This window comes from Geotrypetes seraphini, chromosome 5 (genome assembly GCF_902459505.1).
Source record: "Geotrypetes seraphini chromosome 5, aGeoSer1.1, whole genome shotgun sequence".
In the NCBI taxonomy this organism is placed as follows: Eukaryota; Metazoa; Chordata; class Amphibia; order Gymnophiona; family Dermophiidae; genus Geotrypetes; species Geotrypetes seraphini.
In genome coordinates this window covers 240,686,949-241,840,381 of record NC_047088.1, presented here as the reverse complement: position 1 = coordinate 241,840,381, position 1,153,433 = coordinate 240,686,949, and the positions used below count along the sequence as shown (strand labels likewise).

Below are 1,153,433 nucleotides of genomic sequence, written 5' to 3'. Positions count from 1 at the left end.
AACTACTTTAAAGATTGGTTGTGTTTATGATTATATTAGCTCCTAATGTCTGACCCTCACAACACGGAGTTTGAAATGGCGACCACAGTCGCAAGGAGGCAGAGAACAAGCCGGCGACTCCCCCCTCCCACCCTCACTCACTCTAAGGCCCGCGGGATGTTCAAAATTGGCCCGCCATACAACAAACTGCTGCTGCCGCTGCTTGTCTTCATTCACGTCTGCCCTCCTCTTCAAAGCAGCCTGCTGAGGATCACCGGCCGGCTGTAGCGAACCTCACAGGCCGCTCTCCACCTCGGTAGCACGTTCCCTCTGACGCGATCCCTGAATAGAAAAATATTGATGATAATAAGAGTAATAATCTCACAATATATAGCTTTGAATATAAATGATTATTTTTCTATTGCAAGGCATCCAATTCTACACAGTATGAGGGCTTGCTAATTTAAGTAAAGGCTCCTTTTACTAAAGCGCGCTAAGGGTTTTAGTGCTCGCTAAATATTAGCAAGCGTTAACCACGTGCTAAATGCTAATGCATGCGTGTTAGTCTATGGACGCGTTAGCGGTTAGTGTGCGCTAAAACGCATAACGCACCTTAGTAAAACAGGGGGTAAATCAGTGTCTTTTTTTTTTTATTATTTGTAAAAATGCTTCTGGCAAGAACAAACTAATCAAAATTATGAATGTATTTTCATTATACTGGGACATCGTTAGTAAAAGTTCATCCGGATGCTGGCAGATTTACATCTGTTAAACCAAATTACATTACTGGAGTTTGGGGAAAGGGGGGGGGACGGTTTCCCACTTCTCGTTAAATTCAAATTCTGCTAAACAGGGAATGATAAGAAATCATTTGATGTAGGGGATGGGATTTTGTTCTGAGGAGTCCCTTGATTTATAATTCAAGGTTATTTTGTCCTTCAAAACCAATTTCCAGGGATTAGTATCTTAACAATATTATATTAGGCTAACCTGATTATTACTGCTTTTACCAATATCTGAAAGTACTTCAGATGTGGTAAGGATGCATGTGAGGTTAAGCAAAATGCAATGAAAATCATTGTTATGTATATATTTTTTCCCTTAACCTCACATGCCTCCTAACCAGATATTAGATGATATCCAGTTCCAGGCCTCATCAAGGTTCCAGCTGCATCCAAGGGAGTTGCCATGCCAACCGACAGTGCTGTGCCCTGCACTTCAGCTATTCTCTTCAGGGTCAGCAAACTGTACACTGTGGCAGTGTTCCGGCAGGTGGGCTGAGCAAAATGCTCTCCCCAAAACCTGTCTGTTCTCTCAACTCAGTATAGAAACATTGGGCAAATGCAGGGTTAGCATATGGCTCCAGAAAAAGGAGGACGGATTGAGATATCGGGGTTTTACTTCCACTTTCAATGGAAGTAAAACCTACATGTCTCAGTCTGTCCTCCTTTTTATTTATTAAATTTTCTATACTGTTCTCCCAGGGGAGCTCAGGACGATTTACATGCATTTATTCAGGTACTCAAGCAGTTTTCCCTCTTTGTTCCAGCAGTCTCACAATCTATCTAACATGCCTGGGGCAATGGGGGGGGGGGGGGTTAAGTGACTTGCCCAGGATCACAAGGAGCAGTGTGGGTTTGAACCCACAACCTCAGGGTGCTGAGGCTGTAGCTTTAACCACTGCATCACACTCTCCTCCTTTTACTGGAGCCATATGGTAACCCTAGTCATATACACCTTAACTTTTAACATACAACATGAATGCAATAAGGTTGCACATTTTAGAATTATTCCACCTCAAAATTGTATTATATGTAAATGCCACACTAATATTTTCAAAACTATCCCACATTTTTAATATAAAACTAGGAGGAGTGTATTGTGTGTATCATAGAGCTGGACAGGCTCAGATCATGAACATAAGAACATAAGCAGTGCCTCCGCCGGGTCAGACCATAGGTCCATCCTGCCCAGCAGTCCGCTCCCGCGGCGGCCCAAACAGGTCACGAACTGTCTGAATCACCAGAAGGGGCCCCCTTGCCACCTTGGTTTCCCATTGAGTCCTATCTTCCCATCGAAGTCCTAACCCTCCGGTCTTGCACATGCATGACCTGGTTGGGTTTCTATACTTATTACCTGGTTAGCTTTCTATACCTGTGTTACATCCCAGCACCTCTCTCAGTATCCCACGATCCCTTTATCCCTCAGGAATCCGTCCAATCCCTGTTTGAATCCTTGTACCGTACTCTGCCTGATCACTTCCTCCGGTAGCGCATTCCAAGGGTCCACGACCCTTTGTGTGAAAAAAACTTCCTTGCATTTGTTTTGAACCTATCTCCCTTCAGTTTCTCCGAATGCCCCCTCGTACCTGTTGTCCCCTTCAGCCTGAAGAATCTGTCCCTATCCACCCTTTCTATGCCCCTCATGATCTTGAAGGTCTCTATCATATCTCCCCTGAGCCTCCTTTTTTCCAGAGAGAAGAGCCCCAGCCTATCCAACCTCTCGGCGTATGGGCAGTGTTCCAGCCCTCTTATCAGTTTCGTTGCTCTCCTTTGGACTCTCTCAAGTACCATGTCCTTCTTGAGGTACGGCGACCAATATTGAACGCAGTATTCCAGATGTGGACGCACCATCGCTCTATACAATGGCATGATGACTTCCCGCGTCCTGGTTGTTATGCCCCTCTTTATGATGCCCAGCATCCTGTTGGCTTTTTTCGAGGCTGCTGCGCACTGTGCAGATGGCTTCAGTGATGCATCCACAAGCACACCCAAGTCTCTCTCAAGACTGCTGTCTCCCAACAATGCCCCCCCCCCCCAATTTGTAGTTGAACAACGGGTTCTTTTTCCCTATATGCATGACCTTGCATTTTTTCACGTTAAAGCGCATTTGCCATTTGTTTGCCCAGTCTTCCAGCTTGTCCAGGTCCCTTTGCAGGTCCTCACACTCCTCCCTGGACCTAACTCTGCCGCACAGTTTGGTATTGTCTGCAAATTTTATAACCTCGCACTTTGCCTCCTTTTCCAGGTCATTGATAAATATGTTGAAGAGTAACGGCCCCAGCACCGATCCCTGTGGCACACCGCTCGTGACTCCCCGCCAGTCAGAATATTGTCCCTTTACTCCGACCCTCTGCAGTCTACCCGACAACCAGTGCTCGATCCTCTTATAACCTATATGTTATTCCAGATCCCCATCCTGAAAATGTGGCTTTAATCATCTAAAAAACAAACAAAAAAATGGACCCTTTAGTCCCACAGGCAAATAACAGCGAAAACAAAAAGATATTTGGAGATGGTGATGTTCAAGATGTAGGCTTTATTCAAAAATGTACAATTGGATAATCCACATAAAATATATCTAGGACCTAAACCATAGAGAGCTGTGGACCCAACATGGTCCATGTTTCGACAATGATGTCTTCCTCAGGGGTCCCTAAAAGTCATAAGAACATAAGAATTGCCACTGCTGGGTCAGACCAGTGGTCCATCATGCCCAGCAGTCCGCTCACGCGGCAACCCTCTGGTCAAAGGCCAGCGCTCTAACTGAGACTAGCCCTATCAGTGTATGTTCTTGTTCAGCAGGAACTTGTCTAACTTTGTTTTGAATCCCTGGAGGATGTTTTCCCCTATAACAGCCTCTGGAAGAGTGTTCCAGTTTTCCACCACTCTCTGGGTGAAGAAGAACTTCCTTATGTTCGTACGGAATCAATCCCATTTAAACTTTAGAGAGTGCCCTATATTTCTCCCTACCTTGGAGAGGGTGAACAACCTGTCCTTATCTACTAAGTCTATCCCCTTCAGTATCTTGAATGTTTCGATCATGTCCCCTCTCAGTCTCCTCTTTTCAAGGGAGAAGAGGCCCAGTTTCTCTAATCTTTCGCTGTACGGCAGCTCCTCCAACCCCTTAACCATCTTAGCCACTCTTCTCTGGACCCTCTCGAGTAGTACCGTGTCCTTCTTCATGTACGGCGACCAGTGCTACACGCAATACTTCAGGTAAGGGCGCACCATGGCCCAGTACAGTAGCATGATAACCTTCTCCAATATTAAAGCACGTGGATTAAACACCGAAAACAATACATAGTGTATTCTTTATCTGGCCCCTGAGGAAGACATCATTGACGAAACACGGACCGTGTTGGGTCCACACCTCTCTATGGTTTAGGTCCTAGATATATTTTATGTGGATTATCCAATTTTTGAATAAAGCCTGCATCTTGGACATCACCATCTCCACAGATCTTTTTGTTTTCACTTTAATCATCTATATACACCTCCATCCTCCCCTTCCAATGTGAACGAATGGACCCTAATTTATATATTTACCTGTTAAACAATCGTATGTGGTTCTGATGAGTGATTTGTGGTTGCAGGAGAGGAAGAGGAGGGGGGAAAATTACACGCAGCGCCAGGAGGTTGTGTTGAAAAATGATAAATAATGACAAAATAATAAGTGGAAAGTTATAGCTGATAGACAAGCCAAGGTGGTAGCGTCCATTTTTCATCAGGATCAATCTTGCTTCATTCCTCAGAGATCCACTTCTATTAATAAACAGTATGGAGCCTTTTTCAAGAGCTCAGAATCATCACTTTTGCACCGAAAGCTTTCCGTTTCACTACTCTCATATGTAGGAAGGTCTTTTGATTTAGTGGTGTGGGGAATACTTACTAGAGAAATGAACTTTGGGGAGAACGCTTTTAAAGGGAGTTGCATGTATCGTAAACCATCCACCAGCTGCAACTTAAACAAAATTACCTTTAACCATGTTGGCTGGAGCAGAAGCTGAGAAAAAGACAGAATTTCCTGCTTTATTTTTCACGCTTCTCAGTGGTATCTGCTTGCTGGCAGATGGTGGGATACGCTTGCAGTCATCAGCTCACATGTAGCCCCCACTGCCCGCTTCCACAGGACTCCTCAGAGATCATAGATCTGTGTGTATCTCAACTCTGTTTTGGACGGAGCTACAGGGATTGGCTGGGGGGAATCCTCTGCAGAATGTGCATAGGTGTTTGTCGTCATTTGGTAGGAAAATGCAACTACCTCATGTTTCATAATTTATTAAAATTTTGATTAAATGCTTATCATTACATTCGAAGCGTTGTACAATAAAATGCTATAAAGATATTTGGGGGAACAAACAACAGATAATAGACAAAATCTTTATACAATAGACAAACTTGGGGCTCCTTTTATGAAGGTGCGTTAGGGCCTTAATGCGCGGAATAGCGCACGCTAAAATGCCGCATGCTCTAGCCGCTGCTGCCTCCCCTTGAGCAGGTGGTAGTTTTTCAGCTAGCACGCGCTAATCCGGTGCGTGCACTAAAAACGCTAGCGCACCTTTGTAAAAGGAGCCCTGGATTGGGAAAGGACATTGTCAACAAGAGGAAAAGAGAACGCAAAAGGATAAAACCAATGGGATATGAAAAGGTAGGGTTTGATTTCAGGAATAAAAGAAAGGATAACTCAATCGTAGGCATCTTTAAAAAGAAAACATTTTAAACTACTCTTGAATTTATCCAAGTTTTGTTCTGCTCTAATATATAGTGGGAGAGTTCCAGATTGAGGGAGCAGTAACCGAAAAGATGGTAGCCCGACGGGTGCCGATTATTTTAAGTGAGGGGACGTTGAGAGTATGTGGCGAGGCAGACCTTAAAGTTCTGGGGGGATCGTATGGTATTAAAAGTCTTGAACAAAAAAAAAAAAAAAAGTCTATCTATGAAAGCGGGGCCGTTAGTCTTTTGAGTTTTGAAAGTCAGTAAGGCGATTTTATATGTAATTCGGTGCGGAATGGGTAACCAGTGTGTGTTCTTTAATAATGGGATAACATGATCAAATCTGTTCGAGTTCGTAATAATTTTTATGGCCGTATTTTGAACGCGTTGGAGACGCCTAATATCTTTTTGACACAGCCCTTTGTAAACAATGGAAGCAAAATTGTCCGCCCGGTGCACAATTGGTAATCGATGGGGCAGATTTTAATAGAGGAGTGACGTGGCCATTTTTTGTGGCTCTTAGAATGATTTTCCACCACAGTATTCTGTATTAGGTGTAGCCAGCGAAGATCTTTCTGTTGGATTCCCTGGTACAAAAAATTGCAATAGCCTAAATAGATAGTGATAAGGGAATGAGTCAAAATGTTAAAGAGACAATCAGTGGCGTAGCAAGGGTGAGAGGTTCTGGGGCAGTGGCGCCTCTCCCCCCAGCTCCTTCACCAACCCCCCTGCCATGCATGCACCTCTTCCTTTCCTCTAGTTGTTTGCCGCCATGACCAACAATTTCCACGTGCTCCTCGCGACCGCATCCTCACCCTCTGATGTCACTTCCTGTGTGTGACATCCGGAAATGATGTCAGCGGAAGCCCACGCAGTCGCGAGGAGCATGTTGAAGTTTATTTTATTTATTTTAATTATTTCTATACTGTTTTAAACCAACACGGTTTACAGAACTGTTAACGTGCATAACATTTTAAAATAAATTAAGACATGGCGGTGAACACCTTGAGATACGTTGGAAGGGAAGAGGGAATGCATGAGGAGGTGGGGGAACGGGAAGAGGCGGGACAGAAAGGAGGAGGGACACCGGTGCCTCCACCGTGATGGCACCCGGGGTGGACCACCTCCCCTTGCTGCACCACTGGAGACAATGGTTCTAGAATGCTTTCTTTCCAGGCTGCCCAACTGAACACATGGCTAGCAAAACCAATACTCGAAGCCACATCATACGCGGACTTCAGAAAATCCCTGAAGACCCGCCTCTTCAACATCACCTAAACTCTCCCCTACCAGTTATAACACTCCTCGAAAGTCCTCCCCCTTCCTCTCCCTTCCCCTAATGCTTAATGCTGTACACCTCTCTTACGCACTTTACACTTATCCAGTTGTAAACAGCATTGATCTCTAGTGATTGTTCATACTGTACCAGCCTAGAACTTACTTTAACATCCTGTATCCTATCGTAATCATCCCGTAACTGCTCTCTGGTAAATATCTTGTACCTTTTGTAACACCCAATACCCGCTCACTTTGTTTTATCCTGTATCTCTTTGTAAACATCCTGTAACTGTTCTCGTGTTATTATCTTGTACCTTATTGTAAACATCCATTACCCTGTATCTTATTGTAAACACCCTGTAACTGCTTTCTTGTTATTACCTATTGTAATCACCCAATACCTGCTCACTTTGTATATCCTGTATCCTACTCTCTATAGACACGACTTTCACTGTAAACCGCTTCGAACTTAGGGTATAGCGGTATATAAGAAATAAAATTATTATTATTATTATTAGTATTAGTACTGATGAAATAGACCGTATCATCTGTAATTTGTAAAGGATGAGCCTTATTCAAACTTAACCCACTGTGAAGATTAGCCTAACCTGAAAAGTTGCCTCTAAATTTAACAGACATACTTTGTCAGGTTAGATTTAGGACCAATAGTTTTCTAACTTAACTGGCAAGCACTGAAAATTGGTGCCAACCAGTACCTATGGTTTCTACAACTTGTGTGTTAAGCGTTATTTAGGATTCCGCTCTCTCATATACTTCTCAAATGTCTTCTGTGACACGTAATTTCTTTTTTTTTTTTTCATACTCTGTCTTATATGCTCCATCCGGCCTTTTTTATAACCATCAGCAGTTAATGTTTTAACTCATTCTCTTGTAATTCTCATTTAGACTACTGCAATTCTTTATAAAAAAAGGTATTCAGATTAAGGATCTCAAAAGACTTCAACTTGTGCAAAACACTGCTATTAAACTAATAACTGGACTAAAAAATGCGATCATGTATAACAGTGGTTCCCAACCCTGTCCTGGAGGAACACCAGGCCAATTGGGTTTTCAGGCTAGCCCTAATGAATATGCATGAAGCAAATTTGCATGCCTATCACTTCCATCATATGCAAATCTCTCTCATGCATATTCATTAGGGCTAGCCTGAAAACCCGATTGGCCTGGTGTTCCTCCAGGACAGGGTTGGGAATCACTGATGTATACCACTTTTAAAATGAGCTTATTGGCTACTTATAAAATACTCTTACTTTATCTTTAAAATACGTACTGTAGATGTTCCTCTTTATCTCAGCAAACGTTTCACGCTCTATGTTCCTTCAAGAACTTTAAGGTTTATTAATCAAAACAATTTGATGATACCTACATTCAGAAAAATTTTTCATATACCATTCGCAGTGCTATTTTTTATGTACAAGGACCCGAATTATGGAATCACCTCCCTAACCATCTGAGATCTCATACCTCACTTAAGTGTCTTTTTACTAAGGAGCACTAACCGATTTAGCGTGCGCTAACTGATTTAGAACGCACTAATCGATTTAGCGCACGCTAACGACTAGCGCATGTTAAATGCAAATGCGTCCATAGAATATAATGGGAACGTTTAGCATTTAGCGCACGCTAAATCGATTAGCGCTCGCTAAATCGGCTAGTGGGCCTTAGTAAACGAGGGGGTTAATGTTTTCACAAAAGATCTTAAAACATTTCTGTTTGCTCATACTTATTTTAAAATATTTTCCTTTTTATTATTTTAACTTTATATCACTATAGCAGATTTCGGCTCTTCAGGTGCAGCACAAGAGACCCACCCTTTTGTGTTTTCCTTCCCTGCTTTTCTATATACCTTTCCCACACTTTCCTGTTACGTCCTACACAATTCTGATTTTCTTTCGTTTTATAGCTATTTTAATATTTTATGTATTAGACATCTTTTTGATAGGTGGAATATCAAATTTTAATACAACTTCAAAACTTGCATACATTTTCTTTCTTCTTATAGTCCAGGGGTGTCCAATGTCGGTCCTCGAGGGCCGCAATCCAGTCGGGTTTTCAGGATTTCCCCAATGAATATGCATTGAAAGCAGTGCATGCAAATAGATCTCATGCATATTCATTGGGGAAATCCTGAAAACCCGACTGGACTGCGGCCCTTGAGGACCGACATTGGACACCCCTGTTATAGTCATTCCTTTGTTCCACTGGCTAAATTCTTATACCTTGTGCATTCCAGGGCCTATTTACTAAATAATGTTGGATATAATTTTAAATATACAATAACTCAGGGGTAGGGAACTCCGGTTCTCGAGAACCATATTCCAGTCGGGTTTTCAGGATTTCCCCAATGAATATGCATGAGATCTATTTGCATGCACTGCTTTCAATGCATATTCATTGGGGAAATCCTGAAAACCCGACTGGAATAAGGCTCTTGAAGACCGGAGTTCCCTACCCCTGCAATAACTAATGATTAAAAACTTTAAAAAAAAAATTAAAATTACTGAGCTGCATAAATTGCACCTATTAACTTCTGCATTAAAACACCTACCGGCTGATCCTCAGTGCAAGCTAACTTGCTGGGATGTCTGCCAACAGGTTAACTCACATCTCGGTGGCTAACCAGGCATTTTCAGTGGCATTTAACCTGTTATCACCACTGAAAATGTTTGCTTAGTGCAAAAAAATAAGCTGGCGTTGGTTGGGGGCCTTCCGGGGACATAACCACTTAAGTCCTGATATTCGGAACTTAAGCAAACAGGTTGGAATGCGCTCTCGAGAGAGGTGGTGGAAAGGAAAACGGTGACGGAGTTCAAAGAAGCTTGGGATGATCGCAGAGGATCTAGAATCAGAAAATAATAGTAAATATTGAAGCACTAAGGCCAGGACTGGGCAGACTTGCACGGTCTGTGTCTGTATATGGCCGTTTGGTTGAGGATGGACTGGGGAGGGCTTCAATGGCTGGGAGGTTATAGATGGGCTGGGGTGAGCTTTGATGGAGATTTCAGTAGTTGGAACCTAAGAACAGTACCGGGCAGAGCTTTGGATTCTTGCCCAGAAACAGCTAAGAAGGAAAAAAAAAATTAAATTGAATCAGGTTGGGCAAACTGGATGGACCATTCGGGTCTTTATCTGCCGTCATCTACTATGTTACTATGACCTGAGCTGTTAAACAGCACAAGCTCATTACAGGTTGGGCATCTTCAGCATGCAGAGACCCCATGGCATGTGATCTGGACAATACTCTTGAGAATGTTTCTTTCATTGAATATTTGCCTATTCTTAACCCTTTCTGAGTTCAGTTCTAGCGTTGTTGTTTCATATGTTGATCCCTGTTTATTCTCTGAGAAGATTTTACCTCAGTCAAGCTCTAAAGGTTTTATTACACAGGACAGAATCACTGTGAAACCGGACTATAGCTCTGGGGAAAATGATAGCAAGGATCAGCACGACCTGGACTCTGAAGCGAGCAGGGCTAATGCTTTATTTTTTTCAACTGTGGCATCGCACTTAAATGATCTGTTGTCTTTTGGGACCAAAACCCCTACGTTGACGTTCAGTCTCAGCTTGCTGTTTATTATTTACAAGCCAGCTCTTCATACAGTATGAAATTCAGCCACCGAAATGATGGTGCCTTAAAATTAGCCTCACTGCTAGGTATTTAACTATCTTCTCATTTGCTCGGCAATTAGCTTTCATTAAAGCAATTTAATTGGTTTACAGAGTTTCTTCGGAGCCACAGAGGTAAACAGTATCTGAAATGAAGTTAAATCTCTTGAACCTTTGCTTCACATTAATTCGAAATGCCATCAGTGGGCCAACTGCTGTGAAAATTAAATGAATCAGCTACAGTAGTCAGTCTTTCATATCGTTTAAATAATTTTACACTCTGAAGGAATACTTGACAAACAGCATACATATATTCAAAAAGTGTGCATCGTTAGTGAATGGAAAAACACAGTAACTTGGCCTGTCTTAAAATTGTCCTCACTTAGAACAGAAAGAAATGGCAAGTGGAGGCGTGAATACTGTTCAAATTTGCTTGTATCTGCTTCAAACAAGTCTGGGGCCTAGCACCTTCCTACCTGCAAACACACTTCACTCTACACAACCCCACACTTACAACCAGAAACAAAAACATCTTTGCATACCCAAAGATCACAGGCTGCAAATACAAATCCTTCCTAGACAGAACCTTCATGTTCCAAGCAAACAGACAGCAATCCTGGCTGGGAAACCACATAAATAAAGCCAGACAGACCTACAACACATTCCGAAAATCAATTAAAACTGTTCTATTTGACAAATTCCTTGCTTAATCAGATGACCTCTCTCAGGTATTTCTCCCCCCCCCTCCCCCTTATAACCCCAATGAATTATGTAACATCTTTCTTCTCTCATGTATTCTTTCCCCATGCTCAGGGCCGGATTTAGATGAAAAGAGGCACTAGGCTATTCCACTTATGAGGCCCTTTCACCTCCCATTTTTAAGTTTGTAAATTACATGAGAGATAATAAAATACATCATTACTGTGATATATATCAATATGTTAAATGAAACATGTTGTTATTGGTACTAACCTTTATAAAAAATGTGACACGGATAATAAATAAAAAAAAGTCGGGAACACTTATTTGGACATTTATTCTCAGCACCATATATAGTACTTGTAACAATAACTAATCAAACATAACACACAACATTGCCTCTTCCTATGTCCATAGTGCCCCAAGTGCGTCCTTCCTCACCTCACCCCCCCTCCGATGACCGCCTGCCTCCCATCCCCCTTCCATTGAACACCCCCCATGCCATCCTGCCTGCCTGCCTTCCATTAAACCCCCCCACCCCCCTCCGATGCCAGCCTGCCTGCCTTACAACCCCCTTCCACTGAAACCCCCCCCCCCCCCGATGCCAGTCTGGGTCGCGCTGTCCTGACAGATCCACGTTTTGCCTCTCTCCCCGCAGGGCTGGGCTTTGCCCAGCTGTTTCCGGACTGACGTCTTTCCCTCCCCGATCCTCCTCCCAGGGCGAGCAAAAGAAAGGGAGAAGCCGAATCGGCGCCCCATTGCGGCCGGAGCCGGTTCCGATCCCGAAGCGTAGAATTTCTCCTTATTTTCGGTTCAGTGTTTTAGTGTTCACTGTTTTTAGAATAGTGTAATTTTAATTTTGCTAACAATTTGAATGTAGGCCCCTCTTGATCTTGAGGCCTAGGCTGAAGCCTAGTTAGCCTAAAGGAAAATCCGGCCCTGCCCATGCTTCTCCAATTCATGATGTAACTTCCTTCTTCTTGCATTTTGTAATTCGCTGATTGTCCAGCCTTCTTTCTATGTGAACCGCCTAGAAGTCAGTTTGACTATGGCAGTATAGAAAAATAAGTTATTATTATTATTATTATTAAGTAATTTTAGTTTTAGTTTTTATGCAGGAGTTATCCTAACTTGCGCACCAAAGCAATCAAGGCTTTGTTACCGTTTTGGATCTTCTTATCTTTGAGAACTTGGGGCTCCTTTTACTAAGGTGCGCTAGCATTTTTAGCGCACGCAGCAGATTAGTGCGCGCTAACCCCGCGCTATGCGGCTAGAACTAATGCCAGCTCAATGCTGGCGTTAGCGTCTAGCGCGTGCGGCATTGTAGTGTGCGCACTATTCTGCGCGTTAAAGCCGTAACGCAGCTTAGTAAAAGGAGCCCTTGGATTTTCAGCTCTGACAGAAATACATTTTTTTTTAAAGAAGAGAACTGAAGATGGTGGATGATGAAATGCGTGTTTGCTTGTTAACTATCGAGCCGTGTTTTGAGTTAATTTGCACTCAAAAACAAGCACATCCATCGCATTGACTAGCAATTCTATCTACAGTACTTTAATTTCACCATTGTTACAATTTCTCATACATAGCTTTTTTTTTAATTTTTTTAACTTTATTGAATTTTAAATAATGACAGTGCATTACAGAAATTATAATATGAAAAGCTTTCATAAAATGCACCTTAATACACAAAATATAATGAAACAACCTTTTCCCCCCTATCATTCTACTATTAATACCTTAAATCCTATTTTTATTACAAAAATATACTCATGTATTTAAACCTTCAAAATATCCCTCCCCTCCCCCTCACATGAACATGGAATGCTTAGGTTTGAGTAATACATTTAATAAAATATGGAGCCCATTGACTGCATTTGTTAACAAATAATAAGGATATTGTAATTGTTGCTTTTCTTTCTTAGATTTCCATACATAGCTTAAAGAACATCAAATAAATAACAATCAAATTTAATTTTTTGTTGGTTTTGCAATTTTAGAATTTCTATTATAATGTGCTGCGAGAAACATTTGCTCCTTTTAGGATGCCAGATCTAAAAAAAGTTTGAGACACACTGCTCTATAGATTAGTGCTGAGTACCCCTGTCCTGCCCATGTCCCCTTTTGGGTTATGTGTGATCCAATGTAGGCATCCATTGTTACAGCATACCATGTGGCCAGATCGGCACCCTCAACATAATTAGTGTCAAATAAGGGCTTGTTAGCTCAAAAAATGAAATCATTAATGACAATTGACTAATTATTTTGGGCAGTGAATTTGCGGTTCGCGATTTGGTGGCCTCAGCCATTCGCGGTATTTTCTGACCGCCTCTTCTGGCCATAAAATACCACGAATGACTGACCAATGGAAAAGCTCTCTCACCAGTTCCGCACAGCCAGCCTTCACTTTCCCAACCTGCGGTCTTCCCTCGCTTCAGCATTCTCCTGGGGACTCTTAAGGGGCTGGCGCGCACACTGCAGTGAGCGCTGGGACTGGAGGAGGGAGAGTGCCGATTACAGTACCCTTCCAATATTCACGGTTTTTCAACATTTGCGGTCACTCCGCAAACGTAACCCCCACAAATTTCGGGGGAGTGCTGTGTGTCACCAGACACGGGAAGCCACAGGAGACGAAAATTGTCTGGCTGCCTAATCACAGAAATGAGTTGGATTGGTCAGTGTCGTAGCGAGGGTGGGTGGTGCCCAGGGTAGGGGCACCCCCTCCCCTGCCCTCTTTTGCCCCTACTCCTTCCCAAACCCCCTGCCGCGTGCACACACCCCTTCCCTTCCCACGTACCCCTTTTTTAAATTTTCCAGGCACGAGAAACCTCATGAACTTGCTGCCCACATTGCGTCGGCTGTCCCGCTGATGTCACTTCCTAGACGGCAGGAGAGATGGGGAAGAGCAGGGCGGCAATCAAGGCAGAGGAGGGCGGCAGGCAGGAGACAGAGCAGGGTGGCATTTGGGGAGAGCAGGGCGGCATTCGGGGAGAGCAGGCAGGAAACAGATCAGGGTAGAGCAGGGCTTCTATGGAACTGGAGAGTCGGAAAGATGTTTTCAACTGGTCTCCATCAGTCGCTTCTTGGGTTGTTTGGCCAGCCCAGTCGGTTTTAAAATTTTAGTTAGTGAATTGCATCCCTGTCTACTTTGCAAACATTTCTCCTCATTTGCATGCATGGATTCGAAGCAGATCGCAGGAGAGGTAAGTGAATCAGGCCAAAGGGAAGTTTGCTCGTAAAGGGGTCACAAACTGATCGGTACATGATCGGTTTGCTTTGTAAATTTAGCTCTAATTAATGCGTAAATTACAAAAGGTACCTGCTAAGATGCTGAATTAGACTTTACTTCTGCATTAACAGCCAACACAGCTTAGAAAAGGAAGGCCTTCATTTACCAATCCCAGTGGTGGAGTAAGGGGGGGGCGGTCCACCCTGGGCACGGTCTTGGTAAGGGTATCAACACCCATCCTCTCCGCCCTTCCCCCACTGCGCACGTGCGCTCCGTCCCTTCCCTCCTACTTCTTTCATTTTTCCTGCGCAATTAGCATTATGAACTTGCTGCCCACGTCAGTGTCGCCTCTCTCTCTGACATCACTTCCTGGCCCCCCTGCTCCTGCCCTTCCCTGCACTGCAAGCCCATAGTTTTAACCCGTGGGTTTAAGTGGGTTAAAACCACGGGCTCGCTGGTCTACAAAAGTTTTTAAAAAGTTAAAATTTTTAAATTTAAAAAAACCTTGCGGCTCACAGGGGTCTTGACCCATGCACAGACTATCTACAGATGGTCTGAGCATGCGCGGGATCGCACAGTAGCGATCCATGTAGGCCAGATGAGGGCGTTCCTCCGAGCGCCCTCATTTGAATGTTTTCATGCTGTGAATTCATCGGGCCTGAGAGGATTGGCCACAGATCACCCAGGAAAAATGGGTTAGTGAATCTAGCTCTAACACAGAATGAAAGGGGGCTGCAGCTTACAGCTAATGCAACAGGAACAGAGGTGCAGTTAACCCCCACCTTATTAGATGGAGCCATCTGTATCACATTAGAGAGTTTAAATTACTTTTTTTCCCCTATATTAAATGAATGATGAAATCTTATGGACCCTTCCTCCCAAACAATTAAAGCAGAGGCTTTGTACTTATCCTTCATTAATTCCGACTATTGACCCTTGGAAACTGCTAAATTTTATTGCACTTTACTAAAGAAGCTTCTAAAGCAGGGGTAGGGAACTCTGGTCCTCGAGAGCCGTATTCCAGTTGGGTTTTCAGGATTTCCCCCAATGAATATACATGAGATCTATTTGCATGCACTGCTTTCAATGCATATTCATTGGAGAAATCCTGAAAACCCGACTGGAATATGGCTCTCAAGGACCGGAGTTCCCTACCCCTGTTCTAAAGTTTTGGTAAAATCTAGGTTAACTTGTTTTTCGTATTGAAAACATTATTCACTTTTATCTGAATATTGTTCAAGGATAGACAAGGTTATTTTATTTTATTCTTTCAGACAGCTAAAATCTTTGACCTATACACTGAAACACTTTTGGACATAATTTACAGAAGCAATTTTTATTTCAAATGTTTTGTCAGATTAGACATTTCAAGTGTCCATTTAAAAGTAAAAATAGATTAATTAGCATACTCAAGGCTGATTTTTGACACCTCTATTTGTATATTTGTCTATAGGTTTATGTACCTGATAGAGCAGTGGTGCAGTCATGGCTGGGCAGAGGTGGGTGGGGGGTCCACTCACTTTAGGCTCAGGCTCACCCAGCGGCAGCTTGTATCGTAAGTGTAGTTGGCAGGAATCACCAAGTCCAGGCAGCTGAAGTACTCCTTTGCTGGAAGCCCAAGGTTATCTAAACACTGTGGTCATCAGTGGCCAAGCTCCCAGCAGCCTTTGCTGGCACTCCCCATACATGTTCAATTCTTGTAGGACCTGTCATGGAAACAGTCATACATGTGGGAGACCCCATAAGCCCTTTAAAAACTTGGCATATATGAACAAGGGACAGAGAACCGAGGGTTCTGGTAGGTAAAGTGACACACTGAGGGCCAAATTCTGTATAGTATGACCAAAGTTGTGCCTGCAAATATGTGTGCATTGCTGATTTACACCTGCAACTTAATTGTTTACGAAGCCAATCAGTGCCGATGATTGGCTATTAACATTTAATAATTGACACTACTATATATACTTGAATATAAACAGATTTTTGGGACAAAAAATGACCCAAAAATGGGGGTCTCGGTTTATATTTGGGTCATCGCCATCTCACACCCCTCCCGGACTTCTTGCAGGCTTCCATCGGGCCTGCTATATGGCCCGGTGGGGTGGGCCGAGACAGGAGGGATCCCTCCCGAATACTTGCGTGCAGTTCTGGTCACTGTATCTCAAAAAAGATATAGCGGAAATAGAAAAGGTATAGAGAAGGGTGACAAAACTGTAAAAGGGTTGGGACGACTTCTCTATGAGGAAAGGCTAAAGTAGCTAGGTCTTGTCAGCCTGGAGAAGAGACAGCTCAGGAGGGCTATACAATAATGAGTGGAGTGGAGAGGGTAGATGTGAATCACTTGTTCACACTTTCCAAAAACACCAGGACTAGGGGGCATGTGATGAAGCTACTAAGTAGTAGATTTAAAGCAACCCAGATAAAACATTTCTTCACACAATGTGTAACTAAACTCTGGAATTTGTTGCCGGAGAATGTGGTGAAATCAGTTATCTTAGCCATAGGCTATTATTAGAAACATAGAAACATGACAGCAGACAAAGGCCAAATGGCCCAACTAGTCTGCCCATCCATAGTAACCATTATCACTTTTGATGGCTTGGGGGAAATGCACTGCTTATTCCTAGGATAAGTAGCAGGAAATTTGTTTTTCTACTTGGGACCTTGGTGCTGGGTACTTGGGACCTGGGTTGGTCACTGTTGGAAACAGGATACTGGGCTTGATGGACCTTCAGTCTGTCCCAGTATGGCAATTCTTATGTTCTTATGTGAGACAAGTATAGGACAATCAAGCCATTGTGACATCACCGATGAGGTTGGCTTTTAGGTATTGGTAGAATGAGGCATTATGACATCACAAGCTCAGCTCTGGAATATTGCTACTCTTTGGGTTTCTACCAGGTACTTGGGACCTGGGTTGGTCACTGTTGGAAACAGGATACTGGGCTTGATGGACCTTCAGTCTGTCCCAGTATGGCAATTCTTATGTTCTTATGTGAGACAAGTATAGGACAATCAAGCCATTGTGACATCACCGATGAGGTTGGCTTTTAGGTATTGGTAGAATGAGGCATTATGACATCACAAGCTCAGCTCTGGAATATTGCTACTCTTTGGGTTTCTACCAGGTACTTGGGACCTGGGTTGGCCACTGTTGGAAACCGGATACTGGGCTTGATGGACCTTCAGTCTGTCCCAGTATGGCAATTCTTATGTTCTTATGTGAGACAAGTATAGGACAATCAAGCCATTGTGACATCACCGATGAGGTTGGCTTTTAGGTATTGGTAGAATGAGGCATTATGACATCACAAGCTCAGCTCTGGAATATTGCTACTCTTTGGGTTTCTACCAGGTACTTGGGACCTGGGTTGGTCACTGTTGGAAACCGGATACTGTGCTTGATGGACCTTCAGTCTGTCCCAGTATGGCAATTCTTATGTTCTTATGTGAGACAAGTATAGGACAATCAAGCCATTGTGACATCACCGATGAGGTTGGCTTTTAGGTATTGGTAGAATGAGGCATTATGACATCACAAGCTCAGCTCTGGAATATTGCTACTCTTTGGGTTTCTACCAGGTACTTGGGACCTGGGTTGGCCACTGTTGGAAACCGGATACTGGGCTTGATGGACCTTCAGTCTGTCCCAGTATGGCAATTCTTATGTTCTTATGTGAGACAAGTATAGGACAATCAAGCCATTGTGACATCACCGATGAGGTTGGCTTTTAGGTATTGGTAGAATGAGGCATTATGACATCACAAGCTCAGCTCTGGAATGTTGCTACTCTTTGGATTTCTGCCAGGTACTTGGGACCTGGGTTGGCCACTGTTGGAAACAAGATACAGGGCTTGATGGACCTTCTGTCTCTCTCAGTATGGCAGTTCATATGTTCTTATGTTAACCTGCGTTAAGGGAAAAAAAACCCTCTAATGTTCTTTAGTAAACATGTCCCTTTATGAGGTGAAATGCAAGTGTGCAGAGTCCTAAATATAGGTCTGGGCTACCATAAAAACAATATCCATGAGTCGATGAAATGCAAATACAGTGGTGCCTCACACAACGAACTTAATTCGTTCCAGGAGCAAGTTTGTTATGCGAAAAGTTCGTTATGTGAAACGCGTTAAGCGCAGTGACTAACGACTGCCTGCAGTGCCTGCGCGGAAGGATGCAATACATCGGCAGCGATCGTGGAAGCTCGGGCGACTTCGTTGTGTGAAACGAAGTTCGTTGTATGAATCATGAAATGAAGTTCGTTGTGTGCAGCGTTCGCTGTGCGAGGCGTTCTTTATGCGAGGCACCACTGTATACATAAAAGTACTCGTTGTCAAATCACGCAACAGAGTGCAATGTTAACTTATACATTATTAATGATACAAAGAATATATATTTCCAGGCACAGAAGTTCTCAAACCTGTGATGGCATTATTTACCCCCTCCTTTTCAAAGCCGCACTAACGTTTTTTTTAGCGCTTTCCACCACGGTAACAACTGTGATGCTCATAGAGTTCCTAGGAGCATTTGAGCTGTTACCACTGGCGCCGGCGCTAAAAACACTAGCGTGGCTTTATAAAGGAGGGGGGCTTTATAAAGGAGGGGGCTTCTTAGCAATATGCTTACAGTACTTGTTTCTGCTCGAGTTCATTCTATTGTGGAAATGGTTTTTATCATTCACAAACTATAATAATAATAATAACTTTATTTTTTCTATACCACCACAATCGTATGACTTCTAGGCGGTTTACACTGAACAGAGCTGGACAATCAGCGAATTACAGAATACAAATAGTAAAAATACACATATTTCTCAAAGTTATCAGTATGGTGTTATTAGTTTTAAAATGGTATCTGATTAGGAGATAAATCTGAATATATATATATATATAAATGTCAGCACACAATTAGTACAGCAGTAATCACTAAGTAATTAATAAATATTGTAGCCCCACTGCAACACAGCATGATTGAATTTTGACTTGTATTTACATATTTTGTATGTGCACATTTAAAATCTTTTTGTATATATTTCAATGCCTAGCCCCTGAGAAGGAAACTCTATATACGTGGTGCCTAAAAATTCAGCACCGAAAAAAGCTTACAGAATAGCGCTTACACTTGGGAATCATGACTAACTTTACGCACAGCCCTTTACGCCTATGCAAATGTGGTTCAAATGCTTGCACCTAAAGTTGTATTTCAACTAAGGCCCTCTTTTACAAAGGTGCGCTAAGCATTTTAGCGTGCACTAAATCAACGCGTGCGTTAACCAATAATGCGTCCATGACCGGTAATGCTTGCGCTAACCGATAATGCGTCATTGTTTAGCTCATGTTTAGTGCGCACTAAAAAGCATAGCGCACCTTAGTAAAAGAGGGCTTAAATGCATTTATGCATTCTTCTGGACCAATCAAAAGTTTTCTTTATAATGACGCCTTCGAGACTTAAATTCAGAGGTAAACTACAGATCCTCAGCTTAGCACGTTTACAGTTACAAACCAGCCTTCCCTAGGCAGCTACTAAACCTTGCCTAAAGTTTTACCCATTTATGTTACTTCCCCATCACAATTGCAGTTCTACCCTCCTCACTTTATCCTCAAGTAAGTGATCGTCATGTATCAGTCTGGTTATGTGTTTTTGCCTTAACTTTTTTTTAAAACGTAAATCGCTTAGAAATTTTTATAAGCGTTTTATCAAATTTTAAATGAAACTTGGAAACCTATGGTCGACTATCACCTCAACACTGGTTCACAAATAATCCTTTTCAATGTAATTCATCCAATCTTTTTTTTTAAATACTTTATTCATTTCATATCTTAAATCAAGTACAATAAATACATATATCAATTTCACTTTCAAATACACTTGACATATTATAAATAACCCTTATAAAATATAATAATATCTCCCTTCCTTATATAATAATGAAAAATATATTCTTCTATTATAATCAAAATATACCCCCCCCCTTATTTTCTTAACTTTTTAATTCAGGGAAGAATAATTTTTAATCTTTACAAAAATCCATCAATGGCCTCCACACATCCTTAAATTTGTTATAATTCCCTTTTTGGACAGCTAACGCCCTTTCTATTTTATATATATGACAAACAGAATTCCACCAGAAACAATAATTAAGACCATTCCAATTTTTCCAATTGTAACTGATCTGTTGAATGGCAATCCCAGTTAAAATTAATAATAATTTGTTATTATTAGATGATATTTGTTTCTTCGCTCTCATTTCTACACCAAATAAAACTGTGTCACAAGATAATGCCACATGATTTTCTAACAGGGAATTAATTTGATTCCATATTGATTTCCAAAATTCTAATATATAAGGACAATAGAACAACAAATGATCTAAAGTCCCCGCTTCAAGATTACAATGCCAGCATCTATCAGACTTAGAGCCATCTAATTTTTTTAAACGAACAGAGGTCCAGAAATAAATTTCAATTTTACTTTGGAATGTTTTAAAATTTATCTCAAAATCTCATCTTCTTTAAAAAAAATAAAATAAATAAATTATCAAACTTATCTTGTGACCTATGCAGGAGAGCTCTTGCTGACATAGCCATGCTTCGATCTCTGCATCAGGGTAATGGACTCCTAATAAATATAAATATCACCATTGCTCTTTTTAATTTAGCATATACAACCTATGCAACCTATGGGATTAAATCTGGAGATCGAATGGATGTCTACCATTTGAATGTCTGAGAAGTGTCCTGATTGGCTGCAGTTCATCATGTGACGTATCCCTGCTGATTGAAAGGTAAGATCCAGTCACCATTTTGAATGTGATGTGTCGAGGAAAGTGAATATTTAGCAGGAATAACTAGTTAGCAGTTACAAGTTATCCGGCTATATTACACAATGAAAGGCAATATTCAGTGTTGACTGGCTAAGTTTAGCACATAAATCGAGCCATCTAAATAGGACTCCTATCTTGGCTAATTTTAACTTAACTGGTCAGCACTAAATATTGACTTAACCAGTTAATTTATAGCTGGTTCAGAAAACACCTTGAATATTCAAATGCCGGTCAATGGAAACAACCCAGCATTGAATATCCAGCTTCAATGCTGATCACAGCACTTAGGCGGACTGCCTCCCACGGTCCAAAGTTTAGGCCCATTATTTAAAGAAGTTTTACCATTTTTCACTAAAAAGAGATGATTTTTAACATACAGCAGAAGAGCAAATAATTAGGTCCTATTCTGAGGAAATAGGATAATGTAATCCCTGTTAACTGTTTGTGGCTGCATTTAATACTCTTGTGGCAGAATTCAGGTATTATAATAGACTGGCCATTATGTTTTTAAAATAGTAACATGCTTTTAAAAAAACAGTAAAAGCTTTGATTGTTCTTTTCTCTATGAATTCTCAAAATGTGATAAGAGAAAAAATATATCTGTGCATATATTGGCATACTGTGCAATCAACTATCGGGATACAAATGATTAGTGGTTTGTCTGAACACTCAGAAGGTTAATGCAGTTAATAGGCTAATAAATGTTCTGGTTAATTGTTTTGGAAACATCTCATCCTTTTTGGCATTATATGTAATTTACTGTTACTACTGTATATCAGTGAAAGAGAGAATGCAAAGCTCAACTGTACACACAATGTCCTTATCTCCATAGAACACCTGTTTTCCACTTTTATCTGATCCGAGGTCTAGGCCTCTAATACCATTTTTCCTCAGCGCTGATGTAAGATATTGCTAACATTAGTGAATTTAATCCCATACCTGTAAATTTAAGAGTTAATTTGGTCTCACCAATGACTCTTAAGTATAGACATTGAAGTCCCCAATAAATTGCTGAAAAATTAAGGGCCTGGTATACTGAGCTTTTGTCCCCAAGGACATAGGAATTGGGAGAAAACATTAGTAAATCAGGCCTTAAGAGAAATAAACCATGATTTACTTTTGCCAGTTGTTACTTCCTTTACTTAAATCTTTCCAACTGAGGTAGATTCTCCTTTTATTTATAATCTTACTGCTAGAAAAGCGTCTTCCAATTCTACTGTTGTGCAATGAACTGGTGGGAAGCTTTGTAACCTAGGCAGCTTTCAGTTCAGCTAGGCCAAAGTATGTCTTTAGTTTTTGACAATAACATTAATTGCCAAATTTCTTGTCGTGGATATTGTAACCAGCCAGACAAGGTTCCAGTCAAGACAGAAGCCAAGACACATAGAAAACCCAGGAAGGGAGTGTACAAAGTTTGTCCTAGTGCTGATCTGGATGATTTGCAGGCTGACCACCAGGGGGAGCCTGAAAGCACCAGAAACTTATCAGACAAGCTACATTCAGGTCACCACCGGAGGCACTCAAGAGCTCCACAGTATCCTGCTGAATCAGCTAGGTTAGGGTGTTCTCAGCTCCCAGCTGAGAACAGACAGGCAGGTAGGGTAGGGAGAAGGTTCTCACCTTTTCTCCCTAAGGATCTCCCTGGGTCAGATAGGTGCAATAGGCCTGCACCTATGGAAATAGAGGAGTCTGGACAAGAGAAGGAACTAACTTTGCTGGCTGCGGAAGTTCTGATGGAAATTCAAGAAAGCTTTCCTGAAGTTGGTGAAGACCTCATTGAGGACATGGAGGTTAGCCTATGCACCAGCTGCAGACCATAATTGCAAGCAGTAAGTTTTGCTTCTGGAAACTGTTTGCTTGTGAACTGTTTGATTTTGGAGCTAATAGTTTTAAGCTCAGTATTTTGTTTTCTCAAAGCTGGAAGTGTCTATATGTGGGGAGAGGTTTGCTGTCACTCCAGGGAGGGAATTTTGAAGGCTTGTGTAAAAGCTGTTTAAAGCAAACCTGAGACACTCTCCTGTACCCGGTAGTAGCTACCGGAGGCTTTATTTTTTTTGAAACCCAGTGAATGGTAAAACCAGTGCTAGAAACTTTATATTATGGACTGAGCAACCTGCTTGGGAGCAGGCTGTACAGGCTCTTTAGGAGAACCAAACTTATAAGGCAGTAGGAGACTGAACCAGAAAGGAGGAGAAAGTTTTGAACTACATTTTGAACTGTTTATTTTTTTTCCCTTTTTGAAGTTGGACTGTTTGAATTTGTGCCTTTTTGCCTCACTTTGCTTTATTCATATCATTCTGACCTTTATGTTTTGGACCAGTAAAATTGAAATATTTTCATTTATACTCCTTTTGTGTGTTTTGATTTTGGTTCCTGTTTTGGTGTCAGTCCAGTCCTGCAGGGTGACTCCAGGCCGGGTCACATGCTAGTGTTGTTTTTCGTTGTAACCACTGGGAGTGCTGTGGAGTCCCAGTCGGACCACAGTGTGGGTTACAATATTTGGTGAACAGTGTCTAGGCACTTTACTAGCAGTCATCAAAGCTTTCCTAGAGGGAACTTAGATGCCGGCAGTTAGACCTCTTTTAGTTGCATCTAAGCGCCCCAAAGCTGCCTATACAGACCAGATGACCACTGAAGAGATTAAGGTATGATCCCCCCTTACTCCTCCATTGGTCACTGACCCCATCCCACCTCCCAGAGATGGGGGGGAAAACAGCATAATGAGGGTTTGCCACCAGCTGATCAGGGCAGAGGAATCCCAATCAGCTGAGCCAGTTTTGAGGATTCCTGCCAGGATCAGCTGAACTGGCAGGGAGATTCCTCTCTCCCTCCCTCACAGGTACCAATCCCCCAGCCCCCTTCAAAGAGAGCCCCTGTACTACACCCCTCCCCCAACATCCTTCGACACCCCTGAAGCACTGGAAACAGCCCCCCACATCACCCAACATTCTGGACAGCGCTGGCCTCCCCCCCCTACACACACCACCCAACACTCCCGTATCTTGCACTGCAAAATCAGCAGGAGGGATGCCCACTCCCTCCTGCCTTCCCCCTCCCAATGCATCTTGGGATGCAGTGGAAGGGGCCTAAGGCCCTGATTGGCTCAACATTGTTAACCCTCCCCTTCCATGGTCTTCACAGACTAATCCCTCAAGACCACCAAAAGTTTTCACCAATCCCTAACACATCTCCTCCCACTACTTGTTTATTTAGCTCCACCAATCCATGATTCCGTTACATCTCTGCTTCCAGTCTTGCTATCTCTTCCATACCCATTGCCTACATAGCCTTCACCGGCATCATTTCCCTTTATCCCTCCCCCTCCCTCTAACCCATAGGTAGTCAAAGTCAGGCCTCGAGGGCCGCAATCCAGCCGGGTTTTCAGGATTTCCCTAATGAATATGCATGAGATCTATTAGCATACAATGAAAGCAGTGCATGCAAATAGATCTCCTGCATATTCACTGGGGAAATCCTGAAAACCCGGCTGGATTGCGGCCCTCGAGGACTAACATTGACACCCCTGCTACCATTTACACAAATCCCACCTGCAGATGCTCAGCTAATGTTAACACACCAGATTAGTCTGATTAGTTAACACACCAGATTAGTTTGCTCTCGCAACATGTTCAGCTGTGTTTGATCTGGGTTTTGCAACCCACATTTGTCTGCTGCAGTCTTTATGTGGTTCAAAATGTATGTGAAACAGGAAGATTAAGTTTCTTCCTGAGAATCTCCTGTTTGGTTCTCTACTCCTAAGGATGGTATTGAGAGAGAATTTGAGAGAGAAACATTCCATGGTTTTTGTTTTTAACTTTATTTAGTTTTTAATACCAACAATAAGTGCAATACAATTTATATACAAATAATGGTGTCAGGTCAAAAGCGCGCCGGGATAAAGGCGCGCGCAGACAATTGAGCGCAGCACGGAGGCGAGCGCCACAGAAAATTACTGTTTTTACGGCTCTGACGGGGGGCGTGGGGGGAACCTCCCTATTTTACTTAATAGAGATCGCGCCACGTTGTGGAGGCGTTGTGGGGGGTGTGGGGGGTTGTAACCCCCCACATTTTACTGAAAACTTCACTTTTTCCCTGTTTTTAGGGAAAAAGTTAAGTTTACAGTAAAATGTGGAGGGTTACAACCTCCCAAACCCTCCACAATGCCGGCGCGATATCTATTAAGTAAATTGGGGGGGCTCCCAAACAAAACCCCCCGTCGGAGCCCTAAAAACTGTAATTTTCTTCGGCGCGCGCCTCCGTCTTGCGCTCAGTTGTTGGCGCGCACCTTTGTCTTTCGCCGAGTTGTCTATGAACCCAAATAATGATAATCAACCAAGCACTTATAATCAATCAGTATCTATACAAAAGATAAAAATTCCCTCCCCCATCCATCATTACCATCAGAAATAATACCAAAACAAAAGATATACCCCTCTCCTGCTCCCACTCCCCCCTGGATGTGAATATTCCATGTTCTTGATTCTTGTGCAGACAGTTGATAGAACTGATTAACAGAAGAAGATGCTTTTTTTGTCATCAACATAACATCAGAGGATTAATAAGCAGCAGTCAAAACAATATCTTATGAACAGGAATTTAAGGCTGTGATCAACCACTTGTATTTGGGATACAGGGGTGTTCTCTGGACATTGAGTGTATGTATTTATGAGCAGCAACGATTGTAGCATGTTAATTATTTTATAAATATAAGAATATAAAATTTTCACTATAAAAACATTTTGTGAGTTTATGGTAGATTGTTATTGACAATTCACTGACGATTTTTTTGTGCGAATTCATGAATATGCATGAGGCATATTTACATACTGTATAATAGAGGTGACAGCCATGCAAATCTGCCTCATACATATTCATTAGGAATATCTTGAAAACCCGACTGACTGAGGGTCTCCCAGCACAGGCTTAAGAACCACTGCCTTAGTCTACATACAGTTTTTATATACTTTTATGAATGTTCCATTATCACATCACTGTATTTAGGATACAATTTTTAGACACTGGTCACATAACCTTTTGTTATTGTACATATGATTTTATATGTGTGATTATATATGATCTGTATGTTTGGATCATATCCTTGACCCCTGACGCAGCCTTAGGGTGAAATGTGACTACATCAGGTAACCCAATTGAATACGCCTTCGTCAGGGGTCCAAGGTAAACAAGGTATAAAATGTACCGCAAAAAATGAAGATAACAACAAATGCCTGTATGTAAAATCCACCGAAAGCACTGCCAAAAATGAAACCACTCAGGCATTTGTTGTTATCTTCATTTTTTGCGGTACATTTTATACCTTGTTTACCATGGACCCCTGACGAAGGCGTGTTGTCCGAAACACATTCCGTGTTGGGTCCCTTGATTGGTAAAAAGGTTTTTATATTACTGCATTTTAACTTTGGAATAATAAATTTTTGCCTGCATCGTGTACATTGTCTGCAGTTTTTGTTTGGTTTTCCTGCTTCGGTGTTTCTCCTGCAGATTTGGTTGGATTTCTTTTTGTTGCAACCCAATTGAATAAACTGCATTTTTCCACATCGTTTGGTCTGCTTCGTGTTCTGTGGCAAGTTAAAGGAAGGTCATGAATTTTGATGAGTGATAAGAGGTATAGGATCTTCAGGTCTTGCCTCTTTTTTCTCCTTTTCCCAGCTCCGTTCTCTCTTTCATAGCCTCTCTTGCCTGGTCGCGTCATTACAAATACCTACCACTCATTTCTTCCAGGTATATTCTAATAACAATATGAAGAACAATGCACAGTAGGCCCTGATTTGCTAAGCATTTATTTCCATAGACCAATGTCCTGCAAAAGTGTGTTTTTCCCCTGCTCCACAAGAACGTCATCTTGTTTCCCTTGAGTTCTGGGCCGTGTCTGGAGGGTCCGCGAGCATGCGCAGACATTGACACAGTGACATCTCGCGCATGCGCACATGTGACACGATGGCATCGCACGCGTGCGTGCATGCGCACCATGCCATCGCGTCACATGTGTCAATATCCGCGCATGCTCGTCGGCCCTCCAGACACAGCCCCGACCTCAGGGAAAATGAGACAAGGCTCATGTGGGGGCAGAGAGGAGAAGAAGATCCAGTGCCGGAAGAAACTCAGTTTGTGACTCACTACCATAGACACAGACTAATCCCTCAAGACCACCAAAAGTTTTCACCAATTCCTAACACATCTCCTCCCACTACTTGTTTATTTAGCTCCACCAATCCATGATTCCGTTGCATCTCTACTTCCACTCTTGCTAGCTCTTCCATTCCCACTGCCTACATAGCCTTCACCGGCACAGAATCGGAATCAAGTCTTACACATCCGGGCCATAGAGAAAATGTGCTCCATCTCTATCTTTGCTGGTTTTCAGAGATCATCAACCCTCCTTTGGCCCTAGTGTTATCACTAATCATATTGGAGAGGACAATGTCTTGCTATTCAAGATCACAGCTTTATTATTATGATTAACATAGAAACATGATGGCAGATAAAGGCCAAATGGCCCATCCAGTCTGCCAATCCGCAATAACCATTATCTCTTTCTCTCTCTAAGAGATTCCATGTGCCTATCCCAGGCTTTCTTAAATTCTGACACAGTCTCTTTCTCCAGCACCTCCTCCGGGAGACTGTTCCACACATCCACCACCCTTTCTGTAAAAAAGTATTTCCTTAGATTAATCCTGAGCCTATCACCTCTTAACTTCATCCTATGCCCTCTCATTCCAGAGCTTCCTTTCAAATGAAAGAGACTCGACTCATGCGCATTTACATCATATAGGTATTTAAATGTCTCTATCATATCTCCCCTCTCCCGCCTTTCCTCCAGATTGAGATCTTTACGTCTTATGATGAAGACCACCAACCATATTAGCAGCCTTCCTCTGGACTGACTCCATCCTTTTTATATCTTTTTGAAGGTACGGCCTCCAGAATTGTCCACAATATTCTAAATGAGGTCTCACTAGAGTCATCAATACCTCCTTTTCCCTACTGGCCATACCTCTCCCTAAACATCCTAGCATCCTTCTAGCTTTCGCCATCACCTTTTCAACCTTTTTGGGCCACCTTAAGATCATCACATACAATCACACCCAAGTCCCGTTCTTCTGTCGTGCACTTAAGTTCTTCACCCCCTAAATGGTACTATATGGAAGATATTAACAATATTGTGATTCTGAGCTTTAAATCTTTCGCTCGGTCCCTGTGCTGGTTTTTCTTTGCCTACTGCATCCAAAGGAAGTTACCCAATATAGTATATTTACATATTAAAAAATAAACTGCTCTCATATTTTATTGGCTGTGGCTGAATCTTATTTCCTTCATTGCTCTGCATATTTCCAATTTCACTGAAGGTTTGCTCTTAAGAATTGCCATGCATTTTTTTCTTCAAAAATGTGTCTTATCTTTATAAATATTCATGTATGATATGGTACTGAGAAACCTGCTGTCAAGATTCTCTTAGCTGCAATATGGTCAAGAATCTAATGAAAGCTGTGGGCATTTATAAGAACATAATATAACAATAGCCTTACTGGGCCAGACTAATGGTCCATCAAGCCCAGTAGCCCGTTCTCACGGTGGTCAATTCAGGTCACTAGAACCTGGCCAAAATCCAAGGAGTAGCAACATTCCAGAATCTCAAAGATAGCAAGATTCCGGAATCCCCAGAGTAGCAACATTCCATCCGATCTAGGACAAGCAGAGGCTTCCCCATGTCTTAATAACAGACGATGGACTTTTCCTCCAGGAATTTGTCCAAACCTTTCTTAAAACTAGTTGTGCTATCCGCTTTTAACACAACCTCTGGCAACGCGTTCCAGAGCTTAACTCTGAGGGAAAAAATATTTTCTCCTATTGGTTTTAAAAGTATTTCCCTATAACCTCATTGAGTGTCCCCTAGTCCTTGTAATTTTTGATGGAGTGAAAAATTGATCCACTTGTACCCATTCTGCTCTTCCCACTGGTTGCCAACTTTTTTTCTCTAGGCTTTCTTTTATCCTGTGCCTTGACCCCTTGAAAGCTGCTCTGTCAGTTCCTATCTCCAGCAGACTTGAAATATCGGCTAACACACTCACTGCAGATTCAGTCTGAATCGCTGGTACTAACTGCCTGTCTTTCTATAGTGGGAGGAAAAAAACATGATAACGTAATGAAAGCTTGATGTGAAGGCTAATGTAAATTTCAGCTATTCAATTTGGCTATTACTTGGTGGCCATAAAATAGGCTGGCTTCAATTTCTCTGATTTAGTACTTAGATAAACGGTCTGCTGTCAGATTTTCCTAGAACGGCATATTTGATAGTTGATTCTGAAATAAAAATGTTAAGGGGCCCTTTTATATTAAGTGCAAAAATTAACAGGCGGCAATTGCAAACCTCTGTGGTAACTATTGGGGTTATGCCCAGCCTCTTCCCATACACTTAACACAGAGAAACTCCCCCCCCCCAAAAAAAAAAAACAAACAACCACATTTACTGTAACTCAAGCACATGCCAGATAACGCAGATGATGTAATGCCATTAGCTGAGTTGGCACTAAGGGCTCCTTTTACAAAGCCGCGCTAGCGGTTTAATGCATGTAATAGCGTGCGCTAAACCGCCGGCCGCACTAGCCGATACCGCCTCCTCTTGAGCAGGCGGTAGTTTTTCGGCCAGCGCGGGGGTTAGCGCGTGATGAAAAGTCACGTGCGTTTAAACCCGCTCGCGTGGCTTTGTAAAAGGAGCCCTAAATGATCTGCTTTACCTGCTCCAGGAACAGTTCACAGGCGGACGCAATAGGTTATGTGACTGGCAAGAGCAGTCGCAGCTCTGGGACTGGTGGAAGATAAGGGCTAGCGCAAGAAAGAAGTCCAGCAGACTCCCTTTCCCCCCCCCCCCCCAGAAAAATGCAGAAAGACTTTCTTACCTTAAAGTTTTAGGGTGCAGAATCTGGGGAAAGTTGAATGGACAGGCTCTGCAAAAGCTTTGGGGAAGGAGAAAGAAGAATCTTATTTTTGTGGTTGCCTCAGTCGACAGCCTAAGGCAGAAATCTTAAGAACATGAGAATTGCCATACTGGGATAGACTGAAGGTCCATCAAGCCCAGTATCCTGTTTCCAACAGTGGCCAACACAGGTCCCCAGTACCTAGCTAGATCCCAAGTATTAAAACAGCTTTTATGCTACTTATCCTAGGAATAAGCAGTGGATTTCCCCAAGCTATCTCAACAACGCCTATGGACTTCTCTATTCTTATGCGACCCAAGTATAGGACAATTAAGCCATTGTAACATCACTGATGAGGTTGGCTCTGAAGCACTGTGGAATGAGGCATTATGACATCACAATCTCAGCTCTGGAATGTTGCTTTCATTGAGGTTCCGGAATCTTGCTACTCTTTGGGTTTTGGCCAGGTACTAGTTGTCCTGGATTGGCCACCGTGAAAACGGGATACTGGGCTTGATGGACCATTGGTCTGACCCAGTATGCCTATTCTTATGTTCTTCCATTAGCCAAGTAAAGGACAATTAATCCATTGTAACATCACTGATGAGGTTGGCTCTGAGGCACTGTGGAATGAGGCATTATGACATCACAATCTCAGCTCTGGAATGTTGCTCTCATTGGGGTTCTGAAATCTTGCTATTCTTTAAGATGCTAGAATGTTGCTACTCTTTGGGTTTTGGCCAGGTATTAGTTGACCTGGATTGGCCACCGTGAAAACGGGCTACTGAGCTTGATGGACCATTGGTCTGACCCAGTATGCCTATTCTTATGTTCTTCCATGAGCCAAGTATAGGACAATTAATCCATTGTAACATCACTGATGAGGTTGGCTCTGAAGCACTGTGGAATGAGGCATTATGACATCACAATCTCAGCTCTGGAATATTGCTCTCATTGGGGTTCCGGAATCTTGCTATTCTTTAAGATGCTAGAATGTTGCTACTCTTTGGGTTTTGGCCAGGTACTAGTTGACCTGGATTGGCCACCGTGAAAACGGGCTACTGGGCTTGATGGACCATTGGTCCGACCCAGTATGCCTATTCTTATGTTCTTCCATGAGCCAAGTAAAGGACAATTAATCCATTGTAACATCACTGATGAGGTTGGCTCTGAGGCACTGTGGAATGAGGCATTATGACATCACAATCTCAGCTCTGGAATATTGCTCTCATTGGGGTTCCGGAATCTTGCTATTCTTTAAGATGCTAGAATGTTGCTACTCTTTGGGTTTTGGCCAGGTATTAGTTGACCTGGATTGGCCACCGTGAAAACGGGCTACTGGGCTTGATGGACCATTGGTCTGACCCAGTATGCCTATTCTTATGTTCTTCCATGAGCCAAGTAAAGGACAATTAATCCATTGTAACATCACTGATGAGGTTGGCTCTGGGGCACTGTGGAATGAGGCATTATGACATCACAATCTCAGCTCTGGAATGTTGCTCTCATTGGGGTTCCGGAATCTTGCTATTCTTTAAGATGCTAGAATGTTGCTACTCTTTGGGTTTTGGCCAGGTACTAGTTGACCTGGATTGGCCACCGTGAAAACGGGCTACTGGGCTTGATGGACCATTGGTCTGACCCAGTATGCCTATTCTTATATTCTTCCATGAGCCAAGTATAGGACAATTAAGCCATTGTAACATCACTGATGAGGTTGGCTCTGAGGCACTGTGGAATGAGGCATTATGACATCACAATCTCAGCTCTGGAATGTTGCTCTCATTGGGGTTCCGGAATCTTGCCATTCTTTAAGATGCTAGAATGTTGCTACTCTTTGGGTTTTGGCCAGGTACTAGTTGACCTGGATTGGCCACCGTGAAAACGGGCTACTGGGCTTGATGGACCTTTGGTCTGACCCAGTAAGGCTATTCTTATGTTCTTATGTGCAGCAAGTAATAGCTGCAGTTTTAAGAGGCACATACCCTGGCTCAGGAGTGAAGTTCATTACTCTTATAGTATGTGCAAAGCCAATCTGTTTAGAAACATTGTCCCCCTAAGAGTGAAAACCAATAAGTACTTTAGACATTATTTTTCCCTGAGCAATATTTGGATCCCACATTGTAATCTTGGCTGGGCAGTATTTCATTTGATTACCAATTCCCTGCTCTGTACCTATGTTCTATGTGGGTAATTAACAAGCTGAGTAATCTATCAGTAGAGGGGAAAAAGAGAATGTTAGTTGTTACTGAATCTAGGCATTTATGCAATGGAAGATGTATAATTATACATGCTTCATATTTTTTTTTCCTTACTGCCTTCCTTATCTTTTCTAGATCCCTCACATTGCATTAGTGGATCTCCCCATTTACTGGACCTTTGCCAATACATTAAAACTTTTTTTTAATGTGAATAGCGCTATTATCCATGCCAGTGATGTGATTTAATAGAATAGTGGCAATACATTGACCCCCCTCCCCTTTTTACAAAACCATGCAAGAGCTTTTAAGCACTGGCCAGCGCACTGAATGCTTTGCGCTGCTCTGATGCTCATAGGAGACTGTGTCTGAATTCAAGAAAGCCTGGGATAGGCACGTGGGATCTCTTAGAGAGAGGAAGAGATAATGGTTACTACGGATGGGCAGACTGGATGGGCCATTTGGCCTTTATCTTCCCTCATATTACTATGTTTCTATAACCATAAAGTTCTATGACCTCACAATGCAGGTGCAAAGAGCCTTAGCCAATAGGGAGAAGAAGAGACAAAGGATGCTGCAGATGGGCAGACTGGATGGGCCATTTGGGCCTTTATCTGCCATCATGTTACTATGTTTCTATAACCATAAAGTTCTATGACCTCACAATGCAGGTGCAAAGAGCCTTAGCCAATAGGGAGAGGAGGAGACAATGGATGCTGCAGATGGGAAGACTGGATGGGCCATTTGGGCCTTTATCTGCCATCATGTTTCTATGTCTGTCAGAGCAGCACAAAGCATTCATCGCGCCAGCCGGAGCTAAAAACCTCTTGTGTGGTTTTGTAAAGGGTGTGTGTGTGGCATTATTGAAGTAGGTGACCTAAGAATTTAGAAGAAAAGTCAAATTGTCAGGCACATTGATTTTGGTAATTACCTACACCACTGAACAATGTGAAAAGCATTGTTTACATTCTCCAAAATTTCATAACATATCTCTTTTCACATTGCTTGAATCTAAAATAGCACCTTCTTACCCACCCACCCCTCCCTCTTCCTGTGAAACTTTCACTGAAATGCAATCATGTTTCCCTTATATATACCGCAGTGTCTCTCAAACTTTCTCAAGTCGGGGCACGCTAAAAGCCATAGCTTGAGGCACCCGGAAGTGCATGGATGGTGTCGTGATGTCATCATGTGCATGCGTGACATCATCACACAACGTCCGCGCATACACCCTGAGACGCCAGTAGGTGGTGCCAGCCGGGAAGAGGGCCGGAGAGAAGGAGAGGCACTGGCGCCAGCTGATTGCCTACAGCAGTGTTTCTCAACTACTTCAAGCTAAGTACCCCTTAAGTCTAACAAATATCAACTGAGTACCCCCAACCACAGACCTCCCTAGGCCCACCCAAACTCTGCCGAGATCCCACCCAGATCCATTCATTTTTCATATACACACACTATACACAGCAGATATAAATTCTCAAAACTGACACATTTCAATCACTATATTGAAAATAAAGTCATTTTCCCTACCTTTGTTGTCTGGTGACTTTATTGTTCTGTGCTTTTAAATATGTTTCCAGTGCCTTCTTATCCACTGACTGGTTTTTTCTTCTCCTTCTTCACTTTTTGCTTTGCACCCTTTTTTGGCATTAACTTAACATTCAATTTTTTTGCTTTCTTCTCTACTTTTCCATGTCTTACCTTCTCTTCCCTTCCTATCTCTCTCTCCTTCCCTCCCCATTTCCATGGACTACCATCTCTCTCCTTCCCTCCTTTCCCCCCAGTAGTCCAACATCTCTCTCCTTTTCTCCCAGTAGTCCAACATCTATCTCTTTCCTCCCATCTCCCAGTGGTCCAACATCTCTCTCCTTCCTTTCCCCCCTTCCCAGTCTGGCATCTCTCTCCTCTCCTTCCCATAATCTGGCATCTTTCTCTACTATTATTATTTCTATAGTGCTACCAGACTCATCTCCTTCCCTTGTATTCCATGGTGTGGTATCTTTCCCTTCCTTTAGTGATCTCTCCACCCCACCCCCCAAGTGTAACATTTTCCCTTCCTCCTTTCTGCCCCCTACAGTCCATCTCACTTTCCTTCCTCCTTTCTGGCCCTCCTACCAGTCCAATATTTCTCCCTCCTTTCCACCAGTCCAACATTTCTTTCTCTCTTCCTCCTGCATGCTGCTTCTCCTCTGGTCCTCCTTCCCTCCCCCAACCAACTTCTCTCCATGAGTCCAACTTTTCACTCTCTGCCCTCTCCCACTTCCCCCCAAGTGTGACATTTCTACTTCCCTCCTTTTTGTCCTCCCCATCCATCTTGCCCTCTCCATGAGTCCAACACTTTCTGCCTCCTGCATGCTTTCTCTCTCTCTCCTTGCCTCTTCCCTCAAGTGACATCTCTCCTTCCTACTCCCCAACCCAACATGCTCTCTCCCCATGCATCATTTCTCCCTCTCCTCCACACCATCCATTTCTCCTTCTCTCATCACTCTCACTCCTACTGCAACAATTTTCTTTCCTTCCCTCCTCCAACCCCACTCACAACTAATATGATCTCTCCCCATGCACCATCTCACCCTCCCCTCCAGTGTGCAGTGCCTTTCCTTTCCCTCCCCTTCTGCCAGGTCCAGCAGCACCTCTTCTCCCTTCCCTTTTCCCTTCCCCCTGACCAGCAGCACCTCTCCCTCTCCCCATGTCCATCAGTACCTCCCTTCCCTTCCCTTTCCCTCCTCTCCTCTCTAGCAGCAGCTCACTGTGTTTTTAACTTCCCCCCACAGCTGCCGCTAGCATTAGTTTAGAGGCGATTCCATAAGGCAGCCATGGGGCCTTTGCTTGGCCGGCCTGCCTCTGACAAAAGAGGAAGTTGCATCATCGAAGCAGACCGGCCTAGCAAAAGCCCCGAAGCTGCCTGATGGAACCGCGTTTACACTAATGCTAGCAGCAGCTGTGTGACAAAGTTAAACGCACACTGAGCTGCTGCTGCTGGTCCGGGGGTGGGGAGACAAGATGAAGAAGGCAGGAATCCCGGGAGATACGTGACGGTAGCAGGAAGTCACTAGACATGCAGCACTAGCGCCGTTAACGCATGTTGAGAACCTCTGGCCCTACAGGACGTGCCTCTCATGGCGAGAGGCACGTCCTGTAAGGCAAGTCAGCTGGCTGGCACCTCTCTTCCTCCTCGGTGTGCCACTGCACACTTGGAATCTCAGAAGGCACACTAGTATGACGTGGCGCACAGTTTACGATAAACTGATATACTGATATTTGTCAACATTTGCTTATTTCTGATCTGAAGAAGAAGGAGTTACCTTTGAAAGCTAATAATAACCCCCCCATCCCTAATTTTTCTAGAGTTAAAAAGTAATGTTTTTTCTAAATCATTCTCATATAAATTAGCAAGGTGGTAGAATTCGTTACCTGAATATACAGTATAAGATCTGTATCTGACTACAGAATGTTTTGAAAATTATTGAACACATTTTTTTCAGAAATTTGTAGACTGTTAAATGTTTGGTGAATCTGAAAATTCCCAGGCCTGCCCGGTTTCTTAGTATGTAAAACACACTGAACTTGTGACAACAGTGCCAGTTACGAGTACCCAGTGTAATGTAATTTAGGCCTTCCTTTACAAAGGCGCGCTAAGTGTGCACTAATTGCTAAAGCATCCATAGGATAACATGCACGCATTAGCGTTTAGCGAGCACTAATATTTAGTGCACGCTAAAAAGCTTAGCGCACCTTGGTAAAAGAGGGGGTTAATGTAATTATTGATTATTTGCCTTTACTTTCTTCCATTTTTTTTTTTTTTTTAAATGTTAGTTAGAGCTACAATTAAACAATATGTTGGTGACCCTGTTCACTTTTTGAAAAGGAATGACTTTCATTTTGGAATTCTTCTTCGTAGAATAGTTAATATTGTTTCACCGCTTTTTTTTTTTTTTTTTTTTTCCCATTTTATTTTATCGTGGTGTATTTTCGGGCACTTTCCTGTGTGACAGTTTCATCTGTCATAATTTGTGAACTACATTTCTCCACTAGTGGCTTTGCTCAAATTGCCACTAGTAGTTCAGTCGCAACTAAAAGTATTTTCTTAAGTGACTATGGGGTATCAGTATACCCTCAGAGCAACATAGCTCATAAAGGGTTAATTCTTCATTTTTCCCCCAGAAAGCACAATTATTATATTTTATATTTTTCCTTTTTATCCCTTATTTTTCTATAAATAATGTCTTTTCGATAATGTCTTTTCAATAAATAGTTTCATTCAATAAATAGACGCTGGGGTGTATTTCAGTTCAGAGCCCGAACGCCGCAGCCATCTTTGGTAAGCCGACGGCTTTAGGAGCAGTGTGAAATAAAACAAAATCTGTAAGAGAATGTTGTATTTACAATAGGAGGGTGGACTTATATGTTTTATTTTTTGATCTAACAACAGGTCACATGTGCTCAATATCACACAAAAGAAAAAAAGAAGGCTCCAAATAATACAAAATACGGCTGTTAAACTTATCCATAATGCCAAAAAATATGACCATGTCACGCCCTTAATGATTGATTCCCATTGGCCCCCAATCAGCCACCGCATCACCTTCAAGGTATTACTTTTGGTATATAAAACGTTAATTTTTAACGAACCTCAATTTATAACTAGAATGCTCGTCCCTCATAATACCCCCCCCCCCCCGGTCTCTTCGATCAACATCTCAAAACCTCCTAGTCATCCCTTCACTGAAAATTGTAGGCACTAGAAGACACGATATGTTTTCGGTAATGGCCCCTCAACTGTGGAACTCACTACCACAGTACATTAGAGAAGAAAAAGATCTTACCTCATTTAAAAACTCTTTAAAAACTTATCTTTTTAAAGACGCATTCAACATTTGAGCTTTAGACCTACGACCAGATGCTTTAGGTCTTTAACTTTTTATCCTCCCTCTCGTCTTTTTCCCTTTTGTTTATTCTCTCTAGCAAAGAATTGTAACTTTCCCCCCCTACCCTCCACGACTCATGTCTATTTAAAATTTGTAAGCTTGATGCTATTTTGTCTGTTCCCACAATTTATGTTTTTAGGAAGTTGTGCATCGCTTAGCAAATTGAATAAGCGATTCATCAAATATTAATAAAAACTTGAAACTTGCTTAATTTTCAGCTTCCCCACTGCCTTGAAAAAGTGAGCGAAACGCGTTGGTTTCAGAAATGGCTGGAAAGTTAAGTTAAGTGAATTATCAAACGTTTTGAATGAAACTATTTATTGAAAAGACATTATTTATAGAAAAACATAAGCGAATCAGGAAAAGCACTTTAAATATACAAACGTTCTGAAAACAATCATTTTTCCCCCCTTCCTCCCGTTCATCCATAAAAGTATAACCATATATAGAATTTCAATAAACTAAGGTGCGCTAAGCGTTTTAGCGCAAGCACTGGATTAGCGTGCGCTAGCCGAAAATCTACCGCCTGCTCAAAAGGAGGCAGTAGCGGCTGGCGCGCGGGTCAATTTAGTCCACGCTATTCCTCACGTTAAGGCCCTAATGTGCCTTCGTAAAAGGAGCCCTAAATATCGAGGCTTGATTAATGGCCCTGAGGATATAATTTTATCTTTCTTGGGCAAACTAAAAATATCTAGTCCGATTCAGTATAAGCCATCCTATATAATAAAAAGCTAGCCACGCATGCGCACTCATACTGCGTGCTTCCATGATCTCTGATCTGTGAGATGTAGTTCCGTGGCTGCAGGAGTGTGCAAGCGCGGGTCCCCAGCACTTATCTAGAAAGGAATGGCTGCCAGCGTTGGACTCCCTCGTGAGCCGCACCAGCGGTGTCGGCTCCTCTCATGAGCTGCACCAGCGTCAGAGAAGGCTTCCGACGCTGGTGGGGATCGTGAGGAGCCGAAGCGATACTTGCCCGGATTAGGCCAGACCGCGGGCCAGGCAGGGATGCGCCAAAGAGATTCCAGCCGCGAGCCATGCGAGGGAGGGAAACAGACTGAAAAAAAAAAAAGGTAAGAAGCTTGGCTTGCCTGCGGGAAACTCGATAAGGGAAGGGGGGGGGCCCTTTGAGCAGGCTAGACCGCGGGAGGGAAGGGGGAGGGACCAAAAGGAGCAGGCCACATCTGATAAGAGTAGGGAAGGGGGGTGGGTGAAAATGCTGCAACTGCTGCACAGGGACCTGGAGGGGAAAGGAGAGGGTCAGAAAGACAGAGAAAGGGGGCCAGGGAGAGAGAGAGAGATGGTGGGAGGGAGAGAGACACAAAGACAGACAGACAGACATAAATTCTAGCACCCGTTAATGTGACGGGCTTAATGACTAGTTATTGTATATTTGTTTGTATGAACACAGCTCTGAAGAGAGGCACAGAGAAGATAATTACTACAGTATTATCTTGAGTATAATACACACTATTTACTCACAGTCTGGGTGCATAATTGGAGATAGGAAAAAAAAAATGATAACACATGTCTATCTATGCATGGCGACGCTGATCAGTCTTGAAGACCTCCAAAATCATTCAGCAGCCACGGAACTGATAGGTTATAATAGTCCACAAAAGAATGTTTTTCATCAACGTATTTGCATTTCTGATGGCACGTCCATGGTATACTAAGGGCTCCTTTTACAAAGGTGCGTTAGGGCCTTAACGCACGGAATAGCACACGTTAAAATGCCACACGCACTAGCCACTACTGCCTCCTCTTGAGCAGACGGTAGTTTTTCGGGTAGCGCACGCTATAGCGTGTGCTAATCCGGTGCGTGCGCTAAAAACACTAGCGCACCTTAGTAAAAGGAGCCCTAAATATTTTTTTCAGATCTGATACTCTACTGTAAATATTTTCCAGTGTTTGTACGTACTTAATATAATGCTTCTGATCTCACATTTATATTACGGCAACGTAGTCTATTCAAGGCAATAAGAGTAAAAGCCATTTTGAAAGAAAAAAAAAAAAAAAGAATGCATGAAAACTTTCTATACTGATAAAAATGCTCACTGAGATTATACCAGCATGGTAAATGGTGGCAGAGAGCACAGCATGGCCCACCTGTAGGTCTTTTTTTTGAAGCGCGACAGCCATTTTAATTTTTGCTTTTAGCTGGAACACTCTACGCTTGTATTTTGTCTTCTCGCTGTATATGGATGCATGTGCTTACCCCACATAAGAGCCAGCTCTTCATAAGGAAACTAGATAGCGTACCCGATTGTTAACCTAGTACTAAATTTTTGAGCCTTCCTCCTGAGATTTAGCGGGGGTACTTGCAGAAATCAAATCTTTACCCATTCTAAACCTTGAAAGCTGTGATGACTCAAAGAAAATATATTTAACTCCTTGAAACTTAACATAACATGTACATGGAAACCTAAGTATAAAAGTACCCCCAAGTTTTAAGAACTGAGACCTCAAAAGGAGAAATTGTTTCCTCTTTTTTTGGGTAACTCAGGAAACTTCCGGATACATTCTAACTTTCTGATCTAGGAATAATTTATCTTTATACTTAAAGAAAATTTTCAAGAGCCAGTGTCTGTCCAAGTCCAGAGCTAACTGGACAAAAAGTGTAGCAACTCTCATCTGCTCAGAATCTGAAGTCTCCAAAATATTTGTTAAATCCAACATGTCCATTTCTGGTGCTTGTTGGTCTTCAGATATTTTCTTCTTCCCTTCCGGGAGATAGTAAATTTTTGAAACTGGGGGATATGCATTCTGATTTTCCGACTTTTTAAAGCTATCTCCCTCATATATTGTGGACTAACAAGGGAGCAATGTTAAATATTTTCTTAATTGGAATTTTTTTCCTTTTTTCTTTGTAAAGATTTAAGACATTGCTTATTTGAAATGATGTTGATGAACATATAAATAACTGAAATGAATAAAGATAAAGTTAAAAAAAAAAAGGAGCCAGCTCTGTGGGCACTGAGAAACTTCTTTATTGTGTCTAGGGAGGGGTAATTTACGTTGCATTTGGCACGCCCAATCAGTCTGAAATGTTGTCACCTATGTTCCATTTTTTTTTTTTTTTTTTTAATTCCTTGTTTTTTTATAGTCACCAGCTCCACCAGGAGGGAATTTTAGGTACTCGCCAACGTTGTAGCGAAAGTGTTTCCTGAGATTGCTTCAAAGGTTCTTCCTTTCAGACTCATTCCATGTCCTTTACCCCCTCTTTTACTAAGGTACGCTAACCAATTTAGCATGCGCTAATCAAGCTAGCATGCGCTAAACACTAACACGTCCACAGACTAACATGCACGCGTCAGTGTTTAGCGCCCGCTAAATTGGTTAGCGTGCACTAATCGGTTAGTGCACCTTAGTAAAAGAGGACCTTACCCCCTCTTTTACAAAGGTGCGCTATGCTTTTTAGGGCGCACTAAATATTACCACGCGCTAAGCACACACTAAACGCTAAGGTAGTGAGGGGATGAGGCACAAACTCGGGAGGAAGGAGGGAGGAAATAGAAAGGGACAATTGTTGGGCCTGAGTGAAGAAAGGAAGGAAGAAAGGAAGGAAGGAGACTCATGAAATCGCCAGACAACAAAGGTAGGAAAAATTATTTTATTTTCAATTTAGTGATCAAAATGTGTCAGTTTTGATAATTTATATTTGCTGTGTGTATTATGTGTATATGAAAAATAAAAGGAACAGCCTGGCAGAGAAGGGTGCAGAGCCTGGCAGGGAGTGAGGGGGGCTGGGAGCAGAGCATGGTATATATTAGTACAAAATTTGGTTCAGGATGGTTTTTTTTCTGGTTTTCCTACTCTAAATCTAGGGTGCGTCTTATGGTCTGGTGCGTCTTATGGAGCGAAAAATAAAGTGGGAGCCCACCAGGACAGACAGGGAAAAACGCTTGAGTACCTGAATAAATTCATGCAAACCATTCTGAGCTCCCCTGGGAGAACAGTATAGATAACTGAATAAATAAATATTGTGAAAATATTGTGAAAAGCTTCTGATAACCAGAGTTGGTATTATGATGTCATAATGCCTCATTCCACCAATGCCTAAGAGCCAACCTCATATATGATGTACATTAGATAGAGTGTAAGCTCACCAGGACAGATAGGGAAAAATGCTTGAGTACCTGAATAATTTGTAATCCACATAGAATTGTAGAATATGCAGAATATAAATTATTAAATAAAATAATATTACGCCATCACTAGATGCTCCTTATTTTTCCTTTATCAGTTTCTTTATTTAATCCCCTCCATTTTGGTTTTTCCTTAAATGTTTTCTAACCTCTAAAGTATGTATTTCTACCTCTTCTTTCCTTTTTATACCAGTTAATCCGTATAATTTGTATCTCATAAGTGTGCCCGTGTGTCTTAATTTCATGCTACCCAATTTTAATTTTTCTTTTGTGCCTCGGCTTAGAAGCCTTGTTAAGCGATTGAATCAAATTTTAACAAAAACTTGAAACTTGAAAACTGATTCTGTAACCTACCTTATACACTTTGCACTCAAACCTCTTTAGCAAGCGTGCTTTGGATTTCTCAAGTATCGGTTCAGCGACTTCTTTACGCTCTGTGACCTTTTCTTTCATCACCAGGCTGTCGGCATTGAATTTCTAGGTCTTAGCCTGAGACAACCAAAGTCTTTCACATGAGCTGTTTGAATGCCATTTGAAATGCAGCACAAGAGAGGGGAGGAATGATTATTTTTATCTTCAAAAGTTCACCCAATGTACTAAATGCACGATTACAACAAAAGTTTTTATACCGTATTTATAAATAAAGAATTAAAAAAAAAAAGTTTTTATACTGCACTATATGCTATATTGTTTGTAATATAAAAACAGTTACGCAACAGTTAATACGATGGTATCAAATGACCTTTATCGGCTGTCACGGAAATCTGAATTGTGTAATATTTACTGTTCTTTTATTTGTATGACACTGTTTTTGATTAAAAATCAATCAATTAAAAAAAAAAAAAGTACAGACTCGTATTTCCAAAGAGATATCTTTCAATATTTTTTTTTTTTTTTGCTCAGGGCCATCGAATGATCACTCTGTTTTCTATACAATATATTGCTATCAGTGGAAAGTAGCAAGTGCCTGTTAGCCATCTTTTTGAAATCAAGGGGACCTCCCGTTGTTGCCTTCAGGCTTACTTTTGACCTGCCAGAAATCTTCAAAAACATATAAATATATACTGTATATATATATTTTTTAGCACAAAACCTCTAACACTCATCTTTTTCTTTTTCACTGGTTCCCCACAAAGACTCATGTGAAGATTAAGTTTTATACTTTGATGTTTAGGATAGTACAGAGTGTAGCTCCTCCGCTTTTTATATCTATGGTCTTGCTCCTATCTGATTGTAAATATTTATGAAACCTCCCTCTGTGGGTGGGTTTCTGACAAGAAAGTGGGGAGAGAAGAAATCTTTGTTTACTGTGGATTTAAAAGCAGATGTTCTCATGTTTGTGCTGCATTAGGAGATAAGGAAGGTTTCTGACTGTCACATGACTGAGCAAGCAAAGAGGGAGATGGGCAGCACCTTATGCAAATTAATTCACTGAGGGACAAGCACATAGGCAGCTGGGAGGAATTTTACACATTTGAAGGGGTTAATTCATGGAAGTAAATAAATCTTGCAGATCCAATTAATGTGGGAACATGTAATGGGAAGAGCTGGATCAGGTTAAGGGATGTGGAATCCTGCTCCCTCCCCCCTCCCTCCCCCCCCATGAGTGTAGGGGAGAGAGAAATGATTGAGGCTTCCCAAAGAGGACAGGCTTTGAGTTTAGTTTACATTACAAAGTTATATCTGTATGCTGTGATCACTATGGATGAATAGTATGGGGCTCATAATCAAAACTGAAATATGTCTAAAAACCTGCCCAAGTCGACACTTGGACGATGTGAAAGACAGGTCTTTCAAGTGCCAATAATTGAAACAGCTTTTTAGATGTATCCAGGGACTTTGTTGGCCTCTGAAAGCTGTTGTGTGCCCAGAGCTGAAAGGGGCATTATTGGAGGAGTGGTTAGGATTGATGGGGAGGGGGAGGGGATGTGGGACAACCATAGAGTTATTTGTCCTGCAGGAATAATCAAAGGTTTGACGAGACTACCTAGATGGAACTTATATGTTGTGACTTAGATGATGTAAAGACACGTATAAGTGCCAAAAGGGTGTCCAATAATAATAATAATTTATTTCTTATATACCGCTATACCATGAAGTTCGAAGCGGTTTACAATAAAGATACGTTTAGTCAGTACATGGGATGCAAGTGGTTTACATTAAAGATTCATTTTGTCAGTACATGGGATACAAGTGGGTTACAGTAAAGATATATTTTGTCAGACATGGGATGCAAGTGGGTTACAATACAAGTGGTTTACTATCAAGGTGCATTTTGTCAGTGTAAGGGATACAGGTGGGTTACCATAAAGATACATTTAGTCAGTACATGGCTTACAATAAAGATACGTTTTGTCAGTACATGGGGTGCAGGTGGGTTACAATAAAGATACATTATGTCAGTAATGAGATTCAAGGTGGAAAGTATAATTAGTTTCGGGCCTTGGAATTAGGGGGCGAGGAAGAGTTGGGTATGGGAATTTAGAATTTGTTAAACAGTCAACTTTTCAGGGATTTTCTAAAGTCTGCGTATGTAGTGGTCTCAAGTATGGGCTTTCCAAGCCATGTGTTCAGCCTGGCTGCCTGGAATGATAACGTTCTATCTAGAAACTTTTTGTATTGGTAAGATTTCAAGGAGGGGTAATTAAATAGGTTTGTTCTGCGAGTGCTCTTGTTGGACTCGGGGGAGAACTGGGAGATTAGGTAAACTGGAAGAATCCCAAAGACAGCTTTGTAGCAAAAACAAGCAAACTTGAAGTGGACTCTGGATTCTGCGGGTAACCAGTGGAGTTTCTGATAATAAGGGGAAATGTGTTCCCATTTTTTTAAACCGTGGATTAGTCGGATCACGGTGTTCTGAATTAATCTCAGCTTGTTGAGGTTCTTTTTATAAGCTCCTAGGTATATGATGTTACAATAATCTAGGGTGCTTAAGATGGATGATTGTACTAGTAAATGGAAGGACTTTTCATAAAAAATTTTTTTAATAGTGCGAAGTTTCCAGAGGACCGAAATACATTTTTTAAACAGTAGGTTTGTGTGGTTTTCCAGAGTTAGGTGTTTGTCAAGTGTTACCCCCAGAATCTTTATGGTTTGGTCAATTTTGTATTCTCGGCTCTGTAGATGAATTGAATTTTCTTTTATCTTTTTTTGGATGATGCCAGGAAGAATTTGATTTTTTCTGTGTTGAGTTTCAGTTTGAAGGCCATCATCCAGCGCTCTATTTGATTTAGGATATTGGTTAAGGAGTTGGAGAATTGTGACGTTAGGGCGGTTAGCGGATGTGACTAGATAACCACTGCAGGGTCAAAATAAAGACCCCCACACCCCCCATGTTCACTGACCTCATCACACCCCCACAAAGTTAAGAATAAAAACGTACATACCTGCCTCCAGAACATCAGCACCTGGCATAGTAAAGCCTAGTAGAGCTGCACAGAGGTAGGTTAAGTAGTGTGTGGGGTGGGCTAGTGAACCATAGAGAGGAGGACCCAGGCCCATAAGCCACTCTAACTACTACATCAATGGTGAAAAATGTGAGCCCATCAAAACCTCCCCAAACCCTACTGTACTGCCATATAGGTGGCACCTGCAGAAGTAAGGGGTTGTAGACACGTGGGTTTTGGGGGGGGTTCACCATGACCTATAAGGGAGTTGTGGTGAGATGTTTATGTGGCTAAAATGGGGGATAGCCCTCTAGAAGGGAAACCCTGTTACTGGTTGCTGCAGAGCTCTTATTAGAGCTGGTAATAAGTTTCAAGTTTATTTCATTCTTGATATACCGCTCATCCCCCCCCCCAAAAAAAAAAAAAAAAGAAAGTCTGAGCGGTTTACAATACATAAAAAGACAATCACTGGGAAATGAAATAATCTATGAACAATATACAGAAGGGAGGAGAGGGGGGGGAATGCAATATATTAATAGAAAAAGAGATGATAGAGGGGCGACACAAAAGGAAGGAGGGAAATATTTTAATAGGGCCTATCATGATCTTTTTTCTTTTTTTTTTCTTTATTTATTTATCAATTTTACATTTTAACAAAATCAAACATTTTGTACAGAAAGACTGTATGATTATACAAAATTTAAAAAGAAATTTTCCCAATAACTTCTCTATTCAAACAATCTCAAGTCCTCATTTTGATCCAAGAGTTTATGAGTGAATATATTAAGGAAATTCAAAAGATAAATTCTATGCAAGAAAAAGGTATCCAGTGACTGGATCAAGGAGCTTATATTCTATTAGGCTAGTCTGTTGTTCCTTCCTTTTCCAGGCGTTTCAGCGTCAAGAAAGTTGTAAGTTGGGCCGGTTCAAAAAACACATGTTTACTATCACGATACCTTACTATACATTTACATGGAAAACGCAAGAAGAAAATGCCGCCCAACTGAACAACACCTGGTTTCAATAAAATAAATTGTCGTCTACGATTTTAAGTTTCTTTGCTAACATCTGGGAAAACTTGAATTTTCAAGCCTAGGAACTCTTTGTATTTATTTTTAAAAAACATTTTTACTATCCATTCTTTCTCTGGCAATTATGCCACAGATAATAGAAGAGTTGCTGGTTTAGCCAAATCTTTATCAGATACTTCCAAGATTGCTGATCTTTTTTCTTCATGTATGATATGCATCCTTAAATAGAAAGGATTCTAGGTTTGTTTTAAATCTGGATATGGAATTTTCATGTCTAACATGAGAGGACATAGTGTTCCATTATGTTGGTGCTGTGGCTGAAAAAAAAAATTGTGAGTGGTGTCACAGACAATGTGTCACAAGGAAGGAATGGATAGAAGATTATGGCAATTAGAATGTAGTGCCCTTGGTCAGAAGGTGTGAACTCCTAGTCTGAAGAAGAAAGAACAACATTTGGGAGCCTGGCTGTAGGCAAGTGGCCTTTGGAAGCAGCTTAGGGCTAAAAGAAGGAGTAGCCTTCTTTAGATAGATCTGAAAGCCGGCTCTTCTTGATTATGACCGGAATAGCCATCCAGATGATTACACGTAACTGGAAGAGTTACAACAGACTGAATTACACATTTTGGTGGGCAAATATTTGTTCCATGTATAAATATGAGAGAATGAATGCTGAGTGTTTGGGGTCTAGTATGATATTCAATAAGGTATGGAGCCCATTAACTGCATATGTTGAATTGCAAGGAATGTCAGGTATCTCCCTTTTTACAGATTCCTTACACATTCGGGGTGGGGGGGAGGGGAAGGTATTTGGGATTGTTAAAGGTATTTATCTATAATATTGCAAAAATATATGCATGTGCAGTGTAATAGTTATGTGAGGAAGGGAGGGAGAAAAGAATTGGTAATGGATTAATTTTGTCTATTTTAAGTGCGTTATGTATAATGCTCATGTTTAATATAGTTGTATTGCCCTGTCAAAATTTGAAAATCAATAAATAATTAAAGAAAAAAAGAAAAGAAAAGAAGGAGTAGGAGCAACAACAGCCCTTGGGAGCCTGGCTCAAGGTAAATGGCCTTTGGGAACAGCAAAGGGCAGAAGAAAAGAGCCTGTGAGGCACTATCAGTGCTCAGAGCCAGGAAGAATAGAGGCAGCCCTCTAGTGGGACCCTGTGGCTGCAGAGGATACAGGATATTAAATTATTAGGGAATAAAAGATTTAGGTAAAGGATCACTTATAGGTCATGGACCTGGGGGGGGGGGGGGCCGCCGCGGGAGCGGACTGCTGGGCACGATGGACCCCTGGTCTGACCCGGCAGAGGCAATGCTTATGTTCTTATGGACATGGTAGTGGAGGGAAGGGAGGAAGAGATGCAGCATGGTGTTGGATAGGGTTGATAGAAGGAGAAATGTTGGGCATGGGGCTGGTGAGGAGGGTCAAAAGATGCTGTAGAGGAGCCAAGGGATGAGAGAGGGAGAAATGTTGGCAGTAGAGGGGGTGGGAGAGATGTACCCTGGCCCTTCACCCTTTTCTCTTTTCCCACTCCCTTTGCTACAAGGGTGGGAATGAGAGAGAAAGATGGTGAACAGTGAAAGAGAGAGACTTGCACATGGGGGTGGAAGAGAGAGAGGAAGGAATGCAGAAGGCAGGAAAGCAGGAAAAGGAGAAACTGGAACCAACTTGATGGAAAAATAAATCTCCAGACAACAAAAGTAAAACAAAAAAGCATTTTATTTTGAGTTTATTGACTGAAATACAGTACGTTAGCTTTGGGAAATGTGTACAGCAGATGTGTTTGTATTGTGTTCAACAGAAAAGGAAATGCATATTTCTGATTTTCTCCCGTGTTACTCACTGAGTTTAACTTTTTGGGGTTCCCAGTTCAATTTTGTTTCTAATTTGTGACCCCTTGTTCTGCATTTGGTGAGGGTCTGGCTTAAAATGTTCATTTGAAATGCTTTATGCTCATAAAATTGTATAAAATCGTCTTTCTGCTTTGAGTGGGAAGATGTGGGGAAGAAAATTAAGACTGCGGGGATGAAAATTGCAGGGACGGTGAGCGGACAGGGAAGAAAAATGCACTTCACTGTGGTGATGGAGATGAATATTTGCCCCCACATCACTCTCTGGAAAGAGTTTCTATGTACCAGATGATATGAGCAAAACGATACAAATCAGCAAGGTTAACAATGGTGCCAAATGAGAGGCCAGAGTCTCAAAGAGCTATTAAGTGGAAAACATAGTGAAGGCCTCCCCTTTCATTCAGCTCACCCCAGCTTAGTGCTGAACTGCTCTGATGAGTGTGTTTATGTAATGGGTAAGATTTCTGAATGGAAAAGGGAGAAACATGCCTCATGATTTAGGAATTAACTAAGGACAGTAATTTTCCTCCCACTGCCTGTACAGACTAAAAAACAACAACCAAAAAACAGTCTCTTTCAATAAAATAATACATGGAAGTAAACTTTACAAAGGTTAATTAAAAAAGATAAGAACATAATAGCCCAGGGGTGGGCAATTCTGGACCTCGAGGGCCCTAATCCAGTTGGGTTTTCAGGATTTCAGGGAGTGTGTGGCGCAGTGGTTGGATCTACAGCCTCAGCACCCTGGAGTTGTGGGTTCAAATCCAGCGCTGCTCTTTGTGACCCTGGGCAAGTCACTTAATCCTCCATAGCCCCAGGTACGTTAGATAGATTGTGAGCCCACCAGGATAGATAGGGAAAAATGCTTGAGCACCTGATTGTATAAACCGCTTAGAGAACCTTGATAGGCGGTATATAAAATTCTAATAAAACTTGAAAACTTGATTTCCCCAATGAATATGCTTGAGATCTATTGGCATGCACTGCTTTCAATGTATATTCATTGGGGAAATTCTGAAAACCCGACTGGAATACGGCTCTCGAGGACCAGAGTGCCCTACCCCTGGACTAGTAAATAGCCTGTGGTCTTTTCTCCTCCTTGTTTTTTGTTAATAAAGTCAAAATAAAAAAGAAGATATTTTTCTTGGGCGTACTAGAAAATATAAATCGTTATTGACTGATATTTTGAATTCCATTTTTGTTTCTAATTTTGTATTATGGAATTCTCAGTATAGTTTGTTTTTGTTGTAAACATGGCCAATGGCTCGTGGAAGACTGGCCTCGGCTTTTCTTTTTTCTTTATAAATTTTCAAATTCCATACCAAGTATACACTTGTACAGAAAGTGGGTTAGTCAAGATATTGCTTTCTTGAAAGTATAAATCATATTACACCTTAACACACGTAAGAACAGAAGAAATATACATTTTTTTGGCTAACGCTACTCAAGTTCTCAATCTTCGAATCCAAGATTTCACGTAAGCAAGACAGAAAAAGATTATAAATCTATATATTTAGGATATGCTATACATAGACCTGAGATAGGAGTGACATATTAAGCCTAATGGAGCACTTGATTTTCCCTCATCCGATCGGGACAAGGCCAAAAAAGCAGTTAACTGTTGAGGATCAAAGAAAACATATTTAACTGAGTGTTGGCAAATAATACACTTATAAGGGTGTCTCAAATAGAATGTAGCCCCCAATGAAATGACCCCTGGTCTCAAAAGAAGAAATTCTCGATGACGCTTTTGAGTTTCTCTTGAGAGATCAGGAAACATTTGAATTATACATCCAAGAAACTCTTTCTGTTTATTTTTAAAGAAAAGCCTCAATAACCACACGGATTGAGAGAGCTTCAGTTAATATCATTGCGGAAGGTGTTACCATATCCATGGCCTCAGCTTTTCAGCTGATATGGTCAATGACCTTTTAAGCACACCTACTGATTTCCACCCTACCAAGAGCGATACAGAGGAGGTAATTGCGGAATCCACCATTCTAGGATTTAAGGGTAAGTTAGATGTACATCTCCTTATGAGTGGCATGAAGTGACATGGGTAGAGATAGGTCTAGATGCACTTCTCATTACGAGAAGCTTGGAGCGATATGGGGACCAAAACTATGCCAGGGTACACCTGGCGGGGCCTCCGCGTGTGCGGATCGCCGGACTTGATGGACCTAGGGTCTGTTCCGGAGATGGCGCTTCTTATGTTCTTATGTTCTTATTTCATCCTGACTGGGATACCTTGCAGACAAGATTTAGGGCTCCTTTTACGAAGGCGCATTAGCGGTTTAATGTGCGTAATAGCGCACGCTAAACTGCCGGCTGCGCCAGCTGCTACCGCCTCCTCTTGAGCAGGCGGTAGTTTTTCAGCTAGCGTGGGGGTTAGCGCGTGATTAAAAGTCACAGGCGCTAACGCAGCTTAGTAAAAGGAGCCTTTAAATCAATGATCAAGTTGGAAATGAACAGTGCAGCCCTTACTGAATGCCGCAAGCTCGAATATGTATAATATCCAATTCAACCATTTTGTGACTGGCAAACCGGTCTTAAAGTCTAGGTACCATAGAACTTGTGTCTGGGGCAATAACGATATTGTGAGAGAAGCCACAGCCAGGATGACCATCAACTAAAATAGAAAAACACCTCTCTCTTTTTTTCCCCCTTAATTTTAGTTTGATTAAATTTGTGAAATTATAATAATAACTACCGGTAGTCTTATAGCCCGTTACATTAACGGGTGCTAGAATATATGTGTGTGTGTCTGTCTTAATTTCTTTCTCTCTCTCTCCTTAGCCGCTTTCTTTCTTTCTGTCTTTCTTTTTCCTTGGCTGTCCATCACCACCCCTTGCCTGCTCCTCCTGTCCATTGTCCCTTCCTTTTACCTCCCCTGTGTCCACCACCACCCCTTCACTGCTCTCCTTATGCAGCAGCAGCCCTTCTCCCTTTGTTTTACTTCCCCCCTGTCCAACAGCACCTCTTTCCTTCTCCCCCTGTCCAACATTAGGCCTTCGTTCCTTTTTCTTCACCCCCCCTGTCCATCAGCACCTTTTTCCTTCTCCCCCTGTCCAGCAGTAGGCATCCCTTCCTTTTTCTCCCCTCCCCCTCCTCCTTCTTATCCCTATGATACACTTACCTTGCTCTGCCCCTGACCAGAGGTTCCCGACAGCCGCCCAGTTGCAGCCATTGGAAAAGTTCCCTCTGCCGCATCCCGCACCCCTCCTGACGCGACTCCCGCTGTCTCTTTCTGTCTGTCTCTGTCCCTGGCCCCCTTTGTCTTTCTGTGTATCTCCCTGCCCCTGTGTCTTTCTTCTTTTCTTTCTGTCTCCCTTCCTCCCTCAAAGCAGCATTCCCTCCCCCTCCATTTCCTTCCCCCCACACCAGTTCCCTGAAGCAGCATTAGCTTTTCCTCTACTCCCCTTTCCCTTCCCGCGGTACAGACTATGAACCTGGCGATTCCAGCGTGTGCAGCAGTCTTCACACGCTGCTTCAGGTCCTTCTACTGGCCTGATTTACTCTGGCACGTCACTGATGACATCATCAGAGACGCGGCAGAGCAAATCAGGGCAGTAGAAGGGCCTGAAGCAGCTTGTGAAGACTGCTGCACACACTGCTTGAATCACCAAGGTAGTCGGATCCACGGGAAGGGAAGGGAAGGGGGGGGGGCGGCAAAGGACTCAGGTCCCGATCCGGGGTGGAAAGTTGCTAGGCTCCTCAGTGGGGGCGCTGAGCGGCCGCGATCCCTCTCCTCCGAGACACCCCCCGCCTGGTCGCTGGCCCGCTGGAGGAACGGAGATCGGCGGCTGGCTGCGGTCCCGTCTTGAGGAGGCATCGGTGGCTGGTGATGTAAGCGCGCATGCGCACTCCTACCTAAGGTGCCCTACATCTCACGGAAAACGGACGCACGCAGAATGGAGTGCGCATGCGCGACCTAGCATTTTATTATATTAGATGTTTATTGATCTTTCTTTTTTTCTTCTCATTTACCTTTACACGTCCAGAGTGGGGGAAGGGGGGAGGGGAGGGGGAGGGAGGGAAATAAATCTTGATAGTTACACTTGGGTAATTTAATTTTATCATTACATATTATATCCTATATAATGTTACTAATAAAAGTAGGAAAATGAGAGAATTTTAAATGATATATTTGTTATCTGTATAGTTAATAGTGCAATGTATGTAGTAGTTATTGTTCTTTTGTTTGTATTGCACTGTTTTAGTTTGAAAATCAATAAAGATTTTTTTAAAAAGAAAAATGCCTCTCTCTTTTTCCCCCCCCTTAATTTTAGTTTAAGAAATAAAAGTGTTAAAAGATTAACCTATATATAAAGGAAGCCATCTGGGAAGACATGGTTAACATCCCCGAGACTTGCTTTGGATCGACTGATAAACTGTTTCTTATGTTCCATCAGCCTTGTAAGAACAAACTATATCCTGCTATCATCCGCTCCTGTAATAATGACGGAGCATTATCTGCTACTATACAGGATATTTTAACTGGATTACACACCCCTGTGCAGTAACTTCAGCCACAGTGATAGATCTGAAATCATTCTAGTTCTGAGAAAATGGAGCAATTCTTTCCTGCTGTTATCCTCACTTTCCGCATCAGCTCTTATGTGGTGTTGCTGAGACAGCTTCTAGTGCTGATCAGACATCAATTCAGTAGAATATCCTTTGTGGTTGGCGGGGGATTCATCGAACCTGTTATTACTGTTAGCTTTTTCTTTCACAGATCTGCCTGCAATTCAGTCTAGTATGAAATCTATCACCTCCCTTGATCTATGGTATATTTTCCCATTAGTTCCTTTTGTTATTTGCCACCCTTAGAAAAAGCTTAAGAAAACCACGTGGCTAGATAGTGACCTTATATGGCTTGACCCTAAAGTATGTTTTAATATATGAGTATAATTATATACCTCAAAAAATGTTAAATTTGCCAACTTAATCTTCCTTTTTCTTTAGTGGAATTTTTAACAAGGGTTCCAGAGGAGACCTGGAGAATTATAAGCCTGATGTTGGTGTCGGGCAAATGAAGGAGACTAGCTACAGCCCAAGCACCCTGAAGTTGCGGGTTCAAATCCACGCTGCTCCTTGTGACCCTGGGCAAGTCATTTAATCCCCCCATTGCCCCAGGAACATTAGATAGATTGTGAGCCTGCTGGGACAGACAGGGGAAAATGCTTGAGTACCTGAAAAAATTCATGTAAACCATTCGGAGATCCCCTGGGAGAATGAATAAATAAATAAATAGTGTGAAAAGCTTCAGCCTCTGATAACCAGAGCTGGTATTGTGACATCATAATGTCTCATTCCACCAATGCCTAAGAGCCAACCTCATCAGTGATGTCACAATAGCTCAATTGTCCTATACTTGGCTCACTTTTGCTACATTTTGATTTCTATAGTGGCACAGTGGTTAAAGCCACAGTCTCAGCACCCTGAGGTTGTGGGTTCAAACCCACACTGCTCCTTGTGACCTGAGCAAGTCAATTAATCCTCCCCATTGCCCCAGGTGCATTAGATAGATTGTGAGCTGACCAGGACAGACATGGAAAAATGCTTGAGTACCACAATAAATGCATGTAAACCGTTCTGAGCTCCCCTGGGAGAATGATATAGAAAATTGATTGAATAAAAAACTAGTGTGAAAAGCTTCAGCCTCTGATAACCAGAGCTGGTACTGTGACATCACAATGCCTCATTCCACCAATGCCTAAGAGCCAACTTCATCAGTGATGTCACAATAGCTCACCTTTACTACATTTTGATTTCTAGAGTGGTGCAGTGGTAAAAGCTACAACCTCAGCACCCTGAGGTTGTGGGTTCAAACTCACACTGCTCCTTGTGACCCTGGGGAAGTCACTTAGTCCCCCCATTGCCTCAGGTACATTAGATAGATTGTGAGATGACCAGGACAGACATGGAGAAATGCTTGAGTACCACAATAAATTCAAGTAAACCATTCTGAGCTCCCCTGGGAGAACAGTATAGAAAATTGAATAAATAAATATTATACAGAACAAATTTACTAAACATATACATACAAGGCATGTTTAAAGAAACATGGATTTAAGAAAGATAATCTTGTCTCACTAATATGCTACATTTGCAACATAAAAACATAACAGTTGTCAAACTAGGACAGACTGAAAGTCCATCAAGCCCTGTATCCTGTTTCCAACAGTGGCCAACCCAGGTTACAAGTGTCCAATAAGATTCCAAAGAGTAAAACAGATTTTATGCTGCTTATTCTAGGGATAAGCAGTGGATTTTCCCATGACCATCTCAATAATGGCTTATGGCTATTTGTTTTAGGAAATTATCCAAACCCTTTTTAAACTCTGCTGAGCTAACTGCTTTCACCACATTCTCTACACGCCCCTTGTTCCTAGTATTTTGGGAAAGTAAACAGGCAATTTAACATCTACAGTACCTGTTCTACTCCACTTAGTATTTAATAGCCTCCATCATATGTGCCCTGAGCAGTCTCTTCTCCAGGCTAAAGAGCCCGGGCCACTTTCACCTTTCCATCCCCTTTGTCATTTTTATCGCTCTTCTCTGTACCTTTTCTAATTCCACTTTATCTTTCTTGAGATGCAGTGAACAGAATTGCACACAGTATTCAAGGTGCATCCCTTAAATAGTGCTGGAATCACATATTGAATATACTGTTTGTTCCATGTTCTAGAGTCGGACAATAGGTCTCCAACATGTGGTACCCAGTCACTGCCTTCCCCACCCTGACACCACCTTTGAAGGGGTAAATATACATATGGATAAAGGTAAGTCGAGCGATATTGTGTATCTGGATTTTAAAAGGCATTTGACAAAGTACCTCATGAAAGACTCTGAGGAAATTAGGAAGTCATGGGATAGAAGGATTAAGAATCGGTTAAAAGATTTTTAAAAAACAGAGTAGGGTTAAACGGTATGTATTCTGAATGGAGAATGGTAGACAGTGGTCTGTGTTGGGACTGGTGCTTTTAAAAACATATTTAGCAATGATCTAGACCAGTGTTCTTCAACCAGTGCCGGTCCACAGAAATTTTCTGCCGGTCCACAGGGCCAGCACGTGCATCAGGCCCAAAACAGTGTTCTTCAACCGCCGGTCCACGGTGCGGTTGATGCGGCGTTATCTTCGAGCCAGCTCCCTCTTCCTCACTGATTCAGTGCACAAAGCCACAGGCAGTGGATCCTTCGCGCATCCTGCGCCTGAACTGGAAGCCTTCTTTCTGACGTTGCAATGTCAGAGGGAAGGCTTCCAGATGAGGCATGGGATGCGCAAGGAGCTGCTGCCCGCTGCTTTGTGCACTGCGTCAGGGAGGAAGAGGGAGCCAGCCTGAAGATAATACCGGGGACGGCATAAAATGGCCAGGCGGGAACAGGCCAGAAGGTAAGGCATAGCATGGAGGGAGGGAGATAACAAAGGTAGGGGGGAATGATTTTATTTTTTAATTTAGTGATTGAATTATGTCAATTTTGAGAATTTACATCTGCTGTCAGTGTGCTTTGTGTAGTTTAATTTTGTGGTTAACCATTATGTGTTGTTAATAAGATTATATTGTGTGTATCTATGAAAAATGAATGGAAAAAATAGTGTTACAGTAATATTATGGGGACAGGGTCTGGCCCAGTGTTCTTCAACCGCCGGTCCACGGACCGATGCCGGTCCACAGAATAATTCTTTTATTTCTACCGGTCCATAGGTGTAAAAAGGTTGAAAAACACTGATCTAGACCAGTGGTTCCCAACCCTGTCCCAGACAACCCCAGGGCCAGTCGGTTTTTCAGGATAGCCCTAATGAATATGCAAGAGAGATCTGCATATAACGGAGGTGCCAGGCATGCAAATCTGCTCCATGCATATTGATTAGGGCTATCCTGCAAACCCGACTGGCCTGGGGGTCCTCCGGGACAGGATTGGGAACCACTGATTAGACAGCGAAGTAACTAAATTTGCTGATGACACAAAGTTGTTAAATCACAAGAGGATTGTGAAAAATTGCAAAGGACCTTATGACACCGGATATTCAAAAGGCAGCTGACATTTAATGTAAACGAGTAAAAAGCGATGCATATAGGAAAGAGGAACCCAAGCTACTACTATTTATTATTTATATAGTACTAAAAAGTGTACGCAGCGCTGCAAGATTCAACATGCAACAGACAGTCCTTCCTCAGAAGAACTTACAATCTAGGCCCTCTTTTACTAAGGTGCACTAACCGATTGGTGTGCGCTAATAAAAGGTATGGAGAACTTGTAATATGAGGAACGACTTAAGAGAGGTTCATAGACAACCCCGCGAAAGACAAAGGCGCGCGCCGACAACTGAGCGCAAGACGGAGGCGCGCGCCAAAGAAAATTACAGTTTTTAGGGGATCCGACGGGGGTTTTTGTTAGGGAGCCCCCCCAGTTTACTTAATAGAGATCGCGCCAGTGTTATGGGGGGTTTGGGGGCTTGTAACCGTCCACATTTTACTGTAAACTTAACTTTTTCCCTAAAAACAGGGAAAAAGTGAAGTTTTCAGTAAAATGTGGGGGGTTACAACCCCCCAAACCCTCCACAATGCCCCCACAACGCGGCGCGATCTCTATTAAGTAAAGTGGGGGGGTTTCCCCCCTCATGCCCCCCCGTCGGAGCCCTAAAAACAGTAATTTTGTGTGGCGCGCACCCCCGCGCTGCGCTCAATTGCCTTTGTCCCGGCGCGCTTTTGACCTGACACCCTTAAGAGACTGGGATTGTTCTCCCTTGAGAAAAAGAGACTGCGAGGAGATATGATCGAGACTTTCAAAATACTGAAAGGAATCGGCAAAATAGAGCAGAAAAAAAAAATTATTTACAATGTCCAATGTGACACGGACAAGGGGACATGGACTGAAGCTAAGGGGGGATAAGTCCAGGACAGATATCAGGAAGTTCTGCTTCACGCAACGAGTGGTGGATACCTGGAATGCCCTCCCTGAGGAGGTTGTTACGGAATCGACCGTTCTAGGATTTAAAACCGAACTGGATGCACATCTCCTTACGAGAGGCATAGAGGGATATGGGTGACTAAAAATACGCCAGATGTACACCTGGTTGGGCCACCGCATGTGCGGATCGCCCGACTTGATGGACCGAAGGTCTGATCCGGAGATGGCAGTTCTTATGGTCTTATGGTCTAATTGAATTAGCGTGCGCTAAACGCTAACACGTGCATGTTAGTCTATGGACGCATTACGTTTAGCATGCACTTAATTCGATTAGCGTGTGCTAATTGGTTAGCGCACCTTAGGGGGGGTTGGGAAGTTTTTTGCAGAGAATGATAGGGTGGACATAGTAATTTTATGGTGAGTGGGAGTTAGGAATTGAAAGAGGCATCCCAAAATTAGGCTTTTAGCTTGGATTTGAATACTGCTAGAAACGGTGCCTGACGTAAAGACTCAGGCAGTTTGTTCCGTGCATATGGCGCACGAGAGAGAAGGGATAAAGTGGAGGAGAAGGATAGCAGGGACTTCACTGATGAACGGAGTTCACGGGCGGGAGCATAGGGGAGAAAAGTGTGGAGAGATAGTGAGGAGCTGCAGAATGAGTAGGCCATTAAGAAGAGTTTACTCAGTACGAGAACCCAACTATAGCTATGTGATGCAAGGTTCCATGCTAGGAGTCACAGCTCAGGAAAAGGATCTAGGTGTCATCAGTGATGATACATTGAAACCTTCTGCCCAGTGTGCAGCAGGGTTCATAGACAAAACTGCCAAAGACAAAGGCGCGCGCCGACAACTGAGCGCAAGATGGAAGCGTGCGCCGAAGAAAAAAAGAGTGTTTTTCGGGGCTCCGACAGGGGGTTTTGTTGGGGAACCCCGCCCCACTTTACTTAATACAGATTGTGGCGGCGTTGTGGGGGGTTCGGGGGGTTATAACTACCCTCATTATACTGGAAACTAAACTGTTTCCCTGTTTTTTAGGGAAAAAGTGAAGTTTTCAGTAAAATGTGGGGAGTTACAACCCCCCAAACCCCCCACAACGCCCCCCAGAACGCGGCGCGATCTGTATAAAGTAAAGTGTGGGGGGGTTCCCCCCACACCCCTCATCAGAGCCCTTTAAAACAGTCATTTTCTTCGGCACGCGCCTCCGTGTTGCGCTCAGTTTTCTGCGCGCGCCTTTGTCCCGGCGCGCTTTGACCTGACACTGTGCAGCAGTGCCTAAGAAAGCAAACAGAATGTTTGAAATTATTAGGAAAGGAAGGGAAAACAAAACTGAGAATATTATACAGTGCTCCCCCGGTCATTTGCGGTCGGCGATTCACGGTCCCGGTCATTCACGGCATTTTCCAACCGCGAATGACCGGGCAGGAGAGGGCAGTTGGAGAGGCAGGAGAGAGCAGCCGGTGCGCCAGCGAATGAAGGAAATCATTTGCGGTATGCTCCAACCGCCTCTTCCTGCACTAAAGTCGGGCCTCACCAATCAGGAGCTGCATGATCGCGGGGGGTGGGGGGGATGGCGGATCACGCGGGGGGGCCTTCGGGGGGGAGCAATGCTGGTTCTTGGGGGGGGGGGTAGAACAGCGCCGCTGGCCTCGGGGGGTGGGAACGTATCAAACAAGTTTCCCTTAGTTCCTATTGGGAAACTCGCTTTACTATATGACTATTTTGGTTTACGAGCATGCTTCTGGAACGAATTATGCTCGTAAACCAAGGTACCACTGTATTTCCTTTAATACTATAAGTCTTAACAAGGATTCAATGCAGTTTACAGTAAGATCTCCAATCAATTGAAGAGGTAGAATATCTTTGCGTTTCAAGCTATAGGCTAGAAGAGAAGAGTCTTTAGCATTTTCCTAAAGTTGTAATATGTGTCCAGTTGATGCAGGTACTGTGAAAGGCCATTTCAAATTTGGGGCCCTTGGAATGTGAAGGTTGATTCATGTAGTTCATTTTGGAATAGACACAAAGGTGAGTGAAAAACTAGCTTAAAGTGGTTTGTTGATCTTGAGTTGAGAAAAGAGATTGTAATAATGATGTCTAAGATTAGTCCTTTGGAATTCTCCCCATAAATGGCTTTTGCAGACCATGCATAAAATTTTGTATTGACTTTTTTCTTACAGGTAGCCAATGTAGTTTCCTTAAGAGCGGGATAACTCTCTCAAATTTGCTTAACTGGAAGATTAGTCTGGCAGCTGTATTTTGGAGTAGCTGCAATCTCCCACATTCTTTATCAGTAACACTGCAATACAAGGAATTGCAGTGGACTAAGGAAGCATCACTGCTTGTGCTATTGTCCTGAAGTTGGCCTGACTCAGAACAGATCTTATCACTCTCAATTGCTTCAATGTGAAGAAAAACTTCCTAACCAATGAATTAATCTGGTCAAAGGTAAGATCTGAGTCTATAACAACACCCGACACCTTTGATGTTCTCTCATTCTTGAGTTTTTCTCCAGTTACCAACACTAATTCTGTATAAGGCAAGGAGCTGTAGTTTCCAAACCAAAGGACCTTTGTCTTCAGTTTGTTGAGTTTGAGAAAGTTTCTATTTGTCCATATATTAAAGTCTTCAACCACCCTTCCTATATATTGGGTGGTGGCCTCAAAGGTATCTTTAATTGGACATAGTAGGAAGATATCATCTGTATAGGAGAATATGTGGATTTGTAGATGTGAGAATTTCCTTATAATCTAATCTTCTATTTGTGTGTCGCTCATACCTATACAAGCTCAAGGCGTCTTTAAGGAGAGGGGAGAGGGAGGGAGGAGAGGAGGGAAAGAGAGGAGGAGGATAGGTAGGAGGGAGAAGGAGGGGAGAGATAAGAGAGAGGAGGTGGAAGGGAAAGGGGAGGAGAAGAGGAGATTAAGGGCTCCTTTTACGAAGCCGCAGTAGCGGTTTAATGCACATAATAGCACGCGCTAAACCGCCGGACGCGCTAGCCGCTACCGCCTCCTCTTGAGCAGGCAGTAGTTTTTCGGCTAGCGCAGGGGTAGCGCGTGATTAAAAGTCGTGCGCGTTAAAGCCTCTACCGCGTCTTCGTAGAAGGAGCCCTAAGTGTCGAACAGATGGGTTTTCAGTTTTCTTCAGAAGACGATGTGGCAAGTCCTATGACTTTCCAAGTTGTGCGTGTAACTTCTAATTAGTGCCAATTGACATTAATATGAGCTGTTAATTGCCAATTATCAGCACCAATTAGTCTCATTCAATAATTATGTTGTGCATATTTTTGACCTATTTTTGACTTAGTGTGCACTTAAATCGGCCATGAGCACCGATTTACAATGTGTAACTTATGACTCTATATACGGAATTTGCAGGTTAATGTGTAATTGATCTGGTAAAAGCAGTTAGCTTAGCCAGGTTTTAAAAATGTTTGGATAATTTCCTACAAGAAAAGGCCAAAGCCATTATTGTTGGACTTGGAAAAATCTAGTGCATACAATTGTATGAAAAGCACAAATTTTGTGGATGCATTTGTTTTAGAACTGTTTTTCATACAATTGGATTTATTCACTTGCCCCCTCTTTTACAAAGGTGTGCTAAGCTTTTTAGCGCATGCTAAATATTAGTGCGCGTTAAACACACACTAAATGCTAATGCGTGCATGTTATCTTATGGACGTGTTAGCGGTTAGCACACGTGTTGATTTAGCGCACGCCAAATCTGCGCTAAAATGCTTAGCACGCCTTTGTAAAAGAGGGCATTGGTGGCTCATACATATTTGAATCGTACTGCCATCATGCATTGCACCCCCGAGGAAGGCTATCCATAAGCGAAACACGAACCGCGCCTTGATTGTTTTTATGATTGATTTATATTTTTATACCTTTCAAAAAAAAATTAAATTTTGTCATCAAGAACATTGGTGCCACAGTTCCTTTTTTCTTTTGGCTCTTCCTCTTCTCTGTGGAACTTTTGGTACCGTTTTATTTCAAACATTAATAACTGAGATTGGTATATAAGCAGGAATTCATTATATCTGGTTTACATTACATTACATTTGTGATTTCTATTCCGCCTGTGCCTTGCGGTTCTAAGCGGATTACAATTAAAAGAGATCAGGACATTACTGAGAGAATTACATTACAACGATTTAAGTAAATTACATGTTGTGGTAAAGAAATACAAGTATAAGATATCTGGATTTATCGATAGAATAACTTGACAGGGTTCAAGTAGTTACAAGGTTCAGTGGGGAAAACAATATAGGCAACTGAAGAAAGATACCTAACTTTGAAGGAATCAGTTAAGTGGATACCTAAGGGAGATGCTTATTTAGGAGTTTGGATATTTTTGGTAAATGAGGTTCAAGGGGATGACTAGTGTGTTATTTGCTGGGGAGAGTGCATGTGCGATTGGGGGGGGGGGAATATTAAGTAAGGACGTGTTTTTTTGAAAAGAAATGTTTTGATTTCTTTCCGAAACACTTTGATGTCTGTTGTTTTGATCATCAGTTTGGTGATGGTGGGGGTCAATTTTCGCTGCCTGAGTTGCTAGAAGGCTGTCGTAAAGTTTCTTACGTCGGGTACCATTGTGAGGGGGGGGAAGGTGAAAAGATTCTGAGTTCTTCTTGACCTGGGTAGTCGGTAGCGGCAAAGACGGTTGTTCAGGTAATTCATAAATAATAAAATACAAATTCTCCCATTTTTTAATTTTTCGTTTCAAGTATTTTAATACCTCCCTGATGTTCTTTCCTTAAATGTATTTCTTTTTTTTTATGATATGTAACTTTAACCTCCCTTTCCTCCCAATTGATGTTGGTCCTGTCTAAAATCTATCGTTTTTATTGTATGTTATTTTTATTATTTTAATGAACTGTATGTTTTTTTTTATCTTATCTGATTGTATTTTAATGTACATCGCTTTGTATAACGATATAGCGATCCATCAAATATTTAATAAACCTTGAAACCTTGAAACCTTGAATTGGGGGCCATTTGTATAGTTGAAGGCAAATAGATATCTTTTTCCGGAGTGTGACTAAAATGTGGGGGAAAATGGTGCTTATTACTGTGCATGAATAAATGCATTTCTTTAGTTTCTGTAGCATTTTAGTATGCATGTGCAGTGTATATACAATTAAACCCAGCAGTTCTTTGAGGTAGGACACCAAGTTCTATAATGATTCCTAATAAAGCATTCCGACTCGTTTTTTTCCTTCTGACTTTTAATTTTAGCAGTTTGAAACATTGCAGGTATAATTTTAATAATGCGCCAAATTGTATCCTCAAACTCCAGCGTAATTTATCTCCATTTTATCTTCCCTCAGTCTCTTGAAAGCATTACACATGTGACTCAGAATATTATAACAGCATCGGCTCGGCTAACAATACATAATTTACTGAGCACAGTCAGACAGATGTTGAATTACACGGAAAGCAAAATGGCTTGTTCTCTTTTATTTCAAACCTAAAATGCAGATGACATTTTCTTTGGTTTGGGCTATTATCGTTGTTGTTTGCGAACAAAATTTGTAAAGGAAGAGATGGGATTGTCTAGCCAGGAGGTTCTGTTAATGGTAACGATTACAAATTTATAGAAAAGCTATCTAGAAATTATTGGGAAGGGGGGATTAATACTGTATTTACAGTAGCTAATATGCTAGCAATATATAGACATATGTTCAAGGTAGAGAATGACACGGTGACAAAATTCATCACCGTTCCCGTCCCCGCGGATAACCGCGGGAAATAATCCCATGTCATTTTCTAGTGTCTATTTCAACCGCGGTCCTTCTACACCAGCATTCATCAAAGCAAAGCTTGCGGGTCAGTGTTTGTGGCCATTCATACTCTGATTCTTATGTGAGCCAAGGATAATGAAGCCATTGTGACATCACTGATGTGATTAGTTCTTAGGCACTGGTGGAATGAGGCATTATGACATCACAATATCTGCTCTGGATACCAGAGACTGTCATTCTGTAGTGTCTGTTTCAACCTCAGTCCTTCTACATCAGCATTCTTCAAAGCAAAGCTTGAGGGTCAGTGGTTGTGCCCAATTATACTCTGATTCTTCTCTCTCTCCTTAAAGAATGACATGAAGATGGTTTCCCGCGGTTATCTGCGGGGACGGGGACGGTGATGAATTTTGTCACCGTGTCATTCTCTAGTTCAAAGCACACTTATGCATTAATCATCTCTTGGGAAACACATTGTTTCCTTATCTGTACTATTGAGCCATTTAAGGAAGATAAGGGTCCTTTTATTAAGAAGCGCTAGCCGTTGTCACGCATGCTAAATATTATCACTCGCTATATTATATCCCATGGACACATTAGCATTTAGCATGAGCTAAAACGACTAGTGCACCTTTAGTAAAAGGACCCCACAGTAAGTTCCAATAAAATATCACATTTTACCTCAATGAATTTCACTGAGGGGGTCCTTTAACTGAACTGCGGTAAGTGCGAGCATGAACTTACTACGAGCTAACAACCCTTACCATAGGGTGCGCTCTGGTGTCCCATGGTAAATGGGCACTTTTATGAATGCACATTGAGTGGAAAAATATTTTTTTTATTTTTCTGCAAGGGGTGCGCCTGGGCAGAGAGCAGGCGTGACAATTCAAACCAGTTAGTGTGTGGGGCATCGTTGTGCGCTAATTGATTGTGCAAGATTAGCGCAGGGGTCCTTACTGCCTACAAAATAGGAGCTAGCAGAGGCTCACATGCTTATATTTTTTTTTAATGGCCATGCGCTAATGGAGAAATCAGTGCGTGGCCATTAATTTGGAACAGTGGCCATTTTCCGGCCACGGGAAAAGTGGACTTAGAGTGCATAATTTATTATTTAAATTATTTAAGGGGTCCTTTTACTAGTATTTATACACCGCTTATATCTGTGGAGGGGTATAATCAAAAGAAACGTCTGAGTCCTATTTGGGCATAGAGCGCTAGTCACCCAAAGTCGGCAGTGGCAAAATGTCCATTCTCGAAAAGTACGTACAAAATATTTTTTTGCCCAAAAATCGTCTACTTCTACGTCCAGACCACTAGTACGTCTATCTTTATACCACATTCTCATCCAAAAATTCGTCCAAGTCCCAAACGTCCAGAACAAGACCTTTTGGATGTGGGAGGGGCCAGCAAAGTGATGGACTGGCCACCCAGACATGTCAACACAGCAATGGGGCACCTTACAGGGTGCCACGTAAACATCTCACCACAACTCCCCTGTAGGTCATGTAGCCCCTCAAAACACTGCTAATAGCCCTATATGGCAGTACAGTAGGGTTTTGGGGGCTCACACTTTCCACCATTGATGTAGTGGTTAGAGTGGCTTATGGACCTGGGTTTTCCTCTCTATGGTTCACTAGCCCACCCCCAGACTACTTAAGCCACCTCTGTGCAGTTCCACTAAGCTTTCCTGTGCCAAGTGCTAATGTTCCAAAGGAAGGTATGTATGTTTTTATTCTGAACTTTCTGGGGGTGCTACGGGGTCAGTGAACATGGGGTGTGTGTGTATGGGTCTTTACTTTGTGTCTGCAGTGGTTATCTGGTCACTTTGGATACCTTTTGGGCACTTATACCTGGTTTTAGATTGCCTAAATCACAACATAAAATTTCTGTTTATGAAGCCTTGTCAAACTTTTGATTATCCCTGCGGTGCAATTAAGTCTCGGTCGGCCCGCATCTCACCCACATCCCACCCTAACCACTCCTCCAAAAATGCCCCTTTCAATTCTGGGCACACAGCAGGATTCAGAGGCCTAAAAAGCCTCTGGATACGTCTAAAAACCCGTTTCGATTATCGGCACTTGGATCTGTCTGTTAGGTTGTTCAAGTGCCGACTTGGGCGGGTTTTTAGATGCATTTTTGTTTCAATTATGAGCACCTAAGCAGTTTACATTGAGGTACTCAAGTATTTCTCTTTATCTGTCCTACTGAACTCACAATCTACATAACATATCTGGGCAATAGAGTGTTAAGTGACTTGCCCAGGGTCACAAAGAGCAGTGCTGGATTTGAACCTGCAACCTCAGGGTTCTGAGGCTGCAGCCCTAAACACTAGGTTACTCCTCCACTCCAGATGGCTGGTTATGCGCATTTTAAGCAGTCAGTGGCCATCGCCAATTAGTTACATCTCTCTGAATATTGAGCCCATAGGAGATAAAGTTATCAGAGGGCAACTATATGAGAAATCCAAAAAGGGTCCTATTTTATTTTTTATTTTTATTTATTTATTTTTTTATTTATTCAATTTTTCTTTTTTTTTTTTTTTGGGGGGGGGAATAATTTTTATTATAAGCAATTGCAACACATATATCCAGCAGTACAAATAGAGTTTGTATTCTCTGTATTCAATTTTTCTATACCGTTCTCCCAGGGGAGTTCAGAACGGTTTACATGAATTTATTCAGGTACTCAAGCATTTTTCCCTGTCTGTCCCGGCGGGCTCACAATCTATCTAATGTACCTATTTTAAGCCTATTTTATAAAGGCAACTTAGTTTCCTGTGGTCCTAATAAAATAAGCACCCAGAACTAGCCCCAATATCATACACCCCAAAAGATAAAAATGTGTACATTTACATTTGTGTCTGTGCATTTTATAAATTATACATACAGCCAAAAATGAGCAGAGAGGACCAAGGTATTCAGGCTGGCAAAAACTTGAATAGGTAGCTCGCATGGAACACACTTCAAATGAACCCGACACGGGCCGTGTTTCGGCAATGCCTGCTTGAGGGGTTCATAAATTATGCATAAACACATACGCTCCATCTTTGCTCTGCCCAAGCCATAACCCCAGGAACTCCAATGAGTACATGGCATTGAAGAAAGCACATGTCCTCTGCACCTACTTTTTACATGCATATACACTATTCTGAAAAAGACTTCTTTTGCATGTGAAGCATGCTTTCTGTGGGGAAGTCTTATATAAAATTATCCCCATGAAAGGACTGCTGCTGTTCCTCTTTGGTCCCAGTTGTAGAGGTGTTTAGAGGGAAGCCCAGTCTAGGTTTCTTTAGTTGCAGTGGCATGGGATGAAGATCTTCTCGCTGGCAGGTGACAACATTGCGTCTATTAGTACCGTTCAAATTTGGTATCCTCATGATGTGAATTTGAAAGACTACTACTGTTCCAACTTGGATCTGATTGCAGTGGCACGTAGAAGGGAGCCCAGTCTGAGTTTCAGTGGTGGCAGTGGAGTTGGAGGAAGTTCTGCCTCCTTGGTGAGTGACTTGCTCATAGACTGACACCGTTTAAATTTAATTTCCCCTTTCCGTGACTGAAGGTGTGAAACCAAAGAGGATCACTCTTCTTTGGTGCCACTTGGGGCCTTATACTTTGGTCCTCTTGGATTTGGAATTAAATATCTAGAAAAAGAAGATGAAATCAAGAGTGTCCTATGGCTGGTCATATGCCCTCTCTGGTGTCTGAGGCTTCTTCGAGTCCCACCACCTCGTCCTCTGTCTCAAGAGCCACCGTTTCTAGGATAGCTATGGAACTCTGTGGAGTTGTGAGCTGGAGAGTCTCTAGTTTAACAATTATCTGTTTCTACACTATTGCTGCTTTAGGGCAATTTGTTTGCTGAAGGAGGAAGGCAGTTTAGCAGCCGGGAATAATAGGAAGCCTCCCGATAAGATTTCATTGAATGGAATCTAGACTCTGGTAAATAAGACTATTTTCTTATTGCAGGATGCTGTGGAACAAACTGTGAATTTTTTTAAAAGTTATTATTAACAAAGTACAAGATCATTTTTATTTATTTATTTATTTATTCAATTTTTTTAGCTCGTCCTCCCAAAAGAGCCCAGAACGGATTACAAAGAATATATTAGTGCATTAAAATTATAAGTAAGATAGGTACTTAGAAATTCCCTTACTGTCCCGAAGGCTCACAATCTAACTAAAGTACCAGGAAAAATGACAATTAGAAGAGTAATAAAGAAAGAAAAGAGAGATAGAGGAGAAAAATAAGAAAATAAACATACTAATAAGATTACAATGATCTAAAGGAATTTGAAAGGGTAAAAAGAGGGGAGATAAGAATAGATGCAGAGGGAGAACCGTTGAAGCAATAGAATTCTGGGGAAATTTAAATGAAATTTGAATGATAAAATAAAACAAAACAAGTGGTAAAACAATAAGTGAGATTAAAAAATATATCATAAACTAAAAAGAAGTGAAAATAAAATCAAAACAGTTAAAACTAAAGTCCAGCTTGAACGGGCCCCTGAGCCAACCGTTGGTCCGATGGCCGGACTGCAGCCCTCCTCCGTCGGCTCTCCCCTGCTGGAATGGGGGAGGAGTGAAGACAGTGTCATGATAAGAGTACTAGATAAAATCACCTCATAGCAGATGTGGGGAACAGAGGCTGTCAGAGCCTTAAATATTACTATTCTGTCACTTCATAATCAGTTAGAACATTGTAGTGCAGGGCTGCCCAAGTCCAGTCCTCGAGATCTATTGACAAGCCAGGTTTTCAGGATCTCCACAATGAATATGCATGAGAGAGACTTGCCTGCACTTCCTTCTTGGTATGCAAATCTCTCTCATGCATGTTCATTGTGGCTATCCTGAAAACCTGGCCTGCCAGTAGATCTCGAGGACCGGACTTGGGCAGCCCTGTTGTAGTGGGTAGGATATGAGCAATACATAAGCAAAGGAACACATTCATTGTCCTATAGATCCATGGTGAGACCCCATCTGGAATACTGTGTACAATTCTGGAGGCCTCATTACCGCAAAGATGTGCTGAGACTGGAGTCGGTCCAGCGAATGGCCACCCGGATGGTCTCAGGACTCAAGGACCTCCCGTATGAGGAACGGCTGGATTAGTTGCGGCTATACTCACTCGAGGAACGCAGAGAGAGGGGAGACATGATCGAGACGTTCAAATATCTCACGGGCCGTATCAAGGTGGAAGAAGATATCTTCTTTTTCAAAGGTCCCACGGCTACAAGAGGGCATCCATGGAAAATCAGGGGAGGGAAGCTGCACGGTGACACCAGAAAGTACTTTTTCACCGAGAGAGTGGTTGATCGCTGGAATAGTCTTCCACTTCAGGTGATCGAGGCCAGCAGCGTGCCTGATTTTAAGACAAAATGGGATCGTTACGTGGGATCTCTTCACAGAGAAAGGTAGGGGAGGGTCATTAAGGTGGGCAGACTGGATGGGCCGTGGCCCTTATCTGCCGTCTATTTCTATGTTTCTATGCATGGAAGAGCAAAACATTTGTATGATTGAAAAAGAAGGATATTGATGGGGTGAAATGCAATACTGTAGTACAGAGAGAACGATATGGCAGGACCAAGAATTAGGAATTCTAAGAAATATGGCAAGATGCTCGGAAAATTATCTTCCTTTAATTTTGAGGTGTCATAGTTCCTTCCAATCTTTTCATAAATCCTTGAAAACTTTTCAATTTGCTAAACACTTTGAAAATTAATTTCCCTGTATTTTAGTATTTTTTAAATTAATTTATTGTTAACTGTGTCGAGCTTCCCATGGTTGAAGACCCAGTATATAAGGCTAAGTTTTAGTTTAGTTTTAATTTGGTTAAGGAGATAGTTTTCCTTGATACATTTTCTGATGATGGACTGATATTAAAAATGCTGCAAGGTAAGGTAGAGGCTCCAGGATCTCCTGTTGGCAGGGCTTCAGGATCCCTGTGAACCAGGGTAATACCAGAGGGCAATGGTTGGGCCAGGGGGCTATTAGACAGGCCTGAGTCAAAAGTGGAGAGGCCTGTGCTCATCTCGGCCCACCCATGCCAATGTTTAAAGTTAAAGTAATACAGCATATTTTATTTCTTGGCCATTTTTAGGGTATCAATTTACAAAGAATCCAATATGGTTGCTAGAACTATTCACCCTTTGGGTCGCAGAGCCATGTACCATAATTGAATGGTTAAGAGTTTCTAAACACCATGTTTGATTGCAATTGTATTGGTGTCTTATAGAATTAAGTGGCAGTTAAATGGTATATAAGCATTGATTTTTTTAAACAATATTTACCTGTCAGCTAGTAAATTAGGTACATTTTAACTTCTCCCCATTACGCTTTACAACCATTGATTCCACAACGGCCCTGGACAAGTAAATTACAGTGGGTGCCATACAAAGTCAACCGCCTTTATTGCAAATCGGAATACGTTTCCACTCACCCCACACTTTACAATGATTACAGAACTGCATTAGGTTTTATTGAGTTTCATGTAAACAGGACATATGCAAACTGCTGCTAATAGTTTTTGCCCAATGTAATTCACCAAAGAAATCGAAGAGGCAAAAATCAGACCGTAGTTATGCCCCGTTGCATCACTGCTGGCTCATAAAGTCCCCCTTTCCCTCCCCCCATTATCTGTAAAACACGAACCAAAATGTTTTCAATGGTTCCCTTCAGGTCTACGCATCTGACTGTAATGTGAAACAATGACAGGGCTTCCAAACTGTGAATAAAATACTGTGATATCTAGAAGCGTGGCTGCCACGTGTTGAAAATAAGCCAGCCATCATGAAATTAAAAAAAAATATATATATTCAGTACGGATTCAAAGTCTGCACATTTTTATAGGCCTCCAAATATGTTTCTAAACAGACTTATATTAAGGTTATTTTTCTCAGTCTCCTCACTTGGTACTTCCAGTTAAACTGGTGAGTCACTTTGGAAATTTTTCTATCTCGGTGATATTTCAGTGGTCAATAAGTACGGATATAAACTGTGCCTTAAAAGGTCATTTTCTAGCCACAGGCAACGAAAATAAAACTCTAAGGAAAATTTAGCTGAAAATTGCAGCGTCTCAGTAAGAATGCCTCGCTATACTGAAAGTTCAATTTTGAAACAGCTCAATGTTCCACAAATATGAATGCCATTTTACTTTTGGAAAGGTCAGAATGTCTTCAAAATGAAAAAAAGCATGAAACAGGATCAAAAGGGGAAAGAAGACCCACTGTAGCAAATATTCTGTACTTTTAATCCTTTTATAACCTTCTAGTCTTTAAGCCTGTTACATTAACGGGTGCTAGAATAGATATGTCTGTCTTTCTTTCTGTCTGTCTGTCTGTCTCTCTCCCTGGCCCCCTGCCTGCCTATCTCTCTCTGTTGCACCATGCCTGCTTGTCTCTCTGTGGCCCCCTTCTGTCTCTCCCCCCCCCCTGAGCAAACCAAGATTGCTGCCTGCTACCCAGCATACCCCTCCCCCCCAAAGTAGCCTCCTTTCCCTCTCCCCCTCCCCCTCCACTTCCCTGGTCCCCTGCCTGCCTATCTCTCTCTGTTGCGCTATGCCTGCCTGTCTCTCCATGGCCCCCTTCTGTCTCCCCCCCAAGCAAACCAAGATTGCTGCCTGGGGAAATCGAACTAGAGTAATCAAGAAAAACTTTTTGGGCCTCATACTGGCAAGAAGAAACATTAACCCCCCTGTTTTACATATGCATGCATTAGCGGTTAGCGCATGCTAATATTTAGCATTCGCTAAAACGCTTAGCGCACCTTTGTAAAAAGGAGCCCTAAACTTTCTTTAGGAATGATGATGATGATTAATCATTACTCAAAGAACTGGAATACAGTAGGACCCCCCTTTATCCACGGGTAATACGTTCCAAGACCTACTGTGATTACATGTATTGTATTGTAGTATTACATATTATTGTATTGTAGTATATTTAGACTCGTTGTATTATATTGTACTGTGTTGTATACACTCATTGTATTGTATTGTACTGTATTGTATTGTTTTGTCTTGTATTGTATGTTGACTTATTGTATTGTATTGTGACCTTGTTATTCGCTGAATGTCCAGCCTTCTTACAGTGTGAACCGCCTAGAAGTCACCTGACTATGGCGGTATAGAAAAATAAAGTTATTATTATTATTATTATGTAGATAATAGCAAATGTTATTATAACATGCCATTCTGAAGGGCTTGCTGAACATAAACACTGCGAACGCTGCTACCCCGCACTCTGCCCCACTGCGCCTGCAGCCTCCCCACTGCACCTCCTCAAAGCTTCTCCAGCAGCGAGCAGCATCTCCTGCCTGCTGCTGGCGCTGGCCTGAGCTGCTCCTCCCCTCTTCTGGCATCACAGTTCAGAGGACAAGAAAGTGGTGATGTCAGAGGAAGAGCTGATGCTGTCGTGTGAGAAGCAGGCTGATGCTGTCGTGTGAGAAGCAGGCAGGGGATGCTGCTCACTGCCGGGGAAGATTCGAGGAGGTACGCTGGAGGGGTTTTGGGCACAGTGAGGGAGCGTGCGCGGTGAGCGCTTGGTGCTCGGGCCAAGAGTAAACCACAGATAATTGAAACTGCGGAAACAAAATCAGCGGATATGGGAGGGGGGGGCAGGGGGCCTGCTGTATAATGTTCCTTAATAGTTGGGGAAATGGGTTAACTAAACTATTGGTACCAACCCAGCCTTTTAATTCTGTGGCAGTGTCTTGCACTATGATGTGCAAGGTCCCTCCTTCAATTCCAACATTGAGTTATCGGCTCCCTGGGTCATCTGAGGGCTGGGGATGTTCCAATGGCATTTGTCATTAGCCTCAAGGAGGACAGATCTGTGGCATCTAAAAATTAGATTCAGGGCCCCGTGATTAGATTGTTCCAGAAGGTCTGTTATAATGCTATGACCCTAAGTAGGCATATTGGGGGGTGGGGGGGAAGGGTAATCTCTGGGCAATTGCCAGAACTTCACCCTCCCAGTTCTTCCTGAGCTGGAAGCCAAAAGGAATCTATTGGGGGGTCAGAAATACATCTGTTGGTGTCAGCCCTTATGACCCACATGGAGGATATTAACGTCTGGCACATATGCATTGTTCAGAATTTAGTTCTTTAATGTTGCAAAAATGATAAGCTAGCTTCCTAGGCAAACAGTAGACAGTTCCTTACAGATAGGTTAAGCACCTCGGCTCGTGAGATGCTTGCAGAAGACATCAATCGTTTTCTTCTCTCCGCCCCCACTAATTGTAACTTATTTAGCAGGAGAGAAATGGCAGACAGGACACTGGTCCAATGCTACATCACTTTCATATGGTTTCGTTAACAGAATCTGCCAAATCATGAGATGGTTCCATATAACAAATGCATCACTGGCACCAAATGGTATACCACAGTGCAAGCCAGATGGTAGGACATTTAAGAGCAATGCAACAATGTGATCTGAATAGATTGTATGGGCAGGACCAGGCCAAAGAGTCAGGGTGTGCAATGGATTGTGGTGTTCGAAACTACAAAATGCAATTCATTTCAGGAGCCTGCTTTTTGCCCAGACTTCGTATATAATAAAGGCAATTAGTTAGAAAATGTTGCGCATGCCAAGCATTCAGGGCCCCTTTTATCGAGCAGCAGCAGCAGAGTGTTTTAGTGAGGGCCGGCGAGGTAAATGCTCCGACGCTCATTCATAGAAACATAGAAGATGATGGCAGAAAAGGGCTACAGCCCATCAAGTCTGCCCACTCTGCTTACCCACCCCCTGTGTATGCCCTAATGACCCAATTTTCTTATCTTGACCCTCGTAGGGATCCCACATGGGTATCCCATTTATTCTTAAAGTCTGCCACGCTGTCTGCCTCGATCACCTGCACTGGAAGCTTGTTCCAATGATCAACCACTCTCTCTGTGAAGAAATACTTTCTGGTGTCTGCAGCAGCCACTCTCTCCTCCTCTCCCTATTGGCTAAGGCTCTTAACATTTGCATCTCCTCTTCCTATAGGCTAAGGCTCTTTACACCTGCATTGTGATGTCATAGAACTTTCTGATTATAGAAACATAGAAACATGATGGCAGATAAAGGCCAAATGACCCATCATAGAAACATAGAAACATAGAAGATGACGGCAGAAAAGGGCTACAGCCCATCAAGTCTGCCCACTCTGCTTACCCACCCCCTGTCTATGCCCTAATGACCCAATTTTCTTATCTTGACCCTCGTAGGGATCCCACATGGGTATCCCATTTATTCTTAAAGTCTGCCACGCTGTCTGCCTCGATCACCTGCACTGGAAGCTTGTTCCAATGATCAACCACTCTCTCTGTGAAGAAATACTTTCTGGTGTCTGCAGCAGCCACTCTCTCCTCCTCTCCCTATTGGCTAAGGCTCTTAACATTTGCATCTCCTCTTCCTATAGGCTAAGGCTCTTTACACCTGCATTGTGATGTCATAGAACTTTCTGATTATAGAAACATAGAAACATGATGGCAGATAAAGGCCAAATGACCCATCATAGAAACATAGAAACATAGAAGATGACGGCAGAAAAGGGCTACAGCCCATCAAGTCTGCCCACTCTGCTTACCCACCCCCTGTCTATGCCCTAATGACCCAATTTTCTTATCTTGACCCTCGTAGGGATCCCACATGGGTATCCCATTTATTCTTAAAGTCTGGCACGCTGTCTGCCTCGATCACCTGCACTGGAAGCTTGTTCCAATGATCAACCACTCTCTCTGTGAAGAAATACTTTCTGGTGTCACCATGAAATTTTCCGCCCCTGAGTTTGAGCGGGTGCCCTCTTGTGGCCGAGGGTCCCTTGAGAAATAAAATATCATCTTCCACTTCGACACGTCCCGTGAGGTACTTAAATGTTTCGAACATGTCTCCCCTCTCCCTACGTTCCTCGAGAGTGTAGAGCTGCAATTTGTTCAGTCTCTCTTCATACGAGAGACCCTTGAGCCCCGAGATCATCCTGGTGGCCGTCCGCTGAACCGATTCAATTCTGCGCAAATCTTTACTGTAATGTGTCCTCTAAACGCCTCTAAACGTCAGAGAATTTACCTTACCGGACCACGCCACAATGCTTTACCGCTGCATGATAAAAAGGGGGCTTCAGACAGATCTAATCAGCAGTCAGTCAAAACAATGGAAGAAATAGATCCATTCTAAATCTTTCCGTGAATATTTTGCATCAAATATTCCAATTGCACATTTCTAATCTTGTACAAAGACCTTGGTCTAACTGACCTGTTAGATTCAGGGCGCCTTTTACTAAGGTACGCTAGCGTTTTTTTTAGCGCACGCACAAGATTAGAGCACGCTAGCTGAAAAATTACCGCCTGCTTAAAAGGAGGCGGTAGCTGCCAGCGCGCATGACATTTTAGCATGCGCTAAAACCGCTGGCACGCCTTTGTTAAAGGAACCCTCAGGTTCTTTTCGTATAACTATTCTTTTCTGATATAGAATATTTGGAAACTGGAAAATTTTATAGTAACAAAACAGATGTACATAAAAGTAAAGATAGTGGGAAAAAAATAACCTGTTTTTTCTTACATAACAGATTCAGAAGTATCTCTTGTTTTTAGCTTGATCTATTATCTAACGCTGGAATTACAATTATATGAAAGCCTGCTCCCATAATACAAAGGATCAAGAGGGGGGATGAATGCTTGTTTGGTTCTAATAGTCACAGACTTTTTTTTTTTTCCTAAATCTTCAATGAATATCTGCTTCAGAAAAAAATAATTGCAAAGCCATGAGAACATGGAGTTTCTATGTGGAGAGCTAATTGGACCACGAGCAGAGAATGAAGTATCTCTTCTCACTTTAACCCTCATAAAGGTCCATTTCTATAAAGCTCTAACCTGATTCTATAATAGGATCCGCTCCATGCAGTTGTCAATCAACCACACGGTGCCATTTATCGAAACATGTTTAGCATCATCTAAACATAGTAGCAAAAACACTTTCACCAGAATGGATTAAATACAGGTATAACAGTAATGAAACACAAGCAGGACCCAATCTTAACGGAGGAAAAAAGCCTCAGATAGGGGCCCGCCCACCTCCACAATGGTGGAATAGCGGTGTTCGGGCGATCACTTCACTGGCACAAAACCTCCTGTTTTGATGGTCCTAGCAATGTGTTTAAAAATTGCTTCCAGAGTTGAGTGAAGTAGAAGAAGATAATGACTTAATTTTCTCCTTTAAGGATCGACACACCAACGGTGGCCAGCGTTTCACTGTCAAGCTGCCTCAGGGTGTAACAAGTCCGATCACACTTTCATCCGGACCTCTCTCGCGTCTCAAAAGATCCAAAGCATCATCTAAACAGACATAATTGTCACTGGGCATCCTAGAGGCAGTCTCCGGTATGTCGAGACAGGTTTTACCTGGCCTAATTTACCAGCACCTACCTCAAAAGCCTTGTGATGCCTAAAGTCTATCATGCCTTATAATCTTGTAAAATCATGAAAGGCATAGAGAAGGTGGAAAGGGACATATTCTTTAGACTAGCGGGGACAATAAAAACAAGAGGTCATTCAGAAAAACTGAGAGAAGACAGATTTAAAACGAATGCAAGGAAGTTCTTCTTCACTCAACGGGTGGTGGACACCTGGAACTCGCTTCCAGGAGAGGTGATAAGACAGAGTACAATAATGGGGTTCAAAAAGGGACTGGATGACTTCCTGGAAGCAAAGGGGATAGCAGGGTACATATAGAGGGTTACTTCACTGGACATTAGGCGAACAGGGTATGGAAGTTGTAGGTTAGGAGCACTTACAGGTCATGGACCTGGGGGGCCGCCGCGGGAGCGGACTGCCGGGCACGATGGACCCCTGGTCTGACCCGGCAGGGGCAATGCTTATGTTCTTATGCCTATTCTCCGCCCCTAACCACGCCTACTTTTCAGGTAGGCATCATTAGGCGTCGGAGGGCCCCTCAACTTAGGCATTGCTGGGCGCAACCTAAATTAGGGGTCCTTTTACTAAGGCTCGCTTACCGATTTAGTGCGTGCTAAATGCTAATGCGCCCATTATATTCTATGGGCGCGTTAGCATTTAGCGCACACTCATTTTTAGCGTGCGCTAAATCAGTTAGAGCGCCTTAGTTAAAGGACCCCTTAGTAATTTAAAAAAGTTGTTTTTAATGAGTTTTTATGGAGTTGTCCATTACCAGGCAATTTAACCTATTAACAAGTCGCGTGCAAATTTTAGTTAGGCATCACTAGACATCCATGATTACGGCACCGTTTATAGAATCAGACCCTATGCGGTATATTTATAGCATGAAACATAGCAACAGTCACATATTTTACCATACCTTTGTTACATTTAGAAAACTTCAGAGTATAGATAAAATATATCAACAAATCACAGTGAACTGATGACTGTTTCCTGGTTGCTTTCTGACACAGAGCGATGAAATTGACCCTGGAGAATCCACAGAGAAAAAAAAATCCAAGACAAACCAAAGAGATTGTGAAGAGACGATGTTCCTGATATGGATTTTATTAAAAAATCAACATAGCAATCCACATAAAAACCATAAGGACCTAGTGAGAGCGTTGGACCCAACATGGTCTGTGTTTCGACAATAAGTCTTCCTCAGGGGTCCCTGTTTTCCCACCTATCTTCTACCCTAGGACTAGAAGGGCCGCCTGATCAAGACTTATTGTTGAAATACAGACCGTGTTGGGTCCAACGCTCTCAGTGGACTAGGTCCTCATGGTTTTTATGTGGATTGCTATCTTGATTTTTTAATAAAGTCCATATCAGGAACATCGTCTCTCCACCACAGGGCTGCCCAATACCGGTCCTTTAGATCTACAGGCAGGTCAGGATATCCACAATGAACATGCATGAGAGAGATTTGCCTGCACTGCCTTTTTGGTAATGCAAATCTCTCTCATGCATATTAGAAAAAGTTCAAAAAAGATCAACCAGAATAATTAAGGAGATGGAACTCCTCTTATATGACATATGCTAAGATATATTTCAGTTGATAATCGCCTTCTAGAATTTTTCTGATGTCAATGTATGATTTAAAGCTTGTTTGTACTTCTGAATTGATTGAATTTGTGCTCTATCCCTATTATAACAGGGACAATTAATGATATTGTCTTGACATGTCTATGTTATATGTGATAATCGGAGGGAAACAAGATTTTATGTATGTGATATGGAAACTGCATAGTTGTATGCGGTATATAAATTTTTAAATAAATAAATTAAAAATTAAAAAAGGCTAAAGAGGCTAGGGCTCACCTGCTTGGAATAGAGAAGGGATATGATTGGGGAAAGTCCTGAGTGATGTAGAGCAGGTAAAAGTGAACTGAATTTTCACTCTCATAAAGTACAGAGACCAGGGGGCACTCAGCGAAATTACTTGAAAATAATTTTAAAACAAATAGGAGGAAATATTTTTTTCACTTACAGAATAATTAAGCTCTGGAACTCGTTGCCAGAGCATATGGTAATATTGGCTAATGCAGCTAGGTTTAAAAAAGGTTTGGACAAATTCCTGGAGGAAAAGTCCCTGGTCTGCTATTGAGAGAGACATAGGGGAAGCCACTGCTTGCCCTTGGATCAGTAGCATGGAATGTTGCTACTATTTGGGGTTTCTGCCAGGTGAGGATGGCACAGTGGTTAAAGCTACAGCCTCAGCACCCTGAGGTTGTGGGTTCAAACCCACGCTGCTCCTTGTGACACTGGGCAAGTCACTTAATCCCCCCATTGCCCCAGGTACGTTAGATAGATTGTGAGCCCGCCAGGACAGAGAGGAAAAACTGCTTGAGTACCTGAATAAATACATGTAAACCGTTCTGAGCTCCCCTGGGAAAACGGTCTAGAAAATTGAATAAATAAATAAATATTTGTGATCTGGATTGGCCACTGTTGGAAGAAGGATACTGGACTAGATGGACCATTGGCCTGACCCAGTATGGCTAGTCCTATGTGTTCATTTTCTTAGCATTCTAAAACCCATGCATGTATCAAGGTGGAAGAAGATATCTTCTTTCTCAAAGGTCTAACGGCAACAAGAGGGCATCCGTGGAAAATCAGGGGCGGGAAACTGCACGGTGACACCAGGAAATACTTTTTCACCGAAAGAGTGGTTGATCACTGGAATAGTCTTCCACTTCAGGTGATCGAGGCAAGCGGCGTGCCTGATTTTAAGACAAAATGGGATTGTCACGTGGGATCTCTTCACAGAGAAAAGTAGGGTGGGCAGACAGAGGGGTTGTAGCCCTTATCTGCCGTCTATTTCTATGTTTCTATGTAAGTACTAGGCATCCAACCATGTATCTCACAGGTCCACCTCACCCTTGCCTGCTATAGATTTGGTGCGCACAGATTGTAAAATATGGACTATTAACAACAGTTAATGCTAATTAGCAGCAAGTTATTAAAAGTTAGACATGTAACTAGCACTATTCTATAAAGTGTGCACACAACTTTCACACTAAGCAAAACACAAGTTTATAGAATTAGGGGGATTGTGTCTACTGTCATGCCTATTGTTACATGAATCTAAGTCCTTTACTGATTGCAAATCTACTCAGCTAGTTTTTCTTTCTGCCCGTGTAAATTACTATGCATTGACCACACTACATGCATAGTCTCCATCGAGGGCTACACACTTAGACCAGCGATTTTTCCACTTTTTATGTTCCATATTTTTCCAACGGAACAACAACAAGAAAAGTGGAAAATCACTGGACTAAATTACATTACTTTACATTAGGGACTTCTATTCCGCCTATACCTTGCAGTTCAAGGCGGATTACAAAAAGAGCTAACTGGACATTTCCAGTGAAGTTACAACAGTTTTGGGGTTTTTGTTTTTGGTTACAAGGGAGGAGAGGTAGCTGGATTAATTCCGGAAGAACTTGCAAATTTATAGCCCTTGAAGGAAACTGCCCCAACTTTGTTGTTTGGGCTGAGAACTTTTCAGTGGCCCCTCGTAAGATTTGGTGTGGGCATGAAGCAGCTCCTCTGCATCGAAACAGAGAAAAATGAAGGCAGATAAGCTATCGATGCCATCTGGTGGTACCTTGGCAGCACACAGCCCATGCATTGCATGATATGCTTTGTCAGGTTACTGAATATGTATGTTCTATTAAAACTTGCTATACCATCTTAGCTGGAAAGCAAGTCAAGGAAATTTTGCAAATGAATTAGGATTGCCAATTAACTGAATATAAGAACATAAGCACTGCCTCTGCCGAGTCAGACCATAGGTCCATCATGCCCAGCAATCCGCTTCCGCGGCGGCCCCGTAGGTCAATGACCTATAAGTGATCTATTACTCTAAAGCGCTTTGTACTGTACAGTAACCCTCTAATTGTACCCCTCAATCCCCTTTTCCTTCAGGAATTCGTCCAATCCCATTTTGAAACCCAAAATCGTACTCTGCTCTACTACCTCCTCTGGAAGCGCATTCCAGGTGTCCACCACCCTCTGAGTGAAGAAGAACTTCCTAGCATTAGTTCTGAACCTATCCCCCTTCAATTTGTTTGAGTGTCCTCTAATTTTTGTTGCCCCCGACAGTCTGAAAAATCTGTCCCTCTCTACCTTCTCTCTACCCTTCATGATCTTGTAAGTTTCTATCATATCCCCTCTAAGTCTCCGCTTTTCCAGGGAAAAGAGCCCAGCTTCTCCAGCCTCTCAGCATATGAAAGGCTTTCCATGCCCTTTATAATTTTAGTTGCTCTTCTCTGGACCCTCTCGAGTATCGCCATATCCTTCTTGAGGTACGGCGACCAGAACTGAACACAGTACTCCAGATAGGATAGCAATGTGGTCTTTCAAACAAACTAAGAAAAACTAATCGAATTGTATTACAGAAATCCTAGTCCAGTAACCAAGCCCAGATAAACTAGTTTCTGAAAGCCATCTGGAAAAAGTGAGATTTTAGGGCTGACTTACATCTTTCCAATGACAATTCTGCATGTCTTGAAGACGGCAAATTGTTTCAGAGGCTCGGGCCCAGAAATTAAAACTGGAGAAAAGGAGAGAGAGAGAGGTGATATGAAACAGATATTTAAGTACTTGAAATGTAATGTACAAACTTTCAGAGATGTACAGGTGGTCGAACTAGAGGACATGAGTGGAAGTTGCAGGGAGGTAAACTTAGGAGAAATGTCAAAAAAATACTTTTCTTTTTTTTAGCAAATAACCACACAGAATGAGGGAACACACTTCAACCTAGCAATTATACATATAAAGAAACTAGTGTATATTTTATTCTTTCCCTTTCTGCTAAGGATGTGACATATAGACACCATCAACATAAAGAGTAAACTTGTACAAAGTAACCTGATGAAGGACCTCATACACCCGGGACATTACTCAAATTTCATTCATAGAAACATAGAAACATGACGACAGATAAAGGCCAAATGGCCCATCTGCAGTAAACATTATCTCTTTCTCTCTCTGAGAATATTCCTTGTGGCTATCCCAGGCCCTCTTGAATTCAGACACAGTCTCTGTTTCCACCCCTCTTCTGGGAGACTGTTCCATGCATCTACCACCCTTTCTGTAAAAAAATATTTCCTCAAATTACTCCTGAGCCTATCACCTCTTAACTTCATCCTATGCCCTCTCATTGCAGAGTTTCCTTTCAAATGAAAGAGACTCGACTCATGCGCATTTACGCCACGTACGTAGTTAAACGTCTCTAACATATCTCCCCTCTCCCGCCTTTCCTACAAAGTATAGAGATTTTTAAGTCTGTCCCCATATGCCTTATGATGAAGACCACGCACCATTTTAGTAGCCTTTATTGGTCCTATTCACATTTTCCAATTATTCTTATTAGGCTGAATTTTTTGATATGATGTGAAAATTAAAAAATAAATAAATAAATAATAGAAGAAGCACTTAACTTTAGACCGACGGTTACTCAACCGTTTCACGCCTTGGTCAGGGTCCCTGCTACTTCTTCAGTATATTAAATCCACAGCTCTTTATTAAAGTTCTTCTTGGAGCCGCAAAGGATCGATATAATTCAGCCTAATAAGAATAATTGGAACATGTGACTAAGACCAATGATGAATATACCACCCCAGGAAGGACATGAAAGAAATATGAGTAATGTCCCGGGTGTATGAGGTCCTTCATCAGGTTAACTTTGTACAAGTTTATTCTTTTTATGTTGGTATTTATTATTTGTTTTTTGAGTAACAATACAGTACTCCTCCGAAATTCGCAGGGGTTAGGTTCTCAGAGTGACCACGAAAAGAGAAAAACCGCGAAAAAATGGATGTGGTACAAGAATACCCTCCCCACTCCGTTTTTGGCTGTTGCCATTAGTTGCCATCGGCTGGAAGGCTGCATTGTGCGCTGCAACTGCCACTGATCTCCTCTCTCTCTCCCCTCCCCCCAATCTCCCTTACAGCGGCAGTGCTGGAAGTAGTAGGTGCCGCTGCAGCAGCTGGCGGGCCAGATTCCACGGCACGAGGGGTGATGGGGGAGCAGATGAGCACCAGCACCGGGCGCTGGGAACCATGACATCCGAGTCGCCTCCCACATGGACGCAAGCTGCTGCTTCTCCTCACGGGTCCTTAATCTGAGCACCAGCCCTTCTCAAAAGCAGCAGGAAGTAGAAGAAAAAACCCCCGCAAATGACTGAGGCCGCGAACGCTGAACTGTGAATTCGTGGGGGAGTACTGTATAAAAAAAACAGCCTTAAAGACTCAACAGGCATAGAGAGCAGGGCAAAGGCCCAAATTAGCATATGCTTTTCTGGAGCTCCGATAACTATCATTGGCTGGTGATGCAGGAAAAAAGAGTACAACTAAAAACCCACTTTCTTGTAGGAAAAAAATGGAGTGCTTTAAAAAAAACCCTGTTTTAAGGTTCTATTTGGTTTAGCTCCTAAATACATAACTGAGCTTTTCTCTTTTGTAATTAAGGGCTCCTTTTACAAAGCCGCACTAGGGCCTTAACATGCGGAATAGTTCGCGCTAAATTGCCGCACGTGCTAGCCACTACCGCCTCCTTTTGAGCAGGTGGTAGATTTCCAGCTAGCGCACGCTATAGCGCGCGCTAATCTGGTGCGTGCGTTAAAACTGCTAGCGCGGCCTTGTAAAATGAGCCCTAAGGGGTGCGGAGGTCAGGTGTGAGCTTTCCGCGTTCCCGCCTGGCCCCGTGCCATTTTCTGAACGGCTGCCGGCAATTCTCGTGAGTCCCGTGAGAACTGCCACTAGCCGTTCAGAAAGCAGCACGGGCCCAAGCGGGAACGCGTAAAGCTGGGTCCTGATCTCCGCACTCCCGACTCGTGCGCCTGCTGCCCGGAAATAGTACGGAGCAGTCGAGGGAGGGAAGGAAGAATTAATAAAGGTACGGGGTTAAAAAAAAAAAGTACAGGGAGGTTATGATTAAAAAGGTACAGGACCACCAGGCTGCTTGAAAAAGGGACAGTGGTGGTGGTGGCAGTCGGCGGGGTGTTTCTTTTAAAAAGGTGGTCCTGTGGCGGCAGGCAGGCAGTGTTTAAAAAGGTAGTGTGGCTGGGGGAGGGGGGTGTTGTGCAACTGTACCGGGGGAGGGGTACAAATTTTGTATCTTTGCTTCATAAGACGCACCGAGATTTCCACCCACTTTTGGGTGGAGAAAAAGTGTGTCTTATGGAGCGCAAAATGCGGTAAATAAATAAATTTAAATTTAAATACATGAGAAGGGATCTGCAAAAAAAATAATGAGAGTTTTGTTCATTGTTTAAACATTAAACTATCTTTAGTTTGGCAATATATTCTCTGCTCGTGCCAGATCTTTAAAAAAACAGTGTAGAGAGAACAGTGCCTTTATTCATTGCCTTTTATCAAGCAAATTAAAAAAAAAAAAATACAGCTCACATTTGCAAGTTAAATAGCACCTGGCTTTATTCTTTAGTGTTTGCTTTCTATGTTTCTGTCTGATTACATAAATTCAAATGTTAGCACTGCTCAGCACACATTGACAGTTCAATTCCAGGCTGTCTCTCTCTGCTCTACGCCGCTTCACTCATTGCATCAGCATTCGACTAACTGCAGGTAGAGAGGCAGGCAGTCTTCATGCTGAGATCATTTGTCAAGCCCAGGGAGGGTAAATTTATAAGAGAGCTCCTAGTGTAAGAATATTTTCAGGTCCATTATATAAAGGCAAGTTGGCGTCTACTTGTCTTGATAAAAGACTAGTGTAAATGGTAGAATTTGCACCTACGGAATTGCAGTGCACATTGAGATCTGTCCTGGGGCTTTTCTTGCAAAGTTTAATGGAAAAATAAAAACGTATTGCTTTCTGATCTGTTGCTTTTACAGATAAGATTGAGATAACTCTGGTTTTTATGTCACTCTGATGTCAACCTGAGATGACAGACTGGTTTGTTAGTCTGAGTACTCTAACCCCCCTCTTTTACCAAGGTGCGCTAACCGATCATTCAAGGAATCCTCCCTCCTCTTATCCCACTGTCTTTCAACTCCTCCAGTCCCGACTCCTCCAGAACTGCCCAAAGGCTTAAACTAGCCTTCCCCTCTCCACGCGGCATCCACTATGCAGGCAAACTGGGAAAATCCCTTCTCTTCAAAATCACAGGTCTTTGGAACGACCTCACCACCCCGCTGCGGAACCTGAGCTCCCTTCAGTTATTCCGCAAACAACTGAAAACCTGGCTTTTCAGCAAATTGTAGCTCTATCCTTCCCCCCTTTCTCTCCCCCCTTCTACACATAAGTTCATGCAATCCTTTTTCTTCTTCTCTACCCACTATTTTAAGTTCTTGTAAACCGTGTCGAGCTCCATACTCATGGAGATGATGCGGTATATAAACTTAAAGTTTAGATTAGATTAGATTAGCGCGCGCTAAATGCTAACGCATCCATAGACTAAATCTATTAGCGCACCTTAGTAAAAGAGAAATAATTAATAATAATAACTTTATTCTTCTATACCGCCATAGTCGTGAGACTTCTATGCGGTTCACACCGAAGAGAGCTGGACAATCGGCGAAGTTACAATGTGTTGAGATCCGGGATACAGTATACAGACACTTACAAAAGCATATAGAATCTTACAAAAAAAGTCCGGGATACAGCGTGAAGGGTCTTACAAAGAGCATATGGAGTCTTACAACAGGCAGTGAAAATACAGCAAACAGAGTTTTGAAAAGGCAGCCGAAAAAATGTTATACATCCATTTCAGATTTGAAAGCAGGAGTGGACATATGTAGTGTTGGGTGATGATACTTTTTTTAGGTGACAATTCTGTTGAATAAGGCAGTTTTTATGGCTTTTCTAAAGGCCTTATATGTCAGTCTTGCTCCATTTAAGGGAGCCACCCAGGTTTAGCTGGGGGGCTGATAACATTGGGCAAAGGACAGCTGGAGGAGGGACAGAAAGACTTGAAGCTGAGGTAGGAAAGGTTAGGATTGGGGAGGGATAAGAAGAGGGAGGAGATTAGAAATTTTAAGTTAGTTGATTGGATGAGGGTAGAATTAGGGCAGGATTAGAGAAGTTGGGTAGGGGAGGGGGTTTTGGTAGTGAATTGTTGGGCGGGAAGAAAGGGTTGTGAGGGAATAGGTAAAGAGGAGGTCGGGAACAGGGAGCGGAGTTTCCCTCCCGCCCTCCCTGGGGGGGGGGGGGCTGTTGTTATTAGGTTTTCAGTGGGGTGGTGGGTCTGAGGCGGTCGCAGTTTTAAGTGTTGGGGCCTAGATTTGAACATTTATTGCGGAAGGTGTGAAGTGAAGACTTGATATGGGAGTAATTGAAATATGGACTCGTGGGCGACACCGCCACGAGTTAAGGTGGCTTGACGGCACCGTAAGTCACATAAAATGTTATAAATTAATTTATTGTATATTGGAGCTAGTTTCGTTGCCGAATGGCTCCAGTGAGTATACAATAATTTCAAGTTTGTATTTGATATAGGCTGAAATCTGTTATCAGCTATTACAGTTTGTTACGGAATTAGTGGGTTAATATAAATAAAGCTGCGGCCAATGTTATGCCAACAATTTTATAGTTGTACTTGAGTTATTGAAGTGAAGTGGTAATTGAATGTATGGCTGTTATCTGAGTCTTAATGTTATGTAGCTGTCTAACCAGTGTTGTTGTTTGTTAGCTTGGTACTTAAAAGTTCTATCCAGGAAGGTTTTGTATTTGCAGCCGGTAATGCTCGGGTATGCAAATAGGTTGCTGTTTCTGGTTTGTCTCGTAGGACTGTATAGGGTGAAGTGAGGAAGCAGGTATGTAGGAGCTAGTCCCCAAACCAGCTTGAAACATATGCAAGAGAACTTGAATATTATTCATGCCTCCATTGGCCCTATTAGCATTCTTTGAGGTTCTTCACATAATTAAATAGCTTAAGTGTATCCTTCCTTTCCCAGCTGTGATTTTGTCATTTTCTGAAAGGAAGGTATAACCATATGTCCAGATGATTATCTGGTTAGCAGACTGAAAATCTCCACTAACCAGATGAGTTACAGGACTGCCCTGGTGCTATCCGGAGGGCTCCCTTCTATCCTTTCAACCCCCAAACACTTTCCCCTTTTCTCTCTGTCTTAAACCCAGCACTCTCCTTACCTTTGGAGAATTTATTACGGAGACGGCGTGACTATCTTTCAGATGATCATTTTCCAACCGTTGACGATGACACCTTTGCTCGACTGTTGCAATTCCATGTACTGAGGATTGCCTAAATGTGTCTTGCGGGCACTGCAGCTGGCACAAAATGCTGCTGCGCGCCTTACTGTTCGTGCCTCGAAATTCGATCACATTACACCGGTACTTTGAATGCGCTACCTTGGCTGCCAATTCGAATTCAAGGATCTCAGTGTGATGTTTAAGGTGCTTCAGCATAATTGTCCGTCGAGTGTCTGCTCTTTTCTGCAGTGGCGCTGTCCTTCGCGCGAGCTACGGTCTTCAGACAGTTCGAGTTTAGACGTTCCATCATTAGCAGCTGTGAGTCTTTCTGGGAACTATAAGTCCATGCGCTCTGTGCAGGGCCCGGTGCTGTGGAACGCCTTACCTCTCTGTCTTTGCGCCAATCTGACATACTCTGGCAATTTAGAAAAGAGGGTGAAAACTGTGCTGTTCGAGCGCTTCTCCGGTGTGAGCCCTGTGACAGATTGAGCGGTGCTGTTTTGTAATTGTATGTATTATTTAGGCCCTCTTTTACAAAGGCGCGCTAAACGTTTTAGCGCGGATTTAGCGCATACCAAATCAATGTGTGCGCTAACCGCCAACGTGTCCATTTAGCATGCGTTTAGCGCGTGCTAAAAAGCTTAGCTTACCTTTGTAAAAGAGGGGGGGGGTTAGTGTTATTTTGTACGTGATTTTTGTTTCCCGCTTAGATTTGTGGATAGGTGGGTTATAAATCATTTTAAATAAATAAATAAATCTTTACTTCTCAACCCTATATCTTTCCTTACTTCTCCCCTCTTTCCACCTGTTTAGCTGCAACTGCTTTTCTCCTCCTTTTGGCCCACAAGGACCAATAATATCTTTTCTCCTATGCAGGCAAAAGCACGCACCATACCCTTCTCCATTTGCCCATGGGGGCAATGGTGATTCCTTTTCCTTCGTGAGGACAAATTCATAGGACCAACTCTTCCACCATACATTATCTTTTTGCCAGTTCTTCTAACCCACTAGGGTCAATGGTGTCAGGTCAAAAGCGCGCCGGGACAAAGGCGCGCACAGACAATTTAGTGCAGCGTGGAGGTGCGCGCCGCTCTAAATTACTGTTTTTAGGGCTCCGACGGGGGGGGGGGGCGTGGGGGGTAACCCCCCCACACTTTACTTAATAGACATCGTGCCGTGTTGTGTGGGGGCGTTGTGGGGGTGTGGGGGGTTGCAACCCCCCACATTTTACTGAAAACTTCACTTTTTCCCTGTTTTTAGGGAAAAAGTTAAGTTTACAGTAAAATGTGGAGGGTTACAACCAAGTTTCCAAGTTTATTAAGTATTTTTGATTTATCGCCAATTCAAAATTCAAGGCGATGTACAGAGAAATAAAAAAATTTTTGGTAACACACTTACAATTATTAAATAAAACAGACGATTATCTAAAATACAAATATAACATTACACTTAAAGGGTATTTCAACAAATTAAAATGAAACAAAAGGAAAATTATTTAATGGTTACATTCAGTATTAAAATTATTAGTTCAATTTTAAGATATTTAATTCAGGGGAAAAACAATAGGGAGGGAGACAAAGACATTTGACCTTTTAAATTAAAAATGCGAAAAGAAAAATTAATCATTAAAGGCATCTATATATAGAAAACTTTTAAGTTCGGACTTAAATTTTGCTAAGTTTTTTTCCTGTCTTAGGTACAGTGGAAGATTGTTCCAAGATTGAGGGGCTGTTATGGAAAAAATTGTGTTACGCCTTGTGTTAATAACTTTTAGTGAAGGAATTACTAGTAGTTGCTGGTCTTGAGATCTAAGAGATCTAGAGGTAGTATAAGGTATTAAAAGTCTAAATATAAAGGCTGGAGTTTTATGTTCTAAGGCTTTAAAGATGAGTAAACATTGTTTAAATATTATTCGATGTGCTACTGGTAGCCAGTGGGCTTTCTTAAGTAGGGGTGAGACATGATCGAATTTTTTGGCTTTATAAATTAATTTAACAGCGGCGTTCTGGATTATTTGTAATCGCTTAAGTTCTTTCTGTGGTAAGCCCCCAAACCCCCAAACCCCCCATAACGCCGGCGTGATGTCTATTAAGTAAGGTGGTGGGGTTCCCCCCCACGCCCTCCCGTCGGAGCCCTAAAAAAAGTAATTTAGAGCGGCGCGCACCTCCGCGCTGTGCTCAATTGTCTGGGCGCGCCTTTGTCTTTTGCGCCGTTGTCTATGAACCAGGGTCAATTCTACTGCTCCAATGCCTTAATATTAATGGTGGTTTTCTAAAAAGCTGGCAACCTCTATAAACTATAGCATCTCTCAGTAAAACATAGGCCCACTTTTACTAATATGCGCTAAGTGTTTTAGTGCACGTTTAGCGCACGCTAAATTAACGTGTGAGCTAACCGCTAACACGTCCATAGGATAACATACACATGTTAGCATTTACCGCGCGCTAAAAAGCATAGCGCACCTTAGTAAAAGAGGGGGATAGTAACATAGTAGATGATGGCAGATAAAGACCTGCAGTACTACTACTATTAATTATTTCTATAGCGCTGCCAGACATACGCAGCGCTGTACAGAGTCACAAAGGAGAAAACAGTCTCTGCTTGAAAGAGCTTACAATCTAAACAGACAAGACAGACAAACAGGATGTCATGGAACAGTTAAGGGGAAAGGTTAATCAGCGGACTGGGTTGGAGGGCAGTGGAGTAGGGTTAAGGATTGAAGGCTATATCAAAAAGGTGGGTTTTCAGTCTGTTTTTAAACAAGGTAAGGTAAGGGGCTTGGCAAACAAACTCAGGTAATTTATTCCAGGCATAGGGGGCAGCTAGATGAAAGGAACGAAGTCTGGAATTGGCAGTGGAGGAGAAGGGTACAGTTAATAGTGGCTGATCTGAGGAACAGAGTCCTGTGGGAGGTGTATAAGGAGAGAGAAGAGAGGAGAGATATTGAGGGGCAGCAGAATGAATACACTTGTAGGTCAGCAATAGGAGCTTGAACTATATGCGATGGTGGATAGAGAGCCAGTGAAGTGACTTAAGGAGAGGGGTGACAGGAGTGTAGCGAGGTTGGTAGAAGATGAGTCATGCAGCAGAGTTTTGCACAGATTGCAGGGGGTAGATGCAGAACTGTGGGAGACCAGTTAGAAGAAGTAGATTGCAGTAATCTAAGCCTGAGGTTATGAGAGCGTGGACAAGGGTCTGGGTAGTGTGCTTAGAGAGAAAGGGGCAAATTTTGGTGATATTGAAGAGATAGAAGCGACAGGTCTTAGCAGCTTGTTGGATGTGCATAGAAAATGAGAGGTCTTAATCGAAGACAACTCCAAGGTTGCGAACAGAGGAGACTGGAACAATGACAGTATTAACCGAGATGGAGAAAGGAGGAGGAGGAGCAGAGGGTTTAGGAGGAAAGAGGAGCAGCTCAATCTTGGACATATTTAGTTTTAGATGATGACAGGATATCCAGGCAGCAATGTCAGCCAAACAGGCAGAGACTTTTTCTTGAACTTTAGGTAAAATTTTGGGTGAATAGAGGTAGATCTGGGAGTCTTCAGCATATAGGTGATATTGGAAGCCATGGGAGGTGATCAGGGCACCGAGGGAAGAGGTGTAGAGAGAGAAGGGAAGAAGTCCTAAGACAGAACCCTGGGGTACGCCAACCGCTAGTGGGGTAGCAGCAGAAGAGGACCCACCAACACATACAGTAAAGGTGTATTGGGAGAGGTAGGAAGCAAACCAGGAAAGGACAGATTCACAGAATCCAAGCGAGGACAGCGTATCAAGGAGTAAGCTGTGATTAACAGTATCAAAGGCAGCAGACAGGTCAAGAAGGATGAGGATCGAGTAAAGGCCCTTAGATCTGGCCATGAACAAGTCACTGCAGACTTTAGCGAGGGCAGTCTCTATGGAGTGTTGGGGGGGGGGCGAAAGCCAGATTGTAGAGGATCTAGAATCTGTTGAGTTGAAAGGAAGTCCAGGCAGTGACGGAGAATAGCACGCTCAAGTATCTTGGATAGGAACGGAAGAAGGGAGACAGGTGCTAGTTGGATGGGCAGGTGGGTTTCAGCGAGGGTTTTTTGAGAAGCGGCTTAACCACCGCATGTTTGAAGTTGCAGTGGAAACAGATAGATTGAGAATATGGCATATGGGAGGGATAACAGTGTGTGATAATGCTGCTTATGTATACTTGTTTTGTCCTTGCCATTTCCAGGGCACAGGCTGTAGAAGTCTGCCCAGCACTGGTTTTGATTCTCAGTTACTTGTGTTGCCATCTAAGCACCACTAAGTTTGTTTGGTTCCATTCTCTTTCCATACAGGACTCCTTTATGTATTAGTCTACGTATTTTTGAATTCCGTTACAGTACTATTTTCATCTCCACCACCACCACACATTGGAGGACATTTCAGGCATCTGCCACCCACTCTGTGAAAGAGTACTTCCCTACATTATTCTTGAGTCAGCCCCCCTGCAACCTGAACTCATGTCCTCTAGTTCTATCACCTTCCCTCCTCTAGTAAAAGTTTGTTTGTAGCTTAATACCTCTCAAATATTTAAATGTCAGTATCATATCACCCCTGTTTCCTCCTTTCCCCCCAGGTTATACATCTCAAACCTATATGTACAAGATACTCCAAATCAAGTGGCCAAGAGAAGTTTGCCTTTATCACCTTTTCCCCATCACAAAGTGTCTCTACTCCCTCTCCCACTGTGATTTGGAAAAGCATGGCTCTTGGTGTAGTCTAAGTCGTCAAATCCTGAAGTTCAGCATCAGTGTTCTCCCTAGCATGTTTTAGCTGGGTGCTCCGCCCGGCTTATATAGGTGAGCGCCCAGCTGTCATCTTGCATCCGCAGATCTACATCTCACCACCAGCATCGAAGCAGCACGACAATCCTCTTCCCCGCCCCTAATCCTTCACCGTGAGCAGGGAGGGGTCATTTGCATAGTGTTCCAGGCCATGCGCCAACCCTCTTCCCCACTCTTACTTCTTCACTATGAGCAGGGAGGGGTAATTTACATAGCGTTCTTGGCGCGCAACCTGGAACACTATGCAAATGACCCCTCCCTGCTCACGGTGAAGGAGTAGGGGCGGGGAAGAGGGTTGGCGCGTAGCCTGGAATGCTATGCAAATAACCCTTCCCTGCTGACAGTGAGGAAGTAGGGGTGGGGAAGCAGCGGAATTAAGGCCCCGCCTGTCGTGAGGACCCCGGTGGGAAGATGCTCTAATCTAGTACAAGTGGGAATTTTCGGCAGGCTGCAACATCAAAGTTACATCAGGAAGAGAGAATAGGTCCTGGATCAAAGCCAGGTTTACCATAAAGAGAAGAAGACCAGTAAAACAGATTTTCAAGTTTTCAGCAATATCATTAGGATTCAGCTTTCTGGGGGGCACAATTAGCCTCTGCGTTAACAGTTGTGAATCCCAGAGCCTATAAAAGTAGAGAACGGGAAATGTACCAGGAAGATAGATATGTAGGGAAGGTTCATCTTCAAACCATTAAACTGGATTTGACAAAAAAACACAATTCTTCCTGATAGATTGTAAAACGAGATTGGGGCAAGTAATTAACCCTTTTGCATTTATTGGTCTACAAGAGAGAGACTATCGTGATTGTGAGTATAGCACACACACACACCCCACGCTGGATCTGGATAGCGGGGGCGGGGACAGAAAAGGACCTTGAGAAGTGGCGGGAAAGCAAACTTGAACCAAAAGGGAGGGAGAAGACAGGGCAGATGCTGGACTAGAGGGGGTAGAGAAGGGGAACACGCTGAACTGAGAAGAGAGATGCCAGGCCCTGGGGAGGAGGAAGACAAAGAGAGTGAGAGAGACAAATAGACCTGGAGGACTCAAAATGTTAGCAGAAGGAAGGTAGAGAGAGGGAGAAACCAGAAACAAAGGGGAGGCAGAAGAGAGGGGGCAGATGTTGGACTTAGGGGGGTATAAAGGGAAGAGAGAGAGAGAGACTGTAGAGAGGTGAAAAGATTCTGGACCAGGGAAGGAGGAAGGGAGAGAGAGAGAGGTAGAGAAAGACCTGGAAGAAAGGAGAACAAATGCTGGACATGGGGTTGGGGGGTGTTGTTTCAAGAAGAAAGACAGAGAGAGGCCTGGACCAAAGGGGAAAGACAAGAGGCAGATGCTGGACTATGGGAGGTGCAGACTGAAGAGACAGGAGTGGGGGGGGGGGGGAGAGACCCTGAGGAAGAACAGAGAGATACAAGATCATAACAGAGGAGGGAGAGAGAGACATGTTGCCAATAGGGGTGGATGAGAGAGGAAGGAAAGTTGGACTCATGGAGGGACTGAGAGAGAGATGTTGGTTGTGGAAGGGAATAAGGTCTAGAGGAGAGGAAGCATGCAGGAGGCAGAAAGAAAAAAATGTTGGATGCACAGTCAGAAGAAAGTCCAAACAGATAACAAAAATAGGAAAAATGATTTTATTTTCAATTTACTGATCAAAATGTGTCAGTTTGAGAATTTATAATCTGCTGTATATATTTTGCACTATATTTGTCTACATTTCTATAGTTGTTACTGAGGTAACTGCATATTTTAAAGTCATCTGCCTTGATCTCTTTGAAAAATAAAACAAATATAAACGATAATTAACATTTTCTCTGCATACAGTGTGTTTTGTGTTGTTTTTCTTTAATTTTGTGGTTTTTATTTTTGAATTGTATTCTTCTTTTTGCCTCCCTTTTTCAAACGTATTATTTTATTAAAATTAATACTAATTGTCCTGTTTTTTTAAATTTTATTTTAATCTCATTTTTAACTAAATGTAAATCGCATTGGATTTGGATTTTGCGATCAAATCAAATATTTTAAATAAACTTTTAACTTGGCTACTATTATGAATTAATAAGATTATATTGTGTGTACATGAAAAATGAATGGAAGAAATTGCATTACAATTAGTACTATTATAATAGGGGTGGGGTCAGGGATGGAGCTTAGGCTGGGGTACTCAGATGGTATTTGTTAGACTTAGGGGGTACTTGGCTTGAAGAAGTTGAGAAACATTGGTCTCTAGGTGACTATGGAGTTCACTCAGTTAGGGTCCCTTTTACAAAGCCACAGTAGCGATTCTCCCATGGCAAATGCACCAAAGTCCATTCAATTCTTACGGGCTTCAGTGCATTTGCTGTGGCGGAATTGCTATCGCAGCTTTGTATAAGGAGCCTTAAGGCAGGAACTACTGTCTCTGTGCTATGTCTTAAACAAAAAAAGATTGCAAAGCATTAACTGATAAAACAAGCTCCGATCCACATAGGAAGGAGCGAAGACAAATCGGCCGAAGCCTTGGAGCCAATCAGCAAGGAGTAGGGGGAGGAGGGGGGGGGCAGGATAGATTAGGGGTGAGCGGATAGGAGATCGCCCCTCTCGATCCGGCATCACACGAGGCGGACGCGGCCTCCCTTCCGCCCACCTTTGATTTCCCCTCACCTACAGAGCGATCCCACGGAGCTGACCTGGCCAGCATCCTGGTGGCCGCTCCAGCGTCCACGCACAGAGGCACGCGGCCAGAGCCAGTAGCGGGTAGGTACGCCAGGGCCCGCTGAGAGACTCTGCTTCCAGCGCGGCCCGCAGCGTGAGAGCGGCGCAGCACCTTGTAGCCGGGGGGGGGGGGGGGAGGGAGGGGAGTATGGCCGAGTAAACAGATTGCCGGGGATGCAAAGCATTAACTGAGTCAACATGAGTTTCAAGTTGGTTGAATACCACTCTCTCAAGTACGGTAGTGTTGAAAGAAATGGAAGGTTTGATACTGGCCAGTAGTTATTCGGAATAAGAGGATCTGCATTACTTTTTTTCAAGAGTAAAAAAGAAAGTCATATTGAGCATTGGAAAATAATTAATAACAACTAGCTGATAACCCGGCGTTGCCCGGATATTTATTTATCCCAAAATGTCCAACCCCCTACATGTCCCACCCCCCTATGTCCCACATGTCCCACCCCCCACGTTACCCCCCCCCCACATGTCCCATATGCCCCACCCCCATGTCCCAACCCCCTACCCTCCACATGTCCCAAAGGAATGTCCCTCTCTATGGGGCTGAACTTAGACTTAAACGGCATCGGGAGTGTCGGTATTCATCTCTGCGAACCCGAAAACTATGGGTTGGACATTAATATCTGTCGCTTTTGATAATTTTAACATATCACCCCCTTCCCACCCCCACAGTATTTTACCCCGTCCCACCTGCACAATATTTTTCCCCAGATAGTAAGTCATATGTGTACCAAGTTTGGTTGAAATCTCTCCATGCGTTTCAGAGTTATGCTGAGTATTCATGTGTGAGCCCGAAAACACTATGGGGTAGATACTAAAATCTGTCATTTTCAATCATTTTTACATATCCCCCCCTTCCCACCCCCACAGTGTTTGTCCTCAGATAGTAAGTAATGTGTATGTCAAGTTTGGTTGAAACCTGTCCATGCATTGAAGAGTTATGCTGGAACATACATACATACATACACACACACACACACATATATTCAAATTATAATGTGAAATATTTGACAAAATGAATACAATACAACTAACGCAAAACTTGATTATAAACAACAATTTTAGTTTCACCTCCAGGAGCAAGAACATATAAAATCTTGGGTGAACCCACCCTTGAGCAAGCAACATAGAGTTGTGGGCCGCGAGACCCCCAGAACATATCATCCCAGGTAGTGAGGGATCTGCATACCAAGTTTCGTTCAAATCGGTCAAGCCGTTTTTGTGTGATCGCGGCACATACATACATACATCCGATTTTATATATATAGATTAAGTAATAAAAATAGTGCACATTTAGGGATCTTTTTTACCAAGGTGTGCTAACCATTTTAGCGCACGCTAAACGCTAATGCGTCCTTAGACTATAATGGACACATTAGTGTTTAGGTTGCGCTAAAATGGCTAGCACGCCTTAGGGCTCCTTTTACGAAGGTGCACTAGGGCCTTAACGCGCGGAACAGTGCGCACTACATTGCCCCGCGTGCTAGCCGCTACCGCCTCCTTTTAAGCAGGCGGTAATAATTTAGCTAGCGCGTGCTATAGCGTACGGTAATTTTGTGCGTGCGCTAAAACCGCTAGCGCACCTTCGTAAAAGGAGCCCTTCGTAAAAGGACCTTTTCATTTTCCCCACCACCAAATCTCCTCGTCCCGCCCTACCCGGCTGGAAAAAATTTCTGGGGAGAACACTGAGCGTAGCAGCACAAAGCACACCATTGGGCCATCTCTGAACTACTTCACATACATTGATCCAGTAGCAGTTATTAAAAACTAAAAAGGCTTACAGTATAGATATAAATCACTGGCGAGTGTTCCTGTCCATTTGAGTGTAAACTGAACTTGAATACTGAAAATATGCTGATGCTAATTAGCGACCCTATGGCCTTCATACCGCATTAAAAATGGTATAAGAATAGCTTTTTGCATTACTGAATCAAGAAATATAAACGTCAGCATGTTTTAGAAAATGTGTAAGGTTGAAGGCTATATCTGCTCAAAAATTGGAACCGCTCTGCGTCTTGTAATAACTGTATGTTCACTGATTTGCAATCATTGAGAAGAATGAACACGGGGGCATTTAATTATCAGAGGTTAATTTGCCATGACTCAGAAAAATGAGCATTTCCTTTTTCTCTGGGAAGAAAGTAAGATTATAAAAAAAAAAATGTTTAAAAATTCATATTTTCCATTGTTCCTAGAAGCATTTTCTTTTCTAGATTATTTCAAAAACGCATCCATCTTGCAGATTGTTTTTCTTCTGAAATGCTATACTAGTTTTTACTTGTCAAACACCATGCAAGATCATCAGCGCTTTGTCAGGACACTCTCAATGTTTGCACATATGCTTAAGATTGCCATCTGCATATCACTAATATAAAGTTGAATCCCAAAAGTTGATGAAACGCTGATATTCCTCCCCTCCCACACACCCTAAAGGCAGAAATTGGCATGCACACAGCCAAAATAAAAACTCAACTATATTTAAGAGATGTTTCATAACGTTTCTTCTGTAAACGTTTCTTTCTGTTAACGTTTCTTCTAAAAACAGGGAAAAAGTGAAGTTTTCAGTAAAATGTGGGGGTTACAACCCCCCAACGCCCCCACAATGCGGTGCAATCTCTATTAAGTAAAGTGGGGGGTTCTCCCCCACGCCCCCCCCCGTCGGAGCCCTAAAAACAGTAATTTTCTGTGGCGCGCACCTTCGTGCTGCGCTCAATTGTCTGCACGCGCCTTTGTCGCGGCGCGCTTTTGACCTGACACCCTTCTGTATATGGTTCCTACCTGGTCTCTCTGCAATAAGTGCAGACTTAAAGGCAATACTGAACGGGGAGTAGAAATGTGTTCTCAGGGAGCCACATGGACTGATTTATGAAGTTTAAAGGTCTTGGTTTTCACACGCACGAACGGTGTTTGGGATTTCTCTATCTTTGGACTTTTGAACTAGAAGAACCTCAGCTGTTTATATCTTAAGAACTTTGGCTACAGCCTGTGCATCAGTCACCATTTGCCATTGGCATACAGATAAGTGGTTTTGAATTTTGTATTTTGATCATTGATTTATTCAGTTGTTGGATTGATGCACAGTATGCTGCAAAAGTTTGTAGAGAATTAGATTTTGAATAATCAGCAGTTGGGATGTTTGAAGAACTGAGTGCAGCTATGATGGTTCTCCGTTCCATGGTGACAGGTCAAATGCGCTCAAGACAATAGCGCGCAGACCAAAACGCGAAGACAACTCAGCGCAAAGACAATAGTGCGCGAGACAATTGTGCGCAAGGATAACTCAGTGCAAGACAATTGAGCGCAACCATAACTCAGCGCAAGACAATTGATAGCAACCATAACAGCGCAATGACAATTCAGCGCGTCTCAAGATGGCGCCTGGCGAACGAAGGGCACGCGCACGTTAACATGTGATCATGTCACCAGTTATCAGTATTGTTCTCTTTGCCTCTTTGTGTTTTGGAATATAAGTCACATGAATGCATTTTCGTTACTTTGGTTACGTTTCCGATCACGTCACCAGTTATCAGTATGGTTCCCTTGCCTGTTACTATGGTAACGTTTCCTCTTTACATATGTGCGCTCAAATGTCTTGCGCTCAGTTGTCTTGGCGCTTAGTTGTCTTCCCGCTCACTTGTCTTTGCGCTCACTTGTCTTGCGCCCGTTTGTCCGCGCGCTGTTGTCTTGCGCGCATTTGACTCTGAACCCCGTTCCATTGGTCTTCATTTCAAGTGACGTGTGTGTGTGGGAGTGGGGGGGTATTAAGCACACTCAACGTGTTATCATATTTATATATTTATTTATTTATTTTTTTGTTTGAAGTAATTTTTATTAAACAGAAAATATGATGAACATACACAGCAAGCCAACATGGCTCCCATAGTTGATGGATATGCAAAGGCAGAATAAGAAGGATACAAAGACAACATAGAGATCCAATACAGGGGTCAAGGACAAATCCCCCAAAGAAAACCGTTCCCCATGACCCGTCCCTATCCATCAACCAGCAAACGAAAGGCAACATTCAGGTAGAAAATATCCCCCAGTTCACCATTTTCTGCAATTTTTTATAAACAGGAAAAGAGACCCAACCCAAAAACGCACCAGAACACATTCGAACACCAATCTACAAGCACACCCACACATACACACACACACTCACATACCCACACCCAACCCCCCATCCCCCGCCCAACCCAGGTGATTGGAAAGAGAAAAAAAAGAGAGAAGGAAAAGGAAAATAGTAGTAAGAAAGGGAAAAAAGGCAAAAGCCATCACACTGAAGAAGCCCCTCTAATGCTGCCTGCCAAAGAGAACGATACAGCCGCTGGGAAGTTGTCATCCCCCTCCCTACACCCCGGAGTTCCCAACGGGCCACCTCCACAAGAGACCTATGCCAACCCAGCACATCAGGTGTACCCTCATCCATCCATTGTCGGAACACCCCCCTCTTAGCCACCAACAGCGCAGTATAAAGAAAGCGCCAGTGTTCTGTCCCCAGGCCCTGGTCATGCACCACTCCCTTGCATCCCAAGACAAGGAGCAAGTAGGACCATCTTGACCAAAGCAACCCTACCCAGGAGAGACACCCCCCCACCCCACCCCCCCAGTCAAACAGCAAAATGTCCAAAACCAGTAAAACAGTGCACAGGTCAGCAATTCACAATAAAGGGCAATAACAAGAGAAAAAGAAAGAAAGAAACAGAACAAAAATGGGGTCCAGTCGCCCATGGTAAAGTCTAGGCACTGCACTAGTCCCATGCCACAAAAGGTGCAACATCAGGCGCAGTGTCCAGATCCAGACCCCCGTAGGGAACACCGTCCAGTTCTCAGTGTCGTGGCCACATGAACCAGAAATCAGAGGCCAAGGGGGTACCCCACCACATTAATCAGCAGCGGACAGCAGAGTAGACCTCCCCACAGGACAAGACAAAACAAAGAGGGCAGCCAATGAACCACGGCTGCTACGCCAATCCAGCCAGCACCCGGCCGCTCCCCTAGAAGGTCAAGGAGCCAGGGGAGGCAGGCTCTGTAGGTAGGCTTTAAGGTCCTCCACAGATTCACAAATCTTCGGGCCTCCTGTGCCCACAATGCGAACTCTCGCCGGAAACTGGACGATGAAACTCAGCCCCCGGTTCCGAAGCTCAGCGCAGTAGGGGCCTAGGGCACGTCGCCGGGCAGCAACTTCCGCAGAGTAGTCATGGAAAAGTAGCAACCTGTTCCCCATATAATCCAGCACTCCTTTTTTTCGATACAGGGACATCAGCTGGGCTTTATTCGCATAGTTAAGGTACCGAGCAATGACAGGTCTCGGTCGGTCGGCACCCTCCCGTCGCACTCCTAAACGGTGTACCCGTTCCACAGCCATCCTCGGGCCCTCAGGAGGGAGACCCAGAGCTTCAGGGAGCCAGCGTTCCACAAGTCGCCAAAGCTCCTCATCCTTAACAGATTCCGGGAGTCCCACTAGAGGCACATTGTTACGGCGACCCCGGTTCTCCTGGTCTTCAAGCCTGGCATGGAAAGTGGCACATCTGGTCTCCAGCGCGCGAACCTGCGCCTCCATGTTGGTCGCGCGATCCTCATGGTCCGCAATGCAAGACTCCACCGTGTGCAGCCGCTGTTCATGGTGCTCCATGCGGTCTCTAATGTCCTCCACGGTGGCCTGCAGCTTAGATCGTCGATCACCGTGGAAATGGTCCGCGTCATTTCTTTTACAGCGGCTTCCTGCAGGACCACCGTCGGGGAAGGGGGAGGCTCGGACACCATCTTGCCGGTACAGGAAGACTTAGGTGTTTTGGCCTGGCGCGCCGCTTTTATGGGCATAACTCGAGCCCAAGTCCACCGACAGGAACCGGAGTCACCTCCCAAGATGCCGCGAAGAAAGCTCTGCACGCCGCCACTGGCCACGAGCGCGGCAGTGAAAAAGGAACAGAAAAAAAAACAAAAATAGGCGGGTGAGGGTCGGAGCTCGAGCACGCGGTCACCGCTCAGCACAGCATCATCACATGACCTATATATTTATTTAGTCAATCAGTAGAGTCATGCACCAGTATTGAATATTAGTATAATACTCCAAGTATGAGACCAGGCTCTAGAACCTCAATACGAGTTCTCAGCCCAACCAACAAAGTTGGGGCAGTCTCCAACGAGGGCTATACACTTGGTCCAGCGATTTTCCACTTTTTTCACTCCATATGTTTCCGAAGGAAGGAAAAAAGTGGAAAATCACTGGACTGACCCCCCCTCTTTTACAAAGGTGCGCTAAGCTTTTTAGCGCACGCTAAGGATTAGCACGCGCTAAACATGCGCTAAACACTAACATGTGCATGTTATCCTATGGACACAGTAGTGGTTAGCGCATGTGTTAATTTAGCACATGCTAAATCCACACTAAAACGCTTAGCGCACCTTGGTTAAAGAGGGCCTAAGTGTATAGCCCTCCTGGGGCCTAGGAAGGGGAGAAAAGAGGGCCTGTGGAGGAGAGAGCTTTAATGAGCTTGAAAATGGGTGAAAGAGAAAAAGAGATCTTGTTGTCTTTCATAGGTCTTATTAATGTTCTATGGTTATAACCTTCCTTTCAGAAAATGACAACTAGGAAAGGACACTGACTCAGTAAAGGTGGTCCATAAATCGACGAACTCAGAGCCATTCAACTAGTGCTTCAGGCACTGGAGAAGTCTCTGGAAGGCAAGGCAGTTAGTCTTCTTGGATAATACAACAGTGGTAGTCTGTCAACAGGCAAGGAGGCACCAGATGTGCCCCATTACACCTAGAAGCTTAACTCCTCTTCAGGTGGGCAGAAACTCATTTGCAGGCCTTTTCAGCCAAGCATGTAGTGGGAGTGGAAAATGAACAGGCCAACTTTCTAATTCGATAGACTCTTAACCCGGGAGAATGGTCTCTGTCTCCACAGGCATTATCCTCTAGCTTGGCAGTGGGTGTGTCTACAGATGGATCTGATGGCCTCAACCGTAAATACAAAAATGGATCGTTTTTACAGCAGAAGATGTGAGCCTGGAAGCTTGGGGATGGATGTGTTAGTCCAACCTTGGCCAGAAAAATAGCTGTTATACATGTTTCTTCCTTCGCCAATGCAAGGGCGATTTGGATTGCTTTTACAGCACTTAAGCTATTTATATGAATCTCAAAGAATGCTAATAGGGCCTTGGTACTCAGGCTAACAAACCAGTCTGTCAACTCTGGGTTTTAAGTCACTCTGATGTCAACCTGCGATATCTCAATCTTATCTGGAAAAGCAACATATCAGAAATCAATACATTTTCATTTTTCCATTAAACTCTGCAAGATAGGAACATACGCTATGTAATCCGACTGTCTTTGATTTACTGTTTGTCAACTCTTTTCTCAACAAGAGTTAAGCCTTGTACGTAGATCAAATGTTTTGAAAATTCACTGCAAAAATGTTCTATATGTGAACTATAGAAGAAGTTATCAACTGATGAAGTCCAATCGTGTGCTCCAACCCCCCTCCCCCACCCCATTTGTGTCTACCAATTGTGTTATCAAATATCCTGTATACAAAAATATCAAATCAACCACTTCAGCGAAGGGGTCTATACCAACTATAAACAGTTGTGCTTTTCTTTATTTTTCTCTTATTTCTAAACATGCAATTATTGTATAATTACTAAAGAGTTAATATGCAGGAAAAGGCCTCAACGTCAAGGAGTACACTGTTTGGTTGTCACATTCAACTTGCGATATCAACGTAGATGCTATGGGGCTCATAATCGAAAGAGAAAAACGTCCAAAAACCGGCCTAAATCGGCACTTGGATGAACATTTCTCTAAAACGTCCAAGTACCGATAAACAAACCGGGTTTTGGACGTATTTCTAAACGACAAAAAAATAGGAGCCACACTAAAAGGGACAGGCATCTCTTCACAGGTTTGGAGGGCTATGTATGTTAACGCACACAGCTTGGGCAACAAAATCCTGGAACTAGAAACAGAGATAAGGAATGCTGACCTTGACGTAGTAGCGATATCCGAGACCTGGTTCACCGATTCGCATGGGTGGGATATGGTTATACCAGACTTCAATCTACTTCGTCGAGACAGAGAGGGCAAGTTAGGAGGGGGGGTAGCACTATACACTAAGGATAATATCAAAACTACCAGAATCACAGAGGTTAGATACACAGGGGAATCACTTTGGGTAAACCTGGCCAGAGGGAATGAAAAATGCCTTTACCTCGGTGTGGTATACAGACCTCCAAGACAACAGGAAGAAAAAGACAAGGAATTGATTGAAGACATAGAGAACATCACTTTGCGTGGTGACACAGTACTGTTAGGGGACTTCAATATGCCAGATGCAGATTGGAACACACTCTCCGCGACTACGAGTGGTAGCAGAAGAATATTAACCTCCATTAAGGGTGCACAACTCAAACAAATGGTATTAGAGCCCACAAGGGAACAGACAATACTGGACCTGGTACTCACCAATGGAGACAGTGTCTCAGAGGTATCAGTAGGAGACACGTTGGCCTCCAGTGACCACAACATGGTATGGCTCAACCTCAGGAAAGGCTTCTCTAAATCAAACACAGCAACGAGGGTCCTCAACTTTAGGGGCGCAGACTTCGACCACATGAGAGACTTTGTCCATCAAGAACTGCAAAACCATGCAGAAACTGACAATCCGGAAACTATGCAGTCAAATCTGAAATCCATCCTGAACGAAGCAACTAACCGCTACATTAATACAGTAAGCAAACGCCGGAGAAACAAAAGACCACAATGGTTCAGCAAGGAAATTTCGGACCTCATTAAAAAGAAAAAAGAAGCATTTATCACCTACAAACATCTTGGGAAGAGGGAGGCAAAGGAAGACTATCTGGTCAGATCGAAAGCTGTCAAAAAGGCAGTCAGGGAGGCCAAACTACGAACAGAAGAAGATCTAGCATGGAACATTAAAAAAGGGGATAAATCCTTCTTCAGGTACATTAGCGACAGGAAGAGAAACAAGGATGGGATAGAGCGCCTTAGGCAGTCAGATGGAAACTACGCGGAATCTGATTCTACCAAGGCAGAACTACTAAACGAATATTTCTGCTCAGTATTCACCTGTGAAGCACCGGGAGCTGGTCCGCAACTACAGACAAGAGACAGCCAAAAAGACCTGTTTCAAGATTTCGAGTTTACACCCAGTAGCGTCTACTATGAACTTTCAAGACTCAAAGTGTATTTAGGTGCTCTGTCAATCACTTTGCAGACCCCTCCCACATCCAACAGGGCTTGTTCTAGACGTTTTTGACTTGGACGGACATTTGTACGAAAATTGACTATAAAGATAAGACGTTTTAGATCAGATCTGCAAGACGTATAATTTGGACGATTTTTGAAAGTCAAAAGAAGTTGGACGTCTCTTTCGAAAATGTCACTTAGGCACTTTTTGACTTTGGACGACTTGCGAAATGGACGTAAACGGACTTAGACGTCCCTTTTGATTATGCCCCTCCACAGATATAGCTACTCTATATTTCAATCACTGGCCAAAAACCTGCTATTTTTTGTATTATTACTATTTATTTTTTTAGCATATCGTTTTAGTGCTTTTCTTGACTAATGACTATTAACTTAACTTAACTCATGCGTCATGGGCTATAGACCACTTCAAAATTTTGAAAAAACCAACAGAATATTACTTATCTTCATTATTCTGTTATTCTTTTTCTCTTCAGTCTTTCTTTTTCTCTTTTTCAACTGTGCTGTTTTGGATTATTGAGGCCAAGGCTGGGGTTCTTTCACGTCCCGAAGCCAAAGCCCAGGCCGATGCAGCCGACGTTTCACGGACCGCTGATCTGTCCGCTGTTTCAGGGCCAATTACAGGGCACAGGAATATCTGTCAATTAAAGCCAGTCAAATAGCTTAACAATACATTATAACAATTAGAGTTAACTGCTCGTTTATTCTAAAAGCTTTACTTACTTCCTTTCGATAATCTGTCGGAGAATTTCAAACACTGGCAAGATGGCGCCTGCATGTAATTTATACCCTCACAGTACTATCCTGCCATACCCCCCTCTTTTAATAAGGCGCACTAACCGATCGCGTGTGCTAATCGAATTAACGTGCGCTAACCACTAATGTGTCCATAGACTAACATGCAAGCGTTAGCATTTAGCACGCGCTAATTCGATTAATGCACCTTAGTAAAAGAGGGCATAATGTCTGTCTCTTCTACCCTCATACCTCCTCACACTCTTTTGCCCTATAAGCAAATTCTCTTTGTATTTATCCTACAAATGCTTTCGTTCTCTCACTATTTAGACTCCTACCATGTCTGTTAGAAATCTATTCAAAATGTGTGCCATTCTCAGTAACAAAATATTTTCTTTGGAATCAGCTTCAATAAATATCCTCGAATTCTTCATTCTATAGAACATGCTACCTGCTAATACCTTGTGGAAGGATACTATATATGTATCTATATATGTGGAAGGATAGTATATATGTGAAATGATACTATATATGTATTTGTATGGTTTTATCCTAATCTATTTACTTTCCTTTTCTATAAAAATAAGCTTTTTACTTCCATAGGAATAATTTTAAAAGACTTTTTCCATGTGTAAACCAAAGATAGGCGGTCAGCCGCGATTTTGTAACCAGCGCTGGTGACAAGGGTGCCAGTTAGAGAATCTATGTGTGTGGGGGGGGAGGGGGAGTTAAGATATCTGTTCTTTAAGACAGACATAACAGACTTAGGGCTCCTTTTACAAAGCTGTGCTAAGCAGTTTTAGCGCGCACTTAGCGTGCGCTAAAATGCCACGCACGCTAGCCGCTACCGCCTCCTTTTAAGCAGGCGGTAGTTTTTCGGCTAGCGCGTGCTATAGCGCGCGCTGATCTTGTGCGTGCGTTAAAAACGCTAGTGCACCTTCGTAAAAGGAGCCCTTAATCCTGTATAGGACGCGGGTATGTGATTGTCAGCCGCTTCTTAGGCGACTGCTGAGACCAACATCCTATACAGAATCAGCCCTTAAGAGTAGAAGAGAAAATATATTTTTCTTTTTTTTTTGTTCTTTTTTTTTTTTTTTTTTAGTTGTTGTTTTTTTCTTTTAGGAAATAAAATATTTCAGAGAAAACGGCAGAATAGTGAACATCTGATTATACCGGGCACCAGCGGCTATAATGCTGGTGAGAAAAATACATCGAGCCAGTAGCCCTGAACCAAGAGAGCAGTCCAGCAGTGACAGGACCTTGTGCAGAAAGAGAAGACGGAGAAGGTTTTTCTCTGTTTATTTTATTTGTTATATGTAGTGCCCTTTGGGGGGAAAAAAGACACTAGGCAGTATTTCATTACATTGCATTACCATTTGCGTTCCGCTAAAGCCGGTATGAGTTCATAGCGAATCACAATGGATTTAATTACTGGAAACAAAAATCCAGTTAAACATTATGCAATAATAAAATTATACACGAATAAGCGTATGTAATTGTCATTTTCAAGATAAAAAAAAATTATTTAATAGAAATGTTTTTAAGAGCTTCCTAAAAGCACTGCAACAAGCTTCTGATCTAATTGAAAAAGGAAGGGCATTCCGTATTAAAGGGTGGCAACTGGCAAAACCACAGCCAGACCCTGGAGGCAAAGATTGCAAGCGTCCGTTGCTTTAATGGATCTGTGTACCAACCCCCTAATTCTACAAGGTTAACCCCCTCTTTTACTAAGCCACGGCAGAGGTTTCTACTGCGGCCCGGAGCGCTAAATACTCCAACACTGCTCTGACGCTCATAGAATTCCGATGAGCGTTGGAGCAGTGTCGGAGCATGTAACATAACATAGTAACATAGTAGATGACAGCAGATAAAGACCCAAATGGTCCATCCAGTCTGCCCAACCTGATTCAATTTAAATTTTTAAATTTTTTCTTCTTAGCTATTTCTGGGCAAGAATCCAAAGCTTTACCCTGTACTGTGCTTGGGTTCCAACTGCCGAAATCTCTGTTAAGACTTACTCCAGCCCATCTACACCCTCCCAGCCATTGAAGCCCTCCCCTGCCCATCCTCCACCAAACGGCCATATATAGACACAGACCGTGCAAGTCTGCCCAGTACTGGCCTAGTTCAATATTTAATATTATTTTCTGATTCTAGATCCTCTGTGTTCAACCCACGCTTCTTTGAACTCAGTCACAGTTTTACTCTCCATCACCTTTCTCGGGAGCGCATTCCAGGCATCCACTACCCTCTCCGTAAAGTAGAATTTCCTTACATTACATTACATTACATTGCTCTTGAATCTACCACCCCTCAACCTCAAATTATGTCCTCTGGTTTTACCATTTTCCTTTTTCTGGAAAAGATTTTGTTCTACGTTAACACCCTTCAAGTATTTGAATGTCTGAATCATATCTCTCCTGTCTCTACTGCGGCTTAGTAAAAGAGGGCCTTAGAATGTAAATGTAAGTTCCATTTGCACACTAACCTCCTCTTTTACTAAGGTGGGCTAACCGATTAGTGCGCGCTAAACGCTAACAGTCCATAGACTAACATGCATGCGCTTCACCCTCACTAAATAGGGTTTCGTTCCAATCATTCCACTGAATTATCTTTACTCGGTCTTATCACTACTATACACTATTTCCTAGATCACCGAAAATCTGTTCTCCTTGTTTCTCTTGACTTATCCGCTGCCTTCGACACTATTGATCACGATCATTATCTTTACTCGGTCTTATCACTACTATACACTATATCCTAGACCACCGAAAATCTGTTCTCCTTGTTTCTCTTCACTTATCCGCTGCCTTCTACACTATTGATCACTATCATTATCTTTACTCGGTCTTATCACTACTATACACTATTTCCTAGACTACCGAAAATCCATTTTCCTTGTTTCTCTTGACTTATCCGCTGCCTTCGACACTATTGATCACTATCATTATCTTTACTCGGTCTTATCACTACTATACACTATTTCCTAGACCACCGAAAATCTGTTCTCCTTGTTTCTCTTGACTTATCCGCTGCCTTCGACACTATTGATCACTATCATTATCTTTACTCGGTCTTATCACTACTATACACTATTTCCTAGACTACCGAAAATCCATTTTCCTTGTTTCTCTTGACTTATCCGCTGCCTTCGACACTATTGATCACTATCATTATCTTTACTCGGTCTTATCACTACTATACACTATTTCCTAGACCACCGAAAATCTGTTCTCCTTGTTTCTCTTGACTTATCCGCTGCCTTCGACACTATTGATCACTATCATTATCTTTACTCGGTCTTATCATTACTATAAACTATTTTCTAGACTACCGAAAATCCATTTTCCTTGTTTCTCTTATCCGCTGCCTTCGACACTATTGATCACGATCATTATCTTTACTCGGACTTATCACTACTATACACTATTTTCTAGACCTCCGAAAATCTGTTCTCCTTGTTTCTCTTGACTTATCCGCTGCCTTCGACACTATTGATCACTATCATTATCTTTACTCGGACTTATCACTACTATACACTATTTTCTAGACTACCGAAAATCTGTTCTCCTTGTTTCTCTTGACTTATCCGCTGCCTTCGACACTATTGATCACTATCATTATCTGTACTCGGTCTTATCACTACTATACACTATTTCCTAGACTACCGAAAATCCATTTTCCTTGTTTCTCTTGACTTATCCGCTGCCTTCGACACTATTGATCGTCTCAGGAACTGCGGCATCACAAGTTCAGCGCTTTCATGGTTTATCTCTTACTTTAATGAGCGAAATTTTAAAGTTCACTCAAAAGAGAATAGCTCACCACCTATTTTTCAAGCTTACGGCGTTCCCCAAGGTTCTATTCTCTCCCCACTACTATTTAATATCTTCATTTCTCTTCTTACCCTAGCCCGATCTATCGGCTTTACAATTTTTGCATACGCAGACGACATTCAATTGCTTCACCCCGTCGATTCTACAATGTTCACTCCTCCTCACATATATACAATTATTACTTTACTTTTTATCTTATTTTTTTTTTTCTTCTTTTTTTTTTAGCATTGTAAACCGGCCAGGTACATGTTGATGGTCGGTATATTAAACACAATAAAACTTGAAACTTAGCAATTAGTGCACGCTAAACGTTAACACGTCCATAGACTATCACGCATGCGTAAGTGTTTAGCGCGCGCTAATCGGTTAGCACACCTTAGTAAAAGAGGGCCTAAGATTATAAAACACTATCATTTACATATATGAATGTTACATTCACGTACATATGTGCCAGTTGGATCCTAAGCGGGATTCTAGAAGCTTATCATGTGGTCAGTTAAGTTAGGCTCCTAAATACATGCCCAATTTTAAGCCAAACTTTAAAACCTAAGGGACAATTTTACTAAGCAGCTTTAAGTATCTAGGGTGGGTCTTCTAGTGCAGTGGTTCCCAACCCTGTCCTGGAGGACCACCAGGCCAATCGGGTTTTTTATGCTAGCCCTAGTGAATATGCATGAGAGAGATTTGCATATAATGGAAGTGACAGGCATGCAAATCTGCTTCATGCATATTCACTAGGGCTAGCATTGGCCTGGTGGTCCTCCAGGACAGGGTTGGGAACCATTGTTCTAGTGCACTGGCTGTTTAAATCAGGGGTGTTTAACCTTTTGGCTTCCCTGGGCTGCATTGGAAGAAAACAATTTGTCTGGGGCCGCACAAACACTAGCTGATGAGCCAAAAAAAACCAAAAGGTCAAGCAGGTCTCAAATTTGCAATCACTAATACGGATGATGTACATATCTAATAAACCATCATTAACCCTTTCAGGACCAAGGGACATATTTGTCCCATAACTTTAAAATCCTATAAATTTTGATTGGGATAGTCTACAGTTCTAAATTTGATATGTACGGATTCCATATGATACTGCCTTTATGTAAACAAACTGGTTCCGACATTCATTCATTAGCGTCGTTGCCAGATTGACGAGAAGATTCACTTGCCACACTGTCCATAAGCCAGAAGTTTGATTTATTTTTTAAAAAAAATAATGATATTTCACAAAAAAATCAATTTTTTGGCATCTGCAAGCCCTTTTTACCATAAAAATAATGATATTTCACAAAAAAAATCAATTTTTTGGCATCTGCAAGCCCTTTTTACCATAAAAATGTCGTCAAAACCACAAAAATTGGCCTACGATCCTTATGGTCCTGAAAGGGTTAAAGGGACACTGTGGAGAGGAACCCAAAAAAGCAGTAATACTTACCCTGACTGAGCGATCCTCCACGTGCGCCGCTGTCAGCGGAAACCTGGTTCTCCCATTCACTTCGGTGACGGCTACAGTGAGCCTCATCAGAGCGGAGATGCTGAAGCGGCTGTCAGCGGCGCACGTGGAGGATCACTCAGTCAGGGTAAGTATTACTGCTTTTTTGGGTTCCTCTCCATAGTGTTCCTTTACAATTGTTTTTGATAATTTTTTACTTATTTTTATTTTTTTTTAAAGTAATGTCTCCTTTAAAAAGAGATATAACATACATAACTGAGTTGCAAGACAGTTGGCGATTTCATGTTATTAAAAATTACCTTTCCTTCTCAGACTGCAGCCATCCAAAATGGGGAAAATCAACCACCCATCTTCCTGTCTCCGGTTAGAGCATCGCATTGCCGCTGAGCTGATCGCAAGGGAATCTCCCTGCCGCGATCAGTTTAGTGGCTGCGGGAGGGAACTTGCTCCCCCCCCCCCCCCTGCGAAGATGACTGGCAGGAGGGATGCCCAGTACTTCCTGCCAGAACCCACCCCCACCCCCGAGACATCCCCCGGAAGGAGGGATGCCCAGTCAATTCACTTAGGTCCAAGAGTCCTTTTTCTTTGTTTTTTTTTAACTCTCTTCCAAGGACCACCTATTTTACATTTTGTCCTCATCTGTCTAGCATCTGTCCCTGCCCCCTCCCATCTCTATCCTGAGCTTCTCTTCTGTGTTCCTCTCCATTCTCCTGCTTCTATCATATCCTCTGTCAGAATCACCCCTTTTCAAGCAATGGCCCTGTGTCTAGCTATCCTTTTATGCCCCCGTCTCAATTTTCTCACCCCATCAAGCATTCTTCTCCATGTCTGTCCCTCTATGTGCCCAGCATTTCTTCAGTGTCCCTCTATTTACACTCAGCCCCCATCTAGAATCTCTTCTCTATGTTATGTTCTTCTTGGTGGGATGGATCTTCCACCCTTGTGCCAGCCTCTCTCCCTTACCCCATCAATTCCGCATCTCATTCATTCCTTTCTCTCATGCCTGTATCCCTTCCCAGCTAGCATCTCTCTCATCCCTGTACCCCCCAGCCAGCTATATATGCCCCCAGCATCTTTCTCATCCCTGTGTGCCCCAGCAAGCTGTACCCTCCCCCCCCCAGTCAGCATCTCAACCCTATATCCCCAGCCAGCATCTCCTACCATCTCTCCGTGAAGCGATGCCGATTTCACTGGCAACTTGCCACTGAGACACCACAAAAGACCCTCAGGTAGGTTATGAGGGGAATAGATGGGCTGTGGAGAGGGAGCTGATTATACGAGGAGGGCAAGATTCTGGATCAGGGCCTGATTTTCCTATAGGCTAACTAGGCTTCAGCCTAGGGCCTCAAGATCCGTGTCACATTTTTTATAAAGGTTAGTACCAATAACAACATGTTTCATTTAACATATTGATATATATCAGAGTAATGATGTATTTTATTATCTCTCATGTAATTTACAAACTTAAAAATGGGAGGTGAAAGGGCCTCATAAGTGGAATAGCCTAGGGCCTCTTTTCATCTAAATCCGGCCCTGTTCTGGATGATTATGAAGTTTTAATCTGGGGGAAGGGATTTGGATGGGCAGCTGGGCTACTGAGGAGAATCGAATACAGGAGAGGTGTCGGGGGTGGGGTGGGGGTGGGGTAAGATACTGGGGTAAAGGCTTGTTGAAAGCAAAATCTTTCATAAAGATTTGGTATAGCAGTTCATATACATTAGGGGGTTCACACCAATAGTGTTTCAGGAATTAAGGGTTTTGGTTGTTTTGCTTCATTCAACTTTTCTTTCGTTACTTTCCTTTTACTAAATATTAATGCACGCTGAATGCTAACGTGCGGCAATGCATCCAAGGGATATAATGAGTGCATTAGCACGCGTTAGCATTTAGCGCACACCAAGACGCACTAGCGCGCCTTAGTAAAATTACCCCTTTGTTTTTAGTGCATATTATTTTCAGATCACTCAATAAACTGGCCAAAAAAAATCTTTATCAATTGTTATTAAGTGAAGTTAGTTGATGGACAAATATTAAAACTTAAATACTTCACATTCATGTACTTATGATATTCTATTACTTTTGTGATATTTCTTTTCTCCAACACATCTTCTCATCAAAATGTAGACAAATGCTTATAGAAACTTAGGCCCTCTTTTACTAAGGTGCGCTAAGCGTTTTAGCACGCATTTAGCGCACGCTAAATCAACACATGCGCTAACCGCTAACACGTCCATAGGATAACATGCACGCATTAGCGTTTAGCGCGCGCTAATATTTAACGCGCGCTGAAAAGCATAGTGCACCTTAGTAAAAGAGGGGGTTATTCATAACATAATTTATTAATAACTTTATTTTTGTATACCGCAGTACCAGAATAGTTCAGAGCGGTTTACATGACAAGAGACTGTACATCTACAGCGAAATTTACAAATAAGTCAATCAATCAATATAACTTAGCAAGTCGGGAGCAGGCAAGAAGGAGATAGCGAGGTTATAAACAAGTCAATCGGCGTGGCTTAGGAAGTCGGGTGCAGGTAGGTAGGAGTTGCAGGTAGGGAGGAGGCAGGGAGGTGGGAGGTGCAGGAAGGTGGGAGGTACAAGGCATAGTTAAAAGTAGAGTTACCAGGAGGGCGGGAGTCAGAGATATTTGTCAAAGAGATAAGTTTTGATTGACTTCCTGAAAGTTTGGTAGGAGGGAGAATTAGAGATGAGAGTGGATAGACATTTGTTCCATTTGCATGCCTGGAACGCCAGGGATCTGTCAAGGAATCTCTTGTAGATGCAGCACTTTAGGGACGGGAAGGCAAACAAGTGGGCGTTACGTGTGCGGGTGGGGCCAGGACGGACAAAGTGATCTGATAGGTAGATTGGAGATGAGCCTGTTAGGATTTTGAAGCAGAGGCAAGCAAATTTGAAGATAATCCTCGCCTCCATAGGCAGCCAGTGCAGTTTTTTGTAGAAGGGGCTTATATGGTCAGATTTTTTGAGATTATAGATGAGTCGAACGGCTGCATTCTGAACGAGTCTTAAGCGTTTGATGGTTTTTTTAAATGAACCTAGGTAGATGATATTACAGTAGTCTAGGATGCTCAGGATTAGTGATTGGACCAGTAATCGGAAGGAGAAGAAGTCAAAGTAGTGTTTGATGGTGCGGAGTTTCCAGAGGGTATCAAAACATTTTTTAATCTGAGCATTGGTGTGGACTTCGAAAGTAAGGCAGCGGTCTAGGATGACTCCAAGGAGAAATACCTCAGTGGCGACACCTGAACAACATATTTCATTTTAGTTCAGGTATCCCACAGCTAGCCTCCTCACTGGTCTGCCCTCCACTTATAACCATATCAAATAGTTTTATTCTTTTTTTTTTTTTTTTTTTTTTTTTCTTTAACTTATTATCAAAATAATCACTTATCTTTATATTCAAAACTGTTCGGTGCGCCACTCACCCTCAGTATGCCACTGCTGACACCTAAAGCCCTCTTTTACTAAGGTGCGCTATGCTTTTCAGCGCACGTTAAATATTAGCATGCGCTAATCACGCGCTAAACGCTAATGCGTGCATGTTATCCTATGGGCGCGTTAGCGGTTAGCGTGCGCTAATCCGATAAGCGCGCGCTAATCGGTTAGTGCACCTTAGTAAAAGAGGGGGGTAAGTTTTTTCTTAGGTACTGGCAGCTGTGATTATGTTAATGGCGCCTAAGCGTGATTGACACGCGGCCCGTGCCATTTATCTAGCCGCTGTTAACAGAATCTGGGCCATAATGCCAATTAAGGACACCTTAGCTACAGTATTGTACAAAATCCAGAATGCCTTGTGGACCTAGAGAGATGCACAAAGTCTAATTTTCCAGTGCGATATGAACCAAGTGTGGATAAAGCAGCTCTGTAGAACGCTGTAGGTGGAAAGCAATTGGAAAGTAAAATGAACAGTGGGATGCAAATTTTTCCTCGTTCTTTTGTAATACAAAAGCACATTTAGGCAGCAGCATTATCAAGTTTTGTACAAATATTATCCGAGAAGGTCACACGTATGTTTCACAAACTGCACTGTGCAAATTCATCCTCATAGATGCTTTATTGATTTAAGCACTCGCCTTTCCAAGCCTGAGCTCATGGCAAGATACAAATGAGGTGCAATAGGCATTTCCATGCCCTTGGAGTCCACTGTGCTAAATTGAAAATTTTCTGTCCTTTTTTTCCCCCACAAAGCACATGCGGAATACCTGGACACGGGCATAACCTCAACCTCTGTAGGTTTTCATGTGTTCTGGCTTTCTGCTGTCCAACCTTCGCCTTGTCGTGTCCTTCTTGAAATATCCTGTAGAAGACCAGGGTTTCTGCAGTCGTGAAGCTAATTTAGTCACACAGCATGTCTGCAGATCAGCTGCCACAGCCAAGCTGAAAGATCAAAGTACACTCTCGTTCTTAAAGCTTCTTTCCGTCATGTAGCATCATTCCTCCAGATTTATTCCATGCCTGAGTCACTTAGGGGTCCTTTAGGAAGCTGTAGTAAAAATTAGCCTTAGAATGCCTTTGTTCTTTCCAACATGCTAAGGCCATTTGTACCATGGATTTATAGCACGGATTTAGCGCATGATGAATCAACGTGTGCGCTAACCGCTAACACGTCCATAGGACATGTTAGTGTTTAGCGTGCGATAATATTTAGCATGCGCTAAAAATCATAGTGCACCTTTGTAAATGAGGGGGGTATAGTGTGTAGCTATTTTTTTTTTTTTTTAATAATTCTTTATTCATTTTCAAAAATTACATTAAGTGTTAATATTTTCATTCACAATAACAATAAATACATCACTTATAAACAGTCATTGGTATATTACATAGATTCTTATCCCTACCCCTCGCCCATCCCTCCTAACCATATACTCCATTATTGTATGATATATCTATATATATAAAATCGGAGGTATGTATGTGTGTATGTGTGTGTGTATGTGTGTATGTGCCGCGATCACGCAAAAACGGCTTGACCGATTTGAACGAAACTTGGTATGCAGATCCCTCACTACCTGGGATGATATGTTCTGGGGGTCTCGCGGCCCACCTGCACACGTGGGCGGAGCTACAAACAGAAAATCAGATTTCACCCATTCATGTCAATGGAAAAAATGTAAAAAGCTGCCAACGCAAAAATGGCTTGCCCGATTTGAACAAAACTTGGTATGCTGATCCCTCACTACCTGGGGTGATATGTTCTGGGGGTCTAGCAGCCCACCTGCACACGTGGGCGGAGCTACAAACAGAAAATCAGATTTCACCCATTCATGTCAATGGCTAAAATGTAAAAAGCTGCAAACGCAAAAACGGCTTGCCTGTTTTGAACGAAACTTGGTATGCAGATCCCTCACTACCTGGGGTGATATGTTCTGGGGGTCTCGCGGCCCACCTGCACACGTGAGAGGAGCTACAAACAGAAAATCATATTTCACCCATTCATGTCAATGGAAAAAATGTAAAAAGCTGCCATTCTCACAGTAATTCCAACTACCTGGGGTGATATGTTCTGGGGGTCTCGCGGCCCACCTGCACATGTGGGCGGAGCTACAAACATAACATCAGATTTCACCCATTCATGTCAATGGAAAAAAAGTAAAAAGCTGCCATTCTCACAGTACTTCAAAAACGGCTTGACCGATTTGAACGAAACTTGGTATGCAGATCCCTTACTACCTGGGGTGATATGTTCTGGGGGTCTCGCGGCCCACCTGCACACGTGGGCGGAGCTACAAACAGAAAATCAGATTTCACCCATTCATGTCAATGGAAAAAATGTAAACAGCTGCCATTCTCACAGTAAATCAAAACCGGCTTGACTGATTTGAACGAAACTTGGTATGCAGATCCCTCACTACCTGGGGTGATATGTTCTGGGGCTCTCGCGGCCCACCTGCACACATGGGTGGAGCTATAAACAGAACATCAGATTTCACCCATTCATGTCAATGGAAAAAATGTAAAAAGCTGCCATTCTCACAGTAAATCAAAAACGGCTTGACCAATTTGAATGAACCTTGGTATGCAGATCCCTCACTACCTGGGGTGATATGTTCTGGGGGTCTCATGGCCCACCTGCACACGTGGGCGGAGCTACAAACAGAAAATCATATTTCACCCATTCATGTCAATGCAAAAAATGTAAACAGCTGCCATTCTCACAGTAAATCAAAAACGGCTTGACCGATTTGAACGAAACTTGGTATGCAGATCCCTCACTACCTGGGGTGATATGTTCTGGGGGTCTACTGCTATGAATTATTTCTAGAGCACTACCAGACATACACGGTATGTATGTCTGGTACAGCACGGTACAGAGTCACAAAGGAGACAGTCCCTTCTTGAGTGAGCTTAAAATCTAAACAATCAAGACAGACAAACAGGATGCCAGGGCAGGGGTTACAGAGCTCAACGATTCATTCGGTAAAAAAATATTTCCTCCTATTTGTTTTGAAGGTATTTCCATGCAACTTCATTGAGTGTCCCCAAGACTTTGTGTAGCATGACATGATTCATTTTAAGAACATAATAATAGCCTCACTGAGTCAGACCAATGGTCCATCAAGCCCAGTAGCCCGTTCCCACGCTGGTCAATCCAGGTCTCTAGGACCTGGCCAAAACACAAAGAGTAGCAGCATTCCATACAGAATCTCAAAGAATAGCAAGATTACGGAATCCCAGAGAGTAACAAGATTCTAGAACCCTAAACAGTAGCAACATTCCATGCTACTGATCGAGGGCAAGCATTGGCTTCCCCAGTGTCTTTCTCAATGACTATGGACTTTTCCTCCAGGAACTCGTCCAAACCTTTCTTAAAACCAGCTACGCTATCCGCTCTTACCACATTCTCTGGCAGCGCGTTCCAGAGCTTAACTATCTGGATAAAAAGATTATTTCTTAGAACTCTACTTTGAATCTGGTTCCATCTGCAATCACAACACTGAAAACTTGAAAGAAAAGAAGTTACAGTCTGTGCCCAATCAATAGATAACAAAAGATGACAGGGTGGTGAAGCAATATCCCGTCAGACCTTTAGGGATAGATTCACTAAGCCCACCAATCAAGTCCTGACCACTTAGCGACCCGGACCCGATTCACTAACCTGCCTCTCGATCCGATTTCGATCCGTGCATGCAAACGAGGGGAGGGACATTCAAAAGTAGGGACGGCAGCGATTCGCAAACAAAAGTAAGGAACTCCGATTGGGCTGGCTGATCACAAAAGAAGCGACTGCTGGGGACCAGTCGCTCAAGTCCCTGCCGCAGTAGAGGAGGTAGACAGAACAGCACTGCTGACAGCTCACGGCCTGACTCTCCTGCTCGTACCACCCCGACTTCAGTGCGAGCCCGTGGTTTTAACCCGGGCTTGCACTGAAGTCGGGGTGGCAATTGCAGGAGAGTCAGGGTGAATCTCTAGGCCCAGGTGAGCCATGGTCCTCTTCACGATTCTTTTCGCTGGCTGCCATGGGGCGCGTGTTCCCATGCTGGGGGAGGGGGCGCCGGGCTGAACAGCAGGAAACACATGGGGAAGGTACCACGGCCTCCGAGACTCGAGGTATAGCGGCGTTGAAACAAAAAAAAGCACAAAAATAGAAGTTTTAAAAAGAAAAAAGTTGCTACGAAGGGCAAACGCATGAACAGTGTGATCTGAAGCTCTGCTGTCTTGTGTCCTGTCAGGACTCTCGCTGGTCTCGCTGGTCCAGCGCATGCGCAGACCATCTACAGATGGTCTGCGCGTGCGCTGGGATCGCTATACAGCGATCCGGCCAGGCAAATGGGGGTGTTCCTCCAATCGTCCCCATCTGCATATTGGGCTTTGGAGAATTCATTGGACCTGCCCAGATCAGGCCCAATTGGGCAGGTTCATGAATCTTACCCTTAGTTTCCAGGATATGCACAACAATGAGAGAGGCTGAATGTGCAGAAGTGTTAATGACCTCCAGCCTCCATGAACAATATCTAGCAATCAAAGAGATACCATCTACCTGAGACTCCCAGACAACAACTCTGTTAATCTATCAGGACTCTACCCAACCAGAAAACATATGACCAGATAAACTAGATCAAAGCAGCCCATCTCCAGGACCCCAAAAGAAACCAGTTTTCTTCCATTTGCATCTCTGCTTTTCTGACAGTTCTTCCCGCTTCTTGTCGCTTTTCAGATCTGAGTAAGTTCTCTCATTCTTCATTTTAATATTGACCCTCACCATTCTGTGGTCACTAGATGCCAAATGATCACCCACCAAAACCTTAGATGCATGTGTGGCACAGTGGTTAGGGCCCGTGCTGCTCCCTGTGATTCTGTGCAAGTCACTTAGGCCCAAATTCTGTAACTGGCGCCTAATATTAGGCACCTATTTTGGAGGTGCCCAACTAGATAAGTGCCTATCTAAATTGAATAACAAGCTCAATTAAGTTTTTTTAATCTGCAATAATTGAAACTTAGGCGCCTATCAAGAAAGAACGATTCTGTAACAAGGTGCCTCTAAAAATTTAGGCGGCCTTCAAAAAAAAAACTATGCATGTTAGGCGTGGGTGTGGCTTACCTTATTTACAGAATCGCTGCTCTTAAGCGTGCTTAAGCGTTCGCATGGCCGCCTAACTTTTAGTTGTGCCTAGAGCTGGCCTATTTAGGTGGCGCTCAGCGTGATTCACTAAACAGCACCCAATTTTACTTGAATCGCGCTGAACGGTGCCTATGTCGGCGCCTAACTTTTGGGCGCTTATAAAATTTGCCCCTTAATCTTCCACTGTCCCAGGTACATTAGATAGATTGTGTGACCACCGGGACAGAGGGAAAATGCTTGATGTACCTGTATGTAAACTGCTTTTGAGTGTGGTTGTATAATTACAAAAAAGTGGTATTCAAGTCCCAATCCCTATATACAGTACTAGTATTTTAGCCTGTTACATTAACGGGTGCTAGAATATATGTCTGTCTGTCTTTATTTCTGTCTCTCTCTCTGTCCCGCTGTCTTTCTTTCTGTCTGTCTGTCTCTCTCCCTGGCCCCCTTTGTCTGTCTGTCTTTCTATGTCTCTCCCTGTCCCTGTGTCTTTCTTCTTTTCTTTCTGTCTCCCTTTCTCCCGCTGGTGCTAGAATATATGTCTGTCTTTCTTTCTGTTTCTCTCCTTACCCCTGTCTTTTTCTTTCTGTCTCTTTTCCTCCCGCTGTCTTTCTTTTGGTTTCTCTCCCTCCCTGGCCCCCTTTGTCTGTCTGTCTTTCTGTCTCTCTCCCTGCCCCTGTCCCTGTGTCTTTCTTCCTATCTCCTTCCCTACTTCCCTGTGCAGCAGCCGCAGCATTCCCTCTCCCTCCATTTCCCTGTGCATCATCATTTTTCCCTCAGTCTAGCTTCTCCTGCCCCTCCTACACTCACTACTTTAAACTTCGGCTCGGCCTGTAGGTCAGGGGTTTCTTGGGCTGAGCGCCACCCACTGCTGGTGGCTCCGTGCTCCGTGCTCGGCCGCTGCGGCCTGCAGCCGCCACCAGCCTGCAGACATCCGTCTCGGGGGAAGAGAGAAAGAGAGAGAGATTTGTGCGCATGTGCACTCCTACCTGCGGTACCGTACAGCTCACATAAAACGGGAGCACGCAGGTGGGAGTGTGCATGCGCGGCTTAGGGTTTTATTATATTAGATATATATGAATATCAAACCTACGTTAGCACACATCTGTACCTTTTCCTGGAATGGTATTCTGCAAATAAATATTGGCTTTACAAAAATTTTATGCAAATAGTATTCCAGCACATGTCCAGATGTGCCCCGATATGTTTCCCTGCTCAAACACACATACAGCACTAGTTGCCCTTGGCATAGAAACTTGTGCACGTGACTAGGTCAGTCTCCATGATCAGTGCACAAGCTTTGCACAAGTCCTATTTGCATATAATTTGTTTTCTGCACTGGGTGTTACGTTTGTTTTCCAGTCTGACAGAAATTCAACCTTAAAGTAATTTCTTGTTCACCTCCCTGTTTTTGGTTTCTCTTTGTGGACTGTAGAGGCCATTTTTCGGTTGTGTTTCTGTAAAGTGGAAATTAGCATACATAACACTTTGCTCTCCTCCACCTGGCTCTTCACTCAGGAAATCATCGCTCAGTTTGCATCCAGACTGAACCTCCTTTTCCAAAGGTGTTTTTCCTCTGCAGCTAATTGCATATAGAGACGAGTTGCCAATTTGTCAATTCCTTTGAATAAAACATATCAATTTGTGGTCTGCTTATGCTACATGTTCATTTAACTTTGCATTAGAACGGCAAATGGAATTCATTTCAAACCCAATTGAACAAAAGTTGAATAAGGACTGTAATTTAGCAGGTATAGGTATAAATATTAATGGTAGAGGTGAGAAAAGCAGGTAAGTGCAATTTGTGTCTGTCATCAACAGAATAATTTCTACCAAACAGATCTGAAACACATTTTTTTGAAGATTCTAAAGTATCTTATAATGTCTGATATAAAGCATTTTAGTATCACTTATTATCATTGCTTAGGCCCTCTCTTACTAAGTCACGGTAGAGGTTTTTAACGTGGCCTGGAGCGCTAAAAGCTCCAACACTCATAGAATTCCTATGAGCATCAGAGCAGTATTGGAGTATTTAAAGCTTCAGGCTGTGGTGGAAACCTCTACTGCAGCTTCGTAAAAGGGAGGAGGGTTTTTTTTTAGATATTAGTGGGACATTGTTTAATATTTATCAAATTCTATGCAGTCTTTTCTGTGGACAACCCTCTCTCGTCAGCTCTCAATCTTGGGGTCATCTTTGACCCCTCTCTCTCCTTCTCCGCTCAGATCCAACAAACTGCTAAAGCCTGTCACTTCTTCCTCTATAATATTATCAAAATCCGACCTCTCCTTTCTGAGCACACTACCAAAACCCTTATTCCCGCTCTCATCACCTCTCACTTAAAGCACTGCAACTTGCTTCTCTCAGGTTTTCCGCTCAACCATCACTCTCCCTTCCAATTTCTGCAAAATTCTGCTGCAGGACTTATATTTCACAAGAGCCGCCATACTCACATTACCCTTCTCCTCAAGTCAATCCATTTCTAAATACACGTCAAAAACTCCTCTTACTGACCTACAGTTGCACTCACTCTGCAGTCCCTCACTTATCTCCCCCTATGCTCCCCTTCATGTGAACTCCATCGGACAAGTCCTTCCTATCCAGACTGCCACTATCCTATCCACTACCAGCTCCAGATTCCGTCCCTTCTACCTTGCTGCACCATATGCATGGAACGGCCTGCCGGAGTCATTATGTCAAGCTCCTTCTCTAGCAGTATTCAAATCCAAGATAAAAGCCCACTTTTGCGAGGCTGTTTTCAACTCCTAAATCCCACTCACTATAAAATTACATAAATCCATCCTATCATTCTCTCTGCAAGGAACTTCCCAACTCCCTATATGTCCTGTCTGTCTGTCCAAACTAGATTGTAAGCTCTTTAGAGAAGGGACTTTCAAGTTCACTCTAAAGGAATCTTTTCTGCCCCAATCTTTCAAGCTTATGGTATACCACAAGGCTCTATCCTCTCCCGTCTACTATTCAACATCTTCTTAGCCCCACTTCCTACATTAGCTCAATCTATTGGATTCACTCCATTTGCTTTTGCTGATGACATTCAACTCCTTCACCCACTCAACCCAGCCAATACCAATGATATCCAAGAAATCAATCTCAAACTCGACAAAATCAGCTCTTGACTCTGAAATAACAGACTATCATTAAACGTAGCTAAATCACGAGGGATTCTCTTCCCCTAAAAAAATAAAGACACTTTAACCGGACAAATATCTTTTGATATAATTCCCCTCCAAATAGAACCCAAATTAAAATTATTAGGAATTATCCTTGATAAAGATCTTACTTATCATGATCAAATCAGCTCCATGACCAAAAATTGCTTCTACAAACTTTGTCTAATTCACTCCATAACTTCTATTCTTGAACCCTCTTCAATCCAAATTCTAATTCACTCTCTAATCATTTCACACGTAAGGAGGAAGTTCTTCTTCACCCAGAGAGTGGTGGAGAACTGGAATGCTTTTCCGGAGTCTGTTATAAGGGAAAACATGCTCCAGGGATTCAAGACAAGGTTGGACAAGTTCCTGCTGAACCGGAACGAACACAGGTAGGGCTGGTTTCGGTTAGGGCACAGGTCTTTGACCTGGGGGCTGCTGGGCGCGATGGACCACTGGTCTGACCCAGCAGCGGCAATTCTTATGCTCTTACTGCAACTCTCTTTACCATGGTATAACTCAAAAAGAAATATGTAGACTACAACTGATCCAAAATACCACAATCAAACTCATTTATAAGGCCAAAAAATATGATCATGTTACCCCACTTTTTCGAGAATTACACTGGTTACCAGTCTCTCACCGAACTACATATAAAATTCTCCTTCTAACTTTTAAAATCATGATCTCTCATCTCCCTGGCTTCCTAGATAAATATCTCACCCCACATACCCCTTCTAGGGTTCTTAGATCTACGAATCAAAACCTATTGACAGTACCTTCAATTAAGGACCTATACTATACTAGAAATTCCATTTTCTCATTAGTTGCACCCTCGCTCTGGAATGCAATGCCATCTTATCTTCGCAATGAAAATTCCCTAAATAAATTTAAAGCAAATCTCAGCACTTTTACAAAACCTATATGCATCCAGAAGCAGCTGTAAATCCCAACCGTGATCTCTGTGAATATGGACATGCATTTATCTTCTGAAACATGAGTTTGATTCTGTGTTAATTCCACCCAAAGCACACCCCACTTGCATTGTACGCATTCCCCCTCTTTTATGTACGCATAGTGTGGGTTTTAGCACCGGCAATGGCGGTAACTACTCCAACACTCATAGAATTCCTATGAGCGTCGGAACAGTTACCGTCGCTGCCGGCGCTAAAACCCATGCTATGCGTTCATAAAAGAGGTGGATAATTAAGATTTACAAATGCAAATCCCAGCATTCTAAAACTGTGTTTTCTATGTTTACTTGAGATGTACTGTTAAATGCAAATATTTCTACAAGGAAATCTTGAAAAGGGTTATAGGGTTAAGTTGTATTGCTCCTGAAGAGAAACATAGGATATCCACACAAATTTATCGCATAGATGACCAATTTGCCAAATACCGGCTTGCTGCAAATTTTTCCAGTCAATCATGGTATTTTAAATCCTGATGAGGTCGTTCCGCCATATTGGAGTATGCAACGTGGATAACCAAGGGGTGTCCAGTAGACTCTCTATCTTTTTGAGCACTTTTTTCATGGACACAAGTATGTGATCCTTGTCAGCATCACATTTAGGTACTGTCATGAAGAGAAGACATTGGAGAGAAACCAATCCATTTCATTCTGCTTCAAAGTCAAGCCATATACTGTCTGATCATGAGTTAACATTGTGCAGTAGCCAGCGAGCACTTTGTTGTAGCAGAAATGTGCAATGATAGTCAAATAAATCAGGGAAATTTACATCACCATCTTTCTTGGCACACTTCAGCTTCTTCAAGGCAATCTGAGGGACACCCTTATTTCATAGATAGTGAGATAAAGCAGTATCTATTTTCTTGTATAGGGATGGATGCAGTAGAATTGGGAACATGCTCAACATGTAATTAATCTTAGGGGTTATTATCATTTTAATGGATTCCATCCTCCCCCACCACGATAGTTTCAACGGGAACCAGTGAAGGGTTAGATTGTTGATGATTTGCAGGATGTGATTTGTGCAGTATTCCATAGTCGAAGCAATGATGTTACCAAAGTTTTATACCCAAATATTTTAACTTGTTAGCAGATCATTGAAAATTGTGTTCATCAACATTTGATCTCTGGACGAGATTGTTCAGTGGCTTAAGCTCGGTCTTAGTAGTATTGAGCTTGTAGCCCAATACTTTGGAGTAATCATCTATTGTAGACATTAAGATTGGCAGTGACTCAGGGGTGGTGTATATGAGAGCATCATCGGCGTAGGCTGAAAGTTTCACTTCTGTGCATCCGCATTGCACCCCTTTGAAGTTAGGATTATTATGAATGGAGAGCAACAATGGTTCACGAGCAAGATTGAAGAGAAGCAGTGATAAAGGACACCCCTGTTTTGTGCCTCTACTGGGATGAAACGGAGTAGACGTCGAGCCATTGATTCTGACATTAGGAGTAGGTGCAGTATAGAGTACTTTAATCATGTTTATGAAGGTTTCATCAAATCCGAACCAGGTTATCGTTGAAATGATGTAACGCCACTCGACCCAGTCGAATGCTTTTTCTGCATCCGATGCTAGTGCCAACAGGGGGGGATTGAGATTGATTTGCATATCGTATCTGCGTTGCTTCCGACACTCATAGAGTTCCCGTGAACGTCGGGAACAGTGCAGAGCATTCAGTGTGCCAGTTTGTGCTAAAAACTGCTTCTGAGGTTTTGTAAATAAAAAGGGGGGTAATTTATGTACATAGTTACATAGTAAATGACGGCAGATAAATAACTGACCCTATCCAATAACTTGTATGTTTCTAATTAGGGGGATATTGAATAAAGAGTATAAGGTCATTTAGTGAGATTTTTGGTCCAGTACAATATGTTCTGAAAATATATATACAAAGGTATTAGGTAAAAAGTTGCTATTTTATGAATTCTAGATAAGTGAAACACATTGGCTAAAGCCGTAGAATTTTTCAGTTTTCAGTGACCTTATTTTAACCTTTTTAAACTTGTCTTCTATCAATTAAAATATTGCACATTTGGACTATGAGTTCACCATGCTGTGTGTCATTACTCTTATGACATATTGCAATGGTTCATCATGGGGGAAAGTACTTAGATGATATATTGCTATAATACATCATTTTGGAAGAAATAGTTATGAGCAGCAAATTATTAAATCTGAAGGACAGCAGCATCTTGAAAATTTTAACCCAAAATGTGCTCGATGATAAATATATAGCTAGGCTAACCTTATTTGATTGGTATAAAATCTTAGCACTAGGGGTCAGATTTTATAAACGGCGTTTAAGGGCGCCGTTCCACATGGTTGTCAATCAACCGCTAGGTGTCCTTTATGGAATCACGCCTAGCGGCATCTAAAGGGACATAGGGAATGCTATGTGTCCGGGAGGTAGGCATCAGTTTATCAATACCTATCTTGGACACCTAGTGATGCCTAAACCTACCATGCCTATTCTCCATCCCTAACCACGCCTAGTTTTCAAGTTAGGCATTGGAGGACGCCTCAACTTAGGCATGGCTAAGTGCCATGCGGAAATTCGACACACAACTTTTAATCGATTGTTTTATAAAATATTTTTAAATTAAATATCGATTATGTGGTCAATTTCCATGCCAATTAAGCTTGTTAAATCAATTTGGGTCACGCACAGAATTTAGTTAGGCATCGTTAGGGGTTTACAATTAGGGCACCTAGCAGCGCTTAACCTGGGTGCCATTTATAAAATCTGGCCCCTTATGCAAATTAGGACACTGAATCAGAAAGCTACCATAAGCATAACAATGGGTTTTAAACACAAATTTCTTGTTAAACAATCCAGAGAAGGGTTGAGCGCAGATGTTAACTTGCCCCTTCTAGCTTTGGACCAAACGTTATAAAACTTGTTCAATGAATGTTTCAAGTCTGTAATTGAACTCTCAGATGCCTGCTCTGGTGAATCATCAAAGATTTCTATCCAGAAATGCAGGAGGAGGTATCGTTCATTGAGTTCGTTCTAAATAAGCTAGTGCAAAAATATGTGCTAAACAAAACTTTCAATAAATAAATAAAAAAATCACACTTATCTTGTCATTATTAGTAGTTAGTAATTACAGGGACCCGTTTCACCATTGTGGCTTCTTCAGGGGTCAAAATGGTGCAGCTAGACTCTGTTGAAGAGGCAAAATGGTGCTGACCTTTTCAACCTGTTTGGCCACCTTAAGATCATCACATATCACACCCAAGTCTCGCTCTTACATCGTGCATATAAGTTTTTCATCCCCCAAACTGTACCGTTCCCTTGGGTTTTTGCAGCCCAAATGCATGACCTTGCATTTCTTAGCATTAAATTCTAGCTGCCAAATTTCAGACCGTTCTTCAAGCTTCGCCAGATCTTTCTTCATGTAATTCACACCATACAGCATGTCCACTCTATTGCAGATTTTGGTATCATCCGCAAAGAAGCAAATCTTACCCGACAACCCTTCAGCAATATCGTTTATAAAAATGCTAAAAAGAACAGGCCCAAGAACAGAACCTTGAGCCACACCACTGGTAACATCCCTTTCCTCAGAGCGATCTCCATTGATCACTACCCTCTGTCGCCTTCCACGCAACCAGTTCCTGACCCAGCCCCTCACTTTGGGACCCATCCCAAGAGCACTCAGTTTATATATTAGACGTCTGTGTGGAACACTGTCAAAAGCTTTGCTAAAATCTAAATACACCACATCTAGCGCACATCCTCTAGCCAATTCTCTGGTCACCCAGTCAAAGAAATTGATCAGATATGTCTGACAAGACCTACCTTTAGTGAATCCATGTTGCCTCTGGTTCTGTAATCCACAGGATTCCAGAAACTTGACCATTCTCTGTTTTGAAAACGTTTCCATTAATTTGCTTACCACAGAAGTCAGACTTACCGGCCTGTAATTCCCTACTTTTTCCTTACTTCCACTTTTGTGGAGAGGGACCATATCCGTCCTTCACCAGTCTTCCAATACCTCTTCCGAGTCTAGAGACTCATTGAAAAGGTCAGTCAGCGGAGCTACCAGAACTTCCCTAAGTTCCTTTAGCACCCTCGGATGTACACCATCTGGCCCCATCGCTTTGTCTACCTTTATTTTAGCTAGCTCCTCACAAACACAACCCTCTGAAAATCGATCAGGGTCTATTACTCCTCCAACCCTATTCACGTTTGTCTTCTGCGGTCCCGCTCTCGACGCTTCAGCCGTGAACACAGAACAGAAATATTTATTAAACAATTAGGCCTTTTCTTTATCAGCTTCTACATATCCTTCCCCTTCCCCTTTGAATCTCACAATGCCACTTTTGCACTTCTTCCTATCACTAATATATCAAAAAATGTCTTGTTTCCCCGTTTTATTGTGTCATCTATTTTTTTTCTTCCATTTGTATCTTTGCTTTCCTGACTACTTGACCAACCTCTCTTAACTTTTCCAGATATTTTTGTCTGTCTTCCTCATTCTGTGATCTTTTGTAGTTTATGAATGCTAACGTCATATTCCTTACCTTCTCCACTACTACTTTTGAGAACCAAAGTGGCCTTATTTTCCTCTTACTTTTACTTATTTGCCTAACAAAAAGGTTTGTTGCCCTTACAATCGCTTCTTTCAGTTTTACCCACTGCATTTCCACTCCTTCCAGATATTCCCACCCAGACAACAATTCCTTGATATAAACCTCCATATAAACAAAGTTAGTTTTTTTTTAAAGTCTAGAACCTTTGATTTTAAATGAGCCCTCTCTATACTCATCTTAATATTAAACTGTACCATGCAGTGATCACTGGATGCCAGATGATCACCCACTTAACATCAGAAACACTGTCCCCGTTTGTAAGCACTAAGTCCAGTATGACCCCCATCTCGCATGGTTCCATTACCAACTGCTGGAACAGTTCTCCTTGTAGAGAATCCAGGATCTCCCCGCAATAGGAATACCCCAGTCACCATCTGGCATGTTAAAATCACCTATTAGTAAGACTTCCCCTTTTTTAAAGATATTCTGAATGTCTACTATGAATCTCTATCTACTTCTTCCGTCTGTGAAGGAGGCCTGTATATCACACCAATGTAAATATATTCACCATTCCCTCTTTTCAAATCGATCCACAGTGCCTCTTCCTTGTCCTGCAGATCCTGCAATTGTGTGGCTTTAATGTGATATTTAACATATAATGCTACTCCCCCCTCCTTTTCTTCCTACCCTGCCTTTCCTGAACAGATTATAGCTCGGTATAACTACATCCCAGTCATGGTTCTCCGTGAACCACGTCTCCGTGATTGCCACTATCCAACTTCTCTTCTTCCAATCAGTTTCTAGATCCAGAATCTTGTTTCTCATACTTCGAGCATTAGTATATACTGCTTTCCAGATGTTGCCTCCTTTTCTCATCTGTGTAGAGGTATTCAGTGATTTACTTACCTGAGGGCTTATACTCACCCAGGAGCTTTGATCACCCTGCCCCATCACTTCTAGTTTAAAGCCCTCTTCAGTAGATTAGCCTGCCTGCCGGTAAAGACACTTCTTCTCTTCTTTGATAGATGCTCAGCAGCCCTTGGAAAATCATCCCATGGTCCAGGATGCCAAAACGCTCTTGACGACACCATCCATGTAGCCACCACGCATTCATCTCCAGGATGTGAGCTTCTCTGTCCTGGCCTTTACCCTTGACAGGGAGGACGGACGAGAATACCACTTGCACACCTGACTGCTTCACCTTCTCTCCCAGAGCCATAAAGTCACTTTTGACACGTTCGCAGGCGTTTAAAGCAGTAATTATACTTGTACATGCTGTTGCTGTGGCACATGAACTGTTGTTTGACCTCCATGTTTTAACTGTTTAACACATGTTGAAACCTTCATTAAACACTTTACACAGCTTAGAGTATAGCCCTTTAATAATAATAATAATAATAATAACTTTATTCTTATATACCGCCAACAATCTTGCGACTTCTAGGCAGTTTACAATAAAGAGAAACTGTACATACAGCGAATTACAGAGTATAGCAGTGTACTTCTGATAATGGGAACCTTAATGATAATAACAACAGTTCGTATGCTGCAGGGCCTTGAAGTGCCATGCGGCTTACAAAGAATTGGAAAAATTCCATAAATTGAATGGGGTATTCATAGTTTGTGATTGGGGGTTAACAGTTTACAAATTCAGTTTTGGGAATGATATTGCGAAGGGGGCTATTGTCCTGGTTCGTTGCCTAGGTGTTTCGAGAACAGGTACGTTTTTAGGTGTTTCCTAAATTCTCCATAGTCGTTTGTGTGAGTGATTAGTTTTTCTAAGTCTTTGCCCCATAAGGCTGCTTGATACGATAGAAGTTGTTGGTGGTATCTCTTATATTTGCATCCTCTAGCCGGTGGGGAGACGAACTTCAGGTGTGTACTTCTCTCATGTCTGTTGGATGGGAATGAGAAGAGGTCTGTTATGTATTTAGGGGCTAGACCATATAATACCTTGAAGCAGAGACATCCCAGCTTGAACTTCGTGCGTGCCTCCATTGTCTCTCGAGTGGTGTGCCCCTAAGAGATTCCAAGTGGGCCACGAAAGATTCCAGAATTTTACTTTATTTTTAAAAATTCCCTTCACAAGTATATTCTAGAATAAATGACATATACGTCATGTTTGAAAGTTTGTCAATATTATGAGAGTCTGTGTGCGTAAGGATACAACCTCCCAAACAAGCCACATTCTTTGACATGATTTGTTCTTGAAAACTAACGGCAAGTAATTTTATTTTTATTTTTTATGCAGTAGTTATCCTAACTTGAGCAACAAAGCAATCAAGCTTTTGTTACCATTTGGATCTTCTTATCTTTGAGAACCTGGATTTTCGGCTCTGACAGAAATTGAATCGAAAAAAAGAGAACGACTGCAGATGGTGGATGATGAAATTGTGTGTTTGCTTGTCGACTATCGAGCTGCATTTTGAGTCAATTTGCACTCAAAAACAAGCACAGCCATCACATTGATTAGCAATTTTATTCTGTCTACTTTAGTTTCACTGTTGTTATAATTACCGATACAAAGCTTAAAGAACTTTAAATAAATAAATAAATAACTCTCAAATTAAATTTTTTTTGTTGGTTTTGCAATTTTATAATCTCAATTACAATGTGCCACGATAAACATATGCTCGGGTTTAGTGTGCCAGAACTAAAAAAGTTTGAGAGATACTGCTTTAAGGTGATTCAATGCAATACAAGCTGAAATGTGCAAGTATTTAATTTAATGCATGTATCTTGGGGAAGGGGTAAAACGCGACCTCACGGACCTGACGGACCTTGCAGATCTAAACCCGTACAGCCTTAAAAATCTGAGGTCCGTGTCGGTCCATGTCCCTGCTGCTTGTAGTTTCTGTCGCTGACAGATCTTGATTGAGATTTGAGCGCTGACGGATCCGTCTCAGCATAGGGAGGGAAAAGTGTTAGGATCCGTCAGCGCTAAAAATCTCTTCGAGGTCTGTCAGAGCCAGAGACTAGTGCTGGAGCGGCAGAACAGAAGCCAAGAGAGCGGGGAAAAGAAGTCTCCAAACTCCAGCACTAGTCTCTGGCTCTGACAGACCTCGAAGAGATTTTTAGCGCTGACGGTTCCTAACACTTTTCCCTCTCTATGCTGAGACGGATCCGTCAGCAAACTACAAGCGGCAGGGACATGGACCGACACGGAACTCAGATTTTTAAGGCCGTACGGGTTTAGATCCGCGAGGTCCGTCAGGTCCGTGAGGTCCGCGTTTTACCCCTTCCCTGTATCTTGGCATATTCTCACATATGTTTGACTTACTTTGTTTACTATTCGCTTCCGGCGCCATTTTTTCAAAGTGTTTTCAGGACTGAACACAGTGAGTACGATTTCGTATAAATGTGCAGAGACAATTGGATGTTTTGCTATCGGAGTGCTGGCTAAGCACTTGTTTCATTGTTGTCTTGCAGCTGTCATAAAAATAGGATCCCTGACGAAGCCATAAGCTGGCGAAACGGGTCCCGTCGGGCCTTATTCTGCAATCAGATAAGTGCATGATATTTTCACACACCTAGTGCTATAGAAATTAATATTGACTGTGATAACAGAAAGCACTTGGGATTGGTGTGTGGAGGGTTTTGTGACCAATGATAGAAAATCTGTCCTGCTAAGCTATACCACCACAAGAATTGACTGTTCTGTGTTGGATGCAGGTTTCTGAGGTCTTTCCCTCGAGACACATGTAAAACCAATTGCATTTAGAACCTATTATTGGGTGTTGTGACTTACTTTGATGACAGAATGTACCGGAAATCCCCTGCTTACCTGGAAAGCAGATGTTCTACTCATTCTAAAAGAAGAACATCCCAAATGTAAACATGCTTATTTGGCTGCTGATTTAAATCTTTAAAAAAAATAACTTAAAAACAAAACAGGCTGAACCAGACTATTAACTCCACAATAAATTACTTTTATACAATGCCATTGAATGTAAGTTAATATCAATGTAAGATTTGCCCCAAATTTTACAAAGGTGCGCTATGCTTTTTAGTGCACAGCAAATATTAGCACGCGCTAATCACGTGCTAAATCTTAATGCATGCATGTTATCCTATGGATGCATTAGCGGTTAGCGCACATGTTGATTTAGCGTGCACTAAAATGCTTAGCACACCTTTGTAGAAGAGGGCCTTAGTATGCAATTTACATATGAAAACCAATTGGCCATAACATCTATTTTAGGATTTGTGTACATGCATTTGTGGGGTGCATTTCAGAGACTGGAAAGAACATTTTACCTGACATGATAATGCACCATTTTGCCTATTTTGAATAAAATGGAATTGCTATCGCTGTATTCCATAATAATAAAGTGACAAATGGAAGAAAGCTGCCACTGTTATATATTCATAGAGTTGAAATATGAGATGCGCTATTACTTTCCATTTATCTGGCTGGAGAATGAGAACATTCTTATTTCATTTTTTTTATAATAGTAATCCTGCAAGATGCCTTCATTTCCCATGTGTTTAAGGGCATGCAATCAGGTCTGCGCTGTAGCAATTTGCACAGAGTTTTAATTTTGCCTTTTTCCATCTGTGCCACTTATTCTAAGGGTTCTTCGAAAGATTGTATTGTGTGATAGTTAAGATGAAAATCACTGGATCAGGAGCATTCTTTTTTTTAATATGGCCATGGGTGAAAATTCAGTAATGCTATACTAGCAACTAGGTCTTATTCCTAATTTTGAAGGATTTGGACATAGCAGTATGGGTAAGACACTTAGGACATATTTGAAAAGACATCCAAGTCTGAAAATGTATGTCCAACATTGGATGTTCAAAAAAATCAAAGCAAAAATCTCCAGCATGGTAAAACAGATTGCCCCATGCAAAACCAACAAAGAAGCAAAGGAGTAGGGATGTGACCTAATGTCTTCCAGCCAATGTAAAGTTTAATAAAATCAAGTTGATTTCAATATAAAGTTTAATCAGGAAGAGGTATGGCCAGTAGGAAAAAGGAGGTATTGATGCCCCTGTATAAGACTCCGGTGAGACCTCATTTAGAATTTTGGGCTCCTTTTATCAAGGCACGGAAGGGGGTTTAACGCGCGGAATACCGCACGTTAAACCGCCTGCCGCGCTAGTCGCTAACGCCTCCAACGACGCGGGGGTTAGCGCGTGATGAAATGTCCGACGCGCTAACCCCGCTAGCACGGCTTGATAAAAGGAGCCCTTTGTGTACAATTCTGGAGGCTGCACCTTCAAAAAGATATAAACAGAATGGAGTCGGTCCAGAGGAAGGCAACTAAGATGGTGCGTGGTCTTCATCATAAGGCATATGGGGACAGACTTAAAGAGCTCAATATGTATACTTTGGAGGAAAGGCGGGAGAGAGGAGATAGGATAGAGACATTTAAATACTTACATGACATAAATACACGAGTTGAGTCTCTTTCATTTGAAAGGAAGTTCTGGAACGAGAAGGCATAGGATGAAGTTAAGAGCTGATAGGCTCAGGAGTAATCTAAAGAAATATTTTTTTGATAGAAAGGGTGGTAGATGTGTGGAACAGTCTCCCAGAAGAAGTAGTGGAGACAAAGACTGTGTCTGAATTTAAGAAGGCGTGGGATAGGCATGTGGGATCTCTTAGAGAGAGGAAGAGATAATGGTTACTGCGGATGGGCAACTCTATGACCTCACAATGTAGGTGCACAGAGCCTTAGCCTATAGGAAGAGGAGATGCAAATGTTAAGAACTTTAGCCAATAGGGAGAGGAGGAGATAATGGTTACTGCGGATGGGCAGACTAGATGGGCCATTTGGCCTTTATCTGCCATCATGTTTCTATATTTCTAAGACTTGACAAGGAGCCATGTTTCAGTGGACGTCCGCCTGCATCAGGAGTCACAAATTCTTATATCATGTAAAAACTAAATGACCCCCAATAAAAATAGGAAAACCAATTTGAACATCTCTCACTGTGCTGTGCTGTGCCACTGTCTCTTTGTTACAAAACATTTCTCGATAAAGGAAATGGAGGAATGAACATTTTCATGCATTCCAAAATCGTGTGTTTAGGCCGTGACAATATTCTCCCCAGCGTGTGCCCTCTATAGCTTGAGGGTCCCCCTCAGGACTTTTTATCCAATCTAGGCGACTGCTTAACAAGTGCAGGTACAAGTAAGTGAGGCAGTCTTTTCGAAAACAGACACCCAGTCAGAATGGCTTCAGAGCAAAATAAAGATTTATTCAGGCCAGATAAGCTTCAACTCTTGGGTTATGTTTCTTGCATACACCACAAGCAAGGCTCATGAAATGCATTCAACCGACGATAGCCCAGGGTTTATGCGCTGGAAATAGTCTTTGCATAAGAAAACATTTTTATAATTCCCAACCTCCAGTTTACTGCACGGGCATGGACAAAAAAATGGATAGTCAAAACAGCAAAAACCAAAATAAAGATGTCACAATAACCAATGACTCCTTGGCTATGCTTTCTAGCAGATTTTAATTGCTGTGCTGATAAGCTGGGTTTGATAAGGCAGTTTTTCTCAACTTTGCTCAGTAAATCTTTTAGCAAAATTATGTTGGTGAAATACAGCTTTAGGCAGTTCTTTAGGAGACAGAGAATATGTTATTGTGGTGTCAAAGTCGGTCCTCGAGGGCCAGAATCCAGTCAGGTTTTCAGGATTTCCCCAATGAATCTGCATAAGATCTATTTGCATGCACTGCTTTCAATGCATATTCATTGGGGAAATCCAGAAAACCCGACTGGATTCCGTCCCTCGAGGAGGGACTTTGACACCCCTGTAGAGCCACAGGAAGTTTAACAGCATGTAACACAACATGAGACAATTAGTATCAATAACGCAGAAATAGTGAATTTCCCCTAGTAATATTAATGATGAACACATTCACAAGGTCATGTGGAAGGTACAAAGAAACTGCAACACGAGTCAGGCAAGGCACTGCCGGGAGGAAAAGCCTCATACAAAGCCCTACCACCACCACGGCTGTGGCTTAAGGTGTTCAGGCGGAGAACTTCATTGGCATAAAAACCTCCCAGAGGGCCAAATGGCTCTGTGTTATGCAAATGTAGCAAAAAAAAAAATCAATAAATATATCAGCAGGTGGTCACACTTCTATAGGTAATTTGACTCAAAAATAACTTATCTTTTGTCATTAGCTCGGTTGGAACATCAACGATGGCCAGTGTTTCACATAATGCTGCCTCAGGGTGTAGATAGGATAACTTAAATTTAATTAGCCCTACGCATAGGTCGCAAACTTCTCTTCCTTCTTTTTAATGTTTATCTTTGCTCTTATATCTTTTTGCTACCCACCAGATTTGTTTTCCCTAAATGTTTCTTCATTTTCTTTAAAGATTGTAGTTTTTACTTTACCTTTTGTACTAGTTATTTATTTGTACGTATATATTATGAGGCTCATAATCGAAAGAGAAAAATGTCCAAAAAAACGGCCTAAGTTGGCACTTGGACGAACATTTCTCTAAAACGTCCAAGTTCCGATAATAAAAATGGGTTTTGGACGTATTTCTAAACAACCTAGGCCTTCACAGTGCCGCTGAACAACCAAAGCTAAATGGGGCGTTTCGGGAGGTGTGTCGAGGGCGAGAGTTGGGCGAGACGTGGGCCGGCTTAGACTTAGTCGTACAGCATGTATAACCGAAAGTTTTACAACAGAGCCTAGACAGAACTTGGACGTTGTGACTTAGACCATGTAAAACATGGTCTAAGTCACAAAAACCCACCTAAAGTTATCAAATAAGCACTGCAAACACATAAAACAGACCCCCCACACACTATCCCATTGATCACCAACCCCCCCCCACACCCATAAAAATTTTAATCATAACTTTAAATTTCAGTCTCCAGACCATCATCACCTGGCCGCCTGGCATAGGAAAGCCTAGTCATCCAGCACAGAGGCGGCTGAAGTCATCTTGGGGGTGGGTTAGGGACCCATAGAGAGGAGGACCCATGCCCATAAGCCCCTGTAATCACTGCATTGATACTTAAACATGTGCACTCCCCTATATACCCCCAAAACCCTTTTGTACTGGCATATAAGTGACTCCTGCAGCTATAAGGGCTATTGGGGTGATAGATAAGTAGGTCTAGGGGATTCTGGAGGTGGTTTGGGGGGCTCACCGTAATCTATAAGAGAGCTGTAGGGAGGAGAAGACATGGCACCCTTTTTGTGAAATTCACAGCAGTGCCCTGTAAGGTACCCCACTATTTAGGTGGCATGTCTGGGTGTGCAGTCCATTACTTTGCAGACCCCTCTCATGTCCAATAGGGCTTGTTCTAGGCGTTATGGACTTGGACGGAAAGTTGGACGAAAATGTGGTATAAAGATGGACGATTTAGTGACTTGGACAATCAGATCGGCAGGACGTATAATTAGACGATTTTTGAAATGAAAAAAAAGTTGGACATATCTTTCGAAAATGTGTCTTAAGCTGTTTTTGTACTTTGGACGACTTGTGAGATGGAAGTAAATGGACTTAGACATCCCTTTCGACTATGCTTCTCCATGTATTTAATGGTATAAAACTGTTTTGTTTTGTCCCTTATTTTTAAAATGTTTTACGCATTGAAGAATTTGACATTGCGTGTACAACAGACCTTAATAAACTTGAAACTTACCCTCCGATCATGAGCTCTCAAAACAGGACATACAGCTTGCAGCTCCAGCTCTGCTTGCAATAGCCGTGGAAACCTCACTGAGCTAATCCCAGCTGCACGCAGCACAATAATCAGCACCAATGTCGGAAAGAGAAACTGACTTCAGTGTAAAGCAAAATTCAAAACTTACTTTTCTGAATAACCCTCTTCAGAAGAATGGTGCTTTCACACACAGGTAACAAGAACCAAATATCAGCACACAGGAAAGTTAAATGCAACACCAAACTTACAGATTGAGTTGATTTGCATGGCTTCACTGACTCCTGAAGTACTGAGAAACCTGTACCAATCTCCATAGCTTCAGGCTGTGAGAGAAACTCTGTCCCTGAACAGAGAGGAACTTCTTCCTCTTCCTGCATAACCCAGTCAGAGGCGTAATCTTTAGAAGGAGGCTCACACTGTATTTCAGCTGGGCTTCTGATTTGTTTGCGCTCAGACCACTTCTCCTTGCCCTGCCTCCAGCTTCCTTCCTGGTCTCTGAGGTACTCGTAACTCTGCCTCCCCTGTTCCTGCCTCTCTCCCCCTCTCTGTAATCTGAGCTGGCTTTTCAGGAGCTCTAAGTCATGCCCCCTAAGCCAGGGCTGGAAAGCAGACTCAAGCATTTCTTTGGCAGGTTTCTTTCACTTGCTTCTAACAGCACTCTGCTTTAAAGGGACAGGACTCCTACCAGGTACTAACCCTAAAGGCAGACTCTGGCTCATCTTAGCCATGTCCATGCTATTCCAGGGCTAGTTAGTATTACCTGGAGACCCAGCAGTCACTTGATATGCCCTCTTACAACGGGGCATGGGTAAAACCCTGTCTTTCCTTGGGGCAAACCTTGACCTAGCACTAGGTTTGTCACAATATGGACTCCACAAAATAGTCGTTCATACTGTTTTAAAATAACCTAGTAAGAATGGCCAGATGTGGAAATGGATGTTTGCTGGATGGACTGTGTGGGCCATGATGAGGCAGTATGTCCAATTCCTGTTGATGTGGAACACCTCCTCTAGAATGCGAACATGTCAATTAGGAGGGAGTACAATTTAATTGAGGAGGAGAGCAACCTCCTAGCAGATCTGTATCTAATATACAGGAGGCAGCTGCTTAGATGTTACAGAAGGGTGCCACCCAATAATAATAATAAATTTATTTATATACCATAATACCTCACAGTTCAGAACGTTTCATGGTTATACAGCTAGGGCGTTACAGAATGTTTATGGATGTTTGGGAGCCATTGGCAAAATTTTGTAAGGAAGAATAATTGATTTTATTTTATAGGCTTGTAAACATACACATCCAGGGTGGGCTGGGGTAGGGGGGGAAGGGAGTTACATTGGAACTTGATTCAGGGTATATATGGATAGTTTCTTGTAGGTTTTATTTTATTTGAGTATTGGGTGAGAGGGTGGGGGAAAATTTAATTGTATGTTAATGTCTGAAAGTTTATTGTACTTGTCTTGCGATATTTTATGTATATGAATTACTTGTTGCACAATTGTAATTTGAAAATCTAATAAAGATTTATAAACAAGTAAGAATTCTACAACACAGCAAATGTACATCACAAAATTCAAGACATTTTCCCCCTCCTTTTACAAAATCATGAAAGTGTTATTTAGTGCAGGCAGGCACACTGAATGCTCTGCACGAGAGAGATTTGCATAGTGTTCCCGCTAAGCTGCGCTGGGGTGCGCAGGCGCACAAAATATTACCTCGCAGCGCACAAGTTTCTCGTCACAGCGCACACAGTGTAGAGCACAGTTCTTCAACCGCCGGTCCGCAAACAAAATCTTGCCGGTCCGCGAAGGATTCGGTCCCCGCCGCAACGAAAGGCCGGCGTCAGCTGACTTGCAACTTCCTGTTGCAGTCGCTGTGCCGGGACTCCTGCCTTCGCCGGGACTCCTGCCTTCCACCGCGTTTGCCTCCTGCCTTGTCTCCGCACCTCCAGACCAGCAGCGGCAGCTGTGTATGCTTTTAACTTCGGCACAGAGCTGCCCCTAATCAATAGTTTAGCGCGGTTTCATAAGGCAGCCTCGGGGCCTTTGCTAGGCCGGCCCACATCGCATCATCGAAGCGGGCCGGCTATCAAAGGCCCCGAGGCTGCCTCATGAAACCGCGCTAAACTATTGATTAGGGGCAGCTCTGTGCCGAAGTTAAAAGCATACAGAGCTGCCGCTGCTGGTCTGAACTCTTGGGCCGCTGAAGGAGGGCAAAAAGCAGCTGTCCTGGAGGTTTCCCTTCCTCTCGCCTTTACAGGTTCCTTTTTTCCACCTTTTTTTTTTTCCTTCAAACGGCAACGGGCCCCAGCATCGACATCAATCAAGTAAGTTCCACTGTCAATCAAGCGGTTCTGCTCGGCCAAAGCTTCCCCTGTGACATGAGCCACCCTCAGGGGAAAGAAAGTGACCCACAAAGGTGAGGGGAAGGGGGGCAGATGATGGAAGTTGGGGGGGGGAGAGAGAGAGAGAGAGAGAAGGGGCAGATGATGGAATGGAGGAGATGAGAGAGAGAGAGAGAAGGGGACAGATGATGGAAGTGAGAAGAAGGGAGAGAGAGCAGAAGGCAGATGGATGTCAGTTGATTTTTGGCAAAAGAACATTATAATGCAAAAAAATAACATTTTCGCTATATTTTCTAATGCTTGGAGTACATGTTATAACAATCTCTGAAAAATTAAAACAGTTTGCCTCAAATTAGATTTCCCCTCCCTCCCAGTCCCCCCTGATAATCTTGGTAGTGTTAGTGACAGCTGTTTTAAAATAAATTTGAGTTTTTCTGGTAAAAAAAAAAAATAAAGAATTTTGTACTTTCAAGAATTAATGCGTTGTTTTGTGTTCTTAAAAATATTATTTAACGTTATTTAATTTAGCGTGTAGGCCTAAAATTCCTTTGAATACCTCGTCCTCATGTATCAGCAACTTTGACAACATATTTATTTGGCTCATAACTTGCTGGCGCCCGATATTTTTAGCTCACAGTGAAAAAATTTTGCTCACAACACCCGCCCGCTTAGAGGGAACACTGTGCATGCAAATCTGCTCCATGCATATTCATTAGGGCTAGCCTGAAAATCCGATTGGCCTGGTGGTCCTCCAGGACAGGGTTGGGAACCACTGCTCTAGATCACTTTGAATTAGTGGAAAATAGACGTTCCCCACGCAATATAACTCTATTTTCCCTTCAATAAAAGGTTGTGTATATAAAAGGTTTTTTAATAGAACCTTATCATTCCAGGCAGGTATATGGAACAAAAATTTTAGTAGTGTGATTTTAAATTATTCTTCTTATCAGGCTTAGTAACATAGTAACATAGTAACATAGTAGATGACGGCAGATAAAGACCCGAATGGTCCATCCAGTCTGCCCAACCTGATTCAATTTAAATTTTTTTTTTTTTTTTCTTCTTAGCTATTTCTGGGCGAGAATTCAAAGCTTTACCCGGTACTGTGCTTGGGTTCCAACTGCCGAAATCTCTGTTAAGACTTACTCCAGCCCATCTACACCCTCCCAGCCATTGAAGCCCTCCCCTGCCCATCCTCCTCCAAACGGCCATGCACAGACACAGACCGTACAAGTCTGCCCAGTAACTGGCCTTTTATAAGATCATTAAAAACCTATCTATTTGATAAATATGTGTATGTTAGATAAAATCCTCTACACAGAAGATAACTTGGTATAAGAGCATGTAGTGTTTTATAATAAATACAAGCAAATTTAAAAATCACTCTCGCGTCGACCGGAAGCCAGTGCAGTTTTTGATAATATGGTGTTACGTGTTCGGATTTTTTCAAATTAAAAAAATTAGACACAGTGTTGTATTTTGAATGATTTACATCTTCCTGCTAATTTTTTGATAGGAACCTAAATAAATGATGTTACAATGGTCTAAAGTGCTCAGGACCGAAGACTGCACTGTCTTAAACACAGAAAATCAAAATAAGATTTAATTGTGCGAAGCTTCCACAATATAAAACAAAAACCTTTCTTTACCAAAGCATCAAGTGACAAATTTCGGTCTAAATGCACCCCTAAGATTTTAATAACTGGACTACGGGAATTGAATAAGTTATTCTATTCAACATCAGAGAACTCTCTTTAATCTTATTAGCTAGACTATCCAAGAAAAATTTAGGGGTCCTTTTACTAAGGCCCTCTAGCCGTTTTAGCTAAATGCTAATGTATCCATTATAGTCTATGGACGGCGTTAACGTTTAGTGCGCGCTAATATTTAGCGTGCGCTAAAACGGTTAATGCGCCATAGTAAAAGGACCCCCCTTAGTTTGTTAGAATTTAATTATAATCTAAATTCTTTTGCCCATTGCTCAATTAACATAATTATAGATGATTTTAAAAATGTTGAGCGTCAGATGTTAAAGAGGAAATTAGGACTACTAGATATTGTCCACATAACATAACTTCAAAATCAATGAGTTCTGGAACAACTTTACCTCCCCTCTTCGGAAGTTGAGCTCTCTCCAAGTTTTCCGCAAACATCTGAAAACCTGGCTTTTCTCAAAAAATGTAAGTCTCCCTCCAACTTAGGAATCAAGGAAACTCTTATATCTTGGCATCCCAAGTCCTCTAAATTTTCTTCACACTTCTACCTCTAACCTCTGTTGTAGTTCCTTCCAATTTCTCCTACTGTAAACCGCGTCGAGCTCTACGAACGTGGAGATGATGCGGTATACAAACCTAAGGGTTAGATTAGATTAGATAACATATCATATAGTTAAAAAACAAAATGTACTTGCAGCTTGTAAGATTTCGAATCATCTTTAAAATATTAGTTCTGGTGTTTCAAGTTAGTCATCAAAGCTTCCCTTGGTATCTGACACAGGTAATGACACTCTGTCGGCCGCTGAGAACTTTTAAGGTCTGAAGGGGCGATAAGACTGTCACTGACAGAATTTTCACAAGTACATTATGAAAGCACAAGGACATCTGCAATCTCTTTAGCTGGAGTGACATTTTGGAACAAAGGGCTCTTTATACTAAGCTTTGCTAGCTGTTTTAGCACGCGCTGCATTGCCGCGCACGCTAGACGCTAACGCCAGCATTGAGCTGGCGTTAGTTCTTGGCGCATAGCGCGGGGTTAACATGCGCGGCAATGCAGCGCGCGCTAAAAACGCTAGCGCACCTTAGTAAAAGGAGCCCACAGTAACAGGATAGCTCAGAGCACTTTTAGATTTATAAGAATTTAAGAACGCATTGAAAACCACGTTATTTGTGGAAGCATTTAAATGGCTGACTATTGGAAATACATGAGGATCTTGGCACCACCAAATGTAGATGCTCAAGAGAAGTTTTTTGTTCTTTGGAAGAAATTACTGTATGTGCTTACCTGTCCGTTTTAATATTATGATTGTATTTTGTAAACCACCTAGGACTAGGCAGGTACGAAATAACAATACAATTTTGGGCCTAAAGTTGACAGTTTATTGCCCAGAGATGCCAAATAAACATTAAATAATAGGAAGAAAGTGGAGAACAATACAACTTATATCTGCTGCTACCCACATTTCTGCCCATATTCATAATTAGAGTTCAAATAAAAGAACTGTCTTCTCATTCAAATTGGTAACCAAACTTCAGGATTGCAACCGTCACGTTTGAAAGTCACTCAGAGGTAAAGAAAAGATTTGTAAAGATAAGAAAAAACAAAGTATTTTCATACAAGTGTTTGAAAGACTGTAAAGACATTTATTTATTTATTTACTTTTGTAATCAAACTTGGAGCGTAACCAGAACTAATAAAGTTGCAACGACTGAAAAATATACTTTGGTTCATCACTAGAGGGCGCAACTCTCTTCTTGAAGAACTCTATACCTCTGAGTGACTTTCAAACGTGACGGTTGCAATCCTGAAGTTTGGTTACCAATTTGAATGAGAAGACAGTTCTTTTATTTGAACTCTAATATTTTTCTGACTTCCACTAATATTTAACTATTAGTACCCCAGTGACATTATAAAGAAATCATATTCATAATTATTCACATAATTCCATCAATAAACTATCTCCTCTAAATACTGAAGATATCACTGAGCTTACATAACTGCTGACCATGCACAACCCATTCACATAGACACGTCAACAAATAATTGTGTCTTCAAGAGTTTTTTTAAAGATATCTCTAGGCTTACCTATATAGATTAGTGTTTAGAATTCTATTGGGTTTAGCTACCAGTTATATGAATATTATTTATTTATATTCCACCTATTTATAATGTTCTCCCAGGGGAACTCAGAACAGTTTACATGAATTTATTCAGGTACTCAAGCATTTTTCCCTGTCTTTCCCAGTGGGCTCACATGTACCTGGCAATAGGGTGATTAAGTGACTTGCTCAGGGTCACAAGCAGCAGTGTGGGTTTTGTGACAATCCTGAAACCCCGAGGCTTGTCACAGAGAGAGTTGGTAAGAGTTACAAGTCCAGATGCAGGAGGGCGAACCAAGTCAGAGCCGGGGGGAGTAAGTCAGCTGACTATCCGGTGGACTCAGAGGGAGAAAGGGAAGAAGGTCCAGACAGCTGGGACTTCCCTGATAATGTACTGAGTTTAGACAGTAAGGATTGGCCTTATTGTTTTACAGAGTCTGTGAAGCAGAAGGCAGCACAGCAGGGTACCTTAAGAACAGTTCAAGCCAAGGGAAGAAAACTTTCTCCCCTGCAGCAAAAGGGGAGTGGTTTCTTCCCTCAGCTTAAACGGAGGCTCTGTAATGAGCTAAGGAGAGCAGGAGAAGCAGGCAGAGGCACAGAAACCAGATCGGGGAGGAGTCCCAGGACGGAGGAAGAAGCCCTGTGGGAATCTGTGCTGACTGGGAAGCAGTCAGAACCACTGGCAGGAAATGACTGGATCATGGAAGAGGACCAGGTTAGGAACCTTCCTATATATCCGTGTATGCCTGAACCTATGGTGATAGAGGACAGTTATAGTCTCCCTGAATCTCAACCTGAAGGAATGGAGATTTCTTAGCCTCGAGGATAAGAAGGTATCTTTTCCACTTACCTTTTCTACCTTATGTTAGGAACTGTGAAGGTTGAGGCAGAAGTTAATCCCTGGAAATATGCCTATGTGAAGCATAACAGTTTATGCATGTGGCTTCAGCCGTAGCTCAGCCCTTTCACGTCCGAGAGGGGAAGCAGCTGAGAGCCTCTGGTTTCATATTACAAACCCCCGTTCCTGCTTGTATCGGTTAACCAATTACCCGAAGCAATCTGTGAAGCACAACTAACTCCGTGAGCTTTGGGAAGCTGGGTAAAGTTAACTTAAGGACTGCTCTGTTTGCCATGCTGGTTACTGGCAAGGCTAGCTTAAAGAATTGGGGCATATGATTTTCCTTTTGTTTTCAAGTCTGTTTTGAATTGAAGCGTATGACTGGGAAAGCACATTGCCTGTTGAAACACAAGCTCTGGTGAAGAGAAACGCATGGACTGTGTGGCATGTAGTGAAGTCCAGAGCCATGGGATTTATGTTTTGATTTATGAAGAATCTTGGTTTTGTGCAAGTTTTTTTCACCACTGAAACAGTATTAATTTGTGTGGCTGAGGCTGTGCTCCTAAATAAAGTTCTCAGCTTCTATTTAAGCCATTCTGACTACTGGACTGTTTGTAATAACACACACTTCAGCTGTTCCAGGGATATCCAGCTTGCAAGGCAACCCTACTTTAAAGGGGCTCATGCCAGGTGTTGGAAGTGTCACTGCCTAGCGTTGGAAAACTGCTCGGCCAGAGACTAGGTGGTGACAGTTTGAACCCACAACCTCAGGGTGCTGAGGCTGTGGCTTTAACCACTGTGCCACTCTAGAAATCAAAATGGAGCAGAAGTGAGCCAAGTATAGGACAATGAAGCCATTGTGACATCACTGATGAGCCATTGGTGGAATGCAGCATTGTGATGTCACAATACCAACTCTGGTTATCATAGGCTGAAGCTTGTCACACTATTTATTTATTCATTCAATTTTCTTTACCATTCTCCCAGGGGAGCTCAGAATGGTTTACATGAATTTATTGTGGTACTCAAGCATTTTTCCATGTCTGTCCTGGTCAGCTCACAATCTATCTAATGTACCTGGGGCAATGGGGGGACTAAGTGACTTGCCCAGGGTCACCAAGGAGCAGCGTGGGTTTGAACCCACAACCTCAGGGTGCTGAGGCTGTAGCTTTAACCACTGTGCCATGCTCTCCTAGGCAGATCACACTAAGGGTTCTTTTTACTAAGGTGCGCTAGCATTTTTAGCGCGCACTAACCCCGCGCTATGCACCAAAAACTAATGCCAGCTCAATGGTGGCATTAGCGTCTAGCGTGCAAGGCTAGTTAGCGTGTGCAAAAACCGCTAGCGCAGCTTAGTAAAAGGAGCCCTGAAACATTCATAAGAAAGCTGTATACATATATAATCATAAAATTCAACAAAATAGACAAAAATGAACCGAATAAATAAATACATGCAATAAGTTTGCCTTTACCAGGTAAATACTTTGCCCAAATACCCTCTTTAGTTTATATTTTACATGGCTAAAAGGAATAAGATTACCTCCCCCCAAAAAATGTTTTATTCACTGTTTTCTTATATTGGAACTCTCTTCTTACAATAGTAAAGGAAAAAAAATATAGGATTTAGAAAAAGACTAAAAATATTTTTATTTCAAAAATACATGGGTAAATTTGGTTTAGGGCCTCTTCTATCAAACTGCGCTAGCAGTTTGTAGCGCGGTGAGCCGCGCTGAATGGCCCGCGCTGCTCCCGATGCTCATAGAGTTGGGTTTGAATGAAACTACAGACTGAATGGCCCAAGTTGATAGTTGATCAGACCTCCTCAGTAGATCATGTGATGCTATGACATCATAATTGGGGAGGGTATTTTAGTGCTGGTTTAGAAGGCTGCGGCCATCTTTGAATGGCTGATTATACTAGGAGAAGCTATGCTATAATGTCCAGGTAAAATAAAAAATATAAAGTATATAAAAAAGTTAAGGTAGTATTACAGTATTAGAATATGAGGAGAAGCTGTAATGTCCAGGTAAAATATAAAATATAAAGCATATGAAAAAGATAAGGTAGCATTAGATTATTAGAATAATAGTGGGATTTTAATGCTTGCAGAGTAACCCCCTCTTTTGCTAACCTTTATGTTTCAGTTCCCCCGACCTTGAGAAAGTTCAGCGAAACGCGTCGGGAAGGGGAATGGACTTTGAATAAGCTAAGTCTATTATTTATTATATTTATTCAAAATATTTGAAATAAGTAAATAGTTGGGAAATAGTACTTGGAATCATGAAGAATCCCACCACCTGTATCTATCGATAAGGGTGGATATCTGAATTCCTAAGATGTACTATTGTAAAGAAACTGGACTAAGAAATAATTTATAAAACATTGATCCTAATAGTGATCAGCTTCTTCTAATTGTAATCCAACTGAACCTTACAGGAAAATAGTGAAATAGAAATGTTTTATTTTATGGTATTATACTGTAATGATGATATTCTTGAGTTTGAAAGATCCTAAAGGATATGCAACTATGCAATCTCAACAGGTTAGGTGCAGAAATTTCATATGTTGTTACGTGACCTGTGAAGGACACTATGGGCTCCTTTTACGAAGCCACGTTAGCGGTTTAACGCGGGTAATAGCGTGTGCTAATTTGCCAGCTGTGCTAGCCACTACCTGAAATCATAATGCCACTATACAGAACCATGGTCAGATCTCATCTGGAATACTGTGTGCAATTCTGGAGACATTACCATAAAGACGTGCTTAGAGTTGAGTCGGTTCAACGGATGGCCACTAGGATGATCTCTGGGCTTAAAGGTCTCCCGTACGAAGAAAGACTAAACAAATTGCAGCTCTACACTCTAGAGGAACGCAGGGAAAGGGGGGACATGATTGAGACATTTAAATACATCACAGGACATGTCGAGGTGGAAGACGACATCTTCTTTCCCAAAGGACCCTCGGTCATAAGGGGGCATCCGCTCAAACTCAGAGGAGGGAAATTTAATGGTGACACCAGGAAGTATTTCTTCACAGAAAGGGTAGTAGATCACTGGAACAAGCTTCCAATGCAGGTGATCAAGGCCACCAGCGTGCTTGACTTTAAGAATAAATGGGACATACACGTGGGATCCCTACGAGGGTAGAGTTAAGGAACTAGGTCATTAGCACTCAGACTTAATGGGGTGGGTCAGAAGAGTGGGCAGACTTGATGGGCTATAGCCCTTTTCTGCCGTCATATTTCTATGTTTCTATGTTTACCACCTCCTCTTGAGCAGGCGGTAGTTTTTCAGCTACCGCAGGGGTTAGCACGCGCTAAAAAGGTACGTGCAATAAAGCCGCTAATGCGGCTTCGTAAAAGGAGCCCTATGAACCAAAGCCTTCCATCTCAAAGGTATTCACATTTAAAAAGAATACCTTCTATAAAGTCTGGTTTTATGCTCACAGTGAATCATTCACATAGAAAGAAAACCTGCATGATTTATATATTACCTGAAGAAGAATGGAAAGTAGTGCAGTCCTTAACTCTTTAAACATTACTGAAATGAAAATAATTGCTCCAAAAAACTTCTCGGTACAAAATATTGATATTTCATATTTTTCTAAATCCTTTCCTACGATGTGACTCCTACCCTATTTAACAGGAAAGATTTTTCTTCCTTCCTTGCCAGACTGAACATACTTGGCATATAATTTAGCATTTTTAGATGTAAAAAAAAGGCATGTGATCGATGAATAATAAAGACGGCCTGCTGTTAAAGACACATTATTACCCAGCTTGTTGGTATGATTAGTGAGATCATTTCTCAGTATGTTGTCAGAGGAACCTCATGAACAAAATTAGATATTGTGTAATGTATATGCTAAGATTGAATTTTTTATGCAGCATAAATTCTACAGATAGAAAGATGCTGATTTTCTGAACTGAAATTCATTCTGGCCAACTGACATGCATTAGAACAGATTATACAGTCTACATTAAAAGTAAGAGAAAATTCTAGACTAGCATGGAGTTTTAAAGAGATGTCTTAAAAACATAAGAATAGGGTTCATAGACAACACCGCGAAAGACAAAGGCGCGCGCCGACAACTGAGCGCAAGACGGAGGCGCGCGCCGAAGAAAATTACAGTTTTTAGGGGCTCCGATGGGGGTTTTTGTTGGGGAACCCCCCCACTTTACTTAATAGACATTGCGCCGGCGTTATGGGGGGTTTGGGAGGTTGTAACCCTCCACATTTTACTGTAAACTTAACTTTTTCCCTAAAAACAGGGAAAAAGTGAAGTTTTCAGTAAAATGTGGGGGGTTACAACCCCCCAAACCCCCCACAATGCCCCTTCGGAGCCCTAAAAACAGTAATTTTGAGCGGCGCGTGCCTCCGCGCTGCGCTCAATTGTCTGGGCGCGCCTTTGTCCCGGCGCGCTTTTGACCTGACACCTAAGAATAGCCTTACTGGGTCAGACCAATGATTCATCAAGCCCAGTAGCCCGTCCTCACGGTGGCCAACCCAGGTCACTAATACCTGGCAAAATCCCCAAAAGTAGCAACATTCCATACAGAATCTCAAAGAATAGCAAGATTCCGGAATCCCAGAGAGTAACAAGATTCTACAACCCCAAAGAGTAGCAACATTCCATACAGAATCTCAAAGAATAGCAAGATTCCGGAACCCCAGAGAGTAGCAAGATTCTAGAACCTCAAAGAGCAGCAACATTCCATGCTACCGATCAGAGCAAGCAGTGGCTTCCCCCATGTCTTTCTCAATAACAGACCGTGGACTTTTCCTCCAGGAAATAGTCCAAACCTTTCTTAAAACCAGCTACACTATCCGCTCTTACCACAACCCCTCTAGGACAAGGACGTTCATATGTTTGCAATAGTGGTCAACATGATTCATAATCTAAGAGGGGTAGTTTAGAAGTCCCTTGTACAATTTTCACATGAGACTACCAGCATTTACCTGGCAAATGTCATCCATGTAGAACTGGTGATTTTAGGATGGCTACAATCCACAAGTGGAAGAAACAGTAAAGTAGAGATTTCCATGTTTGCATGAAATGTGTTGAATGCATGGTAATGCATGAAATCTTAACTTCTAGGATGTATTCTGCTTAGGCAAAGTTGTATATCAACAGCTTTGCCTCCTATAAATCACTTGAAAACACCCACCCCACTTATCTTTTGTGTTGTTGGTGGCTATAGGAGATCTGATAGTGTTTGGATAATTATCAACTGTGTCTATAAAGGTATGTCTTTAGATGCCTTTCATTCCCCTGCTCTGTCAAATCGTGCACTCAGCACTGTTGCTCTTACCCCTCATGGTCTAGCGTGGAACAATGATGACACTCAGGCGTTTATCAACTCATGTGGAATTTATTTGGCCGCAGCCATAACAGCACAATTACATCAAACTATTATCAACTGAACATAATAATCAAGCATGAACGGTGATGAACTGTACACTGTAACCGCACTTCTGAAAATGGCATAACACGCAAGGTCCATCACCAGGCAACATATAACCAACCGAAGATCAGGCGCACAGCATATGCCTCTCTATCCCCGCACAATGTGGGGCGCCGTACAAGCTACCCCGGCTCACCCTCATCAGCAGTACGTTGCTGCAGTGGCGTACCTAGGGTATGTGGCACCCGGGGCCCATCATTTTTTGACACCCCTCCCCCCCCCATGTAAAAATTTTTTTTTTTTTTTTTTTTTTGCAATAACCATGAAATGGAATAAATGGTCAGAATAGAAACAGGCAGTGAAAATTTTCTTTTATTGAACCTCATATATGTAACCATTATTCCAAACATAACATAACATAAATTATGTCTAAATTGTCATGACATTAGAAGTACATATGGAGTAGTTGCAGGTGATGCTTGGGACAGTTCTGATTGTGTTAGTTCGGTTTTATGTGTTTTTTGAATAGAAGGGTTTTTATTTCTTTTTGAAGGTTTTGCAGTCTGTGGTTGATATCAATTGGTTGTAGAGTTGGGGGTCGAGTGTTGCAGCTCGAATGGCTAGGAGGTTGTCGAACAGTTTTTTTCTTTTGACGTTTTTGGTTGGAGGGTGTGTGAATGGTGCACAAGTTCTCCTATGTCTGTTTGAAGTGGATTGAATTATTTAGCTGAAGAAATTAGTTACCCCCCATTCCACACACATTAATTCTCTTCCATTTTTGTTCCCATTATAAAAAACACTGATAAGTTCCCAGAAAAAAAATACATTAAAATAAGAAGTGAAAACAAAGGCCCCTACAGATGAGAACATAACATAAGAATAGCCTAACTGGGTCAGACCAATGGTCCATCATGCCCAGTAGCCCATTCTCATGGTAGCCAATCCAGGACACTAATACCTGGTCAAAACCCAAAGAGTAGCAACATTCCATGCTACCGATCCAGGGCAAGCAGACACTTCCCCCATGTCTTAATAACAGATTATGGACTTTTCCTCCAGGAATTTGTCCAAATCTTTCTTAAAACCAGCTACACTATCTGCTTTTTCCATAACTTCTGGCCACTTCATTTTTAAGTTTAGATCTTTCCTTTCAAACAGAGACCTTGCTAGATGTCAAATACAGCACAAGGTAACTTCACATGGACTTAGCTGTGCAGGAAATGTGAATCTCCTCATACACCCACCATATAGTGCAAAAATGTGCAAAGGTCTGTTTTTTTCTTTCGATCACTACATAGCCTAATGCCATACAAGCAGCGCTGTTACAAACATATTCTGTAGGTCAATGCTAAGGATAACAAAGTTTCCTTCCTTGGACCAGAAGGAGATACTGATAAACCACTGGAAGAGATCCCAAAACAACACCCAAAGACCCACTCAGTGTGTGAATCAGTTGAGTGGAGTGGACTAACTGGGGGGTGGAAATGGGCCCGGAGTTTGCTCAGCAGAATTTCCCAGACCACCTCTTCCTCTCAACACATTGACACGCTGCCACCATCACCACTAGGAACACCTCACTGGGTAGGCCAGCTATGCTATAAACTTTATAAAACACATTATTATATTTTCTTATAAAGCACATATTTTAACTGACCTCTCTGACATCCTCAGCCTTTCCATTCACAAAAATAGAAGGAAGAAAAGTTCCCATTTCCTGCTGTCTCATGTCCCCGGCCTATACAATATTTTTTTTCTGCAGACCCTTCAAAAGTCTGACCAAATCCTCGTTTCACTTGCATTATAAAGTACTGAGGATACCATCTCTCCCCAATCCCAGGTCCTAAAGTCTAAGACAGTAGCGCAAACTAATGCTGCCAGATACAGGAAAAAAAAATTTTGATTCGATTCAGCCCTATTGAATTGGTTTTTCAATTCGATTTTCCTGCCCAGTTGGGTGATTTTTTTCAAAACTCCTGGTGGGTTTTATAACTTTTTCACCCCCTTTGGCTTCTCCTAACCACATTGGCGCTGTGGTGTAAATAAAATAAAGAAACAAAAAGGACTTTTCCTCTTTCTGTTAAATCCTAGCTCACGTTTGCAGTCCAACACCAGCTCTGGCAGGATACACATTTCAAATCTGACATGTTATAATCACAAAACAGAAAATAAAATTAATTTTTCTACCTTTTGTTGTCTGGTTATATTTCAAATCTTGTTGGTCCAAGGCTCTGATTTTCTTCTGATAACTTGCTTGCCAGGGTCTCCTTCTTTCTGCATGCTAACCATCCATCTGCCAACTCTGTCCTCCCTTTCCATTTCCCTTCCCTTCCCAGGAAGTCTGGTATCTTTCCTTTTTTTCATCTCCCTCCACAGATCCACCTTTTCTTAAATACCCTTTCATCCGGCATCTCTCCCTCCTTCCCCACCATCCCAGAGTCCACCATCTCTCCGTTTCTTTTCCTAATTACCCTCCTATCCAGTATCTCTATCCCTCCTCCACACCATCCCTTGTGTCCAATTTCTCTCCCTTTCTGTTCCTTCCCTCCCTAAATCCCATGGTCCATCATCACTCTCCCTCTCCTCTATTTTCAGACCCATTATTTCTTCCCCCCCCAAAGTTTGGCATATGCATGTCTCTTTGAACACCCCCTTCCCTCCGTGTACTTCTAAATCATGGTCCCCCCCCCCAAAGGCCTGTCCCCCCTTAAAGGTCTGCCTGTCCCACCTTGAAGGCCTGCACCCCCCTTGAAGGCCTGTCCCTTCCCCTTGTAGGCCTGTCCCCCCCTTGAAGGCCTGCCTGCCTGTCCCCCCCCTTGAAGGTCTGCACCCCCCGAAGGCCTGCACCCCCCCGAAGGCCTGTCCCCCACTTGAAGGCCTGTCCCACCCCCTTGTAGCTTCTCCCCCCCTTGTAGGCCTGTCCCCCCTTGAAGGCCTGCCTGCCTGCCTTTCCCCCCTTGCAGGCCTGTCCCCCCTTGAAGGCCTGCACCCCCTTGAAGGCCTGCACCACCCCCCTCGAAGGCCTGCACTCCCTTGAAGGTCTGCACCCCCCCCCGAAGGCCTGTCCCCCCACTTGAAGGCTTGTACCACCCCCTTGTAGCTTCTCCCCCCCTTGTAGGCCTGTCCCCCCCTTGAAGGCCTGCCTGCCTGCCTTTCCCCCCCTTGAAGGCCTGCACCCCCTTGAAGGACTGCACCCCCCCCCGAAGGCCTGCACTCCCTTGAAGGTCTGCACCCCCCCGAAGGCCTGTCCCCCCCTTGAAGGCCTGTCCCACCCCCTTGTAGGCCTGTCCCCCCCTTGTAGGCCTGTCCCCCCTTTAAGGCCTGCCTGCCTGCCTTTCCCCCCCTTGAAGGCCTGTCTCCCCCTTGAAGGCCTGCACCCCCCCTTGAAGGCCTGTCCCCCCCCCTTGTAGGCCTGTCCCCCCCCCCTTGTAGGCCTGTCCCCCCCCCTTGTAGGCCTGTCCCCCCCCCTTGTAGGCCTGTCCCCCCCTTGAAGGCCTGTCCCACCCCCTTGTAGGCCTGTCCCCCCCTTGTAGGCCTGTCCCCCCTTTAAGGCCTGCCTGCCTGCCTTTCCCCCCCTTGAAGGCCTGTCTCCCCCTTGAAGGCCTGCCCCCCCCTTGAAGGCCTGCACCCCCCCTTGAAGGCCTGTCCCCCCTCCTTGAAGGCCTGTCCCCCCTCCTTGAAGGCCTGTCCCCCCTCCTTGAAGGCCTGTCCCCCCCCTTGTAGGCCTGTCCCCCCCCTTGTAGGCCTGTCCCCCCCTTGAAGGCCTGCCTGCCTTTCCCCCCTTGAAGGCCTGCCCCCCCTTGAAGGTCTGCACCCCCCCAAAGGCCTACACCCCCCCGAAGGCCTGCCTGCCCCCCTTGAAGGCCTGCACCCCTTGAAGGTCTGCACCCCCCCCCCGAAGGCCTGTCCCCCCTTGAAGGCCTGCCTGCCTGCCTGTCACCCCCTCCCCCTTGAAAGCCTGCTTGCCTGCCCGCCCGCCCCACCCTGAAGGCCTGATGCCCCGACCCACCCCGAAGGACCGCTTGCCCCCCTGGCCTCCCCGCACCACCTATGAACAGCCGCAGCAGGATCGCGAAGTCAGCGTCAGCGATCCCTGCGCTGCTTCCTGTGCCACGGTCCCGCCCCTCCTCTGACGTCAGAGGAGGGGCGGGATCACGGCGCAGGAAGCAGCGCAGGGATGCTGACGCTGACTTCGCGATCCTGCTGCGGGCTGCTTCACAGGTGGTGCAGGAAGGTCAGTGGGGCGAGCGGTCCTTCGGGGGTGGCGGGGGACTGAACGGCAAGGCCGGGAACACCCCCTTAGGGCTGGTACCCGGGGCGGCCCGCCCCCCCCCGCCCCCCTCTAGGTACGCCACTGCGTTGCTGTGAAGATCATGGCCTGGCCTCCCTGCCTTCCAAGCAAGGCAACGTGCCCCATGTCTTAACTACTGTAAAGATGTATGCCTTCTACCCAGATGCTGTGCTTACCTGCCAGACTGGTTGCGACAGTAGTGAAGGGTGGGCGGGAGGGAATTGCCGCTCACCACTATCCCCCTAACCCACCCACCCCCCGCTTCTTCTGTTGATTGGCCCTTCCTTCTCCTCCCTTCCCCCTCCCCCCTCCCATCCTTTTTGCTCCGGCTTCAGTCGATTTGGCCGCGCTCCTCCCTATACGGGATCGGAGCTTGTTCTTTCCTGCTCCTCTTATCACCCTTGTAGCCTTCTCATTCAAAACCTTTTACTAAGCTGCAATAGCGTTTTTTTTAGCACGCGCAGGATTGCCGCTCATGCTTAACCCGCGCTAGGCGGCTAGAACTAACCCCAGCTCAATGCTGGCGTTAGCGTCTAGCACGCGTGGCAATTCTGCGTGCGCTAAGCGCGTGCTAAAACCGCTATTGCAGCTTAGTAAAAGGAGCCCCGTGTTTATCCCTTCTCACCTCAATCATCCCTGTGTTTGCCACTTTGCCATGGGGTGTGTCTGCCTTGGGCTGAGTGTGTGTGTGTGTCTGGGGTGAAAGGTATGTCCCCTATCTGTCTCATAATATTTATAGAGAGTGCATAGAATGTGTGGCCTGGCATTATATAGTGAGAAAAAAGTAGGGCTGAATAACCAACTTCCAATGGTGTCAGGTCAAAAGCGCGCCGGGACAAAGGCGCGGCCAGACAATTGAGCGCAGCGCGCGTCGCCGCACCACTCTAAATTACTGTTTTTAGCGCTCCGACGGGGGGCGTGGGGGGAACCCCCCACTTTACTTAATAGACATTGCGCCGCGTTGTGGGGGCATTGTGGGGGGTGTGGGGGGTTGTAACCCCCCACATTTTACTGAAAACTTCACTTTTTCCCTGTTTTTAGGGAAAAAGTTCAGTTTACAGTAAAATGTGGAGGGTTACAACCCCCCAAACCCCCCATAACGCCGGCGTGATGTCTATTAAGTAAACTGGGGGGGGTTCCCCAACAAAACCCCCAGTCGGAGCCCCTAAAAACTGTAATTTAGAGCGGCGCGGCAGCGCACGCTGCACTCAATTGTCGGCGCGCGCTTTTGTCTTTCGCGCCGTTGTCTATGAACCACTTCCAACAGCCAGGTGACAGGTAGCCAGGTGACAAGTTCAATGCGTAAATCCATAATAACAAACATATACCAGTGACACAACATTGCACCATGTTTTGACCCTCAGGGGTCAAAAAACTCTCCATAAGGACTCCTAAAAAAAAAAAAGCAACATAAACAGGGTTTTGAGGACAATGTCTTTCGTAAGTGAAGACAAATGTACTCCAGACCTGTGACACTCATGGATAATACCAAGCTCTGTAATAAGGTAGACACACTGGAGGGTTTGGATAACATAAGGTGGGATCTGGTAAAACTTGAAGAATGATCTGGTAAAAGGCAACTAAGATTTAATGCTAAGAAATGCAGGGTCATGCACTTGGGCTGCAAAAATCCATGAGAACAGTATAGGAGGCAAAGTACTTCTGTGTGCGGAAGAGCAGGACTTGGGGGTGATTGTGTCTGATGATCTCAGGGTGGCAAAACGGTGTCAGGTCAAAAGTGCGCCGGGACAAAGGCGCGCCCAGACAATTGAGCGCAGCACGGAGGCGCGCGCCGCTCAAAATTACTGTTTTTAGGGCTCTGATGGGGGGGCATGGGGGGAACCCCCCCAACTTTACTTAATAGACATCATGCCGCATTGTGGGGGCTTGTAACCCCCCACATTTTACTGAAAACTTCACTTTTTCCCTGTTTTTAGGGAAAAAGTTAAGTTTACAGTAAAATGTGGAGGGTTACAACCCCCCAAACCCCCCATAACGCCGGCACGATGTCTATTAAGTAAAGTGGGGGGGTTCCCCAACAAAACCCCCGTCGGAGCCCCTAAAAACTGTAATTTTCTTCAGTGCGCGCCTCCGTCTTGCACTCAGTTGTCGGCGCGCACCTTTGTCTTTTGCGCCGTTGTCTATGAACCGGCAAAACAGGTAGAAAAGGCAACGTTCAAAGCCAGGAGGATGCTTGGGTGTATAAGGAGAGAAATGGCCAGTATGAAAAGGGAGGTGATAATGCCGTTGTATAAGTCTATGGTGAGGCATCATTTGGAAGATTGTGTGCTGTTTTGAAGAAGCCACCTGCAAATAGATATAAATAGGATGGAGTTGGTCCAGAGGGCTGATACAAAATTGCTTTGCTTGAGTAATGCATTATTAAACATATTTTTCCATTATTATCAAAGAAGAGTCCTCTTTACCCCCCCAAAACAGAAGGTGTGGAGGGGCATAATCGAAAGGAACGTCTAAGTCTGTTTTCATCCAAGTCGCAAGTCGTCCAAAGTAAACAACAGCTTAGGACTCATTTTCAAAAAAATACGTCCAAAAAATAATTGTTTTCTAAAATCGTCTATCTATATGTCCAGCCGCCTGATCGTCCAGATCGCTAAATCGTCCATCTTTATACCACATTTTCGTCCAACTTTTCATCCAAGTCCAAAATGCCTAGAAACAGACCTTTTGGACGTGGGAAGGGTCTGCAAAGTGATAGACAGGACACCCACACAGGGCAACTAAGCAGTGGGCTACCTTACAGGGCACTGCTGTGAACTTCACAAAAAGGGTGCCACGTAATCATCTAACTACAACTCCCTTATAGGTCATGGTGAGCCCCCCAAACCACCTCCAGAATCTCCTAGACCCACCTATCTACCACCCCAATAGCCCTTATGGCTGCAGGAGTCACTTATAAGGCAGTACAAAAGGGTTTGGGTTTTTTTTAGGGGAGTGCACATGTTTCACCATCAATGCAGTCATTACAGTGGCTAATGGGCATGGGTACTACTCTTCATGGGTCCCTAACCCACCCCCAAGACCACTTAATACGCCTCTGTGCAGTGCGACTAGACTTTCCTATGCCAGCCTGCCAGGTTCTGATGTTCTGGAGGCAGAATTTAAAAGTTGTGATTATGATTTTTAGGGGGTTCAGTGATCACTGGGGTAGTGTGTGGGGGTCTGTACTATGTGTTTGTAGTGCTTATCTGGTCACTTTAGGTTGTTTTTTTGTGACTTAGACCATGTTTTAAATGGTCTAAGTCACAACGTCCAAGTTTCATCTATGCTGTGTTGTAAAACGTTCAGTTATACATGCAGTACGACTAAGTCTAAGCCGGCCCACGTCCCGCCCAATTCCCGCCCTCGACATTCCTCCTGAAACGCCCCGTTTAGCTCTGGTCATTCAGCGGCACTGTGAAGGCCTAGGTCGTTTAGAAATACGTCCAAAACCCGGTTTTATTATCGGCACTTGGACATATTTTGACAATGTTTGTCCAAGTGCCGACTTAGGCCGTTTTTTGGACGTTTTTCTCTTTCGATTATGAACCCCTTAGTAGGTAGTATATATATATACAGCAAAACATTGGATTGCAAGTAACTTGGTTTGCAAGTGTTTTGCAAGACAAGCAAAACATTTTATTAAATTTTAACTTCATACACAAGCAAAGTCTTGCAATACAAGAACATACCGTATACACGCGTCACGTCATCACAACTGAGCCAATGGTTCTTCTCTCTCTCTGACGCTGCAGGAGTGTAGTGATTGTTTTAAATGAGGGAGGTCTTGCAATACAAATACGTATAGTATTTTGTATTAAAGTTTTTGAGTTGTGGAATGAATTATCTGAGTTTCCATTATTTCTTATGGGTAAATTCACTTTGATATATGAGTGCTTTGGATTACAAGCATGTTTTTGGTGTGTTTTGAATTAAAGTTTTGGGTTATGGAACAAATTGTCTGAGTTTCCATTATTTCCTATGGGGAAATTCTCTTTGATATATGAGTGCTTTGGATTACAAGCATGCTTCTGGAACAAATTATGCTTGCAAACCAAGGTTTTACTGTATATATATTTCATGTGCTTTGATTGAGGAACACAGAGGCCAAAATAATTTTTTTGGAAAACAGAAAAGGAACTGGACAAGTGTTGAAGGTACATAATTGATATTTATCCTAGAGAAATGACTGCTTGTGAATCAAGAGGATATAAGCTTGGCTTGGTTTAATGCCTGGGCAAGGGGGAGGGGGAAATGGATCAGGTAACTGGCATCTAGAGAGCAAGCAGGTGAGGGATGGTTTAGTGTAAGAGCTAGAGGGAAGGAGGCATGCTTGTTGTAAGTCTGAGTGACTCTCTCCCAGGACTCTCTCCCAGTATATTCTTCTCTGGTTGGCAGTGTGTGGCGCAATGGTTAGCTCTACAGCCTCAGCACCCTGGGGTAATGGGTTCAAATCTCTCACTGCTTCTTGTGACCCTAGGCAAGTCACTTAATCTCCTCATTGCTCCTGAGACACTAAATAAGAGTTTGAGCCCACCGGGACAAAAGGGAAATATGATAAAGTAGCCAAATGTAAAAACCACTTAGGATATAAGTGGTATATAAATAATTAAAAGATAAATAAAATAGTGGTGCTTCTTGGGGAGGAACAGCCTAGCCAGCAGCTTGGAGTCCCCTTCTGTAAACTGGGTTGCCTCCTGCATGCCATCTTACTGCATACAATTTTAATGTAAAAAAACAGCATAAAATTGTCATTCTGACATCAAAATGCTAAAACATGATAACGTTATAGACGTCGTCAGCATGTTATGTGACGCCTAAAAGGCAATTCTACAAAGCATGCCCATAAGAACACTTGATTCTATATGGGACGCCTAACTATATAGACGCGCTTAAATTTGCTGGGTGTCGCTGAGCGCAATTCTCTATTGTGCGTCTATGCATAATAGAATTGTGCTGAGCATTGGGCTGCTGGATGTCTAACCGTTAGGCATTATGTTATATGTTATATGCCAGTCCAAAAGGGTTTTGGGGGTGTATAGGGGAGTGCACATGTTTCAATATCAATACAGTGATTACAGGGGCTTATGGGCATGGGTCCATCTCTCTATGGGTCCAAAACCCAACCCCAAAGTCTATAAAGGACGCCTAACGGTTAGACATCCAGCAGCCCAATGCTCAGCACAATTCTATTATGCATAGACGCACAATAGAGAATTGCGCTCAGCGACACCCAGCAAATTTAAGCGCGTCTATATAGTTAGGCGTCCCATATACATATATATATAAGTGGCTGCTGCATCCATAAGGGCTATAGGGATGGTAGATAAGTGGGTCTAGGGGATTCTGGAGGTGGTTTGGGGGGCTCACCATCACCTATAAGGGAGCTGTAGTGAGGGAAGCCATGGCACCCTGTTTGTGAAGTTCACAGCAGTGCCCTGTAAGGTACCCCACTATTTAGGTGCCCTGTCTAGGTGTTCTGTCACTCACTTTGCAGGCCCCTCCCACGTCCAACAGGGCTTGTCCTAGACGTTTTTGACTTGGTCGGACATTTGGACGAAAATGGACTAAAAAGATAGATGTTTTAGATCACATCTACAGGACGTATAATTTGGACGATTTTCGAAAGTCAAAAGACATTGGACTTCTCTTTCGAAAATGGTACTTAGGCTCTTTTTGACTTTGGACGACTTGCGAAATGGACGTAAACAGACTTAGATGTCCCTTTCGATTATGCCCCTCCACGCCTCTAAGTGTATGTAAGGTTGGCTTCTTCATCTCTCCCCTCAGGATCGCTGCTCACTCTTTCTCTCCCCTTTCCCCAGTGTCTTCATTGATAGCATTTCAACTCAGCAACGCATTTTCCCCCACTGTCATTCTCTTTTCTTTTCCTCACTTTCTTGCTGGTTTTCTGCTGCTTCTCTTTTTCACACCTTCCTTTCATGGGAACAATTTCTCAGCCCACCTTTACCCACTGAAAACTGATCTACAATGATGGAGGAGACTGGAGCAAGCATGCACCTGCCTGCTAAGAGCCTGAAATACCATGGGAATAACCAGAGTTAATTTATATAGTAGGTCAGTGCAAATCACACACATACACAAAAAGATCCGATCGACACCGGGGAGTTAAAGACAATTTATCTGGCAAGTCGCAACCAGTGGTTTCAAAATGTGTTTTTATTTCTAATAAATCTTGTGTATCTTTAATTAGAACCATAAATCAACTGTGCCTGATCTAAATTAATTCACTGACGGTAATAAAGTAACATAACTGAATTCGCAATTACACAGTAGAAGTTATGTCCTAGAATTTGCAGGAAAGTATTATCAGAAATCTGCTAACAGCTGAACTGGCAGATGTATTTTGCTTTTCGCCATAATTGCAATGCTCAGTAACTATGGTATGTAACCTCATTTCGTTTACTCTTTGTTGAATGGCATGGTTCAATCATTTATAAACTATTTTCAGCCGCTGAAAGACTTCTTTCTTATCAAGGATAAGTGATGAAAAATGATGGAAGATACATACTCCATTGCCTTATTATCCTTTAGAATACAGCACTCATTTCAAGGGTTATTTCCCCATGGTTGAAGAAAGCCTAAAGACTGATATGAATTTGGAAATCATATGAATTGTGTTGACCTGTTCAAAATTGCTTGAAAAGATCCCGTAAATAGCTAGAAGTGAAACGCATAGCCTCTATCAATTGCATGCATAGATGTTACATCTATTTTCTTATACTCAATCTCACCAGCCACTGTACTGGATCTGTGTGGGAAGTAAATCAACTAACTTGTAATGTATCTACGGTTCCTTTTGCCTTAGACAAATCATATATACGCCCACTTTCTTCCTTTCAGTATTCTTAGTTTGCATGCTATAAAAGATTAATCACACAACTCAAGCTGCTGTAACATTATTCCCATGAAGGAGTTTATATTCTAAAGCATTTTCCATATCTAAAGAAAGTTTTACACATAGAAATGTCTCTCTCTATAAAATGGCCAGTGACAACAGGAAGAACCAATCTCCTACAGATAAAACAGTGCACTTCTTCCTCCGTATCCGCGGTTTCCATATCTGCGGATTCGCGATTTTTCGGCTGCTGAGTCCGCCCCCTAATTTTCGCCACTGAACCCATTGTTTCACATTGGAAATCGCTGCTCCCGGTGGTTCACGGAGGAAATCGCTGCTTCCGGCGTTGTACGGAGCAAATCACAGGTCGGGTTATTCACGGTTTATTATCTTTTTTCAGGTCTATTTTACCAAAAAACCGCAAATAACATGCAAAAAGTTATTCCCGGTTTTTCGGTTATTCACAGCTATGTACTGCCCGCATCCCCCGCAAATACGGAGGGAGACGTGTACAGAAAAAAAAGAGTAGGAATGACCCAAGAAGCCTCAGAAGTAGAGGCATGGGCTCAAAAACAATGTCTGAAAACTCAAGCTTCAAAATTTATTATATATCCAAAGAAAAATACATATATATATATATATATATACACACTACATACAGACTCGATGGGCTATGGCCCTTTTCTGCCGTCAATTTCTATGTTTCTATTATTACTGGGCGTATAGAGGTGAAAGATGATATCTTCAGTCTTACAGGGCCCTCGGTAACCAGAGGACACTCGCTGAAGATCAGGGGAGGGAAATTTCGGGGTGATGCTAGGAAGTACTTCTTCACCGAAAGGGTGGTCGATCATTGGAACGAGCTGCCTCAGCGGGTGATTGAGGCCAGCAGCGTGTTAGATTTCAAGAGAAAATGGGATATTCATGTGGGATCTCTGGGAGAGTAAGAATCAGGGAGTGAATCATTGGTATGGGCAGACTCGATGGGCTATGGCCCTTTTCTGCCGTCAATTTCTATGTTTCTATGTTTCTATGTTTCTACATAGAGTAATGCTCTAAATAGTGAGACAAGCCGATCAAATCAAAGACTCAACAAGGGTCCATGTTATGGTGAAATTATCTGCATCAGGAGTCAGATAAACAGTTGAAGATCTGAAGGTGGCAATGCAAGATGTTTCTCTCAAATGAAAGCCCTGGCTATGAACATGTTTTGATATGACAATTTCTTTTTATTGAGGCTATTATGTCACAGTTTTCCAGATTATTTTACTCCTGATGAAGTCATAGGCCTGTGTCAAGCCTTTAATTTAATCTGCTTGACACAATACATAGAGCATTGTAGCTAGGATTTTTTTTTTTTTTTTTCCTTTGGCTATGCAGTAGGTTTTGAAGCTTGAGTTTTGTGACATTGCTTTTGAGACCAGGTCTCTATCCTGAGGATTCTTGGATTGTTCCTACTCATTTTTGATATCTTAGTAATCTTTAATGAACAAAAGACCAAAGTAGAAATGAGAATGGCAAGGAAGCCAGAGTGGAATAAACAGGCCAAGGCATTTAGGCCCTGATTCTATAAAAGGTGTCTACCCAATTAGGTGCCTAACTTAATTTTTTTTTCAAATTGGTTAATTGGTGATAATAATTGAAAACACCATTACAAACAATTAAAAACAATTTTAAAAAAATTATCCGGTAGACACCTACTACCTCATGGTAGGCATTTACACTGAGGTGCCTACAGATGCCTACTTGCATCTACTAGGCGTGATTCTACAAAGGGCGCCTATCTTTGATTGACATGTGGTAGGTGCCGCTTTGCTAGGCGCCTATCGAGTTTATAGAATTTGACCCTTAATGTTTCATCTTATCATGTTACAGCACAAGACACTAATGCTAAAGGAAGATGTTATATATTCTCTATTTTTTTTTCTTAATTTTCATCTTTATTACAACAACAGTAAATTATCACCTACTCATCAATATGCTGTCCTTGCTTGGATTTCAGGGCTCTGTTATCATATGGTTTTCTGCTGTGGTGGATCCTCCTCTATCGCCATCCAGCTGTTTGTTGGTGTATCTCAGGTCTCTGTCCTGGGTCCACTTCTTTTTTCCATTTACATTTTGGTTTTGGCTTTATAGCCCATACTCCCAGAAGAGCTCAGAATGAGTTACAGAATTACATACATAATATAGGATGGGATACAGAGTTACAAACATATTACAATACAGGTTATAGTTTTGTTATAGTTATATATACAGTCAAACCTTGGTTTGCGAGTAACACGGTTTGCGAGTGTTTTGCAAGACGAGCAAAACACTCGAGCAAACTTTAACTCGCAAAATGAGTGTTGACTCGATAAGCGAGCACGGCCCATCCCCAAACCCTTACCTCCAGCGACATCACCAACCCACGCCGGCACCACCGCCTTGTCCATGTTGCATCCAGCTCCGCCAGAAGCAGGAAGTGCAATCAAAAGGGGGTGGAGCTTAGATGACAGTATGGATGCAGTGGACTGGGCTCTCGATGAGGCCTGCTCAAGAAGGACAAGTACTTGCTGGCTGGTGGGCTGCTAACAGCTGGCGCCGGCAGAAGCCCCGGGGTCAGCATGGGAGTCGGGGTGAGTCCGGCAGGGGCTGCCAGCACCTGAGAGTCCCAGCAGGGGGGGGGGGCAGCAATGGCATCCAGGGGGGGGGGCAGCATCCGGGAGCAGCTATGCACATGAACGGCAGGGCCAAGGGTGCCTATCCGGGCTCAGTGGCGGTGGCAGCGGTGGTTTGATTACAGCCAGCATCCTGGAGTTGGGTCGCACCATCACCACCCGCACAACCTGCAGCGAAATGAGCGCCCTGCAGTACAGCCCCCTCTATGGTTCCCAGAGCTATGTGAGAAGCAGCGAACAGCGGCAGAGGCCTCCCCGAGAGAGCTGGAGGATCCGCGCGGATAGGTCCGTGGCAGAGGCAGCGGTGGAGGCGTCGCTAATGGTAATTTAAGTTTTTGGGATGTGGAACGAATTGTCCGAGCTTACATTAATTCTTATGGGGAACGTTGCTTTGATATACGAGCGCTTTGGATTACGAGCATGCTTCTGGAACGTATATAGTTATAGAGCTCTGTCTGCCTGGGTCTGATGCGCGTGTGAAAGTTCGGCTGAGTTAAAGAGTCCCCTCCTGAGGAAGCAACTTTGGCGAAACTCGAGTCGGGGGGGGTCCGACCAGACAGGGACAGCACACAGAAGCTATTAGCACTAAGTGGATGTGCACAGGTTGCCGTAGCAGATTACAAGGCCGTCAAGGAGACACAGATAAGATATATCGTGATTTATATTTATTACAAATGTGTTATGTTAAATTATAAGAACATAAGAACATAAGCAGTGCCTCCACCGGGTCAGACCATTGGTCCATCCCGCCCAGCAGTCCGCTCCCGCGGCGGCCCGAACAGGTCACGGCCTGTCTGAGTCACCAGAAGGGGCCCCCTTGCCACCTTGGTTTCCCATTGTGTCCTATCTTCCCATCGAAGTCCTAACCCTCCGGTCTTGCACATGCACGACCTGGTTGGATTTCTATAATTATTACCTGGTTAGCTTTCTATACCTGTGTTACATCTCAGCACCTCTCTCAGTATCCCACGATCCCCCTATCCCTCAGGAATCCGTCCAATCCCTGTTTGAATCCTTGTACCGTACTCTGCCTGATCACTTCCTCCGGTAGCGCATTCCAAGTGTCTACGACCCTTTGGGTGAAAAAAAACTTCCTTGCATTTGTTCTGAACCTATCTCCCTTCAATTTCTCCGAATGCCCCCTCGTGCCTGTTGACCCCTTCAGCCTGAGGAATCTGTCCCTATCCACCCTCTCTATGCCCCTCATGATCTTGAAGGTCTCCATCATTATGTTGGGGCGGTCAAGACTGTGAAGACTATGATGGTCTTATTGGCAGCCAGTGTAGTATTTTATCACCAAGCACTATTGGTTGCGGGTCTGAGCACGCCACGAATATTTTTAAATAAGCTGGTCTTTCTTAAAAATTCAAAAATGTTTTATAAAAATGTATGGTGACAATGTGAAATGAGATATATGGGATAAACATCTTGGTAATTTTATATAAAGCTCCAACACCTATCTGGCATTTAGAAAATTGTTAAAAACATACTTGTTTGGTAAAATTTTTTAACTAATGGATTGTAATTCACTGTGAATGTCATAGAAACATAGAAAGTGACGACAGATAACGGCCACGGCCCATCTAGTCTGCCCACCAATGACCCTCCCTTACCTTTCTCTGTGAAGAGATCCCACGTGTCGATCCCATTTAGTCTTAAAATCAGGCACGCTGCTGGCCTCAATTACCTGCAGTGGAAGACTATTCCATCGATCAACCACCCTCTCGGTGAAGAAGTACTTCCTGGTGTCGCTATGCAATTTCCCTCCCCTGATTTTCCACGGATGCCCTCTTGTTGCCGTGGGACCTTTGAAAAAGAAGATATCCTCCTCCACCTCAATACGGCCCGCGAGGTATTTGAATGTCTCGATCATGTCTCCCCTCTCTCTGCGTTCCTCGAGTGTGTAAAGCTGCAATTTATCCAGCCGTTCTTCATAAGGGAGATCCCTGAGTCCTGAGACCATCCTGGTGGCCATTCGCTGGACCGACTCAAGTCTCAGCACATCTTTGCGGTAATGTGGCCTCCAGAATTATACCCAGTATTCCAGCATCTTTATTCTGTAAACCGCATGGAACTGAGAGGTAGGTGTGGTTTTACAAGCTTATTTTTATGCTATGTTATGTTAATGTTGAGCACAACTGCTGAGGTCTTTTTTTTCCAATCTAAGTGATGAAGTTGGTATGATTCATTCACATGCTCCATACCAGTGGAAATGATGTGTTTGAATACTCTCCTTTTGAGTACTCTCCTTTTGAGTACTCTCCTCCCAGGCCCAGCAACAAAGGGCCATATGTCCATTCTATAGACTTGTGGCTTATTGTCTTCTCCCATAATGAACACAGAGGAGCACTTTTGGTAGATTGTCTATGTCTGAGTTTGGACATTTTCCAAAAATCCAGTAGAGAAAATGTCCATTTTCAAAACCATAAGACATCTATCTTTTTTTTTTTTTAATTAAATGACCTTTCCAGACATTTTGGTCCTTAGTGCAGCTACCTTTTTTGGCCATTTTCGAAAATGAAAATGTCAAAATGAAACATGCAGAAAAAAACAAACAAACCGTTGAGATGTACAAGCAGCCAGCATTCTTAGCAAACTGGCCACACAGCCATCTGAGCAGAGCAGAGGGGCACTCTAGGGGGTACTGCAGTGAATGTCACATTTAAAAGTCCCAGGTGCACATGTCACTATAACCTGCTTATATTGTATGGTGAGCCCTTCAAAGCCCACCCAAAACTTACTGTACTCACCTGTACACCACAACAGTAGCCCTTATGCCTGCAAGTGTCATCTTTATGTAGGTATAGTAGGTTTTGGGTAGATTTTGGAGGGTTCTCCATACAATATAAGCAGGTTATAGTGACATATGCACCTGGGGCTTTTTAATGTGATGTCCATTGCGGTACCCCTTAGAATGCCCCTCTGCTCCGCTGGTTTTTTTCCTTCACATCTTTGAGTGGTGGGAGGGGGGTCAGTGATCACTAGGGGAGTAAAGGGGTATCATGCCTTAATCTCTGCAGTGGTCATCTGGTCTAGCCCCAAACATTTAAATGGTTCATAGACAAAATCGCGCGAGACAACGGAGCGCAGACAACTGAGCGCAAGGTTGACGGTGCGCCAAAGAAAAGCACTATTTTAAAGGGTTTCGACGGGGGGTGTTGGTGGGGAACCCCTCTATTTTACTTAACAGACATGGCGCTGGCATTGTGGGGGGTTTGGGGGGTTGTAACCTCCCTCATTATACTTGAAACCAAACTTCTTGCCTGTTTTTTAGGGAAAAAGTTCAGTTTTAAGTATAATGTGGGGGATTACAACCCCCCAAACCCCCCACAACGCCAGCGCAATGTCTGTTAAGTAAAGTGGGGGGTTCCCCCCCCACACCCCCCATCAGAGCCCTTTAAAATAGTGCTTTTCTTCAGCACACCGTCAACCTTGCGCTCAGTTGTCGGCGCGCTGTCTCGCGTGATTTAGTCCCGTCACCCATTTAAATTGTACCCTAGACATTTTGTTAAATGTTTGATTATCCCTGCAAAACATCCAAGTCCTTAAGCCTGCCCTAAGGCTGCCCAAAACACACCTTCAATCCCCCCCCCCCTTGGAATTTAGACAAACATAGGATAACCAGCCTAGAAAGATATCTAAAATATGGGTTTTGAAAATAGTGATTTGGCCGTTTTAGCCAGAAAAACATCCAAATGACATTTAATGCCAATTTTTGGCCATTTTTCTTTTTTGAAAATGAGCCCCACAGTCTCTGACACTCCAGTATTTTTTTTTTTCCTTTTTTTGGTGGGCTGTTGGCAATTCCGATTCTGATACTTGTGGGCTCCTTTTATCAAGCAGCGATAGAGCTTCTTACAACAGGCCAGCAAGGTAAATGCTCCGACGCTCATAGGAAATGAGTGAGTGTCGGAGCATTTACCTCACCGGCCCGCAGTTAAAAGCTCTACCATTGCTTGATAAAAGGAGCCCTATACTTGGTTTCCATATGTTGATATTTATCCATCTTACTGGTTGTATAATGCTCTTCAATTTATTGTTGAATCATTAATAAAAATATTTAAATAAAGAGAAGAAGAAAAATTAATCCTAGTGTCTTTGGACACCTTTCGAGTAACATTAGCACTTATGGGAAAAGGTCCGTTGATAAGTCTTTTGACTCTTGTACAGCAGTGTTTCTCAACTCAGTCCTGAGTACCCTCTTGCCCATCAAGTTTTCGGGATATCCACAATGAATATGCATAAACTTGATTTACATACACTGCCTCCATTATATGCAAATTTCTTTCATGCATATTTGTTGTGGATAGCCTGAAAACCCAACCGGCAAGGGGGTATTCCAGGACCAAATTGAGAAACACTGCTGTACAGCAGAAACATCTTATGATTAATACAGAACAGGAGCTAGGAAAAAAGTGGTGCATTGGTCAGGAGGAGCTTAGGCTCTGCCTCCTGAAGATGCTGGGGTTGTTGCCAGAGACGGATTTGCAAGGCGAGACTGGAGCAATATGACAGGAGGAACCATAGTGCCATGGGCCAAGAAAGAGAGGGTCCAGCACTGCCACACTGAAGATTGCAATAAGGTATCAACAGGTACCAACTTCTGAGATAAAAGGCAAAGAGAAACCTGGAGAATGAGCGAGGAAGAAAGAGAGGGGGGTAGAGAGAGTGCAGTAAGGAGGGGAGCGGGTAAAGGGAATGAGTGGAGGACAGAGGGAGTGGATGTGAGTGAGTATCAATGATTGTTCACCAGAAAGATAGTATAAATTATGCATAATTAATATTGCCAATAAAACTGCAAGTTTTTAGGATTTATAATTAGCTCAGAAATTGTTCTTTAATAGATATTTCTCATGCTTTTATACCAGAGATGTCTGAGTATGCATATTCTTGTTTCTGTCATTTTTTATGTGTATTTTTTTTTTTTTGGTATGCCTTATGAGACAAAAATGACTTAAAAAATGTAAGGGAGGAAGATTCCAGGATCTGCCCGTGACATACTGGATCTACAGAGGTTAGGAAGAGGGGAACAGGAGAGAAAACAAAAATCGTGAGAAGAGGTTGGATTCCTGGGAAGAAGGGAGGAGAGACAGAGATACAGAAACCAGAGAAGGGGTCTGGAGGAAGAGAGAAGACATGCTGGTCCCAGGATTAGGGAAAGGGAAAGAAGAGGAAAGGTTGAGAGTGGAAGACAGGCTGGTCCCAGAACTGTGGAGAAGGAGACGGGAGGGAAGGAAGAGAGTGGAAGACACGCTGCTCCCAGGGTTAGGAGAAGGAAGAAGAACAAAAGAGGGAGACATACTGGTCCCAGGGGAGTAAAAGAAAAGTGAAAGAGACATGTTGCCTCAGGGGAGGGAGGAAGAGAGATACATACATGCTGATCGCAGAAGGGGGGCGGTGGTGTGGGAAAATTTGGGAAAGGTGAGAAGCATGTGTAATATGGGGAGGGTTAAGGGACACAGATAGGCAATGCTCAACATGAGGAGGGATAAGGAGCACAAAGGAGTGATGATATGGGGGAGAGGAGGGCATAGGGGTGATGCTGGCCAATTAAGGAGGACGGGAACACAGAATAGCAATGGTGGAAAGGACAAGAATAGGCACAGAATGGAAATACTGAACATGGTGGAGTCTGGGGACAGTGACAGGGGATATGCTGGACAGTTGCAGTGTACCAATTCCACATTTATCTACTCCTACCGTATTATATTCTAAACTCAACACAATTGAATGCTCTCTGGGTCAAAGTAATAGAGTTTGTTCAATATTGGGGGTGCTCAAGCACCCACAGAGCTGGCACCTATGATTACCATGACAGGTGAGATACCTCCAAATCTTACTGAAGAGGTTGAATAGACCCATCTCTTTCATGAGGTCTTCAGTTCATAGATTCTGGATAGGGTGTTTGGAGTATTATGAGGATAAATTTGCTTAGTATCTTCTCTCTCCTTCTCTTGACCTTCCCCTTTCTTTGTTTTTAGTATGAGTGTGTAACTATCCTATTGCAGAGTATAGTGTCCCCCCGCAAATTTGCGATTCAGTTATTCAGTTATTCACGGTATTTTCTGACTGCCTCTTCCAGTCAGAAAATACAGGGAATGAGTCCACAAATCAGTCTTCTGCACAGCCAATTCCTCCTCCTCTGCCCCCTTGGACAGCCAATCAGCCTTGTGCACAGCCGATTCCTCCTCCTCTCCCCCCCCCACCCCGGTCAGCCAATCAGCTTCTGGACAGCCGATTTCTCCTCCTCTCCCCCCCCCCCCCCCCAGAGCATACCGGGTATGATTTACTACATCCGCCTGCGCCCCAGCTGACCTCTCCTGCCTTTTTACAACTCAAGACCTCATTTGCAGTTTTTCAAAATTCGCGGGTGTTCCTGGAACGGAACCCCCATGAATTTCGGGGAAGTACTGTAGTTCCTTTCTGTTTGTTTATTTATGTATTTAGTCGGATTTCTAGTTCGTCCTCCCAGAAGAGCCCAGAATGGGTTACAAGTTTACATACACAGTAGAGGTTTGACAACCGGGTTACAACTTCACAAACAGCAGATATACAGAACAACAAATTTAAGGAGGAAAAGCAGGAGAAGAAATTCCTATGTACATGTTTTGGGTGCAGAGCATGGTAACATGGCAAATTATGGGCATCAAGGATGCAAATTCAATATAAGATGTAAAGAACAACAGATTAAAGGGAAGAACAGCAACAGGGGGGTGATTCTCACGAACTGTATGGACAGCAACAAAGGGGTAGTTCTTATGAACTGCAGGGAAGAATGAATACATGTTTTGGGGCAAGAGCCCAGTAGTTTGGCAAACAATAGGCCCTATAAGTATAGCAGCTAGAAATACAATGCAATTGAAGTAAAGGACAATTTTAGGCATTCTTGGTAGAGGTCCAAATAGTAGGGGCTAAGATCTTACCTATTTCATTATAGATTTTTCATCCTTATAAACCACTTCAATCTGTGTACCAGGTGAGGAAGTACCGGTATATCAAATCTCAATAAACTAAACTAAACTAATGTGCATTGAATTTTTCCTTTAATGAGCTCATTGTGAACTCGTAGTGCAGGTTAGTGAACAGGCTTCACGGTTTCTTGTTGCTAAGAGATATTGAACGTGCTAAAAAGCTAAGCTCAGATTTATATGTAAAAGAATCTTGGCGATGAGCAAAATAATATTGAAATTTTGCTTTAATGACTAGGACCCTCTATTTCAGTGCTAAGAACAAGAAATGCATGAAATATTAGCCTTTGAACGCTACTCTTGCAACACAAATCAAAGACTAGAATGGAAGCTGTACAAACACTTGTGGTTTTGAATAAATGCCTGCGGTTTCAGTTTGATGAAAGAACCCCCTAATGTTTAGGAGACTGAGGACTATCGCAGAACAAATAATTAGAAAGTCACTGGAAGAGTGAATGGAACAGACGAGAGTTGGAATGTCAGCATAAATGATTGCTTTGGTAATCAAACAGAAAGTAGGTCAATGAAAGTAGGAACCTTGGAAAATAAAGAAGAGGAGATAGGAAGGAAACATAGCATTGTTAACACGTTTGATTCATGTAAATCAATGCCACCAATAAAACAATTCACAGCCTGCATTAAAAAGCTAGTTGACGTTGAATGTAAAAAAAAAAAAAAAATGGACTGCTTCATCTATCTTTTAAAAAAATATCATCGTCTTCACCTTTATTATTATTGTTATTAAGAAAGGTTTGGACAATTTCCTGGAGGAAAAGTCCATAGTCTTTTATTGAGAAAGACATGGGGGAAGCCACTGCTTGGCCTGGATCGGTAGCATGGAATGTTGCTACTCTTTGGGATTCTAGAATCTTGTTACTCTCTGGGATTCCGGAATCTTGCTATTCTTTGAGATTCTGTATGGAATGTTGCTACTCTTTGGGTTTTGACCAGGTACTAGGGACCTGGATTGGCCACCGTGAGAATGGGCTACTGGGCTTGATGGACCATTGATCTGATCTCCAGTAAGGTTATTCTTATGTTCTTATATTAAAGTGTACCTGAATGTAACTCACCCTGAGCTACTACTGGAAAAGGTGTGAGCAAAATCTAAATAATAACACTGGCATTCGCACTATCCCTTCATATTAACTTCTCTAAAATACAAAACCATCACACCTCAAATAGTGGCAAAAAACAGGCCGCAGCTTTACTGAAATTTCTTAACAGAACACTAAAATTGCATGCAAAATTGACAACGTTACATCCAATTCAGTGAAGTTTTACAATATCAAAACCTGGAGCTATTCGGTGTTGAACTAGCTCCTCTCGCAAAATTTCTCACATTTCCCCAATCCCCATTCCCCACAAGACACGGCGGTGTCGCAGAATCCTGCCACCGCCCATGGTGGTGTCGTACATGAGTGGATTTAAAAAAAAAAACCAAACAAACCAGTTTCCAAATCTTTCCATAGCTACACTGATACCAAAAATTATCCCCCCAAATATAATTTTCCGCCAATAAAACTGCGACCAACCCCACACCACCCATACCAATAACCCAAACCCTCACCGAGCTAACAAAAAGGGAGAGAAGCGCAGGAACACTTTTTTCCTGCCAGGACACCTACACTCTCCCTCCCACTACCAAATGTCTCAGAACTTGCCATATCTTCACATAACCCTACCAATCACCAACTTCTTCATTCAGCCAATCCTAACTCACTTCCTGTCTTCCTACCTATCCCCTCCTTCCCTCCAACCACAATCCCCATCTCCTTTTCCCTCTAACCTAACAACAGTTCTGAACAACAGTTCACCCATACATTCTTTAACCCTTCTTCCTCCCTGCAACCTTCAGGTAGGCTCGTCCTGGGAGTGTGCTTAGATAGCTGTTTGACAATGGAAAACCAAATATTAAAAATAATCAGGGTGGGATACATGCAACTTTGAATGCTTTATATATTGAAGCCAAAATTACCAGCATACAATTTCTGTACTGTGGTTCAGACATCGATCCTGAGTATGGTGAATTATTGTAATTCAGTATATTTAGGAGTTGTGAAAGGGAAGTTGAGGGCTTTGCAAATGCTTACCAACTCCGCTGCAAGATTAATCACAGGAGCTCCTAGGAGTACAAATATAACTCCTGTGTTGAAGAAATTACACTGGTTACCTATGCAACAAAGAGTACAGTTTAAGATTGTTGTGATTATACATCCGACATTATCTAATCTAATCTAATCCTTAGGTTTGTATACCGCATCTTCTCCACGCTCGTAGAGCTCGACGCGGTTTACAGTAGGAGAAATAGGAAGGAACTACAACATACTTCCCCAAAGATCTCACAAGAATTCTTCCAGATCTATAAACCGAGAAGAGAGCTTAGAGATATATTGTAAATGGGATGAAATTAAGTGTTTGGAGGGTAGAATGTCGACTATGCATGCTAGGATCGGAGCATCAGTGATATTTGCAGCTGATGTAGAACTATGGAATGCCTTGCCTGGTATCCTGCGGTTTTGTATGGGGAGGATGAATTGTAAGAAAATGCTGAAAACTCAATTATTTGCCAACGCCTTTTTATGCTAAGGTATATGTCAGTTGATTATCGTCTTTTAGAATTTTGCTTGTATTTCTGAATTGATTGAATTTGTGCTCTATCCTTGTTTATAACAGGGATGATTAGCGATGTTGTTTAGACATGTCTATGTTATTTGTTATAATCGGAGGGAAACAAGATGTATGTGGTATGGAAACTGCATAGTTCTATGTGGTATATAATTTTTTTAAATAAATAAATATGTTCACAGTATTAAACTGTAAGCAACAAGCAAAAAACAAAAGGAATTGACCCCAAAATATCCACAAAGAAGAAAATCCAGAGTAAACCAAAAAAACTCTGTGGAGTGACGATGTTCCTAAATGGATTTTATTTGAAAGTATCAAAGTTCCAAAGGTACACTGAAATCATCCACATAAAATAATTCCATCCACATAAAAGTAAATCATCCACATAAGAGCCTTAAAGGACCTAGTCCACTAGGGATACAGGACCCAACACGATCTGCGTTTCGACAAAAAGTCTTCTTCAGGGGTCCCTGGGAGTCCTATAAAGGTGAGTACGTGGGAAACAATTGTGCAAATGCAAGCAGTGTCTCACTTCCGGCTCACCACACAATTGTTTCCCACGTACTCACCTTTATAGGACCCCCAGGGACCCCTGAAGAAGACTTTTTGTCGAAACGCGGACCGTGTTGGGTTTTCTGTATCCCTAGCGGACTAGGTCCTTTAAGGCTCTTATGTGGATGATTTATTTTTATGTGGATGGAATTATTTTATGTGGATGATTTTAGTGTACCTTTGGAACTTTCAAATAAAGTCCATTTGGGAACATCGTCACTGCACAGAGTTTTTTTGGTTTTCTTTAAACTGTAAGCAACCATATTGCAAAGTCAAAAATTATCAAAGCAGTTTACAACATTAGAACATTGTTAAAAATAAAAGAAAGAGATGTAAACTAACGGCTCCTTTTATCAAGCTGTGCTAGAGATTTTAAGCGCGGGCCAGCGTAGTAAATGCTCCGATGCTCATAGAATTCCTATCAGAATTGGAACACTTACCTCGCTGGTCTGTACTAAAAACCTCTAGCACAGTTTGATGAAAGGAGGGGTAAGTAAGCACAAAGGGTAAAAGTTACAAGATTATTCAAAAGGCTGTACTAGTAATACTCTATAGCAGTGGTTCCCAACCCTGTCCTGGAGGAACACCAGGCCAATCGGGTTTTCAGGCTAGCCCTAATGAATATGCATGAGAGAGATTTGCATATGATGGAAGTGATAGGCATGCAAATTTGCTTCATGCATATTCATTAGGGCTAGCCTGAAAACCCAATTGGCCTGGTGTTCCTCCAGGACAGGGTTGGGAATCACTGCTCTATAGTCTATATTCCATGTAAGTCTAATAACATCGTTCAAAGCACTAATCTGAACGAAGTTGCTTACCAGATTTAATAAAATCATCAAAATTCTAAAAGTTATCTTGGATCAAAATCTATCAATGACTGCTCACACTGATTCGGTAGTTCGAAAGTGTTTTTACACATTGTGGAAACTGAGAAGTATTAGATCAGAGCTGCCCAAATCCAGTCCTCGAGATCTACTGGCAGGCCAGGTTTTCTGGATATCCACAATGAACATGCATGAGAGAGATTTGCATACCAAAAAGGCAGTGCAGGCAAATCTCTCTCATGCATATTCATTGCGGATATCCAGAAAACCTGGCCTGCCAGTAGATCTCGAGGACCGGACTTGGGCAGCCCTGTATTAGATCATATTTTTATATGCTGTCTTTTACATTATTGGTTCAGTCCTTAATCCTAAACACTTTGGATTATTGCAACATTGTCTTATCTCGCCGGCTACCAAAAAAATATACACAGATTGCATATTATTCAGAATACTGCTGTTCATCTGATTTTTAAGTTGAATAAATCAGACCATATAACTTATTATTATCACAGGTTACAGTGGCTTCCTGTAGAGGCCAGAGTGGTTTTAAAATTTGAATGCATTTGTTATAAAGTGCTATACAGTCTGAATGCAAATTATCTTACTGACCATTATGCATTTGCCAATCCAAGACACTCTAGGGCCAAATTCTATAAACGATGTCCCGATTGTAGGCAGCCAACTGCTGCCTAACCAGCCAAACTGGGCTCATGTTTTCTTAAAAAAAAACACCAAAAACCTCCCGAGGCAGGCCACCTACATTGGAGGCATCTCCAGGAGCCTAAGGAGGCACGCAAGCCCATCTAAGGCTAGGTATGGGTGTGACTTGGCCCAGAAGTAGCCTTAAGTAGACATAGGTGGACGTACGCATCTCCATAGGCCCATGGTAGGCGCATATAATGTAGACCAGCAAAATGCTGGCCTACATTGTAAGCAGACACGGCCGCTGAGCTTATCGCAGCAAGGTATCTCCCGGCTACAATAAGTTTAGTGGCTACAGCCGCCCATCCCCCACCCGTACATTGCTGGCAGGAGAGATGCTCAGTACCTCCTGCCCCCGAACATCGCACAGCAGGAGGGATGCCCAGACATTCCTGCCCGGCACCCGCAAACCCTCTCCCAAACATCGTGTGGCAGGAGGAATGCCCAGTCCCTCCCGCTGGACCCCCCCACCTCCACCCCTCATACATCGCCAGAAGGAGGAATGCCCAGTCCCTCCTGCCGGAACCCTCCTACCTCTACCAAACAGTGTGCATCCCTCCAGCCGGACCCCCCAGCCCACCCTCCTGGACCCCCCTACCTTTGATTGTTGGCCGACTGGAGACATCCTTCCTGCCTCCAGTTGGCTGGCACGCCTTCTCAAGAATGTCGGGCCTGCCCCTTCCCGGTGGATTGTGGGATGCACCGGGGAGGGGCCTTAGGCCCTAATTGGCCCAGGCGCTTAAGGCACTTTCTATGTGAGGGGCTTTAGGCACCTGGACCAACTGGAATCTTAGGTCCAATTCTCAGTGCATTCTGGAATCTTAGGCCCAATTGTCAGTGTATTCTAGCCTAAGATTCAGATTGGCCTGATCCCTTAGGCCACTCTCATGGGGGGGGGGTCTGGTGGGGAGATGCCCGCTATATTCAGTAGGAGTGGGAGGGTTCCGGTAGGAGAGATTGGGCATTTCTCCTAACGCAATCATTTAGGGGGAGGTTCGGGGGTGTTGGGCAGGAGGGACAAGGCATCCCTCCTGCCGGCGATGTACAGGAGGGGGTGGCCATGGCCACTAAAGTTATCATGGCAGGGAGATCCCTTGCTGTGAAACTCAGTGGCGGTGTCTGCATACAATGGTGGGGGGGGGGGGGAGGTTCCTTAGGAGGGATTGGGCATCCCTACTGCCAGTAGTCTTCGTGGGGGTGGGAATAGGTTGCTATTAAACTTATCACAGCAGGGAAATCCCTTGCCGTGATAAGCTCAATGGCAACCCGATTCTCTAACCGGCACATGTAACATGGTCGTCAGTTAGAGAAGGGTTATTAAGTGGGCTTAGGCACGATTCTCTATAGCAGTGTTCTTCAACCACCGGTCCACGGACCAGTGCCGGTCCACAGAAATTTCCTGCCGGTCCACAGGGCCAGCACATGCATCAGGTCCACAATGTGAACGATGCGGCATTATCTTCGAGCCACCTCCCTCTTCCTAACTGATTCAGTGCACAAAGCTACGGGCAGTGGCTCCTATGGGCATCCTGCGCCTGAACTGGAAGCCTTCTCTCTGACGTTGCAACGTCAGAGGGAAGGCTTCCAGATGAGGCACGGGACATGCAAGGTGCAATTAGTACTATTATGGGACGGGGTCTAGGGTGGAGATTGGGTAGAGATGGGCGGGATTTGCAGTGTTCTTCAACCACCGGTCCATGGACCGATGCCGGTCCACAGAATAATTTTTTTTATTTCTGCCGGTCCATAGGTGTAAAAAGGTTGAAAAACACTGCTCTATAGGATGCCTGTGTGCGATTCTCATAAGCCGCTTAGGTGGCTTCTGAGATTGGGCGTCCTATACAGAATCCAGGCCTCTGTGCATATTTCTGCATTGTTTACATTTCCACCTGTTAAGGGTTGTACACACAAAATATATTCTCATATCAAGCGGCAATTAGGGACAAAGAGCTCAATCGTCTGATCCTTGATTTTTTTTCTTATTTACATTTTAGGAAATCTTTGAAAACTTATTTATTTGTTAAATTTTTGCAATATTACATTTATATTATATAGTGTTTGCTTAATTTTGTTGTAAACCACGATCTGTGAGGTATTGCGGCATGCAAATACATTTGTTATATTATATTTACCCCCCCCATCCTTTACAAAGCTACGCTAGTGTTTTTAGCACCGGCCGCCACGGTAATAGCTCCGACGCTCGTAGGACTTCTATGAGCTTCGGAGCTGTTACCGCAGCGTCCGGCGCTCAAAATGCTAGCACGGCTTGGTAAAAGGAGGGGTTTAGGAAAGGTTTACTATTTATGTCCTGAAGGACTCCTTTTACTAAACCGAGGAAGAGTTTCTTACCGCGGGCCTGCGAGGTAAACGCTCCGACGCTCATTCAGTTCCTGCGAGCATCAGAGCATTGACCTTGCCGGCCCGCGGTAAGAAGCTCTTCCTCGGTTTAGTAAAACCCAGAGGAAGATTCTAGTATTTCAAGACTGAGGTGGGTAGGCTTGCGTTCGCCGTACCTCAAGAAGGACATGTCTAAAATCGACTACTGCAATTCTTTATTTAAAGGAATTGCGTTACACGAAATAAAACGATTACAAATTATACAAAATGCATCAATTAAATTAATAACCAAGTCTAAAAAAATTTGATCATGTAACACCACTTCTCAAAAATGCTCATTGGCTACCAGTCATTCACAGAATTACTTATAAATTATGTATAATGATTTTTAAAACCCTATATAATAAGACCCCTGCATTTTTATTTAGGTTTTTAATTCCATATACTGCAAAGAGAATTTTATGATCTAGTGAACAAAATTTATTATCTATTCCCTCACTAAAAATTATTAATACGAGACGACAATTTATCTTTTCTTGTACTGCACCGCAGACTTGGAACGCCCTCCCTATTTTTTTACGGGAGGAGAAGGAGTTTGGGAAATTTAGAAATGAGTTAAAAACCTTCCTTTTCAGAGATGCCTTCGCAACTTAATTTTACTACTTTATTGTCTTATTTAACTTTGCTATACTTTTGTTAATTATTACCCCTTTGTATTTTCCCTTAATGTCTTCTCTTTACTTTAAGAATTGTATTTCTTCCCTCCTTACCCATTGTTTAGTAATGTTAATTTAATGTAAATTAGCTTTATTTAAGTATTTGTACGTATTGTATTGTCCCCTAAACAAATGTGAATTTTAAAGTGTACATCGCTTAGAAATCCTGATTAAGCGATTACCGTATTTTCGCGGATATAACGCGCACCTGTGTAAAACGCGCACAGGGGTATAGCGCGCAGAAATCACGATGATACGTACCAAAACTTTTCTATACCGCGCTCAGGCATATAACGCGCATGATGCCCGACGCTCCTTTCGCCCGCCCTGACTTTCCGTGCGCTGTCCCGACTCTCCGTTCACCCCCCCTGACTTCCGTGCACTGCCCTGACTTTCCGTGCGCTGTCCTGACTCTCCGTTCACCCCCCCGACTTTCCGTGCACTGTCCCCCCTTGAAGTCCTGTCCCCCCTTGAAGGTCTGTCCCCATCCTTAAAGCCTGATGCCCCCCCCCCCGACGTCCGATACATCCCCCCCCCGGCAGGACCACTCGCACCCTCACCCCGAAGGACCGCCGACTCCCCAACAATATCGGGCCAGGAGGGAGCCCAAACCCTCCTGGCCACGGCGACCCCCTAACCCCACCCCGCACTACATTACGGGCAGGAGGGATCCCCGGCCCTCCTGCCCTCGACGCAAACCCCCTCCCCCCAACGCCCGCCCCCCCCAAGAACCTCCGCCCGTCCCCCAGCCGACCCGCGACCCCCCTGGCCGACCCCCACGACACCCCCACCCGCCTTCCCGTACCTTTGTGTAGTTGGGCCAGAAGGGAGCCCAAACCCTCCTGGCCACGGCGACCCCCTAACCCCACCCCGCACTACATTACGGGCAGGAGGGATCCCAGGCCCTCCTGCCCTCGACGCAAACCCCCCTCCCCCCCCAACGACCGCCCCCCCCCCAAGAACCTCCGCCCGTCCCCCAGCCGACCCGCGACCCCCCTGGCCGACCCCCACGACCCCCCCACCCCCCTTCCCCGTACCTTTGGAAGTTGGCCGGACAGACGGGAGCCAAACCCGCCTGTCCGGCAGGCAGCCAACGAAGGAATGAGGCCGGATTGGCCCATCCGTCCTAAAGCTCCGCCTACTGGTGGGGCCTAAGGCGCGTGGGCCAATCAGAATAGGCCCTGGAGCCTTAGGTCCCACCTGGGGGCGCGGCCTGAGGCACATGGGCCAAACCCGACCATGTGTCTCAGGCCGCGCCCCCAGGTGGGACCTAAGGCTCCAGGGCCTATTCTGATTGGCCCACGCGCCTTAGGCCCCACCAGTAGGCGGAGCTTTAGGACGGATGGGCCAATCCGGCCTCATTCCTTCGTTGGCTGCCTGCCGGACAGGCGGGTTTGGCTCCCGTCTGTCCGGCCAACTTCCAAAGGTACGGGGAAGGGGGGTGGGGTGGTCGTGGGGGTCGGCCAGGGGGGTCGCGGGTCGGCTGGGGGGGGGCGGTCGGAGGGTCTTGGGGGGGGGCGGTCGTTGGGGGGGGGGGGGTTTGCGTCGAGGGCAGGAGGGCCTGGGATCCCTCCTGCCCGTAATGTAGTGCGGGGGGGGGGTAGGGGGTCGCCGTGGCCAGGAGGGTTTGGGCTCCCTCCTGGCCCGATATTGTCGGGAAGTCGGCGGTCCTTCGGGGGGGGGGATGTATCGGACGTCGGGGAGTCGGCCGGGCAAGAGGGCTTGGGCTCCCTCTTGCTCCGATCGTGGATGCGGGTGCGGGTGGGAGCGCGTGCGAGCGGTCGTTCGGGGTGGGGGTGCGAGCGGTCCTGCTGGGGGGGTGAATCGGGCGTCGGGCGGGGTGGGAACTATGTTTAAAAACTTTTCTATACCGCGCTCAGGCATATAACGCGCGAGGGGTATGCGCGGTAGGTAAAATCGCGTATAACGCGCGCGTTATATCCGCGAAAATACGGTAATCAAGTCTCCTAATAAACTTGAAACTTGAAACTTGACATGGCAGTACTTGAAGGGGGTCCAGAGGAGAGCAACTAAACTGATAAAAGGTATGGAAAACTTTTCATACGCTGACAGGTTGATAATGCTGGGGCTCTTCTCCCTGGAAAAGCGGAGACTTAGAGGAGACATGATAGAAACCTTCAAAATCCTGAGGGGCACAGAGAAAGTGGACAGGGACAGATTTTTCAGACTGTGGGGAGCCACAAATACAAGGGGTCACTCGGAGAAATTGAGAGGGGACAGGTTTAGAACAAATGCCAGGAAGTTCTTTTTTACCCAGAGGGTGGTGGACACATGGAACGCGCTTCCGGAGGTTGTGATAGCCCAGAGCACATTGCAGGGATTCAAGGAAGGTTTAGATAAGTTCCTAAAAGATAAGGGGATTGAGGGTTACAGATAAAAAGAAGAGGTAGGTTACAGAAATGGACAGGAACCACATCACAGGTCATAGACCTGATGGGCCGCTGCGGGAGCGGACTGCTGGGCGTGATGGACCTCTGGTCTGACCCAGTGGTGGCAACTTCTTATGTTCTTATTACGATCAGACATTTTCACAGATGATTTCTGAATTCCTTTCTGTTTATTCCCTTACGCCGGGCCTTTATTATCAGCAAGCTTTTTTTTTTTTTTTACATGCCATTGGCATTTGGAACCTTGAGCATACATTATGATCGCCTTTCAAACTGTCTTTGTTTTAAATGTAACACTGCAGGTTACACGATCAACATATCCATCTGGGGACTCAATGCGGAATAATCTCAGCAGAGTGAGCTGTCACGAGTACATGATTAATGAACAGTAAGGACTCATAACCACTGTGAATGACCTAGCAACAGCTGGCAAGTTAATGTATGTCTATAAACCTCAGAAAACCTGCTTAAAAATAAAGTCAGCTTTCGCCATTGTTTCGTCGCGTTCTCTCCTTTCATAAAGACAGAGCTATTCATTACGACTGTTCAGAATGAAGAGCTTCGAGTGCCATTTGTGAAAGGAGCACTCTAATTTATGACTTTTATTTAATTCCATTTTTCTAGGCCTGTCTAACGTAGTATGCCACGTAATTTATCATGCCATTCCTCGTGGATACATGCTACAGTAATTGCAAATTAATGAAGGTGATTTCTTATATATAGTTCCAAGTCTGATAGACATCACTGAGCATGTACAGGTAGCGTAGATCCATACATTTATGGCAAATGTCTCGGCGTTCCAAGAGAAGTGCACCGTGGTAGAATGTAACCTGTCATGCTCCAAAGTTATTGCTTTTTAATGGAATGCACTTTATAATATTATACTGCAAAATGCTATATCATAGTAACATAGCGAATGACGGTAAATAAAGATCCGAATGGTCCATCCAGTCTAGCCAACCATACACTCTCTATAAATTAAGTGATTTAATTTAAATGGTCCTTTTTCTTAGATATTTCTGGGCCAGAAACCCAGAGCTCTGCCCAGTGCTGTGCATAGGTTCTATCTACTGGAGACTGTGCCAAAGCTCACTCCAGCCCATCTAAACCATCCCAGCCCGCCCTCAGCTGAATGACCATATACGGGACACAGACAGTGCAAATCTGTCCAGTGTATTCAGTTTACACATGCTACTACTAACTTTATGTATGTTGACCCACTAGCTGTAGTGTGACCCTCGATCCTTTTCAACAGCATAAGCACTGAGCTGCAATACCCAAATTATGTTCATGTATACCTATTCATCTTAAGAACATAAGAATAGCCTTACTGGGTCAGACATCAATGGTCCATCAAGCCCAGTAGCCCGTTCTCACGGTGGCCAATCCAGGTCCCTAGTACCTGGCCAAAACCCAAGGCGTAGCAATATTCCATGCTACCGATCCAGGGCAAGCAGTGGCTTCCCCCGTGTCTTTCTCAATAACAGACTATGGACTTTTCCTCCAGGAACTTGTCCAAACCTATCTTAAAACCAGCTACGCTATCCGCTCTTACCACATCCTCTGGCAACGCGTTCCAGAGCTTCACTATTCTCTGAGTGAAAAAAAAATTTCCTCCAATTGGTTTTGAAAGTATTTCCCTCTAACTTCATCGAGTGTCCCCTAGTCATTGTAATCGATCCACTTGTACTCGTCAACATATTTAACCGTCTGTGACTGTTATTGTGTAAATGTTTTGTTATCAAAATAATTGGTGGCCACAGTTTAAGCTTAAAGACGAAGCTTTTAAATGTAAAGCCTTAGATCATCGCTGAATTTGGGAGGTGCACTTTAAATAACTAACACCCCCCCCCCCCCATTTTACAAAATCGTAGCACATTTTTTTAGCGCCAGCCACAGCGATAACAGCTATGATGCTCATAGGAATTCTATGAGTGTCGGAGCTGTTACTGCCATGGCCGGCGCTAAAAACAGCACTACATTTTTGTACAATGGGCGGTAAGTTTCAAATGCTATTTTGGCTTTGCAGCATTATTTATAGAGAAAAATAGATCAAGTTTCAAGTTTCTTAGGTTTTCATATGCCTATATGTGGGGGTGCGAGCGGTCCTTCGGGGTGGGGGTGCGAGTGCGGGTGCGTGTTCGAGCGCGAGCGGTCCTTCGGGGTTGGGGTGCGAGCGGTCCTTTGGGGTGGGGGTGCGAGTGGTCCTGCGGGGTGAATCGGATGTCGGGGGGGGGGGGGAACTATGTAAAAAAAAAAGGGGATAACGCACTCACGAATATAACGCGCATGGTTATACTCGGTTTGTAAAAATCATGTATAACGCGCGCGTTATATGCGTGAAAATACGGTACTCCTTTTTGTCCTTGTCGGACCAGTGGCTTCTTGCTGCACTAATTTACCTTCTTTTCATGAAAGTATGCTGAAGTTCTTGCTATATATATTCATTAGGAATTATGGCAGCTTATTACCTTCCTTTATCCATTCTACTTTTGCAATATGTATTTGCAAAATCATTTCAAAGCTGGATTATTGTAACTCTTTATATCAGGGCATAACACAAAAAGAAATAAGAAGATTACAGACAATACAAAACACAGCAATAAAAATTATCACTAACTCAAAAAAATACGATCACGTTACACCACTTCTACAAGCAGCTCATTGGCTACCAATCACACATAGAATAACCTTTAAAATTTTACTGTTAACTTTTTAAAATTCAACAAACTCGTGCTCCAACTTTTCTACATCGTTTCTTAATACCGTATTCTCCATCCAGGGCATTAAGATCAACACAACAACAGCTGTTGACTATCCCTTCATTAAAGACAATAGGAACCAGAAGATCCACCATTTTCTCAGTTATAGCACCTCAGCTTTGGAACAATTTACCAATTTATATTCATAATGAATTTTCTTTAGAAAAATTCAAGCGTTCCTTAAAAAGTTTTTTGTTCAAGGACGCTTTTGAAAAATAGACAACATAATTTTACAAATCGCCAAACTTCTTAGATCTAAATTAGATTTCTGTATAGATTATAGATTCACCTTTTTTTCTATTTTTTTTTTCCTTTCTTTGTTCTCTTTTTTTCCTTTTTGTGTTCCCCGCTAAATGTTTCCTTTCTCTTTTTTAAAAATTGTAGTTCATCCCTCTCACCTTCCGTACCGGTTATGTATTAGTATGGATAGAATTTGATTGTAATTATGTAAAAGAGTTTTGTTCTACCCCCCATTTTTAAAATGTTATACGCTTTGAAGCTTTTGATATTGCACACATAACAAAAATTTAATAAACTTGAGACTACGCTTACTTTTGTACCTTTTTCAGCTTGTTCACACTTGTTGCACTCCTCAATCTGTCCTCCTTTTTCTGGAGCTATATGGTAACCCTAGCAATAAGTGTGCTCCTAGGAAATATCCCAGTTCAAGTAAAAATTTATGGTATACATGGCAACAACAAATGAGCAAAGCTAGTCATATTTCTTTTATTAATAATTTTGGTCCTAACTCCTTAACAAACTTCATATAAGAACTAATACTTTTTTTTTTTAAGTTCAAAGATTTTTTTATTGAAAAGTTATCATAACAAAACATTTAGACAGAAGAATATATAGTGCAAAACATTTCTTATAATATTCTTAACACTAACTTTTTAACCCGTTTCATTAACGGGTGCTAGAATAGATATGTAGACTTAGGCATTTCTTTCTTTCTTTCTCCCTGGCCCCCTGTCTGTCTGTCCTTCTGTCTTTCTCCCTGCCCGCTATCTGTCTATCTTTCTGTGTCCCCCCTATCCAGCAGCACCCCTTCCCTGCTCCCCCTGTCCAGCAGTAGCCCTTCTCCCTTCCTTTTACCTCCCCCCCTTTCCAGCAGCACCCATTCCCTGCTCCCCCTGTCCAGCAGTAGCCTTTCTCCCTTACTTTTACCAACCCTCTGTCCAGTAGTACCCCTTCTCCTTTCCCTGTTCCCCCTATCCAAGATCGCTACTTGTTCCCAACCAATCACACCCTTCCCCCTAAAGCAAAATAAGATTGTTCCCTGTTCCCAACAAATCACACCCCTCCCTCCAAAGTAAAGCAAGATTGCTCCATGGGCACCTTCCCCAGCACACACCCCTTTACCTAAACCAATGGAAGATAGTTCACAGCTCCCCAGCACACACCCTTCCCACAAAACAAAGCAAAATAGCTCCCTTCCCCGAGCAGGTTTATCTGAGAAGTGTCGCTTGTTTTCTGAGGCAGCTGGGGGCAGGTCACGCTGTAGGCTCTTTTTTTTAAGCTGGGGAAACCGCCGTGCGAAAACCTCTACCTCCACAGCCGCAGGCTCCTTATTTCGTAAACCACAACCAAAACACAACTGTCACTGGGGAAACTGCTGTGCGGAAACTGACATAGGCTCTTTCTAATGCGCATGCGGGGACATAGCAGCATGGAAGCATGGAGCCACGAAGACTGAAGTGTGCATGCGCGCTAAGGGTTTATTATAGCGGCTAAGCAAGGGATACACTAGTATCCTAAACATGACCCATCTCCCCTTTCCCCATCATACATACCAATGCACACACATGCATACCCAATCATCCACGACATTCAGACCTTATTACTTGCCACATATTTTTTAATGGGCAATCATACTACATCAAATTTTGCTTTTTTACCCCTTTTTTTCATTATGGTTGCTTCAGACTTTCCAATGAAACAAACTGAGTTCCCCCAGAATTGAATTCCATGTTCTCAAAATAGACTAACCCCCTCTTTTACTAAGGTGCGCTATGCTTTTTAGCTAATGTGTGCAGGTTATCCTATGGACACATTTGCGGTTACCACACACTTAGCGCACCTTAGTAAAAGAGGGCCTAAATGGCCACAGCTGTCAATATCACTAATAATCTTATATTATTCTATCTGTCCTAACTCCTAGGCTAGGCCCACACATTGAAATAGCAAACGTCAGTACGAGTTCTAGCCTGCCATTATACAAAGTGCCACTAGTGGTACCTGTGCTTACAAGACTAGGAGATTGGGCATCCAAATGGCAGATGATGTTTAATGTGAACAAGTACAAAGTGGTACAAAGTGGGGAAGAGGAAGCTAGGAGTGACTGCCCAGTGGAAGTATCTAGGCATCATCGATATGTTGAAAACCCTCTGCTCAGTATGTGCAGTGGCATCTAAAAAAGCAAATAGTCAAATCTAAAATCCATCCTGAACGAAGCATCTAGCCGCTACGTAAAAACAGTAAGCAAACGCCGGAGAAACAAAAAACCACAATGGTTCAACAAGGAAATTTCGGACCTCATTAAAATGAAAAAAGAAACATTTATCAACTACAAACATCTTGGGAAAAGGGAGGCAAAAGAAGACTATCTGGCCAGATCTAAGGCTGTCAAAAAGGCAGTCAGGGAAGCCAAACTTCAAACAGAGGAAGATCTAGCACGGAACATTAAAAAAGGGGACAAATCCTTCTTTAGGTACATTAGCGACAGGAAGAGAAACAAAAATGGAATAGAACGCCTTAGGCAATCAGATGGAAACTACGCAGAATCTGATACTACCAAGGCAGAACTGCTAAACGAATACTTCTGCTCAGTATTCACCTGTGAAGCGCCAGGAGATGGTCCACAACTACAAATAAGAGACAGCCAAAATGACCTGTTTCGCGATTACGAATTTACACCTAGTAGCGTCTACCACGAACTTTCAAGACTCAAAGTTGACAAAGCCATGGGGCCAGACAATCTACACCCCAGGGTACTCAGAGAGCTGAGTGAAGTTCTGGCTGAACCACTATCTGTACTCTTCAATCTTTCCATGCGCACGGGAAAAGTACCCCTAGACTGGAAAACAGCTAACGTAATTCCACTCCACAAAAAGGGATGCAGAACAGAGACAGGAAATTACAGACCGGTGAGTCTTACATCCATAGTATGCAAACTCATGGAAACACTGATCAAACAGGAACTTGACAAAATTCTAGACGAAGAAAGTTTACGTGATCCACATCAACACGGATTTACCAGGGGAAGGTCCTGCCAATCTAATCTGATTGACTTCTTTGATTGGGTGACCAGACATCTGGATGCCGGTGAGTCCCTTGACGTGATATATTTGGACTTCAGCAAAGCTTTTGATAGCGTCCCACACCGCAGGCTGTTGAACAAACTAAAATCAATGGGATTAGGGGATACATTCACTACATGGGTAAAGGATTGGCTAGATGGTAGGCTTCAAAGGGTGATGGTAAACGGTACCCCCTCCAAAACGTCAGCAGTGATGAGTGGAGTACCTCAGGGCTCCGTCTTAGGGCCGATTCTATTTAATTTATTCATAGGAGATTTAACCCAAGGACTTAGAGGAAAAGTATCACTGTTTGCCGACGATGCCAAACTATGCAACATAGTTGGCAAAAGCAGTGTGCCTGACTTTATGACGCAGGACCTAAGACAGCTCGAGCAGTGGTCATCAACTTGGCAGCTAGGCTTCAATGCTAAAAAATGTAAAATAATGCATCTAGGCAAAAAAAATCCACACAGAACTTACACACTAAATGGTGAAACCTTGTCCAGGACCACGATGGAACGTGATTTAGGAGTGATCATTAGCGACGATATGAAGGCTGCCAATCAAGTAGAGAAGGCTTCGTCCAAGGCAAGACAAATGATGGGCTGTATCCGTAGGGGTTTTGTCAGCAGAAAACCTGAAGTAATAATGCCACTGTACAGATCCATGGTGAGACCTCATCTCGAGTATTGTGTTCAATTCTGGAGACCACACTACCGAAAAGATGTGTTGAGAATTGAGTCGGTTCAGCGAATGGCTACCAGGATGGTTTTGGGGCTCAGGGATCTCACGTATGAAGAAAGGTTAAAAAAACTGCGGATGTACTCATTGGAGGAGCGAAGACAGAGAGGAGACATGATTGAAACCTTCAAGTATATTACTGGGCGTATAGTGGTGAAAGATGATATCTTCAGTCTTACGGGGCCCTCGGTAACCAGAGGACATTCGCTGAAAATCAGAGGAGGGAAATTTCAGGGTGATGCTAGGAAGTACTTCTTCACCGAGAGGGTGGTCGATCATTGGAACGAGCTGCCTCAGCGGGTGATTGAGGCCAGCAGCGTGTTAGATTTCAAGAGGAAATGGGATATTCATGTGGGATCTCTAGGAGAGTAAGAATCAGGGAGAGGGTCACTGGTATGGGCAGACTCGATGGGCTATGGCCCTTTTCTGCCGTCAATTTCTATGTTTCTATGTTTAAAGGAATAGAAAAGAAAAACGAGAATGTTAGAATGGTTTTGTATTGCTCCTTGGTGCAACTGCACCTCAAATATTGCGTGCAATTCTGGCCACTGCATCTCCAAAACAGATCTAGAGGAATTAGAAAAGGTACTGAGAAAGGCAACAACAATGAGAAAGGGGTTAGGGCAGGGGTGCCCAAAAGGTCGATCGCGATCGACCGATAGATCGTGAAGGCAATGCGAGTCGATCACGTTGCCTTCGTGTTCTACTTGCTTTCCGACTCAGAAGCGCTGAGCCAACCAACTTCCCCCACCCAAAGTCAATTATGACGTCGGAGAGGAAGATCCAGGCCAGCCAATCACTGCCTGGCTGGCCCGGAACTTCCTCTCCGACTTCAGAAATGTCATCGGGGAGAGGAAATCAGGTCAGCCCGATGCTTCTGTGTGGGGAAGCAGGGAGAGCTTGGGACTGCAATGGTTTGGAGGCCTGTTCCCTGATGGCGGTGGTGATGGTTTGGAGGCCTGTTCCCCAATGGTGGTGTCAGTGACTTGGGAGCAGGCAGGGAGACAGAAAGAAGGGGGAGCAGGGAGACAGAAAGAAAGAGGGGAAAAAGAAAGTAAGGGGGGACAGGAAGACAGAAAGAAAGGGAGCACGGAGAAATAAAGACAGACAGAAAGAAAGGGGGGCAGGGAGGCAGAAAGAAAGGGGTAGGGGGACAGGGAGAGAGGAAGAAAAAGTTGGCGGAGGGAATGAGGTCTGGAAGCATACAGCAGGCTGAAAGAAGGGAAGAAATATTGGATGCACAGTCAGAAGAAGAAAGTGCAACCAGAGACTCATGAAATCAGACAACAAAGGTAGGAAAAATGATTTTATTTTGCACTATGGCCCCCTTTTACTAAACTGCAATAGTGTTTTTTAGCGCAGGGAGCCTATGAGCATCGAGAGTAGCGCAGGGCATTCAGCGCAGCTCCCTCACGGTTTAGTAAAAAGGGAGGGGGGTATATTTGTCTATTTTTGTGTAGTTGTTCCTGAGGTGACATTGCATAAAGTCATCTGCCTTGACCTCTTTGAAAACCCGCGGAATATAAATGATAATTAACATTTTCTCTGTGTACAGTGTGCTTTGTGTTTTTTTGTAATTTTATTGTTGGTAGATCATTGTTGGTAAATCATTTTGACTTGGTCATTTTAAAAGTAGCTCGCAAGCCCCTGGGTTAGGGCAACAGCTGCAAACCCAGTTGTTTGTTAAAGCATTTCTGTGATGTGTTTTGTTGATTTTATTATAGGAGGACTTAATTATGAGTGAATATTTTTTTAATTTTTGTAGTTTCATGTTGATCTTATGTAAGTTTTAACTTTGTTTTCATGTCTGGGATCTACAGGGTGGTCTGGGAGAATAGTCAAGGAAGAGGCAGCAGTTATGCGAGCATGGACCTTATTCTGTGCTGATGCAGCCAGATAGGACAGTATAAAAAGCAGCCCTAACATTGCCCGTTTAGCTATGTGGGTTATCAGCTGGCTTCTGCATAAGTTCTGGGTTGCTGCTGCTACTAATCTCACCCCCCCTGCAATGATGTCCCAACCCCCCTGATTCTGATCCCTTGATATCCCTTGTAAGCCCCTCTCCAATATGCCAACCCCCAAATCCAATCCGCCCATTTGATCCCCTCTTCCCTATTTCAGATCATCCCAGGTTCAGATCTCTTCCCTTGAGCCCATCTCTGTTCTGATCCCTCCCCAGTTCAAATCTCCCCTAATTCCCATTCTAAACTCCTTTCCTTTCACCCCTGGATTTCCCCAGAGTTCCTGACATCATCAGGACTTATTAGGAGGCGATCCCTGGTAGTCTAGAGGGATGGGGCAGAAAAAGACCCTCTTCATTCTTGCACTGTCCAGCTCTGGAACCATAAGATGACCCCTAGTGGTAGTTTCATTCAAGTATCTCATGGGCCGCATCGAGGTGGAAGAAGATATCTTCTTTTTCAAGGGTCCTGCGGCAACAAGGGGGCATCCGTGGAAAATCAGGGGCGGGAAACTGTACGGAGACACCAGGAAATTATTTTTCACTGAAAGGGTGGTTGATCGCTGGAATAGTCTTCCACTTCAGGTTATTGAGGCCAGTAGCGTGCCTGATTTTAAGGCCAAATGGGATAGACACGTGGGATCTATTCACAGAGAAAGGTAGGGGAGGGTCATTGGGGTGGGCAGACTAGATGGGCCGTGGCCCTTATCTGCCGTCTATTTCTATGTTTCTATGTACTGTTAGGAGACAGCGCAAACTGTATAGACAAGCCACCCAATATTCAGTTGTATTTAGGTGGTTGGGAACTGCTCCCAGCCGGCTAAGTACCGCTAAGCCGACTAACTGCCAGTATTCATTGGGAAATAACAAACTATCTCCCACTGAATATCCCGGTCAGTGGATTGACCGGTGACCAGTTATATCACATGACATAGCCAGTCATCACCAATATTCATTGGCTGAGCAGCTAAGCCTAGTGGTCAGATAGACCCACCTAGAAGCAGTTCAATCTTTGGCCACTATGCCTTAACTGACTAACCAATGAATATCATTTTGACCAGCTACGCCTTCAGTGGCTGCATTTAACCCAGAAATTCAAAGCGATACGGCCCCGACATTGACTATCCGGGCTTGCCACCGGCCACGGGAGGAAGCTGGGCTGCCTCCCGTGGTCTGAATATCAGCCATTCTCTACACTTCCATCAGCCATTATATACACTTCCAAAAGAGTGTGTCTCTTTGCAAAGAGCGCACACTGTTCATGAAGACTACACGCTCTTTTCCAAAACTGAATGCATGCATGCACTATTCACATATGTGCAATGTTGTGCACGTGCATGCACTACTGGAAAAAAGTATGCACTCATTTGCAAAAAGTGCACAGTCTACTAAAGGTGTGAACTGTGAATAGTATGCACATTATTAACGACTACATTTCACTGGTATGAAACATGGGAAACAACAATTTTATAACAAACCTTCTTTTTATTTCTTGTCGTCTCTCTTGCTCCATCTCTTCTCCAGCTCCACTTTTCCTTATCTATCCCCTGCCACATTCCCTTTTGGTTTGCTCCTTTTCCCTTCCATTTTATTTTAAGACTAGCTTTATAGCCCGTTACATTAACGGGTGTTAGAATGTATGTGTGTGTCTGTCTTTATTTTTTTCTCTCTCTGTCTCCTTAGCCGCTTTCTGTATTTCTGTCTTTCTTTGTTTTGGCTGTCCATCACCACCCCTTGTGTGCTCCCCCTGTCCATTCTCCCTTCCTTTTACCTCCCCTTATCCAGCAGCAGCCCTTCTCCCTTGTTTACCTCCCCCCTTTCCATCAGCACCTCTTCCTGCTCCCCCTGTCCAGCAGTACGCCTCTTTTTTTTTCCCCCCTATCCATCAGCACCTCTTCCTGCTCCCCCTACTCCCCCTGTCCAGCAGTAGGCCTCCCTTCCTTTTTCCCCCCTGTCTATCAGCACCTCTTCCTGATCCCCTTGTCCAGCAGTAGGCCTCACTTCCTTTCTTTCCCCCCCACCCCCTGTCCATCAACACCTCTTCCTGATCCCCCTGTCCAGCAGTAGGCTTTCCTTCCTTTCGCCCCCCCTGTCCATTAGCACCTCTTCCTGCTCCCCTTGTGCAGCAGTAGGCCTCCCTTCCTTTCCCCAACCCCCACCAAAGCAGAAACTCCCCTCTGTCTATCCCCCCCCAACAGTCCAGCATCTCCCATCAATCCATCCTCACCTCTGTCTGCCGTTCGCCATGTGGTCGATCCGCTGCTGACAGGTGGGGTCCAGCTCCGGCGCGTCGCTCGCGCACAGTAGCGGGAGCAGCGCCACCAGCAGCAGTGCCGCCATCGGGAGCCCTTCTCGAGGGAGCGGGACAGGCTGCTGAGGAGCTTCGGGGGCTGCTGAGACGGCAGAGACGGAGCGGCCGAGCTGAACTGGCGCATGATGAAATGTCCAACGCACTAACCCCCGTAGCGCGCCTTGATAAAAGGAGCCCTAAATCTGCGCTAAAACGCGTTAGCGCGCCTTTGTTAAAGAGGGTCTAAATGTTAATAAACTTGAACATGAACTTTTATGTCTGTCCTTTACTGTTGTTTTAAAATACAATGTACGTTCCCCTTATTTATCTTTTTTCCTCCTTTTTAATATTTTATAATTGTATATTATTCATAGGAAACCGCTTACCCCCTCTTTTACAAAGGCGCGCTAAGCTTTTTAGCACGCGCTAAACACGCGCTAAACGCTAACGTGTGCATGTCATCCTATGGACGCATTAGCGGTTAGCGCATGTGTTGATTTATCGTGCGCTAAATCCACGCTAAAATGCTTAGCGCGCCTTAGTACAAGAGGGCCTAAGGCTTTATAAACGGTATATCAAACAAAATAAAACTTGAAACTATCTGAGAGTGCAAAGTACTGCTTTACCCATGTAAATGCTTTTGATAGTTGTCCTAATATTGTATATTAACCGCAGAACAGAAATTGAATGTGGCCTTGAAATGTGTATATTATGTGATTCTTCTCTTACTACAACAAACCAAAACAAGGGGAAAAAACCCAGGGTCCAACGGTCTGCAGTGAAAAACAATCCAGAACAAACAAACCAAAAACTGCAGACTTTGTACACGATACAGGCAGACTTTATTATGACAAATGAATCTTTGATTAAAAACCTTTTGCCAGGTGAGGGACCCAACACGGTCCGTGTTTCGGACTAACCTTCATCAGGGTTTTTCAGCGTGTTACTCATCGTTATTTGCCCAAGGCTTTTTTCTCTTGATAAAATTTCCCCTTTATCAAAAGTGGACCCCTGACGAAGGTTAGTCCGAAACACGGACCGTGTTGGGTCCCTCACCTGGCAAAAGGTTTTTAATCAAAGATTCATTTGTCATAATAAAGTCTGCCTGTATCGTGTACAAAGTCTGCAGTTTTTGGTTTGTTTGTTCTGTATTCTTCTCTTACTATACACTTCTAATTTTGACTATGACTCTAGGACGGGCAAATGGAATGGAAAGCACCTGCTTGCACCTGCTGCAACAAAACAAAAAAAAAAGAAGAGAAATCTATAAAAGCACAATGAATTGTTATTGATTTCTTTCTCAGTCTACTTTGCATCATTTAAATGATTTATGGTTCATTAATTCAGGTTAGATAAAACTTTTGCCCTTCTATTGCTAGCCAAAGAATTCAGTCCTAGGAAAGAAAATATTCTGGTTCACAGATGCCTCTTTCCCCAAGCAGAAATTGCGCTAAAGGTACAATTCAAAGTAGAAGATTTGGGGTCTCTTTTACAAGCTGCGGTAGTGCGTCCTAGCGCCGCAAATCTGATGAAGCTCACAGGACTAGAGTGGGCTTTATCACATCTGCTGCGCAGAAATCGCTTCCGTAGATTTGTAAAAGGGGCTCTTTGTTTTTGAAAAAAATTATTCCACAAGCATATTTCTTGTCTAAGGTAAAATATTTTGAGGAAGGGCATCCTTAACTTGCCCCCGGTTGTCACCCCAAATTTTTCTGTTTGAAGATGCCACGGTTTGGAGTTAAGATATTATGGTGGAGTTTAAGGATGGCATTTGGGAGATTCCTCTCACATGTATATGTAATTTATATGTAAGAAAAAAACAATATTAAACATTCAAGTATAATCCTTAATAAGTAAAGAAGCCTATTCGTGTTTACATTTATTAAAAACTTGGGGGTCAAAATTCAAAGGGACCCTTTTGCCAAACAGCGGTATAAAGTGGCCTCAGTGAACCCTTACCACCACCCATGGTATAGGCAGTAAGGGTCAGATTCTGTAATTAGCACCTAAAAAAAGACAGGCACCTATTGCATGTCAAGCACACTTAGGTGCCCATTACAGAATGGCCTTAGCGGTGCCTAACTTAAAACATAGGCACCCCTGTAATGTAGGCCAGAGTTTTAAAGGCCTGCCTTATAGGCGCCTAAGGGCTAGATTCACTAACCAGACTCTTTGTGCTCGATCCGTGGCTGATCCGTGCAGGCCCAACCAATTCACGAAACAAAAAAAAATTAAAATGAGGGTGTTTGGAAGAATGCCCCCCTCTGACCGCTCAGACACATCTGCTTTCCCTATAGATGGTCTGCGCATGCGTTTGGTATCCGTTTTTGCTCCAGCTTAATCAAATCATGGAGGCACCAGTTCACTTTCATTGATCTGTGGGTTCCTTACAGGCTTTCGCCACAAGGAAACATCACCATCCTCCGTCGCTCACCTTAAAGGGGAATAGAACTTTGGTGCACTTCCTGCGAAAAGCCCTTTTACGCACAATAATCAGTATGCAAAGTATCCTAACGAATTACTGTGCTGGCCTTGACTCTCCTGCTCTCCCAGGGAAGGGCGGATTCCCTTCGCTGATGCAAGTTTAAAAGCAGGCAATTATTGACTCTCCTCTGCCTCCCTTCCCCGCAGTGCAGCCCCGCTTTAAAACTATGGGCTCACATTGCAGGGAAGGGCGGCAGAGAGCAGGAGAGTTGGGGTGGCAAGAGCAGGGCTCGGCTGGAGGGGGCAGGGAGCAGAGCGGCAGAGACGGGCTGCAGGGCTGGGATTTCAGGCCCAGGACAGTCGGAAAGGATATTTGCGACTGGTCCCTAGCAGTCGCTTCTTGTGTCGATCGGCCAATCCAGTTGGTTTCCAAGATTTCTTTAGTGAATCGCTTCCCTGCCTACTTTGCATGACGTTCCCCTCATTTGCATGCACAGATCGGAATCAGAATGGCACAGAGGTAACTGAATCGGGCCGGAGTAAAATCGGGTCGCAAAGGGGTCGTAAACCGATCGGTACACAATCGGTTTGCTTGGTGAATCTAGCCCTAAATCCTTAATAAAATTGCACCTAACGGAACCTAAGTCTATCTCCACTCCTAAACACACCTACATTTGTAGAATCACACCTAAGAAGATAGGCACCTATCTCTCAAATAAATTTGAATTATGAGCTTACTAAAGCTCATTATTGAAACCAATTTACTTATTAAGTTAAGCGCCTAACATTAGGCACCTATTTACTGCCTCCTTTCCAAAGCTGCGCTAGGTTTTTTTTTTAGTGCCAGACACTGGTAATAGCTCCAATGCTCATAGAATTCCCATGAGCTTCCGAGCTCTTATCGCCACAGCCGGTGCTAAAAATGCTAGCGTGGCTTTGTAAAGGAGGGGGTTATTTAGGTATCTAACTATAGGTACCTCTTATAGAATTTTCCCCTAGGGCTCTTTTGCTAATCAATGCGTGACAGTGTAACTGTGCTGATTAGTGCGGAACACGCCCACTCTCTGCTCCCCAGATAGACATGGGTAGGGCACATATGCGTCTAGAAATTACCATGGGATGCCTCAGTGCCCCATGATTAACGTGACCATTTATTTTTTTTCAAAACAGGACAGGACCCTCCCCCCCCCCACACCTTCCCCCCAGATCATCCTCCCCTCAGATTCTCCCAGGACCCCATTAAATATAGTGCAAAATATAGACAGCAGAATTAAACTCTCAAAACTGACACATTTTGATCACTAAATTGAAAATAAAATAATTTTTCTTACCTTTGTTATCTGGTGATTTCATGAGTCTCTAGTTGTACTTCCTTCTGACTGCATCCTTTCTTTCTTTCTGCCCCCTTTCTTTCTTTCTCTCTCCCTGCCCCCTTTCTTTCTGTCTTTCTCCCTGCTCCCTTTCTTTCTCTCTCCCTGCCCCCCAAGCCACCTCCACCGCCAATGCCGATTTCTCTAAGCTGACGCAGGAAGAGATGCGTGAGCTGCGACTACACAAGCCTCCCCCCACCTCCATCATCAATTCTGACGTCGGAGAGGAAGTTCCGGGCCAGCCAGGCAACAATTGGCTGGCCCGGAACTTCCTCTCCGATGTCAGAATTGACGATGGGGGTGGGGATGGGGGAGGCTTGTGCAGTCGCAGCTGCATGCACCTGATCTGTTGCTGTGTCAGTGAAATCCCGGGCTCCGCGATCGCCTGTCCCATTGTCTCCAAGCACAGCTTCAGGACACTCTCTCTGAAAACAGGACATTTCGGCGTCCCGAAGCTGTGTGTGGGCTAAAGTTCAATATATACAACAGATTTCTAAATTAACTGCTCTTCAGAGAAATCAGATACATAACTATAATACTATATGGAGTGCATATGAAAATTGGATTAACTCCCCAAATGATAATTTTATAGAATCCTAATACATAACTTTTCTCCCACATTTTATGAATCTTGTGCATACATCCTACCACCGGGGTTGGGTGGGGTGCGGGGAAGGGGAGGTTACTGGGTTAGGAAGGGTGCGATATATTTGATATAATACATATTCTGGAAATTTTCAGTATTTATTATGTAATCAGATATATAATGAATTAATGTATTGTTTTGTATGAGATATATAAACCAGATGTTTTTAATTGCATTAAATTTTCAAATAAAATTTAAAAAAAGCCTGTAAATAAATATCAACAGAAACAACACGCCTTAACTTTGGCTCTTAATAGGTGCTATGTGCAAATCCTTAGGGCTCCTTTTACGAAGGTGCGCTAGCGGTTTTATCGCACTCACCGGGTTAGCACATGCTATAGGGCGCGCTAGCTGAAAATCTACCGCCTGCTCAAAAGGAGGTGATAGCGGCTAGCGCACGTGGCAATTTAGCGTGCGCTATTCCGCGCGTTAAGGCCCTAGCATATCTTCGTAAAAGGAGCCCTTAGTGTAGCTCAGTAAATAGTCCCCAGAGTACTTTTGTATCTTTCCAAACCATGTAACTGTTACTTGAATCCTAGGAGAAATCCTAGATACCCAACATGTAATTAAACTCTGGAATTCATTACCAAAGAATGTGATGAAAGCAGTTACCTCAGCAGGGTTTAAAAAAGGCCTAGATAATTGTCTAAAAGAAAAGTCCATATTAAGCCATTATTAGGGTGGACTTGGGAAAATCCTTTGCTTATTTCTAGGTAAGCAGCATAAAATCTGTTTTATTCTTCTGGGACCTTGCCAGATACCTGTGACCTGGATTGGCCTGGATTGAATTATATATGTCGTCTGTTCCTCTTTTACTTGCTAAATTTTAAAATGAGCTGCTTTAAGGGCCATAAGCTCTTTAGAAATTAACCTATTACTTTACATCAAACCTCCCTTTTCTATCTCTTCCTAACACTTCGAAGTTGAAATCACGAGAAGCAAATATAGAAGCAAGCAGCTACTGTAAATAAAACAGCTGCAGCTCCCATAGGATGTCCCACTTTCCATAAGAAGTGTCACAAAATCTATCAGTGCTGACTGTGAAAAACACGTGATATCGAACGCTCTTCTGTACATTCAATCCTGTGAAAAATCAGGCTTCCCTGGTTATTATTTAGGAAAAGTCAGTAGATGGCTGGAAAAGGGCCAAAAGGCTCATCCAGTCTGACTAGTGATTCCTGTCCACACTGCTAGCGATATATCTCAGCTGCTAATACGATACAGTACTTATAGTCCATCATGAAACCTCTCAGCTCTGTGCGGATTGCAAATTTAATATACTGAGTAACAAGAAGCATCCAGGAATTACATAAAAATCATTCATATATTTCTACCTTATACTTCCCAAGTTCAAATCAGGATGCCTACAATATAGAACCGTCCTTGTTAGGACGACATGAAAATACCTTTCCCCGTGTTTTTTCCTGGTATGCTTCTTTCCTTTTTTGATATTGTTGTTCTTACCCTTCTCCTTCTGTATCTGTGAGTTTGTCTTTTACTAAGATGCGCTAACCGATTTAGCATGCGCTAAACGCTAACACATGCATGTTAGTCTATGGATGCATTAGCGTTTAGCACATGCTAATTCAATTAGCACATGCTAATCAGTTAGCACACCTTAGTAAAAGATAAAAGAGGGGGTAAATTATGGTCTAGAGCAGTGGTCTCAAACTCAAACCCTTTGCAGGGCCACATTTTCGATTTGTAGGTATTTGAAGGGCCGCAGAAAAAATAGTTAATGTCTTATTAAAGAAATTACAATTTTGGATGAGGTAAAACTCTTTATAGTTTATAAATCTTTCCTTTTGGCTAAGTCTTAATAATAATATTGTAATTTATAGCTAAAGAGATATGTGATCAAGAAACTGTTTTATTTTACTTTTGTGATTATCATAAACATACCGAGGGCGTCAAAATAGTACCTGGCAGGCCGCATGTGGCCCCCGAGCCGCAAGTTTGAGACCACTGGTCTAGAGCGTTTCGGTTTTTTTGTAAATACCCATCATATATATATTTTAAAATTGTACACCGCTTAGAAACTCTGTATAGGCGATTTAATAAATTTTAAATAAAACCTGGAAACTTGGATATTCTTCCAAAAATATTGCCTGGATTATCTTTCTAAAGTTGAGATAGTTCGTAATCTGTCTCACTTCCAATGGAATGCTATTTCATATAACAAGTGACTGATATTGGAAAGTTAAAGTAAACATTTTTTTAAATATTTCACTCATTTAACCGAGGGATAATTTAACTTTAGACAATTCCTGCAATTAAAAGATGATTTCTTAAAAGACGAAGCTACTAATTGAATAAAACAGGAAGGCACCCAGCCATGATATAAGAACATAAGAACAGCCTTACTGGGTCAGATCAATGGTCAATCAAGCCCAGTAGCCCGTTCACAAGGTGGCCAATCCAGGTCACTAGTACCTGGCTAAAACCAAAGGTGTAGCAACATTCCATGCTTCCGATACAGGGCAAGCAGTGGTTTCCTCCATGTCTTAAACATTCAAATACTCACTTTTAATCAAATTCTGGCATCTATTGGTGTAAAGATTTTTAACAACCGAATAACATCATCATATTTGCTAACATAAAAATAAGCTTTGCTGCAGTATTTTGAATAATTTGCATATTTCTAATCAGGACCTTATTACAGTCAACATGTACTATGTTACAATAATCCAACTTGGATAAAATCACTGCTTCTACTTTCAGTGCTAATTTTGCAAGTTCAATATATTTTCCTATTTGCCTCAGTTTTCTCAGTACTGAAAACAAGCTCTTAACCACATAATTAACCTGTAATTTGATTATCCAGTGAACTCCCAATACTTTTGCAGAAGATTCAAACTGGTGTAAGCTCTTCTCAAATAGGAATTTCTTATCTATCCATGGTAATATATATAGAAATAAAACAAAAACATAAAGGAAAAAAAAATTACTAATTTTATTGGACTAACTTACCCCTCCCTCCCCCTCCCCCCAATTTTTACAAAACCGTAGCATGATTTATAGCGCCGGCCGCGGTGGCAACAGCTCTGATGCTCATAGGAATTCTATAATAATCTAATATAATAAAATGCTAGGCCGCGCATGCGCACTCAAAAGTCGTGTTCCCTGATCTGTCGCAAAAACACGAGTGCGCATGCGCGGCCCCGGCTGCGGCGGCGGCTTTCAAATTTTAAAAAAAACTTACACAGCTGCGGCGGCCTTCCTCACCCCCGGCTCTCACTGTGCATTGTAACGGCTCCTCTCTCGAACTGCACCAGGATCAGGAGAGGAGCTGCGGCGGCGGCTTTCAAATTTAAAAAAAAAAATCCGGCCCGCTGAGAGGGAAAGCGGCGCTGGCACTGCCGCCAGCTCAGTGGTGACATGTAAACATCGAACCGATATCGGAAGACGTCTCTGCCAGGGCTAAAAGCAGCAGCCCCCAAAGCTCCTCAGCAGCCTGTCCCGCCCCCTTGAGAAGGGCTCCCGCAGTGTCCGGAAGCACTGCTGCTGGTGGCGCTGCTCCCGCTGCTCTGCCTTTGAGCAACGCGCCGGAGCTGAACACCATGGCAGCGGCTGACAGGAGAAGACAGAGGGGAGATGCTTGGTTGATGGGAGATACAGAGAAGGGAGATGCTGGACTGTTGGGGGGATAGAGAAAGGGGAAGAAAGGAAGGGAGGCCTACTGCTGGACAAGGTGAGCATGAAGAGGTGCTGTTGGAAAGGGGGAGGGGAAAAGAAAGGGAGGCCTACTGGTGGACAGGGAGAGTAGGAAGAGGTGCTGATGGACAGGGGAGGAAAAAGGAAGGGAGGCCTACTGCTGGACAGGGAGAGCAGGAAGAGGTGCTGATGGACAGGAGTGGAAAAAGGAAGGGAGGCCTACTGCTGGACGGGGGGGGGGGGGGGCAGGAAGAGGTGCTGATGGACAGGGGAGGAAAAAGGAAGGGAGGTCTACTGCTGGACAGGGAGAGCAGGAAGAGGTGCTGATGGACGGGGGGAGGAAAAGAAGGGAAGCCTACTGCTGGACAGGGGGGAGCAGGAAGAGGTGCTGATGGACAGGGAGGGAAAAAGGAAGGGAGGCCTACTGCTGAACAGGGGGAGCAGGAAGAGGTGCTGATGGACGGGGGGGGGGAAAGGAAGGGAGGCCTACTGCTGGACAGGGGGAGCAGAAAGAGGTGCTGATGGACAGGGGGTGGAAAAAGGAAGGGAGGCCTACTGCTGGACAGGGAGAGCAGGAAGAGGTCTGATGGACGGGGGGGGGGAAGGAAGGGAGGCCTACTGCTGGACAGGGGGAGCAGGAAGAAGTGCTGATGGACGGGGGGGGAAAGGAAAGGAGGCCTACTGCTGGACAGGGGGAGCAGGAAGAGGTGCTGATGGACAGGGGGGAAAAAAAGGAAGGGAGGCCTACTGCTGGACAGGGGAGCAGGAAGAGGTGCTGATGGACATGGGGGAGGTAAAACAAAGAGAGAAGGACTGCTGCTGGATAAGGGGAGCAGTGAAGGGGTGGTGGTGGACACAGGGGAGGTAAAAGGAAGGGAGAATGGATAGGGGGAACACGCAAGGGGTGGTGGTGGACAGCCAAAAGAAAGAAAGACAGAAATACAGAAAGTGGCTAAGGAGACAGAAAGAGAAAGAAATAAAGACAGACACACACACACATATTCTAGCACCCGTTAATGTAACGGGCTATAAAGCTAGTAATAATAATAATAGCTTTATTTATATCCCGTCATACCTTTTCTATGAGTGTCTGAGCTCACTAAAAACCACATTATGGGTTTGTAAAAGTGTGTGTATGGGGGGGGGGGGAATGCAAATTAAAATTAGCTGAGTTTCTTGAAATCTGAGTTTCTTGAAATGGGGCTGTACTTGCTTAGGAAGTGTTTTGATGGGGTTTTTTTTTTTTAAAGCTGTTTAGTATAATATTTTTACGGGGTCTTCAGTCACCCCCTCTTTTACTATGGTGCGCTAACTGATTAGCGCACTCTAATTGAATTAGCGCACGCTAACGTGTTCATAGACCCCTATGCACGTGTTAGCGTTTAGTGTGCGCTAATTGGTCAACGCACCTTAGTAAAAGATGGCCTCAGTTTCTTATAGTACGTGTTATCCGAGAGTTGTCTATGTCCTTCTCTAATGTAATTTTGTGTTCCCGTAATTACTATAGCACCTCCTTTGTTTGCAGGTTTGATGCCAATGTTTTGATTGTTTTGTAAGCTTTTTCTGGTGGGGAAAGATTGTACAGAATATTCTTTTCTTTGCTGGAAAGTTGTAATTTTATCCTATGTCTGAAACTTTCTATGTACTTGTCTAGTTTTGTGTTCTGTCCATCCTGTGGGGTACAATGTAATGTAATGTAATTTATTTCTTATATACCGCTACATCCGTTAGGTTCTAAGCGGTTTGAAGAAAATATACATTAAGAATATAAATGAGAAGTAAGAAGGTACTTAAAAGATTCCCTTACTGTCCCGAAGGCTCACAATCTAACTAAAGTACCGTATTTGCCGGCGTATAAGACGACTTTTTAGTACCTTAAAATCCTCCCCAAAGTCGGGGGTCGTCTTATACGCCGGGTACAGTTTACATGCCCTTACTTGCGGGGCTGGATGTACTCAGTCACGCGGCTCTTCTTCTCCCTACCTTCTCTGCTTGCAGCACAGAGCCGAACGGAAGTCTTCCCGACGTCAGCGCTGACGTCGGAGGGGAGGGAGGGCTTAAACAAAGCTTAAACAAAGCCATCCCTCCCTCCGACGTCAGCGCTGACGTCGGGAAGACTTCCGTTCGGCTCTGTGCTGCAGGCATGGCAGGTAAGGAGAAGGAGAGTAGCCTCGCGGTACCAAGAGAGAGGGGCGGCCGCCCCGCCCCGGTTGCAGCACAGCCGGCCAGGTCCCCTTACTTTTGTGGCACTTCCCCGACCGACCGATAACAGCCCGGGTCCGACAATCCTCCCTGCCCTGTAGCCGCGAATCTAAATTACCTTCTTACAGCAGCTGTAAGAAGGTAATTTAGATTCGCGGTTAAGGGCAGGGAAGTTTGTCGGACCCGGGCTGTTGTCGGTCGGTCGGGGAAGTGCCACAAAAGTAAGGGGACCTGGCTGGCTGTGCTGCACCCGGGGCGGTAGAGAAGGAGGGGGGGGGGGGAGAAGGACGCTGAAATGCCATGGTGAAGACAGGAGGGGGGGGGGAAGGACTCTGAAAGCACTTGAAGACAGAGGAGGGGGAAGAACGCTGAAAGCACATGGGGGAATACAAAGGGGTGGAGAAGGAAGAAGGGGTCGTCTTATACGGCGAGTATAACACAAAACTCTATTTTTTAACTAAAAGTTGGGGGGTCGTCATATACGCCCAGTCGTCCTATACGCCGGCAAATACGGTACCTGGAAATTAATAAAGAAGAGAAAATAAAGATGGTTGAAAAAAGAAAAATTCTATGTGAATTTATAGGATGGAAATTAAACTGACAGTGAAGAACTGTATGAAAAATACATATGGAATGCAGTTAGAGAGGGTAGGTTATAATCTATTTATGGTATTTGTTTAATTGGAAGGTGTTAAGGTGGGTAATTTGGGGGAAGGTTATCTGAAGGTAGGTGAATCTTCTGGAGGTAAAAGAGGAGGGGTTAAGATATTTGGATGAATTTTTTGAAAAGCAGGGTTTTGATTTCTTTTCTGAATGTTTTGAAGTTGTCTGATATTGTCATAAGATTGGAGATGGAATGGTTGATTTTTGCTGCTTGTGTTGCCAGAAGGTTGTCAAACATTTTCTTGCGTTGTGTGCCTTTGAGTGGGGGGAAGGCGAAAGGGTTCGAGGTTCTTCTGTGTCTTGAGGTGGAGATTTGGTTTAAGCGGTTGTTTAGATAGGAGGGGGAAGAGCCGTGTAATGCTTTGAATATCAGGCAGTGGAATTTGAATTGGATTCGTGCTTGTATGGGTAGCCAGTGAGAGTCTAAGAAGGCAGTTGTTATGTGATCATATTTTTTGAGTGAGTAGATCAATCTGAGGGCGGTGTTTTGTATGGTCTGGAGTTGTTTTATCATAGTGGCTGGACAAGGAAGATATAGGGAGTTGCAATAATCCAGCAGACCTAAGACTAGGGATTGGACGATTAGTATTCTTTTGTTTAAAATTATATTCCAGTCTTTTGGGAGTCTATTGTAGAAGTGTACTTTGAAGCAAAGTGTCCTGAAGAATTCAAGATCTAGGTATTGCTGGATTTTATCTATTTCGCTGGCAGGGCAGAAAGAGAGTCCTTTCAACAGTACAGAGTTTTCTTGTTGTGATGGTAGTTGGAGAGGTTTATAATCTCCATTTGATTTGCACTTCCAACGGTGTGGTCAGTGGGCGTTTGCCTATTTGGAGACTTTTAACTTTGTTAATTCTACTCAATTTGTAGCATCTTTTAATCATTGTAAATCGCAGAGAACTTCACGGTCCTGCAGTATACTGTTATTATTATTAGTTTGGTTTTCCTGGTCACCTTGACTGTTTGAATTTTGGCTTTCACATTTCTTAGGTGGGTTAAGATGTATGTCCAAGAACTTGCTGCCCACGTTGGCTTAAAGAGCTCTCTCTATTTATTTTATTTATTTATTCAATTTTCTATCCCATTCTCCCAGAGGAGCTCAGAATGATTTACATGGATTTATTCAGGTACTCAAGCATTTTTCCCTGTTTGTCCCGGAGGGCTCACAATCTATCTAATGTGCCTGTGGCAATGGGGGGATTAAGTGACTTGCCCAGGGTCACAAGGAGCAGTGTGGGTTTGAACCCACAACCTCAGGGTGCCAAGGCTGTAGCTTTAACCACTGCACCACTCTAGAAATCAAAACGTAGTGAAAGTGAGCCAAGTGTAGAACAATCAAGCCTTTGTGACATCACTGATGAGGTTGGCTCTTAGGCACTGGTGGAATGAGGCATTATGATGTCACAATACCAGCTCTGGTTATCAGAGGCTGAAGCTTTCCACACTATTTATTTATCCAGTTTTCTATACCATTCTCCCAGGAGAGCTCAGAATGGTTTACATTAATTTATTCAGGTATTCAAGCATTTTTCCCTGTCTGTCCTGGCGGGCTCACAATGGGGCAATGGGGGAATTAAGTGACTTGCTCAGGGTCACAAGGAGCAGTGTGGATCTGAACCCACAAACCCAGGGTGCTGAAGCTGGAGCTTTAATCACTGCGCCACTCTCCCCTGGATGTGATGTCAGAGAAAGCGCCGACACCGACGCAGGCAGCAAGTTCGGCACTGCTCACACAGAAGTTGAAAAGGTACGGGTAAGGGGTGGAGGTGCACGTGGGGGAGAGGTGGGAAGGGGGGGGCAGAGAGGAAGAGGGGTGCCAGCGTCCTGAGGAAGACCACGTCCGGGGTGGACTGCCCCCTCGCACCCCCCCCTTACTACGCCACTGGTGGAAGGGAGATGTAAATAGCGATTCCTCAGTAAACCAAATGAAACAGCAAAACTACAAACAGTATTTTTCTATAGCAAATCTTGTCAGGCAAATAGTGGATTATTTCAGCTTAAATTTTTGCTATTCAATGACTATAGCCTGTGTTTGAACTGATTAGATGAGTTGGGACACTGAAACGGGACGCAATTCTTGATGAACGGTATTGTAGTTGTGATACTTTTTACTCAAAAAGTATTATATTAGGCACTTAGGGGTCTTTTTACTAAGGCGCGCTAACCGATTTAGTCCACGCTAATGATTAGTGCGTGCTAAATGCTAAGGCGCCCATTATATTCTATGGGCGCCTTAGCATTTAGCGTGTGTTAATCGTTAGCATACACTAAATCGATTAGCATGCGCTAAATCGGTTAACACGCCTTAGTAAAAGGACCCCTTGAGTAAAGTTTTAATTTGTTTGTCATTATACTTTTTACGTATGTATCAAAACATGCATTTACTTTTAATTTTCCTTAAGCACTTTGACCTTAAGCACTTTGACCTTAAGTACTTTGACCAGTGTTCTTCAACCGCCGGTCCGTGGACCAGTGCCGGTCCGCAGAAATTTCCTGCCGGTCCACAGGGCCGGCATGTGCATCGAGCCCCAGACAGTTCTCTTCAGCCGTCGGTCCACGGTGCAATCGATGCGGAATTGTCTTCAGGCCGGCTCCCTCTTCCTCAGCGGTACAGTGCACAAAGCCGCGGGCAGAGGCTCCTACGTGCGTCCCGCGCCTGAACCAGAATCCTTCTCTCTGACGTCACAACATCAGAGGGAAGGCTTCCAGATGAGGTGCCGGACGCGTGAGGAGCCACTTCCCGTGTCTTTGTGCACTGCAGCACTGAGGGAGAGGGAGCAGACTCAAAGATAACACCGGGGGGCAGGCCAGAAGGCTAGGCACAGCATGGAGGGAGGGAGACAATGGTAGAGGGAGTGATTTTATTTTTTAATTTAGTGATTGATTTACATCTGTTGTCTGTTCAGGAAGAAATGCATTTGTTTCTTTTCCTCTGGGGTTGTACTGCATGCAGAATCTTGCATCTTAGGGTTTGTTTAGAACAAGCTCCGATCCCGTATAGGGAGGACCACGGCCAAATCGGCTGAAGCCAGAGCGAAAAGGATGGGAGGGGAGAGGGAAGGGAGGAGAAGGAAAGGCCAATCCACAGAGGAAGCAGGGGGGGGGGGGGGGGTAGGAAAATAGAGGTGAGCAGAAGGGAGATCGCCCTTTCCGATACGGCGATCGAGGGAGACAGACGCGGTGCACAGCATATGGGTAGAAGGCATACATCTTTACACTGGTTAAGACATGGGGCACGTCGCCTTGCTTGGACGGCAGGGAGGCCAGGCCATGGTCTTCACAGCAACGTACCGCTGACGAGGGGACACCTCCTTGAACGGGAAGGGTCCGGTGAGCCGGGGAAGCTTGTACGGCACCCCACATTGTGCGGGGATAGAGAGGCATATGCTGTGCGCCTGATCATCGGTTGGTTATATGTTGCCTGGTGATGTACCTTGCATGTTATGCCATTTTCTGAAGTTCGGTTACAGTGTACAGTTCATCACCGTTCATGATTGATTATTATGTTCAGTTGATAACAGTTTGATGTGATTGTGCTGTTATGGCTGCGGCCAAAATAAATTCCACATGAGTTGATAAACGCCTGAGTGTCATCATTGTTCCACGATAGACCATGAGGGGTAAGTGCTGAGTGCACGATTTGGTATATATTAGTACTTTTAGTTTTTGGTCCCGTATTTGCATGGGGTTATCTGTGCTCTGGTAGGAATGAATATTGAGAAGCATACAGTGTGCTTTGTGTAGATAACCATTATGTGTTGTTAATACGATTATATTGTGTTTGTGTATATGAAAATGAATGGGAAAAATGGTGTTGCAATTAGTACTATTATGAGGGCGGGGCCTGGGGTGGAGATTGGGTAGAGATGGTCAGGGTCTGGCCCACGACTTAGCCTAGTGTTCAACTGCCGGTCCACAAAATAATTCTTTTACTTCCACAGGTCCATAAGTGTCGAGAGATTGAAGAACACTGCTTTAAACAACATCAATTTTTAAGCCCTCTTTTACAAAGGTGCACTAAGCATTTTAGTGAGGATTTAGCGCACGTTAAATCAACGCGTGCACTATCTGCAAACACATCCATTGGATAGCATGCATGCATTAGCGTTTAGTGCATGTTTAGCACATGCTAAAAAGCGTAGCGCACCTTTGTAAAAGAGGAGGTTAGTCAACGTTTACACTTTTTAAATTTGGTAAAAAAATTGACCTCATATATTTGGCTCTTGGTTATATATTTATACGTAGACAATCTATCTAGTGAGCACCGACTGTAGATATTTTGACATTTCAGCATGAGGAGCTACCAGGATATAAACAGGTTTTTTGCTGTCGGCCATTTTCTGTTTTTGAAACAGATATTTTTTTTTTTCTTAAAGCTTTGATGACCCCCATGGATTTTATCATCCAGATGTGCTCACAAAGCCAGGGAAGTTTGAAGGCCAGAACTCTCCTGAGTCATACATATAAACATAAGAAACATTTTGAGAGCAGAGGTGCATGAAAGCCTACATTACAGTTTAGATTTAACTCATACCTTTTGTTTTGTTGGTCAAACTGAGCCTCATTCAGGTATGGTAGGTATTTCCCTGTCCTTACAAGGCTTATAATCTAAAGGTTTTATTTGCTAGCCTGCACTTAATTTGGAATTCAAGGTGTGTAACAATATATAAACCATGAAACCCATACATATAGTTCATAGCAGTAATCACTTCCTATGTCTGTGGCCCCTGGTCCTACTGGACTCTCTGGTCACTATAATACACTTGTCCTACTGGATTCTCACAAGGCCTTTACCAGCATGCATTCCCTAAGGGCTGCTCTCTGTTGCCAAGCACTCCCCTTGCCAGTCTTTAAGGTCTGATGCTCATGTAGGAAAGTCCATAAGAACTTTAGGGTGAGTAATTCTTCAAAGTTCTTTCTCCCATTTTGGAACTTGGCATAGAAGAGGGCTTTCCTATCTTAGACAGTTTCCTGGGCTGTAGCGGCTATCTCCTCCGCTTCTAGCCCAATTTCCTGTTAACTTTGAGTAGCATGTAAATAATATGCAAATGAGTTCTTTCACTTGGCCTCCTGGGTGTGGCTTAAATCTGGCTGGTTTTATCATACCGCTTCACCTGGTAGTCCTCTATTCAGGTAGCTCTCAGGGATGGGATGCATACCCCATCACAATCACCAAAGTTCAAGTCCATAAGCCAGTTCTAATCACTCCATTGAATGTGAGCATTTGGTCTGTTCAATGATAAAATCTATAGCCAGATGAAACAAAAGTAGTAAGGGTATTCAGCCTTGTTGCACACCACTGACAATATTGAAGAAGTTTATGGTGCCACTGTCTGCCTTTACACAGCAACTAGAGATCAGATAAATGTTCTTGAAAATATTGATATATCATGGAGGATGCCGTGGGAGTTATTTTAGAAGCTCTCTGCATGATTTCCATGGGGAAATGCTGGTACTTTGTATGCATGTGCAAGAACAGATTTCAGAAAGCTGCTATTTACATGTAAGGATCCATACTGCACAGAAATTTCAAGGAGGTGTGGTTCAGGCATCATTTGAGCATGGTTTGGATGGGACCCAAATGTACATGTGTAGTCCCCATTTCACAATCGGAATGCATGTACATGTGAATAAGAAAAATGTCCCAAGTCAGCTTTTTATCTGCTAAACGTCACACACAGGTTTAAACAAAGTGCTTGCTTCAGACAGGGCTTTAGAGGAGGGATTAAGGGGATCATTCTCCGCAATCCCATGTTGTTGAGTTTCCCCTTCAGAATGAAGCCATGTTAAAATTGTGGCCTCACAATTTAATTGGTGGCACATACATGTATAAGTTTGTACAAATGAAGCAGCTACATGCAGAAGTGTTGGAACTTCCATGTAGAAGCTGCCTGAGCAGCTGTTCCATGTGAAGGTGTCAACATCTCCAAGTACAATTTGCAGGGTCCATGCCATTCATTTTCTTTTCAGTGGCCCCAATATTCAAACTATGGGAGGCAGCTCAGCTGCTTCATGTGGTCAACCCAGATATTCAATGCCGGCCACCAGGTCTGAACCTCCAGGTCAAAGTTTGCTGTCTTGAACTAAGCTGGCCAAGCCAATATTCAACGACTGACTGGCTAAGGCAAAATGACAAAAGATAGACCTACTTTTTAGGCGGGTCTATCTAGCTGCTAGCCTTAGCAGTGACCAGCAATGGTGGCGACATAGCTGGTCACCAGCCAATTTGGCAAACTAGATATTCAGTGGGAGATAGCTGGCTTAGTGCTAAGCCATTCCTGGTCAACTAAGTACCGCTGAAGATCTGGGGGAATGTGTTTCCTTGTAAAATAGATGCTCCCACGTCACATGCTGGCAACTCCAGACTCCTTCCTTTCTGTCTTGCTGCGCCGTATGCCTGCAACAGACTGCCTGAGTCAATAGGTCAAGCTCCGTCTCTAGCAGTATTCAAATCCAAGCTAAAGGCCCCCTTTTTTGAGGCTGCGTTCAGCTCCTAACTCCCACTCACTATAAGATAACTATGTCCATCCTATGATTCTCTCTGCACCAAACTCCCCAGCCCTATATGCCCTGCCTGTCCAAATTAGATTGTAAGCTCTTCTGAGCAGGGACCATCTATTACCCATTAAATCTACAATACAATGCTACATATGCCTTTCAGCACTATAGAAATGATAAATAGTAGTAGTATGTTCCAACCTGGAAGTCTCAGTCCTGATCTCTACACGCTGTATAAAATGGGACTATACATATTCTTGCAGTTCTTCAGATTGGTTCCCTTTGCACACTCTCAGATGCCTTTCCAAAGTCAATTTAAATTTATAGGCAATGACTTTTGAAATGGAAGCTTTGTTCAGTGATATTCCACAATGTCAAATTTGCTCCATGCATGATCGCCCCCCCCTGCGAAAACACGCTTGCTCTTCACTCAGGATGACATGTTGCAACCATTTAAACAACCCAGCATAGAACTTGGCAGTTTCAGTTGAAATCAGACATGGCTTTGACTCATATATACAGTTCTAGCAACTATTTAGTGGAATCTTTCAAATTGTGCCTCACAGAAATTTCTACAGTCTGTTAGAACTTAATGCTGGAAAAAGTATCTAAAATACCAGATATTTGTGACCTGGGTTGGCCACTGTGGAAACAGGATTCTGTGCTAGACGGACCATTGGTCTGACCCACTATGGCTATTCTTATGTTAGCACCTTTCAGGGACAGATAAAATGGCAAAATAGAAGGAAATATTTTTTTTCACTCAGAGAATAATTAAGCTCTGGAATGTGTTGCCAGGGGATGTGGTAAAAGCGGTTAATGTAGCTGGTTTAAAAAAATGGATTGGACAAGCTCCTGGAGGAAAAGTCCATAAATTGCTGTTGAGACAGACATGGGAGAAGCCACTGCTTGCCCTGGATTGTGGCATGGAATGCTGCTACTATTTGGGGTTTTACACAATATAGTTACAAAGGACAGATACATCTCCAATCAATATTATCCAATCCCACTTTACTCAACATGAAAACACGAGAATTAACGCAAAATACCTCACAAAAACTTCCCAAACCTGTTCCGACGACCATCTGTAAAACAGCTACAGAACATGCTGGGTCAGTTGTTAGTTTGGCAACGCAGGCAGGGTTTCCCCCCCGAAGAAGATCGTTATGACTGAAACTCTCACACGAAGGAGAGCACCGGGAGTCTATTGAGTCTTGCCAGCACTGGATTTGGTTGTAACCATTTAAGATGAGTACAGTAAAACCTTGGATTGCAAGTATCTCGGTTTGCAAGTGTTTTGCAAGACAAGCAAAACATTTTAATAAATTTTAACTTGATATACAAGCAATGTCTTGCAATACAAGTACTTAGAGTATACACACATCACAACTGAGCCGATGGTTCTTCTCTCTCGGACTCTGCAGGAGCATAGTGACTGTTCTAAATGAGCAAAGTCTTGCAATATGAGTACATACCGTATACACGCGTCACATCATCACCACTGAGCCGATGGTTCTTCTCTCTCTGACGCTCCGAGAGTGTAGTGACTTTTCTAAATGAGCGAGGTCTTGCGATACGAGTACATACAGTATACACACATCACAACTGAGCCGATGGTTCTTCTCTCTCTGACGCTGTGGGAGTGTAGTGACTGTTCTATACGAGCGAGGTCTTGCAATACAAGCACGTATAGTATTTTGTATTAAATTTTTGGGTTGTGGAACGAATCTTCTGAATTTCCATTATTTCCTATGGGGAAATTCGCTTTGATATACAAGTGCTTTGGATTACAAGCATGTTTCTGGAACAAATTATGCTCACAAACCAAGGTTTGACTGTATTGCCAATACTGGATTTAGTGCTGCTGTTATAATCGACATTAGCAGTTATAGGGATTTAGTACAGCACTTGTTGATTGTTTTGAGGAAGGGAGGGTGGTGTATACATGATTAAAGCTAGGGTCCCAGGATGGGGATATGAAATAACATATATGTGTGGGAGTGTGTGGTGCAGTGGTTAGCGATACAGCCCCAACACCCTGGGGTTGTGGGTTCAAATCCCGCATTGCTCCTTGTGACTCTGGGCAAGCCACTTAGGCCCTCTTTTACAAGGTGCGCTAAGCATTTTAGCGTAGACATGTGCGCTAACCGCTAATGCGTCCATAGGATAACATGCACATGTTAGCGTTTAGCGTGTTTAGTGCGCAATAAAAAGCTTAGCGCACCTTTGTAAAAAGAGGGGGTTAATCCCCCAGTGCCCCAAGTACATGAGATAGAGTGTGAGCCTGCCGGGATAGACAGGGAATATCGCTTGAGTATCTGAATAATTTATAATCCGAATAGAATTGTAGGATATGCAGAATATAAATAAATAAGAGATCCTATGATCTGACTATCATAGGCATTATGATATACCTGCTTTGTTAGAGTTTATGATACCTAGTGAGGTTGTTGTTAAACTTATTGAGATATACACACAAAAAATTCTTTTGAAAACTTTCAGAAATTTATTGAGTTTTATTAACAGTTTTGGGAAGTTTTTGTGAGGACTTTTGAGTTAATTCTCATGTTTTCATATTGAGTAGAGTTAAGTGGGATTCGATAATTTTGTTTGGAGATTTATCTGCTCTTTGTATAGTGTTTCCTTCGATAGTGGGCATGATTATAATTAAAACCCCTTTTTGATGTCTACTGTTTGGGTTTTTGCCAGGTATTTGTGACTTTTATTGGCCTCTGTGAAAACGGGATACCGGGCTGGATGGACAATTGGTCTGATGTTCTTATATTTTGATTTCACATAACATTGTATAATTAAATTATACTGCAGCCTTGGTAACAACCAAAGATTGATTAATTTCCCAAGGGTTGCTATGGTGTCTCTTAGAGAAATGATTCAGAAGAATTGTTGCCACCGTTTACTCAGGTCTGTTATCTGCCCATACGAAGGATCGAAGGACAACAACATCGAAAACCAAAGATATTACAAGAGGATCAACAAAAATTAAATATTTCGTTGACGTTGGAACAGTCGGCTAGGGAAATGGCGACACCAGCAACTTTACTTTTAACAGTTGCTCTGGCACCAGATAAAAACTGGTTGCTAAGACTTTACTTCAAAAATAAGTTAAAAGAATACAAATGTTTCCGGACCTGGCACAAGATACCCAGAAGCGTCGTCGTGAATTCTTGATTTTAAAGCCGGGAGTTACCGTATTTTCACTCATATACCGCGCACCCGTGTAAAACGCGCACACGGGTATAGCGCGCGGGAAACTGTAATTTATGTAAATAAATTTTTATATACCGCGCACACCAGTATACCGCGCATGCCGCCCCGACTCTCCTTTCGCCCGCCCCGACTCTCCTCTCCCCCTTGAAGTCCTGTCCCCCCTTGAAGTCCTGTCCCCACCCTGAAAGCCTGATGCCCCCCCGACATCCGATTCACCCCCCCCACAGGACTGCTCGCACCCCCACCCCGAAGGACCGCTTGCACGCACTCGCACCCGCACCCCCACCCCGAAGGACCGCTCGCACCCCCACAGCCTCCCGCCCCCCCCCCCATCATATAGAAGCTCCTACCGTTGTCCTGCTGCTTCCTCCGCCGGCGGTCCCGGCCCTTTTGTGAGCCCTGTGTCTGCGCTGCTTCCTCTTCCGGCGGTCCCGCCCTTTCTCTGACGTCAACTGACAACCTTTTTGTTGGCTGCACCCCTGAAAGCTGGGATAATATGAGTGCTCAATATTAATTTGGTCACTTCCTTCAGTTGATTGTTTCCCTGTTTTCCTTTCTTTATATTTCTATGATTTATTTTAGTATGCTCACTCTTTATACTTCTTGGATCTTATGATTTGAGGACTTGAGCTGGAGTTAAGTTTATTTTGTCTTGATTGTAGTTACATTAATTGGAAAAAATTTTATGTTTTTCTAGCTCCATCTTTCTGTACAAGTGGATACTTGATATGTCTATGAAAATATGATAAATAAATAATTAAAAAAAAAAAAAAAAAAGAGAAATGATTAAACGATATCTACAGGAAATACTGGGAGTTTCGAAGGAATGTCTACCTCCACTCTCTCAGGTTTACTATTTGCCTACAAAAAGTCAAGTTCAACGTCAAATGATTAACAACCAGGAGGTATTAGATGTTTCAACTTTACTTGAGACATCAGATAAAGAAATGGCAATTCCAGCGACATTTATCTTAACGGTGGCTCTTCAGCCAGATAAAGCATGGATTATGAGACTCTTCTTTAAAAATAGACAAAAAGAATTTCATGGACTTAAAATTCAGATGTTTCCCGATCTCTCACGTGAGACGCAGAAGCGCCGACGTGAATTTCATCTTTTGAAGCCAGGTGTTTTAGCTTTAGGGGCTACATTTTACTTAAGGCACCCTTGCGAGTGTGTAGTGCATCACCGTGGAATTAAGTATGTTTTCTTTGAACCTTCTCAGCTAACTCATTTCTTGGCATTATCTCGTTTGAAGGAAGAACATCATTAACTCTTTAGATTAATTTTGGCATTAGCTCTTGAGAGAGTCCAGAGAAGAGCAACTAAGCTAATAAAGGGTATGGGGAACCTCTCATATACTGACAGACTGAAAAAGCTAGGGCTTTTCTCCCTGGAAAAGCGACAACTTAGAGGAGACATGATAGAAACCTTCAAGATCATGAAGGGCATAGAAAGAGTAGACAGGGACAGATTTTTCAAATTATGGGGAACCACAAGTACAAGGGGGCACTCAGAGAAATTGAAAGGGGGAAGGTTTAGAACAAACGCCAGGAAGTTCTTTTTCACCCAGAGGGTGGTGGATACAGGGAACGCTCTACAGGAGGATGTGATAAGCAGAAGCATGCTACAGGGCTTCAAAGAAGGTCTGGACAGGTACCTGGAGGACAAAGGGATTGAGGGGTACAGATAGGAATAGAGGTAAGGTTATAGGGATAGGATTAGAGGTAATTTATAAAATTTAGTCAGAGACCACTGTTCAGGCAGTGGGCCTGATGGGCCGCCGCGGGAGTGGACCGCTGGGCGAGATGGACCTCTGGTCTGCCTCAGCGGAGGCAACTTCTTATGTTCTTATGTTCTCTCAGCTCTACAGTTTTATATCCTTGACTATTTTCTTGATTTTCTCGCATTTTTTCGCATTTTGTTAATCTTGGATCCATTTGTAGGACTTGAGTAAAGTTAAACATATATATGTTCTTTTTCTCTTTTGATTGTTGCAATGTCAACTTTGATGGAATTTGTTCTCATGTTTAACTTCTTTCTGTACAAGTTAATATGCTTGATATAAGTTTGAAAATGATAAATAAATAAATAAAAATTATACTGCAGCCAAATTGTTGAGCAGACTGGATGTGCTTAGAATCGAGTAAAGATGTGCTTAGAATCGAGTCGGTTCAACGGATGGCCACCAGGAGGATCTCGGGGCTCAAAGGTCTCTCGTACGAGGAGAGACTAAACAAACTACAGCTCTACACTCTAGAAGAACGTAGGGAGAGGGGAGACATGATTGAGACATTTAAATACATCACAGGACGTATCGAGGTGGAAGATGATATCTTCTTTCTCAGGGGACCCTCTGTCACCAGAGGGCATCCGCTCAAACTCAGGGGCGGGAAATTTCATGGCGACATCAGGAAGTATTCTTCACAGAAAGAGTGGTTGACCGTTGGAATGAGCTTCCAGCGCAGGTGATCGAGGCCAGCAGCGTGCTGGACTTTAAGAATAAATGGGATACCTATGTGGGATCCCTACGAGGGTCGAACTAGAATATCGGTCGCCAGGTATAGACTTAAGAGGATAGGTCAGTAGGGTGGGCAGACTTGATGGGCTATAGCCCTTTTCTGCCGTCATCTTCTATGTTTCTATGACCATACAAGTCTTCATTTGCCATCATTTACCATGCAACTATGATACAGTAAAGCCCAATTAATGCCTTTCAAGCTGGAATAATTTTGGCTAGACACATAAACACACATTTCAAGGTTTCCTATGTTATAATCAATGCACTATTCTTCTCCCTTTTCTTCCACCCCAATCTCTTCTATTTGTTGCCCCTTAGCCAGTTTGCAATTCACCTTTTCATTGCCCCACTTATAAAGTCAGGATAACCTTCCCCAATGAAGCAATGCCGTCAATGCAGTATAGCTATTGTCGTTATTGATAAAATCTGAACTGCAGACAAAAAGGTCACACTTGTGCAGAGATATTATGAGCTAATTACACCTCGTCACCTCTGGTGACCTTCTGTAGTTACAAGAGAATAAAAATATTAAACGTCAGGATTACTTTCAGTGCACTTTTCAACTCCTGTGAAAATGACAGTCAGGATAGATCAACCTCGCTTGCCTGCCAAGAACAAAATCTGATAATGAATCTCAAATTGCTTTGTTATGTTTTTGGCATCAAAACCCCGTAGGCAAGTTTAACTGCACCGGTAGGGACATATTTTTTCTCTGCTCTATAATACTAGACAACAATGTACTAGAAGGAAACTTTAGATAAGAATAGCTGTTGTTGAGAGCAGGATATAACCAAAATCTATTATTTTGTAGATAATTACTACGGATAATTTGGAAAACAATACACATATGGTAAGACTTTTCACGCCATGGTATCACTAAGACCCTCCTTTACAAAGGCGCGCTAAGCGTTTTAGCGCGGATTGTGCGTGCGCTAAATCAACACGTGCGCTAACCACTAACGCGTCCATAGGATAACATGCACGGGTTTATCATTTAGTGCGTGTTTAGCGTGCTAAAACGCTTAGCGCACCTTTGTAAAAGAGGGGGTAAAGCTGTTTTATTGGACCAATGAATGGGGGAGTGGGGGAGCCAAATATGAGGCTCTTCTGCCTCTCTCTTTCTTATCTGGATTAATTTTAACAGGATTATTTTACCTTTGGTCAGTCCAGGTTGGGGCCAGTACCACTGATGAGACGGAGAAAGGCTGCGTTGGCAAACCAATCCACACTCTCCAATAGTATTTAACAAGTCAGCCTAGGCCAGAATTTTACTAAGGCGCGCTATGCTTTTTAGCACGCGCTAAATATTAGTGCACGCTAAACACACGCTAAACGCTAACTCATGCATATAATCCTATGGACACATTAGCAGTTAGCGCACGTGTCGATTTAGCGCATGCTAAATGCATGTTAATACGCTTAGCACACCTTAGTAAAAGAGGGCCTATGAGTGTCGGGAGCAGCGCAGAGCATTCCAGTGCGCCGGCCTGCGCTAAAAAACGCTTTCCCGGTTTTGTAAAAGGGGGATAGTCCTTCAGCTAATAGGACCAAAATCGGAAATCACAGGCAGAAAACAAAAATAATAGCACCAGTGACTCATATATTCAAACAATGAAGGGAAAAAAGCATAGTGATTGCTCCTGCCACCCTTCTCTCAGCGTCCCTTAAGGAGGATTAAATGCCATAGGGTAGTTGCATCCAACCATTTTCATGCATTGTGAATACGGGAATGCTCCGAGGGCCACCAAAAGATTTCACGCTACTAATTTTGTTAATTGCCTTGAGCTGATTGCTCAGACTGGGTATTAAACATAAAACATTAATACTAATATTTTTTTACAACACTTCAAGGATATATTTTAAAAAATTCACTTTATTTTGGATTGTCAGCAGTAAAAAAAATCCTATAAATGACACACCTGAGTAACATACTTAAGAGATTGCAATTACTATATCAAATGGGCAAGATTGAAATTAGTACATTTGCAGGATCTGAAGAGCATTTCAGTCCACCGTTTGAGGGCTGACATGGAGGACTTTGGGTGTCGCACGTTGGAGACCACTGCCATAGAGAAAAAAAAGGAGTTTTAAGATTGGCCTTACATTGCTTATAGGGCATTTCATTTTGATGAGGTGGGCCTGCTGGATGGAGGGAGTAGGCATCCGTCCTGCCAGCCATCGTAAACAAGGTAAGGGGGAGGAGGCAGGGGGTTATCGGAGGCACGGTGGGTTGGGAGGGTTGCATAGCAGACGGAGAAAGTGGGCATCTCTTCCTCTGCTGGGCAGGTGTCAGGGGTGTTGCTTGGAGGTGGGAGGGAGTGGGCATCTCTTCCTCTGCTGGGAGGGGGTGTCAGGTGGGGGTTTGCTATAGGGAGGGGGTAGGCATCTCTCCTGCTGCTGGTGGAGGGGTGTTGCTTTGTGATAGGAGGGAGTGGGTATCTCTCCCGCTGCCGTGGAGTGGGGAGGGGCTGCTTGACTTAAGTGGCAGGAGGGAGAGGGCACATTTCACATTGTCCTGTTGAGAGATTCCATTGGCCATAGGGAAGACCGTCAGCATATATGGTTGTACTTGATTAGCAAGGTTTAAAGATTACCATCACTGACCAAATTACCTCCACCACCTTTTTTTTTTGTGTAATCAATTTTTACTGTATCATAAATTCATTTAACTTTTTCTTTTTATACACAGCAAAACCAACACTTATCTTTAAAGTGTGCAGAGTATTGACCAAGCCCAACGGGGACCCGTTTTGCCGCTACGGTGGCTTTTTCAAGGGTTCTCAGGATACCTTTACTACAATCCCGCCACACTTAGGTACTGGATGGAATCTTTAAACCTTGAATAACTCGGTACTGGATGGAAATATCCTGGGATTGTATCATCCCTATCCAAGTGGGTTACTGAGACCATTATACCCCATGATCGTTTTCAAATACCCTTGAGTGGGATTTATTTTGTATTGAGGTTGTTCCTGAAGAATCCCATTTTCATCTTTGGTGCTTTATTGAGTGGTTCACCGGGGTTTGAGGACCCCCATCAGCTCAGGTATGTGGAGTGATGGAGAGTGGCAGGGAGCAGGGCAAAATTTTGTACCCTCCTTAAAAAAAACCCCAAATCTGGCTACATGCCTGGTCCATAGTGACTACTGCTGGTTTGGAAATCCCACAAAGACCAGATTGCAGATTTCTCAAACCTATATGGTCTTCTGTAACCAGCAAAATTGCTACTACTACTCATCCTTCCTGTTTTCTCTTCTCATAATCTCGGGGTCATCTTTGACTCCTCTCTCTCCTTCACCGCCCAGATACAACATATCGCTAAAACCTACTACTAATACTATTTAACACTTCTATAGCAGTGAAGGACATACACAGCACTGTACATTTTGACATTAGACAGTCCCTGCTTGAAAGAGCTTACATTCTAACGTAGACAGACAGACATGACATTGGCTGTTCCCTCCATCTTCCTGCCAGCTTGGTCAATCTCAACAAGAGAGGAAGTGGCCTCAGGTAGTCCCTAAATATAGAAATTCAACCTTGACGCTTCTTTGGACTTGCTGTCCTGTCATCCCAGATTCACATCTAGGCTGTGGAGAGTTTGGCTGCTCGAGCAAGCTTAATGAAGCTGCTTCCGTTCTCTTGCTCGCTGACGCGAAGCTAAAGCTGCCATTGCCAAAGGGCTCAACCAACAGTCTGTTGTTTCATTTCAGGAACCACTCCAGCATCTGAGAGGTGAACCCTGGCCTTCTGTTTCTCCATCTCTTGACGCAAAAGTGTTGAACAAGTTGAATAACACAGAGCTCTCACCCTGACATCCCCCCCCCCCAACATGATACAAACATTCAAATATCTCCAAAATATCTAATTAAATAGCACTTCTTAAAACGTATCATATTTCTGTGGGAAGCATTCCAAATAGTAGTAATCTGAATTTTGTTTCCCTAATTTTGTTGTCGCAAGACATATTATTTTCAGATTTGTCATAATATTTTGTGATGGGGTTACTGATTTAGGACACAATTTAAAATGTCCAGAAGTCATTATCCTTGAGAACAATATGCTCGTTTAACTCAAGCTGATATGATAAATGATTAAAAATGTGCCGCATTAGATTCAGTTTTGTTTCCAAGTTGGCGAATGTTTAGCACTGCTTCTAACAAAGGGAAACGTGAAATCTCGTTTCTTGCAATGAACTGAGGGGAAAGGAAAGGAAGACTCGTGAAAATATACATGGAAATTGGAGCTTTATATAATTAGGACTAGTTTTTTTTTTTTTTTTGTAATGACTTTTTATTGATTTTTCTATAATGCACATACAGAATAAACTGTAAACAATAAACAATACTGTCCTGAGTAATTATGGAGTAAGAAGTAAAGAACAAAAGTAAAGCAATTAACATCAACATATTGCTGATCAATCAACATTAAAAGTAACTGAAGATTACATCATACTATATTGAGTGTCTTAAGCAAAAGTTAGTTATTGATTTTTACGGTGTCAGGTCAAAAGCGCGCCGGGACAAAGGCACGCCCAGACAATTGAGCGCAGCGCGCGCCGCCACGTCGCTCTAAATGACTGTTTTTAGTGCTCCGATGGGGAGGTTGTGGGGGGGAACCCCCCCACTTTACTTAATAGACATTGCGCCGCGTTGTGGGGGCGTTGTGTGGGGGGTTGTAACATTTTACTGAAAACTTCACTTTTTCCCTGTTTTTAGGGAAAAAGTTAAGTTTACAGTAAAATGTGGAGGGTTACAACCCCCCAAACCCCCCATAATGCCGGCGCGATGTCTATTAAGTAAACTGGGGGGTTCCCCAACAAAAACCCCTGTCGGAGCCTCTAAAAACTCTAATTTAGAGCGGTGCGGCGGCGCGCGCTGTGCTCAATTGTCGGCGCGCGCTTTTGACTTTCGCGCCGTTGTCTATGAACCAATTTTTACAGTGGTCGTCAAGAGGTGAGCACATTTTTCTGATCTGTGAACAGTTATGAAAAACATAAAGCCGTGGCTGCTTCGTACTTGCAGATGGTACATCGCAGAGACCACCATTCAAGAAAGGATAGGGGTCCTTTTACTAAGGCACACTAACCGATTTAGCGCGCGCTAAAGATGAGCATGTGATGAATGATAAGGTATCCATAGACTATAATGGACATCTTGGCATTTAGCGTGCGCTAATCTTTAGCGTGTGTTAAATCAATTAGCATGCGCTAAATCGGTTAGTGCGCTTTAGGCCCTCTTTTACTAAGGCGCGCTAACCGATTTAATGCGCGCTAAAGATGAGCATGCACTGAATGATAAGGTATCCATAGAATATAATGCACGTCTTGGCATTTAGCGTGCGCTAATCTTTAGCGCGTGTTAAATCAATTAGCATGCACTAAATCAGTTAGTGCGCTTTAGGCCCTCTTTTACTAAGGTGCGCTAACCGATTTAATGCGCGCTAAAGATGAGCATGCGCTGAATGATAAGGTGTCCATAGAATATAATGGACGTCTTGGTATTTAACGTGCGCTAAATCGGTTAGTGTGCTTTAGGCCCTCTTTTACTAAAGTGCGCTAACCAATTAGAGCGCGCTAATTGATTTAGCGCGTGCTAAACGCTAACGCATGCTTGTTAGTCTATAGAAGCGTTAGCGGTTAGGGCACCTTAGTAAAAGAGGGGGTTAGTAAAAGGACCTATTGTCTTTCAAGCTTAGCACTATCAAACAAGTGGCCTTAGTCAACATAATGTTGTCTTTAGGTAACTAGATTTCTGGCAATAATGCTCTGATTACTATAGAGTAAGAAATGGGCTGGACAGAGGAATTACTGCAGTAGTTCTTTCTCAAATATAGCTCTAAGTGCAAAGGATGGTGCAGTAGAATAATAAGTGGGATAGAGTTCTGAGGACAAAACAACAAAATCCAAAAAGCACCAAAAGGTTCCACAAAGGTTGCGGACCATATACCCCCTCTTTTACTAAGATGCGCTAACCAATTAGCGCGTGCTAATTGATTTAGTGCACACTAAATACTAAAGCATCCAAAGACTAACATGCATGCGCTAAATCGATTATTGCGCACTAATCGGTTAGTGCACCTTAGTAAAAGAGGGCCTTAGTGTGCCAACCCAGTTTACTTCCACAGTGGTGTAGTATGGGTGAGTGGTGGCCGGGGCAGTAGTGCCCTTCCCCCACCCTCTTCTCCACCCCCTCCCCAGCCCCCCCTGCTGGGTGTGCACGCCACTTCCCATCCCCAGTACAAAATACTGCAGTTAGATTACTGCTCAAAATTCGATCATGTTACTCCACTTCTAAAAGCGGAACACATTCTTCCAATTGTTTATCGAATTCCGTTTAAATATAATATAATTTCCTTTTGAGTTGTGTCTTCTGGACTCCCTTCTTTTTTGTTCATTATACTGCACGGAGAACGCTGTGTTCCTCAAATCAACATCTATTGAGTGTTCCTTCATACAGGAAGTCATTTCTTGACGTACATAGAAACTCTTCATTTTCAGTTATGGCGCCTACACTTTGGAATTCTCTTCCTAGTTATCTTCATGAAGAAAAATCATTTTTCACATTCAAATTCACATTCACATTCACATTCACATTCAAATCATTTTTCACATTCACACAATTGAATAGGCCCTCCTAATTTCTAATGGGCGAAAGACTTCCAATGAAGCATTTTTTTTCTAGGAGGCCAAAGTAAATAGATGGTACAGAGATCAAAATTCACATTTTTTTTTATATTAATGCAAGTCATAGTTACTAACTGTTTCCATTTGTACATTCCAAAATGGTTTTCTCATGTTCTACATCCAAAAAAGTTCTCTTGCATCATTGAATTTAAATCGGAAAATCGTATGCATTCCTCTATATTTCTGTGAAGACTTGTCTACAGTTGATACATCATATAAATAACTAAAATGAAAATATCACCAAAAGTGAGCAGATGCTATTCTTTGGCAGACTTCCAGGTTTGACAGTGTTCTTTCTGAGCAATCTGAGTTATTCAGCCTCTGAGGGGAATATGATAACACTGTAGGAACACCTGGAATTTCTCAATAGTAATCTGGAATTTCAGTTTTCACAGTATGAAACAATCTGTTTGTGGTAACGTTCATTTCTGCCAAAGTGTTATCTCATTTATTTCATTATTTCAGGGATGTAGACAGAATAGGCACAGTCCAGAAAATGATTGGATAAATGGTCTAGAGAGTCAGCACACTACAAGACCTATGAAATGAGCTGTGTGGCGCAGTGGTTAAAGCTACAGCCTCAGCACTCTGAGGTTGTAGGTTCAAACCCACACTGCTCCTTGTGACCCTGGGCAAGTCACTTAATCCCCCCATTGCCCCAGGTACATTAGATAGATTGTAAGTCCACCCGGAAAGACAGGGAAAAATGCTTGCCTACCTGAATAAATTCATGTAAACCCTTCTGAGCTCCCCTGGGAGAACAGTATAGAAAATTGAATAAAAAACTAGTGTGAAAAGCTTCAGCCTCTGATAACCAGAGCTGGTACTGTGACATCCCAATGCCTCATTCCACCAATACCTAAGAGCCAGCCTCATCAGTGATGTCACAATAGCTCGATTGTCCTGTAATTGGCTCACTTTTACTACAGTTTGATTTCTAGAGTAGTGCAATGGATAAAGATACAGCCTCAGTACCCTGAGGTTGTGGGTTCACACCCACGCTGCTCCTGGTGACCCTGGGCAAGTCACTTAATTCCCCAATTGCCCCAGGTACATTAGAAAGATTGTGAGCCTGCTAGGACAGACAGGGTAAACTGCTTGAGTACTTGCATAAATGTTTTACATGGTCTAAGTCACAACATCCAAGTTCTGTCTAGGCTCCGAAAGTTTCATTGTATTGTCTACGATGACACCCAGATCCTTTTCTTGGGTGCTAATCCCCAAGGTGGACCTTAGCATCTGGTAACTGTGATTCAGGTTATTCTTCCCAATGTGCATCACTTTGCATTTGTCCACATTAAGGGCTCCTTTTACAAAGCCACACTAGGGCCTTAATATGCAGAATAGTGCACGCTAAATTGCTATGTGCTAGCCGCTACCGCCTCCTTTTGAGCAGGCAGTAGATTTTCAGCTAGTGCGTGCTATAGCACATGCTAATCTAGTGCGTGCACTAAAACGCTTAGCGCACCTTCGTAAAAGGAGCCCTAAATTTCATTTGCCATTTGGACGCCCAGTCTTCCAATTTCCTAAGGTTCACCTGCAATTTTTCACAATCCGCATGCGTTTTAACAGCTTTGAACAGTTTAACGTCATCTGCAAATTTAATCACCTCACTCGTCGTTCCAATTTCCAGATCATTTATAAATAAGTTAAATAGCACCGGTCCCAGTACAGACCCCTGCGGCACTCCACTGTTTTCTCTCTTCCATTGAGGAAAAATGAACTTCTGGAAGTCCTTAAAGAACTGGCTATTCAGTGCCAAGAGACAGAATAAGCCCTGCACTTAAAATCCAAATCTATTTCAATCTGCAGCAGTCAATGTTTTAAAAAACAGTGCCACAGGGCACAGACACAATATTTGCCAACAGTATACTATATCCTCAATTGTTTTCTAGTCCTCCTGAAAACAGTGATAACATATTTTAAATCTGCAAAAAAAAAACACACAAAAAACAATAATTCATTTTGATATTGAACCTTTTGCATTACGCTGTTTTCAGTCAGGAAGCTTCACAGAAAGAAATGTTTTCTCCCTTTTCATAAGGATCCACATTCACGACAGAAAATAGAAAAGATGCGAGAGCTTTTATATTAAAATGCCTTAATTAGAAAAACGTGGCTGTCTGATCTGAAAGAGCTGGCTTGAAAGCTGAGACTGCAGGCAGCAGCCCTATGTGTATCGACACAACAAAGAGCAGCTTGGAGGCCAGTCCATCGAGCAAACAAGTGGAAAGAGAACAGGCATGTGATCATAAATAATGGACAACTTGTCAGAAGAGGATTATGGAATTGAAATAGAGGGAATTAAACTCACACACACACAAAAGAATCACATACATATCACATGAAAATCAATAATAGCTTGCACATTACAGTTTCCAGAAAAAAACTAACCATCTCTTTTACTGAGGTGCGCTAACGCGTCTATAGGCTAACATGCACGCATTAGCGCAGGGGTGTCCAATGTCGGTCCTCGAGGGCCGCAATCCAGTCGGGTTTTCAGGATTTCCCCAATGAATATGCATGAGATCTATTTGCATGCACTGCTTTCATTATATCTCATACATATTCATTGGGGAAATCCTGAAAACCTGACTGGATTGCGGCCCTCGAGGACCGACATTGGGCACCCCTGCATTAGCGTTTAGCATGTGCTAATTTGATAGCGCACCTTAGGGCTCCTTTTACGAAGGTGCGCTAGCATTTTTAGCGCACGCACCGGATAAACAGGGGAGTGGGTAAAGTTGGGAAAATTGTGCTAATTGAAGTTTTTCCTATGAATTTAATTGTGCTTGATAAGAAAATAATTTTTTAAAAAATGTTAAGGCCATCCTGGGGTTGCTTAAAGCCACTGATTTCATAAAGCCACATTTTTCTTAACATTTGCTATTAATTTTGCTTAATGGAACACATTTCTTGGTATTATAGCTATAACTTTTATGTTTTCACACTCAGCAATATTACATCGATGAAAATACATTTTATGCAAACAATCTAATAGCATTTTATTAAATGAACCTTCAATATCTGCACTTTATTGTGGAAAATAACAGAAATGTAAACATACTTTCCCTATGAGGAAAGGCTAAAGCGGTTAGGGCTCTTCAGCTTGGAGAAGAGACGGCGCAGGGGTGATATGATAGAGGTCTATAAAATACTGAGTGGAGTGGAAAAGGTAGATGTGAATTGCTTGTTCACTCTTTCCAAAAATACTAGGACTAGGGGGTCATGCAAAGAAACTACTAAGTAGTAGATTTAAAACAAACCAGAGAAAATATTTCATCACAATGTGTAATTAAACTCTAGAATTTGATGCCGGAGAATGTGGTGAAATCAGTTTGCTTGGGGTGGGGGGGGGGGAATAAAAAAAGGCTTGAATAATTTCCTAAAAGAGAAGTCCATAGGCCATTATTAAGATGGCTTGGGAAAATCCATTGCTTATTCTTAGGATAAGTAGCATAAAATATGTTTTACTACTTGGAATCTAGCTAGGTACTTGGGACCTGGATTGGCCACTATTGGAAATAGGATATTGGGCTTAATGGACCTTTGGTCCATCCCAATATGGCAATTCTTATGTTCTTATGTGAGCCAAGTATAAGACAATCAAGCCATTGTGACATCACTGATGAGTTTGGCTCTTAGACACTGGTGGAATGATGAATTATGACATCACAATCTCAGCTCTGGAATGTTGCTACTCTATGGGTTTCTGCCAGGTACTTGGAACCTGGGTTGGCCACTGTTGAAAACAGGATACCGGACTTGATGGACCTTCAGTCTGCCCCAATATGGCAATTCTTATGTTCTTATGTGAGCCAAGTATAAGACAATCAAGCCATTGTGACATCACTGATGAGTTTGGCTCTTAGACACTGGTGGAATGATGAATTATGACATCACAATCTCAGCTCTGGAATGTTGCTACTCTATGGGTTTCTGCCAGGTACTTGGAACCTGGGTTGGCCACTGTTGTAAACAGGATACCGGACTTGATGGACCTTCAGTCTGCCCCAATATGGCAATTCTTATGTTATTATGTTCATAATAAACACATACTTTGGTGTGGTCATCTACCAATGGCACTCCAAACACTCAAGCATTCAATGTCTTCTTGAGATAGTCAAGATAAAGCCTTACTGCAAGGTTTTGAACAGCATCGCAGGTTTTATCCTGACTATCTCAAGAAAACATTGGATGCTCGAGTGTTTGGAACACCATTGGTGGATGACTACATCAAAGGGTACGTGTTTAGCTATAAGCGAAGAATGTTAAATTTCTGTTATTTTCCACAATGAAGTGCAGATATTGAAGGTTCATTTAATAAAATACTGCTAAATTGATTGTATAAAATATCTTCTTATCAATGTATCATTGTTGAGTGTGAAAACATAGCTATAACACCAATATATTTGCTTAATTAAGCAACAATAATAGCTAATTTTAAAGGAAAACACAGCTTTATATAATCAGTGGTTTTCAGCAACCCCAGAATGGGCTTTAAAAATATTTTAAAATTATTTTCTGATCAAGCACAATCTACATGGGAAAAACGCCAATTTGCACAGTTTTTCCAAATTTATATTTTTCTGGACCACCCTGTTGCACGTCTTAGTAATAGATCTAAAACAAATTGGATAAACTATTTCTTCACTCAATATGTAGTTAAACTCTGAAATTTGTTGCAAGAGAATATGGAGAAAATAGTTGGCTTTGCAGGGTTTAAAACTTTTTTGGATAATGTCCTAAAAGTCCATAAGTCATTATTAAAATGGATTTGAGAAAATCCACTGCTTATTCCTAGGATAAGCAGCATAAAATCTGTTTTCCTCTTTTGAGATCTTGCCAGATACATGTGACCTGAGTTGGCCACTGTTAGAAACATAATATTGAACTGTTTCAGTATGGCAATTTTTATGTTCTTAAATCCAGATCTAATTTTGATGCAGGACTATGGCATTAATATGAGGCCTGTTTACTAAATAAGACCCATGAGCTTCCTGAAAACTGTTTAAACAGGCCTGTTAATTTGTATTATAAGCATGCATTTGCAGGTCAATTTTATCACAGTTTAAGAAATTTGTCATTCAATAATTAACTGTGTTTAACTGCCAGGGCAACAGTAGATAGCTATTAATACTTGTAAATACCCGAGAAAGATAAAGCAACACTCATTATGTACATTTCACATGTATGTCTTCACCTTACAAGAAACCAGACACATTTATATTCACTCAGGGGACTTTGTCTTAATAAGAACATAAGAAGAGCCATATTGGGTCAGACAAATGGTCTGTCTAGCCCAGTATCCTGTATCCACAATGGCCAATCCAGGTCACAAGTACTTGGCAAAAAAACAAACAGTAGCAACATTTCATGCTACCAATCCCAGGGCAAGCAGCGGCTTCTCTTATGTCTGTCTTAATAGCAAACTATAGACTTTTCCTCCAGGAACTTGTCCAAACTTTTTTTAAACCTATCTATAGTAACCGTTCTTACCACATCCTCTGACAACACGTTCCAGAGCTTAACTATTCTCTGAATAAAATAAATATTTCCTCCAATTGGTTTTAAAAGTATTTCCCTGTATTTCTCCATATCCTCTAGTCCTTGTAATTTTTGATGGAGTAAAAAAATAATTCACTTGTTCCCGCTCTATACCACTCAGGATTTTGTAGACTTCAATCCTATCTCCCCCTCAGCTGTCTATTTTCCAAGCTGAAGAGCCCTAATCTCATTAGTCTTTCCTCATATGAGAGGAGTTCCATCTCCTTTATCAGCCCCAGAGCAGAACCTAGAAATGTGGGACAGTGGTAGGCGACCTACCATTCTCTAACCAGTCAATCGGGATGCATGTTTTTAGAAAAAAAACCTACCTGAGGCAGGCAGCCTACACTGTAGGCATTTTTGCAGCTCTAGGGAGACACATAGGAACAACACTCAGCACAAAAAAGTGACGGAGCCAGAAGCCAAAATGCACAACTTGCTCAATACAAAACAAGCTTCTGATGTAGTTGGAGTAAGCCACTATTTATTAAGAGAGGAGAAAGGATCTCAGAATCCTGCTCAGAGCAGAATGGAACAAAAGTAGCCTGAGACTTATCAGTTCCAAATTTCTATCATGGATCCTGAAAAAAACACTCTCAAAATTGCACATTGCCCACAGAAACCAGTGTAATAAGGGACAGATTAAAATGTATGGTCCCAAATTTGTAAATATGTCTTCAAATTATGTTTGGATTTTTCTTTTTTTCCTTATTTATCTTTTAACTTTAGTGGTGCTGCCTGGTACAAACAGTTATGAATTGGTTAAGCTCTGTAAATTAATTGCAGCCTAACAATCTTAGATATAATAATAATAATAACTTTATTTTTCTATACCGCCATACCCAGGTTCACAACAGTTAGATGAAGTACAGACAATGTGGTTGGAATTGAGGAACATAATAAAGCAATCATGCAGTCAAACTAGTTATACGATTACAATTTAAGTGAGGGAAAAGATTAAGTACATTACATACAGTGAGTATATACAATGAATTTAAGAGAAGGAGACAGATGCATACTAATTATACGTTTACAATTTAAGTGAGGGAAAAGATTATATATAGTACATACAGTAAGAATATACAATGCATTTAAGAGAAGATGCATAGAAGCTTTAAGGAGGTGGGGGGGAACATTTTAAAGGATATATGATCTTATGCAACTTAGCACTACATATATCAAAACACCAATGCCAGCTCATGTTTTTTGCATGCAACGCTTATCTCAAAAAGCCGCTTGTACCATTCCGATGGAACCCGTTTCGCTGATGAATGGCTTCTTCTGGGGTCTTGGAAATTATGGAACGGCAGCGGCTCATGTCTCTATCTACAAATAGAAACCATCGAGTTATTAAAATTAACGTGACTATCCTATATAATAAAAGGCTAACTCGAGCATGCGCAGTCCTATTTTCGTGTTCCGTGCGCTGTAGGTCTGTGGCCGAAGGAGTGCGCATGCGCGCGAATACGTCACCACCCGATCGCCTCCACAAGCCGGACCGCAGCCAGACGACGTTCTCCGTTTCTCCTGTCGCTGCCGCCGATCTCCGTTTCTCCTTTGCCGCCCACCCCCTTCTCTTCCCGCGGGTCCGAATGGCGATTCAAGCAGCGTGTACATCAGTCTCCACACGCTGCTTCGGGCCCTTCTACTGCCCTGATTTGCTCTGCCGCGTCTCTGATGATGTCATCAGGGACGTGCCAGAGTAAATCAGGGCAGAAGGGCCCGAAGCAGCGTGTGGAGACTGATGTACACGCTGCTTGAATCACCACCTTTGTAGTCCGGCCCGCGGGAAGGGGAAGGGGAAGGGACAGGGGCGGGTAGAGGAAACGCTAATGCTGCTGCACAGGGAACTGGTGGGGGGGGGGAGGGAAATGGAGGGGAAGGGAATGCTGCTTTGGACGGACAGACAGACAGAGAGAGGAAGGGAAACACAAAGAAAATAAGAAATACACAGGGGCAGGTGCTCAGGGAACTGGTGTGGGGGGAGGGAAATGGAGGGGGATGGAATGCTGCTTTGGACAGACAGAGAGAGGAAGGGAAACACAAAGAAAATAAGAAAGACACAGGGGTAGGTGCACAGGGAACTGGTGTGGGGGGAGGGGGATGGAATGCTGCTTTGGACAGACAGACAGAGGGAGGAAGGGAGACAGAAAGGAAAGAAGAAAGACACAGGGTCAGGGAGATACACAGAAAGACAGACAGGCAAAGGAGGCCAGGGACAGAGACAGACAGAAAGGACAGCGGGAGCCGCGTCAGGAGGGGTGCGGGATGCGGCAGTGGGAACTTTTCCAATGGGTGCAACTGGGCAGCTGTCGGGAACCTCTGATCAGGGGCAGAGCAAGGTAAGAGTATCATAGGGATAAGAAGGAGGAGGGAGGATAAAAAAGGAAGGGATGCCTACTGCTGGACAGGGGGAGAAGGAAAGAGATGCTGATGGACAGGGGAGGTGAAGAAAAAAGAACGGAGGACTAATGTTGGACAGGGGGAGAAGGAAAGAGGTGCTGCTGGACAGGGGGGGAGGTAAAACAAAGGGAGAAGGGCTGCTGCTGCATAAGGAGAGCAGTGAAGGGGTGGTGGTGGACACAGTGGAGGTAAAAGGAAGGGAAAATGGACAGGGGGAGCAGGCAAGGGGTGGTGATGGACAGCCAAGGAAAAAGAAAGGCAGAAAGAAAGAAAGCGGCTAAGGAGAGAGAGAGAAAAAAATACAGACACACACACATATGTTCTAGCACCCGTTAATCTAACGGGCTTAAAGACTAGTATCGAAATAAACTACTGTGTGGTTTATTAAAAAATAAACTGCTGTCAGTTATCACACTATTTAACCAATTAAAAAAAAATAAGTTGCATGGAGATTTAGCCCCACCCCCCTTTTTATAACACTTTAGCGTGGTTTTTAGCGCTGTCCATGGCAGTAACTGTTCCGATGCTCATAAAATTCCTATCAGCTGGTGCTAAAAACCATGGTTCAGTTTAGTAAAGGGTTAGGAGGAGTAGGTTAGGTTAGGTGGACAGGATGGATAGGGATGGAGAGGAAAGATGGACCTAGAGAAGAAATGTCAAAAGGGCAGGAGACCCTGAGACAAGAGTTAAGCCCTATATTAAGCTGCAGCTGCGCCTCCCTCCTGCCTGAGATCAAATGCTGCAAGCTAATACTATGAACCCCATTATTTCAGCAATTCAAAATTATCCCTGAAACACATTCCCTATCCCCCCTACCCCCCGAAAAGAGGCATGGAGGGAAGAAAAAGAATTCCTTAAAGAAACTACTCTCACTAACCTACACCCTTCTAACTGTCCTACCTACCCTAGAATAAACTCTAACTTGCTGACACCTCCAGCCAATCATTGCTAGTCAGGCAAACCACTAAAATATCTACCCTTACCCAATCACAGTTCCCCTTTCAGCACGCCTTCTATTCCTTTGCAATTGTTATCCACCTCGACCCTACCATTATGATGAAACTCTTCCTCCCCCACACCAACATTATCCTACATACAGACCCTCAGATATGCTTAGCCCAGGGGACGGCAACTCCAGTCCTTGAGGGCCGAAATCCAGTCGGGTTTTCAGGATTTCCCCAATGAATATGCTTTGAAAGCAGTGCAAGCACATAGATCTCATGCATATTCATTGGGGAAATCCTGAAAACCCGACTGGATTGCGGCCCTCCGAGGACCGGAGTTGCCCACCCCTGGGCTAAGCATATCTGAGGGTCTGTATGTAGGATAATGTTGGGGTGGGGGGGAGTACACTTATATGTAAAAATCCCTATGTAAAATTCCTCTGAGTAGGCACTTAATTTTAAGCTATTTTAGAAAGACAAACAAGGATCTAGGTCAAGGGTATCAAAATCCCTCCTCAAGGGACGCAATCCAGTCGGGTTTTCAGGATTTCCCCAATGAATTTGCATGAGATCTATTGGCATGCACTGCTTTCATTGTATGCTAATAGATCTCATGCATATTCATTGGGGGAAATCCTGAAAACCCAACTAGATTGCGGCCCTCGAGGAGGGACTTTGACACCCCTGATCTAGGTGTTATTATAAGATAGTTTTGCATAGTGTTGCCAGATTTCCTAATTGAAAAAGAGGACACCTGGTCCCGCCCCCCAGCCCCAACCTGCTTCCAGCTCCGCCCCCATCCTGCCTCCTCACAAAGCTCCTCAAGCTCAGGACCGTGTCTGCGCATGCATGGATTTCAGCGTAATGACAAAACATGCATGTGCGCATGCGTATGACGTTATGTGCAGATGCCCTCCAGACGCAGCCCTGAGGTGGGGGGACTTTCAAAACCCAGTCAAACTGCTGAGCTTTGGAAATCCCTCTGGGCACCCGGACAGTCCTCTAAAAAGAAGACATGCCCGGGGTTTCCCAGACGTCTGGTAAAATCTACACAATCATAAAACAAGATATAAAGAGAAATCCAGTAACTTAAAATAAATCAGACTGCAAATTGATGATGATATCTATAATTCAAGCAGCACAATTACTCTATGAATTTATTTATTTATATACTACTTATATTCTAAGTCGGGGTAGGTAATTCCAGTCCTCGAGAGCCAAAGGCAGGTCAGGTTTTCAGGATATCCACAATAAATATGCACAAGATAGATTTGCATCTCAAGGAGGCAGTGCATGCAAATTCATCTCATACATATTCATTGTGGATATCCTGAAAACCTGACCTAGCTCCGGCTCTCGAGGACCGGAATTGCCTATCCCTGTCCTAAGTGGTTTACATTCAGGTACTTTATCATAAACATAGAAACATAGAAAAATGACGACAGAAAAGGGCCAAAGCTCATCAAGTCTGCCCACTCTAGTGACCCTTCGCCTTGAATTTGTTCACCACCCCCTGCCTTTACATCATTAGAGATCCCACGTGAATATCCCATTTATTTTTAAAATCTGCCACGCTGTTTGCCTCAATCACCTGCAGTGGGAGTTCATTCCAATGATTGACCACCCTCTCGGTGAAGAAATACTTTCTGAAGTCACCATGAAATTTTCCTCCCCTAATTTTCAGCGGATGCCCTCTGGTGGACGAAGGTCCTATAAGACAGAAGATATCCTCTTCTACCTCGATACGGCCCGTGATATATTTAAATGTCTCAATCATGTCCCCTCTCTCTCTTCGTTCCTCAAGTGAGTACAGCTGCAATTTATTCAGCCTTACTTCATACGGGAGATCCTTGAGCCCCGAAACCATCCTGGTGGCCATCCGCTGAACTAACTCAATTCTCAGCACATCTTTCCGGTAATGTGGTCTCCAGAATTGAACACAATATTCCAAATGAGGTCTCTCTACGGATGCAACCCATCATTTGCCTTGCCTTGGAGGAAGCCTTTTCCACTTGATTGGCAGTTTTCATGTCATCACTAATGATTACTCCTAAATCCCGTTCTTCCATGGTCCTAGCTAAGGTCTCACCATTTAACGTGTAAGTCCTGCATAGATTTCTTTTACCCAGGTGCATCACTTTACATTTTTTAGCATTGAAGTTGAGCTGTCAAGTCGATGACCATTGTTCCAATAATAGTAGGTCCTGCGTCATACTGTCAGGCATAGTGCTTTTACCTACTATATTGCACAGTTTGTCGTCATACTTCCCTATCTGTCCTGGTGAGCTCAAACTCTATCTAGTGTACCTGTGGCAATGAGGGGATTAAGTGACTTGCCCAGGGTCACAAGGAGCAGCGAGGGATTTGAACCCACAGATGTAGCTCTAACCACTGTGCCACATACTCCCCTAAACTAGTTGGTCTATTCTACAAACAATTTGCACCAACAGATGTTATTTTGTGCAGAATTTCAGTTAAGTAAGTGAACTATCCAACTTTAAAATATCACAAATAGCTTTTTGTCTGAAATCTGGAAATTTTGAGAGCATCCATAAATCTACAATTGCTGATACAACTAACAACTACAGGAGGGTCTTTTAAAAGCCCATGCATTCTTGTCACCATGTGCAACCCACGGGTTGACTTAAATGAGAGGCCTTTTATGTGGGTATAACAGGGTTTTACTTGAAAAATACCATTTATAATATCCCATATGTTGCTTTTTCAGGCAGCCAGTGTACATATGCTTGGCACAGCTTTTAATGCTGGCATATTATTTCCCTTACATACTCTGCAAGAAATGAAAGCCATGAGCAAAAGATGTTCTATTTCAGTACAGTAATTGATATGCATTCCTCTTTCACTGCTTTGCCTTAAGTGTGGTCAGACCTTAGGCCATCCTGACTAATGAGTAAACATTTATGCTCTGAATTTTGTGCATTGTCCAAACAGAAAAGCAAATGAAAACCAAAGTAGCTGTAGGCTGCAATTCCAGCTTTCTTTCAATGCTGTCTTTCTTCCTCTGTTACATTTAGCATAAATTACTACTTTAGAGCATTACATTACATTACATTGGTGTCTTCTATCCCGCCAATACCTTTCAGTTCTAGGCGGTTTACAACAAGAGTTGGCCTGGGCATTTCCAGGGAGAATACATGGTTAACAGATTTAGTATGCATCGGGATCTGTGGAGGGTCGATCAGGTTTAGTTAGATCATTTGACAAATTTCTTGAATAGAAAAGTTTTAAGGTCTTTCCTGAATAGTAACATAGTAGATGACGGCAGATAAAGACCCGCATGGTCCATCCAGTCTGCCCAACATGATTCCATTTAAATTTTTTTAAATTTTTTCTTCTTAGCTATTTCTGGGCAAGAATCCAAAGCTCTACCCGGTACTGTGCTTGGGATCCAACTGCCGAAATCTCCATTAAAACCTACTCCAGCCCATCTATACCCTCCCGGCCATTGAAGCCCTCCCCAGCCCATCCTCCACCAAACGGCCATATACAAACACAGACTGTGCAAGTCTGTCCAATACTGGCCTTAGTTCAATTTTTAATATCATTTTCTGATTCTAGATCCTCTTTGTTCATATGTTGAATGTTGTCCCTTGTTGCATGAGATTCTTGAAAATGCTTTTATTGTCCCAGAAGACTGTAGCCATTTTCTGCACCAACAGTTTCTGATTGAATTATTTTCAGCTTTGGGGGCCAAATATGCCGCCACAGTAAAGATTGCTCCTCGCTTTCTGGTGTGATGTGGGTGATCCAGGTTTCATCACCAGTGACAATGTGATTGAGAAAATCACCACCTTCCTTACGATAACACTCCAAAAAGGTCAGTACAGCCCCCATGTGCTTCCTTTGTAATTGTCTGTCAACAGTTTTGGCACCATCTGGCATAAAGTTTTCTGTAACGAGGTAATCAAGAGACAAACGGGAATTTTGGGTGTAATTCTGTGATTGTGAAATCTCCTGTTTTCCTGAATTTTGGCATTCACTTTTTTCTTTAAAATCATCTGTGACCAAAGATGGGTGCCCACTTCGTTTGTTGTCAAGCACATTTTTCCTTCCTTCATGAAACAGCCAACACCATTTTCTCACATTCCCCTCATTTGTTGCACCTTCACCACACACTTTAACGATCTGCCTACGAATTTCTCCTGAATGAATATTTATAGCATTCAAAAATCTCATCATCAATCGCGCTTCAAAGGTAGCAGGATTTTCTATTTTCTTATCACTTATGACTACAGTAGACGGGAAATGTGCATGTCACCTGTGTATCTGCAACGTTTGATCAATTCTTAATTTTCTGGAGGCACCTCGATTCTTACTCTCTGGATGCGCTTCATAGTTATGTGACTGCTGAACAGTTTGTTTACGTTTTAATATACTTTCATATTTTGTTTTATTGTAAACCTTCTGAATCTTAGTAGGCTAGGCCAGTGGTTCCCAACCCTGCCCTGGAGGACCATCAGGCCAATCAGGTTTTCAGGATAGCCCTAATGAATATGCATGGAGCAGATTTGCATGCCTGTCACTTCTTTTTTATTCAGTATTTTTTAAAAAATACAAGGAGCAATTCAAATACATAAAAGTAGTATAACATTTTGCATTAATATATAGTTATTTATAAAGGCCCATATTATTAAGAAAAGCTCAGAGTATTGGATTTGTTTGTGGTGATGTATGACAATAGAAAGTGAAATAGGACAAAGTAAAAATTGAAAGAGAGAGGAAAAAAGAAGAGAAAGAAAAAAAAAAAAAAATTTTTAAAGAGAGGAGAACAGAAGACAGGAGTGTCTACATAGTAGAATGTACATATAAATCTAAAAATGACCAGGGTGATTTTTTGTTTTTCCAATTCATGGATTTACGGAGTGAAATTTTTTTTTCATATGCATATGATTCAAATCTGTGGTACATACATAGAGAGTTCCACCAAAAAGTATAATCTAATAACGAAGATGATTTCCAATTTTTCAGAATATGCATGAGAGCAGTCACAAACATGGTATCAATGAGTTTAGGAGGACAATTTGATTGCGCGAAACAGGGGTGTTGAGATCGAAGGATTATAATGTCCATAGAAATCTCTTCTGAGCAGTTGGTGATAGATTGTATGGTATTCCAGATTTTGGACCAAAAAGAACGGACCAGAGTACAATGGAAGAACATATGATCAAGAGTTCCTTCCTCTTTCAAACAGTTCCAGCAGATAGAATCTTGTTTTAATTTGGCTTTCCACATACGAAATGGGGTCCATATTGCATTCCACATTATAAAGAGCATTGATTGTGAAACTCTAGAAGATAAAAGTGGGCGGTTTGTTGAAGACCAAAAGAGTTCCCAGTCAATGTCAGAAAGTGGAATGGTTATTATATTATCCCAGTGTTTCATAGCATGATATGAGAAAGTGAAGGATTGGTCTCTTAGAATATTATAAAAAAAAGATATAGCTTTCCCTTTTGATAGAGACCATAAAGACCAATGGTAAATAGTATTTTTAGAAGATATGAAGTCATATTGTATCTGTACAGAAGACAGTATTTCACTGAGTATGATCCATTGTGAATAAGCAGAGGATGTTAGTAGGTATGTGGAGCAAAGTATATCAAAAGGGATTAGTTTATTAAGAGTATATAATTGATGAACAAACCATATACCTGTCCGTTGCCACCGTTTCCATGAAAGGGATTTGCCTTGGTTTTGGATATTGGGATTATTCCAAAGGGACATGAGTGGGCTAACACTAATTGAGATATCAGCTATTTTATCTAAATGATGGAGAGCATGCTGCGTTGAATTCAAAAGAGAGTATTTTCTCAAATGTCTGGGTATTGATATCGTTAATAGGCAAGAGATGTGTAAAGGTTTGCATAGAAAACATTCCATTTCATACCAATTAGGAGGGTCTTGAGAGAAGGAGTCATTGACCCAGTAAGCTCCATATTTAGTTAATGAAGCAATATAGTAGTGGTAGAAATCTGGAAAGTTTTAGAGGCCTTCAGCTTGGCTAGAGCAATTCGAGGTTTTTTCTTGTTCCATATAAATTCAGATAGCTTCTTATTTAGCCAATGGAAAAATGATTTCTGGCATAAAAGAGGAAGCATTGAGAGGATGTAATTAATTTGAGGTGCTAGGGTCATTTTGATGGATGCTATTCTACCCCACCAAGACAAATAAAGTGGAGACCACCTAGATGTAGTGTTAAGAACTAAGTTTTTGATTTTGGATATATTAAGATCTTGAGCAAAGACTGGATCTTTGTGTATTAAAATCCCTAAATATTTCACAGCTTCATTTGACCATGTGAATGGAAAATTAGCCAAGTCTGATTGAAGAATGTTATTGTTCAGAGGAAAGATTTCTGATTTCTCCCAATTTACAGAATATCCTGAGAAGCTAGAATATTGTTTGATGATATGTATAAGATGAGGGAGAGAAGATTGAGGGTTCCTTAGAAAAATTAATACATCATCAGCATATGCTGCTAGTTTGAAGTCTCGATCAGAGGAGGGAATACCATTAATTAGCGGGCATTGTCGAATAGCAGAGAGAAGAGGCTCCAACACTAAATTGAACAATAGTGGTGAGAGAGGACAGCCCTGTCTAGTGCCGCTGTGGAGGGGAAATTTATTGGATAAAGAGTTATTAATTAGAATACGAGCATTAGGACTATGATATAATGTTTTTATCCATTTCGTGAAAAATGATCCAAAGTTATACCATTTTAGGACACTGAAAAGAAAAGACCATTCCACTCGATCAAAGGCTTTTTCAGCGTCTATAGCTAGGCCTATTATTGGGTCTGTCAATGTTTTAGCATGAGCATTGATGTGGTGAAAAAGTCGTAGGTTATCTCCTATATATCTTTGTTTAATAAATCCCGTTTGGTCTTTGTGTATAAGATGTGGAATCACTTTGGTGAGTCTTAATGCAAGTAACTTTGCCATTATTTTATAATCTAAGTTAAGAAGAGAGATGGGACGGAAGTTTTTGACCAAGGTAGCGTCTCTGTCAGGTTTAGGGATTACAATGATGGTGGCTTCTGTGAAATTAAATTGTTTATCTGGAGAGGAGTGGAGGAAATCATAGTATGTAAGGAGATGAGGAGCTAAGATGTTTCGAAATAGTTTATAAAATTCGTTAGTAAAACCATCCGGACCTGGGGCTTTTCCAGTCGGTAGGGAAGATATAGCAGTTTCTATTTCTGTTATGGTTATCGGAGAATCTAGTTCCAATTTAACAGGCTCCGATATGGTCGGGTGAGATAAGGAGGAAAGAAAAGAGTCTATATCTGATTCAGGAGCCGCAACTTCAGATTTATATAATGAAGTATAAAAATTTTCAAATTGAGAAGAAATTGAAGATCTGGTTTTGACTAATTGTCCTAATGAATTTTGGATAGATGTGATATGTAATCTTTTGGATTTAATTTTAAAGTATCTGGCCAGTGGATGACCCATAAGATTATCCCCCATATAGTGACCAGAATTGGAAATGAAGATATCTCGTCTGGCTGTGCATGAAGCTAAAGTATTATATTCATATTTAAGTTTTTGGATATGTTGGAGAATAGTTGGGTCATATAAATGATTAGACATATGTTGTATTTCTAATGTTTTAATAGCGTTTTCTAATTCTTTTTCTTTTTTCATGGACTGTTTTTTTTTCCAAGAGGCAATTTTTATCAATTCACCTCTAAGGGTTGCTTTATAAGCTTCCCAGATTATAGAAGGACAAACTTCAGGATCTTTAGAGTTATTTTCGAAGAATTCTAATGTAAATAAGTTGATTTTTTCAACAGTTTCTTCATCCAAGAGTAAGGCGTTGTTTAGTCGCCAAGAAGAAGATTCATTACGTGGAGCCGAAATAGAAATATATAAAGAAATGGCAGCATGGTCCGTAAGGGAGATTGGATGTATACTAGTATTAGTAAGGTCATGAATGAGAGAGGAGGATATAAGAAAGAAATCAATTCTCGAGTATGTATTATGTGGTGGTGAAAAATGTGAATATTCTCTACCTTTCGGGTGAAGTAGTCGCCAAGGATCTACAAGGGAGAAAGCATCTTTTAGGGCCTGTAGAGCTGTGAAAGACTTGGTCTTGGATGGTTTACAGGAAGAAGATCTATCAATATACAAGTCTTGGATTTGGTTAAAATCTCCACCCAATATCAGAGAACAAGAACTGAATTCAATTAGCACTAGTTGAATGTCTCTCAAAAAATCCAGGTGATCTTTAACCGGGCCATAAATATTGAGAAGAACAAAGTCCATTGAGTGCAACGCAGCATGTACCAGACACCATCTTCCCTCCGTGTCTGTTTTAATTGAATGAATAATGGGAGAGAGTTTATCTTTAAGAAAGATTGAAACACCATTTTTCTTTTGATAAGTCGCAGGGGAGTATATATGAGCAGAGTATCCCTTTAGTTGAAATTTCATGGCGGCAGCAGATGGGAGGTGGGTTTCTTGTAATAAAATTACGTCTGGATGTTTATTGGACACATAATTGGATATCTTTTTTCTTTTAATGGGATGATTCAGGCCATTCACATTATAGGAAAAAACATGTAGGTCAGCCATAATATATGATTTGCGTTGGAGAGATATGCAGTATATCACATTTGTCGAGAGAAGATAACTGATATATTAGTGAGATAAGGTAGACACTCCTGTCTAATAAGAAAAGTAGAAAAGACATTAAAATAAGAAAGAAGAAAATAGTAATGACCTCATAATATGTGGTCAGAAAATAGATAAACCAAACTATCATGTACATATTAAAATATTTTAAGGGTGCTTCTATGAGCATATAAGAATGACGCATGTGAAGCATCTAACATCTAACAAGATCCACACCTAATCAGTAATATAAATGTGAAGATTAGTGTGCTTAATTTAACAGGTTATATAAAATTTGTATTTCATTACATAACATAACATGTTAAGATAAGAGCTTATTGGCTCAGACTAAAATATTAAATTTGGAATTGATTTAATCAGACAGATACCTCAAAGTAAACTATATGGCTGATAAAATTAGCCCGTTGGGGTAGTATTTGTCTCAGGCATAGAGTCTATAAATAGTTGTGCGGTTGCTTTGTCTGTGAATGAGTGTGATTTCCCTTCTCTCCATATGCGTAAAGTCGCTGGATACACAAGTGCAAACTTCACTCCTCGATGATGCAATGTAGAACATAGTGGCACCATCGTCTTGCGAAGGGTGGATACATGTAGGGAGTAGTCGTTGAACAAAAGTAATTTTTGACCTTCATATTCAAATCGACCATATTTTCGAAAGGCTTGTATGATAAGATCTTTATCTTTCCAGTTGATATATCTAGCAATAACTGCTCTCGGGCGATTGTTATTCTCTTTAAGTTGGCTCAAGCGGTGTGCCCGCTCGCATGGAAAACCAGAGTCAGGGGTCACTAGGCCAAGTTGTTTTGGGAGCCAAAGTGAAAAAAATAGTATAGATCCTGATCAGTACGGAGATCAGGTAGCCCCACTACTCGTAGATTGTTGCGGCGTTGACGATTCTCCTGGTCATCCAAACGTGTTGTCAGTGTTGCTATTTGATTTTGCAATGCAGTTACGTTTTCACGATCTTGCAAAGTTGCATCTTCATTATCAGACACCCTTTGCTCCACTGCTGCAATACGTCCAGCGTGTGATTCAAAACGATCATTAATACAGTCTACAGCCAGTTGTAATTTAAGAAATTTTTCTTCCAGGGCCTCGGTGACCATTTTTGAGATTTTTTGGGCCCAATCTCCCCATTGTGTCAAGGTTATAGATGGAGTCGGTGACGTCGCCATTTTAAGTTCTGAGCAGGATAATTTATGTTTAGGTGTTTTTGCCGGTCTTACCGGCATTTCTATTTGATGCACACTTTTAAATTGCTACGCATTTAAATGTAATGAAAATCAAATTGAAAAAGCACAGATTATATTAAATCAGGTGTGTATGTAAGAGGAGCTGTTAAGCCATCCATGTGTTCTTCGTGGCGATTAGGCCACGGACTTGAAATCGCCTTCCTCCTCGGCGGTTCACAATGGGCGGTGCCGAAGTGGCTGTTGGGGGGCGGGGCAAACCGTCGATCTCGGGCTCCTCCGGTGCAGTGAAGGGGGACGCCTCGATCTCCCTTCCCCTTCACTGTGCTGGATCTTGAAGGGGGGTCTTGTATTCAGAGCCCTCAAGAGGGCTGCAACGGCAGACTTGTGCCGAAGTGGCTGTTGGGGGCGGGGCAAACCGCCGATCTCGGGCTCCTCCGGTGCAGTGAAGGGGGATGCCTCGATCTCCCTTCCCTTTCACTGTGCTGGATCTTGAAGAGGGGTCCTATATTCAGAGCCCTCAAGAGGGCTGCAACGGCAGACTTGTGCCGAAGTGGCTGTTGGGGGTGGGGCAAACCGCCGATCTCGGGCTCCTCCGGTGCAGTGAAGGGGGACGCCTCAATCTCCCTTCCCCTTCACTGTGCTGGATCTTGAAGGGGGGTCTTGTATTCAGAGCCCTCAAAAGGGCTGCAACGGCAGACTTGTGCCGAAGTGGCTGTTGGGGGCGGGGCAAACCGCCGATCTCGGGCTCCTCCGGTGCAGTGAAGGGGGACGCCTCGATCTCCTTTCCCGTTCACTGTGCTGGATCTTGAAGAGGGGTCCTATATTCAGAGCCCTCAAGAGGGCTGCAACGGCAGACTTGTGCTGAAGTGGCTGTTGGGGGCGGGGCAAACCGCCGATCTCGGGCTCCTCCGGTGCAGTGAAGGGGGACGCCTCGATCTCCCTTCCCCTTCACTGTGCTGGATCTTGAAGGGGGGTCTTGTATTCAGAGCCTGTCACTTCTATTATATGCAAATCTCTCTCATGCATATTCATTAGGGCTATTGCTTGACTGAGGGTGAGGGCCCATACTGAAGATTGGTCCAGATGGTAATGTGAAGTAAGTATATTGAGTGAGGGACAAGTAGCTGCTTTGCAAAGGCTTTCTGGTGATACAGACTTCAGGAGGCCTATTATGTTGGCAGTGGCTCTGACTTGATTAGGTTTAACTCTGTTAAAGGAAAACTAACTTGATCTTGCAAAACTGAATGAATGAAGCTAGCCAATTAGCTGGTGCATGTTACAATTATAGGATCAGATGATGAAAGGGAAATTGTGTGGGACTGCGCACCTCACCCCCTTCACTCCAAGAGCAGGATGAAGGAGACCTAGGGGCAGAAGTCTCTTGGCAGAGCTACAGCAGCATTGAGCTCCACAAAAACGGGCCATGATAGTAAAAGACAGAGTGATGAGATATATCAAGATGAGGGTACAAGAAGCAGAGGTTATGAGAGGGCGCATAGAGGCCAAGTAAGACTGGATAAGTAGAGCAGGAGATCACAGTAAGCATTATGGACCACAGTACAAAATTTAAATTTGATGCAGGAAATAATTGGGAGCTAGTGGAAGAAGATACACATTGAATTAATTTGATCAAACATAGTAAGATAACATGTTTTGTAGTTGGGCGTCATAGTCAGCAGAATGGAGAGGTGGTGGTCTAGTTTTGCTCCTCTGATGGCTAATAGTCTGTCGTATATTATTTTGCTTTGTATACCTTTGATTGGGGGGTGGGTAAAGTGTGCATGAGTTCTCCTTGGTCTGGATGTGTTTTTCCTGATTAGGTGGTTGCTCAGATAGCTTGGTCTGTTTCTCATTCTTTTCTCCCCATGTTCACTTTTATGAAAAATAACTTCCTGCTCATCTCCAGTCTTCCAGGACCTCTCCCCGTTCTAAAGAAGCATTCATAAAATGCTTTGAAATGAATGAAACCTGAGACATAGAAACATGATGGCAGATAAAGGCCAAATGGCCCATCCAGTCTGCTCATCTGCAGTAACCATTCTCTCTTCCTCTCTCTAAGAGATCCCACGTGCCTATCCCAGGCTGTCTTGAATTCAGACATAGTCTCTGTCTCCACCACTTCTTCCAGGAGACTGTTCCACACATCTACCACCCTTTCTGTAAAAAAGTATTTCCTTAGATTACTCCTGAACCTATCACCTCTTAACTTCATCCTATGCCCTCCCATTCCAGAGCTTCCTTTTAAATGAAAGAGGCTCAACTCATGCACATTTATGCCACGTATGTATTTAAACGTCTCTATCATATCTCTCCTCTCCTGCTTTTCCTCTAAAGTATACATATTGAGATCTTTAAGTCTTTCCCCATAAGCATTATGATGAAGACCACACACCATTTTAGTGGTCTTCCTCTGGACCAACTCCATCCTATTATATCTTTTTGAAGGTGCGGTCTCCAGAATTGTATAGTACACAATATTATAAATGAGGTCTCACCAGTCTTATACATCAGCTGATGCCTACTGGCCATAGCTCTCCCTATGCAACCTAGCATCCTTCTAGCTTTCGCTGTCACCTTTTCAACCTGTTTGACTACCTTAAGATCATCACATACAGTCACATCCAAGTCCTGCTCTTCTGTTGTGCATATAAGTTCTTCACCCCCTAAACTGAACCATGTCTCTGTGATCGCCACTATATCCAACTCATCTTCTTCCATCACAGCTTCTAGATCCAGAATCTTGTTTCCCATACTTCAAGCATTAGTATATACTTTCCAGCATAGTTTCGAGCATTTGTATGGGCTTTCCAGACATTGCTCCCTTTTCCCATCCTGAGTGAATCCTAAATCTGCCATCATATCAAAAAAAGGCAGCATGAGTAGTGTCTGGAGTATTGATGTGTAGGTTAAAGTCTCCCATGATCGGTAACCTAGGGTAGCTCAGGGTTACCTCAGTCACCAGATTCAGAAGTTTTTGTACAGATGATGTGTTGTTGCGAGCAGTCACATTGGTTCCTTATCTCCCAGCTGGATTAGGAGGCATTCTGACTCGGGCAGGTGGGGGATGGAGACTAGATGCAGTTTAATTGTCTCTGAGATCTGGACTGCTACCCCTCCAATTTGCTTCCCTTGTCTTGGTTAATGCAAGATTGTGGATCCTATGGGGCACAGTTCAACCAATGGTGCTCCTCTGCTTTCATCCAGCCAAATCTCAGTTGTTCCAAGATGTCTAAGGCTAACGTGTGCATGTTAATCTATGGGCGTGTTAGCGTTTAGCGTGCGCTAATCGGTTAGCGCACCTTAGTAAAACAGGGAGTAAGTGGTAATCACTGATGACATCATGGATCATTGACTGATCTGGCATTTACTATACCCAAGTTTCCAAGTAGATAAGCAGAAGGATGGCAATCTGTGGGCCAAAGTTCAAGTTCAAGTTCACGTTTATTTGATTAATCGCCTATATAAGAAATTCTAAGCGATGTACAGTTAAAACAAATTAAGGGAAGACTAACTGTCTAATTATTAAAAAGTTAAAAAAAACATATAACAAATTGTTAACAGCTTATATAAAAGAAACAAGTTTAAATAAAAAACATATATCTCGTTAAAAGCACATAAAACAATAATAACCTGCAATTTAACGAAAACACTGTACTTTTAGTTTTATGACAAACATGACTAAGAGGGAAGGAGGGAAAAGTTACAAATTTTGCTCAGAAAGAAGTGAAAAACATGTAATGGAAAAAACAAAAGGATGGGGGTAAGAAGGAAGAAAAATCAAAGGACTAACTAATTAATCGGTAAATGCGTCCTTGAATAAAAAAGTCTTTAATTGTTTTTTAAAAGAAATAAGATCTTTGTCCTTTCTAATAAATAGAGGTAGAGAGTTCCAGAGTTGGGGGGCTAAAACAGAGAACATATCATTTCTCCTTGTTCCCACTATTTTTAGAGAGGGGATAGATAATAAATATTGTTGCGAAGATCGAAGGGGACGAGTTGAATGATAAGGAGTAATCATTCTTGATATGAATTGGGGCGTATTAAATAACAGTACCTTGAAGACTAAAAGCGCTATTTTGAATGTTATTCGGTGATTAATAGGTAACCAGTGTGACTTAATGAGTAATGGTGTTACGTGATCGTATTTTTTTGCTTTGTATATAAGTTTTATGGCAGTGTTTTGAATTATTTGTAGTCTTTTCTTTTCTTTTTGCGGTATATTATAGAGCAAAGAGTTACAGTAATCTAATTTGGTAATAATCATGGAATGAACAAGGATATTAACCGATTTTGGTTCTAGATAAGAAGAAATGGATCTTATCAAACGAAGTTTATAGAAGCAGGATTTAACAGTTTGATTTATGTGGTCATGAAATGATAAATTCGAGTCAATAATAACACCTAAAATTTTCACGGTTGATACAGATTCAATAGGGTTGTTGTTAAGTAGAAATGGAGATATTAATGTAATTTCTTTTTTCCAAGTAAATAGCATGGTTTGTGTTTTCTGGGTATTTAATGAGAGTTTATTGTGGGAAAGCCAGTTTTTTATTGTGTCCAATTTTGTATTAATAGCTTTAATTTCATCGATGTTTTCGGGATCAAGTGGGTGAAGGAGTTGTATATCATCAGCGTAAGAAAATGTTGTAAAGCCCAGTGATTGACAAATAGTAAGTAAAGGTGAGAGAAAGATATTGAATAAAAGAGGAGACAGAATAGAACCCTGGGGTATTCCAAAAGGAGAAGAGTAAGAGGTAGAGTAATCATCCCTCCCTTGCCCAACCCACAGGATCCTAGGATCTGATTGGCCCAGGTGTCTAAAGCCCCTCCTGCTATAGGAGGGGCCTTAGGCGCTTGGGCCAATCATCCCTTGCCGCGATTAAGTATAGCGGCCGTGTCTAAACAAACCGATTCTGTAACCGGCGTCTGCAACATGGACGTTGGTTACAGAATCGGATTAACTTTGGGCATGTTTTGTTCTGATTCTGTATAGGACGTCTAGGACGGGCATCCTATACAGAATCCGGGCCTTACTGCCTACAAAATAGAGTAGGTGGTGGTAAAGGCTCATGTACTAAATTTTGTCAATGGCTATCTGCTAATGGCAACATTAGTGTAAGACCATTAAATTGGAAAATGGAAACTCAGCCATTTTCTGGGCAAGGAAAAAAGTAGCGCACTAAAGCCACTTTTTGCCACAGCTTAGTAAAAGGACCCCTATGGTTGGCCTGGTGAAAATGTTTCAGAATTTAAAATCTACAATATGCTTTACATACCATAGGAAATTGCAAAGATGAAATCTAATGCCTGTTCGCCCCAAAATGTTTAAAAATCCATGTTATTTTCATGGAGTGCGCCTCTTACGTTGCATGTGTACTTTTAGGAATGCAAAAAAACCTGAGTTAGCAAACAGAATGTATCCACTTAGGCCCTCTTTTACTAAGGTGCGCTAAGCATATTAGCGCGCGTTTAGTGCCCGCTAAATCAATGCATGCACGTGTTAGCGTTTAGCACGTGTTTAGCGCGCGCTAAAAAGCAGAGCGCACCTTAGTAAAAGAGGGCCTTAGTTGTTGGTGGAAATATTTCTACAGTCTTCCATAGCCAATGAGATTTTAAATTCAGATTGATTGAGGGTCATTACCCAATTAATTCAGTACTCTGCTCCAAATCTGTTTTAGCTACTAACACAGTTCCTGCTAAGTGATTCCATCCATCTACTGATCTTTCACATCTCTTCTATCTCTCCTTACAACTGGATACCGTGACTCCTTACACTTGAAATATTTTACCCTTTGGAAAAGACTACCTGCCAGTAGATTATGGAGAAGATGCAAGGTACAGGGTGAAGTGTAACAAACAAAATGGAAACCAGAAAGAGGGTTGGATATAGTAAAACAAACTGGCTTCAATAGAAGAAAAGGAGTGATTGAGAAGTGACCCAATTAGGCTTGAAAAACTGCTCAGAAATATGAAACTCTGAAGGGAAGGCTGTTAAACCTCCCTTGGAGAAGAGTTCACCTTCCAGTCACTGCAAACTTAACAAGTTTATAGGCACACTCAAAAACTCCAAAGATGTTTGAAAAAACAGTTTCAAAGTCTTTCTGTTTTATGCAAGAAATGTCTTCATTTGGTAAAAGTTAAAACTGCCACCACTGAGTTACTTAGCTCCGTTTATTGTCTTTGGGGGTCCCAACGTGGCCCCGTTTCGAATCCTGCTTCAAGAGACCCGATGTAGATGAAAATCAGAGAGTAACAAATGTGGACATGTGTGAATCTACAGTTCTTCATTAGCTAAATACTTTTACTGGTTGTGATGTTCAGTTGTATCACGGCTCTGGAGACTGACATGTAACAAACTCAAATTGCCAGCCAGTAGATTATGGAGACCTGAATGTTTTTGAACATTTCTACTCCCCCCTCCCGCCCCCACTTCTTTCTACATTTTGAGTTGTTCATCTCTATGCCAAAGGGTTCTGTTGCAGGCTCTGCACCATTTTGGTAACTTTTTTGAACAGCTTCATCCTCATACTGTCCCTACATAGAAGTGTTGTTTACAAATGATTACAGTTTTTGAGGTGTGAATCTCACCTGTGACATAGTGGACCAAATCAACTCCATTTCCTACCAGTTGTCTATCCCCTTATGCACATATCATTAGTTGGGCACCCTCCTGCCATGAATATCGGGGGGTTGGGGAGACTAGTGGCCGTAGCCCCAGCTGCTATACTAATCACGGCAGGGAGATCCCTTGCCATGATTAAGTATAGCAGCCTCGTCTACTTACCATGAAGGCCAGCATTTTGCTAGCCTGCATTGTAAGTGTCTCCTGCTCTGCTAGGGAGACGCGTAGGGCTGCCTAGGTTCGCCTAAGGCTACCGCCTAGCCTTAGGCGAGCTTAGGCGGGCTTGTGGGCCTCCCTAGACTCCCAGAGGCGCCTTCAATATAGGCGGCCTGCCTGGGGAGCATTTTTTAAGAAAACGTGCCTCCCAATTGGCTGATTAGACAGCTATAGGACACCTACAGCTGCGTACAGTCAGGACACACTTTGCAAAATCAGGGCCTAAGGGCCAGATTCTATAAATGGCGCCTGAGCACATCTAAATTGTAGGCGTCACTTGGTACAGTTGTCAGTCAACTGCTAGGTCAGCGTCTCTCAAACTATCCGGAGCCACGGCACGCTAAACAGGGGCCATAGCTTGGGGGCACCTGGAAGTGCGTGGATGTCAACTTGATGATATCATGTGCATGTGTGATGTCATCACACCGTTGTCTGCGCAGGGCGAAGGCCCTGCAGAAAGGTACTGAGTCGCAAGTGGGTGGGGGTGTGCTCAACAGGAGGAGAGGCGCCGGCCCTGGCTGACTGTCTCCAGGATGTGCCTCTTTTCACGAGAGGCATGTTCTTTAGGCGACTGGCAGCACACCTGCAATCTTGCCACAGCACACAGTTTGCAATTCACTGCGCTAGGTGTTGCTTATATAATACCACCTAGCTGTGTCTAGGCATGCTTAGGCATCCTAGAGGTAGACACTGGTATATTAGGCCAGGTTTTACTTGGTCTAATTTATTCTTACTAATGTCACTTCCTGGCCCAGAGATCCGGAAATGATTTCAGAGGGGAACCAGGCCGGCACTAGCAGCAGGTCAGAGAATTTGCTCATGCTAATGAAGATTTAAATAGGTATGGGGGGGAGGGAGGGCACAAGCTTGGCATGAGGGGGGGGGGGCAGAGAGATGCCGGCGACCCCCCACCAAAATGATGCCACTGAATGCAGCCATTTTACAGCTATAGTGACCTCAGCCAAAGTAATAGCACTGGCCACTTCTTCGGAGACAAGATCTCTAAATCCAACAACCAGATCAGCGCACTGTTTAACATCTGGCGCTCCCTAACTACAAAAAAAGACCCACCCTTGCTCCCACCGTCCATATCAGCTGATGCCCTTGCATTCTTCTTTAATGAAAAGGTTACCACCCTAAGACGCTCCTTCCCACCCACAGTCTCCTACAACTCCCTGGTCTCTACTGACCCCAACCCTACCTTACCTGTCTCCACCCCCATTCCAGCCGACAGATCCTGGACCGTCTTCGAACTCGTTTCCGAATTGCAAGTCTCCAAAGTTTGCCTCAAACTAAAAACTTGCAAGTGCACCTTGGACCCTTTCCCCTCCTACCTATTCGAGAACACCTCTACACAGGCCATCGCCTCCCTCACCGAACTTATAAACTCAGCCCTAACATCGGGCCTCTTCTCCTCCGACATGGGACATATTTCATTGGCCCCTCTATTGAAAAAGGCCGACCTTGACCCCTCCATACCATCAAATTACCGCCCAATAGCAAATATCCCCCTCCTAACCAAGTTATTAGAATCCATCATATCCACTCAACTTTCATCCTACCTAGAAAGATTCTCTATCCTCCTACCCCACCAATTCGGCTTCAGACCCAACTTCAGCACCGAATCCCTTCTGGCCTCACTAATCTCTAAGGTGCAACAACTCCATTCTCACAACAAATTCGCTGTTCTCCTACAATTCGACCTCTCCGCAGCTTTCGACGTCGTCCATCACGATATCCTTATCTTCCAACTCTCCGAAATAGGCATAAGCTCCACAGTCCTAGATTGGTTCTCGAAATTCCTACGCTTCCGCTCCTACACCGTTAACTTAAACGGTACTTCATCCCCCCCCTGGAAACCGAAATGCGGAGTCCCGCAAGGCTCCCCCTTCTCTCCTATCCTTTTCAACATCTACATGTCCTCTCTGAAACTCCTTCATCTATCCCCCCTGGAAACTCTCTACACCTACGCCGATGACATCCTCATCCTCCTCGAGACCGACTCGAACCTCTCTAACCTCGCTGAGAACATATCCACTTGTATTACGAATCTCCAATCCTGGCCCAATCTGTCCAAATGAAACTGAACGAGTCCAAAACAAAACTACTTTGGCTCGGCCCAACATTAGATCATTTACCCACCTCCATCCCATTACCTTCTGGACCCACTCTTCAGCTTGAGTTTTCAAGCAAAGTCCTAGGCATCGTCATAGACTCCTCTCTCTCCTTCAACGATCACCTCAACTCTTTGATAAAAAAATGCTTCTTTTGCCTTCATATGTTGAGGAAGGTGAGATCCTGCTTTCATCATTCCCACTTTACCGTCCTCGTTCAATCTACTATCCTCTCTAGACTGGATTACTGCAATTCCATCTATATAAGCCTTACTAAGAAAAACCTCCATAGACTTCAGCTAATTCAGAACGCCGCGGCTAAGCTTATTTTCGCAAAAAGCAAGTTTGATCATGTCTCCCCACTCTTCTCCAAGCTTCACTGGCTCCCAGTATACTCCAGAGTCCTCTTTAAATGTGCCTGCTTAGCCTTCAAGATCCTACATGGCATCCTTCCTCCCGTTATCCCACTCTTTTGGAATTCCTCAAAACCACACTCCACCAGACCCTCCCAAAAACTGAAACTATCATTCCCCTCTATAAAAGGTATATCCCGCGCAGGAAAACTTGGAACATCTCTCCCCTTTAGAACCACAGAACTCTGGAACAACCTCTCATCCCCACTCAGAAACTCAAGCTCCTTCCAATCCTTCCGGAAACACTTGAAGACGTGGCTCTTTGCAAAAATCTAATCACCTCCCATTCTCCAGTATTCTGTCCCTCTCTTTCCTCTTAGTCCTTCTCCTTTATCCCTTATTGTAGTTCCTTTCCTCTTAACTCTGTAAACCGTGCCGAGCTTTGCGCTTGCGGAGATGGCGCGGTATACAAACCTAAGGTTTAGTTTAGTTTAGTTTTTCTTTTTCTCTTTTTTTGTGCTGCAAAGTATTTACAATGAAAAAAAGGATATGCATTTATCTTTTTAAAGAAGAACAACAAAAAAAAGTGAAATAATAAATATTTCCAATGTTCTTTACAAATATATCCTCTATATTCCCACTTCTCAAATCCCAAAGCAATTAAAACCCCCAGAAAAACAAATTCCTTTCAACTGACCTTTGTGATGAAATGCTTTTTGCTTCATGAAAAACGACTCGTTTGAACAATGATGTTCTCCAACTGCTTTCTTGCTACTTTGATCGCTGTGATACCCAAATTTTCATTTTTCTCTTAGAACATAAGAGTTACCGTACTGGGACAGACCAAAGGTCCATAAAGCCCAGTGTCTTGTCTCCAACAGCGGCCAACTCTGATCACAAGCACCTGGCAAGATCTAAGCGGTAAAACAGATTTTATGCTGCTTATCCTAGGAATAAGCAGTAGATTTCCCCAAGTCCATCTTTACAATGGCATATGGACTTCTCTTTTAGGAAATTTTCACACAGTGGGGCAGAAATAATGCCCATGAGTGCAGAAGCTTTGCACAGCCAGTGCACCGATCCAGGGCTGCCACCTCCTCTTGACCCCTGGTTTCATACAAAGAAGTAGACTCTGCCAGAGAAACTTCATCCTGGAACAAAAGTGGCCTGGGATCAGACTTTCCATCCTCCCAGTCTACAGTACTGTACATACCCAGTTTACACTGAAAATCTGCCTCACTAAAGCCTACATTCCCCTTTTGGAAGCTAAGGTATGAGGTCTATGCATTCAAAGAGTCTTGGGTATATAATAACTCTTGTTTCCCAGGCAGGTAAATTAAATGAATGGTTGGGTAATATTATGCATTCCTCATCCTACTTCAGTTTTAGAAAATTAGTAAAAACAAAATTATTTAATTGATTTGTAAGTTAAGGTTTTACTGTTTTTACTTTCACATTGTATGTAATGCAAGCGTGGCTGCTTTAACCTCTCAAACATCCAGCTACCTTCCTGACTTAGAATAGACAAAGATCCCTCTAATGATGATTTTATATTAAGAACATAAGAAGTTGCCTCCACTGGGATCAGACCAGAGGTCCATCGCGCCCAGCGGTCTGCACCCGCGGCGGCCCATCAGGTCCATGACCTGTCAAGTGTTCCCTGCCTCATCCTAAAAAACCTATCATTACTTCTCTCCGTATCCCTCAATCCCCTTATCCTTCAGGAATTTATCCAAACCTTCTTTGAATCCCTGTAGTATCTTCTGCCCTACCACAACCTCCGGGAGTGCGTTCCATGTGTCCACCACTCTCTGGGTGAAGAAGAACTTCCTGGCATTGGTTCTAAACCTATCCCCTTTCAGTTTCTCCGAGTGCCCCCTTGTACTTGTTGTTCCCCACAGTCTGAAGAATCTGTCCCTGTCTACCTTATCTATGCCTTTCAGGATCTTGAAAGTTTGTATCATGTCTCCTCTAAGTCTCTTCTTTTCCAGGGAGAACAGCCCCAGCTGTTCTAGCCTGTTGGCATACGAAAGGTTTTTCATACCTCTTATCATTTTCGTTGCTCTTCTCTGGACTCCCTCAAGCATTGCCATGTCCTTCTTGAGGTATGGCAACCAATACTGGACACAGTACTCCAGATGCGGGCGCACCATTGCACGATACAGTGGCATGATGACTTCCTTTGTCCTGGTCGTGATACGCTTCTTGATGATACCCAGCATTCTGTTTGCTTTCTTTGAGGCTGTCGCGCATTGTGCCGATGCTTTCATTGTTGTATCCACCAGCACACCCATATTGTGTTTTATTCCCTGATTGTCCAGCACTTCTTGTTGTAAGCCGCCTCGAACTATTATGGCTTTGGTGGTATATAAGAATAAAATTATTATAATTTAAAGAACCCAAGGATTCTGCATCCATGCAGAAAGTACAAGCATTTCTCCATGATTCAGGGAAGATGACTTTCTTACATATGCTGCCTCCTGTCTTCAGCTGCAGCAGAAATTTCACAAAACAATCTTATATTAGGATGCATTATTGCAAGAAGACTTCTTCCTTCTGCCTTATAGTCAATTTTTTTATTCTCAACTACGTCTCTCTCTCTCTCTTTCCCCCTTTAAATCAATACAATAAAGTACATTAATATTGGCCATTAACATTCATTGCTAATGTAAGCTCTATTAGATGGAGAGATAAAAATAACTAGTTTTGTTAACAACCTCAGTTAATGGTACATAAATGAGTATACATTAACATTCTAGGGTTAGTGTATTCAAACAAATGCTATTACTAAAATTTACACCTCTCAGATCAGCTAGCTACTGTAGAGAGCTCTGAAATTCTTGCTGAAGGCCTGGGGAAGTGATACCCTGTTTCCCCGAAAATAAGACCTATCCCGAAAATAAGCCCTAGCATGATTTTTAAAGATGCTCCTAATATAAGCCCTACCCCAAAAATAAGCCTTAGTTAAGATCAACCCCTGAAGCCCCTCCTCCCCCGAATGTCCCCAACACTCCCTGACTACATCCCTGACACTAATGCTGCCTGATTTGCTGAAAAAAATCAGACTCGTCAATTCAGCAATCCCCACCCCTGTTGCTTTAGGAGGCCATGTCAGTCTCACAGTGGGAGGGTTGGGGGGGGGGTTGCTGCACAAGGGGATGGGTGAGAGGGGAGGAATGATGCTGCACATGGGGGGCTGGAGAAAGGAAAGAGGAAGAATTGGGGTAGAGGAGAGAAAGGGAAAGATGATTGTTGTACATGAAAAATATAAGACATCCCCGAAAATAAGCCCTAGTGTGTTTTTTGGACCCAAAATTAATATGACACTGTCTTATTTCTGGGGAAATATAGAAAACATAGAAACATAGAAAATGACAGCAGATAAGGGCCATAGCCCATCAAGTCTGCCCACTCTACTGGCCAAACCCCCTTAGTCTGCTCTCTTAGAGATCCCGCTCCAAATGACTCACATCTAGCTCCACTCTCTTAGGGATCCCACATGGCATCCCATCTATTCTTAAAATCAGGCACGCTGTTGGCCTCGATTACCTGCACCGGAAGCTCATTCCAATGATCAACCACTCTTTCGGTGAAGAAATGCTTCCTGGTGTCACCATGAAATTTCCCGCCCCTGAGTTTGAGCGGATGCCCTCTTGTGGCTGAGGGTCCCTTGAGAAGGAAAATATCTTCTTCCACCTCGATATGTCCGGTAAAACATGGTATTATCACTAGGAAGAATGCTGAATTCGGTTGCTGGTTAGCTCACATCTGTCTAATGGTAGCTCAAGGTAAGTTACTTTTAGGTACTGTAGGTATTTTGCTGTCCTTTGAGGACTTATAAAGTTTGCATTTAAAGTACAACAAAACAGTTAGTTGGCATATCCAGGATTACAAGGAACATAGTGAGATTTGAACTAGAGAATGACACGGTGACAAAATTCATCACCGTTCCCGTCCCCGCGGATAACCGCGGTAAACCATCTTCATGTCATTCTTTAAGGAGAGAGGGAAGAATCGGAGTATGAATGGCCACAACCACTGACCCACAAGCTTTGCTTTGAAGAATTCTGGTGTAGAAGGATTGAAGTTGAGATAGACACTACAGAATGACAGTCTCTGGTATCCAGAGCAGATATTGCGATGTCATAATGCCTCATTCCACCAGTGCCTAAGATCCAATCACATCAGTGATATCACAATGGCTTCATTATCCTTGGTTCACATAAGAATCAGAGTATGAATGGCCACAACCACTGACCCTCAAGCTTTGCTTTGAAGAATGCTGGTGTAGAAGGACTGAGGTTGAAATAAACACTAGAAAATGACATGGGATTATTTCCCGCGGTTATCCGCGGGGATGGAAACGGTAATGAATTTTGTCACTGTGTCATTCTCTAATTTGAACCCTATTATCCCTGCATTCACAATCTGTTACTTCTCCAACAAGTCCAAAAACAGAACAAAGAAATGAGGGAGAAAAGAAAGGGTCTATAAGAACGCAGGGAGACATAGTCCAGGATGAAGAATAGAAAGCTGAAAGTATTAATGTTAGAGGGATCCTTGTCTATTCTAAGTCATGGAGGTAGCTGGATGTTTGAGAGGTTAAAGCAGCCACGCTTGCATTACTGTTCTGGGAGACAGGCAGCCTATGGTTATATGTGTGACTGTTTGTTTGAAATGTCTTCCTGTCGAGAAACTGACAAGTAGAGTTATAAATTGTGAAACATAGGCTTTTGAGTAAAAGTAAATCATGAAGAAAGAATTTGTAATTGTAAATAGTGCCAGATGGATCCTGGATGTCAAACCTCACCTCTGAGGGAGGGAGAGATGCTGAGTACCTTTTTCGAAGCCGAAGCCACAGCAGAATTGACCAAAGATCGACAAACTAAAATGACTGGGTGCAATAAACAAGGATAACATTTAATAGTAGAGAAGTGCACATAACATTGGGTTTAAAACTAAGATTTGACATGGGCTGTGTTTTGGCGGTTCATAGTCATTTGCGTGCGAGACTTCAGCGTGCCGACAATTCGGCGCAAGACACCAGCGCGCTGCTTAAAAAGTGACTTTTAAAGAGCTCCGACGCGGGGTGTGAGTGGGGAGCCCCCCCCAGTTTACTTCATACTCATCGCGCTGTCGTTGGGGGTGGTTGGGACCCTCCATTATAGAGTAAACTTAACTTTTTCCTGATTTTTTAGGAAATAGTGAAGTTTTCTCTATAATGTGAGGGGTTGCACCCCCCCACACCCCCAACAGCAGTGTGAACAGTGTGAAGTAAAGTGTGTGGGGGGGTTCTCTCCTACACCCCCCGTTGGAGCTCTTTAAAAGTCACTTTTTAGGCGGCGCGCTGGTGTCTTGCGCCGAATGTCCCGTCACCATTTTGGCATACGCACCTGCACCAGGAGTCCATAGATTATCTGGAAAAAAAAACCAAAACATAAGGCAATATAGATAAAGCTATGGGGCTCATTTTCAAAGCACTTAGACCAGGGGTAGGGAACTCCGGTCCTCGAGAGCCGTATGCCAGTCGAGTTTTCAGGATTTCCCCAATGAATATGCATGAGATCTATTTATATGCACTATATTCATTGGGGAAAACCTGAAAACCCGACTGGAATACGGCTCTCAAGGACCTATGGTAATGCGGTATACAAGAATAAAGTTATTATTATTACCCCTGACTTAGACACACAAAGTTCCATAGGTTTCTATAATACTTTGGCCCTCTTTTACAAAGGCGCGCTAAGCGTTTTAGCGCGGATTTAGCATGCGCTAAATCAATGCATGCGCTAACCGCTAATGCGTCCATAGGATAACATGCACTCATTAGCATTTAGCTAATATTTAGCACATGCTATAAAGCTTAGCGCACCTTTGTACAAGAGAGAGTTTGTGTGCCTAAGTGCTTTGAAAATGAGACTCGGATTCTCTATAGGGCGCCGATTTTGGAAGCTGCCTTGAAGCCACCGCCGACCGCATGTCAATCACGTGACGTTGCCCTATAAAGAATCGCACCTCCATGAAAGGCACCGGAAACATAGGCCAGGGTTTTCAAGGCCTACATTTCCGGGCACCTATCTTTGGCATGAATTGCGTCTATATAGGTGCTTCAGGCTGCCTAATATCGCTTCCATTTTTTGCCATTTTAAGTGGCATTTGTTAATTAATTTAGGCACCAGTAGGTGCCATTTCTGGAATGTTCCCTTACATTTCTAGTCATAGTATAAAGCTATAGCTGTATTACATAATGAGAAAATCGCTGTGAAGAGCTAGATAGCCCTATAAGCAGAAGTTGACTCTATCTGAATTTTGCTGTACCGGTGTGCTAATATCTTCTTTTTTTTATGCAATTAGTACACCGATTCATAAGGAAAGGGGTTATAGAAGGGTTTTGGCATTTGTAAAGGGTGTGAATTGAAGGGTCATTTGAGGGAAAGTAACATGAAGGGGTTTTAGGAGTATGTAATAGGAGTCTCTTAGGGGAAGGAAAGATGAGGATGAGGGGTCTTAATGAGTAGGGAGGCCAAACTAATGCCTGGCCCCTTTAAGATGTTTCCTAGCAGGATGAATAAATTGATGACATTGTATCTGAAATGGAAATGAAGATTAACCAAAAACAAAACAAAATGAACAATGCTGCAAACACGAGAAGTGGGAGCGGGACCGCAGAAGACAAACGTGAATAGGGATGGAGGAGTAATAGACACTGATCGATTTTCAGAGGATTGTGTTCGTGAGGAGATGGCTAAAATGAAGGTAATCAAAGCGATGGGGCTGGATGGTGTACCTCCGAGGGTGCTGAAAGAACTTAGGGAAGTTCTGGTAGCTCCGCTGACTGACCTTTTCAACGAGTCTCTAGAATCAAGAGTGGTACCGGAAGACTGGAGAAGGGCGGATGTGGTCCCTCTCCATAAAAGTGGAAGTAAGGAAGAAATAGGGAATTATAGGCCAGTAAGCAAATTAATGGAAAAACTTTTAAAAACAGAGAATGGTGAAGTTTCTGGAATCCTGTGGATTACAGGACCAGAAGCAACATGACGAAGCTGATGACAAAAGTAGCTTTATATTGAGACACATCACTTTCTGTTCGGCTGTTTCACAAGCTTTGAAAACTTTTGCACGTTGTTCTCCACATGGTTGATCGCAACACGGACTGTGTCGGGTCCTAGTTTCTAAACAAAGGTGGACCTCCATAAAACAACATTTTTCTGACTAAAATAAAGTTCCTGTATCAAGTATATCAGTCCTGCAGTCTCTTTTTTTGATTTTGTCACAGTAAATGCACCAAAGCCCATAGGAATTGAATGGGCTTCAGTGCATTTACCGTGCCAACATAGCTACTGTTGCTTTGTAAAAGGGGCCCCACAATAAGGACCTCTTTCACTAAATCACACTTGAGGTTTCTACTATGGTACGGGGCGCTAAATGCTCCAACGCTGCCCCAATGCTCATAGGAATTTCTACCATAGCTTAGTAAAAGGAGGGGAGGGGGGGTATTGATATAAATAATAATTGAAACTACAAATGGCCATAGTGTGGGAAAAGTTAAAAATAACAGTAATGTTAATAATATCATAGATATGATGTACTGAATCATAACATAGAGAAATATTTTATGCAAGCTATATTGACTAGGGCATGAAGGAATTTTATTAAAACTATATTGATCCAAGGCAGATAAGACACAATTAAATGAAAAAGATGTTTAAAGGGTGTACAACTGCTGAAAATAAATGTGTAATGGTAAAGATAAATGCCAAATGATCCAAAGCAAAAAGAAAACCAATAGTTTAACCATGAAAGGCCATAGTAATCTATTTACACTGCATAATGACCTTATATGAGGGATGATTGAAAAGTAATGAGACTGGTTTTCTTTTTATTCAGAATCAGATGACTCCACAGATTCTGAACATTTTTCTTTTTCAAAGTAACATCCTTTGCATTCAATACATTTTTTTGCAGCACTTCAAAAACAGTTCAAAGATGTGCAGTAGACTGCTCTGGGACATCAATTTTAGTTACTCGAGAGGGTTCAGAGGAGAGCGACGCGTCTGATAAAGGGGATGGAAAACCTTTCATATACTGAGAGATTGGAGAAACTGGGCCTCTTTTCTCTGGAGAAGAGGAGACTTAGAGGGGATATGATAGAGACTTACAAGATCATGAAGGGCATAGAGAGAGTAGAGAGGGACCGATTCTTCAAACTTTCGAAAAATAAAAGAACAAGAGGACACTCGGAAAAGTTGAAAGGGGACAGATTCAAAACGAATGCTAGGAAGTTCTTCTTTACCCAACGTGTGGTGGACACCTGGAATGCGCTTCCAGAGAGCGTAATAAGGCAGAGTATGGTACTGGGGTTCAAGAAACGATTGGACAATTTCCTGCTGGAAAAGGGGATAGAAGGGTATAGATAGAGGATTACTGCACAGGTCCTGGACCTGTTGGGCCACCGCGTGAGCGGACTGCTGGGCACGATTGACCTCAGGTCTGACCCAGTGGAGGCATTGCTTATGTTCTTATGTTAGAACCTCTTTCCATGCAGTTATTTTTTCATGGTTGAGACTGCCCAGAAATCGCAAGGCGCTAAGTCCGGGTAATATGGAGGGTGTCCCATTAATTTACAAAGAAAAATTGTGGCAGATAAAGGCCAAATGGCCCATCCAGTCTGCCCATCCGCAATTTCAGTCTTAATAGCAGCAACATTGTCTTGATTGCAGAGATGAAGCAGGAAACTATAGGCCAGTAAACCTCACTTCAGTTATTAGAAAAGTAATGGAAGCATTGCTGAAGGAAAGGATAGTGACATTCTTAGAATCTAATGGATTATAAGCTCTGAGGCAAACAAATCTGATTGAATTCTTTGATTGTGTGACCAGAGAATTGGATCAAGGATGTGCGCTAGATGTAATTAGATTTCAGCAAAGCCTTTGACACGGTTCCTCATAGGAGGCTCTTAAACAAACTCCATGAGCTGAAGTTAAGGCCCAAAGTGGTGAACTGGATTAGAAGCTGATTGATGGACAGACGTTAGAGGGTGGGGGTTAATGGAATTCGCTCGGAGGAAGGGAAGGTGAGTAGTGGAATGCCTCAGAAATCAGTGCTGGGACCAATTCTGTTCAATATGTTTGTGAGCGATATTGCCGAAGGGTTAGAAGGTAAGGTTAGCCTTTATGCAGATGATACCAAGATTTGTAATAGAGTGGACACCCTGAAGGGAGTGGAAAACATGAAAAAGGATCTGCAAGCGATTAGATTTCTGTTGAACTATGTTATGTAAACTGTTAAGCACATGTTGCAAATATTGCTGCAGAATTTTTCAATAAAATTCTCTTTTAGCAGAACAAAAACGAGAAATGGTATTCTTTGAAGGGGAACGGGGGTTCATTGGTGGGAGAGGGGATAGGGAAAAGGTGTAGGGTGAGTTGGGTCACCAGTGTGTAGTCGCTGCCTACCTGAATTTGTGGAATTTTCTACTGTTGACAATCCCCCAAAATGTGAGTTTTAAAAATCTATCCTTGTAGTGTTGTCGAATCAACATTAGTATTAATTTTTAATGTTTAATGCCCAGTCTGAACAATTAGTAGCCTGTGTAAGCTTGAAATCTTTTGGTGGCCCTCAGAACATTCTCGTATTCTTACTCTGGCCCTTTACATGAAAAAGGTTGAAGACCGCTGCCCTAAAATGTACTGCTCCCTTAGCTTTTTTGCAGCCTAAATGCATGACCTTGCATTTTATTTAATATTAAACCCTACTGCAGATTTTAATATCATCTGTAAAGAGGCAAACCTTACCAGACAGCCCATCAGCAATGTCACTTTTAAAAATATTAAAAAAGAACCAGCCCAAAAACTTAACCTTGCAGCCAACACTGGTAACCGGTTCATAGCCAACCTCGCGAAAGACAAAGGCGCGTGCCGACAACTGAGCGCAAGACGGAAGCGCGCGCCGAAGAAAATTACAGTTTTTAGGGGCTCTGACGGGGGGTTTTGTTGGGGAGCCCCCCCAGTTTACTTAATAGAGATCGCGCCGGCGTTGTGGGGGGTTTGGGGGGTTGTAACCCTCCACATTTTACTGTAAACTTAACTTTTTCCCTAAAAACAGGGAAAAAGTGAAGTTTTCAGTAAAATGTGGGGGGTTACAACTCCCCAAACCCCCCACAACGCTCCCACAACGCGGCGCGATCTCTATTAAGTAAAGTGGGGGGGGTTCCCCCCACGACCCCCCCTGTCGGAGCCCTGAAAACAGTAATTTTCTGCGGCGCGCACCTCCGTGCTGCGCTCAATTGTCTGCGCGCGCCTTTGTCCCGGCGCACTTTTGACCTGACACCCTGGTAACCAGTGGCAAGCCTGCCTTGGAGAAATCTCTCCTCCAGGTGCATTATCACCCCTCCTCAAAGCAAGGAGGTGTGTGGATCTGTCACAGGCTCACAGTCTGCAAACACATGGCTGTTGGCTTTGCCACTCCCCTGCCCTGGAACAGGAAGTTGACATCAGAGGGGGTAGGGGGCTGGTGGAGCCAATGGTCTTGCTTCTCCATGCATCTCTGTATAGCCTGCACTCAAGGCGGATCGCACCCACTACCTCACCCTCAGTGTGCCACTGCTGACAACATCTCATTCATCAGAGTGAGCACCTCTATCCTCTGTTGCTTCTCACTCAACCAGTTCCTCAACAGTCAATCACTTTATAGCCCATATTGAGAACAATCAGTTGTCTATAAGGAGCCATTTCAAAGGAGTAGCAAAAATCTAAGTAAAACATATCTAGCACTCTCCCTCAATCCAACCTTCTGATCACCCAGCCAATGAATAAATTAGATATGAATCAGAGATGTCTGATAAGTTCTGCCACTAGTGAAGCCATGTTGTAGAAGTGACAGATAAATAAACAAAAATAAGATGAGCAGGTAACAGGAAGCTTATTCTAAGAATTATAATTAATGGGGGTTATACATCTCTATCCCACCCCCTTTTATTAAGCTGTGCTAGAGATTTTTAGTGTGGACCGGAGAGGTAAGTGCTCCAAAGCTCATAGGAATTGTATGAGCGTCAAAACATTTACCGCATCATCTTGTGCTAAAAGGGACCCTATACTAATTATTTGTTTCTGGCTATGTATATAATTAAAACTTGGATTAGAAAAGAAAACATTCTTGTCGGTTTCCTTTCACTCGTAGTATGAAATATATATTGTAGAATCACATCTCTATGTTTTAACTTGCATTCTTACACAGCTGAAGAATTACCTCTTTATTATACAAAATAGATGAAATTCATTACCTTGTTTGCTTTATCTTTACGCTCTATGTAATACTTGTTGTTTGAAAATATAATACATAATTTTTATTCTATGTGCATTTTATAAGCCTAATAGTCTGTGATGCAAAGTTATAAGTCTTCAAGGGGAACAAAAGAATGAAATGTTGGTGTCAAAGGAACTAACTGGAATAGATCGCTATGATTTAAGACTTTCAGTGGGTTACATAAAAATCGCTCATTTCACTAGCTTGGCTGTTTAATGAAAAGAAAATGTATGTAGATAAGTGTTTGTAATAATTATGGCAGCCTGACTTTTAGCAGACAGATTACTGCCAGGAGTCAGGGTGGCCATTTTGAACACAGTGCCGGCATGGGCAAGAGCAATTAGGGATTACTATTGCCATGTAACATGTTAAGGGGCAAATATGTTTTATTGTTTTAACATAACTACTCCTTGAAATAAAGGAATCCATATATCAAGTTTCAAGTTTATTCAATATTTGATCAATCGCCTATCAATAATTACTAAGCGATGTACATAAAATATTAATATTGGGTAAACAAGAACAAAATTGATTAAAAAGAAAAAATCTTTAAACATAGACAAAATACAACATGATACATTAGGGTGGAGGGGAAAGAACTACATTGTCTGATAGAAAAGGAAGAACAATTAAGGGCAATATACAAAGGGTAAGGGAAAATTAGTTTATTAGGAATAAAATACATAATTAAGTAGAATGGATTGTTACTATAAAGAGCGATTGGCTTTTCAATTAAACATTGAAAGCGTCTTTAAAAAGAAAGCTCTTAAGTTGGCCTTTAAATTTATCAAGGTTTTTCTCCTGTCGTAAGTATAGCGGGAGGGAGTTCCACGTTTGCGGTGCTGTAACTGTAAAAATGAATTGCCTTTGTGTATTGATTATTTTAAGGGTAGGAATAACCAATAAAAGTTGTTCGTTTGATCTTAAAGTTTTTTGAGAGGAATATGGGATTAAAACTTTGTAAATAAATGAAGGGGTTTTATATTGCAATGATTTAAAGGTGAGTAAAGATATTTTATAGAGAATGCGGTGAGCCACAGGTAACCAATGTGCTTTTAGAAGTAACGGAGTGACATGATCAAACTTTTTTGCCCCCGTGATTAATTTGATAGAAGTGTTTTGGATAATTTGTAATCTTCTGATTTCTTTTTGGGCCATTCCTTTGAATAAAGCATTGCAATAGTCGATTTTTGAGATGATTAATGAATGAATAAGAATATTTAAAGATTTGGGACAGAGGAATTTTGAGATGGAGCGAATTTGACGTAATCTATAGAAAGTATTCTTGACCACATAACTAACGTGTTCGTGATAAGTAAGATTCTCGTCTAAAATGATACCTAGTATCTGGATTTTATTTACTTGTTTGAGCTTAACTCCTTGTATATCAATAGAAACGGCTATTTTGTGATTTTCTTTCCAAGGAAAGAGTAAAGTGTTGGTTTTATTAATGTTTAAGGATAATCTGTTTTGGTCCAACCATAAGTGAATCTTTTTAAGTTTATCATTAATAATGTCGATTTCTGATGCATTGTGAGGGTCAAGGGGATGTAAGAGTTGTACGTCATCCGCGTAAGCGAATACTGAGAAACCAATAGATTGACAAAGAGTCATAAGGGGAGAAAGGAAAATATTAAACAGCAGAGGAGATAGAATAGAACCTTGAGGTATGCCATAAGTGCTAGAAGAACTCGAAGAAACAGAATCATTAAAAGAGACTAGAGAGGTACGATTATCAAAGTAGGACCTAAACCAAAGAAGAACTTGCTCAGAAATACCAATAGATTGTAATCTGTTTAGTAAAAGATTATGATCAACTGTGTCGAATGCTGCTGAAAGATCTAGAGAAATCAAAAGGACAGAAGAATGGTGATCGAGGTGATATAGAATAGATGATGTCATACCTATTAGAGAATGTTCGGTGGAATGGTGTTGCCGAAAACCGGTTTGATTAGGATGAAGTGTATTTGTTTGTTCTATAAAGTTCGATATTTGATTAAAAACAATTTTCTCTGTTATCTTAGCGAGAAATGGGATATTGGCAATTGGCCTATAATTTGATTTCTCTGAACTGCCTATTTTTTGATCTTTAACAATAGGATGAATAGTAGAAGTTTTCCAGGCCGTTGGCATTGTACTGTGTTGTAGACTTTCGTTAATCAGGAAGAGAATTAGAGGTCCAAAGAAGTCAAAATGTTTTTTAAGGATAAAAGGCGGAATAGATTCATTTTGTGTACCTTTACAGTTAATTGTTTTGATTAGAGCCTTTAATTCTTCCAGAGAAGGAAGATGAAATTGAGAGCATTTTGCTGAAAGCCCTGATGAAGTTGCTGTATCTAATAGATCAGGGATAAGCTCAGTAGTAACTTCAAATTGTTCTCTAATATTTTTAATTTTATCTGCAAAATAGGTTGCAAGTTCCTGTGCAGTTGGTATCTGGCTAGAAGAGAAGTCTAATTTCTTTGAAGATGGGGTAATTGTTTTAAGGATTTTGAATAGAGTTGAAACATTTCTAGTTTTTAAAATTTGATCAGAGTAATATTTCTTTTTTGCTTGAGTTATTTTTTCTTTGTAAAGATTGGAGTGAATTTTAAATTTTTCTAAAGTTGAAAAAGTTTTGTTTTTTCTCCAACAGCGTTCAAGGGATCTCAGTTGTTTTTTAATTAATAAAAGTTCGGCAGTAAACCAAGGATTCGAGCATTTTCTAGCTGAAATGTATTTAGTATGAAGTGGAGCTACTTTGTCAAGGAAAGATTGAGTATTCTCGTCCCATAATAATAAGTAATCTTCTAGTGTGATTGATGTACTATGAGAAGGTGTAAAATGGAAATTTTCGATTAGTTGATTAACGGATAATGTTTTAAAATCTCTAATTTTGATAATTTTACTGACAGTCTCATTTTTGACTGTTGGAGAGAAATAGGTTAATGGAATTAAGAAATGGTCTGACCATGGAACGGGTATAAAAGAACTGAATGAAAAATGTTTTTTAGATGTCACTGGTATGAAGACCATGTCAATAGTATGTCCTGCTTGATGAGTGGGTTGAGAGAGCGTTGTACAAAAGTCGATTTGGGTCAAAATAGAAGAGATATCTTTGGTATAGTTATTGTTTAGGTCATCGAAATGTATGTTAAAATCTCCTAAAATTAGGGGGTTAATAGAAGATGAACCAAAATCAAAGAGCAAAGATTCTAATAATTGAAGGGTATTGCTGTTGATTGGTGGTGGTACATAAACTAGTAGTATATCTAATTTGGGATTAGTACTTAAAGAAAATTGTAACGTCTCGATAATAGAGTCGGTAGAAAGGTTAGTATTATGCAATACTAATGAGTTGCGTAAAAATACTGCCAGTCCTCCTCCGCGTTTATAAGAGCGATGGTTAAAAAAATATGAGTAGCCCGAGGGGCAGGCATATGAAAGATAAGCCTCTTCACCATCCATTAGCCATGTTTCTACCACACATAATACGTCAAAGGAATAATGACTAATGAGATCTTTGATAAGATGATATTTAGTTTTTATGGATCGAGTATTGATTAAACCTATTTTAAGAGAGGATTTATTAAGATTAATGCAAGTGGGGGTCTTGGATGAGAATGAATGGTGACCAATTGTAATATTATTAGTATGGTCCCTAATAGGTAAGTTATTGAGTTTGTGCAGTGATTTTGGTGGTCGATGGCCACATATTACTGGAATATTTACGGTAGATTGCTCCATTTTATAGATTATGTCAAAGTCGTGAACAGAAGCTAATGAGGCATCTAACCCAGAGTTATGAGATAAAACCAATGTAATTTTTTGATAAGGAATGGCTGAAATGTTTCTAGTGATAATGAGAAGATAAATCACCAATGTAATTAGTAAATGTAGGATATTTTTACTCACCAAAAAATGGATACCATTATATTTCGTTGTAAGGCAGCGTTGAACATTATTCTGGAATGGTCGCGCACAAAGGAGCGCAATAAGGAGCAGGACCTGCTCCTTAAGTGCGCTCCTTTGGCGCGCGCCGAAGGCGTGCGCCGCAAAGGTCCTGTTTAAATAAATCATGTACCGGGCAAATGGGGGTGGAGTCCACAGCGTGCCGCCGCTGTGCGGCGGCAATTAGGTCGTAAAGAAGTCAGCTGGAACAGAATTAAAAGCCAAGTAAGAATAACACCTAAGCAATGTTAAAACTGAGACAACAAATTTAAAATAACAATTTTAAAAACCAAGGCAGTGAAGATTTAAAGTGCTAAAAGTGCTTCAGGTGATGTTAGCGTGCGCCGCAAAGGTCCTGTTTAAATAAATCATGTACCGGGCAAATGGGGGTGGAGTCCACAGCGTGCCGCCGTAGGTACAGTATAGTAGGTAATGTATAGATATAGGTATAGTAGGTAATGGGTTAAAAACAGCCCAATCAACCTGTCCTGAAAATATGGAACAGGTTGGTTAGCCTATGGTATGCAAGAAGTCATTGGTGAGGCATCATCAGACTAACATGTCCAATTTTGGAAAGTGTAAGTTACGGAGAGGCTGAAGGCAGTTCAAAAATGTTACCAAAATGGTAAGATGAGACTTTAGGATCTAAATTTCTTTAGCCTAGAAAAGGAGAGATGGGAGAAAAGTGGGGATACGATAGGCATATTCAACTATAAGTCCCAAGTCATAGAGGTAGGGCAGAATTTAAAAGGGAAACAGTAGTGATCTGTAAACATATACAAAGGGGAGCTGAAATGTTCTCAGCCCAACTAAGAAGTGAATGACGTGGAGCCATGAAACTTACAAGTTACTCTATATATTCACCCCCTAAGTTCAACACATTTGGCACATGGGCCCGGATTCTATAAACGGCATCCCGATTGTAAGTGGCCAACTGCTACCTAACCAGCCAATTGGAACGCACATTTCCTAAAACAAACCTCTCGAGGCAGGCCACCTACATTGGAGGAACCTCTTAGAGCCTAGGGAGGCATGCAAGCCAGACTAAGCTCGCCTAAGGCTAGGCGTGAGCATGGTTTGGCTTGAATTAGTCTTAGGCAGAGACCTAGGCGGCTGTACACGTCTCCCTAGGCCAGCAGGAGACGCTTACAATGTAGGCCAGCAAAATCCCTCCTGCTGCGCGATCTATGGGGGGTTTCCAGCAGGAGGGATTGGGCATCCTTCCTGCCACGATTGTTCGGTGAGGTGGCAGTGGGGTTCCAGCAGGAGGGATTGGGCATCCATCCTGCCAGTAGTCTTTGTGTGGGGTAGGGATGGGTTGCCATTAAACTTATCATTTCTTTATAATGTCACTGGGGTACTAATAGTTAAATATTAGTGGAAGTCAGAAAAATATTAGAGTTCAAATAAAAGAACTGTCTTCTCATTCAAATTGGTAACCAAACTTCAGGATTGCAACCGTCACGTTTGAAAGTCACTCAGAGGTATAGAGTTCTTCAAGAAGAGAGTTGCGCCCTCTAGTGATGAACCAAAGTATATTTTTCAGTCGTTGCAACTTTATTAGTTCTGGTTACGCTCTAGAGGGCGCAACTCTCTTCTTGAAGAACTCTATACCTCTGAGTGACTTTCAAACGTGACGGTTGCAATCCTGAAGTTTGGTTACCAATTTTAATTAAACTTATCATGGCAGGGAGATCCATTGCCTTGATAAGCTGAGCGGCAACCCAATTCTCTAACCGGCATCTGTAACATGGATGTCAGTTAGAGAATCGGGTTCTTTTAGGCGGGCTTAGGCACGATTCTGTATAGGACCGTACATGTGCGATTCTCAAACGCTGCTTAGGAGGCTTCTGAGACTGGACATCCTATATAGCATCCGGGCCATGGTGACTGAAGTTTCTCTAGCCTCTCCAAAAATACTCTAATGTCTGGTCACTGAAATACTGCTCTGCTGCTGCAATCACCTCTGAATCACTTGAAAATTGTTACCCTTTCAAACTCGTTTTAGTTTTGCAAACAGAAAATAGCCAGATGGAGCAAGATCTGGTGAGTAGGGTGGATGGTCAATGTACTGAAACCCCAACTGCGTCACAATATCCATCATTTTGCAAGCCTTGTGAGCAGGTACAACATCTTGCAAAAAGAAAACTTTCTGTGGCTTCCCTTTCCATTTTTCTTTCAATGCTTCCTTTAATCAGCACAGCAAGTTACAGTAGTATTTTGCATTAACTGTTTAGCCCCTTGGAAGATATTCAATCATTGCAACACCTTACTGATCCCAAAACACTGTAGTTATGACCTTTCCTGCTGAATTTTAGGTCTTGGATTTCCTTGGCCTTGTAGAACTTGAGTGCTGCCATTGCATGGACTGTTGTTTTGTTTCATGATCATAGTGGTGTAACCATGATTCATCAACTGTAACTATTGTTCCAAAATGTTGGCACTGGCTTGCTGAAAATGCTGAAAAATCAACTTGGAAGTGTCCACTCGATGTCGTTTCTCATCAGCATTCAAACATTTGGGCACCCACTTGACTGACAGCTTCTGCATACCCAGCTACTTGTGGATTATACACCCAGCACGTTCCCTGGATATCTGTATTGGCTCAGCAATTGTTTTAGCCAATATTTTCCAAAATCAGGTAATTGACATTGTCAACAATTTCAGGAGCTGAAACTGTTTGAGGCTTCCCAGACCTTGCTGGTCTCAAAATCTCCACACTGAATGTTTGCACACCACTTTTTCACTGTGGAGTATGATGGGCATTTGTTACTCAATGTTTAAATCATACTTGTACAAACTTTTGATTTGGGGTATTTTTGTTGGGCAGGGGCTATAGCTTCCCTTGCTCAAATTAAAATTTTGTACAAGTATATGCATTTCCTATAGAAAATATTTATTATCTATCAAAAGTTAGCTAATTATAAATGCAGCCTTTTACGAAAGATCCAAATATATTTGTACAAAGGAGGAGTCTCACAGAGAGTGGGAATGCTATGAAGGTCCCCAAATCCACTTGGCTTCAACATATGGCCTCTAAGTTGGAACACTGAGCACACTCAGAACTTTGAGGAAAGTTGTCCTAGGGGTTAGGGTACCAACCCTTGGCCCAGAGGTTCAGGATTCAAATTCAAGGCCCCCATTAGAGAGTAAACACTTTTTTCTAAATTCCTAAAACCATTTTATTTAGGTTTCCATTTTGCTGTTTAAATGGTTTTTTTAAAATTGACTAGACACCAGTTTTGAGCAAATAATTTATAGAATGTCTAATATATAAATTAATTCCCAACTTTTTAAATTAATAGTACCTTGAGATTACCACTAGGAGTCATGAGTGCCATTTTTGTTCCTGGAACTAGACTGGACAGGAGCAGAGGGGGGTGGGGAGGGAGGGCCACCTTGCATGTGGATATGGGGCTTAGGGCTGCCCAGAGGTATGCAGGGAGGGTTTGGGATTGTTGGAAGGGGATTGCCATCAAGGAGTAGGAAGTATAAGAGAAGATTGTGAAGGTCTGTTCTAGGCGTGAACTGATGCCTGTGATGGATATGACCTTGCAAAGAGGTTCTCCTTAAGAATGTCATCTCGTTTCTGATATTTAGGGGGGGGGGAATGGCTGGGGGTTCTCACAGTGAGGTTCTCTGCCTCGCGTATTGAACGCACTAATTACATTAAAGTTTGAATCACTTTATATTTATGATATATTTATCACTTTTGATTTGTGCACCCTATGATGGTGTGCAGGTGAAGTGGGTCTCATTATTGCTCACTTGCCATTTGTGTTAAGCGCAGGAGTGATTCTCTCCTTATCGCTGACTCCTCACCACTGAGGGCACGCCATACTCACATTAGAAAAATTAGGTTGTGTAATTGATTATTTTAGTGCTTTCCAGCGTTCCTGCTGTGAGAACCCATTGACTATCACTGCTCTTTTTTGTATCTTTGAAAGTATCTTTAGCAGTTCTTTGGAGATTATTTTTTAATTTATTGGGGTGAACATGATGCAGGAGGAGGGTCATTATGGGTGGAGGAGGGTTGGTTCAGCTCACCTATATGTTGCTGCAAAATGCTTCTTTGAGCAGAAGGTAAAGAGCAGGTGTGAATCCCATCATTGAGGTTTTGGGGCATACACATATATTCTTCTTCTGAAATGGGGAGTATATAAGTAACATTCTGTATGCTGTGCCCTGTTCAGGCCTGGATTCTCTAAACAGCACCATTTCTTAAGGTACCAGTAGGCACCTAAACCTAGCTCAGCTCTCCCTATGACATCATTTCCAGGTTCAGCGACCAGAAAATGGCATTGGAAGGCGAGCTGAGGCCAGCATGGGCAGCAGTTAGGAGATGCTGCTTGTGAAAGCTTCAAGAGATGGGTGGGACAGGAGGAGAAGAGATGCCAGTGCTCCCGGCAAGACGGCGCCAGGGCAGTCTGCCCCCCCCCCAACCCCCTCACAATGCCACTGTATGGAGTTGCTCCACAGATCTTAACATCTTTGAAAATGCGCCTCTATATCATGAGCCTTGGTACAAAAGTAATTCATTAGAGGGGAGGTAATGGCTCTATTCTAAAGTAAAACCAGTGTTTTCAGTCAATGTAGAATATCTATTTTCACTTCCACTAGCACCATCTGCTGATTTCTATATCTAATATTTCCGAGAATATACACATTTCCCTGGAGTCCCACATGTTCAAATGCAATATTAAGTAACTCAGGCTGTCTGCTTAAAGCAGTGATTTCTTGTTGATGCTACCTCAATAGTATAATGTATAAACACGGTAAAAGAAAGATAAAATAGTTTGCCAACATATGCTCATAATAATTTACATAGAATATTGGCCCCTGAAGCATCTGCTTCTTTTCCTGCTTTCTATGTCGACGCCGAAACTGGAGTTGCTTACAAAGGAAATTAAAATTGAAATTAATTGCTCTTTCAAGGATTTCTGTTCTCAGTTATGTTGTTTTTATTCCTATCGTGTTTGTCCTGGTTAAGGGACCATACATTTATTAAATAAACCAAAATGAGAAATCTCATAAGAATATAAGGATTGCCGCTGCTGGGTCAGACCAGTGGTCCATTGTGCCCAGCAGTCCGCTCACGTGGCTGCCCTCTGGTCAAAGACCAGCACCCTAACTCAGATTAGCCCTACCTGCATATGTTCTGGTTCAGCAGGAACTTGTCTAACTTTGTCTTGAATCCCTGAAGGGTATTTTCTCCTATGACAGACTCCGGAAGAGCATTCCAGTTTTCTACCACTCTCTGGGTGAAGAAGAACTTCCTTACGTTCGTACGGAATCTATCCCCTTTCAATTTTAGAGAGTGCCCTCTCGTTCTCCCTACCTTGGAGAGGATGAACAACCTGTCTTTATCTACTAAGTCTATTCTCTTCAGTACCTTGAATGTTTCGATCATGTCCCCTCTCAATCTCCTCTGTTTGAGGGAGAAGAGGCCCAGTTTCTCTAATCTTTCACTGTACGGCAACTCCTCCAGCCCCTTAACCATTTTAGTCGCTCTTCTCTGGACCCTTTTGAGTAGTACCGTGTCCTTCTTCATGTACGGTGACCAGTGCTGGACGCAGTACTCTAGGTGAGGGCGTACCATAGCCCTGTACAGCGGCATGAGAACCTTCTCCAATCTGTTTGTGATCCCCTTCTTTATCATTCCTAGCATTCTGTTCGCCCTTTTGCGGCCACCGCACATTGCATGGATGGCTTCATTGACTTGTCGATCAGAACTCCCATGTCTCTTTCCTGGGGGGTCTCTCTGATTCCATTTTTTTTGCAGTAATGGTTTTCAACATAATCTTCTCCTCTAGTGAAACACATTCTGAATGGCTAACCAGTTTGGTAAAATGTTTTAGGTTGTTTTCATTATTTTTTTTAGATGATTTTGTGTTAGTTTCACTAACAGATTTTAATATGACGCTTGCAGATTATCCAAAATGCATCCATTAAACTTATTATCAATGCTAAGAAATTTGACCACGTTTTGCCGCTCTTAAAGAAAGCCCATTGGCTGCCGGTTGCTCACCGAATATCTTATAAAATATGTTTATTTACTTTCAAGATACATCTTTCCAAGGCTCCTGCATTTATTGACAGACTTCTTATCCTGTACACTTCCGTAAGAATACTCAGATCGAATGATCAACATTTATTGGCAGTCCCTTCCCTTAAAATGATTAATACCTGCTGGAAATACCTCTTTTCAGCCACAGCTCCACAAACATGGAACTCTCTTCCAAGCCACTTAAGAGAAGAACGCTTTCTGGACAGACTTAAAAGTAGCCTAAAATGCTTTTTATTTAGGGATGCCTTTGATCTTTAAGCTCTTTGAGTCAAGATCCCACGTTACATTCGATCTTTGTTTCTCCACAGAGTTACTCTTCCTCTCGTGTTTCTTGCTGTCTTTTATATTATTCCAATCTCTCTCTCTTACTTCTCTCTCTTCCTCTTTAATCTTCACTTTGTTTCTACTTACCCATCCTGTTGTCCTTCCCCTTCTTGTTCATCTTTCCTATCTGATATTGTATTTCTTACCCTCCTCTCCTTTTGGCTCAGTAAGTCCAGTACGTCTTTTATGTCATATAGTTCCCCTTGAATGTTGTCCTTCCCCTTCTTGTTTGTCTTTCCTATCTGATATTGTATTTCTTACCCTCCTCTCCTTTTGGCTCAGTAAGTCCAGTACGTCTTTTATGTCATTATAGTTCCCCTTGAATGTTGTAAAATTTTTTAAAACTATGTTAATCGCTTAGAATTATGATTAAGTGATTTATCAAATTTTAAATAAAACTTGAAACTTGGAAATGAGCATACTGTAAAAGAACCACACATTAAAGCCGCAAAGGAGGAAAAAAAATCCTAGAATTTAGCAAAGTGAAAAATTTGATATACTGCCCAAATAGGAAAACCTTCTAGGTGGTTCACAAAACTTTAAAAAAAAAAAAAATTAAAATCAGAGAAATAAGAATGCTATTGTTTAACATGACAGAGGGAAATAGAAAAGGAGGAAATTCTAGAGAGGAAAATAAAATAAAAAATTCTAAATGATACCCCACCTTTTATGAAGCCACAGTAGGGTTTGTTTGTTTTTAAATCACCGGCTGCGGTGATAGAATTCTTATGAGCATCGGAACTTTTACCGCCACAGCTGATAAAAAAAAAAAAAAACCCTAATGCGGCTTCATAAAAATGGGGATAGGGTAAATGTATTTAGAGCTTCTAATAGTGACAACATGAAAAAGGAAGAGGGTGCACTCTTTCTGATTAGCGTGCACTTCTTTTGAAAGTGTGGACATTACCCCCCCAACCCCCCAACATTTCATTATTTGGTTTTTTACTTGTTTTTGTTTCCCAGGGAAGCTATACAGGATGTTTTGTGGACATTTTGTATGATATTTCAAATGAATGCACATCTCTAGGAATTTTAGAACAAGTCACCTAGGATGGGAGGTCAAGCAGGTACTTGTTTCAAGCATATTAGAGGTGCTGATGTGTCTATAAATTGCCAACACAGAACCTACCAATGTACATGTGTGAATGAAGTGTTCTATGTGTGTATTTTCTAATCACAATTAAATTAAAAAAACTCTCCACTATCAAAGATAGAGCCCAAATGTATGACCTTACATTTCTTAGCATTGAATTTTAGCTGTCAAATTTCTGACCATTCTTCAAGCTTCGCCAGGTCTTTCTTCATGTTATTCATACCATCTGGGGTGTCTACTCTAGAGCAGATTTTGGTATTATCTTCAAAGAGGCAAATCTTACCTGACAGCCCTGCATCAATGTCACTTATAAGAATATTAAAAAGAACAGACCCTTGAGGCACACAACTGGTAACATCCCTTTCCTCAGAGCGATTTCCATTGACCACTACCCTCTGTCATCTTCCGCTCAACCAGTTCCTGACCCAGCCCATCACTTTGGGGTTCATCCCGTGGACACTCAGTTTATTTATTAGACATCTGTGTGGAACACTGTCAAAGGCTTTGCTAAAATAAAAATACACACATCTAGCACACTCCCTCTATCCAATTCTCTAGTCACCAAAGAAATTGATCAGATTTGTCTGACAAGCCCTACCTCTAGTGAATCCATGTTGCCTCTGGTCCTTCACCATTCTCTGTTATAAAACACTGGTTTCTACCTGACAAGACGCAGCAAGACCCAGAAACTTTCAACAAGCACAGTGCCAGCTGCAGAAACCCTGAGAGAATGAATTCCAAATCTTTAAAGAAAGTGAAAAGAAGAAACAAAAAGATAGCAGAGGATGAGAAGGGAAAAGGGCAGAGGCAGAGGCAGCCATTTTCCTTCACTTATGTTCAGCACCACTGGCTGCTGGACAGCGACACTAAATAGATTTAAACACTACAATCACCCTCTCTCATTCTATCTGGTATGATGTGTGCACCTTTTGGGGGTTTGGCATGCAAGCTTTTGTGTACAGGTTATAAAATAATGCCAGTTACGTGGACAATTTAATTGATAAATTAAGTGATAATTGACATTAACTTTTAAAAAATCTGGTGCAAATGGATTTAATTGGTGCTCATTGTCACAAATCTGAGTTGCTTGCATAACTGCACTTAGTTGGCATTCTATAACCACGTGAGTCCTTTAGCGCATAACCGCTAGGGGTGGGGATATGAGATGGATATAGGTGTGCCAAGGATTTGTCCAGCTCTTTATGTGCTAAAGGCATGGAACACTGTCGGATACAATATTCCATTAAGATAACCCTACCAATAGTAAGTATATAACACTCACATATAATTACAGAGGAATGTTTTAAAGGAAGGAAAATAAGATCTCAGTAATGCTTTAGCACGGATTATCAATTGAACCTCCATTCCATCCAGCGCGCAGTCATTGATCAAAAACCCTTCCTTGTATTAATATTAAACCAATATCTGTTAGTAAACTACAGGTTAAAATAGCAGTATAACTATGCACGGTGCTTGAAATAAACTAATATTAATACAAGAAAGGTATTTCTGATCAATGATTATGTGCTGGATGGCATGGAACTTTAATTGATAACCCATGCTAAAGCGTTACTGAGATATTTTCCTTTCTTTAAAACATTCCTCTGTAATAACATATGAGTTACACTTAACATTTAGATGCAAGCATTTACAGCATCCTTAGTTGCACCTAACGTGTGTAAGTAGAGATTTCACTGGCCAGAATTGACTTCTGGATGGTTAAGTAGTGATTGGTCAGCTATTTGCTAATATTCAGCAGGAAATAGCTTGCTAACTCTGCTGAATTTTATAGTTTATTATTTATATTCTGCCATTAAACAAGGCGGATTACAACCAAACAAACACAATAAAAAAATAAATAAAATATTAGTGCTTAGCAATCAAAATAGAGGAAGGAGTGGCCTAGTGGTTAGAGCTACAGCGTCAGCACCCTGAGGTTGTGGGTTCAAATCCCACACTGCTCCTTGTGACCCTGGGCAATTCACTCAATCCTCCATTGCCCCAGGTACATTAGATAGATTGTGAGCCCATTGGGACAGATAGGGAAATGCTTGAGTACCTAGATAACCTTGATAGGCGGTATGTAAATACCTAAATTAAAACAAAAAAAAAAAAATCAATTTTGCTCACTGGAAACAACCCAGAATTGAATATCAGGGCTCAATGCCAACCATGGGAGTTAGTCGATCTCCCTCCAGTGGCTCCTTCATATTTAGTGCAAATTTCCACACCAAGGCCCTGTTTTACTAAGGTGCGCTAACCGATTAATGCGCTAATTGATTTAGCGTGCACTAAACGCTAACACATGCATGTTAGTCTATGGATGCATTAGCGTTTAGCGTGCGCTAATTCGATTAATGCATGCTAATTGGTGGGCAACTCCGGTCCTCGAGGGCTGGAATCCAGTCGGGTTTTCATGATTTCCCCAATGAATATGCATTGAAAGCAATGCATGCACATAGATCTCATGTCTATTCATTGGGGAAATCCTGAAAACCCGACTGGATTCTGGCCCTCAAGGACCGGAGTTGCCCACCCCTGGACTATACCAAAAAGATCTGCATGTTGATAGTGGAATATGGTTTATTTTGCATATCTATACCATAATCTTGCCACAAGTCAATTTGATTATATCCCTTCCATCATAACAGAATAAAACAGTATTTTGCTTGTGAGATACAAGAAGTCTGGTTATTTAGCTTAAAGATTGGAAGTGTGTGGTGTGGTGGTTAGAGCTACAGTCCCAGCAGTCCCTGAGGGTGTGGATTCAAATTCCACACTGCTCCTTCTGACCCTGGGCAAGTCACTTATCTCCATTGCCCCAAGTACATTAGATAGAGTGCAAGCCCATCAGGACAGATAGGGAAAAGTGTTTGAGTGCCAGAATGTAAACCACTTAGATTATAAGCAGTATATAAATGCTAAAAAAAATAAATAATAATAATAATAATAATAAATTTTGGGTGGAGGGGAGCAGCTTATCAAACCGTGCCCTATTTTTGATTAGACAAAATGTTACTTTGAACATGGATAATTGGAGATCAGACTATGGTGTCAAACTGGAAGAAGACAACAATGTTTGTGTTTCTTTTTCTTCCTTTTTACTTTTTTTTCCATGAAATTTTATTGAAGTTTTTAGAAGATAAACAAAACAGAAAAGAAAATTATGCAAGCACATTGCAAATATCAGCAACCGAATGTAATATACAGTGGTACCTTGGATTACAAGCATAATCCGTTCCAGGAGCATGCTCGTAATCCAAAATGCTTGTTTATCAAAGCGAGTTTCCCCATAGAAAATAATGGAAACTTGCATTGATACGTTCCCACCCCCCGATAGCCGGCATCGCTCCCCCCCCCCGCTCGCAAAGGTCCCCTCGCTCCAACCGGCACCCCCCCCCCCCGTGCGAACCCCCCCCCGCCCGAACAACTTAAATTTACCCCCCCCCCTGTCTAGTGCAGGCACAGATCGTGTGCCTAGAAGATCTTCCGGCTTCCGCTTCTGCCTGCCTGCCTTGAGCATGCATCTGCGCATGTTCAAGGACTTCTAATTCTCCCTCTCGCCGAGATCCTCGTCGAGAGGGAGAATTAGAAGTCCTTGAGCATGCGCAGATGCATGCTCAAGGCAGGCAGGCAGAAGCGGAAGCTGGAAGATCTTCTAGGCACACGATCTGTGCCTGCACTAGACAGGGGGGGTAAATTTAAGTTGTTTGGGCGGGGGGGGCCGTTTGGAGCGAGGGGGCCTTTGCGAGCGGGGGGGCGATGCTAGTTATCAGGGGGGACTCGATTTGCGAGTCAAAAGTTTGCTGAGTGTTTTGCTCGTCTTGCAAAACACTCGCAAACCGGGTTACTTGCAAACCGAGGTTTGACTGTAATACATGTAATTGCAGCACAATATGCTAGGAATATATATAGAATATAATATGTCAGTTATGAAAGTGAAAATTTAGGGCCTCTTCTATCAAACTGCGCAAGCAGTTTGTAGCGTGGTGAGTCGCGCTGAATGACCAGCGCTGCTCCTGACGCTCATAGAGTTCCTACGGGCGTCAGGAACAGTGCGGGCCATTCAGCACGGCTCTCTGCACTAAAACATGCTAGCACAGTTTGATAGAAGAGGCCCTTAGGGCTCCTTTTACTAAGCTGCGCTAGCGTTTTTAGCATGTGTTTAGCGCGCGCTACAATGGCGCACACGCTAGACGCTAATGCCTCCATAGAGCTGGCGTTAGTTTTTCCGCATAGCGCGGGGTTTAGCGTGCACTAATCTTCAGCATGCGCTAAAAACACTACCGCAGTTTAGTAAAAGGAGCCCTTAGTCTATAGGGATTATAGATTGTAAATATATATATAAGGATGAACCAACATTTACTTTTTGAATGCGAATGACCTCTGCACTCAGCCAATGCTAGTTCACATTTATAATGTTGTAGTACTGGGTTCCACTAATTCTCTCCTTTTTTATTTTTAAAGAACTGCAAATAAATCCTCAAGGGCCAAACCTGTTGAAAGTTTTACACAACTTTGATTTTTCTGTGTGTCATATTAATAAAGCCTCCTCGTCACATCCTTTTGATTAATCTGCTAAGTATGAAGGCAAATCAATAAGTAAAATCATTCTCAAGAGTTTGCATACCTGATATCATAATGTAAAGCAGATTAAGACAATATATCTGTTTCTCAATGAAAGCCTTGTTGTCGTGTCTCTGTATGCTAGTTTGAGCAAATAAAACAAATTAAAATTACTGTTCATCAAAACCAAATATTACAGTATCATCGGACCAGCCTCTACAGTTTTCATTTATTGGTGAAGCTTGAATAGTCTGAAATTTGGCAGCTAAAATTTAATAATAAGAAATGCAAGGACATGCATTTGGGAACCCAAGGGAACGATACAGTTTAGGGGGTGAAGAACTTATGGGCATGACAGAAGAGCGGGACTTGGGTGTGATTTGTAATTGATGATCTCAAGGTGGCCAAACAGGTTGAAAAGGTGATGGCGAAAGCTAGAAGGATGGTAGGGTGTACAGGGAGAGGTATGGCCAGTATGAAAAAGGAGGTATTGATGATTCTAGTGAGACCTCATTTAGAATATTGTGTACAATTCTGGAGGCCGCACCTTCAAAAAAATATAAAAAGGATAGAGTCGGTCCAGAGGAAGACTACGGTACTAAAATGTTAGTGGTCTTCGTCATAAGGTGTATGGGGACAGACTTAAAGATCTCAATCTGTATACTTTGGAGGAAAGGCGGGAGAGGGGAGATATGATAGAGCAATTTAAATACCTACGTGATGTAAATGTGTATGATTCGAATCTCTTTCATTTGAAAGGAATCTCTGGAAGGGTAGTAGATGCATGGAACAGTCTCCCAGAAGAGGTTGTGGAGACAGAGACTGTGTCTGAATTCAACAAAGTCTTGGATAGGCACATGGGATCTCTTAGTAATGGTTACCCTGGATGAGCAGACTGGATGGATCATTTGGCCTTTATCTGCCATCATGTTTCATAGGATAGTATCGAACACAAAATTTAAAAAAAGACAAAAAAAACCCCACTCAAAAATAAAAAATGATAAACAACAAAAATGTGGGGGTGAAATAACTATTGCCAAAGATCATAAATAATTTCATTAATCAATACTGAAAAGAGTGATAAGGCTGAGCTTTCATTCAAAATATAAAACTCATTTGTGGTGAGACCTCAGAAATTCATTCCCCAACTTACTAAAGGGCAGCCTAAGCTGATCCATTCGGGGGATTGATTTATTACAATTGTTAAGTTTCATTGCTGTCTAAAGGTAAGTTCCACACATATAATGTTTACAGGATATTTATGATATTTATAATATTTATTGTTTTAACACGATAAGATTTTGTATTAAGGTTGGTGGTGGTGATTGACCGGTGACTGATAAATTAATCCCCCGAATGGATCAGCTTAGGTTGCCCTATAGTGAGTTGGGGAATGAATTTCTGAGGTCTCGCCACAAATGAGTTTTATATTTTGAATGAAAGCTCAGCCTTACCACTCTTTTCAGTATTGATTAATGAAATTATTTATGATCTTTGGCAATAGTTATTTCACCCCACATTTTTGTTGTTTACCAAAGGATAGTATCTCCAGATGGCTTTTGATTTTCTACATTCTGCAATGAATGAACCTCACATTTATTCTACCGTATCTTAAATATGATCAAAATCCCTCACATTTGTGTTTTCAAATCCTAGAGACAGGCAGATTCCCTGGAGTTCTGCAGAACATGCCTGTCCCTCACTATTGGAAACATGATAGTGAAACAGCACCAATATGCAATCCTAACTGACAGCCCTTCAGCAATATCGCTTATAAAAATGTTAAAAAGAATAGGGCCGAGAACAGAACCTTGTGGCACACCACTGGTAACATCCTTTTCCTCTGAGAGATCTCCATTGACCACTACCCTCTGTCACCTTCCACTCAACAAGTTCCTGACCCAGAGGGCACTTTCTTTATTTATTAGATGCCTGTGTGGAACACTGTCAAAGGCTTTGCTAAAATCTAAATACAACACATCTAGCACACTCCCTCTATCCAATTCTCTGGTCACCCAGGACTGTAGGGAGAGGACACCTTCTCAGCTTAGAGAAGGGGTTCCCAACATGGCATGCGAGATGGAATTTCAAGGGACATGACAAAGAATATCCCTTCTAGGGACTGAGAACGAAAGATAGGCATCGCTAGTGCTTTTCTCTTTTTATCACCTCCCTCTCCAACCGATGTTTTTTTTTATTTTCTTCTCTCCCTTCATCGCTCAGGTTGAAATTTAGGAATCTTTATTGGTATAACCACATTTCTATGTATGTATTACATGAGCCTGATTTTAAAAAGGTTATCAAGGCAGGAAAAGCAACATTCAAGTACATTGTGACAGGGAGTAGGGGCAGTGGGAAGCTAACCCTAGTTATTGGAAGCTAACTCTTACCCCTCTCTTGTACTAAGGTGCGCTAACCGATTAGAAACATATAGAAACATAGAAGATGACGGCAGATAAGGGCCATAGACCATCAGGTCTGCCCACTCTACTGACCCACCCCCAAGTCTACTATCCTAGGGATCCCACTCCTGGCGACAGGTTCCCTTGGCTTAACCCTCTAAGGGATCCCACATGGGCATCCCATTTGCTCTTAAATTCTCGCGCGCTGTTTGCCTCGATCACCTGCACCGGGAGCTCGTTCCAAGGATCAACCACTCTCTCGGTGAAGAAATATTTCCTGGTGTCGCCATGAAATTTCCCGCCCCTGAGTTTGAGCGGATGCCCTCTTGTGGCTGAGGGTCCTTTGAGAAAGAGAACCTCTTCTTCCATCTCGATACGCGTTCATAGACTAACATGCGCACGTTAGCATTTAGCGGCGCTAATTCGATTAGCGTGCGCTAATCAGTTAGCGCACCTTAGTATAAGAGGGCCTCAGTAATGGAAGTTATAAATGTGAAATAATAATAAAGAATGGCTTGTTTCCCTTCCTGATGAGTCACGAGTCATCACTCAGCTAGCTGCCAGTGTGCCTTAAGCAGTAGTAGTAGGTAGTTGTGATATTACTTTTGTAGGAGGTGTGAACATTAATCAAACATTTCCTATGGGAACCACTGGCTTAGAGGCAACAGTGGTCCTTGGTATCATAAATGTTTTGAGCTTTCCCGCAGACCTTCGCTAATCTACAGATATGGTCATTTGGGGGGTAATTCTCTAAACTTTTTTATGCATAAGACTAGGTTGTATTTGTGTGGAATGGCTTTTATAACATTATAAAAGTGCGTGCCGTTACAAAACAGTGTTTACTTTTATTCAACAGATGTGGTTGTGATCTCGGGGCAGACTTTGGATAGAGTGTGGAAAGATTCACATAGTATATGCAGTTTGTATAAAAAAATGCAGTCATGCTCCTAAACTGATATAAATATCTGTTGTTCAATCTATCCTCAATTTCTGCCAGTTTACGTCAAATATTTTCTAGAGATGTTATCACCTATAAGTCAAAATTAGATACCTTTGTGCGCTATTCATTTAGGCAACTCGTGAAATTTGCATAACAGCACTGGGCCCACTGAAAATTTGCTCACCGGTACCCGTATTTACTTAAGGAGGATCTAACACCAATAATATGCCTTGGCCCAGTAGACCAAAAGATTTCAGGGATCCCAGTGACATGTGGAGATGGAAACTCTAATCCCCACCAAACAAAAAGAAGATACATGCTGGAGATAAAATACCTGCTTAACTACCTAATGAATGACCTCAGTGCCATAATCAGTCTGCCTCTAGTCAGATCAGCTACTAAAAAGAATCCAATGGGAGATTACCATTGTCTAAGCAAGGCCCAACAGGTTTCAATATTGATAAACCAGACTAAGGAGACAATGTGGCTGTCCATAGTATACAGAACACCTCATAATAACACATCTTCTGAGCTGAATTCCTCAATATGATTGCAAAGGTGACCCTGAGTTTCCCTAAGCCGATGATCATGGGAGACATTAATGTACATTTATTTTATTTTTAGTACAGTGAAACCTTGGTTTGCGAGCATAAGGGGAAGGGAGATCGAGTCGTCCCCCTTCACTGCACCAGAGGAGCATCGCGTTCGGCGGTTTGCCCCGCCCCCAGCAGCCTCTTCGGCACCTGGCCTGCCTTCCTAGCCCTCTTAAGGGCTCAGCCGCCAAAGACCGACACCTAACTCAGTGTCACTAACTCGCGAGGGCCACGTACTGTATTCCTCGACTCTCACTTGCGTCCACCCTGATCTGATCATCACCTCTCAAGTTCATAGACTTATTCTTTGTATCTACCCACGACTCCTATTTCATACCTGTTACAGATTTTTACCCTAATTCCATCTTACGACCTGTTCATAGTCTCTCTATTATACCTACACATTGTTCTCACTTAGTACAGATCTGCTCATACTCCTTCTCATCTTACCTGCTACTAACCTCATTTTGAACTTTGGTTCATAGACCTATTCTCCGACCCTTTCCTCTCATCTGCCTTGAGTCTTTCGCATCTGCCCACCTCCCCTTAATCGACTTTCTCCCTTCCTCCCTAGCTTCTCCAGCCCGCCCCCCCCTCTCCCATCCCAGCCTCCCTCTTTTGTCACCCTGTCACCCCAACATGTCTATCCCCACTCACAAGCTCATTGCCCTCCTCCTCCTCTACTTGCTTAGCACAAGAGGCTGGATTACAAAATCTTTAGCCTTCGAACCTATACCAACCTACATTGCATGGACTAGAATCCCAGGACCGGATAAATTCATCCGCCCCCACCGGCTCATTCATGATGTCACAGAAACAGGTCCTTTCCCCATCCCTGTGATCAACACTACCCGCAACCCACCCAGACCAACACACAAAAGAAAACGATCCCTAAAAAATCTACATAGTACGGAACCTTCTCTCATCCCAGAACAATCCACACTTCCTGGCGCCTACCTGAACATTCGCTCAATTAGAAATAAGGCCCAACTCTTCAAAGATTGGCTGGAAGAAATCCAACTAGAAATCGTACTTCTAACCGAAACTTGGCTCATTTCCGACCAGGATGTAATCATAGCGGATATTCTACCACCACATTACAAAATCATCCCCCTCTCAAGAAACTCTAAAAGGGGAGGTGGTCTGGCCATCATTCTCCGTGACCACTTTCACTTCCAAATCTTAGATTCCAAATAAACTAATAACCTGGAAATCCTCACCTGCAAAATCTCCTAAACTGACTACATTGACAACCTTATCATCACACTATTCTACATACCCCCCAATAAATGGAACCTAGCAAAAGAAGACTACTATGAATACCTTCTCACGAACTCGGCAGCTGGTACCCACAACCTCTTAGCAGGAGACATCAACCTACACTTCGAGCAAGAAGAAAACCCCAATGTTGCAGACTTATTCTCCTTCCTTACATCGATTGGCTTTACTAAGCCTCCCCAAACCACAACACACAATAAAGGTCACCAATTAGACCTGATCACTTTCCTTTCTAAAACCCCCACCAATCCTAACATAAGCCTCACTGAACAAAATTGGTCTAACACCCCTTGGTCAGACCACCTCCTGTGTCAGTTCAAACTAGCCTGGCTCAAAAAACCACCAGACAGGAAACCCAAACCTAACCATACAAAGACAATAACCTGGACAAGAGAAAAAATTAATCCAGCAGATTTCTGGTCACATTACACCCGCATTTCTAACTCCGACCCAGACCCCAACTTCTACCTAGACTGGAAAAACTTCAGCAACCAAGTCCTAAATACCATCGCACCCCTGAGACTTTGCAAGAAAACCCCTTGGCCCTCAAACAACTGGTTTGACGCGGATCTCTTAGCCATAAAACGCGAAGTACGGAAACTTGAAAGAACATGGCGTAAATCAGGGACTGACAACGATAGACTCAACTGGCGACTGAAAGTCAACGAATACAAAAGACTGATCAACGAAAAACGCAGTAAACATTACTCCCAACTAATTAATTCCCCTACTCTAAATAGTAAAGCGCTCTTTAGAATAGTTAACTCCATCCTAGACATAGATTCACACAAACGCTCCTGCTCTGACCTCCCACCCCCTGCTACAACCCTAGCAGACCATTTTGCCAACAAAATTCACGCCTTAAAATCGTCTCTTGTAGCCCCCAGTCCTGAGCCAATATTCAACCTTCCTGCAACAGACACAATAGGTTCAATTACAGACATGACCTGGAGCTCCTTCGAAAACCCAGACTGGAACCTCTTTCTCAATCTCTACTCAAAATACGCCAACTCCAATTGCCTATTAGACAACTGCCCACCCACTATCATGAAATAAGCTACCCCCTCATTCAAAGCTGACCTCTTCAATTGGATCTCACTATGCCTGACAACAGGTCACTTCCCGACTGAACTTGGCCACATCCTTGTCTCCCCCCTCCTCAAAAACAACAAGGAACCTATCTCCTCCACCACCAACTACAGACCCATCGCCAACATCCCACTTTTCCAAAAACTCATGGAAGGCCTTATTAACCACGACCTCATGAACTACTTAGAAAAGTTCCATATTCTTCACGACTCCCAATCTGGCTTCCGCACAAACCACAGCACAGAAACTGTCCTAGCTGCTCTGACCAACTACCTCCTCCACCTGTTCTCACTGGGCAAAAGCGCCCTAGTACTCCAATTCGACTTAAGCAGCGCCTTCGATCTGGTCGACCACAATATCCTGCTCAACTGCCTTGATTCGATCGGCATTACTGGCCAAGTACTAAACTGGTTCTCAAGCTTCCTAACCAACCGTACTTACCAGGTCCACAGCAATGGAACCTTCTCCCATCACTGGCGCAACCCCTGCAGAGTCCCACAAGGCTCCCCTCTATCCCCCTCCCTTTTTAACATTTACTTGGCCCCCCTGGCACGGACACTCGCTGACTTAAACCTAAAATCATTCATATACGCAGATGACATCACCATTATCATTCCCCTTACTTCACTCACACAACAGACGGAACAACTCACCTCCTCCGTCCTCACCAAACTAGAACTATGGACCTCACAATTCAAATTAAAACTGAACACCGAAAAAAACAAAATTTTCCTGGCAAGTCCTAACCATAAACTTACAAACACCTCCCTGAAATTGAACGGCCTAGACTATCCTATCAACCCCACCATAAAAATCCTTGGAGTCCTCCTAGACAGATGCTTGACCTTCGAAGATCATACCAACGCCCAGGTCAAAAAATGTTTCTATTCCCTCTGGAAACTTTGCACCATTAAACGCTATTTCGACCACCTCTCCTTCCGTCTTCTGGTCCAGTCACTAATCTTAAGTATACTGGACTATTGTAACATCATATACCTGGGATCCTATATAAACACCATCAAACGCTTAAGAATAGTTCAAAACGCTGCTGTCCGCCTCATCTATGGCCTCAAAAAAATATGACCACGTTAGCCCCTATTACGCTAAACTCCACTGGCTGCCGGTGGAGGCAAGGATCATCTTCAAATTCGCCTGCCTCTGCTTCAAAACCCTAGCAGGCTCTTCCCCAATCTACCTATCCGAGCACCTTGAAATCGCTGGCCCCTCTCGTACACGAAACACCTACCTGTTCTCCTTTCCTTCCCTGAAAGGCTGCCTCTACAAGAAATTTCTCGACAGATCCCTCGCATTCCAAGCGGGCAAATGGAACAAATGCCTCACAGCACTCATCTCCAACTCCCCCCCCTACCAAATGTTCAGGAAGACAATCAAAACCTACCTTTTTGATAAATTCCTCTAACTTCTCCCCCCCTCTTCCTTGCCTCCCCCTCGGACCTTGACTTACCTCAGTCTCTCGACTCTTCCAATTCTGTCTGCCACCTAACAGCTTAACAAAATGGATCACCCTATCCAACTAATCACCCCTTCTTCTTTACCCCCCTTACTTAACGCCTCTGCTCGGCTTTATCGAACGCCGCAATATACATCACCGCTGTATGTAACACTACTGTATGAACTCCGCTATATATATGCAACTTACAACAATTGTAACTTCTCTGCAATAGTAACCGACCTGAAAATAACTTCACCGCAAATGTAACGTCGCCGAAAATGTAAATGTAGCTATGCCAAAAAAAAAAAAATGTGTAACTTTGCTGCAATGTACAGTCTCTTCATCTGTTAACCGCATAGAACTTCCATGGTAATGCGGTATACAAAAATAAAGTTATTATTATTATTATTATAATTCATTCCAGAATCATGCTCGTAAACCAAAGTGCTCTTATATCAAAGCAACTTTCCCCATAGGATTTAATGGAAATGCGGGCGATTCGTTTCACATGCCAAAAAGACCCTCCCCCACTCCCCCCCCCCGAGGCCACTGGTGCGCTTCCATCCCACCACACCACTCCACATGCCAAAAAGACCCCCATACCCCCGAGGCCACTGGTGCACTTACACCCCACCTCCGGGAACCAGCTTTGTCCACCCCCACCCCTGAAAACAGCCATCGCCCCCGAGAACTGGCATCGCTGCCCGCCCAAACCCTGATCGCGATCGGGCACTGGCACGCAGCATCAACCCACAGGATGTGCCAGTGCCAAAAGAGCCTGCCACCTGCCACCTACCGGTGGTCTATGCTGGGCCTTAAGCATCTGCGCATGTTTGATTGTATTTATATACTACTTATAGCCTAAGGGGCTCATAATCAAAATGGAAATACACCTAAAATCCCGCCTAAACTGGCACTTGGACGATCAAAAAGACAAGTCGTCCAAGTGCCAATAATCGAAACGGGTTTTAGACGTATCTAAAAACAGCTTAGCCTTAGGCCTTTCCAGTGATGCTGTACAACCAGAGCTGAAAGGGGCATTTTAGGAGGAGTGGTGAGGGTGGGATTTGGGCGGGACATGGGCTGACCTATTCTTAGTCGTACTGCAAGTATAACCAAAAGTGTAACGAGACTGCCTAGATGGAACTTGTACGTTGTGACTTAGGGGATCTAGAAACAGGTCTAAGTGGCAGAAAGGTATCCAAAGTGGCTAGATAAGCACTGCAGACACAATGTTCAGACCCTAACCTCACACTGCCCCAGTGATCACTGAACCCCCCCTCCCCCCCCAATACTATACAAATCATAATAAAAATGTACATATCTGCCTGCAGAACATCAGCACCTGGCATAGGAAAGCCTAGTAGAGCAGCACAGAGGTGGCTTAAGTAGTCTGCGGGGTGGGCTAGTGAACAATAGAGAGGAGGACCCAGGCCCATAAGCCACTCTAACCACTGCATTCATGGTGAAAATGTGCACCCACAACCACCCACCCACCCTACTGTAATGCCATATAGGTTTCACCTGCAGCAATAAGGGCTATTAGGGTGATAGACAGGTGGGTCTAGCAAGTTTTGGGGGCTCACCATGGCCTATAAGTATGATGAGAAGTTTATGTGGCACCCTTTTTGTGAAGTTTGCAGCAGTTCCCTGTAAGGTGCCCCACTACTCTGGGTGGCCAGTCCATCACTTTGCTGGCCCCTCCCACATTCAAAAGGTCTTGTTCTAGGCGTTTTTGACTTGGATTAATTTTTGGATGAAAATGGGGTATAAAGATAAACAACTTAGTGGCCTGGATGATCAAACGGCTGGACATACAGGTAGACAATTCTCAGGAAAAAAATATTTTGGACGTATTTTTCGAGAAATGGACTTTAGACACTGCCGACTTTGGGTGACTAGCCAGGTAGGCCCAAAACTGACTTAGACATATTTTTTTATTAGGCCCCTCCACGTGTTTTACATTCAGGCACTCAAGCATTTTTCCCTATCTGAATGTGATGGGCTCACATTCTATCTAATGTACCTGGGGCAATGGGGGATCAAATGACTTGCCCAGAGTCACAAGGAGCAGAGTGGGATTTAATCCCACAACTTCAGGGTGCTGAGGCTGTGGCTATAACCACTGTGCCACACGCTCCCCACATGTTGAAATCCCAGGCACCACCACAGCTATCTTCTTAGACTTGATAACAGCACTTAGATTCAAACAGGTAATCAATTCTGTAACTCACAAAAAGGGTCACTGTTAGGGGGGAACACTAGGACGCTTTCTAGTCACATTTCAACTAACTACTTGATGTTGTGACAGGGAAGCCCCTGTCACAGGTAAAAAGACTGGGGGTCCAGTCAGAAATACTGCCCTTAAGGCTGTAAGCTCTAAAATAAAGCCTATTTCTCCTGGTAAAAGCAGCAGGGTAGCACAACCAAATAACATGGCGGAAAAGCAGGAGTGGAGTCAGCCCAGGATTCTGGAAGGGAGGGCACTGAAACCACAGGCCAGTCCCTATTACTCCTTTCCCCAGGTTAGAGGAATCCAGGTAGAAGGGGGTGGAGCTGGTCACCGAGCCCTGCAACCATGCAAACCTCAAATAGGCAGAAGGCAGAGTAATCAGGAAGGAGGAGGAGGCTCACCTGTTCCTGATTGTAGGAGCCCAGCAGCAAACCAAGATAGCTGCTATCTCCCTTCTTCCACCAGCCAGCCAAGAAAGCTTTCAGGACACCAGCCCACCAGGGGAGAGAGATTACCTCCAGGGAAGTACCATAACTTTCCTAGCACGTTTTGGGGTGAGGAGCTAGAGGGTGTTCCTGAAGGGGAGAATGATTTGAGAGGGCTGGCAGGTATTCAGAGAGGGGGATGGGAAGAACCAGCAGAAGTGCAGGACTTCATAGAGAGCCCTAATCCCCTGGAGCCAGCCTGGGAAATGCTCAGTGAGGAAGGCTCTGGAGAATACATGTTTGAGGAAGACATGGACATGGAGTCTTGAGCTAGAAAAGGCATGGCAGCAGTGCCTAATTAAGTAATGCCAAAATAATTCCTTGAACCTCAGTTCTCTTAAGTGCCCTTTGAAGTAAAATTCTGGATGTTAGAGGCATGCTCGGGTGGGCGATTAAGACCTTTAGCATAAGGGAGGTTTGCCCGCACAACCTGGGTTCAGGTTGTGAACGTCCTTCAAAGGAAGGGACTAGGAGAGAAAGAGGAAAATAATAAAAGCCAAAAACGTTTTTTTTTTCTACTGAAAGTATAGTGGAAAGCTTGCTGACACCTGTTGTGCTCAGCTGTAAAGTAACAAGCCAACTCTGGCTAGGAGAAGTCTTAGTCCTGAGAGGGGACGCTACGGAGGCAGTGAAGAAACTGCAGAAGCAATTTTTTTTTCTGTTTTTTTTAATGATGATTTCAATGCACTGAGGAAGATTGACAGTCACAGGCAGAGGCACATCCGGTGTGCCTGGGACTTATGTAAAATACTGTGAACTCAATGACTGTGCCCTGTGACAAATGTGCATGCAGTGATGTTTTGGGCTTGCATGTTAATAAACCCAAAGAAGTTTTGCTAGAAGTCCAGTCTCCGGGGTTTTCCTTTGACCAACCATATAAAAGGCGATCCTCAAAATCTTACCTGTGATCCGAGCCGGGGTTTCCCACCTACTTGGGGTCTGGCCCGGCCACAATGTGAATGTCATCTTCCAGAATTTGGAAGGAGATGAAAGACAAGAAAAATCGGACTGCTGAGAATTCCTTAGAGCATGTAGATGAAAAGCCAGCTACTTAGACCCTACATCTAATATAATAAAACGCTAGGCCGCGCATGCGCACTTCCTATGCGTGCGCTGGTTTTCCGTGAGCTGTAGCGACCCATAGGAAGTGTGCATGTGCGGCTTACGGTCTGGCCTGCTCCCTGTTGAAAGATGCAGCGGTGGCTACTCTCACGAACCCCGCCTGCGTTCCCTCCCTTCCTGTAAGTTGGCCGTCCCCGCTGCCGTCGTTCCCTTGCGCACCAGTGCTCCATTATTGCTCTTGGCGTCTCCCTCGCCGCGATGTAGGGACCCGCAGGTAGGAGTGTGCATGCCCCTACAGTACTCTCTCCGCTCTCTCTTTTCCGCCCCCCCCCCCGAGGTGGATGTCGACCGCGGCGGCCCGAGTCGGATGTCGGCCGCCGCAGCCCGAGTCGGATGTCGGCCGCGGCAGCTGCTGGCCGCGGCGGCTGTCGGCGACTGCAGGCCGCGGCAGTCATACCCGAAAGCATTTTTACATAAGTAGGGCATGGAGTTCAGGAGGAAGGTATGGGGGGGGGAGGAAAATACTGCACAGGGAAGTGGGGTGGGAGGGAAATGCTGCAACACACGGAAATGGAGGGGCAGAAAAGGGGTTGTTGGACAGGGGAAGAGGTGCTGATGAACAGGGAGGGGGGCAGAAAAATGAAGACAGGCCTACTGCTGGACAGGGGGAGCAGGAAGGAGGTGATGATGGACAGGGGGAGGTAAAACAAAGGGAGAAGGGCTTCTGCTGGATAAGGTGAGCAGTGATGGGGTGGTGGAGGACACAGGGGAGGTAAAAGGAAGGGAGAATGGACAGGGGGAGCAGGCAAGGGGTGGTAGTGGACAGCCAAGGAAAAAAAAAAAAAAAAAAAAAGACAGACAGAAATACAGAAAGCGGCTAAGGAGAGAGAAAAAAAAATAAAGACAGACACACACACATATATTCTAGCACCCGTTAATGTAACGGGCTATAAGACTAGTACTGTACAAGCACTCATGTTGGTTTGTTCCAGAACTTTTCACCCTTACATGCTAAAGACAAAATCTGGAAGGAGATGGCATATATCTCACCTGGATGAGAGCAGTCTAAGCTGTAGGAAGCACACGACAAGGCAACAGTCTGCCAATTCAACCAAAGCACCTATTCAGCAGCATAAATGGCCAAGTCCACAATAGAACCAGCTTGCCCATTCAAAAATGAACAATGATTTTTCTGCTTACTTTGCCAACAATAAAAATTCTCAGTTAATCGGGAGTAACAAACTTGCCCTCTCATTACACAAACATATAGAACTATTGTAAGCCAGTAAAAGAAGAGGGTTTTAACAAAATTATGAGAAGCCTTTGACCAACTACTTGGTTTCTTGACCTCTGCCCATAAAAAAAGAGTGTATCAAGCAAGCAAGGGCCTTATAGAAAGGGCTCAAAAATAATGAGCTCCTTTATCTAATGGGCATCTCCCAAAAACATTAAAAAGTAGGGCTGCACTTCTGAAGTAGACTCTGAGAACTGTGGGGCTATTTATAGTTAACGTACTGTGTATATACTATATAAACTGAGATTATTGGGCCAAATCAATGGTACAAAATGGGGTCTCAGTTTATATTCAGGTCAGCGCCCATCTGCCCCCCTCCCAGACCTGTTGCTAGTCTCTACTGGGTCTGCTGTAAGACCTGGTGATCTAGGGGTGGGCCAGTACAGGAGGCATCCCTCCTGTCCTGGCCAGCTCTAACAATTACATTAGTGATTTCTATTCTGCCATTACCTTGCGGTTCAAGGCGGATTGCATAAGAGTTGTCATGAAGTTACAAGAGATATAGGTGGATTACATAAGAATTGTTGTGAAATTAGGTAATACATGTTGGGTAATTTGAACATTTTAGATTTGATAAGGAGTAGATAGTATAGTAGGTGGAGCTTGGGATGGATCTGGTCGTGTTAAATAGGTTTTATGCATTTTTTGAAGAGTAGAGTTTTTGTTTCTTTTTTGAAGGTTTTGTAATCTGTGATCGAAGACAGCAGATTGGTGAGTTGTCTATCTAGTTTTGCTGCTCTGGTGGCCATTAGGTTGTAATATAGTTTTCTTCGTTTGACATTTTTGGTTGGCAGGTGTGTGAATAGTGAATGGGTTCTTCTGTGTCTGGTTGAGGTGGATTGAGTTAGTCGGTTGTTCCAGTAGGTTGGGCTGTCTCCCTTTATAGTTTTGAATAGTAGGCAATAGAATTTGAAGTGTACTCTTGCTTGTATTGGGAGCCAGTATAAGTCGTGGTATTCCTCTGTGATGTAGTCGTATTTCTCACCGCCTGTCCCAGACTAACAATGGACCACCAAGGATTTTAAAAGATACAATATTTACTAAGAAGGGAGGCGGGAAGGAGGTGAGAATTGTTAGTCAACTTGGACAGGAGGCAAAAGGGATCACTCATGCCTTGACCCACTGCTGGAACATTGGAAGGGAAGGGAGACAGGGTGCAGAGCCTGGCAGGGCAGGAAGGGAGGGGGGGGCAGGATGCAGAGCCAAACAGGGTAGGGAGGGAGCGAGGGAAGGGGCTGGGTGCAGAGCCTGGTAAGGCAGGGAGGGGTTTATATTCAAGTCAACCTATTTTCCTTCTTTTTGGTAGAAAAATGTTACCTCGGTTTATATTCAAGTATACAGTATATGGTATTTTGCATGCTGTTTTAAATTCTTTAATCTGTAATTTGCCATTTTGTATTTCCCACCTTTATAATTTTTTTTTTATTCTTTATTTAGGGCTGCATTCTGATTAAAATGTGCAATAATGATTAATCATATTATTAATCACACAATTAAAGGCATATTATTTTTGTTCCTATTGCAGCTTCTTGCAATTCTGAGCAATGAAGGGTTAAATAACTTGCCTAGAATCACAAGGAGTTGTAATATGGGAAAAATAGTATACCTTTAATCGTATAATTAATTGCAATTAAAATTCCAATTGTAATGCAATCCTATTTAAAAGGGCAATGGTGTGTCCAGTCTGCATTCAGCTCAGTAACTGGCTAGAAGAGAAATCTAAAATGATTACAAAAATGTGGGGTGGAATAACTATTGCCAAATATCATAAATAATTTCATTAATAAATACTGAAAAGAGTGGTAAGGCTGAGCATTCATTCAAAAAATAAAACTCATTTGATCCATTCGGGGATTCATTTATCAATCATCACTCACCAACCTTAATAAATTATTTATGATCATTGGCAATCATTATTCCACCACACATTTTTGTTATCATTTTTGATTTTAGAGTGGGGTTTTTTTTGGTCTCACATGGCGGCCCTTTGGTCAAAGACCAGTGACCTAACTGAGTCTAGCCTTACCTGCGTACATTCTGGTTCAGCAGGAACTTGTCTAACTTTATCTTGAATCCCTGGAGGATGTTTTCCCTTATAACAGCCTCCGGAAAAGCGTTCCAGTTTTCTACCATTCTCTGGGTGAAGAAGAACTTCCTTACATTTGTACGGAATCTATCCCCTTTTAACTTTATAATAATAATAAATAATAATAAACAGTTTATATACCGCAGGACCGTGAAGTTCTATGCGGTTTACAATGATTAAAAATGCTACAAATTTAGTAGAACTGGTAGGTTAAAACTAGTGAATAGCGACTCTAGAGATCAGTTATTTTGGGAAAGATTCTACAAATCAACTGCCTAAGTACTTCAAGAACAGATATGTTTTTAGGTGTCTCCTGAATTCCCCATAAGTATTAGCAAGCATAAGTAATTCTTCCAGGTCTTTACCCCATAATGCTGCTTGATATGAGAGAAGATGTTGATGTTGACTTTTGAATTTACATCCTCTAGCCGGTGGAGATTCAAAGTTCAGGTGTGAGCTTCTCTTATGTCTGTTGGTTGGGAAGGAGAAAAGGTCGGTTATATATTTAGGGGTTAAACCGAACAGTACCTTAAAGCAGAAACATCCGAACTTAAACTTCACACGTGCCTCCATTGGCAGCCAATGTAGGAGTTGGATTGAAGAAGTCATATGGTCAAACTTCTTCAACCCGAAGAACAGTTTGACCGCTGCATTTTGCACTGTTGTAATCGCTGCATATTCTTTTGGGTAATTGCCAGATAGGCGATATTACAGTAGTCAAGTTGGCTCAGTATAAGGGATTGAACTAGAATTCTGAATGATGAAGCATCAAAATATGCTCTGATGGACCGAAGCTTCCAGAGAGTAAAGAAGCCCTTTCTAACCAAAGGGTCCACCTGGTCTTTCATGATTAGGCCCTGGTCCAGTATTGCACCCAAAACCTTCATAGTAGGTTGAATAGGGTAGCTAAGATTATTGATGCACAGTGATGTTTTTGTAACAAGCAGGTGAGATGAAGCTACAAAGAATTTTGTTTTTCCTGAGTTAAACTTCAATTTAAATTCAGTCATCCATTGTTCCATCAAGTCTAGTACTTCTGTTGCCATGGGAGTAACTTCAGAGAGAGAGGTAGTGAATGCGATAATGATCGTAAAGTCGTCTGCATAGCTAAATACTTTTATCCCCAGCTGGGTCAGCTGCGCACCTAATGATGACATGTAAACGTTGAAAAGCAATGGGGATAGTGGTGACCCCTGTGGAATGCCAGATGAATTACTCCAAGTGTTGGAGAGATTGTAGTTAAAATGTACTTGATATGTGCGGGACATAAGGAAACCTCTGAACCAGTCTAGCACCTCTTCTCTGATACCAATTGCATCTAAGCATTGTAACAATTTCCCATGGTCCACTAGATCAAAGGCAGAGCTCATATCAAATTGCATAATCAGGGCATTAAGGCTCCTACTAATCAAGAAATGTAAATTATCTAAGATGGCTGCAAATATTTTAGAGAGTGCCCTCTCATTCTCTCTACCTTGGAGAGGGTGAACAACCTGACTCTATCTACTAAGTCTATTCCCTTCATTATCTTGAATGTTTCTATCATGTCCCCTCTCAGTCTCCTCTTTTCAAGGGAGAAGAGGCCCAGTTTCTCTAATCTCTCACTGCCCCTTAACCATTTTAGTTACTTTTCGCTGGACCTTTTCGAGTAGTACCGTGTCCTTCTTTTTGTACGGTGACAAGGGCTGGATGCAGTATTCCAGGTGAGGGCGTACCATGGCCCGGTACAGCGGCATGATAACCTTCTCCGATCTGTTCGTGATCCCCTTCTCAATCATTCCCAGCATTCTGTTTGCCCTTTTCGCCACTGCCGCCACACATTGTGCGGACAGCTTCATTGACTTGTCAACCAGTACTCCCAAGTCTCTTTCCTGGGGGTCTCTCCAAGTACTGCAATGGACATCCTGTATTCGTGTATAAGGGATCATGCTTGCTCTAGCGTTTTTACAGTGCTTATCCTCTTCTTAATCTTCTTCCCCACCATGAGTCTCATCCCTTTGTAATTCCCTTTTCAGAAGTTCAGTGCCGTGGCAGATATTCTGGATCAATGTTTTGCCCCTATGTCCAGGTCGAAGCCAATCATATTGTATGTAGTCACTGCTTCCCAGTGTCCCTTCTACTTCTATACCTTGTGCCAGTACTCATAGTCCATTTGGAATTAAGTCCAGAATTGCATTTCCTCTTGTATAGTCCTTGACAAGTTGTTCCAGGAAGCAATCGCCTATAGCATCCAGGAACTTGGTCTCCCTACCGCAGCCAGAGGTGCTTAGGTTCCAGTCTATCCCCGGATAATTGAAGTCACCCATGATAAATGCGTTGCCTCCCTTGCAGTTGCGTTTAATCTCATCCGTCATCTCTCCATCAATTTCTTCAGACTGCCCTGGGGGTCGGTAGTAGATGCCGATCTTCGCTTCTGTTTCCTTCAGAAATAAGTATCAAAATTGTAAGCTATATGTTTTATTTATTTATTAAATTATGTAGCCTGTTCTCCCACAGGAGCCCAGAATGGGTTACAAAGGTACATTCACAATATAGAAGGACAAAATTATTGAAAGACATTTTTGTCAGACATAGCTTAGAAGAAGTTGCGGCATTCATAGAAGATATTACATGGCATAGTATAGATTTAGTTGAATAAATATACCCAAAAAACCCATTAAAGTTTATTTTGAATTTTTGTTGGATTACAATAGTATAGATTTAGGACAGCATTCACTGTACTAACATAACATAACATAACATAATTGTACTAAAATTTTAGTGTTGTAAATGAGTACATGATTGGTGGTTGGCAGTTTAGGTCCCGTGAGTTGCGTCGGTCATTAAGGAGCTGGATTTGTCAAGTTGTACCTACTGTACTGCTTGGCTAAATCCCATCTATAAGATAAGAAACAGGCCATACCATGGGCAATGAGGTGTGGGTACCACATGGATCAATTTGGTCACCTCTTTGTTTTAATATTTACTTCAAGCCACTAGCCGAGCAATTCAATTGATGGATACATCTATACAGATGATTTGCAGCTACTCATACCATTGAACCAGACTTGCCTATAGCCCTGAATAACAGCAAATCAAGAATGGACTAGAAAAGCAAACCTTATATTACATTATATTGCATTACATGTAACATTCATAACTTACCATTACCTCAAGAGTTCACAGCAATTTCCATTAAGAACAACTGAAGATTCTCAGAATAAATTATAAAGTGAATATAATTTAGAGCAATCACCAGTTCTACAATCTATCACTATCAATTGGAAAGTACACATTTCTGAAACACTGAGGTCTTCAATGACATGAAATTGCTTGTAATCAGTTAAACTTCTCAAAGCTTGTGGTGAGGAATTCCACCATCTAGCAATTTGGCAGGTGAACAGTAAAAAGAACAGTTTTATACCCAATTTTACAATAGATAGTGGAGGAGTAAAATAACTTTGCCTGAACTCAAGTAAAACAGTTCCTGTAGGTTTTTAATTTCCCCTTGATAGATATTATATGGGAATCTGTTATCTGGTCAGACATAAGAACATAAGAAATGCCTACACCGGATCAGACCTGGGGTCCATCCAGTCCGGTGATCCGCACACGCGGAGGCTCAGCCAGGCGTACCATGGTGCATACATTAGTCACTCGTATCCCTCAATGTGTCCTGCAAGAAGATGTGCGTCCAGACCACTAACTACAAAACTTCTTTTTGAAAAGGCTTATAATATGTATACCAGCAACTATATTAGACGTGTCTAAGGTAATGTGTGGCAAGATCCCAACATACAAATTCTGGAGCACAATTATGACACACCTAGAACCTGTGAGCATAGAAAAAGAAGGTATTGATGCCCCTGTATAAGACTCTGGTGAGACCTCATTTAGAATATTGTGTACAATTCTGGAGGCCGCACCTTCAAAAAGATATAAAAAGGATAGAGTTGGTCTAGAGCAAGGCTACTAAAATGGTGTGTGGTCTTCGTGATAAGGCGTATGGGGACAGACTTAAAGATCTCAATCTGTATACTTTGCAGGAAAGGCGGGAGAGGGGAGAAATGATAGAGATGTTTAAATACCTATGTGGCATAAATGCTCATGAGTCAAATCTCTTTCATTTGAAAGGAAGCTCTTGAATGAGAGGGCATAGGATGAAGTTAAGAAGTGATAGGCTCAGGAGTAATCTAAGGAAATACGTTTTACGGAAAGTGTGGTAGATGCGTGGTGTCACCGGCAGCCTCAGGGCAATGAGTCCTGGGACATCGGGACAAGGAAAAACTCTTGTGAGCCGCTGCGGGCAGCACAAGGAAAGAAGAAAAAAGGTTCACAGAAGAAAACACCACCACACCAGGTAGGTAATCATCAGGAAATAACTGGGTTTATTCTTCAGATCAACATAAATCAAATCAGCTTGCTTGTTTCCATATTAATCAGTTTCAAAAAAAAACAACAACACAAACTTGTCAGGATGTTCAGTTATTAAGAATAGTCTCCCCAAACAACCAAAATATACAATTAAGCAGTCTCTGGATGAATGGAGGCTAAATACAGTTCCAAACAACTACTGCAAGCCTTCTCCAGAGCTGCGGCTGGCTCTCCAGCTGATTAATAGTCCAACTTGGAAATCTTCACAGAGAAAAAAAACCCAATCTCTTGTGCTGATACCTTCAGCCTGCGCCAGTGCTACGGCACTAGCCCTCCCAGCAGCTAACGTGCTGGCCAGGCAGTGTGCTCTGCGTGATGGTAACTTTGCCAATCATAGGCCCTCAATCCCACCACAGAAAACGCGGAGCAAACCCCCACTGCCTGGGACTGGATCAACCCTTCCCCTGCCCAGGGGAAACAGTAAAAATCAAAAATCAAAACAAGTCTTTCACAGTTCTCACAGGTGCCCTCACAGCTCTCCAGCTCTCCAGTTACAAAAAAAACAACTTGGAAGCAGCTTAGGTAAGCAAGGTTTCAGTTACTCACTTAGGTAGTTTCAACTACTTGCTTCTGAAACAGCAAACCTCCATGGTCAGGACTTCATTCTGTAGCTCAGCATATGGCTCTGGGTCCAGCTCCATGTCCTGAGGAAATTCAGGCATGCAGAGAGGCGGTTCCACTCCAGCCTCAGTCAGATCCATGCTTTCCAGATGGTTGCTGCCATTCAGAGCTCTCTCAACCCTGAGCGCCGCTACCTGTCCTCTAGCTGCTTCTTCTCCTTCTGCTTCTACCTCTGCCTCTCTAGCAGCTCAGCTTTCTGGGTTAACACGCCCCAAACCCTCAGGTGAAAAGGATTTCCTGGGAACTAACCTAGGACTGTGTGGGGGATGGGAAACCTGCATTTCTGCTTTCCTGCTCTCTCTATAGGTCAAAGAAGAAAGTCATCCAATTTCTCAGTTTGGGGTTTAAATGGAGCTGCTTGTGGAGTGTCTACTCTTGAACTGTGCACTGCTCTGGGGATACTCCTAGCAGGCATAGGGTGCATACCACAGAGGAACAGTTTCTCGGTAGAGATGGTAGAGACAGAGACTGTGTCTGATTTCAAGAAAGCCTGGGAAAAGCACGTGGGATCTCTTAGAAAGAGGAAGAGATCTTGGTTACTGCAGATGGGCAGACTGGATGGGCCATTTGGCCTTTATCTGCTATCATGTTTCTATGTATGGTATGGTTACACTGCTGTAATTTTTGTTGCCTTTTTCAGCTTACTCTTGCTGTTAAGGTTAATAGGTTACCCATTCCAGAAGGGAGAAATTTTGGCCAGTCCTGGTTTTAAAATTACATCCCAAAGCAGTAATTCTATCAATTGAAATCAGTGCTGCTGATCACATAATGCACCAGGATGAGGTTGGCAGAAATCCAGGTCTTGCCAAAAAGTCTCCCTTCTGGAATGGGTAACCTGGTTAGTCTACACCACCTTAGGTAAACCTCTTCAAATTAGAAAACCTATCCTCTTTATAAGTTGAATGAATATGTTCAATAGTCCTTTTGTTCATGCGCTTATAATTAACCCATCCCAAAGGCTGACCATTCTCATCATCCATATTTTTTTCTGTTCTATTACAAATGTTTCTCACAGCTATGACCTTGGTTGCTAAGGTATGAGATTGTTATTCAGTAAAGCATATGATAAGGCTTAGAAACAAGACTGCTAAAGAATAAGGTGGATTTGTGAGTAATCAGAAGTACATGGAGGTACAAGTTGCCAGTTCACATTAGCTGATGGTTTCAAGCAATGAAATTGGAATTATTCCAAGTCTCTTACTTTTCAAACTTTTAAATCATGAGAGGTTAAGCAAAAAGCCTAATAAGAAACCTGATAAATTATTGTAAACGTAAAATATGTGCAGAATGCCAAAATGCATTCTCAATCATGTCCACCGAAGTCATTTTCAACTGAGATATTTCTCTTTTGGTGTGGTAACTTATGGTACCTCTGTATGTTTTGTGATAAATACTTGATAAAGGACATTATTTAGGGTCGCATTCTGCAGCCTAGAATATTAAAAAATGCATAGGGCTAAGTAGATATAAGTCTTTCAAAAATTCTTCCTGTCCCATGAAGAGCCAACATTTAAAAAAAAAATGGCAATTAGAAAATTTGATAAAAGGAGATTTTTCTGAGATGTTCAAGTCAGAAAAAGTTGCCATATCATGCAAAAAGATTGTCCATGCAAACAAAAGACACCATAAATGTTCTGTTAATACTCTTAATTTTGTCCCCAGACATGACCTGCAATGACCATTCACCCAAATGCATACACAATCCACCTTAGATTAGTCTTTGGCTGTCCAATAAATAAGTTCTATATCTGGAGAAAACTAACGGCGTCTTTACAAAGCCACGCTAATGGCCCAGAAGCCCATAGAGATTTAAAGGGCTTCGGGGCTGTTGCCGCACGGCAGCTGCTAGCGCAGTTTTGTAAAAGAGGCCGTAAAGTGTTCCATGTTGGGAATACTTGACACTTACCCCCTCTTTTACAAAGGTGCACTAACCGATTAGCGCATGCTAATAGAATTAGCATGTGCTAAATGCGTTTAACGCGAGCTAATTCAATTAGAATGCGCTAATCAGTTAGCACACCTTAGTAAAAGAGGGCCTTAATTCCGTTTATCTCACTGAGGTACCTCTGTGGTTACACCGATAGTCTGAAATACTTAGGAGTAACTTTTGATCCCATGCATGATCTTGATATTCATATCAGTACTCTGTTAAGAACAGTTTTGCTAACGTTTAAGTCATTAGACCTAATTCATCCTTTCCTGAACCTCCTGTAATCATGTATGTGTAATGTAATGTAATGTAATTTATTTCTTATATACCGCTACATCCGTTAGGTTCTAAGCGGTTTACAGAAAATATACATTAAGATTAGAAATAAGAAAGGTACTTGAAAAATTCCCTTACTGTCCCGAAGGCTCACAATCTAACTAAAGTACCTGGAGGGTAATAGAGAAGTGAAAAGTAGAGTTAGAGGAAAAATAAAAATAAAATAAACATTTTAACAAGACAGCATTGATCTAAATACTTTGGAAGGTAGAAGAGAGGAGAGAAAAGAATAGAAGCATGATGAAGTGATGAAGTGGAGCAAGTAAGTTTAGGAGGAGCGATTGACGTTTCCAGAAAGGGCTTCTTCCAGTGGATGCAGATGCAGGATTTTCAACTATTCAAACCTGTTTTCTCTACGGCTCTTTTGCTTTGAAATCTGCATTGACTCTACTAGATTGCATATTTAGTTTAAGATTCTTCAGTGGCCAAGGCATCTACAAAAGAAACTGAATTAGTATGTACATACCTGGATGCCAGTCAAGCTGAAAGTTACTTTATATTCTTTCCAATGAATCTGCAAAACATACCCAACTACTCCCCCCTCCCTTTTTACTAAGCCGCAATAGAGATTTCTAAAGCTCTGATCCTGCCCTCATAGAATTCCTATGAGCGTCAGAAACCTGTATTGTGGCTTAGTAAAAGGCGGGGGCTAGGAACATAATAATAATAATAACATTATTCTTCTATACCAGAACATAAGAACTGCCATCTCCGGATCAGACCTTCAGTCCATCAACTCTGGCGATCCGCACACGAGAAGGCCCAGCCAGGTGTACACCTGGCATAATTTTAGTCACCCATATCCCTCTATGCCTCTCGTAAGGAGATGTGCATCTAGTTTGCTTTTAATTCCTAGAATGCTGGATTCCGCAATAACCTCCTCCGGGAGAGCATTCGAGGTGTCCACCACTCGTTGCGTGAAGCAGAACTTCCTGATATGTGTCCTGGACTTGTCCCCCCTTAGCTTCAGTCCATGTCCTCTTGTCTGTGCCACATTGGACATTGTAAATATTTTTTTTTTCCTGCTCTATTTTGTCGATTCCTTTCAGTATCTTGAAAGTCTCGATCATATCCCCTCGCAGTCTCCTTTTCTCTAGGGAGAACAATCCCAGTCTCCTCAATTGTTCCTCATATTCCAAGTTCTCCATACCTTTTACCAGCTTCGTCACTCGGTCTCTGCACCCTCTCCAGCAGTTTTATATCCTTCTTTAGGTTGGGAGACCAATGTTGGACACAGTATTCCATGTGTGGTCTGACCATGGCTCTATAGAGCGGCATTATAACTCTCTCCGATCTACTCAAGATTCCCTTCTTTATGATGCCTAACATTCTCTGTGATAGTTCCTGTCTGACTGAATAACTTGTCTGTTGAGCTCAGAATGGAAAAAAAAAGTAAATTTTGGAGAGAAGTTAAAAGCATGGCAATTTCAATAGTTTGGGAGTTGAGAGATACGGGCAAACTACTTTTATCATCTTCTCCCAAATTCCATAAAGTGCACCTAAGGTTAGGTGCCTACATTGGCACGCCTAGCCAACGTAGGCGCCTAACTTAACTGAGTAATAGGCTACAACTGTGCCGACAATCGTCATGCAACATCTCTTAATTGGAACTAACTGGAGTTCATTGAAAGTTATGTGCATAACTTGGTAGGTGTGAGTCGACAACAGTTGTGCACCTAGCGCAAAGTGCATAGTTAAAAGTGGGCATGGTTGGGGCAAATTGTGGGGGAGTGTAGGGGGGGTGGCTTTTTAAAGTTAGGAGCCATTAGGTGCCTAACTTATGTGCAGGCATTTAGGCCAAAGAAATCCTGGCATAAATAAAGTGTATCTAAGTGTCTGAATGCTTAGGCGGTGCTAAGCATGATTCTATAACGGGTGCCTAACTTTTATAGAATTATGCGTAGCACCTTCAATTAGGCGCCCTGAGGGAAAGCTGTAGGAGTCTATTGAACAACAGAACCTAGGCACCCAGGTTCCGTTTTGGAATACTAGCCTAATCCACTATCAATATGTCTAACATTTGAGTGTCCACAATTACCATAGCCATAGAGCTGGTTTTAAGTGCAGACACCTACAGTGAATGCAGCAAAGATGTATACAAGTTACATAAGAACATGAGACTTGCCGCTGCTGGGTCTGGCCAGTGGTCCATCGTGCCCAGCAGTCCGCTCCCGCGGTGGCCCTAATTGAGTCTAGCCTTACCTGCATACGTTCTGGTTCAGCAGGAACTTGGCTAACTTTGTCTTGAATCCCTGGAGGGTGTTTTCCCCTATAACAGCCTCCAGAAGAGCGTTCCAGCTTTCTACCACTCTCTGGGTGAAGAAGAACTTCCTTACATTTGTACGGAATCTATCCCCTTTCAACTTTAGAGAGTGCCCTCTCGTTCTCCCTACCTTGGAGAGGGTGAACAACCTGTCCTTATCTACTTTGTCTTGAATCCTTGGAGGGTGTTTTCACCTATAACAGCCTCCAGAAGAGCGTTCCAGATTTCTACCACTCTCTGGGTGAAGAAGAACTTCCTTACGTTTGTACGGAATCAATCCCCTTTCAACTTTAGAGAGTGCCCTCTCGTTCTCCCTACCTTGGAGAGGGCGAACAACCTGTCTTTATCTACTAAGTCTATTCCCTTCATTATCTTGAATGTTTCGATCATGTCCCCTCTCAGTCTCCTCTTTTCAAGGGAGAAGAGGCACAGTTTCTCTAATCTCTTGAGCATGTGTATGTCACGTTGCAGGTCTTCGCAATCCTTCTGCGTCTTCACTACTCTGAATAACTTCGTATCATCTGCAAATTTAATCACCTCACTCGTCGTACCAATTTCCAGGTCGTTTATGAATATGTTGAAGAGCACGGGTCCAAGCACCAAACCCTGCGGCACTCCACTCGTGATGCTTTTCCAGTCCGAGTATTGTCCATTTACCCCCACTCTCTGTTTCCCATTCGCCAACCAGTTTGTAATCCACGTGAGTGACACTAATGTGACCTGAAACAAAACATGGCCTAGAAAAAAAAAATAGCATTACATTATTAAGTTACTGTCTTTTTAAGCTACATCTTTCTACTCTGGCACGTGGAGCTCTCAGCCTAGCAAATTTCTGATCTTTAGGTAGTGAACATTTGTCACAGGCACAAAAAGAGGGAGAAAAAAACCCTTTGAACAAGCCAGTGCTGTGCACATGAGAGGGATTGCACAAACGGAGGTCCAAGTAACTGGAGAGGGGATCTCGCAGATTTAGAGAATGATTTTCTATTGGAAAACAAGAAATTCAGTTAGACAGTAATAATGTGAACACAGAACATGCTTTCAGACCTATAACACAACGTAAAGCTAAGAGTCTCTTGATAAGGGATTTCACACACAATGGGGAGTAAATGTTGGATATAAACAGTTCAGACAGAGAGCTGAGGAATGAACTCTCAAATAGCTGGGGGCTGACCAGTGATGTAGTGAGGGTGAGAGGTGCCCGGGGTGGTGGCACCCCTCCCCTGCCCTCTTCTCTGTCCCCCCACCCCTATCTGCTCATTCCCTGCCCCCTCCTGTCACATGCAGGCACCCCCTTCCCTCATACCTCTTTAGCGCTCCCGGCAATCCCAATGCACTAGTGTCAGCTCTCCCTCTGATGCCACTTCCTGGGTGCGGGTCCAGGAAATGACATCAGAGAAAGAGCCGATGCTGGCGCGAGCAGCAGGTTGGGGAAGCTGCTTGCGCCGGGAACATTCCAAGAGGTTCGGGGAAAGGGGTCCACACTTGGGGTAGGCGGGGTGGAGAGGAGGACGGATGCTGGTGCCCTCACCTAGATGACACCCGGGGTGGACCTCTCTTCCCTTCCTGCTCCCCCTTTACTACGCTACATTTAGGATCTCTTGATTGTCACCCCACACTGAGATAAAGACTAAATGGCAAATTTGATATAGTTCGCCTAAAGTTAGGTGCTTACATTGGCACACCGAGCTAGGCGCCTCACTTAATAGGTTGATAAGCTTAATTGGCACCAATAATTGGCACTTAATGCCTCAGAATTGCTGTTAATTGGTGCCAATTTTTTTAGATGACCTATATAGAATCAGGTCCTAAAAGTGCACAGTCCTTGATAAAGTCTTTTGTGGGTGTTGCATCGCATGATTGGGTGGATCTTAGGGACACTGACAAAGAGAACAAATCGTGGAGAACAAACGCAGAAGGAACTCAACAGCTAAGAGAAATGGGGATGCAAGCAGCCATATATAGTACCACCCTGGCCAAAGTCCAGACATGGACCCATTTAGTTGAAGTACGACTAGGCTTCCATTAGAAGTTGTGGCAAAGGACAAAGTGACGTACATAAGGAAGAATAATCCAAATCTTAATTATTGGGTGCTAGGGTCCACCTTAGAAGTCAGCACCAAAGAGAAAGATCTATGTATCATTGTAGACGATACGCTGAAATATTCCACCCAGTGTGCAGCAGCAGCAGCCAAAAAAAAGCAAACAGGATGATAGGAATTATTTGGACACGAAAGGTAAGCAAGACAAGGGATATTATAATGCTTTTGTATCGCTGCATGGTGTGTTCAATTCTGGTCCTTGTATCTCAAAAAATATATAGGCCTCCTTTTACGAAGCCACGTTAGCGGTTTAACGCGTGTAATAGCGTGCGCTAAACAGCTGGCCATGCTAGCCGCTACCTATTGAGCAGGCGGTAGTTTTTCAGCTAGCGCGGGGGTTAGCGCGTGATTAAAAGTCGTGTGCGCTAAAGCCGCTAACACGGCTTCGTAAAGGGAGCCCATAGTGGAATAGAAAAGGTTCAAAGATGAGTGACCAAAATGATAAAGAGGAGGAAACTCCTCTCAAATAAGGAAAAGCTAAAGAGATTATGGCACTTCAGCTTAGAAAAGAGGGGGCTGAGGGGATATGATTGGGGTTTACAAAATCCTGAGTGGTATAGAATGGGTAAAAGTGCATCAATTCTTTACGCTTTCAAAAATTATGAAGACTAGGGAACACACAATGAAGTTACAAGGAAATACCTTTTAAAGAAATAAGAGGAAATATTTTTAACTCAATGAATAGTTAACCTCTGGACTCATTGCCAGAAGATGTTATAACAGTGGTTAGCATAGCTGGGTTTAAAAAAGGTTCGGACAAGTTCCTGGTGCAAAAATCCATAGTCTGCTATTGAGACAGACCTGTGGCAAGTCACTGCTTGCCCTGTAATCAGTAGCATAGAATTTTGCTATCATTTGGGTTTCTGCCAGGTACTTATGATCTGGAATGAACACTGTTGGAAACAGGAAACTTTGCACTAGATGGATTAGTGGACTAGCCCAGTATAGCTGGCTACTCTTATTTCTTTATATTCTTATGGCTGCCATTTTCAAGAGCAGCCCAAACTGAGCAGGAGCAAATGAGCATCACTTCTTCCCATTTTCCTCTAAACTATCAGGGACCAGCAAAGATAGGCCAGGGGCCTACAAATATGGCCAGGCTTAGTATTTTCTTTGGGGGGGGGGGGCTAGAAAGAAGATCAGAATTGGGATAGCCAAGTTCTGGGATAGGAGAGAGATATTAAGAGGGGTATGCTGCTCTGGGGGTGAATATTGGGAAGGGAATAGCATGTGACATGGGTAGATAAGACTAAGAATGTTATAATGCCCCTGTATCGCTCCATGGTGCAACCTCATTTGGAGTATTGAGTTCAATTCTGGTCTCCTTATCTCAAGAAAGATATAGTGGCACTAGAAAAGGTTCAAAGAAGAGTGACTAAGATGATAAAAGGGATGGAACTCCTCTAGTATGAGGAAAGACTAAAAAGGTTAGGGCTCTTCAGCTTGGAAAAGAGACGGCTGGGGGGAGATATGACTGAAGTCTACAAAATCCTGAGTGGAGTAGAACGGGTACAAGTGGATCGATTTTACACTCCGTCGAAAATTACAAAGACTAGGGGACACTTGATGAAATTGCAGGGAAATATTTTTAAAACCAATAGGAGGAAATATTTATTTTACTCAGAGAATAGTTAAGCTCTGGAATGCATTGTCAGAGGTTGTGGTAAGAGTGGATAGCGTATCTGGTTTTAAGAAAGGTTTGGACAATTTCCTGGAGGAAAAGTTCATAGGCTGTTATTGAGAAAGACATGGGGGAAGCCACTGCTTGCCCTGGATCGGTAGCATGAAATGTTGCTACTCCTTGGGTTTTGGCCAGATACTAGTGACCTGGATTGGCCACCGTGAGAATGGGCTTCTGGGCTTGACGGACCATTGGTCTGACCCAGTAAGGCTATTCTTATGTTCTAACTACCACTGAAATGTTTTCATGTTTCCCTTATACACAGGCAGTCCCCGGGTTAAGAATGAGTTCTATTTTTTAAACCGTTCTCAAGTTGAACGTGTATGTAACTTGGATCCTATACAGTACACAGTCTATAAAAACATTAAAAAAAACATTCCTCAAAATAAAGAACTTTAGTTTAAATGGAAAGAAAAGATAGGCAGTTTGCACTTATTTTCATTTTTCTTTCGTCCCACTGTTGAAATCTAATCTAATCTTTGGTTTATATACCTGGTCATCTCCCAGCAGAGCATGACTGGGTTCACATATAATTGAGACTAGAATACAAAGAAGAGGATCATGAGAGAAAAGAGCTATAATGGGATTATTTTGTTGATATTGTGGTTAATCCATTTAAATATTGTGAGAACAACAAAGTTTTAAGGCTTTACGAAATAGATGTAGTTGGCCTCTCCACCACCACCACCACATCCAACATTTATCCCTCTCATCTATCTCTTCTTCATGCATCTGTACCTAATGCCTCTCCCACCACCATGTCCAATATTTATCTCTCCCTATGTCCAACAATTTACCACTTTCTTCATTTCCCCATGTGCACCATCTCTTTCCCTCTCACTCAGATATCCATGCCCAATAATTCTCCCTTTCTATTCCCTCACCCATTTCAGCATATCTTTCCCTCACTCCTTCAATTCTTCCATCCTATGTCTCAAGTTCATACACTCCCTCCCTCCATTCTGTGTCCCAAGTTCATGCTCCCTCCCTCCTTCCTTCCATCCTTTGTCTGAAGTTTGTGCTCACTCCCTTCCTTCTTTGTCCCAACACAACCCTGCTTCTCTCTTCTTATGCCAATGTTCCCCTCTTTCTCCCTTCCTGTCTCAATGCGATCCTCTTCCTCCCTTCCTTTTCTCAACGTGCCCCTCATTGTCCTTCCCTCCCTCTGTGCTGTGTCCCAAATTTGTGCATGCCTCCCTTCCGCAGGTGTTCGCCTCCTCTGACCAGCTCCCTCCTCCCTGCTATAGTTGTCTTCACAAAGTCTTTGCCGATGTTCATACATGCTGTTCCCATGGCTACCCCATGGGTTTGAGACAAAGAGATGACAAAATAGTTTGAATTTCTTTGTAGTGGGTAACAAAGCCACAGTCTTTGTTAAATAGGAGGCAGGGAGGTGTCAAAGCAGTTTAAGTTTATAGTGGGACAGAAAGCCAAGGCTCTTGTTGAATCCTGTCTGGTGGATATCAAAATATTTTATCATTTTGATTTCAAAAGTCTTACATTCAAGAAAGGGATAATTCTATCCTTTTCTCAAACTTCTTGAACTGAAATTATGAAGTTGACAGAGAAAGGAAACAAGAACTTTCAGGGATGCATGTAAATAGATTATACTTATTTGAAATAGCCAACCTCCTTAAGAAGTGTGTAAAAAACTAAAATAGTGTATAGAATATTTAACTGCAATAGTAAACCTAAGGTGTGTTTTACAAAGCCGCACGGCAACAGCCCCAAAGCCCTTTAAATTGCTATGTGCTTCGGGGCCGTTACTGCAGCGGCCCATGCTAAACGGCTTCATAAAAGAGGCCCCTAGTATTACATGTGTATACAGTATACATAGGACAATTGATTTGCAAATATTTCTATAATACCACCACAGAGCTCAGTGCATTTCAGTATAGAGCCCATGTATTGTAACACCTCACAACTCCTTATGGTAAAATCTCTACAGAAGCTCATGCATTGTAGCGCCTATGCAGAGGCTCAAGTAGACCGCTCTGAATTGACTCCCCAGTCATTAGAAGTGGTATAGAAGCTCTCAATAAACAATAAACATTCTTGGATTGTCTTGAAATTTCCTTTCAGTATTCTCACCATAAAATCATTGAGACAGTATTCAGTTTTTCCAAAGTGATGTCCGACTGAGGTAACATCCTGATTGGCATTGTAATTTTTAATATGATATCTTTGCACTTTTTACATTGAATGATATAATACCACATTGGAAACTGAGCATGTGAAGGATCCTCTTATGTTGAATATTTTTCCCACTTGAGTGATCATGGGATCATTTGAGCTATGCTTGCAAAGTATGCAGCTTGCCACATTGCCGGGGTGTGTGCCATTCTCTTGTTTGTGGGTTTGTGTAGGGAGTGTACTTCTTACCAGTTTCTGTTTTTGGATCAGGTGGCTGACAGAAGGCTGGGAATATATCTTTTAGTAAGTCATCTTCTTGGAGTAGTGGTTGAACAATGACATCTGTCCGCATGACCCTGAAATTCTTGTATTGCAGTTATATTCAGACTGCTGAAAAGGAGGCCCAAAATAAAGCACAAGCTATCAGTAGTACCAGTGGTCGGCATTGAGCATGGATCAACTGTGCTGACTATTTATGTGGAGGGACATTTTCAAATATGATGCCCAAGTCCAGGTTTGGACGTTTTGTGACATGCGTCCAAAAATCAGATTTATAAAATGGCCACTTTCAAAACTGTAAAAAGTCTATCTTCCCCCCTCTCCCCCCAAAAAAACCCACCTTTCTAGACATATTCAACCTTAGTGCAGCTATCTTTTTTGACCATTTGTGAGAAAAAAAATGGCCACAAAAACAAGCTATTGGGATGTAGGAAGAGCCAGCATTTTTAGTAGACTGGCCACTTAGACATCCCTGCAGAGTAGGGGGCACGGCAGTGAACTTCCTATAAAGGGTCTCTGGTACACATATCACCATAACCCCCTTACAGTGTAATGGGAGTCCTCCAAAATTCATCCAGAACCTACTGTACCTAGTTGTACACTACCCCAATAGCACTTATGCCTGCAGTTGTCACCTATATGTCAGTACAGTAGGTTATTAGCGGCCTTAGGTGAGCTCACACTTTCCACCACAGCACTTTCCACCACAGCAGTTAGAGTAGAATATGGGCCTGAGTATGTACTGTTTAAATCACATCTTTGGGGGTGGGAGGGGATCGGTGACTACTGGTTATACACTACTGCCTATAGTGGTCATCTGGTCGGTTTGGACACCTTCTAGGCACTTATTCTATATTACAACAGATCTAGCCTCAAACGTCCAAATTGTGGACGTTTTGTAAAATGTTTATTAGTGCAAAACGTCCAGATCCTAAGCCTCCCCTAGTCCTTCCCAAAACATGCCTCCAACACACACCCTTGAAATTTAGACAAACGCCATAGAAAACCTTCTAAAAAATAGGTTTTGAAAATGATGATTTGGACGTCCAAATGCCACTTTATGCCATTTTTTGGACATGTTTGTCTTTTGAAAATAGGCCTGATAGCGATGCTAAACATAAGAACATAAGACCGAAGGTCTATCAAGCCCAGTATCCTGTTTCCAACAATGGCCAACCCAAGTCCCAAGTTTTGGCAGAAACCGAAAGAGTAGCAACATTCCAGAGCTGAGCTTGTGATGCCATAATGCCTTACTTTACCAGTGCCTATGAGCCAAACTCATCAGTGATGTCATAATGGCTTGATTGTCCTATACTTGGCTCACATAAGAACATAGGGGACCTAACGAGACTGGAGGAATGGGCAAGAAAGTGGCAAATGAGCTTTAACATAGAGAAATGCAAGGTCATGCATGTAGGGAAAAAGAACCCGATGTTCAGCTACAAAATGGGCGGGATCATTGCTAGGGGTGAGCAACCTTGAAAAAGATCTGGGGGGGATGGTGGACTCAACATTGAAAGCATCGGCACAGTGTGCGACAGCATCAAAAAAAGCGAACAGAATGTTGGGTATCATTAAAAAGGGTATCACGACCAGGACGAAGGAAGTCATCATACCGCTGTATCGTGCAATGGTGCGGCCACATCTGGAGTATTGTGTCCAGTACTGGTCGCCGCACCTCAGGAAGGACATGGCAGTATTTGAGGGGGTCCAGAGAAGAGCGACTAAACTGTTAAAAGGTATGGAAAACTTTTCATACGCTAACAGGTTGAAAAATCTGGGGCTGTTCTCCCTGGAAAAGCGGAGACTTAGAGGAGACATGATAGAAACCTTCAAGATCCTAAAGGGCATAGAGAAGGTAGACAGGGACAGATTCTTCAGACTGTGGGGAACTACAGGTACTAGGGGTCACTCAGAGAAACTGAAAGGGGACAAGTTTAAAACAAATGCTAGGAAGTTCTTTTTTACCCAGAGGGTGGTGGACACATGGAACGCGCTTCCGGAAGTTGTGATAGGCCAGAACACAGTACCGGGGTTCAAGGAAGGTTTGGATAGGTTCCTAAAGGTTAAGGGGATTGAGGGGTACAGATAGAAGTAGAGGTAGGTTATAAAAATGGTCAGGAACTACTTCACAGGTCATGGACCTGATGGGCCGCCGCAGGAGCGGACCGCTGGGCGCGATGGACCTCTGGTCTGACACAGTGGAGGCAACTTCTTATGTTCTTATAAGAATTGCCCTACTGGGACAGAATGAAGGTCCAGAATGAAGTATCCTGTTTCCAACAGTGGCCAACCCAGGTTCCAAGTACCTAGCTGGATCCCAAGTACTTAAACAGATTTTATGCTGCTTATCCTAGGAATAAGCAGTGGATTTTCCCAATCCGGTATTTTCAACTGTTGCTCTATCTATCCTGACCCATTGAAGTATGTTTCCCTAGGAGACAAATTCATGTTATGAGACTTAATATTAATGGTTTTTTTTATTCTGATTAGATTAGAGAATTTCTGAATAATATATTAGTTTTATATACCCTAAATATGATTGATTTGTTATCTGAATCTGACTTAGAATAATTAAATTTCTAAGATTTATTATCAAAAGCTGTTTAATGTAAATTTATAGACTCTATCTTAGTTCAAATAGATTTGAAGAAATCGATTTGTTAAAGTTGATTGAATATAATTGGATCTGTAAAAGGTTTTTGGAGCATTACTATATGTCTCAGGTATTTTTTCTGTCTGACGATGCTAATATTTCCATTCTGAGATGTTCTTTGAAAGTGTGAGTAATTAATCTTTTCTCTTCCAGGCTATACCCATTTATTTGTATTTTGATTAGTATGATCTGGGGCAGGATTCAGATTTGATTGCTTGCCTGATCTTCTCTCCCTCCCAAACTTATGGACTATGATACCTGTAAAAATTTTTGGAAAGGAAGGTTTCTTTCCTATAAATATTGCAATAATTGTTTCTTGGGTTTTAAAAAAAAATTATAATTGTTTTCTTACATAGGTAGTTTTTGTAAAATGCTTTATTTAAATATGGGAGAATGAATAAATAAAAACAAATGAACATTTCAACACTATTATTTATTCTCTCTCAAGAATCCAGATGAACAGGAAAAGGGATTTTACTTGAAGAGAGTATGGAGAAAGTAATGTAGTAGATAACAGAAACTGATCCATCTGTCCATCCTTTCTACCCAAATTTCCTGTCCATAGATGTGACGACTTACAGAACATCACTTCTTATTTTAAACAGTTTTACTATAAAATACTGAGTGGAATGGAGTGGGGTGATGTGAATTGCTTGTTTACTCTTTCTAAAAAATACCTGATTGAGTATTGAAGCTACTAAGCAGTAGCTTTAAAACAAATAGGAGAAAATATTTATTAACTCTGTGTGTAATTAAACTATGGAATTTGTTGCTGGAGAATGTGGTGAAAGCAGTTAGCTTAGTAGGGTTTAAAAAAAATGTGTGGATAACATCCTAAAAGAGAAGTCCATAAGCCATTATTAAGATGGATGTGTAGATATCCACTGTTTATTCCTAGGATAAGCAACATAAAATATGATTGTTGCAGATGTCTGGATCTCGCCGTGTCTGGGTAGGTAGAACTGATGTTTCAGTCATCATTCTCTGGCTTTCTTCAGGGATAACAGCAACAATCACGATGCCAGCCACGGAAGCCTAAGAGAACAAAAACATAAAATATGTTTTACTCTTTGGAATCTTGCCAGGTACTTGTGGCCATGGGAGTGACTTTAGATATCTGGCCAATCATAATCTTAGGCAACTCCCAGTATATCCCAGAATGCACTGGGAAGGAGGCCTAAGACTCCAGTTTGTCCAGGTGCCTAAAGCCCCTCCTATGGGAGAGGTCTTAGGCACCTGGGCCAATCAGGGCCTTAGGCCCTTCCCCAGTACATCCAAGGATGCACCGGGAAGGGGAAAGCTTGCCATTCTGAAGAGGCATGCCTACCAGCCAGAGGAAGTTGGCATCCCTCCAGCCAGTCTTGCAGATAAAGGTGCAGGGGAGTCCGGTTGGGCTTCAGGGGGTGTTCGGGGGAGGGAGGGCTTGTGTTTGTGGGTGATGCCGACAGGAGGGAGTGAGCATCCCTCCTGCTGGGGATGTTGCAAGGGGTGGTAGCAGGAAGGATTGAGCATCCTTCCTGACAAGTGTTGTTTTGGGGGTTCCGGCAGGAGGAGAGGGTATCCCTCCTGCTGGCCAATTTGCAGTGGGTTCACTGCCCCTCAGTTGATCGCGGCAGGGATATTCCCTTGCCGCAATCATCTCAGCAGCAACACAGTTCTCTAAACTGCGTCTGTGACATGGACACCAGTTAAAAAATCGGGGTGGTTAGGCAAGGTTAGGTGTCTTTCCGTTAGGACAGATGCGATTCTGTATAGTATGCCCGTGTGCAATTCTCAAAAGCCGCTTAGGCGGCTGCTAAGACTGGGTATCCTATACAGCATCAGGCCCCAAGTATCCAGTGACAACAGTGCAGGTGTTAACTAGAGAATGACACGGTGACAAAATTCATCACCGTTCCCATCCCCGCGGATAACCGCGGGAAACCATCTTCATGTCATTCTTTAAGGAGAGAGGGAAGAATCAGAGTATGAATGGCCACAACCACTGACCCGCAAGCTTTGCTTTGAAGAATACTGGTGTAGAAGGATTGAAGTTGAGATAGACACTACAGAATGACAGTCTCTGGTATCCGGAGCAGAGAATGTGATGTCATAATGCCTAAGAGCCAATCACATCAGTGATGTCACAATGGCTTCATTATCCTTGGCTCCCATAAGAATCGGAGTATGAATGGCCACAACCACTGACCCACAAGCTTTGCTTTGAAGAATGCTGGTGTAGAAGGACTGAGGTTGAAACAGACACTACAGAATGACAGTCTCTGGTATCCAGAGCAGATATTGTGATGTCATAATGCCTCATTCCACCAGTGCCTAAGAACCAATCACATCAGTGATGTCACAATGGCTTCATTATCCTTGGCTCACAGCCATTGACCTCAAGCTTTGCTTTGAAGAATGCTGGTGTAGAAGGACTGAGATTGAGATAGACACTAGAAAATGACATGGGTTTATTTCCCGTGGTTATCCGCGGGGACGGGAACAGTGATGAATTTTTTCACCGTGTCATTCTCTAGTGTTAACAACCAAGCATAGAACGTCCTAAGTATCCATGGTTTCCTCCATCACTACTAATCCACCACATTGATCTCGTTGATGAAAGGAGCATACTTGTAGCATTAGTACCTACTCTGCTACTGCCTGCCATTCTGCTAGAATAACTCATTTATACTGCGTTTGCAATCTGCCAAATTCAACCACTATCATTAGGATCCCCATAAATTTCTTAGTAAGATTGGTACCAGTATGGATCTCTAAGGAGGAAGAAAAATATATAGGCAAGATCATGAGAACGAAAGAAGCAGAGAGAACAGAGAAACAAAGGCTGAAACCGAGGATACAAATTAATCAGGAAAAGGAGGCAATAAAACCATTTTTAGATATAAAAGTAAGAGAATAAAAACCAAAGTGGAAATAGGTGCAATAAAAAGAGAAATCAGGATTTGGGAAGAGAAGGATAAATGGAAAGCATAAGCCATAAATAACTTCTTTTGTTCATTATTTATAAAAGGAAGCAAAGTTGAATGTCCTAAGGCAGAAAAATAGTATGAATAAATGTAAAATGATTACAAACACATTTACAGAGAAGGTGGAATCTGAATTTGAATTTCATATTCAAATGAGAGTAAAGAAAGCTCTGGTATAAATCCCAGGTTAATAAAAGATCTCAAAAATACGAGTTGCTGAGAAAGGATAGGCAGCTAGAAATAAATAATAATTTCATAATATCTCCTGTGCGATTTAAGGGAATTTTTGTATTCAATTTTTTTTTTTCCATTTTGTTACTTTGTCCATTTCCGGTAATAATGTGCACTATGGGGTTCATAATCAAAAGTTAAATACATTTATAAACCCGCCCAAGTCGGCACTTGGACGATCTAAAAGACAGGTCATCCAAGTGGTTTTTTGGCTGTATCCAGGGGCATTTTAGGTCTCTGAATCCCACTGTGCACCCAGAGATGAAAGGGCATTTTTGGAGGAGTAGTTAGGGCGGGATGTGGGCCGACCTAGACTTAGTCGTCCTGCAGGAATAATGAAATGTTTGACGAGACTGCCTAGGCAAAACTTATACATTGTGAGATAGACCAAGGTTCTTCAACCTTGTGATACCTATGGACCGGCGGAAATAAAATAATTATTTTTTGGCAGGCACTGGTCCGCAGACCGGCAGTTGAAGTACACTGGGCTAAGTCATGCCCATCTCCACTCAATCTCCGCCCCAGACCCCGCCCCCATAATAGTACTAATTGTAACACCATTTTTCCATTCATTTTTCTTATATACACACACACACACACAATATAATCATATTGACAACACATAATGGTTAACCACAAAATTAAAATACACAAAACACACTGTATGCTTTTCAACATTCATTCTAACAGAAAACAGATAACCCCATGCAAATGCAGGACCAAAAACTAAAAGTACTAATATTTGCAGACAAATCCTAAGATGCAAGACTCTGCAAGCAGTACAACCCCAGAGGAAAAGAAACAAATGCATTTCTTCCTGAACAGACAGCAGATGTAAATCAATCACTAAATACAAAAATAAAAGCATTCCCCCTAATGTTGTTGTCTCTCTCTCTCCATGTTGTGGCTTGCCTTCTGGCTTGCCCCTTGGTGTTATCAGGCTAGTCCATGGTGCGATCAACGCAACATCTTCGGATCGGCTCCCTGAGTGCTGCATTGAACAAAGCTGTGGGCAGCGGCTCCTCGCGTGCGTCCCACGCCTCATCTGGAAGCCTTCCCTCTGACATTGCAATATCAAAAAGAAGGCTTCCAGTTCAGGTGCAGGAGCCTTTTCCCACTGCTTTGTGCACTGCAGCACTCAGTGAGCCTGCCCGAAGACACCACATTGATCACACTATGGACCGGTGGCTGAAGAACACTGTCTTCTGCCCGATGGACGTGCCAGCCAGATGGACCGCCAGAAAATTTCTGTGGACCAGCACCGGTTCATGGCCCGGTGGTTGAAGAACACTGAGTTAGATGATGTAAAGACAGATATAAGTGCCCAAAAGGTATCGAAAGTGACCAGAAAACCATTGCAGAGGCAAAGTATAGACCCCCCCACATACTTCCCCCATGTTCACTTACCCCATTGAACTCCCACAAAGTTCAGAATAAAAACGTACATACCTGCCTCCCGAACATTAGCACCTGGCATAGGAAAGCCTAGTATAGCTGCACAGAGATGGCTTAAGTAGTCTAGGGGGGTGGGCTAGTGAATCATAGAGAAAAGGCCCCAGGCCCATAAGACACTCTAACCACTACAATCATGGTGGAAATGTAAGCCCACAAAAATCACACAAAAATCCACTCTACTGCCATGTAGGTGGCACCTGCAGCCATAACAGCTATTGGGGTTGTAGACAGGTGGGTATAGTGGGTTTTGGGGGCTCACCATGACCTTTAAGGGAGTTCTGGTGAGTTGTTCATGTGGCACCCTTTTAGTGAAGTTCACAGCAGTACCCTGTAAGGTACCCCACTACTCTCTTGCCATGTCTGAGAGGCCAGTCCATCACAATGCTGACCTCTCCTACGTCCAAAATATCTTGTTCTGGGCATTTGGGACTTGGACAAAATTTTGGTCAAGAATGTGGTATAAAGATAGATGTAGTGGTGGTTTAGACGATCAAATGCCTGGATGTACAGATAGACAATTAAAAAAAAAAAGAAGTAGACGTACTTTTCAAGAATGGACATTTTGCCGCTGCTGACTTTGGGTGACTAGCGCCCTATGTCCATATCAGACTTAGATGTGTTTTAAAAAAAATATTATTATGCCCTCCACGTGAAAACAGGGCACAGTACTCCAGAAAGAGGGTATATTCTTTTCCTGAGTTTCTGCATATACCTCACCTTGAGTATTGTGTTCAATTTTGGTCACCTTATCTCAAGAAAGATATAGCAGAACTTGAAAAGGTTTTATAAAGAGTGACCAAGGTGAATGAACTCCTCTTGTGTATGCTTTTGAGTCAACCACTGACCCATGGCTGCATGCACAGTGAGGAATCCTCCCTGTGATGTTTCAAGGCAGAGTACAGGTGTGGTTTGCTATTGCCTTCTCCTGTGTAGTGTCTGGCTCCACCATGTTGCTGCCTAACATAGGGCCCTGCATCCTATACCACCTGATGTTCCCTAGTGGTCTTCTATCCAGGTACTAGCCAGGACTGACCCTGCTTAGCTTCTGATAGCAAGAGTGGGCCTACCAAGGGCAGCCAGGCCATAGATGCCTCATACATGAGGACAGACTAAAAAGATTAGGGATCTTCAACTTGGAAAAGAGATGGTTGGGGGAGATATGATTGAAGTCTACAAAATTCTGAGTGCTGTCAGTTTAGGTCTGCCGCTTCCTCCACTTCATTGCTCCCTGATAAGAACAAATTTCTCTTGGAATCTAGGTAATAGATTGGATACAATTCCTTTCTAATTATGTTGTTTAACTTGAGATAGTCAACAATGCACATTCCTGTCTGACTGATTCCATGGATGAAGCACAAAAGCTGCAAAAGAGCATAAGGGCTAAAGGACCAGCATATTGGAATTATTGGCTGGGCAGCTTCCATTTTGATTGCTCCTACTTTGTCTTCAAGGAGTTAGTTAAAAGATATACCAAAGAACAAATAAACAAAAACCCTAAGAAAGAACAAAGTTCAAAAATTGGGGATGGAACAGTACCCAAACAGCAGGGATATATTTATGGAATCAAGTTTCAACTATGAAGAATTTTTCCAAATATCCTTTATTGATATAAAGTTGCTTGACCTGACAAGGTCCATGTTTCAGCTCTAAGAGCTTTCCTCGGGAGTATACATGAAGTTGAGTAAGTTATGTTCTTAAAACCGAGGGCTATACACTTACTCCAGTGATTTTCTACTTTTTGTGTTCCATCGGAAAAATATGGTATGAAAAAAGTGGAAAATCACTGGATTAGGTGTATATCCCTCAATGGAAACTGCCCCAACTTTGTTGGTTGGGCTGAGAACTTTCAGCAGCCCCTCATGTATCTACTGGTTACCTTTTAGCTAATATTTCTATGATCAACAACTTGATGCTATGATCAGACACATTTCTCAATAGTAGAACAGTCTTTATTTGCAAATTTGCGCCTGTGCGGATGAGTCTTGGCTGGATCAGTTGGCTTTGGGGAGTGGATATTATAAAGGTTCAAGCAGCTCATGCAAACCCTTGGTGCGTTTAGGAGCCCTCAAGGTACCCTCCACTTATCTGGATTTTGGGAAAACTTACAGTCCTGGTACTGGTTGACCAAGTTATCATCAGCCTAAGGATAAGCCTCTCTTAATTGCTGCAATTTTGTGAATGTACTCGCTGAATTCAACGCTTTTGGTACATTTACAATGGATATTGCACGGCTAATATAAGAACATAAGAATTGCCGCTGCTGGGTCAGACCAGTGGTCCATCGCGCCCAGCAATCCGCTCACGTGGCGGCCCCCGGGTCAAAGACCAGTGCCCTAACCGAGATCAGCCTTACCTGCATTCGTTCTGGTTCAGCAGGAACTTATCCAACCTTGTCTTGAATCCCTGGAGGATATTTTCCCTTATAACAGACTTCGGAAGAGCATTCCAGTTCTCTACCACTCTCTGGGTGAAGAAGAACTTCCTTATGTTTGTACAGAATCTATCTCCTTTTAACTTTAGAGAGTGTCCTCTCGTTCTCTCTACCTTGGAGAGGGTCAACAACCTGTCTTTATCTACTAAGTCTATTCCTTTCATTATCTTGAATGTTTCGATCATGTCCCCTCTCAGTCTCCTCTTTTCAAGGGAGAATAGGCTCAGCTTCTCTAATCTCTCACTGTACGGCAACTCCTCCAACCCCTTAACCATTTTAGTTGCTCTTCTCTGGATCCTTACGAGTAGTACTGTGTCCTTCTTCATATACAGTGACCTGTGCTGGATGCAGTATTCCAGGTGAGGGCGTACCATGGCCCGGTACAGCGGCATAACCTTTTCCGATCTGTTCGTGATCCCCTTCTTAATCATTCCTAGCATTCTGTTCACCCTTTTCGCTGCCGCCGCACACTGCACAGACGGCTTCATCGACCTGTTGACCAGTACTCCCAAGTCTCTTTCCTGGGGGGTCTCTCCAAGTACCGCCTGGGCATCTTGTATTTGTGTATGGCATTTTTGATATTGACATGCATTACCTTGCACCTCATTTGCCATGTCGCTGCCCATTTCTCGAGCGTGGTTATGTCGCGTTTCAGATCTTCACAATCCCCATAATGACATATCTTTCAATCCCATGTGCAAGACTGCATTTTAAACTATTACAAAAATTTCAGTTCCTTACTGACTCTGAATTAGCACTCACCAACGAGGGAGCTACAGCCCCACATTCAGGGCATCATTTTCCTTTGTACCCTTTGCAGTCTATAATTGTTTGCAACCCGAAAAGCAAATATAGCAAAAATATAAATAAATCTGATTTTATACTGTTTGAGACTGTAGCCTTTTCTCTCTCATTTTTCTTTTCTATTTTAGGCTCAGTAATAAAGCACAACTCAATAGCATGTGAAAACATTCAATTTTTACTAAAAAATGGCATTTGTAGCAATTTGTTCACAGTAACATATGAGAAAATAATTCTGCAGCTGACTTCACTTGCGCTCAGAAAGATGTGCTGAGAGGCATGGCTATTAGTATACTCTAACACAGTGTTCTTCAATGCAAGGCCGCAGGACAATGGCGGCCCCTGGGAACCTCTTTGCTGATCTCTGCCATCATTCTAGGATTTTTTTTTTTGTTTGCCTGGTTTTTTTTTTAGTAGCTGTCTGTCTCTCACCTTCCCACTCTTCATGGGTCTGGCAGTTCCTCCTACTCTTCAAGTCTTTGACGGAGATTGATTCAGGCTGTCATCGGACAACCCAGGGGCCTTTTCTCTGTCATCTTCCACTTCATCTGACAGCAAAGTCCTGCTGCCAAATAGGCAGGACACAATGAAGAGAAGGATTCAGGACTGGTTGATAGCAGCCTGCATTATTTACTGGTGAAGACTTGCAAATTTGCAGGACTGTGTGTGTGTGGGGGGGGAGGGGGATAAGATGAACAGTCAGATCCATGGAGAGTGGTGATTGGGTGGGTGGGAGAGAGAGAGGGAGGCAGGTGAAGAAAAAGAGAAATGCTGGACTCTCTGTAAGTGAAGAAAGGGTTCGCCTACAATAGATACCAGACATGTGGTGGAGGTTGGAGAGATAGGACTACTTGGGAAGGGGGAGAGGAAAAAGTGTGAGATGCTGACTCAGGAGGGTGAGGGAGAGAGTGTGAGATGCCTGCTCAAGGAGTGGAAAGGGGAGAGAAAGTCTTCCTTTCTCTGCACTTATGCACACAAAGGGGTACATACTCATAGCACTTAGTTATAGAACTAGCCTTTACATATGCTGCCCTGGACTAAGGACTTCTCATTTATTTTGAAATAAATGCAGATCCCTTTAAACTAGTTTTTGCTATGGGCATTTCTGGAATATTTCTCTGATATTTTCTTAAGAAAATGTGTTGAAGATACATCACCGCAATATTGTTTTGAATAGGATCATCATCTGTATGTAGGACCTAAACTTCATATTTAAGATAAATCTACCAACCTAGGGAACCCTTTTACAAAGGTGCAGTAGCAATGCTGCCACGGTATCCATTCAAGTCCTTTGGGCTTCAGTGCATTTGCTGTGGTAGTATTGTGACTGTGGCTTTGTAAATGGGACTCCAGGCACACTAGTACACTGGGCCCCCTGCAACTAGTGAGAATGGCTGCCGCATCAGGGCCCCTCAGAGAGAAAACTGGTTTGGAAAAGCGCCGCAAAGGTGAGGGGAAGGGAGGGAGATGGCCCGACAAGGGGAAGAGCTGTCTTGTTTAGAAACATAGAAACATAGAAACATGACGGCAGAAAAGGGCTATAGCCCATCAAGTCTGCCCACTCTACTGACCCACCCCATTAAGTCTGAATACTAATGACCTAGTTCCTTAACTCGACTCTCGTAAGGATCCTACTAGGGCATCCCATTTATTCTTAAAGTCAATAACGCTGGTGGCCTTGATCACCTGCTCTGGAAGCTTGTTCCAGTGATCTACAACCCTTTCTGTGAAGAAATACTTCCTTATGTCACTATTGAATTTCCCTCCTCTGAGTTTGAACGGATGCCCCCTTGTGACCGAGGGTCCCTTGAGAAAGAAGATGTCTTCTTCCACTTCGACACGTCCCATGATGTATTTAAATGTCTCAATCATGTCCCCCCTCTCCCTGCGCTCCTCTAGAGTGTAGAGCTGCAATTTGTTTAGTCTTTCTTCGTACGAGAGACCCTTGAGCCCCGAGATCATCCTAGTGGCCATTCGCTGAACCGACTCAACTCTAAGCACGTCTTTACGGTAATGTGGCCTCCAGAATTGTACACAGTACTCCAGATGAGGTCTCACCATGGTTCTGTACAGTGGCATTATGACTTCAGATTTGCGGCTAACGAAGCTTCTGTTGATACATCCCATAAGTTGCCTTGCTTTGGATGAGGCCTTCTCTACTTGTTTGGCGGCCTTCATGTCTGCGCTGATGATTACTCCCAAGTCCCTTTCTTCTGAAGTCCTAGCTAGTGTTTCTCCATTTAAGGTGTAAGGTTTGCATGGATTTCTGCTACCGAGATGCATAACCTTACATTTCTTAGCGTTGAAGCCCAGCTGCCATGTCGAGGACCAGTTTTCCAACGTAATCAGATCCTGCGTCATACTATCCTGCAGATTGCTTTCACTTACTATATTACATAGTTTGGCGTCATCAGCGAATAGAGTTACTTTACCCTGAAGCCCTTGGGTCAAGTCCCTTATGAATATGTTAAAAAGGAGTGGACCCAGGACCGAGCCCTGTGGCACTCCGCTGGTCACCTCCGATGTCTCAGAGAGGGTGCCGTTGACCACCACCCTCTGACGTCTTCCACTTAGCCAATCATTGATCCATGCAATTAGTGTCTCACCTAACCCCATCGATTTCATCTTGTTTAATAGTCTACGGTGTGGGACGCTGTCGAAAGCCTTACTGAAATCCAAGTACACTATGTCTAGAGACTCTCCCGAGTCTAGCTTTCCTGTTACCCAATCAAAGAAGCTGATAAGATTGGATTGGCATGACCTACCCTTAGTGAATCCACACCACACCGAGGCGCGTGGCCTACTGGACCTACCCTTTCATCCGGCCCTGGCTCCAGGTGTCACATATTACAAAAACATGGTGCTTAGGTATTGTAATATCATTTTAAAACCATCTGATTTCTTATATGTTTGCAAAATCTTTCCGTAATGAAATATTTCTATTTAGAGAAGCTGTTCTTCAATTACTCTCTTGTCTTGACCCGCAATATTTAAGTTATCTTTTCACTGAAGAGTGATGGGGTGTGTACTCTGAGACCCTGAGCTTGGCAAGCGGCGATGTGTGTCAAACTTGACACTGAAAGCTGACGTTTTGAAGTACAAAAAAATATCTGACCATGATTCGGTGTCAAACAATTCCCTTTTTGAGATCAGCCTCGGCTATTTTCTTGACACGAGGAATCAGCGGGGAGCTGTAAGGTTAATCTGTCCCTTTTTTACCCTCTGAAAGAATCCTGTTAGCCAGCCACCTATGTTTCAGTTAGACAATAAAGGATACACATAAAAACTGTGGGCGAATTGTCTTTCCTATTATATTCTAGTTGGACCTCCGAGGGCCTCGCCACTAAGTTTCCTATGTCCTCTCACCCTATCGATTATACAGCTTTCATCAACTCAGAATGGAGCTCTCAATGTATGGGTTCCAGTGTGTGGAATGATTTGTCACAGATGCCGAAGGAAAAAAAGCAATTACTTGCAGTTTCATATGAAACTGAAAACCTGTTTCTTTGTCTTTTAATACAGTATTATGTTTCTAATGAACAGAGAGGAAGAGCTCATAGTCAATTGGGCCGATTATGTGGCCAGTGATTTTTAAGCCCCTGACAGCCATGGGCAGAATTAAGCCAAGAAATGCAATGCTGGGCCATGTCTCAGTAGAAGCAATGATTATCCAGATTAGCTGCCAACTTGGATGTTTAGGGGGGGGATGTGCTGGCACCCACATAGTTAAGCAAGCAAAAATAGGATTTCCTTTTGTGAAATCCTGTCTGCCTACTTAGCTATGCAGTCACCAATGCTGAATATGGCCCCTGTACGCTTAACATGGGGTTCCTCCTTGACTCCGCCCATAGGCCATTGTGAGAGATTCAGGGATTTTCGTTCACCAGTGCTACAGTTGTACCACTGAGCAACAGGGGGCACTAGAAGAATATGGGGAAACTACCAGTCCCAAAATGTACGTAAATTTAAGATGAACAAAGAACACGATACAGGTATTATGTGTGCAAATAAGAAAGATATAGTATGAACAAAGAAAATTCTACTAGTACAGGATAGGCCACGGAAAAGTAGCCCACCTCCGGCGATAGTACGACAAGATGAACGAGCAAGTGGATTGTTTTTATTCACTTACTCACAAGTTACAACAGATGGCGAAAGTGGTCCTCATTCACACCTATGCGCCTTTGACAACATTGAATCACGTTGGCTGATACTGCTTGCACCTCTTCAACAGTGATACTGCGAATAGTGTTGTGATGTTTTCCTCGAGTTCATCCAAGGTATGTGGATTGTTGGCATACATTTTCTGCTTTAAATTTCCCCACAGATAAAAATTGCATGTGGACAAGTCCGGGGATCGTGGTGGCCATAATCCCTTGCTCACAGTTCGCTCCTCTGTAAACAGTTCATGAACCCATGCCAGTGAGTCACGTCAGGGGTGGCACGTTGCCCCATCTTGTTGGAAAAAAGCAATACGTTTTTTTCTTCTGGTGTTAGCTGGTCATAAAATTGTTCATAAGAACATAAGAAGTTGCCTCCACTGGGTCAGACCAGAGGTCCATCGCGCCCACCGGTCCGCTCCCGCGGCGGCCCATCAGGTCTGTGACCTGTGAAGTGGTTTCTGACCATTTCTATAACCTACCTCTAGTTCTATCTGTACCCCTCAATCCCCTTATCCTTTAGGAACCTATCCAAACCTTCCTTGAACCCCTGTAATGTGCTCTGGCCTATCACATCCTCTGGAAGCGCGTTCCATGTGTCCACCACCCTCTGGGTAAAAAAGAACTTCCTAGCGTTTGTTCTAAACCTGTCCCCTTTCAATTTCTCCGAGTGACCCCTAGTACTTGTGGTTCCCCACAGTCAAAGATGTCCAGGTAAACCGCGGTATTCACAGTTGATTTGAAGAAAATTGGGCCCACTCTTTATGTTCCTGACAGTACCTCATATTCAGGGAATTTATGTGACCTGATAAATGAAACCAAGCTTCGTCCATCATGAAGTATGAATGCCCCTCAGCAATCATAGTCAGCAACCATGTACAATAATTTTTGCCATTCCTGAATGCAATGTTTAGCTGGTGGCTTTGTTCCTGGGTACTTGTTGGCAAAGGCCTCTTGCATTTCCTTAATCGATCCGATTCGCACATAGCCTTCCACAATCACTATTTGCAGTTCCAGGGAAAATACCACCAGTATTGGAGGCGGGCTACTGTTCCATGGTCCACCCTGTATTATATGGGTATATACGTAGGATGAATTATCTGAGAGTTTGTTTTGACCATTTTTTTCTGATATGGGTTCCAATAACTGTTTTTTGATAGAGAAGTTTAATAAGTGGAGTTTTTTTGACCTATGATTAAGGTGTGCTTGTTTGACTACTTCAAGCTTGCTTGAATTGAGCATTGCACTGTTGGCACTGAGGTCTTTTTCTCCAGTATTTACTGATTTAGGACAGGGATTGGAACCCTTCAGAAGAGAGTATAGTTTACATTTGAGGATTGACATTATAGGACCCCCAGGGAAGACCCAGAAATCTAAGGAAGAAAGGAAGGAGGAAGAGGGCTCTTAATAAGAAACAGGTAACGGGGGAGGAAGGTATGCCCTGGATACCAGTAGAAATAATGAAAAAGTTTCCATCCTTCCCAAGGGAGCAACAACTGGATCCTGCCTTGAAGCAAGCATATGAGCAAATTGAGAAAGAGTCCTCCTCAGGGTTCCCTCACTTTATCTTAGACCAGAGAATCATATACAGAGAAATAGAAGATAGGAAAGAAGGCAGTACAAAAAGACAATTAGTGATACTCCATGCTTTCTGAACAGTGGTTCAGAAAGCAAAAAGGGTTGCATAACACCCTGCAACAAATATTGGAAAGATTTTATTGGCCAAGAGTGCATAATGAGGTACAAAGGTACTATGGCCACAGTGTCAAAAGATATCAGAGACACGTTTGGCTCCAGTATCTTTGTTACTGCTCCCTATAATGTTAGAACCAATATCCAAGATCATTATGGACATTATAGGGTCCTTAATAAGAACCCCAAGTGGCTATAAATATATATTAGTTATTATGAACCAAGCTACTAGGTTCCCCTGGGCTGTACCCTTATGACATACGTCAGGTACTGTGATTGCAGGGGAACTTATTAGACTTTTCTATGAAGTAGGTTTCCCCAAGGGAGTCCATACAGACCAAGGATGCATTTTTAAGTCAGGGATGCTGAAGCAATTCTGGGAAGCATTTGGGGTTAAACATATCACTACTTCAGCTTACCATCCACAAGCCAATGGTTTAGTGGAACGTTTTAACCAGACCCTTAAGAACATGCTAAGGAAAAGTTTACAAGGGAAATATAAGGAATGCCATAGTATACTTCCCTTTGCTTTGTACACTTGTAGAGAAAGTGTATAATTGTCTCTGGGAGTATCTCCTTCTGAAATGATTTTGGATGGATGTCCCTCGTCATCCTGAACATTCTAAAAGGGTAGAGAGGCAGGATGAGGGTCAGATGGTACCTGCTTACTTGCAAGGATAAAAAAATAGATTAAGAAGACTGACCTGGCTGGCCCAAAACAATCAGAAAAAGAGATACGAGGTTCTGTGTGTTTGTGTGTGGGGAGGGGGGAGGGGGGAGGGTGCTAGTATTCTATAATAGTATCAGGGTGTCCTAATGCTGTTATAACATTGGTGCTGTCTGCATTGCATCAAAGTGCCAAAAAATGATGCATCAACTTGTAGCTTATTTTTGTCTCAGTTTTTATGATCCCAATATGCAGCATTCATAAAGAAAAGAAAATATAGTACTAAGGATATCATTTTGATGAATGGATTTAAATAGTTCAAGAAAAAACATTGCAAATATGTGAGTGAAACATAGTACATCAAGAAAGAAATTCTAATAATGCACTCAAATTTGGGCCCGAATGCCGAACAAAACCATGCTCAGCAGTATTCCATATATGGTGCTCCAAGGTGGGCACTATTTATAGACCAGATCATGCCTCCGGGGTCCACGTTTAAGTGCAAGCATTTATACTAAATGAAAGCTGGGGGTCAATCCTGGCAAGTAAATTAGGCATGGATCCACCAAATTCCATAATACTGCGTGCATCTTTAGTGAATGCCCCTATCGTGCCCATGCCCTCCCATGGCCACAGCCCTTTTCAGTTATGTGCTAAAGGATTTACATGTGCATCTTTAAAGAACAGCGAGATATACGAGAAAATTTTGCCAACAATAATTAGTTGTTAATACCTAATTATTTGTGCTAATTAGCTTGTTAACCAATTAAATTGCATGCACAAACTGGGCGTGTGCCCAAATTTGCACACACAATTTTGAGAGCCATCAGTGGCGTAGTAATGGGGTTGCGGGATGTGCGGTCCACTCAAGGTGCGATCTTTGTAAGAGGCGCAGGTACCCGTCCTCCTCTCGCCACGTCCCCTACGCATATGCCCCTTCACTTCTCTCGTACCTCTTGAATTTTCCCTATGCGAGCAGCATTATGAACTTGCTGCCCCCGTCAGTGTCACCTCTCTCTGACATCACTTTCGGGCCTCGCGCCTAGGAAGTGATGTCGGAAGGATAGCCGACGTGACGCGAGCAACAAATTTGTGCTGTTGCTCATGACCTGGAAAATTAAAAAGGTACAGGGGAAGGGGGCAAGCGTGCAGCATGGGGGATCAGGGGGGCAGAGAAGAGTGCAGGGGAGGGGTGCCACTCACCCTCACTACGTCACATATATAGAATCTGGGCCAAAATGGCTTATAAAAGAACATGTCACTATGACAGAATATGAATAGCAAAAATATATGTTGCTAAGCATGATGGGATATGCCAAACAAGAAGCAATAGATATCCACTCTGCCTTCACTAATTAGATAAAGGCTTCCACGACACTTTTCCATCCAGGTCTGCAGAAGAAAATATTGTCAAATTATAAGAGCCTAAGGAACGTAATACAAACGATGCAGTCATCCATGATGGAATGCCTGGTCACATCAACGGAGACAGGCCATTTCTATTCCAGCATATACAACACACAGGGAGACTTATCACACATTGTTAATAGGTTGTTAAGAGCAGTTAACCTCTACGGATTTGAACTGAGAGAACTGAGCCCACATATCAACTTGCTCAAGGCAAATAGTAGATTAAACCATCAAAACTGGAAAAACAAAGCTACAGGGAGTTCATGCACCATGGCAATATGCCATATGACAATGCAATTATTGAAACTAAACTAAACTAAACCTTAAGTTTGTATACCACATCATCTCCATAAAGATAGAGCTCAGCACGGTTTACAGGTAATTCAATAATTGAGGGAAGGACATAATGAGAAATTAGAGGTTGTGAAGAGGATAGCTAACTTTACATTTTAAATAGATAGCTTTACGTTTTGGAGAAAAGCCAGGTTTTCAGATGCTTTCGGAATAATTGGAATGAGCCTAGGTTCCGCAGCGGGGCAGGGAGGTTATTCCAAAGCTCAGTGAATTTGAAGAAAAGGGATTTCCCTAATTTACCTGCATACATGACGCCTTTTAACGAGGGGAAAGATAGTTTGAGTATGTGGGCGGATCTGGTTTGAAAATAGTTTGCTTTTTGATGCTCACACTTACTTAGAAGACATTGGCCATGTCTATATACAATTTAAAACTAAGCAGAAAGTTCATTTGATTTAATGGGGGGAGGGGTTATTTCAATTCTTTTTAATATGGCTTGCTGGCTCCCAGTACTTTCCAGAATTCATTTCAAATGCTCCTGCCTGGCTTTCAAGATCATTCACGGCATCCTTCCGCCCCTAATCCCTCTATCCTTCCTCGCCCCGACACCAACTACCACCAGATCTGCCCACAGACATAAACTATCCTTCCCCTCTCTACACGGCATCCTCTACGCAGGTAAACTGGGTAGAACCCTCCTCTCCAAAATCACCGGCCTCTGGAATGACCTCACTGTCCCGCTGCAGAACCTGGCTGGACTCCCTCCAACTATTCCGAAAACAACTGAAAACCTGGCTTTTCTCTAGCATATAATAATCTCTTCTCCTGATTACATCCCCTCTTTTTATGCTTTGTAAACTCTTTCTCTTCTCTCTTCCCATATTTTTTAAACTCTGTAAACCGTGTCGAGCTCCACTTCAGTGGAGAAGATGCGGTATATAAACCTAAGGCTTAGTTTAGTTTAGTTGTGTATCGCAAACTGTGTGCCTTCCGGGATTTTCGGTGTGCCTCGAGGCGCCGGGGAGGATGGGAGGCAGGACATGCCTCTCACGGCGAGAGGCATATTTATTTTTAAAATTTCTATACCGTTTAAAACTAAACGGTTTACATAATTTTATAAAAACATGACAAAGCAGACACACAAACAATCATTAGGAATCATATCTACAAACTAATACCATAGCTTATATAATGAGGCAATCAGCAGGTGCCAGCTCCCCTCCTCTCCACGTTTCTTCCCTTCCGGCAAACCCCACCACCCACTAGCGGCTCAGCGCTCATCTATAGGGCCTTCGCGCATGCGCGGAAGTCAATGTGATGACATCATGCATGCATGTGATGTCATCACATTGACATCCGCGCACTTTATTTAGTGTGCCGCGGCTTGACAAAGTTTGCGAGACACTGCTGTATTCCCTCAGGGATGCAGGTCTATGATCCAAGGGTAATTTCTTACAGTACGCTGGGTGTGCAATGAATGGGGATTTCAAAGTGAAGGCTCTGCGTACAGTTCACTCAGACCATCCTAACCCTGATCGGTTCATAGACAACAACGCGGAAGACAAAGGCGCGCGCTGACAACTGAGCGCAAGATGGAGGCGTGCGCCGAAGAAAATTACTGTTTTTAGGGGCTCCGACGGGGGGTTTTGTTGGGGAGCACCCCCAGTTTACTTAATACAAATCGCGCCGGCGTTGTGGGGGGGTTTGGGGGGTTGTAACCCCCCATATTTTACTGTAAACTTAACTTTTTCCCTAAAAACAGGGAAAAAGTGAAGTTTTCAGTAAAATGTGGGTGGTTACAACCCCCCAAACCCCCCAAAACGCCCCCACAACGCGGCGCAATCTGTATTAAGTAAAGTGGGGGGGTTCCCCCCCACGCCTCCCCCGTCGGAGCCCTAAAAACAGTAATTTTCTTCGGTGCGCGCCTCCGCCCTGCGCTCAATTGTCTGCTCGTGCCTTTGTCCCAGCGCGCTTTTGACCTGACACCACCCTGATCCCAATATCTCCCTGTTCAGTCATTATGAAAAGTGCTCATACTATAAGTAGCATGTATGGGATGGGATAAATTTTAAAGGATTCTTTTTGTGTATACGCACTCCAGTTTAAAAATGACCCTCAGAATGAAAAAGAGTTACTAAAAATGAGAAACAACGCTAAGGGAAGTAGCTATCAAGGAATGTCATGGCCATAACTTGTGTTATTAGCCACTAAAGGGCACTAATGCATGTTTTATAACTACAGTGCACATTGGTTTAAGTTACCATAGGTTATGTAGTAACAAGATGCAAAGTATGAAAATGCATGCAAAACAGTCCATTCAAATGGGAATTTATAACATGTTTTATGGTGAACACTGCAAGCTGCTTCTTAAAGGAGCTGGTGTTCACAATGAGGTGCTGCCCCTCCTTCTTCCTTTCCATTAAAGACATTACTCCCAACCCCCAAAGCTAACCCTGCCAGGCAGTTTACCTGGGACTCAAAGATCCCTCCCCAAATAGCGCAGTAAGATTGATCTATGGTCTGAAGAAGTATGATCAGGTGACCCCCTTTCTATCATGAGTTGCACTGGCTCCCTGTGGAGGCACGTGTTATTTTTAAATTGGGTTGCATTTGCTATAAAGACATCTTTGGTCAAGCCCCACTCTACCTAACTGACAGATTTTCCATTGCATTCCACACGAATAACAGAAAAACACGTGCCCTCTTTGTATTTCCCACTATTAAAGGTTGTAAAAGCAAGAAATACCATGACCATCTGCTTTCTTTTCAAGCAGCCTCTCACGATAAGGTTTTTCGTTCACCTCTACTTACATGTTACTCTTATGAACACATCAGAAAACAACTGAAGTCCTATCTTCTCTAAATATCTGGCCGAGCAATTATTTATTAATATTTTCCTTGTTAATTATGTAAATTTTGTAAACCACATTGAACTCATGGTTATGCGGTATAGAAATACCGTTGTTATGTTATGTTGCCTCTAGCCACCTCAAAAACCCCTCCTCTAACTGCAGCCACCATAGCCCTTAGGCCATTATATGGCAGCTTGACCCAGAATAGTAACACCACAAGACTGATGGGGCTCACAGCTGCCATTTTGAACCCAGCACCAAAAGGGGCAGGGCCAAGTGGGGCTCGCTTCTGTTCCAAATTTACTAGAAGGCAGGTATTAAAAAGGTAGACATGGAGGTCCTAAGAGACGTAGGGGATCTTCATGTTAAGGGAGTACTTGAGGGTGTTCAGAACCTGGAGGAATTTGAGGTTAGGAAAGAGTTCTTGGAATTTTCATGGTGGGTGATGTCATTTGGGAGAAGGACAAAGGGGCAGTTCCTCATTGCAAGCACCAGCCCCTTTAAGAATCAGCCTGACATTGAGGCCTGGTGCTCTTGGGATGCAATAACACTGCTGTTTGAGAGATTGATCTCAAGTTCTGCAATAGTTGTAGAGTCGTAGGAGTTAGTTACCTGCAGTAGCACTAATTGGTGACTTGATTGGTAAAGTTAGGAGCTGATTCTAATAAATAGAAAATAAAACAGTGGATATGGCAGGTACAAAAGCCCGGAAAGCCTTTTATTTGATTCATTACTGCTTTTTTTTAAAAATTGTGATTATGTTCCAAATTGTTCAATAACTCATTGAGCTTCCAATTAAGTCATCTGAAACAATTCTATGATTGAACAAATGCTGACCCTTCTTATCTCTCAATTTGTGATATTTATTCTATCTGTCTTTAGCAACCATGGGCTCCTCTAAGAATCTGAATATATTTGTAAATAAGATAATTTGCTCCTTCAAAGCAGGAGGCAAAAAAATCATCAAATATTTCTAGCTAGGAATTCCAACAGTCACAAAGATTGTCCATAAAGAGAAACTGTATGGAAAATAGCCATACCGGGTCAAACCAATGATCCATCTAGTTCAGTATCCTGTTTCCACAATGGCCAATCTAGGTCACAAGTATCTGGCAGAAACCCAGAGATTAGCAATATTGCTTGCTACCAGTCCAAGGGCAAGCAGTAGCTTCTTCTATGTCTGTTTCAATAGCAGACTGTGGACCTTTCCTCCAGGAACCCAGGTATGCTAACTGCTGTTACCACATCCTTTGGTAACGAGCTCCATAGCTTAACTATTCTTTGAGTGGAAAAATATTCATCCTATTTGTTGAAGTCAAGGAATTCTTGCAAGCTCTGCCTTAACCGTGCAAGCTCTGCCTTAACCGCGCAAGCTCTGCCTTAACTGCACAAGCCTTTAAAGTGTTTGAGGCTTCTGCAGGTGAAGACAGAACTTGCAGGAATGGGGCAGGGACAGGGACAGAGCTTGCAGGGACGGGATGGGACAGGACGGGAAATTGAGATCCCGCAGTGATGGAGACAAATTTGTCCCCGTGTCATTCTCTATGTAAATGAGAACCAAAGCCCATCAATTCAGCCTTGCCAGTACCTCCTTGGTGCTAATTAGTTTGTTATTCAATTGCATGCACAAATTGGGTACACACCCAAATTTGTGTACATGCTTTTCATTGCTTTTTATAGAATTATGGGCATAGCGTACACTCCTTTGCAAAAAGTTTGCACTTTTTACAACATTTGCTCAAAATGGAAAAAAACAAAACCCAACCCTGGATAAACCAACAGGAAAGTTTTTGGCTGCCCATTGTTACGTACACATATACAATTCTTTGTTGCGTCTTCACCTAGAATTTTACATGAACCATCAATTACTATAGGCTCAACACTCTATAAGATCAATCCAATGATTAAAATATTGGGAGTTGTTATAGATCAACACTTGACCATGAAAAAGCAAGTAGATGCTGTGGTGCAAAAGGGTTATTACACATTGCGGAAGCTGCGTACCATAAAATCATATTTTGAGTTTCCGGCCTTTATACTTTTAGTTTAGTCGTTACTTCTAAGTCTTCTCGACTATTGTAACAGTGTCTATCTGATATGTACCAAGAAAGAGATGGCTAGGCTTAGACTGTTTCAAAATATGAGGGTCAAATTAATTTATGGTCTAAAGAAATATGATCATGTGACTCCTTTCTACCGTGAGTTGCATTGGCTTCCAGTGGAGGCGCGTGTTTTGTTTAAGCTGGGTTGTCTTTGTTACAAAGTTGCGTATGGTATTGCTCCAAACTATATGACCAATAGATTTCTCATAGCATTCCATAAACATAGGAGAGAATCACATGCATTGTTTAATTTTCCATCTGCTCAAGGTTGTAAGAGCAAGAAATCTTTGGAACATACACTAGCATTTCAGGCTGCTTTCTATGACAGGGAACTTAGGCACTGTTGCTTAATCCTTGCTCTTACAAGCACTTTAAAACTCAATTGAAAACTTATCTTTTTTCAAAATATTTAGCGAACTAATTTAAATCATCCTTAGGTTAGGTTATTTATAATCTTTTGTTCACTGGACTGAACTTATGGTTATGTGGTTTATAAGTACAATGTTATGTTATTTTATAAAAGACTCCACATTCAAGAAGTCTTTTATAAAACATAGGGGCTTCTTAAATAAATAAATCTAAATGAATGTTGATAATCTGTACAAAACTGGTCCACGTCTGTCTGTATGAATCATAGTATTCCCGTGGCAGTTTGGCAATCTTGAAATCACACGTGATCTTGATCACATTTCCACTTCTGTTTGACGTGGATCATTGGGTCTTCTTTCTGTTTGGTTGTGGTGCAGAGCAGAACCATTTAGTGCTGCTCCGTTGAATTTCTATGTTTCAAATACAGTGGTACCTTGGTTTACAATCATAATTCGTTCCAGAAGCATGCTCGTAATCCAAAGTACTCGTATATCAAAGCAACTTTCCCCATAGGCCATAATGGCAACGCTGACAATTCGTTCCAGAATCCAAAGGTGCTGAGGAAGTGGCGAGGGGTGGCCCAGGGGTCTGTACCTATCGGGTGCCAGGTGTCGGGTCTCTAGTTAATGCCTCCTTTGTCCACCAGCTGCTGGAAAACCCCGCAGTGCCGCTTCTGGGAAATGGCTCGTCTGTCTGCCAGCCGCTGAAGAACCCCTGAGCCCACACATCGTCGCTTCAGGGGGATTCCTCTTCCATCCACCAGCCAGCCTTCCACACCGGGTGCCTTCCGCATAGAGCCTATGAGAGCCCACGCAGCTGAGGGCCATCCAACCTGCACATTGCGTATGATCACACAAAACGTTGATGATTGACGTTGTGCGTGATCATACACAACGTGCAGGTGGGACGGCACTCAGCTGCGTAGGCTCAGATAGAGGCTCTCCAACATGCGGAAGGCACCCGATGTAGAAGGCTGGTCGGCGAACGGAAGAGGAATCTCCCTGTAAGCGGCGCTTCCTGCAGCTGTTAGTGCTTGTTTATCGGGGCAGTGCTCGGTTTGCGAGACAAAAGTTTGATGAGTGTTTTGCTCGCCATGCAAAACACTCGCAAACCGCGTTACTTGCAAACTGAGGTTCTACTGTATATGAATCTGTATTTTTGTTAGATTGAAACTTACCGGTATGTGATGAATCAAAATACAAAGCAAAGCATGTTTTCCCTTTGTGTTCCCTGTGCAATTGGTTACTGTGGATGGGCAGACAGGATCTGGACTATCTGCCATCATGTTTCTATGTTCTATGCTTCACATCATATTTCTGTTTAGTCAAATCTATTATTTTATGTACATTCTAAAGACAAAAGAACCATTTGGAGATTAATTCAAGCAATTTTCCCTAGCATTGTGCCACAATTTCAGTTGTCTCAATGGATTAAATTATCTTTAGTACAAAGAAAGAAGAAAGAGACATTTTCAGAATTTCAATTCAGAAGATACGTTTATCACGTTACTTTGGCTCATAAGAACATAAGAACTGCCGCTGCTGGGTCAGACCAGTGATCCATCATGCCCAGCAGTCTACTCGCGCGGCGGCCCTCTGGTCAAAGACCAGCGCCCTAACTGAGACTAGCCCTATCAGCTTATGTTCCTGTTCAGCGGGCTTTCGGGGCAAGCGCGATCTTCCCACGCTCCTGACCCGTGCAGATTGTTCTCAGGAAATGGCTCGAGAGACTATGGGAGCTCAAAGCAGCTATTTCCTGTGAGCGATCTGCACGGGGCAGGAGCGTGGGAAGATCGCTCCTGCCTGAAAACCCGCTAGACCACCAGGTAAGGCTTCGGGGGGGAGGGGGGGGGCTTTCAGGGCTTAAAATAGCCGGGGGAAGCGGGGGTTATGGGCAGAACCGGCCCAAATATTATTTGCAGTTTTTTAATATTTGTAGGCCGGCTCTGCCCCTAACCCCCACGAATACAGAGGGGGCAGTGTAACAAGCTGGAAACTGTGCCAACACTTTTCATAGTCACCTACATGGGAAGAGCATTCAGCACAAGGGGATCCTTCACATGCTCATCCTCTAGATCAATGGTCTCAAACTCAAACCCTTTGCAGGGCCACATTTGGGATTTGTAGGTACTTGGAGGGCCTCAGAAAAATAGTTAATGTCTTATTAAAGAAATGACAATTTTGCAAGAGGTAAAATTCTTTATACACTTCTCCCTCCGTATTCGCGGGGAGATACGTTATAGCTATAGTCACGAATATGGAAAAACCGCGAATATGAATTGCATTTGTTAATCGCGGTTTTTTGTAAAAGATAGTGGTTTTGTTACTAAAACCGTGATTAACAAATACAATTCATATTCGCGGTTTATGGAAAGGACTACAACTACAGTAAATATTCACAATGTTGGTGGAATAATGATACAGTACTGTATATACTAACTGTATGTATTGAATACTGTAACAATATTTATTGAATACAAGTACTGTAATAATCTCAGGGTAAACAAAAAAGTTCAGTACAGTATAGTACTGCTTTTCCAACAAGGAAAAAAAAGAAATGTTCAATACTGTACTTAAAGTGCAATACTGGAATGGATGCTGGGAAGCAGCGTTTTTCCCTGTCCACGATGTGAACCAGCGATTTTCAGGGTGAAAGTTTTGAAACTTCAATTTTGTAGGAGAAATCATGGAAGCAGAGTGATTATTGGTAAAAGTTTAACTTTTTTACATTACAGCAAAAGGAAAGGAACTCTAATCATGATGTAATTTTGGGGGGCGGAGTCACCCAACGAAAAATCCTGATTATGTGAAACCGCGAGTGCAGAAACCACGAATACGGAAGGAGAAGTGTAGTTTATAAATCTTTCCTTTTGACTATGTCTTAATAATAATATTGCAATTTATAGCTAAAGAGACATATGACCAAGAAACTGTTTTATTTTACTTTTGCGATTATGATAAACATACTGAAGGCCTCAAAATAGTACTTGGCGGGCCATATGTGGCCCCCCCCCAGGCCGCGAGTTTGAGACCACTGCTCTAAAGTGATATATATCATTCAATGCAAAAAGTATAAAGAAGGATGCTACATTGGAGAAACAAGCCAGGTACTAAAGACTAGGATCAATTTACACAGATAGGTCATTAAAAATTGCAATGTCAATCAAGATATCATCTCTGTCAGACCACACTTCATAAAACTAAAATGCTGCAACAATGATTTTATAGTAAGAATAACCCCCCCCCAAAAAAAAAAAAAAAAATTTAGAGCAATCCAGGACTGTAGGACCTTTGAAATCAAAATGATAAAACATTTTGACATCCATCCACTTAACAAAGACCTTCGCTTTCTGTCGCATTACAAACCATGAATTTATAATGTTTATCACTTCATTATCATTCATCCATATCTCTGTGTCTCTCACCCATCCAGCCCTCCTTGTTTCATTCCTGGCCCGCCCCTGCCTCTTCCTGTGACACTGCCATTGGAACGCTTTGTTTCACTTATATAGACATGGTACCTGTCAACATTTGCTTATTTCTGATCTGATGAAGGATTTTCACCTTTGAAAGCTAATCAAAACATGCATTATGTTAGTCCAATAAAAAAAGTTATCACCTTATTTCCTTCATATTTTATGTTTTATTTTTATATATTAGCTAACATCTGATAAATAAAAGGGTACGCTTATTATCTCAGCTTCTATGGTTCCTATAAATATTTCCACATTCAAAGCAGTGAGCGCAATTCATACTTTTTAATCCATTAACGTCCAGAAAACATTCCTCTACAGCAAGACTATATACGAAATCAAGAAATAAATAAAACTTATTACATAGAGTTTTCTTATTACATAGAGTTTACATAAATTAGATAGTTCCAAGTCAAATAAATGTTGACATTGTCATCTTGATGCTAGAACTTTGGATCATTTATTTTACTATTGTCCCTTGATTCTGCAGTTTAGAGAATCCAGTGGCTTTATCTTATGATACTATTTTATTTGGTACTCTTATGAGAGCTAAAAGCCAATTATTACATTACATTACAGATTTCTATTCTGCCATTACCTTTCGGTTCAAAGCGGATTACAAAAATAATTATTCTAGAAGGGTTACAACGTTAGATCAGAGAAGGTTTCCAAGAGAGGGAAAAGTAGGATCTGGGTTTAGGGAGGGGATGGTAAGAGGGGGGTTAAGCTTTATCATGGTATTGAGCTTTATTAAGGGATTTCTTGAAGAGTATAGTTTTTATATCCTTTCTGAACATCTTGTAGTCTGGGGTTGTTGTCAATAGGTTGGAGACTTGGTTGTCTATCTTCGCTGCCTGAGTGGTCAGTAGTCCATTGTATAGTTTTTTCCGTTTTACTTCTTTGATTGGGGGGTAAGTGAATGGGGTGTGTGTTTTTCTATGCCTGGTAGAGGTGGTTTGGATGAGGCGGTTGTTTAGGTAGGTTGGGCTGTCTCCATTTATAGTTTTAAATAGTATACAATAGAATTTAAATTGTATTCTTTCCTGGATTGGAAGCCAATGAGAATTGATGAATGCCTCATTAATATGATCATGTTTTTTCAATGAATAGACGAGTCTCAGAGCTGTATTCTGAATTGTCTGTAGTTGTTTAATCATTATTGCAGGGCAGGGGAGGTAGAGGATGTTGCAATAGTCTAGGATACTTAGGATTAGAGATTGTACTAGGAGCTGAAATTGTGTTTTTTTGAAGAATTTTCGGACTTGTCTAAGGTTTCTCATAACTGCGAAAGATTTCTGTATTGTTTTGTTAATTTGTGGTTGCACGGTGCAGCCTCTGTCAATAGTCATACCTAGAAGTTTTAGGGTGGTTTGCAAAGGGTAGTTGATAGAGTTGATTTCTAAGTTGGTTATGGTTGGGATTTTGTTAATTTCTAGGAGGATGAATTTAGTTTTGTCTGAGTTTCAGTTTGTGGGCTTCCATCCAAGTTGTAACTGTAGCTAGAGTTCTCTGTAGTGTGTCTGACATTAAGAGCATTGGTTGGTCGAAAGGAATGAGGATGGTGATGTCATCAGCATAGCTATAAGAGGATAGACCTTGTTTGTTCAGGTAAACGCCAAGAGAGGCCGTATATAGGTTGAAAAGAGTAAGGGACAGTGGGGACCCTTGTGGAACGCCACAGGGGTTGGACCAAGGTTTGGATTTTTCTTTGTCTGATTTTACTTTGTATGTTCTGGATTTTAAGAAACCTTCAAACCATGAGTATACTTTATTTGAGATGCCTATTGAATCCAAGATTTGCAGTAGGATGTTATCGTCTTCCAGGTCAAATGCCGCCGTCAGGTCCAACTGTATGAGCAGCATTTTTTTTCCAATGCTGAGGTGTTGTCTTGCTGTGTCGATAAGGGAGCCTAGTAGTGTCTCTGTGCTGAAGTTAGTTCTGAAGCCGGATTGCGTGGGATGGAGTAAGTTATGGTCCTCGAGATAGTCGATGAGGAATTTGGCTACTAATCCTTCTGTTAGTTTGATATATAGAGGTATTGAGGCTATTGGTCTGTAGTTGGATGAGAGGTCTGTTGGTCCTTTTGGGTCTTTTAAGATTGGGGTGATGATGATTTCGCTGAGGTCATTCGGGAAAATGCCATCTGTGAGCATGGTTTGTATCCAGTGTAGGAGTAAGGTACGGAACTTAGTGCTCGCTGAAGACAGGAGATATGGCGGGCAGTGGTTGAGTTCACATGATGCGTGGCTGTACTTATTGTAGAGTTTGTTGAATTCGGTCCAATGTATCTTAGGGAATTGGGACCAAGATCTGTCTGCAGCACAAGATTCATTTTCTGTGGGGAGTATTGTGACTTCGAATAGGTGGGTTGGGTTACTAATGAGAGTAGCTCTGGTGTTTGTAATTTTATTCTTGAAAGTGTTCAGCTAGGAGGGAGGCTGAAGGGGAGGAGTTATTGTTAGTTGTCAAATAGGGTATGGTGTTAGTTAGATCTTTTAATATTTGGAATAGTTTTTTGGTGTCTTGGGTTTCCGTGCCTATTAGGTTGATGTAATGTTTTTTTCTCTTTTCTTTTAATAGAAGTTTGTATTGTTTGTTAATTTTTTTCCAGGCGGTTTTCGTGTGATCTTGGTTGGTTTTTCTCCATTTCCTTTCTAGACGTCTACATTGTCTCTTGAGTAGGAGTAATTCTTCGTCGAACCATTGGTCTGATCGTCTGCATGTTCTGGTTTTGGTTCGAAGTGGGGCCTGTTCATCAAGGATGTTGTTGCTCAAATAGCCCCAGTGTGAAATGAAGTCTTTGGGATTATCTTCTTGGATTGTTTCGTCTACTTTTGACCAGAAAATGGTGGGCTCGATGCGTTTGCATGATGTGTAGGTTACTATTTTGGATATTGGTTTGGATTTGTTTTTGGTCCAGATGATGTTGAAGGTGTAAGTGTAGTGGTCTGACCAGAGGGATGGGGACCAGGTTCCATTAGACGTTTGAATTTCTGAAGTAGATGTTTGATGGGTCATGAAGGCTGCAATGTCCAGTTGGTGTCCTTTCTCATGAGTAGTTTGTGGGTTTAAAATTTGGAAGGATAGGGCATTGAGGAAAGAAAGTAGATTGTCTACTGGCTTGGATGAATGGTCTTCAAGATGAAGGTTTAGGTCTCCTAGGATAAAATTGTGTACTGCTGTAAGTGAGTTTTGGTATATGAAGTTTTCAAATTCGGATCTAACCATGGCCCAGTTTCTTGGTGTTATATAACAGAGCATGCAGTTTAGTGAGTTTTTCAGTGAGGTGGAAGAGATAATGAGAAATAAGAAATCAATGAGAAAGAACAAGCTCCGATACCGCCTAGGGAGGAGCGCGGCCAAATCGGCCGAAGCCGGAGCGAAAGGATGGGAGGGGGGAGGGGGAAGGGAGGAAAAGGAAGGGCCAATCAACAAAGACGCAAGGGGGGGGGTTTAGGGGACAGGAGGGAGTGGAAGGGAGGTCGCCCTTTTGATACGGCGATGACAGGGGTTGCCATGCAGCTTATTTTAAGAAATTGGAAAAACTGGGATAGGTTGAACTATACATTATCCCAGGACAAGCAGGCAGCATATTCTTTACGCATGGGTGACGTCACCAACGGAGCCCACGGTACGGACCTTTTTACTAGAAAGTTCTAGTTGGCTGCACCGCGCGTGCGCGAGTGCCTTCCCGCCCGACGGAGGAGTGCGTGGTCCCCAGTTTCTTCGTTTCCGCGGAGCGAAGAAGACGTGTGTTTTTCAACGTCGTTGAAATCCTCCTTTTGCCTTCCCGCTCGCGTTCTTTTTTCGGTTTTTTCACCTTCGGGTGCTTTTTTCTTTCAATTCAAAAAAAAAAAAAAAAATTCCTTTCTTTTTGCTTTATTTTTCGTTTCTGCCCCGGCGGGGCCTGTTGGCACGATCCAGGCCTCGGGGTTTGATTTTGCGGAGGCCGTGTTCCCATTCATGCCCCCGCAGCCCGGTTTTAAGAAGTGCCAGCGGTGTGCACGCCCGATCTCCCTCACTGACCCACACAACTGGTGCTTACAGTGCTTGGGACCGGAACATCGGGCGGATTCCTGCACCCGCTGTGCCACTCTTAAAAAACGCACTTTGAAGAATCGTCAAATCCAACAAAATCTACTTTTCGGCACCGGCCCGACTATGGATTCGACCTCTTCATCTGCGGCACCGTCGAAATCGACACCGACCACTTCGACACCACCTGAGTCGACATCGGCGCCTCCGGCGCCAGGTAAGCCGGCTAAGAAGCCTTCCACCCTTGAGCGCCCTCCCACCTCTGGGACGACACCAGTCCTTTCGGCTCCACGCCGAGCCAAAAAACGCTCCACTCCGATTTCGGTGAGTGCCTCGTCATCGGCCCCCTCATCGCCGGAGTGTAGAGCGGCACCCATGGAACCAAAGAAGAAAAAAGTGGTTCCGGTGCCTTCCCTGGATGACCGCATTGCGGCCATCCTCCAGGACAAGTTGCAGGAACAACTCCACAAGCAACTTAAGCAGCTCTTACCCTCTATCTTGGCACCGCTGCTCTCGGTACCAGACCGGCCCGAGCCCCGCACCGTCCAACCGGTATCCACTCCATCGGTACCTATGGACTCCTCCATGCCCATTCTCTCGGCACCACATCTCCATTCCCATGCCGAGGCTATGGCCTTGACGACGACCGATCCTCCTCGGGACCGGGCAGGGCACCGGTCTCCCCACGACTCTGACCGGCACCGTACTTCCCGGGACCGAGACAGACACAGGTCTGCATCACCCGGTAACGTCTCGGTACGCTCAGGCAAGTCTTTGTCTAAAACGCACCATACCGAGCCTTCCACTCCAGTCTCTCGACACGCACATACCGATGTCAGAGACCCGGACCTATGGGAACAATCCCCTACCGGTACCGAGGAGGATGCATCGTCGTCGGACGAAGAGCCTTCGGCACCCGATACCACATCTAAACCTGAACAATCTTCCTTCTCAAAATTCCTCAGGGAGTTGTCGGGTGCTTTGTCTTTGCCACTGGAATCTGACTCTAAGAAGTCACAAGCTTTCCTGGAGGCATTAGATTTCGATCAACCTCCCAAAGAGTTCCTAAAGTTGCCCGTGCATGATATCTTACGGGAAACTTTTTATAAAAATTGGGAGAACCCGCTGACTGTTCCTGGGGCCCCCCGTAAATTGGACAGCCTCTATAGGGTTATACCAATCCCAGGATTTGATAAACCCCAACTACCTCATGAGTCTCTCCTGGTGGAGTCCACTTTAAAAAAGACTCAAGGCTCCAGTGTCTATGCCTCCACCCCTCCTGGCAGAGAGGGCAAAACTATGGACAAGTTTGGCAAGCGGCTCTATCAGAATGCCATGCTTGCCAACAGGGCAAACAACTACTCGTTCCATTTCTCATTCTACCTCAAACATCTGGTAATGCAACTCTCCGCCATGCAAAAGTACATGCCAGAACATAAGGTTCCACTTTTCCAACAGCACGTCTCCAGCCTGCTTCAACTAAGAAAATTTATGGTGCGCTCTATCTATGACTCTTTTGAGCTCACCTCCCGTGCATCTGCCATTGCCGTGGCCATGCGCCGCCTGGCCTGGCTCAGGGTCTCTGATCTGGACGTCAACCATCAAGACCGATTAGCCAACGCCCCATGTCTTGGTGATGAATTATTCAGAGAGTCCCTGGATACCACCACGCAAAAACTCTCCGCCCATGAGACCAGATGGGACACTCTCATAAAACCTAAGAAAAAGGCTCCACCTACTCGTCCTTACAGACCTCAGACCTCTTATCAGCGCAGGTTCTCCGCTAGGCCGCTCAATCCACCTCCACAGCAACCTAGGCGGGCCCGCCAACACCAGCACGCCCAGGCTCGTGCCCAGTCTAATCAACCTGCCAAGACTCTTCCTCCTGCCAAACCATCTCAGCCCTTTTGACTCCTCTCTCCAGGGCTTAGCCAGTCTTCCACCCTCATTGCCTCTTCCTCAGCCAATCGGAGGCAGGCTCCACATCTTCATCAGCCGTTGGGAGGTCATCACATCGGACCAGTGGGTCCTAAACATCATCCGCCACGGCTACTCTCTCAATTTCCAGACTCTTCCACCAGACAATCCTCCCGTAGAGTCTGCTTCTCTTTCAACTCAAACCCCCCCTCCTCCTGAGGGAGGTCCAATCCCTCCTTCTCCTCAATGCCATCGAAGAAGTACCTCTGGAACAAAGGGGCCGGGGATTCTACTCCCGTTACTTTCTAGTTCCAAAGAAGACAGGAGACCTACGTCCCATTCTCGATCTTCGGGACCTCAACAAGTGTCTAGTCAAGGAGAAGTTCAGAATGCTCTCCCTTGCCACGCTGTACCCTCATCTCTCTCAGAACGACTGGCTATGTTCCCTGGACCTCAAGGAGGCCTACACTCACATCCCAATCAATCCATCCTCACGTCGCTACCTACGATTCCAGGTGCACCATCGCCATTATCAGTACAAAGTGCTACCTTTTGGCCTGGCTTCATCACCCAGAGTGTTCACCAAATGCCTCATTGTGGCGGCGGCCTTCCTCAGGTCTCACAACCTCCAGGTGTTTCCCTACTTGGACGATTGGTTGGTGAAAGCACCTACGTCTCCACTTGTGCTACAAGCCACTCATCATACCATCTCTCTCCTCCATCTTCTGGGGTTCGAGATCAACTACCCCAAGTCGCATCTGCTTCCCACACAGCGACTTCAGTTCATCGGAGTGGTTCTCGACACCACACTAATGAGGGCGTTTCTCCCCTCCGATCGTCAGCGAACTCTGCTCCGCCTGTGTCGTCAGGTGCTCCTTCATCACTCCATTTCTGCCAGACAAATGATGGTCCTCCTGGGCCACATGGCCTCGACGGTGCATGTGCTTCCCCTGGCACGACTCCACCTCAGGACACCTCAATGGACTCTGGCCAACCAGTGGTCACAGACCTCGAATCTTCTTTCTCATCCCATCTCTGTAACATCGTCTCTTCAGCGATCTCTACAATGGTGGTTGAACTCCTCAAATCTTTCCAGGGGCCTTCTTTTTCATCTGCCCCCGCATTCCATGATCATCACCACGGATGCCTCCCCTTATGCATGGGGAGCTCACCTGGGAGACCTACGCACCCAAGGTCTTTGGACCCCGCAGGAGCGTCTACATCACATCAATTTCCTGGAACTACGAGCCATGTTCTATGCTCTCAAGGCCTTCCAGCACCTTCTTTGTCCTCAGGTTCTACTTCTGTGCACGGACAACCAAGTTGCCATGTACTACATAAACAAACAAGGCGGCACCGGATCTCGCCTCCTTTGTCAGGAGGCTCTTCGCATTTGGACCTGGGCCACGGCCCGCAGTCTCTTCCTCAAGGCTGTCTACATCCAGGGCGAACAGAACTCCCTGGCCGACAATCTCAGCCGCATCCTTCAACCTCACGAGTGGACTTTGGATCCTCCCACGCTCCACTCCATCTTTGCTCGCTGGGGCACTCCACAGGTGGACCTATTCGCAGCTCCTCACAACCATCAGCTGCCCCAGTTCTGCTCCAGACTCTTCTCTCCTCACCGTCTGGCCCCGGATGCATTCCTTCTCGACTGGACGGATCGGTTCCTCTATGCCTTTCCTCCTCTACCTCTGATGTTGCGGACTTTATCCAAACTCCGCAGGGACGGAGCCACCATGATCCTCATAGCTCCCCGGTGGCCTCGTCAACACTGGTTCTCCCTCCTGCTTCAGCTCAGCTCCAGGGAGCCCATTCCTCTACCTGTGTTTCCTACTCTACTTACACAGCAACATCAGTCTCTACTACATCCCAATCTGTCTTCGCTCCACCTGACAGCTTGGTTTCTCTCGGGCTGACCTCTCCAGGAAATCTGTCTCAGCCTGTCCGCCTCATTTTGGACGCCTCCAGGAAACCGGCCACCCTTCAATGTTACCATCAGAAGTGGACCAGGTTCTCCTCTTGGTGCCTCCGTCATCATCACAATCCCACCTCTTTAGCGGTGGAAACTGTTCTGGACTACTTACTCTCCCTGTCCAACGCAGGCCTCAAGTCTACCTCAATCAGAGTCCATCTCAGTGCCATCACGGCATTTCATGAACCTGTCCTAGGAAAACCTCTCACGGCTCACCCTCTGGTTTCCCGATTCATGAGGGGCCTCTTCAACATCAAACCACCTCTGAAGCCTCCTCCGGTCGTCTGGGACCTGAATGTGGTTTTGTCTGCCCTCATGAAACCTCCCTTTGAGCCACTTGCCACAACTTCGCTCAAATTCCTGACATGGAAGGTGCTTTTCCTCATTGCCATCACCTCTGCCAGGAGGGTTAGTGAGCTTCATGCACTGGTTGCCGATCCACCGTTCACTATTTTTCACCATGACAAGGTGGTTCTGCGCACCCATCCAAAGTTCCTTCCAAAGGTGGTCTCAGCTTTTCACCTCAACCAGTCCATTGTGTTGCCTGTTTTCTTCCCGAAGCCTCATTCACATCCCGGAGAACAGGCATTGCACAGTCTTGATTGCAAGCGTGCCCTGGCTTACTATCTTGATCGTACCCGGGTTCACCGCTTGTCCCCTCAGCTCTTCCTGACCTTCGACCCGAATCGTTTGGGTCGACCGGTCTCTAAACGGACGCTATCCAACTGGCTTGCAGCTTGTATCGCGTTCTGTTATGCTCGGGCCGGTCTGTCGCTGGACGGTGCTGTCACGGCCCACAGGGTTAGAGCTATGGCCGCTTCTGTTGCTTTCCTCCGTTCCACACCCATTGAGGAAATCTGCAAGGCGGCCACCTGGTCCTCGGTTCACACATTCACTACTCACTACTGTCTGGATGCTTTCTCCAGACGGGATGGGCACTTCGGCCAATCTGTACTTCAGAATTTATTTTCCTAATGGCCAACCATCCCTCCTCCCTCTTTGTTAGCTTGGAGGTCACCCATGCGTAAAGAATATGCTGCCTGCTTGTCCTGGGATAAAGCACAGTTACTTACCGTAACAGGTGTTATCCAGGGACAGCAGGCAGATATTCTTACGTCCCACCCTCCTCCCCGGGTTGGCTTCTTAGCTGGCTTATACTAACTGGGGACCACGCACTCCTCCGTCGGGCGGGAAGGCACTCGCGCACGCGCGGTGCGGCCAACTAGAACTTTCTAGTAAAAAGGTCCGTACCGTGGGCTCCGTCGGTGACGTCACCCATGCGTAAAGAATATCTGCCTGCTGTCCCTGGATAACACCTGTTACGGTAAGTAACTGTGCTTTCTGGTGGGAATCCCTGTGTTATACATATAAAATGGAGCATTGTATGGCTATACAACAGGGAAGATTGAATAATTTTATGGAGGTGTGGGAGCCATTGACTAAATATTGTAAAGAGGAATAATTTAATTTATAAACAAGTAAATGTACACATCCTGGGGGGGAGGTAAGGGGAGGGAATGGAATTTTATGATTTTATGAATGGTTTCATGAAGGTTTGATTTATTTGTTTGTATATTAACTGGGAGGCGGGGGAAATTTCTTTGTTGCAGTAATATTTGAAAGTTTGCTGCACTTATACAATGTACATATATGTGATTCATTTATGGTGCATTTGTAGTTTGAAAATCAATAAAGAATTTTTTTATAAAAAGAAATAAAACTTAAGCTATTGTAAAACATTGACTATAAAAAATATTAGCCTATTGTTGTTTTTTGCATTCAAATGCATAGTTAGCTATTTACTATATGAGCAGAATGGAGAAAGGAGTTTTCATCACAGATGTATCATCAAGGGAATTGCTTAGTATTATAAATGCTTGTCGGCATCTAGCACACAGCTTGTTGCACTCTGCTAGATTAGGTTCTGTCATAAGGACTGTATTCGGTTCAGCCTCATCTTACATCCTCTTAATTTTTCAGAACATGTTTTTTACTACATGCTAATAAAATATACTGACAACATACTGTATATGGAATTATTGTTACTAGACAGTTTCAATATTATGTACATACCGTATAAGACGACTTTTCAGTACCTTAAAATCCTCCCCAAAGTCGGGGGTCGTCTTATACGCCGGGTACTGTTTACATGCCCTTACTTTACATTAGAGAGCTGCACGGGGACGCCCCTAGGGTCGCGGGGATCCCGTGGGGACGCCCCCTAGGGTCGTGGGGATCCCATGGGGACGCCTCCGAGGGTCGCGGGGCTCCTGCGGGGCTGGATGCTCAGTCTTCTGGATGTACGCGGCTCTTCTTCTCCCTACCTTCTCTGCTTGCAGCACAGAGCTGAACGGAAGTCTTCCCGACGTCAGCGCTGACGTCGGAGGGGAGGGAGGGCTTAAACAAAGCTTAAACAAAGCCCTCCCTCCCTCCGACGTCAGCGCTGACGTCGGGAAGACTTCCGTTCGGCTCTGTGCTGCAGGCAGGGCAGATAAGCAGAAGGAGAGTAGCCTCGTGGTTCGAGTGGCTACCAAGAGAGAGGGGCGGCCGCCCCGCCCCGGTTGCAGCACAGCCGGCCAAGTTCCCTTACTTTTGTGGCACTTCCCCGACCGACCGATAACAGCCCGGGTCCGACAATCCTCCCTGCCCTGTAGCCGCGAATCTAAATTACCTTCTTACAGCAGCTGTAAGAAGGTAATTTAGATTTGCGGTTAAGGGCAGGGAGGTTTGTCGGACCGGGGCTGTTGTCGGTCGGTCGGGGAAGTGCCACAAAAGTAAGGGAACCTGGCCGGCTGTGCTGCACCCGGGGCGGTAGAGAAGGTGTGCGGAAGAAGGGGTAGTCTTATACGGTGAGTATATAACAAAACTCTATATTTTAACTAAAAGTTGGGGGGTTGTCTTATACGCCCAGTCGTCTTATACGCCGGCAAATACGGTATATATATATGCATGCCAGCAATAGATATAGGGCTCCTTTTACAACGGTGCACTAGCGGTTTTAGCGCGCGCTCAGCACACACTATGATGCCACACGCACTGGCCGCTACAGCCTCCTTTTAAGGTGGCGGTAATTTTTTGGCTAGCGCACGCTATAGTGCGCGCTAATCTTGTGCGTGCGCTAAAAATGCTAGTGCACCTTAGTAAAAGGAGTCCATAGTTTGGAAGATGAACCCTCTTTGGAGCTAATACAGGAAATGAGATCTCATTGAGCTGGTATCTTGCAAGAAGGTGTCATTAATTAAATCTGAAGTTATCTTTCTTCTGTCTAGCAGTAACTAGGCTGAAAATTGTAGTGATTGGGGGAGGGTATGAATAGACTCCATTATGAGTACTTAGAAATGAAGGTTATGTTAACTCTTTTATTATTTTGTAAGATAGCAAAACAGAAAAAAATGGATAGCAAAATATGACCACCAAAAATATTGTAAAATAACAGGAACCATGAAAATGTATTTGTTCTTCACTAAACCTGTCAGCTCTCAATTGGTCCTCTCCATTATCACATCAGAAAGCTGCATGAGCACATTTCCCAATGGAGCTCAGAATGGTTTCCCTGTCTGTCCTGGTAGGCTCATATTCTATCTAATGCACCTGGGGCAATGGGGGGATTAAGTGACTTGCCCAGGGTCACAAGGAGCTGCGTGGGTTTGAACCCACAACCGACGAGTGCTGAGGCTGTAGCTTTAACCACTGCACCACTCTAGAAATCAAAATGTAGCAAAAGTAGCCAAATGTAGGACAATCAAACCACTGTGACATCACTGATGAGGTTGGCTCTCAGACACTGGGTGGAATGAGGCATTATGATGTCACAATACCAGCTCTGGTTACCAAAGGCTGAAGCTTTCACATTATTTAATTATTTGAGTTTCAATACTGTTCTCCCAAGGGGGCTCAGAATGGTTTACATGAATTTATTCAGGTACTCAAGCATTTTTCCCTGTCTGTCCTGGTGGGCTCACAATCTTTCAAGTATTTACCAAAAACACTGATTAAACAAAAAAGCACATAACTATACACAAGAAAACCAAATGTGCAACATGAAGGGAGAAAAAGACCTCAGAGACCTTTATTGTCAACAATGCTGCTTAAAGTTAGTGACTATGGCAGGTCATGTCTCGATCATTGGTCAAAAAACTCCCAAGTGCATTTCTTTGTGTGATAAATTCCTAAACAACAATAGTATTTAAAGAAAGTGCCAATATTTAATAAGCAAAAACCCCACACTTAGATGCCAGCACTGATACTTCATGTCTTTTGGGGCCTCCATTCTTTCCATTTCAATGAGGCTTCATCAGGGGAAGTGCTGCAATACCTTCAAAACAAAAAAAAATATGTGACAAACAAAATATATAATATTTTAAATTCTAAATTGTAAAGTGCTTCTGAAGGAACAACTTGCTATAGTCACTAACTATAAGCAACATTGTTGACAATAAAGGTCTCTGAGGCCTTTTTTCCCTTCATGTTGCTTATTTAATTTTCTTGTGTATAAGAAATTTTGTTTAATGGATGTTTTTGGTACATACTTGTTGGATAGAAACACCTGAAGTTGCACTTTATATTGGGCTCGTAATCTATCTAATGTACCTGGGGCAATGGGGGGATTCAATAACGTGCCAAAGGTCACAAGGAGCAGTGTGGGTTTGAACCCATAATCACATCATCTCCCTTCTCTCATCTGAAATCAAGGGCATAGCCTAATGGAACACACACAGGAATAGAAACACCATTAAAAACAGAATTACAATACTCTTGTGCTCAAATAACAAGACATATCAAGCATTTAATAACAATGTGACAGTAGGGTAGTCCAAAAAAGTTAATTAACGCATTTTGTTTGTCCACAAGGGTAATTTTATTCCTTTATATTAAAAAAATGAAAAAAGCGCAAAATTGTACTTAAAACAAACACAGTTAAGGGGAGTCAATCTACCTCATTGCTTTTTAACAGTATATTGTAATTCTTGTGCACTCAACAAATAGGTCTATGACATAAGAGCCACTATTGATGAAGGAAATTTCTTTCGATGACTGGCCACTAGCCAAAGAACAAATTGCTTCTGTTCTTCTTCTTTTGTCAAAGTATCCTTGCATTTTTCAATGAGGCTTAACCCTCATTTTGCTGTCCGATTCCAAAGCTCCTTGAAAACTGGATGGTCAGTCCACTTTGTGAGATGTTTCTTCAGGAATATTTTTACCTCTGATGATCCTCCTTCAAACAAGAGATAAAAAAAACAACTGTGTTACATGACTTTCAAAGGTCATAGGTTTCATTTCATCTGTACACATGAGACATTGTGGAATGTCTGGCAATGCTGGATGCTTTAAGTTTTCCACCATTTGTAGTTTTGTTTCTGGTGTGATTCTGTCATCAAAGTTTGGCAAGTGCTGCTAGGTGCTTGGACAAAAACCATAGATGTCTGGAAATAATAATAATAATAATAATTTTATTCTTATAGACCGCCAAAGCCATGATAGTTCGAGGCGGTTTACAACAAGAGGTGCTGGACAATCAGCGAAATGGTCACAATACAAAGTCATTGAATACAAGCTTACAGAATGGAAGAAGTGAAAAACTATAAAATTCTTAGGTTACAAATCGATTAAACAAATTCGTTTTTACTGATTTTCTATAACTCAAGTAGGATAAGGAATGCATGATCATGTTACCCAGTCAATCATTCCATTTACCTGCCTGGAAGGCAAGAGTTCTGTCCAGGAATCTATTGTAGCGGCAGGCCTTTATTGTCGGCTAAGTGAACATATGAATTCTACATGTGAGCCTAATAGAACTATCCAGATTAAATTGAGAAACCAAGTACACAGGGGACAGACCAAATATTGATTTATAACAATGACAAAATTTTTTTTTTTTTTATTTATAAAATTTACACATTTATTATCAAGCATATCATCTTGTACAGAAAGTGAGATCAAGAAAACATAATAATATTATTTACTCTCAAACCTGAAAGCAATTCAAAATAATATAGAAAATATACATCCTAACTTAATCACACACTAGTCCTCAAATTAGGATCCAAGATTAACGATAAGAGTAGAAATTAAATTAAAGTAAAACATTTTAACAAGAAAAATCACTTAAACTACTACTGAGAGGTGAGCTAATTATTATCACAATGGTACAGATGGTTCTACAGACTCAAGACGTTTCGCAGAAAGGAAAGTAGTCAAGTGAGCTGGATCTAGAAATACATATTTCAAGGAACAGTATCTTATGACACATTTACAAGGATACCTAAGAAAAAATAAACCCCCTATTTGAGTCACTCCTGGTTTTAACATTAAGAATTCCCTTCTTCTCTTCTGAGTCTCTCTCGAGACATCAGGAAATATCTGGATATGAAACCCCAAAAAGTCCTTGGCCCTATTTTTAAAGAAAAGTTTAAGAATCCAATCCTTGTCTGGGGCCAAAGCCACAGTCAATAAGAGAGTGGCTGGAATAGCCAATTCTCTATCTGATTGCTCTAACAAAGTGGAAACGTCCAAGGGTTCTTTCTGTGGTATTCCTTCATCTTCTTTCTTTTGAGGATCCTGATTTCTTATAGGTAAATAGTAAACCTTTGTAAGAGGTGGTAAGGCATTTTCAGGTATTTTAAGAATTTCCAGAAAGTATCGCTTTATCATATCTCGTGGAGAAATTGATAATACTTTAGGAAAATTAATTAAACGCAAATTATTAATCCGAATATTGTTATCTAAAGCTTCCAATTTTCTCTGCATAATCGTATTATCTTTAACAAATAAATCTTGGTTACTCTTAATTGTTTTTAAGTTCTTCTTTTCTTCTTGGATATCTAATTTCAGTGATACAGTCTCTTCCTTTAAAGTTTTTATCTCTTCTTTCTGGATTTGCATTTCTTTGTCCAAATTTTTTACCTGTAAGTTAAGGGCATTTCCAAAATTGGACACTAAGTCCCAGAGAGAGTCTAGAGTGACTTCAGAAGGTCTAACAGGAGAAACAAAAATTGGTTGTGTCATTAATAAGTGTTCACTCGGCTGTTTTACCTCTCCGGAGCCTTGATCCCCTTTAGCTGGAGTTGTTCCTACCGCCGGTTTTTCTAAAAGGAGTAATTCACTTTCAGCTGTCTTCAATTGCAAGCCCTCCGACATGCTGGCCTCTTGAGAGGAAAACACTTCCTCCTCCGGCGTGCTCTCCTCTCGCGGTGAGCTTGCTCCCAGCGGCAACGGCTGCAGGGGCGGTGACCTTACGTCGGGGCTCAGAGAGACTTCTAGCCCAAGGGAGTTCGCCGCGGCACTACTCTCTGCCGGCGCTCCCAGCGGGCGATTCCCCGACGAAACCTGCTCACTCAAAAGACGCCTAAAAATGGCATCCACTGCAGGCAGAGGGGTCTCCGAGCGTCGGGAGGCACCACCGACGCTTCTTCCCCTTCTCTTAGGCATTTTTTCCGAAGGTAAGCGAGACACTCGTAAGCGTCTACTCAGCAGCAGCAAGCGGCAGCCATCTTGGATCCATAAATAGGCTCATGACAAAAAAATTTTAACAAAATTCGTGCTTCCAGGGGCAGCCAGTGAAGTTTTGATAATAGTGACTTATGTGTTACCATTTTTTCAGCCCAAAAATTAGTTGAACTGCTGAATTTTGAATAACTCGGAGTCTTTGAAGGTTTTTTTTGAAGGTTCCCAAATAAATGATGTTGCAATAATCAAGCATGCTTAAGATGGAAGATTGAACCAATAAGTGGAATGCTACTGCGTCAAAATATTTTCTGATGGTTCAGAGCTTCCATAATATCAAGAAGCATTTTCTAACCAATAAATCCGTGTGACTGTGAATGCCTTGTCTGCAACAGTTTTATTCGTGTAGTTTCTTCAATTTCCTAATGCAGAGTCCATGCATTATGTTGGTATCCTGGCTCAATCCCATCCCGCCATCGTTGACTCATACATCGACTTATAGCTTTCTAGTAAAGGTTTTCCTTCATCATAATGATGATAATTGACTAGTCGAAGAATATCTAGTCCATGTGGCAGTCTAGCAGTTGACAGCTAACAGACTGACTTCCCAAAGAGCCAGTTTTCGGGTGCAGATCGCAAACTAGACGACACCATACAAACTAATCATGTGCAATCGCCTACATGCACAATACACAAGGAAACAGTGCATGCTGGGGTGACCTCTAAATATTGTCTAATCAAGCTGAAATTTGGCACATGAGTAAGACATATGAAGAAGACAAAAATAAGCCTTGTGGAGACAAGATTTGGCAAGGTTGATTTTTTTGCCTACCATCGTGGACCACCCCAATGTGACATCTACGAGCATGGATTTTAAAGCGATCTTAATGTAGCATTCGTTGGCAGACCATTTGTATGTGCTTGCCAAATCTTAAACAGTGTGGCACACAGTTCTCCCTCATTAAGGGAGTCTAAGACGTGTTCCATACTCATTAAATGATGTAATTGTATTTTCCACAACATAATTCAAGCAGGGTCAGTTTCTAGTCAACATAGCATAATGCAATTTTTTCTACTGAAAAAAAATGTTTTATGAAGAAAGAGTAGAATAGATTTATCCATACCTAACTTTTTTCTTCAAATATATCCAAAATAACAAATCTAGGGGCCCTTTTACTAAAGCTTAGTGTGTTCTAACAGACATTAGTGCACACTACATGCTGCACACAATATACACAGTGAGATTGTGTGTGTGTGTGTGGTGGTGGGAGGCCAACACCCAGCAGCAGTACAGCATCTCTCTTCTCCAGTGATGGTGGGGGTCCCTTAACTGCACTCCTCCCTCCCCTGAACCACTTAAATGCATCTCTTGTTCACTAGCAATGAGCTTGGACTCCTACCTGCTACTCACACCAGTCCTGAGCCCTCCCTCTGATGTACTTCCTTTGTTTTTGCAGGACCAGGAAATTACATCAGAGAGAAGACTCAAGCTGGTACAAACATTAGGTAGGAGACCCTACTCACTGCATTTAAGTGGTACGGAGGGAGTGCATTTAAGAGGTACAGGGGAGTACAGTTAAGAGACCACCCTCCATTGCAATGGGGAGGTACTGGGCATCATTTTTCTTCCATTCAGGGCACCATCTTCCCATGCTACACCACTGTTTATATCTATGGGTCACATAGCACTTAGGCCCAGATTCTCAAAACAACGCCGTTTGGAAGGTGCTAGTAGGTGCCCGAATGGGAGTGTGTGGCGCAGGGGTTAGAGCTACAGCCTCAGCACCCTGAGGTTGTAGGTTCAAATCCCTTGCTGCTCCCTGTGATTGGGCAAGTCACTTAATCCCCCCATTGCCCCAGATACACTAGATAGAGTTTGAGCCCACCGGGACAGATAGGGAAATATAACCACTTAGGATATAAGTGGTATATAAATAATACAATTAATTACGTTAAGTGTTTTAATAGGTCATTAATGATACGGTAATTGATTGCGCTTGTATAAAACAAAAACTCATTAAGAAAAAAAAAGGAGGCACCTGAATCGTGTCTATGCAGATGTTGACCGGCACTGAATGTCAAAGGAAGCATGGTTATGGGTGGGTTGATCTTTGGCGCTGCTAAGCATGATTCTACGTCAAAGATAGGCACGGGAAATGTAGGCCTGTAAAACCCTACATTTCTGGCCCTTATCTTCAACACAGACTGTGATTCTCAAAACGGCGCTGTAGTTTGATGCGTGACTGGCACTGTTTTTTTCAGACACTGGCCAATTTCAGCACTCTTTTGAAAATCTGGACCTTAACGCACACTAACATTTGGTAGTCCCTTTGCACAATATTTTTTTTTTTTAAATGCTCAGTTCACAATTTGAAATCTTAAGGCAGGACTATATACACAATGAAAAAATGAACTTTGGCCTTTCTACTAATTATGAATGATGTGCAGCTACTCATACCCACTGGTCCTGATTTAGCCGTAGCTCTGAATAAACTGACTACCTGTCCAACACCAGTTCAAGAAGAGTTGCCTGAACCTGAGCTTCTATAGGTTCCTTTCAACAAAAGGAACGGAGGAAGAAAACTCAGCTTTTATGAAAAACTACTCCACTTGAATAGCTGCTCTGGCCTAGAACAGAAAATCAAACTTTAATGGAGGAAAGAGCCTCAGACACGAAGAGAGCAATCACAACAGCTCTACTCCTTAGACATCAAGGGCTCAAAAATCCTCCAGGCTAGGGAGATATGACCAAACAGACATCAATTAGTAGCCCCCCTTCTATGGGTTCCTAACAGAAGTAGGCATACCTGATATCAAAATAAGAACTCCCCCTGAAACTACATCAGTAACATTGGAATACAGCTAGATGTAATACTCTAATCCCTCAAATCCAAGCAAGCTCAAGAGCTGTTTCTATCATTTGCAACAACTGTGCTGCTTCTCTGCTTACATTGAGAAGGCAAGTCTTGTCTCAGTTCTGTATGCCTTGATAACATCAAGACTGGATTCTTGTAATGCACTCTACAGTGGTCTGAGTGCAAAGCATCTGCACCAGCTCCAATTCATTCAGAATGCTACAGATAGAAAGTTTGTAAATAATGTGACCGCATCACACCAGTTTTGCAAAAACTTCACGGGCTACCAATACAATATAGGGTGAAATTAAAACTGTCTGATCTTCAAGGAAATGGGCCAGAGCACTTGAAGAATAGGATCTCTCACTATACACCTCCAAGGTCACTAAGTTCTTCCCACACTCTCTCCAAAGGTCATCACATGATGTGATTCCCGCCAGTGTGCCTTCTCCAGAGTAGCCCACACACTCTGGAATAAACTCCCTCAAAGGCTTCACTTAACATAAGGCTATCTATACTTCAGAAAACAAGTGAAATCTTAGCTCTTCAACCAGGCCTTTAATGAATGAACTAACTTGCTAGCCACACATACACACAAGGAGTGAAACATGCATACTATAGCAGGGCATGTTTATCCACTCCTGTCCTAGCTGAGAATTCTCAAGCACCATTCTGACCTCATGTGCATCTTCTTTAAATTAGTTCCCTTAATTTCTTGTTCCTGCTACTCTGTCTTATCTATCTATATGCTCCATCTTTGCTTAACACCCTATGCTGTCTATTAAAATGTGTTACCATACTATGCCATGTGTATGTGTGCCTTTGACCCATAGCTGCATGCAAGTTTCAAGTTTCAAGTTTTATTAGTTTTGATATACCAACCATCAAGTTAATATCTGGCTGGTTAACAATATGTTTAAAAGAAAGAGAAACTAAAAAAGAACTAAAAAAAAAAGAGGTATTGTGTATGTACAAATAACATTTCAGGACGAACTAGACCGTGAGGATAGAAGGGAAGGGCGGGTGAAGTTACATATTTAAGAAGAAAATGGAGATAGTGGGGTTAGGATAAAACATAATGGAGAGGGATGCTTTAAAGAAAGCAGTTATTGTTGATGAATAGAATAATAAAGAAGAGAAAAAAAAAAAGAGAGATGATGGGTTTAAGTGTTAGCGAAGGCATCGCGAAATAAAAAAGTCTTTAAATCTGTCTTAAATTTATTCGTCGCGGAGTTGCTGTGGCAGGGAATTCCAGAGGGTAGGGGCAGTTACTGCGAAGTTTACTTTACGTGTATTGTAGAAGTCTTTAATAGAGGGGATAAAGAGAAGTTTTTGATCGGTTGATCTTAGAACGCGTGAGGAGCAGTAGGGAATGAGAAGTTTGTCAAGGAATGAGGGCAAATGAGAGAGTTTTATTTTAAAAGATAGTAAGATAATTTTAAAGGTGATGCGGTGAGTAATAGGGAGCCAATGTGCTTCTTTTAAGCACATTGCACACTGTGATGTGTCAAGGCAGAGTACAGGAGTGGTTTGCCTTTACTTTGGTCCTGGGCCACTGCCCAACACAGGGCCCTGCAGCCTACAGCACCTGGTGGATCCCCATCCAGGTACTAGCCAAGCCTAATGCTGCTTGGTTTCTGGGCCTACCCAGTGCAGCCAGGCCACACTATGCCATGCTTTTTTTACTTCTGTAGTTGTATATTGCTTTTGTTTGACTTATTCCTGCTGTACTTCGCTTTGCATGAATTCCTTCAAAAAGGCAGTACATAAATCCTGATAAATAAATATAGCTGAAATACATAGAAAACTTGCAATTTTATAAAGAGACAGAACACATTAAAGGCTTTTGTAAAATGACCTCCATAATATCATAATCATTGGCTTAGTTACATGGAGGGCCATTTTCAACATGACGTCTAAATCCAAGTTCAGCCATTTTGAGGAAGACACACACACAAAAATCTTGTACCAAACATGCCCATTTTCAAAACTGTAAAAGGCTATCTTTGTGGTGGTGGTGGGTGGGTGTTAGATAATGGATGTGTTTGTGTTCAGCACATTTATCTTTTTTGAACCATTTAAAAATAAAAAAATAAAAAAATCATGTCCAAGTGAAAAATGCATAGAATAAGTCATTGGGATGTAGGAGGGACTGGTCACACAGACATTCCAATAGAACAGTGGGACACCTTAGGGGGCACTGCCGTGAACTTCACATAAAAAGGATGGTGAACCCTTCATAAATCTATCCCAAACCCATTGGACCCAACTGTACACCATAACAATAGCCCTTATTACTGCAGGTGGCACTTATCTACAGGTACAGTGGTATTTGGGTAGATTTTAGAAGGCTCACAGATTAGTGGCTAAAGTTCCCGTCTTTATGGTTGACTACACCACCCACTAGGCGACTCCGGGAAGCTGCTTGCTGCTCTGCTAGAACTTGCCATAACATATGAAGTTCTGTACTGTTTCATTCACAACTTTTGGGGGGAAGGAAGGTGGTCAGTGACCACTGGAGGAGTGACGGGCTTGTCATAGTTTAAAAAAAAGTAAGTGTAATTGTCAATATTTTCCCTATGTTACTCAAAAGCAAGCACATTGTCTTGCCAATATAACCAATGCAGCACTATGGAGCACTATGCAGCACTATGGAGAAATTAGGTCTTAACTGCTAATTTGCTTTTCTTTAGTCCCAGACTGGCCCAGAAAAGAATGATAGGTTGAGCACACCTACCGCTAGAAGACTTGGCAGCCATTTTCAGCACCAAGAAAGCATGGTCAGTTGGAGCACCTTTTTTGCCACTTATTCATTATTAAAACAGGCCTGGCCCCAGACAGCCAAACTGTGCCCTGGCCATAGTCTTAAATGTTTGATTACAGCAGATAACCATCTAAATCATAAACCTGTTCTAGTCCCGCCTATGCCACGCCTCTAACACACCCTCTTGAAATTTAGATGAACTACTGATCAACAGCATGGATCCATCTAGAATATTGTGATATGCAAGAGGTGCCTGCTAAGACTGGCCCTAGTATAAGGCCCATTTCTAGAGCAGATAGTTCCCAATCTGCTCAGTTAAAACCCCAGTTTAGCCTTTTGCCTGCCGTTCCTACTGTGTCCTGTAGAGGGAACTCAGAGGCTGAGCTGCAGTCTTCCCCTCCCCCACACCTTCCTAAGATTAATAACCGGATATCCTCTGCACCTGGGAGTGTGGGGTGGGGCAGTAGGTTCCTTAATCTTAGGACTGAGCAGTTGGAGAGGGAGAGAGAGAAGTGGAGAGACGGGGAACAGCTGCAGGCGAAGTACTGGCAGCCTAGCTCAGGGCTGGGAGCTCTTCAGGGCCACCAAACGCCTGAATGTATGGAGTTTTCAGAAGCTGGTGCTGTGTTAACTCTTGATCCCTGTGAAGTTCCACAAGCCATGGAGTTGGAGCCAGAACCGAGTGCTGAAGTCCAGAATGAAATCCAACCCATGGAAGTGTGCTGTTTCAAGGCGAGTAAAGAAACTGCCTAAGGGGATTATAAAAGCTAATGTTTTGTTTGAACTGGTTTTTTTTCTTTTTTGAAGTTGTGCTTTAATTACCCTGATGAGGCTTAAGCAGGGAAGCACAGGAATTAAGACTGTAAAGAACTTACGCTTTATTGTTTGCTGTGTTTTCCTCCCTTTTTGGAGAAAGTGAACTTTACCCTGCCAGTGTGGTGGGGGATTTTGCCCCACGTTATTGAGATGGAATAGTGGGCTCATTTGTGTAGCATTTATCAACACGTAGAGCACACCACCTGGTCAGCACTTTCCATTGCTGAAGGGGTACAGTGCTGTTGCATTGACATTAGTCCAAGTTTTACTACCAAAAGGAAGAGACTGTTTCTTTTTGTTAGTTTTCTTTTTGAAATAACTTTGAAGCTGAGGCTCACTGATAAATACAGAGCCCTTTTGCTACTTGAGTTTAAACTTTTTTGTTTATGAGATTGAAGCTCAAGGTTTTGAGACGGTGCTGTTTTGAATGAAAATCCTGCCAAAGTTTGTTTTTCATTTTTTATGTTCAAATCTATTTTATTAAGCAACAGTAAATACAACAGCAATAACAAACACCCGCGGAGGACTGGACTCTTATGTCCTCCCCGGACCCACCATATCCCCACCCCCCTACAAAGAAGCCCCTACCCCCCACCCACCCCACCCCAACCCCCCACAGTTTTGACTGGTATGTGAACTGACAAGTAAAGCTTCCTAGTTACTTGTATGAAACAAAATAAATCCAGTCCTGGTTTTCTGAAATACTTACCTAGCTTGTGGGTGAATCCTTGCTCTAAACTTTTATTTTTCCTTTCCTTGTGGTGCCCTCCGTGGCCCACAAGAGTATTTTCCTTGTCCCCGCAGCCCTGGACACATTGCCCTGAGGTTGTGAGTGACAATATATAAGTTTCAAATATAGGGGTCCTTTTACTAAGGTGCACTAGCCGATTTAGCGTGTGCTAAATATTAATGCACGCTAAATGCTAACGCGTCCAATATATCCAATGGATGCTTTAGCATTTAGCATGCGCTAAATCGGCTTACGCGCCTTGGTAAAAGAGGGGGATAGCGAATTGGAAGGGTTTGACAAGAGAAAAAGTCTATCTGCTCCTTTGGGCTCCTGTTACTAAGCTGCGTTAGGGCTTCAACGCGCGGAATAGCGTGCGCTACAATGCCGCGCGCTAGATGCTAACACCGCTAAACGTATCCAGTTAGGCGCATGTAGCGTGGGGTTAGCGTGCGCTAATCTGATGCGTGCGCTAAAAACGCTGACGCACCTTAGTAAAAGGAGCCCTTTATGTCACTTTTTCGATGTTTTCCTTTTTTGGAAAAAGAGCCACATTTGTAGTGTCATATCGAACGTGTTGCATGTTTACTTAGCAAAATTATGTAAAAGACTCGTCAGCCAAGTTTAACATTTATATATTAATTAACTGAACTGCAAACAGCCCCCCAGCTGCTTAACGAATGAAAAAAAAATATATATATGGCTGTCACATACTTATGTAGATAGTTTCTGTAAAATTAAAGTTTAATCATAATATGCAGCTGACTTCTGCAAGTAATTCAAAAACGAATATTAAGTTACAAATGAAATGCATGTAATGGAAAACTTATTACAGACCAAGAGATAAAAGAACTGAAGAAATTCTTTCTATTAAACACATAAAGTAGAAAATATATGTCACAGTTACAGAGATTATTCTACCTTGCCAATTTAAAACTTACTTTAATACTCAGCATTAATTTTTTTTTAAAAAGAAAGTCTCTATTTTCCTACACAAAGCCAGGATAGCTAGGAAAAGTCCTGTACAATATAGCAAGAAAGATATAGCGGCACTAGAAAAGGTTCAAAGAAGAGTGACCAAGATGATAAAGGGGATGGAACTCCTCTCGCATGAGGAAAGACTAAAACGGTTAGGGCTCTTCAGCTTGGAAAAGAGACGGCTGAGGGGAGACATGATTAATTGATTTATTCAAGCTCAGAACGGTTTACATGGGTTTATTTAGGCACTCAAGCATTTTTCCCTGTCTGTCCCAGTGGACTCACAATCTATCTAATGTACCCGGGGCAACGGGGGGATTAAGTGACTTGCCCAGGGTCACAAGGAGCAGCGTGGGTTTGAACCCACAACCCCCAGGGTGCTGAGGCTGTAGCTTTAACCACTGCGCCACACTCTCCCTACAAAATCCCGAGTGGAGTAGAACGGGTACAAGTGGATCGATTTTTCACTCTGTCAAAAATGACAAAGACTAGGGGACACTCGATGAAATTACAGGGAAATACTTTTAAAACCAGTAGGAGGAAATATTTTTTTCACTCAGAGAATAGTTAAACTCTGGAAAGCGTTGCCAGAGGTTGTGGTATAAGCAGATAGCGTAGCTGGTTTTAAGAAAGGTTTGGACAAATTGCTGGAGGAAAAGTCCATAGTCTGTTTAAGACATGGGGGAAGCTTCTGCTTGTCCTGGATCGGTAGCATGGAATGTTGCTACTGTTTAGGGTTCTAGAATCTTGTTACTCTCTGGGATTCCGGAATCTTGCTATTCTTTGAAATTCTGTATGGAATGTTGCTACACTTTGGGTTTTGGCCAGGTACTAGTGACCTGGATTGGCCACCATGAGAATAGGCTACTGGGCTTGATGGACCATTGGTCTGACCCAGTACGGCTATTCTTATGCTCTCATTTTCTTATTTAGGGCACTGCTTTTTCAGCAATAGAATCCTTGTTTTATATTTTCTATAAGTACAATAACTCCTATAAGATATATACATTATTATATGAAATAGTTTGAGAAACTATGTCAAGGAAGAGTTTTTCTCTATTTCATAGTCAGACTTACTGCTTTATCTAATATATTTGTATAAGCTTAAAAAAAACTGTTAACTAAGTTTCAAAGTTATCGTACATAACAACGATGCCAATTATATAGAAAAACTAAGCTATTAAAATTCATATCCCTGAGTTAGTTAATTGCTGCCTTGATTAATGTTCTTTTTTTGTATATCTCTAAGGAGAGTGTAAACCTGGCCACAAAAGGGTAATTTAGAAGAAGCATGATATCCAAATATAAATCAGAATTAATTTTTATCTAATGTCTATGTATCTCTCCCAAAATACAGGTACAGAATTTAAACAAGGAGGTGATGCAATAGTTCTACTATATCTACAAGGGGGTGCTGAAAAGTTCTCAGCTCAACCAAGACGAGAATGACGTGGATATGGTTCAATCAATGATCTGAAACAATGTCAAAACACAGAATTTTGTTTCTTCAAATTGGTACGTAATGAAATAAGATAACACTCTTTTCAGCTACAGTGGCAAAATATATTTAAGGAAGCTGGTTGATGGGGCTGAGAACTTTTCAGCACCCTGTCATATATAATAAAAGTGAGCCAAGTGTAGGACAATCAAGCCATTGTGACATCACCGATGAGGTTGGCTCTTATTGGTGGAATGAGGCATTATGACATCACAATCTGAGCTTTGGTTACCAGATACTGAAACTCTTCGCACTACAAGGGGCGCTGAAACGTTCTCAGCCCAACCAAGTAGAGAATGGCGTGGATATGGTTCAATCAATGATCTGAAACATTGTCAAAGCAGAGAATTTTGTTTCTGCAAATTGGCACTTAATGAAATAAGATACTCACTCTTAAATTGAGCACTTGGCACTCTTTTGCTCCTTGGTGACACAAATAACAGTCAATATCAACCCATAATTCTTCAACAAGTGTGGATTTAATAAGGCCAGAACTATAATTGCCAATCACAAAACATCTTTGCAAGTAATAATAACACATATATTCCCTGCCATTAACAATGCATATGTCACGCATCAATCTGATAACCATTAACTCCTTCAACTTCTTACAGGGTTACACAGCATATCCGGTCTCCCAATCCTTTCTCTCTTGAGGGGTGCCAACTAAGTGGCCCTCCCCCCCTACCATTACTTCAAAGCCCATGATCAGCTTTTACCCATCCCGTGTAAGGATGAGCCCATTCAATGTCAGACGTTAAAATCCACCAATGCCGCAAGGCCTCCCCACCATCCAAGCTGGGAGACATGCCTCTTTTGCTGTTGAGGACATATCCGGGGGTCCGGATGGCTTTTAGAAACTTGGTACTTTGTCCAGGTTTTGAAAAGCTTCCCATCAAAATCACGTCGGGAAGGGACATCCGCGCACGCACGCATGTGACATCATCACATCACATCTGCGCATGTGTGGATGCCATCTGGGGCGTGGCTGGGGGGGCAGAATGGGGCATGACACAGGTGGGCCTGGGCTGGCCCAGGGGGCAGAGCCACGGTGTCAGGTCAAAAGCACGCCGGGACAAAGGCGCGCCGGGACAAAGGCGTGCCCAGACAATTGAGCGCAGCGCACGCCGCCGCGCCACTCTAAATTACTGTTTTTAGTGCTCCGATGGGGGGGCGTGGGGGGAACCCCCCACTTTACTTGATAGACATCACATCGCGTTGTGGGGGTGTTGTGGGGGTTGTGGGGGGTTGTAACCCCCCACATTTTACTGAAAACTTCACTTTTTCCCTGTTTTTAGGGAAAAAGTTCAGTTTACAGTAAAATGTGGAGGGTTACAACTCCCCAAACCCCTCATAACGCCGGCGCGATGTCTATTAAGTAAACTGGGGGGGGGTTCCCCAACAAAACCCCCTGTCGGAGCCCCTAAAAACTATAATTTAGAGCGGTGTGGCGGTGCGCGCTGCGCTCAATTGTCAGCGCGCGCTTTTGTCTTTCGCGCTGTTGTCTATGAACCCAGAGCCACAGGTCCGGATTTTCCTTCGCGAAAATCTGGTAACCCTATGCAATGCACATTACAAAATCCATGATGAACCTATGAGATTTGTTCATAACTGGACTGCTGGGTACCCAACCCAATTATGAAGTTTTCAATCACTTCCTACAAGAAACAACAGAGTCCATCATTCTCACATCAAGCAACAAAGCATTCCATTCAAATGGCCCACATAAAATAAACGATTCTTTGCGTGATTCAACTTACTGATACTGTTGACTAATAGCCAACTGTAATTTCCTCGAGTTGTCATTTCTTAGCGATCTTGAAGCGGTATAAAATATCAGTGATGACAGAAAATATGATGGCTCGTCACCTGTCAAGATCTTATATATCAAAGGTTTTTTTTTAATGTACAGTAATTCACCAAAATACAGGAAGCCAATACAAAGAACAATGTGTCGGAATAATACTTTCATAATACATGTATATGTAACCCCCGTTAACACAAGGATGGGGAGGCCTCACCGTGGTCCCCGATGTCTACCCTTCCTGTCTCCCCGGCGCGCCACTAAAAGATGGCTGCGCCGGGAGAGGCTCTTAGTTAAAACTCCCGCCTCCTCCCCGCCTATCCCCTTCTGGTGCAGAACTATACATCTGTGGTTCCCAACCCCATCCTGGAGGACCACCAACCATCAGGTTTTCAGGATTGCCCTAATGACTATGCATGGGGACAGATTTGCATGCCTGCCACCTTCATGATATGCAACTCTCTCTTATGCATATTCATTAGGGCTATTCCAAAAACCTCTAGGATAGGGTTGGGAACCTGCTATACATCACTGATAGTAGATTGGTACGAGAACACAAAGCTTTCAATGATGCAATAGGACTTCAGCAATGTTTGCAGTGCCCTGAGCCTCAGGGTGACCCATTTGCTGCACAACTACTGCGTGTGGGGTAAATTCTGTGGGCAGCAGTGTAAGGGGAGGGGCGGGGGGGGGGGAATGCTGTATCTGGCTCTCCCTATGGCCCCAGAGATATGGTGCTAGAACTTGTCTTTTACTCTCCTGTCCCCACTCTATACCCTTCTCTAGGGAACTGTGATAGTGTGTGCAAGGTTGGAGTGTGGCCCTTCACAATTACAGCGAATGATAAATGAAAAACCAGAAATTCTTTATCAACTCAAATGCTGAAGCCTCTTCCTTCATAGGTAGGGTTACCAGATTTTACAATCATGAAATCTGGACGTATGTCCCCACTCCCAGGCCTGCTCAGTTCTACCCCAGCCCCACCCTGTTCTGCTCAAGTCATGCCTCGTTCCACCTCAGCCCCACCCCCAACCTCTTCTCATGCTCAGAGCTGCATCGGGAAGGCATCTGTGCATGTGCGGATGAGACGCAATGATGTCACATGCATGCATGCGATGTCACAGCACTGCACCGCACAGATGCCCTCTCGATGTGGTCCTGAACTGGAAGCTTTTCAAAGTGCTGGGTTTTGAAAAGCCATCCGGATGCCTGGACAATCCTCTAAAAAGAGGACATGTCCAGGTAAATCTGGACTTCTGGTAACCCCAGTTCATAAGGACAAAAAAAAATGAGGAATAAAGTCTCTGGAAACTCAGATGCAATCTTTATGTGGGCCTGTTGCTGACCCCAAGTCATGCTTTATGCAGCCTTTATTCGGATTTGCCGAATGACACGGTGACAAAATTCATCACCGTTCCCGTCCCCGCAGATAACCGCAGGAAATAATCCCATGTCATTTTCTAGTGTCTATTTCAACCTCGGTCCTTCTACACCAGCATTCTTCAAAGCAAAGCTAGCGGATCAGTGGTTGTGCCCAATTATACTCTGATTCTTATGTGAGCAAGGATAATGAAGCCATTGTGACATCACTGATGTGATTGGCTCTTAGGCACTGGTGGAATGAGGCATTATGACATCACAATATCTGCTCTGGATACCAGAGACTGTCATTCTGTAGTGTCTATCTCAACCTCAGTCCTTCTACACCAGCATTCTTCAAAGCAAAGCTTGCAGGTCAGTGGTTGTGGCCATTCATACTCTGATTCTTCCCTCTCTCCTTAAAGAATGACATGAAGATGGTTTCCCGCGGTTATCCGCGGGGACGGGAACAGTGATGAATTTTGTCACCTTGTCATTCTCTATTGCACACCCACTGATCTAGCTCCCACCTAGGCCTCGAGCATAGCTTTCTTAGGGTTACCAGATGTCTGGTAAATCCCAGACATGTCCTCTTTTTAGAGAACTGTCTAGGTTCCCATATGTACTTTCCAAAACCCTGCAGTATGTCTGGGTTTTGGAAAGCTCAGAGCTCCGGCTGCATCTGGAGGGCCTTCAACAAGCAAGTGCAGATGATGTCACAAGAATCTGCACAGGTTGGAAGCCCTCCAGATATGGCCTGGAGGTTGGCAAAAAAAGAGATGAGGCTTTTGGGGGGCTGGGCTGGAAGTGGAATGGGGAGGGTTGGAGGCGGGACAAGGCGGGGCTGTGGGCATAATGGGGAGAGGCCATGGTATGATATGATATATTCAATGACAGCAACTGGATATAGCCCAATATTGAATATCCAGGTTTAATGCCAGTGTCAAACATCAAAAGCACTGGACCCAAGGTTATTTGAGGAGAAGTCCCTCAATATCTTCATAAACATCTAAACATTTATGTTCCATTATGCTCCTTAAGATCGGAAGATTGTATAGAGTTGAAGCTTCCATCAAAAATTATGAGTATGAGTAAAAAAACCCAAACATTGATGGGATAGGTCTCAGGGAAAGGGGCCACCAAAAATTTTTTAAATGGAATGAAATCGTAGCTCCCTCACTCTTTTTACAAAGCCACCTGCTGTGATGGTAGTAGCTTCGACACGCATAGAGTTTCTTTGAGCGTCGGAGCTTTTATTACAGTGACCCAAGGCTGGCTATATGAAAGACTAACGTGGCTTTGTAAAAGGGGGAGAAAATATTTCAGAAAAATTTAAAACATGTTTTTTTTCTCACAGTGGGCATTTGATCAATTGTATAGATCACGAGTTATGGATTAAGTTAGGTTTTTTATATTCTATGGACGCGTTAGAATTTAGTGCACGCTAAATCGGCTAGTGTGCCTTAGTAAAACACCCCCCTTAATGACTTTAATAGAAGTAACTGCGAGCAATTGAACATATCACTTTTCCACATAGTCTCCATGGAAGATGATGCATTTGTTGTATTGTTCAACTAGCTTCTGCATTCCTGCAGAGGAGAAGCTTTTCGGCTTGTGCTCTCCATGACTTGTCGCCGGTGGCAATTCTCTCCAGAATCCTCAGATATTCTTCATATCGTCTCTGAAACTGGGTCGCAACCTCCACACGCTGTTGCTTGTGCAGATCAGTAGGCTGGTCGGGAACCCATCGTGCGCAGACTTTCCTGTATCCCAAGGCATCATGCATCGTGGCAAATGCAGATCCATAGCTGATATCCAAATTTGAAGTCAATTGAGTCATCGTTATCCGTCGGTCTTCTCTAATCAAGGCATCTGCCTTGTCAATCTACTCTTGTGTGTGCGATGTTGATAGGTGACCAGAATGACCTTCATCGGTTACACCGGTTCTTTCCACTTTAAACCTTTTTACCCACTCATAAACCTTTCTTTGATTCGTGGTGCTATGTCCATACTGAGTCAATATCTGGCAGTGAATTTCCCCAGGTTTCACTCCCTCTGCCCAAAGAAACCTCACCACTGCGCGTTGTTCTTCGAAGGTGCAATCTTGTAATGGAGCGTCCACGTTTCTGACCTCGTGGCTGCCACATGACTAAAGGCCAAGCACTGCACTGGCATGGACAAACTATCCAATAGGCAATGTACAAGTACATATGTTGAATTTTGCTAGCTCTGTTCCAGTTATCACATAACTTAACAATTGCCTTTAATTTTTGATTCACCCTTGTATATTTGCACAGACACATTGCCACTAAGGGGGGTAGTATAATGGTAACATGCAAAAAAGCAGTTAAATAATAACCATTTTGGTGTATATTTAGAGAAAATAATGTTGGCTTTGGGGATTTTGTAGCATATGGTGATATTCAGCCTGGGAACTAGACAGTTTTTTGAAAGTAGGCAGCAGAGAGTCAGTCTGGCCATAAGCCATTTTGCTATAAATTGTCTTGAGTTTATGGCATATGGAATGGTGGCATATGGAGTCATGCTTTCATGCTGAGCATGGGAATTTGAAATTTTTCAAAGGCTGTATTAGACAGTATTTCTGCAAAACCGCTCATCGCTAACGTTTAATTACACTATCACAATATCATTGTGTTAAGCGATGAGAGGGAAAAAAAATAGTTCTTGGATACAGTTCTTTTTCAGTTCTGCCATTCAATGAACCGTTGCTTTGAAAGTCATTAAAGTAAAGCATCATTTATTCAAATGTCTATTATCTGTAAAACGGATCTCTGGCTGGGCTCTTCTCTTACCTGCTCCGTTACCACTATTGCTTGCCATTCAGTGCTTTCACAGCTCATATCAGCTGCATGAACACTGGATTGCTCTATAATCTAGGGAACACCCTGCGTATCGAAAAGCTGATCTAAGCTATGAATCACAGGGAAGAAAGGACAGAGGAGGCAGAAGTGGACAAGTTTGATAAGACTGAGATACAGGGTAACAGAGTGAGTCTGGTCTTAGGGGGTTCAGAACAGGCCATGGGGGAGAAGGTAGGTTGCAGCAAGAAGTGGTACCCTCTAACTTATCTGAAAACCATTAGTATATCAGAGCCTAAACCTTCATAAGAACATTAGAAAAGCCTTACTGAGTCAGATCAATGGTCCATTAAGCCCAGTAGCCCATTCTCATGGTGGCCAATCCAGGTCACTAGTACCTGGCCAAAACCCAAGGTATAGCAATATTCCATGCTACCAATACAGGGCAAGCAGTGGCTTCCCCATGTCTTTCTCAATAACAGACTATGGACTTTTCCTCTAGGAACTTGTCCAAACCTTTTTTAAAACCAGCTACGCTATCCGCTCTTACCACACCCTCTGGCAATGCGTCCCAGAGCTTAACTATTCTCTGAGTGAAAAAAATTTAACTCATATTGGTTTTAAGAGTATTTCCCTGTAACTTCATTGAGTGTCCCCTAGTCTTTGTAATTTTTGATGGAGTGAAAAATTAATCCACTTGTACCCGCTCTACTCCACTCAGGATTTTGTAGACTTCAATCATATCAGAGACATACCAGGGATGAGCATTTCTTTTGTTTTGTAAGTCGTTTATTGTATTACATATTGTAAGAAAAAAAGTAGACAAACAGGCTCATAATCAAAAAACATAGACATCCAAAGAGCATCCTAAATCGGCACTTGGACGCCCTAGTTGCAGGACATCCAAGTGCCGATAATCAAAAACGTCTTTCTGTACATCTAGAGAGGTGTTCCAGCCTCTATGCATCCAAAGCACAAGATGGGTATGGTGGAGGCGTGTTATGGATGGGCTTTGGGCAATCTCAATGGTGGGTTACACATGGACGTCTTGCAGTGATAATCAAACATTTTGCAAGACATCCTGGACGGAATGTATACGTTTGGAGCTAGACCTGTTATAGAAGAGTCTAAGGGCTACAAAGGTGCCCAAACTGACCAGATGAGCACTGCATGCATCAATGTAAGACTCCCCCACACTACCCCTGTGCTCACTGACTCTCTTTCACCACACAAAAATGAGAACAAAAAGGTACATACTGTATCTGTCTCTAAAACAGCAGCATCTGGTATAGAGAAGCCTAGCAGAGCTGCACACAAGTGTCTTAAGTAGCCTGGTGGGTGGGCTAGTGAACCATAGAGAGGAGGATCCAAGCCTATAAGCCACTCTAACCATTACATTTATGGTGGGAAATGTGCACCCACCAACCGCCCAAACCCTACTCTACTGCCATATAGGTGCCACCTGCAGGCATAAATTCTATTGGAGTGGTACACAGGAGGGTATGATAGGTTTTGAAGGGGGGGGGGCTGCCATGATAGGATCCTGAACAGTGGTATACCAAATTATCTTAACCCCTTATAGGATATGCATGCATTTTATGCATTTAACCCTCTACATCACAGTTTACCCTGGATTTCATGTATGATGCCCAAATTTGTGCATGAACCTGAGATATGCAAGCAACTTAATTGAATAACAAGTTCCGAATAATTGGGTGCTCATAATGGGCGGTGACAGTCAAGAAAGCAAACAAGATGCTAGGAATTATTAGAAAAGAGATGGCATATTTATAATGCCTCTGTATCGTTCAATGGTGCAACCTCACCTTGAGTATTACGTTCAGTTCTGGTCTCCTTATCTCGGGACTAGAAAAGGTTCAAAGAACAGTGACCAAGATGATAAAGGGGATGGAATTCCTCTCGTATGAGGAAAAACTAAAGAGGTTAGGGCTCTTCAGCTTGGAAAAGAGACGGCTGAGGGGAAATATGATTGAAGTCTACAAAATCCTGAGTGGAGTAGAACGGGTACAAGTGGATCAATTTTTCACTCCGTCAAAAATTACAAAAACTAGGGGACACTCAATGAAGTTACAGAGCAATACTTTTAAAATCATAGGAGGAAATATTTTTTTATTCAGAGAATATGTAATCTCTGGAATGTGTTGCCAGAGGATGTGGTAAGAACGGTCAATGTAGCTGGTTTAAAAAAAAAAAAGGTTTGGTCAAGTTCCTGAAGGAAAAGTTTCAAGTTCCAAGTTTATTATGGCTTGATATGCCACTTTACCTTCCAAAGCAGTTTATAACATACAGATTCTAAATATTATTTAAAAAGGGTAGAGACATACATCATTAATATTATAATGAACTAGACATGATACAAAAGGGAAATGGGTGGGGTTACATTACTTAAAATAAAAATGAAATGGTAGAGGAAAGAAACATAAGGGTGATGGGGGAAGTATACTGTAGGTTAGGCCCTTGCTCCAGATCTCGTACGCATCTTTAAAAAGAGAGGTTGTAAGGTTTGACTTAAAATCATTAAAGTTGGTTTCCTGCCTCAAAGTTATTAGGAGAGAGTTCCATAGCGTAGGTGCTAGCACTGAATAAATTGTCTTACGTGTTGTGTCGGAAAATAAACTGACAAACAGAAGGAATTGTGAGAAGATATTGTTGGGATGAACAAAATGTTCTCGAGGTTTTGTATGGAATCAGAATCAATAAACGCCAGGTCCATAAACCATTGTTGAGGCGGACATGGGAGAATCCACTGCTTGCCCTGAATCAGTGGCACGGAATGCTGCTACTATCTGGGTTTTGGCCAGGTACTTGCGACTTGGATTGTGAAGACAAGATACTGGGCTACATGGACCATTGGTCTGATCCAGTGATGCTATGCTTATATTCTTAATTACTGATGTTAATGGATACCCACTAATATTTGCATGCTCGTGTTAAAAAGCAGTGATTCCAGCACAGTCACCTGTGGAACCCCACTATTCATATTGTATAATAAATCTCTCACTGCATGATCACTTTATAACGATGACCTCCTAGAAAATCCTACCCAGTGAGGAAATCACTGCTTTCTTGTTTAAGGAGGAAATTTGCCTCCAATCCCAGTATGCTGCCAAGGGTGACTTTGCAGGCAATACTAGACAAAAAACAACAACAACCAACTGCTGTAAAGTTCCCACGGTAGATCAATTCTTCAATCAGTTATTCATTACATGCTTAAACGTAATGATTCTGTTGAAACTTATTAATATTAGCAGATTTAAGGAACATTACTTATCTCAATGTAGTCTTCTGTTTAAAAGAACCTCGTCTTCAAAGCTCTTGACTCTATCTCCGCCTTGTCAATGGTCGCCACTGATGAAGGCAAGCCAATTTTGCTCCAAGCTATGTCAGGGTAAGGGAACCAGGACACTCTGCATATAACTTCTGTGCTCGGCATTGCTGCTGTTGAGCCCAGAGGTTGTGTCCTGACTAGATGGGCCATTTGGCCTTTATCTGCCATCATGTTTCTATCTCCATTTAAAACGTTTGTGCCAGCAGCCTGGTTCTATCCTGGAGAAGGTGAAATCCATCCTTTCGGAGCAAGCTCCCCCTTTCCCAGAAGGTTGCCCAGTTTCAGAACAAGCTCCTATCCCGTTTAGGGAGGAGTGTGGCCAAATCGGCCGAAGCCGTTGCACGGGGGGGGGGGGGGGGGGGGGGGGGGAGAAGGGCTAGGGTAGAGAGGGCCGATATAGGGATAGGGGAGGGCCGACAAAAGACGGCCAATCAGGGAGGAATAGGGGCAGGGAAGGGGAGATAGTTTAGCTGGGCAGAAAGGAGGTCGCCCCCCTTTTGAATCGGAGAGCCGAGGAGGCAGGCGCGACTTCCCTTCCGCCCACCCTCGACTACTGTCGCAGCCAAGTTGTCAGGGTAAGCACAGCATATGAGTAACAGATACATCTTCACTGTGGTTAAGTAAAGGGGCCTGGTCTCCTTGCTTGGACGGCGGGGAGGCCAGGCCATGGTTTCACAGCAAAGTACTGCTGATGAAAGGACCCATCCTTGAACGGGCTGGGTCTGGTGAGCCGTGGGAAGCTTGTACGGCACCCCACACATTGAGTCAATGGAGAGGCATATACTGTGCACTGGATCATGTAATGGTTATATGTTGTATACTACTAACACGTGATGTATACAGATTGGTATGTCATGGTTCATATATTCAGTTGTGATGTACAGTTGATTGATGTTCATGATTGGTTATTCTGCTCAGTTGATTATGATTCATGCTTTGTTGTATTGTGCAGTTATGGCTGTGGCCAGAATAAATTCCACAATGGTTGACGAACACTTGAGTATTGCCATTGCCTCGTGATTGACGGTAAGGGGGGTAGAGCAGCAAGTGCTGAGTGCACGATTTGTAACAAATCGAAATCCCCCATTCCTGCACCATCGTCTCAACCCCATGTGGAGACTTCGTAGATCTGCCTGCCTCTTGAGTCCTGCGCTCAAAGAGGCATAGACAGCTCCAGAAGCAGTATATATTGGACAGCAACACAAAATTGAGAGTACACTGAGCCTCTCTCTTTAAACAAACAAAAAAAAATCTTCTTTTCTCTGGTCTGATAAGGAAGGAGCTCCTCTCAACTAGTATCCTTGTGAAATCCTTAACACATGGCTGATTTCACAATTTATTTTTAGACAAGCTGGGACTAGCTAGCGATATCTGCTTGCAAGGGATTGGTCCTTCGCCTTTCCCCGTTGGTCTCCACGGTTCTCTTTCCCTGGACTTTTATGAGGTGAAAGACTGCAATATCAAATGAAAGAAACAAAAAAGTGAAATGAAAATAATATTTTGTTGGTGCTTTTAGTTCATATCATTTGAAAAATGACCCAAAATGACAAATCGTGCACTCAGCACTTGGTGCTCTACCCCTTGGTCCGGAAAACAAAGACACTACACAAGCGTTTTCAACTAGTGTGGAATTTATTAGGCCGCAGCCATAACAGCACTATTACATCACAACTGTCATCCATTGAGCAGAATAACCAATCAGGTATGACCACCACATGATCAGGTGCACAGCATATGCCTCTTCATCCTCTCCGAATCTGAGTTGCCGTAACAGCTTCCCCTGCTCGCTGGACCTATCCCGTTCAAGGATGTGTCCTCTCATCAGCAGTACGTTGCTGTGAAGATCAGGGCCTGGCCTCCCTGCCGTCCAAGCAAGGTGACATGCCCAATTTCCTAAGCAATGTAAAGGTGTATGTCGTTGACTCATATGCTGTGCTTACCCTCCTTTCCAGTCTGGCTGCGACAGAAGTAGAGGGTGGGCGGGAGGGAAGCCGCGTCCGCCTCATGTGAAGCCGGATCGAAAGGGGCGACCTCCCCTCCGCTCACCCTAATCTATCCTACCCCCCTTCCCCCCCCCCCCCTGCGCCTAGCCGATTGGCCCCCAAGGCTTCGGCCGATTTGTCATCGCTCCTCCCTAGGTGGTTCGGAGCTTGTTCTCAAATCGTGCACTCAGCACTTGGTGCTCTACCCCTTGGTCCGGAAAACAAAGACACTACACAAGCGTTTTCAACTAGTGTGGAATTTATTAGGCCGCAGCCATAACAGCACTATTACATCACAACTGTCATCCATTGAGCAGAATAACCAATCAGGTATGACCACCACATGATCAGGTGCACAGCATATGCCTCTTCATCCTCTCCGAATCTGAGTTGCCGTAACAGCTTCCCCTGCTCGCTGGACCTATCCCGTTCAAGGATGTGTCCTCTCATCAGCAGTACGTTGCTGTGAAGATCAGGGCCTGGCCTCCCTGCCGTCCAAGCAAGGTGACATGCCCAATTTCCTAAGCAATGTAAAGGTGTATGTCGTTGACTCATATGCTGTGCTTACCCTCCACTACCCGGGATAGCGAAACCTCGCTTATCGCGGGTTCCCCCCAAGTGCTGTAGCTGCGGCCTATATGCTACCCACTGCATGGGTATGCAAAGGTACTGATAACTTTTCGTACTGAATCGCCTCAGTGTAATGAAATATACTCAACCCACTGCACGGGTTTCATCAACTGATATTTGCAAAACTTCATCAACTGATATAACTTCATTGTCTCCGCTTACTCAAGTTATGTATGCAACCCACCATATATATATGGCCCTGTACTGATGAGCCTAGCCAATGTAGGAGCCTAGCAAATGTACCGAGGAGGACATGCTATGTACTGATAAGCCTAGCCAATGTAGAGCACATGCGATGTGCTGATAAGCGTTGCCAATGTACCGAGGAGCACATGCAATGTGCTGATAAGCATTGCCAATGTACCGAGGAGCACATGCAATGTGCTGATAAGCGTTGCCAATGTACCGGTGGCCGTGGAAGCCCCTGCTGTTAGAGCCGCTGATGTTGTATATTGCTGATATTGTGCTGCCGTAGAAGCTGCCGCTGCAGTTGAGGCCGTGGAAGCCTCTGCTGTAATAAGCCAATGTAGAGCATTTGCGATATGCTGATAAGCGTTGATAAGCGTTGCCACTGTACAGCGGAGCACATGCAATGTGCTGATGTACCGAGCATGCAATGTGCTGATAAGCGTTGCTGATGTACCAAGGAGCACATGCAATGTGCTGATAAGCGTTGCCAATGTACCGGTGGCCGTGGAAGCCCCTGCTGTTAGAGCCGCTGATGTTGTATTGCTGATATTGTGCTGCCGTAGAAGCTGGCGCTGCAGTTGCTGATATTGTGCTGCCGTAGAAGCTGCCGCTGCAGTTGAGGCCGTGGAAGCCTCTGCTGTAATAAGCCAATGTAGAGCATTTGCGATATGCTGATAAGCGTTGATAAGCGTTGCCACTGTACAGCGGAGCACATGCAATGTGCTGATGTACCGAGCATGCAATGTGCTGATAAGCGTTGCTGATGTACCAAGGAGCACATGCAATGTGCTGATAAGCGTTGCCAATGTACCGGTGGCCGTGGAAGCCCCTGCTGTTAGAGCCGCTGATGTTGTATTGCTGATATTGTGCTGCCGTAGAAGCTGGCGCTGCAGTTGAGGCCGTGGAAGCCTCTGCTGTTGTATATTGCTGATATTGTGCTGCCGTAGAAGCTGCCGCTGCAGTTGAGGCCGTGGAAGCCTCTGCTGTTGTATATTGCTGATATTGTGCTGCCGTAGAAGCTGCCGCTGCAGTTGAGGCCGTGGAAGCCTCTGCTGTTGTATATTGCTGATATTGTGCGTAGAAGCTGCCGCTGCAGTTGAGGCCGTGGAAGCCTCTGCTGTTGTATATTGCTGATATTGTGCTGCCGTAGAAGCTGCCGCTGCAGTTGAGGCCGTGGAAGCCTCTGCTGTAATAAGCCAATGTAGAGCATTTGCGATGTGCTGATAAGCGTTGCCAATGTACCGAGGAGCACATGCCATGTGCTGATAAGCGTTGCCACTGTACAGCGGAGCACATGCAATGTGCTGATGTACCGAGGAGCACGTGCAATGTGCTGATAAGCGTTGCCAATGTACCAAGGAGCACATGCCATGTGCTGATAAGCATTGCTACTGTACAGAGGAGCACATGCAATGTGCTGATGTACCGAGGAGCACATGCAATGTGCTGATAAGCGTTGCCGATGTACCGCGGAGCACATGCAATGTGCTGATAAGCGTTGCCAATGTACCGAGGAGCACATGCCATGTGCTGATAAATGTGCTGATGTACCGAGGAGCACATGCAATGTGCTGATAAGCGTTGCCAATGTACCGAGGAGCACATGCAATGTGCTGATAAGCCTAGCCAATGTACCGAGGAGCACATGCAATGTGCTGATAAGCCTAGCCAATGTACAGAGGAGCGTATCCAATGCACAGAGGAGCCTATTCGATGTACTGATAAGCCTAGCACATGCAATGCGCTGATAAGCCTAGCCAATGTACAGAGGAGCGTATCCAATGTACTGATAAGCCTAGCCAATGTACAGAGGAGTATATCTAGTGTACCGATACAGAGGAGCACATCCCATGTACTGATAAGCTTAGCCAATGTACAGAGGAGCACCTGCAATGCGCTGATAAGCCTAGGCAATGTACAGAGGAGCATATCCAATGTACCGATACAGAGGAGCACCTCCAATGTACTGATAAGCTTAGCCAATGTACAGAGGAGCATATCCAATGTACTGATAGAGGAGCATATACCGAGGAGTATATCCAATGTACTGATACCGAGGAGCACATGCAATGTGGCCTAGCCAATGTACAGAGGAGGATATCCAATGTACTGATAGAGGAGCATATCCAATGTACTGATAAGCCTAGCCAATGTACGGGGGAGCGTATCCAATGTGCTGCCTACCTAATGTACAGGGGAGCCTAGCAAATGTACAGAGGAGTATATCTAATGTACTGATGAGCCTAGCGATGTACAGAGGATCCAGAGTACAATGTACTGATAAGCCTAGCCAATGTACCGAGGAGCATATCCCCTGTACTGATAAGCCTAGCCAATGTACCGAGGAGCATATCCCATGTACTGATGAGCCTAGCCAATGTACAGAGGAGCATACCCGATGTCCTGATACAGAGGAGCATATCCAATGTACTGACGAACCTAGCCAATGTACAGAGGAGCATATCCAATGTACTGATGAACCTAGAGGAGCATATCCCATATACTGATGAACTTAGACGATGTATAGAGGAGCATTCAATGTACGGATAAGTCTAGCAGCCTATCCAATGTACTGATAAGCCTAGGCAATGTACCGATGAGCATGTACTGATATCCCCTGTACTGATAAGCTTCGCCAATGCACAAGGGAGCATAACCAATGTACTGATGAGCCTAGCGATGTACAGGGGAGCATATCAGAGGAGCATATCCAATGTACTGATGAGCCTAGCTATGCACAGAGAATTACCGAGGAGCGTATCCAATGTACTGATGAGCCTAGCAATGCACAGAGGCTCCAATGTAAAATATCTGGATCAGTGTGTAGATATCAAACTATGCTGTTGAGGTAACGTAAACCTTCTTAATGAAGGTCTTATGTAAGTCGTTAAATGGATAAAGCGATAGTAGGCCCTTTAAGGTAAATTAAAATGATTTGTGAATTTATATTAATTTATTGTTGTGTTGTACACCCCAATGTAAGGGCCGATAAAGCCATGTCCCTTCATGTATCGGACTTACCTCCCAGATGCTGATTATCGCATTGCCGCTGCTTGTACAGGATTCCAGAGGTCAGCTGATGTGGTCTCTGTGCTCTCGAATGAAGCCAGTGTTGTACAGTAGTATACATCGGATCCATGAATCGAAGTCTAAGGGCAGGACCTGTGAATCGAAGTTCCCGCCGAGTGGATGCTGCCCCAATCTCGGGAGATCCTATCCTAGGCTAAGCAATTGGACTATCTCATTTGCCCTCTAGCTTAGTGGGGTTAAAATTGCGGGCGGTGCTGAGCTCCAGCTGAGATGTGCGGCCGTAGAAGCCGCGGTGGTAGCGCCTCTTTGGTGCTGGTGGCTTCTTCGGCACGGCGGCATGGATCGTGACTTGTGCTGTCGAGAAATACTTATAGAATGATACAGTAAGTACCGGCATAAGGAGAGTGGAACATGATTGTATATCAGCATGTCATGTCAAAGGAAAACAGAGCGGCCTCCAACTAGTGTCTTCCTTGTTTTATGAGGTAAAGTTATATAGCAGAAATTAATAAGGAAAAAACAGTACATTTGTAGGTTGTCGGCAGTCAAATCCAGTTGCCACAGCTATTCCCTATTGCAAGTTCTAGTTAAATTCTCGGAAATAAGAAATTTATCACTAAAGATAATTCCCGGAAATAAGAAATTTATAGTTAAAGAAAATTCATTGAATGAAGAAATGTGATGAGTCCAGTGTCATCGCTGTCTCATTAATTGGAATAACTGGAAAGATAAATGCTTTTAATATTTCTCATCCCAAGGATAAGAATTATCGGATCATTAAAATTAGCTGATTGGATAGATGGGAAGACTCGAAATAACCCGTGAAGCATAACTTCCTCATCTAGCACAGCCCTGAAGGCAAGGTCTTATATTTTGCCCAGCACATTGCAGCCGAGAAGTAGACTCAGGTAGCAATAAGGAAAGCACAGAATGCAGAGAATTACACTCAGATAGCAATAGGGGAATCCGAATGCAGGGAATTGTCAAGATAATTAAATTTGTCGATCCCTCCCTGCAGAAACCGCAGCGATGGCCGTGCCGAGACATGTGGCCGTGGCTGGCAGCCTCCCGGGTGCCCGGAGCGGTCACCCGCCATCTGCCTCGTCGGACCCAGGTAGAAATGCAAATGCACTTTTCTATAGTTAAAAGAAAATTAGGACAAGTTCCTGGAGGAACAGCTCATGGCTGCCACTGAGACCCTGGGCGGGTGCCCAAAGCGGTCAACCGTCATCTGCCTCGTCGGACACAGGTAGATTCCTGGTGTTACGTCCAGACTGAGTCAATATCCAATGGTGCATTTCCACAGGTTTTACTCCCTCTGTCCAAAGAAAAGCGCACTACTGTACGCTGTTCTTCGATGGTGTAATCTTGCAAAGGAGCGCCTATGTTTCTGACCTCGCGGCTGCCACATGACTAAACTCCGAGTGCTACACCGAGCGTGGATAAACAATCCGACAGGCAACGTGCGAGTACATATGTTCCGGTTCTTGCGTAATTTAACAATTGCCTTTAATTTTTGATTCGCCCTCGTATTAGTTTGTAGGAAGTAATCAGGGTAAGGATGAACTGAAATTAGTTCAATTGAAGCTCTGTCCCTTTCTGAGGAAGTTTCAAGCCACACGGTGGCTGTAACAGTTTCAGTTTAATAACATTAGTCATGTTTGGGTTAATTAGCATTTTTGTTAAATCTGATTAATGATTAGATTATACGTTCTTTATTTGGGGTAATTAAGACACTGGAGCTCTGTTAAGAAGTATGATTCCTGCATAGTTTATACTGAAGAAGAGAACACAGAAAGAGAAATGAAGAAAATTAAACATTTGAACATAGAAACATTATTTTTCTCCTAATTCTGTTCAGTTCATCATGGAGAAAATTTTTTTTTTTGAAAATGGTACTATGCTATAATCAGCACGAGTAACTAAGAAATACTGATGCACCAAATAAAAGGACCCCTCTTCCAATTGCTTTTAAGCTCCGAACCACACCCGATCCGCAATGGGCCCCCGTCGGGCCATACCGCCGCGTACAACGCCCCAGCCATGGGCCCAGGGCACGGACAGCAACCGTTAGCGGCCGGCCGTAGTCGGGATGCCACGCGGCCCAGTGCGGCCGCAGGCTGCCATGATGCCTGGTTCGGGGTGGGAGCATGGCAGCTGGGAGGCAGCGACCCCAATCCCCTTCCCCCACCGCCGGAGTGCTTAGGGAGGGGAAGGACGCTGCTGCAATGGGCCCCGCGTGGCAGGAGACCCCTATCCCCCCTTTCCCCACCGCCGGATTGTTCAGGGAGGGGAAGGAAGATAGCCACGCATCGCGGGAGGGATGGCGCCAGGGACCGCCGCCTCGCCGCAGCAGGAGATGGGCCGCGCAGCTAAAACCGGCCGCGTCGGGACGAGCAGTTGGCTGCCGCTCCCGGCGCCCCCGGCAACAGAGGCAAATCCCCCCCTCGCGGCACAGACGGGCCCGCAACGCTGCCCGTGCAGCAGCCCCCAGCGCTCACACCCGCAGGTCCCCTCACAGCGCCCGGGCCGCTGGGACCCCGAAGCCGCGGCCGTCCCCCCGCCCACCGCAAGGCACAGAGCCAGAGAGGGCAACAAACGAGGTGAGGAACCCAATGCCTTATTTTTTTTTTTTTTTTTTTTTTTTTTTTTTTTTTTGAGAGTGAGCGGGAAGGAAGTCGCGTCCGCCCCGTGCGCGCACCCGGACGGAGAGAGCGCACGCAGCAAGAGAGGACACTCGGCGAAAAGGAGCCGCAGACGGGAGCTCCCGGCCACGCGCCCAGGCCGCCCGTGCAGCGGCCCATCCCCGCCGAGGCCCCCAGCGCCCCCACCCGCCGGTCCACTGGCAACGCCTGGGCCGTCGGGGCCACCAAGACACGGCCGCACTCCGCCCACTCCAATGCACAGAGCCAGAGAGAGAACCTCCCTCCGTGGCGACCAGCCACCCAAATCCCTGCAAGCGAAGACGACGGCAAAGCCCGTTGCTGCCGGCCTGTGCAGTCGAGGGTGAGCGGGAGGGAAGCCGCGTCCGCCTCATGTGAAGCCGGATCGAAAGGGGCGACCTCCCCTCCGCTCACCCTAATCTATCCTACCCCCCTTCCCCCCCCCCCCTGCGCCTAGCCGATTGGCCCCCAAGGCTTCGGCCGATTTGTCATCGCTCCTCCCTAGGTGGTTCGGAGCTTGTTCTAACTGCCTGTTTTCATTGCATTTTCCGTATCACTTAGATATGAATGCATAGCTCTAAAATTTGATTGCATCATGAACACTATTGTCAATTGGCCCACCACTATTATCGATTGTATCCGATCTTATGATCCAGAGAAAATAAGGCTTAACATAGGTTAAGAACATAAGAATAGCCTTACTGGGTCAGACCAATGGTCCATCAAGCCCAGTAGCCCGTTCTCACGGTGGCCAATCCAGGCCAAAACCCAAGGTGTAGCAATATTCCATGCTACCAATACAGGGCAAGCAGTGGCTTCCGCCATGTCTTTCTCAATAACAGACTATGGACTTGTCCAAACCTTTCTTAAAACCAGCTACGCTATCCGCTCTTACCCCATCCTTTGGCAACGCGTTCCAGAGCTTAACTATTCTCTGAGTGAAAAAAAATTTGCTCCTATTGGTTTTAAAAGTATTTCCCTGTAACTTCATCAAGTGTCTCCTAGTCTTTGTAATTTTTGACGGAGTGAAAAATCGATCCACTTGTACCCGTTGTACTCCACTCAGGATTTTGTAGACTTCAATCATATCTCCCCTCCGCCGTCTCTTTTCCAAGTTTGCAAATTATTTCTAAATTGCAAATAGTATGATCACACGTTTTGACTTAAAGCATTTTCATCCATAAGCACGGATAAATTTGCCACATTTTTTTTTCTTATCAAACATGTTTATTAAACAAAATCTTTTTTTCCCCTTACTCTTAATAGCCTGCTGTTAACCTTCATATGGAACAATCAAGCCATTTTCTTCTCCTTTTTACACCATTGAACAAAAAGAAAAAGCTATTTCAAAAGGTGTTTGTAGTTATTACTGATAATTTTTTTTTAAAGTTAGAATAAAGATCATTTGACTTTCTCCATCACATATGTTGTATCTGTAGCTACAGCCTGGAATTGGGGGGGAAAAAACCCAGCATTCAAACGTCCATAGATTCAGGGCTCCTTTTACTAAGGTGCGCTTGTGTTTTTAGTGCACGCTAAAGATTAGCGCGTGCAAATCCCCTAAATGAAAAGTGCTAATGCAAGCTCTATGGAGGCGTTAGCACTTAGCGTGCGTGGCATTGTAGCGCGCGCATAGGGTGCGCCAAAACCGCGAGCGCACCTTAGTAAAAGGAGCCCTCAGTGTAAGGGAAACATCAAAAGCATAGCCATTCTGAATGTTTGCTTTAATGAATTATTTATGGTCCTTAAGAACCTTCAAGTTGTTAGCTCCCCAGTTACAAGAAAAATGATAATATGTTACCTTCCTCCATTTACCCATCTGATTTTTAATAGGCAAGTAACTTCCTGATTCATATATAGTTTTGAAATATCTAACACTTCCTCTGAAGTGATCCCCTCCTATTGTTCTTACCACTCCCCATTTAGGGGTCCTTTTATCAAGCCGGAAATTTCATCACGCGCAAACTCCCACGGCCGGCTAAAAAACTAATGCCTGCTCAAAGCAGGCGTTAGCGGCTAGAGCGGCAGGCGGTTTAATGTACGGCATTACGCACATTAAACCCCTACCGCAGCATGATAAAAAGACCCCTTACCGTCCTTTTTCATTAATTTTACTTCAATATATTTTAAACAGCCTCTCCCTCCCCTACTATCCTTTTGTCTTATGTTAATTTAAATTTGTCCAGTATTTTTAACATTTGATAAACTACCATTTTTATTTGCTTCCTTTAATTTTTTTATAATTTTTTTTATAATGTACACCGTCTAGACATGTATTTGTATAGACGGTATATCAAAAATAAAGAATCTTGAATCAAGTAAGTTCTAAGCAATTTCTTCTCCAGACCTCTTTCATCTCATCTGGTCATATAAACTATGAGTACGTCCATGTTTTATTATTTCCTCTTGTGCAAAAAAGTATTTGGGAAGAAATTAATTCATGCAAGACTAGCAGGCATACTGTGGTTGATTCAGCGGTAGAGATGACAGATACATTAATTAGACTAAAAATTTTAATTAAGCAAAAGAGAAACAGCAAAATCAAGGCAACAAAATATTGTCTTGGACTTTGATGGGCTTGATTTAATGTTATTGATTTGTGCAGTATGATCTGTATGATATCAAATGTTTGCCATGGTTTCACATCATAAATCAAAATTGGGCAAGCAAACTGGAACTTAATCTAACTCTCAATAATTAGAAACCCTGCCAGTTTTATAATTAACAGAGAAAACTGCTGAAGCCACCTACAGTACAACCCCCGTATTAGTTTGACAGTGACTGGTGCTGAATGTTCTAACGTATTAATTCTTTATTTTTGTCAATTTTCATCCAGGGTGAGAGATTTCATTTAGGGGAAGATAGTGGGTGGGGGATGGAATTAAGGGGGGGGTGTAGATAAGATTGAATTAATTCATATGGAAATTAAATTTGAAAGAATGATTTAAATTTGTATGAAATATTATTGTAATTCTTATTGTATTGAATGTATTTTTGTATTATCCTATTGTACTGATTATTTGATTCTTTCAATAAAATTTGTTATACATAAATACCCGCTGCGGTGGTCGTTTTGCTAGTATTTGTTCTGATATATAAAGAGAAGAGTTTAGGCAATATTTTTACAAAAGAGAAACCATTTAGAATTTGGCATTTTCTATGGCTACGACAAAAAAGAAGATCCAACAGAACTGCAGTGAAGAGCGATAAGCCAAGGACAAAGGAAAGGACGGCAGACGGGTATACAAGATGCAGGCAAAATTGAGGGCTCCATTTACTAAGCCGCATTAGGGCTTTAACGCGCGGAATAGCACGCCCTACCTTGCCTCGCGCCAGTATTGAGCTGGCGTTAGTTCTAGAAGCGTAGCAGGCGGTAATTTCCCGCGTGCACTTAGTAAAAGGAGCCCTTAGTATGAACAAATAAACAAACTGTTGCGTACAAATAAACCACTTATAGCAATATGGGACCTGACACGGTCCGTGTTTCGATCAACACTGTCTTCCTCAGGGGTCCTAATGAAGAAAATGTAAACTCAATCATTATATGAGCTGAAGACATTGAATGGTTAATTGGTGTATGAAAAAGGAATGATGGTGAAAGTGTGTGAGTAAGTGTTCATTAGTGCACAATTGGAATTAATAAAAACTTTGAAAACAATAAATGTGTTTTGTGTTTTGAAAGAGGAAAAATGAAGAGTGTTTTACTATACAAAGAATCCTCTATAGCTACAAATATTTGGAAACTTACCTCTGCAATTTATTTTGTCAAAATACAGGGAGCCAATGCAGTTTGACAAAGTTTAACATGATTAACGCGGGCCTTGATGCTCGAAGCTCCTACACCACAGGTAAAAAAATACCATGGGGTAAGCGATTTTTTTTTCTTTTTTACTAGCAATGTTCAGCACAAAAGCATGCAAATTATATGCACACTATTGTGCAGAGAACTGCCGGTAAAAGGGAGGAAGAACTGTGCCGCCCATTACAAAAAAAAATGCCTGGCATCCGCTGCTCTCCCTGCCAGCTCATCTGATTGGGGATTCCCCTGTTGGATCAACTCAGTCAGCAGGGAGAGCCCCTGATTCCTCTCCTAACCCTGAACCCTCCGGATAACCCTCCCACCGTGCCCAGCCGCCAACATCCCCCCACTGGACCATGCCGCCCCGAACCTCCTGACAACCTCCCCTCCCCCACCTTTAAATTGAATGGGCAGAAGGGATTCCCATTCCTTCCTGCCTCAAGACTCCCCCCAGTCTGGCCGCATGACCTCCCAACCCATCCCCACATACATTTTTTAGAAGATTCAACAGACCCATCTCTTGAAAATGGTGGCCAGGGATGCATGGGATGCACTAGGAGGGGCCTAAGGCCCTGATTGGCTCAGGTGCCTAAGGTCTCTCCCCTGGGAGGGTACTTAGACACCCAAGCCAATCAGGACATTAAGTCCATGCCCGGTGAATTTTGAGATGCACTTGGAGGGATTTTAGGTGCCTGAGCCAATCAGGGCCTTAGGCCCCTCTCAATGCATCCCAGGATGCACTGGGAAGGGGAAGTCCTGCCATTTTGAAGAGGCGGGCCTGCCAGCAGGAGGAACTGAGCATTGAGCATCCCTCCTTCCAGGTCTTCTAAAAAAGATATGGGGAATTGGGGGACTGTATGACCAGGTTGGGGGCCTTTAGGAGGAGGGGGATCAATGGGATGGAGGTCTTTTTTTACCACCAGCTTTTTTGTGTGTATTGTGTGAGCAACAGGGGAGCTTCAGGCTGAGTGTGGGGGGGGGGAAGAGGAGAAGGATATCCTGCCCACAACCCCCCCCGCAAGCTGCCTTGCTTGAACCCCCTAACATTCCTGGAAGGAGGAGGAGGAAGAAAGGAGAGATGCAGGATGGGAGGGTATTTGGGATGAGGAAGGCAGAAATGATGGCCCTGGGGTGTGGTGGGGAGGGAGGGAAGGAGGAGGAACTGAGATATGCTGGATGGGAGGACATTTGGGAAGAAAAAGGGAAAGATGTTGGACCCAGGGGTTATGGGGAAGGAGAGAGTGATACGGGATTGGAAAGGCTTTGGTTGGTGGGGAAATTGGGGAGGGCCAGGAGAAGAATTTGGGGGTCTCCCTCCTTAATTTTTACCCTGGTCTCCAGGAGGCCTAAAACCAGCCCTACTTAATGGTCATGCTCCACCTGACCACCTTCAACTTTGAAATAACTGGTCTCCCTCCACACAGAGAGCTACTAGTACTGCTGCTGCCCACCATCCCCCCCCCTCCAGCGAGCTGCTGGTACCTCTGCCCCCATCCCCCGGCGATATGCTAGTGCCACACAGAATTGTGCTGAGAGTCAGGAAATGAGAAGATTGGAAAGAAAGTCACAAGACAACAAAGGTAAGATACATTATTTTATTGAAATATGTCAATTTTGAGAATTTACATCTGCTATCTCTATATTGCACTGTACAGGGGGCCAATTAATCAAGTGATTAAAATTTTGAATTGTGATTAATTATGCAATTAAAAATTCTAATCAATATACAGCCCTAATAAAAAAAAAAAAAAGGCAATCTTCCTGCAGTATTCTGTAACAATTAAAATTTTTTCATAAAATTACGAGAAATTCCTGAGAATAAGAAACTACAATAGTCCAATGAGGACAAAATAATCGATTGAAGAAATTTTATTAACTCAGTGAGGCTAAAATTGAGGATGCCATGGTCTGCAATGTGTGAAACCGTTATGGGTGGAGATAGGACCCTGCGACATCACAGGTCCTGCTGGGAAATCGGGATTGTTGACATCATGGATAATTTGTACAGAAGGGGAGCTAGTTTGACACTGAATAGCTCCAAGTGGAGGGGGGGGGGGGTATGATGTTAAGCTATACCGAGCTGTTGATTTGTGTTATGAATTTATATGAAATTGTTGGATTTAATTCTAAAGTTTTGCAACAAAGCTTCAGCCCTTGTTTTGTCACTTAAACCCCCCCCCCTTCCCTTGTACAAAACTGTAGCACATTTTTTAGCGCCGGCTGTGGTGGTAACAGCTCCGACGCTCATAGGGATTCTATGGGCGTTGGAGCTGCTACCTCATTGGCCGGTGCTAAAAACCATGCTAGTCTTGTAAGGGGGGAGGGTTAGTTTATGTTTATTATTGGTTGATACGAATGTGGTTCAACACAAAGATTATGCATGTGCCAGTGTGGTGGTTGTTTTTAAGAAATAAAGAAAATGATTAAAACAATATCAAGAGACGGAGAGGGAAAGGAACCTCTCAATGATCAGGTCTGTTGAGCAGAATGGAAAAAAACAAAACTGAGTTGCCGAGGAGTCTACTACTGTCGGGAAGGGCTATACCTGTTCTGAATTTTTACTGAACTGATCCTTTCTGTCTATGTCTGGGGACAACACTTCTGTGCCTGACTTAATCCTGCTTGTCAACTGAACAGCGTAATGAATCACGCCCTTTGACAGTCAATATTATCGATGAAAAGATTATTTCTAGGGTGGAATACATAACTTGGTGGAACACTGCTTGTATAAGTTCCAAGTATGAGCGTGTTGCTGCAGAGAGATTCAGGGCTCCTTTTACGAAGGCGCGTTAGGGCCTTAACGCGCAGAAAAGCGCAAGCTAAAATGCCACACGCGTTAGCCACTACCGCCTCCTCTTGAGCAGGCGGTAGTTTTTCGGCTAGCGCGCGCTATAGCATGCGCTAAAAACACTAGCGCGCCTTCGTAAAAGGAGCCGTCAAAGCTCAAAAAAATGTTACTACAATATGGGACTATTTTTCAATTTAGCCACAGATTACTAAGGAACTTATCTCTCTATTGAGTAATCAAACTACAATATGGGAGCCATTGGAATCTTATAGCCACGCGCCTGTTAAACCATAATGATTTGTCTGATAAAGGTGTACATCCATACTGTCCTTTCTGATGTATTTATGAAAGTATCAATTATCATTAACAATTTTAATCGCTAATTTGATGTTAATGTTTGTTTGTTTAGTGGGGGGGGGGGTTGGTTTTGGGGTTGTTTATTGTTTATTTTTTTTCCATACATATGACCTATGTTGTATTGTATTGTATTGTGATTACATATGTATGACTTTTCTTTAAATACCAATAAAAATTATTGAACAAAAAATAAAGATTATTTTATATGCATATATATTGAGAGTATAATTTTCAATAAATGAGAGCCTGAGTGGTAATTTAAAGGAATGTTTCCTACTGCATTTTATTATTTATTCAATTTTCTATACCGTTCTCTCAGGAGAGTTCAGAATGGTTTACTTTAATTTATTCAGGTACTCAAGCATTTTTCCCTGTCTGTCCCAGTGGGCTCACAATCTATCTAACGTACCTGGGGCAATGAGGGGATTAAGTGACTTGCCCAGGGTCACAAGGAGCAGCGTGGGTTTGAACCCACAACCTCAGGGTGCTGAGGCTGTAGCTTTAACCACTGCACCACTTTAGAAATCAAAATGTAGTAAAAGTGATCCAAGTGTAGGGCAATCAAGCCATTGTGACATCACTGATGAGGTTGGATCTTAGGCATTGGTGGAATGAGGCATTATGACATCACAATACCTGCTCTGGTTATCAGAGGCTGAAGCTTTTCACACTATTTACTTGTATTTATTCAACTTTCTATGCCATTCTCCCAGGGGAGCTCAGAACAGTTTACATGAATTTATCCAGGTACTCAAGCATTTTACCCTGTCTGTCCCAGTGGGCTCACAATCTATCTATGTACCTGAGGCAATGGGGGGGGGGGGATTAAGTGACTTGGCCAGGGCTTGAACCCACAACCTCAGGGTGCTGAGGCTGTAGCTTTAACCACTGCGCCACACTCTCCCCTTATACTGACACTTTCAAACTTACTATTTACATTTAATATAGGGTCCTTTCACTTAAAGAACACAGATTTGTTGATATAATTTCTGTAGTGCACAGCAGTTCACCAACCTGATTGATGAAAACTACTGTGAATAATTAGACAAAATTACTCTAATTCTTCACAGAAATACACGAGTTCTTGGTTATGCTGGAATACATAAATAAATGTTAGCTTCTTAACGGTAGGCATAATAAAAATATTTTGAGTATGAAGGTCAATATTTATTAAATTAAAAACCTGAAATGAATCCAAAAGTAATAGCTCACAAAAATATATTCTTTCAGGCATAACCATTTACCCAAGGCTCTCTTAATGTATTTTCTCTGACTTATAAAGTAATGAAAGCAGATTTAGGTGACAAGTCCTATTGGCAATCTCCGTTTTATTCACCAAGAACATTTATTTGAATTCTCAATCTTTAAAAGTATTTTTTTTTCCCATGGTCATCTTATTTAATCCTCTCACCGAGGCTTTCATTATTTATGATCTGCTACAGAACATTGCAATTTTATGGTGAGAGCATTTTGAACTGATTTTATATTGCAAATATCACTCCTAGGAGGAAAGCCCATAAATTAGATTGTCTACCTTTCTTTAGCACTTGATGATAATAACATTTTTCCTCTTTGTGATATCTTGTTTCCGTCCCCATCAAATCTGTCCAGGATCAGTTTATTTGCTTGTTCATGTCAACGTATGTAGATAATGTCACTAAAACATATCTTCTTTTTTTTTTTTTGCAGAACTTAGAAATTATATATGAATTCTAGTCTCCTTATCTCAAGAAAGATATAGAAGCACTAGAAAAGGTTCAAAGAAGAGCGACCAAGATGATAAAAGGGATGGAACTCCTCTCGTATGAGGAAATACTAAAAAGATTAGAGCTCTCAAGCTTGGAAAAGAGATGGCTGAGGGGAGATATGATTGAAGTCTACAAAATCCTGAGTGGAGTAGAACGGGTACAAGAGGATCGATTTTTCACTCTGTCAAAAATTACAAAGACAAGGGGACACTCGATGAAATTACAGGGAAATACATTTTTTTTCACTCGGAAAATAGTTAACTCTGGAACGTGTTGCCAGAGGTTGTGGTAAAAGTGGATAGCATAGCTGGTTTTAAGCAAGGTTTGGACCAATTCCTGGAGGAAAAGAACATAGTCTGTTATTAAGACACGGGGAAGCCTCTGCTTGCCCTGGATCAGTAGCATGGAATGTTGCTACTCTTTGGGTTTTGGCCAGGTACTAGTGACATGGATTGGCCACCATGAGAATGGGCTACTGGGCTTGATGGGCCAGTATGGCTATTCTTATGTTCTTACGTGAGCCAAGTATAGGACAATTAAGCCATTGTAACATCATTGTTGAGGTTGTCTCTGAGGCACTGTGGAATGAGGCATCACAATCTCAGCTCTGGAATCTTGCTATTCTTTGAGATGCTGGAATGTTGCTACTCATTGGGTTTTGGCCAGGTACTAGTGACCTGGATTGGCCACCATGAAAATGGCTACTTGGCTTGATGGACCATTGATCTGACCCAGTAAGGCTATTTTTATGTTCTTATGAAGAACTGTTGCACATGGGAATATCGAAAAACATCTGCCCAAAATACAGTCGATCCAGAGAATGGCTACTAGGATGGTCTCAGGACTTAAAGATCTCCCATATGAAGAACGTCTGACAAGACTGCGCTTATATTCTCTCGAAGAGCGCAGAGAAAGGGGAGACATGATAGAAACATTCAAATACGTCACGGGCCGCATTGGAGTGGAGGAAGAAATCTTTTCTCTTAAGGGTCCCACGGCAAGAAGAGGGCATCCGCTAAAACTTAAAGGGGGAAGATTTCATGGAGACACCAGGAGATTCTTCTTCACCGAAAGGGTGATTGATCGATGCAATGGTCTACCACGCCAGGTGGTCGAGGCCAGTAGTGTGCTCGACTTCAAGAGACGATGGGATAAACAAGTGTGGATGCTACAGTTATGCTTATAAGATGGATTCTCATGGGAGGGAGGACTCTTGAGTGGGAGGACTCTTGAGTGGGCAGAATTATTGTGGGAGGACTTGGAGAGGGAGGGTTCTTGAGTCGGCAGACTTGTTAGGCCGCCGGCCCTTTTCTGTCGTCATACTCCACGTTTCTATGTTTCTAATATTTCATAAAGATTGAATGACATTTTTATAGCCACAATGGGTCCCTTTAACTACAGCCTGCTGGGCAATTAACATACAAATTAATGTATAAAATATGCTAGTGACATAGTAAGGGTGTTGGGGTGGGGTGGGGGAGGGGGTTGGTGGACCACCCCGGGCACCAGCACCTCTCTTTCTCTTTGTCCCCTCACATACCTCGTTAAATGTTTGTTGGCATGAGCAGCATCTTCCACTTGCTGCTCACGCCAGCCTTGTCTCCCTTCTGACATTACTTCCTGGTCTCGGGACCAGGATGTGATGTCAGAAGGGAGCCAAGGCCAGTGTTAGTGATGATTGGTTCAGTAGTGTTACAAGTGAAAAATTGTATGAGCGTGTTAGGGGTGATGTTGGATTATAGGCTCGGTATGCAGGAGCAAGTATCAGTGGTAGCGGTCTGCATTTTTCATCTTCATTTGTTAGGTTGTTTGAAACCAATGCTGTCTGCTTATGATGTTAGACAGGTGGTCCAATCTATGGTGTTGGTGAAACTTGATTATTGCCGGTATCATCCTGAACTGAGCATAAGGTTTTGATGCTTCATTGAATAGTGTATAGGTGGTTACCAGAGTAGCTGTCCAGGGTGATTCAGCATTATCAACCTAGCTGATCGTTAAAGTCAGGAACCATTGGTATCCATTATGCAGATAAGAGGGCAACGGCCTTCTCAGTAGTGGGTCCTACTTTCTGCAAATAAATTATCAGGGGACTTAAGTCTGTGTAGCATTCTAAGCTAGTTCAAGAAACCTTAGATTGCTTCAGAGTCTATCTCCTTTTAACTTAACATAAGAACATAAGAAATGCCTCTGCTGGGTCAGACCCGAGGTCCATCGTGCCCAGCAGTCCGCTCACGCGGCGGCCCAACAGGTCCAGGACCTGTGCAGTAATCTTCTATCTATACCCCTCTATCCCCATTTCCAGTAGGAATTTGTCCAATCCTTTCTTGAACCCCAGTACCGTATTCTGCCTTATAACGTCCTCTGGAAGCGCATTCCAGTGTCCACCACACGTTGGGTAAAGAAGAACTTCCTAGCATTTGTTTTGAATCTGTCCCCTTTCAACTTTTCCGAATGCCCTCTTGTTCTCTTATTTTTTGAAAGTTCGAAGAATCTGTCCCTCTCTACTCTCTCTATGCCCTTCATGATCTTGTAAGTCTCTATTATATCCCCTCTAAGTCTCCTCTTTTCCAGGGAAAAGAGACCCAGCTTCTCCAATCTCTCAGAATATGACAGGTTTTCCATACCTATTATCAGACGTGTTGCTCTCCTTTGAACCCTCTCGACTAACGCCATATCCTTCTTAAGATACGGCGACCAATATTGGACGCAGTACTCCAAATGCGGGCGCACCATCGCCCGATACAACGGCAGGATAACTTCTTTCGTTCTGGCTGTAATACCCTTTTTGATTATACCAAGCATTCTATTCGCTCTCTTAGTGGCCGCTGCACACTGTGCCGACGGCTTCATTGTCATGTCCACCATTACCCCCAAGTCCCTTTCCAAGACCCTTATGCCTTCTCATTCCAGTTTTGTTTTGTTTTTTTTCAGTTGAAGGTCACCTCCTATTATTTATGCCATTGAGATATTTAAATGTGTCTATCATATCGCCTCTCTATTCATATGATCTATGAGTCTGTCACTATAATTTTTGTGATGGAGACTATTGATCACTTTACTAAAGGTGGCTACTAGACTCCATCATGTTTATATCTTTTTGAAGGTACAGTCTCCAGCTTTATATACGGTACAGTAACCCCACCCTCCACAGAGCGAGCACTACCTTACTTTACCTGTTTATTCAAAGTATCTTACTAGGCCGCTATCTCAGGCAGTACTCCCCTATGGAGGATGAGGCACAATAAAATGTTCTAGTTATCGTCCGATTTCTGTGGTGCCCTTCATTGGGAAGGTTTTACAGCAGTTGGAAGTGCATGTTCAGTTGGTAGGATATTTGGACCCATTTTAATTTGGATTTTGGAAGGCTCACAGCATCTGTTGTTGATAGACTAAGAGAGGGCCTGGATCAAAAGATCTCAAATTACATGATTTCATTAGATGCTTCTGGGGCTTTCGATACTGTAAACTTGGATGGATTGTTGTTGAAATGATCAAACCTTAAGCTGCGTGCACACAAATAAAAAAACGTATCTCTTGTGCGTTGGCCGGCTTGCTTCTGGTTGCAGGGTCTACTGGAACCCTTGACTCCTCCGTCTGAATTCTGGATCTTGGTGTTCTGAAGGCTGTGGAAGAAACTTATAATTCAACTCTAACATTAAGGCTCTTACTCCCCTCAGCTAATAAGCCTCCTTAGCTCAAGACTCAGCCCTACCTTCCCTGCCTGCTCTAACTTTAGCTTTAAACAATGCTGCTGTTCAACTCCTTACAGAAAAAGGGCAAAAAGAAAAAGAAGCCTTTCTTAAATTCCTGGCTTTTCCTCAAAGTCCACTCACAGACACAGGCTATCCTCTAGCTTAGCCTGTACAACTGCTATTAATACAGCCACTATTTCTTCCTCTTTATTCTTCAAAACTTTGATAGATTCTTCCTCATGTGATCCATACCATAAGGGGGTATCCGTACCACACCATCCATACCATAAGGGGTGTCTATCCTATTATAGAGTTTGTAGAACATTTTGAAGTATTTAACAGCATCTAGCTAACCCCCCCTTTTAAGAAGTTTAGTTAGTCTTTTTAAATCACCGGTTGCATTAGCTCTGACGCTTATAGGAATTCTAATACCACCTAATGTGGCTTCATAAAAGGGAGGAGGGTAAATTAGCAGATAATTTTCAAAAAACCCATATTTTTCTTAGCCTTCCAAAGCTCCAAATTTCCTTAAAAACAAGCCCCTACAGTTTCAAATAATAAAACCCTATGATTCAAGTTTTAAGTTTCTAAGTTTATCCAAAAAGTTTATCCAAGGTGGTTATACACTAAAAACTAGAGTAAAACAAATAGTATACTAAAAACAATTAACGTAAAGGGACAACACACAGGACACCAAGACAGATTATATTAAGACTGGATCAACAGGTACAAAAGGGAATAGGGAGAACTACAATATAATTTTAAGGAAAGAGAAGAAACCGAGAAAGAACAAGAGGGCGGGGTAATAAACATGTAAGTCCAAAAGAAATGGACTAAGAAAAGTTTAAAAATCCTTATGACAGTTAAACTTGGAAAACATCTTTAAAGAGCAACGTCTTAGGAGAGGACTTGAATTTCTCAAGGGTGGTTGTCTCTCTTAATGAGTTCGGGACTGAGTTCCAAAGGGAGGGAGCAACCACGAAGAAGAAAATATTTCTATGACTCAGTGACGGAATAGCTAATATGTTTTGCTCAGAGGATTGAAGGGTATGTGATGAAGTGTATGGAATCAAAAGTCTATTGATAAATTCTGGCTGACCTGTTTTTCTAGTCTAAAAAGTCAACAATAGTGTTTTATATGTAACTCGATGATTAATAGAGAGCCAATGAGCTTTAATTAGAAGAGGAGTTACATGGTCAAATTTCTTGGCCTTATAAATGATTTTAACGGTAGTATTCTGGATTATCTGTAGACGTCTTAACTTTTTCCTGGTGATTCCGTGGTATAAAGTGTTTCCCTAGACCAAACAGGAAATGACCAGAGAATAAGAGTATTTAAAGCAGAGTGGTCGAGAAGTTTAGCTAAGGAACGGATCATTCTTAGATGGCAGAAGCATTTTCGAACTGAGCTTATATGTTCGTGAAAGATGAGATTGTCATTAAAAGTGATTCCTAAGAACTTAATTGTATGAACTGTCTGTACCGGGATAGATTTGAGTTTAATGGGAGAGAGTAGACAACAGCCTTTCTTAATTGGGAAAATCATTGATTTGGTTTTATTGACATTGACTGACAACATGTTAAAATTCAAACAATCATGTATTTTATCATGTATTTTATAGATCTAAAGTTCCATCTATATCGGTAAGCCATTGATAATCCATCTGCATATAGCCCTTCTGCTGAAAAAAGAATTGGGGTTTATTAATGTAAACATAGAAGTGATTTGAAAATATAATTACGAACATACACCCTTGACCATTCTTCACAATATTCCACTTTTGTCATTATGTAGGAATCCTTAAGAAAGGGCAGTTAATAATAGTTAATTTAGAGGGTTCCAAACCTAACATATTGATCACACAGTGATTTGGGCTTTCATGATAACTGCGGTATTAGCGCACACTTAGCGTGCGTTGAATTACAGCTGGCATTAGTTCTAACTGCGTAGTGCGGTTTTAGCCCACGCTAACATGCTGCGTGCGCTAAAAACACTATCGCAGCTTAGTAAAAGCAGCCTATAGTGTATACTTGCATATAGTGGGTTGCCTATAGAAATTATAAGCAGTCATAGTAGTTTTCAATACATGGAAATTTATTTCATGCATATTTATTGTGGCTGTTTTGAGAACCTGATTAACTGAGAGGTCACCAGAAGAGGTTAGGGGAGGTTTGTTTTAAACACTGTTTTGCAACAACCAGTAATTTTATCTAGCACAAAGAGCTTGATGAACTCCTAAAGTTTACATTATGCAACTGAATCACTTAATTGACTGTCTGATATACCATGCATTACTTTTTTGTTTTAATGAGTTTGTAGAATTCAAAGCACTTTGCAGTAAATTCCTGTTATTTTCCTCCCAGGGCTCCACATTTATTCCATGTCAGCTGAAGAAGAAAGTAAGATTGATGCATTCTTCATAGAGGCCAAGTATCAATTAGCATTTTGTTTAATTTAGCTGTTCAGTTGGAACAGATACAAAATTTGGATGCACAGCCTCTAAGACAGATAGTCAAAAGATTGAGTCTGACAAATTACTTGATTTTTGTTTATCAAAGACTTTTCAGACTTTAAAGCCATGAATAATGAATCCCATGCTAAGGTTTTAGCATGATTCCTTCTCCCGTTTTATAGTTGTTAGGTGGCACAATTTGGGGTCTGTAGACATAAAAAAAACATGGGGATTCTCTGCACAACATAGGATGTAAGAGCCATTCACTCTTTATTTCTGATACTAAAGTGTAAAGATCCTAAATTGGGTTAAAGATTAATTAACGGACGCCAAAAGATAAGGGGAGATAAGTGGAGAGAGATAGTGAGTGGCAACTGAGTGATTGTAAGCTCTTCTGAGAAGGGACTGTCTATTCAATGTCAAAACATACAGTGCCGTGTATTCCTTTCAGCACTATAAAAGTAGTAGTGGAGTGTATCTCAGAGGGGAGGAGGATGAATAAAATGTCAGTTTTCAACATTGTTGGCAAATTGGTTTAATTGAGTATTTATAATGAATGTGACTATCATACAGTCAAAATTATAAAACCACTCTTCCTAGATTAAATCATATATCACTGCTTATCTGCAGCCGGCATTATGGCAAATTGCCAACCCTTCTATTTGTAATGCCATTTTGCGATCATGAAGGAGTGTAACCAGCACGGAGTGGCAAGTGTGGCTCTGGTTGCCTTGTTGGACAGTGCAGGTCTTTATCTGCATCATGTACTATGCTAAACATTTTAGTATCTCAAGGCAATACAGATGATTATTCCTCAAGATCTGTCCATTGAGATATAGTGGACAGGTCAGAATTCTACCTGGCATCAGTTTCCCAAGGTACTTGGTACCTGAATTTTTTTTTTTTTTAGCCTAGGACAGGGGTAGGCAATTCCGGTCCTCGAGAGCCAGAGCCAGGTCAGGTTTTCAGGATCTCCACAATAAATATGCCTGAGATAGATTTGCCTCTCAAGGAGGCAGTGCATGCAAATTCATTTCATACCTATTCATTGTGGAGATACTGAAAACCTGACCTGGCTCCGGCTCTCGAGGACTGGAATTGGCTACCTCTGGCCTAGGAACTATTATCCTGGAAGCACTTCTGTAATCAGTGGGAAAGAAATGCAGCAATCATTTCCTGTGTGTACTGTAGAGGGATGAATTGCCCAAAGCACTGCAGAAGTAGCAAGAAAGAGGAGGAGAAAGGTTGATTTCTATGAAGAAAAAAACTGAGCACAAGGGATTTCGGCCTACAGCATGACCGGATTAGGATGGCAGTTAACACAGTAATGTGCAAGCAGTGTTCTAAAGAGGCAGTGATGACAGAGAATATACGAGGCACAGCAAAATTCTTATGTCGGTAATTTCCCCAGAAACATAATTTAGAGGCATCTTATTCCAAGTTTTCCAAGTATAAGCTAAAGCAAAACCAGGTTTGAATGTTTATTTAATGTATTTAGTTGGCTAAACACGATATTCAACGGGAGATAGTTGACTCGTATCTCCTGCTGAATATCCCAGTCAACAGATTGGTCAGCGACCAGGTATGTCACGTGACATAGCCAGTCACCACTAATATTCATTAGGTTGCTGGCTAAGTCTATCTTTGGCCACTATGTCTTAGGGGCCTCGTTCTGTATAGGATGCGTCTTGGCGGCTGTATAAGAAGCGGCCACTGATCGTGTGTCAATCACACATCGGCGTCCAATACAGAATCGCGTCTAAGTTGACACTCAAATGCCTTATCCCCCCATTCTCTAGCCGGCGCTGGTTAGAGAATCGCGCCTGATCGTAAAGATAGATGGCCAAAATGTAGGCTGGAAAACCCTGATCTTCATTTCAGCTGCTTATCTTTGCTGAGGGGGATCCTGAAGCTAGACTGCTACTTGCCATCAGCTGATCACGGCATGGCCAGAAAAACATACTACAGATTAATATTAAGGGAAAGCATAATAATATTCTTTTTATGTACTTTGCTATTAAACTAGATCATGGAGGAAATCAGGATATACATGGACTCCATTTTGTTCTCTGTCTTTCTGTATTCTTCTGTTTGATTACTCCATTTTGTGTTTAGCCTGTGTCCTTTTGTTCAGAGTTTCCCACTTCTAAGCCTTGTGGTTTTAATTGGTACCAGATGTGCCTTAGGCTGGCTAGGAAGAACATATTAGATTATGTATCCCAAAGTGAGATATAACATGCATTAAATATGAATGAAAATACATGGTCTGAATGAATGAAGGGGCCCCGAAAGTGAGTGATTAGGTGTATGGATATGTATTGAACAAAAGAATTGGTTTTGAAAAACATATTATATATATATTTGCAACCTAAAGAAATTCAAAGGAAGCCTGAGCGCAGCATCTGGAAATAACTAGAGTCAGACACTGTGTGTGAAGCTGTCAGCTCAGGGAGAGGGGGAGACAGCCCCTCCTTTCCTCCAAAGCTGACCAGTTTCCAAAATTTTTTAGGTGTAACATGAAACTTAGTTGTTCAAAGTAGGCTGAGAACATTTCAGCATCTTGCCTGACACATAGACAAATTGTCTGAAATAAGTTTTAAGAATGACAAAAAAATATTGGATATGGTATAAAATGTTAATGTATATTCAGAAATGAATGTAAACAAAACAAATATGATTTCTGAAACTTTTAAACATATAAGAGGAATTTTCTTTGTCTAACTTTAAAGACCACCTCTGTTTTTGGTTGGCCCACGGGCCAATGGTGTCACACTAGACTAAAGGTATATATTGAGGAGCTTCGAAGTATCAAGCTGAGTTCGTTATCAGAAGGCCAGCATTTTGGCAACTATAACGACCTCCCGTTAACGCAACTAGCCTTTTGATGTCCATGATAGGAAAAAATAGAAATAATAAAATTAAATATTTTGGTGAACCTTGTGTTAGCGTCATTTTTCATGTTTTTGTTATTTTTCACACCTTGAGTGAAAGCTAGCAGCTTAATTGGCAGCTGCAGCTTTATGAGTGTGCTGGTGTCTCATGGTCCATTCTCAAGTGGCTAGCGTGCATGGCGCGCAATTCCGCGCGTTAAGGCCCTAACGCACCTTTGTAAAAGGAACCCTTAGGGGTCCTTTTACTAAGGTGCGCTAGCCATTTTAGCATACACTATTAGTGTGCGCTAAAAACACTAATGTGTTCATTATAGTCTATGGACACGTTAGCATTTAGCTTACACTAATATTTAGCACCTGCTAAAATAGCTAACGCGCCTCTTAGTAAAAGGAACCCTTAAACTGATACTTAAGAAAACAAATCTCCCCCCCCTTTAACAAAGCTATGTTAGCAGCTTCCGTGTGGCAAAAGCCCCGAAGCCCTTTAAATCCCTATGGGCTTCAGGGCAGTTACCGCAGCGGCCCACGCTATCGGGCTTTGTAAATGAGGGGGAAAGTTTTTAATTGCGTCCAGTCCCTTTAGTTCTGTCTTTTATAATAGTTTCAACGAAGAAAATATTGTCTATCCACTGGAAACTAAGTTGAAAATACTAAGGGCTCCTTTTACTAAGGCGCACTAGCGTTTTTAGTGTGCGCAGGATTTTAGCGCATGCTAAACCCACGCTATGCTTCTAGAACTAATGCCAGTTCAATGCTGGCGTTAAGGTCTAGCGCGCGCTCTTCCGCGCATTAAAGCCCTAACGCACCTTTGTAAAAGGAGACCTAAGGGTCATTTTTCGATCAATATTTAACATTTGAACAAGAAGTATCAGCTTAACAACTAACATTTTTTGAACTCTATGAAAACTGAAGAGAATCAGAGGGTTTTATCATTATTATTATTATTTTTTTACCATCGAGACATTTTGATTACAGCCAATATCAATCAGATAAATGAATAATAAAAATCTTATGCATGTTCCTTTATCACAATTATGTATCTGTCTTGTTTTATGATGTTAATTAAATCTTTTTTTTTTTTATTAAGGCGCGCTAATCGATTTAGGATGCGCTAAAGATTAGCACGCGCTAAATGCTAAGACATCCATTATATTCTATTGGCACCTTAGCATTTAGCACACGCCAAGTCGGTTAGCACGCCTTAATAAAAGGACTCCTTTACCTAATTCATTATCATTATTCATTTATTTGATTGATATTGACTGTGCATGCTTGAAGTTCTATTGTATTTATTGTTCTGGTATTCTTTCATAATTTATACAGTTTTAATGTCTATACTGCATCTCAAACCCCTGATGCAGCCTTAGGGCAAAATATGGCCATGGCGGGTACTGGATTTAAATAAACCGCATATATCCTATTGCTCTCGGTCTATTTGCACATTGTGTTTTCTGTGGCCATTCACATTTTAGGGATTTACAATTCTAAAATGGATGTTCCTGTTACATGTAACTAGGCATAAATGTCCATTTCACTATGAACAGACTATATCCCAACCTAGACATCTCAATTCCAGTTTCTACAAACTGGTACTTTCTAAAATACTGCTCTATTTGGTTAGATTTTATCTGTAATGTGGGACTAGTTATCTGTTTAGTGGCGATATTCAGTCTCTAGATTAGGGTTATCTAACCTATTGTCTTCAGGCCAGAATCTGTTCCACCAGGTGGTTTATTATGGCTATTCCTGTGATGCTTACAGTGGGATTCCTGCATTCCCACCACGACTCAGCTCTCTGGAAGCTTGAGCCATGTAGTACTGGACGTTCAGGTTTGTCTTGCAGTGTCGTGTCTTACACAACTTGAAACCAAAGATGAACCTGAACTTCATCACCATGTGCCTCAAGCTTGCAGAGAGCTGTGTTGCTGTGGTGGAGGCGGGAATCCTGCGGTTTCTTCTGCAGCTGAAGCCAGGTGTGGGGAAAGAGACTGGATGAAGCCCCATGTTATATGTTCCTAAACATAAAGTTTGGGGTTTTAATTTCTTTATACTCCTTTGGCCCTCTTTTACAAAAATGCGCTAAGTGTTTTAGCGCATGCTAAATCATCGTGCGCGCTAACCGCTAACGCGTCCACAGGATAACAAGCACGCATTAGCGTTTAGCACGCGATAATATTTATCGCGCACTAAAAAGCATAGCGCACCTTTGCAAAAGAGGGGGTTTGATATGTATTTAAGTGTGCTTATCATGTATTCAAGTGTGCTTTTGAGGATCCAAGATGGCGTCAGGTACCTGCTGACTGGAGAAACGCTGTAAGAATCATCGATCGTTTGTGTTGATTCCTCTGTCTGCTTTTCCACGATGCCGAAGAGACGGAGTAGGAGCTCTGTTGCAGCCTCGCAACGTTCCGAAAATCCCCCTCTCGCCATTATCGAGCAATTTTTGCAGCGTCTTCAGAGGGAGCCTGCAATTTCGCCCGCTGGACCCTGCGGCGCCGAGTGATGCCGACCTGGAAGTCCAAGGGCTAGAAACTACTCTGAGCCCCGACCAAAGGAATCCACCTCCCCCGCCGCTGAGTGCTAGCTCACCACACGAAGGGAGTGAGCCAGAAGCAGCAGCATTCCCCGACCGAGAGGCTGAGTCATCTGGGAGCCAGCTAGGAGAGGTCTCGATGGATTTTTTAAGTCCAGAGACAGTACCAGCGGATAGAAAACCAGTAGGAGGAGAAAGCCAGGATCGGCAGACAGAAGGCAGTCAAGGTGAGCCAACTTCAATTTTACATGAACTTTCCTTTCAACCTGAAAAACCAGCTGAAGTGACTCTTGATTCAATATGGGACTTTCCAAACTGGGAAACTCATTAACTAAACAGATTAAAGAAGGTGAAAAGAATTTAAAAACTCAGAAACAAATAATAGAAGAAAATAAACAAGAAATTTCCAATGTGAAAGTAAAAGTAGGATAAATTGAAAAAAAAAAGTGACAACAATTAAGCAAGTTCAATCCACAATAATAAAAGACAATCAGATTATTAGAAGAAAATTGGAGACAATGGAAAATAGCTATCGAGCCAATAACCTGCGCTTGCTGAACATTCCAAAAGTCCCGTCTATAAGTCTAAGGGAAATGATAAAAAGGTACTTCATGGAAATTTTGAATATCTCCGAGGATTCAATACCTCCCTTTACTCGGGTGTACTATTTGCCTTCTAAAAAATTGGAACAGCAAGCGGAGGATCAGAAACAGGTCGAACAGGAACCTTAATTCGATTTAACAGCAATTTTGGAAGTATCCGATAAAGATTTGGCTAAACCAGCAACTCTTCTATTATCTGTGGCATTATTGCCAGAGAAAGAATGGATATTAAAAGTGTTTTTTAAAAATAAATACGTGGAGTTCCTAGGCTTGAAAATTCAAGTTTTCCCAGATGTTAGCAAAGAAACTCAAAATCGTAGATGACAATTTCTTCTATTGAAACCAGGTGTTGCTCAGTTGGGTGGTATTTTCTTCTTGTGTTTTCCATGTAAATGTATAGTAAGATATCATGATAATAAATATGTGTTTTTTGAACCGGCCCAACTTACAACTTTCTTGATGCTGAAACGTCTGGAAAAGGAAGGAACAACGGACTAGCCTAATAGAATATAAGCTCCTTGATCCAGTCACTAGATACCTTTTTCATCCATATATCTTGTTTTATTTTTTTGAATTTCCTTAATATTCACTCATAAATTCTTGGATCAAAATGAGGACTTGAGATTGTTTGAATAGAGAAGTTATTGGGGATAAACTTTCTTTTCTTTTTTTAAATCTTGTGTTATCATACAATCTTTATGTACAAAATGTTTTATTTTGTTAAAATGTAAAATTGATAAATAAATAAAGAAAAAAAATATATATATATATTCAAGTGTGGTCTCTTCTTTTCTGGTGTACTAATTTTGTAAAGGCTTATGGGCAGTGGCGTACCTAGTATATGTGACACCCGGGGCCCATCATTTTTTGACACCCCCCCATCTATATGAAAAATATGATTTTTAGTAACAATCTACATATTGCACAAGAGGAAAAGGCAGCATCTTAAATACTGCAGTGAGCACTACAACACCAACACATACATTGTAAAACTAAACAAACCAGATCCTGCACAGTCAATTGATCCAGTACAGTCGATGCTATCAGAAAGCCATGTCCCTTTCATACACACAGATACACCTTTGCCCAATATGGAATAATCACATACTAAAAATAGAAATATGTAGACAAAAGTTAAACTGAACTGCCAAGAAACCAGACTCTGCATACAATGCAACACCACAACACCACAAAAACAGTAATACATGTCCTCTAATACTGTGCAAAATATAAAGACAGTAGATGTAAATTTGAAAAACTGATACATAACAATCACCACTTTACAAATTAACAAATAAAAATAAAACAAATAATGAGAAATATGAAAATACCATTTTATTGGACTAATCCCCGTAAGCTCGGTCCTCATCCCCACAAACCACCTGATTCCATCCACACAAGCCTTGAATTGTTTTATATTGAACTTATTATATTAAAGTAAAAAGAAACAATATTCTGTACAATTGTCAATTTATAAATCAGCATCTTCTCCCCACTCTCTCTTCCTCATTTCCCTTCAGCGTTCTCAGCCCACTCTCTCTCCACTTTCCTTCAGTGCACGCACATAAAAACAAGCAAGTAATTTTATATCATTTTCATTCTATTCATTCATAGAAATTAAAGTCTAAATAATGCCAGTCACATAACAAAACATGATTTTACTAAAATAATTCCCTGCAGTCAAGCCTGCAAGGATTACTAGATGTCTTTCAGCAGCTCCCCTCCCTCCCCGTTACCTTCGTGGCCAAGTCAAAATGATCTACCAACAATAAAATGTTAAAAACACAAAGCACATTGTACGCAGAGAAAATGTTAATTATCATTTATATTCCGCGGGTTTTCAAAGAGGTCAAGGCAGATGACTTTATGCAATGTCACCTCAGTAACAACTATACAAAAATAGACAAATATACCCCCTCCCTTTTTATTAAACCACGATAGTGTTTTTTAGCGCAGGGAGCTGCGCTGAATGCCCCACGCTGCTCTCGACGCTCCCTGCACTAAAAACTGCTATTGCAGTTTAGTAAAAGGGGCCCATAGTGCAAAATATAGACAGCATATATAAATTCTCAAAATGGACAGATTTTGATCACTAAATTGAAAATAAAATCATTTTTCCTACCTTTGTTTGGTAATTTCATCAGTCTCTGGTTGCACTTTATTCTTCTGACTATGCATCCAATATTTCTTCCCTTCTTTCAGCCTCCTGTATGCTTCCTCTCCTCCCATTCCCTCCCCCAACTTTTTCTTTGTTTCATCCTGTCCCCTTCATTCTTTCTCTCTCCATGCCCCCTTTCTTTCTGTATGTCTGTCTTTCTCTCTCTCTCCATGCCCCATTTCTCTCTTTCACCCTACCCCCTTCTTTCTTTCTCTCTCCATGCCCTCTTTCTTTCTCTTTTCCCATGCCCCATTTTTTTTCTTTCTTTCACCCTGCCCCCTTTCTTTCTTTCTGGCTCCCTGGCTCCCCCCCCTTTCTTTCTTTCTTTCTCCCTGGCTCCCCCCTTTCTTTCTTTCTCCCTTTCCTCCCCCATGCCATCGCCGCTACCACCACCATGCTGCCACCACCGCCAGGGAAAGGCTGCCACTGGCCATCGGAAACAGGCCGGCGCCAAATTTGCCCTACTTGTTTCCCGCGGGCCGACCAACTTTGGCTGTCCGACGTCAATTCTAACGTCGGGGAGGACGTTCCGGGCCAGCCAGGCAGCGATTGGCTGGCCCAGAATGTCCTCTCCGACGTCAGAATTGACGTCGGACGGGTAGAGTTGCTCGGCTCGGGGAAGAGAAGCAGCAGGGAGGGAGAATTCGGCGCCGGCTTCTTTCTGATGACGGCAATGGCAGCCTTTCCCCGGTGGCAGCCTATTCCCCGGTAAGTGGCCAGCTGAACACCCCCTCGGGCCTTGCACCCGGGGCGGACCGCCCCCCCCCCCCACCCACCCTTGGTATGCCACTGCTTATGGGGCTAATTTTCTAAAGACTTATGGGAATTTTGAATGCCATTTTTTACACTTGCAAGTGAGCTATGTAGAAATAAAAGTGTGTGAAATATTGCTACAGCAAATGTGAAATTATGGCTGCAAAGCCTAGTTTATTTATATCTGAATAGTTAATAAGCTGCTTTGCATGATTTAGTATCATAACAGCACATTAACTACTGTAGTTCAATAAAAGGTTTTCACACAGGAAACAGTTCACATAATTGTACTGTTTGCTTGTTAAGAAGTAAATTTTCACATATGCAGCTTTGTCTGCTAAAATGTGAGACATTGTGCTCCGTATGCAGTTTTTAGCAGGCCAAACCTCTAGACCCTCGACCTCTTAAATTAACCCATCTATTTAATTTTTATCAGTACTAAGGAAGCTCTTTGGAGGTCAGGTTAAATAAAATGATGAATTTTGGATCATTACTGGGTGTACTTAAGGACTATAGATTAAAGGCCTGATTTTTACATTAATTCCAATATGGATGGAAACTGAATAATAACTGGATTAGGAAGAAATTCTATAAACCTAAAATTAGGTACCATTTGCACCCGTCATTGCCATCAGTAACTGACAGTGACACATATATTTGCATCAGGTGCTATTCTTTAAGGACACCCATAACTGTAAGGCGGCCATATTTGTGGGCGGAGCTTGGGTGGGCCATGGGTGTGTCATTAAACAGCTGGCACAACTTATAGAATACTATCAGTTGCATGCATTGATTGGTGCACCAAGGTAAGCCCACTTTCTCTAACCATTGATCTGGCACAAGTGGTGATGTCTAACTTTGGCATGCTAAAGCAAGTTTGCACAAGAATTCTATAACGACTTAAAGTGTGCCTAGAAATCATTACAGAACTGGTACCCAGCACGCCCCCTTGTGGCACGTAAATCCAGGTGCCAAAGTTGTAGAATTGCCTCCTTAATGGGCAAATGAGGAAACCCTAGAAATCTGACAGACTGCTCTGGGTGTACAATGCCAAAATGGAAATCAGAATTGAATTTTAACTGAACTAGAAGGAGAACGTGTGCTAAAAGAGTGAGATAATACTCAGTGGCATGACATTATTAATATGTTCTTTATAAGAAACTATAATTTAATATGTATATATCTAATTTACATGTGATATACTGACATTTTAAAATTAAAGTCTAACCAGAGAGCTATTAACCATTAGAAACAAGTTCCAAACACAATCCAAGCATTCTGTATAGAAACAATGCAGTTCTTACAGAGAAATATCTCACTATAGACATAGTTTAAACAATGCTTCCATATAGTTTGAAAAATAGATTATCTTTAAACACACAAAAGGGTTAATATATATCTGTTAATATCTATCCATGGACATAGACATCAGCATATATATATTAACTTTCATATATGTATACACACACACACACGCACGCACACACACACAGTATGAAGAGTCGCAGAAAACTACCAAAACTGTTATTTACTCCCTAGCTCATAATGTTAGAAATTTGAATAAATTTAGCCATCCTTATTCCTGTATGCATCGTTGGAAAACTGCTTAGCAATATTTACCTTTTAAACAGAAGCTATAGAAAATACTATGTCCTTTATTAACTGATTAAAGTTGAGCGACAGTGAAGGGAATTGCACTTATTGTAAAAGTTACAGTAGAGTAATAAGACTGCAGCTTAACCTTGACGAATGATAAGTCCTGTATTACGCAAATCGAAAGGCGAATGTTCGTTTAAATAAAAAAAAAATTAGCGCAGCTAGTCATATAACCAACAGTGAGGCTGAACAGAATAAAACATGCACCACCCTACGAGTAGGCAAAACTAAGTTCTTCATTGAATTCGTATCCAACAATTAACTCTCTACAAGGCAAAAAAATAGTGTTCCTTTTAATACGATAGTCTTCCGTGGTCAAGTGACAATTTATTAGATCATTGTCTCTAAGTGTGCTGATCCACCGATATGTCCTTAGCTGCTCTTTAGCTTCTAGTGAGTCACCTTATATTTCGGCTTGATTGAGCCACAGAGTCTCATCATACACGTTATCCTGACAAGTTCTCTTTTCTTATTCATCCTCTTCTGGTTCTTGCGGTAAGACTGGCGTTTCCTCTTTTAAGCAATTACTGAAAAACCTGAGGAGTGTGCTGTAAAGATGAGGCTTGCTTTTCTCGGATATAATATGACCTTCATCTGGATAGACCTATAACAGGTAAGATGGGGGAAATGAAATAATCAGACAAATCACTTTGGATTAGATTGCAGTTTTCTGTTCTCTTTTTCTCAACCTTTGCGCAGCAAGAGGGAAACAACTATCAATTATATTTTTTAAATATGGAAACAGAACCTGAGATTAATTAGCAAACCTAGGATACAACTGAGAAATAATTACAGAAAATGTTAACTAATCAAACGTACACCAAAGGTTGAATTCCTAAATATGCCAATCTGGATGACACGATGAAAACATATGCTATAGTAAATAAGTTACTGAAAATACAGAAATAAAGAATATGATTCATCATTTTCTACATAAACAGCATAATTATCAAGGATTCAGATTTGAACTAGGGGCCTCCTTTATTTTCCTTGCTAAATGTGCTTGTCCAATTAAGCCCAAAAGTTATATTTATCAGACTGTTTTTAATAAGCTTTGTTTGTAATTTATTTGCGGGGGTTAGGGAAAGAGCCGGCCCACGAATATTAAAAAACTGTGAATAATATTCGGGCCAGTTCTGACCCACCCCCCGCCTTCCCCAGGAATCCCGAACCTTACCTCAAGCCCTCTAAGACTCCCCGGAACCGTACCTGGTGGTCTAGTGGGCTTTCGGGGCAGGAGCGATCTTCCTACACTCCTGCCCCGTGCAGATCACTCATAGGAAATGGCTGCCGTGAGCTCTCGTCATAGTCTCGAGAGACTATGGGAGCTCATGGCAGCCATTTCCTATGAGAGATCTGCATGGGGCAGGAGCATAAGACAATCGCTCCTGCCCCGAAAGCCCGCTAGACCACCAGGTAAGGTTCCAGGGAGTCTCAGAGGGCTTAAAAATAGCCCCCAAAATTAAAAACGATAAAAAAAAAAAATTGTGAATAATCGAATCTGCAGATACTGAAACCGTGGATTCAGAGGGAGAAGTGTATTGTAACTCATGAATATATAGCAAGTCAGGAAGCAAACAACATGTCCTGTGACAAGAAAATTCCACCTTTGAAAATGCATGATTTGGAAAACCATTCTAGGTTATCATCAACACTAGGCCTGCTGCACCGAGAAAAATAATTTTACACTAGAAATGGTATTGCTGATATTGCGGTATTTAATTGCCATTCCCACTTCTGGCATGAATCAGGAATCCTTCAAAAACAAGGTCGAAAACCAAAGAAGTCCCAAAAGGCCAGTAGCAAAATACAGTGGGAAGTACCTGGCAAATGAATATGGGATTCAAGATAAACATCTCTTTATTAGAAAGGTACACAGTTGGGACCCAACACAAGCTGTGTTTTGGCTGAAGCCTTCATTGGGAGGCCACAAAACACAACACATATTTGTTTGTTTAGATAAAATTAGAGCTTATATAATCTCAATATAATGCGAATCCTTCAAAGACAGCATAGTGAACCCCTCCCCAACTATCTTTGAAGAATTCACAGTATATTGAGATTCATACAGCTTTAATTTTATCTAAACAAACAAAATGGATGTTGGTGTTTTGTGGACTCCCGATGACTTTAACTAAAACTTGGCATATGTTAGTCCCATCTGGCACAATTTGGTTTATATATTTTGATTTAACCAACACAAATTTAGAAGTCCTATCACTAAAGTGCGATAAGTATAAGTTTATATCTTCAAAAAGTTATAAACAGGATGGAATCAGTCCAGAGGAAGGCTACTAAAATGGTCAATGGTCCACATCATAAGGCGTATGGGGACAAACTCAAAGATCTCAATACTTTGGATGAATGGTGGGAGAGGGGAGATATTATAGAGATGTTTAAATAACTACATGGCATAAGGCCACATGAGGTGAGTCTCATTAGAAAGGAAGCTCTGGAATGAGAGGGCATAGGATGAAGTTGAGGTGATGGGCTCAGGAGTAATCTAAGGAAATGCTTTTTTACTGAAAGGGAGGCAGATGCTGGTTAAGTTTCATTGCTCCAACTTTTAGAATTTAGATTTAACTGATGTACTTTTAACTATTATTGTATTACAGATTGATTGTTTTATCTTGTATCTCAAACACTGTCTGTATGTACTTCTGTTGTAAACTGCTTTGAACTTCTGGTATAGCGGTATATAAGAAATACAATTATTATTATTATTATATTCCACTCAAAGGTCTATGTTTAACTGGTTGTATATGAATGGATATACAATGCTGGTGCCTGGACAGAGTCTGGCACCGAAGATCTGTGAATAATTAAGGACCCGTTTTACTAAACTGCGCTAGTGGTTTTTAGCACCAGGAGCCATGCTGAATGCTACGTGCTGCTGCCGACGCTCATAGGAACTCTATGAGCATCGGGAACAGCGCAGGGCATTCAGCAGGGCTAAAGCAAAGAAGGTGAAGATGGAGAGCGAGGTAATAACAACTCTTGCAACAAAAGAAATCCTCACTTTGTAGGGAAATACTTCCAGAATTGAAACTCTTCTTTATCACACATCCAGAAATCCAGACAGAATACACGATGATTCTTAATCTTTATCTTTATTTTTCTTTGAAATTGCTTGCCCCAACATTATGGCCCGACGGGACCCGTTTCGCCTCACAAGACGCTTTCTCACGGGTTCCAGGGGGAGCACTATACAATATAAAAAATTTATTTAATCAATTTCATTTTTTTAAAAACATTTTTCATATTTTACCCATAAAACTGTGTATTAGCTTCAAAAAAAATATATATAAACAATAAATAAGAATAGAATTTATATGTTTAATTGGTGTCATTGGTATGGACTGTTAGAGAGAAATATTAAGGAATGTTATATTTATCAATAAGAGAAAGATGAATGTATTCTATATTGAATTGGTGTTATAAAATTGATAAATTGAGCAATATGTAATTCTATTCTTATTTATTGTTTATATATATATATTTTTTGAAGCTAATACACAGTTTTATGGGTAAAATATGAAAAATGTTTTAAAAAAAAATGAAATTGATTAAATAAATTTTTTATATTGTATAGTGCTCCCCCTGGAACCCTTGAGAAAGCCTCTTGTGAGGCGAAACGGGTCCCATCGGGCCATAGAAACAGAAGATGACGGCAGAAAAGGGCTCCAGCCCATCAAGTCTGCCCACTCTGCTTACCCACCCCCTGTCTATGCCCTAATGACCCAATTTCCTTATCTTGACCCTCGTAGGGATCCCACATGGGTATCCCATTTATTCTTAAAGTCTGGGGCAAGCAATTTCAAAGAAAAATAAAGATAAAGATTAAGAATTGTGTATTCTGTCTGGATTTCTGGATGTGTGATAAAGAAGAGTTTCAATTCTGGAAGTATTTCCCTACAAAGTGAGCATTCAGCAGGGCTCCCTGCGCTAAAAAACGCTAGTGCGGCTTAATAAAAGGGGGCCTAAATGTAATTTAATGTGCTATCTTAAACAGTATACCACTAATTTTCCCAAAGATTTGAAGTGATTTACAAAACAATTAAATTAATATAAAGTAATGGCCAAAATTCTAATCAGATACTTTGAATTTCCCTCTGTGTTCCAATGGGCTCACAATCTAACTATGCTACCTAAGAAAGAAATAATTACTTACATTTACCTATATAAAGAGAAGGAAAAGGGAAATATAATACCACAAATTCAATACTATAGGTGCATAAAAGGCATAAAAGAAGGGAAAACTTCAAAATCAAAGAACCCCAAAGAAAAATCCGAAAAATAAAAGTGGGGAACAAAAAAGCAAAATTAAACAAACCCAACAAAAATAAAGCCAAATGAAAATTAAAAATACAATAAAAATAAACAGGAATAAAGCAGAAGGTGGTCAAGAAAATGCTGACCACTGCCAGCTGAATGTCAACCCCATCGCAACATAGCACCTTCTCCTCCTTTTTATTAAAAGTCTTTCCTATTCTGTGGAAAATAATTTTTGATCAATTACAGTAAAATAACGGTAATAACCACTTTAGTAGTTCTAAATCAGGGGTGGGCAACTCCGGTCCTCGAGGGCCAGAATCCAGTCGGGTTTTCAGGATTTCCCCAATGATATGCATGAGATCTATTTGCATTCACTGCTTTCAATGCATATTCATTGGGGAAATCCTGAAAACCCGACTGGATTCCGGCCCTCGAAGACCGGAGTTGCCCACCCCTGCTCTAAATTCTATACTTGAATAGAAAATACAATATTGATTTTGGCCCAACTTTTGTATTTGTGGGCAGAAAGGCATTTTTCTAGAACGATGGATAATGAAGTTTGAAAACTTGTATCTTAGACATAACACCCTTTTTTTAAAAAAAAAACAACAACAACAACATAACTTTATTTAGTTTTTAATGCCAACAAAAAGTGCAATACAATTATATACAAATAATAATAATCAATCAAGCACTTATAATCAATCAGTATCTATACAAAAATAAAATTCCCTCTCCCATCTAGCATTACCATCAGGAATAATATCAAAACAAAAAGATATACCCCCATCTCCCCCCCCCCCCCCCCAGATGTGTGGGTGTAAAACAACGGAAAACAAAATAAAGATAGAGGACAACTATAACAAATCTACAAAAGACGTCAAAGGACCACAAACCAATTTGAATATCTTATTATGCCCCAGCAAGTCAGCACTAATTTTCTCATACTTATAAGTTGAGCATAAGCTCGCCCACCAGAGAGGAAAACTAAGGCGACCCCAATTCTTCCAATTGCGAGACATAACACACTTTAAAAAAATGCCCACAGTCAATTTGCAGAAATTGAACAATGAGAGCTTCTATGCTACTCACCTGCATGGTATAATTCACTCCAGCTTTTATTAGATGCTTAATGAGTTCTGCTGAATGCTGAAAATGAACTTTAGCTGGAAAGAGTAGAAAGAAGAAAAAAATGGTTATTTCAGCTACAATAATGACTGTACTGTTGTTTTAACTTTTGAAGAAAACAAAACACGTTTTGACACTGTCAGAAAATGCTGTCATTTTCAGTACTCGACAGCATATTAACTTAATAGAATATCCCAGATAGACTGAAATATCTTACTTAACCTGCAAGGTGAGTAGATGACAACTGTTGCCTCATGCCCCCTTGTTTGCTCCCCCCCCCCCCACCACCACCATTGATTTTGCTTTGGCTTGTAATTGCCATTTTACCCCAAACCCTCAGTTAGGGCTGTAACTGTCACTCCATGCAAGTTAGCAAATTTAATGTAATATTTTTGTTCATTACTGAATTACAAAGTGGTCACAGTGAAACAACCAAAAAACAAATGGAAGACATGAGGAACAGATCGGAGAAGGTTATCATGCCACTGTACTGGGCCCAGATTGACATGTGGGATCTCTTCATGGAGATAGTTAGGGGGTGTTCCCTCTAAGCTGAGCAGGTGTCCTCCAGCTGCATTGCTACCACTAGGGGGTGGAATATTTTCAGTCGCTAAGGACAGGTATGTTCCCTGGAGTCCTGCAGAACTTGCATGTCCCTCACAATTGAAAAATGTGACAGTAAAACAGCACCCTCTATTGGTGAGACTGTGGGTGGAGGACTCCTGCTCAGCTTAGAGGGAACAGTGGCCCCGGGCCGGTGGCCCTTTTCTGCCGTCATATTCTATGTTTCTATGTTTCACCTTGAATACTGCGTCCAGCACTGGTCGCCGTACGTGAAGAAGGAAACAGTACTACTCGAAAGGGTCCAGAGAAGAGCGACTAAAATGGTTTAGGGACTGGAGGAATTGCCTTACAGTGAGAGATTAAAGAAACTAAGCCTCTTCTCCCTTGAAAAGAGGAGACTGAGGGGACATGATCGAAACATTCAAGATAATGATGGGAATAGACTTAGTAGAGAGAGACAGGTTGTTCACCCTCTCTAAGGTAGAGAGAACGAGAGGGCATGCCCTAAAGTTAAAAAGAGATAGATTCCATAGAAACGTAAGGAAGTTCTTCTTCACCCAGAGAGTGGTAGAAAACGGGAATGCTCTTCCGGAGGCTGTTATAGGCGAAAACACCCTCTAGGGATTCAAGACAAAGTTAGACAAGTTCCTGCTGAACTAGAACGTATGCAGGTAAGGCTAGTCTCAGTTAGGGCACTGGTCTTTGACCTAAGGGCCACCACGTGAGCGGACTGCTGGGCACAATGGACCACTGGCCTGACCCAGCAGCGGAAATTCTTATGTTCTAATGTTGGTGCTGCATTATTAAATATATGCAAGATATTAAGAATAAATTATATATACAGAAGATGTCTTTTTCAAGTTAAGGAAAATTCCGGAAGGAGAGGGCTTAGGATAAAGTTAAGAGGCTCAGGAGTAATGTAAGAAAATACTTCTTTACAGGCAGGCTGGTAGATAAGTGGAATGGTCTTCTGGTGGAGGTGGTACAGATAAAGACTGTATCTGAATTAAACATAGCCTGGGGCAGGCATATGGGATCACTTAGGGAGAAGAGAAAAGAATGGATGGTAGGGAAAGGGCAGACTGGATGGGCCATTAGACCTTTATCTGCCATCATGTTTCTAACAGTCTACTAATGGTAAACCAAATGGGGAGGAGGAAAACTCTCAGGAAACACTGGAGTTACATAATAGTCCATGTCGAGTACCCTTCAATCTGTCCCAGTAAGGCAATTATTATGTTCTTTATGTTATGTTCTTATTTTTCATTTAAAAATTAAGGTCACCAAAGTCAGGATTTCATCCATGCCTGAAATGTGACAGGAAGATTCAGAATTTTGACATATATAAGTACATAAGTAGTCGCCTCCGCCGGGGCAGACCAGAGGTCCATCCTGCCCAGCGGTCCGCTCACGCGGCGGCCCATCAGGCATATTGCCTGAGCAGCGGTCCCTGACTAATTTTATACCTACCTCTACACTTATCTCTACACTTATCTATATCACACATTTGGAATACTAGGAAGAACTGTAATCTATAAAAGCTTCAAAGAAGAACGGCCAAGATGATAAAGGGGATGAAACTCCTCTCGTATGAGGAAAGACTAAAAATGTTAGGGCTCTTCAGCTTGGATAAGAGACGGCTGAGGGGAGATTGAAGTCTACAAAATCCTGAGAGGTGTAGAACGGGTAGGAGTGGATCATTTTTTTTTTTTATGCCATCAAAAATTACAAAGACTAGGAGACACTCGATGAAGTTACAGCGAGATAATTTTAAAACTAACTGAGGAAATCATTTTTTACTCAGAAAATAATTAAGCTCAGGAACACATTACCAGAGGATATGGTAAGAGTAGTTAACATAGCTGGTTTAAAAAAAAAGATTTGGACAAGCTCCTGGAGGAAAAGTCCATAGTCTACTATTGAGAAAGACATGGGGGAATCCACTGCTTGCCCTGGATTGGTAGCATGGAATGTTGCTAGTCTTTCGGTTTTGCCAGGTATTTGTGACCTGGACTGGCCATTGTGAAGACAGGATATTGGGCTAGATGGACTTTTGGTCTGACCCAGTAGGGCTATTCTTATGTTCTTAAGTAATGATGAGCTGAGGAGAACTTTGGCGAACTTCTGTGCAACTTAGATGAAAATTCAGATCCCTTTTGTAATCCAGAATATAAAAAGATTTTTTCTGGTCTCAGCATGTGATTTTAGATTGATGAGGGCTGAGAGTTTCTTAAAATGTAATCTTTGCTTTACCTATGAACCCCTCACAGAAGAGCTCTACTACTACTAATCATTTCTATAATGCTACTAGACATATGCAGCGCTATCAATCAAAATATAGAAGAGACAGTCCCTTCTCAAAAGAGCTTACAATCTGAGTTATGACACACAGGACATAGGGTGGATTAATATTTGATGCTCATGAAGGGACAAACAAGGGAAGAAGAGGTAGTGAGGGCAGGGGCTACAGAAGGAATGAGAACAGATAGTAGTTAATACCGTCAAGATCCTAGGGGTCACATTTGATCAGAAGTTAACATACCATGAACACATCAGTAGCATAGTTAAGTCCACCTTCTTCAGATTACGACAAATATGCTCTGTCTCAAAATTATTGGAGCCTAAATCAATGAACATTCTAATACACTCTTATGCACTGGTTATTTCAAAAATTGATTATTGCAATGCCCTATTCAAGGGCATTACTCAACAAGAAATAAGACACTTACAAATCATCCAAAATGCCTCTATTAAGCTCATCATGAATGCTAAGAAATATGACCATGTCTCGCCTATTCTCAAAAAAGCACATTGGCTTCCGGTAGCTCATCACATTACTTATAAAATATGTCTGTTAACTTTGAAATCTCTTCTTTTTAAAGCTCCAGCATTTATCGATAGACTCTTGGTTCCCTATGCTTCTGCCAGAATGCTCAGATCTAATGATCAACACTTATTGATAGCTCCTTAAGAACATAAGAATTGCCGCTGATGTGTCAGACCAGTGGTCCATCATACCCAGCATTCCGCTCACGCGGCGGCCCCCAGGTCAAAGACCAGTGCTCTAAATGAGTCCAACCTCACCTGCGTACATTCCAGTTTAGCAGGAACTTGTCCAACTTTGTCTTGAATCCCTGGAGGGTGTTTTCCCCTATAATAGACTCTGGAAGAGTGTTCCAGTTTTCTACCACTCTCTGGGTGAAGAAGAACTTCCTTACATTTGTATGGAATCTATCCCCTTTCAACTTTAGAGAGTGCCCTCTCGTTCTTCCTACCTTGGAGAGGGTGAACAGTCTGTCTTTCTCTACTAAGTCTATTGCCTTCAGTATTTTGAATGGTTTCGATCATGTCCCCTCTCAGTTTCAACGGATGCCCTCTTGTTGCCGTAGGTCCTTCTACCTCAATATGGCCAGTTACATATTTGAACGTCTCTATCATATCTCCCCTCTGTCTGCGTTCCTTGAGAGAGTATAGCTGCAACTTACCTAGATGTTCCTCATATGGGAGATCCTTGGGCCCAAAATTAAGATGTCTTTCAGTGATAATGGAATGGGAAGAAACATCCAAGTCCTATAAAGAATATCATCTATACCCAGATAACATTCAGCCACTATAAAAATCCCTGGATAACCAGTATCATGCCCAGATTGGGACTAGCACTCAGGCCCCAATTCTGTAACCAGCGCCTAAAGTTAGGCTCCTATTTCGGAGGCGCCTATCTAAATTGAACAACAAGCTCAGTTAAGCTTTTTAAACAGCGCTGATTGAAACCTAGGCGCCTATCAAGAAAGCGCGATTCTGTAACAAGGCGCCTCTAAAAATTTAGGCAGCCTTAAAAAAAAAATAGGCGCTTATACATGGTGGGCGTGGCTACATGTTAGGCGCCTTGTTGCAGAATCACTGCTCTTAAGCGTGCTCAGGCGCTCAACTAGGCGTCTCACTTTTAGTTGTGCCTAGAGCTGGCCTGTTTCCTGGGCGCCTCCAAAATAGGTTCCGCTCAGTGTGATTCATTAAACAGCACCCGATTCTGCTTGAATCACGCTGAACAGTGCCTAATTAAGCGCATATCTTTTGGGCGCTTCTTATAGAATTTGCCCTTAAATGTTTAACTAATTCTGCCCGTGATGGTCAGCCATTAAGAAAACACTGACTGGCAGTGGCCGAATATTGACTGGAAGATAATTACAAAGTGCCAAGTTCTTAGAAGTGAATATTGAACACAAGTAGCAAAGTTAAATGAAAAAGTGTATGTATCGGGTTAGTCAAAAGCTTGAATATCCTATTTGTCTTTGTAGCAGCGTAGCCAAAAGAAAATAATGCCATTGTTTAATTTTAACAAATAGATAAGCTTTCGTTGGTATTTTTCATTCTTTGCAAGGTAAAAATGCACCATTGTTCTCACCCCAGCCTTCAAGATGAAAATGTGGATTGTTGAAATTGAACACATCAAAGAGGGAACGTTATTTAAAATGTAGTAGAGCCTTGTATTCCGCCAGGGTCGTTAGGCTCATGTTATCCCTCTTCTCAAGCCACTTCATTGGCTCCCTGTTTGCGTCCACATAAAGTTCAAACTCATCTTACTTACCTACAAGTGTACCGTATTTTCACGCATATAACACGCGCGTTATACACGGTTTTTACAAACCGTGCATAACCTTTCGTGTTATACGCGTGAGCGCGTTTTACAAATTTTTTTTTACATAGTTCCCGCCCCCGACATACGATTCACCCCCCCTGCAGGACCGCTCGCATGCACCCGTACCCGCACCCCCACCCCGAAGGACCGCTCGCACGCACTCCCATCCGCACCACCACCCTGAAGGACCGCTCGCACCCCCACAGGGTCCCAGAGGGGGGGTCGGGAGGCTGTGATGAGACTGCTTCTACGTGATGAGGGTGGGGGTGCGAGTGGTCCTTCAGGGTGGGGGTGCGGGTGGGAGTGCGTGCGAGCGGTCCTTCGGTGTGGGGGTGCGGGCGAGCAGTCCTTCGGGGTGGGGGTGCGAGCGGTCCTGCGGGGGGGTGAATCGGACATCGGGGGGGGGCATCAGGCTTTCAGGGTGGGGACAGGACTTCAAGGGGGAGAGGAGAGTCGGGGTGGCCAGAGGAGAGTCGGGGCGGGCGAAAGGAGAGTCGGGCGGCGACGGGAGAATCGGGGCAGCATGCGCGGTATACGGGTGCGCGCGGTATATAAATTTTTTTTTACATATATGTGGGTTTCCCGCGCGCTATACCCGTGTGCGCGTTTTACACGGTGCGCGTTATCTTCGTGAAAATATGGTACTCGCTCTACGGCTCCTCAATATTTCTCCTCTCGTATCTATCCCAACCCCCCCTCCACAGGAACTTCATTCTTTGGGTAACTCTCTTGTCTGTGCCTGTCTCCTCTACTGCCAACTCCTGAATCAGCCCCTTCTGTATTGCTGAGCCATGTGCCTGGAACAACCTGCCTGGATCAATATGCCAGGCTCCATCCCTGGCAGTATTCAAATTCAGGCTCAAAATCTACTTTATTAAAGCTGCGTTTACGTCCTAACTCTTGCAGCTTGTAATATAGATTCAAGATTTCAAAATGTATTTAAAATTTGATTAATCGCTTAATCATACTTCAAAGCGATTAACATAATAAAAACACTTTACAGTTTTCAGGGGGAACAAACACATAAACAGTACTCAATGAACAAGACATACATTACAAAAATGGAAAAAGGGTAAGAAATACAATATTTAATAGAAAAGAAGCAAATGGGTTTAACATCAAGGGGGTATATAAAAACAACGGAGTATAAAATTCAAAAGGGCAGACTAAATTTTAAAAAATAAAACTAAATCAGTCAAAGGCATGTTTAAAAAGAAAGCACTTTAACTTGCTTTTAAATCAGTTTATAAGATGTTCTTCTCTTAGATAAATGGGCAAGGAATTCCAGGTTTGTGGGGCTGTGGCAGAAAAAAATATACTGTCAATGTGTACTAATGATTTTAAGAGAATGCGGCGGTGAAAAGGGCGAACAAAATGCTAGGAATGATAAAGAAGGGGTTCACAAACAGATCGGAGAAGGTTCTCATGCCGTTGTATCGGGCCATAGTGCGCCCTCACCTGGAGTACTGCATCCAGCACTGGTCACCGTACATGTAGAAGGACAAGGTACTACTCGAAAGGGTCCAGAGAAGAGCGACTAAAATTGTTAAGGGGCTGGAGGAGTTGTCGTACAGTGAGAGATTAGAGAAGCTGAGCCTCTTCTTCCTTGAAAAGAGGAGACTGAGAGGGGACATGATTGAAACCATTCAAAATACTGAAGGCAATAGACTTAGTAGAGAAAGACAGACTGTTCACCCTCTCCAAGGTAGGAAGAACGAGAGGGCACTCTCTAAAGTTGAAAGGGGATAGATTCCATACAAATGTAAAGAAGTTCTTCTTCACCCAGAGAGTGGTAGAAAACTGGAACACTCTTCCAGAGTCTATTATAGGGGAAAACACCCTCCAGGGATTCAAGACAAAGTTGGACAAGTTCCTGCTAAACTGGAATGTACGCAGGTGAGGTTGGACTCATTTAGAGCACTGGTCTTTGACCTGGGGGCCGCCGCGTGAGCGGAATGCTGGGCATGATGGACCACTGGTCTCCCACATCAGTGGGAGATTTCGTAGCAACACTAGGAAGTATTTCTTCAATGAAAGGGTGGTTGATCGTTGGAATGATCTTCCACTTCAGGTAATTAAGGCAAGCAACGTGCTCGATTTTAAGAAAAAATGGGATAAGCAAGTGGGTTCACTTCGTGGAAGTGCTTAGGGGGGGAGGGTCCTTAGAGTGGGCAGACTTGTTGGGCCAGTGGTCCTTTTCTGCCATCATATTCTATGTTTCTATTTTTCACCTTAGTCCCATACAAAACACACCTCCTCCAACATGCCCTCTTGCTATTTGGTTGAACTCAGTGGAAAATGCCCAAATTCTGCCTTTTCAAAAATCACTATCCCCTCCCCCCGCCCATTTTTATAAAGCTGTGCTAGCAGCTGTCGCGCGGTAAATGCCCTGAAGCCCTTTAAATCTCTGTGGTCTTCAGGGCAGTTACCGCAGCAGCAGCCTGCACGATTGTGCTTTGTGAAAGAAATGGGTATACAGATGTACATTTTCGTCAGAAGGTTGGTTTTTTGGGGGCTATTTTGAGCTTTCCATGTGCTTCGATAATAACCCCCTCTTGTACTAAACTGCACTAGCAGGGTGCCACGCTGAATAGCCCACGCTGCTCCTGACGTTCATATAGTTTTTATGAGCGTCAGGAGCAGCGCGGGCCATTCAGCGTGGCTCTCTGCACTAAAACCGCTAGCGCGGTTAAGTAGAAGAGGGGGTAAGTGTCACTATGCAGTATTCTAAAAGGTACGCTTATAATTGCTAAATCTCCCAGGGCAGCATTCCTTCCTAGGACTTCTGTACTTTAACCATTTTTAGCAACTTCACTACAATTTTTTATATGTCGTGCTATTCCTCTATTTCTTTTTTCTCTCTTTCTCTCTTTTTGTTTTTTTTTTTTCTTCTTTCTCTGATGTACAGCAGTGATTCCCAACCCTGTCCTGGAGGAACACCAGGCCAATCGGGTTTTCAGGCTAGCCCTAATGAATATGCATGAGAGAGATTTGCATATGATGGAAGTGATAGGCATGCAAATTCGCTTCATGCATATTCATTAGGGTAGCCTGAAAACCCGATTGGCCTGGTGTTCCTCCAGGACAGGGTTGGGAACCACTGATGTACAGTACTCCCCCGAAATTCGCAGGTGTTCCGTTCCAGGAACCCCCGTGAATTTGGAGCATGTAAAAAGGCAGGGGAGGCAGCCGAAGAGGCAGGAGATGGCAGCTGGAGTGTCGGCGGGTGAAGAAAATCACTCGCCACGCAGCTCCTGATTGGTGTACCCCGACTTTACTACAGGAAAAGGTGGTCAGAGCAGACCGCGAATGAGTGAGTCCGCGATTCGCGAACACTGTACTTACCTTATCTGTTTCTTTTCTAACAAAGATTGTATTTCTTCCCCTTTTTTGCCTTATGTACCGGTTTGTCATGTACCCCTGTTAGTTTTAAATGTTTAATTCATGTTTTAATTTGTATAATTATTGCATTGTTAATCACCTAGTAATTCCAGATAAGCAATTTTATTAAACTTGAAACTTAAAGTTAGGCCAGTGGCATTGCAGGGGTGAGCGACGTCCGGGGCAGTGGCACTCCTCTCCTACCCTGCGTAAGAAAAGTGGAGTTTTTTTCTAACTTATGATGGTGGTTTTTATGCCTTATGACTGAGGTCTTTTTTTTTTTTTCTCCACTTACTAGAATATCAGCATTTCCAGTTGCAGAACAGCCATTGTCCATAAGATAGTGACCTTCTACGAAAGGCCATGATTTGTTAAAAACATTCTTAGCACATCAAGCCCTTAACTCTGGAAAACATCCTGTTTGCAATTATCGTTACCTTTCTCTATTGACACAGGGCCAACGGCATTTTCCACAGTAAGGGCTCCTTTTACAAAGGTGCGCTAGCGTTTTTTAGCGCGCGCACCGGATTAGCACGCGCTACCCCGAAAAACTAACGCCTGCTCAAGAGGAGACGGTAGCGGCTAGCGCGCGCTATTCCGCGCGTAAAGGCCCTAACGCACCTTTGTAAAAGGAGCCCACAGGGTTATGAGATGACGCGAGTGGTCAATATGAATGGAATTACCTACAAAAAAAGGCTACGTACTTCTCTTACCAGTCATTAGATTTCTAATTGTGCCAAACATACATTTTGTGCAAAGCATCATTAATGACATTTTATTTTCATCTGTGCTGTTAAGAGAGTCTGAAAAGGCACACTTTCTTTCTGGCGCTAGTAGATTATTTCCTTCAAGGTCTATTTAGCTTTAATGACACCTAATTTTAGTGCAATAAGTAAACCAAAAAAAATCCGTTAAGAGTCTGGCCATTATCTTCAAGTACGGGAAGCAGTGATTTTTATTGCTCGACACCACACTCCTGTGTTATATTGGTCCATCGCCTTAAGATACAGGCAGCGTGGCCGTTAGATGCTAAACCAGCATAGTTTGGCTGAATACAGAAGAGAGAGGCCAGATAATGAATTAAGGCAGTTAACTCTGGTAGGTGGAGGGGGGGGGGCAGTGACTACTGGGGGGTCATGCCTCAACCCCTCCAGTGGTCAGATGGTCATTTAGGGCAGTGGTATTCAACCCAGTCCTCAGGGACCACCTGGCCAGTCGGGTTTTCAAAGTCTCTCTCATCCATATTAATCGTGGATATCCTGAAAACTTGACTGGCCAGGTGGTCCCTGAGGACTGGATTGAATACAACTGATTTAGGGAACCTTTTTGTGACTTAGTCATGATTGAAACGGGTTTAGGAAAGCTTCCTACTTTATGCACTAGTCGTTTTTATCTTGTCCAATTATCCTTGAAAATGTCCAATTTCTGGGCCTACCTAAATCCTGCCCAACACCTCCCCCCACCTTAAGATGCCCCCTTACGATTTAGACAAACTGCAGAGAAAAACCCTCTGAAATCTGAGTTTCAAAAATAGTGACTTGGATGTTTTCCCGTGAAAAACATCCAGCTGCTGCTTTTGACACTTTTTTTTTTCTTTTTTGAAAATGAGCACCATATCTTCTTTTGAATATTGGCCCCTATAAATACAAAAATTGTATTCCTTACCATCAGCAGTCCCATGGATTATTAACAGGTTTTCTTCTTTTAAGCCATGGTAATTGTGCAGGACACTAGATACCTGTAGAGAATCAAAGACAGCTATGATGTTTACCGTACGCAAATGCGCATGTACACACACACACACGATAAAAACCGAAGTCTTGCCTGATATATGCTGTCGTCTTTTGTGGGAAGCCCAAGGTATCTTTCTGAAAAAGCTGAAGCTACAGTAAATAAAGAAATCTGATGTTAAAATTAAAGTGTAGCAAAAGATTTCAGGTGCATAGGACACAAAAGGGGGATCAAAACATGATACGAGGGTCATTTCATAAATAATGCACACTATTTTTTTTTTTTTTTTAACATGTTTATTTTTTTTTTCAAGTATTTCTTTACAATCCTTCAATATAGTCTCCCTGCTTTGCAATGGCCGAGTCCCAACATCCGGGAAGCTTCATTAGTCCATCCAAGACAGCATTTTCGTTCAGTTGCCGAATGGCTCGCGTACCAGCAGAAGAAAGCTCTTCCAGAGATGCAAAACAATGTCCACGCATAGGTTGTTTCAACTTTGGAAAAAGGTTGAAGTCTGGTGGACTCAGGTCTGGACTGTAGGGAGCAGGAGGTAACACCTCCCAGCCGTATTCGTGTAGATTTTCAATGACGAGTGGAGAGCTCCATCTTCCCCATGCCCAAAAAAATTTTGACGAGCTCAATCAAAAGTCAAACAAATGATGATTTTTGCTTATGATCATGAAGGCATCATCATCACAGACAAAGTTCCATGTGGAAGAAGTGTCACAGCAGTGTATTATTGTGATTTTTTGCAAAAAATGCACAGAAAAATGCACAAACCTGACCTCAGTTGCTCTTGGCTGGGTCACTCATTCTTCACGACAACGCTTGACCGCACATAGGGGAATGTCATTGAAAAACTGCACGAATACAGCTGGGAGGTGTTACCTCCTGCTCCCTACAGTCCAGACATAAGTCCACCCGACTTCAACCTTTTTCCAAAGTTGAAACAACCTATGCGTGGACATCATTTTGCATCTCTGGAAGAGCTTTCTTCCGCCGTTACCCGAGCCATTCTGCAACTCAACAAAAACGGTGTCTTGGATGGAATAATGAAGCTTCCCAGACGTTGGAACTCGGTCATTGCAAAGCAGGGAGACTATATTGACTTAGTAAAAGAGGGCTTAAGTGAACTGTATTAAAAATAATATGTGAATTCATTTGCAATCAATGTTGCTTTAATGGGCTCTGCATTATTCCAGCAGAAATGAGATAGCAATTTTATGGAAATTAGGAGAGGGGGCATTCTGAAAAGCTAATGATGGGGTTAAAGGCCCAAGCACAATGCAATGAAAAATGCAGCATGTATTAATGGCAACATTGCAGGCTAGTTTGGCCATACTTTTAGGCCCGGGTTCAGTATATGACACCCGTTCTCAGAAGCCGCCTCAGCGGTTTTTGAGAATCGCTCACAGGTGCCCTATACAGAATCGCCCTAAGCCACCTAACCACCACTCTAACCGGCGACCATGTTACAGGCGCCGGTTTGAGAACTGCGTTGCTGCTGAACTGATGGTGGCAAGGGATCTCCCTGCCGCGATCAATTTAGCAGCCGCAGCCCATCCTCCCCACCCCCGCGCAAAGACTTTCCGGCAGGGGGGATGCCCAGTCTCTCCTGCCGGAACCTCCAAAACCAGCCCCCCACCCCCAAATGTCCACGGCAGAAGGAGTGCACAATTCTTCCTGCTGCCAACCAGCTGACACATCCTCCAGCAGGAGGGATGCCCAGTCCCTCCTGCTGGACACTCTCCCCCTCGTAATGACCGCAGCCGGTAGATGAAGGCGGGCTTACCGGCCAGACAGAGGAAGCATCCGTCCTATCGTCCAACTACTAAAGATACAGGGGTTCAGGTGGGCTGGGGGGCTAGGTGGGGGGGGGTGTCCAGCTGGGCTGGGGGGGGTTCCTGCTAGGCCTACTTCACGGAGGGGTGGGGAGGTGTCCATCCTGGGCACGGTCATTATGAGGGGGATGCCTGCCTCGGGAGTTTTTTTCAAAAATGTGTTTCCCGATTGGCTTTTAGGCAGTGGTAGGCTGCCTAAAATCAGGACAGCTGTTTACAGAATTTGCTCCTTTGAGTTGTAATTTAATTACTGTAGGCTTTGAGCTTTTCCTAACCAAAATGTGAACTATGAGTGAGGCCACACCCTGATACATCCAATGCCGTATAAAGGTTGTGTTTCCAAACGATGTGTTTTCAGCCTAAGGACTAGATTCACTAAGCAAACCGATTGTGTACCGATCAGTTTGCGACCCCTGTGCGACCCAATTTTACTCCAGCCTGATTCACTTACCTCTCTGCCAATCCGATTCCGATCTGTGCATGCAAATGAGGGGAACTGCATGCAAAGTAGGCAGGGACGCGATTCACAACACAAATTTTGTGATCCAACTGGGCTGGCCGATCAACCCAAGAAGCGACTGCTGGGGACCAATTGCAAACGTCCTTTCCGACTCTCCAGCTCCATTGCCGCCCTGCTCTCCCCCGAATTTCTCCTGCTCTTCCCCGCACAGCGAGCCCGTGGTTTTAAACCGTGTGTTTAAAGTGGGTTAAAACCACGGGCTCGCTGGGTTAAAAAGTAAAGTAAAAAAAAAAAAAAAGTCTAAAGATGGTCTGTGCATGCGTCGGGATCATGCACTAACAATCTGTGCCGGCATATGGGGGCGTTTTTCTGATCGCCCCCATTTGAATATTACTGGTTGAAGAATCCATCGGACCTGCCCGGATTGGACACAATTGAATCTAGCCCTAAGTGGTTTACATTCAGGTACTCAAGAATTTCTCTCTGTCACGGTGAGCTCACAATTTGACTAACGTACATGGGGCAATAAAGGGTTAAGTGACTTGCTCAGGGTCACAAGGAGGAGCACTGGATTTGAACCTGCAACCTCAGAGTACTGAGGCTGCAGCCCTAACCCCTACGCCACTCCTCCACTCAAAATAGCATCGTGCTGTATTGCAAATTTAATGTACTCACCGTATAATTTCATGTCTATGATTGGTGCAATCACTGCTCCACATTTAAAAAGCCTTTCACTGGATTTCAGGATCATTGATGCAACATAACCACCATATCCCTAAGAAAGGGCAAAATCAGTTCAGTTGTAGTGAGTCCACTGGCAAATTTAGTTCTTCACAGGTAGGTGAGCATTTAGAAGGTGCTGCTGAAAAGTTCTCAGCCCAATCAAGAAGAGAATGATGTGGAGCCATGAAACTTATAAGTTATTCCACACGTTCCTTGACACTTTTCGTTTCAATGAGGCAAATGCTTCTAGTAAATGAGCACAAGCATAGGGAAACCAAGCCATTGTGACATCACCGATGAGGTTGACTCTTTTGCACTAGTGGAATGAGGCATTATGACATCACAGTACAAGGGGCTGCTGAAATGTTCTCAGCCCACCCATGAAGAGAATGATGTGGAGCTACGAAACTTACAAGTTATTCCACGCTTTTCTTGACACTTTTCATCTCATTTCATATAATAGAACAGTGTGGAATAACTTGTAAGTTTCATGGCTCCATATCATCCTATATAATAAAGAGCTAGCCGCGCATGCGCACTCCTTTTTGCGTGTTCTGTGCGCTGTAGGTCTGTGGCTGCAGGAGTGCGCATGCGCGAGTCCCCAGCCTTGACCGCGGCTTGAGGCGGCCGACAGGAGCGGCGGATGGCGGGAGGAGGGCTCATGGTCCTGCCGCCGCTGCCGCTCCTGTTCACAGCGGCCTGCACGTCGCCGACTCCCCCGCTCCCGCAACAACCGCTACCGCTCCTGTTCTTCCCCTCCCTCCAGTCACCGTTGCCATTCCTATTTAAAACGGCCTGCTGAGGTTCGCGGCCGGCTGTAGCGAACCTCGCAGGCCACTCTCCACATGGTAGCACGTTCCCTCTGACGCGATCGCGTCAGAGGGAACATGCTACTGAGGTGGACAGCGGCCTGCGAGGTTCACTACAGCCGGCCGCGAACCTCAGCAGGCCGTTTTAAATAGGAATGGCAACGGTGACAGGAACCATGGATGGAGGGAGGGGAAGAGGAAAAAGAAGGGCCATGGAGCAGGCAGGAAAGGGGGCTGCTTTGGGGGAGGGGTGTGCTGGAGGGGAAGAGGAAAAAGAAGGGCCATGGAACAGGCAGGAAAGGAGGCTGCTTTGGGGGGAGGGGTGTGCTGGAGGGGAAGAACTGGAGGGGAAGAGGAAAAAGAAGGGCCATGGAGCAGGCAGGAAAGGGGGCTGCTTTGGGGGGAGGGGTGTGCTGGAGGGGAAGAACTGGAGGGGAAGAGGAAAAAGAAGGGCCATGGAGCAGGCAGGAAAGGGGGCTGTTTTGGTGGGAGGGTTATGCTGAGTGCAGACAGCAATCATGGGGGGGGGGAGGAACAAAATGGGGCCATGGAGCAGGTAGGCATTGCAGAACAGGGGGAGAGGGAAAGGGAGCTGCTTTGGCAAGCAGGGGGGCCAGGGAGACAGACAGAAAGAAAGACGGACAGACAGGGGACCAGGGAGAGACACAGACACAAAGAATGACAGACAGACAGCGTCCAAAGAGAGAGAGATAAATTTAAAAAAACCTAGACGTACAGACATCTACTCTGGGCAGCGGAAGGAAGGCAGTACGGAGTGCTGCTGGAAGTGGCTACTGGGAGGAGGGCTTCGAGACGCAGAAGACTGTCCCCAAAGCCCCTGCGGAGAGTTGGGCCAACCTCTCCTTCCTCACCGACGCCGAAGAAGCTGCAGGCTCCGCTCCCTCTCGCGCTCTGAGCACTCACAATTGGCTGAAGGGTGTCGTGCCAGTGCTGCAGGTACAGGGGGATGCTTTTGTTGGAGAGGTGTGCTGGGGGGTAAATGGCTTTGCTGGGGGGAAGGGGGAAGACACAAGGGGGTCAGGGAGAGGGAAAGGGGGCTGCTTTGGGGGAAGGGGTATGTTGGGGCCAGACAGCTTTGCTCTGGAGGGGGGGGGGAATGACACAAGGACACAGACACAAACAATGACACATAGGGGGCCAGTGAGACAGACAGAAAGGAAGACATTCAGGCAGCGTCCAAGGAGAGACAGCCAGCGTCTAAGGAGAGACAGCCAGTGTCCAAGGAGAGAAAAACAAATAAACATAGACAGACAGACAGCGGCCAAGGGGAGAGAGAGAAAGAAAGAAAGACAGACACATACATCTATTCTAGCACCCGTTAATGTAACGGGCTTAAAGACTAGTTCTCTTAATAATTGGGATGAGAACTTTCCAGCAGCTCCACATACACATGTAAAATATAACATAGTAACACAGTAAATGACGGCAGATAAAGACCCAAATGGTCCATCCAGTCTGCCCAAACATACACTCTCTATAATTTAATGATTTGATTTAAATTGTTCTTTTTCTTAGATATTTCTGGGCCAAAAACCCAATGCTCTGCCCGGTACTGTGCATCTACTGGAGTCTCCGGCAAAGCTCACTCCAGCTCATCTAAACCATCCCAGTCCATCCTCAACTGAATGGCCATATACGGGACACAGACTGTGCAAGTCTGTCCAGTACTGGCCTTAGTTCTTCAATATATATACCATTATATTCTGATTAGAGACCCTCTGTGTTCATCCCACCCTTTTTTGAACTCTGCCACAGTTGTCCTCTTCACCACCTCCCTCGGGAGCGCTTTCCAGGCATTCAGGCATCAACCGTAAATAAGAATTTCCTAACATTACTCTTGAGTCTACCATCCCTCAACCTCAGATTATGCCCTCTGGTTTTACCATTTTCCTTTGTCTGGAAAAGATTTTGTTCTACATTAATACCTTTCAAGTATTTGATCATCTGAATCATATCTCCCCTGTCCCTCCTTTCCTCTTGGGCAGGGGGGTTAAATGTCAGTCCTCGAGGGCCGCAATCCAGTCAGGTTTTCAGGATTTCCTCAATGAATATGAATGAGATCTATTTGCATGCACTGCTTTCATTGTATGCTAATAGATCTCATGCATATTCATTGGGAAAATCCTGAAAACCCGACTGGATTGCAGCCCTCGAGGACCGCCGTTGGACACCCCTGCTCTAGGGTATACATATTCAGCCTCTCCTCATACTTCTTTTGGCACAAACCTCCTACCATTTTCGTCGCCTTTCTCTGGACCACTTCAAGTCTTCTAATATCCTTTGAAACACAATACTCCAAGTGGGGCCTCATCAACGACCTGTAGAGGGGCATCAACACCTTCTTTCTTCTACTGGTTATGCCTCTTTCTATACAGCGGAGCATCCTTCTGGCAACAGCCACCGCCTTGTCACACTGTTTCTTTGCCTTTAGATCTTCGGACACTATCACCCCAAGGTCCCTCTCCCCATCCGTGTATATCAGCCTCTTACCTTCCAGCACATATGGCTATTTACAGAAAGAGTGGTAGATAAGTGGAACAGTCTCCCGAAGAGGTGGTGGAGACAGAGGCTGTGTTTCAAGAAAGCCTGGGAGAGGCACGTGGGATCTCTTAAAGAGAGGAAGAGATAACGGTTACTGCGGATGGGCAGACTGGATGGGCCATTTGGTCTTTATCTGCCATCTGACTTCAAGGGACGATGGGATAAACATGTAGGTTTGCTCCGGGGAAATCCTTAAAAAAGAAGGTTCTTGTTGAGGAAGGGTTCTTGGAGTGGGTTCACTCCGGGAAATTCTTAGAGGGAGGGTTCTTCGAGTGGGCAGACTTGTTGGGCCGACGGCCCTTTTCTGCCATCATACTCTATGCTTCTAACATGTTTCTATGTTAAAATATTTACTCATGAAATATAGAGCTAAATGTAGGCTCCTAGGTTATAGAAATACCCTTCAATGGGCTAAAAACAAAAACAAAAAACATACTAGAATTTACATTTACAAAAAGATCTACATTACTGTTTTTACTAATTACCTTTCCAAATATGCTCAGTCTTTTAGGATCAATAAAGGGCTGCTTCAATAGCCATCTGTAATAAAGAGAGAACTATATGCGTAAGTATTGTTTTAGGCTATTACGTCTTACACCATCATTTGGGAAACCTAGCTAGTTTTGAGTTGCCATTCACATACTCTTATCTTACCAAATATGTTATCTAGATGGGATGCATCACAATGAGGTGTAGCAGGTCAGAGCTGTTAATGAAGAAGAATACTGCATATATAAAGACACTTTCCATCCTAGAAATGACATTCTTCCAGTTAGAAGATAACTTACAGAACTGAGAAAAAAATTTATGAACCCCAAGTATAATAATGACAGTTGCATGTTATTACCTATTCTGAGCTCTTTGGGGAGGATGGGACAGACAGACGGAGGCTTTATAAAATAGGCATAAACAGATGTTTTTTTTAGACATTTCACAAAGATTCCTTGTTATGAAATTAACTTCAAAAGGCATTATGCACATACTTTTACTGACATCATAGGGACCAGTGGCCTTCGCGAATTTATAAGACAGGGCCACTTTGAATCCAAACAAACTAAAAAGAGCCACCAAATATCTACCCATGGGGGGGGGGGGCATGGCACTGCTAACTAGTTTAAATCAATGACATCTACCCCCAAGAGTCTACCTTCAAATATTTTATTGGGTATATCCTCAAGGAGGTGGGCATTTCTATATGCATTCTCTTCATTTACTGAGAAATGCCTTGACCTTCAAGCATGGTTCTCTTTCGCCCATCCACTTCCTCCTTTCTGTCCTGAGCTTTAGAGAATGACATGGTGGCTGTTACCTGTGGCTAGCCGCAGGTATCCCGCCGAAACGGTGACAAAAAAAGGTCACCGCGAGTATGGGGACAAGGCCATTCACCACCCCGTGGAGCGGTGAATGGTCTTGTCTCCGCAATTAAAGAGTGAGCACGCATGGTGAACAAGCGTGCGGTCCGGCAGCCCATCTCTCCCGCCGGCCGTGCATCTCCCTCCCTCTCTTCCCCTTATCTTCTCTTCATGGCGAACTGGTAATTTCTATAAAGCTATGCCTTGTATTGCAGCCGGAGCCTTGAAGTCGCGTCGCATGTGGCTGTTGGAAAAGTCTCCTCTGACGCAACTTCCTGTTTCCAATTGCATTGGAGGAGACTTTTCTAGCAGCCAACGCGACATGACTTCAAAGCTCCGGCTGCAATACAAGGCATAGCCTTATAGAAATCGCCAGTTCGCCACGAAGAGAAGATAAGGGGAAGAGAGGGAGGGAGATGTACGGCTGGCCAGCGGGAGGGAGCTGCTGGACCACTTGAAGGGTGCTGGGGGAGGGGGAATGGAGAGGAGAAGACGCTGAAGCATCCTGAAAGGAACTGGGGAAGAAAGAGAAGGGAGAAGATGCTGGGAAATGGGGAAGAGAGTGTGGGGAGAAGAGACTGGGAAATGGGGAAGAGAGAGTGGGAAGAAGACGTTGAAGGGAAATGGGGAACAGAGAGTGGGGAGAAGACACTGAAGGGAATGGGGAAGAAAGAGTGGGGAGAGGACGCTGGAAGGAAAGAAGACAGAGATTCCAGACTATGGGGGAGCAAAGGGAAGAAGATGGGTGCCAGACCAATTGGCGGGGGTGAAGGGAGAGGCACAGTAACAAAGCAAATGGAAGGCGCAGAGAGAAGACAGACAGTGGATAGAAGAAATTGAATGAGAAGATGAGGAAAGCAGAAACCAGACAACAAAGGTAGAAAAAAAATTATATTTATTATTTTCTTTGCTTTAGGATAAAGTAGTATATTAGTTGTGTTGATAAAAATTTATACCTAAAGCCCTGCCAGCTGAACATCTCTTTCTCTAGTTCAGCAGCCAGAACTTTGATTTATAAGGAAGGAATAAGCTAAATATTGCAGTACTGAGGCTTGTATGGATGCTGCGGGGACGGGGGGGGGGGGGGGGGGAAGGGGAAGGCGGGGACAGGGATGGGACGGTGAAGGGGACAGCAGGGTGGAAACGGGGCGGTGAAGGGGATGGCGGGACAGGGAGGTGAAAGGGACGGTAGTCTGGGGACGGGGAAGTGACAGGGACAGTCATTCTCTAATGAGCTTAAAGAGGCAGAGCATGGCAGAAAAGAGCCAAACAATGAGAGTTGCCTCAGAGGCCACCATTGAAGAACACTGATCTGATCGGTTTCATACAAACCATTCTCCCACATAAATTGGTCTTTTTTTTCACAGCTGAGGTTTGGAAAATTATTGACATTCAGAATAGTACGAAGAAATAGGTATGATTCTCTAAGAAAAAGTAAATCATTATATAAAAAAAAACTAAAAGCAACATTATCATGTGTATAATCGAAGACAAAGATGTAATTTTAAAAAAATCAAATATGAAAAGGAGAGTAGAAATATTCAAAGAATGAAGAGAGAATATTTTCAAATACTCACTCAACAGCGGTTATTTGATCTTTGACATCTTTTGATCCTACGAATCGGTGGACTTCTTGCAGGATTTTAAGCCCCTGAAATCCACTCCCTCGGCCATCAAATCGAGCAACAATGACATTATCAGAGTCGACAAGCACTGAATCCCAGTCGATGTGAAACTTATCGGTGACCAACTGGCTGCCTGGAGCGTCATCGCTGCAAATGCCAACACAGCGGACACAAATGAGGTCTACTGGCAAAGTAATGCAACGAGAAAACCCAAAATGTAACAGGCTTTAATTATAGCAGCAGTGATTTAGGTTCGATATTGGAAAGACCTTTCTACCTGTTAAAAACAAGTTGTTTATGGAGGTGGAAAGATGTGAATCATGGAAGTTTATAAAACCAGGTCAGAAACTTTTACAGTGATACCAGGGTTGGCCTATGCTTAGGCGAATGCTTAGGCGAATCCTCAGCTCTTTGTCTGATCTCATGCTCAAGGCAACCTGATGTTTGAGGCAAAGGATCAGGTTTCAGGTTTATTTAAAAATTTGATATAATGCCTTATTAAAATTCAAAGCGGTTTTACATAATATAAAAACAAAGTATAATAAGAACGTACATTAGAAACAAATAACAAACAATGCTACAAACAATCAAACGCCCTGACAAACATTAACTTACCAATACAGGATGGAAATGGGCAGAAATACAATTTATATAAAAAGAAAGAGAGGGGAAGAGGGACCAAAACAAAAGGAAGGGGGAAAAATATAAATAGTCTAGAACAGGGATCTCAAAGTCCCTCCTTTTTGGCCGCAATCCAGTCAGGTTTTCAGGATTTCCCCAATGAATATGCATTGAAAGCAGTGCATGCACATAGATCTCATGCATATTCATTGGGGAAATCCTGAAAACCCAACTGGATTGCGGCCCTCAAGGAGGGCCTTTGAGACCCCTGGTCTAGAATAATGTAAAATAAGATAAAGTGATTAAAAAAATGGCAAGGAACAGATTTCCATTGCCATCCTTAGAAGGACTATTATACAACATATGCGTCTTTAAAAAGAAAAGCCTTCAAGTTACTTTTAAATTTGTCAAGGGATGCAATTTCTCTTCTATAATTTGGTGCTGAATTCCAGATGGTAGGGGCCGTAACAGAAAAGATGCTAGTGCACATAGTGTTAATGTATTAAAGAGGGGATGGATAGCAAGTTTTGATTAGATGAACGCAATGTACGATGGGGAGTATGGGGGATTAGTAGCCTGTTAATAAAATCAGGTTGGCCTGAAGTTTTGGCCTTGTAAGTCAGCAACATTATTTTATAGGTAATTCGATGATCTCTAGGAAGCCAGTGAGCTTTGATCAAAAGAGGTGTGACATGATTGTATTTAAGTTAGAGGTCTGCATGGGAATGGGGATTGCGGGAATCCCGCGGGTCCCTCGGGGTTCCCGCAGGAATCCCCCCCTAACCCACGGGACTCCCACGGGGATGGAAGGCTTTGGAAGCAGGGTTCGTCCATATAATATAATGGACACGTCAGCCTTAGTAAAAGAGGGGGTTTATAAGTTAATTACCTGAACAGAAAACAAAAAAAGGGTTCCACCAAACAGATTCCACAAGGAAAACAGCAGCGCAAACGCAAAAGAAACTGTAAAATTGATGATCCTGTCAGAAGCAATTGCTGCTTTTTATGGGGGACGGGCGGGGATGGAGGTAATTCCTTGCAGGGATGGGTGGGGACGGAGAGGATCCTGACGGGGACGGGTGGGGACGAAGAGGATCCTGGTGGGGACGGGCGGGGATGGGTGGGATTTCTGTCCCCGTGCAACTCTCTAATTTACGTGCTTTAGAAATAATTTTAATGGCAGTATTTTGAATAATTTGAGATGTCTCTTCCCTTAAAAGAAAGGACCTAAGCTCTAGTGAGGCAGTGAGGAGGAAGGAAGGGTCTTCTAACTCAAAACACTGGTTAGGCGGTTACCCCAAGATATAAGAATGCAACTTATATTACCAGCCTATATAATAAATAAATGAAAACTTTGTTGTTGCTGGGTATACTTTGTAAAAATTGTAGCAGATGTAGCTTAGGATTCTAATATGAAAAATATTGATCCCTGACACTGCACATCAGATAGCCATAAGGCTCCTTTTACAAAGGTGCGTTAGGGCCTTCGCTACATTGCCGCGTGCGCTAGCCGCTACCGCCTCCTTTTAAGCAGGCGGTAATTTTTCGGCTGGGCGCACGCTAATCTTGTGCGGGCGCTAAAAACGCTAGGGCACCTTAGTAAAAGGAGCCCATAGTGTTAATTGTAAACATGTATTCTGTTTTGCTTAAATTTGGTTGGCAGATGCTGATCATGTGACTATGATTCAGTTATGGTCCCTAATTATGCTTACGAGTATCAACCTCAGATGGCCAAGGGTAAGGGAGGAGGGAGAATTATGGCAATTTTAAAATAGACTTTGTCTTTTATACAAATGATGCTTTAGCTGGAAGGATGTGAATTTCTTGCACTGAAATTTAAGGATTGGGATATTTGTTTCCTTCATCACCATCCACGAGGCATGGTGAGCCAATGGTATTATTTAAAACTGCGCAAAAAGTTTTTCACACCAAGCGGGATGCTGAATGCTCTGCGCTGCTCCAGCGCTCATAGGAGCTCTACGAGCATCAGAGCAGTGCGGTTTTGTAAAAAGGGGTAAATTTTTAAACTAATTTTTAGAAATTTTAGAGCAAATTATGATTTTAGGCGGTTGTAATATACATATTCATACAAGAGCAGAGATCATAAGAACATAATAGCTTTACTGGGTCAGACCAATAGTCCATCAAGCCCAGTAGCCCATTCTCATGGTGGCAAGTCCAGGTCACTAGTACCTGGTCAAAACCCAAAGAGTAGCAACATTCCATACAGAATCTCAAAGAATAGCAAGATTCCGGAATCCCAGAGAGTAACAAGATTCTAGAACCCCATAGAGTAGCAACATTCCATGCTACCTATCCAGGGCAAGCAGTTGCTTCCCCCGTATCTTTCTCAATAACAGACTATGGACTTTTCCTCCAGGAACTTGTCCAAACCATTCTTAAAACCAGCTACGCTATCCTAGAAACTAAAGATTTTTTTTAGAAGCAATAGCTACATTAGGTTTGGTTTAAGTAAAGAACCTTATTTCATTTTTTATTACATTTATAGCGTAATCCCCCAAAAACAAGAAAAACAACCCCATGGTAAGTATACAGAGAAAGAGAAGTGGCGAGGGAACTGTACACATCAACGTAGATGGAATTGAGTTGAATCATTTATTGAATACAACATACTGTATATAAATAATCATCAGTCCCTATTGTACAGACCCACAGTCCCTTTGCAGACCCACAGTCCGTCTTTCATATCCTTTCAGACCGTGACTGACCATCTGCAGCATCCACTATCTCCTCCTCTCCCTAAGAGCTCCCACTTGCCTGTCCCACGCTTTCTTGAATTCAGACACAGGCTTTGTCTCCACCACCTCTACAGAGAGACTATTCCATGCATCTACCACCCTTTCTGTAATAAAGTATTTCCTTAGATTACTGCCGAGCCTATAACCTCTTAACTTCTTCCTATACTCTCTCATTCCAGAGCTTCCTTTCAAATGAAAGAGACTTGCCTCAAGCACATTTGTGTCATGTAGGTATTTAAACATCTCTATCATATCTTCCCTCTCCTGCCTTTCCTCCAAAGTATAAATATTGAGATCTTTAAGTCTGTCCCCATATGCCTTAGGATGAAGACCAGCCTTCCCTCCATTCTGTTTACGATCTTTTTGAAGGTGCAGTCTCCATAATTTTACGCAATATTCTAAATGAGGTTTTGCCACAGGTTTCACACAGGAGCATCAATACCTTGAGTACCTGTACTTGAGTACCTGATTGTAAAAACCGCTTAGATAACCTTGATAGGCGGTATATAAAATCCTAAGAAACTTGAAACTTTTCCCTACTAGCCATAACTCTCCCTATGCACCCTAGCATCATTCCATCTTTCGTTGTTATCAGGTTTGTTAGTGGCCCCCACAATATTATGTGGTAGGGGTTAAGTGAGAGGCGCCCTGACAAACGCCAGGTCCCAGGTTCAGTTCCCTCACAGATGACTCACTAGGAAGTAGAATCAAAGAGGCACAGCCAGAGGTGATTGCATAAAGAATATATTATAGAAATAGTCTTACAGGAAAGCAATATTCATAGGCATTACAATAATTAAGCATTACAATTCAGTAGAGAGCAAAGCAGTTTCCCTGCCTTACAGAGTTCAGAGACAAAGAGACAGAGAGTCTGAAGTTCTAGGGAGAGCCAGAGAGAGAGAGCCAAGACCCCTCTCCTCCAGAGATAGATAGATTGATAGATAGATTGATAGATAAATTGATAGATCAGAGAGGAGGCTTTTATACCTTGGAATCTTATTCTGAATATAGAAACTATTGTATGTCCCAGTATCTTTCTGTTTAGAATTTGTAAACTGTTTGAAACAATGGTTAATTTAATTGCTAAGGAGGGTGTGATACTTGCAGGCATGGCTTTTGATACTTAGCTAGCCAGTTTTCTATCTGATTTTAACTCTACTGTATAACCTCATTGTAGCATTTTGACTTCCCCTACCTTCATGTATTCTCCTTGAATGTCTTGCTTACTTTCAAATAACATGTAGTTCTTTTTTCCTTCCCTCCCTAGTGTTTTATAGGTTTGTCAAGTTTGTCAATAGTCCTCCAAGACTTAGCTCTTGTGATGCGTTGTATTGTTCCCTAAATTTTGTAATTTTAGTACTGTGTACATCGCTTAGAATTACGATTAAGCGATTGATCAAAATTTTATGAAACTTGTATTCAGGCCACCTTCAAATCAGCATATATTATCAAGCTTCTTTTGTGTACTAAAGTTCTTCACTCCCTAAACTGTAACGTTCCCTCAGGTTTTTGCAGCCCAAATGCAGGCATTGGCTATATTTGAAACATCTGTCGCAGAGAGAATGTTGTACCAGCCGCAGTGATTGTGGCCTTCACACTTGCTGAAGACAGAGATTGACGCCTTTGATTATACTTTACGCATTGCACAGTTTCTTTTATGAACTGTTTGATTAAAATTGTTCTAGATGTCTCTAGGGAAACTCAAAGGAATTTTTGCAACTGAGACCCGGTGTGCTTCAGTTAGACACACTCTTTCTTCTAAAGATCCTGTGCAAGAGTATTATTAAATTTCAATCTGTTAAATATATTTTCTTTGATGGATAATTCATTGTACCGACCCCAGCTTGATTAGACACTCAACATTTTTGTGAGTCTAGGATCAAAGGGTTCACCTGTTCTTTTTCCCTAAATGTGCCTGTATTATTTTCCTTCATTTTTATAACATCTTAAAATCACTGATTTGTGGATTCTGCATAAACAATGGTATGGCAATTTGCTTTTATCTTCCCTTTACTTAATTTTATTAATGTGGTTATAGCTCTTTGTTGTTATAAATAGTAATAATGTCCATAGACACCCCCCCCAAAAAAAAACAAAAAAAAAACAAACTTGAATTTAAAATAATGCTCAACCAACTGAATTTAAACCTTTGCTGGACACCAATGTAAAGAACATAAACTAAGGGTAACGAGGTCAATATTCAAACACAAGCTCTGCACTTTGGGCCAGATTCAGTAAATGGCTCCCAGCTCTGTTCTATAAAGGACAGTCCAGGTTGAGCACTCTTTATTCAATAACGTTGGGCAGAGAATGACATGCCCATCTTTGAGTGCGAGAACTAACACCACCTGAACCCAGGTGTAAATACTGGTGTGCTTATTGGGCACGCATCCACAGAATTCAGCAATGCTGCATGCAGTTTTCTAGAACACTCCTGACTTGCCCATGACCTTCCCCTGGGAACACTTCCTTTCCAATTAGAACATAAGAACATAAGAACATAAGAAGTTGCCTCCACTGGGTCAGACCAGAGGTCCATCCTGCCCAGCGGTCCGCTCCCGCGGCGGCCCATCAGTCCGCAACCTGTGAAGAGGTTACTGACCACTTCTATAACCTACCTCAAGTTCTATCTGTACCCCTCTATCCCCTTATCCTCCAGGAACCTATCCAAACCTTCCTTGAACCCCTGTACAGAGTTCTGGCTTATCACCTCCTCCGGAAGCTTGTTCCATGTGTCCACCACCCTCTGGGTAAAAAAGAACTTCCTAGCATTTGTTTTAAACCTGTCCCCTTTCAATTTCTCCGAGTGACCCCTAGTGCTTGTGGCTCCCCACAGTCTGAAGAATCTGTCCCTGTCAACCTTCTCTATGCCCTTTAGGATTTTGAAGGTTTCTATCATGTCCCCTCTAAGTCTCCTCTTCTCCAGAGAGAATAGCCCCAGCGTTTTTAACCTGTCAGCGTAAGAAAAATTTTCCATACCTTTTATCAGTTTAGTCGCCCTCCTCTGCACTCCCTCGAGCACCGCCATGTCCTTTTTGAGGTACTGCGACCAGTATTGAACACAGTACTCCAGGTGCGGGCGCACCATTGCGCGATACAGCGGCATGATGACTTCCTTCGTCCTGGTTGTGATACCCTTTTTGATGATGCCCAGCATTCTGTTTGCTTTCTTTGAGGCTGTCGCACATTGCGCCGATGGTTTCAGTGATGTGTCAACCATCACCCCCAGATCCCTTTCAAGGTTACTCACCCCTAGCCGTGTTCCCCCCATTTTGTAGCTGAACATCGGGTTCTTTTTCCCTACATGCATGACTTTGCATTTCTCTACGTTAAAACTCATTTGCCACTTATTTGCCCAGTCTTCCAGTCTCGTTAGGTCCCTTTGCAGGTTTTCACAGTCTTCCGTGTTCCTAACCCTGCTGCAGAGTTTGGTGTCATCAGCAAATTTGATAACCTCACATTTTGTCCCCGTCTCCAGATCATCAATAAATATATTGAACAATAGAGGTCCTAGCACCGACCCCTGTGGAACTCCGCTCGTGACCCATTGCCAGTCTGAGTATTTGCCCTTTACTCCAACCCTCTGTTTCCTGCCTGCCAACCAGTGTTTGATCCATCGGTAGATATCCCCTTGCACCCCGTGGTTCCACAGCTTTTTTAGTAGCCGTTCGTGAGGTACCTTGTCGAAGGCTTTTTGGAAGTCAAGGTAAATGATGTCTATGGATTCCCCCTTATCCATCTGGCTGTTTATTCCCTCGAAGAAGTACAGCAAGTTTGTGAGGCACGACCTTCCCTTGCAGAAGCCATGTTGGCTCGCCTTCAGTTGTCCATTTTTTTCTATGTGTTCGCAGATTGTGTCCTTTACCATTGCTTCCATCATCTTTCCCGGAACCGAGGTCAAGCTCACAGGCCTGTAGTTTCCCGGGTCACCCCTTGATCCCTTCTTAAAGATGGGCGTGACATTTGCTATTTTCCAGTCCTCTGGGATCTCCCCAGTTTTTAGGGAGAGGTTACATATTTGGCGAAGTGTCTCTGCTATTTCGTTTCTCAGTTCTTTTAGTACCCTTGGGTGGATGCCGTCCGGGCCTGGTGATTTGTCGCTCTTCAGTCTATCTATCTGTCTGAGGACATCCTCTTTGCTTACCTCTAGTTGTACCAGCTTTTCGTCGTGTTCCCCGTTTATAATCACCTCGGGTTCTGGGATATTGGATGTGTCCTCTCTGGTGAAGACTGACGAGAAGAATTTGTTTAACCTGTCAGCTATCTCTTTTTCCTCCTTTATCGCTCCTTTCCTGTCTCCGTCGTCCAGTGGTCCCACTTCCTCTCTGGCTGGTTGTTTCCCTTTCACATACCTGAAGAAGGGTTTGAAGTTTCTTGCTTCTCCTGCCAGTCTTTCCTCATATTCTCTCTTTGCTTTCCTGACCTCTCGATGGCATTCTTTCTGGTGCCTTTTGTGCTCTTCCTGGTTCTCCTTTGTTGGTTCCTTTTTCCATTTCTTGAAGGATGATTTCTTGTCGCTTATCGCCTTATTAACTGCAGTTGTTATCCATGCTGGGTTTCTAGTTCGATTTTTTTTGCACCCTTTCCTGAACCTTGGGACGCACAGGTCTTGTGCCTCGAGCACTGTGCCTTTAAGCAGTGTCCAGGCTTCCTTTACGGTCTTTATCTTCCCTGAGCTGTTGCTGAGCTTTTTTCCTACCAGTTTCCTCATGTCTTTGTAGTTTCCTTTTCTGAAGTTGAGTGCTGTCGTTGTGGTTCTTTTCACCTTTGATGTTCCCATGTTTAATTTGTACTGGATCATGTTGTGATCGCTGTTCCCTAATGGTGCTAGTACCACCACTTCCTTTGCGGGTCCTTCTAGCCCGTTGAGGATTAGGTCTAGAGTGGCATCCCCTCGCGTTGGTTCTGTGACCAGCTGCTCCATGAAACAGTCTCTTATCACCTCTATGAATTTAGTTTCTCTCGTGCAATTTGAGTGCCCAATGCCCCAATCTATTCCCGGATAGTTGAAATCCCCCATAACCACCACCCTTCCACTTTTGCACACCTGCCTCAGTTCGGCCTCCAGGTCCAGGTCGTTTGCTTCTGGCTGTCCTGGTGGGCGATAGTAAAGTCCCAATTTGATGTCAGCTCCTTCCCCTCCTGTTAGCTTAACCCATAGTGACTCCAGACTGTCTGCCCTTATTGTTGTTTCTGATCTGGATGAAGGAATGTAGTCCTTTATATACAGTGCTATTCCTCCCCCCTTCTTGTGCGCCCTGTCCCTCCTGTAGAGTTTGTACCCTGGCAGGGCCACATCCCATTTGTTGTCCTCTGACCACCATGTCTCTGTGATTCCTATTATGTCTAGGTCCTTATTTCTGGCTATAACTTCTAGCTCCCCCATTTTAGTCCTTAGGCTCCTAGCGTTTGTATATAGGCAATTTAAGTCCCGGTTTGTTACCTTTTCTTTTGGGTCTACTCTTGATTTGATGCTCCTGCTGGTCTCCTCTTGGGCTGCCTCCTGTGGTGTGTCTATCCCGTCCTCCGCCCGCTTCTTTGATCTTTGATAGCCATCTGGTTCCGGCTGTGTCCTCCTTGTCTTGCTGTTTAGCTCTACTTGCCTCTCGGGTCCCTGTACTGTATCCTTGGGTTTATGTCCATAAAGTGTCCATTTTGCCTCTAGTCCACTATCTTCCTTTCCTGTTTCAGTATCCTTGCTCGATACTGTGGTCCGATGTGTCGAGGTCAGATCGACTCTCGGCTTTCCCCTTGTTTTCATAGATATCCAGTACCTAGCCATGTAAGTGTATTTCTACACTGATCTGCTGCTGGTGGGGGTCCGGGTAGGGGTGGAAGGGGATCCGGGGTCTGGGGGTGGGCTGGGCAGTTCGGCAGGGGGGTGGGAGGTATCCAGCAGGAGGGACTGGGCATCCTTCCTGCCAGTAATCTATAAGGGCGGGAGGGGGGGGGAAGGCAGGAGGGACTGGGCTTCCCTCCTGCCAGTGATCTACGGGGGTGCCGGGCAGGAAGGTCTGGGCATCCCTCCTTCTGCGATCGTTATGGGGGTAGTGGGCAGAAGGGACTGGGCATCCTTTCTGCACCGATCATTGGGGGGGGGTACCAGGCAGAAGGGACTGGGCATCTCTCCTGCTGCGATCGTTCGTGGGGGATGGGTGGCAGCGGCCAATAAATTTATTGCGGTAATAAGCCGCAATAAGCTCAGCAGCCGTGTCTACTTACATTGTAGGCCAGCATTTTGCTGGCCTACATTGTACGCGTCTCCCGCTGGCCTAGTGAGATGCATATGGTCACCTAAGTTCGACTAAGGCTATTTCCGGTTCAAACCAAGCCTAGCGTTAGGCGACTTTTGGTGGGCTTGCGCACCTCCTTAGGCTTCTGGAAGCGCCTCCAATGTAGGTGGCCTATTTTGGGAGGTTTTTTTTAAAAACGTGCATCCCGATTGGCTGGTTAGACAGCGGTAGGACACCTACAGCCGACTACAATCGGGACGCCATTTATAAAATTTGCCCCTAAGTATACATACAAAATAAATATTAAATAATACCATGCACAAACCTACTAAAATTCTAAGAATGTTAATTTATAAATAATGTTAAATTATAAATAATTATAGCCCCAGAGAAAAACTATACTGGAAAACCAAGATAAAAAAAGGAAAACGGGGGAGGGGGGAGGGGAGATTAAAATGAGGGGGAAGGGAAGGGAAGGAGATTATAAATTCTCAGAGAGGAACTACTGTTGCAGGTCTTACGGCCAAAACACAAATCTTGTTGAGTCATTTTTTATTCAATAAAGTCATCCACTTGAACGTTATAGACTGCCTTGTCTCTTCATCTCCTCCAATTTGCAAACATAACCCATTTGAAGACATTTCTCTCCAGACAAACAACTTTCCAAGAGCCTAATTCACCACCCCTCTCTTTTACAAAACCGTGCAAGCAGTTTTTAGCACTGGATGGAGCGTGGGATTCTCTGCAATGCTCCAACACTCACGGCAATTCTACGAGCGTCGGAGCAGTGCAGAGCATTCAGCGCGCCGGCCGGCACTAAAAACCGCTTTCACGGTATTATAAAATGGGGTGTCAATGCTTTATTTCTGGAAATGCTACTGAAGAGGGTAATTTTCAAAAACGGTTTCCCTCAGTACAGAGAATAGGATGCCTGAAAATTTTCAACTCAGAACACACGTAAGAACAGTTGATAAAATTTTCAATAAATTTTCAAGAGAAAAAAAAAAAGAACAGTTTTGAAAGGGAGCAGGAATACATACTTTCCCTTTGAGAAATGGTACAACATTTATGGGTACACTTCTCCCTCCGTATTCGCAGTTTCAGCATTCGCGGTTTCGATTATTCACGGTTTTTAGCTTGCTGGCTCCTTCCTCCAAATTACATCAGCTTGCATAGAGCAATCGCTAATTCCAAGCATTTTACAGAGAAAATTGCCGATTCCCAGCTCTTCACCGTGTTTTGCCTCTCCTTCAGATCAGGAATCCCAGCGTGTTATTCGCGGTTTCACTATATTCACGATGGTTTTTAATAGAAAACAGTAAATAACATATAAAAAATTTATTCGCGCTTTTTCAGTATTTGCGGTTCTGTTAATCCCCGATCACAGCGAATACGGAGGAAGAAGTGTAGAAGAATGTGAAGACAATCAACTACCCATATAATTGTCTGTCTTGCCTGTTTAGATTGTAAGCTCTTTCGAGCAGGGACTGCTTTCTTACTCTTTGTGACTCTGTTCAGCGCTGCGTCTGGTAGCGCTATAGAAATAATTAATAGTAGTAGTAGTAGTAGTAGTAATAATGACTGAAATTATTCTGCTGAATGCAAGCGAGAACAGTCTCATTTTTTCAGATACATTTATTACACTGACACACTATTAGACCTGGGTCCCCTTCTCTGCAGTCCACTGCACCAACTACTAGGATACTCCGGGGACCTGCTTTGCTGTTTGAATAGTTGAAACATAGAAACATAGAAGATGACGGCAGAAAAGGGTTACAGCCCATCAAGTCTGCCCACTCTGCTTACCCACCCCCTGTCTATGCCCTAATGACCCAATTTCCTTATCTTGACCCTCGTAGGGATCCCACATGGGTATCCCATTTATTCTTAAAGTCTGGCACGCTGTCTGCCTCGATCACCTGCACTGGAAGCTTGTTCCAATGATCAACCACTCTCTCTGTGAAGAAATACTTTCTGGTGTCTGCAGCAGCCACTTTCTCCTCCTCTCCCTATTGGCTAAGGCTCTTAACATTTGCATCTCCTCTTCCTATAGGCTAAGGCTCTTTATACCTGCATTGTGATGTCATAGAACTTTCTGATTATAGAAACATAGAAACATGATGGCAGATAAAGGCCAAATGACCCATCATAGAAACATAGAAGATGACGGCAGAAAAGGGCTACAGCCCATCAAGTCTGCCCACTCTGCTTACCCACCCCCTGTCTATGCCCTAATGACCCAATTTCCTTATCTTGACCCTCGTAGGGATCCCACATGGGTATCCCATTTATTCTTAAAGTCTGGCACGCTGTCTGCCTCGATCACCTGCACTGGAAGCTTGTTCCAATGATCAACCACTCTCTCTGTGAAGAAATACTTTCTGGTGTCTGCAACAGCCACTCTCTCCTCCTCTCCCTATTGGCTAAGGCTCTTAACATTTGCATCTCCTCATCCTATAGGCTAAGGCTCTTTACACCTGCATTGTGATGTCATGGAACTTTCTGATTATAGAAACATAGAAACATGATGGCAGATAAAGGCCAAATGACTCATCATAGAAACATAGAAACATAGAAGATGACGGCAGAAAAGGGCTACAGCCCATCAAGTCTGCCCACTCTGCTTACCCACCCCCCTGTCTATGCCCTAATGACCCAATTTCCTCATCTTGACCCTCGTAGGGATCCCACATGGGTATCCCATTTATTCTTAAAGTCTGGCACGCTGTCTGCCTCGATCACCTGCACTGGAAGCTTGTTCCAATGATCAACCACTCTCTCTGTGAAGAAATACTTTCTGGTGTCGCCATGAAATTTTCCGCCCCTGAGTTTGAGCGGGTGCCCTCTTGTGGCCGAGGGTCCCTTGAGAAAGAAAATATCATCTTCCACTTCGACACGTCCCTTGAGGTACTTAAATGTTTCGGCCATATCATCTCCAGCTGTCATACATGATGGTTTGTACTATTTCTTTCACATCTTTAGGTGGTGGGCGAGGGTTGTGACCACTGGGGAAGTAAAGGGGGGGGGGGCATACCATAATCTTTCCAGTGGTCATCTGGTCAGTTTGGTCTAGCCGCAAACATTCTCATTTTTTTGCCCTAAATGTTTATTATTGCAGGAATGGTCCAAATCATAAGCCTACCCTAGTCCCATCCAAAACAAGCCCTCTTGAGATTTAAATGCACTGCAGTGGACCTGCATAGAAAAAACGTCTTAAAATGCATTTTGAAAATAGTGATTTGGACGTTTGGGCCAGAAAAAAAGTCCATCGGCCACTTTGTGCCACTTTTCAGACATTTGGAAAATGAGTCTCAAGATCTCAAATCCAAATTCTGTGTCAAGCTGGCTTGAATACTTGTGAGCCTATCACTGGATTATAATCGATAGGGTCGATATTCAGCTGGTGGCATTAAGCATTCTCTTTTTAGCAATGCCAGGCCATGTCCATGGACTGGCGTTGAATATCCAGGTTTTTGGAGCCGGCAATCTTCTATTTGGTGGTTAAGACCAATATTCAGCACTTAACTGCCTAAGTGACTCTGCATAAAGATGTTTTATGCATTCCAATATGGCTGCTTAACTTACCACCCCACCTCCCTTTTTCAAAACCGTGGTTAGCGGTTTTTAGCGCGGGCCAGCGCGCTGAATGCTCTACGCTGCTCCCGATGTGTGTGTGTGTGGGGGGGGGGGGGAAGGGGGTTAAGTGGTTAAGTGCTGACTGCCCACCAAAACAGCTGGCTTTCAGTTTAGTATCGGCAGTTAGCCCCGCACAGGTGATTTAAGTGGCCAGAAGCCTTTCTCGGCCACTTAAATCACTTTGAATATCGATCCTTGATTTTGATTTGAATTAGTCAAACTTAAATAAAACTACATCAGAGGAGACTAGGGTTTAATCGGATGTGGTTTCATGGTTTGTACGATGCCCTAGACCAGTGTTTTTCAACCTTTTTATACCTATGGACCGGCAGAAATAAAATAATTATTCTGTGGAGCGGCATCTGTCCGTGGACCGGTGATTGAAGAGCACTGGGCTAAGTCATGGGCCAGACCCCGCCCCCCATAATAGTACTAATTCACCTTGCACGTCCCGTGCCTCATCTGGAAGCCTTCCTTCTGATGTTGCAACGTCAGAGAGAAGGCTTCCGGTTCAGGCACAGGATGCCTGTAGGAGCCACTGCCCGTGGCTTTGTGCACTGAATCAGTTAGGAAGAGGGAGCTGGCTCGAAGATAATGCCGCATCGATCGCACCGTGGACCGGCGGTTGAATAACACTGTTTTGGGCCTGATGCACGTGCTGGCCCTGTGGACCGGCAGGAAATTTCTGTTGACCGGCACTGGTCCATGGACCGGTGGTTGAAGAACACTGCCCTAGACTACCACAGATGATTTCCCAATAAGGCACTTGAGGAATTGAACATGTAGCTTTCAGGCTCCATACCAGCTGCTTCTCAAATAGATGAAGGAGAATGATATCAACTGGTCTGACTGCTTTCATATCTCTGACATGTATTAAAATATAAATGTACAACACCAAAAAAGAAAAACTTTTTTTTCCAGTGCAGAACGCCCCCAGATTGTAACAGCAGTGATCGTCACTGTAGCCACAAAAATTGTGCCTAGCTGTGTCTTCTATGTTATGGACTCTCAATTTGCACTATATGACTGCACAATCACCATAAGATTACGACTTCTGATGCAAGCTTTAAAGTGCCGAAACACAGCCCCATGTGCGTCATATCTTCTTGGTGGATATAGACAGCTCTTTGCATTTCAAAAAATTTTCCAAAACATTTTATAAATAGTAACAACCAAATAAATAATCCAGTCAGCGGTGGGATAGCTTCAGGAGACCAACATTAAATATCAAAAATGGAGAAAAAGCCTCAAATGTACACACAATTTGGCAGCAATCCGCATGGATTTCAAGCTGCTCATTAACTTGTCATTGGCATAATAAAAAAAAACTCCACGTAACAAAAATGTACATCTCACATCGGACCAAAGCCCACCACTGTGCACAGGGTATGTAAAAAGAGAAAGCTTTCACTTAGCTACTGGAACATGGGGTGCGCCATCTACCAGCGTCATTGTTATACACCTCGAGCAAAAAATGCTCGCGGTCAGCCCTCCATGCTCAATACACCTCTCTTTACATTCCTCTGTAGCTCTTTGCATTTGCCACTCAATAAAATCAATGGACCTTCTCCTGTCTCCTTTTTTTTTTTTTTTTTTTTAAGGGGGGGGGAAGACCGTCTTCTTTGTGACTGTACAGCACTGCGTACTTCTGGTAACGTTATAGAAATAATTAATAGTAGTAGTAGTAGTAGACTGTTAAAATATAAATGACAATACTTACATGATCAATAGAAGAGAATATTGGTTCTGTTCAGTGAATTCCTTTGGAAACGACAGCTTCAAAGGAAGTTCTTCAAAAAGAAAAACAATATTTAATGATAGCTTGTTGCACCGATTTACTATAATATTTATTAGTGTAAATCAGGGGTAGGGAACTCCGGTCCTCGAGAGCTGTATTCCAGTCAGGTTTTCCCCAATGAATATGCACTGAAAACCTGACTGGAATTCGGCTCTCGAGGACCGGAGTTCCCTACCCCTGGGTATATGATGTATAAGGTAACATTTTATCTGACTTACCATAGTCCTCAATGTGAATCATTTTAATGTCTGATTTGGAAAACATTTTTCTAAAAATTGCTTCTTTTAGCTCTGTATTGCTTTCCAATATATATATTTCTGTAGGAAAATGATATGAGGAGAAATACATGTATACTGTTAGAGCTACCAGAAATATAATACAAAATGTACTATTTAGAGTCCAGGGGTGGGGAATGAGGGCTGAAATCCAGTCAGGTTTTCAGGATTTCCCCAACAAATATGCATGAAATCTATTTGCATGCACTAAGGCTTCATTGTACGCAAATAGATCTCATGCATAGTCACTGGGGAAATTCTGAACACTTGAATGGGTTGTGACCCTCGTTCCCCACCCCTGATTTAGACCCGTGAATCTTCACTCCCAGTCCTTGAGGGCAGGGCAGGATTAATTAGTCGAGGGCCCCTAGGCACACAAGTATACTGGGCCCCCTGCCCCGCCCCACCCCACCATGCGCCCAGGCGGAAACAGGAAGCTGCGTCAGAGGGAAGCTTTGGGCAAGTAGCACCACTTGCACAATTACAGTTCCCGTTGCCTTTCTTACCCGCGTTGCTTGCTTGTCTTACTTTCCGACGATTGTGGGGGGGGGAGGGGGCGCGTTGCAAATCGATGCTGGAGGGGCCCATCGCCGTTTGGAAAAAAACCAATGTTGATGCCCTCCTTCATCGGGCCCCCCCTGACCATTTCGGACCCTAGGCACGTGCCTACTTGGCCTACTGGTTAATCTTGCCCTGCCTGCAGTTCAGGTTTTCAAGATACCCTTAATAAAAATGCCAACTTGAACCACGCTTACAGCAATTCTACATGGTGCACGCGCTTTTTACAGAATCACGCTAAGCGCTAGTGTGTCACGTACATTTCAGGTATACCCCTTTAGGCCGGCTAAAACCAGGCCTAAATGCTTGCACCTAAGCCATGCGCAGATTGGGCATATTCCATAACAATGGGCCTAACTTTTACGAACTCCCACGCCCCTCCCCTGGCTATGCCCCCCCCCTCCTTTTTAAATTCACGCACTAGAACTGGGACATTCTTTTTTTATGGAATTGCGCTAAGTTGAGCATGTAACTTTTAATGAGTATCTTTATCAAAAGTGTTTTAAAGGCTTGAACACTGAATTCAGAATGCTGTTTGTGCGGAACAGCAGCGGCCAAATTGTATATAAACCATATTTTTGGAGAACCTCTATTTTGGGGACATTATTGCACATTAGGGGCTCCTTTTATGAAGCCGCGTTAGCAGCTTTATCGCACGCACATTTTAAGCGCGCGCTACTCCCCGCGCTAGCTGAAAAACTACCGCCTGCTCAAGAGGAGGCGGTAGCGGCTTGCGCAGCCGGCAAATTAGCGCACGTTATTTTTTTATTTCTTTTTTTCTAGGGAAGAGGGAAGGGGGAATGTGAAACTGGTGTACTGGCGGAGAAAGCCGGGCCCGGCGTAGATTTATTTATTTATTTTTTTAATTGAGCCCATGATTTTAACCCACTTAAAGCCTGTGGGTTAAAACCACGGGCTCGCAGTGCAGGGCGGCATTCGGGGTGAAGATCGGGACAGAGCAGGGCGGCATTCGGGGCGAAGATCGGGACACAGCAGGGCGGCATTCGGGGCAAGCAGGCAGGAGACAAGAGATCTGGGCAGTGCAGGGCGGCATTCGGGGTGACGATCAGGACAGAGCAGGGCGGCATTCGGGGCGAAGATCGGGACACAGCAGGGCGGCATTCGGGGCAAGCAGGCAGGAGACAAGAGATCTGGGCAGTGCAGGGCGGCATTCGGGGTGACGATCAGGACAGAGCAGGGCGGCATTCGGGGCGAAGATCGGGACACAGCAGGGCGGCATTCGGGGCAAGCAGGCAGGAGACAAGAGATCTGGGCAGAGCAGGGCGGCGATTCGGGGCAGAGCAGGGCGGCAAGCAGGGTTTCCAGAGTTGGAAAGATGTTTTCGACTTGTCCCCAGCAGTCGCTTCTTCAGTTGAACAGCCAGCCCAATCAGATGTGAAATTTTGTGTTGTGAATCGTGTCCCTGCCTACTTTGCATGCGTTTCACCTCATTTGCATGTACGGATTTTCAAAGCGGATCGCAGGAGGGAAATCTGGTCGCAAAGGGGTTCGCAAACCGATTGGTACGCGATCGGTTTGCTTTGTAAATCTAGCCCTGGGTTTTTGTGATTGGAAATTAACTTTTAATTTGTGTCAATTAGCACCAATAACGAGGTGTTAATTGCCAGGTGTTCTCTGCACCAATCAGGTCAATCAATAAATTATGTTGTGTGTGAAAATCAGCTTTACACATCGATTTGCATGCACAACTTAAGGCACCATATACAGAATTTGGGGGTATGTACGTGGTATATATGAAAATCTTTTGCATGCATATTTACCAGTGATTTCTTGAAAAACGAACCTGCTGGTGGCTCTTGAGTACTGGGAGTGAAGACAAAGGCTTTAAACTCTATAATTTTCCTGGTTATTTTTTTTGTGTCCATTTGTTTCAACAGAGAAATAAGTACATGTACATTTGAGAATATACAAGCCCAAAAGCTCAGTGACAGTACTGTGCTGCACCATATGGAAAACCTGAGCTTGATTACCAGACTTGGCTTTAGCTCCCTGGGCCAGCCAGGTATGGTGATTTTACAGAAACAGAGGCCAGGCGATGTGCAGTGGGAACTGTTTCTTTTTTGTTCTGCGTTTCCCATATTTTTTCCAGGGATTTTTGTTTTATTCATTACAGGAGCAATGTTGTTAAGAGTGTGTCCTCTTTAAAAAGCAGGCACATTCTTTTGAAAACAGTAAACGATGGTTTGTAAAGTGTGTACATTATTATCAGCCAATGAACCCCCTCACCAAAAAAAACTCACAAAGGTCCATATTCTATAAACGGTGCCTTAATTTAAGCCCGGTAGGCCCCTTGCCACATCTAAGTTAAGTGGAAACGCCGTTTAAAATAATTTTTAAAATGATTTTCCAGTCACCTACCAGCACCTAAAAAATGGTGCCGGAATCACGCCTACCACCACTGCAGGTATGGCTAACTCCAGATGTGGCATTAGCCACCAGTAGGCACCTCTGGAGACACAATTCAAGTCAAAGGTAGGCACTGAGAATGTAAGCCTTGAAAACTCTGGCCTACATTTCAGGCACCTGCTTTTGCCGGAGGTGTGATTCTCTAAACAGTGTCGTCGCATGATTTACATGCGATTGGTGGCTGCTTTTAAGGTGGCTTCCGATAACAGCGCCATTTAGAGAATCTGGGACAAAATCCCTAGTCTTTAACGTGCTACCTGCCTTTGCCATTTTTGTTACAACCCTTAAGGCTCCAATAAGCACTAGTGCCTCCTTATCACAGCTTAAAAGGGTTTACCATTGGACACGATGAGGCACTCTGTGATAAGTTTCGAATGTGCACTTGCGAGCCACGCAATACAAAGTTTTACATTTTTCTGTCAGGAGGCATGTCTGGGTTGCAGAGTGCGTATTTCTGTGCTAATCAACACATCTACATTGCCATGTGCTAACTGATTAGCAGAAGATTAACGCATCATCCCTTAGGGCCTCATTCTATAAACAACACGTCATTTGGCATGGTTGTCAATCAACTGCTAGGTGCTGTTTATGGAATTGCACCTAGAGGTGCCTACACATTCTTTAGTTGAAATACAAAAATCACTCTATTGTTGTGCTTATAAGGAAGCTGTGCAGATGATATAAATGAGTCTACACAAATTATTATGCTCAGAATCATGGAGGGGGGGGGGTACTGGGGATCGCCCCAGAACCAACCACCTCACTGCCCAATCATCGCATGTAAAGAGTAGACAGCGTGTTATATCATGTAAAAATTTTTGTTATGAACGTCTAATAACTCATAAAGAGACTCAGCAAACTTATCTGTTAGCTTGCAGGTCCCGGCGCGCACATTTCGCCCCTGCTTCAGGGGACCAACAATGATATATAGAAAAAACAATCATACGGTGGGCTCAAGGATTCTGGAAGATACAAAGGGTTAAACAAGTTAATATTTTATTAATCAAAGAACGTTTAAAACCTAAATAATAAATACAAATAAAGTCTAAATGTCTTGGCTATACGGAACGGGACTTACCAAAAACAGCACTTGTCTCACGCAACAAAGCGGAAGACAAATGTCACAGCTTGTTTCTTAAGTGTGATCGTTTTTTCTATATATCATTGTTGGTCCCCTGAGGCAGGGGCGAAATGTGCGCGCCGGGACCTGCAAGCTAACAGATAAATTTGCTGAGTCTCTTTATGAGTTATTAGACGTTCATAACAAAAATTTTTACATGATATAACACGCTGTCTACTCTTTACGTGCGATGATTGGGCAGTGAGGTGGTTGGTTCTGGGGCGATCCCCAGTACCCCCCCTCCATGATTCTGAGCATAATAATTTGTGTAGACTCATTTATTTCATCTGCACAGCTTCCTTATAAGCACAATAATAGAGTGATTTTTGTATTTCAACTAAAGAATGTGTAGGCACCTCTAGGTGCAATTCCATAAACAGCACCTAGCAGTTGATTGACAACCATGCCAAATGACGTGTTGTTTATAGAATGAGTGATTTTTGTATTTCAACATATGTCTTTTTATCGCTCATTTTTGTGAATTGCTTTAAGCTCTACCCCTTTCTTTACACATTCTTTAGGCCAGGTTTTTCTTGGACTAAATGAGGGCACCTGACTCAATCCATTACCCTGAATCTACACCAAATCTGCCCATAACCATGCCTACTTACTGGTACCTAAGTGTAGACGCCTACCTTGAAGTGGCAGGTGCCTACCAAGTTAGGCCTACCGGCAAATTATTTTTACAATTCTTTTTTAAAATTGGTTTTAATGGCACTTTAAATTATTAACACTGATTTATTAAAAAAAAAATTACGCTAGGCCCCTAGATCATCTAGGTCTGTCAATCTAGGCACTTAACTGTAGGCGTCTTATAGGATCAGGGCCTTACTGCCTATAAAATAGGTGATAGTAATGGTTCACATGGGTAGGGTTACCATATTAAAAAAAAAGAAAACCCCGGACACATAACCCACCCTTTTTCGCCTCCAGCCCCGCCCTGTTCTCACCCAGCCCCACACGGTTCCGCCTTCAGCCTCGCCCAGTTCTGCCTCCAGACCCGCCTCCAGAAAGCTTCCTTTCTTTGTGACGAGCTCCGGCCACGTCTGTAGGGCCTGGAGTATGCTAGAGTGAAGCGATTTTCCATAGAAGTAATTCTGGGAGCTGTGGAAAGACTGGTTCTAGGCTTTGAAGCCCTGATTTTATAAAAGAAGCCTAAAGTTAGGCGTTTAAATCGGTGTGCCCAGCTGATCGACGCGCCTAACTTAATTTTTTTTAAATTGGCTTAATTGGCACCGATAATTGGAAGCAGCATTAAAAACCAATTTAAAAAATTTATCTGCTGGTAGGCGCCTAACTTGGAAGGCGCTTATCGCTTTGAGGTAGGCATCTACACCTAGGAGTCTACTGGTGCCTAAATGACAAGGCATGGTTAAGGGGCAGTTTTGGGGCAGAATTTGGGCATACGTTGAGTTAGGAAAACCCTGGCCAAAATAGAGCGTGCCTAAGGATTTTAATGCCTGCTTAAGACCACTTAGGTACTGCTAGGTACAATTCTTTAAATGGTGCCTAGTGGTTGATTGACAACCATGCCGAATGGCATCTAGGAGTTAGACGTCACTTATAGAATCAAGACCTACGTGGATAAAAGGAAGCACTTGGAAACTACGGCCCAGTTACTCAAGGGGTGGCTAAATTAATGAGGTCACTGCTAAAAACAATGAAGTACCTTGAATTCTGCAGGCTGCAGGATTCTAGCCTTATAAAGGTGATCGAAGCAAACAAACTTGATACGTTTCTTTGATTAGGTGACCAGCGAATTAGATCAGGGGCTTGCATGAGGATATTGAACAATTGGATCCCTGTAGAGCTACTGACAATTTCTGAAAGTGGACAGCAGCCTAAGGGTGGGCTAAAGGTGGTTGATTGGGTTAGAAACTTGCTGACTCAGAGAAAACAGAGGACAGTAGTAAAGTGATCTCAATCCAAGGAATGAGAGGCTATCTACAAAGTGTCACAGCAATCAGACCAGAGTCACATCTTTTCGATATTTTTTGTAAGTAAAATTGTCTTTTTGCCAATGATGCTAAAATCTGAAATGGAGTGTAAGCTATGAGTCAATGAAAAAGAAGTACAGAGGGTGCAGAAATCCTAGGGAGTAACACATAGGGATGAAATAAAAATATGGTATCAATCAGAAGGGATCTTGGGTAGGCGTCTGGATTTCCCCGGACATGTCTTCCTTTTCAGGGACATGTCCGGGGGTCAGGACGGCTTTTCAAAACCCGGTACTTTGTCCAAGGTTTGGAAAAGCTTCCTTGAAATTGTATCGGGCGGGAGAGCCTCTGCGCATGCATGCATGCATGTGACATCACCACGTCGAATCAAGAGCAGGCAGCAGGAGGGAGGGACTGGGGTGGGGCTAGGGTGGGATTGGAGGCGGGGCTGGGGCGTAACGAGGTGGGGATGGGTGGAATTGGATGGGCCTGGAGGGCGGATCTAGGGGTCTGGATTTTATTAAAGTAAAAATCTGGTAACCCTAATCTTGAGTGATCATATCTGATGATCTCATGGTAATAAAACAGTGAACAAGACCATTGCTACTGCTAGAGTATTGATAAAGTAAATATAAACGGACATGTATAACCAGTAGAAAAATTGAAATGATAATGCTTTCGTGCATCCATCCTAGGGTCATTAAGGAACTGAAAGGGACAATAGCTGAACTACTTCAACTAAAAGCCAACCTGTCGATCAAATCGGGAAAGATTCCGGAAGACTAGAAGGTGGCGAATGTTATGCCAATCTTCAAAAAAGGTACAAGGGGAGATCCAGGAAACTACAGACCGGTGAGTCTGACCTTGGTATCGGGAAAGATGGTAGAGGCGCTGATAAAAGACCGCATCATTGATCACCTAGACGGACACAATCTGTTGAGGACCAGTCAGCACGGCTTCAGCAAAGGACGATCTTGCTTGACGAACCTGCTGCACTTCTTCGAGGGAGCCAACAGGCAGATAGACAAGGGTGACCCAGTCGACTTTATATATCTGGATTTTCAGAAGGCGTTCGACAAGGTTCCGCATGAACGACTTCTTCGGAAAATTGAGAGCCATGGAATAGAGGGTGAACTACTCACGTGGATTAGAAACTGGCTAACGGATAGGAAACAGAGAGTGGGGGGTAAATGGACAATACTCGGACTGGAAGAACGTCACCAGTGGGGTGCCGCAGGGCTCGGTGCTTGGACCCGTGCTCTTCAACATATTCATAAATGATCTGGAAATAGGTACGATGAGTGAGGTGATTAAATTTGCAGACGATACGAAGTTATTCAGAGTAGTGAAGATGCAGGGGGACTGTGAAAATCTGCAACACAACATAACCATGCTCGAGAAATGGGCAACAACATGGCAAATGAGGTTCAACGTGGATAAGTGTAAAGTAATGCATGTTGGTATCAAAAATCCCGTGCACGAATACAGGATATCCGGGGCGGTACTTGGAGAGACCCCCCAGGAAAGGGACTTGGGAGTACTGGTTGACAAGTCGATGAAAACGTCTGCACAATGTGCGGCGGTGGCGAAAAGGGCGAACAGAATGCTAGGAATGATTAAGAAGGGAATCACGAATAGATCGGAGAAGGTTATCATGCCGCTGTACCGGGCCATGGTACGCCCTCACCTGGAATACTGCATCCAGCACTGGTCGCCGTACATGAAGAAGGACATGGCACTACTTGAAAGGGTCCAGAGAAGAGCAACTAAAATGGTTAAGGGGTTGGAGGAGCTGCCGTAAAATGAGAGATTAGAGAAGCTGGGCCTATTCTTCCTTGAAAAGAGGAGATTGAGAGGGGACATGATCGAAACATTCAAGATAATGAAGGGATTAGATTCAGTAGATAAAGACAGATTGTTCACCCTCTCCAAGGTAGAGAGGACGAGAGGGCACTCTCTAAAGTTAAAAGGGGATAGATTCCGTACAAACGTAAGGAAGTTCTTCTTCACCCAGAGAGTGGTGGAGAGCTGGAATGCTCTTCCAGAGGCTGTTATAGGGGAAAACACCCTCCAGGGATTCAAGACAAGGTTGGACAAGTTCTTGCTGAACCAGAACAAACACAGGTAGGGCTGGTCTCGGTTAGGGCACAGGTCTTTGATCTGGGGGCCGCCGCGTGAGCGGACTGCTGGGCGCGATGGACCGCTGGTCTGACCCAGCAGCGGCAATTCTTATGTTCTTATGTCATCTTTGTCCACTTCTGGAAGGTGCATTTTGAAATGGGATCTAAGAACCTAAAACATGTGTACCCTAGAGAAAGGAAGAAAGAGAATACCTGAGGTTTCTTTAATGCACAGGAAGAAAACATTTTTCCTTGGAACAGAATTTCTAGAGCAAGACAAGGTGTCAGAAGGCTCAAAAATAGTAGATTCAGCAATAATCGCCGGAGAAACGAGACTTTTACTGGCCGCGTGTGCTGTGGCTAAACCCAGGCCGCGTGCCACCTCGGGCCCTAGCGCACTTACCCGTTGCCCTACTCAGGCCGTGCGTGGCTCCTTGTGTGTACCCTGGGGTGGCTTGGGATGGTGTCTCGTCGGGCCTGGCCACACTACGGAATCTCCGGTAGCTCAGTGAGAGTCCGACGCGTTTGATGCTACTCACGCTGTGCGTGCCTCCTTAAGAGAGAGTACTCGCTGGTAGCCGGGTCAGTGCCGATTCGCGCAGGGGAGACTAAACGGCGAAGTCGCTGCAGATGGGCCGTTGAAGGAAAAATTCTTGCAGGTGAGGAAGCCGCGTCCGTCTCCCTCGATCGCCGTATCAGAAAGGGCGACTTCTCTTCGGCTCACCGCTATTCTATCCTAACTCCCCCCCCACCCTCGCTTCCTCTGTTGATTGGCCTTCCCTTTCTCCTCCCTTCCCCTCCCCATCCTTTTTGCACCGGCTTCGGCCAATTTGGCCGCGCTCCTCCCTATACGGAATCGGAGCTTGTTTTTACCTGAGGTTTCTATAATGCACAGGAAGCAAACATTTTTCCTTGGAACAAAATTTCTGGAGCAAGACAAGGTGTCAGAAGGCTCAAAAGTAGTAGATTCAGCAATAATCACCAAAATATTCCTTCAGGAAAAGGGGTGGCGGATTCTTGGAACTGTTTACTAGCGGCAGCAGAATTCAATAAAGCAAGGGAGAGGCACACTGGATCCGAGGTAACTAAGAAGTAAACGAGGCTGAGATCCCCAAGAACCACTTTCCAATGTTGCTATTAGGATCTCCTCAATGAATATGCATAAAATATATCTGCATACACTGGCAGTAGTAAATGCCAATACATCCCATGTATATTCATTTTGGATTTCTCGACGATGGCCTTGAAAAGCACGTTTTATAGAACTTTGAGCAGACTATATAGGCCTTATGGTCTTTTTTCCGACATCACTTCTAAATTTCACAAAGGCATTCATTAAAAATTTGACACCTCTAATACACAAGCTAAATGCATATGCATACGTGTACAACAAACCCATTATTATTTTACAAATAGCAAAAGAAATATATGCTTTTTAAGGGGAAAATTCTATGAGGGGGTGCTGAAACGTTCTCAGCCCAACCAACCAACTTCCTAAATTCTGAGCGTTATCTTGTCTCTGTAGCTGAAGAGTGTTATCTTATTTCATTAAGGGCCAGTCTGCAGAAACAAAATTCTACGTTTTGACATCATTTCAGATCATCGATTGAACCATATCCACGTCATTTTTTTCTTGGTTGGACTGAGAACTTTTCAGTACCACAAATTTCGGTGTCAGGTCAAAAGCACGCTGGGACAAAGGCGCGCGCAGACAATTGAGCGCAGCGCGGAGGCGCGCACCGAAGAAAATTACTGTTTTTAGGGGCTCCGACGGGGGGGGGCGTGGGGGGAACCCCCCACTTTACTTAATACAGATCGCCCCGTGTTGTGGGGGCGTTGTGGGGGGTTGTAACCCCCCACATTTTACTGAAAACTTCACTTTTTCCCTGTTTTTAGGGAAAATGTTAAGTTTCCAGTAAAATGTGGGGGATTACAATCCCCCAAACCCCCCACAACGCCGCCGCGATCTGTATTAAGTAAAGTGGGGGGGCTCCCCAACAAAACCCCCCGTCGGAGCCCCTAAAAACAGTAATTTTCTTTGGCGCGCGCCTCCGTCTTGCGCTCAGTTGTCGGCGCACGCCTTTGTCTTCCGCGATTATGTCTATGAACCCAAATTTCGGTGCACACCTAATTTGCATGTGTTTCAAATTTCTTTAAGTTTCAAGTTTCTTTATTTTTGATATACCGTTTATCATATAGGTATCTAAACGGTTTACAATAAAATGTAATATATATATATTTTTTAAATTTTTTTTTTAATAGTTTCAAGTTTCAAGTTTTATTGATTTTGATATACCAACCATCAAATTAATATCTAGCTGGTTAACAATCGAATTAAAAAGATAGAGAAATCTGAGAAAAATAAAAATGTGTGAACATATAATAAAGCAAACAAACAAACGAACAAACAATTACCAGACGTACTGGAATGTGAGGGTGGAATAATGGGATGGGTAAAGTTACATATTAAAGAAGTAGAAAGGAGATAGTAGGGGTTGGGTAGTACATAAAGGGAGGGGTTGCTTTGTCAAAGAGATTGTTGTGAAAAGGAAGAAGAAGAAGAATAATAGTTCTAATGATTATTAAATGCATCACCGAATAGGAGAGTTTTAAGACCAGTCTTAAATTTGTCAAGTCGAAGTTCATCACGGAGATGCTGTGGTAGGGAGTTCCAGAGAGTAGGTGCAGTTACTGCGAAGTTTACTTTCCGTGTATAGTAGAAATCTTTTAAGGAGGGGATGAAAAGAAGTTTTTGGTCGATTGATCTTAGTGTGCGTGGAGAACTTTGAGGAATAAGAAGTTTATCTAGGAACGAGGGCAGACGATAGAGTTTTATTTTAAAGGAAAGTAAGATGATTTTATAGGTGATGCGATGAGTGACAGGGAGCCAATGTTCTTTTTTTAAAAGAGGAGTGACATGGTCATATTTACCTATTTTATATATAAGTTTTATTGCAGTATTTTGTATTAGTTGTAGGCGTCTGATTTCTTTTTGAGGGAGACCATTAAGGAGTGAATTGCAGTAATCTAAATGGGAAATTACTAATGAATGAACCAGAATAATGATTGAACTGGTTTCCAGTACAGAAGTTAGAGATCGAATAATACGTAATTTAAAAAAGCAGGTTTTAACAATTGAACTTATATGGTCATGAAAAGAAAGTTCCCTGTCAATAGTGACGCCTAAAAGTTTTATTTTGGTATCCATATGAATAGATGTTGATTTGATTGATATTTATATTTAAAAAAAAAACTTATCTAAACTAAGAAAATGTGGAACATTTATGCATAGACATACATGATACATTAGGAGAGGATGGGAAGGAGAGATTAATAAATACATCGAGATAAAAATAAAAAGAGGAGAATGGGAAAGGGAAGTACAACTTAAATGAATAATTAACTGATAATTGTCATCCTAATGAACAATTATTAGCGCTAATTAGATTTAATTAAAAGCTACAAGTGTAAATTTAGGCACAGGGTCCGTGCCTAAATATTATACACGAGTCCAGAAAGGGAAATGGGAGGCTCATGGGCGGATTGGAGTCGTTCCTAGAATTTATGCACATAGTACAATAAGGGGTTCCATGCCTAATTTAGGCTCTCTTTTACTAAGGTGCGCTAACCAATTAGCGTGCGCTAAACGCTTACGCGTGCATGTTAGTCTAGGAACACATTAGCGTTTAGCGCTCGCTATTTTGATTAGCACATGCTAATCGGTTAGCGCACCTTAGTAAAAGAGGGGGTTAGGCATGTTTGAGCTGCTGCAAAAGTAAGGCATGATTACTGGGTGTAGGCGCTATTCTATAATAACGCCTAGTTCTAAGCACCATTTATAGAATAGCATCGAGCGGTTTTGTTTTGTGTTTTTTTTTAGTGCTGATTTCTTAGGCACCTTGTATAGAATTTACTCCTAGATGTAAATTAATATTTTGGCCTCATTAATAGCTCAGATTTTAGTGTTTTCGCCTTCTCGTAAGTCACTGACGGCTTACTTTTTTTCAGGAAGTTTTTGGAAATTATGATGGGAGGAAATTGTGATTTGCGTAGCTTTCTTTTAATTTTAAGACATATTGTTTTTTAATGATTTTGTCTGAAGAATGATGTCTTTTTCTTGTTTGTTTACTAATTTATGCATGCATATTATAACCCGCGTAGATTTTTGTGAAATGTGAGAAATAAGGGCCTCGTCTATCAAACTGCGCTAGCAGTTTTTAGCGCAGAGAGCCACGCTGAATGGCCCGTGCTGCTCCCGACGCTCATAGGAACTCTGAGCTTTGGGAGCATCGCGGGCCATTCAGCGCGGCTCACTGCGCTACAAATTGCTAAGCCCTAAGTGTTTTTAAAATAATAAATAAATAAAAATAAGGCAGATTATAGAAAGAACATACAAATGAGGGGGGTCCTTGTGCTAACTGATTTAGCATGTGCTAACCAATTTAGCGCTTGCTATATGCTAAGGCGTCCATTATATTCTATGGGCTGTTTTAGCATTTAGCGCATGCTAATTTTTGGTGCACGCTAAATTGGTTATCGCGCCTTAGTAAAAGGACCCCCTAGATTTGAGATGTCTGGATCAGAACATGTATAATTCTGGTAGTATTGTAGAAAAGGTTCTTCTGACGTAGAGCCTTTCTAAAATAATGCAGGAATGGATGTGTTTGTATCAAACACAGACAACAGGAAGCATCCATTTACAGTTGTCAACATTATTATTAGTTGTTATTTGCTGTTTGACAAATCGTGCACTCAGCACTTGTTGCTCTACCTCATGGTCTGATAGGATACAAAGACGACACTCAGGCGTTTAACAACTCAGTGCGGTATTTATTAGGCCGCAGCCATAACAGCTGAATTACATTAACTTGTCAGCAAATGAACAGAGTAACAATTATGAACGTTGATGAACTGTACACTGCAAATGAACACGTGAACATGACATAACAACAGCCGCACAGCATATGCCTCTCTATCACCCGCACAATGTGGGGCGCTGTACAAGCTTCCCCGGCTCGCCGGACCCGTCCCGTTCAAGGAGGTGTCCTCTCATCAGCGGTCCGTTGCTGTGAAGCTCATGGCCGAGCGACCTCCCTTCCGCTCCTCGCTATTCTATCCCTCCCCCCCCCTCTCGGGTTGGCCCTCCTCTCCTCCCCCCTCCCCCCTTTCCTCTTTGCAACGGCTTTCGGCTGATTTGTCTTCGCTCCTCCCTACCTAGGATCGGAGCTTATTCATACTTGCTATTTACTTGTTTTGTAATGTTTTTAATTCCCCTTTTATCAAGCCGCGTTAGGTTTTTTTTTTTTTTTTAATCACCGGCCACTGTGATAAAAGCTCCGACGCTCATAGGAATTCTATGAGCATCGGAGCTTTCACCGCAGCATCCAGCGATAAAAACCCAACCTGAACTCTGACAATCTCCGCCTGTTCTGATGGTTAGTTGTTTCGTGCTCTGTATAATGAAAATGCTGTATCAGCTGCTCTGTTTGTTTGTACTTTGACGTTCAATAAACTGTTTTGAAAAGAAAAAAAAAAAACCCCTAACACGGCTTGATAAACGGGGGCCTTAGTGTGTGAGAACTTCTGTGAATGCATTTTCTTTTTAATTAACTGTAGTTCTTTTTTTTTTTTTCCTAAATATTAACCAGGCAATATTCAGCAGGTTGCAGGCAGTGTGGTGATCGCTTGCCAATGACGTTGACCCTGAATAATCAAAGCTGGGCCATTTCCGGCGAGTCGCATTGAATATGCAGGTTTTCACTTGGCCAGTCAGTCCTGAATATAACATAACATAACATTTTATATTCCGCAAAACCTTTCAGATCCTTGTGGTTAACAATTAAAGAGAAGCTGATACATTAACAGCGAACTACAGATAATCTTAACAAATTAGTCTTTACAAGGCTTTGTTTACATGAGTTGTCATAGAAACTTACTGAACAAACGAGACTTTAATAATTTTCTAAAATTCATATAAGATGTTGAAGTAATGAAAGCTGGCGGAAAATCGAATCCCAAAGAGATGATTGATAAGATAGCAATCGATTATGATGTCTTTTATAGTGATAACCCCTAACAGAGGGGAATTCAAATAAAACTGAGATACATGCAGTGGATTTTCAATTAGGAAAATTAAAATGTTCTACTAAATAGCTAGGAGCCAAACCATGTAAAACTTTAAAATATAAACAACCTAGCTTAAAAAGCACTCTGGCCTCAACAGGGAGCCAATGCAAAATTCTGTACAGTCGACTCCGTTTACGTGCAAGGCCTATGGACCGGACCGCTTCGTGCACTTAATCGGAGTACCACTTTTTAGTTATGAAAAATCACAGTCCGCGCAGAATTAAATTTAAAGTAAAGAAAGTCAGCACATATGTGAGATTTGAGCCAAAGGTGCTTAGCACAGCAGGTATGAGCTCAACAACGGGACTTATCTATGAAAGCTTTGCTTGACAGAAACCTCCTCCTCCAGAACCTTGGGAAGAAATAATCTTTGGTTCACTCCAGAACTCTTTCTTATCAGATGCCATCTTCACTGAGCTGAGTGACACTGGTGCTTTCGCCGCACACTATCATCCTCTAAAACAGGGGTGCCCGCACTTTTTTGGCTTGCAAACTACTTTTAAAATGACCAAGTCAAAATGATCTACCAACAATAAAATTTAAAAAAAAACACAAAGCACACTGGTCAAGGCAGATGACTTTAAAATATGCAATGTCACCTCAGTAACAACTATAGAAAAATATACAAATATACCCCCTCCTTTTTTACTAAACCACGATAGCGGTTTTTAGTGCAGGGAGCTGCGCTGAATGCCCTGCACTGCTCTTGATGCTCATAGGCTCCCTGCGCTAAAAAACGCTATTGCGGTTTAGTAAAAGGGGGCCATAGTGCAAAATATAGACAGCAGATATAAATTCTCAAAACTGACACATTTTGATCACTCAATTGAAAATAAAATCATTTTTCCTACCTTTGTTGTCTGGTGATTTCATGAGTCTCTGGTTGCACTTTCTTCTGACTGCGCATCTAATATTTCTTCCCTTCTTTCTGTCTCCTGCATGCTTCTTCTCCTCCAGACCTCATTCCATTCCCCAACCAACATCTCTGTCCTTCCATGAGTCCAACTTTTCTTCCTCTCTCTCTCTCTCCCTGCCTGCCCCACTCCATTCCCTCTCCAAACTTTTTCTACCTCTCTCCTTGCCCCCTCTCCTTTCTTTCTTTCTCTCTCCCTGCCCCCATTTCTTTCTTTCTGTCTCCCTGTGTCTTTCTGTGTCCCTGTTCTGGCTCCCTTTCTGTCTCCCATTTATTTCTCTCTGTCTGTCCTTTCTTTCTCCCAAGCCACCGCCAGGGCCGTTGTCTGGGAACAGGCCCCCAAGCCACCATCACCATCTTGGAACAGGTCCCCAAGCTGCCTTTGATGCCGAGTTCTCCCTGTTCCCCGACGCCACAACAGGCCAGTAGCGACTGTAAAAGCGCTGGGCCTACCAACCTTCCCCCTGACGTCAATTCTGAAATCGGAGAGGAAGTTCCGGGCCAGCCAGGCAGCGATTGGCTGGCCCAGAACTTCCTCTATGATGTCAGAATTGACGTCAGAGGAAGGGGGGAAGGCTGGTGTGCCCGGTACTTCTGCAGTCACTTCTGGCCTGTTACAGCATCGGGGAAGCAGAGAGAACGCGAAGGCAATGCGAGTCTATCGCGGAGCCTGGGCTGGGCTCCGCGATTGACTCGCATTGCCTTTGCGATCTACGGGTCGATCGCTATCGACCTTTTGAGCACCCCTGCTCTAAAATTTATAAGGAACAAGCTACACTCTTTAAGTCCAAAATCCAAAGGCCAAAAATAGCAATATCTCTCTAAGTGCATGGCCAAAGCCTGCAATTCCTCAACATTATACTCTATTCTTAAGAAAGGAGATTTACTGACTATAATAACTGGAGAGGGATTGTTCTGTTATCTGTACCTGAAAAAGTTTACAGTTGAATGATTCTTAATCGGCTTAAGGTTCAAGTGGACGATTTACTCTGAGAAGAACAAGCAGGGTTCAGGTGCAGATTAAATTTTCACATTAGAAATATTTTTTGAGTTAAAAAAAAATCCCCATATCTATAAATTCTATGCATTTTGAAAAAGCATTCAATAATCTCAAGAGAGATGCTATGTTCATCAATTATTGAAAACCTGTTTGAGAGACACCTCAGAGTGTGGCAGAGTGGAAGACGGTTGCTAAAAGCAGAGTTAGTTGACAATTATAAGGAGATTATGGACGATATCCCTATGATAAATGCTCCAAAACTATCACATGCATTGCTCTTACTCTTCTCCTCACTAGCACTGGCTCCTTCCCTGTAATTTAACCTGACATTTAGGCCAGTCATTCTGAAATCTTTCCTGGGGGACCGCTAGTCAGTCGGGGTTTTAATATATTCCTAATGAATATGCATGAGAGGGATTTGCATATTACGAAGGTTACAGGCATGCAAATCTGTCATGCATATTCATTAGGAATATACTGAAAACCCAACTGACTGGTGGTCCATCAGGACAGGATTGAAAAACAGCAATCTAGGCCATTTCTTTAGCTTTTTACCCCCTACCAAAATTACCATGTTTCCTCTTCAACTTTTCTCTAGTCCTGTTTCAGCATTACCTTGGCCCTTCATCGTCCCATCGTCCCACCATTGCTTCCTAAGTTCTCAGCCCCCTGATCTTTCACACTGTCTCCACACCCCCTCCAGACACAATTTACCATTTGTCCCTTTCCCTCCATTTCATTACAGACTTTTCTCTCTTTGTCTCGTTCTCCCACCCACTCAGTTATATGTTGAGCTATCCACTCTTTCATTTAATACAGTCTTGCCCCTTCCTTCTAATCTAATCTAATCCTTAGGTTTGTATACCGCATCATCTCCACGTTCGTAGAGCTCGACGCGGTTTACAGTAGGAGAAATAGGAAGGAACTACAACAGAGGGTTAGAGGTAGAAGTGTGAAGAAAATTTAGAGGATTTGAGATGCCAAGATATAAGAGTTTCTTTGATTCCTAAGTTGGAGGGAGACTTACATTTTTTGAGAAAAGCCAGGTTTTCAGATGTTTGCGGAAAACTTGGAGAGAGCTCAAGTTCCAAAGAGGGGAGGTAAGGTTGTTCCAGAGCTCAGTGATTTTGAAGTGAAGGGAGGTCCCTAGCTTTCCTGTGTGGGAAATGCCTTTTAGCGAGAGGAATGATAGTTTTAATTTGTGGGAGGATCTGGTGGTATTAGGGTTTGAGGAATTCCAAGAAAGAGGGATAAATGGAGGGAGGATACCATATAGGATTTTGAAAGTTAAACAGGCGCATTTATAGTGGACCCTGGCAATTATCCCTTACCCCTTCCCTCTCTCTCTTTAGAAATTCTTCTTATCATCTGTTCTCCCTCTCCCTCATTAACTTATAATATTGTGAACAATGAGTAGTGATTAAATTTGCAGATGACACAAAACTAGTGAAAGTTGTTAAATTGCATGCAAACTGCATAGAATTACAGGAGAACTGTGAGAGAATAGAAGTCTGGCTATCCAAATCACAGAAGTACTTCATTGTAGAAAGTGCAAAGTGATGCACATTTGGAAGAGTAACCCAAATTATAGCTATATAATGCTAGATTCCACATTAGGGGTCACTACCAAGGAGAAGGAGTTAGGTGTAATTGTGAAGAATAAGTTGGCATCTTCTACTCAGTCTGTTGAGGCAGACAAAAAGCAAGTAGAACGTTAGGAATTATTTGGACAATGTTAAAATGCCTCCGTATTGCTGCATGGTGATACCAAATCTTGAGAACTGTTTTTCTAAGCTGAGTAAGAGTCTTCAACCTACAGTTCAGCCAGTGGGGGAGTGCCGTGATAGTGATACCACCAAGTGCCGCCAAACGTGGCACTTGGGATCGCTATTGTGGCAGGAGAAAGCCAATCACGCCTGCTGCGATCCAGCCCTCCCCTCCCCCCCACGATCGGATCGGGCAGGAGGGAGCCCAAGCCCTCCTGCCCCATCGAAACCCCACCCGCCCAACACAATCAGGGCAGGAGGGAGCCCATGTCCTCCTTCCCTGCCAAAACCCCCTACCCTCCACCCCCACTAAGATACGGGCAGGAGGGATCCCAGGCCCTCCTGCCCTCGACGCCCCCCACGATCGCCCCCCTAAGTCCCCGATCGGCCCGCCAAACCCCCCCCCACTCCGACCCCAAGACACCCCCCTTAACCTTAAGAAAAGTTGGCCGACGGACGGGTCCAAGCCCGTCCATCCAGCGGGCCCGCCATCCTCAGAATGGCGGATCTTATGGCCTGATTGGCCCAGGCGCCTCAAGCCCTGCCCATAGGTAGGGCCTTAGGCACATGGGCCAACTGGAATTGGCCCAGTTGCCTTAGGCTCCTCCTGTGGGTGGGGTCTTAGGCACATGGGCTGGAGGGCTTGGGCTCCCTCCTGTCCCAATTGTGTCAGGAGGGTGGGGTTTTAGTGGGGCGGGAGGGCTTGGGCTTGGGGGGGGGGTTGGATCACAGCAGGAGAGATTGGCTATCTCTCCTGCCATGATAGCGATCCCAAGTGCTGCCTTTGGAGGTACTTGGTGGTATCGCTGTCATGGCAGGGGAGATGAGCTATATCTCCTACCACGATCATTGCTGGGGGGGGGGGGGGGGTGGATTCTGTAACCGGTGTTGTTTTTGACAGACACCGGCTACAAAATCCAGCTTTTAGGCGAAGGCTGGCTTTGGGCGTTTGGGACTTACGCTTTTTTTGGTTTATTATATATCTTAAGTGTAGATGTAGTGGTTTAAACAGCTGAACGTAGAGGCAGGCCATTATAAAAAAAACAAACCTCCTTTTGGATGTTTTTTTTTTGAGAATGGACATTTTCCCTGCTTCTACTTTCAACGTTTAGGGCCTTAGGCAAAAAGGGGACTTAGATTTTTTTTGATTATGCCCTTCCACGCATTTAACAATTAAAATGGGGAACAATTAACATACTTGTTAATGACAAGACGTAACATACATTGTTTTGAGCTTAGCACTGATTTTGAACCCTGGCTCATAAATTAAGCTCATAATACCACTTTTTTACAAAGCTGCGCTAGTGGCTGCCGCGTGGCAAAAGCCCCAAAGCCCTTTAAATGTCTGTGGACTTCAGGGCAGTTACTACAGTGGCCCAGAGAACTAGGCAAATACAGTAAAACCTTGGATTTCGAGTAATTTGGTGTGTGAGTGTTTTGCAAGACGAGCAAAACATTTTATTAAATTTTAACTTGATAAACGAGCACGGTCTTGCAGTCTCAGTACCTCCTATACGTGCGTCATGTCATCACAACTGAGCCAATGGTTCTTCTCTGTTTGATGCTGCGATGTCTTGCAATACAAGTACGCACTGTATACGCGCATCACGTCATTACAACTGAGCCATTGATTCTGCTTTCTCTCTGACGCTGCAGGAGTGTAATAACTGTTCTATAGTATTTTGTATTAAAGTTTTTGGGTTGTGGAACGAATCGTCTAAGTTTCCATTATTTCTTGTGGGGAAATTCACTTTGATATACGAGTGCTTTGGATTACAAGCATGCTTCTGGAATGAATTATGCTAGCAAACCAAGGTTTTACTGTATATGGCAGGACTAACTTTATAAGTACATTGGTTAAGATCTTAAATTACCCCGGAGAAACTGTTTTGGTTAAGTATGGGGATGGGCCCTGTTGGGACTTTGTGGGGGGCAAAGGACCTTTGGGCATGTATGGTGGGATTGTCCCAAGATTATGATTTTTTTGGAAGATGGTACATACATTGGTATCTACCATTTTGCGTTCTCCTGTTTCATTTAAAATGGATGTTGTTCTGCTTAATAAGCCTGCCCTGGGATTGGAGCGCAACCAAGCTCACTGAATAGCACTGGTTACTACGGCAGCCAGGCTCTGTGTGGCATCTTTCTGGAAACAGTCTCATCATCTTCCTACACAATCTGATCTACTCCTCAAGCTTGATCACATTTATTTGATGTCTAATTTGACTGCATCACGCACAGACACTTGTGGTTCCTTTCACTATATTTGGCTTCCTTATGGTCGTTGGAGAGGTATTCCATAACGGCTCTGGGACATTGCTTGTTGGCTGTTTTTCCTACTCTTGGACCACTTGTTCAAGTTTCAAGTTTAATCATGGCTTGATATACCGACCATCACATGTACCTGGACGGTTTACAATATTAAAAATTAGAAAGATCTAATATAATTTGTGATTTAGGTGCGATAAAATAAAAAGAGACTGATTGGAAATGAGAGGTTTTGGGGGATAGGGAAGTTTTAATTACAATGATAAATAAAAATAAAAGGGAGGGGAGAGGGATGGGGAGTAACGAGAGAGAAACAGGGATATCGCTTCTTAAAAGCTTTTTTTTCACCTCCCCACCCCACACTTATTTCTCACTTATTGGTCGGCATCTTTAAAGAGAAATGTTTTGAGATTTGTTTTAAATTTATTTAGGGAATTTTTCATTGCGAAGATAAAATGCCATTGCATTCCAGAGCGAGGGGTCCACTTAGTGGGTGGGGATGTTGCATTACTATGTTTGGGGAGGCATATTGTTTGTTGGCATTCAGCCTGTGTATATTTTCGTGCTTTCTTGAATAAAAGTGTTTAAAACCTAAAAAAAAAAAGATCTTAAATTGGAAAAAAAAAAACCTCAAAACAACCTACGTTTGGCTGAAAATAGATCATGAATTCAAGAGCCTAACCTAGGAGCCCAGCTATTTTTTTTTTTTTTTTTTGATGCGGTACCAGGACCCACTATGTTAATTTCATGAAAGCATCTACTAACAGGCTCTGAAACCAACTCCCGTTTGCCTCTATTATTCAGTAGAGAGTGCTGCATATGGGCTCCAAGTTCACAGCCGTGTATCATCCCCATCATGCCAGATCAAATTAGCTCCCATCACTTTGACAGCATGATGACATTTATTTTCATGTTAAATATCTGTGTTGATGGTCTTCTGTTGTTCGAAAACCTGAATTTGTTTTCCAATATGCTACCGTGTGCATATGCTATAATTACTAGACATCATTTTGCTAGGAATTCAATTTTTCACTCCTAGGCCTATAAAAAATATAGCAAACGGTATTTTTTCAGTAATAACATAGTAAAAGATAGTAGATGAAGACCAAAATGAGGACACTTTAGGAAGATGCATGCATAAATTATCATATGGAACCAACATAAAATTATAATATGGAACCACTTTCTTCTGAACAGTAAAGCAATATCAAATTTAATAAAATATAAAACATTAGCAATGTCCTCTTTTATTTTCCTTGAAAACTAAAGTGTGTGTGTGTGTGTCGGGGGAGGGGGGTATACTAAGATGCACCTAGTCCCCACACTAATAATAATAATAATAATTTTAGTTTTCTATACCGCCATAGTCTTGCGACTTCTAGGCGATTCACAATGAAGAATAGCTGTAGTCAGCGAATTACAGTGTATAAATAGATAAGAGGTCACTGAGCGGTCAGTGATTACAAGGGCAAATTGGTTAGAAGAAAAATATACATAGGTTACAGTATAAGAATTAACTTTTTACATATTACATTGAAAATGATCGGAAACCAGCGAATAGCTGGTTACAATTCTGAAGAGGACATTATAGCAGTCAGAGAATATAGGGTACCTATAATGAGGAAAATAAGAATTCAGGGTGATGTGTGATAGCTTTGATCGGGGGGAGAAAGTCTGGCTAGGACATGAATTTTTTAAACAGAGTGGTCTTTAATTCTTTCCGGAAGACGCTGTAGGTCAACCTAGCGACATCAATGAAGTAGCCTAGCCAAGATTGCTGTCTACCAGCTTGAAACTTGAATGTTCTGTCCAGGAAGGTTCGATATCTGCAGCCTGCGATTTTCGGGTATGCAAAGAGGTTACGGTTTCTGGTAGACCTAGTGGAGGAGTAGAATTCGAAATAAGGTAGAAGATAATTGGGGGCCATTCCCCAGATTAGTCTGTAGCAAAAGCAGGAGAATTTGAATAGAATTTGTGCCTCAATTGGTAACCAGTGTAGCATTCTCCACCATCCCCCCACCTTTAGTTTTCAAGCAATTGGCTGAGTTGCGAGCTTGCTCAGTGAAGTAATGTGAATGATGGTAGATGCAGATCCTGAATAAAACGGACTCCCATAGTAGGTGACTCTGGACAGTACAGACTTTAGTGATTAGCGTAGGCTGGCCTGCATCAAGCTGGGTCAAAGACAGAAGTCAGCGAGGTCCCAAGTTAAACTTGTCCTACCTGACTGTCATGGCTGCAGTTCACAGATACATGGTGGAGGCATATGCAGTTCACTGTTGCTGGGCCCCGAGGTTTTATACCTCCTGGATCATGCCCTCCTAGCTCCATGGCCCGCATAAATAGCAGGTCTATCTTTGGCTGTTATAACTTATAACCTGATCAATATTGACTGAGCTGGTTATATCAAAAGTAGCTATCTTTTGTACAACGCTTTGTAATTTGGAAAAGCGTTCAATCAAATAATATGAATAAACTTGAAACTAGAGAAAATGGAAATTCAGTGCTGGTCACCTGATACAGCTCGACATTAAATTTCTGGGTGCTTCGCCAACCACAGAAGTCAGTCCGGCTAACTCCCGCAGTCAGAATATCAACCCCTTTATGCATTGTAGACAGTAAATTTGTAGTATTGTACTTAGAAAAGTATGTTTTTTACAGGCATCAACTCTTGCATAAATAGTGAAAAGAGAATCCAAACCATGGACCTGCCACTATGCAGCTCATGCTGGGCTCCAGACAGAATAGCTGTTAAAACTCAAAACAGCAGTGGTATGACTTCAATGTGCTTCTAATCAAGCATCACAAAAATGACTCAAAAATGGGGGTCTCAGTTATTTTTGAGTCATCCCCAGATGTGTACCCATGCCCCTCTCCCGGACCTATTGCAGGCCTCCCCCAGGCCTGCAGTGAACCCTGGTGGTCCAGCAGTGAGCCAGGGCAGGACCGACCCCTCCTGTGTCCTGTCCAAGCCAGCTCCACACCAAACCACCTCCCCCCAACACCTTGCAAAGGCCTAACTTGCATACCCTGGTGGTCCAGCAATGAATTGGGGGCAGGAACAAGTCTCCTACAGTCCTGCCCTTTGCAACAATCCTCCTACAGTCCTGCCCTTTGCAGAGTTGCTAATGAAAATGGCTGTTGTGAGTTTCCACAGTCTCATGAGGTTGCCATGAGAACTTTGTCTTGAATCCCCGGAGGTTGCTTTCCCCTATAACAGCCTCTGGAAGAGCATTCCAGATTTCTACCACTCTCTGAGTGAAGAAGAACTTCCTTTTGTTTGTACGGAATCGATCCCTTTTTAACTTTAGAGAGACAACTGAAAACCTTTTTATTTCATGATTATGTATTTGCAGTCAATCTTTTGTAAACCGCAAAGAACTCATTGGCATTTGAGGTCTAGAAATGGATTTTGCTAAATTACATGTGTAAATAAGTAATCGCATGCAGATTCAGAATAATAAATTTTTTCAGGTGACGTTATTAACCAATTTGTTAGATATTCGTTGAAATAAACTGCACCACAACACTGAACAAGTACCTTAGCATAAACAAAGAAAAAGAATATGATGGTAAATGTCTGCCATAAGGCCCATCTAGTCTGTACAAATTTCTACTGGTTGTGATATTTCAAATAGTTTTAGCACTTCACCCTTTCATTATTAAGGATCCGCTGTACTTACCCTATGCTTTCTTCAATTCTGACACTCTGGTACAGATTCTAGACAACTGCCTGATGTTAGCTGCCCATACTAAGCTGTATAAAAAGAATAAGGACTTCAGGGAATGGTCGCATACTCACTTCCTGGACTACTCACACTATGCACACTGGTGACTGGAACACCTGGCCCTGGGAAAAAAAAGAGAGCAAAGGGCAGAATGAATCGTGGGTTAGTCGCTTCAGGTTTTATAAGCTCCAAGGAGGTACAGTCCAGTCTTGATTAGCCTAACCTTCTCTAATCTGACCATCTAGGATATGCAGTGGAGCTCAGAATGGTTTACATGAATTAATTCAGGTATTCAAGCATAGTAATATATTGGAGATTTTACTACAGAAAGAACAGAGGTTTATTTTTCAATGGGGAACTACAGAACCAATGGGACTGAATAACGAGATAAGAGCAAGTTAGGTTGTCAAGTCTTGTAGTTCGGTTTATTCCTTCCAGAGGGGAGTCGTGGTTTTTGAGCCTAAGCTGCAGTTGTTGTATGATTAACAAATGTGATTACAGGTATGTGTTATACTGATATAATTTTGAAAAGAAAGAGTGGTATTTGATATATAAGTTAAGGTCAGCAAGATAGTGGAATGATGTTTATCTCGTAGAGAGAAAATACAGTGAAAATCCAAAGTGGCTTCAGCTCCTGAGGACGCCTGTGTGGCGAAACGCAAGATTGTGTTGGGCTGGCTTGAACATTGTGTCAGTTGTTATTCAAGAGAGAACAAGATCTTATCACGAAAGCAGGAGTTTAATCCATGAAGCACCAATTTGGCAAGGACATTTTAAATAAAACACTAGACAATGTGGAACTGATTATCCAGGTTTTCGGGGCAACAGGGGCATTTGCCTGGGTTGTCTGTTGAAATAGGTGTTTGTTATAAGTCAGAGGGTGGTATATTTAATATATTTATAATATTTGTGAAAAAAATAAGGTTGATTAATAAATTATTAATGTGTGAATATATGTATTAGTTTTTCTCTTCTTCTAAATGTAAGTTATGTGGTTAAACTAAAAATAGGGGAAGATTTGTATTTGAATACATCCGTTAGCAGTATTGATTGGGATTCCAAGCAATAAATATGCATGAGATAGATTTGCATCTCAAGGAGGTAGTGCATGAAAATCCATCTCATGCATATTCATGGTGGATATCCTGAAAACCTGACCTGACTCAGGCTCTCGAGGACCACAATTGCCTACCTCTATGCTAGGCTATGTGCTAGAAGGCTAAAAAAAAAAAAAAAAAAAATTAAAAAAGGCTATTCAATTCAATTCAAGAGCCTGGACAGGGCCTGGCACTGGATATTTGAAAATAACACTGGGAGCAGGCAGCAAAATGCTCACCACCGGTGGCTGAATATCAGAGGTATGGTAGGGGAGATTTTTTTTTCAAGAAACAACAAACACTATTTTAAAAATAGTGTGCACTCTTTGTAATTAGTACACTGTTTCAACAAAGTATGCACTATTTACAACATGGCCTCTAAAACAAAGAATTATTTTATAAAACCTGAATTAAATGAAAATTCCCACAAATGACATGGAAAAAGGAAACAAGACAATCATTTGGGGGGCGGGATAATGCTATAATCAGGCACCACTTCTTATCACTCTGATGTTCACCTTTCCCTCTGAATGGGATTCTGCCACCTACAGTTCTGCCAGTAGGGGGTGCTGTTTCACTAGCAAATTTCCAATAGTGCCTCGGCAGGACTCTAGGGAACCTGCCGGTCTCTAGTGGCTGAAAACACCATCCTCTACTGGCAGCAGCAGTGCAGTTAGAGGATTCTCACTCAGCTTGAGGGAACCTTGCCAATGCTGCTTGGTGACAGCCCAGTCTAGAACAGCATCTGGGCATCCAGATACCATTATAGAATACTAGCACAACCTGGCATTTGAAGCACCTTACACTTAGGTATATATAGTTACACCAGTCATAGACCTGCTGTAACAGTGAGCACCTAAATATGAGTAACTTACAGTATTTGGTAAGTTAGGTGTGAGCTCCACACATGTCCTGTCCAGGCTCCACCCATCTGTACACCCCCTTTTACTTATGCAGGTAAGTGCTAATTTTCTCTGCATTTAATGCATGCAAAGAGGTATGCACCTGTGAACCACTAACTATAGAATTACACTTCACAAGCATTAATACATGTTGACTTGAGAGCTGTGTAATGTATTTTAGTAATATCTAAGAACATGGAGAGTATTTCAGAGCTAACAGCCATTTAAACCACAAGTTCTCCATATTACTACTACTACTACTGCTATTATTTCTATAGCGCTACCAGATGTACGCAGCACTGTACAGAGTCACAAAGAGAATAGTTCCTGCTCGAAGGAGCTTACAATCTAAAAAGACAAGACAGACAAACAGGATGTCATGGATATAGTTAAAGGGAACGGTTATTCTGCTGGCTGGGTTGGAGGGCAGAGGGGAGTACAGGACAATCAAGCCATTTTGACATCACCGATGAGGTTGGCTCTTATTGGTGGAATGAGGCATTATGACATCACAGTCTTGGCTCTGCTTCCCAAAGACTGAAACTATTCACACTACTACAACTACTACTAAGAATTATTTCTATAGCGCTACCAGCCACACGCAGTGCTTTACAGAATCACAAAGAAGACAGTCCCTGCTTAAAGAGCTTACAGTCTAAACAGACAAACAGGATGTCATGGATACAGTTAAGGGAAATGGTTAATCTGTTTGCTAGGTTGATGGGCAATGGGGATTAGGGTTATGAATTGAAGGCTATATCAAAAAGGTGGGTTTACAGTCTGCCTTTAAACAAGGTAAGGGAAGGGGCTTGGCGGACAAACTCAGGTAATTTATTCCAGACTTAGGGGGCAGCTAGATGAAAGGAACTACCGTATTTTCACGCATATAACGCGCGCGTTATACGTGTTTTTACAAACCGTGCATAACCTTGCGCGGTATACGCGTGAGCACGTTGTACAAAATTTTTTTTACATAGTTCCCCTCCGACGTCCGATTCACCCCCCCCCCCGCAGGACCGCTCGCACCCCCACCCCGAAGGACCGCTCGCACGCACCCGCACCCCCACCCCGAAGGACTGCTTGCACGCGCTCCCACCCGCACCCGCATCCCCACCCTGAAGGACCGCTCGCACGCACTCCCACCCGCACCCGCACCCCCACCCTGAAGGACCGCTCGCACGCACTCCCGTCCTCTTGCCCCAGCCAACCGCGGCACCCCCAACACGATCGGGGCAAAAGGGAGCCCAAGCCCTCTTGCCCCGCCGACTCCCCAACTCCCCGACAATATCGGGCCAGGAGGGAGCCCAAACCCTCCTGGCCACGGCGACCCCCTACCCCATCCCGCACTGCATTACGGGCAGGAGGGATCCCAGGCCCTCCTGCCCTCGACGCATACCCCCACCCCCCAATGACCGCCCTCCCCCAAGAACCTCCGACCGCCCCCCCCAGCCGACCCGCGACCCCCCTGGCCAACCCCCACCCCCCTTCCCCGTACCTTTATGTAGTTGGCCGGACAGACGGGAGCCAAACCCGCCTGTCCGGCAGGCAGCCAACGATGGAATGAGGCCGGATTGGCCCATCCGACCCAAAGCTCCGCCTACTGGTGGGGCCTAAGGCGCCTGAGCCAATCAGAATAGGCACGGGAGCCTTAGGTCCCTCCTGGGGGCGGGGCCTTGGGCACATGGTCGGGTTGGGCCCATGTGCCTCAGGCCCCGCGCCCAGGAGGGACCTAAGGCTCCCGAGCCTATTCTGATTGGCCCAGGCGCCTTAGGCCCCCACCAGTAGGCGGAGCTTTGGGACGGATGGGCCAATCCGGCCTCATTCCATCGTTGGCTGCCTGCCGGACAGGCGGGTTTGGCTCCCGTCTGTCCGGCCAACTACACAAAGGTACGGGGAAGACGGGTGGGGGTGTCGTGGGGGTCGGCCAGGGGGGTCGCGGGTCGGCTGGGGGGGGCGGTCGGAGGGTCTTGGGGGGGCGGTCTTTGGGGGGAGGGGGGTTTGCGTCGAGGGCAGGAGGGCCTGGGATCCCTCCTGCCCGTAATGTAGTGCGGGGTGGGGGTAGGGGGTCGCCGTGGCCAGGAGGGTTTGGGCTCCCTCCTTGCCCGATATTGTCGGGGAGTTGGGGAGTCGGCGGGGCAAGAGGGCTTGGGCTCTCTTTTGCCGCGATCGTGTCGGGGGGGGCAAGAGGGCTTGAGCTCCCTCTTGCCCCGATCGTGTCGGGGGTGCCGCGGTTGGCTGGGGCAAGAGGGCTTGAGCTCCCTCTTGCCCCGATCGTGTCGGGGGTGCCGCGGTTGGCTGGGGCAAGAGGACGGGAGTGCGTGCGAGCGGTCCTTCGGGGTGGGGGTGCGAGCGGTCCTGCGTTGGGGTGAATCGGACGTTGGGGGGGATCAGGTTTTCAGGGTGGGGACAGGACTTCAAGGGGGAGAGGAGAGTCGGGGCGGGCGAAAGGAGAGTCGGGGTGGCCAGAGGAGAGTCGGGGCGGGCGAAAGGAGAGTCGGGCGGCGACGGGAGAGTCGGGCAGCATGCGCTGTATACGGGTGTGCGCGGTATATAAAAATTTCTGTACATAGATTTGTGTTTTTCGCGCGCTATACCCGTGTGCGCGTTTTACACGGGTGCGCGTTATCTATGTGAAAATACGGTAAGTCTGGAATTGGCAGTGGAGGAGAAGGGTACAGCTAAGAGCAGCTGATCTGAGGAACACACAGTCTTCATTAACTTGCTCAAAGAACCAATACAATTTAATTTGCAATCTGATTTACAAAAAGAATGTGTATTTTTCCTATGATAAGTATAATCCAAAAAGCCTGGGCCATTAAAACCTCAGTAACACTATTACGCCTTCTGTTCCTGTATATAATGTATCTCTGTATGTAATAAGCTGCTGTTCTGGGCTCAGTCCTATGTGGCTTGTATTTAAGGAAATGTTTGCAAAGCAATATATTGGTACAGATAATCACTCCGCAGAATGAAACCCAGTCCACTATTCATTTATTTTATCATATCCCACATGTAAAATATATAATCCTCTAAGTTCTTTAAATGATGTTTAAAACTAAAAAGAGGAAATTTGAAAATTAGCCCTATGTTTACATGAGAGTCTGCTTGTAATAATGTACGTTTAAGATGATCCACTTAAAAAAATAAAGAATTATCTCCTTTTACAAAGCCACGGTAGCGGCAGCCACGCAGCAAAAGCCTTTGGGGCTCATAATAAAAAAATTAATTCGTCTAAAAATCCGCCTAAATCGGTACTTGGACGATCTAAAAGGCAAGTCGTCCAAGTGCCGATAATCGAAACGGGTTTTAGACGTACCTAAAAATGACTTAGACCTTGTCAGTGCTGCTGTACGACCAGAGCTAAAAGGGCTATTTTAGGAGGAGTGGTGAGGGCGGGATTTGGGCTGCAAGTATAACAGAAACTTTAACGAGGCTGCCTGGACGGAAGTTGTACATTGTGACTTAGCCCATTTAACAACAAGTCTAAGTGGCAAAAAGGTATCCAAAGTGATCAGATAAGCACTGCAGACACAAAGTACAGACCCCCACACACTGCCCCAGTGATCACTGGCCCCCCAACAACACCATAAAAATCATAATAAAAACATACACATCTGCCTTCAGAACATTAGCACCTGACAGCCTTGCATAGGAAAGCCTAAGTGGTCTTGGAGGTGGGTTAGTGAACTATGGAGAGGCAGACCCAGGCCCATAAGCCACTGTAATCACTGCATTCATGGTGAAACATGTGCACCCCTCAAAACCTCCCAAAACCCTTTTGTACTGCCATATAAGTGGCACCTGCAGCCATAAGGGTTATTGGGGTGGTAGACAGTTGGGTCTAGTAGGTTCTGGGGGTGTTTTGACCTATAAGGGAGTTGTGGTGAGATGTTTATGTGGCACCCTTTCTGTGAAGTTCACAGCAGTGCCCTGTAAGGTACCCTACTACTCTGGTGCAATGTTTGGGTGGCCAGTCCATCACTTTGCTGACCCTGCCCACGTCCAAAAGGCCTTGTTCTGGGTGTTTTTGATTTGGACACATTTTTGGACGAGAATGGAGTATAACGATAGACGACTTAGCGGTCTGGACGATCAAATGGCTGGTCGTCTAACTAGACGATTTTCGGGAGGGTGTGTGTGAAATATTTTGGACGTATTTTTCAGGAATGGGCATTTTACTTAGCCGACTTTGGGCGACTAGCGACTTAGGCCCAAAATAGACTTAGACGTTTCTTTTGATTATGCCCCTCCATGGGTTTTGGGGCAGTTACTACAGCAGCCTGCACTATCTGGCTTTGTAAAAGAGAGGGTATATAATATAAATATGGCATGTAGGAGAAAGGCCTCTGATGTAAGCTCTTTTGAGCAGGGACTGTCTCCTTTGTGTTTTGATATGCAGTACTCCATATGTCTAGTAGCACTATAGAATCCAAAATGAAAATTAATACGAACATTCAAATTCTAGGAGGAAAAGATTTCAGTGGGTACCCACACGGGTTATCTATGTAACTCTCCATAGGAATTGTAGTTCCCCATCACCAATCAGAAAAACCTCTTCTAAAAATGTCCATTGACTTATTTGCTATTTACTTTTTCAGACATATTCATAATCTTCTTTCATAATTCATTAAAGCAAAAATCAATATAAACTTATCTTAAATTTCAGCAGTGACTCAGGCAGCTAGCAACGCTCAACGGAGCGTCCGTTTCACAACTGCTTCATCAGGAGCTACTCACTACCCGGATGCTTTCCACTCTATAGAAAAAAAAAATTTATAGAACATTGTTGTGATTTCTTACTAAGATCTGGCATTAAAGTCTATAACCTTCACAGCATTCCCTGCCCATGTAGCATTATTAAAGCTATTAGTCTCAAAAACACTTTACTGTGCTGCTTATCCCAGTTCAAGCACGCACCCTGCTTCACCGCTCATGCTTCACATGATCTTAATGGTAGCTTTTGAAGGGGGGGGGGAACCCCTTTCTACTATGGAGGCCTAAACTAATGCAGCTTCTCAAAGCTCTAGGATTTCCAAACCTCAGAATTTTTAGAGCTTCAGGATTTTTTTTTAAACGTCAGAATTTTTAAACTGTAGCACCTAATAGTTCAGAATAAAACATCTTAATAGAAAGGTGGTTTTTTTTTTTTTTGGGGGGGGGGGGGGAGTTCAAAAGCTGCCATTAAGATCGTGTGAACTGCAAGCCCAAGAATAGCTAGAGCGGTGAACTGGGATAAACAGCACAGTCAGGTATTTTGGAGACTAATATTTTTAATAATGCTGCATGGGCATGGAAAGCCATGAAGTTTTTATGCTTTAATGCCAGATCTTAGTAAGAACACACAACAATGTGCACAACAATATTTTTTCTATAGAGTGGAAAGCATTTGGGATCATGAAAGAAGATTATGAAAAAGTAAATAGCAAATAAGTCAACTTGGCTATTTTCAAAAATGTAATTTTCCGCTTCCCCCCTACCACCAACTTCCACTGTACTTCCCTTTTAAATTTTGTAAAGTGTGTCGAGCTCTATATTTATAGAGAAGATGCGGTATAGAAGCTTGGAGGGGCATAATAATAAAAAAAAATCTAAGTCCCCTTTCTGCCTAAGGCCTTAAACGTTGAAAGTAGAAGCAGGGAAAATGTCCATTATCAAAAAAAACATCCAAAAGGAGGTTTCTTTTTTATAATGGCATATAAACATAGAAGATGACGGCAGATAAGGGCCATAGCCCAACAGGTCTGCCCACTCTACTGACCCACCCCCAAGTCTACTATCCTAGGGATCCCACTCCTGGTGACAGGTTCCCTTGGCTTAACCCTCTAAGGGATCCCACTTGGGCATCCCATTTGCCTCTACGTTCAGCTGTTTAAACCCCAGACCACCACTACGTCTAAACTTATACCATATAATCAACCTACAAAAAGCAAAGCTCCAAACATCCAAAACAAGGGCTTTTAGGCACATGGACCCAACCCGGCCCATGTGCTTAAGGCCCCGCCCACAGGAGAAGCCTAAGGCTCCCGGGCCTATTCTGGTTGGCTCAGGCACCTCAGGCCCCACCTGTGGGCGGAGTTTGAGCCGTCTGGGCCAATCCGGCCCCATTCCTGTGCTGGCTGGCCTGCCGGATGGGCGGGCTTGGCACCCGTCTGTCCGTCCAACATTTTTTGAGGTACGTGGAAGGTGGGTGGGGGTGGGGGGGTTCTTGGGGTCGGCGGGGGGGGTGGTCAGGGGTTCAGGGGGGTGGTCGTTGGGGGAGTTGCGTGAGGGCAGGAAGGCCTGGGATCCCTCCTGCCCATATTTTAGTGTGGGGGGGTGGGGGTTAGAGGGGGTCGCGGGCCAGGAGGGCTTGGGCTCCCTACTGGCCGGATTCGTGTGGTGGGGGGAGTGGGGAGATCGCCAGGCTAGGAGGGCTTGGGCTCCCTCCTGGCCGGATTGTGTGGTGGGGGGAGGGGGGAGTTCGCCGGGCCAGGAGGATTTGGGCTCCCTCCTGGCCCCAACGGATTCGGCCTGGGGGGTGGTTTGGGGATTGACATTAAAACATTGGGGAAAAGAGCAACTTAAATTACAATATTAAAAAATATAAAACAAGAAATAAAATCGGGTATAGGTTTAGTACACATGGATGGGAGACACATACCCACATATTTCAGTAACCTCCTCATCCTACCCTAAAATATAGTGAGACTGATCTATTAAAAGGCGTCTTTAAAAAGCCAGCTCTTTAGGAGACTTTTAAATTTGTTCAATAGTTTTTCTTCTCTTAAATTAAGTGGAAGTAAGTTCCAGATTTGGGGGGCCGAAACAGAAAAAATCATGTCTCTCCTAGAGTATATAACTCGATGCCGGTGAAAATTTCAAGAGGTATGGGATGGGGTAGGGGGGAGCGCAACAATGCCGGGGTGGCAGGAAAAAGCGCATTGAGGGTATACACCGTGCAGTGACACCGGGCGCTTCTACCCTGGGTTCCAGCTTCCCTCTCTGTGCCACTGTGAGCATTCTCTGCATCTATTTCATCTGTGCATAACCCCAGGGATAGAGTTATAAAAGCAGCTGAAACAGGGTTTATACACAAAGAAAAACGTTTTTTTGTTTTTTTTTAATACTTCCTAAAGTACAAATGCAGCTTTATGAATGAGCTTCATAACTTAGTCATTGCAAAGAGAAGGAAATTCAAGCCTTAGGATCTGAGCAACTAACTTCAAAAGTTAACTGTTCAAAGCCCTTTGAACACCGATTCCCAGAAGACTGACGAACTGCTAACACAGTTTTGAGAGCGGGAAGTGGGTTATCTAAATAGCAGCTGAAATTTAATGAGGACAACGTGAAAGTGATTCTCACAGGGATAAATAATCGTAAGAGTAATTTTCAAACTGCTCACCGTGCCGCAGTATCAAAGCATATATTTTATCCATCACCTTTGCACTTAGTTTTCAAAGAGAAAGAATATATGTGTTTTTACTTGGAATATTGCCAAAGGAAAAGCACTCCACAGAGATCCACATCTGCCCATCCCCCTTTTTTTAAGTCAGAATGTGCATAAGTTTTGAAAATGTAAAACTATACATGCTTGTAATCCCCACGTCATACGTCCTTTTTCCTATATATAAAGTGGGCAAATTTTTTACAGCCATTTTAGATTAAAACACTTTTTTACCCACAAAAATTGCAATCCCTATCTGAAATGATATTTGCTGCCTTAACACAAGGTCTCTTATTGGTTTCCTGTTGTGTCTCTTGTCTAAGTAGATTATAAATTACATGGAATCAGGACTGTCAGCTTGCTGGGTAACATTTAACCCCCCCCCCCCTCCACCACCACCAGTTGCAGAACTGCCAAGGGGGCCGGCAAACTCAGCAAGAGATTTAGGGTCTGCTCCTAGGCCGCCTCATTCCATCTAGTCCCAGCCACTGCCCTTTGTTGTAGCTTGATGGCCAGAGGCAAAATTAGTAGGCTGTCCATCCAGCAGCAGCAGGAAATGCCTTCATGAAATGCCATCTCCTGCTGCTGCGGGATGGGGAGGCCACTCAGGAGGAGATTGTGCCTGCCCGGCGGGAAACTTGGCAGGTTTGCAGTTGGTGCATAAAGATATGCCTAGGGGTTACCAGATGTCCGGATATGCCCGGACATGTCCTCCTTTTGAGGACTTGTCCAGGGGTCATAAGAACATAAGAAGTTGCCTCCACTGGGTCAGACCAGAGGTCCATCGCGCCCAGCAGTCCGCTCCCGTGGCGGCCCATCAGGTCCATGACCTGTGAAGTGGTTTCTGTCTAATCCTATAACCTACTTCTACTTCTATCTGTACCCCTCAATCCCCTTTTCTTTTAGGAACCTATCTAGACCCTCCTTGAACCCCTGTAGCGTGCTCTGGCCTATCACAGCCTCCGGGAGCGCGTTCCATGTGTCCACCACCCTCTGAGTGAAAAAGAACTTCCTAGCATTTGTTCTAAACCTGTCCTTTTTCAATTTCTCCGAGTGTCCCCCTTGTACTTGTGGCTCCCCACAGCCTGAAGAATTTGTCCCTGTCTACCTTCTCTATGCCCTTCATGATTTTGAAGGTTTCTATCATGTCTCCTCTAAGTCTCCGCTTTTCCAGGGAGAATAGCCCCAGCATTTCCAATCTGTCAGCATATGAGAAGTTTTCCATACCTTTTATCAGCTTTATCGCTCTTCTCTGGACTCCCTCAAGTACCGCCATGTCCTTTTTGAGGTACGGCGACCAGTACTGGACACAGTACTCCAGATGTGGGCGCACCATCGCCCGATATAGCGGCAAAATGACTTCCTTCGTCCTGGTCGTGATACCCTTTTTGATGATACCCAACATTCTGTTCGCTTTCTTTGAGGCTGTCGCACACTGTGCTGATGCTTTCAATGTTGTGTCCACCATCACCCCCAGATCTCTTTCAAGTTTTCTCACCCCCAGCAACGATCCCCCCATTTTATAGTTGAACATCAGGTTCTTTTTCCCTACATGCATGACTTTGCATTTCTCAGTGTTAACTCATTTGCCATTTTCTTGCCCAGTCTTCCAATCTCATTAAGTCCCTTTGCAGATCTTCACAGTCTTCCTTGGTTCTAACCCGGCTGTAGAGTTTGGTGTTGTCCGCAAATTTAATGACCTCACAGTTCGTCCCTGTCTCCAAGTCGTTAATAAATATATTGAACAGGAGCGGTCCCAGCACCGACCCCTGTGGGACTCCACTCGTGACCCATTGCCATTCTGAGTAATGGCCCTTTACTCCAACCCTTTGTTTCCTGCCTGCCAGCCAGTATTTGATCCATCGGTGGATATCCCCTTGCACCCTGTGGTTCCACAGCTTCTTAAGCAGCCGTTCGTGGGGTACCTTGTCGAAGGATTTTTGGAAGTCAAGGTAAATGATGTCAATGAATTCCCCTTTATCCATCTGTCTTTTTATTCCCTCAAGGAAGTACAGCAAGTTCATGAGGCATGACCTTCCCTTGCAGAAGCCATGCTGGCTTGCCTTCAGTTTCCCATTGTTTTCTATGTGGTCGCAGATGGTGTCCTTAATCAGTGCTTCCATCATCTTTCCCGGAACCGAGGTCAAACTCACCGTCCTGTAGTTTCCTGGGTTACCCCTTAATCCTTTGTTGCTATTTTCCAGTCCTCTGGGATCTCCCCTGTTTCTAAGGAAAGGTTACATATTTTGCGAAAAGTTTCTGCTATTTCGTTTCTCAGCTCTTTTAGTACCCTTGGGTGGATGCCGTACGGACCTGGTGATTTGTCGCTCTTTAGTCTGTCTATCTGACGGAGGACTTCCTCCCGGCTTACCTCTAGTTTGACCAGTTTCCCATCCTGGTCTCCATGTAAGATCTCCTCGGGTTCTGGAATATTGGATGTGTCCTCTCTCGTGAAGACTGACGAGAAGAACTTGTTTAACCTTTCAGCTATCTCTGTTTCCTCCTTTACCACTCCCTTCCTGTCTCCATCATCCAAGGGTCCCACTTCCTCCCTGGCCGGTTGTCTCCCCTTTACATACTTGAAGAATGGTTTGAAGTTTCCTGCTTTCTCTGCTAGTCTCTCCTCATATTCTCTTTTTGCTTTCCTTACCACTCGGTGACATTCCTTTTGGTGCCTTTTGTGTTCATCTTGTTTGTCCTGACGACTTTTCAAAACCCGGCACTTTGTCCGGGTTTTGAAAAGCTTTCCTTATGCACGAAAGAAAGCTTTTCAAAACCCGGACAAAGTGCATGTGACATCATTGCGTCTCATCCGCACATGCACGGATTTGCTGCCCGACGAAAACAGGCCGCGGGGGCGCGGGGCTAGGACAAGTTTGGAGGCGTGATGGAGCGGGGATGGGCAGGCATGGGGGCGGTTCTAGGTGCCCAGATTTTCCAGACAGAAAATCTGGTAACCCTAGATATGCCCAAATATTCAGCACTAGCTGGAACATAGATATCAGTGTTGAATATCCTGATACGGTGGCATTGCCGATGTTACCCAGACCTTTGGGCGCTGTTGTTATCATACTGTGGGATGTAACGTAGTTATGTGATAGAATCAAACATAGCGGCATTCAAAATCTTTTATTTTTAATCCAAATAAAAATATATTGCTTACCTTTACAATGCAATAAAAAATGACGATCAGATGAGCTAAACTTTGCACTGAAGTAGGAACAATGATCTTTCATGAAACTGCAGGAAACACACTGGCGAGTCAATGATCCTGCTATCGACACACTAAAAAATAAAAAATTGAACGGTTACATAAAAATTTTCCTTAAAAAACTGTCTTCTTTTCCTATACTATCGGTTACTGTGCACTTCACACTGGAGATTTATATCAGAAAGGAAGGTACAGTGGTACCTTGGATTACGAGCATAATCCGTTCCAGGAGCATGCTCGTAATCCAAAATGCTCGTTTATCAAAGCGAGTTTCCCCATAGGAAATAATGGAAACTCGCTTTGATGCGTTCCCCCCCCCCCCCGAGAACCGGTATTGCTCCCCTTGAAGGCCCCCCCCCACGATCAGGCCCCCCCCCCTGCCTCGAACCGGCACCTCCCCGCCACGATCCGACGTGAACTCGCAGGCCTTGAGCATGCTTAGATGCTCAAGGCCCAGCAGAGGAGAAGGCCGATTTTCAAGAGTGCCCAGATGAGGGTAAGAAGCGGCGGGGGGGGGGGGGTGCCCAATTATGTCGGGGGGGGATGTCAGATCGCAGGGGGGGCCGGATTACAGGGGGGGTGCTCGTAAATCGAGCCATGCTCAGTTTCCGAGGCACCGATTTTGCAAATGTTTTGCTCGTCTTGCAAAACACTCGCAAACCGGTGCACTCGTAAACCGAGGTACCACTGTATTCCATTTTTAAATATAAATGCATGCAGTTGGAATACTATTTTGCTTGGCTGGTTTTCAACAGCCTGCTTTCTTGTTAAAATGTATTCCAAACCTACTCATTGGCGATTAGGGCACTGGGCACTCCCTGTGGATTGGTCTGGATTCATAATCACTATTTATTTAATTCATTTTTCTATCCAATTCTCCCCCAAAGAGCTCAGAACGGGTTACAGGTTAATATACATAATATACAGTTAACAGGTTACAATTTGCCACAGATACAGTACAAGGGTTTTTTTTAATACAAGTTTTTTTTATCCTAACTTGATACATACTAGGGATCTAATACCTATGGGGCTCATAATCAAAAGAGAAAAACGTCTAAAAACAGGCCTAAGTCGGCACTTGGACGAACATTGTCCAAATACGTCCAAGTGCCGATAATAAAAACGGGTTTTGGACGTATTTCTAAACGACCTAGGCCTTCATAGTGCCGTTGAACGACCAAAGCTAAACGGGGCGTTTCAGGAGAAGTATCGAGGGCAAGAGTTGGGCGGGATGTGGGCCGGCTTAGACTTAGTCGTACAGCATGTATAACCGAAAGTTATACAGCACAGGATCGACAGAACTTGGACGTTGTGACTTAGACCATGTAAAACATGGTCTAAGTCACAAAAAACTACCTAAAGTCACCAGATAAGCACTGCAAACACATAAAACAAACCCCCCACACACTACCCCAGTGATCACTGACTCCCCCCATCCCCATAAAAATATTAATCACACCTTTAAAATTCAGCCTCCAGACCATCATCACCTGGCAGCCTGGCATAGGAAAGCCTAGGCGTCCAGCACAGAGGCTTAAGCCATCTTGAAGGTGGGTTAGGAACTCATGGAGAGGAGGACCCATGCCCATAAGTCCTTGTAATCACTGCATCAATACTTAAACATGTGCACTCCCCTATACACCCCCCAAAACCCTTTTTTACTGGCATATATGTGGCTCCTGAAGTCATAAGGGCTATTAGGGTGGTAGATAAGTGGGTCTAGGGGATTCTGGAGGTGGTTTGGGTGGCTCACCATGACCTATAAGGGAGCTGTATTGAGGAGAAGACATGGCACCCTTTTTGTGAAGTTCACAGCAATGCCCTGTAAGGTACCCCACTATTTAGGTGCCATGTCTGGTGGTTAGTCCATCACTTTGCAGACCCCTCCCATGTCCAACAGGGCTTGTTCTAGGTGTTTTTTAATTAGACGAAAAGTTGGACGAAAATGTTGTATAAAGATGGATGATTTAATGACTTGGACTATCAGATCTGCAGGATGTATAATTAGACGATTTTCGAAACAAAAAAAAATTTGGATGTATTTTTCGAAAATGTGTCCTAGGCTGTTTTTCTACTTTGGACGACTTGTGAGTTAGACGAAAACGGACTTAGACATTCCTTTCGATTATGCCCCTCCACATACATAGAGGGGTATTTTCGATAGGACATGTAAATCTATGGTTGGACGTTTTGGGCAGGACGTCCACAAACCCTGGAGAAAAAAAATGTCAATTTTCAAAGCTGCCAGAAGTCTATCTTTTATTTTTGAAAATGACCTAGGTATAAGTTTTGGTCTTTAGGACATCTACCTTTTTGGCCATTTTCAAAAATAAAATCGGCCACATGAAAAATACACAAAAGCAAGTTTTGTAGAATGTACACAACTACTTTGTCTGATCGCAACAGAGAAAACCCCATCAGCTGAGCCGGTTTCGGGGATTCCAACCACTAAGCTGAAGGAGATTCCCATTTTCAGGATGTTGAGCCAATCCAGCCAAGATGCATTGGAAGGGGGAAGACCCATCATTCGTAGCATGCGGCCCTATAGACAGGAGGGAGTGAGTTTCCCTCCTGCCGATTTTCAACGCAAGGCACGGTGTTGTGGGGGGCGCTGTTGGGTGTTGTCCGGTGATATGGGGGGGGGGGGTGTTGCCTGATGTCAGGGGTGTCAGGGGCCCATTGGCATCTTTTATTGCTTCTATTTAGTTGTCATTTCTCTTTTATTTTTGTCTGATTTCCTTACACATCCAGGGTGGGAATAGGGTATTATTTTAAATAAGAATGGGTTATTGGAAGAATAATTGCATTTTATTATTGATTAAGTAAAGGAGTGGGGGGAAAATATTACTTTCAATTATTTGTAAGTTCAAAGTGCTTTTCTTGATTTGTTATATGTTCAGATTCATATGTAATGCACTGTTACTACTTGAAAATCAATAAAGATTTATATTTTTAAAAAAAACCTAAAACAAAACCCCACAACCCTCTTTGGCCAAGTCCTGGGCAGGACTGGGAAGACCTGTTTATTATCACTGAATTTTTCAACACCAGAGACCTTTGTTCTCTTCTGCTATCTTGTGCTAATAATGTCCCCTCTCTTTTGTTTGCTTCTTACCTATAGAGCTGTCTTCCTCTCGGGGAATCTTCAGTGCTTAAAAAATAACTGTCCACAAAATAAAACACAAAAGCTTAGATGAGAATAACTTTTGTAATAATGCAGAACTGCAGTACAGTGAAGATGGCAGGATTTGTCAATCGAACAGCAACAGGTAGACCACAGCCTAGAACTGAAACCCTGTCATCCAAATAAGAAAGCCTCTTTGTTCCACAGAGGGCTCTTAAACAATTTTCATAGGATGTTTGTATTAAACACTCAAACTCGTTAAACAGCATGTTAAAAAAAAACATTTAGCATCAAGCTAAAACAGTCATTAGAGATCAGTTGCCTAAATCAGGGGTAGGCAATTCCGGTCCTCGAGAGCCGGAGCCAGGTCAGGTTTTCAGGATATCCACCATGAATATGTACGAGATGGATTTGCATGCACTGCCTCCTTGAGAGGCAAATCGATCTCATGCATATTTATTGTGGATATCCTGAAAACCTGACCTGCCTATGGCTCTCAAGGACTGGACTTACTTACTCTTGCTCTAGGTCAGAGGTAGGCAATTCCAGTCCTCGAGAGCCGGAGCCAGGTCAGGTTTTCAGGATATCCACAATGAATATGTATGAGATGGATTTTCATGCACTGCCTCCTTGAGATGCAAATCTATCTCATGCATATTTATTGTAGATATCCTGAAAACCTGACCTGGCTCCAGCTTTCGAGGACCGGAATTGCCTACCCCTGCTCTAGGTTAATACAGGTGAGTGCAGGGTTAAGTAATTTTGGTCCTCGAGAGCCACAGACAGGTCAGGTTTTCAGGATATCCACCATGAATATGTATGAGATGGATTTGCATGCACTGCCTCCTTGAGAGGCAAATCGATCTCATGCATATTTATTGTGGATATCCTGAAAACCTGACCTGCCTATGGCTCTCAAGGACTGGACTTACTTACTCTTGCTCTAGGTCAGGGGTAGGCAATTCCAGTCCTCGAGAGCCGGAGCCAGGTCAGGTTTTCAGGATATCCACAATGAATATGTATGAGATGGATTTTCATGCACTGCCTCCTTGAGATGCAAATCTATCTCATGCATATTTATTATAGATATCCTGAAAACCTGACCTGGCTCCAGCTTTCGAGGACCGGAATTGCCTACCCCTGCTCTAGGTTAATACAGGTGAGTGCAGGGTTAAGTAATTTTGGTCCTCGAGAGCCACAGACAGGTCAGGTTTTCAGGATATCCACCATGAATATGTACGAGATGGATTTGCATGCACTGCCTCCTTGAGATGCAAATCGATCTCATGCATATTCATGGTGGATATCCTGAAAACCTGACCTGGCTCCGGCTCTCGAGGACCGGAATTGCCTACCCCTGGCCTAAATGAATGATATGCAATACACGTGTTAAAATTCTTTATGTTAAAACTGGTTCCCTCTTTATATCAAGCCAAGTCCCCTGAATGCACCTAAACTCCGCCAAGGCCAAAAGGATTTTTTTTTTACTATGCCCAGCCCATTGAATAAAGAATGGAGTGGTGATCTAGTTCACGTTTCCCATTTTATTACTTAAGCCAGTGTATCATAATGGGTGTGGCACGAGACGCTGGTGAGAGGCACGTCCTATAGGCAGTACCTCTCCTCCTCTCTGCACCCATTCCCCCACCCCACTGGCGTACTAATTTCAGGTTGAGCAAGCTCAGGGCCCCGTCTGAAAGGCCTCCGCACATGCGTGGATCTTGATGCGATGACGCCGCACATGCACGTGATGCCATCATGTAGACGTCCACACTTGCCCAGTGGCCCTCCATCTGCGGCACTGAGTTTAATGTGCCGCGGCTTGAAAAAGTTTGCGACACACTGACTTAAGCTTAACTTTTCTATTCCACCCTCATTTTAGTTCAGAGGACGAGCCTCCTTATTTTTATGCTCCGTACTGTGGAATAAATTTGGATTTAGCTCACACCTTTTCTGGTACTACTTCAAGGTGAGTTGCATTCAGGTGCACAGGGTATTTTCCTGTCCCTGGAGGGATTATAGTCTGAGTTTGTATCTGATGTAATGGAGGGTTTAGTGACCCACCCAAGATCACAAGGAGCAGTGGCAAGATTTGAACCAGGCTTTTCTGGTTGACAGCCTTGTGCTCTAACAACTCTTCCAGGCCACTGAATGAAATTAGGGCAGGTGGTTGCTTCAGAACATAAAAGTTGAGATATTTTGGAGGAAAAAAAAATTGGATAGATTTCTATAGACGGAATTTTGCTGTATTTTAAAACAGGAAGAAAGAAATTCTAATTTGCTGGGAATTTTTACGTATTTCAAATGAGGGCGTGAGGAGATGCATTTTGTTGCAGGGGTATTTTAACGTACATGCGAGTATTATTGCCAGAATGTAATTTATTCTGACTCAGAAGTAATTAATATATTATGGTAAATAAATATATAAATATAACTGTTCACATACAATCCAAAGATCTAAGCCCCTTTTCAATGTCTTTTCTGTCCAATTATATTCAAGAGCTGTGGGGTCTTGTCCAATGTATCCCACAGTGGAATCATTTGGTGTTTCCAGCAAAGATTTGGGGATCCTACGCAGGGACGAGACGATTAACAATTAAAGGGAGTTTGGTGCGACTTTCACAACACTTCAGGACAGGCAAAAATGGCATCAAAGCCCTCTACTTTATTCTCAAGGTGTATGTGGAAGATCATAATGGGAACTGGAGTTCAGAACAAGCTCCTATCCCGTTTAGGGAGGAGCGTGGCCAAATCGGCCGAAGCCGTTGCGCGGGAGGGAGGGGGGTGGGGGGGGCACAGAAGGGCTAGGGCAGAGAGGGCTGAGATAGGGATAGGGGAGGGCCAACAAAGACGGCCAATCAGGGAGGAGTAGGGACAGGGAAGGGGAGATAGCTTAGCTGGTTGGCGGAAGGGAGGTCGCCCCCCTTTTGAATCGGAGAGCTGAGGAGGTAGGTAGTGGAGGGTAAGCACAGCATATGAGTAACAGATACACCTTCACAGTGGTTAAGTAAAGGGGCACGTCTCCTTGCTTGGACGTTGGGGAGGCCAGGCCATGGTTTCACAGCAAAGTACTGCTGATGAAAGGACCCATGCTTGAACGGGCTGGGTCAGGTGAGCCGTGGGAAGCTTGTATGGCACCCCACAAATTGAGTCAATGGCGAGGCATATGCTGTGCACTGGATCATGTGATGTATACAGAGTGGTATGTCATGGTTCATATGTTCAGTTGTAATGTACAGTTGATTGATGTTCATGATTGGTTATTCTGCTCAGTTGATTACGATTCATGCTTTGTTGTATTGTGCAATCATGGCTGCGGCCAGAATAAATTCCACAGTGGTTGACGAACACCTAAGTATTGTCATTGTCTCATGATTGACGGTAAGGGGGGTAGAGCAACAAGTGCTGAGTGCACGATTTGTACACTTTATCCATGGAAGTGGAGAAAAATCGAGTTTAGGCAGTTACTTACAACTGGGGTAGATTCAATTGGGAACTAGACCCTAGGAAAAGATCAGACAAGTAGCCAGAGGAACATATTTTTTTTGTGAATGGGGGTTCTGAAGGTGCTTTATTTTGGAAAGTTGCCAAGGGCAGGACATTTTCATTTGTGTTAAATATCAACAGACATATACATTCATTTTTAGAATACTAGCATGACAATGAAAAAAAAAGTGTCTGTAATTTAGGAGTAAACATGCTAACCACAGAGTTGTGCATATATCTATCTTTATGTGAGTCCCATCCATGCTCTGCCTAGACTCCGCCTAAGTATATGCACACCTATAAACTGTGTGCTATATAAGATATGCATGCATTTAGGGCCAGATTCTATAAGTGGTGCCCTATGAGAGGGTGTTGAAAGTTCTCAGGCCAACCAAGAAGGGAATGACATGGAGCACTGAAACTTACAAGTTATTCCACATAATCACCCCTAAGTTCAACACACTTGGCACATCATAGAAACATAGAAACATAGAAGATGACGGCAGATAAGGGCCATAGCCCATCAGGTCTGCCCACCCTACTGACCCACCCCCAAGTCTACTATCCTAGGGATCTGACGTTTCTGTAACCCTTCTGAAAAATACTCTGATATCTGGTCACTGAAATACTGCTCCGCTGCTGCAATCATCTGCCAATCACTCAAACTGTCACCTTTCCAAACTCTTTGTAGGGTATGGAAACAGAAAACAGTCAGATGGAGCAAGATCTGGTAAGCAGGGTGGATGGTCTATACCAGGGGTAGGGAACTCCGGTCCCCGAGGGCCGTAATCCAGTCAGGTTTTCATGATTTCCCCAATGAATATGCACTGAAAGCAGTGCGTGCAAATAGATCTCATGCATATTCATTGGGGAAATCCTGAAAACTTGACTGGATTACGGCCCTCGAGGACCGGAGTTCCCTACCCCTGGTCTATACACTGAATCCTCAACTGCACCAAAGCATCTATCATTTTGCTAGCCTTGTGAGCAGGTGCATTGTCTTGCAAAAAGAGAACTCCTTCCCGCAGTTTCCTTCTTTATTTTTTTTTCCTGTCAATGCCTCATTTAATTGGCACAGCAAGTTACTGCATTAACTGTTGGCCCCTTGGAAAATAGTCATTACAACACCTTCCTGATCCTAAAACAGGCCATGACCTTTCCTGCTGACTTTTGGGTCTTGAATTTCCTTGGCCTTGGAGAACCTGAGTGCCACCATTGCATGGACTGTTGTTTTGTCTCAGGTTCATAATAGTATAACCATGTTTCATCAACAGTAACTAGTCATTCCAAAAAGTTGGGACCGGCTCACTAATATTGCTGCAAAATCAACTTGTAAGTGTTCAGTTGACGTTCTTTCTCGTCAGCATCCAAACATTTGGCAATTTACTTGGCTGACAGCTTCTGCATACCCAGCTGCTCTTGGATTATATACCCAACACCTGGATATCTACAGTGTCTCAGCAATTTTTTTAGCTGATATTCGCCAATCTGCCAAAATCAAGTCATGGACGTGGTCAACAATTTCAGGAGTTGACACCGTTTGAGGTCTTTCAGACCCTGCTGCAGCTTTCATCTCGAAATCTCTATAGTGAAAGACTGCACACCACTTCTTCACTGTGGAGTATGGTGGACACTTGTCATTCAATGTTTGCATTGTACATTCATTGATTTCCTTTGGAATTTTCTTCTGCAATTATAGGCACTTCATGATGTCTCGGAGTTCCACACTTGAAAATTCCATGCTTTTCGTCGACATGGTTCAAAGCATAGCATTACAATTCTGCAAACTGATTCTTTGCAAAATAAAATAACACTTTTTCAGTTCACAGTCATTTGCATGTGGGACAAAGCCGCACCGACATTTGAGCCCAGACAATTGCGCGTAAGACTCCAGCGTGCCGCCAGAAAAGTTAATTTTAAAGAGCTATGACCGGGGGGGGAGTGAGGGGGAAACCCCCAGTTTACTTAATAGTGTTCGCGCTGCCGTTGGTGGGGGATTTGGGGAGTTGGAACCCCCCATTATAGAGGAAACTTAATTTTTTAGGAAAAAGTAAGTTTTCTGTATAATGTGGGGGGGTTGCACCCTCCCACACCCCCCAATGGCAGCCAATGGCAATGCGAACAGTATTAAGTAAAGTGGGGGTGTTCCCCCCACACCCTCCCGTCGGAGCTCTTTAAAATTAACTTTTACAGCGGTGCACTGGAGTCTTGCACGCAATTGTCTGGGCTGAAATTGTGGCGCGGCTTTGTCCGGCGCACTTTTGTCCCGTCACCCTTTTTTCAGCTACAGCGGCAGAATAACACTCAGAATTTAGGAAGTTGGTTGGGCTGAGAACTTTTCAGCACCCTCTCGTAGATTCTAGGAGCCTAGAAAAAATGGTGCCTAGCGCATGACAATCAAATTTAGATGCCACAAGTAGAAGTGCGCTTAGCAGCGCCTAAAATTGAGTGATGCGCTGCTAAGGCACTTGCAATGTAAGCCAGGGTTCTTCTAGCCTACATTGCCAGGTGCCTAGCAACACCTAACGTAGGCGCCTAGTGGTGCCTCATACCATTACATTACATTAGTGATTTCTATTCCGCCAGTACCTTGCGGTTCAAGGCGGATTACATAAGAATTGTCGTGAAATTAGTTGTTGAGAAGAAAATTGATATATGATACTTTCAGCCAAAGAACATGAAAGCTAAGTAATTTCTATTAAAAGGGAAGAGCAATATATTAGTATTTCAGCTGTGCTAAATATGGAAAATAGCACAAAAAAGCATAAAAAAATAATATATATAAAAACATAAAAATATAAAAACAACTACAAATTACTGGTATAGAGAGCATAAACGGGACCGATGATAGCTCCCCGAACAAGCCACTAGCTTTGTAATACACATTGGGCTTTTGGCTGGGAGCACTTGAGACCCCTGGTTTCTCTCTGAAATACCTGTTCATGTGATTATATATTTATATATTTGTGTGATAGCCTATTCTTATAAGATTTTAGTGCGATTCACAAATTTTGGAAAGTGGGTGAAATTAGGTAATACATGTTGGGTAATTTGAACATTTTAGATTTGATAAGGAGTAGATAGTATAGTAGGTGGAGCTTGGGATGGATCTGGTCGTGTTAAATAGGTTTTATGTATTTTTTGAAGAGTAGAGTTTTTGTTTCTTTTTTGAAGGTTTTGTAATCTGTGATCGAAGACAGTAGATTGGTGAGTTGTCTATCTAGTTTTGCTTCCCTGGTGGCCATTAGGTTATCATATGATTTTCTTTGTTTGACATTTTTGGTTGGCTTGGCTGGGCGCCTGGGTTTAGGCATTACCAAGCGTCTAGTGACACCTAATTCAAATTCACGCAAAACTAATCAATAGTTTTGATGGACCATCGGTCTGACCCAGTAAGGCTATTCTTATATTCTTATGTCAGCCATTACGAATTACTGCCTACAAAACAGGGACTCGCGTACTAATGGCCACATGTTAATGGGAAAATTAGCACATGGCCATTAATACTGCAACTAGAAAAAAATCGCCCCAAAATATTCGAGAATAAATAATTGATTACCCCAGGTGCATTAAACTAGAAACAGATAAGTGAAAGTGCACACACTGGTATATAATTAGCACCATAATCTTTATAACATTACTTAAACATAGAAACATAGAAGATGACGGCAGAAAAGGGCTCCAGCCCATCGTCTGCCCACTCTGCTTACCCACCCCCTGTCTATGCCCTAATGACCCAATTTCCTCATCTTGACCCTCGTAGGGATCCCACATGGGTATCCCATTTATTCTTAAAGTCTGGCACGCTGTCTGCCTCGATCACCTGCACTGGAAGCTTGTTCCAATGATCAACCACTCTCTCTGTGAAGAAATACTTTCTGGTGTCGCCATGAAATTTTCCGCCCCTGAGTTTGAGAGTGCTCAGAGAACCGTTTGTTGCTTATGAGACTGATGGGTAAGCATAATTTAGCCCACTACTGACACGGCTCAAATTTTCAATCCCTTCACCCCTTCACTTAAAGCTAAGTCTGTTTACTTAACTAGTTGAAGATTTAAAGTCATTCAAAAATAAGTGATTTAAAGTTGGAAATTTATTAAAAGGTTTAGTAGGCAAACTGTAGTGCAATGATTGAGAATTTGAGCCATGTCAGTAGTGGGCTAAATTATGCGTACCCATCAGTCTCATAAGCAACAAACGGTTCTTGATTTTAGAAAATGGTTAAAGGGTAAATTTATGTTACATATTATATAAGGTATTGATTATATGATTTATTTATTTATTTAGATTTTTATCCCGTCCTCCCAGTAGCTCAGAACGGTCTACAAGTGAACATACACAATGGAGAGTAATTAGACAAATAAGATATACAATAGGTTTAAATGTTTGGACATACAAAACTGTGCAGTAGTTTAAATACAGGGAGTATACAGCAAATTAAGAGTAGAGTTTAAGTATAAGTAGTTTAGTTTAAGTACAAGTTATTTGAGTTTAGATACAATTTATCAGAGTACAGACTAAGAGAGGACTATACTGAAATTTAGGGAGAAGATAGACAGAGGAGAGAAGAGAGAGGTGGGGCTTAAGGGGGGGTGTAGACTGAGGGTGACCTTTAGTTGATAAGAAAGGGTGGGAAGGATGGGAGTTAAGAACATATCATTTGTACCATTGATGATTATTAAGTGATATAATTATTGTTAATTTGTTTGAATATATTGTTACACTTATTGTAAATTTGAAAATGAATAAAGAATTGAAAAAAAAAAAAAAAAAGAAAATTGTTAAAGACTCAACTCTTTGATAGGCTGGTATCTTAATGCATTCTGCTTCATTTTTTTCAATCAAGTTCCTTATATTCAACTTGATGTATTTTATAATAATAATAATTTATTTATTGCATACTGCTATACCAAAAGTTCGAAGCGGTTCACAACAAAAACTACATACAATCAATATATAAAATACAGAATAAACAGTCGATATCTGAATACAATAAAAACAGTCAGTAAAGGAATGCATCTGATAAAAATCAATAAAAGTTAAGACAATAGAGGAGTTAAGATATAAAAAATTAATAAGAATTCATGGTAGATTATGCAGTAACGAAACTAAGAGGAAAACATGTCAAACTAGCGTGTTTTTAGTGATTTTCTAAAATCAAAGTAAGACGTGGCCTCTAGAATTGATTTTACAAGCCGTGTATTCAGTTTGGTGGCCCTGGAATGATAAAATTCTATCACAAAACTTCTTGTATTGGCATGATTTAAAAGAAGGGTAATTGAATAGGTTTATTCTGCGAGTACTCTTATTAGAACTATTCAGGGAAAACTGAGAGGCAAAGTAATCAGGTAGCATCCCAAAAACTGCTTTGCAACTGATGCAGAAAAACTTAAACAGAACTCTAGACTCCACTGGCAACCAATGACGTTTTTGATAGTAAGAGGTAACGTGCTCCCATTTTTTTGACCATAGATAAGGCGAACCGCGGTATTCTTTTCTATATATTACTTCTTTCCCTGCCATGCCGGTATTTTCTGCAAGTAGCTAGAGAACAGAAGGCAGAGGGTTAGCATAAATGGGCAATTTTCGGACTGGGAGAGAGTGACTAGCGGCATGCCCCAGGGTTCGGTTCTTGGGCCTATCTTGTTTAATATTTTTATAAATGACCTTGAAGAGGAAACAACATGCAATATAACAAAGTTTGCAGATGATACAAAACTATGTCGGGTGGTTGGCTCTATAGGGGACTGCGAGGATCTCCAGAAAGATCTAAACCAGCTGGAAACTTGGGCGAAAAAGTGGCAGATGAATTTTAACATAGACAAATGCAAGGTGATGCATCTGGGAAAGAAAAACAAAGAACACAAGTATAAGATGATGGGGGTGACATTAGCCAAATGCGAACAAGAAAGGGATTTTGGGGTACTGATAGACAGAACCCTAAAGCCTTCGGCTCAATGTGTGGCGGCGGCGAAGAAAGCAAACAGGATGTTGGGCATGATTAAGAAGGGGATCACGAGTTGATCGGAAGAGGTCATAATGCCACTTTACAGAGCAATGGTCAGACCTCACTTGGAATACTGTGTCCAACACTGGTCTCCATACCTTAAGAAGGATATAACTCTGCTGGAGAAGGTGCAGAGACGAGCCACGAAACTAGTCAAGGGTATGGAGAATTTGAGCTACAAATAACGCCTCAGAAAACTGGGACTATTCACCCTCGAAAAGAGAAGATTGAGAGGGGATTTGATAGAGACCTTTAAAATATTAAAAGGATTTGATAAAATAGATCAGGAAACAGCATTACTAACATTTTCGGAGGTGACACGCACACGGGGTCATAGCCTGAAACTGAGTGGCAGCAGGTTTAGGACAAATGTTAGGAAGTTCTGCTTCACACAGCGAGTGGTTGGCGCTTGGAATGCTCTCCCGGAGGAAGTCGTGGCAGAAACTACTGTTCCGAATTTCAAGCACAAGTTGGATGCACACCTTCTGGCAAATTGTATTGAGGGATACGGGGAATCCCGGTCTTCAAAAAGGAGTACCTAAATGGGCCGCCGCGTGCGCGGATCGCCGGACAGGATGGACCTCGGTCTGATCCGGTGAAGGCATTTCTTATGTTCTTATATTGTAAATGCTTTCTGTCTTTATCTGTTTTTAAGTCCATTATTCTAATTTGTATTTTATTTGTATCCCATGTATTAGCTCACTTTGTTGTGAACCGCCTAGAACTTTTTCGGTATGGCGGTATATAAGAATAAAATTATTATTATTATTATTATAAAGATTATGGTGCTAAATATATCAGTGTGTGCAGTTTCACTTATCTGTTACTAGAAAAAAATCAGCCATTTTACCCCTGCGGAAAAATGGCCTCAGCATGTTCTTACATGGGTCATTCCTATGTGCTAAGGCCAGTCCTCTGCAGTTTGGTAAAAGGGTCCCTCAGATTGTAAGCCCTCTGGGGACAAGAAAATACCTATTGTATCTGAATGTAACTCACCTTGAACCACTGAGATAGCTGTAAGCTAAATTCAGATCCTAAAATATTATACATTATCTCCAGTTCCATATCTCCCCTGTCCTAATAGTAGGTACCCTGTGAAATGATGGGAGAAAGGACTTTGGCTAGTAAGTTGCTTTGGGGAAATCTACTTTCATAGGAGGCCTCTATTTTTGTGGCCTCCAGACTATGTTTTTCCAAATAAAAGATAGTGTTATCAGCTAGTCAAATGCCATCAAGTAAAAACAAGCACTAAGCATGAGAAAAAAAAAAAATCAAGAGAGAAAAAAAAAAAATCTACCAAAGCCTCATACAAGTAAAAACAAGCACTAAGCAAGAGAAAAAAAAAAAATCAAGAGAGAAAAAAAAAAATCTACCAAAGCCTCATACAAGTAAAAACAAGCACTAAGCAAGTTCGAAGCGGTTCACAACAAAAAATACATACAATCAATATATAAAATACAGAATAAACAGTCAATATCTGAATACAATAAAAACAGTCAGTAAAGGAATGCATCTGATAAAAATCAATAAAAGTTAAGACAATAGAGGAGTTAAAATATTAAAAATTAATAAGAATTCATGGTAGATTATGCAGTAACAAAACTAAGAGGAAAACATGTCAAACAAGCGTGTTTTTAGTAATTTTCTAAAATCAAAGTATCAAAGCACAAAAGAATCATAACACACATTAGATAGGCCCCTTAGCACTTGCTTTCACCTACTCTAAATCATTAGGAATTGGGCCGCTATTTAGCATGCCTGCGAAACGTTATCTGCTCTTTGCAACTACAGGGAAACCAAAATAGCCATCTCTGTTTTAGCTGACAAAAGTAAGTTTATTTTAATCATAGACCTAACCGGCTAGGTTACAGCTAAAATTAGGCTTATGAGGGGATGCTGAAAAGTTCTTAGCTCAACCAAGTAGAGAATGATGTGGCGCCTTGAAACTTACAAGTTATTCCACACTTTTTGTTTCAATGATATGAAATGAAACAAAGAGTATCAAGAAAAGTGTGGAATATTTAATGAGGTATGGGGTCCATTGACTAATTTTATTACGTTATAATTATGATTTTTTTTTTTCCTCGTTAGATTCCTTTACACATCCAGGGAGGGTGGGAAGTGGAATATTTATTTGGAAGAGTAAAATTAATTTTTTTTAAATTATTATATTGATAGTATAATATATAATATTATTGTTTATAATTAAGATAAGAAGGGGATAAAAAATTGTTCAATGTAATAATGTGATGATAACAATGTATTTTCATACAGGTTTTTTTCTGATTCTTCAATTGTATACATTATAAAGTTTGAAATATCAATAAAGATTTACAGAAAAAAAAAGAAAAGAAAAGTGTGGAATAACATAAGTTTCACGGCTCCACATCATTCTCCTCTTGGTTGGGCTGAGAACTTTCCAGTGGCCCCTCATAACTTTTCTCAGTCATAGTTACGGTAAACGTGCAACAGTTTTGCCATGGTTCAGTCACCTCACCTATCTAACTAGATGGCTAACATTCATTGTCCCAAACCAAGTGCCCCCTTTTTATAAGTTGTTAAATCTAGTTTCCTAATTTAATTGACTTATATGATTACTGGTTACTTTGTCATTATTTTGATAAGACTTTGTCATTATTTTGATAAGACTTTGTCAATACTTTTTTTTGTCATTATTTTGATAAGAGTTCTTTCTCAAGAGACAAAAAGAACAATACTTACATCTTTTGTGAGCTTTCATCATAGGCTAATATTTTGATGACTTCCCAGTTTCCAGATGTTAAATGTCGTACATTGATTTGCTCACTCTTGGGCTGAAATAAAACAAATATTATCTTGTAATTTTAAATTGTACAACAATTTCCATTCATATATACAGTGGTACCTTGGATTACGAGCATAATCCGTTCCAGGAGCATGCTCGTAATCCAAAATGCTCATTTATCAAAGCGAGTTTCCCCATAGGAAATAATGGAAACTCGCTTTGATACATTCCCCCCCCCCCAAGAACCGGCATTGCTCCCCCCGAAGGCCCCCCCTGTGATCCGGCACCTTCCCCCCATAATCCGGCACCCCCCCGTGATTGGGCACCCCCCCACCACAATCCGGCACCCCCCCCCGACGCGATTGGGCACCCCCCGCCACTTCTTATCATCATCTGGGCACCAGCAACAGCATGTCCTGTGCACTGGTGCCGGTGCCCGAAGATTGGCCTCCTTTTCTGCTGGGCCTGCAAGTTCACGCTCTCTCCTGTGCGTGCGCTAAAAATGCTAGCGCACCTTCGTAAAAGGAGCCCCTAATTTTAGGTGTGACAATTTACACCAACTAAAACCAGGTGTAAATTCGTCTGCCTAACCTCTGCCCCCCCACCCTTTTACAAAACCATAGTACATTTTTTAGCGCTGGCTGTGGCTCCAATGCTCATATATACTCGAATATAAACCGGGATTTTGGGGCCAAAATATTGGCCCCAAAATGGGGGTTCCGGTTTATATTCGGGTCAATGCCCCCTCCCAGAATTTTTTAAGACCGCTGCCACCAGGCTCTGCCCTCCTCCTCCTCCCTGCCTTATCATACCTCTGCCGATCGCTGGTGGAGGTGCAGTGGGCAGGAGCTTCCTTACTGGCTCCCGCTCAGTGCCGAGAAGCAGCGCCAAATTGTGCTGCTACTCGTGCCGCTCAGATGGAGAAATTGGATGGGGCAGGAATTTGGAATGCTTGCTCCTGCCCGCTGCATCTCCACCTGCAATCGGCAGAGGACCCGCTGCACCTTCATCAGGGATCGGCAGAGGTATGAAGATAGGGCGGGGGGGGGGGGGGGAGACAGAGGACAGAGCCAGGGAGGGAGAGTGCAGAGTCTGACAGGGGAATGAAGGAAGGGTGTTGGGTGAAGAGCCCTACAGGGGAAGGAAGGAAGGGTGCTGGGTACAGAGCTTGACAGGGTAGGGGAGGAAGGAAGGGTGCTGGGTGCAGAGCCTAACCTATCCAAAGCTTCTTTGAACCCCTGTAGCGTGCTCCTGTTTATCACATCCTCTGGTAGCGCGTTCCATGTATCCACCACCCTCTGTGTGAAAAAGAACTTCCTGGCGTTTGTTCTAAACCTCTCCCCTTTCAATTTCTCTGAGTGCCCCCTTGTACTTATTGATCCCCTTAATTTGAAAAATCTGTCCCTGTCTATTTTTTCTATGCCCTTCATGATCTTGAAGGTTTCTATCATGTCTCCTCTAAGTCTCCGCTTTTCCAGGGAGAAAAGCCCTAGCTTTTTCAGTCTGTCAGTTTATGAGAGGTCCTCCATGCCCTTTATTAGCTTAGTTGCTCTTCTCTGGACCCTCTCAAGTACCTCCATGTCCTTCTTGAGGTACGGTGACCAGAACTGAACACAGTACTCCAGGTGCGGGCGCACCATAGCACGATACAGTGGCAGGATGACTTCCTTTGTCCTGGTCGTGATACCCTTCTTAATGATAGCCAACATTCTGTTTGCTTTCCTTGAGGCCGTGGCACACTGCGCCGACGCCTTCAATGTTGTGTCTACCATCACTCCCAGGTCTCTTTCAAGGTCGCTCACCCCTTGCTCTGATCCCCCCATTTTGTAAGTGAACATCGGGGTTTTTTTCCCTATATGCATGACCTTGCATTTCCCTATGTTGAAACTCATTTGCCACTTTTTGGCCCATTTTTCCAGTGTTGTCAGATCTTTTTGGAGATCTTCGCAGTCCTCCATGTTATTGACCTTGCGATATAGTTTGGTGTCATCCGCAAATTTAATAACCTCACATTTTGTTCCTGCTTCCAGGTCGTTAATGAATATATTGAATAGGAGCGGTCCCAGCACCGACCCCTGTGGAACTCCGCTCGTGACCCATTGCCAGTCTGAGTAATGTCCCTTTACTCCAACCCTCTGTTTCCTGTCCACCAGCCAGTTTTTGATCCATCGGTGGACCTCCCCTTGCACCCCATGGTTCCATAGCTTCCTTAGTAGTCTTTCGTGTGGCACCTTGTCGAAGGCTTTTTGGAAGTCAAGGTAAATGATATCTATGGATTCCCCTTTATCCACCTGGCTGGTTACCCCCTCAAAGAAGTATAATAAGTTTGTGAGGCATGACCTGCCCTTGCAGAAGCCATGCTGGCTCAACTTTAGCTGCCCATAGTTGTCGATGTGTTCCCAGATGCTGTCTTTAATCAGTGCTTCCATCATCTTTCCCGGGACCGAGGTCAAGCTCACCGGTCTGTAGTTTCCTGGGTCTCCCCTTGAGCCTTTCTTGAAGATGGGCGTGACATTTGCTATTTTCCAGTCTTCCGGAATCTCTCCAGTTTTTAGGGATAGGTTGCATATTTGTCGAAGTGGCTCAGCTATTTCGTTCCTTAGTTCCTTGAGTACCCTTGGGTGAATGCCATCCGGACCTGGCGATTTGTCGCTCTTTAGCTTGTCTATCTGCCTGAGGACATCCACCTTGCTCACCTCTAGCTGGACCAGATTTTCATCCTGCTCTCCTTTTACGATCTCCTCGGGCTCCGGAATGTTGGTTGTGTCCTCCCTCGTGAAAACTGACGTGAAGAACTTATTTAGCCTGTCAGCTATCTCCTTTTCCTCTTTTACCACTTCCTTTCTGTCCCCATCATCCAAGGGTCCCACTTCCTCCCTTGCTGGTTGCTTCCCCTTAACGTACCTGAAGAATGATTTGAAGTTTGTTGCTTCCCCTGCCAGTCTCTCTTCATATTCTTTTTTTGCTTTCCTAACCACTCGATGGAGGGAAGGGGACTGGTTGCAGAACTTGGCAGGGAGGGGTTTGGGTGCAGAGCCTGACAGGGCAGGACGCTTGAATATTAAGCCAGCCGACTTATAGTTGAGTCAACCATTTTTCCTCCTTATGGGGGGAAAAAGGGGGTCTTGACTTATATTCAGATTGACTTATATTCGAGTATATACGGTATATATCAAGTCATCTCCTAGAATTATTGTGTTTGGAATGGGGTTTGTTTGTTTTTTTGAGGGGTAGAAGGGATTGGGCATCCTTCCTTCAGCAGACATTCAGGGGGTTGTTTCAGGCATCCCTCCTGCCACAGACAGTCTCGGTGGGGGGGGGGGGGGTGTTCCCTGCCACAGCCAGTGCCACTCAGCTGATTGCAGCAGCTGATTCCCTTGACGCAATCAGCTGATGGCAACCCGATTCTCTAACTGGCACCTGTGACATGGGCACTGGTTAGAGAATCAAGGTGGTTAGGTGGGGCTAGGCAGACAGGCGCAATTCTGTATAGGACACCAGTGTGCGATGAGACTGGCGTCCTATACAGAATCTGCATGTTAGTGTCAGACCTTTACTGTGCTGGATGTTTTAATGTGCACTAAATGTTAGCGGACTCTAATTGTTAGCGCATGCTAAAACCCAAGGCCCTCTTTTACTAAGGTGCTCTAATTGATTAGCGCACGCTAATCGATTTAACGTGCGTTAAACACTAATGCGTGCATGTTAATCTATGGATGCGTTAACGTTTAGCGCGTGCTAATTCGATTAGTAAAAGCACCTTAGTAAAAGACGGGGGGGGGGGGGTAAGCTAACTTCTTAGTACATCTTAGTAAACATCTCCCATACTTTTCTTTTAAAACTGGTATAACATAGACACATCTGCATCAATTTAATGCAAATTCAATGGTTCAAATTATAGATCTTCAATTTTTTTTTCTAGATTCTCTTGTTTCCTTTGACATAGAAGAAGAGATGAATACATTTAGCAATATAAAAATTCAATATAATAATTCAACAGAATATAAATCATGTGCCTGTTCTATCCCAGGGAGTAAAGAACACAGACTAGTATAGAGGTACTCCTTTACCCGTTACTTCATGCTTGGGCACTAACGTGACTGACTTCCCACAGCTGCGTTCAACGCCTGGATCTCTTTTGTCCTTTAGGAGGCCCCGTAGCCTCCGCCCGCACTAGAATGTTTCATTTCTATGTCTCACCCCGTAATTACAAAGGTGCAGATGAATTTTACTTTAATGATGGCTGTGAAGTCATCTGCTAGAATTGATGCTGTAATGAGCATCCATAGTGGACTATTGGCAAGGAGAGATTTAAAATGTGCCAAACAAATGTTCCAAACCCAGGTCTGTGCATGCTGCAAGGAGTCACAGCTGTCTTCCATTAAGAACACCAAGAGGGAAGAGTGGGTGGAGGGTCTGAATGCCAGCTGCCAAAGGTGGATGGCACAGGGACTTGGAGGCATGCTACTGGTGTCAGCTGTTGAAGTGTATGCACTGATTTCTTTCCTGTTTAATTTTTGTTCTATTACAACCTGCAAGCATTGGTTTTCTAGCCGAAAGCGGTAGTTAAAAGCTGAGCCCTGGGGACAAAAGGATTGATTGACTTCTGCTTTGCTAAGGACTGGGGAATTGTGCATGAAAGCAGAAAACAAGGACAAAGAAGGACTTTTCGAGAAGAACTTTGCACCCAAGCGTAGCTGTGTGTTAAGGACCGGATTTGATGGTCTTTACAAGCTGCAAACCTGCAAAGGGAAAGCGAAGAACACTGACTTTCATGATAACTGGGGTCTTTTTAGGGAAGATTTAGCAAATGGCACCCAAATTTAGACACTGGGATGATCCGCACTCAGCTGATATTTACAGAATACTTAACATGCATCTCGCGCCTCATTTTGGATGCAAACGATTATGCCTACCAAAAGCTGGTGTAAATGCCGGTACCTAATTAATGGAAGTTGGATGCAAAAATAACATCACACCTAAATCCTGGGACTGCCCCTGACCCGCCCGCTCCCATGACCACGCCCCTTTGGAGTTGTACACAAAAAGTTAGGCACTGATGTTACAGAATAGGTGTGTACGCCAGCTACACACATAGCTGCAAAGTATTGTCAATTAATGCTTGGTAAGCCCAATTATTGGTACCTCAAATTGATGCCAATTTATAGTCAATTAGCTAACCGTATTCTATATTGGGGAGCGCAAATTTATGCGCCATTTATAGACTTTGGGCTGGATTCACTAACCTGCCCGATCGGACCCGATCCGGGCAGGTCTGACAAATTCACTAAAATAAAATATGCAGATGGGGGCGATCAGAGGAACGCCCCCATCTGCCTGCGCGGAACGTGTATGCGCAGACCATAGGAGCAGCGATCTTTTTTTTTTTAAACTTTGTACAGTGAAGGGCGGTAGGACTTCGGGGAGATTTTTAACTAGTAAATTCACGCCGACTCTCCTGCTTCTCCTGCTCTATCAAGCCCTTATTTCTCCTCCCTCGCCACAGACTGAATCAAACGCCGCCACCTCCACTGACCCCCAACCAGCGTGGCTCCCAGAACAGTTGGTCCTGCTCTTGCCAGCTACCGCTCTTGCCAGCTGCCGCCCTCACCTTGCCGCTGTAATAATAATAAAAAGATAAATGGAGCCCGTGGTTTTAACCCGCTTAGAGCCCGTGGGTTATAACCACGGGCTGGCACTGCGAGGAAGGGTGGGAGAGTCGAGGCAAGCAGGAAATCATTGAAGTTCGGTGCACGCAGCAGTTTGGGCAGGCAGGAGAAGAGCGTCGGAAAGACGAGCAGCAGGAGATAAGAAGCAGGGCAGCATTCGGGGCGAGCAGGCCAGAGAGATTGCAGGGCAGAGATCAGGGCTTCCAGTCGGAAAGACGTTTTCGACTGGTCCCCAGCAGTCGCTTCTTCAGGTGACTGGCCAGCCCAATCGGATCGGAAATTTGGTGTTGTGAATCGCGTCCCAGCCTACCGTGCATGCGTTTCACCTCATTTGCATGCACGGATTCGAAGCGGATCGCAGGAGAAGTAAGTGAATCAGGCTGGATGGAAATTTGATAGAAAAAGGGGTCGCAAACTGATCGGTACACGATCGGTTTGCTTTGTGAATCTAGCCCTTTGTGGGTTTCTTCTACTTTTACAATAATGCACTTTGACACCCTTTTACAAAGCCGATTACCGTGGTTGCCTGCACTAATGTCCACTGGGAATTAATGGGCTTCGGTGCCGTTGTCTTGCAGCTTTGTAAAAGGAAAAGATTTATACACAGCAGATCCTCTCTACTTTATGCTTAACAGAGTCCTGGTCAGCTTACCGCAAGTCCAAACCATGCAGCAACACAGCAGGGGAGAAGAAAGACCAAATGGGTCAATGGCGTTAAAACTGATGGCTTGATTTCACAAGGAAATGCAACATGTGGGGGTGTGTCAGTCACTAGGCCTGCATCAGAAGTTTGATGTATTGTGAACCGAACAAAGTCTGTACTGAAGATCTCAACATAACATGGACTATGCCAACATTTTCAGTTTGAGTGCATGAAAGAAGCCATAGTCAACAGAACCGTGCAATCTAAAACTAAAGGACATGCTATTACCACTTGCATGGATCCTTCCAGAATACTGATTAGCTATACTACTGGCACTTATATACATTAAGGGGCTCATAATCGAAATGAAAATACGTCTAAAAACCTGCCTAAATCGGCATTTGGATGATCAAAAGCTCAGGTCGTCCAAGAGCTGATAATCAAAATGGGTTTTAGACATATCTAAAAGCAGCTTGGGCCTTTTCACTGCTGCTGTGCGCCCAGAGTGAAAAGGGGTATTTTTGAAGGAATGGTTAGAGCGGGAGGTAGGCGGGATATGGGCCGACCTAGACTTAGTCATCCCGTAGCGACAATCGAAAGTTTAACGAGACTTTGGCAATTTAAAAACAGGTCTAAGTACCCAAATGTTATCCAAAGTGACCAGATAACCACTGCAGGGACAAAGTACAGACCCCCACACACTCCCCCATTGATCACTAACCTTCCCCCCCCAACCGTGCCATAAAAATCAGAATAAAAAAAGTGCATATCTGCCTCTAGAACATCAGCACCTAGCATAGGAAAACCTAGTAGAGCTGCACGGAGGTGGCTTAAGTAGTCTTGGGGGAGAGGGGGGTAGTCTAGTGAACCATAGAGAAGAGGAACCAGGTCAATAAGTCACTCTTAACTACTGCATTCATGGTGAAAAATGTGCACTAACCCAAACCTCCCAAAAGCCTACTGTACTGGCATATAGGTGCCATCTGTAGCCATAAGGGCTATTGGGGTGGTAGACAGGTGGGTATTGTAGGTTTTGGGGGGCTCACCATGACCTATAAGGGAGTTGTGGTGAGATGTTTATGCGGCACCCTTTTGTGAAGTTCACAGCAGTGCCCTGTAAGGTGCCCCACTACTCTGTTGCCAGACCATCACTTTGCTGACCCCTCCCCTGTCCTAAAGATTTTTTTCTAGGTGTTTTGGGCTTGGATGATTTTTTGGACAAGAATGGGGTATAAAGATAGATGACTTCGTGGTCTGGATGATCAAACGGCTGGACGTAGAGGTAGATGATTCTCGGGGAAAAAATTTTTTGGATGTATTTTTCGAAAATGGACTTTGGACGCTGCCGACTTTGGAGAACTAGCGCCTTAGGCCCAAAATGGGTTTAGACCTTTTTTTTTCATTATGCCACTCCACGTGTACAGTGACTCACAAATTTGCAGGTATGCTATATATTCACGGTTGCAAGTGGTGCTTACATGTTAATGCCCAATTATCGAATTTCTCCTTTAATGCTTACCACTAAAGGTAAACATGGTCATAAATGTCACTGAATACAGGTTTTTTTTTTTTTAAATATAAGCAAGCATGCGTGGTATTTATAAACCAAGTAATAGATTTACATATAACTCCAGCATACATTCCTTTTAACACAGCTGTTAAGGTGTGAATTGGTAAAATAATAATAATATTACACATAATAATACCAATCTATGTAGCTGTAATTTGCATGTTTCATTTTTTCCAGCTTAGCAAATTTTTATATATTCTTCTACAGTAAATAGGTCTATTATAACAATCATAAAGCATTTTAAAGTGAAAAAAAAAATAATAACAATAATAAAAAATACTCATTGTTCTTTTGAAGATTTCTGTAATTCAAATAATGTTTATAGATCATAAAACAGTACATTTCCTACTAGGATTCAAGAATAATATTTAACCCTTTTAGCTCAGGTTGTGATTCTCAACACAGCAAACTTTGAGTAGGATAATATAGACACACCTATCTCTTTATTGATATCTAATTATCTATATCTATATTGATAAGGATCTAGATAAACACATAAATATACGAGGGGGTGCTAAAAAGTTCTCAGTCCAACAAACATTATTTTCCCACTGTAGCTGAAGAGTGTTATCTTATGTCATTAAGTGCCAATTTACAGAAACAAAATTCTATGCTTTGACCTTGTTTCAGATCATTGATTAAACCATTTTCATGTCATTCTCTTCTTGGTTGGGATGAGAACTTTTCAGCATATAGATCAGTGGTTTCCAAATCTGTCCTGGCGGACCCCCAAGCCAGTCGGGTTTTCAAGATAGCCCTAATGAATATGCATGGAGCAGATCTGCATTCCTGACATCTCCATTATATGACTCAAAAATTATCACCCAAAGTGGCTCAAGAAATATTCTACCAGAAATATATGATAATACCACTTTTAAAGAAAGGTGCAACCACCACAACTTTTTTTCATTGTTATAAGAAGAAGTTATCTTAAATATTTAAAACTATTTATAAAAACTATTTAAAAAGTATATAAAAATATTTATTATAAAAACTATTTGAATGATTAAAATCTACTCTCAGGTTTTTCTGGCCAATGACTGGAGCTACGAAGCAAAGAAAAACTACGCTGAAAGTTCAGTCTGTGACAGGACTGTGATAGGCTCCTATTCTGAGGCCTTTTCCTGAGTGAATTTTTTGAAAAAAAGTTGTGGTGGTTACACCTTTCTTTAAAAGTGGCATTATCATATATTTCTGGTAGAATATCTCTGTTATATGCAAATCTTTGTCATGCATATTCATTAGGGCTATCTTGAAAACCCGACTAGCCTGGGGGTCCTCCAGGACAGGTTTGGGAACCACTGATATAGATAGAAACATGACTGCAGATAAAGGTCGAAAGGCCCATCTAGACTGCCCTTCAATACCATCCTTTATCTCCTCTTCTCCCTAAGAGATCCCACATGCCTGTCCCACACTATCTTGAATTGAGATACAGTCTTCATCTCCACCGCCTCCAGCAGGAGATTAGTCCACACATTTACCACCCTTTCTGTAAAGAAGTATTTTCTTATATTACTCCCGAGCCTATCACCTCTTAACTTCATCCTATGTCCTTTCCTTCTGGAGTTTTCCTTCATTTGAAAAAGACTCAACTTCCTTCTGGAGTTTTCCTTCATTTGAAAAAGACTCACCTCCTGTACATTAATCACATCCATTAATCACAAATTAGAAATAATTCATTCTTGGCTTAACACAAATAAATTGGCACTTAACATAAAGAAGACGAAAGCCGTATTATTTACTTGGAGGAACGATATAACTTTGTCAATCCCATTCATTCTTAATAACATCACACTTAATTTAGTTCCATCAGTTAAGATTCTTGGTGTACTAATTGATGAAAAATTCACTTACCACGAGCATATTTCTCTTACGGTTAAAAACTGTTTTTATAAATTACGCCGTATTAGATCAATATCCAAATTTCTGACCCCTAAATCTATCACAATACTAATTCATTCATTAGTAATATCGAAACTCGATTATTGCAATTCTCTCTTTCTCAACATATCATTAAAAGAAAAAAGGAGATTATAATTGATTCAAAATACTGCAATAAAATTAATATACAATGCAAAGAAATATGATCATGTTTCTCCGTTGTTTATAGACTCTCATTGGTTACCTATTAGCCATAGAATCACATTTAAAATAATTATACTCATCTTTAAAACTTTAGCATGCGGCGAACCCCAATTCATTTCTAGACTCTTGATACCTTATAATACACAACGCTCACTTCGCTCTTCCAACCAGAATCTTCTTTCAGTACCTTCCCTAAAAATCATCGGTACAAGAAGGGCCGACATTTTTTCGGTGACAGGTCCCTTATGGTGGAACGCCCTTCCCCAATACATTCGTAATGAAACAGATATTTTAATATTTAAGAAACTTTTAAAATCTTATTTATTCAGAGATGCTTTTAATGTTTAAAGTATAATAAATTTAAAATTGCTGAGGTTACTACTCCCCTTTACCTATTGTTATTTCCTTATTCTACCCCAAACAAAAATTGTAACTTTTATCTTTTTCTTCCCAACTGTATGTTTGTTCAAGTTAAATGTTCTTTTGTTAAAATGTTAACCCCTTTTTACTTGATATATTTTTACTATGTACATCGCCTAGTGATTATAATAGGCGATTAATCAAATTGTGTTAATAAACTTGATAAACTTGATAATGCCATGGAGATATTTAAACATCCCTACCATTTCCCCTCTCTCTTGTCTTTCTTCCAGAGTATTCATATTAAGTTCTCGAGGTCTGTCTCCATACTATTTATGACAAAAGGCCACTAACCAATTTTGTAGCAGTCCTCTGGACTGACTCCATCCTATTTATATGTTTTTGAAGGTGCGATCTCCAAAATTGCACACAATATTCCAAATGGGGCCTCACCAGAGACTTATACAACGGCATTATCACTTCCCTTTCCTATTGGCCATTCCTCACCTTATGCACCAAAGAATCTTCCTGGCTTTGACCGTCAACTTTTCTACCTGTTTTGCCACACTTGGATCATCGGCCCCAATCACACCCAAGTCCCAAGACCCTGCATTTTTTAGCATTAAATCTTAGGGCCTCTTTTACAAAGGCGCGCTATGCATTTTAGCACGGATTTAGCATGTGCTGAATCAACAGGTGCGCTAACCGCTAATACGTCCATAGGATAACATGAACGCGTTAGCATTTAGCGCGCGATAATATTTACCGCTCGCTAAAAAGTTTAGCGCACCTTTGTAAAAGAGGGGGTTAGTTGCCTACTGCTTGACCATTCTTCAAGCTTTGCCAGATCCCTTTTCATGTTATCCATACCCCCCGGGGTGTCTACCCTATTACAGAGCTTGGTATCGGCAAAAAGACAAACTTTGCCAGACAGTCTTTCCACAATATCACTCACAAAGATGTTAAATAGAGCCGGCCCAAGGATAGACCCCACGGCACTTGACTAACAACATCCTTTTTCTCCGAGCAAACTCCATTTACCACTACCCTTTGTCTCCTTCCACTTAACCAGCTTTTAATCCAGTTTGTCACTTTAGGGTCCATACCGTATGCATTCAGTTTATTTATCAGTCTCCAATGCGGCACCATGTCGAAAGCTTTGCTAAAGTCCAAGTACACTACATCCAACGCCCCTCCCATATCCAACTGTTTAGTCACCCAGTAAAATCAATCAATCAGATTTGTCTGACAATACCTGCTTCTCATAAAACCATGCTGCCTCGGGTCCTGCAGTCTGTTTAGTTCTAGAAATCTTACTATCCTCCGCTTAAGTGTTTCCATTAGTTTACTCGCTACTGAGATCAGACTAACCAGCCTATAATTCCCAACCACCTACTTACTTCTACTCTTGTGCAGAGGAACCACATCTGCCCTTCTCCAGTCCTCTGGGACCACACCAGACTCTAAAGAAGCATTGAAAAGATGAGACAAAGGAACCACCAGACCTTCTCTGAGCTCCTTGGATATCCTGGGATGTATTCCGTGAGGCCCCATCACTTTGTCTATTTTTAATTTTGCTAGCTCACACTTTTGAGCTCATAATCTGAAATATGATGGGTCAAACATTGTTCTTGATTTTTGGATCCCATCACTGGCAATGGCAAGACCAGCAGAGGCTCACCCCTTCACAGTCCCCCTAGAGCTCAAAGAATCATGAAGATTGGGGGAGGGGCTTACAGGGATGGGGGGGCATTAAAAGTTATTTCTGGGTGGTCCACAATGGAAAAAAACTCCACTTGTAAATTTTTACTAGCAGACCTCCAGTGTTTTGGTCCATATCTCACCTGCATCAAGTTAAGCCAAGAGTCTCTAAAATGTGCAATAACAATGGAAGGCAAGTCCACACTTACACCAAAAAAGTAGAAAAAATAGCAAAAAAATGGCCTGCCAAATAGGAGTCGCAAGCTTTATCCTCAGGGGAAAAAACACAGCTCCCTTGTGTTGGCATTTGTATAAATGGCCATAAGAAACCAATGATCATTGTGGATCGACTGCATTTGTTGGCTGGCTGGCTACAGCAGCAGTAACGTAGCTATAATTAGCTTTAACAGAGGTCATTTTTCCTACTTTTTTATGAGATGCATCCCAGGCTTGGTTCTGTTTTTCTCTCTTTGCACTGGAAGGGAGTAGAATTTATAATATTATTAATGACTTTATCTACTTCAACCCTTTGTGAATTTTTCTTGTGAAATTAGTGGATGGCTATTAATAGGAATTATAGAAAATCGTCCATTTTACTGCCATGTTAAGTGTCCTTAGTGCGCAGGAGAGACTTGCACTGGGTATAGCGCTGGCCACTTTTTTGCGCATCTTAGTAAAAGGAACCCTTAGTTTTCTAAAGAGCCATGGACTCCTTTTACAAAGCCGCAGTAGTGGCTGCTACTAGGGTAATCGCTCCGATGCCCATAGGAATTTAGAAACATAGAAACATGATGGCAGATAAAAGCCAAATGGCCCATCCAGTCTACCCATTCACAGCATCCACTATCTCCTCCTCTCCCTATTGGCTAAGGCTTTTTACACCTGCATTGTGATGTCATAGAACTTTATGGTCATAGAAACATGATGGCAGACAAAGGCCAAATGGCCCATCTACATTACATTATATTACATTAGGGATTCCTATTCCGCCATTACCTTGCCATCTAGTCTTCCCATCCGCAGTAACCATTATCTCTTTCTCTCTCCGAGAAATCCCATGTGCCTATCCCAGGCCCTTTTGAATTCAGATTTAATAGACGTCGGAGTGTTTGCCACATGGCAGTCGCTACCACAGCTTTTGTAAAAGAGGTGTATGTGATATAATTCATTCACATAAATCTACAATAATTTGAACGTCCAAATGACCTCTGTTGCTAATATTCAAAGAAAATAATATAAATTAGCATATCATAAATGCAGGCAAAGATACTGCAAGCAATCGGCAATCAGAATTCAGGTGTTGATATAGAACTGCAACCTTACCTGAACTGTAAACATAGCAATATGGTGGAATTCACCTCGGCCACCCTGTTTTACTGCAACTGTCATGAAGAATGTGCTGCCATCTTTGGAAAAAATAGGCTCCTCATTCTAAAACACATAATTTTACAATATAATCACTCATTAATATCTCTGGTGTATCAACAATCACAGACAAAACTCATTTCAATTAGTCCGGGACAATTTCCTGGAGGAAAAGTCCATAGTCTGTTATTGAGACAGACATGGGGCAAGCCATTGCTTGCCCCGGATCGGTAGCATGGAATGTTGCTACTCCTTGGGATTCTAGAATCTTGCTTCTCTTTGTGGATTCTGCATGAAATGTTGCTGCTATTTGGGCTCAGGAATCTTGCTAACTCTGAGATAATGGAATGTTGCTACTCCTTGGGTTTTGGCCAAGTACTAGTGACTTGGATTGGCCTTTATGAGAACGGGCTACTGGGCTTGATGGACCTTTGGTCTGACCCAGTAAGACTATTCTTAGGTTCTTATGACTTCAGAAACTGCAGGAATCTAAGTTGGGGGGTGAATATTTCCTAGTGCAGATTTGGGGACCTTTTTATGAAGCCATGTTAGGCAGCTAAGACAGGGTTTACAATGTGGTAGACCTGTGTTTCTCAAACTGTGTGCCATGGCACAGTGGTGTGCCCCAAAGAGATTCCGGGTGTGCCTTGAGAGATTCCAGAATTTTACTTTATTTTTAAAAATTCCCTTCATAAGTATACACTAGAATAGATGACATGTACGTCATGTGTGCAAGAGTCTGTCAATGTTATGAGCACCTGTATGCATAACCTGTATGCTCCTCCTAAACTTACTTGCTCCACTTCATCACTGACGCTGAAACCGTGGATTGAAGACAAAGTTTTATTTTATTTTTCTTTCCAGCTTATGATTTATCTTTAATCTTATCTATTGTTTTGCCTTTTGTCATTGTTTTGTTCTATTTCTATCATTTAAATTTCTCCAGAATTCTACTGTTCAACGGCTCCCCCTTCTGCTTCTATTCCTTTCTCTCCTCTCTTCTACCTTCCAAAGTATTTAGATCAATGCTGTCTTGTTAAAATGTTTATTTTATTTTTATTTTTCCTCTAACTCTACTTTTCACTTCTCTATTACCCTCCAGGTACTTTAGTTAGATTGTGAGCCTTCGGGACAGTAAGGGAATTTTTCAAGTACCTTTCTTATTTCTAATCTTAATGTATATTTTCTGTAAACCGCTTAGAACCTAACGGATGTAGCGGTATATAAGAAATAAATTACATTACATTACATTACATAAGGATACAACCACCCAGAGAAGCAACATTCTTTGACGTGATTGGTCCTTGACAACGAAAGGCAAGTAATTTTATTTATTTATTTATTTATTTTGCAGTAGTTATCCTAACTTGCGCAACAAAGCAATCAAGGCTTTGTTAGAGTTTGGATCTTCTTACCTATGTGAACTTGGATTTTCAGCTCTGACAGAAATTAAATTAAGAAAAAAGAGAACAATGCAGATGATGGATAATAAAATGTGTGTTTGTTTGTCGACTATCGAGCCACATTTTGAGTTAATTTGCACTCAAATACAAACACATCCATTGCAATTCTATTCTATCTACTTTCGTTTCACTGTTACAATTACCCATATATAGCTTAAATAAATAACTCTGAAATTTTAATTTTGTTGTTGGTTTGGCAATTTTGTCACTTCAATTATGATGTGCCGTGAAAAAAATTTGCTCCGTTTAGTGTGCCAAAGCTACAAAAAAGTTTGAGAGGCACGTTGATAGACAATAGAACTGACCCACACTACTGCGCCCTGCTCCGAAAAGGCAGCTGTTGAGTAAACTGCCAGCCTGACGGCCTCTTTCAGAAAAAATCATTGAAAACTTGTCCCTGGATAGCTGGTATGAAATGCATCGCTTGACAGCCTATCGGAGGCACAGGGATTGGTGCCTTTGATCGATTGTGGAAAAAATTTTGGGACTGGTGAAAATATTACTCTTATTCCTAGTTGGGGATGTCTTATGCTTTGGGTGGGTGGGTGAGGAGGGTGTTTTATGTTGGGGTGCGGGAGGGGGGAGGGATAAGCATTCTGTTTGAAAAGTGTTGTTTCCAGTGCACTACAAAATCCACTGTGTACTGGGTCTATGTTTGTAAGCGTTGGGTTGTTTTATGCTTCAATAAAATGTGAGCTTAAAAAAATGCATATTTTCAGCCTTGTCTCAATAAACCATGAAGTTACTATCATAGGACAATACATTCACTCATTAATGTGTTATCTCAAATAAATGTATAGGCCTCACCGGTAGGCAATGATTGCCACCTCTTTTCGGGCATGTGCTTATGGGGGAATAAGACCTGTGTGTCATTCCTAAAAGAAACCTTAATCTTTATCATTTTTATTGGTGACTTTTGTTGACCTTGCAGATTGTGGTAGATTAGGACTACCTGGTCCACTCAGTTTGCTGTGCTATCACAAGTGGTCATCCTACGTTCTCCCCCACTACTAAGTTCCTTTTGTATCTGCCCCCCAACTAGCAGTGGGTACGATATAGACACCTGCTAGAGGTTCTGAATATTATGCTTCCTCTTTCCTTTCTTTCTTCTAAGTAGTACAACGGATATCACAAACATGAAAACAAGTAAGAATAAAACAATCCTTTTTTTCGGAACAATACCTGCTTTGAGAGCCACATATCTGAAGCTATTTCATATTTCTGAAAGAGAAAAGAAGAGCTATTTCATAAATACTTTCATATCAAAGACAGCTGCGTTCCCGTCATAATCTGGCCCCCCAAAAAAGGAAAGTTAATTCTGCCTAATCTTCTCATTCCTAGTATGAGTATTTTTTTCAAAATGCCTTAACAATAAGAACATGATGAGTGTATCATAAATTAGCAAAAAAAAAAGCATCTTTTTAAATATATGAACAGTTTCAGAATTCTCAGTAGCCCATACTCAAGGTAAAGTGTCTTAAACAGCTTTAATTATTTATTGTGGCATCAGGCAGCCTTGAACAGACAGTCATGGCTTATTTTATCCACTTTAAAGATAGAAAATGTTTTACCAGAGGGCCATCCTCATTGAATAAATGCACAATTTAATAATAAAATCTATCCAAAATATTTTAAATATAATGTGGATCCTCAGTGTGAAATAGTAAGCTCTAAGGAGCAACATCCCAGAAGGGAGAAAGCCCCAGTGCTTCACTAGGCCCGGAATAAATTGAGGTAAGATTATTTCTTACCCTTTAGGCCACACACCATCATAAGAGTTCACTTGTGTGCATGTGCAAAACTGTGTATAACAAAACTGTGAAATAAGTGAGTCAATCACTTATTTCACACTTGAGGAAAGAAGAGAACGGGGAGATATGATTGAAACGTATAAGTACATCATGAGACGCATCGAGTCAGAAGATGATATCTTCTGGCTCATGGGACCCTCGACCACCAGAGGGCATCCGCTGAAAATCAGGGGAGGGAAGTTTCATGGCGACCCCAGGAAGTACTTCTTCACCGAAAGAGTAGTGGATCATTGGAACAGACACCCACTCCAGGTGATAAAGGCCAGCAGTGTAACGGATTTTAAGAAAAAATGGGATACTCACGTGGGATCTTTAAGGGAGTAAATTCAGGGGGGGGGGATACTTGGAATGGGCAGACTTGGTGGGCTATAGCCCTTTTCTGCCGCTTTTTCTATGTTTCTATGTTTAATCAAATATTCAACATCAATAAATAGCATTCCTGAGAAAAGCCCCCCACCCCAGAAATGTCAGCCAAAGTTCTAGGGAACGTCAAAATGAATGTCAAAAAGAGCGCTAAACACTTAGCTTTGTAATAATGTGCGTCCTCCATTCCACAAGAAGATCAGCAGTTTAAATGGTGATTTGTGTCTTCTTTAATAAATGAAATGTTTTTGGTTCAACCCAGCTTGGTTTCAGGGAAGGAAACCTCTTCTTCAGGAACCTTGAAAGGCATTAATTTGTCTAAAGTGGACACGCAGAGATTGAAATGCTGCCGCTCTACATAAAAGACTCTCGTTTCCATCTGAGAGGAGGACCACTGTCAGCTGATACCTTAAATTTGCGAAGTATCTTATTTTTTATACATATACCCCCGGATTCTATATGTGGTGCCCAGAACTGGGTGCTGATCCAACTAAATTGCCCGACATGCCAATTAGTAATGATACTTGAGTGCTAATTGGTATTCATTGGTACCACTTTGAATTTGCGCGCACATCCTGTTATGTGTTAGTCTATAGCAATTAGGGCTCCATGTTAATGCTGCAATTAATGCATTAACTTCTTTGATTGTTTTGTGTCTTTTATGGGATTTAAGAAAATATTTGAGACAGCTAAGGGCCCTATAAGACCCCTGAGGAAGGCATTTTTATTTTGCCGAAACAAGGTCCATGTTGGGTCATTTTTATTGTATACATTATATGATTTCTAGCCTGTGGGTCACTTGTGACTAAAAACACTCTTTGTGGATTGTTTTTAAGATTATTTTTTTAAGTTATTTGGACACATCTTAAACTACAAACTAGTATATCCAAACTTGTGTTCCACAATCTTTTTGTTGTTTTGCTATATAAATGAGGATGCCAAGAAAATAGAATTGCGCTTTATTCCCCGGATTACTACTTTGATTGCACATGGAAATTTGGTAGCCCGGATTCGTTTATGTTTTATTACAAAGTTTTAACCGCACTTTGATTTTTCAACAGCACGGTGTACATAATATATGAAAACAAAGAAGCAAAAAGAACGCCATTTAAAGTTGGAAAGCAAAGAAAAGAGAAAGCAAAAAAAAAAAAAAAAGAAAAATTTAAATAGTTGCCGAAAAGAAACAGGATCCTGTGGTCCTCTTTTACAAAAATTGCGCTGTGTTTAAGCGTGCGCTAAATCAACGTGTACGCTAACCTCTAACGCGTCCATAGGATAATATGCACATGCTAGTGTTTAGCGCGTGATTAGCCCACGCTTATATTTACCTTTGTAAAAGAGGGGGTAAGTCACCGATCATCTCATAAAAATGCTAAAGCAAAAAGATGTGTCTTAACCATTGATCATGCAGCTTAATTGAATAAAGAGCCAATCAGCACCAATAATCAGGCAATAAGAAGCAATTATCAGCATTAATTGACACAATTAGAATTTACTTGCACATCCTTTTAGGTGTATTCTATAAAGAGGTACATGTAGATTCTAGAGTGTGGCTCCAAAAAGAGGGTGTGGCCATGGGTGGAGCAGGGACACGCCTACAATTTACGCACATTATTACAGAAGTAAGCGGATCCACACCTATGTGCAGGGATTTATTCCAGGTTTTCATTGGTGTAAACTGTTGCAACTAAGGGCTCCTTTTACGAAGCTGCGTTAGCAGTTTAACGCGCATAATAGCGCGCGCTAATTTGCTGGCCGCATTGGCTGCTACCACCTCCTCTTGAGCAGGCGGTAGTTTTTCGGCTAGCGCGAGGGTTAGCGCGTGCTAAAAATGTGCATGCGATAAAGCCACTAACGCGGCTTCGTAAAAGGAGCCCTAAATGTAATCGTGGTTCCCGATGCTAGATTTTTTTAAAAAACGTTTTTTACAAGCTTTGCTGAAATATATCCTGTGCTTCTGATTTAGCTGTTTAAGGCCCCGCGTTAGGAAGCAGGCCCGTAACAGGATATCGAGCGTATTCCTTTTTGGTTTTATTATCTGTATTCTGGCGCCATCTACTGGGCTTCATTCATACACCCCTGAGGAAGACTTTTTTTTTAGCCGAAACATGGACCTTGTTTTTTTTTTTTAAATTTATATACACATTTAATAATTACAATATCAGATGATACCAGGAAAAAAAGGATTCCTACACATAATTAACAGTAATTAAACATATAAACAAAATTCCTTTCCAAGCCCACAAACATAACACGGACCTTGTTGGGGTCCAGCACGAAAACGGATTGAAAGATTTCTTGTTATTATGCCTGCATTGTTTTATGTACATGTTATATATGCATCAGTTATTTATATGGGCCCTCTTTTACAAAGGTGCGCTAAGTGTTTCAGTGCACGTTTAGCGCGCTCTACATCAACACGTGCACTAACCGCTAACGCGTCCACAGGATAATATGCACGCGTTAGCATTTAGCACATATAACAACCTAGGAACAGACGATTTTTTGGTAACATAAGATTAAGCTTTGTAATATTATGTAATGTAACATAAGGTTATACGTTGTAATATAACATAAGGTTATGCTTTGTAATATCATGTAATGTAAGTTATGCAATGCACTGGAATAATAAGGTAAAATAACATAAAATAACTCTACGTAAAGTCTTGTAAAGTTATGTAAGATAAATTATGTAAGATAAATTATGTAAACTTAATGCAAGTTATGCAAGCACGGTAAGGATAATGTAAAGTAACACAAAGTAACTCCACGTAAAGTTATGTAAAGTTATGTACGAAAAGTTATGTAAAGTTAGGTATGCAAAGTTTGTAAAGTTATACAAATAATTGTATTGTCATCGCCTGGAAATGACCAGCCATCTTCTAATGTAATCCGCTTAGAACCGCAAGGCACAAGCGGAATAGAAATCACTAATGTAATGTAATGTAATGTAATGTTTAGCGTGCGCTAATATTTAGCGCATGATAAAAAAGAATAGCATACCTTTGATTGTCCCTGAAGTTGATTGACTATGTCCCTTCCCCCCTTCTTTTTTGGTTTACATTTTCACATGTGGGGTTGTGTGTTTCCTTTTGTGGGATACATTTATCTTGATGCTAAGAGCCATTCTATAAACAGCACCTATCTGTAAGTGTGGTTTATAGAATAGTGTGCTAAGTGCTATTTTTTTCAGCAACAATTTTTTAGGTGCTATATATAGAGAATTCCCCACAATGTGTATAAATGCCGCTCCCACTCCAATCCCACCATAGGAACTCCTCCCCTCTATATGCATAAACATATACGTGTAATGGTGACCTCGTGAGCCTTTCGTAAAATACATGGGAACTGTGCACATCCTAACCTGGATTCCTCAAATTCTTCCTAGACACCATAAGCAAAACTGTGCTTAAAATTTGCATATCATACTGGGTATAACTTTGAAAATTAACAAAATCTGAAAGGGTTATAAGAGTGTGGCACAGTGCTTAGAGCAACAGCCTTAGCACCCTGAGGTTGTGGGTTCAAATCCCATGATGCTCCTTGTGACCCTGGGCAAGTCACTTAGGGGCAAATTCTATAAGAAGCAGCCAAAAGTTAGGCGCCAATATAGGCACCGTTCACCGCGATTCAAGCACAATTGCTGAGCGGCACCTATTTTGGAGGCGCCCATTAAATAGGCCAGCTCTAGGCACAAACAAATTTAGGCGACCATGCGAGTGCTTAAGCACGCTTAAGAGCAGTGATTCTGTAAAAAGGCGCCTAACAGGTAGCCACGCCCACGCCTAACATGCATAACGCCTATTTTTTTGAAGGCCGTCTAAATTTTTAGAGGCGCCTTATTACAGAATCGCACTTTCTTGATAGGCGCCTATGTTTCAATCAGTGCTGATTAAAAAGCTTAATTGAGCTTATTGTTCAATTTAGATGGGCGTCTATCTAGATGGGCGCCTCCGAAATAGGTGCCTACCTTTAGGCGCTAGTTACAGAATTTGGGCCTTAATCCCTCATTGCCCCAGGTACATCAGATAGAGCAGTGGTTCCCAAACCATAGAAACATAGAAGATGACGGCAGAAAAGGGCTACATCCCATCAAGTCTGCCCACTCTGCTTACCCACCCCCTGTCTATGCCCTAATGACCCAATTTTCTTATCTTGACCCTCGTAGGGATCCCACATGGGTATCCCATTTATTCTTAAAGTCTGGCACGCTGTCTGCCTCAATCACCTGCACTGGAAGCTTGTTCCAATGATCAACCACTCTCTCTGTGAAGAAATACTTTCTGGTGTCGCCATGAAATTTTCCGCCCCTGAGTTTGAGCGGGTGCCCTCTCGTGGCCAAGGGTCCCTTGAGAAAGAAAACACCATCTTCCACTTCGACACGTCCCATGAGGTACTTAAATGTTTCGATCATGTCTCCCCTCTCCCTACGTTCCTCGAGAGTGTAGAGCTGCAATTTGTTCAGTCTCTCTTCGTACGAGAGACCCTTGAGCCCCGAGATCATCCCAGTGGCCGTCCGCTGAACCGATTCAATTCTGCGCACATCTTTACTGTAATGTGGCCTCCAGAATTGCACACAGTACTCCAGATGAGGTCTCACCATGGCCCTGTACAACGGCATTATGACTTCAGGCTTTCGGCTGACGAAACTTCTATTGATACAACCCAATATCTTCCTTGCCTTAGATGAAGCCTTCTCCACTTGATTGGCAGTTTTCATGTCTGCACTGAAATGCAGGAGAGAGATTTGCATACCTATCACTTCCATTATATGCAAATCTCTCTCATGCAAATTCATTAGGGATATCTTGAAAACCTGACTGGCTGGGGGTCCCCCAGGACAGGTTTGGGAACCACTAAGATAGAGTGTGAGCCTGCCAGGACAGATAAGGAAAAATGCTTGAGTACCTGAATGTACATCACTTAGGTTGTAAGTGGTATATAAAGAAATAATACTTACTTTACTGCATGCACCAGTAGTTGTTTCACAGACAGTAAGGATGGAAACATTTTGAGGTCTGTTTAACCACTTTACCACTGTTTTGGTATTGCTTATCCACTTTACCATAGTAATATAATATTCCCTGGTATAAAACAAAATGTAAAAAACATTTGGCATTCATGTGTTTTTTTTGTAATATAGCATTTAGGCATATGCTAATTTATAATTTAGTAAGAAATAAAATAACGAAACTGTATGTCTTCTATATATAGACAGATTTATTGATCATGCATTTGCAAATGAATAAAAGCTCTACAATGCCAGTGATATAGCAGAGTTTTGAAGATAATTGTATTACAAATCACATGGGTTGATCCAGTAATTAGGGAAAATCTTAAATGGCAAACGAGTAATTCAATCAAGGGGGAGCCGTGACCTCCAAAGCTAACTTCATCTTCTTTCAAATTATCTGTTGAAAAGAAAGTGCTAAACTAAAGCCCTGCAGTGATTCATAACGATGAAGAGGTTTGGCATACTAATACAGCGTGAACTCTTAAGCAATGGCGCAGCGTCTTCCACAGTTTAATTGGTCGACTTCCCACTACCAATTATGCAATACTAAACTCTGACCTAGTAAGACTATGATCTTGGAGTTTGACAGGGTTGGCTTCAAGAGAATGTTTGATATTGTTGAGGAGCCTCTGCTGGGATCCCGAGAGCTTAAGGGTATAGAGGAATTTGGTTCTTACCAAGTGAGTATTGAGAAAGCAATAGCATCTTCTATTTCAGGCAAGTTAGCAAAGGGAAGCAATAACATCTGTATTTCAGGCAACATAAAAGTACCTGGCAGAGTAGCAACATTTCAGAGCTGAGATTGTGATGTCATAATGCCTCATTCCACCAATGCCCAAGAGCCAAACTCATCAGTGATGTCACAATGGCTTGACTGTCCTATACTTGGCTCACATAAGAGAATAAAAATTGCCATACTGGGTCAGACCGAAGGTCCATCAAGTCCAGTATCCTGTTTCCAGCAGTCCCAACCCAGGTCACAAGTACTGACAAGATCTCAAGGAGTGAAACATATTTTATGCTGCTTATCCTAGGAATAAGCAGTGGATTTCCCCAAGCCATCTCAATAATGGCCTATGAACTTCTCTTTTAGGAGATTATCCAAGATTTTTTAAACCCCGCTGAGCTAACTGAGTTCACCACATTGTCCAGTAATGAATTCCAGAGATTAATTATACATTGTGTGAAGAAATATTTTCTCTGGTTTGTTTTAAATCTACTACTTAGTAGCTTCATCGCATGCACCCCATTCCTAGCATTTTTTGAAAAAGTGAACAAGCGATTCACATCGATTCTTTCCACTCCACTCAGTATTTTATAGACCTCTATCATATCACCTCTTAGCTATCTCTTCTCCAAGCTGAAGAGCCCTAGCCGCTTTAGCCTTTCCTCATAGGGAAGTCGTCCCAAACGTTTTATTATTTCCGTTGCCCTGCTCTGGGAAGAGCTGCACAAATGATGTATCATTTCACTTTTCTTATTTAGGCAAAAATAAAAAAATGCCTAGGTGAACTGATCACATTCATACATTTTGTACTGTGTGGCTTGCAGTTTTTACAATACGTGAACCACATTTGAATAGTGCATTTCAGAGATAGTGAATCTACATACCTGGATTTGAAGCCATCAGGTGGCATGAGTTCCAGTGTATGTGTTGGCCCATACAGATTTACAACATAGAGTTTTATCACAGGATTCATCTGGCCTGCCTTGGAAAACAATAGACAAACTGTAACATGTGAAGGACTGGAAACATCTTTTATAAAGCTGGAACATCAAAAGCATGTACGTGAGCTGATTTGTCTGTCACATTGCAATAAAGGTGTTGGAACAACTGCATTTCTACATCCTATAGCAAATCTGTCGCTCCATCCTAGGGAGGATAATCTTAGAGCTCACATTTGCATTTTGTCTTCCTGCCTGTTAGAGGATGTAAACTTAAGAAACATCACCAACATATTTTCTCATATCAGGCAGCAACATGGGACAAGGATTGAGAACAACTGCTTCTGCTTACTGATATTTACAGGGAATTTAGAAAACATCTCAAAACATCTGTTCTCGAAATATTTAGGTAGCTGATTTATAAGAATTTTATTATGTATTATTTAGATTTTTTAGGGTATTAGCTATTGGTTTATAACATATTAGTTTCTTTTACTTTATCGAATTATTTTTAATTATTGTAAACCGCATAGAACTTTAAGGCTTTGTGGTATATAAGTTGTTATTATTATTATTATTAGAGACTGGCATATAAATAGGATGATCAATGTGCCGGTAGCATAAGTAGGATGATTGATTGTGGCATAATCATGCCGGCACTAATAACTCTGTATTGTAACACTACCACAGAGCTCCGTGCATTTTTATATTGTAACACCTCGTAGAAGCTTTTTGTAACTCTGTATGGTGACATCTCTACAGAAGCTAATGTAGCATAACACCTTTACAAAGCTCATGTAAATTGCTCTGAATTGACTCCCCAGTCATTAGGAGCGGTATAGAAGCTCTCAATAAACATAGATGCAACATAGTAGGCATTAGCAATAAGGAAGAATCGTACAAAGAGGGTGCTAACATTTATACAGCAAATATGAGTTTACACGACTAGAATACTGGAATTACGGGCCCAATTCTATAAATGATGCCTAATTTCAGGGCATTCGAAGTTAGGCACCGTTTGTAGAATTGTGCCTAGCTTCATCTAAGTCAAGTTAAGCGCTGGTAGGGAGGGGGTTGGACCATCCAGGGCGCCATCTCGATGGGGGGGGCGTGGTGCGGCACCTTTCCACCCCGCCCTATTGCGCTTGTGCCATCCCTTCCCCCACCACATAGATTTTTGCCGGCACGAGCAACTTTTCCTGCCTATTGTCCAGCCTGGTTCTACTCTGAATCACTTCCATGTCATGGGGCCAGGAAGTGACATCGGAGGGAAACCTAATGCTAGCACAAGTGGCATGCTGGAGAAGCCACATGCTGAAGAGCATAAGAACTGCCATCTCTGGATCAGACCTTCGGTCCATCAAGTCCGGCATGTGTGGAGGCCCAGCCTGGCGTAATTTTAGTCACCCATATCCCTCTATGCCTCTCGTAAGGAGATGTGCATCTAATTTGCTTTTAAATCCTAGAACGGTGCATTCCGCAATAACCTCTTCTGGGAGAACATTCCAGATGTCCACCACTCGTTGCGTCAAGCAGAACTTCCTGATATTTGTCCTGCACTTGTCCCCCCTTAGCTTCAGTCCATGTCCTCTTGTCCGTGTCACAATCTCAGCTCTGGAATGTTGCTACTCTTTGGGGTTCTGGAATGTTGCTACTCCATTGTAACATCACTGATGAGGTTGGCTCTAAGGTACTGTGGAATGAGGCATCATAAGAACATAAGAACTGCCATCTCCGGATCAGACCTTCAGTCCATCAATTCCGGCGATCCGCACATGTGGAGGCCCAGCCTGGCGTAATTTTAGTCACCCATATCCCTCTATGCCTCTCGTAAGGAGATGTGCATCTAGTTTGCTTTTAAATCCTAGAACGGTGGATTCCGCAATAATCTCCTCTGGGAGAGCATTCCAGGTGTCCACCACTCATTGCGTGAAGCAGAACTTCCTGATATTTGTCCTGGACTTGTCCCCCCTTAGCTTCAGTCCATGTTCTCTTGTCCGTGTCACATTGGACATTGTAAATAATTGTTTTTCCTGCTCTATTCTAGAGAGTTGCGCGGGGACAGAAATCCCACCCGTCCCCACCCGTCCCCGCCAAAGTCCCACCCGTCCCCACCCGTCCCCGTGAGGAATCCCACCCGTCCCCACCCGTCCCCGTGAGGAATCCCTCCGTCCCCACCCGTCCCCGTGAGGAATCCCCTCCGTCCCCACCCGTCCCCGCGAGGAATCCCCTCCGTCCCCGCCCGTCCATATAAACTTCAGAAATAGTTATTTCATTTAATTATGCTACTGAATTAAAGGCTCTGGTAGAAACCATTTACAAATAAGCAAAAAGACTTTATTAATTTGAAAATATTAATTGGGAAGAATACATACTTTGCAAATGGGTTTCTACCAGAGCCTCTAATGTTTATAAATTTTTATCAACACAACTAATATACTACTTTATCCTGAAGCAAAATAAAAAAAAAGAAATATAATTCTTTTCCTACCTTTGTTGCCTGGTTTCTGCTTTCCTCATGTTCTCATTCAATTCCTTCCATCCACTGTCTCTCTTCCTTCTGCATCTTCCATTTGCTCTGTTACTGTGCCTCTCCCTTTCTTCCCCCTTCCAAATTGGTCTGGCACCCATCTTCTTCTCTCCGCTCCCCCCATAGTCTGGCATCTGTCTTCTTCCCTGCCAGCGTCTTCTCCCTACTCTCTCTTCCCCATTTCCTTTCAGCGTCCTTCTCCCCCCATCTTCCCCATGTCCTGTCAGCGTCCTTCTCCCCCCTCTGTCTTCCACATGTGCTTTCAGTGTCCTTCTCCCCCCTCTGCTTCCCCATGTCCTTTCAGCGTCCTTCTCCCTCTCTGTCTTCCCCATGGCCTTTCAGCGTCCTTCTCCACCCCTTTGTCTTCCCCATGTGCTTTCAGCATCCTTCTCCCCCCTCTGTCTTCCACAAGTGCTTTCAGAGTCCTTCCCCCCCCCGCCCTTCCCATGGCCTTTCAGCGTCCTTCTCCACCCCTTTGTATTCCCCCATGTGCTTTCAGCGTCCTTCTCCCTCCTCTGTCTTCAAGTGCTTTCAGAGTCCTTCCCCCCTCCTCCTGTCTTCACCATGGCCTTTCAGCGTCCTTCTCCCCCCCCTCCTTCTCTACCGCCCCGGGTGCAGCACAGCCGGCCAGGTCCCCTTACTTTTGTGGCACTTCCCCGACCGACTGACAACAGCCCCGGTCCGACAAACCTCCCTGCCCTTAACTGCGAATCTAAATTACCTTATTACAGCTGCTGTAAGAAGATAATTTAGATTCGCGGCTACAGGGCAGGGAGGATTGTCGGACCGGGGCTGTTGTCGGTCGGTCGGGGAAGTGCCACAAAAGTAAGGGGACCTGGCCGGCTGTGCTGCAACCGGGGCGGGGTGTGCCGGGGCGGACCGCCCCGTCCCTTGGTAGCCACTCGAACCGCGAGGCTACTCTCCTCCTTACCTGCACTGCCTGCAGCACAGAGCCAAACGGAAGTCTTCCCGACTCAGTCGCGTGGCTCTTCTCTCTACCTTCTCTGCTTGCAGCACAGAGCCGAACGGAAGTCTTCCCGACGTCAGCGCTGACGTCGGAGGGAGGGAGGGCTTTGTTTAAGCCCTCCCTCCCCTCCGACGTCAGCGCTGACGTCGGGAAGACTTCCGTTCGGCTCTGTGCTGCAAGCAGAGAAGGTAGAGAGAAGAGCCGCGCGACTGAATACATCCAGCCCGCAGTAACCCCGCGACCCTCGGAGGCGTCCCCACGGGATCCCCGCGACCCTAGGGGGCGTCCCCATGGGATCCCCGTGACCCTAGGGGCGTCCCCACGGGATCCCCGTGACCCAAAGGGGGAACCCGCGGGATGCCCACGGGTCCCGCGGGATTCCCGTCGTCCCCGTTCCCGTGCAGCTCTCTACTCTATTCCTTTCAGTATTTTGAAGGTCTCGATTATATCCCCTCACAGTCTCCTTTTCTCAAGGGAGAACAATCCCAGTCTCTTAAGAATTTGCAGGATAGTGCGGTTTATATTTAAAGCCCTTGTGGTCTAGGGGTGAAGCGATCTTCCTACACTCCTGGCCCATGCAGAGCCGCTATCAAAAATGGCTGCCTTAAGTTCCCGCAGCTGTCTCATGAGACTGTAGAAACTCGCAAAACCAACACAGGAACTTGTGTCAGTCATATTTTTACATAAGAACGTATGACTAACCTTACTGGGTCAGACAACAGGCCCATCTAGCCCATTATCCCGTCTTCACGGAGGCCAATCCAAGTCACAAGTACCTGGCAAAAACCCAAATAGTAGCAGCAATCTATGCCACCGATTTAGGGCAAGCAGTGGCTTCCTCCGTATCTGTCTCAACAGCAGACTTTTCCTCCAGGAACTTGTCCAAACCTTTTTTTAAAACCAACTACATTCACTGCTCTTACCACATCCTCTGGCAACAGATTCCAGAGCTTAACTATTCTCTGGGTGAAAAAAATATTTCCTCCTCTTGGTTTTAAAAGTATTATTCTGTAACTTCATCGAGTGTACCCTAGTCTTTGTAAATCTTGATGCACGAATCTGCACCGGGCAGGAGCGTAGGAAAATCGCTCCTGTCCCACTTCACCACCAGGGCTTCAAAGGTAAGCTGTGGAGGTGGGAGGGAGGCTGCTTGTTTGGCGACTCGCGAATAACTGAATTTGCAAATCCCAAAACCGTGAATATGGAGGGGAAACTGTATATCGAATCAATGACCATTTACCCCATATAGCTTCACTATCTGAGCATGTGTAACTGCTTATGCATGTAGGCGCCTTTAGGCATTTATACTAAGGTGCCTACCTGAAAAGTAGGTGTGGTTATGGTCAGAGTTTGGGCATTGATAGAGCCTGATATTCATCTGGCAGTGGGCAGCACTCAGACTGCCAGCCGCCATCCCACCCAGGTATTACTGAGGGGGTTGATCTACTTCTGTTCAAAACCACCATAATTGGAGGTGAGATCTTGATGACACCAGAAAAGAGTCTAAAGCAGGGGTAGGGAACTCCGGTCCTCGAGAGCCGTATTCCAGTTGGGTTTTCAGGATTTCCCCAATGAATATGCATTGAAAGCAGTGCATGCAAATAGATCTCATGCATATTCACTGGGGAAATCCTGAAAACCCGACTGGAATACGGCTCTCGAGGACCAGAGTTCCCTACTCCTGGTCTAAAGTATTAGTGTGTTGATGAAATGGACATGAATAGCTAAGTCGTTATTGGCTAGATCAGGGGTGGGCAACTCCGGGGGCCGGAATCTAGTTGGGTTTTCAGGATTTCCCCAATGAATAGGCATGAGATCTATTTGCATGCACTGCTTTCAATGCCTATTCATTGGGGAAATCCTGAAAACCCGACTGGATTCCGGCCCTTGAGGACCGGAGTTGCCCACCCCTGGGCTAGACACACAAAAAGGGAATTAAACAGGCGAAGGTCATTTGAAAACAGTAATGAACATTTTAAAGTAACATTCCTCTTATTATTATTTTTTTTATTATTATCCTCTTATTATTAATGTTAAATTTTATTTAATGAATCTAAAGCCAAGTTTGTCCACTTTAAGTTGTCGTGGTTTTTATTTATTTATGTTGTCAGTGAGTACAGAAGCTGATGCCAGTGCCAATGTTAAGATACTGTTGAAATCAAAGCCCCCTGCTGTGTCCTTCCAAATACGGTGGTACCTTGGTTTACGAGCATAATCCATGCTCGTAATCCAAAATGCTCGTTTATCAAAGCAAAGTTCCCCATAGGCCTTAATGCAAATTCAGAAGATTCGTTCCACAACCAAAGTTTGCAATGGTGGCCCAGGGGTGAGTACCTGCAGCGATTTCAAAGTGGTGCCTTCCTTCCCTCGGGGTCCCCGTGCGGCTGCTCTCCTGCTTCAGCCGATGCCTCTGCCGTCGGACAGCGCCTCCTGGTTTCCATCTAAGCCTGCCGCCATCCTGAATAAGCATGCACGCAGCTTCACTTCTCCTGACAACACGCTCACCACGTCCTGCAGGTACTCACCCCTGGGCCACCATTGCCGAGTGCTCGTTTATCGGGGCAGTGCTCGGTTTACGAGACAAAAGTTTGCTGAGTGTTTTGCTCGTCTTGCATAACACTCGCAAACCGGTGCACTCGTAAACTGAGGTACCATTGTATTGTTTTTCCCATATATGTGTTCAATTTTAGTTATTGTAGATAATATTTTCAATACAGACTGTATCAGCATAAACCATAAAATAAAGATAGCGGCCCCTGTTTTGAATTAGTAGCATGAATATGAGTAGGATTGTATCATGGCAAGTATACGTGTGCAATGGACAAATGTGATTTGGGAGACACCAACTTATATATGCACAACACAAATTCAAATTGGCCCTATTTTATTAAGCATTTTAGCGTGTGTTTATCACACGCTAAATCAATGCACGCGCTAAACGCTAATGCATGCATAGGATAACATGCACACCTTAGCATTTCGCGCAAGCCAATATTTATGGCATGCTAAAAAGCATAGCACGCCTTAGTAAAAGTTTTTCCAATGACATTCCCTATGTGCGAGCGAGCGTTGTCGTGAAGAATGGCCCAGCCAAGAGCAACTGAGGTCAGGTTTTGTGCATTTTTCTGCACATTTTTTGCAAAAAATCATGACAATACACTGCTGTGACACTTCTTCCACGTGGAACTTTGTCTGTGATGATGACGCCTTCATGAACATAAGTAAAAGTCATCATTTGTTTGACTTTTGATTGAGCTCGTCAAAATTTTTTTGGTCGTGGGGAAGATGGAACTCTCCACTCATCATTCAAAAACTACGCGAATACGGCTGGGAGGTGTTACCTCCTGCTCCCTACAGTCCAGACATGAATCCACCAGACTTCGACCTTTTTCCAAGGTTGAAACAACCTATGCGTGGACATCATTTTGCATCTCTGGAAGAGCTTTCTTCCGCCGGCACCCAAGCCATTCGGCAACTGAACAAAACAGTGTCTTGGATGGAACAATGAAACTTCCCGCATGTTGAGACTTGGTCATTGCAAAGCAGGGAGACTTTTTTGAAGGATTGTAAAGAAATACTTGAAAAAAAAAATTGCTTCCACCTTTAACTCAGGTCTATTACCTGCCTATACGGAAAATTGAAGGACAACATCAACAACATCAAGAATCACAATTACCTACAGAGGTCCAACAGAATTTGAATGTTTCATTGATATTAGAACAGTCGGATAAGGAAATTGCGACACCTGCGACTTTATTTCTTACTGTTGCCTTAGCACCGGATAAAAACTGGTTGCTGAGACTTTACTTCAAAAATAAGTTAAAATAATTTTTGGGATTTAATTAACAAATATTTCCGGATCTGGCTCGAGATACCCAGAGGCGTCGTCGTGAATTTTTGATTTTGAAGCCGGGAGTTATCGCTCTTGGAGCCTCCTTCTTCTTAAGACACCCATGTAAATGTGTGATAATATATCAAAAGCAAAAATATGTTTTCTTTGACCCTATACAACTGACAACCTTTCTGTCAGCTACACACCTGAAAGCTGGGATAAATATAACATGAGTGTTCATTGTTTGATTTGGTCACTTCCTTCAGCTAACTGTGTCCCTGTTTTCTTTGTTCGATATATTACTAAGATTTCTTGTTAGGCTCACTGTTTTACATCTTGGATCCATTAATTTGAGGACTTGAGGAGGAGATTATGATTATTTTTGCTATGATTATAATTATTGTTTTGCTTGGAATGTGTCTTTTTTCTTTAATGCCTCTCCTTTCTGTACAAGTGTATACTTGATTGTTTATTTGAAAATTGATAAATAAATAAAAAAATTTAAAAAATAGTGTGCATTATTTAGGAAATTACCCTCGTAGTACTGTATTTTTATTCTTCCCCTTCAGATCTGTAGAAGATCACGTCTAAAATTGCCAGTCCAAGAGGGAAAAAAAGTTGTTTTGTCTATAGATCGGAAACTTGACTCTTTACGAAGAATTGACAATAGGGTGGGGAGTCAGGAGAGTAAGTTATTGGCGGGAAAGGCAACGCAGTGAGCTAGAGAAATGTGGTTCAAATCATTGAGCACCAGTAAAACTATGAAAAAATTTGAATACGAGGTAAGCGAGGCCTTTTTCCTGTGGTTCACACACCAAAGACAGGGGCATACCTATAACAGGGTCTATATTGTAAGAGAAAACCCATGCTTTTCTAAAGGAATTCAATGAAGGTGACCCTATTTCACTGCTAGTTTCAGGTGGCTTCAATCGTGCAGTAGATAAAAGTGTAAAAGCCAGTCACAGTGAAGGGGTCAAGGCGACTGCTCCCCCAGTTCCCCACTTAAATGGATTCTTGGCTACGTCCAACCACTTTTTTTTATTCACAAAGTATTAACAACTAGAAATCTTGAGTTGTGAGGTAGAGACCAGTTTATTTCACCCCCCACCAAATAAATCAATCAATCTATAAACAAGTGACCCACTGCACTTGATATGGACTGGATTCACCAAGGATCCCTCTCATTCATAATTTATAACTTTCTCTTCTTAATAGGAGACACAGATCTTTTGATAGGTATTTGTTGAGGGACATTTCCTGAGTAAGGTACAACGCTGTCAGTAAGTTGAAAATTGTATATACTTACCTTAGGATATGGATACTGTTTTGCTTTGGGATACAGACTTCCAGTAAACCGTGGAATGACCATGTTTGGTACCAGAGAGTCATTGATCATTAAAAACGCCAACTGTTCTCCATCTGGTGACCACCAATGGGCAATATGTGAATGCAGGATTTCTTCTGCAAGACATTAAGGTGCAATACATACTTGGAATCAGCACAAATAACATTGCCATTTGGATATCAAAATTATGCAGCATGCATACAACAAGGACATGCATTTTTTTAAAAATGAAAAATGTTAAAGAAAATCTCTCAAAACCCTACACAGTGTAAATTTTCTGACAACTGAATTAAACTTTGATCATTAGTAATGTTTCCAAATGAACAGAAACCACAAAAAAACACAACAGTTCCCTTGACTGGAAACAAGATAATTTATTGGGATATTTTATTAAGCGTCTTACCAACAGAAATGTCCCCCTTGTGTATTGTTGGGACATTTTTATGCTCAGCTTAAGTCATTTGACATGAATCTGGAAAATTATGAACTTTAACAACTGCACACATCTTTGTAACAAAAAATGCTTTTCAGAGCCCTTTTCAGGCTCTAAAAGGGTAAAGGTCAGGGTAATGAGATTTGGGGTTCATTTTCAAAAAAGAAAAATGTCCAAAAAATGACACAAAGGGACAGATACCAAACCCTTCCAATTCACTATTTTTGAAATCTATATTCTAGACCAGTGATTCCCAACCCTGCCGTGGGGGATCCCCAGCTAGTCGGATTTTCAAAATATCCCTAATGAATATGCATGAGAGAGATTTGCATACCTGTCACTTCCACCGTATATACTTGAATATAAACTGATCTGAATATAAACTGATGTAACCTTTTTCCCTCCAAAAAGAAGGAAAAAAGGTTGACTCAAATATAAACCAATGGTTTATATTCAAGTACCGGAACATGGCAGAAGCGACCCCTCCTCCCTTCCCTGGTGTCCTCATGCCAGCTCTACAGCCAGCAATCTGTCCCCCTTCCTGGAATGCCCCCCCCTCCCAGACCCACACAGGACTGCAGTACTGCCCTGGTGGTCCAGTGGTGCAGACAGTCAATCAGTCTGCCCCCTTTCTTGGACCCAATGCGGGCAGAAAACTTTGCAAGACTCGTAGTCTCGCGAAGTTTGCCTAGGATCTCACTGCAGTCATTTTTTTACTATGGAGACTGCCGGGCAGGAGCGTAAAGGGATTGCTCCTGCTCCACCTCCACTGGACCACTGGGGACCTAAGGTAGATCTGCAAAGGGGACTGGGAGAGGAGGGATGGGTTAGTTGCACAAAGTCACCGGGAGGGAGGGAATGATGGCAGCTCTGGTTCCCCACACCACTGGACTACCAGGGCAGTACTGGAAGCCCACGGTGGGTGCGAGATGGGGTTAGCTCTTATATAAACTGAGATAATAAGCACTGAATATTGGTTATAATGGAGGTTCTTTTGATAATGAAAGAGAATTAGTCCTTTTAAAAGGTGGCAATATTTACTGTAGTACACCTATGGACATCTGAGGCTTTTTTTCCCTCCATTGATACCTATCTTTTGCTAATATTGCTGGTGCAATTTTGAGATCTCTTCTGTTTTGAATTAAATGGTTTTAAACATCATATTGAAAATGACCCTCTTGATCTACCTCCTTTTCTTCCTGGTTGGTTTTTTCACTGCAGACAAGGTTGGACTCCCCTCTTTTTGGTTTCTGTTGCTTCGTCCTTTTCTGTGGTGCCATCAATCACCACCAACCAGGTTAAGGTTCAAAGGTCCAAATTCTATAAATGGCCACAAATCTCGCTCAACAGAGATAAATCGCTCTCTACACTGAGCCAAGATATATGAATATCATTCAACCAAGTGAGTGATGACGCCCGCATTGTACTGGTGTTTTTACTGGGGGTAATGAACATCATCATCGGTTCATATTCACTCACTAAAGCTGCTTTTTATCATTTTAATTTTCATAATAAAGAGACTTTCCAAAAGTTATTGGCCTTTAGCTCTTAACTTACTTCCTCCGGATGGCTACTTTTTTCGGTGTGGGCAGCATTTTGGGGGTAAAGATCTAGATCAACTGCTTTCGTCCACTATTTATGAGGAATTCAGAAAACATCTAAAAACTCAACTGTTCCTAAAGTATGTAGACAACTGACCCACTCATCTACGGTCCAGTACATAGCATGAAAAAGCAAAAAAAATTAGAAGAAAACCACTTAGCTACTACTGGCTGCTTCAATAAAGCCAGGCAGCCACTGCACCCAACGGGGAACCCTCCGTTTCGCGTCGTGTCGCTACTTCAGGGGTGATGGTTCCATTGCTCCAAATGCACATTTTCTAGACCTACTATGCTTTTCAAGCTCTCACACCACTCCACCGGGCAATATTGACCCCATCAGACAGGCATATTTTCTAACTTTTCACAAACCTGCCAAGTGACTAACTGGCCAATTGTAGGTGTGGGGGTTCCTCCTGTGCTAGACAAGTTATGGTGCTTGGTAAGGAGGATACACACACACACACAAAATTCAGAAAGGACAATAAGCAATGGAGGATCGAGGGAAAAAACTCCCTTAAAGCCTCCAGAAAAGGGCTGTTCAAAAAACAAAAACAAAAAACAACCCACCATAGATAATCAAAGGAGCAGCTATAAATCTCATTTAAACGTTGAGACGTACACATACCGTTCCTTTTTGAACTGGGGAATACACAAGTAGATGTTGGTTCTGTCCAAGGCCTAAGAGCCCCCGTGCAATCTGTACATAGGGCTCCTTTTACGAAGCCGCGTTAGCGGCTTTATCGCACGCAACTTTTTAGAGCGCGCTAACCCCTGCGATAGCCGAAAAACTACCGCCTGCTCAAGAGGAGGCGGTAGCGGCTAGCGCAGCCGGAAAATTAGCGCGCGCTATTACGCCCGTTATACCGCTAACGCGGCTTCGTAAAAGGAGCCCATAGTGCAATAAATCAGGTTTTACCTATGTACATAACATCTGCTTTATTGTAATCCGCCTGGAACTCATAAGGGCTAGGGTGGAATATAAAAAGCTTTGTAATGTAATAGCATAGCATAAATCTTCATTTGTATCCCGCAATACCTTCCAGTTCGATGCAGGTAACAAGAGAAACGCACAATAACAGTGAATTACAATTATACAATAAACACGTGCAAATGCCAATAGTTAACCGTGCAGATCGTGAACAGGACTTCTAAATTAAGGCCTGTAAAATACTCAAGAGATTATCAGGATAAATAACATAAAGGGTACACTAACATGGCATGACATATGGCTGAAATCTATCTATAATAGACAGATCAGACATGTTTTCCAGACGAAAAATGCCAGCAATGTAACCATCTGCCACGACAGCAATTAAAAGCCAACTTACAAAAGTAAACCTGAGTGTGAAAACCGCTACCTCAATTATTACTTATTAAGGCTCCCTTTTTCAAAACCACGTGGGAAATGCTCTGAAGACTACTCAGTTCCTATGGGCATCGGAGCATTTGCCGCTCCAGCCCGCGCTGCCGGCTTTAGTAAAAGAGGGGGCAAGTTGTGCAAACTTTAGTTTGGCATAGCAATTAAGAGTGCAAGATTGGATACATAAGAACATAAAAACTGCTGCTGCTGGGTCAGACCAGTGGTCCATCATGCCTAGCAGTCCGCTCACGCGGCGGCCCTTAGGTCAAAAACCAGCACCCTAACCGAGACTGAGACTAGCCCTCCCAGCACACGTCCTTGTTCAGCAGGAACTTGTCTAACTTTGTTTTGAATCCCTGAAGGGTGTTTTCCCCTACGACAGACTCCGAAAGAGCGTTCCAGTTTTCCACCACTCTCTGGGTGAAGAAGAACTTCCTTACGTTCGTACGGAATCTATCCCCTTTCAGCTTTAGAGAGTGCCCTCTCGTTCTCCCTACCTTGGAGAGGGTGAACAACCTGTCATCTGCTAAGTCTATCCCCTTCAATACTTTGAATGTTTTGAACATGTCCCCTATCAATCTCCTCTGTTGGAGGGAGAAGAGGCCCGGTTTCTCTAATCTTTCGCTGTACGGTAGCTCCTCCAACCCCTTAACCATCTTAGTCGCTCTTCTCTGGACCCTTTCGAGTAGTACCATATCCTTCTTCATGTACGGCGACCAGTGCTGTATGCAGTACTCCAGGTGAAGGCGCACCATGGCCCGGTTCAGCGGCATGATAACCTTCTCCGATCTGTTCGTGATCCCCTTCTTCATCATTTCTAGCATTCTGTTCACCCTTTTTGCTGTCGCCGCACATTGCGCAGACGGCTTCATCAACTTGTCGATCAGCACTCCCAAATCCCTTTCCTGGGAGTTCTCTCCAAGTACCGCCCCGAACATCCTGTATTCGTGCATGAGATTTTTGTTACCGACATGCATCACTTTACACTTGCCCATGTGTGTTAAGTGTTTTACTGTATATGATGTAGGATTGTGATATGCATATTACAGTGCAGTTGTACTGTATACAGGGTGGGCCAAAAGTAGGCAGACAGTATTTATTCATTATTCCTTTTTATTTTCCATGTGCCACAAATAACATATGTGCGAAGTATTTTTGTATCAGTTACATCATTTCACTTTTATTTGATTATTGGTCAGTAGTGTATTATACCTATTCAATAACTATACAATAAATATATATATACACACTCACACATTGTGAACCCCAAAAAAACAAAAACACACCAAAATGTTTTATGTTGTATCCTCCCACAGAACTCGGGCAATTCTTATGATATATACCCCTTCTTTTACAAAGGTGTGCTAAGCTTTTTAACGCTTGCTAAATATTAGCATGCGCTAAACACATGCTAAACGCTAACGTGTGCATGTTATCCTATGGACGTGTTAGCGGTTAGTGCACGCGTTGATTTAGCGTGTGCTAAATCCGCGCTAAAACGCTTAGTGCGCCTTTGTAAAAGAGGACCATAGTGTGTCGTGCCCTGAATGAAGTTGATGCAAAATGTCGCAAATATTTCCTACCGCACCACAACACTACCTTGTGAAAATGAATTGTTGCTATGGGATACGCGCAGAAGCAGACGACAGTTTGTAAACAGTCTCTGTATCAAAATGGTTTTCACTACAGAAGACCAAATTCTGCTAAACAACTTGGTACAGCTAAAAGGTTACAGTAGTTGATTGTTGAAAGAGTTCCTACAGACGAGTTGGAACAAAAATGGCCTTGATGTGCTGCTATGCAAGATCTGAGCAAAGGGCACCGTGGATCGTAAGCCGGGCAGTGGATGACCAAGTTCGATTCGCACACAAGAACACATTGACGTTGTACGTGATCTTGTACTGAGCCAGGAGGACACGCCACAAACACACCAAACAACTCGCCAAATAGCAAGAGAAGCAGGAATAAGCCAGACAACTGTGGTGTCTAAGTGTTGTGCCCACACATTAACTTTATACAACAAAGACACATCTGAAATAGTGCAAACAGCTTTTGACCAAGTACTTGGAACACAGCATCAGCTTCATCTGTTTCACAGGCGAAAATATATTTATAGTAGCTCCGCGGATTAACACACAGAATGATCGCCTGTACATGCCTTCAACAATACTGAAGCATGAGGTTAATGCCAAATGCTTACTACAGACTCGCCTGACCTTCAGCTAATCAGTCACGGTCTTGGTTGCAATCTCGAAACTTGGATTCACAGATCTGTTCTTCAACAATCCTGTGGTTAAGATCAATGGCACATACTACCGGGACATCCTCTTGATACAGAAGCTGTTCCCAGTGATCCGTTGCATGTCAGGAGACTACTTTATCTTCCAATAGGACAATGCCCCAGCACATCGGGCAAAGGACACCATAGATCTGCTACATAGGGAGACCCCAGACTTCATTGTTCCAGACCTCTGGCCTGTGAATTCACCAGACTTAAACCACGTTTATGACCGGATCTGTGGGCTGATATAGGAACGTGCCTACCAGATAGCGATATCTGACGTTGAAGATCTTAAACAGCGTCTCATCTCTGTTTGGGCTGAGCTAAAGCAGAGCGTCGTTGACGAGTCCATAGAACAGTGGCAGCCAAGACTGAAGGCATGCCTTCAATGCAAAGGGAGCACACGTCAAACATCTACTTTAATTGAAACATTACTTTATTGACTTTACTTTTTTCTGCAAGATACGCCATAAAAATTTTTTAATGTGTTTTTATTCAGTTCACAATTCATTTTCACAAGGTAGTGTTGTGGTGCGGTGGGAAATTTTACAACATTTTACATCAACTTCATTCAGGACTCAACACACTACCTTGTGCATTTGGGCCTTAAACATGCGGAATAGCTCGCGCTAGCCGTTACCGCCTCCTCTTGAGCAGGCGGTAGTTTTTCAGCTAGCGCGCGCTATAGCACGCGCTAATTTGGTGCTTGCGCTAAAAACGCTAGCGCACCTTTGTAAAAGGAGCCCTAAATTTCATAAGAATCGGCTGAGTTCTGTGGAAGATACAACAAAAATCAGTTTGGTGTGGGGTTGGTTTTTTGGTTTTTTTTCAGTTCACAGTGTATACACACACACATACAATCTTTCACTTCCCAGACAGACCAGCAAAGGCTGCTCAATCGAACATCTTTAGTCATCTTTCATTTTATAGACACAATAAACATATATATTCTGTTACTTAGGTGAACCTCCAAGCTTTTGGTCACGTATTTACTGTAGTAATTGTTGTAATCCACTGCCGGTAATAAAAAAAACGCCAAAGAGGATGAAGTACAAATGACAAAGGATCAGCAGAGACATACGAGTGACCTGAGTTATGCACTGCCTTCAACCAGTGTTCTCAAAGATAATCTTGAAAGAACAATAAACACGGGTAGTGTTGTTGTGAAATGAATGGGTTTCATGGCTTAAGTCTCTGAAAGTCTCAGCAGTCATAAACTTGAATGAGATTTTATAAACCTACCTTCATAGAGCCAGTCCGTGATTCCATTGAAAATAATCCCTTCTTTCCCCGATGAGGTCAGTCGCAATGAACTGCTCTTCACATCAGGCTGATAATAAATGTTGTTTTCAAAAATATAGACCTAGATTGGGCAAAAAGATAAAGGTAAAAACAGTCAAACATTAAGCCATAGATGTTTTCACGGGGTCAACAAGTGGACATCATAAAGCATTGTGCATAAACTGTTGACGTTTCTTTACTGAAGTGCACTAAGAAGTTGATATGTGGATTTAGGCCCTTTTACATAGGCGCGCTAAGCATTTTAACGCAGATTTAGCGCGTGCTATATTAACGCGTATATCCATAGGATAACATGCACACGTTAGTGTTTAGCGCGTGTTTAGCATGCGCTAAAAAGCTTAGCGCACCTTTGTAACCTGTAGCCATTGTAACCTGCAAGCTTAGCGCACCTGTTAGCACTAGCCTGCATCAATAGCTACTACATGTTAAATGCAGACAATAATAACCCCCTAATTCAATAACCCTAGTGCCTAAACGCAAATGTCATTTACGTGCTATGGTTTTTTAATGCTAGCACTTGCATGAGTGCCAGTAACATTCATGAACGTGATGGCTAGGTGCACAGTCTGCGGACATTGAATGGCGGAATTATCACGTGGATCCACGTACAGCTTAACAATGAAATTGGTACTGTTTGGTCTATGAATTGGTACTCATTTGATGTTATTTCATTTATTTTTTAAATTTATATACCTTCTTCATCTAGATGGTCTCCATATTTTTTTTTTTATAAACACATAGCATAAAATTAACATTACAAAAGACGTCCCTGCGCGCTGTTCCATAAATTGGTGCCTAACATTTTCCATAACCGAAAAGGGCATGAGAGGGGCTGGGTTGATCATAGGCCTTCCCAAAAGTGCCAAGTTAGGGAGTAGTACATAAGTACATAAGTAGTCACCTCCGCCGGGGCAGACCAGAGGTCCATCCCGCCCAGCGGTCTGCTCACGCGGCGGCCCATCAGGCATATTGCCTGAGCAGCGGTCCCTGACTAATTTTATACCTACCTCTACACTTATCTCTAAACCTTCCACTGCTCTTATCTATACCCCTCAATCCCTTTTTCCTCCAGGAACCTATCCAGGTCTTCCTTGAAACCATGTGCTGAAGATCAATTGGCCTTTGGTTTTCCTGGTACACAATTTTTAAATAGTTCCGACTTGTCAGCTTTAACCATAGGGCCTCCTAGGGACCAGGTGGTCAACTGCAGACAATGTTTGGCCTTTGATCGTTCTGCCTCTAGGATTTACAAATTGCTAAAAAAATTTCAGACCGTCTAGAATAGAAGGTCAGAGGAAACTATGGAAACAGGATCTTTAGTTGGCAAAATATATCCCACATTTCTTGCTCGCTGGTCTAATTTATTGTTTTGAGTTTTATCTCATCTAATCTGAGATTTGTGGTTTGCTCTATACCTATAAAGGTTCTAGGTGATTTACAATTAGATAAGAAACCATACAACATGGGAATTTACAAGCCATTATAACATTTTACAAACTAAGAGACCAGACAAGTGAGAGGCTAGATTTCTGAATGGCCCGCTTTCTGAATGGCTGCGTCAGTTCTTGCGGGACTCGCGAGAACTGACTGCAGCCATTCAGAAAGCGGGGCGGGCCCAGGCAGCAGCGCAGAGCAGACAAATCTAGCCCTAAATGAGTGAGGTCGCTTTAAAATAGCTCCTTTCGAACCCTTGATAAAGCCCTTATGTGGCGAAACGGGTCCCGTCGGGCTGGCTAGTAATTTTGCATATTAAAGATAAGTTAAAAACTTACTGTGATATTGTTTTATTAAAATTTTGTTTATTGAGCAAATTAGCAACAGTAAGATCTTGGCAACACATCAAGGAGGAGGTGATGATAAGGGTCAATGATTAAGATGCTAACCCTTCTGGTTTTAATATCACACATGTATGTGTCAAATCAAGTGGGTTTCTGAGACCTTTTATCCTCTGAAATGGGATGATTTGTATGTGTGGAAGATTCCGTTTAATCTCACTTCATCATCTTCATTATTCTGTTAGTGCCTCCCTCAGCACCTCCAGACCAGCAAACCTTCACCAGCAGCAGCCGTGGTAGCATACTGCCTAAGTCGAGCTGGCTGCTCTGTAACATCCTGTCCCTCTGATGTAATTTCCTGGGACACTGCAGAGGGAAGGGGCCGGCTTGACTCAGCGTGTTACCACTGCTGCTGCTCGTGATAAACAGGTTTGCTGGTCTAATGGTATTGAGGGAGGTTGAGGAAGATGCATTGGCAAAGGAAGATTTGCTGGATTGGAAAGGTAAGGGAAATCAAGGAAGAGGTGCTAGATGTGCAAGATGGGGGGAGGTTATGGACCTATTGTAGGGTCATGAAATGGTTAACTGTTGTTTAAAATATTGCTCTGGCCTACATAGCTGAAAACAGTGTACAATCTATTGACCTCATCTGCCTGAAATGTATGTCCCTGCCTTACCACATTGTAAGCTAAATAGATAAGAGTTTGAGCCATGATGTACCCTGCCCTTCTGTACATGTAACATTTAGACCTGTAAGATTTAGAAAAGCAGAGAAATGAGCTAGTTTCCTATAGGACTATAAGGCTTAGGACCAATAATAATTGTAGAAAGTTATAGAAGTAACAAATGAAAATTGTAGTTTTTGCATATATTAGTTTGCGAAAAGGGCATAAAAGTCCGTGTATTTCCTGTTTCTGACACTCTAGTAGGCAGGCTGTTAACTGCACTAAAGTCCGGTATGCTGTAATAAACCTCTTATACTTTCTTCACGCCTCTGACTTTGTGTGTCCATGTGACCTTTCACTATGTGAGGGAGAGGGACAGCAGAGGTGCCAGCCCTTGGGTGAGGGAAAAGGGGAGGGAGAATGTCAAACCATGGGAGATGAAGAGAGAAGGATATGTTAGACTGTGGGGGATGGGGAGAGGACAGGTCAGACAGCAAGGGGAGGAGAGATGCTGGACTACAAGGCAAGGGACCTGCAGGGGAGGCATGGCAGGGGGGGTCACACAAAACAAAAAAATTGGTTCGGGGCACCACAGACTCTTGAGCCGGCCCTGCATACACTATCTGGAAAGAGGGTGCACTCTTTTCAAAAGAGCACACCATGGACTAGATTTTATATAGCACCTTAAAAAAAATGTGGAGTGTTATTCTATAAATGGTGCTGAAAGTTAGGTGGCATTTACAGACTAGCGCTTAGCACCGGGAATAGTGCCTCACTTTACACGCAGTCATTTACACCAGTGAAACGTGGTAGAAATCCTCATGTCTAAATTAGGGGTACATCCAGCTCCTGACGCAGGAGCAGTGCAGAACATTCAACGTGCCAGCCTGCGCTAAAACCCGCTATTACAGTTTTGTAAAAGGTGTTGGGGGGAGGGGTAAGTGGTCAGCTTTTGTCCCAATGAAGATTGATTCCACAGGGTAAGCTCCCACTGTCTCCTTTTGCTTCCCCATATAAAAACAAGAGGAAAAACAGCCGAGGAGCCCCCAGAACTGTGGATATCTTGTCCTCTTGGAGCCCCTCCCCTTCCAGACTTTATCCATATCTTTTCAGAGATCTGAGTGAGGGAAGCAGATAGTGCAGATGAATTCTGTTGCTTCTTTGCAGATGCAGAACACACATTATAGGAGTTGTGTATTTTTCCAAGTTGTCTTTTCAATACTAACATCATTAATTTGGTACCTCAAGTGATAGGCACCAAATGTTGATCGAACTGTCAGGGGTACACACTATTCTGTAGTTAGGGCAATAGCCTCACCACCCTGAGGTTGTGGGTTCAAATCCCACCTGCTCCTTGTGACCCTTGGCAAGTCACTTACCCCCTCTTTTACTAAGGTGCTCTAACTGATTAGCGCTTGCTAAAAGTTAACACGTCCATAGACTAACTTGTGCGCGTTAGCGTTTAGCGTGTGCTAATCGGTTAGCGCACCTTAGTAAAAGAGGGTCTTAATTTATTCATTTATTCAATTTTCTATACCGTTCTCCCAGGGGAGCTCAGAATGGTTTTTATGAATTTATTCAGGTACTCAAGCATTTTTCCCTGTTTGTCCCGGTGATCTCACACTCTATCTAATGTACCTGGGGCAATGGGGGGATTAAGTGACTTGCCCAGGGTCACAAGGAGCAGCTTGGGTTTGAACCCACAAACTCAGGGTGCTGAGGTTGTAGCTTTTACCACTACACCACTCTAGAAATCAAAATGTAGTAAAGGTGAGCTATTGTGACATCACTGATGAAGTTGAGTCTTAGGCATTGGTGGAATGAGGCATTATGATGTCACAATACCAGCTCTGGTTATCAGAGGCTGAAGCTTTTCACACTATTTATTCATTCAATTTTCTATACCACCATTCTCCCAGGGGAGTTCAGAATGGTTTACATGAATTTATTCAGATACTCAAGCATTTTTCCCTGTCTGTCCTGGTGATCTCACAATCTATCTATCTGGAGCAATGAGGGAATTAAGTGACTTGACCAGGGTTACAAGGAGCAGTGTAGATTTGAACCCACAACCTCAGGGTGCTGAGGCTGTAGCTTTAACCACTGTGCCCCCCCCCAATTGCCCCAGATATATTAGGTAGATTGTGAGCCCCCCAGGACAGATAGGGAAAATGCTTGAGCACCTGATTGAAAACCACTTAGATAACTTTGATAGGCGGTATAGAAATACCTAAAATAAATAAATAAATAAATATTCTATTTTGCCACTGTTTAGTACATAGACCTCTAATATCCAGCACACCTGGATACTATTTTTTTATTTCAAGAGGAAGAATGTGCTCCCCAAGTTGTAAAATGTTGATTTAAACTAAATTGAAAATGTTACGGTATTTTACCCCCTCTTTTACTAAGGTGCGCTAATCAATTAGCGCACACTAAACGCTAACACGTCCATAGACTGACATGCACGCGTTAGCGTTTACAGCACGGTAAATTGATTAGCGCGCGCTATTTGGTTAGTGCACCTTAGTAAAAGAGGGCCTTACCCCCTCGTCTATTAAACTGCACTAGAAGTTTTTAGCGCAGAGCTGCGCTGAATGGCTCGCACTGCTCCCAATGCTCATAGGAACTCTATGAGCGTTGGGAGCAGCGCGGGACATTCAGGCCCTGATTCTCCAAAGTGCATCCCGATTTTAGGCGTCCTACAGCTGTCTAATCAGCCAATCGGGATGCACATTTAAAAAAAAAAAATGTTCCCCAGGCAAGCCTGAAGGCACCTCCGGGAGCCTAGGGAGACCCGCAAGATGCCTAAGCTCGTCTAAGGGCCTTAGTCGGGCCTTAGGCTGAACCTAGGCGGCCCTACGCGTCTCCCTAGTAGAGAAGAAGCTTAAAATGTAGGCCAGCAAAATGCTGGCCTACACTGTAAGTAGACGCGGCCGCTATACTTATCGCGGCAAGGGATCTCTCTGCCGCTATAAGTATAGCAGGCCGCGACCCCCTGACCAGGAGGGTGCCCAAACCCTCTGCCCGAAGACGCACCCCCCCCCCGACACTACCGACCGCCCCCCCGACACTATCGACCACCCCCCCCCCGACATTACCGATCTCCCCCCCCCCCAACAATATCGATAGCTGGCAGGAGGGTGCCCAATCCCTCCTGCCCGAAGACGCACCCCCCCGGCGCTAACCCCCTCCAAACCTCCACTCCACCAAACCTGTTCTTAGATGGGTCTTGCACGTCTTGAGCCGGCAGGCACGCCTCGTCGAAATGAAGCGGGCCCGCCCCTTCCCGGCCCATCCCGCCGAAGCCTAAGGCCTTAGATTAAGTGGGGATGGGCGGACCCGCTATGCCTAAGGCCTGATTGGTCCAGGCTTCTAGAGCCTGGGCCAATCAGGCCTTAGGCTTCGGCGGGATGGGCCGGGAAGGGGCGGGCCCACTTCATTTCGACGAGGCGTGCCTGCCGGCTCAAGACGTGCAAGACCCATCTAAGAACAGGTTTGGTGGAGTGGAGGTTTGGGGTGGGTTAGCGCCGGGGGGGGTGCGTCTTCGGGCAGGAGGGATTGGGCACCCTCTTGGTCAGGGGGCGGCGGCCCGCTATACTTATAGCGGCAGAGAGATCCCTTGCCGCGATAAGTGTAGTGGGCCGTGTCTAATCTAACCCTTTTCTCTAACCCGCGTCTGTAACATGGACGCCGGTTACAGAATCGGGGTTTAGTTTAGGCCGATTCTGAATAGGACGCCTCTCCCGGGCGTCCTATTCAGAATCAGGGCCTAGGTGTCTTGCGGGCCTCGCCTTCAATATAGGCGGCCTGCCTGGGGAGCATTTTTTTTTTTAAACGTGCATCCCGATTGGCTGATTAGACAGCTGTAGGACGCCTACAGCTGCCTAAAATCGGGACGCACTTTTAGAGAATCAGGCCCTCAGTGCGGCTCCTCGAGCTAGAAACTGCTAGCGCAGTTTAACAGAAGAGGCCCTGAGTGTTTTTGATGGATACTGATCAGAACTGGAAATCTGGAGTTCTTGTGAGAGTCGATGTTGATCTAGCTTTGTATTTTTACCCTGTACGATTAAGTTACTCCTCATTTTCCCATTGCTGCTCTCACTACAATCTCTACTACCTACAACTCAATGGAGAAAATCTGAAATAAGAACTAAAACAATGCAACGTCATTCCTGTAATATGTTATGATAGATGCCATTGGCTCGTGTTCGAGTCCTAGCGACTTCATGAACAGCATCAAGTTTTCGTGGCAGAAAACAGAACTAGATTGCCGGGCCTTTCTTTGGCACAGCAAAATGAGTGGTGTATTGTTAGTCTAACATTTCCGATGAAACCTGTCTGCCTTGGGAGACCCTGCTGGTCGTGAAACTCCCAACAGCATAGCTTTCAGCTTCTCAGAAGTGTGCAAGCCCATGTACTATGACTGGAATTCATATAAGAACATAACAACATAAGAATGGCCATATTGGGACAGACTGAAGGTCCATCAAGCTCAGCATCCTGTTTCCAACAGTGGCCAACCCAGGTCCCAAGTACTTGGCAGAAACCCAAAGAGTAGCAACATTCTAGAGCTGAGATTGTGATGTCATAATGCCTCATTCCACCAGGGCTTAAGAGCAAACCTCATCGGTGATGTCACAATGGCTTGATTGTCCTATACTTGGCTCACATTAGAACGTAAGAACTGCCATACTGGGACAGGCTGAAGGTCTATCAAGCCTAGTATCCTGTTTCCAACAGTGACCAACCCAGATCCCAAGAACCTAGTTAGATCCCAAGTAGTAAAACATATTTTATTCTGCTTATCCTAGGAATAAGCAGTGGATTTCCCCAAGCCATCTCAACACTGGCCCATGTTAAACATGGATATTTCTGACATTGCTTGCTAGGTATCTGAAAAATGATTTTAATATTTTCCTTTGCAGAAGAAAGAAACATTTTTGAATTTCTCTCTGAAGAAGACTTCCAGAGGGGTAGCTGTGTAATTATGTAGAAGCAAAAACAGCAAATCCATGGGTGGCATCTTTTAGAATAAGCAGCCTCTATCATTTTCTCTGAAGAAGGAAAGCAAAAGAACTAGGCTGGTATATTATAATGCTTTTGTATTCTCTCACTAATTCAAGCTTCCGTGGTTTTACCTGCATCTGTTTTATTCTGTTAGTCTTTGATGAGTCCTTCCAACGATTTACAGAAAAGGCTCCCATATTTCTCCTGGAGGATTTTTTTTTTTTTTTAAATTTTAAAACACTTATATCCCGCATATCTCAAAATCTATGTGGGATATACATACATATATTAATTAATTTATGTATACATACAGAAATTAATAGAGAAAAACTTAAAAAAAAAAAAAGAAAAAAATATTTTGATCTTCAAATTAAAACAGTTGTTAAAATAAATCATTTACAAGTTTAAAACCAAACCAAACTATGGGGGTCCTTTTACTAGCCTTTTTAGCGTGCACTAAATATTAGTGCATGCTAAATGCTAATGCGTCCATAGACTTATAATGGGTGCGTTAGCATTTAGCGCGCACTAAAATGTCTAACGCACCTTAGGGCTTTTACTAAGGTGCGCTAGCATTTTTAGCGCACGCACAAAATTACCGCGCGGTACGCTTCAAGAATGACGCCAGCTCAATGCTGCCGTTAAGGTCTAGCACGCACGGCAATTTAGCGCACGCTGTTCTGCACGTTAAGGCCCTAACGCACCTTAGTAAAAGGATCCCATGTAACATCTACCACATAAATATCTCATTATACATTTCCAAAAGTCTCTAAAAAAAAAAAAATAAAAAAGCCTTCGATGACTTACGAAAAGATAAAAACAGTTGGAATTTGGTGAATGCTGTCAGGTAGTGTATTCCACATTACAACAGGCACACAAATTCATTCAAACAGATTGTGCTAACATAAAAATCTATATGATGTGTGGTTAGAGCTACAGCCTCAGCACCCTGAGGTTGCGAGTTCAAATCCCACACTGCTTCTTGTGACCCTGGGCAAGTCACTTAACCCCTGTTTTACTAAGGTGCGCTATGCTTTTTAGCACACGCTAAATATACCACTAACGCGTCCATAGACTAACATGCACGTGTTAGCGTTTAGCACATGGTTAGGGCACGATAATATTTAGCGAGCACTAAAACACTCAGCGCACCTCTGTAAAAGGAGCCCTTAATTCCCTATTGCCCCAGGTACATTAGATAGAGTGTAAGCCCCCAGGACAGATAGCTGATCGTATAAATGCTTTAAATAAATAAACAAATCCCATTCAAATTCCACCAGCACTCAAATAAATAAAATAGCGCATACTACAATCGAATAAAAACTCTCTCTTCAGATTGCAACAGCCATCCAAATGAACACATGATCATACTTAAATTGAGATATCTATAACTCCAATTAACATCAATGACGGTTTGTTAGCATCTAATTGACTAATTAGTTTGTGCTCCATGCCCAAATATAGGCATCTAACTTTCGGCAACCTACATACTGTATATAGAGTCTGCTAGTTAGTCTATTTAGCTCCAGCCTTTCTGGTGGTAGATCTAGGCACTGTTCAGAGGTCTACTTAGTACATACCCTAAAATTAGTGCACCCATCACTATAAAAAATATTCCTTTACAATTAGTTAACAGTATTAAAATTCTAGGAGTTATATTTGACAGCAAATTAACCTTTCATGAGCATATAGGCAGTATTGTCAAAGCATCATTCTATAGACTCCGTCAAATTCGTTCCCTGTCACAATATCTTTGTTCTAAATCATTAAATATTCTTACACATTCTTTAATAATTTCCAAAATCGATTATTGCAATGCCCTTTTTAAGGGAATTGCACAAAATGAAATAAGACGTTTACAAATAATACAAAATACTGCCATTAAACTAATAACAAAAAAAAAAAATTTGATCACGTGACGCCACTTCTTAAGAACGCTCACTGGCTTCCAGTAACTCATAGAATAACATATAAAATATGTCTACTTACCTTTAAAGCAATGTTTTTTAAAACTCCTGCTTTTATTTATAAAACACTGATTCCCTATTCCACAAATAGAATATTGCGGTCTAACGAACAGCATTTACTGACAATTCCATCTCTTAAAATTATAAATACTAGAAGACAATTTATCTTTTCTGTTACTGCTCCACAAATGTGGAATTCCTTGCCAATCTACCTAAGAAAAGAGCACGATATTGATAAATTTAAGATTAATTTAAAAACATTCCTTTTTAAAGACGCCTTTGATTAATAACTTATAATCTGGATCACAATAATTCAATAATTAAAAAAAAAAAATTCCTACCTTATGTTTTTCCCCAACCTTCTTTTTATTATATTTTGTAGTTCTTATCCCCTTTTCCCTTTACTCATGTTTTGTTAAATATGTATTTAGGGTTTTTTTTTTTCCTCTTTTAAAATTAATTTTTAAGGTCATGAATAATTAATGTTTTAATTTCTATTTTTATATTGTAATATTAACTATTTCTATTTATATATATGTATGTTCATCGCTTTGAAAAAAAGACAAAGCGATTAATCAAAAATTTTAATAAACTTGAAACTTGAAACCTGAAACCCAATTGTCTTTTAGATCTTTCTTTTTACAGGATGACAACTGTATAATATACACAATGCATATACAGTGGTACCTTGGATTACGAGCATAATCCGTTCCAGGAGCATGCTCGTAATCCAAAATGCTCGTTTATCAAAGCGAATTTCCCAATAGAAAATAATGGAAACTCGCTTTGATGCATTCCCCCCTCCCCCACGAAAACCGGCATTGCTCCCCCCGAAAGCCCCCCCTGCGATCCGGCACCCCCCGCCGCGATTGGGCACCCCCACGCCGCGATCCGGCACCTACCCCCCCCGACGTTCTGAACGTGAACTCGCAGGCCTTGAGCATGCTGACATGCTCAAGGCCCAGCAGAAGAGGAGGCCGATCTTCGGTTACCGGCACCAAACACAGGACATGCCGGTGCCCAGATGAGGGTAAGAAGCGACGGGTGGGTGCCCAATCATGGTGGAGGGCTGTCCAATCACAGGGGGGGTGCCCGATCATGGCGGGGGGTGCCGGATCGCGTCGGGGGGGGGGGCCGGATCGCGGGGGGAGGGTGCCGGATTGTGGGGGGGCCCTCGTAAATTGAGCCATGCTCGGTTTCTGAGGCACCGATTTTGCAAATGTTTTGCTCGTCTTGCAAAACATTCGCAAACCAGTGCATTTGTAAACCGAGGTACCACTGTACTAGCAATTATAGGGCTCCTTTTATGAAGGTGCGCTAGTGATTTTAGTGCGCGCTTAGCATGCGCTACATTGCCACGCTCGCTACACGCTTATGCCTCCATAGAGCTTGCGTTAGCATTTTTTGTGTAGCGCGGGGTTAGCGTGCGCTAAAAACGCTAGGGCACCTTAGTAAAACGAGCCCATAGTTTATGGCATGTAAATAGAAAAGATGCAATACAAACGAACCTGTTTTTACCCCCCTCTTTTACTTACTCCCTCTTTTACAAAGACGCGCTAAGCGTTTTAGCGTGGATTTAGCGCACGCTGAATCAATGCGTGCGCGAACCGCTAACGTGGCCATAGGATAACATGCACACGTTAGCGTTTAGCGCGTGTTTCGTGCGTGATAATATTTAGTGTGTGCTAAAAAGCATAGCGCACCTTTGTAAAAGAGGGGGGCAAGGTATGCTAACTGATTAGCATGCACTAATAGAATTAGTGCGTACTAAACGCTAACGCGTCCATAGACTAACATGCACACGTTAGCATTTATTGCACGCTAATCGGTTAGTGCACCTTAGTAAAAGAAGGCCTTAGTATCATATAAGGAAATTGAGATGAGAGTGAGGTATTTCCGTAAGCTGTCTAGTGTGGTAGATAGTGTGAGGGTATAAGTATTTTTAAAAGATGCTTGAAAATATTATTACTATACACCCAGAAGTGTAATCTTTGTCTTCCAACTGAAACTATGGCCTGGATTCTTTACAGGACACCAATATAGGCAGCTGCCTAAAAAGCAACCGCTGATCACATGTCAGTCGTGCCAAGGTTTTCTGGGCCTACATTTCTGGCACCTATCTTTGTCGTGAATTGCACCTAAGTACATTACATTACATTAGTGTTTTCTATCCCGCCAATACCTTTCCAGTTCTAGGCGGTTTACAAAAAGAATTGGTCTGGACATTCCCAGGGAGCTTACAAAGTTAATAGAATGAGCTTGCAAGAATTTGATGATTAGCATGAGCGATGGGATCTGGGGAAGGGTTTATAAGGTTTCAGTTAGACCATTTGACAAATTTTTTGACAAGTATAGATTTCAGTTCTTTCCTACAGCTACAGATCGCCATTAGGAAATAGCTGTAGGGAGTTCCCGTCGTAGTCTCGAGAGACTACGGGAACTCACAGCAGCCATTTCCTAATGGCGATCTGCACGGGGCAGGAGCGTAGGAAGATCGCTCCTGCCCAGAAAGCCCGCTAGACCACCAGGTAAGGCCGGGAAGGCGGGGGTGGATCAGAGCCGGATATTCGCGGTTTATCACCATTCGCGGTCCGGCTCTGCCCCTATCCCCCGCGAATCCGGAGGGAGAAGTGTAGTAATGTTTCTGTATTGTGTTGGCCTCTGAAGCCTGATTGTGAGGGGTGGAGTATGTTGCGGTTTTCTAAGTATTCAGAGAAGAGTTTTGCTACGAGGCTTTCCATTATCTTGGCGTATAGTGGTATCGAGGCTATGGGTCTGTAATTGGATGACTGATGCTGTGGCTCCCTTAGGGCCTTTCAGGATGGGGGTTATGATGATCTTGTGGGAATTAGCCCTTTGTGAGCATGGAATTAGTCCATTGCAAGAGGTGGGTGCGGAATCTGGTGCTGGCAGTAACTAAAGCCGTTGACTGTACATTGTTCTTTGGAAGTTATTCTTTTGTTATCAATAAAAAATGTTGAAACATAAAATGGCAAAAACTGGCACCATTAAAGTGCCCGCAAGCGCTTAAATACACGCTGGAATCACACCTACGTAGGTGATTTAGGCTGCTTAATGCCACTTCTAGTGTTAGTCACACCCAGAGTGGCATTCGGCGTCCTAAAGCGCCTATGTAGGTGCGATTCCAGTGCGTATTATTTAGGCGCTGGTAGGCGCTTTAACGGTTCCATTTTTTTTGCCATTTTAAACAGTGTTTGTTACTTAACTTAGACACCAGTAGACCCGCCTATTAGTACTAAATTTAGGGGGTCTTGTACTAACGCGCACTAGCCGATTTAGCGCGTGCTAAAATGCTAACATGCCCATTATATTCTAAGGATGCATTAGCATTTAGCGTGTGCTAAATCGGCTAGCGCACCTTACCCCCTCTTTTACAAAGGTGCGCTAAGCTTTTTAGCACATGCTAAACGTTAGCGCGCTTTTAAACACGCGCCAAATGCTAATGCGCGTATGCTATCCTATGGACACATTAGCGGTTAGCGCATGCGTTGATTTAGCGTGCGCTAAATCCACGCTAAAACGCTTAGCGCGCCTTCGTAAAAGCGGGCCTCAGTAAAAGACCCCCTTTAAACAAGTGAAGAGAAGCAACAGGCCACGAGACCGGCACGAATAAAGTCAGCGTTGGGTTTTCTGAGGCAGCTGGACGCGAAACGCGTCAAGACCTTTGCACCGCTCCAGCGCAGATACATTAAAAAAAAAAAAGAAAAAGATTTAACTGGCAAGATGTTGAAAACTTAGCACATGCAAAACCATGCTATGCGCTGTGATTGAGGAAAAGGAGAGCTTTCCTGCTGCTGGAGCTCTGCTCCCAGTCCGGTCTCAAGTCCGCTCCAAAAACCCCCAACCTGCAGCATTGTATTTGAATTAAGAAACGCTGAGGACTTTCTTTGGCTTGTTGCACTGTCTTTGGCGCCACGTCTGGTTATTAAGTATCCCCGGTGTGTTGGGTAGCCTAAATTTAGGGCCCCTTCATTAAGGCGCCCTAGCGTTTTTAATGCGCGCTTAAGATTATTGTGGAAAAACCGTGCGCTCTATGGAGGCGTTAGCGTTTAGCGCGCACGGTATTGTAGCGCGCACGCGCTAAAACCGCCAACGCGCCTTAGTAAAAGGAGCCCTTAGACACCATTTCTATGCATTTCCTGCAATTTGGCTTCAATATCACGACCATTAAACCAACACAATTGAGCTTCATTGAAGGTCTTATAATGTTCTACGACAGCTGCTGGCATAGATGCTTCAGAAACAGTTGACTAAACCAACACTTTCAAGCTGAACCCCTACATACTGGTTAAACCAATATTTACTATAATCACAGTTTTCTTTATATTATATAATTCTTAATTAAATATTGTGAATATCTCAGAACCAACACCCGTGACTGGTAATATCACCAAACTGGGGTTCATTGGGGGACCATCATTGAAATTCACTGTCCCCTCACCATCCGATTGTTATTAAAAGTTTCAAAATGTGATTACTTATCTGCAAGTCGGATGGTTAGATCTTGTTGTAGTTCCCCAGCGGTGAAGAAATTAACTTGTGTTAATAACGTGTTAAAAACCACTGGGGGGACATGGACAATTTTTGGAGGAGTTATAACAGTGGTTTTTAACACGTTATTAACACAAGTTAATTTCTTCACCGCTGGGGAACTACAACAAGATCTAACCATCCAACTTGCAGATAAGTAATCACATTTTGAAACTTTTAATAACAATCGGATGGTGAGGGGACAGTGAATTTCAATGATGGTCCCCCAATGAACCCCAGTTTGGTGATATTACCAGTCACGGGTGTTGGTTCTGAGATATTCACAATATTTAATTAAAAATTATATAATATAAAGAAAACTGTGATTATAGTAAATATTGGTTTAACAATTAACATCACAGTATAAGAATCACATCTCTCCATATAAAAGCCCCTACATACTGGAACAAGTTTAATTTGAATTCTATAACTTTTCCCTTTCATACCACAGTTTAATTCCTTGGTGGCCTAGTTTCTAACCTTCTAATCTATTGTTATTATGATTGAAAGATAACATGCTATAGAAATGTAAGTAATTTTAGCTTTAGTGCTCTTTGTTATCGCTAGAATAACATTTGTTCTTATCCACAGCAATCTGTTCTGTGCTTGCTAGAGTAATTTGCATAATAGGCTTGCATGACTGATAGAAGGTTGCAAGTGGGGTGACCACATCACACTCTTCCTGCAAAAGTTGCAGTGGTTACCAGTGCATTACAGGAATCAATTTAAAACTTGGTTTGATTTTCAAAGTCCTTAGAAAAAAAAAAAAAAAAAGAGCCCGAGTACTTACAGAATATGTTAGCCTTCTGCACACCTTCTCTCAAGGAGCTTCACTACCTGTACCCTCATGAAAAGAAATTGTATGGTGTGATATTCCCTAGCAAGCCTTCTCAGGAGTAGCTCCCCCATGCACTGGAACTTGCTCCCAGAGGGGCTACCTCTACTTCAGAAAGCAAGTGAAAGCCTGGCTCTTTTGCCAAGCCTTTAATACATGTCCGGATGTGGACATTCAGTTGAGGACGGGCTGGGGAGGGCTTTGACGGCTGGGATGGTACTGCAGTGAGCTTTGATGGAGACTCCAGTAGATGGAACTTAAGCACACTACTGGGCGGGGCTCTGGGTTTCTGGCCCAGAGATACCTAAAAAAAAGGACCATTTAAATCAGTGGTCTCAAACTCAAACCCTTAGTGGGGCCACATTTTGGATTTGTAGGTACTTGGAGGACCGCAGAAAAAATAGTTAATGTCTTATTAAAGAAATGACAACTTTGCACGAGATAAAACTCTTTATAGTTTATAAATCTTTCCTTTAACATTTAAAGGAAAGATTTATAAACTATAAAGAGTTTTTACCTTATGCAAAATTGTCATTATTTTTTCTGCGGCCCTCCAAGTACCCTATTTTTTCTGCATCCCTCACATTTAAAGTTTAATATCTTTCCTTTCTCAAAACTGACACATTTCAATCACTATATTGAAAATAAAATCATTTTCCCTACCTTTGTTGACTGGTGACTTTATTTTTCTGTGCTTTTAACTATGTTTCCAGGGTCTTTTTGTCCTTTGTCTGTTTTTCTCCCCGTCTTCTCTTTCTGCCTTACATCCATCTTTGGCATTAACTTAATATTCAATTTTTCTGCTTTATTTTCAAAATCTACATTTCCATGTCTTACCTTCCCTTCTATCTCTTTCTTTTTCCGTCCCTATTTCCATGGTATGACATCTCTTTATTTCCTTTCTCTCCCTCCCTCCTTCCTTCCTTTCCCCTGGTCAGGCATCTGTCTCCTTCCCTCCCCCAACTTTTTATTTCTTTCACCCTGTCCCCTTCTTTCTTTCTCTCTCTCTCCATGCCCCATTTCTTTCTATATGTCTGTCTTTCTCTCTCTGTCCGTCCCCCTTTCTGTCTTTTTTTCTTTTCCATGCCCTTTCTTTCTTTCTGTCTTTCTCTCTCCATGCCCCTTTCTGTCTGTGTCCCGTCTCCCTTCCTTCTTTCTGTCTCCCTGCCCCCCCCTCTCTTTCTTTCTCCCTTCCCTCCCCCAAGCCACCACCTTTGGGGAACAGGCCGCCACCGCCGCAATAGGGGAACAGGTCTTAGCTCTCCCTGCTTATCTTTTCCAGCGCGGGGCCGACCAATTCTCACCACCCGACGTCATTTCTTAATCTATCTTCATTGTAAACCGCTTTGAACCTCACGGTATAGCGGTATATAAGAAATCAAATCAAATCAAATTTCTGCCATCCGAGAGGAAGTTCCGGGACAGCCAGGCAGCGATTGGCTGGACTGGAACTTCCTCTCCGACATTAGAATTGACGTCGGGTGGCGAGAATTGGTCGGCTCCGCGCTGGGGAAGATAAGCAGGGAGAGCTCAGACCTCGGTGCTGGCCTGTTCCCCGACTGCGGTGGCTTGGGGGAGGGCAGTGAGAAGGGGAGTGAAGCAGGTAGGGGACCCCTGCTTTAGGCGAGCTGCGAGCCGTTTGCCGACATTCCCTCCAGAGAGACGCAAGTCAGTTACAGCAGTCGCGGTCTGTACGCGATTGTCCTCTCCACAATCGGAAAACTTGTAAAGTGGAGAGGGCAGACGCGGGCCGCAAAATAGTCCCTGGAGGGCCGCAAGTTTGACACCGCTGATTTAAATGAAACGGTTAATTTATGGAGCATGTACGGTTGGGCAGACTGGATGGACCACTTGGGTCTTTATCTGCCGTCATTTGCTATGTTACTATCCCCCTCTTTAAGTAAGGCGCGCTAGCCGATTTAGTACATACTAAATATTAGCATGCGCTAAATGATAATGCGTCCATAGAATATAATGGATGCTACTATGACGGACTATACACTCTGCATCTGGACTAGCTTGCTGCAACCATACAACTTATACCAGTCCCTCATATCTTGTTTAACTGTACATAGAACTTGCCTTGGTTTAGCCACCCATCTATTTAATCCCACTTGACTCTGTACTTCCCATTTTGTTTTTGCGTGAACTAAGCGCGCACAAGAAGTCCTGAAGGTGGCCGGGGAGCACACCGATGGCTTTCTTTGTACTGCAGAAGCACCAGGATGCAGGCTATGACTTTCTTTAGCTAGTGAGGCTTCAGCATCCCTACCAGCAAAGATCATTATTTCAATGAGTGAGGAGGAAATGCATTGCTAACCCCCCCCCCCCCCTCAATCATCTCTGGGCCCCTCTAAAAAAAATGGAGGTCTAGCTATACCCCTGGGAGATGTACTTGAAGAGTTGAGCACATCCAGGCTTTTATCATTCATGCACGTGTGTGTTCACATGCACACATGACTAGAATGCTGGCAGTTATGTACCTGTTATGAAAATCTATGGAACTCCTTAGAGAACAATATCCTTAGCATGGTACAGTTAGCAAGTGATAGCAAGCAGATATTGCTTGATTATAACTGTAAAAAACAAAAGGAATTGACCCCAAAATATCCACAAAGAAGAAAATCCAGAGAAAACCAAAAAAACTCTGTGGAGTGACAATGTTCCTAAATGGACTACCGTTTATTACCACTTATCCCCTCTTTTATTGAGGTGCGATAACCGATTAGTGCGCTAATCGAATTAGCATGCGCTAAATGCTAACGCGTCCCTAGATTAGCATGCACGCATTAGCGTATAGTGTACTCTAAATCAATTAGCGCACCTTAGTAAAAGAGGGCCTTATTTTTTTTATTTATTGAATGTTACAATTATAATCAAGAGAAAACCAAAAAAAATGCTGTGGAATGATGATGTTCCTAAATGGACTTTATTTGAAAGTGTCAAAGTTCCAAAGGTACACTGAAATCACCCACATAAAATAATTTCATCCACATAAAAATGAATCATCCACATAAAAGCCTTAAAGGACCTAGTCCGCTAGGGATATAGGACCCAACACGGTCCTGTATCCCTAGCCCCCCTGAAGAAGACTTTTTGTCGAAACGCGGACTGTGTTGGGTCCTGTATCCCTAGCATCTCACTTCTGGCTCACCATACAATTGTTTCCCACAAATTCACCTTTATAGGACCCCCAGGGACCCTGAAGAAGACTTTTTGTCGAACGCGGACCGTGTTGGGTCCTGTATCCCTAGCGGACTAGGTCCTTTAAGGCTCTTATGTGGATGATTTATTTTTATGTGGATGGAATTATTTTATGTGGGTGATTTCAGTGTACCTTTGGAACTTTGACACTTTCAAATAAAGTCCATTTAGGAACATCATCATTCCACAGCATTTTTTTTGGTTTTCTCTTGATTATAATTGTAACATTCAATAAATAAAAAAAATAAGGCCCTCTTTTACTAAGGTGCGCTAATTGATTTAGAGTACACTATACGCTAATGCGTGCATGCTAGTCTAGGGACGCGTTAGAATTTAGCGCATGCTAATTCTATTAGCGCACACTAATCGGTTATCGCACCTTAATAAAAGAGGGGATAAGTGGTAATAAACGGTTGTATCTTAATCATATGGTAGTCTTCCCCCAAATACTCAGAATGCCCCAGCAAGTACCACAGACAGTGGCCTAGCTAGGGTGAGAGGCACTGGGGCGGTGGCACCCATCCCCCACCCTCTTCTCCACCCCTGCCCCCATCCGCTCCTTCCCTGCCCCTTCCTGCTGTGCATACCCCTTCCCTTCCCCCATACCTTTTTAATGTTCCCAGTGCAAGCAGCAACTCAGACCTGCTGATCGCACCAGTGTTGGCTCTTCCTCCGACATCACTTCCTAGGTGTGAGTCCAGGAAGTGACATCAGAGGAACAGCTGACACTGGTGCGAGCAGCAGGTAGGGGTTGTTGATCATGCCATGAACATTACAGGGGAAGGGGGGGTGGGGAAGGAGCAGGGGGTGGAAAGGAGGACAGGTGCTGGTACCCCCACCAAGATGTTGCCCAGGGCAGATCACCCCCCCGCCCCCTTACAATGACCACAGAGTTTTGTATTTAAAACACTTTTACTAACCCCCTGTTTTACTAAGGTGCGCTAACCAATTAGCGCGCACTAAACGCTAACACGTCCATAGACTAACATGCACGCGTTAGCATTTAGTGCGCGCTAAATCGATTAGAGTGCACTAATCGGTTAGCACACATTATTAAAACAGGGCCTAAGGTGCGCTATGCTTTTTAGTGCGCGCTAAACACGCACTAAACGCTAACATGTGTATGTTATCCTATGGACGCATTAGCAGTTAGTGCACATGTTGATTTAGCGTGCGCTAAACCGCATAGCGCACCTTAGTAAAAGAGGGCCTTAATGAGCATATTCAAAAGAAAATCTTAGTTTACTTTAGCACCTAAGGGCTTAAATGCTCAATGGCAAGGCACTAGAACAGTGGTCATGAAAAATAATGATCGAGGAGGCGATGAAGAAAGATCGTCCTATGAGCCTGCAGAATATCTCGAAGGACGTATTTTCAGAAATACCAACCAGCCTCATTTAGAGGGAGGGAGGGAGAGAGAACGAAGCAGATCAGAAAAATGAATACATCATGCACATTTTATGAAGGCCTTGCAATCCTTTCATATATTGGGACAAATACAGAATGTGCAGGGCCAACGAATACATTTCAGAAGATGGGCGATACAGTCTGAAGGAAATAACTTCACTGGATATCTAGTTAAAATAGCATGGAAGACATGGCAAATAAGATTGGGATAGGATGACATTTTTACAGCACCATTTCCAAGCACATTATTTGCAAAAGTGGCTGAAAGATTCTGGGGAGGAACCCATGAAGAAAGGCACAAATCTATTAACCACAGGCGTAATTACTTCAAAAGGAGGGCTGCACACTGCTTTCCTAAGTCACACAGTTTTATTTATTTCTCTAAAGTGCTTAAAAAAAATAAAATCATCCAGGAAATTTGTATGGGGCTGATATATGGCATTTCTCATCAGTTTATCAACAGTTTTGTGTCTAATGTTTCCCCAGCTTCTAGGCAGGATGATAAAAAAAAATAAATTGAAAAAGGCAGCAGGTGGAACAAGCCACCGCATGCTCTCTCGCATGAAATTGTCACGGTGTTTAGTGGAAACCTCTGCTCATCATTTTGGCTTCCAAAATTCAGAATTCAATTGTGCTTTGCCTATTAGTGAGCAAAACTGTTCAGGAATGTGGATTTTGAGAATTACATTTCTGAAACTTGTCGATCACTTTGACGAGTAATAAAATAAACATGCATTATTCTTTTTGATTAGAGATTTTACTTTATTTTTTTTTCACATAATTCCTTGACTTTTAAAAAGCACTTATGCTGTCAGCAGTAGGTTCCAACTGCGCAACTGCTTTCAAGTTTATTAAAAACTTGATATACTGCCTAATCAGGCTTTTAGGCTACATACTGTGTTTCCCCGAAAATAAGCCCTAGTTGAAGCACTGGATTCACAGGTAGCAGCGCTCCCCCCCCCCACGCTGACCCTTCCATCTCTCTTTTCCCCCACCGACCACTAGACCGACATACCATTACCTTCTTCCAAACGGCAGCAATCTAAACATGCTGCTTCGTGCCTTCTCCTGCCAGGGCATTTCTCTGCCGCATCATTGATGATGTCATCAGCAACGCGGCACAGCAACACCCCAGTGGTAGAAGGCCTGAAGCAGCCCGTTTAGATTGCTGCCGCAACGCTGCCATTTGGAAGAAGGTAATGGCATGTCGGTCTCGCGGTCGGCGGGGGTAGGGAGAGATGGAAGGGGAGGGAGAGCAGGAAGGGGTTGCGGGGGTTCGGCTGCGTGGTGGGGTGGGGGGGATAGAAAGATGCTGTGGGTTTGTGATTGGGCATTGTTTCCCAGATAATAAGACCTAGTGGGTTTCTTGGGCCCAAAATTAATATAAGACAGTGTCTTATTTTCAGGGACACACGGTAGTTAAAATAAAAAGGGAAACATAAAAATATAAAGGAAAGACACTTGGGAGTTCTGGTCGACAAGCTGATGAAGCTGTCTGCGCAATGTGCGGAGGCGGCGAAAAGGGTGAACGGAATGCTTGGAATGATTAAGAAGGGGATCACAAACAGATCGGAGAAGACTCAGCGGATCATGGACAGGACAGAAATCCGGATGGATCGAAAGGGACGCAAGAGGGAAGAAAGTGAAAGAAAGTAACATGCCGCAAACTCAAGTGTATATACACGAACGCAAGGAGTCTATTTGAATAAGATGGGTGAATTAGAAACTATGGCACAAAAAGATAACCTTGACATCATCGGCATCATGGAAACATGGTGAAACGAGGAAAACGTCTGGGACACTGTGCTACCGGGATATAAGCTATACCACAAAGACAAAGTGGGTCAAAAAGGTGTGGAAATTGCCCTGTACGTCAAAGAGGGAATAGAGTCTGCCAGAGAGAACACGCCGGAAACAAAGAATAAGTTAGAATCTCTGTGGGTGAAAATTTCAGGAACAAATAGAACAGAATTGAAGATCGGCATCTACTACCGTCCCCCAGGGCAGTCCAAAGAAATTGATGAAGAAATAACGGCAGAGATTACACACAACTGCAAGGGAGGCAATGCAGTTATCATGGGATAGACTGGAACATAGGCACCTCTGGCTGCAGTAGGGAAACCAAGTTCCTGGATGCAGTGGGCAATTGCTACCTGGAACAACTTGTCAAAGAAAACACGAGAGGATATCAATTCTGGACTAATTCAAAATGGACTATGAGGACCGGCGCAAGATGTAGAAGGAGAAGGGATGCTGGGAAGCAGTGATCACAATATGATCTGCTTCAACATGGTCACGGGGGGCGAAAAAAAATCCAGAACGACGGCCATGGCGCCGAATTCCTGAAAAGGGAATTATGAAGGGATGAGACTCATGGTGGGGAAGAAGATTATGAAGAGGTACGTTAGATAGATTGTGAGCCCACCGGGACAGAGAGGGAAAATGCTTGAGTACCTGATTGTAAAACCGCTTAGATAACCTTGATAGGCGGTATATAAAAACCTAATAAACTTGAAACTTGAATAAGTGCTGTAAAAACGATAGAGCAAGCGTGGTCCCTTTTTTAAGGACATAGTCACTGAGGCGCAAAATCTATATATACCACATATCAACAAGGGATCCAAGAGGAAAAAGAGCAAGGAAAAAGCGTGGCTCACTGTAGCAGTGAAAGAAGCGATCAGAGACAAGAAGGCTTCGTTTAAAAATGGAAAAGGTCAGAAATGGACAAAAACTGGAAAAAGCAGAAGCAACATCAAAGCAGGTGCCATAAAGTGGTAAGAGGGGCCAAAAGGGACTACGAGGAAAAAAATTTCCAAGGAGGTGAAAAACTTCAAGCCGTTCTTTCGATACATTAAGGGGAAATGACCTGCGAAGGAAGTGGTGGGGCCGTTGGACAACCATGGAATAAAGGGAGTGCTGAAAGAGGACAAAGCCATCACCGACAAACTGAACACATTTTTTGCGTCTGTGTTTATAGAAGAGGATATTGTGACAATCCTGCAACCCCGAGGCTTGTCACAGAGAGATTTGGGAGGAATTACAAGCCCAGATGCAGGAGGGCGAACCAAGTCAGAGCCCGGGGGAGTAAGTCAGCTGACTATCCTGTGGACTCAGAGGGAGAAAGGGAAGCAGGTCCAGAAAGCTGGGACTGCTCTGATAATGTCCTGAGGTCAAACGGTAAAGATTGGCCTTATGGGTTTGCAGAGTCTGTGAAGCAGAAGGCAGCACAGCAGGGCGCCTTAAGAATAGTTCAAGCCAAGGGAAGAAAACTTTCTCCCCTGCAACAAAAGGGAAGTGGTTTCTTCCCTCAGCTTAAACGGAGAATCTGTAATGAGCTTAGGGGAGCAGCAGGGAAAGCAGGCAGAGGAACGGAAGCCAGAACGAGGAGGAGCCTCAGACCAGAGGAAGGAGCTCTATGGGAGTCTATGCTGATTGAGGAGCAGTCAGAACCACTGGCAGTGAATGACTGGATCATGGAGGAGGACCAGGTTAGAAACCTTCCTGTAGATCCATGTTTGCCTGAGCCTATGATAATAGAAGCCAGTGATACTCCCTCTGAAACCCAGCCTGAATTGATGGAGATTTCATAGAGCCTGTGAGTCTTGAGATAAGGTGGTTTTCACTCCCAGTGTCTACCTCCTGTTGGGGAAGGTGAATTAATAGGACAGAAGTTGGTCCCTGATTGTATGCCTAGGTAAACCAGAACAGTTATGAATGTTGCTTCAGCTGTAGCCCTGCTCCTGCAAACCGGGAGTGAAGAAACAGCTGAAAGACTCTGGTGTCATATTACCAACCTCTATGCCTGCTTGTATCAATTAACTAATTACCCTAAGCAACCTGTGAAGCACAACTAACTCCGTGAGCTTTGGGAAGCTGGGTAAAGGTAATTTAAGGACTGCTCTGTTTGCCATGCTAGTTACTGACAAGGCTAGCTTAAAGAATTGTGGCATCTGATTTTTCTTTTGATTTCAAGTCTGTTTTGAATTGAAAGTGGTTTGGACTGGGAGAGCCAATTGTCTGTTTAAACCATGCTCTGGTGAAGAGAAACGCATGGACTGTGTGGCATATAGTGAAGTCCAGAGCTATGGGACTTATGTTTTGATTTATGAAGAATCTTTGTTTTGTGCAACCTTCTACCACCACTGAAGCAGTGTTATTTTGTGTTGCTGAGGCTGGGTGCCTAAATAAAGTTCTCAGGTTTTGATTTCAACCATTCTGACTACTGGACTGTTTGTACTAAAGCACACTTCAGTTCCAGGGATATCCAGCTTGCAAGGTAACCCTACTACAAAGGGGCTCACGCCGGGTTGTCAGTTATAAGTCACTGCCTAGCTACTAAAACCGCTCGGCCAGATCATAGGTGGTGCCAATATATACAACATACCAGAAGCTGACAGACTATACCTAGGAAAGAAGACGGGAAACTGACTGGGTTGACGGTCAGTCTAGAAGAGATATGCAGGCAGATTGACAGGCTTAAAAATGATAAATCTCTTAGACCGGATGGCATCCATCCGAAGGTAATCAAGGAACTGAAAGGGGTTATAGCTTAACTGCTTCAACTAATAACCAATCTGTTGATCAAATCGGGAAGGATTCCGGAAGACAGGAAAGTGGCAAATGTTGCGCCGATCTTCAAGAAAGGTTCGAGGGGAGATCCAGGAAACTACAGGCTGGTGAGTCTGACCTCGGTACCGGGAAAGATGGTAGAGGCGCTGATAAAGGACCACATCATTGACCACCTTGACGGACACAATCTGATGAGGACCAGCCAGCACAACTTCAGCAAAGGAAGATCTTCCTTGACAAACTTGCTGCACTTCTTCGAGGGAGTTAACAGGCAAGATAGACAAAGGTGACCAGGTTGACATTGTATATCCGGATTTTCAGAAGGTGTTTGACAAAGTCCCGCATGAACGACTATTTCGAAAAATTGCGAGCCATAGGACTGAAGGTGAAATACTCACGTGGATCAAAAACTGGTTGGCGGATAGAAAACAGAGTGGAGGTAAATGGACAATACTCAGACTGGAAAAGCGTCACCAGTAGAGTGCCGCAGGGTTCGATGCTTGGACCCGTGCCCTTCAACATATTTATAAATGACCTGGAAATTGGAACAACGAGCGAGGTGATTAAATTTGTAGACAATACGAAGTTATTCAGAGTAGTGAAGACGCAGGAGAATTGCGATGACCTGCAACAGGACATAAACACGCTCGAGAAATGGACTGTGACATGGCAAATGAAGTTTAACGTGGATAAGTGTAAGGTGATGCATGTCGGTAACAAAAATCTTGTACACGAATACAGGATGTCTGGTACGGTACTCAGAGAGACCGCCCAGGAAAGAGACTTGGGAGTTCTGGTCAACAAGTCGATGAAGCCATCCGCACAATGCGCAGCGGTGGTGAAAAGGGCGAACAGAATGCTTGGAATGATTAAGAAGGGGATCACGAACAGATCGGAGAAGGTTATCATGCTGCTGTACCGGACCATGGACCGACCTCGCCTGGAATACTGCATCCAGCGCTGGTCGCCGTACTTGAAGAAGGATATGGTACTACTCGAAAGGGTCCAGAGAAGAGCGACTAAAATGGTTAAGGGGCTGGAGAAGTTGCCATATAGCGAGAGATTAGAGAAACTGTGCCTCTTCTTCCTTTAAAAGAGGAGACTGAGAGGGGACATGATTGAAACGCTCAAGATAATGAAGGGAATAGACTTAGTAGATAAAGACAGGTTGTTCATCCTCTCCAAGGTAGGGAGAACGAGAGGGCACTCTCTAAAGTTAAAAGGGGATAGATTCTGTACAAACGTAAGGAAGTTCTTTTTCACCCAGACAGTGGTGGAAAATTGGAACGCTCTTCCGGAGGCTGTCAAAGGGGAAAACACCCTCCAGGGATTCAAGACAAAAGTTAGAAAAGTTCCTGCTAGACCAGAACGTATGCAGGTAAGGCTATACTCAGTTAGGGCTCTGGTCCTTTACCTAAGGGAGCGGATTGCTGGGCAATATGGACCACTGGTCTGACTCAGCAGCATGCTAATCAATTAGCACACCTTAGTAAAAAGGGCCTAAGGTGCGCTAACGGATTAGTGTGTGCTAATTGAATTAGCACACGGTAAACGTTAACGTGTCCATAGACTATCATGCATGTGTTAGCGTTTAGCATGCGCTAAATCAATTAAAGGGCTTTAAACTAGGTAAGTCGGGGGAGGGTACAGGCACAAACAACATACCTGGCGAAAGTACACACACTTTTGAGTCGGGGGTAGGTTCACATTATAATTATGGGTCACATTGTAATTCCGGGTCTAGGGTGAATACACATTGTAATTTTGGGTATATGGGGAGTACACACTGTAGTTCTGAGTCTAGGGGGAACATAAATAACGCAAATAACGCTAAAGATGTTCAAGTAGCTCAAACAGGAATATCCCCACTGGGACGTAACATAAATACAACATGGAGGGCTATGTACGTCAACGCACACAGTTTGGGGAACAAGATCCTGGAATTGGAAACAGAAATAAGGAATGCCGACCTGGATGTGGTGGCGATATCTGAGACCTGGCTCACCTGCTCCCACGGGTGGGACATGGCCATACCAAGTTACAACTTGCTTCGTCGGGACAGGGAGGGCAGAATGGGAGGAGGTGTAGCATTATATACTAAAGAAGACATTAGGGTCACAAGAATCTCAGATATCCAGTACACTGGGGAATCCCTTTGGGTTAATTTGGACAGAGGGAAGGACAAATGCTTGTATCTTGGCGTGATTTACAGACCCCCAAGACAACAGGATGACCTGGATATGGAAATAATCGGAGATATAGAAAATATCACCTTGCGTGGGGACACGGTATTGTTAGGTGACTTTAACATGCCAGATGTGGATTGGGATACACTTACCTCTGCTTCCGGCAGCAGTAGGAGGCTATTAAACTCTATGAAGGGAGCTGGTCTCAAGCAACTGGTGTTGGACCCTACGAGGGATCAGGCAATACTGGACCTATTACTTACCAATGGGGAAAGTGTAACAGAGGTCTCGGTGGGGGACACATTGGCCTCCAGCGACCACAACATGGTATGGTTCGATCTTAGGAAAGGTTTCACTAAGTCCACCACACTAACCAAGATCCTCAAATTCAAAGACACAAACTTCCTAGACATGGGTTCCTTTGTTCACCAGGAGCTTCAAAGGCAAACAGAAACCGATAGCGTGGAAGAAATGTGGTCGACTTTGAAAGCCACCATACAGGAAGCGACAAACCGCTATGTTAAATTAGTAAGCAAACAGCGAAGGAACAACAAGCCGCAGTGGTTTACTGCGGAGATCTCAGACCTCATCAAGGAGAAGAAAAAAGCATTCATCTCTTACAAACAATCGGGGAAACAGGACTCTAGAGCAGACTACTTGACCAAATCAAAAGCCATCAAAACAGCAGTTAGGGAGGCTAAATTCCACATGGAGGAGTCTCTAGCAAAGAACATCCGGAAGGGAGATAAATCCTTCTTCAGGTATATCAGTGACAGAAGTAGGAACTCAGGTGGGATCGTACGTCTTAAGAAACCAGACTGAGACTATGTGGAAAAGGATTTGGAAAAAGCCCAACTATTAAATGAATACTTTTTCTCAGTCTTCACCTGTGAAGCGCCGGGGCTAGGCCCTCAGCTACAGACAAGGGCCGACTCAGTTGACCCGTTTAGTAACTTCGAGTTTACGCCCAGCAGTGTCTACGGTGAGCTGTCAAAGCTCAAGGTTAACAAGGCAATGGGGCCTGACAACCTACACCCCAGGGTGCTTAGGGAGTTGAGTGATGTCTTGGCAGAGCCACTGTCAGCATTCTTCAACCTCTCCCTTAGTACAGGCAGCGTCCCGTTGGACTGGAGGACGGCCAACGTCATTCCACTCCACAAAAAAGGCTCAAAAACGGAGACGGCAAACTACAGACCAGTGAGTCTAACATCGATAGTGAGTAAACTAATGGAAACTCTAATCAAACACCAGTTGGATAAGATCCTGGATGAGGAGAATCTGTGTGCAATTCTGGAGGCCGCATTATCGCAAGGATGTGCTGAGACTGGAGTCGGTTCAGAGAATGGCCACCCGAATGGTCTCGGGACTCAAGGATCTCCCGTACGAGGAACGGCTAGACAAATTGCGGCTGTACTCGCTCGAGGAGCGCAGGGAGAGGGGGGACATGATCGAGACATTCAAGTATCTCACAGGCCGCATCGAGACTGAGGAAGATATCTTCTTTTTAAGGGGTCCCGCGACAACAAGAGGGCATCCGTGGAAAATCAGAGGCGGAAAACTACGAGGCGACACCAGGAAATTCTTTTTCACTGAAAGGGTGGTTGATTGCTGGAATAGTCTTCCACTGCAGGTGATTGAGGCTAGTAGCGTGCCTGATTTTAAGGCCAAATGGGATCGACACATCTATTCACAGGGCAAAGGGAGGGGAGGGACAGTAATAATAATAATAATAATAACAGCTTATATACCGCAATACCGTGAAGTTCTATGCGGTTTACAAAGATTAAGCAAAGGTACAAATTGATTGACTTTAAGAGGGGAGGAAGAAAGAGGGTTAATAGGACAGGAAATCCATTTTTGAGGAGAGAGTGATCAATAGAACAAGTTAATCGCTATAGAGGGTAGGGTGGGCAGACTTGATGGGCCATGGCCCTTATCTGCCGTCTATTTCTATGTTTCTATGTTAATCGGTTAGCACACCTTAGTAAAAGAGGGCCTAAGTAACCAGCAAAAAATTGAATGAAAAAAAAAAAGGTTACTTATCTGCTCAAGTTGTACTTATAGTCCCACTATACTAGGCACTATTGTTTTGAGACATATTTAAGTACGGTTGAAATGCAGGTTTTTCTGAAATTGGACTGTTTCCTTTGAGGGTTTTTTGGTTTTTTTTTTTAAACTGCATTCTTCCCAGTCTAGTGGAGGAGCCTGTGATTTCTAACTTCTTGAGCCGTTTCTGGCTTTGTGAACCAGCAGTGACTTTGCAGCCCTGCTTTCAGCTCTGAGGCTCATTTATTTAACATTAGCCCCCTGTTTTACTAAGGTGTGCTAACTGATTATCGCGCACTAATCGAATTAGCGCACGCTAAATGCTAACACATCCATAGACTAACATGCATGCGTTAGAATTTAGCGTGCGCTAATCGATTAGCGCACCTTAGTAAAACAGGGGCTATATTTTGTTCAGCTTCCTTGTGACTACACTGTTAAAGGTTTTGATTCGCCAAGTGTTTGTGTATTTCAAAGTACAGTAAAACCTTGGATTGCAAGTAACTTGGTGTGCAAGTGTTTTGCAAAACAAGCAAAACATTTGATTAAATTTTAACTTGATATACAAGCAATGTCTTGCAATACAAGTACAAACAGTAAACATACATCACAACTGAGCCGATGGTTCTTCTCTCTCTGACGCTGCAGGAGTGTAGTGACTGTTCTAAACGAGCGAGGTCTTGCAAAACAAGTACGTATAGTATTTTATATTAAAGTTTTTGGGTTGTGGAACGAATCGTCTGAGTTTCCATTATTTTCTATGGAGAAATTTGCTTTGATATACATAAGAACATAAGAGTTGCCTCCGCTGGGTCAGACCAAAGGTCCATCGCACCCAGAAGTCCGCACCCACGGCGGCCCATCAGGTCCACAAACTGTTAAGTGGTTCCTGCCTTTTCCTATAAACTATCTCTAAATCTATCTGTACCCTTAATTCTATCTGTACCCCTCAATCCCCTTATCCTTCAAGAATTTATCTAAACCTTCCTTGAACCCCCGTAGCGTGCCCTGCCCTATCACAATCTCCGGGAGCGCATTCCATGTGTCCACCACCCTCTGGGAAAAGAAGAACTTCCTAGCATTTGTTCTAAACCTCTCCCCTTTCAATTTCTCTGAGTGCCCCCTTGTACTTGCGGTTCCCCACAGTCTGAAGAATCTGTCTCTGTCTACCTTCTCTATGCCTTTCAGGATTTTGAAGGTTTCTATCATGTCTCCTCTAAGTCTCCGTTGGATTACAAGCATGCTTCTGGAATGAATTATGCTAGCAAACCAAGGTTTTACTGTATTTGTTTTTGGCAAAGTTATCAGTTGTTCCAAAGTAGATAATCAGGATAGTGGTCAATAGAGATTGTTCTGAGGAAAGGGATGTTGCCAGTGGTGTGCCTCAAGGTTCGTTCTTGGACCTGCTCTTTTTAACATTTTTGTAAGGCATACTGGATTTACATAAGCAATCAGGGGGTGTCAGGGTAGGGGGTTCGGAAATATCGGCAGTTGGGGAGACATGAGTTCGGTGGGGGTTTGGAGAGATCAGGGCTGGGGGGTTTAGGGGTATCAGTGGTTCAGGTGGATCATGGGTTCATGGGGACCTGCAGGCAGGAGGGAGTGGGCATCCCTCCTGCTTACTGCAGTTGGGGGAGAGGTTCTTCAGGGGTTCCGATAGGAGGGAGTGTGTATCCCTTCTGCCGATGTCTGAGAGGGTCCCATACTGCAGCTACTCAGCTGATCATGGCATGGGTATTTCTCCCTCCCCTGATCAGCTGAGCCAGCAGGATTCCCCGAAGCTGCAGCCACGATCAGCTTATGGCTCCTGCAGCCTGACTTTAGGATCCCGCAGCTGAAATGTGGGCCAGGGTTTTCCGGGCCTACATTTCAGCTGCCAATCTTGCCAAGAGTTGCAGCTAGGTAGCCGCTTTAGCCCCTGCCTAATGCCACTTCCGGCATTCACCATGCCTACTTTGGCATTCCACGGCCTAAAGTGGCTACCTAGCCGCAATGCCAGCCATCTTTTATTTAGGTATCGGTAGGCACTTCAACACTGATGTTTTTTGCTTTTTCTGATGGCGCTTTTCAATTAACTTAGGCATCGGAAGGGCACCTACCGACACCTACGTTTTGGCGTTGGTTAAGGAATTTCCCTGTTAGTGTGCACTGGTCTGACCCAGCAGCGGCAACTCTTATGTTCGTATGTGTTTTGTCCAACCTATAAAAATATTTTTGTTTAACAGATAACTTAGGGGTCTTTTCACAAAGCCACAGTACCGATTCTCCCATAGCAAATGCACCTAGCCCCCAAGGAAATGAATGGGCTTTGATGCATTTGACGCGGGGGAATTGTTGCCCTTCTGCACTAATAGAGATACTGATTGACTGACAATGACATCATAATAACCTCCTTTTGCCTGCTGCAACAAATATCATCCTTAAGAGAAGTACTTTTTGATTGTTTGTTAGATTACACAGGCCAAAAAAAAAAAAAATCTTGGTGCCTTGGTCTTTTTGACCTGTTCCTGGGGTTATTTGGGGAATTTGATTCAGAAAATTGCATTGGATAGAATACATCAGCTCTAGTTTCTTATATATGGTCGAATTTATTATTATTTTTTTACCCCTATTGAATATAGACAGTTCGTGCATTGAATTGAGAGGGTCCAGAGGAGAGCGATACGAATGATTAAGAGCATGGAAAACCTTTCATACACTGAAAGATTGGGGCTCTTCTCCCTGGAAAAGCGGAGACTCAGAGGAGACATGATAGAGACCTACAAGATCATGAAGGGCATAGAGAGAGTAGAGAGGGACAGATTTTTCAAACTTTCAAAACATAAGAGAACAAGAGGGCATTCGGAAAAGTTGGAAGGAGACAGATTCAGAACGAATGCTAGGAAGTTTTTCTTTACCCAGCATGTGGTGGACACCTGGAATGCGCTTCCAGAGGACGTAATAGGACAGAGTACGGTACTAGAGTTCAAGAAAGGATTGGACAATTTCCTGCTGGAAAAAGGGATAGAGGGGTATAGATAGGGGGCTACTGCACAGGTCCTGGACCTGTTGGGCCTCCGCGTGAGCGGACTGCTGGGCACGATGGACTTCAGGTCTGACCCAGTGGAGGCATTGCTTATGTTCTTATGTTATGTTCTTATGTATTGTATTTCCCTTTGATATATGCAATGAAAATGTATGTTCAGAATTTGTTTTTTTGCTGAAAAATGTATCTGTTTTTTTTTTTTTTCTTTGTCTTCCCAACTACCCCACAATCAAAGAAAGGAACAGGTATTTTCAAATTAAGTCCTCACTTCAATTCCCCCCCCCCTCTTCCTTTTGCTGGCAACTCTTTCACTTTGAGACTATTTTCCGCTTTGAGTCTTAGACCTTTGTCCGATTCTGCCGCACGGAGTGACTCACACACAGTCAACTTTCCAAATTCAATAAGACTATTTATAAAACTTCAGTGGATTCTTTTTCAGCATTACTCAGACATTCATTCACTCGACATCAAAAGTTCCCCTCCTCCCTTTTGGATAAATGAACAGGAATCTGCCAAGCAGGTGCACATCAGAGACGTATTCTCCACTTTGATTACTCGGTGCTAATAAGTGTGAGGTGAAGCCATGCTCTTCATTTAGACATCTCAACTTCCACTTCTGAAAAATTTCAAAGCATTCAGCTTGCTCCCGAAGAAAAATGAATCTTTTACGCTCTGACATGTTCCTTTCAGTTTCTATCGAACAGGTTGTGTTCACACATACTCTCTTTCATGCACACATTTTAAGTGATTTTCCATTAGCGAAATAATCAAACGGGCAAACAATCAAAACAGTTGCTGGCCATCTTAGAGCCCATTTAACTGAAGCACCCACTTCCCTCTGAACTTTCACCCGAGACCACCCAATTCATACAGAAACCCTTTTTTGAAGTTTTCTTCCCCAACACTCCGTCTCAACTGGGGTTATCGGACATTCGGAAAAGCCCAGACATGTCCTCTTTTTAGAGGACTGTCCAGGCTCCCAGATGGACATTCCAAAATCCAGCATTTGTCCGGGTTTTGGAAAGCCCCCTCCCCCCTAACGAGCTCCAGTCAAATCTGGAGGGCCTCTGAGCATGTGTAGATGACTTTACACACATCCACACATGTTCCAGGCTCTCCAAAGGTGGCTGGAGCACATCTGAAAGAAGAGAGGGGCCGGGTCTTTCAACGCACTTGGGAACCCTTCTGGACAACTATGACCCCGCTGGCCCGAAGCCGCTTGCTAAATTGTTGAATTTCTGTATTTTGTTTTCCTTTGTTTCACCTGCTTTTTGAGAAATTTTCTCTGGCTGAGATGTACTTGGAAGGAGCACCCTGGGAGGGAGGGGGGTTATTTATTTTGGGGTGGGTTGTGTTGGGTTAGGGGGGGGGTTCTTATTTATAGGTACGGGTTTTGTTATTCAAAATGCTGAGCTTGCTTGTTATTGCTTGGTTTCTTGTTACCTAGTTTTGTTGAGCTCAATAAATATATTTGAATATACTGGGGAGGTTCTAAGCGGCTCACAGCATGAGAAAAAAAACAATACATACATATTCAATGAAAATCACAATAAAATTCAATAAAAAGGCAATTCATACATTTCAATAAAATTGATCGGAATAAAAATTACAAAATTACAAAAAAATTGATCAAGATAAAAAGGCAAACCATGCAAGTAAGAAACATGAAAATCAAATGGAAACATAGTTAGAATAAGGGAAAAGGAGGCTTTGTGTGAGCATGGCTTGGGTGGAATGGGGAGGAGCTGGATGTGGAAGTGGGCGGGGCAGGGGCAGAATTGGGTGGGGTCATGTGTTGGAGAAATTGGCCACTCAGCCTGCATCAGGATGGATGGATAGATTAGGCCACTGAGTTGGCTACTGCCCCCTGGCAACAAACAGGCCCTCTTTTACGAAGGTGCGCTAACCGATTAGTGTGTGCTAAACGCTAATGCGTGCGTGTTAGTCTATGGACACTTTAGCGTTTAGCGCGCGCTAATTTGGTTAGCACACCTTAGCAAAAGGTGGGGGAGGGGGGTACAGTGCAGAATCTACCCTGTGATGTTTTATGGCAAAGTAGAGGAGTGGTTTGCCATTGCCTTCTCCTGTGTAGTGTGTGTCTCTACTATGTCACTGCAGTCCAACATAGGGACCCTCAGCCTATAACACCTGGTATTTGCAGGTGGTTTCCCATCCAGGTACTAGATAGATCTGACCCTGCTTAGTTTCTGAGAAGAGTGGGCCTACCCAGGGCAGCCAGGCCATAGGTTCCTGCATCAGGAGTCTACACAAAACAAATTAAAATAATATAAATACTAACCCCCTCTTTTACTAAGGTGCGCTATGCTTTTTAGCGTGCGATAAATATTAGCATATGTTAATCATGCGCTAACGTGTGCATGTTATCCTATGGACACATTAGCGGTTAGAGCACGCATTGATTTAGCGCATGCTACATGTGCGCTAAAGAATGACACGGTGACAAAATTCATCACCGTTCCCGTCCCCGTGGATAACCGTGGGAAATAATCCCATGTCATTTTCTAGTGTCTATTTCAACCTCAGTCCTTCTACACCAGCATTCTTCAAAGCAAAGCTTGCGGGTCAGTGGTAGTGGCAATTCATACTTTGATTCTTCCCTCTCTTCTTAAAGAATGACATGAAGATGGTTTCCCACGGTTATCCGCGGGGATGGGAAAGGTGATGAATTTTGTGTCATTCTCTAGCAGCTAAAACGCTTAGTGCACCTTAGTAAAAGAGGGCCTAATAAATACAATCATAACATTTAATTAACACATACTGTTTACTTAAATAAGAAACAAAGAAAGCCTACTAAAATATAGAATGCATACCTATCAAAAGTTGTTAATATTGGTATGTTCGCTGAGTATAGAGCAATCAAGCCATTGTGACTTCACTGATCAGTTTGGCTCTTAAGCATTGTTGGAATGAGCCATTATGACATCACAATCTCAGCTCTGGAAACACGATACGGGGCTTGATGAAAGGGTAAGGGAATGGGGACTTGTATACCACCTGTTTGTGGCTTTGGCATTTCAGAGCAGACATTCAAAGCGGTGGGCACTGGAGGATTAAGTGGTTTGCCCCGGGGGTCACAAGGAGCAGCACCTGGATTTGATCTCACAACCTTGGCTAGGACTACAGCAGAGAGGGATCTAGGGGTGATCATTAGTGGAGACATGAAAACTGTCATTCAAGTGGAAAAGGCTTCAACCAAGGCTAGACCAAATGGTGGGTTGTATTTGTAGCAGCTTTGGTAGCCGGAAGCCGGAGGTCATAATGCCATTGTACAGATCCATGGTGAGACCTCATCTGGAGTACTGTGTGCAATTCTGGAGGCCACACTACCGTAAAGATGTGCTGAGAGTTGAGTCGATTCAGCGCACGGCCACCAGGATGATCTTGGGGCTCAAAGATTACTCATACGAGGACAGGCTGCATAAATTGCGACTAAACTCTCTCGAAGAGCGCAGGGAGAGGGGAGACATAATTGAGACATGTAAGTACATCACTGGTCGCATAGAGGTGGAAAATGACATTTTCTTTCTCAAAGGTCCTTCGGCCACAAGAGGACATCCGCTGAAAATCAGGGGCGGGAAATTTAATGGGGATACCAGGAAGTACTTCTTCATAGAAAGAGTGGTAGACCACTGGAACGAACTCCCGGAGCAGGTGATCGTGGCCAGCAGCACACAAGATTTTAAGAAAAAATGGGATGCCCGTGTCGGATCTCTACGAGGGTAGTGTAGAGGTGATGCCACCTGTGCGTGACTCCTTGGAGGGTAGTTGGGGGAGGGATAATAGAGTGGGCAGACTTGATGGGCTATGGCCCCTTTCTGCCGTCATCTTTCTATGTTTCTAACCTCTGAGTGCAGAGGCAGCCGCTCAACCAGTGGAAGCATCAGGTCATGCACTGGCAGCCCAGAGAGCAGAGTAAAAGCAGCTTGTGAGTTTGTAAGCAAGTCGCATTATTCGTATACTGCAGGAGTAAACTACTTGTAACCTGCATTACTGAATTAGAACAGGTTATTGATGCCTGCGGAAAAATAAGCTACGGTAAAAATGCAGTATCTTACTGCTGCTCACTGTGCACCATATCTGCAGCCCCAACAGGGGCTGAGACTCTACCTGGCCGCAGGGCCGTGTGTAGCTCTACACACCCTTTCTGTCGCATGGGCGCCATATCCCTGCCTGGGACCTCAGCGGACATGTGTCCTCTCCCTCCAGGTGTCCTTAGTGCCCTCAGTGCCTCCTTCCTATGTTCTTAGTACCCCTTCCTACGTCCTTAGTGCCCCCAGTACCTCCTTCCTGTGTCCATAATGCCCACAGTGCCCCAGTGCCTCCGTACTGTGTCCTTAGTGCCCCCAGTGTCTCCTTTCTATGTAATTAGTGACCCTAGTGCTTCCTTCCCGTGTCCTGGTTCTCAGCCTGTTTGCTCTATTGGGCTACTCTTACCTTAAGTTTAATGCTTTGAACATTAACCATTAAGCTAAAAGTAGCTACAGTTCCAAGATGAGTGAGATAAATAGTGTAAACCATTTCCAGGAGCTGACAACAAACCGTGACTTATTTCTCCCTTCAGCTCCTTCAATTAGCAGCTCTGGGGCTACTCAGCTGAGCACAGTCTTCACCTCATAAATCAAGGGGGCAGAAGATTCAAAGCTCTCCTTCTCACCCAGGCTAAAAGCTTAGTCTAGAAATCCTACATCTGGGCCTCACTTAGTTTACGCAAGTTGGCGATTCTTTCATAGAATAAGTTCATTTATAAGCAGATCCGATTATTGCATTCTTAAACAAAAGCACAGCTCAGTACTCAGGGTAGGAATGGTCTGGCCAACTCCCTTGCCGGAGTTATTTTTCAGTTTAAAGGTGCCGCCGTGGCTCCTCTAACGATCCCCGCCTGTATCGGAAGTCTTCTCTGAAGCAGGTGCGGCTCGTGATAGGAGCCGTGGCGGCACCTGTAAACTGAAAAATAACTCCGGCAAGGGAGTCGGCCAACTGGCAGTTAAATTTGGAGCTTCGGTCTGGCCTGCTCCTTGCTCGCCTTGCCGTATTGTATTTTTTAGTTGAAAGACGCGGCGGCAGCTCCTCTCATGATCCCCACCTGCGTCGGAAGTCCGACGCAGGCGGGGATCGTGAGAGGAGCCACCGCCGCGTCTTTCATCTAAAAAATACAATACCGCAAGGCGAGCAGGGAGCAGGCCAGACCGAAAAACAGGAGGAAAAACAGAACCCTAAGCGCGCATGCGCACTCCTACCTGCAGGGCCCTACATCTCACGGAAAACGGATGCACGCAGGTGGGAGTGCGCATGCGCGGCTTAGGGTTTTATTATATTAGATGACGGACAAAACAAAACATATGATACAAAAGGAAAGGAATAGGAAAAGAAATACAAATTAAAAATAGTAAAGAAAACAAGTAAGGGAAAAAACAATAGGAAAGGGGCCCTCTTTCACAAAGGTGCGCTAAGCGTTTTAGCGCACGCTAAATCAATGTGTGCGCTAACCCCTAACATGTCCATAGGCTAACATGCACGCATTAGCGTTTAGCGTGTGTTTAGTGCACGCTAATATTTATTGCGCGCTAATAAGCATAGCGTACCTTTGTAAAAGAGGGGCTAAGTGCCAATTTGTAGAAACATAATTCTATCTCCCTCTTTTACAAAGGTGCGCTATGCTTTTTAGCACACGATAAATATCACGCGCTAAACGCTAATGTATGCATGTTATCCTATGGATGTTTAGCGCACGTGTTGATTTAGTGCACGCTAAATGCTTAGCGCACCTTTGCAAACGAGGGCCAATGTTTTGACATTGTTTCAGACCATTGACTGAACCATATCCACACCATTCTCTTTTTGGACGGGCTTAGAACTTTTCAGCACTACCCTCATATAAATTGGTGCTTCTCCTTGGTAAGGTTTAAACAGTGTGCAAAAAAAACTTAAACCATATTCTGGCTTCTGCTATTAAATAAGATGTAATTCTATCTCTTTTTTTTCAATTCAAAAATCAAACAAATCACAGTATTTTGAAGAGTTTGCAATTTATGTAATATTGATTTTGGGCAACTCAAATAGACGTTACAATAATCTATCATTGATAAAAACAAAGATTGAACGAACAATCAAAAATGATGTTTTTTAAAATACTTCCTAACTTTTCTCAACTTCTAACTCTTCTCAACTTTTATCAATAAATTGACATGAGATTCCAAATATAAATTACTATCAAAATGCACCCATAAAATCTTAAACTGGTAAATTGTCCAAATAATTAAATCTACAGGAACATCTTCGTTCCTATCTCTAAATATACCCAAATCATTCAAGTTGCTCAAAAATTGAGATGCAATTATCTACACTTTTGCTTAAAAATAATTATCCAATTGGTTCACTGTTGGAGGTTGTTCATTAGAAGTGTTAGTGGCATTGATGCATGATACCGTGCTATTTGGCATGTTATGAGGGCCAAAAGCCAAATATCTTCCCATAATAAGAAACTTCTCTTTATTGTGAAAGGGGTTGCCATACAACTTATTTTGAGGAATTGGAAAAACTGGGATTGGTTAAATTATACTTTCTGGTGGGAATCTCTATGCCACATTTTTAAAATGGAACGTATGATGGCCATACAGCAGGGCCATTATAGGAAATTTATGAATGTTTGAGAGCCATTGACAAAATTCTGTAAGGAGTGATTGTTGATTTTGCCCTTTGACCATACATGTCCAGGGTGGGTGGATGTGGAGAGGTGTGTGGAGATACTTTTGAGTGCAATTGTTGGATATTTAGAAAGGGGGGAATGATATATGTATTTGTCACAAAATATAACTTTATAGAATTTAAGTGCTGTTGGAGTGTAAAATGTCTATATAATATATTGTACTCATATATTCTCTATATGAGTAAAAGATATTTTGACCACTTGGGTTGATTATATTTAGTTTATATACTGTATAATATGTTGCACATTTTTGGCTTTAAAATGAATACAGTGCCCCCCGCATATTCGCGGTCTGCGGTTCGTAGTACCGGTCATTTGCGATATTTTCCGACCGAGAATGACCGGGCAGGAGAGGGCAGCCGGAGCGCCGGCAACTGAAGGAAATCACTCGCAGTATGCTCCGACCGACTCTTCCTGTACTAAAGTCGGGCCTTACCAATTAGGAGCTGCGTGTCAAAGCAGCTCCTGATTGGTGAGGCCCGACTTTAGTACAGGAAGAGGCGGTCAGAGCATATAGCGAGTGATTTCCTTCACTCGCAGGCGCTCCGGCTGCCCTCTCCTGTCTCTCCAGCCGCCCTCTCCTGTCTCCCCGGCCTAAAAACCGTATTTGCGGTTTTTCAAAATTCACGGGGGTTCCTGGAACATAACTCTCATGAATTTTGGAGGAGTACTGTAAAGATATTTAAAAAAAAAAAGAAGTGTTAGTAATTTTATCTGTTTTTACCAAACAGTTAACTAAATTAAATAATCTACTAATAAAAAAAACCCATCTAATACAATTAAATTAGAATAATAATTATTTCTTGTTTCTATCAGTTTCTGTTTATATTAAGAAATAGCATTTCTCGAATTGGTTATGAATACATCATTTGGGTATTTTTTTCAACTTCCTTTCAAGTTTCCTGCATGATTGCTTAAGATCTAACAATTTTGCTGAAAAGAAACAGCTCCGATCCCCATAGGGAGGAGCAATGGCAAATCGGCCGAAAGCCGTTGCCAAGAGTAGCCAGGGGGAGGGGTGGGGCGGAGAAAGGGGGGGGTAGATAAAAGAGGAGTGGGAGGGAGGCCGCCCCCTTTTCAGGGAGGCCGCCCCCTTTTCAGCACGGCAATGCACTTATCTTTGCACAAGTATTGTTACAGAAGTTCAAGAAATTTTTTTTTGTAAGGCAAGACAGCCGGGTCCTCACGGCATCATTTTCATGGCGACTTCCAGGAAGGGATTAAGTAGTAGCGGGCATTAGATGATTCCCCTGAGGCAGCATAAGTGAAACAGGGGCCCTTGGGAATCAGTTTTGTGCAGATTATCAAACTATGGGGGTCCTTTTACTAAGGCGAGGGAACCGATTTAGCGCACGCTAAATGCTAAGGCACTCATTATATTCTATGGGCGCCATAGCCATTTAGCGTGCACTAATCTTTAGCGTGCACTAAATCGATTAGCACGTGCTAAATCAGTTTGCACGCCTTAGTAAAAGGACCTCTATATTTATTTTGGTGAAAGAATATTTAGCACATTCCCAATTTGAGTTTTTGATTCAATATGTATGAGAACAGTTCATCCAATATTTAGGATCCAAAATTATTTATATCCTGTATAAATGAAGCATATTTTAGTATAAAGACAGCAGCTGGAATGAAATGAGGGTTCCGATATATAGTTAATCTAATAATCAACATTGTTTATGTCTGAGTTTGGCAACTCTGTTGTTTGAAAGGTACAAATAGGGCTTTTAGACCAAATGCCTGTAAGCATAGCAGATTTCTTGAATAAAGAGACCTGGTTATGTCCTTAGAGGAGCTGCCTTTCCTGGGATTAACCCTTTCAGGACCATAAGGATCGTAGGCCAATTTTTGTGGTTTTGACGACATTTTTATGGTAAAAAGGGCTTGCAGATGCCAAAAAATTGATTTTTTTTGTGAAATATCATTATTTTTTTTTTTTAAAAATCAAACTTCTGGCTTATGGACAGTGTGGCAAGTGAATCTTCTCGTCAATCTGGCAACGACGCTAATGAATGAATGTCGGAACCAGTTTGTTTACATAAAGGCAGTATCATATGGAATCCGTACATATCAAATTTAGAACTGTAGACTATCCCAATCAAAATTTATAGGATTTTAAAGTTATGGGACAAATATGTCCCTTGGTCCTGAAAGGGTTAAGTCAAAATAGATAAAGGGGAACCAAAAACTTTGGTGCTGTATCTCTATGAGTGATTAAAGAGAATATAGCAAAAATGATATAAAATCAGTCCTCTAGTGCATTAAACAAACTTCTTTTGCAAATAGAGCTATAACAACTTTAGATGAAAGATATGCTCAGAGACACGGAGGCAAAAACAAGGGGCGAACCCCAAGAATATCGCCTCACCACCCAGTCATTGCATATAATTGGATTGTAATTAAATGATATAAAGAGATTTTTCCTTTGCTGCAAAAACACAGTCTAACTTATTCTTGTGCTACTGGAGATTCAAAAACAAAGAATTTATCTTGAATCACAGGTTCCGATGTGGCCCGTTTCGATCCTGCGTCAGGGAACCGAATAGTGCACTATTGAATGCACTATTCGGTTCCCTGATGCAGGATCGAAACGGGCCACGTCGGAACCTGTGATTCAAGATAACTTCTGCCCCTATCCCACTTCCCTGTGCAGCAGCATTTCCCTTCCCCCCCCCCAACTTTCCTGTGCAGCTACAGCAGCGGTATTTTGCATGCATTCTAGAGGAGGAAAAGAATCAAAAGTGCCTTTCAGGCGATGCCTGGTCGGGACCTGGCGAGCAAAAAGCCCCTTCCCCTCCGCTTGGGTGTCCTGTTGGATCGCCGCCAGCAGGTGGCGCCGCCGTCCCTTCCCCAGAGGTGCCCCGCGCCCCTGAGCCCAGCTCCTGTCACTCTGCTCCTCGCCCGCCGGTGATCATGATGCTGGAGGGGGCCCCTGCCGCCTCCCCCCCGCGGGGACCCTGTCCATGCTCCTGCTCGGGTCCTGCCTGTCTACCCGGGGCGCTTTGGAAGAGCAGCGGTTGCTGCCGTGGAGCGGCTTGCGCTGCTCAGCACCTCATTCGTGCTTGGGGGGATGCGTCGCACAACCAATTGATGGTACACTGGACCAGTGAGAACAGCAGCGTAAGTGCAGCCCCGGCATGCCTGGGAAGCTAAAGATACCTAGGCGCACGCTCGTGCATACTTTAGGCCAGTGGCAGGGTGACAGGTCAAAAGCGCGTGCCGACAAAGGCGCGCCGAGACATCTGAGCGCAAGGCGGAAGCCGCGCCGAAGAAAAACAGTGTTTTAAGGGGCTCCGATGGGGGATATGTGGGGCAACCCCCCCCCCCCCCACTTTGCTGAATACAGATCGCACCGGCGTTGTGGGGGTTTGGGGGGATGTAACCCCCCACATTATAATGAAAACTTCACTTTTTCCCTAAAAAACAGGGAAAATATTTTTCTTCGGCGCGGGCTTCCACCTTGCGCTCAGTTGTCTTGGCAAGCGGCAGTGTTCTGGCCTGCCTCCGTGTTCGAAAATCGAATTCGGCACGGAGGCACATCTCATGGAGCCAGGAATCACAAAACTCTAAGTGCGCATGAGCGCTTAGAGTTTTATTATTATTGATATCATTTCATTACAATCCAATTATATGCAATGACTGGGTGGTGAGGCGATATTCTTGGGGTTCGCCCCTTGTTTTTGCCTCCGTGTTTCTGAGCATATCTTTCATCTAAAGTTGTTATAGCTCTATTTGCAAAAGAAGTTTGTTTAATGTACTAGAGGAGTGATTTTATATCATTTTTCCTGGGATTAAGGGCTCCTTTTACAAAGGTGAGTTAGGGCTTTAACACGTGGAATAGCGTGCGTTAAATGGCCGTGCGCGCTTGATCTTAACGCCAGCATTGAGCTGGCGTTAGTTCTAGAAGCATAACGCGGGTTTAGCGCGCGCTAAAATCCTGAATGTGCTAAAAACGCTAGCACACCTTAGTAAAAGCAGCCTTAAGTCATAGATGCAATACTTAAATCACTTTTCATGACTTCCTAACATAAAGATCATACTTACCAGTTGCTGTCCGTGTGCTCCCCACGCTGCATACTGCAAAACTGAATCTTCTACTTCTGGAGGATTTAGCTCCCAAACTTCCCTTAAAAAATGCATTTATTTTACTTCAAAATGCATACAATATTAATTGAAATCATCTTCAATGAATTAAATATTTACAGCAGACTGAGCAAGCATAATTACTTACCTTGTATGTATGTTGTAAATTACATATGATGCTGTGTAAGAAAAATGGTAAACCTGCAATGACAAACCAGAATTACTATTAAAAGTTGAAATCCAAGAGAGGTAAATATTCAAAAACTCCTAAACTAATTTCTTGAGCATTCCCAGACTTCTAGATCTTTTTTTCATTCAGGACACAGTACAGAATTATCTTTTTTGGTTCTCATATGCGGTCATCATTGGAACTGGACAAGGACAATGTCTAAACCTAAACTTGCCCTGGGTCGTAGCTCTAACCACTTTGCCACACAAAAGTACAGTTATACATTTAAGTGCACAACATACACTTTGATTTAGTCAACCTGTTATAGGAGCGGGTTAGTGATTTTTATCATTAACTCCAATTTTGACTGGCTAGATTTAGGAAAATATTCAGCTGAATATTTTCCTAGATATAATCAATTATGATTAGTGGCTGCCTTGCTTGCTCACTATATTTTTGAGCATAGAATGCAGTGAATTTGAAAAAACAAAAGGAATTGACCCCAAAATATCCACAAAGAAGAAAATCCAGAGAAAACCAAAAAAACTCTGTGGAGTGACGATGTTCCCAAATGGACTTTATTTGAAAGTATCAAAGTTCCAAAGGTACACTAAAATCATCCACATAAAAGTAAATCATCCACATAAGAGCCTTAAAGGACCTAGTCCGCTAGGGATACAGGACCCAACATGGTCCGCGTTTCGACAAAAAGTCTTCTTTTCCATTGCAAATGCAAACAGAGTCTCACTTCCAGCTCACCACACAATTGTTTCCCACGTATTCACCTTTATAGGACCCTCAGGGACCCCTGAAGAAGACTTTTTGTCAAAACGCGGACCGTGTTGGGTCCTGTATCCCTAGCGGACTGGGTCCTTTATGGCTCTTATGTGGATGATTTACTTTTATGTGGATGGAATTATTTTATGTGGATGATTTCAGTGTACCTTTGGAACTTTGACACTTTCAAATAAAGTCCATGCAGTGGATTTGAACATCCATTCTCGAAGTGAAATACTGGAAAGGGCCTCTCAAGGTCAACACCCTTTTATTTCGAGTGACAGCGTTGCACAAGTAAAATGGCCTTTTCAAGGAAAGAAAGCAGAAACTTTTTAGCTAGAATTAAATTAACCCAAAGATGTTCTTTGCCCCTAATTACTTTATATGCATTCCACTGCCCTAAGTGATGTGCTTGTTGCCGACATCAAAAGAGTAATTTGGATTCCTGTCATGCTAAAAGAAATAGAAGCACAGAGGCATTTGCTCTCTCTGCCTCACTATTAGCATTTGAAAGGCTTCTATCATATGCAGGTTCTATTGGATCATAGCTGCCAAAGTCAAAGAAAAATGAGAACCAAACCTCCTTCTTGGTTTAGCAGAATGAGATTTTCTAAACATGAATTGGAAACAGATCAAGTTAGTGAGGTGGTTATGAAACAGTTCTGTCACTCAGATATTCACTGCAGTAGCTTATATGACTGATCATAAATGCGATCTTTATAGTGAACAGATACAACCACTAAGCAGAACATTTGCTAAATTCACGCTTTATTTATCCATTTGTACTATATATTCAAACATTATATACTGTATACTAAAATTCTGAGAAGGGACTTTGATCCTTGTCACTTTTTTTACCAGAAGATTTTTTAAATAAAATAAAAATTAGCTTTGATCTATTAAGAAACTACGGAGCTCATTTTCAAAAATGATAGATGTCCAAAATACTTGGGCGTCTTACTAGTCAAAACGTCCAAGTGGGGCATTCTCAAAACACACTTTCTAGACATCTTTCTGGTTGTTTAGTCTTCAGTGTCTCTAAAATTTAAAAGACATCATCAACATCTTTTCTCATATCAGGCAGCATTATGGGGTAAAGATCTGAAACAATTACTCATGCTTGCTAATACTTATGGGGAATTTAGGAGACACCTAAAAACATATCTATTCTTGAAGTACTTAGGTAGCTGATTTGCACAATCTTTCCCAAAATAACTGATCTCTAGACTTTAACTCTGTTAGTTCTACTCAATCTGTAACATTTTTAATCAATGGAAACCGCATAGAACTTCACGGTCCTGCGGTATATAAACTGTTATTATTATTATTAAATCTTAAGGGGGCATGTTAGAGTTGTGTTTTGGGTGGGCTTAGAACATGACCACTGGAGGGATTAAAGCACGACACCCCACCCCTACCACCACCTTACTCCTCCAGTGGTTACTAACCCCATCCCACCACCCAAAGATGAGGAAAAAACAGTACTGTCCATCCTGTATGACATTCCAATGGCTCACATAGATCAGCAGAGCAGGAGGACATTTTAAGGATTACTGCAGTGAATGTCATATTAAATGTCCCAGGTACAGATGTCAATATAACTTGCTTATATTGTATGCTGAGCCCTCCAAAACCTACTGTACCTACATAAAGATGACGGGCATAAGGGCCATTGTTGTACTGTACAGGTGTACAGAGGTTAAACCGGAAGAGGAAGCGCTATCAAAAGAACTAGAGGGAGAAGTCAACCACTTGATTATTGCACGGGAGAGTGGGTTCTCTGAGGAAGCCGTTCTGGCGAAACGCGTCAGAATCCACTGCAATGGGACAACTTCGCATCAGTTACTCAAGTTATTTCAAGCAAAGTACTCTTTGAAATATTTAAGAATCACCACTACACAAAATCATAATTCGAACATTATATAAAATGGTCGTCTACATTACATGAGACTGTATGCAGTGCCATGACTGACCCCTGATTGTGGTTCTTCTATCGATAAAGGTTCTGAGCACATTCAGTCATTATGAGAGGAGCTAAAAGGGTGCCCTATACTGTATGTTATTTTCAGCACGGAGTAATTTGGAATTCACCCGTTTACACTTATGCTTTACCCTGTAGTGTTGGGAGGGGGGTTTCCTTGGATTCCATTTATAGAATTCCACTCCCCATATCCCCACATACAGTGGATAATCAGTTTTCAAAAAGCTCACATCAGAAAGTCAAATTGATTTCTCAGTGGATATTGTTTTGAATGTTATTGACAGATGCCATTCATTTCGAGTAAGTGATGTGGGTTTGATTCTCAAGAAAGCTTCTACATTTTCAGATGCCTAGAAATGGGGGGGGGGGGGGGGAGATACATGGGATCCCGGGAGCCACAACCAGTCAAACAGCAACAGCCATACAGCATATGAATATGAGGCATATAGGAGGCAATTCTATAATGGGGTGCTTGTATTTATGAGCATATGTAAATGTACATGCAAATAGACGTGTGCACACATGCATGTAAATGTCCGTATCCATATTTATATTTTGAATACTCTGAGCTCGTCACGACTTCTAAATATTCAATTTTAAACTATTTTATGAGCCTCAGCCCCACCATTCACCGCCTCAAAAACACTTTCATTGCGGCAAGCTTTACGTGGTTATTTCCTCATTGGCTCCTTTTAATTTCTATTTTTTTTTTTCTTTTCAACTGTTTTAAAAGTGCATATGTGCCTTATATTATTGCACTTCTCCCAACATTTATATATCAAAGTGCTTAGTGCTTACTTATTTCATCAGCCTCTTCTATATATACTTCTTTTATCTAATATAATAAAATGCTAGGCCGCGCATGCGCACTCAAAAGTCGTGTTCCCTGATCTGTCGCGGAAACACGAGTGCGCATGCGCGCGTTTTACGTCACCACAGCCTCCCTGCTCTCCACCTCGCACCGCTGCTTTGGGAGTGGGAGCTACTGGAGGGCCCGGTAGAGGAGGGAGCCGGCTGTCGGCGGAGGGCAGACGTGGGCCCAGGACGGACTTGCTCCAGTTCGCGCCACCTTTCTTTTCTTTTTCTCCGTCCCCTTCAATCCCTCTAAGCTGTACAATCTGCCGCTGTCGCTGCGACTCCTCTCTCATCTTCCGACATAATATAAGTGCAGCTCATGAGAGTAGACGCGGCGGCGGCTTTGAAAACGGCTCCCTTATTTCTTTGCTGGATTTTTATTTTAAGTTTAAAGCTGCCGCCGTGGCTCCTCTCACGATCCCGGCCTGTGTCGGAGAAGACTTCCGACGCAGGCGGGATCGTGAGAGGAGCCGCATCGGCATCTTTAAACTTAAAATAAAAATCCAGCAAAGAAGTAAGGGAACCATTTTATCTGCATGCTGCTATGAAGGAACAGGTGAGGGGGAGGGAAATGCTGATGTAGATGCACAGGGAGCAGGCAGGCATGGCAGGCAGGCAGGGGGAGAGGGAAAGGGGCTGCTTTGGGGGTAGGGGTGTGCTGGGGGCACACAGCAATCATGGGCAGGGGATCACAGAGCAGGCAGGCATGGCTCAACAAGGGGAGAGGGAAAGGGGGCTGCTTTGGGGTGAGGGGTTTGCTGGGCCAGACAGCAATCATAGGGGGGAAACAGAAGGGGGCCAAGGAGCAGGCAGGCATGGTACAAAAAGGGGCAGGGGCATTGGGAAACGGGGCTGCTTTGGGGGGAAGGGTGTGCTGGGGGCACACACCAATCATGGCGGGGAAGAGAAGGGGGACCACAGAGAGATAGGCAGGCATGGCACAATGGAGAAATACAGGCAGGCAGGGGGCAAGGGAGAGACACAGACAGAAAGAATGACAGACAGACAGCATCCAAGCACAGAGAGAGAAAGGAAAAAAAAAACAGTCATTGGACAGGGGGAGAAGGAAAGAGATGTTGATGGACAGGGGGGGTGAAGAAAAAGGAACGGAGGACTAATGTTGGACAGGGGGAGAAGGAAAGAGGTGCTGCTGGACAGGGGGGAGGTAAAACAAAGGGAGAAGGGCTGCTGCTCCATAAGGAGAGCAGTGAAGGGGTGGTGGTGGACACAGGGGAGGTAAAAGGAAGGGACAATGGACAGGGGGAGCAGGCAAGGGGTGGTGATGGACAGCCAAGGAAAAAGAAAGGCAGAAAGAAAAAAAGCAGCTAAGGAGAGAGAGAGAAATAAATAAATACAGACACCCACACATATGTTCTAGCACCCTTTAATGTAACGGGCTTAAAGACTAGTAAATAAATAAATAGATATAAATAAAGCAATAACTTAGCTTGGTACTATTCAATTCATTCACATCTACTTTCATAAACCTTCGGTTTAGTTTGTTCGGCTTGGGAGGGTTAGAACTGAGATTTGAGAAAGGTGGATCAATTCCGGCGGTTGTGGGAGGACCCTTGAAACAGCAGTGGGCGAAGCATGTCGGGTCTAACCCTCCCAAGCCAAACAAACTAAACCGAAGGTTTATGAAAGTAGATGTGAATGAATTGAATAGTACCAAGCTAAGTTATTGCTTTATTTATATCTATTTATTTATTTATAAAAGAAGTATATATAGAAGAGGCTGATGAAATAAGTAAGCACTAAGCACTTTGACATATAAATGTTGGGAGAAGTGCAATAATATAAGGCACATATGCACTTTTAAAACAGTTGAAAAGAAAAAGAAGAAAAAATAGAAATTAGAAGGAGCCAATGAGGAAATAACCACGTAAAGCTTGCCACAATGAAAGTGTTTTTAAGGCGGTGAGTGGTGGGGCTGAGACTCATAAAATAGTTTAAAATTGAATATTTAGAAGTCGTGACGAGCTCAGAGTATTCAAAATATAAATATAGACTCTATTCTTTGTGCAAAGATTAGTATTATATTAAGGCCCTCTTTTACTAAGGTGCGCTAACCGATTAGCGCACACTAATCGAATTAACACATGCATATTAGTCTATGGATGTGCACTAATCAGTAAAAGAGGGGGGTAAGTACCCTTGACTACTGTAATATAATTTATCTGGGTGCCTATAAGAAAACTTTTAAAAGATTATGAGTGGTACAAAATTCAGCTGTACAATTGATTTTCGGTTTGAAAAAATGGGAGCACATCAGTCCCTATTACCAAAAATTACATTGGTTGCCGTTGGAGGCAAGAGTCCTGTTCAATTTTGCCTGTATCTGTTTTAAATCAATCTTTGGTATGTCTCCAGTCCACCTTGTTTCCCCATTTCTTCCTGGATTGTTCCTGCAAGCCCACATGTAGAGTTCATTTATTTGCATATCCTACTATAAAATCCTGTCGTTTTAAGAGATTTCTTGATAGAACTCTTGCTTTTCAGGCAGCCACAATGAACGACTGGCTCGGTAAAATTATTCCATATGTTTCATCTTACTACTCTTTTAGAAAATTAGTAAACACGCAAATATTTGATAGATTTGTAACCTAACCCCCTTTTCTCTTAAACTGCGCTAGCAGTTTTTAGCGCAGCGAGCCACGCTGAATGGCCCACACTGCTCCCGACGCTCATAGAGTTTCTCCCAGCCGTATTTGTGTAATTTTTCAATGACGAGTGGAGTGCTCCATCTTCCCCATGGCCAAAAAAATTTTGACGAGCTCAATATAAAGTCATACAAATGATGATGTTTGCTTATGATCATGAAGGCATCATCATTACAGCCAAAGTTCCATGTGGAAGAACTGTCACAGCAGTGTATTATCGTGATTTTTTTTTTCCAAAAAATGCACAAATCCCGACCTCAGTTGCTCTTGGCTGGGCCACTCATTCTTTTTGTCAATGCTCGACCACAAATCGGGAATGTCATTGAAAAACTGTACAAATACGGCTGTGAAGTGTTACCTCATGCTCCCTACAGTCCAGACATGAGTCTACCAGACTTTGACCTTTTTCCAAAGTTGAAACAACCTATGTGTGGACATCATTTTGCATCTCTGGAAGAGCTTTCTTCCGCCGGTCCGCGAGCCAACTGAACAAAAACATTAGTGACCCTGACACAGCTTGTGGGCGAAATGGCAGCTAGTTTGACGTCAGTGAAAGGACTGGTGGGAATGCAGTAACATTTAATGATCATTAACAATTTACCCTGCCCTGCAGTCAAAGCTAAGTTTTTTAATTTTTTTAATTTTCTTGTTTTTTACTTTTGTGAACCAAAGAACACTTTAGTTAATGTAGGGCAGGAGCCGGTGAGGATTCATTCCCTTTCTCGTGCAGTCATTAAAGATTTGCAACGCATGGGGATCTGAGGCTCTCCCTTTATGAGACTATTAATGTGGTTTAAAGTATTGACTGCAGATTGACGTTTTTCAATGATTATGTATAAACTTTAATTACTTTAAAACTTTTCTGAGAAAGAGAGATGCCTATCGCCGAATTAATTCCCCCTCCCCCTAATTATTAAGGCTATAAAGAGTATTTTTGCATTAAGTTAGGTGCCTAAGCCCTAGCATGATTTTTGGGGTAGGTCTTAAAATAAGCCCTACCCCCCAAAATAAGCCCTAGTCATAGGCAGCCATGCTTCCCCCACCCCACCTCACCCCCACCGCTGTGGCATGCAGACTATGCCTGCTAGGAATGTCCCAAGAGCAGTGCACAAGTCAAGTTCAGGCTCTACTTAAATACCCCCTTTTAAAGCACAATGTCAGTCATTGAATGAATTTCCTTCTGTGTCCTGTAGAGGGAGTGGGAGAGCAGAACTACAGGATTCCCATCCCCCACAGAAGCCTAGAGTGATTAACAGGAAATCACTTTCTCCTGAGGGTTTGGGGCGGGGCTGCAGACTCCTTAATCTGAGAACCCAGTTCCTTGAGAGTCAGAAGCAGCAGGAACTTGGAGAGGACAGGTCACAGCGCTCAGGGCTGAGAGCTCTGAATGTCAGTTCAATTCCAGAGTCCATGGAGTGGATAGAGGCTGGTGAAGACAGGCCTCGTGGTTTGCTGGAAGAACCACAGGACATAGAGCTGGAAGTAAACCATGAGATGAATGCTGAGTTGCCTTGTGAAATCCAACCTATGGAGGTATGCTGCATGAAAGCAAAGTGACTGACTCTGTTGCTGTGAGTAATTAAAGTTTATTTTTCTAATTGCTTGCAAGTGCTGGATATCTCAAAGCCAGCTGAAGAGTAAAGAGGTTTTGTTTTGAACCGTGCAAGTACTTTGTTTTTTTGATATTTGTTTTTCCTTTTTTGGAAGTTTGTTGTTTTCCCTGTTGGGGGAAAGAGAACTGTTTTTCAGTCCCAGACAGTGGGGTTAGCCCCGTGTTCATAGTGGTAGGATAGAGGGCCAATTTTATGGCAGATTAACACCACACGGAGCACACTGTCTGACCAGCATGCTGCTGCTGATGAAGCCAGTGCGGGTGCACTGACTTATGCTGAAGTAGTGCAGCCCTGAAGTTTATCTTGTTTTTTGAAAGTTTTACTTTCTTTTGCTGTTGATACATTTTGAACTGTGAATTAATGTGGACTACTCTGTTGGGGAAATTTACTGTTGAATGTTTTTGAACTATTTGCATTTTGATACACCCACAGAGACTGGTGGCTTATTCAGCTTTGCTATATGAACATTTAGCCTATGTTAATAAGCAGAATCATCCTGACAAGCTTTCTGGTTATTTTTACTTATTTTGGAAAAGAACTTACCTGGTGCGGTGGCCCAAGACCCATTGCCCTAAGGCTGCCGGTTACACCGCGCAGCCGAACCGCCAAACCCCTGCTGACCATCCATCCTTCCGTCCCAACCAATCCCTGCCGACTGCGACCATAAATACCTTATTGCAGAGGAGCGTCGGGCCAGCAGCACTCACAGGCATCTTTGTGGCCTTCTCGCTGGGGCAGTCTGTGAACCGATGCTGTATATGGCTGGTATAATCCAAAAACACTAAGGCCTAGTTTCACTAAGCCCACTGATCTTACCTGATCCACGGGTGATCTGAGGCAGGACGACCTATTCACCAACCCTCTTCATGCAAATGGGGCGATCGGAGGCACGCCCCTCACCAGCGACACAGATCGCTGCAGAGCGATCTTGATGCATGTGCAGACCATCTTCTTTGCCTGTAGATGGTCTGCGCACGCACATGCTCTCCATGAATTCTGCGCTGTCTCGGCATCAAAATGTATTTAAGCCATGGAAAATAAGGGGCGTGAGCAGATGGAGGAGAGAGAAGGAGGCGGCGGTGGTGGCGAAATTTTAAACAGGCAACCACCGGCTTCCTCCTCTGAAAACAAGCAAATTACGACCCTCCCAACCCCGGTGCCGTTTAAAATCCTCGCGGCTTCAGTTTTCCTCATGTATCTTCCACTTCACGGAGCAGTCACGGATTGGGAACCGAAAGCGGCACAGCTAGGTAACAGTGGCTGGCACAGCTATCCATCTGCCGCCGAATGAAGGGGAAAACAACAACGACCTGCACTTGAAGAAGTCCGTGCCACCCCTACTCTCCTGCTCTCTGCTGCCCTTCCCCGAAATGCAGCCCCACTTTAAACCCACGGGTTTACAACCTCGGACTCGCACTGCGGGGAAGGGCTGCAGAGAGCAGGAGAGATTGCAATGCTTTGCATTTTCTATTCGAATGAATGAAGTGGCCTGGGCTTTCACGTTCTAGCTGGCAAATGAAGCCTAGATCTGCAAAGGGACAGGTTGGAAGTGATCTTAAGAAAAGAGCAGGATGGCATGGTGGAATAGAGCACAAGACAGTGGAAGGGATGTGAGCCGACTGGTCCCCAGCAGCCGCTTCTTTCTTGGTCGGCCAGCCCAGTTGGTGTGCCTGAATTCTGTTAGTGAATCGCATCCTTCCTGCTTTGCATGCCGTTTCCCCTCATTTGCATGCTTGGATCGGATTGGGTGCGGATACGCTCGGAAGGAAGGTTAGTGAATCAGGTCGGGGTCGCTAAATGGCCAGGACACGATCGGTGAGCTTAGCGAATCTAGCCCTAGAGGTAGAACACTAGCTTCCAGAAACACAGGAAATTATAAAACAGTGTATTTATTTATTAATTCTATAATAAAAGTGAAAACATGTCGGGTACAAATTTTGCCGAAACATGGCCCGTGTAGGGTCCGGGTCTCACTCAGAGAATACTGGATGCAATTACTGTAATACTTTTGACACAGACAATTTGTGCATGACATGTTTTCACTTTTATTATAGAATTAATAAATAAATATATAAACTGTAACTTCCTGTGTTTCGGGAAGCTAGAGTTCCACCTTTTGTGTTTTCAAATTCTTTGTTTTGTGGAACATCTGTCCTTCTTGTAGACTTTGTGTTTGCTGCTAAGGCTGGTATAGTGTCAGGCCCCTAGATTTTGGTGTCAGGTCAAAAGAGCGCCGGGACAAAGGCGCGCCCAGACAATTGAGCGCAGTGCGCGCCGCCGCGCCGCTCTAAATTACTGTTTTTAGCGCTCCGATGGGGGGGCACCCCCCACTTTACTTAATAAAGATTGCGCCGCGTTGTGGGGGCGTGGGGGGTTGTAACCCCCCACATTTTACTGAAAACTTCACTTTTTCCCTGTTTTTAGGGAAAAAGTTCAGTTTACAGTAAAATGTGGGGGGTTACAACCTCCCAAACCCCCCATAACGCTGGCGCAATGTCTATTAAGTAAACTGGGGGGGTTCCCCAACAAAAACCCCCGTCGGAGCCCCTAAAAACTGTAATTTAGAGCGGCGCTGCGGTGCGCGCTGCGCTCAATTGTCGGCATGCGCTTTTGTCTTTCGCGCCGTTGTCTAGATTTTAGGTGTCCCAATACCGGGTTACACTTGTATTCTATACCAGCATGTAGCATGCAGATGCCATTATAGAATAGGATCTCATCTCATGGCACTGGGACGCCATAATGAGCAGGCTAGATGTGGAGGGGGGAGGGGCTTTCACACACCCACAAAAATTATGAATGCTAAATTTATATGTATGATCAAAAACAGCGTTCCCTTCCTCACGGTTCTTTTCGTGTTCCCAAATCTTGTACAATCTATATGCAAATGTTTCTGAGGCTTAAAGATAACCAATTCCTTCATAGTCTGCAGATTAGTTGAAGACGTCCAGAGGATATTAAAGAAAGCTACACAGATCGAAGGATTTCCTGGCATTTGTCTTGAGCCTTTCTTTGAGTTTTAGTTGAATGAAGAGCACTGGCGAAGTAAAACAACTTCACAGCTGGTTGCTCTTGGCTTAAGTGACTTAGCATCATGCTTAAAAAGCTAAAGCGAAAGTATCTGCGAGCCCTCACACATTATTTTGGCTAGAATTACCCTAAGCTTGGCTTCCAAGGATGCATTTTAATTCCACCCATTTAAAATGCTACCTTAGAGCCAGTAAACTGATTTGGCCGCATCGTAGACTGTGTAAGCATAAAAATTAATCACTCTTGGATAATTGCAGAGATGATCTTGAATGCATGCTAAAAAGGTTTCTTTGTGAGTATGATAAATGACCAATTAAGTTTCCGTGTTGATCTTATTTTCTCAACTGTTATGCAGAAATCCGTTTTATAATTGGTACATTAACAATATTATTGCAATAGCATTTGCCATGAAAATATATATGTATGCACACACGCACACTTTAACACTGAGGAATACTAAAATAAATGGTCTGTTATAATAAGATAAACCCCCCTTGTCTACGAAACTGCGATAGCGGTTTTTAGCGCAGGGAGCCGCACCGCTCCCAATGCTCATTGACCCCTTCTTTTACAAAGGTTTATAGTGCGCGTTAAATATTAACACGTGCTAAACACGCGATAAACGGCAACACGTGCGTGTTATCTTATGGATGCGTTAGTGGTTAGTGCACATGTTGATTCAGCGCACACTAAATCCACGCTAAACGCTTAGCGCATCTTTGGAAAAGAGGGCCTGAGCTCCTATGAGCGTCAGGAGCAGCGCGGGCCATTCATTGCGGCTCTCTGCGCTAAAAAAACGCTAGCGCGGTTTCGTAGAAGAGGGGGAATGGGTCCTTTTACTACTACTATTACTGCAGCTTATATTTTTAGTGCTGTACATTAAACACGTAAAAGACAAACCTTGCTCGATAGAGATTACCTGTGTATCGCAAACTGTGTGCCGCGGCACACCAGTGTGCCTCCTGAGATTTCAGGTGTGCCGCGGTACACTGGAGAAGAGGAGAGATGTCGGCGCCAGCTGACTGTCTACAGGACGTGCCTCTTGCGTAGAGAGGCACGTCTTGTAAGCAATCTCCCGACGCCGGCACCTCTTTTCTCTGCCGGCCCTTCTCTCCTGCTCTTCTCGCCAGCTCTTGTCTGGTTCTCCCTGCCAGCCCTTCTCTCCTCTTGGCGCAAGGCCCGTTTGAAGGGCCTCTGTGCATGCACTGATGTCGGTGCGCTGATGTCATGCATGCGTGCGATGTCATCATGCTGACACCAGCGCACTTCCGGGTGTCTCGAGCTGGGGACACTGGCCACCTTTTTTACTAAGGTGCGCTAACCGATCAGCGCGTGCTAATTGAATTAGCGCACGCTAAACGCTAATGCGTCCATCGACTAGCATGCATGCGTTAGCGTTTATTGTGCGCTTAATCGTTTAGCGCACCTTAGTAAAAGAGGGCCTAGGTTTAGTGTGCCCCGGCTCGAAAAAGTTTGCGAGACACTGGTGTAATCAAAACAGACAAACAGGACAAATGAGTGGTTGGGGATTTTGCAGAGGAATGATAAAACAGACATGGTACATTACAAGGGAGTTTTACTAAAGGATGTTAAGCCCCAATGCGTGCTAACCCCCCCTCCCCCAATTCTAAATATGGAGCCTTAACCTTTTCCTGTCATGTGTCCCGGATGATGGAACATTCCAAAAATGTCGTTGCCATCGTATATCCCATACTAATAAAGAGCCAGGAACACAAAATATTTGAATTTACAGACTTATAACTTATTTAATTATGTTTAAATTAGCCGTAAATGATAACGCTGAATAATACAAAACTTTGCTAAAATAATTACAATTGGAACCAGCGTAACGTAAAATTTATTACGATAGGAAAAGGTTAAGCTGTGTGCGAGCAAACCAGTGCGCACAGCTAATTGCACTAATTAACGTTAATTGGCAGTAATTGAAAGTTACACGCACCACTTGGAAAGCACGATCGTATAAAAAGTATGCGCCAGTTGCAGTGTGTGAATCTGAAAAGGGGTCGAGGCCTGGGGCAGGTCATGGGTGTTCCTAAAGGTTACACACGTTATTATAGAGTACGCCTGATCCATGCACAACTTAGGTGCAGGCATTTAGGCTTGGTTTTAGCCGGCCCATTTGGATATGCTTAAAAGCGCGATTCTGTAAAAGGTACTCTCGCAACTTATAGAAGGAAATGACATTAACAGTAATTATTGGATGAATAACATTGACAGATTTAAACAATCCTAAATTTTAGATGGGGAATAGGAGGCACTAGCTCTAGACAGCTTTGTACCATGCACATTAATTTTTTTCTCTCCTATATTTTCATCCTCAACACATCATTTAGTTAATTCATTTTTTATCTCGTCCTCCCCAAAGAGCTCAGAACGGGTTACAGGCTAACATACATAATATACAGTGAATAGGTTACAATTTGCCATAGTTATAGTACAAACAAGTAGAGAAGGCCTCATCCAAGGCAAGACAAATGATGGGATGTATCAATAGAAGCTTCGTCAGCCGCAAACCTGAAGTCATAATGCCACTCTACAGAACCATGGTGAGACCTCATCTGGAATACTGTGTGCAATTCTGGAGGCCACATTACCGGAAAGATGTGCTTCGAGCTGAGTCGGTCCAGCGGATGGCCACTAGGATGGTCGCTGGACTCAAGGGTCTCTCATACGAAGAGAGACTGGGCAAGCTGCAGCTCTATATCCTAGAGGAGCGCAGGGAAAGGGGTGACATGATCGAGACATTCAAGTACGTCACAGGTCGTGTAGAGGTGGAAAACGATATATTCTTTCCCAAGGGACCCTCGGTCACAAGGGGGCACCGGCTCAAACTCAGAGGAGGGAAATTTAGTGGTGACATCAGGAAGTATTTCTTCACAGAAAGGGTGATAGATCACTGGAACAAACTTCCGATGCAGGTGATCAAGGTCACCAGTGTGCTCGACTTTAAGAATAAATGGGACATCCATGTGGGATCCCTACGACGGTCGAGTTAAGGAACTAAGTCATTAGCACTCAGACTTAATAGGGTGGGTAAATGGAGTGGGCAGACTTGATGGGCTGTGGCCCTTTTCTGCCGTCATCTTTCTATGTTTCTAAGATTACATGTAGTATTAAGATTATACCAGCAAAAATGAGTCTTTCTGTTGAAAACCATGATTTAAATCGAGTCTTTCTGACTAGTGATTTAAAATGGTATTGATTTAAATCAAATCCACCCTGAGATATCCCCCATCGCCTCCTTTTTTTCCAGCTGTGCTACAGGTTTATAGCACAGGACGATGAGCTAAGAGTTTCAACGCTCATGGCCCGTGCGCAGCTTGCTAAAAGGGGCCAATTTAAACATCATTTAAAGATAGGACTGAATGGTCTATAGCAGCGGTTCTTAAACCTGCTCTATATGGTTTATGCAAAAATCAGTGCCAAAAACTTCTCCACTGAGCGCTATTCTAGAACAGCACTTAGGGCTCCTTTTACTAAGCTGCGGTAGCGTTTTTAGCGCGCGCTGCGAATTAGCTCGTGCTAACCCCCGCGCCAGTGCAAGGGAGGCGTTAGCGTCTAGCGCGCACAGTATTTTAGTGCGCGTTGAGCATGCGCTAAAACTGCTAGCGCAGCTTAGTAAAAGGAGCCCTTAGGCATGGTTTACACAATAACGCTTACACCTGGGAATCACGCCAATCTTTGGGCATCTTCAGGTGTACCATTTGAAATGTGGGGCAATTCCTGACACCTTAATTTGGTGCAGATCTTCCTTATTTTATAATTAAAGAGAAAGGGATGGGACTTGATTAGGGTTACAGGACGTCCGGATTTCCTCGGATATGTCCTCCTTTTGTGGACATGTCTGGGGGTCCGGGTGGCTTTTCAAAACATAGAAATAGATGGCAGATAAGGGCCACGGCCCATCTAGTCTGCCCACCGCAATGACCCTCCCCCACATAACTCAGTGAATAGATCCCACGTGTCTATCCCATTTGGCCTTAAAATCAGGCACGCTGCTAGCCTCAGTGACCTGAAGTGGAAGACTATTCCAGCGGTCAACCACTTTTTCAGTGAAAAATAATTTCCTGGTGTCACCGTGCAGTTTCCCTCCTCTGATTTTCCATGGGTGCCCCCTGGTTGCCGTGGGACTCTTGAGAAGGAAGATATCTTCTTCCACTTCGATGCGGCCCGTGAGATACTTGAACGTCTCGATCATGTCTCCCCTCTCTCTGCGTTCCTCAAGTGAGTAGAGCTGTAATTTATCCAGCCTTTCCTCGTACAGGAGATCCTTGAGACCCGCGATCATCCGGGTGGCCATTCTCTGGACCGACTCTAGTCTCAGCACATCCTTTCGGTAATGCGGACTCCAGAATTGCACACTCCTCTCAATCGTGTCAGGCAGGAGGCAATCCGCGCAGTCCAAAGCAGGCAGCGGGGGTGGAGCTAGAGCACGACTGGGGCAGAGATGACAGGCCTGGGGGCGGGTCTAGGGTGTCTGGATTTTACAATCGTAAAATCTGGCAATCCTAGTCATATTTCTATGCTTCTATTATAGAATACTAGCATAACTCAGTATTGGTGCGACTCTCATTCTCTCTGGCTCTGGTTTCAAAATGAGACCTTTGACCCCCTAAAAGTAGTCTTGCTGTACGACCGCTAGAAGTCATCGTTCTTAAAAAGAACAATTTTCCTTGAGGTGACATTAAGGCCCTCTTTTGCTAAGGTGCGCTAAGCATTTTAGCGCGCATTTAACGCACACTAAATCAACGCATGCGCTAACCGCTAATACATCCATAGGATAACATGCATGTGTTAATGTTTAGCGCGTGATTAGCACGTGCTAGTATTTATCGTACACTAAAAAGCATAGCGCACCTTAGTAAAGGAGGGGGGAAATGCAGTTTTGCTATCAGCAGCTGTGATAGACAATGTGCAGCTCCAACCTAGATGCCAGCTGTCATGGCTGCCCTTGCCCTACTAACACCACTTTTCCACCTACGACCTTTCCTTATCTACACCAAGGCCCTCTTTTACAAAGGCGCGCTAAGTGTTTTAGTGTGGATTTAGCGCACGCTAAATCAATGCATGTGCTAACCGCTAGCATGTCCATAGGATAATATGCACGCATTAGCATTTAGCGCATGATTAGCGTGCGTTAATATTTAGCGCGTGCTAAAAAGCTTAGCGCGCCTTTGAAAAAGAGGGGGTTAGGCCCTCTTTTACTAAGGTGCGCTAACCGATTAGCACACGCTAATCGATTTAGCGTGCGCTAAATTCTAACGTGTGCATGTTAGTCTATGGATGCGTTAGCATTTAGCGCACGCTAATTCGATTATTACACGCTAATCGGTTAGCGCACCATAGTAAAAGAGGGGGGAAGTAGCTAGCCTGGGATTTTTATCATGCAGTATGGCTTTGGTGGGTTCTCGCTAATGGCTACTTTGTCGTAAAACCCATACTCGCTGGTTTGGATAGTTTATTAAAAAGTCCTTTTAAGTCTCTCTGTTTTCTTCGTCCAAGTGCTGCTTTTGGGCGAGTTTTAGTTGTATTTCTGTTTCGATTATGAGCCCCATACCCTCCATATCCCAGATCTACCATGCTTGAGATAATAATAATAATAATAATAACAGTTTATATACCGCAATACCGTTAAGTTCTATGTGGTTTACAAAAGATTAGTGAGGTACAAGTTGAGTTGACGTACAAGTTGAATTAACTTAAGGGATGTGGGGAACAATTGGGGGAAAGGGCAAGAGAGGGGAAAGAGGGAAGTGGGTCAGCTGTCAAGGTCTTTCGGGAATAGGTGGGTTTTGAGGCGTTTCCTGAATATCTCATAAGTGGTGGGCAATAGGAGTTGTTCTAGGTCTTTACCCCATAGAGCAGCCTGATGTGAGAGAAGATGCTCATGGTGTTTTTGTAGTTTGCATCCTCTAACCGGGGGAGAAACGAAGTGCGAGTGGGAGCTTCTCTTGTGTTTGTTGGCTGAGAAGGAGAATAGGTCAGTGATGTATTTAGGGGTTAGACCGTAGAAAACTTTAAAACAGAGGCAGGCGAACTTAAACTTTACAGGAGCTTCAATCGGCAACCAGTGTAGCTGTTTGAAGTATGGCGTCACGTGATCCAACTTCTTTAGACTGAAGATTAGTCTGACCGCAGTGTTTTGCACTAGTTGCAATCGTCGCATATTCTTTTGGGGGATTGATAAGTAGACGATGTTACAGTAGTCGAGTTGACTTAATATGAGGGATTGTACCAAGATTCTGAGATATGCTTTAAAATCAAAATTTATGTTTCCTAGGTTTAATTTGAATAGGAATCTTTTATTCAAAATGCACTTCAAACAATTCTTTGAAGTTTTCACACACATCTCAAACACTTTTCCTTAGTGAATAATTATGCAGTTAAAGTTCAAACATAAATTGAAAGAAAACTTTCAAAATGTCCAGACAATCGTCAATCAGCTCTTTAATTAGCAAGATTTCCAAAAATGTGTTAGGTAACAGCAGCTTTTCTCTGCAGCCTTCTCTCCTGCTGCTCAGCCCCAAACAGACTAACAGTTTTCCAGCAAGTATTTTTTATTTTTTTGCACAGCGAAGCAAATCCTTGTTCAGCTGTTTATGATTTTGTTGTTGTTGTTAATTGTGAGCCCTCCAAGAACAGAATAAATACCTAATCTACCTGAATGCACTCCAATTCAATAGCCTTCAGGATTCCAGATGTCTTATAGATTCAGGTACAGTAGATAGTTTTCTGTCTCTGGAGGGCTCAGAATTAAATTTTTTTTTTTAAAAGCCTGATGTAGTATTTGAACCTAGGGGCTCCTTTTACTAAGGTGTGTTAGCGGTTTTAGTGCGCGCTTAGCGTGCGCTACAATGCCACGTGCGCTAAACGCTAACACCTCCATAGAGCCTGCGTTAGTATTTTTTCATTTAGCGTGGGGGTTTGCGTGCGCTAATCTTCAGGGCGTGCTAAAAACGCTAGCGCACCTCAGTAAAAGGCGCCCTAGGTCTCTCGGCTCTTAGTCCACTGTACTAAGGACTCCTTTTACCAAGGTAGGTTTACTGAGCCGTTCCCACTTAATTTAAGAAGGTATTGAAAACTAAGGCCCTCTTTTACAAAGGTGCGCTAAGCATTTTAGCGCGCGTTTAGCGTGCGCTGTCAACACGTGCACTAACCGCTAACTCGTCCATAGGATAACATGCATACATTAGCGTTTAGCGCATGATTAGCGCACGTTAATATTTACCGCGCGCTAAAATGCATAGCGCACCTTAGTAAAAAAGGGAGTAAGTTGGTGGTGGAGACAGAGACTGTGTCTGAATTCAAGAAAGTGTGGGATAGGCACGTGGGATCGCTTAAACAGAGGAAGAGATAATGATTACTGCGGATGGGCCATTTGGCCTTTATCTGCCATCATGTTACTATGTTTCTATACACACACTACAACGGGAGTATTACTTCATAATACCTAATTCTTTCAAAAACTTTCTACAAAAAAAGAATTAATATTTTTCAAACAATGCTTTAATTTAAATATTGATTAAAAAACATCACAATCAATATAGCATACAAACTCATAAACACAGGATGCCTAGAATTCTCCAGCAGTGCTCCTAAGTTGAAATAAGCAGTCATCTAAAAGTTCTAACAGTCCATCACAATGAAGGAGTACTTATCTCTAAAAAGTTCTTATCCAAAATTCTTGTTTTCTGACGTCATCAGATCATCCTGGGCTCAGCTGCATCTTCCAAAGTGCCCAGTGCTCTCTCACACAATTGCAAATGAAAAAAAAACCACAAGTGAAAAAAGTTCATTCAAAAAAGCTCAATTTTAAAACAGTCATAATCCAAAATCATCAATCCAACGCCTCTTATTCATAAATCCAGGAAGTCAATACAATTCAGAAACCTCAAAACTTCCTCAACACAGTATGCAGTCTCCGGTAGTTCTTTGACATCATACGTGTTTCCCTTCCAGCTTTTTCAAGAGGAAGATATATGTAACACTTTAGTAAACAGCAGACAGCCTCACATTGGGACAGAACTCCACGGCGGCACAGCCATCTCGAAACACTCTCAAAGCTTTCCTGGATTTATGAATAAGAGGCGTTGGATTGATGATTTTGGATTATGACTGTTTTAAAATTGAGCTTTTTGAATGAACTTTTTTCACTTGTGGGTTTTTTTTTTCATTTGCAATTTTGTGAGAGAGCACTGGGCACTTTGGAAGATGCAGCTGAGCCCAGGATGATCTGATTGTAAGGTTTGATAGTGGCCCCAAAATGTAAGGTTTGAAGGGGTCCCCACAATATTAGGTGGTAGGGGTTACGTGAGAGGTGCCCTTACAAACGCCAGGTCCCAGGTTCAGTTCCCCAAAGAAGATTCACCAGGAGTAGAATCAAATAAGAGACACAGCCAGAGGTGATTGCATAAAGAATATATTATAGAAATAGTCTTACAGAAAAGCAATATTTATAAGCATTACAATTAAGGAGAGAGCAAAGTAGTTTCCCTGCCTTACAGAGTTCAGAGGAAAAGAGAGACATAGAAGCCTGAAGTTCCAGGGAGATCCAGAGAAAGATTGAGAAAGGGTGATGGGGTGATGGTCTAAGCTTCGGGTTCCATAGATCAGTGGTTCCCAACCCTGTCCTGGAGGACCACCAGGCCAATCGGATTTTCAGGCTAGCCCTAATGAATATGCATGAGAGAGATTTGCATATAATGGAAGTGACAGACATGCAAATCTGCTCCATGCATATTCATTCGGGCTATCCTGAAAACCCGATTGGCCTGGTGGTCCTTCAGGACAGGGTTGGGAACCACTGCCGTAGATAAAGAGAAGGATAGACAGAAAGATAGATAGAAAAAGATAGACCCCTGTGTGTTGCAGAGAGGAGGCTTTTATAGCTTGGAATCTTATTCTGAATATAGAAACTATTGTATTTCCCAGTATCTTTCTGTTTAGAATTTGTAAACTGTTTGAAACAATGGTTAGTTTAATTGATAAGGAGGGTGTGATACTTGCAAGAAGCATGGTAGATGGGATTAGTCTCTGGCTTCTTTGTCTCATTCAAGCAGCCTATCTTCTTGATAAACAATCCAGTCTGACTGGATGCTTAATGTATGTGAATTCTGTGCAGGAGCACAGAAGACTTCAGGAAACAAGAATTTTGGATAAGAACTTTTTAGAGATAAGTACTCCTTCATTGTGATGGACTGTTAGAACTTTTAGATGACTGCTTATTTCAACTTAGGAGCACTGCTGGAGAATTCTAGGCATCCTGTGTTTATGAGTTTGTATGGTATATTGATTGTGATGTTTTTTTAATCAATATTTAAATTAAAGCATTGTTTGAAAAATATTAATTCTTTTTTTGTAGAAAGTTTACTATGTTTCTATAACCTTAGCATTCTATGACATCACAATGCAGGTGTAAAGAGCCTTAGCCAATAGGGAGAGGAGGAGATTGTGGATGCTGTGGATAGAAAGATTGGATGGGCCATTACGCCTTTATCCCAGGACAAGCAGGCAGCATATTCTTTACGCATGGGTGACGTCACCGACGGAGCCCACGGTACGGACCTTTTTACTAGAAAGTTCTAGTTGGCCGCACCGCGCGTGCGCGAGTGCCTTCCCGCCCGACGGAGGAGAGCGTGGTCCCCAGTTTCTTCGTTTCCGCGGAGCGAAGAAGACGTGCGTTTTTCAACTCCGATTGAAATCCTCTTTTGCCTTCCCGCTCGCGTTCTTTTTTCGTTTTATTTACCTTCGGGTTCTTTTTTATTTCATTTCCAAAAAAAAAAAAAAAAAAATTATTTTCTTTTTGTTTCGTTTTTTGTTTTTGCCCCGGCGGGGCCTGTTGTCACGATCCAGGCCTCGGGGTTTGATTTTGCGGAGGCCGTGTTCACATTCATGCCCCCGCAGCCCGGTTTTAAGAAGTGCCAGCGGTGTGCACGCCCGATCTCCCTCACTGACCCACACAATTGGTGTTTACAGTGTTTGGGACCGGAGCATCGGGCGGACTCGTGCACCCGCTGTGCCACTCTTAAAAAACGCACTTTGAAGAATCGCCAAATCCAGCAAAGTCTGCTGTTCGGCACCGGCCCGACTATGGACTCGACTTCTTCAACTGCGGCACCATCGAAGTCGGCACCGACCACCTCGACACCGCCTGACATTACATCGGCGCCACCGGCACCAGGTAAGCCGGCTAAGAAGCCTTCCACCCTTGAGCGCCCTCCCACCTCGGTGGCGACACCGGCTCTTTCGGCTCCACGCCGAACTAAAAAGCGCTCCGCTCCGATATCGGTGAGTGCCTCGTCATCGGCCGCCTCATCGCCGGAGCGTAGAGCGGCACCCATGGAACCAAAGCAGAAAAAAGTGGTTCCGGTGCCAACCCTGGATGACCGCATTGCGGCCATCCTCCAGGATAAGTTGCAGGAACAACTCCAAAAGCAACTTAAACAGCTCTTGCCCTCTATCCTGGCACCGCTGCTTTCGGTACCAGACCGGCCCGAGCCCCACACCGTCCAACCGGTATCCACGCCATCGGTACCTATGGACCCCTCCATGCCCATTCTCTCGGCACCGCATATCCATGCCCATGCCGAGACCGTAGCTCTGACGACATCCGATCCTCCTCGGGACCGAGCGGAACACCGGTCTTCCCGCGAACCTGACCGGCACCGTTCTTCCCGGGACCGAGACAGACACAGGTCTTCATCCCCCGGTACCGTCTCGGTACGCTCAGGCAAGTCTCGGTCTAAAGCTCATCATACCGAACCTTCCACTCCAGTCTCTCGGCACGCACACACCGATGTCAGAGACCCGGACCTCTGGGAGGAATCTCCCCTCGGTACCGAGGAGGATGCATCGTCGTCGGACGAAGAGCCCTCGGCCCCCGATACCACATCTAAACCTGAGCAATCTTCTTTTTCAAAATTCCTCAGGGAGTTATCAGGAGCCTTATCTTTGCCTCTGGAATCCGATTCCAAGAAGTCACAAGCTTTCCTGGAGGCATTAGATTTCGATCAACCTCCTAAGGAGTTCCTGAAGTTACCCGTGCATGACATCCTGTGGGAAACTTTTTATAAAAATTGGGAAAATCCATTAACTGTCCCTGGGGCACCCCGTAAACTGGATAGCCTTTACAGGGTTATCCCAATCCCGGGATTTGATAAACCCCAGCTGCCCCATGAATCTCTCCTGGTTGAGTCCACTTTAAAAAAGACTCAAGGCTCCAGTGTATATGCCTCTACCCCTCCTGGCAGGGAGGGCAAAACTATGGACAAGTTTGGCAAGCGGCTCTACCAGAATGCCATGCTTGCCAACAGGGCAAACAATTACTCTTTCCACTTTTCATTCTACCTGAAACATCTGGTAATGCAACTCTCCGCCATGCAAAAGTACATGCCGGAGCACAAGGTTCCACTATTCCAGCAGCACATCTCCAGCCTGCTTCAACTTAGAAAATTTATGGTGCGCTCCATCTATGACTCCTTTGAGCTCACCTCTCGTGCATCTGCCATCGCTGTGGCCATGCGCCGCCTGGCCTGGCTCAGGGTCTCTGATCTGGATGTCAACCATCAGGACCGACTAGCCAACGCCCCATGTATGGGAGACGAATTGTTCGGAGAGTCTCTGGATACCACCACACAAAAACTCTCCGCCCATGAGACCAGATGGGATACTCTCATTAAACCAAAGAAGAAGGCCCCTCCTGCTCGGCCTTACAAACCACAGTCTTCATACCAGCGCAGGTTCTCCGCTAGGCCGCTTAACCCGCCTTCACAGCAACCTAGGCGGGCTCGCCAACAACACCACAACCAGGCTCGTGCACAGTCTAATCAACCTGCCAAGCCTCTTCCTCCTGCCAAACCTTCTCAGCCCTTTTGACTCCTCTCTCCAGGGCTTAGCCAGTCTTCCACCCTCATTGCCTCTCCCTCAACCAATCGGAGGCAGGCTCCACATTTTTCTCAGCCGTTGGGAGGTCATCACATCGGACCAGTGGGTCCTCAACATCATCCGCCACGGCTACTCTCTCAACTTCCAGACTCTTCCACCAGACAATCCTCCCGTAGAGTCTGCTTCTCTTTCAACTCAAACCCCCCTCCTCCTGAGGGAGGTCCAATCCCTCCTTCTCCTCAATGCCATCGAAGAAGTACCTCTGGAACAAAGGGGCCGGGGATTCTACTCCCGTTACTTTCTGGTTCCAAAAAAGACAGGAGACCTACGTCCCATTCTCGATCTCAGGGACCTCAACAAATGTCTTGTCAAGGAGAGGTTCAGAATGCTCTCCCTTGCCACGCTTTACCCTCATCTCTCTCAGAACGACTGGCTATGTTCCCTGGACCTCAAAGAGGCCTACACTCACATACCAATCAATCCAGCTTCACGTCGCTACCTAAGATTCCAGGTGCACCATCGCCATTATCAGTACAAAGTGCTACCTTTTGGCCTCGCTTCATCACCCAGGGTGTTCACCAAATGCCTCATTGTGGCGGCGGCCTTCCTCAGGTCTCACAACCTCCAGGTGTTTCCCTACTTGGACGATTGGTTGGTGAAAGCACCTACGTCTCCGCTTGTGCTACAAGCCACTCATCATACCATCTCTCTCCTCCACCTCCTGGGGTTCGAGATCAACTACCCCAAGTCGCATCTGCTTCCCACGCAGCGCCTTCAGTTCATTGGAGCAGTTCTCGACACCACACTGATGAGGGCGTTTCTCCCCTCCGACCGTCAGCGGAACCTGCTCCGCCTGTGTCGTCAGGTGCTCCTTCATCACTCCATCTCTGCCAGACAGATGATGGTCCTCCTGGGCCACATGGCCTCGACGGTGCATGTGCTTCCCCTGGCACGACTCCACCTCAGAACACCTCAATGGACTCTGGCCAACCAATGGTCGCAGACCTCGAATCTTCTTTCTCATCCCATCTCTGTGACATCGTCTCTTCAGCAATCTCTACAATGGTGGTTGAACTCCTCCAATCTTTCCAGGGGCCTTCTTTTTCATCTGCCCCCGCATTCCATGATCATCACCACGGATGCCTCCCCTTATGCATGGGGTGCTCACCTGGGAGACCTACGCACCCAAGGTCTTTGGACCCCGCAGGAGCGTCTTCATCACATCAATCTCCTGGAACTACGAGCCATGTTCTATGCTCTCAAGGCCTTCCAGCACCTTCTTTGCCCTCAGGTTCTGCTCCTGTGCACGGACAACCAAGTTGCCATGTACTACATCAACAAACAGGGCGGCACCGGATCTCGCCTCCTTTGTCAGGAGGCTCTTCGCATTTGGACCTGGGCCACGGCCCGCAGTCTCTTCCTCAAGGCTGTCTACATCCAGGGCGAACAGAACTCCCTGGCCGACAATCTCAGCCGCATCCTTCAACCTCACGAGTGGACCTTGGACCCTCCCACGCTCCACTCCATCTTTGCTCGCTGGGGCACTCCGCAGGTGGACCTATTCGCAGCTCCTCACAACCATCAGCTGCCCCAGTTCTGCTCCAGACTCTTCTCTCCTCATCGTCTGGCCCCGGATGCATTCCTTCTCGACTGGACGGATCGGTTCCTCTATGCCTTTCCTCCTCTACCTCTGATGTTGCGGACTTTATCCAAACTCCGCAGGGACGGAGCCACCATGATCCTCATAGCTCCCCGGTGGCCTCGTCAACACTGGTTCTCCCTCCTGCTTCAGCTCAGCTCCAGGGATCCCATTCCTCTGCCTGTGTTTCCTACTCTACTTACACAGCAACATCAGTCTCTACTACATCCCAATCTGTCTTCGCTCCACCTGACAGCTTGGTTTCTCTCGGGCTGACCTCTTCAGGAAATCTGTCTCAGCCTGTCCGTCTCATTTTGGACGCCTCCAGGAAACCGACCACCCTCCAATGTTACCATCAGAAGTGGACCAGGTTCTCCTCTTGGTGCCTCCGTCATCATCACGATCCCACCTCTTTAGCGGTGGAAACTGTTCTGGACTACTTGCGCTCCCTGTCCAATGAAGGCCTCAAGTCTAACTCTATCAGAGTCCATCTCAGTGCCATCACGGCATTCCATGAACCTGTCTTAGGAAAACCTCTCACGGCTCACCCTCTGGTTTCCCGATTCATGAGGGGCCTCTTCAACATCAAACCACCTCTGAAGCCTCCTCCGGTCGTCTGGGACCTGAATGTGGTTTTATCTGCCCTCATGAAACCTCCCTTTGAGCCGCTTGCCACAACTTCGCTCAAATTTCTGACATGGAAGGTTCTTTTCCTCATTGCCATCACCTCTGCCAGGAGGGTTAGTGAGCTTCATGCACTGGTTGCCGATCCACCGTTCACTATTTTTCACCATGACAAGGTGGTTCTGCGCACCCATCCAAAGTTCCTTCCAAAGGTGGTCTCAGCTTTTCACCTCAACCAGTCCATTGTGTTGCCTGTTTTCTTCCCGAAACCTCATTCACATCCCGGAGAACAGGCATTGCACAGTCTTGACTGCAAGCGTGCCCTGGCTTACTATCTTGATCGTACAAGGGCTCACCGCTTGTCCCCTCAGCTCTTCCTGACCTTCGACCCAAATCGTTTGGGTCGACCGGTCTCTAAACGGACGCTATCCAACTGGCTTGCAGCTTGCATCGCGTTCTGTTACGCTCGGGCCGGTCTGTCACTAGACGGCGCTGTCACGGCCCACAGGGTAAGAGCTATGGCCGCTTCTGTTGCTTTCCTCCGTTCCACACCCATTGAGGAAATCTGCAAGGCGGCCACCTGGTCCTCAGTTCACACATTCACTACTCACTACTGTCTGGATGCTTTCTCCAGACGGGATGGGCACTTCGGCCAATCTGTACTTCAGAATTTATTTTCCTAATGGCCAACCATCCCTCCTCCCTCTTTGTTAGCTTGGAGGTCACCCATGCGTAAAGAATATGCTGCCTGCTTGTCCTGGGATAAAGCACAGTTACTTACCGTAACAGGTGTTATCCAGGGACAGCAGGCAGATATTCTTACGTCCCACCCTCCTCCCCGGGTTGGCTTCTTAGCTGGCTTATACTAACTGGGGACCACGCTCTCCTCCGTCGGGCGGGAAGGCACTCGCGCACGCGCGGTGCGGCCAACTAGAACTTTCTAGTAAAAAGGTCCGTACCGTGGGCTCCGTCGGTGACGTCACCCATGCGTAAAGAATATCTGCCTGCTGTCCCTGGATAACACCTGTTACGGTAAGTAACTGTGCTTTATCTGCTATCATGTTTCTATGTTTCTGTGTTATTTGGGTGTGTTTATATGAATATGTGAAGACTGGATACTGGGCTAGATAGACACTTGTTTTTTCCTTACATCTCATTCTCTGACTGTATGTATCTTGTTGTAAACCGCTTTGAACTTATGGTATAGCGGTATATAAGAAATAAAATTATTATTATTATTATTATAGACCACTGGTCTGATCCAGTAAGGCTATACTTATGTTCTTATGTGTTATCTGTTGATGTACTGACATATTGATGATTATGTTTGCACTTTGTAAACTGCTTAGGTTTAAGCGGGTTAGAATTTTTTAAAAAATAAATAAATAAACTAAAGTCCTATTGTGTTGATGAGTCATCTTTTCTATATTTGCTATAACCTAAAGTTTAATAATGGGAAGTGGGGGGGGGGGGGAGGGAGTGGGACTTGTATACTGCTTTTTTTGTGGTTACACATTTAAAGTGGTTTACAGATATATGGGTACTTATTTTGTACCTGGAGCAATGGAGGATTAAGTGACTTGCCCAGGATCACAAGGAGCAGTGCTGGGATTTGGTCCCACAACCTCAGGGTGCCGAGGCAGCGGCTCTACCGCTAGGCCACGCCTCACCTCCCGTTTGCCAACGTGTGACGCCAGGCTCATTTGAGCTGCATTAAGGCAGTGGATTTCAGGACCGGAGGCAGCATGGATTTCCTAGAGGTAGGTCTTGTCAGACAAATCTGATCAATTTCTTTGACTGGGTGACCAGAGAATTGGATGGAGGATGTGCGCTAGTTGTGGTGCGTTTTCGATTTTAGCAAAGCCTTTAAGCTACTGTGCTTGATCAACAGAGTTGCTCCTGAGGGTCTGAAATAATTTCAGGACACGCCAGTCGTAGCAAGCATTCAAATATAGGCTAAAAGTCCACCTTGTGATGCTGCTTTTAATCCTTAATCCACTATTCAACTGCTCAGTAGAGAATGACATGGTGGCGGTTTACCCGCGGCCACAGCATTTTAGCCGCGGGTCACCCGCCGAAAACGGGGAAGAAAACTAGCAGTCGCTGCGGCGACGGGGACAAGGCCATTCACCGCCCGCGGGGCGGTGAATGGTCTTGTCCCCCGCAGTGAGGCATGAAGGATCGCGCGGTCCCCGCAGCTCACACCCGCCCGCCCAATAGATTCCAGTGTCCAGCCAGCTCTCTCCCCTCTCCTCATCCCAGTCCGCAGATCCTCCTCCTCGGCGACCCGCACGCTACCAGAGAGCCGCGCACACCCGCCGCTGCTCAGCCTCGATCTTCTGCTCTGACGCAACCAGAAACAGGAAGTTGCAGCAGAGCAGAAGATCGAACACTGAGCAGCCGCGCGTGTGCGGCTCCCTGGGAAAGCGCGCAGGTTGCCGAAAAAGAAAACCCACAAACCAAGGTGAGGAGAAGGGAGAGAGCCGGCCAAACACCAGGATCGACCGGGCAGGCAGGTAGTGGCCGCGGGGACCGTGCGATCGCTAGTGTTCCCGGCTCAAATTGGAAGGAGGGAGTGAAAGGAAAAAGGCTTATATGGATGCAGCGGGGACGGTGACGGGGCGGTGAATGGGATGGCACTGGCGGTGACGGGGCGGTGAAAGGGATGGCGGTGACGGTGAAGGGATCGGCGGTGACGGGGCGGTGCAGAGGATGGTGGGCTGGTGACGGGGACAGATTTTTTCCCCGTGTCATTCTCTACTGCTCAGCACCCATGTCTGTTTTAATCAGTCCCTCAATAAATAACTCCCTAATTCCTTATTTAATCGTACCATGTGGGTCTGTCTTGAATAGATTGTAAACTCTGTTGAGCTGTCCTTTTTCCTGTTTTGTTTAAAGCGCTACATAAGTCCAGCAATGCTGTAAAAATGATAAGCAGAAATAATAAATTAGAGCCTACCAAATAACTTAGGGGTACTTTTACTAAGGCGCGCTAATTGATTTAGCACATGCTAAAGATTAGCTTGCACTAAATGCTAAGGCGCCCAAAGAATATAATGGGTGTCTTAGCATTTAGCGCGTGATAATCTTTAGTGCGTGCTAAATTGATTAGCATAGTAAAAGGTCCCCTATATTATTTGGTAGGGCTCTAATTTACTATTACCGTATTTTCATGCATATAACGCGTGCGTTATACATGATTTTACAAACCGTGCATAACCATGCGCGTTATACATGTGAGTGCATTTTACAACTTTTTTTTTTAAATAGTTCCCCCCCGACGTCCGATTCACCCTGCAGAACCACTCGCACCCCCACCCCGAAGGACCGCTCGCACACACTCTCTGAGAAAGGGTGGGACCGCCGGAAGAGGAAGCAGCGCAGATGCAGGGCTCACAGAAGGGCCGGGACCGCCGGCAGAGGAAGCAGCGGGACAACGGTAGGAGCTTCTACATTATGGGGGGGGGTCGGGAGGCTATGGGGGCGCGAGCGGTCCTTCGGGGTGGGGGTGCGGGTGCGAGTGCGTGCGAGCGGTCCTTCAGGGTGGGGGTGTGAGCGGTCCTGCGGGGGGTGAATCGGACGTCAGGGGGGGGCATCAGGCTTTCAGGGTGGGGACAGGACTTCAAGGGGGAGAGGAGAGTCGGGGCGGGCTAAAGGAGAGTCGGGGTGGCCAGAGGAGAGTCGGGGCGGGCGAAAGGAGAGTTGGGCGGCGACAGGAGAGTCGGGGTGGCATGCGCGGTATACGGGTGTGCACGGTATATAAAAATTTATTTACATAAATTACAGTTTCCCGCGCGCTATACCCGTGTGCGCGTTTTACAGGGATGTGCGGTATATGAGTGAAAATACGGTACTACTTATCATTTTTACAGCATTGCTGGACTTATGTAGCGCTGTAAACAAAACAAGAAAAAGGACAGCGCAACAGAGTTTACAGTCTATTCAAAACAAACCCACATGGTACGAGTAAATAAGGAATTCTAGCCACACAAGCAACAAAACTGGACCCCCAACTCTCCAATTTGCTGATAATGACCCCAGACTACAAATCGTTCAGAAAAGAAATAAAAACCATGCTATTCAAGAAATCCTTGAAGACAAACTAACACCGGCAAGAGATATGTTATAGAAAGAGTATAGACAGAAGATAGGAGGGATTAAAGGGCCTAGGAAAGGATCACCGTACAGGTCATGGGCCTGATGGGCCGCGGCGGGTGCGGACTGCTGGGTGCGATGGACCTCTGGTATGACCCAGCGGAGGCAATTTCTTATGTTCTTATGTTCTAATTCTCTGAAGCAACCCGCTCTACTCTTCAGTTCCTCTGGAAATGGCCAGATAACTCCTTTTGTAATCCACCTTGAACCGCAAGGTAATGGCGGATTAGAAATCACTAATGTAATGTAATATTTCACTATTCAGCTGAATACGGATAATGAAAAATAAAATTTGGCTGAATATGAATAATGAATATTAATAATTAAACTAGCTGATGGCCCGGCGTTGCACGGGTATTTAATTATAGCAATAACACTGTAAATGGATTCAAATAAAGATACTTTATAGTGGTGAATGAAAATATTTTTTTACTTTATAAAAAGTACAATATTCAAATTATAATGTGAAATATTTGACAAAATGAATACAATACAACTAACACAAAACTTGATTATAAACAACATTTTTAGTTTCACCTCCAGGAGCAAGAACATATACATTATTGGGTGAACCCCGTATAAGACTTTGGTGAGACCTCATTTAGAATATTGTGTGGAATTCTAGAGGTTGCACCTTCAAAAAGATATAAAAAGGATAGAGTTGGTCCAGAGGAAGGCTACTAAAATGGTGTGTGGTCTTCATGATAAGGCATATGGGGACAGACTTAAAGATCTCAATCTGTATACTTTGGAGGAAAGGCGGGAGAGTGGCGGAGGGGGCGGAGCCAACGGCGCCCAGCACACGCTGACCTGAACACCGGCTGAAAAGCAGGCAGAAGGCAGAGAGGAGGTAGGAAGACCTTAGGAGAGAGACAGGAGGCAAAAGGCAGGGAATAAAGGCGATCCACAGCAGGGGCAGCGGCGAGAGTTAGCTCCGCCCACCCCCAAGCGTCAGCGAGGTCAGAGCCCGAACTCCCCCTTGAAAGGGGGCGGAGCCAACGGCGCCCAGCACACGCTGACCTGAACACCGGCTGAAAAGCAGGCAGAAGGCAGAGAGGAGGTAGGAAGACCTTAGGAGAGAGACAGGAGGCAAAAGGCAGGGAATAAAGGCGATCCACAGCAGGGGCAGCGGCGAGAGTTAGCTCCGCCCACCCCCAAGTGTCAGCGAGGTCAGAGCCCGAACTCCCCCTTGAAAGGGGGCGGAGCCAACGGCGCCCAGCCGTTCGGCGCGCGGCGAAGGCGAGCGGTAAAGGCGCTCGCCTTAGCGAGAGCGCCTTTGCGAAGGGACTTGCAAGGGACGAGTATCTACTATCAAGTATCTACTATCAAGAACACCGAGGAGGACTGAACGGTAAAGAAGCGACAAACACAGAAGGTAAGGAAGAGACAGACGCCAAGGGAACAAACCCACACATACAATCAAGGTGAGGTAGAGCGGAGACAGCACACACAAAAGACACAGCAAGGCAAGCAACATAAGGAAGCAGCAGGCAAGGAACACAAGCACACACGAGGGAAGCAAGAAATGGAAGCCCAAGGAAGTCAGAAGGTGAGCTTTCCGGTCTTCTGTATCGGCTGCAATATGTATGACTACCTCCCTTCGGGGATCCAGGCATACATTTGCAATCGATGCATGGAGATGGATAGCTTGAAATGTCAGGTAAGACTATTGGAAGGAACAGTGATGGAACTCGAAGACAGAATCCGAGCACAGGAGAAGATTCTAGTGGAGTACAGCCCAAACGACGAGGTCAAGGAACTAGAAATGTTCATAGAGGAAGCTCATCAGCACCACGTAGAGATCCCAGGGCTGGAAAACTGTACTCAAGAAACCCATGTGAGGAGAGAAGACACCCATGCAAACACAGAAGAAACCGAAGACGAGGTAGGAGACAACCGCACACCAGAAGGAATAGTGAGAGCACAGGAAGACATCCCCCCACCCAAAGAACAGGAAACAATTTCAAGAGTATCAGTGGAGGAAGAAGACTGGCCCTACTCCAAGGACGTGGACCTACGCCCCCCAAGGAACTCCCGAATAAAGAAGATGGGGATCATCGTAGGCGACTCCATTATACGACATGTGGACAGCCACACCGCAGGAGGAAGAGAGGACAGAGTCGTCACCTGTCTGCCTGGAGCAAGAGTGAAGGATGTGACCAACAGGATCTCCAGGATCATAGATGGCGCAGGGGGAGAGGACACCGCTGTGCTTATCCACGTGGGAACAAATGATGTGAGCGGGCGGAAGTATGACAGGGAAGAGCTGAAGGGCCAGCTCCGCTCACTCGGAAGACAACTGAAGATCAGGGAGGTGAGGGTGGCCTTCTCTGAGATCCTCCCAGTACCAAGAGCGGATGGAAAGAGACAAGGGGAATTGCAAGTAATCAACGCCTGGATGAGACGATGGTGCGAAGAAGAAGGCTTCGACTTCGTGCGCAACTGGACGGCGTTCTGGGGAAAAAGCAAGTACTACAGAAGGGACGGACTACACCTCAACAAGGAAGGAGCACGAGTTTTGGCAGGCAACATGAAGAAGGCAATCGAGAAGGCTTTAAACTGAAAGATAGGGGAAAGCCGACAGTCGACCACCGGTCGATAGCACGGATAGCAGGATGCCCCGACGAAGAAGCCAAGGACTACTACTCCTACACAAGAGAAGACGACCCCACAGCCAATAAGGGAGAAAAAGCAGAAAGGGACAACTCAGACACAGGAGAGGACGACCACACAGCAAACAAGGGTGATAACACAGGAGCAGTAAAGGATACCGTATTTGAAACTATAGGGACGGCCAAGAGTAGAAGGTCCAAAAAGGTAACACAAAGGGAATTTAGATGTATGTATACGAATGCTAGAAGTCTAGGTAACAAAATAGGGGAACTAGAGACAATAGCGAGACATGACATATTGGATATCATTGGCATAACAGAAACATGGTGGAATGAAGAAAACAAATGGGACACAGTACTACAGGGATACAAACTGTATAGAAGAGATCGAGTAGGGCAGAAAGGTGGAGGTATTGCTCTATATGTTAAGGAGGGAATAGATTCTGTTGAAATGGTTACAACAGAAATGAAAGAGAAGCTTGAGTCACTCTGGATCAAAATTCCTGGTCAATATGGTGCAGATACGAAAATTGGCCTTTACTATCGTCCCCCAGGACAGGCGGAGGAAACTGACTCAGAAATGATGGAGGAAATCAAACAAGAATGCAAGACGGGCAATGTAATTATATTGGGAGACTTCAATTTCCCAGGGATAGACTGGAAACTAGCAACCTCCAACTGCGGCAAGGAGGCCAAGTTCCTGGAGGTGCTAGGGGATTGCTTCCTGGAACAAATGGTAAAAGAGCCGACAAGAGGCAACGCCACCTTGGACTTGGTCCTAAATGGCCTCACGGGACCGATAACAGAAGTGGAAGTCGTGGTTCCACTGGGAACGAGTGATCACAATGTAATCAACTTTAAACTTGACATCGGGAAAGGGAAACATGCCAAAACCTTAACCACCACCTTAAACTTTAAAAAGGGTAAATACGATCGCATGAGGGCCATGGTAGAAAAACGACTAGAGAAGATGGTGGACAAACTTGAAACGGTAGATCAGGCATGGTCCCTACTGAAAAATACTATCACAGAAGCACAAGATCTCTACATTCCGAGGATTTCCAAAGATCGGAGAACAAAGAGCAAAAGAGAACCGGCATGGCTTACCATACAGGTGAAGGAAGCCATAAAAGAAAAGAAGGACTCTTTCAAAAAATGGAAATGCATAAAGACAACCGAAGCCTGGAACAAACATAAAGATGATCAGAAGAAATGTCACAAGGCGGTGAGGGATGCCAAACAGGATTATGAGGAAAAAATAGCCCAGGAGGCCAAAAACTTCAAGCCCTTCTTTAGATACGTGAAAGGGAAAAAACCTGCAAAAGAGGCAGTGGGACCCCTGGACGACCAGGGAAGAAAAGGGTACATCAAGGAAGATAAACAAATCGCAGACAAACTAAATTCCTTCTTTGCGTCTGTCTTTACGAAGGAAGACACCTCAACAATACCTGAAGCGGAGAAAGTGTTTCCAGGAGAAATAGAGAACAGCCTCACCACAGTTGAAGTGGACTTAGACCAGATATACTATCAGATCGACAAACTTAAAAGTGACAAATCCCCTGGACCGGATGGAATTCACCCGAGAGTCTTAAAGGAATTGAAGGTTGAAATCGGAGAGTTATTGCACAAACTTGCAAACCTGACAATCAGAACTGGACAGATACCGGACGACTGGAGGATAGCGAACGTCACGCCAATTTTCAAAAAAGGATCGAGAGGGGAACCGGGCAACTATAGGCCTGTGAGTCTTACGTCGGTCCCCGGCAAGATGGTCGAAGCACTGATCAAGGATAGCATAGTCCGGCACTTGGACGCACACGACTTGATGAAACCCAGTCAACATGGATTCAGGAAAGGGAAATCATGTTTGACGAATTTACTCCAATTTTTTGAGACCGTAAACGAGCAAATTGATAGTGGGAAGCCTGTGGACATAATATACTTGGACTTCCAGAAAGCGTTCGACAAAGTTCCACACGAAAGACTTCTCAGGAAACTACAAAGCCATGGCATAGAGGGAGATATACAAAGATGGATAGGCAAATGGCTGGAAAACCGAAAGCAGAGAGTGGGCATAAATGGGAAGTTCTCCGACTGGGAGAAAGTGACTAGTGGTGTACCCCAGGGCTCGGTACTTGGGCCGATCCTTTTTAATATTTATATCAATGACCTGGAGGAAGGAACATCCAGTGAGATCATCAAGTTTGCAGACGATACAAAACTATGCCGGGCAATCAGATCGCAGGAGGATAGAGAGAAACTCCAGAGCGACTTGTGTCGGTTAGAAACATGGGCGGAGAAATGGCAGATGAAGTTCAATGTGGAGAAATGCAAGGTAATGCATTTAGGCAATAAAAATAAGGAATACGAGTATACAATGTCAGGTGCAACTCTGGGGAAGAGTGAACAAGAAAGGGACCTGGGTGTACTGATAGATAGGACCCTGAAGCCGTCGGCACAATGCGCGGCAGCGGCAAAGAAGGCAAATAAAATGTTGGGCATGATAAAGAAAGGAATCTCGAGTAGATCGGAGAAAGTTATAATGCCGCTTTATAGGGCAATGGTCAGACCACACTTGGAATACTGCGTCCAACATTGGTCTCCCTACCTAAAGAAGGATATAAAACTGCTGGAGAGGGTGCAGAGACGAGCAACAAAACTGGTGAAGGGTATGAAGAGACTGGAATATGAGGATAGACTTATAACACTAGGATTGTTCTCCCTTGAGAAAAGGAGAATGCGTGGGGATATGATCGAGACCTTCAAAATACTGAAAGGAATCGACAAAATAGAGCAGAGAAGATTATTTACACTGTCCAATTTGACACGGACTAGAGGACATGTAATGAAGCTAAGGGGGGACAGGTTCAGGACTAATGTCAGGAAGTTCTGCTTCACTCAGAGAGTGGTTGACACCTGGAATGCCCTCCCAGAGGAGATTATTGCGGAATCGACCGTCCTAGGCTTCAAGAGCAAACTAGATGCATATCTCCTTAAGAGAGGCATATAAAGATATGGTGGACTATAAATTACGCCAGGTGTACACCTGGCAGGGCCTCCGCGTGTGCGGATCGCCGGACTTGATGGACCGAAGGTCTGATCCGGAGATGGCAGTTCTTATGTTCTTATGTAAATGCACATGAGTCGAGTCTTTTGAAAGGATTCTGCAATGAGAGTCATAGGATGAAGTTAAGAGGTGATAGGCTCCGGAGTAATCTAAGGAAATACTTTTTTTTACAAGAAAAGGTGGTAGATGCATGGAACAGTATCCCGGAAGAGTTGATGGAGACAAGAGTCTGTGTCTGAATTCAAGAGGGCCTGGGATAGGCACTTGGGATCTCTTAGGAAGAGGAAGAGATAATGGTTACTGCGGATGAGCAGACTGGATGGGCCATTTGGCCTTTATCCGCCATCATGTTTCTATGCACCCAAGCATCTTCTTGGCTTTTATCAGTTAAAACCTAAAATCAGAAACCCTAATTATACTGATGTTAAATGGGTCATATCTCTCTAAAGCTTGACGTTGGATCCAATGAACATGAATTGCTTGTCAGCACTGACAAAAGCTGTTACATATTTGGTTATATACGATTTATGCTTATATGTGGGGGGTATGAATTATTGTCATTGAAAACATATGTATACTGCCAAAGAAAAATAAGTGCTGGGCAAAGATGATTCACAGGTCTTAATTCATTTACGAGAAAAGAAGTTGTCAAAATCAGTCTGAAATAAAGCATGTCTAAAAATTCTGTCAAAGCAAAGATTAAGAGGCAGGAATTATAAGTTATTTACTAAAGTTAAAAAAAAAAGAGTCAGAATCAATTAAATTGAGCTGAAAAGTAGCATTTCCAAAATATGACACATCACTGGAAACAAAGTTATTGCAACTCGGATGTTAACTTGAAACTTATGAGAGGTTTATGCACATGGAAAGTTTATGTACTCACTCTTCCTCGGGAACAGTACACAGCCATTCAAGAAAAAAAAAAAAAAAGATTAATTTGCACAAATGAATGAGTGAAGCAGTTTAATCATATTACTAGCTCTGCCGTTAGTGATTTTGCAAACTGCTCGGCCTGATGGGAGTTGCAACTAATAAATGCTTTCAGATTTATGTAAAAGGCTAAACCACTGCCATTTATCACAGAAATAGCAAGAGTAGAAACAGCGATATAAGAACATAAGCATGACCTCTGCCGAGTCAGACCATGGGTCCATCATGCCCAGCAGTACGCTCCCGTGGCACCCCCCCCCCCCCCCAGGTCCATGACCTGTAAGTGATCTTATACCTAAAACATTATATTCCTTAATCCTTTAATATCCTGTATGGTAACCCTCTAACTATACCCTTCAATCCCCTTTTCCTTCAGGAAATCATCTAATCCCATTTTGAAACCCAAAATCGTACTCTGCCCTTCCACCTCCTCTGGTAGCACATTCCAGGAATCCACCACCCTCTGAGTGAAGAAGAACTTCCTAGCATTTGTTTTGAATCTGTCTCCTTTCAATTTTTGCGAATGCCCTCTTGTTTTTGTTGCCCCCGCTAGTCTGAAGAATCTGTCCCTCTCTACCTTCTCTCCATACCCTTCATGATCTTATAAAGTCTCTATCATGTCCCCTCTAAGTCTCCGCTTTTCCAGGGAAAAGAGCCCCAGCTTCTCTAGCCTTTCAGCATATGAAAGGTTTTCCATGCCTTTTATCATCCTTGTTGCTCTTCTCTGGACCCTCTCGAGCATCACCATATCCTTCTTAAGGTAGGGCAAACAGTATTGAACGCAGTATTCCAGATGCGGGCGCACCATCGCCCGATACAGTGGTAGGATAACGTCCTTCATTTTGGTAGTGATACCTTTTTTGATAATGCCCAACATTCTATTCGCCCTCTTTGAGGCTGCTGCGCATTGTGCCGCCGGCTTCATTGTCCTATCCACCAAAACCCCCAAGTCCTTTTCCAGTTTGCCTTCTCCCAGTACCATCCCCCCCCCCCATCGTGTAGTTATACATCAGGTTTCCTTTCCCTATGTGCAAGACTTTTTATATTTCTCCACATTGAAGCTCATCTGCCACTTGTCTGCCCACTCACTCAGTTTGTTCAGGTCCCTTTGTAGTTCTTTGCATTCCTCCACAGTTTTAACCCTACTGGAGAGTTTTGTGTCGTCCGTGAATTTTATAAACATACCGGTTGATATTCAAAGTGCTGGCTAGCCCCAAACCAGGTATTCAGCTGCACTTAGATAGGCAGCACTCTGACCACAGCAGTAGGGTTACCAGATGTCCGGGAAAATCCAGACATGTCCTCTTTTTTTAGAGGACCATTTGGGTGCCCGGATGGACTTTCCAAAACCCAGCAGTTGGTCCGGGTTTTTGGAAAGCTGCAGCCACTTCTGGAGGGCGTCTGCGCATGCACGGATGGCATCACATGCATCTGTGCATGCTCGGAGGCCCTCAGATGCGACCTGGGGGTCAGGAATGAAAACGCAAAGCTTTCTGGGGCGGGGTAGAGGTGGAACGGGGCGGGGATGGGGACAGAATGGGGCATGGCCATGCATCTGGGATTTTACAAATCAAAATATGGTAGCTATAGTGGCACTTTCCGCATATCATTCAAAGTTAGGAGCTGTTTATAGAATCATGCCTAGCAGTAACTAATTCAAGTTACTGGTAGATTAAGCCAGAGTTATTTTGGCCTAAAATACTGATGCCTGAGGTTGGCGTCTAACTCAATCGATGGCCTATCTCCGCTTCTAAGCATGCCTACTTTTCTGGAAGGTAACAACCAAAGTAGGCGCCTACCAAAAAATTATAATTTTTTTAAAATTGTTTTTTTTAATTGGTTAATAATGGCACTGTTCAATTAATAGCACTGACTGAACCAATTTTTTTTTTTAAAAAAATAGCTCCCCCTTTTATGAAGCTGTGTTAGCATTTTTTTTATCGCTGGCTGCAATGGTAAAAGCTCCGATGCTCACAAAATTCCTATGAGCGTCGGAAATTTTACCGCCATGGCCAGCAATAAAAAATGCCAATGCGGCTTCTTATAAGGGGGGGGGGGGTGGGAGGGTGCTAGGTGCCTCAATCTAGGTGCCTAATAGGCACTTTCTATATCTTCGGGGTCTTAGTGCCAGGAATGGAAGCAGGGAAGATCCAAGAATTATCTGTGCTCTACCAATAATGAATGCCATACTCGGATAGTGGACTAGATATTTTGGGCTGCATTAAATACAGCCCTATGCTCAGTTAGCTACGTGGGTGCAGCACCAGATATCAGACAGGTTCATCTGGGTTTTTAGCGACACTGTAATTATATTGTATTGGCCAAGAAGGGAATTAATATCTGCACAAGATATGAGATTAAAATGGATGAAAGAGAGGAAAGTGATACCTACCAGGGTCGGGAATTCTATGTTTTCAATAGTAGGGGTGAAATTCTGGAACTCATTGATAGGTCAGTTACAATTATGTTAACCCAGGGATACTTTTAAGAAACTTTTGAAGACACAGTTATTAGTCAATGTATTTATGTACAAAATACTTTTAAAAACTCATATTTCCCCCTGCTCCTTTAACCGTCCCTGTAAGTCACCAAGAGCCTGAATAGGTATGAACAACACACAAATGGAAGATTAGATTAGTTATAGGACAATGCATTTATGTGAGCAAAATGAGTACGTTCGCGGTGGAGGATGCAGGAGAGTCTATGTTATATTGTTATAATTTACTAGTCTTTAAGCCCGTTACATTAACGGGTGCTAGAATAGATGTGTGTGTCTTTCTTTCTTTTTCTCTCTCTCCTCTTGGCCGCTTTCTGTCTCTCTCTTTCCTCGGCTGTCAACCATCACCCCTTGCCTGTTCCACCTGTCCAGCAGTAGGTCTTCTCCCTTCCTTTTACCTCCCCCTGTCCAGCAGCACTCCTTACCTGCTTCCCCTGTCCCTCTTCCCTGCTCCCCCTGTCTAGCAGCACTTCTTCCCTGCTCCGCAGTCATTCTTCCCTTCTCCCCCTGTCCAGCAGCACTTCTTACCTGCTCCCCTGTTCCTCTTCCCTGCTCCCCTGTTCCTCTTCCCTGCTCCCCTGTTCCTCTTCCCTGCTCTGCCTGTCCAGCAGCACTCCTTCTTTTCTCCCCCTGACCCTCTTCCCTGCTCCCCCTGCCCAGCAGCACTCCTTACCTGTGTCTCTCTTTCTCCTTAGTGTTTTGTTATTTTTTTCAATCTGTCTTTTTAGCCCCCTGTCCTTCTGTGAGTGTCTATGTGTCTCTGTCCTTGTGCACTGTTGTTTGTTTTTTTTTTTTAAATCTCTGTTTAGCTCCTGATCCCCTCTGTTTCCATGGCAACCCTGTTCGCGGATGTGAGGGCCGTTTTGTGGTGCCGGGTCTGGCGGCGGCGTGTAGGTCGGAAGTGGAAGACAGGCCTCAGCGTTTTGTAGGGCCGGGTCTGGCGTCGCCGTGTAGGGCGGAAGCGGGAGGCGGGGCCTCAGCACCAGCCGGGCGGCGTCTGGCGTCGCCGTGTAGGGCGGAAGCGGGAGGCGTGGCCTCAGCAGCGGTCGGGCGGCTCGCGCCGCCGGCCCCCAGGAGCTCGAGGCCGGCGGCAGACATGGCTGGCGTGTAGGGCGGAAGCGGGAGGCGGGGCCTCAGCAGCGGGCGGGCGGCTCACACCACCAGCCCCCAGGAGCTCGAGGCCGGCGGCGGACATGGCTGGCGTGGCATGGTGGAGGAGGAACAGAGTTCGGTGATGTAAAACTCGCGCATGCGCAATCGTGTTTCCGTGACAGATCAGGGAACACGATTTTTTAGTGCGCATGCGCGTCCTACCATTTTATTATATTAGATATGTATGTTGTTTTGTAAACTTTCTAGACTTTAGGCCGTATACAAATTTGTTAAATCAATAAATACCCTGAGCATCCATTAAAGCTACGCCCACAGCTGCTCCTTGAGTGAAGAGCTAAGGATTCATTTTATTTGGAAGCTGACGAACTCTAGAGGGCACCCTTGAGGCAGACAGATTTTTGCCAAAATCCAGGTGTTAGGTTTTACATGAAAACCACACTAGAAGAGTTTGTACACCTATGTGTTTCTCAAACCTTTTTTTTTTTTTTTTTGTAATTATCAAAGAAATCATCAGCTATAGAGTTGTGGCAAATGATTATATTATAAGGTTTAACACTTGCGAAAGGTCATGCTGATATGTATGTCTAGGTACTGTAAATCTTACTAACCTCCCACCCCTTTTATGAAGCCACAGTAGCATGAGTGTCAGAGCTTTTAACGCTGCAGGTTGTGATAAAAAATGCTAAAGAGGCTTCATTTAATGGAGGGGGGGAGTTAGTAAGGTTTACAGTATCTAGACATACATATTAGCATGATCTTTCAGACGTCACTAAAAGGGAGTGTGTGGTGCATTGGTTACAGCGACAGCCTCAGCACCCTGGGGTTTTGGGTTCAAACCCCCCACTGCTCCTTGTGACCCTGGGCAAGTCACTTAATCCCCCCATTGCCCCAGGTGCATTAGGTAGATTGTGAGCCTGCCAAGACAGGGAAAAATGCTTGAGTAGCTGAATAAATTCATGTAAACCCTTTTGAGCTCCCCTGGGAGAACAGTATAGAAAATTGGATAAATAAATAGTGTGAAAAGCTTCAGCCTCTGATAACCAGAGCTGGTATTGTGACATCATAATGCCTCATTTCACCAATGCCTAAGAGCCAACCTCATCAGTGATGTCACAATGGCTTGATTGTCCTGTACTTGATTCACTTTTACTGCATTTTGAGTTCTAGAGTGGTGCAGTGGTTAAAGCTACAGCTTCAGCACCCTGGGGTTGTGGGTTCAAACCCCCCGCTGCTCCTTGTGACCCTGGGCAAGTCACTTAATCCCCCCATTGCCCCAGGTACATTAGATAGATTGTGAGCCTGCCGGGACAGAGAAAAATGCTTGAGTAGCTGAATAAATTCTGAGCTCCCCTGGGAGAACAGTATAGAAAATTGAATGAATAAATAAAAGAGGGAGTAAATGTGCTAAAACACATTGAAATACCATGCATCTATTTATTTATTTTTTTTTTTTACTTGAACTCTGCATGCTTCAGTTTATGTTTTATAAATCTTTATTTTCCTTTTCACTTTCTTGGTATATCACCAGCTGAAATTTTAGCCTTGCGCTCTCTGACAACATAAACAGCTCAGTCTTCATTTACCACAGCACATGACAAACCAGACACGTTCATTTGCACAAATGAATGGCCGAGGCAGTTCCGTATTATTGCTAGTAATTTAGAACTTTGGCAAGCTGCTCTGCCTGATGGGAGTTTTGACCAATAACCGTTTGCAGACTTATGCAGTAAACACGCTGCCTTTCATCTTATAATAGACTTCACATAGTCATAACCGTACAAAAATATTTAACAACAGATTACAGGACCGGGGCTAGGTTTTTCCTCCGAGCAGATGCCAATCTGGGCTGCTGCCTCAAAAGTCATCATGCCCTCGAGTCAATCATAGCGTCCAGGGAGTTGAGAGTTAACAAGCAGACTACGCCGTAGTGGCAAAGGGCCAGATTCTATAAATGGCATCTAACTGAGGCCCCCTAGTGACGCCTAACTAACGGGGTCTTTTACTAAGGTGCGCTAGCTGATTTAGCGCTTGCTAAATGTTAACGCGCCCATTATATTCCAAGGACACGTTAGCATTTAGCATGCACTAATATTCAGTGCGTGCTAAATTGGCTAGCACGCCTTAGTAAAAGACCCCCCCTTAAAATCCATGTGTAGCCTAAATTCAATTAGCCTAAATGGCAGGGAAATGGACCGCAGCACTGAAATTAATTGACAAATTGATTTAAAAAAATAAAATTAAAAGTGGGGCGCGGAATTCCATGCGACGCCTAAGTTGAGGCACCTTCTCATGCCTAATGATGCCTACCTGGAAAACAGGCATGGTTGGGGCAGAGAATAGGCATGGTAGACTTAGGCGCTGGCAAATTAGGGCAGGATGCCTAGCAATGCCTAAGGGCTAGATTCACTAACCCGCGAATCCGTGCCCGATCCGTGCCCGATTGCATGCAGGCCAACGAATTCACAAAAGGCCTGAATGCAAATGGGGACAATCGTTGACACCCCCCCCCCCACACACACACACACTGACATGCCCCCCCCCCCCCCACACACACACCCAGGGCATGGAGCGATCCTTGAGCATGCGCAGACCATCTTCCTTGCCTGTAGATGGTCTGCGCATGCTCTCATTAGGAACTTTTTTTTTTTTTTTTTTTTGCAAGCCCGTGGTTTTAACACGCTTTAAGCCTGTGGGTTAAAACCATGGGCTTGTACTGCGGGGAAGGGTGGGAGAGTCGGGGCTGCAGGAGTTCGGGGCAGGCAGGAGATCAGACACCCTGAAGTAGCCAACCTTGGGCTCAAAGAGAGCAAGGCTAAACCAGACTGCTCAGTTCATTTTCCAGCTCAGTAGCTGTAGTAATCCAGCCTAGCCAGCTGCTAACAAGATTATGTCTGAAGTTTACCTCCGCTGTGCTGGAGATCGGGGCAGGCGGGAGAGTCGGGGCAGTCGGGGCTGCAGGAGTTCGGGGCAGGCAGGAGATCGGGGCAGGCGGGCAGAGAGCAGGGCAGCAGAAGGTAGGGCAGTCGGAAAGGACCTGAGGTCACTTGTTTGTGATCAGCCAGCCTAGCCGGTGTGGCAGGTTTTTTATTTTGTTAGTGAATCGCTGCCTACCATCATTTGAATGCCGTTCCCCCTCATTTGCATGTGCGGATCGGAGGATGATCGGGACACAGGTTAGTGAAATCGGGTCACAAAGGGCTCGCATACTGATCGGTACACGTGTGTGATTCTCAAAAGCCACTTAGACAGCTTCTGAGACTGCACGTCCTATACAGAATCCAGGCCAAAAAGTGTAACTGAGTTCAAGAAAGCTTGGGACAAGTATGCTGGGTCTCTAAGGGAGAGGAAGGGATAGCAAATGGCATGCTTAGGCAGACTAGGTAGGCCCATATACTCTTTATCTGCCTTCGCTTTCTGTTTCTAATCTTTTGGAAAATCCTGCTCCTAGTCACACCCCCTTATGAGTTGCAAGCTAATGGATTTGAGCATCCAGTGTTACAGAACAGATTTCAGGAAGATGTCAATTGACTGTAATAATTGATTGATAACATTCATTTATTTCAAGTTAATGGCTTATTAGCTAATTAATTTGTGGGTGCCTCTGACCTATGAGCACATTTTTGTGAATTTTCAGCACCATATATAGAACTTGGAGGAGTTTGTTTATAATGTAAGCAGAACTGCTCATGCGTCTGAAGGCATATAAACAATTATGCTTGAAGTCAGCTAAACAACAAATGTCATGTTTTCTAGAAAAAGATCAGGTGTATATATGTGTTTAACTACTTGCAGATATATCACGCCTATTGATTTACAATGTAAACAAGACTGATTATGAATGTTAGGGTAATGTGGAAAGATGTTTCACTGATAATAATACCAGTGAAATGGTAAAGAGATGTTTGCTAGCTTAGCGAAAATTGTGCAATTACAGTACTCCCCCGATATTCGTGGGGGTTCCGTTCCAGGAACCCCCACGAATCTTGAAAAACCGTGAAATATGGTTTCATGGGGAAGACTGAAGAGGGCAGCGGGAGAGCAACCAGAGCGCTGGCGAGTGCAGGAAATCGCTCACGGTATGCTCCGACCGCCTCTTCATGCACGAAGTTGGGCCTTATCCAATCAGGAGCTGCGTGTCAAAGCAGCTCCTGATTGGATAAGTCCCGACTTCGTGCAGGAAGAGGTGGTCGGAGCGAACCGCGAGTGATTTCCTGCACTCGCAGCGCTCTGGCTGCTCTCTCCTGCTTCTCCCGCTGCCCTCTCCTTGTCGGCGGTTCACAGTTGGAAAATACAGCGAATGACCGGGACCGCGAATGACCGGGAGAATACTGTGTAGTATTTTGGAAAACTAAAGCCCAAATATGCCCCTGTGAGGGAGTGGGTAGTACATGGCTAAGTTTTCCGAGGCTCACTGAGGCTGAATTTGAACCATCTTCTGGCAGGTGGTGCTAACCTGAAGAGTCGGAGGGAAGCCACTGGAAGAGGCCCCGAGTCAAGAGGTCACTAAATGAGTGGCAGCTGAGGCTACAGTACGCAGTGGCATAGCGAGGTGAGTGGTGCCCAGGGCGGTGGCGCCCCTCTTCCCTGCCTCCCCTTCTGTGCACGCCCCCCTTCCTCATACCTTTTTAAGTTTGGCGCAAGAAGCCAGCATCTTGCTGCCTGTGTCGGCTCCGGCACTCTCTCTGACGTCAATTCCTAGGTGCGGATCCTTGAAGTGTCATCAGAGACAGTGGCTACTGGTGCCAGTAGCCACCAAAGTTAAAAAGGTACGGGGGAAGGGAAGGGGGTGCGCATGTGTCAGGGGGAGGAGTGGAAAAGGGGGCAGAGAGAAGGAGGGGTGCCGGCACCCCGAGGAAGACCACGCCTGGGGTGGACGGCCCCTTCCCTTTACTACGCCAGGGAAGAGAGATAACCAGAGCAAAGTGTTTCCCTGGGGTGGGAAACTATGAACAGTGATCCTTTAGGAGTTGATACATGGACAGAAGTCTGCCAAGGTAGCTTTGCAGATGATTTCTAAAGTGTATAAATGTGATGTGTGTCCAGAAGAAACCTGAGGTAGCATTAGTTGCCAGAGTGTTTGGGCCTGGCATGTAGCCAGCCCCTTGAAGAGTAATGACTGTGATTGTACTGTGAGAGAAAGAGAGGAAGAGAGAGAGAGGGATAGAAGTAGAGAGAGAGAGAGATGAAGAGAGAGAGGGAAAGAGAGAGGGAGAGAGATATAAATAGAGAGAGAGAGAGAGAGAGAAGAAAAAGAAGAGTGAGAGAGAGGAAGAGTGAGAGAGAGAGGATAGAGAGAAAGAGAGAGAGAGAGAGGAAGAGAGAGAGAGAAGAAGAAAGAGAGAGGAAGAAAGAGAAGAAGAGAGAGAGGTAAAGAAGGGGAGAGAGGGAGAGAGAGAGAGAGAGAAGAAAAAGAAGAGTGAGAGAGAGGAAGAGTGAGAGAGAGGGAGAGGTAGAGAGATAGAGTGAGAGGAAGAGAGATAGAGTGAGAGGAAGAGAGAGAAGAAGAGAGAGAAAAAGAGAAGAAGAGAGAGAGAGAGAGAGAGAAGAGTGAGGAAGGAAGAGAGAGGAAGAAAAAGAAGAGTGAAAGAGAGGAAGAGTGAGAGAGAGAGGAGAGAGAGTGAGAGGAAGAGAGATAAGAAGAGAGAGAGAAGGAGAGAGAAGAAGAGAGAGAGAAGAAGAAGAGAGAGAGATAGAGGAAGAAGAGAGAGAGAAAGAAAGAGAGAGAGAGAGAGAGAGAAAGAGAGAGAGAGAGAGAGAGAGAGAGAGAGAGAGAGAGAAGTACCTCACTTCCATGGGAACTCCAGTAATTTGGAAAATGAGGACCGTGCTGGGCAGACATTTACAGTCTGTATCCTTCAAATGACAAGATGGTTTGGGTAGGCTGGAATGATGACGGCTCAAGTATTTGGAACCGAAGGACAGTACCAGGTGGACCCCTACAGTCTATGGCCCAGAAATATCAAAGAAAAAAGTCAATTTAGTTTAATCATGAATTTATAATGCGTGCAACTCTTGGGAAAACTGGATGGACCGTTTAGGTCTTTTATCTGCTGTCACTGACTATGTTACTACATTAAAAAGGACCAGTCTGTGAAGCAACAGAGCTTACTACAGCCTTTCTGCTGTGGGTTGATTAAATCATTCTCACTTTAGATTATACATAGAAGGGATGCAAAAATTTTGATACAGCTAGAATGAAAACAGAAAACTGGATGGCAACATAAAAAAAAAATGTAATGATATTTTGTGATATAACACTCTGTCATATTGTGGCATCATATTCCGCTATGGATCTTTTGTAATGCAATATGCACACTTTAAAATGATACATTATCATCTACTGTGGCTTTTTATGGCTACTCATTGTACTAATATGCTGCAAAGCTAGGACAGAGGGAAATATTTTGAAGCTGGGAACATTACAGTAATTGCCGTAACATTCTCCAACAGCTTAGCAGAATCCTCTGGACAAGCATACGCAAGGTGTGCGGAAGACCGGCATTTGTCATCTACGCAAAACAAAATATTTGTTCTGAAAATTGCAATATGTAGGCAGGATTTATTGAACTACTGCTTGTTTTTAGCGGTGTGGCAAGACTACTAAGAGCCGTCTGTGTGTTCAGAATAAGAATTACAATGAAGGGTTGGAGGAAAAGAAACATTTTAATTCGTAGGCTGAATGGGGGAAAACAATGTTCATTTGAACCCTACGGTCAAGCGTCTCCTTCCCTCTCCCTCATTCCATTCGCATTTGTCACTTATTTTCTCTTTTTTTTTTTTTTTCTGTTAACTATTTGATGCGCCCTTACCTCTCCTTTCCTCGTCTCACCTTCCGCTTCTCTCCCGCTGCATCTCCACTTTCCTCTTCTTCCCAATAAGAGGTCAGGGAGAAGTGCCAGGAAAGCTTTTCCGCGTTTAACTCTACATATTTTAAATATTCTCCGCAAATGGTATGTACAACATTTAGGGATCGATGCTCAAAAATCCTCATTAAATACCGCATGCATGTGTAGCCCCCAGCTGAATTTGCCAATCTTGATCGATGCTCAAAGAAAATCACAAGTTCACAATACTCCCAGTATGAGAGACCTGGAAATCCTATGCTATCAAAAATTCTCTACAATCAGGAATTGGAAAAACTGGGATCGGTTAAATTACACTTTCTGGTGGGAATCTCTGTGTCAAACTTTTAAAATGGAACATATGATGGCCATACAACAGGGACAGTATAGGAAATTTCCTGATGTTTGGGAACCATTGACAAAATTCTGTAAGGACTAATAACTGATTTTATTTTATGGCCCTTTTAACATACACATACACATCCAGGATAGGGGGGGGGTTGCATTGCAAACTTAAAATGGGAAAGTTATTGATTGATTCTATGTATTTGTTTTTCTTGATTATTGAGTGGGAGGGAGGGTTAAAATAATTGCTTATTCTATGGCTGTAGGATCAATGTGCTCTTCTTGTACTATTATATATATATATATATTTGTTTTGCACAGTTGTAGTTTGGAAAATCAATAAAGATTAAAAAAAAATTCTCTACAATCAAAGTAAAAATTGTTTACACTCAACTTCAATTATAATATTAACTGGATATATAATGTATAATAAATAATAATAATATGTAGAGTGCCCTCAGTTATTAGTACTGATTTTACAACACTACTGGGTTAAGATGCTGAAGTGGCAATACACTTATTAAACTACCCAGTAATTATCCAGGGCTTGAAATCTTCTGCCTAATAATAGCCCTGATCTGCTTTTCTACAGTATATATGAAGTGTAACAATGAAAAATACACACAACATATACGTGCTTGAATTATAACACAAAAAAATGATAAGATCTCCAGTTTTCTGCTGGTTACCGAAAACAAAAATAAAAACTAGCTAACCCCTCAGCTTTGGAGCATCCAGTAAGCTCCTGATGCACATGCTCAGTTCAATGCATTAACTGAGCATGCCCAGAAGTGACAGCACCAACAGCTGCAACACCCTGCTGGCTTCCTTGCCGCTTCCGCAGTACACGTGCAGCTCCAGCAGAGAATCTATTTGGCTGATGGGGCTTTGGCACACCTGCCACACATCCAGTGCCACCATTTTGAAGGGGCATCTGAGGAACCTCCCACCCGCCATACACAGGTTCCCAAGATAAGTTGGCTTTGGTTCTACAAAGGCCGCCTAAAGTTAGGTGCCAATCAGCCTCGATTCTATAAAACTTAGGTGCCCATTATAGAATTGTGCTCAGCATCCTAACATTTGTCGTTGCTAGGTGCCATCTACTCATGTTCAAGACCTAGCGACTTGATCAATTGTCGATCTAAAAAGAAATCGGTTTTGTGCTAGCCCAGAAAGGTCCTCCAGCGTCATCCCCATGTTGTTTTCAACGTGTCCAGCCATCTGATTGCAGGTCGCCCTCTTCGCCTGGTTCCTTTGATCTTCCCAAACATGATGTCCTTCTCCAGTGATCTCCCTTCTGATGGTGTGATCAAAATAAGACACTCGTAACTTCATCATTTGGGCTTCGAGTGACATAGCCGGTTTGATCTCTTCCAGAATCGATTTGTTAGTTTTTCTGACGGTCCACAGCATGCCTAAAATCCTTCTCCAGCACCAAAGCTCATTTTCAGAGATCCTACCGGTACCAAGGGCAGATGTGAAAAGGCAGGAAGAACTACAATCAATAAATGCATGGATGAGGAGATGGTGTGAGGAAGAAGGGTTCCACTTCGTGAGGAACTGGACAACGTTCTGGGGCAAGAGCAAGCTCTACAGGAGAGATGGACTGCACCTGAGCATGGCGGGAACAAGACTTCTAGCAAACAACGTCAAGAGAGGAATAGAACAGGCTTTAAACTAAGAGAAAGGGGAAAGCCGACAGTCGACCTAGCGTTGATGATTCGGAAGAAGGTATCCCATGAAGATACTAAGGGGAAAAAAGGCAGGGAAGAAACAAGAGACAAATTACAGGAGTCAACTAACCCAGAAGAGGAGGTTAGAAAGATTGTAGCAAAAGAGAAGACACCAAAGACTGAAGCACAGGGAAAAGAAATGAAGACGACAAAATGCCAGGATCTAAACTGTATATATACTAATGCAAGGAGTTTAAGAAACAAAATGGGGGAGCTAGAAGCCATGGCCAATGCAGAGGACATAGACATCATTGGAATCTCTGAAACATGGTGGAATGAGGAAAACAAATGGGATACAGCACTGCCGGGGTACAAGCTCTATCGCCGGGATAGGTCAGGTCAGAAAGGAGGAGGAATAGCCCTATACATAAAAGAAAGCATACAATCGACAAGAATGGACACAGCGGAGATGATCAACAAACTGGAATCGCTATGGGTTAAAATACCGGGTAGGAAAGGGTATGAAATAAAGATGGGCCTATACTATCGTCCACCCGGGCAAACCGGAGATAGCGATAAAGAAATGGATGCCGAGATGAAGCGAGAATGCAAAAGTGGTTACACAGTTGTTATGGGAGACTTCAACTATCCTGGGATAGACTGGAGTCTTGGAAGCTCAAGATGCGCTAGGGAGACAGAATTCCTGGAGGCTATACAAGATTGCTTCATGGAGCAGCTTGTTAGAGAACCGACGAGAGGAAATGCCACTCTGGATTTAATCCTAAATGGACTAAGGGGACCTGCAAAGGAAGTGGAAGTAGTGGGACCGTTGGGAAACAGTGATCATAATATGATCAAGTTCAAGGTTGAAGTAGGCATACCGAACGGAAAGAGAACCATAGCGACATCTTTCAACTTCAGGAAAGGAAACTATGAAGCAATGAGGGAAATGGTAAGGAAGAAACTTAGGAACACTTCCAAAAAATGGCAAACAGTAGAACATGCCTGGTCTTTTTTCAAAGACACAGTGAGCGAGGCACAAAATCTGCACATCCCCAGATTCAGAAAGGGGTGCAAAAAGGGTCGAACAAAAGACCCAGTATGGATGACTAAAATAGTGAAGGAAGCGATAGGCAATAAGAAAAATTCATTCAGGGAATGGAAAAAGGACAAAACTGAAGGGAACCAGAAGGAGCACAGGAAGTATCAAAAAGAATGTCACCGTGTGGTTCGAAAAGCCAAAAGAGAGTATGAAGAGAGGCTAGCCAGGGAGGCACGAAATTTCAAACCGTTCTTCAGATATGTTAAAGGGAAACAGCCAGCTAGGGAGGAGGTAGGACCGCTGGACGAAGGAGACAGGAAGGGAGCGGTGAAGGAGGAGAAAGAAGTCGCAGAAAGACTCAACATGTTCTTCTCGTCTGTATTTACAAACGAAGACACAACCAACATACCGGAACCTGAACAAATATTCAATGGAAATCAAGCAGAAAAATTAACATCCATGGAAGTGAGCCTTGATGATGTACACAGGCAGATAGAAAAACTTAAAACTGACAAATCCCCGGGTCCGGACGGAATCCATCCCAGAGTTCTGAAGGAATTAAAGGAGGAGATAGCGGAACTACTGCAGCAAATTTGCAACCTATCCTTGAAAACAGGCATGATCCCGGAGGATTGGAAGATAGCCAATGTCATGCCCATCTTTAAAAAGGGATCAAGAGGTGACCCGGGAAACTACAGACCAGTGAGTTTGACCTCGGTTCCGGGGAAACTGACGGAAGCACTGATTAAAGAACACATCGATGAACATCTGGAAAGAAACGAACTTTTGAAAACAACCCAACATGGTTTCTGCAGGGGGAGATCGTGCCTAACGAACTTATTGCACTTCTTCGAAGGAATTAACAAACGGATGGACAGAGGAGACCCCATAGACATCATATACCTTGATTTCCAAAAAGCCTTTGACAAGGTGCCTCACGAACGTCTACTCCGGAAACTGAAGAACCATGGAGTGGACGGAGACGTACATAGATGGATCAGAAATTGGTTGGCGGGTAGGAAACAGAGGGTAGGGGTGAAGGGCCACTACTCGGACTGGATGGGGGTCACGAGTGGTGTTCCGCAGGGCTCAGTGCTCGGGCCGCTGCTATTTAATATATTCATAAATGATCTAGAAACAGGCACGAAGTGTGAGATAATAAAATTTGCGGATGATACAAAACTATTTAGTGGAGCTGGGACTAAAGAGGAATGCGAAGAATTGCAAAGGGACTTGAACAAATTGGGGGAATGGGCGGCGAGATGGCAGATGAAGTTCAACGTTGAGAAATGTAAAGTATTGCATGTTGGAAACAGAAACCCGAGGTACAACTATACGATGGGAGGGATATTATTGAATGAGAGCAACCAAGAAAGGGACTTGGGGGTAATGGTGGACATGACAATGAAGCCGACGGCACAGTGCGCAACAGCCGCTAAGAAAGCAAATAGAATGCTAGGCATAATCAAGAAGGGTATTACAACAAGGACAAAAGAAGTTATCCTGCCATTGTATCGGGCGATGGTGCGCCCGCATCTGGAATACTGCGTCCAATATTGGTCTCCGTACCTTAGGAAGGATATGGCGTTACTCGAGAGGGTTCAGAGGAGAGCGACACGCTTGATAAAAGGGATGGAAAACCTCTCATACGCTGAGAGATTGGAGAAACTGGGTCTCTTTTCCCTGGAGAAGAGGAGACTTAGAGGGGATATGATAGAGACTTATAAGATCATGAAGGGAATAGAGAGAGTAGAGAAGGACAGATTCTTCAAACTTTCGAAAAATAAAAGAACAAGAGGACACTTGGAAAAGTTGAAAGGGGACAGATTTAAAACGAATGCTAGGAAGTTCTTCTTTACCCAACGAGTGGTGGACACCTGGAATGCGCTTCCAGAGGGAGTAATAGGGCAGAGTACAGTACAGGGGTTTAAGAAAGGATTGGACAATTTCCTGCTGGAAAAGGGGATAGAGGGGTATAAATAGAGGATTACTGCACAGGTCCTGGACCTGTTGGGCCGCCGCGTGAGCGGACTGCTGGGCATGATGGACCTCAGGTCTGACCCAGCAGAGGCATTGCTTATGTTCTTATGTTCTTATGAGTCAATCTTCTTTCTGTCTTGTTTCTGTAGGGTCCAGCTTAAGCATCCATAACTGACCACTGAGAAAATGAGTGCGTGGACACGTCTAATCTTCATTTGGAGAGTTGCCTCCTTGCCTTTGAATACTTTGTCGACAGCCTTCATCGAAGAGCGACCAAGTGATATCCTGCGGAGTATTTCCTCCCTGCTCGTTGCTTCTTTGTTGACAAAATCGAGAAGCTGCAGTGAATATCCTAACATTTAGGCATCCCAAATTGATTCCAGGGTTTTCTATGCCTAAAATTAGGCCACAGTGTCAGAGCCTAACAGCACCTGCTTCACCAAGAGGCTCCCAAGTGAAAAACACACCCTTAACCACGTCTACCTTTAGTGTAGGTGCTCCGGGATAGGCGCCTCATTTTTATAGCATCAAGATTTTGGAGTTCGGTGCCTAACTTTCAGTTAAGTCCAATTAAGGTCGATTGTGAGGCGTTGAGTGCCAGTATCAGTACTGATTAAGCCTATTGCTCAATACATTGGATACATTTGTTACCTCGCAATAAGGGTCATATATCTTTCCTTTTCTTAGATTTCCTTACACATCCAGGGTGGGTGGGTGGGGGGAGCGGAATGTATTTTGAGGATTTAAATTATTTAATTATAATATTGTAATCACATCATATGTCTTATTGTATTAATAATTGGGAGGAGGGTGGGAGAAAATGATTGTTTATGTATTACTAGTTTTTACTCTCCTATTTTAAAATTTTTTATTGTTAACCGGTCAGATATTTGTTTTATGATCGGGATATTAAAAATCAATAAACTTGAAACTTGAAACTAGTTAACAGTGCGTTTTATGCAGTATTTTATGTTCAATGAATTGTATTGCATTGTCAAAGTTTGAAAATCAATAAAGATTAAAAAAAAGCCCATTGCTCAATTAAAATAGGTGCCGATAATAGCTGTCGTATAGTAATTTTAAGCAATTCAACATACTTTTTCCATCCATCTAATCTAACCAATTTCTGTTTTTGTCCCCGCAGTTTTTACTTCTTATGTTTCAGTTTTTTACCGCACTGTAAACCGAGTCGAGCTCCTTAGGGAGTAGATTCGGTATATAAAATGAAGATTAGATTAGATTAGATAGTGGCGCCTGACTTTAGGCAGACTTTATGGAATCAGGGCCCCTGTGGCTATGCTACTGACACGCACTCACACGCCCACGGTGGATGTTGTGCTGAGAGGCGGAGCTAGGGGGGCCGAAAGGAGTGAGAGCCAGCGGTTTGGAGAGAGTTGTTTGATAGGAAGGGACAAAATGAAGCAGACTGGGTATTCGTGGGGCTGTACGTGGTTAAATAAGAGCAGAGAGGTGGCTAGTTAGAGGAAGAGCAAGGCTTAATCGTGCACTGAATCACCAACCAGTGACACTACACCAACAAAAACAGCTCAAAAGAGATAGCTTTTCTGTCATGTAATCAATATTTATAGCTGAGGTACATTTAGATGGGTCTTTTGTTCGCCACCCATAGAAAATGTCCTGCATGCTTGGTTGCTGGCCCCACCCATTTTCCAACTCAGACATGTACTCTTTCTGGGCACATACGTACATATACTAGAGAGTTGCGCGGGGACAGAAATCCCACCCATCCCCACCCGTCCCCATCAGGATCCTCTCCGTCCCCACCCATCCCCGCAAGGAATTACCTCCATCCCCGCCCGTCCCCATAAAAAGCAGCAATTACTTCTGACAGGATCATCAATTCCACAGTTTCTTTTACTGTTTTCCTTGTGGAATCTCTTTGGTGGAACCCTTTTTTTGTTTTCTGTTCAGGTAATTAACTTATAAACCCCCTCTTTTACTAAGGCTGACGTGTCCATTATATTATATGGACGAACCCTGCTTCCAAAGCCTTCCATCCCCATGGGAGTCCCGTGGGCCAGAGGGGGGTCCCGGTGGGAGTCCCGTGGGATATGGGGGATTCCCACGGGACCCTCACGGGACCCGCGGGATTCCCGCGATCCCTGTTCCCGTGCAGACCTCTAACATACACATAACATTTTGCTACTACTCCTTACCTAAAGCACTGGGAGACGTACGCAGCACTGTACATTAAAACATTCAAAAGATAGACCCCGCTCAGTAGAGCTTACACTCTAGTCAACACACAAACAGGACAAGTTAGGGTGTTTCTCAGGCAGATGTGGGTGTTTTACAAGCGAGTGGGGTTAGGAGTTAAAATCAACCTCGAAGAAGTGGACTTTTAGCCTGCCGGGGGACGGAGCTTGATGTCATGGCTGAGACAGTTTGTCCCATGATGCGCATGTGCGTAACTGGTCTTCCGTTATAAAATAACTGGCATGAATACTGAGCATGCTTGTGGCTGGCTTGATGTTGATTATGTGTTCAAATGGTACCTAACTTTTACAAAACTTCCATGTTGGTGAAATGAGAAAAATGGCTCCAGACCAATTATTACCATGTTGATAGCCAGATAATAAAAATATAATTTTTTTTCCCCTAATTACCCTTCTTTTTGCACAGGGAATACTAAGGACTACATTTATATTTCCTCTGCAAAGGTAGAGTTTGCCAAATGAGCACATGTTACGGGCACAGTATTGGCTTTCCTGCAGGTGGCGTATTCATTGGCTATTTGGAGCATTTCATTCTTCGGTGTTATCAACCTGGTACCCTTCTTTTGTGCTAAAATGCAGAGACATTAGAAAAGGTTAAAAAAAAAAAAAAAGAAGTCACAGCTGTCACAGGAATGTAATTAGTAGTAGAGAAGAGATATCAACTCATGCAAGAGATTATCACCTACCGTTCTATTTTAAGTGGAGTTTGCAGTGAGCGGGATGAGTAGGAAAATTATGACAATGAAGGTAGGGCTCACTGGGTCACAGCAGGAAGAGACGCGAATAACCCAAAGACAAGGAAAGTTCAAGAACCTGGTGTGTGTCCCTGATTAGCTCATAGAGGAAGAGCAAAGCAAAAGTCTAAGAGGAGAGAAAACATTCATAACGAGAAAAAATGATGAGAAGGATAACATGGGAACGGGGCCACTTTTACTACTGAGCAAAAGGGGAAGCTGTCCCAGATGCAGGACTCACCTGAAAAGAAAGAGAGAGACAGGCCTAAATTTACCAATGGGCAGTTCTGTGACTCTCTCTCTCTCTCTCTCTCTCTCTTTTCAAGTGAGTTCTGCATCTGGTTCTCCACCTTCTTTCTGAGAGGTTTTGGTGACTTAGCAGAGGCAACGATGAAGACAGGCTGCCAGCATTGAGCCCTTTCCTCTGTGAGTCCCATCTACATGGAAACAGGAAGTTGAAACAAAGTATGCAGAACTTACAGAGGGAAGGCCCCAATATTAGCAGCTTGTCTTAACTGCTTTCACTCCTGAGTTACTAAATAACCTAAAAAAAAGCACACAGTTCTGCAGGGAAGATGAGGGACCAGAGTGGAGAAAAGAAAGAGAAAAAACAGACGCCATACAACTGAAGAAGTGGTGCAGGGGGAGATGCCATACTGCAGGACTGGAGAAGGGAGGGAAAGATGCCATAATACGGTGGGGGAGGGGGGGGACAAGGGAAAGATGCCTTACTGGGGTGGGGTATGTGTGGAAAGATGCTGGCTATAGGGTGTGGTAACAAGGGAAGTTGAACATGAAGATAAACACTGACATAGAGAAGAGGTAGGCAGGAATTATAAGGATAGGGATGTAGAGGGAAAATACTGAAAGGGAGGTAGATAGAGACAAGGAGGGAAAATTCTGAAAAGAGGCACACAGAAGGGGACAATGTTAAAATGGAGGGGCAATAGGGACCCATATGAGGTAAATCAGCACACAGAGAGGGGCAATGCTAAAAAGGCAAGGGAAGATTGGGGACATGGGGGGCAATGCTGAAGAGGGACAGACATAGTGTGACCATATGGCTCCAGAAAAAAAGGGGACGGATTGAGACATCTGGGTTTTACTTCCATTGAAAGCAACCAAGATGTCTCAATCTGTTCTCCTTACTTCCATTGCTTTCAATGGAAGTAAAACCCGGATGTCTCAATCCGTCCCCTTTTTTCTGGAGCCATATGGTCACACTAGGCAGACCACACAATACTGATATGAAACTCCCCAGTAATAAATTTGGTGTGGTGACCAAGATGACTAACCACTTCAAAATTTATATATATATATATAGAGAGAGAGAGAGAGAGAGAGAGAGAGAGAGGGAAAGAGAGAGGAAGAGAGAGGGAAAGAGAGAGGAAGAGAGAGGGAAAGAGAGAGAGAAAGAGAGAGAGAGAAAGGGAGAGAGAGAGAGAGAGAAAGGGAGAGAGGGAAAGAGAGAGAGAGGGAAAGAGAGAGAGATGGAAAGAAAGAGAGAGGGAAAGAAAGAGAGAAAGAGAGGAAGAGAGAGAGAGAAAGGGAGAGAGGGAAAGAGAGAAAGGGAGAGGGAGAGAGGGAAAGAGAGAGAGAAAGGGAAAGAGAGAGAGAGAGAGAAGGAAAGAGAGAGAGAGAAAGGGAGAGAGAGGGATAGAGAGAGAGAGAGAGAGAGAGAGGTATTGGTGAATAATAGTACATTCCAAGTACTTTCACATGAACAAATCAATGCTGGAAACCAGCTTTACTGTCACTACTAATTCACATCATTTTGCTCCTCTTTATTTGAATTTTTCTTTTCTTAATATTTGTAATGCTTCTTATAATGAATACAAAAATAAATGGTGAACATGTAAAAACTATAAATTTATCATTCCACTCAGACACCACACCGATGTAATAATGTCCGTAGCTGCCTCCTTCTAAAATAAATACATGCATGCGAAAACCAGATTTTTAAACTTATCTGGGAAGTCACAAGCGAGTGGCCGACATTTTTTGACCAAGCTTGCTTGAACTTAAATCAGCGATGCCAGCCCCTACGGTCGGCGCCGATTATTATCGCCGCAATAATTATAGCGCGTTCTCAGATCCAAATGCCAGAATGATAGTCTTTGCCTCGATAGAGACTGATGATGTTTACTAAACAACAACAACAAACACAAAAAACTGCGGATACAGATGTTCTGGAGATAATTTATTAAACACTGACATATAAAACCATGAAAATTCAATTAAAAAAGTACAATGATAAAAAATACTGTGATAAAAATCCAACCAGACCCTACACGGTCCGTGTTTCGGCGAACATGCCTTCCTCAGGGGTCCAATGGTTTGCAAACTCACATATAAAGAATTGGACTGAAAACAGTCTATTGTCTTTTAACATGTGAGCAAAGAACACCGCAGACAAGCTGAAGTAATTTGATAGTCGGTATATTAAAACTAATAAAACTTGAAACTTAAAAACTTGAAGTAGCAAAAAAATGCTATGGACCCCTGAGGAAGGCGTGTTTGCTGAAACACAGACCGTGTAGGGTCCGGTTGGATTTTTACCACTGCATTTTTTATCATTGTACTTTTTAAATTGAATTTTCATGTTTTTATATGTCAGTGTTTAATAAATTATCTCCAGAACATCTGTATTCACAGTTTTTTGTTTTGGTTTTCATCAGTGGATTCTTTTCAGTGTGGATTATTGGGTCTCCCCATTTTTCTTTGTTGTATTGCGTTTATTAAACAACGTCATACCCGACTCTTAAGTAGAAAGCATCTGCATTGTCGGAAGAATGGTTTGACAGAAAATCGTGTATTCTGTAAAAGGACAAAATACATCTTCAGCGTTTTATGCGTTTTACCTTCGGCAAGGACAAATAAAATCTTGATGAACACCCTTGAAATTATTTTCAGGAGAAAAAAACGGTACAAAAAGTATTTGTATGGGAAGGAAAACTAGCCTTTACTGTTTGTGAAAATATTGGATAATGTCAACTTATTAACCCTCTCTTAAAAAAAAAAAAAATATAGCACGTTATTTAATGCTGGCCGCAGCGGTGACAGCTTCGATACTCATAGGAATTCTGTGAGCATCAGAGCTTTTACCGCCATGCGCTAAATCTACACTAAAACGCTTAGTGCGCCTTTGTAAAAGAAACCAAAAATCATTTGGGCAATTATTAAATCTTTTTGAACAATGAGATTATGATACTTCCATAATCATCCTATTATCCCTTTTTTTCTCTAGGAATCTTCTGTAATGGATGGGATGTCAATCTCAGAGCCTATATCTTATATGAAGAATAAGATATAGGCTCTGAGATTGACATCCCACCCATTTCAGAAGATTGCTAGAGAAAAAAAGGGATAATAGGATGATTATGGAAGTATCATAATCTCATTAAATAACGTGCTATGTTTGTTTGTTTTTTTAAAGAGAGGGTTAATAAGTTGACATTATGCAATATTTTCACAAACAGTAAAGGCTAGTTTTCCTTCCCATACAAATTGTTTTTGTACCGTTTTTGTCTCCTGAAAATAATTTCAAGGGTGTTCATCAAGATTTTAATTGTCCTTGCCGAAGGTAAAACACATAAAACGTTGAAGATGTATTTTGTCCTTTTACAGAATACACGATTTTCTGTCAAACCATTCTTCTGACAATGCAGATGTTTTCTACTTATGAGTTGGGTATGACGTTGTTTAATAAACGCAGCACAACAAAGAAAAATGGGGAGACCCAATAATCCACACTGAAAACAATCCACTGATGAAAACCAAAACAAAAAACTGTGAATACAGATGTTCTGGAGATAATTTATTAAACACTGACATATAAAAACATGAAAATTCAATTAAAAAAGTACAATGATAAAAAATGCAGTGGTAAAAATAAGATATAGGCTCTCAGATTGACATCTTTAAGACAAGCAGAGGCAGTGCACAGATGGAGTCGCCAGAAGTGACGGCTAGCCTGCAACTGGTACCACAGGCTAGCTGTCATGACTACCAATAATGCAGCTGCACCCCTGAGGTTGCATTAAATGGAGCCTCATTCTCAGCAGCCCCATATAGGCTTCACTTTCTAGTGCTGTCTGCAGGGCATTCCTTGGTACATATGTGGCACAGCTAGCCTGGCCGTGGAGTTCTGATATGGCAACAGGCGCTTCCAAATCCATCTCAATCCATGTGTTGTTCTCGTTAAGTAAGCACTTTGTGCACTACTTTCGTTACTGGGGAGGCAGAGAGCATTGTGTTGTGAGACAGAGGGACGCGGGCAGGTCCTATAATCAGGGTGCCGCAAACTTTTAAAGCTGCGGCACACTAATCTCGGAGTAGCGGCTGGAGGGCACCCAGAAATGTGCGGACGTCGGCGTGATGATGTCACATGCATGATGTCATCACATCAATGTCCACGCCTGCACGGATAGCCAGCCATGGCCCTGAACCTCCTGTTACCGTTGGTGGAGGGGTGCTGCAGAAGGAGAGGTAAGGAGAAGGAGCAGAGGTGTTGGCGAGGAGGAGAGACAAGGGGGCCGGCTGACTATAGGGTGTGCCTCTTGCTGCAGTGACGGTGCCTCTCCTCCTCACTGGCATCTCGTGGCACACCTGGAATCTGCCGGGGCACACAGTTTGCGCTTTACGGTCCTACATTTTATTTATTTATAAATCACTTATAGCCTAAGTGGCTTACATTCACGTACTCAAGCATTTTTCCTTGTCTGTCCCGGTGGGCTCACACGCTATCTAATGTTCCTGGGGCAGTGGAGAATTAAAGAACTTGCCCAGGGTTTGAACCCACAACCTCAGGATGCTGAGGCTGTAGCTCTAACCACTGCGCCACCCTCTCCTCCAATACAATGTCAGAAGTGAGACGAGTATAGAGCAATGAAGCCATTGTGACATCACTGATGAGGTTGGCTTTTATTGGTGGAATGAGGCATTGTGACATCGGGGAAAGGGACTGGGACTTGTATACTATCTTTTTCTAGTTACACAACCACACTCAAAGTGGTTTTTATACAGGTACTTCAAGCATTTTCCCTCTCTGTCCTGGTGGGCTCACACTTTATCTAATGTACCTGGGGCAATGGGGGATTGAGTGACTTGGCCCAGGGTCACAAGGAGCAGCGTAGGATTTGAACCCACAACTTCAGGGTGCTGAGGCTGTGGCTCTAACCCAGTGGTTCCCAAACCTGTCCTGGGGGACCCCCCAGCCAGTCAGGTTTTCAAGATATCCCTAATGAATATGCATGAGAGAGATTTGCATATAATGGAAGTGACAGGTATGCAAATCTCTCTCATGCATATTCATTAGGGATATCTTGAAAACCTGACTGGCTGGGGGTCCCCCAGGACAGGTTTGGGAACCACTGCTCTAACCCCTGTGCTACATAGCCCCTATATGCTGTGCAGCTGAAGCCTATGTGATCATCCTCCACCTATCTTCCCCTTCATCTCAAGGGCACTGACAGCTCCCTTCCCTCACTCCATGTTTACCTGTGAGTTACTGACTTTCCCCCCCCCCCCACACACCAGCTTTCCACCCTCCTTTGTTACTCTTTGCTCTCCACCTTCATGGAGTGAGTGCAAGTGGGGATTTGTGTTTGGGCAGATGAAGTCAGATGTGCCCTGTTCACATGAGAGAGAGAGAGGATAGAGTCACTTTTTTTTTTTTTTTTTAAATCTTTATTCATTTTAACATATACATCAAGTGTACATTAAAATATGAACACAACATATTACATTATCACTTGATAATTCCATAACAATATATAACTAAAAGATTTATATCCCACCCCCATCTCATATCTATACATAAATAATATAATTCCTATGTATATTAATCAATTAAATTATGCACATATATATTGAATTATCATAACCCACCCATCCCCCATCCCCCCACTTTCAATTATCATATGAGGAAAAAGAGTCACTTTTATAAAGGTGCACACATGTCTTTATAAAAAGAATGGAAAGAGCAGGTTTTATTTCACTTGTTTCCATGGGTCCTGTTATATTGTAAAAGTACCATTCGAATGACATTTTATTGCACATATTAAAAATGTTTGCGATGCCACAGTAACCTTTTATGACACAAATCTTACTGCATAGGCCCCATAAGGACTTTGTTGTAATGTGTTGTATTTCATCAATACAACGGTGAATGCACAAAGATCAATAGTCCTTGGCCTTTAGTATTTCATTACCTTGAGGACGTAGGTCTAATGCTTCTCTTGGCACTTGATTAAGTCTTTCAAAGTAAATAATGGGGAGGGATCTTTTCAAAGCAATTACTGAAGATAAAATTAAATTTACCCACCTAAATCTGCCCCCCCCCCTGATCTCCTACCTTGGAAGAAACGCATTTACAAATCAAATCACAAGTTATACCTGTTACTGTTGCAACATTTTCACCTATAGAAGTGTGCTTCTCATGAAAAAATAATATTCTATTGCAACATTTTCAACGAGGTGATTTTTAACTGAACATCTTTAAGTTTAAGCCTGAAGCATCCATACCTATGACTTTTTTCAAAATGTCTGTCGTTAACGAATGTAACCCGTGTTGTTTGTAGTATGAAATGTTGAAAAATTATGGCCCACTTTTACTAAGCCACAGTAGAGGTTTCTATCAGGGCCCGGGACACACCACCAAACTATTCTGCACCTGAGAGCGAATTAGGGGCCAAGTTGTAAAATGGGCTTCTGGGCTGCTGAGCGCATCGCATGGCAGGACTGAGGAAGAGCATCTTTGTTCCAGATCGCCTAGTGAAGGACATCCACCACAACTACATGGTGCTGTATGGGGCTGCTGTGCCAGAATCATTGCAAATCAAACCATTGTACTGTGGGGTAGCATCTGTCAAAGTCTGAATGGGATCTTCTACCAAAACAGTGATGAAGAAGAAGAAATGAGATATCTAAACTAAACTAAACCTTAATTATAGAGCTCGGCACGGTTTACAAGAGCTTAATAAAGGAAAAAATAACACATTGGGTTTGGAGGATGAGTAAAGGGGGAAGGAGGGCATTACATTTTTATGTAAAGTCTAGTTTTCAGGTGCTTACGGAATAGTTGGAAGGAGCCCTGATTCCGTAGTGGGGCAGTAAAATTGTTCCAAAGCCCTGTGATTCTGTGGAAGAGAGATTTACCCAATTTTCCCGCATAGAGGATACCTTTTAGTTAGGGGAAGGATAGTTTGAGTTTTGGGGTGACAATTGCACCCCAAAAATGTGCACCTTCAAATGCGCACACCAACAAGTACGCGCACAACAATGGCGCCCCAATGAATGCACTCCATACAGTGGATACTATTTTGTCTTTTTGAGGGTTACAAAGTAACCCTCTTTTTTGAGGGGGGGATCCCCCACTACACTTACAATATTCACTTGGTATCTAGTGTTAGGGTAAGGTTTAGATGAGGATTATGGGAACCCTAACACTAGCGCAATTGATGGTGCGCCATTGTCGTGCACGCACTTGTCGGTGCACACCTTTGACGGAGCGCGATTGATGGCGCACCATTGTTGTGCGCATATTTGTCGGTGTACTGATTTTGCTACAGTTCATTGTACAGGTATATAACTGACTCCTTATTAAATCTCAAATCTTGCAATGCAATAGCCTCCGTCTCCACAATAATGTAAGCAGCATGCATAGCGCTTACTTAAAGAGAACAACCCATAGATTGAGATGGATTTGGAAGCGCCTGTAGCAAAACTCCATGTTCCTCAGCCAAGACCGTGAACAATGCCCTGAACCTGTACACCCTCTGCACATGGCCTCCCCCTTCTCCTCCATTGCCCCTGTTTCCTATGGGCTAATAATAACAGCAGCGATGTCTCGCTTCCACCCACGCTTCTGTGCGTACACTATTGCACCCGGTAAACACCAGCGGTAGAGGCTGGTGGCTAAGAGTAACTATGACACAGGACCATACACACACTTCTAGGCAGACACATGGGGGCTGATTCTATAAACGGCAGAATTTAACAATCCCCAAGAAAGACATGGTTCGACTCATACTGATTCAGAATACAGTGGTTAGAATGATCTACGGTCTTAAAAAAATATGATCATGTGACTCCATTCTATTGTGAGTTGCATTGGCCGCCAACGGAGGCTCGTGTTTTCTTTAAGTTGGGTTGCTTTTGCTATAAGGTCATGTATGGTACCGCTCCGTTTTATATGATTAATAGATTCTCTCTAGCATCGTATAAAAATGGTAGAAAATCTCATGCCCTGTTTACCTTCCCATCAGTACAGGGCTGCAAAAGCAAGAAATTTCTGGACCCTACTTTAGCATCCCAAGCGGCTTCACACGACAGAAGATTTCGATTGTTACTGCTTGGAGCCGGTTCTTATAAACATTTCAGAACTCAACTGAAATCTTATCCCTTTTCAAAATACTTGGTCAAATAATTTATTTCTGTCATTCTTAAATTATCTTTATAAGAACATAAGAATTGCCACTGCTGGGTCAGACCAGAAGTCCATCATGCCCAGCAGTCCGCTCACGCGGCAGCCCTCTGGTCAAAGACCAGCGCCCTAACTGAGACCAGCCCTACCTGCGTACGTTCTGGTTCAGCAGGAACTTGTCTAACTTTGTCTTGAATCTCTGGAGGGTGTTTTACCCCTACGACAAACTCCGGAAGAGCGTTCCAGTTTTCTACCACTCTCTGGGTGAAGAAGAACTTCCTTACGTTCGTACGGAATCTATATATAATATAATCTAATATAATCTTTTGTAAACCGCATAGAACTTATGGTTATGGAGTTAAGAAGCACGGTGTTCTGTAAAAATAGTGCCGACTGCGTGTCAATCACACTTAGGCACCGTTTACAGAATCGCGGCTAGCGGCGCCCGTGTAAAAACTTAAGTAGGCCAGGGTTTTAAAGGCCTACATTTCAGGCACCTAAGTTTTTGGAGAATCACAGTTAGCGATGCCTAATTCACGCTCCACCCATAGAAACACTTACTTAGGCATTAGGTGCTGCTTAGCACCATGGGATAGGTGCTGATCGCCCAATTATTTTTTTTAACCAATCATTGAGGCTATTAAGGGTATAAGGACGCATTTGGAACATAGACAACATAACTTACCAATCACTAAACCTTTTAGACCTTAATCAGACCTACAAGTAGGTCGCAAACTTATCCTTTATTTTTTCTTTGATTATTTCTGCCTTTATATCTCCTCTTTTTTTTTTTCTTATGTGTTCCCACCATATGTGTTCTTCCCTAAATGTTTCTTCTCTTCCTTTAAAGATTGTAGTTCATCCCCCTTGCTTTCTGTACCAGTTATGTATTAGAACGTATATAATTTGTATTCAATTGTATAAAAACATTTTGTTTTGTCCTCCTTTTTTAAAAAATGTTACACGCATTGAAGTATATGATATTGCGTAGATAACAAACGTTAATAAAACTTGAAACTATTTTGTCAGTTAACTTCCCCCTTTTACAAAACCACGCAAGATGCTTTTAGCCCCGGCTGGCACGCAAAATGCTCTGCACTGCTCTGACGGTCAAAGAGTTCCTTTGAGCGTTGGAGCAGCACAAAGAATTCGGTGTGTCAGCCAGCACTAAAAATTTCCTGTGGTTTTGTAAAAGTGGGTAAGTTAGGTGTCTAACTTTAGGACCCTTTAAAGAATCAGCCTCGTAGTTACAAAGATACAGGCAAATACATAAGAACACTTCTGGTTTCCCTACTAGACATAGCCCGTCAGCACCTCAGCAAAGGAAATAAGTTACTAATCATCCAACTCGATCTTTCAGCAGCATTCGACTTAGTTGACCATTCCATACTACTCCAGATACTAGATGCCATAGGAATATCTGGTAATGTTCTCAACTGGTTCCAAGGATTCCTCAAAACAAGATCATACAGAGTCAAGTCAAATGATCTTCTATCCGACTCATGGTCAAACCCCTGCGGAGTTCCACAAGGATCCCCTCTATCGCCCATACTTTTCAACCTCTTCATAGCATCCCTAGGCACGGCCCTAGAAGCCCTAAACATTACATCCTTCAGCTACGCAGATGATATAATCATCCTCCTCCCCTTCGACATCCAAGACCCCACCTCCAACGGACGCCTGAAAACAACATTGGAAACTGTAGAAAAATGGATGACGAACCACAAGTTAAAACTGAATGCGGAGAAAACCAAATTCCTACTACTAGAGAAGGAACAAAAACCATCCCTAACAGAACTAGATGTAAACACAATCAAATATCCAATACAGAATACTCTCAAAATTCTGGGAACACACCTAGACAGAGGCTTCACAATGCAAACACAAATGCACAAAACCATAAAAAAAGCATTCTTCACCATGCTAAACCTAAGAAAAATAAGAATTTTTTTTTCCAAAGAACACTTCAAGATCATTGTACAATCCCTCATACTCAGCTCCTTAGATTACTGCAACAGCCTCTACCTACCTTGCCCAAATACTATGATAAAACAACTACAGACCGTTCAGAACACAGCTATCAGACTCATCTACTCGCTCAGCAAATTCGACCACGTCACACCCGCCTATGTAGACTCTCACTGGCTTCCGATAAAAGCAAGAACTCAATTCAAACTCTACTGCTTACTTTTCAAAGTAACCCATGGTATGGCTCCCAATTACCTGAACAACCGTCTTTGCCGCTACCGACTACCCAGATCAAGAAGAACTCAGAATCTTTTCACCTTCCCCCCTCATAATGGTACCCGACGTAAGAAACTTTACGACAGCCTTCTAGCAACTCAGGCAGCGAAAATTGACCCCACCATCACCAAACTGATGATCAAAACAACAGACATCAAAGTGTTTCGGAAAGAAATCAAAACATTTCTTTTCAAAAAACACGTCCTTACTTAATATTCCCCTCCCCAATCGCACATGCACTCTCCCCAGCAAATAACACACTAGTCATCCCCTTGAACCTCATTTACCAAAAATATCCAAACTCCTAAATAAGCATCTCCCTTAGGTATCCATTTAACCTTCTCCTAAATAAGCATCTCCCTTAGGTATCCACTTAACTGATTCCTTCAAAGTTAGGTATCTTTCTTCAGTTGCCTATATTGTTTTCCCCACTGAACCTTGTAACTACTTGAACCCTGTCAAGTTATTCTATCGATAAATCCAGATATCTTATACTTGTATTTCTATACCACAACATGTAATTTACTTAAATCGTTGTAATGTAATTCTCTCGGTAATGTCCTGATCTCTTTTAACTGTAATCCGCTTAGAACCGCAAGGCACAGGCGGAATAGAAATCACAAATGTAATATAATGTAATGTAATAAGCCGTGCCTCTGCTGGGTCAGACCTGAGGTCCATCATGCCCAGCAGTCCACTCAAGCGGCGGCCCATCAGGTTCAGGACCTGTATACTAGCCCTCTATCTATACCTTTCTATCCCCTTCTCCTTCAGAAAATTGTCCAATCCCTTCTTGAAATCCAATACCGTCCGCTCACGCAGAAGTCCATCAGGTCCAGGACCTGTATACTAGCCCTCTATCTACACCCTTCACAGGTAAACAGTAGGTGGACACACACATACATAGGGCTCCTTTTACGAAGCTGCGTTAGCGGCTTTATCACACCGTGACTTTCTCTCACGTGCTAACCTCCGCGCTAGCCGAAAAACTACCACCTGCTCAAGAGGAGGTGGTAGCGGCTAACGCGGCCGGCAGTTTAGCATGTGCTATTACGCGCATTAAACCGCTAATGTGGCTTAGTAAAAGGAGCCCATAGACTCATACCCTTGCACAGAAGAATGGGATAAAGGGACAGAGAGGGCACCAAGGAGAGGGGAAAGGAGTTCAGCTGTTGAGGGGGAGACAGAAGATGTTAGGATGGAGAAGAGCTATGTGAAAGCGAGTAGGGGAATGTGGAGCTCCTCAAGGCAAAGTGAAGACAAAGGTCTCCAACTGGAGACCCATACGTGGGATCTGAGCGTACAGCAAAACAACAATGCACCCCAACTAATGTTCCAGGTCATCAAAGACAAGTTTCTTGCCAAATAGTTGCTACAAATAGCAGTTGTACAGCTGGGTGCGCCATCCACCTGCGAGCCATTTGTAGGACATAAACCAGGGGTGTCAAAGTCCCTCCTCGAGGGCCGCAATCCAGTCGGGTTTTCAGGATTTCCCCAATGAATATGCACGAGGTCTATCTGCATGCACTGCTTTCATTGTATGCTAATAGATCTCATGCATATTCATTGGGGAAATCCTGAAAACCTGACTGGATTGCGGCCCTCGAGGAGGGACTTTGACACCCCGACATAAACTGTGTCCAAGGATGCTGGGCACACCCTGGGCTCTCCCGCTCTCTGTCCTTTCAAACTCCCTTTCATGACACATAAACCTGTGTGGTGTGAACCACACGCAAGCCAACGTATGACATTGCGGTTTTAGAATAGAGAATGACACGGTGACAAAATTCATCACTGTTCCCGTCCCGTTCCCGTCCCCGCGGATAACCGCGGGAAACCATCTTCATGTCATTCTTTAAGGAGAGAGGGAAGAATCAGAGTATGAATGACCACAAGCACTGACCTGCAAGCTTTGCTTTGAAGAATGCTGGTGTAGAAGGACTGAGGTTGAAATAGACACTAGAAAATGACATGGGATTATTTCCCGCGGTTATCCGCGGGGACGGGAACGGTGATTAATTTTGTCACCGTGTCATTCTGTAGTTTAGAATTAAGGGGTATATGTATGCATTCTATTGGAAAACCAGTGCACGGTTTCTGGGAAAAATACCCTTGGACTTCACGTCAAAACACAATTCAGAAAATTATCTGTTTAAATCATTAATTACAATCATTAAATGGCAAATAAGCCAGATGTTTTGTTTTATAGATTCTTACTAGAATAGATTGAAGATCACTAATGGGTTGATGAAATAACCCAAAAAAATAAAACAAATGGTGTTCATTTCTCCTTAGCAGGGCTATAATAATAAAAATAAAAATCCCCTTCAAATTATACATTCTGTGTCACTCAGCTGCTAATGATGAGAAAATATCAAGAAAATTCCCTCGTGGCTTTACCTGCATATTAATAAAAGTATCAGTTTGTATTATGCTTTATACTGCAGGATAAAAAGTCCTTGAAAAGTCATTTGCCAAAATCAAATTTATGCATACATTAAAAAAAAAAAGGTCAGGTTTAAAAACAGGTTTCTATAGATGAAAGAAAAATAATTGAATTATCAGAGGTATGTCACCCAGCTTTTACTGATATTTGCAATGACCAGTATACAATTAGCTTCTGCTACATATATAGATGACTATTTAATAAGCTGTGATAATGCAGTGATTCAAGTTTGAGGACGGATTCAATATTTAACACCAATTAACACTGCTACTGAGGAGACAGCATTACTGTGACATTTGGCAATGAGTTTGCTACATTCAATGCTGAACAAAGTTCTGAGATTCGAGGCACAACATGACTATTTTTACAATGGACTATAGGGTGAGATGGGATGGAGGGAAGGGAAGGGGAAGAGATGGGATTTTAAATGCTTTAAAATGTTCAGAAGTTGGGATGAAATGTTTGTTTGAAGCATGCTTCCCTTCATTGCTACAATGTGTTCAATGAAACTTAGGGCTCCTTTTACGAAGTGAGCAAGGGACATCGACGCCTCTTGAAAGCTCAAGGTTTGAAAAATAATAAAACATGCAAAATGACACCAGCGCAAGGTTTTAAAATTAAAATTAAGATTTATTGAATTATTGTTTCTATTTTTCCATTATGAAATTCAAAAGAATAAAGCATAATTGCTTGCATTAACAGTTGCGCTAATGGGAGATTGTTATAGTTGCCAAATGCTGGCCTTCTGATAATAAGCTCACCTCAGGATCTCATGACTCTCTATTATATACTTTTGGCTCAATGACATCATCAGTTTGACAACCAATAACAATTAACAAAGGAGGTGTTTAAAAGTTAAACAAAGACAAAAGTTTCAGAAAAGTACATTTGTTTGCTTATAGTCTTTTCTGAATATAAATCATAATTTTCACAAAAGTATATTAAGATAAATTATTTGTTAAAAAGATGCTGAAATGTTCTCAACCCTATGAACCATGCTGAAAATTGGTCAGCTTGCTTGTCAGCTAAGTTTCATCCACACACAGTGCTGAAAAGTTGTCAGCCTTAGAGGAAAAGAGAACTCTCCCTAAATTGACAGGTTCAAATTACATAGCCTTACACAGAAGCCTTAGTCTGGAGGAGGAGGGGCTGGTTCCCCCTCTCTATGCTAGAGACTGTTAATTATGTCCAGATGTTGTGCCCTTTAAATTTCTTTAGGTTGCAAATATATATATATATTATGTTCTTCTACCAATTCTTTTGTTCAATACACAGCCATACACATACTTCAGTCATATTTGCTTCATTCATACTTGCTTGGCCAAGCCTTCATTCATAATTTTCATTCATAACTATATTTAATTCCTGTTATATCTTAGTTTGGGACACATTATCTTCCTAACTAGTCTAAAGCAAGCACATGTGGTATTAATTAACACAACGCTTCTGGGAGCGGGAAAACTAAACAAAGAAAAACAGAGAGGACAAAAAAGACAGAAACTAGTCACTGGCACAAAATGGTGGCCAAAGACAGAGCAGATATAGCAAAACAAAGAATCCAAAATGGATTCCATGTATCCTTTATGATTTCCTCCATGATCTAGCCTAACAGCAAAGTACATAAACAGATATTATTATGCTTTCCCTTATATTAATCTGTAGTGTGTTTTTCTGGCTTTAGCTACATTTATATTTAGATTTTTATTCACCTTTTTTCGTACGCTTCTATTGGGCATGGCCTTAACTAACACATATGCTTGTATCTAACTAGAATTACCCAGAATCATACGAAAAACAGGCACTTTTGTAGAAAAACTCCACAAAAATACTGCACTATCATGCTCCGACATCCATTCCATTACCGTCCCATAAACATCACCCCCTACTGGCCACGAGCCACTACTCCTCAGAAGGTGTGCTAGCGTTTTTAGCGCACGCACAGGATTAGCGTGCTCTATAGCACGTGCTAGCTGAAAAACTACCGCCTGCTCAAGAGGAGGCGGTAGCGGCTAGCGCACGTGGCATTTTAGCATGCACTATTCTGCATGTTAAGGCCCTAACGCACCTTCTTAAAAGGAGCCCTATGTTTTTGAGTCTGTGTTTTTGTGACTGGCTTTTGGAATCAATAAAGATATTACAAAAAAAAAAAAAAAATTCCAAACAAACAAAAAACAGCTACTACTGCATATTAGCAGCCATGATTGCATGATTTTATTTATTATTTATCAATTTTAAACATACAGTATCAAGAATTAATCTTGAACAGAAAAGAAAGTATTAGCTAAGGACAAATAACGCAATGCATATTTAGAAAGAAAATACATAAGCTAATCCATCTGAAGTCCACATAATAATTGAAATCCTTGATTGCTAGAACGAAGAAAAGCAAAAACTTGCAAAAATCTTAGGAAAACTAACCTCCTCTATTACAAAACTGCGATAGCAGTTTCTAGCGCTGAATGACCCGCGCTGCTCCCAATGCTCATAGGAACTCAATGAGCATCGGGAGCAGTGCGGGCCATTCAGCGTGGCTCCCCACGCCAGAAACTGCTATCGCAGTTTCGTAAAAGGAGGCCCAAGTTGTAATTTATTTGCATACCTGAAGATATTAAGCTGTAAAGTTAGATCTTTTTTAGACAGGATGCTCACATTTCAAGCAAGTAAAGAACAGTCCTGGTTTGGTAAATATATTAGCGTAGCCATGTTATTTTACGTCGCCTTCCGAAAAGAAATTAAGACAGTATTATTTGATAAATTTATCTCTTTGTTGTAGTCTCGTGAGACCACAGGAACTCACAGCATGGCTCTGCACAGGGCAGGAGTGTAGGAAGATTGCTCCTGCCCCACATCACCGCTAGACCACTAGGTAAAGTCCGTGCTCCTGGGGTGGCTGCTCACCTCCTCCGCCTCCGAACGCCTCGTCCTCCTCCGATCGCCGCCTCCTCCTCCTCCGATTGCTTCCCTCCTCCTCCGATCGCTTCCCTCCTTGCCCCGATCCAAGTCCCGGGGCCATCTTTTTTCAATGCGGGCTGCCAACGTATGGCTGCCAACGTATGGCTTTAGCGCGTGCTAAAATTCTGCGTGCACTATAAACGCTATCGCAGCCCAGAAATATCTAAGAAAAAGGACCATTTAAACTAAATTAATTTATGGAGCATGTACGGTTGGGCAGACTGGATGGACCACTTGGGTCTTTATCTGTCGTCAAATACTATGTTACTAAATAGTTTCTTTAACCCTTTAATTGGCAGATGATGATACGGTTGCTTTACGCAATTTGATGTTGAACGAAAGCAACAGTGCCACATAAAGAGGCATTTGGAGATGCAGATCTCCTATAGGAGCCATAGAAAGCACACGTTGCTTCTGAGCAACAATGCCAAATGAAAGGTCAAATGGCACTCTCACCTTGCTGTCCAAGCTTTTCCCATTTCATGCCCTCTCTTCTGAAGCCATAGCTGCAGGTTCAGGTCTAATACCAATTTCTTTAAGCTTGGGGTCTGAGAGGGTCTCTGAGGTAGCCTTCTCTATCATTGCTTTTTAATACCTTGTTATAAAGAATGCTCTCCCTGAAAGAGTTCTCATCTCAGTCCTCACCCCTGGTGCCCAAGTAGCTGGTGAGGCTCTCTGCTTACATACAGGAGCCCCAAAATCTGGTGCATCTCTCACTGTTGCTTTGTCTAGTTTTGCTTTCCTTCAAGGAGAAGACCTGTTCTGCCGATAGGGAATTTCCCACACACTTGTCTGTGTCTCCTCCAGGAAAGAGTCAATGTCTGCGTTTTCTCTGTCATCTTCAACTAGGCTCTGGAAGCTTCTTGAAACTTAGGTCCCATTTCTACCCTTCCAGTTCTTTACCAGCTAGGTAGGTTTTAATATGTTGTATACTTTTTTTTTTTTAAAATGTGCATTATTTTTCTATTGGCTTGACATTTCTCATTGTATTTAATAGTTTTTTTTAAGTTCAAAAAATTTTATTGACATTTCTCATTGTATTTAATCGTTTTTTTTTTTTAAGTACAAAAAATTTTATTGAGTTTTAGAAGATGAAGTACAATAAATGTTAAGGCAAGAAGCATGCGTGCTGTACCAATGCAAAGATTCACAAAATATTATCTACATAATGTATTTAATAGTTTTGAGGAAAGGTTGCCTCAAGATTTTTCCATATAAATCCTAAGGGCTCCTTTAACGAAGGTGCGCTAGGGCCCTAACGCGCGCAATAGCGCGCATTGAATTCCCAAGCGCGCTAGCCGCTACCGCCTCCTTTTCAGCAGCCGGTAGATTTTTGGCTACCGCGTACTATAGCGCGTGGTAATTTTGTGTGCGCGCTAAAAACCCTAACGCACCTTCGTAAAATGAGCCCTAAGAGTCGTTTCTACATAAGTATCCGTTGCGTTACAACTGAGCATCTGAGATTGTGCACGGAATGGGCAGCTTTAAGAAATTATTAAAAACTCAATTATTTGTCGATGCCTATATGTAAGAGATATACTGTACTGTAATTGATTGCACACTGCTTTGGACATGTGCTTGACAATGGACTGTGAATGATGATCGCGTTTAGGTGCTTATTGGGATGTAGATAATGTGTGATGTCATGTTTGTCTATTTTATGGAATTTTATGACTGTTTTGATTCTGGAAACCGCCTAGACTTAAGGCAGTATATAAATGCATTAAATAAATAGATGACATGATTTCACTGCACTATATATCTAATTTACTGGGAAGGTTCTGAAATAAAGATTAGTGGGATCTAATGACTTTTAGGTGTTTACATTTTTATTTGCTCAAACTAATTTTTAGATTCTTTGGACACTGATACCTTCAACCAACATGAGCTCTATTAATGTCTCCTGATAATGCAGTGCTAATTAAAAAATTACCCCAAGTATGATAATATTAATGACCATATTCTATAATCGAAAAATATATGATGGAAAATTCAATTTTAAGTGACCAAATAAATTTGAAACCAACAAAAATTTGTAGGAACACTTGTAATATATATAATGTGTATTAATAATCAAAGGAAAAAAGACCTCAAAATACCCCTAATATGTGATCAATGCAGCCACAATATGTTCGGGGTGGGTATCATCACTGGTCAAAAACCTTTGAAATTTATTTTATATTTTTGAAATTACAACTTTTTATTATATTTTAATCATTTATTTTTATTTAAGAAAAGTTCTTCTCAATTATTTTCTCCTTAATTTGAAAATTTTTCTTTTCTTTCACTTTCTTTCCTTTTACTTATTGAAATGAGCATAAATATAACCAGCATCTTTTGAAAAAGTATTCACATCAAAAATTTCAATAAGTAAAAGGAAAGAAAGTGAAAGAAAAGAAAAATTTTCAAATTAAGGAGAAAATAATTGAGAAGAACTTTTCTTAAATAAAAATAAATGATTAAAATATAATAAAAAGTTGTAATTTCAAAAATATAAAATAAATTTCAAAGGTTTTTGACCAGTGATGATACCCACCCCGAACATATTGTGGCTGCATTGATCACATATTAGGGGTATTTTGAGGTCTTTTTTCCTTTGATTATTAATACACATTATATATATTACAAGTGTTCCTACAAATTTTTGTTCATATTCTATAATCGGCAACCTTTTTAGGCACCGCAAGATACTCTAATCATTGCAGCTTGGCGACACCTAAGTTTGGGATCCTTTTACTAACCCCCCTCTTTTACAAAGGTGCGCTAAGCATTTTAGGGCACGCTAAACACGCGCTAAACACTAACACGTGCATGTTATCCTAGGGATATGTTAGCGGTTGGCATATGCGTTGATTTAGCACATGCTAAATCCACGCTAAAACGCTTAGCGTGCCTTTGTAAAAGAGGGCCTAAGCTGCAGTAGAGATTTCTAATAAGGGCCGGTGAAGTAAATGCTCCGATGATCGAATTTACCTCACCAGCCTGCAGTAGAAACCTCTAAAAGCCAACATTAATTTTTTTTAATTGGCTTAATTGTCATGGTAATTGACCATAAACAGCAAAGGTGACCTGTGGTGCTCAATTTCTTTATTACATCGACTAATTATGGCCCTCTTTGATTAAGGTGCGCTAACCGATTAGCACGTGCCAATTGAATTAGCGTGCACTAAACGCCCACGCATCTATAGACTAACATGCACACGTTAGCGTTTAGCGCGCGCTAAATCTATTAGCGTGCACTAATCGGTTAGCGCATCTTAGTAAAAGAGGGCCTCAGACTCCTGAAGCAGGCCATAGTGGCTGAAACGTATACGTGTCGAGTCCTACCTCCTCTTTTACTAAGGTGCACTAACCGATTAGCGTGCATTAGTCTATAGAGAGCCTTAGTAAAACAGGGAGTAAGTATGCAGTTGGCCTCTTAACCTAGGCACAGTTTTAAACAGTACCCTTTCGATATATTTCGACACAAAAAAATACTTTTTAAGGATCTGAGAGAAAAATATTTTATTAGCATATCTATGTTGGAATACAAAGAACTGTCCCTCTGTTATATATACTTGCACGGTAATTTTCTGTTCAATTTGTGACAGTCATCAAAAATCTAATTTTTCCAAACCAACTAAAATTAAAATCAATAAAGCAATCTCTGCTGGAGAAGGAGAAAAAAAAAAGTAAAATATAGGAATGTATCTGTCTGCTTAATAGACATTTTAGCTCCATTACAAATTTTAGCCCCCACCCTCAGCTATTCCAGATCATACACATGCTCACTTTTCATGCAGGGACTCTTCCCTGAGGGCACAGAATTCCCTGCTGAGCTTCTTGTGTTTCGGCTGATTCTCAAAATCAATAACCCTTCAAGCAGTGCAAATGTTCTTTGTTTCGCCGAGTAGAAATCCAACTTTACTTGAGGTTTCAAACAGATAAACACAGCTTCCAAATGATATTTCCCCCATATAAATCCAAAGCATAACTAAACATTAACATTGCCTTCATATTTGCTTAGAAATAAACATCGTAAAACAGTACATGAAACTTAAAAACAAGTTTGTCTCTTCCCAAGGGAATCCAGCAGGTTGATAACTCTCAACGCCAGAAAGCAATTAAATTCTTTGATCCCTCCAGCCCTTCTAAGCTTCCTCCTCTTTATTCATAACGGCAATTTTGAACCAGTCTGCATCCCAAGATGCACTGGGAGGGAGAAGTCCCATCATTTGTAGCATGTGGCCCTGTAGGTAGGAGTGAGCTTCCCTCCTGCTGTTTTTTCATCCAAAGGTATGGGGGGATCCATGGATGTGGGGGGGGGGGCTGGAATGTTGGGGGGATGTGGTTGAGTGGGTGGAGATATCAAGAGATGTCGGGGGAGGTTCAGGATGACAGGGGGATGTCGGGGATGTGGGGGATATTAAGTGGATGTCAGCGGGATGTAGGGGATGTCAGGGAGATGTCGGGGATGTGACAGGGATGTGGGGGATGTCAAGGGGATATAGGGGATGTCAGGGAATGTTGGGGGACATCAGGGAGAGGGGTGTAGGGCTCGGTGGCTCAGCTGATCCTGGCAGGGGTATCCCCATCAGCTGAGCTGCCAGAAATCCCTGAAACCAGCTCAACTGATGGGGATTCCACTGTCACGATCAGACAAGGTAGTTGGTGGGTGCATCTGCAAAACTTGCTTTTGTACATTTTTCACGTAGATGTTTTTATTTTTGCAAATGGACAAAAAAGGTAGATGTCCTAAGGACCAAAACTTATACCTTGCTCATTTTCAAAAATAAAAGATAGACATTTGGCAGCTTTGAAAAGGGACATTTTTCCTACTGGGGTTGTGGACATTTTGCACAAAGGCCCTGATTCTGCAAAGCGTGCCTAAAGTTAGGCAGAGTTTGGATGCCCTTAATGCGATCTGCTAAATAGCTCTTTGAGTTTTTTTATTTTTTGCTTTATTAAGCTCAAAATACATATAATAAGGCACCACATAAACAGGGCACATCAGAACAGTTATATTGCATGCAAAACCTTCTATTTTTATGGACAAACAGCAAAGTTATTTGCTAATTATAGGAAAAGATCCATTAACTGAAGCACAGCACATGAAGAACACAGCTTTATATTTCTTGCTAAAACGCTACCCTTTTTTTCTGACTAAACAGTTCTCCAATTAGCTCATTGCTGAAAGCAAGGAAAGCACGTGAAAAAAATATATATAGATTGCATACATAACTTCATTTGTAAAAGCTTAAAAACTGGAAAAAAAAAAAAACCCCAAAACAAAACCCAGATATAGATACAGATCTTAGCATGGTTTCTACTTCATTGCAAATGGAGGTGTGCAGCTGCACAATGCTGACCTCATTGTGAGATCATCAAGGTGCGCCTGAAAGGTAGAATGCCACAATTAAAATATGTGCTAGGATTTGAACCCATGACCTCTGGAAGATGAGCACAGAGCTTTTACCTGGTGAGCCACAGCTGCTTCTTTTCAGCCATGCCGGTTCCTACCATGAGAGCTTAGTGAAGGAGAAAATACCTGACAAGATCATAACTTAGCAGATCCCTAAGCTATCATATCTGATGTGAGGAAGAAAGACATTAGTGGAAGCTGCTGTGGCTCAATGGGTAAAAGCTCTGTTCCCATCTTTCAGAGGTCATAGGTTCAAATCCCAGCACATATTTTAATTGTGGCATTCTACCTTGCAGGTGCACCTTGATGATCTCACAATGAGGTCAGCATTTTGCAGCTGCACACCTCCATTTGCAATGAAGTAGAAGCCTTGCTAAGGTCTGTATCTGTTTTTTTTCAGTTTTTCCTAGGATCTTGTTTGCTATTTTGTCCGCTGCTGCACATTGTGTGGAAGGTTTTATTATATTGTCTACAAGACACCCAGATCCTTTTCTTGGGCGCTAACCCCCAAGGTGGACCATAGCATCCAGTAACTGTGATTTGGGTTATTCGTCCCAATGTGCATCACTTTACATTTGTCCACATTAAATTTCATCTGCCACTTGGACACCCAGTCTTCCAATTTCCTAAGGCCTGCCTACAATTTTTCAGAATCTGCATGCATTTTAACAACTTTGAACAATTAAGTGTCATATGCAAATTTATTCAATGAGGTGAGGACACCCAAGAAAGGTATATAACGCAGCTGAGTAAGTTTCTCTTTCTTCCCACACTATTAGAAACTTCCTTAGATTCTGGGATCCTTTTATTAAGACATGCTAACCGATTTAGTAGGCGCTAAAGATTAGCAAACGCTAAATGCTAAGGCACCCATAAAATATAATAGGTGTCTTAGCATTTAGCACATGCTAATCTTTAGCGCGCACTAAATTGGTTAGCACGCGCTAAATCAGTTAGTACGCCTTAGTAAAAGGACCCCTCTAGAATCTTTTTTTTCACAGACAAATTTCAACCTTATTGATTCAAACTCAGTCTTCTACAGCTAAACCTCTTGATATGAAGCACAAAGTTCAACACTGGAAAACTCAAATGGGAAGTGATTTTAAAATTAAAGGATAGGCAGAGTGTTACGATTAAAGGAAACTTAGGGCTCCTTTTACGAAGCCGCGTTAGCGGTTTAACGCGCATAATAGCGTGCACTAATTTTCCGGCCGCGCTAGCCGCTACCGCCTCCTCTTGAGCAGGCGGTAGTTTTTCGGCTAGCGCGGGGGTTAGCGCGCGCTAAAAAGTTCCGTGCGATAAAGCCGCTAACGCGGCTTCGTAAAAGAAGCTCCTTAGTTCTACAGAGGAAAGTTGAGAACTTAGTAAATAAACAACGGAAACGTTCCGTTTAACTAATTTTCCAAAGCTTCCTTCTGTTGCTCAGCTTACATTTAAAAGATATTACCAGGACAGTTTTTTTTTCTACCGGTATCCAAAATATATTACCTTTTGGCATATGTTAAGAAACCTTCATATCAACCGATTGTAAATGGAGCAGAAACGTTATTTGATAATTTAATTCCGATTCAGTTCATTGAGGATGAAAATTTGGGATTGCAAACTGCCACATTAATGATACATCCTGTACTGAAGCACGATCATAAATGGATGTTAAAATTGTTTTCCAGACATCATGAGGAACTCTTTTTGAATCACAAGATTAGAGTTTGTTTTTCTTGACCTTTCAAGGCCAACCCAAAGGAGATTTCTGTCTTTTTTAAAAAAAACTGTATCCAAGAGTTTTGCAGTTAGGAGGATTATTTTGGCTTAATTTATGATTATATGAGTATTTGGTCATTTTACTTTTGATATGCTGTTAAGTTTTATATTGAACTGCACCTTGTGCGCACTGCCTTGGGGTGAATCTCTTCATAAAGGTAGTTAATAAACCACAATAAGTATATAACCATCCTCCCCCCTTTTACAAAACCGTGGAAGCATTTTTTAGCGCAGGCCAGTGCACTGAATGCTCTACGCTGCTCCCGACACTCATAGAGTTCTAATGAGCATCGGGAGCAGCGCAGAGCATTCAGCACGCTGGCCTGCGCTAAAAACCACTTCCGCGGTTTTGAAAAAGGGGGAGCTAAATAAATAACACGGGGAAAACCTGCACGGTGGCAGTTGCACTCCAAATACAGGTATGTGGTACCCTACACAGAAAAGCAGATACAACACTATTATATAGGGTTGCCAGATTTTCCAAATGGAAAATCCGGATCCATGGCCCCGCCCTCATGCCCACCCCGTTCCGGCCAGTCATGCCCTCATTTCTTCCCCAGGCCCGCCCCCCATCCCTGCCCTGCCCCCTTCGACCTGCCCGAGCAACGAGCGACGTCGGACAACATTTGCGCATGCGCTGGTGTGATGTGATGAGATTGCACACATGCACGCGAAGTCACCGCGTTGCATCCGCGCATCTGCAAATGGCGTCCCGACGTCGCTCATTGCCAGAAGATTTTCAAAATCTGGACAAAGTGCCAGGTTTTGAAAATCCGTCCAGATCCCCAGACATGTCCTCAGAAATACGGATATCTGATAACCCTACTATTATAGGCCATTCATTTGGGAACGATGGGAGGTATTGACTGAGCTGGCAGAGGGAGTAAAACTCTGCAATTCAAAGGATCTATATTTTAACAAGGGTAAGAAAGTCAATTCTGGAGTCTTTTAGGCACCAGCCAAATGTCAATCATGCTTAGGAGCCATTAACGGAATCACAGATAGTGGCACCTCAGAAAAAAAAACTTACCTCCTCTTTTACTAAGGTGTGCTATGCTTTTTAGTGCACGGTAAATATTAGCGCGCGCTAATCACGCGCTAAACGCTAACGCGTGCATGTTATCCTATGGACGCATTAGTGGTTAGCACGTGCATTGATTTAGCATGCGCTTAACGCATGCTAAAATGCTTAGCGCACCTTTGTAAAAGAGGGCCTTAGGTGCCGATAACATAGGCCAGGGTTTTACAGGCTTACATTCCTGGCACCTAACCATGACTAATTTAACCTTATGTGGCACTAGTCAGTGTGCTCTAGGCATGATTCCGGAGCCTACCCCGACAAACGCCTAGCAGCACCTACTTTTTAAAAAAATGAGATTATCATTGGTTTTAAACAACATGATCAATTACCGTGCCAATTAAAACAATTAAGTTAGGCACGATCAAGACGCCTACCTGCACCTAACTTACAGTGTGGTTTATAGAATATGGGCCTCAGCATGTTTCCAAATTTCATTCTTCACAGAAGCATGATGGCAGATAAAGGCCAAATGGCCCATCCAGAGCATCTACTATCTCCTCCTCTCCCAATTGGCTAAGGCTCTTAACATTTGCATCTCTTCTTCCTATTGGCTAAGACTCTTTGCACCTGCATTGTGATGTCATAGAGCTTTATGGTTATAGAAACAGAAACATGATGGCAGATAAAGGCCAAATGGCCCATCCAGTTGCCTATCCACAGTAACCATTATCTCTTTCTCTCTCTAAGAGATCCCACATTACTTTCTTGAAATCAGACACAGTCTCTGTCTCCACCACCTCTTCCGGGAGACTGTTCCATGCATCCACCACCCTTTCTGTAAAAAAGTATTTCCTTAGATTACTCCGGAGCCTATCACCTCTTAACTTCATCCTATGCCCTCTCATTGCAGAGTTGCCTTTCAAATGAAAGAGACTCGACTCATACGCATTTACGTCACGTCGGTATTTAAACGTCTCTATCACATCTCCCCTCTCCCGCCTTTCCTCCAAAGTATACAGTTTGTGATCTTTAAGTCTGTCCCCATACGCCTTATGATGAAGACCACACACCATTTTAGTAGCCTTCCTCTTGACTGACTCCATTCTTTTTATATCTTTTTGAAAGTGCAGCCTCCAGAATTGTACACAATATTTTAAATGAGGTCTCACCAGAGTCTTACACAGGGACATCAGTACCTCCTTTTTCCTACTAGCCATACCTCTCCCTATGCACCCTAGCATCCTTCTAGCTTTCGCCATCACCTTTTCAACCTGTTTGGCCATCTTAAAATTATCACACAATCACACCCAAGTTCCCCTCTTCTGTCATGCACCTAAGTTCTTCACCTCATAAATTGTACCATTCCCTTGGGGTTTTGCAGTCCAAATGCATGACCTTGCATTTCTTAGTATTTTAATTTCAAATGCTTTACATTTGTGTGCTTTTCTAAAGTTACTTTACAAAAAACCCTATTTTTGCAATTACAGTTGCAAGATTTCATTATTGGAGTTAACCTACATGGATAAAGTGGCATATTAACCGGTGTTTAAATGCTTATTATTTAATCCTTAATTTTGCAACAGTAATCTCCCTATTGCGGACATAAGATGATCTTTATTAACTAGGATAATTTCTTTATTATAGTTTTTTTGCCTTTCTTTTTTGTAACATATGTACACATGAATATAATTGGAAAAAAATAAACACTGGCTTTTACAAATCTATAGTAGAGGTTTTTACTGCGAACCAGTGAGGTAAATGCTCTGACGCTCATTGAATTTCTATGAGAATTGGAGCATTTACCTCACTGGCTCGCAGTAGAAACCTCTATTGTGGCTTTGTTTAAGGAGCTCAAAGCTATTCTTAAATATTCTAATTGTGAAGTCATTGAAAAAAGCCTTTATTAATTTGTGAAGTGACGCTAAAGCGGGTTCCATATGGAAAATTTTGGGAAATGTGATGCAAAAACATGACAAGAGATCATTAATGAGAAACTTTGATAAGACAGGCATGTGCAAAAAGTAGGCAGGAAATGAAAGTCGCTAACTTACCAGGGATTTGAGCCCCTCCGGCAGAGCCTCTGACATGGGGACAGCTGTCCTTTTGACCAGCTTCCACTGTAGTGAAAAGGGAGCTACATTTTGGAAAGAGTTTTATGCAATGCCACTGCTGAAAATGCATAAAGTTTTTCATAAGAATTAGCAATACATGCAATGAAGCCAAGAGCTCATCTGTATCCATATATTATTTTGATAGAAAACAGCTGCTAACCTCGTATTTTATGGGTTAGTTTATTTGCTCCTAAGGAAGTGATCATCCCTTGAGAAATGTTTAACTACTGAGCAAGCTGTCAGATCAGTCTTTATTTTGTTTTATTGTATCTAGCTTTGTTTCATCAGTATACCATTCTTTACATTTTTGCATTTCATCACACATGCTAAATCCATAGAGTAGCATGGATATGATTTTTTTTTTTTTTAATATGAATAGTTGTGATATATTCTGGCAAAACTTGTCTTAAGGTGCCTTGAATGGTTTTAATCCATTTTCTTCTCCTAAGAAAGATACACAGGACACTTACTACTATTGTACAGATCCATGGTGAGACCCCATCTGGAATACTGTGTACAATTCTGGAGGCCACATTATCAAAAAGAAGTGCTGAGAGTTGAGTCGGTTCAGCGAATGGCCAACCAGGAAGGTCTCAGAACTCAAGGATCTCCCGTATGAGGAACGGCTGGGTAAGTTGCAGCTATACTCACTCGAGGAACGCAGAGAGAGGGGAGACATGATCGAGACGTTCAAATATGTCACGGGCCGTATCGAGGTGGAATAAGATCTCTTTTTTCTTAAAGGACCCAAGGCAATAAGAGGGCAGCATCCGTTGAAAATCAGGGGAGGGAAATTTCATGGCGACACCAGAAAATATTTCTTCACCGAAAGGGTGGTTGATCGCTGGAATAATCTTCCACTACAGGTAATTGAGGTCAGCAGCGTGCCAGATTTTAAGAAAAGATGGGATTGGCATGTGGGATCTCTTCATGGAGGTAGTTAGGGGTTGGGTCATTAGTGTGGGTAGACTAGATGAGCCATGGTCCTTTTCTGCCGTCATTTTCTATGTTTCTATGTTAATAATACTATAATACACTTCTTATCATTTCTATATTGCTGCCAGACGAACGCAGTGCTTAAGAGACAATCTCTGCTCAATAGAGCTTACAATCTAATTAAAACAGACAAACAGGACAAATAAGGGTTAGGGAATTTCACAAAGAAGGAATAATAAAACAGACATGGGTACTTTACAAGTTAGTGAGAATTAGGAGTTAAAAGTAGCTTCAAAAAAGTGGACTTTTAGCCTAGATTGCAATACTGCCAGAGACTGAGCTTGACGCACTGACTCAGGCAGTCTGTCCCAGGCATACGGTGTAGCAAGGCAGAAGGGACGGAGTCTGGAACTGGCTGTAGAGGAGAAGGGTAAAGATGATGAATTGAGTTTCCAGGGAGGATTATAAGGAGAGGTAAGGGAGGAGAGATACTGAGGAGCTGCAGAGTGAGCGCAATATCGATAAGAGGAGTTTAAACTGCATGCAGAAATGGAAGGGGAACCAATGAAGTGACTTCAGGAGAGGACTAATGTGAGTATAGCAAAACCGGCAGAATATAAGTCATGCAGCAGAATGTTGAGAAAATGATCATTTAAACTGCTTGTGCACTTGAAACAAGGAAAAAGGAAAGTCACATGCCAACTAGCATATGCAGAAAAACGGTGACGGGACAAAAGCACGTGAGACTTGGCGCCGACATTGCAGCAGCGACAATTCAGCGCAAAACCCCAGCGCGCCGCCTAAAAAGTTACTTTTAAAGAGCTCCGACGGAAAAAGTTACGTTTACTCTATAATGCAGGGTTCCAACCCCCCCAACAGCAGCGCGAAGAGTATGAAGTAAACTGGGGGGGTTTCTCCACTCACACCCCGCGTCGGAGCTCTTTAAAAGTAACTTTTTAGGTGGCGCGCTGGGGTCTTGCGCCAATTTGTCTGCGCTGCAATGTCAGCGCGCCGAAGTCCCGCGCGCGAATGACTATGAACCAGAAAAACAGACTGTGGAAAACACTACGTTCTTGACTTTCCTTTTATTTCTTCCAAACGTTTTCAAACAGGACAAAAACCTGTCCACATAGATCATATAGAGGTCTAATGCACTTGACACGGGCCGTGTTTTGGCTAACAAGCCTTCCTCAAGGGTCCGATCGTAAATGATGTATTTGTGAATTGTGGAGGTAAACATCCAAATCTCAAAAACACAAATGTGGAGAATTGAAACATAGAAACATGACGGCAGATAAAGGCCAAATGGCCCATCTAGTCTGCCCATCCACAGGAACCATTATCTGTTTCTCTCTCCGAGAGACCCCACGTGCCTATCCCAGGCCCTCTTGAATTCAGACACAGTCTCTATTTCTACCACCTCTTCCGGGAGATTGTTCCATGCATCTACCACCCTTTCCGTAAAAATCGATAGCTGGGTGCCAAAGCACAGTAAAACTGTTGTATATGAAAAAAAAAGCATATGAAAACACAAGAAGTTAAAAGGTTTGGGTAAGAACTAGCTAGAAGTGGGAAATTCAGTAGGACTGCTGCACAAATTGACCGCAGTCAACATCTTTGGCAGAGAGCAACATATTCAAATGGATTCATTTTGTACGATTTGCAGACTACACTCGGAGTGTACAGTACACATTTTGTTGTGTTGCTTTGCTTTGTTGCATTTTTAAGCTTGTAGCTCATAGCAAGACTAGACCCCGGAAGAAGGTCATTGTCACGACCGAAACACGGCCCATGTCGGGTCTATGTCACATTTTTATTGTGTCTTTTGTTTTATTGTATATACTTCTGCACCATTTTCAAATAAATTGTATATCAAGATCATCAGTTCCACATTTTTTTTTGCTTTCTGCTTTGCGGTTGTTTTTGTGGGAACCACTTTGGTGGACTTTTTTTGTACAATTTGGAACTGCGTAAATATTGGAGATATCCAGAAGACGTTTAATTTTCAGGGTTAATTGTCCTCCGAGATCATTTTTCCTCCAAAATATATGATGTTTCATTACACATTTATTTATTTAAAAAATTTATATACCATTTAAACCTAAACGGTTTACATATCGTTACATACATAATTCAATAAGACAAATATATAGTTATACCATCATTAAAATCAATAAATACTTTACGCACCAACAACTTTGCTGTTACTGCCCCTTCACTTTGGAATTTACTGCCTATATATCTCCGTAACGAATTAGATATAAAACAATTTAAAATAGAACTAAAAACATTTCTATTCCGAGACGCTTTTTGTTAAATGGCCTCTTTCTTTTTTTTTTTTTTCCTTTTTGACAATCTTTTACCCAACCTACTGTTTTAGCCTTTATGACTTATCTATCCTATATTTATTGTAGTTCTTCCCCATCTGTCCTTTTGTTGCCGTATGTTTGTGTAAGTCATTTGTCTTCCCTGTTTTAATATGTTTAATCTGTTTTGTGTAATTTTATTATGTTAACCGCTTAGAAATTGGATTAAGCGGTCAAACAAATTTTTAGTAAACTTGAAACTTGAAATAAAATCACATATTAGCATATAATCATCAGAAAATCACGTAAAGGGCCCATCAAAAGAACAATCACAATTCTTGATTCTTGATTAGGTTGTTTATCTAGTATTCCAATCCAAAACTTAACGGCATACAATATAACTTCAAACATCTTTCAATAGCTTAAAGGGAAAAATAAAGAAAAACAAACAAACATGCAAGCAGTCTATTAATTCCAACTTCAGCAGATCACATTGCATTTTCCATACAATGAGTCGTTAGTACAATACTACTGGGAAATCAAGTCTCTCCATGTGAAAAATAACAATTTGAGACTTTAGTCAGCCTCGGAGCATAATGTATTCACAGAATGTGGAACTTAAATAGTTCAGCTGTGCAATAAGTGATGTAGATTGTGTAAAACAATGTAAAGCAATCCCCTGTTCATACATCAGTTCCTCCTCTAGCCCCTGTATTTACTTTCGATCCCTTCTACTAAACTATGTTAAAACCTTTGCGGTTATCAATATGTTAATGGCAAATATTGACTGCAGGGCCTCTGTGCTGGAATATTACATGGAAATACCTTTAAAACAAATAGGAGGAAATATATATATATTCTTTTTCACTCACTGAATAGTTAAGCTCTGGAACTCATTGCTGGTGGATGTGGTAACAGCAGTTAATATACCTGGGTTTAAAAAAGGTTTGGACAAGTTCCTTGATCCATAGTCTGCTATTGAGATAGATATGGGAGGGAGACAGAGGAGGGAGACAGAGGAGAGCAGGAGGCTAGGGGCTGGGCGAGAGTTAGCTCCGCCCACCCCCACTGCGTCAGAGGAGTCAGCACCCGAACCCCCCATAAAAGGGGGCGGAGCCAACGACGAACGTGGTGCACAGCATCAGGCAAGAGGAGTAGAAGCAGCAAGGGAGAAAAGCAGTTTTAGAAGCAAAAACGAGCAGAGGAGGGAGACAGAGGAGAGCAGGAGGCTAGGGGCTGGGCGAGAGTTAGCTCCGCCCACCCCCACCGCGTCAGAGGAGTCAGCACCCGAACCCCCCATAAAAGGGGGCGGAGCCAACGGCGCACAGCCGTTAGGCGCGAAGGGCCTCAAGAAGGGCCAAGTCACTACACCCAAGAGCACAGGGAAGGACTGAAAGGTGAGGAAGTGGCAAGCAGCGCAGAAGAGACGAACACACAAGCAGCAGTAAGGTAAGGAAGAGAAAAGACAACACACACAAGAAAGCAGCAAGGCAAGAAGCAGATACAGAAGGAACAACCACACACAAGCAAAAGTTAGGCAAGGTTGTGCAAAGGCACCAGACACAGAAAGAACAATCACACAAACAAAAGTAAGGAAAGGTAGAGCGTAGGCAGTCCATACAAAGGCAGAAGGCAGTAAAGCAAGAAGCAGGTGCAGAAGGAAGCAGGCACCGAAGGAACACGTAAACTTATCTGTTTTCTTAAAGTAGTAACCCCGATGGAAGCAGAAGGTAACCAGAAGATGAGCTTTCCAGTGTTCTGCGCGGACTGTCATATGTATGACTACCTCCCCTCGGGGAGACAGTCATACGTATGCAGTCGGTGTCAGGAGCTGAAAAGCTTGAAGAAAGAAGTCAAGCGACTTGAGGACAAGATACAGGAGCTAGAAGGACTTTACACCACGGAGGACCCTACCAGGGCATTTGAAGACTTCAGGAGTGAGAAACACATTGAGAAGGAAGTCAGGGAACTCGAGGAATTCATTGAGGAAGCATACAGGAGGAGGGTGGAAGAGAACGAACTCCAGATGAGAGATGATGCAACACCAACTTGGAAGGGGGAGCAAGAAGCAGATGACCTCAAAGAAGACACCCACAGAAGAATACCACACGAGGGGGAAGAATTGGCTAGTCGATGCCCAGAAGAAGAGAGAGCTAAGCACACCGAGGACATTGACCTGAGACCGATAAGAAAATTGAAGAAGGGAAAGTCAGCGATCCTGGTGGGAGACTCGATATTGAGGCATGTGGACAGCCACATAGCAGGAGGAAGAGAGGATCGACTGGTGACCTGCCTCCCAGGAGCGAGAACCAAGGACATCGTGGACAAAATTGGGAAGGTCCTGGAAGGAGCGGAGACGGAAGAGACCGCAGTAATGATCCACATCGGGACGAATGATGTCAGCAGGAGAGACTACAGAAGAGGCACGCTGATAGAACAGTTCAAGATTCTAGGAAGGAAACTGAAGATGAGGACCCAGAAGATAGCATTCTCAGAGATCCTACCGGTACCGAGGGCAGATGTGAAAAGGCAGGAAGAACTACAATCAATAAATGCATGGATGAGGAGATGGTGTGAGGAAGAAGGGTTCCACTTCGTGAGGAACTGGACAACGTTCTGGGGCAAGAGCAAGCTCTACAGGAGAGATGGACTGCACCTGAGCGTGGCGGGAACAAGACTTCTAGCAAACAACGTCAAGAGAGGAATAGAACAGGCTTTAAACTAAGAGAAAGGGGAAAGCCGACAGTCGACCTAGCGTCGATGATTCGGAAGAAGGTATCCCGTGAAGATACTAAGGGGAAAAAAGGCAGGGAAGAGACAAGAGACAAATTACAGGAGTCAACTAACCCAGAAGAGGAGGTTAGAAAGATTGTAGCAAAAGAGAAGACACCAAAGACTGAAGCACAGGGAAAAGAAATGAAGACGACAAAATGCCAGGATCTAAACTGCATATATACTAATGCAAGGAGTTTAAGAAACAAAATGGGGGAGCTAGAAGCCATGGCCAATGCAGAGGACATAGACATCATTGGAATCTCTGAAACGTGGTGGAATGAGGAAAACAAATGGGATACAGCACTGCCGGGGTACAAGCTCTATCGCCGGGATAGGTCAGGTCAGAAAGGAGGAGGAATAGCCCTATACGTAAAAGAAAGCATACAATCGACAAGAATGGACACAGCGGAGATGATCAACAAACTGGAATTGCTATGGGTTAAAATACCGGGTAGGAAAGGGCATGAAATAAAGATGGGCCTATACTATCGTCCACCCGGGCAAACCGGAGATAGCGATAAAGAAATGGATGCCGAGATGAAGCGAGAATGCAAAAGTGGTTACACAGTTGTTATGGGAGACTTCAACTATCCTGGGATAGACTGGAGTCTTGGAAGCTCAAGATGCGCTAGGGAGACAGAATTCCTGGAGGCTATACAAGATTGCTTCATGGAGCAGCTTGTTAGAGAACCGACGAGAGGAAATGCCACTCTGGATTTAATCCTAAATGGACTAAGGGGACCTGCAAAGGAAGTGGAAGTAGTGGGACCGTTGGGAAACAGTGATCATAATATGATCAAGTTCAAGGTTGAAGTAGGCATACCGAACGGAAAGAGAACCATAGCGACATCTTTCAACTTCAGGAAAGGAAACTATGAAGCAATGAGGGAAATGGTAAGGAAGAAACTTAGGAACACTTCCAAAAAATGGCAAACAGCAGAACATGCCTGGTCTTTTTTCAAAGACACAGTGAGCGAGGCACAAAATCTGCACATCCCCAGATTCAGAAAGGGGTGCAAAAAGGGTCGAACAAAAGACCCAGTATGGATGACTAAAATAGTGAAGGAAGCGATAGGCAATAAGAAAAATTCATTCAGGGAATGGAAAAAGGACAAAACTGAAGGGAACCAGAAGGAGCACAGGAAGTATCAAAAAGAATGTCACCGTGTGGTTCGAAAAGCCAAAAGAGAGTATGAAGAGAGGCTAGCCAGGGAGGCACGAAATTTCAAACCGTTCTTCAGATATGTTAAAGGGAAACAGCCAGCTAGGGAGGAGGTAGGACCGCTGGACGAAGGAGACAGGAAGGGAGCGGTGAAGGAGGAGAAAGAAGTCGCAGAAAGACTCAACATGTTCTTCTCGTCTGTATTTACAAACGAAGACACAACCAACATACCGGAACCTGAACAAATATTCAATGGAAATCAAGCAGAAAAATTAACATCCATGGAAGTGAGCCTTGATGATGTACACAGGCAGATAGAAAAACTTAAAACTGACAAATCCCCGGGTCCGGACGGAATCCATCCCAGGGTTCTGAAGGAATTAAAGGAGGAGATAGCGGAACTACTGCAGCAAATTTGCAACCTATCCTTGAAAACAGGCATGATCCCGGAGGATTGGAAGATAGCCAATGTCACGCCCATCTTTAAAAAGGGATCAAGAGGTGACCCGGGAAACTACAGACCAGTGAGTTTGACTTCGGTTCCGGGGAAACTGACGGAAGCACTGATTAAAGAACACATCGATGAACATCTGGAAAGAAACGAACTTTTGAAAACAACCCAACATGGTTTCTGCAGGGGGAGATCGTGCCTAACGAACTTATTGCACTTCTTCGAAGGAATTAACAAACGGATGGACAGAGGAGACCCCATAGACATCATATACCTTGATTTCCAAAAAGCCTTTGACAAGGTGCCTCACGAACGTCTACTCCGGAAACTGAAGAACCATGGAGTGGACGGAGACGTACATAGATGGATCAGAAACTGGTTGGCGGGTAGGAAACAGAGGGTAGGGGTGAAGGGCCACTACTCGGACTGGATGGGGGTCACGAGTGGTGTTCCGCAGGGCTCAGTGCTCGGGCCGCTGCTATTTAATATATTCATAAATGATCTAGAAACAGGCACGAAGTGTGAGATAATAAAATTTGCGGACGATACAAAACTATTTAGTGGAGCTGGGACTAAAGAGGAATGCGAAGAATTGCAAAGGGACTTGAACAAATTGGGGGAATGGGCGGCGAGATGGCAGATGAAGTTCAACGTTGAGAAATGTAAAGTATTGCATGTTGGAAACAGAAACCCGAGGTACAACTATACGATGGGAGGGATATTATTGAATGAGAGCAACCAAGAAAGGGACTTGGGGGTAATGGTGGACATGACAATGAAGCCGACGGCACAGTGCGCAACAGCCGCTAAGAAAGCAAATAGAATGCTAGGCATAATCAAGAAGGGTATTACAACAAGGACAAAAGAAGTTATCCTGCCATTGTATCGGGCGATGGTGCGCCCGCATCTGGAATACTGCGTCCAATATTGGTCTCCGTACCTTAGGAAGGATATGGCGTTACTCGAGAGGGTTCAGAGGAGAGCGACACGCTTGATAAAAGGGATGGAAAACCTCTCATACGCTGAGAGATTGGAGAAACTGGGTCTCTTTTCCCTGGAGAAGAGGAGACTTAGAGGGGATATGATAGAGACTTATAAGATCATGAAGGGCATAGAGAGAGTAGAGAAGGACAGATTCTTCAAACTTTCGAAAAATAAAAGAACAAGAGGACACTTGGAAAAGTTGAAAGGGGACAGATTTAAAACGAATGCTAGGAAGTTCTTCTTTACCCAACGAGTGGTGGACACCTGGAATGCGCTTCCAGAGGGAGTAATAGGGCAGAGTACAGTACAGGGGTTTAAGAAAGGATTGGACAATTTCCTGCTGGAAAAGGGGATAGAGGGGTATAAATAGAGGATTACTGCACAGGTCCTGGACCTGTTGGGCCGCCGCGTGAGCGGACTGCTGGGCATGATGGACCTCAGGTCTGACCCAGCAGAGGCATTGCTTATGTTCTTATGTTCTTAATGTTGCTACTATTTGGGAGCCACCCAAGTTTGGTTGGCTGGCAGATAACATTGGGTGATAGCCAGCCAGAAGGAGGATAGAAAAAAAAGAGCTGAGGTAGGGAAATATAGGATTGGAGGAGGGATAGAGAGGGGAGGAGATTGGAGAAACAAGGACTACGGGATTGGTAGGATGGGGAAGGTAAGGAGGAGTCAAGAAGAATAGGAAAGGGGGGGCTGAAGGATGAAAATTTTGGGGGAGGAGGGAGGTGGTAGCAGGGAGCAGAGTTTCCCTCCCTTCTGCTGCTGTATTAGTTTATAGAGGGGGGGGGGGGGCTGCAGGAGGTTGGTCGCAGCTTTGTGGGCCTAGACAAGAACATTTATATTGGAAGGGGTAAAGTTGAGACTTGATATCTGAGTCATTAAAATATGAATTTGTGGGCGGCACCACTGAGAGCTAAGGTGGCTTGACGACACTGTAAGTCGCAAAATGTTATAAAGTAATATGGTGGATATCTGGAGCTAGTTTTGTAAGCAAATGGCTCCAGTGAGTATTCAGCATATTGATAGTTTGTATTTTGGTGTATGATTTAAATTTGTTCTCAACTATTGAAATTGGTTATGGAATTTAATGTGTTATAAATAAAGCTTCGGCCAATATTATGCCAATAATCCTAGGTTGGTTGGAATTAGGTGATATAAATTGGGGTTCAAAGGTTATGGCTGATGTCTGAGTTCCAATGTTAGGGTTTCTGACAGGTACTTGTGATCTGTTTTGCCACTGTGGAAGCAAGATTCTGGGCCAGGTGGACCACTGGCCTAACCTAGTATGGTTTTTCTTATTCTGAAAAAAATTAAAAGGGGTCAAAGGTTGGGGGTGTAAAATATCACTGATTTAGAGAATCCCAACGCCAAATCTGATTGAAATTTTCATTCATAGCAAACATAATTAATTTTTTTCAGTATATTGGAAGGAAGCTGCATGTAGTACTTTATTACATTTTAATTAATTTTACCTGTATCGTTTGAGAACTAATCTCCCTATTAGTCAGTTTTTGCAAATTCAACATATTTGTTCAACACTAGATGAAACTGAGATTCATGCTGTCAAATTGCTCAGTGGGATTTTTTATTACAATATAAAGCAGTTGTAGAGGAGGAGAGAGTAGTTGTGGTGTTACCATATGACGCTATTAGGTCCTTTTACTAAGGTGAGCTAACTGATTTAGTGCGAGCAAACCGATTTAGCACACACTAATTGAATTAGCGCATGCTAGATGCTAACGCGTGCATATTAGTCTATGGATGTGTTAGGGTTTAGCATGCGCTAATTCAGTTAGTGCACCTTAGTAAAAGAGGGGGTATGAGTAAGCGGGTGACTAATTTATTATCTAAGCATTCGCTAAATCGGTTAGTGCACTTTAGTAAAAGAGGGGGTATGAGTAAGCGGGTGACTAATTTATTATCTAAGCATTGGTCGGCATTATTATTACATACTTGTTTCTCATACCCCTTTTTGATAGCTTATCATAGAGGGGTCGTACTACCAGGCAGATGTTATCTTATAAATGACTATACTGAGAGTTCCTCGCCACTATTGAGCCATCATAGAAACAGAAGAGTTTGACGGCAGAAAAGAGCCGGCGGCCCAACAAGTCTGCCCACACAATAACCCTCCCTCCCACAAGTCTACTCAAGACAAACCCCCCACCTGAAGTATCCATCTTTTAAGCAAAACTCTACTGGCCTCGACCACCTGGCGAGGAAGACTATCCCATCGATCGATCACCCGTTCGGTGAAGAAGTATTTCCTGGTGTTGCCATGGAATCTTCCCCCCTTAAGTTTTAATGGATGCCCTCGGTGTCGATGTGGAACCCTTCAGAAAAAATATTTCTTCATCCACTTCAATGCGACCCGTGATGTATTTGAATATTTTAATCATGTCCCCCCCTTTCTCTACGCTCCTCAAGAGAATATAAGCGCAGTCTGGTTAAGCGTTCTTTGTATGGGATGTCTTTAAATCCTGAAACCATCCTAGTGGCCATTCTTTGGATCGACTCCATTCTCTTCACATCCTTTTGGGAATGAGGCCTCCAAAACTGGACACAGTACTCCAGGTGAGGTCTCACCAGGGATCTGTATAATGTGTCCTTTGCCAATGGTGTGCTCTCACTTTTGAGGGCGCCTTTATTGACATTCTGGGTAAGAATTGGGTGATAGAATTGAGAGCTGATACCACCTGCCTCTCTAATAATGTGATTTATATGATCAAGTGCCCCTGTACCTTACCCCCTCTTTTACTAAGGTGCACTAACCTATTAGCGCGCTATAATCAAATTAGCGTTTGCTAAATGCTAACGCACCTTAGTAAAAGAAGGTCTTAATCTATAAAGGGTGCACATCACGGCAGGTTAAAATGAGACTTACTGAACATAAATCCTGTATTTTAAACGAGTACCTTTCTGCCCTTTTAGTGCAACACTTGTGCGACAAACATCATACGACTAGGGATATGCAGTGGACAGTCATTGATACGGCTGAGATGGGCTGAGAGGGAGGTGATTTAGAAAGACTTTTGAATTATAAGGAACAACAGTGGATATTCACCTTATGCACCATGTGGCTGGGTGAGTTGAATCTCGAAGTGGATTGGGCTTCTTTAGAGTAACTGATCTCTTAATGGTTGGTACATTGAAGGGATTGTTTAAAGGAAGGTGTCCTAGATGATGGGCGCCATTTTTATACATACATATGAACTGAAAAACACGGTGAAGTTTGGTCAGTGAACATTACGAAGGTGGGATTTTATAAAATTTGTAAATTTTAGATTGCAATTAATATTAGTTATCTGCTTGTGTTTATTACTCAGGTCCAAGCCCTGATGCAGCGTTGGATGGATGTGAAATGTGGCCACTGTTGGCATTTGGACAGAATGAACTTGTCTAATGATATTGGGACCAAATGAATGTATTTCATGCTTCACAGATACGTGAATTCATTTTCAATTTATTGGACAATTTATATTTTTACAAGGATGATAAAATAAAGGATGACATATTAAGTAAAGACCGATGACAAGATCAGTGAGCAATATACTTCACGTAAAATGAGTCACTGTCAAGGTCTTATGTTTCAGTCAGGTTTGGCGTTGGGATCTCTTTAAATCTTATGTTAAGGCATTCCCAGCAACTTGCCATAAAGTTAACACAGAGACAGTCCATTTACCACATGTTAAATCTACTGCAGAGAACACAGATACAATTAATGCCACCTACTGAGATGGTATTAACTGCTCCGTATTATCACTACAGTAAATGGCTCTATGTGCTTTTGTCATGTCATCAACGGGTTCTTCAGCAGTTTGTCACAAGTGCATTGTCCGGATGAATGTTGTCTCTTCATTGATTCTTCACAGAGAAGCTAGTGTTATTGCACAACGGAAATTCCAAACCAAGCAGACCAATTGCCCATTCTGCTCCCTTTTAGGTCAATGAAAACCAGGCATAAAGTTGTGCGCATATCAGGCATATTTAATAACTGTGCGCCTATCTTTTAGAAACATCCATGATCCGCCCCTGGCCATGTCCCCTTTTGAGACTTGCGTACCAGAATTTACACACATTGCTTAATCAAATGCACTTAGAAAGTTGTGCCAACTATTGGCACTGGTTAACTTGTTAAACAATTAAGTTGCAAGCACAAATCGGCAGTGCGCATTGATTTGTGCGTGCATCTTTGGTTACACTTTACAGAATCTGGCCCATAACCCTCCATCACCACAAGTATAAACTTTAGATTGTGCACTGTCTTGGGACACAAAAATACATACTGGACTAAATTCTATAAATGGTGCTCAAATTAGGGTGCCAAACAATAAACGCTAAGCAGATCTGGGTGTCATTGTAGACAATACGATGAAACTTTCCGCTCAATGTGCAGTGGTGTCCAATACAGCAAACAAGATGCTAGGAATTATTAAAAAAGGGATGGTTAACAAGACTAAGAATGTTATAATGCATCAGTATCGCTCTATGGTGCGACCTCACCTGGAGTATTGAGTTCAATTCTGGTTGCCTTAACTCAAGAAAAATATAGATGAACTAGAAAAGATTCAAAGAGTGATCAAGATGATAAAGGGGATGGAACTCCTCTCGTATGAGGAAAGACTGAAAAGGTTAGGGCTCTTCAGCTTGGAAAAGAGACAACTGAAGGGAGATATGATTGAAGTCTACAAAATCCTGAGTGGAGTAGAATGTGTACGAGTGGATCGATTTTTTTTTTTTTTTTCTCCAGCAAAAATTACAAAGACTGGGGGACACTCGATGAAGTTACAGGGAAATACTTTTAAAACCAATAGGAGGAAATATTTTTTCACTCAGAGAATAGTTAAGCTCTGGAACACATTGCCAGAGGTTGTGGTAAGAGTGGATAACGTAGCTGGTTTTAAGGAAGCATTGGAAAATTTCCTGGAGGAAAAGTCCACAGTCTGTTATTAAGACATACAAGGGGGAAGCCACTGATTGCCCTGGATTGGTAGCATGGAATGTTGCTACTCTTTGGATTTTTGCCAGGTGGTAGTGACCTGGATTAGCCACTGGACTAGATGGATCATTGGGCTGACCCAGTAAGGCTATTCTTATGTTCTTATACTATAAATGGCACTCAGAGTTGGGCACTGTTTATAGAATAGCACATAGGAATGAGGATTTAAACCAACTGAAACCTGGTATAAATCCTTGTGCGTAAATTTGGCACAGATCCCCTGAATTCTAAAATAGTGTGTGCATCTTTAGTGAATACACCTGACCTGCCCATTCTCCTAAGGCCACACCCATTTTAAGTTACACACTAAGAGGGAAATTCTATTAAGAGGCGCCTAAAGTTAGGCAGGGCTTTTACCCATTAAGCTACAGCAGCTTCCATTCAGGTGGCTCTTTGTGACCTGTGATTTGATACCTGAGGGATCTCCTAAGGTATGGTCTCCTCAAGTATCATATCACAGCCCCCAGGAAAAAAAGCAGCTCTAGCTCAGTGCTTTAGAGCGTTGCATTCATTCTTCAAAGGTCATGGGTTTAAATCCCAAGTATGGTCAGCTCCCCCATCACATATTCCTATTTTATTAGTGGCATCCTAACTTCCAGGTGCACCTTGATGATCTCACAATGAGGTCACCATTGTGCAGCTGGAGACCTCCATTTGCAATGAACTACAAGACATGCTGAGGTCTATATCTCTTTTTTTTTGTTCTTAACCTTTTGGAAATGAAGTTATCTATGCATGCAATATATATTTTTCATGAGCCTTGCTTGCTTAATACAACTCTTTTAAGAATTAGCTCATTGCAGCACTCTTTACTCTGAAAAAAAGGGTAGCTTTGAGCAAGAAATATATAAAGCTATCTTTTTTATGTGCTCTGATTCAGTGAATGGAGCTTTTCCTCTAATTAGCAAATAACATTGCCGTTTTCCCACAAAATAAAAGGTTTTCTATGCAATATCTTTGTATTCACGTGCCCTGTTTAAGTGGTGCATTATTTAAATATATTTTGAGCTTAATAAAAAGTATACAACAGTTCTAGAGTGGAATTTTAAAAAGGGGAAATGGCCATGGGAGGGGAATGGGCAGATTGTGAGTGTTCTTAAAAGTTATGCACATTGTCATAGAATATGCCCGATCGGCGCACAACTTTGGCGCAGGCATTTAGGCCTGGTTTTAGCTGGCCTACATGGGTGCGTCTAGAAGTTATACAATATTCAGGTGCTTAGCGCAATTCTATAAAGGACACATGCACCTTGTAGAATCACGTTAAGCATTGTTCTATTTGGTACTGATTTTTTGCGGTGCTATATATAGAATATAGTGTATAATAGAATGAGTCAGAGAAGACTAGAGTTATAAAAGCTTCTTTTTTTTTTTTTTTTTTTTTTTCTTCTTCATAGGAAGGATATTTATCCCCTGATGTGTAGAGGACCAATAAGCTCAAAGAAGATTATTTCTTCAATTGAAGTCAAAGTTTTTGCCTGGGAGGGTTTTTTGTTCCCTTAAGGTTTTCATGTAAGTCCTTGATGACCCACCAGGAGAATAATTACATTTTCTTTGAACCACTTCAATTGGAAAATTTTCTTAGGGGCAAGACTAACCTGTAAAATATCATGATTTTTTTTTTTCTTCTCCTATATGTGGATTAGGGATTTTTAAGTGGTTTTGAAGTTATGTAAGTTAGAATTCAGGTCCTCCCCTCCTCTTAATGTAATCTAATTTATTTTTCCTTGAATTTTACCATAGTTTTGGCTGTTTGATATATTTCTGATTGTTTTCTTGAAATTTATACAGATAGCACTTTGGAAAAACTGCCCACTGCCCACATGATTTTATGGCGAGAATGCAGAAAGGAAATTTTAAGACCATCCAAGAGAGTAAGACTTTTGAAATCAAAATGATAAAATATTATGATACCCACCGGACAGGGGTCAACAAGGACCTTGGGCTTTCTTTCCCACTACAAAGGACTTGAAACTGCTTTGACACCTCTCTTTCTCCTACTTAACAAAGACCCTGGCTTTCTTTCCCACTACAAAGAAATTCAAACTGTTTTGCCACCTCTTAGTCTCCAACTACCACCGAAATGCTTTCATATTTCCCTTAAATAATACTGATTTTGCCAACATTTCCTTATTTCTGATCTGAGGAATAAGGGGTTACCGTTAAAAGATAATTAAAAACTACATTAAGGGAAAGTCTGCTTGAGAGAGGTTCTGCTGTTTCTTACCTGCTGGGAGTTCAGTGCTCTGTGTAGCGACATCGGAGGAGGCGTTTCCCTGCGGGCACCTGCGGAGACAGACGCCCCTACGTCATCGGGGCCTTTCACCTGCGAGTGAAAAGTGAGCCGCCACTGCCTAACAGAGGAGAGTCTGCTTGAGAGAGGTGCTGCTGAGAAGGGCTGTTTCTTACCTGCTGGGAGTTCAGTGCTCTGTGTAGCAACATCAGAGGAGGCAATTTCGGGTGCCATTTTCCTGCGGGCACCCGCGGAGACAGATGCCCCTATGTCATCGGGGCCTTTCACCTGCGAGTGAAAATGAGCCGCCACTGCCTAACAGAAGAGAGTCTGCTTGAGAGAGGTGCTGCTGAGAAGGGCTGTTTCTTACCTGCTGGAAGTTCAGTGCTCTGTGTAATAACATCAGAGGAGGCGATTTTGGGTGCTGTTTCCCTGCGGGCACCCGCGGAGACAGACTACAAAAATTAAACTTAAAACACTACATATACGCAGACGATATATCCATCCTAATCCCCTTAAATGACATCGCAACTGAAATTATAGACATCCTTTCACACACAATGAGAGAAATCAAAAAATGGACCACCAACTTCAAACTGAAACTAAACACAGAGAAAACAAAAATCTTCTTGGCAAGCCCCCAACGACAAAATAATGAGATCATCTTTAAAAATAAACAGCCATGAATATCCGATTTCCAAAACCATAAAAATTCTGGGTATCACACTAGACACGCACTTGACTATGGCTGACCACACAAACTTAACAGTGAAGAAATGCTTTTATACACTATGGAAGCTAAGGACTATTAAAAAATACTTTGACACAACATCCTTCAGGTTACTGGTGTAATCGCTGATCCTATCCACCCTGGACTACTGTAACATTGTCTACCTGGGTATCCCACAAAAAACAATAAAAAACTGATTAGTACAAAACACTGCAGTTCACTTAATCTTCGGACTGAGAAAACAAGACCACATTAGCCCATACTACAAAAAACTGCACTGGCTACCAATGGAAGCACAAATACAGTTCAAATTTGTATGCATCTGCTTCAAACAAATCTGGGGCCTAGCACCTTCCTACCTGCAAACACACTTTACTCTACACAACCCTACACAAACAACCAGAAACAAAAACATCTTCGCCTATCCTAAAATTACTGGCTGCAAATACAAATTCTTCCTTGACAGAACCTTCATGTTCCAAGCTAACAGACAACAATCCTGGCTGGAAAACTACATAAACAAAACTAGACAGACCTACAACGCATTCTGAAAATCTATCAAAACCGCTCTGTTTGACAAATTCATCACTACGCTTTTTCCCCCTACAAACCCGAAGCAATCTTCAGGCAATTCCTACGCCTCTCACTTTCCCTTCCCCTTCCAACCCCTCTTTCATTTCCTCCCCTACAACCCTTTTCTTATGTAACATTCCCCTCATGCATTTGTAATTCGCTGAATGTCCAGCCTTCTTTCGATGTGACCGCCTAGAAGTTATCTGACTATGGCAGTATAGAAAAATAAAAAGTTATTAGTATTATTATTAACAACATCGGAGGAGGCGATTTCAGGTGCCGTTTCCCTGCGGGCGCCCAAAGTAGGCAGCAGGGAAATGTCCATTGTTAGCAGATGTCTGGATTTCCCCGGACATGTCTGGGGGTCTGGATGGCTTTTCAAAATCTGGCAGCTAAATAGCGCAAAGCTGGTTAACCGCTAATATTCAGTGGCTAGTCCGGTCATCGGCCATGTCACTTGTCATAGCCAGTCAGCGTCAAGATTCATTGGCTGATTGGCTAAGTTTACTAACTTCCTAAATAACAGGTCTATCTTTGTCCAGTATGGCTTTGTTGGTCAGGGGATAATTATCAGCTTGGCTAGCTATGTCAAAAGTGGCTGGAAATAGGCCAGAAATTGAATGCTGGTCACCGCAGAAAAAATAGCACCAAAACAAACAAACAAAATCCTCACACAGTTCAGTTTATAGAATAGAGCGCATAGAGGTAATTTCTGCACCAAACTTTGAGCACAAGGATTTACACCTGGTGTAAATCCTGGCATGTAAGTTAGAGGTGGATCCCTGGCAATCGGAAATACTGCGCATGCGCACCTCCTTAGTGAATGCTCGTGATCGGCCTATGCCCTTAACATGGCCACACCCATTTTTGAGTTGTATGCTATGATATGTACACACGGTTCTTTATAAACTAGTGCATAGCAAAAAATGAGGGTGGTTTGAAAAGTTTGGTAAAAAGGCAAGTTACATATAGTCTCCATCAAGGGCTATAAACGTGGAGGCAAAAAACAAACAAAAAACCAAAGGAATTGACCCCCAGATATCCACAGAGAAGAAAATCCAGAGAAAACCAAAAGAAACTCTGTGGAGTGACGATGTTCCTAAATGGACTTTATTTGAAAGAGTCAAAGTTCCAAAGTTGCACCAAAATCATCCACATAAAAATAAATTCATCCACATAAAACGCAAGCAGTGTCTCATTTCCGGTTCACCACATTATTGTTTCCCACGTTTTCACCTTTATAGGACCCCCAAGACCCCTGAAGAGACTACGGGAACTCCCTACAGCTATTTCCTAATGGCTATCTGCACGGGGCAGGAGCGTAGGAAGATCGCTCCTGCCCCGAAAACCAGCTAGACCACCAGGTAAGGCCAGGATGCCGGGGGGAAGACAAAAATATGGGGGGGGGGTTCCCTCCTCCCCCCCAAAAAAAAATTGCGATTATGTGAAATCGTGAGTAGGGAAACTGCAAATGGGGAGGGGGCAGTGTACCACTTAAATCCTAAGTGGTTTACATTCAGGTACTTTATCATATTTCCCTATATGTCCTGTTGGGCTCCAACTCTATCTAGTGTACCTGGGGCATTGAGGAGATTAAGTGACTTGCCCAGGGTCACAAGGAGCAGCGCAGGATTTGAATCCACAACCTCAGGGTGCTGAGGCTGTAGCTCTAACCATTGCGCCACACTCTCCACGATTCTCTAACTAACATCTGTCATAAGCGTCGGTTACAGAATTGTGGAACCATTCCACCCACCTGCAACGATCGGGGCAGAAGGGATGCCCAATCCCTCCTGCCAGAACCTGCTGTGATCCCCTGTAATGATCGTGGCAAGAGGGATGCCCAGTCTCTCCTGCCTGCACCCGCTGCGACTCCCCCACAATGATCATGCATAATATTTCCTGCCGGACACCCCCTGAACACCCGAAAGTTCATTGGCAGGAAAGATGCCCAATCTCTCCTGCTGTACACGCCCCGCCCCCCCAAACCCCTGAAAGTTCACCAGCAGGACAGATGCCCAATTTCTCCTCTCTCCTACTGGACTCCCTCCACCCCCCAAAGGTAGCCCACCAACACTCTCCAAGCCCACCCCCAGGCAACCTGTCAAACTTTCGATTATCACTGCAGGACGACTAGATGTATACTGCTATATTCTTTAATTCATTGTATGTAAAGTTTCCCTTTATTGTATTGAGATATACACTGCTATACTCTTTAATTCATTGTACGTAAAGTTTCTCTTTATTGTATTTACATTTTCCTTCATTGTATTTACAGTTTCTTTTATTGTAAACCGCCTAGAAGTCGCAAGATAGCTGGCGGTATATAAAAATAAAGTTATTATTATTATTATTATTATTAAGTCTAAGTCAGCCTACATCCCACCCAACTCCTGCCCTAACCAATCCTCAAAAAACACCCCTTTTCACTCTGCGTGCACAGCGGCAGTGAGAACACCTAAGCTGCTTTTAGAAACATCTAAAATCCGTTTCGATGATCGTCCAAGTGCTGATTTAGGTGGGTTTTTATTTGTATTTTTGTTTCAATTATGAGCCCCTTAGTCCAGCAAGTTTCCAGTTTTCTTCATAAGGCATTTTTCCTACGATACAAAAAAAAAAAAACAACCCTGGAAACTCACTGGACTACGGCCCTCTTTTACAAAGGTATGCTAAGCATTTTAGCACGCATTTAGTGCACTCTAAATCAATGTGTGCGCTAACTGCTAACGCATCCATAGCGTTTAGTGTGTGATTAGTGTGCGTTAATATTTACCGTGCACTAAAAAGCATAGTGCACCTTAGTAAAAGAAGGGATAAGTGTATAGCCCTTGATGGAGACTATGTTGTTTTACTTAGGTCTCCTTTTATCAAGGTGTGCTACGGGGGTTAGCGCGTCGGACATTTCATCACGTGCTAACCCCCGCGACAGCCTAAAATCCTAACACCTCATCAATGGAGGCGTTAGGTACTAGCGCGGCAGGTAGTTTAACGCGCGGTATTCCGCGCGTTAAACCGCTACCACGGCCTTTGTAAAAAGACCCCCCCTTTTTTTTTTGACCAACCCCCTCATATGTACACAAATTCATTTGCATACAAATTTTTTTACCTCATATAAACACAAATTCAAAATGTTGCCATTTAATGCCAATAATTAATTATTAACACACAATTATTGGTACTAATTGGCTCAGTGGCCAATTCAGTTGCATTTACATGTCAGGATACTGTGCAATTTTGCACACATAAATATGTGCGTCATTTATAGAATCTGAGGGTCATAAGAACATAAGAGTTTCCATACTGGGATAAACCAAAGGTCCATCAAGCCCAGGTCCCAACAGATTTTTATTTTTTTTGGGGTGGGGGGAACTATGAAGAAGGTTGAGTTGGTTGGGGAATGAATCATAAGAATTGCCATACTGAGACAGACCATAGGTCCATCAAGTCCAGTATTCTGTTCCAACAGTGGCCAACCCAGGTCCCAACTACTTGGAAGAAACCCAGAGAAGCAACATTCCAGAGCTGAGATTGTGATGTCATAATGCCTCATTCCACCAGTGTCTAAGTGCCAAACTCATCAGTGATGTCACAATGGCTTAATTGTCTTATACTTATTTCACATAAGAACATAAGAATTGCCAAACTGGGACAGACCGAAGGTCCATCAAGCCCAGTATCCTGTTTCCAACAGTAGCCAGCCCAGGTCCCAAGTACTTAGCTAAATCTCAAGTAATAAAACAGATTTTATGCTGCCTGTTCTAAGAATAAGCAGTGGATTTTCCCAAGCCATCTCAATAATGGCCTATGGACTTCTATTTTAGGAAATTATCCAGACCCTTTTAAAACCCCACTAAGTTTCACTACATTCTCTGACAACATTTTCTCTGGTTTGTTTTAAATATACTACTTCGTAGCTTCATCGCTTGCCCCTTAGTCCTAGTATTTTTGGAAAGAATGGAGTGAACACGTAATTCACATCTACCTTTTCCACTCTACTCATTATTTTATAGACCTTCATCATATGACTCCTGAGCCGTCTCTTCTCCAAGCTGAAGAACTCTAGCCACCTTAGCCTTTCCTCATAGGGAATTTGTCTCATCTAGTTTATCATTTTCACTGCCCAGATTCTCAAAATTGTGGAGAATTGGCCGGCACCTAAAAAAATGTCTCTGGTCACAGGTCACTCAAACTACGGAGCTGTTTTGAGAATCACAGACTGCGTCGAAGATAGGCGCCGGGGGAATGTTGGTCAGGTTGTTAGAGACCTACATTTCCAGCACCTATCTTCAATGTAAAATCACGCTTAGTGGTGCAAAATGTCAACCCCACCCATAACCAAGCCTCCTTTGATATTCGGAGCCAGTAAGTGTCTGCGTAGATGTGAGGTGCCTTGCGGTGTCAACTTTTTTTTTTAATTAGTTTTTAATGGCATGGTCAATTACCGCACCATTAATGGCCAATCAAAACACTTAACTTAGGCACTGTTCAAGCACCTAAAGGTGCCTTCCGAAAGGCACTGTTTTGAGAATCTGAGCCACAATCTTTAAAAACGTACGGCAAAAATAATACAGCATATTCAACCTACAATACATCTTTGTGCTACGCTATTCTCTTATCTAATAAAAAACACATGTTCCCTTGAATAAAAACTCTGCACTTGCTTTACATAAATACAGATCCAACTCGAGTAAAATGCCTTTGAAAAGAGATAACCATTCAATCTCTTTTTTAACTCTGAATCTGACATTGACCTCAAGTAAGGAAGATGATTATATTCAGTGGGCCCAAACACTAAAACGTACTTTGCCCGTGTTGCCATATAATGAATTCCATTCAAAGCAATACTCAAAAGATACAATGCTCTCATTAATCTTAAAGGTCTTGCTGACTCATAAACATGCAGAACTTTTAAAAGTAAGAAACTGCTTCCTCTTCGGTACCTTATGAATCAACAATAAACTTTAAAAAGAATCCTCGATTTAAGAGGTAGAGAATGTAGCTGCATTATCTTCCCTTTTTTCTTGAGGTCAACGACAGATAATGTTACTTTTAAAAAAGAGATTGAAGGATTGTCTGTTTTTAAAGACATTTTACTCGAGTTGGATCTGTATTTATGTAAAGCAAGTGTAGAGTTTCTATTCAAGGGAATACTTGTTTTTTATGAGATAAGAGAATAGCTTAGCAGAAAGACGGCAGCAGATGTATTTTGTGATAAATATGCTGTATTATTTTTTTCGCTGTTCCTTGTGGCTACACTTTTTTTGAAATTAAGTAAACCAGAGACAGAAAAGCAACACAAAAGTCCACAATCCAGTGACAGTGTAGAAGGTCGCAGATGCAACAAGGTGGAGTCATATTGCACATGCTCAAAGAAAAGAGTTCAAAAATTAAAAATAGTGCAAAACACTCTCAAAGGACTTCAATCAAACAAGCACATACAGAAAACCAAATACTGGATTGATACAAAAGCAAAAAGATATACTTAAATATACATAATGCACAATACAAATTCATATATAAAACATATAGAAGAATACTAATGGGTATGTTCAGTATGTTTTTTTACTGATTTATTCATTTTTGATCATTTATTATTATATTTTTCTCATTTTTAAATTGATCATGAGGCTCATTTTCAAAGTACATAGACATGTGGAGGGCCTTTTATGAAAAGGACGTGCAAGTCTGATTTGGATGTTTCTCACTAAACTTCCAAAGTCAGAAGCACAGAAGCACCCATTTTTGAAAGCTGAAGTACTGGATGTCCAAAAATGGGTCGTTGTTATATTTAATCATCTACTTGGATGTCTAGGTCAGGATGCTTAACAGAACCTCATCTGTTCATCTAATATAATAAAGCCCTAAGCGCGCATGCGCACTCCCACCTGCATTCTCCCCTTTTCTGTGCGCTGTAGGGACCCGCAGGTAGGAGTGCGCGGCTCTTGCTGTCTGAAGGATGTGAACTGGCCAGGGCGACGTCAGCAGGGGCCGGAACAGACTTTAATTCCTGACTCCCAGGCTTCTCCTCCTGCTCCGGCTGGGCCCGCGTAAAAAAAACAAAAACTCCCAGAGCTCGCTTCGGGTCCAGCAAGGGCTGTGGGTCCTGAAACCTTCTGATTCAAGCAGCGTCTGCAGCATTCTACACACGCTGCTTCGGGGCCTTCTACTGCCCTGATTTGCTGGGCAGTAGAAGGCTCCGAAGCAGCAGTGTGTAGAGTGCTGCAGACGCTGCTGGAATCGGAAGGTTTGTCGGGACCGTGGGAAGGGAAGGGGGGAGGCGGTAAGGGACTAAGGGAGATGGCCAGACCACGGGAAGAGAAAGGGGGGTAGGGGAAACGCTGCTGCTGCACAGGGAAGTGGTGTGGGGGGAGGGAAATGGAGGGGGAGGGAATGCTGCTGTGGCTGCTGCACAGGGAAGTGGTGGGAGAGAAATGCTGCTGCATAGGAGGCAGGGAGAGAGACAGATAGATAGAAAGAAAAGAAGAAAGACACAGGGGCAGGGAGAGACACAGATAGACAGACAGACAAAGGGGGCCAGGGAGAGAGATAGAGAGCAGGAGGGAGAGAGAGACAGAAATAAAGACACACAGACATATATTCTAGCACCTGTTAATGTAACGGGCTAAAATACTAGTAATAATTATATCTTAGACAAAAGCAATCAAAATGTAAAAATTCACAGGTAGAAAAAGTAGCACAATCACTTTTTAGTATAAACTTTCAAATTACTGGTATATGTGATCGATGAGCTGTCCTAAAATGCAATATTGTGTTACAGAAACAGTAAAATACCGATGCTTCACAGTAGCGTTATTGACGAAAATGATATAAACATAAATTGAAGCATAACTTAAAAAAAGGATATGATAGACAAAACCTGTTTTTAGATTTTGAGTCAGCATGTGGCCCTTGTTAAGGTACAGGTGACAGAACTTCAGTAGCAAAATGCTTGTTGACCAGTGATCATGTTCTTCTATTATGTTGATGCCATCAAAAATGTATATACAGTAGAACCTTGGTTTACGAGCATAATTCGTTCCAGAAGCATGCTCGTAAACCAAATTGCTCGTATATCAAAGCAAATTTCCCCATAGGAAGTAAGGGAAACTTGCTTTGATTTGTTCCACCTCCTCCCCCCCCCCCCCCCCCGAGGCTACCGGTGCTGCTCCATTCCCCCCCCTTGAGGCCACCGACGCTGCTCCATACCCCTCCCCGCGATCCGGCATCCCCCCTGCAAACCGGCATCCTCCCACCGCTCGTGTTGCCCCCCCCTCCACCGCGATCCTACATCCCCCCCAAGCACGGCAATGACATCCCTTACCCCGACTAGGCACCAGTGCCGGTGCCCAAAGACCCTCCCTCTTCTGGCACGGCCTGGGCTGGGTGGTGCGTAGGAGATCCTCCCTCTTCTGGCCTGGGCTGGGCTGGACTGGCTTTGAGCATTTGCGCATGCTCAAAGCCTTCTGGTCTCGCTCTCTCCAAGATTCTGAATCTGAGAATCTCGGAGAGAGCGAGACCAGAAGGCTTTGAGCATGCGCAAATGCTCAAAGCAAGTCTAGCCCAGCCCAAACCAGAAGAGGGAGGTCTCAGACGCACCGCCCAGCCCAGGTCGTGCCAGAAGAGGGAGGATCTTCGGGCACCGGCACTAGTGCCCAGTCGGGGTAAGGGATGTCATTGCCGTGCTTGGGGGATGTAGGATCGCGGGGGGGGGGGGCAGATGCGAGCAGGGGGAGTGGTGCCGGATCGCAGGGTGGGGGGAGTGCTCGTACAGCGAGGCAAGCTCGGTTTACGAGGCACCAAGTTTGCAAATGTTTTGCTCGTCTTGCAAAACACTCGCAAACCGGTGCACTCGTAAACCGAGGTACCACTGTATAGGGGAAAAAAGTACCAATCAATAAGGTGTTGTGAATGTGAAGAGATCAAAAGAAGACTATATGAAAGACAAAATGATCTCTGAAAAAACAAAGCCTGTATAATAATACCCTTAGTGCGCATGCGCACTTCAATCTTCGTGTCTCCGTGCGTCTGTAGCTCCGTGGCCGGCAGAGAAATTGTAAAGCGTGCAGCGCATGCGCGTTTGGCGTGTGCACATGTTCAGCGCGTGCACGCATGATGATTTGCGGTTACTGTGTGCTGGTTGCCCTTCCCAACACAATGCGTGATAAAAAAAAAGGTAGGATGGGGTACGATAATTGACAGGGAGAGAGACTGAAGGAAAAAAAAAACCAGACGGGACATTGACAGACTGACACACTGAAAGACAGGTAGGTGGGAGTGAAAGACACACACAGGACTGGGAGCCTGGGAAAGAAATTGAAAGAAAAAAAAAAAAAAACAGACAGCGAACAAGGAGAGAGACACACAGAAAAAAGAAGACAGACAGACAGCGGCCATAGAGACAGACAGCAAAAAAAGACAGACAGCGGCCAAGGAGAGAGACAGCAAAAAAAGAAAGACAGGCAGAAAGCGGTCAAGGAGAGAGAGAGAAAGAAAGACAGACACACACATTTATTCTAGCACCCGTTAATGTAACGGGCTTAAAGACTAGTTACAATATAATGTTCAAAACCAAGGTAAAGTGTCCCTAAACTATCCCCCTCTTTTACGATAGCAGTTTCTAGCCCAGGGTTCCGCATTGAATGGCCCGTGCTGCTCCCGACACTCATAGGAACTCAATGAGCATCGGGAATAGTGTGGGCCATGCAGCTTGGCTCCCCATACTAGAAACTGCTATCGCAATTTCATATACGAGGGGGTATGTTTCACATACACTCACAAATGTGTAATCTTGCCAGGGACCGAAGTATCAATAGCCAGACCCACCGTCCGGTCATTGTGTATAAAATGAAGGTTAGTGCTGCGCTCAAAATTGTTGTAGAGTTCTTCTATATCAATTTTAGACTTGTTAAACTGAATCGGATAAGCAAAACCAAAGATGACTTAGCTCTTGAGGTGGTTTAAGGGTTCCAGCGCGGAGCACTTTTCGTTAGCCTGCCTCAAGGAGGCCGCAGAGGGAAACTGATTTGGATTGATAATCAGTGAAGGCGGTGAAGGGCTTCAAAACATGTTTAAATCCGTCATGTTGAAGACTTTCTGAAAAGTGATTCATGTTGCTCCTTGTTCAGCTTGAGGTAACGGACAAAAAAATTTCGAGCACAGCACTAACCTTTATTTCCTACACAATGACCGGATGGTGGGTCTGCAAGGTTACACATTTCTGAGTGTATGTGAAACATAGGGCTCATTTTTCTAAGGTGCGCTAGCGTTTTTAGCGCACGCTAAATGAAAAATACTAATGCAAGCTCTAAGGAGGCATTAGCATTTAGCGTGCGTGGCATTGTAGCGTGCGCTAGCGCACCTTAGTAAAAGGAGCCCATAGTTTTTTGGACACTTTACCTTGTTTTTGAACATTATATTGTAACTAGTCTTATAGTCCATTACATTAATGGATGCTAGAATATATGTCTGTCTGTCTTTCTTTCTGTCTCTCTCCCTCCCGCTCTCTGTCTTTCTTTCTGTCTCTCTCGCTCTCTCTTTCCTCAGCTGTCCATCACCACCCCTTGCCTGCTCCCCCTGTCCATCAGTAGCCCTTCTCCCTTCGTTTTACCTCCCCCCTGTCCAGCAGCACCTCTTCCCTGCTCCCCCTGTCCAGCAGTAGGCCTCCCTTCCTGTTTCCTTCCCCCCTGTCTAGCTGCACCTCTTTCATGCACCCCCTGTCCAGCATCCGACTTCGCCACAGCTCAACTGCCTGCATGTGCCGACAGCTGCAGCGTGCGCCTCAATCCGACAGCCGTCTCAAGTCACCCTGGTACTGGCCCGCTCCCGGCCTCGCTGCCACCGCTGCCATCCATGCTAGGCGGGAAGGTGGGCTCCATGAGAGGCCCGCAGGGCCAAAGCCGGTCAGCATGGCTGGTGCTTGGGAAGAGGAGTCCTGGTGACTTCTAGCGCGCATGCACACTCTTGCCGGACAAGGACCTACAGATCAGGGATCACGAAACATGCCAGTAAGAGTGTGCATGCGTGCTTAGGGTTTTATTATAGTAGATTTGTTTTTTCAGAGATCATTTTGTCTTAGATATACTTGTATTATGTCGAACATGTCTACTGAATCATTTATGTTAACTCACTGTGCTACTGACATACTGTCCTTGTTGTCTAAAGGTTTGTATATTACTCGTGTGGCATCTCAGATATGTAAGTACTTACTAATGCCACCCAAACATCTGGCAGTGGCTATACAATCCATCTGGAAACATGAACTTTGTACACAACTTTCACCCCCACAAATGGTCTTATTTCTCTGCACTCTGCCGCATCACTTCAATCCATGTTTTTATCTAATGAATAAAGTTATATGGACTCCCAATCAAGAGTTGGAAGTGTCATCCTGCTAATTCCTCATTTTGTCGGTCCTGTCAACAGTCTCCAGGAGGTTTACAGCCTTTGTTCTACGATTATCCATCTGTTGTCTCTTCTTGGACTGATGTCTGAGATATTATTACTGCTATCATATCTTGGCCTGCACAACTGACTTTCCCGCTGCTCATCCTGAGATCCACCATAGTTCCTGTGGATTTCCCACAAGTTCATGCCAAATTACTGGATATTCCACTCATTCTAACTATCCAAATAGTATTGGAAAAACATCTCTAAAGCCACAGTACGACAATGGTGGAATTTTGTACATCTGATTGCTACTTATGAATCCTATAAAGCTGAACCTCATGACACCAAACATCATTATCTTTCAGTCTGGAATGCCCTTCTTCATTGTTGTGACTTAACCTCTGCAATTAGCTCATAATTCTCTTACAGTCTGCTATTGCGACTTTTTCTCATTTTTTATTTGCACTTTTTATCTGGGCTATTATTAGCCATCCATTGCTCCACTCGGTTTGCTTTTGTTGTTGTCATTATTGTTCATATTGTTCTCATGTGAACTGTATTTTTCTTTTATAGAACTCAATGAAACTTACCCCCTTTTACAAACTCTATGGGCATTGGGAGCAGTGCAGAGCATTCAGCGCACCAGCCTGCGTTAAAAAAAAACACCACTTTCGCTGTAAAAGGGGGGGGGGGTTATTGAACAACAACAAAAAAACCCTGTTGGTGTTGACTGGGCGTGGCTAAAAGGAGGGTAAGTAATTGTGAAGGTTATCAGATGATGATCAGAAATGGGGAACAGTGAAGCAGAGAAGTTAGAGAGAGAGCAGTTGGAGAAGACGACAAGATCAAGGCAGTGTCCATACCGGTGAGTGGGGGGTAGTGGAGCACAACTGGAATCCACAGATGAATACATGCACAGCTGAATTCCTGGTGTCACCGCGCAGTTTCCCGCCCCTGATTTTCCACGGATGCCCCCTTGTTGCCACAGGACCCTTGAAAAAGAAGATATATTCCTCCGCCTCGATGCAGCCCATGAGATACTTGAACGTCTCGATCATGTCTCCCCTCTCTCTGCGCTCCTCGAGCGAGTAGAGCTGTAGTTTATCTAGCCGTTCTTCGTACGGGAGATCCTTAAGTCCCGAGACCATCCGGGTGGCCATTCTCTGGACCGACTCCAGTCTCAGTATATCCTTGCGATAATGCGGCCTCCAGAATTGCACACAGTATTCCAGGTGGGGGCCTTACCATGGATCTATACAGTGGCATAATGCCTACTTGCCGGAATGTGCCTCAGCGTAGATGCCTACATCAAAGTGGTAGGCACCTACTGAATTAACGCCTGCTAGCAAATTCATTTCTTAAATTGGTTTTTAATGGTGATTTAGCCAATTAAAAATAAGTTAGACATCTACTGTAGCTCTAGGTGCATAGCTGTAGGTATCTTTTATGGAATCAGCACCATATGTTCTAGTATTTGTTTCAACAAGTATTTGTTTTAGCATAGCTTTTTTTTTTTTTTTCTTTAACAACAGAGGGTGATGATGATGGCTTTTGCAAGGTCTATGAGGAAATGAAACCTATTCAATTTGAGAAACCTTTGTTATGTTTAGTTTATTCGTTATTTTTTTAATTGTGTCAAAATGTATTTTTTAAATGTCAAAATGTACAGCGCTGCGTATGCCTTTCAGTGCTTTATAAGTGATAAATAGTAATAGTAGTAACATAGAAACATGACGGCCCATCTAGTCTGCCCATTCGCAGCAGCCACTATCTCCTCCTCTCCCTATTGGCTAAGGCTCTTAACTTTTGCATCTCCTCTTCTTATAGGCTAAGGCTCTTAACACCTGCATTATGATGTCATAGAAACATTCTAACATGATGGCAGATATAGGCCAAATGGCTCATCTAGTCTGCCTATCCGAGGTAGCCATTATCTCTTTCTTTCTCAGAGAGATCCCACGTGCCTATCCCAGGCCCTTTTGAATCAGACACAGTAGTAGTAGTAGTTGGTTGTAATCTACCTTGTTTAAAGGTGGAATATAAATAATAAACTATAAACTACTGTTTCTAATTTTTAATTACGATTACTAATAATTTGCATAAATCCCTGAATTCTATAAAAAGAACAAAAAATTGTGCACACAAATGTAGGTGCATGCTCAATTTACTTGAGTGATGGGGCCCAATTACCAATGAGAATTGAAATCTTAACACACAATTATTGGTGCTAACTGAATTAAATTAATATGTAGATACATAAATTTAGGTATGGGATTTTAGCCTAAATTTTAAGCTAAAGTCAAAAAAGGGGATGCAGAAATGGGAGGGTTTCGGGCTTAATTGGGTTTAATTAATATGCATATCGGTGCCCAATTAACTTTGGCGTATAAAGTTAAGACAGCCTTTTTGTTGTCCTGACTTTAGGGGGTCATTTAGTTAGTGGACCGAAAATCACCACTAGCCAGCTAAGGTGCTCTGCCCCTGGCCTGCACCTAACCTAACTAGTTAGGAGATGGCTAGTTAGCAACAATATTCAGCGGTTAACCAGTTAAGGGCTTCTTTTATCAAGCTAAATGATCCGACATTCATAGGAATTCTATGAACATTGGAGCATTTAGCACCTCAACTGCGGCTTAGTAAAAGAGCGCCTACATGCTGCTGAATATTTTGTGCCTTGTTAAATGTCTTTTGAATATTGGGTGAACATTTTTTTTAATGGCACTTACACACCTGGATCTTCAAACTAATTTAATTTAATTTGGTGTTTTATATACCGCTAAATCTCCCAAAGGATTTGAAGTGGTAGACACACCGGATGGTGTGAGTAACATGAAAAAGACCTGGTGAAGTTTGAAGAAAGGTCTGAAATTTGGCAGCTAAAATTTAATGCTTAGAAATGCAAGGTCTTGCATTTGGGTTGCAAAAATCCAAAGGAACAGTACAGCTTAGTGGGGTGAAGAACTTATATGCACGACAGAAGAGCGGACTTGGGTGTGATTGTATGTGATGATCTTAAGGTGGCCAAACAGGCTGAAAAGGTGATGGTAAAAGCTAGAAGGATGTTAGGGTGCATAGGGAGAAGTATGGCCAGTAGGAAAAAGGAAGTATTGATGCCCCTGTAAAAGACTCTGGTGAGACCTAATTTAGAATATTGTGTGCAATTCTGGAGACCACACCTTCAAAAAGATATAAAAAGGATGGAGTCAGTCCAGAGGAAGGCTACTAAAATAGTGTGTGGTCTTTGTCATAAGGCGTATGAGGACAGAATTAAAGATCTCAAACTGTATACTTTGGAGGAAAGACGGGAGAGGGGAGATATGATAGAGTCGTTTAAATACCTACGCAATGTAAATGCGCATGAGTGGAGTCTCTTTCATTTGAAAGGAAGCTCCAGAATGAGAGGACATAGGATGAAGTTAAGAGGTGATAGGCTCAGGAATATTCTAAGGAAATACTTTTGTACAGAAAGGGTGGTAGATGCGTGGAACAGTCTCCCGGAAGAGGTGGTGGAGTCAGAGACTGTGTCTGAATTCAGGAGGGCCTGGGATAGGCATGTTGGATCTCTTAGAGAGAGATAGAGATAATGGTTACTGCGGATGGGCAGACTAGATGGGCCATTTGGCCTTTATCTGCCATCATGTTTCTATTCTATGTAAAACAATTAAACTGACTTAAGTAATGACCAAAAATCTAATCAGATACTTTGAATTTCCCTCTCTGTCCCAATGGGCTCACAATCTAACTATAGTAACTATGAAAGAAGTAATTAATTACTTTTACCTATATAAAGAGAAGGAATAGATAATACAATAAATTCAATACTAAAGGTGTGTAAAAGGCACAACAGAAGGGAAAACCTCAATATCAAAGACCCCCCTCAAAAAAACCTCTAAAAATAAAAGCAAGGGAAAATAGCAAAATTAAACAAATCCAACAAAAATAAAGCCCCAGTCATTCTCATTTCCCTCAGTCTTAGTAGCTTCTAATTCCATGTCCCTAGTTGATGTTGATCCAGAGAGCCAAAAAAAAAAATAAAGAAGAGACAAGGCCTCAAAATACTATGGAACAGTAGCAAGAAGAGGCACTGGAGACGTCTCAACCAACGTGGAGACTCAAGTCTTTATTGAAATCAAATAAAAAAATATGTAAAATCCCAATCGTATAATATGCAGAATTCCAACTAGGACCCAGTTTCGGCGACTATGCCACGAGGAAGGCGACATAGTCACCAAAACTGAGTCCTAGTTGGGATTTTGCATATTTTACGATTGGGATTTAACATATTTTATGATTTTATTTCAATAAAGACTTGAGTCCACATGTTGGTTGTGATGTCGCCAGTGCCCAGTTAATCCAGGCCAGCCTGTGCCGGTACCACAAATGCGACTCCCTCACTTTAATTTCCCTGCTCCTGAAAGGCCAAAATCATGTTTTTTCTTGTTACATAGAGCAATTTGGACCCCAGTTCGTTTACAAAAGTTGGATAGTTCCAAGTCTAATAGATGCTGGGACATTAAATCATCTTTTATTCTTTTGTCCTTTAATACCCAATATTTGGAAATCTATATGGAACTAAGTTAATAATCTATTAGAAAATCCAGTGGCATTGTCAAATGAAACTATTTTATTTGGGATGTCAATGAGAGTTAAGAGTCAAATATCATCTAATGATAATAAACTCTTACTCATCATGACAGGGGTTGCCATTCAACATATTACAAAAAATTGTGATCGTTTAAATGAATACCTTTTGGTGGAATTCTTTATGTCACATTTACAAAATGGAACGTATTTTGGCCATACGGCAGGGGCATTTAAAGAAAATTAGGTTGGTTTGGGGACCATTAGAAAAATACTTTTCCTATGCTGATTGTACACATCCAGGGGGAGGGTGGGATATTTAAGGTCTTTGAATGAGGAAATGATGGTAGGGGAGGGAGGGTAATTGTTTTTTGAAATAATTTTGTAAGAGTTTAAGTTATATTAAATGAATTTGATTGCATATTGTATCAAACTTATTGAAAATTTTAAAATGAATAAAGATTAAAAAGAAAGAAAGGCTGGAATCAAACGCTGCAGCTCCAACAGCCCGCTCCGAGATGGCAGAACGAAGAGAGGTGGCCCCTCTTCCCATCTATGCAAATTTAACTTGTGAATTTTAATTGTAGTGATCTTGAAAGCCCAACTGGCTCGGCATCCTTCCAGGAGGTATACTTCTGTATCTAAAACAGAAGATGAGGACTATTCAGAAAAAAAAAAAAAAAATACAAAGCATGTGTCAGTATGAGGTATTGGTGAGATATTGTATGGGGAAGTGGAAGGATGCCAGGACTGTAAAACGAGTGATTCTCTGGTTTGTCTTAGATTTAACCCTGTTTATCCCATATCCGAACATGTTATTGCTTTCCTCTTTCAAAGTGCTTGAACATTCACTGCATTTCAAGTTGCTCTACATACTGCTGTAGGGTTGCTTCTTGTTTTGATTTATCTGGCATTTGCTCTACAACTAAATAACTCAGAAATAGCAGGGTTCAGAATAACCGATGTTATATAAAATGTCTCAGTGAATTTAGAAGTAATAGAAAGAGACAGCTGCTGAGAACAGAAAGCGTAAAGAGAAGTAATAACCATGGAAACAAAATAAAAATAGATGTGCAAGACTAACAGTTTTAGCACATGTATAAAAATTGAGAGGTCTCGTCGTGAAATCGGTTTTCTCGCTTGCCTACAGTACTCACTAACCGGGTTCTAATGTCACCCTCAGTACCGGGCCTTAGTTACTACTAGTATTAATTATTTCTATAGCGCTACCAGACGCACGCAGCGCTGCACAAAGTCACAAAGAGTAAGAAAATAGTCCCTGCTCAAAAGAGCTTACAATCTAAACAGGCAAGACAGACAAACAGGGTGTCATGAATACAGTTAAGGGGAACGGTTAATCTGCTGGCTTGTACAGGACAATCAAGCCATTGCGACATCACTGATGAGGTAGGTTCTTATTGGTGGAATGAGGCATTATGACATCACAAGCTCAGCTCTGCTTCCCAAAGACAAACAGGATGTCATGGATACAGTTAAGTGGAACGGTTAATCAGTGGGCTGGGTTGGAGGGCAGAGGAGTAGGGTTAAGGATTGAAAGCTATATCAGAAAGGTGGGTTTTCAGTCAGCTTTTAAACAAGGGAAGGGGCTTGATGGACAAACTTGGGTAATTTATTCCAGGTATAGGGGGCAGGTAGATGAAAGGAGCGAAGTCTGGAATTGGCAATGGAGGAGAAGGGTAATGCTAAGAGTGACTTATCTGAGGAATGGAGTTCTCTGGGAGGTGTATAAGGAGAGAGAAGCGAGGAGAGATATTGAGGGCAGCAGCTGCATTGCTGGTACAGGCATTGGTACTGTCTATATTGAACTACTGTAATATTGTTTACTTGGGCACACCAAAGAAAGTTGTGAGAAAATTGAGAATAGTGTAGAATACAGCTGTTCGCCTGATATTTGGGCTGAAGAAAAGCAAACATATCAGCCCCTATTATCGATTATTACACTGGTTGCCAGTGGAAGCACGAGTAATGTTCAAATTTGCATGTCTTTGTTTTAAGTTGGTTTGGGGATTGGCCCCTACCTACCTGTTATTTCATTTTGTGCTATATAATCCCGTGTGGGTAACCAGGAATTGTAACTTATTTGCATACCCAAAGATTTTAGGCTGTAAGGTTAGGTCTTTTTTAGACAGGATGCTTGCATTTCAAGTAAGGAAACGGTTCATAGACTAAATCGCGCGAGACAACGGCGCGCCGACAACTGAGCGCAGACAACTGAGCGCAAGGTTGACGGCGCACCGAAGAAAAGCACTATTTTAAAGGGTTCCAACGGGGGGTGTTGGTGGGAAACCCCCCTATTTTACTTAAGACATCGCGCTGGCGTTGTGGGGGGTTGTAACCCCCTCATTATACTTGAAACCAAACTTTTTGCCTGTTTTTTAGGGAAAAAGTTCAGTTTTAAGTATAATGTGGGGGGTTACAACCCCCCAAACCTCCCACAACGCCATCGCAATGTCTGTTAAGTAAAGTGGGGGTGTTCCCCCCCACACACCCCCGTCGGAGCCCTTTAAAATAGTGCTTTTCTTTGGCGTGCTGTCAACCTTGCACTCAGTTGTCTGCGCTCAGTTGTCGGCGCGCCGTTGTCTCGCACGATTTAGCCCCGTCACCAAGGAAACAACAGTCCTGGTTTGGTAACTATATTAGCGGAGCTATGTTATCTTATGGCGCCTTCCGATAAGAAATTAAGACAGTATTATTTGATAAATTTATCTCTTAATTCGATGTTTTTATTCCTAATATATTAATTTTACCGCTTTTACTTAAATTTTTATTGTCTTTTTAGTTAATATGCTGTATTCTCATCTTAATATTGTACTTCGCTGATTGTCCAGTTTTTCTCTCTTGTGAAAACTGCCTAGAATTCTTTTGATTGTGGCGGTAAACAAAAATAAGGTTATGTTATATTATGAAGAAGATAATGGCAAACTACCCTAAACTAAACTAAACTAAACTAAACTAAATCTTGGATTTATATACCGCATCATCTCCGCAGATGGAGCTCGACACGGTTTACAAGGTTAGGGAAGGAACGGAACTCCAGTGGAATTATATAAGTAAGGGAGGAGAGAGGTTAGGTGTAAGAGTGCCAGGAACGGGACGGGGTTACGTTTTGGAGAAGAGCCAGGTCTTCAGATGCTTACGGAATGGTAGAAGTGGGCTCAAATTGCGGAGAGGGGAAGGGAGACTGTTCCAGAGCTGAGCGATTCTGAAAGGGAGGGAAGAGCCAAGTTTACCAACAAGGGAGATGCCTTTTAAGGAGGGGTAGGATAGTTTTAATTTTTGCGTGGATCTAGTGGAGGTTGGATTTGAGGAGTTCCAGGATAGAGGGATAAAAGGAGGGAGGATACCATGGAGGATCTTGAAGGTTTGACAGGCACATTTAAAGTGGACCCTGGAAATAACGGGAAGCCAGTGGAGTTTGGATAGGAGCGGTGAGACATGATCAAACTTACTTTTTGAGAAGATAAGTTTGGCCGCGGTGTTCTGTATTAGTTGGAGTCTGTGAAGGCTTTTCTTTGTTACGCTTAGGTAAATGGAATTGCAATAGTCCAATCTGGAAAGGATAATGGATTGTACGAGGACGGCAAAGTGTTTTTGGTGGAAGCAGGACCTCACTTTCCTCAGCATGTGAAGGCTGCAAAAGCATTTTTTTATCAGGGAGTTGAGGTGGTCATTGAAGGATAATGATGAATCTATGGTGATGCCCAGAACTTTGCTAGAGAACTCCAGCTGTAGAGAGGAACCTGTGGGCAGTGGGATTGAAGTGGGTAATTGATCAAGTTTGGGGCCGAGCCATAGTAGTTTGGTTTTGGACTCATTCAATTTCATTTGTACAGTGTGAGCCCAGGATTGAAGGTTGGTTATGCAAGAAGAAATGTTAGCTGCGAGATTGGTGAGGTTTGCGTCGGTCTCGATGAGGACCAGGATATCGTCGGCATAGGTGTAGAGTGTTTCTAGGGGGGATAGGTGGAGAAGGTTCAGGGAGGACATATAAATGTTGAAGAGGATGGGAGATAGGGGGGAGCCTTGTGGGACTCCACAAGTCGGTTTCCATGGGGAGGAGGAGGAACCATGTTTGGTGACGGTGTAAGAGCGAGAACGTAAGAAGTTCGAAAACCAGTCGAGGACTGTAGAACTGATGCCTATCTCAGAGAGTAGGAAGATTAGAATGTCATGGTGGACAACGTCAAAGGCAGCAGAGAGGTCGAATTGAAGGAGAACGGCAAATTTTTTATGAGAGTGAAATTGTTGGATCTTCGAGATAAGGGAGGCCAGGAGGGTTTCGGTACTGAAGTTGGGTCTGAAGCCGTATTGATAGGGTAGGAGGATAGAGAATCTTTCCAGGTAGGCTGAAAGTTGGGAGGAGACGATGGACTCTAGCAATTTGGTTAGGAGCGGAATGTTTGCTATTGGGCGATAATTGGATGGGGAGGAGGGGTCTAGGTCAGCTTTCTTCAGTAGGGGGGTCAGTGCAATGCGTCCCATTTCAGGGGAGAAGAGGCCCGATAATAGGGCAGAATTTATGAGTATAGTGAGAGAAGAGATGGCCTGTGCGGGTATTTTCTCAAATAGATAGGATGGGAATGGGTCCAAGGTGCAGTTGCAGGATTTCAGTTTCAGGCAGAGTTTGAGGACCTGAGAATCGGATACTTGCTCAAAGGTGGTCCAGGATCTATTGACTGGGATGGGGGTGGGGACCTTTGTAGTAGGATCGGGGGAGGCGGGCACCAGAGGATTGTAGGAGACTGCAGGAGGGAAGGAGCTTCTCAAGGCGGTGACCTTTCCGTTGAAGAAGTTTGCTAGTTGATCCACTGATGGGGAGGAGGGAAGAATAGAAGGGTTGGTGTTGGGGGTTAAGGAGCGCCAGATATTGAACAGCATACTATTCTGGTTTTTCGATCTGGAGATCTTGTCACCATAGAAGTCTTTCCTAGCTCTTTTGAGTGTATTGTTGTAAGATTTAATGTTGACTCTCCAGATTTGTTTATCTGCGGGGGATTTCGATTTTTTCCAGATGCGTTCCAGGGATCGACATTTTTGTTTTAGCGCCCTGTGTTGTGGGAGGAACCAGGGGGCTTTACGGGAGTAGGAGATGGTTTTGGTGGAAAGCGGGGCGAGAGATTGGTAGGTGGATTCTGAGAGAGTGGTCCAAGTGTGCCAGTTGGTTGCAGAATCTGATGGCTTAGGCTTGGATGGGAGATTGTCAAGAAATTTGGACCAGAACTGGTCACTTGAAATTTTCTTGCGGAAAGTAATGGACTTAGAGGACTGCGGAGAGGTTCCAAGGGGAGACATGAAGATGGGGAGACAGAAGGTTCCTAGGAAGTGGTCGGACCAGGGAACGTGGTCCCAGCGGATGTCATCGGTTGAGGTTTTGTAATCCGTGAGATCGAGTAAGCTTATGAGATCTAGTGAGTGGCCTTTTTCATGGGTTGGAGAGGAGGCGGGGGGGGGGGAGAAGCCGAGAGAGATGAGGAAATTATTGAAATCGGATGCATCTTTGCTAGAGGTGTCATCAAGGTGGAGATTGATATCTCCGATGATCAGTAGTCTTTGGAATTTAAGGAATGCGTTAGATATGGTCTCATAAACAAGTTCGGAGGAATTGCTCCAGGGGGTGGGCGGGCGATAAAGTAATAAGATACCTAGTGGGTGAAGATGGAGCTCATCATTGATAGAGGCTAACATATATTCTAGTGAATGGTGGCTGCCTTTTTCGAGGAGTTCAACATTAAAGAAAGATTTGTAGAGGAGTGCCAGTCCGCCTCCTTTACGGTTTAATCTAGGAGAAAAGAGGCCTTGGTAGCCCTGGGGGCAAATCTCGTTTTGAGTATAATAATCATCTTTTTTGATCCAGGACTCTGTGATACAGAAGAGTCCAGGATCAAAATCTGTGAGGAGGTCTTTCATAATTTGGGTCTTGTTGCATACGGATCTGGCGTTGCAGTAAAGTATCGGGACTGGGGTTAGAGAGTCAGGGGCATGGTTGGGAAGGTTGGCAGGGGGCACAGGCTTTAAATAGACGAGGTTGGCTTTGCGGGATTTATGTTTGTGAGAGTGACTTCTAGTGCGTAACAGCGTGGGGATTTTGAGGCTGGGGCAGGTATTAGTGACATTTGGGGAGTCTGGTAGATTGGGGGAAGAGGGTTTTAAGCAGAGGGTGATTTTAAGAGAAGAGCAGAGAAGGAGAAATAAGAGCCAAAAGGGAGGCTTCATGTTTGACTTGGGGAGCCTTTTAAGCTGGGAGGCAGGGCTTGTTTGGATCGTGTGTGAAACAATTTGCTAAGTGGAGGGATTTTTTTTTTTTTTTTTTTTTGGACAACACAGGAGGGAAAGAGTGGTTGAACCAGAATCCCAGCAGTGGGAGCGGATTTACCTCTGAAACTATTTATCTTTTGGAACCTGAGCAATAGGGTGTTCCACGCGGAATCGTATGCAGAGGTGGCTTAATCGGAGGGATTTAGCAAGGAGAGGCTATACTGTCGGGAAGCCAGGACCGGGAGGGGACTTAAATGAGCTAGTGGGAGGAAGGGTGAACAGGGAGGGGGTTCAGGTACTGATCACGACAGGAGTACAGTTTAGCATCTAACAGTTTCCAATAAAATATAGTACAGTTTGGCATCTAACAATTTCCAGTAAAATACAGTACAGTTTAGCATCTAACAGTTTCCAGTTTGGCATCTGACAATTTCCAGTGAAATACAATGAGGTCCAATGAAATACAACTTTGGTGCTTGAACGGTATAGCGCTCAGGAACAAAGTCTGTTAGAAACAAAGTCTGTTAGAAACAAAGTCTGTTAGAAACTGTCACATACTGCAAGTGGTGACCCCTGTAAGTTGCTCATAAGTTGCTTCTTGCATAAAGGAGACTATCTTCACCTTTTTTTTTTCTTTACCTTTATAAAACTGTAGTACAAGAAGATAATTATATAACAGGATATCCAACTTCTGCAGCAGGTAAGTGCATAACTTACACCAGTCTTCAAAGGGAAAATTTGTTCACATTTCTCTGGGAAAATAACCACATGGAATAGAGATTAAAATGATGTGACATGAGACTAGTTCTCCCCTTGAGAGAAAGAAAAAAGATGGCGGACGGACGCTGACAGCGTTTCTGAGTGCTCTGTGATTTTACCTACAAGTTTCTTCTAATTTGTTTTCTCCTACAGCATTTTTTGGGATGCCACATTCTAAAAGGAAGCCGCGATGTCGCCGGCACTCTCATCCACCCCAATTCAACTTACTTTGCCTCAGTTATTGGAACAGCAGTCTGCCGTTGGACCTCGGCTCAAAAATTGGCAGGCAGGATCCGCGGCAGAGTCGAGCGTGGGAGCGAACGACTCACCAGATCAGATGTCACCCTCGCCCCCGATGTTGGCCACGCCTCCTTGCCCTTCAGGGTCGAGGAGTGTGGAGTCGAGCCCCGGATGTGAGGTGGAAGGAACCCCGGAGCATGAGTCGGCCGGACTTTCATCTGAGGAGAAGTACTAGCGGGGAAGAACTTAGACAAGGCTGGGAAGCCTGATTCAAAGCCAGAAATCACACTGGAAATGCTTTCTGAGGCCATTTTTTCTTTTTTTGAAAATGTAACAATCAAAAAGCCACTTAAAGGCTTATCTGGATCACAGCGAGGCTGATTCAACTTTGTTTGCAGCACGAGTTCTTACTCTTGCTTGAGGGGTTTATTGGACTCCAGCTTGAAAAGTCTTATTTTGTATGTTTTCCAATTGGGACTTTAATTAACCATCTCAGCTCGTGAGGAAGATCCGAAATGGCGTTCTGTCGAGCTGTGGCGCGCTATGTCCCACGGTGACAAGAGGACATCCGCTAAAACTTAGGGGAGGAAGATTTCATGGGAACACCAGGAAATACTTCTTTACCGAGAGGGTAATCGATAGATGGAATGGTCTTCCACGTCATGTAGTCGAGGCTAGAAGCACGCTCGACTTCAAGAGACGATGGGACAAACATGTGGGGTCGTTACAGAGGTATGATAGGGGATAATTTCTCGAGGGTGGAAGGGATCATGATTGGGCAGACTTGTTGGGCCGCCGGCCCTTTTCTGCTGTCGTATTCTATGTTTCTATGACAACATACCTGCTGTGATCTAGATAAATCTTTAAATGACTTTTTGATTATTACATTTTCCAAAAAAGAAAAAAAATGTTTCAAACAGTTTTGCATTCACTGCAAGGGGATGGGTTTTGCGAAACGTCTTTGGTCCCTTCAAGTACTTTCACGGAGGGCTCCTTTTACGAAGCCGCATTAGCAGCTTTATCACACGCACCCTTTTTAGGGTGCGCTAACCCCCGCGCTAGCTGAAAAACTATCGCCTGCTCAAGAGGAGGCGGTAGTGGCTAGTGCAGCCGGCAAAATAGAGCGCGCTATTATGTGCGTTAAACCGCTAATGTGGCTTCTTAAAGGAGTCTTGAGTGTTTACTTATCCCTTTATTGATATTGGATTAAAGGACCACATGATGTACGGGGCAGGACTTATTAAATTTTGATAACCTGATGCTGGTCACCTATACATTTCCTGCCGGGGGCTTAAATTATTCAATTACAGTGGAACCTCGGTTTGCGAGTAACCCGGTTTGCTGAGTGTTTTGCAAGACGAGCAAAACCCTCAGCAAACTTTTGACTCGCAAACCGAGCACTGCCACGATAAACGAGCACTTACAGTCCAGGAAGCGCCGCTTCGGGGGATTCCTCTTCCGTCTTCCGGCCAGCCTTCCACGTCGGGTGCCTTCTGCAGGTTGGAGGACCTCAGTCTGGGCCTGCGCGGCCAGGTGCTGTCCCCCCTACGCATTGCGTGTGACGCGCACAGCGTCAATCATCGGTGTTGTGCATGTCGCGCGCGGCGTTCGGGTGGGGCAGCGCTCGGCTGCGTGGACTCGGGTGGGGGCTCTCCAGCATGCAAGGGGCATCCGACGTGGAGGGCTGGCTGGCGGATGAAGGAGGCATCCCTCTGAAGTGGCACTGCAGGTTCTCCAGCAGCTGGCACATTAAAAGCATCCCCCCTTCCCCCCCCCCCCCGAAGCAGCACTGTGGGGTTGATCTTCATGACGGACGGAGGAGACGACGCTGCAGCACCCGGCCCCGACAGGTACATACCCCGGCTTATGAAACCAATCGTTGCTGTTGCCACTATTGTCTATGGGGAACTTTGCTTTGATTAACGAGCATTTTGGATTACGAGCATGCTCCTGGAACGGATTATGCTCGTAATCCAAGGTACCACTGTATTATAAATATAGTTTCATAATTCAATACTTTGGCCCATACTGATGTGTCTCTTTATTTAAGCTTTAATTAGTTATCCCTCAGTGTTGGTCCTCTGAGTGTATTTGAAGGGTCTGCCAATTAATGTATTTAATGTATTCATAAATGATCTGGAAACAGGGACGAAGTGTGAGATAATAAAATTTGCAGATGACACTAAACTATTTAGTAGAGCTCGGACTAAAGAAGACTGTGAAAAACTGCAAAGGGACTTGAACAAACTAGGGGAATGGGCAACGAGATGGCAGATGAAGTTCAATGTTGAGAAATGTAAAGTATTACATGTGGGAAACAGAAACCCGAGGTACAACTATACGATGGGAGGGATGTTTTTAAATGAGAGTACCCAAGAAAGAGACCTGGGGGTGATGGTGGACTTGACAATGAAGCCGTCGGCACAGTGTGCAGCGGCTGCTAAGAAGGCAAATAGAATGCTAGGCATCATCAAAAAGGGTATTACAACCAGAACGAAAGAAGTTATCTTGCCATTGTATCGAGCAATGGTGCGTCCGCATCTGGAGTACTGCATCCAATATTGGTCGCCGTACCTTAAGAAGGATATGGCGATACTCGAGAGGGTTCAGAGGAGAGCGACACGTCTGATAAAAGGGATGGAAAACCTTTCATACGCTGAGAGATTGGAAAAGCTGGGACTTTTTTCCCTGGAGAAGAGAAGACTTAGAGGAGATATGATAGAGACTTACAAGATCATGAAGGGCATAGAGAGAGTAGAGAGGGACAGATTCTTCACACTTTCAAAAAATAAAAGAACAAGAGGGCATTCGGAAAAGTTGAAAGGGGACAGATTCAGAACGAATGCTAGGAAGTTCTTCTTTACCCAGCGTGTGGTGGACACCTGGAATGCGCTTCCAGAGGGCGTGATAGGGCAGAGTACGGTACTGGGGTTCAAGAGGGAATTGGACAACTTTCTGCTGGAAAAGGGAATAGAGGGGTATAGATAGAGGATTACTGCACAGGTCCTGGACCTGTTGGGCCGCCGCGTGAGCGGACTGCTGGGCACGATGGACCTCATGGTCTGACCCAGTAGAGGCATTTCTTATGTTCTTATGTTCTTATGTTCTTATGGTATCGTGTACACTGCCATGTGCATCTGATGGCACCATAGAAATAATAAATAGTAGTAGTAATGGTAAGAAAGTACTCAGCAGACTCCCACACAGCTTAGAAAAATGTAATACGAACACACGATTTTTGCAACCTATCGTGTAAGTTAGGAGGGTGTCTTCATATCACCCTCCTTATTAGTATCTACACTTAAGACAATAAACTCTGTGAAGAAAGAATCTGGAAAAGCAGAACGGAGACCGAATTAAATCTTATGGATTTATGTTCAATGACACTTAGATTACAGCTAGGACATTATCTTGTGATAAATCACTAAAAAAGAAGTGACTATAAATTTTTGAAGATAAAATGTACAATTGCCAAAAGCAGTAATTCTAAATTAATCCAGTAAATCACGCTGTCACCGCACCATAATGTGAAACAGGTGACATTTCTCAATTTGACCAAAAACTTACTGCCATCTGATTGCAAGTTACACATCTTGCTCCTCCATGATCCAAACCTTCTCTATTAAAGATGCATGCCTACACAAAAGCCTCACTGTTAAGTTACTAGGAGCTGCAACATTGAAAGGAGATAAAATAATCAAACTGCCTCGGTTTGGTGTTTACTTGCATGTGGTTTGCCTCTATCATCCATGATAATCAAGTTTTGCTTTGATTATTCTTCCCAGAAATACCCCCACAGGATATTCTGGAAATTCTTTCTCTGTAGAAATTACATATGTTGCTGCCTAACCCATTCTCTCTCTGTCACGGAACATCTCCCCAAAATGCACACAAAATTACATTTATTGTATAATGAGATTAAACTTGCTCGTATTAGTACTACTTGTGTTTCAGCAAGGTTTTAATGGTGCAGCAATTACTCCATTCCACATTTGGTTAGCAAGGCTATTCCATTACATCAAGGCTGCTCAAGTCCGGTCCTCAAGATCTACTGGCAGGCCAGGTTTTCAGGATATCCACAATGAACATGCATGAGAGAATTTTGCATACCAAGAAGGCAGTGCAGGCAAATCTCTCTCGTGCATATTCATTGTGGATATCCTGAAAACCTGGCTTGTCAGTAGATCTCGAGGACCGGACTTGGGCAGCCCTGCATTACATCTTATCTTCTTGGACCCCTGAAGAAGGTGTTTCACCGAAACAAGGCCCGTGTTGGGTCCGTGGAACACAAACTGTGGATAGTGTTTTAAAGGCCTTTCAGAAGAAATATAAAGAAGGTTTTTAACACTGTTGGTTTCCACATTTTTTGTTTGGTTTGATTTTTCTACCATAGTCAGCCAATGATTTTGATGCACAATTCGACAAATTTTTGCAATGTTTTCATCAGTTCTGCTCATTACTGGCGGCCCTGACCTCTCTTCGTCAATGACGCTTTCTCTCCTCTCAGAAAAACGTTAAATCCATTTGTACACTGCTGTTTTCTTCATGGCATTATTCTCATAAATTTGGACTAACAAGTCCTTGATTTCACTTCCACTCTTGCCAAGTTTGACAAGAAACTTAATGTTTGTTCATTGCTCTAATTCAAGCTCCGATATTCTCGCAACATAACACAAAATCATGCAACAACAATAATAATGAATGCCACGCAGCAAGACACTGCTACACGTAAACACGAATGCAGCTGTGAGACACTGATATACCAAGGTTATGAAACTTTACCAAACTGTTTGTACAGTGCCGCCAACGTAAGTGCACAGTGGCAAGTTCATGAACTTATCAGACCTCATGAATGTATGTGTATATATATACTAGTCTTATAGCCCATTACATTAATGGGTGCTAGAATATATGTGTGTGTGTCTGTCTTTATTTCTTTCTCTCTCTCTCTCTCCTTCTTCTCCTCTCCTTCTGTATTTCTGTCTTTCTTTTTCCTCAGCTGTTCACCCATTCTCCCTTCCTTTTACCTTCCCTGTGTCCACAACCACCCCTTCACTGCTCCCCTTATCCAGCAGCAGCCCTTCTCACCTTTTTTTAATCTCTCCCCTGTCCAGCAGCACCTCTTTCCTGTCCCCCTGTCCAGAAGTAGGTCTCCCTTCCTTTTTCTCCCCCCCCCGTCTCTTCCCCTGTCCATCAGCACCTTTTTCCTGCTCCCCTTTCCAGCAGTAGGCCTCCCTTCCTTTTTCTTCCCCCCAGCACTTCTTTCCTGCTCCCCCATCCAGCAGTAGGCCTCTCTTTTTCTACCCCCCCATCTCTTCCCCTGTCCAGCAGCACCCCTTACCTTGCGTCTGCCCTCCGCCGACAGCCGCCTCAAGCCGCCGCAGCCTGCAGCCGCGGCGGCCTGCAGGCGCCGACAGCCGCCGCAGCAGACAGCCTCCGCGCCACTCGAAGCCGACATCCGCCTTGGGAGAGAGAGATGCGTGGAAACGCGCATACGCACTCCTACCTGCGGGGACCTACAGCGCACGGAAAACGGGAGCACGCAGGTAAGAGTGCACATGCGCGGCTTAGGCGTTTATTATATTAGATATATAAAATGGTAATATCTGGGTTGTGACTGCCAATCTGGAGCTAGCACTGACTGAATGCACTTTCAGATGGTGATATTCAAACCATGAAATGGATAGCTATCTAGATAAAGTGTCCTTACATTATCTGGATAGCTATACGGGTAGCAGTTTAAATTATCGTGAATCAGATAACCTCCAGCTTCATCCAAGCTCCACCCGTAGACCACTCCACACTATCCAGATAACGACAAAGTAGACAGAAGAAATTCTTAGTTAGCACTGTCCAGTTAGTATCACTGAATGTCCCTTTCACCAGCTCTTATCTGGATAGAAGTCTCTCCTGCTCTAAGTGCCTTTGAATATCAGACCCATTACTTATAAACAGTCACACTTCTGAAAATATCATTCAGTTTCCATGACAGTTTTGAAATAAGAGGTGCAAATAATTGCATAATCCATCATCACACAATGGCATTCATGGCTGGGAGGGTATATAATCCAAGTGTAAGTATAACAGAACCGGTTAGGTTTATTTCATGCAGAACTACATAGTAGCTATTGATAGAGTATAAGAAGCCATGGAATAAGTTCAGTTATTCTTTAGTTGCAAAAAAAAAAAAAAAAAAGGTGTAGATAAAGGGCTCCTTTTACGAAGGTGCGCTAGAGGCTTTAGCGCATGCTAGACGCTAACGCCTCCCTAGAGCTGGCGTAATTTCTGTGTAGCATGGGGTTAGCGCGCGGGGCATTGTAGCGCGCGCTAATAACGCTGGTACACCTTTGTAAAAGGAGCCCAACGTGAAGGAGCTAATTGGTATATCTGACTGGCAGACTTCTACTACGTCAATAACTAGAACTAGAGGCCTAGCAACTTGGTTTTCTTTCCCAATCCTCAGGAGAATATGCATGAGAAGGATTTGCATAGGACGGAGGCATACAAGCTTTTTCTTGTGCAGATTGTGGTGAAGAGGCAAGAGTAGAAGTAGGAAAAAAAAAAAAAAAAAAACCCTCCCCAACAGGCACAAAAAAAAGGAAGGGGGGGGAGAGGGGCAATGTGAAGTAAAAGGATTCTGGTAAAACCAAGGAAGTGAAAGATCCAAAAATATGCAACAGGCATCTGAGTGACCTAGAACACTCCCTTCAATGAAAAGGGATCCAATCACCTTAAAGGGGGAAGAGGAGGAACTTCAGCTTTCTTGGAGCCATATAAGACTGCCTCTCAGCACTAGGTGGGGTGGAGATGTTCCACCACCAAAACCTATTGTGATTGTGGCTGCTGAGAAGGCTGAACCGGAAGCTATGAAGTTGGAGCCCATTGAAAATACCTTAGTAGAGGAGGAAATGGAGCAGCTGGAGCATGGGCAGACTGCTGCATAGAGCCTGAAATGATACTGTAAGTAGCCCAGGTAATAGATACCTAAATTATTCTGAATAAGAAGCTATCCTGTAGATGGGGTTGTGACAGACTGAGCTAGTGAAGAGGGGAAACTGCTGGTTTAAACGAGCCAGTCTGAAAACCAGGGACTGGAAAAAATGAGGAGAAATAATAATAATTTTATTCTTATATACTGCCAAAGCCATGGAAGTTCTAGGCGGTTTACAACAAGAAGCGCTGGACAATCAGCGAAGAGGTCACAATCAGGTCATCAATACAATCTTACATAATGAAAGAAGTGGAAAGCTATATAGTTCTTAAGGTTACTGGTTGAATTAGCAGAGCTGTAAAGATTCTTAGTTTACAAAATGATTGAACAAACTCGTTTTTACCAATTTTCTAAAACTTAAGTAGGATGAGGAGAGCATGATAACGTTACTAAGCCAATCGTTCCATTTGCCTGCCTGGAAGGCAAGAGTTCTGCCCAAGAATCTTTTGTCGTGACAGGCCTTTATTGTCGGATAGGTGAACAGATGTATTCTTCGTGTGGGCCTAATAGGACTTGCCAGATTAAATTGGGAAACTAAGTAAGTGGGGGACAGACCAAATATTGATTTATAACACAGACAAGAGAACTTAAACAGGATTCGCACCTCCTGGGGCAGCCAATGGAGTTTTTGATAGTAGGGGCTTATGTGTTCCCATTTCTTCAGCCCAAAAAACAGTCGAACTGCCGAATTTTGAATGACTCTGAGTCTTAGAATGTTTTTTTTGAAGGATCTCAAGTAAATGATGTTGCAATAATCGAGCAAGTTTAAGATGGAAGATTGAACCAGTAAGCGGAAGGATGCTGCATCAAAGTATTTTCTGATGGTTCCGAGTTTCCATAGTACTGAGAAACATTTTTTAACCAATAAATCTGTGTGAGCATTTAGAGTGAGGTGGCGGTCCAGGGTCACTCCCAGAATTTTAATAGAGTGGTCAATAGGGAAGTCCCGACCATTCAAGGAAATCGATGAGTCTTTGATTTTGTCATTAGGGCTTGCAAGGAAAAATTTAGTTTTGTCTGTGTTGAGCTTCAATATTCCAAAACTGATATATTACGTGATCCATTCTGACTATTGCCTAGATAGAACTATTGATATTGAAAAACATTTGGGGAAATAAGTTGGGACATGAGTAGCTTGGTCAAAGAAATTAAAGAGAAACCATTGAGGGACTTCTGTGAAGTCTGTTCCATAAAGAAATTTGCATATTGGAGATTTTCTTCTTGAACTAAAAGTGAGGATACGCATTTTAAAACACTTATGTATCTTGGAGAATCTGCTGCTGTGCTGGTTTTGGAAAAGACTTTAATTCAGCCATTATTTAGAAATTTCACCTTAAGTGAACTACTGAAAGCCAAAAATGACTTTTGCTGATTTGGAGTTGTGATGCCTCTGGAGTCTTCTGGAATACTCAAGCACAACTGAACAGGAGAATCATGCCACACTATTCATTCTAGATATCCTGAAAATCTACTTTTACTAGTTAAGGGGGAGATGGGGGAGAAAATGAGTGTTTTTAGAATTATTTGCATATTTAAAGTGCGTCTCTTGATTTGTTTATGTTTAAATTCATTGTATTGCACTATTTATATTTTAAAATTAATAAAGATTTACAAAAAAAAAAATTTCATTATTGAATGAATTTGTGTTATGAAATGGATGGGAACTGATAAGGTGGAACTTTCAAGATCTACTAACCAGTTGGATGTGTTTAAAACGAAGAAAGGTAACAAAAACTGATTTGGATTAAGAAGTGAATTTCTGCTGGTGGTAATGCAATCTGGCTGGCAGCGAGGATTATTCCTGATAGAATAAAATGGGCAGAGAGGATGTACCAATGGCCCTTGTCTAAGGTCACGTCATAAACTTCTATATAACCTCAACCTCTATGTATGCTGAACCGTTTGAGCTGTGTTTAAACACATGTGTAATTAAAAAGGGTTGGAATTTTAAGACTGGACAATGTCAGCAGTGACATCTAGCGGATATAAAATTTAAGACTCACAGGTTGTCTTTTTGTTCCCGTTTTTTGTTTTGTTTTGATTTTGTAGACCTACCACTTCCTGAAGCAGAAACAGAAACTACCTTTTATGCATAGTTCTTGTGGAAGGAGTGACAGAAGATGTTATTCCTAGCCCAGAGGCCTTTTTCTTCAGAAAGAAGGATATGCCACTAGCAGAAATTATAAAGTTGGAGAAAAGAACACTCCTTTTTCCTTTAGGAAATTTAATCAGTAATCTAGCTTCTAAACTGTGTAAGTGACAGAACTGAGCTGGGTATTGCCAGAACTCATCCATTTACGTCAAAGAGTGTCTCTGCTGCTATAAATTACTGTTGGCCTGAACTCTGGAATCCTGCAGTGACTGCATTTGTTGGAAGCACTCCAAGTTTTCTGTTAGATTAATTTCGCATTTACGGAACCACCATTCCCTTATTTAGGCTAAATTTTCTACCCTAGGGTTGGGTTCAACTGATGTGAGGTAGCCAATCAATGTGAGGTAGCAGCTGTCAGGACAATCAATTAATTTGCGGGTAGGTGAAATTTTGCAACAACTTCAGAGTGAAGGGTATCTCTGTCCACTGTCTACTTAATTGCATTAAAAGAACCCAATAAGCATGGATGGTATTAGAATCGTCTCACCAGGAAAAGTGGTAATGAAAATCAGGATTGAGTATAAACATTTTATAGCACATTCCTTGTTGGTCTAATCATGAATTGATCACGATTATGATTGTTGGGCAGACTGGATGGATCATTCAGGCCACTATCTGCCATCATCTACTGTTATATTTGCTTCAATTTGGGAGTTACAAAAATTTGGCATCTAAGGTGGGCTCTGAGGTGTTTTTGAAGTGAAATTAATGAAGCAGTAAAATTAGCTGCATTGTTCGTTATGGAACGGTTCTAAAAAAAAAAATTGCATATGACAAAAATATTAGTGTATTGACTTATGAAGCCACTTGTAGGTCAGAACACAGGCAAATTATAAAAAGTGTGTCGATTAGAGAATGACACGGTGGCGGTTTACCCGCGGCCACCACATTTTAGCCGCGGGTCACCCGCCGAAAACGGGGAAGAAAGCTAGCAGTCGCTGCAGCGACGGGGACAAGGCCATTGAATGGTCTTGTCCCCGCAGTGAGGCATGAAGGATCGTGCGGTCCCCGCAGCTCACACCGGCCTGCCCAATCGATTCTAGTGTTTAGCCAGCTCTCTCCCTTCTCCTCACCTTAGTTTGTAGATTTTCTTTTTCGGCGACCCGCACGCTATCAGAGAGCCGCGCACCCGCTGCTGCTCAGTTTCGATCTTCTGCTCTGACGCAACCGGAAACAGGAAGTTGCAGCAGAGCAGAAGATTGAACACTGAGCAGCCGCGTGTGCGCGACTCTTTGGGAAAGCGTGCAGGTCGCCGAAAAAGAAAACCTATAAACTAAGGTGAGGAGAAGGGAGAGAGCTGGCTAAACACTAGGATCGATTGGGCAGGCAGATAGTGGCTGCGGGGACCGTGCAATCGCTAGTGTTCCCGGCTCAAATTGGAAGGAGGGAGTGAAAGGGAAAAGGATTCTGGGCCAAGGGGATGAAGTCGGAAAGAAAAACCCACAGCAGGAAAGAAAGGGAAGGACTGGCAGGTGAGCCAGATGCTAGAAGCAGGGGGGGGGGGGGAAGAAAGAGGGAAAAAAGCTAGATGGGGTTGAAAAGAAGAGACACACTGGTATGGAAGAGGAAGATAGGGGAAATCTGGACACAGGAAGGTAACAGAAAGAGGGGAAATTATGTGCATGGGGCATAGGGACAGAGACATAAAGGGGACATGCCATGGGGATGGTATATGGACACAGGGGGGCAATGACAGATACATAGGAGAGACATTAGAAATGGAGAAAATAGGAGCACAGAAGCGAGATGGTTTGTGGGGATGGGACAGGGACCGAGCTTGCAGGCTCCAGTGGCTTGCACAAATTACATTGTAACGTGCCATGAAAATAAGAGGAAGGAAGGTAGATAGGCCACGCGAGAGGAGCTGAAGGGTAGTAGAAAGGAACAGATGGTAAAGGAGGGAGGGAAGGGTGGTGGTGGAAAGGAATAGAACAGACATTGAAGGAGGGTGGAGAGGAACAGACCCCCAAGGGAAATGTGGAAGACAGAGTGGGAAGAAGACAGATGCCAGACTATGCGGGAGCGGAGGGAAGAAGATGGGTGCTAGACCAATTGGGGGGGGGGGGTTTAAGGGAGAGGCACAGTAACAGCAAATGGAAGACGCAGAGAGAAGACACACAGTGGATGGAAGGAATTCAATGAGAAGATGTGGAAAGCAGAAACCAGACAACAAAGGTAGAAAAAAAAATTATATTTATTTATTTATTTTTTGCTTTAGGATAAAATAGTATATTAGTTGTGTTGATAAAAATTTATAAACAAAGCCCTGCCAGCTGAACATCTCTTTCTCTAGTTCAGCAGCAGGAACTTTGATTTATAAGAAAGGAATAAGCTAAATATTACAGTACTAAGGCTTATATGGATGCAGCGGGGACGGTGACGGGGCGGTGAATGGGATGGCAGTGGCGGTGACGGGGCGGTGAAAGGGATGGCGGTGACGGTGACGGGGCGGTGAAGGGAACGGCGGTGACGGGGCGGTGCAGAGGATGGTGGGACGGTGACGGGGCGGTGACGGGGACAGATTTTTTCCCCGTGTCATTCTCTAGTGTCGATCCAAAATCCATGAAAGCAAACCAAAAGGGAATTTACTTGTTGAAGGCTGAAGATAGCAGAGAATCGGAGTCGTACGAGGGGCCGCTGAAAAGTTCTCAGCCAAACCAAGAAGAGAATGATGTAGAACCATGAAACTTACATGTTATTCCACACTGTTCTCGACACTTTGTTTCAAGTGTCAATGATATGAAATGAAATGAAAAGTGACAAGAGCAGTGTGGAATAACGTGTAAGTTTCATGGTTCTACATCATTCTCTTCTTGGTTGGACTGAGAACTTTTCAGCAGCCCCTTGCAAATATCAACAGTCAATCCCATAAACTAAGTAAAGATAGCCCTTATGAAAAGCATAATCTTGCCCTTTTGTAATTTGGTCAGCATGCAGGAGAAATTGTCCATGAGCAGGTTCGTCAATTTATTTTTTTTCTGTAAATGGACCTACACATTGGAACTCACTTCCCATTCATATATGCCTTCACACCTGCTTAGAATCATTCAAAGTTAGGAACATAAGAATGGCCTAACTGGGTCAGACCAAAGGTCCATCAAGCCCAGTAGCCCTCACAGTGGCCAATCCAGGTCTCTAGTACCTGGCCAAAACCCAATCAGTAGCAACATTATATGCAGATTCTCAAAGAATAACAAGATTCCGGAATCCCAGAGAGTAACAAGATTCTAGAACCCAAAGAGTAACAACATCCCATGCTACCAATTCAGAGCAAGCAGTGGCTTCCTCCATGTCTTTCTCAATAACAGACTATGGACTTTTCCTCCAGGAAATTGTCCAAACCCTTCTTAAAACCAGCTACGCTATCCACTCTTATCACAACCTCTGGCAATGTGTTCCAGACCTAAAAACTTTTCTATGATGCATACTCCTAAATAAAACATTTCTCATTCCTAGAATCTCCATCCTGTCAGACCTTATGAGATAAAATCAAGATCTGACAAAGCAGCACTCCCTGTTGTTTTACACCCCCCGCCCCTCAATTCCCTATATTTTACTGTAGTTCCACCCTCCTTCCCCTAAACAATCATGTCTGTTTAACCCCGTCCTTTTTGTGTTTAATTAAGATTGTAAGCCGCCTAGAAGGATCCCTGATGGGCAGGTTAGCAAATAAATAAAAACTTTAAATTTGAACTTGTAGGGGAGCCTGAGAGTTGCCTTTCTTCCTAAGGTATTCAGCCTTTCAGAATCAGAACAAAATTACTGTATGAAAATATATTTGACATGTGCAAACGTGAAGGCTATTGAAGTACATTCTGATACAGTAGGTATTTTTCAGGTCCTGGAAGGATCATATTTACCACAAAAAGAGTTATAGTGGGGATAGAACCTGTGTCCCTTGTTACATAGAAACATAGAAAATGACGGCAGAAAAGGGCCACGGCCCATCTAGTCTGCCCACACTTGTGACCCACCCCCTAACTTCCTCCATGAAGAGATCCCACATGCCAATCCCATCTTTTCTTAAAATCTGGCACGCTGCTGGCCTCGATTACCTGTAGTGGAAGATTATTCCAGCGGTCAACCACCCTTTCGGTGAAGAAATATTTTCTGGTGTCGCCATGAAATTTCCCACCCCTGATTTTCAGTGGATGCCCTCGTGTTGCCGTGGGTCCTTTAAGAAAGAAGATGTCTTCTTCCACCTCGATACGGCCCGTAATATATTTGAACGTCTCGATCATGTCTCCCCTTTCTCTGCGTTCCTCGAGTGAGTAAATCTGTAACTTACCCAGCCGTTCCTCATACGGGAGTTTAAGGGCTCCTTTTACTAAGCTACGCTAGCATTTTTAGCGCATGCGGGATTTTAGCGTGCGCTAAACCCGCACTACGCGGCTAGAACTAATGCCAGCTCAATGCTGGCGTTAGCGTCTAGCACGCGCGGCATTGTACTGCATGCTATTCTGCGCGTTAATGCTTTAAAGCAGCTTAGTAAAAGGGACCCTAAGTTTATTAGTTTTTTTAATATACCGCTTATCAAGGTTATCTAAGCGGTTTTTATAATCAGGTACTCAATTATTTCCTCTGCACTAGCCAATAGGCTATTTTTCTATTTTTTAAGGAAACGTGCCTGGTCCTATTTTTGAAAATTATGCCCGAGTTCATGTTCCTGGTTTTATGTCATTCAAAAGACAGATGTTTAACTTTGGAAAATGGCTATTCATTTTGGACATTTTCAGTGCAAAATCTTCCATCTCATAGTCATAATTGAACAGGAAATTTAGACATTTTACCTATTTGATTATAGCTGTGAGATGAGCGGGATTTTTTGGACATTATGAACAGGGTAGGTTTTTTTTGACTTAGACAGTTTTTAACGCTCATCTTTATTCATTTCACCTCCAGAAATTTTGTACAAACTTTTATTTATTTATTTTTTATATATATAAACATATCTGCATTAATTGCTTATACCACAATCTCTGGCAACAAATTTCAGAGTTCAAGTATACAGTACAATGAGTGAACAAATATTTTCTTCTATTTATTTCAAATGTATAGCTACACTTTAACTTAATGGAGTGTTCCTAATCTATACTTTTTGAAAAAGTAAATAAATAATTTATCTTTACAAATTCCACTTCATCCAGAATTTCGAAGACCTCTGTCATGTCTCCCCTCAGCTGTCTCTTCTCCAAGCTGAAGATTATTGCTGGGTTTTACTAAACTGTGGAAGAGCTTCTTACCGAAGGCTGGCGAGGTAAATGCTCCGACACTCATAGGAATTGAATGAGTGTCAGAGTATTTACTTCGCTGGCCCGCAGTAAGAAGCTCTTAAGCAGTTTAATAAAAGGAGTCCCATGATTACCGTATTTTCGCGGATATAACGCGCACCTGTGTAAAACGCGCACAGGGGTATAGCGCGCAGAAATCACGATGATATGTACCAAAACTTTTCTATACCGCGCTCAGGCATATAACGCGCATGATGCCCGACGCTCCTTTCGCCCGCCCTGACTTTCCGTGCGCTGTCCCGACTCTCCGTTCACCCCCCCTGACTTCCGTGCACTGTCCCCCCTTGAAGTCCTGTCCCCCCTTGAAGGTCTGTCCCCATCCTGAAAGCCTGATGCCCCCCCCCGACGTCCGATACATCCCCCCCCCCCCGGCAGGACCACTCGCACCCTCACCCCGAAGGACCGCCGACTCCCCAACAATATCGGGCCAGGAGGGAGCCCAAACCCTCCTGGCCACGGCGACCCCCTAACCCCACCCCGCACTACATTACGGGCAGGAGGGATCCCAGGCCCTCCTGCCCTCGACGCAAACCCCCCCCCCCCCCCCAACGACCGCCCCCCCCCAAGAACCCCCGCCCGCCCCCCAGCCGACCCGCGACCCCCCTGGCCGACCCCCACGACCCCCCCACCCCCCTTCCCCGTACCTTTGGAAGTTGGCCGGACAGACGGGAGCCAAACCCGCCTGTCCGGCAGGCAGCCAACGAAGGAATGAGGCCGGATTGGCCCATCCGTCCTAAAGCTCCGCCTACTGGTGGGGCCTAAGGCGCGTGGGCCAATCAGAATAGGCCCTGGAGCCTTAGGTCCCACCTGGGGGCGCGGCCTGAGGCACATGGGCCAAACCCGACCATGTGTCTCAGGCCGCGCCCCCAGGTGGGACCTAAGGCTCCAGGGCCTATTCTGATTGGCCCACGCGCCTTAGGCCCCACCAGTAGGCGGAGCTTTAGGACGGATGGGCCAATCCGGCCTCATTCCTTCGTTGGCTGCCTGCCGGACAGGCGGGTTTGGCTCCCGTCTGTCCCGCCAACTTCCAAAGGTACGGGGAAGGGGGGTGGGGGGGTCGTGGGGGTCGGCCAGGGGGGTCGCGGGTCGGCTGGGGGGGCGGTCGGAGGTTCTGGGGGGGGGGCGGGCGTTGGAGGGAGGGGGGTTTGCGTCGAGGGCAGGAGGGCCTGGGATCCCTCCTGCCCGTAATGTAGTGCGGGGTGGGGGTAGGGGGTCGCCGTGGCCAGGAGGGTTTGGGCTCCCTCCTGGCCCGATATTGTCGGGAAGTCGGCGGTCCTTCGGGGGGGGGGGATGTATCGGACGTCGGGGAGTCGGCCGGGCAAGAGGGCTTGGGCTCCCTCTTGCTCCGATCGTGGATGCGGGTGCGGGTGGGAGCGCGTGCGAGCGGTCGTTCGGGGTGGGGGTGCGAGCGGTCCTGCTGGGGGGTGAATCGGGCGTCGGGCGGGGTGGGAACTATGTTTAAAAACTTTTCTATACCGCGCTCAGGCATATAACGCGCGAGGGGTATGCGCGGTAGGTAAAATCGCGTATAACGCGCGCGTTATATCCGCGAAAATACGGTACTCTTTTTTATACCTTGTTTAATTCCATCATATCTTTTTTGAAAGGTAAAAACTCCATTAATGGATTTAAATCCACAAAAAATGCACGCTGATATTATGTTAGGTATTGAACTTTCTAAAAAGAACATTTAACTAATTAGGCAGTCCAGCGTACAAGACATCTTACTTTCAGACAAATTTATGCCCATCTATGCCCAAAATGCAAACGTAATTGTGTTGAGAGAAAACAAGCAAATTTAATTAAACCTTACAATTATGGAACACAAAAAGATTAAGTAAATGCTGACAGTAATACAATAAACGTTAACTCATCCCATTTACTTCAACATTTGTTAATAATGCAAGCATTCATATGACCTAAACCATAATTAGATTTTCCTGATCTATCTTCAAAAAATTTGTTGCCATTATTCCACCTTCTATAATGACTTATTGAACAAAAAAACAATTAGGGGTCCTTTTACTAGCTACTGTAAGTGCAAACGCATGTTCACCACTGCTTAAATATATTTTTTTTCTGGGATGGGGGCATGTCTGGTGTTGAGAGTGGGAGTGGCAGCACAAATCAGCACAAGGGGCATTGCTGCATGCCAAATGATTAGCATGGGGTTAGCACATAAGCCCTTACCATCTACATACACTGTAATCTATTATCCTTATAATATCATTATTTTTCGTTGTTATTTTCTAAAACATGCGGCCTATTCCAAACAGGTCCGCTCAGACATTACCTACCAAAATGTACATCTTATACTCTTGCTAAGCAAATTGTATTTCAATATTCTTGATTTCTTACAGTCTATGCTATCTGTACTTCATATGTATATCTGCATATTGTGTTTCGCTGAATGTCCAGCTCTCTTGATTGTAAACCGCCTAGAAGTCGCAAGATTGTGGCAGTATAGAAGAATAAAGTTATTATTATTATTACTAGTCTTTAAGCCCGTTACATTAACGGGTGCTAGAATACTGTTCACCCTCTATGTTGCCCCTTCCATTCACCGCCCTCTCTTCTCTTTCCATCTCTCTCTCTCTCTCCCATATGGCCTCTCTCCATCTCCTCCTTCCTTTTGCCTTGGTCTGGCATACCTTCCTCCTTCCCTCCAAGCCATTCTCTCCCAACTCTGCTCCCTTTCCTCATTTAACTACTTAATTGGTCAGCAGCAGCATTCACAATTTATTGCTGTTGCTGGCTTCAGGTCTTCCTCTTTGGCGGGTCCTGTCTTCATGAAAACAGGAATTAGGCAGGACCGGCCAGAGAGGAAGGCCTGAAGCCGGCAACAGCAGTGAATTGTAAACGCTGCTGCTACCTGAAGCACCCGAGGCAGACGCTTCTCTCTGCGACCCTCCCAGCAAGATGACTTTAAGATCAAACCTCCCTCCAGCGTTGGCAACCGCAGCACGCTAAACAGGTTGCTTTGGCTTTCATCTGCCGTTGAGTCTATCTGTTGCGTCATTGATGACATCATCGGTGACGCGGCAGAGGGACTCAACTGCAGGAGAAAGCACGAAGCAGCCGTTTAACGTGCAGCGAATGCCAACGCTGGAGGGATGTTTGTACCGGTGCAGAAGCGATATGTCTCTCCCCCTCCAGTACCTGAGCAGCACTTTGCTGCGGCACATCCTCCCATGGGGGGGGGGTTTGCACAGTGGGAGCCGGGTGAGAGCGGCGATCTCCAGTTGGGGGGGGGTTTGCACAGTGGGAGCCGGGTGAGAGCGGCGATCTCCAGTTGGGGGGGGTTTGCACAGTGGGAGCCGGGTGAGAGCGGCGAGCTCCAGTTGGGGGGGGGGGAGGTTTGCACAGTGGGAGCCGGGTGAGAGCGGCGATCTCCAGTTGGTTTTTTTTTGTTTGTTTGTTTTAAGTTGAAAGCCAGCACTGCAGCTCCTCTCTCGATCCTGGTGCAGTTCGAGAGAGGAGCCGGTACCATTCACAGTGAGAGGCGGAGTTGAGGAAGGCCGCCGCAGCTGTGTAATTTTTTTTTTATTTGAAAGCCGCCGCGAGCAAGTGGTGATGTAAAACCCGCGCATGCGCAGTCGTGTTTCCACGACGGGATCAGGGAACACGTTTTTTTTAGTGCGCATGCGCGGCCTATCATTTTATTATATTAGATAAGGGCTCATGCTGCAACATTTTTAATGGCTACACACTAATTGCACAATTACCGTATTTTTACGCATATAACGCGCGTGTTATACAAGATTTTACAAACCGCGCAATAACCATGCGCGTAATACCCGTGAGCGCGTTATACAATTGTTTTCTGTCTTGCTGGCGCCCTCCTCCATCTTCCTGCAGCGTTTGCTGAAAGCCACGGCAGCGGCTTCCATGCGCCTCCTGCGGCTGGGAAGCGTTCCCTCTGACGTCGTGACATCAGAGGAACACTTCTGGGTCAGCCGCAAGAGGCACATAGGATCCGCTGCCCGCGGCTTTCAGCGAACGATGCAGGAAGATGGAGGAGGGCGCCAGCTTTAGAGCTTCAAATGAAAAGCAATGAAGCTGTGAGCTGAAACTGAAAATAAGGCATTACAATAGAAAACCTGGGAAACAAAATTACTTCATTGGTAATTTCCCTGCTGGCGGCATTTGCTGATAGTTAAAATAGCTCAGCTAATATTTCTTATGAAGTCATTTTACATACGAAGCAACAGTTAGATAAATAGGACTTAAACGCTGGCATGGAGCATGCGCGGTATACGCGTGGGCGCACTATAAGGAAATTTTTTTACATAAATGCATTGTTCCCGCGCGCTATATGCATGTGCGCATTATACACGTATGCGCGTTATATGCGTGAAAATACAGTAATGCATGGCCATTAATTCCAGAAATAGGAAAGCCGGCCTGTTTCTGACTGCAGCACAAGTTGCCTCGGCATGTGTGAAAGACCCATGATAAAAGTGTACTGAGGCCACTTTTGCTGTGGCTGTAGTAAAAGGGCCCCTAAGAATATTGTTGATCTGCAGTGTCCAAATTCTCTAAATACAACACTAGAAAATATAGGGCTCTTTTTGCAAAGGTGCGGTAGCGTTTTTAGCGTGCGCTACAATGCCACATGCGCTAACCTCGCACTACATGGAAGATACTAACGCTAGCTCTATGGAGGTGTTAGCGTCTAGCACGCTTGGCATTGTAGAGCGTGCTAGCGAGCGCTAAAACCGCTAGCGCACCTTTGTAAAAGGAGCCCCATAATGGTCAATATTCAGTGGCAACTTACCATTTAAGAGTGACTTCTACCAGAATAAGTAGCACTTTGGCAAGGACCCTCGAATGACCCACGCTATACTCCACGAATTACAATAGACAACAAAGACTTTTCACTAGAATCTTAGGAGTAGAAATTGATAACCATGTATTCATGAAAAGCCTCATACAATCAATAATAAAACCATTTTTCCTTGTGATGAGAAAACTAAGATCCATCAGAAAATACTTTGAAATGGAGGTCTTCTAAATCTTAGTGCAACCCCTAATCCTACCTCAACTAGACTACTGTAATGTAACGCTAGTTATCTGCTGTAAAACATTACTATCACGTCTTCAACTAGCTCAAAATTCAGCAGTAAGACTCATATATGGATTATGGAAACTGGAATACCTACAGCCCTATTATATGAAACTACATTGGTTGCCCATAACTGCAAGGATCACGTTTATATTAGGCATCACTGCCTTTAAGATCCTAAGAGGGAATGCCCACTAACAGAGTTGGCCAACCTACTCAAGGATGCTTCCAACAGATATTCCACCAGAAATCTTTTCCACTTAAAATTCCCAGCATGCAACAATATAAAGTCAACCAGGCAAATTACCTTATCCATCCAATATCAATTAGCAAAATGCTGGCAACAACTACCTCTTGCAACAACTACCTCTTAATCTTGTGACTACTATCTCAGGTACAGATAACATTTAAAAGCATTTCTCAATCCTGAAGTAATCGAATGGCCAATTGTAAAAGCCCATTTCTAAATTGTCTAATGCAAGTCTTGGGTCAACACGAAAAGCCAACGATGAAGTACTTGTAACTATATATTTATAACTACAACCTAATTGTATTAATAGTTGTACTGATCTACCTCAACCAGCAACCATATTGAAGGTCCTTGTCAAACTGTCCATTGTAACTTCCTGGGTAATTGAGCCAATTTCTTGTAATGTAATCTGACATTGAACTGATTAGGTAAAGGCAGAATAGAAAACCTGATCAACATAACATAACACTTACTATAGCCAGCCACTGATTTTCAGCACCATTACTAACTAACTAACTAAAGCTTAGTTTTATAGACCGAGTCATCAACCTAAAGGAGCTCGACTCGGTTAACAGTAATGTAATACATAATACATAAACTTGACAAGAAAAAGTAGACTAGAATAATGTTGACCACCCTGGTATCACCTTGATAGTATCAAGGTAGTCCATGGGCAGAGCCCTTGGTAGAGTTAGATCTTATTTGTGTACCCAGGTTAAGGCAGCTATTGTGTTGTCCTACCTGATCCTGATAATTATCAGGGTACTCTGATAATTCTGGCAGCCCACCTCATTTAGATATTTAGGGCTCCTTTTACTAAGGTGCACTAGCGTTTTTAGCGCACGCAGGATATTACCGCGCACTACGCGGCTAGAACTAACGCCAGCTCAATGCTGGCGTTAAGGTCTAGCGCGCGCAGCAATTCAGCGCGCGCTATTCCGAGCGTTAATGCCCTAACGCAGCTTAGTAAAAAGAGCCCTTACTTTTGGTATATCCTGGCACTGAATATCTGAGCATACATTTAAATACAGTAATATTTAAGGCAACATTGATCTTCTTTAAATACATTCTGCAAAGTTTGGCTTTTTTTTTTTTAATACTTTGTCTTTATATTACATTCTGTTGATATTTGCATTGTTCACATTCTTATATTTTAAACAGCAACATTAACAAATGATTGTGAGAGGTCCTGGCAGCCATTTTCTCTAGCCTGACACAAGGGGTAGGTTGAGGGGGCTTTGCTCATGTCCCCAGTTTTCCACTGGAGTTCCAGGGAACAGAAGTATTTATTTAATTGTTTATATACCACTTATATCCTAAGTGGTTTACATTCAGGTACTTTATCATATTTTCCTATCTGTCCCAGCAGGCTCAAACTCTATCTAGTGTACCTGGGGCAATGAGGGGATTAAGTGACTTGCTCAGGGTCACAAGGAGCAGCGAGGGATTTGAATCCACAGCCTCAAGGTGCTGAGGCTATAATAATAATAATAATAACTTTATTTTTGTATACCGCAATACCATAAAACAGTTCTGAGCGGTTTACAGGAGAAGAGACTGTACATATGCAGCGAAGATACAGAGTAATACAAGACAGTTCCTAGCAGTTTACAGGAGAAGAGACTGTACATATGCAGCAAGATACAGCAAGTTAGATTTCAGGTGTATAATATAACCAGTAGTAATTACAAAATAATCCGATAACAGTTGCAAGAGAGAGCAGAAAGAGGAGAGAAAAAACCGGGGGAGAAGAGGTAGGGCAATTAGAAGGGAGAGGAAGGGAAGGAAGGGAGGTGGGGTAGAGATTAGTGAATTGGGGGGGGGGAGGGAGTTAGAGAAATTTATCAAAGAGGTATGATTTGAGAGATTTCCTGAAGGATAGGTAAGATGGGGCAAGAAAGATGAGGGTGGTCAGGCAGTCAGTCCATTTGCCAGCTTGGAAAGAGAGGGTTTTGTCCAGGAATCTTTTGTAGATACATCCTTTTGGGGAGGGGTAGGCAAACAGGTGGGCATTGCATGTATGGTTGGAGCCTGGGAACACAAAGTGGCGTGACAGGTATATCGGGGATGAGCCGGTTAAGGTTTTGAAGCAGAGGCAGGCGAATTTGAAGATGACCCTTGCTTCAATGGGAAGCCAATGAAGTTTTCTGTAGAAAGGGCTAATATGGTCTGACTTTTTGAGGCCATAGATGAGGTGGATGGCGGTGTTCTGAATGAATCTAAGACGTTTAATGGTTTTCTTGAAGGAACTCAAGTAAATGATGTTACAGTAATCCAGGCTGCTTAAGATTAGGGATTGGACCAGCAATCTGAAGGTGGGGAAATCAAAATAGTGTTTGATAGAACGGAGTTTCCAAAGGGTGGAAAAGCATTTTTTGACCTGGGCATTGGTATGGTCTTCAAAGGTGAGGCAGCGGTCCAGGATGACTCCGAGAATTTTAATGGTGGGATTGATTGGATATGTTAGCCCGTTAAATTGCAGGGTGGTGGTTGTTAGTTTGTGGTTGGGACTTGCAAGGAAAAATTTGGTTTTTTCTGGGTTTAGTTTCAGTTTGAAGCATGTGGTCCAGTGTTCAACCATGGTGAGGACAGTTGAGATGTATAGTTCTGTCTCTTGTGACAGTGAGGTAATAGGGATGATGATAGTAATGTCATCTGCGTAAATGTAGGATTTCAGGTTTCGGTTTGATAACATGTGTCCCAGTGAAGCTAGATAGATATTGAACAGGGAAGGAGATAGGGGGGAGTCTTGGGAAACTCCACAGGGGTTGCACCAGGTATGAGAGAAGGTTCCGTCGTTGTGGACTTGGTAGGAGCGGTTTTTTAGGAAGCCTGTGAGCCAGGTTAGTACCTGTCCGGAAATGTCAATGGAGTCGAGGCAACTAAAGAGTATGTCATGGTCTACTAGGTCGAATGCACTGCTGAGGTCAAACTGGAGTAGCAGTGCGCTGTTTCCTAGTGAGAAAAGTTGGTGGAGGTGGTAGTTGGTGCGGAATCCTGACTGTGAGTCGTGAAGGATGTTGAATTTCTCTAGGTAAGACATGAGGTTATGGTTGACTAGACCTTCCATGATTTTGAGGCAGAGAGGGATATTGGCAATAGGTCTGTAGTTGGCGGCTGCTGAGGGTGGTTCTTTGGGGTTTTTGATTATTGGAGACACAAGGATGTGGCCGAGTTCCAGCGGGCAGTAGCCGGTAGACAAGCAGAGGGTGACCCAGTTGAAGAGTTCGGCTTTGAAGGGGAGGGGGCAGTTTTCATGATGGGTGGAGGGCAGTTATCTAGTAGGCAGTTGGATTTGGAATATTTTGAGTATAGCTTGAGAAATAGGTTCCATTCTGGGTTTTTGTAGCTCTAACCCCTGCGCCACATACTCCCACAAGGTAGGCCTGGGGGATCTACCTAGACTGCAGGGAGAGTCAGGGGGCAAAGTTCTTGGGGGCCTTTTATAAAGGTATGGGCTGGGGGAGGGAAGGACTAGGGCTTTCTAGGGATTGGGAGAGGGATCGCTGCTCTGAAAAAAAATGTTATACGGGTCCTGGCTGTTATTCAGCCTGGGTCTGCACAAGTGTCTGAGTATCAGTCAGGACCAATACAACCTCCGGGGGCCAGGGGTCTTTGTTAGCACTGAATATTCAGTAATGGTGTCTGGGGGTCTCATCTAACCAGGGACAATAAGGGCTCCTTTTACTAAGCTGTGTTAGGGCATTCACGCGCGGAATAGCGCGCGCTGCAATGCCCCGCGCGCTAGACACTAACGCCAGCATTGAGCTGGCATTAGTTCTAGACGCGTAGCGCGGGGTTAGCGTGCGCTAATCTGCCTGCGCTAAAAACGCTAGCGCACCTTAGTAAAAGGAGCCCCCAAGTGTTTTAAAAAACACTAACTGCCACCGGCTAAATATCATTTTATGGCTGCTGTTTTTTTTTCCATGTTAAAAATTAATCACTTTATGAATACAGATTACAATCCCAAACTCAATTATTCAATTTGAGAAAGCCAATTGAAAAATAAAAATATTGCTTATAATGTGCATGGAGTTGTCCTCCCAGTCTAGGTGACTATTACAAAATTGTTCTCTATAAGACCCTATTCATTGCCTGCTGACAGAATAAGAATGGATGTAACACTACTTAGCACTTCTGCAGTCCCCAGTTGGTGCCCGGCCACATTTCTTCAGCTTTTCTGACTGAACCACTGTTGACTTGTCGCCTATTCTTTTGTTATATCAAAAAAGAAAGAGTTCACACACATTGCTCCTCCTAAACTTACTTGCTCCACTTCATCACTGACGCTGAAACCGTGGATTGAAGACAAAGTTTTATTTTATTTTCCTTTCCAGCTTATGATTTATCTTTAATCTTATCTATTGTTTTGCCTTTTGTCTTTGTTTTGTTCTATTTCTATCATTTAAATTTCTCCAGAATTCTACTGTTCAATGACTCCCCCTTCTGCTTCTATTCCTTTCTCTCCTCTCTTCTACCTTCCAAAGTATTTAGATCAATGCTGTCTTGTTAAAATGTTTATTTTATTTTTATTTTTCCTCTAACTCTACTTTTCACTTCTCTATTACCCTCCAGGTACTTTAGTTAGATTGTGAGCCTTCGGGACAGTAAGGGAATTTTTCAAGTACCTTTCTTATTTCTAATCTTAATGTATATTTTCTGTAAACCGCTTAGAACCTAACGGATGTAGCGGTATATAAGAAATAAATTACATTACATTACATTACATTGCTAATGGATCAAACTCTTACAAATGAGGTTTTTTTTTCTTGATAATATTTTATTTAACAGTTAGTTACTATTGGTTAATGCGTAGTATTCAGAATGGGGGAGATCACAGGGGCCATTGCCTCCCCCCAAAATTTTCAGTCGTCTCCTGGTGTTATGGTTTCAAATCTTTGGCCAGCCGCCATGCAGCGTCAAACACCAGGGCTGCCCCGGAACCCTTCATTCTGCTTCCAGGGCCAGGCCTGCTCGTGGATGCTGCCTGGCGGCTGCTGAAAAATTTAAAACTATAGCGCTGGGAGGAGGTGGGTGTGGGACTCGGCAGCTGCTGAGAGGTCATGCCCTAGGGCGGAGCTCCTGGGTCCCCCCCCCCAAACAAAGCAGCGTTGTTGCTGCCTATGATCTAATGATTGTCTTTTTTGAATGTTTTCTCAATGTACCCAGACCCTGTGACTGCTGCTGGTTCAAGGCAAGCGTGAAACAAGCTGGTATAAGTGAAGGGGGTGTCCTGATGACTTAGGGAGAACGCTTAAGAGGACATGAGCCAGGAGAATCAGCTGTGGTTGATCTGCTGAATATTTCTATGTAGATTTCATTCTGTGCTCTGTTGTACATGTGTGTGTCTATTTCTTACTCTCTCTCTGCAGGTCTTTTCATGTGCTATTTATATGTAACCTAAGGTTAAAATATTATTACAGTTTTTATCTTGTCAGGTTGGAAAATAAAGCAAATTGGGATGGGGCTCAGAGACCAGGTACGTAGATAGAAAGTAGCAAAAAGAGATGAAGTGTTATCTTTAAAAACAGTATTTAAAGTTGTGACCGTGTTAAGCCAAGTGCAAAGGCTAATATGCAGGGTAAGAATGTTGAGAAAAATGCATGCGGGTGATTGGCTGCACTTGTCGCAGTGGTAACTCTGTTCAGACAACACTGTTTAAAGTAAAAAAAAAACATTTCACTGTCGGGAAGGAACTGCACAAGCCTAAAGACCTGTGTGAAATAAGCTTCTATGAAGAGGATGAAATGGAAATTTAGGGGAAAACATATCGATACTGGCCACGAGAGAGCCTTAAAGGGCAAATTCTATAAGAAGCGTCCAAAACGTTGGGCACCGATATAGGCACCATTCAGCGCAATTCAAGTAAAATTGGGTGCTGTTTGGTGAACCGCGCTGAGCAGCACCTATTTTGGAGGCGCCCATTAAATAGGCCAGCTCTAGGCACAACTAAAAGTTAGGCGCCCATGGCGAGCGCTTAAGCGCGCTTAAGAGCAGTGATTTTGTAAGAAGGCGCCTAACACGTAGCCACGCCCACGCCTAGCATGCATAGCACCTATTTTTTTGAAGGCTGCCTAAATTTTTAGAGGCGCCTCGTTACAGAATCTCGCTTTCTTGATAGGCGCCTACGTTTCAATCAATGCTAATTAAAAAGCTTAATTGAGCTTGTTCTTCGATTTAGATAGGCGCCTATCTAGTTGGGCGCCTCCGAAATAGGTGTCCAACTTTAGGCGCTGGTTACAGAATTTAGGCCTAAGTGGCTTGACAAATTAAACATCCCCCCCTTTTATAAAACATCCCCCCCCCCTTTTTTTTGGAAAACCATAATCCAGAAGTAAGTGCCTACTTTCCTTTATAAAACTTACTCCAAATAGGCAGCTTCAAGTCATCTAAATTAGGTGCCCCTTGGTAGATTTGCCTCCCCCTCCCCCAATGACCTGCAACTGACCAATAGCTGAAGCATTTCAGTTGGCATCAGGTACAGTTTGGTCTGGGCTGTTTACACACTGGTTTGCTTCTCGCAAACAGCTAACATTTCATTGTGTAAAAAAAGGTGCTTTATCATTGTTTGCAGATGATATTTGCTCATGGTGTGGTTAAAATTAGAAGCACAGCAGGAAAATTAAAAACCTTACATTAATCAAATGCAATTTACTAGGGCAGCGTTCACATGGTCTTCAAAGTAATCCTTTTTTTTTTTTAACTTCTACCTTCTCCAAGAAAATATTAACTAGATTCTGCTCGACTGTCCATTTAATTAGAAGGTAATCGGGAAGCTGTTTAGCGAGCTAGTGGGTGTGAGGAGCAGCCTGGATCGCAAGGAATTGCCGATTTCTGTCTCCAACTGTTACAATTGGGGCCTCTGGAGACATGACTCCCTTAGTTGTGGCGGAAGTTATTTTTATGTTCAAAGCCGCCTCGGCAGCTCATCTCACGATCCCCGCCTGAGTCGGAAGCCTTCTCCGACGCAGGTGACACTCGTGAGAGGAGCCGCGGCAGCGGCTTTGAACTTAAAAATAACTTTGGACAGAACATTACCTTTGGGTCCGATGAACAAATAACTTCTATGTGCCGTTTTTCCTTCCAAGCTAATAGAACCCTAAGCGCGCATGCGCTCTCCTGCCTGCCACGGACATACGGATCACGGAACATGCAGATAGGAGTGCGCATGTGCGCTTTAGCGTTTTATTATAGTAGATTGTAACTATAGTGTATGCATACCCATCTTGTGCATAGTGATTACTGACAATTTAAAACTAGACTGGTCAGGAATGCCACTGAGACAAGATTGGGGAAATACTATTTAGTTTATATGTGAAATTCCTCATGGGGGTGGGTTTCTGACAGAGCTTGAAAAGAAGACAATTTTTGTATACTGTATAGTTGGTTTAAAATCGGGCATTTATCTGTTTGCATTGAAACTGAATGGGAACAGTTGTGACTGCCATCTGTTTGTGATGCAGGAGAATTACATCAAGTTCACTTAGATTACATAGCAGAGGGGGGTTGGATAACACCTTATGCAAATCATGCACAGAGGGATGAACTGAACAGACATTTAGGAAGAATGTTATACCTTTTAAGAGATTATTTCACGAATGTGAATAAAGCTTGTGAACCAACATGAATGTAGGGATATAAACTGAGAAGAACTGAATCAGAGTAAAATTTTGCTATGATTTATCATAACTATAAGACAGAGTTTTTGGATCTAATGATTATGAAATCAGGGAAGAAATTATATACAACCTTATATATAAAATCAGTGGAAAAGAATAATTTATTACTTTTTTGAGCTATCATTCATATTATTTCAAATTTATTATTCCTATAAGTCAATTCCCGAGAGTAAGAAAGATATGTTCTAATTTAGAAGATTTGAATATCTGAAGCAAAGACTAAAGCAGGGATCTCAAAGTCCCTCCTTGAGGGCCGCAATCCAGTCGGGTTTTCAGGATTCCCCCAATGAATATGCATTGAAAGCAGTGCATGCACATAGATCTCATGCATATTCATTGTGGAAATCCAGAAAACCCGACTGGATTGCGGCCCTCAAAGAGGGACTTTGAGATCCCTGGACTAAAGCTACTGGTTAACTACACAAGTAATGGTTTAAGTGTGTGTGTATTGAAACTGGTGAAAGTTGTTTATGATAAATGGCTTTGTGATTAGGCCTATGTACATAGTTCAAATAGACTTGTTTAATTTATTAGCCAACCTTGATCGCAGTGAGGGACTGACAGAGACTAACCGAGTGAGGGACTGACAGAGATGGCCTTCGGAGTACTTCTGCCAAGTCAGGCCCCAGATCCAGAGCCATCCTGAAGGGAGCATTACATATGTATCACGCATCAACATAGATAGCAGTGCCATCATATGGGGGTATGGGTTGCAAGAAATATGTCACAGCAACATTTTTCATGTCTGATTTCTATTTTCAGACATTAAGGTAATATTATGAACCTATACACAAACAAGCTTGGTTTTTAGGATATTTTCAATGAATATTCATTGATGTATTTGCATATGCAGGGACAGTGATCATGGCTCATTTGCATACCTTGGCTACCCTGGAACTCAAACATTTGCAGCCCCTAAGAAATGAGAAGCCCAGTGAAATATGTTATAACAGGGAGGAATTATTCAGCAGTTCAATTCTACTGTGTTCATCTGTTTTCTGTTTCCCTCATATTGGCAGACTCAGCTTATTCCTTCTATATTCCTTCAATCATTTAGACATACTGGAACATACATTGCTATATCTTTGTGCTTCTGGTCTCAAAGTCTTGAAGTAAACTGGGTTGTTGGCATCAATACACCATGCATTTTATTTTCTTTTTTTTCAAGCGAGAAACAATCTTCCAAAATGAAAAATGTTTACCTGTTTGACATCATATGCAAGAAGAACAAATTTTAAATCTGGTGAGACTGAATGTCTTGATGCTTTGAAAGTCACCTGTAAAAAAAATGACACAATGCTGTAAAATAGATATGGTAACCATATTGGCCAATTTGTAAAAATGTCACTTTTATGTCCACCAACCCACTCTAAACAGAGATTCTCTCTCTCTTTCTCTCTCCATAAATATATAGGAGATTATTTTAGAAGAGTTACAAGTCTTACTTACAGGTATCGGATGCATGCACGCATAAGGTGAAATTTTTTTTTTTTTTTTAAAAAGGCTTATAATTGAATTCTATAAAAAGCGCTATAAACTGCATGCACAAATCTGAGTGCGCTCCCAATTTGTGCATGCAATTTAATTGCATAATGAGTCAATTAGAGCTGATAATTGGGATCTTAAGCAATAATTGGTGCTAATTGGGATCAAAATGTATAGGCCTACTTTTAGTCCCAGAATCTGCATGTAAAATGTATGCACAGTTCCCAAAAAAGGGCATGGCCATGGGCGGGTCAGGGGAATTCTTACAATTTACACATACAGTTTTTGAATAAGATCTGTATTCTTTAAACAGCGGTGTCTTTTTAGGTGCTGCAGTTCAAAATACCGTTTAAATGACGTTTTTCCCACTTATTTTCAAGGCACCTACCGTGCCTAAAACATCGGCGCCAGATTTGCGCCTCTGCAGGCGCTTTACGGCGCCCAATGCCACTGGAGGCGTGGCTAATGCCAGAAGTGGCTTTAGGTGCCCTAAAGTGTCTACAGAGGCACGATTCACATCAAAGGTAGGCACCGTAAATGTAAGCCTAGAAAAGTCTGGCCTACATTTTCGGCATAGGGCATGGCTAGATGAAAGTTTCAAGTTCAAGTTTTATTTCGCATTTGATGAATCGCCTATTTCGAAATTCTAGGCGATGTACATAATAATATAATATAGAAACTTTAACCTAATTACAATAAAATCAATTATGACTCACATGAAAGATAGGGAAGGAGGGTAAAGTTACAATGGGGAAGAAGAAAAAAAACAAAAAACCAGGAAAGAACGAAAGGTAGGGTAAAATTTTAAAGCTTTTCTTGCATAAAAATTGATTAAAGGCGTCCTTAAGTTAAGTTATAAATCGAAGGAACAAAGTCTGAAACTGGCAGCGCAGGAGAAGGGTAACGCTAAAAGCGACTTATCTGAGGAGCGGAGTTCTCTGGGAGGTGTATAAGGAGAGAGAAGTGAGGAGAGATATTGAAGGGCAGTAGTACGATCTTGAACTGTATGCGATGGCAGATAGGGAGCCAGTGAAGTGACTTAAGGAGAGGGGTCACTAAAACAGGTGAAACAAATCCACAGATATCAAACAAGCAAGAGCAAAAGTGGAAATGTCCAGTCAGAATGGTGCACAAAAAGTGTCAAATGGTGCACAAAAAGCGTTGCTCCGAATCTTGTGACGCTACAAACCAACATGGCCTTGCAGTGAAAAAAAAGGCCGTGTTGGTTTGTAGCGTCACAAGATTCGGAGCAACGGTTTGATCGTTGTGCTTTAGATCATATTTATCCAATTGATACCCAAAGACTCCTAAGACTCCTGATGCAGGCCGGGTGGCCGAAACATGATCATGTCGAGTCATTGAGTTACTTTGGATGAATGAGTTATTTTGGATGAATAAAGACATTTGGATTTATCAGATGAGTTGAAAGACACTTTTTGTGCACCATTCTGACTGGACATTTCCACTTTTGCTCTTGCTTAAGGAGAGGGGTGACATGAGTGTAGCGAGGTTGGTAGAAGATTTGAGCCGCTCAGCATAGTTTTGCACAGATGGCCAGGGGGAGAGGCGACACTGCGGGAGACCAGTTAGAAGTAGATTGCATAAGCATAAATAAAAAGCAACCAAGCATATAACACATTAACAAAAAAAAACCAAAACATTCTCTTATGACTCCTCTAAAAGAATAATAACTGTAAAACTGTAATATCTCTCCTATCCACTACCAAATAATAAGCCTTCAAGCACTTCTGAAAAGATAACAGCACAGGAATTTGACGAATCTGCTCAGGACGTGCATTCCACAATCGTGGACCTGTAACACTAAATATTCGTGCACAGACCTTCACCTTTACAATATCTTGAACAGCTGTGGTAAAAAAAAAAGCCTTAGTGTGCCCCAACACTGTCTTTCCTCATGCTAAGGTCATATAGCACAGCAGCAAAACGGCCAACTTTCCATTATATGAACTAGTTGACCATGTGCTAATTTTGTCATTAGTGTGCAACTATTTAAAAAATAAATAAATAAATTAGTGCATGAGGATTTACTGCTATTTATTTTGTAGGTAGTAAGGGCCTGATGCTGGAAACGGCACCTGCCGCGATAGGCACCGGAAAAACAAGCACCCATCCCGTGTCAATCACCGGTAGACGCCACATCCAGAATCACATCTGTTTTTTGTGCAGCGATTTACAGGCCTACATTTAAGGTGTTTGACTCGCAACTACATAATCACGTAAGCACGCCTATAGACGCTTAAGGCCACTTCCGGCATAAGCCATGTCTACACCAACCTTTTGCGTCTGTAGGAGTGCCCAGGCGCTTCTGTAGGTGCGAATCAGATGCCTACATTGTAGGCGTCATTCGCCACATTTATTTTTTTTTTTTTTAAACGTGCATCCTGACTGGTCCATTAGAAGACAGTAGGATACCTGCTGCCACCTACAATCAGGACACCATTTTGTGAACCAGACCCTAAGAGCTTACGTGATAATACTGTACTAATCAGTAAGCAGATGGTAATCTAGATACATTGATTAATGCAGGAATACCCAGTGGCATAGCAAGGGTGAGAGGCATCCCCTGCCCTTGTCTCTGCCACCCGCTCTCCCCCTGCCACGCGTGTGCCCCCTTCCTATTTTCCATACCTATAGTTGTCCACTGCCACATGCTACTTATGACCCTGTTAACTCTCCATATAACTTCCTATGCATGGAACCCGGAAATGACATCAACAAGAGAGCCGACTCAGTCGCGAAGAGCACTGTGGCGGTGAACAACTAGAGTTATGGGGAAGGGAAGGGGGGGCATGCATGTGGTGAGGGGATAGAGGCGGGGGCGGATAGGAGAAGGGATGCCAGAGCCCCGAGAACATGGCACCCGGGGCGGACTGCCCCTCCCCCTTACTACGCCACTAGGAGCATTCACTCTCTTTCCGCCCCCGCCCCTCCCCCTGATATGCCCTTTTCCCAAAAACTAAAAAATATTTTTAGCACATGGTTCACTTGCAAAAATTGGGATCTTCCACTAGATGCCTGAATGCATTCTGCGGTGAGTCATTTTTAAGCACACACTAGTGCAGACATGGGCAACTCTGGTCCTCAGGGGCCGGAATGAAATTGGATTTTCAGGATTTCCCCAATGAATATGCATGAGATCTATTTGCATGTACTGCTTTCAATGCATATTCATTGGGGACATTCTGAAAACCCGATTGGATTCCGGCCCTCGAGGACCAGAGCTGCCCATGTCTGCACTAGTGCCTACTGTAGCTTAGGAAACCCTGTGCACATTTGCTTTAAAAATCCAGTAAATTTGCACAACCCCCTCCCCGCCAAGCATAGCTTTTACCCCTACGTGTAGTTGTAAAATTACTACCTTTGTGACCACTTCTTTCCATGTTCACTGTTGTTCCTTCATTTGCACTTGACATTCCAGAGATAGTTAAATATAGCCTGTGTCTTCTTTCACATTTGTCAGGATATTCATAGAAAAAAAAATTTGACTAGCAGAGTATAGTTCATATTTAATTGATCAAAAGGGGAAACTGAATTCTCTTCATATGAATTATTCTTTTAATCTCCTTTTCTTCTTAAAATGCCTTTGGGGAAAAATAGGACATTCCTACTAGACTGTAAATGCCACAGAGCAGGGACTGTCTCTAATGTACAGTAGAGCATTCTTCGCATGTCTTCCATGTTTAACCATACGTGTTTCTGCTCCAATCTTTATAACAGTCTGCATGAGTGAGATAGCAATCAGTGGCGTACCTAGCATATGTAAAATGGTAAACACTTTCAGTAATGGTTGATGCTGTAATGTCCTATAGTATGATATAGGTTATTAAATAACTCAAAATGAAGGAAAAAGCCTCAGAAAAGGGCCCTCCCACCTCCACCGAAGTGGTTTGTTAAAGGTGGTTGAGCAGTAACCTCATTGGCAAAAAATCTTCAATGTAATTATAGCCTTATGCTATACTTTGCTTCATGAAAAATCAAAAGATAGAAGAAAAATATTTCAACTTATCTTCAGCTGATCGGTACACCAATGGTGGCCAGCATTCCACAAAATTGCTGCCTCAGGGTGTATCCCAACCGATCAGTCTTCTTTCAAACGGGACGCCGATAGTCGTCTCATGCATCGTCTCATGTAACTATCATATGTGATACCCGGGGCCCATCATTTTTTGATACCCCCCCCATCTGTACGAAAAACATGATTTTTAGTAACAATCCACACATCACACATGAGTACCTAGGAAAAGGCAGCATCTTACATAATACAGTGAGCAGTACAACATCAATACACCCATTGTAAAACTAAACAAGTCAGACTAGTACAGATCAATCCTACACTGTCAATCCTAACAGAAAACCATGTCTTTCGAACACACAGAAAACACCTTCGCCTAGTATGGAATATGTCATCACAAACTAACCCCTACCCCTTTTACAAAACTGTAGTGTGGATTTTAGCCACGGTGGTAACAGCTCTGACACTCATAGAATTCTGAGCATCAGAGCTGCTACCACCATGGCTGGCACTAAAAAACGCTCCACAGTTTTGTAAAAGGGGAGATAAAATAGAAATACATAAGGTTATATTGAACCAGCAAGAAGCTGGACTCTGCATACAATGCAACATCACAGAAACAGTGCCACATGTCTCCTAAAGCAATAAATAAATAGAAAATTTTTGTTCGACCTTTGTCTTCTCTGGTTTCTGCTTTCCTCATCTTCTTGTTACTCTCTTCCTTCCATCCACTGTCTGCCGTCTCTCTGCCCCTATATGGCATCTTCTGTCCTTTTATGCCCCTTCCAGAAACTATATGCCTCCCCCTTCCATCTCTCCTTTCACACCCATTGGTCTGGCATCTCTCTCCTCTCCTTCCCTCTCCCACACCTCTCTTCTGCAATCCCTTTCTTCCCTCATTTTTCTTTTCAATTTATTTTCTGCATCCATCTAGATTACGTTCTTACTACCCTCTCATCAATTTCCTTTTTTACTGTCTACCTACAGCTCGCCACCTCTTTCCCTCACCCCCTCCAGTATTTCCCTAACTCAATCTTTTTACCCCCATCATGTGCCCTCCTTTTATTTATCCCCTCCTTCCATCATGTGCCCTCTTTCTCTACCCCTTCCATCTAGTACTTTCTCCTCTCTCTGTCCACTTCCATCGTCTGCTCCCCTCTTCTCCCATTTCCTTCCTGCATTTGCTCCCTTATCTCTCTCATCCACACTTCCATCCAGCATAAGCTCCCCCTCTACCTGCCACACTACCATCCAATGTCTGCCCTTTCTCTCTCCATCCACACCTCTTCAATCAGCATCTGCCCCCTTTCTTTCCCTCCAATCCAATTCCATCCAGTATCCTTCCTCCTTATGTCTCTCTCCCCTTTCCCTATACATCAATTCCATCAGCACCATCCTTCCATACCACCCTGCCCCTTTTCTCTCCCTGGACCACTCTTTCATTCCAGCAGTCCTGCTACTTTCCTGCGATGACTGTAGCTGCCGGTCCACCTCACTCCGACTTACTAGCTCTGGAGCAGAGTCGGCAGCCACGTGTGAAGGTCCCACGATGACTCCTCTGCCGGGTCCACCCCCTCCAACGTAACTTACTTCTTCCTGAGCAAAGCTGGCAGACGAGTCATCGAGGGACCTTCCTGTACCTCAGCGCAGCTGCCGACTCTGCTCTAGAGTGTTTTTCAACCTTTTTACACTCTTGGACCAGCAGAAATAAAATAATTATTTTGTAGATCAGCAAACTACTAAGACTGAAATTAAAAAAACACATTTCCACCCCGTCTCCACAAGCTTGGTCCCCGCAAACCATCTGATCCCATCCGCACAAGCCTCAGTTATGATTTTATATTGAACGTATTTTATTAAAGTATAAAAAGAAACAATATTCTGTACAATTGTCATTTCATAAATATAAATATACAGAGCAAGGACCAACAAAACCCCTGTCTCCCCTCCCCTTCACATAAATTCCCTCTACTATCAAGAAAACTGAACAAGCCAAATTATTACAGAATGCTACACAGAAATATCATGCTAACAGACTAGTTCAGTCACACATGACAAGAATAGTGTTAGGGGAATGCCCCTTGGTCCGAGAGAGCCCTAAGCCAACTGGAAGCTAAAGAAGCACTGCCTGGGCTTTGCAGTCCCCAGTTATGTCTTTAGCAGGATATATATTTCAAATCTGATATATTCTAATGACAAAATAGAAATAAAATGATTTTTTTCTACCTTTTGTTGTCTCTGGTTTCTGCTTTTATCTTCTTTTCATTCTTTTCCTTCCAGCGTCTGCCTATCTCTTCAATCCAGCATTTGCCCGTTCCATCTACTGTCTGCCCCTACCAGAAACTGTCTGTCTCCCCCTGCCATCTCTCCTCTAGACCCCCCCCCTTTGGTCTGGCATCCATCATCTTCCCTCTGTTCCCTCCTGGTCTGGCATCTTTCTCCTTTCATCTCTCTTTCCCTCCCCCTGTGGTTTTTAGCATCTCTCTCTTTTCATTTCCTCTGTTCAGATCTGATTTCTCTGTCTCCTTCCCCATTCTTTGGCATATCTCTCTCCTCTTTCTCTTCCCTTTCCTTCTCTGGTCTTCCTTCTTTATTTCTGCCTCCGTTTAAATTAAATTCTTTCTTACTTTGCAGTCCTCAGTTTCCCTCTTTTCGCTGTGTCTACCCACAGTATGCCACCCCTTTCCTTCACCCCTCTACTATCTCACTAACTTTATCTTCTTCCCCCATCCAGCATATGTCCTTTTTCTTTATCCCTCCTTCCATCCAATATGTGTTCTCTTTCTCCATTTCCATTCAACATTTACTCTCCCTTCTCCCCACTTCCATCATCTGCTCTCTTCTCTCTCCCCACTTCCATCATCTGCCCTCTTCTCTCTCCCCCTTCTCCCCACTTCCATCATCTTCCCCTTCTCTCACTTTCCCCCCACTTCCATCATCTGCCCCTTCTCTCTCTTTCCCTCCACTTGCATCATCTGCCCCCTTCTCTCAAACTCTCCATCCACCACAGGCCCATCTCTCTCCCTTCCTCTCACCTTTCTGTCCGATTTTGGCAACAAGATCGGCAACGTCCCCCCCTTGTGATGACACTCAAGTTCGGCAACGGGCCTCCTTCTTCCCCCCCCCCCCCCCCGCATCAACAGTATTTCAGATTGGCAACTGCGGTGCTCAGGCCAAAGCTCCCCTCTGACTCGAACTGCCTGGGCAGAAACAGGAAGCTGAGTCTGAGGGAAGCTTTGGGCTGAGCACCACGGTTGCTGATCTGAAGTACTGTTGATGCGGGGGGGGGGGGATAAGGAGGCCCGTTGCCGATCTTGAGTGCCGGGGGGCCCGTTGCCGATCTTAAATTGTGTCAAGGGGAGGGGGCGCCGATGCAGCCCAGACGCTGCTGATGGTCCCAATCCGATGTTACCGGCCTTGCGCGGACCGGCAGGAATTTTCTGCGGACCGGCACCGGATGACCCAGACCTGGCCAGCTGTGCACCCCCCTAAGGCGTGCACCTGGGGCGGATCTCCCCCCCCCCATCCCTCTTTGGTACGCCACTGATTGAATATTAATTTATGTTTGATTCACATATCTTAGATCTGTACTATATATTACAAATGTTAATAAGGATTGTAATATGGGAAGAGAACATTTTGTTTTGTTCAAACATTCTTTATTGAAAATATTTTAGTACGTAATGGAAGAAAAGCAAGAATACAATAAAAACTGTAGTACCATATGTAAGGGGAAGAATCGAGTTGGAAGTGCGGGTACAATAATCCAATACTCTCTGCCAGGTTACCGCTAATCTCACTCTTTTTTAATCATATACCTTTTCTGTATATCTTATATATACCTTCAAGAATTTATTGTACAGTCCTACAAGACTGTAAAATGCTATTCATGTTATTCACTGTTTGTTTAGTTTTTCTGTATTTTGTTCATGAAAACTGTAATAAAAATTATTAAAGAAAAAAACAAACAAACTGTAGTACCTAGAAAGGAGAAGAACATAAGAATAGCCTTACTGGGACAGATCAATGGTCCATCAAGCCCAGTAGCCTGTTCTCACGGTGTCCAATCCAGGTCACTAGTACCTGGCCAAAACCCAAGGTGTAGCAATATTCCATGCTACCGATCCAGGGAAAGAAGTGGCTTCCCCCATGTCTTTCTCAATAACAGACTATGGACTTTTCCTCCACGAACTTGTCCAAATTTTTCTTAAAACCAGCTATACTATCCGCTCTTACCACAACCTCTGGCAATGCAGTCCAGAGCTTAACTATTCTCTGAGTGAAAAAATTTTTCCTCCTATTGGTTTTAAAAGTATTTCCATGTAACTTTATTGAGTGTCTCCTAGTCTTTGTAATATATCAAAAATCATGTTTCCCAGTTGTAAATATTATCTACAGCTAGACCAGGTAGGCACAATAGTTTGAAAACAAAGAGGAACGAGATGCACTTTCCATTTCAAATTTATGTGTAAGACAGATTGAAATATACCAAACAGATAAATGTATAGGATGGCAAATTTTCCCATTTTTAAGGATCACCTTGATAGCTAAGGCCAACAATATATCTAGTAGATTTGACCGATCCATAGACAGAAGAACATCCAGAACAGTGCTTCTCCAAATGGCAATTGCCAAAGAACCGTCTGTTGAGATGGAGAATTTAAAAAAAAAATAAGATTCCAGACTGAAGTCTAAAATGGACAAAGTAAATCGCAAAGACAGAGCATTTGAATGAGTATCCCTTGTTCTGTATGACAATGCCAACAATGATTTGAGGGTAGATGTCTGAGTCAAAAGAGCTTACACAGAGTCCAGCAGCACAATGATGAACAAAAAATAAAGTTGGAATAAGAGAAGCAAACCTAGTAAGTTTTGATGTCTTGATCCAAAAATCTCTCCATTGATCACATGTTAAGTGAACACCAATATCTTGCTCCCATATCTCATTGAAATTAGTAGAGGGGAAAATCATCAAACTTTTTAAGACCTTTATAAATTTTGGTGGACATACGATTCTCCTCTACCAAAATACTCACATATCGATAAAGACTTGGGAGAGTTTTGGAAAACTGAAGCTTAAGTTTGGTCAGATATTGTTGAAGTTATAACCAACAACAAAATTCAAGAGGAGATGATAATGTGTTTGAATATCCACAAAAGAGACTAAGGCCCATATTCTATAAACGGAGTGCAAAACACCATTAAAAAAAAAATAATAACAAAAGTGTTTAAAAAAATGTGCAGTAGGTGCCTACCAGTGGCTACGGAGGTGCTTTACAATGCCTAACACTACTGTAGGTGTGGCTAACGTCGGAAGTGGCATTAGGCATCGTAAAGTACCTCCATAGCCGCAATTCAAGTGAAAATTAGGCAACAGAAACACAGGCCTTTAAACCCCTGGCCCACATTTCTGGTGCCTACCTTTCACAAAATCACAATTCTACAAACAGCACTGTTACATGATTGACACACAATCGGCAGCCATTTTTGTAGAATCTGGCCCTAAATGATTTACCACAAATCTGATCCAAAGTGTAGATAACATTATGCAGCCAAGAGGACCAATAAAGCAATCGTGTCCAATTTGTATATGTGGATTAGCCTAAATCAATTGATGATATGCATCTCACTTTAATTTGAAATACGGAATCTAAAAGCAATAATGCCCTAAGAGTTCCAGCCAAATAGGATATTGTTTGAAATGTAAAGGAGTCTTACAGCTGAACTAGAGAATGACCCAGGGATAAATTTTTCCCCATCCCCGCAGGAACTCAATTTCCCCGTCCCCACGAGTTTTGTCGCTGTCCCTGCCCCGTTTCCGTAGGCTATGCTTTTAACGGCACAAGCCTTGAACAATTGTGATTTTAAAGTGTTTGAGGCTTATGCAGATGAGGACAGAGCTTGCAGGAATGGGGCAGGGACAGGAAAAGAACTCTCTGGGACGGGAAAATGAGTTCTTGCGGGGACGGGGAAAAAATTTATTCCCGTGTCATTCTCTAAGAAACAAGAAGTCATTCTACTTTGACCCATCATGTCACAAAAGAAGAATTAATGTTAGAACGAATGCCGTTCTTGTTAAAGTAAAGTGATATTAGGATAGAAAAATTAGGATAGTTTACTCCACCATGTAATTTAATATGCTACAGATCTGTTGAGAAATCTTAGCAGCTTTGTTCATCCAGAGAAATTTAAGAAGTTTAGAGTCCAACAATTTGTAATAAGAATAATCAAATAAGCATGGTATTATCGTGGAGGTATAATTCATGAGTGGATTCACCAGCATTCTAATTGTCTTGAGGCGACCCTATCAGGAAAGAAATAAAGGTGACCATTTTTTTAACATGTCATTGACAGTAGTAATCACTCAAGCATAATTAATAGAGAGTATCCTCAGAATCTGTACAAAACTGAATCCCAATATAGTTAACTCTGAATGGGGCCCACTGAAAAGGAAATTGTAAAACGTCCTGCTTTAAAGAGTAAACATTTAGAGAGAAGATATCAGACTTTTCTCAGTTCAACTTGTATCCAGAGATCTTAGAAAATGTATTAATTCCTTTAATGAGGGGATCAAATGAGAGAGATCATTAAGATACACAACCATGTCATCAGCGTACAAGGAAATGTTAACTTCCTGTGATTTTAATACCTTGTACAACAGAAAAATGATCTTTAGAAGCACCTTGCAGGCGCTGGGAATCAGGGCGATTGTTCTATAGTTGGTACAGTCCCTGGGATCGCTCTTCTTCAGCAGTGGGATAAAAACTGATCTTTTCCAGTCCTTTGGCCATGTGTAGGTCTGTCACATCTTCTGGCATAGTGCTGTCAGTGTGGCTCTTGGAACTGGTTTGAGCAGCTCTACAGGGATTCCATCAATGCCAGGTGCTTTGTTGGGCAAGAGAAACCCGCGTAGAACTTATGTACTAAATGGTGAGACCTTGGTTAGGACCACGGAGGAATGCAATCTAGGAGTGATCATTAGCGAAGACATGAAAGTTGCCAATCAAGTGGAGAAGGCTTCCTCCAGGGCAAGACAAATATTGGGGTGTATCCGCAGAAGTTTTGTCAGCAGGAGACCTGAAGTTATGATGCCGTTGTACAGAGCCATGGTGAGGCCACACTTGGAGTACTGTGTTCAGTTTTGGAGACCACACTACCGAAAGGACGTGCTGAGGATCGAGTCGGTTCAGCGAACGGCCACCAGGATGGTCATGGGGCTCAAGGATCTCCCGTATGAAGAAAGACTAAAGAAGTTGCGACTGTACTCACTCGAGGAAAGAAGAGAACGGGGAGATATGATTGAAATGTATAAATACATCACGGGACACATCGAGTCAGAAGATGATATCTTCTGGCTCATGGGACCCTCGACCACCAGAGGGCATCCGCTGAAAATCAGAGGAGGGAAGTTTCATGGCGACTCCAGGAAGTACTTCTTCACCGAAAGAGTGGTGGATCATTGGAACAGACTCCCACTCCAGGTGATAAAGGCCAGCAGCGTGACGGATTTTAAGAAAAAATGGGATACTCTTGTGGGATCTCTAAGGGAGTAAATTCAGGGGGGGGATATTGGAATGGGCAGACTTGGTGGGCTATAGCCCTTTTCTGCCGCTTTTTCTATATTTCTATGTTTGTTGTTTGGCAGCTGCCTTAGTGCCCAATCCACTTCACTTTCCAATAGGTCTGGTTCTGCTTCCTGTTGACCCCAAAGTTCTTCAGGGTAGTCAGTACTGATGCTGATGTATAATTCCTCTGTGTATTCTTTCCATCTCTGCTTGATGTCCTACTGGTTGCTAATTTCATTCTCATCACAGTCTTTGATGGTTGATTAGTATGCTGAGTGAGGATTTTTCACTTGTTTCACCATAACAAATAATTTTCTGGTGTGGCTCTTCTTATTTGTTTGTAGATTTACTGCATTTACTGAATAATAGAAAAAGAACAAATTGCTATTGCTAGGGGATCCAAAGCCAGCTTGAAAAGGAGAAGGGACAGAGGATATATTTGTCTAGTTACTCTGGATAAACCAAAGGGTGTAGAAAGGTGAGAGATAATCCATAACTAGGCTGTAGGTTGAGCATATAGAACAAAAATCATATTAATGAAATGTGTATCAAAGCCAAACCAACATAAAATGTGAAAAAGATACGAGAACCACTCAACCCTATCAAAGATCTTTTCTGTGTAGAAAAAAAATAACTGCCATAGGTTCAAATCTAGTCTTGTCAGCAAGCAGCATATGGCATAACAAACAGGTGTTGGGGTACAACAGCAACTGGGACTGATCCCTCTTTGATTAGGGTGGATTAAAGAATGTAAAAAGACTTTGGTTAATCTAGTAGCTAACATTTTAGCATAAATCTTTGCTTCCACATTGATTAGGGAGATAGGATGATAAGTTTTGGTTTCTAAAGGATCTTAATCTGGCTTTGGAATCACAATCATAGCTTCAACGAATGTACAAGGAATATTAGGATTGTTAGAAATAGCTTGGAAAAGTTGAAGTAATCTAGGTTTCAATCGGGTATGAAATGTGCATTACAATTCAACTAGAAATCCATCATTTCCAGGGGATTTCTGTGATTTCATGGTTTTAAGCACAGAGTCAATCCCCTCACTGGTGATGAGTTTAAAATCATTAGATGATAAGTGGGATGAGGTAAATCCTAGAGAAAGTCATCAATCTTAGCCTCAGAATAAGCAGTTTGAGAAGTATATAAATAATGAAAGAAATCAGCAAACATTTCACATATACAAGAAGTATCAGTAATAACTTCTCCATATTATGATCTTATACCTGATAGCCTTTGTTTTGCTTTCTAGTTTTTAAAAAATCTTCTAAGAGGTGACCTGCTTTATGCCCTCTCGTACTTTGCAGATCTTTTTAAATTCTTCAATACAAATAGTATTATATACTGATATTTAAATCACAATAAATCAGGTGGTTCGTCCTGGCATGCTGTAATTCTAGAGCTTTCATTTGCAAATCTAGTTGAGATTTGACCTTCAAATCAGATTTACGTTTTCTAGCAACTTAATTAATGATGAAACCTCTAAGAGAAGCTTTCATTGCATCCCATTGTATATTTTCGTAGAAGTAGAAATGTGATCATTAAAATGAAAATATTCTGATGTAAAATGCTCAGCAGCAGTAATAAATGTTGGATCTGTGAGTAATGAGGTATTAAATCTCCATCTGGATTGTAGATTATGAGATAAATCGCCCTCAAGTACAATACTAATGGCTTCCTGATCTCAACCCAATATACTATGGAGTTTAATAGATAATAATTTAGAAGTTATTTTATTTGGAAAGTAGAAAATAATCAATGCGTGAGTAGGAAGAATGGAGAGCAAAAACAAGTATAGTCATGTCCAGTAGGATTCATCAGTCTCCATGGATCCCCTAATCAGTGCATATATCGATAGTATGTTTAACTTATTACCATTATATAGCAACTACACTAGAACCCATTTTCCATTTGGGTCAGATTTGTGGCATAATAAAGACATATTTGATTGTTTATGTAGAGTACTCCCCTGATATTCGCGGGGGTTCCGTTCCAGGAACCCCGCGAATCTTGAAAAATTGCGAATACAGTTTTTCATGGGGGAGACGCGGGGATAGGCAGTAACATAGCAGCGGCAGCCACTGCTCGGCCCATCAGCGAGTCTGAAGAACACTGAACAGAAAAAACGCAAATACGCTGAACAAAAAAGCACGCGATTTGGGCACCTCACAGGAGGCATGTGCTCCGGCGAGGAATCTCGGACCAGCTGTGTGTGGTTGAAGTCACTTCTGTAGGTGTTTTTAGTGGGGGAGACAGGAGAGGGCAGCCGGAGAGGCAGGAGAGAGCAGCCAGAGCACCTGCGAGTGAAGGAAAACACTCGGGATATGCTCTGATCGCCTCTTCCTGCACTAAAGTCGGGCCTCACCAATCAGGAGCTGCGTGTCAAAGCAGCTCCTGATTGGTGAGGCAGTCAGAGCATACTGCAAGTGATTTCCTTCACTCACAGGTGCTCAGGCTGCTCTCTCCTGCCTCTCTGGCTGCCCTCTCCTGCCCGGTCATTCGCGGTCGCAGACTCTTGCAGTTCTGGTCATTCGTGGTCAGCATATACTGCAAATGACCGGGACCACGAATGACCGTGGAGGCACTGTATTAGGATTACCACACCATTATGCTTACCCGAGGCAGGGGTAAATATATACTGACAAAAGTGGGCTTCAGTGAACCTAAATAAACAGTATCTTCTTCCTTTTAGTCACATTATTTAGTCTGTTGACATTTAGAGAAACACAGTGAAATTTCGGAGCTATCCTGCTCCTTTGTAATATGGACTACACATTGATACTATTGAAAAACAAATATAGGAGACACAGAAGTTGATAACGCTACTACCAGAAGAGGTGGTGGAGACAGAGATTGTGTCTGAATTCAAAAGGGCCTGGGATAGGCACACGGGATTTCTTGGAGAGAGAATGAGATAATGGTTACTATAGATGGGCAGACTAGATGGGCCATTTAGCCTTTATCTGCCATCATTTTTCCATGTTTCCTATCCATTCAGTCATGGCCAACCTTTGGATACTCTGTAGGCCAGTCCTCTCCATGCTTCTCTGTTTTCCAGTTTCTTTCAATTGCTTGATGTTTATTCCTGTGCCATTCTTAATGGTATCCAATCAATGGGCCTTTGGTCTCCCCTGCTTCCTTTTACCACTGACCATTTTGAGTAGCACCTCCTTTTCTAGTGAATTTGTCCTCATCACAGGTCCAAAATAGGTCAGTTTCTGACTGGTAATCTTGCCTTCTATGATCAAGAACATCTTTGTTGGTGATCCTAGCTATCCATGGTATTCTAGCTGTCCATTGGATTCATAGAAGTCTTCTCCACCACCACACTTGAAGGTGTCAATTTTTCTGCTATCTGCTCTCGTGAGCCATATGTTGCGATTGGAAACATAATGGCAGTGATCAGTCTTTGTTTGATGGTGACTGAGACATCCTTGTACTTCCATATTTGGTCCATGCTCACAATAGCTTCATGCCCCAGTGCTAATCGATGCTTGATCTATGCCAGGGGTGGGCAACTCCAGTCCTCAAGGGCCAGAATCCAGTCGGGTTTTCAGGATTTCCCCAATGAATATGCATTGAAAACAGTACATGCAAATACATCTCATGCATATTCATTGAGGAAATCCTGAAAACCCGACTGGATTCCAGCCCCGAGGACCGAAATTGCCCACCCCCGATCTATGCTGTCAAACCGCCACTGTGATCAATGAGGGACCAAGGAATACAAAGCTGACAACCACTTCTATTTCTTCATTGTTGATCTTTATATAGACTTCCCCATTGGTGATAGTCATGACTTTGGTCTTCTTGATGTTCAGGTGAAGTCCCATCTTCTCACTTTCTTTAATCTTCAGGATCAACTTCTTGAAGTCCTTCTCACTCTCTGCCAGCATGGTACTATCATCTGCATAGCTCAGATTGCGTATCTCAAATAATCTAAGACCAGCCTCCTCATGATTACTTCTGCATAGAGGTTGAAAATGTTGTCTTATACCCTTTTTGATCTTGAACCATTCTGTAACTCCATACCTGGTTCACACTGTAGCTTCTTAATTGTAGTAGAATGATCTGACTAACCTGACCAGGTGCGCTGGCATTCCTACCTCACTCAGTGCTTCCCAAAGTGGATAACGACAGCATTAAATCTTTAAAAACTTGTGACAAAAATAGAGAAGAATCTGACCTATATAACAAGATGTATGATTCCCATTCAGTTCTCATGGGTCAAAGATCAAGTATTCAAGGATTCCTGTGTCCACTGATATGTATCCTTTCTGGTGAAGATATTCCAACAGCTCATCCGGGCAATAAAAAGTTTTGGTGACATTATTGAGAGTAATTTGCATACGAGCTGGATAGAGCAAGCTATATTAAGTCTTAAATTTTTCTCAGCTCAGTTTTAATTACTTTGGTAGGAAGTTCCACCATATTGGAGCCACCACCGAGAACATTCTTTTTCTGACACGTTTGTATTTGATGGGGGTGTACACTTGCCAACATTTCTGAACAAGCTCCACAAGGACAACTTCCTAGAATGAGGTTAATAATCCAATGAGCAGGATCCTAGGCAAACCATGCGTGTTGGACCCTGAACTGCAAACATTATTTATAATAGCTATAGATTTTCCAGGCCAATTTGATGAATGTTTGGTTGCATGACACCAGTTGGGAAGAAATATATAACTGCAAATTAGATAGAGAAGCCCTTTCAATATCATTGTAATGGGCTAGAATGAATGTGGTAAACAGCATGAAAAAGATAATAGTGTACAATGTTTTAAGAAGACATGTGCATATAACAGATGGCCGAAAAGTTGGAACTTTGGGACTTTTTTTAGTGTTAGAGGCTTAATATGTGGAAATTAGTTAGAGAAGCCAATAGTTTAATTAGAAAATGTAACAAATCTGAACAAAAATGTGAGTAAATCAATTTATTATTGTTTATAATGTTTGCTAAGTGACTTTTAATTTGATTACAGCTGTTGTATTAATACTTTGTGAAGAGCACCACACATTAATGTAGATAATGTAAGATTAATGCACTATCATTTAACAAAAACTTGTTTTTACATCAAATAGCAAAACTTCTTAAATATGAAAATTCTTGAAGCTGGCTTTTATCACATTTATTGATGTGGAGGGGCATTTAAAAAAAAAAAATCTAAGTCCAACTTGAATGTTTTCAGCTGAACACCCAAAGTTGTTGGTACAAAAGTGGCCATTTTCAAATGGCAAACTGCTGGACGTCCAAATATATACCCATTTTTCCCCCAAAATAAGCCCTATCCCGAAAATAGGCCCCACCCCTGAAGCCCCACCCGAATATCCCCAACTCCATCCCTGACACTAGTGCTGCCCAATTTGCTGAAAAAAATCAGACTCATCAATTCAGCAACCCCCACCCCTGCTGCTTTAGGAGTTCTCAGAGCAGAAGTATGTCAGTCTCACAGTGGGAGGGTCGGTAGGGTTCTGCTGCACAAGGGGATGGATGAGAGGGGAGGAATGATGCTGCACATGGGGGGTGGGGGAAGGAAAGAAGAAGAATTGGGGTAGAGGAGAGGAAGGGAGAGATGATTGTTGCACATGAAAAAAATAAGACATCCCTGAAAATAAGCCCTAGTATATTTTGTGGACCCAAAATTAATACAGTACTCCCCCGAAATTCATAGGGGTTCCGTTCTAGGAACCCCCGCAAATTTTGAAAAACCGCAAATACGGTTTTTAGGCAGGGGAGACAGGAGAGGGCAGCTGGAGAGGCAGGAGAGGGCAGCCAGAGCGCTGGCGAGTGAAGGAAATCACTCGGTGTATGCTCCGACTGCCTCTTCCTGTACTAAAGTCAGGCCTCACCAATCAGGAGCTGCTTTGACACGCAGCTCCTGATTGGTAAGGCCCGACTTTGGTACAAGAATAGGTGGTCGGAGCATACAGCAAGTGATTTCCTTCACTCACTGGGGCTCCCAGTGATTTCCTTCACTCCCTGTCCTGCCTCCCCTGCCTGGTCATTCACAATCAGAAAATACCGCGAATGACCGGGACTGCGAACCGCAAATTTGCAGGGGAGCACTGTATAAGACACTGTATTATTTGGGGGGGGGGGAGAACACAATATATATATAAGCATCCTAATCCTATTTGTACATGGGTGAAGTCAGAATAGCAATGGACTGGTCATACAGACATCCTGACAGAGAATGGACACCTTAGAAGGCACTGCTGTTAACATCATATAAAGGGTGCCAGATGTATATCTCAACATAACCCCCTTATAATTTAGGATGAGCCCCCCTCCCCCCAAAAAAGCCCTTCTATACCCTCCTGTGTACCACTCCAATAGCACTTATAGCTGCATGTGGCACCTTAGAGAGCAGTATAGTAGGGTTTGGGTGGGCTCACACATTCTACCATAAATGTAGTAGTCAGAGTGGCTTATGGACCTGGGTCTTCCTTTCTATGGTTCACTAACCCACCCACCAGGCTACTTGAGACACCTGTGTGCAGCTCTACTAGGCCTCCACATTCCAAATGCTGCTGTTTTAGAGATAGGTATGTACATTTTTGTTCTCATTTTTGTGTGGTGGAAGGGGGGTCAGTGAGTACTAAAAGAGTTTGGAGGTGTCTTACCTTGATGCATGCAGTGGTCATCTGTTTAGTTTTGGCACCTTTGTGGCACTTAGATCCTTCTAAAACAGGTCTAGTTCTAAACGTATTAGTTCCGTCCAGGATGTCTTGCAAAATGTTTATCGCTGCAAGACGTCCATGTCTAACCCTGCCCTTGAAACCACCCAAAGCCCGCCCATAACATGCCTCCACCACACCTATCTTGCTAGACGTACAGAAAGACGGCTTTGATTATTGGCACTTGGATATCCTAGCGACTAGGATGCTTTTTGGATGTCTGTTTTTCGATTATGAGCCTGATAGTCTCCATCATTAGTCACATTTCTGCTGATACGGTCCACTATAGAATCCACAGGGGGACAGAAAACAGCAAACCCCCCCCCTCTTTTACAAAGGTGCGCTATGCTTTTCAGCGCACGCTAAACGCTAACGCGTGCATGTCATCCTATGGACGTGTTAGCATTTAGTGCACGCTAATCGCGCGCTAAAACGCTTAGCGCACCTTTGTAAAAGAGGGCCAAACCGACCATATGGAGATAAAAGCAAGATTTTGTCAAGGTGCTCCCAGGAACAGTGTCCAATACGTTCTGCCTGAAAGGCTGCTTCAGGGGCATGTAATGTAACAAGCTGAAGTTAAAAATAGCTTCTCCCAAAGATAAAAACTAGTTGGTGTCCAAAAACAGCCTATTTCTTTTTTTTTTAATTATAGATTTATTGAATTTTTCAATATAATCAAGCATAAACTTGTACAGAAAGGAAATTCAGCAACAAATTAATATAAAAGTAAACAATATAAAAAGATATCAAATATAAGCATAAATTTCAACTCAAGTCCTCAAAAGGGATCCAAGGTGGATAATAGGCGATTAAAGAAAATTACATTTACAAAAGTAGTAACTAGTTGAATGAGGTTAGTGCACCCTTTCTTAAGCTGAGCACTCATATTCCATCTTTCTCCAGACATGAAGTTGAGAGAAAGGTTGTCAGTTGAGATGGCTCGAAGAAAACAAATTTATGTGAACAATAATTAATTACACATTTACATGGATGTCGCAAGTAAAAGGTCACCCCCAGGGCTATAACACCAGGTTTTCTTAGCAAGAATTCATTTCTCCTTCTCTGCGTATCCCTAGCCAAATCTGGGAACATCTGAATTCTACAACCTAAAAATTATTTTTGTTTATTTTTAAAGAAAAGTCTCAACAACCAGTTTTTATCTGGTGCGAGAGCTTCTGTCAAAAGTAAAGTTGCTGGGGTCACTAATTCTTTATCAGATATTTCCAAAATATTAGATATATTCATTAAATCATGTCCCAATTTCCCTTGCTGTTGTTGATCCTGGGTCTTGTTTGGAAGATAATAGACCTGTGTAAATGGTGGTAATGACTCTTCAGAAAGCTCCAATACTTCCATCATATAGCGTTTCAACATTTCCCTAGGGGCTATCATAGAAACCCTGGGGAAATTAATCAATCTAAGGTTATTACGAGAAAAATTTTCCATTGCCTCCATCTTCCTTCTTAAGTTGGTATTGTCTTTAATTAATGTCTCAGTAATTTGCTTGGAGACTTTTAATTCCTGGTGGACATTCTGTACTAAAGTCTTAGAGTCCTTAATTCCAGTCTTTAAATTTTTAATCTCAGTTTCATGATCATTAAGTTTCCTTTCCAGTTGTTGTAATTGCGGATTTATAGATCTTGCCAAATTGGCCACAAGATCCCACAGAGAATCCAATGTTACCTCCCGGGGCTTCTCAATTTGAAAAGAATGTAAATTTAATTTGATTAGCTCACCCTCTGGCAACATGTCTTGTCCAACAGTCTGTTGGGCTCATTCATCCCCCACCGTTTCCTCCTCAGTCTCCACACTCAGATTCCTCTGCTCCAGCAAGGAATCCGGCAACACAGTCCCCCTCTCGTACTCCTTAGCCTCCAGGAGGAGGTGAATTCCGACCTCCGGAAGTACCTCAGCTCGCGGGGAACTGGTGGACTGAGGGCGTGTGGGAGGTGCTCTCACATCGGGGCTCAGCGATGTCTCCAACCCTATGGAGAACGGCACAGATGCGCCTCCACCGTGCGTCTCCTGAAGGGGACTCCCCGATGATATCGGCGTACCCTGCATTCTCCTCACCAGCTCCTTGATGTTGCCGAAGACGGCCGTTCTGGAGCGCTGCAAGGCTCCAGTAGCGCTTCGTCCTCTCCTCTTCGGCATTGCTCAGAGCAGGTAAAAAATGTAGTGAACTAAATAAATTCGAAGGAGTTTCAGGGAGAGTGTAGCTCAGACAACCTTACGTGTGGCCATCTTGGATCAAAACAGCTTAATTCAACACTAAAACAGGAGTCCAGGGTCCACTGGAGTGAGCTGTTTATGGACACCTGATATACAGGAACCTAGAAGCCAATTAAAACCGGTAAAACCAAATTTATGGCTGAAATCTGCGGCTTGGTTTTGGCCAGAACTGGAAATGTTGTGCCTGCCCTCTGTGCCCCCCCCTCCCCCCGGCAGAAGATGTGAAGAATCCCATTCAATTCCCATGGGTGTTTTCACATTCAGAGCACGCTAATTATTAGCGCCAATAATTATTAGAAAGAATTTGAATTTGCACACACATCCTTTGGTCGCTATTTTATATAGATATTTATGTAAAGTTTTATATGTGGATCCAAAAAGAGGAATATGGTCATGGGAGGAGCACAGGCAGGTCAGGGGCATTTCTGGAACTTACACTCAATGTTACAGAATTAGGTAGATCTGCGTCTAATTTAGGTGCAAAGAGTTACACTAGGTTTCAGTTGGGCTCAGATTCTGGTGCTATGCTCTGTTTATATTTATTTATTTGGATTCAGCTCACACCTTTTCAGAAGTAGCTCAAGGTGAGTTACATTCAGGTTCACAATCAAAATGAGTACCTGAGACTATGGCCTAGATTCACTAAACTCACCTTTCCGATTCGATCCGTGGGTGATCTGTAGCCAAGTCTTGCCAGGTGACCGATTCACTAAACAGTCCTCATGCAAATTATTTGATCAGAGGCACACCGCACACCGACCGCACGGATCGCTGCAGAGCAATCCAGACACATGCGCAGACCGCACAAGCGAGGTCAAAACAAAGGGGAGGGGAGGTGGCTGCAGTTTTGAGTGGCCAGAACACGCTGCAGCCAGATGGAACAGAACACACTGTTAACCTGCAGGTTAAAACTGTGGGTTAAAACTACAGGCTTGCACTGCAGGGAAAGGCGGCAGAGAGCAAGAGAGTCGGCAGGGACAAGGCGGCAGAGAGCAGGAGAGTCAGCAGAGCTTGCTTTCTTGTGCTTTTTGCACAAGGGAGATGTGTTTAAAATGTTTTATTTTTGTTTTGATACTAGGATTTCGGAGCGGCAGGGCTGGGATTTCAGGGCGGCAAAGAACAGGATAGTCGTCAAGGACGTGAGCGACAGGTTCTCAGCACTCGCTTATTTTTGGATCAGCCAGCCCAATCGGTGTTCCTTCTTCTGTTTAGTGAATCGATGCCTTCCTACTTTGCATGCCATTTCCCCTCATTTGCATGTGTGGATCGGATCGGGTGGGAGGTTGATCAGCCAGGAGGTTAGTGAATTGGGTCAGGGTCGCAAACTGGTCGGAGAAGGCTCACAAAGCTTTGTGAATCTAGCCCTATGTGAAAATAAGTGACTTGCACAAGATCACAAAAAGAAGCCATGAGATCCAATCCAATTGCACAGGGTTAGCTCAGATTTAGTGCACAATTTTGTGGGTGCTTGATGTTTTAAAAAAAATGTTTTGTGCACAAGCTACTCCTGTGCAAAGCCTTGGGTAGGTGGTACCAGTGCATAGCATATTTCAAATAATAGTAATAAGGCTATTCAGTGCAGAGAAATGCACCAAAAAGTTAATAGCTGAGCCAACACCAGAACTTTAACATCAGGTCAAAGGAAGTCTTCAAGATACACTTCAAAGAAGAGGGCGATCTGAGATGAAATGTGGCCCCCATTCCCACAAGATCCTCAGACTCCCCTGGAACTCCCATCTCTCCAACCCCAAAACAAAGATGACCTCCCCTCGTTTGCCACACCCCTGACATCCTAAACAAAAATCCTTGGTGGTCTAGTGGACTCCAACCTCCCCACCCCAGCCCTCTTGAATCCCCTCATGCACCTTGAAGGTGGGAAGGAAGAGCGATACCCACTCGCTCACGTCTACGTGTCACCATCTTGCAAAATGGTGGTCCCTTAACTCATCCAGTACATGCTTTTAAGTATATGGTGAGCTTTCATTTAGAGTACTATATACAATCTAGACTAGAGAATGACACAGGGTCAGAATTTGTCCCCTCGGATAATCATGGGAAACCATCCCGTGTCATTCTTTAGTCTCTATCTCAACCTCAGTCCTTCTACACCAGCGTTCTTCAATGCAAGGCTTGAGGGTCAGTGGCTGAGCCCATTCATTCTCTGATTCTTATGTGAGCCAAGTATAGGATAATGAAGCCATTGTGATATCACTGATGAGGCTGGCTCTTAGCCATTGGTGGAATGAGGCAATATGACATCACAATATCTGCTCTGGATACCAGAGACTGTCATTTTTTAGTGTCTATCTCAGCCTCAGTCCTTCTACACCAGCATTCTTTAATGCAAGGCTTGAGGGTTAGTATATGTGCCCATTCATACTCTGATTCTTCCCTCTCTCCCTTAAAGAATGACATGGGGATGGTTTCCCGCGGTTAACTGCAGGAACGGGGACAAATTCTGTCCCTGTGTCATTCTCAGGATGGAGCTGGTCCAGAGGCCTTCCACTATAATGCCCCCTGGGCCAACTCGGAGAAAAGCGTTAAAAAAGGTATGAAGAGAGTCTTGATGACCTGATGTCCACTCTGGAGGAAAGGAGAAACAGGGATGACATGATACAGACCTTGAAATATTTGAAAGGTATTGATTTATACTATATAAAAAAACAGTATAGACATAAACTAACTTAAATTCATCCAAAGAAATCTTTATATACACATATGTATTTATTTATTAATTTGAATTTTACCATCCATGTCCTAGTATTGAGTTTTTCTCTTTTTTTTTTTTCTATCTGCCCTTACTTTGCGTGCAAGTTTCACATGATTACAAAGAAAGCCAGGCAGAAATATCTTCACATGTGGCTGAATGCAGCAACGTCAACAAAGAATATGATAATAAAAGTGCTAATCAAATCTATATCTATTAAAAGAAAGTAATTCACTTTCCTGTTCCCATCATAATAATCCAGCTGTTTGTTATTAGTTAAAACTCCATGAGTCTATAGCTATGCTGTTAACCTATATATATATATATATATATATATATATATATATACTGGAATAAGTTGTCAAGATCACATGGCATACTTGTATTTTTTTCATTAGTCTGGCTAGGATAAGGACTCTTACTAATTTTAATTGATTCTGAAGAGCTTAATTGAGGTACTGCTAGACATGCAATTAGGCTCGTTGCACAGCAGTCGATGATTTGATTACCACATTAATACAGCAAGAAGCTAGGCATATTGTTTTGTATTTGGTTCATTTGAATAAGTGCGACAAAAATACTTCCATTATAGGCAAGTTTAGTTACCTTCAGTGAAATGTGCCAAAATCAAAACTCTCTCTCTTTTTTTTTTTTTAAACTCCTACACAAGAGGCACCTAATCTCATCGGAGAGACCGTCAGAAAGCAAAATGTTATGCACTATGGGCTCCTTTTACTGAGCTGCGATAGTGGTTTTAGCGCGCGCTGAATTGCCGTGCGCGCTAGATACTAACCAGGAGAAACAAACAAAACTGCAGACTGCAGGCAAAAATTTATTGTACCAAAATTAAAATGTAAATAAGTAAAATAAAACCCTTTTACCAATCAAGGGACCCGACACGGTCCGTGTTTCGGACAAACCTTCGTCAGGGGTCCATGGTGAAAAAGGTTGGGACATACCATAAAAAATGAAGATAAGTAACAAAGTGCCTGTATATTTTGTTCGCCGAGGATTGCTGCAGAAAGTAAAGCGTCTCAAGGAAGCAGTAAAAAGAGGCTGGTATGTCCCAACCTTTTTCACCATGGACCCCTGACGAAGGTTTGTCCGAAACACGGACCCTGTCGGGTCCCTTGATTGGTAAAAGGGTTTTATTTTACTTATTTGCATTTTAATTTCGGTACAATATATTTTTGCCTGCATCTTGTACACAGTCTGCAGTTTTGTTTGTTTCTCCTGCTTGGTTTTTTCTGCAGACAAAGTTGGACTTTCTCCTTTGTTTTGTTGCCCTGCGCTAGATACTAACGCCAGCAATGAACTGGCGTTAGTTCTAGCCGCGTAGCATGGGTTTAGTGCACGCGGCAATTCAGCACGTCCTAAAAACTCTATCGCAGCTTAGTAAAAGGAGCCCTATATGATGCATCACACAAGCATCTGTAATGTAAAGGATGACCGAGGATTCAAAATATAAGGGAACGTATAAAAACAATTTATATAGGATTCTCTACATACTGAAGCCTACAACGCGCGAGTCAGTTGACATTCGCAGGCATACAAACAGTAACTCATGTTCAACAGCCTCTACAGACAAATCTACTAGAAGGAAAGATATTATTAAATCCTCCAAAGGATTTTCTTACAGAGCTGTATGCCATATGGAGTTCAATAATATCAGCGTAGAGGAATTTGTCTCTTGTAGAATTTTTGCCTTACAGTAACTGTAGAAATATTAGCTTATGCCTTTCCATAATGGGTTCATATATTGTGACATGAAAAATGAAAAGTGCCATCATTATGGGGAAGAAGGAAGCTTTGTTCAGTTTTATGAAGGATTGTGTAGTGCAGGAAACTCTGGCCTCCTTTTATTAAGCTGTGTTAGAGGTTTTTTTAACGCCGTCCGCTGTGATAAAAGCTCCAATGCTCATAGAATTTCTAAATAGAGCACATCATACTATTCCTAACATGTATTTCTTACCAAAAATCCATAAAGATTTGAGAAATTCACCTGTGTGTCCTATTATTACCACCAGGGGCGCAATGTTAGAACCACTGTCAACCTTCGTGGATGTTTTTGAAAAGGTGGAAGTTCCTAAATGTAGTTTGTACATTAAAGGTTCTAAACATTTACCCCCCTCTTTTACTAAAGTGCGCTAACCGATTAGCACGCACTAATTGATTTAGCGCACGCTAAATGTTAACGTGTCCATAGACTAACATGCAGGCGTTAATGTTAAGTGCGCGCTAAACGCTAACATGTCCACAGACTAACATGCATGCGTTAATGTTTAGCACGCGCTAATCAATTTAGCGCACCTTACCCCTCTTTTACTAAGGTGCGCTAACTGATTAGCGCGCACTAAATGTTAACGTGTCCATAGACTAACATGCATGCGTTAATGTTAAGCGTGCGCTAAACGCTAACTTGTCCATAGACTAACATGCATGCGTTAATGTTTAGCGCACGCTAATCGATTTAGCGCACCTTACCCCCCTCTTTTACAAAGGTGCACTAAGCGTTTTTGCGCGTACTAACTGATTTAGCGCACGCTAAATGCTAACACGCCCATTATAGTCTATGGACGCGTTAGCATTTAGCGTGCGCTAAATTGATTAGCACACGCTAAATCGGCTACCGTACCTTAGTAAAAGGACCCGTTAGTAAAAGAGGGCCTTACTGACTAAATTAAACATGATTGACAGCAGCTCGGGTCCTTTCATTGTAACAACGCTAGATGTGTCAGCGTTCTATACATCTATACTGCAATCTGAAACAGTAGATGTCATTTTCACTGTACTTGAAGCACATCCTAAACCTTATGCTGTTCCATCAGATTTTTTTGGTACAGTTATCGCGTTTGGCAGTGTGTGAAAACTTTTTTTTACATTTGATGGGAATTTGTTTAAGCAAGTGACTGGGGTTGCAATGGGTGCAACATTTGCCCCCTCGGTTGCAAATCTTTTCATGACCCAATTTGAGATGACTTGGGTGTATCATTCTCCATGTTTTTTAAAAAATGTACACGTTGATGACGTCTTTGTGCTCTGGATGGGTTCGCAAACTCAGCTAAACAGTTTTGTCTGTTGGCTCAACACATGTGACCCCCGCAAACAGTTTACAGCTAATTTCTCTGCACAATCAGTGAATTTTCTGGATATTTTGATTATTAATAACAACCATGGATTCATTACAAAATAATTTGAAAAACCCACAACGAAAAACAATTTTTTAGAATTTTCAAATTGTCATCCTCAACATTTAAAGAAAAGTCTGCCCTTTTCACAGATGTTAAGATTGCGTAGAAATTGCACTGATTGGGAGACTTTAAATCCCAGACAAATCAAATGAAAAAGAAACTGCAGAGAAGGGAATATCCGAAAATTACTTTGAGACAGGCTTATACCAGAGCAAAATTCAATGATAGGGAACAACTATTAGTTGACAAGTCTCAGGATGTTGATCAAGAATCTGATCAGGTGTCCCTAAACATTCAACCAAAAGCGCTGCAATTGCGGACCTGATCAGACAGCACTGGGACATTGTTCAATCTCTGGTTAGTCTCAGGTTTGCTTTTTCTAGAGGAAAAAAAAATCTGAAGGAGTTTTTATGTCCTTCCACGTTACCGCCTAAAATCTCCCATGAATGTTTTGCCTGCAGGACATTACAAATGTGGTTCTTGTTCTACCTGTGCAGTGAATGTTCAAACAAAGGATTTCATTCATCCCATTACCAAGCGAATGTTTTTGCTGAAATAGTTCAGCAACTAAGGGCTCCTTTTACGAAGGTAGCAGTTTAACGCAGGCGGTAGTTTTTTGGCCAGCGCGGGGGTTAGCGCTTGATGAAAAGTCACACGCAGCTTTGCAAAAGGAGCCCTAAGTCTAATCACGCTGTTTACGTGATTACATGTCCATGTGCGATGTACGTAGGGATGACCTCTAGAGCAGTGGTTCCCAACCCTGTCCTGGAGGACCACCAGGCCAATCGGGGTTTCAGACTAGCCCTAATGAATATGCATGAAGCAGATTTGCATGCCTGTCACTTCCATTATATGCAAATCTCTCTCATGCATATTCATTAGGGCTAGCCTGAAAACCCGACTGGCCTGGTGGTCCTCCAGGACAGGGTTGGGAACCACTGCTCTAGAGAGTTGAAAGTCCGTCTCATAGAACACAAGTCAAATATTAAAAGGCAGAATGTGAAGGGACCTCTTTCTTACAAACATAACTTCCAGGAGTTAAAAGCATTGTAATCGAAGTGGTTAAGAAACATCCACGGGGTGGAGATTAGAACTTTGCCCTGAGAAGAAGAGAATCTTTTGGGATTTTTACTCTGCAGACTTTGCATCCGCAAGGTTTAAATCAGGGGTGTCAAAGTCCCTCCTCGAGGGCCGCAATCCAATTGGGTTTTCAGGAATTTCCCCAATGAATATGCATGAGATCTATTAGCATACAATGAAAGCAGTGCATGCAAATAGATCTCATGCATATTCATTGGGGAAATCCTGAAAACCCGATTGGATTGCGGCCCTCGAGGGGAGACTTTGACACCCCTGGTTTAAATGATAAAATTGATTGGGGAGCTTTCTATTGAGTTCAGTTTTTTATTATTGCATGTGTTTAGCGCATGGTTAGTGCGCGCTAAAACGCATAGCGCAACTTAGTAAAATGAGCCCCTAGTATTTTGATCTTTTATACTGAATTGCAAGACCTTCTAGTGAGCAGACTTATTTATTTATTTATTATATAGTAACATAGTAGATGACGGCAGATAAAGACCCAAATGGTCCATCCAGCCTGTCCAATTTGACTCAATTTAAATTTTTACATTTTTTCTTCTTAGCTATTTCTGGGCAACAATCCAAAGCTCTACCCGGTACTGTGCTTGGGTTCCAACTGCCGAAATCTCCGTCATAACCGACTCCAGCCCATCTACACCCTCCCAGCCATTGAAGCCATCCCCAGCCCATCCTCCCCCAAATGGCCATATACAGTCACAGACCATGCAAGTCTGCCCAGTACTGGCCTTAGTTCAATATTTAATATTATTTTCTGATTCTAGATCCTCTGTGTTCATCCCACGCTTCTTTGAACTCAAGTCACAGTTTTACTCTCCACCACCTCTCTCGGGAGCGCATTCCAGGCATCCACCACCCTCTCCGTAAAGTAGAATTTCCTAACATTGCCCTTGAATCTACCACCCCTCAACCTCAAATTATGTCCTCTGGTTTTTACCATTTTCCTTTCTCTGGAAAAGATTTTGTTCTACGTTAATACCCTTCAAGTATTTGAACGTCTGAATTATATCTCCCCTGTCCCTCCTTTCCTCTAGGGCAGGGGTAGACAATTCCGGTCCTCGAGAGCCCGAGCCAGGTCAGGTTTTCAGGATATCCACAATCAATATGCATCTCAAGGAGGCAGTGCATGCAAATCCATCTCATACATATTCATTGTGGCTATCCTGAAAACCTGACCTGGCTCTGGCTCTCGAGGACTGGAATTGCCTACCCCTGCTCTAGGGTATACATAGTCAGGGCTTCCACTCTCTCCTCATACGTCTTCTGGCGCAAGCCTCCTATCATTTTCCAGTACTATCACTTTTATACTCGCATAAGGCACACAATTTCATATATATCACTTTCGTCACGTTTATTTATTTCAGGAAATTTGACATAACACCTTTCAAAACAATTGCATTTTTAAATAAGCTCAAACTCATTTGTCATAGTTGCCACATTATAGCTCTTTAATAAATGTCTTTTAGATGCTTTTTAACAAATGATTTTTTAGATGCCTTTTTCATTTTTTGTCATGTTGCATGCTTTATATATTCCTGTCAATTATACATGTTGTAATTTTTATGCATATCAACCATGCATGTATAATCTGTTTGTTTAATCATCTTATGTACGAGTATAATTATTATTTTCATTTGAAATTTGTATATGTGATCTTTGTACAGACCCCTGATACAGGCGGAGATGCCAGAGCACAGCCCGTGTCAGGTCTATCATTAAAGCAGGATTACTCGGAACTTGAAAGGGGGCAGGGACTCCAGAGGGATGTTGCCGCTTGGAGGGGGGGGGTGTCGACAGGAGGGAATGGGCATCTCTCCTGCCAATCATGATGGGGGGCATCGGCAGCAGGAGGGAGTGTGCGTCCCTACTGCCACATTTTGTTTGGGAGGTGTTAGCAGCAGGAGGGTGTGGGTATCCCTCCTGCCGATTTTGCTGCAGCCAGTTCAGCTTATCATGGCAGGTGTATTTCCCCTGATCAACTGAGCCGGCAAAGCTCCCCGCTTCAGGGAGGCCTGCTGGCTCAGCTGATTGGGTATTTCCTTGCCGTGATCAACTGATCGCAAGGGTGTCAGGTCAAAAGCGCGCCGGGACAAAGGCGCGCGCCGCAGAAAATTACAGTTTTTACGGCTCCGACGGGGGGGGGGCATGGGGGAACCCCCCCACTTTACTTAATAGAGATCGCGCCGCATTGTGGGGGCGTTGTGGGGGGTGTGGGGGGTTGTAACCCCCCACATTTTACTGAAAACTTCACTTTTTCCCTGTTTTTAGGGAAAAAGTTAAGTTTACAGTAAAATGTGGAGGGTTACAACCCCCCAAACCCCCACAACGCCGGCGCGATCTCTATTAAGTAAACTGGGGTGACTCCCCAACAAAACCCCCCGTCGGAGCCCCTAAAAACTGTAATTTTCTTCGGCGCGCGCCTCCGTCTTGCGCTCAGTTGTTGGCGCGCGCCTTTGTCTTTCGCGGGGTTGTCTATGAACCATGGCAAGGGATCACTCGATCAGGCATTCATGTAACTGGCGCCGGTGACATGGATGTCAATTACAGAATCAGGGGGTAAGGAATCTATTTTTAAAGACAGACGCAATTCTGTGTAGGATGCCGGTGTGCGATTCTCAGCCGCTTCTTAGGCGACTGCTGAGACAGTTACATTTTATTTGATATACCGCCAATATTAACAAAAAAACAAAAGTCAAATCAAAGCGGTTAACAATAGATAAAAACCAAAGGGAAATAATAAAAAAAAACAACAACACAACAGGGAAATGAATACGGTACAATTAACAATACTAGACACAAAGGCCCGGATTCTGTAAACCGTGTCCTGATTGTAGGCAGCTGTAGGCATCCTACAACTGTATAATCAGCCAATCGGGATACACGTTTTAAAAAAAATGCTCCCTAGGCAGGCCGCCTATTTTCAAAGTGCCTCCAGAAGCCTAGCAAGCCCGCCGAAGCTCACCTAAGCGTCTCCCTAGTAGAGCGGGAGAGGCTTACAATGTAGGCCAGCAAAATGCCTCCCTGCCGCGATTAGTATAGCGGCCATGGCCACCAGTCCCCCCCTCCCACTAAATGAATGAGGCAGGAGGGATGCCCAATCTCTCCTGCCAAAAGACCCCCCACCCACCCCTGACAATCGCCGGTAGGAGGGTGCCCATCCTCTCCTGCCGGTAAGCCCCCCACCCCCCAACGATCGCAGCAAGAGGATGACCAACCCCTCCTGCCCTATGACCGTCCGCCCTTTCTAGAAGATTGCCAGCAGGAGGGTTCCCAATCCCTCCTCCCAGGACCCCCCCATGAATCCCCTGTCCACAACCCCCCCAATGAAATGCCCCAACCCCCCCGCCCAGACCCCCCCAACAACCCCCCACCCCCTCCTTGGCACTCTCCCCACTGGGCTTCACCTAGTAAGTTGGCCGGACGGACAGGTCCTTATACCATCTGGCCGGCAGGCCCACATCCATCCAAATGAGGTGGGCCTGCCCCTCCCCTGCCCCAACCCACAGGAATCTAGGACCTGACTGGCTCAGGCGCTTAAGGCCCACCCTTCCTGGGCATCATATACAGAATCCGGGCCAAAATGACAATCAAGGGCAGGAAAGGTTTACAATATCAAGAGGTAAGAACAAATAAGGTAAAATCAGGAGGATGGGGGGGAAGGATGCGAGAAGAAGAAAGCAAAAGAAGACCTAAACTGAAGTGTTTAGAACTAGGGTCAAATGCCAGTTTGAAATAATAGGCTTTCAAACGTGATTTAAATGATTTGAGATTTTTCTGTGGGCAGATATAGCGGAAGGGAGGTCCCGAGCTTTGGGGCCATTACAGAGAAACTAGAATCTCTGTAAATGTCTAGAAAAGGCAATTGATGGGATGGACAGTAAGGACTGATTGGAGGAACGCAGCGCCCTTCTAGGAGAGACCGGCGTCCTATAGAGAATCAATCCCTATGGGTCTAAGTGACTTTTCTCGAATTGGCATGTGGCGTGGATCTTACTGGCACCATTTATAGATTCCCTCCTAAACACTTTAATGCACTTTAGTCAAAGGGCCCTATACATTTTTTTGTTTCTTTTAGGTAAAGAAAAGCAAATTCAACTTTTAATTACTTACAAACGTCGTATTTTCCAACAATGTTGTAGTTTCATTTGCTTCTACGTTCAGCTTAAGCACGTGTCCATCCCTGCTTTTATACACAACTTCAACATCTGTAACAGCAAAGACATCTACAATTAACATCTTTACTCTACCTTGCGATTCGATAACATACCTCTCCAATACGCTTGAGGTAAGTTACAGAAACATATCAATATACAAAACTACAATATCGAAAAGCTACAATAAAGGAAACATACCAAATTTAAAAAAAGAAAAGAAAATCATGACATCTTTCCCATTCTCAAAATGAAGTTGGAAATAATTACAGTGGAACCTTGGTTTACGAGCATAATTCGTTCCAGAAGCATGCTCGTAAACCAAATTACTCGTATATCGAAGCGAATTTCCCCATAGGAAATAAGGGAAACGTGAAAGAAGTTCCTGCCTCTTGCCTGGGTCTTGAGCATCTGCGCATGCTCAAGGCTTTCTGGTTCTCGCTCTCTTCGAGATTGAGAATCTCAGAGTGAGAACCAGAAGGCCTTGAGCATACGCAGATGCTCAAGGCCCAGGCAAGAGGCAGGAACTTCTTTCACTGGCACCGGCACGTCCTGTGGGGCTGCGTGCCGGTGCTAGATGGAGTAAGGCTCAATGCTGTTCAGGTGGGGGGTGCCGGTTTGCAGGGGGTGGGGGGGGGGGGGGCGATGCCATTTCTCAGGGGTGGGGTGCTCGCAAATCGAGTCAACGCTTGATTTGCGAGACAAGATTTGCGAGAATGTTTTGCTCATCTTGCAAACCGCATTACTCGCAAACCGAGGTTTGACTGTATTCTTAACACACAGGAACAATAACAATTCTGAAAGCAGCAGTCTTAACATTGCTGCCACTATCATAAATCTTTCAGTCTTCTCATACTCACCCTCGCATTGATTATAATAATAATAATAACTTTATTCTTATATACCGCCAACAATCTTGCGACTTCTAGGCGGTTTACAATGAAGAGAAACTGTACAGACAGCGAATTACAGAGTATAGCATTGAACATCTAGTGATAGTAACAGGAGAGTTACAGGGTCTGTGTATTACACGGTTTCACAATGAGTAGCATTATACAGTCGACGATATTTAGAGCATAAGTAGGAGAAGAGAAAGGAGATTGCGCTTTGAGTTACAAAGGTGCAAGACTGCGAAGGTGAAAAAGATAACATAAGATGTTGATGAGAAGTAAGTTTTTTTTTTTTTTTTTTTTGTGTTCAAATATTTTTATTAAAGTTAAAGCGAAAAGAAAACAGTAGTAGAGAAAGAATAACATTATGACATTTCGTTCATGAGATAAAACGGCATAGATATGTTACAAGTATGACAGGTAAATGAACATTAATGAACAAATTCCAGGAAATAGGAATAAGACATCGTTACATACAGAATGGCAGGAAACTGTTCACCAACACCAGCACTTATGGTGCGATGTTGGACTCCGAGCAATATGCTATTAGGGGAGACCAGATTCTATTATACTTGCAAAGAGAGGTATTCTTTTCAGCCAGAGCTTTTTCATATCTACTAGTTAAACAGAGATTATTCCACCAGGTGTGATGATCTATCTGTGACAAATCTTTCCAGCAACAAAGAACGTTTTGAATAGCAAGAGACATCATTATTGACAGCAATGTGCATTCGAAGGAGTCAAGGGGAGAGGAAACACCAGAGGAGTTCAGGATGACAATGTTGAATGTAAGAGGTTCATGAATGTGCAACACTGAACATATTACACGCCATACTTCCTCCCAGTATAGTGTCAGGTGTTTGCATGTAAACATGAGGTGTTTCAGGGAACCAGTATGCGTCAGGCAAGACCAGCAACTGTTAGATTTAGTCGAGTCGATTTTGTTGGCCAATATAGGGGTCCAAAGAGCTCTATGAAGTACAAAATACATTGATTGTAGAAGGGAGGCAGATTTAATGGATTTAAATAGATGAAGCCAAACAGTGGCCCAATCGATGGCATCTGAGGGAAGGTTTAGATCCTCATTCCATTTAAGGGTGGAATATTTGGGGATGCCAAAGTAGGATTTTTGCAGCCATTTGTACCAGAGCGAGGCTCTATATTGCCATGCTGAGAATTTGGATAGTAGAGATTCCATACTCGGACGAGAAATTAGTGCATGGGGATCCGGTATCGCTTTACTTATGCAGTGTGTCAGTTGGATCCATTGAAAATGTTGATTGTTAGGCAGGTTCCACTTTCGGGAGAGGTCTTGGAAGGACATCAGTTTGTCCCCTTGATACAGGTCTAGGATAGTATGAATACCACATTGTTGCCATTGCCGCCAGGAGACAGGGGAGCCTTGTATACGAAATCTATCATTATTCCAGATGGGGATGAGTTTAGATTTGTCCCAGCTAACCTCGAGCTGAGAGTCGACCTTACGTAAGGCAGCCATGTAAGAAGTAAGGATTCGATCCGATTTGTCTGTTCGAGATAATTGAGAACCCATTAGCATCCTCATACGCGACTTGCCGTATTTTAGACATTCCAAAAGATACCAGCATGGAGATTCAGTTGAGAGCGGAGTTGAATAGTGATGAGTCCAGTGACGAATCAGAAAAGCACCGTGGTAGTGGAAAAAATCAGGAAAATTGACTCCCCCACAAGATCTATCTGCCTTCAGTTTGATCAATGCAATTCGTGGTTGCTTATTGTTCCATAAGAAATTAGATAAAGTGGCTTCAATGGTTTTGTAAAACGAGGAAGGTAGAAGAAATGGAAGCATGCTCAACACGTAAGTAAGCTTAGGTGAGATCATCATGCGAATGGTCTCCATTCTGCCCCACCATGATAAGTGTAGAGGTGACCATTTGCTCGTGGTGGATTTAACAATGTTGAAGAGATATTCAATGTTGAGTTGAGCAGTCTCCTCCAGAGAGGGGCCAAACATGACTCCCAGATATTTCATTTTTGATTTCGTCCAGGTGACACCTAGTGATTTCACCTCAGTTTCCATAGAAGGGCAGTTCAGCGGCATCACCTCCGTCTTGCCAGTATTAAGTTTGTATCCTGATTCCAAGGAGTAGTCACTGATTAGTTGAAAAAGAGAGGGTAGTGAGGGAGGCGTCATGTATAGTAGGATGTCATCGGCGTATGCTGATGTTCTGATCTCCAGGCCTTGATGTTTAAACCCCTCAATTACAGATGAAGAGCGAATGGCTATAAGTAATGGTTCAAGGGCTAAGTCAAAGAGCAGAGGGGATAGGGGGCATCCCTGTCTGGTTCCCCTAGATGGGTGGAAGGGAGATGACAGCAGACCATTGATGAGAGTCCTAGTCGAAGGGGAGGAGTAGAGAATGTGAACTTTATCAATGAAGGACTGGGATATTCCAAACCATCTCAAAACAGAAAACATAAAAGGCCACTCCACACGATCAAATGCCTTCTCAGCATCTAGGCCCACAGCCAGAAGATCTTGTTTACCATGTTGAGCCTGGTTGATGATATGTGAGAATACACGAGTGTTATCATTGGAGTAGCGGCCTGTGATGAAGCCGCATTGATCGGGAGAGATTAATTTAGTCATAACAGATTGTAGACGATTGGCTAGTAATTTAGCATAAATTTTTGCGTCAACATTTATCAATGATAAAGGCCTATAATTAGAGATGCGTTTGGGATCTTTGTCTTGTTTGAGGAGTACGATGATGTGAGCTTCGGTAAAGGTACCTGAGGCACTTCCTGAAGTGATAAGATGTTCGATAAAATGAAGATAATGCGGTATGATTACATCTTGAAATTCTTTATAAAATTCTACGGTCAGTCCATCAGGACCTGGAGCCTTCCGTGGGGACATGGAGTTGATAATCATAGATATCTCAGAGGGAGAGTCAAGCGATGAGTTGTCATCTTTACCCAGATAAGGATGGTTCAAGGTATCTAAAAATTTAAATGAAGGGGAAGAACCAGCGTGAGGCAAGTCAGAGGTGTATAAGGTTTCATAAAAATCCCTGAAGGCTTGAGAGATCGCCACAGTGTCCGTTAGCGAGGTACCATCATCTAGTACGATGTTAGTAATATTTGACTTGTCAGCCCGTTTCTTCAGATACGTAGCCAAAAGGTGGCCCCCTTTATTATATTCAGAGAAGTATGTAGTAGATTGTTTAAACACTTCATGGGCGGCTTGCTTACGTAGAGTCAAGTTATAAAGAAATCTGAGTCTGTTCAATTGAAGAAGATTATCAATATTAGATGGGTCTTGTTGATGTTTAGACTCCATGAAGCTGATTTCGGATTCATAATCAAGTAACTTTTCTCTTCGTTGTTTGTGTTGATAGGCAGCGTAAGAAATTATTGTGCCTCTGATTGAGGCCTTAAATGCATCCCAACAGATGGGCCAGGAGGTATGCTCCGGAGAGTTGAGTTCAAAATATTCTCTGATAGCTCCTCTGATAGAATCTTTAAACCTGGAGTCTTGCAGCATAGTGGAGTTAAAACGCCAGTGTTTTTGAAGAGCTGGTTGATGTGGGAAAGTGAGTTTTATTGTTATCGAAGCATGATCTGAGACCGTAATAGGGGAGATGGAGGAATGAGTGACCAGAGTGCAGAGTGAGTCACTCAGCAAAAAGAAGTCGATGCGAGAATAGGTAAGGTGTGGGTTGGAGAAAAAAGTAAATGCTTCTTCAGTGTTGTGCATACAGCGCCAGATGTCAGATAGATGTAATATTCGGATGAGATCATGTAATGCGAACCAAGATCTGGATTTCTTGTAGGTGCAGTTTGACTTTCTGTCAATTTTGGGGTCTAGAATCATGTTAAAATCCCCACCCAATATGATCTGTGTGTTGGGATCCGAGAGGATGGAGGCAGCCAGGGATTGAAAGAAGTCAGGGCAGTCAGAGTTAGGTCCATATAAGTTGATTATGGTAATAGATTGACCAGCATACTGTATCAGGACCTTTACCCACCTACCATTGAGATCAGACGTGGAAGATGATATCGTCAGACCTGATTTTTTTCTTATCAAGGTGAGTACCCCCCCTTTTTTATCTATAGCAGCAGAGAAGTAAGCAGGCAATGACCAAGGTAAACGTACCTTGCTGGAGGAAGACTGGTTTAAATGAGTTTCTTGTATCATGATGACATCCGGATTGTTCTGGTCGAGATGAGTCAGGATCTTCTTCAATTTGATCGGATTGTTAAGTCCCTTTGCATTCAATGAAATGATATTAAGTGCCATGTAGATGCAAGGTAGAGACTACATTGAGTGCATGTCTGAGATTTAGATACCACCTGTATAAGAAGGAAAAAAGTGAATTCCTAGAAATTTTCATACGAGAGTAAACACATGTCATAGGATACATTATTATGAAGAAAAACACATCTGGAAACTCATGAACAATTACAGAAAAATCAGGCAAGAGAGCCATGAAAAAGCCTGTGGGAGTAGCAGAGAGGCTAAAACAGCAGCAGAGGAAAACAGAAGCCCCTTAACAAACAGTACTAAGTGGACGTAGTCCAGATAAGGTGGTAGCCACCAATCTATCATAACAGAATTCTATGAACAAACAGCAGCTCACAGTCAGTGTAAGGCATGGTTATCAGGATCCGCCAAGCAAGTAAAAGCAGGATGACCCAGTCGAAGAGGTATAAAGGCAGTGGGTGTCTGGTCAAACTTGGTGTATCGGGGTAGGTGATTTCTGCTCAATGAAAGCTGCAAGGTCCTCAGGCTGGGTGAAGTCCTTAGTTTGATTGTGCAGTGTGACTCTCATACGGGCAGGATACATCATGCCGAACTTAGCTGACAGCTGTTTAAGTTGTGGTCTGTATGAGAGCAGTTGCTTGCGGCGAAGAGCAGTGGATTTGTTCAAATCAGGGACAAACAACAGCGTGGCATCCTCATGCTTCACTGGCGAGCGAGTCTTAGCCCGCTGCATGATTTCCAGCACATGCTGGTACCGGAGCGATTTGAATACTACGGGCCTGGGATAGCGATCATTTGTGTTGCGATAGGAGGGAACTCGGTGGGCCCTTTCAATTTCAAAGTCTCGTGTAAACTTGAGATCAAGCAGCTTAGGGATCAGATCTTCTAGATATTTAGCTAGGTCACGTTCATTCTGACCTTCCTTCAGACCTAAAATGCGTATGTTGCACCTACGTGAACGATTCCCGCTGTCCTCCAGGTCCCTCTCTAGTGCCGAGATTCTAGCCGTTTGTTTATGCAGTTCAGCCACTGAGACGGAGGTCGCGGCCATTTTTTCTTCGAGCGTGGTGACACGTGTTTGCAACACGGAGAAGTCCGCTGATAAAGATGTAAGTTTATCATTGATTTCATCGGTAGTAGTTTTTGTATCTGTGACTATTTCTTTGAGTACCTTTAGTTCCGCCAGGATTTCTTTCGCGCTGTTGTCTCCCTCTGATGTAGGAAGTGGAACCTTCGAGGGCGATGGCGGGTCGGGCTTGTGCCGTTTACTAATTTTTTTTTCAGCCATGAGGATTGAGCAGTGCGATCACCCGATAAGTGAGACCGGAGGTTGTTGGTGAGCCAAATTTGATCGATTTGACAGTTGTATGCGGGCTGATTGATACGCGGTGGCTTTGATTCAGGAAGCTGGAGCAGGAGCTCTGTGATCAGGCTGCCATTTCGCTCGGGCTCAGCCACGCCCCCCTCCGAGAAGTAAGTTGTTAACTTGGTACATTTGAATGAAGGACGGGCACCAGTGGGAAAAACTGGTAACAATCAAAGATAGAAATTTTGGCAGAAGAGGGTAGACGGACTCCTTGGGATGGGAGGAGGCTCCGATATTAGGGGAGAAGTCTGGTTAGGTTATAAATTTCTTAAACAAGGTGGTTTTTAGTTCTTTCCTAAAGATACTATGTGATTCTCTGGCGGCATCAGTGATAGATTAGATAAGATTTTTGACAGTGCTGGGATGCAGCCAGTTGTATGGGTACTAAAAACATAAGAAAGTATAAGGAACGTTCTAGAAGCAAAATGAAGAATCTCCAATGTAGCATTTTCAGAAGTGTTCTCCATTTCACACACAGGACCCAAGAGACAGACAAGAAGGATTTAGAGTTCTTAAGAACTGTGAAAAATTCTGTAGAATGCACGGGATAATGCCACTGTCCACGTTACAGAACTGCCCCCTTTGTGATGCAAATTTATTTAGGGAGCATAAGCTTCATCTAGCTGCCTTGTTTTGGTTTCAAAGAAACTTTATGCTCAGATCTGATCAATAATTTACTTATTTATTTATTTAGCAAGCTTCTAGACTGACTTTCCCTTGAGGCTACACGGCCATTTATGGCAAAAAAATAACATAAAATCAATTCAAAAGAGTTTAAAAATAATAAATGACATGAAAGTGCACAAAAAGGGGAATTAAAATGCATAACAGTCAGTCTTAAGCAACACAAAACAAGCAAGCCTTCCATAATTTCTCAGAACAACTCAACGCTTTAAACTGACATTTCCTGCCTCCAACAAGTCCATCGGAGAAAACTATTTGAAACTACCTTTGAGTTTCAGGGCCCCAAAACCGGGAACAGTCTACCACCATATCTACGACAGACCTCAACCTACTGCCACTTCAGGAAAACATTTGACATTCTCTTGATTACCACCCAATTGTAGATCCAGAATCTTACTTTAATTGCTCTGGATTTTCTGGAACATCTTATTATAAGCCGCATTGAATCTTTATAGAAATTCTGCGGGAGGTTAAATATTTATTGTATGCTTTTTATTATTATTATTTTTTTTTTACTTTTAGGCAAGCTAAGCAGATTATGGGGGAAAAGTTATTAGCATTAAGCTATGTTACTTCAATGTTAATCCCTGTTATTAGTAACTAGGGAACCTTTAGAATAAAATGTATGTTAAACGTTTAATACATACCCCCTCACCCCCACCCCTTTTACAAAGCCCGACAGCACAGACCAGTGCGTTAAATGTTCCGACACCCATAGGAATTGAATGGGTGTCACAGCATATGCCGCATGACACTCACCTCCACAGCTTTGTAAAAGGGAGGCCATAGTTAGTGCCTGCAAACACAGCGCTCTGAGGTATTTTGCCTGTTTTGTGCACGCTAAGTTACAGATTTTCCAACAGTATTTTTCAGAGTGGATAAGTCATGGGTATAAAGTCAGAAGACTCTCCTTATTCAAAAGCAGGCTGAAAAAAAAACACCTCTTTGAAGCATCTCTGCCCTCTGCTCACCACCCTAGCCAACGATTTAACCATCCCCTCTGACTGCAACCCCTACCCTGGCATCCTGTTTGTCTCGTTTGATTGTTTAGATTGTAAGCTCACTAAAGCAGGGACTGTCTCCTTGGTGACTCTGTACAGTGCTGTGTACATCTGCTAGCACTCTAGAAATAATTATTATTAGTAGTAGCAGTAGTAGTCGAAGTAGCACATTATGATCAGCTTGTGCTAACCGGATAACACAGAGTTGATGCGGGAGTTAGCACTTTCTCAAGAAAGATATTGCGGCACTAGAAAAGTTTCAAAGAAGAGCGACCAAGATGATAAAAGGGGATGGAACTCCTCTGGTATAACGAAAGACTGAAAAGGTTAGGGCTCTTCAGCTTGGAAAAGAGATGGCTGAGGGGAGATATGATTGAAGTCCACTAAATCCTGGGAGTAGAACGGGTACAAGTGGATCGATTTTTCAATCCGTCAAAAATTACAACGACTAGGGGACACTCGATGAAACTGCAGAGAAATACTTTTATGTAATGTAATGTAATGTAATTTATTTCTTATATACCGCTACATCCGTTAGGTTCTAAGCGGTTTACAGAAAATATACATTAAGATTAGAAATAAGAAAGGTACTTGAAAAATTCCCTTACTGTCCCGAAGGCTCACAATCTAACTAAAGTACCTGGAGGGTAATAGAGAAGTGAAAAGTAGAGTTAGAGGAAAAATAAAAATAAAATAAACATTTTAACAAGACAGCATTGATCTAAATACTTTGGAAGGTAGAAGAGAGGAGAGAAAGGAATAGAAGCAGAAGGGGGAGTCATTGAACAGTAGAATTCTGGAGAAATTTAAATGATAGAAATAGAACAAAACAAAGACAAAAGGCAAAACAATAGATAAGATTAAAGATAAATCATAAGCTGGAAAGGAAAATAAAATAAAACTTTGTCTTCAATCCACGGTTTCAGCGTCAGTGATGAAGTGGAGCAAGTAAGTTTAGGAGGAGCGATTGACGTTTCCAGAAAGGGCTTCTTCAGGGAAGAGACTTGTCAGACAGTCCCAGGATGCCTATGTCTCCTCCCCTGCGATGTTCTCCCATCCATGCATTCCCTCCCAGACACACTGCCCGTGCCCCAGCCGCTCCAAGGAGGCTGCCCCAGATGAGGCCCACGGTGAATGCAGGATTCTCTCCTCTGCGGGAAAGCCGCCCGGAGCCGACAATCGATCTTCTTAGCGGATTGCATAAAACCAATAGGAGGAAAAAAATTTCACTCAGAGAATAGTTAAGCTCTGGAACGCGTTGCCAGAGGTTATGGTAAGAGCAGATAGCATAGCTGGTTTTAAGAAAGGTTTGGACAAAATCCTGAAGGAAAAATCCATAGTCTGTTATTAAGACATAGGGGCAGCCCCTTCTCTCCTTGTCCCGCCTGGAGAAAGGGAAAGAATGAGGGCTTCAAGAATTTAGACGCCTGAATATCAGTTAACCACGTACTAATTATCTTTAATAAATATTTCTTTGTTAGTAATCCGTTTATTCTACATCATGGATCATATGGTGGACTTGAGAGATTACAAAATACTCAGTTTCTATGTAAAATTATGAGGTTTTTTTTTTCCTGGTTCTTTTGTTGTAATCACTTTCTGTACAAGATTTATCTTGATTTGTTAATTTGAAATTTATAAATAAAAAAAAAAAAAAAAAAAAAAAAGACATAGGGGCAGCCACTGCTTGTCCTGGATCGGTAGCATGGAATGTTGCTACTCTATGGGGTTCTAGAGTCTTATTACTCTCTGGGATTACGGAATCTTGCTATTCTTTGAGATTCTGTATGGAATGTTGTTACTCCTTGGGGTTTGGCCAGGTACTAGTGACCTGGATTGGTTACTGTGAGAACGGGCGACTGGGCTTGATGGACCATTGGTCTGACCCAGTAAGGTTATTCTTATGTTCTTATCAGTCAACTGTCACAGACAACCAACATATGTCGTTTTATATCTTGCCAGCCATGCAAATAAATTATAAATGGTTTTTATCTTCTTAACAAACAAAACATGCTCAGTGCAAAAATATATAAATAAATAAATGCTGCCAAATTGCAATGATATCGGAAGGGTCGGCAATGCAAAGAGTTTTATCTTCATTAGAAAGTTCCTATGTATTCTACTTATGTAGGTGTATTGTTGCTAGCTGGATGCGTTGATATGGAAGTGTGTGGATATCTTTCATGGTTCATAGACAACCCCGCGAAAGACAAAGGCGCGCGCCGACAACTGAGCACAAGACAGAGGCGCGCGCCGAAGAAAATTACAGTTTTTAGGGGCTCCGATGGGGGGTTTTGTTGGGGAGCCCCCCCCCCAGTTTACTTAATAGAGATCGCGCCGGCGTTGTGGGGGGTTTGGGGGGTTGTAACCCTCCATATTTTACTGTAAACTTAACTTTTTCCCTAAAAACAGGGAAAAAGTGAAGTTTTCAGTAAAATGTGGGGGGTTACAACCCCCCAAACCCCCCACAACGCCTCCACAACGTGGCGCGATCTCTATTAAGTAAAGTGGGGGGGGTTCCCCCCCACGCCACCCCCGTCGGAGCCCTAAAAACAGTAATTTTCTGCGGCGCGCTCCTCCGCGCTGCGCTCAATTGTCTGCGCGCGCCTTTGTCCCGGCGCGCTTTTGTCCTGACACCATCTTTCATGCTTGTATTATGTTCTATGGTGTTTGCATTTTTCTTCCCTTTTCTATAAGTGCTTTCTACTGTATTGTTGTTTCTGTTCTCCGTTGACTCCTTAATAAAGATGATATTAAGAAAAAAAAAGGAACGTTCCTATGGTCCTTCATCATTAGGCACTATTCGGGAAAATGCCAGTCAAATCAATGTTAAACTTGCTGATAGCAGTAATGAGCACTTTTCAAAGTGAGTAATGACATCGCACCTAGGCAATCAACGATGTAATGATTTGTTTGACTAGGAGCACGAATGCAAGCAGCATTGATTTGCCAAAAATAACAATATGTATTCTTAAATTAGTGAAAGGGTAGAAGTGAGGAAAGTAAAGTCCTCTTCTGCGTATGTGCTTTGTTTTATATATGTATTTTTTTTTATGTTTGGTATGGATTCCCCAATTTTCTAATTAGCTTTCCTTGCTCTTCACTTGCCAACCTGATAAACGTGTGCCAATAAAAGTTGCATCATTAGAGGAATAAACAAAGACTTGAAATAATTACTTTTTCCATAGTTCAGCGCTTTCAAGCTCCTGTGTGAACAGAGAAATTTCTCAGGTGGAAAACTAGAAATTAACAGAGGAAACAATCCATGCTATCTTTGTGACTCACAAAGTACAGCTTTTAAGAAGGATGTGCATTGGGTAAGAGAAGAATAAAGAGAAAATACTAAAGTTAAACAAGTTTAAATTTTCATTTGGGCATTTTAAAGGGATTCTATCACATGTCAGAAATCACTTTAAATTGGATTGTTTTCATGTGGATTAGTTTTAGAGGGTGGATGGGATTTAATGTACCAAATTTTTGTGGTTATAATTAGAAACATGACGGCAGATAAAGGCCAACTGGCCCATCTAGTCTGCCCGTCTCTTCCTCTCCCTATTGGCTAAGGCTTTCACCTGCATTGTGATGTCATAGACCTAGGATGTTTTTTCCTATGCAGCTATAAAGTTGAATACGGCTGGCATAGAGGACCTCCAGGTGAAATTTTCCCTGGAAGAAACTGAGGTCTTTTCTTCATTTTTCTTTAAAAAAAATTTTGTGCCAGAACTTACCTCTTTTTTTCCTCTAAGGCAATAGGATATTTTGGAATACGTTTATGTGGTGAACTATAGAAACATAGTAACATGATGACAGATAAAGGCCAAATGTCCCATCTAATCTGCCCATCTGCAGTAACCATTATCTCCTCCTCTCCCTATTGGCTAAGGTTCTTAACATTTGCATCTCCTCTTCCTATAGGCTAAGGCTCTGTGCACCTGCATTGTGAGGTCATAGAACTGCCCATCCACAGTAACCATTATCTCTTTCTCTCTCCAGGAGACCCAAGTGCCTATCCCAGGCCCTTTTGAATTCAGACACAGTCTCTGTCTCCACCACCTCTTCTGGGAGACTGATCCACACATCTACCACCCTTTCTGTAAAAAAGTATGTCCTCAGACTACTCCAGAACCTATCACATCTTAACTTCATCCTATGCCCTATCATTGCAGAATTTCCTTTCAAATGAAAGAGACTCGACTCATGCGCATTTATATTACGTAGGTATTTAAACGACTCTAAAGTATACAGATTGAGATAATGGAAGCAGTTTACACATTATCAACCTAATTCAATATATGGCGGTCAAAATTGTACATGGATATTTGTGAGAAGCAAGTTACAGAAATCTAGATGAGAGGTGATAAGTGTGGATAAGGGTTTGGTAGTGTGCTCAAATTTTGGTGAGTTTTTTTTTTTTAATCTGAGGGCATCTTACAAAACGTATGCTTACTGACTGATTTTTTTTTTTAATGCAGTATTAGTAGCTTCTAGTTTCTGGTTTTGTTTAGCATTTGTGGATTACATAACGATAATGTTCACAAACCTTACTAGATAGCTGTCAAAGGTCTTACAAACTTTTACGGACTTTGGGACCATTTCCGTATTGCCGTTAAATGCCTCCAAGTCTGAGGCTCTGCAATGAAATATCCATATTACTAAGGAATGTTCATCTTTCCCTTTACAAGAAGCACAGAGCCATATATGGTATCCAAGGGTCAATGTACAGGGCGCTTATATGTAGATAATATTAGACCTCTCTTGAAGAGCATTGTGAAGTGGCTGAAGATCTGGAAAATATTACCAGTTACTTTAGCAGGGAAGATATTTCTTTGAAGCCACTGCTTGCCCTGGATCGGTAGCGTGGACTATTGCTACTCCTTGGGTTTTGGCCAGGTACTAGTGACCTGGATTGGCCACCGTGAGAACGGGCTACTGGGCTTCATGGTCTGACCCAGTAAGCTATTCTTATGCTCTTAAGTGTGCCAAGTATAGGACAATTAATCCATTGTAACATCACTGATGAGGTTGGCTCTGTGGAATGAGGCATTATGACATCACAATCTCAGCTCTGGAATTTTGCTTTCATTGAGGTTCTGGAACCTTGCTATTCTTTGAGATGCTGGAATGTTGCTACTCTTTGGTTTTTGGCCAGGTACTAGTGATCTGGATTAGCTACCATGAGAACAAGCTACTGGGCTTGATGGACCATTGGTCTGTCCCAGTATGCTTATAGTGCCTCGCTGACTCTTTATTTTTCAGTCTTTACTAATATATATTTGCTACAGGGAATATTTGCAGTTCCATGGTGCTCTTCATTGGTTTTTAGGGGGGGAGTGACCTAGAATCCACATTACACATCTTGATATTGTCCAGGGACAAGGGAGGATGGGGGTTGACAGATTTGAAATTATATAATCTTGCTTGCGATTTACATTGTGCGCAGGATTGGTTTAAATGTTTCAACTATTATACCACTGTGGAACTAGAAGTCTCTTTGTTGGCTCATTTATCTGGACCTTTTGCACTTCATAGAAAGGCTTTTTAGGTGGAGGTTTTGCTCCTCATATTGTCTGGTTTTATATCAGAAGTTGCTGGAGAAAGTTATGCCATAGAATAAGAAATAATCCCACAGTGGATTCCCTTGTTGCCTGTTGTGGATAACTTGAGTTTTACACTTGGATTAGGAGGGGGAACCTTTATGAAATGGCTTGTTAAGGGTTTGCAATGGGTAGGAGACTTTTTCAATAGTACATGTTCTCTATATTATCTTATGATACACTTTGTACCCTGTTTGATCTTTCACCTTGGAACTGTTTTGCTTACATGCAAGCTAGACATTATTGGGGTTCATTTTCAAAAGAGAAAAACGTCCAAAAATGGCATAAAGTGGTATTTGGACATTTTTCTTGCTATAGCATTAAACTCATTATTTTCAAAACCCATATTTTAGATGTCTTTCTAGTCTGGCTGTCCACTGTTTGTCTAAATTCCAAGGAAGCGTGATGAAGGTATGTTTTTGGTGGGCTTAGGACTTGGGACATTTTGCAGGGCTAATTGAACATTTAACAAAATGTCCAGGGCACCATTTAGATGTTTGGGGTTAGACCTTTTTTTAAAACAAATAAGAGCCAAAAAAGGTTTTCCTCATAATTTCCTTCAGAACCATATGGTTAATAAAGAGAATCTTGAACCATATGAACGTCGGAGCTTTTACTGCCCTGGCCTGCAATAAACAAACTCTAACACAGCTTCATAAATGGGGGGGAGGGTTGTTAATTTGTAAAGTGATGATTGCTATTTCTCTGAGTTGTTGTTTTTTTAAAAAAATTTACATCTGCCATTTTTATATTTTGCACAATATTAGGGGACATGCATCACTGTTTCTGTAGTGTTGCATTGTATGCAGAGTCGAACTTCTTGGTGGTTCAGTTTAACTTTTGTCTACATATTTCTATGAGTGTCAAAGCTGTTATGCTGTGACTAGTGCTAAAAACCACGCTACAATTTTGTAAAAGGTGGTTGGGGAGGAGGGTAGTTTATAATTACATATTCCATACTGGGCGAAGGTGTTTTCTGTGTTTTGTGTGTGCGAAAGACATGGTTCTCTGTTAGCATTGACTGTGCAGGATCAATCTGTACTAGTCTGGTGCATTGATGTTCTACTGCTCACTGCAGTATGTAAGATATAGCCTTTTCTTAGGTACAATCTTGTGTGATATGTGGATTGTTATTAACAATCATGTTTTTCATATACTGTAGATGACGGGGGTGTCAAAAAATGATAGGCTCCAGGTGTCACATACTGTATGCTAGGTATGCCACTGCCCTGGGCAAGTCACTTAATCCCCCCATTGCTCCTGGTAGATTGTGAGCTCACTGGGAAAGACAAGGAAAAATGCTCGAGTACCTGAATAAATCCATGTAAACTGTTCTGAGCTCCCCTGGGAGAACAGTATAGAAAATTGAATAAATAAATAATCAGTGCCAATTGGCTGGTTATTCAATTAAATTGTGCACACAAATTGGGCAAATGTCCAAATTTAAGTGCATAATTCAAAGCACCAAATATAGATTTTGGGGAGGAATGTAAATGAGAGAAATGTGGAAAACGTGGGACCCAGCCGGTCAGGTTTTTAGAATATCTGCAATGAATCTTTCTGAGATTCACTTCACTGCTTTCATGCATGCAAATTTCTCTCACGCCTATTCAGTGTGGAAATCCAGAAAACAATAAACTGGTTAGGTTTCCCGCTAGGACAGGTTTGGCAACCACTGATCTAATCTATAACTATGCAGGTAATCTGGTGAAAATAAAAACACATGAAAAGGGAACTCCGTGGAAAATACAAATTTTTCAAAGATATTCGTTACTTCCAGCATTTCGACCCAGATTCTATAAACGGTGTCTGGAGTTAGACGCCTAGATTGGCGCACCTAGCAGATCTAGGTAGCTAACTGGGGGATTATTTTTTTACTAAACTGCGGTAGAGGTTTTTACCGTGGGCCGGAGAGCTAAATGCTCCAACACTCATGGGAATTCTATGAGCGTTGGAGCATTTACCTCGCTGGCTCATAGTAGAAACTTCTTCCCAGCTTTGTAAAAGCCAGCGTTAATTGTTCAGTTAGGCTTAATTTGTGCCATTAATTGAAAAGCTCCATTAAAAAGCAATTATAAAACAATTAATTAGCTGATAGGCACCTAACTTGGTAGGCGTCTACCATTTTGATGTAGGCATCTAGTCCAAGGTGCCTACCAGAAAGTAGGTGTGGTTAAGGGTGGATTTGGGGAGTGGTTTGATAAGAAAGCCCTGGCATAAATGGAGTGCACCTAAGGTTTCAATGCCTACTGGCGCTTAAGACTGCTTATAGGTGCGAGTCAATGAACAGTGCCTAGCAGATGATTGATAATAGCACTCCTCAGTGCCTACAAGTTAGGTGCCATTTACAGAATCAGGGCCTTATTAATCAGGAATGAAATCATGTCACCTGCACTTCCATGGACCAGCCCCCTGTCCCACTATTTCTTCTAAGGATGAAGCCTGAAGCACATTCTGAGAGAGCTCATCAAACATGAGGAGTGAGTGGCGCAATGGTTGGATCTACAGCCTCAGCACCCTGGGCTTGAGGGTTCAAACCCCACGCTGCTACCCGGGCAAGTCACTCAGTCCTCCATAGCCCCAGGTACGTTAGATAGATTGTGAGGCCACTGGGACAGAGAGGGAAAATACTTGAGTACCTGATTGTAAAAACCGCTTAGATAATCTGCATAAGCGGTATATAAAAACCTAATAAACTTGAATTTACATGGGGTAAGAGTGGGAAAAATATCTATCACCTTAAACACTGTAACATTCACTCACAAGAGGACAGTTGTAACATGAAAAAGTCGAGAAAAAGACCTCAGTACAGGCTGTGCTCTGATAATGCCAGCATAAGCTCCAAATTACCCAGGCACAGCTTAATCACAGGTCATTAAAAAAAAAAAAAAAACAACTACTCCACAAAAACATGTCCAAGAACAAGGCTCAGTTTTAAATATCAAAGTGCTCAAGACATTTCTGGGAAATTGCAAACAATAATTGCAGAACAATTCTTCTCTCACATAAACAAAGCAGGGACTAAACACGGTATGTAGCATGCCGAGAAATCTTCATCTTCATCCACATAGCTCGAGTCTCTCAAATCAAATTTTTTTTAAAAGACCCAAATGCGACAGGAGTATACCCTGTTCGCAAAAAAATGCATCATCAGGGGAAATGAAGAGAGAATCAAAACTCTCGGCTACTCCAAAATGGCGTCTCACCTGATAGACGCTGAAATTTAAAGCATCTAGTATGGTTCTTTCCTATAGGATCACTATACAGGTCCTGGACCTGATTGGCCGTTACGTGAGCGGACTGCTGGACATGATGGACCTCTGGTCTGACCCAGCAGAGGCACTGCTTGTGTTCTTATGTTTTTCTACTCCACGCTTTTCTCACCACACTTTCCTTTACCAGTCCCCCTTACCCAATTCACCACCATTACTCCCTCATCAAACTCTCCTCCTTCCCCCTCATTATTATCTTCCCCTCACCTAGATTGCTTTGATTATCCTTTATAAATATTATAATTTTTCCTCTGAGGTGGACAAACACTTACACAAAGTGGATTTATTCAGTTTTACCAAAATATGCAGTCTCTGAACTGCAGCTGCCGCTGCTGCTGTTGTGTGAGGGTTTATTCTTTTTTTTTTTTTTTTTTACATAATATGTAATTACTTTTAATCGTCAAAGACAACAAGCTGCTTTTTCTAGAAATTGTTCTACATACCTTTCATTTTTTTCTTCTTAATTTAAAATAAAACAAATAGAATGAAATGAGTACAGTTCTCTTTATTATACTAAAATCGTATGACCTTTAAAATTAAGTTGTGAAAGAGTTCTAAAGAATACTTCATGTAATTATTTCTTTTGACATTTGAGATAATGGCTCTGGAGCAATTTTTCATGAACATTAGAATGACTGGATATTATTACGTTATGAATCTGAAGTTTATATTGCTGAGTATTTATGGGGGTAATTCTATTTTTTAAAAATGCACCAACATTATCGGGCCTTTTACAGAACTGTGATAAGCACTAATATGTGCTTACTGCAGCTTAAAATGGCGCGCCGGAAGGCACTGAGGCCTCCCAAGGTAATTGTTGCATGTGCGCGCACAAGGGCCCTGATTTAAATGAATGGCACTTAGTGGCTAGGTGCCGTTTAGCGCGGTCATCCAATATCCACTAGGTGCCATTTATAGAATCGTGCCTGGTGGCGACTAAGCATTCTTAGGCGCCAGTAGCCATTAAAACTTTAGGCACACTCCTCCTCCTCTACTAATGCGTAGCACGGGTTTTAGCGCCGGCAGCGGCGGTAACTCCTCCGACGCTCATGGGAATTCTGTGGCGCAGTTACCGCCGCTGCCAGTGCTAAACCCACGCTACGTGTTAGTAAAGGCAGGGGACTGTAATTTAGGCCGGGGTGTTCTTGGCTGGAATTAGCGTGCATAAGATAGGCACGTGGCAGCACCCAAGTCAATCCATGCCTAAACTCCGCCTCAAATCTGACCCTAACTGCGCCTGCTTGCCAGTAGGCACCTCGCTGTAGACACCTACCTAGAAGGCAACTACCAGCAAATTAATTTTTGAATCACTTTATAATGGGGCTTTCAATTATCAGCACTGATTAGGTCAATTTTTAAAAAATAACACACACCACTTTTATGAAGCCATATTAGCGTTTTTTATCGCTGGCCACGGCGGTAAAAGCTCTGATGCTCATAGAATTTCTATGAGTGTCGGAACTTTTACCGCCGTGGACGGCAATAAAAAACGCTAACACGGCTTAATAAAAAGGGGGGCGGGGGGTGCTAAGTTAGGTGTCTAGATTGGCTAGGCCGATCTAGGTGCTTAACTGTAGGTGCCTTTTACAGAATCAGGCCCAAACTGTACACTAAAATGCTTTTTTCAATTGTTTCATGGATGGGGCATGTTTGGGTGCAGAGAATGGGTGTGTCTATGCAAATTAGCATGTCAGCATTGCCATATGCTAACAGATTTGCACAGCATAGGTTGCGAGTCCCTACTGCCTACAAAATAGGTGATGGTAGGAGCAAATGCACTAACGGGACAATCAGGGCATGGCCATTAACAGAAAATCTGACAGAGTGGGCTGACCACACGTGGACTTCGCCTTTGTGGAAAAGCCTGTGAAAAGCGTGTAGGTACTGCGTGCTTATAGCACAAACATCACCTTCATTTTCAGTGGGGGTTTCCCTTTAAAAATACAGATCACAGTCTTACTGCATACAATGAACCACTGGACTGCAAAATTCCTTCCGGGGTATCAAATTTTACCCATAAATGCTTGAATCAATTCAATGTTGGAATGCAATGACTTCACCTCTGGACTAGCACTAACCAGCACTTGAGCCAGTCTCTCCTGCCCACTTACAATACTGAATATCAACCCCCAGCTGAGAGAGGGGTGGGATTTAGAAAGAGCTAGAACTGCAGTTGGAGTGAGAGAGGAAACTGAGGAGGCCGGAACCTGAGAAAGGAAAAGACAGGAAGGAATTTCAGGCCTCAGGATACAAGAATTCTATGCAAAACGCTACAAATAAACTTGGCAGAATTCTGAAATATTGTGCACGGAATTTTCAAATTTTTTTCTGTAGAAATCGACCAGGAGTATTGCAACTTTATTTCTCCGTTATGAAAGTGTCCCATCTCTTTTGGAAGACAGAACTATGTAGGGTTGTACCGAACATTCATATTTGATTTAATTTGTCCCCTAAGAGTGCCTCAAATTCTATATTGGTCCTGAGTTTATAAATGGTGCCTAGATTAGGTTCGGGTAGGCGCCTAGTGGATTTCCATGTGAAATTCAAAATTGTTTAATTGGCTTAAATGGCATAATAATTGACAATGCCATTAAAAGCCAATTCAAAACAAATAATTTAAGTTATGTGTGGCACATACCCATGCCTACACCAAGGCACCTACTGGCACCTATCTGAAAAGTGGGCATGGTGAGGGTCAGAGTTTGGGCATGGAATGATTTAGGCATTGGTTAGGCGTTGGCAAATTAGGCCAGGAATACCTAACATTGGGGGTCTTTTACTAAGGTGCCCTAGCCGATTTAGCACGCACTAAAAGCTAACGCACCTATGACATTCTACGGACGCATTAGCATTTAGCGAGTGCTAATATTTAGCATGCGCTAAATCAGCTCGTGCGCCTTAGAAAAAGACCCCCCCCCCCATTATGACGTCTACCGATATCTGAATCAGGCGCTGGTAGGCGTGATTGTATAAATGGTACCTGCCTTTGATTGACATTTGGTAGGTGCTGATTTCAATGGCACCTACAGATTTAGGCACTGTTTACAGAATCATGCATGAGCCCTTTTGACTTTTTATTTATTTAAATATTGTATTTTTCCCCTCCCCCCTCACCTTTTGTGTCTCTAGTTAATAGGTTCTCCTGGGGAGTGTGTGGCGCAGTGGTTAAAGCTACAGCCTCAGCACCCTGGGGCTGTGGGTTCCAAACCCATGCTGTTCCTTGTGATCCTGGGCAAGTCACTTAATCCCCCCGTTGCCCCAGGTATATTAGATAGATTATGAGCCCGCCGGGACAGAGAGGGAAAACTGCTTGAGTACCTAAATAAATTAATGTAAACCGTTCTGAGCTCCCGTGGGAGAACGGTATATAAAATTGAATAAATAAATAAATACCCTAGTGTGATGGGGTTTTTTTTTTCTTATTTTTATCCCTTTATTTTTAACCATGTGTTAACCTGTTGTAAACTGCCTAGATGCAATGATAGGCGGGATATCACATGCTTAATAGACTTGAAACTTAGGCCCTCTTTTACAAAGTGTTTTAGCGCAGATTTAGCACATGCTAAATCAATGCATGCGCTAACCGCTAACGCATCCATAGGATAACATGCAAGTATTAGCGTGCTTAGTATGCGTTAATATTTAGCGCAAGCTAAAAAGCTAAAAAGAGAGGGTTAATAATAATAGTCCATTCAGCTGAATAGTGATTTAAATTCAAATGCATAGTAATATAGTAAATGGCAGTAGATAAAGACCTGACTGGTCCATCTAGTCTACCCAATATTCACACTCATTATACATTCATGGTAAAATTGTCTTTTCTTTAATATTTCTGGGCAAAAGACCATAGGAGGTCCGCCCGGCACTGTGCTTAGGTTCCCACTGCTGAATTTGCCATTAAAGCCTACTCCAGTCTATCCTAACCATCCTGTCACTGGAGCTTCTATCAAAGCTCTCCCCAGCTCATCTTAAACCAAATCACCAGCCTTAGTTTGTTTATACCATTTATTTTCCAATTAGAGAACCTCTGTATTCGCTCCCACGCTCTCTTGAACTCCATCACCATTTTCATCTCCACCATCTTCCTCAGGAGGGCGTTCCAGGCATCCACCACCGTGAAAAAAGATTTTCCTAACATTACTCCTAAGTCAGCCACTCGCAACCTCTATTCATGCCCTCTAGTTTTACCATTTTCCTTTCTCTGGAAAAAAAATTGTTTCTATATTAATATCTTTTAAGCATGTAAATGTCTGTATCATATCTCCCCTGTCCCTCTTTTCCTCTAAAGTATACATATTCAGGTCTTCCAATCTCTTCATGTGCGCCATACTATTTTCGTCACTTCTCTCTGGATCGCTTCAAGTCTTTTTACATCCTTAGCCAGATACGGCATCCAAAACTGAACATCCAGATGGGGCCTCACCAATGACCTGTACAGGGGCATCAACACTTCATTTCTTCTGCTGGTTATGCCTCTTTACATAGAACACAGAAACATGATGGCAGATAAAGGTCAAATGGCCCTTCCAGTATGCTCATCCACAGTAACCATTATCTTTTCCTCTCTCTAAGAGATCACACGTGCCTATCCCAGGCTTTCTTGAAATCAGACACAGCCTCTATCTCCACCACCTCTACCGGGAGACTGTTCCACACATCTACCATCCTTAGATTACTCATCTCTTAACTTCATCCTATGCTCTCTCATTCCAGAGATTCCTTTCAAATGAAAGACTCAACTTGTGCATTTATATCATGTAAGTATTTAAACGTCTCTATCATATCTCCCCTCTCCCGCATTTCCTCCAAAGTATACAGATTGAGATCTTTAAGTCTGTCTCCACACGTCTCATGATGAAAACCACACACCATTTTAATAGCCTTCCTCTAGACCAACTCCATTCTTTTTATATCTTTTTGAAGATGCAGCCTCTAGAATTGTACACAATATTCTAAATGAGGTCTCACCAAAGTCTTATGCAAGGGCATCAATACCTCCTTTCACCTACTGGCCATACCTCTCTATACAGCCCAGCATCCTTCTGGCTACAGCCGCTGCTTTGTTGCACTGCTTTGTTGCCTTCAAATCCTCAGACACCATCACCCCATGGTCCCTCTCCCCATCCGTGCATATCAGCCTCTCACCTCTCAGCAAACAGAGTTCCCTTGGATTTCTGCTCCCCAAGTGCATCACTCTATTGGTTCTGCTGTGCTAAATCCTACTGAAATAAATACTTGATCTCTGATTTCATGTTGCTTCTTGTTTTATTCTTGTATTAAAGCTCAATGTCCCACCAGCAGCCAGGGACTCTCTTGCAACTCCTTTAAACATGTCCTAACCTACAAATTTACTGGTCGAGTATTTGTTCCAGAATTTGCTCCATAATACAAATGAATAATAAGTTACCTATGTCTTATAAATCCACCGTACCGCGTTCCTCAAACCCAGATATCTCATTATCATCATCATTCAAAAAATATTTTGATATTATGATTGCATTAGCTATTCAACAATACACTGAAGAAACTTGTGGTTACCCAATTGTTAAATCAAACATTCACAACCACTGGTAAAGAGAGAAATGACACTGAAGGTGTTTCTTCTATAAGGGTTACAAGTCTCAGATTGTGGAGCTATTTACCCACTTCGGGTTTTCTTGTGAAAGAATTCCTTTTCACCTGCTCCTGTTCACATCACTGGCTTGAACCCAACCTACCTACGTCTCAATTTATATTGTATCATCTTTACTAGCTATTCACCAAATTATACGTAACTGGAAGGATAACGCTAAGCTTAATTTTCATGAATGGTGGAATCACCTTTGCATCATCAGGAAATAAGAAGAAATAATAGCATTCAAACAACATAATATAACTAGTTTCACTAAGATTTGGGCTCCTCTAGATGAGTTTTGTAAGGATTTAAATGTTAATCTCATATGACTCCATTATATTTGACTTAAGAGTATGCAGCTTATTGTATTGTATTATTTGTACATTTTTGTATTTGAAAAATTTCAATAAAATATTGTTACAAAAAAAATTAAAAAAAAGTTCAATGTCCACTATTCCCATTTGGTATCCTTATTTGGTCAAATATTTTTGTTATCCATATTGAATAGTAAAATATGCTATTCAAAACAGCTCTAATGCTGTTTTAACTTTTCTTGAATTCATACTTGAGTATTTCAATTTAATGTACTTTATTCAAGTTAATTACCTCACATTCAAGAAAAAGAACTGACATGGAGCTCATGTTCATTAAATCACAAAGCATTCTCTATTTTAATTAAAGTGACATTTTCCATGATCTGTTTTATGCAATACCATCTGTGATTTTTGCAGAGAAAAAAAGAAATCTGCCAGGAGCTCTAAGTCTAATAAATATGGAAAAAATATATATATCAACTATAAAGATCACATATCTCATTACACTCTTAACAAATGTGTTTGTGTTTTATTCACCAATTAGTTATCTTCTGATCAACTGTACATATATCATTAATGTTTTATAGACTACATGTCACTAATACTGATATTTGGGTTCCAAGCTGAGTAGCTATTCTTAAATGTCTATATATTGTAAATGTAGGTGTCCATTTTCCAGCTAATTAAGGTTTCTTTAAGGGGACAAGGAACCAAACATGACTTATAATACTTTCCACAAATCGATCAAAACCACCTTATTCGCTAAATTCATTGGCTAAAACGGTCCCTCCCCCACTAAGACCCCTCTCACGGATGTTCTAAATCTTTCAGACACTCATTACCCTTAGATCTCCAATTAGTATGTAAGTTTACCATTTAGACTATTGTACTGCATCTAGACTCTTTATTCGGTACTGTATTTAAACTTATTGTATGGTATTGAATTTGGACTCACTCTACTGTATTATATGTGGATTTATTGTATTGTATTAGTATTGTACTGTACTTGTTATTCGCTGAATGTCCAGCCTTCTTACAATGTAAACCGCCTAGAAGTCGCCTGACTATGGCGGTATAGAAAAATAAAGTTATTATTATTATTATTATTATTATTATTAAAACAAATGTATTTATCAGTGTTTCTGTGCATAAGGCACTATTGTCGGGATATAATCAGATGGGTTGCATAGGAGTTATTTTTGCAGAAAAAGTGGGTGGTGGATATTAGACAAACCAGGGAAGGGATGAGAGAGTACTAGGGAAATGATGTTTATCAACCTGAACAGAAAGACTGAGTAGAAAATCAGAAACCCAGAAAAAGAACTACTTACCCCCTCTTTTACAAAGGTGCGCTAAGCTTTTTAGCGTGCTTTAAACACGCTAAAAACTAATGCATGCATGTCATCCTATGTATGCATTAGCAGTTAGCACACGCGTTGATTTAGCGTGCACTAAATCTGTGCTAAAACGCTTAGCGCACCTTTGTAAAAGAGGGCCTTAGTTCCCCCCCTTCTTTTATCAAAGTGCGCAAGCTAAATGCCGAGTCACCCTTAGGAATAAAATGGGTGGCTCAGCATTTATCTCACACTGTTTGGCAGCACAGGGTGTAAATTAAGGAAGAGTAGAGGAATCCTTTCCTAATCTGAGAAATGATGTTTCTCTCATGATGTTCCTGAGATGGACTTTTTTCACTTGGCGTTTTGAGCCCCCTGTCCTGCACACAGCTTTTACGGACCAGTTTATTTCCGATTGGCATTTTTATCCACGTATCTTTACCATAGGACTTCATAGGGACCTCTGAAGAAGACATTCTGTCGAAACACGGACCATGTTGGGTCCAGGGTAAAAGCAAACTGTGTCCTAGAGCTTTTTATGTGGTTTGCCAAGTTTTAATATCCTCTATAATAAAACCCTAGGCGCGCATGCATACCTATGATGCCTTGATCCCTGTGATGTGTGCCTCTGCGGCCGTATTCTATTTGCGGCGCATGCGGTGGCTTGAGGCACGTGCACTGGCTTGCGGCAAGTGCAGTGATTTGAGCGGTGGTGGAGGTTTGTCTCCTAATAGCTGGTGCCTAGAGCAATAACAGGAGGGTGTCGTGCGGGCTGTGAGGTGCCTCAAAATTATGCTACTGCTCAGGAAGTAGAGGGGGAGAGGGAAAGGGGGCTGCTTTGGGGGGGAGGGGTGTGCTGGGGGGCACACAGCAATCATGCTTTGCTCCGGGGTGGCGGGGGGAAGACAGAAGGGGACCACAAAAAGACAGGCAGGCATGGCACAACAGAGAAATACAGACAGGCAGGGGGCCAGGGAGAGAGACAGAGAGACAGAAAGAAAGACATACAGACAGGGGGCCAGAGAGACAGACAGAAAGAAAGACAGACAGCCAGCAGCCAAGGAGAGAGAGAGACAAAGAAAAAAAGACAGACAGCGGCCAAGGAGAAAGAGACAAAGAAAAAAAAAATCAGACAGACAGACAGCGGCCAAGGAGACAGAGAGAAAGAAAGAATGACAGACAGACAGGGGGCCAGAGAGACAGACAGCGTCCAAGGAGAGAGAGAGAGAAAGAAAAAAAAAAAAAGACATACAGACAGACAGCGGCCAAAGAGAGAGAGAGACAAAGAAAAAAAACACAGACAGCGGCCAAGGAGAGAGAGAGAGTCAGAAAGAAAGAAAGACAGACACATCTATTCTAGCACCTGTTAATGTAACGGGCTTAAAGACTAGTTATTTTAATATTAATAAAGTCCATCTCAGGAACATCATTTCTCCACATTGTTTTTTGTTTCTTCTTGGATTGGTTTGTGGAGATCATTGGGTCAATTCTCTTGTTTTCGGTTGTGAATTATCAACATCTATTTGTTAAAACCTAAAATGGTTCCACCTTTAATGGGAAAATATTCTACACAGAGTGAAGGCGCACAATGGTTAGTGCAGTAGGTAAAAAAACAGGGCAACTGGTTTCAAAAACCTAGGGGTGCTTAATGAGGGATTAAAGGCTTACCATTTTGTGATAATTTGCCTATCAGCTAACACTAATTTTGCTAATTGCATGTTATTTATAATTTATTGTAATTTTTTAAGGAGGGGACATGTCCTGGGCAGAGAATGGGCATAGAAGCGTTATCCAGCTAGCATAATCACATTACTGCATGTTAACTAGATAGCTCAGCATAATGGCAGGCGCACTTACTACCTCCTATTTAGGAGGTACTAAGAGGTGCATAATCAAAACATCCAGACCTAATTCGGTACAAGTGCCAATAATCAAAACAGTCTTTCTGTGGTCTAGCAAGGTGTTCCAGCCTCTGTATGTTCAGAGTACGAGAGGGGTATGGTGGAGGTGTGTTATAGGCAGGCTTTGCGCAGTGGTATCTCCTTGAAGTCGTTTTGATGTTGCAGAGTGAGATCCTATTTTATATCAGCATCTGGGTACCCAGATTCCATTATGGAATACTAATAAAAAAACTGGTATCAGTGCACCTATCGTTTAGGTGGCCACAGTTATACGGGCCATAAATCTGGCATAACTGTAGACACCTAAATATTGCTAGACTGCATAACATAAGTATTTTGTATGTGTATGTGAAAGCAGTCCCATGCCTAGGATTACCCCAGACATGTCCTCTTTTTTGAGGACATGTCCGGGGGGCCGGATAGCTTTTCAAAACCCAGGACTTTGTCCAGATTTTGAAAAGCTTTCTTGGAAAAAAAAAAAAAAAATTAGCACCCAGTTAGAACACGTAGCAAAACTAACATGGAATGCTTTAGCACAGTGTTCTTCAACCTTTTGACACCTATGAACCGGTGGAAATAAAATAATTATTTTGTGGACCGGCACCAGTCCATGGATCGGCAGTTGAAGAACACTGGGCTAAGTCGTGGGCCAGACCCCGCCCATCTCCACACAATCTCCGCCCCAGAGCCCGCCCCATAATAGTACTAAATGTAACACTATTTTTTCCATTCATTTTTCATATACACATACACACACAATATAATCGTATTAACACAATGGTTAACAACAAAATTAAACTACACAAAGCACACTGTATGCTTCTCAATATTCATTCCTACCAGAACACCGATAATCCCTATGCAAATATGGGACCAAAAACTAAAAGTACTAATATATACAAACAAACCCTAAGATGCAAGACTCTGCAAGCAGTACAACCCCAGAGGAAAAGAAACTAATGCATTTCTTCCTGAACAGACAGCAAATGTAAATCAATCACTAAATAAAAAATAAAATAATTTCCCTACCGTTTTTTGTTCCCTCCCTCCATGCTGTGCCTTGCCTTCTGGCCTGCCTCCCCCCGGGTGTTATCTTCAGGCCGGCTCCCTCTTCCTGAGTGCTGCAGTGCACAAAGCTGTGGGAAGAGGCTTCTACGCACGTCCCGCGCCTCATCTGAAAGCCTTCCCTCTGACATTGCAATGTCACAGAGAAGGCTTCAGATTCAGGCGCAGGACACACGTAGGAGCCTCTTCCCACAGCTTTGTGCACTGCAGCACTCAGGAAGAGGGAGCCGGCCTGAAGACAATGCCACGTTGATCGCACCATGGACCGGCGGCTGAAGAGCACTGAATGGGGCCCAATGCACGTGCTGGCCCTGTGGACCGGCAGGAAATTTCTGCGTGAGAAAACTATTTAAAGAAAAAAAAAGAAATTCAAATTTCAAATTAGGCGGTTAATTGAGAGTGAAAAAGAGTAAATTTATACATTAAGTTTTTCTTTCTCCCCTTCAAGGCGCTTCCTAGAGAGAAATCCTGTCAACTGAGAGGGTTCAAAGAAAATATAGTTGCAAGACTTATACTTTACAATACATTTGCAAGGATATCGTAAAAGAAATAATGCCCCCATTGCAGTGACCCCGGGCTTAAGAAGCAAGAATTATTTCCTTCGTTTCTGAGATTCCCTTGTCACATCTGGAAATATTTGAACTTTGTGTCCAAGAAATTCTTTATGTCTATTCTTAAAATAAAGTTGTAATATCCAATTTTTGTCCGGTGATAAAACCACCATAGCTAATAGGGTAGCTGGAATAGCTACCTCCCTCATTGAAGATTCCAATAATGTTGTTAGATCCATCTGTTCACCTTGGCCTTGTTGTTCTAATGGATGTTGTTCTTCCAGATTTTTTGGTGTTGGCAAATAGTATATTTTAGAAAAAGGGGGAAAGGCATCATTTGAAACATTAAGAACTTCACAAAAGTATTTTTTCAAAACTTCTTTTGCTGATAAAGAAGGAATCTTTGGGAAGTTCAAAAATCTAAGATTATTCAACCGCATGTTATTTTCCACCATTTCCACCTTTCTTCTAAGGTTAAGGTTATCTTTAATCAGTGTCGTTTGCACCTGATTTATTTCACTTATCTTTTTATCTATTTTTTCCACATTGTTTTTCATCAATATATTTTCCTGTTTAAGTCCATTTAGTTCATTTCTTTGTTCTGAGAATTTCTCTTCTAATACTTTAATTTGTGGTGACAATGTTTGTCCCAGAGTGATTACTAAATCCCATATAGAGTCTAGGGTAACATTCATGGGTTTAGGAACAGAAAATATACTTGCAGGTATTGTCCCAGTTTCCACTGAGATGGCAGTCTTCTCTCGCTGCATGCCTTGCTCCAATTTTAATACCTTCGTTGTTCCCACCGCAGTTACGTTCTCCTCAAGTGCTTTGCCCATTTCAGCCTCCCGGGAAACGGAGTCTGCCTCTTCGGACTGGCTGCTTTCCCATGGAGAGCTAGCACACTGCGGTTGAGGGGGTGGGGTCCTGGCTTCGGGGCTCAGGGTCGATTCTAGCCCAAGGAAACTCGCCGCGGCCTCACTCCTTCCTGGCGGTTCCAGCGGGTGACTCCCCGACGCAACTACCTCTTGATTTAGTCGCCGCAAAAAATCCTCCATGGTTGTCTGGAGAGGAGTCTCCGGGCGCCTTGAGGCTCCAGAGGCGCCTTTTCCTCTCCTCTTCGGCATCAATAAAGCAGGAGGTAATATTTTGTCCGGATCTCTGCTAGCGTCTTACTCGCTCTCAACAGCTCGCAGCCATCTTGGATCATCATCATGTTTAATGTTTATAATCTTTTGTAAACTGCGTAGAACTTTTTGATAACGCGGTCCATAAGTATAATGTAATGTAATGTTATGTAGACCCATTTTAAAAGCATCTAAGTGCTTAAAAGGAACTCAGACCAACCCCCCTATGCTCTGCCAGTGGTCACTGACTCCCTCTACCAAAAAAAAGTCTGAATAAATCAGTATATACCTGTCTGCAGAACAGCAGCGCCTGGAATGGGAAAGCCCAGTACAGCATGATACAGGTGTCTTAAGTAACTTAGTGGGTGGACTAGTGAACCATAAAGAGGAGGACCCAGGCCCATAAGCCACTCGAACCACTACATTTATGGCAGAAAGTGTAAGGCCACCAAAACCCTAATATACTGCCATAGAGGTGCCACCTGCATCCATAAGGGTTATTGAGGTGATAGGTGGGTATAGTAGATTTTGAGGGAATTTTGGAGGGCTCACCATATATTATAATGGGGTTATGGTGAGATGTACACCTGGCACCCTTTATGTGAAGTTCACAGCAGTGCCCTCAAAGGTGCACCACAGTTCTGATGGCATGTTTGTATGACCAGTCCATTACAATGCTGGCCCCTCCCACGTCCTAAAGGTCTGGATTTGGACATTTTGAACGTGGATGTTTTAGTGGTCAAAAATGGCCCCAAAGGTTAAGGGCTCCTTAAGGTTAAAGGCTCCTAGCGTTTTTAGCGCGTGCTAACCACGTGCTAAATGAAAAATACTAACGCAAGCTCTATGGAGGCGTTAGCGTTTAGCGTGCGCTAAAACCGCTAGCGCACCTTAGTAAAAGGAGCCCTAAGTGTCCTAAGGTTGGACGTCCTGATGGCCAAGACGTTCAACTAGGCGATTCCCCACCCCCCAAAAAAATATGTGGATGTCTTGCAATTTCAAAAATGGATTGTTTCTCTGCCCCGACGTTTAGACATCTTGCAGGAATTGTCCAAAGTTTTGGATGCTCTATCGAAAATACCCCCTCTACTTTCAGCAGAGCCTTTATGAAATACCTCTAGAACCGAGCATATCCTAATTTAGACATCTCAATACAATGACGTACAATACAATGAACTTCTAGTCTGCTAAATTACCAGACGGTTTAGTGCAGATTGCAAAAGAATTAATTCCAGTCTCAGTGTTCTATGTAAAACGGTCCATCACTTAACCTTATAAAAACATCATCTCTACCAAATTAACTTCTTCATTCTCCTTTATCTATTAACCTTATTCGTGTACGCTTTCTGTTCACTAAACTGATACTCAACGCCAGTGATGCTGGCTTTCCTTGCTGGCTATTTCTCAGCAATGCTTTGTCCTTAGCTAATCTGATGTGGTATCTGTACAATATTATCGGCTCTTTTTTTTTTTTTTTGCAAAGTACAACTATTAAATTCTATGGTGAATTGAGTGGCTGAGATGTGAAGATATAGAAAACAGGCAGTAATGCTTGCAACAGACAACTGAAACTGGCATTTGTCTGCACATATTCAGGGAAGGAAATAAGCCTTTCCTAGGCTTCCAAATTTCATTTTTTTAAGAAAAGTACTACCGTATTTTCGCGGATATAACGCGCGCGTTATACGTGATTTTACGTACCGCGCATACCCCTCGCGCGTTATATGCCTGAGCGCGGTATACAAAAGTTTTTAAACATAGTTCCCACCCCGCCCGACGCCCAATTCACCCCCCCAGCAGGACCGCTCGCACCCCCACCCCGAACGACCGCTCGCACGCGCTCCCACCCGCACCCGCATCCACGATCGGAGCAAGAGGGAGCCCAAGCCCTCTTGCCCGGCCGACTCCCCGACGTCCGATACATCCCCCCCCCCCCCGGCAGGACCACTCGCACCCTCACCCCGAAGGACCGCCGACTCCCCAACAATATCGGGCCAGGAGGGAGCCCAAACCCTCCTGGCCACGGCGACCCCCTAACCCCACCCCGCACTACATTACGGGCAGGAGGGATCCCAGGCCCTCCTGCCCTCGACGCAAACCCCCTCCCCCCAACGACCGCCCCCCCCCAAGAACCTCCGCCCGTCCCCCAGCCGACCCGTGACCCCCCTGGCCAACCCCCACGACACCCCCACCCGCCTTCCCCGTACTTTGTGTAGTTGGGCCAGAAGGGAGCCCAAACCCTCCTGGCCACGGCGACCCCCTAACCCCACCCCGCACTACATTATGGGCAGGAGGGATCCCAGGCCCTCCTGCCCTCGACGCAAACCCCCCTCCCTCCAACGACCGCCCCCCCCCCCAAGAACCTCCGACCGCCCCCCCAGCCGACCCGCGACCCCCCTGGCCGACCCCCACGACCCCCCCACCCCCCTTCCCCGTACCTTTGGAAGTTGGCCGGACAGACGGGAGCCAAACCCGCCTGTCCGGCAGGCAGCCAACGAAGGAATGAGGCCGGATTGGCCCATCCGTCCTAAAGCTCCGCCTACTGGTGGGGCCTAAGGCGCGTGGGCCAATCAGAATAGGTCCTGGAGCCTTAGGTCCCACCTGGGGGCGCGGCCTGAGGCACATGGGCCAAACCCGACCATGTGTCTCAGGCCGCGCCCCCAGGTGGGACCTAAGGCTCCAGGGCCTATTCTGATTGGCCCACGCGCCTTAGGCCCCACCAGTAGGCGGAGCTTTAGGACGGATGGGCCAATCCGGCCTCATTCCTTCGTTGGCTGCCTGCCGGACAGGCGGGTTTGGCTCCCGTCTGTCTGGCCAACTTCCAAAGGTACGGGGAAGGAAGGTGGGGGGGTCGTGGGGGTCGGCCAGGGGGGTCGCGGGTCGGCTGGGGGGGAGGGGGGTTTGCGTCGAGGGCAGGAGGGCCTGGGATCCCTCCTGCCCGTAATGTAGTGCGGGGTGGGGTTAGGGGGTCGCCGTGGCCAGGAGGATTTGGGCTCCCTCCTGGCCCAATATTGTCGGGGAGTCGGCGGTCCTTCGGGGTGGGGGTGCGAGTGGTCCTGCCGAGGGGGGAGAAGAATCGGACGTCGAGGGGGGGCATCAGGCTTTCAGGATGGGGACAGGACTTCAAGGGGGGACAGGCAGATCTTCAAGGGGGACAGGCAGACCTTCAAGGGGGACAGGACTTCAAGGGGGGACAGGCAGACCTTCAAGGGGGGACAGGCAGACCTTCAAGGGGGGACAGGACTTCAAGGGGGACAGGCACGGAGAGGCGGGGCAGTGCACCGAAAGTCAGGGCGGGTGAACGGTGAGTCGGGGCAACCAGAGGAGAGTCGGGGCAGTGCACCGAAAGTCAGGGTGAGTCGGGGCAACCAGATGAGAGTCGGGGAGGGCGAAAGGAGAGTCGGGGTGGCCAGAGGAGAGTCGGGGAGAGCGAAAGGAGAGTCAGGGTGGCCAGAGGAGAGTCGGGCAGTATGCGCGTTATATGCCTGAGCGCGGTATAGAAAAGTTTTTGTACATATCATCGTGATTTCTGCGCGCTATACCCCTGTGCGCGTTTTACAATGGTGCGCGTTATATCCGCGAAAATACGGTAATGCAGAATTACATTAGCAGTTTTCTAAAAGAATGACAAGTACTTTCACCGTATGGATACATAGAGCTAATATTCAGTTGACAGTTCACCACATAAAGGTAGGTGGATAATTTATTACTTATCTTTATGCCTAATTTAAAGCAACTCTATCCTTAGGTAGAACTGGAGGGAGTAGAGGAAGGGTGTCCAGATTCTAGCCCTCCTCTCCCTACTGGCCCTGAGTACCACCTATTGCAACGTCCTATTCAACGGTCTCAAATGAAGAATATATAATGTCTCCAGCATGTACAAAACGTGGCAATCAGACTTCTAAAAAGCCTCCGTGCCGAACAGGTCCCTCCGCTGTCACGATGAAATACTCCTTCAACTGCAAACCGCCAAATGACGCTCCACTTTATACTGAGCCACTGGAATCTACTGCCCCCAAAGATCAGATCCCTTAACCCTTTCAGGACCAAGGGACATATTTGTCCCATAACTTTAAAATCCTATAAATTTTGATTGGGATAGTCTACAGTTCTAAATTTGATATGTACGGATTCCATAGGATACTGCCTTTATGTAAACAAACTGGTTCCGACATTCATTCATTAGCGTCGTTGCCAGATTGACGAGAAGATTCACTTGCCACACTGTCCATAAGCCAGAAGTGTGATTTTTTTAAATAAAAATAATGATATTTCACAAAAAAAAATCAATTTTTTGGCATCTGCAAGCCCTTTTTACCATAAAAATGTCGTCAAAACCACAAAAATTGGCCTACGATCCTTATGGTCCTGAAAGGGTTAAAGGACTCCTCAACTTTAGAAAGGCAATAAAAAACATAACCCTGCACCTAATTTCCCTGACTATGGCCGATAGATCACAAAGAAATATCGATACGTGTCACATTAGGATAAAAACTTATATTAATAAATTTATCCTGTAAACACAATACAGTCAAACCTCAGTTTGCGAGCAACACGGTTTGCGAGTGTTTCGCAAGACGAGCAAAACACTCAAGCAAACTTTAACTCGTAAACCGAGCACTGACTCGCATCAACGAGCTACCTGGCCTGCCGGAGAGGGAGGTATGGGGCTGGGGGCTGACTCTGCGGGTCTCCTTCCGCTTCCGAAAAGCGTGCACATGCAGAGGATAGAGAGAGAAAAAAACCCAGGCAAAGCCGGATAATCCCCAAAGCTCCCCTCTCTCTCAAGAAACTCCTACAAGCAGCCGAACTCGTCAAATGTGACTTTTCCCAGCCGAGAATGCGCACCTGTGCTCCTGATGCGGCTTTTCCTCTGTGGTGTTGTGCTCTGAGAGTGCACGTCGGGCACTCACTCTCGTTCGGGTGCGAGGGGGGGGGGGAATGTGCCACACCTCCTCGTCCATGCCATCTGCCACTAATTAAAAAGCCATAGCAAGAGGGGAGGGGTGGAGCCGCAGCAGACCCAGATCGGAATGGCCACAGACCGCAAGCGCCAGGATACGCCACCGGAGAAAAACAGCTCGCTGCTGCCTGCCGCCCCGCCCTGACCCACACCTCCCCCTCCGCCGCCCACTCGCCCCCACCGCTGCTCGACTTTGACGGCCACATGCTACCCGCACTGAGGGGACTCAGCGGGACCTGGAAGCAGCGCCCGCTTCTGCTCACCTGGCTGCCGGCACTCATTGGCTTAACCCAGTTCTCGGACAATTTCCTGCTCGACTTGCCCCATTATACGTGCCGGGGAGACAACGGCAGTTACCTTCGGCACTCCATACGGAGGTGAAGGTGAAAAAGAAAAAAGGGAGGGATAGGGGAAAGCAAAGAGAGAAAGATGATGGATGGGGAACAAGTAAAGGGAAAGATGGTCTGTGGTGATGGAAAAAGAGGGGATTAGAGGGGAGGGGAGACGAGGGAGAAATGCCGAAACATGGAGTGCGAGAAGTGCTGGACCACAAGAAGACATAGGCCTGTTTTTGAGATGTGGAGCGAATCATCCGAGTTTCTACTACTTCCTATGGGGAAACTCACTTTGATATACGAGCATTTTGGTTTACGAGCATGCTTCTGGAGCAAATTATGCTCGCAAACCAAGGTTCCATTGTATTATGTATATTGGTATTAGATCTCTAATATGTGTTAAGTAAGGATTACACTTGTATTAAAATACCTTGAACTGGAACTAAGGCAAATTGTAACCTGTTAACTGCATATTATGTATGTCAACCTGTAACCCGCTCTGAGCTCTTTGGGGGAGAACGGGATAGAAAACTAATGTAATAAATAAATACATAAATCAGTGCAGAGTCTAGACACGGGAGTTTTCACCAGGTTTTCATTGGCGTAAATGGTCATGCCTAAATTGACATCATGGGGTTGGCCATTAGACATCTATAATAATAAAACACTAAGCGCGCATGCGCACTCTTATTCCGTGTTCCCTGAGTCCTGATCTGTCGGGATGTGGCCACAAGAGCGTGCATGCGCGCTTACTACGTCACCAGGACTCCATCCAGGACCGCAGCCAGCCGCCGATCGCCTCCACGAGTGAAGTACGAGAAAGCGAGGGTCCGTCCATCCGTCAGAGCTGCTAAGAAGATCACGCACCGCAACCCCAACCCCCTCCCCCCATTCCACTCTCGCGTGCGTGCGCTCGGTGCCACCACAGCTCTGGCTCTTTTCCGCCCTCCAGACTTGCCGTGGGGGCCGCAACGATGAACACCTCCAGCCGGCCCCGGGGCTTTCCTTCAGTCCCGTCAGGGCCCGCCTTCGCCGACGCAACTTCCTATTTTCGCGCGGGCTGGGCGCCACCGACTCGCACCCGGCACGGGTGGACGGAAACAATGTAAGCGATGCAGGAGCGTGAGGGAAGAGGAAGCTGGTGAGATAACGGGCCCGTGGGGGAAGGGCTAGAGAGGTGATACAGCAGCTACGGAAGGGAAGGGAGACTTTGCCATTTGGAAGGAGAATAACGGGCCTGAAGGGAAGGGGCTAGATAAATACAGGACCCATGAACGGAAAGAGAGATAATGGGCGACAGTGGACCGGAGTGACCAGACTGACCAGGCCGGATCATAACTGGCAACCATATTCTATCAAATTTTGCTTGGCTACTGCACAGGGAAGTGGGGGGGATAGAAATGCTGCTGCATAGGGGGCAGGGAGAGACACAGATAGAAAGACAGACAGCGGGAGGGAGAGAGACAGAAAGAAAGACAGACAGACATATTCTAGAACCCGTTAATGTAACGGGCTTAAAGACTAGTATTCTATAAAGGCACGGTTTATAGAATAGCACTACGTGTGTTTTTATTCCGCACCAATTGTTCCAGCACCCTATACAGAATTTAGTCCTTAATATACAGTGATCAAAAACACAGCAGACCTTCATTTTATTGGGTCCTTGGGAGTTTAAAAAGTTGCATTAGAAACATAGAGACATAGAACATGACGGCAGAAAAGGGCCACGGCCCATCCAGTCTGCCCACACTAATGGCCCACCCCCTAACTACCTCCATGAAGAGATCCCACATGCCAATTCCATCTTTTCTTAAAATCTGGCACGCTGCTGGCCTCAATTACCTGTTGTGGAAGATTATTCCAGCGGTCAACCACCCTTTCGGTGAAGAAATATTTTCTGGTGTCGCCATGAAATTTCCCACCCCTGATTTTCAACGGATGCCCTCTTGTTGCCGTGGGTCCTTTAAGGAAAAAGAGATCCTCTTCCACCTTGATACGGCCTGTGACATATTTGAACGTCTCGATCATGTCTCCCCTCTCTCTGCATTCCTCGAGTGAGTACAGCTACAACTTACCCAGTCGTTCCGTTGGTTACCGATGCAGCAAAGAGCGCATTTCAAAGTCTTGGCCATAATACATCAGATTTTGTATCACGTATCTCCTGCTCTTTTGAAAGGATTCTTTGAAATCCATCAGCCAAGGAGGAGTTTGAGGTCGGAAAATAACATGAGCGTATTCTTAGGAGGGAGGATGGTAATTTCTCATTCCAGGATTGGTAGATTGGTGGGAGGTACAAAATTCTGGAGTGATCTGCCAGGTGTTTTGCGATTTAGCACTGTCAGAATGGATTTTAAGAAGAGGTTGAAGCCACAATTGTTTGTTGGTGCCCTTCTGAGATGAGATTTTACATAATGTAAATAGCTGCTAATGTATTATCTCATTAATGATCACATTTTATGGTACGGTTCTTAGAGGGGTCCTTTTACTAAGGCGCGTTAACCGATTTAGCACGTGCTAAAGATTAGCGCATGCTAAATGCTAAGGAACCTCTTACATTCTATGGGCGCCTTAGCATTTAGCGCGCCCTAAATTGATTAGCGCACGCTAAATCGGTTAGCGCAATTATAGGTCCTTTTACTAAGAGGCGGTAGCCATTTTAGCATTCGCTAAAAATTAGCGCGCGCTAAACACTAACACGTGCTAACGCGTCCATGATATCCTATGGACGTGTTGGCGGATGTTAGCATTTAGCGCGCGCTAAAATCGGCTACCGCACCTTAGTAAAAGGACCCTCATAATTAATTAAAATGTTTGTTTGTCTAACATTTATGACTGTGATTATGTAAACTGTATAGATAACGTACGGGATATAATTTTTTTTTTTTTTTAAGTTATACAGATTTACACTGTTTAAATGAAATGTTTTGTTTTCTCTCACTTTCCAGCCTGGTGACTTGTCTTTCTGCTTGCTACTGTCTCTCACATACTCTGAGGTCATTAAAATGAAACCAGTGCCACTGTTTTGCCAAGACCCTTATGTCTAATCCTTCCTTTTTCTTCATCCTCCCGGGTTTCCAACTAGCGCCGCTCTCCACCCCTGACTGACAGCTTTCGCATGTTGAGCCAGAAAGATGACAACCAATTATGCTGTGATAAGCTACGAATGATACACTACAACAACTGCAACAGCTCAGCATACATAAAAGAACAGACACTCAAAATGTGATTTTTTTTTTTTTTTTCCAGACCGCTGCTTTTTGAAATTATTTACATAGAAAACGTGTGGCAAGTGGCACTAACTAGAAAACTTTAACATCTAACGTGTTTACTGTTGAAAATTGGTTAGAACACGGCACTCGCTCTCTGTTAAAACAATCCCCGGGGAATGTATTTTCAGCTTAGCTTTCGCACTGTAAATAGACTCGGATGCAAGCATTTCATCAGACGCAAAGGTGTGAGTTTTCTTTCGCTTTCAAATTTTTATCCAAATTACAGTGCCAGGCTCCTGCTTTGAAATTTCATAACAACAAATTGCTCCCTAAAAATAAGGCAAGAGAAGTTTTATATACCTACGGGCCCTGTTTTTTCAACTGCATTAAAGCGAATGGTAACTTCCATCATTGCCATATATGCAGGGCAGGATTAATCAGTCGAGGGCACCTAGGCACACAAGTACACTGGGCCCCCCTGTCCCGCCCCACCCCACCATGCGCCCAGGCGGAAACAGGAAACTGCATCAGATGGAAGCTTTGGGCAAGCAGCACCACTTGCATAATTACAGTTCCCGTTGCCTTTCTTACCCATGTTACTTGCTTGTCTTACTTTCCGTCAAGGGGGAGGGGGCGCATTGCCGATTGGGGGGAGCTCGTATTGCCGATCGATACTGGAGGGACTCATCGTTTTTGGAAAAAACAATGTTGATGCCCTCCTTCATCGGGCCCCCCTGACCATTTCGGGCCCTAGGCACGTGCCTACTTGGCCTATTGGTTAATCCCGCCCTGCATATACGGGGATCACAATCATTACTCGTAGGGCTTCTACATTTGCAACTATTGCCCTCACAATTTGGAACTCTTTGGGCTCCTTTTACAAAGGTGCGTTAGGGCCTTGCCGCTACCACCTCCTCTTGAGCAGGCGGTAGTTTTTCGGGTAGCGCACGCTAATCCGGTGCGTGCGCTAAAAACGCTAGCGCATCTTTGTAAAAGGAGCCCTTTACATTTAAGGTCTGAGAAAAATTTAGATAAATTTAGGGGAAACCTTAAAAGTTTCCTTTTTAAAGACACATATGAATGCTAATGATCTCTGGGTCCACGCTACCATTTTCTGTAATATTCTCATTGATCATTGATCTGATTTCTCCCATTATCCTTTTGTGTTTAACCTTAATTGTACTCTTTTCTTTTTAAATTGCATTTCCCCCTACTACCCTTTTGTTTTTGTTTTTTTGTAATTGTTTATTTAGAACAAAGAATCGCACATCAACACAGCAGTACAGTACCAAAACAGTACAATCAATCAATCAACAGAATAGCAAACCCCCCCGACACCCCCCCATCCTACCCGCCCCCCCCACCCAGCATACAACACCCATCATCTCCTGTAAGCCAGAAATCCCCCCCAACGGGCAGCTAAGCACCCGAGGAAAGGGAGGAGAAAAAGGAGAAAAAGAATACATAATTAACAAAGAAAAACTCAAAACCAGAACAAAACAGACCCCCAAAACCCGAATCCATATCAGATCCAGCAGGTCAACTGACAGCAGAGTTCTCTACATCCAATTCCTCCACTGCCAGGTATCTTCCCCAAAGATCATAATATTGCTGCCAACGTCTAGTCAGCAGGGCTGAAAGCCTATAGCGTTCGCAAACCCAGCCCAATTTAGCTCTCATAAGAGGTATCGTGGGTATAATCGTACTTCGCCAATGGCGAGCCACAGTCAGCCTAGCTGCCGTGAACGCCAACTGTACCAGACTATCCTGAGAAGCATCAACCCCACCCGCAGGAAACCCCAATAAGGCCACCTCCGCTCTTTCAGGGAGGGGCACCTGAAGGAAAGCCCCCACATAGTGAAACACCTGTCTCCAGAAATCTTGAAGTGACTGGCAGCTCCACCACATATGAAAAAAGGTTCCCCGCTGCCCACATCCCCTCCAGCACAAGGCTGAGCCCCGAGTAGACATCTTGCTCATATGAACCGAGGTCATGTACCAGCAGACCAGCATCTTAAGTACCGGAGCCACCGCTAAATGGTGTATCCGAAGCGATATAGTTTCCCACAAGGCCTCATCGAACTCCTGCCCCAAATCCCGTTCCCAGGCCTCAAGATACGTAGGTTTCCGGGCCCCATCCTTATGCACCCATTTATGCATGCATTTATGCACCCATGAAATGCAGCCTCTGCTCACTGGGGAGCCCAACAACTGCTCAAAGGCCGAACAGGAATAAACCGCAGCATCAGCCCGTTTAGCCCTTTGCAAATAACTTTTCACCTGGAGATATGGGAACAGGTCCCTAGATTCTAGCTGATAAAGGGCCTGGAGCACAGGAAAAGCCCAGATAGTCCCACCCTCCAAGAATTGGCCAAAGTACTGCAACCCGTTCCTTGCCCACCTCACAAATATCCCCCCCCATCTCTCCCCGGCACAAAATCAGAGGCAAAGCACAATGGAAGAAAGTGCACCCCCTTACTCTTACCTAACAGTTTGCGAGCTGCTGCTTTCCAAACCCGCAAAGTCCAGGAAGTGAATGGATTAGAAACGGTCCCAAGCTCCCTCGCCCCCAAATCCCCCCACAGCAGCGACCCCAGGGTCCGAGCTCCCCCCCCCGAATCATCCAGCAATCCCTGTTCCACCTGCACCCATAACTTCACAGAGGGTGCATGCCACTCCACACCCGCTCTTAACTGAGCCGCTCGATAATAATGCTCCAGATGAGGGATCCCCAGACCCCCCTCTGCCTTAAACTTAAACATGGCCCACTGAGCCACCCGGGGACGTCTGCCTCCCCACACAAACCGTAAGAGGCTGCGCTGCCAACGGATAAAATACTTCATAGGAATTTCAATAGGCAAAACTTGAAAAAAATATAAGAACCTAGGTAACACCAACATCCGAGATACCTCCATGCGTCCCATCCAAGACACATATAATTTATCCCACCGATCCATATCCCGAGCCAGGGACGCCACCAGGGGAATATAATTAAGTTGAAATAAGGACGTCCAATCCACCCCCAGCTGGATACCCAAATATTTGATAGGGCCCTTAACCCAACGAAAGGGCACCACCCGCTTGATACCAGGGATATCAGATTCCGGGACTGATATATTAAGGATCTCCATTTTAGCCATGTTAGCCTTAAAACCCGATAAAGCCCCATAGGTTGCCATAAGTTCCTGAAGGGAACGAAGAGACTCCACGGAACCCTCTACAATTGCTAAGATATCATCAGCGAATAAAGACAACTTGTGTTCCCTCCCCTGAACCGTTACACCCCGCACCCTACTTGTCAGTCGAATCTTTTGTGCAAGAGGTTCAATCACCAAAGCAAATAACAAGGGCGATAAGGGACAGCCTTGCCTCGTCCCCCGCTGTAATTCAAAGGGAGAGGAGTAGACCCCATTGATTTTCACACACGTCATGGGTCCATTATACAAAGATAGAATCCAGAACATATAGCGGGGCCCCAGGCCAACATGGCGTAGGACCGCCTCCATAAATCGCCAATCCACCCGGTCAAACGCCTTTTCGGCATCCACCGCTACCGCCACCCAGGAACCGCCCGAACGGCGGGCCTGCCAAGTTCAGAACTTTACGTATCCCATCCGCCGCCTGCCGACCCTCTATGAACCCCACCTGATCGGGGTGAATAAGTGTCGGCAGATGAGACGCCAACCTATCAGCAAGCACCCGAGCAAAAATTTTTGTGTCAATACCCACACTGGGTAGCATCCTTCCCCGGCTTTGGCAAAATCGTGATCCCCGCCAACCGCATGAAGAAAGGTAATTGAGCCCCGTCTCTCAGATCATTATATAAGCGCGCCAATAACGGCACCACCAAGGAAGACAACTTCTTATAAAACAACCCCGTGAACCCATCTAAGCCCGGGGATTTCCCCGGTTTCAACTGTCGGATCACATTATGCACTTCCTCCAAAGAAATATCAGCCTCCAGCCCTTGCATCACCAAAGCCGGAAGGGATGCCAAGCCCAAATCCTGAAGATAAGTCTTAATCTCCTCCTCCGACCCTTGACTCTCTGGCGTATACAGCTGCTGATAAAATTCACAGAAGCGAGCATGTATAGCTCCTTCAGCCGTCAATGTCTGACCCGAACCATCCTTAATAGCCATGATATTAGATTGCGTCTGCTTAAGGCGGAGACGATGAGCCAACAATTTCCCCGCTCTATTACCAGATTCAAAAAACCGTAGACGAAGACGTTCAAGATTGAATTGGACCTCCTCATCCTCCAACTTCCCCAAGTCCGCCCGAACCTCACGAATCCGAAGCCCCAGGGCTGCCCCTCCCTGACCCCGCTTATGTTAATCAACTAGCTGCCTTAAAGTCTCTCTCAGGCTCCGTTCCTTCTGCAAGGTAAGCCGCTTTTTATACGAAGCCATCGATATAAGCTCCCCCCATAGCACCGCTTTCAAACTTTCCCAGATCGTCATCGGAGAGTATTGGTTAACAGCATTATGCTCCAAAAAATCCAAAATAACCTGCTCCACCTTACGGAGCAGCAACGGATCCTTTAATAAACTATCATTCAATTTCCAGTATCGGTCTCCCACACGTGACGCCCCCCAGCGGACATCCATCCAAATGGGAGCATGATCCGACCACCCAATGTCCTCGATGCGCGTGTCAAGTAATCTACCCCCCCCCCCCACCCCTTATCCAAATACAACATATCTATTCTGGTATAAACCGCATGCACGGGGGAGTAATAAGAATAGTCCTTACCCATCCAGTGCTGAGAATGCCAGCCATCTACCACATTTAGAACATCAACAAAATGCTTAAGACACTTCCTATCGGCCTTAAGCCTGTCTCCCCCAGCCCCGGTAGAGTCCCAACGGGGGTCAACCACCAGATTAAAGTCCCCGCCTACCAGCAACGATCCCTTTTTAACCAACAGTACTTTGGCCAATACCTCATCAAAGAAGGAACCCTGTTGAGCATTCGGGGCATACAGATTCACCAACGTAACCACTTCCCCATTGATTTGACCCATCCAAATAACCCAACGCCCCCCCTCATCCCTCCATTCCTGTTCAGGGACCAATTTAAGATGTCTAGCAAATAAAATACCCACCCCCGCCTTCTTCCTCTCCTTCCTATTAGAGGCCCAAACCCTGTCCGGATATTCTTTATATTGTATCAACTTTTCCCCAGTTTTCAAAAAATGGGTTTCTTGCACAAAACTAATATCAATCCTCAACCACTTTAATTCTTTTAACAATAACTGGCGTTTACGGGGCATGTTGAGTCCCTTGACATTAAAGCTGCCCACTCTCAATTTAGCAACTGCCATAACCCCAAATATCAAAACCACACAAGTCTCCCCTCATTCTCCTCCCCCCGCACCATCCCCCAAATCCCATGCTGTTACCCCCCAACCCCCCTCCACCCCACCCCCCTCCCCACCAAACCCACACCCACCACCTCTGTCTCCCTTCCATTACTTCGGGTGACCCCACCAAAGCCCATGTCCCCATCATGCACCCCCCTCCCAAAAGTACCGCCCAACACACACACACTGCAACCACTCCCCCCTACAAGATGCCCCTCACACACACCCCCAGGCATGCCTCCAAACACAGGATACAGTCCATGTTTTCCAAAAGTCTCAAGTCTCCAGGAGTCCTCCATAGGGTAAAACCGCCACAGTCTCAGCTTCGCCTCAAGTCGCTGGCCCTGCTCCACGTCCCGCTGAGGCCCCTATGCCTTCTCCACCATCTGGCCGTCGTTTGAGGGACCACGGTGATCTAGCTTGCCACTGGAATCGCTCCGCCGGCTGGCCCAAGGATTTCCCCAGAGGGGGATCCTCCGCGCTCATGAGACCTTCCCTCCGCAGCAGCGCCCCAGCGTCGGACAGGGTTATGACTCTCTTGTGTGCCTCATTGATGGTAATCAGGAGCCCAAATGGAAAGAGCCAGCGGTATTTCAAATTATGCTTTCTCAGAATCTGCACCACAGGATGAAATTCCCGCCTCCTCTGCAGTGTAATTGCTGAAAGATCTTGAAAAACTTCCACTTTATGCCCCTTTCAATCAAACGTGCCCAGCTCTCTGGCCTTCCGCACCATCCGATCCTTGTCCACAAAAGCATGGAGGCAGGCGATGATATCTCGAGGACTATCATCCTTTTTGGGTCCCAGAGCCCGGTGGGCCCTGTCCACCTTCACCGCCCTTGCACCAACCTCTTCCCCCTCCTGCGGGCAAAGAGTCCCAAAGATCTCCTGGACCACATGTACAGCATCCTGATACTCAGCCAGCTCAGGCACCCCTCTAATGCGCACATTATTTCTGCGGGACCAGTTCTCCAGGTCCTCAAGGCGAGTAAAACAGTCCTGCCAGTCCTTCCGGGCTGCTGTGAAAGCCCCACTCAGATCTTGCACCACCACCTCTTGGTCCCCAATACGCTCTCGGTCTCCTCCACTCTCCCCAGGAGGTCAGCAAAGTCCTTCCGGATTTCTTTTACTGCGTCCTTAATCTTACCCTTCACGGCTGCCACCTCTTGTTTAATATCTAAAGCCCACTGCTGAAGATCTGCTTTGGTGACAGCCGCGGCGCATTCCTGCCGTCTCAATCTCGGAGAGGCGCCCCTCTCCGACTCGTCCTCCGATGCGCTCTCCCCTGACTCACGCTCGGGCGCTCTGGAGGCCCCGCGCACATGACACAGGCCGCACTGCTCACCGCCCGTGTCGGGCCGACGCCCCTCTGCAGACTGTTTTTTTGACGGCATTGTTCACATGCAATCTGCTCCAGACTTATAATAACTGGGTTCCGGGCCAGGAGGAAGCGCCAAAGCACCTTTGGGAAGGAGGTAAATGCTCACGGAGGTCAGAGCTCTTACTCTAACCGTCCACCATGCTTCGTGACGTCACCGGAAGCCCCTATCCTTTTGTTTTCATGTAAGTTACATTTTGTCTTTAACAAGTATGTTAATTGTGCCCCATTTTAATTTTTTAATTGTTAAACGCTTAGAATTTTTGATTAGCATTTCATCAAATTTTAATACACTTGAAACTTGATTAAAGCCATTATTTGAATAATGCCGTTTCACCAGCAAAAAATGGCCTTGTGGAGTATTGTCCACCGTTCCAAAATGTGTATGTTTCTAGAACAGGATGCTAGAACAGTGTCATTTGGACATAGGGACACTGGATCATCTATTATTCTATTGTCCTTTGATACTTAACTTCTGGAGATCTATTTGGGGACATATTAATTTGATTCTAGAGACTGTGATTCCGTTATCTTATGAAACGGTATTATGCTGGACATTGTTACTCCTTAAGGCTCTAATTGATAGACATAAAAACAGACTGCTGGGAATTATGACTGGGGTAGCCATCCATATGGTCACAAAAAATTGGAAAAACTTTGATCGATTGAATTTTAGTGGCATTCATTATGTTTGTATTATAGGTTTGAGAAAATGATTTCTGATCAAAGGGGTAATACTAAGATATTTCAACAGACGTGGGGTCCGTTAACTAATTTTCTTAATAATAATTGAATGGTTTCTTACTATACTTCTGATTATTAATATACTTCTGGTTATAACCTACACATCCAGGGGGGATAGGAGGGGAATATCTTATACATTTTAAGATATTATAATGGAAATGGTTATTGAAGGATTGTATATATTTATGTTCTTGCTTGAGTTAATTGAATTGGGTGGAAGTGGGTAAAAATGATTTTTCATGTAATCCTGTTTCTTGTATTATCTTATATACTATTTGCTGCACTGTTGCCAGCTTGGAAAATCAATAAAGATATACAAAAAAAAAAAGGATGCTACAGCAGTGGTTCCCAAACTTGGTCTTGGAAGCAGCCACAGCCAGTCAGGTTTTTAGGATAGCAACAGTGAATATTCATAAGAAAGATTTGCATGCAGTGAAGAGAGATAGGCATGCATAAGAGAGATTTGCACACAATGAATATTCATAAGAGAGATTTGCATGCAGTGCAGAATGCACTGGGAAGGAGGCCTAAGACTCTGGTTGGCCTAGGTGCCTAAGGCCCCTCCTTTGGGAGGAGTCTTAAGTGCCTGGGCCAATCGGAAAATTGGTAAACCTACCTATATATTGTTTATTGTTTGCTGAAAGCTTCTATACTGCTACTAATGACTAATGAGTAGTTTACTTTAGCTTCAATTATGATGTTACAATGGTGTTACGATAGATTATCTTCACCCTATATGCGTGTCTTTTAGAGCAGTGTTTCTCAACTCGGTCCTGGAGTACCCCTTTGCCAGTCAGGTTTGCTTGATAGGCACAATAAATATGCATAAACTTGATTTCTATACAGTACACTACCTCTATTACATGCAAATTTATTTCATGCAAATTCATTATGGCTATCCTGAAAACCTGACTGGCAAGGCGGTACTACAAGACCAGGTTGAGAAACATTGTTTTAGATTTATTTATTTATTTAAAAAATTTCTATACTGTTTACAACTAAACAGTTTACATAATTTACATACATAATTTTAAACAAAAACATGATAAAATAAACATACAAACAATCCTCAGAAATCATGTCTACAAAATAATACCATAGCTTGCATAGTAAAGATCATCTAATATAATAAAATGGTAGGACGCGCATGCGCACTAAAAAAATTGTGTTCCCTGAGCTGTCGCGTTTTTTTTAGTGCGCATGCGCGGGTTGTACGTCACCAATGTTCCTCTTCCACCATGCAACGCAAGCCATGTCTGCCGCCGGCCTCGAGCTACTGGGGGCCGGCGGCGCGAGCCGCCCGGCTGGTGCTGAGGCCCCGCCTCCTGCTTTCGCCCTACACGGCGATGCCAGACCTGGACCTACAAAACACTGAGGCCCGTCTTCCGACCTACACGACGCCGCCAGATCCGACACCACAAAACGGCCCTCACATCCGCGAACATGCTTGCCATGGAAACAGAGGGGATCAGGAGCTAAACATCGATTTTAAAAAACAAACAAACAACAGTGCACAACGACAGAGACACACAGACACTCACAGAAGGACAGGGGGCTAAAGAGACAGATTTAAAAAAATAACAAAACACTAAGGAGAAAGAGAGACACAGGTAAGGAATGCTGCTGGGCAGGGGGAGCAGGGAAGAGGGTCAGGGGAGAAAAGAAGGAGTGCTGCTGGACAGACAGAGCAGGGAAGAGGAACAGGGGAGCAGGGAAGAGGAACGGGGAGCAGGTAAGAAGTGCTGCTGGACAGGGGGAGCAGGGAATAATGACTGCGGAGCAGGGAAGAAGCTGGACAGAGGGAGCAAGGAAGAGGGACAGGGGGAGCAGGTAAGGAGTGCTGCTGGACAGGGGTAGGTAAAAGGAAGGGAGAAGGCCTACTGCTGGACAGGTGGAACAGGCAAGGGGTGATGGTTGACAGCCGAGGAAAGAGAGAGACAGAAAGCGGTCAAGAGGAGAGAGAGAAAAAGAAATAAAGACACACACATCTATTCTAGCACCCGTTAATGTAACGGGCTTAAATACTAGTGAATATATATTTATCTTATATCTACATTTATCTTATATATTTATACCCAGTTCAATGTATTTTATATTACTATGGCCCTCTTTTACTAAGGTGCGCTAACCGATTAGCGCGCGCTAATTGATTTAGCGCGCGCTAAATGCTAACACGTGCATGTTAGTCTATGGACGCATTAGCGTTTAGCACGTGCTAATCGGTTAGCGCACCTTAATAAAAAAGGGGTTATACCTACCCAATATCTACTTTAAGCAGTGAAGAAATTTTTAAAATACATAAATAAATATTTATTTTGTCAGTGTTTTAATTATCAGACAAAACAAAATTTATACTTCTCGAAAAAACAAAAAACAAAACCCAACCATAACAAACTTAGTAATAAACTCAATCACATACCCCATTCAACCCACTCTAAGACTTCTGGGAGTGATGATAGACAGATGCAGTACCATGCAACCACAAATCAACAAAACAATACAGAAATCATTTGCAGTCATGCGAAACTTACTGCAAATCCGAAATTTCCAGCTCATGGTCCAATCCCTAGTCTTTGGACTTCTAGAATACTGCAATATCCTCTTATCTCCCCTGTCCTGCAGTCATGATAAAACAACTACAAACAGTACAAAACACAGCTCTGAGACTGATCTATTTGCTGAAAAAATACGACCATATCACTGCCGCATACCTCAACTCACACTGGCTCCCAATACAAGCAAGAATACTATTCAAATTCTACTGTCTACTATTTAAAGCCATGAATGGAGACAGCCCGGCCTACTTGAACAACCGCCTTATCCGAACTACCATAACCAGGCAAAGGAAAACCCAGACACCATTTACGCCCCTGCAATCAGAGGCATCAAACGCAATAAAATGTACAATGGCCTACTGGCCACACAGGCAGTGAAACTAGACCACAAACTATCCAATCTACTGATCACGACACCAGGCTACAAAACTTTCAGGAAAGAAATAAAAACCCTGCTATTCAAGAAATCCATCAAGACAAACTAACACCGCAGGAAGCATTTCAATCCCCCGAAGTAACCCACTCAACTCTGTAACACTTCTGGTAATGTCCAGATAACCTCTAATGTAATCCACCTTGAACCACAAGGTAATGGCGAAATAAAAGTCACTAATGTAATGCAATCTTCTATTTGTGCGTAGCGCACACCTATGCAGGCTCCAAGCGACTAATAGAGGGAAGAAGGTGGAGGTAGGGGAAGAGAAGAAATAAGGGAAATTGACAGACCAGCTTGAGGGGAGTACTAGGAGAATCAAGTGAAATTCAGGTGTCAAAGAGAAGAGTTTTCCGGTTTTTTCCGGGATTCGGTGTGGTTAGGCGCCATTCTAGTAGTTTCTGTGAGGTCATTCCAAGTTTTCATCCTGTCATGTTCCAAGTGAGGTTTTGGCCATTATTTCCTCCTCGTTGCTAGTCCCCCCTGAATGTTTATTTGATAAAGTGGTCTATGAAAAGGATAGTCTTTATTCCTTTCTTGAACTTTGTGATGTCCCTTTCTAGTTTAAATTCCTTCGGAAGGGAATTCCACAGTAGACCAACACATCCGATATTTAGTGATATTTAGCTGGCCTGGAATGGCTCTTGGCTAGCTAAATAGCACATATTCGGCATGAGAGGGCTACTGAATATTAGCCATTAAACTAAACTAAACTAAACTAAATCTTGGGTTTATATACCGCACCATCTCCACATTTGTAGAGCTCGGCACGGTTTACAAGAATTGTAATGAGAAAGGAACTCCAGGGAGGGATGGGTGAAGATCAGAGGGGGAGAATGTTAGCGGGCTGGGATATCAGAAGAGGAGGGAGTGTTAGGTTTTTGAGAAAAGCCAGGTTTTCAGATGTTTACGGAAGGGTTCGAGGGCATTCAGGTTCCGAAGAGGGGAGGCAAGGCTATTCCAGAGCTCGATGAATCTGAAGAGGAGGGAGGTCCCCAGTTTTCCTGGGTGGGAGATGTCTTTTAGTGAGGGGAAGGATAATTTTAGTTTTTGGGTGGGTCTGATGGTATTGAGTTTTGAGGAATTCCAGGTGAGTGGAATTAATGGAGGAAGGATGCCGTGGAGGATCTTGAAAGTTAGGCAGATGCATTTGAAGTGAACTCTGGAAATTATCGGGAGCCAATGAAGCTTGGAAAGAAGCGGTGAGACGTGATTGAATTTACTTTTTGCAAAGATAAGCTTGGCCGCGGCATTTTGAATCCGTTGGAGTTTGTGAAGGTTTTTCTTCGTTAGGCTTATGAAAATAGAATTGCAGTAGTCCAATCTGGAGAGGATGATGGATTGGACAAGAACAGCGAAATGTTTTTGATGGAAACAGGATCTTACTTTCCTCAGCATGTGTAGGCTGAAGTAGCATTTTTTTACCAGGGAGTTGAGGTGGTCATTGAAAGACAATGTGGAGTCAATGATGACACCCAGGACCTTGCTGGAGAATTCAAGCTGCAGAGTGGAGCCAGAGGACAGTGGGATTGAGGCGGGTAGGTGAGCTAATTTTGGGCCAAGCCAAAGGAGTTTTGTCTTGGTTTCATTCAATTTCATTTGGACGGTGTGGGCCCAAGATTGGAGGTTCGAGATACAAGAAGATATGTTCTCTGAGAGATTGGTGAGGTTCGAGTCGGCCTCGAGAAGGACAAGGATGTCATCAGCGTAGGTGTAAATTGTTTCAAGGGGGGATAGATGGAGGAGTTTTAGAAAGGTCATATAAATGTTGAAAAGGATAGGAGATAAAGGTGAGCCTTGCGGGACTCCGCAGGTTGGTGTCCAGGAGGGGGATGAGGTGCCGTTCCTATTGACAATGTAGGAACGGGAACGGAGGAATTTTGAGAACCAATCAATGACTGTAGAGGTGATGCCGATCTCGGAGAGTTGGTAGATCAGTATATCGTGGTGGACAACGTCGAAGGCGGCGGAAAGATCGAATTGTAGGAGGACAGCGAACTTGTTACGGGAGTGAAGTTGTTGGACCTTGGAGATTAGGGAGGTCAGTAGGGATTTGGTGCTAAAATTGGGGCGAAAGCCATATTGGTAAGGTAGGAGAATGGAAAATTTCTCTAGATAGGATGAGAGTTGGGTCGATATGATGGTCTCGAGCTTCTTGGTTAAAAGAGGAATATTTGCTATTGGGCGATAGCTGGATGGTGAGGAAGGGTCGAGGTCGGGTTTTTTCAATAGAGGGGTTAAGGCGATATGGCCCATTAGCTAGCTATGTCACATGACTTAGTCAGCTATTCACAAAATTCAGACTGCTGGCTAGTTAGGTAAAGTGGCCAGATCAGGCTGCTTAAACAGCTGGTCTATCTTTGGTCGCTATATACTTGCCCCCTCTTTTACAAAGGTGCGCTAAGCTTTTTAGCGCGCGCTAAGCTTTTTAGTGCATGCTAAATGCGCACTAAATGCTAATGTGTGCATGTTATCCTATGGACGTGTTAGCGGTTAGCGCACGTGTTGATTTAGCGTGCGCTAAATCCATGCTAAATTGCTTAGCGCGCCTTTGTAAAAGAGGGCCTTAGCCAGCCAGCGCTGAATATGAACATGGCCAGTTATGTTTTTAGCGGCCAAAAAATAGACTGGATATTCAATGCTGGTCGCCGGAAATAGCCCAGCATTGACTATTCAGGCTCAGAACCGACACGGGAGTCAGCCTGGCTACCTCTCACAGTCTGACTATCAGACCCATAATGGTAATCTCAGATTTGTTCTCCGTTGCTTTCCAAATAATTCCTTCCATTTTATTTGCCTTTTAGCAGCAAGAGCACACTAAGCTGAACATTCGGGTCTTTATCTGCCATCATCTACTATGTTACTATGTTCCTATGTATGATGCACAAAGCCTCCAACATATTTTTCTTGTGTGTTTACTCCCAGCTAAGGACTCACCATTTGGGTTTCCAAATCTGAGTTCTAGGTAAGGTACATGAGCTTTTTTGACATATCTTATGTACAGAATAAAATATATATATTTCAAGTACTACCGTACATATACTCAAATATAAACCTAGCATTTTGGTCCAAAAAAAAAAAAGAAAAAAAGTTAAAAAATGGGGGTCTCAGTTTATATTTGAGTCTTTCCCCATATCAGAAACTTCACAGGCCTCTCCCTGGGCCTACCTTAAGCCCCGCCAGTATAGTAGTGAGCCAGGGCAAGAATGATCCTCTTATGCTCCAGCCCCGTGGAGTCTCACTACTCAAAATGGCTGACACGAGCTATTACTTGCAAAACTGCCGCAAGTTTTGTTTCTATTCAATTCAATCTTTTTCTCCTTTATTTGAGTATATGTGGTATTCTGGTTTCCCCTCTGTCTTAATTTATAACATTTTTATTGAAGAAATCAGTAAATATACAATATAATACAATAAAATAGTCATTAAATTAAAATTCATCATATTAATTTCCATCAAATATCTTTCATTTTTTCAAAATATATTTCTAAAATACCCATTACATCTCTCAATACCCCCCCTAATTCCTACCTCCTTTCCTTTTCCCTATTGATCTCTTCCCCATATCCTCCCCCCCAAATTTAGTTTATAACTTTTTATTGAAAGAATCATACTAAACCCCCCAAACCCAATGAAAGTTGACAAAAATAAAGAATAATAAAAGTAAAGAACTGGAATTTTAGATAAATAATCATAGCTTCAATGTAAATCATTAACCTTTTCCTATCGTGTGTCCCGGATGACGGGACATTCCAAAAATGTCATTGCCATCGTGGATAAACAGTCTGTATGGACTAATAAAAAGCCAGGAACACAAAATATTTAAATTTACAGACTTATGACTTATTTCTATTATGTTTACAATAGCCGTAAATGATAACGGTGAATAATACAAAACTTTGCTAAAATAATTACGATTGGAACCAGTGTAACGTAAAATTTATTACGATAGGAAAAGATTGTCCTGCGTGCTTGTACATGGTGAGCATGTTGTCGGGGCAGCGGCTGATTTAGGAGAGGAGAGGTGAGGCCGCGCGCATGCTCGTTCAGGATGGCGGCCGGCTTGGATCGGGAGCTGGGAGGCGCTGACGGATGGCAGAGGCATCGGCCGAAGCGGGAGGGCAGCCGCACGGGGACCCCTAGGGAAGGAAGGCACCACTTTGGAATCGCTGCAGCACCCTCAGGCAGGTACTCACCCCTGGGCCACCATTGCAAACTTTGGTTGTGGAACGAATCTTCTGAGTTTGCATTAGGGCCTATGGGGAACTTTGCTTTGATAAACGAGCATTTTGGATTACGAGCATGATCCTGGAACGGATTATGCTCGTAAACCAAGGTACCACTGTACACAGATTGAAGAAGGCCATAGATATATTTGGCATAGCAGCTGAAGACAATTTCATATAAACCGATTTTCCCAGGTAAAAGACTTTGAAAATTGTGCTAATAAGCCTTAGTTTAAATACCAGATCATCTATTATTGGTCCCAGATAAATGGGGATCAGAGCTCTCAAGTGCTCTTTCATATGTCCACTGGCAGAACAAAGGCAACCTAATGAAGGTCTCATGAATAACAAAACAGAAGTCTAGAGATTCCCTTCTCCACTGTGACATGTTTCAAGAAGACTTTAATTCAACCAATGAATAATTTATGTATTTTTTCTCTGTACGGATAATGTAATCAGATCCAAGTGTGGCATGGCGAGACTGTGTCTTGCAAAAAGTTCCTTTCTCAAATGCACATTTCACGGAGTCCTGGAAACTACAACTTATTTCTTCAAACAGAATTAATCACCTGGCCTATGATTGTGGAGAAGAAACCCCAACTTCTGCTTTTCTCAGCAATGCGTTGTTTTGTTTTGGGTCTTTTGTTGGTTTTTATTGGCTTCTTTGCACTTCTTTCTTCAGTTGGCTCATAAAGCACTGTAGGAATCTTGCTCCAATATATACAGTACTTTGGAGGAAAGGCGGGAGGGGAGATATGAAAGACATTTTAATGCCTGTGTGATGTAAATGCGCATGAGTCAAGTCTCTTTCATTTGAAAGGAAGCTCTGGAGTGAGAGGGCATAGGATGAAGTTAAGAGGTGATAGGCTCAGGAGTAATCTAAGGAAATACTTTTTTTTACAGAAAGGATGGTAGATGCGTGAAACAGTCTCCCATGAAGAGGTGATGGAGACAGAGACTGTCTGAATTCAATAAAGCCTGTGATAGGTACGTGGGATCTCTTAGAGCAGGGGTAGGGAACTCCGGTCCTCGAGAGCCGTATTCCAGTCGGGTTTTCAGGATTTCCCCAATGAATATGCATTGAAAGCAGTGCATGCAAATAGATCTCATGCATATTCATTGGGGAAATCCTGAAAACCCGACTGGAATACAGCTCTCGAGGGCCGGAGTTCCTACCCCTGCCTTAGAGAGAGGAAGAGATAATGGATACTGCGGATGAGCAGACTAGATGGGCCATTTGGCCTTTATTTGTCATCATGTTTCTATAACCATAAAGTTCCATGACATCACAATGCAGGTGTAAAGAGCCTTAGCCAATAGGGAGAGGAGGAGATAGTGGATGTTGCAGATGGGCAGACTGGATGGGACTTTTGGCTTTTATCTGCCATCATGTTTCTAAGTCTTTACAATTTCTTCTCTCTGGGTTTTTAGACTTCACTGTAAACAAAACTAACACCAAATGAGCAGATTCAAGCACAGCATCAGAACATTTTTTTTTTTTCACAGAAAAGATGGTGGATACATAGAATGTTTCCCTGGAGGTGAGGCAGACAAACAGGATAATGAAATTCAAAAAAGCCTGGGGCTAATACAAGTGACCCTAAGTTGTGAAGAAGAAAAGGAAATGCCAAACATAACCCGGGGCCTATGGCCCGGCATTCAGAATAAAACTGTCAATAAACAGGCCACATAGTCCATGTTTGCAGTCAAATGCTGCACATCTAACACATGATCCCAAGGTTAATCACCCTGAACCTTACCGATGTGATCCTTTCCAGGCTTGATAATAGCTAGCTTCAACTTTCAGCCTCACCTTTCACGGAAACATTTCTTCAGGTCACTCGGATATTAATGAGCGTGTTCTTGATGCACAGTGGAGTGAGAAATGATGACGGAAAGTAGCTAACACTGCTCTGACCTCTGTGGGCGATTGAGCTCAACTTCCTAATGCTAATGGCATTGGAAACTGGAATCTTTATTGTCATTTTAACTTCACAAGACATCTCAAATGGGTATACGAGATAGCATGGAAAGATTAGTGCATTGCTTATAGAGCACTTTTGTGACAGTGTTCCTGTATATTTGGATACACTTTACCTATCTGCCCCCTCATTTTCAGACAGCGATAGACAGCTTTTTTATAAATGCTTGCCATTACTAGCTAAATTAGTTCCCAATATTCAGTGTTGCATCATAACTGGACACCAGTAATGAATAGTGGGAGCTAAATGTGGGCAGGATGGATGCCAGAACTTACGTGAGCATGACAGATATTAAGCTGATGCCGCATAATAAAGTTATGTGGGCCCCAGATGAATATCAGGCTGGCAACCTACATAACTACCGTATTTTCACGCATATAACGCGCGCGTTATACACGATTTTACAAACCGAGCATAACCATGCACGTTATATGTGTGAGCACGTTGTACAATTTGTTTTTTACAGTTTCCCCCCCCGACGTCCGATTCATCCCCCAGCCCTGAAAGCCTGATGCCCCACCCTGAATCACCGCTCGCACCCCCACCCCGAAGGACCGCTCATACCCCCACCCTGAAGGATCGCTCGCACCCCTCCCGATGTCCAATTCATCCCCCAGCCCCCCCCCCCCGGCACGGAGAAGCAGCCTACCGTTGGTTCCCGATGCCAGTGAGCCCTGCTGCTTCCTCTGCCGGCGGTCCCGCCCCTTCTCAGCCCTGCGCTGCTTCCTCTGCCGCGGTCCCGCCCCTTCTCTGACATCAGAGAAAGGGCGGGACCGCCGGCAGAGGAAGCAGCGCAGGGCTCAGAGAATGGGCGGGACCGCCGGCAGAGGAAGCAGCAGGGCTCACTGGCATCGGGAACCAACGGTAGGCTGCTTCTCCGTGTGGGGGGGCTAGGGGATGAATCGGACGTCGGGGGTGTGTGCGAGCGGTCCTTCGGGGTGGGGGTGCAAGCGGTCTTTCAGGGTGGGGGGGCCAGCAGTCCTTCAGGGTGGGGGGGCCAGAGGAGAGTCGGGACGAGAGGAGAGTCGGGGCAGAGGGCAGGGCAGCGAGAGAGAGTCGGGACGGCACAAGGAGGTTTTAATTCATGGAGCAGCATGCGCGGTATACGGGTGTGCACGCTATATATTAATTTCTTTACATAAATTTTGGTTTCCCGCGCGCTATACCCGTGTGCGCATTTTACACGGGTGCGCGGTGTATTCGTGAAAATACGGTATTTTTAGTTGGTAAAATCTTCCTGGTCCCCCTCTTCCTCCTACCCCACTGTCTTCTTTGTGACTCTGTACAGTGCTGTGTATATCTGGTAGCACTGTAGAAATAGTTAATAGTAGTACTAGTAGTAAACGATGTTTTCAACTTAAGTTAGGCGATGGTAGGGCACCTACTGGTGATTAACTTAAGGCACCGTTTATATAATATGGGCCTTAGTGTGTGTTAAATTTAACACACTAGCTGGTTAACATATCCATACCCATTCTCTATCTATGGCAGACATGGGCAACTCCGGTCCTCGAGGGCCGGAATCCAGTCGGGTTTTCAGGATTTCTCCAATGAATATGCATTGAAAGCAGCGCACGCAAACAGATCTCATGCATATTCATTGGGGAAATCCTGAAAACCCGACTGGATTCCGGCCCTTGAGGACCGGAGTTGCCCATGTCTGATCTATGACATGTCCCTTCCCTAAAATATATATATATTTTTAACAGTATACATAGCACAGATTAGCGCAGGCAAAATAAAAACATATGCCTTACTGTACTGGGATAGATCACAGATCCATCAAATCCAGTATCATGTTTCCAATAGTGGCCAATAGTGGTCTTAAGCGCCTGGCAAGATTCCAAAAAAGTAAAACAGATTCCCCCCCACCTCTTTTACGGAGCCGCATTAGGCTTTTATTTTGCAGGCCACGTTGGTATTAGCTCCGAATTTCTATGAGCGTCGGAGCTAATACTGCCATGGCTGGTGATAAAAAAGTCTAACGTGGCTTCATAAAAGGAGTCCTTTATGTTTATCCTAGAAAAAAATGTCTTGGATTTTCCCAAGTCCATTTTATTAGTGGCTTTTGGATTTTTCTTTTAGGAAATTATCTAAACCTTTTTAAAATCCTGCTAAGATAACCGCATTTTATGGCATTAATGGCTTAACACCCTTTAGGAAAAGGGCCCCTGAGGCCCTCTTTTACTAAGGTGCGCTAACCGATTAGCGCGCACTAATCGGTTTAACGCGTGTTAAACGCTAATGCATGCATGTTAGTCTATGGACACATTAGCGTTTAGCGCACGCTAATTCGATTAGCGCTCGCTAATTGGTTAGCGCACCTTAGGGCTCCTTTTACTAAGGTGCGCTAACCGATTAGCGCACACTAATCGGATTAACGCGTGTTAAACGCTAATGCATGCATGTTAGTCTATGGACACATTAGCGTTTAGCGCACGCTAATTCGATTAGCGCTCGCTAATTGGTTAGCGCACCTTAGGGCTCCTTTTACTAAGGTGCGCTAACCGATTAGCGCGCACTAATCGGTTTAACGCATGTTAAACGCTAATGCATGCATGTTAGTCTATGGACACATTAGCGTTTAGCGCACGCTAATTCGATTAGCGCTCGCTAATTGGTTAGCGCACCTTAGGGCTCCTTTTACTAAGGTGCGCTAACTGATTAGCGCGCACTAATCGGTTTAACGCGTGTTAAACGCTAATGCATGCATGTTAGTCTATGGACACATTAGCGTTTAGCGCACGCTAATTCGATTAGCGCTCGCTAATTGGTTAGTGCACCTTAGGGCTCCTTTTACTAAGGTGCGCTAACCGATTAGCGCGCCCTAATCGGTTTAACGCGTGTTAAACGCTAATGCGTGCATGTTAGTCTATGGACACATTAGCGTTTAGCGCACGCTAATTCGATTAGCGCTCGCTAATTGGTTAGCACACCTTAGGGCTCCTTTTACTAAGGTGCACTAACCGATTAGCGCGCACTAATCGGTTTAACGCGTGTTAAACGCTAATGCATGCATGTTAGTCTATGGACACATTAGCGTTTAGCGCACACTAATTCGATTAGCGCTCGCTAATTGGTTAGCGCACCTTAGGGTTCCTTTTACAAAGGTGTGCTAGAGGTTTTAGCGCGCGCTTAGTTACAATGCCCCGTGCACTAAACGCTAACGCATGCATGCTAAGCGCTTAGCTAAAATTCTGTGCGCTACTGCCTCCTCATGAGCAGATGATAGTTTTTCGGGTAGCACGCGTTAATCCGGTGCGTGCGCTAAAAACGCTAGCGCACCTTTGTAAAAAGAGCCCTTAGTAAAAGAGGGGGTAAGTATCTCTTGTTCTTATCCTGCGCTACTTTTTAATCTCCATCATGTCCCCTGGAATGACATTGCATGCAACCAACAAAATACCCAGTGAATAATAACTCTTGCAAAACAAGATGATTTATAAACATAGTCCTCGGATAAAGTCAAAGAATTTAAAACGCTGTGATAAAGAGAGGCTCCGTTTCCTATTAATATATACACCATCTACTGTATATTCTGATGTGAATAATCTGATCAAGCAAATTGGATTTCATAGGGTATTATGGCACCTGATATGACATTTTGTATAACAAGGCTGGATAATTAACTGATTTATGAAAAGGTTTATTCAAAGCTTATAATATTCTATCATATGGGAAAGGGAAAACATTTCTCATATTTGAAGAAAAATTTTCCAATACTCACTCAGTCCAATTTTTTTCAGTTTTAGATTGTGCGATTAATTTAGTTCATTAAAGGGTCCTTTTATTAAGGTGTGCTAATCGATTTTGCGAGCGCTAAAGTTTAGAACGCACTAAATGCTACGATGCCCATAGGAATATAATGGATGTCTTAGCATTTAGTGTGCACTAATCTTTAGCGTGCGCTAAATTGGTTAACGCACCTTAACAAAAGGACCCTTAAGGCAAGAATTACTCATTGTGGCTTATTCCTGTGCCAAAATTTGAGTCCATGTTTCCAACACAAGACAGGGACAATGTATCCTATAATAGGAGTCAGTAAAGTCGTTTTGCTGCAATCAAGAAACTGACTAGATAAAGCTCCAACTCCAGAGAGTAAGACCCACTTTCCAAAAATTTTGCTCAGAGAATTGAAACTCTGAAGAGGGGGAGGTAACTCCCTCTTGGGACAAGAGTTTACCATCCAGTCATTGCGCCATTAATATAAAAAAAACAGGTCACTCTCTGAGGTTTAAAAGGCTTATAAATTTGTATATATTTTAATTGTATAAAAAATTTTTGCATTCAGGTTGTCACTGAATGTTAGGTAAACCTCACTTAGCTTTTAAGGAGGGGTTCAACAGGGTCCCAACGCGAAATTTTTGGAAAGTGGGTCTTACTCTCTGGAGTTGTAGCTTTATCTAGTCAGTTTCTTGATTGCAGCAAAATTTGAGTCCATGGCATCTTTTTTTTTTTAAGTTCAAAATATTTTATTAGTTTTTTACAACAACAATACAGCTGTACGGTGCAGTACAAGGTGCCAGACACAGCATATACCAACATTTACAACATGATAAATGACATTTGTAGAACATATGAATATTGATATGCATACATGTGATAGTTGAAAACTTTCTGCATCTATGAGGTCAGAAATTTAGTATATCCTTTTTGAAATTAATATATAACACAAAATAATGAACAAAAACATAGAAAGGTCATGAATTAGTATAATCATGTACAGATTTCCAGATGGCATAATATTGGGGCAATGTATTCATCTTTTCCGCATAAACCTTTTCATATTTGTTTGTAATGCACAATGAATTCCACCATGTGTGCCATTCTGCTTTGGAGAGATCTTTCCAATTATGGAGAGTGACTTGTATAGCTATGGATAGCATTATCGTAAGGAGTCTTATTTCAGCTTTAGATAATATCCTAGACAGGGCTTGATCTCTTATAATAATCACCTTAAGCGAGAGTGTGTCAGTGATATTCAAGATGTCACAAATAGTTTTCCATATTTTATCCCAATATATTCGAACAAGTGGACATTCAAAAAGGAGATGTTCTAATGTGCCGACCTGTTTCATGCACGACCAGCACACTTTGGAGGATTGTTTATCTATCTTATTGATCAGCACCGGTGTCCATGTAACTCTATGCATAATGAAAAACATAGATTGTAACAATGATGCCGATTTGATAGATTTCGATAAAGAGGTCCATACCTCAATCCAATCAATAGCATCAGAGGGTAGACTCAGTTGATGTTGCCATCGAAGCTCTGTCTCAGTAGGACCCTTGAATGTAAATCCCTGCATTAGTTTGTACCAAAAGGAAGCTTTAAGATGGTTATCTGGCATGTTATTTAAGGTAGTTTGTAATCCTGGAGAATCAAAAATCACCATATCTAGTGACATGGAATTTTTAATGCAATGATGTAACTGCATCCATTGGAATTGTTGTGTCAGAGGAAGTCCTGTTTTGGTTGTCAGGTCATGAAAAGGAATCCAATCCTTCTTTGAAATTATATCTTTTATTGACCATATGTTGCATTGTTGCCACAGTTTCCAATTAATAGTTTCGTTCTGTATCTTGAATTTATCATTATTCCATATGGGAATGGCAGAAGAATTATTCCACGTCACTTCATGGATAGAATCGACCTCTTCTATAGCCTTTTTATATGATGCCAGAATGATATCGGACTTATCTCTTTTGGTCAGTATAATACCAGCCAAGTATTTTAATTTGTAAGTACCATATATTTCGCTTTCTAAAGACAGCCAAGCAGGTGGGTCGAGATGTCTAAGACCATAATATCCATCAGCCCAATGCCTCATGATGAATGCATGATGGTAATGTATAAAGCTCGGGAAATTCACTCCGCCGTGTGATTTTGGAGCTTTCAATTTATGTAGTGCTATTCTCGGCTGTTTGTTATGCCAAAGAAATTTGGAAAGAACAGAGTCAATAGATTTGTAAAAAGTTGACGATAGGTGAAAGGGCAACATACTTAGAACATAATTGATTTTGGGAGACAGCATCATTCTAATTGTTTCAAGTCGTCCCCACCATGTTAGTGTCAAGGGGGACCATCGACTTATAGTGTTCTTAATAGATTCTATGATGTATTCTTCGTTTAAACGGATGGTGTCTCCTATCGTGGGTCCAAAAAAAATCCCCAAATATTTCATGGAAGAAGATATCTATTTTAGACCAAATGCAGTAACATCAAACTGTGCAGCAGGGCAATTAATAGGCATGGCTTCAGTTTTATTTGTGTTGAGTTTGTACCCCGACACCGTGGCATATTCTTTTATCGTGGATAGTAAATGAGGAATTGACTTGGGCGTGGTGTAGAGTAAAATATCATCTGCGTAAGCTGAGATTTTTATTTCACTCCCAATACTTCGAAATCCATTTATATCCGAGTTGTGTTTTATCCGCAAGATCAGTGGTTCCAGAGCTAAGTTGAATAGCAAGGGTGATAATGGGCATCCCTGTCTGGTTCCTCTAGTAGGTTGGAATGGAAGAGATAGCGAGCCATTAATAAACACTCTAGTGGTGGGTTCAGTATATAATACTCAAATTTTATTTATGAATTCATCTGATATACCGAACCATCTCATCGTTTGAAATAGAAAAGGCCATTCTATTCTATTCTTTTCCGCATCAAGGCCTACCGCAATTATTTCTTGCTCCCTTTGTTGTTGTACACAGGAAATGACATTTGCAAATGTACGTGTATTGTCATTTGAGTGACGACCTGTGATAAAGCCACACTGATCAGAAGATATCAGTTTAGTGATGATGGCTTGGAGTCTAGTTGAAAGTAATTTTGCGTATATCTTTGCGTCCACGTTAATTAAGGACAATGGTCGGTAGTTAGCCACTAATTTGCTATCTTTCCCAGGTTTCGGTAGTACAATTATAGTTGCTTCCGTGAAAGACCCTGTTGCTCTTCCATTATCTATAAGATGATCTATATATTGTAGATAATATGGTGCAATGTCCACCTGAAACGCTCTGTAGAACTCTACAGTCAATCCATCCGGTCCAGGAGTCTTTTTTAAGGCCATTGAATTAAGCGTTATCTCAAATTCTGACAAGGTTATCGGAGTATTCAGCATATCATTATCCAACGACTCTAGTTGTGGAAGAGGTATATCTTCCAGGAATTCCAAAGTCTTTTGCATAACACAAGATTCAGAAGTGTATAATTTTTTATAGAAGTCCATAAACGTCTGGGAAATTGCCGAGTCGTCAGTAACTTCCGTACCAGCGTCCGACTGAATGGATGATATATTTGATCTTTCTTTGCGGATCTTAAGGAAATTCGCCAATAGGTGTCCACATTTATTATTTCCTGCATAATATGATGCCGATTGCTGGAAGACTGTGTGAGCTGCTTTCTGGCTTAAGGAATTATTGTATTTGAATTTTGCCTTGTTCAAGCGAATCAGAATTGAGACATCAGCAGGAGTAGTTTGGTGTTGCCTCTCTGAGTCTTTAATATTATCCTCCAGCAATTTCTGTTCCTCTTTCAATTTTTTAGTTTTGTGGGACGAATATGTAATAACCAGACCTCTCACATAAGCTTTAAAAGCATCCCAGCAACAAGGCCATGACGTGTGTTCTGGTTTATTGAATTGGAAGTATTCCGCAATTTGTGTTTTCATTTGTGTACAGAATGTTGTATCCAAAAGCAGAGCATTATTAAACCTCCATTGAGAAGTTTTTGTCTTAAGATGTGTCTGCTTTATCTGTAAGGAGATGGCAGCGTGGTCCGAAACTAGGATAGGAAAAATTTCCGCTTTCAATATTGTATTAGTCAAAGCTTCACTTATCAGGAAAAAATCTATCCGTGAATATGATGAATGAGGAGGGGAAAAATAAGTGTATGAATTCTCGTCCGTGTGTAAATGACGCCAAATATCCAATAGGTTAATATCCTCCATCATATTTTGTAAAGCGTACCAAGCTTTAGTTTTTTTGTATGCACAGGAGGATTTCCTATCATTGATGGGGTTCAAAATAAGGTTAAAATCTCCTGCTATTATCAGTTGAGAACCAACATCCTCCAATATTGACTCCTGTAATGAATGAAAAAACTCGGGAGAATCTACATTCGGCCCGTATATATTTAGGAGACAATAATCTGTATCTGAGTGTTTAAAGCGGATCTTAACCCATCTGCCATTTAAGTCTGTAGTTGTAGATATAATAGAGATCTCTCGTTTTTTCCTAATCAATGTGATTACTCCACCTTTTTTGTCAATAGCGGGTGAGTAAAACGGGGGTAATGCCCATGAGACATGGACTTTTGCGGAGGCATTCGAATCCAAGTGGGTCTCCTGTAACAAGATAACATCTGGCTGTTGACCTTCTAAATATGTTATGATTTTTTTCAATTTAATTTGATTATTGAGACCTTTCGTGTTCAAAGAGACAATATTAAGTGTCATTAGACTGGGATATAAGTATGAGGCATATGTTCACAGCAGAAAGTTCAAAGAGCATCAAAGAGTGAGAAAGTAAACATAATAAGACAATATGGAAAATAAAACAATACAGGTTGGCACAGCTGAAGCAAAGCACCTCAATACCGCTATGGCGAAAGCTACTTCGCCTGCAACAAACAATGTGAGTGTGTCTGAGTAACGACAAGACAGCAACCTGCACCAGGCCACCCCACACCCACTTTCAGAAGGAAAATATAAAATGATAAAGGATCAGAAATTTCAACACATGCCAAAACCCCCCATCACAAAATTATTAACAGAGCCATAAACCATAGGACCTAGCAACCTTAGTAAAACACATTGAAATATATGCACTAAGTTTAGTCACTTATGCCTATGTACATGTAAACTATACTTTATATGCTCAGACATTCTCTTAAACCTGGTTAATCGGGGTGGGTGAATGCTGTTCAATGAAGGTAGCCAAATCCTCAGGGCTGGTGAAGTCTTTAGTGTTATTATGTAAGGTGACCCTCATTCGAGCTGGATACATCAAACCGAATCTAGCATTTAGAGCTTTTAGCTGCGGTCTGTATGCCAACAGGGACTTGCGTCGGTGTGCAGTGGCTTTGCTCAAATCTGGTACAAACAGCAAAGTGTTTCCTTCGTGTTGAATTGGAGATTTAATTTTTGCTTTCTGCATGACTTGTAAAACATGTTGGTAGCGTAGCACTTTCATTACCACTGGTCTGGGTCTTCGATCAGCAGGGAGGCGATTAGAAGGCACACGATGGGCACGCTCTATCTCGAAGGCACGTGTGAAAGTGATATCCAGCACTTTAGGTATGAGGTCTTCTAGTACTGTAATAAGCTCAGAATCTCTACCATTTTCTGGCAGACCTAATAATCTTATATTACAGCGTCGAGACCTGTTACCTTGATCTTCCATTTCTTGTTCCAGCGTGGCAATTCGGGTGTGTTGACGGCGCAGCTCAGATACTTGCAACGTGGTCGCCTCCATTTTGTTTTCGAGGGTGTCTACCCTCGACTGCATATGTGTAAATTCTTCAGTGAGGGTGGTGATTTTATCATTTATTTCTTCAGTGCTTTGCTTGGTATCCGTAACCAGCTCTTTTAATTCCCTGAGTTCGGCGAGAATTTTGCGGGTGGAATCGGCCGCCGAAACCGGAAGTGGCGTTTTCGAAGGGGAGGCCGGGTCGGGCTTGTGGCGTTTGTTTATTTTTTTTTCCGACATCTCGCCAGCCTCGATTGTTTTCCCCGACAGATAATGCTGCTCCCCTGTGTAAATGGCGATTTCGGGAGGGCTGTAGCAGCGCCGAAAAAGAAAGTTTATAAGTATATTTTAGCTGATTCTGGTAAACGGGTGCGGGAGCACAACGCTCAAGCTGCCATCTCGATCGGGCTCAAGCCACGCCCCCCCGAGTCCATGGCATCTTAATAACTATTTTTGTATTGAATACTCTATACAAAACTCACAAAGCTTGTTTGTACTTCTGAATTGATTGAATTTGTGCTCTATCAATCATGAACGATTATAACATGAACGATTAATGATGCTGTTTTCACATATCTATGTTATTTGTGATAATCGCAGGGAAAAAAGATTTTATGTATGTGATGTGGAAACCGCATAGTTATACACAGTATATACATTTTTTAAATAAATAAATAAATATAGCCCAGATTCTGTAAGAACATAAGAATTGCCGCTGCTGGATCAGACCAGTGGTCCACGCGGCGGCCCTTAGCTCAAAGACCAGTGTCCTATTTGAATATAGCCTTACCTGCATATGTTCTGCTTCAGCAGGAACTTATCTAACCCTTTCTTGAATCACTGGAGGGTGCTTTCCCCTATATCAGCCTCTGGAAGAGCATTCCAGATTTCTACCACTCTCTTGGTGAAGAAGAACTTCCTTACGTTTGTTTGGAATCTATCCCCTTTTAACTTTAGAGAGTGCCTTCTCATTCTCTTCACCTCGGAGAGGGTGAACAGTCTCTCTTTCTCTACTAAGTCAATTCCCTTCAATATCTTGAATGTTTCGATCATGTCTCCTCTCCGTCTCCTCTTTTCAAGGGAGAAGAGGCCCAGTTTCTCTAGCCTCTCATTGTACGGCAACTCCTCCAGTCTCTTAACCATTTTTTGTCGCTCTCCTCTGGACCCTTTCGAGTAGTGCTATGTCCTTTTTCATGTACGAGGACCAGTGTTGGATGCGGTATTCCAGGTGGGGGTGCACCATGGCCTGGTACAGCGGCATGATAACCTTCTCAGATCTGTTTGTAATCTCCTTCTTAATCATTCTTAGAATTCTGTTCTCCCTTTTCGCCACCGCCGCTCATTGTGCGGATAGCTTCATTGACTTGTCTACAAGCACTCCCAAGTCTCTTTCCTGGGGACTCTCTCACCGGACATCCTGTATTCGTGCATATGATTTTTGTTACCGACATGCATCACCTTGCACTTATCCACGTTGAGCTTCATTTGCCACTTTTTGCGGCCCATTCCTCAGCGCCATTGTCATCAACGGTCTTAAAAGCAGCCACTGATCATGTGTCAACTGCACGAAGGCACCAGGTACAGAATCATGCCTCCGGCAAAGATAGGCACTGCAAATGTAGGCTAGGGTTTTCCAGGCCTAAATTTCCATGAATCAAACCTCCATAGGCACTTTAGACTGCCTAATTCCACTTCCGGCGTTAGCCACGCCTACATTGGCTTTAGGTGATCTAAAGCGCCAACGGAGGCGTAATTCCAACACTGATTTTTTTTTTAGGTGCCAGTAGGCGACTTGAAACTCACTTACTGAGTTTGGGCGCCTACCAGTTCCTAAAAAATTGGAGTCGGTTAGAGAATCCGTGCTTATGTGCATACATGCGTGCGTATATATCACTATTGTAAGCACTTATACACATATCTACTCTGTAAATGCTAGAGCCTTATTTACAGAATTACCTTCTTAGGGCCCGATTATATATATGGAGCCTAAAAATCAGGCGCCGACTAGTGTAGCGCTAAGCGCAATTCAATAAAAGTTAGGCACACTTTATAGAATCATACTTAGTGCAGCCTAAGCACACTTAGGCTTTGCTGGGTGTCCTAACTTTAGGCGCACCCTATTTATGCCAGGATTTTCTTGGCCTAAATACCTGTAACTAAGCTAGGGGCCTACTGGTGCCTAAGTCCAAAACAGGAGTCTACATACAAAACGCACCCATGATTCACTCCCTAACCATTCCTACTTTGTGGTAGGTACCTTGGACTAGGCACCTACCTAGTTAGCCAGCTAACATCCAATTAAGTCCAATAAAAAACAATTATGAGTTGTTAAGTGCCAATTGGAGCTGATTTAGCCTATTAATCAATTAAGTTAGTCACCTACATCAGCTAGGTGTGTCAATGTATAATCAGGACCTTTGTGGGATATTCTATAACTGGTGCCTTCCCCCTCCCAAGATGCACTGGGAGGGCCACCATTTTGACGAGGCTGCCCTATCGGCAGGACGGAGTGGGCATCCCTCCTGCCGATGTTTCATCCAAAGGTACAGGGGTGTGTGGAGAGGTGTGTGGGGTGTTAGGAGGGAGGTGGGGGGATTGATGGGTGGGAAAAAGAAAATGGGAATCTCCCTGCTTGTTCAGCTGATCGCAGCAGGGAAACTTAGATCAGCTGAGCCAACAGGACTCCCCGAAGCCACGGTTTCAGGGAGTCCTGCTGGCCCAACTGATCAGTGATTCCCCGGCCGCAATCAGCTGATAGAGAATCACACCTAAAAAATCTAAATAGTCCAGGGTTTGCTAACAGGCACGGTCACATGATTGACATGCGACTGGCAGCCGCTTTTAATGCAGCCGCCAACTTTGACGCTGGTTAGAGAATCGCGTGTGTTAATGCCCACAAATAAGATGATGAACTAAAGGCGTCTCTCACAGCACAGCACAAGAGAATATTACATTGAAAGTTTGGTTCAGGACCGCTTTGGAAGACCATGAGTGAGTGAGTGTGGATTGCACATATTATAGGAAATATATTTTTTTGTAAAATGAGACGCTGTAAAAATGTCACTATCCTTAAAATATGAAAAACAAGAATTTTTATTTACAATTTCAGGTGAACAATTGAAGAGCGAAGTATGATACTTTATTGAAAAATCTATGAAATAAAGTGCTAAATCAGATTTACATCACTGCCAGTTTTGTGTCAGAGTACTGTGATATTAATATATTTCAGTAGCAGGAATTATATTTGTTTCACTAAATCATATTAGCAACGTAGCAGTTTTATTTGATTAATGAACGGCTGAAACAGCACAACATTGAAGATGTGGTTATTAAAATGACAAAGCTGTGTTTGACACCTGGGCACTCTGCAATCAAAAAGCTTTATACAGTACTCGTATCTTTACGCAACTTAGCATGACCTAAAAATGTGCCATTTGTAAATCAGATGCTGCCACCAAAGTTTCAATCTGTTACTGTTCAGTCATATAGGGCTCCTTTTATCAAGCCGCGCTAGCGGTTTAACGCACGTAATAGCGCATTAAACCGCCGGACGCGCTAGCCACTACCGCCTCCTCTTGAGCAGGCGGTAGTTTTCGGCCAGCGCAGGGGTTATTGCTTGCGTTAACCCCTCTAGCGTGGCTTGATAAAAGGAGCCCATAGACTGAGATACCCAAAGGGTTCCATAGGCCTGTCAGGTTTTCAAGATATCGCTAATGAATCTGCAAGAGAGACATTTGCATATAATGAAGATGGCAAATATGCAAATCTCTCTCATGCAGATTCATTAGGGATACCCTGAAAATCCATCTTGTCTTTGGACCCCTAGGACAGGTTTCAGTAATCCTGGTATAGGTCTTCTAGAGAGGAAAGCAGAGTTTTAGGTTCATGCATATAAAACAATGTTAGTATTTTATAAAAGGCTCAGCAAACAATCTTTTGGAAAATATGTATAGTACTATCAAAAAAGTTTCCACGGTTGGTGCCACACACAATAGGGAAAGCCATTTTATAAACGAAAACAATACAAAATTATAGTTTTTACTACACTATGAAAATGACGACAGTCCTGCACTCCCCCCCTCACCCCCACCATAGCACCCAATAGAGTAGTAGCCTAGTAGATAGAGCAGTAGACTGAAAACCAGAGAAGCCAGGGTTCAAGTCCTGCCACCAAACTGTGAATTTGGTTAACTCACTCAGAGGAAGGTTCTCAAACTCGCCGGTCAAATCCGTTTTATGCGATTCTCAGCATAATAGTATGCAAATTGTATGCACGCTATTTGTGCGGAGAATCACCGGTAAAGAGCAGGAGGAACTGTGCCTAGCGAGTGCTCACAAGAGCAATCACTAACACATCTCCCTCCTGTCAAAGCTGCTCTCCTTGCCCCAATCAACTGAGCCACAGGTCTCCCCAAGTCCTGCTGCTTCAGCTGATTAACTGACAAGGAGAGCAGCAGATAGAAGAGACCTCCCCCTCACCTGCTACTGCCCCTTCCCCTCCAACACACTGACCCGAGATTGGCAGGTGGGATTACCTTTAATTTTTTCATTAAAGGCTGTATAAAAAGCTGTTTATTTGTTAAGCTGCTTGCACTTACAGGATGCCACTCCCTCCTGCCACTGTCACCGCCACTGGACCTCGACAACCCCTCATCTGCTTTGTAGGATTACTATAAAAGGCATAAACTAAATACATTCCCTTTCATTTCTGTCCTATGTATTGCAATTTGTTCTCTGATTTTATTGGTCACTCACTCTGTTTAAATATTCTGCCTTTTTCTCCTGCTGCCCTGCTTTGCCCCGAATCTCATCTCCTGTTCCTTGCCCCGACTCTCTGCCTTTTTCACCTGCTGCCCTGATCTGCTCCGAATCTCTTGCGCGGCTCTCTGCCCCTGACTCTCCTAATCTCTGTCCCAAGCGCTGCCCTGGCCTTCCCCTGTAGTGCGAGCCCGTAGTTTTAACCCATCTACAGATGGTCTGCACATGCGTCGGGATTGCTACAGATCGATCCGGGCGGTCGGTTGGGGAGCTTGATTCCAATCGCCCTCATTTGCATGACGGTGATTCATGAATCAGCCCCCCGGACACGGATCGGATCGGATCCCTCATAGATTGGATCCCATCCGTGCCCTCAGTGAATCTAGCCCTAAATGAACATCAGAGCATTTACCTCGCTGGTCCACGATAAAAAGCTCTACCGCAGTTTGATAAAAGAGGGCCTAAATGAAGGGTAAAAATTACAAATTTAAAAAAAAAAAAGGTAAAAAGAAAAGTTTTCAATTGCCAAATAAAAATTAAGTAGGATGGTTGGGAGCAAAGCATACTTGTTAGACCAATTCAACTCAAAGATCTTTGACATCCAAGGGCTTTCTATTGCACTGTTGGAACATGTAAAAATATGGGAGGGGGGTGTCTTTGCAGCTTTTGATGTCCTAGGGAAAAGCAAACGACAAATAAGACTTTCAGCCCTCACATCTTCAAAAATCTTGCATACGAGACAGGCAAATTTGAACATAACTTGCACTTGAAGACACTTGATAGGCTGTCATCAACGTAAGCACTGTCGCACTTTGCAAATAATTTGGTATTTTTCTACGTTGAAAAGTCCAGTGCTGAACTGGCTTTAAAGCTGGCTGATAAGTTACCATTGACAACAATGGATGAAAACCTCAGAAATTTCAAATGAACAAGAGCAGACAAGGTTTTATAACGCATATATCAGTGCAGGCATTCTGAGATCTCTTCCTATGATATAAATAAGTACAGCTCATGAAGGTAAGTTACCGGGCCAATTTTTTTAAACTATGGTAAATACATATAATCCTTATTCAGTTTTTAATACAAAATACATAGGGCTCCTTTTACGAAGCCGCGTTAGCGGCTTTAGCGCGCGTGACTTTTAATCACACGCTAACCCCGCGCAGGCTGAAAAACTACCGCCTGCTCAAGAGGAGGCAGTAGTGGCTAGCGCGGCTGGTGGGCGGTTTAGCACGCGTTAAACCGCTAGCGTGGCTTTGTAAAAGGAGTATATTAGAATAATCCAAAATTGGCTAATACACCTAATCCCTGGGGAAAAAAAGTCTAAAGGAATGGGGCAAAACTACAAATAAATAGAATGAATGAATAAATAATGGACATCAGTATGAGCCCTTCATAATTGAATGAACGTAGACCTCTGGCTCAGGCAATATCTCAAAAGGTGACCAGCACCAGACCAAAGTCTAAATGAGAATAGCCTCATACATCATGTAGTCCATATATACCAAAAAGATATGTGCAAAATTTCACACCCTCCCAAAACCAAATAGACTTTTTTAACGCCAGGGAGAAGGGGTTAAGAGGACATAACATATACACTATGCCTGTAAGCACACCATGTGGACAAAAACTTTACTAATACATACAACCATAAATATAATAAATACTATAAATATACATATAAAATATAATATATAATAGTGTCTGTGTGTGAGCCCATAGATAAGCAAATGCTTAAAAAAAGGATTATATTTTGTATTGCATGCACAGCACCGAAGAAAGCAGCTGTTATATTTATTATGTAGATTGTCCAATTGCAGGGCTGCTATTTTAGACAAGCGATACCTTGAATCATAAAAATCATCCTCGGAACAATTTTTGTTTTTTAATTTTAGTCATCAGTCGCAAAATCGGATAATGTTCCCAGCTGGAAACGATATAGAGAATTTAGAGAGATGCACTGCGTTGGATCCAGCTACACTGGATCAGCATTTGTTTTAAAAAGGTTTTGCAGCGGTTAGTTATACATAATGATAGAAAAGTTCCTCTTCACTGGCTACTCTGAAGAGTAGGAACTGCTCAGTTATTCCTGAAGGAAACTCAAGAATTTGGGAAGTGCAATGACAAATGAGCAGCTTGAGTACAGGCAAGCGCCATACACATGAATTTGCCTAAAGCAGTGTTCTTCAACCACCGGTCCATGGACCAGTGCCGGTCCACATAAATTTCCTGCCGGTCCACAGGGCCAGCACGTGCATCAGGCTCAAAACAGTGTTCTTCAACTGCTGGTCCACAGTGCGATTGATGCGGCGTTATCTTCGAGCCAGCTCCCTCTTCCTAGCTGATTCAGTGCACAAAGCCACCGGCAGTGGCTCTTATGGGCATCCTGCGCCTGAACCGGAAGCCTTCTCTCTGACGTCGCAACGTCAGAGGGAAGGCTTCCAGATGAGGCAAGGGACGTGCAAGGTATAATTAGTACTATTATGGGGGCGGGGTCTGGGGTGGAGATTGGGTAGAGATGGGCGGAGTCTGGCCCACGACTTAGCCCAGTGTTCTTCAACTGCCGGTCCACGGTGCGATTGATGCGGCGTTATCTTCGAGCCAGCTCCCTCTTCCTAGCTGATTCAGTGCACAAAGCCACGGGCAGTGGCTCTTATGGGCATCCTGCGCCTGAACCGGAAGCCTTCTCTCTGACGTTGCAACGTCAGAGGGAAGGCTTCCAGATGAGGCAAGGGACGTGCAAGGTACAATTAGTACTATTATGGGGGCGGGGTCTGGGGTGGAGATTGGGTAGAGATGGGCGGAGTCTGGCCCACGACTTAGCCCAGTGTTCTTCAACCGCCAGTCCACAGACCGATGCCGGTCCACAGAATAATTTTTTTAAATTTCTGCCGGTCCATAGGTGTAAAAAGGTTGAAAAACACTGGCCTAAAGTATGTTTCTGAACCCAAATGACCTCTTATATTTTAGAAAAAGGCAGATGAAGTTCCAAGAATGGCCCAAACAGGGCAATTCAATAATAATAAAAGAACTGTATATTTTCTAGCTTTCCGTGGGACTTAGGAATATAACAAAAAGCCTTGCTGAGTCACACCAAGGTCCATAAAGCCCTGCCAGAAAACCAGTTATAATGGTGAAAGAAAAAAAACAACAACACAAGAATGACATTGATTATAGAGGTTTTGGTCCCAAGAGATTACTCATGAATCACAAGGAGAGAGAGAAAATCTTCAAGTACCAAGAAATGTAGGCTACGACCAAGAAAATAAACAGAAAGATACATAATTTATTTCCCCATCATTCCAAATGCACTTGGATAAGTTACCTATAGTACATTTTACATCTAATGAAATCTAGAAAGAGGCTTTCTTTGGCACAACGCAAGTAATATGATGAGCGTTAGCAGTAAATTTGATACGCCCATGGTTATGCCTCCTTTTGAGATATGCACCATGGGAGTTAGTTGCTGCGCCTTACAGAATAGTGCAAATCCAGATGCACACACAAAGTTAATGAGTGCCAATTAATACTGATAATTGTTAGCACCCAATTATTGATGGTTTGGAGCCCATTATCCAATTTATTTGCACGTGCACCTCTCCTTATACACCTCCCAGAGATCTCCGTTCCTCAGATAAGCCGCTCTTAGCAGTACCCTTCTCCTCCACTGCCAATTCCAGACTTCATTCCTTTCATCTAGCTGCCCTCTATGCTTGGAATAAATTATCCGAGGTTGTCCGTCAAGACCCTTCTCTTCCCTTGTTTAAAAGCTGACTGAAAACCCATCTTTTTGATATAGCCTTCAATCCATAACCCTACTCCCCACTTCCCACCAACCCAGCCAGCAGATTAACCGTTCCCCTTAACTGTTTCCATGACATCCTGTTTGTCTGTCTAGATTGTAAGCTCTTTTGAGCAGGGACTGTCTTCTTCTTTATGACTCTGTACAGAGCTGTATGTGTCTAGTAGCACTATAGAAATAATTCACAGTAGTAGTAGTAGTAGTAGTAGTGTGAAGAGTTTGAGTCTTAGGGAAGCAGAGCTGAGACTGTGATTTCATAATGTCTCAGTCCACCAATAAGAGCCAACCTCCTCAGTGATGTCACAATGGCTTGATTGTCCTGTAATCTGCCCTCCAACCCAGCCAGCAGATTAACTGTTCCCCTCAACTGTATCCACGACATCATGTTTGTCTGTCTTGGCTGTTTAGATTTTAAGCTCTTTCAAGCAGGGACTGTATTCTTTGTTACTCTGTACAGTGCTGTGTACATCTAGTAACACTATAGAAATAATTAATAGTAGTAGAAACGCATTCAAACTTGGACATGCAACTTTGGGTGCCATATATAGAATCCAGAGGATAACTTCTAGGTACTGTTAATGACCTGGCTATTCAATGTCAGTGCCTAGATATGGCCCCGCACTCACTATCCGAGTCTAAATTAGCCAATGGCATTCAGCATCTAAAAAACAATGACCACCATCACTTCAGTAATGTCCTGAGCAACTTGCAGATACTAAGGGTACATATTCATTCAGTAGAGGTCGGCGATTTTTCTGGCCAACACTGATATTATGCCCAAATATGCAGTGTGCCGATTGTCCGGGCATTGGCATTGAATATATGGATTTATGTTGCCAACTATCTCTTATCTGGTAAAGCAAGATATTCAGAACCTAACTGCCTAACTGAATCCAGTTGCAAAACCGGAAGTTACCTCGAAGCAAGGACTCTGGTGGCAGAGGGGAAGCCCGAACGGATCTCTGGTGCAGATCGGGGCAGCACGGCTCTCTCCTTCCCGCCAGCAAGGCTTTCTCCTCTCCTCCCTGGCCAGGCAAAAGCGGTGGTAGCAAATTCAATTCACTATCCTGCTGCTACTCTGGGCGTCTTCTCTCCATTCGGCCGCCCAAGCGGAAACAGGAAGTTTTCACTGAGGGCAGGCCGCAGTAGAGAGAAGATGCTAGGAGTAGTGGCAGGAGTGGATTGCTACCGCCACCAGCAGACCTCTTCAGGACTCTCTTTGAGAAAGGTGCGGGGGTGTGGTGGTGGGGGAGTGGGGACTTAGGAGTGCCATAAAAAAATAAAAAAGGTAGATGGAGGGAGAGGTGAGATGGGGAGTTGGTGGACTGGAGGAGAGATGGGGAGAAGATAGATGGGAGAAATTAACTTGGTGGAGGGGGGAGACATGGAGAGGGGAGATTGGGGGAAGGATAGAAGAAATAAGGATCTAAAAACAGGAGAGGGAGATAGATGGTGGACAATGGGATTTAGGGAGGAAAGAAACAAAAAGGGAAAGAAGTTGGACACAAGGGAAGGTATGGAGGGGGGATAGAGATATTGGATAGGAGGGTAGTTGGGAAGAGAAAGGGAGAGATGGTGGACCCTGGGGTGGTGGGAAAGGAGAGAGAGATGAAGGATGAAAGGGTAATTCAGAAAAGGTGGATCTGTGGATGGAGACAAAAAAAAGGAAAGATACCAGACCTCCGGGGAAGGGAAGGGAAACGGAAGGGGAGGACAGAGATAGAAGATAGATGGTTAGCATGGAGAAACAAGAAAGAAGGAGACCCTGGCAAGCAAGTTATCAGAAGACAACCGGAGCCTGGGACCGATAAGATCTGAATAATTATGAGACAACAAAAGGTAGAAAAAATAATTTTATTTTCTATTTTATGGTGTTAATCCACGAACGTGAGCTAGGATTTAAGAGAGAGAAGAAAAGTGTTTTTTGTTATTTTGTTTACACCACAGCGCCAGGAGAGGGCAAAGTAGGTGAAGAGGCTATAAAAGGGGTGAAGGGGCTATAAAATAAACCCACCAGGATATTTGAAAAAAACAACCACTTGAGCAGGAAAATCGAATCGAATCGAAAAATTGATTCAATAGGCTGAATCAAATCAAATTTTTTTTTTCTGAATCGGGCATCACTACTTTGAATATTGACCCCCTAATTTATTTTCTATGTTGTACTGCCTATTGTTGCTGCCCAATTAACTGCCAATTATTATTAGGCTAAACCAAAGACATGGCACTGCGCACAAGTTCTCAAGACCACGTGTGGCTCTTCAGATTTCTACGAGACTGGTGGTAAAAAGGTCAAGACAAGTATGGCTACCAAAACCATTTGCTATCTATATGAGAGAAGCACAGAGGCCTGTTTTTTAATTCCTGAAAGCGCACGTAAGAGTTTAAACTCAGGTAGTTTCAATGATTTGTATAGCCTTGGCATGTGCTTAATCTCAGATTTAAAGTAGACTATGACCCTCTTTTTCAAAGGCGCACTAGGCGTTTTAGTGCAGATTTAGCGCGCATTAAATCAATGCGTGCGCTAACCGCTAACACGTCCATAGGTTAACATGCACGTGTTAGCATTTATCGCGCTCTAAAAAAGCTTAGCACACCTTTGTAAAAGAGGGAGTATAATTTGATAAAATATCTTGGAAAAATCTTTACAGATCCTTTTTGAAGGATTCTGCTTTGTTTGCTTCAGATGGCTTTCAATATGTTCAAGGTTTTGTGTTTGTTCTTCCAAAATCATACACATGCCTTGTTCAACAAAAGAAATATGATGATGAAATATGTAATTTGACATTGTAAGTTTTCTCTTCTGATCTTTTAAAAAGAGATCCAACTTTTGAAAGCACACTGATTTATCGCTATGCTTTCCTTTTGTTTAGATGGGTTTGTATCTGGTTTAACCTTCATTTCTCTTGCGCTTCATTTACTCTGTTTTCATTTTGATTGATATTTAGCTAGAAAAAGAGAAGACACTAAGCGGCCCTTTCTGTTCCAGAACATTCTCTGCCTTTTCAAGCAAAGCTCAGCTTTTCAATTATACCTTCTTGACAAGCTGCTTTGTGTTTTGTTGCTGTGATATTAGGAAAAGGGACTTTGAACTTTCTCACATTTTTCCGATACACATTTTTATAAATTCTTTTGCTCGGACTTGGGACACCAGGAGAGAGAAAACCTTTCCACAAGATTTTGGCAATTTGTATTTGAGACCGTTTGCACATCGACTTCTGCTTTCAATTATTTTTCCACTTGGTGAGCAAATACAAGGCTTGCTCGTTTTCATGTATCTTATTTTTCTTTTTTGCAAATGGCAGTAAGAAATGTGCCAAAACACAAGTTCAAAAACATAAGAGTGAGCGAGAAGTGAAAGAAATATAAAGTAAACCCTGCCTTCTTGATTTTTATCTACTTTACTATCTTTTTTGGGGGGCATAGCCACCCAGAATTCATCCAGAGGATATCTCACATTGGTCAAGCCACCATCTTACCTTTCTAAAGCTGGTCACAGTGATGGTGGAGGGGTGAAAAGCTAGGTCATGTTAGAAACAGTGGGCAAAGTAACCAAGGGTGAGAGCTCCAAGAATATTGATGATTGCAGTACCATGCAGTCAATCATTTCAGAGCAGAAATTGCAGAAATTTGGGAAAAGGTGTCATGGGGGCCAGTTTTTGATTTTTTTTTTTTTTCTCAGGGTCTCAGATATGAAGGAGATCTTGAATCTTTCTTTCTTCTGGGCTCTGATTGAAGATGAAGATGGGCTTTGGAGCAAGCTGCAATGAGAAGGCAGGTTGTCTGGGCTGTGTTGTTTTGAGGCTTCAGGCTCCAGACAAGAACTATGGCTCTGAGGGTAGATGCCAGCAGGGCCGCCATCAGGGCAGTACTACCAGTCCTGCATTCAGGGGCCCGGAGCTGACAGGGGGCCCGGGCTCCCCAGTGTTCTCCCCAGCGCTTTTCAGCTGGGCGCAACGCACAGCAAATTTAGATGCCCACCCGGCTGTCGTTTGCCGAATCCTGCTGCCATCACCGCTTAATGCGCAGCCTGAAGAGCCGCCGAAAAACCCGCCGGACTTTAAACAAAAAAACCCCCAGCAAGCGACTCAAACCCGGCTTCCCTCCGAAACCGGAAGTTACGTTGGGGGGGTAGAGAAGAGAAGCCGGCACGGACCATTAGAGCCCCGGAGCATGCAGGAGATAGGCCAGCCACGGAGGGAAGCTTACTTGCTCTTGCTTACTTCGGGCTTTTCTTGCTGCCGGGTCCTGCCTACTTTCTGTTTCCGTGAAGGCAGGACCCGGCAACGAGAAAGGCCTGAAGTAAGCAAGAGCAGCAAGTTGTAAACTTCCCTCTGTCGCTGCCCTTTGGGAGATAGGTCAGCGACCAAGGGAAACTTGCAACTTGCCTTTGTCTGTAGCGAATCTGCCAGGTGTATGAGACGGGGGGGAATGGGAGGAATAATGCTGCTGCACCCAATTAGGGGGGAGGGGGAAGAGAAATGCTGATGATACTGCTGTACCCAGTGGGGGGAGGGGGAAGAAAAATACTGCTGCACCCAATTGGGGAGAGAGAGGGAAGGAGGGAGAAGGAAGATCAGGAAAAGGAGGAAAGAGATGCAAAGACCATGGGAGGGAGGGAAAGGAGATACCATACCATGAAGTGGAAGAGAGAGATGTCAGGGCATATGGGGGGGGGGGAAGCAGGGCCAGATTAAAGGATAGGCCCAGTAGGCACAGGCCTAGGGCCCGAAATAGTCAGGGGGGGCCTGCCAGTGCTGTGCTTTGGGGCCTCACCCTTGCTGGATTCGCTGGCAGCAGCAGCAGCCTCATCACCAACCCGATCCGACCCTCCTATCTCTCCCTCCTTCCCTCATCAGTGACGTGCCAGAGGGAATCACGGCAGGAGAAAGCCCTGAAGCAGCCTGCTTAGAGTAGAGCAGTGCTGTTTAGAGTCTCGTGATGGGAGGGAGGGAGGGAGAGATAGGAGGGTCGTGGGTTGGGGGAGAGTAGCAGTCTGCCCCGGGTGTTCGACCTGGCATCATGAACTTCTTTGGCTAGCATCAGCATTTACAATTCACTGCTGTTGCCAGCTTCAGGCCTTCCTCTCTGCCAGGTCCTGCCTACTTCTGTTTCCATGAAGGCAGGACCCGACAGAGAAAAAGGCCCGAAGCTGGCAACAGCAGTGAATTGTGAATGCTGCTGCCTGAAGACGTTCATGACGCCAGGTCATGGGTGACAGAAAGAGGAAAGGGAGCAGAGGGGGACAGACTTGCTGCACCCAACTGGAGGGAGAAAGAAGATGAGGGAGGGAATGAAACGAGATGCCAGGGATTGGAGGGAAGGGAGGGAGGAAGAGATGCCAGGGCATGGAGGGAAGGAGGAAAATATGCCAGACCAAGGGAAAAGGAAGGGGGAAAGGAAGGAGGAGATGTCAGAGCATGGAGGGGGAGGGAGAGATGGAAGAAAAGGAAAGGAGTGAGATGCTAGAGAATCAGGGAAGGGAAGATACCAGACTGTGGGGTGCAAAGGAATGAAAGGAGAAGAGAGAGATGCCAGAGCATAGGGGATGGGGTGGTGACAGAGAGAGAAAAATGGAGAGCTGAAATCAATCATGTACAAAGGAGAAGAGAAGGGGCACAGGATAGACAGTTCATTGAAGGAGCATAAAAAGAGGGAAGATGCCATATGGAATGGGGAGAGGGCGGACAGTGGATGGAAGGGGCTGATGCTGTATGGAAGACAGAGCGGACAGATGCTGGCTAGAAAGAAGAGTGAAGACAAGATGATTAAAGCAAAAACGACAAAAGGTAGAAAAAATTGTTTTGTTGCTTTACGTAGAATCAAGTAGTATTGTATCTATTGATTAAAGTTTATAAATAGGAAATGGAAATAAGGCAGTTTTGGGGGGACTAAACCCCTTTCCTCAGGTCAGGACGGGATACCATAACAGCAGGGGTGCCCAAATGGTCGAGCGCGATCGACCAGTAGATCGCAAAGGCAATGTGAGTCGATCGCGTTGCCTTGGCAATCTTTTTCTTCCTGTCTCTCTGAGCCAGGCCAGGCGCATAGAAGCGCCGGACTCACAAGAGTTCACTTCCGACGTCAATTCTGACATCAGAGAGGAAGTTCTGGGCCAGCCAATCGCTGCTTGGCTGGCCTGGAACTTCCTCTCCGTCGTTAGAATTGACATCAGAGGTGAAGTCTTGTGAGTCCGGCGCTTGTACATTCCTGGCCTGGCTCGTGGAAGCAGGGAGAAATCGGCATGGTGGCTTAGGGGGTAGGGAAAGAATCGGGGAAGTGGAGAAATTAGCGCAATGGCTTGGGGGGGCAGGGGGGAGAAAGAAAGAGAGACAGAAAGAAAAGGGGAGGGGCAGAAATTACAAAATATTGGATTTATAGTCAGAAGAAGGAAGTGCAAACAGAGACTCATGAAATCACCAGACAAAAAGGTAGGAAAAATGATTTTATTTTCAGTTTAGTGATCAAAATGTGTCTGTTTAGAGAATTTATATCTGCAATAGCGTTTTTTAGTGCAGGGAGCCTATGAGCATCGAGAGCAGCACAGAGCATTCAGTGCATCTCCCTGCTCTAAAAACCGCTATTGCGATTTAGTAAAAAGGGAGGGGGTATATTTGTCTTTCTTCTAATGTAATCCGCTTAGAACCGCAAGGCACAAGCAGAATAGAAATCACTAATGTAATGTAATGTAATGTAATAGTTGTTCCTGAGGTGACATTGCATAGAATCGTCTGACTTGACCTCTTTGAAAACCCGCAGAATATAAATGATAATTAACATTTTCTCTGCATACAGTGTGCTTTGTGTTTTTTTTATTTAATTTTATTGTTGGTAGATCATTTTGACTTGGTCATTTTAAAAGTAGCTCGCAAGCCGAAAAAGTGTGGGCACCCCTGCTGTAGAGCCATTTCTTGTATGACTGGATGAGCTATATTTATCTTTTTTTTTAGTTGTTTAAATTCATGCAGAAATAAATGGCTAGATTGAACCTAATGACTTCATTAACGCCTGTCCCTTTTTTTAACTTCTATACCATTTGATAGAAGGCAAATACTTCTTAAATTTAGTAAAAATATTCTGGCACAATTGTCAAACCTTAAAAAAGGAAGTCATATTGAGCACTGGAAAATAATAATAATAATTAATAAAAATAGGGCTCCTTTTACTAAGTTACGATAGTGGCTTTAGCGTACGCCACGCGCGCTAAATGCTAACGCCAGCATTGAGCTGGTGTTATTTTTCCCACGTAGAGCAGGGGTTTGAGCGCGCTAGACATATGTTAGTTTAGAATAGAGGTTAGGTTAGGGCCCTGCTGAAAGAGTCTACCTTGACGTGGTTGCAGGCTTACAAATCTTTTGGTCAAAGAGTGCGGTGACAGAGAAAAGTATGTGTGTATTCGGCCCATGGAAGAAGGGGGGGTCGGGGGGAAGGGGTGCATGGGGGGCCCAATAGGATTGCTCAGTATGGGGCCCAGAAATTTTTCATGGCGGCCCTGGATGCCAGCAATTCTTAGGGTCAGAGATTTGCTGGCTAGAATCCATGCATGCCCCTGATGAATTTCACTGAATCTTCTTCAGAGGCTGGTGTGTTGGGCTTTGCGGCTGTATTCCCACAGTAATGCTTTTAATTTCATAGTTGGACTGGATGTCTTCGTACCTGCCTTTTTTAAATGCAATTTGTGTTTTTTTATTTCAGCTGCCTTTAGGGTTGGTTGGTGGTAGGACAGTTTTTTTGGGTGGGAGTGTATGGACATTTTAAAAGGGTGCTCGATGCTTAGTAATGTTTGAATGTATGTGTGTGGGGAGAGGGGACTTCAATAGTGTTGGGTTTCATTGGCATTATTGAATTTGACACATTCTAAAATACTAGAGGAAAGGGGGAAGATGGTCAGTGTTGAGGACAGGGCAGATAGTTAAAAGGGTATCCAGGTTATCTGTGCATTGTGTTGAGCAGACTGGGGTATCAGCAGGGCATTCTTCTAGTCAGCTGAAGACTAGAAAGAGACAGGGAACTAGAAAGGGTTGCAAGCAGGTCTGGAAGCATGAAGGATGCAATCTATTTCGGTAAGTGGGAGGGCTCATAGTGGTTTTTGCCCTTACTGAACTGGATTCACATCTTACTAAACAGGATCACATCTCTTCTATTATGCTGATGCAGCTGGTAAAAAAAAAAAAAAAAAAAAAACTTGGACCATGTCCATGGGCCATGAAAAAGGAAGGTCTCTTGGAGGATGAGTCTGAAGGAGAAGGTCTTGTGGGGAAGTTGAAGGATCATGGTTCAAAGAGTACTTCTGGGGAAAAATGAGGGGGCGAGATTAATTAAAAAGTTACAAGATGAGAAGTTTTTGAGAAACTTGCATTGAGTGGTAAAAAGGTTGGATAGGGGAAAGCATTTGCATAGGAGTAATGGAATTATTTCTTTGCAAGTTTGGGAATCTTTATTTCATCACACTCAGAGTGGGAAATAGGTATGAGTGGTGGGTCTAGGGATCCAGTGCATTTTGTTTGGCTTGGTGCTTTGGAAGAGGGTTGGTTTTCTCGGCAAGGGCATATATTGTATTTTATTGCACCATTGAATCATCAGGTTTCCCAGAAGCTGAAATGCAGAATTATGCAAGGGAAATATGTAGACCTCTTCCTGTTGGCCAGTGATCCTGAAACTAGTGAGCTCAAACACAGGGATGATGGGAAAGAAGAAATTAAGAAAGTTAAGGCTAAAGTACCTAAGATCATTGTTAATTAAGTCTAACTTTTCACATTTTTTTCAGTATTTGGGGGAAGGTGAAACCAGCATTGTTTCTTAGACAATTGCATTATGCAGACTTGATTTTGAGAGCATATAGAAACATGATGGCAGATAAAGGCCAAATGGCCCATCCAGTCTACCCTTCTGCAGTAACCATTGTCTCTTCCTCTCTCTAAGAGATCCCATGTGCTTATCCCAGGCTTTCTTGAATTCAAACACAGTCTCTGTCTCCACCACTACTTCCGGAAGACTGTTCCATGCATCTACCACCCTTTCTGTAAAAAAGTATTTCCTCAGATTACTCCGGAGCCTATCACCTCTTAACTTCATCTTTACCTCCTGCTCCCTACAGTCCAGACGCGAGTCCACCAGACTTCAACCTTTTTGCAAAGTTGAAACAGCCTATGCGTGGACCTCATTTTGCATCTCTGGAAGAGCTTTCTTCTGCCGGTACCCGAGCCATTCGGCAACTGAACAAAAACAGTGTCTTGGATGGAATAATGAAGCTTCCCGGATGTTGGGACTCTGTCATTGCAAAGCAGGAGACTATATTGAAGGATTGTAAAGAAATACTTGGGGAAAAAAAAATAAAACATGTAAATTAAAAAAAAAAAAATAGTGTGCATTATTTATGAAATGACCCTCGTATAATGGGCGTTAGCATTTAGCGCACACTAAATTGGCTAGCTCGCCTTAAGACCCCCTATATTAACTCAACTTAAATCCTGTATGCTTGTGGCACAGGGAGACTCAAGTGGGGAACAACCTGTTTTTTTAAAAAAATTCTGTGTTTCAGGGTAGCTACTGATTTGGTATACACGCCTCCCTTGTTATTCACGGGGGATAGGGGCGGAGCCGGACCATGAATAGGGAAATACCACGAATATCCGGCTCTGACCCACCCCCACCTCCTTCCCACCTTCCCCCGGCATCCCGGCCTTACCTGGTGGTCTAGCGGGCTTTTTGGGGCAGGAGTGATCTTCCTACGCTCCTGCCCCGTGCAGATCGCCACCACTGTGCACTCGACGGCAGCGGAGGCCCGCCCGGAAGACCGGATACCTGCGTGCACTCTCTGACTTAGCCACGCACAGCCGAGTTGACTCCCACCCCAAGGCAGGTAGGCCGCGGGAGCGCCACAGCCACAGGTAGCCGGGAGTCAAGTTAGCACACGCGGCCAAGTCCCCAGCATGGCTGGTGTGGAGAAAGTGGGGATAGGCCACTGGGAGGTGGGTTGAGCCGCTGTACACGCGGCCAAGTAAACCCTACGGCGCTAAGCGCCAGCCCCAATGGAGCCGGGAGGTGGGGTTGGGCTCCAGTACATGCCGCTAAGGCAGCGAGCCCTAGCCGCGGAAATGGGGGTTGGGACGCTGCTCACGTGCCTGAGTGCCGTTTCCAGCCTAGAGGGGGGGACCCGCGATAAGCGAGGTTTCGCTATCCCGGGTAGTGGAGGGTAAGCACAGCATATGAGAAACGATATACACCTTTACAGTGCTTAGGAAATGGGGCATGTCACCTTGCTTCGACGGCGGGGAGGCCAGGCCATGATCTTCAAAGCAACGTACTGCCGATGAGGACACATCCTTGAACGGGATGAGTCTAGTGAGCAGGGGAAGCTTGAACGGCACCCCATATTAGGAGAGGATGGAGAGGCATATGCTGTGCACCTGATCATGTGGTGGTTATATCTAATAAGTGTTATACATGGAGTGTTACGTCATCTTCAGATGTTCAGTTTCGATGTACAGTTGATCACAGTTCATGATTTGTTATTCTGCTCATTTGATGGCAGTTGTGATGTAATAGTGCTGTTATGGCTGCGGCCAAAATAAAATTCCACACTAGTTGAAAAGGCCCGAGTATCATCATTGTTTCACGACGGGTCGTGGGGGTAGAGCAACAAATGCTGGGTGCACGATTTGTTTTGCTGGAGAAAAAAAAAAAAATCGATCCACTTGTACCCATTCAACACCACTCAGGATTTTGTAGACTTCAATCATATCTCCCCTCAGCTGTCTCTTTTCCAAGATGGAGAGCCCTAACCTTTTAACGGAGTGAAAAATCAATCCACTTGTGCCATGTTCGCAGAATTGAAGGAATGGAAGGTTGATTGTGGAACTGTCGCTGGAAGTCGGGTTATCTTATTTTTGGTTGGAGGGGGTTTTGCATGGGTTAGGGTTTAAAAGAAATTGTTGTTGCATGCTTTATCCAAGCGGTTTGCAGACCAGAAATGTTTTCAGTTTTCTTCTGAATTTTAAGTATTAGGATTCTTTTCTTGTATGTATTGGTAGACTGTTCCAGGTTTTGATAGTGATGTAGCATAACATAAAAACTTATTTGTACACCGCAAAACCTTACAGTTCTATGCAGTTTACAAGATAAAGAGGACTGAATAATCACAGTGAAGTACAAAGCACCAGTTTTCCAGGAATTTTACATATAAATAAGTTTTTGATAATTTCCTAAAATGTTGGTAGGAAATAAAACTAGCTATCATTCGATGAAAATCAATATCCAAGCTTGTAGCCTGGATTGACCATAATCATTGAAAATATCTTTTGCATAAGCAACCTTTTACAAATGGAAAAATAAAGCAGACGTTCGCAGCAGACGTCTTGGATTAGCAAACGTAAAATGGTCCACAAGATAACTAGGTGCAAGACCATGTGATACCTCATAACAAATATATCCAAATTGAAAGAACCCTCTTGTCTTAACAGAATTTGATAGTTCCAGGCATGTGATCTTTTTCTCAACTGCTTGAATTGGACATTTGTTTTGAGGTGATTTAGGACACAGGAACAACTTATTACTGCAAAACAGAAGCTGTTGGGACGCAGCCAGGAGCAAGAACTGCAGCAATATTTTTAAAAGATAGCACCTAACTCTCAAGTGCCAGAAAAATTAAAAACCACAACAGAATGACTCCCAATCTTTTTTCTAGCACAGAGAGGACTGCAACAGCAGCAAATGAGCATGTAAATATGCCAGTTTATACTAAAAGGTTTGCAGAACAGAACTCTGCGAGAATATTTCTTATGGTGTTTCAAAAGAGCCTCAATAAATCAACCCCTCGATACTGCAAAATATACTGCATCAAAGATTCTTGGACAAGTTATTATATAGAGCAGGGGTGTCAAAGTCCCTCCTCGAGGGCCGCAATCCAGTCGGGTTTTCAGGATTTCCCCAATGAATATGCATGCAAATAGATCTCATGCATATTCATTGGGGAAATCCTGAAAACCCGACTGGATTGCGGCCCTCGAGGAGGGACTTTGACACCCATGATATAGAGAGATCTAATTCTTGAAGGATAGAAATAAACCAACAAACCTTTTCCAGAATTATAATCTAGAGTTGTTAAATTGCAAGAGAATTGTGAAAAGTTGCAAGAGGACCCTGTGAGACTGGAAGACTGGGCGTCAAATTGGCAGGTGACGTATAATGTGAGCAAGTGCAAAGTGATGCATGTGAGAAAGTGGAACTCGAACTATAGCTACATGGTGCTATGTTAGGAATCAGTGCCTAGGAAATGGATCTAGGTATCATTGTGGAGGATATGTTAAAACCCTCAGCTCAAAGTGTGGCGGTGACTAAAAAAGCAAATAGAATGTTAGGAATTATCAGGAAAAGAATGAAAACAAAGATGAAAAAGTTATAATGCCCTTGTATCGCTCTATGGTATGGCCGCACCTTGAATACTGTGTGCAATTCTGGTCACTGTATCTCACAAAAAGATATAGTGGAATTAGAAAAGGTACAGAGAAGGGTGACGAAAATGTTAAAAGGTTTGGGATAACTACCCTATGAGGACAGGCTAAAATGGCTCACTAAGGAAGTCCCTGATTGGATCAGGCGTCTCATGCCTCTCCCAAGGGAGGAGCCCGAGGCACCCGAGCCAATCAGGGCTTTAGGCCCCTCCCTGTGCATCACATGATGACCCAGGGCATGGCCTAAGGCCCAGATGCATCGCAGGAGGCTACGGAACAGGAGGGACTGAGCACCCCTCCTGCTCCCAACTTTTACAGGTACCAGCAGAGGGGGGAGGGGAACGGGGAGAGGGCGTCCGGTGGCAGGAGTCTAACTGCTAAGTTTGAAAGAGTACATCTGTGTTGTTAGCTTCTTCTGTCAATATAGGTTGGCCTTTAGAGTCAACACTGTAAGTATGTTGATTTGTATATATCAAATTGTTTTGTGAATTGTTATTGTAATCTGTTTATTCATCATTTGTTGTTATTTATCATCTGTTGTTATTTGGATATTCTACTAAACAATTTATTGAACTTAAAAAAAAATTGTGCACGCAAATTGGGTACGCCCCCAAATTTTCATGTGCAATATTTAGCCCTTTTTATAGAATTGTGTGTGTGTGTGTGGGGGGGGGGGGGGTGCACGCCATTTTATGCACAAGTCTATTGTGCAATACAGGTCTGCTTCTGATTTGATCCTGGAGCCGGAAATTTGCAGCTCAGATTTGCTTGGGATTCACATGCTAAACATTCTCCCTATTTTCTGACCAGTAGCACTGATGTTGCAATTGATAGAGTTTTTTTTTTTTTTTTTTTGTTTAAGTCCTGCATTGAAGTCCTGGCTGAAAAATGCTACATCTAAAATTATCATGCTACGAACTATCCTTCTGGGAACAAAGCTATTTAAAATTTAAAAGGAGCAGAAGAAAAAAAAATCAGTTTGCACAATTCTATGACTCTGTGACCTAAATTACTGGGGTTAATTGTGTACAGACACATATTGCAGGCCTAGTAAGTGGTTGCATCATTTTTAAGTAGCTCTGGCTGACTTTTAAAGCTCTTCTCTCAGGAAGAGGGCGGCTGTGCATTATATCTCCGTACAACAAGTCTGTGGCAGAAAGGTTAACGCAACCAATCAAAACTGCCACGTGTTCCGCCACATCCCCTACGATCTGCAGAACAATTGGAGCAACAAATTCCATCTGTGAGGCAGCAGAAACTGACAGTGTCTAGGGACAGTATATTCCGTTGCATAGGGCCTAGGGAGTGGAATAATCTTCCTGAGTATATTCAACAGCAGCAGAATATACAAAACTTTTAAAAATTAACTCCTTCTTTTATAAAGCCATTCTAGCAGCTGCCACTATCAAAAGCCCCGAAGCCCTCTAAATCCCTATGGGCTTTGGGGCAGTTACTGCAGTGGCAGATGCTAGGGCAGCTTTGTAAAAAGGGGAGAGGGGTAAGTCAGGATTTTAGCTAGGCAATCTATTTATTTAGGCAATATCATTAGGTGCCTTTTATAGAATTCCCCCCTCCCCCATGCCTCCTAATGAAAGAGGTGGTAAGTGTTCTTGTGTTTTTTGTTTTTTTTTCAAAATGGCTGCATGCTAATTGTGTATGACCAGAAATAAATAAAACAAAATATTCTTTGATGGCTGTGCTAGAAATAGGCTAAGCCCACAGGATAAGCCTGTATAAAAGCATGCTAAATCCGTTTACTAGCATAGATTAGTAAAAGGGCCCTAAAGAGACAGGCTGAACTAAAGATGAGGGAACCGATATTTAGACTTCTGTAATTAGTCGAAAGCTGACTCCTGCAGTTTGCACTGAGCCTGGATGTTCAGTGCCAGGCCCAGCCAAGAAGAGAATGACATGGATATGGTTTAATCAGTGATCTACAACAAAGAAAAATGGGGAGACCCAAGGATCCACAGTGAAAACAATCCACCGATGAAAACAAAAACTGCGGATACAGATGTTCTGGAGATAATTTATTAAACACTGACATATAAAACCATGAAAATTCAATTAAAAAAGTACAATGATAAAAAATACAGTGATAAAAATCCAACCAGACCCTACACGATCCGTATTTCGGCGAACACGCCTTCCTCAAGGGTCCAATGGTTTGCAAACTCACATATAAAGAATTGGACTGAAAACAGTCTATTGTCTTTAAACATGGGAGCAAAGAACACCGCAGACAAGCTGAAGTAGCAAAAAATCGCTATGTGAGTTTGCAAACCATTGGACCCCTGAGGAAGGCGTGTTCGCCGAAACACGGACCGTGTAGGGTCCGGTTAGATTTTTATCACAGTATTTTTTATCATTGTACTTTTTTCATTGAATTTTCATGGTTTTATATGTCAGTGTATAATAAATTATCTCTAGAACATCTGTATCCACATTTTTTGTTTTAATCAGTGATCTGAAATAATGTCAAAACATAACATTTTGTTTCTGCAAATTGGCACATAATGAAATAAGACAGCACTCTCTCAACTAGAGTGGCAAAATAATGCTCTGAATTTAGGAAGTTGGGTTGGTTGGGCTAAGAACTTGGGAAGGTGGGAAGGAGGCCACGCCGACAGGCCAGAACTCAACACACCTAATCCCTCTGCTGGTTAGAGCAAGGGATAAGTGTGTCACACTGTGAAACCCTGGCCTACATTTCCAACGCCTAGGATCCTTGCTAGGCGCCGGTATCCTTAATTCTGAAAGCGGCGCCTGGCTGCGATTGAAACGCAACAGGCACCCGTTTTCTAGTTGCCTGCAATGGCAGGCGCTACTTACAGAATCAGCCCCCTAGGGTGGTTCGTAGGAGCCAAAACAGTAGCAACATATGAGTATCTTTGAGGCACAAGATTGTACATAGAAGACTTTCATTCCGATTTTTTTTTTGTTTTATACTTAATTAATTTGTAGTATACTTTTCCAATATCCCATTATTTTATTTATTTATTATTATTATTGCACTTGAGGTTTATATCATGAACATTACATGAATAATTTTAAAGTCTCTCTTTGTTTTGCAAGTGTTCTCGTGAAGTTCCTAGACTGAAATAGAAAAAAGAAGAACTCGGACAGACTTTACAACGCAACCAATAAGCTTGAAAACACCACCTGGTTCAATACAAAGACTCAAGAAGAGCATTAATGCATGCTTGAATTTGATTGACTGTAAATTAAAAGCTACTTAACTTTGGCTGAATCAATGGAAACATACATTAAAGTCTTACAACAAGAGATGACAGTGGTCATGGGATAGATTGAATCTTTGACGGCTGCAATTGGATCCTTAATGAAAGAGAATGTTGCAATGCCAAATGGCATTGTTCTAAAACAATGGTCTCAAACTCAAACCATTTGCAGGGCCACATTTTGGATTTGTAGGTATTTGGAGGGCCTCAGAAAAAATAGTTAATGTCTTATTAAAGAAATGACAATTTTGCATGAGGTAAAACTTTTTATAGTTTATAAATCTTTGCTTTTGGCTAAGTCTTAATAATAATATTGTAATTTATAGCTAGAGACATATGATCAAGAAACTGTTTTATTTTACTTTTGTGATTATGATATACATACCGAGGGCCTCAAAATATTACCTGGCGGGCTGCATGTGGACCCCGGGCTGCGGTTTTGAGACCACTGTTCTAAAACAATGGCAATTGTGGTAGAACATTTGGCAATTCCAAATGGATATGAATTGTTATTTTAAATGATTTACCCATAAAAACTGTAGATGAATTTGCTTGGTCATTTTGGAAGAACAGTTTCTGTCTTATGATCAAAGGTTTTGTCATTTTGCATTGGTGACTGTTTATCAGATTTTTAATCCTGCGCCTTAAATTTCTTCTGATTTTGGAACAAGGAGCAAACTTGGACGAAGGCATTGGCAAACTGTGATTGGCATTGTTAGCAGTTTGTGCGCGATAATGATTATAGTGAAGAAGAGGATCATTCTCGGGTGCACATCTCTCAAATGGGTTACGTTTTGTCAGAGGAAGATGTGACGGGACGGCGAAACCGAGTTGCTGCGGGGACGGAGAAAAAGTTGTCCGTGTCATTCTCTAGTCATGAGCCTCTCCTGGCCATATAAATCACTCATATTTACTTTTAAAGCAGTCTACATGAAGTCCGTCAGTCATGTTTCTATGAAGCTTTAAAATGACAGCACATCCTTCAAAATATATGTATAGCATAAACAAGGAAATAATCATGTTATGGTTTTTTTGCCTTGAAGATACTGCTTCCTTACAACGAATGCAATCGGGCTCAAAATTTAATATAAGAAGCTATCTACAACGTATAACCTTCTCAAGGGAGAAGCTTCTTTCTAGTACATTTTGTGAAGGACATCTTTTGCGGGCAGGTTTTTCTTTTTCTTTGCCACAGTAACATAAACAACGGCTCCCCCTTCTGCTTCTATTCCTTTCTCTCCTCTCTTCTACCTTCCAAAGTATTTAGATCAATGCTGTCTTGTTAAAATGTTTATTTTATTTTTCTTTCCAGCTTATGATTTATCTTTAATCTTATCTATTGTTTTGCCTTTTGTCTTTGTTTTGTTCTATTTCTATCATTTAAATTTCTCCAGAATTCTACTGTTCAACGGCTCCCCCTTCTGCTTCTATTCCTTTCTCTCCTCTCTTCTACCTTCCAAAGTATTTAGATCAATGCTGTCTTGTTAAAATGTTTATTTTATTTTTATTTTTCCTCTAACTCTACTTTTCACTTCTCTATTACCCTCCAGGTACTTTAGTTAGATTGTGAGCCTTCGGGACAGTAAGGGAATTTTTCAAGTACCTTTCTTATTTCTAATCTTAATGTATATTTTCTGTAAACCGCTTAGAACCTAACGGATGTAGCGGTATATAAGAAATAAATTACATTACATTACATAAACTGAGGATCACTGGGCAGAGTATCGAAACTGTTTGCTTTGTATCAAACCACTGGTAATATACAGATGTACTATCGTGTTTCCATGAAAATAAGACAGTATCTTATATTCATTTGGGGCCCAAAAAAGGCACTAGGTCTTATTTTTGGGGTATGCACATGATCATCTCTCCCTTCCTCTCCTTCACCCCAATTCTTCCTCTTTCCTTTCTCTACCCCACATGTGCAGCATCTTTCCTCCCCTCCCTCCCTCCCATCCCTTGTGCAGAAGAACCCTTGAGCACCCCCCCCACCCTGCTGACCCTGCATCCTTCCCTCCCCACCAACCGCGAGCAAGCCCTTCCTTCAACCGAAGCAGCGTAGGGCCGGCAGCACTCTAAACAGGCTGCTTCGGCCTTGTCCCTCAAGGCAGAGTGAAATCCCCCAAGGGACAAGGCCAAGCAGCCTGTTTAGAGTGCTATTGGCCCGACACTGCTTCAGTTGAAGGTAGGGCTCGCTCGCAGTCGGCAGGGGCCTTGTTTGTCGGGGATTTCACTCTGCCGTGTTACTGATGATATCCCCGATGGACAAGGCCGAAGCAGCCTGTTTAGAGTGCTGCCGGCCCGACGCTGCTTCGGTTGAAGGTTAGGTTCGCTCGCAGTCGGCAGGGAGGGAAGGATGGAGGGTGAGCAGGGATTCGGAGGCGCGGTGGAGGGCGTGGCGGGTTGAAGAGTTGTTGGCAAATCCCGGGACTAGGGCTTATTTGTTGAGGTAGGGCTTATATTAAGACCTACCCCGAAAATGATGCTAGGTCTTATTTTCGGGGAAACACAGTATATACAGTATGCAAAAACACAATTGTGTGAATCCACTTTCCTTGTATACAGTATTTTATCGAAAGAGTGGTGGATATGGCATGCAACCTCGCAGTGGAGATGATGAGAAGTAAAGGACACAAATTTGAACCAGTCTATCTTCTCAAGCTATAGTTTATTGTTTATTTAAAAGCTTCTATACTACTAATGACTATGAAGTCAATTCAGAGCGGTTTACATGAGCAACTTTGATGGAAAGATGAACATGAACTTCATTATTGATGGCATGATATACGAGCTACAATATACGAACCATAGTCAAAGATTAACAACAACACCAAAGAAAGGACCTATATTCCAAAAAATGCTAGAGAGACCAAAACAAAACAAATTGGAGCAACTGTCTCTGGATGTCGCAGGAATGAAAAGCAGTTAAGAACATAAGAACATAAGAAGTTGCCTCCGCTGGGGCAGACCAGAGGTCCATCTTGCCCAGCGGTCCGCTCCCGCGGCGGCCCATCAGGCCTATTGCCTGAACAGTGGTCTCTGACTAAATTTATAAATTACCTCTAATCCTATCCCTATAACCTACCTCTACTCCTATCTGTACCCCTCAATCCCTTTGTCCTCCAGGTACCTGCCCAGACCTTCTTTGAAGCCCTGTAGCGTGATTCTGCTTATCACTGAATTATCCAACGGGTCCGATATACATTTTTCTATCTTTATGAGCAAATGGTACTTTTTGCACTTTAGATATCTGTAATTTTTCTGTTTTTATATGTTGGATAATTATTCAATAAAACTACCTTTCATTCCTGCAACATCCCAGAGACAATTGTTCCAATTTGTTTTGCTATAGTCAAATAGTAGTACAACATTGCTGGAGTTATGATAAAATAGCATAGTAATGGTGTTACATACAAAATTAGATTGTTTCTGAGATGTCCAGCATACATATACATGTACAAAACATTTACCTAGTCTATCCTTTGATTGACTAAACAATAAAGAATACTATAACCCTAAATCCCTCCATTATACTTTATATAATTCACCTCTATAAATATACATACTATAACTTTTAGCTGCCATTTAAATGTATCATAATTTAAACTTCCTTTGTATATCCTGTTTCATCCGATCATGTATGAACTGTGAAGCAGTGAGCTAATTCTACCATGTTAATTACCCACCACCTCCCCTTTAGATGATTCCTATATTAATTAAAAGAAAGGTCTTCATTCCATTCTTGAACTTTTTGGTATCTTTTTCTAGTTTTAATTCCTTTGGTAGGGAGCAGAGAATGACACGGGGACCGTTTACCGCGATAAACCGTGGTCACCACAGTAAATCCATAGGAACAGAGACATTTGCAACTGGTTTACCGCAGGAATGGGGACAAGACCTTTTACCACCCCGTGGGAGTGGTGAAAAGTCTTGCTCCTGTGGTAAAAAAAATTGCACCCATGTCAGACTCGGCATCTCCTCCCCAGCTCCTCTTGCGCCTATTTTACCTTCAGGAACCAGCCATGCCACGATGAAGACGGAAGGAACCCAAAACCAAAGCCTGAGACCAACGTGATTTGAAGAATAAAAAAAGTAGAAAAAAATAATTTATTTTATATTTTGTGATTAAAATATTTCAGATTTGAAATATGTATCCTGCTAGAGCTGGTATTAGACATAACTGGGAAACGCAAAGCCCAGGCTGTACTTCTTTAGCTTCCAGCTGGCTTAGGGCTCTCTCTCTGACCAGGGGGCAGTTGCCCTAGTTTCTCTCCCCTAACACTATTCCTGCTATGTGTGACTGAAGTATTCTGTTAGCTTGATTTTTCTATGTAGCATTCTGTAGTAATTTGGTTTGTTCAGTTTTCACAATAGTGGAGGGGATATTTGGTAAGGGAGGGGGAGACAGGGGTTTGGTTGATCCTTGCTCTGTATTATTTGTGTTTATAAAATGACAATTAGTCATTGGCATTCTAGAATGTTACACATTTTAACAATGGAAAGTATGCAATTATCAGAATGGGACACTAGACAGGGAAGACAATTTTTTACTAATTGGCAACCTTATTTAGATACATTAACACCACACACTCGCAGTCGCATATTTAATATGTAATTACAGTTCTAAAATGGGGAAAAAGGAGAGGGAATTGGGTATATTTGCTTTTAGTGATAATGTTTATTATATATTAACTCTGTAAATTTTGGTTTTCTTCTTGTATTTGAAATGATTTTTACTATTTTGTTTGTATTTGAAATTTAATAAATATGATTTACATAAAATGACAATTATAAAGAATATTGTCTCTTTTTATACTTTAATAAAATCATAACTATTCGAGGCTTGTGCGGATGGGATCTGACAGTTTGCAGGGCATGGACGGGGACTGAGCTCGAGGGGATGGGAATGGTGATAAATTTTTTCCCTATGTCATTCTCTAGTAGGGAGTCAATGCATTATTTACAGAGGTTCATTTATCAGACTGTTTAAAAAGCTATAATAACACCAAAATTAAGGAAACTCAATCTAGATCCCTATAAGCTGAGTAACTATTACCCAGACTCCAACCTTCCATTCTTAGGCAAGATCTTGGAAAAAGCTATACTGCTACAGCTGAGCTCCTGAAACTACAAACGCCCTAGATCAGGGGTGCCCAATATGTCGATCGCGATCGACCGGTCGATCGGGAAGGCAACGCGAGTCGATCATGGAGCCCATCCCGGGCTCCGTGATCGACTCGTGTTGCTGTCCCAATCGACCGGCCGATCAGCCTTCCTCTCCCCAAAGTCCCTCATCGCCGCCCCAATTTCTCCCTGCAGAAGCCTCGCTGACAAGCGTTCCGCTCCCCGACGTCAATTCTGACGCCTACGCTCTTCCCGTTTTTACCATGCACCTCAATTTCGCGGGGCCGCAGGACTCCATCACGGGTGCCGCCACCGCTGCTATGCCCACATGAACAAATGCTGTGCGCGGGCCGCCAGGGTGGGCCGCAGGCTCACGCGCCAACCAGCTGCGACCCGACTCCGTCACGTGCCCGTGGGGAAGATGGCACCGTGCGCGGCCATTGGCGAAAGTCCCATCAGCTATAAAATAGTATTTCTCTTGGAAACGAAGGCTTTAAAAACAGTAAAAGCAATAATCCATGACTTCATCAGTTTTTCACAGAAGACAAAAGCAAAGCACTTCCTTTTATCAGGCAAAACTACCATAGAGCTGCAGAGATGTTAACAATTTGGTCTCCCGATTTGCTGAGGATTTCCTGTAAAAGACTGCCAGGAGCAATTAAGAGCCTTATTTGACCAATATGCTATTTCATTCCCTATTTGACCATACATAAGATTGTGTTTTTTAGTTATAGATGAAAAAACTCTTATTTTGTAATGTGTATTCTATTTTGAATGATATGTAGGATTTTTAATTGAGAATGCAGTTCTGGGCCAAGGAGCGACTCCCAATTGTATTATCCCACCCGCTTTCCTGAATTTATTGTTGTTCTTCCCTTTTTCCCTCCTGTTCATGTCTATGTCAGATTTGTTTTTAAAGTACAACAATTATTAATAGATTGTAAGCCACCTAGAATGATTCCCAATGGGTGTGGTAGTAAATAAATGATACACTTGAAGAAAAAAAAAGAAAGAAAGAAGGGAAACAGAAAGAAAGAAAGGGGGCATGGAGAGAGAGAAAGAAAGGGAGGCAGGGAGACAGAAAGAAAGAAGGGGGCAGGGAGAAAGAAAGAAAAAGTTGTGGGAGAGAATGAGGTCTGGAGGAGAGGAAGCATACAGAAGGCAAGAAACATTGGATGCACAGTCAGAAGAAGAAAGTGCAACCAGACAATAAAGGTAGGAAAAATGATTTTATTTTCAATTGAGTGATCAATATGTGTCCGTTTTGAGAATTTATGTCTGCTGTCTATATTTTGCACTATGGCCCCCTTTTACTAAACCGCAATAGCGGTTTTTAGCGCAGGGAGCCTATGAGCATCAAGAGCAGCACAGGGCATTCAGCGTAGCTCCCTGCGCTATAACTGCTATCACTGTTTAGTAAAAACGGAGGGGGTATATTTGTCTATTTTTTGTATAGTTGTTACTGAGGTGTGACATTGCATAAAGTCAGCTGCCTTGACCTCTTTGAAAACCCGCGGAATATAAATGATAATTAACATTTTCTCTGCGTACAGTGTGCTTTGTGTTTTTTTTTAAATTTTATTGTTGGTAGATCATTTTGACTTGGTCATTTTAAAAGTAGCTCACAAGCCCCCAAAGTGTGGGCACCCCTGCCCTAGACTTAATGCAATCCAGTTTGAGGCCTCATTACTGTACAGCGCTACCTCTTTAGATAGATCTTCCAGGTCCAGTTGTAAATTTTTGATTTCTGTTTCATTTTTCTTACAATGTTGCATGCTGGACTCCAGGTCAATAGTTCTCGGTTCCAGATTTTCAATTTATTGCAAAGAAACATTTAGCTTTGCATTAAGGTTTTCCAACTCTTTTTACATATCGCTAGTGAGCATTAACTGTATTGTAAACATATCTTTAAGAATCTGCATCTCCATAAGAACTGGATCTTTTACTTTCAAGTTGTCCTTTCCAGCCATTTTGTCAGGGTCAGAAGTGCTTTTTTTTTTTTTTGTTTTGCCTTTTTAACCCCCTCTTTTACAAAGGTGCGCTAAGTTTTTTAGCACGCGCTACATATTAGCCCACGCTAAACACGCGCTAAAGGCTAACGCGTGCATGTTATCCTATGATGTTCCTGGCCAGCCAGGCAGCGATTGGATGGCCTGGAACTTCCTCTCCGAAGTCAGAATTGACATCGGGGGAGGCTGGTGTGCCCGGCGCTTCTGCAGTCGCTGCTGGCCTGTTGTGGCGTCGGGGAACAGGGAGAACGCAAAGGCAATGGGGGGGATTAAGTGACTTGCCCGGGGTCACAAGGAGCAGCGTGAGCTTGAACCCACAACCTCAGGGCGCTGAGGCTGTAGCGCCCGCATCTCGAATACTGTGTCCAGTACTGGTCGCCGTACCTCAAGAAGGACATGGCGGTACTTGAGGGAGTCCAGAGAAGAGCAACTAAGCTGATAAAGGGTATGGAAAACCTCTCATATACTGACAGACTGAAAAAAGCTGGGGCTGTTCTCCCTGGAAAAGCGGAGACTTAGAGGAGACATGATAGAAACCTTCAAGATCCTGAAAGGTATAGAAAAAGTAGACAGGGACAGATTTTTCAGATTATGGGGAACCACAAGTACAAGGGGGCACCCGGAGAAACTGAAAGGGGACAGGTTTAGAACAAATGCCAGGAAGTTCTTTTTCACCCAGAGGGTGGTGGATACATGGAACGCGCTTCCGGAGGCTGTGATAGGCCGGAGCACGTTACAAGGCTTCAAAGAAGGTTTGGATAGGTTCCTAGAGGATAAAGGAATTGAGGGGTACAGATAGGATTAGAGGTAGGTCATAGGGATAGTCAGGGACCACTGCTCAGGCAATGGGCCTGATGGGCCGCCGCGGGAGCGGACCGCTGGGTGAGATGGACCTCTGGTCTGCCTCAGCGGAGGCAACTTCTTATGTTCTTCTTTAACCACTGTGCCACAGTCTCAGATTGTGAAAGTGCAGAATAGTCTTCTGAATGAGATAAGGAAAATTGGGCCCCTATTACAAAGTCACGGAAGCGAGTCCTGGAGCAGCAAATGAGATGCACCCCATAGGAATTGAATTGATTGGGTCAAATTTGCTGCGTGGAAATCACTACCACGCTTTGGAACAGGGGCCCATTACTTATTTATTTAAGGCATTTATATACCACCTATCAAGGTTATCTAAGTGGTTTTTACAATCAGGTACTCAAGCATTTTCCCTATCTGTCCTGGTGGGCTCACAATCTATTTAATATACCAGGGGCAATGGAGGATTGAGTGACTTGCCCGGGGTCACAAGAAGTGGCACAGGATTTGAACCCACAACCTTGGGGGTGCTGAGGCTCTAGCTCTAACCACTACACCACTCCTTCCTAGTTTATTTTTTGTAAAGTTTTAAAACACATTTGCTTCCAAATTAGAGAGTGTATAATTTTTTAAAAAATTTTTCTAATGGCTTTTACATGTATTTGTGTACTATTCTTCAATTCTTTATGTGGAAGATTTCTTACACTGTATTTCACCTTAAATCTTTTTTTTGAAAAAGGCGATAAATAACACACAGACGGCACAGTCACCAAACTAAGTGGCCTTTTTTCAAAGCTGCAGCGAGCACCAACGCATACTTACATCAACATAAAATGGCTTACCTTCATGCACACTGAGGCATCCCGTGGTTATTTCGCCATCTGCCAATATTTTTTGCAGCTCGGGCGGACAGTGGACATATTCTGTGCTAATGGGTTAGTGCAGCCATATTACCACATGCTAATCGATTAGTGACGATTTAGCGCGCGAGTTCCTACTGCCTTCAAAATAGGTGGCAGTAGGGGGCTCATGACCTTATGTGAACATTAGAGCATGGCCATTATTGAAAAATGCAGAAAATCAGCCATTTTACCCCAGCGATACAAAAATAATTGTAAGCGCATGGAAATGACCCGTGCAAAGGCATTCTTATTCTACTTTTTACCACTGTTTAGTAAAAGAGCCTCGATGTTAAGTACCAGACCAAAGCAGATCACTTCTACCTATATCCGAACCACAGTACCATCACTCAAAACCCCCAAAAGGGGGTCTTCTTGGATAGTCACAATATCAACTCTATAAGGACATCAAAACAAACTAATGTCTGATTCATATGTAAATCTAGTGGTAAATATATAATATCTTGCTCCAACTGTTTATACAGCAACCCAGTTCTTGAAAAAACTCTCCTAACTACTACGTAAACTAGGAGATTGAAGTATCATATCAAGGCAAAGCCTCAGAACATAAAACCTCTTATAACATATACGTTATTTCAGGTTCCTATCCTGGATGGTTAATGCTGTATAATCACTTGTAGGAAAACTAGGTTCTTCCCTCCCTTTCAGAATCACTCAGCTCTGGAACAACCTTACCTCTCCTCTTAGGAATCTGAGCTCCCTCCAACTCTTCCGTAAACATCTGAAAACCTGGTTATGCTCAAAAATGTAACTCCTCCTCCCTCTCTGGTTATTCTAGTCCTCTAAATTTTCTCTTCATTTTGCCTCTTCCCTCCACTGGAGTTCCTTTCTACCCTAACTCTTGTTAACCGTGTCGAGCTTTACGAATGTAGAGATGATGCGGTATACAAACCTAAGGTTTAGATTAGATTTAGATTAGATATACGTCGAACCTTCTTCCCACCCTTAAAATGCTTGAGAACCTGATTGTAAAAACCGCTTAGATAACCTTAATAGGTGGTATACAAAATCCTAATAAACTTGAAACTCAATTTTATTTAATTTTCTAAACTACTAATCACAGTTAGTTAAAAGAACTATCTGTGGGGAAATAAAACAGCAACACTTATCTAGGTGGCCATCTTGCCACATCCAACGTTGGTCCGTATTTAGTGAAACACCAAAGTACTGGCATTCAACTTACATCTGTATAAGTATCAGCACTGAATATTCATGTTAGGCAGTGACTATTTGTTTAGATTTACGTTTGCTATTTGGCAGACTAAACATACAATTTATCCATCTGGCAGCTCAATATCACCACTACCCCCGGAGTCTACCAAGGGTTGATTCATAAGTCATGGCAACTGGTTGGGTTTTTTTTTTTCATTACATTAGTTTAGTGACTTTTATTCTGCCATTACCTTGCGGTTCAAGGCGGATTACTTAAGAGGTTTCCTAATTGTTATCCTATCTGTAATATTGCCAGAAATGTCCAATTATCTTATGTGTTATCTAATTCACAATTTCTCCTGGAAATATCCAGCTTTCTTATCTCACTTGTAACCAAAAAATTGTAACTATCCTGGAAATGTCCAGTTAGATCTTTTGTAATCCGCCTAGAACTGCAAGGTACAGGCGGAATAGAAGTCACTAATGTAATGTAATGTATCTGGACATTTCTAGAAGTGTTACAGAATAGAGCGAGTTACTTTGGGGGATTGAAAAAATGCACCAACACTGGAAATCTATAATAATAAAACGCTAAGCGCACATGCGCACTCTTAATGCCGTGTTGCCTGGTCTGTAGTTCCGTGGCCGTCAGAGTGAGCATGCGCTTACCACGCGGGCTTGCCGGCTCCGGCCAAGACCCCCGCCGCGGCTCCTCTATCGAACCTCAACAGAGTCGGAGAAGACTTCCGATTCTGGCGGGGATCGAGAGAGGAGACGCAGCGTCGGCTTTTCTGCAGCAGTAGCACCAGTACTCAGGAATTTTTCTAAGCAGCAACACAATCGAGATGCAGAAGCACCGCCACCCAGCGTCCCCCGACTACCTGCATTGGGCTCCACCAGGGTCTCGGCTAGGTGGTTCAAAGAGCGCACGGGTGCAGGGAAAAAGCCGCGAAGGAACAGCGCTACAGCAACGGCCTGCAATAGCACGCAGCAAGTCACCCCCAGCGACCCGCGAACCCTCATCTCTCTCACGAGCCCAAACCTCCCACCGGCATTACAGCGCTCATGAGCCGCCCAAACCTTCGTCAGCTCACTTCCAGGTTTAAAGACGCTCTTCTACAGGCCGTCGAAATAGGGGACATGTGAGGGAAGGAGGCTTTTCTAGCACCCGTTAATGTAACGGGCTTAAACACTAGTCTAATATATACATTTGAAAGTGTGTGACATGTACTTCTTAGGGCTCCTTTTACAAAGGCGCGCTAGCCTTTTACAAAGGCGCGTAATACTGCACGCTAAACCGCCGGCCGCGCTAACCGCTACCTCTTGAGCAGGCGGTAGTTTTTAGGCCAGCGCGGGGGTTAGCGTGTGATGAAAAGTCGCACGCGTTAATCCCGCTAGCGTGACTTAATAAAAGGAAACCTTAATGTTGCCAGCAGATGAGAGATGGGTACAAATTATATTGCAAGGATGGAGTAGATCAAATTGGAGGGGGAGTTGCGCTATCTGTTAAAAGAGAATTGAATCAAATCAAATAAACATTCTGCAGGACATAGATAGCAGTGTGGAATCCATATGGATAGAAATTCCATGCGTGTAGGGAAGGAATATAAAGGTTGGGTTATACTACCGTCCCCCGGGACAAAATGAGCAGACAGATGAAGAAATGTTTTAAGAGATTAGGAAAACTGGAGAATTGGGCAACAGTATAATAATGGATGATTTCAATTACCACGCTTTATTCTGGAGAATGAGTCAGTAAACAATACCATTTATCCTTCTCCAACTCATATATAAACCACCTTTTACAGCTAGATACCCCAGCCCAGTGACATTACTGTCTCTTTAAACTTTCAATCACAACACACTTTCACATATAGAACCAGCAATAATAATATTGGAAGAAAAAAGACCTCAGATCAGCTTCATGGGCCAAAAAAACTCCCAAATAGTACTTTTCAAAACTCTTCTAGTTCTTCATAGGCACAAAAGCCTAAAAGATCATTTAAAGCCGTGATATTTTTAAAGTTCAAAAATACAATATCACTGCACAGGTTATCCGCTGTATCACCAAGCAACAGTAATGGATATTAAAGTTTACTTAGCTGCTGTAATGATGAGCCATGCTCCATTGGTTTTTCAACGGTTCTTTCCCGCAAGCTAATTCTAAAAAAACACCAAGGGATCTCTACAGGAAATTGCAGACCTGCTGTTAGTGATCTTTAACCTGTCGCTAAAATCGTCTGTAGTACCTAAAGATTGGAGGGTAGCCAATGTGTTACTGATTTTAAAAAGGGTTTCAGAGAAGATCCGGGAAATTACAGACTGGTAAGCCTGACTTCAGTGGTGGGCAAAATGGTAGAAACAACGAGCGAGGTGATTAAATTTGCAGATGACACTAAACTGTTCAAAGTTATTAAAACACATGCGGATTGTGAAAAATTGCAGGCAGCCCTTAGGAAATTGGAAGACTAGGCATCCAAGTGGCAAATTAAATTTAATGTGGACCAAAGTAAAGTGATGCACATTGGGAAGAATAACCCAAATCATAGTTACCAGATGCTAGGGTCCACCTTGACGGTTAGTGCCACAAAAAAGGATCTGGGTGTCATTGTAGACAATATGATGAAACCTTCTGCCCAATGTGTGGCGGCAGTCAAAAAAGCAAACAAGATGCTAGGAATTATTAAAAAAGGGATGGTTAACAAGGCTATGAATGTTATAATGCCTCTGTATTGCTCTAGGGTGCCACCTCACCTGGAGTATTATGTTCAATTCTGGTCTCCTTATCTCAAGAAAGATTTAGCAGCACTAGAAAAGATTCAAAGAAGAGCAACCAAGATGATAAAGGGGATGGAACGCCTCTCGTATGAGGAAAGACTTAAAAGGTTAGGGCTCTTCAGCTTGGAAAAGAGATGTCTGAGGGGAGATATGACTGAAGTCAACAGAATCCTAAGTGGAGTAGAACAGGTACAAGTGGATCGATTTTTCACTCCGTCAAAAATTACGAAGACTAGGGGACACTCGATGAAGTTACAGAGTAATACTTTTAAAACCAATAGGAGGAATTTTTTTTATCACTCAGAGAATAGTTAAGCTCTGGAACGCGTTGCCAGAGGATGTGGTAAGAGCGGATAGCGTAGCTGGTTTTAAGAAGGGGTTGGACAACCTCCTTAGAGCAGGGGTAGGCAATTCCAGTCCTCGAGAGCCGGAGTCAAGTCAGGTTTTCAGGATATCCACAATAAATATGCGTGAGATAGATTTGCATCTCAAGGAGGCAGTGCATGCAAATCCATCTCATACATATTCATTGTGGATATCCTGAAAACCTGACCTGGCTCCGGCTCTCAAGGACCGGAACTGCCTACCCCTGTCCTAGAGGAAAAGTCCATAATCTATTATTGAGAAAGACATGAGGTAAGCATGAGGCAAGACATGGTAGCATGGAATGTTACTACTCTTTGGGTTTTGGCCAGGTACTAGTGACCTGGATTGGCCACCTTGAGAACGGGCTTCTGTGCTTGATGGATCTTTGGTCTGACCTAGTAAGGCTATTCTTATGTTCTTATGTTAATGGTCTCTGGTACAGCACAAAAAAAATCCACCAAGATAGTTCCACAAAAACAAATGCAAAGCAAAAGGCAACAAACCGTGGAACTGATGATCTTGTAATATAATTTATTCATAAATGGTGCAGAGGTATACACAATAAAAAGTACAGGAACACAAAAAATATGGGGGTCTATGCCACATTTTGTTTTATATTTTTTTGTGTTCCTGTACATTTTATTGTGTATAGCTCTGCACCATTTATGAATAAATTATATTACAAGATCATTAGTTCCACGGTTTGTTGCCTTTTGTAATGGTGTCTGGTAGGTCAGAAGCAAAAAATATGACATTGAAAATCATTATTTTATCATGGCATATAGGGCCAGATTCTGTAAGAGGTGCTTAAATTGGTGCCTAAATTAATTATCTAAATGAGCTTTAAAAAACTCATAATTAGAAAATTAATTAATTAATCGGCCGATGGGCGCCTACCCAATTCTGTAAAAAGTAGATGCCTATCGCATGGTACCTAATGCCTAAATGGGTGTGTTTGGGACTGGAGATAGAAATAGGCATCACCAGATATGATTCTCAAGAGAACTTAGGAGTTTGCAATGTTGGCCAACAAAACCCTGATCTGCGTTACCAGCGCCTAAGTTTTGTGATAGGCACCATTAGACGTGATTCTTGTAAATAGCACCTAAGCATGACTGACACACGACTGGCACCTTTTTTTTTTTTCAAGGTGCCAGTTGATTTAGGCGCTATTTATAGAATCTGGCTGACAGTGTACGACATGAACGGCAAAGTACAAGTTCAAACTGTTGAACTGTTAACCTGGGAGACTACTTTGAAGGATGTTATCTTGTATGTCATCCAGTTCGTGAGGGACTGAACGCACAGTCTTACAAGCCATTTCTGCAGTACCACCTGCGTCGTGCAGTACGAGAAAAACATCCAGAACTGTTGCACAAACGCCATTATCCGACATGACAACGCTTTGAAGGATATTAACGGTAAACATACTATCTCTCAAGCTGATTGCGTGCTTGGTTCAATGAAACAGCCAACATTTATTACTTGTTTGCTAATAAAACAGTGATTTCAAATGTCATACGTTTTGCTTCTCCCTTATCAAAGACTGCTGCACTCATCTTTCATCTGGTGGCAACATTAAGAAGTGCATGCCGCACACTTTCAAACATATATATTAGATTTCTATTGTTGGCGTATTTTCGAGAGTTAAACAATAGTTGCCATGACTTATGAATCAACTTTCATATACCGTATTTTCACGCATATAACGCGCGCGTTATACGCAGTTTTTACAAACCGTGCATAACCTTGCGTGTTATACGCGTGAGCGCGTTTTACAAATTTTTTTTTACATAGTTCCCCCCCCCCACGATGTCCGATTCACCCCCTCCGCAGGACCGCTCGCACCCCACCCCGAAGGACCGCTCGCTCGCACGCACTCGCACCCGCACCCCCACCCCGAAGGACCGCTCGCATGCACTCCCACCCGCACCCCCACCCTGAAGGACCGCTCGCACCCCCACAGCCTCCCGACCCCCCCCCCCCCTCATCATGTAGAAGCTCCTACCGGTGTCCTGCTGCTTCCTCTTGGCGGTCCTGGCCCTTCTGTGAGCCCTGCGTCTGCGCTGCTTTGTCTTCCGGAAGTCCCGCCCTTTCTCTGACGTCTGACATCAGAGAAAGGGCGGGACCGCCGAAGACGAAGCAGCGCAGACGCAGGGCTCACAGAAGGGCCGGGACCACCAAGAGGAAGCAGCAGGACACCGGTAGGAGCTTCTACATGATGAGGGGGGGTCGGGAGGCTATGGGGGTGCGAGCAGTCCTTCAGGGTGGGGGTGCGGGTGCGGGTGGGAGTGCATGCGAGCGGTCCTTCGGGGTAGGGGTGCGGGTGCGTGCGAGCGGTCCTTCGGGGTGGGGGTGCGAGCGGTCCTGCAGGGGGGTGAATCGGACGTCGGGGGGGCATCAGGCTTTCAGGGTGGGGACAGGACTTCAAGGGGGAGAGGAGAGTCGGGGCGGGGGAAAGGAGAGTCGTGGTGGCCAGAGGAGAGTCGGGCGGCAACGGGAGAGTCGGGGCAGCATGCGCGGTATACGGGTGGGCGCGGTATATAAAATTTTTTTTACATATATGTCGGTTTCCCGTGCGCTATACCCGTGTGCGCGTTTTACACGGGTGCGCGTTATCTAAGTGAAAATACGGTATATAGGGTGCTTTAAGTTGTGTGTACAACCTAACTGAATGACAAGCCAATCGGTGCCAATAATTGGCCATTAACAAGCAATTATTGTTATGGGAGGGGCATTCTGAAAATTTACACACACTGTTACAGAATACGCCCAATCTGCACCTAAGTTAGGTATCGGGATTTACACTAGGGGCTCCTTTTATTAAGCCACACTAGCAGGGCTAACACACGTGACTTTTCATCACACGCTAACCCCCGCGCTGGCCTAAAAACTACCGCCTGCTCAAGAGGAGGCGGTACGGCTAGCGCGGCCGGCGGTTTAGTGCGCGGTATTACGTGTGTTAAACCGCTTGCGCGTCTTTGTAAAAGGAGCCCTAGGTTTTAGCTGGTGTAAATAGTCGCACTTAAATTTAGTCATGGGTCCCAACGCTAAGTGTTATTCTCTAAACCATGCCTAACTTTAGGTATGGTTTATACATAATGCTAAGCTGGGTTTTTTCTATGGTGATAAATGAATACATTTGGGCACCTCCTCCTCCCTCCACTATCTGGCCTGTTAGTAAGTTAAAAGCCAAAATAATCTATATAACTTATTAGCCACCAGAGAATACATAACTTGCACTGAGTAAAGTCAAACTCTACATTGAAATGGTGGTAAGACAGAATTGTATTCTGAGAAACAGGGAATCTTATAATCATGTTATTGTGCTATAATGAGAACATTCTCGCCCTTTGATATGATTTTGATTAGAATAAATACTATGTACTTGGCAAGGTTTTCCAAAATCAATTAATCTATCTTTAGTCGTGGGCAGCAACGCATCATATATATTTAAATGCCATAGTATTTATAAATGAAAAATCTTGTATTTATAAGAAAGCAACTTGTTTTTCTAAAGAAGTAGTGACATATACATCTGCCGGTTATGCTTTTTAAATTATAATAAAATTAATTGTTATTGAACTATACATTACACAGAAAAAGAGCAGACCAGACAGTAGTTGCAAAAGTGTTCATCCACTGCTAATGACAAGGGTATACTTGAGAGGAGAGGTAAAGATAGGATTACCAGATTTTCCAAATGAAAAATCAGGACCTCCTAGACCCACCCTCCAGTTCCACCCATCCCCGCCCCTGCCACTGATGCCTGCTCTCTTCGGGCAGGAGGGCATCCGCGCATGCACGGTGCCTCTCTGTATCATGAATGGTGCTTTAGGTAGCCTGAAGCTACTTCTAGCGTTAGCCCAGCCTACTGTGATGTTAGGTGGCCTAAAGCACCTATAGAGGCGCCTTGAACCTCAATTAAAAACATTGTTTAAACTGCATTTTTTTTTTTTTTTTTTTTACTGAGGTTGGGTGCCTACCAGCATCTAAAAAAAAAAAAAAAAAAATCAGCACCAATTAGTGAACCCAGGCCTAACTGTTTTATAAATGAACAGAACGTTTTGGCTTGTTCCTCCATCGAATCAGTATCTCTTTCATGAACTATATTGAACCTTACTTTTTGCAAGCCATTATCAGACATCTATAAAAGAACAATTGCGCCATTAATTCAAAGACGGATTTCCTTTGTCACATACCACTTATCCATTTTGCATCAGGATTGTGAACAGTAAACTCTTTTCTGAACAGATCTTCCAAAGTCAGTCTCTTTTCTGAAGAATTGATAAGCTCATCTGAAAACAAAAGCAAAAACCCATTACAAAATTATCAGATAACAATTTTAGGTGGACGTATTTAGCCTTTTCAAATCTTGAATATACATATGCTGAAATCGGGAACGTTATTAGCTGCCAGAAATTTAAATGCACAGAATCTTTCTCAAAATAAGTGGAAATGTCTTACACAGACTGGTGGACTCAAATGTATTGCAAAAAATGTCCTTTAATTCATCCAAAAGCAACTCAATGACTCCGTTGCTCCAGAGTCTCCATTGGCTCCCTATTTATTTTAGAGTTCAATTTAAATGTGCTTGTGTTCTTTTTAAAATCCTATATGGTATCTTCACTCCTCTCCTTCCTTTATCTTGGAATGCTTACAGACTTTATTTTGCAAGAGATAACCAACAATTTAAATTATCTCTTCCTTCCAAAAAAGGGATTAAAGGAGTCAAGATTTTCAGTCAATCTCTAATCTTTAAGTTTTCTCAACTTTGGAATGATCTTCCATTTCTTTTAAGGAGTTCCGGCTCACTTCAATTTTTTCGCAAATCTTTAAAAACTACTTTATTTGCTAAACACTTTGAAAATTAATTTCCCAAAATTTAGTCTTATTTTTATGGGTTTTATTTAAATTAATTATTATAAACCGAGTTGAGCTTTCTTAGAATGATGACTCGGTATATAAAGCCAAGCCTTAGATTAGATGTTTCGGCCAAGACAGCCTGCCTCAGGAGTCTTAAAAATCTCAAGGTTGATATGAATAATTAAGTCCACAAAAGAACATGCACTCAAATCGTGGCTGCAGAATTATGGATGGCTAAATGAAAGATACCACATTTCTTGAGTAGTGCGCACAGTTCTGGTTGCTGTATCTGGGCGCAATCTGCATGTTCTTTTGTGGACCTAATTATTTATATCAATGAGATTTTTAATACTCCTGAGGCAGGCCATCTTGGCCGAAACATGTACATGTCAAGTCATTGAGTTGCTTTTGGATGAATAAAAGGACATTTTTGCTATACAGTACTCCCCCGATACTCACGGTTTTTAGTGGGGGAGATAGGAGAGAGAGGCAGGAGAGAGCCAGAAGAGAGCCGGAGAGAGCAGCCGGAGCACTGGTGAGTGAAGGAAATCACTTGCGGTATGCTCTGACCGCCTCTTCCTGCGCTAAAGTCGGGCCTCACCAATCAGGAGCTGCTTTGACATGCTGCCCTCTCCTGACCGGTCATTCACGGTCGGAAAATACCGCGAATGACTGGGGCAGCACTGTACATTTGAGTCCACCAGTCTGTATAGGACATTTCCACTTCTTGTTTTGCGATCTTGTGTTTGTGGATTTGACTCTCCTGTTTTATACGACACAGAATCTTTCACACACATGTCCTGTTTCCAGTGGCATAGTGAGGGGGGGGAGGGGATGGGACGGATCGTCCCAGGTGCCATCTTGCTGAGGGTGCAGGTGCCCATCCTCCTCTCCTTTCTCACCCCCCCCCCCACTGCTGCGTGTGCGTGCCGCTTCCCTTTCCAAATCCCCCCTTGTACCTCTGTCACATTCGGGGTGCGAGCAGCAACCCCCCCCAAGTTGCTGTCGCGGCAGCGTCAGCTCTTCTTCTGATGTCATTTCCTGAACCCGCGTCTAGGAAGTGACGTCAGACGGTACGGGAGAAGGGAAGCGATATGTGCACGGTTGGAGGAGGTGTGGAAAGAGCGTGTGTAGGTGGGGGTGGAGAAGAGGGCCACTACCGCCCCGGGCGCCTCTCACCCTCGCGACAGCACTGCCTGTTTCACTAAGTAAATGGTTCAGAATGGATTCAGCTTACACCTTCATAGCAGTAGTCAAAGCTGGGTACATTCAGTGATTTACTCTACAAATTCAACAAAAAAGAGGCACTGGAGATGTCAAACCCAACCGAGTGGTCAGAGATCCTTTATTAACAGTTTGTATCAAGGTTTGAAAACAAGCACAATGCCCGAAAGGCAAAGTCCCGACTAGGATCCGAGTTTCGGCAAAAACATTGCCTTCCTCAGGGGACCATTGTGAATGTGTCGGCGTCTCTTCAACCAAAAGAAGCGCCAAAAATGATTTACTCCACACTCACAAACACAAAGGGACTGTAATCATCAAAAAAACCTCAAATACCCTTAGTGCCAATCGCAGCCCAGGAAGCCCCGACGCAGCTTAGCGAGACGCTGGCTGGCCATCGTCGGCTTTGGCTGAGCGGACTTGCCACAAGAACAGCCGTGTGGATGAAACACACGTGGGCCTGATCCAGCCCAGCGCTGGGAAAGGTAAGTGTTTATCATAACAGTATTAGGAACATTACATACTGGCGCGCAATCCGGACGCAGTCCAATTACACTAGCGGGAAGCGATTTTATGGTCGCTCCCGACACAGCTGTTCTTTAGGAGTTTAGAGTAGGGCTCCCAGCGCATGTGGATGGAAATTTATTGAAATATTTGAATATTTGAAAAGTATTTATTATTGAAAAAATATATATTACTGAAGATGGGAATACTTGGGGGAGGGGGTTTCTATGTCAACGAGGTAACTCTAATAGTAGCCTGAATGCTTATAAAATTAGCAGCAGGCACAAGTCTGAGGCTTTTTCTCCCCCTTTTAAGAACATAAGAACATAAGCAATGCCTCCACTGGGTCAGACCTGAGGTCCATCGTGCCCAGCAGTCCGCTCACGTGGCGGCCCAACAGGTCCAGGACCTGTGTAGTAATCCTCTATCTATACCCTTCTATCCCCCTTTCCAACAGGAAATTGTCCAATCCTTTCTTAAACCCCAATACCGTACTCTGCCCTATTACGTCCTCTGGAAGCGCATTCCAGGTGTCCACCACACGTTGGGTAAAGAAGAACTTCCTAGCATTTGTTTTGAATCTGTCCCCTTTCAACTTCTCTGAATGCCCTCTTGTTCTTTTATTTTTCGAAAGTTTGAAGAATCTGTCCCTCTCTACTCTCTCTATGCCCTTCATGATCTTGTAAGTCTCTATCATATCCCCTCTAAGTCTCCTCTTCTCCAGGGAAAAGAGACCCAGGTTCTCCAATCTCTCAGCGTATGAAAGGTTTTACATCCCATTAATCAGACGTGTCGCTCTCCTCTGAACTCTCTCGAGTAACGCCATGTCCTTTTTAAGGTATGGCGACCAATATTGGACCAATATTGGACGCAGTACTCCAGGTGCGGACGCACCATCGCCCGATACAACGGCAGGATCACTTCTTTCGTCCTGGTTGTAATACCCTTCTTGATTATACCTAGCATTTACACGATTCCTGAAGCATATTAGTGGCTTTTTGAGTTTTAAGTCCTCAGTGCATTGTTGAGCCTTAGGAAGAGGTTTAAAATTATGCAATTGTAAAGGAGTAAAAAGTGAAATCTCTTTTTTGGAGAAAAGGATTCGCACTAACGGTATTTGAGTTTGTTTGTTTTTACATTCAGTGATGTCCCTGCCCCAGAGGACTTACTAAACCTACGGCTGCTAACACCTATTATTTTACTACAGGTCCATTTTAATGAATGGGACACTAATAACACACTAATGCACATTTATAACTCAAGTTCAACACCACACTCTTCCCAACAATACCTTTTAGCGGTCCCTTCAGTTCGGCAATTATTTTACGATACAACACGTAAAACAATTTTTCCAGTAACCGCACCCACACTATGGAATGCTTCACCTCTGACCCTGAGACAAGACAAGAATCTCAACAACTTTAAATCTAATCTCAAAACATTTCTTTTCAGAGATGTTTGGAGATTTATACTTAGGGCTCCTTTTACTAAGCTGTGCTAGCGGTTTTAGCGTGCGTGCTAGACGCTAATGCCAGCATTGAACTGTCGTTAGTTCTTGGCGCGTAGCGTGGGGTTAGCGCACACGGAAATGCAGCGCACGCTCAAAACGCTAGCACACCTTAGCAAAAGGAGCCCTTAGTCTTCCTCATTCAAAACCTCGGACATGTTTGAACTTGAGAAGATATATGTAACAATAACACAATCTATAATAAATAAATTTATGTAGGCCTCAGTATGAGCTCTTGAGATATCAACGAGAGGTATTGAGCTCAGGCCGTGGCTCATGGATGACCAGCATCAGACCGAAGTCTAAATAAGCACTGCCTCATACATCATTAGGCCCTTAATGTGCAAATCACGCTATAATAAAGTGCAAGTAAAGATCAAGTTAAACAGTCAACCCTAGGAAATAATAATTAGCAAAAACGATATAAAGGCTCCCAAGAAGCTATCTGATATCTAACAATTACTACAGTGTGTAAGAATAAAGTGCAAGTGCTGAATAACTATTAGAACCACAACAATACTGTGCAATATAAATAAGCAAAAATCAGAAATATGAATGAATACATAACCTGGTATCAAACCCCCTCAGTGGTTGGGAATAAATTACTAAAAACATCTAATCCAATGTGAGTAATGATAGAAAAATAATAGAAAATTCTCTTATAAAAGATTGTAAAATGCATGCACTCATTATTAAACTGACATAAATCAATAAATAACGCTACAAGTGAACAAGGAGAAACATTGAAAACATTGAAAGTTCATAACATCATAAAGTCACTGTCCTTTAAAACCTGTAAATAGCACCATGATGAAATTGGAGAAAAAACCACCAATAGTCGAGGAGCGCTTGATAAGCCAGAGGATGAAAAAGTACTACCACTCGACAGAGCTCCGTTTCGTTTTCTTCATCATAGGCATCAGAACAGGGGCTCATGGGGCCATGACCCCCCCAAAAATTGCCAGTAGGAATGGGGCCAGCAGGGATCTCATGGGGTTTCCTCTGGATCCATGGGGATTTCTCACAGGGTCATGGAACCATCTTTTGTGAGGCTCAGATATCCAATTAAGTCTCCTCCTCCTTCCAGCCACAGGCAGTAGTTCCTAAACGCTGCCCGCTGCTGACTTCAGAGGAAAGGCTTCTGGGTCTGCTGTGGGCAATGTGTAGGAACCGCTGATCGCGGCTTTGTGAAGAAGCAAGTGCGGCTGGAAGGAGGGTGGAGGAGGCCTACCTGGATGTCTTAGAGATGGCCAGAACACAGGTAGGTCATACACTTGGGTCACAGAAGGGAGGGAGAGGGCCAGAGCTTGGGGGAGTTTGGAGTGGGGACCAGGGCAGAGCTTTTGAGTCCCCCAAACAAAAAAGCGTTCTGCTGCCTATGTTCTGGTCTAAACTAAAAGAGTTTGCAACAACTGCAACTAATTCAGAATGCTGCTGCATATCATACCCTGCCTGCACACACTACATCGGCTAGTAGTACTATTACTGCCAATACCTTACAGGGCTAAATTTAAATCTCTATGTCTGATTTTCAGTGTCCTCAGACAAAATGTGCCAGAATTCTTGAACATAAGAACATAAGCAATGCCTCCACTGGGTCAGACCCGAGGTCCATCGTGCCCAGCAGTCCGCTCACGCGGCGGCCCAACAGATCCAGGACCTGCGCAGTAGCTCCCTATCTCTACCCCTCTATCCCTTTTTCCAGCAGGAAATTGTCCAATCCTTTCTTGAACTCCAGTACCGTACTCTGTCCTATTAAGTCCTCTGGAAGTGCATTCCAGGTGTCCATCACACGCTGGGTAAAGAAAAACTTCCTAGCATTTGTTTTGAATCTGTCCCCTTCCAATTTTTCCGAATGCCCTCTTGCTCTTTATATACCATTGAGACCTCTGAGGTGCACTCAAGGAGCATCACTATTTGAACCCTCATCAAAAGAAACTGTATGTTGTGATATCCGCCAGCGAGCCTTCTCATGAGTAGCCCCCACGCTCTGGAATTTAATCCCAGAGGGGCTACGTCTATCTCCAGACTACCTCTACTTCAGGAAGCAGGTGAAAGCCTGGCTCTTCACCCAAGCCTTTAATACATAGGGTGATATTCACGGGGGTTTGTTCCAGGAACCCCCGCAAATCCTGAAAAACCGCAAATACGTTTTTTCGTGGGGGGAGACCGGAGAGGGCAGCTGGAGAGGCAGGAGAGGGCAGCCGGAGCGCCGGCGAGTGAAGGAAATCACTCGCTGTATGCTCCGACCGCCTCTTCCTGTACTAAAGTCAGGCCTTACCAATCAGGAGCTGCGTGTCAAAGCGCTCCAGCTGCCCTCTCCTGCCTCTCCAGCTGTCCTCTCCTGGTTGGCGGTTCGCGGTCGGACAATACCGCAAATGACCGGGACCGCAAACCGCTGACCGTGAAATCGCGGGGGAGCACTGTACACTCATTATGCACCAGGACCAGAATGCCCCGCACACTAAGGTGTGCTTTGCTAAGGTGCGCAAGCGTTTAGCGCGCATGCTTAACCCGCACTACGCACCAAGAACTAATTCCAGCTCAATGCTAGCGCAGCTTAGTAAAAGGAGCCCTAACTAAATCAATTTAACTGTATAAATAACTTGCCTTGAGTCAAGTCCCCCATTTGTTTATCCCAACTCACTCTGTACCACCCTCTCGTCCCCATCTAATATCTGCACTTGACCCCTCAGGCATAGGATAAGCTGTATTATAGAAAAGCACTTGCATCATATCTATGTTATTTGAATGTTCTGATTTGTGCTTATTAGATGCTGCTTAAGTATTATGTCTCTCATTTAATATCTATTGCATCTCTAGTATTTGAATTTCAGTGCTGTTAATAAGTATATTTTTTATATTGTTTCATGGTAGTCCTATTATTAAGTTTCAGTTTACTTATATTAGAGTCTTCTATTCCTTTATCATATGAAGTGATTATTTGTGGTACATTGTTACAGGTAAAGCCTATGTTAGATAAATACAAAAGCCATCTTTTATTGATCCTGACAGCAATAGCTATTCAAATGATCACGAGAAATTGGAAATGTCACAACAGACTTAATTACACATTCTGGTGGACAAGTACGTGCAACATATATAAATATGAAAGAATGAATGCGGAATGTTGGGGTTTAGGGATGCATTTAATAAAGTATGGAGCCCGTTGACTGCATTTGTTAATACGCAATAATAGTAATGTATTTTATTTTATTTTTTTAGATTTCCTTACACATCCAGAGTGGGGGGAGGGGAGGGAAGGGTATTTTAAGGAGTTAATTATTTGAATATAGTGTTGTATAATAATATGATTTAATGTATTTATAATTGAGAGGTGGGTGGGGAAAATGGCTGATTTTTCTTCTATTTGTGTATTATGGTGCATTTTATGCAATCTTCTTTTATTATATTATTTGTAATGCACTGTTAAAGTCTGAAAAATCAATAAAGAATTTTTTAAAAAAAGTTTCAGTTTACTGATTTTAACTATCTCATTTATTGTATTTATGTTTATATTTGGTCTTTTTTTTTTTTTTTACTATTGTTACGCTGTTAACAAAATTATAAATTATATGTTGACTTATACCTGCTATATACCAACTTGGGTGAATTTCTTCATAAAGGCGTTAATAAGTCCCAATAAATAAAATTCAGTAATTTTTATCTATCTCAGAGGATGTACACATTCAACTAGTTTAATTTATTATAATAATAATAATAACAGTTTATATACCGTAGGACCGTGAAGTTCTATGCAGTTTACAATGATTTTTTTTTTTTAAATGTTACAGATTGAGTAGTACTAACAGAGTTTAAGTTTAGCGGTCAGTTGTGTGGAAAGATTGTGCAGACATATGTCTTCGGCAGGGCACTTCTAGGCTATACCAGCAGTAGTAGAGTACTCAGGCACGTTAGCAGGTTCCACACTTCCCGTTTTTGAGACGGACTGGCTGATAGCACAGTTCTGCTGCAACAGAAATCAAAAAGTAAGATGCCTTCAAGGTGCAATGCTGCACAGATTTCCAGGATCTAAACCATAATTGCATGCAAAAGGAGACCTTTCACCTGCGTAAACAAGTAGCTGGCTTGAATTCCGATTCCGAGAATTTCCCCTTGAAACCACTTTTCGTCTTACAAATGTCTCTGCAAGTCTGTGCGGAGTGCAGAGTTCCACATGGGTGAGATTTGTGATATCACATCTGTATAATTATGGCGCTTCAATTACAGTATGTGGTTCTAACTAGGCATTAGACAATTAGATCATTGAGCTTCACAGTTCCATTTCATAGAACACCATTTGTCACAAACACAGTATCACATAATTAAGAATAATTGAATGATTTCTAAGTGCACCAAAATGCTTAAATGGTAAATTATACTACACACTGAACCATACTGGGCTCTGTAACTGCTCATCAGATTTCCTTGTGCCTTTACTTTAAGATATTAAGCAACAACACTGGCCAAACTAAAAAGTAATTTGTACAAGCATGGTCTTTTTAGTAACTGGCTAAAATGTATGAGCTTGTAATAAGAACATAAGAACCATGGTCCTTCTAGCTCAGTAGCCCATCTTCATAGTGGTCAATCCAGGTCACTATAACCTGGCAAAACACAAATAGTACCAATTCCATGCTACTGATTTAGGGCAAGCAGTGACTTCCCCCATGTCTGTCTCTATTACAGACTATGAACTTTTCCTCCAGGAAATTGCCCAAACCTTTCTTAAAACTAGCTATATTAAATGCTCTTACCACATCCTCTAGCAACGCGTTCCAGAGCTTAACTATCCTCTGAGTGAAAAAATATTTCCTGCTATTAGTTTTAAAAGTAATTTCCCTGTAACCTCAACAAGTGTCCCCTAGTCTTTGTCATTTTTGACAAAAATCGATTCATTTGTACCCATTCTACACCACTCAGGATTTTGTAGACTTCAATCATATATAATAATAATAATAATAATAACTTTATTCTTCTATACTGCCACAGTCAAATGACTTCTAGGCGGTTCACATCGAAGAAGGCTGGACAATCAGCAAATTAAAGAATACAAGAAGTGCGGGTATAACTTATTACATAAGAACTAGAAAAAAGGAAAATATGAAACTTAAGTATGTGGTAAAGATCTCATGGATGCAACCCAAGGAATAAAACTGATCAATCTGCGAAATTTAGGATAGGGCTGGACAATGAGGCGACTTGCAGAATGAAGTGAATTACAGAATAAAGCGAGTTACAATGAGGCGACTTGCAGGATGAAGCGAATTACAGAATAAAGCGAGTTACAGAATAAGGCGGATTACAGGATAAGCAAATTACAGAATAAAACTGATCAATCTGAGAAATTTAGAATAGAACTGGACAATGAGGCGACTTGCCATCTCTTTTCCAAGCTGAAGAGCACTAACCTCATACAAGAGGAGTTCCATCCCCTTTATCATCTTGGTCACTCTTCTTTGAACCTTTTCTAGTTCCACTGTATCTTTTTTGAGATAAGATGGCCAGGATTGAATGCAATACTCAAGGTTAGGTTGCACCATGGAGCAATACATAGGCATTATAACATTCTTAGTCTTGTTAAAAATCCACTTTAAAAAAAAAAAAATAATTCCTAGCATCTTTGCTTTTTTGGCCACTGCTATACACCCAGATCTTTTTCTTGGGTGCTGATGTTCAAGGTGGACCCTAGAATCTGGTAACTATAATTTGAGTTATTCTTCTCAATGTGCATCACTTTGCATTTGTCCACATTAAATTTCATCTGCCATTTGGACACCCAGTCTTCCAATTTCCTAAGGTCTTCCTGTAATTTTTCACAAACTGCATGCATTTTAACAACTTTGAGTAGTTTTAGTGTCATCTGCAAATTTAATCATCTCACTCGTTGTTCCAATTTCCAGATCATTTATAAATAAGTTACCATATATACTTGAATATAAGTCGAGACCCCCCTTTTCACCCCAAAAAGGAGGAGAAAATGGTTGACTCAAATATAAGTCGGGCAGCTTAATATTCAAGTGTCCTGCCCCGTCAGGCTCTGCGCCCAGCACCCTTCCATCATCCCCTCCCCTGTCAGGCTCTGCACCCAGCACTCTTCCATCCTCCCCTCCCTTGTCAGGCTCTGCACCCAGCATCCTTCCATCCTCCCCTTCCCTGTCAGGCTCTGCACCCAGCATCCTTCCATCCTCCCCTCCCTTGTCAGGCTCTGCACCCAGCACCCTTCCATATTCCCCTCCCCTGTCAGGCTCAGCACTCTCCCTCCCTGGCTCTGCCCTCTGTCCCCCTCCCTGCCCTATTTTCCTACCTCTGCCGATCTGGTGGAGGTGCAGTAGGCCCTCTGCCGATCATTGGTAGAGGTGCAGAGGGCAGGAGCAAGTTTTCTGAACTTCTGCCCCGCTGCTAACCGGTTGCGTGGATCCACTTAGTCCAAATCAGTGGCACGAGCAGCAGCGCGATTAGGCGCTGAGCGGCTTCCTTACTGGCTCACGTGAATTCTCGCAATATCAGACACAATATCTACCCCATTAAAAAATAAATAAACAAATACCCCCCCCCCCCCCAATGAAGGCACCATGAACCCCTCCACACCAGTGAAAATGGCCCCTTGGGAGGGGCCTTAGGTGCATGGAGGAGGAGTCTAAAGCCCTGATTGGCTCAGTTAAGCCAATTAGGGCCTTATACTTTTCCCCCTTGTATCACGGGATACAGAGGGAAAAACCTAAGGCCCTGATTGGCTCAGACGCCTAGGGCCCCTCCCAAGCGCTGTCTGAATTTCAGTCCCTCAGACAGCGCTGGAGTCCCAAGGGATAGATGAGTGCAGTTTCACACATTGTTATCTATAACAATTGTTAATGCACTTTGTCGTGATTGTTCTGTGGAATATTTCATATTTAATTAATTTAAAAGAAATGGCCAGCAAATAAAATTTAGAAACAGGAAGGTTGGGGTGGAGGAGGAAATGTTTAAAGAATTTAGATTGATGAAATGGGTTCTGACACAGCTGTGTGCTATAAGAGGCCCCATGAATCCCTTCCCAAGTTGAATTTCTGATGTTCCTCTCCTGGTTAGTTTGGTTTTAAAAGAAATTTTAGTGAGTACATGTGAAAGATCCACCTGGTGCATGGGATGTTGAGAAGATGTTTTGAACATTGATTTTTGAAGCCATCCTGGTGCAGAAGATAGAAGACAAAAGAGGTTTCTGCATGATAATTGGAGTGATTTTAGTCATTTTGAAGAAGTGAAGTGATAAACACTACCTGGTTTCTCGCCTCATGTTATCATAGTTCCACACCTGTTGGAAATTTTGCATGCTAAAAGGTAGGCATTCCTCTCTGAGCATTACACAGAGTGCTCATTTTAATACTAATGAGCTCGCTGCAGTGCATTTCCATAAAATTCTTGGTGGCTGATACAGAACATATGAATTGCCATACTGGGACAGACCAAAGCTCCATCAAGTCCAGTATCTTGTTTCTAACAGTGGCCAACCCCGGTCCCAAGTACCTAGCTAGATCCCAAGTAGTAAAACAGATTTGTTTTCTTTGTAAATTACTATTTTAATATTTTTTATATAAATCACTTAGAAATTATATAAGCGTTTAATCAAATTTTTAATAAAACTTGGAAACTTGAAAAAAAAAAACAAAAAAAAACAGATTTTATGCTGCTTATCCTAGGAATAAGCGGTGGATTTATCCATGCCATCTCAATAATGGCCTATGGACTTCTCTTTTAGGAAATTATCCAAGCCTTTATTAAGCCCCGCTAAGCTAACTCAGACTATACTTGCTCCTGATCCATCCTTGCCATTTTCAGGGCCCAGTCCCTAAAATAACATTCTGCCCAGGGAACATTAAATGCCACACAGAATTCTTTTGTGCATCAAAAGCTGAAATAACTTGCAAGCTAGAACTGGACTAAAAATTGAATTTTACTAGCAAGATAAGATTTGATTATTTGATCCCTCAGGGTGAAGAAGATCAAATATATTCAAAAATCCTCTTCCCCCCCAAAAAATCCTATCATACTGCACTTCCTACAGTCTTGTGATTTAAAAAAAAAAAAAAAAAAAGGTCTGATTTCAGTTACAATTAACAGAGCCTTCCTTACCTGATTACTAAGGATTTACAACCCCTTGGAATCCTCATAACAGTTGTGAGCTGAACCAGTTGGCAAATTAAGTTTTAAACTGCCCATCTACTCTGCACACCTGCTAGCCATGATGAATTAGTATCCTGCTGTTGGACTTAAAAGAGCCTCCAGGCAAACTGCAGCTTCTGCTTGCCCATTTTCCATGTGCAGAAATCCCACCAATGAACCAGCACTGCACCTAATTACCAAAAGCATGGCCAAGGAAATGAGGGAAATATCCCTGCAGTCTTCATTCAAGGATTGCTTTCGACAGGGGCAGGATAAAGGCAAAAAGGTACCTTGCTGATGATGAAAGGCCTTTACACAGATTTATACAGGAAAATAAAAAAGTTCATAGGCTGGAAACTGTATAATTAGTTGTGTCTTTTTTTTTCTGGTTTTCATATGCAGGATAGACCTTAGGAGCAGGAGGCTGCAGGATAACTGTGTAGGACCTGAACCCCCCCCCCCCAAAAAAAAAATAGCTATGCTTTCTGTAATTAACCATGTATCCAAAGAAAAGGCAAAATTGCAAATACAGTGGTACCTCAGAATGCGAACGCCCCAGAACTCAAACAACTTGGAACCCAAACTTTTTTTTAAATTACCGTATTTTTCGGATCATAAGATGCACTTTTTCCACCACAAAAAGGGGGTGGAAAAGGGGGTGCGTCTTATGGACCGAATACAAAGTGCCCCCCCTCGGTACCTTTTGTAGCGCGGTCTCTGGGACAGCTGCCTATGTCTTTAGCTAGCAGAGCGATGCAGGAGCGTAACCTTTGCACTTCCTGCCTAGTCCCGCGCCACTCTGTGACTGGCTGCAATCAGTAAAGACAAAGGCAGCCGTCCTGGAGTCCGCACTGGACCACCAATATAAAAGGTACTGGGGGGGGGCTGCAGGCGGCTTTGGGATTCGGGCAGCTGCGGGCTTCTGGTGGCTGCGGGCGACTGTGAGCTTCTAGTGGCTGCGGGTTTCTATGCTCAATCTTTCTATCTAATATAATAAAATGCTAGCCGTGCATGCGCACTCCCTCCTGCGTGTTCTGTTTTCCGTGTGCTTTAGGGCCCCGCAGGTAGGAGTTCCATGCGCGGCTACCGTTTTATTATATTAGATATTGGCTGCTGGTAGGGGCTAGAGTGATGCTGAATCTCAAGGTATTGCATGGAATGGGTTCTGTTTAGGGTTGTTTTTCGTCCTGTTGTTCGGTCTGGCCTGCTCCCTACTCACCTTGCTGAATTGTATTTTTAAGTTGAAAGACGCAGCGGTGGCTCCTCTCACGATCCCCGCCTGCGTCGGACTTCCGATGCAGGTGAGGATCATGAGAGGAGCCGCCACCACGTCTTTCAACTAAAAAATACAATACGGCAAGGCACGCAGGGAGCAAGACAGACCGAAGCTCCGAATTGAACTGCCAGTTGGCCGGCTCCCTTGCCGGAGTTATTTTTCAGTTTACAGGTGCCGCCGCGGCTCCTGTCACGAGCCGCACCTGCTTCAGAGAAGACTTCCGATGCAGGCGGGGATCGTTAGAGGAGCCGCGGCGGCACCTTTAAACTGAAAAATAACTCCGGCAAGGGAGTCGGCCAGACCGCGGGAAGATTAGGGGGATGGAGAAATCCTGCTGCTGCACAGGGAAATGGAGGGGGAGGGAATGCTGTGGCTGCTGCACAGGGAAGTGGGGGGAGGGGAAAAAATGCTGCTGAACAGGGAAATGGAGGGGGAGGGAATGCTGTGGCTACTGCAAAGGGAAGTGGGGGGAGGGGAAAAAATGCTGCTGAAAGGGAAATGGAGAGGGAGGGAATGCTGTGGCTGCTGCACAGGGATGTGGGGGGAGGGGAAAAAAATGCTGCTGAACAGGGAAATGGAGGGGGAGGGAATGCTGTGGCTACTTCGCCAAGACAGAGAGGGTAAGTTAGGAGGAGGGGTAGCACTTTACATCAAAGAGATCATCAAGACAACCAGGATCACGGATGTCAAGTATACTGGGGAATCCATCTGGGTAAACCTGGCCAGAGGCGGAGAAAAATGCCTGTACCTTGGTGTGGTATACAGACCTCCCAGACAATCGGAGGACAAGGACGCAGAATTAATTGAGGACATTGAGAATATCACCTTACGGGGGGATGTTGTTCTGTTAGGAGACTTCAACATGCCTGATGTAGACTGGAACACACTCTCAGCGACAACTTGTGATAGCAGGAGGATATTGACATCCATGAAGGGAGTACGGCTCAAACAAATGGTACTAGAGCCCACCAGGGCCCAGGCCATCCTGGACCTGGTACTTACGAACGGGGAAAGCGTCTCGGAGGTCTCGGTGGGAGAAACGCTAGCCACCAGTGATCATAACATGGTATGGTTTAACCTTAAGAAAGGCTTCCCTAGATCACAAACAAAAACAAGGGTACTCAATTTCCGGGGCACTGACTTCGCACGCATGGGAGATTTCGTCCATCAGAAGCTGCAGGTTCAAGAAGTAACTGATAATGTGGAAGCTATGTGGTCAACCTTGAAATCGACTCTTCACGAGGCAACTATCCGCTACATAAAATCGGTAACTAAACAACAAAGAAAAAAGAAACCCCAATGGTTCACTGATGAGGTCTTGTACCTCGTCAAGGAGAAGAAAAGAGCATTTCTCTCATACAAACGCACCGGGGAAAAGGAAGCAAACATTGAATACAGGACAAAGTCTACAGCGGTCAAAACAGCAGTCAGGGAGGCCAAGCTTCAAATGGAAGAAACTCTAGTGAAGAACATTAAGAAAGGGGACAAATCCTTCTTCAGGTACATTAGCGACAGGAAAAAGAACACAAACGGGATAACACGCCTTAGAACGCCAGACGGGGATTATGTGGAAACAGATTCCGATAAAGCCAAACTACTGAATGATTACTTCTGTTCAGTCTTTACCTGTGAGGCACCAGGGCACGGGCCACGGCTGGAAACAAAGCAAAGCATGGAAGACCCATTTCAGAATTTTGAGTTCACAACTGCTGATGTTTACAGAGAACTGTCAAGACTCAAGGTGAACAAAGCCATGGGACCGGACAATTTGCACCCAAGAGTGCTCAGAGAGCTATGCGATGTTCTGGCAAAACCGTTTGCCATGCTCTTCAATCTCTCCCTAAGTACGGGGAGAGTCCCCCTGGACTGGAAAACAGCTAACGTCGTTCCTCTGCACAAAAAGGGTTGCAGAGCAGAGCCTGCGAATTACAGACCGGTGAGTCTCACATCAATAGTGTGTAAACTCATGGAAACTCTACTTAAAGGTAAATTAGACACGGTATTGGATGAGGGGAATCTAAGGGATCCCTGCCAACATGGATTCACTAGGGGCAGGTCATGCCAATCCAATCTTATCAGCTTCTTTGATTGGGTGACAGGAAAGCTAGACTCGGGAGAGTCTCTGGACATAGTGTACTTGGATTTCAGTAAAGCTTTTGACAGTGTCCCACACCGTAGACTATTAAACAAGATGAAATCGATGGGGTTAGGTGAGAAACTAACTGCATGGGTCAATGATTGGCTGAGTGGAAGACTTCAGAGGGTGATGGTCAACGGCACCCTCTCTGAGACTTCGGAGGTGACCAGCGGAGTGCCGCAGGGCTCAGTCCTGGGACCATCCCTTTTCAACATATTCATAAGGGACTTGACCCGAGGGCTTCAGGGTAAAGTAGCACTGTTTGCCGACGATGCAAAACTGTGTAATACAGTAAGTGAAAGCAATCTCAAGGATAGCATGACGCATGATCTGATCACATTGGAAAACTGGTCCTCGATATGGCAGCTGGGCTTCAATGCTAAGAAGTGTAAGGTCATGCATCTCGGCAGCAGAAATCCATGCAGAACATACACCTTGAATGGAGAAACACTAGCTAGGACTTCAGAAGAACGGGACTTGGGAGTAATCATCAGTGCAGACATGAAGGCTGCCAAACAGGTAGAGAAGGCCTCATCCAAGGCAAGGCAAATGATGGGATGTATCAATAGAAGCTTCGTTAGCCGCAAACCTGAAGTCATAATGCCACTTTACAGAACCATGGTGAGACCTCATCTGGAATACTGTGTGCAATTCTGGAGGCCACATTACCGTAAAGATGTGCTTCGAGCTGAGTTAGTCCAGCGGATGGCCACTAGGATGGTCTCCGGACTCAAGGGTCTCTCATACGAAGAAAGACTGGGCAAATTGCAGCTCTATACTCTCGAAGAGCGCAGGGAAAGGGGTGACATGATAGAGACATTTAAGTACGTCACAGGTCGTGTCGAGGTGGAAAATGACATATTCTTTCCCAAGGGACCCTCGGTCACAAGGGGGCACCCGCTCAAACTCAGAGGAGGGAAATTTAGTGGTGACACCAGGAAGTATTTCTTCACAGAAAGGGTGGTGGATCAGTGGAACAAACTTTCGGAGCAGGTGATCAGAGCCACCAGCGTGCTCGACTTTAAGAATAAATGGGACATCCACGTGGGATCCCTGCGAGGGTCGAGTTAAGGAGCTGGGTCATTAGCACTCAGACTTAATGGGGTGGGTCAGTAGAGTGGGCAGACTTGGTGGGCTGTAGCCCTTTTCTGCCGTCATCTTTCTATGTTTCTATGTTTCTATGTTTCTACTGCACAGGGAAGTGGGGGGAGGGTAAAAAATGCTGCTGAACAGGGAAATGAAGGGGGAGGGAATGCTGTGGCTACTGCACAGGGAAGTGGGGGGAGGGGAAAAAATGCTGCTGAAAGGGAAATGGAGGGGGAGGGAATGCTGTGGCTGCTGCACAGGGAAGTGGGAGGAGGGGAAAAAATGCTGCTGAACAGGGAAATGGAGGGGGAGGGAATTCTGTGGCTACTGCACAGGGAAGTGGGGGGAGGGGAAAAATACTGCTGAACACGGAAATGGAGGGGGAGGGAATGCTACGGCTGCTGCACAGGGAAGTGGGGATGGAAAAAAATGCTGCTGCACTGGGAAATGGAGGGGGAGGGAATGCTGCTTCGGCTTTTGCACAGGAAAGTAGGGGGGAGGGAAAAATGCTGCTACACAGGGAAATGGAGGGGGACGGAATGCTGCTTCAGCTTCTGCACAGGGAAGTGGGGGGGGGAGGGAAAAAATGCTATTGCACAGGGAAATGGAGGGAGAGGCAATGCTGCAGCTGTTGCACAGGGAAGTAGGGAGGGAGACAGGAAGAAAGACACAGGGGCTGGGAGAGAGACAGACAGCCAAAGGGGGCCAGGGAGTGAGACAGACAGAAAGAAAGACAGCCGGAGGGAGAGAGACAGAAAAAAAAAGACAGGGGTAGGGAGAGAGACAGAAAGAAAGATAGACATATATTCTAGCACCCGTTAATATAATGGGCTTAAAGACTAGTATAGAATAATAACTTTAAAAAGTGCTGTTCTGTGAATCGCATTTGTCCAATTTATAAAACCTGTATTACATTTACAGTTAATTGAAAAAAATAATGACATCAACAATGACAAAACAAATCAGACTCCAGCATTTAAGAAATAAGTTTCTGCTCCGTAGAAACATCAATGAGACCACTTATGCAAAGCCTCACCCCTCTAGCAATTACCCACTCATATGTATACATTTGGCAGACATCACATTTGTACTCCGCCAAAGAAACAAATACAAGATGTACAGGGGATACTTGGAGAGACCCCCCAGGAAAAAGACTTGGGAGTACAAGTCAACAAGTTGATGAAGCTGTCAGCACAATGTGCGGTGGCAGCGAAAAGGGCGAACAGAATGCTAGGATGATTAAAAAGGTGATCACAAACAGATCGGAAAAGGTTATCATGCCGCTGTACCAGGCCATGGTGCACCCTCACCTGGAATACTGCGTCCAGCACTGGTCACCGTACATGAAGATGGACACGGTACTACTCGAAAGGGTCCAGAGAAGAGCGACTAAAATGGTTAAGGGGTTGGAGGAGTTGCTGTACAATGAGAGATTAGAGAAGCTGGGCCTCTTCTCCCTTGAAAAAAGGAGACATGATTGAAACATTCAAAATAATGAAGGGAATAGACTTAGTAGATAGAGACAGGTTGTTCACCCTCTCCAAGGTAAAGAAAACGAGAGGGCACTCTCTAAAGTTGAAAGGGGATAGATTCCATACAAACGTAAGGAAGCTCTTCTTTACCCAGAGAGTGGTAGAAAACTGGAATGCTCTTCCAGAGGCTGTTATAGGGGAAAACACTCTCCAGGGATTCAATACAAGGCTGGACAAGTTCCTGCTGAATCAGAACGAACGCAATTAGGGCTGGTCTCGGTTAGGGCGCTGGTCTTTGACCTGGGGGCAGCCACGTGAGCGGACTGCTGGGCGCGATGGACCACTGGTCTGACCCAGCAGTGGCTTTTCTTGTGCTCAGATTGATTGCATTTAGCCTGAAAAAAAAAATAAAATCATTCAAAGGTGGTTTTCATTTTTCAGTGTGCTCTATTTTTTTCACCCCCCCCCCCCCCCATTAGTGCCGGATGTAACAGCTCCGAGGAAATTAATGGCATTACATTCAGCCACCAAGGATAATAATGCATGAACTTAGAGACAGAACAACAACAACAAAAAGAATATTATGGAACATTAGCCAATTAAAACGCTCAATGAATCCTTCCTATTTTGCAAACAAATGGCTTCATGGTGCTGACCACCACAAAGTCTGGTGACAGCAGCTTTGCAGGGAAAACGTTCAATGATCTGAAAAAAAGGAGCAGAGATGAAAAAATAGTGTCCATGTAGCAAAAGGATATTTATTACAACTGAAACATGAACACTACATTCGATCCGAATGTAATGTACATGTTCAAATTTTAATAAATTTATTTATATACCAATTATATCATAAGTGGTTTACACTCAGGTACTTTATTATATTTCCCTATCTGTCCCGGCAAGCTCAAACTCTATCTAGTGTACCTGGGGCAATGAGAGGATTAAGTGACTTGCCCAGGGTTCCCCTAATCCCGGAACCCCCCCCCCCCTAACTTACCTGAATGTTTGTCTCGCGTGCTTTTGTCCCGTCACCCATCTACTCACACTTTGACAGTCTCCAAATGTCTGGTATTTCCTAGAACAGGGGTGCCCAACACGTCGATCGCGATCGACCGGTAGCTCAGGAAGGCAACGTGAGTCGATCGGAGAGCCCATCCCGGGCTCCGTGATAGATTCGTGTTGCCGTCCCGAACTACCGGGCCTATCAGCCTTCCTCTCCCCGACGTCAAAGACGCCGACGCCGGACATTAGGCTGTTTTTGTCATTTCGGGTGGGGGGGAGGGAGCGTGGCAGCGGCAGCAGCAGCAGCCTGAAAAATATATTATCCTGGCAGGGTCGGTGTCATGCTCCGGAGCTTCTACAGTCTTCCTATCTTCCTCTCCCTTCTACCTGTTTCCGGCCACACCCCCTGCTCCGCGGCTCTCTTCGGACTCAGCAGCAGCGATCGACACAAGCTTCTGATGTCGGGGCCTACCCTCTGCGAGTCCCGCTTGTTTCAACTTCCTTTTTCCACAAAGGCGGGACTCGGCCTCGATGTCGGCAGCTTGTCTTGATCACCGCTGCTGACGAGTTGCTTAAGAGAGCCGCGGAGCAGGGGGGTGTTGCCAGGTGCAGGTAGAAGGGAGAGGGCCAGATGCAGGACTCGTGGGTGAGGGAGGAGAAGAGAGAGAGAAAGAGAGAGGGGAGGGAAACAAAAGGAAATATTTCATACTGGGCTGTGCCGGAGTGAAGGGAGGGTGGAAAGATTCTGGCTACAGGGTGCAGTAACAAAGGAAAAGGGGGGAAAGCTGAAAATGGAGATAGTGACACAAAGAAGAGAAAGGGTAAGCAGGACCTACTGAATAAGGATAGAGATACAGAGGGGATATGAAGAGGAGGTGAAATAGAGACATAGAAGTAATGCTGAAAAAGTGTGTGTGGGGGGGAGATAAAGACATTGAAAGGGCAAATGGTGAACATGGGGTAAAGACAAGGACAGAGACAAATGAAGATTCTGAAAAAGTGGTGACATAGGGATATAATGAGATGGACACAAAGAAGGGTGATGCTGGAAAATAGGTGGAATGGTAATTCTGACAGACACAGAAGGGAAATGCTGGATCAAGGAGAGATGGGGCTCAGGTTGGATGGAATGAGGAGAAATGCCTTGTTTTCCCGGAACTTCCTCTCCTACGTCAGAATTGACGTCAGGGAGCAGAATGCTGGTCAGCGCAACGCTTCTGCAGGGAAAGCTTGGGACGGCGGTGGCTTGGGGGCTGTTCCCCGATGGCGGTGGCAGCAAACCGAGTGGCTTGGGGGAGGGCACGGAGAAAGAAAGAAAGGGGGCAGACATGGAGACAGAAAAAAGGGGTAACAGGGAGACAGAAAGAAAAAGTTGGGGGAGAGAATGAGGTCTGGAGGAGATGAAACATACAGGAGGCTGAAAGAAAGGAAGAAAGATTGGATGCACAGTCAGAAGAAGAAAGTGCAACCAGAGACTCATGAAATCATCAAACAGCAAAGGTAGGAAAAATGATTTTATTTTCAATTTAGTGATCAAAATGTGTCTGTTTTGAGAATTTATATCTGCTGTCTATATTTTGCACTATGGCTCCTTTTACTAAACCGCAATAGCGTTTTTTAGCGCAGGGAGCCTATGAGCATTGAGAGCAGCACGAGGCATTCAGCGTAACTCCCTGTGCTAAAACCTACTATTGTGGTTTAGTAAAAAGGGAGGAGGTGTATTTGTCTATTTTTGTATTTTGTTACTGAGGTGACATTGCATAGAGTCATCTGCCGTGACCTATTTGAAAAAACCCGGAATATGAATAATTAACATTTTCTCTGCCTTTCAGTGTGTTTTTTTTTTTAATTTTATTGTTGGTAGATCATTTTGACTTAGTCATTATAAAAGTAGCTCGCAAGCCCATAAAGTGTGGGCACCCTTGCCCTAGAATATCACAAGCACAGCCCCTACAACCCAGCTAATTTTCCAATCATAAGATCAAAAGTCTACCAGGTTGCTATCACATGTGATCTCCTGGCATCTTCCAGATCAATGTTGATGGGTTATTTCTTTAGTCCTCCCCCTTCTCTCTGCAGCAGGCCCCTGACCAAGGACCGACAGTCTTTCACTACGATAAATAGCAAAGTTTTGCTATTATGAAAGCCTTTAAGCTTTGGAGGGTATGCCATGAGTATATTTTATAGCAGCAAAACAACAAAGAGGTTGTGGAACAGAAGATCGGATGTACCAGTTTGTAGTTTAATAAGCATCTAAATGACAACAACAACAAAAAATCCTAAAAACTATCCACAATGGGTGTGTTGCAGTCACAAGTGACCCACAGGATAGGTTGGGAAATATGATCATGTTACTCCTCTTCTGCGAGAAGCTCACTGGCTGCCCATCACCCACCGCATCGCCTATAAAACTTTAATGGTGGTCTTTAAAATCAAACTTTCGTGTCTCCCATCTTTTCTTGATAAACTCATCATTCTCTTTTGCCCTCCCCGGACCCTTAGATCGGCTGATCAGAATTTACTGACCATACCTTCCATCAAAGAATTCTACTACACTAGAAAAACTAACTTTTCCATTGTAACATAGTAACATAGTAGATGACGGCAGATAAAGACCCGAATGGTCCATCCAGTCTGCCCAACCTGATTCAATTTAAATTTTTTTCTTCTTAGCTATTTCTGGGCAAGAATCCAAAGCTTTACCCGGTACTGTGCTTGGGTTCCAATTGCCGAAATCTCTGTTAAGACTTACTCCAGCCCATCTACACCCTCCCAGTCATTGAAGCCCTCCCCTGCCCATCCTCCACCAAACGGCCATACACAGACACAGACCGTGCAAGTCTGCCCAGTAACTGGCCTAGTTCAATATTTAATATTATTTTCTGATTCTAAATCTTCTGTGTTCATCCCACGCTTCTTTGAACTCAGTCACAGTTTTACTCTCCACCACCTCTCTCGGGAGCACATTCCAGGCATCCACCACCCTCTCCGTAAAGTAGAATTTCCTAACATTGCCCCTGAATCTACCACCCCTCAACCTCAAATTATGTCCTCTGGTTTTACCATTTTCCTTTCTCTGGAAAAGATTTTGTTCTACGTTAAAACCCTTCAAGTATTTGAACGTCTGAATCTTATCTCCCCTGTCTCTCCTTTCCTCTAGGGTATACATATTCAGGGCTTCCACTCTTTCCTCATACGTCTTCTGGCACAAGCCTCCTATCATTTTCGTCGCCCTCCTCTGGACCGCCTCAAGTCTTCTTACGTCTTTCGCCAGATAGCTCCAACTTTATGGAACGCCATGCCACCTCAACTCCAACTTGAAAATTCACTCGACAGATTCAAGACTAAACTAAAAACGTTTTTATTCCAAGACGCATACCATAGTGTCTAAATGTTTCCTTTCCAACAGCCTGCAAAATAAACACGAACCGCTTTTAAGAAGTGATCCCCATTCCTGGTGTTTTATCCTCCCTCCTCTTCTCTTTAATTAATTTGTTTTTTAATGGAAATTATTAACTTTCCCCTCCCCCTTTCCCCTCAAGCTCATGTTCGTATTTGTAATTTGTCTATTTAATGTTCACATTTCCCCCCCACCCCCTACAAAAATTTATTTTAACCTTTCATTTTTAGCATTGTAAACCGGCCAGGTGCACGTCGATGGTCGGTATATCAAAATTAATTAAACTTGAAACTTAATATATACAATAGAAATGACCCAACACGGATCGGGTTTCAGCAAAATAAAATGCCTTCCTCAGGGATTTTATAAGGTCCTTGGCTGTCTTAAATATAAAAATATAAAAATCACAAAAAATTCAAGTAGTTAAGAGGCTACACACAAGCAGCGTGGCTCACAAGTCTCCTCAAGATGTGCATATCGGCATAATTTTATTTCCAGAAAGTGTTCCATTCACATTCTTGATTATTTCATAGGAATCTACTATGATTGGGACTTTGGTTACATAGTACAGTAAGGGCTCTTTTTACTAAGGTGCGCTAGCGTTTTTAGCGCATGCAGGAAATTACCACGCGCTATGCTTCTAGAACTAATGCCAGCTCAATGCTGGCGTTAAGGTCTAGCGCACGCGGCAATGTAGCTCGCGCTATTCCGCGCGTTAAAGCCCTAACGCGGCTTAGTAAAAGGAGCCCTAAGTGATGACAGAAAAAGACCCGCAAGGTCCATCCAATCTGCCCAATGAGGCAGCCAGAGTTGTATCTGCCACTCTGTGTAGGTTACGCTCCTCTGTGCCCTGTTTACACTATGAAAGCCTTTTAGTTATGCTTTGATTTCATCCTCTTTCAATATAGGGATACGGTCAGGCTAATAATAAAAACGCAAAAGCATCCTAAATCCTTGGAAGTCCTATTCGCCAGGACTGCGTTCAATACTGGTCACCGTACCTTAAAAAGGATATGGCGACACTCGAGAGGGTCCAGAGAAGAGCAACAAAAATGATAAAGGGCATGGAGAACCTTCCTTATGCTGAGAGGCTGGAGAGGCTGGGCCTCTTTTCCCTGGAAAAGCGGAGACTTAGAGGGGATATGATAGAAACTTACAAGATTATGACGGGCATAGAGAAGGTAGAGAGGGACAGGTTCTTCAGATTGGCGGGGGCAACAAAAACTAGAGGGCACTCAAAAAAATTGAAGGGAGACAGATTCAGAACAAATGCTAGGAAGTTCTTCTTCACTCAGAGGTTGGTGGACACCTAGAATTCGCTTCCAGAAGAGGTGGTAGAGCAGAGTACGATTTTGGGTTTCAAAATAGGATTGGACGAGTTCCTGAAGGAAAAGGGGATTGAAGGGCACAATTAGAGGGTTACTATACAGTAGAAAATGCTTTAGAGCATTAGATCACTTACAGGTCATTGACCTGGGGGGCCGCTGCGGGAGCGGACTGCTGGGCATGATGGACCTGTGGTCTGTCTCGGCAGAGGCGATGCTTATGTTCTTATGTTCTATCACTGGCAGTCTGCCAACTTCCACTTTCTGTTATAATTTGGAAACGGTGCTATGTTCTGCGGTATTCCTATGTTTAAGTGGACTGCAACTATTGATGCCTTTGTTGTGGAGTTTTTCCAGAGACCAGTGACTGTCATGGAACCCACTTTGAGGGTATATGAAATCGTAGGTCTCTTTTGCTCCACTTTTTTCTCATGTTTCAGGTGTCTTATCCATGGGGATCTATACTGGTTAAGGATTTTGTTTGGTTTTCTGAAATATTTTCAGCGCATGTTTTAATATTTAGGAAGCTTGGTACCTACGGACTATATAAAATTAATTGAAAAGCAGTAGAGGTGCCTCCTTACGACTAATTAATGACTTTGTTATGACCTTAGATGCTGCAAATCAGGGCTCACAAATTAGAAATGATTGATGAGTGAACTGTACTGTATATTCCAGCTTACTTTGAGAAACAAATGCCAGCTAGTTGATTACATTCCATGTCAGTTTTATTAATAATAATAATAATGCCATGCACTAGAGCTGAAGTGAATGGCAGTTATTTGTCCTGCAATATCTGTTTGTTTCATTTCTTTCAGCATTCATTTTCTTTATTACTTTTAGTCTTCCATGAAATGCCGCCGGAACACTAATTTACTCAGAAAACATAATACCCAGGTCACCCCCTTCTTCTAAAGAGGAGCGCTTGGATCCGGTTCAAAAATCCTTCAATTCTATGTCCAAAAAGGAGACGACCTTTATTTATTTGGATTTAGCTCTCGCCATTTTAAGCAGCAGCTCAGAGTGAGTTACATTCAGGAGACCGTTGTTATTTCCCTGTCCCTGGAGGGCTCAAAGTCTAATTCTATACCTGAGGTAATGAAGGGCTAAGGACCTCTTTTACAAAAGGCGCGCTAAGCATTTTAGTGCAGATTTGGCGCGCACTGAATCAACGCGTGCGCTAACCGCTAACGTGTCCATAGGATAACATGCACACGTTAGTGTTTAGCATGTGTTTAGTGCGCGGTAATATTTGGCGCGCGCTAAAAAGCATAGCGCACTTTTGTAAAAGAGGGGGGTAAGTGACTTGCCCACGATTACAAGGATTTGAGCCAGGTTTCCCTGGTTGTCAGTTTGGCACTCTAACCACGAAGTTACTCCTGCATAGGGTTACCATATTTTAATTTGGGAAACCCCGGAGTTCAAGTTCAAGTTCTATTTATTTAATATACCGCATATATAAATCCAAGGTAAATCTAAGGGCTCCTTTTACAAAGGTGCGCTAGGCGTTTTAGCACGCGTGCGCGCTAGCTGAAAATCTACCGCCTTCTCAAAAGGAGGCGGTAGCAGATAGCGCGCACGGCAATTTTAGTGCGTGCTATTCCGCGCGTTAAGGCCCTAGCGCGGCTTTGTAAAAGGAGCCCTAAGTGGTTTACAATAAAATGTAAAAAGAATTAAAGAAAATGAATGTAAAAATATGAGAATTTAAAAAAAAATAAGGACTCCTTTTATCAAGCCGCGCTAGCAGGGTTAACGCGTGTGACTTTTCATCACGCGTTAACCCCTTTGCTGGCCAAAAACTACCGCCTGCTCAAGAGGAGACGATAGCGGCTAGCGCAGCCGGCGGTTTAGCACGCGCTATTACGTGCATTAAATCGCTAGCGCGGCTTGATAAAAGGAGCCCTAAATGGGGTAGGAAAAAAAAAAATAGTCAAAACATGAAATCTGGAGAAACAGTAAGCCAAAAGAGAGTATGAAGAGAGGCTAGCCAGGGAGGCACGAAATTTCAAACCGTTCTTCAGATATGTTAAAGGGAAACAGCCAGCTAGGGAGGAGGTAGGACCGCTGGACGAAGGAGACAGGAAGGGAGCGGTGAAGGAGGAGAAAGAAGTCGCAGAAAGACTCAACATGTTCTTCTCGTCTGTATTTACAAACGAAGACACAACCAACATACCGGAACCTGAACAAATATTCAATGGAAATCAAGCAGAAAAATTAACATCCATGGAAGTGAGCCTTGATGATGTACACAGGCAGATAGAAAAAACTTAAAACTGACAAATCCCCGGGTCCGGACGGAATCCATCCCAGGGTCCTGAAGGAATTAAAGGAGGAGATAGCGGAACTACTGCAGCAAATTTGCAACCTATCCTTGAAAACAGGCATGATCCCGGAGGATTGGAAGATAGCCAATGTCACGCCCATCTTTAAAAAGGGATCAAGAGGTGACCCGGGAAACTACAGACCAGTGAGTTTGACTTCGGTTCCGGGGAAACTGACGGAAGCACTGATTAAAGAACACATCGATGAACATCTGGAAAGAAACGAACTTTTGAAAACAACCCAACATGGTTTCTGCAGGGGGAGATCGTGCCTAACGAACTTATTGCACTTCTTCGAAGGAATTAACAAACGGATGGACAGAGGAGACCCCATAGACATCATATACCTTGATTTCCAAAAAGCCTTTGACAAGGTGCCTCACGAACGTCTACTCCGGAAACTGAAGAACCATGGAGTGGACGGAGACGTACATAGATGGATCAGAAACTGGTTGGCGGGTAGGAAACAGAGGGTAGGGGTGAAGGGCCACTACTCGGACTGGATGGGGGTCACGAGTGGTGTTCCGCAGGGCTCAGTGCTCGGGCCGCTGCTATTTAATATATTCATAAATGATCTAGAAACAGGCACGAAGTGTGAGATAATAAAATTTGCGGACGATACAAAACTATTTAGTGGAGCTGGGACTAAAGAGGAATGCGAAGAATTGCAAAGGGACTTGAACAAATTGGGGGAATGGGCGGCGAGATGGCAGATGAAGTTCAACGTTGAGAAATGTAAAGTATTGCATGTTGGAAACAGAAACCCGAGGTACAACTATACGATGGGAGGGATATTATTGAATGAGAGCAACCAAGAAAGGGACTTGGGGGTAATGGTGGACATGACAATGAAGCCGACGGCACAGTGCGCAACAGCCGCTAAGAAAGCAAATAGAATGCTAGGCATAATCAAGAAGGGTATTACAACAAGGACAAAAGAAGTTATCCTGCCATTGTATCGGGCGATGGTGCGCCCGCATCTGGAATACTGCGTCCAATATTGGTCTCCGTACCTTAGGAAGGATATGGCGTTACTCGAGAGGGTTCAGAGGAGAGCGACACGCTTGATAAAAGGGATGGAAAACCTCTCATACGCTGAGAGATTGGAGAAACTGGGTCTCTTTTCCCTGGAGAAGAGGAGACTTAGAGGGGATATGATAGAGACTTATAAGATCATGAAGGGCATAGAGAGAGTAGAGAAGGACAGATTCTTCAAACTTTCGAAAAATAAAAGAACAAGAGGACACTTGGAAAAGTTGAAAGGGGACAGATTTAAAACGAATGCTAGGAAGTTCTTCTTTACCCAACGAGTGGTGGACACCTGGAATGCGCTTCCAGAGGGAGTAATAGGGCAGAGTACAGTACAGGGGTTTAAGAAAGGATTGGACAATTTCCTGCTGGAAAAGGGGATAGAGGGGTATAAATAGAGGATTACTGCACAGGTCCTGGACCTGTTGGGGCCGCCGCGTGAGCGGACTGCTGGGCATGATGGACCTCAGGTCTGACCCAGCAGAGGCATTGCTTATGTTCTTATGTTCTTATGTTCTTAACCATAGAAACATCAGGAAAGGAAGGAACTGGTAGGTAACAACGAAACAAACAAACAAAAAATGTTGGGGAAAGGGAAGGAATGAACGATGTGGTTAGGGATTGGGAAAAAAAAATTGAGTTCTTTCTGTCCACACTAAGGCCCTCTTATACTAAGGTGCGCTAGCCGATTTGCACACGCTAATTCATTTAGCGTGCACTAAACGCTAACGCGTGCATGTTAGTCTATGGACACGTTAGCGTTTAGCGTGCGCTAATTCGATTAGTACACGCTAATCGGTTAGTGCACCTTAGTAAAAGAGGGAGTATGTGAAATGAAAAATTTTCAGAAATGCCAGTGTATGTAAATGTTGCCTGCTACATTTACAAAGTAAAATTCATGTATTTCTGAACAATTTCTCCGTATCCTAAAATATTGGCTAATGGGTAAATTCAATTAGCTAATGGGTAAATTAAATTAGCCAATATTTTAGGATACGGAGAAATTGTTCAGAAATACATGAATTTTGCATTTTTCCAGCTATCACCCAGTTAATTTAAAATTTAATTTAATCCTAAAATATTGGCTAATGGGTAAATTCAATTAGCTAATGGGTAAATTCAATTAGCCAATATTTTAGGATCGGAGAAATTGTTCAGAAATGCATGAATTTTGCATTTTTCCAGCCATGACATTTACAAAGTAAGCATATTAAGGACAGAAAGCCAAGGAAAAATAGTATGTCTTTAATTGCACCTTATAGTTCGCACATTATTTTTCTAAGTGAAGAGAAAGAGCCAGGGAGTTGGATCCATGACAGAGAAAGAAGAATTTCTATGAAAGTCAAGGAAGAATTTTCGAAAAGAGGGAACAACTAAAAACTGTTGTTGTGAAGAACATGACTCCGCCCAGATCCGCCTCCAGGCCCGCCCAGTTCCGCCCCAGGCTCCACCCACACTAAACCTCCTTGCTTCTTCTGGCCAAGCTCCAGCCGCGTCTGGAAGGCACAGAGCATGTGTGGATGTGTGTGGCATCATCCGTGCATGCTCAGAGGCCCTACAGATGCGGCTGGAGCTTGCCGCGTTTTGGAAAGTCCGTCCAGGAGCCCGGACATTCATCTAAAAAGAGGGCATTTGCGGGTTTTCCCAGAGGTCTGGTAACCCTACTCCTGCACCCCTATGAGCAGAGCCAAAAGCTTGTATAAAGGCATAAGAGTTGCCATATTGAGTCAGAACAAAAATATACCTAGCCGCGCGTCCTTTTTCTTACAAGGGTCACTCTGGGTCAGTACCTGGAAGAATCCAAAAATTAAGACGATTCTATGCTACATATCGTGAAGGATAAGCAGTGGCCTTCCCCACGTCTACCTTAATAATGCTAAATGGACTTTACCTTCAGGAATTTGTCCAAATCTTTTCAAAAACAGCTACATAACAACTTTTACCATACCCTTTGGCAACAAGTTCCAAAGCGTAATAATAGGTCAAGTGAAAAAATATTTTCTACCATTGTTTTTAAATGTAACTAATATGTAAGTTCAAGAAGTGGTGAGCAGACAAAAGAGCAACAAAAAACATTTTCTGCTTTTGAGTGATCTGGTTTTTGGCAGCGGCTCTTGGTGTAATACACAGGCATTTGTTGTTATCTTCATTTTTTGCGGTACATTGTATACCTTATTTACCATGGACCCCTGACGAAGGCGTGTTGTCCGAAACACAGACCGTGTTGGGTCTCTTGGTTGGTAAAAAGGTTTTTTATTACTGCATTTTAACTTTGGTACAATAAATTCTTGCCTGCATCGTGTACATTGTCTGCAGTTTTTGTTTGGTTTTCCAGTTCAAGAAGTGGTCCCAAGCCTTTGTACTTTCTAGAAACGTAAACAATCAATTTGCATTTACCCATTCCATTTACACATCTCTTCTCCAAGCTCCCTAACTTTTTTTTTAGCCTTTCCTCATGAGTCATTCCATCCCCTTTTATAATTCCGCCGCATCTTTCTTGAGATTCGGCAGTCAGACTTGCGCAATCCTCACGGCAATAGTAGCACCATGGGGCAATACAGAGGCATTATGCTATTTTTTATTTGTATTCCTTTTCTAATAATTCGTAACGTTCTGCTTGCTGTTCTGGCCGCCACTGAGCACAAGTCTTCAACATGTAGGAGGGCAGGGGAGAGGCACCACCACCCTGAGCACTGCTCCCCTTTACTACGCGACTGCTGTCACTCAAGGGATCCCCCCTCTGCATTTACCACAAATTGATATTTGCTTTAAGCCCACATTAAGGCTCTCTTTTACTAAGGTGCGCTAACTGAGTAGTGCTCGCTAATTGATTTAGCGCACGCTAAACGTTAATGTGTGCATGTTACCCCCCTCTTTTACTAAGGTGCACTAACTGATTAGCGCACGCTAAATGCCAACGCATCCATGGACTAACATGCACACGTTAGCGTTTAGCGCGCGCTAATCGGTTAGCGCACCTTACCCCCTGTTTTACTAAGGTGCGCTATGCATTTTAGCGCACGCTAAATATACACATGCACTAACCGCTAATGAGGCCATAGACTAACATGCATGCATTAGCATTTAGCGCATGGTTAACGTGCGCTAATATTTAGTGCGCGCTAAAATGCTTAGCGCACCTTTGTAAAAGAAGGGGTAAGGTGCGCTAAGAGATTAGAGTGCGCTAAACGCTAATGCATGCAAGTTAGTCTATGGACACGTTAGCGTTTAGCATGCACTAATTCGATTAGCGCACCTTAGTAAAAAAGGGGGCAAATGCAAAAAATGATTACACTTAAATAAAGGGGCCTCCAAATTTCCAATTTTATTAATCAGTTTGAATGTCCTGCATTAATTACCTTTATTTGAGTTTGAGGTTTAGCAAAAAATAAATCAAAGTGAAAACGACTGAACTAGCCCTTTCTTCTATGCTTCTTTTGCTCCAGTTCGCATCATTTTGCTGCTAGAATGTGTTCAAACTCAAAGAAGCGTCAGACATTTCTCAGTTTGCAATGCCTGACAGCATCTCTGTAAACTTGAAAATGCATCTTGTTTGACCTGGGCAAAACTTTCAATCATAATTACAGCTGTCAAGTAGTCACACTTTTTTCAGTGTGTGATATGTAAACTTTGCTTGAACACGCATCCTTCTTTCTCAAAACCAATCTGAACTCCTTTTCTCGGATCATTGGCTCCAAGCAACCAATTAAAATGAAAATCATTGCTATAGTTACAGTCTACTTTTCCCTCACTGTATTTAGTATGTGCCTGACAACAATCACCTTTAAAAGACACTCAAAAATGTGCCAGTGGCACATGCACCAATGACATCTTGCTAAAGTTGGAGAAGTTAAAGCAAAAAAAAAATAAAAAAAATAAAACAATCATTGTGCACTTAAGTAGCTAAAATTCGGATACTACATTACATTACATAACATTAGCATTCGCATTCCCGTCACCTGCAACTGAAAGCTAATCACCATCAATCAATCAATAATTACACAACTCAGTTTTATTGGAATAAATATTTGGCCGCAGCTTTATTATCTATCTGAATATTATCTTCACTTACAATACAATCTGTGTCCAAAAACCAACAAACCCCCAATGCATATTTCACACACCCCCAGGGAGCTATTTGGTGTCGAAACTAGCTCCTGTTAAGTCTTTAAATTTATAACATTCCCCCAAACATGACCCACGGTGACGCAAGGCCATGCTTCCCCTCCCCCCAAACATGATCCACGGTGCCGCAAGGCTATGCTTCCCCTTGCAGCGGTATCGCCTACGAGTGTTACATTTATTTATTTATTAACTGCTCATCTCCCAGATACAACTGGGCCAAACCCCATTTTCCGCCCCACCCAAAGCTGCGACCACCTCCCCCCAATCCCATAAGCTCCACCAAACCCACCCAAGTCGATATATAACATGTACACCCCCCACCCCACCCCACAACACTGACACAAAACATAACACCAGCACAAATGGGAGAGAGGGAGGGATAATCTTTTCCTGAACAGACTACTCTACTATTCCCCTTTCCTCACAGAATTCACTCCAGACTGCCACAACATCCAACCAATCAGGTGACTGCTCACCCCATCACCTTAGAAACCTCCCTAATCGTTTTTCTTTCTTACAAGCGCTATTAACCCTTTCTTACCTCTTCTTATAAACTTGTCAGACCCTTGACAACACATCATATATTCCCCTCACCCTCTGCCCCCCCTCCCCTTCCCATTTTACCCACACCATCATTTAATAAATATTACCAGCCGGTGACATCAGCTCAGCTAATGTTATATCACACCAGATGAATCTGTTCTTCTTTACTGACTTCTATTCCGCCTGTACCTTGCAGTTCTACCTTTATAGAGTGCCTTTGCGTTTTTATTAAGTTTATCTCTTGGTCTCCCCTACAGCTCAAACTGAAGGACATTCATGACATTAAAATTCAAGCAGAACACCTTGACAACACTACTAAATATACAAATAATACAGACATTACAAAAATAAAACCAAACTATAAAATTAAGAAAATAACAAATACTTCAAACTAACCCCCTCTTTTACTAAGGTGCACTAACCGATTAGCGCACGCGAATCAAATTAGCGCGTGCTAAATGCTAATGTGTCCATAGACTAACATGCACACGTTAGCGTTTAGCGCGCGCCAAGTCGTTTAGCGAGCGCTAGTCGGTTAGTGCACCTTAGTAAAAGAGGGCCTGAAATTCAGGAATTAGTTTAATCAAAAATTTGGAGACAAAAAAAAAAGTAATAAAATATTATCAAGTTTTACATTGCTAATGGAAAAAAAAAATAATTGTCCACAGAGTTCTATCATTTTGTACCAACAAAAGTGAAGGCCTTCCTTTCCCCCCGTGTCTCTAACTCTTCACTAGTGTGAGCAGAAGCTCCAAACTGCTGCTCGCGCCGGACTTGGCTCTCCCTCTGAAGTCATTTCCTGGTCGAGGGCCTCTTCTCTCTCAAACAGAGGAGATTGAGAGGGGACATGATCAAAACATTCAAGGTACTGAAGGGGATAGACTTAGTAGATAAGGATAGGTTGTTCACCCTCTTCAAGGTAGGGAGAACAAGAGGGCTCTCTCTAAAGTTGAAAGGGGATAGATTCCGTACAAACGTAAGGAAGTTCTTCTTTACCCAGAGAGTGGTAGAGAACTGGAACGCTCTTCCAGAGGCTGTTATAGGGGAAAACACCCTCCAAGGATTCAAGACAAAGTTAGACAAGTTTCTGCTGAACAAGAACGTGCGCTGGTAGGGCTAGTCTCAGTTAGGGTGCTGATCTTAGACCAGAGGGCCGCCACGTGAGTGGACTGCTGGGCATGATGGACCACTGGTCTGACTCAGCAGTGGCAATTCTTATGTTCTTATGTACCTATATCTATAGGGCCCCATATTCAAAACAATTTAAATGGCCAGTAGAGGCTGCTGGCCATTTAAATCACCTGTCTGGAGCTAACCAGCCATTTTCCACAGCATTTTAACTAAATAGTACCACTGAAAATACCCCGTTATCACTCAAGCCAAAGCCAGATATTCTGAGGGTGTTCTAGGAGTCGATATTTGGCACTTAACCGGTTAAGGTAACCACAAAAACAGCACTGCATAAAACACAGTCCTATCCTTAAGGGGTTCTTCATAGCCAGTACAGTGCTGAATATTACACTTAGCTGGCTCCGATCTTGAAATTCAGTGCCAGAGCCTGGACATGTCACGACATTGAATTTTCAGATTAATGCCAGAAGCAGCCAGCAAAAGTCAGCTCGCTGTAGGCAGACTATCGGGTCCATAGAATAGTGCCATTCCTGTGGTAAGCGTATGCTTACATGCTCAAATGAAAGGCATGTACTCAACGCCATTCTATAATGTACAAGACAACTTGTTAGTGCTTCTTAGACAGGACCTTAGCGTTTCAAGAAGGTAAACTACAATCTTGGCTAGGCAACTGTATCCATCAAGCCATGTCTTACTGTTCTTTTAGAAAATTAGTCAAGTCCTCTCTCTTTGATAAATTTATTACCTAATTTAGGAGTTTTTAAGATTGTAATTAGTATTTTACTTAATTATTGTATTTTTATTGAATGATTGTATTTCGCTGACTGTCCAGTTCTTCTTAGTGAAAACCGCCTAGAACTTCTGGTAATGGCGGTATAAAAGAATAAAGTTATTACTATTATTAAAACAAGGGTGCTTTCACATTGTAGAAGCAGGAGCCATTCATGTCTAAAAGTGACATTGTTAACTTACAGAATACATTATGTGTGTAACTTCAACATTTTAGGTGTGCCCATTGGCACCTTCCATAGCCCTGGCATAAACAACCACACCTAAATTTAGGTCCATTGATGCCAACTCATGCTAATATTCTGTAATAGAATTTGGGCACCCAATTGTTGTCCTTGTGTCTCATCGGTGCCTAAACAGGGGCACTCAGTTATAGAATTGCCTCCATGGTAAGCTTTCACATAGGAGCCCTTTTACTTATCGGTGGTAAATGCTAGCATGAGCTTACCATAGTTTAAAATGGCTTACTACAGGATGTATTCAGGTGTCCCTATGGTATGTTTCAAATTGGTGTGTGTTAACTCCTTACAAAAAATTTTTTAACAATTTTTGTTAGAGGGAGTGTGTCTGGGGCGGAAATCAGGTAATTCCTGTGCTAATAATTTGGTATGCCCATATTGCTGTGTGTTATCTGATTAGCTAGGAGAAAACTGTGATGCCCAGATCACAAAACTCCTAAACCGCTTCTCGGAAATCAAAAACTGGATGTCCGTCAACAAATTACAACTAAACACCTTCAAAACAGAACTCCTTTGGATCCACAAAGAACACTGCAACTGCACCTGTCCCTTGCTACACTGGGACTCGACTACCATAACTCCAAATGACCAAGTGCGCAGCCTAGGAATACTCCTTAACTCCAACCTTTTGCTTTCCAATCATAGCTCTCAGGTGGTATCTTCCTCAGTTTACTACCTGCGACAACTCTGAAAAATAAGGAACAACTTTTCTGAGCCTGACTTCCCCCAACTACTCTATGCCTTAGTCCTCTCCCGTATGGACTACTACAACGTACTATTCAACGGTCTCACAGCGAAGAGCACACAATGTCTCAAAGCATGTACAAAACACAGTAATCAGACTTCTAAAAAAAAACGTCCATGTCCACACCCCTGTCTCCCAGGCTCTATCGTCAGCTCACTGGCTGCCCGTAGCCAAATGTTGTGTTTTCAAGGGCCTGATTCTAGCGTTCAAATTCTTGCACGACATGGTGCCAGGCTACTTGACAACTGAGCTTCCTCCAATCTGATGAGGACCAGCCAGCCAGAGAGTGGTGGAAAACTGGAACGCTCTTCCGGAGGCTGTTATAGGGGAACACACCCTCCAGGGATTTAAGACAAAGTTAGACAAGTTCCTGTCGGCAAGGTTTGAGCCACCTGGGCCAATCAGGCCCTAAGGCCAGCCATTGCCGAGATGGCTGGCCTGTCAGATGGACGGGCTTGGCACCTGTCCGTCCGACCAACAAGTTTTAAGGTACGGGGAAGGGGGGGGGGGGGGTGGGGTCATGGGTCAACAGGGGGGGGTGATCGAGGGTTCGGGGGGGCAGTCGTGGGGGGGCATTGCATCAAGGGCAGGAGGGCCTGGGATCCCTCCTGCCCGTATTTTAGTGGGGGGTGGGGGTTAGAGGGTGTCGCCAGGCCAGGAGAGCTTGGGCTCCCTCCTGGCCGGATAGTGTGTGGGGGGGAGGGGGGTTGGAGATCGCAGGACCAGGAGGGCTTGGGCTCCCTCCTGGCCCAATCGGACTTAGTGGGGGGGGGGGGGTTGGGGATTGCGGGGCAAGAGGGCTTGGGCTCCCTCTTGTCCCCATGTCATCGGGGGGGGGGGGGGCGGTCACAGTTCGACGGGGCAAGAGGGCTTGGGCTCCCTCTTGCCCTGATTTTTTCGGGGGGGAGGGGGTTCACGGTTCGACAGGGCAGGAGGGCCTGGGCTCCCTCCTGCCTGGATCGTTGTAGGGGGGGGAATTCTGTAACCGGTGTTGTTTTTGACAGACACCGGTTACAGAATCCAGCTTTTAGGCGAAGGACTGGCTCCTCCTTCGCCTAAAAGATCTTGTTTTGGACGTTTGGGGCTTAGGCTTTTTTTAGGTTGATTATATGTTGTAAGTTTAGACGTAGTGGTGGTCTGGGCGTTTAAACAGCTGAACGTAGGCCATTATCAAAAAAACCTTCCTTTTGGACATTTTTTTTGATAATGGACATTTTCCCTGCTTCTACTTTCAACATTTAAGGCCTTAGGTCAAAAGGGGACTTAGACTTTTTTTTGATTATGCCCCTCCACATCTCCACTGCCCAGCAACAACGATAAAACAACTTCAAACAATACAAAACACAGCCTTATCTATTCGTTGAAAAAATATGACCACATCACAGAGGCATACAACGACTCACACTGGCTCCCAATACTTCAAATTCCACTGCCTACTATTCAAAGCTATAAACGGAGACAGCCCTACCTACTGGAACAATCGACTAACTCATTCCACCTTAAAAAGACACAGAAGAACCCACACAATATTCACACACCCACCAACCAAAAATGTCAAATGAAGAAAAATGTATGACAACCTAGTGGCCACCAGAGCAGCGAAACTGGATCGACAACTCACTAATCTGCTGACTTCGACCACAGACTAAAACCTTCAAAAAAGAAAAAAAACCCTACTCTTCAAAAAATACATAAAACCAATATAACATAACCAATAATGTTCCGAACTCCTCCTGCATTACCAATTACTCCTTAGCAAATTAGACAATGTTCAAACTATTCCTAAGTACTTCTTAATTATCTTATCGATATGTACTTCTTAATATCATAACAATTCTTATGTAATCCGCCTTGAACCGCAAGGTATAGGCGGAATAGTAATCACTAATGTAATGTAATGTAATTCTGGGTTTTATTCTGGATTCTTCACTCTCATTCTCTAATCAAATTAATCATGTTACTAAAAAAAAAAGATTTTTCAGTTTAAAGATGCTTAGAAGAGTACGTCACCCTTTTTTTTCAGCAACATTTTGCAGTTTTGGTTCAGGCCATTATTTTATCTCAGTTGGACGATGGCGACTCGCTTTACGCTTGTTTAAGTAAATGTAATCTGAGGAGGCTACAACTTATCCAGAATACGGCGGCTAAACTGATATATGCTGAACATAAATGTGATCATGTCACATCTTTACTGAGATCCTTTCGCTGGCTTCCTGTTTACTGGAGGATTCAATTTAAGGCTCCTTTTACAAAGGTGCGCTAGCGTTTTTAGCACACGCACCGGATTAGCACACGCTATAGTGCGCACTACCTGAAAAACTACCGCCTGCTCAAGAGGAGGCGCTAGCGGCTAGCGCACACTATTCCGCGCATTAAGGCCCTAGCGCACCTTTGTAAAAAGAGCCCTAAATGTGCAACTGTAATTTTCCAAAATCCTATATGATATTTTTTTTCTCCTTTGGTTCCTGTCTCATTTAATTCACAAGACATCTCTAATTCTAGGAGCTCTCAGAAATATAAACTTGGCTTTCCCACTATTAAAGGAATACAAACTATGGCCAATTTTTATCGATCATTTTCTTTTTAATTCGTAAAAGTTTGAAATGGCCTTCCTTCTATAATTAAAGTTCTCTCTTGTCTACCCACTTTTCATAAAGTACAGAAGACATATTTATTTCAGAAATTTACTAATGATCTTTCTTTTTTCAAATAATCAATCATAAAAGATAAAATTCTGGCCTAAAAGATATAGGCCCTCTTTACTAAGGTGCTAACGCGTGAATGTTAGTCTATGGATGCGTTAGGGATTAGCGCTCGCTAATCAGTTAGTGTCTGTTCTAATCTCCTGTATAATTGTATTGATATTTTGTTAACCGAGTCAAGCTCTCCTGTTGGGATGAATCGGTATAAAAAAACCAAAAGATTAGATTAGATTAGATTAGTAAAAGGACCACGTAATGAGGCTTACCCTTAAATAGGATTATAGAGACCTTGGTCAGAAGTTCAACCTGGGTATGGAAATTTATCAATATCCACCATAATTTCTCCAGTGTTATGTGATCTCTAGATCAGAGTCTCCCAAAAATATTGGAGGGGGGGGGGGGGTTGTTTGTGAAGGATGAATTACAAATCAAGACCACATCAACGTGTAAAAGAAATTTTTTTTAAAAATGACTGTACCTGGCGTTAAAAGGATGACAGACATAGTTATAAGCGAACACACGACTAAAATCACCAGCAACGCGATGGCAATCCCTTTCCAGTTCCTCTGTGGAGGGCTGCTGCTTCCCAGCTCCTGCAGAGACAGAAAAATGTCCTATAATTGCATACCTTTTAAGATAAATGTATTCATAAAGAAGTGAAATTTCACAGATAGTCCAACTATAATCCTAAAGGCGATTATCACTGTTCCCCTCTCACCTCAAGAGAACAGTTAATTGTTCGTTACTGATTCTTGGACATTTTTTTTTTTTTTTTACTTATTTTTCTTCATTTTCCCTTTCCCTTTCACATTTACAATTTTAATTTTCCATAGAGATAATCAGACTGTGCCCACTCAAGCTGTCCAAAATATGACTGGTGTTAAAATTGTTTTATGGAAATTGCAAGACAATGGCAATTGGTGTTCCACAAGGTAATTATGAAAATAAAACATCTTGCAATTTACTGTAATTTTACCGCATACAGACCATAAAAGGCTTAACAGCTCATTCTCTCAGTGTGCAATGTGAAATGTCTTATATGTGTGTTTACTGTAAAATAAGCATTGTACAACATATCCCACTTTCAAAATGTTCAAATTGTTTCTCTCTATGTATTGTTAATTCCCAGCAAACGATGATAATTATTTTTCTCTATAATATTCACACAGAGCTCTGTTTGGTGAACTTCCCTGTGTCTGAAATACAAAGATTAAAGGCCTAATTTCTCTCTCTATATAGCATCCCCAAAAATTGACTTGAATGGCGCTTAGCAAGATTCTATAAAATTAGGGTTACCAGACCGCCTTTTGAGGACATGTCCAGGGGTCTGGACAGCTTTTCAAAACCCAGCACTTTGTCCGGGTTTTGAAAAACGTCCTCCTCAAATTGCGTCAGGCAGGCAAGAAGTCCGTGCATGCGCGGTTGCCATGCAATGACATGTTTTCTGTTACAAACGTGGAATGCATTGCCACTTTACATCAGAAAAGAAAAAGATCTTATCTCTTTTAAAAAACTCTTAAAAACTTTTTTATTTAACGATGCTTTTATCAATTAAACTACGAGTCCTTTTATTAATTAAATGCAGAACTTAAATTTTTTTTCCCTTCCCAGTGTTTTCCTCTTTATGTTTTTCTACCTGAGAGAATTGTAACTTTACCCCTCTTTTCCTTCTATATCATGTCCGTCTTTAAGCTACATGTATGAAGAAATTTGTAATGTGTTATAAGTATATTAACTTTTTACTTGTGTCTTAAAATTGTTTGTCCTTTAAAAAGTTGTTTTTTAAAAATTGTTCATCGCTTAGAATGTTTGTATAGGCGATTCATCAAATAATAATAAAACTTGAAACTTGAAACACACGCATGTGCGCGTCATCGTGTGGCATCTGAGCATGTGCAGACTTCCTCCCTGCCTGACAAGAGCAGGCAGTGTGTGAGGGGGGTTCTAGGTCGGGACTGGGGGCAGGATTAGGGTGCTACAGGGCGGGGATAGGCAGAACTAGGCGGGCTTGGGGGCAGATGTAGGAGGTACGGATTTTTCAATTGGAAAATCTGGCCACCCTATATAAGGTATGCATACCTTATATAGAATCATGCTGCGCCAATGCGTCACATAATTTTTAACGTTCTCCACAACTCTCAGGATATCATGTGCCCTTTTTAACTCCTTTAAACTTTTTCGGGCTTCAGCAGTGCCACTTAGAGCTCGATTACTCTCACTGCTCTAAGATTTGCACACCCTCTTCGTCATTAGCCCTTTTATCTCATAAGAGCATAAGAATAGCCTTACTGGGTCAGACCAATGGTCCATCAAGCCCAGAAGCCCGTTCTCAAGGTGGCCAATCCAGATCACTAGTACCTGGCTAAAACCCAGGATGTAGCAATATTCCATGCTACCGATCCAGGGCAAGAAGTGGCTTCCCCCCGTGTCTTCCTCAATAACAGACTATGGACTTTTCCTCCAGGAACTTGTCCAAACTTTTCTTAAAACCAGCTACGTTATCCGCTCTTACCACATCCTCTGGCAATGTGTTCTAGAGCTTAACTATTCTCTGAGTGAAAATTTTTTTTTCCCTCCAATTGATTTTAAAAGTATTTCCTTGTAACTTAATTAAGGGCTCCTTTTACAAAGCCGTGCTAGCGGTTTAACACACGAAATAGCGCACGCTAAACCGCCAGCTGCGCTAGCCGCTACCGCCTCCTCTTGAGCAGGCGGTAGTTTTTTGGCCAGCGCAGGGGTTAGTGCGTGATGAAAAGTCGCGCGCGCTAACGCAGCTTCGTAAAAGGAGCCCCGAGTGTCCCATAGAACATGGAAATTGAATGGCCTTCATTGCTTTAAGTCTGGGATGTGTTGTGATTGGAGGGTGGAGATAATGTCATTAAAACATGTCATAAAAGGGAGCCAGTATAGCCATGGCTATTTTGGTCTGAAAAAAAGATGGGGCAAGTAGTTTTCAGCAGGATAAGGGAGACTGTATTAAGTAAGAAAAATGTTTAGATTCTTCAGCCCTCCTGAAGGCAGAGGCAGAGTTTTCTTACCCATCCTTTCTAGTTCCTATTACTAATTAGCTGAGTCCTTCATATGAAGTGACATGTTACATTGGGACAATTTTGTCTATAGGAGCATTGTATGACAGATAATTTAAAACAGTGGTTCCCAACCCTGTCCTGGGGGACCCCCAGCCAGTCGGGTTTTTAAGATATCCCTAATGAATATGCATGAGAGAGATTTGCATACCTGTCACTTCCATTATATGCAAATCACTCTCATGCATATTCATTAAGTATATCTTGAAAACTCGACTGGCTAGGGGTCCCCTAGGACAGGGTTGGGAACCATTGATTAAAAAGACCCCTGATGCAGGCCGCTGGCCGAAACACTGGCAGTGTCGGGTATTTGTTGAATAAAGAACATTAAGTTCAGTTGTAGGCTTGTACACTTTTTAAAGGTGCAATTGGCTTTTTGTGTATTTGTAGTTCCCTTTCTTTGTGCTGGCATATAATATAGTGGGGAATTAATTGTTCCCATTATGTTTTATGGGAGATCCTTGAAAAAGCCATTTATTGGTGAAACATGTTAGAAATACTCTCCCTGGCTATTTATTCAAAGTATATTTGAAGTAGAAAAAAAAGTATGTGCACTATTTTGAGATAAAAGGGTTAATGACGAATTGGGCGTATAAATCTTCAGAGCAGTGAGAGTAATCGAGTTCTAAGTGACACTGCTGAAGCCCCCCCAAATTTTAAAGGAGTTAAAAAGGGCATATGATATCCTGAGAGTTGTGGAGAACATTAGAAAGTGAATCTTGGGATAAAAATTTAAAGTGCACTTTATAATTTGATAGTCACATTCCCCCTCTTTTACTAAGATGCGCTAACCGATTAGCGTGCGATAAATGCATCCACAGACAAACATACACACATTAGCATTTAGCATGCACTAAATTGATTACCGCGAGCTAATCAGTTAGCGCACCTTAGTAAATGAGGGCCATAATTTTTAGGCATTCCCATTTAGGCCAGCTAAAACCAGGCCTAAACCAGCTAAAACCAGGCCTAAATGCCTGCACCTGTTGTGCGCAGATCAGCATATTCTATAACAAGGCGCATAATTTTTGGGAATGACGATGATCTACCCATGCCCTTCTCCTGACTATTCCCCCTTTTCAAATTTGCACACTAAAACCGGAGCATACCTTTTATAGAATTGCGCTTTCCAAGTTGTGCGTGTAATTTTTAATTAGTGCCAGTTAGCATCAATTGCGAGATGTTAATTGTTTATTTTGGTTTATTATTGAGATATTGTTATAGAATTTTATTATTAGAATTGTTACTATTGAGACGTTGATTGTTATAGCTTTTTATGAAAAACAAATAATTAAGTTTTGCTCTTATTTCTTTCCTTTCCTATTTTTAAATGGAATTATTTTCTTAATGAATGTGAACTATGGCCCTGTTTTACTAAGGTGCGCTAACCAAATAGCACACGCTAATCGATTTAGCATGCGCTAAATGCTAACGCGGGCATGTTAGTCTACGCTAATTGGTTAGCGCACATTGTAAACCGCTTGGATCCTTTTTAGGCTGTTATGCGGTATATAAAGTTTTTAATAAACAGAAATATAAATAGGAATGTCTAAAAGATCCATATTGCCAGTGATAGGAGAAACCACAGCAGGTGAATTCAAGAAAAAAACCCAGGAGTGAAAATCGCAACCTCTGAACTACATCTTTCATTATGATTTTTTTTACCCTTTTTCTCCTAAATGTACTTTCTCTAAACTGACATATGAACTGTTAATTTTTAATGCCTGGTAAATTGAAATTTTACCCTGTCACCAGGATGACTAATCATTTGTGGAAATGGACTGTCAAGACGTCAGAAAATATAGCAGGAGGTAAGAAGAAATCTCATGCACACAGGATTTAAAAATAGCCTCTACCTTCTGCTCTCAGGACCTACAAAATCTTAAATATCTGCAGTTCTCGGACTGTGCCAAAGCATATCTCCGAAGAACCAGCCACAAGAAAATAGCACTCACAGAGTGACTTTATTGATTTACACCAAGGATTTAAGGGACTGACACCCTTGAGCCAACTGTCTGACCATGAACCTTCTACCAAACTGTTATGACTCACTTCAAAATGTAAAACAATAGTAGCCTCAATAGTAATTGTACTCAGGATACCTCATACACTCCAATGGGAATTCAGATTCCACTGTTCTCAGAACAAGTCAGTGGTGTTGGAATTCTTCACCATTCCCCTTACATGGAGAGTATTAAATATCTTTTATGGAGATGTATATTTTTTTCTTTTTGTTCTTTTTGCATCCTTATATGTTATATATTCTACACCCAAATAACTTAATAATGCTTAAATAGCTTATAAATCGAAAAGGAATTAAAAGTGTATCACTTAGCTTAAGTTCCTTATCGGTTCCCCGTCCCGACGCGTTTCGGAGTTCTTTTTCAAGGTCGGGGGAACAAAAGATAAGGGTAGAAAATGTACGGTTGAGGACTACCCTTATCTTTTGTTCCCCCGACCTTGAAAAAGAACTCCGAAACGCGTCGGGACGGGGAACCGATAAGGAACTTAAGCTAAGTGATACACTTTTAATTCCTTTTCGATTTATAAGCTATTTAAGCATTATTAAGTTATTTGGGTGTAGAATATATAACATATAAGGATGCAAAAAGAACAAAAAGAAAAAAATATACATCTCCATAAAAGATATTTAATACTCTCCATGTAAGGGGAATGGTGAAGAATTCCAACACCACTGACTTGTTCTGAGAACAGTGGAATCTGAATTCCCATTGGAGTGTATGAGGTATCCTGAGTACAATTACTATTGAGGTGACCATGAACCTGCCACACAAATCATTAACCAATCTGGCTGACCATTAAGCAACCTTTTTATTAAAATGCAATAGGTTGTTGCACTTACCTCACATTAACAGGTAAATTAACCTGCAGTAAGTGCTAAGGCTGTGAAGTAACTGTTGGAGGTATAACCAGCATTTCCCCAGCTCAGAGAAGTTTCCTACCACTGGTTAATGCCAAATTAGCATGGATGCGGTTTCATTAAGGCCCTCTTTTACAAAGGTGCGCTAAGCGTTTTAGCGCCCGTGTAGCGTGCGCTAAATCAACGCCTGAGCTAACCACTAACATGTCCATAGGATAACATGCATATGTTAGCGTTTAGCGTGTGTTTAGCGCACGCTAATATTTATCGCGTGCTAAAAAGCATAGCGCACCTTTGTAAAAGAGGAGGGTAAGTGTGCTTACACTAATTACACGGGTCATAGTGCATACTGTTTACTAGGCACTCACTGGAATGTGCAGTCCCCACTCAACGTCTACTGATATCTGACCATCTTCAACTCATCCCATGCTAAGCAGTTAGGGGTAAATTCAATATATGGTGCCAACATTTAGGTACCCGGCTAATGCAGTTTGAGCATGAAGGCCCTGATTCTATAAAAGACACCTAAAGGAAGGTGCTTAGATGAACTAAACTTAGTCATACTGCAAGTATAACCGAAGGTTTAACTGAGGCTGCCTGGACGTTGTGACTTAGGCAATTGAAAACCAGGTCTAAGTGGCAAAAAGGTATCCAAAGTGACCAGATAAGCACTGCAAACACAAAGCATAGACTCCCACACACTCCCCCAGTGATCACTGACCCCCCCCCCCCCACTGCCATAAAAATCGTAATAAACATTTTACATAACTGCCTCCAGAACATTAGCACCTGGCATAGAAAATCCTAGTAGAGCTGCGAAGAGGTGGCTTAAGTACTCTGGGGTTATTGGGGTTGTAGACAAGCGAGTTTAGTAGGTTTTGGGGGGCTCACCATGACCTATAGAGGAGTTATGGCGAGATGTGTATATGGCACCCTTTTAGTGAAGTTCGCAGCACTGCCATGTAAGGTGCCCCACTACTGTATTGCTATGTCTGGCTGTCCAGTCCATCATTTTGCTGGCCCCTCCCATGCCTAAAAGTACTTGTTCCAGCCGTTTTTGACGAGAATGGGGTATAAAGATAGACGACTTAGCGGTCTGGGCGATCAAAACGGCTAGACATCCAGTTGGATGATTCTCGAAAAAAAAATTATGTGTTGGACGTATTTTTCGAGAATGGACCTCAAACACCGCCAACTCTGGGCGACTAGCAACTTAGGCCCAAAACGGACTTCTTTCGATTATGCCCCTCCACGACCCTGATTCTATAAACGGTGCCTAGAGTGGGACGCTTACCGATGTAACCAATTGGTTCAATTGGCACTATTAATTAAACAGTGCCATTAAAAACCAATTACAAATTTTAATTTTCAGGTAGGTGCCTACATCAATAGGTGCCATGTAGGTGTCTACACCAAGGCGCCTACCTAAAAAGTAGGCGTGGTTAGGATGGAGTTTGGACTTGGATTGCCTTAGGTGCCTGGCCTAATATTACTACGACTATTTATCATTTTTATAGCGCTGAAAGGTGTACACAGTGCTGTACATTAAAGTTGGCACCTAACATTATGACGCCTACTGGAACCCAAGTCGAGTTAGGTGCCGCTAGGTGCGATGCCACAAATGACACTTATTGGTTGATTGACAACTGCGCCTAGCAGCAGGGCCTTTCTGCAAATGTAAATGCATACATTACTATTTACCAGCAAAGGGTAGGATTGGCCATGAGAAGAGGGGGGTCAAATTCAACATTAGTATCCGTAGCATTTGAGGGGGGGGGGCGCGCAAGGGACTGCCCCCACCCCCATGCTGACACCAAACTATGCTATTTACCTACAGTTTTTATAGATTCACAGTAAGAAAACAGTTTTTATGGCAGGTATAAAAGCTTCTGCATCCTTTTCAGACAGTATTTTGCAACACCTTTTCAGAGAGAACAGCTCGGAAACATTTCCCGCAGACAACTAATAGTCTTTATTCTTGCTTTGTAAATATTTCACATGTTTCCTTGTATAACTCGTCTAGCTCAGAGATGCTCCCCAGCCTCTTTGTATGCACTACATGTTTGAGATCCCCTCTTAGATTTTCAACAATATTCAATTTCTGAAGACTATAAAAGTCATTCCAATAAATACTTCATGGTTGCATCTGAGGTATATTTCAGGCAGATGTCTTGCTGAAATACCCAGCCTCTTATCAGCTTCAATTTCTTCGCCGACTATGGGACATTAGTTTATAGTACCGTATATGTTGATATTTAGCTGAATACATTTTTGCTTCCACCTGCACTATATTTTCTTTGTCAACAGCTGCCACACAACCTCAACGCATACGAGATTCATCCCCCCCCCCCAGCCTAACGGCTGACAAGGTGTTCTTTTCTTCAAACGATTCCCTTTTATTTCTATCTAAAGTATCTTGTGTGATTGTGGTTGAACAGTTCAATTTCCACTTCATTAGTCTAAAGCATTTTGTTCCAGAAAGTATTGGGCTTATCATTGTCGTATTTTGCATAATTTCCATGATGACTTTGGAATGAGGTCGTAGAAAAGATTTCCTTCTGACAGCTCTTACATATAGAATATTAGAGGGCAATTCTATACACTGGTATCTATATTAAGCACCTAGAACGTGTCTAATTGAAGCCAATCCTATAAAGGAAAGTAGGCACCTATTTTCATGTACAGAATATTAGCATAATGAGGAACACCACATTTTCTCGTAAATACCCTGTGGGTAATACATGATTTTACATTTTGAAGGGGCATACTGTGGGTTATACTTGGGTGTAGGCAAGCTTATACATGCAGAATGATGATTTTAAAAAGCAAACATTGCTTGGCATATATTTTTAAATGTTTAACATCTTTATTTCTGCAATCAGAACAATTGAAAAATATTATAACATTCGGCACTCGCAACATTGCATTCCTGCTACATGTAACACTCATAAACCTCTCACTCAATTAAATAATAAGCATACATATTAAGGGGTCCTTTTATTAAGGTGTGCAAACCAATTTAGCGTGCGCTAAAGATTTTTCCCCGTCCACGCGGGAACTCATTTTCTCGTCTCATAGAGTTCTTTTCCAGCCCCATTCCTGCAAGCTCCGCCCTCATCTGCACAAGCCTCAAACACTTTAAAATCATAAGTAGCAACATTTTAGAGCTCAGATTGTGATGTCATAATGCCTCATTCCACCAATGCCTAAGCTCTGTCCTCATCTGCACAAGCCTCAAACACTTTAAAATCCTAAGTAGCAACATTCTAGAGCTCAGATTGTGATGTCATAAAGTCTCATTCCACCAGTGCCTAAGCTCTGTCCTCATCTGCACAAGCCTCAAACACTTTAAAATTGTAAGTGTTCAAAGCTTGTGCGGTTAAGGCAGAGCTTACAGGAATGTGGCGGGGACAGGGACAGCAACAAAACTCACGGGGACGGGGCGGGAAAATTCAGTTCTTGCAGGGACGGGGAGAAATTTGCCCCCCTGTCATTCTCTAGCTTGACGTACCGAGTCAGGCAGTTTGTTCCAATGTGATCAATGTGCTAAAATGTTAGCATGCGTTAAAAATGTTAACACATGCTAACACCTGGAAAATGGATCTCAGTATATTTAAAAAATAATTAAACTACAGAATTTTTGTGTTCTATAAAATTAAACCCTCTATATGCAGGTAACTGGAGAACCAGCATTTACATGGAATAAAGAAAGGGATTTTGCCCTCTATTACACAATGCAAAAATAATCTTTATCCCTTCTGCATATTTTGAAATTATTTGAAACAAAAAAAAAAAAACCATAAACAAGATGGCCCATCCCACTTACTTGATTTCAATCCATTTTTCCCAGCTATAAAAAAAAACTGGTATCAAAAGTACAGAAGAAACTCAAATCAAATGTACCATCATTTCAAATTGCAGCTGTATAAATAATATTGAGCTGTAGAAATTCTTTTAAGCTCCACTGTAATTAACAAAAAGCAGAAACAATTCACAGCTTCCACTTTCAAGGTGTGCGAACTGTGGATTTTTTTTTTTATTATCAATCAGAAAGCCTTTCAGGCATACCATCTGCTGCAGCTGTGCATAAAACAAGTGACGATATCAAGACATAACTTTGTTTTAACATATTGGCTAACTGTAATTAAGTTTTACATTTCCCAAACCTAAAATTTCATTTCTTCGCATTTCTTTGTTCTTTAAGAACCTCAGTGATTACATTCATTGTTAATTCAAATAATTTTCTGCTTCAGGGATCTGCCTGTCTCTGCATAAAGGGACTGAAATTATGTCTTTTATAGTACGTATTTGTAAATGTACAATAGTTGTGTTATATTTATATGCTTATAACCGTTGACCTTCTCTTTTTTTTTTAACCACCCAAATCATTCTTTTACTTTCATTTTCCTAGTGGTTAGTGATTAGCAACCCAAAGACAGCAATTATGAAATTAGCAGGGTGGGGGTTAATTCTAGAAGTGGGCACCACCTTTTAGGTGCTCCAGTACTGTGGGGTGAGATGCTCAGATATTCTTACAGAATACTAGTGCAAACCAATCAAATAGCTAGACCACCTTTTTTTTGTGGGAGCCAATACCCACAATAGAGAAACACAAAGTTTGCTCTTCCCTTGTCCCCCATCCCATTCTACCCAACGGTGACCCCAATATAAGGGGCTGCCTGCTGCTGGCAGGGATCCCCAAGCTCCACCAGCTTAAGAGATTCTCCATCAAGGTTCCATCTTGGTAACAGTGGCAGTAGCCTGGATCGGTAGCACGGAATGTTGCTACACCTTGGGTTTTGGCCAGGTACTAGTGAGCTGGATTTTCCCACCGTGAGAATGGGCTACTGGGCTTGATGGATCATTGGTCTGATCCAGTAAGGCTATCCTTATGTTCTTATTATCTATGGGGACTGCCACCACTGACAAATTACCCTTGCCCGGGCTCCTTGGCCCCTGTGCATGCATAAAAATTCAGCATGCCATGTGGCAGGCCCTACCCATCCCCCACACATGCTCAAGAGAACACGCATATGGTAGGTAAAGGTCTCAGACAGAAGAGAGAGTGAGAGAGAGAAGACAGTGGGGAAGATATGTTGGATATAGCAGTGGAAGGGAAGGTATAGAGATGGAAGATAGATGGTAAGCACAGAGGAAGAAGAAAATATCAAATTGACAGGAGACCCTGGTAAGTGAGTTAACAGAAGACAAACAGAAACCAGAGCCTGGGACCAACATAATTTGAATAATTTGACTAGGCAACAAAAGGTAGAAAAATAGTTTTATTTTCAGTTTTGTGATTACAATATGTCAGATTTGAAATGTGTATACTGCCAGAGCTGGTATTGGCGAGTGTCAGCTAGGACCTAACAGAGAGAGGAAAAGTCTTGTTTATTTGTTTATTTTGTTTACACCACATCACCAGCTTAGGGTTGGAGAGGGCAAAAGGGGTGGAGTGGGTGAAAAGATTATAAACCCACCAGGATGTTTGGGAAAAAACCTGCCTGATTGGGCAGGAAAAGCAAATAGAATGGAAAAATCAATTCGATAGGAGGAATCAAAAAAATTTTCCCTGAATTGGGCAGCACTAATCCCAAGTAGTAAAACAGATTTTATGCTGCTTATTCTAGGAATAAGCAATGGATTTCCCCAAGCCCCAATGGATTTCTCTTTTAGGGAATTCTCCAAACATTTTTTAAACCCTGCTAAGCTAACTGATTTCATCACATTTTCCAGCAACACATTCCAAAGCTTAATTACATGTTGTGTGAATAAATATTTCTCTGTTTGTTTTAAATCTATTACTTACTAGCTTCATAACATGCCCCCTATGCCTAGTATTTTTGGAAAGAATAAACCGGCGATTCACATCTACCCTTAGACCGCTATCAAATCACCTCTAAACAGTCTCTTCTCCAAGGTAAAGAGCCCTAGCCTCTTTAGCCTTTATTCATAGGGAAGTCACCCCATCCCTTTTATCATTTTTGTCATCCTCTGTACCTTTTCTACTTTCACTATATCTTTTATGAGATTTGGGGCCAGAACTGTACACAGTATGTAAGGTATAGCTGTACCGTAGAGTGATACAAAGGCACTATAACATTTTCATCCTTGTTTTCCATTCCTTTCCTGATAATTCCTGATGATATTGACCATTTAAACCTACGCTCTGTTTTCTTTCAACTAGTTCTTAATCCTTAATAGGATATCTAATCTAGTCTAATCTACAATTTGTGAGTCATTAAATAGGTTCAAGGCGACGTACAATTTGAGAAAGGCAGAGAAGAAGAGACAGGAGGAGGAGGGGAGGGAGGAAGGTCTTCTAGAGTGAGGTAATGATAAGGACTAGCGGTACATTTTAGATTGAAGATATTGAAACCTCAGTCCGTGCAGGCTATTGCATGTTACCTCCCATGACTTTCTATTTTCCTCAGAAGTTTTTCATAAGGTACTTTGTCAAATGCCTTTTGAAAATCTAAATACACGATATCAGCCAGCCCACCTTCATCCACATGTTCATTCACCCCTTCAAAGAAATGCAGTAGATTGGTGAGGCAAGATTTCCCTTAACTAAATACCGTATATGTTGGCTTTCTCTCATTAATCCATGCTTATGTATATGTTGTCATTTTGGTTTTTATAATAGACTCGCTGGTCTATAATTTCCCAGATCACCTTCGGAACCCTTTTAAAAAACTGGCATCACATTGGTCACATTCTAGTCTTCCAGTATTAAGCTGGATTTTAAAGAAAAATTACAAATTAGTATGTATACCATCCGGTCCAAACAATTTGCTACTGTTCAATTTGTAAAATTGGCCGATTACATCTTCCAGTGTTACAGAGATTTGTTTGAGTTGCTCCGATTCATCAGAATCGAATACCATTTCTGGCATCAGTAACTCTCCCACATCTTCCATGATGAAGACCAAAGCAAAGAATTAATTGAATCTTTCTGCTATGGCTTTGTCTTCCCTGAGAACCCCTTTAACCCTCTGTTGTCTAGCAGTCTAACTGATTCTTTTCCCAGCTTCTTGCTTTTAATATACCTAAAAAAGTTTTTACTGTGTTACTGTGTGTTTTTGCTTTCAGCGCAATCTTCTTTTCAAGGTCTCTCTTTGCCTTCCTTATTAGTGCCTTATATTTGACTTGACATTCCTTGTGCTGTTTACAATTATTTTCAGTCAGATCCTTCTTCCACTTTCTGAAGGATTCTCTTTTAGCTCTAATAGCTTCCTTCACCTCACTTGTTAACCTTGCCAGCTGCCATTTGGTCTCCCTTCCTCATTTTTTTTTAATACATGGAATATATCTAGTCTGGGCTTCCAGGATGGTATTTTTTAATAACATCCGTACCCGATATACATATTTTTGACCTTTGCAGCAGCTCCTTAAGTTTCTTTTTTTTTAACATTCTCCTCATCATAGTCTCCTTTTTAAAAGTTAAATGCTGTTGTATTAGATTTCTTGTGTGAATTTATTCCAGGGATTATATTAAGTCTGATCATGTTATGATCACTATTATCAAGTGGCCCCAGCACCATTACCTCCCTCACCAATTCATGTGCTCCATTAAGAACTGCCTAGAATTGCCTCACCTCTTGTCAGTTCCTGAACCAGCTGCTCCATAAAGCAGTCCTTGATATCGCCCTAGCATGCCCAGATGTTACATTTACCCAGTCAATATTGGAGTAGTTGAAATCACACATTATTACTGCGTTACCCAGTTTGTTAGCCTTCCTAATTTCTGATAGCATTTCAGCATTTATCCATTCATCTTGGTCAGATGGACGATAGACTCCTATTGAAGGAGTCTGGGACTGGTTTTCCTGAGTCTTGAACTAAGTTTTCTCCTTAATAAAAAAGCTGAATTATGTTTAATTGCAGACCTGACTTATCTCATATTCTAGCCTGCCTACACTGGGTGTTGTAGCTTGGGTATTTTAGCTTCTTACTGTGTATGCTGAGATAACCATATTGTATTTCGCCCTCCTGGACATGTAACAGAAAGACTGCAGGGCTTAGATAAGTGACCTGCTCCCTATAGGACTATAAGATTAACCCCTGACCCAATAATAAGTGCGAGCTTAGGACCAATGATTGTTAAGAAAATATAGTAAAAGTAACAAATGAGAAGTTGTATCAAGTATTCAGTTGTCCAGCCAGAAAATGCATAAATATCACTGTAACTTCCTGGTTTCGGGACTTCTGAAGATGCCAGCTTGGGGGCTCAGGAGTCCGCATATGCTGAATAAAACACCTGTACTTTCTTCAAGTCTCTAAGTTTTGTGGCTGACCAAAGTGACCTTTCACTATCACTATCCTTTTCCTCCTTACACATGGAATTTCTATTCATAGGGACTCCAAGTTGTGCTTCTGCTTCTGTCGAATTTTCAGTCAATTGGATTCAAGGCCATCCTTAACATATAACACTATGAGGGTAATAATAAAAAAAAAAAAACATCTAAAAAGTGTCCTAAATGGCTACTTGGACGATCAAAAAGCCTGATCGTCCAAGTACCCATAACCAAAGCTGGTTTTTAGACGTATCTAAAACCAACTTAGGCCTTTCCCCTGCCTTTAAACGCACAGAGAGAAAGGAGGTGTGTTTAGAGGAGGGGAAAGGGCTGGCAGTGGGCGGGAAAGTGGGCCGACCTACACCTAGCCGTACAACAGGTATAACCAATAAAGTTTAGTTGGCACTTAGACCTTTTACACTTAGACGAAATAAAACCAGGTCTAAGTGCAGAAAAACGGGCCGCTGAGATGATGGCCATTGGCGCCATCAGTTCAGCGGCCCGGCAACCTAACCATCGCGGCAGGAGAGATGCCTCATCTCCCCTACTGCGATGCCATCACTCCTCTACCCGAACTGCCGCGACCCGCGACCTGCGACCCACGGCAGTTCCAGTAGAGGAGTGATGGCATCGCGGTAGGGGAGATGAGGCATCTCTCCTGCCGCGATGGATCACTCCCCCTCCCCCCACAAACAACATCGGGGCAAGAGGGAGGCCAAGCCCTCTTGCCCCGTTGAAGCCGCGACCCCCCCCCCGACTCGATTGGGCCAGGAGGGAGCCCAACCCCTCCTGGCCCAGGTGACCCTCCGACACGTTCGGGCCAGGAGGGAGCCCAAGCCCTCCTGGCCCAGGCGATCCCCTTACCCCAACCCCCCACTACATTACGGGCAGGAGGGATCCCAGGCCCTCCTGCCCTCGACGAACCCCCCTCCCCCCCCAACGTCCGCCCCCCCAGAACCCCCGATCGGGCCCCCCAGCCGACCCGTGACCCCCCAGATGACCCCACGACCCCCCACCCCCACCCCCCTTACCCGTACCTTTTCGTCATTGGCCGGACAGATGGGTGCCAAACCCATCCGTCCGGCATGCAGGCCACCGAAGAATGGGGCCTGATTGGCCCAGCGGTACCAAAGCCCCGCCTACTGATTGGCCCAGGCGCCTTAGGCCCCAATCCGGCCCCATTCTTCGGTGGCCTGCATGCCAGATGGACGGGTTTGGCACCCGTCTGTTCGGCCAATGACGAAAAGGTACGGGGAAGGGGGGTGGGGGTGGGGGGGTCGTGGGGTCGTCCGGGGGGGTCGTGGGTCAGCTGGGGGCCGGACGTTGGGGGGGAGGGGGGTTCGTCGAGGGCAGGAGGGCCTGGGATCCCTCCAGCCCGTAATGTAGTGGGGAGTTGGGGTAAGGGGGTCGCCTGGGCCAGGAGGGCTTGGGCTCCCTCCTGGCCCGAACGTGTCGGAGGGTCGCCTGGGCCAGGAGAGGTTGGGCTCCCTCCTGGCCCGAACGTGTCGGGGGGTAGGGGGGGGTCGCCTGTGCCATTAGGGGTTGGGCTCCCTCCTGGCCCAATCGTGTCGGGGTGGTCGCGGCTTCAACAGGGCAAGAGGGCTTGGGCTCCCTCTTGCCCCGATCGAGTCGGGGGGTCGCGGCTTCAAAGGGGCAAGAGGGCTTGGGCTCCCTCTTGCCCCGATCGAGTCGGGGGAGTCGCGGCTTCAAAGGGGCAAGAGGGTTTGGGCTCCCTCTTGCCCCGATGTTGTCGGGAGGGGGGGGGTCGCAGTTTGCCATGGCAGGAGGGCTTGGCACCCTCCTGCCTGGATGGTTGTGGGGGGGGGGGGATTCTGTAACTGGTGTTGTTTTTGACAGACACCGGTTACAGAATCCAGCTTTTAGGCGAAGGACTGGCTCCTCCTTCGCCTAAAAGCCCTTCTGTTGGACGTTTTTGGCTTAGGCGTTTTTTTGTTTCATTATGGTTTAAAAGTGTAGACGTGCTATGGGGGTACTTTTAGACGTAGTGGAGATTGGGCGTTTAGGCAGGGGAAAGCCATAATCAAAACATGGACGTTTGTCTTGGTTATGGACACTTTCCCTGCTTCTGGGTTGAACGTTTAGGGACTTAGGCCAAAAGGGGACTTAGACGCTTTTTTTTATTATGCCCCTCCACGTTTTTTCCCAATTCTATCCACCCTATCACTGCAATGCACTGTAGTTTGCCCTGGTATGACAGTGTCCCATTGGTTATCTTCCTTTCATCTGTCCTCAGAGCTGCCTATCATATCTATCTTTTCATTTACTTTAATATATTCTAACTCTCCTCTCTCTGGCATTTGCATACAGACATTTCAAACAATGTTCGTCAAGTCTATTTACAATTTGCTCAGCAGTTGACGTGGATACTTTTGCAATCTTTTAAATCAGCCTGCTCTGTATTTAAGGAAACCTGGTATATTGTGACCTGTATTGCAATCTCACTGTCAAGATGCTCTGTTTTCCCTTTTATAATAATATCTTTCAAAGATACCTTGTTCTGAACCATGCTCTTTTGAGTGATTGCTATTCTTCCCCCCGTTTCTAGTTTAAACGCTGCCTATTTAAAACCATAAACGGCGATAGCCCAACCTACCTGAACAACCGCCTCATCCAAACGACATTAACTAGACATAGGAAAACCCACAATCCATTTATGCACCCAGGGCAGGATTAGTTCTTTGAGGGCCCCCTAGCTCTGCTCCGCCCACATCCCATACCCATGCCCCGCCCATATCCCATCCCCATTTACCTGTTTTATTATTTACTTCTTTATTTCCACTCATATTTATTTTTTTTCTTTTATTATAAAATTCAAAACAAACAAAAAAGATTTCCATACCAGTGCCAGTGTACAGTTTTAGTTCTATGCAAGCCCCCAAACATCTCTGAATAAATCCCCCCCTTCCTTCCCACCTACTTGCCCAGGACTTTAACTCTGAACCCTTTCCATACATATATAAAAGTGTTCAAATGCATTGTAAAACAGTAATACTATCCAAAACATAAGCCTATATTAATAACCAAGTTTGCAACTCGTCTCAACTGCCTCACTCTGTCATCCAACTTTAACCCTTATGTATAAACAACCAAATCTGTAACTCCTCTGGTACGTTCTACTCCATGTATGCTAATTTGTAACAAAACAAGGCAAGCGGTCCAGCAAAGAATCCAACGTGGAACAAAAGAAGATCAGCAGACAATAAGGTGATTCAAATCACTTTACAAATTAACAAAGTTAAAAAAATGGAAAATAAGATTTCATTTTATTGGACTAATACATTTTTTAATTAGGTTTCAGAGTTCAAACCATCTTTCCTTAGGTCAGTAAAGTATACTGCTGTTACAGTTTTCTGTCCTGACCTGAGGAAGGAGTATTTGGCCTCTAAAAGTTAGTCAAAAATGTATTAAAATTAGTCCAATAAAACGATCACCGTAATTCCATTTTCTATTTATAAACATTTATTAACACAGCTACAATACTACTTTATCCTATAACAAAAAAAATTAAAAATATAATTTTTTCTACCTTTGTTGTCTTGATTTTCATATATACTCTCTATCAGCTGAATTTGGGTATTCCCATTTGCACTAGAGTTCTCCATAGTTTATTGTAATCCACACAGTCAATAGCTTTGCTGTAGTTGATGAAGCAAAGGTATAGAGGGTTTTGATGTTCTTTGCTCTTCTCCAATATTCATCTAATAATGGACTAGGACTCGAGCATGAGTTGATGGGACCTAACAACCTTTGCCTCCCAGTTTCTGCTTTCCTCATGTTGTCATTTTCTTCCTTCCATCCACTGTCTGCCCTTCCAGAAACTGTCTGAAAGCCCCCTTTCATCTTTCCTCCTGCCATCTCTCTGCCTCCTTGATCTGGCATCCATCTTCTTCCCTCTGTTCCCCTCATGGGCTGGCATCTGTCTCCTTCCATTTCCATTTCCCTCTCTCTTCTTATTTCCTCCACTCAGATCTGATATTTCTGTCTCCTTCCACCTTCCCCCCCCCCCCCCCCCCAATGCTCTGGCATATCTCTCTTCTCTATTTTCTTCATTTGTCTAAATTAAATTCTCTCTTACTATTCAGTCCTCAGTTTCCCTCTTTTAATTGTGCCTACCCACAGATTGCCACCCCTTTCCTTCACCCCTCCACTATCTCACTAACTCTCTTCTTTCCCCCATCTAGCATATGCCTTTTTCTTTCTCCCCTCCTTACATCCAGTATGTGTTCTCTTTCTCCACTTCCATTCAGCATCTGCTCTCCCCTCTCAACTGACATCCGTCTGCCCTCTTCTCTCTCTCTCTTCTCCCCACTTTCATCATCTGCCCAACTGCCCCTTTCTCTCTCTCTCTCTCTCCAACTCTGAGCCTCCACCCCAGGCCCATCTCCCTCCCTTCTCACCTTCGCGCGGGTCACCACTTAAATTATTCATTATTCTTTGGAAGGTTTGCGGCCTGTAACCCTCCCCACCAACACCTTCTCCTGTTCCTTCTGACCTCTGCTCCTTCACTTCTCCCCCTCAGCTCCTCGGGGTGGTTGCAGCCTGCACTCCTCTCCAGCTTCTTCTTCCCCACTGCACCCAACACCTGCAGCAAACACACACGGAACTCCCTCTTCACGCATCCCGAAGCTACCCCTCCCACAGCGCTCACCTGCTGCAGAGGCTCCTTCTTCCATCTCATAGACAAAGAACACTTGTAAAGCTAGCGGGTAGCAACATTAGCCCCAGCACCTGCAAGCAGTGCTCAGCCCAACGCTTCCCTCTGACGCGAACTGCCCAGGCGGAAACAGGAAGCTGTGTCAGAGGGGAACTTTGGGCTGAGCACCACTTGCAGGTGCTGGGGTTAATCTTGCTATCGATGCCATGGTGGGGCCCAATCTTGCTCTCATCGGGGAGGGGGGGCATCTTGCTGTCATCAGGAGGGAGGCCCGATCTTGCTGTCATCAGGCCCGATCTTGCTGTCATGGCCGTTAAAAAAAAAATTAGAAAGGTGATGGTGAGTGGGCCCCGCTCACAATTTTGGGTTCTAGGCACGTGCCTCTTAGGCCTATCCGTTAATCCGGCCCTACACGCACCCTCCAATCAAAGAAGTCAAACGGAAAAATCTATATGATGGCCTCCTAGCTACACAAGCAGCAAAACTCGACAACCTAATCTCCAATCTACTGATTATGACCCCCGACTACAAAACATCCAGAAAAGAAATAGACTCTACTTTTCAAAAAATTTCTGCAAACGACTTAATACCGCTAGCTCCTTCCAACTTCCCAATACCTTCCCGATTCCCCAAAGCAACCTCATCTACTCTTTATCTCCTCTAGAAATTACCAGATATCTTCTTCTTGTAATACGTTTTTTGTAATTTTTTGTAATCCGCCTTGAACTGCAAAATACATGTAAATAATACAAACCAGGGAGAGAAAGAAAGACAGACAAAGGGGGCCAGGGAGAGACAGACAGAAAGAAAGAAAGAAAGACAGGGGACAGAGAGAGAGACAGACAGAAAGAAATACAGACAGATAGCGGGAGGGAGAGAGAGAGAAAGAAAGAAAGATAGACAGTGGGAGGGAGAGAGACAGAAAGAAAGGAAGAAAGACAGGGGCAGGGAGAAAGACAGACAGAAATAAAGACAGACAGCAGGAAGGAGAGAAACAGACAGAAAGACAGACAGTGGGAGGGAGGGAGAGAGAAAGAAAGATAGACAGCAGGAGGGAGGGAGAGAGACAGAAAGAAAGGAAGAAAGAGACAGGGGCAGGGAGAGAGAGAGACAGACAAAGGGGGCCAGGGAGAGAGACAGACAGAAAGAAAGAAAGACAGACAGACAGCAGGAGAGAGATAGAAAGAAAGGAAGAAAGAAAGAAAGAGACAGAGGCAGGGAGATAGACAGAAAGAAAGAAAGACAGACAGACATATATTCTAGCACCCATTAATGTAACGGGCTTAAACACTAGTTAGCAAATAATTGAGTTTTCAGCATTTCTTAAATTTCATGCTCCCTATACAGCTGCCTGGAGCTTTCATATGTACAATGGGTTGATTTTCAGCACCACTTACAAAACATACCTTTGCTTAAATTTCCTAAGTATATATACTGTATAATAATTTATTTTTTGTCATTTAAGTCTATATGCTACCAAAACATATTCTTACATCCACAGGAGGGAGCACAGAGTTGTATAGATAGCATTTGGTCATTACTCATGTTACTTATCAGTTCCAGTCAGACTTTGGAAACAGCAAAAATAAAATGATACATGTAAGGGTCTTTGCAGAACTCTCACCAGTTCTGCACATTCCTGCCCCCAGGACCATATCAAGCTAGAGTAATAAGGAGAAAGTACATTACAGCACATTTATGCCCTCATGGTTATAGCATATTTTACCTTCCCAGAATAGACAGATGTGGTGGAGGTCTAGTTGTCATATATAAAATTTTTTTCCCATCTTACGCTTAGGGCTCGTTTTACTAAGGTGCGCTAGGGCCTTAATGCGCGGTAATAGCGCAAGCTAAAATGCCACACAAACGCTAGCCGCAACCCACCTTCCTCTTGAGGCAGGCAGTAGTTTTTGGGTAGCGCACGCTTATCCGGTGCTTGTGCCAAAAAAACGCAACCCTTAGAGATTCTATCTCTTTAACCTCCTCTTTTACTAAGGCGCGCTAGCCGATTTAGCGCACACTAAATGCTAACGCGTCCATAGAATATAATGGACGCGTTAGCATTTAGCGCACGCTAAAATCGGCTAGCACGCTTTAGTAAAAGGACCCCTAAAAAAGCTGGAGTGGATGATGTGTGAATTAGTGGATGAGAATAAACATTACAACTGGTTCCTTTGGAAGTTTTTTTTTTATTGTTTTTTTTTTATTTGTTTATAATTTTACAGATTGTTAAACAACAATGTAATAGAAATAAACATTTAAGAAGAAAACATAACATAAATTATAAATCAAAAATTTCACAAATTAACTAAGTTCATAGTCCACAAACTAGGGAGAGAGAATCCTACACCTCCAAGGGAAAGTTGGATTTTTCAAGAAATGTTCATTCAAATTAATTAGGAGATCAAACAGTTGGATTAAATTAAATTATCATCCTGGTAATAGGAAAAGGCATGGAGGGGATTGGAGCTTAACCAGCTGCTTTACCCTCAAGAAAAAATTTCAACTGATCAGGTTCATAAAATATATATCTATTATTCTGATAGGTAATACAGCATTTACAGGGAAAACGTAACTGAAAAGTTGCTCCTATACTCAAAATTGGCTGACGATAAATTTAAAAATTTATTTCGTCTATCTTGAGTCCATTTTGATACATCAGGAAAAATTGAGACTTTGAACCATGAAATTCTGAATTATCAGTTTTATAGAATAGACGAAGAACTGCTTCCTTATCTTGTTGAAAAACAAAGGTTACCAATAAAGTTGCTCTTCCCATAATTTCTTCTTGTTGAGATGTTTCCAGGATAGCTGTGAGATCTAAATCTCCTGCTACGGTTCCTTTTCCTTTATCCTCTTTAGGAATATTTAAATAATAAAGTTTATGTACCGGTGGTAAATTATTTTCAGGAAATTATAAGTACTAGTCTCAAGAAGGAATGAAACAGTTCTCTTGCCGGTTGGAATTTGGAAATAGGAAAATTTAAAAGTCTAAGATTCAAAACTCCTGTTAGCATTTTCCAAATTTTCATCCTTCAGTTGTAAATTAATTGAAGCTTTCGCTTCAGTCATAGATTTTTCCAATTTGTCTATTCTATCGGATTGCTTTAGAAGTTTCTCATCAAAAGTCTTAACTGTATGTTGGTACTCTGGGCTGAAGTGACGAATTGAGATGCATACCTTATACAATGATTCCAAAGCCACTCCAAATAGCCTCCATGTCTATAACATCAGGTCTTATCAAAGGAGGAAGCAAAGTTGTACCGGGAATCACTCCACTTGGATTCCAACCTTCTCCTTCTCTGTAGCATTACAGGTTTCTGTTCCTCCATTCTCCATTGTTCCAGCTGCACAGGGGCCGACAAGCTGTGCAACCTCATCCGGGGTCAGAGGGGAAATAGGCAGCACCACCGGAGGAATCAACTCCGGAGCTTCCTGTGCTGCAAACAATGCTCCCAACACCGTCCCGGGACGAGAAGGAACTCCCAGGTCCCATCGGGCTGAGCGAAGTCTCGCCCTCCAAGATCGAGGTCTGCCCCCTTTGATCAGCGGACACGCCCGCTCCAACTGGGACGGCAAAGCTGGTAATCGCCGTCTGCGTCGACGGCGAAGAGGCAGAGAAAGTAGGGAAGAACGTCCCTCTGTCTTCCCCTGCGCTTCGGCATTGTAAAGGCAGGAAAAAAGAAGGCAAGTAAGTAAATATTTGCCGGTCGTGCAGGAGCCTCTCGCCGACACGACTTACTCCGTCGCCATCTTGGATTCTCTCCTTCGCCGGAATTATAAGTTTGCTTATTTATCGTCCACCAGGTTCTTGGTCTAATGTTGCCAAAAAAATTAACAAGACCATGATTTTTTTTTTTTCTTATGCATGTCCAATTTTCCAAATTGTAGGTTTTGAGAACATATTAAACTGCCATTGGATTCTGATGAAGATATTAATTATTAGATTTTTTTAAAAATTCTGTCATGCTTTTTGAAGTTGGTGCCATCGCGACCTACTCATGAAAAGGGCCACTCTTGATTTTGAGATAATATCTAGTTGTGATTTGTTATCTAGGGTTGAATGGTCTAAAATACCCTAGACTGATCATTTTTATTGAGTTTTAATTTACATTTATTTATGGGCAATATTATAAAGAATCAAAGAAAAACTTTATATATCAGTGCAATAGTAGAGAGTACCCCCAAAAAAAGGCGGACAGCAATGGAAGCAGAGGGAATCCAGAAGATGAGCTTTCCAGTGTTCTTCACAGTCTGCCATATGTATGACCACCTCTCCCCTCGGGGAGGCGGTCATATGTACGTGGTCGGTGTCAGGAGCTGGAAAGCTAGAAGAAGGAAGTTAGGCAACTGAAGGTCAGGATACAGGAACTGGAAGGACTACACATCGCAGAAGACCCAACCAGGACAGCTGAAGACTACATGAGAGAGAAACACATCACGGAGGGAAGTCAGAGAATTCGAGGAGTTCATTGAGGAGGCCTTCAGGAGAAGGGTGGAAGAACACAAGCATCAGAGGAAAGATGAAGATACACCCACATGAATGGAGAACAGAAGGAAGAAGACTCCAACGAGGAAACCCACAGAGGGGATCCCGCAGGAAGGGGAGGCAAGGTCTTGCCGATGCCTAGAAGAAGCAGCGAAGCACACCGGGGACATAGACCTGCGACTGGGAGCGAAAACTGAAGAAGGGGAAGTCTGTGATCCTAGTGGGAAACTCAATCCTAAGGCAAGTAGATAGCCAAATAAGCAGGGGGAAGAGAGGATCGACTAGTGACCTGCCCTCCCAGGAACGAGAGCAAAAGACATCGTCGACAAAATTGAAAAGATCCTAGAAGGAGCAGAGGACGGAAGAGACTACAGTGATTGATCCACATTGGGACAAAATGATGTCAGCGGGAGAGACTACAGTAGAAAACACACTGATCGAACAGTTCGAGATTCTGGGAAGGAAGTTGAAGATGAGGACTACAGAGAAGATAGCCTTTTCAGAGATCCATAACAATATCGGAGGGCAGATGTGAATAGGCAGATGGAACTAGTCAATAAACGCATGGATGAGGAGAATGGTGTGAGGAAGAAGGGTATCCACTTTGAGAGGAACTGGACAACGTATTTGGGGCAAGAGCAAGCTCTTCAGGAAAGACGGACTACACCTGAGCGTGGTGGGAACTAGACTTCTTGCAAACAACGTCAGGAGAAGAATAGAGCAAGCTTATAAACTAACAAGAGAGGGGAAAGCCGACAGTTGACCAAGTGTCGACATTTCAGAAGAAGGTAATCCCGTAGAGGAAACTGAAATGGGAAAAATGCTAGGAAGGCACAGCGGTGCGAAAAACAAGAGTTGACAGAACATAAAGAGGATAATAAGAAGATCATAGCACAAGAAAAGAAAATGAAGATCGTAGCACAGGAAAAGATAATGAAGACAAAAAAATACCAGGACTTAAACTCATTTATACTAATGCAAAGAGCCTAAGAAATAAAATGGGAGAATTAGAAGTCATGGCCAAAAAAGAGAACCTAGACCTCATTGGGGTCTCTGAAACATGGTGGAATGAAGAAAACAAATGGGACATAGCATTGCCAGAGTACAAACTCTATCGTGAAGACAGGTCAGGTCAGAAAGGAGGATGGATAACCCTATACATAAAAGGAAAACATACATTCGACCAGAGTGGACACAGCAGGCGATGACCAACAAATTGGGAATCACTATGGGTTAAAATACCGGGAAGGAAAGGGCCCAAGATAAAGAATGGGCCTTTACTATTGTCCACCTGGGCAAACCGAAGCAAACGATGAAGACATGAAAGCCAAGATGAAGCGAGAATGCAAAATAGCGGTAACACACGATTAGTTGATGGAAGACTTCAACTATCCTGGAATAGACTGGAATCTTGGAAACTCATAATGTGCTAGGGAGACCGGATTCCTGGAGGCTAAACAGGACTGCTTCATGAAGCAGCTTGTCAGAGAACCGACGAGAGGGAATGCCACTCTGGATCTAATCCTTAATGGGCTAGGAAGGACCTGCAAAGGAAGTGGAATTAGTGGAACTGTTGTGAAACAGCGATCACAATATGATCAAGATTCAAAGTTGAAGTAGGAAATATCGAAGGGAAAGAGAACCACAGCGACAACTTTTAACTTCAAGAAAGGAAACTACGAAGAGTACTGTTAAGGAAGAAACTTAGGAACAGCTCAAAGAAATCGCAGACTGTAGAGCAAGCCTGGTCTTTATTCAAGGACACGGTGAGCGAGGCACAAAATCTGTATATCCCCAGATTTAGAAAAGGATGCAAAAAGAGCCGAACAAAAGATTCGGCATGGATAAACCAAAGAAGTGAAGAAAGCGATAGGAGATAAGAAAAATTCATTCCAGAAATGGAAAAAAGGACAAAACCGGGGAGAACTGTGAAAGAGAACAAGAAGCGTCAAAAAGAATGCCACTGCGTGGTTAGAAGAGCAAAAAGAGGAATATGAAAAGAGACTAGCCAGGGAAGTACGAAAATTTCAAAACCATTACTTCAGATATGTTAAAGGGAAGGCAGCCTGGCAAGAGAGGAGGTGGGACCGCTGGATGACAGACATAGGAAAGGAGTGGTGAAGGAAGAAAAAGAAGTGGTGGATAGACTAAATAACGTTCTTTTCGTCAGTATTACAAAAGAGGACACATCCAACGTGCCGAACCTAGAAAAAATCTTCAAGGAGATCAAACAGAAAAAATTAACATCCATGGAGGTAAGCCTTGAGGACGTACATAAGCAGAGAGATAGATTAAAAACTGACAAATCTCCGGGCCCAGAAGGAATCAAACCTAGGGTATTGAAAGAACTAAAGGAGGAAATAGCGGAACTACTACAGCAGGTTTGCAATCTATCCTTGAAAACAGGCATGATCCCATAGGACTGGAAGATAGAAAATGTTACGCCCATCTTTAAAAATGGATCGAGAGGTGACCCAGAGAACTACAGACCGGTAAGTTTGACTTCGGTTCCGGGGAAGATGGTGGAAGCGCTAATAAAAGACAGCATCGATGAGCATCTAGAAAGGAATAAACTGATGAAAACAAGCCAACATGGCTTCTGCAAGGGAAGATCGTGCCTAACAAAGTTATTGCACTTAGAAACATAGAAAGATGACGGCAGAAAAGGGCCACTGCCCATCAAGTCTGCCCACTCCATTTACCCACCCTATTAAGTCTGAGTGCTAATGACTTAGTTCCTTAACTCGACCGTCGCAGGGATCCCACGTGGATGTCCCATTTATTCTTAAAGTCGAGCACACTGGTGGCCTTGATCACCTGCACCGGAAGTTTGTTCCAGTGATCTATCACCCTTTCTGTGAAGAAATACTTCCTGATGTCACCACTAAATTTCCCTCCTCTGAGTTTGAGCGGGTGCCCCCTTGTGACCGAGGGTCCCTTGGGAAAGAATATATCGTTTTCTACCTCTACACGACCTGTGACGTACTTGAATGTCTCGATCATGTCACCCCTTTCCCTGCGCTCCTCTAGGGTATAGAGTTGCAGCTTGCCCAGTCTTTCTTCGTATGAGAGACCCTTGAGTCCAGCGACCTTCCTAGTGGCCATCCGTTGGACCGACTCAGCTCGAAGCACATCTTTCCGGTAATGTGGCCTCCAGAATTGCACACAGTATTCCAGATGAGGTCTCACCATGGTTCTGTAGAGTGGCATTATGACTTCAGGTTTGCGGCTGACGAAGCTTCTATTGATACATCCCATCATTTGTCTTGCCTTGGATGAGGCCTTCTCTACTTGTTTGGCAGCCTTCATGTCTGCGCTGATGATCACTCCCAAGTCCCGTTCTTCTGAAGTCTTAGCTAGTGTTTCTCCATTCAAGGTGTATGTTCTGCATGGATTTCTGCTACCGAGATGCATGACCTTACACTTCTTAGCGTTGAAGCCCAGCTGCCATGTTGAGGACCAGTTTTCCAATGTGATCAGATCCTGCATCATACTATCTTTGAGATTGCTTTCACCTACTATATTACACAGTTTGGCGTCGTCGGCAAACAGTGCTACTTTACCCTGTAGTCCTCGGATGGACAAAGGGGACCCCATAGACATCATATACTTAGATTTCCAAAAAGCCTTTGACAAGGTACCCCATGAACGCCTACTACAGAAACTGAAGAACCATGGGGTGGAAGGAGACGTACATAGATGGATCAAAAATTGGTTGGCGGGTAGGAAGCAAAGGGTAGGAGTGAAGGGCCACTACTCTGACTGGAGGAGGTGGAGTTCTGCAGGGGTCGGTACTCGGACCGCTGCTGTTTAATGTATTTATAAATGATCTAGAAACAGGGACGAAGTGTGAAGTAATAAAATTCACAGACGACGCCAAACTATTTAGTGGAGTTGGGACTAAAGAGGACTGTGAGGATTTACAAAGGGACCTGAACAAACTAGAAGAGTGGGCGACGAGATGGCAGATGAAGTTTAATGTAGAGAAATGTAAAGTCTTGCATGTAGGAAACAGAAACCTGAAGTACAGCTATACGATGGGAGAGCTGGTAATGGGTAAAAGTACCCTAGAAAATGACTTGGGGGTAATAGTGGACAACACAATGAAGCCATCAGCACAGTGCACAGTGGCCTCTAAGAAGGCGAATAGAATGCTAGGTATTATCAAGAAAGGTATTACAACCAGAATGAAAAAAGTTATCCTGCCGTTATATCGGGCGATGGTGCGCCCGCATCTAGAGTACTGCGTCCAATATTGGTCGCCATACCTTAAGAAGGATATGGCGATACTCGAGAGGATTCAGAAAAGAGCGACGCGATTGATAAAAGGTATAGAAAACCTTTCATATGCTGAAAGATTAGAGAAACGGGCTCTTTTCCCTGGAAAAGCAGAGGCTTAGAGGGGACATGATAGAAACTGACAAGATCATGAAGGGCATAGAGAAAGTGGAGAGGGATAGATTCTTCAAACTTTTGAAAACTACAAGAACAAGAAGGCATTCGGAAAAATTGAGAGGGGACAGATTCAGAACCAATGCTAGGAAGTTCTTCTTCACCCAAAGGGTGGTGAACACCAGGAATGCGATAGGACAGAGAACGGTAATATGGGGTTCAAGAGGGGATTAGATGACTTCCTGAAGGAAAAGGGGATAGAAGGGGTATAGATAGAGCATTACTATACAGGTCCTGACCTGATGGGCCGCCGTGTGAGCGGGACTGCTGGGCATGATGGACTTCTGGTCTGACCCAGCAGAGGCACTGCTTATGTTCTTATGATCATGATCTATTTTGGGGTAATATTGGGATAACTCTTTGGATTTTTCAATGACAAATGCATCCAAAATGTTTGATCATTGGCACTTCATAATTAAGAACACTACTGATACGGTAGCTCCTGTTAAAACTAAAGTAATAAGATCTACTAAATTTAATCCTTGATGTACTGAAGAGCTAAGAAAAGAAAAACACCATTCTAGACAATTAGAGAGAATCAGGCAAAAAGACAATGCAATTCAATCGAGAACAATTTGGAGAACAACAGTTAAATCTTATAAATCACATATATCAAATGCAAAAAAAGTCCTATTATGGATTATGAAATAGGTACAGGTCAATGTAACTCTAAAAAAAACAACAACTATGTTTCGACCTAAACATAGCACTAAATTGTTATTGTTAACATCAACATCAAGAGTAAAATTATTGGTTTGAGTTTGGGTCATCAATCTATTGCTACAATTTGATATTAGTGTAGTGTTTGATTCAGTAGATCATTCACTATTAATATAGTAGATTTAGGGCTCCTTTTACTAAGGTGCGCTATGCGTTTTAGCACGCGCTAAATATGCTAAACGCTAAACACGTGCATGTTTAGTTCTATGGACGCGTTAGCAGTTAGCACGCATGTATATTTAGTGTGCTCTAAATTATATATGTGTGCGCTAACGCGCACAAAAATGCATAGCGCACTTTAGTAAACAGGGGGTAAGTGATTTGGGTTTGTGTGGATCAGTTATTAAATGATTTAAGGGATTTCTTACAAATCAGAGCTATTGTGTGATCACAGATGATATTTTCTCTAAAAGTTGGAACTCTTTGTGCAGTTCCACAGGGTCTTCTATTTCTCCTATACTTTTTAATATTTTTATGAGCTCTAGGCAGACATTGGTTCTATCGGGTGAAGACCTTTTTACTCTCTTATGCCGATGATATTTTTTGGTTAATTCCAGTGGATAGAGATATTGGAAGTGCCAATATTAACATCAGGATTGTATTGGAAAACATAAAGGATTGGCTTTGGTCCCTACATCAATTACATTGGAATCTGGAGCTTCTCTTAAAGCTAAAAAAACAACCAAAGTATCAGTGGTTATTTTGGACCTGTCCTTGACAAACAAGGATCAAATCGCAAATTTATGGAAGAAAACCATGTATGTAATGAGACAGTTGAGAGTGGTGAAATCTTATTTTTAGAACATTATTTTGCATTGGTGGTTCAGATGTTGATATTATCACAACTCAATTTTGTAATCCTTTGTATTTGAACTTAAAACTCAAACATTAAAAAAAAAAATTGCAGCTGATTCAAAATACTGCAGTGAGATTGATATATGGTCTGAAGAGATATGATACTGTTTCTACATTTTATAAGAAACTTCACTGGCTGCCTATATTGAAACATGTGGAGGGGCATAATCAAAAACTGTGTCCAAGTCCCCTTTTGGCCTAAGGCCCTAGACGTATAAAGTAGGAAGCAAGGAAATGTCCATTCTCGATAAAAACATCCAAAATCTGTTTGTTTGTTTTTCGAGAATGGCCTGCCTGTACATTCAGCAGTTTAATCGCCCAGACCACCACTACGTGAATACTTACAACACATTCCCGACCCAAAAATTGTCCGTTCCAAACGCCCAAAACAAGACTTTTTAGGCGACGGAGGGGCCAGTCCATCGCCTAAAAGCACGATTCTCTAACCGGCGTCTGTCATAAACGACGCCAGTTAAGAGAATCTTGGAACAATCCGTCGCCCCCCATGCAATGACCGTGGCAGCAGACATGCCCAATCTCTCCTGCCGCCACCCCCCCCCCGAACTCTTCACAAGATTGCAACTTCACCAGCAGGACAACCTCCCCGAACCACTGCCGGACTGCCCAGCCCACCCCCCAGATCCCTCATCCATCCCTATCCGAACCCCCCTACATCCCCAGGACTCCCTAACCCCACCCGAACCCCCCTGTAATCTTTTTTGATGGCCGAACAGATGGGTCTTTCTTTTGGCCAGCCGGCAGGCCTCCCCTTACTGGTGCATTGTGGGATACACCGGGGAGGGGCCTAGGGCCTGATTGGCCCAGGCACCTAAGGCCTGCCCATAGGAGGGGCCTTAGGCACCTGGGTCAACCAGAATCTTAGGGACCTTTAAGCTTCTTTAAGAGCTAAGTGGTGTTGTTTGATAAATTTGATAGTCAATGAGTAAATCTTAAGAAAAGCACATTTGCGAGTTTGATATTTTGAATCAATATACACTTTTGATATTTTGTTTTACCACAACTGCTATAATTGGGTGGTGGGTCCCACCATGGGAGCCACGTCTCTTGGCGGGGCTACACATCTCTGAGCATTTGGGGTTTAAACCAGCCAGTAATATTAGGCCATGTTTTCCTGGCCTAATTTACCGGTGTCTTGTCACAAGTGCCTATTCTCTGCCTATTTTTCAGGTTGGCATTGTTAGGCACCAGTAGACACTGTGTGGTTTTCCACACACAGCTCTAACTTTTTTAATTTTTTTTTTTAAATCAGTGATGGCAACTTACCTCTGTCCTGTAGAATTCCAACAGTAATTTGGCTTTCTATTCTTGCACTTCAATAATGACATTTCTGATACAATTCTAGCATGCTGTGCTCTGTGAATGCTTTGCCTTTTGAAGTCCAGTCATCTAATGGTGTGGAATTACTGAGACAACTATAGTATAATGACAAAAGGGGGGAACTATGCAACCCCCACAAAAAAAGTCAAAGCAGAAAAATACCTGCCAAGCAGGAAGAGTAAAGGAAATATCAACTCAAGCACAATAACAAGGGGATACCTCCGAACTGCAAAGCTTCACTTTCAATAATTGATAGAACTAAGAAGGGGAATAATCAATGAACATAAAAAGACCCCCATCTGATTCGGATGAATACAGCAATTAAGTTGCCTGGAAAAACACAAGTGATTGTGTCCTTTAAAGTCAGGTTGGCCAAGTCAACCAATGCTATAGAACAAATAAGAGGATTTCTTGTATATTTTCTTATTTTATTTAAATAATTTTATAATGTTTTTGGTAATAGCTACTGTTTCCTATAAGGTTAAACAAACAGAAATATACATTACTCTTTAGGATACAATATTTTCTGTTCTGTATTATTCTTAAATAATATGTGGGCGTTAATTATTATTATTATTAATTCTTTATTTAATTTTTAATTAAGTACAGAATTGTACTTAACCGGAAATATTCCGATATTGAATACATTCAATATATTATTGGAATAAACAAAATAAATCATAGTGATTTCAGGAATAATTCAAGTCCATCGTTGAGCCATCGGTTTCACTTTAATTTCCTGTTATTAATGATAATATGTGTTCTTCCCTGGAATAATTTCCTTCTTTGATTTTCCTCCTCCACTTTGCTTGAGGACTATGTTTTAACTTAAATAATACTTTACTGATTTATACCAATAGAAAATTGGATTTATTAATTTGGTGTTAATTATATAATTCATGTGATGCCTTATTTTATGTAGATCACCACGGGATGTGAAAGAGAAACAATTGTAAGAAGAAAGTAGATGCTACCCTCAGTTATGTTCTTAAATAGTGCCTAAGTGAAGTTATGATTTCTTAACAAATATCTAGAATGCTGGGTTAACTAAAACAATCAAAAGTATGGCAAACCAATAAGGGTCGGATTCTGTAACCGACGCTCAAGTTGGATCGCCTGTCAATCATTCAAAGATAGACTGCTGAAATGTTGAGCCAGAAAACCTGGCCTACATTTCAGCTGCATATCGTTGCCGGTAGACCGCAACGGTCATAAGCTGATCGAGGCGGGGGAATTTATCCCCACATCAGCTGAGCCGGCAGAACTCCCTGAAGCCGAGCCGGGTCTGATTCTGCAAACGACGCCCAAGTCGGATTGCCCGTCAATCATTTGAGAGCGCCGGTTCCAGAATCGCGGCTTTGGGGAGTCCCTGCAGCTCAGCTGATGGAGAGGGGTGAAATTCCCCTGCCGTGATCATTTGAGCCAGCTGCCGTAGACAACCCCCCCCCCACAACCGGCAGGGGCCCAAGGCCTGGCTGGTTGGAAGTGGAGGGTGGGAAGGAAGCGGGAGGGGGAGCATGGAAGGAGTTGGGGGCATGGAAAGGAGGGTACGGGGAGGGCCTCCACCCCAGCAGCCTCCTAACCTTACTACACCACAGGTTCCGACATGTAGGGTTCTTTCTAAATCGTCCTCTAAATGGCGCACTTAATACACTCTAGATAACTATCGTTTTCTAATGGCAGAAAGCCTGCAATACGAGCAGGTAGAATTTTATTTGAAAATATTGCAGCATGATCTGTAGTTACACTAAAAACATATAATAATAGCACTACTCTACAGAGTAACCAGGGCTGTGAACAGTAGTACCCTCCAACGTTAAGGGATCCTTTACGAAGGTGCGCTAGCATTTTAGCGCACGCACTTGATTAGCGCGTCGCTAGCCGAAAAACTATCGCCTTCTCAAGAGGAGGCGGTAGCGGATAGCGCGCACTATTCCACGCGTTAAGGCCCTAACGTGCCTTCGTAAAAGGAGCCCTAAAATACAAAGTACAGCAACATTCATCTGATGACTCCACAAGCACGTAACATCTGCCTATGGCTTAATCTACTCATCTAAACAACCTTGTATAATGAAACGAGTGTCATAACTGCATAAAACATAATGGCAACAACAACAACAACAATAACAACATCCATTGTAAATGTTTCTACAACACTGTAATAATTATGTTTTAAAGATAGATTAGGCAAGGTAATGAAGCAATAAAAGAAGTGATAAATCGCATTAACGTCTATAAATTGCTGCTCTGATTCAAATTGACCTAGTTGGTCAACAAAAAAAGAATCAGAGGGCTTGATTCATTATAACAGCTACATGCTTTTTACAAATTGTAAACCTGATATTGCTTTCAGTTACTTTCCTATCCCCATCTGTCCTCACTGTATTACTAATTTGTAGCATGGAGGGCTAAGAAAACAGCCACTGGAGGTCACAGACAAAATCTTCATTGACTGTCATTGCGGCATCCTTTCTTCTGTGTTCAATGAAATAAGGCTTGGGGGACCAACAATTCCCAAAGCTATTTACTTGGGAAAAATGGCACAGCTGAAAAATTCTCTCCTCAGTCTAGGTAAAAGTATGTGTGGGTTTCCATAGCATGGGGAGACGATGAGGCATTCTCCGAGGCGGATTTTTGTCAGAGAAGTAATACAGCAAGCAGGCCTTGCAAGTTTTCAGGTCCGCACAGAAGAGCAAGTGTAAAGTAAGCAGGCAATCCTATATAATAAAACCCTACAGCGCTCATGTGCTCTTTGAAATTCGTGATCCCTGCCGCCATGATTTCTGATCCGTGGCAGCCAATCCAGCGGCAGGGAAACATTCTGGCCACTCCCCTCCTCCCGCCCTCACTCATCCTGGAAGCCAGGCAAGCTTCTCTCCCTGCCCGTGTCCTCGGCAGGGAACACAACTACGGCCCTCACTCGCCGCCGCCGCCAACCGCTGATCCTCCTGTAAAGAGCAGCCTGCGATGGTGCCGGCTTTAGCGAACCTCGCAGGCCACTCTCCAACATCGGTAGCACGTTCCCTCTAGACGCGATCCCGTGCGGCCTGCGAGGTTCGCTAAAGCCGGCCACCAATCGCAGGCTGCTCTTTACAGGAGGATCAGCAGCTGAGAGGAGCCGCCGCCGGCACTTAAAAAAACTTAAAACAAAAATCTTCGGCCGCAGCAGGGCCAGTCCCACGGGAGGGAAGGGGGGAGGGGCCGAACGGAGCAGGACAGCTCAGGTAAGAGAAGGGAATGGGGGTGGGGGACAATGCTACTACTACTTCACAGGGACCTGGAGGGGGAAGGGAAATATCACTACTGCTTCTGGAAAGGAAAATTGTGTGTGTGGGGGGGGGGGAGAGACAGAAAGAAATACAGACAGACAAAGGAGGCCAGGGAGAGAGACAGACAGAAATAAAGACAGACAGGGGACCAGAGAGACAGACAGAAAAAAAAGAGAGACAGACAAAGGGTGCCAGGGAGAGAGAGAGAAAAATAGCAGGAGGGAGAGATACAGAAAGAAAGGAAGAAAGAGACAGAAGCAGGGAGAGAGACATAAATAAAGAAAGACAGACAGGCATATATTCTAGCACCCGTTAATGTAACGGTCTTAAACCCTAGTTTTATATATATTTATTTAAAATTTTGCTTACCCGCTTATACCTAAGGGCTCCTTCCACAATTACACCCCTGCTATTGAAATTGCAGATACCCTTGTATTTTCATAATGTACAGTGAGAGATTGGAGAAGCTGGGCCTCTTCTCCCTTGCAAGGGGACATGATCGAAACATTCAAAATACTGAAGGGAATAGACTTAGTAGAGAAAGACAGACTGTTCACCCTCTCCAAGGTAGGGAGAATGAAAGGACACTCTCTATAGTTGAAAGGGGATAGGGTCCGTACAAACGTAAGGAAATTCTTCACCCAGAGAGTGGTAGAAAACTGGAACGCTCTTCCGGAGTCTGTTATAGAGGAAAACACCCTCCAGGGTTTCAAGACAAAGTTGGACAAGTTCATGCTAAACTGGTGAGACTGGACTCATTTGGAGCACTGGTCTTGACCTTGGGGCCGCCACGTGAGCGGACTGCTGGGCAGGATGGACCACTGGTCTGACCCAGCAGCGGCAATTCTTATGTTCTTATGTTAATGATAAGCGCAACACTCTTTCTGACCTTAAAAATCTAGAAGGCCGATAAAGTGTCATCACTTGTGTTAGATATCAAGGGATATTATAATGGCAACTCCAGAGCTGGACTCCTAGAAAGAGGCACCATAAATACATGTGAGTTATACAATAACAATCTTTACAGAATAAGCGTCTATTACGCTATTCAGTAACTATGGGCATATCCTCAGTAGCACCTACGTAGAAGGTGGCCATTTATATGGTTGTCTGCTGCACTGAGGTGCTCAAACACCATCCCTAAGATTGGCATAAGTGCTTGCACCCCAAGGTCATTCTACTATACCATAAAGGAAAGTACACACCCACTTTCCATTATACAATAGGCTCCTATCATGTACCATCTGAATGCCCAGTACTAGGTTTCAAGTTATAGAATTAACCCCTTAGGGCTATATTCTATATATATGAACCCTGAAAAATCAGGGGCAAAAAGGACAGCGCTTAGCATGATTCCATAAAGTGAGTCCGAAGCTAGGCACAGTTTATGGAGTCATGTTTGGCGACCGTATACGTGACTAATATTTAGGTGCAAAAACAAGCGTAAAAGCAGGTCTTGATTAGTTAATTGTCATCACTACGAGTGAAAGTAAATGCTCTTCAGCTCTCAGACGCCGGCACTGATAATTCAAGGATTTTAAATCAGCTGTTGCAGGAATGTGATATCTTTCATGGAGCTGTACTCATAAATTTTTTTAAAGTGCCACATGCCTTGTGCAAAAAATTAATAAAGTGCTCTATAAAGTGCTTAATATTACAGAACAACCTAGGAGCGTAATGACCAGCACTTATCTTTTGGTTCTATGCTGGTACGATTGTTACTCATTGTAGCTCCTTGCAGCTTTTAACCCTACGGGCCCCGTTTTGCCAACTCATGGTCTAAGTCACAGAAACCCACCTAAAGTCACCAGATAAGCACTGCAGACACAAACTACAGACCACCACACACTACCCCAGTGATCACCGACCCCCCTCCAACCCTATAAAACTCGTAATCACACCTTTAAAATTCAGCCTCCAGACCATCATCACCTGGCATCCTGGCATAGGAAAGCCTAGTCGTCCTGCACAGAGGCGGCTTAAGCCATCTTGGTGATGGGTTAGGGACCCATGGAGAGGAGGACCCATGACTATAAGCCCCTGTAATCACTGCATTGATATTGAAACATGTGCACTCCCCTATACACCCCCAAAACCCTTTTGTACTGGCATATAAGTGGCTCCTGCAGCCATAAGGACTATTGGGGTGGTAGATAAGTGGGTCTAGGGGATTCTGGAGGTGGTATGACCTATAAGGGAGCTGTACTGAGATGATGACATGGCACCCTTTTTGTGAAATTCACAGCAGTGCCCTGTAAGGTACCCCACTATTTAGGTACCATGTCTGGGTGTTCAGTCCATCTCTTTGCAGACCCCCTCCCATGTCCAACAGGGCTTGTTCTAGGTGTTTTTGACTTGGACGAAAAGTTGGACGAAAATGTGATATAAAGATGGACGATTTAGTGGCTTGGATGATCAGATTGGCAGGACGTATACTTAGACGATTTTTGAAATAGAAAAAAATTTGGACGTATCTTTCGAAAATGCATCCTAGGCTGTTTTTTACTTTGGACGATTTGCGACTTAGACGAATACGGACTTAGACGTTCCTTTCGATTATGCCCTCAACATGTTTAGTTGATTTTGAGTGTGCCATTCTGTTTCCTGAGAGGTTTTTGATTATATGTAGGAATATTTTATTAAAGACAAACGAGGGCTGTTCAAAAAGTATCAGACTTTAATTTTTCTTGCATAAACAAATAAAGCTAGAGAAGCATGGCTTGGCACACGTATGTAGGCGACCCTAATGCGCATGCTTGAACTTTTTCCCCCCCTCAAGAAACTGTCAGTTGCCGGCAGACCGCCGAGCAGGAAGTGTAAATGAGCACCGTCCGATTTTCATTTTTGACAAAATGACAGAAAAAGTTGAACAATGTTACTGCATTAAATTTTGTGTAAAGCTTGGCGATTCCCAAGTGGAAACATTCCACAAGATTCAACAGGCCTTCGGGGACGAAGCAATGGGCATCACACAGATAAAGGAGTGGTACAACCGCTTCAAAGGTGGCTGCACATCAATGGAGAGTGAAGCACGTTCTGGTAGGACCCTCGACATCCAGAAATGAGATTGTCATTGACCAAGTGAGGACCCTGGTGATGCAGGATCTTCGAATCACGATCAGAGATCTTGCCGATGAGGCGAACATCAGCATTGGATCCACTCATTTCATTTTGACTGAGGATTTGGGCTTCAGGAGAATTTCAGCGAAGTTCGTGCCAAAGCTGCTAATGATCGAGCAGAAGCAACTCCGTTGCACAGGACATGTTGGAGACTGCGAACAGTGATCACTGGCTTTAGTCCTGGGTTTATGGGTACGACCCTGAAAGGGACTAGATTTCAGTCAAGAGAAGACATCATGCAGAATGCGCCGGAACAGTTGCGAGCAATCTCAAAAGAGGCATTCCAGCGCTGCTTCCGACAGTGGCAGAACCATTGGAAGAAGTGTGTGGCAACCCAAGGGAACTACTTTGAAGTTGATTAGTATAAGATTGTTGTATCTGAATACAAGTATTTTTTATGAATAAAAGGTCTGATACTTTTTGAACAGCCATCATACAGATACTTATATGCCTATAAAATAGGCTAAAACAGGTGCCTCCCCACCCCATCATCCTAAGCACCCTATTAGTGATGATCCCTAAATTGATGACTTATAAACTCAGCCAATCTATGCAAAGCAACCGGGACATCTCTTTTCCCTAGTTCGTAGTTCTGCCCCAGGCAGAGATCCATTCATTAGGATAAAATCTGCATTTGTGCCTCTACATTTTCACAGTTTAATATGAATCCAGATTATGTAATTTTCTGTTTTCCATGGACACCATTACCATAGGCTCCTGATTCCCTGTTGAATAGCTATAACTGAATTATTCATCAGACCCGAGTCTCCATTAGATAAATTTTTTATTAGCTTTTTTGGCAGGAAGCATATTTTGCAATTCATCAGACTACAGCTTTGGGTAGCTCTAAAACTTTTCTATGAAGAAAAAATTATGAGACTCACATGTACACGAGATATCAGCCTAATGTGTGTATTTTCCATTTAAATCTGAACTCTTTTCAGTCCAATGAGGATGCAATTTATTTTAATCCACAAGCAGTGTGGAATGAGTTGATTGCTAGGCACAAATAAGGATTGTATTGTTGCCAGAGTTTTTTGGTTTGTTTGTTTTTTTTCTTAATGCTGTTGAAATGAAATATTCCAGCAGCATTTTGATCCCACCTTGAACCTTATTTTAATATGAGTTGGTGGGTAATAAGTCCAATATAGCATAACATCCCGTCTTTTTCTGAGCAGTAGTTTAATCCCCAGTATAATGTCACAGCAATGCAGGAGGAAGGGCTGTTTTAAACCAAATTTAAAAATGTATTATTATATATCTTTTAAATATTTTCAATTCATATAGTTAAAAAAATCCCACACTTCATCATCCGACTTAATTTATTTAATCCTTGAAAAAGCTTTTGAGCAAAACATGTCGGACACCAATCTCCCAGAGGGCTGGATCTTTAGGATCTGAAACTAAGTGATTTAATATTAAATTATATGGAGTTGAAATCCCAATATATATGTAATATTGCACAAAAAATGATTAATAGTTTAAGAAGGATTACAGGTTAAGAGATGGTGACCAATGGACACATTGAGGGTATCGCTATGAAAGTTTGTTGAGTGATGGGGGAGGGGATCTGCGGAGGGGGGGGGGGTCCACCTGGGGCGCGGTCTTCCTAAGGGCACGGAACCCCTCCTCCTCTCTGCCCTCCCGCTCTGACATCACTTCCGGAACCCAAGCCTAGGAAGTGTGAACTGGACTAAAAGCACTGCAAGATTATACTGCTACTATGAATTATTTCTATAGCGCTACCAGACACACGCAGTGCTGTAGAGTCACAAAGAAGACAACAGTCCCTGCTTGAAAGAGCTTATAATCTAAACAGACAAGACAAACAAACAGGAAGTTATAGATACAGTTAAGGGGAACGGTTAATCTGCTGGCTGGTTGGTGGGCAGCGGGGAAGGGTTATGGATTGAAGGCTAAATCAAAAAGGTGGGTTTTCAGTCCGTTTTTAAACAAGGGAAGGGGCTTGGCGGGCAAACTCAGGTAATTTATTCCTGGCATAGGGGGCAGCTAGGCGAAAGGAACAAAGTCTGGAATTGGCAGTGGAGGAGAAGAGTACAGCTAAGAGCGGCTTATCTGAGGAACGGAGTTCTCTGGGAGGTGTATAAGGAGAGAGAAGACAGGAGAGATATTGGGGGGGCAGCAGAATGAACACAGTTGGAGATCAGCAATAGGAGTTTGAACTGTATGCGATGGCAGATAGGGAGCCAAAGAAGTGATTTAAGGAGAGGGGTGACATGAGCATAACGAGGTTGGTAGAAGATGAGTCGTGCAGCAGAATTTTGCACGGATTGCAAGGGGGAGAGGCGACACTGCAGGAGACCAGTTAGAAGTAGATTGCAGTCATTTAAGCTTGAGGTTCCGAGAGTGTGGACAAGGGGTCCGGGACGTGTGCTCAGAGAGCAAGGGGTGAATTTTGGTGATGTTGTAGAGCTAGAAGCAACAGGCCTTAGCAGTTTGTTGGGTGTGCGTAGAAAATGAGAGGTCTCGCCTGGGAGAACGGTATGGGAAATTAAATAAATGACTATACAAGCGGATTTGAGATCTGCACCCAAATTTTTGCAACTAATATATAGAATCTGACGAACAGTGTATCCTCTATCAAAACGATGCACAATCAGTGGCTTCACTTCCATACTGAAAATGAACAAACATTCCTGGAAATGATAAGAATTTTGCATAAACACCGATACCAGTTATGCAATATGTGTGACCTGGGGGTTCTTTTCAAAAGGGAAGTATGTTCAATAAATTAAGAATAAAACTCATGTGGCAGACATTGTAGATTGTAAGTCAAACAATCAAAATCTACTCTCCATACCATCAATGCGGGAACTATTTTACGATGCTACTCGCAAATCCAACTTTTCAATTACCGCCCCTTCTCTGTGGAATGCGCTCCCATTAGACGTTCGATTAGAGAACTCGCTTGAAAAATTTAAATCCAAACTTAAAACCTTCCTTTTTAAAGATGCCTTCTCTCTTTAGTATCAGCTTCAGTCTCTCAGTTTCTTGATTCATGTGAAGCTATGAAACATCTACCGTATTTTCACTCATATAATGCGCGCGTTATACATGATTTTACAAACCGAGTATAACCATGCGCGTTATATTCGTGAGCGCGTTGTACAAATTTTTTTTACATAGTTCCCCCCCTCCGACGTCCGATTCACCTCGCAGGACCGCTCGCACCCCCACCCCGAAGGACCGCTCGCACTCGCGCTCGCACCCCCACAGCCTCCTCACCCCCCCCCATCATGGAGAAGCTGCCTACCGTTGTCCTGCTGCTTCCTCTGCCGGCGGTCCCGCCCCTTCTCCAAGCCCTGCGTCTGCGCTGCTTCCTCTTCCGGCGGTCCCGCCCTAAAGAGTGAGACCGCCGGAAGAGGAAGCAGTGCAGACGCAGGGCTCAGAGAAGGGGCGGGACCGCCAGCAGAGGAAGCAGCAGGACAACGGTAGGCAGCTTCTCCATGATGGGGGGGTGGGGAGGCTGTGGGGGTGCAAGCGGTCCTTTGGGGTAGAGGTGCGGGTGTGGGTGCGAGTGCGAGCGGTCCTTCGGGGTGGGGGTGCGAGCGGTCCTGCGGAGGGGGGGGAATTGGACGTCGGGGGGGCATCAGGCTTTCAGGGTGGGGACAGGACTTCAAGGGGGAGAGGAGAGTGGGGCGGGCGAAAGGAGAGTCGGGGCGGCCAGAGGAGAGTCAGGGCAGGCGAAAGGAGAGTCGGGGCGGCATGCACGGTATACGGGTGTGCGCGGTATATAAAAAATTCTCTACATAAATTACAGTTTCCCGCGCACAATACCCGTGTGCTCGTTTTACACGGGTGCGCGGTATATGAGCGAAAATACGGTAATACTTCTTTTGAAATGATTCCCCTCCCAATGTTCTTTCCACTTCCCATTTACCGTCCTTTTTTTTTTTAAATTAATTTTACTTCGATGTATTTTAAATATCCTTGCCCTCCCCTACTCTCCTTCCATCTCATGTACATTGCTCCAAATCCGTCTCGTATTTTTTTTTTTTTTAAATAAATGATAAAATATTGCTTTTATTTACTTATTTAAACTGTCCCTTATAATCTTTTTATAATGTACACCGTCTAGACATTTGTTTTGATAAACGGTATATCAAAAACAAAGAAACTAGATTGTCCATATCAGACAGTTTTAGGCCCTTGAATGAAAACAGCAAATTGGATTTCATAGTGCTTAGCATGTTCCACTGGATTCTCTTTTTCAACACATGTTCGTCCTTCTCCTATCTACGTTTTGATCAAGAGGCTGTCAGGCCTGGTTATTACGCTATTATTCCCACTGAGAATGCCAGCTTTATCCCCTCAAATTGGTTACATGTTCTAACGGAAACGGGATTACTGCAGAGACACATCTTGCTTTTCAAAGCTCAGGGTTTATTGCTGTTACCGCTACCAGTGTTTAACTATAGGCAGGCCTGCTCTTTTGCCTCACTGGACCAATCCACTGCAGCAGCCGTGGCATCCTAGGTCGCAGAAACTGAGCTGCACTGCAAGTACGGTATTATGACAAATAGAAAACAGAATGGATTTTCAATGATTATGGGATATCCACTCTCCGCTTCCGTAATCACTCCAATTTAACGCATAAGAGCTTAGATGTTGGAGGGAGAAACTCCTTTTCAAAGAGTTAGATCCTTAAGTTTTAAGTATCCACTTGAATGAGCTAAAGTGCCCTTGACCTTTTAATTCACATGTTTTATGTATCCATCTGAGATGCATTTCCAACCAGGGACCCAATTTTCTAATTTAAGGAGGCTCAGAGAAGCAATATTTTGGCAGTTTTTGTGGACTTTGGTACATTGGCCTACGCCGTTAATGTACATTAATTTGCATGCATTGCCGGACATGTAATTGACATGCAAATGAGTTTTCTGTTACCTTGCACGCACTAAAATGAGTGCAATAATGATGACGTTATTACAAAAACCACACCTTCATGAGATGTAGTTAATTTTTATGCATAAATGAGTCTCTGCTCATTTTTGTCTATTTTGGGTGTATTTACTAAAGCGAAGTAAAACATTAGTGCAGCTAAAAGAATTTTTTTTTTTTTTTTAAGCATAGCAGCATAGGTTGTCAAATATTTATTTTATTTTTATTTATTTAGTTTGATATTCCATCCTCCCAGAAAGCTCAGAACGGGTTACAAGTAAATAGACAAAGCATTAAACATACTGGAGGGGATACGGTTACACGCTGGGGAAGTAACAGAACATATACTGGGGTAACAGTGCGGGGAAGTAGGGTTACAGCAGAAAAAAGTTCTAAATATCAGGTAGCTTAGTCCGTCAACTTGGCAGTATGTTGTAGCTTATGGCCTGCAGGTAGAGAATGACACGAGGACAAATTTTTCCTCGTCCCTGCAGGAACTCATTTTCCCGTCCCGGAGAGTTCTTTTCCTCTCCCTGCCCCATTCCTGCAAGCCTCAAACCCTTTAGAATCATAAGTAGCAACATTCTAGAGCTCAGATTGTGATGTCATAATGCCTCATTCCACCAATGCCTAAGCTCCGTCCTCATCTGTACAAGCCTCAAACACTTTAAAATCCTAAGTAGCAACATTCTCAAGCTCAGATTGTGATGTCATAATGCCTCATTCCACCAATGCCTAAGTTCTGTCCTCATCTGCACAAGCCTTAAACCCTTTAGAATCATAAGTAGCAACATTCTAGAGCTCGGATTGTGATGTCATAATGCCTCATTCCACCAATGCCTAAGCTCCATCCTCATCTGCACAAGCCTCAAACCCTTTAGAATCATAAGTAGCAACATTCTAGAGCTCAGATTGTGATGTCATAATGCCTCATTCCACCAATGTCTAAGTTCCATCCTCATCTGCACCAGCCTCAAACACTTTAAAATCATAAGTGTTCGAGGCTTGTGCGAGGCTTGTGCGGTTGATGTAGAGCATACAGAAATAGGACAGGGACAGTGACAGTGACAAAACTCACAGTAATGGGATGGGGGAAATTGAGTTCCTGGGGACGGGGACAAATTTGTCCCCGTGTCATTCTCTAGCTGCAGGGTCATCCTTGGGCTAATGTGGATGAGAGTAAGGTTGTTTCCTTAGTCCACATCAGTGGGTAGCAGGGCTGTAGTTGGAGTGTCAGAACAGAAAGGTTTTAACTTCTTTCCTGAAGTCCATCATGCTTTTCACTGCTCCGATGTGCTGGGGTAAAAAAGGTTCCATAGTTTTGGTAGGAAGTGGGTGAAGGATCGTTTGTGATCTGTTTCAAGGAGTATGTGGGATCTCTAGAGGGTTAAAACCAAAGGGGAGTAGGTCATTGGAGTGGGCAGACTTGATGGGCTATGGCCCTTTTCTGCCATCATCTTCTATGTTTCTAAGGAACGTCCTGGAGGTATGTTGAGTGGCCATCTGCGTATAGAAGGTGTTAGTTTCATTGATATGTAGCCTGGCATCATCTGGCATAGAGGAGTTGTGTGAAGTCCGGTTCCGAGCGGTAAGGTGAAGCTGACACAGTGTTATAACCGCTAACTGCAGATATTCAGTGGAAGATAGTTGATGATCTTCCAGTGATTATCCGTATGTAGGGGTTAAATCGAACATAGCTGGCTAAGTCAGGAATTTGAGCACCACACCAATTATGTTTAGTGGCTAAAATAAGCACTTAACTGATTATTCTTCCCCCCTCCCCATTCGCGGTTTCTGCACTCGCAATTTCACATAATCGCAGTTTTTTTTCTGGGGAGGGGGAAAATAAAATAAACCATATTTTTTACCTCCCTGCTGCCTTCCCGGCCTTACCTGGTGGTCTAGTGGGCTTTCGGGGCAGGAGCGATCTTCCTACGCTCCTGCCCCGTGTAGATCGCCATGAGGAAATGGTTGTAGGGAGTTCCCGTCGTAGTCTCGAGATACTGGAAGCCCTCTAGACCACCAGGTAAGGCCGGGAAGGCGGCAGGGAGGTGGGGGTAGGTCAGAGCCAGATAATCGCGGTTTTTTGCCATTCGTGGCTCTGCCCGTATCCTCCGCGAATAACGAGGGAGAAGTGTAATGCTGAATATCGATGTAACTGGTTAAATTGTCACAAGCCAAGAATGGATATACAATACTGGTCACTGGAAACAGCGCCCAAGTTACAAAAAGTTGTTCTGATTGAGCAGTTAGAGGGAATAAGGCATGACTCCTCCTTAATCCACTAGTGACTGCTGTCCCCTTCCCTCTCTTCTGAAAGTTAGGGTTACCATATTTTGAAAAAGTAAATTCACATAACCCCGCTCCACCCCGTTCTGCCTTCGGCAACCCTCCTCTCTTCTACAACCAGCTCCAGCAGCATCTGGAGGGCCTGGATGTGTGTGATGTCATCCGCACATGCTCAGAGGCCCTTTAAATGCGGCTGGAACTAGTAGGGGCTTTCCAAAACCCAGGCAAATTCCGGGTTTTGGAAAATCCATCCGGGAGCCCAGAGTCATATAAAAAGAGGACATGTCCCAAGTTTTCCCAGACATCCAGCAACCCTACTGAAAGTGAAAGACAGCCAGCTGCAGGTATTATGGCCATTCTGAATAAAAATGCAAATAACTCCGAGGTGTAGCCTAGTGTTTAGAGAAATGGACTGTAAACCAAGGGACCCAGGTTCTAATCCCATTTCAATTCCTTGGGTTGCTTGTTTAAAATTCTGAGCCTTCCAGAAACAGAAAAACACCTGCTATACCAAAATATAAGGCACCTGCAAGCCTGAAGGCTATTGAAGTGGTGTGCATTCAGGTATAATAGGTATTTTTCAGGTCTTCATGGGTAGAAAGGAGAGAGAGAAACAAAGTACAAACTATACAAAGAGCAAAGCAAAAAGCATAACGGGTCTTCAAGTTTTGGGCAGTCAAACTTGGATTTATTGATGGATCAGACATGAGCCATAGCTTCAGCATACTCGCCTGCGTCAGGGGCCGATGATTTGATAAACAACGTGAAATCATTCACCATAGAAAAGAAGCCAATATTGTAAACTTAAACAAAACACAACCTCTACAACAGAGTATTGCCAGCGCCTGCTATGCACCAAAAGCAAAACTATGCACACTTGCCCGCTTAAATCTCCAAGCAAAGTCTACATTGAGCTGGGCAGTTCTGCTGAATATCAGCTCTAACCAGCCTCCAAAAAGTGAGCAAGTTGAATATCGGGCCGGGCCCCATATAAGTATTTTATAAAAAGCCCCCATGCCCCCTCCCAACGCCCAAATTGTTCTTCTCTCTCTCTCCCTCCCCTTCCTATAGTACTGTGAGTTGTCACTAGAGGTCATGGTGACCATTTTGAAAGACCGCCACGAGGGGGCAGAAGCAAGAGGTCTGCCCTTCTGTCCCTGAAGGCCCCCACTGAACCACCAGGTATATATGTAGGTTCAGGGGGCTACCTACACTTTGGGAGGGAGTAGCCAAGCAGAAGGGGTCTTTCATGTTGGGAGGGGGATGGGAGAGGGAAGAGAGAAGATGCATTCCAGGGGTTAGGAGGAGGCATGGGGGCATTTATTAAAAAATACTTATGCAGGCTGCCCGGATAATGTCCCGATATTCAGTGCTTGTGCACAGACACGGCCTGGAACTGAATATTGGGGCATAATTTAGTTGGTGACAATCAAAGCTTAAAAAAAACCAAAACACTGACTGTTGCTGGCTAGGTATCAAGGGGTGGGGGAGTGTTAATGCTAGTTGCCAGAAAAGGTCCAGCATTGAATATCAGGGCTCAGCAGCAACCGCAGAACTTAGGTGGGCTGCCTCCCGTGATCTGAATATAGGCCCCTAACTTTTTAAGGCAGATTAATGAACTGAACGCATGCTAAGAAATGCACTTTGCAAAATCAATTGAGCAAGCATATAGCAATGTGGAAATTTAGCTAATTTCCAGTTCTGTACAACTGGTAAAAATGCTGTTCCCTTTCAAATGCTGCTTCACAGTTTGGTAGTGTACAAGCAGATGGCCGATATAAAAATACAACTTTTTTTTTTTTTTTTACTTCAGTATCTTGTAATCAAATGCTTTGCCATTGAATTTGCTTAAGGATGCACTCTTCCAAAATGTAGCCTAATAAAGACTTATTTACTGCTTTACATAACAAGCAAAAAGATCGGAATCATTGTGTGTAGGTCTGCAATAAAATTCAATAAGAGCAACATGTCAGAAAAAATCTAAGCGTTTTTATATACAGTATATATATATATATATATACTAGTATTTTAGCCCGTTACATTAACGGGTGCTAGAATATATGTCTGTCTGTCTTTATTTCTGTCTCTCTCTCTGTCCCACTGTCTTTCTTTCTGTCTGTCTCTCTCCCTGGCCCCCTTTGTCTGTCTGTCTTTTTGTATCTCTCCCTGTCCCTGTGTCTTTCTTCTTTTCTTTCTGTCTCCCTTTCTCCCGCTGGTGCTAGAATATATGTCTGTCTTTCTTTCTGTTTCTCTTCCTACCCCTGTCTTTTTCTTTCTGTCTCTCTCCCTCCCTGGCCCCCTTTGTCTGTCTGTCTTTCTGTCTCTCTCCCTGCCCCTGTCCCTGTGTCTTTCTTCCTATCTCCTTCCTACTTTTACTGACTGGCTATCCATTAAAACTCCCCATAGGCGTCTTTTTTTTTTAATTTTAAAATTTGTTTTATTTGAAAAAGACACTTAAGTTAAAAAGAAACTTCGTCCCGGCCTGTAGGTCAGGGGTTTCTCGGGCTGACCGCCACCCGCTGCTGGTGGCTCCGTGCTCAGCAGCCGACACCGTCAGCCACTGCGGCCTACAGCTGCCGCGGCCTGCAGCCGCCGCGGCTGACATCCGCCTCGGGGGAAGAGGGAAAGAGAGAGAGATTCGCGCACATGCGCACTCCTACCTGCGGTGCCCTACAGCGCACGGAAAACGGGAGCATGCAGGTGGGAGTGCACATGCGCGGCTTAGGGTTTTATTATATTATATATATATATATACACACATACACACACAAATATATACTGTATATAACAGCAGCAAAGTGAGGCACCATTTCTTATTATAGCTGTGTTTACTCAACATGCAATTGGATCACTTCATAAGTGCAGATTTTGTACAGTTCATAGATGATGCAAACATCTCTGACCATCTGTTGCTGACATTTGTGATGGAATTGGAATGGAATTACACGGAACATTCTGAATAAAATCAGCTTAAACGACAGGAAATCGCTCTCTTTTGTTTTTTTAAACGATTAAGGATAAAAGCGAAAACTAAATGCTAGGCAGAGTTTTGACCTTCATTTTCAAAAGGGCAACACGTACAGTGGATCAAATATTTTAAGAATACTTGGGAACTGATGCTGATTTGCAGTAGGTTTCTACAAATTAGGGGCAGGCGGCACCAGGGACTAACTTCCCCACTGAGCCAAACAGTGCACTGCCTAGTTTATGAATGCTGAGCTTAATCTGATTTATCTGGTGGTGGTGGGATATTACATGAAGATATTTATGGATCACTAAGGAGTTTTGATGTAATACATGATAAAAAAAAAAAAAATAGTGGGAGGTTTTATAGACCAATGATAGATAAATGACCTGATTCAGGATGATTTACAGCTATAATCTTACAGCTAGGTCTGAAGTCTTTTCCTTCCATTCAAAACCAGATAATCGGTTCATTAAGCTCAACTTTCTTGCACTAGGTAGCATTTTGGACCTTGTTCCTGAAGCCCAGTAGCATGGGCCAACGTGGCAAATGCTCCGACGCCCATAGGGATTGAATGGGTGTCAGAGCGTTTACCGCACGGCACTCGCCAGTGCTGCTTTTTGAAAGGGGGCCTTCATTTAAGAACATAAGAAATGCCTTCACCGAATCAGACCCTTGGTCCATCCAGTCCGGTGACCCGCACACGCGGAGGCCCAACTAGGTGCTTCATAATGAGACCTTGTTTACCTGTATCCCTCAATGTGATTCGCAAGGAGGTGTGCATCCAACTTGCCCTTGAATCCTATAATGGAGGTCTCCATCACAACCTCCTCCGGGAGAGCGTTCCAAGCGTCCACCACTCGCTGTGCGAAACAGAACTTCCTGACATTTGTCCTGGGCCTGTCGCCTCTCAATTTCAGTCCATGACCTCTCGTCCGAGTCACATTTGACAACGTGAATAACGATGCATCTTGCTGGATTTTATCTAGACCTTTTAGTATTTTAAAAGTCTTTTACTAAAGTGCGCTAACCGATTAGCACGTGCTAAATACTAACGCATTAGCATTTAGCACGCGCTAATCGATTAGCGCACCTTAGTAAAAGAGGGCCTTAGTATTATATATTATGTATATTTCTGCTCTAATAGCTTCATCGCATGCCCCCTAATCCTAGTACAGTAAAACCTTGGATTGCAAGTAACTTGGTTTGCAAGTGTTTTGCAAGACAAGCAAAACATTTGATTAAATTTAACTTGATATACAAGCAATGTCTTGCAATACAAGTACTTAAAGTATACATACATCACAACTGAGCCAATGGTTCTTCTCTCTCGGACGCTGCAGGAGCATAGTGACTGTTCTAAACAAGCAAAGTCTTGCAATACGAGTACATACAGTATACACGCATCACATCATCACAACTGAGCTAATATTTCTTCTCTCTCTGATGCTACAGGAGCATAGTGACTGTTCTAAACGAGCAAAGTCTTGCAATACGAGTACATACCGTATACACGCGTCACATCATCACCACTGAGCCGATGGTTCTTCTCTCTCTGACGCTCCGAGAGTGTAGTGACTTTTCTAAATGAGCGAGGTCTTGCGATACGAGTACATACAGTATACATGCGTCACATCACAACTGAGCCGATGGTTTTTCTCTCTCTGATGCTGCAGGAGTGAAGTGACTGTTCTAAATGAGCGAAGTCTTGCGGTTCATAGACAGTAACGCGGAAGACAAAGGCGCGCGCCGACAACTGAGCGCAAGACGGAGGCGCGCGCCGAAGAAAAAGACTGTTTTTAGGGGCCGCGATGGGGGGGTTTGTTGGGGAGTCCCCCCCCACTTTACTTAATACAGATTGCGGCGGGAAAAAGTTAAGTTTTCAGTAAAATGTGGGGGGGCAACCCCCCAATCCCCCCACAATGCCCCCACAACGCGGCGCAATCTGTATAAAGTAAAGTGGGGGGGTTCCCTCCCACACCCCCCGTCGTAGCCCCTAAAAACAGTCTTTTTCTTCGGCGCGCACCTCCGCGCTGCGCTCAGTTGTCTGCTCGCGCCTTTGTCCCGGCGCGCTTTTGACCTGACACCAAGTCTTGCAATACAAGTACCTTGAGTTGAGATAGGCTGAGTTATAGCTTTTGGTGGAACTCTTTGTGTCACATATTCAAAATGGAAAGGATAATTGACATGTAGCAGGGAAATTTTAAGAAATTTCAGGTTATTCGGGAGCCATTAACAAGATACTGTAAAGATTGAAATTACTGCATAGAATAAATAATTTTTTCCCTTTTGTTCATACACGTCTAGGCTGGGGTTGGAGGGAGGAAATATTTTATGATTTTTCTTCTTAAGAATAATTGTTGGATGTAAGGGAGGGGGATATTTGATGAAGAGTTAGAATTTGATGATATATTAAGTGATGTTAAAGTATAAAATAATGGTATTTTATGTTACACTTATTATGAGTTTTAAAAATGAATAAAGATTAATAAAAAAAAAGAAAAGAAAAGAAATACAAGTACGTAGTGTATTTTCTATTAAAGTTTTTGGGTTGTGGAACAAATAGTCTGAGTTTCCATTATTTCCTATGGGGAAATTTGCTTTGATATACGAGTGCTTTGGATTACAGTGGTGCCTCGCATAACGAACGCCTCGCACAGCGAACTTCATGTCTTGCTTCCTACAACGAACTTCGTTTCACACAACGAAGTCGCCCGAGCTGCATCCTTCCGCGCAGGCACTGCGCTTAACTGCCCTCTCTCCGCCTGGCTCCCTGTGCAGTGGCGGACCGTCGGCTCGCAGGGGCCCGGCGCCTACTGCTGATGCGTTGGGGGGGGCGGAGCTACTCTCGCCGCTTCCCCGATGCTAGAAAAAAAAAAAAAATGAACAGTTAAGTCCCAGTTTTTGCCGCTGAGACTCTGCCCTCTCTCACTGTAAAATTAGACTCTACTTAGTCTGTCTTTAAATTTAAAAAATGTGTGTTGTTTTAAAAAACAATTATGTTTTAGATGTATCTAAATAAAAATAATAACAAAAAAATTTATCTTTTTTTATGTCATCTTAGCATATTTATGCTGCAGAACGAATTATTTTTTTAACATGTATTGTTATGGGAAAAACGCGTTTCACATAACGAAACTTTTTCGCATAACAAACTTGCTCCTGGAACCAATTAAGTTCGTTGTGTGAGGCACCACTGTACAAGCAATGCTTCTGGAACGAATTATGCTCACAAACCAAGGTTTCACTATATTTTTTTTTTAAGTAAACAAGCGATTCACATCTACCCATTGCACTCCACTCAGTATTTTATAGACCTCTTATCATAGCTCCCCTGAACCGTCCCTTTTATCATTTTTGTCGCCTTTCTCTGTACCTTTTCTAATTCTGCTATAGTTTGTTGGGTTTTTTTTGAGATGCAGCGACTAGAGTTGCAAATAATCCGTTGCTCATTGTGCTAAATCCTACTGAAATAAACACTTGGGGCCTGATTCCGTATAGGACGCCCGGTCACAGCAGCTGCCTAAGCGGTTTTTGAGAATCACACAGGGGCATCTTACACAGAATGCCTAACCGCCCCGATTCTCTAACTGGCGTCCGAGTCACTGTTTAGAGAATCGCGTTGCTGTTTAGCTGATCATGGCATGGGAGGAGCCTTAGGCGCCTGGGCCAGTCAAAGCCTTAGCCCCCCACCCTGATGCCTCTTAGGATGCACCGGGAAGGAGAAGGCTTGCCTTTATGAAGAGGCAGGTCTGCTGGCCAGAGGGAGCAGTTTCATAGTTTATTTAAAATGTGATTACACACTAGAGAATGACACGGTGACAAAATTCATCACCGTTCCCGTCCCCGCAGATAACCGCGGGAAATAATCCCATGTCATTTTCTAGTGTCTATTTCAACGTCAGTCCTTCTACACCAGCATTCTTCAAAGCAAAGCTTGCGGGTCAGTGGCTGTGCTTATGTGAGCCAAGGATAATGAAGCCATTGTGATATCACTGATGTAATTGGTTCTTAGACACTGGTGGAATGAAGCATTATGACATCACAAGATCTGCTCTGGATACCAGAGACTGTCATTCTGTAGTGTCTGTCTCAACCTCAGTCCTTCTACACCGGCATTCTTCAAAGCAAAGCTTGCGGGTCAGAGGTTGTGCCCATTCATACTCTGATTCTTATGTGAGCCAAGGATAATGAAGCCATTGTGACATCACTGATGTGATTGGTTCTTAGGCACTGGTGGAATGAGGCATTATGACATCACAATATCTGCTCTGGATACCAGAGACTGTCATTCTGTAGTGTCTGTCTCAACCTCAGTCCTTCTACACCGGCATTCTTCAAAGCAAAGCTTGCGGGTCAGAGGTTGTGCCCATTCATACTCTGATTCTTATGTGAGCCAAGGATAATGAAGCCATTGTGACATCACTGATGTGATTGGTTCTTAGGCACTGGTGGAATGAGGCATTATGACATCACAATATCTGCTCTGGATACCAGAGACTGTCATTCTGTAGTGTCTGTTTCAACTTCAATCCTTCTACACCGGCATTCTTCAAAGCAAAGCTTGCGGGTCAGAGGTTGTGCCCATTCATACTCTGATTCTTATGTGAGCCAAGGATAATGAAGCCATTGTGACATCACTGATGTGATTGGTTCTTAGGCACTGGTGGAATGAGGCATTATGACATCACAATATCTGCTCTGGATACCAGAGACTGTCATTCTGTAGTGTCTGTTTCAACTTCAATCCTTCTACACCGGCATTCTTCAAAGCAAAGCTTGAGGGTCAGTGGTTGTGGCCATTCATACTCTGATTCTTCCCTCTCTCCTTAAATAATGACATGAAGATGGTTTCCCACGGTTATCTGCGGGGACGGGAACGGTGATGAATTTTGTCACCGTGTCATTCTCTATTACACACCTATCAAAATTCTAGGTGAAAGTACAATATTAATAAAAATAAGGGGTACATTAGTTTAAAACACAGATATCTTCAAACTAAGGATAAACCATACAGATTATACATGGAAAGGGGAAAAGAACTACAATAAAGTTAAGAAAAGAAACATATAAGGAACAAGGAAGGGGAAACACATGTTATGCTGCTAAATTTCTGTTAAAAGAGAGAAAAGAGACTGGACGAGGCAAGTAGCAAATACGGAATATCTGGCCGGCCTTCCTGTTAAAAGTACAGGGGGGGTGTCTGGGTGGGCTTTGGGACTTTAGGAGGTGGGGGTAGGGGTTCAGAGGGGTGCCGGCAGGAGGAAATGGGCATCTCTCCTGCCGAGGATGTTGTGGGGGTACCGGCAGGAGGACACATAACCCACCCTGTTCCGCCTCAAGCCCCGCCCTATTCTGCTCCAGCCCCATCTGGCTCTGCCTCCAGCCTCGCCTAGTTCTGCCTCAAGACCCGCCGCCCCCCAGAAAGCTTCCTCTCTTTGCGATGAGCTCCAGCCACGTCTATAGGGCCTGGAGCACGCTTGGATACGTGTGACGTCATCTGCACACGCTCAGAGGCCCTCCGGATGTGGCCGGAGCTCATTGGGGCTTCCCAAAACCTGGACAAATGCTGGGTTTTGGAAAATCCACCTGGGTGCCTGAACAGTCCTCTTAAAAAGAGGACATGTCCGGGTTTCCCCAGCTGTCTGGTAACCCTAGGTTTGAGCGTTTCTACTCGTTACAGAGCAGGTATAAATGCTTGCAACTAAGTGCCAGAGATACACTCTTAAGTAAAATGTGAAAGTTGGAGCCCTACTTACTCCCCTGTGTTCACTGCCTTGTAAACACATGCTACCCAAGATGTGCGTGTATTTCTACAATAATACTTGGATGGTCTCAGGACTCAAGGATCTCCCATACGAGGAGCGGCTAGGGAAGTTACAGCTCTACTCACTCGAGGAACGTAGAGAGAGGGGAGATATGATCGAGACATTCAAGTATCTCACGGGCCGCATCGAGGTGGAAGAAGATATCTTCTTTTTCAAGGGTCCCGCGGCAACAAGAGGGCATCCGTGGAAAATCAGGGGCGGGAAACTGCACGGTGACACCAGGAAGTTCTTCTTCACTGAAAGGGTGGTTGATCGCTGGAATAGTCTTCCACTTCAGGTTATTGAGGCCAGCAGCGTGCCTGATTTTAAGGCCAAATGAGATCGACATGTGGGATCTATCTGCAAAGATAGATAGGGAGGATCTTTGGGGTGGGCAGACTTGATGGGCCGTGGCCCTTATCTGCCGTCTATTTCTATGTTTCTATGTTTACTTAGGTAATATATTGGCATGTACGTACCAGGGGCATATCCATATGCCCGTTTCTTGGGGGGTGGGGGCCCAAAGGTGGACTGAAGAAGCCACTGCCGCCACGGTGTGGGATGCCTAAGCCCCTCCAGCTGAAGAGGTCTCCTGCACGAATCTCCACGCATGCTGCCAGTTCAGTGCTGAATTAAGGGGTGCACTTCAACCTCCGACGATAACACTCCTGCGCATGTTCAGTTCAGTCGCTGCGTGGGAGCTGGCCATCAGTGGATGAAGCGTGCCCGCTGACTTAAGCGCTATTCAGACTGCGCAAGCGGATCTCTCGCAGGAGACCTTCGCAGCTAGAAGGGCTTGGCATTCCCGTCAGCCACTAAAGCAGAGGGGCTTGAGCTGAAAGTGAGGAAGCGTTAACAACCCCCCCCCCCAAGGTTTCACCACTGGTATGTGATAATTGGCATAGAACACACATGTAAATGTTTGCTCCAATGTTACAGTATGGCCTCTAGGCTTATATCTATGCATACAAGCCTGATATTTAGGTCCGGAAAAGTATATTGATTAAAAAGGACAGAACAGTGAAAGTAATCTGCACTCTGCTGAACTATGTCATTTTCTTCCTCATCCCATACCAGCGAAATATCTTTTCTAGTCAGCCTTTAAGCTACTCTCTGATTAAGTTTGCCACGAGGGCTAGAGAAGAGAGGAAGAATGAAGGTCCAGAACCAGTATCTATATAGCTAAAAAGAGTGGTCTCTGAGTAGAAGTCACAATTTAAATGCAAATGTGTAGGTCCAACAAAAGTAATATGCTTTTAAAATGCCATTCCATTACAGTCTATGAAATTTCATTTATATAATAGTTTGCAAGCATAGAGTTGATTTTTAAGAAATATACACTTTTTAATTCTCTGTCTTCATCATCCCATCACACGCTGCACCGTGGAACATTTGAGACCGGGAAAACTACCTATGCTGCGATGCTAAACATTGAACAGAGATGGAGGAATTAAAATTCATTTCACATCAGGGGGGTTTGTAGTTCAGATTTAAATTTCTTTTCCATAAAAAAAAAAAAATAAAATCAAGTTCTATCGCAGCCCAGAGATAGGGATATCCGAATGAATATTTGATTTGGTTTTCTGGGAGCAGAGTCTTGTGAATGCCACGCTAGTCCACTGGAGTATGTGGACATAATGGCCAGCAGCCTACAGGGTTAAGTCAAAAAAAAAGTAATCCCCTAGATTTTTTTTTATTTTTTGTTTTGCTGTTTTCCCTGCAACCACTTGGAATTTCAATGTGAAATTTTACAGTTTTATTTGTTGTTACTATCTATATTTATATGCTGAATAGAATGAGATTATTTTTAAATTAGACTTCTTAGCATGACCATGCTGCGATTTTCATGCATTTAAAAATTGCACCGTAAAACTACTGTTTCTCATAATGGTTTGAGGACAGTAGATTTTTTTTTTTATAAGTATAAGATGTAAAGTACAAAATGCTAGGAATTATTAGAAAAGGAATGGAAAATAAGAATAAGAATATTATAATGCCTCTGTATCGCTCCTTGAGTACTATGTTCAGTTCTGGTCACTGTATCTCAAAAAAGATACAGTGAAATTAGAAAAGGCTCAAAGAAGAGCAACCAAGATGATAAAGGGGATGGAACTCCTCTCATATGAGGAAGTACTAGAAGTTAGGGCTCTTTAGCTTGGAAAAGAGATGGCTGAGGGGAGATATGATTGAAGTCTATAAAATTCTGAACTATATAGAAAGGGTACAAGTGAATCAAATTTTTACTCCATCAAAATTTACAAAGACTAGGGGATACTTGAAGTTACAGGGTAATACTTTTAAAACCAATAGGAGGAAATATTTATTATTTTCACTCAGAGAATAGTTAAGCTCTGTATCCCATTGCGGTTAAAGTAGCTGGGTTTGAAAAAAGGGTTCGGCAAGTTCATGGAGGAAACATCCATAATCTGCTATCGAGACAGACATGGGTGGAGTCAATGCTTGTCCTGGGTTTGGTAGCATGGAATGTTGGTACTATCTGAGATTTTGTCAGGTACTTGTGACCTGGATTAGCCACAGTGGACACAGGATACTAGATTAGGTGGGCCACTGGTCTGATCCAGTATGGCTATTCTTATATTCTTATGTCTTTCAAAATTCTCAATATCATCTAAAGGCAGGACAACTTTAAAAACCCTCATAATTCCAAGACATACTATTTGGAGGCTTAAGGCTTGCCCCATCTGTCTTCAACTTGCCAGTATTAAGGAGGAGCTCTGCAAACTTAAACAGGAATTGAATACAATTAAAGCAGCTTCCATCACTCCACAAAATCATACCAACTTACCACCTCTACCTCAAAGAATAAAACAGCCCAGGAATAAATGGGTCACAGTAGGCTCAGGAAGACTGCGACATGTAACACAGAAACATCCACCTTCACTAATATTACCTCTACAGAATTCCTTCGCTCCACTAGTGCACTGCGATACTCAGGAAAACAGAAGGGAGGTGGGACTGGAACCAATGAAGGAAACTCAAGAGAACAAGAGCACCCTAAGTACAAATAAAAAAGCCAAAAACAGAAAACTATTACTGTTGGGGGATTCCATCATCAGAGGCATTAACCTTGGAACACAGGGCGAGGAGACCAAAATAGTGAAATGTCTTCCAGGATCCTCAGCTACCAGGAGTTCCAGGCAAATACTGACTATAATTAAGGAAGAAACTAAGGATTTTAACACTGATGTTGTTATCCATCTGGGAACAAATGACCTGGCCAACAACTCCACACTTGCAGCACAGAAAGCTTTTCGGGAGCTTGGTGAGGGCGTGAAACCTTTTGTAAAGACTTTAGCTTTTTCTGAAATACTGCCTGCATATGGAAAGGGAGAGCAAATAGTGAAAAACACAGAGGACTTTAATAGATGGCTCAGAGCCTGGTGTCATCAAGAAGGCTTCAGGTACATAGGAGGATGGGGAAATACATGGAAGGACAAGAAGCTATATTGCACTGATGGGCTACATATTACTACATCAGGAAAAAGAAACCTTGCAGAGAAATTTAGACAATATTTTTCTAGGCATTTAAACTAGAAGGTGGGGGTGGTGTATGTACGAAGGACAATTATAGAGACCACCCCCGGCAAAATAAAAGATGTGATAGTAGTAAAGGCTGCAACATAAGCAATATCAGCAACTCATTTCTTAGTATTGCAACGGAAAGTGAAACGACACAAAAATCCATACGAAAAAGGAGATTATCACTGAAAAATAGCTGGAAAGCGATGACCACAAATGCTCGCAGTCTAAGCAACAAAGTTCATGATCTGCAAGCCCTGATATTAGAGGCAGATCTAGATATTGTTGCTATCACAGAGACATGGTTCAGTGAATCACATGGATGGGATGCAAACATACCGGGATATAATCTTTTTAGGAAGGACAGAGATGGTCATAAAGATGGAGGAGTAGCTCTCTATGTAAAGATCAATATCCAAGCGACCGAAATGCAAGGGACCTGGGGAGAGGAAGAAGCGATATGGATTGCTCTGAAAAGAGAAGATGGAACTTCTCTCTACGTGGGTGTAGTCTACAGACCTCCAACTCAATCGCAGCAAATTGATAAGGATCTGATAGTGGATATCCAAAAGTTTGGAAGGAAAGAGGAGGTTCTGCTGTTGGGAGATTTCAACCTGCCGGATGCGGACTGGAATGTTCCTTCTGCGGAATCGGAAAGAAGTAGGGAGATTGTGGATGCCTTTCAAGAGGCTCTGCTCAGACAAATGGTGACGGAACCCACAAGGGAAAAAGCGATATTGGATCTGGTCCTCACAAATGGAGAGAGTATCTCTAATGTTCGAGTGGGTGCTCACCTGGGTAGTAGCGATCATCAAACGGTTTGGTTTGATATAACGGCTAAAGTGGAGAGCGGCCGCACGATACGTAAAGTCCTAGATTTCAAAAGTACGGACATTAATGCAATGGGAAAGTACCTGAAGAAAGAGCTGTTAGGATGGGAGGACATAAGAGAAGTGGAAAGACAGTGGTCTAAGCTGAAAAGAGCGATAAAAATGGCTACGGACCTTTATGTGAAGAAAATCAATAAAAACAAGAGAAAAAGGAAGCCGATATGGTTCTCCAACCTAGTGGCTGAGAAAATAAAGGCGTAAGAGTTGGCGTTCATGAAATATAAAAAAACCCAAGAAGAGGAGAGCAGAAAGGACTACAGGGTGAAACTGAAAGAAGCCAAGAGAGAGATACGTTTGGCGAAGGCACAGGCGGAAGAACAAATGGCTAAAAATGTAAAAAAGGGAGATAAAAATTTTTTCAGATATATTAGTGAAAGGAGGAAGATAAAAAATGGAATTGCTAGGCTAAAAGATGCTGGGAACAAATATGTGGAGAGTGATGAGGAGAAAGCAAATGTGCTAAACAAATACTTCTGTTCTGTGTTCACAGAAGAAAATCCTGGAGAAGGACCGAGATTGTCTGGCAAAGTTACACAAGAAAATGGAGTAGATTCTGCGCCGTTCATGGAGGAGGGTGTTTATGAGCAACTTGAAAAACTGAAGGTGGACAAAGCGATGGGACCAGACGGGATCCATCCCAGGATACTAAGGGAGCTCAGAGAGGTTCTGGCAAGTCCTATTAAAGACTTGGTCAACAAATCTCTGGAGAAAGGAGTGATTCCTGGGGATTGGAGGAGAGCGGATGTGGTCCCTATTCATAAAAGTGGTCACAGGGATGAAGCAGGAAACTACAGGCCGGTGAGCCTCACTTCAGTTGTTGGAAAAATAATGGAAGTGTTGCTGAAAGAAAGGATAGTGTACTTCCTTGAATCTAATGGGTTACAGGATCCGAGGCAACATGGCTTTACAAAAGGTAAATCGTGCCAAACGAACCTGATTGAATTTTTTGATTGGGTGACCAGAGAGCTGGATCGAGGACATATGCTAGATGTAATTTACTTGGATTTCAGCAAAGCCTTTGATACAGTTCCTCATAGGAGGCTGTTGAACAAACTTGAAGGGCTGAAGTTAGGACCCAAAGTGGTGAACTGGGTCAGAAACTGGCTGTCGGACAGATGCCAGAGGGTGGTGGTTAATGGAAGTCGCTCGAAGGAAGGAAAGGTGACTAGTGGAGTCCCTCAGGGTTCGGTGCTGGGGCCAATTCTATTCAATATGTATGTGAGTGACATTGCTGAAGGGTTAGAAGGAAAAGTGTGCCTTTTTGCAGATGATACCAAGATTTGTAACAGAGTAGACACCGAAGAGGGAGTGGAAAATATGAAAAAGGATCTGCAAAAGTTAGAGGAATGGTCTAATGCCTGGCAACTAAAATTCAATGCAAAGAAATGCAGAGTAATGCATTTGGGGATTAATAATAGGAAGGAACTGTATATGCTGGGAGGAGAGAAGCTGATATGCACGGACGGGGAGAGGGACCTTGGGGTGATAGTGTCCGAAGATCTAAAGGCGAAAAAACAGTGTGACAAGGCAGTGGCTGCTGCCAGAAGGATGCTGGGCTGTATAAAGAGAGGCGTAGTCAGTAGAAGGAAGAAGGTGTTGATGCCCCTGTACAGGTCATTGGTGAGGCCCCACTTGGAGTATTGCGTTCAGTTTTGGAGACCGTATCTGGCGAAAGACGTAAGAAGACTTGAGGCGGTCCAGAGGAGGGCGACAAAAATGATAGGAGGCTTGCGCCAGAAGATGTATGAAGAGAGACTGGAAGCCCTGAATATGTATACCCTAGAGGAAAGGAGAGACAGGGGAGATATGATTCAGACGTTCAAATACTTGAAGGGTATTAACGTAGAACAAAATCTTTTCCAGAGAAAGGAAAATGGTAAAACCAGAGGACATAATTTGAGGTTGAGGGGTGGTAGATTCAGGGGCAATGTTAGGAAATTCTACTTTACGGAGAGGGTAGTGGATACCTGGAATGCGCTCCCGAGAGAGGTGGTGGAGAGTAAAACTGTGACTGAGTTCAAAGAAGCGTGGGATGAACACAGAAGATTTAGAATCAGAAAATAATATTAAATATTGAACTAGGCCAGTTACTGGGCAGACTTGCACGGTCTGTGTATGGCCGTTTGTTGGAGGATGGGCAGGGGAGGGCTTCAATGGCTGGGAGGGTGTAGATGGGCTGGAGTAAGTCTTAACAGAGATTTTGGCAGTTGGAACCCAAGCATAGTACCGGGTAAAGCTTTGGATTCTTGCCCAGAAATAGCTAAGAAGAAAAATTACAAAAAATAAAATAAAATAAAAAATTTAAATTGAATCAGGTTGGACAGACTGGATGGACCATTCGGGTCTTTATCTGCCGTCATCTACTATGTTACTATGTTACTCATTATCCTTGCAATGCACTATTACCATTACATCCCAGAGATTTCAAGTACCTTCTTCCCTCAAGAAAAAGCAATCTTGTACAGCATAATGCTATATCACATACTATATTAGATAGACATTGTCACACATATCACAATACTGCATGATCTGACTTATCTAGGAATACAGCTAAATTGAATTTACCTTTTTTCTTTTATTAAAAACTATGATAAGGAAATAAACAGCAGTTCGAAGCTAGGGTTGGTAGAGAACCCATGAAAAGCATGAGTCAGGGATCACCGAATTCTCTTATCCGTGGCAGATGTTTAAATGAAATTCAATGGTCCAAAAGGTATTACAATTTAATTTAACGTAACATAACATTTCAATCTGTTTCACCCTTTAGAGCTCAAGATGCTTATAAAAAAAAATCTCCAATACAATACACACAATAAAAATAAGTCAAATAGCGCCATGAAATGCAATGATAGTAAATAATTCAAAGTCAAAAGACAAATTAACAAATGAATCGCCCAATTAACCCCTTGTTTTCCAGGAACATGAAAAAATATCCATTTAATATTCAACCAGTATTGATCTGAATCTCTTATTCAGGCTTATGTCCCATTATCCAAGTTACGTTGTGTCCATCAAGGTGACTTGCTTGTGCCACACATAAGGGACTTGAGACTGAATACCTCACGTGTAAGCATGTTTTCCTGCAGGGGTCCCCCAGGAATGGAATCGGCTACCTTTGTACGGGGGTCATTTCATAAAAAATGCACACTATTTTTTTAAATGTACATGTTTTATTTTATTTTTTCCAGTATTTCTTTACAATCCTTCAATATTGTCTCCCTGCTTTGCAATGACAGAATCCCAACGTCCGGGAAGCTTCATTATTCCATCCAAGATACCATTTTAGTTCAGTTGCCGAATGGCTCGGGTACCGGCGGAAGAAACCTTTGGTGGTCTCATGTCTGGACTGTAGGGAGCATGAGGTAACACCTCCCAGCCGTATTTGCATAGTTTTTCAACGATGACATTCCCTATGTGCGGGTGAGCGTTGTCCTGAAGAATGAGTGGCCCAACCAAGAGCAACTGAGGTCGGGCTTTGTGCATTTTTTTGCAAAAAATTCAAGATAATACACTGCTGTGACACTTCTTCCACATGGAACTTTGTCTGTAATGATGAGGCCTTCATGATCATAAGCAAAAATCATCATTTGTTTGACTTTTGATTGAGCTCATCAAATTTTTTTGGGTGGTGGGGAAGATGAAGCTCTCCACTCGTCATTGAAAATCTATGCAAACACAGTTGGGAGGTGTTACCTCATGTGCCCTACAGTTCAGACATGAGTTCAACAGACTTCGACCTTTTTCCAAAGTTGAAACAACCTATGCGTGGACAGTGTTTTGCATCTCTGAAAGAGCTTTCTTCCGTCGGTACCTGAGCCATTCGGCAACTGAACAAAACGGTGTCATGGATGGAATAATGAAGCTTCTCGGACGTTGGGACTCTGTCATTGCAAAGCAGGGAGACTATATTGAAGGATTGTAAAGAAATATTTGAAAAAAAAAAACAACATGTAAATTTAAAAAAAATAGTGTGTATTATTTATGAAATGACCCTTGTACATTAGAAAGTAAGGTAATTTTGATGTTTTTAAGAAGTTATTGAAAATAAATCTATTCTGTAACATGAAATATGGACATTAAGGCATTTGTACTGGTCACTTATTTGTTTGTGTTTTTATATGCATTTTATGTATTTTTTTATTGTGTATGTTTACATTGTGAGCTGCCTTGGGAAAGGCGGGTTATAAATAAAATAAAACCAAAAAACCTGGATACTCCATGCCGGGGACTTTTCTGGGTGCCAGCACTCAACATCCGGGTCAGTTGCGGCACAGAATGTTATTCGGGTATCGGATGATATTCACTTCCAGCACTTGCATAGCTAACTAGGCAAAGAAAGGACTGTCTTTATATACCTCTAAATCTTAGGACCTCTTCTACTAAACTGCGCTAGCGGTTTTAGTGCAGAGAGCCGTGCTGGATGGCCCACGCTGCTCCCGACGCTCATAGGAACTCAATGAGCATCGGGAGCAGTGCAGGCCATTCAGCTTGGCTCCCCGTGCTAAAAGCGCTAGCGCAGTTTCATAGAAGAGGGGGTTAGTTTGGATTTCATATGTACATTAGAATAGTCATACTGGGTCAGGCCAATGGTCCATCTAGCCCAGTATCCTGCTTCCAGTGGCCAATCCAGGTCACAAGTACCTGGCAAAATCCTATATAGTAGCAACAATCCATGTTACTGATCCCAGGGCAAGCAGAGGCTTCCCCCATGTCTGTCTCAATAGCAAACTATGGACTTTTCCTCCAGGAACTTGTCCAAGCCTTTTTTTTTTTTTTAAAACCGATCTACATTAACCACGTTTACCACATCCTCTGGCAGTGAATTCCAGAGCTTAACTAGGAAAGATTGAGAAGGGGATCACACACAGATCTGAAAAAGGTTATCATGCCGTTATACCGGGCCATAGTACACCCCCACCTGGAATACTGTGTTCAACACCGGTCGCTGAACATGAAAAAGGACATAGTACTACTCGAAAGGGTCCAGAGAAGAACGATGAAAATGGTTAAGGGACTGGAGGAGTTGCCATACAACGAGAGACTAGAGAAACTGGGCCTCTTCTCCCTTGAAAGAGAAGACTGAGAGGGGACATGATCAAAACATTCAAGATATTGAAAGGAACTGACTTAGTAGACAAAGAGAAATTGTTCACCCTCTCCAAGGTGAAGAGAACGAGAGGGCACTCGCTAAAGTTAGAAGGGAAAAGATTCCATACAAACGTAAGGAAGTTCTTCTTCACTCAGAGAGTGGTAGAAACCTGGAACGCTCTTCCGGAGGCTGTTATAGGGGAAAGCACCCTTCAGGGATTCAAGACAAGGTTGGATAAGTTCCTACTGGAACAGAACATACGCAAGTAAGGCTAGACTCAAATAGGACACTGGTCTTTGACCTAAGGGCCACCGCCGCGTGAGCGGACTGCTGGGCACGATGGATCACTGGTCTGATCCAGCAGTGTCAAATCTTATGTTCTTATGTTTTAAAAGTATTTGCCTGCAACTTCATTGAGTGTCCCTTCTTTTTTTTAATTTCTGATGGAAGTAAAAAAAAAAAAAAAAAAAAATTCACTTGTACCAATTCTATACCCCTCAGAATTTTGTAGACTTGAACTCCCTCTTATACAGTCTCTCTCATACTCAATGACACCATACTAGAGATGATCTTAATGTCCTATTTAATTCAAATTGCTGTCACAGGAGAGCTCATTGTGATATCCAGTTCATACCTTCCATATGATCATTCTAAGTAGAATTTGCTTTGGGTCCCCATGGAAAGTATGAACTGGATGTCGTTATGTACTGTACTCTCCTATCTGTAACAAGGTGACGGGTCTTAAGCGCGCCAGACAGACGCGCGCCGACAAACGAGCGCCGACAATTCAGCGCGCCGAAGAAAAAACCTTCCTTTAAAGGGCTCTGACGGGGGTGGGGGGAACCCCCCACTTTACTTAATAGTGATTGCGCTGGCGTTGGGGGTGGGTTTTGTGTAACCCCCCACATTATACTTAAAACTTAACTTTTTCCCTAAAAAATAGAGAAAAAGTTAGGTTTACAGTATAATGTGGGGTTACACAAAACCCACCCCCAACGCCAGCGCAATCACTATTAAGTAAAGTGGGGGGTTCCCCATCAAGACCCCTCCGTCGGAGCCCTTTAAAAGAAGGTTTTTCTTCGGCGCGCTGAAGTCTTGCGCTGTATTGTCGGCGCTCGTTTGTCGGCGCGGGTCTGTCTCGCGCTCTTAAGACTATGAACCCTGTAACAAATATCTGAATTAAATTGTGAAAACGGTATAAAAGTTAAGGGGGGGGCACATACAGTCCATTTGATTTCAGAAAGCAATTCGTTTCACTATAGAAAGTTACAAATAGTTCAAAAAGCTTACAGGTCATCATGGATGATTACTGAAACCTTGGTACGAAGACATCTTTCATTTCCCAATTTATAAGAACATAAGAGTAGCCTCCGCCGGGTCAGACCAGAGGTCCATCGCGCCCAGCAGCCCGCACCCGCGGCGGCCCATCAGGTCCACGACCTGCTAAGTGTCTCTGCCTTTCCCATACCTATCTCTATGTCTATCTGTACCCCTCAATCCCCTTATCCTGTAGGTATTTATCCAAACCTTCTTTGAACCCCTGTAGCATGCTCTGCCCTACCACATCCTCCGGAGTGCGTTCCATGTGTCCACTACCCTCTGAGTAAAGAAGAACTTCCTAGCATTTGTTCTAAATCTGTCCCCTTTCAATTTTTCCCGAGTGCCCCCTTGTATTTGTGGCTCCCTTCAGTTTGAAGAATCTGTCCCTGTCTACCTTCTCTATGCCTTTCAGGATTTTGAAGGTTTCTATCATGTCTCCTCTAAGTCTCCGCTTTTCCAGGGAGAAGACATGATAGAAACCTTCAAGGAGATGCCATCTCTACACAAGAAGCTGGAGCCCCTGAGCGGAGAGTTCGCACTAGCTTTTTAAGAGTACAGAACATTAAACTGGACTATCTGCATTTCACAGCACATTGCTCAGCCGTGAAACTGATCGCACTTCTCTAAGTTTCCAAGTTTATTTACAGTTTGACGTACTGACCATCGACAAGTATCTGGTCGGTTTACAATGCTAAATTGTACTTTAAAATAAAAATTTGAAAAAGGGCAATAAGTGGATAGGACGTAGACAAGAACCTAGGCCTCCTTTTACGAAACTGCGATAGCAGTTTCTAGCGCAAGGAGCCGCGCTGAATGGCCCGCGCAGCTCCCGACGCTCCTTGAGTTCCTATGAGGGGGGGACAGACAAAATTGATACAGGAGGGACTGGGGAAGGGAAAAATTCAAAGCGATGGATCAATACACAGCTCTGGATTTGTTGTGTTCAGGCTGAAGCACAGCAGTACAATTCAGAAAGAAAACAGAACAACTCTATAGACCAGGGAATTCTCAACCCAGTCACAATGAGAGCGCATGAGACAAATTTACATTGAATAAGACGACACGTGCCGGTTTATCTTGGATATATTCACAAAGGATAACCTGAAATCCTGAGTGGCTGGGTGTGTCCCCAATGACCAGACTGAGGACCCCTGCCTGTGATCATGAGTTGAACCCTGGAGTGCTGCAAGCCGATCTGGGTTTCTAAAAATTCCTACAAGTTATATTCCTGAAGTATATACAGATAGAGGGGCATAATAATAAAAAAAAAAGAGCCAATTCTATTTTGGGCCTAGGGCGCTAATCGCACAAAGTCAGCAGAGTCTAAAGTTCATTCTCGAAAAATACGTCCACATTTTTTTTCCCCTGAAAATCGTCTACTTATACATCCAGCTGTTTGATCGTCCTGACCGCCAAGTCATCTCTCTTTACACCACATTCTCGTCCCAAAAAATCATCCAAGTCCCAAACGCCCAGAACTAGACCTTTTGGATGTGGGAGGGGGGGTCAACAAACTGATGGACTGGCCACCCAGACATGGCAACAAAGTAGTGGGCCACCTGCTGTGAACTTCAGAAAAAGGGTGCCACAAACATCTCACCACAACTCCCTTGCAGGTCATGGTGAGTCCCCCAAACCCACTATACCCACCTGTCTACAACCCCGGTAGCTGTTATGGTTGCAGGTGCCACCTATATGGCAGTAGAGTAGGTTTTGGGGGGGTTTTGGTCGGCTTATATGTTGCATCATGAATGCAGTGGTTAGAGTGTCTTATGGGCCTGGGTCCTCCTCCCTATGGTTCACTAGCCCACAGTTCTTCAACCGCCGGTCCGCAGGGCTGGCAAGATCAACATCTGAAGTCTGCGCTAGAGAGCTGCACGGGGATGACGGGAATCCCGTGGGGACGGCCCCTAGGTTTGCGGGGATCCCGTGGGGACACCTCCGAGGGTCGCGGGGTTCCTGCGGGGCTGGATGTACTCAGTCGCGCGGCTCTTCTCCCTACCTGCTCTGCTTGCAGCACAGAGTCGAACGGAAGTCTTTCCACGTCAGCGCTAACGTCGGAGGGGAGGGAGGGCTTAAAAAAAGCCCTCCCTCCCTTCCTCCGACGTCAGCGCTGACGTCGGGAAGACTTCAGTTCGGCTCTGTGCTGCAGACAGGGCAGGAAAGGAGAAGAAGAGTAGCCTCGCAGCTCGAGTGGCGTACCAAGGGAGGGGGGCGGTCCGCCCCAGATGCAGCACAGCCGGCCAGGTCCCCTTACTTTTGTGGCGCTTCCCCGATCGACAACAGCCCCGGTCCGACAAACCTCCTTGCCCTGTAGCCGCGAATCTAAATTACCTTCTTATAGCAGCTGTTAGAAGGTAATTTAGATCCGCGGCTACAGGGCAGGGAGGTTTGTCTGACCGGGCCTGTTCTGTTGTCGGTTGGGTGGGGAAGCACCACAAAGGTAAGGGGTAGGGAGGGAGAAAGGGAGGAAAGGTGGAGAAGAAAAGACGCTTAAGGGAAATGGGTAAAACTGAGGGGGGAGAAGGCCGCTGAAAGCACTGGGGAAGACAAAGGGGTGGAGAAGGACGCTGAAAGGCCATGGGAAAGGCGGGGTGGGGGGTGGGAGAAGGACGCTGAAAGGCCATGGGGGAAGACGGGGGGGGGAAAAGGACACTGAAAGCACATGTGGAAGACAGAGGGGGGAGAAGGACACTGACAGGATATGGGGAAGATGGGGGGGATAAGGACGCTGAAAGGAAATGGGGAAGAGAGAGTGGGGAGAAGACGCTGGCAGGGAAGAAGACAGAGATGCCAGTCTGTGGGCGGAGTGGAGGGAAGAAGATGGGTGCCAGACCAATTTGGAAGGGGGGAGAAAGGGAGAGGCACAGTAACAGAGCAAATGGAAGACGCAGAGGGAAGAGAGACAGTGGACGGAAGGAATTGAATGAGAACATGAGGAAAGCAGAAACCAGGCAACAAAGGTAGTAAAAGAATTCTATTTCTTTTTTTTTTTTTTTTGCTTCAGGATAAAGTAGTATATTAGTTGTGTTGATAAAAATTTATAAACATTAGAGGCTCTGGTAGAAACCCGTTTACAAAGTATGTATTCTTCCCAATTAATATTTCCAAATTAATAAAGTCTTTTTGCTTATTTGTAAATGGGTTTCTACCAGAGCCTTTAATTCAGTAGCATAATTAAATGAAATAACTATTTCTGAAGTTTATAGGGATGGGCGGGGACGGAGGGGATTCCTCGTGGGGACGGGTGGGGACGTAGGGATTTCTCACGGGGACGGGTGGGACTTTGGCGGGGACGGGTAGGATTTCTGTCCCTGTGCAACTCTCTAGTCTGTGCTGGGCTAGAGAGATCTTGGGGAGCCTCCAACAGTGGCTTTCTCCCCTCTCTGCAGCTCTCCTTTACTTCCCAGCGCAGCGATTCACGAAGGCAGCCTCGGGGCTTTTGCTGAGTCGCGGCTTTCTCTGATGATGCAACTTCCTCAGAGGCGGCGCGACCCAACAAAGGACCTGAGGCTGCCTTCCTGAATCGCTGCGCTGGGAAGTAAGAAGAGCTGCTGGGAGGGGAGAAAGCCACTATCAGAAGCTGCTGGGCAAGGGAAAAAAAGGGCTGCTACTGGAGAGGGATCAGGAGAAGGAGAGATGCTTCTGGGAGGGGAGGAGGGAAAGGAATCTGGGAAGCTGCTGGGCAAGGAAAAAAAGGGACAGCTGCTACTGGAGAGGGAGAAGGAGAAGGAGAGATGCTTCTGAGAGGGGAGGAGGGAAAGGAATCTGGGAAGCTGCTGGGCAAGGAAAACAAGGGACAGCTGCTACTGGAGAGGGAGAAGGAGAGATACTTCTGGGAGGGGAGGAGGGAAAGGAATCTAGGAAGCTGCTGGGCAAGGAAAAAAGGGACAGCTGCTACTGGAGAGGGAGAAGGAGAGATGCTGCTGGGAGGGGAAGAGGGAAAGAAATCTGGGAAGCTGCTGGGCAAGGGAAAAAAAGGGAAGCTGCTACTGGAGAGGGAGAAAGAGAGATGCTTCTGGGAGGGGAGGAGGGAAAGGAATCTGGGAAGCTGCTGGGCAAGGGAAAAAAAGGGACAGCTGCTACTGGACCTGGAGGGAAGAAGAGATGCTGCTGGGAGGGGAGGAAGGGAAGAGAGTTACTGCTGGACAGGAGGAGGAGGGAAGGGAGAATGAAAAAAGGAAGGAAACAGCTGGCAGAGAGATTAGAGGAGGGGAAGGGGAGACACAGGCATGAGAAAGTAGAGAGATTGATGATAGGAAGGGGTCAGCAGAAAAATAAGCAGAGAGGGACAACGATGATAGATCTGGTGTAGGAGAGATAAAAATGAAGAGAGCAATGAAGCTGGAATGAATCATGTAAAAAGGAGAGAGGGGTACAAGCTGGATAGAAAGGGGAGAGGGGCATAGAAAGAAGACAGATACCATATGGAAGGGAGAGAGGACAGACAGTGGATGGAAGGGGCAGATGCTGGATTGAAGAGACAGAGAGGGCAGACGCTGGAAGGAAGAGAGTGAAAAGAAGATTGAAAGCAGAAACCAGAGACGACAAAAGGTAGAAAAAAATAATTTTATTTCTATTTTGTGATTAGAATATATCAGATTTGAAATATATATCATGCTACAGCTGGTGTTAGACATAACTGGGGACTGCAAAACCCAGACAGTGCTTCTTTAGCTTCCAGCTGGCTTAGGGCGCTCTCTGACCAGGGGGCAGTTGCCCTAGTTGCACTTCCCTAAAACTATTCCTGTCATGTGTGACTGCAGTATTCTGTTAGCATGATATTTCTGTGTAGCATTCTGTAATAATTTGGCTTGTTCAGTTTTCTTGATAGTAGAGGGGATATATGTGAAGGGGAGGGGGAGACAGGGGTTTTGTTGATCCTTGCTCTTATTTGTATTTATAAAATGACAATTGTACAGAATATTGTTTCTTTTTATACTTTAATAAAATACATTCAATATAAAATCATAACTGAGGCTTGTGTGGATGGGATCAGATGATTTGTGGGGACTGAGCTCGTGGAGATGGGGCGGAAATGGGGTTTTAAAATTTTAGTCCTAGTAGTTTGCCGGTCCACAAAATAATTCTTTTTTTTCTGCCGGTCCACAGGTGTAAAAAGGTTGAAGAACACTGCACTAGCCCACCCCTCAGACTACTTAAGCCATCTCTGTTGAGCTCTACTAGGCTTTCCTATGCCAGGCGCTCATGTTCAGGAGGCAAGTATGTACGTTTTTATTCCAATTTTTATGGCGGTGTGAGGGGGGTCAGTGATCATTGGGGTCGTGTGGGGGGGGTCTGTATTTTGTCCCTGTAGCGGTTATCTGGTCACTTTGGATAACCTCTGGGCACTTAGACCTGGTTTTAGATTGCCTAAGTCACAACTAAGTTCCCTCTAGGCCAGTGGTCTCAAACTCAAACGCTTTGCAGGGCCACATTTTGGATTTGTAGGTACTTGGAGGGCCTCAGAAAAAATAGTTAATGTCTTATTAAAGAAATGATAATTTTGCATGAGGTAAAACTCTTTATAGTTTATAAATCTTTCCTTTTGGCTACGTCTTAATAATAATATTGCCATTTATAGCTAAAGAGACACACGATCAAGAAACTTTTATTTTACCTTTGTGATTATGATAAACTTATGGAGGGCCTCAAAATAGTACCTGGCGGGCCGCATGTGGTCCCCGGGCCGCGAGTTTGAGACCACTGCTCTAGGCAGTCTCAAACTTTCAATTATCTCTGCAGGCGACTAAGTCTAGGTCGTCCCTGATCCCGCCCATCTTCCACCTTAACCACTCCTCCAAAAACACTCCTTTGAGCGCACAGCGACATTCAGAGGCCTATAAAGTCTCTGGATACGTCTAAAAACCTGTTTCAATTATCAGCACTTGGATGTCCTGTCTTTTAGGTCGTCCAAGTGCCGGTTTGGGCGGCTTTTTAGACATATTTGTGTTTTGATTATGAACCTCATAATCCATGAATCAGGTAAATTTGCATAAAAATGAACAGCCCAAAAACAACAGACCTATTTGCAGCAACAGAGGGCCAGAGCTTGCCATCACTATTGCAAACAGACATTGAACAGAAACCGAAAAGAACCAATAACTGACTTAGCAAGTTCACATAAAAGTGATTCGACAAGCTCAAAAAAGGGATAATAAAGCAAACATTAATTCTTCATGCAAAGCGAGACCCAAATGAGCATCCCACGTCAAAATACCAACATTGCACTGTGCTGAGCAGGTCTGACTCACCCCGAATAAACTAAGTCTTAAATAGATTTTCTGAGATGGAGTGTGATCATCAGAAAACTTGCAAGCATAGCTGTGACAAGAACATGGCAATTCACAGAATTCCCAATTACAAACCCTAATTAACAATACTGATAAAGTGCATTTCAAACATTCCAATAAATCTCTCCGACAGTCACTTACCAAAGTATTATCTATCTCTACAATATCACCAAAATTCACCCCTTCCTCTCTGAGCACACTACCCAAACCCTTGGTCCACACCCTCTTAACCCCATGCTTAGATTACTGCAATCTACTTCTAACTGGTCTCCCACAGTGCCTCTCCCCCTTGAAATCTGTGCAAAACTCTGCTGCACAACTCATCTTCTACCAACCTCATGTCACCCCTCTCATTAAATCACTTCACTGGCTCCCTCTCCGCCTTCTCATACAGTTCCTACTGCTGACCTACCTTCTCCTCCACTGCCAATTCCAGTCTTCGCTCCTTTCATCTAGCTGCCGCCCCCCCCCCCCCCCCATGTCTGGAATAAATTACCCGAGTTTGTCCACCAAGCCCCTTCTTTTACCTTGTTTAAAAGCAGACTGAAAATCCCCCTTTTTGATATAGCCTCAATCCATAGCCCTACTCCTCTGCCCACCAACCCAGCCAGCTGATTAACCGTTCCCTTTAACTGTATCCATGACAACCTGTTTGTCTGTCTTGTCTGTTTAGATTGTAAGCTCTTTTGAGAAGGGACTGTCATCTTCTTTGTGACTCTGTACATCACTGCATATGTCTAGTAGCACTATAGAAATAATAGAAGTAATAATATAATATTGCAGTGTTTTTAGTCCAGTTCACATATTCTGCCACTAAACCAACTGGATTACATTACATTGGTATCTTCTAACCCGCCAACACCTTTCAGTTCCAGGTGGTTTACAATAGAGAATGACACGGTGACAAAATTCATCACCGTTCCCGTCCTCGCGGATAACCACGGGAAACCATCTTCATGTTATTCTTTAAGGAGAGAGGGAAGAATCAGAGTATGAATGGCCACAACCACTGACCCTCAAGCTTTGCTTTGAAGAATGCTGGTGTAGAAGGACTGAGGTTGAAACAGACACTACAGAATGACAGTCTCTGGTATCCAGAGCAGATATTGTGATGTCATAATGCCTCATTCCAAAAGTGCCTAAGAGCCAATCACATCAGTGATGTCACAATGGCTTCATTATCCTTGGCTCACATAAGAATCAGATTATGAATGGCCACAACTACTGACCCTCAAGCTTTGCTCTGAAGAATGCTGGTGTAGAAGGACTGAGGCTGAAATAGACACTAAAAAATGAAATGGGATTATTTCCTGCGGTTATCTGCGGGGACAGGAACGGTGATGAATTTTGTCACCGTGTCATTCTCTAGTTTACAACAAGAGTTGGCCTGGGTATTTCCAGGGAGAATACATGGATTTGTGGAGGGTCGATCAGGTTTAGTTAGATCATTTGATAAATTTATTGACTAGAAAGGTTTTAAGTTCTTTCCTTGGGGTGTTATAGTCAGCAGATTGGAGAGGTGGTGGTCTAGTTTTGCTGCTCTGGTGGCTAATAGTCTTGTTGTATATTTTTATGCTTTGTATACCTTTGATTGGGGGGTGGGTAAAAGTGTGCATGAGTTCTCCTTAGTCTGGATGTGTTTTTCCTGTTTAGGCAGTTGCTCAGATAGCTTGGTCCGTTTCCATTTAGGGCTTTGAATAGGGTGCAATAGAATTTGTATTGTATGCGTGCTTGTACTGGGAGCCAGTGTGAATCTCGGAAGGCGGTGGTAATGTGGTCATATTTTTTCAGCGAGTAAATCAGTCTAAGAGCTGTATTTTGGACTGTTTGTAATTGTTTTAGCATGTTGGTTGGGCATTACAGGTATAGGATGTTACAGTAGTCCCAGAGAACTAGAATTAGCGTTTGTACCAAAAGTTTGAATTGTTCGTTGTTGAAGTATTTTCGGATTTGCCTTAGGTTGCACATGGTTGCGAATGCCTTCTGGATCATTTTGCTGATTTGAAGTTGCATGGTGCAGCCTTTGTCTATCATTATTCCCAGCAATTTTAGGTTGGGTTGCATGGGGTATGTGATAGAGTCTATTTCTAGGTTTGTTATGGTTGGGGTTTTGCTTTTTTTTTTCTAGAAGTAAGAAATTGATTTTGTCTTGATTCAGCTTTAATTTGTGGTCTCTCGTCCATTTTGACACTGTTTCTAGTGCAGTGTGTAGTTTGTTTGTTGTGTTGGGATTGGTTTGGTCGAAAGGCAAGAGGATGGTGATGTCATCTTCATAGTTGTATGAAGTTATGCCTATTTCATCTAAGCATGTGTCAAGTGTGGTTATGTAAAGATTGAAGAGTGTTGGAGATAATGGGGAGCCTTGGGGGGTACACTGTAGGGGTTGTTCCAGGATTCTGACTGTTCCTTGTTTGCTTTAACTCTGCATTTTCTTGAGCGGAGCAATCCTTCAAACCAATTGTAGATTCTGCCTGTGATTCCTATGGCCTCCAATGTTTGTAGTAGGATGTTGTGATTTACTAGGTCAAATGCTGCTGTGAGATTGAGTTGTATGAGTAGCATTTTTTTGCCTTTACTTAGGTGTTGTTTGGCTGTATCTAAGAGGGAGACTAGTAGTGTTTCCGTGCTGTAGTTGCCTCTGAAGCCTGATTGTGAGGGGTGAAGTATGTTGTGGTTTTCTAAGCATTCGGTGAGAAGTTTTGCTACGAGGCCTTCCATTAGCTTGACATAAAGCGGTATGGAGGCTATAGGTCTATAATTGGATGGCTGATCTGTAGCTCCCTTTGGGCCTTTCAGGATAGGGGTTATGATGATTTTGGATAGGTCTTGTGGAAATTGGCCCTCTGTTAGCATGTAACTGATCCACCGCATGAGGTGGGTGCGGAATTTAGCGCTGGCTGCTTTTAACAGATATGGGGGGCAGTGGTTGGGGTTGCAGACTGCATGATTGTATTTGTTGTAGGGTCTTTCTAGGTCAGGCCATTGTAAGTTTGGGAAGTTTCTGTCTGCTGCTTAGGCCTCTTTTTCTATGGGTGGTAGTGAGATTTCTTTGGGATGGCTTGGGGTCCCAGTAAAAGTGTTTCTGGCTTTTTGTGAGCTCTTCTGGTTGTTCTTAATTTTCTTTTGTTGTAATGCTTTTTGATACATTGTAATGATATCATTATCTGCTGTTTTTATTGCAAGCTGCTTTAAAACCTTGTTGTATTAATCGGTATTTGGACAGTTAGGGAAGTTCTGTACCTGTATATATATTTTTTCAAATCTTTATTAATTTTCAAATATTAACATTGCATTGCAAAAATTTTAAACATAAACGAATCAGGAAAAGCACTTTAAATATACAAACTTTCTGAAAACAATCATTTTTCCCCCCCTTCCTCCCATAAAAGTATAACCACATATAGAACCACATATAGAATTTCAATAAACTAAATACAAGAAATAATGATGCCTTCCCACCTCCCTCCTTCCCACCCTGGATGTGTAAGGAAATTAACTAAAAAGAAAAAAAGGTACATGACAACTAATGTGATTCAACAAATGATGTCATGTATTACTATATCCCAAAAATTCAGCGTTCATTCTTTCATATTTGTAGCTGCAACATAAGTTTGCCCACCAAAAAGTATAATTAAGTAACATAGTAACATAGTAACATATATCATAACTCTTCCAATTGCGTGTAATTATCTGCATTGCTATTCCTGTCATTATTAAGAAAAGCTGGCTTTTATAACAATCCAAAGAAGGTTTAACATGTAGTAAAGTACCACAAATTATGGCTTCATAAGTCAATGGTATCAATGACCCAATTACAAACCCCATATCGACTTCCAAAAATTAAGTATCAAAGGACAATAAAACAACAGATAATCCAAAGTCCCTATATCAATATGACAATGCCAGCATCTATTAGATTTAGAACTGTCTAACTTTTGCAAACGAACTGCACATAATTGCAGGATCTGCAGGGCAAAGAAGAGGCACTGTGGATCAATTTGGAAAGAGGAAATGGTGAATATATTTACATTGGTATGATATACAGGCCTCCTTCACAGACGGAAGTAGATAGAGATTTAATAGTAGACATTCAGAATATATCTAAAAAAGGGGAAGTCTTGCTAATAGGTGATTTTAACATACCAGATGTTGATTGGGGTATCCCTATTACAGGGTCTTCTAAAAGTAGGGAGATCCTAGATTCTCTACAAGGAGAACTGCTCTAGCAGTTGATAATGAAACCCAAGCGGGATGGGCTCATAATGGACTTAGTGCTTACAAATGGGGAAAGTGTTTCTGATGTTACAATGGGTGAATATCTGGCATCCAGTAATCACTGCATGGTACAGTTTAATATTAAGATGGGTATAGAGAGGGTTCATTCAAAAGAAAAGGTTCTAGACTTTTAAAAAAGCTAACTTTGTTCGGATGGGGGGTTTACATCCAGGGCCGGATTAACGGATAGGCCCAATAGGCACGTGCCTAGGGCCCGAAGTTGGTAGGGGGGCCCACTGAAGAAAAAGACTACTCGGGGGGGGGGGAAGAAGATCAGTAACGCCGCCCCCCCCCCCCCCCGGGAAAGATAGGCAACACCGGGCCTCACCCCCTGAAAAGACCAGCAACGCGTGCTGGGCCCCCTTCCTCCTCCCCCCCAACGGCGGCAACCTTCTGTTGCAAACTTTCCCTCCGACGTAGCTTCCTGTTTCCACCTGGGTGGTTCATGTCAGAGGGCAGCTTTGGCCGAGCAGCAGCCAGCAGCACCGTCTGAAACAGAAGGGTTGCCAAGCTTGGTCACTGCCGGCGGACCGTGGGACCCATTTTCTTTTGGGAAAAACCACCCCCCACATCAAAAAGAAGGTGAGTGAATACGCTGGCTATCTTCAGGTCCCAGACGAAATGACATTGGATGGATGTTAGGACGGATACATGCACGGGGATGAGTGTGTGAGGCGTGTGAGTCTTATTTTGGTCACACCATCAGAAGAGAGAGATCACTGGAGAAGGACATCATGCTTGGCAAGATCGAAGGAACCAGGCGAAGAGGGTGACCTGCAATCAGATGGCTGGATACGTTGAAAACAACCCTAGGGAAGACGCTGGAGGACTTTTCCAGACTAGCACAAAACCGATTTCTTTTTCTATCCGCAATTCATCAAGTCACTAGGACTCAAACACGAGCCAATGGCACCTAACAACAACAATATTTCAGAACACAGATGTGTATGTGCCGGAACATAAATGATTATGTCATTCTGGAAACATACATGACTGTTTCACCAAACTATCAGTTGCCAGGAGCACTATTGGGGTGGAAGGGGGGACAACAGGAACATATGCATTTATGTCGGCCATTTTGGAAACAAATATTTTTGGAAACAAATATGCCTATGTTTCACCAAACTGTCACAGAGATTGATATCAGTTTTCCAGTAGAACTTTTGGGATGGGTACTGAGACAAAATCTACTGGGGGATTAAGAGGGATCACTGCACAAAACAAGCAGATTTATAAGAATAGACAATCCCAGGAGCAAGCATAAATCCTATCATGAATTGAGGGACATAAATGTGCATTCCCTTTCTATATGGGCACACCAGATGGGCCATTTAGCCTTTATCTGCCATCATGTTTCTATGTTTCTATGAAATGTATACATGCATATAGTTAAGCCCTGCCATTGCTCCATCCAAAACACACCCAGGCCATGCCCCCTTGCAATATGTACATATTTGCATTTTGGATGTGTATATTCCTGTTTTCTAAAACCTGGGTATAGATGTGTATACAACATATACATCTAAATACCAGTTAATACCCATCTAAAATGTGACTAAGGCTTCTGAAATAACCATCACAATTTTCAATAGCAATATTAAGCACGGACACAATAGATTATAATTCAGGACGTATTACACCTCCAATACGATCTATCAGCCAGAGCTAATTTTATAAAGTCTGCAGTTTTAGCCCAGATATAAATACTAAAATAAATAAATATCTGAATTATACTTTTCTGAGTAGGAACAAGTACATTTTCTCAATCAGTCAAGGGGTCATGCCCTTGATGTAGTTATCTCTGTTCAACCATTATTAGCATTAGTAGAAATCAATGATTTATTTGATGATCCTTGGCTGGGTATGACCATTTTTCATTGCTTAAATAGACTCTGTCATTCAGTTCACCTATTGTATAGAAGAAAATGTATTAATTTTTGATCAAGGAGGTACATTAATCATGAATAGTTTAATAGCCAGATGAAATCTAGAACAGCTTCCTTCTTTAAGATAGGGGCTAGAGTTTGTCTAGGAGGCAGATTGCCTGATAATCATCAGAGAGTTGCTCGAGGGTACAATAAGGGTTTTTCTCTCTCCCCAGTTCTGTTCAATACAAAGTTTTAAACTCTGGGAAGTACCGGAGGCAATTCTATAAAGTGCTGCCTTAGAGGTGTGTCAAGGGCACCATTTGATGGGCAAGCACCTAACTGCAGTGGACACATAATGGACAGAACAAGGTAGGGCAATGGACATGTTTCCCAGGTATGGGCATAGGGCCAGATTCTATAAAGGGCACCTAACCATCAGGTGCTGGTCCGCATGATCATCAATCAACCATCCTTTATAGAATCTAATCTAATCTAATCTTCTATTTGTGCGTTGCTCATACCTATACAAGCTCAAGGCGACTGTAAAGAGAGGTAAGAGGGGAGAGAAAGAGGAGGTGGATAGGTAAGAGGGAGAGGAGGGGGAGAGAAAAAGAGGGGAGAGAGGAGGAAGGGAAAGGGAGAGAAGAGAGGGTAAAGTAGATTAAGTATCGAACAGATGGGTTTTCAGTTTTCTTTGGAAGATGATGTGGAAGAATCATGCCTAGTGGTGCCTAAGTGGACTTACGCATTGCTAGGCAAACTAGAGGCAGGTGCCAGTATATTAGGCCAGGTTTTACCTGGCCTAATTTAATGGTGCCTGTCTCGGATGCCTATTTCTACCATGTCTATTCTCAGCCCCTAAGCATGCCTACTTTTCAAGTAGGCATCAGAGGGTGTCTCAACTTAGGCTTTGCAAGCAGTGGTGTAGCAAGGGTGAAGGGCACCTCTCCACTGCCCCCTCCTGACCCCGCCCCTTCCCTTCCCCCACACCTCTTTAGTTTTTCCCAGCATGAACACGCTGCCTGGGTTGTGCCAGCTCTCCTTCTGATGTCACTTCTTAGGCGTGGGACCCGGAAGCGAGGTCGGAGACAACACCGATGTGGGCAGCGAGTTCCTAACGCTGCTCACGCCGGGAAAATGAAAGAGGTACAAGGGACGGGAAAGGGCACATTCACGTGGCAGAGAGGGTCAGGAAGGAGTGAGGGGGTGGAAAGGAGGACAGTAGTTAAGCTCTCGAATGCATTGTCAGAGGTTGGGGTAAGAGCGGTTAGCTTAGTTGGGTTTAAAAAAGGTTTGGACAAGTTCATGGAGGAAAAGTCCCTAATCTGCTATTGAGACAGACATGGAGGAAGCCACTGCTTGCCCTGGATCAGTAGAATGGAATGTTGCTACTGGATCAGTAGAATGGAATGTTGCTACTCTTCAGGGTTCCGGAATCTTGCTACCATTTGGGTTTCTGCCAGGTACTTGTGTACCTAGATTGACCAATGTATGAAGTAGGTCTGAACCAGTATGGGTATTCTTATGTTCTAATATTCATCACTGCCACTGGACATATACCCCCAGATTCTATATATCACACTCAGATTTCTGTGCCCAACTGTGCGCTCACATTTGAAATGTGTGTGCAAATAAATTGACCGAGCTCAGAAATATCAGTAATTGGGTGATAGCAACCAACTCTTGATGTTAATTGGCAGTATGTGCAACTCACTGCATGCTTTTCTCTAAACATGGTGTCTAACTTCAATTGTATGTATTGGAAAAGGTGGTGTGGTCAGGGGTATGTTGGGATCATTCCAAAAAGTTGCAATTCACCTGACGCATGCCTAAATTGGGCACTGGCATTTACTCATACTTTAAGCAAGTGTAAGTACAACACCCAAAATTTAGGCGCAGGATCCACTGCCAAACACTATTCTACAAATTGCATGTTCCCTTTAGAGAACAGGACTTGGAGCACAAATTTTCAATGTCATTTATTGATTTCCCTCCACACTGTCCACTCAGGAAGCCGTCATCAACTTGGATTTTGCCAAATAAACTGTTTGGACAGTTTGAACAGATATAAAATTGGCGTCTTCTGAGTGAAGCATTCGCCGATTCTAGCTCTGGAAATAAAACAAATGTTCGATGGTTGATTCTGTAAATTTAAGATACGATATGTGTCCTTGAGTTTATCATGGATCCAGTATTTAAATAGAATTTTCAGATGCAGAAAAACACTACAAAAGCTTTTATCAAACCAATAGTAAGACAAGATTCAGCTTTGGGTTTGACTCCTTCAGAATTGCTTACTCATTTAGATTACTGTAATGCACATTTCTATTGCAGAGTATGTATGGGGATAAAGCTCAAAAAACTAGGACAACACCACTCCTCTCGGGGCGAGGAGGAGATAGTGAATGCTGCAGACGGGCAGTTTATATGGGCCATTTGGCCTTTATCTTCCATCGTGTTTCTATGTTTCCAATAGAGCTGCACTGACTTCCAGGTGATGGCATGTAGCTAAATGCGTTACCTTTTGCCTATGAAACAGTAAAATTGATCTTGGTTTTAGAAGAGCTATAAAAGGTTGGCTTTTAATACAATTTTATCCTGAAAGCTCCTTATGAATAACATTTTATAGCTCCTTGTAAAGAAATGTCGGCCTCTTGTTCTTGACAGGCTGTAATATTGTAGATTAACAGACTGATTCTCTAAACTGTTAGTATTTTAACATGAGATTTTCCAAATTGTTTATTGTGCTTCCCATTTTTTTTAATTTTTTTTTTCCAAATTTTTCAAACAACAGCTACACAAATGCCACTTGCACAGAAATCTTAGAGTTCAAATATTTTTATTGAATTTTCAGTAAAATAGAACAGAACATATAAAACAGATATGGTAGCTGCCAGTGTGCGAGAATACAAATGGATAAATAAGGTATTCAAATAGTATACAAGTAATATGAATTCTGCAGTCACACACTGCAACTCCAACGGAGTCAGAAGGGAATCCTGGAGAGGGTGGAGAGAATAGTACCTTGCTCATTCATTAAGTAGTGATGGGGGAGTGTATAAGAGGGGTATTACGCCTTGTAATATTAGTAGTAGAGAGACTTCAAATTTTAATATAATTTCAAGGAAGAGTATAGTGGAAATATCATTGGCAATTAAGAAAAGTTCACTATGGGAGCCCAGATCTTATTAACTGTATTTTTTCTGTTGGAGAATTCTGCTGCTTTGACTTCATATAAGTGTATCAGGAGGATAGTATTCCACCAGAATGTGACATTCAATAGATCCGCAGATTTCCAATTATGTAGAATCATTTGGATAGTAAGTGCTATCAAAATGTTAAGTAAGGATTTCTGCCAGGTGGTTAAAGAGTCTTCAATGGTGAGAACTCTAAAAATGAGAATATCAGATGAAAGATCCAATTGTATTGGAAGAATCTGTTTGATGATATGCCAGACTTGTGACCAAAAAATAGCAATATTAGGACAAGAAAAAAATCATATGATGTAGGTCACCCAAGTTCGAATGACAGTGCCAACACTTGTTAGAGCCTAGAAGGTAAGCGCGAAACATCTTATTTGGAGTCCAAAATGCTTTTATATGATAAGAAGTAAAGGGACTGTGAGAGACTAGATGATGCAGTGGGGCGTAGGATCTTGCTGAAATAGAGCTCCCAACCCTTGGCAGATCCTTTCCAAGACGTTTCGTTGGACCATATGTCAGTGGACTTTTTGGATCTGGGGAAAAGTTTGGAGTGCAGTTCCCTATAGAAAATAGATGTAGAATGTCCCAAAGTGAATCCGAGATGAGAGAATGAGAGAAAAGCCGATGATTTAGGAAATTCAGAAATGGAGGGTGAACATTTTTTTTTTAATACAATGAGAAAGTTGTAGCCATCGGAAAAATTCCGATGAGGGAATTCATGGCAAACTTGCTCATGATTTGGGAGAAGGATAAGAGGGTGTTATTTTCGGAAATATGGTCTAGTAACCAAACACCTCTATCCATCCAAGAATGCCAATGAATAGGATGATTGTCAATTTGGATTTGGCCATTGTACCAAAGTGGAGACGAAATAGCATGCCATCTATTTTGATGGGAGATGGAATAAAAGTGTTGGATGGCATGAATAGTGGCAATAATAGTAACAGAAATCTTGAAGAAACAGCAATAAGAGAAATCAAATTATGGAAAATGCAATCCTAGAATAAAGTCCATGACATTGTACAAGGTGAAATTCAAAAGGAAAGAATAGAAAACTTTTGTTTCACAAAGCAAATAAGCAAAACTGTAGCTAGGCACATCAGATTTATACATTATCATCAAGGCTCTTAATTGGTGAACTACTGAAAAGAACATTTTTCTTTGGGCGTTATGTTAATCAGGTTTTCTATTACGCCTTTACCTGTTCATTTCAAGGTCGGATTACATTACAAGAGGCTGGGTCAGTTACCCAGTAAGTTACAATGGACAGTTTAGTTTGACATAGACATTCAATAGAGTTGCTAGTACAGATAGATCAGTACAGTTATTAATATACCCCCCCCCCCTTACAAAACCGCAAAAGCTGAATGCTCTGCGCTGGGAGCAGCGCAGAGATTTCAGCGCGCCAGCCTGCGCTATAAAACGCTTCCGTGTTTTTGTAAAAAAAAAAAAAAAATTTGGCTCCCTATCTGCCACTGTGAGGTAGTATCATTAAGAAGGAGTGGTAGTTTCCTACAGACTCCCTCACAGTCCTTCATAGAATAAACTCCAAATAGGCAATTCCCTGGCACTTAACAAAAGGTGTCAATTAATAGAATTACGCTCCATGTCTGTTAAAATTTTTTTGTGAGGGTATTAAACTTTTTTGCCTGATTTGTATTATGTAAACCCTTTAATCATAAGCAAAGCTGTATTAAAGTATCAGCTTACTACCGCTGATAACTAATCTTTAGATGTGTTTTATTTATTAATAAACAAAATCAGGACAATTCTATTCGCTGCTTGCATGCATTGCCAGTGCCAATAATCAACAGTGCCATACATAAATGCATTATGCCAGAGTCTTCAACATGTGGCCCCAGAGTCATATGTGGTCACCAAAGTCCTCCACTGTGGCCCTCAACAGTTGGTTCAGGGACAAGTTTTTCCCCATCCCTGCAGGAACTCAATTTTCCCATCCCCACAAGTTTTGTCGCTGTCCCTGCCCCCATTCCTGTAAGCTCTGCCTTAACCTCACAAGCCTCAAACACGTATGAGTTTAAAGTGTTTGAGGCTTGTGCAGATGAGGACTGAGCTTAGGCACTGGTGGAATGAGGCATTGTGACATCACAATCTGAGCTCTAGAATGTTGCTACTTATGATTTTAAGTGTTTGAGGCTTGTGCAGATGAGGACGGAGCTTAGGCACTGGTGGAATGAGGCATTATGACATCACAATCTGAGCTCAAGAATGTTGCTACTTATGATTTTAAGTGTTTGAGGCTTGTGCAGATGAGGACGGAGCTTAGGCACTGGTGGAATGAGGCATTGTGACATCACAATCTGAGCTCTAGAATGTTGCTACTTATGATTTTAAGTGTTTGAGGCTTGTGCAGATGAGGACGGAGCTTAGGCACTGGAGGAATGAGGCATTATGACATCACAATCTGAGCTCTAGAATGTTGCTACTTATGATTTTAAGTGTTTGAGGCTTGTGCAGATGAGGACGGAGCTTAGGCACTGGTGGAATGAGGCATTATGACATCACAATCTGAGCTCTAGAATGTTGCTACTTATGATTTTAAGTGTTTGAGGCTTGTGCAGATGAGGACGGAGCTTAGGCACTGGTGGAATGAGGCATTGTGACATCACAATCTGAGCTCTAGAATGTTGCTACTTATGATTTTAAGTGTTTGAGGCTTGTGCAGATGAGGACGGAGCTTAGGCACTGGAGGAATGAGGCATTATGACATCACAATCTGAGCTCTAGAATGTTGCTACTTATGATTTTAAGTGTTTGAGGCTTGTGCAGATGAGGACGGAGCTTAGGCACTGGTGGAATGAGGCATTATGACATCACAATCTGAGCTCTAGAATGTTGCTACTTATGATTTTAAGTGTTTGAGGCTTGTGCAGATGAGGACGGAGCTTAGGCACTGGTGGAATGAGGCATTGTGACATCACAATCTGAGCTCTAGAATGTTGCTACTTATGATTTTAAGTGTTTGAGGCTTGTGCAGATGAGGACGGAGCTTAGGCACTGGAGGAATGAGGCATTATGACATCACAATCTGAGCTCTAGAATGTTGCTACTTATGATTTTAAGTGTTTGAGGCTTGTGCAGATGAGGACGGAGCTTAGGCACTGGTGGAATGAGGCATTATGACATCACAATCTGAGCTCTAGAATGTTGCTACTTATGATTTTAAAGTGTTTGAGGCTTGTGCAGATGAGGACGGAGCTTGTAGGAATGGGGCTAGGGCAGGAAAAGAACTCACGGGAACAAAACGGGAAAACGAGCCCCCGCGGGGACGGGGAAAAATTTGTCCCCGTGTTATTCTCTAGTTGAAATGCTCTTCCAATCCTGTAAATACATTCATTTCAAATCTTTCCCACTCAATATAGTAACTGCACACAATCTCTTAAAGTATATTACTCAGGCACTCATTTTTGGAATTTGCTACTGCTGACAATTCCAAAATGAAAGTGAGTTTTTAAAGTATTTCCTCAGAGTGTTGTAGAATTAATATTAGAATTAATTTTTAATGTTTGTAAACTGCCTTGACCTGCTTTTTCAAAATTAGTAGTAGAGAGAACTACACAGCATTTTCACTTGTGTGTGTAGAGAAGACTATACGGAATCGTCACAAGGCTCCTGAGGCAGGCCATATTGGCCGAAACACATGCCCAGATTTCCATGATTGCAGAATAAAGGTTTGCTTGCTTCTGCTTGGAATGTGGAGGGGTTTTCTTTTCCTGGTTTCTCCTCTCTGTAAACTGCCTTGACCTGCTTTTTTCAGACTGGGTATTAAAATTAGAAGTATCTGTAAGCTTGAAATCTTTTGGTGGCCCTCACAGCTTTCACCATGTAGCCCTTCACATGAAAAAGACTGGAAACCACTGATCTAGGTGCTGTTCTATAAAGGTAGTTTTTAAGTGCTAAAGGTTGTTACTGCAAAGGGGCATTCACATGGAGGGGGAGCATGCATGGGCCATAGGTCCATTGCCAAACAATGCACACAACCTATAGCACACTCTTGGTTCCATGCGTTGATGTGTGCATTTAGGTATGCACACTCAAACCAGCCATTAACCTGGTACACATGATCACAACTAACTTTTGGTACATCAAAGCAGGTTTGTGCTAGTATTATTTGATGCCCCTGTATAAGACTCTGGTGAAACCTCACTTAGAATATTGTGTACAATTCTGGAAACTGCACCTTTAAAATAATATAAACAGGATGGAGTCGGTCCAGAGGAAAGCTACTAAAAGGGTTGATGGCCTTTGTCAAAAGGCATATCGGGACAGACTTAAAGATCTCAATATGTATACTTTGGAGGAAAGGCGGGAGAGGGGAGATATGAGATACATTTAAATACCTACGTGGCATTAATGCGCATGAGGCGAGTCTCTTTCATTTGAACAGAAGCTCCAGAATGAGAGGGCATAGGATGAAGTTAAGAGGTGACATGCTCAGGAGTAATCTAAGGAAATAATTTTTTACAGAAAGGGTAGTACTGTGTTTCCCCGAAAATAAGACACCGTCTTATATTCATTTGGGGCCCAAAAAAGACACTAGGTCTTATTTTCGGGGATGCCTTATTTTTTTTCATGTAATAATCATCTCTCCCTTCCTCTCCTCCATCCCAATTCTTCCGATTTCCTTTCTCTCCCCATGTGCAGCATCAGTCCTCCCTTCTCACCCATCCCCATGTGCAGTATCTCCCTCTCTCCTTCCCATCTCTCTATGCAGCAGAACCCTTGCAGCTTCTATCCCTCCCTTTCTCCCATCTCCTCATGTAGCATCTTTCTATCCCCCACTGCCTGCTGCCGCAGCGCACACCCCACCTCCCACTGACCCATCTCTCCCTCCCATCCGAATCGCGAGACAGAAATAACTTATAATAGCATCAGCAGCAATCTACACAGACTGCTTCACGGTTTTCTATCTGCTGGGCATTCCTCTGCCGCGTGGCTGATGACATCATCAGTGATGCAGCAGAGGAACGCCCAGGAGATAGGCCGCAAAGCAGCCTGTGTAGATTGCTGCCGATGCTGTTATAAGGTATTCCTGTCTCGTGGTTTGGATGGGAGGGAGAGATGGGTCAGCGGGGGGGGGGTGCACAGCGAGAGGGCGGGCGGGTGGGGGGAAGCGCTGCTGCTGCCGGCGACTAGGGCTTACTTTCGGGGGTAGGGCTTATATTAAGACCTACCCCCAAAATGATGCTAGGACTTATTTTCGGGGCAGGTCTTATTTTCAGGGAAACACGGTAGATGTGTGGAACAGGCTCCCAGTAGAAGTGGTGGAGACAAAGACTGTCTGAATTAAAGAAAGCGTGGGACAGGCACATGGGATCTCTTAGGGAGAGAAAGAGATAGTGGATGCTGCACTGGATGCGCCATTTGGCCTTTATTTGTCATCATGTTTCTATGTTACCATTAAGCTCTATGACCTCACAATGCAGGTATAAAGAGCCTTAGAGGGGCATAGTCAAAAAATATGTCTAAGTCTGTTTTGGGCCTAAGTCCTAGTCACCCAAAGTCGGAAGTATCTAAAGTCCATTCTAGAAAAACACGTCCAAAATATTTTTTTTCGCAAACCATCTACTTGTTTCAAGTTTCAAGTTTATTTGTTCTTAATGAATTGCCTATTTAAATTACTAAGCGATGTACAACATAATAAAATATACAGATAAAATATTAGTGTTAACATACAGAATGACTTTTGTTATGGGTTAAAAATTAACATACAAAATAACTTTTGTTATGGGTTAAAACTAACAAGAATTGTGTGGGTAAGTGGGGAGAAAGTTACAATGTTTGGATAGAAGAGAAAGAAAAACATAAAAGGAAAGAACAAAAAAGGGAAGGGTAATTTTAGCTACTTAAGTGAAAATCGATAATTAGTATGCTAGGAATCGTAAGCATCTTTAAAGAGAAATGTTTTTAAGGTTTTTTTAAATAAGGTTAAATCTTTTAATTCTCTAATATATTGGGGTAAAAGATTCCACGATTGGGGGGCCATAATTGAAAACATGTCGTGCCGTCTAATTCCTATAACTTTCATTGAGGGAACAGAAAGAAGATTGTGAGAAGTCGAACGGAGAGATCGTGTAGAGCTGTAAGGGATTAACCACCTGTTGATAAATTGTGGTTCATTGAAACTCAAGGCTTTAAAAACTAAAACCAGTAATTTAAAAGTAATACGGTGGCTTACCGGAAGCCAATGGGATTTAATCAACAGGGGGTAACGTGATCATATTTTTTCGCATTGTAGATCAGTTTCACGGCAGTATTTTAGATTAATTGCAGTCTTCTTTTTTCTTTTTGAGTAATGTTAAGAAGGAGAGAGTTACAATAATCTATTTTGGATATTATTAAAGAATGAATTAGAATATTAATAGATTTAGGCTCTAGGAATTTGGCAAGTGACCGAATTAAACGCAATTTATAAAAACATGTTCTAAGAATATTGCTAACATGGTCATGATAGGTAAGTTTATCATCGATTAAGACGCCTAAAATTTTTATAGTGGTAACCAGTTCTAGTTCGGTGTTATTGATGGAAATTGGAGAACTTAGTGCTGTATCTCTTTTCCAAGAAAAAAGCATTGATTTCGTTTTTTTGAGGTTTAATGCCAATTTATTTGTGTTGAGCCAGTTTTTTATTATTACCAGTTTATTGTTAATAGCTGTAATGTCTTCTTTGTTTTCAGGATCTAATGGATGGATGAGTTGAATGTCGTCTAGCCCAGGGGTAGGGAACTCCGGTCCTCGAGAGCCGTATTCCAGTCGGGTTTTCAGAATTTCCCCCAATGAATCTGCATGAGATCTATTTGCATGCACTGCTTTCAATGCATATTCATTGGGGAAATCCTGAAAACCCGACTGGAATACGGCTCTCGCGGACCGGAGTTCCCTACCCCTGGTCTAGCCATTTGATCATCCGCTAAATTGTCTATCTTTATAGCCCATTCTCGTCCAAAAAATTGTCCAAGTCAAAAATGCCTAGAACAAGACCTTTTAGACATGGGAGGGGCCAGCAAAGTGATGGACTGGATACCCAGACATGGCAACAGAGTAGTGGGGCACCTTTCAGGGCACTGCTGCAAACTTTGACAAAAAAGTTGCCACATAAATATCTACTATTAATACTATTAATTATTTCTATAGTGCTACCAGACGCTCACCACAACTCCCTTATAGGTCATGGTGAGTTCTCCCCCCCAAACACCCCTAAAACCTACTACCCACCTGTCTACCACTCCATGAATGCAGTGGTTAGACTGGCATTTGGGCCTGGGTCCTCCTCTCTATGGTTCACTAGCCCACCCCCCAGACTTTTAAGCCACCTCTGTGCAGCTCTACTAGGCTTTCCTATGCCAGGTGCTGATGGTCTGGAGGCAGGTATGTATGTTTTTATTTCAATTTTTATGACAATGTGGGGGGGAGGGTCAGTGATCACTGTGGGAGTGTGTGGGGGTCTGTACTTTGTGTCTGAAGTGGTATGTGGTCACTTTGGATACCTTCTGGGCACTTACCGTATATTTGTTTTTAGATCACTTAAATTACTACGTAAAAGTTCCGTCTAGGCAGTCTCTTTAAACTTTCGGTTTGTACTTGCAGTATGACTAAGTCTAGGTCGGAATATATTATCCCAAGTGGTCTTTAAATGCAATACCAAATTTAAGTGACTAACTCCACTCAATAGGAAAAGTGCAAAGACTTTGCAAAGAAATCCAGGAAAAGGCCTCAGAGATGGAGCCTACGCTGAGAACTGTTGATGAGACATTGCTACTAAGTAAGTTAGTTCTGTTGAATAAGTTTAATGATTTTATTACCAGTTACTAAACTATTTTTTTGTTGTATGCAGAAGCCTGTAATGCCATGACTCTGGCAGCGGATGGAAATACTAACCCGCGAAAAGCTGGCCGCGTCGGCATGCTTTTGAGTTAATATTGCCCCGGCATTTCTTCAGGCTACTACCGCCTTCGGATAAGTGGCGTTTTTTTGAAACTAAAGGCTGTTTTTCTAAAAATAATCTCAGATTCACTTTTCTCAAGTGTCATGGATTAGTGCGCTGAAATCGAAGAAAAGATAAAAAGACAGAATACATATAGGAGATATTTTTAGCCTTAAGAGGGGTTGTTGGTTTAAAAAAAAAAAAAGCCACGAAAAACAAAATAATAAAAATTTAAAAAAAAATGTTTTATAAAAAAGTTTGTTGTTGAGTTTCAATAAATAAGATTAACAGGTTTTTGGCCAATGATTGGAGCAAGGAGCTGAGAAGCTACGCTGATTCATTCAATCTATGACTGTGCGTAGGCTCCATCTCTGAGGCCTTTTCCTGGATTAGTTTGCAGAGTCTTTGCACTTTTCCTATTGAGTGGAGTTAGTCATTTAAATTTGGTAAGTCTAGGTCGGCCCACATCCCGCCCTCACCACTCCTCCTAAAATGCCCCTTTCAGCTCTGGGCATACAGCAGCACCGAAAAGGCCTAAGCTGTTTTTAGATACGTTTAAAACCTGTTTCGATTATTGGCACTGGGACGACCTGTCTTTCTGATCATCCAAGTGCCGATTTTGCGAGTTTATAGACGTATTTCTGTTTCGATTATGAGCCCCTTAGCCTACAGGGAGAGGAGGAGATACTGGATGCTGCAGATGGACTGAATGGATGGGCCATTTGGCCTTTACCTGCCATCATGTTTCTATGTTAACTTAGGTGAACTTAAGTGCTGTTACAGAATTGGCATTAAGCATGCCGCATTGTGGTGCTCACTTCTTGGCACCAAATTATAGAACTGACCACATTTTACCAGGCTGTACCATATGGCATTAGTAATATACAAATTTTCAATGTCATCTTTGGTTTATTTTCAAACTAGGCCGACGAGTGCATCAATACAAAAAGCATACTGTGCAAAATTAAATCAATGCACAGTAAATAATTACAAAATGATGCAAGCAGAATAGTGGGAAAATTCCTGCCCTAGCTAGTTTCTGGAAAGCGCATGAAGAATTAGACTAGGAACTCAAAGCTAATTTCCTCAGGGACATTAATAGGAGCTCATATTGATTCGTTTCGCTCTCGGTAACAAGGCCGATTACAAAAACAGTCCTTTCTTATGCCATGCCCTACCATTCAACACATTCATAATGTGGCGACCCTGCTTCTAAATTTTCCTAAACAGTTCAGTCACTCGTTTTCTCCTTTTGCTTCCACAGTAGTCATAGTATTCTGGGAGCACGCTGTGAACTTTGCACCATCAATGGATCTCTCCTATTATTAGGATTTTATATACCGCCTATCAAGGTTATCTAAGCGGTTTTTACAATCAGGTACTCAAGCATTTTCCCTCTCTGTCCCGGTGGGCTCACAGTCTATCTAATGTACCTGGGGCAATGAGGGGATTAAGTGACTTGCCCAGGGTCACAAGGAGCAGCGCGGGGATTGAACCCACAACCCCAGGGTGCTGAGGCTGTAGCTCCAACCACTGCGCCACACACTCCTCTATGAGTGGAGTAAGATGGAACAATAGATCATCTTTACTTTTCCAACGTGTTCAATGAGTTATGCAGGCTGGAAAAGAAATGCTACCAGTTAGGTGAATAAATGTTCTAAACCTGGGGTCTGCCAACCAGATGCCAGGCAATTTAGACTTATACTACCAAACTATTACCAGGTGGGAAGTGTTTTTTTTAATCACTCGCCCTTCCTGGTTCACTTGATATCAGACTTTTTTGTTATATGAGCGGTAAGCAGCTACTGGAAGAACTATAATTGTAATAGATAGTATGAAAAACTCGTAGCTCTGCTGGATTCTCACATGTTTTGACTATTTTTTTTCTTCATTAGAATCTCCGTGTATATTTCCCACCACTGAAGTTACTCTAACAAGCCGATAGCTTTGTTTCATCTTTGTTACCACTTTTATGAAGGACAGCTACTGCTCTTTTATGGTCCTGCTAAACCATTCTGTTGGACAGATTTCTCAACAGATCCTACAGAATCTCTCCTAGCTCTTTTAATTTCCTAGCATACATCGCATCCAGCTCTACAAGGACAAGTCTATAACTGGGCATCCACATTCATGCTCCACTTGTACACATTAGAGAATGGCACAGGGACAAATTTGTCCCCATCCCTGCAGGAACTCAATTTCCCTGACTCGTCCCCGTGAGTTTTCTCGCTGTCCCATTCCTGTAAGCTCTGCCTTAACTGCACAAGCCCCGAACACTTATGATTTTAAAGTGTTTGAGGCTTGTGCAGGTGAGGACAGAGCTTAGGCATTGGTGGAATGAGGCATTATGACATCACAATCTGAGCTCTAGAATGTTGCTACTTAGGATTTTAAAGTGTTTGAGGCTTGTGCAGACGAGGACAGAGCTTAGGCATTGGTGGAATGAGGCATTATGACATCACAGTCTGAGCTCTAGAATGTTGCTACTTAGGATTTTAAAGTGTTTGAGGCTTGTGCAGACGAGGACGGAGCTTAGGCATTGGTGGAATGAGGCATTATGACATCACAGTCTGAGCTCTAGAATGTTGCTGCTTAGGATTTTAAAGTGTTTGAGGCTTGTGCAGATGAGGACAGAGCTTAGGCATTGGTGGAATGAGGCATTATGACATCACAGTCTGAGCTCTAGAATGTTGCTACTTATTATTTTAAAGTGTTTGAGGCTTGTGCAGATGAGGACAGAGCTTAGGCATTGGTGGAATGAGGCACAGGGATGGGGAAAAATTTGTCCCCATGTCATTGTCTAGTACACATACCCTCAGATTATATATACCACAATTAAAGTTACATGCACAACTGTGTGCACTATTTATTAGGATGTATTTACCACCTTTTTGAAGGAATTCACTTAAGGCGGTGTACAGCAAGAATGTCAAACATAAGCAATAAACAATTATTATAAAAATATTCAAATTATAATACAAAGGATGGCGTGGAGGGACATAATTTAAAGAAATGACTAAGCCAAATTTTGTCATATGGCGCTAGACTCCCAAAGTCAGCAGTGGGAAAAACCTAATCTCAAAAAATATGTCTAGACTATCTTTTTTTGAAAAATGTCTATCTGGATGTCAAGGCTATTGTTTGTCCAGACCACCAGTACATACATCTTTTATACCACATTTTTGACCAAAACGCAAAGAACAAGACCATTTAGACGTGGCAGGGCCAAATCTTATAAAGGACTGGCCATCAAGACATGGCAACAGAGCATTGGGGTACCTTAAAGGGCAGTGCTGTGAACTTCACAAAAAGGATGCCACAAACATTTCATCAGAACTCCCTTAGAGGTTATGGTAAGCTCCCCAAATACAACCCCAATAGCCCTTATGGCTGCAGGTGTCACCTATATGGCAGTATAGTAGGGTTTGGGGGGGGCTCACATTTCAACCATGAATGTAGTGCTTAGAGTGGCTTATGGGCCTGGGTCCTCCTCTCTATGGCTCACTAGCCACCCCCAGGCTACTTAAGACACCTGTATGCAGCTTTACAAGGCTTTCTTATAGCAGGTGCGGATGTTCCAGAGTGTAACCGGCACTAGAGCCTACTCCTCAGTGCCCCTAGTGGTTACAGCTAAAACTGCACTGGCGTGTGACCCAGTATGCAGTCACCCTGCAGGCACTGCATTAATATGAGAAAGACACAGAACCAATGCTCAAAGTTCCAGGTTCGGTTTTCAAAAGAAAATTTAATGTCAGGAAGGCAAAATCCAAAAATCAATGTAACTTTCAAAACAACACAAAAAAAATATTCCAAAGGGAAAACTCTGGGAGAGTTCAGGATTTCTCCTCACCAAAGTCAATAATCTGCTCTGTGATTTTACTCTCTACAGAGCTTCTTACAATAAGGCTATCAGAGCCTGCTCCTTAGCAGGTTGCAAAAGAGTTCAGTTCCCTGCTATGATGCGCCAAACACTTAAACAGTCTCTGCAAAAAAGAAAGGCTCCAGATTAACATAAAGCACTGCTGGGTCTAGGGGAGTGCCTCAAGTTTGCCTGCAAAAGCACAAAAACAGCTTTCAAAATCCCTCCCAGTTGTTGGCAAACCTCTCACCACAAAAGCACTCCCAGCTTCTTAACAAAAAGTGCAGAGAACACAAATAGAAAAACAATACCACAGTTCAAGTAGTTAATGAAACTGGCTGGAAGACAAAACCACCTCAGCCAAAAATAGCAACAACAAAAAAACCTCACAGTTTTTTGCTCATTCCTTGAAAATGGATGCCAAGCCTACTTCCAGCGGCTCAGGAGCCACCTCCAAGCTCTCAGGGACCAGCTCTCCTTACAGCTCCATTGGCATCTCATGGTCTGCTTCCAGCAACTCTGAAGTGGGTCCAGCCTCCTCCACTTCCATGGGGTCATAGGTATTACCCGTGCTTGAGCTAGGAAGCTCTTCTTTAAGGGAGAGACCTGAGCTTCCTCCCTAACCTGCCTAGTAGCTTGTTCACATCCAATGGCTTTTTAAGAGAGGAGCCACGTCCTACGCTAGCTGAGCCTGCTCTCACCTGGGCTTCTCTCTGGCTCCCCCAGTGGACACTAGAACAATAGTCTTCCTCCCTATTCCTAGGACTAGGTTTAAAATCTATGTTCATAGCCCTGCTGTGTGGATGGTAATGATTGTTCAGGGTTTCTTCTTCCCCCCATTCTGGGTCAGTGGCATCCTCAAGCCGATTGATACTGGGAGCTTGTCTTGGCAATCCCCTTTTTGGGCTTCTTGGCACCCTTTCTTCCAGCTTTCCTAGGGATCTTGGCAGGCCCGGAGCCTGACTGGTCACAAGAGACAGGTATGAAGACTGCTACTCAAGTGGAGAAGGCTTCATCTAAGGCACGGCAGATGATGGGTTGTATCAAGAGAAGTTTCGTCAACAGGAAGCCTGAGGTCATGATGCCATTATACAGAGCCATGGTGAGACCTCATCTAGAATACTGTGTGCAATTTTGGAGGCCACATTACCGTAAAGATGTGCTCAGAATTGAGTCGGTTCAGCGGATGGCCACCAGGATGGTCTCGGGGCTAAAGGGTCTCTTGTACGAAGAAAGACTGAACAAATTGCAGCTCTATACTCTCGAGGAGCGTAGGGAGAGGGGAGACATGATTGAGACATTTAAGTACATCACGGGACGGGTCAAGGTGGAAGATGATATCTTTCTTCTCAAAGGACCCTCAAACACAAGAGGACATCTGCTCAAACTCAGGGGAGGGAAGTTTCATGGAGACGTCAGGAAGTACTTCTTCATGGAACGAGTGATAGAGCATTGGAACAAGCTTCCAGTACAGGTGATCGAGGCCCGCAGTATCCCAAACTTCAAGAATAAATGGGATACCTATGTGGGATCACTGCGAGGGTCATACCAATGAATAGGGTCGCTAGGATATAGACTTAATAGAGCAGGTCAGTAGAGTTAAGGGTCCAGTAGGCTTAAAAGGGGGTCAATGGTATGGGCAGACTTGATGGGCTGTAGCCCTTATCTGCCGTCATCTTTCTATGTTTCTATGTATGTACTTTTTTATTCTGATATTTGTGGCAGTGTGAGAGGGTCAGTGATCACTGGGGGAGTGTGTAGGGGTCTTTACGTTGTCTCTGCAGAGGTTATCTGGTTACTTTGGATACCTTTTTGGCACTTATACTCGCCTTTACATCGTCTAAGTCACAACGTATAAGTTTTGTCCAGGAAGTCTTATGAAACATTCAATTACCCCTGCAGGATGACTAAGTCTACGTCGGCCCACATCCTGCCCGAATACCGCCCTAACCACTCCTCCAGATACGCCCCCTTTCAGCTCTGGGCGCACAGTGGCATTCAGAGGCCTAAGAAGTCCCTGGATACATCCAGAAATTTGGTTTAATTATCAGCGCTTGGACGACCTGGTAATACACAGGAGAACTTGTAAATGCATATGCAAACATTAAAGACTACAGTCTGCCAAATAGCATAGAGTAAAAGAAAAACATCTATAAATTGTGTGTGGCACATTATGGTATATATGGGAGCTTATAAATATATATACTAGCATCTCTTTACATTTTCCAGCCCTCCAGTACTTCGGTGTCATCAGTTTTCATGGTAGGTTTTCTTCACACAGATGTTCCGAATCTCTGGGATTCTCTATTCACTTTCTTCAACTGAGCATAGAATGTACATCATGTCTCTATTCCCTTTCAGGTCATTCCAAAAAATCGATTCTCCACAGCATGCTTTGTGGCACCTGCTGTTAGTATATGTAGATTATTTTTTGAAAATCAAAATAGTGGTATGCCACAGCGATCTGTGTGCTATTTAACTTATTTATAAATGATATAGAAATAGATATAGAAATTGGAATTGGAATTATGAGTGAGGTGATTAAATTTGCAGATGACACTAAACTATTCAAAGTTGTTAAAACTCATGTGGACTGTGAAAAACTGCAGTAAGACCTTTGGAAATTGGAAGACTTGGCGTCCAAATGGAAGATGAAATTCAATGAGGACAAATGCAAAGTGATGCACATTGGGAAGAATAATCCAAATCATAGTTATCGGGTGCTAGGAACTACCTTGGGAGTCAGGGCTCAAGAAAAGGATCTGGGTGTCATCGTAGACAATACGCTGAAGCCTTCCGCCCAATGTGTGGTGGCAGCTAGGATGCTAGGAATTATTAGAAAAGGGATGGTTAACAAGACTAAGAATGTATACTGCCTATGTATTGCTCAATGGTATGGCCTCAACTTGATTATTGCATCCAGTTCTGGTCTCCTTATCTCAAAAAAGATATAGCGACACTAGAAAAAGTTCAAAGAAGATCGACCAAGATGATAAAGGGGATGGAACTCCTCTCGTATGAGGAAAGACTAAAGAGGTTAGGGCTCTTCAGCTTGGAAGAGAGACAGCTGAGGGGAGGTATGATTAAAGTCTACAAAATCCTGAGTGGTGTAGAATGGGTTCAAGTGGATCGATTTTTACTGCATCAAGATTTACAAAGACTAGGGGACACTCGATGAAGTTACAAAGTAATACCTTTAAAACTAATAGGAATAATTTTTTTTTCCCACTCAGAGAATAGATAAGCTCTGGAACGTGATGCCAGAGGATGTGGTAAGAGCAGTTAACATAGCTGGTTTAAAAAAAGGTTTGGACAAATTCTTAGAGGAAAAGTCCATAGTCTGCTGTTGAAACACACATGGGACAGTAGCATGGAATGCTGCTACTATTTGGGTTTAGGCCAGGTACTTGTGACTTGGATTGGCCTCTGTGAAGACGGGATACTGGGCTGGATGAACCATTGGTCTGACCCAGTAAGGCTATTCTTATGTTCTTATCTCCTCCCTCTCTTTCCCTCTCCAATGGTCTGACATCTGTCTTCCCCTTTCCCCCTCCTATGGTCTGGTATCTTTATTCTCTCCGTCCCACAGTCCGGCATCTCTCTTACCTCCTTCCTTTCCCTCACTTTTGTGGTCTGGCATCGCTCTGTCTTTCCATTCCCCTCCCCTTGCTTTAGTCTGGAATCCCTCTCTCGTCTTTCCTTTCTCTGGTCTGACATATTTCTCTTCTTCTCCCCCCCTTCCCCATCTAGTAGTCTGACTGCTATCTCCTTCCTTTGCCCCTTACCCCCACCCCTCCTGTGATTTGGCATCTCTATTCCTCCTTCCTTTCCCTTCCCTTCCTTCTCCTGGAGGTCAGGCATATTTCCTTTCCTCCTCTTTCCCGCGGTCCATCATATCTCTTATCATCCCCATGCTATTCCCCCTCCCCCCACCCCCTACCGCTGGATCCAAAACTTGCTCATAGCTCTTCCCAGTGGCGTGGCTGGAGCTCTTCCGGCATCAGCATGAGTGAAATAAATACACTGCATTCAACGACCTGGAAGCTTCTTATCTGCTATTGCTTCCCACTTATGCGGGATAGGAAGAGGTGGCAGAAGAAAAGCTTCTGGGTTGCCAAAGGCTGGGTGTTTACTTCATTCATACTGCTGGTGGCCCGAAGAGTTCGAGCAGCACTACTGGGAATGAGAACGGTGGGAAAATACTGGATCTCACCTGGGGGAGGGTACTCCATATAGGTGCAAGACCCACCCAGGTCTCCGCAGGCTGCCATTGCCTCAAAGGCCTTGCAATGAAGACCACTGCATTACAGTATATTGTTGTTATTAGGTGTCATCGACTTGTGCTCGAGTCTTAGCGACTTGATGAATTGCGGATCTAAAAATAAATCAGTTTTGTGCTAGTCAGAAAAGGTCCTCCAGCGTCATCACCATGTTGTTTTCAACGTGTCCAGCCATCTGATTAAAGGTCTCCCTCTTCACCTGGTTCCTTCGATCTTCCCAAACATGATGTCCTTCTCCAGTGATCTCCCTTCTGATGGTGTGACCAAAATAAGACACTCGTAACTTCATCATTTGGGCTTCGAGTGACATAGCCGGTTTGATCTCTTCCAGAATCGATTTGTTAGTTCTTCTGACGGTCCACGGCATGCCTAAAATCCTTCTCCAGTACCAAAGCTCAAATGAGTCAATCTTCTTTTGGTCTTATTTCTGGAGGGTCCAGCTTTCGCATCCATAATTGATCATGGAGAAAAATAGTGCGTGAACAAGTCTGATCTTCATTTGGAGTGTTACCTCCTTGCTAATCGTACACTACATTAAGTCAGTCCAATAAAAAAAGGTTGTTGGTTTTTTTTTCCTTTATGGATTTATTTCTACATATTTCCTTGCTTTTGTCACCTTCCTGAATCCTCTTTTTCTTCTCATAGTCTTACAAGCCCATCCTTGTAAATTCTCTTTTCACTGCTATACCCAAAGATGTCCTGCCCTCCTAGACTGTGTGGGCCTGTTTATATTGTCTGTACTGACAGTCTTTGAGTTAAAGCACATAGCATTTTCTGCTAGGGTCATGTAATGTTTGTTCTTACAGGTTAATTGCGGCATGTGTCCTATTCTCTTCAATCTCTTTGACACCTGATTGTCTTCCTTAACCCTATGGTTCATCTCCAGAGAGCACAGTCCATATGGGTAATTTATTGTTTCTTTCCATCTTGGCTCAGAAAGCAGGTCACGTCACTCTCTCTCTCTCCCATTCCACCTCTGGAATTCTCATCATCCTCCTATCAATCTGTTATGTTGATCAACATCCAGCCACTAAAGGCTCATCCTGCTTATACTGGACGAGAATCAGTGTGGCACTTGTGTTTCAACTATTTGCAGAAAGATACCTATATGCTTATATGTAACAAACAATTGGAAATCGAAAAAGCGGGTCTCCTCTTTGGACGTTGAACTGGTTTAACTGTGTAGTAATTAGAACAGTATAAAAGGAATTCTTGTCCAGTACACTTTGTTATTATAGCAAGTCTTCTTTCTGCTTTTGATATTCTTACTGTTTCTCCATATACAGTAAAACCCTGGTTTGCGAGTATAATTCGTTCCACAAGCATGTTTGTAATCCAAAGCACTCGTACATCAAAGCGAATTTCCCCATAAGAAATAATGGAAACTCAGATGATTTATTCCACAACTCAAAAATTTTAATGCAAAATACTATGGGGCCATAATAATAATAATAAAAAAATGTCTAAAAAGTGGCCTAAATGGGTACTTGGATGATCAAAAAGCCTGATCGTTCAAGTACCCATAACCAAAACTGGTTTCAGACGTTATCTAAAACCATCTTAGGCCTGTGGGCGGGGTTTGAGGCGCCTGGGCCAATCAGGTCCTACGGCCCGCCATTCTGAGGATGGTGAGCCTGCCGGATGGACGGGCTTGGAACCCATCCGTCCGTCCAACTTTTTTAAAATTAAAGAGGGGGTGTCGGGGGTGGGGGGGGTGGAGTCACGGGGTTAGCAGGGGTGTCGTGGGGGTCAGTGGGTGGGGGGTTCAGCCGGCCGATTGGGGGTTCGGGGGTGGTCGTGGGGGGGGCTGCGTCGGGGCAGGAGGACTTGGGATCCCTCCTGCCCGTATCTTAGTGGGGGTGGGGGTAGGGGGATCGCCGGAGCAGGAGGGATTGGGCTCCCTCCTTCCCAGATCGAGTCGAGGGTGGGAGTGTCGCCGGGCAGGAGGGATTGGGCTTCCTCCACCCCCGATCATGTCGCGGGTACGGGTTTCGGCAGGGCAGGAAGGGTTGGGCTCCATCCTGTCTGATCGTGTCGTGGGTGGGGGTCTTGGGTCACAAGGGCAGGAGGGGTTGAGCTCCCTCCTGCCCGATCTTGTCGGGGGTGATGGATCACAGCAGGAGAGATTAGCTATCTCTCCTGCCGCAATAGTGATCCGACGTGCCACGGATGACAGCACTTCAGGATCGTTATCACGACAGAGAAGATGAGCCATTTCTCCTGCCGCGATTGTTGCTGGGGTATGCGAGATGTAGATTCTGTAACCGGTGTTCTTTTTGACAGACTACAGTTACAGAATACAGCTTTTAGGTGAAAGATTGGCTCCTCCTTCGCCTTAAAGCTCTTGTGCTAGGCGTTTGGGACTTAGGCTTTTTTTTTGGGCTGATTATATGTTGTTAATGTAGACGTAGTGGTGGTCTGGGCGTTTAAACAGCTGAAAATAGAGGCAGGCCATTATAAAAAAAAATAAACTCCTTTTGGAAGGTTTTTTTTTTGAGAACGGACATTTTCTCTGCTTCTACTTTCAACGTTTCGAGCCTAGGCCAAAAGGGGACTTAGACATTTTTTTTTATTATGCTCCTCCACACATATTGCAAGACCTCGCTAATTTAAAACAGTCACTACACCCCGCAGCGTCAGAGAGAGAAGAACCATCGGCTCAGTTGTGATGTGTGTATACTGTATGCATTGGTATTGCAAGACATTGCTTGTATATCAAGTTAAAATCTAATCAAATGTTTTGCTTGTCTTGCAAAACACTTGCAAATCAAGTTACTTGCAATACAAGGCTTTACTGTATTTGGACGTATGCTCTGAGCAGTCTTCTTTCTGAGATCTTTTATATCTGCCCCAGCTTTTTTGATCATCTCTTTAGAAAACCACATCCGTAGATTTTATTCTTACTTTCATTTACTTTTTTGACAAGAACATTAACCCTCCTATACTAATGCATAAGCACGGGTTTCAGCGCCGGAAGTTGCGGTAAATGCTCCGATGCTCATAGAATTTCTATGAATGCTGGAAGAGATATCGCCGCTGCCGGCGCTAAAACCCACATTACGCATTAGTAAAGGAGGGGGTAAGTTACTCTTAATATCAATCATGTAGCCTACTGTTCTTCCACTATCCCCCTCTTTTACAAAGGTGCACTATGCTTTTTAGCGCACAATAAATATTATCACATGCTAAACGCTAACGCGTGCATGTTATCCTATGGACGCGTTTGTGCATGCATTGATTTAGCCCGTGCTAAGCAAGCGCTAAAACGCATGGCGCCCCTATGTAAAAGGAGCCCTATATCTACATCCGCCTATCCTGTCAGCGCCTTGTTAAGGCATTTCTCTTCTGTTTTGCTGTATTTTTTTATTCACTTTTGCAAAGTATACATCTCAAAGTACACCTGAAATAGAAACCCTAGCAACTGCAAAATAAGAATAAAGGTTCAAAGGAAATCACATAAGGAAAATACTCTATTACACTGCCACTCGCATAAAGAAAATCAGGGAAATCCAGGTGACTAGAAACCAGGGAGTAAAGCCCATAATAATAGAAAAATAAAATATATACAGTCAATCCCCTCTAGATCATATTGAAGCCATCCAGATAACTATATTATTTGGCTGAGACTTAGCATCAAGACATTCTTTAGATTGTTCTGGTCAAAAAATATATAGGAATCAATCTGCATTTGCAAGGAAAGTGTTCCAAAAAGTGTATGCCTAAGATTCTTTCTTTAAGTAATATTAACTGTCTTTTAGGGGCACTTCCAAAATGTCAAAAAAATTGGTACTTGGATGTTTTTCTCTGCAATACGTCCAAGTGCCGATAATCGAAACAAAGAACTTAGATATTTGGGGGGGAATGCTTGCCCTCTAAAATGTCCAACTCAGAAAGGAGCATGTTAGACACATGCTGTGGGTGGGCTATGGGTGGGCCTTGGCCAGGGTTAGTCCTGGACGTTTTGCGGCGATAATCAAACATTTTGAAGGATATCCTAGAAGGAACTTAAATATCCTGAGCTAGACCTGTTTTAGAAGTGTCTAAGTGCCAAAAAGATAGCCAAATTGATAAGATTACTACTGGAGTGATTAATGACTAGTGCAGGGGTGTCAAAGTCCCTCCTCGAGGGCCGCAATCCAGTCGGGTTTTCAGGATTTCCCCAATGAATATGCATGAGATCTATTTGCATGCACTGCTTTCATTGTATGCAAATAGATCTCATGCATATTCATTGGGGAAATCCTGAAAACCCGACTGGATTGCGGCCCTCGAGGACCGACTTTGACACCTGTGGACTAGTGTGACCATATGGCTCCAGAAAAAAGGGGACGGATTGAGACATCCGGGTTTTACTTCCATTGAAAGCAACCAAGATGTCTCAATCTGTTCTCCTTACTTCCATTGCTTTCAATGGAAGTAAAACCCGGATGTCTCAATCCGTCCCCTTTTTTCTGGAGCCCTATGGTCACACTATTAATGACCCCTCTACATTCCCTCAGTGGTCACACACCCCCTTTCACCCCACAAAAGTCTGAATTAAAAAGTTCATACCTGTCTCTAGAACAACAACACCAGGTGTAGGAAAGTCTAGTAGAGTTGCACACAGGTGTTAAGTAGCCTATTGAGTGGGTTAATGAACCATAAAGAGGAGGAGCTAGACCCACAAGACACTCTAACCCAGTGGTTCTCAACCCTGTCCTGGGGACCCCCACAGCCAGTCAGGTTTTCAAGATATTCCTAATGAATATGCATGAGAAAGATTTGCATACCTGTCACTTCCATTATATGCAAATCTCTCTCAAGCATATTCATTAGGGATATCTTGAAAACCCGACTGGCTTGGGGGTCCCCAGGACAGGGTTGAGAACCACTGCTTAACCACTACATTTATGGTGGAAAGTGTGAGACCATAGACATATCCAAGTGGAAAATGTCTAAATGTAGACCATTGCAATGGACTGGCCACATAGACATCCGAAAAGAGCGGTGGGGCACCTTAGAGGGCAATGCTGTGAACTTCACATAAAGGGTACCAGATATACAGCTCACCATAACCCCATTAAAATGTATGGTGATCCTTCCAAAACTCCTCCCAAACCTACTATACTCACTTGTCTACCCATCCCTATAGCCCTTATGGCTGCAGGTGGCAATTATATGGCAGTATAGTAGGATTTTGGTGGACTCATACTTTCCACCATAAATGTAGTGTTTAGAAAGTCTTAAGGGCCTGGCCTCTCCTCTCTACGTGTGGCTTATCGCCCATTGACCAGGCTACTTAAGACCCCTGTGTGATGCTCTACTAACCTTTCCCATACCAGATGCTGCCGTTCTAAAGACAGGTATGTAGTGTTTAATTCGTATTTTTTGGGGGGGAGTGAGTCCACTAAAACCCAGCAAAATCCTACTACACTGCCATATAGGGAGCCGGCAGGGGAAGAATTCATTCAAGCTTGCAGCTGGGACTGAGCTGTCACATTGCTGTCAGTGCCTGAGCCAATCAGCGCTCAGGCACTGACAGGAAATTAAGGCAACAACAGCTCAGACCCTGTCATTAAGTTTTGCACTGGGAAATAAAGAAAGAGTTTCCCTGCTGTGCATTACACACTCATTAGAATACTAATGAGCTCCTTCTAATGCATTTGCATAGGAATCTTGGTGTCAATCTTAGAATCTTGGTGTCAATCATAGGAATCTTGGTACCAATGATCGGTAGCAGCTATGGAGAAGCTTTTTGTGCATCAAGAGGAGAGTTTCCATGCAAGTAAGACTGGTTAAAACCAGTCTTACTTGCAAGGAAACCTTTTGTGCATCCAGGCCAGAGTAAAATAGAAACAGGGAAGAAAAAGCCTCAGAACCCCACCTGGGCCCGGATGCACTAAACTCTCCTGTCATCTAATGATCGTCACTAAACCAGTTTGAACTGGTTTAGTGACGACCTACAATGGCTCACCGCATGATATTCCGTGCATTTGTACATTCTCCAACTCTGTCATGCAAACTACCTCATTAGTATTAAAACGAAATAATAATAATAATAACAATTTATATACCGCAGGACTGTGAAGTTCTATGCGGTTTACAATGATTAGAAATGTTAGATTGAATGGAATAAACAAAGTACAGACTTAGTGATTGATAGTTCTAGAGACCGTTTGTTGAGGACTAAGATTGTATAGTTGGTTTCCTAAGTATTTCAGGAACAGATGTGTTTTTAGGCGTTTCCTGAATTCCCCATAGGGGAACAAACCCTCCAATCGATGCCCATAATATCGCTAGGACATGCCGTAAATCTAGTGATGGCTGCTAAGGGCCCAAGATTATTGAAAGGTCTGCCATATTTTTTCTTTTTTTTTTTTGGTGGGGGGGGGCACAGATGTGTGTATGTTACTATAACGCGCACCCGTGTAAAACGCACACACAGGTATAGCGCGCGGGAAACCGACATATATGTAAAAAAAATTTTATATACCGCACACACCCGTATACCGCGCATGCTGCCCCGACTCTCCCGTCGCTGCCCGACTCTCCTTTTGCCCACCCCGACTCTCCTCTGGCCACCCCAACTCTCCTTTCCCCCGCCACGACTCTCCTCTCCCCCTTGAAGTCCTGTCCCCACCCTGAAAGCCTGATGCCCCCCCGACACCCCCCTCCCTTCGTCTTCCGGTGGTTCCGCCCTTTCTCTGTCATCAGACGTCAGAGAAAGGGCGGGACCACCGGAAGACGAAGCAGCGCAGACGCAGGGCTCACAGAAGGGCCGGGACCGCCAAGAGGAAGCAGCAGGACACCGGTAGGAGCTTCTACATGATGAGGGAGGGGGGTCGGGAGGCTGTGGGGGTGCAAGCGGTCCTTCAGGGTGGGGGTGCGGGTGGGAGTGCGTGCGAGTGGTCCTTCGGGGTGGGGGTGCGGGTGCGTGCGAGCGGTCTTTCGGGGTGGGGGTGCGAGCGGTCCTGCGGGGGGGTGAATCAAACGTCGGGGGGGGGAACTATGTAAAAAAAATTTGTAAAACGCGCTCACGCGTATAACACGCAAGGTTATGCACGGTTTGTAAAAAACGTGTATAACGCATGCGTTATATGCGTGAAAATACGGTACCCTTTCCATTTTGCAGAGTCTTAATACTTCTACAAGGGAGGGGTTGTTTTGTTTTTTTTGCCAGTGAGATTAATTCCTGTCAGAAAATAGATCCTTTAGCACTGCCTTTAAATACTTAATAGAATATTGTCCTGCTTAGTTGAAATGAGCTGGGTTACCATCTTTATAATGAGTGACATAATGCATTAAACTGAATTAGTTAGAGGGTACATTGACAGTTTACATGTATTTATGAGAATCTGACTGACCACAAGCATTAAAAAATCATATAAGATGTCAGTTCAAGTGTCAATTTACCACTTGCTTGCAGTGCTGCTATTGGCATAACGTGTGCCAAAATATCACATTCAGGTCACAATCATGCAATAAAATCGAAGCCGCTTATGATAATACCCTTTCTGTCTATCATGAAGTCATATTTACAGGGATTCTCATCAGTTTCTTGACAGCAAACGTGTCCATTTTAGTCAGATACTCTCGAATAATGATGTTTTTCTCTTTTGAGATACTTCCAGATAATAGGTTTGTGCACTCAGAAAAATAAGGGGGAAAAAGCTAACCTGAGCATGCACCGCACACATTCCTATCAGACAAGAGTGTTCTAGAGAGACTAAAGGGGCCCTTTTATAACGCACTCTTCCTCCTATCTAAGTTTTAGAAAACTAGTAAAAGCAAACTTGTTCAACCGATTTGTATCCTAATTGCTCTCTTTTGCCCTATCGCTTTACTCCCTCTGATTTTTACCACGATCTCTCATTTCCGCTCTGCTCTCGGCCTACTGGAATTGATGTCTGTCCAGTGCCCCACTCTCGCGCTGATTGTTTGCAGCAGGTTCCTGCTCTCTTATCCCTGTATCCGCTTCATGTACTTTAAAACCTTACTTTGTACCTATCTTCGCTGATTGTCCAGCTCCTCTTATTGTGAACCGCCTCGAACTACTATGGCTTTGGCGGTATATAAGAATAAAATTATTATTATTATTATTTATCAATATGCACTAGTTAGATTTCAATTGCTTAAATCTAATCTAATAAAACCCTTACCTGCGCATGTGCTGTTGAAACGGCGTGATCCCTGCCGCCGTGGTGTCTTACTCCTTGACCTTATTCTATTTGGAGCGCATGCAGCAGCTTGAGGCGCGTGTGCCGATTTCAACGGCGGTGATGGTTTGACTCCTGTTAGCTGACAGGAGGGTATCGTGCGGGTGCTACGAGGTAAAAATTACCTTGCTTCTAAAAATTATGCTACTGCTCAGGAAAGTGGAGAGGGAGAGGGAAAGGGGGCCGCTTTGGGGGAAGGGGTGTTTTGGGGGGCAGACAGCAATCATGCTTTGCTCTGGGGGGGGAGACAGAAGGGGACCACGAAGAGACAGAGAAATACAGGCAGGCAGTATTTCGCGCGGTGGGGGTGGTGCCGGTTGGAGCGAGGGGGCCTTTGCGAGCAGGGGGGAAGCGATGCTGGTTATCGGGGGGGGGGGGTGCTCGCAAATCGAGTCAACACTCAGTTTGCGAGTCAAAAGTTTGCTGAGTGTTTTGCTCTTCTTGCAAAACACTCGCAAACAGGGTTACTTGCAAACCGAGGTTTGACTGTACTAGTCTTTAAGCCCGTTAACATTAACGGTGCTAGAATAGATGTGTGTGTGTGTGTGTCTTTCTTTCTCTCTCTCTCCTTGGCTGCTTTCTGTCTGTCTGTCTTTCTTTCTGTCTGTCTGTCATTGTTTATTTCTCTCTCTCTCCTTGGCCGCTGTCTGTCAGTCTGGGATTTTTTTCCCCTTTCTCTCTCTCTCCTTGGACGCTGTCTGTCTGTTTGTCTTTCTGTCTGTCTTTCTGTCTGTCTCTATGGCCCCCTGTCTGTCATTCTTTCTTTCTCTCTCTCTCCTTGGCTGCTGTCTGTCTGTCTTTCTTTCTGTCTCTCTCCCTGGTTGTCTGTCTCTCTGTCTCTCTCCCTGGCTCTAACAATTTTTTAATTTGAATAAAGACTTCCATTGGTTGATCTAGATATCCACCTTGTCTTCTTTTTGTTATAAAAACATAGAAACATGATGGCAGATAAAGGCCAAATGGTCCATCCAGTTTGTCCATCTGCAGCATCCACTATCTCCTCCGCTCCCCTGCATTGTGATGTCATAGACCGGGGGTCGGCAACCTGCGGCTCCAGAGCCGCATGCGGCTCTTTTCCACCTTTGCTGCGGCTCCGGTAGTGTGTCACGCAGGCATGCAGCTTAAGTCCGGCGTCGCGGCGGGAAATAGCCATGCTGAGCAGTGAGCTCAGCACATACACAGATGAAAGCCTTGCTTGCTGATTGGTCCGGCGGCCCCGCCCCGCCGTGCCGCCGGACCAATCAGCAAGCAAGGCTTTCATCTGTGTAGTGCTGAGCTCACTGCTCAGCATGGCTATTTCCCGCCGCGACGCTGGACTTGTAAGGTACCTGAAAAAGAAATCATCCTGGCCGGGGTCGGTGTCATGCTCCGGAGATCTACAGCCTTCCTATCTCCCTCTCCCTTCTACCTGCTTCCGGCCACATCCCCTGCTCCGCGGCTCTCTTCGGCAACTCAGCAGCAGCGATCGACACAAGCTTCTGACGTCGGGGCCTACCCTCTGCGAGTCCCGCTTGTTTCAACTTCCTTTTTCCACAAAGGCGGGACTCGTAGAGGGAAGGCCTCGATGTCGGCAGCTTGTCTTGATCACTGCTGCTGACGAGTTGCTGAAGAGAGCCGCGTAGCAGGGGGGTGTTGCCAGGTGCAGGTAGAAGGGAGAGGGCCAGATGCAGGACTCGAGGGTGAGGGAGGGGAAGAGAGAGAGAAAGAGAGAGGGGAGGGAAACAAAAGGAAATCTTTCATACTGGGCTGGGCCGGAGTGGAGGGAGGGTGGAAAGATTCTAGCTACAGGGTGCAGTAACAAAGGAAAAGGGGGGGAAAGCTGAAAATGGAGATAGTGACACAAAGAAGAGAAAGGGTAAGCAGGACCTACTGAATAAGGATAGAGATACAGAGGGGACATGAAGAGGAGGTGAAATAGAGACATAGAAGTAATGCTGAAAAAGTTGGGGGGGGGAGATAAAGACATTGAAAGGGCAAATGGTGAACATGGCGTAAAGATAAGGACAGAGACAAATGAAGATTCTGAAAAAGTGGTGAGATAGGGATATAGGTGAGATGGACACAAAGAAGGGTGATGCTGGAAAATAGGTGGCATGGTAATTCTGACAGACACACAAGGGAAATGCTGGATCAAGGAGAGATGGGGCTCAGGCTGGATGGAATGAGGAGAAATGCCTTGTTGGCCCGGAACTTCCTCTCCTACGTCAGAATTGACGTCAGGGAGCGGAATGCTGGTCAGCGCAACACTTCTGCAGGGAAAGCTTGGGACGGCGGTGGCTTGGGGGCTGTTCCCCGATTGCGGTGGCAGCAAACCGAGTGGCTTGGGGGACGGCACGGAGACAGAAAGAAGGGGGAACAGGGAGACAGAAAGAAAAAGTTGGGGGAGAGAATGAGGTCTGGAGGAGAGGAAACATACAGGAGGCTGAAAGAAAGGAAGAAAGATTGGATGCACAGTCAGAAGAAGAAAGTGCAACCAGAGACTCATGAAATCACCAAATAGCAAAGGTAGGAAAAATGATTTTATTTTCAATTTAGTGATCCTGTATATAGCATTAAGATAAGAAACAATATATGCAGTGTTAGATTTGTTTTATAATGGTTTTGCGGCTCCAAGTTTTTTTTTCTTTTCGAAAACGGGTCCAAGTGGCTCTTTATGTCTTAAAGGTTGCAGACCCCTGTCATAGACCTTTGTGGTTATAGAAACATAATGACAGATAATTGCCAAATGGCCCATCCACAGCATTCACTAACTCCTCCTCTCCCTAAGAGATCCCACATGCCTGTTCCATGCTTTCTTGAATTCAGACACAGTCTTTGTCTCCCCCAAATCTCCCAGGAAACTATTCCATGCATCTACAAAGCTGCAGTAAGCACTATCATATGCTTTCCACATGTGTTAAAAGAAATAACATTTATTTTTAGCGCTGGGAGTGGAGAATTGGTGTATTCTGCAATAATCAGGCATTGCCGTGCACTAACCGTTTCACACATGAGTCCCTACTGCCTACAAAACAAGTAGTCATAGGGGTTCACATGCTATTGGCCATGCACTAATGGGAAAATTAGTGCATGGCCATTAATATGAAAAATAGGAAAATCGGTCTTGGTTTGAGTGGCAAGAATGACCCGCATAAGGGTATGCTAAGGCCACTTTATACCACTATTTGGTTAAAGGGCCCCTATGATTCTTAGCCAAATATACAGGAAACACAATAATATTAAAAATATAAACTTGATTTACAAAGAAAATGCATTATAACTATTTGTTAAGGCCCCCTTTTATCAAGCTATGCAAGGGTTTTTTTTTTTTGGGGGGGGGGTTTAATCGCAGACTGCTGTGGTGAAGCCCTGGTCTGTGATAAAGAAAAAAACTCTCAAGTAGCTTAATAAAATGGGGCCTACTTAAAATACAAAAAAAGTTAATTTCACTTTTACAGAATGTCCAACTACCTGGCAATTCTATCATCCCTGAAACCACTGGAGTTTTGAAACTATTATTCAATGTGTTGTTGAACCCACACATACATACACACACACAGACAGAAAAAAAACACAAAAACAAACACTCCCAGAAATAAGAATCCAGATTTATGTGACTGACATATAAACAGAAAACCAGAAATGGCAGTATTTTAAGAAATGTCAAGGTTTCTGCTCACACTTGAATACAAAGCGTGACGTTCTTTTTGAGCAAATGCAACATCAAGGGTGTCTGTAACAGCTTAGCTATTTTTCTTTGTTAGAAGCAGAAATGAATCTGTAGTCCATAAATCTTGTACTCTGATACCTTTATATTTTTATCTTGCACACTACACATGAAGGCTGTACTTAAGAAAACAAGAGATTTCAATGTATTCTCTGCCAAATATTCTGGAAGCCCTATAAAAAAATGTCTGGATAAGATTGCTTGGCAGAAGAGCCAACTTACACTTGCCCGCGGGGTACTGAAATTTGACCCGCCAGCCAATTTCAAATTTCCTCCCGCCGGTACAAGCGCCGCACCATTTGTAGGTTCACACAGCTTGCAGAGGATTGCTGGTTGGCAGCAGTGATCCTTGCAGGCCGCCGTAGCCTCAGTTGTACGTTCCCTCTAGCGCGGCCCCGCCCCTCTTCTTACGTACGGGACCGCAGGCTGGACCGTGCCAGAGGGAACGTGCAGCTGAGGCTACAGTGGCCTGCTAGGATCGCTACTGCTGACCAGTGATCCTCTGTAGGCCGCGTGAACCTACAGATGATGCCGCGTGAACCTGCAGTCAGGTCCCAAGCAGACCTGCAGCTGAGGAAAGGTATTTTGGGGGTTTCCTAAAGGGAAGATCAAGGAGGCCCACAGAGAGAGGCTCACATTCCATTTTCTATTCATTTATTACAATTATCAATACTAGACGGCAATTTATCTTTACTATTACGGCGCCTCAGACTTGGAATTCACTCCCACTTTACTTAAGAGAGGAAAAGAATTTGGAAAAGTTTAAGAGCAAACTTAAGAGCTTTCTTTTTAAAGATGCATTCAATGTTTAATTGAATTGCTTATTGCTCTTCTGGTTATTTTTTAAACCTTCTATTTTGTTTTGTCTTTCCCTTCCTGTTGTTCTGAACCTCTAATTCTTGACTCCTATATTACAATAATTGTATTTCTATCCTTGCCTTACCTACTGTTTCATTGTGTCTGTAAATTAGTTTTTTAAATTATATTTTGCAAAACTTAGTCCCTTTGTTAGTTATTTATGTTTATTTTATGTATATTTTAACTATGTATTTTGCTGATTTGTACATCGCCTAGAATTTGGAATAGGCGATTTTGACCTGAGACTTAGCCTTTTTTCAGATTTCGGTCCCTTATGTGATTGAGTTTGACACACCTGCTCTAGCTCAAAAAGCAGTTGACTGGTTGCACCATTCCATAACAGAGCAGTCCTTTCAGACAGACTACAGTAACTCCCCCGTTTTCATCCTCATACTAGAGAGTAGTCTAGCGTTTAGAGCGGCAAGCTAAAAACGAGGCAAATCAGGGTTCAAATCCCACTGATGCTCCTTGTGACTTTGTGTAAGTCATTTAACCTCTACTGCCTTGGGTACAAACAAATGTAGATTGTAAGCCCTTTGGGATCAGCTAAAGAAATAGCTAGTGGAATTGGGAAGGGATAAAACGCGGACCTTACGGACCTCGCGGATCTAAACCCGTACATCCTTAAAAATCTGAGGTCCGTGCCACTTTTAGTCTCAGCTTTGGTTATGGCTCTGACAGACCTCTATGACAATTTAGCTCTGACGGATTCTAATGCTTTTTCCTCCCTATGGTGAGACTAAAAGGGGCACAGACCTCAGGGCAAAAGTTTTGTCATTTTTAGTCTCAGCATAGGGAGGGGAAAGCATTAGGATCCGTCAGAGCTAATTTGTCATAGAGGTCTGTCAGAGCCATAACCTAAGCTGAGACTAAAAGTGGCACGGACCTCAGATTTTTAAGGATGTGCGGGTTTAGTTCTGCAAGGTCCGCTAGGTCTGTTTTCCCAGTGGAATTGAATATAAAGTGCCTTAAGTTACCACTGAAAATGCATGAGCAAAAGTCAAATAAATATGCTCTTTCTATGATAGTAATTATATAATCTCTCCTTAAGGTCACAAATACAAAGGATTGACATTGAGTGGTACATCACATCTCTTATCCTTCACATAACACAAATCCACAGCTACTGTTTTCTTAGTCAAACAAAAGGCCTCGGTGTCCATAAACAAAGCACAACAACAAATAAACTTTGCAGTTAAAATCTAGTCTCTCTCCTTGCTCAGCTTCTTATCTCATTTGAAATAAGAGGATATTGGCTATATCATGGGGCTTCACTCCAAATGTATGCCGTCAGCTATCCTTTAAAAGGAAATGAGATAGGCAATTTATCTTTGAAATCAACGACCGGACAATAACTAAATCTTTCTTATCACGACGAGACTGCCATCCTTTGTCACTTAGCATTGCTTCTGGGTTAGGTCGTTCTTGCTCTTTCTTCCTGCCTGCTCGCAGTCGGGGAATTGAAGATAAGACTTTGATGGACTAGAAAAAGACTTTATAGGAAAATGAAGGGAACACTCGAACAGAATTTTTATACTGGAAGGACATGACAAGTATGTCTAAGGTGTGCTCTGCTGGTCATTCAGGTGGGTTAAACTTGCTTTCCTTTTCCTAGTCAAAATCACTGTATATGACAGTTCTGTCTTGCTTTAAGGTCAGCAGCAAACTATCAGAGTCTTTACAGAGAGTATTTTGGACACTAAGGGGAGGATTCAGTAGATGGTGCCCACATAGAAAAGCCCACCCTAAACTAAACTAAGCCTTAAGTTTATATACCGCATCATCTCCACGGAAGTGGAGCTCAACACGGTTTACAAAGCTTAAAAATATAAGAAGAGAGGGGAGAGAAAGTTTACAAGAGCATATGAAAAGAGGGGATGTAAGCAGGAGAAGAGATGTTATATGTTAGAGAAGAGCCATGTTTTCAATTGTTTTCGGAACAGTTGGAGGGAGCCCAGGTTCCTCAGCGGGATAGTGAGATCGTTCCAAAGGCCCATGATTTTAGAGAAGAGGGATCTTCCCAGTTTACCTGCGTGGAGGATGCCATGTAGAGAGGGGAAGGATAGTTTATGTCTGTGGGCTGATCTGGTAGTAGCAGGCGTCAGGGTGAGGAAGGATAGAGGGATTAGGGGCGGAAGAATGCCATGAATTATCTTGAAAGCCAGGCAGGAGCATTTGAAGTGAATTCTGGAAAGTACTGGGAGCCAGTGAAGATTGGTAAGTAAAGGGGAGACGTGATCAAACTTGCGTTTAGCAAAAATCAGTTTGGCCGCAGTATTCTGAATGAGCTGGAGTCTGCGAAGACTTTTTTTTTGTTAGGCATAGATAAATGGCATTACAGTAATCAAGTTTGGATAAGATGATGGATTGTACAAGGACGGTAAAGTGTTTTTGGTGAAAATAGGATCTAACTTTCCTCAGCATGTGGAGGCTGAAAAAACATGATTTTGCCAGGGAATTCAGGTGATCGTTGAGGGAGAGGGAGGAATCGATAGTGATGCCGAGGACCTATATCTCTTCTGTGAATACATTGTGAGGTGTTATACAACTATAATTGTATTATATACAGTGGAACCTTGGTTTACGAGCATAATTCATTCCAGAAGCATGCTCGTAAACCAAAATACCCATATATCAAAGCGAGTTTCCCCATAGGAAATAATGGAAACTCGCTTGATACGTTCCCCCCCCCCCCACTCCCCACCTGAGGCAAGTGGCGCTGCTCTCCCCCCCCCCCCCACGCGAACCGGCAGCCCCCACCCGAACAACTTGAAACTTACCCCCCCCCCATCTGGCATTGGCACGCAGCCCACAGGACATGCTGGTGCAGCTTGAAGAACTTTGTCTCTGCCGGGCCTTGAGCATGAGGATTTTAGAGGCAGGGGAAAGGCTAAGCTGGTTTTAGATATGTCTAAAACCAGCTTTGATTATCGGTACTTGAACGATCTGGCTTTTTGATCGTCCAAGTACCGATTTAGGGCACTTTTTGGACATTTTTTTTTTATGAGCCCCTTACGCTTTAAGCGGAATAGAAATTTTAAAAATAAATAAATAAAAAATGTTGGGTTTTTGAACATGGGTTGTAGTTGCTGATATTATTAGTGGAATGCTGCTATCCATTCAGTCGTGTCCGACCCTTGGATACTCTGTAGACCAGTCCTCGCCATGCTTCCCTGTTTTCCAGGGCTTTTTTCAATTGCTTGATGTTCATTCCTGTGTCATTCTTGATGGTATCAAGCTCACGGGTCTTTGGTCTCCCCTGCTTCCTTTTACCACTGACCATTCTGAGTAGTACCTCCTTTTCTAGTGAATTCGCCCTCATCACATGTCCAAAACAGGTCAGTTTTTATCTGTTAATCTTGCCTTCCAGGGACAACTCTAGGTGTATATGATCAAGAACATATACCATGGAAGAATGTATGATGTACACTACATTATGTACACTACATCATACGCTACATGATGTACACTACATCATACATTCTTCCATGGTATATGTTCTTGATCATATACACCTAGAGTTGTCCCTGGAAGGCAAGATTAACAGATAAAAACTGACCTGTTTTGGACATGTGATGAGGGCGAATTCACTAGAAAAGGAGGTACTACTCAGAATGGTCAGTGGTAAAAGGAAGCAGGGGAGACCAAAGACCCGTGAGCTTGGTACCATCAAGAATGACACAGGAATGAACATCAAGCAATTGAAAAAAGCCCTGGAAAACAGGGAAGCATGGAGAGGACTGGTCTACAGAGTATCCAAGGGTCGGACACGACTGAATGGATAGCAGCATTCCACTAATAATATCAGCAACTACAACCCATGTTCAAAAACCCAACATTTTTTATTTATTTATTTTTAAAATTTCTATTCCACTTAAAGCCTAAGGAGCTCATAAAAAAAAAATGTCCAAAAAGTGCCCTAAATCGGTTCTTGGACGATCAAAAAGCCAGATTGTCCAAGTACCGATAATCAAAGCTGGTTTTAGACATATCTAAAACCAGCTTAGCCTTTCCCCTGCCTCTAAAACCCTAGAGCGAAAAGAGGCATTTTTAGAGGAGGGGAAAGGGCGGGAGGTGGGCCAACCTAGACTTAATCGTACAGCAGGGGTCTCAAAGTCCCTCCTCGAGGGCCGCAATCCAGTCGGGTTTTCAGGATTTCCCCAATGAATATGCATGAGATCTATTTGCATGCACTGCTTTCAATGCATATTCATTGGGGAAATCCTGAAAACCCGACTAAATCGCGGCCCTCGAGGAGGGACTTTGAGATCCCTGTCGTACAGCAAGTATAACCAAAAACTTGAGCAGCTTGCCCAGTCGGAACTTATACATTTTGACTTAAAGCAAGTCAAAACAGGTATAAATTCCGAAAAGGGGCCACTGAGCTGACTGCGGCTGCCGTGATCAGTTCAGTGGCCCCGGCAACCTGCCCACCCCCCACTACAACGATTGCAGCAGGAGAGATGGCTCATCTCCCCTGCCGTGATCGAGCTCACCCCATCTCCAAACTGCCGCGGTTCATGGCAGTTCAGGGGAGGGGTGATCGCGATCACAGCAGGAGTGATGCCCAATCCCTCCTGTGGCGATCCACCTCCCACCCCCGAACCAATACCGGCAAGAGGGAGCCCAACCCCTCCTGCCAAGATACAAGCCCCGCGACTCCTCCACCCCCCTTAAAATACGGGCAGGAGGGATCCCAGCCCCTCCTGCCCATGACGCACACCCCAACTGCCCCCGAATCCCAGGTCGGCCCCCCTGAACCCCGTGACCCCCCTCCACCCTCGACATACCTCCTTCACTTACATTAGTTGGACAGATGGATGGGTCCCAAGCCCATCCACCCGACAGGCCCGCAATCCTCCTTTGGGGCAGCTGAATAGCCAGACAGTCAATTTTGGGTGTGCCTGAGCCCACGATGGGCAGACCTCTTGCTCTCCCTGTACAGCTGGGGGGTGGGAAGGGAGGGAATCAGCAGCCTCTCTGTTTCCCTGTTCAGCAGCCTCTCTGATTCCCTCCCTTCTCATCCACCTCCTCTTTATAACAGCCTCCTTTTCCTCCTTTCCCATCCACTCCCCCATACAGCAACCTTTCTATTTCCCTCCCTTCTCATCCCTCATCCCCTGTACAGAACCCTCTCTATTTTCCCTCACTCCCATATCTCACCTGACCTCATGCAGCATTTGTTTCTGCACGGTTCAGGGGCAGAAATGACCACCAAGACTTCTGCATCCCTCCCCCCCCCAAAAAAAAAAAAATCTGGGCCATTATTGAAAATTGACCTATTGCATTTATTTTTTTATGTTCAATATCTATATTATGATTGGAATATACTTTCCAGTGTGAGGCAAAGGTGATTAAATATAAATATATCAACATAGGCATGCATCTTTTTTTATTTAGAATATCTAGATCAGGGGTGCCCAACACGTCGATCGCGATCGACCAGTAGCTCAGGAAAGCAACGTGAGTCGATCGCGGAGCCCATCCCGGGCTCCGTCATAGACTCGTGTTACCGTCCTGATCTACGGGCGATCAGCCTTCCTCTCCAGTGTTCTCCCTAGGGCCTTTTATCTGGGCGGTCCGCCCAGCTGTCATCTGCCGCTGTTGAACATTAAAAAAACCGGCTTGGAGATTTCAGCCCGTAACGAACTTATGCTCCGGGCTCTAACGTGTGCGTGCCGGCTTCTCTTCTCTTCCCTCCGAAACCGGAAGTTATGTCCGGGGGGGAGGGGAGAAGGGAAGCCGGCACGCACATGTTGAGAGCCCTGAAGCAAGCGTTCACTATGGGCTAATGCAGGAGACAAGCATTTGTTCTTCTTCCTGCCAGGTCCTGCCTACTTTCTGTTTCCGCGAAGGCAGGACCCGGCAGCATTTCCCCCAATAGGTCGATCGCGATCTTGGGCCGATCAGCCTTCCTCTCCCCGACGGCAGAATTGACGTCGGGGAGAGGAATGCTGGTCGGCCGAAGCAGGGAGAGCTTGGGGCGGCGTCAGCTTTCGGGCCTGTTATTGGTGGCGGTTTGGGTCCTGGCAGTGGCTTGGGGGAGGGCATGGAGAAAGAAAGAAAAAGGGCAGGCAGGGAGACAGAAGGAAAGAAGAGAAACAGAAAAAAAAGAAAGGGAGGCAGAGAGAAAGAAAGGGCAGGGAGAGAGGAAGTAAAAGTTGGGGAAGAGAATGAGGTCTGGAAGAGAGGAAGCATACAGGCTAAAAGAAGGGAAGAAAGATTGGATGCACAGTCAGAAGAAGAAAGTGCACCAGAGACTCATGAAATCACCAGACAAGGTAGGAAAAATGATTTTATTTTAAATTTAGTGATCAAAATGTGTCTGAATTTATATCTGCTGTCTATATTTTACACTAAGGTCCCCTTTTACTAAACCGCAATAGAGGTTTTTAGCACAGGGAGCCTATGAGTGTCGAGAGCAGCGCTGGGCATTCAGCGCAGCTCCCTGCGCTAAAAACTGCTATCGTGGTTTAGTAAAAAGGGAGGGGGGTGGGTATTTGTCTATTTTTGTATGGTTGTTACTGAGGTGACAGTGCATAGAGTCATCTGCTTTGACCTCTTTGAAAAAACCCCGGAATAGGAATGATAATTAACATTTTCTATGCGTACAGTATGCTTAGTATTTTTTTTTTTATTTTATTGTTGGTAGATCATTTTGACTTGGTCATTTAAAAAGTAGCTCGCAAGCCCAAAAAGTGTGGGCACCTCTGATCTAGATTATGTTTAATATGTGCTAGATTTTGGGGAAGCGATCAGGTGGCAATTACTAACCTTTTCTACTCATTATTAGGCGTTAATTCTTAGTGATTTAAGATACATTAACAATAGAATAAAAAGAGAACATCTATTGTATTTTGGGAATTATGAGATGCAGGATAATAATTAACCAAAGTATGTTTCTGCAAAGCAACAGACTACAACCTTTGTAAGTTAAATCTTAACTTTTATTTTTCAAGTTTGGCAACATTACTGTTGACGATAGCCAAAATGTTCTCTTCTATTCTGTGCCAAAAGTAAAGCTTTTCCTAAAACATTAAGGGGGGTCATTTATTCACAGCAGATGCTAATGCTGCTATTTTGTCTTATTTGCCATATGGGTTTATCACATAAAAATTGACCCTACAGGAAGTTACGTGCCTCAACAGTATTAGCACACATTTCAAGTTTCAAGTTTTATTGGTTTTTGATATCCCGATCATAAAACAAATATCTGACCGGTTAACAATAAAAAGTAATTTTTTAAAATAAGAGTAAAAACTAGTTATAAGTGTGTAGAAATATATTGGTGAAACATATTAGACATATACAGACAGACATGACTGTGGGGTTAAAAGAAAAGGGAGGGAAAAGTTACATAAGATAAAAAGAAATGGGGTAGAGGGGAGGGATAAACATAAGGACAGGGGTGCTTGGTATGAGTGGTATGCTCAAGAATAACTGAAATGTGAAAAGCAAGAAGTAGGACTTTTGGTATAAGGGTAAATAAGTGGGTGGTTAGAAGAGATTAAGATTTATTAAAGGCATCTTGGAATAGAAAAGTTTTAAGATTAGTTTTGAATTTGGCTAAATGGGTTTCATCCCGTAAGAGTTGAGGGAGAGAGTTCCATAGCGTAGGTGCTGTTACGGCAAAATTAGTCTTTCTTGTATAGTATGATTCTTTTAGGGAGGGGATAAAAAGGAGTTTTTGGTCTGTAGATCGTAGAGTACGGGGAGAGCTTTGAGGGATTAAGGGCTCCTTTGACTAAGCTGCGTTAGCGTTTTTAGCGCACGCAGCATTTTAGCGCGCGCTAAACCCCCCGCTACGCAGCTAGAACTAATGCCAGCTCAATGCTGGAATTAAGGTCTAGCGCGTGTAACAATTTAGCGTGCGCTATTCCGCACGTTAAAGCCCTAACGCGGCTTAGTAAAAGGAGCCCTGTTTGTAAGTCAGGATGTGGAGAGTGAAAACACTAACCCCGCTCTTTTACTAAGGTGCGCTAACCGATGAGCGTGAGCTAAATGCTAACGCGTCCATAGACTAACATGCACGCTTTAGCGTTTAGCGCGTGCTAATCGGTTAGCGCACCTTAGTAAAAGAGGACCTAACTTTTATATTGTGCTGCATATTAGAGAATGATACGGTGGTTGTTACCCGCGGCTAGCCGCGGGTAACCCGCCAAAACGGAGACCAAAAAAAAAAGGTCACCGTGAGATCGGGGACAAGGCCATTCACCGCCCTGTGGAGCGGTGAATGATTAGCACGCCGGTGAACGAGCGTTCGATCCGGCAGCTCCCTCTCTCCCGCCGTCCATGCATCTCCTTCCCTCCCTCCCTCCTTTTCCCTTACCTTTTCTTGTTGAAACTGGCGATTTCTATAAGGCTATGAGCTGTATTACAGCCGGAGCCTTGAAGTTGCGTCGCGTTGCCTGCTGGAAAAATCTCCTCTGACGCAACTTCCTGTTTCCGGTTGCATCAGAGGAGACTTTTCTAGCAGGCAACGCGACGCGACTTCAAGGCTTCGGCTGTAATACAGTGCATAGCCTTATACAAATTGCCAGTTTCGCCACAAGAGAAGGTAAGAGGGAGGGAGGGAGAGAAATGCACGGCTGGACGGGGGAGGGAGCTGCTGGACCGCGTGAAGGGTGCTGGGGGTGGGGGGGATGGAGAGGAGAAGACGCTGAAGACGGGGATGGGGCGGTGACAGGGAGAGCGGGGACGGTGACGGGGCAGTGAAGGAGACGGCAGAGACGGGGACGGGGCGGTGAAGTGGATGGTGGTCCGGGGACGGGGACAGAATTTTTCCCCGTGTCATTTTCTACTGCATATTTCCACCTCTCTTTTTAAAATGAACTCAATTTACTTTGGATACATTAATATATTTGTTAACTAGTTGTTTAGCCCGTTACATTAACGGGTGCTAGAAGGTAGCTAGCATCTCCCCTTTCTCCCATCCCCCCACGGTATCCAGCATCTCCTTTTCCATCCCCCCATTCAGCATCTACCCTTTCTTACCCTCAGGTAGTCAGTGTGCCCTCTTTCTCTCTATACCCTATTTTGAAATGCCGTCCGTGCTCGGCCGCCGTGGCCTGCAACCGCCGACAGCTGCCACGGCCAGCAGCCACCGTGGCCTGCAACCGCCGCGGCCTGCAACCGCCGACAGCCGCCGCGGCCCACATCCACCTCAGGCCGCCAACAGCCGCCGCAGCCGACATCCACCTCGGGCCTCCGACAGCCACCGTGGCCTACATCCGCCTCGGAGGGGGGGAAGAGAGTGTTTCGCACGCATGCGCACTCCTATCTGCGGTGTCCTACACCGCACGGAAAAAGGAACATGCGATGGGAGTGCACATGCGTGGCTTAGGCTTTTATTATATTTGTTAATAATACTTGGAAATGAAAGGGTTCGAAACCCTACACTTTGGAATATGTCTACTAAATGGTGGTAAACCCTAAAGCGTGTCACCGCTAAAAGCATTAAAAAGTGTTTGGTGTTTTGTGGAAAGTAAGATGTTTGCATGTTCTAAGGCAGGGATCTCAAAGTCCCTCCTCGAGGGCCGGAATCCAGGGGTTTTCAGGATTTCCCCAATGAATATGCATTGAAAGTAGTGCATGCACATCGATGTCATGCATATTCATTGGGGAAATCCTGAAAACCCGACTGGATTCCGGCCCTCGAGAACCGGAGTTGCCCATGTCTGTGTTAAAAAGCATATACGACAGGAATCTCAAAGGCCCTCCTTGAGGGCCGCAATCCAGTAGGTTTTCAGGATTTCCCCAATGAATATGCATTGAAAGTAGTGCATGCACATCGATGTCATGCATATTCATTGGGGAAATCCTGAAAACCCGACTGGATTCCGGCCCTCGAGGACCGGAGTTGCCCATGTCTGTGTTAAAAGCATATACGACAGGGATCTCAAAGTCCCTCCTCGAGGGCCGGAATCCAGTCGGGTTTTCAGTATTTCCCCAATGAATATGCATGACATCGATGTGCATGCACTACTTTCAATGCATATTCATTGGGGAAATCCTGAAAACCTGGATTGCGGCCCTCGAGGAGGGACTTTGAGATCCCTGTTCTAAGGGTAGTCATTGTTTTATATTAATTTTCTGAAGGGGCGGGGTGTCAAGGCGGAGATGGGCGTGGCTGCATGTTTTGATTATAGCACACTAACCGATTAGAAGGTTTAATTGCTCCCCCATCAATTTTTTTTTCAGGCTACACACTGGAGTACGATCTGAAAGAGAAATACAGGATAGTCCTGTATTTTCTGGGAGCGTTAAAAATGGGGTTGGAATGGGACACTAGACAGGGAAGGCAATTTTTTACTATTTGGCAACCTTATTTAGATACATTAACACCCCACACTCGCAGTCGCATATTATTTAATATGTATTTACAGTTCTAACATGGGGGAAAAAGGGGAGGGAATTGGGTATATTTGCTTTTAGTGATAATGTTTATTATATATTAACTCTGTAAATTTTGGTTTTCTTCTTGTATTTGAAATGATTTTTTTACTATTTTGTTTGTATTTGAGAACATAAGAACAAAAGAAATGCCTGCACCGGATCAGACCTGGGGTCCATCTAGTCCGGTGATCCGCACACGCGGAGGCTCAGCCAGGCGTACCCTGGCGAATACCTTAGTCACTCGTATCCCTCAATGTGTCCTGCAAGAAGATGTGCGTCCAATTTTCCCTTAAATCCTAGAATGGTGGTTTCCTCCACCATCTCTTCCGGGAAAGAGTTCCAGGCATTCACTACTCGCTGTGTGAAGCAGAGCTTTCTGACATTTGTCCTGGCTGTATCCCCTCTCAGCTTCAGTCCATGACCTCTGGTCCGAGTCTGAGTCACATTTGCCAATGTGAATAAAGCTGTTATTTAAATAATTTACCGTATTTGCCAGCGTATAAGACGACTTTTCAGTACCTTAAAATCCTCCCCAAAGTCGGGGGTCGTCTTATACGCCGGGTACTGTTTACATCACCCGGTGCCGGTCCGCAGAAAATTCCTGCCGGTCCGCACAGGACCGGCGAGATGGACCCGTTAAATTTTCTGCCCCGATGGTGTTTGCAGAAATCTTCTGTTCCTCCCAGCCTCGGGCGATCAAGACAGGCGGTCATTCCCTCTGTGAGTCTCGCCTATGCGGAAACAGGAAGTTGAAACAAAATAGGCGGGACTCAGAGAGGGAAGGTCCCGACGTTTGCAGCCTGTCTTGATCGCTGCCCCTGCTGAGTCGCCGAAGAGGGCCGCGGGGAAAGTGCAGGCAGAGAGAAGATGGTCAGCGTGCGCGGGGAGGTCAGCGTGTCGATTGGGGCCATCAGCAGCGTTTGTGCTGAGTCTGCCCACGTGCAGGATGCGGCGGGTAGGGGCCTCCGACTCGTCTTGGGCGGCTGGGCCTGCGGTGAAAAGCTGTTTTTGCCGGCTTGGGGGGGGGGGGTCGCGAATCGGAAGAAGGGGTAGTCTTATACGGCGAGTATATAACAAACTCTATATTTTAACTGTAAAAGTTGGGGGGTCGTCTTATACGCCGGCAAATACGGTACATTAAAAAAAACATGGAGTTAGAGCCCCATTTATTAGGGAACTTAAGTAGACATATCTCTTTGGATATGTATTTGTGTACATACTTTGGGGCCCTTTTACTAAGGTGTGGCAACTGATTTTTACATGCTACAACTACTACTATTAATTATTTCTAGAGCGCTGTACAGAGTCAGGAAGGAAACAGTCCCTGCTCAAAGGAGCTTACAATCTAAACAGAGAAGACCGTCAAACAGGATGCCAAGGTGGGTGATACAGTTAGGAGGGATGATTAATCTGCTGGCTAGGGTGGTGAGCAGTGGGGAGTAGGGTTATGAATTGAAGGCTATATCAAAAAGGTGGGTTTGGGACACTTGATATGAACGAAAATATCTGCCCACCCAACTAAAAAGCCCCCTTTCTGGCAGCACTGCCTCCACTATTATTTCTGGCCTTCCTCCCCTCCACCGCCCTCCCTGCGCCTACCTTAGGAAGCCCTGGTGGTCTGTTCAGCTAAGACACCCATAGGAATATAATGGATGTTTTAGCCTTTAGCACATGCTAATCGTTTGTGTCTTCTAAATTGGTTAGCACATCCTATTAAAAAGGACCCTTTTTTGTTAGTACACAGTCAATTCACTAATACGTCCCCAAAATTTAGGAGAACAAACAAAAAGAGGCTCTGGCGATGTCAAATTCAATCTGTGCTCGCAAATCCTTTATTTGCAGTTTGTATCAAAATATTGAAACTAGTCTTCAGAAAATTGCTAAAACAGGCAAAGATCCACAAGGCAAAGTCCCAACTAGGATCTGAGTTTTGGCGACACCATTGCCTTCCTCAGGGAATCAATATGAACTTGCAGCGTACTGCAAATGGTGCGTGTTTACGCGTCGGCGTTTCTCCGTCCGAAAAGAAGCGCTTTTTTTCAGATGGAGAGACGCCGACACGTAAACGCGTAAAGGAGGAATCCAGAGTAATTAAAAATGCAAAATCAAAAATTAGATGAGTAAGCATCTAAGGGACCCCAAATCTTTCTAAACCAACTGCCCAAGCCCATTTTAACAGCAGCATGTAAGGCAGACTCCCGTCCGCCAGTTCCATAAGCACATCAAATATATATTGGCCGGACCACCAGATTGATAAAAATACATTTAAATAAACATGAATTAGTACACAGAATTCTGCTGCACTATTGGTACAACACTGGATGGATGTGGGCCATAGTGTAACTGATATTAAATGGTGCATTAATGACAATTTAGAACATGGGTGGGACAGTAGTAATTTAGAGAAGTTAAACTATCAGGAACAGCACTGGATATTTGTTTTTGAACACTGTAGCCCCAGGGAGGGGTTTGAATGAAGAGCTTGATTGGATGTTTCTGATTTAAGGCCAGCAACTGGATACTTGGGCATTTATAATTGCTGATGTGAGATGACTCCGCCATTTTTGAGAGACTGCAAGAGTAACTGAAGTAGCGATGAGAAAGTAAGTGGGGCTCTGCTTTTGTGTGTGGCGGAAGATTTTGCTGAAATTTGTTTGGACTAAATTGGACCTTTCTTTTGACTACAGAATTGCCTTCCTGATGCAGCCATAGAGGCAAAACATAGGGTCCTTTTGCTAAGAGGCGCTAACCGATTACCACGCACTAAATGCTAAGACGCCCATAGAATATAGGGGTCCTTTTACTAAGATGCGCTAAGCAATTTAGTGCGTGCAAAACCGATTTAGCATGCACTAATGGATTTAGCGCGCCCTAATGATTAGCGCACGCTAAATGCTAACGTGGGAAATAAGAAAAGCTGCACTATTGAAAAATTTTCAAATCTTGGAAGATTTGATACGAATTTTGATGAACTTTGGACCAATGAGGATGTTAGTGGTTCCATATTGATCTGTGTTTGGATCGTAAAGGTTCTTTTCATCTGACGGTCCATATAGAAATGTTATGGAATTGTGAGACCTGCTAATTTAAATATTAGTTTGAAGCTATTTAGTTGGGGTTCTACATTAATAGCTTCACTGGCTTAAGCCATTAAGGATCAGCTGTGTCAAGAGTATATAGAATCCGGCCCTCTATCTCTAGAAATCTGTACAAACCTTTCTTTTAAACACAATTACGTTATCTGCTTTTACCACATCCTCTGGGAACAAGTTCAAAAGCTTAACTATGCATTGCGTGAAAAATGATGTTCTCCGATTTGTTTTAATGGAGCTTTGGAGATAGTGTGGCATATAAGAGCTTTTAAATACGAGAATTCATGGCATGTCCCCAGGCTAATGAGGATAAAGCAGAATTGCTTAACATATTTCTGTCTGTGCTCACAGGTGAGGGGTCAGAAATATGACTGCAGAAAACAAACATATACAGGAGTGGTAATGAAGTATAGACAATTTTCAGAAGCCAGTGTTCATGAGGAGCTAGCTTAAATAAAAGTAATAATAATAATAATAACTTTATTATTCTATACCGCCATAGTCAGATGACTTCTAGGTGGTTCACATCGAAGAGGGCTGGACAATCAGCGAATTACAGAAAGCAAATGGTGAAGGTACAACATATTACACAAGGAAAAGACAGAAGGTAGACAAAGCGATGAGGTCAAATGGGATACTTCCGAGGTTATGGAAAAAACTTTCTGGTGATTCCATTGTCTGATTTTTTTCAGTACTTTTTTTTTAAGTCAGCAGAGGTCCCAAAAGGTTTAAGATAGGTAGATACAGTTCATTACCACAAAAGTAGGGAACAGACTGAAAACTTTAGGCTTGTTAATCTGAGCTCTCTGGCAAGTAAGTTAATATAACAGAGATTAAAGTATAAAAAGCAATTGTGATATAGACTTTGCATACAAGGGAAGCATATTGGTTAAGTAAAGAAACTGAGTGCCTGACGCTAATCTAGTCTTAGTAAGATGATTGGTTAGATGGATCATATGACCAGAGGGTTATAAATAATTAAAAACAACCCCAGCCATTTTGAAGAGTTCAATGGAAGGAGACGTAGTAAAAAAAAAAAAAAAAAAGTATGGGGTTTGACAACAAAATTTTAATTAAGGGAATTTGAGGTAGAATAAGTATATACAAGGGTGTGCAGAAAAGCTCTCAACCCAACCAAGAAGAGAATGACTTGAATATGGCTTAATCCAGTGGTTCCCAAAACTGTCCTGGGGGACCCCCCAGCCAGTCAGGTTTTCAAGATATCCCTAATGAATATGCATGAGAGAGATTTGCATATAATGGAAGTGACAGGTATGCAAATCTCTCTCATGCATATTCATTATGGATATCTTGAAAACCTGACTGGCTGGGGGTCCCCCAGGACAGGTTTGGGAACCACTGGCTTAATCAATGATCTGAAACAATGTCAAAACAGAGAATTTTATTTCTGCAAATTGGCACTTAACCTTTTCCTATCGTGTGTCCCGGCTGACGGGACATTCCAAAAATGTCGTTGCCATTGTATGTCCCATGGCATGGGACATACAGTACACGACAGGAACCCAAAATATTTGAATTTACAGACTTATGACTTATTTACATTATGTTTACAATAGCCGTAAATGATAACAGTGAATAATACAAAATTTTGCTAAAATAATTACAATTGGAACTAGTGTAACGTAAAATTTATTACAATAGGAAAAGGTGAATGAAATAAGATAACCCTCTTTTCAGCAGCAACAAGTGGCAAAATAATGCTCAGAATTTAGGAAGTTGGTTGGTTGGGCTGATAACTTGTCATACTACAGTTTAGTTTGAAGAATGCTCATATATAGGGTAGTGATACTATGGCCCTCTTTTACAAAGGCGTGCTAAGCGTTTTAGTGTGGATTTAGCGCGCGCTAAATCAACGCGTGCGCTAACCGCTAGCGCACCTTGGTAAAAGAGGGGGTATGTTTAAGGGATTGAGCCTTGAAACAGGTAGAGACGAAATATGAATTGGTGCCATAATTAAATTAAGAGTAACACTGCTAAAATGGAGGATAGTAGTTTCTGGATCATTGGAACAAGCTTCCAGTGCAGGTGATCGAGGCAGACAGCGTGCCAGACTTTAAGAATAAATGGGATACCCATGTGGGATCCCTACGAGGGTCAAGATAAGGAAATTGGGTCATTAGGGCATAGACAGGAGGTGGGTAAGCAGAGTGGGCAGACTTGATGGGCTGTAGCCCTTTTCTGCCGTCATCTTCTATGTTTCTATGTTTCTATGATGGGTCATTTGGTCTTTATCTGCCATCATGTTTCTATGTTTCTATAATCAGAAAGTTCTATAACATCACAATGCTGGTGTAAAGAGCCTTAGCCTATAGGATGAGGAGATGCAAATGTTAAGAGCCTTAGCCAATAGGGAGAGGAGGAGAGAGTGGCTGCTGCAGACACCAGAAAGTATTTCTTCACAGAGAGAGTGGTTGATCATTGGAACAAGCTTCCAGTGCAGGTGATAGAGGCAGACAGTGTGGCAGACTTTAAGAATAAATGGGATACCCATGTGGGATCCCTACGAGGGTCAAGATAAGGAAATTGGGTCATTAGGGCATAGACAGGGGGTGGGTAAGCAGAGTGGGCAGACTTGATGGGCTGGAGCCCTTTTCTGCCGTCATCTTCTATGTTTCTATGGAATCCAAAGTATTACAAGATCAAAGGCATCATGGTTTTACTAGAGGTAGTTGTAAAACTAAAACCCGAAAGGAGGTCTGTTGCCAATATTACTAAATCCAATACCCAAAACGTAATTGGCTAACACCCTTTTTCCTTTGGTGAGAACCTTTGAACTTCACTATATATTGGAAAAAATCATTATAATGGACATCTGTATGGGCACAACTCACTACGTAAAAGTGAAATTTGGGCCTGGGCAGTAACTCATAGATGACAAGCACCAGATTGTAAGTCTAAATAAGAACTGCCCCATACATCATGTTGTCCAATCTTTTGTATTAATTAGCCCAGAACACTAGCTAAATCTTAAACAAACAGTCAAACCAAGTGAAAAAAGAGGAGTAAAGACTTTATAAACTCCCAAAAACAGTATTTCAAAATCTGCATTGAAGCTGTGAAAATGCCCATACTGATGTCCATTATATTGATTTTTTTCCAATATATAAACATAGAAATATAGAGTATGATGGCAGAAAAGGGCCGACGGCCCAACAAGTCTGCCCACTCAAGAACCCTCCCTCCTCCCTCCTCCCTTCCTCCTTCGGGAATCCATCTTTTAAGCATTCCTCTGGAGCGACCCCCACCTGTCTGTCCCATCGTCCCTTGAAGTCGAGTGTGGTTCTGGCCTCGACTATCTGACGTGGAAGACCATTCCATCGATCAATTACCCTTTTGGTGAAAAAATACTTCCTGGTGTCCCCATTAAATCTTCCCCCCCCCCCCTGAGTTTTAGCGGATGCCCCTTTGTCGCCGTGGGACCCATAAGACAAAAGATTTCTTCCTCCATATCAATACGGCCCATGATGTATTTGAATGTCCCCCCTTTCCCTGCGCTCTATATAGTGAAGTTCAAACGTTCTCACCAAAGGAAAAAGGATGTTAGCCAATTACGTTTCAGGTATTGGATTTACTAGAGATAGATCATGTTAGAGAAATCTGATCAATTTATTTGACAAGAGTAGGCTAGATGTTAGTGTCCTTAGATATCAAAGGCTTTCGACATGTTCCACATTGGCAACTTGTACATTAAGTGAGCGCTCACATTATGGGTCCAAACGTGACTGGGTTGGAAACTGGTTGAGTGGCAGGTGAGACAATAATAGACAGACTTCAGTCTGAGGAGTGGACATCACAAGTGGTGTGCCAGAGAAATCAGACCCTGGTCCAGTTTTCAATATTTTTGTAAGCAATATAGTGGAACAGCTGTCGAGAAAGGTTTGTCTCCTTGTGAATGAAATAATAAATAGCAAAAGAGTAGGCCTGAATCCCTTTACCCACCCTCCAATTAAGAGAACAAAGAGATGAAAACTGCTAGAAAGCCTGCTGAACTTCCAAGCAGCAAGACTAGATGCGGAAGTTGTCAGAATATTAAGAACAATACCAAACTACAGACTTTTCTGAAAGGAAATAAAAACCATGTTATTTAGGAAAGATATCATAGAAACATAGAAAATGGTGGCAGAAAAGGGCCATAGCCCATCGAGTCTGCCCATTCCAAGTATCCACCCCCCTGAATTTACTCCCTTAAAGATCCCACGTGAGCATCCCATTTTCTCTTAAAATCTGTCACGTTGCTGGCCTCAATCACCTGCAGTGGGAGTCTGTTCCAATGATCTACCACTCTTTCGGTGAAGAAGTACTTTCTGGAGTCGCTATGAAACTTCCCTCCCCTGATTTTCAGCGGATGCCCTCTGGTGGTCGAGGGTCCCACGAGACAGAAGATATTCTCTTCCGACTCAATGCGACCCGTGATGTACTTAAACATTTCAATCATGTCTCCCCTCTCTCTTCGTTCCTCAAGTGAGTACAGCCGCAATTTGTTAGCATATCAAGCTATGCTAACTCCCTGAAACTAGACTGAAAATGTAATTATCTGGAAATGGCCAGATATTTCTTATTCTAATCCACCTGGAACTGAAAGTTTAAAGCGGAACAGAAGTCAATAAAACTAAACTAAACTAAGCCTTAAGTTTGTATACCGTATCATCTCCACAATCGTAGAGCTCGGCACGGTTTACAGGAAAAGGTGTAGAGAAGGAACTCCAATGAGGGTAACAGGACAGTAAAGATAAAGTTTAGAGGGACTTAGTATAGCAAAGGAGGAGGACATATTACATTTTTAAGAATAGCCAGGTTTCAGATGTTTTCGGAAAAGTTGGAGGGCGCCCAGATTCCGAAGTGGGGTAGAAAGGTTGTTCCAGAGCTCAGTGATTCTGAAGGAGAGGGATGACCCTAATTTTCCAGGATGGGATATGCCTTTTAATGAGGGGAAGGATAGTTTGAATTGTTCAGTGGCTCTGGTGATGTTAGGATTCGAGGAGTTCCAAGATAGAGGGATAAGGGGAGGAAGGATGCCATGTAGGATCTTGAAAGTTAGGCAATGTAATGTAGATAGGAGGAGGGCTCTGATGAAGCTTGGCCTATAATTTGGCAACTAAACTTTTTTTTTTTAAGTTCAAGAAATTTTATTGAGTTTGGTATATTAAGTACAATAAATGTTAATAAGGCAGGCAACTAAACTTTAATGCTAAAATATGCAGGTCATATAAATGGGTTGCAAGAACCCAAGGGAGCGATATGGTATAGGTGGTGGAGTACTTCTTTGCCAAAAAGACTATAGCTGAAGGTTGTGCAGGGAGAGGAACTGCCTGCAAGAGAAAGGAGGTCATAGTGCCTCTGTAAAAGTCTCTGGTGAAACTTAATTTGAAGTACTACTAATATGATCACTTGGCCACATCATAAGGCATATCGGGGCAGACTTACAGATCTAAATAGTGTATGTACATTTTGGAAGAAAGATACAGGAGGGGAGATATGATAGAGGCATTTAAACATCTCCATTGTCTCTTTCATTTGAAAGAAGGGTCTGGAACAAGAGGTCACAGAATGAGAATGAAATGAGCTGGACACAAAGGTCCGGATTCTCGTCGGGATGCTGAAAGTTAGGCAGAGGTAGGCATCCTGCCACCGCTTAACTTAATTGTTTTAATTGGTGCTAAATAATGCAGTAATTGACTGTACCATTTAAAACTAATTAAAAAGTAATTACAAAAAAAAAGGTGCAGCTACAAAGCCTCCAGGAGTGGCACCAAGGTCCTTGGTGGCTAGCGGTCCAAAAGGATGCTGAAACTTGGAAGCGGATGTGGTTAGGGGCAATGCCGGAGTTCGGCATCACTATGCGCCACTGGCTGCAATTCTGATGAGAAATGTAGCCTTGTGGAACCATGGCGTATATTTCTGGCACCCGGGGCCCTGTCAAGGCACGATTCTGGAAGCAGCGCCCGTCGGTGAATGACATGTGTCAGGCATCCATTTTGTAGGCACCTGCCGTGGTAGGCACTGCTTATAGAATCAGCCCCAAAATAATACTGAGTAATCAAAGGAAATATATCTTTATGGGAAGGGTGCTAGATACCTCCTAGAGCAGATGGTAGAGATGAGCAGAATATTTGAAATTAGGAAAGTATACAGCAAGCAATGGAGATCTCTTAGGGCAAAGAAGAGTTTGGAGAGCTAAGTAGTTGGTACAGATTGGTAGACTGGAATGGTAATATGGTCATCATCTGCCTTAATTTTTGTTTTGTGTCTGTGTGAATGAATCTGACAATCCTACCTACAAATTCCCATGAGTAATGTGCAAAATTTTGTTTTAATTAAGTTCCTAGCCTGTCATTTACTCATCAACAGCCCTAGCGTGCAAAAAAGGTAAAACTGTCCTTTGACTTCCCACATCTGCTCTAATTATCTCTGGGTAAATGACTATAAAAAAGGCAGGATAGTGGAATGCCAGCAACACTTAAAATAGCCTTAATTCCAGGAAGCCTGCAAATTGTTTTCCTTTTTTTTTTTAATTCTTTATTAATTTTTAAAACTACACCAGTGCAACTCATAGTACAGTGGTACCTCGGTTTATGAGTGCACCAGTTTGCGAGTGTTTTGCAAAACGAGCAAAACATTCGCAATATTGGTGCCTCGCAAACCCTGCTATCCAGCACCCTCGCGCGATCCGGCACCCCTCCGCTCGCGTGGCCCCCCCCCCCCCGCCGTGATCCGATATCTTCCATACCCATCACCCACCCGAACGTATCACTTACCCCCCCATCTGGCATCCGGCACCGGCACCAAGGCACAGGACATGCCGGTGCCGGTGCCCGAAGATCTCTCATCCTTTTTGCTGGGCCTTGAGCATCTGCGCATGCTCAAGGCCTTAGTTCCTACTCTCTCCGAGATTCTCGGAGATCTCGAGAATCTCGGAGAGAGTAAGAACTAAGGCCTTGAGCATGCGCAGATGCTCAAGGCCCAGCAAAAAGGATGAGAGATCTTCGGGCACCGGCACCAGCATGTCCTGTGCCTTGGTGCCGGGTGCCAATGGGGGGTAAGTGATGCGTTCGGGTGGGTGATGGGTACGGGGAGAATATCGGATCGCGACGGGGGGGGAGCGATGCGAGTGGGGGAGGATTCCAGATTGCGGGGGGTGGCGGATCACGCGGGGGGGGGGCCTTTGTGAGCGGGGGGAGCAATGCCGGTTCGCGGGGGGGGGGGTGTAGAGCAGTGCCACTGGCCTCGGGGGGGGGGGAACGAATCAAGCGAGTTTCCCTTACTTTCTATGGGAAAGTATATACTCGTATATACTCGTATATCAAACTCGCTTTGATATACTCATATATCAAACTCGCTTTGATATACGAGTAATTTGGTTTACGAGCATGCTTCTGGAATGAATTATGCTCGTAAACCAAGGTACCACTGTAATACAATAAAAGCACATTCATCTTTCTCATGTTCATAATCATCCATTAACTCCCCCACCCACCCACCCATCTACCCAAACAATTATCATTCCGTATAACACAAACATATGTTAACATAAATAGCCTATCTTTTCTGAATAATGAAATCTTCACACCCCACCCAATTATAAATATTCAAAAATCAATTTATGACAAAAAGAATTCCTCCCCCCCCCCCCCCGCCCTGGATATGTACCATAGTAAAGAACAAACTGATTCACAGTCAACAAATGATTACAATGAGGTAATATAAGATGCCAATGGGCCCCATATTAATTGAAATCTATTTCCATGTCCTAAATTTTCAGCATTTATTCTTTCAAATCTATAACTAGAGGAACAACTTGCCCACCAGAACGAAAAATGTAAACGATCACATTTCTTCCAATTTCGGGTGATCATCTGGATGGCTATCCCAGTCATTATAAGGAAAAGACGACCTCTATATTGATTTATAGGGGGGGTTTAACACGTTTTCCTATTTTAAAAAAATAAATGTACCGTATTTTCACACATATAACGCGTGCGTTATACACGATTTTACAAACCGAGTATAACCATGCGCGTTATATGTATGAGCGCGTTATACAATTTTTTTTTTCTCATTGCGATCCGGCATCCCCCCTGCGAACCGGCATCCTCCCCCCCCGCTCGCGTCACCCCCCCTCTCCCGTGAACCTACATCCCCCTCGCACCGTAAAGACATCGCTTACCCGATTGGGCACCGGCACCAGCACCAATGCACAGGATGTGCCAGTGCCAGTGCCCGAAGTTCCTCCTTCGCCTGGGCTGGGCTGGGCGGTGCGAGGGAGATCCTCCCTCTTCCCTGTGCTGGGCTGGTCTGGGCTTTGAGCATTTGCGCATGCTCAAAACCTTCTGGTCTCGCTCTCTCCGAGATTCTGAATCTGAGAATCTCGGAGAGAGCGAGACCAGAAGGCTTTGAGCATGCGCAATCGGGTAAGCAATGTCTTTGCGGTGCTGGGGGGATGTAGGATCGCGGGGAAGGGGAGATGACGCGAGCCGGGGGGGGAGGATGCCGGTTCGCAGGCCAGAAGAGGGAGTAAGCAGGGGTGGCGGGAGGAGGTTATAGCAGCATGCGCGGTATACGCATGTGCGTGCTATATAGATTTTTTTTACAGCAATGCTTTGTTCCCACGCTATACGCGTATGCATGTTATACACGGATGCACGTTATATGCGTGAAAATACGGTAATTGTATTGCACCACTTGAGTAAAGCATGTAATTTAGGGTTATCAGTTGTCCAAATTTCCCCAGGCATGTCTTCCTTTTGAGGACATGTCCGGGGGTCCGGATGACTTTTCAAAACCCAGCACTTTGTCCAAGTTTTGAAAAGCTTTCCTTCGGGAAGGGGGGCACCCATGCATGCACGGATATGGTGCGATGATGTCACTCACACGTGTGCATGTGGGCGTGATGTCATTACGTCGTATCAGCACATGCGTGGATGTCCTGCCCGGCGAGAGCAGGGGGGATTGGAGGTGGGCTTGGGGGAATCGGGGGCGTGATGGGACGGAACCAGGATGGGGCGGGGATGGGTGGGACCTAGCAGTATGCCATTTTCTGCTGCAGTAAGCACACATTACAACATTAGTGTCTTAACAATGCATATAGGGAAGGGGAAAGAAGGTACCAAGCCTCGAAGCAAAGCAAATCCAACAAGAAGAGGCACTGGAGATGTCAAATCCAACCAAATGGCCAGAAATCTTTTATTTCCAGTTTGTATCAAAGTTTAAAACAAACAAAGTTCCAAAAGACAAAGTCCCGACTAGGATCCGAGTTTCGGCGATACCATCGCCTTCCTCAGGGGGCAGTTGTAAACCTGTCAGCATTTCTTCAACCAAAAGAAGCGTTTACAACTGTCCCCTGAGGAACATATGAACATAAGAGTTGCCTCTGCTGAGGCAGACCATAGGTCCATCTTGCCCAGTGGTCCACTCCCGCGGCGGCCCATCAGGCCTAGTGCCTGAACAGTGGTCCCTGACTAATTTTATAACTTACCTCTAATCCTGTCCCTATAATCTACCTCTACTCTTATCTGTACCCCTCAATCCCTTTGTCCTTCAAGTACCTATCCAAAGCTTCTTTGAAGCCCTGTAGCGTGGCTCCTGCTTATCACATCCTCCGGTAGCGCGTTCCATGTATCCACCACCCGAAACGCAGATCCTAGTCGGGACTTTGTCTTTTGGAACTTTGCTTGTTTTAAACTTTGATACAACCTGCAAATTAAGGACTTCTGACCGTTCGGTTGGATTTGACGTCTCCAGTGCCTCTTCTTGTTGGATTCTCTAACAATGCAGCCACTTCAAGGCTGTCTGCAGACACCTGGGAAAGATCTACTGGAGAACTCCTGCTTAGCTCCTTTTACCACCCTTTTCCAAAACGGAAGGTAGAAAAATGTATTAAGTGGGGGAGCGTTCAAATATCTCCATCATATACTTCTTAAACAGCTCTCTTGGGCCCATGGAGATTGTGCAGAGTAAATTTAGCACTTTAATATTAAATTTCATCAGCCTATTCTCCATCTGTTCCAGCTTATGAAGGTACAAAATATTCTCCCACATGATCTTGGCATTAATAACTTGCTATTATTACCAAAATCTCCCCGTGGTGTTCCCCCCCAAATGGGCACTCATAGCTTTCTCCAACATAGCTGAGTGTTAACCACCCAGAGTGTTCTCATCTTCTTACAGCTTGCTACTCACACTCATGTCTAAGCTGGATACACAGTAGAGAATGACACGGTGGCGGTTTACCCGCGGCCACCGCATTTTAGCCGCGGGTCACCCGCCGAAAACGGGGAAGAAAACTAGCAGTCGCTGCGGCGACAGGGACAAGGCCGTTCACCGCCCGCCCAATCGATTCCAGTGTCCAGCCAGCTCTCTCCCCTCTCCTCACCCCAGTCCGCAGATCCTCCTCCTCGGCGACCCGCACGCTACCAGAGAGCCGCGCACGCCCGCCGCTGCTCAAGCCTCGATCTTCTGCTCTGACGCAACCGGAAACAGGAAGTTGCAGCAGAGCAGAAGATCGAACACTGAGCAGCCGCGCGTGCGCGGCTCCCTGGGAAAGCGCGCAGGTTGCCCGAAAAAGAAAACCCACAAACCAAGGTGAGGAGAAGGGAGAGAGCCGGCCAAACACCAGGATCGACCGGGCAGGCAGGTAGTGGCCGCGGGGACCGTGCGATCGCTAGTGTTCCCGGCTCAAATTGGAAGGAGGGAGTGAAAGGAAAAAGGCTTATATGGATGCAGCGGGGACGGTGACGGGGCGGTGAATGGGATGGCAGTGGCGGTGACGGGGCGGTGAAAGGGATGGCGGTGACGGTGACGGGGCGGTGAAGGGATCGGCGGTGACGGGGCGGTGCAGAGGATGGTGGGCCGGTGACGGGGCGGTGACGGGGACAGATTTTTTCCCCGTGTCATTCTCTAATACACAGTATAGCTAAACAGAGCCTGGGGTAAATACTGCAGGTTTCCTCAGCTCCCCATTTAAACTCTATACAGAGTAACAAAGAAAACAGTCCCTGCTCAAAAGTTTGCAATCTAAACAGGCAAGAGAGAACAACCAGGATGTCATGGATACAGCTAACGGGAACGGTTGATCAGCTGGCTTGGTTGGAGGGCAGAAGAGTAGGGATAAGGATTGAAGGCTATTATCAAAAAGGTGGGTTTTTAGTCTGCTTTTAAACAAGGGAAGGGAAGGGGCTTGGTGACAAACTTGGGTAATTTATTCCAGGCATAGGGGGCAGTTAGATTAAAGAAATGAAGTCTGGAATTGGCAGTGGAGGAGAAGGGTAACACTAAAAACGACTTATCTGAGGAACTGAGTTCTCTGGGAGGTGTTTAAGGAGAAAGAAGAGAGGAGAGATATTGAGGGGCAGCAGGATGAACACACTTGTAGGTTAGCAATATGAGTTTGAACTGTATGTGAAGGCAGATAGGACGCCAATGAAGTGATTTAAGGAGAGGGGTGACATGAGTGTAGTGAGGTTGGTGGAAGATGAGTCACGCAGTAGAGTTTTGCACAGATTGCAAGGAGGAGAGATGGCACTGAGGGATACCAGTTAGGAGTAAATTGCAGTAATCTAAGCGTGAGGTTACAAGAGTGCGGACAAGGGTCTGGGGAGTGTGCTCAGAGAGGAAGGAGCATATTTTGGTGTAAAGATAGAAGCAGCAGGCCTTAGTAGCTTGCCCTTGTAAAGAAAGTCCATCCTGCTGTGAATGTGGGGGGATGGTTGAGGAGAACAGGAGTAGTAGTTGACAGGGTGCTGTTGATGCATACATTGCTTCATGGACAGCCCACTCTTTTACACCATCGCCATTGCTCTTCTGCCTCTTGTATTCACAGTCTTGCATCCTAGACACCAGAACTTCCATCAGAGCTTTGGCCCAAAAGTACTATCCTTTTTTCATTGAGGCGGCGGGCCTAGTGTTCCCTCTAAGCTGAGCAGGTGTCCTCCAGCTGCATTGCTACCACTAGGGGGTGGAATATTTTCAGTCGCTAAGGACAGGTATGTTCCCTGGAGTCCTGCAGAACTTGCCTGTCCCTCACAATTGAAAAATGTGACAGTAAAACAGCACCCTCTATTGGTGAGACTGTGGGTGGAGGACTCCTGCTCAGCTTAGAGGGAACAGTGATTAATTCCAGCATGTAAAAATCCATCTAGGGTGTAAGCCAAGTTTGCAATTGCAGCTGCAAACAGTCTAGCAAAACCAACACATCTGCTGTCATTCTTTGTTCCTGCCAGAAACCCTGTTGGGGCAATGTTCAAAGCAATGCACCTCAATAATGGCTGCTCTTAGCCAGATAAATGGTTTAGTTGGGCCTATCTGCAGATATTCAGCAGCACATTTATATATTTAAATCCAGGGTCACCAAGTATCCTTACCAATTGTCTTGACACTAACTAGATAATGCCAGGGTGGTCTGATAAAGCTTGGGTGAGTTAAGAGTTACCTGGTTAGCGGTGATATTCAGATAGAACAACAAAGGCTGTCCTAACTTTATCCAATCTGCTTTCCTGATAGATTTTGCCACCATTCAGACAGCAGTCAATGAATCTGGATATTCAGCACCGTCCACTATCCACGTAGTACTATAAATCTTAGCATTTAGGGTATGCTAATCATTAGCACACCTTAGGGCCTCTTCTATCAAACTGCGCTAGCAGTTTGTAGTGGGGTAAGCCGTGCTGAATGGCCCGCGCTGCTCCCGATGCTCATAGAGTTCTTATGAGCATCGGGAGCAGCGCGAGCCATTCAGCGCGGCTCTTTGCGCTGAAAACTGTTAAAGGAAGTAAAAGTGACATTTTTACTTGGCTCAGAAAAATCTGGGCTTAGCATTTTCCTATGCCTTAAACCCGGATTTCCGTGGCAGTATATTAAGGATTTTTGTTTGCCTGTTTTTTTGCAGGTCCTATGCTAATTTTTCCACTAAACTGTGGAACTTGCAAAAACCTAATAATAATAATGTGGAAGCAATTCCCGCCTCCTCACCATTGACAGGCAAATTAATGGTAAGCCTTTTTTTCCTGCCTTAAGTGTGTGTTAGTGTTTAATGCAGTTTAGTAAAAGGGTTCTGAAGTCTGAAAAATAAAGTGCTGAATATCTGAATTTAATTAAGCCACAGTAGCAAATAGAAAAAGGCTCATTACCTAACGTGAATATTTACCCATACAACTTCTGCAGTTTGATTATAGGGAAAACCTCACTTAGGATGGCCATATATGGAAACCTGACCCCTAGTGGTAACATTGCAGTGTTACCACTAGGTTTCAGTGGCCATTTTGTTTCACAGGAGGGCATGAGGCAGGGATGAGTGAGCATCACTTCCACCCCATTAGACAACAGGGACCCTGGGTAAGTCTGGGGACTGGGTCAGGAGGTGGGGGTGGGGGAATGGCAGCCTGAGGGTATCTGCAAACCATGCTAAGAGCAGGACGGGTGGGTTATGAGTAACGTGACAATTTTTTTTTTTTCATCAAAATGGGACATTATTCATTTTCAGTCCCGCCCTAGCCCAACCCCAGCCCTACCCCCAATTTCTTCCATTAATTTTTCATGTACACACAATATCTTATTAATTCATAATGGTAACCATAAAATTTTTTAGAAAAATCCCACAAAGCACACTACATAGAGAAAATGTTAATTATCATTTACGAATTTGGTTTTTTTTTTCAAAGATGTCAAGGCAGATGACTTTAAAATATGCAATGTCACCTCAGTAACTATAGAAAAATAGACAAATATAGTGCAAAATATAGACAGCAGATATAAATTCTCAAAACTTACATTTTGATCATTAAATTGAAAATAAAATCATTTTTCCTACCTTTGTTGTCTGGTAATTTCCTGAGTCTCTGGTTGCACTTCCTTCTGACTGTGCATCCAATATTTCTTTCTTTCTTTCGCATCCAACATTTCTTCCACAATCCAGTCCCATCCCCTTTGGGACCAGGTCTCTTTCTCTTTTCCCTGTTACCCTCCCCAGATCCAGTGTCAGTTCTCCTTTGTTCCAGGTCTCCCTCTCTTTCACTCCTCTGTTAAGATCTTCCATCTCTCTGTTCTTCCTCATGGTCTCTCTTACTCTGACTGCACCTCACATAGTCCAGCATCTGCCTCCTATCTTTCCCCTTTGGTCCAGGCCTTTCTCTCTCTAGTCTTTCTTCTGCTTACAACCCCCACACACACACACACCCCACACCCCAGTCTTTCTCTGCCTCTCTCTCTTTCCTATGTCCCCCTCACTGCCTTCCAGCCTTTGTCCCACCCCTCCCCCAAAGCCAGCCAGCCAGCCTGCCTCCCTCCCTCTCTGCCGCACTGAAGCCAGTCTGCCTGTCTGTCTGCCTCCCTCCCTTCAGCGCTGAAGCCTGGCCTACCACCGATTCTTCTGCTCACAACACACACCCCCCCCCACCTGATTCACTATCACCCGCTGCTGCTTCCTGCCCGCGGCCGCCGCATCAACCGCAGGAAAGGAAGGTCCAAGCGCTGGCCCACAAGCCTTCTCCCTGACGTCGGAGAGAAAGTTCTGAGCCAGCCAGGCAGTGAATGACAGGTCCTGAACTTCCTCTCCAACATCAGAATTGACGTCGGGGAGAAGGCTTGTGGGCCGTATCTTCCTTTCCTGTAGTTGCGGCGGCGGGTGGGGAAGCAGGGAGAGAGCCCATTCTCCTCATGCACAGCTTTGGGACACTGTTATGAAAACGGGACATTTCGGCATCCCGAAGCTGTGCGTGGGGACAACGGGATAGGGAATCTAAAAATGGGACGGACCCATTCAAAACGGGACGTATGGCCACATTAGTTATGGGTGGAGAGTGGGTGTGGACTGCATATTACAGTTAGTACGTGTACTTACTGTATCCTGTGCTTTTGGGGGGTAGTAACTGCAAGGGACTTTCTGGGTATATCCTCAAAAGTTACAGCATAAACTTTGTGCTTATTCTGTGCTAATTTTTTTCAGTTAAAGCACAGTAATTGCAAAAAAATGCAATGCACTGTACATGGGCCTTAGGTTCCTTAGTATTTCTTGAAATATTTAGCTGATTTTTCAGAATTTAACAGCACATAAATTAATTGTGGGCTCATTCTACAAAGCTGCGACAGAGGTTTCTACTGTGGGCCAGTGAGGCAAAGGCTCCGCTGCTCATAGGTATTCTGTGAGTCTTGGATCATTTACCTCGCTGGCCCGCGGTAGAAACCTCTATCGCAGCTTTGTAAAAGCCAGCGTGTTTATATTAAGTTAATCTTTCATGCATTAAAAAAAAACCAAAAAAACATTTCATTTATTCATTGAATTTCCCTTTGGCAACAGAAAGCTATCAATATTCATCACGAAAAATGCCCAGAGGTAATGGAGAGAAGTTGCCGTCTCTGAACCAGTCTGCACAACGGCGCCCTATATGCAATTAACAATTAAACTCCTCCAGTGTCTGAGCAAACTATTCCCAGCACGCTTTCATTTTTCAGCCACCCAGATCATTCCATATTCTCTGCAAATTTACTTTTACTTTCAGATTTTAGATTAATTACTTTTCCAGTATATAAGTCTGCACGGATGATTCACTTCACCGACAAAAATACTGCAAATGCAGTCCCAGTGTCAAGGATTTTGACAACAGAAGATTCTAAGTGCAATTCAAATGTATAAAATGTGTGATATCAGGGCCAGAAGGGAGGGTTAATGTATCAAGGAAATGCCCCATGGACCTATTTTATTTTACCTTTAATTTAACACGGTACCCAATTCCTTCAGGCACAATTTTTCTCAAATAACTCTTAAATCTGTTCGGGTAATGAGTGTGAAATTCTAGAAGCAAGTATGTTGCATATGTGATTAGAGGCTGTCTTTTTCTGTATGCAATCTATGTATATAAAATCAGATGCATCTGTGTGTATGTACGTATATTCCAGCATAACTCTGAAACGAAGAGATAGATTTCAACCAAACTTACTTACTATCTGGGGAAAAATACTGTGGGGGTAAGAAGGGGGTGGCATGTAAAAATTATCGAAAAAGACAGATATTAGTGTCTAACCCATAGTTTTCGGCCTCGCTGAGATGATGTTCCAACATAACTCTGGAACGCAAGGAGAGATTTCAACCAAACATGGTACACATATGACTTATTATCTGGGGAAAAATACTGTGGGGGTAAGAAGGGGGTGACATGTAAAAATTATCGAAAAAGACAAATATTAGTGTCTAACCCATAGTTTTCGGCCTCGCTGAGATGATGTTCCAACATAACTCTGGAACGCAAGGAGAGATTTCAACCAAACATGGTACACATATGACTTACTATCTGGGGAAAAATACTGTGGGGGTAAGAAGGGGGTGACGTAAAAATTATCGAAAAAGACAGATATTAGTGTCTAACCCATAGTTTTCGGCCTCGCTGAGATGATGTTCCAACATAACTCTGGAATGCAAGGAGAGATTTCAACCAAACATGGTACACATATGACTTACTATCTGGGGAAAAATACTGTGGGGGTAAGAAGGGGGTGACATGTAAAATTATCGAAAACGACTGATTTTAGTGTCTACCCCATAGTTTTCGGGCTCGTTAAGATGAATACTCAGCATAACTCTGAAACGCATGGAGAGATTTCAACTAAACTTGGTACACATATGACTTACTATCTGGGTAAAAATACTATGGGGGTGACATAAAAATCGATCCAATACCGGAAGACTGGGATAAATAAATATCTGGGCAATGCCGGGTGATCAGCTAGTACAAAATATCCCCCCTCCTTTACAAAGCCGCACTAGCGTTTTTAGCGCCGGCCATTGCGGTAACAGCTCCGACGCTCATAGAATTTCTGGGAGCGTCTCAGCTGTTACCATGGCGGCTGGCGCTAAAAACACTAGTGCGGCTTTGCAAAGGAGGGGGATTATGAGCAATATATAAAACTGCAATGCATTCACACTCCAGATTTTGCCCCCCAAAGTGCAATTATTTGACCAAATATAAGAGATAATTATCCCCTCTCTTGAACCCCAAACTTAACGCCACACATTAGTTCAGCTGTTCATTTGGCTTTTTTTTTTCAGACTAAGGGCTCCTTTTATCAAGGTGCGGTAGGCGGTTAACGCACGGAATACTGCGCGTTCAACCACCTGCCGCGCTAGTCGCTAACATCTCCATTGACGAGGTGTTAGTTTTTAGGCTTGCCGCGGGGGTTGGCGCGTGATGAAATGTCCGACGCGCCAACCCCTGTAGCGCGCCTTGATAAAAGGAGCCCTAAGACCCCCTTTTACTAAGGTACGCTAACCGATTTAGCGCAAGCTAAATGCTAACGGGTGCATGTTAGTCTAGGGACCCATTAGCGTTTATCATGTGCTAATTCGATTAGCGCACCTTAGTAAAAGAGGAGATATAAAATACACTTAAGATGGGAAAAAAGACTTACCAGTAATTTGATTGTCAGCTTGCTCTATTTGGGGGGGAGGGAGGGGGAAGGGAGGTACTATGGCCAGGGAATGGGCATAGAAGTATTATCCAGCTAGCGCATTCACATTAATGCGTGTTAACTGGATTAGGTGATATGTAAAATTCTAAATAAATGATAAAGTCTAAAACTGCAAACCTTTCCAAACTGGTCCTTAGGGATTACAGAAGTGGCTTGATGGGAACAAAATCTTTGTTTCCTGAGAACTCAAGGATAACCTGAGGCTACTTGAACCTGTCCCATAGAATCCAGACTAGTAGATCCCAGAGCTGAGATCCGACCTTTTCAACCTATTTGTATACCCACTGATCCTCTAGTTCAGGGCTGCCCAAGTCCAGTCCTCGCGATCTACTGGCAGGCCAGGTTTTCAGGATCTCCACAATGAATATGTATGAGAGAGATTTGCCTGCATTGCCTTCTTGATATGCAAATCTCTCTCTCATGCATATTCATTGTGGAGATCCTGAAAACCTGGCCTGCCAGTAGATCTCGAGGACCGGTCTTGGGCTGCTCTGCTCTAGTTATTTGTATAACAAATCCATTCTGCTACTGAACTGGATTTTAGCCTTAGGGTTCCTTTTACGAAGGTGTGCTAGTGTTTTTAGCGCACGCACCGGATTAGCGCGCGCTATGAAAAACTACCGCCTGCTCAACTGGAGGCGGTAGCGGCTAGCTTGCATGGCGTTTTAGCGCGCGCTATTCAGCACGTTAAGGCCCTAGCGCTCCTTCATAAAAGGAGTCCTTAGTGTTGAGTCTGTGTGTATTCCAAGATAGCTGTGGTATTAGTTTTTTCCTTCCATCGCATCCTTTGGGCCCTCTCGGCCTTTAGCATCTCTCAGATCAAGTTTCAAGTTTATTTGTTCTTAATGAATCGCCTATTTTAAATTACTAGGTGATGTACAATGCTACAAAAAATACAAATAAAACATTGGTGTCAATATATAAACTAACTTTTGTTATCATATAAAAATACATACATTTAAAAGAAAAAAAAATATATTAGTTATTGGTGAAAACATACAAGAGTAGTGAGGACAAATAGGGGAGAAATTACAATATTTAGACAGGAAAGAGAGAGAAACATAAAAGGAAAGAACACATAGGAGGGGATTCTGAGTTTATCAGTTAAAAAAAAACTATTGTTAAAATAATTATGTATCGTAAGCATCTTTAAAGAAAAATGTTTTTAGTGTTTTTTTAAATACAGCTAAATCTTTTAATTCTCTAATATATTGTGGTAAGAGATTCCATGACTGTGGGGCCATAATTGAAAACATGTCGTGTCGTCTGATACCTATTACTTTCAACGAAGGAACCGAAAGAAAGTTAGAAGAGGTTGAACGAAGAGAACGTGTAGTATTGTAGGGAATTAGCCACCTATTGATAAATTGTGGCTCATTAAAATTTATGGCTTTGAAAACTAAAAGTAGTAATTTAAAAGTAATGCGGTGGCTTACCGGGATCCAATGGTGATACAATTCCGCCTCAATCCAGTCTTCCCTTGTTCCATAACTGCATGTTTCCGGCCCTGTCCTGCTTCAGTTCCTATGTCCAGTGCAACACTTGCTAGCTCTGCTTATATTCAGCACCATTGGAGTCTAATTCCAGTTTGGCTTCAGATCTACTAACTTCAGCTTCAACTTTTTATTCCAAAACCAGTTTCGTCCCCAGTCTCCAGCAATAGTTCCAACTTCCTGCATGAATCTGGCTCCTTCCCAAGAGCACAAGCAGCTTGGGAAAACCTGACAGCTCTAAGGAAGAAAATCTAAGTACACTCAATATTCTGAAGTGCATTAATATTATATTGGCTTGGCCAGAAGTCAAACTGCATCTGTGTTTCCAGGCTCCTACCACCAAGCCGCACTCAGGTTAATCATCCCATCATCACTTAGTCATACTCAAAAATAATTAATAGAACAAAAATGGAATATCTGATTAATCCATTTGTTTCTTAAGAGGATTTGATAGATCTGCCTTAAAATCAATTACTGAGATGTCTTTGTCAAAACTCCTTAAGAACATAAGAAGTGCCTCTGCTGGGTCAGGCCAGAGGTCCATCATGCCCAGCATGACGCGGGGGCTCACCAGGTCCAGGACCTGTATAGTAGCCCTCTATCTATACCCTTCTATCCCCTTTTCCTTCAGAAAATTGTCCAAACCCTTCTTGAACTCCAATACCGTACCTTGTCCTATTACGCCCTCTGGAAGCGCATTCCAGGTGTCCACCACCCGTTGGGTGAAGAAGAACTTCCTAGCATTGGTTCTGAATCTGTCCCCTCTTAATTTTTCCGAATGGCCTCTCGTTCTTGTAGTTTTCTAAAATTTGAAGAATCTGTCCCTCTCCACTTTCTCTATGCCCTTCAAGATCTTGTAAGTCTCTATCATGTCCCCTCTAAGTCTCCGCTTCTCCAGGGAAAAGAGCCCCAGTTTCTCCAATCTTTCGGCGTATGGAAGGTTTTCCATACCTTTTATCAAATGTGTCGCTCTCTTCTGGACCCTCTCGAGTATCACCATATCCTTCTTTAGGTATGGCGACCAATATTGGACGCAGTACTCCAGATGCGGGCGCACCATCACCCGATACAACAGCAGGATAACTTCTTTCGTTCTGGTTGTAATACCCTTCTTGATTATACCTAGCATTCTATTTGCTTTCTTAGTGGCCGACGGCTTCACTGTCTTGTCGACTATTACCCCCAAGTCTCCATATTCAGATGCATGCCATCTATGCTCAAATATTTTTATACTGATATTGAAATTAAGGGGTCCTTTTACTAAGCTGAGAGAAAAAGTGGCCTTAGCACACCCTTGAATGGGTTTTCCCATGCTCAAAAACTAAACTAAACCTTAAGTTTGTATACCACATCATCTCCATAAAGATAGAGCTCGACACGGTTTACAGGTAATTCAATAAATGAGGGAAGGACATAATAAGAAATTAGAGGTTATGAAGAGGATGGCTAGCTTTACATTTTCAATAGATAGCTTTACATTTTGGAGAAAAGCCAGGTTTTCAGATGCTTTCGGAAAAATTGGAATGAGCCTAGGTTCCGTAGCGGGGCAGGGAGGTTATTCCAAACCTCAGTGAATTTGAAGAAGAGGGATTTCCCTAATTTACCTGCATTCATGACGCCTTTTAACGAGGGGAAAGATAGTTTGAATATGTGGGCGGATCTGGTAGTGTTAGGTCTCGAAGAATTCCAGGATAGTGGGATTAGGGGAGGAAGGATGCCAGTAGGATCTTGAAAATTAGGCAGGTACATTTAAAGTGAATCCTAGAAATCACCGGAAGCCAGTGAAATTTTGAAAGAAGCGGGGAAACATGGTCAAATTTGCTTTTTGCGAAGATCAACCTAGCCGCAGTGTTCTGGATCCGCTGAAGTCTTTGAAGTCATTTTACCAGCCAATTGTTCTATTTTTGTATTCATGGCTATGCACTAAAGTTGCCATTAGCATGGGGCCATTAAAAAAAAAAAAAAAAAACAACATGCGAGCATTTACTGGGTGGTAAAGGTTTACGCAGTAATCCTGCACTAAACACTGTCCTCCTCTTTTACTAAGGCACGCTAGCTGATTTAGCAGGTGCAAATGCGCCCATTATATTCTATGGACGTGTTAGCATTTAGCGCGTGCTAAATCAGTTAGCACGCCTTAGTAAAAGGACTCCTGTGTGGTAATGTAGCTGTATTAATTTATGGGTCCTTTTACTAAGGCGCGCTAACCGATTTAGCACATGCTAACTGATTTAGGGCTCCTTTTATCAAGGTGCGGTAGGCGGTTAACGCGCGAAATACCGTGCGTTCAACCGCCTGTCGCGCTAGTCGCTAACGCCTCCACTGACGAGGCATTAGTTTTTAGGCTTGCCGCGGGGGTTAGCGCATGATGAAATGTCCGACGTGCTAACCCCCGTAGCGCGCCTTGAAAAACGGAGCCCTTAGTGCGCGCTAATCGATTTAGCGCATGCTAAAGATTAGTACACGCTAAATATTAAGGTGCCCATAGTAAGTCTTTTCTATGGAGTAATTTGGATTTTTGATAACCCTTATAAATCTCCTCCTGTGCTCATATCATAGCATAGTTTCTCTTGACACTGCTTTTAATTTTAATTTTTTGATAGTGCTTCTATTAAGGCAAGATTATCTCATAATTACATTTCTTTATAAGACTTGGCACTTATTATTATTATTATTGTTGATTATTATTTTTTTAATTTTTAGTTTATTTGGACTTGTTCATAATCCACGAGTATTTTTTTTTAATAGAACTCCTTTTCTTATTGCTACTCTTTGGGATCCTTTTACTAAGGTGCGCTAGCATTTAGCGCACGCTAAAGATCAGCACACGCTAACTATGCGCTAAATGAAAAATACTAACGCAAGCTCTATGGCGGCGTTAGCGTTTAGCGCATGCAGTATTGTAGCGCACTCTAAAACACGTGGAGGGGCATAATCGAAAGGGACGTCTAAGTCCGCTTGCGTCCAACTCACAAGTCGTCCAAAGTAAAAAACAGCCTAGCACACATTTTCAAAAAATATGTCCAAAATTTTTTTCTTTCGAAAATCGTCTAACTATATGTCATGCCGATCTGATCGTCCATCTTTATACCACACTTTCATCCAACTTTTCATCTAAGTCCAAAACACCTAGAACAAGCCCTGTTTGACGTGAGAGGGGTCTGCAAAGTGATGGACTGCACACCCAGACATGCCACCTAAATAGTGTGAATTTCACAAAAAGGGTGCCATGTCTTCTCCTCACTACAGCTCCCTTATAGATCACAGTGAGCCCCCCACACCACCTCCAGAATCCCCTAGATCCACTTATCTACCACCCCAATAGCCCTTATGGCTGCAGGAGCCACTTATATGCCAGTAAAAAAGGGTTTTGGGGTGCATAGGGGAGTGCACATGTTTTAGTAACAATGCAGTGATTACAGGGGCTTATGGGCATGGGTCCTCCTCTCCATAAGTCCCTAACCCACCCCTAAGATGGCTTAAGCCGCCTCTGTGTTGGACGACTAGGCTTTCCTATGCCAGGCAACCAGGTGATGATGGTCTGGAGGCTGAATTTTAAAGGTGTGATTAATATTTTTATGGTGGTGGGGGGGGTCGGTGATCACTGGGGTAGTGTATGGGGGGGTCTGTGTTATGTGTTTTTAGTGCTTATCTGGTGACTTTAGGTGGGTTTTTGTGACTTAGACCATGTTTTACATGGTTTAAGTCACAACGTCCAAGTTCCGTCGATCCTGGGCTGTATAACTTTCGGTTATACATGCTGTTTGACTAAGTCTAAGCTGGCCCACGTCCCGCCCAACTCCCGCCCTCAACACTCCTCCTGACCCCTGAGGAAGACAGTATTGTCAAAACACGGGCCGGGTTGAGTCCATATCTCTCGGAGGATTGGGCCCCTGTTGTTTTTATGTGGATTACGAAGTTGAACTTTTAATAATGTCCTCATCTTGAACATCAACTCTGCACAGAGTCTTGTTCTCCTTGGATTTCCTCTTTCTGATCCTTAGTCATTTTTAAAACAGGTCTAGCCACAAACGTCTAAATGGTCTCCCAGACGTTTTGTTAAAAGTTTGATTAATCCTGCAGAGCATCCAAGTCCTAATCTCACCCAAAATATACTTCTAACATGCCCCCTTAAGATTTAGAGACACTGGAGAGAATGTTACCAGAAAGACTTCTAGAAAGTCTGTTTTGAGAATGTCCACTTTGACGTCCTGACTAGTAAGCACTTCAAATTAGAGGTCTGCACTGGAACGGGGATCGCGGGACTCCCTCGGGAATCCCCCTAACCCACGGGACTCCCACGGGGACCCCCCTCTGGCCCACGGGACTCTCACGGGGACCCTCCTCTAGCCAACGAGACTCCCACGGGGATGGAAGGTTTGAAAGCAGGGTTCGTCCATATAATATAATGGACACATCAGCTTTAGTAAAAGAGGGAGTTTATAATTTAATTACCTGAACAGAAAACAAAAAAAAAGGGTTCCACCAAAGAGATTCCACAAGGAAAACAGCAGCGCAAACACAAAAGAAACTGTGGAACTGATGAACCTGTCAGAAGTAATTGCTGCTTTTTATGGGGATGGGCGGGGATGGAGGTAACTCCTTGCGGGGATGGGTGGGGACGGAGAGGATCCTGGTGGGGACGGATGGAGACGTGGAGGATCCTGTCGGGGACAGGCGGGGATGAGTGGGATTTCTGTCCCCGCACAACTCTCTAGTCCAAGTGCTGGTTTATGCTATCTTTTTTGAAAATGAGCCCCTTTTTCTTCAGTATCCAGCAAAGTTTGACTGCATTGCATCTTAATGATGTTTTGCCATTATATCCAAAAATTACATTATGCTTTCATTTTACCATATATATATGTTAGCATAAAATAAAAGTGGCAAAGAAATCCTGGCAGAAGTTCTATATTTATTTTTCTTTGGTTCCCCACAGAAATTCACTCATATTGCTGTCCATAATAAATGCTGAATCCACTTCCTACTTTGCCGCCGCTGGTGGAGCCTTTGAGAGCTGAGCGATTTAAATTTGTTTTCCCCTGAAGATGCATTAGCGAAACGGGGTCTCCTGTGGGGAATTAAAGTTTTCTACACAACTGGCAGCCGGATTAAAGAAGCACAAGAAAAGTAGCAGTTTGTTTTTGTCTTTTTTTTCTTTGTGCTTAATTTTTGCTGCTTTACGTATACGCAGGACTTCTTTGCTGACTTAAATTGACTCCATTTTTCCTGGGGCTCGTGAGGAGAACTTTTACACAATTAACTGTAAAATATAGCAGGTGGAGTTTTTTTTCCGGCCAATAACCATTATGGGATTGTCTGCTTATTATATGAGATAATAGTAGCACTCCCCAGTCATTTCTTTGACTTTAACTGAGGCCTTTTTATCCACCTGTTTGAGAAATGTACCTATATTATGTGGGATTGCTGCCTGCCATTCCCTGGAAGGGAGCAGATTATTTGGTTACTTCACTGAGATTATCTACTCTGTCCTTCTATAATTTCCTTTGTGGTGTAATAAATGCTGAACTTTGCTTCCTGATATCAGGATCTAACCTTATTTTATTATACAGTAATACGGTTTTTTTTACGTGTCATATTTGGTGACACTATATTATCGCTACTAATCATTCCTTACTTTAAAATCAGTTTAATAGTTCCAAACAATGATAGTATTTCAAAACCTGTCATCCTTCAGCTTTTTAAATAGAGGTATTCACTGTTCAGTTAATTTTTTTTTTCTTCTAAAGGATTTCATGACAGAGAACAATATCTTTTATTTTGCCTAATGTCAGTTTCTGCTACTTGTTTTCATTAGATTGTGCTTTAAATAAGTAATTTTCTATTAGAAAGCAATTAGTGATGAGCTTGAACATTTTACTCTACAGAGAAGATGCAACAATGAACTTTACAGGGTTACTATTGTCCCATTCTTTCGGTGTTTGTATTTTCAATACACTAATCAATTGTTTTCTGTTGGAAAGCAGGAATGAGTCAGGCACACAAGTGGAAGATGCAATTTGATGACTCCGGATGTAACTGATAACCCAGAGTTCCAAATATGTATAGTTTCACACATGCAGTGGTCATAAGAGCATAAGACTTGCCATACTGGGACAGACCAAAGGTCCATCAAGCCTGGTATCCTGTTTCTAATAGTGGCCAACCCAGGTCCCAAGTACCTAGCTAGATCTGAAGTAGTAAAACAGATTTTATGCTACTTATCCTAAGAATAAGCAGTGCATTTTCCCAAGCCATCTCAATAATGGCCTGTGGACGTCTCTTTTAGGAAATTATCCAAGCTTTTTTTAAACCCCGCTAAGCTAACTGATTTCACCCTATTCTTCAGCAATGAATTCCAGAGTTTAATTACACAGAGTGAATAAATATTTTCTAAGGTTTGTTTTAAATCTACTACTTAGTAGTTTCATCGCATGCCCCCTACTCCTAGCATTTTTGAAAAGCGTGAACAAGCAATTCCCTTCTACCCTTTCCACTCCATTCAGTATTTTATAGACCTCTATCATATAATCCCCGAGTCATTTCTTCTTCAAGCCAAAAAGCCCTAGCTGCTTTAGCCTTTCCTCACAAGGAAGTCGTCTCAAACCTTTTAATAATTTTGTCGCCTTTCTCGGTGCCTTTTCAAATTCCACTATATCTTTTTTGAGATTTGGCGACCAGAACTGCACACAGCATTCAGGTTGTGGCCACACCATAGAGTGAAACAAGGACATTATAACATTTTCATCTTTGTTTTCTATTCCTTTCCTGATAATTCCTAACATTCTAGTTGCTTTCTTAGCTGTCACCGCACATTGAGCTGAGAGTTTCAACGTATCCTCAACAATGACACCTAGATCCTTTTCCAGGGTAGTGGAAACACAGAACCCAGTATTATGTAGCTATAGTTCAGGTTCTTCTTTCCCACATGCATCACTTTGCGCTTTCTCACATTAAATGTCATCTGCCATTTTGACGCCCAGTCTCGTGAGGTCCTCCTGCAATTTATCACAATCCTCTTGTGATTTAACAACTTTGAACAACGTTGCGTCATCAGCAAATTTTATTATCTCTCTAGTTATTCCGTCTCTAGATCATTGATAAATATGTTAAAAATCAGTGGTCCCGGGACAGACCCCTGGGGAACCCCACTATTTAACACTCCTTATTATACATTCACTTATTCACCACTCTAAAGGGAATTAAGGGCTCCTTTTACTAAGTGGCGCTAGCGGTTTTAGTGCACGCTTAGCGCGCGCTAAATTGCCGTGTGAGCTAGACGCTAACGCCTCCACTGAGCTGGTGTTAGTTTCTCAGCGTTGCGCGGGGGTTAGCTAAAAACGCTACCGCAGCTTAGTAAAAGGAGCCCTAAATTTGTGTTAAGACTACTTCTAGCTCTAGGGATATCACATGAAAGGGAACTCCACTATTTACCCTTCTCCATTAAGAATATTGACCATTTAAACCTACTCTCTGCTTTCTGTCTTTCAAATTACTAACAATAGCTCGGCAAGTTCATTTTTCAATTCTATCATTCCCTGAGTGCTAAGAGCTCTTTGAACTGGCCTTGTCCCTAAAGTTACGGGAAGAAATGCGCGCGGCCCCCCTCCCTCCTTCCTACCTATCGGCCAAATCTACCTATCTCCCTCCCCCTTACCTTCGCGGCACGTTTTAAGTTTAGAGTAACTTGTTCAAGCTGCCAGAGCCTGCGTGCAGTCGCGTGCATCTGTGGGCGGAAGCTTCTCTGACGCTAACCCCGCGCTACGCAAAAAATACTAACGCAAGCCCTATGGAGGCATTAGCGTGTAGCGCACACAGCTTAGTAAAAGGAGCACTCGGTGTCACTTGTCTGATTATCTTCCAGTTGGTGAGAGGTCTTATGTGTGCGCTACACGCTAATGCCTCCATAGGGCTTGCGTTAGTATTTTTTGTGTAGCGCGGGGTTAGCGTCAGAGAAGCTTCCGCCCACAGACGCACGCGACTGCACGCAGGCTCTGGCAGCTTGAACAAGTTACTCTAAACTTAAAACGTGCCGCGAAGGTAAGGGGGAGGGAGATAGTTAGATTTGGCCGATAGGTAGGAAGGAGGGAGGGGGGCCGCGCGCATTTCTTCCCGTAACTTTAGGGACAAGGCCAGTTCAAAGAGCTCTTAGCACTCAGGGAATGATAGAATTGAAAAATGAACTTGCCGAGCTATTGTTAGTAATTTGAAAGACAGAAAGCAGAGAGTAGGTTTAAATGGTCAATATTCTTAATGGAGAAGGGTAAATAGTGGAGTTCCCTTTCATGTGATATCCCTAGAGCTAGAAGTAGTCTTAACACAAATTTAGGGCTCCTTTTACTAAGCTGCGTGCGCTACACGCTAATGCCTCCATAGGGCTTGCGTTAGTATTTTTTGTGTAGCGCAGGGTTAGCGTCAGAGAAGCTTCCGCCCACAGACGCACGCGACTGCACGCAGGCTCTGGCAGCTTGAACAAGTTACTCTAAACTTAAAACGTGCCGCGAAGGTAAGGGGGAGGGAGATAGTTAGATTTGGCCGATAGGTAGGAAGGAGGGAGGGGGGGGGGCCGCGCGCATTTCTTCCCGTAACTTTAGGGACAAGGCCATTCACCACTCCACGGGCGGTGGATGGCCTTGTCCCCATACCCACAATGAGCACTCCCCCCCACACACACACACACTGTTTCGGCGGGTTACCCGTGGCTAGCCGCGGGTAACAGCCACCGTATCACTCTCTACTTGGAAGGACTGGAGAGCCCTCAAGCTTGACAATCAGTAGAGGACCCAGAGAAAGAACATTCATAAGTTTTTGTTTGTAAAATGAACATTTATGCTGGATGCTCACAGCACATGGACATCCATCTCACATGTATTTTAGATCAGGCTGTATCCTGTTTTAAAACACATGGAGGCTAAGTCCATTTGTGACATGCTCACTTGGATATCCATATTCTATATTGGACATCCTTTCTAAAATGCCAGTCCATAGCAAAATATTTTTTGCGCAGGAATCATTTTTGTCTATAAATATATAAGCAAATATGTTACAATTACAATTTATTATTTCTAGTTCGCCTTTGTCCAAGGCAGATTACAAAACACAGTGATACCTTGGTTTACAAGCATAATTTGTTCCAGAAGCATGCTCGTAATCTAAAGCGCTCGTATATCAAAGCAACTTTCCCCATAGGAGATAATGGAAACTCAGATGATTCGTTCCACATTGTTCCTCACTAGTTCTTTAATGGCACGTCCTGGGTATGTCCAACTACACCCCTCAGATAAGAATTATACTTCAGTTGAATGGAATAATTCACAAAATATGTTGTTGATTTGGACCCAGTTTATAAACCTTTAGATGCTATATACTGTACTGGTACATGCTTTGAAGACTCAGTTCCAGTAAAACGAAACAGGAAGCATCCCTGTCAGGATTTTGAATATGATTGTTACTTTGTTGAACTAGGACACGACAATAAAGTCTGTGAGAGCAATGCAGATTGCCTCGTGCACTTACTGTACTCTTTATTAGCCATTCTCTCTTGCGCTGTTTCAGGCCTGCATTCCCTCTCCTTTAGCACAGGATCTGTCCGCCGCCAGCGGCTGGGGAATGACAAGCCGGCCCCAGTCAGTCTTATTCCCGGCTTGAAGGTAGGTCGGTCCGGCGCCCCCCTCCCCGGATCCCCGAGCTGATTTGAGTGCCATTTTCAACCCGCGCCGCTGTCCGGTACGGCCTCGACTGTACATGGGCGTAGTTGTAAAAGGGGAGACGTGGAAGTTTAAGTTGGAACTCTTGAACACACAAGTTCATTTGCTTTTTCAAATGAGAGAACGGCATTGATTCTGAGAGGCGGCTCATGTGGTTCGAGGAGTTTCTCTTATTGGCCTCACAAGTGTCGAGCGAGATGCTCGGGATTGGCTGTTGCTCGCTGCTGGCTTCTCTTGGGTTGGGCGCGCGCGGGGCTTGGTTCAACGGTGTGGTGGAGGAGTAGAACAGGCCTCGCCTCAGCTCCGAGCACTTCGCCAAGATCGTGGGGCGGCAGAGTTTTTTCAGGACAACGCTCGGTTTGCGAGTTACAAATTGCTGGAGTGTTTTGCTCATCTTGCAAAACACTCGCAAACCGCATTACTCGCACACCGAGGTGCGACTCTACATACATAATAAAACAGTAATAATACATCCAGACATACGGACAAGGCAGAATCTGCTGTCACTCTGAAACCCAACATGACTGACATTAGAACCCACATTAGGCTTTTTTAAAAAATTGATGGCCGTGGCGGTATTAATTTCAATGCTCATAGAATTCATATGAGCATCGGAGCCGGCAATAAAAAAAAACACCTAATTCGGCTTTATGAAAGGGGGGGGTATGTTTTTTGTTAAAAAGAGAGATATATTGTAAGCTGAATCAGAATATCTCATCTTGCATTCAGGAAATTAAAACAAATCTTTTCAATCTGCCCTGGTCTTGGATAAAGTTTCATTAGAGATCCGTTCTTCTTATTTTATCATTTTAAGGGTTACTTCCATCACAACATGTCTCAAAGCAAGCACACCTTTCATCTTAGTTTGTATTACTCAGCAGTGTTTATTGAAACTCGGCTATAAGTTACTTAAGGTTCACATTTATTGCAAAGATAACAATGATCTATGTTTTAGTTGATGCGCCTGCAAGGTCTTGCTGTCTTTCCCAGTGCATGAATACAATAACTCTTATCATAATCTTTCTTCTAACGCTATTAATCATGATGGTGACTTGATGGGACCTGATAGAAATGCAAAGCTTAACTGTGACACTGGCAAATCAGAAGCATGAAGAAGGGTTCGGTTGGTTCAGTTATTGCACTGACTAAAGAAACTCAAGAACCGGCTCACCCCTGAAGGTGGCGTCAGAGACGGCAAAATTATGCTCCAATAAGATTTGCATAGCAGTGTGGTGAAAAAAAAAAAAGTTGAAAAAAAAAAACTTTGAACCCCCCCCCCCCTTTATGAAGCCGCATTAGACTTTCTTATCGCCAGGCGTGGCAGTATTAGCTCCGACGCAGAGAATGACATGGGGACAAATTTTTCCCCGTCCCTCCCACGGGAACTCATTTTCCCGACCTGTCCCCACAAATTCTTTTCTGTTCCTGCCACATTTCTTCAATCTCCGTCCTCATCTGCACAAGCCTCAAACACTTTAAAATCCTAAGTAGCAACATTCTAGAGTTCAGATTGTGATGTCATAATGCCTCATTCCACCAATGCCTAAGCTCCGTCCTCATCTGCACAAGCCTCAAACACTTTAAAATCCAAACACTTTAAAATCATAAGTGTTCGAGGCTTGTGCGGTTAAGACAGAGCTTGCAGAAATGGGGCAGTGACAGGGATAGCGACAAAACTCGTGGGGACGGGACAGGGAAATTGAGTTCCTCTGGGGTCCCCGTGTCATTCCCCCCTGACACTCATAGGGCGAGAGGTAAGCAAACCATATTACAGCAATAATTGAAAGTTTGACGAGACTGCCTAGGCAGAATTTATACGTTGCGACTTAGGCAATCTAAAAACAAGTATAAGTGCCCAGAAGGTATCCAAAGAGACCAGATAAATACTGCGGGGTCAAAGTAGAGACCCACACACACTCCCCCCAGTGATCACTAATCCCCTCACACTACCATAAAAATTGGAATAAAAATGCACATACCATATTTTTCGCTCCATAAGACACACTTTTTTCCCCCCCAAAAGTGGGTGGAAATAAGGGTGCATCTTATGAAGTGAATATTAAAAAAAAAAAAGTGGTACCTTTAAATGTTGGAGGTCAGTGGACGGCTGCCTGCTGCTTGTCGGGGCCCGAGTCACACAAGCGCGCTAATGCCTCGGCCCGGACACTTCCCTAATTGGGCCAGTCGCTGGTGCTTCGCAGGGCTGCTGCCTGCTGATTACCGGCACAAGTTCTACTGAGGCAGTCATTCAGAAGTGGCGCCCGCCGACGAAGCAGCGCGCTTATGTGCCGTTGGCCCTGACGTGCCGGTAATCAGCAGGCAGCAGCCCTGAGAAGCACCAGCGACTGGCCCAATTAGGGATGTGTTCGGGCCCAGGCATTAGCTCACTTGTTTGCCGCGGGCCCCGACAAGCAGCAGGCAGACATACACCGAATTCAAACATTTAAAGGTACCGCCGGGGTGGGGTGGGGAGGCTGGGACGTAATTTAACGGTGCTGGGGGGTATGTAAAAATGATGATTGATTGGGGGGTGCTGGGTCAGAATTTAAAGGTGCTGGGGGGGTACATGGGGGATGATTAATGGTACTGGGGAGGCATGTGGTATGGGGAGATGATTTATGGTACTGGGGGTATGGGGATGATTTAAGGGATATGGGGGATGATTTAAGGTATTGGGGAGCATGTGGTTGTATGGGGGATGATTAAAGGTACATGGGGGGTATGAGGAGATGATTTAAGGTACTGGGAGTGTGTGGGGCCTGCCTGCTTGTCACTAGGCCACTAGGCCTGCCTACCTATCACTAGGCCTGCTTGCCTGTCACTAGGCCTGCCTACCACTAGACCACCAGAGGGGGAGTGTAGGGTGCAGAGCCTGGCAGGGAGGGGGGATAGGATGCAGAGCCTGGCAGGGAGAATTTAGTTCAGAATGCTTTTTTTTTTCTTGTTTTCCTCCTCTAAATCTAGGGTGCATCTTATGGTCAGGTGCATCTTATGGAGCGAAAATACGGTACCTTCATTAGCACCTGGCATATGAAAACCTAGTAGGACTGCACAGAGATGGCTTAAGTAGTCTAAGGAGTGGGCTAGTGAACCATAGAGAGGAGGACCCAGGCCACTCTAACCACTGCATTCATGATGAAAAATGTGAGTCCACCAACCCCAACCCCCAAACCCTACTGTACTGCCATATAGGTGCCACCTGCAGCCATAAGTGCTTTTGGGGTTGTAGACAGGTGGGTATATAGTAGGTTTTGGGGATGTTTTGGGGGGGCTCACCATGACCTGCAAGGGAGTTGTGGTGAGATATTTATGTGGCATCTTTTTTGTGACTTTCACAGCAATGCCCTATAAGGTGTCCCACTACTTTGTTGCCATGTCTGGGTGGCCAGACCATCACTTTGCTGACCCCGCCCATATCCAAAAGGCCTTTCTCTAGGCATTTTGGACTTGGACAATTTGGGGGTTGAGAATGTGATATAAAGATAAATGACTTGGCGGTCTGGACGATCAAACGGCTGGATGTATAATTAGACGATTCTCGAAAAAAAAAAATATTTTGGATGTATGTTTCGAGAGTGGACTTTGGACACTGCCGATTTTAGGCAACTAGCGCCCTAGGCCCAAAACAGACTTAAGACATGTTTTTTTAACATATCTACATGGGGAACAGCCTTGATAAAGCAGGAAGCAAAACATGTTGGCTTTCTCACCGGCTTTCAAGTCCACAAGCTAAGTGTTTATTATTATTACTAGTCATTAAGCCCGTTACATTAACGGGTGCTAGAATACTGTTCACCCTCTATGTTGCCCCTTCCATTCACTGCCCTCTCTTCTCTTTCCATCCAGTGTGCGCCCCCTCTCTCTCTGTCCCATATGGCCTCTCTCCATCTCCTCTTTCCTTTTCCCTTGGTCTGGCAAACCTTCCTCCTTCCCTCCATGCCCTGCCATCTGTTCTTCCCTCCAAGCCACTCTCCCCTGTGCTCACTTTCCTCCTTCAACTACTTCATCGGGCAACAGCAGCATTCACAATTCATTGCTGTTGCTGGCTTCAGGTATTCCTCTCTGGCGGGTCCTGTGTTCATGAAGTAGGCAGGACCGGCCAGAAAGGAAGGCCTGAAGCCGCAACAGCAGCGAATTGTAAACGCTGCTGCTGCCTGAAGCACCCGAGGCAGACGGTTCTCTCCCCTCCCAGCCCAACCCCCGCTGACTTTGCGACCCTCCCGGCAAGATGACTTTAATAGCAAACCTCCCTCCAGCGTTGGCAGCCGCAGCACGCTAAGCAGGCTGGTTCGCGGCTTTCTTCTGCCGTTGAGTCTACCTGTCGTGTCATTGATAACATCATTAGTGACGCGGCAGAGAGACTCAACTGCAGGAGAAAGTCGCGAAGCAGCCTGTTTAACGTGCTGCGGCTGCCAACGCTGGAGGGAGGTTTGTGTAGAAGCGATATGTGTCTATGTGTCTTTTATGTGTCTCTTCCCCCTGCAGAACCTTTGCAGCACTTTGCTGCGGCGCATCCTCCCATCCTGAGTCTGTTTCTCCCGCTCTGTGTAGCCGCTGCATACGCACTCTGGCCACGGACCTACGGATCAGGGATTACAGATCACGCAGGTCTGAGTGCGCATGCGCGGCTAGCGTTTTATTATATAGGATTGAAAATAGTGTTAAGTTACAAATTATGGAGAATAATTGAACCAGTGAGGAGACGGCACATAACGCTTAGGACATTGAGTTTGTATGAATCCTGAGTGGTATCTCTGAGGTTTGAAAAACAGTTGAGGTTTTAGTTTGTGAAGCACAGGAATTCTGTGAGCATCAGAGTAAATACTGCCATGCCCGGCAATAAAAAAAAGCCTAACACGAGGTGCCTTTTATCAAGGCGCGCTACGGGGGTTAGCGCGTCGGACATTTCATCACGTGCTAACCCCAGCGGCAGCCTAAAATCCTAACGCCTCGTCAATGGAGGCGTTAGGTACTAGCGCGGCAGGCGGTTTAACGCACAGCATGCCGCGTGCTAATTTGTAAAAGGACCCCCATGGCTTCGTAAAGGGAGAGGGGAGGTTTAGAAAAGTATGCTTGTTCATGCGGGATGGTAAAACGTTGAGTTTTAAAATTGTATTTAATTTTACTGTTTTATGTTTTACGCAAGTCTTAGCAAGTAGTTGTGTTTATTGATTTGAATTCCATTTTAGTCATAATAAATACCCCTGAAGCAGGCAAAATGTGGCCACATTGGGCAATTTCTATATCTAGACTATAAGGGCTCCTTTTACGAAGGTGCGTTAGGGGCCTTAACGCGCGGAATAGCGCGCCCTAAATTGCCCCGCACGCTAGCCGCTACCGCCTCCTTTAGAGCAGGCGGTAGATTTTCGGCTAGTGCGCGCTATAGCGTGCGCTAATCCGGTGCGTGCGCTAAAACGCTTAGCGCATCTTCGTAAGAGGAGCCCTAAGTCTCATTCAAATAAAGACATCATTGACATACTTCTACAGCTTGTGACTGATTGCTATCCATATTTATTGTTCGTCTGTGGACGGTTAGATTTTTGTCTTTATCTTTGACAGCTCAGGGTTCTATGGTCCTTCAAGATGAATGTTCCAACTTGCCTTTGCTGGATGTCCGGCTAGAAACATTGCATCTGACAATGTGAACTTTGGTCCTCAAAAGCTCATGCCTCAATAAACTGGTTAACTGCTTCTGCCCCCGTTACTCTCCTTGTTTTTACTCCAATTCTGTACACTATACCTGTGCGGGGGAACCCTTGGGGAGGTGTTGCTTCTGTTCCTGCTTTCCATTTGTAATGGACTGACTTTTGTCTTTTTGACGTTTACTGTTCTGCCCTGTTGGGAGGTGTATTTTTCACTGTTAATAAAAACACGTTTAAAAAAAAAAAAAAAAAAAACAGTGGTTCTCAATTTTTCTTCTGTTGTGACACACCTGATTATGTTCTTTTGTGTGATCTAACACTAAGGGGTCCTTTTACAAAAGCGCGGTAGCGGTTTAAGAGCGGAATACTGTGCGTTAAACCGCCTGCCGCGCTAGTACCTAACGCCTCCCTTGACGAGGCGTTAGGATTTTAGGCTGCCGCGGGGGTTAGCGCGTGATGAAATGTCCGACGCGCTAACCCCCGTAGCACGCTTTTAGCGTTTTTAGCACACGCACGAGATTAACGCGCACTATAGGGTACGCTAGCCGAAAAAATTACCGCCTGCTTAAAAGGAGGTGGTAGCGGCTAGCGCGCGCTAAAACCGCTAGCGCATCTTTGTAAAAGGAGCCCTAATATTCACAAACTGAACATAAATAAAATCTTAAATATTTCATTATTAATAATAATGATGTAATGGAAATATAAAACATCCTGAAACAGAATTTTTTTGTAATTTTTTGTAAACTTAAAATGTGTTACGTATAGTTTTCAATATTAGGTTGAATGATAGGCAAATTCATACTAATTTACCGTCAACGTCAATAAACATTTACCCATTCCAGAGTACAGATCTAGGGATGTTTTCCTCACAGCTTATACAAAACAAATATATATTTATACTCTGGTGCCACCTCAGTAACAGCAACGGAAAATTCTTCCACTGCCAAATAGTGTACAACAGTTTCTTAAACAATTTTAGCTCTGGCATACTAACCCCCTCTTCTACAATGCCACGCGGTAAGGGCCCCGAAGCCCATAGAGATTTAAAGGGCTTCGGGGCTGTTGCGGCAGCTGCTAGCACGGTTTTGTAGAAGAGGGGGTAAATGGATCAAATGTTTTTTGCGGCACATTATAATTGAAATTATAAGATTGCAAAACCAACAAAAAATTTAATTTGAGAGTTATTTAATTAAAGTTCTTTATAGAGCTCATCATCAAAACAAAACTATCTGTGACTTGCTCCCTTGGTATTTGGTCGAAATTTACCTGTAATGACAGTGAAGGATGATATTAAGGAGTCCTCAGGTTGCATTTCTTAAATTGTTTTGAATTATTGTATATTGTTATGTATGTGTTATTTTTATGTATGTTATCTTAAAAACCACTGAGACTCTAGGCCAGGGGTCCCCAAAGTCCCTCCTTGAGGGCCGAATCCAGTCGGGTTTTCAGGATTTCCCCAATGAATATGCATTGAAAGCAGTGCATGCACGTAGATCTCATGCATATTCATTGGGGAAATGCTGAAAACCCGACTGGATTCGGCCCTCAAGGAAGGATTTGGGGGACCCCGGCTCTAGGTGATCTATACATTTTTTAAATAAATGAATAAAATCCCACCCCCAAGTCGGCACTTGGCGATCTAAGACAGGTCGTCCAAGTTGCGATAATTGAAATGGGTTTTTAGACATATCCCAGATACTTGGAATTATTAACTGCCTTTATGAAGAGATGCACCCAAGGCAGTGTACAGCAGGTACAATTCAACCAAAAATTTACAATTTTGTTAACACCATAACAGTAGTAAAAAGACCAAGGGCTCCTTTTACAAAGGTGTGCTAGGGCCTTAATGCGCGCAATTACGTGTGTTAAATTCCCGAGCGCGCTAGGAGGCGGTAGAAGGGGACGTACATAGATGGGTCAAACACTGGTTGGCAGGCAGAAGACAGAGGGTTGGAGTGAAGGGTCACTACTCGGGCTGGAGGAAGGTCACGAGCGGAGTTCCGCAGGGGTCTGTACTTGGACCGCTGCTGTTCAATGTATTTATTAATGACCTGGAAACAGGGACGAAATGTGAAATTATAAAATTTGCGGATGACACTAAACTCTGTAGAAGGGTTAGAACTATGGAAGAGTGTAAGGACCTACAAAGGGACCTAAACAAACTGGAGGCAAATAAATGGCAGATGAACTTCAATGTAGGGAAATGCAAGGTCATGCATAAAGGGAGAAAGAACCCAATGTTCAGCTACCAAATGGGGGGATTAGTATTAGAGGGAAGTAACCTTGAAAGAGATTAAGGTGTACTGGTGGATACAACAATGAAGTCAACGGCACAATGCGCAGCAGCCGCGAAGAAGGCAAACAGAATGATGGGTATTATTAAGAAGGGTATTACGACCAGAACAAAAGAAGTCATCCTGCCGTTGTATCGGGCAATGGTGCGCCCACACCTGGAGTACGTGTTCAGTATTGGTCACCGTACCTTAAGAAGTATATGGCAATAGTTGAGAGGGTCCAGAGGAGAGCGACACGAATGATTAAGGGCATGGAAAACTTTTCATACACTGAAAGATTGGAGAGGCTGGGGCTCTTCTCTCTGGAAAAGCGGAGACTCAGAGGAGGCATGATAGAGACCTACAAGATCATGAAGGGCATAGAGAAAGTAGAGAGGGATAGATTCTTCAAACTTTCAAAACATAGAAGAACAAGAGGGCATTTGGAAAAATTGGAAGGGGATAGATTCAAAACAAATGCTAGGAAGTTTTTCTTTACCCAGCGTGTGGTGGACACCTGGAATGCGCTTCCAGAGGATGTAATAGGACAGAGTACGGTACTGGAGTTCAAGAAAGGATTGGACAATTTCCTGCTGAAGAAAGGGATAGAGGGGTATAGATAGGGGGCTACTGCGCAGGTCCTGGACCTGTTAGGCCGCCGCGTGAGCGGACTGCTGGGCACGATGGACCTCGGGTCTGACCCAGTGGAGGCATTGCTTATGTTCTTATGTTCTAGATTTTCGGCTACCGCGTGCTATAGTGTGCGGTAGTTTTGGGCATGCGCTAAAAACCCTAGTGCACCTTCGTAAAAGGAGCCCCAAACATAGACATAAACACAATGAATGAGGTAGAGTTAAAAATCAGTAAATTGAAACTTAGGGCTCCTTTTACAAAGGTGATTAGGGCCTTAACATGTGGAATAGCGCGTGCTGAAATGCAGCGCGCGCTAGCCGCTACCACCTCCTTTAAGCAGGCGGTAATTTTTCGGCTATAGTGCGTGTGCTAAAAACACTAGCGCATCTTAGTAAAAGGAGCCCTTAATAATAGGACTACCATGAAACAATATAAAAAATATACAGTGGAACCTTGGTTTACGAGCATAATTCGTTCCAGAAGCATGCTCGTAAACCAAATTGCTCGTATATCAAAGCAAGTTTCCCCATAGGAAGTAAGGGAAACTGCTTTGATTGGTTCCACCTCCTCCCCCCCACGAGGCTACCAGCGCTGCTTCATTCTCCCCCCCCCCCCTTGAGGAATCCGACGCTGTTCCAAACCCCTCCCCGCGATCCAGCTTCCCCCCCCTGCGAACCGGCATCCCCCCCCGCTCGCGTTGCCCTCCCTCCACCGCGATCCTACTTTCCCCCCTCCCGAGCAGTCAATGACACCCTTTACCCAACTTGGCACCAATACCGGTGCCCGAAGATCCTCCCTCTTCTGGCGCGGCTGGGCGGTGCGTCGGAGATCCTCCTTCTTCTGGTCTGGTCTGGGCTGGACTGGCTTTGAGCATTTGCGCATGCTCAAAGTCTTCTGATCTCGCTCTCAATCTCGGAGAGAGCGAGACCAGAAGGCTTTGAGCATACGCAAATGCTCAAAGCCAGTCCAGCCCAGCCCAGACCAGAAGAAGGAGGATCTCCGACGCACCGCCCAGGGCAACGCGAGCGGGGGGGGGAGGCAGCGGGGGGGGGGATGCCGGATCGCGGGGGGGGGGGGAGCACTCGTACTGCGAGGCAAGCTCGGTTTATGAGGCACCAAGTTTGCGAATGTTTTGCTCGTCTTGCAAAACACTCGCAAACTGGTGCACTCGTAAACCGAGGTACCACTGTACTTATTAACAGCACTGAAATTCAAATAAGAGAGATGCAATAGATATTAAAAGAGAGACATAATACTTAAGCAGCATCTAATAAGCACAAATCAGAACATTCAAATAACATAGATATGATGCTAGTGCTTTTCTATAATACAGCTTATCCTATAGCCGAGGGGTCAAGTGCAGATATTAGATGGGGACGAGAGGGTGGTACAGAGTGAATTGGGATAAACAGATGGAAAGCTAAACTCAAGACAAGATGTTTACACAGTTTAAGAAGGTATAAGGAACAGATTTACCCTAGAGAGTTGCGCAGGGACAGAAATCCCACCCATCCCCGCCCGTCCCCGCCAGGATCCTCTCCGTCCCCACCCATCCCCGCAAGGAATTACCTCCATTCCCGCCCGTCCCCATAAAAAGGAGCAATTACTTCTGACAGGATCATCAATTCCACAGTTTCTTGTGTTTGCGCTGCTGTTTTCCTTGCGGAATCTCTTTGGTGGAACCCTTTTTTTATTTTCTGTTCAAGTAATTAACTTATAAACCCCCCTCTTTTACTAAGGCTGACGTGTCCATTATATTATATGGACTAACCCTGCTTCCAAAGCCTTCCATCCCCGTGGGAGTCCCGTGGGCCAGAGGGGGGGGGTCCCTGTAGGGGTCCTGTGGGTTAGGGGGGATTCCCGCGGGACCCGCGGCATTCCCGCGATCCCCGTGCAGACCTCTAATTTACCCCCTCTTTTACAAAGGTGCGCTAAGCGTTTTAGCACGTATTTAGCATGCGCTAAATCAACACATGCGCTAACCGCTAACACATCCATAGGATAACATGCACGCATTAGCGTTTAGCGCGTGATTAGCAGGCGCTAATATTTACCGCGCATTAAAAAGCATAGCGCACCTTAGTAAAAGAGGGGCTTAGTGGGTGTGGCAAGCATTACATATAATTGGAAGAGGTATGACAGACTAAATTACACGTTTTGGTGGGCAAATGTTTGTACTACGTATAAATATGAACAAAATGAATGCAGAGTGTTTGGGGTTTAGCTGTACATTTAATAGAGTGTGGAGTCTATTGACTATATTTGTAACATCATAATAATTGTAATGTATTTTATTTTATTTTTTTGGAAAATTTTTTTTTTTTTTTTGCCTTTATGTTAATGAGGTTATAATACCCAGTCTTTCCAAGGATATACGTGGGAATTTAGAAGCAGATATCACTCCTAGCGAAATAGTGTTAAGTATTAAACAGCTCCCAAAAGATAAGACTCCAGGCCTTGATGGATTTTCTAACACTTTATATAGAGTCTATGGTGATCATTTAACTCCTTTGCTAGCTTAGGTTTTTATTTTTTTTTATTTATTTATTTGTGAATTTTTCAAATATAACAATCAAGTATATACTTGTACAGAAAGCAAAATTCAAGAAATAAAAAAAAGAAAATAGTTCAAACTTAATATATAATATATAAGGAAAAAAAAAATAATTTTTTTTTATCTTAAATCTCACTCAAGTCCTCATCATTTGAAATCCAAGATTAAGTAAAAACGGAGTTTAAGCAATCATCAATAATAAGAAAAAACAGTTATAGGTAAATCTGTGCAAGGAAGTCATTTATCATTTTGTCCATCTTGCGCTTTCTCCAGCCTTGACAGTGATAGGAATGTTGTCAGTTGTGAGGGTTCAAAGAAAACAAATTTATGCGACTTATAATTTTTTGAGGTTGGTAGAATTCCTTACACATCCAGGGGAGGGAGGGGGGAGGGAAAGATATTTTGTTTATTAAAATACTTAATTATAATATTAAAATGACATAATTTGTTTTACTGTAGTAATTTGGTAAGAGGGGGGGAGAAAATGATTGTTCTAAGTATAAATTGTATGTTTAATAATGTGTTTTATGAAATATTTATGTTCAGATAATTGTATGCATTGTCAAAGTCCATTTTAGGAACATCGTCACTCCACAGTGTTTTTTTGGTTTCTCTTAAATAAATAAATAAATAAAATGGATGCTCCATTGCAAGATTGTACCATTGAACAACAACGTGCAGTAGTAGTAGTACCGTATTTTCACGTAGATAACGCGCACACGGGTATAGCGCGTGGAAAACACAAATTTATGTACAGAAATTTTTATATACCGCGCACACCCGTATACCGCGCATGCTGCCCGACTCTCCTTTCGCCCGCCCCGACTCTCCTCTGGAGACCCCGACTCTCTTTTCGCCCGCCCCGACTCTCCTTTCCCCCATGAAGTCCTGTCCCTACCCTGAAAGCCTGATGCCCCCCACCCCCGACGTCCGATTCACTCCCCCGCAGGACCGCTCGCATCCCCACCCCGAAGGACCGCTCACACGCACCCGCACCCCCACCCTGAAGGACCGCTCGCATCCCCACCCTGAAGGAGCGCTCGCACTCCCACCCCGAAGGACCGCTCGCACCCCCACCCGAAGGACCGCTCGCACCCCCACAGCATCCCCCCCTCCCCCATGGAGAAGCTGTCTACCTTGTTTCCGGATGCCAGCGAACCCAGCTGTTTCCTCTGCCGGCGGTCCCGCCCCTTCTCTGAGCCCTGCAGCGCTGCTTTTTCTTCCAGCGGTCCCGCCCTTTCTCTGATGTCAGAGAAAGGGCGGGACCACCTGAAGAGGAAGCAGCGCAGCACAGGGCTCTGAGAAGGGGCAGGACCGCCGGCAGAGGAAGCAGCTGGGCTGGCATCCGGAAACAAGGTAGACAGCTTCTCCATGGGGGAGGGGTGGAGGCTGTGGGGGTGCAAGCGGTCCTTCCGGGTGATGAATCGGGCGTCGGGGGGGGGAAACTATGTAAAAAAAAATTTGTACAACGCGCTCACGCGTATAACGCGCAAGGTTATGCGCGGTTTGTAAAAACCGCGTATAATGCGCGCGTTATATGCGTGAAAATACGGTAGTCTCCAAGGGTCAGTCCTCCAAATGGTACAAATATATTCAATCTAAATGCTTCCACGTAATACCCGATTCCATAATCAAATGGAACCCGATGTTACAATCTCCACTCTCTGATTGTATCTGGATGGCATTGTGGATCAGAATATTTAAATCCCTCCATTCTGCCTCTCATAGACAAACGGCGATTTTCCTTTATCCCAGGGCCTTCTGGACTCCTAACAAAACAGCCAAAGCTATGAGATCTTCGGATAGCTCCTGTTGGACCTGTAAATCCTCTGAAGGCTCCTTACGTCACATGTTATATGATTGTCCCCATTTACAGATCTTTTGGTCATCTATTTGGCATATGATTACAAAAATGTTTTCTCTTAATGACCCCTTCTCATTTGATGTTTTAATTATTGGATCCTTGGCACTGTCTACACCTATTTCTATGTATCATGATCGCCTCCTGACCCTTTTGCTATTTCTCGCTCTTCAATTAATCCTGCAAAATTGGAAAGACTTCACAAAATTAGACTTTAATCATTGGTGGAACTCTATCTGTCTCCATGTAAAGTTTGAAAGCCATATGGCGGAACGTTGCATCTCATTATCCTCATTTACTAAAACTTGGTTGATTTTGGTGGACTTTTGTGATAAAGACCTTTGAATACGTACTTACTTTATTTTATTTTTTCTTGTACTGTAACATCAATCATTTTGATAACCTCATAAACTCTTTCTACTGTATTATCAGATATGCTAGAATCTTCTGATTCAGCATGGCTCCTATTTGTAATTTATGTACCTGACATTGTTCTGCACTACCTGGGGTTTATTTCTTTCTCTCTTTATACAATTATTTTGTTGTACTCATTCTCATATTAACTCCTTTTATTGTTATATATATTATACTATTCTATGAATGCTGTATTGTATTATGTTTATTTTATTTTCTTGCTGACATACTTTCCTACCGCAATCTGATGTACTTGATAGGTGTCTGTATCTCTGGTTTTCTCCTTTAGCTTTCTCGAAAGCTTCTCTTTTATACTGTAGTTCTCATGTATTTTAAAACCAATAAAAATATTTTGAACAGAAAAAAAGTCCAAGTTCAAAAGTACAATAATATAATCCACTCTAAAATAAAATAATCCACATAAAAACCTAAAGGACCTAGTCCGCTGAAGGCATGGGTCCCAACACGGTCCATGTTTCAACAAAAAGTATTCTTCAGGGGTCCCTGCTTTGGTTTCAAGCAGCGTCTTTATCACGACTCTCCACATATCAGTTTGTTCCACGTATTTACAACCACAGGACTCTCAGGGACCCCCCTGAAGAAGACTTTTTGTTGAAACACGGACTGTGTTGAGTCCCACACCTTCAGCGGACTAGGTCCTTTAGGTTTTTTATGTGGATTATTTTATTCTCATGTGGATTATTTTATCTTTGAGTGGATTATATTATTTGAGTGGATTATATTATTGTACTTTTGAATTTTGACTTTTTTAATAAAGTCCATTTTAGGAACATCGTCACTCCACAGAGTTTTTTTGGTTTCTCCTGTTCTTTTTCTCTGTGGATTTCCTGAGGTCAATTTTCTTTGTTTTGGATTTATTTATTTAAAACATTTTTAATCCACCTTTATCCAGGGCGGCTCACAAATTTCCATACATAATAAAATAAACATTTTAAAAGGAGACATACGTCAAATAGAGGAAACTACAAAGTCACAGTGTTACATCATCGTGTTCTCAACAAGACTGCATCCAAACTAATTTTCAAGTAACATCATTCTTCAATTTAATACACCATTTTTCAATAAAAACATAACTCAAAAGATGTTTTATATTCACTTAGAGAAGGCTTGAACAAACAGATGGGTTTTAAGCAACTTCCCGAATTGCAGATTTCTACAAAAACGTAACGTTCTGGACAAGGCATTCCACATCAATGGTCCGGTTATAGAGAAACAAGAACTCTTCATTCTGCCACATGACTAAAGGCCGAGCACTGCACTGTGAATGAACGAACTATCCAACAGGCAATGTATAAGAACACTGTGGCCAGGCCAGGCCCTCAGCTAGTGAAAGACCCGGCTTGGACCGCAGGCAAGATTTTGGGCACCTTTGATTTGGTTGGTGTTTCCTGGATTCAGTTCAAAATAATGTTTACACTTTATTTGACCACAAGAAAACCCCCCAAATATCAGATTTAAATCCAGTGATAATTTCAATGCAGTTTAGTCTTTATTGCCACTTCTCATCATTGTATTTCATTTCAAAGTTCATTGCCATCAGGCTTCATTTGCCCCCAATACCAATGCCAAAATAATATTATAGTCTCTGTTGGGACCCTTACCCGCAGGTAGCTGGGTTCCCTCTTCAGGAGCGCTCTGCCAGCCTAATCCTTTCTCTTAAGGCAATGCCTGGTATATCATAGCCAGCCCAAAACAATAAATCAAAACAGCTTCATTGACTTTTCAACTTCTCAGCTTTCACTGCTTTTCTTTCTTGGGACCTCTCCTGTTTTGCCAAGCAGTGGGGGTGGAAACAAACAACCCGTCTTGTGCATACACCTGTTTTAGGCCCCACCCGAGTTTCCGAGCACCCCTTACTACTTCAAGGCAGCTTAGAAGTTTAACCAGGAGATGGCTAATTCCCCTAGCTCTTTTACTTAGTCCCAGTTCCTTGTCAGCACTCTTTAGCCCTCCCCTAACACACACGTTCCCAGCTCATTGAATATTCTGGCTGGAGAAATGTTTGAAAAGAGCAGTGCCGGTAAACAGTTACATTACAACTCCATGCTTTCTTCTGACACATCATATTCTTCTTGAATATTACTATGGCTCTCCCACCCCATACTACTGGTGTCATAATCATTTATCAGCTATTTCCATGCTTTCTATGTTACATTTTCCCATTCCCCTCCCCCTTCAGAGTAGTTAGAGGAGCTGGCTGGCCAGGTTTCCCCTTCCCCCTCTGTATCATAGCTTTGCCTTCCCCCAATAAACCCCTCTGCAAGGTCCCAGTACTTAGCTGCTGGTGGCAGTTCTCTTTGTCTTTCTGTGGGTGGCAAAAAGTCACAGTTCTTTCTCTGGAGAGGGAATGTCCAGCCTCGAGCTGTGTACCATGTTCTGCTCTCCCCTCTAGACTCAGCTGGGCTTAATTTACCCCCTTCTGCTTTATGTCTGAAGGCTTATGTACCTGCAGTTTCCCTGGAGTAGCCCCTCCCCTCTCTGGGTTGATTCTCTGTTTCACAACTTGGTTTCCTGGTGGATGGCTCTCCTGTCTTAACCCTGCTTGTTTTACTCTGCCTAAAACCCTATTCTCTGGCTGCTGGACTGGCTTAGATTTAGGGATTATGGGTTTTACAGCAGGGTTTTACCTCATGACAGGTGCCTCCCTGTTACAACATATATTGCATTTTGCTAGCTCTGTTCTGGTTATCGTGTAATTTATTTATTTAAGCATTTATATACCACTTATAGTCTAAGTGGTTTACATTCAGGTACTCAAGCATTTTTCCCTAGCTCTCCCGGCAGGCTCACACTCTATCTAATGTACCTGGGGCAATGGGGGGATTAAGTGACTTGCCCAGGGTCATAAGGAATAGTGTGGGATTTAAACCCACAACCTCATGGTGCTGAGGCTGTGGCTCTAACCACTGCACCACACACTCCCCAATTGTCTTTAATTTCTGATTCACCCTTGTATAAGAATCAGCTTCCAATTTTTCCAATGTATAACTGGCAGGGGGCATGTCAGGGGCATTCCAAGAAGTTGCATGTGGAATTATGGAATTTGGCCTAAGAGCACTTAAACTGGGCACCGGCATTTACACCTGGTTTTGGACAGGCATAATTCCAGCGTCTAAAAGTCAGGTGCGGCATCGGTGCCTAGGCACTATTCCACACGAGGCACATGCCCTTTATACAGCTGAATGCCCTTACATGTATGTCAACTCCCTTTGTACTACCATTTCAGGAAAATGTTGACAACATGTCTCTTCCCTGTGCAATTCTCATGACTTTCAATCAATTAGGACTTTAACAAAACTTATTGTATCTATAAGGGCTTTAGGGATCTTATTATAAACCACAATGAATCCCTGCTGAAAATTACAGGTTACAGGTATAAGAAACTGCATGGTATGGTAATAGCACTTAGCACTGAATCTTTTCGGTGTCCCAAGTTTTGACAATGTTTATAAAAAGCCCCAGTATCGCCTTGCACATTTCTGGTTGGAATTTTGAGCTATGTCACTGGCTCTTTATGTAACCTCAGGCAATATTTCTTTGGACCACTTATGCCATCGATGTGGCATTTCTTTGTAGAATAGACTCATAAGAACATAAGATTTGCCGCTGCTGGGTCAGACCAGTGGTCCATCGTGCCCAGCAGTCCGCTCACGCGGCGGCCCTTAGGTCAAAGACCAGTGCCCTATTTGAGTCTATCCTTACCTGCGTCTGTTCTGTTCCAGAAGAAACTTATCCAACCTTTTCTTGAATCCCTGAAGGGTGTCTTCCCCTATAACAGCCTCCGGAAGAGCAGTCCAGATTTCTACCACTCTCTGAGTGAAGAAGAACTTCCTTACATTTCCTCCTTAGTCATTTTAAAACTACCTTTACCTTCATGGAATGTCTCCTAGTCTTTGTACTTTTTGAAAGAGTAAACAATCGATTCACTTATCCGTTCTATTCCACTCCCACTCAGGGGCAGTGGAAAGCCTTTTTGTTGGCGAGGGGAGGCCAAGATCCAACGCCAACCACAGCATTTCCCCTCCCCTTCTCTTCTATCATTCTGTGGTCTAGCTTTAACCCCTCCTGTGAAATGTAAGTACCTATGCACAGATAGAACCCCAGCAAATGCAAATCACAATTAAAACTAGAAATACATTTGAATCAGGAACCCCAAGAAATCAAACATAGCATGTATCACAACACTGGAGAAATAAAACTGAACAAAATACCAAGACATCTCCTAACTTGGTACCTATTTATAGATACTTAATTATAGAATTACCTTCTATATCCCATTTCCCTTTGAAAAAGTTAGCAGTTGATTGCTAGGCAGATGGCCAGTCTCAGTCATTGCACATCGATTGCTCTTTGGTGGTTATCCTTCAGAAAAAAAACAAACCAAAACGCCCTGCAACAGTTGTTTAATCTCAGCATTAAATCCTGTTGCTTTAAGATGACTAGCCAGGACCATGGGACATAAGGATGGAAATTCTATAAACTGGCACCAAGATCTTGGCGCACCAAAGCCGTCTGCTTATCGCTAATTCTAAAAGATCTGTTTTATTCTACTTTGATGATTAAGAAAGATTTGTATGTCACTGGGATTTCCTGACCTCAAGTTTAGATACCATCTTAGTGGATTCCATCAAACTATGGGGTTCATGCAGGAAGTCAAGACTGTCACCCTACAGATGGCTCATGTTCTAAGACCCTATGTTTCTTGGCTCCTGCAAACCCAACAAGAGATGTGGTGGAATCACAAGGGTTACAGTTTCAACCAGATAAGAACATTAATCTTTGCAAAAAGATATTTGCCATGTCCCAGTAAGATATTCTACCCCAGGTTGCTGGCTAGACCTTAGCTACTACCGCACAAGGCCCCCATCTCACCCTAGCAAGAAAAAAAACAAAAAAACACACCAATCCCCAGATTCTATAAAAGTCACCCACATTTGCAGAAATAAATTAGTCGCTTAGGTAATTATTAGAGTTAATTGAAAGTTATTTGAAAATATCTTCATTTGTTCATAAATCTGAAAAGAACACACAGCAGATACAATGTAAATCCACATAAATCCCACCCAACCCAAATTCCCAACATCCCACACCAAAATATAAAACCAAGTAATCATACCACAACAAACCGTCTGCTCTGTCAATGTCACAGGTGAAAATTCCCACATCATTACACTTCCAAGTCATTTAGAATAGTTGATCTTAGTCTCATCGGCAAATCATCTATAAAGGGTCTCCACAACGTCAAAAATTGACATTGTTCTCGCTGCACTTTCTATTGTATGGATTGTTTCTCCATACACAAAAGTTCATGCATATGATTTTTCCAATGCACAAGATTTGGAGGGGTGTTGGAAATCCACTGCTGTTGAATATGACTTTCTACAATGAGATTTGGCTTATGCAAAAAGAGACCTATAGCTCTGGTGCCATCACATATTTTAGTCGTATCATCCAATAGGCAAATCAAGGGACTTGGTGTCCAAGGTACCTTGTATAGTCCACTCAAATAGGACCACACAGCTGTCCAAAATCGATAGATAAGTGCGCCGTTCCCAATACTATGTTTATATGATCATTCTGATGGGGCCTGTCTCAAATGTGGAGCGCCAGAAGTGAATTGGCAGTTAATTGACACTAATTATGAGTTATGCATGCATCTGCCCTGTGTCTTATTTTATAACATGGGAGTCTAAATTTTATAGCACATAATTCAAAAGGGGTGTGGCCATGGGAGGGGCATTCCCAGAAATTAGACATCATAATATTGTAATCACATCATATGTCTAGGCAACATCATGTGTCTAGGAATCTAGGCAATTGACCCCCTACAATGCTTTCTCATCAGTAACTGTTCCCTTGAGCTGCTAATCACTATCTTTCACCTCTGTTAAGTTGAATCAATTTGTACCATCTTTTAATCTTTGTAAAATGCATAGAACTTCACGGTTCTGTGGTATATAAACTGTTTTTATTATTATTATTTTATTAATAATTGGGAGAAGGATGGGAGAAAATGATTGTTTTAAGTATTACTTGTGTAGTTAATAGTGTGTTTTATGCAGTATTTTATGTTCAATTAATTGTATTGTACTGTCGAAGTTTGAAAATCAATAAAGATTTTTTTTTTTTTTTTTTTAAAGACATGTTATAGAATGCTTGGATTTCTGCATCCAATTGCCATCAGTTGGGCATGAGGATTTACAAGTTTCAGCAGATGTAAGTGCTTGTGCCAAAAGTTGGACACAGGAATCTGTTCTAGAAAGGTTGCTTAGCACTAAGCCAGGCATGGGCAACTCCGGTCTTCGAGGGCCGGAATCCAATCGGGTTTTCAGGATTTCCCCAATGAATATGCATTGAAAGCGGTGCATGCAAATAGATCTCAAGCATATTCATTGGGGAAATCCTGAAAACCCGATTGGATTCCGGCCCTCGAGGACCGGAGTTGCCCATGTCTGCACTAAGCAATCTTGCAGAACCGATGCTTAGCATAGTTCTTATCCCCCCTGAGCCGTCTCTTTACCACGCTGAAGGAGACCTACCCCTTTAGCCATTTCTCACAGGGCAATCGCCCCATCCCTTTTATCATTTTCGTCACCCTTCCTTACATCCCTTTTCCTATCTCCAAGGACTAACATAGTAACATAGTAACATAGTAGATGACGGCAGATAAAGACCCGAATGGTCCATCCAGTCTGCCCAACCTGATTCAATTTAAAATTTTTATTTTATTTTATTTTATTTTTCTTCTTAGCTATTTCTGGGCAAGAATCCAAAGCTTTACCTGGTACTGTGGATTCTTGCCCAGAAATAGCTAAGAAGAAAAATTAAAAAAAATAAAATAAAATAAAAATTTTAAATTGAATCAGGTTGGGCAGACTGGATGGACCATTCGGGTCTTTATCTGCCGTCATCTACTATGTTACTATGTTAGTCCTTTTCTCTTGTTCCACTTAACAGTTTTAATCACCCAAAAAGGAGAGGCCTGAAACTGCAAACAAACAAGGGACACCCTCTCTCATAGTTCCTCTCAATCGTGCTGCCAAAATAAACAAGCACAAGGCCATGCCAGGCTCTCACATTTTCTTAGGCAAACCTGAATTTGGCTGATTGTGCTCAGGCACAAAATATCTTTGTTAAATGGCATGCAAAGTACTCCTGAGAGAGAGAGAGCGAGAAAGAAGATAACTAGCTGTAATAAATAAAACTGACTTGCTGTCTCTGCCACCCACTCAGCAGGCATAAAACTCAAATGTGAAAAATACCATTTAGTAGCAAAACTGTATTTCTACTGCAGATTTTGCTTAACCTTTCCCCCTAATTCTATATATAGGGTTCAAAATTATGCATGCAATTTAATTGCTTGATGAGCCAATTAGCCCCAGTAATTAGGCGCCAACAATCAGTTATTGGAACTAATTGACAATAATTGGAATTCCAGTGTGCGTCTTTACTTTACAGTCACTATTCTTTAAAGATGTGCACATCTGGAAAGGGAGCATGGCCATGAAAGGGGCATAGGTGGGTTGAGGCATTTCTAAAATATGCATGCAGTGTTCTAGTATTTGGGGGGATCTGCACATAATGTAGGCGTGGGGATTTACATCAGGATTCAGTTGGTATAAATCCATGCATCCCAAATCAGGCGCAGATCCTGGCAGTAAGCACTATTTTAAAAATGGCACGCAACTTTGAATGCTGTTTACAAAATAACAGCGCACATTTTTGAGGTGTTATTTATAAAACCGAGTCCTATATGAGCAGAGGATATGAAATTCAGATGTCCAGATAAGGACATGAAGAATTCTCACTGGATTTATTTATATACTACTTATAGGCACACGTGGTTTAGATTGAGGTACTTGAGTATTTTTATCCTATCTGTCCCGGTGGGTTCACACTCTATCTAATGTACCTGGGGCAATGGGGGATTAAATGACTTGCCCAGGGTCACACGAAGCAGCATGGGATTTGAACCCACAACCTCAGGTTGCTGAAGCTGTAACTATAACCACTGCACCACTCTAGAAATCAAAATGTAGTAAAAGTGAGCCAAGTATAGGACAATCAAGCCATTGTGACATCACTGATGAGGTTGGTTCTTAGGCATTGGTGGAATGAGACATTGTGATGTCACAATACCAGCTTTGGTTATCAGAGGCTGAAGCATTTCACACTATTTATTTATTTAATTTTCTATACTGTTCTCCCGGGGGGGCTCAGAATGGTTTACATAAATTTATTTAAGTACTCAAACATTTTTCCCTGTCTGTCCCAATGGGCTCACAACTATCTAATGTACCTCGGGCAAAGGGGATTAAGTGACTTGCCTAGGGTCACAATGAGCAGCATGCATTTGAACCCACAACCTGAGGGTGCTGAGGCTGTAACTTTAACCACTGTGCCCCACACTCACAGGGAAAAATGCTTGAGTACCTTGGGAGAACGGTATAGAAAATTGAATAAATATTTCACAAGAGATTCAAAAAAATGTAATGCCTCTTGTAAAATAGGTGTAGAACTTCCCTATGATGGCTCCCTTCGTTAAGCAGGAGCAGAGATTTCAAAAAGCTGCACATGAGGGAAATATCTAATACCTCCACATGTGCATGGGAGCACTTTTATATCACCGCTCTTATTATCCACATGCCCCAATCCTGCAACTCCAGTTTCTACCCCACTGATCACTCCTCCCAGGTATTCTATCCTGATTACCCCTGTTGGTATTCTGAAGCTCCCTAACTGCTTGCAAGCATTTGCTTCCTTCTTGACTGCCCCTCTTCTCCAAGCATAATGAACCCCTTACATCCATCCCTTCTTTCCGTTGTTCTGGATCGATTTTTTGTCCCTGAGTCTAGGTTGAAGTGGATCATATTGTGATCACTGTTTCCCAGCGTCCCTTCTACTTCTATACCTTGTGCCGGTTCTTGTAGTCCATTTAGAATTAAGTCCAGAATTGCATTTCCTCTCATATTTTCCTTGACAAGTTGTTCCAGGAAGCAATCGTCTACAGCATCCAGGAACGTGGTCTCCCAACTGCAGCTGGAGTTGCCTAGGTTCCAATCAATCCATGGATAATTGAAGTTGCCCATAATAACTGTGTTGCCTTCCTTGCATTCGTATTTAATCTCGTCCGTCATTTCTCCATTTGTTTCTTCGGACTGCCCTGGAGGTCGATAGTAGATGCCGATCTTCTTATCCGTTCCATTTGTTCCCGGTATTTTGGCCCATAGAGACTCTACCTTATTGTTTGTTTCCAGCATGTTCTCTCTGGTAGACTCAATTCCCTCTTTTATGTATAGGGCAATACTTCCACCTTTTTGTCCTTGTATCCCGGTAGCACAGTGTCCCAGACATTGTCCTCGTTCCATCATGTTTCTGTGATGCCAATGATGTCTAGGTTATCTTTTTGTGCCATAGCTTCCAATTCCTCCATCTTATTCCTTAGGCTCCTTGCGTTTGTGTACATACACTTAAGTTTGCGGCCTGTTACTTTCTTGCATTCCTTCCCCCTTCTGTCTCCCTCGCTTCCGTCCCTTTTGATCCGTCGGGATTTCTATCTTGCCTATGATCTGGTAAGTCTTCCCTGCAATCTTCTTGCATGGCATCCTCTGGATATACCGTTTCCCGAACCATCGACTCTTGGTCGACTGTCAGTTTTCCCCTTCTTCTTAGTTTAAAAACTTCTCAATTTCTCCCTTGATGTTGCTTGCAAGTAGCCTTGTTCCGTCTCCGCTGAGGTATAGCTTGCTCTTCCCCCAGAACGTCGTCCAGTTGCACATGAAGTGGAATCCTTCTTCCTCACACCAGCACCTCATCCATGCGTTGACTGCTTGCAGCTCTGTCTGCCTCTTCCCTGGGTACCGGCAAGATCTCTGAGAATGCTACCCTCAGCGTTCTGGTCTTCAGCTTTCTTCCTGGCATCCGGAACTGGTCTTTCAGTGTTTCCCTGTTGCTCACGTCGTTTGTCCCAACGTGGATCAGACTAATCTATTCTAGCACCCGTTAATGTAACGGGCTCAAACACTAGTTTAATAATAAAGCATTTTAAATTATAAGTAATACATGCTTTATGTTAACATTGTCAAAATCTTAAAATCACAATATTTTAAGCTTAGATGTTTAAAATAAACATTAATAAATAAAATATGAAAAAAATAATATTATTCATTGACTAGCTACTAGAACAAACATATGATTATTTGGAAGTGGATATGCAGTAAAGTTATTTAAATAAACACTCTGGTACTGAACCACAACCTAAACTACTAAAGAAAAATAAAAAGGACAGACTGGAGATATAAAAGCAGCGTTCTACAGCTCCCAATGCATTTCTAAACAATTTAAGTCGGGCTGCATTTTAATTGCATTTAAGTAGGGCTGCATTAATCATTAATTGTGACTTTAAAAATTAATCATAGTGCAGCATTTGCTGCCTCTTCCAAACATCTCTTCTATTCCCTCCCACTCCTAACCTCTGCCCTTGGTGCAACCCAACATCTTTCTTCCCATCCCTGATTCACCATCACCCACATTCCCCCACCCCCACCCCACTAGTCTACCTTAAAAGTGGTCTTCTGTTGATCCTTGCCAGTGACACCAATGCACATATGCTGCCTGCAGCCTAGTCTAAAGCTTTCCCTCTGACCTCTCCCAGCCAAACAGAAATTGGAAGTGATGTCAGAGGAGACAGTACAGGCCACAGGGAAAGCTACACAGCAGGATTTAGAGAGGTGGAGGGAAGAGTAAGCAAGAGGTGTTGGACTCAGTAAGGCAGAAGGGAGTGGAAGAACAAAGAAAGAGAAAAATAATAGACCTGAGGAAGGAGAGAGGAAGGGAAAGCAGAAAGAAAGAGAGAAATGTTGGTCCTGGAGGGAGGCAGATGGGAGGGAAGGAAGAGAGAGAAAGAAATAATGGATCTAGAGGTAGTGGGGAGGGAGGGATGCTGAGCAATGGAAGGGATGGAGCAAGGAAAGAGAAAGGGAGAGATGTTGGATCCAGGGCGAGAGAGAGGGGAAACATTGGTATTTTAATCATGTGATTAATCACTATTAAAAAAAAATTAAAATCACGATTAAAAATTTTAATTGAAATTCAGCCCTAAAAATTACTTTTCCAATTAAAACAGATTTGGGTTTGTTTGTTTGTTTTAAAGCGTTTTACTAAATATTAAACATAAATCTCCAAAATATTACAACAAAACAATGAAATGCAGTCATCTTAAAAGTCATTCTCTCTAGTAAGCCCAAGGATATAACCATGAATCATTCAAGTACTTATAGTCTGCATTTACCAGAAAATGGTTCAATGGGGATTACAAGAAACCAGCGATAACTAGAATTAACATGAACAAGATAACATAATTCCAATTGCTTCATTAAGATGATTAGAAGATAACCTGTTAGCAGTTGTATTGACAAGGGTAGTGTGACTCATATCACTTAGATATATTTTTAGGGGCTGATTTTCAGCTGGGGGAAGGCAGCCCAAGCGCTGCGGTTAGCACTGACCCCAGATATTCAATGATGATGACTGGCACATAGAAACATAGAAACATAGAAATAGACGGCAGATAAGGGCGAAGGCCCATCCAGTCTGCCCACCCTAATGTCCCTCCCCTACCATTGCCCTGTGAATAGATCCCTCCTCTTCCTTTGCCCTGTGAATAGATCCCACGTGACGATCCCATCTGGCCTTAAAATCAGGCACGCTGCTGGCCTCGATCACATGTAGTGGAAGACTATTCCAGCGATCAACCACCCTTTCTGTGAAAAAGAATTTCCTGGTGTCAGCTCGTAGTTTCCCTCCCCTAATTTTCCACGGATGCCCTCTTGTTGTCGTGGGACCCTTGAAGAGGAAGACCTCCGTCTCTATGCGGCCCGAGAGATACTTGAACGTCTCGATCATGTCCCCCCTCTCTCTGCGCTCCTCGAGTGAGTATAGCTGCAATTTGTTTAACCGTTCCTCATATGGGAGATCCTTGAGTCCTGAGACCATCCGAGTGGCCATTCTCTGAACCGACTCCAGTCTCAGCACATCCTTGCGATAATGCGGTCTCCAGAATTGCACACAGTATTCCAGGTGGGGCCTCACCATGGATCTATACAATGGCATAATGACTTCCGGCTTTCGGCTGACGAAGCCTCTGCGTATGCAACCTATGTCTTGCTTTGGATGAAGCTTGCTCCACTTGATTGGCAGCCTTCATGTCCTCACTGACGATCACCCCTAGGTCACGTTCTGCTTCTGTATATCCAGTTTTCATTGCCCAATAAATTTTGTCGATTATCGTGCTATATAGCCTACATACCTTTCTGCGCTTACCATGAATATTCAGTGGAGATAACCAGTTATGTCACACTGAATATTCATGGTTAGGCACCTAAACACTAATTAACCTGCCAGTGACCATTTGGATAGCTCTGAATATTGAAAGGTTGGATCTTTATGATATGTCCAGAAAAACATAAAGGGGTCCTTTTACAAAAGTGCACTAGCTGTTTTAGTGCACGCTAAACGCTAACGCGTCCATTATAGTCTATGGACGCATTAGCATTTAGCGAGCGCTAAAATAGCTAGTGTGCCTTAGTAAAAGGACCCCATAGTTGGGAAAACTGTGCGAATTGAAGTTTTTCCCATGAATCTGACTGTGCTTAATCAGAAATTTTTTTTTTTTAAGCCCATGAGGGGTCCCTCAAAGCCGCTGATTACATAAAGCTTCACTTATATTTTTGTTTAAATTTCTTGGTCCCTCTATTACTAAGCTGAGGTAGAGAGTCCGAAGCACTAAATGCTCCGCTGTTGCTACAAAAGTCATAGAATTCCTATGAGCGCTGGAGCAGCGTTGGGGGGGATTTAGTGCTCCGAGCTGTGATAAAACATCTACCCCAACTTAGTGAAAGGGGGGGTTGGTACTACATCTATAACTTTTATGTTTTTACACTCAGCAATGATACGAGAGCTGTTCAAAAAGTATCAGCCCTTAATTATTCTTGCATAAACAAATAAAGCTAGGGAAGTGTGGTTTGGTGCACGTGTGTAGGCGACCCTAATGCGCATGCTTGAATTTTTTTTCAGCCTACAGAGCTATCAGTTGCCGGCAGACCTCCGATGAGTGAGGAAGTGTAAGTGAGCGCTGTCCGATTTTAATTTTTGACAAAATGACAGAAAAAGTTGAACGACGCTACTGCATTAAATTTTGTGTAAAGCTTGGCGATTCCCAAGTGGAAACGATCCACAAGATTCAACAGGCCTTCGGGGACGAAGCAATGGGCACCACACAGATAATGGAGTGGCACAACTACTTCGAACATGGCCGCACATCAGTGGAGAGTGAAGCACGTTCTGGTAGGCCATCGAAATCCAGAAATGAGATCGTCATTGACCAAATGAAGACCCTGGTGATGCAGGATCGTCGAATCACCAAGGGGTACTACCAAGAGGTTCTGAGTCGCCTTCATAACGCTGTGAGATGCAAACGGCTGGACTTGTGGGCAGCGGGCAATTGGCAGCTCCATCATAACGCACCTGCCCATTCTTCACATTTGATAAGGAGTTTCCTGGCCAAACACACGCACCTGTGATTCCTCAGGCTCCCTACTCTCCTGACATAATTCCATGTGACTTCTGGCTTTTCTCCCAGCTGAAAATGCCCCTGAAAGGGACCAGATTTCAGTCATCATGCAGAATGTGATGGACCGGTTGCGAGCAATCTCAAGAGGCGTTCCAGTGCTCCTTCCGACAGTGGCAGAACCGTTGGAAGAAGTGTATGGCAGCCCAAGGGGACTACTTTGAAGGAGATTAATATAAGATTGTTGTATATGAATACGAGTATTTTTTATGAATAAAAGGTCTGATACTTTTTGAACAGCCCTCGTGCAAAAAAAAAAAATCTAGCCTTCAACATTTGCACTTTATTGTGGAAAATAACAGAAATTTAATATACTTTGCTCGATGAAATTGAAGGGGGACAGGTTTAAAACAAACGCAAGGAAGTACTTTTTCACACAGAGGGTGGTGGACACATGGAACACCCTTCCGGAGGCCGTGATAAGAAATAGCACAGTACAGGGTTTCAAGGATGACCTGGATAGGTTCCTGGAAGACAAAGGGATTGAGGGGTACAGATAAGAGCAGTGGAAGGTTTAGAGATAAGTGTAGAGGTAGGCAATAAAATTAGTCAGGGACCGCTGACCAGGCAATATGCCTGATGGGCCGCCGCGTGAGCGGACCGCTGGGCTGGATGGACCTCTGGTCTGCCCCGGCGGAGGCGACTACTTATGTACTTATGTACTTAGTAGCTAAACACATACACTTTGGTGTAGTCATATATCAATGACGTTCCAAACACTCAAGAATTCAATGTCTTCTTGAGATAGTCAAGATAAAGCCAGCGTTGCTGTTCAACTCTTTGCAGCAAAGCTTGATACTGCTGTGTCATTAACAGTTTGTCAACACAGTGAAGGTGGTTAACGACACAGCCGAGGGAGGTGTTAAATTGATAACTGACTTTGCCACCGGCATCACCACAGACCCGGTGCAGTGTGAAGCCTTGTTGTAAGGAGCTGAACAGCATCGCAGGCTTTATCCTGACTGTCTCAAGAAGACATTGAATGCTTGAGTGTTTGGAACTCATTGGGAGATGACAACACCAAAGTGTATGTGTTTAGCTACTAGCAAAGTATGTTTACATTTTTGTTATTCTGCACAATAAAGTGCAGCTATTGAAGGTTCATTTAATAAAATACCGCTAGATTTTTTTTTTGCATAAAATGTCTTTTTATCAATGTATTATTGATGAGTATGAACACATAAAAGTTATAGTTATCATACCAAGAAATTTGATCCATTAAGCAAAAATAGCAAATTTTAAACACAATCAAATTCATGGGAAAAACATCAGTTCAGTATTATGGACAACCATAATACTGTATGCATAGAAAAAGTAGACAGGGACAGATTTTTCAAATTATGGGGAACCACAAGTACAAGGGGGCACTTGGAGAAATTGTAAGGGGACAGGTTTAGAACAAACGCTAGGAAGTTCTTTTTCACCCAGAGGGTGGTGGATACATGGAATGTGCTTCCGGAGGCTGTGGTAGGCAGGAGCACGTTACAGGGCTTCAAAGAAGGTTTGGATAGGTTCCTAGAGGACAAAGGGATTGAGGGGTACAGATAGGAGTAGAGGTAGGTTATAGGGATAGGAGTAGAGGTAGGTTATAGAAATAGTCAGGGACCACTGCTCAGGCAATAGGCCTGATGGGCCGCCACGGGAGTGGACCGCTGGGCGAGATGGACCTCTGGTCTGCCTCAGTGGAGGCAACTTCTTATGTTCTTGGTTTCTTGTCTAAAGGGTGATAGTAAAGAGCAGCTTGACAGGCAAATATTGAATTGAAGAACTTTTTGTATTCATTGTTTTGGGGGTTTTGTTTTGTTTTTGTTGAAGGAAAATGTCTTTTTAAAACACTGAACAGCACTGGATCTTCTATCCATGCAGCTGGATTCTCTGCCTGTCTGAAAACCCCTTTGAATCACCTCACCCCTCACATGAATGAAACTAGTAGCACTTTATAGATGCCATTAGATCTCTCTCTTGATCTGTTTGCTTGTGGAGATGTTGTGCACCTCTGGCACAAGACAATTTATTCTTATTCAGCCCCAGTCTTCTCTCCTCTGTTTCTGTCATAACCATGCCTATTTGTGCGAGCACCCTCCTGGTAAGTTCACTTCTACTAAGCTACCTCTCACCGTCATGCTATGTTACTTGTTCCCTAATAGTACTGACCCCAACACCTATTCCTGTGATATGGAGACCTCATATGCTTGTTTCACTCAGTCAGCAACCATATAAACCTCCCTATCTCCTAGTCCCACCCTCTACTGCCTCTTCATCACCTGTCATAAAGCCCCTCTCTATAAAACCTTTACTATTACAATATAGATCCTTGTGTAGGAAATCTTTCATAATACTAGATATTATCATAATCTGTGGTTGCATTACAGAAGCATGGCTAAAATCAGCTGAGGAATCCATTCTCCACAGCTGTCTACCTAAAGGGTATGACGCCATCTCCATCTCACGTTCATCCAAAGGAGTGGGTGGCATTGCATTTATTTAATCAAACACCTTGCCAGTAAAAGAGATTCCCTCCCCTTTTAATTATCCTGAACAGTTCATCTTGAAACATGATTGGCATGAGCCCCTACACATTCCGCTATTCTACTGCCCTCTGGCCCTCCCAGCGGATGCCTGGGACTCCTGCCTACAAACCATTGCTGATGCATCCATTGATTTCCTTAACCTAATCATCTTAGGTGATCCATATCACTCCTGGGGAAAATTTTTCTTGTCATGAAGCAATGGGTCAACACACCCACTCATCCCAAAAGGCACTCTTTAGATCTGGTGATCACCCATCTCAATACACCGACTTCCCTTTCCCCATGACATCTACTCCTATTTCATGGTCAGAGCACTTCCTATTAGAATTTATTATCTCTCAAAGGGGTCACATTTTTTTCTTTGCTTCCCTAGTGTTTAGTCACATTTCAAGGCAAACATTATATATTTTTTGATTCTCTGCAGTTGGAAAATTTTGTTTCAGGGTCCTGATGGAATTGTAGGAATATATTTGGAGTTTAAATGTATTTGAATTATTTTTGAGTTTAGAGTTCTTTTTTGAGATTTTTATTGATTACCTTTATTTTGTAATTTCTTGTTAGATTTATTCCTTCATCTCCCTTGAGGTGGGCTAAAATTGAGATTTGTTTGTGATGTATAAAATTGTGGTATAAGTTTACTTATTTTCGTTTAACGATTATGGGAAATAAATATTTCAGAAAAGCAAAATAACAAAAAAAGAATTTACAATCTCCCACATTTCCTCCCTTCTTCCTCACCCCAAAGGGATGAGGAAGAGATTGACCCATAACCTCTCCAAGGTAGACACAGACAAAATCCCTCCATCCCTTTATACCCTCTCCAAAGACTTTTCTTCCCTCTCCTTAGATGACATACTATTTTATTAACAACATTAGATATCATATCCCCCTAACTTTGGCCTCTCCCCATTTCAACTGGAGGAAGAACCCTTGGTATCACCAGGGGCTTAGACTCTTAAAATGACAGGACAGAAGAGCAGAGCACCTATGGTGATAATCAAAGTCTCCAACTGATCTCTTTAATGTTTTGATGCCTCCACAACAACTAGAACTATCACATCAGGACAGCAAAGAAAACTTTCTTCTCTAACCTATTGCTTAAATCCCCCAAGATCTATTTTCTGCCAACATACTATCTGATAGACTTCTCCAGATCTGTGCCCTCAAGAACTGCCAACACACTTCTGTGATAAGATAGCTAAATTACAATACACCTTAATGCCTCTCCCAACCAAGACTAATTCTTCCCTCTCAACCTCCCCTTCCATGGATAAGCCGAGTTGGTGCTCATTCCAGATCCAGACATCCAGCTCTCTGAAGAAAACCACTGCATCACTAAAAACTACCTTTTCAATTAATGACACTTTTCCTACCCCCTGGCAAAAAGTCTCCTCTCATGACTATAATCAACCTCAGTCTTTCCTCAGGCAGTTTCCAGACACCTTTGAAGCTAGTGAGCATCTGTCCAATCCTAAAAAAGCCCTCACTTGATCCCTCAGATTCAGCTAATTACCATCCTGTCTCAAATCTCTGTTTCATGTCTCTTCTTATTAGGTATCATTGACTTGTGCTTGAGTCCTAGTGGCTTGATGAATCGCATATCTAAAAAGAAATTGGTTTTGTGCTAGTCCGGTAAGGTCCTCCAGTGTTAGCTCCATGGTTGTTATCAACATGTCCAGCCATCTGATTGCAGGTTGCCCTCTTCACCTGCTTCCTTTGATCTTTCCAAACCTGATGTCATTCCTTCAATGATCTTTCTTTTCGGACAGTATGACCAAAAAAAGACAGTTGCAACTTCATGATTTGGGCTTCTGGTGACATAGCTGGTTTGATCTCTTCCAGAACTGATTTATTCGTTCTTCTGGAGTCCACAACATGCATAAAATCCTTCCCAAACACCAAAGCTCAGATGAGTCAATCTTCTTTCTGTCTTGTTTCTGTGGCTTTTTACTTTACCGGACCATCTGCCTGGAATACTCTACCCCTCACGATCTACTACTACTACTACTACTACTACTACTATTTACAACATTCCTTCTCTCAAGAAAATTTAGGGCTCCTTTTACTAAGCTGCAATAGCAGTTTTAGCGCACGCATAACGTGCGCAAAATTGTCGCACGTGCTAGACACTAACACCAGCATTGAGCTGGCGTTAGTTCTAGCCGCGTAGCGTGGGTTTAGTGCACGCTAAAATTCTGTGCGCGCTAAAAACGCTATCGCAGCTTAGTAATAGGAGCCTTCAAAGTTGCTCTCAAGACACGGCTATTCACTCAAGACTTCTTACCCATGAAACACAGATATGTTGACACTTACCTAACATAGAATCATGGATTACCATCCTAATGCCAGATCACACATGCAAAGTCATTGTCCTCCTAATGCTTGTCTCTTATTCCACGTTATGAATGAATGAGTTGATAGCATCCTTTCCTAACGTCATACTGGCAACCTTTTTCCTATGTGTTGATTCCCTTCTTGGAATGTCCTGCAAATTTACTGTCTTAGATGCTGAGCGAGTAATACTCTACTTATCAGTCTACATATTGGCGATCTTTTTCTACTTTATTGAAACAGTTTTTAGATTCTAAACCGCTTAGACAGAAACTGCAGTATAGCAAATGTTACATAAATAAAAAAAATTATTATTAAGCAGAGATCTACAGTAAGTTGTGGAAAAGTTTATCAAATGACTCATGCAACCTGGAGCTAAGCTGTATATAATCTTAAAAGTCAAGGTACATACTTTAAAAATAACATCGGCATATGCTGGAAGTCAGTGCAACTTAATAAGCAAAGCGGTTACTGAGTCAGATACATGAGCTTTAAATAACAGTTTCTATCATTTGAATAATTTATCTGGGCAAATCTACATAAAGAAGACTGCATTAATCTACATGGGATTAATTACTGCCCTGATTTACTCTGGCATGTCTCTGATGACATCATCAGAGACGCGCCAGAGTAAATCAGGGCAGCAGAAGGCCCCAAAGCAGCGTGTGCAGAGTGCTGCAGGCTGGAGTCGGCAGGTTTGTCGGGACCGCGGGAAGGAAAGGGAAGGGGGGGCGGCAACGGACTAAAGAAGCTGGCTAGACCGTGAGAAGGGAAAGGGGGGGAAGGGAAAACGCTGCTGCTGCACAGGGAAGAGGTGTGGAGGGAGGAAAATGGAGAGGGAGGGAATGCTGCTGTGGCTGCACAGGGAAGTGGGGGGGGAGAGAAATGTTGCTGCATAGGAGGCTGGGAGAGAGACAGACAGATAGAAAGAAAGACAGACAGCGGGAGGAAGGGAGACAGAAAGAAAAGAAGAAAGACACAGGGGCAGGGAGAGACAGAAAGACAGACAGACAAAGGGGGCCAGGGAGAGAGACAGACAGAAAGAATGATAGTGGGAGGGAGAGAGAAACAGAAATAAAGAAAGACAGATAGACATATATTCTAGCACCCGTTAATGTAACGGGCTTAATGACTAGTAAATAAATAAAGCCCTTACTACCTATAGAATAGATGGCAGTAAGTGCTCACATGGTAATCTTTATTAATAGCAGCATGCTAATGGTAACATTAGCACATGAACATAAGAATAGCCATACCGGGACAGACTAATGGTCCTTCTATCCCAGTATCCTGCTTCCAACAGTAGCCAATCCAGGTCACAAGTACCTGACAGAAGCACAAAAAGTAGCAACATTTCCATACTACTAATCCCAGAGCAAGCAGTGGCTTCTCCTGTGTCTGACTATGAACATTTCCTCCAGGAACTTTTTTTTTCACCCCAGATATGGTAACTACAGCTACCACATCCTCGCATAACAAGTTCTACTACTACTTATCAATTATATAGCGCTTAAAGGCTTACGCAGAGCTGTACATTTTCACATTTATAGACAGTCCCAGCTCGGAAGAGTTTACACCAGTATTCTTCAACCACCGGTCCATGGACCGGTGTCGGTCTACAGAAATTTCCTGCCGGTCCACAGGGTCGGAATGTGCATCAGGCCCAAAACTGTGTTCTTCAACTGCCGGTCCGCGGTGCAATCGATACATTGTTAATAAGATTATATTGTGTGTATATATGAAAAATGAATGGAAAAAATAGTGTTACAGTTAGGACTATGGGGGCATGGTCTGCCTGGCTGGCCCGGAAGTTCTTCCCCAACGTTAGAATTGACGTCGGGTGGCGTGAATTGGTCGGCCCCGCGCTGGGGAAGATAAGCAGGGAGAGTTAAGACCTCGGCGCTGGCCTGTTCCCCGATTGTGGCGGCGGCAACCTGTTCCCCGATTGCGGCGGTGGCGGCCTGCTCCCCAATGGTGGTGGCTTGGGGAAGGGCAGGGAGAAGTAAAGAAAGAAAGGGGGGACAGGGAGACAGAAAGAAAGAAGGGAAACGGGACACAGACATGGAGAGAGAAAGACAGAAAGAAAGAGCGGACATGGAGAAAGAAATAAAGAAAGAAAGGGGGCACGGAGAGAGAGAGAAAGACAGGCATATAGAAAGAATGGGGGCATGGTGAAAGAAATAAAAAGTTGGGGGAGGGAAGGAGACAGATGCCAGACCAAGGGAAAGGAAGGAAGGAGGGAGGGAGGGAGAGAAAGGAAAGAAAGAGATTCAGACCATGGAAATAGAGACAGAAGAAGAGAGAGATAGAAGGGAAGGTAAGACATGGAAACGTAGATTTTGAAAACAAAGCAGAAAAATTGAATATTAAGTTAATGCCAAAGATGGATGCAAGGCAGAAAGTGAAGACAGAGAGAAAACCAGTCAAAGGACAAGAAGACCCTGGAAACATAGTTAAATGCACAGAAAAATAAAGTCACCAGACAACGAAGGTAGGGAAAATGATTTTATTTTCAATATAGTGATTGAAATGTGTCAGTTTTGAGAAAGGAAAGATATTAAACTTTAAATGTGAGGGCCGCAGAAAAAATAGTTAATGACAATTTTGCATAAGGTAAAACTCTTTATAGTTTATAAATCTTTCCTTTAACTGTTAAAGGAAAGATTTATAAACTATAAAGAGTTTTATCTCATGCAAAGTTGTCATTTCTTTAATAAGACATTAACTATTTTTTCTGCGGCCCTGCAAGTATCTACAAATCCAAAATGTGGCCCCACTAAGGGTTTGAGTTTGAGCCCACTGTTCTAGAGCATAACTATTCTTTGAGTGAATGAAATATTTCCTCCTCTGTTTTAAAGGTATTTCCATGTAACTTCATTGAGTGTCCCATAGTCTTTGTCATTTTTGATGGAGTAAAAAAAAATCAATTCACTTTTATCCGTTCTACACAACTCAGGATTTTGTAGTCCGAAATCATATCTCCCCGTAGCCATCTCTTTTCCAAGATGAAGAGCCTTAATCTCTTTAGCCTTTCCTCGTATGAGAGGAGTTCCATCTCCTTTATCATTTTTGAACCTTTCCTAATTCTGCTATATCTTTTTTTTATCAGTTATGGCGACTAGAATTGAATGCAGTACTCAAGACGAGGTCGCACCAGGGGCATTAATACACACACACAGAAAAGGAAAATTGGCAATTTTACATCTGCAGCAAAAATGACCTTTGCATGCAGGGAAAACTCGCGCATAACCTGCTATGGCCAATTTTTGGCACAGCTTAGTAAAAGGGCCCTTAAGAGAATAACATGGGGTGTAAACAACACACAGCACCCTCAATGAAGATTCAAAAAAAGGAATTACTTTGTACTTATTGGGACTTGTATACTGCCTTTTTGTAGTTTTATAACCACACTCAAAGCAGTTTACATACGGGTACTTGAAACATTTCCCCTATCTGTCCCAGTGGGCTCACAGTCTATCTAACGTACCTGGGGCAGTGGAGGATTAAGTGACTTGCCCAGGGTCACAAGGGGCAAATTAGGGTTTGAACCCACAAACTCAGGGGGTTGAGGCTGAAGCACTAACCACTGTGCCACACTCTCCACCAATACAATATCAGAAGTGAGCTATTGTATGTGTAGAACAATGAAGCCATTGTGACATCACTGATGAGGTTGGCTCTTATTGGGGGAATGAGGCATTATGACATCAGGGAAAGGGAATGGGACACTCAAAGTGGTTTACATACAGGTACTTCAAGCATTTCCCCTATCTGTCCCAGTTGGCTCACAGTCTATCTAATGTACCTGGGGCAGTAGAGGATTAAGTGACTTGCCCAGGGTCACAAGGAGCAGCACAGGGTTTGAAGGTTGAAGCTCTAACCACTGTGCCACACTCTCCTCCTATCATTAAGTGGGATTTCATTTTATCTACTCTATATTCAGCTTAAAGTACTTGATACAAACCCAATTTTCAACTGCATCAGAACACAGCTTGTCAAAAATCATTGCGTGTTCCTCAATTTGTAATTCCAGGGATGTGTAAGATGATATCATTGGCACATGTAAACAAGTTAATCCCTAAGGGATTCTTATACTAAAGCTTATATGTACAACGTATCTGTATCTTGCCTCATTAACATTTCTTCTTTCTTTTTTTTTTTTTGTACTTATTATATATTAAAATCAATAAAATCTTCAAACTTAAAAAAAAGCTTAGCATATGCCAATGGACATTAGTGTATGCTAAGGCCCAGATTCTATAAATGATGCCTGACCCCTTTACAGCATATGGTAAGTCCTCCAAAACCTACTGGACCCAACTGTATACTACACCGATAGCTCTTGTGCCTGCAGGCATCGCCTATATATAGGCACAGTGGAATTTGGGTAGGTTTTAGAAGGTTCACATAATCCATTATAGGTGTAATAGATAGAGTGGGATATGGTCCTAAGTCCCCATCTTATAGTAGACTACACCACCCACTAGACTACTCCAGGAACCTACTTCCTGCTCTGCTAGGACTGGCCATAACATCCGAAGCTCCCTTATAGTAGGTATGTACTGTTTCATTAACATCTTTGGAGGATAAGAGGGGGGTCAGTGATCATGGGGAGGAGTGTGGGATTCATAACTTCATCCCTCCAGTGGTCATCTGTTCAGTTTTAGCACCTTTTTTTTGGCAATTATTCATTGGTTAAAAACAGGTCTAGCCCCAAACGTCCAAATTGTGCTCTGGACGTTTATTAAAATGTTTGATTATTGAAAAAAAACACCTATATCATAGCCCACTCCAGCCCCAACCAAACTACGCCTCTAACATGCCCCCTTCAGATATAGATGCACTACAGATAACCACCATAGAAATCCATCTACACTTCTTCCTCGTTATTCGCGGGGGGATACGGGCAGAGCCGGATCGTGAATGGCGAAAAACCGGCTCTGACCCACCCCCACCTCCCTGCCGCCTTCCCGGCCTTACCTGGTGGTCTAGAGGACTTTCGGGGCAGGAGCGATCTTCCTACGCTCCTGCCCCGTGCAGATCGCCATGAGGAAATGGCTGCTGTGAGTTCCCATAATCTCTCGAGACTATGACGGGAACTCCCTACAGCCATTTCCTCATGGCGATCTGCACGGGGCAGGAGCATAGGAAGATCGCTCCTGCCCTGAAAGCCCGCTAGACCACCAGGTAAGGCCGGGAAGGCGGCAGGGAGGTAAAAAATATGGGTTTTTTATTTTCCCCCTCCCCAGAAAAAAATCATGATTATGTGAAATCGCGAGTGCAGAAACCGCGAATGAGGAGGGGGAAGTGTAGTATAAAGTTTTTTTTAAAAAAGCAAATTGGAAGGGTTTGACGAGAAAAAATGACCGTCTGCCCTTTTAGGCCACTTTTTGAACATTTTTTTTCCTTTTCAAAACTGAGCCCCTTGGTCAATACTTACCCCCTCTTTTACTAAGGTACGCTAACCGATTAGTGCGCGCTAATGTGTCCATAGACTAATATGCACGTGTTAGCATTTAGCACGCGCTAATCGGTTAGCGCACCTTAGTAAAAGAGGGCCTTACTGTTTGAGGCAGCAGGAACCTCTTTTTATAAAAACTTGAATGAATTGCCATACTGAGTCACAACAAAAAGTCCAGCTAGCCCGCTATCCTGCTTCTAGTGCAATGCACGCTTCATTGGTCTGAGTGCAAAGGGTCTGCACTAGCTCCAATTGATTCAGAATGCGGCAGCATGACTAATAGACAGCCGTAAGTGATGCGATCACATCAAACCAGTTTTGCAAAAGTTTCTCTGGCTACCAGTACAATATAGGGTGAAGTTTAAAACTCCTTATTCTTTAGGTCTCTCAAAGGAAATGGTCCACAGTACTTGAAGAACAGGATCTCCCTCTACACATCTCCGAGGCCACCAAGGTCCTCCCAGGCAGTTTCCCTAACCCACCCTTTCTAAAGGACATCACACGATATGACGCCTACCAGCAAGCCTTCTCTAGAGTAGCCCCCACACTCTGGAATACACTTCCTGAAAGCCTTTGCTTAACACAATGTCTTGCAAACTTTCTGGCCGGCGGCACACGAAACCCAGTGCCCTGGCCGGAAGGCACCCTGAAGTGCGTGGCTGTCGACGTGATGATGTCATGCACATACGCGACATCATCACGCTGACGTCCTTGCATGCTCAGAGGGTCATTTGGCCGCGACCCGCTTTGGTGGAGGGATCCGGGAGGTGTGGGGAGAGGAGGAGAGACACCGGCCAGGAAGAGAGCCATCTGCGCCGGCTGACTTCTCGCCACGAGAGTCAGCCGGCATGAATGCCCCTCCTCCTTGCCAGTGTGTCACAGCACACCTGAAATTTTAGGAGGCACACTGGTGTGCTGCGGCACACTGGCTTAACACAAGAGTTTTTCTAACTTCAGGAAGCAGATGAAAGCTTGGCTCGTCAACTAGACCAGTGTTTTTCAACCTTTTTACACCTATGGACCGGCAGAAATAAAATAATTATTCTGTGGACCGGCATTGGTTCATGGACCAGCGGTTGAAGAACACTGGGCTAAGTCCCCGCCCATCTCTACCCAATCTCAACCCCAGACCCCACCCCCATAATAGCGCTAATTGCACCTTGCACGTCCAGTGCAACGTCAGAGAGAAGGCTTCCGGTTCAGGCGCAGGATGCCCGTAGGAGCCGCTGCCCGTGGCTTTGTGCACTGAATCAGTTAGGAAGAGGGAGCTGGCTCGAAGATAACACCGCATCGATCGCACCGTGGACCGACAGTTGAAGAACACTGTTTTGGGCCTGATGCACGTGCTGGCCCTGTGGACCGGCAGCAAATTTCTGTGGACCGGCACTGGTCCATGGACCGGTGGTTGAAGAACACAGAACTAGACCTATAATAGAAGAAGTAACTTGCTTGACACAGACACATGGAGACACACAGGCACATATGAGTGACACCATCGGCACAAGCTAAGCAGGACATTTATCCACTCCTACCCTCGCTGAGAATTTTTAAGCTCCATTCTGACCTCATATGCAAGCTCTTTAAATAAGACTTCTTATTTTCTTACTCCCGTTCCTCTGTCTTATCCATCTATATGCTCCATCTTTGTTCACATCCTCCAGTGGTTCTTAACCCTGTCCGGGGGGGGATCCCCAGCCAGTCGGGTTTTCAGGCTATCCCTAATAAATATGCATGAAAGAGATTTGCATATCATGGAGGAGACGGGCATGCAAATATTTCTCATGCATATTCATTAGGGATATCCTGAAAAGCCAACTGACTGGGGGTCCCCCAGGACAGGCTGGAGAACCACTGTCCTATGCTGTCAATTAAAATGTATCAACATTGTAATGTAGCATACTATTAGGAGCATTTCAACATACTAAGATGTCCAAATGGCATAAAAATGTCTTAAATCAGCACTTGGACGTTATCCTTGCTAAAACATCCAAGTGTCAATTTTTGAAACCTTTCTGGACATCTTGCAAGGTGTCCTAGCCGCTGTGCTTCCAAAAATAAAGGGGAGTATGTTGGAGGCATGTTATGGGCTGACTTTGGGCATGCTTAGGCATGGATGCCTTACCCAAGACATCCTCCAAACTGATCAGATGACCACTGGAAGATTAAGTAATGACCCCCACACACTCCCCCAGTGGTAACTGACTTCCTCCCATACTAAAAAAAATCTGAAGGAAACAGTACATATCACCAGAGACATTTCCAGTCTAATGGGGGCGGGGAGGCACCAACTTATTTTCCCATCAAAATTCAAATTTGTGAACAACAGACTGTCCTGTTCCCATTCAGGTCAGTGGACCCACTATTTATAAAGACAAATTGCAGACCTCACAGCATACCCTGAAGAAAGCCACAGCATGATGGCTGAAAGGTCTTCTAACTGAAAGTTGCAGTGAAACCAGGAAACCTGCAACAAACAAGTACATAGGGGGGGGGGGGGGAGTGTGGTGCAGTGGTTAAAGCTACAGCCTCAGCACCCTGAGGTTGTGGGTTCAAACCCACGCTGCTCCTTGTGACCCTGGACAAGTCCCTTAATCCCCCCCATTGCCCCAGGTACATTAGATAAATTATGATCCCACCAGGACAGATAGGGAACAATGCTTGAGTATCTGAATAAATTTATGTAAACCGTTCTGAGCTCCCCTGGAAGAACAGTATAGAAAACTAAATAAATAACGTGAACAGTTTCAACCTCTGATAACCAGAGCTGGTATTGTGATGTCATAATGCCTCATTCCACCAATGCCTAAGAGCCAACCTCATCAGTGATGTCACAATGGCTTCATTGTACTAGACTTAGCTCACTTCTAATACATTTTGATTTCTAGAGTGGCGCAATGGTTAAAGCTATAGCCTCAGCACCCTGAGGTTGTGGGTTCAAACCCACGCTGCTCCTTGTGACCCTGGGCAAGTCACTTAATCCCCCCATTGCCCCAGGTACTTTAGATAGATTGTGAGCCTGCAGGGACAGAGAGCGAAAACTGCTTGAGTACCTTGAATAAATGCATGTAAACCGTTCTGAGCTCCCCTGGGAGAACGGTATAGAAAATTGAACAAATAAATATCTGTCTCTAGAACAGCAGCATCTGGTATGAGAAATCTTAGCAGAGCATCACACAGGTGTCTTAAATAGACTGGTGAGTGGGCTAGTGAGCTACGGTGGAAAGTGTGAGCCCACCAAATCTCTACTATACTGCCATATAGGTGCCACCTGCAGCCATATGGCTATTAGGGTGGTAGACAGGTGGGTATAGTAGGTTTGGAGGGTTCACCATACATTAGAAGGGAGTTATGATGAGATATACCTCTGGCACCCTTTATATGAAGTTCACAGCAGGTGCTCTATTGACATGTCTCTGTGGCTAGTCCATTAAGATGCCGACCCCTCTCATGTCCAAATGATCTGGATATGGACGTTTTGAACTTGGACAGTTTTGTGGTCAAAAATGGCAAACAAAGTTGACCATCCTAAAGTTGGCTGTCCTGGTGGCCAAGACGTTTAGTGGTGTTGCCAGTTTCAAAAATGGCCATTTCTCCGCTTAGGACTCTGGACTTCTTGCGGGAAATGTCCAAAAGTCAGACTTAGACGTCCTTTCAAAAATACCCCTCCACTTCCCACATTGATTGCAATTTGAATATTTTTACTGCTGAAATTGTCTACTGCTTATGCTTGACGTTACTTATTCTTGCTGTATACCTAGCTTCAGCAAATTCCTTCAGAAAGGCAGCAAATAAATCCTAATAAATATATAATAGTGGCCAATCCCGGCCAAGTACCTGGCAGGACCTTAGAAGAAGATATCAAGATACCACGCTACTGACCTTAAGGGATGAGCAGTGCCATTCCCCTCATCTACCTTAATAATAATTTATGGACTTTACCTCTAGGAATTTATCCAGACCATTTTAAAACACAGCTACGTTAACTGCTTTTTACCTCTCCCTCGAGCAGACCTCTTGCACAGAGCTCTAAAGTCCGTGCTCGTAAATCTGAGAGCCACAGCCCGAGATGGATTTGCCAGGGTCCAACAGAGCTGAGCGGCAGCAAGACCTGACAGCAGGCAGAGAAAGTGCAGCCAGAGAAGAGACATATTTAAAAGAACGAGCAGGAGCAAATGAAAGTGGTAAATCAGGCCCCTCTTCTGGAGGCATTGTTCTTCTTAGTAATGGGGATACTTATGTCAATGGCCAAACAAATCAGACTGGTTTTTATGCCACATGCAGTGATGTGTTGAAGATAGAGATATAACAGCAGAAATGCTAGCTAAGCACCAAAGTGATACCTCAGCCGCAAACTGCTGTGCACTGCCCATGTAGAAACAATGGATTTGTTCCTGATCCAGACTTCTCCTCAGGCCAGCTGTGGCTACGTATACTGGCAATGCAGCATTTGCAGGGTCGGATAAACGAAGTATGTAATCACTTCGCAGTTAGCCAGATGTGCGGACCTCTTACTAAACCATGTTGTGCAGTTAAGGCCTAATTCTATATATACAATCCACAAATGCCGCTGAGAGGGCACACAGCACCAGCCGCAAGCCCAAAGACAAGAGGCAAAGGACTGAGGATCCACAACACAAAACGAGAGTGTCCACAAGCACACAAAATGGATCCAGAACATTTGCCAGTCGGTTTTTCCATTGGATTATCCTTCGGCTTCACTTCAAACTCCCAAGGAATCACCCGTAGTTTTGGAGACAAGACCCCTGAGGAAGGCGATTTTTGCCAAAACACGGCCCGTGTTGGGTCCAGGCTCCAGTGTATATTTGTTGGTTACTTAATAAAGTAACGGGGTAACAGTAGACAGATGTTGCACTCTTCAGATGCAAATCAACAAAATCACACAAAAAGCGTTCTTTACCATGCGCATCCTTCGCAAAATTAGAAAATTCTTTGGCAAAGAACAATACAGACTCATAGTTCAATCCCTAGTCCTAAGTCTAATGGACTATTGCAATATCCTCTACCTTCCTTGTCCCACATACCTAATAAAACAACTACAGACCGTCCAGAACACTGCCCTCAGACTGATCTATTCCCTTGGAAAATTTGACCACATCACCAACGCCTTCCTAGATTCACACTGGCTTCCAATACAAGCCCGCATCCAATTCAAATTATACTGCATATTATTCAAAACATTAAACGGAACGGCACCCTCCCACCTAAACAACCGCCTAAACTGGAACCTCTCTTCCAGACAGAGGAGAACCCAGTCCTATTTCTCCTACCCCTCTTTTAAAGGAACTAAACGCAAAAAGATGTACGACAACTTACTTGCAACACATGCAGCTAAATTGGACCCCTCCATCACCAACCTACTGACAACTTCAACTGACCTCAAAGCTTTTCGAATAGAAATCAAAACCATACTATTCAAGAAATTCATCCTAATTTCCTAACCCCCTCTCTTTTCCCCTCTCTCCCCCTCTTAATATCCTCCCTTTAAAACATGATTTAGACCTAACGCCTCTAATTGTATTCCTCTTCCAGCTATTGTTTTGATGTATTAGGCCCAACGTCTTTAATTGTATTCCTCTTCCTGGAAATGACCAGTTATCTTTTTGATGTAATCCGCTCAGAACTGCAAGGTACGAGCGGAATAGAAGTCATTAATGTAATGTAATGTAATGTAATGTATTATTTATCTCCTGGTTCCATGTTCTGGTTCCATTTTGTGTGTTTGTGGATACTCTAATTCTATATATAACACTAAAAATTGCATGTGGAAATTTGGGTGGCCATTTTCTGAACAGAGACTGTATAGAGAAGGATCACTCCTGCCCCGACGTACCGCTGGACCATCAGGAATGTTTGGATGGGACCCGGAAGGAGGCAGGAGACGAGCGTAAGGGGGAAAGGGGTGGTGCAGATCCAGCCAGGACAGGACACAGGAAAGATTGTTCCTATCTCAGCTCATCGTTGGACCACCAGGGCTCAGCTCTCTCTCTCTCTGACATTACTTCCTGGTCCCATGACCAGGAAGTGACATCAGAGGGAGAGCCAAGGCCAGCACGAGCAGGAGGTTGGAGTTGCTGCTTGCTCTGGGGAAGGAGTGTGGTGGGGGGATGCAGAGAAGAGGAGAGGTGTTGGTGCCCCCACCAAGATGGCACCTGGGGTGGTCCACCCTCACCCCCGCCTCCCTCTTACTACACCACTGTGTACAGAGTGACCTAGAATGCGAGTCTTCCAGGGACCAGAAAATACCTTCTGCATCTGAATGTAACTTGCCTTGAGATACGGGTCTAAGCTAAATCCTAAGGGGCCAGTATTCCAAGCAATTTATCTGGCCAGGAGAGGCTCCTGGCTAGTTAAGTTGCTTGTGCAAGGCTATCTACTGAAATATTCAATGACACTGAGCCAATTAGTTCTACTGACTATCAGCACTGACTGTTAAAGCTATAGCTTGTGAGCAGACCTAGTGTTGAGCCTGCTCTTATGTGGCTAAGGTCTATAAAATACTGAATGGAGTGGAAGGGGCAGATGTTTGCATTTTCCAAAAATACTAGAACTAGGAGACAGATATTCAATGCCAGTGCCTGGACGTGGCCTAGTGTTGACTATCTGAGCATAGTGCCAAAAAATGCTGGCAACTGCTGGCTGAATATTACCGCTAAATAAGAGACGCTTGCTGGTACGCGTTTTGCTCATTTGTACATCTGGATTGATAAGATCATGTGAGACCCCCCAAAAAAATCTGTCTCAGAGCGGAGGACTAGCTCAGTGGATGGTGCAGTAGCCCGAGGACTTATGGGGAACTGGGCTTGGTTCCCACCGCGGAACCTTGTAATCCTCAGCGAGTCACGTAACCCTCCATTGGCCCAGGTTCAAAAACTTTCAGGTCCTTTTACTAAGGTGCGGCAGCCGTTTTAGTGCACGCTAACGCATGCAAACGCGTCCATTATATCCTATGGACGCATTGGCGCCCGTTAGCGTTTAGCGCGCTAAAACGGCTACCGCACCTTAGTAAAAGGAGTAGTAAATGTATACTGCTTTGGTTGTACCACAGAAAGGCGCTACAATGGAACCTTGGTTTGCAAGCATAATTCGTTCCAGAAGCATGCTCGTAAACCAAAGTGCTCTTATATCAAAGCAACTTTCCCCATAGGAATGAATGGAAACATGGGCGATTCGTTCCACATCCCAAAAAGACCCCCACCCCCAAGGCCACTGGCGCGCGCTTCCACCCCACCTCACCACATCCCCAAAAGACCCCCTCACCCCCGTGGCCACTGCTGTGCTTCCACCCCACCCCCAAGAACCGACATCATCCGCCCGCCCAAAACCCTTATCACGATCGGGCACCAACACACAGCACCAACACACAGGACGTGCCGGTGTCGAAAGAGCCTGCCGCCTGCTGGTGATCTCTGCTGGGCCTTGAGCATCTATGCATGCTCAAAGCCTTCTGGTTCCCGCTCTCTTCAAGATTCTAATGAGATTCTCGGAAACCATTAAAAACCAATTTCACGGTTTTGTAAAAAAGGGGAGGGGGCTAGGAGCATCAGAGCAGCGCACAGCATTCAGCACGCCAGCCGACGCTAAAAACTGCTTTCGTGGTTTTGTAAAAGGGGAGATTAACTCTTTAACTGGCAGATGGTGAAAACGGCTGATTTATGTAACTTGATGTTGAACGAGAGCAACCGTGCCAAGTAACAGGTGATGCAGATCTCCCGTAAGAGCCATAGAAGACACATGTTGCTTCTGAGCAACAATGTCAAATAAAGGGTTAAGAAAGAGGAGGTTTGGAGGAAGTGGTGCTAGTACATAAAAGCATTCCTCTTTAGAGATGCCTAACCATAGCTTAGTCGACCAATCACAGCCCTCCCTTTATTATCCCTATCTCTTCCTACTAGTTGGATCCTGAAGGCACACACAGTTGCCCTAGTGTTCTTCCCTCACATCTTCTATATTGCAAACTGTAGTTCAACCCCCCCCCATCACTCTCATGTTGGTATCACACTCATAAAACCCTCTCCCTTTTCCTAAGTTTTAGATTGTAAGCTGCTTACAAGGTTCCCACTGTTGTGGGATTCCAGATCTTTCATAAACTTGAAACTAATGATGGTAGCAGGCTTATTCCAAGCTAGATAACGCTGGAGGAGGGGATAAGCATGCAGAGGTATCCAGAAAGATTCAGTGGAGAATCTTTGGTGTGATTGGAAACTATAGAGTGGCAGATATGATGTTGACTAAATGAAGAACTGGAAGGGAGAGCGTGCGGACTGAAGCTTATGATATTGTGCCTACGAGGTGGGGGAAGAATAACATAACATAACATTGTGCTTATTGACCGCGCAACCAGAAGTTCAACGCGGTTTACAAAAAGTTATAAAAGTATAGGTAATAATAATAAAATAACTTTATTTTTATATACCGCCAGCTATCTTGCGACTTCTAGGCGGTTTACAATAAAAGAGATTGTGAATACAATAAAGAAAATGTAAATACAATAAAGAGAGGCTTTACGTACAATGAATTAAGGAGTTTAGCAGTGTACATCTCAATACAATGAAGAGAAACTTTACGTACAATGAATTAAAGAGTATAGCAGTATACTTCTCGTACAATGACTTAAAGAGTAAAGCAGGCTACATCTGATAATATTAATAATGTTAACAACAGTTTGTGTGTTGCAAGGCCCGGAAGTGCCAAGCTGTTTGCTCAGAAGTAGAAATATTCCGTGACTTGAATAGAGTGTTCGTAGTTAGTGATTAGGGGTTGGGGTTAACAGTTTGCAAGTTTAGTTATGTGATGGTGTTACGAGGGGGTTGTTGTTCCGGTTCGTTGCCTAGGTGTTTCAAGAATAGGTAGGTATAGACCACTACCCAGGCAATGGGCCTGATGGGCCACCGCGGGAGCGGACCGCTGGGCAGGATGGACCTATGGTCTGCCTCAGTGGAGGCAACTTCTTATGTTCTTAAACATGTTACATGAAATAAGATGATTCATTAAACAGTCAAATATTTAGAAAAAAAAGATAGGTTTTCAATCGTTTTCTAAAATGGCCTTAGGAATGGGTAGTAAGCAACCATATTTGGAATTCGTTGTCATGAAGAGCTGCCTGAGATGCCAAAGTATGATTTAGAAATTTCTTACTCCTGCAACCCTGGACAGATGGAAAATTAAACAAAGGATGAGTTCTTCTACTATGTCTGTATGATGCTAAAGAAAATCTATTGACTAAGTAAGAAGGAGCTGTACCATAAACAGCCTTGTAACAGAAACAGCCTCGTTTAAACAATACCCAGGCCTCCAATGCAATTCGCGATAAAAGGGTGTAACATGATCAAATTTCTTCAGGCCATAAATCATTCTGACCGCTGTATTCTGTGTTATTGTAAGTCTTGCTAATTCTTTCTTGGCGACTGTCAGATAATATTACAATAATCGAGAAGACTCAGTAGTAACAATTGAACCAGAAATCTAAAAGCCGTAAATTCAAAATAAAGATCTAATTGTTCGCAATTTCCATAACGTGAAGTGGCATTTACGCACTACAGCATCTATGAGGCAGGGGTAACTATTATGGCAGAATGAAAGGAGTGAATGAGCTCATGGGTGGAAAGAGAATTACAGGAAAAGCAAACAGTTGCTGGAACGAATGGAAGAGGTGCCAGTTGGTGAGAGGGTGGCAGAGGATGGTACACGAAAAGGAGGTTTGGGGAGGTGGAGAGGAGTGAAACTGACTCTTAAAATAACAAGCAGATTCATGTTCAGGGATTTTCTTTGCAATTTCAATTTATTCAGCATCGTGGACTCCCCCCCCCCCTCATATCCCCCCATAAAAGCTCAATATGATTTGCAGCAGCTTATAACTTTGCTACTGCAACACCACAAATGTACCTGATGTGCAGAATTTTTCAGCGCATTTGTCATCTTGCATAGTTTTGGGGAATGGCTTTGTAAATGCCAGGTTATGCAGGAAACACCGGGAAATAGCATATGTAATATTTGCACATGATTTTGCATACCATTTTCCATAGGTAATCCTGTTTACACTGGCCACTTTGTCAGAGCAGCAGAAAGAGAGGGGTCAAGCAAAAATCAGAGTCTTATAATTTCTGATTTATTTTGATCGTTCTGCTCTGTTTTGGAGAGATTTCATTTTAAATTTATTAACCTACGGCGTGTGAACAGAAATAGAGACACATTTTGCAAGTGAACATGAACAGAAGGAAAAAAAAATCCAACTGTTTTAAAGTGTTTATGATTTTGGAAGAGCCAAGCCACTGGGCAGTGGAGGAGAAACATGCTGCCAGAAAGTTTTTTAAAAAATGTTGGTTGCCACCATGGAACTATCTGGAAAGCGATGGGTGGTTAATAAGAAATTTCAACAGCATTATCCCCCGGATTCTACATAGGGTGACTAGATTTGGGTGCCAAAATTTGGGTGCCACCGATTTGGCTAACAAACTAATTAACATTGAAAACCAATTACTGACATTACCGTATATACTCAACTATAAACCAAGAGTTTATATCCAAGTATGGAATTGCTGTCTTTCCTTTCACTCTCCTCCCCTCCCTCCACAGGCACCAATAATCAAACCCCAGCCTGGCAGCAGCAGCCGTAGCTCCAGCCCTAGCAGGACACGCGTAGGAGCCGCCGCCTGCGGCTTCGTGCACACTGCGGCAGTGAGGAGGAGGGAGCCAACCAGAAGATAACACAATGAAAATGCCACATCATACCACATGCTGCATAAAACAGCCATGTGGGCCGAATTCGGCCCTCGGTCCTTGAGTTTGACACCTGTGCTCTAACCACTAGGCTACTATATGCAGATATGCATAAACCTGAGCCGATATGAATGCATCTATATTTTTTAAAAGCGGTCAGATCCAAAACTGGATGAAACTGGTAGATTACCCAAGTGAATTCAAGGTAAAAAGTCTGAAGACCCAAACCAGGATTTGAAAAGTTTGTGAAAATGTGTTTACATTGTGGTGTAGAGGAGAAGTGAATAGCAATGAGTGCCGAAAACTGTCATCAGTAAACCCGAAAAAAGGCATCTTCAAAGCAGCAGAATGAAGCCGACACATGGCTACACTCTTCAAGGAGAAACCAAGTGATTTTCTGATGCAAATATTCTGGGAAATCTTTCAGATCTGATAGAGGTGGCAAAAAAACACAATGGAATAAGACCAATTCACCAGAGTACACCATTTTTTTCTTATTTACCGAATAATATATGTGCATACAATTGAAAGTATGGAGTACGGTATTTGGAAAAATAAATTGTGTGACTTTGGCTATATGATCTTTTGAATTATGAATCTTATGGTGACATAAGAGAGGCAAATGATCGGCGAGGAAAACACAACAGGACAAAAAAAAAAAAAAAACAACAAATCACACAAGTATAAATTTATGAAGAACTTTAATCAGAACAGACCATATGCATGACGTGGCCACATTTTGTCCAAAGGCTGCGTCCAAAGCTCCCTCCCGCTAGATTTATAAGGCAGGAGCAATCAAAAATGCCATTACATGCACCGCGTCCAATGTGGGGGGAGCTGATGGCAGAGACATCATTATTTTATAAGTTCACTCTTTAGGGACAAGCTAGATCAGAAACCAGATGCACTTTCCTATGTAAAAAAAATATATCTATCTATTCGTGTTCTCCTTCATAATAACTAATTACAGACTTGAAGCAAAATCTAAGTCTGTTGAAGAGATACAAAAATTGTAAATGAGTTTGGCAGCTTGCCAGTTCTAAAATATATTAACAAAAAAAAAAAAAGTCTGTTCCAGTTGACTGATAGTTTGAGCCTAGAAAAACTTTCATAACAGCCTTGTTAGATTTAATAGTATATCTAAACAATTATAGTGATGAATACATTGGGAGGAAAGCTGCAGCTCATCAGATTTCTAAAAATGAATTAGAGAAGCCAGGATAAAAAGCTACAATAAGCATTCAGCTTTAGTTTAGCTCAGGGGTCTCAAAGTCCCTCCTTGAGGGCCGCAATCCAGTCGGGTTTTCAGGATTTCCCCAATGAATATGCACGAGATCTATGTGCACGCACTGCTTTCAATGCATATTCATTGGGGAAATCCTGAAAACCCGACTGGATTGCGGCCCTCGAGGAGGGACTTTGAGATCCCTGCTTTAGACCAAGGGTAGGGAACTCCGGTCCTCGAGAGCCATATTCCAGTCGGGTTTTCAGGATTTCCCCAATGAATATGCATGAGATCTATGTGCACGCACTGCTTTCAATGCACATTCATTGGGGAAATCCTGAAAACCCGACTGGATTGCGGCCCTCGAGGAGGGACTTTGAGATTCCCGGTTTAGCTTATCCAGCTTTATATGGCCCACATATTCTTACACACTTAGGTGGTTTATAGTACTCATATCCATCAGGGCAGGTCATCCTGAATAGGAGATCGCAGAACAAATGTCTATGAACTGCCCAAAAGTACATTTCCCCCTCCCTATTCACGGTTTCGACACTCACGGTGTCACATATTCGTGATTTTTTTTTTTTGGGGGGGGGAACCCCCATAGTTTAGGACGTTCCCGCCTCCCTCCAGCCTTCCTCCCGGCGCCCGGCCTTACCTGGTGGTCTAGCGGGCTTTCGGGGCAGGAGCGATCTTCCTACGCTCCTGCCCCGTGTAGATCACCAATAGAAAATGGCTGCCGTGAGCTCCCCGGTCGTAGTCTCGAGAGGCTACGGGAACTCACGGCAGTCATTTCCTAACTACTCTTACCACAACATCCGGCAACACGTTCCAGAGCTTAACCAATCTCTAAGTGAAAAAAAATATATTTCCTCCCGTTGGTTTTAAAAGTATTTCCCTGTAACTTCATTTAGGGCTCCTTTTACTAAGGTGCGCTGAGCGTTGTAGCGCGAGCTAACCGCACGCCAAATGCTAACACATGCATGTTAGTCTATGGATGCATTAGTATATTTAGCTTGCGCTAAAACGGCTAACGCACCTTTGTAAAAGAGGGGGGCTAGTCTTTCCTCATACGAGAGGAGTTCATCCCCCGTATCACCTTTGGTCGCTCTTCTTTGAACCTTTTCTAGTGCCGCGACCAGACGTGAACACAATACTCAAGCTGAGTTCGACCATGGAGTAGTACAGAGGCATTATAACATAACGTTGGCATTCACATTTCGTCACCTTCCGTCAACTTTTAATACATTTACTCTAATAAATCACAGACACTCTTTAACCGGAAAATGTTTGGCCGCAGCTTTTGTTTATAACCATTAACTCTTATATTGGTAACATTTCACCACAGTAAACACATCTGTTCCTGACGTATCTAAACAACTGACCCGTACAATTCTTTCTCTTCAATATCGGTTACCTTGAACTGTTAACTCGATCTTTCTCCTCTGTTAAGTTCATTCAGCCCATACCATCTTTTAATCTTTGTAAACCGCATAGAACTTCACGGTCCTGCGGTATATAAGCTGCTATTATTATTAAACCCCTCTTTAACCCCCCCTCCCCCCATGAGCCATTCGGTGACGAAACTAGCTCATCCCTTCAGGCAACTCCTTGCCACTTTCCCCATAGCATGACCCAAGGTATCGTCAGGTCACCCCCCCCCCCAACTCATGGCGGTGAGTAATTCCTTTATTTCCCCCATCACATGTATTCAATTCCCCTTCCAGCCACATCAAACAATATCCCCCATGTTTTATGTACACTTCCCTTTTTCCAGCTGCAACCGCCCCCTCCCCCCCACCAAATCACTCCCACCTCACCCCTTTACCCTATCCAAAATCCTCAGCTAACCCAGACCACCACAGGGAAGGAGGGCGGGAAACACTCCTTCAACCCTTCCTTCCTCACATCCACCCTCTCCTACCAAAACCCCAAAATGAATAAAACCGCCAAAAACCCCTCCGTCAAGATTCCAACCTCTACCCCTCTAACCAATCCCTATACTCCATTCAACTATCTCCCTTTCCTAACAACTCGATTTTCCCTTAATTGTTTTTCTTAATATAATAGATGTAACTTTTCCCCTCCTTCCCTTCTAATTATTGTTTGTCTTGTCTGACTTCTAATGTTTATATATATCGTATGTATTTTAACTTAACTTATTTTATTATTATGTACATCGCTTTGTATAATGATATAGCGATTCATCAAATATTTAATAAACCTTGAAACTATTTCCACCAATCCCACACCTCTTCTATCTTTCCTATTAATTCACCCTCCTTTCCCCCCCTACCCATAACCTTTTCTTCTCTTCCTCAGTTCAGCTAATATTATGACCCTGCCAGCTAAATCCGGCAGGATACTCTTCTTATAGATTATTCACTTATAGCCCACTTTTATCAAAGTCTTAGGGCTCCTTTTCCTAAGGTGCGCTAAGCATTTTAGCGCACATTAAATATTAGCATGCATGTTAGTCTATGGATGCGTTACTGGTTAGCATGCACTAAACACACGCTAAAACACATAGCGCCCCTTAGTAAAAGAGGGGGACAGTCTTGTTAATCATCCCTTTATAAATAATTCCTAGCATCTTGTTTGCTTTTTTTTTTTGGTTACCACCGCACATCGGGCAGATGGTCTCATCATATTGTCTTCAATGGCACCCAGATCTTTTTCTCGGACACGAACCCCCAAGGTGGACCCTGTATTCTTCCCAATAAACATCACTCTGCATTCGTCCACATTAAGGGCTCCTTTTACAAAGGTGCGCTAGCGGTTTTAGCGCACGCTTAGCGCACGCTAACATGCCGCAAGCGCTAGCTGCTACCGCCGCCTTTTAAGCAGGCGGTAGTTTTTTTGGCTAGTGCGCACCAATCATGTGCGTGCGCTAAAAACGCTAGCGCACCTTCGTAAAAGGAGCCCTAAATTTAATCTGCCATTTGGATGCCCACACCATCCTAAATTCAATAAGCATAGAATTGGCTAATGTATATGGTCTCATGTTTAGATGAGTGTACTATTAAAAATCCTATGTAACTGTTCAATTTCCTCACTGACATCAGGAAAGACTGACCCCCCCCCCCTCTTTTCCTAAGGTACGCCAACCGATTAGCATGCGCGCTAAACGCTAACACGTGCATGTTAGTCTATGGACGCATTAGTATTTAACGCACACTAAATCAATTAGCGTGCGCTAATTGGTTAGCGCACCTTAGGAAAAGAGGGGGGCGAGTTATTCCAATCAAAACGTACCACCCCCAGCTTGTTTAATGCTGACCCTTAATTCTAAGTGAAGTCAAAATATATACTGAATCTGTATCATTCTTCAGGACTTATATGAAACTATTAACAATTAGGGCAGTGCTTTTGTTAGTATCCATCTAGTTCAACAGCACACCTTAAAGGTTCAAAATACTAAGGGGTCCTTTTATCAAGGCGCGGTAGGGGTTTAATGCGCGGAATACCGCACGTTAAACCGCCTGCCACGCTAGTTGCTAATGCCTCCATTGACGAGGCGTTAGTGTTTTGGCTTGCCGCGGGGGTTAGCGCGTGATGACATGTCCGACGCGCTAACCCCCGTAGCGCGCCTTGATAAAAGGAGACCTGAGGGCCTGTTTTACGAAGCCGCGCTAGCAGCTGCGCTGCAGTAACAGCCCCGAAGCCCATAGAGATTTAAAGGGCTTCGGAGCTGTTGCCGTGCAGCATCCGCTAGCGTGGCTTTCGTAAGACAGGGGGTAAATCAGTTTAATATATAACATACATTTTTTTTTAAAAACCACTTTACAAAAGTAAAAATAAAAGCATGAAAAATCAGGGGAAGGGGGAAAGATTCAAAAATGACCCCAAAAGGAACTGAAAATTACTTTCAGTTACCATCAGTCCAACCTCTAACATTATCATACCATGAGAAGGAAGATTAGCTGAACAAGGCATTGCGGTGAGCAAAAATTCTCTGCCACGGAAACTAAGCAAGTTTTAACTAGGAGTCACCGAACTTCTACGATCAACTGGTTTGGTTTCCAGCAACAGGTCAACAGACACCAGTCGCGCCGAGATGTAATCCCATTACTGACCCTGATCAGTCAAAAAGAGCTGTTCCATCGGCAGTGAAGCCCGAGGCGGTAATTCTGCTAAACCTAATCTGAAACGAGTCTTTAAGAAAGCACCGATCACTTTTGCTGCAAAGATCATTTTTACTTTGATACACCAAGTACCTGTTTGTGGATTGGTGGAATAAATGAATGCTACAATAAATAAACTGCGAGTTATTTTAAACAGATTTTAGAGATACAATCTAAGAGTCAACAACTGTTGTGCTCTTGTTGCGTACTGTTGTGCTCTTGGTTGCTCTGTATTCTATTTCATCCCTCTGAAAGAAAGACTCTCTTCCGAACAAGCTACACATTGTGCCTGGCTCAGAAAAAAAAAAAAAAAATGAGGCTACAAAGTTCCTCTGATGCTCACAAGACCACAGAAAGACTAGCACACAACTGGCATATACTGCTTAATTCCATAAATGTGCTAAAAATTGTATGTGGAAATTTGGGCATGTGCCAAGTGCTGCATGCAATCTAATTGAACAAACCGGTTAGCACTGAAAATTGGGCGCGAATAACCATTCACTGCCACTAATTGGGAACAATTAAAAAAAATTACATGCATGCATATTTAACATAGTAACATAGTAGATGACGGCAGATAAAGACCCCAATGGTCCATCTAGTCTGCCCAAACCTGATTCAATCTAAAAATTTGTTGGGTTTTTTTTAGGGCCTCTTTTACAAAGGCACGCTAAGTGTTTTAGCGCAGATTTAGCGCACGCCGATTCAACGCCTGCGCTGGCCGCTAATGCGTCCATAGGATAACATGCACGCGTTAGCGTTTAGCGTGTGATAATACTGAGTGCGCGCTAAAAGAGGGGGTTAGGCGCCAGGATCCATGTGGAAATTTTACACGCAGCTCCAAGAAAGGGACACGGCTATCGGAAGGCCATTGAGCAAACTGGGGGGGGGGGGGTAATTTATGTGCACTGTCCTAGAACAAGGGGGATCTGAAACTACTGTAAGTGCAAGAATTTACACCAGAGTTTAGTTGGTGAAAATCTTCATGCCTAAAGTTAGGCGAGGCTCCCAGCACCAAGTGCTATTCTATACACAGCACTTTGAAAGACGTTTTTTTAGCGAGTACCAATTTTTTCCATAACAAAACAGTAGGACAATAAAACTTATATATAAGCAAAGGAAATGTGACCACGTCACCCCTCTTTTGAAAGAAGCACACTGGCTACCCATTACACATCGTATCACTTACAAAACTCTCATGTTGGTCTTCAAAATCAAATCTTCCCGTCAATCATCTTTTCTTGACAAACTTCTTATCCCGTTCTGCCCATCACGGACTCTTAGATCTGCTGACCAGAATTTACTATCCGTCCCTTCTATAAAGGCATTCTTCTATACTAGGAAAACTAACTTTTCAGTAGTCGCTCCTACTCTATGGAACGCCTTGCCTTCCCAACTTCGTCAGGAAAAACTTATTGATAATTTCAAGACTAATCTGAAAACCTTCTTATTTCAAGACGCATTTTATTGCTCACGAATCTCCCGTTTCCAATTCACCCAACCGCTTTAATGAAGCGACCTCACTCCCTTCTGTTCCTTCCCTCCCTCTCATATTCAAAACTTATTTTTTTCTCTCTTTTCTTTTACACTCTTTTCACCACTAATGATGTAACTTTCCCCCTCCCTCCCTCGTCAACCCCACTTTCATGTCTGTCATTGTCAATGTCTTTAATTGTTCACTTCCCCTTTTGCTCTTTTATTTAGTTTTACAATCTACAAGCATAATTTTACTGTATTTTATCTTTTATTGTAAACCGGTTGATGGTCGGTATATTAAAAATCAATAAACTTGAAACTTGGAAACTTGACATCAATATTTAAGCCTTCACTCAAGCTAGCTAACTGCAAGTCACGTAATCATTTCCGATTAATTATACCCCCAAATTTCTAGATAACATTCTCATTCCATATGCCCCCCTCTCGTTCTCTGATCAACCAATTCAAATCTCCTCTCTATCTTTTCAATGCGACAAATTATAGACGACTCTACCCGTTCCTCTATCTTTTCGGTAACCGCCCCAGAACTATGGAATTCAATGCCAAGCCATTTAAAGGAAGAATCCTTACTTGATCATTTCAAATCCAACTTTAAAACCTTTTTTTGTTTAGGCGACGCGTTTGAATTATAATTTATTTTCCCTTCGCACAACCAGGACCCCCTTTCGTCTCCCTTTCCTAACACACTATTCTATTTCTCCCCAGTAACCTCATGTTTCGCCCTATAAATATGATGTAGCACTATCATCGTTTATTGTCTTTGAATTTAACTGCATATCTGTCTTACAAAATGCTAAAACTGTACGCCGCTTAGAAGTGTGATAAGCGGGATAATAGATTTTAATAAGACTTGCAACTTGTAAACTTGAATTTCTCGCATGCTATCTGCAAGCCTGAAAGCTATCAGAACCGTGCGCATTCAGGTACACTTGGGGCTCCTTTAACGAAGGTATGCTAAGGCTTTTAGCGCATGTACAAAATTACCACCCGCCATTGCGCGCGTTCCTTTTCAGCAGGTGGTAGATTTTTTGGCGACCGCATGGTAATTTTGTGCGTGTGCTAAAAACCCTAGCGCCCTTGGTATTTTTCAATCCCTGGAGGGCTCACAATCTGAGTTTGTACCTGAGGCAGGGGAGGGTTATGTGACTTGCCCATGATCTTCATCAATCCCCCAACTAATGCCTGCACCAGCATGGATACATATCCCCACGAGTTTATATCTTTGGTTTGCAGTTTAAGATGGTGGGGTTTCTGTGCGTATGCGAGTTGAACAGTGCCACATGCTTCTTAAACTTTTGGGATTGCCCAATTCCGCAAACATAAGAACATAAGAACATAAGCAGTGCCTCCGCCGGGTCAGACCATAGGTCCATCATGCCCAGCAGTTCGCTCCCGCGGCGGCCCAAACCTGTCTGAATCACCAGAAGGGGCCCCCTTGCCACCTTGGTTTCCCATTTAAGTCCTATCTTCCCATCGAAGTCCTAACCCTCCGGTCTTGCACATGCACGACCTGGTCGGGTTTCTATACTTATTTCCTGGATACTTCTCTCAGTATCCCACGATCCCTTTATCCCTCAGGAATCCGTCCAATCCCTGTTTGAATCCCTGTACCGTACTCTACCTGACCACTTCCTCCGGTAGCGCATTCCAAGTGTCCACGACCCTTTGGGTGAAAAAAAACTTCCTTGCATTTGTCTTGAACCTATCTCCCTTCAGTTTCTCCGAATGCCCCCTCGTACCTGTTGTCCCCTTCAGTCTGAAGAATCTGTCCCTATCCACCCTCTCTATGCCCCTCATGATCTTGAAGGTCTCTATCATATCTCCCCTGAGCCTCCTTTTTTCCAGAGAGAAGAGCCCCAGCCTATCCAACCTCTCGGCGTATGGGCAGTGTTCCAGCCCTCTTACCAGTTTCGTTGCTCTCCTTTGGACTCTCTCAAGTACCGCCATGTCCTTCTTGAGGTATGGCGACCAATACTGAACGCAGTATTCCAGATGTGGACGCAACATCAGTTCCCAATGTGGCGTTAAAACCTTACCCTACTGGAGTGAAAGTGGAAAGAGCATTCACACACCAACTTTGAGTGTTTCCTCTGGCAACAAAAAAATCAGAATCAGAGTGGCTTTGTCTAAATAAATGCCAGTATTGCATATATTTAAATGGCTAATGTTAGGAAAGCCAGTCTCCGTCATAATGAAAGCATAACTTTTTTTTTTTTCCTACAGTTGCAGTAGGTTTCTTACAGCTATACTATACGATGCTTCATTTATATTTTGCTGGTAATATAAGAAAATAAATGTATACAAGAGGAGACTGCGAGGGGACATGATTGAGACTTTCAAAATACTGAAAGGCATCGACAAAATAGAGCAAGAAAATAAATTAATTACATTGTCCAACGTGTCACGGACAAGAGGACCTGGACTGAAGCTAAGGGGGGATAAGCCCAGGACAAATGTCAGGAAGCTCTGCTTCACCCAGCCAGTGGTGGACACCTGGAATGCTCTCCCAGAAGAGGTAATTGTGGAATCCACCGTTCTAGGATTCAAAAGCAAATTAGATGAACATCTCCTTACGAGAGGCATAGAGGGATTTGGGTGACTAAAACTACATCAGGTGTACACCTGACTGGGCCTCCGCTTGTGCGGATCACCGGACTCGATGAACCACGGGTCTGATCCGGAGATGGCAGTTCTTATGTTCTTATGCCAGTATTTATACATACAGTCAGAAACTAACCCCCTCTTTTACTAAGGTGCCCTATGCTTTTTAGCACGCGGTAAATAGCGCACGCTAAATGCTAATGCGTGCATGTTATCCTATGGACGCATTAGCGGTTAGCGCACACGTTGATTTAGCGTGCGCTAAACGCGTTTTAGCGCTCCTTAGTAAGAGGGTCTCAGTTTAATCTAGATTCTAGAGTATGCATCAGTTTATAAAAACTGTAACCACACAAAGATCCTTTACTATCACACAACTATCCCCCCCACCATAAAATATATACTGTATATATTTTTTTCTTTTCAACCTGCTGCACCAAAAATAAGGATGAGTGGTCACAGGCTAGTGAGCAGGGCCAGGCTTCCTCTTCTATCTATATGCTAGCTGATAATGGGAAGGGGAAAAACGCAGACCTCACGGACATTACGAACCTCGCGGATCTAGAACCGCACGTCCTTACAAATCTGAGGTCCGTGCATTGACAAGTCCGCCTTTTAGCTTATTCCACCTCTTTCCCTGTGTGCTCAGCTCAGGCCCCCGGCTCTGCCTTCCCTAATGGCTAAGGAGGGGGGAGGCGCACCGTGGCTTTTGCTAATTAGCCCGATCGTCCCTTCCTCCAGATCTCTCCCTCCGCGCTGATTCCGAGAGCCCCCGCGATATGACACTGGATGGCAAATAGCTGGGGTTTTTTTTTTTTTTTTTGGGGGGGGGGTTAAAAAATGTGTGCAAAGGTCTGCAGTGCATCTGACTTCACGGACCTCATGGATCTGAACTCCACATCCTTGAAAATCTGAGGTCCGCGCCACTTTTAGTCTCTGGCTCTGACAGACCTCTATGCCATTTTAGTCGCTGACGGATCCTAATGCTTTTCCCTCCCTATGCTGAGACTAAAAGTGGCACAGAGCTCAGGGCAAAAGTTTTGCCGCTCGTCTCAGCATAGGGAGGGAAAAGCATTAGGATCCGTCAGAGCTAAATTGTCACAGAGGTCTGTCAGAGCCAGAAACTACAAGTGGCACGGACCTCAGATTTTTAAGGACGTGCGGTTTTAGATCCACGAGGTCTGTAAGGTCCGTGTTTTACCCCTTCCCGCTGATAATCAAGGTTAAGAAATCATTACAAAAGAAACAGATAAATACAGTTTAAGGCATAATGCCGATTGCATTAGTCTTCGTGTCCTACTAATTATAAAATGCTTGTTTTAATAATTTTATGTTTTCATTAGTCATGATGGAGGTTGGTGGGTGAGGGGATTGTTTGTCCTATCATAAAATTGGATTATCTATGGTATCAGATCTGCAATTTTGCATATGCCACTTTGATGTTTATAGCTGATTCACACAACCCAAAAGCTTTTCATGTCAATTCCAAACCCTTTCTGGACGCTAAGCTGCGTTTTGGCTGCCCAGCTCTCTCTTTTGCCAATCGATATACCTTGCCAACTCTGACAGGCGCATCTAGCCACGTTTCTGAGAAAAAAAGAAAGAAAAAAAAAAGCAGCCAGCAGGCTGACGTTCGCCTCACACTCTATAACATGCAGCCCCTCTCTGCCCTGATCCTACACCATTAGAGGTTTCAGAAACACCCCAAAGCGGGAAGAAAACGGTTTTTAACAGCCAGACCATTCCCCCTCCAAGCTTATCATGCTCTTTTCATCCCTCCACTTCAAGCAACCAGCTGCAAAATTCACTGACAAAGAGAGGGGAAGAGAGAAAGAGAATGGATTTAGGGGGCTTTGTATACTGAGCATAGAGCACCACCTCTGGCAGGATCAGCCTGCATCTCTCGCTCAGGCTTTTTCCCTCTCCAGAGTGCCATAATTATCCAGTGACCTAACAGCGGGCAGCCTCTGCTTCTAACGGATGCAAAAAATAGGAAGCATAGCTCTGGTTCTTCACAATTTGGGAGAAAGCAATTCAGTCCGACACCTGAAGTATTTCGCTGAAAAGGCAAAGCAAAGGGGGGGGGGGTTGTCTGTTAAAGCTATGTGAGGAGTGGTTTTAGCAATATACTTAATATTCATAACCTACAGCAACATTTTTTTTTAATACAAATACTGTAGACTTTGTCCCTTCACCCCTCCCCCTTCCTGTAGCAAAACACTTCCCCAGGTCCCCCTGCATACAGCAGCCCAACAATTCAGCCTTGCTTAAAGGTCACCCAAATGCTGTCTAATCTGAAGGGGGGGGGAGGTTGCATGCACACAGCAAAGTAGCCGCATCGCCTAACCATCCTGCCCCAGCAAAGGACGGTTCTCACTTTTTGGGAAAACAGGACTCAGAATCAGCTTGCCAGTATGATTGCATTTTTTCCCCCCTTTGCATTCAACCCACCTCCTCCCCTATTTTGTTCAGGGAAGGGGGGGGGATTAGAGATGGAAAGAGACGCAGGACTCCAGGGACATCCCGCTGACCAGTCGCCCTCGAGGTTTTGCAGACATGCCAAGCCAGGGAATACTTCCCCAGCCCTTTGGTCCAACTTAAGCAAGAGTCTTTCTAAAGCCAAAACACGTCCCTGGCAAACCTACCTGGTTGCAAAATGTTTTCAAACACCTACAACCGGGAGGGAGAAATGCACATTAAAAAAAAGCCTTGCAAAAACTGTTTACCTGTTCCTGCTGAGCCTGGTTTCCCCTGCCCGTGCCCGGCTGCTCCTTCACGGCTGTCATGGTCGATGTATTGGGCTCACTTCCTCACTGTTAGTTCACTTGCCACGAATTGCATGTCAAGCTTTTCTTCTCCTTTCAAATCGTAGCAAGAACGAGCATCAGAAAAGGAAACCCCCCCCCCTCCCCCAGCCAGCAGCTTCTGCACAGATCCCTTCTCTGAACTGAAGATGCCGTTGAAAATACTACTAATCATTCAAGAAGGGAAGCGCAGAGGGCAAAGCCTGGCCACGGCGATCAGCCCTCGAAACGGTCTCGCCAGAGCCAGACGACCGCGATCGCCGACCGCCCTGCGCCTCGGTTGTGCTGGGGGTGAGGGGGGGGGGGGAATCACATGCTGCAGTCTGCAATGCCCGGCGCAGGCAGAGCTCCGCGCAGCCCCGGCTGAGGCAGGTGAAGCGCCGGCCCGGGATCCCCCCTCCACCACCTGCCGTTGGCGCAGCCGGGGTCCAGATAGAGCCTCAAGTTGGCTTCGCTCGTCGCGCGCTTAACAAAGCCGAGCTGGGCTGCTAGTCTGAGCGCAACGCAGCTGACGTCTAGCTCTTGCTTAAGCGGAGCGGAGCACGCCTTCGCTCCCCAGCCCGCTCTTGGGGGGGGGGGGGGGGTGGATTTGAAGCACGGCCAAAGCAAGACTTGTTGCTTCTAGAGTCTGAGCAGGAAAAAAAAAAAGGGGAAAACTTCAGTTCATAGTCTTGTCTTTCCCGGTCCTGCTACACTGGTTTTGGTCCAGCTGTTCCTTTGGCCAAGGTTTAGCTTGTAGGTTAAAAGAAAAGGGCACTGAGGTACCTATATGTAGTGCCTTCAATCAAAAAGGGGGGGGGGGGTCCATAAAACTAATAGCCCCTCGCCTGCCCTCATTCGCAACCCTCCCCCTTCACACTGTTGCAAGTGGTTCGATCAGGTTTTGCAATTCCCAGATGCTGCCTGAAAATAGTCTTTTCCTGCCTGTTTCACTGTGTTCTACCTTTTGCATACCTGGCTGCAGACTCTTAGGTTCGAGAAATGTTATTTACAATTTAGGAAAGGAAGATATATTTTTTTTTAATTTATTCATTTTATAAATATACCATTCCAGTATATGTATACAGAAAAAAAGAGAGATTAGGACACAATTAAACAGGAAACAGAATCAAAAGGTAAATAAAACTCCTTATGGATTTAACAATCTCTCTAATAAAGCCCACAATATGGGAGAAGCAATTCAGATTCCATCATGGGAAATTGATAAATATCAAGGAAATATACAATAAAGCTGTATTAATAAAACGGTGTTACATCTTCTACATAAGGACTAAGTTCGCAGGGGGGGAGGGGCGGTACTCCTTTCCCCCTCTAGGAGAAACCCTAACTGAACAGGGTCAAAAAATATATATGAATGTTGATCCAAAAGGACCAGACATTTACAAGGATACCTAAGCTGAAATTTAGCACTCAAAGTCAGTACGGATTGTCTCAATTGCAGGAACCCTTTCCGTCTAGGCTGAGTTAGCTTTGAGACATCTGGGAACGGAGGAAAGGAAGGAACAGTGGAACCTTGGTTTACGAGCATAATTCGTTCCAGAAGCATGCTCGTAAACCAAAATACTCGTATGTCAAAGCGAGTTTCCCCATAGGAAATAATGGAAACTCGCTTTGATACGTTCCACCCCCCCTCCCCCCCCCCCCCCCCGAAGGCCAACGGCGCATGCTCAAGGCCTTCTAATTCTCCCTCTCGCCGAGATTCTCAGAGGCAGGAAGATCTTCTAGCAGCACCTGCACATCCTGTGGGTTGCATGCCGGTGCCAGACGGGGAGGTAAGTTCAAGTTGTTCGGGCGGGGGGGGGCCTTTGCGAGCAGGGTCGGGGAGCGATGCCAGTTGTCGGGGGGTGGGGGGGGTGCTCGCAAATCGAGTCAACACTCGGTTTGCGAGACAAGTTTTGCTCGTCTTGCAAAACACTCGCAAACCGAGGTTTGACTGTATTTGTTTTTTCCAGCAATTATTCATGCAATTTATTTTGAATGTATCGAGTAAGCATATGTTACTTTGTACTTGCTAGAACTTAACTTATTTTATTTTGTAATTCTGCATTAAGCTGTTTCAGGGGAGAAGCCGAATGTATATTTTAATTGATATTTGTCCTCATTTGCTAATTTCTGATCTGAAGAAGGTGGTTTTGCCTCCCAAAGCTAATCCCCAAAAATGTATTGATTGTCCAATAAAAAAAAAGTATTACAGTGGTGCCTCACACAACGAACTTAATTCGTTCCAGGAGCAAGTTTGTTATGCGAAAAGTTCGTTATGTGAAACGCGTTTTCCCATAACAATACATGTTAAAAAAAATAATTCGTTCTGCAGCATAAAATATGCTAAGATGACATAAAAAAAGATAAATTTGTCAAAATGGTGAAAATGGTGGTCTTGCTGAGGCCAAACTCTTTGACGAGGTCACACTGTTTTACCCCACATTCACTCCTTCTAATTATTTCCCGTTTCATTTCAACAGAAATCACCTTCCTGCTTTTTTTAGAAGCCATGATATATAAAAAATATTGAGTTTATCTTAAAAGGACGACTGTATACAGTGAGAGAGGGCAGAGTCTCAGCGGCAAAAACTGGGACTTAACTTTTCTTTTCTTTTTTTTCTAGCATCGGGAAAGCGGCGAGAGTAGCTCCGCCCCCCCCCCCAACGCATCAGCAGTAGGCGCCGGGCCCCTCCATAAAAGGAGGCGAGCCGACGGTCCGCCACTGCACAGGGAGCCAGGCAAAGGGCTGTGAGAGAGGGCAGTTAAGCGCAGTGACTAACGACTGCCTGCAGTGCCTGCGCGGAAGGATGCAATACATCGGCAGCTCGGGCGACTTCGTTGTGTGAAACGAAGTTCGTTGTATGAATCAAGACATGAAGTTCGTTGTGTGGAGCGTTCGCTGTGCGAGGCGTTTGTTGTGTGAGGCACCACTGTATCTCTATTATTATTATTTCTGTTCATTGCCTCCTAAACAAATAAATCGTCAAAGCCACAGCGTACTCCAAGGTTTATGCATTCAAAGGGCTCCTTTTACAAAGGTGCGCTAGCATTTTTAGCGCACGTACAAGATTAGCGCGCGCTATAGCGTGCGCTAATTGAAAAATTACCGCCTGCTTAAAAGGAGGTGGTAGCGGCTAGCACGCGCTGCATTTTAACATGCGCTATTCCGCGCGTTAAGGCCCTAACGCACCTTTGTAAAAGGAGTCCAAAGTCAAGAGATGCTGTCTGATTCCTGTTCCCTGAGCTTTGCTCTCGTTTTAACACTTCCTGATAAAACCCAAATATGTCTCTTCTTGCCTGCACGTCCTCAAAGCACACAGCAGATAAATCTCATCAAATCAACAAGTCTATAGCGAACTTGATATCCAGCTGTTAGCTCCTGCACCAAAGCAATTCTTGCCAAGCTTGCAGGTCGGAGCTAGGGCTTCCCTGCCCCTTTAGCTCTCTGCAGCCTGTACTCTCTGTTTCTCTCAGCTGCAGCTTGGGTTCTAATATCACCATCAGCATCCCCCGCCCGCCCAAACTGAAGGCTTACCCCCAATGTGAGACCGGCACGCAGCTCCAACCCACAGGAGGTGCCGGTGCCCGAAGATCCTGCCTCTTCCCGGACTGGGCCTTGAGCATCTGCGCATGCTCAAGGCCTTCTGGCTCCTGCCTGTCTCCAAGATTCTTGGAGAGAACGAGAGCCAGAAGGCCCAGTCCGGCAAGCAGCACGATCTTCTGGCACCAGCACCTCCTGTGGGTTGGTGCTGCATGCCGGTGCCAGATTGGGGGTAAGCCTTAAGTTTGGGCGAGCGGGCAATGCTGGATCGGGGGGGGTGAGCATTTGTGAGGGGGGACGATGCTGTTTCGCGGGGGGGGGGGCATTTGCAGGCAAGGGGGCGATGCCGGTTCACAGGGGGATGTGGAAGCACACCAGTGGCTTCGAGGGGGGGGGGTCTTTGGGGATGTGGTGGGGTGGAGCAGCGCCGGTGGCCGGGGGGGAGGGGAGGTGGAACCAATCAAGCGAGTTTCCTTTACTTCCTATGGGGAAACTCGCTTTGATATACGAGTAATTTGGTTTACGAGCATGCTTCTGGAACAAATTATGCTCATAAACCGAGGTTCCACTGTATATATATATATATATATATATATATATATATATATACAGCAGTCTTCTAGGTACAGTCACGGAAATCAAAGAGTAAAAGACTGGTCATTTTCTGAAGCAAAAAAACAAAACAACACCCAAATGTACTGGGTCAGGGCTAGCAATGGCCACCACCTCCCCTTTCAACTGCAATTGGGCGAAGCAGGATCGGTCCAAGTCAGTGGCCTAGCGAGGGTGAGTGATGGCCAGGGCGGTGACACCCCTCCCCCGCCCTCCCCTGCCAAGCGCATGCACCCTTTTCCCCGTACCTTGTTAACCTTTGGCACGAGCAGCCATCAACTTACTGCCCGCGTCGGCTTCGGCGCTCCCTCGGACAGCCCTTCCTAGGCGCGGGTCCTGGAAGTGACAGAGAGAGCGCCAACACAGGCAGTGGGTTGGTGGCGGCTCACGCCGAAGTTTAAATGGTACGGGGGGGGGGAAGGGAACGGGCGTGCACGTGGCAGAGGAAGGAGGGGCGGAGAGGAGGAGGGCTGACGGTACCCCGAGGAAGATGGCGCCCTCCCTTACTACGCCACTGGTTCAAGGGTATTCAATGTCCCAGGCAAGCCTTGAGCCCTACGTTCCCACTCCCCACCTTGGCCTCCACGCAAGCCCAGGGCCACTTCCTCCCTAGAGGCCTACCCCCCTCTTTTACGAAGGCGCGCTAGCCAATTTTAGCGCATGCTAAATATTAGCACGCGCTAAATGCTAACGCATCCATAGAATATAATGGATGCGTTAGCGTTTAGCACGGGCTAATATTTAGAGCGCGCTAAATCAGCTAGCGCACCTTAGTAAAAGGAACCCGTAGTTAGGTGGAGGTGCAAAGGGGGAATAACTACTCCTCCAATTGGATTTTCAATGAAACGGTGCCCTACGCAACTTGGACCCACAGCCTCGGACCAACACCTATTTGACGAAAGGTCTGCTCCTCCTGATGTCGAAACCTGGCTAGGCTTCTGATTCTCCCCCCGTGTCCGGCATATCCCCTTCCTGGGTTCAATTCCCATCACAGCTCCTTTGCGACTCTGGGCAAGTCATTTAACCCTCTGTATATGGACATTTTATACCGTGTATACATACACGCATGGAGGGCAGTTCTATAGGGAGTCTCCCAAATCCGTGCACTAGAATACAGTGCACCGAGTGCAAATTCTATAATGGCATTTGGGCCCCCCGGATTCTGTGATAAAATAGACTGTAAGTTGGCATTTATGCGCCAACCTGTAGGTGCTATCAGCTATGCTGGCATAAATGTAAGCCCATAAATTTGCGCTTTAGCATGTAACTTGTAGTATTTTATAAGTTACGCATGTAACTGAGGGACTCACCCATGCTGTGCCCACAGTATGCTTTCCTCGCACTTGCGCACTGACCCCTTCTTATACTAAGGTGCGCTAATTGAATTAGCGCATGCTAAATGCTAACGTGCCCATAGACTAACATGCACGCGTTAGCGTTTAGCGCGGGCTAATCGGTTAGCGCACCTTCGTAAAAGAGGGCCTCGGTTTGAAGAATTCTGCTTAGCACTTAACTGCAGTAAATGTGCAAAAGTGTACACTTAGGCCCTCTTTTACAAAGGCGCGCGAAGCATTTTAGCGCGGATTTAGTGTGCGCTAAATCAACGTGCGCGCTAACCGCTAAGGCTTCCGTAGGATAACATGCACGAGTTAGCGTTTAGCGCGTGTTTAGCGCGTGCTTAAAAAGCTTAGCGCACCTTTGGAAAAGAGGGGGTTAGCCAGTGGCGAAGTAAGGGGTCTGGGGAATGGAGAGCCCTGGGTACTGTCCTGATGGGGGCATGGCACCGGTCAGAACGCAGCTGTAAATGCCTCACCAATGCATTCCATAGCTTAATACCCGCAAGACAAAAAACAGCGGCTCTGGGGTTCAGCATATCTACCTCACATTTTGGTTCCAACAACTTTTGATTTTCAGATCTCAAAGCTCTGTTAGGCTGATAAGGTACCACCGCACTAATAAAGTACCACGGTGCTCGATGGTAGACAGTTTGATGAATTACAGAAATCACTTTATGTTGGACTCGAAATGCAATCAATAACCAACCCAATTTTGTTTTCTTTGGTTGGTTTCTACTTTATTTTGTTCCTTTCATCTACCTTACTCATAGTTTTTTTCTATGGTTCTGTACTTTTTTCTATTAATTTGCACTCGGGCGAGTCAGAAAACATCTTGGATAGGAGGAGTTTGACAGTTATAGAATCACAGCATAACTGTCTACTAACCTAAAGGCCTGGAATGGTTCATTTTCAACAAAGCCCTTCCTACCTGTGTGTGGTGACAGGTGATCGCTGCGGGGTGATCGTTGCTGGAGGCGGGGCCAGTGGAAGCATAGTTGAGCGCTGCTGGGTGTTGCTTAGGATGGGGCAGCATCTGCTCTCTCACTGGGGAGTAGCTGGTGGTGTGTCCGGATCCATGGAGTGGGGCCGTGCCGTGGACTCCTCCTCCCAGTTGTCCGCCGATGGAGGCAGAGTGCTGTATTCTTCAGGAGCTGCCCACCGAGAGCAGTGCGGCCCGGCGCTGGATTGTTGCATCTCTGTGCATCTTCTGTCTGGAAGCATTGAGTCGGGGCTGCAGCAGCTGGAAAGTCCGAGCTGATATCTGTCCCATCTGGACTTTTGCCGTTGGGAGTATTTAAAATATGCTAAGGCAACAGAGCTGCTTCCGGAAATTGGACTTCTGTCAGACTTGATTTTTTTTCCTCCGGTTTATGAATTATTTTAAATTTTATTACACTGTTTTTACCCCTATTCTTTTTATTTTATTAACTGAATTCTATTGTTTAAGGCAGGAGTGTCCAACCTGCGGCCCTGTGAAGTATTTTGTGCGGCACCAGTTGAGGGCAATGTAGTGTTTTCCTCTGCTGCCCCCGGGTGTTTACCATCTTGCTGGCTCCCTCCTCTGTCTTGCTGCAGCGTTTGCGTGTTTGTGCGGCCCCAGAAACATTTTTTCGGCCAATGCGGCCCAGGGAAGCCAAAAGGTTGGATACCCTTGGTTTAAGGGTTCCTCCCTTCTATTCCTTTTTATATACTACTTTAATTCATTCAGATATCATTTACATAGATGGTGCTCCTATCTGTAAAGTTAGGAATTTCTATGACATATTCTACATGCTTCTCTCCTCTCCACTCCTTCCTGCCCTCCATAGTCCTCCCTACCCTCTTCTAATCCCTTCCTCTGTAATATCACCTAGAGCTTGTATAGGTATGTGTGATGCACAAATGGAAGAAATAAAAATAAATTTCTTCAAAACAGGTGTAACATGGCCTGTTCTTTCAACCCCTAAAACCAACTTTGCTGCTGCATTTTGTACTAACTGTAATGCCTTGCTTCACATTTTAGAAACACCGAGGTAAAGTTCTAGAAGGTAAGTTCAATTTTATTTAATATATCACAAATATAAAACCAGAAGGTAATCTAAGCAGCTCTCTTTTCTAAGGCCTATGGCCAAAATCAGTGCAACAGGCACCTACCACCGATTTTGGCCCGCGACAATTCAGATATTACCACAGGCCATAAAAGCGTAGCTCATAAGTATATCTGCCCAGAGGTAGATTTCCTCCTAAATGCACCTTGGTAACAGCGGGTCTGAAAAATCCTTACTGTCTGCTATTTTGCAGGCGATAAAGACTCCTGCTCTAACCCAGCTGTAAGAAGTACCGCACACCTTTACTTTAGCACTCCAGTGCATTGTCGGTAAGCACGCCCGCAACATGTCCTTTGCTCCGCCCATCTCCTCCCATTTCCTCCCACAGCTGCAGTAAGCCTTACCACCTGAACTGTTGTATGGTAAATCATTTTTTACCACAGCATTAAGTGTGGTGCACCTGTATTGTTTGTCACTCGGCAATACCCTACTACTTGTCTCTTGTGGTCGATACTTTGATAGTTTTTCACTTTCTCCATATTCCTCTGCTTTCAGCTGTGTATAGCTGAAATTATCAGAAGCAATTAAGCCTTAATTTATGAATCTTTCCTTAATAATTTCAGATTTCAGATAATCCACATTTTGAATTTGTAGGTACTTACCTTGTGCAAAGTTGTCATTTCTTTAATAAGACATTAACTATTTTTTTTCTGTGGCCCTCCAAGTACTTACAAATCCAAAATGTGGCCCTGTGAGTTTGAGACCGCTAACATGACAATAATCAAAAATGCACTGACATGCAAATTCCCCTACCACTTTAGCTCTCCCTGTGCATTTGTACACAAGAGAAGTTAGGTGCGCTGTATGTAGAATAGGGGTGTAAGTCTGTTACATTTGAAACGGCAAATTGGCACCAATTAGTGCAGGGCCATTTCAAGAGACTGTGGTATCTTGAGCCAACTTGTGCATTGTTGCATCTCCAACCCTGCAATCTGGTATCACTCCCCCTCCCCCCAACACACACACAGAGAACTGGCCCAGTATCTCCCCTTCTTTCTCAAGTCTCCTCCTCCTACTGGACCAGGTGATGCACTAGCTCAGGGCACTGATGATAAAGGATCAATGGCATGTGGTCAGGGCCTTCAGGGGATGCGCCCCACCCTCTAAAGGCCCTGAGGGCACTTCTTTGAATTTGATTGGTTGAGCGAGCAACCAGCAGTTGCTGCTCAACCAATCAAATTCAGATCAGTACTGTCAGGGTCTTCAGGGGGTTCAGAGAATCCCCAGCCCAAGAGTCCTGCTTTTTTGTTTGTTTACTTTGTGTTTGATGCAGTTTGACTGGTTGAACAAGCTACTTGCTCATCAAATCAAACTGCATCAAGCAAAAAGTAAAATAAAAAATAAAAAAAAAGCAGGGCTGTAGAGCTGGGGATTCACTGAATCCCCCTGAAAGCCCTCACTGCATGCCACTGTAAGAATGCCAAAATCCCAATCTGGCACCTATTCCTTTATCCTGAGGGTAGACTGAACTGGAATTTTGGTGCCCTCTATCACCGGCACCCTGGTCCATAGGTTGAGCTGGCCCTGAATTAGTGCTTGTTAACACCAAGGGCTCCTTTTACGAAGGGGCGCTATGCGTTTTAGTGCACGCACCGGATTAGCGCATGCTATAGCGCGCGCTGGCTGAAAATCTACCGCCTGCTCAAAAGGAGGCGGTGGCGGCTAGCACGCAGGGCAATTTAGCACGCGCTATTCCGCGCATTAAGGCCATAACGCACCTTCGTAAAAGGAGCCCCAAATGTTGGTATTTATTGCCAATTTCATGCCAATTAGTTATGTTATGCTTGGAAATTGCCCCATTCTATAACTCTGTGCCCAGCTGCATGCCTAACATTGGGCACCATTTATAGAATTTGGGGTAAATGGGTAATGCTGATACAGTCACCAGCCAGGACCGGCTTAGTTATCTGGCAAACTAAGTACCGTATTTGCCGGCGTATAAGACGACCCCCCAACTTTTACAGTTAAAATATAGAGTTTGTTATATACTCGCCGTATAAGACTACCCCTTCTTCCGATTCGCGACCCCCCCCCCCAAGCCGGCAAAAACAGCTTTGCACCGCAGGCCAGCCGCCCAAGACGAGTCGGAGGCCCCTACCCGCCGCATCCTGCACGTGGGCAGACTCAGCACAAACGCTGCTGATGGCCCCAATCGACACGCTGACCTTCCCGCGCACGCTGACCATCTTCTCTCTGCCTGCACTTTCCCCGCGGCCCTCTTCGGCGACTCAGCAGGGGCAGCGATCAAGACAGGCTGCAAACGTCGGGACCTTCCCTCTCTGAGTCCCGCCTATTTTGTTTCAACTTCCTGTTTCCGCATAGGCGAGACTCACAGAGGGAATGACCGCCTGTCTTGATCGCCCGAGGCTGGGAGGAACAGAAGATTTCTGCAAACACCATCGGGGCAGAAATTTTAACGGGTCCATCTCGCCGGTCCTGTGCGGACCGGCAGGAATTTTCTGCGGACCGGCACCGGTTGAAGAACTGTGATGTAAACAGTACCCGGCGTATAAGACGACCCCCGACTTTGGGGAGGATTTTAAGGTACTGAAAAGTCGTCTTATATGCCGGCAAATACGGTAGTCACCCAGGGCGGCAGTTTTTGGGGGAGTGCAAAGTTGACAACAGACAGCTGCGCTGCAGTCAGACAATACGTATGTTCAGTGATGTTGAATATACTAGCTACATTATACAATGGTGTGGGTATGTAACTTAATCTGGTGACTGTGATGGCTGAAATATTGCCCTATTAGCTCTTATTTTTTTCTGCTTCCTTGTTAGAAAGCCGTATCAGATGTTTTTCCCCTTTTCCTTTGTTAAACAAGCCTTACACAAAGATTTATTACCTTCCCAGGGCTTTCTTCTGTGCTGACCAGGCTCCCCTGTATCCTTTAGTTTTCAGAATCCTAATAAATCCACCTCATTACTGTCACTTTGCATGTTGTCTGGGACCCCTATCTAGCCTGGCTTACTTTGAGTCCATGTATATTGTGCAGTGATCATTAGACCCTTATTACGAGGTCTGTATTGCTATAATTAGCTGTCTTGTTTATGGCTTATTCTAGACTCGTAACTTTATGCATTATTTTAGGCTGCATGGGTCCTACCTGAAATGAATTACAAGACTTGACTGATTTTATAGATTAAATAATCAACCAACATAAAATTTTATTGCATGTAGACACCTACTACTTGGCTTAGAAATACTAAGATATTTGAATTAATCAACTGATGGCATTTAAATGTGTACAGAATTTATCTAATTTTATAAACATATCTTGGGCTTTTTTTTAGTATTATTTCTTTCAGTTTTTCAGCGGTGCGTGTTCCACCCCAAAAGATATCTTCCATAATTTGTTTGACTCATACTTGGACACCGTTTGGATTATTTCCAATTTGCATGCCATCCATATCGCTGCGGACTTATTTAGTGATCTATGAGACAAGTGATATCGCCAGTCATCTTACATTGCAGATCTGGTGAAAATGAACACGTCGAAGAGTGGAGGTCAAGTCACATTACCTTCGGATTTGATCATTTTCACTTCTGAATTAGAACACACAGCAGCCAATCCATAACTGTCTTCTTGCATGTGAATTCTTCATGCAAACGAGAGAGTATCTATTCTAGTTGCTCTAATAAAGCTTGCAGATTGCAGCTGTTAAAAAAAGGAGGGGGGGAGGGACATGTAATCTAGCAGTTCTGTCTGAATATTTTTAATATATTGCCAGGTTATGTATTGTGACCAGTCAGACTCTGTGCCTGACATGTCCCCATTTAAAAACCCTAGGAAAGGCAAAACTAAGGCCAAAAGTGTTATTCATAAGCCCAGAAAAGTACAGCAGCTTAGGTTTCCCAAGTATACTGAGAATCTTGTAGAAAATGAGTTCTTCTCTGATAGCTCTAAGGTAGAGGAAATGGAGACAACCTAGCACTGGAAGGTTTGTCTCCAAACCTATCAACATAAAGTTCGGGCAAAATGCCTGTTAGAAAACCTTGCACTTTCCCGGACATCCACAGGGGGAGCCCAGGAGAGCCTCAAAACAGAGCAGGCACACAGAGAGTACTGAAAAGCCAGCATTGTTTGTTCCACATTCAGAGACGACAAGGAGAAGGGATGGTTCTCTCTTTACTGCTCAGCCAGCCAACCAGGTCACGCTAATAATCTGGAACTCATGGAGGTAGATAAAATAGTTCCAAGCCTGGAAGCTGAAGCCCTACCCCAGGAGGAACAGATGGAATTCTGTGAGGAGGTATTTACACCAGTAGAAGCTATGGAGGTTGGAGTAGCTTGCAAAGCTTACTGACTTTAAAAATATGCTTGTTTGTTTGTTTTTTCTGCTGGAAGTTTTCTAGGCAAGCCACTGTTATGAACAGTTTTTTTGTCTTTCTGTTTTGAAAATCCTGGGACCAGTGCATTATAGCCAGGAACTGTGATATAGAACTGTTTTTTGTTTGTTTGTTTTTTTGTTTGCTTGGCTGAATGAACACTAGCACTGCTGTAGCATCATGCAAGGCGGGGGAAGGGCACCTTCTTGTGTTTCAGAATTCTGTGTTTTGACATTGTTTCAGATCATTGATTGAACCATATCCACATCATTCTTTTCTTGGTTGGGCATTAGCACCCCCTCGTATGCAGTACTGTACATACAGACATAAGAGATTATCCCTGTTCCATGGAGCTTTCAATCTATTCAAGACAGATGTAGAAGACAAATAAGAGACTCGGACTGTTTAATTAACTACGGAGATGGTTGAAAACAAGTAGGGCATCAAAAAGAAAATAATTAAGATTTAAAGCTGCCTTAGAAAGGAGGATCAGAGAGGGAACATGACATGCCAATTCAGGAAGTCTGTTCCAGAGGTATGGTAGAGCAGGCTGGAAATAACAAAGTTTGCAGTTGATGATCGAGAAGGCACAGGTAAGAGTGACTTAGGCCCTGTTGTACAAAGGTGCGCTAACCAATTAGCACTCGCTAATCGATTTAGCGCGCACTAAACACTAACGTGTGCAAGTTAGTCTATGGATGCATTAGCGTTTAGTGCGTGCTAACTCAATTAGCATGCGCTAATCGGTTAGCGCACCTTAGAAAAAGAGGGGGTTAATGAGTGGAGTTCCTGAGGTGAGGTATAGGGAGAGGCGAGAGAGGATAGGTAATAAGGAGCTGCCACATGAATTTATTTATTTATTTCTAAAATGTATTTTATTTCTAAAATTTTTAAACTGCCCATAACTAAGCGGTTAACAGTTAAAACATTCACAATAGTTCGTGGACAGTACATTTTAAAAAATGCATTCAAATTACATTGCAATTACATAGTAATGTATTCCTCTTAAAATAATGTCAGAAGCTCAATGAATTTACAACATGATTTCAGAGAAAAACCTCCGCAAACATTTATAAAGGGCCAGAACAGGTCCCCATGATGCCAGGGAGGAGATTGAACTGTATATGGAAATGGCTAGCAACATAAATACGAACCACTTTTAAGAAGCGATCCCCATTCCTGGTGTTTTATCCTCCCCTCCCCTTCACTTAAATTAATTTGTTTTTAATTATGTAATTATTAACTTTCCCCTCCCCCTTTCCCCTCCAGCTCATGTTCGTATTTGTAATTTGCCTGTTTAATGCTCACATTTCTCCCCCCCTACAAAATGTATTTTAATCTTTCATTTTTAGCATTGTAAACCGGCCAGATGCACGTTGATCGTCGGTATATTAAAATTAATTAAACTTGAAACTTGATTGGAAGTCAAGGAGGAGAGGTTTGTGAGTGTAGTATATTGACATAATATATTGAATATATTGAATATATTGAAGCAGAGAGATGGTTTAGCGGGAGACCTGTGAGGTTTAATAATCTAAGCAGGATGTAAAGAAAATGTGGATACGGATTTTGGTAACGGGAGCAATTCTTTCAGGCATCCTTATAATTTACAGTGAGATCCTACTCAGTGACGGCATCTAGGCACCCAGATTTCATTTGAAAACGCCAGCGTCATTGCAACGCACATTTACACACCCAGTTACATAACTGCAGGTGCCGAAATGTGGCAAAAGACACACTCAGCTTCCAATGTTTTCTGCTCTTAAGTGGCAGCACCCTCTATGCCCCTCCTGTGCTCTGTACTCCTGGCATTTGTTCACCATGTCACTTATGCGCACACTTATAGTACAGTGCTTCACTTTGTCGCCACATATGTGTGTACGTGTTTATGTATGTCATATACATATGTGTGTACGTGCGCACTTTACCTGAAAAAGTATCAGTATGCTGTGCACTTATTCAAGTTTTATTTATTTACTTTAAAATGTATTACTCACGCCATCCGCTAGATCTGTGCGAGTTACAGAATAACATTCATAGTTGAAACACAAACAACAAAATATTACACATATTGTACAACAGCACTGTAAAATAACATAGAAACACAGAAACATAGAAGATGACGGCAGAAAAGGGCCATAGCCCATCAAGTCTGCCCACTCTAACAACCCCACCCCCTTGAATTTACCCCCCTAGAGATACCACATGTGTATCCCCTCTACATTTTTTACCCCCCTAGAGATCCCACATGTGTATCCCATTTCCTTTTAAAATCCGGCACGCTGCTGGCCTGAATCACCTGAAGTAGAAGTTCATTCCAACGATCGACCACTCTTTCGGTGAAGAAGAACTTCCTGGTGTCACCATGAAATTTCCCACCTCTGATTTTCAGCGGATGTCCTCTTGTGGCCGAGGGACCTTTAAAAAAGAAGATATCATCCTCCACCTCAATACGGCCGGTGATATATTTAAACGTTTTTATCATGTCTCCTCTCTCTCTCTACGTTCTTCGAGTGAGTATTGCTGCAATTTATTCAGCCTTTCCTCATACGGGAGATCCTTGAGTCCTGAGATCATCCTGGTGGCCATTCGCTGAACCGACTCAACTCTCAGCACATCTTTTTGGTAATATGGCCTCCAGAATTGTACACAATATTCCAGATGAGGTCTCACCATGGATCTGTACAACGGCATAATAACTTCGGGCTTCCGGCTGATAAAGCTTCTTCGGATACAACCCATCATTTGTCTTGCCTTTGATGAAGCCTTCTCCACTTGATTGGCAGTCTTCATGTCTTCGCTAATGATCACCCCCAAATCACGTTCCGCCTTGGTCCTAACTAAGTTTTCACCATTAAGTGTATAAGTTTTGCATGGATTCCTGCCGAGGTGCATGACCTAACATTTTCTAGCATTGAAGTTTAGCTGCCAAGTTGAGGACCAGTGTTCCAATAGAAGTAGGTCCTGCGTCATACTGTCTGGTAAAGTGTTCTCACTTGCTAAACAACCTTCTTACTGTCCAATAGATCAAGGGTTCAGTAAACAGGAGCACGCGTCAATTTTATCCCCCCTTTTACAAAGACGCGGTAATGGTTGCTGTACAAACAGCATTTTTAACCGAGATTTGAGGTGCATCCTGGCACCTAGAAAATCAGCAGTGGAATTGTACCTATGTAGGCGCTGTAGGCCTCTGAATGCCTAAGTAGGCATGGCCAACGCTGGAAGTGGCTTTAGTCAGCCTAAAGCGCCGACATAAGCGCAATTCACATGAAGATAGGCGCCAGAAATGTACTCCCATTTACTGAATCTGGCCCTGAGTGAGTTGCAAGTAAAAATGATATTGCCCGACATTCAGAAAAGGATTCTCAAACTAGCGCCGGTTCTCTAGATGGTGGTAGGCACCCACACCTCTGTTACAAATGCTCCAGCTACCACCCTCCCCTCCAATGATCCTGTCTACGGATGCCTGGGACTACCATGCTACATGTATATGACTCTCCCATATATCCTTTTGTCCAAGTTGCTTTGTACATAACATAAGAATATTCTTACTGGATCAAACTAATGGTCCATTTAGCCCGGTATCCCGTCTTCAAGAAGGCCAATCCAGGTCACAAGAATCTGGCAAAAACCCAAATAATAGCAGCATTCCATGTACTGAGTTTTAAGTAATGATATCTACTGGGAAGTGATGACATATAATTCAATTAATTATAAATTTATAAATCATTTTGGAAACTTTCAGAGACATTTTTTTTTAAAGAATCGTATTCTTCTTTATTTAATTGTTAAATAAACAGATTTCAAATGCTGTGCAATTTTCATTGGCTTTCTGTTAGAGTTCTTAAATATGGAAATAATACAGTATGTGTAATTCTTCTCAAGCCACAGGAAAACTGGCATAATTGCAGTCCACTGTGGAGAAGTTAGTTCAGCCATCAGAAAACTGCTATTAAATATGATTTTACATCTTGGAAACTGTGGACTAAGGGTGTTAACGTTCCTCTGTCATTTGTGTTTTCATTTTGGAAGAGCAGTTTTAGCCTGGCACTATCCACCAGATAGGAGGTAATTTTTTGTATTCAATAAAATTGAAACAATAAACAAGTCATCATACTTGCATTAAGATTGAGAAATAATAAGCATCAAGAACAAAAATAAAATATGCTCAGTACAATATCTAAAGCTGAAGATTAATTACTTATTATTTCTGTCCACAATTTTTAGATCCAAGAAAAAGGAAAATAACAATTTAGAAAACATATAGAATGATCATATTAGACGATATCGGAGACGTAGCTCCCAGACGGCCGGTTTGTTACACTGTGGGTGTTACAATAGAACCATTAATGACTTCCTCCCCCTCTCTAGCGTTAAGAAATTCAGATAACTGTCTCTGCTCGAAAAATAGGAAACTTTTTCCCTCTAAGGAAACACAGCATTTCGCAGGAAATTTTAAAACAAAAGAAGTGCCCAGGGCCAAAACCCTAAGGGCTCCTTTTACGAAGGTGCACTAGCAGTTTTAGCGCGGGCTGAAGATTAGCGCACGCCAACCCCGCACTACATGAAAAATACTAATGCAAGCTCTACGGAGGCGTTAGCGTGTATCACGCACTAAGCGCACGCTAAAACCGCTAGCACACCTTCGTAAAAGGAGCCCTAAGTCTATAACCATCTAGGTCATCCATTGCTGGAACTGGTGAGAATGTTCCTTCTTCTAATATCCAGTTTGGGGAGTTAATTAAACCTGCTAAAGTCAACTTAGATGACCTGTGGAAGGCAATCGTCACTATTGACTCCAACCTCAAGAAGGCTATGACTGTTGTTTGTACAGATTGTGCTACTATCAGCTCTTAGGTCTCAGCACATGGGATTAGGCTAGAAGAGCATAGTGAGTCTTTAAAAAATCATGAGAAACAGATTAATCATATTAAAAGCCTGTAGACAGAGATATTTAAATAAAGATCCTCTATACAGAGAAAAATGGAATTCATAGAAAATAAGCAGAGGAGGAATAATTTAAGATTCCTTAATTTTCCAAAATCACCTGTAATTGCTCCATTAACAATGGCACGGAAATATTTGAAAGAGATCTTGTTAATCCCAGAAGAAAGTCTTCCGCCAATAACAAGAGCACAATATATATCTATAAATATGGGGAAGAAACAACTTGCTTCCACTCCAGGAGGAATAAAGGAAGTACATCAGAGTGATTTAGACCTTACTAATTTTTTGGAAGACTCACTTGAAGTCATAACTGAGAGAACTACTCTCATTGTGTCTTTTGACAGAGTTTGATAGGGATTTGATCCTACGGACATACTTTAGACACATGAATGATAAGTTTCTAGGCTCAACTGTTCGGATTTTTCCTGACTTGAGAAGAAGAAGAGATTTCCTAAGGAGGTAATTTTTTAAGCCAGTTTTGCATGTATGTCATCACAAACATGTATAAGTGGTCTCTTATACTACAAAATATTGACCAGTATAAAGGTATTCACATGAGATGATTGTGCATACATTGCCACTAGGCATATACAGAGATGGAGTTAGGATGGAGCATGGATAGAATTTGTAATACACTAATCTATGTGTCGATAGTGTAGCCGAAAGACAGTTTTTGGGTAGGCCAGTGGAAAGTTTGGATGAGCATACGTTTCTTCCCCCATCCCTCTGAACTTTAAAAATTAGCTAACAAAGATCCCCAGTTCTGCTAGCTAAAGATATTCTCAACCCATGTTTAGAAAAGTACCAGCATTCAAAGACAGTGCTCCGAACCACTGACACCCCACGCATTCTCAGTCCTCAAACATGAATTGCAGAGTCAACGCTACAGATCTGAAGTGTCAGCAAGCCACAGGCATGGTCGTAAGGTTGGTAACTAGCTCTGCAATTTCTGCAGCCTCGCATAAATTAAAATACACTCTTTTGAGATCTTTAATCATTGTGGTCTCTGCCCCTTTAAGAATCTTATGTGGATGATTTACTTTTATATGGATGGAATTATTTTATGTGGATGATTTTAGTGTACCTTTGGAACTTTGATACTTTCAAAAAAAGTCCATTTAGGAACATCATCACTCCACAGAGTTTTTTTTTGGTTTTCTCTGGATTTTCTTCTTTGTGGATATTTAGGGGTCAATTCCTTTTGTTTTTTTCCATAGGATAACATGCACGTGTTAGCATTTAGCGTGTGTTTAGCGGGTGATAATATTTAGCGTGTGCTAAAAAGCTTAGCGCTCCTTTGTAAAAGGGGGGTTAGTATTTCAGAGTTCAAGAGGAGAGATATATGGAAAGAACGATAGGGCAGGGAGTCTAAAAAGAAAAAAAAAGAAGAAGAGGGAAAAAAAAGAAAAGAGCGGGAAGAAGCACAGGAGAAGAAGGATGGAACAGGATCCAATTAGAAAAAGGAATTTTGTATAAGAACAGAACAGATATTAAGGGTTCCTTTTACAAAGGTGCGTTAAGGCCTTAACTCACGGAATAGCGCACTAGCCGCTACCACCTCCTTTTGAGCAGGCGGTAGTTTTTCGGCTAGCGTGCGCTACAGCGAGCGCTAATCCGGTGCATGCACACCTTCGTAAAAGGAGCCCTAAGGGTTAAAAGCAGAATATTACTACTACTACTTATCACTTATATAGCGCTGAAAGGCGTATGCAGCGCTGTACATTTTGCCATTTATAGACGGTCCCTGCTCAGAAGAGCTTACAATCTAACTTGGACAAACACGACATGATATAGAGGGCAGGGAACGCAGAACCCAAGTTGTGAGGAGTTAGGAGTCGAAAGCGCTCCCAAAGAGGTGGGCTTTTAAAAGGGCCTTGAACACTAGCTTGGCACGCAAGTCACGCTTAGGGGTTCTTTTATTAAGGTGCGCTAACTGATTTAGCGTGCGCTAAAGATTAACGCCCGCTAAATGCTAAGATGCCCCTAGGATATAAGAGAGGCCGTAGCATTTAGCGTGCACTAATCTCTTGCGTGTGCTAAATCAGTTAGCGCACCTCAATAAAAGGACCCCTTCATTTTGAGCACAAGCACTTATGCCTGTTAAAAAGTCCTTACATGCAGCACCGACTTTAAACTGCTTAATACCTCATACGGAGCACGTCAACAGGAAGGCAAGAAGAAACACTAATTTGTGGTAAATGGGAAAGGAGAAAGTAAGTGCCAAAATACAAATACAAATTTGTTTAACGTTGACATCCATTGTATTTCGCCTTCTCTCTAGAAAATAATACATTTTCTAAATTTGCATGCGATTTCTTTGACAAATCGCCAACTAGGGCTCCTTTTATCAAGGCGCGCTATGGGGGTTAGCGCGTCGGACATTTCATCACGCGCTAACCCCCGCGGCAAGCCAAAAAACTAACGCCTCGTCAGTGGAGGCGTTAGCGGCTAGCGCGGCAGGTGGTTGGACACGCGATATTCCGCGCGTTGAACCCCTACCGCACCTTGATGAAAGGAGCCCCTAGTGATTTGCTTTTCCAAGATCTTTGCATGATTGTTTTCCCTACAAATGCTGTCACTACAGCCTTATAGGGCATGAATGTCACAGATTTTTATACACTAGAATGTGACATTTTAGGTGTGTAAACCAATTTTGTTTTATAAAAAGAGCTACATAATGCTTTACAGCCATTTCACTTTTTCTTTTTTTTTTGTGGAAAGAGCAATGTCAAGGTAATCATGGTTCATGAACACATGTAAAAATGGGGTTGTTCTGTTGTAGATTCATCGAGGGGAGTAATTTTTGGAAAAGCTGCGGCTTGTGGGGTTTTTGGTAAAAAGAAGTGTCTCTTATTTCAAAAGGCGTGTATAATAGGACATAAATGTATTATGCAATTTTGGTTATCAAAAGAAGCTCCAAGTTTTTGCCATTGGAGGAATCAATTTCATCGTCTATTGTTATTTGAGACTTGGGAAGTTAGGCGTTCGGCTAGGAAAATTCGTATGTTTATGGAAATTTGGGATCCGTATATTCAGAATCTTTCAACTAAGGCAAGAAGTTTAATTCTTAATGATTTACATTGAAGCTATGATTATTTATCTAAAATTCCAGTTCTTTACTTTTATTATTCTTTATTTTTGTCAACTTTCATTGGGTTTGGGGGGTTTAGTATGATTCTTTCAATAAAAAGTTATAAACTATATTTGGGGGGAGGATAGAGAGGAGAGGTCAATAGGAAAAGGGAAAGGGGGTAGGAATTAGGGGAGGGCATTGAGAGATGTAATGGGTATTTTAGAAATATATTTTGAAGAAATGAAAGATATCTGATTGAAATTAATAAGATGAATTTTAATTTAATGACTATTTTATTGTATTATAATATTGTATATTTACTGATTTCTTCAATAAAAATGTTATAAATTTAAAAAACCCAAAAACGGTGTTCTTTTATTCCAAATATTTCCTGGGCCCTCTTTTACTAAGGTTCACTTACCAATTAGCATGCGCTAAACGCTAACCCGTGGATGTTAGTCTATGGACGTGTTAGCGTTTAGCGCACACTAATTCGATTAGCGCACCTTAGCAAAAGCGGGGGTAAATGTATTGCTTTTATTTCTTATACAGTAATTTAATTTACGTGTACTGTTTACATTCTTTTTTTATTGAACAGACAGGATTGACTTATATCCAGGAGAACTTTATGAAGACAGATAGTATTAACCCCTCCTCCCACTTTTACATAACTGCAAAAGCATTTTTTAGCGCCTGCCAGCACGCTGAATGCTCTGCGCTGCTCCCAACGCTCTTAGGAACTCTATGAGCGTCAGGGGCAGCGCAGAGCATTTAACGTGCCGACCGGCACTAGAAAACGCTTTCACGGTTTTTGTAAAAAAGGGGAGGGGATAAATAACTTATAGTCTTTATAGTCTAAATTGATGCTTTTATGAGATTTTTATAAATTTTATATTCTTTGACACAAAATTCTGTCTTTCTGTGAGTACAACTAAAGTCGTTTTCATCAGTGGCGTACCAAGGTGGGGGGGAGGTGGTCCGCCCTGGGTGCCAGCCATGAGGGGGGTGTTCTCGGCCTGGGAGTCATGGTCCAAGAACTTCCCTTCTCACGGCCCGGTGCCAAAGCTCTAAACTACCGGCTTCAGCAGTGATTCAACTACGTCGCCTTAGGCTCTCCTTCCTGCTTTCCGCGTCTGCCAATGACGCAACTTCCTGTTTCCGCCCAGGTGGATTGCAGAGGCAGACACGGAAAGCAGGAAGGGGAGCCATGGGTGACGTAGCTGAATCACTGCCAAGGCCGGCAGTTTTTTTAGCTTCACGGAAGGTAAAGGGAGAGAAGGCTGGAAACATGCTGGGCCACAGGGACTATCCAGAGCCTTGGCACCAGGCTGTGAGAAGGGAAGTTCCCGGACGATGACTCCTAGGCTGGGAACACCCCCTCATGGCTGGCACCTGGGGGGAACATTACTAAAAATATTTTTTTACATGGGGAGGTGTCAAAAATGATGGCAGGGGGTGTCAAAAAACAATGGGCCCCGGGTGTCACATACCCTAGGTACACCTCTGGTTTTCATATATTCTATATGCAGTTTACCTTTTTCTCTCCCTAGTGGACTCACAATCAAGGTTCTGTACTTGGGGCAATTGTGAGTTAGGCCACTTGCCCGGGGAAATAAACCCAGTTCCCCAGGTTCTCAGCCCACCACACTAACCATTAGGGTACTCCTTCACTCCATTCTCTTCTTGAAATACATTTGGGCACTTTTGTAAATTTAGATCTTTGCGATCATATTTGTATATTACCTCTGATGCAGGTGGAAGCCAAATCATGGTGATGGTGGGTGACGGCGGGGTAATGCAATGGCTGTTTAAGATGCAGAAGTAAATCCCATTTGCCTGTGACATATTTATGCTACTGACACCTTTCTGTGACCCTCAGGTATGTAGAAGAAGAAGGTCCTGGTGGTACACTTCTCCCTCCGTATTCACTGTAATAGGGAATTAACAGGCCCATGAATACAGAAAACCTGCAAATAACTTTTTCATATGTTAGTTGCTGTTTTCTATTAAAAACCATCATGAATCTGGTGAAACTGCGAATAACATGGTGGGAGACCTGGCCTGTTCCTGAAGGAGAGGCAATGCACAGTAAAGAAAGTGCCGGGAATTGGCGATTTTTCTCTGTAAACGATTGGAATCGGCGATTTCTCCTTGCAAGCTGACGTAATTGGGAGGAGGAGGAGCCAGCAAGCTAGAAACCGTGAATGCTGAAACCGTGAATACGGTGGGAGAAGTGTACATGTATTTGGGTGAAGAACATAGGTAGAAAGATTAGACTTAAATCCAATAGAAAATCTGTAAGAAGATTTGAAGACTGCAGTCCATAGATGAAGACCTCGAGCTACATATTCTACCAAGAAGAACGGGCAAAAACTGTACTGTCCCACTATGGAAAGTTGGTAGATGCTTATCTGACCCCCCCCCCCGCTCCTTTCCAATCCCCCCTGCTGCATATGCGCCCCCCCCCTTCTGCCCGTGTCGTGTCGGCTCTCCCTCTGATGTCACTTCCTAGACACGGGACCCGGAACCGACATCAAAGACAGCTGACACCGACATTGGCAGCAAGTTTGCGATACTGCTCGTGCCAGGAAAATTAAAGAAGTACAGGGGAAGGGAAAGAGGAGGATGGGTGTGGCGCACCCAACACAGCACCCAGGGAGGACTGCCCCCTTACTACACCACTGGATATAGGTGACTTTGGAGCCCTCTTACTAAAGTGTGTTAGGAAGTTATGCCAATTAGTACACAGTCACCACTGATCCACTCAATGTTTCTTCCTCAACCCTTCCGAGGAACAGAACAGGGATTCTTTAACCCTTCTAAGTGAACAAATTGCCTCTGAAACCAGCTACAAGTCCCTCAACTCTACTTCTGGCATTAAGACTCTCTCCCCACTCCCTTCTATGAAAGAAGAATACCCCTGAGGCGCCATGTTCCTCCATTCCTTGAAGTCCCCCTGACAGATTCCTTCCACCTCCTGATCCCTATCCCCTGTCTTACTGAGGTCCCCTGGTATCAAGTGGAAGCATGAACAATGCCCATTCATGCCTCTTTCAGATGTAGGTCTCAGAAAGACCACACCAACACCTTCTAGTAACAATGTGGTATTAGCACTATAGGTCAGCAATCTGGACCTTCTGCGAGCTAGTGGCCAAATATTTATTGAGACCCTCCTAAAGGAAGGCCAACATATGTGCATCAAAGATGCTTGAAAGAAGGCTCTCACTCCTTACACCAGGTCTTAAATATCTTTATTTGGTAGACTGACTCCGAATGGTAATACTTCAAGATTACTTCTAGGCTGCAGGAGCCATTTTGAGACCTAGGGGAGAAGGAGGAGGAGTGTTACCAGGGATGTTGGTAAGTCTGAGAATAGGGATCAGGGATGATAGCTGAGGGGATCTGCCCAGGGAGCCTTGAGAGGGGTGTCTCTTTGGGGAGTGGCTTTAGAAGGGGTGACAAAAAGAGGGTGGGGGAAATCTTCATGCCAGGGGTGTAGGGTTGAAGGACTTCTTACCAGCTGGATGCAGCAGAATATCATGGTTGGGGAGTGTTCAGGGGAGGACAGGTACTGCTGACTAGTGCTATGTTGGAGCAGCAATTTTCAAAAGCTATTCTTAAGTATATGTTGTGGGTGGGTGGGGGGGAGTCCATGTTATTACTCTGCTGCAGCTTTTTAAAATCTCTGCTTCTGCAGTATGAAGAGTGATGTAAACCTGCAGCCTATCACCTGTTTTACAAAAGGTTCTACTTTGGCAGAGCCTCTTGTAAAATACTATGGGAATTCCTGTATGAATTCTCCTCTGCATATCTGCCTCCACATACGATTCTTATTTCTGAACATAACCAACATTTGGTGTAACATTGTAAAAAAGCTCTGCTATACTTTATTGCTATATCGTGCTGAATTATTGGGACTTGATATATGATTCATTTTCCAATAGGCAGAAAATAGGAAAAAAAACATGATAAATGAAGCCCTTAGTTAAATATATGTGTCATTAAGCAACACTTACATTGTTGAATCATACATTCATCCATTAACAGCATGTTTTTTCTGAAGATGGAAGGAGGAGTGCATCAATAATGAAGACAATATATCCAAGAAAGAGAGGATACTTGATAAAATCTTAAAAGAATTATCAGCTAGAAATTGGAAAACTAGGTTGTGTGTGAGGGAGGAGGAGAACAACCTTTTATCAAGCATTGGATGGAGGGTCCAAAATAAAGCAGTTCATCAATTTTTGTATGGTCAAGCACCATCATATTTACAAAAAGCACTGACTACCGTATTTACTTACCAGGATATAAGCAGAAGCCGTCTTCTATCCAACAAATAAAATTATATCCAATCCTCCATATCCTCTGCCTCTTATCCTTCACATTGATGGGACTCTGGTCCACGCTCATCAGATAATCATAGGAGAGTGTCTGATCAACAAGAATGGACTAAGATTACATCAGACCAATGGCACTTGGGTTTTGGCCAAGTATTAGTGACCAGGATTGGCCACCGTGAGAATGGGCTATTGGGCTTGATGGACCATTGATCTGATCCAGTAAGGCTATTCTTATACAACAATCTAATAGTAGAGTTACACAACAAGAAACAAAAAGAAGACCCAATATTCCACAGTGAGAACAATCCAACGATTAAAAACAAGAGACTGTGGATATAGATGTTCTGAAAGATGATTTATTATTCGCTCTTTGCAATAAAAACATTAAAATGCAAATATAAGTCTATAGTACATTTGTAATAGTCCAACCGGACCCTACACAGTCCATATTTCGGCGAGCATGCCTTTCTTAGGGGTCCTAAAGGGGACTGAGGTAGAATGAAATAAATAATAATAATAATTATAAATTATAAATGGCATAAAAGTGACTGTGGTGCCAACCTTATGCTAAATGGCTAAACTTGACCAAAAGATGAAAAAGTGCCATCTATATCCACAGTTTTTTTCTTTTTATCCTAGTAGTAGGGTTACCAGATTTTACCTGAGTAAAATCCAGACATGTAGTCCCGCCTCTCAAACCCTCCCAGGTCTATTTAGCCCCACCCTGTTCTACCCGTCACACTCCATTCTGCCCCAGCCCCGCCTGCCAAACCTCCTCTCCTCGAGCTCAAAGCCACATTTGGAGGGCCTCCGATCATGTGCAGGTGTGACGCAATGACATCATATGCATGCCTGCGATGTCACCGCATTGCATCCACGCATGTGCAGATGCTTTCCGGATGCGGCCCCGAGCTCAAAGCTTTTCAAAACCCGGAGAGAGAAAAAAGCCGTCCGGATGCCTGGACATTCCTCTAAAAAGAGGGCATGTCCAGGTAAATCCGGACGCTGATAACCCTACCTAATAGGAAACGGAGATCAGAGACTGCTATGAATTTGAGAATTGATAATGTACGATATGTGGCAGCAGCGAGAACGTGGAATAAGCTACCAGAAATTGTGAGTATGCAAAAGTAGTGGCCTGTTTATTAAACTGCTTAAAAAACATCTTTTTGTGCAAGCTTTTTATAATTAAGAAAAGCAGGTTCTTTAATGATATTGCAGGCTGCCTATAATTGAATATGTTGTTTTGTATTGTCAGTATTGCGTAAGGATGTGCTGAGGGTTGAGTCGGTTCAGCGAATGGCCACCAGGATGGTCTCGGGACTCAAGGATCTATTGTACGAAGAAAGGCTAAACAAATTGCGGCTATACTCTCTCGAAGAACGTAGGGAGAGGGGAGACATGATTAAGACGTTTAAGTATATCACTGGTCGTACTGAGGTAGAAGATGATATTTTCTTTCTTAGAGGACCCTCGGCCACAAGAGGGCATCCGCTGAAAATAAAGGGCAGGAAGTTTCATGGCGACACCAGAAAGTACTTCTTCACCGAAAGAGTGGTTGACAATTGGAATGAGCTTCCAGCACAGGTGATCGAGGCCAGTAGCGTGCCAGATTTTAAGAACAGATGGGATGCTCATGTCGGATTTCTAAGAGGTAATGGGACATCAGAGTGCGATCTCTCAAAGGGTAGCTAGGAGGGTGGGTGGGTCAATAGAGTGGGCAGACTTGATAGGCCTTGGCCCTTTTCTGCCGTCACTTTTCTATGTTTCTATTTTATGACGTAAATGGATTTTATGATGTAACTGGTGCAGCAGCAGAAAGTCTGGTGGTGGGAGGGTCTGCAGGGACCTATACACTGGAAGAGAGATCTGGCCCTATAGTGAAGCCCAGTTGTGGGAGGGTCCATGGGGACCTATACACCAGCAGGAAAGAGCTAAAAGAAATAGCTAGTGGGCCTAATAGAGCCTGGGGTTAAGGAAGTGGCTCAGGCTTACCAGTGGTGGGAACCCAAGAGGCCAGGGAGTGAGGGACTGGTAGTGGATCTACCAGAGGCAGCTGGAAGAGTTGGCAGAGTCCAAGGCTGTGGGAGTCAGGCAGCTGATTGGCAGTAGGACCAGTGGAGTCAGTGGTGACCAGTGATGGCACCAAGAGCTGTCAGAGGTGAAGCAGCCTGAGAAACCCTGGGAGCATTGGCCAAGATCTAAGGAGTGTCCAGCGGAGGGACTGGCTGGGATGGTGGCAACCAGTGGAGGGACCGGTAATGGCAATGGAAGCTGCCAAAGGCCTGGAGGGCCAAAACATGGTCAGAGAAAGGAGAGACCTAGAGGAATGGAGTCCAGGGAGGAACTGGGAGAACAAGTAGTCCAGGGAGGACTTCAGATGACCAGGAGGTCGGGAAGAACTGGTCACATGTGCCTAGGGGTGGACATGTGACGGATGTTACTGCTCAGCCTAGTCACATGGTTACAGTCGCTATTTGTTTACTATAGTGACATGTTGCCAGAAGTGAATTTGAATTTTGCATCATTTTTCTCACCATTGTATTCGGCAGTATCTTTGTGACCCCTGAGGTAGGCTGTCCTCTGCTGAAACACAGTATACATTGGGTCTTTTCAGCTGTTGATGTCTTTTGAATAAAAGAGTGTCTACATACACTTTGGCCAGAACTCTACTGGTTCATCCCTGCTTTGGTTTTACTGTCTATGTAGGGGTTTCTTTCCTTTCTTTTTTTGGTTTGGTTTTTATAAATAATTTCCAGTCAGTGTGATAGTATTTGGGACAACTGTGTCAGTGAATGTAGCTATATTTTGGACAGTTGTGAAAAACACAAAAGTCAGCGCATTTTTAATGATAGAAAAACGTTATAAGTATCTGTAAGTCATTGGCTTTTTCACGATGGAGGTATTTTTAGATCAAAATGAAAGAGAACTGGCTCTTAAAGAGTGATAGACTACACAAAATAGTTGTCCAACTCTGGCATCTGAGGTCCTTTTCTTCCAAACTATTCTAGACTATAAGAGCAATAGACATAAATTTTCAATCTATGATCAGACCTTTGGTAGGATTCTGTATTGTGATTCATTTTGACATCATCTTTTATATTTAGACTCTACAGCAGGGCTGCCCAAGTCCGGTCCTCGAAATCTACTGGCAGGCCAGGTTTTCTGGATATCCGCAATGAATATGCATGAGAGAGATTTGCCTGCATTGCCTTCTTGGTATGCAAATCTCTCTCTTGCATGTTCATTGTGGATATCCAGAAAACCTGGCCTGCCAGTAGATCTCGAGGACCGGACTTGGGCAGTCCTGCTCTAGAAAATGCAACCCCCCCCCCCCCCCCAAAGTGCCTAGTAGGCCTCTCAAGTGTGAAATCACTCATCGGGACACCCCCCCCCCTTCTGGATCAGGAACTAGGCTTTCACCTACTGCTCTGGGAAGTCTCCCGCACCCTTTGAACTGTCCACAGTAAGACACCTGAAAACTTGTCTCTTTTCAAAAATCTAACTCCTCCCGCTCTCTGGTACTCTGGCCCCTCTCTATCCTCTCAGTTCCTTTCCTATAACCCTTCATTGTAGCTCCTTTTCAACCTAACCCTGTAAACCGTGCCGAGCTCTACGCTTGTGGAGATGGTGCGGTATACAAACCTAAGGTTTAGTTTAGTTTAGTTAGTACCCCTTTTTTTTACAAAACTGTAGCACGGTTTTTAGTGCTGGCTGCGGCAATAACAGCTCTGAAGCTCATAGAATTCCTATAAGTGTCGGAGCTGTTACCACTACAGCCGGTGCTAAAAAATGTGCAATGGTTTTGTAAAAAGTTTGTTGTACGATGTTTAATTTTGGCTTATTAAAAGAACCTGCATGGTTTTACTGGCCTATCTGCAGATGCCTCAGTTCTTTGAGAATCGAGTCAAATTGCGCATTAGGTCATCTTTGCCCCTAACCACACCTACTTTGACCTTAGGCGCCATTAGACGCCGCCTTAGATGTGATTATGACGCATACCTTTGTAGGCATCTACTGGCACATGCTTTTTTAAAGGAGTTTATTAAAAAATTGATTTTTAATGGCGAGTTCAATTACTGCTCCAATTAAAACCAATTAAAGCAATTATGTTAGGTGGCAGTACGGCATCTACTTCTGCCTACCTTACGGCACAATTGATAGAATTTGACCCTATATAAATTTATTTTGCGCAGCCTCTCGGAGGCTACTCTAACCCCCTAGTTTACAACAGGAAGCGATGAGAAATGATAAAAGGAATAATAACATTAATGACCTCATTTACTCACATTAACTAGTCCTTTTACTAAGGTGCGCTAGCCGTTTTAGCGCACGCTAAAAATTAGCGTGCTCTAAATGCTAACACGGCCATAGGATATAATGGACGCGTTAGCGTTTAGCGTGCGCTAAAACGGCTACCACACCTTTGTAAAAGGACCCCTAAATAACGTAAGTCTCATTATTCTCAATGGGACATAGAAAACATAGAAACATAGAAGATGACGGCAGAAAAGGGCTATAGTCCATCAAGTCTGCCCACCCTACTGTCCCTTCCTCTTAAGTCTATACCTAGTGACTATTTATTCGACCCTCATAGGGATCCCACATAGGTATCCCATTATTTCTTAAAGTCCAGCACGCTGCTGGCCTCGATCACCTGTGCTGGAAGCTCATTCCAACGGTCAACCACTCTTTCTGTGAAGAAGTACTTCCTGATGTCGCCATGAAATTTCCCGCCCCTGAATTTGAGCGGATGCCCTCTGGTGACAGAGGGTCCCCTGAGAAAGAAGATATCATCTTCCACCTCGATACGTCCTGTGATGTATTTAAATGTCTCAATCATGTCTCCCCTCTCCCTATGTTCTTCCAGAGTGTAGAGCTGTAGTTTGTTTAGTCTCTCCTCATACGAGAGACCTTTGAGACCCGAGATCCTCCTGGTGGCCATCCGTTGAACCGACTCGACTCTAAGCACATCTTTACGGTAATGTGGCCTCCAGAATTGTACACAGTATTCCAGATGAGGTCTCACCATGGTTCTGTACAATGGCATTATGACTTCAGGCTTCTTGCTGACAAAGCTTCTACTGATACATCCCATCATCTGCCTTGCTTTAGATGAAGCCTTCTCCACTTGATTGGCAGTTTTCATGTCTGCACTGATGATTACTCCTAGGTCTCGTTCCGCCGAAGTACTAGTTAAAGTTTCTCCATTCAAGGTGTAATTTCTGCATGGATTACCGCTACCGAGGTGCATAACCTTGCATTTCCCAGCGTTGAAGCCCAGCTGCCAGGTCGAGGACCATCTTTCCAATGTAAGCAGGTCCTGTGCCATACTATCCTGTAAATTACATTCACTTACTGTATTGCATAGTTTAGCATCGTCGGCGAATAATGTAATTTTACCCTGAAGCCCCTGAGTCAGATCTCCTATGAATATGTTGAAAAGGAGTGGACCCAGGACTGAATCCTGCGGTACTCCGCTGGTCACCTCCGATGTTTTAGAGAGGGTACCGTTAACTATTACCCTTTGAAGTCTTCCACTCAGCCAATCATTGACCCAAGTAGTTAGTGTTTCTCCTAACCCTATCGACTTCATTTTGCTCAACAGCCTGCGGTGTGGGACGCTATCAAATGCTTTACTGAAATCCAGGTACACGATGTCCATAGATTATCCCAAGTCTAGCTTCCTTGTCACCCAGTCAAAGAAGCTGATGAGATTGGATTGGCAGGACCTACCCTTGGTGAATCCATGTTGATTGGGATCCCGTAGATTCCCCTCATACAGGATCGTGTCTAATTTGCTTTTAATTAAAGTTTCCATGAGTTTACACACTATTGATGTGAGACTCACCGGTCTGTAATTCGCAGCCTCTGTCCTGCAGCCCTTTTTGTGCAGAGGAATGACGTTGGCTGTTTTCCAGTCCAAGGGTACTCTCCCCGTGCTTAGGGAGAGATTGAAGAGTGCGGCTAGTGGTATTGCCAGGACATCGCACAACTCTTTGAGCACTCTTGGGTGCAGATTGTCTGGTCCCATGGCTTTATTTACCTTTAGTCTTGACAGTTCGCTGTAAACTTCACCTGGTGTGAACTCAAAGTTCTGAAACGGGTCATCCGCACTTGACTTAGCCTCTAACTGAGGACCATGTCCTGGTGCCTCGCAAGTGAAGACCGAGCAGAAGTATTCGTTCAGTAGTTCAGCTTTATCTGAATCTGCTTCCACGTAATTCCCATCCGGTTTGCTAAGGCGTACTATCCCGTCTGTGTTCTTTTTCCTATCACTAATATACCTGAAGAAGGATTTGTCCCCCTTCTTAATGTTCTTTGCTAGAGTTTCTTCCACTCGAAGTTTGGCCTCCCTAATTGCTGTTTTGACTGCTGTAGATCTGGTCCTATATTCCATGATAGCTTCTCTTGTTCCTGTACGCTTGTAGGAAAGAAATGCTTTTTTCTTCTCCTTAACAAGGTGTGAGATCTCTGCGGTGAACCATTGGGGTTTATTGTTTCTTTGTCGTTTGTTTACTGATTTTATGAAGCGGCTAGTTGCTTCATGTATGGCTGATTTCAGTGTTAACCACTTAGCTTCTACGTCATCGGTCTCCACTTGGTCCTGCAGTGTCTGATGGACGAAATCTCCCATGCGTGCGAAGTTTGTGCCGCGGAAATTGAGTACCTTTGTTTTCGTGTTTGATCTAGGGAAGCCTTTCCTAAGATTGAACCATACTATGTTGTGGTCGCTGGAGGCTAACGTATCTCCTACTGAGACCTCTGAGACGCTTTCCCTGTTGGTGAGTACCAGGTCGAGGATTGCCTGGGCCCTAGTGGGCTATTTATTATTTAATTAACTTCAATTAATGCACATTAATGTGTATTAGTGTATGCTAATTTATTAACACATGTTAAATAAATGAGACCCTACAATTATTTGTGGGAATCACTAATAATAAAACCCTAAGCGCGCATGCGCATGCCTACCTGCGTGATCCGTAGCTCCGTGGCCGGCAGAGAAATTTTAAAGCATGCGGCGCGTGCGCATTTGGTGAATGCACACGTTCGGAGCGTGCGCGCATGACGGTTTGCTACGAGTGGCGGTTTACTTTATCCAGCAGCGGTTACTGTGTACCAGTTGCCCTTTCCAACACAGCGCGTGATTAAAAAAAAGGTAGGTGGGAGAAGGGGGCATGATAATTGATAGACTGACAGAAATAGAGACACACACTGAAAGATAGGTAGGTGGGAGTGAAAGACACACACAGAAGGACAGGGGGCCAGGGAGAGAGATTGAAAGAAAAAAAAAAAAAGACAGCGGCCAAGGAGAGAGACACACAGAAAAAAATACAGACAGACAGCAAAAAAAGACAGACAGACATACAGCGGCCAAGGAGAGAGACAGCAAAAAAAGAAAGACAGACAGACAGCGGCCAAGGAGAGAGAGAGAAAGAAAGAAAGAAAGACACACACATCTATTCTAGCACCCGTTAATGTAACGGGCTTAAAGACTAGTTTCTAGAATATTAGCCAAGAGATGGAAAGAAAAGTGCTGCAGAGTAAGGCAATTACCAAGTGTGCTGAGAATGAGATGACCATGTTGAAATGAAGTTTATTAGCAGCTCATGTTTATAAGCATTAACCTTGACTTAATTCAATTAGCAGCTCCTACATTTTGAAACAAAGGAAAATACAAGATAGCAAGAACTTTAATAGATTAACTGAGACAACAACATGTAAAGTGAAAGAAGAATGAAAGCTTTTTACTGCTGTGGCCTTGAATTCTTCCCTATCATGAGAACAAGTTTACCTTCACGGACCTTTTTCATGTAATTTACGTCTGCTTTTACATTACATGAGGGTTTTAAAATATATATATAATATGATATATAAATGTAAAATAAATAAATGAGTCTGAGATAATAAGGGTTTTGTTTTCTTATTTCTTTAACATGAATTACCATTAAGGACACGCATTCATTTTTTTAAATGAAATAATAGGAAAAATATATCTTATGTCATCAATGGAGCATGCTGTTGAAGAAATAGTTTTGCCAATGATCAGCCGGACTGACGCTGGTTAGATTATCCCCAGATATTCAATGTTGGGTCGTGTCTCACATAAACATATTTTCTTAACAAAGCCCCCTGATCCCCCTCCTGGCCCCCAAATACCTTCCTTCCTTTCCTCCATCTCATCCCGGAGCCATACAGACTCCCCAACCCTTCCCCCATGTTTTCTAGGTAGGCTCCCTTGGCCTACCTGATAGCCCTGGCGGTCCTAATGGGGTTGATGGAGGCATGAGCAAAGTCACCTAGTTCCTGCCCCTGCTCCTGTGGCTACTGTCTGAAAATAGCCGTTGCAACCTCTCGCAGCAGCCTAGCGGTGCTACAGAAGTACTGACAGACACACCTCGTCTCTGGAACAAACTACTTACCCACATAAGATCATTAGAAGTTCTACTGAACTTTAGTAAGTCAATAAAAACCCACTTCTTCCCTTGACCCTCTATAAGAGTGCACCGACCCAAATTTCCTGAACCTTATGAAAACGGACCCCGGCCCTCCACTGTCTCGAGTCTCAAATGTTGATGTGCTTCATCCTACCGTGCCATGTACTATCACACTTTATATTGCCCATCATATGAGGGTTGTTCAAAAAGTATCAAACCTTAATTTTTCTTGCCTAAACAAATAAAGGTAGGGATGTGTGGTTTGGTGCACGTATGTAGGCGACCCTAATGCGCATTTTTGAATTTTTTCCCACCTACAGAAGCTGTTAGTCATCGGCAGATCGCCGATGAGTGAAGAAGTGTAAGTGAGCGCCTTCCAATTTTCATTTTTGATAAAATGACAGAAAAAATTGAACGCTATTGCATTAAATTTTGTGTAAAGCTTGGTGATTCCCAAGTGGAAATGATCTGCAAGATTCAACAGGTTTTCGGGGACAAAGCAATGGGCACCACACAGATAAAGGAGTGGTACAACTGCTTCAGAGATGGCCGCACATCAATGGAGAGTGAAGTACGTTCTGGCAGGCCCTCGACATCCAGAAATGAGATCGTCATTGACCTTGTGAGGACCCTGGTGATGCAGGATCGTCAAATCACCAAGGGGTTCTGCGTCGCCTTCGTAACGCTGTGAGACTCAAGCGGTCGGATCTGTGGGAAGCGGGCAATTGGCAGCTCCATCACAATAACGCACCTGCCCATTCTTCACATTTGATACAGAGTTTCCTTGCCAAACACAACACACCAGTGATCCCTCGGGCTCCCTAATGTCCCGACCTGGCTCCGTGTGACTTCTGGCTTTTCCCCAAGCTGAAAATGCCCCTGAAAGGGACCAGATTTCAGTCAAGAGAAGACATCATGCAGAATGTGACGGACCACTTGCGAACAATCTGAAAAGAGGCATCCCAGCGCTGCTTCCGACATTGGCAGAACCGTTGGAAGAAGTGTGTGGCAGCCCAAGGAGACTACTTTGAAGGAGATTCGTATAAGATTGTTGTATCTGAATATGAGTATTTTTAATGAATAAAAGTCTGATATTTTTTGAACAGCCCTCATATAATGCTCTACCTTACCAAGACCAAGTCACTTCCAGTAGTATAATGTATAGCCTCCACTGTTCAAGATCCCACCGTACTATGTACTATATTCTATATCTGACCATGCCATGCTTTGTCATAAAATGCTTTTTTTTTTTAATATCATTTTTATTAAAGAGGCAACAAGAGAAACGAGCAAAATACATAAATGAAAAAGCAGACAGAGGCATCAGTGAAAAAGAACACAATAACCATCACCACATTTGTCATACTGTCACCTTTTCTCTCACTCTACTATACTATATGTCATATCTTTCATAGAAACATGGCGGCAGATAAAGGCCAAATGGCCCATCTAGTCTGGCCATTCGCAGCATCCACTATCTCCTCCTCTCCCTATTGGCTAAGGCTCTTAACTTTTTCATCTCCTCTTCTTATAGGTTATGGCTCTTAACACCTGTGGGAAGATATATATTGGTCAGACTAGTAGAAAAATCAAAATCCGGATAACAGAACATCTTAGCAACATCCGTAGACAGAGAGTCTCCACCCCCATAGTGTCTCATTGGTTGCAGGAAGCCCATCCCATTGAGGCTGTGAGATACACAGTCCTGTTACATATCCAAGATTTTTCAGGTGATTTAACAAAATTTTTAATAATGAAAGAACAGAGATTCATATACAATTGGCAAACTTTTATGCCGCATGGTCTAAATTCAGACATAGAATGGTTTAAATTATAGCGCGCATGTTTGCCCTGTAGACGTCATTTCCGGTGAGTGATGGGATAGTCTTATAAGCAGAGTAGTTAGAGTTCTGGTTTTACTCCTACGCGTATAGGCTACTGACCCACGGTATGAGACTAGGTTTTCATTTCATTTCATTTCAAGAATATGAGTAACACAATGTAGTATGTACGAAGGGAGGTGATGACAAGTTTATAGTGGTTAGATTAGGAAGTTATACACTGGTTCAGTATTTTAAATTTTGTTTTAACAGTGTCCCCTTCTGATGAAGAGCCGAAACTGGAGTCGGGGGGTCATGGATTATGATATGGCAGTTTATTTTATTTTTATAAAGCGCCAGTCACTTTATCACAGCTGCGGTAGATGGAATACTCAACCGTCCAGCGATTCCAGATAAGTGGTTATTTTTGACCTATTGTATGTTTAATGGTTGGGTCAGGGACTGTAAAGATGCAATGATGGTCCCTATCTTAACCGCAGTTTGGTGTCATCGCTAAATTAATGGTTATATGGTCTGAGCACTTTACATTCACATTTATAATTATTGATAATTTCTATAAGAGCTGTGATCGTTTTAATGTGCTATAGAAACATTGAAACATGATGGCAGATAAAGGCCCAATGGCCCATACTATATTTGCCATCCCATCCCCCACTTTTACTACGGTGAGCTAAACGCTATCTCATCCATAGACTAACATGCACACATCAGCGTTTAACATGCACTAAACTGATTAGTGCGCACTAATCAGTTAGCGCACCTTAGTAAAAGAGGGCCTATGTCTACCATACCCTCTGTTTGACTTTCACTTCAATAAAAATGATTACACAAAGGTGTGGTAGCGGTTTAACGTGCGGAATACCGCGCGTTAAACCGCCTGCCGCGCTAGTACCTAATGCCTCCATTGACGAAACGTTGGGATTTTAGCCTGCTGCAGGGGTTAGCGCGTGATGAAATCTCCGACGTGCTAACCCCTGTAGCGCGCCTTGATAAAAGGAGCCCTAAGTCTACTTCACAATGTTTGCCATCCCTTGTCTACCAAGTTAGGCTCTTATCATATTACATGCCATACTAGGCTCGCCACACTTGTAATACCATGTTTGCCATGCTAGGTTTTGCCATACTATGCTCATCATGCTCTTTCTCACCGCACCACATTTTGTTATGTTGTGCTTTACCATGCCATGATAACTGTGCCAAGCCATGTTTGCCATCACTTTGTACACATACAGTTCACTTTATTATGTATCTAACCTTGTAACCCATTCTGAGCTCACCTGGGAGGATGGGATATAAAACCAAATAAATAAATGATTCTATAAATATTGCGCTTAAATCCTGGGAACGTCACTGACCCATCTATGTCCCTCCCATGGCCAAGCCCCATTTAGAGTAGCAGACTATAAAAGCCAGGCATGCATGTCACAAGAATAGGGTGCAAGGCAGATCCGTACATAACTCCTAATTACTGCCAATTAGGTTCCCAACACTAATTATTGATTGTCATTGCCTAATTAGCTACTGTAATTAGTTTGCATGTGGATCTGTGATCCATATCCAAATATGCTTGCCCAACTTTGGGCAATCTTTGTATATAAGAATCTTTCGTCCTCCAAACATTCTTTCTTCTTTTATCCAAAGGCCGCTGACTGTGAGAATTATCAGTAGTACTAAGCATTCACACAATCACTGTTAAAAGTGACATTATCAGTGACAAGCCATTGACAAGAAGAATTGCAAAGCTCTAAAGAGGACAGAGTAATTTGCAAAAGTACAGTAGGCCATCACGGCGATGCCAGAACAGCTTTAGGTGATGGGAATTTTGTGTAATGTTCACAGTATTAAGTGATCTGGAGCTATGTGTAAGTACCTAGGTTATAAAATAAATTAGTCCTATCTCTTGTTTGCAAAAAAAAAAAAAAAAAGTGTTGGTGAGATACGAAGGGTAAAAATAACTTTGTTTTGATCCCAGTAGGGTCAATTTAACTGCACAGAAATGGCTCCTGGCCAGTTAAATTGCTTGTCCAGGGCTAACAGGTTAGTGCTGCTGAAAATGACCCATTAGCAACAAACTGAAAGCCAGCTGTTTTAGGGGCATTCCGTGAGCAGAATTGGCGCTTGGCCATTAAGTACTGATATTCAGCAGTTAACCGGCCAGCTTAGGGTCACCATATTTTCTTCCGCAAAACCCCAGACACATGACCCCGCCCCATTCTGCCTCTAGCCCCGCCCTATTTGCCCCAGTCCCCCCAGTTTCTCCTCCTGCCCCGCCCAGTTCAACCTTTAGCCCCACCCTGTTCTGCCCCTAGCCCCACCTCCACATAGCCTCCTTTCTTCCCTGACAAGCTCCATCCGCGTCTGGAGGGCCTGGAACATGCGTGGATGTGTGTGACATCATCAGCACATGCTCAGAAACCCTCCAGATGTGACCGGAGCTCATCGGGGCAATCCAAAACCCGGAAAAAACTCAGGTTTTGGAAAGTCCATTCGGGAGCCTGGACGTTCCTCTAAAAAGAGGACGTGTGTGGGTTTTCCCAGACGTCTGGTAACCCTAAGCCAAGTTAACTCCATAAATAGGACAGGATAAAAGCCAGTCCTATCTTTATGCCATAACCTTTAGCCAGTTAAGTGTTGACTATCATTCTTAACTGCCTATGCGTTAGTTGACTCCAGACACCCAGAAATTCAATCGCCGCAATATTTAGTGGGACTTAGCAGGCCAGAAACGACTCCTGGCTGGCTAAGTCCCATTTGCCTGGCTATCTGCCGATTCAGTGGGAGATAGCTAGCTCGCAGGCTACCCGGTGACCAGCTACGTGTGTAGCATGACATAGCCAGTCACCACCGCTTTTCATCGGCTGGCTGCCTAAGATCTGACTCAAAAGCAGGTCTATACTTGACCATTAGCCTTAGCTGCCCGGCCGATGAAAATCAGCTTTCCCAGATAAGTGTGAACTGCTGACCTTTGACCTGGATATTCAATGTTGGTGCCCCCCCCTCGCAAAATGTCTATCTTGCTTTTTCAAGAACAAAAACACAGTGGAGGGGATGATGTTCATGTTGCGGGCTTTTATTTAAAAATACAATCCAATAATTACATGAAGAAATATCTAGGACCCAGAACATTGGGGACTATGGACCCAACATGGGCCGTGTTTCGACAAAACTGTCTTCTTCAGGGGTCCTGTAATTAATAATATGATAAATGGAGTGTCTAATGGAGTGAAGAATTAATTAAATGTGCTGCGGGTAACAACCACCGTGTCATTCTCTGGTACACATGTCACTATAACCCCCTTACAGTGTATGGTAAGCCCTCCCAAAATCCCCCAAAACCTACTGGACCCACCTGTCTACCACACCAATAATCTTTATGGCTGCAGGTGTTACATATATGTCTGTACAGTAGGGTTTTGATGGGCTCAAACTTTCCCCTGTACTAGTTAGAGTGGAAAATGGGTCTGGATTTATTTTTATGTATTTATTCAATTTTCTAGACCATTCTCCCAGGGGAGCTAAGAATGGTTTACATGGATTTATTCAGGTACTCAAGCATTTTTTCCTGTTTGTCCCGGAGGGCTCACAATCTATCTAATGTACCTGTGGCAATGAGGGGATTAAGTGACTTGCCCAGGGTCACAAGAAGCAGTGTGGGTTTGAACCCACAACCTCAGGGTGCTGAGACTGTGGCTTTAACCACTGTGCCACTATAGAAATCAAAATGTAGCAAAAGTGAGCCAAGTATAGGACAAAGAAGCCATTGTGACATCCCTGATGAGGTTGGCTCATAGGCATTGGTGGAATGAGGCATTATGATGTCACAATATCAGCTCTGGTTATCAGAGGCTGAAGCTTTTCACACTATTTATTTATCCAGTTTTCTATAGCGTTCTCCCAGGGGAGCTCAGAATGGTTTTCATGAATTTATTCAGGTACTCAAGCATTTTTCCCTTTCTGTGCTGGTGGGCTCACAATCTATCTAATGTACCTGGGGCAATGGGAAAATTAAGTGACTTGCTCAGGGTCACAAGGAACAACGTGGGTTTCAACCAACAACCAACCTCAGGATGCTGAGGCTGTAGCTTTAGCCACTTCTTGGAGCACATTGCAGACCTACCACGCTGCTTCAGACGCCTGCTTGCTGCTCTAATAGGACTGGCTATGACATTTGCAGCTGTCACAGAGGCATGTAAGTACTGCTTCCTTCACATCTTTGGGCAGTGGGAGGGGTCAGTGACCACTGGGGGAATTGGGGGGGGGGAATACTTACATCCCCCCAGTTGTCATCTGGTCAGTCTGGGTACCCTTTTTTGGCACATATTTATTTTCAAAACAGGTCTAGCCCCAAATGTTTAAATTGAGCCCTAGACGTTTTGTAAAATGTCTGATATGCTGCAAAACGTCCAGGTTCTAAGCCTGCCCTAGTCCCGCCCAAGCCTGGCCTCTAACACCCTCCTCATGGAATTTAGATGGACAGCATAGAAAACTGTCTAGAACAGTGTTTTTCAACCTTTTTACACCTATGGACCGGCAGAAATAAAATAATTATTCTGTGGACTGGCATCGGTCTGTGGACCGGAGGTTGAAGAACACTGGGCTAAGTCGTGGGCCAGACCCCGCCCATCTCTATCCAATCTCCACCCCAGACTCCGCCCCCATAATAGTTCTAATTGCACCTTGCACGTCCCATGCCTCATCCGGAAGCCTTCCCAGCAACGTCAGAGAGAAGGCTTCCGGTTCAGACGCAGGATTCCCGTAGGAGCCGCTGCTCGTGGCTTTGTGCACTGAATCAGTTAGGAAGAGGTAGCTGGCTCGAAGATAACGCCGCATCGATCGCACCGTGGACCGGAGGTTGAAGAACACTGTTTTGGGCCTGATGCACGTGCTGGCCCTGTGGACCGGCAGGAAATTTCTGTGGACCGGCACTGGTCCATGGACCGGTGGTTGAAGAACACTGGTCTAGAAAATAGGCTTAGAAAATGGTGAGTTGAACGTTTTGTCGATTTAACCATCCAAGAGCCACTTTTTTGGGGGGGGGATGTTTATCCTTTTTGAAAATGAGCCTCTTAGTCAAACTATGCTATGTACTTGTGGAGTTTAGGGGCATGTATTTTTCAGTGTGACTTTTAAGTCAACCTCATCTATTCTCTGCCCCTAACCATGCCTAATTTTTAGGAAGGTGTTAGGTGTTGGAAGATGCCTCGACTTAGGTATTGCTTCGAGGTCCACGTGGAACTCTTAATTGGTCATTTATTCATTTTTGGATTGGTTGAAAACTGACACTGTCAATTACATGCCAATTTAAAAAAAAAATGGGCGTGGATTCCAAAGTTAGTCGTCGCTAGGCATCTTTGATTAGGGCACCTAGCAGCGCCTAATGTGGGCGTCCTATACAGAAACGGTCCCTGAATGCCTAAAAAGAAAACATGAAAAAGTCTTGAAAATCAAGAAAAATAATTTTAAATGAAGCACAAATCCATTTTTCTGGTCATGAATATTCCTAGAGTCTAATGAAAGACTGTTGTTACTCACTTGTACACTTCCCCCTCCATATTTGCGGGGTTAGGGGCAGAGCCAGGCCGCGATATTAAAAAACCGCGAATAATATTCAGGCCGGTTCTGCCCCTAACACCCGCTTCCCCCGGCTATTTTAAGCCCTGAAAGCCCCCCTCCCTTAAGCCTTACCTGGTGGTCTAGCGGGTTTTCAGGCAGGAGCGATCTTCCCATGCTCCTGCCCCGTGCAGATCGCTCACAGGAAATGGCTGCCTTGAGCTCCTGTAGTCTCTCGAGCCATTTCCTGTGAGCGATCTGCACGAGGCAGGAACATGGGAAGATCGCTCCTGCCCCAAAAACCTGCTAGACCACCAGGTAAGGCTTAAGGGGGGGGGGGGGGGCTTTCAGGGCTTAAAATTGCCCGAAAAAAGAAAAAAAATTTTAGGTTTAAAACCGCGAATAAGCGAATCCGTAGATACGGAATTCGCGAATACATATGGGGAAGTGTACTCCTCTTATTTTATTAACTTTATGGTAAGATTTTCATCCTTTATCAACTTTACTTTTGAAAGAGTGGTGATTCGGCATCTGAAAATATAAATTCATCCAGTCATTTGTGTCCGAGCAAAGACAGGTAAAATGAAAAGGAAGGAGATGATGTCTCTAAGCTGTGCAAACTATGCAGAAATAAACACGGGCCCTTTAAAAAGCCCGTTCGTGATCCCCATAAATCAAGCGCTGCATCTCATTGACTGACTGAGACACTGCTAGGACCAGTCTACTAAATCCTCAATTACCCGGCTACAGAAGCACTAGTCATAGGCTTTGTTTATTGTTCCAGTGAAGAAAAAAAACAACCCTTATTATCTCCCCTTAAAATGAGCTGAAAAGCAACTTTAATTAGACCCTAAAGGTTCGAAGCTTGTTCTTTACAGAAAGGTCTCAAATAGTCTAAAAAGAGAAATAATTGTGTTGTAGAGATAATGTACAGAAAAAGATACGAAGTGATCAGGAGCTGTAATGTGACACATCTCAGCGTGTCCTTCAGGGTGAGCTCTGCAAAACCTGCAGCTGAGGAGAGTCACCAGGTGCATTAGATTGACTAAATTATGAAAACTGGATCTTCTGTATGCCGGGAAGTATTTCAAAAGAGCACATAGCAGGGAGCAATCTCAACCTTCTATTACTGCAGATTTACAGTTAAATCGTTAATTTTAAATCTTTAAGTAGCAGCCCTCAAAGTCCCCGTTAACTCATGGCAGTAGCTTTGCTTATCATAAATTACTTCAATAGACTGGAATCTAGTTTATTAATGGATGCTGTTAAATGTGAACTGTATTCAATATGGGAAAATTGTATGTCATAGTAATCTATAATAACAATCCTCTAAGCGCGCATGCGCACTTAGGAGGATGTGGGGATCTGACATGTGCTGTGTCCGTCCGTGGTGGTGGCATGAGGCGCATGCGCCACAGAACAGCCGGCGAATCCCCCCTCCTGCCCTCACTCACCGCCAAAACCTTCCCGCAGCCCCCTTCCCAGCCGCTGAGTTTAAATTCATAGACAAGCGCTACACCGCGCTACCACTGGCCTCGCCGTCTTCTGTCCACTGCGGCCCGCCCTCTCTGACTACTTCCTGTTTCCACTAGGGTTGGCCGCAGTGGATAGAAGACGCCGAAGACAGCGGTAGCGTGGCGCAGCGCTTTTCTGTGAATTTAAACGGGGCGGCTGGGTAGGAGGCTGCGGGAAATGCTGCTGCTGCACATGAAAGGCTAGGAAATGCTGCTGCTGCACAGTGAAGTGTGTGTGTGGGGGGGAAATGCTGCTTCTGCACAGGGAAGGGTGGGAAATGCTGCTGCTGCACAGGGAAGTGTGTGTGTTTGGGGGGGGGAATGCTGCTTCTGCACAGGGAAGGGTGGGAAATGCTGCTGCTGCACAGGGAAGTGTGTATGTGTGGGGGAAATGCTGCTTCTGCACAGGGAAGGCCGGGAAATGCTGCTGCTGCACAGGGAAGGGTGGGAAATGCTGCTGCTGCACAGGGAAGTGTGTGTGTGTGGGGGGGGAATGCTGCTGCTGCACAGGGAAGTGTGTGTGTGTGGGGGGGGAATGCTGCTTCTGCACAGGGAAGGGTGGGAAATGCTGCTGCTGCACAGGGAAGTGTGTATGTGTGGGGGAAATGCTGCTTCTGCACAGGGAAGGCCGGGAAATGCTGCTGCTGCACAGGGAAGGGTGGGAAATGCTGCTGCTGCACAGGGAAGTGTGTGTGGGGGGGAATGCTGCTGCTGCACAGGGAAGGGTGGGAAATGCTGCTGCTGCACAGGGAAGTGTGGGGGGGGGGGGAAATGCTGCTTCTGCACAGGGAAGGCCTGGAAATGCTGCTGCTACAAAGGGAAGGGTGGGAAATGCTGCTTCTGCACGGGGAAGTGTGTGTGTGGGGGGGGAAATGCTGCTGCTGCTGCACAGGGAAGTGGAGAGGGAAAGGGAGCCTGGGAGCAATCTTGGTTTGCTTTGGGGGAGGGGAGACAGAAGGGGGCCATGGAGAGACAGAAAGACAGGCAGACAGGCAGCACATTAGAACGAAAGACAGACACACAGAAGGACAGCGGGCAGGGAGAGAGACAGAAAGAAAGAAGGACAGACAGCAGGAGGGAGAAAGAAAGAAAGGAAGAGAGAGACAGGGGCAGGGAGAGACACAGAAAGAAAGAAAGACAGACAGCAAGAGAGAGAAAGAAAGAAAGGAAGAGAGAGACAGGGGCAGGGAGAGACACAGAAAGAAAGACAGACAGACATATATTCTAGCACCCGTTAATGTAACGGGCTTAACACTAGTAATAATAAGTATTAAGACTCTGGAATAAGCCATAGTCCTATTGTTGTAGGGGCCATGGGCAGCAAAGTGCCAAGGCTGGGCAAATATCTACAAAACCTTAACATTTCAGATTTGACAACAGCAGACTTGTAAAATACAGTTTTGCTGAGTTCAAGCTATCCTTTGAGATAATACCTGGGTAATTCCTAAGCTTTTGTTGAAACTCATTGTCTGGTGATATATCTCTATATTATATGTAATGTATAATAATTATAATTATTATTACTCGTATAGTAGTACCCCCCTTCTATGAGGACATGTCCGGGGTCTGGACGGCTTTTCAAAACCCAGCACTTTGTCCGGGTTTTGAAAAGCTTCCCCAAAATCATGTCGGGCAGGAAGGCATCCGCGCATGCATGCATGCACATGACATCATCACATCGCATCCGCGCATGTACAGCTGCCCTCCTGCCTGACAAGAGCAGGCAGCGGGAGGGGGGGGCGAGGCTAGGGTGGGATTGGGGGTAGGACTGAGGCATAACGGGGCAGGGATGAGTGGAACTGGGCGGGCCTGGGGGCGGGCCTAGCTGAAGATGTCAGGGCCAAATGTACAACTTACACGAGTGGGTGCCAGCATTTGCACATAAATGCTGGATTAAAAAACCCCCAGACAATCCAGACAGCCAGGAACTGCCACTAAGGGCTCCTTTTACAAAGTTATGGTAGCAGCTGCTGCTGCGGTTATCGCTCTGACATCTATAGGAATTTAATGGGCATGGGAGTGTTTGCCACGTGGTAGCCACTACTGCAGCTTTGTAAAAGGGGTGGGGGCTGGAGGGTTATAGACCCAAGCAATTTTTCTTTTTAATTTTGAGGTAAACACAAGTGCTTCCTTAGGGGTCCTTCTACTAAACTGCATTAAGGTCTAATGCACATTTTAGGCCCTGTTTTATTAAGGTGCGCTAGGCATTTTAGTGAGTGTTTATCGCTTGCTAAATCAATGCATACACTGAAAGCTAACACATCCATAGGATAACATGCACACGTTAGCGTTTAGCGTATGTTTAGCGTGCGCTAATATTTGGCTCACGTTAAAAAGCATAGCGCATCTTAGTAAAAGAGGGGGCTAATGGAGCAAAAAACCTAAGGCTGGGTACGCTAATGCTTTCTGCGGTAGTTTTGAGATGTGGGTGTAAAAAATGTGTAGTAATATTTTTTGATAGAGTATGACTGGGACAGAGAGTAGGCATCATTGCCTTCTGCCCAGTGTGCAGTGGCGGCCAAAAAAGCAAACAGGATGCTGGGAATTATTAAAAAAGGAATGGTTAACAAGACTAAGAATGTTATAATGCCCCTGTATCGTTCCATGGTGCAACTTCATCTGGACTAGTGCGCTCAATTCTGTTCTCCTTATCTCAAGAAAGATATAGTGGTCTAGAAAAGGTTCAAAGAAGAGTGACTATGATGGTAAAGGGGATGGAACGCCTCTCGTATGAGGAAAGACTAAAACGGTTAGGGCTCTTCATCTTGGGAAAGAGACGGCTGAGGGGAGATAGGATTGAAGTCTACAAAATCCTGAGTGGAGCAGAATGGGTACAAGTGGATCGATTTTTCAGTCTGTCAAAAATTACAAAGACTAGGGGACACTCGATGAAGTTACAGGGAAATACTTTTAAAACCAATAGGAGGAAATTTTTTTTTTCACTCAGAGAATAGTTAAGTGGGCTTACTGGTTAGCTCTCAGTCAACATGGAAGCCCTTACCGCTTCCTAATAGGTCGTGATACAAGTACTCCTGCTGTTATATATTTTTTTTAACGGTTATGCACCAGGGCTAAAATTAGACCATGGTCATATATTTTTAAAATAGGAAATAGCTTCTTTTTCAGGGCTGTAGTAGAAATGGCCTTAGAACATGGGCAAGATCTGTGTTAAGGGTAAGCTTAAGCCATTTCTTACCACAGTTTATTAAAAGGACCCCTTAGTTACTCATTCACCCTCCCAAGTCCAAGAAAGTAATTAGCTGACAAATTTGCCTTGCAGGAGGTGTAAATACTGAGATCTCTCTCACTTTTTTCTTTAAGGATGCAAGTATTGCTTTTGAAAGAGCTTGCTTACAACATTCCCCGTTGGGATCTGTGCCAGCTGTGAATCTACATCTGTAAATAGTGGCTTTCTACAGTATAACAGCTGTTTACATGCATTTCCTACTTGTACTCATAATCTCCATTATTTACACATGTAAAGACATCCCTGCCATCTAAAATGTCGTCTTTTATCTGGTTAACTCTGATAATACAGTATAAATGTGAACCTTAGGAAGCATCTTCAAGGGTTTGAAGATGCTGAGTGTAGTGGAACAGGTAGATATGAATTGATTGTTTACTCTTTCCAAAAATACTAGGACTAGGGGGCATGTGACAAAGCTACTAAGTAGTAAATTTAAAACAAACTGGAGAAAATATTTTTTTACTCAATGTATAATTAAAGTTTGGAATTTGCTGCCAGGGAAGTGGTGAAAGCAGTTAGATGAGCAGAGTTTAAAAAAAGGTTTGGATAATTTACTAAAAGAAAAGTCCATATGCCATTACTAAGATGGACTTGGGAAAATCCATTGCTCATGCCCAGCATAAGCAACATAAAATTTGTTTTATTCATTGGAATCTTGCCAGATACTTGTGACCTGGATTGGCCGCTGTTGGAAACTGGATACTGGGTTTGATAAATGCTTGATAGGTGCTCTAAGTACATTTTTTATTCTGCATTGATTTTACTGGTGCCCAATATAGAATTTCGTCCATGATGAATTTTTAATAGATTGTTCTGGGGAAATGAT

At 43.3% G+C, this 1,153,433-nt stretch overlaps 1 protein-coding gene across 2 annotated transcripts; it reads right to left on the bottom strand.

Moving 5' to 3' along the window:
• Positions 1-399,028: 399,028 nt before the first annotated feature.
• On the bottom strand, positions 399,029-1,108,489 carry DPP10 (dipeptidyl peptidase like 10). 2 transcript variants are annotated; one of them, XM_033946860.1, is made up of 26 exons: positions 1,107,691-1,108,489; positions 897,292-897,406; positions 859,454-859,549; positions 754,200-754,294; positions 722,297-722,371; positions 573,578-573,630; positions 573,391-573,472; positions 531,317-531,437; positions 524,361-524,515; positions 515,672-515,769; positions 514,007-514,130; positions 508,055-508,093; positions 505,368-505,475; positions 491,971-492,062; positions 479,750-479,797; positions 476,587-476,708; positions 464,076-464,123; positions 439,982-440,080; positions 439,686-439,755; positions 424,669-424,863; positions 422,225-422,279; positions 418,321-418,420; positions 415,438-415,496; positions 415,279-415,351; positions 404,997-405,070; positions 399,029-400,233 (listed from the first exon to the last, which is right to left on the bottom strand). In XM_033946860.1, exons 1-26 carry the CDS (start codon positions 1,107,748-1,107,750, stop codon positions 400,099-400,101), a joined length of 2,391 nt encoding a protein of 796 aa, XP_033802751.1. In that variant the 5' UTR covers positions 1,107,751-1,108,489; the 3' UTR covers positions 399,029-400,098. The 2 variants fall into 2 exon arrangements, with proteins under 2 accessions (XP_033802751.1, XP_033802752.1); XM_033946861.1 differs by lacking the exon at positions 439,982-440,080.
• Between the last annotated feature and the right edge of the window lie 44,944 nt (positions 1,108,490-1,153,433).

Bases quoted from the DNA above. Each gene is read 5' to 3' on its own strand.
- DPP10 (XM_033946860.1), bottom strand. From the start codon at position 1,107,750: ATGACAGCCGTGAAGGAGCAGCCGGGCACGGGCAGGGGAAACCAGGCT. The intron at 573,631-722,296 runs GTAAACATTTTT...TTGTCATTGCAG, and splicing joins TTGCATATGATGTCAAACAG to GTTTACCATTTTTCTTACAC. The intron at 573,473-573,577 runs GTAAGTAATTAT...GCATTTTTTAAG, and splicing joins ATTTACAACATACATACAAG to GGAAGTTTGGGAGCTAAATC.